Below are 1,066,626 nucleotides of genomic sequence, written 5' to 3' on the forward strand. Positions count from 1 at the left end.
GCTGATGGATTTGCAAAATTATGTTGCATTTCTCAATTGCAATGAGCAATTTTCTTTCCATTTCGTCCAAAGTTGGCGTAAAAGTTTAGTTTGATATAATTTTCGATGAGTCAAATTTTCCTTTTCAGAAGGTTGACTGCCAAAAAATTTTAACAAAATGTATAGGATAGATAGAATTTTCTTAACCACGAAACAAAACAAAGGTGGCTGGAGTACGAGGTTTAGTTTCATCTAACTCACTTTGCTTACCTCATCTAACTCGCTTGCTTACTACAGTTCTCTAGTACGCCATCGAAGGTTCTAGGAATGGCCTGAAACCCAGATAAGGACTTAAACATTTTCGACGTAAAAAATTTGCTAAACATTTTTACCAAAGGGTCCAATACAAAGCGATTTGTCTTGCAAATAATAGGTCGTATTTTTGACTGAACAGGATTTTTCAGACCTTTCAGAGTTCGACTGAAGCTGTTACCTCGAGAAATATGGTGGGCTGGCAAAGACTGGGATGATAAGCTCCCATCTCCACTGGATTACAATCCAGAATTTTGGTACATCGAAGCTGAATATTTGAACAAAGTCTCGATTCCTAGATATCATCTTTCTGACTTCAATTTATGTGATTTTGCTTCATTTGATATTTATTCTTTTTCAGATACGTCTGTGGGGCAAATAAGTCACTAGTGTATTTGAGAGGGATCACTCGATAAAAGAGAGTTATTACTAATTTTATAGCTTCCAAGAATAGAGCTGGCCTTCTCATATCTACCACAGTGCTACTGTTACGAAATGTACAGGCGCGGTGGGGTAGCTTCCCCGCAAAGCAAGTTTAGGGTTGCCATAAAATGGCAAAGGAAGGCAGGGTTGCCATATTTGGTGAGAAATTGCCCATTTGGCGACGTTTGGCGACAAAATTGGAGATATGCCATAGACGGATGGAGAACCTTTTGGAACGAATTCTTACGGTTTGGCCCCTAATGTTCTCGAACACATGCCGAAAGCTATATAAACCCTGCTGGTCCGTAGTCAGTGAGTGAGTACTCCTCGCATAGAGTGCGAGTTAGTTAGTATCGAGTTGGTGTCTCGTCTAACGAGTCAATCCTTGCGGAGTCGATCGAGTTGACAGCCGAGCCGGGCAGCGAGTGAGTCGTCCAGTGCACCGAAAGAGTCTCGTAGTGTATCGCGGTTAGTGCATCGTTGAGAGAGCGTGTTAAGCTCCGGGAACGACCGAACCGAAGAGTAGGGAGCTGTGCTCAGTGTGTCGTCGAGTGCATCGCGAGTTGCATAGTGGAGAGTCTCGGGAGTACGTGGGAGTTCCGAGAACGACCGAGCAGAGTCATGAGCTGTATTCTGGTGCTTTTCAGTGAAGCTGTTTCCACTGTTCTAGCCTGATAACCTGAAAGCGTCGCTGATTGTTCCAGTGAGTTTATAGTAGACCTTCGACGACTGTAAAAGTGTTTTGGAGCTGTCCTGACTAATATTAGTAAATAAAGTGTGTTTCGATATCCCATCAAGTGCTCTCGTCGTTATTCACTCCAAATCCACACGAACCCCGTACGAACGTGAAGGAAGAAAAAAACGTAACACTACTTTTGGAATTGTTAGGATGTTTATTGTGATAACTTCTTCGATTTCACTGGTTTCTATAACAACTCTTTTCCATAGATTACGAAGTTCTAAAGAATTAGTGTGCCATTTTCTTAGCACCATTCTAGCATTCTTAAGAATTTTAGTACTTCCAGTGCTGGTTTTTAGAACTGCCTCTAGTTCTTCAGCTCCAGCAATAAAATCATCAACCCAGAAAGAATTTGTAACAAATACAAATGTGGATACAAATTTAGATAATTTTCAAAATGAAATTTCAGTTTAGCTGCCAGTGACTAAGGACTTGTAAGCCCATATAAAACACGAGTAATATTCAGCGCTATAATTTTGTTTGAATTTAGATCATCAGTCCAGATACATTTGGTATACTGACGATCTTTTGGAGCGATTTGAATTTGCAAGGAAACAAAGCTTATTTCCGATGTGTAAGCTACAGAATTTTTGTCTAAATTTTAATAACGATTTAAACAAATTAGGGTACAAGTTCACTCCAGTGCGGAAGCAGTCCTTTAGTGAAAGTCCCTCTTCATGTGCTGCACCACTGAATACAATTCGCAGACGACTGCTCACTTTGTCTTAACGAGCGACAGTATGGTGGGTTAAGTGATATGATATTCATTCCCTAACCCATTAGAAGACTTTTCAACTGTTCCTTCTTTAAGATAAATGATCAGCAATCTTCCCATATCCATTACAAAAAGACAGATCTCTCTTAAATCTCCGAATTAAAACCTTTCAGCGGCATTTCCCTATTATTTTCTAAATTCTTCCAAATACCAATTTTTGTCAATCGAATTTTTGAACTGATTTTTGAAATTTAAATACACAGTTGGAGCCCTGTAATAGGTATGAACTTTTAATTTAGGTAACTTTGCCTTTGTATTTGATCTACTTTGTCAACGGCTGCACATATGCAGGTTCTTGTTCAGTCATCAATCTGCTGTGTTTCCCGTTCGATTTCTGTATCGTCTGAAAGATCTTCGATTTTATTGTTAATAGATTTGAGCTGTTAGGTCTTTGGTTTCCTTCTGCACTCCGAATTCATCGATTTCTAGAATTCAGATAAACGATTTTCGATTTTCGAAATCAGTTTCGTATCTGGTCCCCTATGAGAGGTACGTTGTTTTTTAAGTCTGTCGAACTCCAATTTGTTAGCCATTAACACAGCAATGCTACAAAGACAAAACAATCTATACTGCCAAATGACACTTTAGTTCAAAGTATGATACCTTAAAATACTAATCAGTTCAAAGAAAGAAAGCCGTAAACAAAACAATACTACGTTACGCAAATTTAACCTTCTTTCCCGAAACCGAAACAAACTATTGCAAACGAAATATGAATTGTCAACAAATTCTCAAAACCCAAAACGTTATTACTCATCTCATCCAACATTCAAAGATTTCCCTGGGTGGTTACGACGATTTACGAAAAATAAGTTTCTTTTTTAAGAATGTAGTGACAGTATCAGGCAGTTCATGCAAAGTGCCAGGACGATGCACCAAAATGAAGCGAAACATTAGTCAAAACAAATCAACCGAACTTCCATTTTTTCTTTATTTTCAACAACTGCCATGGTAATGCAAAACATATTTTTATATACTGCTTTCGGCTGCGCATTTAACAACTCTCAGAACGAGTGAGGCGCAGTACAAATATTACAAATTTGGCATATTTTTTCATATATGGGAATAACGTACTAGATTTTTGGCATACATACATACAAGAAAATTTTTTTGGCTAAAACTGAAAAATGGGTGAAAAATTATTAAATTATTAAAAATAATTAAAAGTTATTAAATTATTAAACATTATTAAAAAAATATTAGATTTTGGCTAAAACTAAAAAATGGGGAAGTGATACTTTACTTGAAGCTCTGAACAAACTTCTGTAAAAAATATATTTTGAGATAATCCAAAATTTCTCAAATTTATTATTTAAAATAGGTTTAGGATTTAGAATAATATATTACGTTTATAAGTATTAATGTATTTTTGGAATTATGCTGAATGTAGCAAGAATATGTTCATTCAAAAGACTTGCTCTTATTATGAAGTAATTAAATATATTAATTTCATTCCTCAATTTTCTGTTTGTTTGGTTTTTGCGTCAAATCACTTTTCAAATGAAAGAATTCTATCACTAAATGTTATGGCTGTGCATTATTTTTTAAAAAATAAATAGGAAACATAAATAGTATGGGGAATTTTACGGAAAATGTATAGCAACACTTAAATTAGTATTGGGAATCCGGTTCTATTCTGTTATCAGGACCGGGTTCAGAAATGTACGTACGTATGCATGCATTTATGTATGTGTGTGTTCATATATATATAAACATATATGTGTGTGTATAGATAGACATATATATGCACATACATATAAACACAAGTTCATATGTTCATACATTTCTGAATCCGGTCCCGATAACAGAACAGTACCGGGAATTCTGAAGATACGGTGCTTTTAAATATTTTTTGATTTTGTTGCTTAATTTTTGTAGCTTAAATGCGAAGAGAGTGATTTTTAGTAAATAAAGCTGAAAAGAAAAAAAAAAAAAAAAAATGTCATCTTCCTGAAAAAACTGGATATTTGTTATCAAGAACTGAGAAAAGACTGTAAAAAATGTGTATGACAACATTTAACACTCTACCGAGAATTTCAAAGGTATACTGCTTTTCAAAATTTTGTGATTGTTAAGTCACTGATTTGTGAATCCGAAACATATGTGACCAGAGAAAATGCAAAGATTAACGTGATATTGCACATCAAATCTGTAGAAGGGATTGTGTACATGAGCACTTATAGTTATAATTGCTCACTGAATGAAAGAAGAAAATAGTAAAAAATGAGTAGTGATAATAATTAATATTGACCAATAAAGTTTATAAATAAATTATGTTTTATTTATAAGAGATCAGTCGGATTTGATGGTTTACTTAAAGCTCTTTGCTATTCTGATTTGCTGGGCAAATCAGTTGTTTTAAAGAGATTAAATTTGAAGCATCTGTATGCTCTAAAAAGGATTGAAAAAGCACTGAGCTTCATTATTGCTACAAGTCACATTATGAATAAGCATCTGATATGAAGTTTATAGGTTTATATTCCACTAAACTGGAAAATAATGAAAACCCTTATCTAGGGGAATTTAAACTGAAAACAGTATATACGCAAATGTTCAAAGTTAAGGAATATTCAGCATTCATTCGACTATCCTCAGAACTGCTGGACAGATTTTAGTGAACTTTAGTATGAACACAGGTTGAGATAACAACTTCAAAAAAGTATACAGCTGTCTTGGTGGACGTACATGATAGTGTGCAAGGCTGATCGGCGTAGGAAGGTTAAGAATAGTTTTCAAAATCGAACAGAAAAGGAGTATAGTCCTTCAAACAGTAAAAGTGACTTTACTTGAAATGAGGCAGTATGAGTACCTGCCGTGTTCGGTCCCACTCCTGCAATAACACTGTTTCCGGGTCCTGGAGGTTCTGGCAGAGCGAAAGCCAGTTGTACTTGGTCTTTCAAGAGCGTGCCAGATATGTTTCATAGGGTTACAATACAATACAGTCTGGAGATCTGGTTGGCCTATCCACTCGGTTAATGTATCCATAAAATTATACACCAGATTAGTTCTATGCTAACGAGAACTATCGTCCATAAATTTAATTGAAGGCTGACTGGAAATCGTTCTTTTCGCTATGGTTCATAACAGTCACATAATTTATGTCACAGACATAAAGGTCTGGGCGCTCCACCAATACTATGCCATCAAATCTTCACTGCCCTACTGCTTCCTTTTTGGGATGTTGTAGGAGGAGCAAAGGTCTCTGGTTGATGAAGGTACATCGCGAATCAATGGTTAGGGTGAACAAGGACTTATCTGTGAAGAGAACGGTTCCCCAGTAATCCTTGATTCAAGGTCGATGTTCACTATGCTAAACAAGCTCTGTTATGCACAGGAGTAAGCGGGACACAAGCAGATGAAATGTTAGAGTCCCTGTGTTTCTCTTCTCAGGGACAGCATCCCTTTAGTTCATTTTTACGGATTGCAATGCTCATCCATACAGTGTTGCCGAAAATATTTTAGCTAAAATAGCAAGAAAAGAAATGAGGAGTTGCAAAACGTAGCTGGTTCATAGACCTTATAAGAGATAGACTAACCCAGTGGGAGGGGCGCGCGTCACCGACATGTCCGCAAGAAAGAGTAGGGACGATCTGGTTTACTTTAACACTGAAACCTATGGCGTTTGTACCACATAACTGTTTTTAATTATTAAATGTGATACGTTGTATAGTGATGAGATTATGAAAGTCACAGTTGATTTCAAATAGGATTTAATATATCTCATTAAAGCCTTTTTTACTGCATTTCGCGCATTTTTTTCACGCGTAATTCTTGTACAAACATCTTTACTTTGGTAAAACGGTAAAAACTCTAAGCACAAAATTTATGAACTTAGTTTTGCGTACAAATAAAGTAAAATTAAATAAGATTGATAGTACGTGATGCTTTGAAATAAATAAGGTAAAATTAAACAAGATCTGATATTTTTTTTTTTAAATTTAATGAACATTTTCAGGCAGTGATTATCCAAACTATAATAACATTACAAAACGATCATTTATTTGATTATATGATCATTAAATTATTAACATTAAAGCGGATTATATATTTAATAATTCATAAAATTCGAAGCATAAAATTTTCTGAGTGTAATGAAGGGGAAAAAAAAAAAAAAAAAAAAAGATAAAATAAAATCTAGAAGCACTCAGATTACGCCCAAAAGAGACATTTTTTATCGTTTTGTGTGTTACCTATATTTATTTAATATCATGTTCTTCGCCCGTAAACCACATAAAATTCAATTCAACAGCAATATCACAAAATATTTGAAAACGGCATATCTTTAGAATTACCGCGCTGGAGATAAAAATGTTATTTTCCGTACAACGTTACCATTGCTCGCTTTGAGCTCGTTGAGTTTGTTAATCAAAAATTTGTTAAAATTTTACAAAATATGAAATAGATGGAAACAAGTTCGAAATTCGACCGTCCAGATGCCCATGTTCGGGTGGAGGACTACGTTATTCAAAATTTGAAAGCTCTAGATACCGTCGTTTTTGTAACAGTGCGAGAAACATACATGTATTTATGCAGCTTCTTCATTATTTAATTTCTTTAAATATAATACAGGGCGATAATATTTGGTAACAACAATTTGCAAGGAGACACGGATATTTAAACAGCGCAAAATGCCGCTTCGAAACTAACAGCCTTTCTACGCTACCACCCCTTTGGCCTAATAAATTAAATTAACAGTAAATAAACAAAAAATCTTACGCAGAACTAAAAATAAATTAAAAAAAAATAATCACTATATAATACAAAATTAATTATTACGGTTAAATACAATTTTAATATTAGAATTAAATGTATAAAAGTTATTAAGAAGTCAAAAGTGTTTATGACTATGATGTATTATAAAATATAATTGAAATAAAATTCCTTTATAGAAATTGTGCTACAATACTCATCTATAATTTTTAAACAAGCAGCACAATTTAGAATTTTAAACAAAACTTTTAAAAATTCGTTTTAAAATATTTTAGTATTTTTTACTTATTTACACCAATAAAAAGCATAACAATTGCAAGAGAAAATTGCTTATTTGAAATTTTCTATTAGTTCAGATTTAAAATAATATTATTTTCTAAAAGTAGTACTTACAAATTTCCTTATAGCATAGAAAAAGCTAAAAAAATATCCAGCCCTAAAAGCATGCAACAGCTTTATAATTATTTGGAACATAAATTATGCTTGATAAATATGCTAAATTTTTTTAAATCGATCCGAGTTTCAAAAATAAAAATATGTAGAAATTCTAATTTGTGAAATGAGGCGTTACAACCAACATTTTCTTGACAATTATACACACTGCAATAGCCAACCATTGTAAGTTTCTGCAAGTCGTCCCTACTCCTCCAGATGTGATAAAGGTGACAGCCGGGAATTCACCAGAAGAGGGAGAAAAGCCATTTGGGTTGGTCTATTTCTTATAAGGTCCATGAGCTGGTTTATGTGACATCATAAGTTTGCAAGTTCACACGACCTCACGATCTGACGTCATCACAAAGACAATCTCACGTGCTGTAGGGGGAAAACTGATTTAGAAACAAAACTTACAAACCAATAAAATCGTCATTATTAGTATTAATGTGCACAATTTTTATTTTACACTCATTTTGCAATATTTTCCCCATTATTATTATCATTGTTTACATAATTAGCCAAGCTATCAGTAATACAATACAGTCAGGAATCCATCAACTCAAAGAAAACTTCTTAAAGTCTTTTGCACAAAAGTAAGGCCACTCGGCAACTAGAGTACGAGCTTCACAATGGTTTTAGTATTCATTTTTGAAATGATATGTATCATTCTTTATATACAGGGTGCCCACTAAAGTCCGGTACCAACGTTTAACGGCCGAACGGCTACAGCTCCTAGTCATAAAAGGGGTATCTAGGCATAATAAAGTGGCTACGAGCTACTACTAGATGAGACCACTTACGGCACCACCTGGTGGAAACGGTGGAGTTAACATTCCTGTCTCGAAAACGATACGAGATGGGAGATAAAAGGGAATTATGAAGTTATAGAGCTTCATCGATTTAGTACGAAAAGAAACGTTGTGGATATGGGTGTTAAAAACTCGCATTTTGTTAAAAAAACCCACATTTATTTGTTCGTGATTTCCTATATTGCGAAGTGACGAAACAATCATAGGGGGAAAAACTAGTTATCACAAAATATCTTTATTTTTGATGTTCAAACATCTTTCCGTCAGCTGAAATGCATATTTGGACCCTTATTAGAGCTTCACGTTGTAGAATAGCGGGTGAAACGTTCCCACAAAAGCCTCTGCAATAAGTTGTTGAAGGTCCTGCAACGTTTGCATACATCTGTTGCTTGACGTATCCCCACAGGAAGACGTCCCCTTTAGTCAGGTCAGGTGATCATGGAAGCCACTCTTCAAAACCGATTATTCGTTTTCCAAATTCCTCCATCAAGTATTGCATTTCTGGTGATATTTTGTGCGAAAACGCGCCGTCAGGTTGGAACGATCAATTTCGGAGCTGAAGTAACGGCAGGTTCTCAACAAATCGGGTATTACGTCTTGCAGAAAATCCAAATATCGTGCAGTCGTTAATATACCCTGGTAAAATATTGGGTCGATAAGCTTGTTATTGTAAATTATAAATTCTACATGAAACATTAATCGAAAATGGTATTTGATGTCGAACGCCGGCAAAACATGATGGATTTTTCCCCAGTGCCCAGTAATGGACGTTCTGCCTATTGCAGATTTCATTCCTCGAAAGCCATGCCTCAACCATCCACATTACATCTGCCAAGAATATTGGTTGGACCTCTGTCTGGTTCATGACGAACTCTTATCATGCGAAACGTCTCTCAGCATCCCGTCCAGGACTGCCTGATTAGGTGTTTGTAGGTATGGCTGAGCACCTAATTCATCTACTATTTTCCAAATGCGACTGTATTTGAAAAACCACCGGTTTCACTTATCTCTCTTTTAATAAATATTTTAATAAATTTTAATAAATAACAAAGCCTTCGAATTTTATAGACAAAATTTCAGTTTTCAAATTTTGACTCTTTTTTTTTAAAGGTTGTGTACATTAATTATGCGAAAAATGCTGATTTTAAAAAATGTATTATAGAATAAACAAAGTAAACGTATGATCTAGTCCTTTCTGCTAGTATGCAATGTAACTAGATCTACTTAAAATGCCTATCTTGCGTCTTCTCCCAAAGACTCGAAGATGAATACAACAAGTGAAGGGTGTAAAAGACCCTTTTTTTTAACACAATAGTTTACAGACGCACGAGCTTATGTGTTTACACAGACACCAACTACTTATGGTGATGAACTTAGAAAGTAAGGTAACAACTAAATTTAAAGGTAATTAGTACTGCGAGACTACACAATTCGAGTTAACCTAACCGGTTGACTCAGAAACTTACACTGGCAGGATAATAATTTCGGCGGCAAAAATGCGAAGCTGATATTCAAAGTTTGCAGCTGGTAGAATACTTAATTTACTTTATTTGAATTCAAGTAATTTACTTTACTTGAATTCACTGAAAGCAATTTCAAATCATTTATATTCAACAAAATTTTCTAGTTTAAAAAGTAATGAAGTTGCTTCACCTAGTTAAAGACACCATTTATTTTTAAATATGTTCTTAATATTTGGAATATTGTTCTTAAAAGTTATAAAATAAACATGTTATTAATTCCGAGAAGAAACCTACTTCCGTATTGTTATTTTTCAAATTACTCTAGTAGTCAGCTACCTAGCTGACTATAAAAGCAGTTTGAAATGTATAGTTTTAATTCTAAGATCTTGAATTTATTTTATATTTTATATCATTTATGTAATTCAGTGCAGTTATTTTAATAAAGTTATATGTTTGATAATAATTTGATATGTTTATGTTTGATAGTTGAGAAAGAGAGAGAGTTTGATAATTGAGAGAGAGTTATTATTGACTATTAAATTGACTGAAATCTTTAAAAGATGTATTACATACTGTGCCAAAATGTATTTACTAGAAAATTTTAATTTGATAACGAAATGTTTATAGAAATGGGTTTTAAAGCAAAAATTTGAAACTTGATGTAAGATGTAAATACAGAATTATGCATGTTAAAATACTTGTTACTCGGCCGTAAGTTATTTGAGCCTAATGTAAGGAATGCTTTCTTAAAATACTTTTTAAGAGAAAATGGCTTGCACTCGAGTCGTAAATAGAGAAAATCACGAAAACCAGCCATGCAGCCAGCCCGGTCGACTAGGACTGAACCCAAATTGGGGTTCCAGGATTCAACGATCTTAGCCACTAAGCAGCTAGCGAGGCCCATGTTACTCGACGTACGTATTGTTGTATGAAACATAATCTGGTTTTTGAGTATGTATTAAAATAAAATATGTAATTCGTATTCAATTTATTCATATTTCTGGCGTAAAAAATTAATACGTGCTAAAGAACTGTAAATTACTTTCCTGGAAAAATACAGTGAATGCACGGGAAATAAAGATCTGATCGTGCCGAAAATGAAAAATATTAAATATACAAGACTGTATAAGCATATCATTTTAAGAAGCGTGTATTTTCCTGCAAGTAGATACGCAAATGCATTTCAAATATTTATTATAAATATATTTGGAAATGAAAGTTTTATTCATTCATAAACTCCTATGACTGTTAATATGAGGAAATCTAGTTAATGAATATATCATGTTATAAGGTATCTCTCCCACCTTCTTAGCATGCCTTTGTGGTGTAGTGGTCAGCACGCTCGACGCGTATTCGAGAAGTCCGTGGTTCGAGTCCCGGGAAGGGCATTGCTCCTTTTTCATCTCTCCTACTTCAAAAATCCTAATGTCTCCAGAGTGGCGCCCGAACTAAAAGAAATGGTGGTGGATGATGATTCTCCACGACCAGGATTTGGCGTTTGGATCCCCTAATCCCTAGTCGTCCTTTAAAAGGGGGAGTAAGTACCTGTTCGGGCACCACTGTAGAGACATTAGGCATTTTTTGAAAGCAGGAGAGATGAAAAATGAGCAATACCCTCACCGGGACTCGAACCACGGACCTCTCGAATACGCGTCTAGCGTGCTGACCAATTCACCACGAAGTCATGCTAAGAAGGCGGGAAAAACGCCTTATAATGTAACATTAATATTTGTTATAGACATAAATGGAAAATTCTGTGATAGGTATATTTATAAACTATTTAAGTAGGATTTAGTCATACTAGAATCAAATCTGTTAAAACGTATTGGAAAGCATAATACATGAAATTCCTGCTTAAGGAAACAGTAAACCAGAATTTTTTTTGAATGAGCATTGTTGAATACGAGGGCCCAAACAAAATTGTGTTATGTCTTAAATGAGTTATTTCCTTATATTTTATAACAATTTAATTCCAAGTCTTAAGGAATATTAATAAATCTTTTTTTTTTTTCCTTGTCCTCTCCCTTAATTCTCATAGAAAGTAAACTGCATACTATTATCATAAAAGGTGCTTTAATTTGGAATAAACTAAAATCATTAACTATATTAACTATGATTTTTTTATTTAAATGATACATTAGAAAAGATAAACATCATCTCATACTTGAGAAAATGAGTCAAAAGAGGCTCTGTAAATTGAAAAGAAATAATGCGTGATTTCAAGATTAATAATACAATAATGATTGCATTATTACTATTAACTTGATTTCAATTTTTTTTAATTGTTAACCAAGTAAAATCGAATTACCTTACAGTTTCTTTCTAATGTGATTGATGAAAATTCGTAAAACATTTCATTAAAATTAAAATTATTATAAACATAAGAAAAGCAATAGCATTTAATTCCGTTCAGAACGAAATGTTTCTTAAAAATGTATGTAAATATTAGTAAAAGAAAATATATATACATTTATGTTTGTATTTATGATATAATTGCAAAATTCTGATCTCCAGACGTGTCAAAATTTGTGTCATGCTTTACAAAACAAGAAGAGGACGGTGTTGTATTGCGTAAGCAGTGAAGGGCGAAAACCAGTTTTGATCTCTGCTTTACTTCCTTCTTCCATAGTTCTTAATGTGAACTTCTTCCATAGTTCTCCATCTAAGTACCAGCCAGTTTTTCTTAAAAAAATATTCTCCTCGAAGGCATCTCCTTCATTTGTTAGACAGTTTTTTTTTTTTTTTAATTACAAAAAAAGAAAAATGTTTTTGAATCCGTCACTTAAAAGAAAATAATTTAATGTACACCCTATAATATTATTTCGTGGTTCTTCCTGCAATGGTCAATGTTTTTCAACCACTCATTTAACGTTTGAATTTTGCGTGGATTTGTTGCAACTTACCTAAGTGTAAAATAAATGTTAAATGCAACATTTTGTTTTGTCTATGCCTATGTCAAATCCTTGCTTTTGCCTGTTTTTTTTTTTTTTTTTTTTTTTAACAATATGGCAACGGAAGTGTTTTTTTTTTTTTTTTCATTTTTAGGACGTACTGTATTTTTTGCTTAAATTATTTGGACACGTTTTTAGTCTTAAACTATACATTGCTTGGCTGTTTACTTTATTTTTTATTTGAGATAAAAGAATCTCACATTTTCTTGCATAATTTGGTGTATTTTTTAAATCTAAACGTATAAGTCAACTTGAAATTTACAAGAATTAACTTGAAATTTACAAGAATGTACCGTGAATAACAGTGAGATGGGAACTTCTTTCACCTCTTCATTATTTCTGAATTATATTATTGCAGAATCGTCTCAGCATGAGTGGACTGGATACTAGAACCCCTAAAAGAATTATAAAGATCGTAATTTGTGTTTGTAAAGAAATGGAGTTTTATGCGAGCTGTTATCTATTTTTCATCTCGACTGGGAGAAGCGCACTAAGAAATATTTTTAATATTAAAAATACACAATACGTTGAACGAGTTAAATAAGCGGCTAGAAATCCGCACTTATTAGTTTTTAATTAGCAACTATAGATTCACATTTATCTTCTCCTCGATATATATTAAATAGGTAGTACAAAACTTGGTTCTTTTGTAGCTGTAAAATACCTAAACTGATAACTAGAACCCAGCTATTTTATTAGAAGGGAGTTTTCTAGGTGAAAAAAGTGGTGGAGATTTGGTGGGTGTGTAACATTATACGATATTAATAGAGAAAAATATTTTTACAAGAACATACAGCTTATTTTAATAATTAAAATGTTAGGAAATAAAATCTCATATTTTCCGTTAGTTAATCATGAAAAAGAAATGTATTTAACTTAATTAGTATATTAACGTTTCAATGCGAAAAAATGATGAGTTTTTGAGAGAAAAGGCATTACACATCAATTCTGTAAAGGCGTTTTGTTTTTATTTCAAATTCTAAATCATTTATTTGTATGGGATTAACAGCTGAGCATTTTGCTAAGCCTCAGCCAAGCTTGTTGGGTGGCCTCGTTAACAAAATCTTTTGCGTGTTACAACATGATTCGTTATTCTTCTTTAAAAATAAGTATTTCCAATTTTGTAATGCATTCTACGAGAAACTTAAGATTATGCGCTCGACGTAATGTATCAGTTACGTCATTCTTCCCTTAAACTTTTGACATATACCTTAGCTTCTGATCCTGAATGGTCAAAATGACTCAAATAACCCTTTATATTACTGATGTGCTTACAATAAGACATTGCTCCATTAATCTACATTTCGCATCTTGTTGCATTTACATCCTGACAGGAGTTCGATATTTATCTATTGCTGAATATGACAGGGAAATTTAAGGAATTGTTTCCTCATTTTGACGACAAACCTGTTTGTCAGCTTTATAACATTCATAGCACTCAAATTTACAAACAATGTATCAAAAATGTATTGACAATGCGTGAAATTGTTGTGAATCATATATTTTGTTGTAATTGATAATTCATTTTGTTGTAAAGTGTTTTAAGTGCTTTGAATGTCGTGAATATATGTTCTGCTTGGTCTGCAAGAGCAAGTCATAGTAAATTTAACACTACCAAACCATAAAAATGTCCATGCATCAGTGAACGACTGTCTGATAATAATGCTTTTCAGGCAGTAGATCTTCAGCATCATTAATTTTACGGAATCTTCAGCCAGCGGGGCAACGAGCTATTCAATATTCACCGTTAATATTCAATTTTATAGTTTTATAGAAATAAAATATATTAGATAGTCATCTATAAATGATTTAACGCATAACAAAGACCGATATTAGGTTGCCTTTGTTAAGTTACTTCCACCTAAAATGAATTTGTTAACGTATTTATCTAAGAAAATGTTTTCATGGTGGGATGACTTAATGTAAAAATACTTTGCCTTGAATAAATAAAGATATTAAATTAATAAAAAATACGTTGAACTCATTTCGACTGCTTTCTGATTTATTTATGCATTCAAAAATAAAACTTAGCGATTATGTAAGGAATCATGCAATGTCCACAGTGCTAATGTTGCTGGTTTGCCTTGGGGATTGATTATTTTCTCTACGCTTATTCTCGCTTCAAAAACTATCAAATACTTTTGTCATCGCTAGTAATGTAGAGACATTAGGTTGTTTTGAAGCAGAAGGCATAAAATATGAACAATGCTCTCGCCGGGACTTGAACCTCAGACCTCTCGAATACGCGCCGAGTGTGCTGGCCATTACATCACGAAGGCATCCTAAGAAGGCGGGAGAAATACCTTATAATAATATCTTCTGCTTCATATCTTTTTAAATGCATTTTAAGTTTTTTAGTTCATAAATTAGGGTTTCAAAAAGTAAAAATTACAGCTTAAAAAATCTTTCTGTTAAACAATGAAAGAGTCTCGTTATATTTGGTTTGCGCAAAAATTTATTTTACCCAAAACTGATTTACCTGTTAAACGATAAGCAAATGAAACGGAAAAAAGAAGACAAATCTGAAACGATTCAGATTTTAACGTCGCACCAGAGCTTTTTTTAAGGCTTTTATGCTCCCACTGAGCTCTTAGATTACCAATCTGCTCTTGGACTAACTCTTGCTAACACAAAATACTTTTTGGGGAGGCTTTTTACCTTTATTATTAAACATCTTTCTTCGCACATACGCCGCATAAAATTCAATAACTGAACGTTGATATGACAAATTTTTTAGAACTTCTGATAGAGAATTTAGTGTTGACTTTTTTCCAATGCAGCATATCAAAGCTCACTTTTGTTAACAAGATTACCTACACATTTTTTTTTTTTTTTTTTATGTTTTCAAATTTATTATCAAAATTACTTACGCCGTATAAAATTCAAAAGCAAAATCTCAAAATTTTTAAAATCAGCTATGTTTAGAATTTCCAATAAGTGTTGCCTTTCATTTTTTTGGCATTTTTCATTTCATCATATCAGTGTTCAGTTTTTTTTTTTTTTTTTTTGGGGGGGGGGTAGGATTACTTACCCAACTTTTTTTTGTCTTTTTATTATCAACGTTTTTTTGTCTTCTAAACTTTATTAAACATCTCTCTCTTCGCATTCATGCCCCGTAATATTTAACAGCAAAATCACGAAATGTTTAGGATAAGATCTTTAGAATTCCCGATAGCGTGTTAAATGGGGCCATACATTTTTGTTTACGCTGCATTATTTCTGTAAAACATTAGGTGGCAACATCCTTTCATTTATGCTACCGTACATTTTTGATATTCGCCATGTTATTTCTTTAAAAATATTACAAGATGATAACATTTGGTGGCAACATGCTTTCATATGAAAAGTAATACGGACAAAAATACGAGGATCGAAACTAATACCACCTCTGGTGCTATCAAAATTGCTTATGCATACGCTTAATTCAGCCAGTAGTTAAGAACTAGCTTAGGAACTGTGCCGTCTCTTAGCACTTCTGTGATGTTTAGCACTGTGGTACTTCAGAACAATTGTAAAATACCCAGTAATAGTTTAAAATTTAAGCATTCGAAATTTCATTTTTCTCTCTTTTCTGTCGTTGTACAATTTGGTAATAACTCGTGGAACTAAATATGTTCATTTCATACCTGAAATCAATCTTTGCTAAAGTTCTTAGTTAATAACTTCTACAAAATTAAAAAAAAAAAAAATTATGGTATATCGAAAATTGAGGAGTGGAGTGATAATTCTGCATCAGCTAATTCTCTTCACATTAGCTTATTATAAATTCGAGCCTCTATTTTAATTTGTATTTTATATGAATGCCGGTTATGCGAACAAAAGGTGGCCGGAATGTGTAGCCGATGGCACCGCCTACCAGAAAGCCAATCGTGTGATCCCGACCAACACGAACAGAAATGTCGCGGAATGATATATCGCAGTCCCAATAGGCTACAATATTGAAGTGGTCGAAATCCGATACGTGCTGGTCGGAGTTTATCCTTCTTACACGACTTTTACACAAATAATATTCAAATGCGATTTCGAAATGAGAGCTGCGATACTGCGGTATTAATTTGGGTTTCTATTTCCGGGGTAATACTTCCCAGAGACTCCAAGTGATCCTCGCGGAGCCTGAGATAGAGGATTGGATTACTCAATTATGGCAAAGGACACGAGGGCTATCTGCTTAAAGGGAGGGATGCCGTCGTGGAGGACTTTCTAAGGGAAACTGGCTCGTATACACGTTACACATGCAGAAAACCACGAAAACGCCCATGCAGCCAGCCCATTCGCGGGCCTGAGATAGAGAAATACATCACATGTTTCCACAATGTGGAGAATAATAGTAGAAAACATGGAAAGATAGGCACCTAATGCCTATAAGCTCAAGTCTAACTTGAGGGATTTTAACAGATAAACATCTGGTCTGGCAGTAACTGGCGTGATCAGTCAGCGAATAGACAATTAGATTTCGAAATGAGAGCTGCGATACTGCGGTATTAATCTGGGTTTCTATTTCCAGGGTAATACTTCCCAGAGACTCTAAGTGATCCTTACGGAGCCTGAGATAGAGAAATACATCACATGTTTCCACGATGGGGAGAATAATAGTAGAAAAAATGGAAAGATAGGCACCTAATGCCTATAAGCTCAAGTCTAACTTGAGGAATTTTGACAGATAAACATCTGGTCTAGCAGTAACTGGCGTAATCAATCAGCGAATAGCCAATTAGATTTCGAAATGAGAGCTGCGATACTGCGGTATTAATCTGGGTTTCTATTTCCGGGGTAATACTTCCTAGAGACTCCAAGTGGTTCTTACGGAGCCTGAGATAGGGAAATACATCGCATGTTTTCACGATGGGGAGAATAATAGTAGAAAAAATGGAAAGATAGGAACCTAATGCCTATAAGTTCAAGTCTGACTTGAGGAATTTTGACAGTTAAACATCTGGTCTAGCAGTAACTGACGTAATCGGTCAACGAATAGCCAATCAGCGTAGGCAGTGGTGTTTCGTAAAATGTTCTGTTTTCCGAATTTTGTTTCTTGAGTTGGTGCATTTGATTAAAAATAGTCTTATGACCCATCAAAGTGTTGGGAAAAAATATGGTTTCTTTAATATGCTAATTACAGTTTTGTTCAGTGAAATCTCGAGATGGAATTAAATTGAGTCCAAATTTCATTTTCAGCTTACTATTTTTGCAATGTGGTCAGTCAGCTGCTAATGCATAATCAGACTTTGTTAATCAGAAGAGGATATAGGCTCAAGTCAATTTCTGATGAAATGCTACTCATATGATTAATGGTGAAAGTGCACGTCAAGATTAACATTCATCCTGCTTAAGCAAATAAGGCAGCGTCTTTGTGGATAAATATATCTTCCAAGATTGTTTCGTAGTTTTGTATTTCTGATGTTAACTGTAGCTTTCGTACTGAGATTTTCCTATAACTTGCAGAAATGGTCTTTGCTTTAGTCCACTTTTAGTTCATGATTATGATTTTCAAATCAAATAAAATATGCGACATTCCTTATAGTCTTTAAAAAATTATTTAAAGTTTCTTGATCTCACTATCTTTTTCATTTTATCAGGCAGGAGATTCATACGTGATTATTCGGCGTATAGCATCCTTCTGCGAATCAGATGGAGTCATGAGTCCTTTGCTAATAGCGTATAGAATCGGCGAATAATTTTGTAGGCTTTTTCACGAACACTGTTAATATGTGCAGATCAAATAAAGAATCTGTTAAAATTTACTTCAAGTTATTTTCAAGACTTTACTATTGGAGCCTGTTTTCCAAAAAGTGTGAAATTGCCCTCTAGAGTGTCTTTGGTCTTAAATTTTCTAATAACAAGAATTTGGGATTTTAATTGAGAGCCCCGCTGTGCAGTCTTCCCATTTATACACAGTATACACTCATACCTGCTATGCCCGCTTGTGCTGCTCTAATCATTCTCATGTCCCAGCATCTAGTACCTTTTATGCAAATTTGACGCTTGTTGTATGCCGCCTTCAGGGTGTAGCAGTTTAATTGGCCAGCACTGCACATTACATCTCATGCTATTTTTGAAGCAATAGATTTGTTTTCTTCTTTTATATAAATGGACGATTTTATATTTATATACATAGATTAATTAGCAGGAAAGTAAATTACAATTTTTATGTATAAAGTGATAAATTTATCTATTTACTACTTCTTTTACTTAAAACTAATGTTCTAATATAAATTTAACATCAGCGATGTAAATTATTGTTTACTTACTTACGTAGAGCACCTTTTTTACTTAGTTTCCGTGCTTTGAATTTTCTTTATCAAATCTGATGTAAAGATACCGGAATTATGTCTTTGAGCCTCGAACTATTTCATGACACTTTATTTCCACTGCCTTTTTTCTCACGAAACTTTTAAATGAATGAAAAGCTGTTTCATTTTTATGTATGATTTAGGTTAAATTTCATTTTATTCCGTTTATGTCTGAATCGTTTAATAAACAGTGAAAATACGTATAATAACGAAGTCAGTCTTGTAATGCTTAAAAATATTTTTTCAAAATAACAACCATTTTATAAACCTATGCAAAGACTTGTCTTTGAATTACATAAAAAATATTACTAACTCAGGTAGTCTAAACATTGAAAAGAATGTAATTCAAATGCACCATACAATTGAGCAGAAGCTTTACTTCTGTTCGGTATATAACTCTATGAAACTATGTCGCAAAAATATTTTGTAGGAGTGTATGTATTCTAGTCCCCCTCTAAAAAACCCTAAAGTTACATGTAATAAAAGAACTAAAACGGAGATTTTCAATACTCATATTTTTTTCCAACGTCAGATTTATATTTCACAATTAGTTGCTTTCCTTTCCGCCGTCATTTTATTTTTTTTTAAATTTACAATTCTTATTTATGTTTTGCATTTTGAATTTTTATTGGCCTTTTTCAATAACTGTTTTTATGCCTCTTGTTTGCTATTAAAACTATAGCTTGTCTCCTATTAAGCCTTTTGTTTTTCTTTTTTTATTACTACTACTTATTTAAAAAACTGAACCCTGAATTGAGGTACGGAAAACAGTTCAAATTATTGCGTTTCGTATAAGACCGACTGAGGTCTCCTATTGTCATCTCCTTTGGCTTGTTTGATTCTGCTTTGGCTTCTTTCCAAATAAAGTTATCTACTTTGGCTTCGCTGATTGGCTTAGTAGTCTAGAGCAACTTGAAAACAAAATCGCGCTGTGTAGACGAAACTTTGTCAGGAAACAAGTCTACCAGTTAGAGTGAGCAACTATGGGCTTCGTGTAGACAGGCCTTAAATTTGCAAAAGCAGTTGGGGAATTTATTTTTCAAAACTCTCTAAGGTTATCTTATTTTGGATGATAACCTTTATCAAAGACTTTCTAAGAAAAACTAACTTATATTTACACATATATAGGGAATGCCAATTAGATATGCATCAAATGAACTTGTCCTACTAGTTGAATCGAATTTTACTATTGGGCAAGCTGTTCTTCAAGGACATTTTAGATACATTCCTAAGTGCCGCCGCCCAGATGGTATAGTGGTCAACTACGATGCCGAAAGTCCCGGGCTCGAATCCCGGAGAAGGCATGGCTGTAAGTGTCCGTCCATTCATAGGAAGTAAAGATGACCAGCCACCTATTAGGCGCCTTCAGAATAAAAATGTCTACCACTTTCGGCTTTAGGATGTTTAGCCAATGTTGAAAAAGATAAAATAGTGCTCGCCGTTCGGGGGGGGGACATTCTTAAATATAATTCTAATTTTTTTAGTTCCTAATTTTTTTATCCAGGAATTGCAGGAGTAAATATAGCCAAAGGCTGGCCCTATACATTCCTAATAATAATAATTTCTACAGATTTCACCTCTTAGCATTGATAACTAGTATGGTTAATTTTATATTAGACAAATGCGATACGTAACAATTTATTATACAAACTGGGTACTCAAACATTGCGGAAAATAAATTATAGCTGATTTTAGGGAAGGCTATAGGCTTTAAAGTTTAATTTGAGGTTAAAGATATATCTTAAAATTCGGAAGCATATTCTCCAGAATTTAAATAAGTTTATCCAAGTTACTCAATTTAATGGCTTAATGCGTATTTCCACAGAATGTGTTAATAAATTAATTTCTAAATCAGTTGCAGGAAATTCTTTTCATTGTGTTCCTCTCTGATTTATTTTTAAGAAGTCAATTCTTTAACTTCTCTAAATTAGTAATTTTAAATAATCTATCAACTGCTTGTGAATATTTCAGTTTTCAAACATTTTAGATTTTTTAATATCTGCTCATTTCTGACTATCTTTTTATACACTGGATCTCATTGATTGTTCTTTTTGAGTCCCAAGAACAATAACATACAAAATGCTTCTTTTAAGTCAATGCCATATTTTTAATTTTCGAGCTATTGATTTAGAATCTTTATAATACATTTTAAAATTTCAAGATATCTTTTATTAACTCTTCAGTAACCAATAGTTCACTAGAAATATAATTAAAAAAAGTGGGTAAAGAATTTTTCCTTGCTTTCTAATCTTATATACCGACATTGTTAAAACAGTCTACCCTCAAAGCAACAGTCGAAACCTAATTGTAGAATTTGTGCAAAAGTGTTTAAATTGTAAATTTCCAGGTCATTTCTACCCCAATATAACTTACCCATTTTAAGTTATCAGGTTCAATGTTCCGTCTTACTTTCTTCGGGAACATGCAAGGACCTGACTCGGAACAGAGAGCTTACTAAAGCTATGTTCAATAACTGTGGGAAGTAGACAGGATACACAAGAAGGGTATACAAAACCCTTTATTTTTCTCTATTTACAATAATTTCCGTACTTCGGAATACAAGACCCACTACTTGTGGTCTAAACGTAAAAATATAAAAATAAAACTAAACTCTTAACTTTGAAATAATAAACGTGGAAGAGTGGCCTTATATTAACAGGAAGCCGTATGTAGTACAGAGAACTGTGAACACTATAATACGTTTAAAGTTATCAAGAGGATTAAACCTCTGGCCTGGAAGGCAACCAGCAACTGAGTAAAACTTCTAAGGTAAGCTGCCTGCTTCGACTAACTGCTTCCTCTCTCTCGCTTGGCAAAAAGCCACAACTTAAATACTTGGCGTTCGCCAGACAAACTTTGCATAAATACGTTAACGCTTATAATTCTGGCCGGAAGTAGAAAATAAGAAGTGATAGTAAAGATTTAAAATAAAATAAATGTTAGTAAAACTTAAGATCCTTACAAAGTCATGTATTTTCCTTTACAAATGAAAATTATTCACGCTAAAAAAAAGTACGTATCTCATTTGTCGTTCATTATTCTTTATCTGAATTATTTCATAAGAAAATGATAGATCAAGATTTGATTACATTTAAATTATGGAATAAGACGCAGCGCTTTCCAACTATCTTTACTACTAAAAGCATCCAACTAGTTTACTCTAAAAGAAACGCTATTAGAAATAAAGAAGGCAACTGCAAAGTAAATCAGCAAAGTTCAGGCCACACACGAATCGGCTTCACTGAAGTGGCTGAATGCCCCTCAAAATGAAGGGGATGGGGAAAATATCCCCATCTCTCTCTCTCTCTCTCTCTTTTTTTTTTTTTTTTAACCTTCTTTTACTGCCTAACTGCCTTTTTGCAAAATAAGAAAGCCGAGCATTTAAAGTCTGAAGTACTAATTATAGCAACTATAGGCCTGAGCGGAGATGATCACTCTTTACGCTCTTGGCAAAATCGGAAGTTTCACCTTACTTACCCTCCCCCTCCAGAGCTTTGAAACCACTGATTGATTTCTCATGTTTCCAGTATCCACCTTGTCACTTTCTACTTCTATCGAATCTGAGCTCTTGTCATGAGACCACTTTGCAAATGCGCTGTTATGGTGTACTTAGCAGAGATAGCACGTTAAAAGGCTCATCGATTCTAACATGAAATACAGTAATAAATAAATAATAAATAGGCAACTTTTACTGGAATTGCAATGACATGCATTTTTGGTTAGACAAATACCAGAAGCTTTGACATACACTACGTTGTTTACATTTAATTGCAAAACACTTAGATGCTTATGTAATAAGAAATGGATGAATAAATTGCCCAACCTGACTATACATAGTTGAACCTAAGAGAAAAGCAACTTGTTACAAAGATTTTTGAAAACGTAAGCCTAACGCAGAAACGTAGAAAACATAGCTAAAATGCTAAAATGTGATGAGTTAAAACATTTTCAAGCTCGTACATAGTCAGAGGAGGTCCAAACCGAAATAATTTATTTTCTTTTACAATGATGGGTATCTAGAAAATAGCAAAATTTACCCAGCTGCCGAAAAACTTAATAGATCCAATTTAAACCAGAAGCAAATTAATTTTCGCGATTTAAACATTATTCACTATCGACGGATTACAATTTTAGATAAAAGAAATATTTTAATTTCACACGAATAAACTTATCCACTGGCATTCCCACATATCTAAAAAACTTATAGCTAGTGCTATAATTAGCCAAATACACCGACTTTTAAAAGAACGCAAAGAAATTTTCCGACCCTCTGAATGAATTACTCGTTCTTGCTTCCACACTTAAATCAAATTCCAATTAATTTTATTAATTTGCAGTTAGGAAAACTGGCATTAATTGCCGTTTTTAAAATTGAAATTTATGTATGATGGTCTAACTTAAACCATAAGAATCTTAGAGGTGGATGAGTAACTTATGTAAAAATGCAAGTAGTATGTTTTCTAGAGTAAAAATCTATTGTGACTAGCAGGTTATTTTCTCTTCAAGTCACTTTGTAGCCTAATAATTGTGAAGATTTTTACTTTCCTACTTCTTTTTTCCTTTTCTACTGTCTTTTACTGCTGCCAGAGATTTAATTTTTTTCTAAATTATTTAATTAAAAAAAATTCTTTTTTCTGAAAGAATCGTAATAAAGTCCGTCATATGACCGCTTACCAAAATTGTCTGAATTTGTTTCCCGCCAAATACAATCCTGTTTAGTTTCTTCGTCAATAAAGGACAACTATTGACTCCTTCCGCCAATAACTGTAATTGTAAAACTGCATTTTCTCATACTTTCCAGATGGCTTAAACATTAGCATGGTAAGTTTCCCTATTCTTCATCCATTTGCATCTTTTGATTGTGTAAATTTGACACTAATGGTTTGTAATTAATAATAATTATTAATAATTTATTATTAATTAATATAATAATAATTGCTATATTAATTTAATAATTATTGAATTATTGATTATTTAATTATTTATTAAAAACTATAATAATTAATAAATATAATTATTATTATATTTATTATAGTTTTTAATAACTGTCTTGTTTTATTGTGTTTTGTATATATTTTTGTAAAGTTTAGTTTTTTAATTACGTCTTGAACTTTGGCTTTGTAACCAGCACTAGCGGAAGTACCCGACGCCAGTTAAGTTAGATTGAGAGTAATGCATCTGACAGCAGAGAGAACGATACCGCAGTAATCCTTCTTTAGTAACGATGCAAAAAATACGGTTCATAGTTATAAATTCTTCAGTCTGATGCGTTATGGAACCCACATAAAAAATTTCGAAAGAAAAATAAGGTAATTTTTTCTCATTATATCAGCAACAATGGCAGGCAGTTTTTAATGATTTTCGTTTTTCTAATCAAATGGTCGTAAAGGCTGAAGTTCCATCCAATATTTCACCTATATTCAATTTTAGTGGATTAAATGTGGCAGAAAATTCATCATAATTCATCAGAAGTCAATAACGCGAACAAACAAACAAATACATATTCTTTTTTATATGCATAGGTTTCGTAAAACTTACACATTTTTTGCTAATCTTTGGAATATGGTAACAGGTAGTTTGGCAACATTTTGGTAAGGCGATAAAGGTTACTGGCTAGGACTTTAGCAGTACATGGATAAAGTCAAGGGTGTGCGTAATGCCATTTTTGTGCAATTCTGGGATTTTTTTTAAGTCAAAATAGGTCGACGTGTACATGGATGATACAGTGTACGTGCAATTCATAAAAACGCGGCAAGCAGTGGGCGATTCTGCACTTTCTCCCAATTTCGCACTTATCTTCGTCATAATTAAGCACTTTTGTTTCATAAAAGTTCTAGCATAAGCTACTTTACGGAACAATCGGCTATCAGATTGTTGAAAACAAATGTTGGGGGGGGGAAACATGCCTTTACTTAGTGAAAACAAAATGGCGTCCAAAAAAAAAAAAAACTAGTATGTTGCTGTAGCAGGGTTGGTCGCCAAATTTTCGCCAAAATATCGCCAAGTTACCATAATCCAAAGATTAACAAAATTTTTGATTAACAAACTCAACGATTTGAAAGTGAGCAGTAGCAAGACTTTCCGAAATAAAGCAATTCTATCTCCATCGGGGCGAGACTGTTGCCACTCGGAAAAATGAGTGCAAAAATTAGCGCTTTCAGTGGTGTGGTGTATTTAATTATGGCAAAGCACACTAGGGCTATCTGCCTAAGGGAAGGGATGCCTTTCGTGGAGGACTTTCTAAGGGAAACTGGCTCGTATACACGTTACACATAGGGAAAACCACGAAAACGCCCATGCAGCCAGCCCGTTCGCGGGATTCGAACCTCGGACCGAACTACCAGTGTTCAGCGTCTTTACCGCTCGGCCGCTGGTGGGCTCTTAGCGCTTTCAGACTTTTTAACTAATATTTCGGCTGTTTAAATTCGTACGAAGATGTAAATAATCGAAATGGCTTCCCACGAAATTTTGGAATCAGGAATATTGTATTTAATGTTTGGCAATGCTATTTTTATTTCATCGTAAAACTTAGAAATTTTTTATTAACAAATTCTAGGATTTAAAAGCGAGCGGAGGCAGCAAATTTCGAAATAAAGCAGATTTTCATCTCCAGCCTGCGAGACTTGCCGCTCGGAAAAATGAAGGAGAAAATTATCGTTTTTCCGAGTTTTTAATTAATATCTAAGATTTTAGCTATTTTTTTAGTCCAAAGGGGCTTTATCCATGAAGGGCTACTGTTTTCGTTTTGCGAATTTGCGTCGGAACCCTATAAACGGCATATCACTTTTCAAATCGTTGCCACCAAATACTATCGTCCTGTATTATATTTGAAGAAATTAAATAGTGAAGAATCTGCATAAATGTATGTATGTTTCTCGCATTGTGATAAAACAACGGTACCTAGAGTTATCCAATTTTGAATGACGTAATCCTACTGCGAATATGGGCATCTGAAAGCCCAAATTTGAAATTTGGAATTTGTTTAATTATCGATTTCATATTTTGTAAAACTTTAACGAATTTTTTATTAATAAATTCAACGATTTAAAAGAGAGCAATGGCAACACTCTACGGGGAGGAAAAAAACCTTTTTATCCCCAGCCTGCAGAACTGTGTATCGGAAATTCTAAAGATATGCTCATTTAAAAATTATTTTCCGACATTGCTGTTGAACTGAATTTTATGGTTTAAGTGCAAAGAAAATGATACTTAATAAATAAAAGTAACATGAAAACGTTAAAAATAATGCCCCTTTGGACGCAATTTAAAATCTGAAACCTTTCATGTTTTTTTAGAAGAGGGGGAACTTGACGTCGACCTTTTTCAGGACCCAGAAAAGAATTGTAGAAAGTTTGGTGACGATAGCTATAGTAGTGACTGAGTTATTAGAGGACAAACACACAGACTTTCTTCTTTATATACAAGTTTATATAGATAATGGCTCTGTTTTATTTTGATTTTTTCTTTCAATTTTTGATAGAGTCCAGAAACGTAGGGGTTGGACTTTGTGAATGGTGTTGAAAGTCTTTCATTAATTTAGAGAGAAATTTTTGGAGCACTCGCTGAAACGTTTCTGGATTTTATAAATGTGACTAATTGAAATATTCGGGTTTGGCCTTCCCCACGACGATGTAAGAAGCAAATTTTTAATGCATTACATTTTAGCTTGTTTTAGATTTTTTGCTGAGTTTTCCATCTAATGTTGGCCTAAGGCTCGCATTTTCAAAAATCTTTGTAAAAAATTGCCTTCCTTTTCGGTTCAACTTAAATTGCCTTTTTGAAAATTTAATGGCCTTAGTTTATTTTCTATTATATTGTTTCCTGTATTTTAATGATTAACATTTTTTCCTTGATTTTTAGTAGTAGTAGATTTATTTAGGTAAATTAAGATTTAACTGAAACTGCTTTAGCACTTGATTATGTTATTTTGAATGTTCTAAAATTTTTTGCATTTTAAAATTTACTTTTCATTTACATATATATATATATATATATATTTAAATTTAATTTCATAAAATGCCTAAGAATGCCAGTAAATAATTCTATGATAGGTTAAAGTGTTGCTACAAACATCAAATGTACTTCTACATCATAATAATCATCCGACCATGAAGCAAATGATGAGGCAAATAGCAAAATATAAAATTCAGGGCTCAAGCAATAAATAAGAGATGAAAAGTTCTTTCTATCATAGAAAATGTCTAGTATGATTTGTATCCTCCCTTTGGGAGGGGGTCATAGTATTAAAATCAATCATTCACTTATAAGGTATTTCTCCCGCCTTCTTAGCATGCCTTCGTAGTGTAGTGGTGAGCACGCAGGGCACGCCCGAAAAAATGGGTGGTGGATAATGATTCTCCATACCCCAGGATTTGGCGATTGAGTCCCCTAAAACCCCAGTCGCCCTTTAAAACGGGGAGTATATAAGTATTTCTCCCGTCTTAGTAGTGTAGTGGTAGCACGCTGGGCGCTCATTCCAGAGGTCCGTGGTTCGATTCCCGGCAAAGGCGTCTCTCCTTTTTCATCTCTCCTGCTTTAAAAAATAACCTAATGTCTCTAAAAACTGATTATTATAATTTTCCAACTACCTCATTTGTTTAAAATTCAATTTGTTGTTACGATGTAGTTAGTATACATTTGAGGCTTTCAGCAATAGTGTCATAAACAGTAGTATTACTTATTGACATTCTTATGCATTTCACTGAACTAAATTTGTTTCCATACTGCAGCTTATATCGTATACAATTACTCTTCAATTTCTTCATTCGCTTACATTTTTATCATTATATACAGCATATATCCACACACATATATACATATATATGCACATAAAGAAAGAGAAAGAGAGAAATCAATAACTGAAAACTATTTAATGAAAAATTATTTGTATCACTTAAAATGCTGCGAAATTAAAGTGAATAACGTAGAATAGAATAAAATGGAATATAAATCTACCAAAAGTTGCATGTTTCACAATACGAAGAAAGTACAAATCAAGCAAAACGAAACTTAAATTTGGAAGACGGAGTCAAAACACAAAAACAAAACAATTAAATAACAAAACTAAATAGTTCTTTGGTTGTTGTCCCTTGTTCTGTGGTTGTTGTCCCTTGTTCTGTGGTTGTTGTCCCTTGTCCGATGAGGAGCAGCCAACCGAATTGTCAACAAAGCCACGTTTATGCATTACATCCGGATGAATTGCAATAACAAACATAAATGCATAAATAGTGCATACACCCACACACATTCACCCATATATAGTAAAATGAAGTAATTTATAATAAATAAAATTTAAATGATTTTTATTTACAATAATAATTTATAATGTGTATCGTATTTCCTCGCAGACTTTTCTCCCTAACTTTTTAGCGCAAGTTTCTGAAATTTTTTTTTAATCTCCCGGATTTTACTCTTCTTTAGTGTGTGTCCGCGTAGTGATTGTTTTCGTCTTGCTAACAAAAACAAACGCTCCCAAACTACTTGCGAAGGTTACGCAGAACCTCTTCCTTCTAACTCTTGAACTTTATACCATCTTAATAAAACTGACAAAACACAGTGAGGCAAACACGAACTGGCATTTAATCTACAATTTCGCTGAGTCAACCTAACGCTCTCTAATTGTTTATGGCTGACTTCAGGGCTAAGGAGTAGCATAGAATAATATTAACGGACAAGATTTTCCCTACACGAAAGCAGAAATAAAGGTATCTTATTAGATGTTATTACTATGTACTCTTACTGAAATGTAGGTTTCTTTTAAAAAATAATATTGTGATAGTTTCTTGTAGTTTATCCATGACTACTGTTAGGTATATTAATTTTATAATAAATTTTCCTTCTCGATATTCGGACTTATTTGATTAAGGCAAAGCATAAGAGGGATATCTACCTAAGGGAAGATGCTTTCGTGGAGGATTTTTTAAAGGAAACTCTTTCTTATCCACGTTGCACATGGGGAATACCACGAAAAGGCCCATCCAGTCAACCCGCTCGCCGGAACTCGAACTACCAGTATTCAGCGACTTTACCACTCGGCAGGTGGTGGGCCACATATTCGGAAGATAAAATTGGAAAAAAAAATGGCAAGGGAATACGCAAGGAAATATGGTAATTATAATTTATAATAATAATAATTATAATTAAAATCATAATTTATAATACATATAAATTAAAACAAAATAAAATAATTTAAACTTTATTTATGTGACTATACACTCATACATGCACACTTCCATTCGTTGAATTTTTTTAAATATATCGCTCAGCATACATCAGCATTTTTCAAGCAAAAATAGCATATTAAATTCCGTTTCCGTCAGTATTCAAAGATAAGTTGCACTAATTTGCTACTGAGTTACAAAATTTAGGCTATTCCTTTTTCCTTGAAATATGCAATATTGCAAAATTGCAAAATGTGTGGAACATCACTTACTAAATTTCATACTTTCCTTTTGTAGAATAGGTGAAGTCTGACTGTTTCTTTGGAAACCTGGAGGACAAGTTTAACTGCAGTTCTTCTTGCTGTCGCTACGGCTGCCTTCATAGCTGAGTCATCCAACACCTGTACTATTTTTTCTTGCGCAACAACAACAAATGCCTAATATATTCGATGACTTAATGCGACTGTTGACAGGCTGACCTCAAAGTCATACAGCAAGCAACCAGAGCCTGACTAAGGCAGGGGCACATGGGGCATTTGCGATTGGGCCCCCAAATCGAATAGAAAGTTTATTTTACGTTTCCTTCTTTAATGAACACCTTTTAAACAAAATATCAGTCAAATTTTGGCTCTTCAGATGTGCTACATACTTTTAATAATAAACATAAAATTGTTAGATTATCAATAAAATGAACATAACGATATTTCATCGAACCATTAGAAGGGGGGGGGACTTTATAGCTACTTTAGGTTCTAGTGAGTTTTCTTGTTATATATCCACAATGAGGTGTAAAATTTAAATACCTCCATAAAATTCGGTTCTTCATTAATGAAGCAAAGGGGGTCCCCAATTAGGCTAAGTCGGGCCCTGCAAGCAACCACTAACAAGCTGCTTCGATACCTCCATTTCTCTTTGACACTGGACGAGTTGTGATTGCTGCTTGTGCGCAACGTGCTTGAATTTGTGCACGTCTATAGTTACAACAGTCCTTCAAATCTTTTCCGGAGCGTGAGTCTCTTCATTCACTTTCTGTGAATGGCCCACCAGCGGCCGAGCAGTAAAGACGCTGAACACTGGTAGTTCGGTCCGAGGTTCGAATCCCGCGAACGAGCTGGCTGCATGGGCGTTTTAAGACAGTTTCCCTTAGAAAGTCCTCCACGAAGGCATCCCTCCCTTTAGACAGATAGCCCTCGTGTGCTTTACCATAATTGAATAATCCCCTAAATAATGCTTCATCAAATGTGATATCAAAAACGGCTAGAACCTTTTGGCTACTTGGTATCAGACAAGATTACCCTAAAAATCATTTTCTGAAATGAAAGCTTTCATGAAGAACATAGTTTACTTACTTCGATCTGATTTTAGGATATTCTCAACATATGCTGAAGTGACATGGTGATCTTCAGTCACGCGATTTCCTACAGCCGCAACACTTTTTGCTACCCACCAAAGAACGGCTAACAATCTGCTGGCATCTGTTGACGATGAAGTACGTTTTCAGCATTAACAGATCAAGTAAAGAAGTTCCTTTTTTTTTTCCCTGCGAGTATTTGAAAATCGCATACAGAAAAGCATGCAACAGATTGTTATGCTCCGCAAAGCTTTTTTGTACCTTTATTTAAATTTTGCTAAATAAGATGGCAAATGGATTCCATAGAACCAGCTCCCATTTTTTATTTTAACAATTTGTTAGCAGTTTTGTTAACGTAACATTTCACGTTGTATACGCTTTGGCTGCATAAGAATCAAAACACTCGTTGTATTTTGGCAAATTACGACTTGCTTGGAAATAAAGAGTTGCTTCATTTTAATTTCTCTTCAAATTTAATTACACATAATGGAAAATGTATTAAAAATTAACTCCAGATGAACCAAATGTTGTCCCGACATTTCGACGGAAACTAGTACTTATATCACATTGCAGGTATATGCTTGTTCTAATTGCTATGAGGTTGACGCTTAAATAGAAACGAATCTTTTCTCACCTTCCTTTAAATCCTCTAGAAAAGAATCTCAGCCAGAAAGAAAAAGATGGAATCGTATCTTTCCAGAAAAATCGAGAACAGATACTATAATTGCCCCAGCCCTATCAGGCAAACAGAATCATGGATACTATTATTGATCAAGAAATTGCGACATACAGAATCGTTTTAACAGAAAATAGGCTCTCAGGCTTTTATAGCATTTCGGGACTTTTATTTGCACCAAATCTATAAATTTCACATTATATGTGCCTGTATATTCCTGGCATAATACTCGTATATTAAGATGGCAAACCGAAAGGATGGGATGATATCAAGCATTAAACTCTCATGAACTATAAGTGCGTATCTTAAAACATTTTGAGTATCATATGTACTCCTACAACAAAATGAAAAACTCTCCCATGTTAAAGTTGTTTGGCTGTGCTAGTAAAGAAAAACGTGATGGGATTATCTGATTTATTTTCACAAAGATATAATATGTCTAACACAGAAATTTCTAATACACATTTTTGATACAAAAATTTCAAATGCGAATGATTTTTTTTTTCATAATAAAGCTTTACGCCCATTTTACTTTATTTAAAAGAATTTTCTTTCTGCTAACTTCTCAATAACGATACGTTTTTGAAATAATGTTAAAAATAATATTATTCAGAGGAAGTACTTCTTTTAGTGTTAAGTGAATATAAGCTTCACAAGTGTAATTAATTTATAGAAATTATCTAACCAGACCACTGAGTAGGAAAACGAAGGAAATATTTCCCAGATTCTTGGGTATTCCAAATTCGTGGAAAAATGCAGAAACCATGATTAGATTCGCTGTGTTCAAAAACCGTACAGCATTGTTTTTTCTGTTAATGATCTGTTGTCCAATTCAACACGTTCTGGTTCTTTAACTTCAAAAAGAAAACTGAGATGCAATTTCACTTTCTTTTCCTTAACGAATGGGAGGATTTTTTTTAATGTGCCTTAAATTCCCACAGGAACTTAGTAGGTAACACTATCAAGTATTTTAAATCGACCTCAGAAAATTTTTGCTTTATTTCACTAGTTTTGCAATAATGTGGAATACAAGCCTTTCTAATCTACTTCATTGCAGGGTACCATATAACTAAATGTATGGAAGTAGTAAAATTTCTGCAGGAAAACTAGAATTATCAGCTTGTCAAAATAATGGATTTTGGATGGAGTAAAATTAAAATATATATATATATATATATATATATATATGTTGTATGATCTTAAATTCATTTAGTGCAAAAACAAGTTACTACTACTTGCGCAATTGCTGCAAAGTTAGTTAATAATAATTTATTTCCTAAACAATATTGATTAATTGATTATATTATCTCCTAAGTTTAATTAAAGTAGAATTATTTTAAAAGAGTGAATCCATACTGGTAAGTTATATTTTGAAAGATGTTTTGAAGTAACTTGAAAGTAACATGTTAATAATGTTCTAACGGGGAGTGGAATTAAATCATCATGAAGAACAAAATTTCAATTGTAAAAGGAAAAATTAAATTAAAAACATGTAATCATTGTCATTGATCGGAAATTAGTTGACTTTTCAAGGGGAACAAACCAACTCCCGTTCAATGAACAATAATTAATAAAAATACGTAAATACGAAGGTGTTTCGTCTTTACTCGAGTTATAATGCAAAGCCAAACCGGAAATTCTAGTCAAGCCAAATATTTCCGCGAATAAGAAGGGATTACGAACCAATGCTGATACTCAAAGAACTTATGAAGCATTTTAGCCAATTCAATTTGGAGTAAAAAGCAATATATATATATTAAAATTTAATTTTAATATAAATATATATATATTAAAATTATATGCACAGATACAATAGATTTACAACGCGAAATTTTGCTCCTTATTAAAATTCTCAAAAATAATCTAATACCCATTCAATTTATTAACCATTGCCTTAAAAGAGCAGGCGTTAAATACTCACTCTAAATCATTTAACTGATAGGGATATGATAATTTGTTCCTAAACCTGAGAAGGCGGTATAAGTTGGGTGACTATCAGTTGAAGGATTTGTATATAGTGTAATTACTCAGTTGTATATATTGTAAAAAGCTAATTGTCTTCAGACTTATGCTGTTACTAAAAAAATGGCCCTATTTCATGGCTTTAGTCTGTCTAATAGCTCTTGGACAGTGAAAATTCCTTTTTTCCTTTCTTAAATTCTTAATCATAGCGACACGACAATTAGCCAGAAATTAATTAATTTCCATTCACTAGTATTTTCAAAAAAATCTTAACAGTTTCATTCAAATAAGAACTCCACATAATACATCCCTCAAGAATTCCGAGTCCCACCCACTACCATAAATTACTTCACCCAAGTCTTACCGACTGATATTATTCAAAGCCCCCACTGCCGTTAAGAATTTTCGGACACCCTACACTTATGAGTCAGACACGAAGAGAACACTTTGCCAACTCTCCACTAGAAAGAATGTAAGTTACTTAATACCTTTTCTGGCCTTTATATCTTCATGTACATTCACTGTTCTTATTATATTTTTTATATTATTTTTGATTTGTTTTTAAAAGTTTGCATTACTTATCTTATTTTGTAATCTTCTATGTTTATTTCAACTTTACTTTGAATTCTATTTCATAATGACAATTTCCAATGTTTAATTTTTACAAATAATATAGAACTCAAATGTATAAACATGAAGGTGTCGGGGGCGGTTACTCGAGTTTTTTCGGATTTCTCTACAGAAATTGCTTTTCACTCCAAATTGAATTGGCTAATATGCTTCATAAGAATAAGTTCTTTGAGTATCAGCATTAGTCCGTAATCCCTTCTATTCGCGAAAATATTTGGCTTGACTAGAATTGCTGGTTTGGCTTTACCTTATAACTCGAGTAAAGACGAAACACCTTCGTATTTACGTATTTTTATTAATTATTGTTCATTGAACGGGAGTTGGTTTGTTCCCCTTGAAAAGTCAACTAATTTCCGATTAATGACAATGATTACATGTTTTTAATTTAATTTTTCCTTTTACAATTGAAATTTTGTTCTTCATGATGATTTAATTCCAGTGCCCGTTAAAACATTATTAACATTTTACTTTCAAGTTACTTCAAAACATCTTTCAAAATATGACTTACCAGTATGGATTCACTCTTTTAAAATAATTCGACTTTAATTAAACTTAGGAGATAATATAATCAATTAATTGTTTATGAGATAAATTATTAATCTTCTAAACAATATTGATTGATTATATTATCTCCTAATTATCTATCCTTAACTAAATTAAGATTAATCCTTAATCTATCCTTAATTAAAGTAGAATTATTATATATATATTTGGATGGTGTAAAATTAAATATATATATTAATCCGACGCCACATTTTTTTTATAATTTTTCTTTTAATGTAATGTTTTATGAAGTTACAGTGGGCGAATCACTGTCGAGAGATTTTTATAATCGTCATCCACGCCAGGAATCTTTCTTCTGATTAAATGTTTGAAGAAGTAGACATTTTGCTCTTAAAATAATACGACAGCGTTTGAAACTGAAATAAGCAGAACAATTTTTGGCATCACTTAATGAAAATGAGACAAATTACGATTTAATACATTAATTATTAAAGTTTAACTAGGTATTAAATAGTTATTAACTGAATGTTTTAAATTTAAAAAAATTGAAAACATATGCAGATGCGAGCTCACTATAGTGAAATACTTATAAGCGGGATTTTAGTATTCCGAACTTTTGAAATAGCAAGTAACTGTTTCTGAATTTGCAAGTGCTAAAATTAGAAAGAGGAAAGAAAGAGAAAAAATAAGAAAAAAAAAAAAAAAAAAGTACATAATTAAAAAAAAAGTTACTTCTTTGCAGCAGGACTTATTATGCAAGAAAACTACATACTTTTTATCTTTCTGTTCCCCTTTAAAAAATTGATCCAGCTTCCCCTCCTCGAAAAAAAGAAAAGATAATTTCCTGCTAATAATTTCTTAGCTTGAAATGTACGGAGAACAGAAAGGGAAAAAAATCAGAATATTATATAATATCAGATTATTTTTCATTACTATAACGCAAATTGATAGTATCACAAAATAGACTTTTGAAATCGTATTTCGATTTATTTTACATCTAACATCAAAGAGATAGTGCCATCTAGTTGAGTTAAAAAAGGAATCAGAATAACAAATAAGACGCATATTGTAAATTCTTGGTGCACATTTATTTAATCTACCAAGAGCTTCAAAATTGACATATTTGTATCTCAAAAACAAAATTAGCCGTCAAGGTTAATTCCTGATTCAGTTATTAAATGCAGAAATTGAGTTCAGCCTAAGTAATTTTCAATCAAAGCAGAATTACCGGGGAAAGAAAAAAGAAGAGTAAAAATGGGGGGCGGGGGAAGGAAAAAGAAAAGAAAAACTGAAGCAAAACAGATAAAAAATGTCCTCTTCTTGAGCAATTTCATAGGATAGAACGGAAACCGCTCCAATCTTAGCGTTAAGTGAAGCAGATATGCAGACAATCCATTGCTGAGAGACAAGAATTCTAAGTACTATTTAAGATACTTAAATTTATTTGACATTTGGCCTTAGCTCGAATTCCAGTTAATGACAACAAGCAGGTATTATTTGAGAAGTATGTGAATATTATGTGATGGAAAAACAGTGAAAAAGGCTTAACGTAAAAAAAGAACTAATTTTAATTCTATGACCGTCCCAACTATGATGGACAAGCATTAGTTGTCGGCGTCCAAAATAAACAAAACATGTAGGCAGTGGTTAGATACTAAACTTTGTATCCCTTTCATTTGTCGCTCCTTTAGTCGGATGCAAGACGTAACTGGAATTAACTGAAAATCATTTTCAATTGACTGAAATAAAATGAGGTATACAACAGTAAACCGATGTGCGTAACAATGACTTGTAATTCTGTATATGAATGATATATAATTATGTGAATGCGTTCTGTAAACTGAGATGCAGGGTGCTGAAAAGCAATTTCGAATGAACGTATTTTAAGCGATGACAGTTTAAAATGATTCATGTATTAATGTATTCACCAGCAACGTCCAAGGATGCTCTAGTTGTCCACTGAGATAGCATTTTATTTTGAATTATTTTTAACAGAAAAGATAAAAACAATCTTTTAATAATCTATTTAAATATAACACTCTTGATAATATCTAATTAATGACGTTTGTGGATTACATGTTGAACAACAAAATGTAAGTCATACTATGTTTCTTTGAACTGATTTTTCATTCAGATCAAACAAATCTGTACCTCGAACGAACAGAACATTAAACACTGGTAATTTTCGGAGAATTTCGATTCTTGGTTTAAAAGCTCCATGCATACGCCTTCTGGTGATTTACCCCATTTCATTGTGTTTAGGGCTTCAAAGGAGTTAATTTTTTTCTTTGAACATTTTCCGTCTTGTGAACGCTTTTAAGAAAGAAAACTTTCATATATTTTGTCTTAGTATATTATTTAGTATCTTAAAGGTGAGTTTAGTTGATCGAAGAGAAACGTGACTTGAGTTACGTAATTTTGCTTATAAAAGAATTTTTTTATCAATAAGAATATCAAAGATGTTTTTTTATGTTACCAGCAATCTGAAAAAAATTAATCGATAATAAGCATAAAAATATCAAAAAGCGTACAAAATAAGTCGTAGTAAACAGCCAATTTTGCAACAGAAAGTACAACACTGCAGCAAACAACGAGGAGTCAATAATAAGTAGCTGACTATACTGATATGAGGAAGACAGAGTGAGTTAGGTAACAGATGGCGTCCTAGGGAACAAAGGTTATTTATTAGATCATATGTCTGAGTTTTCATGGCATGTAATCTATTTTAACATAATAAAATTTGAAAAATTTTGCTATATCAATAAAATTTGATAAATTATTATATTAATTACAAGCGATAAAAATATTAAGAAAATTATTTTTTAAATTTATTTATTTTTTTCTGCCTGATAAAGAACTCGAACGGGAGTCAAAATGAGTTCATAAGGCAGTATGATGTAACCGTTCTTTATAGCTCTACCCCAGACGAGGCTCTTATTATCAGCAGTAAATACTTTAACTATGTGCATGCTAAATGCAGTATTGATTACCGTAGCCGCAGGTTAAATATTATTTTTGTATTCAGATTCATCCCCCCACTAGCACGATGAATGTTATAACACTTAGGCAATCTTGGAAATTTGGACGTAAAACACTGTAGAGACATTAGGTTATTTCGAAGCAGGACAGATAAAAAATCAGCAATGCCCTCACCGGAACTCGAACCATGGACTTCTCGAATACGCGCCGTGTGCTCACCACTACACCACGAAGGCATTCTAAGACGGAAAACCTTGTATACTCCCCCTTTTAAAGGGCGACTGGTGATTAGGGGACTCAGATCAACCACCAAATCCTGGTGGTGGAAAATCATCATCCACCACCTTTTTTAGTTCGGGCACCACTGTAGACACATTAGGTTATTTAGAAGCAGGAGAGATGAAAAATGACCATTGCCCTTCCCAGGACTCGAAACACTGACCTCTCAAATACGCGCCGAGTGTGCTCACCACTACACCCTGAAGGCATGCTATGAAGGCGCGATTAATACCTTATAACACATTTAAACCGTAGCTTAGTATAAGTAATCTATAATTTCAATTTGCTAAACAGATGTAATACTATAAGAATATCTGTAGTATTAATATAAATATAAATCAAGATTATGAAACACATTGAGCAGTAATTTCTTAGAAAGTAAGTCTAATCAAGGATTAATTATTAAATGAAATAAAAGAAAGATCAAGCTGTTATCAGTCGTAAAATATGTTAAGAACAATGAATGTCTAGTAGAAAAAGAAATATGAAAATTAAATAGGAATGCTAAGTGTAAACATGAAAACCTAAATAGGTGGAAGAAAAATTAACACAAAAACAGTCTGCTGCGAACTGATTCTCCGTTTTGCAGAACTGCTGTCTCTTACCTCTTAGGTATGTCATAAATGCGTAAAACATGCATACATACTAGTTTATTTTATTTTTTTTATAAAGCAAATATAGATCTGTAATAAAAAATTAAAATTCTCAGAACATAAAAGCAAAAACATTTATAGACTGCACGTGGAGTCAATGGCAGTTGGAGGAAAGTTAACAGACGTAAAGGTACAGTATTAAATCTGCATGAATTTCCTCTGTTGTACATTCAGAGCCGTGCCAAAATATTTTTTCACCTGAGGCAAAAAGGTAGATGCGTGCCCTTATATATATATATATATATATCAAAATAGCTGTATTTGTATTAAACAAAAGTAACTGTATTAAATCAAAATATCATAATTTTTATGGCATAATTATACCGCAATTCTTAAAGTATTTTTTAATCGTAGCTTTAATAATTCAGAAAAATAATATAGTTAATTATTTATAACTTACAAGTGAAAATGCTAAAAGATTCTTTTTTGATAAATAAGAAATAACATCTAAATGCACATTGCATTAATTTCCAGGTTTTCTTGCAATTCTGCCTGTTGTTTTACTAATTTAAGTTTGCCGAAACTTATTCCCCTAATAATAAGTGACAAATTTAAAAACATAAAGTAATTTTCGTATTTGTAAAGCCAATTTGGCGCCCCTTCCAGTGAGTCCCCCTTTTCCCGGCTGCGTAATGGCATACTGCACATTCAGTTGATCAATGTTAAATGAATTTCGCACACTGCGCATGCCCAGAAGAGAATTTGGCGCAATTACGACTTTGGTACAATTTTAAAAGAAGATAAATACTGTGTGTGGTTGATATTCTGTTATCTGGATATAAACAGTTCGAGATTTTGAAACTTATTATGTTGTAAGTTGCTTCATTACTTAGAGTGTAAATATCGATTGTAAATTACGCAAATTTTCGCTTAAGAATGATTACAAAACAGGAAACATTACAAGATATATTAGCTGAATCTTTATTGATTATATTTCTGAGGAATAAAAGCAATTGCGTATTTAGCATACGTTCCATTCGTATATACTTTAACAAATTAAAGAATAAATCCAGTTTAAATTACTGAATTAAAGTCAAGGAAATTATTATAAATAACCGATATTAAACATAACGTTTATAAACAAAATAAACCAAAATTAAATGAAACAAGCAAATGCATTAAGCACAAACAAGTTTCGGTAGTATTGCAATTGTAAACGGTTGATAAGACCTACAAGACGCGCAGGCTTTTGTAGGGTTGCTATGGCCCCTTTTAGCAGTACCTCCTACATGTATGTAGGAGGTAGTGCCCTTAGTCGCCAGTATTTCCTCCCACGCCAACGGTAAATCACTGAGCATGCGCAGGATGCGAAATTCGTTAACATTGATCAATTCAATGTGCGGTTTGCCATTACGCGTCCCGGCTCTGTGTACATTCACTCTTTTTTCTCGTATCACTGCGAGCTCAAGTATTGTAAATACTACCTATTCAAAATGCCATAGACCAGCCGTTACAAGACTGCGCGAATTATCCTCTTCACAGAGGAGTAGCGAAATATAGTAAAAGCTTCATAATTAATTGAGCTAAAACATTTAGCCTAACAAAAAAAGATGGGAAGCTGCAAATATCTAGATGTTTTGTGTGATTTGTTTTTACTGGACCCTGCACAGTCGCCAGCGCAGAATATTCTTACGAACACGAACCGACAACGTCGCGCCCTCTCTTATCGCACCATATTATCTCACGAAAATCTAACCTGTGAACACGTACAAAGCTAGAAGGACATTTTCACGGCTTATTTCGTATAGCCAATTTGGCGCCCCTTCCAGTGAGTCCCCCTTGTCCCGGCTGCGTAATGGCATACTGCACATTCAGTTGATCAATGTTAAATGAATTTCGCACACTGCGCATGCCCAGAAGAGAATTTGGCGCAATTACGACTTTGGTACAATTTTAAAAGACTTTAAATGCCTTGTGAATGTGAAGCTAATCACCACAGCCTGGTTGGCAAACCTCGAGCATTTTTTGTCAGGAAATTAAAAGAACTGAAACAACAACAACAAAATCTTTTGATATGCATGAATCTTAATCTTGGGGTGGTTATCTATACCTTTGCTGAAGAAGTTATTCTACCGGCTGTTGTAGATATGATGAGCATCATGGTTGGTGAGTCTGCTGAGAAGCTGCTTTTGATAGCTCCTTTTTCCAATAACACAATTAGTCGGAGAATACAACTTATGATGGAGGATACCAACGATCAATTATTTGAAAAAGAAGACCTTCTGTTTTGGAAAAATATTACTGTAAGAGCAAAGGCTTAGGACCTGTTCGAAATTCTTTATGCATTCATATCTGAAAATAATTTGAATTGGCCTAAGTGCGTTGGTATCGGTATTCATGGAGCTTGCTCCATGTCTGTCTGCTATGAAGGGTTATAGGCACTTATTCGAAGCAAATCACCACTCTGGACCTATTTCATTATTCCCAGAGACGTGCTTGAATCAAAGCATCTGAATCATGCCCTGAAACAGGTGTTAGAATGTGCGGTGAATGTGATATGTGAGAATATGGGAGCCGAATACTCATCTCTGGTATGTTATAGTGGTGCAAGGTGGCTCTCTCACTCATGTACCTTTGAATTTCGACAAGAGTGTTTTTTTTTTTTTTTTTTTCCTTAAAGAAGAAGGGTACTAAGATGTAGAAGATTTTGCTGATGCCAATGTTTTAATAAAACTGGCATATTTATGCGAAATTTCTGATAAGTTGAATTATCTTAATCTCTCTGCAGGGGGGGAAAAGTGCCTCTTTTGAAGTCAACAGGTAAAAATATCAGCCTTTATAAAAAAAAAAATTCAAACTGCGGAGAAGAAAATTAAATAAAAATGCAGGCAAGGGTCATTTTTTAATATTGCAGCAAATCTTCACTTCAAATGAACTTGATCTTTCTCAAAATATAAAAACTATGTTTTAAAGGCACTTATCCCAGCTAATTATCTGGTTTGAGAAACATTTTCAAAATGAAAATTTCGATAGATTTGCATGGATTCAAGATCCATTTAACAGTAGTGCTCCACCTGAATCTACTTTTGTGGAAGAGAATTATATCGAGTTATCTTTGGACAGCAATTTGAAACCAAAATTTATTGCAATGGAATCGACAGAATTTTGGATTTCAGTAAGAGATCAATATCCCATTCTAAGTGATGAGGCTCAGCGGATTTTATTTCCATAGTGTTTGTGCGAAGCTTGGTTTTCGGCAGTCGCTGTAATAAAAAGCAAGTCTAGATAAAAAATTAATGCGAGACAGGAAATGAGAGTGGACGTGTCCACTTTGTCTTTCCGATTTAAGAAAATGTGCAGTGATTTGCAGGCTCATCTATTACACTGATTATTAGCTTATAAGGTATTTCTCCCGCCTTTCTAGCGCGCCTTCGTGGTGTAGTGGTTCTGCACACTGGGCCGGTATTCCAGAGGCCCGCGGTTCGATTCAAGGCGAAGGCGGGTGCTAATTTTTCATCTCTCAGGCTTTTCCAATTAACCTAATGTCTCTACAGTGGCGCCCGAACTGAAAGGGTGCTATATGATGATTCTCCACACTCAGGATTTAGCGATTGGGTCCGTAAAAACCCCAGTCGTCCTTTAAAAGGGGGAATATATAAGGTATTTCTCCGCCTTTCTAGCGTGCCTTCGTGGTGTAGTGGTTCTGCATATTGCGCCGGTATTCCAGAGGTCCGCGGTTCGATTACCGGCGAAGGCGGTTGCTAATTTTTCATCTCTCCGACTTTTCCAATTAACCTAATGTCTCTAGAAGTTTAATGTTAATAAAGTAAAAAAAAAAGTTAAATAATGAAAATAACATGAGTTTTATTTATTTTTATCTCTCACACGCGATTACTCATACTTTTACATAGCGTAGGGGGCCATCAAAAAATTTTACCTGAAAAAGGAGCCGCAACTCGGAAAAGTTTGAGAACCACTGCCATAAACTGTAATCATTTCCACCTGAGTAGTTTCTCTATTCAGTCAGTTGAGCACTGCAATAAAACACAAAATTAGGAGCAGTTTTTCACAGTGTTTAGTGCAATATTGTAAATCACAAATAACATAATACGTGCCATATGAGCTCCTGTAGTTTATGCTATGATTGCTGAGAAGAAATACAGAAAAACAGTAACATTTCAATTGAAAGCTCAATTGCTTGATATGTGCTGCAGACTCTTTTGCGTTGTGACGTTTCAAATGTTCTATGTTAGGAATTACAACAAGTCATTCACTAGCACACAGATTAGGCGGTAAGAAGTAATCGTATCAGTTGCACTTAGTTTGTTATTTAATAAAGCAGTAATATTTTCACATCTTTGCTAAAGAGATTATGTTCACCTGAAGAGTTTGGTCAGATAGATTCTCAAAACTCGGGGATTCCTGATTGAGAAATTAATTTTTTCTGTAAGTTTAGAATTCCCTTTCGGAAATTCTCGCGACTGAAAAAAATGTGTTCACTTGAAATATAACATATATAAATATATGTTTAAATCTTTTAGAGTCTAAAAAAGGCCTCTCAGATTGAAAACAGAATATATTGTATTACTATTTATTTTTTATTTAATTTTTAATTTTAATTTTTAATATTACGTATAGTTATTATTAAATTTTTCAATACACTCAAATATTCCGTTGGTTTATGTCCTGAAAAAGTCTTTCGTTTGTACAAACAATTTCCAGAAATTTACTATAGTTTTGCGTTGACCTTGGTTTCATGCAAATTAATCATTTTTCAAAACTTTCAAATCCTGTTGAAATACACTTCTACTACAGAATTTTTCCTGTATACATTACATTTTATATGCAAAAGAAAACCTTTATGACCATGATTGCAGCTTATAGCGGCACTCTAACATTGATAGAACATTGATAACATTGATAGATGTTATATAAAATTTCATGAGTAATTTGCACTTCTGAACAAGTAATCTGCTTATAAGTATGGATGAAGGACCATTCTTCATACAAAAATTTCTTCTTTTCTGAATTAAATTTTCATACATGATTGCATGGTAAAATGGCATACCATTTTCCTCGTGTAAATTGAGTACTAATAAAGCACAGGGAAAACCGAACATTGAAGAATGTAGTTTGTTTTGAAAGGCAAATAATAACAAAATGGAGCTCTTGCGAGCGATCACTATACACATCTTATTTATTAAAGATGCCAAGAGAAAAAACAAAGACATCATTTCGTGTAATTTATCATATTTTTTTATTTTACATATGTTTATAAGATTAAAGCGTGTTTTAAACATATATGGATTATATAATGTAATAACCGTACCATTAGCAAGCAGTCGAGCGGAAAAGTTACTGAACACTGGTAGTTCGAGCCGGGGCTGGAATCCCGGGCAACATGGGCATTTTCGTGTTTTCCCAATGTGTAACGTGTATGCTAGCCAGTTTCAACTAGAAAGTTCTCCACTAAGGCATCCCTTTTCTTAGGCAAATAGCCCGCGAGTGCTTTGCCATACTCAAACAAACCAAATTAATTTAGTAACTTACGTGCTCATAAGATTCACAATAATAAGTATTTGATTTAAACTAGTTAATCGAAATTTTTTTAAAAAAACGCGGGGTTAATAAAAGGACAAGGACATCCTGGCGAAGACTTTCCCTTAAACTCTTTTTGAAACCATTTTTCTTGTAGCTGTTGCACTTAGACTTCCTTTTTTTTTTTTTTTTTTCTTTCTTTCTTTCCCTTGCTTTTTTTTTTTTTTTTTTTTCCTTAAATGTTACTGTACAATGGATAACTAAAGCCTAGTTTTGCTGTGCACAATCACAGTATGTAACACTGAGTCAAACTTTCGACATTCTTCTCAGTTCTCTTTACGTCGATAGCGTAGTTGAAAGATCCCGAAAATCTGAAAATCATTAAAATACTGTATGTTTGTCTCTTATCCCCCATATTCCTCGTTCCAAAGCAAGTAACCCGTAACGATCCAGACCTCTACTTGCAGTCGCTTTTACTAACTGCATAGCATCAGGTTTCTGACATAAAAAGAATTTGCTTGGAAAACTTAACTGTAATGTGCCTCAAAGCGCCGTAAATATTTATAATAAAAACATCAGAAAAAGAAATAAAAATAAAAAATAAAATAAAAAGCGACTCTTGCGACTTGTTGCAAAGCATAATAAAATTTATTTCGAAAGTTCTGTAGTTAAGTCAGTAAAAGATATGTGTAGCACAAACGTATTTTCGGCATTATTTTCACAAAAGTGCGTGTGTGGGGGGGGGGGGCTCGGTAGCATTTCATTTCGGACTATCTTCATTTAAGGTGGTTTTAAGTGAAAAAGTCAAATCATTGAGAACATCTTAAGGGGTAAAATTTACTGTCCTGAAATAAAAATAACTTGCATTTCGTATATGTGCAAATCTTATACAAAGCCTAGTTGGGTAAAACTATCCTCTTTCCAAGTACAGTTTTCACTAAATTTCTTTTATATTTTTCATGGACCCTCTATTTTCCCTCAGTTAAGATTACGAATGTGCAACATACTCCATAAAACGCTTATTTATTTATTTATTTTTTGGTCCCGATTTTCAAACATTATTTTATTTATTTATTCCACAGGTACGAATTTAGATATCAAGTGTTTGAAAATGAGATTAATTTATTCGTTGCTTCTTTCATTTTTCCTTCGTATGAATATAACTCGGGTATTTTCTAAAGCTTTGAGTTCCGAATGAAACCTTTATATGGTGAAACCTTCGGAAAGGAGAGTGCAAAGGAAATTTGCGTCCTTTCCATCTTGACTCCCTACTCAGACAGCTCCACCTTCCTCCCAGACGCCTACCCAATTTCCTTTGTTAGAGACAGCCAAAGGTATAACAGAGACAGCGAAAGCTATAATTTTAGGCTGCAGGAACTGTGACGCCGTTTACTGTGGTCCCATACGCGAAAAGGAGGGGTTACCTTTTGTTAGGTTTCAAAAACGGAGACAACTTGAAAAATGCTTATGCCTGTATATGTACGAATAAGCAATAGCAGTTCGATCAACCGCTTTTCCATTGTTGTTTAAAATCATACAGTTCGTATATTTTTAAACCTAAAAAATCAATAATTCCTTTCGTGCGTTTCAATAGCTTTTGCACACAGACAGCATAATATTTCGATCATTATTCGCTGAGCGTTTTTATTCCAAAGGAAATTAGCTTTATTTTGTAAAATCTGGATAAATTTGGAACCCAAGCTCTGCGATTGGAAGCTATTCGATGGCTTATTTCCTTCATTTACAAGTGAGGCAGAGGGGAGTTTTCATACAAAGTTGTACTCTTTATTATATTAATATTTTCTTTACATCATCCTGTTTCTAACTGGATTGATTTGTAAAGCAAATATAATCAATTCTCAATAAAAGGACATCCTTGAACACATTTCTGTCAAAGTAAATTTTCCTCTTGTCTTCTTGCTTTAAAAAATTACCTCCCATTACGGGTTGCTTGTTTTTTTTTAAAGTTTTTTAATGCATTGCTTTCTAAATCGCAATAAATTATACAATAGAGAACTTCAGATTTACAAGCTGCATCCAAATATTATATTCATTAAAATTTACAGATGACTGCTTGGTTAATTAATAACTCCTATGGCTATCTGTCAAGCGAGAAAATGGTTTGTTGGGAGCCTGTTCTGAATGAAGGTAGCTTGCACTCACATTAGCCACTGAGCGATCTATAGACCACCCATAAAAGCGCCCTATTCCGCACCTGAAATCGAACTTTTAGCGAAAGTACCTGTGCTCTACCAGCTCTAAGCCTTATGCTATTTATATGAATTAATATAAGGTCTCCATGCTTGAATGAAATTTTTGTAATTATCCTCATTTTTGTGCCATTTTCTTAGGCTTGATACTCGCTTACTGAAATAATAATAATTATTACCGTGTCTGTTTAGTATAATGCTTTGCTTGCCCTATACTTTGGATAATACATTCTTTTGAGACTACGTACTCTATAGATACGTTACATAATTTAGAGAGTGTTTAATATTATTTCGTATTAAAAATATATTTAAAATTTTCTTCCAAAGATAATAAAAAGTAACCATTTTTCGCCTTGTTATGATAATAAGTAACCTTTACTCGTAAAATTACTTTCCTTGAGACATGCTCAGCTAGCATGGCATTGTGTGAATACATCAAGATTACGAATATTTTCAAAGAGAAATAACGGGTAAAGGCACGCAGAAATCATCTCCTTTGTCAGTATATTTCGATGCATTTTAAATGATTTTCCACAAAACATTTTATTTCCAGCATTCAAGGTAAAATTCCTGTAAATATGTTTTCGTGCTGCAAAGTGTAAAAAAAAAATGAATAAATAAAAATAAACAAACTAATTAATTAATTAAAAAAGGGGGAGAGAAAGAGATCAATATTTTACATCTCAACAAAATCCTTAAACTTTTATGTAATGATACGAATTTATAGAAATGAATATAGAAATGTATCTTCAATAAATTAAAGAATTCTATTATGAAATGAAGTTAGTTATTTGAAATTAAAGTGTGGAATACGTTCCAGTTGTTTTCAATCATTTGAAAATTCATAGAGGATCAAGTACATCTTGAAGTTGATGTAACGGATTTAATTATTATTTGGACACCAAATATTACTTGTAGAATTTTGTAGCATAAATTGGAAGGTTCTCTAATAAGATTTACACTAAATGGAAAACTAAGGTTTTTGAAAGTTCAACCTGATTTATCAGAAATGAAATGATTTAAGATAAGTAGCAATAAGGTAACTGATTTTATTGCATATGGCTAATAAAGTGTTATAAAAATAACTGACGGAAGAAAATTTAGTAGTGGTTATCTCGTTGTATTTAATATTCATTTGTAGAGATTGTAGAGATATTAGGTATTTTTTGGAAGCAGGAAAGATGACAAATTAGCAACGCCTTCGTCGGGAATCGAACCGCGGACCTCTAGAATACACGCCCAGCGTGCAGACCACCACACCCCGAAAGCATTCAAGAAGTCGGGAGAGATAACTTATATACTCCCCCCTTTAAAGGGCGACTAGGGTTTTAGGGGATCCAATCGCCAAATCCTGTAGGGCTGTAGAGAATCATCATCCACCACCCTTTTAGTTCGGACGCCACTGTAGAGACATTAGATTATTTTGGAAGCAGGAAAGATGACAAATTAGCAACGCCTTCGTCGGGAATCGAACCGCGGACCTCTGGAATACGCGCCCAGCGTGCAGACCACCACACCACGAAGGCATCCAAGAAGGTGGAGAAATACCTTATATACTCCCCCTTTTAGAGAGCGACTGGGGTTTTAGGGGACCCAATCGCCAAATCCTGGGTGTGGAGAATCATCATCCACCACCCTTTTAGTTCGGACGCCACTATAGAGACATTAAGCTATTTTTTTTTTTTTTTGAAGCAGGAAAGATGACAAATTAGCAACGCCTGCGCCGGGAATCGAACCTCTGGAATACGCGCCCAGCGTGCAGACCACCACACCCCGAAGGCATGCCAAGAAGGCCGAAGAAATACCTTATACATTCAGAAAGCTATAAAGGCTTGGAAGTAACACAGAAAAGGTTTCCAAATTCCAATTAAAAGCAATTATTATAAACTTCCGAACAAAATGTTACAATTTCAGCTACCATGTGTGTGTAGCAATAATAATACGTAATACCATTGTATAAGCACTTTTCTTTGAATCTGAATTTCAGAAACTATGAACAGAAAGGTGAGCAATGTAGTAAATAATTAACATTTCGTAAGTGGAAGGTTTAAACACTTACTTCGAATAACGCTCTATAAGGAATCACGCCCCTCGGGTTTTTTAAGTTGCAATGAAAATTAATAGCTTTGTCTTATTAATAGCTTAGTTTGTGCTTCTACTTAATTGTTGTACTGCAGATGCTGCTTGATTTGCTTAAGACATTTTAATCTTAGTAGAGCTGAAAATTTTGAAATCAAGAACAGAAATGTTTTACACGTGTTATGTATAATTATACGTACTAGAATCTTCTGATAATTACATGATGCTACCATGAATGATTTTATTTTAATTTTTCTAGTTTATACACAGTAACTTCAGCAGCAAACTTTGGTGTCTCAGAAGATAAAATAAAATAAAAAAAGTGTAATATTTACATTCATGGTCATCACAAAATTATATGGTACAATTACTTAAAACTGAGAAGCTTAGAAAGATTTTCTTTAAGATATCTTCCTAAATTTCTTTCATCTTAAAGTATAATCTAAAGTTATTAAAAGCAATTCATGAATGATTAACAATGGTATACAGCAGTAATTGCCAAACTGGGTGTCAAGAGACAATTTTTGCGAGTGGAGAAGAGATTTCAGGTAAGTTTTCATTGTTACATATTTAGTTACACGTAATTATTAATTACTTTATAATAATCCAATAAATGTTAATAATTACATATCTTTAATTTATTGTAAACTGTTTTCATCCAGCAACCGATATTTTTAAATTCCTTTTTCCCTTAAAATAACTTGATATATATGGGTCGCAAGGTTTAAAAGTTTTGAGAAATACGATGAGATTTATGAAGCTTAATTCGTAAATGTTAATTTGACTGGATTAGATAACTTGATTATGCAAAATACGCAAAAGCTTTCTTCTTATAAGGAGAGATACCTCCTTAAGGATTTTTTTAAGGGAATTTACTCTGCGTACTCTTACTCTGTACTCTGCATAGATTTCTCTATACATTGGTTTGGTTTAATTTATTTAATTACGGCAAAGCACACTAGGGCTATCTGCCTAAGGGGAGGGATGCCTTCGTGGAGGACTTTCTAAGGGAACCAGGCTCGTATGCACGTTACACATGGGGAAACCACGAAAATGCCCATGTAGCCAGCCCGTTCGCAGGATTCGAACCTGGGACCGAACTACCAGTGTTCAGCCACTTTACCGCTCGGCCGCTGGTGGGCCTCTGCCCAAGGGAACGGATAGCCTTCGCGGAGGACTTTCTAATGGAAACTAGCTCTTATACACGTTACACATGAGGTGTGTGTGATTATGGCAAAGCCTCGAGGGCTATCTGCCTAAGGGGAGGGATGCCTTTGTGGATGACTTTCTAAGGGAAACTGGCTCGTATATACGTTACCCCCCAACGTTACGTATATACGTTGGGGAAAACCACGAAAAATCCCATGCAGCCAGCCCGTTCGCGAGATTCGAACCTCAGACCGAATTATCAGTGTTCAGCGAGTTTACCGCTCGGCCACTGGTAGGCCCATTACACATGAGGGAAACCACGAAAACGGTCATGTTGCGAACCCGTTCTCGAGATTCGAACCTCGGGCCGAACTACCCGTGTTCAGAGACTTTACCGCTCTGCCACTGGTGGGCTGAACTTCTGAAGGAAAACTGGTTTGTATTTGCGTTACACACGAGGAAAACAAGAAAATTTACATGCAGCTAGCCTGTTTGCTGGGATTTGAACTCGAGTCATACTACCAGTGTTCAACGATCTGCGTTTGGCCTCTGGTGGTTCTCCGCTGGGAATGAAAAAATTAAATGAATTATCAGCTATTAAATTTTTATACGTTTTTTAGGATGTCTATGTATTAAATAGAATATTTTATAACTTCCTGCTTTAAAATAGGCGCCTTCATGAAACTCTAGTTGTGAATATCTAACAGCAGAAAATGCAAGGATTTGTGTCTGAAACAGAAGGATATATCCCATATTGTAAACTTTCTATTATCTGTTACTACTTTGACTAACGAATTTTGACAAACTTCGTGAGATTATCTGCTTTAAGAATCATGCTTTTGTAAAAGTTTTCATAAGAGCACATTGCTCCAAATCACGTCAGACTTGGAAAACCACCAAAACTCGAGGCAACCAACGCATTCTCGGGGATCTGAACGTGGGTTGAAGTACCAGTATTGGAGGTCTTAATATTATCTGTTAATAATGGCTTTTCATGGGAAATATTCCCTATTTGCGTTGTGCATAGAGAAAAGTATGTATGTTACCGTGAAAGACCGAAATTGGAGAATGTCGACTTTCACCGGAGAATATCAACATTCACCAAATACGTCGGTGAAAGACCGAATATTTCACTACATTCTTGTATATTCGGACCCTCACCGGTGTATGTCGACAATCGCACATATGCTCTGGTGAAAGTCGAAAAGAGAGGTCATAAAGTGCCATAATAGTTTAAGTTGTTGCAATAACTAAGATTTGAATCACATAATTTAGTAAGTTTTTTATTACTGTTATTTTATTTTCTCATTTAGAACGTACTGTATAATTAAGTAAGTTTTTAACTTCTATTATTTTCCTTTCTCATTTTGAATGTATTGTGTGTTTTAGGTTCTCATGTTCTTAAGTTCTTATTTCAAATCTCAAGTGCGTTTATTCGCGACTGAATTACGGAGAAGAAAATATAATATTGTTATATGTTCAATATTCACCATTAGTACACGGTGAATGTCGACATTGACCGGTGTAAGTCAGAAATAAGAGTATTTGGAAAATATTTCAGACATACACCAAGAGACTATGTGAATGTTGACATTCACCGGTGAAAGTCGACATTCTCCAGATTTCGGTGTTTCACTGTAACATGTACATACTTTATAACTGGACTATTTAGTCGCAAAGAGTGTAACCCTTAGAAAAATCCCCGCGTTTCCCGTTTGTAGGTAATTAATTCTTTGGTGGATTGCTTTAGTATGGAATCTCCATAATAAATATTAGTTCGTATTCCCGTTACATAAGGCGAAACAAACTTCCTTCCAGCTACACTTTTCAATTACCGAGAAATTAAGGCGACACAATCTACTAATATTCAGTGACCTTTATTCAATCGGCCAACTTATGCTTCGTACATAAATATGAAAGATAAACCTTTAAACTCATTTAATCTAAAATAAGCAAAATCTTTTGCGCATTTAATAACCAACGGTTCTTTGAAAGGTATATTAAGTCGCATACTTAAGTAATTTAATTTTAGAATTTTACTTACTTTGCTTTTGTAGAAATACTCGGAGTAATTTCTCTTATATAAAGCTGATCTACCTAACACATTGTGAATTTTGAAAGTGTTCTGCATGAAAAAACGTGAAGGTATAATTTTATCAAGAGAATTGATACAATTGTATCAAATTTAAGAAATAACGGTTGTTATAGTAAATCTCTATCAAAATTTCCGATATAAACTACATAACATTTTTGTTCAGAAAACATATTGGAGATATAAAAACATTGTAACAATCTATTGCAAAAATCTTGTGGTAAATAACTAAAAATAAAATTTACCAGTTTATAAAATTCCACAAGTTAAACTTACGGTTTACAACTGAATAGCATATAAATTGTTACAAGAATTCGGGATCTGAACATCTACATTGGATATTTCTTTGAAAAAAACTTTGTTTGTAGCCTTTAAAAAATATGATATATAAATTACTCTACTTTTTTCCAACAGACTGTTACCATGAATTAAAGGGCAAATTTCAAATATTAACACAAAAATCCCACGATGCGTATTACGTGCTCTTCTAAATTTGCTGCTAAAATACATAATTTTGTTTTGATTTCGCTTCTCTGCAGCGTAATGCAGGAATGTAGAAGCAAGTTTTTTTCGATTTTTCACATTTAAAGGTACTGATAACGGTACTGCATTAGCTCTCTTAAACGTGAAATTGAATGGATAAAAGTAATTTAGGATGGTAATAAAGTAGTCTAAATTTAGAGTGGGTAGAGAGTCAAACTAAGAAACCATTTCCGTTTACCACCTTCTGTAATTACATGTCAATGATTATTATATTTTGTACCACAAAATGATATTTTCATGCTTCTATTATGAAAAGCATGTAGAAGCAACCCTTTATCAGAACTAATATATAACTTGTCGCACGGAAACGTTTTATGGGAAACTTCCTTTCTTAAATATTTTTTGAACAGTTTAAAAGTGCGAGATCCATGTGATATTTGGTATAGTTAAATGAAGCGAAAAAAATTACTTGTGATTCAAAAGATTTTCAAAGATTTAAAAATTACTCTGACTTTTCACATTACTGGATTTCAAAAAACTTTTCGCTTAAATTCCGCAGTATAGTGATATGAATAATTAGTGCTATAGTGTTTTAGCTTATAGTGAATAATTAGTGCTATAGTGTTTTAGCTTATAGTGAATAATTAGTGCTATAGTGTTTTAGCTTATAGTGAATAATTAGTGCTATAGTGGTGCCGAAGGGCCAGGGTTCGAATCCCGGAGAAGGCATGGATGTTTGTATGTGTATAGTGTCTATGCGGCATGGGGGTCACTCTAAATCTGAGGAGAGCTGAAAGTCTTCATGAGAGGTTGGTGGTAGGGGAAGAGGTGGGAGACCATCCGACCCCTCCCCCCGGCAGTGCTCTCCAACAGAAATGGGGGAGAATAAGCTAAATCGCACTGTCACCTGTAAGGTGCTCAAGGCTGTTGCCAACGACAGGCGTAAACTTGCGCTCCTTGGCACGAGCGTGGGCTTGGATTGACTATATGTCAGACAAGTGAGCATTAGCAACAACAACGACAACTACAAATAATTAGTGCCTTTTGAGTTGTGAAGTCGTGTTATTGCAAAAGCGTTTTATGTATTTTTTGCATAAAATAATTTCACTATAACACGGCCATTTATTGTGTTATTGATAAATTTATCTTAAAAGCCAACTATCGATCTCTGTTAAACTTTCAAGAGTGTAAAATACCATAAAGTTTCAGTATTGTCTATCTACCACTTAAAATAAAAATGCTGGGAAAGAGATGCGTATGCTTAAATCTAAACAATTTTCTCAATTCAATAAGGAATTTTCTTAGAAATAAGAAAACCACAGTCTTTATTATATATATGTATAATAATTTATTTACTAAAGTAATATATATATAGAGAGAGAGATATAAAAAGACTTCATATTGCTTAGGTAGCTTTTCAAGTTGCTATTGTTTTCGTACTTGTTCCGTAAAATCTTTTAATCTCCCATAGTGATGTTATCTTGTAAATATATTTGATATTCTGAAACGTTAGTTATCCATTTAATAACAAAACTAAGAGAAAAGTAATATAATAAACTCTCCAATATTGCTGCGTTCCTACGATCCTAACAAAACTTTGTCCTAAGATAATATAATTCCAGTTACACATACAGCCTTTTCTATAAAATAGCATAATTCCAGTCACACATGCAGTCTTTCCTATAAGATAACATAATTCTAATTACATAAAAATAAAGAACTTGAAACGAAGCGATACGCACGTGAGAGTTAATTTTCTTCAGTCATTTAAGATAATAATCCCTATAAGTATTCGGCAGCAGTGCGCTGATCTTATTCTCTTAAGGCCTTGAATCGGGTTTAAACGTTTTGCTGACTGTTTTGGTTTTGCACGTAAGACCGGGTGGTTAGGTGAATAATTGCTTGGGGCGTCTCTACGAATAAGGGCCCAAGTAATGAAAATAAAAACACCAGCTAGAAGAGCACTCTTTCAGTTGCATTAGTAAACTGATTTTCTTCGTAGTCTCATAAACTTTAGATACGCATGCAGCAAAAGGAATACACAAAGATGAATTATGTGACTATCCAATGGTGCTTTGGTTCCAGTCAGAAGAAATTAGAGTATTTTGGGGCTGTTTAAATGATTTTTTTAAAATATCCTCTAGGTTTTTTCTTTATATGAGTAAAATTTCATGGGTGCCTTGGTTCCAGTCAGAAGAAATTAGAGTATTTTGAGATTGTTTTAATGATTTCTTAAAAATATCTTCTAGGATTTTTCTTGATATAAATAAAATTTCATGCATTTTCGTAAAAATCAATCAGATAATTCTTAATGCCGACAATACTGTACTGTGTTAACATTGAATAACATAGTACTAGCTTAACTCACGCGTTATCGTTTCTTGAAATACAATGAACAACAGCTAATTTAGCATTAATAAAAGGGAGAGGACAGTCAGCCACCAGCTTGAGTTAACTATTCATGCACCCTATAATGCTTTCAAAATTAAATACAGTTCGAAAGAAAGGAACGCCAGTTAGCAAACGGGCTATCTGCATGAATGTTTTCCTGTTCTCACCCATGTGTAATATGAATACGAGCCAGTTTCCCTCAAAAAGGTCTTCTATTAAGACATCTTCGCTTGGACAGATAAGCGTAATGTGCTTTGCCATAATCAAATAACCCCAGTCATATCTAAAGAAAGGAATAGTGCCCTTACTAAAGTACTACATTTCAGTAAAATTGTGCAAGAATAAAAATCAGGCTTTTACTCAGTACACTTTAAAAAAAAAAAAAAAAAAAAAAAATGTAAATTACTACAAATTAACGAGAAAGAACTTTGGAACTTAAAACATACGAAGCTTGTTATTTAATACGGTGTTCTTTAGCTGCTCTTACAATTCGTATTCAACGAAAGAATTAATTTTTCACTAAAATCTAGAGGTATATAACCCCACATGTCTTAAATGTCAAATTTAGCTTCAGTTTTATTTTTAACCGCTTTCTCATTTTTTTTCCAAATTAGGCTCTATTGTATTTAATTTTCCGGGCTTCGAGGAGGGTACAATATTGCGATTCGGACTATTACCCATAAATTCATAGTTAGAGACGTATGTGCAGGGTCGTAGCTAGGGTTTTCAGCGCCCAGGGACAACTGAAGATTTCGCGCCCCCTACTGCTTGCCAAGGATGGAAAACATTTAATTCTAAAATGTCGTAACATCAATTTGGCGCCCCTTGGATTCTGCGCCCGGGGACAGATGCCCCTTCTTGCCCCCCTCTAGCTACGCCCCTGCGTATGTGTAAGGGCAATGTCCTGAATCAAGCAATATCTTCCACTTAAGTTCAATTTAACAGTTGTTTCACGTGGATACTGTTTTAAAATATTTAAATGCATTTTTGCTTTGGATGAATTTCAAATTTCCAACTCCACTTGCACCTGTTATACCCGCTGTTGTAACTCTGGTACCACCATGTTTTTGGATGGATTTGCGTCCGCAGAAGTACTATCCTCTTCTTTATATTCTTCAAACTAAACGAAGGGTCAAATCCAGATAAGTGAAAGATTAACTAATTTATGAAAATAATAGCACTTTAAACTTGGGAAAACACGAAAACCAACAGTGCTGCTCCGAGGCGTATGATTTCTGAAGTCTTCTGAAAGCATAATATTTATTTTAGTTCTTAAAATACACGCTCGTAGAGGATTTTTCTTTCAACTCTTTTGCGATCTCGAGAGTAGAAATTTTGAGATCTTTCTTTCACAAATCAAGGGCTCTTTTTTAAATTTGTAATGACGAAATATTTTAGAACCTGTTACTTCTACTAGATGTTTTTGATCAAAGGAAAGTCTTTTTTTTAAATTAATATACCGTTGAACATGGTTATGTTTTTTTAATATACCTGTTCGTATATTTCCTTTATTTCAGAACTAATTCTTTAACATTGATACAAATTTATTTGGATTCCATTTGCATCGGTTTCTTTCAAAGCAGAATACTTTTAACAGCTTCAAGGTTTGAACTGGATTCAAAACTTGCATAATAGTAATGATGAAAGGTGAAATAAAGGTAAGTGTGGCATTAAATTTGGGGTTTTAACGAAAGTTTCCCGCCACCGCAAATATGCAGCTTTAAGTACTAATGATGCATCCTATGACACTGTAAAGGTTTGGTACTGAAAGTTCAAAAACAAGGACTATGACATTCAAGAAACAGAGCGCTCTGGCAGACCTACTGATGTTGATGAAGCCCGCCTGCAACAACTTGTAGAAGATCAGTAGGCAACCACTTCGAGAGCTCGCTAAGGAGTTAGACGTTTGTGCCATATCCATGAGTCGTGCTATCCATCGCATAAATTTGACATAAAAGTTCAATCGCTGGGTGTCGCATGAGCTGACTCAAGCAGATAAGGACAGACGTGTTCGGGCGTGCACTAATCTACTCGAATATCAATGCAAGGAAAAAAATTCTGGGCCGGATCGTCACTTGTGATGAAAAGTGAATTTACTTAAACGACACAGGCCGAAAAAGGGGTTAGTCCGCACCCGCTGAGCCCGTAGGCAGAGTCGCAAAGTGCAATTTGATTAATAAAAAGATCCTGCTTTGTATCTGGTAGGATTGTCTTGGTATTATCCACAAAGAGTACCTGGAAAAAGGTAAAACCCTCGACAGTAAGGTGTACAGCGAGATGCTAGTCTGTATTGACCCTGCTATCAAGGAAAAGCTTCGAACTGAGTTACGGCGCAAAAAGGTAATATTCTATCAAGGTAAAGCAAGACCACACATGTCTGCATTCACCGGCTGAACTCTGTATGAACTCGAGTGGGATCTTATGCCACATCCACCATAATAGCCCCAACATCGCTCCTTCGGACTTCGACCTTTTATTCACACTTGCAGCTACATCTTGTTGGTGTTGTCTTCCATTCTGCACAGACCTTCCGAAGTGAAGTTGAGCTGTTTTTGGACTCACGGCCACCAAGTTTCTGGGCCCAAGGCTTTGAAAAACTACTAAAACGTTGGCAGAAAATCATAGATTTGGGTAGCAATTACTATCCGCACTAAAGGTACTGCTTCCATGTTTTTGCTTTCTAAATTTATTGAAAACGATATTTTTGGGGGAAAATTTTCGTTACAACTAGATGTATAAAAATCTTGGGCACTTATGTGGTGTGTGTGTGTGTATGTGTGATGATAATTTAGTTTGTTGCAGATAATTTGATATTAGATGAGTGCTTGACTTGGGAAGACACGAATTATTCTGCAGTCGCGAGTGGTTTGAAGTTAGATCTCTGACATTTCGATTACGAAGTAGATGTCAGGAACTTTTGAAGAATTACAAAATCGCTTCATAATCCAAGCATGTAATTATTACTTGTTGATTACTCTATGGCATTTAGGATGTGATGATTTATTTCATTGTAGATAACTTAATGTTAGGGGAAAATTGCAGGCGAAGAGTGACGTAATATGTGGCATGGTGATGCAAAATGGTGCAAAGCGTATCTTTGAAGCGGGGATGTCTTTAAGTAAAATTTATGAATTTGAAGATCTATTTCCGATTGATTACAGTTAAGTTTAATAATTTTGTTTCGTACTTCATATTTTGCGCATGTATGTATATTGAAACAAGTTGAATATAAGGACTTTCGAGTGTTGATTACACACACGCATATACAGAGAGATAGATTTAGAAATTTAAGTTACTTACAGAAGCTGTAAGGAAGGTTTTAAAAACAAAGAGTTTCTCTCACTCACACCAAGATCGATAATTCATAAAAATATGCTAATATCAGAAAAAAAAGCAGTAGTAATATATAAACATGCAACTAAAAGGTAAAATGCATGTCAAAATGGAAAAAAATAAAAAACAAATTACGTGGTAAAGTGCAACAATTGCGTTACTCTTTGTCTGAAGTTTTATCTTAGTTTATAAAGGATATTTATATTTTCCTTATTCATAATACTATAAGCATTAATTTCCTACTTTTTCGCCACCTTATAACAACGAAAAGTATAATAATTAAATGGTAAACCAAGCAGAACCACAATAAAAGAAGGCAATTTTGCTTTATTGTCAGTTTTGCAATTTTGCACCCACTTCTGCATGAAACCTCCACTATATCGTAACGGCCATATTGTCCCGACCAGGTGCCGAGGGGTTAAAGACTGATGAATACTGGTAGTTCGTCCCGAGTTCAAACCAAGGCGAACGAGCTGCTGTATTTTTTATTTTCATATTGCTTTCCATGTGCAACGGGAATACGAGCTAGTTTTCTTCAAAGCAAATAGCCCTCGTGTGCTTTGCCATATTCAAATAACCTAACCGTAGCAGCCATAATTAGAAAAAAATACTGGAACCTTAAATGACAGTTTACGTTTAATCTTAAAATTGCTTTTTAATATATATACTGGTCTTACAGTTTTGTTAATTTCGCTTACAAAAGGCTCTGTTTAAGTTACAGGGCCGCTGTAATGAGCATTTTGAACAAGTTTACGGAGAATTCCATTTAGAATAGTATTTTTTTTTTTTTTTCCATAATGCGTGATGAATATGTCTCAGTTTTTAATACCCTAGTTAAGGGACATTTCTTCAAGTGACGAATTATTTGACCTCTCAAAGTAGGCAACACCGAATCGTATAGGACTTTGGAATTATCCCGGACACATGATGCATAAAGAAGGTGGTAAGAGAGCTTTAGGTTTCAAGGGAGCACTATTTTTAGCAATATTTTTTAATGTTATAATGATATGGAACATTTTTATTCAGTATTGTTAATAAAGTACACAGAGAACAGCACCATACTTCGGAAATCATATTTTCGGGAAAGAAGTTTTGAGTGCTGCATGAGAACTTCTAACGAAAAGAAATAATCATAAAAAACTTTTGAATAACCAGATTTATGACTTATAATAACAAATCTTAATCCTAATATTGAAAAGCTATTAACTTTCCAACAAGGCCATTGGTTAAATATTAACGTATGACTGTAGCGCTATTGGTATTGTATTGTGTTGTTATCATTATTATTACTTTTGGGTAATTTAGTGTAATTTTTTTTCAGTATAAATTAAAATATTACTTTACTTATTATTCGCAATGGCAATATTTTGCAAATTATTTATTGTTATACTATACATCAAACTTTTCAAACAGTCAATTAACTTTCATGTTCATAAAAATACATTTGCATAATGTTAATTTTACATACGTAGATATACATATACATGTACTTCATATACGCAAGAAAGATAGAGAGCATTTTAATAAAAATGGTTCGATGATGATGATGGTGGTGATGACAAAAATGATGACATCGGGCTTTGAACCAAAATTTTTGAGAAATATGGCTTTATAAACAGTGATACATCTATAACATTGATTTGAGTAATACTTCTCGAAATCTGTTTATAAGCCATTTGCTTAGTGTAGTGGCAGGAGCCCAGGCTAGTTCTCTCGGCTGTACCAATGGACACAACAAAGGCTTCGCTGTACAATTCTTGGAATTTTCTTTTAGGGGTCTCCTTCTTCAAGCCACTGGACGATTAACTTTCAGACCTGGATCATTGTTCTCGTCCTACAGTTCAGTTTACAATATTAGTTTTCAATTTTTCACATAAAGTTAGAAATTGCAAAGTGGTATACTAGTATTGCTTTGAAAAACAAAAGGCCTTTCAAAGAGCTTTTTAAAATGCTATTTAAATTCTGTGGCACAGCTGTATGCGCGTGTATAGAAAAAATTACCTGTCGCACTTGAAATGAAAAGCAAAATTTCTTTTATTCAGTTCATATGCTATGAAGTATGTGTTTTATAAAAATAAAGCTAAGTTAATGCATTCATTGCAGTTTACAAGGCATGCGAAAAATAATTTGAAAGGTGTGCGTTTCAGTTTTGCGATCCAACGTTAAGCGTACATACATGCCTGTTATATCTTGCCTTAGGTGTAATAAAGATACTTTAACTCGAGATGGAATATTAATAACATGAAAGTAAGTAGAAAAGTACCAGCTGCATGCAGGAACTCGGAAATTTGCGTGAGCTGACGGAAACAGGAGACAGTCATTCACGCACAAAGCTTTCATGTGATTAAATAAAGTAGTCAAATTCTGGATTGTAAGCTATAGAACATATGTTATTTATAACTGAAACTTCCCTCCAGGGTTAAAAGCATTCTTTTTTCGAAATAAATTAACGTAAGTGAAAAGCAAGCAATCTCAAGTAAAGAAATATTAGAAATAGTATTGGTTTTGTATTATTTTCGTAGAGAGAGAGAGTTGTTCAGAATTAATTATATTATGCGTAAAATGGAACTAAAAACTATATTAAAAATACTGAATAGCAATCCAGTACAAAATTACAGTAGCAGACAAAATTTTAAAAAAAGGGGGCAGAAGCCTGCTTTACAGATTACGAGACGTTTGACTTCAAAGAATAGCATTAACCGCAAAATTTAGCTGACATATGGCAGAGAAGTTGCGGTTAAAGTTTCTGATTAACTCACCCGTAATAATAAAACTAGCGCCGGATGTGTTCAAACAAGCACTAAGATGAGAAATTTCAGTGTGCGCAACATTTTCTCCCCCCCCCCCTTTTTTTTCCTTCCGCCATCTTTTCCTTCCTTCACTCTTTTCTGCTCTTCTAATAAGATTGGAAAAAAAATTACTTTAATTTAAACTTAATAATACGTAATATTGTTGTGTTGTTTATATAAATATTATATTACTTCGATTCTAAGATGCCATAGATTGCAAGACGCACCTCTCAAAAAGCAAGCTAAGTGAAAGGAAACTGATCCTAAGAAAAATAAAATAAATTAAATTAAATCCTAAAATACATTTGACAAACGCTTTTTTTAATAATCGACTTCGATTTATTAACAGCAACTGCATTATTAATTTAACCTATTTAAATTAGTCATTTGGAAATAGTTATAACTTCTGAATAATTAGTATTTTAGAAAAAAAGTCTTCGATCTTCGATTTTAAGCCATGAAGGCATCTCATTTTTAGCAAACCTTACTGGGAAAAAAGAAATATCTTAAAATCGAAGAACTACGGCAACAGAAGTTTAAAAAGTGCTTTCTCCATATGCCAAAACACTGAAATTCAGTGAAAGGCGAATATGCATGCAGTGGAATGCTAAATGTGATTGAAAAGATAAATTTTATGTGTTATGTTCTTCAGATTTTTAATCTTCAGCAGGAAGAAGTTACTAATAAGGAAACTACAAATCAGAAATTATATTAAAAATAAGAATACTGTGCGATAGCATTCAGTACAATTTATATTATCTTGCTACTTATTTTTACCTAGGCTTTACTGCCCACTAGTGGTTAAGATCGCTCAATAATGGAATTTCGAACGGTCCGAATAGTGTCAAATGTTCTGGATACATGGGCGTTTTCGTAGTTTATCTCATACGCAATCCAGTATCCTTAGAAAACCTTTGACATAATCAAATCCCCCCCCCTAAAAAAATCCCAAACTCTTAAAAAGCCATCCACGAAGCGTCAAAGTATATGTACTTAACATCAAAGCCATAGAAAGTAAGTTAAAATTTATCGTTCAGTGTAATTCCTGTGATGAGTACAAAGTAAAGATGTGAAAATATTATATAAAATATCTCGAGTAAAATTACCTTAACTACGTGTACTGGAAGCTGAATTTCGACATTTATTAGAAATACAATGAACTTGAATTATTTGTGATTATAAAAACAATTCGCTTTGTGAATTTGCTGTTGTAAACATCGCTGGGAATTAATCCTGGAACGAATTACTATTGTTATTTGGTCTTATTCAGTCAGCCTATGATGAACCCGAAGAAAAACTTAATTAGCGAATTATTCAGAGAGTCTGTCACCGTTACGTTATGTAAATTACGCTACCAGATAGAATATTTATTTTCCACACGGCCTAGCAAACTGAAAACTGTAATTTTCAGAGATGCTGATGTTCGATGTTCCATGCTGATGTTCGATGTTCGATGCTGATGTTCTTGTTTAGTTTCATCAAGTGAATTAAAACAAATTGTCGTTTAATCATCCCAGCAATTTACAAGCATTATGCACAGTTCTCAACAATTTATACTTTTTTAAATATTTGATAATATCTTTAATGGGGCTTTTAATCTACCTAATTCACAACTTTTATAACCATTTGCTCACGTAACTCGTCATAGAAAATCGTTTACACGCTATCTACCGGTGAGTTCTTATACACTTTAATAAGGCTGCTTTATTTTTCAATTGCTGAAATAAGTATTTCTCAAAAATTCACACAGTGTACTTTATTTCCTTTTCTATTTCATAAGTAGTGTATCTACAAGAATTGAAACATATCTCACAGGCCCACCACTGCCTGAGTGTATGAATGTCAACGGGTAGGTTGAATTCGACCGTCTTCTGAATTAGCTTCCAAATCAAACGCATATAATTAACATTAACCAGAGAAAGCATTTTTACTGGCAATAAATGTACGAAAATGAATTGAAAATAAGGAAATAAACTTTTAAGAAGCTTTTTTATTTATTTATTTTTCCTAGAGCCAAAAGCTCTTCTTTTCAGTGTCATATTTACGTATATTGTTGAAGCACTTCTGTGCAAAAGATATCACTTGAAAACTCTTATGTGCATAATTTTCAAGCTCTTTACAAGTAGCCAGCCTTCTTCTAAGACAAAGGATCAGAGATTTAATTTATCATGAAATATGGTCAACAGTTTCGCTGAAAATAATGAACGCAGCGAAACACACATGAGAGATATTCCTCTGGTAAATAAAAGAATCATTACGTAAAAAAAGACGCTCGAGTTTCTGGAACTTAAATATCTGGTAACGGTTCACTAATGGTTAACTATCAAAGAAAGATCAAAGAAAAGAACTGTGCTGACAAACTCTAGCAAATCTTAAAAAAAATTTAAAAAAAGTGAAAATTATTCTTTTATTCGAATTATTTTATTATTATATACAGTTAATCTTTCCCAAAACAACCATTCATTATTCTAAAAGATTTAGATCTTCTGTGAAAGCAGTTCTGGTTCTTAAGAAATCCTGGCCATTCTTAGAAGTGATCAATCTTAGGAAGATGATAGCTGTAGGTTTTAAATCGGTTTTTATTCTGCATAAATTTGAGCTATTTCTAATAACACATAAATAAAAATTCTATTGATGGCTTTTAACTCAGGAAAATTCCAACTATAAACCTAAAGAAAATATTCTGTGAATTTTTAAAGCAATTCTCATTTATTTGACAGTTGTAAAGTAATATTTTTGTAGTCATAGTCTGTTGATTCTCTTTTATCAGATATTACACTCAAATTATTAGTTTTTAATATCACAGATTATAAAGTATCAAGTTTTATTCGTGAATGAAAAAAATTTTGAAGGAATTTCATTATTAAAATTCATTTTAAAAAGCTCTCAGTAACTTTAATATTTCTAAAACTTGCAGACTGAGATAGCATTTTTTCAAGTTAGCAAAAATATTGGGATTAAAATGAAAACTTCATAAACAGAGCAGAATTCTATTAGCGTGTATTACTTGATTTTCCATTGTTGCGTGTATTACTTAATCAAGTATTCTACATAAAAAAATTAGAATTAACATAAATTAGAATTTTGCCAAGTGAAATTTTATTTTTGAGGAGAAGCTGAAAATTAGCGTTAAATTTGAAATGCGAATATCTACAAAACTGCTCATAAGATTAAAAAAAAAAATTAGTAATTTGAGGCTTTGAGTTGAATTGTAGGAAAAAACGAACGTATAATTTTCAAAAATATTCGATTTTATTTGAATAAATGTATGTTAGCACAATGCTGTACATTTTGATTCATGACGAATGAGAAAGTCATTTTAAACCAATCTAATTTTTAGTGATGAATGTATATTTTATTTCTTATTCTTTTGTAGGTTATTTTGGTTCGCAATAATCAAACATGCAGTTATTTCCGCTACGTAGATGATACTTCTATTCTGTTAGATAGTAATAAAGATGATTTAAATAAAATTCTTTAAACAATGAATTCCACAGATCCTGCTATTCAGTTCACTTTTGAACTTGAGACATGCAATTCTGTTCCGTTCCTCGACATTTTGGTCACACGTAACACATCCAATTTCAGTACTACGGTTTACCATAAACCTTCATCAATTTGCCTTCCACGACACTTCAAGTCGTGACTAACAAACTAAACAAAAGTTAACTTCATTTTATTCCTATGTTTTTCATGCACTTCAAGTTTGCTCCTCTAAATTGGCTCTTAATCAAGAACTAAATTATTTAAAAGCAGTAGCTATTGACAGGGATTTTTCATCCAACATTATTAATCAAGCAGTGAAACAATTCTCATTTCAACACACCATAAGACACACTCTTGTTTTAGGAGATTATAAGAATTATATTATCATTCCTTTCTTTCCATCAATTAGCTATAAAATTGCACATATTTTACAGAAATTTAACTTTCGGGTACTTTATTCTGCTATCAATAAAATTCCGAGTTCCATACCCAAGGACCCCGTTCCGGATATGAATTTCTGAAGTATTTACAGGATTTCTTGCCAGTGTGGTTTAATTTACATTGGTCAAACTAAGATAGCCTTACAATTTTGCGTTAAGGAACATGAGGCATATGTTAGAAAAAAGAAAACACAGAAGTTCTCTGTTGCTCAGCATTGTTAGTCCGAAAATCACACTTTCAATTTTTCTGCAGCCAATATTATTCAAAAAACATCCTCCATTGGTAAATTAGATTTTCTAGAGGCGTTTCACATTCAAAAAAAATCTTTTCGTTCCAGTTAACGACCCTAATTCCGATCCATTTTTGTCTTCAGCCTTTAAGAAAATTATGTTTTAGTTCTTGTTTCATCAATATATGGCATCAGTAGCTTAATGCCTGCCCAGCCATTTTTATCTTATCTTATCTAATCTCTATATCTTATCTCGTTCATTTGCGCTTTGGCAGCTGAGGACGATGGTTGGATGAAACTATCGAAACTAGTCCTGTGAAAATTTGCAAATATAATATATTATTTTTTTTTTTTTTTGTTTGACTTCTAAATTAAATTATACCGATCTTCGAATGACGTTGAAAAGTGCTCTAAATCTTGCATATATAATGCCATTCGCTTTCTTGCTTAAAATGAATAAATTTTTATTTAAATTACTTTCTTCTGAAACGATTCGTTTGTTGGATATTTCATACTAGTGTTTAAATGGTCCACATTTTATATGCAAGGGACTCTTTTGAGACAGGCAAAGTGAAAGTTAAATTTTGTCGATTAGCTAATAAAAGGGTGTATGCGCAAAATGTTTCTCCTTTTTTCTTCCCACAGTGTACTTTTCAATATCGCACACAGAGCGAGAGATAACATTCATAATAAATTCACATCTAAGTAGTGTTAAAGAAGTAGTTTATTTTGGTTCGTAATAATCAAAACATGCAGTTATTTCATACGTTAGCTAGGACAACTCTTATTCAAATGGAGATTTAAACTCATTAAATTTATATGATAAAAGCTTAAATGTATAATCCCAAAAGTGAGCATAGATGACTTTTTTTATAACTTCATTTTCTTTAGTATTTAAACGACTTTAATTTTATTACTCCATAAAACTATGAATGTCGATTTTAAATAGGTAGCCTTTCTAATTGTTTATAGAATTTCCAGACACTTGAAGAATGAAGGCTCTTATCTCGTCTGCTCAGTATCTCGTTATGCAGTGGAAGTACCTTTAACAGCAAAGCTAAAACTTTTTGTTTAGATATTATAGCATTTATAGAAACCTCAGAATGTGAATTTATCTTTTTAATAAGTACGGTTAGTGTAAATATCGTTGGAAGATTTCTATTGTGATGAATAACTCTCTGAGGAAAACCAAAGATTCAGTTTGCGGATACATTAGAAGTGGCTCCATGGCGACAGTTCTAATGTATCCGCAAACTGTCTTCGAGGGGAACTGTCTTCAACGTTTTAGTTCGGGTGACACTGTAGAGGCATTAGGATTTTTAAGGGTGAAGAACCTGAGAATCGACCTGGAAGCTTCCGATTACTCCCTTGAAAGACAATTTACAGTAATTCAATTGCCATTTCTGTAATTCAACAAATGCACCATTCGGTCGGAATTCTTTTGGCAATTCTTTCAGCAATTCAACAAATGAATATTTAGTTGGAAATCTTTCAGCATTTAAAAAAATATCTTTTACACTTAATAAATTCACATTCGCTCTTAATTTCTCAATAGTCAATTGATAATAAAAGAAGTGTTTGTTTTCATCAACTCGTTTGTCTAGTTTTGCTAAAAATTATTTCTTTCGCATATCGGAAAAGAAAAACTTAAACATTTGCTTCTCCCCTTCCCCGCGCTTCCAAATCAGAGAAGTGAGATAAATGAAACTTTTTAATGACATTGAGTAACATGCGATTGAAAATAGAGCATAAATTTGATCTAAGGCAATAAGAAAACACAATGTATCGACGAGGGCAAGCGTACGATTTTGCCCAACCTTTGCCGAATGATAGATAACCTTAAACATAGTAAAGTATATAAAATTAAGTATATAAGTACAAAATAAAATTAAGCACCAAAAAAGCCAGATTTCGCTTCTCAGATACATTGCGCCATAAGAAATGCACGGCTTTCCTTACGCTAGACGTGGCGAAAGCATTCTACGGCGTCTGGCATAAGGGGTTTATTTACAAACTAATCAAGATGAACTTTAGTCGTTAAATTATTATTCTTCTCAATTCCTTCCTTACTGACCGAACTTTTAGTGCCAGTCGAGGAAATGTCTATTCAGCCTTCAAAAACATCACTGCAAGAGTGTATTCTGTCTTGCGCCCGTCCTCTACCTGTTTTACGTAATCTATTTTCCCAGATATAAACTGGATCATAATTGTATGTTAGCTTGCTATGCCGATAAGTAGCCGGTAACCGTAACCTCTTATCCAACCCAATAATGCCAACTCCAAACTCCAGGATTTTGTTTTAGGTATGAAGGACGTGTGTAGGAAATGGAGAATCAGTATAAACGGCTTAAAGTCTAAGCTCATATTGATAAGCAGACGCAGGATTCATAATATACGATTGAATAACCTCTACTTATTCGGAAAACTTGTGAACCGTTGTAAATTATGTAAGTTATCTAGGGGTTATCATCATTAACCAAGGACTCACATGGACTTCTCCTATTAAACCTTCTTAGGAAAAGCCTGTAGTATCGCCAACCAACTTTCCGTGCTCCTTGGAAATTACTCTTACTGTCGTTCACCAAAAAGAGGAGGATTTATCTACGCATTAAAAGGCCCAATTTTGTACAACTCATTTACAGCCTGGGTGTCAGTTTGCCGATGTGATGTCTCTTGATGTATTTTCGTAAGAAAATACGAGATAAAATTTATGCAATAACTTAAATTGTGTGATATATACTTCCATTCAATACACCGCGAGAATAGCACAAAAAGATATTCTTAAAAAGACAGTACAATTTTTGCATTAGTCCGTCTAGGATATTTTTCTTTTAAAATTTAAAGTAAATATATGAATAAATAAAACACTAAATAGTTCCAATAAAGGACAGTCGTTAGACAAATTCGATTCGTTCCCGAAGTAGCTCTATCATTTTGCCGCAATTGGCTTACCAATATTCGGCAAGAGAGAAACCTTAAATAATATGAATGTAATTTAGAACTTTATCTTCAGTTTTCATGCTTATTTCGAGAGCAGAGAACTCTCCCTTCATCGGCATATTTTTTTTTTCACTTCAGGTATGTACATCACAAATAGCGCGGCAACGTCGTATTGACGTTGCAAACTCGTCGCGAATCATGTTGCAAAAGCGTTGTAATATGTTGTCTTTAAGACGCTAAGACGCCCAGATGTCCGCGAAACTCCACTGTTTTGCAACCGTTGCAAAGATGTCTTTATTATGTCTTTGCAGATGAGGTTTTTGTCGCATAGACGTCGTTATTGCGTCTTTCTCAGGCTATATTTTGGTTGTGAAAGCATCGTATCACGATGTCTTAACGACGCCTAAATGTTCGCAGAATTCGACCTTTCTCCAACAGTTGTGAAAACGTCGTTATTATGTCCTTGTGTTACATATTGATTTATGCAGAAAAATAAGCTTAATAATCAATATATTTTTCTTCTTTTTTTAAAATTTTGTATTCCTTGTATTTTTCTAAAGTTTAAATATTTTATCATTTCCTGAAAACCAGAAGATAATACAATTTTTTCTCTTTAGACTAAATATGCATAATTAATAATAACCTTAATTATTTTCAGTACTTTAAACTATATTTTTTTAAAAAACTTAAATTCTAAGTTACGATTATTTAAGATTTTCATCATTTTTTTCCTTAATCCCTTAGTATGTAAGTGGTTATTATAAATATATAACAATAATAGTAGGTTTTTAATTAATTAAAACTCAATCAGACATAAATAAAAGTAGAACTATATATGCGGGTAAAATAAAGAGCGTTTTTGATTATAACAACGTTATCACATTTATTTCTGTTGAATCTCAGAGACAACGCTGACCTAATGAGCAACTTCCAACCTAAGTTAACCTAAAGGAAATATATTACTCAGATGGAATATATTACTCAGAGATAAAACCATCTACTATCTACTGGCCACAGCCTTAGGTCGGAGCCAAAACAGATCAGTCGGGCACTAAAATGTCAATGTCAAATTTCAAAAGTTTACATTTATACAATATATAGAGTTATTGGGATATATTGCATACGTTGAAGAAATACATCTGAAATTATTATATTAAGATTTTCCAGGATAGTTAAGACAGGAATTGACAGCCGCCTACAGTAACAAACATGGTAACAATAAATGCAAAACGGGAGAATCGACCTGGAAGCTTCCGATTACTTACTTCCGATTTAAAGTAGAAGATCATAGATAAATGTCAGTCATATATAATAGAAAAACACAAGTAAATGAACAGTAAGGATCAACACTCCGTTCAGAATTTGCATGCTATTGAAATTAAGTATATACTCATGAAAGAATCAAGTCTGATCTCTAGAGTCCAAATTTAAGGGTAAATGAACATACTTTATGTTCCATCATCCAGTACTAAATGTTTTGTCCAAAGCAACGTATTGTGCAGTTCATGTAACATTCAAGTCATATAACTCAGAGGTACTGGAATTTGTACTAAATCATAGTAATAAAATCCAAGTTCAATCAAGATGTTTGTTGATTCAAGTACAATTAACAGTTGTCATATAATTGTAACAATGAGTTAAAGAAGATCATATCAGATATACACAATATAGAACAAATGTTATGTTTCCATACTTGGTCATAAATGTTCCAAGAGAAAAACTATGAGTACAATTATATGTTAATCTACACAAGAACAGATAGCATAATATTGAGAGACATGCATTCATAACGTTGAACAAAAGATTACTTGAGATACAACTAAGCACGTGCTGTACACTTTACGCTGTTGCTTTTGAATGAAAAAAAAATGTCATAACGTTTATAAGAAATCAGATGTTACAATTACTAAAAGTGCAATTGTATTATTTCGTAGGTATGTCATTCCAGATATTCACTGGTTCATATAAGCCAAAATAAAATTTGATTATGCACAGATTCAAACAAGAATATTTAGCAGTAAGATAGAACATAGTGTAAATATGGAAAGTTCGCGCCAGATATATGAAGAGATAAGCGAAGAAAGTCGATCGCTAAATTAAAGTAATTCTAAGCGCAATACTCAACACTACATATTATTACACATTATTACATTTGTATTGAAAAACCTAGTTAATAATGCAAGTAAGAGATATACACAAAGATATACTATACTGGTTCAAATACATACAATATTTCTTATTTCATATAAAACTTACTAAATACATTAAATTACACAAAACATATTACATATTATTACATAATGCTTAATATAAATTACACGTTACATATTATCATTGTAAATACAAAAGACAGATCATAACCCAATACATTTTAAAAACATAATACTTGTTACAAATCAATACACATTATAAAAAGTTGCAGTATCAAACACCAGGAGTACACCAGATATTCATGACCATGTCAAGACAAGGTATGACCATGTCAAGACAGATTGTAAGAGAGGCAACCTATTTAAACCTATTATCAGGTTCAATGTTCCGTCTTACTTTCTTCGGGAACATGCAAGGACCTGAATCGGAACAGAGAGCTTACTAAAGCTATGTTCAATAACTGTGGGAAGTAGACAGGATACACAAGAAGGGTATACAAAACCCTTTATTTTTTTCTATTTACAATAATTTCCGTACTTCGGAATACAAAGACCCACTACTTGTGGTCTAAACGTAATAATATAAAAATATAACTAAACTCTAACTTGACTTTGAAATAATAAACGTGGAAGATTGGCCTTATATTAACAGGAAGCCGTATGTAGTACAGAGAACTGTTAACACTACAATACGTTTAAAATTATCACGAGGATTAAACCTCTGGCCTGGAAGGCAACCAGCAACTGAGTAAAACTTTTAAGGTAAGCGGCCTGCTTCGACTAACTCCTTCCTCTCTTTCGCTTGGCAAAAAGCCACAACTTAAGTACTTGGCGTTCGCCAGACAAATTTTGCATAAATAAGTTAACGCTTTTAATTCTGGCCGGAAGTAGAAAATAAGAAGTGATAGTAAAGATTTAAAATAAAATAAACGTTAGTAAAACTTAAGATCCTTACACTATTACAGATGAATCTGCCTACAAATCAGAGCATATACCAGTCACAAAGTACAGTTACAAATAAGTACATAAAAACTGAAACTAAGCATTTGACTTGTTAGAAGAAGCAGTCACCATGAGCAATGGGGAAGCAATTATCCTATTTTAAATAAAGAGTCATACCAAAAATACAAACAAAACTAACTCATGCCATAGTTAATGCTGTAACAATTTCCAAGGTAAAAGAAAAACATCATTTAACACGACATAAAACAACACATTATTACTTGTAACATAAAAAAATTACTTTAAACTTATAATTACTCAAAAAAAATTACATATTAAAACATATCAAGACTTATTATTAAATCAAACAACACAGTAAAACATATTACTTGATAATATTATATACTAGAAATGATGATTATTAATTAAACGTGTGACAAAATGATTACTAATTACACAAATCTCAGAGACAATGAAAATTACCCCTGTCATGATAAATTAGGAAGTATAAGGTAACATCATCAGTATTTTACCTGAAGTATAAATTTATTCGCGTTTTATAGTAAAAAAATATAACCATTAACTTCTATATCTCCAAGATATGCAAATGAAAGCCTGTATAAAGTAGTTAATAAATATGATCAAACTCATTTCATACAAAAACCTAATCTAATAAAATATAATAATAAAAAAAAACTTCCCAAATTCATATCTAAAATGAAATAATAACCTAACAAACAACATACATGACAGCACTTTTTAAGAAAAAACATGAATTAACAGTGTTTGAAAGTATAAATAGCAGAAGGAAGGTAACAGAACTAAAATTTTCAATTAATGAAAAATTATATGTGTTTTTAAATAGTAAGCAATTAAAAGTGCAATAATTATGGATTTTTTTTTTCTTTGAGAACATACAGACTCCCCGTGCACCACATATGTACAACACGGGGCTTACAGAAGTAAGTTAACTAGAACATTAAAGGTTACATGTATAAATAAACATTAAAAATTACATGCATAAATAAAGCGAACAAAAGCAGAGAACAGCAGTCTGGACTTCACGAAAACAGATAAGTTCACTGGCCAAGGTCACTCCGAACATTTTCAAATCGTTCTGTAAGCATAATCTAGGGCCATCAAATGTAGGGCACGAGAAAATCAAATGTTCCACATCCTGAGGAACTCCTTTTGAACATTCACATAAATTGTTTGATCGTAGATTAAAACGAAACAGATAACTTGCAAATTTACCGTGACCAGATAAAAACTGAGACACTTTAAAATTTAACGAGAGGAAAGACTCGGAATTCAGTCTATGGTAAATAGAAGGAAGGAACTTTTTGGTGACTTCAGCATTACAAAATGAAATGTATTCCTCATTCCACATAGCTAAAAGCTTTTTATAATGAAAGGACTTCCAATAACTCTTTGGAATGCTAATGTTGATATCAATGGGTAAATTTAAGGCATCTTTAGCTAAGAAATCAGCTCTTTCATTTCCGTAGAAACCATGATGAGCACGCACATAAGCAAAGCAGATATCAATACCTCTAATTCTATGTGAACTAACAGTTACTAGGGTTTCGATAACTAATTTATCGCAGCTGGTAATACTGTTCAAAAGTTGAAGAAAAGAAAGAGAATCAGAATAAATAAGGTACTTTGAGGATGTTGTCCCATGATCCTGGATCCATTTGACGGCAAGATAAATGCACAGAAGTTCTGCTTGAAAAACTGTACATTCATTCCGTATACGGTGTCTAAGAAAACAAATCTCGGAATGGCCTTCAAAAAGAACAAATACAAGGCCAACCTTGTTGTTCATCTTGCTGCCGTTTGTAAAGAAAACCATATTAAAACTCATTTCAGCAGTCTCTTTATAATCGCAGAAATTTATGGGTTTTAAAGAAGCGGGATGAGAAAGATCAGTGAAGGGGACAATTCCATTAATACAGTCTTCCGACGCATGAGTTGCCAATGACTCAAAAATATTATTCTTATATGCAGTTTCAAAATCAATAGGCGGAACTCCTGCAAGAACAAAAGTAGCCTCATAGCTTAAGGTTCTATAACCACTAATAATACGAAGAAGAATTCTCCGTTGAAATCTTTCTCAAATTTCTATTGTTAACCTTCTTGGCAAGAACATGTCCCCAAGCACGACAGCCGTACGAAATGAAAAGTACAATACACTGCTTATACATGAGTTTAATAATTATGAATTGCAGTATTTACTAGTAATGCTGATGTTTCTTAGCACCATTTCTTTCGATCATATGTAAATGTATTTACTTATTTTTAGTGTCTACATTTTAGAATAGTGGTAGATTACAGTGATTATTTCATGCACGTTTTACAATCAATAACTTTCCTTTTGATACTGTATAGAAATAATTCAAATAATATAGTATACGATAGTAAGCCAAGTACATTAAAGTAAGCTCTCGTTAAATAGCACACGATGAAACATTTTGTTTCTATTTATTATGAATTTCTTTGTTATCACTAGCACATACAAAGTAAGCGCAGTAACTAGAATATACTTAAATTTAATAAAAAAATAAAACCTAATTTCCAACATTCAATTATTGAGATAATCTAATAAATATACATAACGGCAATATTTAAAAAAACGCGAATTACACAATGTTTGGAAGAATAGATACCAAACGAAAAGTAGTAAAACTGCAATTTGCAATCAATAAAAAATATTTAGTGTTTTTAATATTACACAGTTAAATATCATATTCGATCATATGCGGATGTATATACACATTTTTAGTTTCTGCATTTTAGGGTAATGGCAGATTACCATAATCATTTCATACACTGTTTAAAATCATTAACCTTTTCTGCATACTGTACAAAAGACAACATACTATAGAATGTGCATTAAAACCGGTTCTTCTTGAAACAGCATGTCATAATTTTTTAATGTATTGCTTTCTTGTTATTACATATATCTAATTATTCTTCAGTAGTCATATTAAGTACTTGTACCAGTCCAATAATTTCTTTGTATTTTGAAAATAATGAACATACCATAACAGCTTGAAATGTTGTTGCTTCTCCATCGATTGCATTTTCAGCAAAACCAGAAAGTGCCTTACCGTTGTATGTTATTTTTGGTTTTATATGAATTAATTCTGAGCACCAACCTTTCACTATGAATACAATAATCAATTAATATGAATGATATACGATATAGCACTTAGGACGTTATAACCGAAGCACAACGCTAATCCGGGTATCCAAATATTGCACCGCTGAAACACTGAAGATGGGAGACCACCACTGTATAATTTTAATCACCGGAAACACATAAAACACCAAAACATAAAACTAAACACATAAAACTATTTCACTCTATGGACGATTAGCATTGTAGCGCGTTCTAATTTTCCAAATTTTGGTTCACAGTTTCTCTAATTCTGATGTCAACATTTATTAGTAATTTATCAAATCCATTAATTTTGTCATTTTCCATGAAAAGTGTTAATATTTCTTTCTCTTTTTACATTAATTTTTCCGTTCTGCTTCTCCTGACTGTCGGTGAGTTTTCCGACATATATATTGTACAGCCGTTAAATATGCATGGATGTGCATCGTCATTTAACGTTGGACGTTTTCTGGGGATTCTTAAAATCGCCTCATTTTTATCCGTGAATACATCTTCACGCACAATCATATCTTCGCGAAAATTGTACTCTTTGCACTGTATGCGGTAAAATGTTTCATATTATGTCAGCATATTACTTCAAATAAACTCGTCATTACTTCAAAACTTACTTAATAAAAAAAAAAAAAAAAGGTGGGGAATGATGATTCTTTACAACCAGGATTTGGCGACTGGGTCCCCTAATCCCTAGTCGCCCTTTAAAAGGGATTTCTTCCTTCTTCTAGTACGCCTTCATGGTGTAACGGTTAGCACACAATCGGCGCGTATTCGAGAGGTCCAGGTTCGAGTCCCGGCGAGAGCATTGCTAATTTTTCACTTCTCTTGCATAAAAAAAAAAAAAAAAAAAAAAAAAAAAAAAAAAAAAAAAACCTAATGTTTCTAAAAGTTACGCAGATAAAATAACAGTGAAAGTATATAAAAAAGGAAGATGTATAATATACTTAAATATAAATACATCAGTACGAAAAAAAAAGTAAACCGAGTAACCAAATATTCATTTTTTGATTTTCATAAATAATTTCATAAACTATTTATGAAAATCAAAAAGTTAATAATAAAATGCTTGAATTATTAAAAAGTAGACGATAGTAAAATTTAATTTGTAAATATGCAAATACCATGAATTTTGAATAAAATGTGCGCATTTAAAAGCCTAAACGTGAAGTTCAAAAAGGTAAGGGTAAAATTATTAAGTGTAAAAATTCAAATACCATCATAATGAAATATATTCAATACCATTCATTGCCATTCAAAATACAAATACCATTCTAATGAAATCATTAATGTACTTTAAAATTAGCATAATGTAAGGAAAAATTCCAAGGAATATATGTCTTCGGCGTTCTTATAAACTTAAGCTTATTTAGTACCAGTTTTACGCTTGAAAGTTTAATTATGTCCGTTACTTATTTCCGCTCCATAAGAGTAAAATTGATTACGTTTGAGACTAAAAACAAAAATCAGTCTTCCATTAGAAACGAGAAATAATAAGTAAGTATTTTCTGTCTTCCTATTGCGCCCCCCGTCTTAGCTGAGCGATGAACTTCGTGCTTTCAAAACTATGTTTTAAAAAAGCGATCAGAATTAGATTATGCTCTTAAATCTGTGTTAAAAAAATACATCAGAATGAAGTAATGCCGGCGTGACAAGACAACACGCTGAAGAATAACTCATTTCAAAGGAAAGGAATTGGCAGGTTTGTTTTAAGAAAACTAATTTCCCTTCTGCTCATTAGACCGTACATGCTCTTTTTCTGCATCTTTTCTCTTAATGATCCAAAGGTATTTTACGAACGATTTACACTGGGGAGGGGGGGGGGGGAATCCCATCGCTCTGCAAAGCCGTAGGTCATGAAGTCGGCGGGACAATTAGCGTTTCGACGCCTTAAAAAAGGAGAATACGATCAAGCTCTTGATAGCTCGCAGTTTGGGCAGAATAGTATTCTTCGAAGTACTTCAGGTATCTTGTCTTCATACTCCTGGCATTTACGAAAGTTGAGTGCGACTACGCGTAACACGCAATGATAATGTTTAATGTTGGGGCATTGAAATCTGCGAATCCCACGAATATCGAAAAAGATTTGAGATTCAAAAATTGGTACTAATGGCGTTTTTTTTACTATTCAAATTTTTCGAATCACAAATTAATAAAAAAGAAAAGAAAGAAAGAAACTGTTAAACGCTTCAATTCGAAAGTTCAAGAAGATTAATTTTAGCGATGTCTAATAAAGTTGTTCATTAAGAAAGCGAACTTGACTGTTGCAGACTGTTGCAGCATGACCTGTATCTTCATGTGTATTATTACCTCGATACGCCCTTGAGCGCTGCTCTTAATTTTATGGAGAGAATTAAAAAGAGTTCCGTGTTCAGTGTTTGTTTGTGTCAACTCTTGAAGTAATCTTTTCCCCTTTGTATTCGATTGTTTATGAGATTCTGGACAGATTTGAAAACTTTTAACTATTTTTCAAATATCTGTCAGTTGAGGAAATGATATTGAGGATTTAAGAGTTTTAATTATATGTTTCCTTTTATAAATTTCATTTGAGCCTTTTATCAAATACAGGTGATATTAAAAACTATATTCTAAAATGTATTTTCTCCTAAAGTCGGATTTGGAATTGTGTTTTTATTAAAAACTTAATTATGTGTCAAAATCCCCCCCCTTCCTTTTCTATTTCTTGTTATTCTTAAATTAAGTTTCCAAGGGATTCCAAAACATTTTAGAATTCGGGTTTTGATTCGAGAAAATTTAAGTTTCCTGCCATTACTAGTAATTATAATAGATCTCCTATATTTACTGATATCATGGGCAGAAAACGGTTTCTATTAATGTCTGTATAAGAAGAAAAGCGAAAACATTTACATTATTAACTTTAATTTCTTAGTGCTTAGAATTACATACAACTGGAAACGAGTTTAAGAAATAAGAGGCAAGAATAAGATATTAGTTGCAGTATAAGAGATGAAATGCAATACTGCATTAAATAAAGGTAATAGCTGCGCTTCTGTAACCATCTTTGTCTACAGAATCTTATGAATATTGACTTACATTTGAGATAGTGTTACAAAATAGTGCAGGATTAGACAACTGAAAGGAAAAACAAACAATAAAAAGATAAAAGTTAAAAAAGACTGGCCAAGACAATCAACTGAATATCCAATAACAACAGAACAACCGCCATCCAGAATCAGAAGAACAGATAAAAATACAAAGATAGTTCCGTTTAAGTTGTACAAAGAGTATAAACTTCTCATGGGATACATTTGAGCAGAAGAATCTTCCAAGATGAATATTGTTGAGCAGAAAAATAGATGTTAATCAAAATATTCTAAGCCAAAAATCTGGTTCAAAAAGTAATCACGCATTCAATATTTTAAAATTTAATCATATCGCATGATTGCAAAATTTCGTGAGCTCGATTTTCTTATAGATGGAGGAAACAAAGCCACAGGGCAGCTTGGTGTTATTCATGACCATGGTGGTATGTCGCTGTATAGACAAGAGCATGCTCCATCACTTTAAATCCCACCGTTGACAAAATTCAATCTGTGGGTAAGACGCCTTTGCCAGAATGGAGAGGACAAAGTTACATTTTCGCCATGTTATACATACTACATAAGCTTCAGAAAGAAGTGATTGTTGGAACCACAGCATAAAATACTTGGCATATGTCTTCCGAATATGGAATCTCTTTGCTCAGTAAAAATATACTCTGGAAGATTTCGAAAGACCAATTTTAACTTGGATTATAAACCCCTATCCGGACAGCTTTTTGTCAAAAATAACAAAGTTGTATATGCTTTAGGGGTAAATAACCAAAGCATTAAAACTGAGCAGGTTGCAGAAAGACTTTATAAAAACAGGCTGTAAGGTATTTTCTCTTGCCTTAGCGCTTGTTTTCGGGGTGTAATTGAGAAGCACGTCCGGCTAGCAATTGAGAGCTCCACAGTTCGAATCTCAGCCAGGACATCGTGAATTTCTCATGATTCTTGCCCTGAATAAAAAGAAAAACGACTGAATCTACAAATGCACCTGAACTAAAAGATGGTTGACGATAATTCGTCACCACCAGATATTGCGATTGGATGATCTCCTCCGCATTCGCCCTATAAGATGAGGAGTATGTAAGGTATTTCCTCCTTCTTATGGTGTATTTTCGTGGTGTAATTAGAAAGTACGTCCAGTTAGCAGTCGGGAGGTACGGAGCTCAAATCCCGGCTAGGACATCACAGCTTTCTCACGATTCTCAAGCAGGGGGGGGGAGGAATTACTTAAAATGAATACGAAAAAACATACGAAATGCAGATTAAACTGATAAGTTTCATGTGTATTTCATATTTACAGAAATTTGGACTCGCTTTTAAGTTCAAGTACATTGTTTGAGATAAAAGAAAAAGCTGGACAGTGTCTCTGTTCAAATTGCACGAAAACGTTATTGTTTGATAGTCTGCTAATAAGGGATGAAAGCAGGGCGATTCTGTGTAAGCACGTGCAATACAAAATTAGATTGATGATATGGTTTAACACGTGAGTACTAGCTATCTAAACGGAAAGATATCTTTGTGGAGGACATTTTAAGGAGGCTGATATTCACGTTAGAGATAGGAAAACCAGTCCGTTCGCCGAGATGTGTATCCTCGTCGAGCTACTAATGTTCGTCAGCTGGTGGACTGAGGGGTGGCAGATGCAGACTAAAACAAGCTGATGAAATTTCAGATGGCATGAACATGTTTGTCTTTCATCAAACAAAGCCGTTTCGAATGTGAAAATTCAACGAAAGAAAAAAATAATAAAAGGCTGGTTTTGATCACTAGAACGGTGTTAACATCAGTCGTGGCAATGCCAGACCGTGTATTGTCCGAGAATGCTATTAAAATCGGAGACATTAAAATAGAAAATTCTTTAGAAACCGCTGTATTTTCCAGTAATTTCTTCTCCATATTTCTGTCTGTTCCAGTCTTTGTAGAGTAATTTGTGTGGCACCAATTTTGATTCTTCTGAAACTGTTAAAAATTACCTCACAAATTTCTTTGAACAAAAGCCATGCAGATTCTGCAAGCAAAAAGGCTACAGACTTTCAAAACATTGAAAGATAGTTGGAAAATACGACGATTATTATATCATATGTGCAAGATATGGCTGTCTTGTGTTTTACTTTCAAATCCAGCAATTTTCAGATCACGCAATAATTAAAACTTGCTGTAAGTAAATGTCTTTGATAACTCTGCTTACTGCAAATTTAATTCCTTATTGAATGGAAGTGTACGTTACAAATTCGACAATAAATTAAAAGTAAAATTATTCTCCTTCTGTTGATCGCGCATAATCACAAATTTAATTCTGTTTCCTAATTATTCTCTCCCCAAACCTGAAGTAAGAAAAAACTGTTAGTTCTTTGTCTATATAGAAGCTATCATAAGACTAAATAACTCCAGAAAAATTGGTTATATACCTATCGTTCCAATTTATTAAATAAGTAAGATAAGGTAGACCTTTAAAACTGCAAATGGTCGCGCAACTCATTTTAGTAAAAAGTACGCAAAATTTGAATTTTGGCTCTAGCTCCGTAGGGAGAAATGTATAAGATGACAAGAATACCTTTAATAAAAGAATTAGAGAAGCAAAGGAGAGGAAAAAAAATTCCACATCATCGTACTATCAAAATTATTAGGTTTATTTTCTGCCAAAGTATTGATTTTCAACACTTTTCTACCACATTACCTTTTTAGCCATACACCACAATGTCATCACTGCTAAGGCATTTTGATCTAAGTTATGCCTGTCATAAGCTATGTTAGATGTATAAAACAGAAGATATGTTAGTAGGCTAAGAATTGCATATAATTTTAAGGTATGGTTTCCCGCGGAACCAGCCAACACTGACAAATTCGAAAGAGTTGAATTACTTGAATTCGTCACTAAGAGCTGTTTTGTGATGAGGTAAGAGTATTTCACTGCTATGAAACGGACTCATGTTCCGTCCTCAAGGCCAAGCCACCTCTCGTATCGCAGTTCTGGTTCGATCCATAGATGTCGCCACGTAGAAATCCTTCCCTAAAATACCAAAGCAACGGCTAGCCATAAAGGACCACAGCTCCGGGCCACCACAGGAGTGTCTTTTCAGACGTGCTACGAACATGCACCTCCTCCACCCATCCAGAGTCGTACCTAGGGTTTTCAGTGCCCAGGGACAACTGAAGATTTCGCACCCCCTACTTCTTGCCAAGGATGGAAAACATTTAATTCTAAAATGTCGCAACATCAGTTTGGCGCCCCTTGGATTCTGCGCCCGGGGACAGATGCCCCCCTCTAGGTACGCCCCTGCACCCATCCACGTGGGGAAAACATGGAGGTAGGAAGTTAGAACCCTTTCTTACCTCCTTTCTTATCTCCATGGGGGAAAACTGACGAATTAGGTCATTCTCCCCACCAATGGCGTTTTGCTCCAAAAGTGTTCAATGGGCCAACTAGCCACGATCAACGAACGGGGCAGAACGCAGCCCACCAGCACAAGGATCAACCACATAAACACGGTAGGTTTGAAACACTGCAGCAAGTCATCCCTCTTCATTGGCATACAGATGGTAGTGGAAGGTGCATGGGTTCCCTCCGAGCCAACCATAGCTCATAAATTCGAAAGGGTTGCATTACTTGAATTTCGTTACTGAAGAGCTCTTTTATGATGAAGTAGAGCTTTTCATTCTCATGAAACGGACTCTGTCCCCAAGGTAAAGCAACCTCTTGCATCACACTTTTGATTCGGTCCATAGATGTTACCTCTAGCGAGCCTCCGCTTAACATCGAAAGCCCAAAGACAGCGAGCCATAAATAAACGACATCCCTCGAGGCCTGCTTATCGTGTTTAATATACTCAGTGGCCTAGCGGTAAAACCGTTGAAAACTAGAAGATTGGTAGAACTCCCTGTGAACGGGCTGATTACACGGGAGGTTTCATATATTTCCCTATGTGTAACGGGAAACCACGAGGCAGTTTTCCTTAAAAAGTCCACAATGAAACCAATCCTTTCCGTTAATCAAGATAGCCCTTGCATGCTTTTTCGTTATCTAAATAATCCACTACTGTATTTAATAAGCCTACGTTTATGTTGTGAGCTTTATATTATTTTTACTAATAGTTATTTTAATTTTTTAATCTTTTCTGTCATTTCTTGTTTCTTTCGAATTTCCTCGCCAGGATATAAATGAATTACGGTGAACAAGAAAGTATTTAAGCTAGCGTGTTTCGCTATTGAGTGCGCAAGTTGTTGTTTCTATCAGCTGTTTGAGTTCTGAATCTTGGCTTCGAATTCTTGCCGCCAGTTTAATATCACGCTGGTGTAGGTTTCTGAATCAATCTCGAAGGTTAAATTAATTTGTGTAGTTTTGAACTGTTAGCTCATCTTTAAATTTAGTTTAGTTTACCGTTATCTTTAGTTTTATTGCTACAAGTAGATGGTGGATTTGTAAGCACAAGGGCTGTGCCGTCTATAAATAACTGAGTTCAATGAAAGGGCCTTTTACACGCTTTCCCTGTTGTATTAATCTTCTAGTCTAGTCTAATCGTGAACAGATTTTCAAATAGGTCTAGTAGCAGTGTATGCTAGCCGAGGATACTATACGTTACAATGTATGAATTAGTAATCTAAGTTATTTTACATTAAAGAATATTAATAAGCAAATGTTTTCGCTGGCATTTTTTAGATTATGCATGCCTACGTATAACTTTTTATTGCTTTCGGTTCTCACGATTTCAAACGAATTAGCCTTTTATTTCAGTTTAAGTACACCAGCCTGATAAAGAAGGGAATTCTTTTGGCGACGTAATAACGAGTTAAACCTTTCAGTGGAAAATGGGGAACATGCGCAAACTACGTCAAAGACAGCGTAGTCGAAAATACGTATATTTTTAATGCGAACTTGAATACATAATTTTTGTGATGAAGAAACATAATAATATTAGCACGGCTAAAAGTGTTCTTTTTTTTTTTTTTTTTTTTCCCAGAAAGGCTAATTTTTTTTTCCCCTTTTATTCAATGAAATTCAGTTTTTATTACGATCCGTGAAATTGATGCTTTTGACATTTGTTTACATATATCATACGAATTTGAGAGTTCAGACATAAATCCGACAATACAAATCATATAACTTGATAATTATTTTTGCAAATACGTTTGCATATTAGAAAACAGTTCCCTCTTGCTTTCAAAAGATTTCAACAGGATAATTTAGTCATATCAGAACTTTTTCTGCAGGTAGCCTCTTTTTTTGAAGTACTCTTCCTTATTCAATTCATTATTTAAAATGGAACCATGGGTTTACCGTCAGTCTTTTTCGAGATATTTAATTCTTGCATTATTTTTTAAACATTTTGTAAAACCATATATAAAAAGTAAATAAATATTAATTTGTAAAATAATTTGCTTTATAGGGATAAAAACTGCGCCTCTTAAAACATGACAAAAACTAATGAAATAAAAATAGCTGTATAAAACAAAAATAACAACACAGAACAAAATACAGCTAATAAACGAAGTCAAACTTTAATTAACCTTTTCCAAAGAATTTGAATATTCAAAATTCAGCATTCATACTTAGAAATAACATCACGGGAATTAAGAATATCTGAAAAGAAATGTGTTAGACCTTAGTAGGCTATTTCGATAAATTAATACTGGCAGATTATTTTGTATTTAACTCTCAAGTAGTGATATACTTAACACATTTCTCACCAGTTTTAAAGTTTTTTATTATTACACTAAAGGTCTTTTGAAATTTAACTTAATTTTGCTGTTGTACAATATCGCAGACTTTAAAAAGATTTCGCATTCATTTATCATATTTCAAAAGAAAGAGCTACTCCCGTCTTCACATATTCTTAGTATACGTTACATTACTAAAAGAGAAAATGTCACTTTTAAACCCCACTTTGAGGTCAGAGGTATTTTTTACATTTCATGTAAATGTCTACTAGAAATCCTTTTAACGTTAACAAAAATTTTGAGTATTTTCCCAGTAGGCAAATGGGCTACATTTCACTGAAATCTTATTAGCTTCTCTTAATTTTTCAATACTGATATTGAAGCTTCTACTAGTATTCTGCTCATAGAAGCTTCAATATCAGTTATGTTAACTTTTATGACACAGTTATGGTAACTCATATTTTAGTATTTCTTTGGGGTGTCATTTTCAAAGTATTAACTTAATAATGAAGTACGAATCCTTGTCGAAGATTGAAATGCTCACTAGTTTTGTTTCTGAATGTGATTCCCATATCACATATCCTCCATACGGAAAATTTAATTTACTTTACGGTATTTCAAACGAAACAGTGAATATCTGAATGTTTATAAGATCTTGTCCATTTATGGATTTGTGCAATATGTAATTCTGATAAAATTTTGAGATAATTATAAAAGAACTGTAAATATCTTGACTTAATGAGTGGAAGAAAATGCGAGATTCAAATTGTTTTATTAATAACTTTTTTTTTTTTTTTTTTTTGAATGAAGGTTATACACCTTCTACAGTTTCTTGGAAAATTGGTTAGATATCTAAGTATTTTCACATATTTCATTGCTACATTTTTTTTCCTTTCTATATAACAACAAAATTTTCAAGACCAACTTTTAAATGTTTTCAAGTCTTCTGAAATTGATACATATTTCAAATTCATTATGATTTGGTGAAGAGGTTTTGAAAAGTTTACAAAAACATGATATTACTTCCTATACTTAGCACTGTTTTCTCTCCTTTTTAGTTCTGTTTTCTGTATGTTAATGAATTATCTGATATTTTTATATGACTTTTGCCTTTGATGTGATAATTTTATGTGCTTTTACAACATCTTATAAAAACTCTAAAATACGTTTATCAACCAGATTAATATTCCTATATTTAAGGATATTCTAAATATATTTGGTAACATAAATTATTTAATAAATTAAATGTGTCTATAAAATACGAAATAATTCTATTTATATTAATATCAAAGCGTCTTTCAAATTTCATCATTATAGTTTTTGACAGTTTATTGTCAAATGTTGCCGTTGCAATCAAAATCTCAACAAAGGCGTCTGTCTTTATTTGACAGATTAACAATCACAGTACTGTTGAACTGCGATATTCAAAGCCAAGTGTGTTTAGTCTGAAATATATTTTGGCTGCCGATAAATATAAATAAAGGAGCAGACTTAGAAGTAGACAGGAATACAAAAATGCGTATTTAATTGAATTTATAATGAATAGTCAAACAATCAACAAAGGATCGAATAAAAAACTTGTTTTTAATAACTCCTCAAAGATAAACTTCTTCGATGTATTATTGTTTTCCTTTTGCTATAAAAATCCCTTCCGCGATGGCTTGAAATCGTAGCCAACTGACGATGCATAACACTTATCTTTTATCTTCGTTATTAAAAAAAAAGGGTACTGCTTAATACTGCGTAAGTTAATCATATAAAATGCCATTTTATCTGGACTTCTTGGTAATATTTTGCAACAAACATTATTTTATAACATGATATGAGGGTTTCAAATAAAACTGTATAATATGTCGAATGCAAAATTTCTATTTCGTGTCCTTTAATTTCTATACCCAAAGGGAAATGTGATGGTTATGAAGAAACTGCAAGCTTTTTTAAATGTTTCCTCTCTTCATTTCCTTCAAATAGTAATGTTTGTTTTTAATATTTTGATATTCTTCTATTTATGCTATTTTACGTTCAAGAAAGAAGAGAAGAAAGAAGCTCCAGTTTTAAAAATTGAATTTTTTTAGTTGAGTTTTAATTTTATTTAAAGACTGACTTTTATGTATTAGCTACAGAAGGAGGTATTTTTATTTAAGAAGAAAAGAAAAATAATTATGCATTTTTTTATATTATTCAATTTTCTTTTTTTTTTTATGTTTATTTTAATTTATACAATCAGAAATTCTCAAATTTAAAAAATTTTTCTAACAGAATTTCATTGTGCAACTTTTTTTTTAATTAACAAATATCTCCACTAAAAGGCACTATACTTTGGAAAACTGTATACACCGCCCTGTTTTTGAATTATTATTGTTATCGGTCAGAATACGCTAACTTATAACGAAACAGCATTTTTCTTAGGCTAGAAGAAATGTAATCATGCTAAAGAGCTTTACTGAATATGTATTTTCTTATACACAACTCTTATTTTCAGCTCTTGAGAAGAAACCTGCAATAAGCTTTTTCTTTCAGCACAAATAACCATCCAGTTGTCTAGACCTGAAGTTCTGTGATTTTAATTTATAAAGCTGCTTGAATTTGCGGTTATGCAGAGGTCTGAAAGACGCTATTCGATGACGCGGTGTCCGCCGATAACATCGCGGCAAAAACATCGCGGACGAAAACGTCGCAGAGAAAACAACGCAAGGCGAAAACGTCGCGCTACAAAACATCGAGGGAGAAAACATCGCAAAGAGAAAACATCGCAGTTCTAAAACATCGTGGTACAAAACATCGTCATCGAAAATAAAGCGTTTCAAAAACTTCGCAGTTTGTAAACATCGTCGTCGAAAATTTCGTGGTAAAAAATAAAAAATCTACAAATCATCGCGTGACGATAACATCGCAGACATGCTTTTTTTCAGGCTTTAATAACTGTAAATAGATATTCCCATAATAATTTGTGAGCGCAAGATGTAAAAAAGGATAATTTTTACTTTCACATTTTTTTATTAACTAAATTTTTGCGGAAAAGTAAGAATGAAACTTAAGCATAGAAAATTAAATGCAACTTATAGATTATACTTTTTATGAAAAATTACCAGTAAAAACTTTATAAAAATTATTTATTAATGGTCTTTGTAAGTTAACTATGCCGGTTTAAAATTCTGTTAAGTGCTATAAGTTGCATTAATTTTCTATGCTTAAGTTTCCTTCTTATTTTCTCAGCAAAAATTCAGTTGTTAATATAAAATATGAAAAACAAATTATCCTTCTTTCTATCTTGCGCTCACAAATTATTATGGGAATATCTATTTACAGATTAAGTCTGAAAAAAGCATGTCTGCGATGTTATCGTCACGCGATGATTTGTAGATACTTTATTTTTTACCACGATATTTTCGACGACGATGTTTTTAAACTGCGAAGTTTTTGAACCGCTTTATTTTCGACGACGATGTTTTGTACCACGATGTTTTAGAACTGCGATGTTTTCTCTTTGCGATGTTTTCTCCCTCGATGTTTTGTAGCGCGACGTTTTCGCCTTGCGTTGTTTTCTCTGCGACGTTTTCGTCCGCGATGTTTTTGCCGCGCTGTTTTCTGCTGTAACCCGATGACGCATGCCAAATATCCCTAAAAAGTTGTTCGTAGGATTCGCATAAAATAGCTTCTGCTCGAAGACTAGTCCAAACATTTTATTTGCTCATTTGGTACTTAATAATGAGGAATATTGTGTTGTTTTATAAATGAGCCGCCGTCCTGTGGATATAAGTATAATTAAAAAATCCCCCTCAAAAAAAAAAAAAAAAAAACACTTAACTTCCCTTTCCCTATGATTTCCCCCGTTTCTCTGCGCTAATTATGCTAAATGTAATATGCATTGCAAATTCGCTAAATTGTGTAATTCTAGAATGTTTCCTGCATTTTAAATTATCTCGAATTATTGTATATATATATATATATAAGTGTCAACAACCATACTAAGTACTCATAACTAATGTATATAGGATAATGTAATCAACTAATCAAATGTTATTATTGCAATCAAGTATTGAAGTATATAACTAGTATTTAAATGTATAAACGGTATTCATAACATAATTATGTATGTATTATAACAACGCATGTATGTGCTCAAATAACGCAAGCCCCAAATAATGAATGTAAAAATGTGTAATGTATGTCTTACCGTAATCAAGCTGTCAAGTATATAACTAATGTAATCATGTAACTTTATAGTTTATCCAATGTATTAATGTATTTTATTGATCAATCATATTTCATGCATTTAAGAATTATTATTATTATTATTGCTGTTAGTTTGCCCTTTGACTCGGGAGCTGCCGGTTCAAGGTAATGGAGTGCGTGGGACATATATCTGCTTACCTTTGTTAGATATCAGATGTCCCCGTCCTCCCTTACCTGTCACCTGTATCATTTATGAAAGCTTCTGAAATTCGTGTAATACAGTATTTTTATACGTACTGCAAAATGATACTTGAATGCATGAATTACAGCTGTAAGACTAGATTATTTAGATTATGGCAAAGCGTTCGAGGGCTTGCTATCTAAAGAAAGAGATGCCTTCGTGAGGTCGTTTTAAGAGAAACTTGCTCGTATTCACGTTACACACTAGGAAATCCTCGAAAGTTTCTATGTAGAAGCATGTTCGCCCAGATTTGAACTCGGGTTGAACTACCAGTATTCAACAACTTAACCGTTCTGTCGCTGGTGGACTTAACGATAGTAAGAAATAATCTGGAATATATACTGGATGAATCAGAAATATGGCTACATGTTTGAAGTAAATGTAGTATACACGGGAATTGTAGCTACGGCATTTATATTACAGTGGAAAATTGTAAATGATTATGTTAACGATGATACTTCTCCCCCCTCACACTCTGTGTAAGAGTTATCATATCTCTTTAGCGTAAGCGGCGCTAAACGGAGAGAAACAAGCTGCAATTAAAACTTCGGAAACGCAATAGTCCAATGGAATATATAATAGCCGACAGAAACTGAAGAGAAAAAAGTATAAAAATAGAAAATATTTTGAACTTAAGTAATTTTATATAGGTAAACATTATATGTATATAAAATAGTTTCACTCAGATTTTTTGTCTTACTGACGTTTATCAAGGCCATAAAAATAGAAGTTAACTATGCAAACACTTGTCTTTACAGTGGAATTTACCATTTTCTACAGCGGAAAATAAAATTTTTTCATTAAACTTCGTTATCTTTTGCTTAAAAGAAAACTTTATATAAAGTTATACGAATTAGTAGCTTTTTGTTTAAAAAAAAACTTGGTACTCAAGAAGTATTCAGTGGTATAAGAAAGCTACTTAACATTTTTTTTTTTTAAATAATGCAAAATTGATTAATTTGAAGAAGAATGTTTATGGTTCTGACACTAACAGTTTCATTTGTAATCCAATCCTGTATGTATGTTTTAAAGTTTAAGGTTTTATTTTAAAACAATACATTAGTTTTTGTATCTTTCATTAAAATTATTATGCATAAAATCAAGTCTGAAATTTCGATTAAGCAATATTTTATAATAACTGAACTCAGAAAACAAACAGGATCGATATCAGAAATATAAATCAGTTCTTTATCTCAGTGCTCCGCAACCGGTGTGCCGCGGCACACTGGTGTGCCATGAGTAGGATATAGGTGTGCCGCAATCAAATACATGTATTTAACATTTTGCAATTTTTTATCATGTATTTAATACACAATGACAATTTTTTTCCTTAATAATGTCTATTTTAAATGTTTTTATATATTTCACTGTTGTGTGGTTGTGTGTGTGATTGTAAGTGTGTCAGCATTTGAATTTTTTCGGCACTTCCTTGATAACTCGGAACTCTTTGGTGTGCCACGATCTGACAGATGAATGCGTTTGTTTAAAAAGCATGCACGCTTCAACGGAAATTGAATAATGGGTTAGCGTAAATCGATCCTATATCAGAACAGTAATAATAATAAACTCTCCTATAGACTCCATGCCACAAAACTATTCATAAGTTATAATTATTTCAAAATGTTCCATTTCGATCGGTTCTGCCTTCGGAATTAGACCTGTTCATTGCTTTCGATGAAACAAAATGGTGTTTGTTCACTTTTCTTATCTAACGTGGTTAATGACTTCAAACGTAAACACGTATTGCAGACTCCACAACTTTCTTCTGCTCTATTTGCAGGAATGTGTAAGGTACCTTTATAAGCAATATTCTAGAAGAGAAGGACGCGAAAGTAAAAGGGCTTTCCAAATAAATGCAATTCTTGTTTATACATTAAGTGACCTCCTGTTCACAAACGATACATATTCAAATAAAGTTTCGCCACTATTTTTTTTTTCTTTAGAAATGAAGATTATACAGCTGCTCTATGGTTAGGCTATTGGAATATGGCAAGGCACTCAAGAGCTTCTGCCTAAGGGAATGTGTGTCACCTTAGATATGTTCTTATGAATGTCCCCTTATACATCTCATGCACCCCATGTTCCTACGTAAGATGTATTTAGGCATCTGAATATATATGTATCTTCTGCACAGTCTATCTGTAGCCACCGCATGTTCTTATGTATCATGTATCTAGGCAATAGATAAAGGTGGACTTGGCGCTATACCGATTAACCGTATTGGTAGAGGGATGGTGCCCACGGCCTCCGTCACATGTCGCATGTCGCATGCCTAAGGAAAGGGATGCGTTCGTGGTGGATTTTCTAAAAGAAACTGACTTGTATTCACATTTCCCATAGGGAAACAATCCATGCAGCTACCACTTTCACCTGGGGATGGAACTTCCAGTATTCAGCGGCCTTATCCATTCTGCCAGTGGTAGGGCCACAATTTATGTATTACATACATTGTATTACTTAAGCTACGATTACTTAAACTTCAAGAATTCAAAATATTCGATTCGTCCAACTGAATGGTTTTTTTTCAGATGAAGTGTATTAAAAATCTATGTTAGTTTCTGAGGATATGTTTCTATATTGTCGTTTAAAACGAATAAATCTCTATCTTTGAACTCCGAAAGTCCGATCATAACTCAAATCTACTTCATACAGACTTTAAATGTGTCAGATTCTAAATGTATTCTCTTACTGTTGCTTTACATCATTTAGCCATTTCATTACGCAACTGTAATCTTGCTATTTTTAAATATTTAAAAATGCACTTAGCACAAAATTAAAATTTATTCGTATTTTAGAAATGAGATCGTTAATTTGGAAATAAAGTAAAATTCAGCTGCTTGAGGATTCTTTAATTTTATCCTTTTTTTTTTTTAAGTTTATTATACATTTTCGTCACGAAATTAAAAGCTTACTTCTTTAAAATATTATTTTCTTACAACGTTTGAATTATTAATGTTTTCATGCAATGGTCCTGTTATTCAATGAAAACATAGTATTATTAAACTCCAAGAAAATATTTGATTAACATTCATTATCATCCTTAAGGAGGTGTTGGAACCCAAAAATCTTCAAAAAATGTTTTTTTCGGATTTTTTCATTTTCAAATTCTCTACACTTTTATCTTTCTAAAAATACCATTCTTTAATCTCTATGAAAATTAGAACTGTAAAAAATCTAGTTTTAACTTGTCATCGAATGCTTTGATAAACGAAGATTTTTACATAAAAACGCGTTTTTCTCCAAACGTGATTTTTTTACACTCAATGTACCTTTTCTCAGGAACTACTGCTCACAGGTATCTAAAATTTTTATGGCTTATTTATTAGGTTTCCCAATATTTACTGAAAGGAGCTTTTTGTGATAAAATAAAAAAATTAAAAAGCGTTCAATTTTACTATGCATAACAAAATATTCTGTAAATTACTCTAAAATTCAAAATGTTTCTTCAGTATAATCAAATAGTACACAAAAATTAATTTAATTACACAAAAAATTTCAAGCGTTTATCTAAGGCAGATTTTGAGAAAAGGTACATCGAAAATGGCCAATTTAACATTGTCAGTATAAGGGTTGCTGATACCCCTTAAATGGATCTATGCTTCTCATAATCTATCAAAACGATATGTTTTCATATCAGTATATCTAATATAAATATACAGTTAAAAATCTGCATTTATGGATTTCATCTGTATATAAAAATTCTGCATGAATCAAAATAATTAGCATTATTAACTTACACAATAATATTCATTTTGCTTTCTTAAATGCATTTATATGCATATTTAAGCAGGGTCTTCCGTTTTTCTTAATGAAAATTGCATAACTTCGCTTTAAATTTGTTTTTGTTATTTGTTTCTTTTTTTTTTTTTTTCCTCTGTCTCTTTAGTTTGGATCTGTAGAAATTTGCCTATATTGGATCTTTACTATAATTTAATATTGTTACGAATTTTGTATATATGTAATAAATTTAGTGAAATTGTATGTGAAACTGGTATTTTTTTAACATAAACATCTAAAGAAGCAAAGCTTTGCGGAAAAGTAAGAATACTGGGGCAAGTCTATTTAACACTGAGTAAATGGCTATCTCGCTAAACTGGCGAAAAATCGACAAAAGTCGCCAAACCTACCATTTGGCGACATTTTGGTCCGTTTCCTGTATAACAGTCATGGGGATTGTAATTAAATAACTGCAATTGATGCTATACTTAGCTGTAACCGTGTCCGACGGTCGTATGCCTTCCAGTAATTTCAAGAAGTGGAACGCAATAGAAAACTAACGACGGTTCGAAGAAAACTATAAGACCGGTGACAGCATCATTTTCTAAGCAGTAGTTGTTTAGTTCAGCTTGAGTTCGAAGTACTGAAATATCTTCGTGTTAAGCTTCGCTCTTTAGATGCGCTTGGCAATGCCTTGTGTTTAACGTTCTTATTAGTCTGAAGTTTAACTACTCATTGTGCTTTGTGATTCTGACAAGAGCTGTACAAGTATTTTTGTGGAAAGTTCCAGAACTGTGAAGTGTTTCTTTTGTTAAAATTAATTTTTGTCAAGCTATCATCGATTCCGTGTGCATTCAATCTCATACGAACCCGTACGCGTATATTTCTTTTCGTAACAATATATTTCTTTCATTCAGTGTCGATCATTCGGCCATGAATGAAAGCCGGAGATGTAGAGACATTAGGTATAATTTTGGAAGCAGGAGAATTGAAAAATTAGCAGCACCTTCGCCGGGAATCGAACCGCGGACCTCTGGAATACCCGCCCACCGTGCAGACCAACCTTTCTTCTTCTTAGCTGTTGTAATATGGGCCACTTCCTCTGGTGCATCCTGGGCAAAGGTATCAGTGATTGGGTTCAGCCATTCCCACAGAAGCTTAATGAGCAAATGTCCAGACATTGGATGATATACACATATATAACAGTAAAAGAGAGAGTTTATACGGTTTAAAAAAGAGAACGGTTATACGGTGCAAATGAAAGTCAAATTATACTATAAGTAATAAATTCCAGTAGGTATTTAAAAGAAAAACACGATATTTATTAAAAATTTGGCAAAAAATAAGCCATCAGAAATAACGGAATAAAAAGTAAACGGAAAATGCTATTAAGAAATTAAAAGAACTGACCCTGAAGAAGTGTAAATTTGAACCAGAAGGAAAAATTGTGCGTCCGAAATTAAATTGGAAGTGATCAAATAAGCATATAATAACAAATATATTTAAATATTGTAACTAAGAGTTAATGAGTAAGGTTATAAGACATATTCTGTACAAAGAGTTGAAAATCGGAATTACGGAGCTAGTTAATGAGTAAGGTTATAAGACATATTCTGTACAAAGAGTTGAAAATCGGAATTACGGAGCTAGTTAATGAGTAAGGTTATAAGACATATTCTGTACAAAGAGTTGAAAATCGGAATTACGGAGCTAAATCAAATGCAAAATAATAATAATAAATAATGATAAATTGTAAAATAAATAGTAATAATAAAATAATCAATCAATAAATAAAAATTGTAAACAAAATTAACACGGAATATTTCAGAAGCTTAAAGATATGAATCAGAAATTTTGCCTATGATATCTTTATCTCTTTCTTATTCAAATGACAAAAGAAACAAAAATTTCGGATTTAAAATCTTCAGATTACAGGCTTCAAAATGTAAAGTATCCTAAAAATTTAAAAAACTCTGTAGCAGTTATGTAGCTTATGGATTTAGAAACGTTTCTTTTATTAATTACAAAAAAAAAAAAAAAAAAAAAAAAGCTGCAAATTTTCATAAAAATTATCAGTTGGATACATAAGAAATTAAATGTATTTTAATTTATAACATTTAGATACATTATTAAAAAAGGAAAATTAAATTTAGATCGTTAAAGAAAGCGCTTATTGCTTTTAAATGGCTCAGTTTTTTAATCAATGGCAGATTGATTAAACTTGAAGGAAAAATTAATGATTATACGCTTTGCCGAATGACAGCAGTCTGAGAATCAGCTATGAAAGAAGAGGCGTGGAAATTAAATTGAAAGTCTTATGTTTCGCGCAATGCCAGAGCTTCCTGAAGCGTGTTGAAGATAAATGCTGCTTCTTATATTCTTCTTACTCTTTGCCCTCCAGTTTCCGAAGCAAGATCGTGTCTACAAGTTTTATTCTACTCAAACATGATTTGATACGTTAATTGAAAACAATATACCTAGTTCAAGATTGAGGCCACTTCAGAAACATCTTGCTTACAAAAATTTAGTATTAAATTAAAGAACGAATCACATATAAATACAATGTACGTAGAAATCAAATAAAATCATAAAAGTAAGCTATCAAATCACATTTCATTGAGAAATGAGCTGAAAGTACTAAATATTGAAAAATGTATAGAATATGCATACACATTATCCTAGCTACTCGGACTAGTAAGTAGTTCGAAATACAGTTATCCAGATCATTTCTCGAATTCTCGTTCTACTCGAAGCAAAATCGATATTATCGTAAATTTATTTATATTTGATTTTGTTTTTCTTTGATAAGAACTTTATGACTTCGACATAAAAAGATAATAAAGACCAACAGAGATTTTTTTAAGAAGAATTCGTTTTTCCTTCGTTTGGCGAAATTCTGTTTTAATCTAACAGCACCTCCCTCCTCCATGTTCGGAATTGGTTACGCCCTTGCTTCCATTCTTCCAATCACATGCTATTTCTCGCAACCTCTAAGATGGCTTCTCAACGATATACTTCACTTTCCATTCGCGAAAATTTAGCCAGCTAGTCTTACAATCCTTGAAATTTAGAATGCGAAGCGACCCCCCTCCCTTTTGCTCTCCTTTCCACACATGCCGAAAGAACGAGTGCAAAAAATTGCATATTACGTGTAGCAAAGGTGAATTCCATTGGATTACGCGGTAGTGTTGACCCTGAGCTCAGCTCTTAACCAACTGCTTTTCATTGAAGTTCACTTGAAAGAATTAACATAAAGCCTGTTTTTAGAATGTTCGTTTCATTTTTCCGGCCGGTGTAATTAAATTCCCTCACTCCATCAAGACTAAATCTATGTTTGACCTGCAGAAAAAATACAAAACGATTATTTCCCGAAAATACGACTGCACTATAATTCCAGCTAATACACGTAATTGGAATTATATTGCATTTTCAGTGAAAATAATGTCATATCTACATTCCGCTCAAAAAGTCTGAAAATTCTATGATGATAGATATTTTAATGTTTTCCTATGCTCGGCCTTTAAACGTGTAATGTAATGTGACAACTTCTGTGATGGAATCCGCTGGTTACCATACACGAGTGTTTGCTATTTATGTGCATATATAAAATTCACACTAAATGTTAAGGCCTGAAAAATTTTGTCCGTGATAAGCATTTCATGATCATAATATCATAATCTGTTTTCGTTCGATGAATAATGAATTCAATCTGAGCACCTTTTTTTTTTTTTTTTTTTTTTCGTATTTCCATGTAAATGTGACAATGTTATATTTTCTTTAACCGTACTGTTACCCATTATACACTGATGGCCTTTAAAAACTGCTATAGAATAAAGGAAGAGCAAAACAAATTTGAAACTTGCGTGGAAGGTAACACATACAATGGAGCACCGTTTATACGTTTCTCGTTTATACTTCTTTTACATTTATACGTTGTTTCATTTCGGTCCGATTCAGTCCTATTTATTTTAATAGTAAAATATTTATTATTATTAGCAAAACGAATCGGCGTAAAATGTATAAATTTGAAGAACTCTAGTTTCGAAGGTTATACAGAACCTTCTCCTTACCTGCAGTAGTCTTGTATTTGGTTACACATTTATACAAATGGGCCGATGACTAATAAATCTAAAGATGCCGGTGCTAGAATATATTTGTTGTTTGTTTCCTTTTAACATTTGCATTGCCTTTGGTAGCTTTCAATTTTGATGGTGAAACAATAACGATTCTAGTAGTACTTTATCAATTTTCATCTTGTCGATCTAGTTCAGGTAGCGACGTCGTCCTTTCAGATATTAAATCAGCCTTATTGGACACCTGTATCAAACGCTTTGATAAAGTGAGATTATAAGGTATTTCTCCCTCCTTCTTAGCATGCCTTCGTGGTGTAGTTGTTAAGCATGCTCGATGCGTATTCGAGAGATCTGTGGTTCGAGTCCCAGCGAGGGTAATGCTCATTTTTCACATCTCCTGCTTCCAAAAAATCCTAATGGCTCTACAGTGGCGCCCGAACTAAAAGGTGGTGAATGATGATTCTTCACCTCCAGGATTTGGCGATTGTGTCTTCTAAACCCCAGTCGCCCTTTAAAAGGGGGAGTATATAAGGTATTTCTCCCGTCTTCTTAGCATGCCTTCGTGGTGTAGTGGTCAGCACGCTCGACACGTATTAGAGAGGTCCGTGGTTCGAGTCCCGGCGAGGGCATTGCTCATTTTTCCCCTCTCCTGCTTCCAAAAACATCCTAATGTCTCTACAAGCTTGTATGCATATTCAAATGCGGAAGAGTAAAAACTTCTTTGAATAGAGTTCTTGCCTTCCAACGATTTCTTTTCCGTTACAGAATACAGGGAAATGAGTGTTGAATTTCTGAGGGATCAAAGAGAAGCAAGATTTGGAAATTGTAAGAGCATCTGAAGACAGCCTTTAGCTGATTTTATTTATTCCCAGTATCTGACTAATATTTCTCCAAGAAAAGGGTATAAGGCAATTCTAGAGCCATATAGCCTTTTCTATCCTTTTCTTCCATACATCTTTCCTTCATCATTTAAGAGGATTTGATTACCTAAGACTGCATTCTTTTACGATTTGGATTGGGAGATACCTTTATTTGTATTTAATATAAAGAGCGCCATCTTATGGACTGAATGCACTTAGACACTCAGAAATGCACTCAAAAGAACTAAAACTGTTTTGCATTATTGGGAAGCTCAAGGGGATGGCAATCAAAACCAGTGACCTGAGGCAATAGAATATAATGTAGACAGTATTTTAAAAACCGACAAAATTCATTTTTATATTGGAGATAACTTCAGAAACAATAGTTCAATGAGTTTTGAAAGATGAAGCGAATGGGAGACCGCAAGTTTTTCTCCCGAATTATATTAAGCCCATATGAGCTAAACTTTCTTCCTACCTAAATTCAATTTAATCTGCTTTTTAAGTTGACGTTCATTTATTTATCTTTCACATTTGCTTACACTGCGAATTCTGAAAATTCAGAGCGAGTCCTGCTTTATGTAAGTAAATCCTTTCTGTAAAGCCTTTTGTAAGCCGAAACGACGTAACGTGAATAAGCAATTACAAATAATTTACATAAAGCATTTTCAGATCCCTCAGAGAAACCTACCAAACAACTCCCCCGCCCCCAATCAAAAAACAGACTTCATAAAGCTTGAAATAATTCTGAAACTAGAGATATAATAAATACATAGTCTATATAAGCAGAAATACAATATGTGTTGTGTAATTTTACTTTCTAAAATCATAAAGATAACGAATATATTGAAGGGTTAGAGATGGAGGTAATGATGATGTTGGTTGAGATGGTAGTAGATGGTATTATAGGGTATTGTAGATGTAGGAAAGAAAGATGGAGATCGTCTACTAATATCTCTTCAATCGTTTCTATCTTTTAGATTGCTACATATGCAGCTCAAATTTTTTCCTGAACCCAATATTAAATGTCGAGGCTTTTCATCTGTTCTGATTGATAAGAAAAGCTTGAAGTACGGCAGCATATTTCACTATTTAAATTGGAATCAATTTTTCTATAATATGTTCTTCTTAAGCAATCATGCCACAAAACTGCCTTAAAATTGAGTGCTCCTTGAGAATTAAAGGCCAAACATTTCTTCATCATTGCATTTAAAAATAAACAAATAAGTAAAAGAACGCTGATTAATTTCGCTTTTAGCCATTCTTGTAAAAGCGAAAATCCTCTTCGGATTTGTTTAGTCTGATAAACCAGGCATTTATGCATTTTTGGTAGGTTATGTAAGTTATGATAAAGCATATGAGAGTTATATGTCTTAAGAGGTATGTCAATGCTGAATACTTTCTTCATGAAACTGACTTGTATTCATGTTACAGATGGGGAAACACACAAAAATGTCATGTAATCGGCCCATTTAATCTCCAAGAACAAAATCCTTGAAGAACTCTTCGTGTTCGGTCCGCTCGGCTACTGGTAGGCTTATAAGTCTCTTTTAAACCGAAGTGACGAAATCGTACGTGAGCTTTTGTAAAGCGCGGGGTTGACTATATTCCATAAATAATTACGCTTATTCCTCGTTTAAGGCTTAACTAGCTAACGTAGATGCTTTTACTCTTAGATAACATTTGCATTTAGTAAGGAAGGTTACCTTTCTAACCCATAATATTTCTTTTCAATGAAAACTGTCCACTAGCTTATCCTTTCTAGGAACTTTCATTAAATGACATCAAGTTAAATTAAACTGCTGATGCTTACTCTCGAAAATATAAAACTGGGAATTCATACTCCACTGATGGCGCATACGAACCATCTGCATATTTTTAAGCTATTCTTATGATGCATTATTTATATCTATTTATATTATTTATATCTATTTATATTATTTATATTTTATGTATATTTTGAGAAACCTCTAAGACACCGTCAGCTTTTACTCTTTTACTTACCTTATACATCAACGGAACCTCGTCCCTTCTTTTAAAAGATCATGAAAAGAACGGAAAGCATACCACTTTATTTTCCGACTTCCTTGTAATCCAAAACAGCAGAGATACAGACTTTAATCTTCACTTGAACTTGGTAACTTTCTTGTGTAACTGATGCATAGAAAAATAGAGCAAACCCGTTCCGGAAGTAAATATATAACATTAATATAACTGATATGATAACATCTAAATATAAGTGATACGCAAGTATTCTAGGTAGATTTGGAATTATTTTAGTTAGTTTATATATACTATTATATTGTTACGAAATGTCCAGGCGCGATGAGATAGCTTCCACGCAAAGCACTTTTAGGGTTGCCATAAAATGGGCAAGTTAAGGCAGGATTGCCACATTTGGCGAGAACTTGTTCATTTGACGACTAAACTGGCGATATGTCATGGACGGATGGAGAACCTTCTGGAGCGAATTCTTACCGGTTTAGCCCAGAATGTTCTCGAACCCAAACCGAAAGCTATATAAACCCTGCTGGTCCGCAGTGCGAGTTAGAGTGAGTGCCTCGTCTAGAGTGCGAGATAGTTAGTATCGAGTTGGCGTCTCGTCTAGCGAGTCAATCCCCTGCTGAGTCGATCGAGTTGACAGCCGGGCAGCGAGTGCCGAGTGGGTCGTCGAGTGCACCGAAAGAGTCTCGTAGTGTATCGCGGTTAGTGCATCGTCGAGAGAGTGTGTTGAGCTCCGAAAACGACTGAACCGAAGAGTCGGGAGCCGTGCTCTGTGTGTCGTCGAGTGCATCGAGAGTGCGTGGAGTTCCGAGAATGAACGAGCAGAGTCGGGAGCTGTACTCTGGTGCTTTGCAATGAAGCTGACTCCACCGTTATAACCTGATAACCTGAAGGCTGTGTCGCTGATTGTTCCAGCGTGTTTATTGTAGTTCTTCGACGACTGTGTAAACGGGATTTTGGAGCTGTCCTGAAAACACTGGCCAATAAAGTGTATTTTAATACTTCACAAAGTGTCGTCGTTATTCTCTCCAAATCCACACGAACCCCGTACGAACGTGAAGGAAGAAAATAACGTAACAATTGGTGTCAGAAAGAAAAAATCGTAACAATATTTATATCCGAAAGTAACTTTGTTGTTAGAGCTGATGCATAAAATTAAAAGGTTTTTTTAAGTAATAGCACGTTTATGCCGTAGGCCTGAGTTCTGATAAAAATGATAAATTTTAAAATTTTGCTCTTGGTTTTTTTTTTACGGTAACTTAACTGCATATGGTGTACCCTGTTCCTACTGTAATAAATACTAAGTCCTGCATCTTATTCTAACATTTTCCTAGAAGTCTCTTGAAAAGTTGCTTCTGATTAATCAACCTTTCATATTATCTTGATTCTACTTAGGTATGCTGATTTATCATTAATGAAAATTTGCTTTTCTTAAATTAAACTTTCTTCTTTTTACAGAAATTTTCTCTTCAAAGAAGTTAAAAAAAAAGTCACTTTCTGATTTAATTCAATTATTCTATTGCATATGTTAATATCCTGCTCTGTAAAGCTTCTACTTTTTAAAGGGAACATACGTGAACCCGCGAACTCACGCATGTGTGCATAAATGCAGGATGCAAACGTCTAGATTCAACTGAAGATTTGGAGATATAGTTCATTTTAATTAAGAAACCCTTTTTACCTCAGTGATAAATTTAGAATATTCAAAAATAAATTCATAGATCATAAATATAGGAATGAATTTAAAAATTAATTTATCATTAATAATTCACCACTTGCTTTCATGAAATTATTTTAACCACATAAAAATTGGTATTTTATCAGAAGTTCTGTAATCAGATTTTTGTGAACTTTTCGAGCCCAACACTAAAATATATTCTCTTAAAAAGGCCTCAAACATGAATAAAATATTTTGAAATAATTAGTTAATTAGTTTACTTTATGACGCGGAACTAAGCATAAATAATTTGTAAACAAATTTTAAACAAAATGTTTTTAATCTATTCAACAAAAAATTTGCCGTCTGAGTAAAAACAATGACAGATAAAGAACGTCTCTTAGTGCTGCATTGATTTTATGATTTTCTAAATTGTTATGTATTTTTTCTTAATTTCATCAGAAGTAGACATTGTTGATAAACTAATTAATTCTTCATTTTTATTCTATAAGGACCCTTTCATATGCGATAGCATTCTGAACGAGAGATTTAAAGCATTCACCTTCAGAAGGATTGCAATGTTGACCTTGCTGAGATTTTCCTTTACGTTTAGTTGGTTTTAGTTCGTAATAATTACTTGTATTTGCAAGAATTTGACATGCTCAATAAAAGTATAAGAACATAACTTACAAAATACATTGAAGAAAATTATTTGCTTTTCATGTTAAAACTGATTATATTGGCATATTATAGTAAATGTCAGGAAAGGAGTCTGAATATTGGACAAACTCGTGGTGGTAAGTGAGGTAAGAGAGACTATGCTGACTGTAAAAGTATTGATAAATTTTTTGAACTCTTTTTGGCATTCCAGAGGTGTCAACTACTTACTCTCTTAGGTGGGAAGTAAAGCTTCTATGATCTTGACTAGCTTACACTAAATTTGCTAAAACTTTCTACAGTTTCTTTTTATCTTCTTTATTTTCTGGTAAATCGGAGAGCATAGAATCAAACCCAGTGTCACTTAAATTTAGGACTTCTTGGGCTACAAATGATCACTCTTCTAGCACACCCATCGAATCCGATGGCCATTCTTACTTTCAATATTTTTCCTTCTCTGTGTAGTTCTATACAACCAGAAATACTTTTCCACCGATAACACATGCTCGTCAGTAGTCGAATGGATAAGATCGCTAAATACTAGCAACTCGACCTAGGTTAAATCACGGTGAACAAACAGATTGGCTGCGTAGGTAATTTCGTTGTTTCCGCCACGTGTAACGGATATACGAACTAGTTTCTGGTAAAAAAAATCCTCCATTAAGGTATCCTTTTCCTATGTGCTTTCACTTAAGCAATTAACCTAATCTAATCTAACCTTTCTCATTTTAACAGGTAACATGAATACGCTCAGTTTTCCTTGTTATCTTTCACAAGGTACCCCTCACTTTGACATCATATACGATACGACCTTTAAACGTCTTACTTTTTAAGACCAAAAGCTCAATAATTCAGTTCCTTAGTTCTGCATTTTTAATCACGCCTAATAATAACCCACTAATGGCCGTGTGTTTAAGATAACTGAGCACTGTTAGTTCGAGTCGAGTGCAAATCCCTGTTAACAGACACACTTTCACGAAACACCCATTTTGGGAAAACAACGAAATGGTCATTTTCGCAGAAACCCACCACGATAGCGTAAACGCATTACGATTGATGGACTGTGTTATGCAGTGAAGTGGAACGGAAACCAACACTCCTGGAAATTTTACCAAAAGCTCTTCTATCATGGAAATCACGACGCAGGCTAATAGTCTAGAAAAACGTTTATAGCATCGAACATTAAAAATGTTAAGAATTAATTAAACGGCCCCGAAACAGTTATAGTTTTTAAATTGTGTAAACACCCTTTGTATTTATAAAGAGTAAATTCTTTTGCTGTCTGTGAAAATTTTGAGCAATTTGAAAATGTTCCCAAATTCGAAATTTGAAAATTAACGAAGCTACATGTTTAATTAAACAACATACACGTATCCACAAAAGCCCTTACCCGACTTTTATTTTCGCAGTCGTAGACATACTTCCAATTTCAAAAATACACTGCCTTCCAAAAGTTAAGAAACAGCATGTTTTTCAAAGCTCACCATTACAAAAATGCCAGTAACATTTAAATTCACAGTTTATATGCAATACAGAAACGAAGTTTAAGAAAATATATGCAAAAACAAAAGCTATCACCTTTATTTTATAGAAATGAATACTTTATATAGGAGTTGGAAAAAATGCAAAAATTTTAGTTTTGTTCAGCAATTTTAAGTTCTTCAGTTGTTATTAGCAATTTCGTTGTGTCCAGGAGAAGTCGTTTGCCCGATTCGTTGAGGTGGCGGGTCATTGGATGAATGGAAATGGAAGTGTCACAAGCTTATAAGGTATTTCTCCCGCCTTTCTAGCATGGCTTCGTGGTGTGGTGGTCTGCACGCTGGGCGCGTATTCCAGAGGTCTGTGGTTCGATTTCCGGCGAAGGCGTTGCTCATTTTTCACTTCTCTGTTTCCAAAATATACATAATGTCTCTACAGTGGGGTACGAACTAAAAGGGTGGTGGGTGATGATTCTCCACACCCAGGATTTGGCGATTGGGTCCTTTAAAAACCCCAGTCGCCCTTTAAAAGGGGGAGTATATAAGATATTTCTCCCGCCTTCCTAGCATGCCTTCGGGGTGTGGTGGTCTGCACGCTGGACGCATAATCCAGAGGTCCTTGGTTCGATTCCCGGCGAAAGCGTTGCTCATTTTTCATTTCTCCTGCTTCCAAAATATGTCTCTACAAGCTGATGCTGCTATACGTTTCAGTGTCTCTTGAAGTGTGGTCCATGTGTCTAGAAAACATGTTCCAGGCAGACCTAGAGTTACAACGCCTGCGGGAAACCTTTATTTAGCTCTTTCGGCCCGAAGGAGCTTGATATTCTGCAGGAATTGGATTTAGTACCTCACAAACGTAATAAACATATTATTCTAGCTGATTTCAATGCTGCAAGTAAACGCTGGAGGCCGATTGCGTAGAATATGCAAAGTCCAGCTTCCTTAAAATTATTGCTGCAAATAGTTTGCTAATAGTTAATGATAGAAATGTTTCACATCAATTCGAAACACCAAGAGTACGAAGATGGCCAGATGCCATTCTCCAGTTGTCTGCACTAACGATCGGAAAATCTTGGACATTCACACATTAAGCGACCATTGGGCCATAAACAGACGTTAATTGTTACCCATCTGAAATCCAAAATTATCGGCCTATAACTCAATACTACAATGAAAAGCAAGTATGAGGAACTTATTCCAACTGCAAGTGATCAAAATTACATTGAATTTCAGAAATTTGTAACAACAAGCAATTTTCCAAATTTGCGCGATTTGGCTCTCAGGTATTATTGTAGGTTTGGATCAACATATGTTTGTGAACAAATGTTTTAATATAATAAAATCAATAATTAAATATAATATAATTAAATATAATAAAATCAAAATATCGATCAAGATTAACTGACCTAAAACACTTAAATTGTTTAGCATCTTCAAGATTTACTCCTAATATGACTTCGTAAAAAAGCTTGAAATTCAAAAGCTTCAGCATCATCTGACCGAGACCTATGGAGTGCTGAAGTCAGGAAAGACTCAACTTATACGCCATCAGTGTGGAGAAGGACAGTGAATTTAAATAGATATTTAATTTAAAATTGATTCATAACTTACCAGGGTACGTGAATTCTTTTGTCCATAGTAGAACGTCAGTACTGCTGGACACCGACAACTTGCAGGTTGAGGGTCACTTAAGATTAATCAATGGGTTTCTGGCATAAGGCAATGCAGGAAATTTAGATAGAATTTTGAACTTAGTTGAAGCGAAGGACACATGTTGTAGTTAAAGTTACTGATCAATGCTGACCTACAGGTTGATGGTAGCTAGCAGTTAACCCGTAAATTACCAATATGGGGAAAGGCAGCAAATTTGGATAAAATTTTAAATTGCGCAGAAGTACATTGTAGAGACATTAGGTTATTTCGAAACAGGACATGAAAAAATGCGCAGTGCCCTCGCCACCACGGACCTCTCGAATCACGGACTTCTCGGATACGCGACGAGTGTGCTGACCATTACACCACTAATGCTAGGCATGCTAAGAAGGCGGGAGAAATACTTTATAGCTTTAGTGCTCAAAAAGGCCATTGGTCACAGATGACCGAATGATTGCAAGTCACTATCCGATGTCTTACAGTACCAGTGAGTCATCAGTGTGGAGGAATACAGTGAATTTGTTGTTGTTGTTCTGAATTAACATACCCGATCTACAGTAACATCAGATCAGGTCTTTGATATCAGAGCAAGCCCAAAAAATTCATCGTGGCAATGGGTTAACATTGCGCCTGTCTTTGGCAAGAGCCTTGACCACCGTATAGGTAACAGTACGACAACATTTCTATCAGTTCCACCCCCCCCCAATTTTGATGGAAAGCATCCCGGGGGGACGGGTCGGATGCTTTCCCATCTCTCTTCTCTTATCGCCAATATCACGAGAAGACTTTTGGCTCGCTACGTGTTTAGAGTGTTCCCCATGCTGCCCAGACATTAAACATTTACTATATTTATAAGCATCCATGTTTTCTCCGGGATTTGAACCCGGGACTTTCGGTTCGGCAGTCAGCATAACTAATCACTATCCCGATTGGGCGGCTTGCAATAAATGTTAACAGATTAATTATATTTTCAATTAAAATTAAAATGGAATATTAATAGCGTCAAGACTGTTGGTCGTCTGTGGCCTACAAATTAACTGTCACTTGAATTCAAAGCATAGCTCCCTAGTGCGGAGACTCACAATGAATTTAGGCAATAAATCGAAACATAGTGGTATCATTGAGACAGTTGGTCACCGGTGACATATGGTTACTGGCGATGTGCATTACGATAAATTTAGATAAATTGCTAAATTTAGATAAATTGCTAAAATCTAAATTGCTCTAAATTTAGATAAACTGCTAAAATCAAATGAAATTTAAAGCTACGATTGACAGGAATCGAAGAGCACAAGTTTCTGTCAATGCCATGGTCAATAATGACCCTCATGGTCATTCATTACTGGTGATCTGAGTGTTTTTAATCACCAGCGTAGAGCAGTGCAATGTACAAGGCAGCATATCGTAATGTAGCATTCCAAGATTTTCAAAAGACACTTCTAAAATTAAAAAAAATATAAATAAAAGTCAAATGTAAATTATAAAATACGCTATGATAAAATGCTTTTCTTTGCGTCATAAAGACGTAAAAAAAGGAAATATGTAACTGGTAATGAATAAATTGTGCCAAGTTTTCTTTTCATCAAATATAGGAAAACTTCAAATATATCATTGTCTACCAAAGTTTATTTTTAATCTGAATAGTTCAAGTTAATGCAAAAGGATCATTAGATAAAACAATATTTAACATCTTCTGAAAATTTATTCAGTAAATATTTCTTTTTTCTTTTTTTAATTATGTACTTTCTGCAGTATCAGAAAATTAAAGAAGATGAAGCTTTGAAATAAATTCATCTTGCATTCAAAGAGGCTGTGACTATTTTACGTATCTATGAAACTGAGAAAACTTTTGCATGTGCATACAAGCATATGTCATGGTTTCTAATCACGCACAGCCCTGTAATCAGTATGATAAATAATACTCTTTGAAATTTTTTTGAACTAAACAATGTAACGGGAAATGTTCAAAAGACATTTTATGAAATATCTGTCTAGAAAAAGTTCAGCAGAGCATTTCAAAACTACGCATCATTACGAATTTAAGTAGATAAGCACGATTTTGTTGCAATTTATGTGTCTATTTCCTTTAAAGTCAGTTGCCTTAAATCAGGATTTCTGTAAAAGGATCTTAGAGTTACTATTATAGATATCTGTGTTAGACACAAAAGCGTGATTACTTTTCAAAAAAAGCTTTTTTAATTTTACGTGTGGTTGTGGTTTCCATTATTTTAAAAATTATGCGAAATAGTGCTGTTTTTATTATCAAGAGAGATTATTTTGTTTTCGTAAGCGAATGGAGAGATTTTTCTTAAATTGTTTTATAAGATCAAGTTATATAAAAGTATAAACCCAGTTCTAAAAATTAAGATTCACTAATCTAAACAGAAGCAAAATAGTACCCTCCTCATAGGATTATTGAAACAGATTTTCATTGTTATTAATTATTTTCTGCTATATCCTGTCATTGCCATTAATCATTACTGATGCAGTTTCATTCTCTCATGATTATTCTTTATTGTGCAAACTTTTTTCTCACATGGTAATTAATGTGTTTACTATACCAAAAAATAGACTTAAGTACATTATATTTAGTATGTTAACTTATTCTGTGTTAATAATTATTTATTACGTTTAGTATTTTGATTTTTACAGTTAATTTATTTAAAAAATTTTCCGAGAATTAAATTCTTTCGAAATAATAAATGATAATAACTGTACTAATGCCTAAAGTGTTTGCTTTATTAAACAGAGAATCTTTCTTTTGCCATCTTTCAAAGGATCATGAAAATATCAGTTTAGTTTTTATGTAAGAATCTTTCGACACAATGCCAAAACCTCAGAAAAATGCAGAATAACTGCCAGAAAGTACTCTCGAATGATGAAAGTACTCTCGAATGTTATATTCCAAAGGACGTTTTAGCGGTAAAGTCGCTGAGCGCTGGTAGTTCGGTCCGAGGTTCGAATCCCGCGAACGGGCTGGCTGCATGGGTGTTTTCGTGCTTTTCCCCATGTGTAACGTGTATACGAGCCAGTTTCCCTTAGAAAGTCATCCACGAAGGCATCCCTCCCCTTAGGCAGATAGCCCTAGTATGCTTTGCTGTAATTAAATACACCAACACCACCAAAGGACGTTTTCTAAGATTTATTTTGGAAGCGAAATCACTGGCGCTTTTTCCTGCTTGAAGTACCATTACCTGGAGATATGACTTAATTCCAGTCTTTGTCATTAAATTAATTACTCATTATAAATATTACCATGTATACACATATTACCATGTAATATTACACACATCTAACACATGCAATATTACACACATTAGTTACATGGTAATTAATGTGTTTTCTTTACATGTAAATATTACCATTTTCTTATTCTTAAAAATAATCCGAAGAAGAAAAAATTACCAATTCTAACGCTCGGCTGCTAGTAAGTTAAAGATAGGGAAACAGAGTTGAACTGGATTATTCTATTTAGGATGATCTGATTTTGGAGAAGATACATTCATGGAGATTTTTCTAAGCAAATTGGCTTTGTTTATATTATGTATGAAGAAATCTACAAATATCTAATGAAATCAGTCCTGGAAGGGAAAATTAACCGTGGAGAACTGTAAGTGTTTCGCTGCTTTAGCTACTTGATTTCTAGTCGGCAGAGACGGAGAAGGATAAAAACTTCAACATGCGGATAAAAACTTAAAGTTAAAATGTAGCAAATATTTGCCAAAATTTTAAAGCTATTTGAAAAATATCTCAAAAATAATTTAATCATCAAAACGTGTATCTCAAATTTTACGTTTCCGCTTTTTGTTTTCAAAATATTGTCATTTATTTTGCTGTTTTGGAAAAGAACTGATATTTTTCTAAGCATATGATATTCTCTTTGCATGATATATAAGAAGTTAAGAGTTATCTGTTCTCTAAATATATGATACTGCGAATAAATTTCTGTTTCTCAGCTGCCAATTTCGAGGTTTTCATGTAGCAGAACTTTTAAGCGTTGGCTTTCCTTTGGTTTTTCAGCTAAATCTAATGAAGTAGCACATAGGAATGAACGTTTTTTAAGTATGTATTATTACACACCTTTCTTCTAAAGATATATTAGAGCTAGTATTTCTTAAAATAAGTAATATCAAATCCTCCTTATTTCTTTTTGAATTATCATCTGAGGCAATAAGGGGATGGCAATAATGACAATAATTTTACAATGATATTGCAATAAAAGGACTTAATCCTTTTCGCACAAGGGAAAATATCGCACATTGTAAATAATTATCATTTGTAAGTAAGTAATATTTGCTACTTTCCATATGAATATACTACAGTAAAAAATTATCTTTTAAAAAATAGTTGAAGGTTGGTCTTAGTTGTTTGGCATAATTTGTCTTAGTCGAAAATACGATACCCGAATCTTAAAAATGTTTCCACTGCCAGCGTTCCTTTGACTTTGGTTCTTTTGTTAATCTAATATCTTTTTAGTAAAATGAAGTCTCGTATGTTTCAGTTTGTTCGTTTTCTTAAAATGTTCTTGACATTTTCATGTACAGTTTGCAGTTAATCGTGTGAGTACTGATTTTTTTTAGTTATGCTGAAACATATCAGGGGTAGCTAAATAATATAGCTACCCCTGGATTGACTAGTTCTCAGTGGATTGACTAGCTCTCAGTGAAGCTCAGCATCATCTCTTTATTTTCATCTTCTTAATCTTCTACCTTCATATTTCTGTTATACCCAAGCTGCAAACTAAACCATAAATCCAAGAAAACTAATAAAAGTAAACCTACTTATATTTGCAACAACATAATAAATAATAATCCTATATAAGATAACCAATCACTATTTCAGATGATTTTGGTCTTCTGTAAAGATAGTTGTATTAAAGAGGTGACAGTTGTAAGGTATTTCTCCCGCCTTCTTAGCATGCATTCGTAGTGTAGTGGTTAGCACACTGGGGGCGCATTCCAGAGGTCCATGGTTCGATTTCCGGCGAAGGCGTTGCTCATTTTTCCCTCTCCTGCTTCCAAAAAAATCCTAATGTCTGTACACTGGAGCCTGAACTAAAAGGGTGGTGGATGATGATTCTCCACACCCAGTATTTAGCGATTTTGTCCCCTAATCCCCAGTCATCCTTTAAAAGGGGGAGTATGTAAGGTATTTCTCCCGCCATGTTAGCATGCCTTCGCAATGTAATGGTCAGTACGCCGGGCGCGTATTTTAGAGGTCTGTGGTTCGATTCCTGGCGAAGGCTTTGCTCATTTTTCAAGTCTCCTGCTTTAAAAAATACATAATGTCTCTATATGGGGACCACCGATGTTTATTTATTCTCGGAAATACTGGTCACTTGGTTACCAGAACGTACATCGCTTCAAACTTTTTTACCAAACGTGAGATAGCAACTGGGCTGGGAACACGATTTACAAACGTAATATGGTAAACTATAGTTCGTGGAACAATGGATGCTGAAGCATTATTCATATAAAACTTCTTTTGGCATGGAAAATGAAAAAGGGAGAACGCGAAAAAGCGATCCCCGAGGGAATGATAAATCGAGGTTGTACTGCATATCCAGCAACTTGAAAAAGTTACATACAGGATAACATCGCGCTTTAAACGTTCTTCCACCAAGTAATATTCTTTCCAACATTATATTAAATGTAGATGGTTTTGAGCTGTAAGTTAATTTTTGAAAGTCAATTTTTGGTAAACAATCTCGCATACAAATCTCTGAAACGTAGTGATTTACGGTTTCTTTTAGTAAAACGCAATCCTAATATTAATAAGCTATTAAGATTTCTCCTAAGCACATTCCTCCTGTTGATTCAATATTAAATTGATATAATTAGTTTTGTAATATTAGCATTTTACTGTCTTACCACTAAACTGATGACCACATGTGTATGTAATTTCATTATAAAGAAAGTGTGATGTTATGTTTGTTTTTATTTGTATGAGCAGACAGGAGACAAGTCACTTACCTTAGGTGAACGGTTAGGTGCGGCCCCAAATTAGCTGCACAAAATCATAAATATCATTATAAAAAAGAAATAAGATTGTTAACTTTCAACCAAGAAATACATCGATAAGTACAATTCAAAAATATCATATTTAAGCAAAAAAAGCGTGCTATATTCTGGGCACTGCATTTCATTACCGGTCTGTGAAGCCGACAACTTGAATTCCATTATTATTTCCCCTAGTCATCTGCGCCCAACAGCGCAATGTCTTTAACGCTGCTAACACATCCTGAATTCAAATCCCATGCGTGGACGTTTTCGATGTTTTCCCTAGGTGCAAGTGAATACGAGCCAGTTTGCCCTAAAACGTCTTCCATAAAAGCATCCTTTCCGTTAAGCAGATAACCCTTGTGTACTTTGCTATAATGTAAATAACCGTAACCCGAGTCGGCTATTTACTCAAGCTGTCGCTTTTACTTCAAAAAAAAAATGAATATAAAATTACTAAAGTATGCATTAAGCAGTGACCAGCTAGAGGGGGGTTAAGAGGTGCTAACCACCCCAGGCGGCACATTTTTAGGGGTGCCATTTTTTACTTGAAACTTTATTTTATAGGTGCTATTGAGGTGGTTCGTCGAGGAAGATGAAAAATATGCCACATGAAATTAAATTGAGAAAGAATATGATCACGGTGACATTAATAAGAAAGAATTCCTTGTTAAGAAAGAAGTATTTCTGAGTTTTACTTACTAGAAAAAACGAAACAGGAATGTGGAAGGGCGCTGTTTTGAATTTTTTCAGTTTATTCTACAATGCAATCTCTAGAACAAAGTTTCAAATATTGTAATGCTAGTGATAACGTTGCTCTCCCTTTCTGAGAGTATTACTTCTTGGACGAAGCGTTTTCTAAATAGAAATCATTTAAGAACTGCAAATGTACATTATGTATTTCTGAAATCTCTTTCTACGACCTCCGCGGTGTAAAAAAGAATCCGGACTTTGAGATTTATCCGATTTCGGATTAAGAAAAATTTCGGACTTTGTTAATTACTGTAGCATATTATTGCAAACTTATATAGCAAAAGTTAACTCATGTTAAACTATGCGAGAAGAAAAATCCTTTTATTTTTCTGGGCACATGGGTATCATTTAAAATGGTAACGGCCCACCAGCGGCCGAGCGGTAAAGACGCTGAACACTGGTAGTTCGGTCCGAGGTTCGAATCCCGCGAACGGGCTGGTTGCATGGGCGTTTTTGTGGTTTTCCCCATGTGTAACGTGTATACGAACCAGTTTCTCTTAGAAAGTCCTCCACGAAGGCATCCCTCCCTTCAGGCAGATAGCCCTCGTGTGCTTTGCCATAATTAAATAATCCAATCCAATTCGAGTGGTAACTTCTGAAATGCCCAAATAACGCAATTTTATAAATATGTTCCAAAACGAAATCTTGTGCATAGTTCGAATTGCAGAATATTCAATGCAAAGTCGTGGTTGATGTTGGTAGTGCAAAACTCTATGCATAATTTCTGTGATTAGAGATAGGAAAATAAACGAATAACATAAATCAAGAATCATCTGAGCCATTACTATTGTTTAACAAGAAATTTATGCCACTTGGGCATGAACTTTTCAGATTTTTAGCATGTTACCATATATAATATGAAATTACCATATATAATATGAAATTACACTTTCTTAGTAAGGTATTTAATTGTAGCACAAGCAGATAATTCCTCTGTTATTCACGTACAATGTCTTATAGCAAAACGCGATGCAAACATATTGACATTTAATCCTGAATGCATCTTATATTTTTCCGAGGAAAGGTGGAGGAAGAGTTGAACATTTCTAGAACTAAAAATCGTAATTCATTCCACATTTGGGAAAGCTTTTCCGCAAGAATATTTATACGAGTTTTGGCTTTCCGCTTTATTAAAATGCCCATTAGACGTCAAAAACAGGAGCAGTTTTAAACAGACTATCAGGACCCGATCTGCGAATTATTTTTGCTAGTTTTTATCTTCTGTCATAACTTATATCAGGTATGCTTATTATTGCCGCTAAATTGTCGAATTCATAGCATCTTCAATGGGCATAGGAATCCAGTGCTGGTTTTCAAAGCATTTTCGTATTGCTAATGAAAAACGATCTTGATGGGGAGGAAATGGAGGGGGGGGAATGGGAATCTAAAATACTATATGAAGCAAGCTAGTAAGGCATGAGGAATGAATACGTCTTCTAATGGCATATCTTTTGCTGTAAATCTGCGTTCTGTTACGTCAAATAGAGAAACCAAAATAATAAAGTAATTAAAACAAATAACGCTAGATAGGCTCAATAAGATGTGATGTTTTGTAAAACTCCGTTTTAATAATATAATAATAGGGTTCAACAGAATAAAATTAAGCAAAGTTATCATAAAAAATTACATTCAATATTATTTTCACAATTTTCTTATTATTGGAATAACATATTTTATTATTAACAAGAATTAAAATACCAAATTTTAAATGCAAAGGAAGCCTGTGGCGAAAGCCTAAAAATGCCTAGTGCTGGCCATATTAAAAAAAAATTCAAGGGAAGTATATGTCTTTCGCTTCTTTGATATTCTTAAATCTTAGCATTCGAAGTTTATCAGAAATCTCTTAAACGGAAGGATAGATTACAAGATGAAGTTCTTCAATATAATATATTCTAAAAAATCGAGTTTTATGAACTAGAAATTAATAACGCGTTTGCGTTTGCACGAATATTACAGGTACAATATAAATTTTTGGAAATTATAAATACATTTTTTTTTTTTTTTTTTTTTTTTCATTAGACAATTAGAAACTTATTTGAAGAGAAAAATCATGATTATGGAAATCAGCTCGGCGAAGTTCATTGGAATGCTAATTTTTTTCCAAAACAGTTCTGGAATTATTTATTTGACACTAGAGTCTTTATTGAGGTACGGTTAATAGACTCATTACGTAATTCGAAAATTTTTTATTTTGTGAAAACCATTTCATTATAAATCGCTTTCTTTACTTGTATTTATTATAGAAAATTATGCAATAATTGTTGTATTGTCCATGTAATTCATGGAGAAATAGTTGCCAGGGCTTCAAGGAGCTTGGATTTCTACTTCCACTCCGATCTTGAGGTACAGCAACCCGGGGGGGGGGATCCGAGGGTCTCCCACCCTCTTCCCTTGCACCAAACCACACGAGAGGACTTTTGGCTCGTTGTGTATTTAGAGGTCTCCTACGTCGCAAAGACACTACACATTTACAAACATTCATGCCTCCTCGGGGATTCGAACCCAGACCCTTCGGCAACCCGGGGGGGGATCCGAGGGTCTCCCACCCTCTTCCCTTGCACCAAACCACACGAGAGGACTTTTGGCTCGTTGTGTATCTAGAGGTCTCCTACGTCGCAAAGACACTACACATTTACAAACATTCATGCCTCCTCGGGGATTCGAACCCAGACCCTTCGGTAGAGTTAGGCTCCTCTAACTACTATACCATCTGGGCGGCTACGCAACAGTAAATTCTTAGTTCGTTGCTTGTTTATTTTGCAGTCGAATTTCAATATTTAGTTGTAATCACATCAGTTTTATTTATCATTTCCATGAAGAATCAAATTTAGAAAAGTTTTCTAGATCAAATTTTCAAGTTCATGGTATAACTAATATGAAAGCTAATACTCATCAACATTTTTACATTTATATTAAAAAAACTGTGCGTTTGATTTTGTGTTTTTGCAATAAATTCTTACAGATTTTTCTTTTTTTCATTTGTGGATCTAAAGGCAAATATCTTTCAAGAAATATTGAAGTGGAAAAATTACACTTCGCAGTTCAGAATTCAAAAATATTTATTTTGTTTTAAATAATTTGAATAGTCTTATTTTCTTAGACTTTGCTTGTTTTCATTTCCTTTAATTTTTAATTATATACTTATTATTTATGTTGAATTTCTTCATCATCCGCAGGGCCTGACTTAGCCTAATTGGGGCCTGGGACGAAAACTTCTTTGCCCCCCCCCCTGCTTTAGTACTTCAGTAACGAAGAACCGAACTTTATGGAGGTATACAGTATAGATAGGAATACATTATAAATAAAAAAACCACTCAAAATAAATTAATCCCAATAAATCATCCAATAATAATAGAACTACTATGCGTACAACATGCCATACCACGAGTAAGAGAAATATCAAACGAACACCAAACAGTTAAGATACCGGTTGCAGTCATCACTATGCGTTATCATTCGACATTTGGGAAGGGATCCAGGTAGGTTTTTTACAATCTTGCAAATGAAATTAATTAATCAACAGATTATTTGGCATTTTGTTAGAATTTTGTTAAAATACAACTTATAATTTCTCAGTGTTGCGAAAATCCAACAGAATTGAATACGATGCAACTGAATTTTTCGCAGTTGCGATTAAGATAGCAATCATATCGCTACAGTTAATGAACTTTTCACAAGTTCCCGAAATGCAGTTTACTGATCGTTAACTTTGTCATCTAGCCGCGAAAAATTCATATCCTTGCTAACATTAGGGCGGAATTCAGCTAAATTTTCGCAATTACGACGGCTCAATTAAGCCAATCAGAAGCCCGCATGTTTGTAAATATATCGCATTTTGCGATATGTAAAAATACAGGCTTTTGATTGGCTAAATTTGTCCATCGTAATTGCGAAAACTTAGCTGAATTCCGCCCTAATGGATTTATGAAATATAGATTGTTTGTGTTCATACGATAGATTAATGAAGAATGTAACATAAAACTGACGGATTTTACACTGTACTGATATTTTGTTTAAAAAAAAGTTCATTAAAGAAGGAAGCATAAAATAAACTTTCTATTCGATTTGGGGTCCCCCCTCTGATGCGGGGGCCCGGGCTAACTGCCCCGTATGCCCCTTCCTTAGTCAGGCTCTGATCATCCGTTGTCTTCATTACCATTTACTTGTCAATCATTTATTTTTTCAGTTCTGATTTAGTTTTAATTGTTCATCATCATCCTCCTCCTTATTATTACTATGGATTACATTATACCCATTTTCTCTTATTCGCCGTTATCGACTGGCTCCCGGCGAGTTAATGGCACTTCTGATTTTAGAAATCGAACGCTGTTTAAGGAAATAAAATGAAAGTACTATTTTTCATTTTTTAAATAGTTTGGGAATGTATGCATCGATTAACATTTTTTCGCAAGTATTGAACATATTTAATGCATACATAATTTTGAAATATCATTCCATTTTAGCAGTTGTTGCCCTTTCGTAAGTTATCAAACAAACTTAGTTTTAGATTACATGATCGTGCCGCAAATTATGCGCGGAGCGAATAAAAAGCTGATAAGAACCTAAACAGTTTCCATCTGTGCCGTTTTCTCGAGAGCCACCTCTTATCAATAAAAAACGACTCCGCTTCGTCCGCTTGCATTCAACAGTCAGTGAGAAGTTCAAAGGCTGGAACGCTCTTTTCACCGCGAGAGAACTTCTGACCAATGGGAAATGGCACAGGCTTTTTCGCCCAGACGGCGCTCCCCCGAAACTTGCCCCGAACTGGAGATGCATGCCCCAACTTCGGCGAAGAAAGCAGAAGTAAGGAGTAAAGAGAGAAACAGAGTCACGGCCGACGCACGGGATCGCAACCGGATATCTGTGTTCGAAGTCATTCGCAATTAAGAGGGTCTGTGATTTTACACTCCAGTGTTTGGATCTGAACGACTTAATGCAGTGTCTTAGACCCCTTTCTGTCAGCGATCTAAAGAACGCTGCATTCCTAACGTTGATAGTACGTAGGCCATAACAGCCTAAAGGCAGACCAACTAGTAGCTGCTGTGAGACCGACGTTAGGCTTACCAGACTGGTTTTCTTACCTGGACCGTTTGGGTAGCTTTTACGCATCGGCCGGTGCGGCGGCAGGATTTACAGAGTGCCTTTTGGAATGTCTTCGCTTCTGTAAGCGAGGTGAGATTGCATTCATATCATCCTCATTTATGTATTTAGTTTAGTTTATAATTTTTACAATTTTTTATAATTATCTCAATTGCCACTCAGGTATGAAAGAAGGAAAAAAAATCATGCCACTGTTTATTAAGAGCATGGCATTAGGAGCCGCAGCTATCAAAATAATGATACGAAAAATCTCCGAATACACCTCTGAAATTTTTTAAATGTTCTGTAACCATCGACTCTTATCGTATCCCTGTAATTCGCTGGTTATGAAATGGAATGCAAAAATATTTAGTCAAAGAGCTGAAGAGCTACCTTATGACAGAAAAGTTAAAATGAAGCAACAGGTCTCTCAATAGAGGAACTGTCACTCTAAAGTATTTTTAGCATTTCTAGTTTAATGGTTTCTGCTGGTATATTTTAACCTAATCTTTCATTAAGCATTAATTTTAAAATCAAAGAATAACTTTAAGAATCATTTTAAGGAAAACGTGAATGAGTCTCAGATCTACCTCATGAGTTAAATGAAGCAACAGGTTGCTTGCTGGAGTAACTTTCATTCGAAAGGATTTTCCCATTTCTAGTTTTATGGTCTTATCCGAAGATATTGTAAGCCAACCCTTCATTAAGTTCAGCATTATTTTTAAAATATACAGATGTTCACCAAAATTTAGGCTTGTTAAGTTAAATAATTGATGTGAACTATTAATTCATTAGATATAATAGTAATATTCCGCGGAAAATTTGAATCTTATATAATATACTATTGTTTTTTTTTTTTTTTTTTTTTTTTTGTAATTTGAAATTCGTTTCTTAATCTCCCAAGCAAGGTGAAAAGAATTTTTGAGGGTTTGGTACTACTGAAGATAAAATAAACAAAAGGTTTAAAATTAATTATTGGACTAGCTGATACATATTTTTATTATTATACTTATTCATTCACTTATTTCACTAATTTTAAAAGGCTGTCAGACGTATTATCTTTATACGTTTTGTTTGTAGTGTAACACTAGAAAATATTAAAGTAATTCCTTCTTATTGCGTTTTTACGAGGACGAGGCTTTTGAATTTGACATTTTATTCCATAAATGAATACAAAGTGCTGGTAAAATATTTTTTTTTTCTTTTCTTGAATTCTTTTAAGAAATTAATAAATTAATGAGATTGTTTTCACGATCTTTGATAAAAAATAAGAATAGAAATAGAAATCTTAAACGTAGCATGTAATAAGTAATTTTTTTGCACATGTATGCGTTTTTTCATATATGCTTGTAGATATATACATACATACCCAAATTATATATATATATACATACATATGCGTGTATCTATGTAACTCTGTCTCCCTGTACATATGCACATATCTTTGTTCATGTATATAAGCACTAATATACATGAATGCGACAAGTGAGTGTATATTTGTAAATGTATGTTGCTCCCTCTCTGTTTGTATTCATATGTACACACACATATATATATATAGAGAGAGTGTCATATATGCTAGTTTTAGATAAATAAGCAACTTCCAAAAGAAAACCCAACTTCATTTTACTAAGTATAAAAAAATGGCAAACAGGCACAAAATTTGAACAGCATTATCAAAACGAATAATTGTAGCTCCTATTTCTAAAATCTGATTCTTTTATTATAAAAATGAATCTTTTTTAAAAATATTGAACAAATGTTATCTTTACTTGTTTAACTGCTACACGATGAATGTGTGGAAAGGATGTCTAGCGCCGGTAAAATCAAATAAGTTACGTAAAATAATTGTTTAAAAAGTTTGTAAATAAGTCGTTAGCAATGAATGTTCGTATTTGTAAATTCTTGACGCGATATTACTATCAAAGTTTAGCAGCAACAAATTTCTCAAAATCATCAAAATTTTGTCAACCTCATTTGATGAGAAATTAAAAGCTTTCAAACTAATCAAAAACGGTTTGTCATAAATCTGTTTTCCTCCATAACCGAATAGTGAAGTTTGTTATAATCGTAAAGGAAATATACTAATGTATGAAAATTTATAAATTGGAAAAAATATATGAAAAAAGAACGAAGTACTTTTTCTGATATTCCTGTTTTCCATCCATTTCTTCTGGGCTGTTTGCCTTAGTGGTTATTCAGGAATGCTTATACTGGTTCAAGTGAATGAACTACAGAGATAATAAATTTCATTAAATTTATTAAAATTCATTATAACTATAGTAGTTTTTTCTTGTTGTTTTCTTTCCATTTCCTCGTTAAATAAGTTTGAAAGAAACTATAAAGGCAAAAATTTATGTTATTTCTAAGAAATTCTTTTCAATCGTTTACTTAAAGGTGACTATTTAATTTCTATTGATACTGCAGATATTGTTGACATGTATTTATTATGAAATACTTAAATACTTCCAAGGAAATTTAATTTATACTAAAATTTCAATAGTTATGCATTTCTCTTTCAACAAAACTGTAAATAGTGGTCAGAAACGCTTTGGAAGCATGTTCCAATTATTTGTCAATTGGATAACTGTGTTATGAGAAAAAATTAAATACAGCTCAATGCCCACTGCCACAAACGGGGAATAAAGAAAACCAATGGAAAGTAATTTTACACTTTGGGGATGGAGATCTTTCTTGTATAATTTGCATGCGCTCTTTCATTGGTCATTGTAAGTTCACATGTTATTATTCATGAGTTTACTCTATGGAATTAATCGGTGAACAAGAGATATCGGTAATCTTCTATTATCGGGACCGGATTCAAAAATGTATGTATGTATGTATGGATGTACGTATATGTGTATATGTATGTACACACATACACGTACATATATACCATGTGTACATGAATACATACATTCATCCATACATGCATATTTCTGAATCCGGTCCCGATAACAGAACAGTATCGAAATACCTTATTAATATCTGTAATTCAAAGTTCTACTAATGAGAAATTTAAATGCTATTATACCATTAATTTATAAATATGATATACACAAATTGAAACAACAAAATATTTTTTTCATGATATTTGACAGCTTTCCGTTCGATACAATAAAAATGAGTGACTATGATGACTTTCAGTTGAAAGGAAAATAGTACTAAACCCATCGAAGTACTCATCTTCTGAATGATACAAGATAATAAAAAACATCTGCTTCTGCTGTGAACAATAAGTAAATATGATGCATCACTTGTGCCGTTGTGTATCTAAAGTGGTCGCGAACTATCAAAGAACTCAGCAAACCGAGGAGACCGTTTTCCCACGCGCAAGCAATCTGTTTATTCAGCCATGAGTGCAGTCGACCAATTTGTTAGAATGATAAAGCAATTCCTTAAGTGGCGCACTGTTTTTCATTTAAAGCCGAGGAAACGTTGTAGAAGTCAGATGATTTACTGTTATTTTTCTGTTACCTGCCACTTTCACATTTTGCCCACGAAAAGATTATTTATGAGCACAAAAGCTTAAATTTTCTCCTCTATGATTACCAGAATACCAGCAAAATCAATATGGAAGGGTTGTTTTCGAAGAAAAAGTGCATATAATACTTTTTTACGAGCTAATTGACCTTGCAAAGGTCACCTATAATAAAATGAAAGTAGTCCAGCTGTAAATCACCCAGGTAAGGTGGCGACATCCATCCTACAAATGTCAGTATGTTTTAAGGCATTTGTTAAGAATTTTAACTTGCTGCGCTTCTGAGTCATCGGTCCTTTTATTTCTAGTGTTTACTGAATTTTAGGCCTGAACTAACATTAAATTTAAGTCTAGTTTAGATATTATCAGCCTTTAGGGTGTAGTTAAGCCCATTAAAGCTGTAGTTAAGAGCTTTTACTGACTTCCGGTTCAAATACCAAGAAAGGCCATGAAACATTTAGACTTATGAAACTATTTTATAAACATGTCAACATTAACAACGCGTCATTAGTAACTCAAAAAGCATAAACTGTGCCTAGTTATGAAAATTTTCCTGTTTGATTAACCGTTGGTAGGACTATTTTTGGATGAAATCTTAGCAATATTTTAAATTGCCATAGATTTTAAAAGCTGTAATTTTTAAATCGGAAAGCAAGCTTTGATTAAGTAATATAGTTCTAGTGTTTAGAATCTAGAAATGATATATTATTTGTTTGTTCGAATTTTCATATACATTTATGATAATTATTTATTACATTCATTATATTTATATTACAGCTATTTTTTTCTGGTGATTATCGTATTGCCTTTTTTCTTACCAAGGATTCATTTACCTCCGTGTTTAATCCTGTTTTGTGCTTAACTTCTACTGCTTGGATTACTTTTTTTTCTCTTTTTTGTTAGTTTTTATTTCAGTCTTTTTCATGAAAGATTCAAAGAAAGATTTGAAATATTCTTTGAATCTTTGTATTTCGACTCCATTTCACTTAATATTCGCATCAATATGTCTTATTTTTGGCAGAGGTTTATTTGTTTCTAAGCGCTTTAAGTGCTGTAAATAAGCGCGGATGAAAATTCCTTTTATATTTTTTCATTTCCGTGCTGCTTTCATACTTCAGTAATTAAAGACTCCGTTACAAAGTATACAGACAGAAAAATGTGTTAAAATTCGTTCACAGTAATTTGCAGTTTCTATAGCTCAAGGTTTTGTTTTGAGAATTTTAATGTTATTGTATGCATTAGAATATTATTAACTTTTTATAAAATATTATCATAGATATCATATACTTAACAATGTCTTCTTGACCATTGCTGGCTTGTCTAAGACGAATATATGTAGTAATTGGCATAGTGGGGAAAAAAAAAAAAAAAAAAAAAAAAAAAAAAAAAAAAAACATTTTTTTTAACATCATTTGTTTTTATTGAGTTTATTTCATTCAAGCTGTTTTATTCAATGACTATTTGTATTAAATATGCACACATAAAAATATTATTAAAAATTGGTTACCATTTTAATTATTAAAATTTGAGTTATACTACTTTAATTCTAAAGTTTAGTGTGAAATTTGGACCTGTTTACGAGAGAGCAGTTTCTTTATGGCTGGTCTTATTTCACTTTATTTTAGCCGCAAATTAGGATCCCCTTTTAAATTTGTTCTTTATTTATTTTTCAAATATAACATGGAAGAAAATCCTTGTTTTCACAAATACGTTGGGTAAAAAGGCAATAAAAATTTAGTAGCTTTATTCGAAGCGCTTTAAATTCTTTTTTTTTCGATTAAGCCTAAAGCTAAAAAGTGTGTTATTTCTGAAATCTTCAGTTAGAGTTCCATCACAGGAAATTTCAATCAATTGTTCTTTTTCTTCACGAAATAAAATTTCAGATATTATTTGAACAAAATGGATTTCTAGTCCAATTTTCTTTTTCATAATTCTCGGGAAAATACATGTTGAAATTATTCATCAATGAAAAACAATTACTTTTAATGTCGGATGCTAATTCTTCTTTTATTTTCGGTTAGAAAGCTTTCTAAAAGGCTAAAAAGCTTAAAATATCATTATCATATTCTCTGATTATTAGCTCGAGTTTTTTCATCATTGCATTTGTTTTCAATTTAATGATAAACAAATTAACTCTTTGTCCTTGTAGTCCTAAAACACTTTGTCCTTGTAATCCTAAATTTAATTAATTTAACTTTCCATAAATATCAGCTAAATATGCTAAATGCGCCAACCATAATTCACTAGACATTTTTGCAATTTAAGTTCTGAGTCACAGAGGAAAATTTGAATTTTGAAGTTCAAAAAAAGACAATTTAAAACTTTGCGTCTGGATGAAGACTTCGGAATGTAAGAAAAGCATTTCATGCTCACTGCCCATCTCTTACCATAAAATCGTAAATATTCTTGAATTTAAAGCTCAGCTTTTAATAAAATTAAAAAAGATTTTCACAGCATGATTCAAAACGATTTTCGGGTTTTCGGGGATTGTTTTGGCTACTAAAGCTTCACGATTAATGGAGCAATGAGTGAGTTTAACTTCAGGCGCGACTTTCTTTACTTAAGAAATAGCACTGGAAAGTTTTCCTGTTAAAGCCGGAGCTCCGTCACTGCATATGGCAATGCACTTATTCCAAAGAATATCATTCTCGGACATAAATTTATCAAGCACTTTGAAAACTTTATTTGCATTTGATCTGTCATGAAGAGATTCACAAAATAAATACTCTTCGATAATTCGTTTATCTTCTTCTAAACGTATGTGAACTAATCATTGAACAAAGTTCGTTATATCAGTACTTTCATCCAAACGCAATGCGAAATACTCACTGTGTTTTATTTTTTGAATACGTGTCTCTTTTATGGAATTTGCCATTTCATGAATTCGTCATGTATCATTTGAGAACGGAATATTATTAAGTTCATTAGCCTCTTTTCCGTTGAATAATGTTAAGCTTTAGCTGCTGGTAATATAAGGTTTTCTCCAATAGTTTGAGCCTGTCCAATCTTGCAGTTCTTAGGCTTACTAGGTAACTAACTTCCAAAGATTTTTCACCTATTTTCGAACACCGATAATTTCCTCTTAAAATAGTCTTCAGATTTATCCTTTGAATTAGGAAGTTTATATTGAAGATGTCTTTTAAGAAACGAGGGTTTCATACTTTGATTGGATAATAGTTCATTGGAAGCAACACATTGAGGATGATGGTCCATTTCATCTCCATTACAAGTAAACTCAAATGTTAAATAACTTCCATTATATTTTCTATAAAACATTTTCAGCATTTTCTTATATATTGCAAAGGCTTTCAATCATGTATGGAAGCACTCATATACAAGTTATACAGTCTGGGTTTTCCAGATTACGTCACGAACATAATTAAATCCTACTTGACAGTTGACACTTTGTCTTTCATGTTTTTGGTACATATTCCATCCTTCGTGCTATTCTAGCAGGTGTCTCTTTTGGGGCCCATACTTCTCAATATTTATATGAACAACATTCTCACCACACCCAACGCGACACTGCGATATGATACTGCGATTTTGATTCAATGTGCATTTGTTGGGTCATTCATCCAACGGATACAAGAACGCATAAACATACTTGAGAGTTGGCTAAAAAAATGAAAAATTCTCATCTTAAATGTTAAAAAGACACAAGAAATCATCTTTTCCAGGAAGAAGAAAATTAAAAAGAACCTTCAATTTTATGGAACTTCAGTCCCTTGAGCTAAGCAGGTCCTTATCTTGGGGTGATCCTCAGTAATACGCTCGCATGGACCCCACACGCTACATCTATCTCGTAGAAGTTTCGAGTTCGTAAAGCTAAACTCTATCCCTTACTTGCTCGAAACAGTGTTCTATCTATAGATAACAAGTTACTCATTTACAAGTCCATCTTTCCCATGCTATGTTATGCTTGCCCTGTATGGGTATATTCTTGCAAAACAGTTCGAAAAATTACAAACTGCACAGAACTGTGTAGTAAGACAAATCACAAACTCCTCTGGTACATATGAAACAACAGAATTCATGAAGAGCTGAAAATTGAACAGTTAAAAGCCCACTACTACAAGCTAGCAAAAATGAAAACCAAAAAAAGTATCCCAAACCCTGCTATTAGAATTTGCAGTTATAATATTACTAATACTAAATGACCCATGTCCATTCTAAACTTGAGTATTGACTAAGTTCTTTGATAGTCGTTCCCTTTTGTAGTGTATGAATTGAGTTCTTCTGTTGTACATATTCTCTTTAAAATTCATATCTATAGTTATGTTACATGTTGTTCAATTTTCTCCTGAAAATCAGTGTTATTCTGTTGTACCTGTAATTTATTGTAACCTTTGCACCGAAAGACTCGTACTTGTTTCTAACTTTATTACCAGTATTAATTTCCAGAGAAGTTGATCACCAGCTCGTGCAGCGTACTACTAAGATGCTGCGTGCACGTTCGCGCTCTTCTCGTGCAAATCAGTTTAAAAAATTTTCACACTTTAAGTTAAAAAAATTGCATATTTTTAAAATAATATTTGTTTATTCAAAATTGTAATACTTCTTGCACTAAGTTTTGGTTACTTTATCAGCATAAATTAGGAAAGTCATATATTGTTCGATTAGGAGTAGGGTCTCTAGCCCAGGTACCCTGGTGTTGCAACAATCTTCCCATGAGAAGTATAAACTATTTTTCTTTTTAATGTTCTTAGTGCTAGTACCTGTGAATCATCACTTTTCCGCTTAGTCAATCCTAGTCGTTTTTACATTTTGAAAAATCTAGGTTTGTTTTATTATTTTTCACAAATATTTAAATGCGCGGATATATTACGAGTTCTCCAAAAACAAACGACGATATTCTCAAATCGCGTAAAAAAGTAAAGAATGCAAAGCAACAAGAAGCCAAAATACCTACCGTTAGAGACAGCAAATCAATGTAAAAAAAATATTCTAATTGAAAATCGAGCAATTTGAGCCAGGAAATGGTGGCAAATAATGTGTGGACATGCTAAGAAATCGGTCAACTCTAAAAGGATTAATGAGATACTATTATATTTTTATAGGAACATATTTTTATTTCCTATTAAAAATAATATCCATTTCCATTACTTCTTTTAAAAATATCAGTTATGACAAATTTTGTTATTTGTATGGCTAAGAGAATATTTGTAAAAATAAAAATGGATTATTTTGCTTAAGTATTTGCTATTGACCTCGAACAAAGCTCAAATCGCATAAATTAACGAGTGTTAGAAATCTTAAACAGGATATTGGGGTATTTAATTTTTAATCAGTTAAAAATTTTTTGTTTCTTTGCGTACCACCTAATTTTGCCTTGCGTACCACCGGTTGAGAAACGCTGGTCTAGAGTTTTACCTTTCTTGAGAATCGCAATTTACATTGTCTCTTGGCTTAAAAGTATGATTAGGAACCTATGGAATAATCTGAGAACATTAGGAACCTATGGAATAATCTGTGAGCAATATGTCTTTGTTGAGGAAAAATCCCACCAGAGATCCTTTTGATTAATAAATGAACGTAAACTAATGAGGATTCAAATCTTATCGCTTCTTATTTGAGCCTATAATCAGACCCCTAAGTTTGAAGGTGATTCCTGAGGAATAGCGGAACTGTAAAATTCCGTGCTAAAACGTTAGTGCAAATGCGTATTGAGGCTGCTTAAAAGGTTTTTCATGTATTTATCATGTATCTTTGTTCAGCTGGGTATTTCTTATTTTTATACAAAAAGGAATACTTCCTAACTAATGAAATACTATCTGGAAATATTCCCGTATGCACTTAGGATGTGTTACAACATGGTATGGTTTTCAGGAAAGATGTATTAGGAAACGTTAAAATATCATAAGAATAATAATTGGGATTTTCCAATTAAAACAAAGCACACGATGATTTTCAGCTTATCTTCATCCTGATTTTTACCAGAGTACTCCGAGGGGGGGCTGGAATTCGGTGATGGGCTAAAATAGCCTTATCCCAAAAGAGCCTACGCGATCTTAATTGCGATTTGCCCCGAATTGGATCGAACAGTTGACCAGCCTTCCCATATTAGTCTTCGTTTTCCACCATCTCCTATAAACGTAAAGAAGGATGAGTTTGTGACACTTCACGCTCCGTTAATTATACCAAAATAATCACGTGGCTCGTATTAGTCTATCTTCGCATTTGACCTTTTATACCATTTTCTAGGAGCACTTTTTTCCCTCTTCTTTTTTCCTTTCTATCGCTTCGCTATATACTGTATTGGTTGCATTAAGAATCGTAACAATGTTTTAGAAAAATGGAATATATTGAGACTCAAAAGGGCCAAAAAGCCCTTTTTTGTGATGTCAGGTCTTTTAAATTGAAACATCTATAAAAGAGGAAATAGGAAATGGATTTATCGATATAACAGTTGCTACGAAAGCATTCTAATAAGTACAGACGAGAAAGTCATTTACTAGAAAAGTCATGTGTGCATAAGAGAGGAAGCAAAAACTGATGTGCAGAAGCATTAACTGGGAAGATGTTGGAATTAATTAATATCCATTCCGACGATATATAGAGAAACCTTTGCCTATACTTTAAACAAAGGTGTAGATTTCGTTAGTAGTATATCGAACTTTTAATCAACAAAATCTTCAATGTACAGAAATAGCCGTAAAGCTGCTGGGTATCCGTCATTGCCAGATGACGTGTGGGAAATCCTAATCATTTCGAAGAATTAATCAATTGCTACAAAAATTGCGCGAATTTATGTGCATTATTTTAAGCCTCTTTTCGTAATTTACTGAGATTGATACTATTGAAAAGAGTTTTGTAGCGGCGATAAATAATGTGTGGTTCTGCACATCCTTTATTAATTATGATAACGGTACAGCATATTAAAAGAGTATTTGTTTTATGTATCACGGGTATAAATTTAGTAATATACTTAAAAAGTACGCATATTATTTTTAAATCGCCCAGTTTGCTAAAAGTCCTGTTATGTCTTGAAAAATAAATTACAAAACTTATTTCGCATAGAATGGTATGCAGATTTGAACGGCCTTTTGAATTAATCCAGCTATTAAACTAAATTATGTATTTATTGTTCCTAAACAGAAATATATCTCATTTGAAAAATTTTCCATTTTTGTGGTTACTACATGGTAATCAGATTTTTTTTTTTTTTTTCAAAGTATTGTGAACATTGGGAAATGCATAATTTTGAAATTTTTTTCGAAGTGGTCTTTCACAGAGAAATTAGTGTAGATTTCTAACATGGAAATGCTTTTAAAATCTGGCATTTTATTTTGAAAAAGATGAAATTAAACGATGTAATATTAAAGCTTCAACATTAGGATAAAATATTATTAATGACCAAGATTTTTGCGAAACGATTACAGGCTGACTTGTGGCACATATTAGAAAAGTGAAAAGCGAGGTTAAAAAGCTCCACTGAAATAATACAAAATAAAAAAAAGTGTTATACAGTTAAAAGCCCTGATTTTAAGTTCTCTAATTGGGAGGGGGGTGTAGAAACACAAACTATGTTACAAATGTAATGAAGGAGTATTTCCCGATCGGACTCGGTTGGGAATAAAATTACTGAATCCTCCCTTTAAGGCTCAAACAGGAACAAACATGTTAAGGATCTTTTTAGTTAAGGAAAACATGTTAAGAAAAAGGCTCAGTCGGCACTAAGCTCTAGAATTCTGGGTCTTGGTTCATTTCCAGGCGAAAGGTCTGGCTGCATGGGCGTTTTATAGTTTTCCCCATGTGTAACGTGTGTACGAGCCAGTTCCCCATAAAAAGGCCTCCACGAAGGCATCCCACCCCTTAGGCAGATAGCCTTAGTGTGCTTTGTCAAACTAAACCAAACCAGTCTACAAAGATTCAGACCATGCCTTATTCAAGATTGGAACCGAAGCCTGTCAGTGAGACTAACTTCTGTTAAGGCGGCATAAAAAAAAAGTAGAAAAAGTTTTTCATAATTAGTTTAGCTTAACTCTTATATGAGAAAATTTTACGCAAAGATTAAAATCTCTTTATGGAATTCAAATTTTAATATTCGAGTAAGAAGCATTCATAACCGTATGAAAGCAAACTGAGATTTACCTTTCTACTGGACTTCTACTCATAAGTGTATTATAGAAATACCTTATTAGAATTAAGTTAAACGTGTCTCATTCTTCAGTGTTTACTATAAAAAACTAAAATATTGGTTTTAACTATTTATTTTATTCGGCTGTGAGTCACACTTTCATTAAACTTATATGCTAAATTTGTTATTTTAATTAACAGTTAAAGGATACAGTACGAAAAATTCTGTGTGTAATTAATATTATTTTTAACTGTCTGTCAATACTTTGTGTATTAAAGATGCGTAAGATGTAGAAGGCGTTCACGAACTATCTTTTTATCCTTCCGGAATATTAAATAGACTGAGCAATAACTTTTAAAATAAATTTTTACTTGTAATCTAAAATATATTATTGTTTCACGCTGTGATAATAGTTAATATTAACAGGTCTTTTTATTTAGCCTTTCTTCTTTCAAAAAGCATCTGAAAATAAATATTGTATTCTTGAAGAATATGGCCTTTTAGTAATCTTATTGCTCTTTGCTATGAGTACATTTCTTAACAGCGGGTTGTCACAATCAAACGAAGTCTACGAAATCATCCAATGAAATTTCATCTAAACAGTGCTCTTTAAACATTTTGAAAAGGTCAAATTACTTAAATGATAGTAATTTTTAGAACAAAGAAAGATCATTTCAGCAAGGTAAGGAGAATGTATTTTTTTTTCTCAAGAGTTTGATTTCGAAACTTGTTGAGCCATCACCACACTACAATTAGAACGCCAACAGGTCAGATATGACCATTAATCTGAAACGTCTTCGAAAACGGGAAATTCATAGCCTTAGCTATTGTGGATTTAACATCTTGAGATGCTCTGCAAAGCATATACAGAATTCCTGTCGTGGATTTCGACCCCCTTCTGCGATGTCATGTATCTACTTCATCACTTCTGTCGCATTGTCTATTAATTATACTTAGCTCAAGAAGGGGACATGCTAGTATTTAGTCTCATCGCCTTATAAATACTGTTATCATAGCATTAAGCTGTATAATAGCATCTCTTTACAAATGTAAAATTTCTGATGTTTAATTTATTCTTGCGATTAGAAGGTTATCGTTAAAAAAAGTAGAAAGGAGCCTCATATATACAGTTACTGAATTTATGAACTTGGACGATTCCTGAGAAGTTTTATTATAAGTTGAAAGTATTGTCCTTCTCTCTTTTTGTGCTTATTTTATCCTTTGAAGAAAAGTAACCATAATTTATCTGGAAATTTTTCTAATATTTATCAAAGATACAAGCGTTTCTATAACACGTTTTGTAAAAAAAAAAAAAAAAAAAAAAAAAAAAAAAAAAAAAAAATCGAACATTCAAAATGTGACTAACAAACATGCCAATAATTTGGTTTTATAGAAGACGAGGGGAGGGAATTGTTTTTCTATAGCAGAATAGAGTTCTTATAAGCGAGAATTCCAGTATATATAATGTTTAACTCCCTTTTTTCCGAGTTATTAACGAAAAGAGTGCTTTATAAATACCAGAAGTACATTATAGCTTATAGGACTTTTTAATAATAACTCACCTCTTAGAAGGAAACGAAGACTTAAATATTTAGGAAAAATGAAAATGATCACAGTCTGACAATTTAGTGTCATAATTTTCTAATAAATAAGACTTTTAAATTTATATTTTCAGATCATGTGCTTTAGCTTCATATGCTTGGTTTTCATACACGCAGATTAACGAAACTGCTGAGCTGTTTAAAGAAAAATATCTGTTTGAAATTTGTATGTTAATATAGGAGAGCTTGACACTTGCAGATAAACATTGTTTTAGTAAGTGATTCTCCTGCTAAAGGAGGCATCAGAACTTATTCGAAGTGCTACATGCCCACCTGATCAAGAACACCAAAATCTTCAAAAAATTGCGATTTCGGATTTTTGCATTTTCAAATTCTCTACACTTTTATCGTTCTAAAAATACCATTCTTTAATCTCTATGAAAATTAGAACTGTAAAAAATCTAGTTTTAATTTGTCATCGACTGCTTTGATAAATTAGGATTTATACATAAAAACGCGTTTTTCTCCAAACGTGATTTTTTTTATACTCAATGTACCTTTTCTCAGGAACTACTGCTCACAGGTATCTAAAATTTTTATTGCTTATTTATTAGGTTTCCTAATATTTACTGAAATGAGAAGCTTTTTGTGATAAACTTAAAAAGTGCTAAATTTTAGTATGCTTAACAAAATATTCTGTAAATTACTCTAAAATTCAAAATGTTTCAAAAGCTCAATTCAGTATAATCAGATAGGTATATTTTAATTACACAAAAAATTTCAAGCGTGTACCTACAGCAGATGTTGAGAAAAGGTACATCGAAAATGGCCAGTTTAACATTGTCGGTATAGGGTTTGCTGATACCACTTAATAGTTTTTCTATCTTCGCTCTTGTTGCAGATTTCACACAGGAGTAGGAAAAGAATAACAAGATACGAGGTGACTCCGTGAATTAAAAAAGAACGTTTGTTTATTTGTTTTAAATACACTAGTAAAACTCTTAAAATACTCCATACTTATTTGTTTACGATCAAGCACAGACTCCTATTTCATCAAAATGTATTGCACTGAAACAGTTTCTAGCTAAACATCGTTTCCTTTCAATTTTGTTTTTCGAGCGGTATTAACTTTGAACATTTTTTCATTTATTAAGATTTGCAGAATAAATATTTGCTACCTGACTTTAAATATTTCTATTAAAAATGTGCACACCTTTTCTTGTTTATTTAAATGCATTTTTAAAATGAAAAGCATCCGTAACTATTAAATTACAAAGAAGCTTAGAAGCTTTTTCTAACAGTCTTTGCTTCCTATGAAATTACGTCTGAATAATTACGAAATTTTCATTCTTTAATTCTTTAGACTTAACGTATGTGGAATAAATTCTTCATTTCATTGTAATTTGTTGATTTTTATGCTTTACAGTGATATGTTATTTCAAAAAGTATGGAAATTAATTTGTTTAATTTTACAAAGTATTTCACTTTACCGGTGCAATCGTAGATTTCACCCAACATTTTATAACAGTTGTCTTTTCACAAATACGTTGCTAAACTTTAATAAAGCTCTGTAACAACATGATGTTAAAGAACTCTTATGAAGAGATTAACTGATTTTATTATAAATAGCGAATTAAAAAAATACCGAATCCGTGTAAATTTACCAATTGCATATTTCTGTTAATGAAAATATAATATCGAAAATCATTTCAATAAGTTACTGTTCTGTTATGTCTTCTTTCTTTCCCACTTTTTTTCACAAAATTAATTGTATATTAATGAAGCGATGTATATTAGTTATTATTTTTTCTACGTCGCTTTCGCCACTGAAATCCAAAACGAATTAACGCAGATGCATAAAACTCTGTTTCCTTGATGTGTAATTTGAAATTTTAATGTAAATACCTTTTATTTGTCTACTAATGTTGTACTACATTCTCTAAATGGTGAATTTAATCTGTTTTATTATAACTTTAGATTGATGTTTTGTTATGTAGTTTTGTGCTATAAATATTCAATACTGCCAAATGTGATCCTGTAGTCTTTGTAACTGCTTAAGTTGTTCCTTCTGACTGTAATTAGAGTTTTAAGGTTTTACTAGTGAGTTGCATAATAGCATTATTTTTTTAATGAATTCAAGCACCTTCATGCTAATCAAATATGCGTGAAGTATTCTAGTGTAGACCATACCATTTAATGATTTTCATTTTTGATGTAACTAAAACTTCGTATGGAGGTAAAAAGATTAAATACTGCTGCAGAATAACCTTGATTCTGCTATCTTGAATGCTGGACTGTAGAAACTGCAATATTGGAATTTCGATGATTGCGTTTTTAGAATACTGAATTGTGAAGGCTGTAGAAAATTGAAGACTTCAGTATATTAATTATTTCAAAATCTTGCAATGTAAGATAGTACTAGACAGACATACTATTTGTTGAAGCTCACTGTATGAATACTATATCAACAATATCATATTTTCTCATTGAAGTTAATTCATCTGCTGTTATATTTTGTCGCAATCACTGTTATGAATTCACTCATGATAGTGGACTACTCCATTTCTTTTTACTCTAAAAGAGTTTTTTTTTAATAAAACACAATAAAAGATAAAATCGAAATTTGAATCCTTTATCAACACAATGCATTAATTTGGACATTAATGGTTATTATTTTCTAAGCGTAAAATAATAACGGCAACAGCAAAGACTGAATTCCTGAAAAAAAAATCGGATTGAAAAGAATAAATAGTGTCTTATGACGTGACTGCATGTTTCTTTAATTAAATTACCCCAAATCTCATGAGTATTACAGATAGGTATTCGGAAAACTATAAGAAGTATAAGTTTCAATCGATATTATAAAAATGTTAGCCATTGTAGCACAAATATAAAAATATTAACTTGGGTTACCATTCTTTATTTAGCTTTCAAATTCGATTAAATCTCAATATTTTATTTTTTCATTGTTTCCCCTTTATTCCTGTAAATAATTTAAAGCTGTAGAGTCATTAGGTTATTTTGAAGCTGAAACACGTGAGAAATGTGCTATGCCCTCGCCTGGATCTCTCGAATACCCGCCGAATGTGCTGACCATTACACCATGAAGGCATGCTAGAAGGTGCGAAAAATACCTTAAAAAGCTTCAGTTGTTAAAAAGAGAATAAGAAATTAGTATTTTTCTGAAAAAGTTTGTATAGATATCTTGTTACTTGTGTACTTGGTTTAGTTGGTTAGGGGGTGGTACCTAAGAAGTAACTTTAATTGATAAACTTCGCTGCTGAATGATAAATATGAAAGAAATAAAATATTTTCTTAGAATTATATAATTCTCCTGAGCTAACTACATGTCGTGGAATTCTTTAGAGTTGATTTTAACAGCTTCTTGTTGCCTTTTAAGTTGTTATTTTACCAAAGAGAGCCGCACTAGCTATTGTCGATGGATAAGCAAAGAATAAATCTTTTGCATGGGAAGCTGGTATTAACAACAAATCTTTGAAATACGATGCTGCCGGCAGAGGTGATGCCTATCTCCTGTTTACATTTCTTAGGGCAACCCACGGGGTTCTTCTACGTAGGGGGCAATAAATGTCGGCCAGACTTCCCTAATTGTTTTCTAAAATGTTTTTTACAGTTTTATTGGAGCACTTAAGTCTGCAAGTTATTCACTTCCCAGCTTGTAATTCCTCTTTTAACAGGCTTGTTCAATAAAATTATGGACTTAAGCAAAAGCTTTCGTGCTACCTGATGCTTCAGTTCTTCGCACTGTACTTTTTACAGATTTTCTTAAATTAGCGTAAAGGATATTATGTGCATCTGATACTGGCGTGAATTTGCCAATCACTATTGCCTACTTTGAGAAAATAATAGTTTAGTAACATTTTTCTTAAAACCATGTTCTTCCTTCAGCATTCTGTATCTTTCTGTTTCTTTTTTAAGATCTCGGGAGATGATATAAAACATAGAGTAGAAAGCATTCTTTTTAATAGCAGCCTTTGAACAGTTAAATGGACATAGTAATTAAAAGCTTTCATTTTACCTGCCATGTATAAACGGAATATAAACGTCATGTCAAAATGGTAAATTAGAAAATTAGATTAATTTTAGAAGTCAAACAACGACTTCTAAATTAATACTTGTTATTGTATCTTAATTATAGAAAATCAGACTTTGTTTTTCACAGAAATCTGCTGTTGTAAAAGTGCTTTTGTGAGAAATATGTGTAAAAGAAATCTGCGGTTTTTAAATTGCTTTTGTGAGAAATATGTGTACTAATTTGTGAATATTCTTAAAGAGATGCTGTCAATAATATCAGATTTTAAATGCAGGGTTGTATTTCAACACTGACAACTAATTTTGTTTCACTAAATGTTTATAGATGTCTGACCTTTTCTCCTCCTGAATTCGACCAAGATTTTAATTACATTATGATACATGCATAACGTAAGCTACCCCTTTTCTAGGAAAAAAAGGGGTGCGAATACTTTTTTCTTAACATTGCACTCATTGGTTTTATTGTTTTAACAAACATTTAACTATATACATACAATAAACAATTTTATAGCATTTTAGGCTCAAAGGATATTTGTGCATAGATTAAACGTAGTAAACTTTAACTCGAAAAGCTTCTTGCGCAATAGCTGCAAAGTAAGTTAATAATAATTTATTTACTAAAGAAATATTGATTATATTATCTCCTAAGATTAATTTTAGTAGAATTATCTAAAAAGAGTGAATCTATAGTTCGTAAGTTTAATTCCGAAAATTGTTTTAAAGTAACTTGAATGTAAATTGTTAAAAATGTTTAACGAGGACTTGAATTAAATCATGAATAACAAAATTTCAATTGTAAAAAGAAATTAAATTAAAAGCAAGTAATTAAATTAAAAGCAAGTAATCATTGCCATTGATCGGAAATTAGTTGACTTTTTAAGGGGAACAAACCAACTCCCGTTCAATAAACAGTAATTAATAAATAAATACGAAGGTGTTTCGTCCTTTACTCAAGTAATAAGGCGATGCCAAATTGGCAATTTAAGTTGGGCCAAATATTTCCGTCAATTAAAGGGATCAAGAACCAATGCAGAGCACCAAAAAAACTCATTCTGATTAAGCATTTTCGCTAATTCAGTTTTGAGTGAAAAGCAATTTATGCAGTAAAATTGATAAATTACTTGAGTAATTGCCCCCGACACCCTCGTGTTTATGCATTTTAATTCAAAGCTATTTGTAAAAAATTAAACATTGGAAATTGGCATTATGAAATAGAACTCAAAGTAATTGAAATAAACATTAGAAAATTACGAAATATAAGAAATATAATGCAATCTTTGCAAAAACAAATTAAAAAATCAAAAATGAAATTTAAAATATATATAATAAGAAAAGGGAATGTACATGAAGATATAAATGGCCAGAAAAAGCATTAATTAACTTACGTTCTTTCTAGTGGGAAGTGGGCAAAGTGTTGTCTTCGCGTCTTACTCAGAAGGGTTGTGTGTCCGAAATTCTTTATCGGCAGCGTGGGCTTTGATATATATATATATATTAGTGAATGCACTCATAGTTAACAAAAGCAAACATTTTATCTTAATGTTTAAAATGATATTCTGTTCAAAGTATTTAATAAAGAAATTTTTTCTTTACCCTCTGTTAGGTTTCAATATTGATAAAAAAATTAAAAATTTATATATTAAAAAAATGTGCTTAAGACTTTAATACGAAGTGTATAGGTAGCTCAGAAATAGCTTTTAGGTTTTTATAAATGTATACATGAAAGGAAATGCGTGAATTTTTGCAGCATTATAGCACACCTATGCCAACGTAAGATTGAAAATACTTTCCTTGAAATTTTTAATACTCTGACAAAAAATTAGCTCATTTAGATTTTAAAATAATAATTTCTGATTGAAATAATTTCCTATCTCGAGCATAGTGTTAGGAAACAGAAGAAAATTCTTATTACTTCGCATGTGCATTAAAAGCTATTAAAATATAAATTCTCGAATTTACATAAAGGCTGTATAGATACTTTTAATAGACTATAAATCTATATCCAAAATTGCTTATTTTAAAATGTGAATTACCTTGACTAGCCATTTGCTTTAAGAACGTTCAGAATTAGTTTATGTGAAGGCTTTCCAAGATAAATTTTGAATATTATAGAAAATTTCCTTTTTATAAAAAGTATCCTGTTTTTGCTTTTTAATAATCTAGGCAAATTGCTAATTAAATTACTTATTGATAGATAGACTCTTTCACAATAGAAAATAATGTTGAAAATACGATTAATCTGTCCCGTAAAGTTGAAATTCAAATTTTTAAATGCTTCAAATTCTAAAGCAAAATAAAAGAATACTTTTATACTTTTAAAGATGCTGCGAAGTATTTGTTTTGATTTCGATCATTTTGAATCGTGAATTAAAAGCATTAGGAAAGGAAGAAAAAGAATATTAATATTTGAATTTCCCAACTTTTCGTTTAGAAAAGAAATTGAGATTGACTATAAACTAATCGAGTTACATCAAATTTGTTCTATTTTTATACTATCTAAGAAGCCAAAGTGTAACCTTGTGTATTTCTGTAATAAATTGCCGAGTATTTAAACATGTCTATGGCTTTATGTTTAACAAACAAACAAACAAAAAACACCTTTGAGCATTAAGACCATAATTCTACTTCTAGTCTATAATACTAGCAAATTCAGTCTTATCATTTGCCTTCTAGAAAATTGTACGCCTATTTGGGAGGGGGCATTAGTTTGATCACATTGATCAATTATGTTAGGCTGCTGCAAGTTTTTGCCCCCATGCTTATAGTATGGATGTGTACATTTAAATTAATGGCATGCAAACTGCCACAGTTAATAAAGGAGTTTATGGTAAGTAAAAATTTGTTGACTTATTTCGTATTGTGTTTTAACTGGTTGCTAGTTTTATTTTAACAAATTGGAAATAAATTTACAATAAAACTTAAACCAAGCATTAATTTTGAACATTATTAAAATTAATTTATTTGAACGCCAAAATTACTAAGCATGATGTATTTGGCATTTTTTCTTTGAATTTAAATTAAAAACTAAACAAAATTAACTTTAGATCAGTACGGATTCCCCCTCCATTAAAACTCTGTATATATTTCGAGGGATGTCTTAAAGCGATGTTCTTACTTCTTCAAGAAGGATTTTGGGCACGTTGTGTCAGTAACATTACCTTTAATACATACAGATATGTGGCGCATGCCAGCTATTGAGCGGAGGTGAAGATACATGATGGGACAAAAAAGATATGCTATAAATTTTTAAAACTTTTAGGAAAGAAGGGTTAGTATTAAAATTATTAACTAAAACTGATGTACGTTAATGAATGTGGAATACTAGAAGGAAAACAAATTCTCTGACTGTCAAACTTTTCCGTGAAAGTAATTTCAACAGAAGTAAATTGAGAAACTGGGAATGATTATCGAAAGAATATTCCTTAACTTCCAATTTTCTGATGTAACAAAATTATTGTAAAAAAAAAAAAAAAAAAAGGAAAGAAGAATAGGAATATATTATAACTCAGTTTATGTACAAACATATATTGATCTTTCTGTAACTTCTGCATCTCGCAGTATTCTTTGTTCCTCTGAGAAAATCTTGTTTTCAAATCCGACCGGCTTTGATTATTTTAAATGACATTTTATTTTCTCTCTGCTTGCAATGCAAAAAAACATGATTTTTCGTTCTGGTTGGTGTCGCGAGGCTGTCCGGTAAATGGGGGGGGGGCAGTCCAGTTGAGTGATACTGTCGACCAGTTTGCTATCTAGACTCCCGTGAAAAGATGCCACTCAAGGTTGTCGTTCGCTTGGATGGAGAAGCACATTTTCTTTTACTCTTTTCATCCCCTTTCTTTTTAAAGTTAAATATACATCACTTCGGCAGAAACATTTTTGCAACTTTTCTACATCGAGCCTATGAGAAAATTGTGATTTTGACAGATGAACTTCCAACCCTTCCTCTTTTTCTCCAAAATAAAGGAGGGGGAAAGCAAATTGAACTGGTAACTTTTTGTAGCTATCGAAAAAGAAAGAATGCTGATAAAAGAAAAGATTTCCTCTCATGACAAATATATATAGACATGATACATGTGTGCATGTATGTTTATATGAATGTACATGTGTGTAAAAAGAGGCAGACTGAGAGACCAAATGTAGATAAAAAATGATGATATTATACTGATATATGTAGAAAACAAAACGATATATGAAAAATGAAAAATAAAATTTGGCTTAATTGTTAACAAGATGCTACCGGAGTAAAGAAAATAACAATGCGTAGAATAAAAAAATAAGTGTACGGACCAGGAGAACTAGACATATTTTCGAAACATATTAATCGAATTTTATGAAGCTTTAATTCATTTTCCCCTGATGAGTTCTGAACTGGAGTTTCAATAAAGGGAGCTTAATTTTTAATTTGTATAATTTTGTATATTTTTCCCTTTCGCATTTTTATTTTTCGAGATTGTTCTACTATGAATTCCCTCTTTAATTCTATTAGTTCTGATATTATAACTCTTATACACTACTGCAATTATTATATTATAGAGGAATTGTCTTGCTTTTATTCCGATTTACTAATTAATTTAGATCTTTAAGTTTATTCTACTTCAATCTTGCAGCTACAGTGCAGGACGGGTTCTAAAAAAACTTTTATTCTAATTTTTAATTCGAATTTTCAGCCTATTTATATATTTGAAAATAGCTGTTGAATTTCGTAGCTGTAACATCACGTTTGGAAGAAATTGATCATGCAGTTAAAATCTTATGATTAAGTTTGTATTATAAATCTATGATCTTAATATCGAATTTTTCAATTGCACCGTGTTAACTTTTTAGATTTTACAATATAATAATAGATTTATTATAGAAACGGATTTTATTAACAGGTCTTTAAATGCATAATAATTTTGTGCCTTATGACGAAAAATAAACTGTATTTCTCCAGTTTCTCTCCATCTATTTTCTGAAGGAGGAGAGAGAGGTATTTTGTTATTGCAAACTAATTTCGATATAATTCTTTCTCCGTTCGTATTTATAGTATAAATATATATATATATATATATATATATATATATATATATATATATATCGTCGTTTTTTAAAAATTTTTTGCATTCTTCTAAAGTTTAACTCTTTTTCGATGCATAATATTTTTTTTTTTTTGTGTGTGTGTGTGTGTGTGTGTGTGTGTGTGTTAACGTTTTATCTTTAAAAGTATCCAATTTAATTTTTGAATTTGTCGCAAAATTATCAAGTTGAATTCAAGATTATCTTTTCATTCTCTTCGAAAATTACAAAACTTAAGTATTTTCTAATTCCTCCATGATTAGTTATAAATAAATTTTAACTCATCTGCTGGCATTCGTCTGAATTTCAGAAGAAAAGAATGGTAAAGAGAATTTGGAATATTCCTCATGAAATGAAATATGGGAAATTTACAAAACAGAAAGAAACTTCGATTTTTTTTTTTCTTTCTTTTTTTTTTTTTTTTTTTGTATTAACGTTTTATCTTTAAAAGCATCCAATTTAATTTTTGAATTTGTCAGAAAATTATCAAGTTGAACTCAAGATTATCTTTTCATTCTCTTCGAAAATTACAAAACTTAAGTATTTTCTAATTCCTCCATGATTAGTTATAAATAAATTTTAACTCATCTGCTGGCATTCGTCTGAATTTCAGAAAAAAAGAATTGTAAAGAGAATTTGGAATATTCCTCATGAAATGAAATATCGGAAATTTACAAAACAGAAAGAAACTTTTTTTTTTTTTTTTTTTTTTTTTTTTTATTTGATAGGATCATTTTCTGTAGTATCAAAAGGACTAACTTTGCTCTTCAATGTCATATAAAGGGGTCAGACAATTATATTCAAAGCTTAATAACGCTTGAAAAATTTCAAATTAACCTTTAATTATTTCAAATAAAAATTATTTTGATGTTATTTGAAAGACAAGTATTGTCAGTGCATTAGAAGTTAAATGGAGAATCATATGCGATGTTGTCGTAATGCTAAAGAAAAATAGTGAGGAGCTTCATGTTTAATACCGATTGCAAAATCTGAACTTCATTATTTTAAGACTTTGTAGAAGTGAGATATGTAATAATATGTATGTAATAATATGTCTATAATATATATATACGAGAAAAAATACCAATTGTTTGAGGCATTTGGCAAGTATGTAAATTCATATTTCTATAGCAGCAGTTTACATAAATGTAAGATTTTAATGACTTATGTAATATTTATATGCCGAAAAGGAGCGTTTTACGGAAAATGAGTGTCCGAAAAGGAGTCCAATTATTCTAATTTTGAAAAATGTTTTTTTCCTTTTTCATATTTTTCAGGAGCTACATTTAACGTTAAAACCTTCAACATGATTTCGCATCGAGTTATTGCATGTTACTAAATATTCGAACTAGTCTGAAAGCTATATTTTCACCTTCTGAATTATAATGAATTAGAATTATAATCTTATACCTAAAGAATTCATTCTAAAAAATTAAAATTAATTTAATAAGTAAATATTCATTGATTCATAACGATGGCTGTTTTTGCACGAAATGGATGAAATCTTTTACGGCACATAGTTAGCTGGAGGAAATAGAATTTCACTGGAATTGGCTGCAGTTACTTAGAAAAGAAAGTGTTATAATTGATTCCTTTTAGTCTTAGTTAATGGTATGCAATGTATAGATTCATTCTGTACTCCAGTTTCACAGATTTCAAGGCACAGATTAAATTTCTTCGAAAAGCACAGATTTTTCAGAATGTAATAAAGGGATAGTATGCATCAAAGGCTAAGTACACTGCAATTTCTTTTTCTATGTAATGCAATGAATTCACGTTTGCATGGTCTTTGATGGAACGATCCATTCCGATATAACGACGTAGAAGGAAATACCGATTGATCTTCCATTAACATAATGTAATTTTTCTCAAGTAATGATTTATAGATCTGTTAAAATCGCGTTATCACGACTTCCTAAAATATTTGGAAAAAAAAGGTAAAGTGAAAGCAGTTTTCTCAGACTCCGAATTCTTTCATTTTCTGAAAACAATAAACACGCAAATTTAAGTATTATACCAAGCTAATTTCCAACTCATTTATCCTGAATCTCAAACTATCTCTTATCAGGAAAAGAGATCAGCTAATCCGTCAACCCAGAATACCGTGTGTTATTATGATACTGCATTTTTGACGCAAGAAATGCTTTCTTATGTAAAATGTGTGGAATTTATGTAGTTTTTGTATCATTTTCTAATAAGCATGACATGTCTTTTGTTCACCCTTTGGGTGATTGCTAGATCTTTATCCAACATCTGGTTCTCCTGGACACGAACCGTATATGACGGTAGATATTTCATTAATCTGGTTAGTATAACGATTGATTGTATTACATTTTTAGTATTTTAGTCTTATATTTTAGCCGCATATATTGATTTTTCGAAGCATTCTACGCAGCTTACATTTCAGCAACTGAATGCTGTGTTCTTTACTAATTGATACTAAATTAATAATTATAGAATTTATAGATATAGGCAGATTACTTCTAAAAATGAAATTGTTAAAATTTTTAACATAGTATTTTTTTATGATTATCAAAAACCGGGACGAAGAAACAAAACAAAGTAGAATGCTATACCTAGCATAATAAGGCATAGAAAATTCAAATTTTCGCTGTTACAGAAGAAATTCATTCAAAGATTAAGATGTATGTGCTGAATAAAACATTCGATAAATAAATACATATAAATTGTAAAAGACAGAACCACTGAAAGTGTAAAAGACTACTGAAAACCTCAAAAGTGGTAGCAATGAATGAAAAAGTCTGATTTAAGTTTCAGAATTTTGAATTACAAAACGGATTTGGTTTAAAAAAACTGTGGTACTTCTGCAAATAGCTTAACATTTCATTCAAAGAAAAGCAAAATTAAGTAAACTCTGATAAATTGAATGCAGGTTGTAGAATTAAATCTAATGAATCCGTATAATAGAATTAAGTCTGATTAATCCAACAGATATATTTTTTATGTTGTTCCTCGATGCTTTCAGAAAAGAGATGCAATGTCCGAAAAGCGAGAATACTAGTACTTTTCAATATGAATACGTCGGTACTAGGAAAACACTTTCTTGCAATACGAGAGCCGTAGAAGCTATGATGTTTTAAAAGTATTAAATTTTTGTCCGTGCTGTATAAAGCAAATGTGATAAATTTCAAGAAAGGGTTGCGGTTTCGGTAAAAAAGAAATGTCGTCTAAGGTAAAAAAGGAAATTCCTTTACTTTTTGATTCAAGAAATATTGGGGGCGGGGGGGAAATATGTCGAAACTGAATTTTCTTCTAGACAAATATTATATTGATTTTACAATCTATGGATGAAAGATTATCACCTTTAAAAGGAGGTATCGGTAAGGGGTGATTTATGAAATTTTCATTGAATTAAAAAATACAACAGAGCTGTAGCTAGGGATTTTAGCGCCCGGGGACAACTGAAGATCTCGCACCCCTCTTGTTTGACAAGAATGGAAAACATTTCATACTAAAAATCCGTAATATCAGTTTGAGGCCCCTTGGATGCTGCGTCCGGGGCAGATGTTCCCCATTGCCCAGCGTTCTAGCTACGCCCCTGTTAAAAACTAAAGCTCTGTGTGGTATATGTACGCTAATTTCTTTCCGCTTACAGAAATTTCCACATCAGTGATGTACAATTTATTCTATCGTGCAGATTTTATTTAGAATTTCTGCAATATATTAAAGCATTGATAAATCATCCCTTCGCCTCTGATAATGAATTAAGCATCAACTTTATTTCACGCATGCAAATAATTCAGGCAATTCGCATAAAAATATCTAGGAGAATAAATAAACATCTTGAATAAATATACTAGCTTTGGAAAAAAATACCAGATAAATAATGAAGCTTTAAGGAAGAATAAAAAAGATTTAAAGAAAAATTATTTAAAATTAAGAAATACATTGTGTCCATGAACTGTCACAACAGTTCAGAATATTTTTTAAGGTATTTGATGTGGTTTTTTACATTATAGGATATTATTTCAAGTTGTCTTATATAAGTCCATGTGATCACCATAAATTGCGCGTAGGATATCAAGCCGATACTCAGTTTTCCGCCATGTTCGTCTTGAGATGTCAATACTTACTACAGCAACTATTTCAGTTGTTCGATTTTTTTAAGTGGCTGATGTCTCCGATTTAACTTTGGTAGCCCTACTGTTTGAAGTTCAAGTATTTCCAGTCGACGAAATGATGAACTGGAAAATAAATAGATAAACTTGTTTGCATAACTTTGAATATAATATTTTAAAATGTAAGCTGATATAAAAAATTTTAAATATCTATATATTTGGAGAAATATAATACGTTCTTTGGCTTAGGTAAATTAGCACTGCAGTTTAGCCTTTTAATTCTAATATATTTAACATTGACGAATTGTGTTTCTTAAGTGGTTCCTGTCGAAAGTTTATCACGGAGAAAACTAATTTATGACATAGAAGTCCCCATTTCTAAATCATCGTGTTAAATATAAATAATTTGCATCGTTCTTAAATGTGCAGTACCACATTTGTTAAATAGCTTTTGTCTATTTCACCTTATCACTGAATTCGAAAGGAAAGGTTTTTCGGTCCTCGATAGTGATAGCTTCCTTTTTAAATAGGCTGAGAAGCATTTTTCAGGAATGGCTATCGGTCATTTAACCGCCTCATCACAGAAAACTTGGACCAGGGTGCATCATAGGGAAGTAGGGTGATATTACTTCCGTGAGAAGGGAAAACGAACACCCATACTAACAACCAAGCCTCATAGGGAACCATAGGGAAGTCTAAGATGTACCCTGGATTTTGGACCAGAAGTAAGTCTCCATTAAATACTATTGCCCTTTAGCTAGCTATAGACAACTATAGAAGTATCCGGACATCTTTGTATGATATTTCCAAAAAATTGGTATTAAGGCTTTATTTGAGGATTCTATAGAGTAATTCTTGGGCCATTATTTTAAAATTAATGTTTGGCATGAATCTTAAAAAGCTTATCACAAGGAAAAGTATGTACGATTTTTCTTGCTCTGGTTACTTTTTAACTGACACTGATTTTAACAATAGATGAAAATACTACAATTTTTTTTGGAATGTAATGCATTAATTAATTATTTTTTGTCTTGGTACGCAGTAATCTTTGGGCAAAAGCTCTGTAGACATTAAATTAGAAATCACTCCAGAGTATTTCCTAAAATAATACAAAGTAAAAGACACTGAAGCCTTTTTCATGCCAGGCAATCATCTTCTGAGAATTCTTTAAATTTCTTAACAGCCAAAATTTGATATCAGCATTGATTATATGGAATATTTAGCAAGTGGCACATCCTCATATAAATATGACCTATTTGTGCCTAATAAACTAAGATTTTCAAATTTAGCCGAAAATATGCTGCTAATAATAAATCTACCGTTACCTCAATCTGATGATCAGTTGCATCCGAGTTCTTATGATGAAAATAACGACACCGATCAGACATTTTAGATAGGATGCAACATGTTAAACAGAACTGTAGCATTCAGCAAAGTTTTCGATGTGACTGAAAGATAAAATGGAATTCTCTCTTTATAAAGAGAATTCAGCTTTATGTTTACTGAAATTTTGTTAGAATTTGGCAGTATAGGACTCAACTTATTTTTCACGACATATTAAGCTTATCTTAAAAACTAGTAAGTTTGTTGAAAACTGTGTATATTACAAAATTACTAACCGATAATATATTTTGACTAATGTTTCCTTATTTTGGGGCATTTTGAAGGCAAATTACATTAAATGAAATTTACCCGAAACAAAAGCTAATGTATTAAAATGTTAACTTTTCGGTACTTCTGGAAGATACCCACCATTTACAAATTGTTATTTTTATATGCTTTACCCTTTACCGTATTGTATTTAGAAATACTGATTTCATTTCTCGTTAGAAATAATATTTACCTAGTCATGAAAATTCTATACGTATATACTTCTGATAGCTTGCTTTCATAATGTATGCTATTTAATTAATCTTTGGGAGGAGGATTAGACTTAACTTATTCACCTGAAATATTTCTGTTAAAATCTAACAAAATAAAATTATTAATTATTAACTTGAAATGGTAAATTCTTAACATAAATGTATACGTAATCAATTATTAAGTTATTAGTAAAGAATAATTAAGGTTTCATCACGATTTACCAAAATTAAAGGTACTCACTTAATATTTTCGCCAGACATTGTGGGACCGGATTACTGACTACAATTCTAGTCAGTAATGATATCAGGAATCGATGGATAATTTGGGAGCCCATTGAAAAGTCCCCGAAATTATCCTTTGATTCCTCACAATCCTAATATTAAGGGCTCTTAGCAAATGCTATGACTAATGTTCCAGGCTGGTTTAATCGGGTCTTGCAGTCATAATAATTTTATCATTTTTATTAAGAAAGGTATGAAGTTGGAGATATAATGGAAAAGGAAGAAATAAACAAAATAAATTGGAAAAGAAGTGTTGAGTCGCTCAGTAGTTTCATTACTTATTTCTTTCCTTACATTTTACTCAATAACTTAATCCCAAATTTCGTTTCGTTTTCTGATTTTGCTGAAAAAATTAGACAGTCTCAAGGAATCACGAATATTACTAGCACTTTTTTGTTCATTGTTTCAAAGTTTCCAGAATTTTTCACATGGGCTGTGCGGTATATATAATAGACCTTTATTTGTTTTCTGAATATTTTTATAGGAACGCATCTTACGTGTATAAATTTCCTCCACTTCGTAGCACAAATTCGATTAGAAGCATTTCGACTCGTAAAGAAAACATGGGAAACTTATAAAGAATCATTTAGCTTTCTAACCCGTTATTTTATGTTAATATTCTTTTCTATCATTCTCGTTTCTATTTCCCTGCCTTACCATTCTTACCATTAGGCTTGTTTGCGCCGACTACGGTCAAAGCCAACTCGAGCGCTAACTATGCTGTGAAGTCGTTAGGCCATACTTAAATTTCATTAGTTTCAGTTCATCCATTATTTTTGATTTAAAGCCAGAACTATTGGTTTCTGTAAGCACGAGTTGATGCCGACTGTTAAACTTTATTTGCATTAAATAAAGGAACCTTTACACCCTTGCCCTCTCTCTCTGCAAGACATAGTGATAATTGGCGAACCAATTATCTTTTAGTGCTCTAATCTAATTTTATACTACTTAAGAAGGCCGACTCTATGAACCTTCATGGAAAAAGCAGTAACCTAGGAATTTGTAACAGTTTACAATCCTAATTGTTGAGGCTAACTCTTTACCTAAGGAGGCTAACTTTTTACCTAAGAAGGCCAACTCTATGAACCTTCATGGAAAAAGCAGTAACCTCGGAATTTGTAAAAGTTTACAATCAAAATTGTTGAGGCTAACTCATAAGTATTACCTTTATTACAAAATTTATGATGTTGTTTCATCTAAATTAACTTGCTTTAAACTATTTAACTATTTTCCAAATTTAAACTTTTTTCCCCTTTCTTGTTAAAGACATTTGATAAAAAGGCTTGTTGATAAATTTTTTAAGTATCGTTTTTAAGAGGTTCATAATGGGTGATAACAACAGCGTAACCTGTTGAGTTTATGCTACATTTGACACATCTATGACTTTTTTTTTTTTAAATCTGTGGATGGTTTATGGGTAGGGTTCTTTGCACTCGAAAAGGTTTCTGCGTGATAAGAAGGGCCAGATCGTTATAATCCAGATGGGGTGCACGGTGCAGAGTGAAAAATGATATTGAATTCTAAATACAAGAAATTATTGCCGAAGACAGTGTGACATTCTGTTTACATTTGAAAGATCAGATTTATGCTTCTGTAGCATAATTTGCAAAAGTATATGAAGCAGTAACACTTCATGATTATGGCAATGATTTAATGATTGCAGTTTGAAAAACACAATCATTTATGTACTATTGTCTGATAAAGTCTGTCTTTTTCATTCAAAGTTTATTAACGCGACACTTTCTTTTATTGTTTAGCAAGATATATTCACCTTTATGAACAAAGAATACTTTTCATGTTCGTGTATGACTTCTTTGGACTGTATACCTAAACGTCCCCAAATTTTTATTTTAACCTTTCTTTCATTCCGACGTTTACAAGGAAACGGATAAGATGTCTCCGTTTGACATTGCTTGGAAGGCAAGTAAGGTGAGCTTTCACACGTTAATGCTTGTTTTTCACCGCGAAAAAAGTGAAAAGTAAATTTTCACATTCCGAGAAAAAGTTGACGCGCCTGTTAGGGTGAATGTTACTCAACGCTTGACCTGCCTGGAAATCCGGATTTATTTATTTATTTTTCTCTCTCCGAGCAACACATAAGTAAAAAAGGACTGCGGATAAGTAAGCGTTATTTTGCAAGTGAATACGATTTCCTTTCATTCGAATTTCATGCATATTTTTATGGTATGTGAATCACAAAGAAGCGGAAGATTCCAGTAGCATTCTAGAGAAAAGCAGTTGTAAACATTGGTCGCGAGAAAACAAAAATGCAAATTTACGTTTTCTTATTATTTTTAAGAGAGTTGCGTTTTAGAAATTAAAATGGGAAATAATTGTATCACTCTTAACCATAAGTAGATGCCTATCACATTCTTTCCATTATCACCTTCACTTTATTGCAGTTAACAATTTTTGAAGATACATTATTAAAAGTTGCTTAGAAATTATTTCGGAAAATGTAGCAAAACTAAGGTATAACATGAGTAAATTTGCTTGCTAAATTTCCCACAGGATCATAAAAACAAAAAAATGGCTAAGCTTTATCCACTGTACTATAACTTTCTGTTCCTAAAGTTATTAAAAGTAGAAACCATTATTAATAATCTTTGAGAGCGCGCAAAGCTAATCGCTTGTGTACATACTTCTGATTATCCATGTGTGGATTCTCTTTTTTGCTGATTCATCATGCATCACCTTTTGAAAGTTTCTCAGATTGGTACTTGAAACAGACAAGACTCCTGAACATAGAAAAATACTTACGATTTTTAATATAGTTTAACTAATTTCTAAGACTTGGAATGAAGTTAAAGCTTAATATAACACTAAGTTATGACAGAATTCTATAGTAACGCGAAATTATGGTCGAGAAAGCTAATACCTAATATCTAGGAGGCGAAGTTTCTTTTGGCGAATAGCTAACAGCTTTCGGCCGTCACTTAGAACTTTTATTATTATAAGAGCAATTATTAGATTATTTCATCGTAACGGAGCTTGTCAAAAGGAACCAGTGGAAAGACGTAGAAAAAGAAATGAAACTAAAATAGCAAGGATGACCTGTGTGTCATGTAACAGAAAGCATGTTCATAGACTATTTATTGTATTAAATGAGCCAAAAACCAACAGCGAATTTAGTTATATCATAACCTTTGCACAGTGTTTATCAAAGTTTTTAAAAGAATACCAACGAGGTTGTTAGTAATATTGTAGCAAACTTTTTCTGGGGAGGGGGAATACTGAAAATCTGGGTAATTTGTATTATTATTTTAATTTATTTTACTTTATTTTAAATAGTACACTATTTTCGTTTGATTTCAAATATCTGAAAATTTCATTATTTTATGGTATATTACTTGGCAATTTTCGAAATATTGCCTTTTCCCGATTATCCAAGTTTAGCCGCGTTCGTATATTTGTAGATATGTATCTGTACATACTTATATACATGCATATATATAAATGTATACAACAAATACGTGTACTCTGGACTTATTGCTTAATTAATAGTGAAAAAAAAAATCTTAACATACAAAGTACTAATTCAAATGGCAGAATAAATGCATGAAGTTCTTAAGCCAACCTATTTGGAAGCTAGTTTGGTATATTTTTGCGAAAGCTATGCCAAATGAGTTTAACTTTCACAAGAATACTCTTCAGTTTCCTGAAAAGATAATTTTCCAGCAAATTTGGTGTCCCTCTCATTTGGTTGTTGGTATCCAGAAATTTTTGGATGGCCACTTACTCAAGGCATGTTTAGGAGATTATCAGCTCTTACTGGATGACCCCTAGATCACCAGTCTTCTCGTAGTGTTTACTTTAGGGAGAGTGCAGGGGTTGAAGGCTACACAAACGTTACACGCATTATTTGGAAAACGTACAGAAGTTAATTTAGGACGCAGTCAACAATATAGCACCGCAAGCGATTTTCAGTATGTGGATGAAAGTAAAATATCAGTTGGACAATTGCCGCAGCGCCAGTAGAACTCGTGCTGTAGTATATTAGTCAAATAAAAGGAAAGAAAAAAAAAAGGGTTTTTAATTATCTGGAAGAGTAAATGTGGTTAATGGCACTATGCGGATCAGAATGCGTAAAAATGTCTTCCATTAAAACTCACACTGGACCGTCTTACTGATACAAGATGTTTCAAAATTAATGTAACAAACCTTAAAGGTGGTTGGAACACACCAAAACGAACATTTTTCATCTTAGAATACATGATCTACTGTTAAACGGTTAGGCGCTTGAAAGCTGCTTTTCGTTTCTCACATACGCAGTCCTTCACATTGCAAATAGGCATGCGTAAAAAAGCGATGGTCAGCTCATGTACCAATATTATTTCTTTTGTATATTTAAAATATATATATATATATATATATATATGCATTTAGCATTTTTTCATGCACTTTATTTTTAAGCGCTCCCCGGTTGTGAGTTTCTTATCTTCCGTGCTGATGACTTTTATTAAGACAAATTTCCTTTCATTACCCTGCGCTATTCCTTCAGATTTATACCTAAATTATGTTATGTGTTTACAATGATTTTCTGTGACCCCACGCGTCGTGTTCGGCACGAATGTCATGTCTAAATCCTCAGGTTCATGGTTCATGCACCATTGCTAGAACCCGGGATGTATTCGTATACGAATAAGGAGAAAATAAACATCGCCATCTGTCTGTTTGCGTTGCGAAAGATGGCGTTTGCGAGGAAACAGAAAGCCCTTTAGCGTGCGATCACGCATTATATGATGAAAACTGTTTGTTTCGGGTGTTCTAATAACTTTGGAAGTATGTTAAATTAATTCTGAAGCAACCTGCTCACGTGTGGGTGTATGTATGAGAGATATATGTACATGTCTCTTAACAACATGTTTAAAAAATTTGTCCAACTTAAAAATTCATAAATTTTGTGCAACCATTGCCCTTGTTACTTTAGTTTTAGTTGCATTTATAAACGAAATAAAAATATTATAAGAAAATTAAGTTTATAAGTATTGTTCTACATAAAATGAAAGATATAAACAGAAAGTATGGAAATGTGTTGTGGAAATTAATTAGAAAATTCATGATGTAAAAATACGTGAGATATGCCCACTCAAAAGAAAAAAAAAAAAAGAGTCATGGCATTTTCTGCTTTTAAAATTTGCAATTTATCATGGATTTTAAGGTACTAAGGCAGATCAGTTTGGACTATGGAATGCACAGAAAGAGTTTAGGTATAATATTCCTTCGGGGTGCGTTTTATGAATAAAGGATTTTGTAATGTAGTATGCAGTGCTTTTCGCATCTTAACGCGAAATTGTTTTTGTAAAGAATTCAGGAATAGATATTTTTAGTAGTAATGGAAGTATCACGGGGTTTCTTTGTTCTTAAAAGTAATTCGACTCGAATTCTTTTCTTAGTTTCGGTATTTATGCATGACAGTTAAAGATTATTTCTCATAGAAGTTTGTTGTCATATGCATATTACGTAAAACCCTTTGAAAAATCAGCTGCCAGTAATATTAGTTAAAAATGATTTCTTAGCTTGTATAATGTTTGGCAGACGTATATTTGGACTTTAAAAGTCAAGAATGGAAACTATTATATAGTGAACTTCACTATTAGGAACTTTTATAACAACAAGTCAGAAAATTTGCATAGCTCCCACAAATTGTTCCTTATTTTAAATTAAATGGAAAAAACTTTACATTTTTCGATGGCTGTTTTCTTTTTAAAATCTTTTAGCTAAGGTTCCATTAAAGAAATATTCCGGTTTCTAAGACACTTAGATATTTTAAAGAAAAGCAGACTTTTTAAACAGACTTTATGAGTATTATCAAATGATGTTGTTTCATTAATAGTAATTTTTAGCTTGTATATTATTTAGCAGGCACGTCATATTGCATTTCAAAGGTTAAGAACGAGAATAATCGTACGGCGACCCATAAAAAGAGAAATATGCACTAAAAATATTTAATCCAAAATTCCTAGAAATAATTAATTTATAACAAAACACGTAACGGCTTAAAATTTGTGGCAGTGATTGTTTTATCTCAAAGTACGTTATACCCAAATCGATCTTAATTCACCCGGAAAGTTTGAAATTGCTAGATTTGCGTCTTTAGTATTTTGGAGTTTTCAAATTTCCATTCTAGCGACAATCTGTGGAATTTTAAATCACTTTCATTCTTATACCTATATGATACTTATCTGCAAAGTTTCAAGCTTCTGGTTCTTTTGATTGAGAAAGTTTTGGCGGAATATCGGACATCGAAGCTATCTATGTATCTGTCATCTATCTATAGTATTATGTATATACAGACACACTGTGCACACTATTATATCTTGGGAAAATATACCCCAAGTCCAGGAGCACAGCAAACTACGGTATAATTTTCTTAGTTATTCATGCCCATCTTTCAGTTACTTTTAACAGTGCTTTTGTGTTTGGTTAGGCCGAACAGCAGTCTCTGAAATAACCATTATTATAAATTATGGAGGAAAGATGTGACGAAAATGAAAATGCAATTTTTTGACATATGTTCTATCATTTGTAACTTTCAATACCGATAAATTACTCCTTTCAAGATCAGATTTTTATACGATTGTAAAACTTAAGGAAATGCATACATATAAGCTGCAGGTTTGCATTTTCTCATATGATTGTGTTAGGAAATCGAAGTGGGGTTTGTGTATACAAATTAATAATTCAGTCTGTTTAAGAATGAGTGATAAATATTACTAAAAGCTTAAGTCAGAGTGTATGCTGATGTCACCTTTCGTTGACGGATGTAAGCAGTAGATTTTAGACATGTTTGTATGTCAGAGCAAGGAAAGTTTTATCTGCTTGAAAATATATTTATTTTTATTTTACAGCACACGAGAAACCTAACATAATCGTTCATTTAACCTCTTTATGAAACTAAAAATCATGCTATAGGATGAAAACCTCTATTATAGGTCTGAAGGAAAGTCCATACCACCCCTTTTAAATGAGCGCTTCCTATCCTGTACTCATTAGGTTTGCTTCTAGTTAAGTGGATATGTGGCCAGATGAATCAAAGCAATTGCATTAACCTTTAGTTGAAAATTGAGATAGTTATTTTATGTAACTCTGCATCGAAGCAAAATACAAAAAAAAAAAAAAAAAAAAAAGATCAGTTACAGAGCTGTGCAACATCATCTAATTATTACGAATCAACATACAGAAACGTGCTAACACACAATAATTATCAGTTAAACATCATGGGATATAAAGCGATTAGATAATTCATTGCTTTGAAACAAACATTCAAACATTGGTTATGTAATATTTCCTGTATTATTTGATCGTATTTCTGCCATAGGTGATGCATATTATGCTTGCCATAGATGATGCATATCGTGCATGGGTTCATCCTATTCATCCTGAGGTATCTTTGTGCTGACACTTGAAATGATTAAGGCATATCCCAAGGCGGGAATATCTGGAATCACTCAAATAATCGAGCAAACAGGCCTGCCAAATCAAAAATGTTACTAACCAGCTGTACGACAAAACGGCAATATGGAATATGCTAATTATCTGAAAGCTTCTCGCAACGTGCTACGTGTTCAGCCAGCAGTATGGGCTTCCTGAGGCTGTTTCTTACACGTTTTTGTAAGCCTAAGCCTAAATACAGAGATTATGAGAGAGGAGCATGAACCTTAATGTGAATGGCAAATTTTGAACAACCCAGTTATTCATCTCATATGATAGAAATCTCACGAAATGAGACACATTTTTGTGTAACGATGTTTGTGTCAGAATTACGCATTCTGATAATCGATTTATATTTGGTGATATAAATTATTTCGCGTCTGTGTGTTTCTTCTTGATGATTCATAATAAACTGATGATGCTTTGCGACTTTGTTTTTTCCCTATCTGTTTTCGCTGCAGAATTAGATTAACTTCCGTAACTTTTCGCGAGGGAAAACTTTTAGTAATTTTTATTCGAATGATCATGTCCATTTTACTAGAGATTGACTTAACATGTACTGTTTGAGATCATTCATTCTAAAGTAAAACTGGTGTATGCAGATCCCCTTTGGATTCCTAGTAATGTAAGCAACTTTGTTCAGAAAGGCGAGATAGAATAGCTAGATGGTAAAGTCAGATTTTAAAACTTGATGTTAACGACTGAAGTGATAATATAAACTACTCTCTGGCAGTGGCTTTTATATTCTGCTATGCACTTCAGTAAAATTTCTTAATGTACTAAAAATTTTTAATGCACAAATTATTACCAAGTTTGTGCTCCGATAACCATATTTCATAAATTTCAGTTACGGATAATAAAAACAATGATTTATAGTTAATTTTGTCTTATCTCCTACATTAAAAGGGAAAGCATTCGTTAAAAGATTAATATTTCTATATTTTCCGTTTCATTATATATGCACTCGCACATGGGTTAGGATAAAAATTTTATTCCAAAAAGGTCTGCTAAAAAGTTTTATTAATTTGTGTGAAACACGAAAAATATTATATACTGTTTCGTAATCAAATGTAACTAGGAAATTTCTCCTAATAAGCGAAATGATGAACTGCTAGGAAGCAGATAAGCTTATCTTCTGTATGCATTATTTAGTGAAGTAATATTTTTTTAGCATAAGCCACCATTTTATTGAAATATAAAATCTGAAGTACTATCCATGCGCATGTAGAAACATTTAGAAAAATTAAGTATGGTAAGATTAACTGACTAAGGCGAGGATATCGATTATCTGCCTATGGGAAGGAATTTTTTGTGGAGGACTGTTAAAGGAAAATTCATGTAATACGTGCAGAAAATCAAAAAAACTCCCACGCGACCAGCCCGTCCCCCAGAATCTAAACATTTTAAATCTACTATGTTCCATGTTGACAAAATGAATTCATTATTTGGTTCCTGTTTCAAGACTTATAAGAGAACAAAAGTTTAACGCATTAGGCTTATATTTTCAGGCATTTTAGTAAACATAAATTGTTGGCATATTCTTTAAACATAAATTGTAAGTTTGGTAAGTAACCTTTTGACAACACATATTGCTTTTTCGCCGTATTCTAGAGAAAACACTAGTAATTATAGTCATAGAAAGGTTTATCGTTATTATTTCTAATTTTCGCATGAAACGAGTGAAATTAGCAATTGCCGACATTGCCATTATGTGTATGCGTGGTAAATACATAATAGATCAGTTCAGTTATTTTGTTAAACGCTTGCCGTAGAAAATCACAAGTGTTAATGTGAGCTATACTCTGGTGAGAAGCTTAATACACCTGCTATTCATTGTATACAGATCACACGAGTTGCAATGAAACAGGTCCATGTCAAGCCAGCAGCAGGTGTTATGTCGAAAGATTTATTTTAATGGTATTTTTACTGCGTTAAAATTCTTATTTATTCCCATAAGTACAAGCGAATACATGGCGTCCTACTATGGTACGTCAAATATATTTGTTTAAAACCACACAAATTCTCTTTAACTCCATTGTGAGAGAAAGTTAGCTGCAGGGGTTTACTTTTAACACAACGGGTAATTGTATTGGAACTGGGTGGACGTCACAAGATCACAAAACGAGTATTGGAATTTTTTTCAAGAAAGGCAGGCTCATTGTAAATTTAATCATAATGAATTAACGGATATTTGCTGTTGCGCAGCCGCCCATTAATCTCATGGTAGTGGAATTTTAGGATATTGCTTACTTTAATTTGTCTTCGGGTTTATTGTGACTGTCGAGCAACTGGCAACAAATTACAGAAATACGACACAAGTATGTTTATATAAAATTGTTTACTAAATGCAGTCAGTTTTTATAATGAATACAAAATGTTAAAGTATACAACACTTATGCCGAACTAAATATTATTATATTGCGATCCACAAGCAATTTTATCAGGAATACTTTACGAAACTTTCAGTTTCTTTTCGTGTCTTTAATTTTTTCCTTTTGTATCCTTTTCCATAAATAAATTAGCAATCTACTTGCATCTGTCATTCTAGCTTATGTAAATGCGTAATGACAACAAATAATGCATGCAATACGTAACGGAAAACGTGAAATTTGAAAACAAGAACATCCTAATGGCGTATTACTTAGTAACAATAGAAAGATATTAATGTGCAATAAAATATGAGAAAAAAAACTTACCGAGAAATGTTTAAAATATAAAAAAATATTTATTAATATCCTAAAATGTATATATGCATATATAAATGAAAAGACTAACAAATAAGACAATACATTTGTCTGTATCTACTTCTTCTGTAAACAGGGGGATACATACATGTGTATCATGTTCCCTCCTGTAAATAAATACATTAAAATAGTTTTACTTTATTTTGTTGTTTTGGATAATGAGAGAGATAGATGGATATGGGTGGGTTATATTTTACTTCATATGCATAACTACCCATGCATGCATAAACATATAATGTTTTTGAAAGATATATGAACTAGAAATTTAATCCTATTCCGAATAGGATTAATTAACGGAAAATATTAAATATGTGTATATTTATTTAAAGAGAATTTCAAGTAAAGTGACCTGTAGCTAAAATTCCTGTTGTATGGACTTAGGATATATCGTAGTGAAGAACAGGCTCTTTTGAAATACTTTTAGTTCGTGGTTTTATAAGTTTGAGTGCATGATGTTTAAGTCTATACTTATAATTTCGGAAACTCTTTATTATTAGAGCAATACACCTGCGTTTATATTAATTAAATCATTTTCATCTTTCATCATACCTATCTGAAATTACTCTTTAGTGAATCATAATTTCAAAAATGACTGTTTTGTGTTGATTCTGAATCATAATTTCAAAAATGACAGTTCTATGTTGATTCCGAAAAGATCGGAGTCCACCAGCGGCCGAGCGGTAAAGTCGCTGAACCCTGGTAGTTCGGTACGAGGTTCGAATCCCGCGAATGGGCTGGCTGCATGGGCGTTTTCGTGGTTTTCCCCATGTGTAACGTGTATACGAGCCAGTTTCCTTTAGAAAGTCCTCCACGAAGGCATCCCTCCCCTTAGACAGATAGCCCTCGTGTGCTTTGCCATAATTAAATACACAAACACACAAACACCGAAAAGATCGTACTGCGTAAAAAAGATTGACTAAACATAAATGTATTTAAATGACGTGATTGCGTTTCCGGCATTGCTAATTCGTGATAAATGCTAATTATATAAAATGATTTTAATCAAGCTCAAACTGATGAGTACTTCATGCAGAATTAAATAAATGTACTAAGTCCTAATTTCACTAAAATCCCACTTTGACTGCGATGTTTTGTTAATTCCGTATATAAAGTATTCCATAACTAAGTCATGTTCAAAATTGTCGGCATACTTATTTAAGCTGAGTTATTTTAAAGCTGTTGTAATTATGTAATCGGTATTATTAAAAATCTGGCATTTATCATCTTATGAGTGAGTTATTTAAATTGCAAGACTTCTGACGAATGTTTATAGAATGCCTCGAATGAATACCTAAGGCGAGATCCGTTAAATTAATATTATATAATGTTATATTTGGATCTTTTCTGTTATTGGAGAGCACGCACCAGACAGTTTTCTTTAGAAAGGTATTTGCGTCAACACTATATTTTTAGTTAGAAAATGAGCTTTCGTGATCAGCACATTTCGAATTGTTGTAAACATTTTCCTAAATGTAACAAATATGTGTTACAGATTCGTTTCAGATTAGTTTTTTCAATGAATAGAGAGAAGCAGAGTGACATACCATTAAGAACTTTAATTGACAACACTTAACTTTCAAAACAGGAACAGTATAGTAAGGCTAAGAACAACACACTGAATTTAATGGTGGTTAGTAATCAACTCTGATGTGTATATCTTTCTGTCATAAATTGTTTGGCATGTGTTTGTCCAGTGGTTGAAAAGGTTATTTTGTTATATCTTTGGAATTCCATTTCTTTGTTAATGGGTTAATAAAACTGGATTTAAAGCATTTATGCAGCAGTGTCTATTTCTGTCAGCAGGATAAATTATAAGTCAATGTACCACACTAAAACTATGTTAAGTATCTGAAAATGTATCAGTAATTCTGACAGATCATGATTATGCGATTAATCTTTTTGATGATTATAATTTGTGTAACATTGCTTCATTTAGCAAAATGTATATTTTAAATAATTGTTCAGAGCAATCTAGCAGTAGTAGTAATATCGGTAGAAAGTAACCATATATGAGGAAAACCTGATGCAGTTAGTCCGTTTAGTCGTAGGGTAGGGAATTCACGACAAAGTACCTGTGTTTCACTATTTTAGCCATTAACATGGATCCATCGAAAGTTCTTGAATAATTTGAAGGCTGTCAGAACAAACTAATTCTTCTCAATGAATTTTCAAAAGGATCTCCGCTTAGTTTGGACAAGACTCGCGAAAGCATGTAAGATTTCAGTTCTACCCCCCCCAAATCCTTTCCAAATCATGTAATATATAGTAATACAAAATCATACAGTCGTGTGTCTGTTGCAGTCTTTTGTCATAAATGCTGGAGAAAAATTTTGTTTCACCATGTACAATGGACCACCGGTGACGGAGTGAGAAAATCGATGAACACTAACTAATAGCTCGACCTGAGTTCAAATCCTAGTGCATGCTGCAGAGTTGCTTTTGTGGTTTTCCCCATGTGTAACGTAAATACGAGCCAGGTTCTTTTAAACAGTTCACCACGAAATCATCCCTTCTTGTAGGCAGATAGCCCTCGGATTGCTTTGCCTTTATCAGTAATCGAACCCTAACCATATATATTGATCTTGCCGTTCTTCCTTAAAAACGGTAAGTAAAGTCTATCGATGTAAGACAATCGCCCTTCCCTTGGAATTTAAGAAATCTAGTGGTAGTGCTGGCTATAAGCAGATCATCTGGCAGGTCAGCAAATTTGTACACCTCTTCTGATTTAGCTATTGAAAAATTTCCCGTTCACATCTTTCCTCTGCATTCATCACAATTAATGCTGGTTCTTCTCATTTTAGCTCCAGATTCATTTCGATGTGTTTGACAGTTCTGGATGAACAGTTTTTTTTAAAAAACAGTATTTCCTTTTCCGATGAGTTTGTTATTTAAATTACTATCAAATATAATTTTTTCCTCCATTTTTCAGAAGATTTTATTATTTAAAGAAAATTCCGAACATTTTGCAAATGATTAAAAGCATTTTTGATGTCTATCGAAGAGAATTACGTTAACGTAAAACAAAGGCTTTTTTTTTTTTTTTTTTTTTTTTGCCTGGAACAAAGAGATTTATTTATATAGCGTACAAAGGAATATACCTATTTATGTAGAGCGATATCTTTGAAATCGGTAGAGTTTTATGTAAAACCTACACCAATGTAATTTTTTGCCTAATTTTACATTTGATGCACTTAAATAATTGTATAAATATCATTTTAATGCAGATGGCTTAAGTTGTCATTGAGTAATGCAGTCTGTGACGCTAAGAGACGTCATTTTTTGACTGAGGCTCCAACATATGTCTTGCGACTTTCTATTGAATTCTTTGTCATGAATTCTTATTGAGCGAATGAAGCATACCCTATCCCCCTCTTTTTTTTGGCATTCTCCCCCCCCCCCTCGGCCTAAGAGACTACGGCACAAGGTATAACCTTCGAAGATATGGGCAGGCAATCAGTCTTCCCATAGCTGTGATCCGATTTCAGTAGCGCTATTGGATTTCTAGTATTGCCTTTTGGCCATTACCTGAAGGTTTCGCAGTAGATGAAAATATTTCTTAAGGCAACGCACTCGAGGACTATCTGTCTTCAAAGATTCATGTAGGTATTATGCATGCTTAGAGATCAGATCTTTGTGATTTCTTTTATTCTACGATAATGAATACAGAATCCAAACTGGAGAAACTTCCTTGTCAGTTGTAAATTTACGGGGAAATGTAATCTTGTTTACCGAAGGATTAATTTTGCTTTTCAAGTGATTCCAAGTCAAATAACATCCTTAAAAGTGATATATTGAAAAATGTGTCAAGTTATGTTCAGGTAAACATCTTCTCCGATTGTGGTACAGATTGCGCTTTGCTATTGGCTGTTTGTTGAAAGTGGAATGATATATTAGAATCTTAACTAAAAGCAGATTTCGTAAAGATTAGGAGACAAAAACCAATGCAATAGGCTTAGGAAAAAAAGGACTGCCCACCCCCTAGTGAACTCAGTTTTCAGCGTAAGCTGCGCATGGACTTTATAAGAGACCTTAAGAACCTTATAAGGACTTTATGTCTTATAAGGTCCATGAAGCTGCGCGCATGCGCTGTCGTGCAATGCACTTTCACTGGTACTTTTATTTTTTTCGCATAAAGCTGACTACAAGACATCTACTACGCTTAAACCATTCAAATGAAAATGCTCGTTTTAATTGTGTTAGAAAATATTGTTTAATCAAGTAAATTTCTACTCTGTACAGTAATAATAATAATAATAATAATGTTAACGTTGCTGCAGACACCGAAAGGCCCAGGTTCGAATCCCGGAGAAGGCATGGATGAAATTTGTCCGTCTTTTCAAAGGAGTCAACGGTGGCCTATCGATTAGCTGCCTACATAATGAAGAGACCACCTCTTTCGGCCTTAGTAGTAGCCTCCAATGCCTATAAATGGCTAGAGCTCACCATTGGGAAGGGGAGAACCTTGCTCCAAAACTTCCACGAAGAATGAAATGTAAACAACATTGCAAGCAGCATTGTAACATTGCAGCAAGTGAAGATCATGTTTGATACTAAAGAAAAAGATGTATAACTATTATTAATATTATTTTTAACTTTTTTAACATTAGAGTCACTTGTTTTGAAGTGCAGGATGCAAGATTTTTAATATATGGACTGCCAATATTCTGTTTCTGTTGGAAATATTTTACCAATTTTAATTAAAAATAAATCATAAAACCCTGTTTTTTATGATACCCGAAATTCAGTTTTGCTTTAATTTTTATGGAATTCTTTTCTTACAATCAGAAAATTGATCAGCGTGAAGATTTAATTAAATAAACAATTAACTTACTTGTGATAATTAATTCTTTTTCTAAATACGGAAAATAGAATTATATTTAAAATATGATACGCACTATAGCAGTTACAAATGATTTTTTAACGTGCTAGCATCACCATTGCAATGTATCAAAATAATTTATTAGAAATCGTGACTGAAAGTTTTCACAAATCTATAACTGCAGGGGGGAACAGCATAATTTATTTCTCGTACGAGTGCAAAGCGCAAACGTGGCGAAAATAGGCCTTATATAGCCAACTATAATAAAAAATCCAAGCTTCAGATATTTCTGATTGCTTAAATTTTCTTTTACGGCTTAGTTGTTTGGACGCTTTGTGCAATTATGACTTGGCGATAAAATAAGCGCTCCTAGGCTAATCTCTAGTTAGAGAAAAAGACGCCAAACCCTCAGCAGCAGCAAAAGGAAGACTGGCTTCTAAATAATCGCAGACAAGGTCAGGCTAAAGCGTGCGCAACATTCTCCAATCCACCTGGCAAAGTCTGCGTGTGCTTCTGCCTCTGGATAATTAGCTCGTTTGTACGTGCATCTAGTTCCCAGGATTCCACGCGTGTAAGAAATCAACGGACAATGACTTAGGCTTCTGTGGATAGAGCTAACTATTTCAATTTATTTCATTCTTGGACATTAGGGGCGGATACTTTGAGTTTCATAATATACGAGAAGACAGGTGGGTGGTTGTAAGCAATCATTGAAACGATGTTGGTGTAAATACTGCCTCAGCCACTGCATCCTAGTGGTCGACATTTATTAGACAACTAAAGGGCGAGAGCTGATTTAACCTATTACGAAGAAATATTACACCAAGTTTAACCTAATTAACCTACTGTGAAGAATCTGGATCGTCATTTTTTCGGATCAGATTGAAAAAGATTTAAGGACTGGATTGTTTGATTATAACAAAGCATATCTGTGGTGTCCGCCTAAAGGAATTATTACCTCCGTGGAGGAATTTCTAAGGGAAACTGGGCTAGTATTCACAATACATCTGGGGAGAATGGGGAGAAATACAACGCCTCTTTTCACTGAAGTTTGAGTTTGTCTCAAACTGCCGCTGTTTAGCCATCTCGTCCATTGAACCACTGATGGACAAGTAAATTTAAATAAACAGGCTTCTGGTATTTTGTTCAAATTTTGTGTAAGGACGTGATCCCGTTTCTCTAACCGTGTTTTTAAGTTACAGATTGCTTCAGAGACCCTGATACGTAAATAATGAACCTGATATTTAATACTAGTCATTGCCAAAAAAAGATGGAAGAAACTGAATTGTTGCCAATCACATGTATGACAGAAAACCGTTTTAAACGTATACTGCACGTTGAACCATTAAGTTAAAATACTTGAGCTGTATCGAAGGAGGGAGAAAGAGTCAGTAGACAGAGGTAAAAATTGAAAAGAGGTTCAGAGTTAGATCTAATATTAATTTGAAAGAAATAAAAAGAATATTTAGTGAGAGCAGGTTTGAGATTTGCCTCAGGTATTAAAATTTGTGAGCAGGGCTGGGAAAAATACATTTAAATTTCAGTGCTATTAATTTAAACTCCGTCTATGATGTATAGCTAAAAATGATACATATGCTACAATACTGTAATAATTAAATCGAGTGTTAGCTCATTAATTTAAATTGCGAATTTGAATTATTTCCATGGAAACATTAAATGATTTTTTGGAAAATACGTAACAGATTTTGGACTCATGCATAAGTAAACGGACCTACAGCATTAGTACCTAAATTTCAAACAAGAGTGTTTGCTCATAACGTTACATAATAAATGAACAACGCGAATTATATCTTGTTTTATTCTAGCATGTTTTGCAGTCGGTGAAGCCTTAAAATTCGCGTATTCAAAGCTGTTTTCACTTCCATAAGCTTTTTAATTTCATGTCCATATTACATGTCTAGGATGTTGGTTTATTAGTTAATTAAGTCAAAACTCAAAGGCAGAATGTGTCTAAGTAGAAAGATCAAGACATTTTCCATAAGGGAAACCAGGTTGTATTTATGCTCTAGAAGCTATTAAGTTTTTCTTTAATCAACTTTACCCTTCCCTGGAATAGAACCGAGGTTATCCAGTATCTAGTTAAATGTGCTGACGACTGTACAGCTGACGACATAAGGACAAATGAGAGAAGCAATTTTAGTTTCTAATAGCATCGCCGTGGGAAGAAACTGTAGCTTGCTCATTTACTTTCCAAGAAACGAATTACCCAATTTTCCACTGCTTTTATCCCCGCAGCCATGATTGGTCTAATCTAGGATTCAAATCGAATTGTGTATACTTATGAATTACTAACAAGTAATTACTTTCTCAGATTTTGAATAATGCTGAAAAATGAAAGTTTTATTCCAATTAAATGTAGCCGAGTATTTCGCTTCGAGGACTTAAAATATCCTGTTAAGGGCTATGTATAACACTATTCGTAAGCTGTAATCCAGTAATAAGGGGATAAACTGATGAAGTTACTTAATTATTGCATAACAACCTTTAATTAAACTGGGGAAGTTAATTATTACATAATTTTTAATTTTAAACAACCATCAGTTTCACACTTTATAAAATAGAAGGAAAATAAGTAAATAAAGTATAGCATATTATTCAGTTACACACATAAGGGAGGGAGGAACACATTAAAGATACTATTTCACAATTGTAAATGTGCAAATTAATGAACATATTAAGTGTATTTTACTAGTAACTGCGTTTTTAATTTCCCTTTTCCCAGAATGCTATTTTTTAAATTTTCGTTTTCTGATCTTTAAAACAGCAATATATGGTATTCTTCATTTTCATTATCTGGTACACTTGCTTCAACTTTTGGATTTACACTTAGCCCCTCCCCTAAAAAACTGAGCTGTTAAATTCAATAGTTATGTAATTTTAATGAACGTATTAAAAAGGGCTTTTATTTTCTTGCACTGAGATTTATTATGTTGCTGAAAAAAAAAAAGGAAGTTTGAATGTATTGACTGTCGAAAGTTATGTAAATAAAATGATAGACTAGGAGAATACTTAAAAGAACATCTTCGTAAAAATGCATTTTTTTTTCGTCCTCATCAGAGCTTGCTTTTCAATTAAATATGAGTAATTTTTGAGATTTCTGGAAATAACTCATTCCGCCTTTTAATTGTGGAGGAAATATAATCAGTCGGTATAAGATGAGACAAAGATAGGAAAAGAAACGTAAGAATCTTTGCGATTTTTATCAAAATAAGCCTCATATCTGTATATTTCCAAAATAATAAACAAGCCTGTAAACTATTTGCAAGTTTCATGACAGTATTTTTAACAATAGTACATACTTGGGAAATTGTAACTTAATAATTTTGGCTGTAGCTCACTTTTCGTTACAACGCAGTGGATTTATTTATTAAGGCAAAACATACAAGGGATGCCTTCTAAGGGAGTGGATGCCTTTGCAGAGAGCTATCTGGGGAAAATTGCCCCGCATTTACATTACATCTGAAGAAAAAGTACGAAACCTGTGCCTGCTTTAGCCATTCATTCACTGGTCGGCTCATAATACAATGTCTGGACTAGTTTGTATTAATGTAAACGTACTCTGTATGAGTAAAAATATCTTATGGATGTTCATTCAATACAATTTCAGGAATAAATACCTGTCGACTTCCTTAGTGTGGAATATGAAATATATATCTTAGAACTAGCTTAAGATAAGTTTCTGTATGTTAAAAATCAAACTGAGTTTCTTTTCACATACTATAGTCTAAGTCATTCCTCTCATTCTTTTGTTAATCTGAGTAGAAAATACAGATAATTTTGATGCTGTTTTATTTTACTCTGTAAAAGGAGTTTTCACATTTGCTAAGCAACTTAAAACATTTGAATATATTTCTATTTTCGTGCGTGACTTGCATAACAGTTGTTATGCTCCCGAAAGCATGAATTCCACTAAATGGAATTAGGTAGAACTACTTATATACGCGTGTCGTTGAAACAATTAACCTTTAATCTGACTATTTACGTCTGGTTTCACACACAATGCATCAGTGCACAAGCTGCAGCCATTTTCAAATGCTATTATCTCCCAAATCTTCTCCGATGAATAGTTTTGAAAGACTGGGAAATCATATTTGATGTCTTCATTTTGCTTTTGCATATCCAAAGTTTGTCATTCACTGACCTTTGCAAGTCATTAACTCAACTTTGCTTTACCCAAGGCTCCATGATACAAAATTCATTAAATGCTATCCCGGTGATTTTTCAAACTTTGATTTTTAGCCCTTGTCCTTTCTTTAGTGACATTTTTCAGTGTATTGTGCGATACTATATTAAATAGCTGCAATGAAATACTGCATTTAAAGCAAAATCTTAATGTTTTTTTGATTTTCTCTTACTCTTTTAAATTCTACCACGATTTTGTGTTTAATAGACACTTCAGTTATATGTTTCCTCATGTCCAATTATTTTTACTTTAGTGATAAACTTGTATCACGTATTCATTACACATATTTACACTATCCACATTCTTATTTAGGAACATATTTAAACATTTAACGAATGTTCATAAGGGAAAACTAGCATAAAAATGCGTTTCTAAATACATATGCAATTACACGTATAATCAAGTACTAATAAATTATATAGGTTTCTAAAATGTGTATAGAATTTGTGACTAAAATAATTGCTTGACTTCTTTATTTTTTCGTTTTGATAAAAAATTTAGATTTTCTTTGAATAAACGAAGGTGTCAGCATACTGTGTAACTAATTCTCAGTTTTCCCCGCGCATGCTCGTCTAATAAGAATGGTTAGAATATATAACTGGTTACTGAAAGATTCGAATTTCAAATACTGGTTAGGGCTCAGTTGATTTTTTATGCTTTTAGTACGAAATGTCTAATTGTTTCTACAGTTGCGTCCAAACTGCAATGTGATGGACTCTAATTGTTCATCACCTATAGTTCATACCTATAGTATCAGTGAGACTTGTGCCTCTTCTTAGTCGCTCGTTAAATGGGGGAGAATATAAGTAATTATCACATTTCTTTGTGAGGGTTCTCGCGGTGTGTGTGGTTAACACATTCAACCGGCAGTTGGAAGCTCTTTGGTTCGAATCACAGTTAATGATTCACATTTCTTTTAACCGAGGATTTAATTAATCAGCAGATTGTAAAATGTTGTACAGTAGCCCTAAAGTTGTAGGAGTGTTTTTAGTATCTCAAAGAAACTATATTAATTACTTTTATGAAATAGAAATTAATCTTACGAAATAAAAGAAAACCAAGACTTCTAAAATGTTATTAAACTTAAAATTTTCATTGACGTCTGAAATATGAAAGGGTAAATAAAAACCGTTCGGTCCATATGCATTTCAGGTATTGCACATGTTTTTTAATGCTAATTCCACACTATAATGCATGTAAGTCCCGAAAATCTGCGTATTGTCTGCCCGAAATGTGAAAAATTAGGGAAAAAGGTACGAATAATGTCCGATACTTCATTTAATGTATGTATTATACGTAATAAAAAATATAGTTTTTGAACTTACTTTAAATCGTTAAGGCACAAATAGATAATTGTAAACGATTTTCAAATGCACGAAATAGCTTTTATTATATTCTTTAAACGCTATAACATTTTAGCTAGTGTTTAAATAATATAAGTGGTTGTTCTGAACCGGGTAGCCAAGCATTTGAATCTATTTGACGTGACAGATTTTTTTACGTATGAAATAAATTAATTGAAATTTTATCTTTAATTCAGATAAAACATGTCCTTACCATCCGAAACGGAAGCTTGTGAAATCCGTTTGTACTTGCCCATTATTAACATTAGAAACCCGTCATTAATTTCAAAGAAGCATATCTAATATTAATAAAATACTGTATAAGAGTTAACTATAAATTTATCGTCTTATATAAAATCTGTATACGCTATATTGCGCGATTTACGAACTCTGTATTAACAAAATTAAGTGTGCCCTCGTTTATTTTATTCATTTTACGTTTATATTTGTTAAAATGATGAAATTTAGGTATGCCATCTTAATAATTTTTTTTTTGTATGTTATTGACCCACTGTTTGATCTTCTTGTAAATATAGTCTTTTAAATACCAATGCACGCTAGAAAATGCTTTAGAAAAGATTAATAAATGCTTTTCAGAAAAGTGATTCATCCTGTAAAGAGTAGCTGGGTACTGTTGTAAGAGACTGTTTGTAGCCCAACCAGTAAAACCGAATGGTTAAGACCGTTGTATACTGGGAGTTCAACCCGCATTCGATCCCAACCGAACGGGCTGGGTGTATGTTGGACTAACCTACCTTCAGGTTGTTCTAAAAAGTATATAACAGATAGAATTAAATTTAGCTTTATGATAGAATTAAATTTAGCTTTATGAAATGAAGCTAAATTTAATTCTATTATCTATTTGTGTCTTAACGATTTAAAGTAAGTTCAAAAACTATATTTTTTATTACGTATAATACATACATTAAATGAAGTATCGGGCATTATTCGTACCTTTTTACCTAATTTTTCACATTTCGGGCAGGCAACACGCAGATTTTCGGGACTTACATGCATTATAGGGTGGAATTAGCAATAAAAAATATGTGCACTACCTGAAATGCATATGGACCGAACGGTTTTTATTTACCCTTTCATATTTCAGACCTCAAGGAAAGTTTTCTTTATCTTCCGTACAATAAACTTATTCCAAGATTGCTATTCTGATCGATAACAATATATCACTATTTCGCTATCCAACAGTTCTGTTCTCTGATCTTCTATCTTCAAATTACATCATGTTCCCGTCATCTGCTTTTCCACCTTTTTTCTTACGTAATACAAACAGTCACATGTAACGAACAGATACCCTTTACATGTTTACAGGAGCTACAAGATTTAAATTGTAAAATCCAAAACAAAACATATTATTAATTACTTTAAAAGTAACAATGGGCGTGAGCAAAAAAGAGCAATTTTGTTTCAGACTGTTCAACTAAAATTACAATGTAAGTCATCTATAAATTCTTGGTTCATGGCATAACATCAAATTTACATTTTCAATCACTCAAGCAAATCATATTACAGTTAATAATCGTACTGTTATTTCTTGTTTCCGCTCTTTAGACGATAATTTGCCAACTCTGTTATTAGTTGTTACAATCATGGGATATCTCTTGTCATTTTACAAATATTGTTAACATGCCGTATGAAATCAAACCGTAAATCAAAAATTAACTATATTCGTGTTTTTTTCCCATGATTTTCCAACTATAATTAACTTTTGTCACTATATGACAATATCTCCTAAGACCATTTAAAAGAGATAAAGAGGTTATTATTGAATATGACTGTTAGTGTTTTAAAATACTGTGAAAGAAAATCTCGCACGAGACAAAATTGTTTAATATGTAAAAATTAAAAGACAGTGCAAATTGTGCAAAAATCCTTTTGAAAAACGAAATTGATAATATAAAAGATATTCGGGAATATGTTGTTAAGGTTTAAGCTAAATTAAAGTCACTTTGTTGGCTGCATCTTCACTTGAACTGCAAAGCGACTATTCGCTAAGTACAACTGTATCAATAACAAAGGATGAAAGTTAGTCAATAACAAAGAGAAGGGTGAAAAGACCCTTTTATTCAACTCAAGGAGAAGTATTTACTGTCGGCACTTCGGAAGCTTACAAAACACAGCCAATACTTCTAGCTGTTACTCAAAATAAATATGTAAACTTAAACCAAGTCAAATAATCAGCCGAAGCTGCACAGAGATATTTAACGCGTGGTTGGCTATTGGCTCTACCACCGACATAGACAAACTGACAATTAATATGTACGGCCGTAAAGCAGTAAGCTTAAATAACAGAGAAACAACGTGGCCGAAAGGCAGAATCTGCTCTGTCATCTGAAGTAATTCAGACATCAACTTAAATAGAATCTCTTTCTAACATACCTTGCATAACACACGAAACTGAAAATTCTTTCTAGCAAGAAAGCGTGGGTTGAAAGCAAGAACAATAGGAAAGGTAGCTTCAAAATAAAATTAACTGTTAAATAAATTAAATAAATCCCCACAATGTGATGAATCAACAATATGTAAATAATACAAGTGACAGTGATAACGAAAATATAAATGTAAAATTTAGCAGTTTAAAGAGTGCACTCTGATAAGTGTAGAAAATTCGTGTGTGTATAGATCATTCTTTAAAAATGTTCTTTCAGATTCTGGACTATAAATTTTGAACATATTTTGTAAAACAAAAATTTCTATGTAGTACTTTTTAACGTATAGTTATTAAAATTATTGCAATTAAACATTGGTTCAGTTATTTAGTAATTTATGTTACTGAGTAGAACGTAGTTTTTCGCAATTCCAGTATTACAAACTTGTAAAATATATTGGCAAAATAATTTATAATTAATTATTAAACCTTTTATCGCTATGATGATTGAAAGATTGATGAAAAGTAATTCGACGACTTAAAAGTCCTTTATTTAGTGATATTCATATGATTTATGTTTATGGAAAGAAATACTACAGAATATTCACTCAGGTAGTATTAGTTATTGAAAAATAGGAATAGCGGAACAGAGTTAATGCTTTTTAGATAATCTTGTATAGAAAACTTATTTCATGTCATGCACGTAAATCTTGCGCTTTGAAGAGAAAAAGTTGCTACCTTTTGTTTCTTTCTAAACGAATTTGTAATATCAAATTTAAAATTTATGTCTTGTTTTTGTACAGTTCTTGTTGCCTAATATCCCTTTTGCTTTTACTACCTGAAAAGAGCTTTTGATGCTATTTGTGAATAATAATTATGTGCAGTGTTTAGATCATTTAGATTACATTATATAACTGAAATAGCTTAATTGAAATTATCACACAAAATAATAGATGAGCGTGAACATTTCACAGTTATTACCCGAATCTACTGGATTTATAACTACATAATATAATACAGGACTGTGTAAAGAACTGAGTCCAGTTTGTATAAAAGTATAAAATTGTAATACTGTGAAATATTTGTTTATAAAGCCTAGTTCTCTTTCTGTTAGTACTTCATGAAACGGTTTCACGAAATCAGCGAAGACATATATATATATACTACTTTAACCATTATTTGTTCTGAACATAGCAGAAGCTTTATATAGTAATTAGCAAATAGAAAAATGTATATTTATGGTACAAAGTCGACAGCTTTACGTATGATATATTTAGGTATATGTCTGGAACTAATAGAATCAAATAACGTTTTTCTTTGTTCGCAGTAGGCTTCTTATCTGTTGACGCATAGTTTTATAAGTGCAACCCATACGATATTTCATATCTATGGGCGCTTTCCGAAATTTGTCAAATTTTTTGATAAGGTTGACTATTATTCAAAACAAAAATTTCATAATGAATCGTGACTTAATGCTGCATGTCAACGTTTATCTTAATTTAATCGTGCTGTCGCAAAAACATTAAATGTTTTAGTTGCTTTTTTTATCTGCAAGGAATGTTCCACTAAAGGCATGGAACGTCTTCATTAATGCTTTTTTTCTTTTAATGGAAGAAAGGTGATAAGAGCTATTTAGACAAATGTTTAAGATTTTGAGCGTTTGTACAATGATGCACATGCGTATAGAAAGATTTCTTCCTTTATCATTTGCTTTTAGTTTCTACACTCATGTATATGATTATTTTCAAGTAGCATTGCTTTGGAAAGACATTTTTTGTGATATTACTATCTGTCCACAGCGATGACTACAGCTTTAACTGCCACTGACGTGCAAAAAAGCAAACAACAGTGTCACGCAATTTTAAAAACGATGATAAAAGTACCCCCTCCTGTTTTGTTATTGTTCAGCACATTTGGTATTTTTTTTAATAAATGTTAAATTTTGAAGTGATAATTTTCTTAAAAGAATAAACATTTCTTAGAAAATAATCATAACGTACAAAAATGCTAAAGAGATGTATGTGCTATTATTATGGAATAAAAATCTTCTGCACTACTGTTAAAGAAATAATTAATAATCGTGCGTCTTCCTGTAGTATTATTAAATAGTAAAAATAAAAAAAAAAAATTCGGGCTAACTATTGGGTTAGTTTTACATCTGATCAAATATTTCACTTAAAAACCGTGTGATGTTCATATGCTTCTCTAAATAATCAGCTGTACAAATATAATTTTATAGCATGTTTATCTAATCAAAGTCTCTCAAGAAACTTCGGGATTATTATTAATTTTATTAAACGCATGCATGCTAAGACGTTTTCGCTCAATTTTATTTAATGTGACCGCTGTGACCTACTAGTGGCCGAGCGGTAAAGTCGCTGCACACTAGTAGTTCGGTCCGAGGTTCGAATCCTGCGAACGGGCTGGCTGCATGGGCGTTTTCGTGGTTTTTCCCTTGCGTAAACATATATACGAGCCAGTTTTCCTTAAAAAGTCTTCCACGAAGGCATCCTTTCCCTTAGGAAGATAGCCCTCGAGTGCCTTACTATAATCGAATATGCCACACTAAACCAACCATTTAACGACACTGTATGAAACATCAAGCTCCTTGTAGCACAATCCGCATTTAATTTTGTTATTGAGCTAGGAAATGATAAAAATCAATTTGAAACGAGATATGAAAAAAGTGCACTTGGTTATTTTACGGCATAGTTATTTTACGGCAAGTACTTTTTGAAACACACTCCTATAATTAGGAAGTAATTCTTTGGTTAGAAAATAATATTAAATTTCAGCGAATTCACTATGGATTTATAATTTGTCAATAAAATTTTTAAGTAATTATCAATAAAAGTTCAGATTTTGGAATGAAGAAAAAGTCTGTTTTTCTTCTTCGTCTTTTCTTAGGACGAACGTATTTTTCAAAAAATTAATAATAATGGTAAGACCCTTGCTACTGTAATTCCATTTTGGAGAAATTCATCGACTTGAATTTACTGAATTAAATTTTGACCTGCAAGTAACCCATAAAGTTATTAAATTTTGCATTATATTGCAATAAAAATTCATCGACTTGAATTTACTGAATTAAATTTTGACCTGCAAGTAACCCATAAAGTTATTAAATTTTGCATTATATTACACTAAAAACTTATTTAGAAATTTGTGGCAAATATTTTAGAAATTTTACTTCTTTCTCTAAGTTTTAGCTCACCTTTTAATCAATAAAAATTAATTAAGATTTTTCGAAACTCCAGTAGAAAACGAAAACTAATTAATATATTAAAAATAAAACAACATTAGCATTTATTTTATCTTTTCTTTAAACCGATTAAGTAGTTTATTTAGTGTAGGCTAACTCGGGTACTTTATTAACTTGTTATAAGAATTAATGTAGTGCAGATATAATTTGTTACTAGCATTCTAAAATTACAGTTTAATGAAATAAACCGTTATTATAGTGTTTTTCTGTGCTGTGTAGTCTTAGTAACATAACGCCTGTTTCAAAGACGAATGTGATGTAAGGAATGTAAGGATTCTCTACATCTGTGAAAGAAGTGAAATACTTTTTAACCATGGTTTTGCTGTAAAACTTCAGAATTCTTCTGAACTTCTTCCAGTGTAAAGAAACTATACTTAAAGTTACGATTCCATGCATTTTTTTTTTTTTTTTTTTACCTTTTAAGTTCTTGTTCTGCGCCTTAGGCTTGTAATTGTCATTATCAACTTTTTTATTTATGAAAAATAGAGAACTGTGCAGGACACGAATAAAATAATAACTAAATAGATGGACAGTTTACTACGACAAAATTGTGTGTTAAGCTTAGACGGAACGTCTTCGTGGAAAACTTTTTTGGGGATAAGGGCTCGATTTACGTTGCTTTTGAAGAAAACTACAGAAATACTTTTGATTGGATAACTAGATAGGAAAATCTCGTCTGCTTTGCCATAATCAGTTAAATAAATCTGGGCAAAACTAACTTTTTTTTTCAGTTATCTTATTTACTTAAGCAGTGTTGGACCAGGAGCTTAATCAAATGTTACAGAATAAGACATAATAAGAGAGGAAACTGAGCTATAAACCATCCATAAGCAAGAAGAAATTACCGAAATACACTGCACTACATGGTTTTTATTATGTGAAATTCATATTTAATTAAAATGTCGTAGCTGACCTTTGAATTACGTAAAATACTGAGTATAATTTGAATTCCAAATCGGTATGTTCATCAGTAACTTATTTATGAATATCCTGCTATTCTGTATTCGTATAACATAGGAGGCTAAGTTTTTATTTACAGAAGGTTTGAGCAGTGATACGGAAGGCATTGCTGTATGGTAACAAAATAAAGATTGAGACTATTCTTTGTGGGTAGTCTAGCCTGTGTGCTAATGAATTATAGCAATCGTCGTAAAGCTTTTATGGGATATAGTTTATGCTTTCATATTCATAAGAAATATCTAGAAACACTGCGCCATTAAACATTTTGTAGTTATCAAGCAACTTCCCTTCTTCAGCTACTTAGAAACAATTGTAGCATTTACAGAGGCATTTTGTAAAAAATTTCCTTTACTATTAAAGGAGTATACATTCACAGTATTACAATTTTATATGAGTGATATTAAGTAAGGTGACCAGATTTTAAACATTGGTATAGCGGGACACCATTGACCAGGGGGTGGGGATATTGGGTGTTTAAACATTTGGTCAATGCAAGAGGAACACAAATTTTCATAGAACGAAAAGTACTATTGTTATATATTTTCCAAATTTCAACACAAGTACAATTTACAAATACATTAAAAGAAATTATGTATAGTATTATTTTATTCTTTGGCATATTTCTCGTTTGAGTGAATTTTATTTAGAAGATTGCTGTCGCTGTTTGAAAGGTCATAAAATTTTCACAAGAATTTGTTAAATTATATTTCACACATAAAATGGCTTTCAAAGTCTCAACACTTAATTGTGATTTTTCTGATGTCCGCACTTTATTTACCGTAGAAAAAAAGCGCTCAGTCACAGCATTAGTTCCTGGGGTATTCCACAGTTTTTAGTACATTATTGTATGGAACATGGTTTGTTTCAAAATGACGAAATATTTCTAACCATTTGTTTTCTATTGTGATTTTCGCTGATGTCCAAGATCTGACCTTTATCTTATGAATATATTTTTTAATAATGATGTCTAATTAAAAAGATCATTTTCAGAAATATTACTATATGGGAAATTTTGAGTAATATGATCGAATGCTTTTTGTACATTCCAATTAAGTTCTTGTTTTAATATATTCCTTAGCTTGTCGTGCATTCTTCCTAAAAATCGGGACCTTTTTTAAAAAGCCGCGGGACAAACTGTTAAAAATCGGGACGTCTGGTCACCTTATATTAGGTAACTGATGTATAATGATGGTATTGGAAAACACGTTCTACTACAATGCCTAGTTTCTAGATCAATGAATTTTTTAAATGGAGAATACCACCAGAGTGTAATGACTTTTTAAACAATCACACGTATACAACACACACATATATAAATATGTGCAATAATTTTGTTGGTACGTCGACAGAACCTTGACACCAACCACTTTTTAGTCATGCTTAGGTGCTGCTTAACTGCTGCTTAGGTGATGAGAAATTGCGGTATAGTGGATGGAATTTTGGAAGAAACACGACAATCTTGGTAGTTAAATATAATTTATTTTTGTATGAAGAACTTTTTAGCACGTATCTTCTTAAATGGTAGAACACTAGGGGTGTTAAACGTGCCCCTCTATTTTAGATACGTAATTACATCTCTTATAACAAAGAATAGTTAGCAGAGGCTAAGCGAAAGTTCCCAGTTAAAAAATGAATTGGCGAAACAGCGAGGCGTAATAACTGCAGTAGTATTTATAAGCTCGTAAAGTTCCCTTTTTTTTTTTTCATCCGGAGCAGCGATTGGGCAAAAGATTTCGCGTTACGAATTACTGCAGGGAAAGCGTGATGTAACATGGCGCAATATGGAGCTTCGAAGAGGGGATGTATGCAGTTAAAATTAAAAATTTAAAAAGACCTTTCCGATTAAGTTTAATTTGGTAATACATTTATCTTCATATTTTGATATCTTATATGTATGTCTTACATGTATACATGTACAGCTATATTCGAGCTCGGATTGCACAATTTATGAACGGATACTGACGGCACTCAAGCTCACCCCACTGCTAACAATTTGCAGTACCTGAGAAATTACAGAGATTGTACAGCGTATACCACTTTTATTTTATGCATTTTAAATTTATCTTACTATTTGTAGGGCCGTGTGAAGTGTGCACGCTTATATTTTGGCAAAGTGTATCATTTCATAGATGATATTTGTTTATTTTACAATAGTAAATGGTAATATAGACTATTTTCTGCTACATTTTTCAAGACATGTGTTTTTAAGCTCTGCGGTTTATGCGCTGTTTTTTCAAATTTATGTGAAACATCCACGCATATTCAGTGAAAATAAGTATCTGTGTATTAGCCGTACTGCACAGGGATAAATAGAGTCCTGGTACTGCAGAGTTCCAACTCGCATACTTCGTGGGTCAACTATATAAATAAATAATTCGCAGTAATGTTCCAAAAGGAGAAAATATCGTTAATATATCATTTTGATAAATTCATTAAACCTACAGATGGGTAATTATAACAAATTTTTCATCATATCCTTTGAAAAGAATTCTTTTCATGTAAGGATAGGTGGACCACCGCTGGTTTTATGTATCGACTCAAATAAACTGCTTAAAATAGGGGAGTGTTCTATTCAAGCACCATTAGCGCATTAATGCGGTTGACCTAATGGTCCTCGGCTGTGTTTTGCGAGTTTCTACGCCAAGCATTCCATTTAACACCCCCGCATAAATACCTACTATAGTTAATTACATGCTGATGAATGCTTTGCAGAAATTAATTAAATAAAATTTTTACGCCATATATGCGGACATTTTTTAAAATTTTAATGGAAGGATAAGTGCAAGCTTCAGATTTAAAAGATGTAAAAATTAGAACTCGCTTTTAACAAAAATTAATAAATAAGTAAATAAAATAAAGTAAAATAAAAAAGTATTCTAAAATCCGAAATCTTTCAGATTTTACATTTTGCCCAAAGTGACTTTTTTTAAACGTTTTATGCGTTACCTTTATTTATTAAATATCATTTTCTTCGCACTTAAGGGATTCAATTCATAAAATTCAATTCAACAGCAATATCGCAAAATAATTTTAAAATGAGCATATCTTCAGAATTTCCGATACACAATCTCGCGCGAAAAGTTTTTTTTTCCCCGTACAATGTTGCTATCGCTTGAAATTGTTGAGTTTTTTAATCAAAAACTCATGAATGTTTTACAAAATATGAAATAGATAATAAAAACAAATTCCAAATTAGGGCTTCCAGATGCTCATATTCGGTGGAGGATTACGTTATTCGAAATTTGATGGCTCTAAGTACCGTTGTTTTATCACATGCGAGAAACATATATACATTTTATGCAAATTCTTCATTATTTAATTTCTTTAAATATAATACAGGGCTCTAATATTTGGTGGCAGCAATTTATAAAGAATCTACGCAAAATGCTTCTGCTTCTAAGTAGTTGAAAGCAGAAATACTCAGTGTTTTAACGATAATATAATAAGCGTTTCATTTTATTAAAAATCTCACGAAAGAGTGTTTGTGAAAACATAAGATGTCTGGTGAAGAAAATGTCTCTTTACTCAAACAATAGTTTAACATTTTTTCCCCAGTTATTCTTTAATTAGTGCTTGTTTTTTTTGGGGGGGGATAAAATGTTAAGCTCTTTGAACAGACTGAAATCGTTTTTTTTTCTCTTTTTCTTTTTCTTTTTTTTTTTTTTTTTTTCCCTCTGATTATCACAAGATCTAATCCATTATTCCATTATTCAACGGCATAAAAATGAAGCTGTTTTCGAAAATTACAGCTGTTTGTACTTTTTAACACAGAGGTGGGTTTAAACTTTCTAGTTAATGCTAACTGTTAAAAAAGAAATAAAATTGCTGTTGATAATTTTCTTCCCTCTAAACCTTAGTTATAATTTGGAGCAATCTTAGAGGATTTAAAAAGCAAAGTCGTTCACGGAAAAGACTTCCGTCTTTTGGTTACAAGTTTAAAATACAGGTTACGAGTACTTAATGTTGATGCTTGTTCTGTAATAGTACTACATGTAATGGTTCATTCACATTGTTGTAAATCGTAAGGAGTCAGAATAATGAATAACATTTGGAAATCTATAACATTTGGAACTAAGGCGTGAAAATTAATTCCTCGGATTGCAACTGTATCTTACGTTTCTTCTTTCTTAAAGCATCTGCCTTTAACACATAGCTTTTTTCGTAGACTGGACCAGACGGCCTCTTTTAAAGGACCGAGCTTTCAGGGGCTCAAGAGGGCAGACGTAGCCGGGTGCTGGGAGGGCAAGGTCAGCCCATTAAGGTGGCTACTAGCACGGATGGCGACCCCCCTCCCTTACACTGCGACCTCTATTAGAGATTTTTTATCTGTACTCGGCCATCACGGTTCTTCCATCAAACGAATTTATTCAGCATGGTTGCCATTTTTGGCTCTACTTCTTAATATCTTCGTTAACGAACAAAAATTAGTCTTCAAGATTTGTGTACATGGCCTTTCGTAAGATCAAAACATGCAGGTAAAATTAATGTTTTATGTATATATAATATTATCATCTCAGTTCTGGTACTTTCTTTTTTCTAAAATTTCCTGTAATAAAATATTTATAAAATAAAATGCTTTAAGCATAAGGGGGGGAAAAGTATAGATCTACGAAGTTTTGAAATTCTTTTACCCTGCCTTTCGACCTCCCCCCTCTTTTTTGTTTTGTATTAAACACCAGAAAAGAAATGAAAAGTAGAGTTTTTTAAAGCGATTGCTCCTAACACACTTTTTTTTCTTAAATTTTTATTTTATATTCATTTGTTTTGAGTTTTTATATGCTGCAAACCATTTAAACGAAATTCACGTTTAAATGGTTTGCAGCATATAAAAACTGTTTATGAAAATTTTCGGCATTAATTGAAACTATCAGAAAGGATTAAATAAAAAAAAATGGGAAAGATTTAACTTGTAGAAACATAAATTATTGCTTTGAAAGTTAGTTTATTTACTTAAGAAGTTTTGTCTAAGCTTTCGAACGGACAATTTACCTCAAGCTAATAATTAAAAGTGAAAAATATTTAAAGACATTTTTTGCATTAGGTATGGTACCTCACAAGATTTAATTGAATTATGTAAATTAAGCTCAGTTCATGCCGGATATATATTTAGTCTGTTAGATATTTTATTTGAATTAATTAAATTAAATGGTAGCAGAAGAATTTATATTCAAATATGATAAACTGAGAATCTGGGGAAGAAAACAACCATGTAGAAAAGGAATGCTTCAAGTACAGAAAGGAAGAGGAGAAGAATTTTAGTCATTTAGATGCGGAAGTGAATGAAGATATTGCTTTAAAATTCAAAATTTAATTATTATCGTCTAAAATTTCCGAAACTGTATACTTCCATCATCTATGCTTTTAGAATTGTGTTTTTGAAAACTTCGCTAATAAATGAGAGCATTTTAGCAGTTTCATAAACAGTAACACTGACTAAGAAATCTAAACGTAGATTGCCTTACAGGAAATGCAAATTGTTTAAATGTAAATTATTTCTCTTGCTAAGGATCGAGGATTTTATGGATCCTTAATCTTTGGATGCTTCTAGTAAATGATTATTACATAAATTTTTATGTTTGTGATGCATTTAGAATAGTCTCCAAGTGAAATTCAGGAATCCAGTGTAAAAATTTCATGTGGTTTGATAATGAGAATTTTTTTTTTTTTTTTTTTTGGATAATGACAGTAGTTTTGATTGGGTTTGAAACTGTCTTACAACTATTACCCCATTTTCCCAATTTAGTTTTTCACTTTTGATACGCTGTCCCAAAAAACTTTTTTAAATGCTGATTGCAAATAATAATTGATTCAAGGAACTCATAAAAAAGTTTTTTTTTAAAGATTTAATCGTAGCTGTTAGTTTTGACGTGAGGAAAAATCTTCGGAAATTAAAAAAAAAAATAAATAAATAAAAATAAAAAATAAAAATAAAAATAAAATAGAGAGAGAGAGAAAGGAAATCTTTTCTAGTTCCTAAAATTTTTTCAGATTGTAATTCAATTTCCCTGTTCCTGGAGCACGGAATTTATTTGTTTGATGAACAAAACCATTGTTGGCGAGGTTGTGCAACTCTATCTGTGTGATTGGCGGCGAATAGGATTTTAGTGTGGCAGCTCTATCTCCTCGATTTTTTAAGCCTTTCTTACAATTCAAAAATTTCTGTACGAAAAGTTTCATAGGTTTGAAGTTTTTTTTTTTTTTTTTTTTTTTTTTTTAAGAAGGAGGTAATTTTCGCGTTTTTCGTCGAAGATAGAAGCCATGGCATCGCGGGTGGGCGATTTTGACATTTTTCTATTCTTGTATTTCATTTTTTCAAAACGTGTATTCATAAAAGTTTTGATTAGCACCAACAAATTGGTTTTCTCTTCTATTATTAAATATATGTTTATATATAATATAGATTCAGTAACATGATACGCTTTTGTGCACACACAAATGTTGTGCTATTTGGTGATCATCAAGTGTTTTCCATCTGTTTTTAAAAAGTGCTTTTCAAGAATTTCACAATGGGAAAACATCTTTTTTTCTCCTCTTGATTTTTGCTAGTAGACTTTATTAACATTTTTAGCATGATGTACTGTTTTATATTCAATTTCTAAAATCGAATATTAGTTAGAATTCAGTCTATAATGAAGAGTTCAGAGCTAACTGTGACTATTTATAGTGATGATTTGCATATGTATGGAAACCTTTTATAAATGTTAATTATTAATGTAAACGTGGATTAACAGTGTAAAAATATAACTAAAATTTATAAGCTGTCTGAGAATTAATAAAGAGGCTATAAGTGCAATACGCGTGTTTTTTAACTGCTTATTTTCAGCTTCTTACGCTTTCATTATGGACTGAAAATTTTTGTATGAAATAGCTATTCCTCTGTTTTCTAGAGATATATACTAATGGTTTTCTGATCCGCATTTGTGTTCAGAAAATTATTAATAGTAGAAAATACTAAAAATATAAAAATTATGTTTGGAATAGTTTAAAAATGTCCTTTTTTAGCCAGTATCTGATTTTCTTTATATGAACAGCCTAATCTAAAAGCAAGCAGTGGAAGAACACTATGTGTGAGTTGTGCTTCTCCTCCCCCCCCAAGACATTATAAAATAAATGGTTGACAATTTATTTTATATAATAAGAGTAAAGATAAAAATATTAAGGCAAGGGCAAGTTTGAACTTTGGTATGAATCTGAGTAATTGTTGATCTATTTTGTATAATTCTATTTATTATTGCATTAATTTATATTTAATAGTATATATTTTCTTAGTCCATATTTATATATATTTCTATTTATTTTTAGGTCTCTTTTCTGAACATGGCTTGAGGTAAACCACATCCTCGACTAGTGTTAGCAACAACATGAAATCGTGCAAGCATATGTACCTCATTTGTGCGGATGAAGCCATTCTGTCTATAACTTGTGCATTTACCGTCCGCATAAAAAGATCCGATTGTTGTAAGCTAAGTTATTAGTTGTGCAAGCATTGATGAATGTATGACTATGGCCTTTACTACGAGATGTCGAATCAATTTAATTCTAAAATTAGTGTTTTCTATATTATTATCTCAATGTAAAGAAGTATTTACTGAATATCTGCAAGAGTTCGAGATATCTGAGGGTCTAGGAGTTGGAACAACAATTGGCTATATCGGTCACAGCCGGCCTGGCAATCCAAAACCGCCGCCGCCCCCTCCGCCACCATATTTAATAGTTCCAGTGCCAGGTAGTGCTGTTGATTCTGATCTTCAGATTGATCAATCAACAGGAGAAATTCGCAGTAGTATTGTGTTAGACCGAGAAGTGAGGAGTTATTATTCCTTTGTGGCTATACCACTTAGTGGAGAGAATATTCGTGTTGAGATTAAAGTTCGTGATGAAAACGACAATGCTCCGAAGTTTCCAACTCCTTTCATGACTATTGAATTTCCGGAAAACACCCCTCGTGATATGAAAAGAACCCTGAATCCTGCTAAAGATCGAGATTTAGGAATCTTTAATACACAACGCTACGAAATTGTGTCTGGCAATACCAACAACGCATTCCGGCTGTCTTCGCATCGTGAACGCGATGATGTTCTTTACTTAGATCTACAAATAAATGGTTTCCTGGACCGGGAAACAACGCCATTTTATAGTCTTCTCATCGAAGCTTACGATGGTGGAACTCCTCCACTCAAAGGTGCCATGACTGTAAATATTTCGATTCAGGATGTCAATGATAATCAACCAATTTTTAATCAGAGTCGATATTTTGCAACAATAGCTGAAAATGCTACTGTCGGTACTAGTGTTCTAAGGGTGTTTGCAACTGATACGGATACTGGTGAAAATAGTCGAATTACATATTCTATTAATCGCCGTCAAAGTGATAGAGAAAATAAGTTTTCCATCGATCCTAAAATGGGAGTCATCTCTGTGAATAAGCCTTTGGATTTTGAATCCAAAGACGTACATGAGTTGGTTGTGGTTGCTCGAGATAGCGGTGTTCAACCTTTAGAAACTACTGCTTTCGTTTCCATTCGCGTTACAGATGTGAATGACAATCAACCAACTATAAATCTGATATTTCTTAGCGAAGATGCATCACCAAAAATTTCGGAAGATGCTCGTCCTGGTGAATTTGTTGCCAGAATCAGTGTAAATGACCCTGATTCTAAAGAAGAATATGCAAATGTTAACGTTACACTTCAGGGTGGTGACGGTTACTTTGGATTAACAACACAAGACAATATAATATACTTAGTTATTGTATCTCACCCTTTGGATAGGGAAGTAAAACCTAACTACACGATGGTTGTGACGGCTACGGATCAGGGCAATCCACCTCTGAATACGTCTCGTACATTTGAGTTATGTGTAACGGATACCAACGATAACGCCCCGGAGTTTGACCATACTATGTATTATGCCAACGTACTGGAAGTTGCTGATCCAGGCACTTCAGTTTTTCAACTGTCTGCTGTGGATCGCGATGAGGGAAACAACTCCATTGTTTCCTATTCCATAAAAGATACGCCTGAAACTAATTCTCATTGGTTTCAGATTGATAGCCGTACCGGACTTATCACCACCCGAACCCACATCGATTGCGAAACAAATCCAATTCCTCAGATCACTATAGTAGCAACGGACAATGGGTTACCACCTCTTTCTTCTAGTGCTACAATTGTCGTTACAATTAGTGATGTAAACGATAACGAACCCATTTTCGATCAAAGCTTTTATAATGTAACTGTGGCAGAAAATGAAAACGTCGGAACATGCTTTTTAAAGGTAAGATTCTTAAAATATCTAAAATTTTGTATAAGATTATATTAGACATATCATATTATTCTAATTCAAAATGAAAGGAGGACATCTATCTGCAAAGAAACTGAATACAGAGAAAAGAAAAGAATTTAATTTAATTTAAAATAATTTTGGATATGATGATGTACATTCTAGTACATTTGAAAGTTTAGGTTAAAATAACATAATTATTATGCAGTACACGGATGAAAGGAGAAAATTAACAAAGTATATTTGTATAGTTAACAAAACATAAGACTTAAGTTTTTTTATTTAAAAATTAGAATATTTTTCTTCTTCAATTTTCATAGTTTTTGCCTCCAAATTTTTTTATGTTTATTGGAACGTTTTTCATAACTAATCTTCGGGGATCGATTTTGCAATTAATGGATTATCTTTTGAGGGGAAAAAAGCATATAAATTCATACACACATATATATATGTTTACACACACACACACACATATATATAATATATATATATGTTTATGTGTGTAAAACCTTTTGAAAAGGATATGATTTTCATTGGATTTTTCAGTTTCAATATTTCTCTTATCTATATATTGCAAAATGCATTCTTGGTTCTATTATGTTAATAATAATAAGTATGTTGTAAAAACAGCAAACAGTTTGGTACATATTAAGGTTTTAGGATTTTAAATATAAGTTTTACCAGAAAAATGGAAACTGAGACATTTTAAAACAGTTTAGAGACTGCAAACTCTTAAAATGTTTATAGAAATGTTTATATTATATATTTTAACTTAATTTCTGTGTATATATATCTAAAATTAAACTTGCTGCAATTCACTTCGTGAATATAAACAGAAGTTATAAGTTTTTATATAAAATTGTACCTGACCAGAAATATTGTAAGAAAAATCATTAAATATAAATGCTGTTTCCTTATCTGTTTTTATTTGGTAAAACACATTGCAATCTGTGTCAATAACGTTAGCTTGTTGTTTATTTCAACATTTTAGCGAATATGGAATCATTTTACTCAATAGTGCTCAGCAGCATAAGGGATTAATTCGATTTTTTAGCTAAAATTAATTATCTAAAATAACAGTGAACACTTTTTTGTGGCATTTCCCTGATTGATGCCTAACGCCTTTTTGTGTTTTTCTTTTATAGAACATAGTGTTTCTTTACCGAATTAACATACTGCTTCCGTTTCAGAACGTTTCATAGGTAGTTTATTCACAAATATTTCTTTCAGACATGTTTAAGTCATGCAAACTTTCATTAGCTTTTGAAGTTCCGTAACGTACACATCTTTTGAGCAGTTCATTTGAAACAAGCCTCTGATAAATGGGAAGAATTTTTGGAAAAAAGCTTTCATTTATTGATGTTCAAACTTTCAGTTTATGTTTGCTTGGCATCTCACCTTGGCTAATGTTGATTGGTAAAAGCACCAAGCACCTGTACCCGCTGAACATTTCGAGTGCTGGAGTTTGTTATCTTATAGAAATGTTGCGTTAGAAGGTAGCATATATTGCTGTTTTCATTGTGCTCACATCATCCTTATATCGTAGAATAGCTTTCGGGTAATAACAAGTAGGCTTTTTTTATTGTTGTTTCTTTCAATCTACCGATAGCTTTCCTCCCCCAAAGTAACGCCTTGAACACGCCAGCCCTTTACAACAGCTCTCAAACCTGTTCCTAACCTTTTACTAACATAGTTTATACATTCTTCTTTTTTACTTCAATGTTAGAAACGTAAAAATTTTTTCACACAATTAATTAAAAATTTGCTATCACCATAGATAGCAGAGTTGAATATCGAAATCCTAATGATAAGAATCTTTTCCAGAGAATTAATGCATTATTCTATCTCATTCCCACTGAAACAGATGATCCTGAGTGGTTTATGTCGCACACTCTTTAAGCCCAGCATACCATATTTTAAATTCAGTACTTTAATTCTTATTCCTTTTCGCTAATGAACAGTGAGGACATACTTTGCTCACTATTTCAAACTCAATCACTTAACCTGTAAGGATATCAATAACGCGTCCCACGCATGTGAGTGATTTCCATCAGAAGAAAAACCATGTCGAAAATTTCTACAGAATTCGGACAGCTGCTTTGATACACTCTTTCAGTTTCCTTATAAATGTCCGCAAGCATAATTTACGATGCAACAGAATATTCAAAATCTCTACGAAAATGGTAGAGTGTTCATGAGCATACAAACCTTTTCATTAGCTGCATATCCTTTACTTACATGTGAAAAGGATTGAGTTAAATTCGCGTCATAGCCAACATTAGCTGTCTTTCCTCAAGAGTTTACAGAAGATTTTTTACCGTCACAGGATCTGCCAGTCAGATTTAAAACATTAAAAGGAATCTTAATTTAATTCCAATTTCAAGCGTAAAATTTGTTTTTCACAGTCAAGACGCTCCACAGAACTAATTAGATTACTAATTTGTTTGAAATTCACTACAATATAATGTTCTGAATCAGATATTTCGCTCTTTTCAACAATAAATTATGTAGCCTAGTATTTGTTCCAGAATGATTTTCAGAAACGCTGCAATTAGGAATTTGATCATTGCCTTTATATAACTCTTTCTTTTCATATATATTACACGTAATTTCCGTTTCTGAGGAGGAACATCTAAATTAACTAATAATATACACAGCAAATATTTGCTGAGCTGAGCAAAAGAGGGGTAAAAAGAGACTGCCAGTTCAGAAGTGGAAAACGTAAAAAATAGTTAGTTGAAACTGCACTCAGTATTCTATCTCAGCACTCAATATCTCAAACAGACAGACAAAGTAGGCAGATGTCTTATTTTGCACCCAATTAGTTTTTCTGTCCTCAGAGCGAAAAATCGAGCTTAAGTAGGAAGGAAAAGTAAACAGAAAGAGGGCAAAGAAAAATAATTTCGTAGATAAATAATTTCGATATTAATAACGAAAAGCTCAATTTTTTAAAATTTTGTTTTGAATAATTAAAACGAAAAATAATTTTGTTTGATATGAAATTTTTTAAAGCCAGGCAAAAAAGTGGGTTAAAAAATACGTAAAGCCCATTTTATACATTTAAAAAAAAAAAAAAAAAAACCTTATGGGCTTAAGTAAGAATACAGAGGATGAAATTGCACATGTAGAGTTGGCTAAAAGTTACAGTCGCAGTTAATTGCCTTCCTCTTCTATATTTATTTTTAACAAAGAAATGAGGCAATTAATAAGTAACAAAATGTAAACATTGAGGTAAGCGGGGCATTTAAAGAGCTGTCAAAATAATTAAAAGCTTTTTTTTTGTCATTAATTATTGTCAAATCGTTTTTAAATTTCATCTCAGCGTAGCAATGATATTAAAGAAAATTTTGCAAAAAATTTTAAAAGCATTATTTTTATCGTTTTACGTTATCGATTCGAACGAGATGGCAATATTCTTAACTTGTACTCAGTTGGTTTCGTGATTCCTGTTCTGGGAAAATATTTAAAAATTTCCCAGTAAATATAATTTAAATTTTTTGAATTTTTCACATAATTTAATATTAAAAATGCTCGCAGAAAATATAAACAATTCATTTTTATGAGAAACTGTAATAGTGGTGAACAAAAGATGAAACGATATTTATTACAAAAATAATTATAACCAAGCCCTCTTGATGAAAAAAAAAAAAAAAAAAAATCTCAGTGAGATTCCCATAATGACAGTTAGAAAAAAAGATTATAATTTGGTAGGTAAACAAACGCAGTCCACAAAAAACACGAAAAAGGGAAGTCATTGCCAAGGCCTTTACTGGAGATGGTAAAGATTAGGATAATTAAATTAAGTTCTTCGGTATGCTAACTTGATTTAGTTTGGAGTATCTATGGATTGTATGTAGGTATTGTGACATATTTTTTCAGAGGCGAAAGCATATATTTCAAATTTTACAGAATTTCCTCCTAGGCCGACACGCTGAACATAGGGAATGATGAAGGGCATATTCATTTTTGTCGAGGAGGAGGGGGAATCCCCCCTCGAATACCAGAAAGCGTACCTCGAGAAACGCCCACTTTTTGCAAAAGTTTGTAATCAGTCTTCTTTTTCTTTCCATTTGTGCGTACTAGATGTCGATGAACTCATTTCTAGAGGCTGCGCGGGGTTCATGTAAGATGTACAAAATGCTGCTGAATTCTTTTCGCCCCAATTTGAAATCATAGTGACCGTCTTCGCTTTAGAAACTGTCCCAGAAAACTTACTAACATAAGTATAAATTTGTTTTCGGTTGTAAAAAGTTAAGTTATTTAAACTGTTTAAAACATACACAGATATATATATTATATATATAGTATTTGAAGTCATTAAATCTTTCATCATCCTTAGCTATCCTTTAACCGTACTTATCACTCTGAAAAAAGGATTTAGTTTATCAATTAACCGTAGAAAAGCATGTAAAGGCTGTCTGATTTAGAAAAGACTGTCTTCGCGGAGGACTTTTGAAAGCGAAACTAGCTCGTACTTTTGTTGCAAATCGGCAATAAAAACCAGGAACAAACTTCCAGTGTTCTCCGCTTTCCAGTGGCGAAATCCCGTGAAAGGAAATTTACGAATTTTTCCATTTTTTTCTATGAAAGACTTCCCTCTTTTTTATGCTTTTAATTTTAATTTTGTCTTATATTTCGCAGTTTTAACGTAGGAATTAATGCTTTTGCTGCAAGTTAAGTTTATTCCTGAATGCTTGTATAGTTCTTGTTTACATATATTAGAATGTGTAGAGTCTTAGCTTTTCTTGGAGCAGGAGACGTGAAAAATGTGCGGTGCCTTCGCCGGGGCCCGAACCCTGGACCTCTCGAATACCCGTCGATTATACTTTCAATCACACCACAAAGGCATGCTGAAAGGAGAGAGAAAATACCTTATAGATGTAGTATTTTTCATTTGTGCAGTAATTAAACGATACAAAGTTGGTCGTTTGAAATATTTTAGGACTGAAAATGCTCGGAAGATTTTTACCACTACGCTATAGAATTTTGAGTATTAAATCGCATCTGAGTGTTAATTCATTTCTCAAAACCAGATAGCCCTATTCATAACTTTTCCCTTTTCTTCCTTCATCGTGTGCAGCTAACGTAACATAATCAAAAACCTATTATTTCATTTGATTCGAAGTGTACCAAAGTCACAATAAAACTACTTTCAGTCTGGTGCATCTTCTAGTTTGACACAAGTAAATCACATTATAAAAATACATTTCAATTTTCTAAGCATAAATTTCTTTGCTCAGTTTAAAAAATTGTAGAGAACGATGTTTTTGAAAATGATTTTTAGTTTAAGGGTTCATTCCTTATATAATTATAGCTTTTCGATTTCCCCTCCCCCCCTGTTGCTTCTTTTTTAACCACTAAAAGATACTTCATCTAACCGAGCTTCTAGTCACTTCGCCACTCAGTGTTAAGTTATGTTTGATAAATAATGTTAAATTTAAAATCTGCACTAAAATGTATTTTTTCTATGATTACTCCGAAACTTCTTTTAATATTATCCACTAATATATTCTGTCAACTTCTTTAGATGTTTAAAGCAATAGTTATATGCAACTATAAGGGAAGAGTACGACCGTGTTCAGCAATGCAGTTTTCCTAGTTTGTTGACTATTACCACAAATGACTTAATTGCATCAAAATTGCAAAAAGAAAAGGAATGGTATGGCATATTTAGCTAAGGCATTTAACATTCGAGAACTTTCTCGCCTGAGGGATGCCTTCGTGGAGGACTTTCTAAGGGAAATTGGCTCGTAAACACTTTACACAGGGGGAAAGTTACGAAAACACCCACTCAGGTAGCCCGTTCGCCGGTATTCGAACCTAAACCGAAGCACCAGTCTTCAGCGACATTTTCGCTTGGCTGCTGGTCTACAGAAAAAAAGGGGGGGTCTGATATTTTTAGCAAAAACGGAGATACACTGAAATAAATATTTAGTTACCCAAAATAGAAAGTAAATATCATATTACTTTTTGACACGTTCCAAGATTTCTTTAAAGACAGCAGATTCATTTGTTAAGAAAACTCACCTACACTAATTTGGAACTTATCTGTTATACCCGCATCAATAACACGCATATATACATGACTTAAATTAGATTTCATTTAGTTCCTTTCATGCAGTTTTTACAGAGAGTTTGGTTAACATTGTAAGGGAGATTTTAGTTAAATAATTATTGAAAATAATTTTTCGGACTGTTAAAAATTACAAGTATGGCATTTTCCCCCATAATCGATTAATAAGGTGGATTATTTTGTCTTCAAATTTTCGTGTAGCGATTTAGGCATGAATTATCAAGAGATCTTTTAAAAAACTCGAATTTCTAAAAATCGCCACTGCAATGTTCTTTTCCATTGGATTTACGGGATAAATCATTATTATCATAAACTAATGTTTAAAACAAATATTTCCAGAAAAGTGTAGAAGAGTATGAGCTGTGTCACAGACAATCGTATGCTAATTTATATTTGAAATGCATTATTTAATCGTGTAATAATAATGTAATGTTAAAGAGAGTACAATATTATCCGCATAAAATCAGATCTCTTCAATTCCAACAAAGCAGTCCTGTGGCTTATATTATTAATGTCATAATCGTTCAGGATGTTCAGTGGCTCTAGTCATTAGAAGGGGAGAAAGAAGCTGTATAATTACAGCCCCCTCCCATTCTTCAGTAAAAGGAAAAAACGCAGACGCGATCATTTCTTTCTCCACTGGAATGTGAAAGGGATATCTGATAGGAGAAATTTTCCAATCTCTGAAGAGTCGTGACTGCTACTGTAGCTATCACTCCTGATCAGGAGAGCTGGCAATATCGTAGTTCTGCGCTGGTTTCGTTCTCCCCTATATGAAACTGCGCTGGAACATTCACCTTGTTCCGCGATCTTCGGTAGATCCGAATGTAGAAATCGTGCTGAACTACACTATTTGCTTACTAGCTCCTCCTTTATTGGATGCCCTCTCCTTAACCTTTCAGGTGCGCAGCTGGTTTGGAAGAGTGAACTGAAGCAACCAGAACATGGATGGCTAAATGCTCCATTTCAAAGGGAAATATGAAAAATGCATCGAAGGCCAAAGTCGTTTGGTGTTACAAATGCTTATTAGAGTTTGCATTTGACATTGACGGATCATAGTTTTATCTTACAAACAGTAGCTCAGGATTTAAAGCCAGAATTTTTACAAAATAACTTTCTCTTAAGCAGATAGCAAACGAGGACTTAAACCGATTCAGCCATGACTTAAAACTCCTTCCTTTACTTCTACAGCTTGAGATGAAAATTTTAATTTTCTTATTAACTTAAATAATACTGTACTGTTTTATTTTTACTAATGACTCTTCTATTAAAATTTGAAGCAATTAAGTTTAAATAATGTAATTAATTTTTTGATTATTTAGAACTGCTGTTAAAGGTCAAGTGTTTATGATTTAACCAATTTAAAACAAAGTGACTTCGTATCGAATGTAGAACTCATATGACAAAATTAAACCATAACTTTCAGTCGCCGAGTTTATTTTATATTTCCTCTAAAATGTCTAAAATAACACCCAATATTGAGAAATACTTATTGTCATCTTGGATTTTATTTTGTAAAATGCCCTCTTTGGGTTGTTAATTGAAACCTTATCGTAAACGTAGAATTTTCTTTATAATTTAGTATCTGTCTTTGGCCACTGGAATGAAATATTTACAAATAATGGAATTTGTATTTGAATGCGGGATAATAAAGAATACTTTAATTTGAAGAAATTTTAGCAAGGATCCAACTCAATTTACATTGAGAATGAAGAACTGTCAAAAAGTGAAGTAATGAAATTCTACAAAAATTCTAGTAAAAATGAATAACCCATTTCTTAAAGAGCAGGTGTCTTAGCGAAAAATCAGTTGCAGTAAAACAGTGGCGGATATCATATGAAATGTTGATAGAGTACAGTAATTAGTTGGATTTTAGTTAACACTCGGTTTCGAAACCGATCAGAAAAATACTTCTCTTCTTCAGGAGTAAAATACTTTTCCAAAAGTGGACCGCTCGTTTCCTCTTTGCATACCTCATTGACTGGACTAGAAATATGAATTTTGTTTCGATTACCTTTGCAAAAATTCTTTTTTCCATTTGGGGAGGAAGAAAGAAAAATGCTTGATTGGTTTTGAAACCGGTCGAGTTCTATTCAAAATCTACGTCAATTTTAGGTTGCATTTTTGCCTTATTTTAAAGTGTAACGTTGGTATCCCATGTCATCAGTTATGTTTTTCTATCTGTTATTATAATGTTCTGTTGAGATGATAAAAGATGTATTTCATTTTTGAAGAAAAAATTGTACGTTAAAGAAACTTAAAATCTTTGGCATATTCATAGTCCTTTATTTTCTTCTGAATTTCAGCAGTTATTTAGTAATACCAGCTTCGTTCTTATTTTCCAAAGGGAATCACTCAGAAAAGGTAATAAATATGTTTCAAAAGGTTACTTTCAAAACTTCTATAATCAATGCACAAAGCTTTTTAAAAAATGTTTTTTTGAAATTTAAGAAACGGGTCATGCATTAAAAAAAAAAAAAAGAAACTGTGTAAGTTGACTATAGAAGTTTTGGAAATAACCTTTCGAAATATATTTATTACCTTTTCGAAGTGATTCATTTTGGAAAATAAGAAATAAACTAGTGTCACTAAATAACTGCTGAAATTCAGAAGAAAACGAAAGAGAATGTACGGAACATTTTAAGTTGGGCTTCAGCGAAGAATTTTTCTCTCAAAAATGAAATAAATCTTTTATCATCTTAACAGAACATTTTAAAAACAGGTTGAAAAACATAATTGATTGCATGGGATATAGATGCTAAACCTTAAAAACAGGCAAAATCGCAATTCGAACCGGGAGGGGCGATGTTTCACTCGAATTTTTAGGTTTAGTAGTTTATATAAAAGTTATTATTCATGCATACTGTAGTGTATCAAGAGAACGGATTGTTTCAATTTTTTATATTTTTTATGTTCCCTTTATTTTCTTTCAAGAACATTTCCTTCGAGATCACAACACAATTAACTATATGACGCATACGGTCTAGCTTTTGGCCTGCCTCATCTTGCATCTTAAAATTAAATAAGTTTGAACATTTGATTTTAAATTAGAGACTCTTCCTGTCACTTGGTTATATAGATGCAATTATACGATAGTAGATAGCCCAGGTTTCAGTGCGATATTAATGAAAATGTGTAAAATTTTGCCATAAATGATAGTCTGTGTATTTTTGTGTTCTGTGTATGAGATGTATAGGAGTAATTTATACTATAGAAAAATTATAACTTAAAAAAAAAAGAAAGACAAATTCACCAGCTAGAGAATTCTAACAATACACAAAATTAAATAATAGTATTGAAGTTATAAATAATAAACATATTGTTAGTTCTGTCGACTTAGATTCCACTCGCTAGATCAATGGTATTCCTAGTTTAAACATGATGTATAAAAATGTTTGATGTAATGTTAGGTTTATCGAAGAAACAAAACTAGCAAATGTAATAGACATAATGGCGTCTGTCGGTAGGCTTGATGCGAGATTACCGCAGACCTTAAGCGTAATATTTGCGGACCAGTGTAAAACAACAAAGCATGTCTATGTATCAGTTTAATTTCCCCGTTATCAGCTATTATATAATGGATCCATGCATCTACAGAAGCGTATCTAGCGCAAATTAGACTTGATTAAAGCAACAATTTGTTATCTCTATAGCTTCCTTGTGTCGGAAGTAAGATTTACACGTTCGCTTCACTTACGAAAAACACGTAAATGGCAAGATTCGCTTAAGCAAATCGGTCATCGTGGGAATTCTTGAAATTTCTAGAAAACTTTTCAGATACCGAAAGTAGGAGAAGGAATCACCGAGATAACACTTTCACGTAGGGCCACCCAGGATCTTGAGCATCCAGTCTTTATATAAATTGCAACACATCTGTGTGTTATCTTGATGACGCGAAGTCCAGCGCAGAGACATTAGCCCAAGAAAGCACTTGTTTGTCTAACTTTCAGGGGCATAAGTTTCTCAACTTGTCACCTTTTTTTTTTTTTACTTGCCTGAAAACCGGTTATATTCTTTAGGAAGAAAACAATTTTTGCTTATATTTAAAAAAATCTATTTGACAGCGGCCTGATGTAAGATGCTTCTATCCAGACCGGACAGTTTGATAACTGTCAGCTTTTGACTTCCCTACTTCAGAGCACTGATATTTTCTTCCAGCTTGTTAATGCGAGAGTTTCTGGTATGTAAGTGATAAGTAGTAGCTGTTGTTCGACCATTGAGCGCATCTTGTGGATATACTTGGATATTCTGAAAGTGCTTCGTACATATACTCCTCCTTAAGACCTCAGATAGCTAGCTATGTTTTAATATTTAAAACTGTTGCATCTTTCATAATGAGTATTACAACAAACTTCTATTGTTTTGTTGTGCCTATAAACAAAATTAAATAAAGGTATTTAATGAAAAGGTTCTTTTTCTTTCTCTAAATAGTGAGGAAATTGCTTGAAATCTTATTTCTCCGGATGAGACTCCCTTTATTAATAATCCATTCCTTCACTCGATGTGTCAAAGAAGGAAACATTCTTTTCCGCTGCACAATTTTTGATTTTCATTAAAACGTAGCTGCACTGACACTGTTAAAGAGAATGTTAGCATTACAGAGCTATTTTCACGGAAGATATCTTTAACTGGTTAACAGTAGAATTCTGACTACAGAATCAATTTTTTAAACCGAATGTGTGTTTTAGATACTTATTTCAGGTTCTTCTTTCTCTTTTAAAAAGTAAGAAAGCTAGTAGAAAAATACTTTGAATGATTGCTGTTATAAACACAACAATTTATTCTAAAATTTCTCTTCGTTATAGGCGAGAAGTGTCTAGATGACGAGAAATAATATTTCTCATATATATTTTGTTTGCGTAGTGTTAGTGCCACATTTAATAAATAGTCAAACGATATTTCTGATTTATGGTGTGGCAAGAATAAAAATCCGTTTTTCAGAATTTTAATTATTCGCATCGTCGAAATTGGCTTAGATTCGTATCGAGCTAGAATTTGCTTTTAAGTCTGATCTATAAGAAGAACAAAACACACGAACGGAAAGAGTATTTCTGCTTCTAATAAAGAACGTGTCGTTATATGAAAAACATAATCATATCTTTTCCCGTGAAAGAACATCTTTCTAGTAATTTTTTTTTTTGCCATGAATGTAAAATAAATTGTGTTACTTTTATGTTTGAAAATACAACAAATATTGTTGCGTATCCTTTAATATAAAAACATACGTTGCAACTTATCCTTTTCAGTTAAAGAACATTTTAACAGTGAATTTGTTTTGTGAGGCAAAATAAATCAACTATTGTTACTTATACACACTGTAAAACACACATTGAAAAACACACGCGTACGCTGTTGGTATTGATAGGATTCAAATTGTGAATTATTTAAGGCACAAAATAGAGATTTCAAAACAAAACAACCGTAACAAATTTGCCTAATTTGTTCCTGTGTTTGTACCAAACTTGACAAGAAACCAACAGTCGGAACTTTTTATTGAAAAGAAGTTTGGAACTTCCTTTCGGAATGTCGTCGTTCTATAGAGGAAACGGAGTGGCGTCGTAAGGGTGCATACCAGCTCTCTAGGGGTTGGATTTCTTTGTAGGGTAAGTACTAATTACGATCCTTCCGACCCTTCTCCTGGAACCGTATTATTCTCAGCGGCGTACTTTCATTTTGTAGCTTGACCACTTTCTAATACTCAAACAAATGCCGCAGCCAGTGAAGTTGTCTTTGCCCTCTGGGGTTCCGAAAGTTAAACCGCACTCTTGTAGACTGGTCTTTTTCAAATCGACTATGTCCTTTCCAAAGACTTAAAATGCCAAATGACTTTCTTTCACTGAAAAAGATAAGATTCTGTGTATATTGCCAGTCGGAAAATGAATGGATCTATAATATTTAGCAAATTTTTTTTTTAATAACATTTAATGTCTATCATACATGGAAAGATTTATTCGAAATACAAATCGTGCGTATTTTCTCTGCATCACTTAGCTAGGTTTTCGTTCAATTGGGCGACAAGAATCTGTAGAATTCTTGAATATTATTATATGTAATTTGATTTAGCTAAAATTTAATATTGACAATTATATTTATGTTGCTGAAATAAAAAAAAAAATATATGATATTATTTATTTTCTAACAAATACACAAATTCTTATTTTATTTGAATAATACTGCTCTTCCAAAATAAGCGTTTTTACATATTTGCACACAGTTTGTGTCTGAAGTTAAAGAAGAGAATATAATAATAAATAAAGTAACTAAAAATTATTTTTATATCAGATAACGAATGGTTCATAAAGTATTTGCTTATGAAAGATAAATTTCTTTCAACTATTAAAAGAAGCGAAGCTTGTGAGGAGGTTTAGTGTGCAAAACAGCAAAATTCTCGACAAGTGCACAAGCATATTGAATTATAAACAGTAAGGATCTAAACTAATGTAAAATGCTGTTATTCTTTCTAAAATTCCATCAGAATCACTTCACAGCTCTTTTGCTAGGGTGCCCAGACTTTTCTGCAGCTTTGTCAATTTATCTAAATTCTTACTAAAATCTGTTCGATAAAGAAAAGTTAACGTTTCTTAGTCTTTTCATGTCAAGCAATGATTCTATTACTTTTTAAAATTCTTTTGTAGTTTATAATTCGAAGACCCCTAACATTATGAATAACGATGTATTTAAATTGAACAACTTAAACTAATTCCAATGTCTTACAATGCGTGAAATTTATAAATTATTTTATGTGAACTTAAGTTGTTTAGTTGCAAAAAATATCCTCAGATTATGGCTATTGTTTAACTTATTTGACTTTGACCTATATATGAAAATTCTTATTATTTTTCGAAAAATTTTACTCGAGTCAAATTGGCAAAATAGGATACTCATCATTAGGTTTACTTTCGTGTATTTAATTATCGAAAAGCACGCAAGGGCTATACGCCTTCATGGGGGACTTTCTTAGAGAAACTGGCTTTTATATACGTTACACATACAGAAAACCACGAAAACGCCCATGCAGCCAGTCCGTTCTCCTGGAATCAAACCCAGGTTCCCTCTTCAATAAAGCTGAGACTTATTTAATTTTCATTTTTAATTAATTAGTGATCTTAAGTTTCATGATTGCAGATTGGCTAGATTTGCATGAATTTATTGTACAAATATATGAGTTTGTAATACTAGATGTACTATATTTGTATTCGGTGTATAGGAAATCTATGGAACAACAAACTGCTTAAGAAGCTCGAATATAGATTCACCAATAGTTTACAACTGTCATTTGAAACACATTATTACTATATGAGCAGTGTAGTTTGTATGTCTATTGAAAGCTCCTAGTTACATTCCTGTTTCGCTTCCCTGAGTGGGTATTTATGATTTCTGTGCATCGGAAATGCGAAGGAAGGATAAATAAGAATTTTCTAAAACAGAATAATGTTTTATTAGGTGATCAGTTAATTAACTAACATAGTTTTTCGAAAAGGAAAATGTTTTCAAACAGAAGATAAAATTTATACTACATTTATACGACCTTCAAAGTTAAAAACCTCCGCTTCTGCGTGAAGCGGAGGCCTACATTTTCAGACTACATCTTAGAAGTTTTCATGATCTGGTTTTCATGCAGAAAAACCTTTATTTATTTTTAAGTATGTGTCTGTGAAAAAGGTGGCACAGATTTACACGCTGACGTAAATATCGTATATGTAGGATATATAGGATATTAATGCAGAATATTTCACTTGAATCAGTTACGTTCTGGGAACTTCTTATAAGTAGCACGACTGCCGTATCGGGGAAATATATTCTTCGTATAAAAAAAAAAAAACTTAATCCTTAATCCTAAGTGTACATAAAGTCTTAGTTGCAATTCAGTATTTTTTCGGAAAGATTTAAAAGTAAGTTGACTGGTGAATAATAAAGAGTATTCAAGAGGCAAAAAAATCCTGCCGTTTGCACGAAGATCGATCCGAAAATTTTGTTTGTAAGGAATAATGCACCTATGAAACAGCTAAAAGTAATAAGAGAGCGATGCCAGTAATCTTGATTTATGAAGTTATTGATGCATATTTAAATTTGAGATTAGTTCGAAAATCTATGTGATTAAGAATTTATGTTCATTGTCGTGTTAGGGGTCTTTGTATGTTCTGCGATTCTTTAACTCAGATTTGTACAAAGTGCGTAAAGATTTGAAACGTTCACAAAAACGCTTTACAAAACTAGCGTCGGATATTTTTATCACCTGTACTGTTGTGTATAAATATTTTTATCAATGAAAAAGTCTTTAGGAAAGTAATTGAAAACCTGTATGAATTATTTGGTATTGTAAGTCCGCATCTCTATGTATGTTAGCATATCTGTTTTGTATTCGCTTCTTTCTTCATTTCCCAGAAAGCCCTTAGGTAATCCTGAGAGTTTCTAAAGATATAAGCTTGACGATTGTTTTTTTTTATTCTGACTAAAGTTAAAGCAATTTTTTTCCAAAAATTTTGGTAATTTTAATTTTAAGTAAGATGGTGGATTGATTACTAAGGTGCAGATCCTTATGCACAAAACAAACTCCCCCCCCCCACAGCCCCGAAAAAAAGTTAAGTGTAAGTATTCTTTATGAATTTGTATGAAAATATACTGAATAAAACAAATTATAAATTCGGATTTAAATGATATTAGTGACGAACATTACAAAGCTACGCTGTCTTTTCAACTGTAAAATGTTTTTATTAAGCAGTAGTGAGGCTGAAACACCATATTAGACAAATATCGATAACATAATTCAGTTCTATATCATTATCTTCTTTAATTACTTTAAATTTTTTTTTTTTGTTTGTTTTTTTTTTTGTTTTTTGTTTTTTTTGTTTTACGTTTTCTTTGTATACTGTTGCGAAAAATGAAATAAACATATAAATAAGGTAATAAAATATGAGTTTCATCATGCATTAGATTTGTCACGTACAAAAGAGTTGGTCTGACAACGACAATGCATGTTTTCTTTGCGGAACGCAGAGGACCACGAATTACAACTGTTGTGTTTTTACGGCCGCAGGTTTTAGTCTAAACGCTTTCAAGCATTCCTTTAAAATGTAAAATTGCATCTGTGCTAAAGCTTCAGTCCTCACGTTAGAAAATCAGAAATGGGCAGCAGTGATTTTGATTAGTAATTTTTAATGAAAAAAAAACAATCCAGGTAACTCCTCCCTCACACTCCGCTACACGCAGGGCCTATTGCGAAACATGAAAATCACTGTTATATTAAATATAACAGTGATTTTGAACTTGTTGGTTCTGTTTTATACTTGACTTGAGCGATACCTTATATTTATGGCAAATCCTCAAAGCTCAGCACTCGTTCGACATAAGCGAAAGTTTTTTTCAGAATGAGAGATTATACCAAAAACAAACTTTCAAATAATTAATGAAATGTGCTTTTTTCTCCTCCCCCTTTTTTTAAGGGTAATTTCGAGATATTTTAAGAACTGACTTAGGTAATTATCCCTTAGATTGAGGAAAAGATCTAATAAATATGTGAATACCTAGCGTTAACAATTTATCAGAATACTTATATTCAGTTAACTAGAGATAAATTCACGTGAATTCCTAAAGTATCAGCTTTCTAATGTATTTATGATGCGTAATTATATTAGGTAGTTATCGAAATAGATTTAAACCAATTCTGAAGTTTAGAAAAATAATATGTTCAAAAAGGCGACAAAAGCAAGAATCAGTTAGCTACTCTAACATAACAGTGTTGAGAACTAAGAAAATAAAAACGAATTTGAGTTTTTCTACAGAACAAAACAATAAGGCGGTAAGCGTTTACAACATCCTTTTCTGAAATACGAAATGAAATCATTTTCCTTTACAAACTATTAAATTACCCACTTGTTATAGTAAATTCATCACTTCAAAAGCGCCTCTTCAGAAATCATCTCTACTGTGCTGCCTGATCCGAATTCTCCTCCGCCACCCCCCCCCCTTGAGTGGAAAAAGATGATAATCATTTGTACTGCGCCCCAAAGTGGAACGCACTCCTACAATGAAATAAATAAATAAAATAGCTGTACAGTTGTTTCCTCCCTTGGGTCTGAATGCAAGAAAGAATCCACCCACCCAAAGTCTGTAGTGCAGAACTTTGTCGTTCCTGCCTGTCGTCCAGTATTGCTCCCCTCTTCTTCGCTTCGAAGGGGGCATCTTACTGGGAAGGAACTTGAATATGTATCTTTACTGCGAAGAGTTAACGTCAGTTGGGTGGAGTTTAGGGAAAGGTTATCAAGCTCCGAGTCACTAAACGGGTTTTCGCAGCTCGCTCGCATTCAACACCTGTGACGTCCTTTTCATATTTAACTTGTCAAGAGCGCTACCCTTCAAACAATAGAAACAGACATTGAATCGTATCATGGCTATTTGACATTAACGGTAAATTATTTTTACTTTTTTTTTTTTTTAACGCAAGCTATAAATTACAACATTTGAATCTGACCTTACGATAATATATCGACAAACACCTTTTTTAGTTCAGGAAAAAGAAGAAAGAAAGAAATGAAGCCACAGCATCTTTTATTGTTTTCAGTTGTTAGTGTTTAGTTTTGAAACACTGATGGCCGAATTTTTCTCAGTTAATAACTTCCCGGAAATTTGAAGATTATTGAGTGGTATGTCAGTTTTAAGAATTTCGTAATGAGGGGCTGAATGCAGCGGAAATGAAAAATCAGAGTTCAGAAACTATTTATGCAGCAAATGGAGCTTAGATAAAGTCAGATTGTTGGAATGATCAGCATCGTTTGTATAAATTATTCTGTTTATGTCATTTAAAAGTACAATTTAATAATAGCGAGTAACATTACATGTAATATGTAATAAGTTACAGTTAATTATGTAATAAATTACAGCGTATTAAATAAATCTTAGGAACTTCACTACGTAACACTAAAATGCGTACCGTCTTTTTCCGAAAATAAGACACTGTCTTACTTTCTTTTATGGTCCAAAATACGCGCTAGGGCTTATTTACGGGGTAGGGCAAAAATAAAAGTATATTTATGTATTTTTATTTAATATTTATTTTACACAGAATACAAAAATTTAAATTTATTCAATTACAGTCATGTCATCTTCTTCTGGAACATCGTCATAAATAAACTTCTGAATTATATTCTGATTTTCTTCTAAATCTATTTCCTGTTTAATCATTGGTCCGAATCTTTCATGTCTTGCGATGCTATCGTTAAATGAATGCTTCTTGTCTAAGTAGCCTGTTCGTAGTGCATTGGAAACATCACTATCAGTTATTTTGTCATAGGAATTTTTTACCCAATTCACAACTTCTTGTAAGCCTGGTTTTAAAAATTACCTCGATGATTTCTCACCATTCTGTTTTCAATATATTCATTGATTTCCATTCACAAATGATCCTTGAATGGCTTGTTTATTGCAATGTCAAGTGTCTGGAGGTAACCAATCATTCCTGCCGGAATCATTATTTGATCAATCTTCCTCTCAGCAAGAAAGTTTATCATGTCTTCAGCGCAGTGAGTACTGGCTGAATCCCAAACTAGTAAACCTCTATTCTGACCCCTCAACAGTGGTGGCAGCATAAAATCAACCCACTTTCTTTAACGAATTCTTTTTGTCACATTATTTTAACTAGGGATTATTTTTGGGGGATGTCTTATTTTACAAAAAGTTCCGAAATACACGATAGGGCTTATTTTCGGAAGATGTCTTATTTTCAGAAAAAGACGGTAACAACAGAGGAATAAGCAAATTCAAAAGTTAGCTGTGGGAAACGCGCTCATGAAATTTCAACGGATGAAATCTTGGCAAATTCGCTTTCTTTCTTATGATATAAATATGTTAAACTTCGCGCTCTTTGACAAAGTTAGTTAATTAGCTAATCAACAAATTATGAAAATAACCTATTTAATTATATCTTCCAAAACAATGTGGTAGAAATGGCAAATAGAAGGGGAAAATAATTTTTCTTTCTTTCCTTTTTTTTTTTTTTTTTTTTTTTTTTTTTTTTTTTAATATGGAGTTCTCTATCTTATTAAAATGCTTTAGTGGAGTTAAAATTCCGAAACTTTTACAAGGAAAACTTCAGAAAGGTAAACTTTCTTTCACCATTTAAAAAATAGGAAGGAGGGCTGCCAGCTATTATTGTACTTTTAAGAAGCATTTACCTACATCTGAAAGAAAAAAAGATTCATAATTCTTTTTTAATGTCCTTAAATTTCTTCTAAATAGAACCAAGTAATGGAATAAGTTTCTGTATTGTTGTTATCTCCTGCCTTCCTTGTATTGCATAAAATCACCGAGTCTAAGAAAAAAAAAAAAAAAAAAAAAGAGTCTGTAAAACGATAAAGAATTTTAGCATTTTATGAAAGGAAAAACACTGGCATTACTGATATACAACAGCTTTATACAACATAATTAATTAGACATAATTATTAAATTAGGAATATGTGCAATGACAAATTATTTCAGCTTTTAAACACCATGTAATATAAATGAATTGAATTATATATATTACAATAATTATTTCGAAAATTTTTGTTAAGTTTGACCAGAAGATGTTAATGTAAAAATTTTGAATGTGGCTGAAATAAACACTCTTATATAACTAATCATTTAATGAAAGAATACTTAAAGCTTCCTGTATGATATTTGACAAGAGGACAAGACAAGCAAAAATTCGTTTCTGAGTTATAATATAGAACAGAACATTTTCACAAACTTACTAAGAAATTTTTTTGTGAAATGCGAATAGCCGTTACAGTTTTTAAGAGATTTAAATGGAAGCAGTATTTTATTAATTCGTTCAGTTATCTAGCTACGCAATATACGATGCAGAGATAATTTTATGTGATAGAAATTTCCTCGATTATGTGGGTTTGTATTAAAGATTAGCATGAATACTGAATGTGGATTTCTTTTTATTGATTATTCTAAAGCTTATGGAGAAGTTTGCAGGTAATTTTCTGCATTACTTTGATCATAATGATGAGGAAGATAAATAAACGCATTTTAGTAAACTTTGGAAAATTTAGGTGTACAATTTCCAAACATTTTCAGATTTAATTTTTTCTAATAGCGGAAAATAACTGAGTTAAGAATTTGTTCAATATGGTTCGGAAATTTTTTTGGAAACTTTCCATCGTTTTAATTGAATCTTAAAACAACTATTTCTCACTAAAAATATATCACATGTCTAAGTAAATATCAAACCTTTACATGATAGTATTTCCACCATTCTGTGATTCTTATGTGAAATAAGCTCCTAAAAATGAAAAGACATTTCTTTGCGAAAGATTTTATTAAGCTTCCAAATCAATTGCATAAAATGTAACTATTCAGATAGCTTATAATTATGTGGAGTATAATGTTTGGTTACCCACCCTTACTTAAACTCTGGAAGTCGAGTATATATCATAGAATAGAAAACGACTAAGGATATCGGAATTCTAATTTTTTGTATGTATTTGAAAAGGAATTAATCGTAATTTTAATTCAGCATAATGAATGTTTTTGTAAACAGTTTTGAGTAAACTGTCTATATTCGGCAATGATATAAACGTTAAAGAAGTTTTAGCTCAATTTAGGAACCGCAGTCTACTGACTTACTAAGTAAAAAGAAATGAACTTGAAGTACTTAAAGCAATAAACTTAGTAAGTAAAAGGAATTGAAGAAATAAACTAATAGAATCACAAATATGACTGGAGATTACAAAGTCGCGCTGCACTGTTTAACGAACGAAACAGCTGCCATTTGGCTTTAATACGTGCTTAAAATCTATGTACATGGATAATCATGATGTTAGTAATAATTACATATTTTGTTAAAACAAAATGCTTTGCAAATTAATATATGCCAGCTTCTAAATTATGTATCTGTGGCTGGTCTAAGTAGGGTTAAAGGGTATAAAGTTTTATAGTTTGAGGTATTTAATTTCTAAATGTATCACTCTATAACTGTAAACACGGGCAGTATAAAACTATGCTTGTATAAAACTAAACAGTAAAACACTTACCTGTGGAAGCGTTAACAAAACGAAAGGATTCTCAAATATCTGAATTTACTGTTTCTAGGCTAGTAAACGATATTTGCTGTTTAGAAGGAGAAAATCTAAGCCCCTTACTAAAAAGACTAACTTTTTATATCTGATAAAAATTTTTTTGAATATAGTTCTTTGATTTTAGACCTGATAGTTTGAAACTGCGAATTCCAAATATTTGAAATTTATTTTGGTAGTACTTAAAATCTATGTACATGGATAATCATGATGTTAGTAATAATTACATATTTTGTTAAAACAAAATGCTTTGCAAATTAACATATGCCAGCTTCTAAATTATGTTTTCTTTTATTTAAGAAATGCTTGAAACATAAATTAAAAACAAGGTTTAAAAGTAGAACAGAAATGTTACTTTTTATGAGCGAAGATATTGCAGTAAAAATTGCTGTAGGTTTATGTAAGTAAGTTAGTACGCGGCCAATGATAATTTTTTAAAAATTAAACAATTTTTCTGGAAATGCATCAATTCTTGACAAAAGTTTAGGCTGTGGTTCATATTAAATATAATATCCTATCTCTCAAGCAATTATTTACTCACTTGCCCCGGCATTCGCTGGTAATACGTTCAGCAGTTACGTGAGATCACATTTTCTAACGCTTTAGTGTACGTAATCTCTATATTACAGGCTAAACAGTAATTTAATTTGTTTCATACATAGTTAGGTAACGTCAGGTTAAGCTAAGCATTGTAAGATATAATAAACATATTCTGTGAAGTAATATGTTGCTGTGTACATTTACTGTCTGGTTTCTACTTAGTATAACAATGCGGGATTAAGATGTTCTGGCTTAATCTTCGAGAGATGATAAAGCAATAAAAAATGACTGCATCTTTGCTGTGCAGTTTTGAAGGAATCAGAAAATGGTAAAATGCGAGTCAAATATCTATCTGGTTCGCCCATGAGGCTCATAAGCTTTTTGATTCGGCTGCTTACGGTCGAAGATAGTAACGGGCCGTTTTGGGTCGCTCTATTTCACCTTCTTATGGCCCGTTCTTGCTACTGATGCACATTTCGTAATTTTTACTAATAATTTTCCAAAATTACTCTTGGGCGGTGGTAAACCGAGAGTAACTGAAATCGTGGGGAATCAGCGGATATGGAGGCACAATTTTACTATTATATTCGTTTCCATGGATTAGGTAACATTCCGGTTATATCTGTTGTGTTATTTAGCATTAAAAAGAAAAATGAAATGAGTAAGTTATGATGTTGACATTTTATTTGTCATATACTGATGATGTTTGTGACGTGAAAATGAGCGACATTGATGACACAAACAGAATGATAATTGCTGGTCACTGACAACCTTCAGGATGATAAATGCATTAAAACTGCTGTGCCAGGCAATATTTCATAGAGGGCGTCTGTTTCTGACTTAGTCGTCAAAAATTATCATAATTTTTTGAAAATAAAGAAATAAATAAATTTTAAAAAGTTAAAAAAATATTGACGTAAATACCAATTATTTTGTATAAATAGTTTAATTTTAGTTTAAATAGCTTTTTGCTTGTCGTCGCGCAACAATCCGCATTTCTCTTTTTTAATTCATTAAGTTTCTGCATGAATTTATGCAAATTTTTTCTGCTTTTTTAATCCTACTGATTGTGCTCAGGCTGGAGAAATAATTCTTTGTTTTTACGAATGTGGGGTGAATGTTATAGCACTTTGCACTATTTATTACAGATTTTTACTCTGTACACCGCATTAGGTAACAGCGTCATTGTTCCACGTGCAAACAGAAACGCAAAAGCCCGTAAATATTTGATGAATGAACGCAGATTGTAATACAGAAATACGATGCGTTTGAGAAGAAACTGTAAGGGGAACGCTACAGGTTGAACAATGGGAAAAATCGCCAAATATGGAAACCTAATCGCATTGGAATTCTAAACAGGGATAGTAGGGGAGAAAAGAAGAGAGGTATGAGACACATACGGTCATAAAGGTTAGATGAGAAACGGCCTGAATAGATTTCCTTTTCATCTACAGGGAAACTGTAATTGTTTCGTTCAGCATCATGTTAACGCATTGTTAACAGCATCAGCACATACGAGCCACGCGGTGCAATATATTAAGAGATGAAAATTGCCGTAGCGACGCAAACTGAAGTAAAACTCCTTCGAATTGTTTTTCATTTCCTATGCCAGTTCTTTTGATTTTCCGCAGATTTTGACAACAGAAATTTTATGGAAAGTTTAACAGGATTATTTGTGATTATAATTAATATTAATACATGGAGATTATTAAAAGTACATATATCTCATTGTCTGAGGTTTCTTAATGATATTTGGAAATTGCCTATTTGCATAATAACAGTTAGTCTGTATCTCAATTATGCCGGTTCTCAGAGGATCTCCAACAAAAGTTCTGGTTATTTGTAGTTTGTTCCCTTATAAAACTTTATAACCTACCATAGGCATGCGCTAAATATAGTTATTTAGTTTGATATGCAAAATATTTTGTGATAATTAGATATCGTATCCAAATAAACTAATCATAATTTAAGAAAAAATAATAAATGTGTGAAAAATTGCACTTTTTATAAATTATGTCAACTACAATGTTTGGATTTTGCCATTGTTAATGAACGTACAGATATCAGTCACAAGAAGTTTATCGTTAAAAATTTTTTAATTTAAATATTATAAGATAAATGAAATTATGAGTACATAAAGGCTATGAGAAATAATAATAATGATGATAATGATGATAAAAGTAATAATAATACTTGTAAAACATATGGCTGTCCTTTATTACGAAGGGTTACAACCATGAAACATTCGTTCTTGGGTCTCGATTTTCAAATTTTCATTCCTGTAGGCTTTTAAGTGCTTTCATTGCTTCTTCCGTATGTTACGCAAAATTAAAGCTACTCTGTAAAAGATCTTTCAGAAAGATACTTTATCTCCTAAGAGGCTGATTGTCGAGTGTTTAGCCTTAATTTATTAACTTGCTCAATCTGCTAATGTTAGTAACCATCTATGTATGTTAGGTCAACTACAAATATACGACTAATACAAAAGAGATATTGTGAAACTTTTACTGCCCTTCGATATAGCAGCAACCTCGTGCGCTATTTTCCTTCACAAAACAAAGCCATTGCCAACAATGTAGAAGTCCTAATACACCTGCAGCAACGTCTCTTCTGTTGAAGATTCGAATAAAGTAGCCCTGCTTTTAGAATCTCAGGAGCAATTTGAAAATGAATGCCATGAAGGTTCCTTTATCGTAGGAACTGCATTAGAATATTACCATCATAATCTTGTATGAGAATTACTATAAACATCATACTGCTGGGGCTTTGATGAACTTTCCATTTTCGAATTATCGAATTTAAAAATTAAAAAATAATCGTGCATGTCTACATTTGTAACGAAGCCGAACTATGTATAGGCGCTCGATGAAGACGCGGAGGCTACAAAAGAGGCTACAAAAATATCGCCTATTAGGGCATACCGACAGGATCGTATGCTAATAAAATGCTTCGCGAAATTTCAGAAACAGCTAGCAGCTTTGTGGGATAAAGCTTGCCGTACTGATATTATTCCGATTTGCATGAGCTGAACTGTTACAGGAGAAAACATCGAAGAAAGAAAACCTCTTCTTTTTGAAATAGTTGAAAGATGCTATTTTACGATGTCGAAGAGCATACAACAGAAACATCTTGATCGCATACACTCTTGCCTTTTCAGATTTCTTTAACTATTGCTCTGCTTTAAGATTTATGCGTAGGAAGATCTTAAAACGAATTTTGCATGCAAAGAATTCAATACTTAATTTTTAGAGACAGTGAATTATTTCCCTCGTACGTGTATACTTAACAAATAATTCTTTTGAATTAAAAAAAAAAACTGCATATTCTGTATTCCTTAGCTTATACTTGCATTTTATCCTATTCAAGTAAAACATTATAAATGTTCAGACGCATATCTATAGGAAGGCCTCTGTGCTTCAACAAAATTTAGAATATAGCAGGTAAAAAAATAGGAATGGATTTTTTTTCGCAACTGCCAACATTCATTAAAATTTTTATAAATGTTTATTATACATAAGGCAACCCCTATATTTGTACATAGGTTAATAAATATAAATAATAGTATCAACAAAATAAATTATATACCCACTTAGCTTTGAGAGATTATTTATTTTTGAATTATTAACAATATTTAAAATTTTCCTGACTAAAATTCTGACTGAGCAAATTCATAACTATTTTGCGTTAAAATCTCAGAAGGTGTAAAAACTCACTCATATATGTAGTATAAAAAGTTATAATAAAGCATATCTGATGTTTCTTAAAACTGCATTAGCGTTGGCAATACGTCAATTGAACTACAAAGAAGCGGGGGAAAATGCAAAATTACGATTTATCCCTTTTTGTAGTATTGTTGTGAATCCCCGAACGAAATTTAATAGCCTTCCTTGACTTATGGCTCCTTCAGGCATAGTTAAAGTATAAAATAAACTTTCTTATAACTCATTTTAATTACTTAAATCCAAATTAAAATTTGATTTAATTTTTTTTGAAAAGTCTCCGTGTCATATAAAAGACGAGAAAATCGATTTACGATCTCAACTAAATGCTGCATGTAGACGGGAAATAAAGGAATTTATAGCAACTTGCAGCTCAATGTGGGAGATTTAAACTCTTAAGAGAAAAGTGGAAGAGAAGTGCAAAGTCGTATATGGTAGTCCAATAGGTATACATATGGTACCATACGGTAGTTTTCTGAATATTTTTAATTACGGGATGACGTCCGCCTGTTAACAGTTTAGTTTGGATAAGAAAGTTTGATCTCATTTAACTGTGCCGTGCAGTTTCCATTTTCATTTAAAATCATTCAGTTCGTTTTCACCTGTGACCAGTCATATCAGTCATACCATGTTGTCAAATTTCTTCATTTGTCTTGCATTTAGACAGGATATAATTTCTTTCTCCATGTTAAATTTTATCTGCTATTCAAAGCTAAGTGTGTTTGGAACTCTTTCAGTTTGTCTCTTCCTTGCCGCCGTGCCACGAATGTATCATTCACATAGTACAACCAAGTGTCGCATCTTCGATTTTACACTATTAACTGGATAACTGACCCACTTAAAATGCATATTTATGTAGCTTATATGTATGAAAAAATTCTGTAAATAATTCCAGGGTGTCATGTCTTCTAAAGCGACTGTCAGTAGAAAAGCAAGGAATTGAAACATAAGCTGAGGAAATTACAAAGGGAAAGATGTGACAAGTTACATCGAGCTATTCATCGATTTATAAAGTGTACGAGGCATACTCCCTCCCCCCCCAAAAAAACACCACAGGTTGTGTTTGCACAGAAAACTCAAACAAGTAAATGCATATTTTGTCCAACTAAATGCATATTTAGTTGCAGTCTACAATAAGGTAGTTACAAATATCATCAGATACCAATGCAGCGGACAATATGTAATTTAACACAGATTATTAAATGTTAGGAAATATAGTAATATTGGTGATATTTCAGCTGAACTTAATGATACTCCTGCTAAAAATGTTGATGATGTAATTGTTACCTTCCATAACTTGTATCTCGGTTTGTAAGAAAACTTCTTAAGGTACATTCTTAGCCATACCTTTAATTCAAATGGACTTAGCTAAATGAGCTTCAAAATGGGTTTATTTTTATAGACAGCCAAATCAGCTGTAATGGGTCATTCTAAAATTTTCATCTGGTACTTTTGCATGCGCTTCGAAGAAAGTACTTCAACTTTATTTTGACGCAGAAATTTCTTATCTCTAATACTTTTATAAAAAGTGTGCAGAAATATATGGTGGCATTTGTGGAGCATTGCTATGGTATTATATTGCTATGGTATTATATTATGGCATTGCTATATTCAAATACTATCGCAATGGTATTTGAATGCCTTAATCCAAATATCAATATTTTTGACCAAAAATATCCTTTAATATATGGTCTTAGAATGCATGTCAGTTTAAAGCTTTAAAAATACAGAACAGAATGAACTTAAAATTAACTCGGTCGTAAAGCTGTTGAATCAGACAAATGCTAAGATTTAAATGTAACGTATATAAAAATCCGCAACATGCATGTAAATATCACAGAAGTTAAACTCCTGGAAGTTTGAAATTTAAATGCATTGCATTTAACTTTGTTCTTTTATACCAATGAATCTGGAAAAAAAAAAGTGTTCTTTTTATGACATTTATTAATTTCCACTTGGGATTATGTGTTTCCCGTATCCCCGAGCATTTTGCTGTATGAATTAGATTTTCTTTACGTTGTCGTGAAAGAAAAAGCTGCTACAATATATTTCTTTTCTTTTCTTTTCTTTTTCTTTTTCTTTTTTTTTTCTTTTCTTTTTTTTTTTTTTTTTTTTTTTGGTTACATAGTATAACCCAAAAATACTGTATGATAGTCGTGCACCTAGTCCTAAGTAAGTTTTATTAATATTAATTTATATGATTTCTTAACAGGATTTAATGAGTTTATGCAAGATAGCTTTTGAAATCAATGATGTTCTATTTCAAAGTTTTTTTCTTAATTCGGTATAAAAATATATTTGATAAATACCTTTCATTAAAAAAAAGGACGTTTTACCGTATATTGTTGTGAATTTGGAAAAAAAATGTATTGCAATTTTAGAAATAAAATTAATCTAATTAACATTAGTGTTTCATATTTCGCAAAGAGAAGAAGATTGAGAAAAGGAGGGAGGGCGGCTTTCCTTGCTGAACAGTTTTCTTTTTTGCATTGAAATGAAGATCAAATAAATGTATACCTATTGGATATTGGACATTGTTAAAAAAAAAAAAAAAAGAGAAAAAAAGAAAGAAATGCAAAAGCTGAGCTCAGAAAACGCGCTTTTAAAGCACCATACAAACTGGCACACGAGCAACATTCTTCTGCGAGTTAATTAACATAGCTAATGAACTAGCGAATAGCAGTCTTTGATTGGTCGAGCGACTCGAAGAGTGCAATGTTCTTGACGCTCAACCAATTGGCATTGACACTATGCTATCTGGGAGGAAAACAACAGAAAGAGCAAATATGGCTTTGTCGTGACATTTCTTCGTTGGTGTTTTTCTTTCTTTGCCGAATATTTGCCTGAAGGGTATAAAAAATGCTGTTAGGAGTTAAGATTTTTTTTTTTTTAATTCTTTGTGTGTTGTAAAAAGCATTCCAAAATACTCGCAAATTGACGCAGAATCTCTTTGACTGTCTCAGTAACAAAAAGCTCGGTTCGAAGTACTTGAAATACAGAAGCTCCCAATGAATAAAACGTTTTTGCTCAGATTCAGGTAGAATTTGAAGCAAAATTTCTTCGAATAACTTTTGCGAAACATTTTCTTTAATGATAAATTTTGCTGGAAAACACTTTCAACTAGCAGGAATCAAAAGACAAGTGCAATAACCAAAGAAAAATTTAATTCATGTATTTAAAGTAATTTATTACTCAAAAAACAGTAAAATTCTCACGTGTGGTTTTTGTAGCTCTGCAGTACTCCATACATTTCTTGAAAAGATAAAGTGTTACTGTTTAGATTGATTTTTGAAAGTTACATGTGCTCCAGACAGCGTTTTCCAATCTTTCACATTAAAGGCGCTCCATACGAAGCTTTTTACTCGAAGCTTTATTTAGGGAAAATGTAAGAAATATATTTTATAGGAGATCGGAAAGAAAAAAGGATGGAGGGGAAATATCAACAGTTTTTTGTTCTGCTTCGTAAGAAAGGAAATATTTTTTCAGTGATATAATTTTGACTAGTTGCGGAAGAAAAAAACAAAATATTAAATAAACAGTCTTTTAATGCATCTCTTTTTTATGCAAAGAATCGGGAAATTATTTAGTGTGTATATAATTAATATCGTGGTTTATTCTGAAATCGCAATTTCAAACTCTAACTTTTAAATCAATGCTGTATCTTATTTCAATATTTGTTCTCTATTGTTATTAATTTAAATTACGATGTTAACTATTTTCCAGTCATTTGCTATAACCAGTACAGAACTTTGTAAGAGTTTTCATGTGTAGCTTATAATTTCAAGATAATTTTTTCATTTTTAATAAAATTCTTCTAAACGAAAAATATTTTAGATGCCAATGTATTTACCCCGTTCTTTGAAAATGTGCATTGCCAAGGTGGCCTGATACCGGCAAATGCCACTTATCTTCGTTATTGCAGATGTTTAAAGTGTTATTGTAATTTATATTATTTCTTCTGTATGGTCATTATCTATAGCCCCATTTATTGGATCATTTGCTGAAAAGGTACATTTAGCTGGATAATCAAAATTTACCATACTTTAAAAATATTGGGAAATTGAATTTTTTTGGCAGTTTATTTTTAATTTTTAGAATCATTCGAAAGTTTAATTAAGTGGATGAAAGTTGCATCCAGATTTTTTGTGTTAATACAATTGATACTTCTAGGAGTATTTCTAGTGGCTTTTCTCTCTGGTTCTTGTAAAACTCCATCGATTTTGATAAAATTAAAGTGTTGTATGTAATGGGTGTTTTTAATACGAGCGTTAAATTTCGATAATGCTTAACATCTTCATTAACATTCTTAACATCATCGAAATTAGATGAAATATACACTGCTGGGCATTAAAATTACTATATTACGAATGAAGCGCACATCAAACCCGAAATATGCAGTTATTCATGCATACATACAGGAAAGAGTTATGACACCTCGAAGCATTTTAAAAGAGAGGCCATTAAAATGCAGATTTTTCATTTAGAAATAATATCTTTTACTCTTGTGATTTGTTTTGTGTGAGAAAAAGGAACTGAAATTAGCACGTGTTGGAATTCGATCACCGAAGAATCGTAAGCCTGCAGGGATTGCGGATCACTGTATCGTCCAATTGCTGCTCGCGTTGGTAGAGATCCAATTACTGTTATGAAATTAATATCGATGGGTTCAACAAGGCCACAACAGAGTGATATGAAGAGTCTCAACGGTCTCTCCTCACAAATCTTCAGATATCTTGTCCATATCTGACGCTGGGGAATGTACAGCCTCTTCACCTACTGTGGGTCTGGGAAATCAAGGTGTGTTGAACAGCATCATGTAGCCGTACCTATGATGTGACGTCTTGTGCAACTCGATGGATTGTCAGGAAGGAGACCATTGTTTTAGCTTAACCTTAACCTTAACCTTACAGCACAAGAATTAGACCAACAATAGTGCGTTCAGCGACGCACATGGTCACAAAAACGTGACGTCGTCTTTTCTGACAAATTATGCTTGCTGTATTATGATGGTGGCTAAGTAAACACGGAGGGGAACAAAAGTTGGAAGCTTGCATACTTCATCGTCATACCGGCCCAGCATCCGGTGGCATTTTGATAGCTACCGTTACGTTACTGATGTTTTAATGCCAGTGGTTGTGCCATATTTTCGATGCATCCGTCGCTTAACAGTTCAAAAAGATAGTGCGACAAAGTATGTTGCCCAAGCTGTTCGACTCCTTTGCCAGGACACTATCTCGCTCTGTTAACAAATGAAAACAGATAGTAACTTATATTTTTAGATTGTTGTCTTGTAGCTATTCTATCATGTTCAATTGAAAAAAATTAGAAAAAACACATTCAACTAATATTTAATCCTACTTGATATAAAATTTGCAGAAGAATGAGACTACTGAATACTTTACAACATCTTTATATAAGGATTTCATTGCTGTAAAGGCCTGATGTATAACTGTTCTTTAGCGAACTGAGCTTTGTTTCTTAAACTGGTATTTTATTTTTGAAATAAAGCCTTTGCTGAAATGGATTTTCTGTAGCATGTGTACAGTTTCGTGACGACATATTCTACATATGAATGCTATCTAACACTCTGAAAAATCTTCTTTTCATCAAATCAATATCCATTCTGTTCACGGTGCTTTGTCGAACAAATGCTTACAAGCCAGGTTTACTTAGAAGCATCTCCAGGGCTGTTACTTGTTAAGATAAGAACCGTTGTTTGGTTTAACAAACTGGATATACCTGTGGAACTAAAGCAAATACGTAATTCATATTTTGATATTTCTTTCTTATTTTAAGAAATATATTTTTTGTGATGAATTAGCTGGACGCTGATTTGATGTTCATCTTCCGTTTTAGAATGTATGTCAGATATCAGTCGTTCACTATCTGTATTTTTCTGCGCTGTCTGCGTCTGTGTTCACTATCTGTATTCTTCTGAAAGTTTTTGCGTCTTTCCTGGAGATATATGAAACTGAGAGTATTTTAAATTTGCACGCGAATATTATTTGAACTGAAGTTTACAGTTGCATTTGCGTCTCTTCTATCACAGGAAAATAAAATAAATTAAATAAATCACAAATTAGCTTTTGTTTCTAGAGAAGCAAATAAGCAACTTAAAATATTTCAGTCTTTTCGTGTATCCAAATTAGATACTAGGAATCTATCTGTAAAAATCTTGCATATCACAAATGAGAAAATAAAATTACAGTCAACTGCGCATTTTAACTTTTATTCTTGCAGTTCTAGAGTTAATACCGCTTTGTTAGCACTGAAAAGAGAATTCTTTTTCGCTGTCCTTTACTGGATACTTTAATAATTTTGAATTCCAATTATTATACTAATGACTACAGAAATGCAATGTTAAGAAACTAGGCAGGAGGTTCCTACTGTATTAAAAGATCGAAGCTAATTTCGTGTTATAGAAAATTCTTCATGATTTCAAATGACCAAGTGTAATTTAACATTTTCTAATTTAATTTTATTTATGCCGCACCATAGGAGTTTTCATAGAAGTTTGGCGAACAGGAAATACTATGCTATTCAAATTTTTTTCATATTAATGTTATTTTGGTGATTTTCTTTCTTGGATTTGTATAACTTGTTAATGTATTGCATTTCACTTGAATTATTTTCTTATGAATCTAAGCAGAATTTTCTTTTACCAGGAATCTTTTGGCATTCAGAAAATAATTGTTTGTCAATAATGGGAATAAAATATGATTTTTTAGGGTGAAAAAAAATAACAGAATAATTTATTAGTGTTCAATATACACTCGATCTCTCTTAATCGGATCTCTCAGCCGAGGTTTCTGTTAACCAAGACGAGAATCATTTTAAAGAAATCATTAGGAAAATGTAATAACGTTAGAAAACGTACAGCGAAAATCGATGACATTTACGAATTCTATTATCAGTTACTAATCTTTTGGCTTTCTCATGAAGGATAAATCTTTTAACGGCCTTCCTGCAGTTATTAAAACATGTCATATAAATATATTAAAATATGGATAGAATGTCACTTTCATTTGACTAATAAACTGCGATTGCTTTCAATCGGGAAACCTTTTCAATCCAGGGCATTCCAGAACATTACTATAAATTGTTTGCCAGTTTTCTGCACTATACAAAACTTTTGTGACCGTGCGGCGGCTGATAGCGTTGTAAGAATATCAGAGGGGGGGGGAGCTAACAAACTTTTCAAAAAGAAATTAATGTCCAAGAAAATGCATATAAACATTTGACAATATTTTACGATTTAGATAAATTTTGAAAACAAAATTAATAATCCAGTCTTTTTACAGATATTTTTATCGCGGAATAAAATCGTTTACATGTTTTGTATTGGTTTAACTGAGGGAAGAAAATTTTATCTGCTAGTAAGAGATTTGTTAAAATATTAATGGTAATGCTTGGGCACTTATTTTTAAAATTTCAAACAGACAGTTTCTAAAAACGTTGTCGAAAGAAAAGTGGTAGGGTTTCAGATTTATTCTCCAGTAACCGAGTTTTCACTTATCCGAGGTAGGTACAATCTCACTTGCCTCGGATAATCGAAGCCTTACATCGAATAAAAATAAGAGAGGTATCTCATGAGGCTATTTATTTTCTTTTACTTTAAGGAGTATGCACGTTTTGCGTAACATTATATTTTGCTTAGAAGTATCTCAGCCCATCTCAGTAAAGATGCGGACAGTGTTAAATAAATGATTTAACATCATGCAGAGCTAATGAATTGAATTTTAAATGTCAATAGAATGCTGATTTTGGGAATTCTTTTATAGTATTTGATGTGTATGTCTAGCAAATTTAATAATATGATAGCTTCAATAACTATTGAAACTGCTAAAAGAACATTTCAGCGTACTAGGTTACTTCATTACTACAGTCGGGTCAAAGCGTTTCAATAAATACAAGCAATAAATGTGTATTATTTATTAATAAATTAAGACAACAAAAACTTGTTCTCGCTTTCTGCATCAAGCAGTTGTTCTCTTGTATTATCTTCGATTCAAAATTATTATACTTTGTTATTTAAGTAGATTATTCTCATTATTTCAGAAATTTTTAATCTGAGATCCATGCAACCCCTAGATTTCTAAATAGCTTAAGTCATAGGGTCATTGGTATGAACATAATACGTAAGAGCTTACCTGGTATCGATTTATGCATCATTTATTCCTTAATTGCAAAGTAACTTATAGAAGTAATATTTTTCTGAAGACAACTGCTTATGGGTCTTATATGAAATTCTAAAGCAAACTTTGTTTTACCGGTTGGCCGCCAGCGGCCATGCGGTAAAATCGCTAAACACTGGTATTTCTGATTTGTTCGATTCCAGGTGAACGGGCTTGGCTGCATGGGCGTTTTCGTGGTTTCTTCATATTTTTGAACCAGTTTCCTCCACCAGAAAGTCCTCCACGAGAGCATCCCTTCCCTTAGGCGGATAGCCCTATTATGTTTTGCCATAATCTATTAGACCAAACCAAACCAAACCAATAATCCCGATTGCCAAAATAACAGCGCTCCTTTTCTCTAGGTTTAGAATGAGAAAGCATAATCTTCAACCCAGAGGCATACCCACGAAGGATCCGTAGGCTTAATAGGCCTTGACAAATCTTTGTTTGCCTAACAATGTGTAAAAAAAGAACTCTACATTAACTTAATACAAAAATCACAAACTGCATATTTAAAATGAATTGATTATGTAATTACGAGATATGGAGTAGAAAATAATTTAACTGATAGCGTGACAGCATTGAACCCACATTTTAAAGTAACCTTCGCGGGTGTCGTTTACTTTAATACATATATCTATATTTCATTTTTTAAAAATCAAAATTTGAATTTTCAGAATTTAAAAAGTAAGCATTCAGTGTTGCATGCAATTATATTTATACATGGTATATAGATATACTTTGTTATATTATGAGTTAATTACGTAAAAGTTCGGGTTTATTTTCTTATGGCGTGGGGAATTATTTCTCTTTATTACCGCTTATTTTTAAATCATGAAATATTGCAAGCTTCTAGGAATAAAAACAGTATTTTGTAATCAATTAACCATGTTCGGAATTATTTGTGTGTTATAAAACAATAAGTATTTATTTTCTGTATGCATTTAGTAGTTCATAAGCGTAAATTTGCTACAAATGTTATTGCTAAAGAAAATCTCAGCTAATAAATTAGTAGCATTATCGGTATTATATTGAATGATGCATAAATTTGTATTTCTAATGTTTGGTTTTTAATAGTATACCGATTATTTTTTAAATATTTTTTTCAGAAATTTAGGAGTTCTAGAGTGTATATTAAATTTTAATTGAAAGTGTAGATTCTTCATATCTTTAATTCCATGGTCAATTTACTGTCTTTACTTCAATTATTGATCTATTTTTATTGATTTGTTTAATATAAGAGATAAGAGTTGAAAAAAAATCAAAGCTGTTCGTGTGCTGGTGTGATGTAACGGTCACTAAATCCATTCGAAGTTCGACTCCGGGCAAAACATTTCCTCCCCCGGCCTGTGATTCTTTGTTATATGCATTTCTTATTGTTACCTTGCTTATTTCATTTCCACGTCTGACCCCCGAATTAAAATGATGCGCAATAATTAGCATGGTACTTGAAATGACCCATCGACCTTCCGTGAGTCGTCAGCCCGTGTAAAAGGATGTAAGGATTTTATGTCGATCTTTTCATGTCCTCTTATAGTGTAACGGTCAGCACATTAATTAAGGTAATAGGAAAACCCCGTCTTCGACTCCAGGCATTCAATTTTTATACGAATCCTTGTTCCAGACTCCACGTATCAGAGTTAATGCTATAATTTTCTTTGTGATTAACGTTATTTAAAGTAACACAGTCATCTTTATCCTTGTAAGCAAGCTTAATAAGATCAAGTTCGGGAATTTTTCGTGAAGTTGTATCTGCTTATAAACAGAATAATGTTGGTCTGTTGAAGATTATCAGGTAGCCCAGGGTATCATTATCAATGTGACATTATTTCGCTGATCTTTTATGTGGTTTTAGTTGTCATATAAGCTTTAATTTATTAAATCGAATCAAGAGTTCCATTTTTATTTGCAAATGTTTCAGCTTTACTTGCTTCTGTGCAGTGTTTCGCTGGGGAGCCTGCATTGATCAGTAATGGCTCATTTGTGTGTATTGGATCGGTACATAAGTCCGTGCTGTTCTATATTAGTATGGAGTGTCAAGTAAAGAAACATGAACATTTCTCCACATTTTACTCTTCGAGTTTAATCGCCCGTTCTGATTACCATCTTTTCCTGTCTCTTTCTAAAAACATTCATGGACAGAAGTTTCATGATAAAGCTTTTCTTAGCAACTGGTTAACAGATTTCTTCACCTCGAAACCATAGCATTTCTAGAGGAGAGGCTCTGAACTTCTACTTGAACGGTGGCAAGTGATCATTGACAAAGATGGTGATTACATTGCTGAGTGAATGAGTGATTATTGATTTATGACGTAGCGTATCAATGTCTTGTTATTGGATATTGTATTGTTTTGTATTATATGGTAATTTATTTTATACTAATAAAATCATAGCATGGTAAAAACGACACTGACTAGTGGAATGAACAATAGCCAGTTTCAAGACCGCTTTCTTGAAACTGGTTTTCATTTCTGCTGCATTATTTTGAAAACCTATTAAATAAATTTTAAGCAGAAGGTTTCCAATGGATATTTCTAATCAATAACTGCCTATGAATTAGCTGGTACATTTACTGTATAATACGTTTTTCATTATTGTTTTCTTGCAATATTTCTTCATTTGGCAATGATTAATCTTTCCTTTAATGTAAGGGTCTTCAACCCCCGCTGAAGGCATTTTAGTGGCCCCACATTTGAATTTGAAGAAAAATTGAAGACTTTTAAGAAATTCTGATTTCGAGAAAAATTGTCTTGTCAGCTTTTTGTCTTAAAAAAAAAAAAAAAAAAATTTCTCTTATTCTTGATATTTAAAACATTTTATTGACATGCCTGATATTATTGGAGATAAAGTTTTTTGGAAAGGACGAATTTTTCAAAAATTTCACTTTATCGTATGTAATATGTGTTCCACCTGAACTTCAATTAGAATTTATAGGTTTACAGTACTCTGCAGTAAAATGCAAGTTTCTTGAAAATCTACATTAATTGGTTTTTTTCCGAAGTACGAGACCTGAGACAAGTATCCAGGAATTCGTAAGCATGCACTCTTCATGTCTTCTGCCTTTGGCAGTACCTACATATGTGAACAACAGTTTTAGTAAAATGAAAATCCTAAAATCAGGAACCGATGCATATATATATATACAAAATCTGTAACACTATCTCTTCGTTTAGAATCAAATGTAATCTTGCAAAACAAACCTCCCTTTTTTATATAAATTTTATGACTATACTATTTTTTGATAGACATGTGGCCCGCGGGTCTTTGTGAATTTGTTGATGTGGCCCTCGGGCGTTAAAGGTTGAAGACCACTACTTTAATGTATGTAAACTTATAGGTCTGTTCATTCCTTAAATAAAAACAGAAAATGTATATAGCATTGAAGTACTGTATGTGAATATGGGATTTTATATAACAGGAAATGTTTTCCGTAGCTGTGACAAACGTTTTGGAGTGCTTACGCTAGAGCACAAGAACATATATATCTTTCATCATCTGTTCCTCTTTATCTGGGTCTAGTCATCTTATATCTGTGCTTTGTAATGTCAAAAATCTGTTTTGTATCTAGTAGGAATCTTTTTAACGTTTTTATTTTTACATCATTCAATTTCATTAAAATATTTTGTCCAGCTTATTGATTCGATGTGCTTCGATTATAAAATAATGTGTCGCTGCTGGCAACAGCTGTCTAAGATAAGTATTTATTCGTTTCAATTAGAGTTTCATCTTTTAATAAGCTGTAAAGATAATGCACTATTTTGGCATATGTGTTTGGTTCTAAGTAATAATGTTTCTAGAATATTTCAAGGCACAATTCTGGACCAGAAAATTGCAGTTATACGGAATAGCTTTCTATATGTTTTATTATACAACTCTGGACCAGAAAATTGCATAGTTATACGGAGTAGCTCTCTATATGTTTTATTATAATTAGTTATTCAGACACATTTAAAACTGAAAGAAGAGGTCTTATATTTTGAAAACAGGTGGTAACATGTCTTTCGGTATTCAATAGTAAGAAGAGAGTAAAATATATATTACGACATTGAAGATTGTACACTTGCCTAATATTTCTTGAACATTATAATGCTCCATTTCTTACACATTTACACTTACTGAGAGAGAAAACAAATCATTTTCTTAAATATTTCTGTATAAGTAAATTTCCTCTTAAGCTGTCCCTTAAAGCGTTTCATGAAATAGATGTTATACTGTTAGGTTTTCAGAAATTTTAATCTTAAAGGGTTTCATGAAATAGCTATCAGACCCTTAGGTTTTCAGAAGTTTATACCCTTAAAGCGTTTGAAATAGCCTTAGGTTTTTCAGAATTTTGTTAACTTTAAAAATCATTTAGGAGAAAGATATCAAAATTCTTTTAGATGATTACAACTTATTTATGTGACATAGTAATACAGGTCATCTGTTGAAACTGCTTCCTCTGTTTAAACTGAGATTGTTTTTTAACTAGCCCTTTTGGTAAATCTTTTTTTTCCCCTTCATTTTACTTAGTGAAATTTTTCGCTTTGTTAAGAATAAAGATTACATTAATAACCAGTTATTTGTTGCAAATTATATAAAGGAAATTCTTTAAAAAAAATTTTTTTTTTACTAAGTACAAACTTTATCCGTTTTAGTAAACGTGTCCAAACTTATTTCAAGTAAAGCTAATCAGAATCAAATATCTTAAAGGTAACTAATCTTGCAGATGCGACGCATGTAGTGACGACTATTAATTTTCTTGAAGAATAATGCGGAGCAATGCTAAATGCTCAAAATCTCACGTTGTAAGCGCATCGACCTCCTACTGTCCACGTTATCGTGCTACTTGCGCTATCCAAAAGAAGTTTGGATACCATTTATGCCTTGGTGGCGGTTATGGCCAAGATAATGTATGCGAACTCACGAACCATTATTAAAGGGCAATCATGACCACAGTCATGTGTCCCTCTCCCCTCTCGAAAGAGAGGTAGTAGAGGCAGTTTTCTATCGTGGCACCCTGCTTCTCGATGAGCAGTAGATAGTTCGATAATTGGTTCAATTAGATGCCACCATCGCTTTTGAACTTAATCATCGGGTTCCGAACCAGACGTCACTAACCCTTTCTCCCTTCTAATGATCCACTCACATGAACGATATTATTATTATTATCATCTTTTTTTCTTTGCTCACCCCCCTTCACACAAGACTCTTAACCAACTTAAACTGAAGACACTGCTTCTTCTAATGATTACTGAAACTCGCAGAGGTTCTTAAATTCTTTTGGATTTTCACTATAAACTTTAATTACAGCTAACCCCTTGCGCCGTTCGATCGGTGCTTTTATTTTTGTAGCCTGGTCAAATTATTTATTTTCTTCTTCCTTTAACATTCTTTCATGAATATCCGTCAAATTTCCCTCCGAAAATCCGATGAAAAATTACTGCAATAGAATGTTTATCATCGAGGAACTATCTAGATCTTTTCCTACCTGTGCATCCTGGTTCATAAGCACAGAGTAACAATATATATTTTGTGCGTAAATTTTTTGTAATAGTTAGAAAAAAATAAAATTTGCTTTTCTCGGTAAATTGTATGCTTGAGTAAAAAATGGGAGGCGCTTTACTTAATTCCTTTCCCTAGATATTATGTTATTTTTAATTTGCTCCTGTAGGCACCTACCCTGAAATAGAAATGCAGGCATTCTTATTTCATTTTTACAGATTAAGTTGTAATAAAGGAAATACTGTCTGAATAGAATAAAATGAAATATGGAGATGTAATATTAAAGTAATATTAATATGATGCTTACAGGGCTACTAATTTAGCCACTTTGTTGCCTCCAATATTAAATTTAATCGGCAAAATTACATCCTTTAATTAATTTTAAATTTTTACATTTCTTGCTAAGAATTGCTTAATGTACTGCAAAGTGGGTAGATGGGATACTTTTGTATCGGGTTATTTCTGCTTATTTTGACGCTTGCGACGTTAAATTGCTAATTTTTTGCAAGCTTATTTTATTGAAATTAAAGAAAAAAAAATTGTTTAGCGAAAGCTTGATAATCACTAAGCACTTACTATGAAGGTATTGCGAATTGAGTTAGTTCTGCGTTCAGCTAAATGTAGCGTATAAACTGGATTATTTTCAAAACAGTAAATAGGCACGAAAGCTGGTTCATAGGAAGTATCTACATAAAATAATCTGTAAAGCTGCTGATTAGGTGACGCGGTCACAGTGCAGGTTCCTGGGCATCGCCCTATTCTGTGTATAGCAATATGAAAAATAATGAGCATATCTTTTGTAAGCATAAAAGCATAGGCATAACTGATAGTGTCCGATACCAAATTTAGTAAAGACCAAGTTATTAGTAAAGACCATGATAAGCAATACCATGATAAGTAAGTAAGTAAAATAGCAAGTGAATAACATGAATTACGAAAAAAGAACTGGGGGGGGAGCTAAAAGCGAAGATAGTTTATTATAAACTATGCTTCTGTAGATTCATATATATATATATAGATAGATATATGTTGTATGATCTTAAATTCTGCTTTAGTAGATAATATAATCAATATTTCTTAAGTAAATATATATAGATATACATATTTAAAGACTACCAAAAATGCTTAAAATATGCAACTGTCTGTTGTGTACTGTAATGAAGTGTGCTGGCGAATCCGTAGCCTTCTCTTAACGTAGCCCTATTAAAAAGTGTAAACATATTTAAAAAAGTGTATTTTAAAAAAATTGCGATGCAGTTTAACTCTTTATTAGTATAATCTACTACACTCTGATCATTTTCCTTTACATACATGAAATCGTGCTATTTATATATTAGTTACTAACGAAAAATACTTAAAAATAGACATTTATACGAAACTTTGTCAGTCCAATTTCTTTAGTTCATTTTAAAATTTAACTATTTTTTTTCATTTAGCAATCAGAATTATTGTACTGTTATTCAATATGTGCTTGAACATTAAATTAGTATAATTATTATTAATTGCAATCATTAACTTTTCGTGAAAATTAGAGACAACGTGGAATTGAAAAGAACCCATTTTATCATTAAGTCAGATGGTATAGCAGTAAATAAGGAATTTTTAGAATTACAGCATTTCGATATTTATTTATGATTTCTATGAAAGCATTTTTCTTAATGATCATCATGACTCATTTTTTAAATGAATTAATGTTCCGTGTCAGAATGCTTACACATGCATTCTGACATGGGAAAACAACATATAAAATGAGTTTTTCTGTTTAAAGAATATAAATAAAGCATAAAATTTTTTACTTGCCTATGATTGAGAATAAGCAATTTTCCTAAATCTGTTACAATTTTGATCGACTCCAATTGATCTCTGTATAATATTACTGTTACGTAAAACATACAATTTTAATGGCAAAAGAATAATTGATTAGTTTTTAAACTATATATTTTTTACAGATGGAATTATTTTCCAGTATTTTATTATATATGTGTACGTCAATAAATATGCGACCATTTAAAAATTAAACATCGAATTTCAGGCTAACATTCTTGTTCAGCACACATAACCGTAGTTTGTTATTTCGGTATCAGTTAGCATGTAAGTATTTAATTATGAAAAAGCTTTTAGTGACTGAGCGTTTTGGGAACGAATGCCTTCATAGAAGTTATACTAAGAGATAACATTTGTTTATGTGATACATGGGAAAAAACAGCAGAATTACCATGACACCAGAATTCGAATTAAAGAGTGTTCATTTTTGCTCTTTCTGCTTCTCTGGTAGGCTAAAAATGTATGTATTATCGGCAATGATGCCTGTATTAAATAAGATATTAGATATGTGTATATGTTATTGAATCAAATAAATATTATGTACTAATTTAATGTTCAATAAATCGTCGTGATGTGTGCGTAAGAGGAGTTTAAAGGGGAACTTAACTTATACGCATCACATTGATTTTGACGGCAATTAGCTCTAAATTGCGGTTTTCTGATAGTTTGCGATCTTGCATTTGCTGTTTCGTTGTTTAACAGAATAATGCTTAGGTAATTAATAGAATAGCAAGACTACGTTACTATTGCATAAAATAATAAAACTGTTCTATGAGGTATATTCAGAAATTTTCTTAACTTTCGCCAGAATTTTTGCCCAATGTAACTACGCTCTGATGTGCGGGCGAATATAGTTTTACAAAAATCAAATACCCTTCCCCCAGAAAAAAATAATTCAAGAAGATTTCCATGTCTCTCTAAAATTTAAAAACGTTTTAAGATTTAAATCACAAAATTCCAAAACTGCGTTCCCCCCCCCGCCCTTTCTCTAAAGCAGAAAACTGTCATCAGCAGATATTCGCTATCAAAACTACGAAATTTATGAATTAGATTCCATATCTGAATTTCCGATGAAAATGCGGATGATGGAATTTAATGAAGATTTCATAAAGTTTAAGATGAAAAGCGGAGTGGCTGACTGCCTGTTGTGAAAAATAATTTTAGGACGACTGCCAGCAGAAAATCTCGCTTGGATAGGCTCCTCAGAGTTTCGTTGCTTCCCACACTTTTAAGGATTAACTTGTAAAACAATGTCAAAAATCGACTGAGCTATCAAAAGTTACAATCCCGCTGAGTTCTAGAAAAACTTTCTGAAGAGCAGTTATCGGTGCCACTCTCACTAACATGAAAGTGATACATTTTTTAGTTACATCATAAAATCTGATGATGAATGGATGTGTCAAACAATTCAGGAACTGAAAAGTCAATTAATAAAACAGTACAAAATCTGATAGAAAATGTAGAAATATAGTTAAAGAGCTCGGAAACGTAATAATAGCCCCCCAAGTATGGATATATATTGAAAAATCTCGTTCTTTTCCTCTCTCCTCATTGTATTCTGCTTCCTGGACATGTTAGGTGTTGAGACACTAGGCATTGACGTTGAGAGTGATAGCATTAGCAGGTACTTGTGACTCCTTTTGTGCTTTATAATAGTGAAGAAAGATGAGATTATGGACCTTTATTGAAGTTTTTACGAGTAAATTATGAAGTTGGATTTATGATTTTAAATTAATTTACATACCGTATGATACGTGTAATGGGATCATCTAACATATGTCATGAAATTTTAATAAGCCTGTCCTTCCCACGAGTGCAAGTAAAAAGGAGTTACGTGCAGTTGGCATTTTTAGAACAATGCAGATAAAAGGGAAAAAATATGTTTGATTTAAAAAAAAGTCTGCACCAGATTATTTTTTTATTTTTTATTTATTTATTTTTTATTTTATTTTTTTTTTCCAAAGCAGGTGAAGTCTTCTGCTGTAGATCCAGATTTAATGAATAAACCGAATGTACAAAAATTATCTATCTAGGCAGAATTAAGTATGTTTACTGTTCGATAAGAGGCAATTTGTTTATACTTTAATTGCGTATCACATAGCGCAGTGTATGAATAAGATATAAGTAGCATTACAAACCATGCAATATTTGTAGCAATTTTCAGCATTGCTTTTATAATTTGATAAAAAATGTGAAAAACCATGAACATAATTGGGACATTTAATAAATATAATTTCAAACATTGAATAAAATACCATGTTTTATGTGGAATTCGGTATTTGCATGTTTTTGTATCTTTACTTTAGTGTTAGTGTTAGTTTCTTAGTGCGAAAAGACAAATATATATATATATATATATATATAAATCGAGAAGGGTATTATTTTGATAAATAATCGCCTGATATCACATTATCACATTTAATTATATGGTCTTGAAATATGTTAACATTGCATTAGCGATAAAATAATATTATTATTCCCCCAAAATATGTATTATCTACCCAACAAGTTTTAAAATTGTATAAAATACTCTCAAAAATCATATTTATGTACATTTTTGCTTTCTTGTGCACCTTCGTTGTTTCAGATATTATTCTCCTTCCCGCAATACTTCATATGTCAGTGCATATCTTGTGCAAAGAAATTCTGTAGTACATATTATTCGTTTCATTTTATACACTCAGATCATAATTATACCTTATATTAAATCCATTCGTTCTTGGAGAGTTTAAGTATAGTAAATTTTTTTCTTTATATATCATGTAAGTATTAAGAAACTTGGCACATATTCATTGAAAATCCATGTCTCAGAGTAGAATAGTATATCTTATACCCCAGCTGTTTTAAATAAATTTTAAACCAACCATAAACTTTTTTTTTCGATTTCCTATGCATGGAGAAGATATACTGGGTAACGTTTTCTGAAACAAATGACCTGTTACTGAAAATAGTTTTTCCTTTATCGTGTGGCTGATGCAATTGTGCGTTATGTTTTGCATATTATAATTTCACAGAGCCAGCGAAAGATAATTTTAAACATTACATCTCGACATGCTGCATTTCTTTATGGTATGAAGAATTGTAAAAACATATGTCCTAAAAATATCTGCAATTAATTTTTTAGTAACCATTATAAAAACAGTGGCTTTGTAAAAAGCCCATTCCTCATTCCTTCGTAAATTCTACCTATCTCATTTGCATATTTACCAACATGAAATGCTTGAAAATAGCCAAACAAAAACTTTCGCTTAGTTATAATCATTAATATTATTTCAGTTAATTCATGTTAATTTACATAATTCTTTACGTATGAGGCATCTGTGTGAAGAAATGTATCGATTATTCACTTCATTCAAAGTCTACTCCCATGGAATAAAATGCCTAAAGCGTAGATAATACAGTAGCATTGACAGTAGCATATTTGTATTTTCATTTAATTCTCTTTATCAAAAAGCAGCTGATTTTGAAAAAGATAATTCTACAACCTTTGTTATTTGGTATTAGATTCTTAATTAAACGAGATTTAGCCATGGTTAATTATGAAAACAAAATGTATCCAAATAGAGGGTGGGTTAAAAGCGATAAATTAAATCATATAGAAACTTCATTAGAATAAATGATGATGATGATATATATCAGCTTTCATCTTCTCCTTTACTACGTGTCGAGCATGAATGATGGAATTATTTATACGCCTTTTCCGTAGACTCATTCGCCCGTTCTTACACAGGATTTTTTTTTATCATCATTGTTATCTAGATGAGAAGATCTTTGTTTAAAACACACATAGAATATATATCAATATTACAAACTTCCTTTAGAAAATATGGTTTCGAAGTTTGTAATGAAGTTGTGGGGCAGTAGCCACGAGGAGTATTAAATGACTGGGTGGAGTTGGGCCACTTTATAAGGAGCATTTTGCTATCCGCATCCTTTTAACCTGAATAAATAGCGTTGTGCTTTATTGGAACCTCTTTCGTATAGAGCTGAGGAAGCTACACAAAATCTTAAGTGCACGGATGCTAAAAATATTTTTGAATTTTTGAATAAAAACTTACTTTATCTGAATGTTTATCGCTGCATATTTATTCTAAAATAGAATTCAAAAGTTTAAAATAGCGTCTCCTCTTCAGCGTGAAGATTACTCCCGTTATTCAATACTAGAAAGTTTATGAACTTCATTTACTGATAACGAAACAATTTTATTATAAAGAAAGTTATTTGAACGTTTTGGTTTCCTCAAAAATTTAGAAAAACTTTTATTTATACTTTGTTTTCAAGTGTCACTTATTTACGAGGATTAGCAAATGTAACTAGAGGGCAGATTGCATAAGCTATTGCATTTTGATCTATTGCACATGAAAAATTAATAGCAAATTAATATCTAGGTGCTTGTCAGTGAATTCCAATGAAAATGCATTTCTCATGAAAAAGAATACACGAAGATGCAGTTTTTTCTGTGAATCTCGGTAATGCTGCGAAGGGCTATGGGACCAAAGAGCCGGCGTCTCAACAATATATGGATATAATTTAATAAATAATAAGTTCGTTTATTTATTATTTAATCAGTTATTTCCCTAATTTGTTGAGGATGGAATTAATTATTGAGGTTTATCCTTTCTGTAATGCATTTACAAAATTTTGTTGTTGAAGAAAAGTGCCTGTTGTTTTTTTGGGTATTATCTGCTTGATGACAACTGCGATTATAACCTGACTGATGACAATAATTAAATTTTTTAACTTTTAGATATAAAAATTTGGTAAATGCTCAATGAAAAGGGATCTGAAATAGGAAATACAAATTTCGTTCTCTTTCATTTTGTATAAAAATAGTAGCAAAATTAAAAACTAACTTCTAACTTCAAATCTTAAGTATGTGTATTTGAATGTGATATTACTTAAGCTTCCTCCAGTATAGTGAAATTGATAGTATACAACTAGTTTTCCTTTCACAAAATAAATGAAGACTGTTTCACTTAAATAAAATACATTCATTGGTAAATTATAAAATTTACAAGACGTTTTATTCTCAGATAATATTTGCTCCATTTTCCCGTGATGTTTTACTTAAAGAACCCATGTAATTGTAAATTTCGTTCAATGACGAATAGTATCACAAAAGCAGAGACAATTACAAAATTATAACTTAGAAAATTTAAATACTGAAACAAAATATCAATCCCTCACGCTTGTAATAATAATTTTGCTTTCAGGAAGAGAAGAAACTATAAAAATATGTAGAATTTATGTCAATTAAATGTGATACATTTCCTAATCTACAGGATTAATATCAGTCAAATGTGGTAAATTTTCTAATAGATGAAAATTTTTGAATTAGAAATTGGAAAATATGATTAGAATATTAGAAAATTTACCACTTTTGGGTGATATTAATTCCATGTATTTTATGTCTTTCTTATATATGTGTATATATATAGTGTATTTTGTATATTCTATGGTACGCACACATATGGAAAATATCAATAAATTGGCGAACCTGTCTTACGAAAGAGGCACATTTATGAGCCGTAGTGGTTTATTTATTTATTTTTTAAAGATATGTCGTGATTTTAACAAATACAGTTTAAGAACCTCTTCTTGGAATCTGAAAACCTGTGTCATATGCAGGACATCAATTCTTAAAAATATATGTTGCAAATAGGGATTACAGAATGTATATTTAAAAAACTACATTTTTTTGTTTGTTAATTTCATTTTACATTATGTTGCCATCACTAAAAAATTTGAATTTACTTTTATCGTTGTTTCTTAATCTGCCCCCCCCCCCAGGGAAAAAAAAATACTCCGCTTTATGAGGTCTCGAACTGTCGAACCATAAAAGCAATTTCTTAAAATATAATTTAGAGTAGAGTATTTAGAAAATTTAACTTAAGGACAAACCGAATGACTGACAGACGGCAAAACACAGACAAAAATGCCTTTCTTTGCGCAAGCTAATATAGAACCGGTTTATACTTTAAAAGAGTCTCGAGGTCGAATTTTTTTCAATATCGCCGTGCTTTCATTCCGTACGCCGTGCTTACAGAGTTAAAAACACGAATTGCGATCGCGTTGAGATGCAAAAACATAGCTGCAAATGAATAAGTAACGCATCGAGGTGGAAAAAAGAATACAAAGGGAGAAAAGTCGCTCTTTGCTCCACGACTTTCTCCCCCCCCCCTCGCAAGAAATTTCAGCAACATAAATATAGTGGTAATGTATTATAAAAAATACGACATAAGCTATTTGCAATGTAGTTATTAGTTATGAGAGAAGAATGCGGTTTTTATGAACCATTCTTTGAAGGGGCAGTTTTTTAATCATAGCACTTGTAGTTTTATATGGAAATGTTTTGGCAAGATTTCTGTATAACAAACACGATTATTTTCATAATTCTAAAACGGTACAAGATGTATTTACCTAAATAGTGTTAAAAAAAGGGCCCTAAATTACTGGAAAACAGGAATTTAAAAATAAGATACCAGTTTATATCATAATTAAATAAATGACTTTAAATTGACAGAGAGAAAAAAAGAAGGATTTACTTTTGGAAACTTGCCACAGTGTTGAAGAATTAACTTTAAAAAATACGGAAAAGAAGAGGGAGAACGCTAACATTTATCAGCTTTGTTTTTTAAGTAAATCACCGTATGCTCTTCCTAAAATATTGTAGAAATAGTTAATGTCTTAAAAAGGGGGGGGGGAGAGAATGTAGGCTAACACTTTTCTTTATTCTTTTCTCTGAAATTGAACGATTTATATGTAAGTATAAATTTTACTAAAAATATTACTGCTATAGGTTCATTTTTTGTGACTGAGCCCTGGGCGTATGCTGCTTTTCGGGTACCCTATAATTTGTATCATCTCAATTAATCGATTGAATGATTGATGAAGTTAGTTTAATGTTCTTTTCGTGCTGTGGGAAGCTCTAAAAAGGGAATCCAAGTCCCTACCGAGCGTGCTTTAACTCTGGCCCTACTTGTTAAACAAGTAGTAGATTCGATGAATTTCTCACAGACTGACGAGATATCTACGAATAATCTTCTAGAACACTAGAAGTAATGAATGGGGTATGTTTTAAAGAGACTGAGAAGACTAATAAATATATTTTCAAAGAACGAAGAGCGATTTATAGAGTTCATTAGCGAACTTAAGTTTTGTTTCCATTTTTATGTTCTTTAACAAATGTGTGATGCAATCTTTACTCGTATGCAAGTCTATAATTTCCATACGTGCAAACTTGCTTTATCTCCTGAAAATACAAACTAAGCGAACTGAAATCCATAACTACAAAATAATAACTAAAGTACAGTCGTAGCAGCTAACTATTGATTATGGGAAAGTCCGCAAGGGTTACTCATATAATGTCATTATTTCTTTAAAGCCTAAATCTGAAAAATGCGTTGTTTTGTAATTTTGTGTTGTGGAGTTATATGTGAATGGTCGCAATTACTTCATGTTTGTAATTACGATTTTAATGAATAATTCATCTGTGTCGCAAAAACAGAAATCAAAACTCTGAAATTATGGTTGTCTTAAACACAACGAGTACTACTGGTATAATAATTAAAGGTATTTCTGTGATTTGTAAATGTTCACAATATTTACATATTAAATTTACATTACATCTCATGAATGCCTTTAATTTCAAATAAGATTTGTTTAATTTATTTCTTTGCCGTATGTGTGAAGTTTAGATTTATGAAACATAACAATGGTAGGTCGATTTAACATGAAGACACTGGAGACATACTTGCCTGAGGAGGAGGTCGTTTTTGAATAGGCCTTTTTAAAAGAACTGGCTCACATATGACATAGAAAAACTTAATCTGTCATCGAAATCGAGCGAATCAAAAATGTTTCAAGAATTTAGCCATTCTACCACTAGTAGTTCCAAACAATGACGAAAATCGAAATGAAATTAACGATAAAAATTGTGAGTTTTCCGTGAAATAACACTAGGAGAACCTAAAACTGAATTTAAAATCTGACATTCTTTTTGGCTTAACTCGAGAAAGAATTCACTTTTTTTTTTTATTCATAAAAATGCATACCTAGAAATAGTATAAATATATTATTTCTGTTAAACACTTCAAATATTAGATTTCATTACTTAGTGCAGGAAAAATTTCCCTTGGAAAAATAAGATAGCATAATAAAATTTTTTTTAAAAAATTTATGCTATCTTATTTTTCCCTTCTCGGAAATTTTTAATTTTTTTGCCTTACATTTAATGTACTATGTATATGTTTCTATACAGCCAAATTCACGGATAAATATTCGAATAACTTTATGCTTTATTCCGTATTCGTGGGATTGTTTGAACGAAATATTGATAGAAATATTGCTAACTAGATACGAATACGTTTTAACATAACATTATTAACTAGATACGAATGCGTTTTAACATTCAAAGAAATTAAATGGATATGATATGTTACATTAGAATAATGTGTATAAAATTACTTCTTAAGTCTAAGGGTATGGAGATAAACATATAGAGAGATAAAATGTACATTTATGACAACTCCCCCATTAAAAAAAAATATTTTTAAACTGTTTCTAAAACCTTAAGATATATGATATTTTAAAGCCAGACTAAAACTAAACCGAATCTGTTTTAACTAAAGAGCATATATCAAAATTCTTCATGACTTTAAGTAGTATTTCCAGTTTAACGTGATTATTTACGCTTAAACGACGTGCGGAGACAATCCAAAGCAAAATCAAATTAAACCAAATTATTTAGATTTGTGTTATTTGTTACACCTGAACAGTAAATATAATAATTGTAGATGAAAATATTTCTATTATCCTTACCGTTTTTTATTAAGCTTGTTTCTGTGCGACCGTCATAAGTCTTTTGAGGACTTTTTCATATTTCGCTTATATTCCAGAATTAAAAAACAGATGTTTAGAATTATTTTTACATTATTCTATGTCAGATGGTGTCTCTGTTTGGGCCAGACCTAAATTTATTTGTAACCCTTTTTTATCGATTCGATTTTCTTGAAATATTCGCTTGCGTATTTGCGATGCTAATAGGCATATTTAAGAAAATTCTAATCAGTTCCTACATTTATTTAAATGCATTGTTTTCTCACAAATCCTTGTTTAACAGTGAAGCTAATCACAACAGTATTTTTACACCATCATATATAGCGAGAAGTACTCATCTAAATGAATACGTTTTAGAATTTAAAAATTTTCTTTAACTTGGTTTTATTTTGGGGTCAGATCCTGAAATGACCCTGTTTATCGTCCAGATGTTCTTGAAAATTTTCGCACATATGTAGTATGTATGAAAATAAAATATTCCACAACATTTTTTTTCAATATTTAATACAGATTTTTATTTATTTATTTTTAATTAGCTTCGAATATTCTCACTAATCCTGTTAACCTAAACATTGAAGAATTTTGATTTTTCAAAAATTGTTCCATATTTTTAGCTATTACGGAGCTGTTAACAAGGATGAATTCTTTCAATTAGAGATTTAATTCTTCATTGTAAGCAGCCCCGTGATTGCAAGTCCTGATGAGATCGGATTTTAAATCAAATAGAAATTTAAGTGAGTTAAACGTTTGGTTTGGTTTATTAGATTATGGCAAAGCACTCGAGGGCTATCTGCCTTAAGGGAGGGATGCCTTCGGGGAGGACTTTTTAAGGGAAACTGGCTCGTATACACGTTACACATCGGGAAAACCACGAAAACACCCATGCAGGCAGCCCGTTCGCGGGATTTGAACCTCGGACCGAACTACCAGTGTTCAGCGACGTTACCGCTCGGCCGCTGGTGGGCTTGAGTTAAATGTAAACTTTATCACTTGTTTGCATACATAAACTAAAAAGTGTAAAATACAATACATTAAAAACACTTTTTGAATTCTAAGACTTAAAAATAATTTTTTAGCTGTCATAATATCTTCTTGTGATTAAAAATAAAATCCAGAGGCTGTATGAAATCGTAAACGAATGATTTTGTTGAGCTCACTTAAATTCTGTTCGACGGTTTTGACTTGAAATCAATTTCCATCCTCTTGATTAAATTTTTAGTCATAAATAGTTTAAAATATTAGAACGGATGAATTTTTTCCCGCAATTAATTAAAACCGTTCAATTGAAAAATCTTTTTTATATACTTTATTATATTTTATAAATGCGCTGGTTGTTACAGAATTTTCATTTTTTTTAACCTCTCCTTATTTTTCAAAAAAATCTTCTTCCCGGGCAGTATTGAACTATACAGATGTGATTAAGCTAGGGAAGCTTTATAATATTGCTTAGAGAGCTAGTAATAAAACAACATTATTTACGCGTTCTAATATATACAGATATGTATGTAATGCTAATTTCTTAATTTTCTGTTGTATCAGAAGAATGGAGCTTTCATGAGTTTTTAAAAATTAAAATAGATTGATTTCTTTGAGAAAATGACTTATAGTTTTATATGTTTTATCTGAATTTATAATTAACAGGTCAAGTACTTTATAACAATATTTGTAACGACGATTGGAGGACAGTTAAGAGAATTTATTTTCATTGTGGAATTTTCATTTCGATTTCTTATATATATGTATGCACACATACACAAAGGGTGATAAAAAATTGCTGTGATTGCTGAGTACTGTTCATTGCCGCCAGTCAGTTATACTACGCTTTAGGAAAAGTATGTTTTAGAGTATGCCGTAAGTATTGGATCGAGAATGCGGAATTAGTATAAAAATTGTCCTTCAAACAGCAAAATGTGTTGAAGAAAAAATAAATACGTAAAATATTGAAATTAGTGATGCTGATGAATGTGGCATGAGCGATTGCTTATGAAAGGGGACGGGAAACTTTGATCAGTATCCAGTATCAAAATGATATGGATTGTTTTTTTTTTTTTTTTTTTTAACTTTATCATTTTAAAAACATTGTGCGTATAAAAACACCCCCAAAAATGAGCATTATTTTCGTATTCCATCATTAAACTCTCCATTTCACACATTGCGTTCGATTCAGTAATTTCTGTGATATAAAAACATTACGACGAGTCATCATCCATCTTATTACCAGATATAACACCAAGAGATTTATGTCTTTTGTTCAAAGTTAAAAATTACCCAAAATAGTAAAAAGTTGTGAATAAATTTACTATGTCGCAGTAACTATGAAAATGCAGCTAAAGATTATTCACGAAAGAGGACTTTCAGGATTGCTTCAGAAAGTGGCCAAAACGATAGGATAAGTATGTTTTAAAGCGAAAAAGATTTTTCAGGGGAGACGGATTAATGGTAATGCATTTTGAAGATGTAATTTTTTTTTTCTGTTCACCTCTCCCCCTCCCTTTACTTATTTAAATATTCAGCGATGAAGTACTTATGTTATTTTGCCGCCAGGATTACTCAAAACTCCTTTTTTATGAATAGATAATTCATTTTTGGCTAGATTAATAAAACTTTCCTAAAAGGGTTTTCTCTTAGAGGTCTTTTTAATATATAGTTTCTAATATGTTACATGGGTTCTCGTAGAATTTTAGAGCAATTCAAAGACTTTCTCGAATATAATGTCCCTTTCGTTTCATTTTTACTATCAATCTCTAAAATTCCTTATGCTGTAAACATAGAAACCAGTCAATAAATGATTGAAAATATACAGTGGCAATAACGATGTAAAACAAAAGCACTTACTTGCAGAATCTGGTTAAGAAAACCTCAGTCTTGGTAGAGTATTCTTTCACAGGCCTCCTTTCCAAACGTTTGGGAGGGAAAATTTAAAATATTGCTTTTTCCTCACAATTATTGGATAATTTAAAGCAGCTCAAAAATTTGGAGTTTTGATCCCGAGCCTTACGAACTAGCTGGTAATCAGACCCTACATATTTGAATGGCATTCGGATTAGATGTGGGTTTATGTGTTTTCTGTTAATGCAAGATTACTTTTCCGTTTTCGGAGATGTTTTCCCAATTTTTGATGGACGTTTTTCTTCTGGCAAAAATTCATATTTCATTTTAAAATTTCAGAGATAAGTCTTAAATCTCATTTCATATCGCTTAATTCTATTTCTTATCACAAATTTTGTTTTCTCAATAAGACTTGTCAATGTGACAATATGGTAACACTTATTTTATTTAATTTCTTATATCATGTTCTTTAAAAGTTTACAGTTTAAAGCGCTTTCTCATCAAAAAAATTAAAAAGGAAGCACGATTTATGCACCTTCCCCCCCTTCAAATCTGTTAAGACTAGCATAAAATTTGAAAAGACTAAGTTTTAGGAAATTTTCTCTGTTCTTATCACATTCAGAGTAAAAAAATAGAGCTCTTTGAATTCCGTTCTCTTTTTTAGTTTCCTTAAGATTTCATCTTATTACATTTCATGCTCTAAGATAGAAGTTTCTACAGTTTCAGTATGTATCTGTCTTACTGCACTGTAGATAAATGCTCAAATTTTACCTGTTTATTTCACTAACACCTGATATCAGTTTTTCTTCTCTAAATAAATTTATTTAACATAAAAATTAATATAATGATTTCTATGTTTGTGTGCATAACAAATACTTTTGATTTTATATTTGTTTGTGAAAGTCGTAGGTTACGTAAAGCGTTTGGAAGAACTGAAAAGATGAGCATTTCTCACAGACTGAAAAAAAAAAAAAAAAAAAAAAAAAAAAAAAGGAAAAGAAAAGAAGACCAAACTTTCATCAGAAAGAGCTAATAATATGATGTGTAATTAATAATTAATAACACTGCGTCTAACTCATTGCTTATGAAGCCATTAAAAGTCACTGGATCCAGGATTTCTTGGTTATGCAGCTTTCCGTTTCCGGATTACGCATAAATTTCTGACATACTGGGAGCGTTTATATGAATTCAGAAAATCAAATGTGTAATCATATACTTAACAGTTAAAACATTTTATGGAAGGGGGATTAGGTATTATATATCTCTTTCGAAACTATTTTATCATGCAAATGAAAGAAGACATAGCCAAATATTAAATTTCCTTTTAAAACAAAGCCTTTGTGTTTCATATTTTAATAGTTTCAATCAAAATAGTTGTCTTTGTTGCTTCCTTTCCCTAACTTTTGTGTACATTCTAAACTATTTTAAAACGCAAAGCATTTATACTTTTATGACTTAAAGATTACCCCCTTCTCCTTCTAGCAATGGATATTAATAGAACACCCTTCTGTTTATCTGAAAATTTGACTAATTTCAATTGTTTTTCACTTCTTCGAGATGGCATCTTCATCTTAAGCGCTTGTATATTTAGATATTTTATTCTTCGTACATACAGTATCTCAAAATTAAATGTTGAATGACCAGCAAGAGTTTTGAAACATAGAATCATATTTTGCGTCTTTCACCTTTTTTCTTTCTTTGCAAAACATAGGCGACAAAAACTTTTTGAACAGAAACTAGTGTTTCGAATATGGGTTGTAATGCTACAAACAATGCACAGAATGTTAGCAACAGAGAAAAAATATGCAAATATAGAAGACAATAAATTGCAGAAGGTAAAAAATCAGTAACTATCTAGCCGATATTTGGCATAGCCAGAAAATGCTAACAACTAAATACTAATAAAAATCTAGTTTTCAGACCTCTCTCTCTCTTTTTAATGCTTTAAAACATATTTTTGCCATGAAACATATTTATATAATTTTAAGAAAAAAAGAACTACGGGGAAAATGAAACCTTATATATTTAAACTTTACTATCATGGTAGTTGTTTGATGGCCAGCAAAAACCCATAATTTTCTGGTTTTATTTCACGTCTATGAATTATCTTAATTTAGCTTATTTTTCATCTGAGATGATATTCAGTATCAGAAAAATATATTTAAAGCGATTTTAATATTCCTGGTAGAAGGAAAAAAAAAAAAAAAATGGGGAGGGGAAAAGGGAAAAAAATTAAATATTGCGGAATCCCGGAAAAAAGTATCTTTGAAAAGAAATGGTAACCTTAATTTTGAACTGTTTCCCGCTTCGTTACCATTTCCCATCATTTTTATAAAAGTGCAATATAAACCTTTGTTAACTTAAACCCATCGATTCTTGCCTTCTTTCTAAAGAACTTCTATGACTTGTGCTGCCATCTAGTAAATACAGAAACCACATTGAGGAGTCGTTTCCAGTTAAATCTAACCGCTCTGTTTTCTATTATATTTTGCATACTGAGGCGTCTTCCATCGTGGAAAAAAATATTGATTCGAGGAGATGGCTAAATTGTTTAACTTATCCGCCTCAAAAAAAAAAAGCAAACAAAAAGAACAGACCTGCGCAGTAGCTAATGCGAGAAGAGCGAGAAAGAGAAAAAAAAAAAGCCCAAGGGTAATTATGTTGTAGTACCGCCAGAGAGCGAATATAGTGCGGTGGGGTGGGTGGGGCGGAACAGCTACTGAGGAAGCAACCACCCCCGGTCGCTATTAACCAGGAATGCTTAGCAACTTGCTAGAGCGGTCGATGGACTAACATCCACTGCCAGAGGCAACATGTCTGCCTGTCTGGACTGCGAAGTTCTTCACATTGCCATTTGGATCGTCTACTCCTGAATGGATTTACATCATCGAAGAGAATCACTGGATGAGAAACACGTCATTCGAATATTTGTTTTATAATGGAATTCTTCTCCTGGATTCATTTTGTCTGTTGATGCTTTGGGGGAATGGGGTTCCTTGTTTTTAGAAATTAGATTGATGCATTGAGTTAGTCATCTGTGCTCTTTCTTTTGCGGCAACTAACTAGTCCAATTCTTTTGCTTTATATAGGTAAATGCATTTAAAAATTCATTATTGTGGACCTATTTACTATTTAAAACTGCCTTTATGTGTTTTAAGCGTTATTTATAAGCACTAAAACCTCTTCAAATTATATCCTTCATTTCTTCTTATAAGAAGTGCTTTGAGGTTCTCTATAATCTGTTGCGAAAGTAGTTGAAAGTTGTTCATTGATGAAACATAGAACCTATTCACTTGCGATATTGATATTTATAAATAATATATAAGCCTTTAAACGGGGGTTTTTAAATGTTTACTTGCGCGGTAGATCATCATAACGAATTATGTTTGATGTATTTCTTTTAAATTTACTGCTTCAGCAATATGCCTTATTTATTTATCTGACGCAAAAGTTTCACACTTTCCTCTATGAAACATGCTTTGTTTTCCTTGTAATTTTTAGGTAATTTTGAGTGCGTAAAGAGCATCTTTGTTCTATCTTTTCATAGTTAAATATTTTGAAATCAAAAGAAGGGGAAAGGATTCAGTTTAAATGCTTCTTTTTGTTCATATATTCTTTTTTTCGTTTAGGAATGCGTCCAATACAGTTTCCCACTACATAGCATATAGTTTTTTATATTTCTTCCTTTCTCGCTTATTTCTATGCGCATTTAGACTTTTTTTACCCAATATTTCCTGTAATTTTTCTTTTAATCGTGTGTTGTAGTATGTGTAATATATCATGAATTTATGTTTGCAAATGTCTTGTTTTGGTCTGTTTAATTTAGAACAGAAGCACATGAGTAATTTCACGGGAATCGTGTTGCAGCTGTGTAATTGACTCCTTCTTAGATATGTAAGCATCGTATTGACTGGAAGTTTTATAATTAGTGCATGCAGAGGAAATCTTTTAACATATAAATATTTTAAGTAAAATGCAAATTAATACGAAAATTATTTTGGCTTTTTACTCGACGCATATAATTCCCTTCTCATATTTTTATTTCAATAGAAAAGTGCTTGTAGACAAACGGGGAGATGGGCAAACGTTAATTTTAACAATGAGTATGAAATGGAGTATGTATTTTTTGCTGACAATGAGTATGTATTTTTGATGACAATGAGTATTTTTAACAATGAATATTTTTGATGCATTTGAGCAAAAGTGTATTTTTATATTTTTAAATAAAAATTTCAACATGAGAATATGTATTATGATTTGCTTACGTTAATTGTTTGACACTGCTTAAAATACATTATTCAATTGCATCGTATTTTTGTGCATCCTGTGTGGAATAATCTCACTATACTGCCCTAAAAGGTTAATTTTATTACCATTTTTCTATAAGACTTATGCATGTTTTTCAGCACATGAAATTCCGTTCTTGATATTTTTCTTATGACTTCATAAGATGAACAGGACATTTTTTTAAAATTGACTTAAGTTTCAGAAAGAATGAAATGCGGACCAAAAGATGGCGACATTTATGTTTTGTAAAATACTGACCTGAGATAAGGTTTAAGCAAATTAAAGAGACTGTCCGTATCGTCCAGCTGTGTAGTTGAAAGGGAAGAGAAAATATGAATCGAGTTGAAAACGAAATCCTCAGTGTTTCCGCATTTTCACAATCATTTGCTATATTATAATACGTAACTTGAGAACATTTCTGGAAGACAAAAGCATTATTGAGAAGAACAAAAATAAATATCTTTACTTATTCGACAAGTTGGGGATAAAAGAAATGTCAAGAAACCAAAACCATTGTAATGCGATTTCAGTGGCCGGAAAGCATAAATATTACACTACATATCACTGTATGCCCACGATAGCTAAATAATACCCTCAATTATATATATATATATATATATATATATATCGAGAGAGAGAGAGAGGCAAATAGATATATGAGAGTAGCATAAATAATGCACTTTACATGTGCAAATGTAAAATGAGTATATTCAATTGTAAAACAAAATCTTGTCTTTAAATTTGCGAAGCATAGTGAATTAGACCGAGTGAAATCGGGCTGAATATATGTTTTTGGGATAAACGAAAAAAGTGAATCATTTAAAGCTGGAAAAGTATGTAGTATTGCGAGCACGTTTAAAAGCACGTTTGCGAGCACGTTTTGAAAAATTTTCAGCTCCCTTTGTTTTGGCACTGGAAGATGGCGTTGAACAACTAGAGGGAACTATTCCATTTAATCAACCAGAAGCTGCCAGAATGCAAAAACGACAGAAATGCTTACTTTTTGAGACCATATAGTAATCTTTTTGTGAGTATAACACTTCTGTGTGGATAGCATTGTCAGTAATAAGGTTTTTTTTTTTTTTAATCCCAGATTTGTTTTATAAATTAAACATACTTATTTTTTGTTTTGTTATATTCACTACTGAATGACGCTTAAACTAGACAAGTTTTAATTTCTGCTATGTTCGTTATCACTTGAGCACAGCTATTAAATAAAAAATTTAAATAATTTTAGGGGCTTATTATTACAACATATTAGTTTTGTTTTCACTTTGAATTAATCGTTGTAAAAGAAAGAAATCGTGATCTTACTTTGCCTATGATGCTTTGCCTAATTAGATTTTCACATATTTAAGGTAAGACGCACTTAATTTACTTCAGATCACCAGTGAAAGTGATAATATTTTCCTGCTTAAATTTATTTTATTTAAAAAAAAAAGTATCGTGTTCGCTTTCGCTCTCTTCTTCTTCTAAATTTTTCTGTGTCTAAATTAAGGTACATAATTATGGGAGAACCGTGCTAATATGTTTGAATAGTCACGAATGTCTAGCTTTTAAATTTTTTAAGGATTCGGACAAAACATCTTTGTTGCTTTATCAGCACAGGGTATTAGAAGTAAGTACAAATACAGCTGAAATGCGTAGAAACATTAAGTTTGCAAACATGTTTTCTTGTGAAGTTTCTTAACATCATTTCTCTAATGCTACGACGAAAAAAATATCACACAAATGAAATACTCTAGATTTGCGAAATGATGATATCCGTAGACCAAGATTTTCTAAAATGCGGATGATTTTCCTTCACATTATGTTAATTATAACCAGTTTTCCTTAGAAAGATCTATTGCGAAGGCATCCCTCCCTATAAGGAAGATAGTACTCGCATGCTTGACTATAATCATTTATACCCGTAGTCTCAAATTCACACTGCGCCCGGGCTAGATGCATGGTCTAAAAGTACCTGACAGACCATAACAAAGAAGATTTATATTGGGGGGGGGGGTCACAGAACAAAATTTGTTAACTAAATTAAAAAAATTTTTACTACATATTTATCAAAACCTACACATAAAAATAACGCAAAGAAAAAAATTCAAGTTTATACTTATTTTCTGCTGGAAATCCACAAGACACTTTTGTTGGTTACAATCTGTAATTCAGACGTATTGGCAGCTAAATATTAAGGTTTTGAGACTGATATTTATTCAAATAACTATAACTGAAATAACCAATAAGTAACTTGCACTAAAACGAAATATGCGAAAACTTCCTAAAAACAACAAAACTTGAGAATAAATATAATGAAATATTATTTAATAGATTTATTTTCTTTCTTTAATTCTTTAATTTTTCTTAATTTCTTTTATTTAATAGATTTTTCTATGAGCAAACAGAAAACATATGTGTACGTAATTAATTATAACCTTCATAAAGTCATTAGAATTTTTTCTCGAAGTCAGGAAGCTAAAGAAATTCGCAATGCCCTTGCAGGGATTCGAACTCCGGACATCCCGAATATGCGTCAAGCCTGCTTCTGGTTACACCACGAAAACACGCGGAAAGGATGGAGAAAATACCTTATAACTTCTTTGTTTTTTACTATACGTTTCAGCTACACCACCTCACGGCGTTTCGATTTATATAAAATTTGTAATTTTGGAGGAAAAGTACTATATAGTATCTTCATCACAAATTGTAAATACTCACAGGCAAATCTGGTTCTTTCCGTAGATTTATTACTTTTCAACTACCGGGGGGGGGGGTATTGTTTTCCCAAACAAAGCGATTATTGCGAAAACTCGTAATGGAAAATATTTATCTTTCGACAAATATTCATAAAAGTTAATCAAATTTTTCTCTCAGATCTCTGTATAAGATTTATATCACAGGTCAATTAAGTAATTCCATTTCTAGATTTTCCGGCGAGTTACTCACGCTCGTTTTTGGTAATGAAAATAATGTAAAATTGGACTTTAAACCATTAAAATCTTAAACTTTTTCTTCAAATTTTTGTCATAACAATGCTAATTAATATACAAGAAATGTATTCGCGTGCTTCCTGTCTGAGAGCACTGATTTAGACCAAAAATAAACAGCCTTCATGGCGCAGATAAGCATAAGACATATTTCAAATCGAATCATAAGTTTAAAAACGACTTTTAAGTACGACTTCTATGGACATATGGTTGCACTAGGTAAGACATTCTAAGAATGCAAAACAAACTCTTCTCTTTTCGTCTAATATTTCGGTTTATGATTGAAGGATATGAAAATCGCCAAAAGAAAGAGATAATCTTCTTTGAAATGTAAATTTTTTGTCTTTGAAGTGGTCAACAACAATAACTGAATATCTATCTAAAGATAAGAAGAAACAAATGAAAGGTGAAATGAAAATTGTTGCTTAGGCAGAAAAAAAAAAAAAAAAAAAAAAAAAAAAAAAAAAAAAAAAAGGCTTTTTAAGAGTACCAAACCCACACAAATGCAGAGCAGTTATCTCCCTACAAATGCATGTAAAGCATACCAACTTGAAAACTAATAATTTGCAAAATTTACCTTTCTTTGGTGTTGATTATGAATAAACTGCTAAGCGAATTTTCACATAAACGATCCTTTATTCCTATAATCCAAATTAGATATAAATTATAATATTTTCATTTAGAGGCCGTTAAATCCACACCTAACTTCACTACCGTTGAGCATAAATTTTGATTTAGAAACTGAATTACTTCTCTGAGCCATAAAAATGTTCTAATTCACAAATTTATATCTCGGTTGTATTGTTCCATTTACATCTAAAATATGCTGGCAATACGTAACTTTGGTATGATTTTAGCAGATCAGAAGAAAATAATTCAAATACAATTGGGATTTTTTCTTCTTTTTTTGCGTGAGCTTTGAAATCAACTGCTCTCAAAACTATCTCTGCTTTTTTTTTTTAAATTTAGCAAAATGTTTCGCAAGATAACATGAGCCTTTAGATGTTTATTGCCCTTTTACTGTTTAATCGAATATGGCAAAACACACGACGGTTATTTGCCTAAAGAAAGATATGCCTTCATGGAGAGCTTTCTGAAAAATTTGGGTCGTATTCGCTTCAGGCATGGTGCATATGAAAATATCCAAACAGCCAGTCCGTTTGTGGGATTCGGATCTGGGTCGAATTATTATTGCTGGATGATCACTCGCCCATTGATCATAGTTATTAAATTTATTTTACTGTTAGAAGATTTGCCAAGTATTAAAGCGTCAAAGTACTAAATTTATACCATTCTTCGCGTATAATTTCTACTCGTATTGTTTAAAGAATGTTCTTATATAAAAATCAAATCCCCAAAACTGGAATAGCTTAGATTTTTATATAAAATCTTCACCAATCTATGATTGTCTTTTGTCCGATTTTTACACTTCACCTCGACATATTTGTCTTACGTATAAATTTGTCTTAATTTTTAAAACATTCGTAGTTGAAATAACAAACAAATAAATGAATGCTATAAAAAAGAAAAGTTATGATAAAAAAAAACTAACATTCATATTAATAATTCAAAATTTTTGTAGCGGTACCAGCATTTGAATTTCTTTTCAGTCCAGGAGTAACTTGTGTTTTTAGTTTAAATTCTTGGTCTGGTAGTTACAAATGCGATTAATAAACTTGGGCTTTAAGAATTTCTGTCGGTGTGCCATCTAAACTAAAAACGAATGCAAATAGCATTGAAAAACGATCTTCGTGCTTTTAGTCTATTTCTAAATAGCAAGCGTCGAGAACTGGCAGACATTGTTCAGTGCAAGGGGCATTTATGTTAGGACCAGTCGACTATATCTTCTACTGCAGCCAATTATTAATAAGCTATCATTAATTCCGTCTACCATAGATGTTAAACGTCACGTATCATCCAGATAGTAACGACGAAACATTCAGTTCTTTTCATTTTATGTCGAACCATAGAGTTTCTCTCTCTTTGCAGAATGTACGTAGTTGTTGAAACTAATTACTGGTTCCTACGGCAGCCAAACTTTGTCCGATCATCAGAAACACATTTAGCTAAGCAAGTCGTGACTTCGTGACAGGATCGTTGCCCATTAGGTCCTCTCTTCCCAGAGGCTTACAATGGCTTCCTCTCTCGCTTCTCTATTTCGTTAGAGAATGGAAGGGATTGTTGAAGACACGTGCTTTGTAATTTCTTCTACATGGAGCAAATATGTCTGGTTTTAGTAGGCGGAACCAAGATTTCTACGCTTGCTACTGCAGCAACGAATAAGTATTATCATTATCAATTTAGATCTCTCCTCGACATATGTATCAAAAGTTCAGGGAACAATATCTCAGGCTTCAAGCTTTAAGCTCAGAGTCAGTTTAGCAGTAATAATGCTTCAACTTGAAGTCACTAATCTTAAGTCATGCTGAACATTTGTTTTTTTATTTCTTTCACGATTTCCCTTCATCTTATTGAGGAAGGTGCTCACAGTACATCCGGTTCAATAGCTTTGTAATGACGCACATATTTTTCATTTCATGCACCGTGTTTCTCCTTACGACTATAGGTAGATTCACTTAATGGCATGTTGAAGAAATAGTTTCTCGGCTGCTTCAAAAGAGTGTGCGTTTTGTAAAAGTGTGTAAACGCACGAAAGCGTTGTTGTGCGAATAAGTAATTTCCACTGTTTAGTTAAGGAACACATTGGGGACTGTTTATGAAATACTTTCTTGTTTGTATGAAGTTCAGAACGCCTCATTAGCTGGTTGAATAATGACAGACTGTACAGTTCCGTTTTAGGAACGAATATGTAATTCTTTGAACTTAATTTCACGAAACTGCTTTCAACCAAGCTTTCACATAGAATTAATAAATAAAGCTGATTTCACAAGTGACGAATCATCCATAAAATAGCTAAAGAACGTTAGCCTTTTTTTCTCAATTAACGCATTCTCACTTGTAATAACCAGTCAACTCTGTAATTAGTTTTCAAAATGCTGAACTTTGGCTCTTCTTTTTAAATTTTTTATAAATATTTACGGGGTTTAAAATTATACTAGTAACGCGTTTTTTCTAAAACAAATTATATGCCATTTTAAAGGGAAAAAGAGCGGAGTATACTATTTTTTGTAATTTCATATGTTTATGTATAATGTAAAATTCCTCAGTTACTTTCAGAAAACTAATTATCCTATTTCAGAGTTTAATGGTGATATTTAGTATGTTTTGGAAGTAGAATTCTTTTGTTAAATTAATTTTATCAGAATTTTTCCACATTAATTACAATGCCGAACTCAGTCTTGTAGTCAATAAGATTTGGAATGTGTGTCCTTAAAATATAACCATTTTAAACCCTTTAAATTTCAAATCTTATTAATAACTAGTATATGCAAGGACTCACAAAATTATTAACTGTCTTCATTTTTCTTTAACATGAAATACTGTGATGCGATATGTGAAAAATAATTAAAAATACAAGTACATTTTTAACAGACTTTAAATCTAAGTCCCTGAGAGTTTTGGAGATTTAGGGTTGAAACAAATGAGAACTATTAAATACTACATACTTTAGAATTATTTGGGGATATTTATTAATAAGATTTGAAATTTAAGGGTTTAAAACGGTTATTTTCTTTTAAGGTAAAGACTTCAAAAAATAGTAGCACATAGCAACAACATTTTATTTATTTATTTATTTATTTATTTATTTATTTTATTGTTTCTTCTTTCTCTCTTTCCCTTCTCTGTTCTTTTAACTTCTTTGTAACGGCAAGCTTCATGGAAACGTAACTAGTGCCCTACTTTTTAAGACATGGCGTAATAAGTAAACGGCGGAAATAAAAACAAAAATGTGATTTAATATTTATTAGGATTAGTTTTTCTTCGTAAAAACATTTTCTTTGTACACGTTTTGAGTAATATATTACTGTTTCAAGTAACCGTAAAAGCACTGCAGTCAATGAATTTTATCTGTTTCCTTTTGTTTCTTTTCTGAATATTTCACGAAAGATTTTAGCTCCATGAAAATTTATGAACTGCACACACACACACATATATATATATATATTACAAATTCTTTATGCAACCAAGATATTATTGCAACTACGTTTTAAGTACGGGAAAGCACTTTGTCTGAAGTTATCGCTATTCAAAAGTCTTGAAGAATTATCTTATAAACAGATTGTACTTTTTTCCCTCTCTTTTATTTCCTTTAAGACTTGACGTTAATTATGTGTCGTAGCAAATAGTGAAGGTGCTTGGGCAGATAATTTTCTCTTGAGGATGGAAATCTGCGTTATCTTTGGAATTCCTGAGCTTTTTATTTGCGCTAATGCTAAACAAAGATAAGCTTTACGAACTGCTAAAATAATACTGATGTTAACGAATTTCATAGAAGTTCTTGAAACATGATTGCATTTGATAATTGGTAGGAAGCCAGTGCTTGTCCTGAATTTGAAATGGAAAGACTAAATGAGTTTCGAATGATAAACGGCGTCATTCGAGACACACTCATTGCTGTATTTTAAGAAGTTTTAATATTTTGTATGCCACCTCTAAAGAAATTACATATGCACCGTTAATATTTCAGTTTTTCTCTTAATAATTGACATCAGCAGGAGTTAATTGCTAAAAAATTACTAACCTTCTGATAAATGAGTACATTTGATGGTAAATAATGAATAAAGTGTATTTAATTAATCTGTCTCAGGCTAAATAAACTTTACTTTCTAGGCTAGATCTTTACTTGAACTGAGAAGTGACTATTCTCTAAGTTGAAAACTATGAATAACAAAGCGTACGAAGGCTTAGACCCTTTTAATCAGTCAGCTGAAGAAAGAATTTACAGTCGGCATTCCTGGTGCTTACAACTTAGCCAATATTTTTGCTGTAACTTAAATTAGAAATATAAAATTAAAACTAAGCCTGAGTTAAATAATCAGCCGAAGCTACACAGAGGTAATTGACGCAAGTTGGCTCTTGCCCCTATCGCTGACGTAGATAAACCGGCAATTAATATGCACTTTTCTATAATTATGCATACACTTTTTGTAGGCTAGAGTTTTGGAATTTAGAATCTATGAAATGTGTGACATTCCTTTAATTATGCAAATTAAAAAGATGTAACATGTTCTATAAATGGAAAATGGTCATCTATTAGGGTTGGCCGACAATATATCTAGTGAGAGGTTGATAGCTACTTATGATGCTTTAGTACTGGTCTAGGAATACCGTAAATAGTTCAAAACCAATAGCATTCAAACAGATCTATTTTCATTTTATAATATGATAGCACTGATCTACTCTTATGACATGAGTTCTTCGCAACTTACTTATACCCATTTTACTAGTGTTACCTTGCTTGACTGAAAATTCAATTTCTATTTTTAGCTTAAAATTTATGGGTAATTTTACAATATGAATCTTGAAAATTGTTAAAGAAAGCTCAGATTATAATCCTTAGAGGGGCATTAAGTTGTGCATTCCAACTAATAATTTTCATGATTTCGGAGTTTGTGAAACATATTTAAGAGTGCTGAATTCAATCTTAGCCATACCCTTGTGTATATTTTTGTTCGTTATGAAATTTTACCTACATATTTTGCGAACTGTTATGTGTGTCGGCCCACCAGCGGCCGAGCGGTAAAGTCGCTGAACACTGGTAGTGCGGTCCGAGGTTCGAATCCCGCGAACGGGCTGGCTGCATGGACGTTTTCGTGGTTTTCCCCATGTGTAACGTGTATACGAGTCAGTTTTCCTTACAAAGTCCTCCGCGAAGGCATCCCTCCCCTTAGGCAGATAGCCCTCGAGTCTTGCCATAATCACACACATTATGTGTATCAGTTTATCATAGCGTATCAAAATTTTCTTTTTGTAGTAAAGCCTAGTCTTTATCTAATTTACACCAATATGTTTTTCTTCATTATGGTTGGATCTATTTAAGTTCAGAAGTTGATAAGCTGCTATTTGCATCACGGTCATCATTATTCCTACATATTATTCAAGTCTTCAAGTTTTTTTTTCAAGCCAATGTGTACATGGGGGCTCGAAAGACTCGTGTGTTATGGATTCAACAAAGTCTCTTTTACCAAATTTAGTTAAAGGCCAAGTGATAATGTGAGCATCTCGGAGTATGCCCAGCTGTCTCAAAAAATATTTACGATAGATTTTGGAAGGCTAGAGATCAGTTACAAGCCTTACAAACTAATTGACTTTTGTCATTGTTATGTTTGTTTGTTTACAATTCACTGTTTGACGTTTTTACTTTCTTTCTGTACGTTTTTGGGTAGTTGTTTCTCCTTGTGTGTTTGCGCTGGGTGTTTTCACTCTGGCGAATGATGTATATCAAGTGCTACTGCTAGAAATAAGGAAAATATATATATTTGTGAGGCTCTTACATTTTTAAAAAGGGAACCTAGAACTCTAAAAAGGACCATAGGTCATTTGTTCTAACCGAGACAGCATTAAAATCGCCCCCCCCCACGGGAAAGGGGAAATACCAAGCGTTGAGAAAGGCGAAGAAATGCAATTACAATGACTATAGTGATGGATTGGGGCAAAGAAGGGTGACATGAGTACAAAGATCATGCAGCCCCAAATAAACAATAGGTTAAGAAAGAAGTACCTAGAATGTTGTTTGAGGACTAATATAAAAACAAAAGTTCTAATTTCAGTAGGAGCGTTTCATAAATTTAAAAAAAAAAAAAAAAAAAACTGCGGTTAATACTTTTATATTGCTTCTAAACTCTAAGAATCACCATAGTCTGTGTCGCTGCTTGAAAAGTTTAGTGAAATTTCTGATTTTCAATTTAGTGACTGTGATTACTATACAAATTTGTTTTTTTTTTTTTAATTCTTTTTTTATAGCTTAGACCAGGGTTTCTCAAACTTGTGTCACTCAAGATCCCTTTTGTTAATGTAAAGTTTTCGCAATCCCAGTTAAGAATTTAAATTAAGTCTTTCCCTCCAGTAAAGACTTAGTTTGTTGCTAATTACTACGCGTCGGAAATACGATTATTAAGGAATGCAAAGCCGCCCAACTGGTATAGTGGTTAAGTGACACTAACCCCTATACCAGCTGAAGGGCCTGGTTTCAAATCCCGGAGAAGGCATGGATGTTTGTAAATGTATAGTGTCGGTGCGGCAGGGCGGTACTCTAAATATGCGGCGGGCCAAAAGTCCTCTCCTGTGGCTTGGTGGAAGGGGAGAGGGGTGGGAAACCTTCGGACCCGTCTTCCTGGGGCGCCCTGCATCAGAACAGAGCCAAATCGCACTCTCACCTGTTAGGTGCTCAAGGCTGTTGCCAACAACAGGCTCCTTGCCACGAGGAATTTCGTGGCCTTGGGCATAAGCAACAACAACAGGAACGCAAAAATGCTTTTTAAAAATAAATAACGCACTCGAATCCAAAAATTAAATTAAAAAAAGTTAGCCGTTAATCATAAGATATTTTTTAATAAAGAAATACACATTGTTTCTTTCAGAGGAAAAAAACTAGCTGCATAGTTATTTATAAAAAAGTAAAACTTTGAAGTGCTTTTGTTACTAACCAGTGAACCTAAAGTCCTACTTCTAAAGCTTCTAGTTTAAACCAACCTTTTTTATATTTTATAAATCTTTTGGCACTGTGCATCGTATGCAAAAGTGTCTCGTTCTTCAGAACCATTACTGAAAGGAAATAGCAGACATAAATCTTTAAATGAAAAATATTTTTAAGCAAATAATCATTGATGCGTACTATTACGATATTATAAAAACATAACCGTTACGAAAGTAACGAATTCAACGAAAATAATCACTTACTAAAAGCAGATTATTCTATTTCTAATATGATCGTCGCAGCGAGCGCTATAAGAATTCGATATTAGACTGGATACTGTAGCTATTTGCTTCGATATTTCTCCTAAGCTGTTTCCAATTTCATATATGATGCATTCATTTTCTTAAATGCTGGATGATTTATATGCTTCAAACAAGCTACCGAAACTGTTTAAAATATCGAAGTCGCTGGAGTTTTAAAAACGCGGCACTTTGAATTTTGATGGGTGTAAGGGAACTTTTGGATCGAGAAAGATGGACAAACCGATTCTGATTTAATAGGAAGCCGGGTTCTTACCTAGCTCTGCAGAACAGCTTCAGACAGTCTTATCCAGAAGAACTCCTTTTGCGGTAATAAGGCGAAATGCATTGTGTATGGAGAAGAGATTCGTGATCTCCAAAAGATTGCAATTAACAGTTATCAGAGCTCGGTTAAAAGAATCTGAGGTTCTGGCCTAGGAGAAGTTCTTAGGGATAGCTTCTGTTGTTTTCTAACAGAAAAACAACGTCGTGAGGAGTTAGACTCCATAAAATCCGGGGGCCAACCATCGGGCTTTGTAGTCGTAATCTAACCCTGGCCGTTGCGAATATTACTGCATAATTCGTCGCCCAACTGGGATAGTGTTTAGCGATGCTGACTGCCGTACCGACTACGTTCCGCATTTGACTTATTGCCACAATGAATATCGTGGGCTTGTACTTACAATAACTCAATAATTCAGTGAGATCGAGTGCATTTTCTAGGTCCATATGACAAATGCAGCAAATTTCGAAGCCGGTTTAGGTAAGACGATAACGTCAGCATTTCATAGCATTTTAATAACTGAATAATTTCAATATATGTAACAGTTCTCGAATAATATGCACGTATATTTAAACACTCATAATCAGTCTCGTTGACCCCGTTTTTATATTGCTCTTTTTCTGCAATAAAGAATTTTTTTCGTTTCTTTTTTTAATTCTCATTTGTGTTCCCTGGTTTTTGAAGTGCATTCTTTTTTACTTTAATCATATCACCTTTTTGATGTTAATTTTATCTTTCTACGTCCATTAATTACTAAAGATGTTATTAAAAATAATTTTCCCTTTGCACTTTTCAGCACATTTTAAGACTGATTGAAAGAAAAGTTGTATAATGGAACAATATACAGTTAGTATAAAAATAATAGCTTCAACAGCAGAGCCGAGGTCACGATAATTTCAGCTAATGATGCAGCTGCAAAGGCTAAACAAAGAACGCGATCAAGGAATTTTCTACACGAATTTCTGGGTAAAGGAAACTTAAACGTTAGGCACTTTATGGGGAAAAAATGAAAAGAAAGATTTTTGAGGGGTAAAATGGGGGTAGGAAGAGCAGGTCATCCTTTTGTACGTTTCATCGAAGGTAGCTTCTATTGAATGTCTTGCTCTTCAATAGATGAAAGAGAATGAAAAAAAAATGGGAGAAGGGGGGGGGAGAGATGCTGCACCGCGAGTCCTTTTCAATTCCAGTTGGGGAAAAAGCAGGTAGACTTCTAAAGATGCGTTTCGGGGGATGTGAGGAGGGAAACTATAGTGAAAAGACTGGCATGTACAGAAGCATGCTAGAGTGTGAAATTGGCATGTGGAGGTAGGGAGGGAGATTATGGGGCATCGTCGTGTAAGAAGGGACAAATGAAATGTTTTCTGCGTCCTGAGCAAAAATAAGATCGTGTAACGAGTATAATGGTGCTCGGTGTAACGGTCAATGTTTAATAAACCGTGTAGAAATTTCATCTAGAAATTCCAGAAAGGTTATTGTGAAGAACTGAAGTGCAGAGAGAGAGTTTTCTGAAAAATGCTGTTTTCACTGGAAACAACTATTTCGTCTCCGAATTATTAGATGGGCGCCTCTAGTCCTGCTGTTGAGCTTTTGCCTCCGTAAATGGTAGAGCAAGTGCATATTTATATTAATTATATTAATTCATTCCAGAACTAATATAGATTGTTAATTTATGTATACTGGCTTTACAAATCATAAAATTTCAGTGTTATGTATTTGAAGTTTAAACTGTTAATACCAGATCTTTTTTTATGCATTTCAAAGGTGTTAAAAAGAGTTTATTCAGATTCGTCGTTTTATATCCATATGTCACCTTCATCCTGAAATAGCCTTGAGCACAAGTAAATATGCACTTCCATTAACGTTTACGTCGTTGCTAAAGAAATTTCCTTCAAATAAATTAATGGATTGTTTGATCTTCTCGGTGTCCTCTATTGTATTCCCTTTAAGTTTTCTTAAAATTGCGCTGTGCTGAAAAGTATCGGACCAAAGTATTTTCATGTTAGCAAAATCAAATAAGCGTAATATACCGAGAAAGTATATCTGCTTCAGTATCACTTTAGAAGAGGATTTACTAGGCCTTCTATCCTTATATGGAAATAAATATTATATAAATCTCTACATTTTTATGAAATAATTCTACGACCACTAGCCGAGAGGTTAAGACCGCTGAATGCTGGGAGATCGAATTCAATCCCAGGCTGTTTTTAATAAAACATTTGAAAATGACATCATTATTAGATTAGTAATTCAAAACCAAAGTTATTCAAATTCAAGGAAAGAGTTTTACGAATTGTTTAGATGTGAAATATTATCTTAATTATTTAATATCTGTAATAATAATAATAATTAATATTTAATTATTGTTACAAAATCACCTTGTTGTGATATAAATAATTTCTGAGGCTCCGTTCGACTGAAAGGTTGATTTAGATCCTAGGAAAAGATACAATTCAACATAAAAGATTGGACGCAATGAAATCACTGACCGCAGTTACAGGAACTAAGCTTATTTGAAACATACTATGCAGTTCAACTAACCGTTCTGTAACTAGACATTCGGCTAGACACTGTACACTAACTGCATCAACATCCTAATTAATTTTAACTGCACCCTAATTAACTGATTGTATCCTAATTTATACGTACTAACTACGCATGTATACAGTCAGGATACAGTCAGTTAATTAGGTCCTGAATCCTAGTATGTATCCTAATTTATACTAACTACGCATGTATAAATTAGGATGCATACCAGGATTCAGGACTAATTGCATCCTAATTTATACACGCGTAGCTCACTGAATCTACTAGTCAGTACTGGTTAATATCACAGACCTATACATGCTTTACATCTAACGTTAAAACATGAAATCATACTATTAGCTTAGAACATACTGAATCTGCGTTTATATCCACAACACCTCTCCTTCGCCAAAAAAAAAAAAAAAAAAAAAAATGGTAAGGTAAAAAATATGGGCCATCTTTCTAATTACATTTATGATTTTATTATGAATAAGTTTATGGAAACCTAGCTTTGTTGAACTTATCACATGTAACTTGCAAACTTTTATTAAAGTTTTAGAGCAATAAAATTTCAAAATTAAGGCTACTTTAAATAAACTATATCGTGTTGCAAAAGGTGAAATTTTGTCAACATTTGTAAATATTCTCTGATTTAATAACATTTCAAACAGTTTTCCATCATTCACTATGTTTACCATTTCATTTTCAAACTGAAACACCAAGCTTGCCGAATAAAGCATAGGTCAAAATATGAATTTCACACACAGAACCACTCGAAAATGCCTAATCTTTGAGATGGGGAAACTCTGAAGGAAGAATAAGAAGAATGTGCTTCCCCCCCCCCCCCCACCTGCATTTGTCCGGGAGATGCGGCTGTCACCTAAAGTAGGAAGATAGTTTCGCAAGCTATACAACATCAATGTATATTTGCAGTCTGGTGGCTGCGTGGCTTCAAACAATTCTTTTGAAGAGGCACGGTTTGGGGAGAAAGAAAAAGATGGGCTCTTTTTATTATGAAAATCTTGCTTAAGCATGTCCTTCTTTGAAAATGGCATGGAATAACACACCCGAAGTAAGCGTAATATGATATAAAAATGGGGCTAGTTTCTTTGATGCGCTTATACTGTTTATTATTGGTTAAGGCCATTTTCTCCTCTTGTATTTCTTTTCCCCTAGCATAAACCAGAGATATCGTTATTACCAGGCTTAAAATTCTGCTCAAACATAGTTCTTTTTGAAACTGGCGCGGAGTGGAGTGGCGGTATTAAATTCAAGACAGATATAAATTTGTGTTGCTGCGTATGAATGTTATTTAAATTCCGATAATGTCTTTTATTATGCATTTCCGACACATAGTAGTACAATTTGCAAACCTAAATATTTTTAGATTGCATTCAAGCTACTCTTCAAAATCTTCATTACTTGATCAGTCATCTCCTGCGAATTAGTCAAACAATTCATTTGCTGTGTAGTTAAAATAACGTACGTGGGATATGTTTTATATTTCACGAAATCCTGTTTTTTAACATAAGGTGAAAGCCTTTGCTATCTCATGAAGAAAGCAGTTGAAATTTATTGCTCAATGTCGCTATAAATTAGACATACGTTCTGTTTTTCGGCTTTTCATGAGTGCAGGACAAACAAAAAGCAGATTATTCATTCACTGCCATGTATCACAGTGGCTTAACTTTTTAGTTCATTAATAAATTTTTATGTTAGTATTGTTTTTTAATGTTTACCTTATATTTTTATTTTTATTTGCGGTTGGAAACATTTGTACACATTCTCAAGACGAAATGAGAAGGGGGAAAATAAAAAAAAATAATAAAAAAAACCCTTATCTAGCAAATAAGTATTCTAAATGCGTGCGCGAAAATGACTAACGCAGCGAAATACATATATATGACTGACATTTCTCAGTCCTATCAGTTCCTGGAAAGTACCGTGACAGTATGCCATATGCGTTCAGCACCAGCAATAAAATAAACGACAAATACGCTTGTTTTTTTCCCTTTCGTATAAATGGCATTTGTGTTCATAGCGAAAAATTATTGATTCGTTTTGATAAAAGCTGTGCTTAAAGCAAATGTACGATATTTCAAGGGAAAACCTTTTCACCTCACTCGTAAGACAGTAGCTCTTTTATTATCTTTATCCTATGAACAGTTTATCGTGTTGCTGATCAAAGAAGCTTTTTTTCATGGCGCCTGTCGTTGAAGTTACCGGCCATCATCTGTGAAAGAGGTCGATTATCCTCAAGAGAAGCTCTTACTGAAAGAAGCAGCACTTTAAATAGCTCTATTAGTAGCAAATTTCGGCTTTAGCATCAGATAAGAGACGTGAAAGTAGAAGGCAAACCCGAAGCTGCTGAATTCTAACGAGGTCTCTGGGAAATTTATAACCGACTGCATATGTTTTTTATTAGTTATTATTTTCATTTTCTTTTTGTTTGCGATCAAATTGTTTGACAGTAATCTGAGCTTCATAAATGTTCCCATCCTTTTGACGTAGCATCTTGTTTCGTACTCTAGCAAGCTGAGGATGGGACATAAAACACTTCCTTTCTTGAACCGCTCTGTTCCCTGAACTCGCTCTCCTAGTTATTGAGTTACATAGTATTTCGTGTAATTCTTCATCGATGCAAGTCTATACGACAGTTTCATTTCTGAACTTGTAGGCACGCACTGTAACTGCGGGGAGCCGATGTCTTTACCACATTTCAGTTTATTTCCTCTGCTTCAGGGCACTTTCGATGGTGCTGGTGCATTAAATCTGTCTGCTGGTGAAAACACGCTTCTTTTTTACGAAACATTTTTTTATTTAAGTTTTTCAGTTTCTTTCCTGCGAGCTAAATTATGTTATTTGTTATAAGGAGATTAAGGAAACTTGATACATATCTGGAATTAGACATTTAAATAATGCATAGAATGATTTAGTTTTTGTATAAGTAATACACAATCTGAATTCAATACTTCAGTTTTTTGTGCTAATGTAAGGTATTAAAGAATAAGTAATATGCGAATGATTAATATCTCTGCATCTAGGCCAAAATACTTATTTCCAACAATTTAAATAAAATATTTTGTGATTCTGAACCGTAAATAATCATATGATAGCAATATAAATATATATTTAACCAAAAAAAAAAAGTCTGAAGGTTTCAGATTTTAAATTACGTCCAAATGAGCATATCTCTAGAATTTCCGATACAGAGTATCGCGCGCTGGAGATAAGAATGTTTTTCTTTTTTTTCGTACAGTGTTGCCATTGCTCGTTTTGAAATCGTTTAGTTTTTTTAATCAAAAGTTCGTTGAAGTGTTAGAAAATCTGAAATCGATAATAAAACAAATTCAAATTAGGGCTTCCACATGCCCATATTCTATGAAAGATTACGTTATTCAAATTTTGATGGCTCTAGGTACTGTTGTTTTATCACAATGCGAGAAACATACATGCATTTATGCAGATTCTTCATTATTTAATATCTTTAAACATAAGACAGGGTGATAATATACGGTGGCGACGATTTGAAAAGTGATACAGCCTTTTAAAGTTTTTGACGCAAAATGCCCAAACGAAATTAATAGTCCTTCAGGGCAGATTGCCCCTTTGGGCTAAAAAGGCTTCCTTGAGATTATTTTAGTTAATGCATGCTTTTATTTCAAACTGTTTACTAAATTTTAAAAAATTCTCACTTGCTTCTTGTAACATCAGTACCGAAATGTATGCAATATATCGATTTGTACATATATATGGCAGGCCCGCTAGTGACCCAGCGGTAAAGTCACTGAAACTGGTAGTTTGACCTGGGTGCGATTTCCATGGAGGTAGGAAAGGGAGGAGGGGCCATTCCGCGCTAGAAGTGAAGCACTGCTTTGAAGCTTGGGTCACCAGATGGGGTGTTCTTTGTTTACATTCAGGAGCTCGCTTGACAAGATTCTGATAGTATTTCGACACACAGTTCCATAGAAATCGAAAAAGGGACACTCTCGCATGAAAGAAACATTCATAGTGTGATGGATAATAGCAATTTGTATAGTTTACTGACATTTACGCAAAAATCACATCTTGGTTATTTTTCGATAACTAACAACAGCGATTTTGATTATGAATTTGTTTTATAAAATTCTAAGCAGTTGCACTACAAAAATATAGATTTTAAGAAAATTGCTAAAAGAGATCTGCCAAAATTTATTTTCTAGAAGATTTGAAAAGTTTGAAACTTGATGGCTAAATGTAAATATAAAATTATGTATGTTAAAATATTTGTAATTAGGCACATAGGTCAGATTAAGTTTTTATTAAATAGAGTAACGCATGCAAGGGCTATCTGTCTAAAGAGAGAGATGCCATCGTGGAGGAATTTTGAAGAAAAACTGACCTTTGAGTGGGTATTAAAAATAATACTTATAATTTTCATTCAAATTATATTCATATATATTTTTTATGTAAAACTTTCGGGTGTATGCTAAATTAGTGTAAATTTACACGAAAAATATAGTGAATGCACAGAAATTAAAGATTTGCACATGCGGAAATGATAAATAGGAAATATGTATGGGTATTTATGCATGTGCTTGCAAAAAGCATGTATCTGCCTTCGACAAAATACTTAAATATTCATTAAATTATTTATAAATGTATTTGAAATGAAGAATTTATTCACTTATAAACAACTGTGAAAGTACTGTGAAGAAATCTAATGATTAAATGTATCTAATTTATAATGATTAAAAATGTTATCTAAATATATAATAACCTTAATATTGAATTGTAAACATAAATTGAAATCCTGTTGACAAATACGTTATAAAACTATTTAAGCAAGAATTGTTCGTATTGGAAAGCAATCTGTTAAAAGGTATTGTAAAGCAAATGCTATGAGATGCGCACTTAAGAACGTAATAAAGAGTTTTGGAATATGTATTGTTGAAATGAAGGGTAAAAAAAAAAAAAAAAAATCTGATAAGTATAATTAAAAGAATTATTCCCTTTACATTTTATAATAACTCAGTTACAAGTTTTAAATAATACTTAAAAAAAAAAAAAAAACTTATTTTATTCCCTTTCAGAAATGTTCAGAGAAAGTCAAATACTATTTAATACCTATTTAATTATTAGGAATTAGCGAAATACTTATTTAAAGTATTTCGCTAATTCCTAATAATTCTCTAATTTAAAATGAACCGAATAGAGCATTAATTATAAATTGACTTACATTTTTCGATTTAAAAGAAGCCAAAAAATCATGTCATATTTAAGAAAGTATTTTAGGAAGAAGCTCTATAAATAGAAAAGAAATAATGCATAATTTTAATATTAATAATACAATAAACTTTGATCTTAATTTTTGTACCTTAACCGAATAAAATCGAATTACCTTAATTTTTTTTTTCTAATGTAATTAACGAAAACTTGTGAAAATATTTCATTCAAATTAAACCATTCTGAGAAAACTGTCCTGTGAAAAGTATAGCATTTAATTCCGTTCAGAATGAAATGTTGTTTAAAAATATGTTGTTTTCACATACTTAGGACTCTGAAGTGTTGTAGAAAAAGAAAATATATACATTTGTATGTATATTTGCGACGTAATTACAAAATATTTACACCCGAACGCGTCAAATCCCATAGAACTCAATGGTAAATGACCCAATGTTTTGGTCACCACGTAGGGATCGCCGGTGCTTCAGAGCAGGGTACGGAGAAACTTGTTTAGGGCGACTCCATCTTACTTCCTACCTCCATGGCGATTTCAAGCAAACGGGCTGTCTGCATGGGTACGTTTGTGGCTTGCCCGATATGTAACGTGGATACGAGCCAATTCCCCTTAGAAAGTCCTCTAAGAAGGCGCTCCTTCCCTTAAGCAGAGCCTTAAGCTCCTTCCCTTGCGTGCGTTGCCGTAATCAAATAAACCAAACATGTAGACGGCATTCCGGTATGCAGTGGTGAAATAAGATAACTTGAACGCATCCGTCCATAAATTCTTCACAATCGCTTCGTTTTATTAGGCGCTAAACATTTTATTAACATGTTACTCTACATTTCAATAGCTCATTCTCAGGGGGGGACTCTTCTCATAATAGTGTGTATCTTAAGTGAATTTCTTTCACTTATTCTCCAATAATTTAAAGAGAAGTTATTTGTAACTGAAACGGGATTATTTGATTTCACCACGGCTTGTAATAAATATTCAATACTGAGTAAACCTGGTGGTTAGCTTAAAGGCAAGCTAAAATTTTATTTTCATGACGGGATGTTATATTCAGTAGGATATTTTGTGCTTATTGGTTTAAGTGAATGATAAATAAATATAGACATGTATCATGTGAGATTTATCTTCGTGATTCTCTTTAGCTATCCCACTCTATTGAAAGTTCGTTATTAAATTACGAAAGCTGATCTCTCCCCATGTATAATCTGGATGTAAACTAATTTGCATCAAAATATTGTCCACGAAGGCCTCTCCTCTTTCACAAATATCTTTCGTATGCGTTGCTTTAACTATAATCAGCCAACCATCCAAAAATGTAACAGCATAATCACTTTATATTTGCAGTTTCGTAACTTTTTCTTTTTTTTAAGCTTAAAAGAATGTCGTCGTTAATTCTCCTCTGTGATATATGAAATAAAGAGTAGCTTTAATTTGGCGCCTTTCTGAATGTATATATTCAGCATCCCTGGACGCGAATGCGTCTGTAACTGTGAAAACATAAATTTAAGTAACAGCTACATAAAACTGAAATAGGATTATTATTTATAATTGTTATGCCAAAGTAATAGGATTTATTTTTCTTCAACTACAAAGGATGCGTCTAGTGCATAATATTTTAGATGTCACTATATTTAAAAATTTTGGCTTAGGAGTGAAATGTGCGAAATCTCTTCAGTAGAAGTTAAGGCATTAATTTCCGCGGCAAGTACCCTTTACGGCGGCTAGTGTTTTCACCTTTCTGTTTTTCTAAGCGCTCACAGATTCTGGCAGTAGTAAAATATACACTTGATCGAAGCAGAAGGTGAATGCTTTTCATATTTAGTGCCCACCTTGCTAATTAAATGCATGTTTATAGGTAATAAATCGCATTTAAATATGCGTGTCGATCCGCATGTGTTTAAATGTTTTCAAGCAGACACATCTAAAGATCTTAACATGATAAACTGCGAATAATATGATGAAATTAGTAAAAAGGAAAATATTTTTCAGTAATTATTTTGTGGTTTTAAAATAGATTAATTAGTTTTAAAATACAGCAGATTAATAGCCAGAATATGTAAAAGCTTCACTTTGTATAAAACTAATCTTATAGAATTAATACATTCACGAGATAAGTTTACTTCAAACAGGAAACGCTTCTTCTTTATACAGTTACTGCAAAGCTTTCTAATAAAGTCTAGACAGAGTAAATTAGCTACTAAGCATTTATTTTATTTGCAGACAGAATTCATTTCTGTAAGTGTTTAACTTCATGGTCATCTATGAAATTATCAGTAAAATATGGTTATACAAAAATTCTCGAAGGCTTTTTTAATTATTTTCTGGATGCTTTTACAATGTTTCTTTTGTTCTTTATTTTCTTTCTTCCCTTCTTTTTTTCCCTTCCTTTTTGTCCTCGAATAAATTTCTTAAGTCTGCAAAGAAGTAATTTTGATTAAAATTTGTTTTTAACTTGTCAAAAATTTTATAGTCGAGAGAAGTTCACGCGATATTAAATAATCCCTTCCTTACAACAGAAATAGTAAGCAATCCTTGGGCAGTTCGTTATACGTGAATGTAATTCTACAGCGAATTCCTTCATTTAAAGCATTTGATCTATGCTACTGGGTCGTCTTACTCTTTCCCATTTGGCTATGATTATCGTCAAGTGATTCAATATTAGCTGAGGGGGACAGTTTTATCTCTTAGTCGCTGCGGCTGCGATGGAAGATTGGACCAAAACAGGATTAGATATTATCATTAATAATTCTTTAATGTTTATTTATTATTTGAGTTATTTTTTATAACCTTCTTCCAATTCATTGAAAGGTATTAATATACTTTGGAGCATCTTTTCGTAGCCAAGTTATCGATCTAAGAAGCAAGATTCAGTATTGCTGAAAGTGTCATGGCTATGGTATTTATAAATGATAAGCATATGTCGTATATATGCATACATATTTATTCTCTTATTTTGACAACGAGTATTCCCAGGTTTAGTTTTATTTTCTGTCATGAACGTAATGTTACATTTCTTTGCCTGAAACTTCATTCTTTTCTAGTCAGTAGAGACGGCCATAGGTGCGTAATTTTCAAGATATTAGTAAATGCTACATGCATAAAAGTAATAGTTTTGTAAGGTTTATCCTAAGTTTTTAACAGTTATCTTTAGTTAAAGGTACTTCCCGATACCTTCTAATTTCAGCTTAAAAATTTCCGGCCAGAGTGTGTTTTTAGAATCGCGGTTAAAGGCAAATGAAGGAAGAGCAGTACCTAAGTCGAAATTCACTGACTTCGTTAGAGAGCCAGAGATTCTGACTAGCGCGCGTTCACCACTATCTCTAAGCTATTACTACCCTCGGCCGTATTTCGGGCCCTTGATAGCTTCGCTGTTTAGTTAACATTTAAGGGCCAACTCCTGTAGAGTTTTGATAGCTTCGACTATATCTTATTAGTTAAGTTTTATTTCTTAGTATTCTTGAGTTCAAGCCCCAAGTGGCGGCTTTTCTGTACGTCCTGAGAAAGGGCCATCTGTAAAACCTTATTTTGTGCAATAAAGGGTAATTAACCCTTCTTAAGTTTGCCTTTCTGTTTCCTGAGTTAAAGCGATTATTCGCTTACCAGTTCTGAAAGTTTCACACTCATATCTGTAACTTTAAGGCTGGAACCTTATAAACTGCTAGCGTTTCAATCTTTGTCAAATAGGCAACTACTATGCACAACCGTTTTATAAGAGAATGGCTTTCGTTAAGTTGTGAATTTCACAAGCAATAGTAACCAGAAGTTTCTAAACTCAAGATGAACGGCAGAAGACTGAAAAAATCGAAATCCTGTATTTTTGCATAGCTAGGAATCAAACAGAATGCAAGAATATCATCAGTTTATTAATTCCCCTGAAGTAGAACTGAACATCTAAGGCACCGCAATTATATACCCACAGTTCCCCAAGATGCCATATTTTATAAGAAGATATTTAGATTCTGTTGTTGTATTAGCTATGCTAATATTGACTTACCAGTTCTCAAGGTTCCACACATTTAGCTGTAAATTCTAAGTTGGAACCTTATAGTTTTCCCCTTCTATCTGCGGCATTTCTATTGGAGTGTGGTAAACTATGTATTTTTGGATCTGGGAAAAGTGAGATTTAAAAAAATCTGAAAATGTTAAGGAACGATATTTTGTTTATTTCAAATGTGATTTATTTAAGTGATTTTCTGTTTATAAAATGTTAAACTGTGTAAGATTTCACTCTCTTCGCTATCATTCAAGTGACTTGATCTTAGTAGTAAGCTTGGCGACTTATCGCACAGGCATGAAGAGTAACAGCACATGGAAAGGGTTATCATTTTATTCACAAACTCTTTAACAAAAATGCACGTACTTTGTGTTCACTAAACACCCACTACTTGCGATGAGAACTTAAGATAAATGTGACAATAAATTCGAAAAGGTAAAGCGTAGTGCTCAACTAGATAATTTACTTAAAGCTAACAGGCTGACTGAACAACCCACACCGGCGACAGACGTAATAAGTGGCCAAAATGCGTAGCCATAGCTAAGATTAACAGCTGGAAGACAGAGCAGCAACGTGCGTTAACTAGCGAAACCACGCTCTGTCTAACCTTCTCGTTTTGCCTGTTTAAGTATTCTCTTCACTTAACTTAATTTGCATCCTGGCAAGAAAATGCGAGGAGAAATAAGAAGTTCAGAAAAGATACTAAAGTTAAAATAATCGGTTATGGGCTAGCTAACAGAAAATTAAAGAAAGAGAGTCTTATTTGTGTTGTTTTAATTTAATCTTTCGAGTAAAAGTGATGAAAGTAAACAAATATTACAATTGTGACGCTGTAGATTATAATATCATCAGTTTGTGTCATTTTACATAAAGTGGACTCATCTGTGACTAATACAGACTTCCTTTACTATCCATTTTACATGATGTAATGTGTAGTGGAACGTGAATGGATGTTGTATGATGAAATGAGGAACAAGTAAGCAACTGTATTCTCACAAAAGTGCCTTTGTATGTGAAATCATCTTTTGACGGTGCGGTAACAGATTTTCTTCATCCATTTGTCTTCAGCAAGAACTCTAAGATGAGAATAATTTGATCCTGGTCTCGTTGATGCTGAAAACACATTTCGAAATTGATTCTTCAACCTGCGGTAGACATACGACCAACATTATTATTGTCTCAGCCTGTAAAAACACTGCTCAGCATTTTTAATTTTTCTAACAGGTTATTATTTTTAGTTCTGTTACCAACACTTCTCATTTATTTGCGCTTGACCTCTTCAGAGAAGCAACAGAATGTATAAATTATTAACTTAAAAAAGTTAAGAAGAAACAAAAGTATGATTTGATTTATGTAAACCTATTTAGTTACCTAACATGTGACAGTACTCAGCCGATTACTCGTCACTGAAAATACATTGAGTTAAACTTTTAGGAATTTAAGCAAAGTTATAACAGTTAGGATGCTGCCTCTCCAAAATCTGATTTAGTTTTATCTTTGTTATTTTAATCACTGCTTGAATTCATATATTTCACTTGATTCTAAGTTATAACTTTTCATTAATTTTAGCTTGTAAGCTAATTGTAAATCACTTCTATATTGCAATCAGTTTGTATGCTTGTTTCATACACTTGTGCGGTTTCGTAGAGTCGCAGTAACAGTTAGTAAGGAAAAATAAGGAGTCGTCTAAGATTTTGTCTTCATCCATTGGGAAGTTCTGCAGTTTTAATTAATCATATAAATAATTTCCCCATGATATAATGGACAAAACTTTAATGCGTTTAAAAAAATAAAATTTCTATCCTATAAATCCGTTAATGTTTGTTAAAAATATGAAACTTATCCAAAGTTTTTATGGATTGAACTTTCCTTTTTGGTGATTTGTTTGTTTGTTTTGTCAGTTAAGACAAAGGGGTTATCTGCCAAAGGTAGGCATAAGGTAGGAATGACATTATGGAGGACTTTCCAAGGGCAACGTTTCCATGTTCACATTACATATGAGAAAACTACGAAAATGCTTTTTGCTGAAGTACCTTATGCAGACCTCTTCATTCTTTTCATAAGCATCTGAGTGTGTGGAGGACAAAAAGTAATTTCTTTAAAAAAAGGAGGAGTGAAGCTATTTTCGTATTTTGCCTATAGACTAGGTAATATTTTATAACAATTAGAGTAAAAGAAGTATGGAAGATAAAAATTAAAAGCGAATGCTTTTTTGTTTAAAAGTTGAATGTCTTTCGTTGAGTGGCTTTAATAAGCACATTCCATTTACTGAGTAAAATGATCTTTGTGATCTTATGCTTGTCGCCTAAAATTGGATTTTTATGCATATGCTTTACAGGAATTGAAAAACAAAGTTACAGTGTTAATTTGCAACTTCTGCATTACTGCTATTTGAAGAAAATGGGCGTTGTGAATGCGTTTGGAAATTCATTGTTTACTGATAGTTTCTAAGCAAAAGTCATTCAGTATAAATTGAAAATTTATTGAAATTGAAGATTTCATAATTTTAAGTTGAGATTCAAGTTTTATTAATAAATTCCGCATCTTTCTTTCATTAATTTTAAAAGGGATATATATTTGTTAAAAAATTCCAAGCAAAAAAACTGGAATAAAACTGACGGTTGGTCAGGCACAGACCTCTATTATAGTCACTCGACCATTGGCCAATGCTGTAGAATGAAAATAAATTTCCCAATTCATATTAATTAATTAACAAGCGAAAAAGCGATGATTATCCTGTCATTCTTCAAAACATTCTATAGCATGCCGATTGCCGGCATGTTATAGAATATTAAGGTAGGCATAACATGTAAGATTAATGGGCAGTTAGAAACAACACCATTATTAGTGAAATTTTGACGTAGTTTATATGCATATATTAAGACAAATATTATTAAAAACTAAATAGTAAAAAGCATCATTGAGACAGAGAGCATAATAATACAGATTTACCAGCCTATGGGATACTGGAATGTAATGTCATTCTAAATTTCATAAAAAAATTTTTTTCGTATTTATTTTTATTAGCGTATAGTCTATTGTAACTACCATTGCCTTTTCCTACTTCACTGCTCTAAAACTGCCTCCTCAACGTCTAATTTCGGTCATATGTTGTACATTGTGGCATGCGGAATGGAATGAATACGAGAAACTTGAAAAAAAAATTGTGATTGTTTTTTATACATAAGTTGAGTCATCCTCCGTTTATCTGTAACAGAACATTTGGCAGCCACTATATAAGGTTTATATTATTTTTACTAATAGTTATTTTAATTTGCTAGCCTTTTCTATCAGTTCTTGTTTCTGTCGCGTTTCCTCGCCAGGATATAAATGAATTAGGGTGAACGAAAGTGTATTTAAATTGAAGTAGCGAATAGGCTAGTCAGAGCGTGTTAGCTATTGAGTGCACACGTTGTTATTCATACCAGCTGTTTCGATTCTGAATCTCAGTTTCGCTGTCTTGCCGCCGAAGTTTAATATCACGCCAGTGTAGGTTCCTGAGTCAGCCTGCTAGGTTAAATTAATTTGTGTAGTCTTGAACTACTCGCTTACCTTTAAATTTAGCTTCTTACCATTAAGTTCCTCACCACAAATGGACGGTGAAATTTTAAGCACGTAACACCGTGCCGTCTCTGAATAACTGAGTTAAATGAAAAGGTCTTTTACACCCGTCCATTGTTGTATTCATTTTCTGGTCTTAGCGAGAAGTTGCTAAACACACTTTCAAGTAGGTCTAGTAGCTGTGTATGTTAGCTTAGATCTTACAACCAAAAAATTGTAGTCAAATGAATACATCATATATTACATTTTCGTTCAATTCAACAAAGCATTTTAATAACATATTTTTACTGTTTTTAATATAAAATAATCCATTTGGGTGAATAGACACTAGAAAAAAAAAAAAAAAAAAGAGTTCCTCGGCAGAAGAAATTGGTATTTTGCTAAAGACTAGGTAAGATTTTACACTCAGAAATTTCCAGCGCTTTTTGCAGCATAGCTAAGAAATCGTGGACTTGTCTGATCATAAAGGAGAGAACAAGTCTTAAAGGAAATTTTGTCAGGAAAGGAAATTTCTATTAATACTTCGCATTGCATTCCAGTAAGACCCTCTCATGTATAGGTATGTACGCATGTAAGTGTTCGACATGGTCGTAAGTATAAGTGCGTCACATGCACGCACGTACAGGAAGGAAGATTTGCTGCTTCTTAATGTTATTCCGTGGATGAGACGTTTTATGCAAACTATGATAATACAATGGCAGCAGTAGCACATTGTATGTGCGAATTCTTGCTTGCTTATTCGCTATTAATGTATGGAAGAAGTACGATTTTTTAACCTAATGTGATGAAGCTAGCTTGGTTTTAAGAACAGTGTCCGAAACTATGCTTAATAAGATTTAAAATAGGTGGATAAATTCTCATTTATGTTAAAAATATACAACAGCATTATTGCTGATATCTTATAAATTCTTCCTGTCTTTCTGCGATTAAAGCAGATGAATGATGATGATTTCAATTATTTGTCTCTTTTTACGTATGAGTTGCTTGATATGTGATTGGATAATGTACAATATATATATCACTGGTTCTCCTTAATGTAGTCCCTTTTCAAACATTGTTTCAAAGAATGCAAAATGAAAGTGTATCTCTTTATCCTTTGAATTTATCTCACTGATCATGTAACAAAATGTAACCCAGAAAAAGAATTGTATACACTTCTACATTATTATATTCGGTTTTCAATATAACTGCATTGTGTAAAATATAGTTACAGTAATTTATTTCAAGGAAATAATCTAAGCAGTCGTAAAAGTTACAAGTTAACAGTAAATATATACATTGTAACGCAAAGTTTTGTTAACAAATTATGTACTGGCCAGTGGTACTTTTCCTAGATTTCAGCACCGACGTTAAAGTAACAAATAATCTTAGCAAAACAAGGATAATCTTGCGAAGTATAATACACATTGCTTAAAATCATTTCCGCTTGAGCATTTTGTCAGACATGAATGAAATGATTTAGATCGAACGACTGTAAATAATAACAACATAAGCAGGAGGATTTTAATGACTTGTATGACAGCAGAAACGCGTTGTTCCGCTCCAACGGAGCATAACATGTCAACCATCCTTTTACAATAGACAAAGCAGAAGTATACCGTTAAAAATGAGCCAGTTTGAATTACACGGCGCACAGAATCCTTAAACTTTACATTTATAAATAATTGTAGGACTGTCCTTTGTATACGTTAGATTAGGTAAGTATTCAATTTCCGAAGTCCGCGTGAATTCAACTCTGAAGAATTAAGTAAAATCTGTGTTTATGTATATTAAAGAATAAACGGCTCAATTTTGGCTTTTAAGAGCCCCTATCAGGAACAGGAAAACTGTTTATAAAGGAAAAATACGGAATGCCAAATTATGCTTAATAGCTTTTCCCATCATCTTCACTTACTGGAACGTGCATATCATGTGAATTTAGGATTAGCCTTTGAGACTATGAAATGTAAGAAGGCATTTAAAAAGGTTATTTTTAGGATGAGATTTGTTTTTCATGTATGAGACTGAAGCAGTAGCATTTTTAACGTATCCTTTTTGCCTTAGCAATAGTATTTTAAAGATTCTTGCTGTATATATTTTTTTAATGTATTAAATAGCAAAACGTTTTTTCACACAGAAAATAATTAAAGAAACCTAAGTAACTCTTTTTCAAAAAATTCCCTTAGTTTTATCTCCACCTTTCAGCGACTTAATACATATGCCTTTTTTTAAAGTCTGTCTCATTGCAGACTTTAGCACGCAGTTTTGACATTAACACTTAAAAATTTCTTGCCGGAAATTTGCTAATGTTAAATTAACTGTTTAAAGAAGTGGTGTATTGTAGGCGATTTAAAAAGTATTAATTTCTTTATGAAATCGTATTTCTACTAAATGAAAAGTTTATAGAATTCGCATCGATTATTATACTGGATGGAAGTAAAATAATTGATGTCAAGGTCTTAAAGAAAAATAATAAAGACAGCAGTTGTGTGTTTTGGTCCTCTAGATTAGATTTAATTACACTTCTGTATCAGAATCAGACAAAGTGGGGAAATATGTTCCGAAATGAATTTTATAGAGGAATATTCAACAAGGTGATGTAGCCGTATTTTTTAACACCTCATGCTTTCACATCCCTTTTAATGTAAATAATTCAGGATAGGATAATTATGGAAAGGAACAATACAAAATATGCGATAAAACGTTTAATTAATACATAAAATAAAACGCTGGAATTATGTAAGTAATTATAATTTAACAAAATTTTTATGATACGAATTGCTATTAGTATATTTAAATGCTCGAAGAAATAAATATATATACCTTGGATTTGAACTTGGTATCGGGAAGAGGGCAAACGGGAGAGGGCTGGATAGTAAGGCTAGTGGTTAGACTTTTCTCTTCTAAGGCTACATTAATATTTTAGAGGCCCTAAACACTTACAAGATTTTGGTATCCCTGCATATATTTGCGCCTGTTTTACTCCCATTCTTTTCCTTTCAGCTTTGGTTTAGCTTCACCATGCATTCCATAGCATAACCGGCAATGGAAAATTTGGCGATGCTACCTTTCTTGAGCACCTTTTTGTGATGCTCCCTTTCCTTGATGCCTTAAGCACGCGCTTACTTTGCTTAATGATTAATCCAGCTCTGCTCATGCGAGCTTCGTACATAGAATTACGTCAGTTTTGTGCCCGTAGATTTGGACCTTATGCATACATGAAAGGTTGCTGTAACATTTCATGAATTCTTGAAGTAGATAGTTGTATAAAGTGACTGAAAATTGTCGGTAACAATGATATACACATAACCCCATAAACAGCAAATCCAGATTTGCTGATGAGTATGATCATCAAAGTAGCTATGATGAGTGATGATCATCAAAGTATTTACAACTTGAAAGTACAGCAAAGTTATATTTTGCTGTATTTTCAACAAATATTCACGTAAGGTTTACATTTCCTAGACAGGAGCAGGAAACACCGATGCGTTGCCTAAACAAAACATGTAAAAACTTAATATTGCTTGTGCGTTTAAAACTGGAGCATTAAGTTGAGAAAGTGCTTAATAGTTAGTAGATTTCGGTATTCGAGACATTGAATATATCCAGCAGTCTGCATCATGGGCTTATGCTAGTAGAAACCTTAAATTTGAGAGGTTATTTTAAATATGGCAAAGAGTGCCGATTGCCTAAGGGAAGGAATGCCTTCATGGCAGATCTTTTTAAGGAAAGCTGGTTGGTATTCACGTTACCTATGGGAAAAACCCCGAAACCGGCCATGCAGCCTGCCCGTTCGTCTGAGCTCAAAGTCAGGTCGAACTACCAGCATTCAGCGGTCTTAATCACTTGGCCATTATATTTCGGCTCTTAAATTACGAAGGAAAAAAAAAGTGTTAATAGTTCCTTTCCTAGTAGAAACAATATTAGTTTCTTTCTGCTGAATCTTCCAAAGTCAAAAATCTTTAATCTGCTGTTAAGGAATTCAATTGAATGTCAACAACTGCAACAGAATGATCACAGTAATGAGTAAAAAAAAACTTTTTTAAAGGTGTATTTTAATAATGGAAATATAACATATTTCGTTTTGCTAATAGCACTCATATTACTACTGTCATTGTGCTTCAAGAAATTCTTCAGAAATGTCTGTTTCAATTCAGCCGTAGGATTTATTTTGTACAGTATATCCAGATAAACGTTGATCCTAATAGGTTCCTTAAATCCATTCTCAAGAGCTAGTCTCAAAAAAATTTCGACCCGCCAGCTTTTGTTGATAAAATGTCACGTCTACGGGTTATATTCAGCTCTCCGGTCGATATCTAGGCATAACACATTTTCTTTTTTAAATTTAATTTACACGAAACATTTACATTTAGATGCTCATTCTCAAAAACGTCTTTGCATGTATCGGGTAGGTTCGTGATTCTGTCCTCGCAACCGAGCGTACTGAGTGAAGCTGGTCCAGAATTATAGTCCTTTGCCAAGAAGTTGACAGAACCATTTCTTTTTAAAGGTACTTGGTGTCGCTTCATCCTTTTCTCAAAATCGTGTCATTTATGCCATGCTTCCTTGATTTCTCTTTTTCTGTTTCATCTTCTGCCCGAAAAATCATTTTTTAAGACTGCGAACACTGGCTTTCGTCAATTAAAATAGTGTGGTTTAAAAACTACTTAACCAAAGTAGATATTATGGCTTTCACCTAACTCAGCTCTTAGTTTCTAGTATTTATTAACGTTAACTTTTGATATTCTTCTGACAGAATAGTGAATCTTAGGTACGAGCAAACTTATTTCAATTGAAACATATTAAAAAAAACTTATTATCTTTGTTAGTTAATGCCTATTTGTAATTTAACTTATCTTCATAGCAATGCAATTATGCTTTCGCTGTAAGGTAAATATTTTGTATTAAATAATGGAATTAATTTATCATAATATCAATAAAATAAATGACTTATCATTCTGAAAGCATTCTGTTCTGATAGAGATTTAATTTTTAAATAACTGAACAATGTAACTGGAACATTTCTGTCACAATCAGCTGTTAATTTTCGCTTTCTCTATGCGTTTTTCATTGTGTAATTGTTACCCGTCCATTGAGCAAAATATAACAAAACGTATTCATCATAATTTTTATGCTGTTATTTATAATACTGTTTTATTTATGCATTTGAAACATAAATTATAAAAAATATGTTTAACTTTGATTAGATTTTTTTTTAAAATTCTCCTGGGCTCTTTAAGCACTTCAAACATGCTAGTAATTTCAAACGAACAATTATAGTGTTAATACATGTTTCTAATTTCATGTTAGTCCTTGATGTATTTAATGTTGATAAAAAATTTAATGATGTCTATGAATTTTTCCTACTCAAATTTATAATGTACTTATTCTTTATTACATTAAAATAATTATATTACTTACGTAATAAAGAGTAGGAAATTATCTAAACTATGAACACCAAAAGACTCTGTATTCAGATGTATTTCATGTTGAGTGACTAAATAAATCAATATTTTACAAATAATATTTTAAACAAATTATCTTTTGATAGTATATTTCTGTATTTAATCAAACTAATAATTGAAATTCAAGGTACTTAAACGTATTATGCTGGTGTTTGTATATCCAAAATTTCACAGATTGAAATCCCTGCTAAAAATACCCCATAGAAACCAGTAAAATTTTATATAGGTACCCATAAAATCTTATGTGTTTCTATTGACTTTTACTGGTTTCTGTTGGTCTCTGTGGGTTTTCTTACTGGTTTCTAAATGCCCCATAGAAACCAGCAAAACTTTCTACTGGTACCTATGGAATTTTTGTTAGTCCCTACTGGTTTCTATTGATCTTTGTGGTTTTTTTTCTTACTAGTATCAATTGACACTCATACAACCAACATCAATGTCAGAACTTTCTACTGGTTTGTATTGGTTTATATTGACTTTTACTGGTTTTTCTTACTGGTATCAAGATAATAATAAATCTTCTGTTGGTTTGTATGGGTTTATGCTAATTTTCTTTATGACGTTAATTGACTTCTTGTAAACAATAAAATTAATAGGATGAAAATATGATCTCTTTAAGACCATCAGAGTAACCTGGAAGCGCAGGTGGTCATTTTAGAGAGGGTTTTTACTAAATATGTTTATTTATTTGATTTAAAAAAACTTTTTTTTTCGGAAACAATAACAGTAATCATATACACCACACACAATGAAGTCTCTCTAAGGCGACCACTTGCAAAGATGCATTTTTATTTGCAGCTGGTCGCCTTAGAGAGGGGATGCTCAACACCAATATATACTCGCGTTTTTAAAAATACGTTTATCTTTTAGATGGACATTTTGGTTGATGTCGTTTGATTGTTTTTATTTTTCGGTAGTTTATTGATGAGGAGTATAATAGATATATAATATATAAGTACTTTTGATTTCCAGTTAAATAGAGGAAGAATATTTATATATATATTAGTAGTAGGTCGTCTTAGGGAGGTTGCATCTACGAATTGAATCTCTCTAAAGCGACCAACCACACTTGCAGAATTTTCATTGTGAATGGTCGCCTTACAAAGGGAATGTTCAATACGAAAATATACTTATTTTTTAATGTTCAATACCAATTTTATGTTTCCTACTTATGTTTTCAGAAATACTGGTTTCTTTCAGAGGTCGTCATCTTAGATAGGTGGTTTTTGCTACGAATTGGTTCTCTGAATGCACACACATACGCACTTACATTTCTGATATTACAAATAAACACCGGTATTAACCAACATCTCTTTAACGCGACCAAGTTCATTCACAATCGCAAAACTATTTTCTCCACGTTAACGCTGACGTGAGGAAAAAAATTTCCCTCCCTCCCTCGCTCTCAGAAGAAGTTTCCCAAACAAGCAATATCGCGTCGTCCTATTTATTGTTGTGCGATGCTTGTGTTATTTTCTTCGTGGATGTTTCTTCATTTACTATGATTTACTATATTACAAATTTTACTATGTTTACTGTTTAGAAATTAGTAATAAATAATAAAATACCAGCACTGACTGTGAATATAAAAGCAAATACCACTAAAACCATTCACGTGTAATCGTGTCTAATGTTTGAGAGAACTTTGGTGATAGCTGACTAGTTCTGAAATGGAGTTTCTTGTGCGTGAAATTGATTTTTCGTCTTTACTTTTATCCTAAAAAGCAATGTGCTTAAAGACTGAAAAGTGATAATTTCAAACTTGATAATTTGGTTCAGTGTGTTTAGATCAGATGCACAAATATAGTTTTTGCATTCTACTGAAACTGCATTTTTGAAAATTTGATTTTTGGTTACAGTTTCGAAATGCTTTTTAAAGCTTGTTCATGCAGATGCTTTATCTTTTGAACATTATATATATTTAATGTGTTTATTACTTATTGAATGAGGTAGACAAGACATACAAGCTTAAGGAATCTTTTTTCCATTACTAAAATTATGTGAAAATTTAGATGATCATAGTAGCTTACATTGTTTTTTCTATTTGGTCTATTTTTTTTACAAGAGACTAGAACCACATTTTTACATTAAATATTTTGTGTTATTTTGTTAAAACACATATAATAATTTTTATGCATACTTTAATTTTCATTATTATTAGTTTGATGAAGAAAATTTCAAGTTTTTTTTTTTTTCATAAATTGCTTTTGAAATAGAAATAGATTTGTGAATAATTAGTAGAGTTTATGTAATACTAAATGTACTAGTCTTGGGAGTATAAAAAGTGAATTATTTATTTGAAAACAATTACATTAACTGAAACCTCATATGGTGGTTATTTTCTTAAATGACCACCTCTGACAGTGACACATTTGTCAGGAACATAATCAAATAACAGTACTTAAAACCACTCATAGTTTGTCAGGCTGCAGGAAACTGGCATTATCTGGAATTGTGGAGTTGATTGTTTTAGGAAAGTTTCACTGTATAATCAATTGATTTAGGTGTAGTAATTTTTGCGTGAGTATGAATTTTGCAGAAGTAATTGAAAGTTTTCACAAGACAATTAAAACCAAAGCTTTTCGAATCATGAGTCTTGTAAGGGCACTGTTTTAGCGTTGCTTTCAAATATAATTAGAGTAATATTTAAACATTATTTTCTTTCATTAGTTATACTATTAGTTCTGTACATTTCATCAGTGCTAATTATGTACTTCTACTGGTTTATGTTTTTATTTACTAGTTTTTATGGAAATTTGATCTACAGTTCTATTTTTGTGTATTGATTTTTATAGGTACCCGTTCTATGTATGATTCTATGTATGGATACTCCGCTATGGTATAATTCTATTGGTTTGGTTTATGGGTTTTTGTCTACTGTTTTGTGCAGCATTTTTCCAATCGGTGCCTTTATTGGTTTGTAGATTTTTGTTTTCGTGTACTGGTTTTTATAGGGATTTGGCCTATGGGTACCTGTATAGGTGTACGTGTTTTTGTCTACTGGTTTTTATGAGGCATAGACCTACGGAATATCCATTTTTTTAAAATGGAGATTTGGTCTATGGATATGCATAAAGTTCTGATTTTTGGCTATGGGTTTTTACTAGTATTTCGTTTATGGTGTCTACAGGTTTCTACAGAAATTTGGCTTACTCGTATCCGTACAGTCGTACGGGTTTCTGTTTATAGGTTTTTACGGGTATTTGGCCTATGGATACCCATACAGTTAGTTATATGGGTTTCTGTTTATGGGTTTTTACGGGGATTTGGTCTACGGGGCATTTTTATCAGGGATCTAAGGACTTAACGAAGTTTAGCCCCATTAAAGCAATCATTAAAGCAATCTTGTGCATTTGTTGAACTGGAGTAATTTCTCCGCGAAACTTTTATATTCATTTTGCAATATAATATTTCTCTGTCTTCAGTTTAACTATTTGTCACAAAAGCTCACTGCAGTGAGTTTCTCGACAAATCCAGCTTTTGTTGCCATTTTTAAAATTTACCTATAATGTACATGATCTGCTTTTAAATACTGGCCCTCGATTACCACGTTTGGTTTTTATGAATTCCGATTCGATAAGCTCATAGTCGCATTTTAGCGGAAATGTGTCAGATATCAAAAGACAAATTGAAAATGATGATATGTGATTGAAAACATGATTGTATTAGATGTTTTTACATGCTTCCAAAACGACTTCACTGTGACTGACATACTAATCAAATTGTTAAAGGTAATAAGCCAGTAATCAACTATCAGGCAATGTTAATTGACTCAACAAGTTATTTTTCAAGAGGATGAAATCGATATGGTGACGGAAGACGAAAATACATGCTTCTGAGTCAAGGATGAAACGAGACATCATCGTTATGGAAGGCCGTTTCTTCATCTAACAACTAGCAAATATCATCTCCACTAGCTCTGCCTAATGCCTTAGTATAACGTGGAAACAAGCACTCTTTTTTTAAATAGAAAGATCTATATTAAACTGTTACCTACAACATCTGCGCTGAAATATATATACCATAAATGTAGAAGTTCCTCGAAAGCTCTGTGTTGTTACGTAAATGTTTAGAGATTGTTCAGATTTTCCACAGATTCAGATGTTCAGGTCGACCTGATAATATTTCAGTGATTTACCTCATTAGAGTAAATAAAATTGGGCAGCATGTTCCCTTGTTTTGATGAATTTTTTAAACATGTTGAACGAATTTTTATGCAGTATAGCTTGTATCGACCTGATAATATTTCAGTAATTTACTTCATTAGAGTAAATAAAATTGGGCAGCATGTTCCCTTGTTTTGATGAATTTTTTAAACATGTTGAACGAATTTTTATGCAGTATAGCTTGTATCGACGTTTTGAAACTAGAGGTGAATCTTAAATTTGAATTCCTTTCGTTCATTATACCCGCAGTCAATGAATAGTTCAAATGTGTTTTAGATGGATTTTTTTAATTTTTGCAATAAAGATCATAAGAATAGTCCCAATTTAAAGATCCCCTTCATTTCAAAATTCTTTTGAAGGTGGTAGTAGAGACAACGGCAAGAATACGTATAAACGAAGTACTATAAATTAATGGCTACTCTCGAGACACTTAAACATTTAAAGGAAAGATTCAAAACATTACATTCAAAACTTTACATTCAAAAATTAGAGGACAGAGAGTGAGTTTTAAGACAGGTTCTATAAGCTTTCTGAATAGCTCCTATAGCTTTTTTCAGATGGATTCGTGATTGCAATGATGTTTATTATTCAAGAGATGGTCACTATGCACATTTGCCTTGAGTACATTTTCAGTAAAACATTTACGTAGAGATTCCAGCTTTTAGACTGCAATCTTCTCATTTGTGTTTTGCAGCGTATATATGCTCTAAAGTAACTATGCGTTGAAAGATAAAGGACAAAGAGCTCTTGTATTAAATTGTTACTTCAACGAACTGAATATGATGTTTTGTCTTCCTCCCCCCCTCAAATTTTAAGTTATAAAAATCTAGACAACCGGAAATTTATTATTGCGTTTATAGTTCTTAATGATGCGGATTATGTATTAATTATTTCATTTGCAATTAATTAAACATTAGGATCAAACGTGTGCTCATAATTGCACCGCATCCTTTTGATAACATTGCTCTACATTAATCAATTTCAGAACCCGCTACTTGGACACGATTGTACAAACGGATAAGAACGATGCCAAATATTACATTACCCTTAAACCCTTAATTACTGTTTGCTTCGGAATTGTTTATTTTTCCTGTTATTTACTTCAAGATTAATGAAAAATGGGTATTTGGTATGAAATGAAATTCGAATTTGATATATGCAATAAACCTTAGATTTTCCTCTCTATATTCATTTTGGCTGGGTAACAACGTAAAATGAATTTTCTTTTGAAATATAATAAAAAAATGGAGAGAAAATTTAGAAAGAGTAAAAATAAAATATGACATGTTTCTAATATACTCGCATTTTAGAAGTATCTTTCTTCGCTTTGTAAATAAATAATGGACGAAAAAATTCTACAGTAGAACATGTGAATTTGGATTTACCATGTTTGCTAAGGATGATTGCTACCTTAAAGTTCGTGCTCTGACTATAAGAAGTGAATATTTGCTAATAAGGAGTACACTTAAACATGCGCCAGGTGAATTTCCCACAGAAACAGAAGAGGAGTGTTTAAGTCTCGCGTTTCCCGCAGGAATAAAAGAGGAACGTAGTCATAAAATCGGCATTTAATATTAATTCCTTATGCCAGAAGTTTCCTTATGCCAGAAGACTGAAAATTGTCAAGAAAGAAATTGCTGTTTTTTACCGTAAAGAAATTTTAATTTAACTCCGATTTTCCTCTTTTTAAGCCAAACATAGCGATATGATAGATAGAAGCCATATTAGTTTCGAAATTTTGGCTGTTGTTGGAGAGTTGCAAAAGCCACGTTCAAATTTTGGTTTCTAAAAGAAGGGAGGGAGGATAATTTTAATAATCTTCGTTCTGGGCAACAGTCACGATTTGATGCGCGACTGCAAGAACTGCCGTCCAGCCAAAAAACTACCAGGAGATTCCTTTACCTTACTTCTGGTCGGTCCAAACATCTGTATCTGTAACCGGTAATTGCAGACGCCGGCAGAATTCAGCTTTCAACTGCGCAGACGCAATTTATTGGTAGCCGCGTCTAAGCCTTGGGCTATTTGCTCTCAATCAGAAATTATTGCAGCTAAAAAGCGCATGTTGGTCACTGTTACATTTCACGAGAAGGATATTTGCAAGTTACTTTCTCCGCGAATTTACGGAAGAATGATTTGTTTGTATACGGTTAAGATGTATTTAAATAAATGAAATATATTAATATAGCGATGCAAACCTCGTAATGTCTTTCAATTTTACTTTACTTTTTTTTTTTTTTTTTTTTTGTGTGTGTGTGTGTGTGTGTGTGTTAATAAAAAGTTAGTTCAGAAGTATCATTCATTGTGACATCACATGCTACTGCTCACGGAACGTGACAAGAAAGTAGTACCGATTCTTTGTATAAATAATTTTTACTGACATAAATATGAAATCTATTTGAAATTACATTCAAATGAAGGAAACTGTAAGCAATGTTTATTTTTTTACTGTGTTTAATGTATCGCTTGTGGCGTGAATGAAGGGAGATGAATTGAGATATGACAAGATTTTGCTTATTATTTTATTTGAAAAGTACTTGTTTTATATGCTTCACTCTTTAAAGAAATGATTTATTGTTTTGGCGACATATGCCAAAAGGCGTAACTGAGACCACGTGGATATGCGTTTTCCCTTTGTTATGTTTTCACTTGACTCTAGGCAAGGCGGAGGGTGTGGCCCACCAAGCTACCGCGGCCACACCTTTTCGAGGATAGCCTCAGGAGCCTGCGAAGAAGCGAATGCTCAGCAGATACAGGGATGTAGGGTTGCTGTATAGGGTCATTTCTCCTCAAAATGGCCGCTCTCAAATTAGAAATAGATGTTGACCCCCCCCTCTGAAAAATGAATAAACTACTTTTTGCTGAATTCAACTAAGCTTTTACCTTTTTCGTTATATTTTACTGTAGTACGTATTTAATTCAAACTGATTATTTCATTTTGACAGGTAGTTGAAATGGGGTGTATAACTCAATTATAACAAATGCAAGAGTAGTGTCAGAATTCCTTCATTATAACCAGTAATATTATATCGGCTATCAAGTAAAATGCATAATTTTTTGTTAATTTAATTAGAGGGAAAAGAAATGTGTAAGAAAACAGGGGGGGGGAAACGCATAATTACATGTATACTTGTGATGTGAATTTGTCATTCAGCGAATTTTTTTTTTTTTTTTTTTTTAGTTATGTGCTTAAACGCAATCTCTCGTATTTGCTAATTAAGTCTAAAAAAGAATTTAGTTAGTATTCCATAAAACTTTCGTTTGTCTAAAGGTTTTCCAGTATTTCTCACACGTCTTTAAACACATTTAATAGATTAGAAGTCACATTATTTTCTTCAGTTCCTTCAGGAAGTTTAATCTCCGTCCTGTAAGGCATGTTTAATTTTCCCAGTTAGCATTTCGCTTATTAGCAAAAATTTAGTTGGCAGTTAAGGTAAAGAAGTTTTATTATTTAGAACAAAGCAATTAAGCAAAAATTTTTAAGTTGTTATACGCTAATGTTTGTGAAAAATGAAACACCATGAAGGAAATGTCGGAAATGAATGAAATTTATTCCACATATTACTAATAGTAGTACAAATAAATGATCAAATTTACAAAACAAAACAAAAAAAAAAAAAAAAGAAAGAAAGAAAGAAAGAGAAAGAAAAAGAAAACGAAACGAACGTCGGAAATTAGTACTTTGTGTGTCCGCAACGCTGAGCGATGAGAGACTGTACGCGTCGTGGCATTGAATCATGCAGGTTCTGAATGTAATCCTGGGAAATGGAATTCCATATAGCTTCGGCTTTGACGTCAAAGTTCAGGCTTACTGTGTGCCCCACCAGCTGTACGAACGAGTCACCGACCGATGAAATTTCAGAATTTCAATAATAATATAAATAAAAATAATAATAAGTAGGCCATGGAAGAAGCGAAACCTGTTGTGCCCTAAAGAAGGCTTGTGCAATCTGAGAAACATGTGCACGGGCATTATCCTGCTAAAATACTGCTCCCGAAATGCGCCGAAAAGTGGGGAAGGACTTCTGGCCCAACTTCCCTTATGTAGCGATCACTGTTGAAATTGATTGGAATCTTCACTAGATGGGATCGACAATTATACTCAATAGCTTTGCACACTATGATGCCAGGCGTTTTTGCAGTATGACGCTGGATAGCAAACACATTGTGGGAATAGACGATCCTCTCTGTAACGTCTGAAGCGTCGTACTCTTTCATCACTTTACTCCAGATTTTAGCGAGATTCATTGGAGGAAACAACTTGTTGTCTCAGGGCCCACCACGTACTGTGCTGCCGTATCCATTAAAGTCGGAGGCGTCTGTGATTCGGCGACAGGGGAATCCTGCATTGAGGAGAGCCCTTGCTCACAGTTCATGCTGCAGCAGACGGCGATGAATCGTGGAGCTACACAACACAACACTTATAGCCGTGCTCGAACGTTGTGCCAACACACGAGAGGACGCTGTACGATCCATCACAAATATGCGGATGAAGTATCTGTCTTTCCGCGCCATTGTGCTATTGCGTGCCCCACTGCCAAGATTTCACCTTGTTTGGTTCTCTTTAGCCCATTTCTTCCATACACGCATCACTGTCGTGGCATTACGCTGCGTGCGGGTGGACTCTGGCATACCGATAATGCGGCCTCGCTCGAATTCTGTTTGTTGTTGCTACGCCTCCGATATTGACGAGGTATATTTACCACTAATTAAACGTTCACCGCAGACAGAGGACGATAAATAGATTTCAACGCAACTTTACAGTCCCTTATAGACATGGAACAAGCGGTCCGTTCTCATTCCACGTATGCGCAGTCGCTTTGTAATTCTAATCATTTGCACGGCTTACCTCACTTTACGTTTTCTGCGAGTTTGATCCAATTCACTTAATTCCTTCATGGTGTTGCAATTTTCACAAGCATTAGTGTAGTGATACATGGTATTCACTTATTGTCAGATTAAGTTTCAGATTAGGCTTGTTTAATACACCGAAGTACTTCCTTGACGGCATTCTATCGGAAACTATCTTAATATCCTGAGAAAAATCATAAAAATATGTTGCAGTTAGCATGTTCTGTCCTCTGGAACCGACCACTTATCAAAACACGAACGTTCACTGGTCTGAGTTAAAATGGCCTACAAATTAAAAATCACTGGTCTACAAATTAAAATAGCCGTATTCTAATATGAAGCATAAATAATTTCCACGGGCATTTCTTTTCATGGACTTACACGAGTAATATATCATAATTTACCGCAGAAAGAATTAACCGAACAATGAAACTTTTATACCATTTTTCTATCAGAAAATTCTACTAGTAGTATATGTAAGATCTGAAACTTTAACGCGGTTAAAAAAGCTCGTGTTTAACATTCGTATTCCTTCTTTAATCAAATAGCGATGAACAAAAAATTTTAGACATGGCTTGTAATTGTACGTAATAATGAGTATTATATTGTGATGTTGAAAATGAAAGCTGCGCGACTAATTCATCATTTTATTTCCTGTAAATATTAGAGTAAAAAACTGGATTTAAATTCCTTTTATGTTAAAGAACTTTAATTTTTAATCATATATTTCAGTTCTATTTGGTAATGATTTTGTGCACTTTAATCGCTTTCTCATATAGTTTGATATCCAATGTAAAAGCATTTTCTCTGTTACAATTTAATTCAGACAAAGCTTTAAATCGTTTTAAAGAAAACAAGTGAACAGACAACTTTTTGAGGAACTACTTGCAATAAACAAGATGCATGTTTCTGCAATGATCTTTAGTAAGCAACATTTCCTTAGGATTTAACTGTTATATATAAAAAGATAAATATTTAGAATATATAAATGAAGCTCCGTATTTACAGCCAGAGGCAATACTTCAAAAATAATATTATAGTTGTAATTTAAATTTGAATTCATTTTCTGGACGATTAGAGACTATCGTGTTGAAATTTTAAATATTTCAAATGTTTTCATGTATGTTGAATACATGTCCATTTTATGTATTCATTTTTAACAATATGCATTGGTTTCTAAAATAGCAAATAGAAAATGTTTATAGATATAGAATTTTTATTATTTGCGATAAAGTGCCATATAAATGGATTTATTAAAAGTCATGTTTCGAGCTTTCCTTTATTTTGATCGTTTATTAAGGAAACAACAAGAGGGTGGTCTATGTAGTACATAAATAAAAGTAAAAAACTTTCTTATAGAATGCGCAGTTTGAAGAAATATGAATTTTAGATGTCTGTTATGCCAAATGTTTCTCGTTATTTCAATATTCTTAATGTTAAAAGTTATATAAATAAGTGTTTATGATTCTGAACTCTGGTTTATTTGACAAATTAGATCTGAATATTTGGCAAATTAGATCTCCATTCTTGTTCAGTCTTCTAGTCTCTAGGAAGTGATTTAAAATTGTGAACTTTGGTGAATATTGTTATAAGGTATTTCTCCCGCCTTCTTAACATGCCTTCGTGGTGTAGTGGTCAGCACACTCGGTGCGAATTCGAGAGGTCCGTGGCTCGAGTCCCGGTGAAGGCATTGCTCATTTTTCATCTCTCTTGCTTCGAAATAACCTAATGTCTGTACATAGTTAGCCAACTAGACGTTCATGCGTTTTCAGCCTTCTAGTATCTTCTTACTGAAATAAATTAATGTATATTCTATCATATCGTAAACTTTCATCATGTATGAAAAATTTAAGTTCTTACCTCGTTATTTCTGAAAGAAATCTGGCAGTCGTGGAAAGGAATTTTGCCAGTGAACAGCCAAATCTGTCACGAGAATACGCACATCTCTGCTTGAAAATTCTAATGTTCTCTGCATCTGTTCAAAAAAGAGTAGAAATTTAACACTTTAGTCCGACAACCCCCCTTCTTTTTCTTAAAAAAACTTGAGATCGAATATAAAAGTATGTTTGCAAAGATTTACCGCGGGTAAATGTGTCACGGAAATATAAGAGCAAAAAGGGTTCCGAAAATTATGTTATGTATTGTCGATGACTTGTGCTGATCATCGTCAGAGGGGATTTAGTCGTGGGTGGAGGCTGGTAGTAATTGGAGTAGCCTAAAACATTGACAGAAAGCCAAGGTAGCTGCATTAATTGTGTCAAATAAGCTTAAAATATTTGTCGATTGTTTACATCTTAGCAACACAGTTTTGCTTCTAAATAAGTGCGGGTAATTACCGCAGTTCAAGGTCGAGAAGGACCTGAAGATTTGCCTTAAAACCGTGACACTTTTTCAAGTACTTCTTGACGCTGCGAGACCTGAAAGTGCAAGTTCTAAGCATTCTATAAAATGCAGTTCTGACTGTTAAATAACATCAGAAGATGCTTTTCTGCTTAAGAAACTAGTTTAAATTAATTATATGTTTATTTAGTAATGACAAAAATATTCTCGTTGCTCAAATTATGAATTCATTTTGGAAATAATATCGTGTTAGATGATTTCAAAAAAGCGTTCGTAACTTATATGAGTAAAAATACTTTATTAAAAAGGGCACATACTTTCATGAATCTAATAAAAGTATGGTCTTAATTGCCGTGATAGAAGTGGCGTAGGGTAAGAATTATGAAATTTCTCTCAAAAATCTAAATGCAGCTTCTGGCGTTGTTGAGCCATAGTTTGGGCTGGAAAATATTTTAAGACTCTAAATACAAATAGTTTCAGAGTTTTTAAAGCATAATAAATTAGCTGTTCATTTGAGCATGCACTGAAATATAGGCTTAACTAACAACAAGGGAAAGCAAAAGTGTAGAACATATCGGTATATCATTCATCAGCTGACTGGTCAAAACTGATTTCTATGATAACTAGATTATAATATATCTGAGTTATCTTACATATTATAGCCTGGTTTGCATTCAGAATATTAGACTATATATTATCAAATTTGGTTTATATTTTAAAAATTAACTTTGATAAATTTGCTCAGATATTTTTCACACTCAATTTCCTGGGGAAAAATCATCCTAACCCTATACAATTATATGCTATTGCTTAATTTTTGGATTAAAATGTTTTCGCACTGTATTAATTCGTGTCTACCATTTAAAAATACAACAAAAGATTGAAAATGAAGCAGTAAGAAATAAATAAAGGGCGAGCTATTAATAAAGTATAATCCGTCATTTTGTCAGGGGTCTAAATGTAAGTGCGTGAAGTCCGTTATATTTTATCATGAGAAGCAAATCAAGTAAAGTACGAATATGACAAAATTGAAACGACAGCTTTCTTTAACAGCTTAGCGGTTAGCGGAGATTAATTGCTAATCCGAAGTCTAGGCTGCGAATTAACTGTGTGTGTCTTTTCGCTCTTCTCGGGGATGCTACGTCGATCTGCCCTTTGTGTTACACTTTAAACAACATTCCCCAGTGATAAAATTGCTAAAACACCGCTGAAATGCTTCCAAGCAGCCGAGCCATTAAAAGAACAATAGTCCAAATGGCAAGTGTTTGAATGAAAAGAAGACTAGTAATCAGAAGCAAGAAAATCCTAAACAAAAATTCAACAAATGTGCAAACGTCCTTTACCCGTCCATTTGGGCGTAATCTAAAGAAAGCTATACAAAAGAAAATGTCCAATTGTCCTTCATTTTTCAGAAATTAATACCTTTTAAATCTTGACCACAAATTAAATTGTATTTATTGCGTGAATTATTCGTTCAATTATTTAATTACTTTCAATAAAACCAGATTAAGGTATAGTTTGAGGCCCAAAGTAGAACATTCTTTCTCACCCTCCTACAGCCATGTTTTCATGAAAGAAAAACAGGTTTGTAAGTAATTATAGATTTACTTTAGGGACGCATAATGTCTTAGCTTTAGTCATAAGCATTGTAGATCTAGGCTGCAATCATAGCTAAATTATTAGGTATGTATTTATCTGATTTAGACATATGTAGATATCAAGAAAGAAGAGAAACATAATTTATAATCTTTCTTTTTAATATTATATATCAAAATTATATAATATTAAAAAGAAATATAATTTTAATATAAAGAAATATAATTTTTCTTTTTAATATTATATATTAAAATTATATTTCTTTTTAATATTAGATATTAAATCTTCATTCATCTCTTAAACTGTTATGTATTGGAATACTTGTTGGAAAGCATATCAATAAATTTTGTCTGTTTACTTGCTCTAGCCTAATGTAATAATAATTCAAGCTTTTACTGTGTTACCGATTTAAAATGAACTGTAAAATAAGTTGAATGAAAGGGTAAGAATGTTTTTTTAATTACAAATTTAGATGCAGAACCTACAATGTCTGCAAGATTAATTTCGTAAAACGTGTTTCAAGTATTCAATTGTATTGATTAGACAAATTCAGACACTTTGTATATGGGTAATTCTGGCATGTCTACCTATAATGTTACATACAGGGTGTCACATATTGAATGGGACAAAACAAATAGCATAGTACAAATTCTATAATTGATTTATTAAGCCCAAAAAAATTAATTCCAGAACTACAGTTATACAAGTTTTATGTGGCAACTGCGAAAAATCTTCCGGTTACGAAATCGCCTTTAGAGGCACTGTTAATAAAAATGGTGCCATCCTTGCAGGATAAAGCGTACTGTGTTTTGGAATACGCTAAAACACCATCGTTTATCGTCGTTCAAAGACATTTTCTCCAGAAATTTGTTAAAGAACCACCGTATTGTCACAACTTGGAGAATGGCGTGATAAGCAGTTTCAGGACGCCTACTGCTTGTGTAAGAAAACAAGCTCAGGACGAACAGCACCCAATACCGAAGTGATTGAAAAAAAATCGTGAAACTTTTTTACGAAGTCCCACAAAATCAACGCGTTTTGCGAGTTCTGAAATCGATGTGCGTCATGTAAGATGTAGCGTGTGTTTAAGGAACAATTCCGGCCATACACCTTTCAGATGGTGCAGGCGTTAAAAACCTTCCGACAAACCGTTGCGTACAGCTTTCTGTGACAATTTGCAGGATAAGTTGGAGCTATATGGTTTAGCGAACAGACTTGTGTTTACGGATGAAGCCACTTTTCATGTTTCTGGTAAAGTTAATCGCCATAATTTACGATGTGGGGGCATGGAAAATATGCAGGGTGTAATGGAACATGAGTGTGTTTCTCCAAGAGTGAACGTTTCATGTGCAATTTCCAACAGTTGTGTTTTAGTGTTTTTTTCTGCACAAAAAAATCGATAACGGGTGCATTTACCGAGATATGCCATCAGAGTGATGGTTTCCTCAACTGACGGAAGCCGTTCCCGATTTCATCTTACAGCAAGATGGTGCTCCACCACACTGGCATAAAAACTTATGCCACTATCTGAACTATAGTCTACCCCATTGTTGGATTAGCCGCGCTGTGTCAAACGATGTACTATTGCTTTGTTGGCTACCGAGATCATCAGATCGTGATTTTTTTCCTACGGAGTTTGTAAAAGACTCCATTTCCCCAGGACCTAGATTACTTTTCTTTCATATGAAAGATTCAGGATATAATTTAGAAAACTATTCTTGCATTTGTTTCCGCCGACTGATTAATTTTTCTAAGGAGACAGTTTAAAAGTTTATGATACTAATTAAATCAATTAATAGTAGAAGACAACTAATATAAAAGATGCATAATTTTTAATACGTTAAGAAATTGAGAGTTTAGTAATAGTGCACATAAATTATGTCATATCTTGTGTCATATTTCTGTTTCTAACTAAAGGACGTCTAAATGAAAATACAGCTATGTGCTTAAGGAGCTCAATTAGTGACAGAGGTTCCTAACAATTCAAAAATTCTTAATGCTTCGAACTAGAGAAATAGATAAACTAAAAAACATATATTCGCCTAACTGAATATGTTTCTTAATTGTTTTTTTCCTTTTAACACTGAATTTGACCCACCAGCATCCGAACGATAAAGTCGCTGAACACTGGTACTTTCGGTCCGGGGTTTCACTCTAGCAAACGGGCTGGCTGAATGGGCGTTTTTGTGTTTTTCCCCATGTGTAACGTGTATACGAGCCAGTTTCTCTTGGAAAGTCCCTTCCCTTAGACAGATATTTTTCGAATGCTTTGCCGTAATTAAATAAACCAAACCAGCTTTTTAACACAGAGTTCTACTACTAGATTAATCCCTCAGAGAAACAAGTATATTTTTAACTTTTGTCTGGTTGCTCATTTATAAATGCCATTTTCGCGATTATTTCGTCATAGAATGAGCATTAACGATTATTTAGCCGTTAACTGAACTCGATATGATATACAGTTTGTTATTAAAGACAATATGTATGATTTTTAAAAAAAATTTAAGAGCGTTTAATTCCAGACACTTATTTGCAAATGCTCGATTCCTTTTCCCACATTATGTTTAATTATTCATTTTGGTTTTTTTAAGAAAGTGTTCAGACTCTCTGTAAAACTGTTGGTATTACATCTTCTTGCAGAATAATTCACGTATCTTCTATCATTTTGCAGCAAGTTTCAAAATACTTTGAACCCTTTTATGTAGTTTTTAGACATCAGTGTGTATAAAAATGTGGTGAGATTATCAGTCATCGATTATTTGATTAATCACTTAGAGGCAATTACTGACAATTAGGTATTCAAGAGTAGTTAACATTACTGTTCTCCTTGCCAATAGTAGGCGATACAACCTGAATTAGAGATTAATAGTTAGTTTATTACAAGCGAAGCTTGCCCTAAATTTAACTCCTTTGCTGTCAAAAATTATATTTTCGATTTACTTGTTGTAACGTCAAATTATTTTTTTCATATTTGTATGCAGTGTCTACCCGTATTATTAACGCTTTCAATACAAATCAGATAAGAAAACATTTAAAGATGGAAAACCCGTTAGCATAAATGTTTGCATTGGGGTTATGTCTTTAGAATGTATTTTGCGAAGTATATTTTAGTTATTTTATTCAAATGACCCAGTTCGACAACGTGATGTTACTGGGTACGTGGTCGGTATTTTTTACTTTCTGTAGACTGCGTGTCTTTTGTTTGGGTTTTCCAGCCTCTCTTTATTTTTATTTTTATTTATTTATTTATTTATTTGTTTTATGTCTACTTTTAAATGAATATGAAGAATGAACGCTCTGTAAAAGCCTATCAGGAAATTTCTTTCATAATGAATGTATGATAGAAAATGCACATGCACAACAGGTTTTAAGTTAACACGAAGGGATACTAGATATGCTCTACTTTTAAGATTATTTTTGTTTTTATGCATACAGGTGTTCCTGACCAGGTGTTCCTAAACATCGTGACACTTCAAAATTACCATTATTATTCATTTTGAATATCATTTGAATTCAATATGCGACCGAAATGTCACCTTTTTTTGTAATAGTTATTTAAAAATTGTTTCGAAAGTGTCTGTTCCAAGCTCCGAAATATTTGTCACTGATTTAATTATTCATTTCCATCTTATTTTATATTTACAATTAATACTACTGTCAAGCATTAAAGAAACTGAAGTGTGTAAAAATGATAATTTCGTGTGTTTTACTCATTTGCTATCAAATGCGTGGAAGGAAATCCAATAATTTGAAATTATGTTTAAACTTAAGAGAAAGAAAGTTTGGAATTTCCATTCCTTAATTTTAAGACTAAAGTTTTTTTTTTTTTTTTTTTTTGGAAGATTTTTGTTTTTCCAAATTTTAAAACAAATTTTAAACAAATTTTAAACAAAACTGGTAAATTTTAAAACAAATATATACGATAAAATTTATACGATCATATTTGATAATATATACGATCATAATTGAGCGCTTTAATGGAAGGAAGGTAAAATTCTCAAATAATCCTTGTAGAATTGAGCATTCAGAATGCCTTCGATACGAAATCTCATTATAAGCCTTGCTTGCCTCCTTTTTATAACTAAAATATGCCGTACGACTTAAGTAAGGAATTTCATAAAGAAAATCTTAGTATTTACGGCTTATTTATAGTATTTACGGCTTATTTATAGTATTTACGGCACTTATTTTATACACTATTTACGGCTTCACAAAAAGATAATAGGTTTTACTCTTTCAGTTTTATTACTTCAGTACTATCACATTTCATGACTTCCTCTCAGTAATAATTAAAAAAGAATAAATTTTCCTCCCAGCATTGTAGAAAATATATAGAATTTTGAGGCAATACTCAGAAGTTTGTATTGTATAATCCTGTTGGAAATCAAACAAATAAATTTAACTTTCTATCATTTAAGTTTATAGTGAGAATTATAAAGCCTTAAAAATATCTTACAATAGATATTGGCAGAAGGAGTGATGGTCATCTGGGTTATCACTGACGCGATAATTCTGTGGTGGGTTAGAAGTCTTTTATGTGTCTTTTAACACGTCTTTCATTCGTCTATCAGATTGTCATTTTAAGACACTTTCCGCTTTTGACAAACTCGCATCAGACACCTGCGACACCTTGTTAAAAATTTAGCATTGAACAATCACCGCCCGAGAACGCGAATCACCCAGATTCCGAAGCGTGGAACCATTAATTTAAATCATATGTAACCACGTCACTTTGTGATCAGTGTTTTGCCTATCGAGTGACCGCTGAACAACACCGGTTGTTCGTCCCAGGTTCCATTTCTGACGACATTTTCCTATCCCCTCTAGCTTAAAAGGCGAAATAATGCGGCAACAGTAAGTGCTTAAAAAACTATGACCATATAACAAAACAAATGCCCGAGGAACAAATGCTAAAGATGCAATAATGAGTGAATAAAATCAGCGTTAACGTGAGTTAATTTGCAGGAATTACGTTTTGACAATTAGATATTTTGTATGGAACGTTCGTGGTTTTCCACATGGATAATGTATACAGAATGTAACGTTTCTTCCCATAAGCCATCGAGTGCTTTGCCGTAGTCAATTGACAAATCAACAGAATATTATATTAGTTTTATCTTATGTGCTTATCACTAGTATTGTCATAGAGTAATAGAATAGTAGCAATTCGTTTTCAAGGTGTCTTTGAATCGTTTCATTTTTAATGAAAACGTGCACTGGAATGAAATTCATGTGTTTATGTAATTAAAAACGATCGTGAATTTGCTTGAAATTTTGTCAAGTTTTTTGACTTATCGATACTAAATTTTAAATTATATCAGAACGCCTAAACCACTTGTCAAATTTCGGACCTAATTAAGTATCGCGAAGTTAGACCTAAAAAAAGGAAATTTTTCCGGACTTTTATTTATGCTGTACGAGAAAGGCCCGTAGCTAGAGCGTTCTAGCTTCGATTTCGAATATGAAGGTAGTATAGATCACCTTTTTACTTCTCTCCAATTTCTGAAGTTAATATAATATGATATTAAAGGTTTTATCAAATGGTGCTTTTGATTATGAACGACAATATTAAAAGAGTTAATAAATTTAGCAAGAAGAAAGCAGAAACATTTTCCTTGCTAAGTTTTGCCCATTCGAGCTCTTTATTTGAATAAATTGCAAAATAATTAAAAATGTGTAACTTATAAATTAGTGAAAAAAGTGTTTAAAAGAAATGCGTTCTCCAAATCGTCAGTTGTAATTTTCCATAAAATAAGATTCAAAGTTATAAATACTTTAATGCTATGCAAATTTATCGAGAAATTTTAGGGGAAACTAAACAGGTTAAGATTCTCATTCAATATCGCATGAAAGCTTTAGTTTAGAACTTTCGTTGTAATCTTCAAAGCAATTAATACGCTGATTGTTATTCACTTACATGATTATTTTTAGAGAATCTATTTTTGTAACATTATGAGCATGTAAAAGTGTGATAGAAAAGTAATAATATGTAAGAGTCCTTTCATGATTAGTAATCTTTAAAACAATTATGATTAACTCGTTGATTGTAATTTCATTTACATGATTATTTTTAGCGAATCCAGTTTCTTAACATTATGAACATGTAAAAGTGTGATTAAGTAATAAAGATGCAACAGTTCTTTCATGATTTCTAACCTATCTCCTATCCTTTGTTCCTTTCTATATACTTTTTTATTTGTTTGTTTATTTTCTCTGAGAGTGGTTATTAGCCCTGAACATGCACGAAGTTTCATTACAGTCAAAATACATTAAAAAAAAAAAAAAAAAAAAAAAAAAAAAAAAAAAAAAAAAAAAAGGACGATTTCCCCTACATTATAATACATGCAAAATGAATTTTTCTTAATGTATCGATAATGGCGCTTGGCGAATGCACCCTATATTATTGGCGACAATTTATCATTTTCAGTAACCCTGCACGACCTTCAAGATGCTTGAGAATCTGTTCATGGGAAACCGCAGTACATCTGACGTATCGTGAGGTTTCGAATATTTTTTCCTTTTCTACATAACGTATTCACTTTTCAAAGAACAATGAATACCGCATTTTATGATAACCCCAGCGAGCGGTAGCCTAACATTAATTAGCCTATACCGTTTCAGTCGGCGAACGAATTCTTTCCCCCATTCTCAGTGAGAACGAAGCCTTGGGGTCTGCCTATTTGATGATACCTTCCGTACAAATCCTGAACGAGGAATTTATTCTATTATAGGCAATTATGAGTCGTATCCTTTGATTCTAATTTTTAGAAACGAAGAGAAACTGGTTCTGCCAATTATTGCCCACTGCTTCGAGCCCTGGCTCAGCTAGGTTTGTTCAACTAACTGAGTACCTTGCTTTCAAAAAAACATTATTTTATTTTGATTTTTCGAGAGAATACATTTTGTGTCTGATTTAGGTCTAATATGCTTTGTGTGCTTCTCTGAGGTTCAACGCTCTTATGTCTTAATTTAGTTTGCCTTACAAAACTCGATTTTGTTTACTCTCTTTCAAAAGATATATCCCATGTTTAATTTCGATATAGACTCAATTTTTTTTTCTAAATTTATTCTGTATTAATAATAGAATTTACGATTAATTTGATAAACTTCTTAAATTTGATTTTTTCAGTCTGAGAAGCTTAAACATTGTCCCACAGAGCATGCTTGCTTTTGGGCTTGAGAAGGGAAAAGGTCTCTAATTTCCGTGTAACATACGTTGCATTTAATTTAAATTATTTGCGTATAAATTTATTTTACTCCTTTGTTTTCCAGGAGAAAATTTGACCTCGATTTTCGGAGGGGAGGAAATGTATCTTTTATTTTACTTGCACACCTTTAATTTCGGTTACTTCGGATTCCTAACAAAATTATGTTCTTCCTGTAAAAGTTTCATCACCCTCAAAGTTGTGTGTGAGTGTAATAAATTTTCATTCATATCTCTAATATATGTGACTTATTTTTTCGTTTTGTTTTATTATATTTAAATAGTGATCTTGTGTGATTGTAACTTACTACTTTTAAAATATTTTCTTCTCATTAAAACCTGTTTAACTGCGAAATTAGTTTCAAGCAATAGGTTAAAAAGTAAGGTATTCAGACAATTATACACATATTAAACGACAGTCTTTATTTTTCTCTTGTATTTTAAAAGAAAAAATTTTCTTTAATGTCCATTTTTATATGAAATCCGAAGTATGTATCCAATTTTTACTAAATGTGTGAAGACCATCAGAGGAAAACTTAGCCATATCTTTTTTTTTTTTCATCCTTAATGCTACTAAGACATTATTATATGTATCTTGACAAATCAACCTCACCCTTTCTGGGATTCTAACCCGAAGCTTTCCGGTTGCTAGCTTAACGTACTTATTACACTACACCACTGGGATACGTGGAAGGAATGACTTTTAATGTTTTTTATTCTCACTTTCTTCACTTGAAAAAGGAGTGGGAGAAAGGAAGTGAAGCCCACAAAACAAAATAAAGCTGATGACGACTTGCTGGTCTCTACATTTTAGTTCGGCCACCATTTATATATAGTGACTGACCACTTTACCACAAAGACACATGGGAGAAACAACTTTAATTCCTGAAAAGGATTATGTCTTCTTAACAGGCTATGAAATTTTAGTTTTTGCCCCCTTTTACTTTTATAGCAAATGTTTAACGTTCTTCTAACAGCGAAAATTAAATTCGTATATATATATATGTGTGTGTGTGTATATTTTGAAATGTCATGATGCTTTAATAATGCACGTTATCTAAAGAAAGATAAATGCAGTATTATGAAGTGGCAAAGAAGAGATAAAACTGAAATAAATTCTGTAACCATTCTCAGGTATTCTCCCTTCTCCATTTCATGGATAATTAAGGACCACCAGATGCCGAGCGGTAAAATCGCTGCACTGGGCAGTTCGGACTTGGGCTCGATTCCATAAGAACGGCTGGCCTAATTTTCGCCACGTGTAACATATATATATGCGAGCCGGTTTCTCTTAAAAAGTCCTCCACGAAGGCATCCCTCCCTTTAGGCAGATAGCCCTAGTGTGCTTTCCTATAATAAACTAAACCAAACCAAAACAAACCATCATGGGTAATTTTTATTATAACAGTCCCAAACAGAAGATTTCTCGTTTACAGTGTTTGTTCTCTGTCTCAGAATGTGTCTTTCCGAGCACAAAAGAAGAAACTTGAGAAATAGGAATCATGTCATTATAAAAGCGTCTGCAGAACATCTCTTCTAAAACATAAAAAAAAAATTTTTTTTTTTAGAACTACATGGCTTTTAGAGGTATTCGATCACATTATTTATGTAAGAGTCAGTTTCTTCTTCGTAATTCTTTGCCTTTTAAATATGTGTTTCTGTACCAAAGCAATAGATTTTTCTGCTTTAAAACAGTTACTCTGTGGTGGGTTACTTTTTAAAAAGGTAAGTAATATGATCTGGTCTAAGATTTGATCAAAATATTTGAAACCCTCATGTTATTTTGTAGAGACATTAGGATTTTTGGAACTCGGAAAGATGAAAATTAGCAATCGCCTTCATCGGGAATCGAACCTCGGACCTCTGGAATACCGGCCCAGCGTACAGAATCACTACACCAGGAAGGCAGGAGAAATATCTTATATACTCCCCCTTTTAAAGGGCGACTGGGGTTTTTAGGGGACCCAGTCGCCATATCCTGGGTGTGGAGATTCATCATCCACAATCCTTTCAGTTCGGGCATAACCGTAGAAACATTAGGATTTTTGGAAGACGGAGAGATGAAAAAATAGCAATCGCCTTCGCCGGGAATCGAATCACGGACCTCTGGAATACCGGCCCAGCGTGCAGAACGAAGGTACGCTAGGAAGGCTGGAAAAATACCTTATAATTCATTAAAAATAAAGAATTTTCTGACGGGAACCCTGTCTTTATAAAGCCGCCATCTGAACATTTTTTCTACTACAATAAATATTTTTAGAACTACATGGATGTAAAGTACCTGATCACATTAATTACGTAGGAGTCATGGCTTTTCCGCTTTAATTTTATATCTTTCAAATACCTGTTTAGATGCCAAAGGCAATAGATTTTTCTGTTTCAAAACAGTTGCTCTCTGATACATTAATTATCTGGTCTAAGATTTCATCGAAATATTTGAAACAATCACTATATTTATTAAAAAAAAGAATTTTCCGAATGTGTTCCATAATTTTCTTACTTTTATTATTTTAAGTAAGAATAAATGCAACAATAGGCATAAAAATTAAGTGAATTTTTTTAATCAATGAAACATTGTAGATAAGCTTCAATTATATTTAAGTTGTTTACTAATATCGTAAATTCCGATCTTCACTAGTGTCATAGGTGTGACTTCGGATTCCCCATTTCGAACACATACAGATGATCCATGTTTTCGTGAATTCTTTCAAGCAGACAATTAGATTTAAAGGACAGAGTTAGTGAAATTGAATCGGGGTGCTGTGGTTGTACTGTTAAAAACGAACATGGTTCTGACCTTAATCGCCCCAGCAGGGGACCGAGTAATAAATACCATTGGTAGTTCGAGCTGGGTCCAAACCTAGGCGAACGGGATGTCTGCATGGGTGTTTTTCGTAGTTTTTCTCTTGTGTAACGTAAAAACGAACCAGTTTTCCTTAGAAAGTATTCTACGAAGGCATCGCTTCCCTGATGAAAACAGCTCTCATGTGCCTTGCCATACAAAAGTAACCCATAAATAACCCAACTGATCGTGATCAGTGCGAGGAAAATGGAAGTCAGAAGAACAATTACTAACTAACTTTATGAAGTAATATCTCTAAAGGCAAAGAAAGAAAGTTTACATGACAATATGGAAAAATATCTGACGTTTTCCCAAGAAAATATAATGTCTGTCAGAGACATAATCCCATTTAAAGCAGAAGTAAAAAGAGTAAGATTATTGTATTCAAACTTTTATTTTACTATCATATAGTACAATGTTTAGTATTTTGTGTTAAAGACAATGTCATTCAAAAATGGGCGGCAACAATCTGTACTGTCTTGAAGTCTCGCCTTGGCCTTCTCCAGCGCGTGACTAATTGCCTCCACACTGCTGCGATTTTAATGTAGACAGCATTTTTCAGTACCTCAACTCTCTGTTGCCTATGTTTAGACTTGAGCTTTCCAGTTTCCCCAAGAAATTAATCACAAAGCGAGTTAACTAGACATGCAATATCACCTTACTAAATGAAATTAAGCTCCCAGAAAACATTCCTCCCAGAATTGTCTTATATTTATTTGCCATATAATGTGTAGTGTAGGCCGAATATATTGCAGATAAAAATCGTATCGGGGAAAATAACGCAAGGAAAAACGTCATCGTACACAACATCGTGGGAGGAAAAAAAGCAAAGAGAAAATATCATAGTTCTAAAGAATCGTAGTAGAAAATAAAGCGGCGCGAAAACTCCCCGGTTTTAAAACATCGTCGTTAAAAATATCATGGTTAAAAAAATAAAGCATCTTCAAATTATCGCAGACATGCCTCTTTTGACTATAAAAATTTGAAGTGAATTTTTGAGTAATGATTTGTGAGCACAAGAGGTAAAGGATAGTTTTAACTCTATATTTCATATCTGTATTAACTGAAACGTATTCACTGAAAAAGCAAGAAGGAAACTTAAATATTAAAAATCTGAAAATTAATAATTAATGCTATGTGGTTGCTAACTATGAAAATCCTTTGTTAAATAAACCTGTTTTATAAAGGCATTTTAGTGGATTTCTGCGAAAAAACATAGTATAAAAAGGATCAGAATAGAGGAGGATGCATAAGTTTGAAATTTTATCAACTGCTCTAAGTAGCATAAATTTTCAGATTTTGAATATTTAAGTTTCTTTCTTACTTTTTCAATAAAAGTTTATTAGTTAAAAAAAACATGAAATACAGAGGTCAAAATATTACTGCTTTCTGCGTCTTCTAAAAAATTATTACGCAAAAATTCTCTTAAAACTTTTCAGTCAGAAAAGCATATGTCTCCGATATTATAATCATGAGGTGATTTGTAGGGTCTTTATTTTGTACCACGGTATTTAGTGTGATGATGTTTTAAAACTGTGAAGCTTTTACAGCGCTTTATTTTCTACCACGTTGGTTTTAGAACTGAGATGTTTTTGCTCCCACGATGTTTTTTTGTGTGATGTTGTTTTTCCCTTGCGTTGTTTTCTCCTTAGCGGTTTTATCCGCCATGTTTTTGCCGCGATGTTTTCACCTATGCCCTCATCTTGTTAGAACCCTAGATGATCATTTTCATGATCGTTGACTCTAGGTTGTAAGAAACAGCATAACATCTTAATATACTGTTGACACTGAACAGTGGCAGTGTGTCCTTCTACCTCAAAAAGGTATGTCCCTTTATTCTTTCAACCATAGCAACTGAAATGTCTTTTCTTCTATTATTCATATGTGCCAAAACAGTACATGCAGTAGAGTTGCCATTTGTTGTAACTAATGTCTCTTCTTTAACGGTACAATCAGATTAAGTCGAGTTTTATCCTGGTTAAGAATACAGGTCGCGCTTGTCATTGGTACCTTATAGGTGACACTATGGATATCTCCTTTCCATTTGCGAAGAAGAATGCCCTGGAGGACGGATCCGATAGTCTACCTACTCTCTTCGCGTACTACCAAACCTGTCGCGAAGATTTTCGGATCTCCGGTATTTTATGTAACTCTATGTCAGCAGGCATTTAAAACCAGTGAGATATTCCGCGGATGGTTTTAGATTCAGTTTGTCAAAGAAAGAAAAAAGATGAAACCACAGCAACGTCTTGTCTGTGCTAAAAAAACAAATTACGTGGATTTCTTGCCCTTGAAGTTTAAATACTTCAAGCCCAAAACAAATATTTGGTTAGCTTTTTACATAAAAAACGCAAGATGAAATTATGGAAGGACTAATAAAAGACTTTAAACTACCGAGTGTTCCCAAAAAGTATCATTTCATTTATACTAATTTCTAGGACCCGGTGATAAAGTACACGAAGGTTATTAAAGATATGCTTTCTTGGAATTTTTGAGGAAAATTTACAGTTCCTTACATTACACATGACGGAAACCATGAAACCCCTGTGCAGCCCTGTTTGTTAGGAAGTTGCCGACCACTGCCTGTCTTATTAACCTGGCTACATGTGAGCTATTTTTACATATAATAAAAGTCCTAAAACGACAAATAAAAGAAGAAACACTCGCCTTTAAATAAAAAGCAATTTTCATGCGGATAATCAACTAGAATCCAAGCATGAAGTTATGAAAAAGGGAACGTAGTGAGATTAGAAACTGTGTCAGAAACACATTCCGTTGTGGCCATTGCTGGAATTTTGATGAGATTTACTTCATTACTGGTTCTTCGCTGGATGTTCTCGAAAAGCATAAAGTTTTTGTTCGCTTTCTTTTACTTGTCGAACATTTGTTCTTTTTTCCCTTTTTCTGTCTGTCTCTTTCTCTCTTTTTTTTTTTTTTTTTTTTTTTTTTTTTTTAAGGTGTTCTCCAATGCTTGGCGATCAGTCGAAGAAGAACCGTCGCCAAATGTAGTAGTCAGCTTAGGAGTTCAATTACCTGTTTTTCTAGTTCACCTAACATGCTAGAACTCTGTTTTTCCTTATTTATGATTGTTTTAATTTTTCTACCATTCTTTTCTTTTTCTTTGTTTTTTTTTTTTTTTTTTTTTTTTTTTTTTTTTTTTTAATTTAGCAAGCTGAGAGGTTTTTTCGTTTTCTTGTTTTAGCTACACTTTATCATTAATACAACAAATCTACATTACCCAAATGAAGCTTGCATAAGATTTTCGTACCGAAATCAATCGAAAGATAGGAGTTACCTACTAAGTAATGCTGTTAATCTAATCTAAAGAGAAAGAATATTTTCTTTTAAATGAAATAATCTTATTGGTTCTCATTTATATGTCTATGTATATATATATATATATTATCGCCATTTTCTTGGGGAGTGCTATCTATATTGCTATGAATGACATTCTGACACTTTTTTAATAGAGGTTTTTATTATTTAGTTTCTGGCATTCTAAAAAAAATCGCGAAATTATCTAGACTACTTGTTGAAAGCATCAGCTTTTCTGCCACGCATTAAAACACTGCCTTTTGTGTTTTCCTCCTGCAATTTTTATCGAATTACCCTTATGGAGTGTGAGATTTAAGCAATATTGAAATCACCGGAAGAAATACAAGCTCTTCGTGGCCAAACGCAGTATTACGAGACCTTTTCTCGACATCAGAACTTGCAGACGCAGTATTACGAGACCTTTTCTCGACATCAGAACTTGCAGAAGTATGAAGTTTTACTTTATGTTATTTGTAGTCGAAGAAAGGTTGTACTTCATTTATCAGCATGGTGATGCAGAGTGTTGATGAGGAGACTTAGAATTGGCTGATGAGAGGCATCTTAGTTGCCTGATTAATTTAAAAATGGTATGGTATGCGGGAATCTGGGACCGAAGCATCACATTTAACTTCATGACATTTTCTAATATGTGGCTTGTTTCGATACTTTCAATTTCATTGAAAATATTATCAATATAGTTTATCTTATAGTTAAGTAAAATTATTAATCATTTCCATGAATAATGCTCATAGAAAAGTATTTGCAAAAGTTATAATTTTATCTGTGACGTAACGATAGCACATATTTTTCCCCCATACCAATTCATTATCAACTCAAAATTGTACTTTATATTCAAGGAACAATAATCTTCACCATCCAGCTTCAGATTACCAGCATTTAATAGGGTAGGATGCATTTCAAGATTTCCTGAAAAAGAAAAGAGAAGATCATCAGAAAATTAATAAAACTTTTCGTGTAGTGGAACGTCTAGTAGTTAATATAGTCAATAATAGGAAGCAGTTTCTCTTTCACTTCACATTCAGTCTTTCTTTGCGCATGTATATATTACTAAGCCCCCCCCCCCCCTGTATGTATTTTTTTATCGGGATTACTTTTAAACTTGCTATTTAAAAATGCCTTTTTTTTTTTTTTTTTTTTCTGAAGGATAAATGAAATTTTGTTCAACATTTCTGTTTCATATATTTATTTTGTTGTCAATTAGTTTGTGCAAAAGTAAAAGCATAACAATCATACGTTTTCAACGCTATTTCTTTTATATTCTAGTTTTAGTGTTTTACTTTATACTTGTGCAGTTCTGAAAATCTATGAACAGTTCCTCAAAGTTTTTGATACTTCTGGAATTTTGTACAATTTTCTGCCTTTGAGATAATTAAAGCAATATTATTTGTAAAAATACGCTAAGATTTTTTTAACGTTACTCTTTAGTTTAAAAATTTTGCTCTTATATACGTATATATAAGGCTTTAATTTTCAAGCAATCAGTAACTCAAAAATAACAATTCCTTCCTTCGCTTCTATTGGATTATTTTACTTTAAAATGAAAAATGTGATACATTACCGGAATTATAATAATAAATTGTGCTACTCTTGGAAATCATTATTTTAAGGCTTGAAAAAAAATAATGGGCGCATATTTTTGGGTTAAAGCCATTATTGGACGACGCAACAAATCTTAGCTTACTTTCGAAATTTTCACCTCCCCTTCGGTCCTGAAAAAAGGATTTGGGAAAAGATTTACTGACAATGAAGCCCATAACGATTTAACTTACTTTCTTAAGCGTTACTCTGTTTATGACAAGCACAGAGTGGGTAGGAAACAAGTTTCCTATTACTCATCTACGACACAGAAATTCATTAGCGGAGCAAGAAATGTGAAACCGGTCGGAAAATTGGCATCACTTTGAGATTTAAGAAAGAAAGGAAAAAAAAATTGCTAAGAAATCTTGTCCGTGTAAAAGATAGAGATATACGAGACGTGAGAAAGGAATTAAGAACCCCTAATCCTCGTCGCATTTTAGGATGACAGATTACGTAATAAAGGACATGGGGTATCACGATTCTTTTTTTTTTTTTTTTTTTTTTTTTTTTTTTTTTTTAAGTATTTTGCAGTGAACATGAAATTTACCTTCATTTTTTTCATGCATTTGTTTAGTGAAATTACTCGATATTTTTGATTATTTAATAAAAACTATCGTTATAGATTCGTATTATTATTGTATTATACAGATACCGTCATATTTCTGTAATTTCCGTTCTTTGTTTTAAAATTGTTTTAAAATTAAGTTAACTTTATGTCTGTGCCTAAAAATATGTTAGTGTGAACATTTTCAACAAATGACAACTACAGTCCTACCAAATATTTTTGGATATGAGATTATTTAGAAGTTTAAACTTGTGATGATGTTTAACAAAAGGTGACATTTTTCCGAAAACTGGGTTTAAGTTCACAAAAATCCTTTTAAAAAATTTCTGATACATCATATTCAATAATGGATACACAAAAACTTTTGCCAAGTTTTTATAACTAACTTAAAGGAAAAATTACGGCCCGCGAAAATAAGGGCTTTTACAGTACATAGGTGCATCTAAACAAGAGCCAGTGCACCTCGAAGCAATTTTTTTCAAAATTCGAATAAGATTTTTTTTAATTATTATTTTATGCTTTTTGATGAAATCGCATCAAATCGATAATTCTGTCTCATTGTATCAGCAACAATAGCACGCAGCCATTTTTGTTGCTCATATATCACTGTTGCCATTGTTGCTGATATCAGCACTGTTGCTACTCGGAAAAATGAGGGCGATAATTCTGTGCAGTTTTTAAATTTAATGTTTCTCTTGGATACTGGACGTTTGTCGAAGGAAAGCTACGGGAAGTTGGTTAATTTATTTATTAGGATAATTAATATTTGTAGTAGGGGATATTACTTATTTCGTTGTAATTGTTTTATATGTAATACATTTTTGTTGAATTTTTTTTTCTTTGATAAAGTTGTTCTGCAGAGTAAAATTCTGTGCAGTTTCTAAATTTAATGTTTGGTGTTTCCTTTAGGCATTTTTCCCGTTACATTTAAAAGCCGGCAGCGAATGCTGGCCGCGTAGCGGCTATTTATTTTTATTTAAATGCATGGTTTCGAGGTGTTTGATGTTACCAATGTTTAGTTTTCATTACTTTCATCTATAATTTTAGGACCGTATTCATATGTATATTTTTACTATTACTTTTAACAGCTTTTAATTCAGTATACCTAATTTATTGCATTCACAATTTAAATGTGCTATTTTTCACTTATTACCTTTTTCTGCTCTAATAGTGGCTTGTTTTTCCCATCACGGACAATTTTCAAGAGAAACTAGCAATTATTTACGTCACATGTGTAAAATAATTCCTAGCACTAACATTTTCAACATGGAAGCAAAGATGAATCACCATCGATTTTAACCCAATCGGTTACCAGTTAATCTCTTTATGTTTTGTTTTATTGATGTACTTTTATTTCCTATAGCTATTTTAATCTCTGAAACTACGATTTTTATGAATTAAAAAAGAAAATATTTCATTATTAGTCATTTAAGAATAGATTGACATACCGAACACTCCTATTCAAACACATCTTAAGGTAGATTTGCGATAAGCAAGTGCTGACATGCGTTACTCGTTTGCAAACATCCTTCACAATTTCCGGCCTTTAGTGCTTATTTCACAAATTTTCGAAGGCATTAGGAAATATACTTAATTTAGAGGCGATATACTATTATAAGGAAGGAATTTTAATTAGGTTATTATGCTAATAACAATATTTTATGCTGAATATGCTTAACACACAGATGCAGAATATTCCTTTAATCTAATGCGTGACACAATTTTTATTTATGAACGTCAGTTTTTATTAACTTTATTAACCATTGCATTTTCTTGTGAGCGAAATGTTCTTAAAGACATGCATACCTTTACAAAACATACCATTACCAATATAACCAATATATATATTTACAGAACGAATGAAAGAAAGAAACAGTCAGATATTTGACCAAAATCTGCGTTATATTTTCGAATGTTTTAACTTTCATGCATCCCGAATACAGAAATGTCTACATAAAATCCATTACTAATACCCATTTTATGACGAATAACCTCGTTTCAGTAAAAAATTACATAGCATTATAAGAAAATGGGAAATAATTTTTATGTATAAGTTTGCATTGTAGGAACCTTCTATGCATTTTCGAGAATTGCCGTTTAATTAATGCTCCTAAATGTTGCATTTTTCCAAGTGAAAAACTCCAGAGATTATATAGTTCATTCAAAGTTTCCTATATTACATATTGCCTTAATACATATTACTCATCTTAGAACAATTTTATTAACATCATATTAAGAATTAAATGCGAAATAAGCGTTTTGCATTGCAGAATATTTATTATTTTACCCAAATGAGGGTAGAGCCTTTACCGAATGTAAGATATTTACCAGAATTCCCAGCAAATTTTGGGGAAAATGTGCTATAGAAAGCAATTATTTTTACCTAAACGTGAGACTTAGAAGATTCTTATCTGCTTTAAATTTACTAAGGGGAAAAACGTGAAGTTCGTTTCATCTAGGCTTATCATTATCCACACAAATGTCATGAATCAATTAACTTTTTTGTAATACCTGAAGTGTATTCTGTTAACACTTTAGATGCCTTTAAAACTGATTCAACTAGCTTTTATTAACTTTCCGTTAAGATTTTCAAGAAATAAGCATATTTATGCTACATATTTTTTTTTAGATTAGTCTTTAACATTATTGGTGAAAAACGCAATTAAATATCTAATACCCACATCTCACTAAGACAGTACCACTCATAAGGAATGGTAAAACTGCCTATTTTACGATGAAATGTAAAATCTTGTTATATTTTATTATAAAATCTGAGTAAGATATCATTTTGTATAAGTTGTATGAGGTAAAAGAGAGTATTCTTATGATAACTTATCAACCCTTAGTATATACTTAGTGAAATAATGAACCATTGTTTTTTGAAATTTTCCTTCTTTTTCTAAATCTACCCTATTATACTAAAGAGAAAATTCAGTGAAACCCTCATTGTTTCTTATGAAGCCATACACATTTTCCCTAATAGATGAAAATTAGAATACATTTCGCCCTTCCCAGGATTTAACTTTAGACGTATTTTCTTCGGAAAGAAAATTACTTTACTTGAAAAACAGGGTATGTCTTACTAAGAATACCTTGAAACAATGTGTATCAAGTACATACGAGTATTTATCACTCAATATTTCAATTTCACACTAAACTGTGATATTTTTAAAAATGATATATGCATCGATTTTCATCTCGGAATTAAATTTTATACGTCTTTCAATGATATTTCAATGGCTTTCATACTCATATACTGTAAAAGGCATCTAGTTTTGACTATTTTCAGAAAAATTCATTTCAGAATTACATTTTACCACTTTGAAACATTTGAGGTAAGCGTTTTCTACCATAATTGCAATCAAATACTACAATGTTATTTATCAAAACATGAAAATTTTCCCAATTTCTTTTCTAGAGATACTAATAAATTCCACTATAAACAGAAGATTTAATTTATAATATAACTTTAGATATTATTTCCAAAACAAAAAACATTCCAGTTGTAATAAAAATATGTAAAATCATATTATTCCATACATTTTAAGATTTTAGACCAATTTCAGGTACGCGAATCATCAGGAGAGTTTTCAAATATGGATATATTTATTTTCTGATAGAAACTGTATAACATGTCGTTCCTCTACTTATAAATCATTTCAATGATTTTATGTTACTTTAATCAAAGAGGAAACTATTTGAAGTTTTTCTAAAATTTAACACATTTGTCACATTTTTTAATTTATAAGATAAGAAGTATTGAAAATAATAAGGTGAAAAACATTACTATTTCAGATTTTAGGAAGATGTTTGCACTAATAAGAGTGAAAATATACCGAACTTAAGGCATGATTTCAATGGTTTACTATCCTGTAGAAAAAGTGTCCTATTCTTTTTCAAAGAATATTTACTATTTCACGTCATTTAGGGAACACAATGCGAGTTTTATTGCAGATATTTACTGAATGATACTAAAACTTTAAGAAAAAATAGAATATTTTTCCTATTTCATGAAAATTTATGAATAATTACGATATGTCATAAACGTTGAAGACTTCACATGTTATGTGTGCGTGTGTGATTATGGCAAAACCTCGAGGGCTATCTGCCTAAGGGGAGGGATGCCTTTGTGGAGGACTTTCTAAGGGGAGCTGGCTACACGTTACACATTGGGAAAACCACGAGAACGCCCATGCAGCCAGCCCGTTCGCGGAATTCGAACCTCAGACCAAACTTACCAGTGTTCAGTGACTTTACCGCTCGGCCACTGGTGGGCCCTTCACATGTTATGAAACTCATCCAGAAACATTACAATGTTTTCAAAATCTCAATTCCCATAGAAAAATTTTGATATTTTCATAGTACTTTCGAAGTTATAGCACTTCAACCAAACTTAAAGACGTTTTAAGTAATGAGATTTATTACATGATTTAATACATTTCTTGTATTTTTTTTTTAAATAGAAGTTTATAAGAAAACTATATGTTGAATCAATTTAACTTTATACTCATGCTATTAATTTTAAAATAAAGATTTATGTTGTGTAATTAGAAATGTTTTTAACGAAAATAATCTCAGTGAAACTGCAAAAACATATTCCGTTAATTCTGGTTAAATAGCGCTATGGCTTTTCACGGTCGGTAGCCATTTTGATGTTGAAAGATGGAGGGGGAAGTAGAATATTTTTCCTCATGCAAATGCCATCGAAATTAATAGTCAACAATAAAATTCGTATGACTGGGAAATAAAAGAGCTTGTCAGTCGGGAATAAAGCATGATATTAATGAATAATCTTTATTTAGCTGTCATTAGCTATGAATGTGCTCTACGGAAACTGCTTTGATATATTGTCGAGACTCTTTATTAGCGAAAATTACGTAAGCATATATATTTTTTTAAATTTTGACTTGAAATTGCTTGTGAATTTAAAACTGAGGCAATGAAATGAAATTATTTAAGACTTCCGTGACTATATAAAGAAAAATCTGATACAAAATACGAGAGTGACAAGGAGTCTGAAGGAAATTAACGGAGAAACACCTTTTTCGTGTTAACCGGAATTTGCAGTATATTACTTACATATTATTTTACTTTTATCAGAAGTAATATGTGTTTTACACAATGTTATTTATCTAAATCTTTTCGACCCATGTAGTTATTATCCCTTTCTCAAAAAGCTAATATTGTTAAGCTGAATTTTTAAGGTAATTGTACTAGGATTCTTGCTATACTTTTATAACCTACTACACTGAATTCATACCAGATTATATAGAGAATATGTTCAGCGAAACTTTGATGCTAATTGAACGAAGATTGTCTTTTGCGTTATGAAAAAAAAAAAAAAAAAAGAAAAAAAAAAAAAAAAATGTGTCGTAAGTTACCTAATGCAAAATTTAAAGTTCCATTCCAGAAGAAATTTGGTACTGTTAATACCCTACACATTCCAAATTCTTGCGAAGTATTGGTATAAAATGTGGTCTCCACATACTTTGTCTTTAGTCGTGTTATACCAAATCCGTGGAAGATGGTTGCAAGCTATTTTTGTACACATGTATATTTTGTTGTATTACAGTTATATGTACAGTGTTACAAACACATGTTATGTATATTCCATTCTCGTAATATTTTTTGTAAGACTTTTTTTCACAATTCTTAACCTAGGTTATAGCTTGAACATTTTTCAGGGTATAATGTTATAAGGAGGGTTATCTATGTTATGTATACAGAGGCTGTTCACACATTTTTTAGACGATGTATATTGTATTCACAAAACTAAATTACATAAAATTCTTGTATTTTAAATGTTCTATTTGACATCCCTTATTCTGAACTATCTTTCGACACCGCAATTTCCAGGATAATAATGCCTTTTGAAGTGGCAGAAGAGATATTCTATCCCATTCCTCCCGAACAGCTTTCCAGAGTCCTGTTAGGGTTTTGGGTCAACGTTTGGATAATGCAGTTTTTAAAAGTCCGAAAGCACAAAAATCCATAGGTGACACATCGGGAGATATACGAGTAGTAGAGATATCAGTGAAGGGTATGGCTTTGATACAAGGTTTTTGTTGCATTTCTTTTAGGAAATTTACAGTGGATTTTGATGTGTGACTGATGGAGTCTCACAGATTGATGGCACTGTGGATAAAGTGATGGTATTTCATTCAGAAAAATTGGCGATAAAATATGTTCCTGATAGTATTTGGAGTTAATCTTGACATTTTTTTGCACTCTCTTTATTTTTAACTTGCCGTTATAAGAAAAACTAGCAACAATCATGAATCCCTTAGAAAAACTTTCTTTCGATTCTTTGAACCATGTACTTAAATTTTTTTCTCCCCTTTTATGATAATAATTTTTTTTTGTTACAATCATTTAAATACACCCATGATTCATCTATTGTGACAATTGTTTTCCATTTTTCTTTGGATAAGTGTTTCTCATATAGAATTCTGCAGCGTGTCCAGCGTTGAGCGATATGCTTTGGAAGAAGACGATCCACATTGCGTTTTTTCGCTTTCTTAAGATTTAAATCAACGTTTATCATTTTGTTTACAGTGGACACCGAGCATTTTAATGATTTTACAACTGTCCTTTGACTAGGGGGATTTTCTTTTAACATTAAACAACGTACCTTTGCAATAGTCGAAGTTGTCCGTTTTTTCCTTGGATACTTGTTTGGAATTTTTGTGCTAATTTGCCAAGGCTCCAATTTGACTTTTTTCCCTTCCTGTTGATGATATTACCTATCGACGCTTTAGATATCACAAAACCATGACTCTCACATCGTTTTTGGATAATGGAGTACGCATATTTCTCTTCGGAAAGAGCGTAAATGTAGCCTTCGAACCACTGCTTTGTTAAATTCGCCATTTTGAATAAAAACAAAACTTTCAAGCCACAGACGATAATTTTGACTTTTAAAAACATAGTATAATTGCAATTACTTCTTTTGCAGCAAACGAGTTTTTATTACCGCTTACCAAAATGGTCTAAAAAATGTGCGAACAGCCTCTGTATTCCAAATATTTTTCTTATTTTAAAAATTATTTGAGTGTAATATCTAATAACTGTGGCTTAAACTTTAAAAAGAAAATCCTAGTTAAAAAAAATGGCCAACCTGATCAGTAATAATATATATATGAAAGATTTAATTTGCTTAAGATTTTAATTAGCTTTTCTGGTACGTGATTATTTAAATTCTTGAAGGCTTTGAAAGTATGAAATATTTCTTTAAAAAAAGTTTCATCGTATTAAAAACTTTTACACAGAAGCTTGTAAATGTTTCCGAAAGAGCTTATTATATATGTATTTAGGATCTGCATAACAGTAACAGATCCAGCGATAAACAGAATTACGATGAAATGTAATACAGCTCATTTCGTTGTAGCTGTTATTGTATTTGAATTCCGAGCGCTCCCTATTAATTTAGAATATTCCTCAAAAATCCAGGCCAGATATTGATGGATTTAGGGCATGAGCCCTACCTACTCACAATCGGCGACCTCCGAAAGAGCGTGCAGGTGTCGAAAAATCCCATCACGGTGTTCCACTTTGTTTCCTTCATTTGCGCATTGATTAAGTCTGCTGGGCAAGCGTGGGAATATTTTGAATACATTTAACTTGGTTAAGTTTTCTCTTGCGAGCGGCTTTACCTTCACTGTAATTTGCATAGCTGTATCACTTCTGCAGTAACATGCTTCGGATCAACTTAAACCTTTTCCATGAAGAAAGAAAGGCAAAGAATCTTATTACTTTAAAAGTTTAAATAACCATACAATCAGTCTTAGAAGAATATCATAACAAGCAATATTAATTAATTTAATAGTCAGCTATTATTCATTATACGAGGTTAACATTACTTGAACTGTAATCATGATGATCTGGCGAAGTCGCATTATTCTGAAATCCCATGTTGCCTCTACATATATGACTTTTTAAACATATTTTGTTTCTGAAATTGTTTCAGTTGTTGTATTTAATACTTGGCATTTGTGTACTGTTTGTAGAAGAGCATACATCCAAGGATCAAGAAGGACAGTTATTATTACTATTATGAAAAATATTATTTTATATAACTGGCAAGAATGCTGGGGGCCGTAGACAAGAAATAAAAATGATCTAATAAGTACTCAAAATAATAAAAATAATAAATGATCTAAACTTCAATCAGATGATACATGGATGGTTCCAGGCTTATTTCAATAGACTTATATTGCAGTCCTCAAGCAGCTGTAAATTATGCGAAGGACTTTGTCCCAACTCACTCTGTCGAGGCCTGTCCGATTACACAAAACGCCAGGGATCAGAATCAAATCTAAAAATTTGTATAAACAGCTTCTCAATAAGTAGAATTTTTTAATCAAATAGTCAAAGGTATATTGGGCACCAAATATTGCGAAAATAGATTATTCGAAGGGGGCATAGTAGTTCAGACTGCATTAATTTGATTTTAGCAAAGCTCACTAGACAAAAGGATACCTTCATGGATAACTTTTAAATGGAAACAGGCTCAAATTTATGATAACACTTGGGGTAAACGACGGAAGTACTCATGCAGCCAGTACGTTTGCTGGGATTTCAGCACAGATCGAACTACCAAAAAGCAACAGTCTTGCCCGCTCTGCTGTTGGGGTGGCAGAGGGGCATAATAGAAAGCATGTCCCCCCTTTCCCCAAAAATAAAAGAAAAAAAAAAGGAAAGCAGAGAATGATACCATGTGTATATGCTTTCTCGTGTATTTAATACATATATTCAGGCATTTCGAAACAATTAATTAGCATTCAGAAGTACTCTTCGCAAGAACTGAAGAGCAATCGATGTGCAAGAAATGAAGAGGGGAAAAAATCGATTGGAACGATTTTTATGCGGCTTGAAACGCCGCTCAGTTTGCAACTGCTCTCAGCAGTGGCTAAAAAGCGTATGTCTGGATTCAGGAAATTTGTTCTTCATCATTATCTACCTACACAATTAACCTTATTCGAAGGTTGATTCGAGAAAAAAAGAAAGTAATGATGATTGTCATTTCAATTTCTTTTCAATTTGAAGGGAAAAGGGGTCTTTTTTTCTTTTTTAAATCGGAAACGGTATGAGGGGGTGATAGATATTATTTGTATTCATGTTTGCATTAAGCTTCAATAAAAATTGTTAGTAAAGTTTGATTTCAGTTAACAGCTTTTATTTACAGATCAGAACAGTTGGCGTTTGTTTATATTGATTTTATTTTGACAGATCTGGAATGGTTACTTAAAATATTCAGTATGTATGACATATTCATTGGGAACATCATTATTGCCCCATTTTATTTTAAAATTAAGAAAGAATAAAAAAGGAATTAAATAAAAGGTACGGCAGTTATGTCTCTCTTTTGGTAATGTGACATTTCCGCACATAAGAGTTCTGATAAGTTCGAGAAATTTTCTGACAAACGTAACTAATTAAGAACAACAAATTAAATTTTCGCTTAGCCGATCAAAAACAATCATTTAGTCTATTAATACTTACATGCCGTTTTTTATAATATCCATTCCTGCTCTGGTTGGCGCCTGCTGTCAGTGGTGCTCATGTGTTTTTAGCTGTCCATCGTTCCTTTTAAGAAATATATGTAAAATGAATTTCCCAATATAAGATATTTTCTCCGTCCTTACCGCGTGCCTTCCTCGTGTAGCTAGAAGCACGCCCGGCTAGCAATCGGGGGGGGGGGTCCGAGTGTTCGAATCCGGGCGAGGCATCGTTGATTCTTCCCGTTTCCTGGCTGTAAAAATTCAAAATAGAGTGGCGCCCGAACTCAAATGCTGTGGACGGTAATTCGTCATCACCAGAATTTGGCGATTGGGTCCTGCCTCCCCAGACGCCCAGTGAAGTATGTAAGGTATTTTCTTCTTCCTTACGACGTACTTTTGTGGTATAATTGGAAGCTGGTCGGGCTAGAATTAATAGATCCGGAGTTTAAATCCCGGTGAGAGTCACTGCATATTTTTGATGTTTCTTTCTTCGAAAAACAGGCCCACCAGCGACCGAGCTGTAAAGTCGCTGAACACTGGTAGTTCGGTCCGAGTTTCGAATCCCTCGAACAGGATGTCTGCATGGGCGTTTTCGTGATGTTCCCCATGTGTAACGTGTATGCGAGCTAATTTCCCTTTAAAAGTCATCCACGAAGCCATGCCTTCCCTTAGGTCTGGAGGGCTATCCCCTCCAGGCTTTGCCATAATCACATAAAATTCGACAAACCTAATGACGCTACAATGCTATAATGGGGATATTGCTTTCAAATCTTATCCATTTCACTTTCATCCGTTGCAATCCATTAGCGAAATTTTTTCTAACTTCTACGTAAAATAAGAGGATCCACCTGACATGCATTTAGAATAAGCTCAAACGATGCATTTTACTAATAAGCAATTCATATGCTACCTTTAAAAATAAAGGAGGTAAGGAAGCCGTAATCTTCATGCAAGTGTATTAAGTCAGCTATGGGCAAAATTTGTCAAGTATTTGTAAGTTATTTAAATTACCGGGAAGCTGTTATGGAGTTTTCACCGAAAACATTTCTAAGTGATGCGTCTGTAATATATATTCTCTATCAAAGTATCTCACATTTAAACGACATTTTCCGAATGCGTATATGATGAGGGTAAGTTCGCGTTTATGTCTCCGCTGTGTTCCGCGCGATTAGCTCTGAAAATTTGAAGGCATTATTACTAATTTCATTATCTTATTTATGCATTTAAAATTTACTAATACCGTTTCTTTTATGATATTTTTGATTCAGTACTAAAATTTAAAACGCACTTAAAATAAACAGGTAATTGTTAGCTTTCGAGTATTAAACATAAATAATGAATGTAAACGCTGTTTACATTTTTTAAAGTACAATATACTTGGCAAATTAACAGTTGCCATTTTCATGCTCTGCGAGATATTCCCCCCCCCCTTTTTTTTTGAATAAGAGACATCCTCTTTTTTAAGCATTTTCATTCGCGAGAGCCTTCGACTGCGGGTTGGCATTAAAATAATAGCTATTGAACTTTTGCACTCCCGGAAAATCTTTAAAAAAAAAGTTTAAAAAAAAAGTTTAAAAAAAAAAAAAAAGATCCCAATTTCTTGGGGGGAGGAAATACCTACATCGGTTTCGAGCAAAAACCTGCTATTCAAAAAAGATGGTAAAATAACGAAAATAACACTCTGTAGAATTGGTAATATGTGTCTAATGAAATGCTGCAACCAAGCGAGCAACTTCCTCCCCTTTAGAAGACAACTTTCATTTTTTTATTTTTCCTTATTTATTTATTTATTTAGTTAGTTTTTATTTATTGCTTTATTCCTCATGCAAAGAGAAGAGTTTTCAGAGAAAAGAATCAAACACGCATTCCTTTCTCTTTTCTTTCCTATTCTCTATCAGGTTAAAAATAATATCATGAGATTAGCTGCAGGAATGTTTTGTTCCATTGGAACTGAATAGGCTTACCTGATAAACACACTGTGCTTCATGTAGCTTTTTGATGGCTTTTTTTTTTAATTTTTAAATAAGCATAGATTCCCAAATTTGGATTTATAAATTTGTCAGCACATTTTAACTCTTAAATTCCATCGATAAATTTTACAAAACATGCTTCTCTTAATCGAATGGAATAGCTTATCTAAAAATTTTTAAGCCTGTTAAGTATAGTTTTAATCGTATCGTCATTTAAAGGTGATAATGAAGGAACAGAAGACTTGTCTAATAATGCTGTAGCGCAAATAAGACTTGGCGGCTAATCGAAATGGAATAGTTTAATTAATTAATAGTACATGCTAGTTTTTATCTATACAGTATTTCGTATTTTCCTTCGCAATGAAATTATTTCTCAGTGCTTTTTCTCACTTGATATCAACAAGATTTTTTTTATTTCTTTGCAACAGATCTTTTTCGACCCGCCCAACCGGTCTAGTGGTTACCATTGCTGACTGCCGTGTCGAAGGGCCGGGGTCGAATCCCGGAGAAGGCATGGATGTTGTAAATGTATAGTGTCGGTGCGGCATGGCGGCACTCTAAATAAGCGGCGAGCCGAAAGTCCTCTCGTGTGGTTTGGTGGAAGGGGAGAAGTGTGGGAGACACTCGGACCTGACCCTCCAGGGTGCTCTCCATCAAAATTGGGGGCGGAACTGAGCCAAATCGCACTGTCACCTGTTAGGTGCTCAAAGCTGTTGCCAACGACAGGCGTAATCTAGCGCTCTTTGCCACGAGGAATTTCGTGGCTCTTGTGCTGACTAAGTCAGACAAGTGAGCATAAGCAACAACAACAGATCTTTTTCGCAGGACAAAATTAGCACGTAATTCGGTTAAATATTCAGAATTTTATAACGTGCCTTTAATAAGGATTTAGCTATTTCGAAGAATTTCTCTTTTGGAGTTCTCTTTCTCTTTCTCTATTGCGATCTATTTGTTCATACCCGAAAACGTTTATCTTTTCTGTCCTTTTGATTGCTTGCCCTGCAAATGTGCTAAGATACATCATTGCTGTTTCATCCATCCACATTCATTCATCCACAGTTTACATTCGTATACTACTTGCTGGCTGTGTGTATTTTAGCTTAATAATCAACTGAAAAGCATAACTTCCTCGAAATTACATTCAGGTGAGCTGATGATAATTATAAATCTTGCCGTGTGCTAACACTCATTTTTACTTCTGAATTTTATTTATCTTAAGCGACCTTTTCTTTTTCACGGTGTAAAATAATATATTCCGATATCGTACGCGCTTATTTCACATGCATTAGAATGTCTTTCTTCTGTCTGGATATGATATAGTTGCGTCGTAACTGTTGCTCTTAAAAATATATATATTTTCATAACGTTGAAGACATCTGTTGCTTAGGTTGTTGGTAACTACGTTTATCGAGTTTGTAAGCGAGGTGATTCTGCAGTGAGTAATACTTAACTAGCCTTGCATTTTTACTTTCTATTCATCCTACGTAAATGTGCTCAATGCATGTTTGACATATTAAGGAAAATAATTTTTCAAGCTCTTTTTCTTTTACTCATTTGTGCAAGCAGTTTATGGCGTATTATGAAATTAATGACTGCAGTTTTTGATTGAATGTGTTCACACACATTTTTTTTTTTTTTTTTTTTTTTTTTTGCGGAATTTTCTTCTATTTCGGTCGCTGATCTTTAAAATTGTAATTGTGAGAACAGTAGGAGAATTCTGAAATTTAACATTTGTAAAATGACACTGGTTTATTGTTTACGCTGACAATATAATTTTGAGCTAAAGTAATAGTAAGATCTCGTACTCTGATTCTCGTTACCACTTCATAACAAAGAAATTGGTATGAGAAATTTTATATTCCGAAATACTTACTTGCGTCTGAAATTTAAAGTAACTTAAAAGGTAACTGTATGATAGCAGTTTATCTATTTTATCATTTACTAGGTTTGATTTTGATACAGATGGAGAGTTGGAAAGTAACTATACAACGGAAGTACATAATACAGTAAACCCTTGCCGAGCACGGAACAGGGGGCGAAGCACGATTTTGCTTGTACTCGGTACCTTAATTGTTTCCACTTGATTTGTGCAGCGCTAGAATATCAGTCATCAACAATGAATGCTGACTGATATCAATTCTGGCCAGAAGTTATCAACAGTTTCAAAGGATTTCTATCAGTTAGAAATGAAATCGAAGAAATCGCACAAAATGCAAAAGTAATTGGCGGCGAAGGGGTTTCAGGTATGGAAGGAGGAGAAATCAAAGAATTAAGAGAAATAATGAATGAAGAACTGGATGATCTTATCTCACCAGCTGACAAAGAAAACAGGGATAATAATAAAAAAAATTAAAGCGCCTTTAACTTTGAAAGAGTTAAATGCATTGTTAAAAAAGGCACATGAACTGCCTAATTTTGAAATAGAGCTTGTGTCAAACGGGAAAAAGAAAGAGAGAGAGAGAGAGAATACGTCATGACAGCCATTAAAAAACTGCACTCCTCACCCCACAACGTTTAAATAGTTGCGTTATTTATTGTCTCAAACAAAAAGAAATCACTAGCTTTAAAAAAAAAGTATCACGTTCTTATTAAGCAGTAATAAAAATCCTTTCAATTGACATTCACTTCAAGTTCCCCCCCCTTTAATTATGACAATATTTATGTTTATTTAAATTATACGTACTTCCTTAATCTGAATTGTATTTAATACATTTTTCTCAATAGAAAGTTAACTTTGTCGAACGCGATTTTGCTGTGCGTGCAAAGTATTAATGACATAACCCCTGCTTCGTCAAGGGTTTAATGTATATGACACAAGTAACATCTTTTATTAAATATACTTATATAAAAGTTATATAAAATTATAAAACGGCTCTCAGTCTTACTCTGATAACTAGTATAGATTCATAATTTAAGAAATAAATTAAATATCTTTGTCCCGCTTTACTTAACTTCCCTATTTTTCTAAGACAGATTGTAGCTGTTAGGTTATCTTGATGCAGGGATGTGAAAAATGTGCAGTTCCCTCGCCGAGGTTCGAACACCATTCGATAGATAAATCATTTCATGTAAATAATTAATAGATTCAAATTACGGCTATAATTACGAATTTAGTAAACTCTTGAGGAAATGGGAAGAAGGAGATTAAAATGTGTACCTATTTCCCTTCAACATGACGATGGTAATGAATTTTGAATTAGAAGCAATATCGTAATTGAACCAATATTTAGTTCATAGAATTTCTAGGACAAATATTATTTTTCAGAAAAATATAGGTCGTAGAAAACAGGGTGTGGAACATAAAATTAAGTTTTTGATTACCCTTATAATACATAACCATAACTGCAATTTAATTGATTATTAAATTGAATGTAGTTTATTATGTCAGAATTTGTTTAGTAATTTTCATTAAACTACGATGGCAAGCTTTTAATGGTTCGTTCTGATACGCACATTAATCTGTTTTGTGCTTGTTTTTAGAAAGAAATTATACCACACTAATTCCATAATGCAAACAATTTTAAACGCGTTTATTACGAATTCTAACCATCTTCCTCTTTTCTGCGTTTTCGAAGCATCACTTTTCAGGTTTTTGATGTTTTAAACTTTCTTCGTTCCACTTATTAAAACAAATAAAAAAATATTTATATAAAAAAGAAAATGTGAAAGGTTTCAGATTTTAAATTACGTCCAAAGGGGCCTTTTTTTAAAAAGATTTTGTGTGTTAACTTTAATTATTAAATATAAAGTTTTTCGCACTTAAACCGTAAAATTCAGTTCAATAGCAATATCGCAAAATAATTTTAAACCGAGCATATCTTTAGAATTTCCGATGCACAGTCTCACGCGCTGGAGATAAAAATACTTTTTCTGTACAACGTTGCCATTGCTCGCTTTGAAATTCTTGAGTTTGTTAATCAAAAATTCGTTAAAGTTTTACAAAATGTGAAATTGATATTAAAACAAATTTCAAATTTGGGCTTCAAGGTGCCCATATTCGCAGTAGGATTACGTCATTCAATTGAATGGCTCTAGGTACCGTTGTTTTATCATAATGCGAGAAACATACGTATATTTATGCAGATTCTTCATTATTTAATTTCTTCAAATATAATGCAGGGCGATAATATTTGGTGGCAACAGTTTGAAAAGTGAAACAGACATTCAGAGTGATTCGGCGCAAAATCGCAAAACGAAAACAATAGTCTCTCAGGGACAAAGTGTCCCTGAGAGACTATTGTTTTCGTACAGCCAGTTAAGTACCTTCGCGATATTTTAATTAGTAGTGATTGTACTTTTCATTCTGTATTAATAATTGTGTTCATATTTTAAATTCTTTGACAGTATTTTAATTTTATTAATGTTATTGTTTTTTTTTTTTTTTTTTTTTTTTTGACAGTGTTTCTTATTTGCTTCATTTCTTTTTTTTATAGGTAAGCAGTTGGCTGTTATCATTCGTTGTTGTTGATCGGTGAGTTTTTAGTATAGTGAATAAACTAAAATTCTTCTTCTTAACCTAGGTAATTACCAGCAGTAATTTTTTGCGCACCTTGTATCAATACATTACATACTGTTTTTTAGTTCAGAATATTTAGCTCAAATTTAATTAGATTCTGCATAAGATATTACGTATATTTTTGCATATAATGAAGCAACAGTGGCCGATGCTAGTGCAAAATTCAGAAGATACGTTGTTAAGATTTTTTGGTCTCGGAGTCATGCTATTTTGTCTATACACAGATCGTGTATAAATTAAACATCATGTTAACGTCATTCTTTATCATGAGCTTTGTGTTTTGTCGCATGCATTCTCGAAGGTTTTAGAAGAAAATATCGTAATTGCAGGTTATCGTACTAAATATTATTTCATCATGAATTGAGCAAAAGTGAGCAGTTTCTAAAATATGGGGAATAAGAAAAAAGAAAACTGTACTTTCGTATATTAGTAAAATCTAAACTAACTATTAATATTAATATTATGGCTCGAAATAAAGCTTAAAAGCTAGTTAGGCTTGATTAAAAGAATAGGATGCTGTGATTTTTTTTTTTTTTTTTTTTTCTTTACATCACAGAATCTTTGTTTTCTGCTTTCAGAAGAGAAGCAGATGTTTATTTTTAGCTGAAACTCAACTTTTGTCATGTAAATCAAACAAAGCCTAACATAGGAAACTTTCAAAATTTTCAAAGCCGACGTTTATCAACCCATCATTTGTCACACTGGTAGATGGAATGTTGTCAATGCTAAGCAGTTTTAAACGGAAACTAATCCAAATGTGCATTACCTCACTTTGGAAATTTTTTAAAAAATTGTAAAGAAGTGCTATCTTCTACAATTTTGATACAATGCATTACTGATTTTTGTTTAATTAATGTTCTATTGTCAATGATATGCAGATATGTGTCGAGGTAAACAATAAGAATTTACGCGAAAGGAACGAAAATATCAAATAGCTTTTGTCTTCCGATTATAAACACAACTGTAAGACGAATGTAGTTAACGTTAGACTCGTCAAAAATGAGACGAAGAAGCTATTCTTCAAGGTTATGTCCCATGTCAAGTGCTGCGGGTGCAGATCTTTGTTCGTTGAGGCAAAGGGAGCAAAAGCTGATAACCACAGAATTGAGAGGAGCAAGTTTCAAGTTTTTCACTGAGATCTTGGGGGGGGGGGATGTGAGTTAAACCTGGAATAAGGACTCTTCAGAGCATTCCTCCGATGAGCTTCAGAAGTATTGATTCTGCCGTCAGTAGAGTTTTACCTTTATTTATTTTTTATTTATTTCTAACTCAAAGCCATATATATTCCGCAAATAAAGCCGAATTCTTTCTGTCAATATGAATCTCATTAAATTTTTCTCTGGCTATCATTTCTATGCACAATGAAATATGTGCAGCAGCCGTTATCCGACCTTAACTTCCATCAACGAAATTTATTCCAGCTGAGGAAAGTAGAAAATAAAAGATTCAGATTAGACCTATACCTAACATTTATACTTAATATTTATACCTGAAAAATGGGTAGAATACTAAGGAAAAGTGCATCTTAACGCTATTTTAAGTAAAAGGTGTGTCAAATTGCTTTGTTAATATATCGTTATATTAAGGCGAATGAAGTAACATGCAGTCAGAGTGACCAAAATAGCTAATTAACGACAGGAAGGTGTAAGGTTCAAATCCCATTCAATTTTGAGCGCACTTTATTTACAGGGCCTGAAATTTCGAACTGGTTAATAATGCATATGGAAAATGTCAATATTCGAACGATGGAGCGACTAGACTTATGTTATAAACAAGACTACATCTCATGGAATTCCTAGATGACGTACGAAATGAATGGGAGGTAGAAGTAAATGCTTCGCCGTGGATTTATTACTTCGTAAATTAGTAATCATAGGAACTTGATAAGGGCAATTAAATCCATCTCCCTGTGCCTAGGCAGATGGTAATTTTTACATTAATTAGTGAAGGAAACTGGCCAAGTTACTGCGTTAGAAATGGGACAGCCAGTCTGTTCTTTACCAATAATCGAATAAGAGATTAAACCGCCAATGATCAGTAGCCGTATTGTAAATTATTAAGTATTAAACTATCTGTTTTAATTACATCTAAGTCGTATGAAAACGAACCAAATTTTCTTGTTTCTTTCTATCAAACTTGTAACCTGTAGCAAATATAACGCGGTGAAATGAGAAATGTCTTATAAATACATCACCTCACTTACAAAAATCATAAAAGGTTGTTAAAAACCTGGTATTCGAAATTTTGACTTCATAGTTATTAGAATTTTGCTGAAGTGTTATTAAAATTTCTAAAATATTTAGCCAGCCAAGTTAATCTGAAATTTCATTCAGACATCAAATACTTATCAATGGCCTAAAGGCAACGCCGCAGAATCAAGAATTGACCCTTATTGTACACGGTATTTTGCTCTAAATTCTTTTCCATGTGGGTGAATCGGCTGGCTGCATCCCATATAAGTATCCAACGTATCTAAAACGTCTGTGACGTTACAAAGTCTGTGAAGGCATCCTTTATCCCTATGCAGATCGCCTTCGCATGCTTTGTTGTAATTAACCAAACTGAACTAAATGCGTTAAAAATTTTACTATTTCTGTCAACTAAAAACTGAATACAGCTGCCTTTTGCAGTAAACTGATTGCAGTACTATAAATCGTCTTCTGGCTTTCCATATATCATTTGATGTAATTTCTTCTCTATTTCATTATATGTATAGATAAACTGCTGATGTTAATAATCATAATAACTACTATCTGTCATTAATCGCTTTTTTCTCCATCTTATCATAAATTTTCCTACACTATAATAAGGTTGTTAAAATCCGTGATGAAATGTCCCTAAGAAAGTTAGATTAACTTCCCCCAAGTATTTATGATATATTGTTTGTTGAGAAACCTCAAGAAATATCCAAGATCGTATAGATGTTATAGGGCAGGGATGGCCAGACTTCAAGACGATGGGAGCTGCCTGATAGATTTTTATGAACGTTTGAGTGCCGCAAGACCAAATTTATATCGTTTTAAAAATAATGAGATAATTTTTTATATGAAGAAATTTTAAAGTAAATTAAGGAATATGTGATTACCACGATTGCATATAAATATGAATAAATACATCTTATATCTACTGTTTTGTGTTTAGAAAAGTTAAGTCCCAAGAAAATAAAAATTTGTAACTCTTGTACTGGGCAACTGAGCTTTTTTACTTCAGGCAGAGAAAACCAATTTTTTTTTTTTTTTTTTTTTTCTAATTTCCTTTATACCTCTTCGTTTATAATTATTGGTGTGTTATTTCAGTAGAAGTAAAATGAATCGTAAGCATATTCATTAGTCTACTATTATATATATATATATATATATATATAAAAGTAATTTTGTTTCTCCATACAATTAACATAAAGACCAACATACTGAGATCCTTCGAATCTTTAGATCCTAACCTAAGAAACCGTTAAACATTTTTTCCCAAAACTTTGGAGTAACTACTTTTACTGATGCCCAGTATAGAAGAAATCACAGAAAAAAAAAATGAATATGATCTTAATTTCAGTAGCATTAGAATAATCAGTATCTGTCATGATGGCCCTGTATATCTCATGATGGACAGTATTTCAGGTTGGCATCCAACGGAATCTGCTAGAATTTAGTTATCAGTATACTACGCATCATTGAAAATTCTCGAATCATTCCGATAATTTTAGACATAGATAATGAAGCTCAGGCGCATTATTGAAAATTCTCGAATCGTCCCGATAATTTTCGACATAGATGAGAAAGTTCTTGTAATGTTGTAGCGTTGCGCGCCTCCAACTTGCACGCAACCAAGAGGTGACTGTTGAAACTGGATAAAAGACAGAGTCTTGTTAAGGGTTTAAGTCCCTTTTTATTCAACGTAATAAATTACAAGTGCGTGCTCTTGACGCTCACAAACTACGCCAACTCGGCGGTCAAATAAAAATAATAACCTGAAAAGAAACTAAAGACAAGACTCTAACTACGAGGCTCTCTAAAAGTAACTAACCTCACCGCGTTTTACAATACCGCTGCTAATTCAGCAAACTTGAAGATCACGTTGAACGATTAACAATACTTCCAGGCAAGCACACAGGCCGAAACGCGGGGTTCTTCAATTTCTGGCTAACTACCTCCGCGCTCGTGAAGTAAGAACAGCACACCTCGAACTCGTTTCCTTTCTATTTAACTCAGAATACTTCCGCTGATAATTTGAATCCTTGCGCGTTCTACTAAAATTTACATACTCTGGCATTGGCAGTTCCAGGGGAAAGTAAGGCTTGACAGGAAAGGTAGTTTAAACTTAAAATAAATGTTAGTTAAAATAAATATAAACCCTACAATGTTACAGTTTCATGTTGCTGGCCACGAGAGGGTGCAGCTTTTTTATTTATGTCTATTATTTTTTCTTACCGTTTTGCGGATTATTTGATTGAGATGTAGTGGCAACGATAGAAAAATGATGAATGTTCTTCTGTAAGAAAACAAATTGTAAATAGCTGTAAATAAAGTTTTCCGTGTGATAAAATGGAAAAAAAAATCAAGTTTTCTGTGGATTTTATAAAGGAAAGGTAAACAGAAAGATGTTCTTATTAAATATGCGCCTCATTGAAAGTTTTGGAACTATCTCTCGAATCATCCCGATAATTTTGAACATAGATAACGAAGTTTATCCACATCATTGAAAATTCTTGAAACGGTCTCTCGAATTGTCCTGATAATTTTAAACATAGATAATGAAGTTCATACGCATCATTGAAAATTCTCGAAACCACCTCATGAATCGTTACGATAATTCTGGGCATACAATAACCTATTGTTAATAAATCTAGTAGTTCATGCAGGGCTATATAAACGCTTCGTCGAGCACATATTCTATCTGTCTACCAGGCAGATACCTAGCTGTTTAATTTTGAGTTGTTTTTCAAATACATGGCAAATCAAAACTGTTACAGAAAGAAAACGTACCTGTCACTACTATAATGTATTTATTTCGTAAATGCAGTTATAATATGAACGCGCAACTCTTCATATTTCTATGGACATGCACAGATGTTCGATGTGGAGGCCTTTTGTAACACTGCAGACGTCTGCACAGTAGTTTAGTTCCTAAGCTCTGGTCAAATTGTTGTACAGACAAAAATTTGCACTCTGAAAAGCCGCAGTTTGGGCCGTGCTATATGCATTACAACTTTCGTTTTCCCTGTATATGATAAACAAAATCCCTGAATGATAATTTCTTTCAATGAAGGTTATGGATGTCCTTCCTTGGGGTGGGGAAATCCTTAGGAATTACATTTAATTCTGTTTTCATCTCCCATGAATTTACCATTTTGTATGAAATTTTAATTATACCTATTTCGAACGTCCAGCCAGTGTATGGTGCTCATGTAATACGAAGAGTTTCCAACTTTTCTTTATGGCTCATATGAGTGTAGAGAGCTGAATCATTTTTAGCTTCAAGTTCCTGAAGTTCTGCTAATATAGTAACATGCAATTATTTCTGTGTTCTAGAAGTAAAGGTACACAGCAAGTTCCCATGTGTTATGAAATTCGGATTTAAGTATTAGTTGAAAAGTAACCCGATTTTCTAAATTTTATATTGTGCAACTCAAATTCTAAGTTCGCATAACTCCACAAAAACTTCCCATCCCTTTAAGATATAATCTTAATATACTTTATACCGTAGTCAAACGATCCATCGCATTCAAACGCTAAAAGCATTCCTTTTTAAGCAACTACTATGTTTTTCGCAAGAACATATTAACGACAATTTTTTATGCGGTATACAAAATTTAAATGTTTTTGAAGAGGTAAAGTAAAAAGTTCATATAATTATCTCACGTTCTGTAAGAAACTTACTGCCGAACGATTTTCTTTACTTTTTCTGATTACTTTAAAATAAATCTTACAGTAAAGACAACAATAAAAAAATTGCTTTTCTGTATTAGCCCTGCCCCATTTCCTAACATATAATAAATGGGAAATCAAAATCTATGCTTCGATTTACGTGTCAGAATGGCCTTTTAACTCATCACAGGCTGGGTGTTAATTGACAAGAGGTTACACTGCGGTCAAATCCAGCTCCAAAGTAATTAAGTGTCTAGTTAATTATTCGACATCCTTGAATGAAAGCACGATGAAAGATTTTTCTGCCGTATTCAGGTAGCTGGGAAATCTTAAGGTCCTTTTACTAGGTCAGTGTTATTGGAAATGAATAAAACATGAAGATGTCTAGCTTCGATTTTTTACTCATGGGTGCTGCTGTTTCCTGATAGCATGGCCATTTGTGCATTAATGAGTTGGATATCGCGTATTTTTTAAACAACTATGTCTGCTTTTTAGATACTAAATTAACCGATGAACAGAACATGCTGAGTTTAAAGATCGTTATGAGAAATATTTGTTGGGAATATGATAAAAAGAGTCAATAGTTTTTATTATTTGTGTTCTATATTAAATCCCGAATGATAATTATGGTATATAATTAAATAAATTAAATACCTTACTCGGTAAGATAAACGGCTAGCATACATAGTACGAAAATAATGCAAGGTACTGTTATAATTTATTTTCTCCCTACTTCCAGCATGCTATTGTGGTGTAACGGTAGCACACTGGACGCGTATTCGAGAGGTCCAAGGTTCCAGTCCCGGCGAGGGTAATGCGGATTTGTTTAGTTTGCTGACATCGAAAAAATTCTAAATGGCTCTACAAATGGCACCCGAACTAAAAGGTGGTGAACCACCAAGATTTGGAGAATGAGTCCACTAATCCCCAGTCACCCTTTAAAAGGGCGAGTGTATAAGGTATTTTCTCCCTTCTTCCATCGTGCCTTCATGGTGTAACGGTAGCACACTTGGTACATAATTGAGAGGTCCGGTTCGAGTCCCGGTGAGGGCATTGCACATTTTTCTTATGCTTCAAAGTAACCTAATGATTCTCCACTGTAACAGGTAACTATGCAGTGTTAGATGTATGCTTCTTAACAATGCTGTCTTTAATTAGAAACAAAAACTCAAAACTCGGAAGCAAGGAGCTTGTTCCTGAATTCTGAGGAAAAATTAACTTAAGTATTGCTCTGTAGATAGGTAAAACCATATGATTTAGCATAAGAGGTATACAGCAAGTTGGTAAATTATTCGAGCACAAACAGTGTGATGATAAAACTTTAGTTCTCAGCTCGAAATAGATGGTCGTTATGTTAATTTATAATTTTCGTCCTTTTCAAATAAGCAAATGTGGTGCGAGTGTAGCCGTTTGTTAATGCACGTACTTGGCAAGACTATAAATGGTAATAAATAGCAAATAAATTTTCCCTGAGAAATTAGCAAAGCATTATTGAATTCTTAATAATACTTTAACGAAAAGAAAGTGCATTAATTTAGCAATAATTATCGATTCTTTACCAGCAAATATTTAACACCTGGCGATTATTGCTCGATAACACTTCTCGTTCGCGCCAGATGACTTAAGGAAAGCGATAAATTGCAACAAAAGGCTTCTGTTCAACAATGGCTGTAGCTGAAAACGTGGATTTTGGAAGCGTATATGGTCCCTGAATTCCGGAGCTTTGAATACTGAAGGTGGGGAGCTCGCAAATACTTTAACTTCGAGTACTTAATATTGACCTAATGCATTTGAGTTGACATCAGCTGAAAACCTATTGAGATTATTCCTTTCGAAGAGATTTGGTATGCCTTGAAAGGTCACTGAAACTTTCTTTTTTAACTCCTGTAGATCAAAAACAGCATTCTCAGAATTTTAACGTACTTTACTATTTAACTAATGTCGTAACGTGCCTATTCTATGCATAAACTGTATGAGAAACACCTAAGTTTTCAAGGAAACCATATCAATTCCTTTTTGAATTTCCGTTCTGATAACATTATTCGAGACATTCATTAATGCCTTAAATAATCAAATTGTTAACTTTTGCTTTAAACTTTGAACATCAAAACCGAGCACAGCAAATGGGTTGTTTGGACTTATTATTAACAAAGATGTAATTTGAATTTAATACCAGAACTGCCAAACAGTCATTTGTTGGTTTGGTTTGGTTTATTTAAATATGGCAAAGCACTCGAGGTGTAAGGGGAGGTATGCCTTCGTGGAGGACTTTCTGAGAGAAAGTGGCTCGTATACATTTTACGCATAAGGAAAACTACGAAAACGCACATGCAGCCAGCCCGTTCGCCGGGATCCGATCCCGGGACCGAATTACCAGTGTTTAGAGCGACTTTAGCGATTGGCCGCTGATGGGCCCTAAACAGTCCTTGGAGTACGTGAAAAACCGTGAGGCTGTTCTGGGTTAAAAACAATCAATATCTTCGTGAAATTTTCTATGAACACATTATGTTCCAAAATGCATCCAAGTATTTAAAACAAAAATCTAAAAGTTTTCAGATTTTACATTACGCCCAAAGGAGCGTTTCTTTGACGTTCTGTGTGTTACCTTTATTTATTAAATATCATGTTCTTTGCCCTTAAACCATAAATTTCAATTCAACGGCAATATCGCGAAATAATTATAAAATGAGCAAAGCTTTAGAATTTCCGATACACAGTCTCGCGCTTTGGAGATTTTTTTTTTTTTTTTTTTTTTTTTTTTTTTTTTTTTTTTCCCGTTCAGTGTTGCCATTGCTCACTTTGAAATTGTTGAATTTGTTAATAAAAAATTCGACAAAGTGTTACAAAGTATGAAATCGATAATAAAACAAATTTCAGATTCCAAATTTGAGCTTCCAGATGACCATATTCGCATTACACGTGGGAAAACCCATGAAAACGAATCCTGAGCCAGCCTGTTCGCCTGTGTTTGAACACGAGCCAGATCGAACTATCAGTATTCAGCTGTCTTAAACACTCGGCCACTAGTAAGACTATTTATTTAATACATGTTCTGCCATTAGGCGTTACACGGAAAGGGAGGGACATCCTGTGGAGAAGTTTTTAAGGGAAACTGGCTCGTATACACGTTACATATTGGAAAACCATGAAAACGCCCATGCAGTCAGCCCGTTCGCCAGGATTCGAACCCCAGATACAACTACCAGTGTTCAGCAACTTTACCGCTCGGCCGCTGATGATCACCATGAAAAGGAAAGGCAGATTAATTTGTTGAATATTTTATTATTTTAATTTGCTCAGTTTTTATCTATCAGTTCTGTTATTCAACACTTATTCCACTCGCATTCGGTATTTATTCTTTAATTTTTAAATAAAAAAATCACATTCTTAAATAATATTTGTTTGGGTAATGTTGACAACACTATTTTACGGCATTTCTTTAAGTTCTGTAAAACCCTTTTAATAGATATGGGAATTCTTATGGTGGCTTCCATTTTTTAGTAATTCAACGCTATAATACGAAAAGAAAAAGTTGGTTATTTCAGTCGAATGTGACCCTATTCTAAGCTGCATTTTCCCTTATTATGTCCGGGTGAGAGCAAGAGTCAATTAGGAGTTATTTTTTGTCTCCCTTGAGAAGGTAGCATGACACGAATATGGGAGGGGGGAAGTTTGAAGTGCTAGTAAAGTATATTTGAAACAGAGGGAAAAAACTCTTCCCCACTATTACTTCTGAGTAAAAAGCGGCTTTCCTTTGTGTATAATTCTTTTTTTATTATTTCTTCTTATTCGAGTTTGTTTGTTTGCCTATCTCCGCTTACTTTTTTTCCCCCCTCAAATATCACGCAATTCGCCAGTGATGACTGCTTGCGTTTGACATGGAGAGTAGAAAATCTTTGGCGACTGTTACACTGCAAACACCACAATAGTAGAAACAGGAACAGAAAGGGGGCACAAAAACTCAACAAAAAAAAAAAAAAAAAAAACTTGAAAAAAAAAAAAGTAATGAAGGTATTTGGGGAAAAAGGTGTTGCGAAAAGGGAGGTTATATTTTTAATTTTTTTTTTGTCATTCCAGAAACAATTATGATTGTGAATGGAAGAACTGAAGCTTAAATAAAATTCTCTAATGGGCAGTCCACCTTTCAAATCCTTTTTTTCATTTTGATATTTTCTACATTGAAAGAAAGCTGTTTGAAAGTCACGTAAAATTAAAATTATAATAAATTTTGAAATTTATGTACCGTTAATTATAGATACCTTTCGCAAACAAAATAGAAAAGATACTGTTTGAAATGAAGCTTCATCCTCCAAACATTAGCTAAGGTTCATTATATTATTTAATTTGGTACTTTTCCGTTTCGTCGGCGCAAATCTCACCAAGCAGACTTTGTTGGCGACAGCATACACTATACACACAAAAAATGTTAACAAATGTGTTAGTTCTTAGTTTTGATATGGTTTGATTTTAATATGGTTTAAAATTTTGTAAAAAGCCAATAAATAAAGACAATAAATTTGTAAAAAGACATTAATTTAATTTACTATGCTTTCATGGTCCAACATCCTGATTCGCCAGGTTCTTATCACGTGATCTCATCTCACGTAAACTACGCTACAAAAATCTAATTCTCTCAGTAATTATCTACATTAATTTCAAATTAAATCTTAATTTGGAATAATAGTTTAAATGCAAGAATTATTTCAATTCGTACGAATAGCTTACTCAGAAATTATGTAAAACCGCAGTGCTTTACTTCGCTAGTGCATTCACATTAGAATTGATGAATTTAACCCTTGATTTTACCTTTCTATATTTTCGCCTTCCGGTGAGCGGTGTGATTGCGTCCTAATTGATTTAATTACCGCGAATGGTCTTAGGGCATAAAATTTAACTATCTTGTAAAAATTCTATGTAATTGTATGCCAGTATTGAAAGAAACAATCTGATAAGAATGGCTGCGACTTGTTTTGAAAATGAAGCGTAAAAGGTTACCAGCGAAGATATTCCGTTTGGCATCAGTTGTACTATTATTGGCGACTTTATCGTTTGCGCCGGCAAAACCGAAAAATACCTTTAATTTTTCTTCGGGGAGAAAATGTTTAGATATGTATATTTGAGTCTTAATTACGTTAAGAGAATAAGCATATAACTATCTTAATTAATATACAGTAATAAACTACATTAGACTTTGGAGGCTGTCTGTGAAGCACAAATTAAAAGATTCCACAGGTGATGAAATCTCTTTGCGTGAAGTTAAATTTTTGATTTCCTTGAATCCGAATTTTAATTTTTTAAATATGAAATAATAAGGAAAATAGTTCTGAGGAAATGAAAATTTTAGTCGGGATTAATAATATATTTGAATAATCATATTTTTGGTACAGTTAAAACCAAATTAGTGTGAGACGAAAGCTAGTTTTATTTCGACAATTTCCAGCTTTATATTTTCAGTTAAAAAAGAATGAGGAACTGTATTGTTATTTCTTGGATTTTTGAAGAGATTAGAAAAACTGAAACTAGGATTATGCTGCATTTTCATTAACATTTTTCATTAAAATGTGTACTTAATAAGATGATAGAATTTTATTAACACAGTAGATGTCTAGCAAAGCTTCAACACCTTCAAATCTGTCGGCATTGAAAAATATCTGAAATTGTATATAAATTATAGGAGATGATTATATTTGTATATGCATGGTTTAAAACTGTCAACACATATTTAAAATTAAAGCTAATGATTCTTCTTTGAATAAACAAATATGCTTGCCATAAAAAAACAATTGCTTGCAGTTTAAGAGTGGTTAACTGAAAACATAAACAAAAGGAGTTTTTTCTTTCCTTATTTTCTCCCCCCCCCCTCTTTTTTTCGCCTTTCAACTATCTATTATATCTTTTCATGTTATGGTCTCGTAAGTTTTGCTTACAGTTCCTAATTTGCATGATGTTTTGTGACTGCCAACACTTAAATGAAGTGTTGATGAATTTTTTAGCACAAAAGAGAAGCGAATTATTTTTTTATGTTACGCGATTAGTGTAAAACAGTACAATGCGAGAGAGAATTCTGTTTTGATTATTTTGAAAATACTTAAAATAATTTTATGTTTAGAGCTATTATTAAAAAATAATATAATAATAATAGCTCTCTATATAAAAGTTTACTCAGGTTTATATTTTTAATGTGACCTTTTCTCGAGTCTTGCACTGTATTTTTTGCGTAAGATGAAAATGACTGGTGCAGAAATGTAATTGAAGTTATAGCTTAAAAACAGGAAGGAATTTGACTGTTGGGCCGTAAAACCAACTTATGGGAGAAAAAAGTACAAATAAATTTGTTTCAGAATATTGGAATTACGATTAAATGTTTTTTGTGTGATTGCCTTTCGTTTTGTCATAAATTGGCTAATTTATGCAGTACGTATTCGTTGTAATTTACTGTTCTGGCAACGTGAGTAAATGAATGCTTTTCTATTTTTTAATTTTTATTTTATTGCTTTCCCGTGTTTTCACTTCAGAGTTAAAATTTCTTATTGCAAAGCAGCTGAATATTGTATATTTTGCAATAGTTGTTTGTTAAGATTTGTGAATATGTTACGGTGAAACACTGAAATCTGGAGAATGTCGACTTTCACCGTTGAATATCAACATTCACATAGTCTCTTGGTGTATGTCCGAAATATTTTCCAAATACTCTTATTTCTGACTTACACCGATCAATGTCGACATTCACCATGTACTAATGGTGAATGTTGAACATATAACAATATTATATTTTCTTCTCCGTAATTCAGTCGCGAATAAACGCACTTGAAACTTGAAATAATAACTTAAGAACATGAGAACCTAAAACACACAATACATTCAAAATGAGAAAAGAAAATAATAGAAGTTAAAAACTTAATTATACACTACGTTCTAAATGAGAAAATAAAATAACAGTAATAAAAAACTTACTAAATTATGTGATTCAAATCTTATTTATTGCAACAACTTAAACTATTATGGCACTTTATGACCTCTCTTTTCGACTTTCACCAGAGCATATCTGCGATTGTCGACATACACCGGTGAGGGTCCGAATATACAAGAATGTAGTGAAATATTCGGTCTTTCACCGACGTATTTGGTGAATGTTGATATTGTTGATATTGTTTCATTTCATAACGGGTTCGTTATGAAATGAATGCACAAGTCCGATGAAAAATGAACAAAAATTTATTATTATCACAACAAAAATGCTTAAATTTTCTCAAATTATCATGCAGTATTACAATATCTCACAGTAGTTATCTTTTAACTACTCAAATGTCCAATAGAACGTAATTCAAAACAGCTAAAGAACGCTAATCCGCGAATTCGCTACAATCAACAACAGTAGTTTTCTAAACAACAACAAACTAAACAACTACTACAAACTGAGATGTTTTCCTCCTTTTATAAGATTTTAAAATCACGCGCTAGAATTTTCCAGCACTTTCTCGAAATCAAAAAGAGATATTTATTTATTTAACGCACGCGCTCTTGTATTTTTAATTTTTCCGGCTTAGCTTTCTTTTAATATTCGTCACGCGCTGCACTGCGCGAGAAATAAAACCATTTAATTTATAATTGAACTAACATTAGCTTTTTAAATACCAAATTCGTAACACTGCCCCCTTCCCAAGGACTGCACGTCCCGGGCAGTACAATCCCTGGACAGGAAGCTAAACTTACAACTGTGGCATAAATGCAACTGAGGCATAAACATTACATTACAATATCAAACAATATAAACAATAAATGCAATAACTAACTTAAACAAATCAAATGCTATCAAATACTAAATACAAAACAAATACTAAATACAAATCAAATACTAAATACAAATCAAATCAAATACACATTTATAAACAAAAAGGACCAGGGTCTGATACTATTTACAATTATTTACATTACGTACTATGGCCATAGTAATGAGCTAACCTGTCGTAATGAACGACTTTAGGTTTAGAGTTCGAAGACTTACGAATCCGAACCACGACGTCATTCAGCCTTTTTAGGACTGTATACGGGCCATCCCAAGGTGACTGTAATTTCGGACAAAGTCCTTTCCGTCGTGTCGGATTCCACAACCACACCTTGTCTCCTTCGTGGAACTGATGTTCAGTAGCTCTTGTGTCGTAGCGGGTCTTCATCTTCTCCGTCGCCAAGTTGACTCGCTCTCGTGCAAAGTTGTGCATCACTTCAAACCGGGCCTGGAGATCTTGAATATATTCCTCAGACGATGAAGGAGCATCTGGAGGGCGGCCAAACAATAGATCACAAGGCAGACGAAGGTCACGACCGAATAGCATCTGTGATGGAGAATAGCCGGTAGTCTCGTGGACAGCACTGCGGTAAGCCAGTAAAAACAGCGATAATTTCTTGTCCCAGTCCTGCTGGTTTCTGGAAACCACTAATGAGAGGTTATTAAGGATGGTTCGATTGAACCTCTCTACCATGCCGTCCGACTGGGGATGTAATGGCGTCGTTTGGGTCTTGTCAATGCCGAGTAGTTTGCATAGTTCTTTGATTACTACCGAGGTAAAATTCCTTCCCTGATCGGAATGTAACTGAAGAGGCACTCCGAACCTGGAAATCCAGTGCTGTATCATTACCTCAGCTACTGTGACAGCCTCTTGATCAGGAATAGGATAAGCTTCAGGCCACTTGGTGAAGTAATCAACGACAACGAGTATGTATTTGTTGCCATCAGCAGTTCGTGGCAGAGGTCCCAGGATGTCAAAGGCGATTCGTTCAAAAGGCGCCCCTACGTTGTAACGTTGCAGCTTGCCTCGGCTGCGTCTCTTAGGTCCTTTCCTACCTGCACAGGCATCGCAAGATCGGCACCACTTTTGCACGTCATCCTTTGCATTATTCCAGTAAAAGCGCTCACGAACTCTCTGTAAGGTCTTCATTATTCCAAAGTGACCTCCCGTAGGGCTGTTATGTAGTTCTTTAAGGACATCAGGAATGCGGGATCTTGGAAGTATCAGCTGCCATCGGAACGTCTTCCCATCATCCGATTCGAATTTCCGGTATAAGACGCCGTTTCGAATGTGAAGTGAATCCCAGAGTGCCCAATATTGTTTGGTTGTAGGACTACAGATAAAAATGTCCTGCCAGGTAGGTTTTCTGTCTGGTCTTTCCTGACTTCATCATCACTCCACGGTTCTCGATCAGCAGATGTTGATGTTGTAATTTGTCTTGCGACCGGAGTCAGCAGCTCGTATTTCGCTTCCAACCTGGAACAATATCGACAGTTTTCTTGGCAAGGTCTTCTAGACAGGGCGTCGGCGTTTCCGTGTGATGATCCCTTACGATGACGGATAGTGATGTCATATTCTTGGAGTCTCTGTATCCACCTGGCTATTTGACCCTCAGGATTCTTGAAATTTAAAAGCCAGGTCAATGATGCATGATCGGTGCGGAGCAGGAATTTTCTGCCGTATAGATAGTGATGGAACTGTTCTACAGCTTTGACTATGGCGAACAACTCTTTCCTGGTGACACAATAATTCCTCTCCGGTTTAGACAGGCACTTGCTCCAGTACGCCACTACACGTTCTTGGCCGTCTATTTCTTGGGACAAAACAGCACCAACACTTTCATTACTCGCGTCGGTGTCGAGAATAAATGGTCGGTCAAGCTGAGGATACGTCAGGATTGGAGCAGATGTTAAAGCCTCCTTTAAGTTGTTAAATGCATCCTCGCATTCTTTTGTCCACAAGAACTTTTGGTTGCTCTCTGTCAGCTTGTGTAGGGGTCTTGCGATGAAAGAAAAGTCCTTCACGAATTTCCTATAGTAGGTGCAAAGCCCTAGGAAGCTTCTCAGCTGATGGACATTTTCGGGACGTTTCCAGGATTTAACGGCTGATACCTTTTCAGGATCCGTGCGCACACCTTCTGCAGAAATGACATGTCCCAGGTAAGTCACTTCCTTTCGGAACAATTTGCATTTAGCGGGACTCAGCTTCAGATTGGCTTCTTTCAGTTTCTGAAGCACCTTCCTAAGATTTTCTAAATGTTCTTCAAAACTCTTTCCGACGATGATGATGTCGTCCAGGTATATGAGGCAGGCTTCGTAGGAAAGGCCTTTCAAAACAGTTTCCATAAGACGTTCGAATGTTGCCGGCGCATTACACAGTCCAAACGGCATCACCTTGAATTGCCAAAGCCCTTGTCCCGTAGTAAATGCCGTCTTTTCTCGGTCTTCAGGCTGTATTTCTACCTGCCAATACCCACTCTTTAAATCAAGTGTTGAGAACCACTTGCTGTCAGAAAGAGTGTCTAGAATGTCGTCAATTCTAGGAAGAGGGTAACTGTCTTTCTTCGTAACCTCATTCAACCGGCGATAGTCGACGCAAAATCTTGTTGAGCCGTCTTTCTTTCTGACTAGGACGATGGGAGATGCCCATGGACTTACTGAAGGCTCGATGACATCGCTTTCTTCCATATCTTTTAACAGTGTTCTCACCTCTTCCTGTTTAGCAAACGGTAGACGTCTTGGATGTTGCTTGATCGGGGGATGATCGCCGGTATCTATTCTATGTTGTGTCAAACTAGTTCGACCCACGTCAGAAGATGAGCGGGAGAAAACAACTTGAAGATCTTTAATGACGTGATCGGCAGCATTCCTCTCTTTATCGTTTAATTGCGCATTCTGCAATAACTCCGATGTAATTCTCTCTGAGGACACGGATTCTTGGATGTTACTCTTTCTTTCAACAGTGGTTACTGGAGTACATGCTGCAACCACTTCACCTTTCTTAATAATTCTCCCCTTCTCAGTTACATTGGCGACTCTCACCGGGATAACCGTTCTGGATAGGTCGACGAGTGTTGAGGCTACTAGTACTCCTTTTGGGCTATTACAGTTATTGGGATATTCTATGATGCCGTAGCGGAAATTTCTGTTTTCGGCTATGGATCCAGGAAGTAAAATTTCTGTTCTTGCCGGTATTGTGATATTGTCTTGTGCTATGATTTTATGGACAGATTTAACTTCATCATTGACTCCAAATAACGCTATGTCCTCAGATGTAGAATGCAATTCGTTATTTTTAAAGTCCAAGGAAAAATTGTATTTCCTTAGAAAGTCCAATCCGAGTATGCAAGAATCAGTGATCTCTGCTACATATGCCGTGTGATGGTAAGCGGCACTTCCAAACGTGATGTTAGCATTTACTTTTCCATCGATGTTGATCTTCTCACCGGACACAGTCTGTAGGGTAACGCAGGGCGGCGTCCAGATAAGTTTGCTTCCCAGTTGTTGAGCCAAATCTTTTCGGATGATGGTAACGTTGGCTCCTGTATCTATCGTCATATTGCAGGGAACTCCATTAATATGTCCTATTATGAAAAGTCCATTACTGCCGCCTCTCACTGCAGAAATCTGAAGCTCTTTAAACTGGGGCTTTTCATGATCTGGCAACCTCCGCCCCGCGAGATGGCCACTAATTAGTTTACCTGCTGTTTGTTAGAAGCGGTCTTAGCATCCGTGCCCTGGGGTGTTCTGCAGTTTCGTCGGATGTGTCCTTCAGCACCGCAGTTCCAGCACTTTACGGTTGGTTTCTTGTCACCAATATTCTGTCTCAAGGCGTTCAGTTGTCTAGTTAAATCGTCTAGACGAGCAGTGACTTGATCCCCTGGCTCCTGGACTTGAGCAGCTCTGACTGGATGGCGGTCTCGACGGGTGGCTTGCTGGGCTGCCTCAAATTTCATGGCATACACTAAAGCGCTTTTCAGATCTTTAACATCCGCCATTCGCAGTGCTTTCTGTATTTCAGGGTCCCGGATGCCATCGATGAAATATTGCAGGGACAGGATTTCCCTTGTTTCTGTCGGGCACTCCGAAAAGGCGTGATGTGACAGCCTTTCAACATCCGTGGCGAGCTCCTGAAGCGTTTCGGTGAGCTTCTGTTGACGAGATTTTAATTGGAGCCTGCTGTAGTCTTTTAAACATTTCTCGCCGAAGCGCAGCTCCAAAGCGCCGGATAGAGCTTCGAAATCTAGCCTTTGATTTTCGGGAAGCGTCTGCAGGATATCCGCTGCGTCTGCTCTCAGAGAAGCGGCGAGATGACAGGCCTTAGCTTGGGAATCCCATCCATTCGCATCCGCAACGATAGAAAATTGTGTCCTATACACCTGCCAGGAGGTCTTCTCATCATATGTAGATAGTTTCAGAACGGAACGAGCAGGCATCGATAAAAATTTAAAACCTTCAGAATTGTTTCCTACCGTCGCTATGCACTTCTTTAGGCTGTCAACTTCTTTGGCGACGGCAGCAGAAACCCTATCATCAATTTGTTGTTCGACGGCAGAAACTCTCTCTTCTATATGTTCTTTTACAGAAGAAATTCTTTCTTCTACTTGTTCTTTTACCGAAGAAACTCTTTCTTCTATTTGTCCAACTTTAGTTTCAACCTCGTCTATTCTGCCTTCCATAGCCTCAAATTTATTTTCTATTACGCAGGTAATTTCTCTTTTCATTTCGTCCTGACCTGCTTTCATCTCGTCTTTAAGGGATTTCATCTCTTCCTTAACGCATTCCTGGCCCAATTTCATTTCTTCCTTAACGGATATTTGACCAGCATCCATTTTCTCTTGTACAGCTTTTATATCTTCCTTAACGGAGTTGACGGCTCCTTCCATCTTTTCTTGGAAAGCAGCAAATGCAGTCATCATTTGCCTGAATTGTTCTTCCATCGCTCTTGTTATTGGCATTCAAATCCCACTTCTGACACCAAAAATTGTTGCGTGCGTACGGGTTCGTTATGAAATGAATGCACAAGTCCGATGAAAAATGAACAAAAATTTATTATTATCACAACAAAAATGCTTAAATTTTCTCAAATTATCATGCAGTATTACAATATCTCACAGTAGTTATCTTTTAACTACTCAAATGTCCAATAGAACGTAATTCAAAACAGCTAAAGAACGCTAATCCGCGAATTCGCTACAATCAACAACAGTAGTTTTCTAAACAACAACAAACTAAACAACTACTATAAACTGAGATGTTTTCCTCCTTTTATAAGATTTTAAAATCACGCGCTAGAATTTTCCAGCACTTTCTCGAAATCAAAAAGAGATATTTATTTATTTAACGCACGCGCTCTTGTATTTTTAATTTTTCCGGCTTAGCTTTCTTTTAATATTCGTCACGCGCTGCACTGCGCGAGAAATAAAACCATTTAATTTATAATTGAACTAACATTAGCTTTTTAAATACCAAATTCGTAACAATATTCTCCGGTGAAAGTCGACATTCTCCAATTTCGGTCTTTCACGGTAACAAATGTTCAAAATATCGTTTAAAATACTGTACATTAGATTTTTCTGCTTTTGCTCGTTCTTCTACCAAAGATTTAATCCTTTAATTTTCTGTTACTGTGTTATGAAGGCGTGGCCAGACTGCTATTAGTACTTGAACTGAAAATAATAAATTTCGCTTTCAAATATATAAAAAGATTTTTTTTTTCCAGTTTTACAAATCAAGATGTGAAAAAAAATTTTACTTAGTTCATGTAATAATTTGTATTTATCTGTGATGTAGTTTTTATGCCACCCGATCATATGGTGGTTAATAGAGGTTACTTCCGCGCTAAAAGGCAAGATTTGAATCTCGACTAAAGCGTAGAAGTTTTATCTGTCATATCATATCCATATAGAACAGACGCACTTAAAATTCAGTGATACGTAAAAGTCCTCGCGAAAGTCTGATGGAAATAGAATCTATATTCAGCACTTTTGTCAGCTTTTGTATGTAATGAGCAGGCTTTAGCACGACTTACTCTGCTAATACTCAATGATTTTATCTTGTTTTTTCTTTATATTTTCTTCTTGCCTTTCCTAGCCTACAACTTTTTTATATACGACTATACAATGATTGTAGTGCATTACCAGGTTGTTCAATAAGTTCGCGGAACGGAAATGAAGAAACCAATTTTTATTTGTAAAAATGACTTTATTTTTCAACTTAGTTTCCCTCAACTTCAATACACTTATTCCAACGGTCTTCTAATTTATGGATCCCTTGACTGTATTGGTTTTTCGGCAGCTCTGCAAAATATCCTTCCACGGCAGCTATTACCTCTTCGTTTGAAGAAAATCGTTTTCTACGGAGATATTGTTTGAGGTGTGGGAAGAGCCAGAAGTCGGAGGGAGCTAAATCTGGCGAATAGGCTGGATGTTGCAACAATTCGTACTTCAATTCAGTTATTTTAGCAATGCTTTTTTGAGCTGGGTGGGCAGGTGCGTTATCTTGGTGGAAAATGATTTTCTTCTTCTGTAATCCGGGTCTTCTTTCACGAATTTTTTTCGTCTAATTGATTCAAAAGGTTATAATAATAATCCGAATTAATTGTTTTGCCAGTTTGAAGGTAATCTATAAACAAAATTCCTTTCGCATCCCAAAAAACTGATGCTAACACCTTCTTGGCTGATTTTTGCACACGAACTCGCTTCGGCGCCGAAGAGCCGGGTTTACACCACTCTTTGGCCTCCTGTTTTGATTCAGGATCATGATGGTAGACCCAAGTCTCATCCATTGGGATAAATTGACGGATAAAGTCGCTTTTATTCTTCTTAAAATGCTCCAAATGTTGCTGGCAAAGTCGCATCCGAATGTGTTTTTGGTCCATCGTTAGAGAATGCGGCACCCATTTTGCACAGAGTTTTTTGAAACCCAAATTAACACTCAAAATATTGCTCATTGTGCCCAATGAAATGCCTAAAGTCTCTGTTAAATCTCTTTCTGTCAATCGACGGTCTTCCAATACCATATCTTGTATTTTTCCGATAATTTCCGGAGTTGATGCAGTTTCTGGACGTCCCTCTCGTGGATCGTCTTCAAGGCTGGTACGACCACTTTTGAATAAACTAGCCCACTTGCAAACCATTGTTTTTGAAGGAGCTGATTCACCCAACACATTCACCATTTCGGTATGAATTTCCATTGCCTTTAAACCTTTCTTTACAAAGAATTTGATAACTGCACGTTGCTCAATTTTATCCACAATTGAAAAAAGCCACAACACGTTAGATATAAAGGGCGGTTAAATAATGAATAAATTAACAGATCGAAATGAAACTTTTGACGTGTTCCTAAGAAAGAACAAATATGAAAATGGCGTCGAAGTTTTAGGTCTAATATTGACGAATAGATGGCGCTCCGCGAATTTATTGAACAACCTTGTATGTTGTATTCATACTCATTATATTTCTAAGTTCGTCAACCTTTTTTCTATCATTTATCATATGTTCACCTATTCTGCACTGTACTGCAGTAACATGTTTCTTTATTTATGCATGGATTGCCCATTTTTATGTGTACTGTTTATTCTTACTATGTATGCCATCTGCTCTGCCATGTCTGCGATGCCTAGATTTAGCACACAATTGATTCTTCTTCGGTGAATGGACCGACAGGATTGAAAGCTAATAAGTAAGTTCAGCTGCCCCGTCATCTACGTTCAAATGATGTACCTCGTTCAAAACTGGAATGCAGCTAGGCAAAGTCATACTGCGACTAAGATGTGTTAAGTCCCTGACCACGACTAAGGTGTGCAAAGTCTCTGACCACTAACAAATGTACCAACTGCAAAACCTGTGGTTATTCAAATACCTCCCAGGCGTTAAACGACTGCAACGTTCACTCTTGTGGATCTACCCAATGAAACTGTATTTTTCTTTCATAGGTGCTGTAAGATGTTTTCCAACCTTCCTTAAGCAATGCTATATGAATATTTGGATGAAACTTCCGTTAGTGCTATATATATATGATTAAAAGCTATACCACAGCTGGAAGTATTCCTTTATCAATTATATGTTTGTATAGCAGGTTTCCATTATTTATGTGTCGTTAGCTCCTCAACATTGCAAAGTTGCACTGCAGCGAGTTTATTCCATTATGGTGAGTTAAATATAAAAATACTGAGGTACAGGTTGAGCATTACATTGAACCACTGCTGCATCAGTTGCTTCTTTTTCAGCCAGATTAGCCACTGACTAAGAAATGAAAAAGAAGAACGTCAGCGTGTTTATTCAGCTACGTATAAGATGCTGTTTTGTATAGATAAGACATGGATCGTCGCTTTCCTTAAATTACGGCATGCATGGCTCGTTGCGTGCTCATGTAGCCGCATCATTAACCGTATTCCTGTTCCGTTACACTTTTATGCTACCAAGTCTCGTGAATATGTAGGCATTTACAAGTGGTATATCCATAGATATCTCCTTTGCACATAATTTTTCCTTTATCATCTTTTTAAGGTAGATTAGCTCCCTACTGCTTTGCAGTAATAAATTTTCTACTTATCTCCTATCTTCCAACTTAACAATAACTTTCAAGTAAACTATTTTAATTTCTTTCTAGTTCAGTACCTTTCTTATCAAAGCGTAATGAATATGTGCATTATACCTAACTGCTATTTTTTAACATCTGCATTGCACAAAACAAGTATTAAATTAAGCGGTAGTATTGAATTTAAAAGTTTAATGTAAACTAATAGATTTCTACCTGAAATATTGTTATGAAATCATTTACAAATTTTCAGGATATTATATCATAGTTTTAGATTTCATTATGTTCATTTGTGAAGAAGACGATATTCCTTATGCTTTTATAATTGAAGCCTAATTTGCGGCCTGATGTCACGATTTGACTGTCTGTGTGCTATTTATCTTATTAACTAAAATTTAAATAAATGCTCGTACTCGCATTAATGAAGTGGATAAGCCTGCTGATTCTTGCGTAGTTGTTAATGTTTGATTACACGCTGACAAACTAAGTCTGTGCTTTATTTGAACCGATGGTAAAACTCTTTCTCACACCGATCCCCAGAAGAACATTGAATTATAATTTTTAAAGAACAGTTACAGAAATCACTGTATTCCGTTCGTGTTTTTTTTTTTTTTTTTTTTTTTCTGTTAATAATTCCAGCGGCACTAGATGTACAACGAAAATTAGATACTGAACGTAGAAACAAAAATATTGAAACAAATTGCCGATGAGTATCTGCAGTTTGTGATGCAGATATTTTCTCGTAATTTCCCTCCGAGTTTACAAACTTTATGAAGATCGAAACACCATGGTGTGTTGAAGCTGAAATGTGTAATAAAAACAATGAACTTAATAATTATTTACACAAAAATATGTATTTTTTAAATGAGTCAAAGAAAAATGTTATAAATAAAAGTAACAGAACAGGTTATCATTATTATTTATTCTCAAGTTTTGTCCCTCTAGGGAAGTTTTCGTATATTTCTTTTTAATTCAAGAATGTTATTTAGTGGTTACTTCGATATCACAGTTATTTGATTAAGTGTCAGGCTGAAAATTTTGATATTTATATATCATTACATTTGAATCACAAAATATGAGCAATAGAAATTTCTTCCAGATAACATCCTTTAGATTTCTGACAAAATATAAGTAGAAATTTGAATTTTTTTCTTTCCGCCATTTTTATATATATATTTTGACAAATATGTAGTAATTTTTTTTATTTAGTTAAAAAGCTGCGTTTTCATTTCGTATTTTTATCTATTTATTTGTCGCTGTACGTTATTAATTTGACACGCGTGCAGTTTGAGACCATTGCCGTAATTTGTCCATACCTTGGCTCTTCAGTTTTCCACTCAGTCCGCTGATAGGCTTGCTGTGTTTTGAAACAACATATGAAATAGATTGACAGCTAAAAGTGTGCAGCGATACTCTTTTTGTTTATGGTTTACTTTTTATACCTTATGTTTGGTTTGATTTATTTAATTATAGCAAAGCACGGAGGGTTATCTGCCTAATGGGAGGGATGCCTTTGTGGAGGACTTTCTAATGCAAACTGTCTCGTATTCACGTTTTGCATGAGGAAAATCACTGCAACGCCCATGCAGGCAGCTCGCAGCTCTCGTTTGCCTGGAATTGAACCCAGGCCGAACTCCTAATGTTCAACGATTTTACCGTCTGATAGGCTTTAACCTTATGTATCTCTAAACAGAAGAAATATGTTTTCTCCTTTTCCCTTTCTCCTTTATTTTTTCTCCAAATTTAAGAAACCATTCATAAAACTCAGCTACTCTGTTTCTTCGGTCTTTCCCGTTAAGGGGTATTAAGTTTGTACATGGAAATAGATTTACTTTAATTTCCTGCGTGGTATAATATTATTAGCACATTCAGTGCCAAAAGAAAAAGAGAAAAGTGTATCGCAAAAGAAATATTCCCCTCTTCTCTTAAAACTTTTTTTATTGCCATTGTTACCGTAAAATCCTTTCAACATATAGGAGGGCATTATGAATGTTACTCTGTATTAACGTTACACACTTGTTAATAAATTTATTAAAAAAGTTTTCCATCGAGTAAAAAGCCTTTGGAAGTGCTAATAAATTAATTTAAAACATTAAAATACATTATTTTAATATTTCTCTACATCTGTATGTTCCACAGATTGAGATTTAATTCAACACCAATTCGCTCAAAACCTACTGAATGTAGTGCAGTTTCTTTACTTACTGCAGTGCAAATTAAACTAATTCATTCTTACATCTAAATAAAATGAAATGAGTTCTTTCCTGGTCGAACTTTGGTGAATATAGTTATAAGATATTTCTCCCGCCTTCTTAGCATGCCTTCGTGGTGCAGTGGTCAGCACGCTGGACGCGTATTCGAGAGGTCCGTGGTTCGAGTTCCGGTGAGGGTATTGCTTGTTTTTCATGTCTCCAGCTTCCAAAAAATACCTAATGTCTCTACAGCTTGATACCAAAATTAATTGCATAGTTTCTAAAGTTTTTTTAACGTAGCTTAATACTGAAGTAAATTGTTTTTTTAAAAAAAATTTACAACATATCTTAATACTTCTAAACGTTTTTCAAATGAAAAATTTCCCGTTTCGGATATCTTGGACTGCCTGCCTTCAAGATGCGAAGATAGGCTAGTACGAACCATAAGACTGTTTTGTATAACGTACGCAGAGTGAAACTCACCCTTCTTTATGTTTATTCGAAAAGGTGAAAAACGAAAGCGGAAATGGGAAATAACTATTAAGGAACATTTCCAGTTCGAACTGAACTGGGGTAAAATCTTTATGAATATTTTTTGTGGGAAACATGATTATAGATAGCTATCCTGAAATTGCTATGTTTCATTGCTTCATAACTATTGAAAAGCACGTATTTGTAAAAGAAATTTAATATTTCATGTGATTCACCTTTAATATAATTGCATTCTCGCTAATTATGTACAAGTGACAGTTAAGGAGCAGGTAGATAATGATTAATTTCAGAAGTCACTTGTGCCTAGAAAACCGGTGGGTAGCATTATTGATAAGTATTAAGTAGTACCGTGTAATGAATGGAAAGGACAATGGCGAGCAACTGTGTTATGTTAATTTTGACAACTATATTTATTATTACTTATTGTTACCTTTAAAGTAATATTATATAATGAAAAGGTTTACTATATTCTTCGTCGTCTGCCTCCGAAAGTTTTACAATAACAATCAAGCCCTTCTGTATTGTTCAAGTTTTATTGATGCAGAAGCATAGTTTTGAAACAATCTTCTGTGCAAGACTGGAGGATCTTGCAAATAAGCCTATTCAATAAATTCATTGCGTAATCTCTCTGCATTTCCTGCTGCGACATTAAATGTCAGAGAATTAGAATTTTGATTCAGGAATAAGGATTAGAAATTGTAATATATACCCGCATAGTTAAATCCTTTGTTAAAAAAGGCTTAATATCGGCACCCAAGTTGGAAATTGTTTATTGTCGACGTCTTTTTTATATTCCCCAAAAGCTATGGTCGCTTTATAACCTAGGATCAGAGTTTTAGTAGCATTTTCTTTCCCCGTTTTTTCCTTTTATTTTAATCTGCATGATGCAGTTCTTTGTTATACTTTTAGATCGAGAACTTTCATTATAAACCTTTTTTGAATGCCGGCAGCTTTAGACTATAATGATTCTCTCTAGAATTCTTTTTTAGGCAAGTTATTGTTCTATCATTTGTATTTCCTTTTAAAATGATTTAATGCTTAAAAAATAAATGCTCTATTATTTTAATACCGTCTACATCTGCCGCAAAAGAAAAATGGAATTAGATATTTTTCTTTTTGAGTTACTACATCGGATTAAACTTGGATCTCTTTCGTAGTGCATTGTAAATAACAGATTTTAATACGATTCTTTAACTTTGAAAACTTTAGAGTGTAATGGCATATTGATTAGTTATTTAATTAGGTGTTTTAGTTTCCCGTGACTTTTTCATGATAATTTTTTCTTGAAGAGGAAGGAAATTTTTATTTTGAACTTTCTACCCATATCGATTAGAAAATTAAAGAATATTTTTCTTCTACGTTTTTAGTTTTGTAAACGCAGACCTCTATAAAAAGGTACTCTTAAGAACATGATTCCATTGCATCACAGAAAACAAAAGTATGGACGGCACGAAGCAAAGTATCTCAAATTTAATCCTTAATTATTCTCAAATCTTTCACAAAAGAACTACTAAGAATTACTAAAAGACAAAAGGAAAAATGTTCACTTAATATTATAAATTTTGAGTTAAATCTACTTTAGTGAAAGCAAGTTTTAAAATATTTTTTCTTTAGCATAAAGGAGCTATAAATTTCGAAACGACATTTTCCGTCGGATCACTAAACGGCGTATACCTTTTTAAATTGTTGCCATTAAATTAAATAATGAAGAATCTGCATGAATGCATGTATGTTTCTCGCATTGTGAACCTAGTGCATCAAATTTTAAATAACGTAATCCTTCGCCTGAACATGGGCACTTGGAAGTCCGAATTTTGAATTTCGAATTTGCTTTATTATCTATTTCAACTCAATGATTTCAAAGCGAGCAATGGCAACAGTGTACGGAAGAAAACATTTTTATCTCCAGCGCCTGAGACTGTCTATCAAAAATTCTAAAGATATGCTGCTTTTAAATATTTTATGATATTGCTGTTGAAATAAATTTTATGTGGTTTAAATGAGAAAACATGATAACTGCTAAATAAGGTAACGCACGAAACGTTAAAAAAATGCCCCCAGTATAAAATCTGAAAGCTTTCATTTCTTTTTATTATTATTATTATTATTATTATTATTATTTCTATTTTATTTTTTTATTAATTTAGTCTTGAGGTTCATTTCATAATATTATTTGACAAAACGTGAGTGTAGCATTCGGTATAGTCACAAACAGATACTGATGACACTGACTGCGGTGCCGAAAGGCCCGGGTTCGAATCCTAGAGAAGGCATGGATGTTTGTAGATGTATGGAGTGTCTGTGCATGGGGGCACTTTAAATCTGCGGCTAGCCGAAAGACCTCTCGAGAGGTTGTAGTAAGGGAAGAGGAGTGGGATCCTCAGACCTGTACCCCCCCCGGGGTGCTCTCCTTTAAAATTGGGGGAGGGCGGAGCTGAGCAATGTCGTACTGTCGCCTGTGTGGTGTTCAAGGCCGGCAACAGGCGCAGTCTTACACTTCTTGCCACCATTAATTTCGTGGGCTTCTTCTGATGTTACTGTCGGACAAGTGAGATCATTCACTACAACAACAGCACAGTTGCTATCCGGTTTTGATGGATGTTTTTAGTTAGAAATTTTCGGAGTTTTATAGGTTAGGCTATTGGTCCACCCCATACAATTCACCATAATGAGACGACTAAATGACCGATGGATTAAGCCATTCCCGACAAATGCTTTCGAGCAGTTAATTGTCCTTCGTTCGAAAACGTAAATAAATAAAATTAAAATTAAAATTTGAAAGCTTCGAATATCTGAAATATTGCAAAGGTCCTTTAAATATGCGTTATATCGGAGTTTCGCGTTGTTTCTGTGTAATATGATAGGAGTTTTATCTGTAATGTAAGAAGAACTTTATGATATTATTTTATAACTTTATGATATTTACGTTTCCAGAATTTTCATGTCGGTGTTATGGCTAATTGAATTGAAAATAGCTCTTTCTCTTATAGAAAATAAAAATTACTATATTTAGACAAATGTTTAAAACTGTATTTCTAAAATGGGTTTACTTGTGAAGATAAAGATAAAATTTAATTTGTGTGAATATTTCATTTTGCCATAAATGTGTGGTAAAGGTTAACTTTTAATTCTCCAAAATTCCTTTAATACTACATATGCAAACTTTTATATATTTTTCATATTTATTCATATCTATTTTTTAGTTAGTTTCCTTTCAGTTTTGAAACTTCACGCTTTGCATAAACTGTAAATTTATGTTCCCGTTTTCACTTTTTGCCCCTATACCTAAGCTACATTTTTCTGTTCTGTATTCAGTGTGCATTTTCAATTTAGTTAGAACTGCCTTTGGTCAGAAGTTAAAATCTGTAAACCCTACAGCTTGTAATGCAGGTAAATCATAGACATACACTTAAAAAGGTATTACTGTTTACGTTTTAAGTAACTGAAGATGTAGAAAAACACTTTATATAAAATGTTGAATTCACGTTTCTTAATTATTAACTAATATTCCAGTCTCTGCTACTAACGAAAGTGTACTTTCAAAAGACAAATTTCCCACTCTACCATTTTAGATTAAATTGAACATGATTAATTAAATTAAAAGAATTTAAATAACCAGATGTACAAATAGATTTAAATAATCTATACATTTTCCAAATTAGAATATAGCAAACGATATGTATTTAAAATTCTGAGAGCAAATTTTAGCTAGCCCCAAAATATTAGATTTAAATAATTTATATATTCTTCAAATGTTTATTATTTTACATCTAATTGAAATGTGGCAAACACTGTGTTATTAAAATTCTAAGAGCAAATTTTAGCTAATCCTAAAATAGTTCTTAAGCATTTTTCAAACTGTTTTTGATAGAAAAATAGTATTACGAAACTTTGGGATAGACTAAAAAAATTAAATGAATTTTGGAGAAGTCGTGTTAGAAAATGGTAGTTAATGATTATAAATTTTTTGTTTTTTTATTTTATCGTTATAATTAGTGAGGATTTTCAGATTATTTTAACGGGATTAAGTATAGAAAAAGCTCTAGTGTCTAAAAAATATTTGTTCACATGATTGTTCGATCTAATTCCGAGCTACAGTGAATGGGTTGACTGCCGTACAGTTTCCGTGGTTTATCTTCATGTGTACGAGTACACAGTGTCAGTTCATATATACGAGTTTTTTTTTTTTTTTTTTTTTTTTTTTTTTTTTGTAGGCAGTTTACCACGAAAGATATACAGAGCTGCATTATATTTTAGAGGTCTTAGAAGCGCAGCATCATTATAAGACCTCAAAAGAAAAACTATTTTCTAATTAACCAAGCCATATAATTTTCTTTTTTTAGTTTATTTAAAATAAATGTCGACACTGGAAAAAAAATTGTTTTAATATAAATAGTACTTTATTTGGGTTTAAAAATTATCGAAATAAATGAGTTCAGTTTGTGTTTGAAAAACATAATAACCAAAAAGGTCCTTCCCGTCTTTAGTTTTAGCAAATATATCTATAATATCATCGTAATTAGATATGTCTAATACTTGATTTAATGCATAATATTGATGCATCGCTCCGCCCCTTTTTTTTCTTTTTGAAAGTTAATTATTAAATACTTTTTTTAATTTATTGCGATACTAAAAAGTAGCGTCGTCAAAATAATCATCGACAAAAACGTTTCCTAGTTTGTTTCTAAACTCTTGAAAGTAAACCTTGACTATAGTTTATAAGTTTACAAACAAATTTTAATCGACGAATTTTCTTTTTTTATCTATACTATTACAGTCTGTGCGCGTCTGTCTGTCTGTTTGTTTGTAACATCATCTGCTCCGGAACGGCGGAAAGTCGAGTTTCCAGAGAGGTACCGTCGGATCTCAAAAATTTCTGAGACGTTATTTTAACCATTCTCTTCTTCGTATGACTTTGATCAGCCTAGATATTTATTAGAAAACGCCAATTTTCACACCCTGCAATTTGCTTTTTTTCGCTGAACTTCATTGCTGTTCGGTGTGCTGCGTCGAAGTATGTACGAGGTAGAATTTTAAAATTACCATCCGTCTTTTCTAAGGTAAAGTACAATTTTTTATGGAATAGAATTTAAATTTTGCTTTGGACGCAGCCCCCTCATCTGGCGGGCTTGCCCGCTAGTCATAATTAAGGTTGTCTAACTTCAATTTTTAGGCTTTTTGAGACAATATCAGTCCTCATTTTGCAAAATTTTTTAATACTAAACTTGCACTTGATTTATATTTTTCTTCAGAAGAAGTACAGAAGAAAAATTATGAATAAATTGAAAAGATTATTTCATTGAAAAGATAATTAATTTTCTTCTAAACCTTCTTGATATCTGTGATAACCTTAATTATTTCTCTTCTGTGTTTTTTCAAATTAATTTGTCATTCTTCATTTTCACTTTCGTGTCTTTCTGATACCGAAACCTTTATTTCGAAAAGATGGAAGTACTAAATCAGTTCTGTGAAACGCTTCATATTTAAATGAAAGTAACAAAGAAGACTCATTTTCACTAAGCCATTTCGTACACTCGGATTCAGTTTTATTTTATTTATTTTTTGGGGGGGATGATGATTTTTGAAGGTTGATCAGGAGTTTGATCATTATGCATTCTATGTTATTAAATGTGGGATGAATATTTAATAAATACAATAAAAACGTATAAATAAATAAATTAAATTAAGTAACAGAATCTTCGAAGTCTTGGTTTTATTAAAGTAAACGGAAAAAAAATAAGAATTATAAATTCATTGAAAAATAAATCATTACCTATTCTGACAGTAATTTAACCATATACGCTTCTACATTGTTTTAGATATCCCAGCCGAATTGTGAACAGATTATCACCTGGCAACGTGTACTACATGGCATGAATATGAAAAACATTTAGCGACTTAATAATCATTTTCATGCCTATGAGTTGGAGTTTCACAAGAGAAAATTAAAGAATAATGATAAGCCGAAAGCATTTTCCACAGTTCTATTCTTCAGTCTCACATTTCTACGTTCGAGTGAAATATGTAATGTAGGTATAGGGAAAACAGTACCCTGAAGGTATTTTTTAATAAGTGTTGCGCCCAGACCTTGAACAATGTGCTGCAAATTCTGGAAAAATGCTTCTCAAAATTTTCAGCAGCCTTCCATGAGGCCTCTCTTGCGCCTAACGCGCCTTCGATAAATGCGGTCCTGAAAGCATCTCTCACATTAGAAAACAACCTTCCCGTGTTTAACATATTTAAATGAAAGAACAGTCGGACGAATGCATATTATTCTTAAAAACAGAACAAATGCATAAAAAGAGACGCGTTGAAAACAAAACATGGGTTCTTCAGCTGCTGCTGTCTGAAATTCAAAGCCACTTATAAAACGTCAAACATGCTGAAAATGCTTCTTTATATCTTTCAGAACAGCAAATGCACTGCTCGACATTGAAATTGCAACACCAAGAACGAAACAAAGAAAGAAATCTGAAATTCACAGGATCGATAGGCATGCCAGTCATATGTAAATGATCGAAAACTGGAACTAAAGTATTGTTGCGTGCTTCGGGTTCATGGCTGTCTCTTTAAATAGTCCCTCCGGATGTGCAGGAAGGCAGTGACAATTTACTATAAATAATAATGACACACGGCAAAATAAATAGTTGTAAATAGCTCAAGGAGAACATAGATATTAAGCAATTCTTCCTTAGCGCACGAGAAATATCGTAAATTCTCGAAATCTTTCATAGACTAAACTCTAAACTGCATCTTGGAGCCGCATTTATATGCTGTTGCACGGGCTTTGGGAAGCTTCGGGTAAAATCAATCTCCCAGAATTTCGGAAATGCGTTTTTGGAGAATCTTCCAAACTGTTTCCTACTTGGCGATAGTTTTAGTCGTCAGGCCCATCAGAAGCGTTTTTGCCTGAATCTTGCGTTTTAGTTAAACTTTTTATAATTTAAACGTTGTTGGACTCAAAATTGAAAGAATTTGCATAAAAAATAAACGGCACATATGGCCACAAATTCAATTAGTCATAAAATTCATCTTGCATCCTGAAATTGCAAAACTAAAAAGGAACAAATATATAGATAAAACTGTACCCAGCATTTCAGCAATGCAATCAGATTATTTAAATGTTTACAGAAATTTGTAAAAATACTTAAATTATCTCGATTTATCCATTGGAGTTCGAGAGCCGTGCGTCGAAATGCACGCACTTATAAGCCTCGAAATGATATCACTCATTAATCTTTGTCTGAGGAATATTTTGCCACGCTGCAAACTCTTAAGCAAGTAGGGCATTAGGATTGCAGTTGGCTCTTCCTTCTACAATAGTCCTCTAGTGATATACCATTGGTATGGTATCTGATAGGATATAAATGCTGTAGAAAACAGTAGCACACCAAGTCCAAGCAGGCTATTTAGATCAGAAAAAAATGCGGTCTAATATTGTAGTAACAAAATGAATACCTGGTAAAAATGGCTGTAGCACTGGCTGTATGACCAAATCAACATAGCACCGAGCTGCTACCGTACTGGGAAGGAAGATTAGAGGGGTATATCTACCAGACGTTTACGCTGTCCCACCTCATTATTACAGGAGCAGGGCCTGTAGGACTTCTCATGGCATAAACCACGTCGTCTCCAGACTGATGTCCTACCATCACTGCTTGAGAGATAGAAGTAAGACTCATCCCTGAAATTGGTAGTCCTCCATTCTAGTCTCCACTGCTACCTGGAGAGTGGTGACTTTTGTCAATGAAAAATCTGACGCTGATGGTCTCATTCTTAGCTCAGTATCGTTCAAACCCTTTCTGTTGGTTTATGTAGATACTGCTGAACCTCCTGAGCTTAGTATTTGACGTACAAGCACACTCGTAGTAGAGTAAGTATCATTGGGCACGGTTTCTTATAAGCTGACGATCCGTCAAAACAGGAGGTCGTCTTTATCTACCGCTTGCTAAGATCGAAGTTCGTCGTTTTTCTTGGAACCAACTGAGATGCACAACTTTGAACAATGTTAACATTTCGGCCTAAACTCCAAAATGTTAAAATCGTAAATTCTAAAGTGATAAATGAACATCTCAAACATTCTCTCACCCTTGTGGCAAGTGATATATCGACGAACTCAAGGCTTCGCACTATCAAACCTCAGCATTTAATCCTATTTGGAAATCTCACGTGACAGTGGGGAAAAACGATGATTCGAACAAGCTTATATATCGTTTAAGCCTTCTCACATGTCGCTGACTGCAGTTAGTTGCTTAAAAATTTGATCTTTTTTCCGTCTTGGCTACAAGTACAATCGTCCCTACCCAATTTGCATTACTTTAGGGCTTTTTCTTCTTGCATTGTAATTTCAGTGTTAGGTGGTTCTTTTAGTAGATAAATATAATTGCTATGAACAGTTTTTAGTCGGTTATTATATTCTTCCAGTAAGATTAATGATTTTTTTTTTAGTTCATTTATGCGACATCTAGTGAAAAGTTCGGATGCCAAAGAGATCGTTAAAAAAAGTGGGAGAATCTACCTCTAGCAGTGAAGAAAAATATATGTGAATAGGTATTGATTTTCCAACAATCATCTGAAACATCTTAGGCTAAATTTAGCCAATAATTATACTTTTATAGCTTGTGACCAGCGCGCTAGTTATAAATTTGCTTTTAACTCAAAGATATGGTCTAATGAATGGGTAGTGGTTAATGTCACCGAGCGCTGGTATTTTTGTTCTTTCAATTTTCAGCTGCGCGGACGTTTTTATGATTTTAATCCAATGTAATTTTAATATTAATTATCTTTTAACAAACCTTCTATGAGTGTGCTTCTCTTCAGTTAATATTAGTATGTCTCCTTGTAATTAAATATCTAACCTCTTACTGTTTTCTTTTCAAAACTTTGAATTATTTCAGTACTCGAATACGCCTTTTCCAGCTGTTTTGTAAGAATGACCTGACTTCAGTCTTGCGACTAAAAATTCTGAAACTTTTGTGGAGGGAGAGGAGATAACTTAATTTTAACTTGTTCTAGTATTTTTAAACAAAATTCACATTTGATAACTCACACTTAAACATTTATACAAATTAAATCCTTTTTGCTACCTGTATTTTCTTATATGCATGTTGCTTTCGAGAACTTGTGATCTGAAATGCTTTTTCTCCGTAATTACAGAAGAGCGCTGATATGAAAATGCAAACTGAAAGATTTTTTAAGCTAAGCTAAATACAAATTTTCTAAATCTCTTGCGATTAATTATTGCAAGCCTTAAACTGTCAGTTAATTAATCATATTACGCATGCAGGTGATTTCAGAATATTTTGGCTCTTCTGGAGGGTGAAGAAATTCAATTTCTGAATGTAGACAGAAATAACTAATAATTGAATTTATTGAAATGTTTCGAAATCTTTTTCTGCTTGTCATTATCCCCAATGAGTTAGGAATCCAACTACAGTCTAATCTATGATGCTTATCTTTTGTCGACTATTGTCGTCTCTCTCTTATGATTATTCACTATTCCTATTGCATTCAAGTTATATGGAAAGCTTTCCCCCATTCTCCGAGGTCAGCCGCGGCAGTAAACTGGTCTAGGAATGTAGAGAATTTTGACATTTAACTTAGCGCACATTGAATCCACCATTCTCTTTGTTTCGTGTTAATAGTTTTTTTTTAGCTTAGCTTCACATCCTCGAACACACCTGTAGAATCAGTTAAAATTTTATAAATTTAAACTCTTTTTAATTTATTTCTTAATCTAGATGACGCAGCAAAAGGTCTCTAACTAGAATGTCTTGTCTTTCGATTAAGCCTTTAAGCAGATAGGCGCATATTTAAGGCAAGTCATTGGTAATTCAACAGCAAGAAAAAAGTGCAGTTTTTCGCGGAAAGACTGTGGATATATTAAAAAGTTATTCTTCGGGTATAATTTTCAAATCGTTTATAAGAAATCAAAGCAAAAGCTGATAAAAAAATTAAGAAGATATCATTCCTTCTCCCAATCCGAGGTGATTCTATCAATGAAAGAAGAGGGGAAAATATGCAAATTCAACTATAATTTAGTCAAAAACTTCCCCTTTTGCTGGCTCGTATTTGATTAAAGTTTTGAAAAGACGTTGTAAGGAATATAGATTCTTTTCGCAACCTACTTTGCTTGTAAGATTCTTAAAATTTTCAATTTGGTTTGAATATACAAAACTGAGAAATAAATGCAAAGTAAAATAATGCGTATTGAAGTCTTATTTGATATTGTAGCCTTTGATGCGAATGTTGAGGATGTACTAATAATTCGTTGATCAGGTGATAATTTTATAGCATATGCATTAGTTGATAACATTTCTTTCAGCTATATTTTTAAAAAACAATACTTTTTCACATTACCGCGGCTGCAAAAATGCGATATGTGTTTATACGATGTTTCTGTTTAGCTGATATTTGTTTCATGTTGTTCCTAAACAGTCAGCATGCCCCTTCAAAGGGCGTTTTAATGTTAAAAATGTCTAATTTATTATTTCATTCATATATTTCTGAAGAAGAAAATTCAGACTAGTAAAATATTTAATTAATTTAAAATTTCAATTTTGAAAGTCAAGTAACCATCTGATAGCGTGCTGTTCTGAAAAATTCTGCTTCAACGCGAACTCTTCGCAGATTTGTGAAGCATACTTTTATGAACACGATATTGTTTCGTTATAGCGCGATGCAAAAATTGTGTAAGCAATGTGTCATGGCACAGTACTTCTCGCCTTTGTTACACTTCCATATATAACGAATTAATAAAGGTAAAGAATTCTCTAATGGCATCGAAATTTCATGCTACTACTACACTGGAATTTGGGTAAACTTTTTAGACAATTCGGAGCATTCTGTTAATGTCTAAATTAATCTTATCAAAATATTGTTACAAAATGTCCAGCTGCTGTAAGATAGCTTCCCAATAAAGCGGGTTTAGCGATGCCAGAAAATGGCAACTTAGCAAAAAATTAAGTGAAAGGCAGGGTTGTCTGATTTGGCGGGAAATCACCTATTTGACGACAAAATCGGCGATATATCATAAACGGAGCGAGAACATTCTAGAACGAATTCTTACTGGCTTATCCCAGAATGTTCTCGAAGGCAGGTATATACAGGAAGCTATATACATCCTGACTGTTGAGTTCATTGTCAGTGCGTTGTAAGTTTATCGTGGAGAGTATCTTGAGTACGTTGAGTTCAGTAGTAGTGTCTTGAGCTCAGGAAGCGATCGACTGTACTTTAGTCCTTTGACGTGAAGCTGTCTTTACCGTTATAGCCTGATAGCCGGCTGATTGTTTCAGCGTGTTTATTCGTAGTTTTTCGACGGCTGTAAATGTGCCTTTGGAACTGTCCTGTGTAATACTGATGAATAAATTGGGTTTTGATTCTTCAGCAAATGTTGTTGTCTGTCGCTCCAAAACCGCGAACCAATAAAGTATTTAAAACATAGTTTCCCTTTTACCCTGAATTACGTAAGTAAATTAATTTTACACGTTTAAATACTTTTAAACCATCATAAGGAAGATATTTTTTTAAAGAAAGTTATTTTTAGGTCTTGCATATCAATATATCAGGAATATTTTTTTTTTTTTTTTTTTCATTTCTTCTTAATACCGCAGAGGGCTGAAGAGTGATAATTTATTGACTAACATCTTAAAAGGAATCTGCTTATATTCAAATCCAGATAAACTTACCAAAACTCCACAGCTTCAGTCACTCAACCATTAACAGGCCATTGCATGAACGTTAAAGTTAAAGTATATGTTATCACTTCATTATTTCAGGAATTGAGTAGCCTTATAAATATTCCTATTCTGTATCTACTATTTCATTGTTAACACTAGGCTTACTGTGTATGTAACAGGTACTATTCGTGTTCGCCAACTTATCTTTTTTGGGTGTGTCCTACATATATGGACTCTAATTTACCAATGAAGAACGGCAGTGATTGGTAGCATGAGTGATATTTTTTTAAAGCCCCTGAATTTTTAGAAGAAGAATTGTTTAGTTTTCTTTCTAAACATTACTTATCAATCTGACATTACCATCTTTTTTAAACATCAAAAGTATCTTTAGACATAGGCCTAACATACTTCACTTTAATGGGCGCATTAAAATAAATTAAAAGAACAATAATAGCTAGAGTTACCTGTATTTATTTATTTAAGACTTAAGTTACAGAAATATAGCTTCTTAATGCATTATTTGAAGCACCGAGAATACTTTGTATGTTGATATTATGCCTAGATAGATTGCGGAAGAAATTACTTCAGACATCAGTGCCCACCAGCGGCCGAGCGGTAAAATCTCTGAACACTGGTAGTTCGGTCAAGAATCGAATCCTCCGAACGAGCTGGCTGCATGGGCGTTTTCGTGATTCCCCCCCCCATGTGTAACGTATATACAACCCAGTTCTCCTTTGAAAGTCCTCTAAGAAAGCACACCTCCTCTTAGGTAGATAACCCTGGAGGTTTTGCCATGCTAAAATAAACCATACCATTATTTAACAAAATAAAAACAAAAGGATTAAACATTTTGAAATAATGGTTTCAAACACTTTGGAAAAAACCGTATTGAGATTTAAATCCTTAAATTAAACGAAAATGTAGTAGCGGATGAGGTAGGCTTCATGGATAATTTTAATAGAATTGTACTTAAAAGTATGGTTAAAGTGACCAAACGTTCTTTTTCTCTTGTTACTCAGGTTGTGTAAATTGTTCGGCTGAAAACTAAAAAAGAAAGTTTATTTTGATCCTTTGTAAGGAATTTTCTCCTTCCTTACCATGTGCCTTCGTGGTATAATTAGAAGCACGTCCAGCTAGCAATCGGGAGATCCGGGAATTCGAATCCCGGCTAGGACATCGTTGACTTTTCATATTTCCTGCTTCTATGAATAACTATTGGCTTTACACCTTCTTCTGTGTTCAATGTTACTTTATTGAAGATTAAGACCGAGCAATAGTTCGCCCGTTTGTCTTCACAGAACCAGAGTTAATAGTTAAATTAGTTCTAGTTCAGCCTTCGTTTCACACTTCCTCGCATAAACGTAAAGACTGTCCTTATGACTTCACCCTCCAACAATTATAGGATTTGTGTTAATCTGTCTTCTCATTTGACCTAAAGACCAGATTTTTAATAGCAGTTTTTCACTTGTTTACTTATGGCACTATAGTACATTTGTTACGATATGAGTTCTTTTAAAAGGGTCTTGGAAAAATGATGGAGTATACTGAAACGCATAGGGACCAAAATGCCTAATTTTTGATTGCCGTCTCTCAAATTGAAATATACATATAAAAATTGAAATAAGCAATAGATTTTCTGATTTACATTTTCAAAGGAACTATAATTCCTTTGCAAATGCTTTTAAGGCCTAGACGATGAAGTAATTGAACAGAAAATTCACGCATGTACAAGTCATGAATCAAAAATTCATGTATAGAAGCATAAAATGAATTGTTTTTAAAAGATCCCTGGAAAAATTAACAACCTATATATATATATATGAAGAAACTCTCTTCGCATAAAGGTTTGTACTTTGACACCAATGTGCCAAACATCGAAACCACAAAATCATCTTTGTGCAACTTAAGCTGACAACATCTGTGCTCAGCTTGCGCACAGCATTAGCACTCAAGTTAAACTGATGTTTGAAATCGTCAAGCGTCTCTTAGATTTTACTCACTGCCAGACATTGTACATGATGTTAAAAATAATAATAATTTACATCTCTGATTCATGTTGAAAATTATTAGCATCTTTAATCTTTGTTCTTCGGCGTATTTGTTTTCTTATAATAGTAGAAGATACCATTATTCCAGAAAGTATTTCGAAAATATATTATTTAAACTCTTGCATTCGAAACCATAAGTGGAATGAATTGTTTGAAAGAAAACGGGCAGTACTTTCATGATTGGAACTTAAAAAATCATCTTCATAGCTGTTTAGACAACTTAATAGTTTACATACAGATGTTGGTAGTACATAGAATTTAGATTGTTTAGAAAATAATGGACACTGGCAACGGCACCTGTTTGAAGTTTCTTTGATCTTATGGCTTCAGTGAACTTAGCCTGGGTTTCTAACATGGAAATGTTCTAGAATCCTGACATATTAACTTTGAAAATGTTAAAATTCTAAGTTATCTTATAACTTGAAATAATTCAAATAATTCAAATGGCATAAATTTTGAAGAGACGATAACAGGCTGGTTTCTTTTGGTATAGATTGAAAATACGTAAAATGAAGTTAAAATGCGTCCGTTAACATAATGTGAAATGAAACTAAAACAAACATTTTTACGCAGTATTTTTGTTTTCATGCACAATAATATCCTAAAATGATAAATCACATTAAAAGTGTGTCGTGTTATTTGATTGAACATTGATTTCATGTTATTTGATTGAATATTGATTGTGCTTTCGTTTATTTAGAAAAAGAGGGGTAAGAACGCAGACTGTGTTAAAAATGAAGTGAGGAAGTATTTTCCGATTAAGCTGAGTTAGAATCAAAACCGTCAAGTTTGAATTCGGAACGAGCTGAATTGACGCTAAATTTTAGAACATATATATATATTAAATTCTGTAGTGCAGGATTCTCGACATTGCTAACATTCACTTTGTTCAAAACTCAGCTACAGGTCAAATTCAGCTCATTTCAAATATTTCTTTACGCAAATGGTTCTTGTGTTTTAAGGCAGCTTAGCTGCATTAGGCTTAAACTTGTATTCATGAGAAGTGAGTCTCTAGTGAAATACGATATTTTAGATTCTCAATGGTGATATAAAACTGGATTCTCTAGTTTCAGTTTGTTGTAAATATGTTTATTAGTCAAAAGATTCTTAATTAATTTTATTGCATATATAACCCTCATAATCTCATTGCTTCCTTGTTTTGATTAAAGAAATTGAGGAAAGCTGAAACTTTTCATCCACATTTCGTTCATTATGTAGAACGCGCAGGCTGTCAAGGATTATTTGATTTTTCTCGAAATTAAAAAATGGCGAAGACAAATCAGTAATAAATTTTTTAAGATGACACATATTAGTTAGAATAGTATACGCATAGCTTGGGGATATTATTCATTATTGAGAACTTGAAGTGAGTATATTGGGATATCGTTCTATCAGTTAATGCCATATGTCTGAAGAGCCGTATGATAAGAATGCATATGTAAGGAATAATCAGATTCTTCGGAATATAAGGAATAATCAATTACTTTTCTAGTTACAAACATAATAACCAGAGCATAAATTGCACCGGAACCCACCGAAAACCGGGTCCGATACTTCTCAGTTTTTGAGATAAATCATAATTTTAGCTGGAGCTCATCGGAGCCCTAAATAAAAGGGCTCGGGCACTTCCTTTATGTACCCTGATTGTGGACGTGCCACTCTACCGCTCAGCTCCTTTAGAATTTTTGAACGATCTAACCAAACGTGAAGACCACTACTGTCACTTATACAGAGAAGTCTTTCGTTTGTTCTCACATTGTTATCGAATTGAATTCAGGGGAAATTTCTGCTTGACGGCTAGAATCGTATCGACAGGTCATCGCGGTCAGAAAGTCTCGGACTCTTCCCTCTTTATTTTCAAAGCTATACTTTTCTGTTGAAATTTCCTTTCATGTTCTCATTACTGTTTCTAAGAATTCTCACTATTCTCCTTACTGACGCTTTAATCGTTTTGTCTTTTTTCATTGGTGTGCTGCAAAAAGAGAATGGTGTTTGCATCTGTCATGCCTTGAAACAGTACATTAATCATGTAATCAGAGCTTAAATTCAGACGCAGGTCAGCTGAGCTGCTTATTAGCTCGGGAGTGGAATTTTATTTTCAGCCGGAGCCCCAAATAAGACAAGGTCCGATAATTTTTTTTATTTAACTAATCAAAATTACTTTAATCATTTATTATATATCTGCTTATCTCTTTACATTTTTTTAAATTTAAATTTAATTATATTCATTTGTAGTTATTTTATTTATTTTTCCCCTCGTTCCTCACAGCCTTTCATAGGGATTCGACACTTCTAATTTTAGAAATTAAGCCCTGGTAATAACTATCATGGTGAAATGAAGTGTAAGTGATTAACGTATCGAAGTGTTAATTCTGTATTTTACGTACCTAATGAATGTCATACGAAAGATGCTACATGACGTCACGATTAAGGATGGAAAGAGAAGTAAGTGATCGATCCTATGATTCTGGATCGTAATCGGATGTTTTATCAAATCGTGTAATATCGTATGCTGATAATAACGAATTCCGTATTCCCATTCTTTTTGCTATCAACCCTCAGAATAAACTTGTTGTCTTAATAAATAAAACAGAAAACTTTGGAGAAGTTTGCTTTATAAGGGCCATGTGTCCATGAGATATACTGGAAGAAAACTCATTCGTAGTCTGATTTTGCAGTAAAATGTCCTGAACGAAGTACCTTTATTCAGTGCTATTCTCCAGTCGGGATGAAATTCTTATTATTTATTTATTTGTACTACAGTCATTAGATTATATAGATGCAAGAGACGTAAAAATGTGCAATGCCTGTACCGGGATTGGAAACACCGGACCTCCCGATGCTAGCCAGACTTGTTATCCATTGACATCACAAAGGTAAGGAGAGAGAAGTTGCCTCATATACCCCCCTTCTAAAGGGCGACTGGGGAGGAGGGGATCGAATTGCCAAATCCTGGTGGCAACGAATTATCGTCCTCCACCTTTTAGTTCAGGCGCCCCTTGTAGAGTCTTATAGAATTTTTCGATGTCGGGAAACTAAAATAATCCACAATGTCCTCAGTGGGATTCAAACACCGGGCCTTCCAGCCGAACGTGCTGTCCATTTACACCGCGAAGGCACGCGGTAAGGAGGGAGAAAATACCTTACAGTAAGTTGCAGTTTTTAATGCTTCTCATTGTTCATCTCAATGTGAAATTTTCGTGCCTTTTCGCTTACTACGATATACATTAATGATATTTACAATGCATTAACTTGTCGACTGCATATGAATTAATGTCTTCATAGTGATGCAATGTATAAGCTAACTGAAAATATCACTGTTTCGACTTTAAGCATTTTGCAGGGAAAAATTATCGAAAATAAAAGAAAAATGGTTAAGTCCCCCCCCTCATAAAATGATTTAAATTGTATTCACTGATAATTAAATTGATGCTTTTTTAAGGTAAGAAATTAGGAAGTGGTGGTATAAATACTGAAGAAATAAATGACCCGCTTTAATATCTGATAAATAAAAAATGAGGTATAAAAATATTTCGCCAGGGCAAATAACGATACAATATCGGTATTCTTATCTGAAAATCATTTGAAAATGTTTCTGTGTGTACATAAAACAATCATGAAATATTTTCTTTTTCAGGTATCCCATTATTAATTTACAATTTCCTTTTTAATATTTTTACCTAAAAATTACATTTTCCCTACTTTTGTAAACACAGTCCACTTCTATGTAAAAAAAATAATAATGAATGTGAATTAAATAGTGTAAACGTACATATTAGCATAAATCAACCGAGAAATATAATGACAAATAATATTTTTTTAATGAATTAGCTCTTTTTTATTACGACATATGCGTTATCCACTTCAAAAATATTGCTACAGGTATTAGTTTTTAAGTTAATGTAAATAATTCGCAATGTTAATGGATATTTGATAATTCAGTTTTTGTTCTTTATTTCCTCATAATGTAATTTATTTAAATAATGTACTCTGTTATTAATATTGCATGTTTTACGCTTTTTATGTACAGAAATACTCCAGTTTTAGATGCCAGATTCTGGCATCATTAGTAGATGAAACACTGAACTAAATTTCCATTTTCTGTGCTGTAATCGAAGAGCAAATGTTCGGTTATATCTTTGATGCTGCTGCAAAAGCTGCTGCTATGAATTATCGTTTTAATGTGCAATGAACTTTTTAACATTCGATGTTAAGTTTAAACAAGGCGTTTAGATACACTGTTTTTAGTAACTAATGAAAGTACGTAGTTTCTGGTTTTAATCAAAAAATGCTGACCTTACTATTTGCTAGGAATGTCTGGCAATCTGTGTACAACATTAATTAAATGCATATCTATAGCTGAGCATCAGTTTCTATCTTGGAGACAGGAAGCATACATAGCCTACGCTATGCCTCATTTACAAAGAAAACGCTATAGTTTTCGTAGTTGTGTTTTTTATTAGGTTCCCTCACAGCTGGCGAATTGATCCCCCATAAATACGTGGCAGATGTTCGCTATTATTTTTTCTGCTTCATTTTTGCTGTGTTGTAAAAAGGAAGAGACGTATTTACCTATGAACTAGATATTCCATTGTTACTAATCATTTATAAATAAATGACTGAAATCGCTATCTACTACACAATAATCCTCACTATCTACTACACAATAAATCAAGAGTTTTTCGCTTTTTCTTCAACGCGAGTTCCTTATTTTTATTTACTAATATCTCTCGTATTTCCTAACTTTTCATTTATTGACAAAAAAAAAAAAAAAAAAAAAAAAAACCTTTAATTTTACCTCTTATGATTTTTAATGAGAAGCAGTTAGGCTTAAATTAAATACAGGGTGGGTCACGAAATATCGTACTATTCAGTCCCCCCCCCCCCATGAAATCTGTAATATCAGTATTGGACTTTCAGGAGAAATCAGTATTGGACTTTGATTTGCCACAAGCCAGTTTCCCTTAAAAATTCCTCCACTAAGACATCTCTTCCCTTAGGTAGATAGCCCTCGTGTGCTTTGCCGTAATCAAACAAACCGAAACAAACTTATTTGCCACAAAACGGCAGTTTTCGAGATGGCGGATAACGGCTGTTTGAGTATTAACAGAAAGTAAAAATTGTAATGTCTTTTAAAGAAACGAAGAGTTTGGTAGCGACAGAAAAACGCTTTCGGGCATGCTTTGGTACAAGATTGGCTCTCTGCATTGCAGACTGTGTCAGTAATTGGATGCCACTGGCTTTTGTGTTGGAGAAGAATCGGCGGCTCTCATTAAATGTCCGCACACCTGGGAAAATGGCAATAGGTTTCCCTCTACACCTTCAAAGGCTCATGCAAGATACAATCCGTCTACACATGTTGTTCTTGATTTCCAACGTGAGATGTTTAATGTGACTGTAAATATCAATGTCTCCTGAACTTTACGAAAGGGGGAGAGAATGTCCCCTACATTGCCCGAATATTAATAAACGTGATTTCGTTTTAAGGGATTTTTTTTAAAGGTATTCATGTGACAAATGCAAAGGTTCTCATGCAAGAAATTGTGAAACTAAATGGTGGACACATTGAACACATTCTTCTTTCAGCTCGCGTTCCATGGTCAGACAGTTAACTACAAGTTCCTCAGACAGTAGGCATTTATCTCAATTATAAGTGAATGTGTAATAAACAAAACAAAAAATATGACATTTCGTGCGTCACCTTGTAGTTATGAATCTAATATACCACTATAATGTTAGAAAATACACCTCTACAAAATTAGCATTATTATGGAGGTATATTTTTTAGTTTTTAAATATCGTTTACGAACTATATGAGCTAAACGTGGATGGTTTCTGTGAATACTTTAATCATTTCCTTGTTAATTTCTGCAACCATGATTCTGAACCTTTAATGATCCCATTGTTTAATTTGTTTAACATATATAGTAAGCAGTATTACAGCGTTTTACATTAAGCATTTCTATAATATATTCGTTAAACTTCTGCACTGAAGGAAATATGAGCAGCATAATTTGAAAAAGTATTTGTAAGAAGCAGGGTGAATTCATTTACGGTAAAACTAAATTTAATCTCTATGTTCAATTAATTCGTGTAATTATTTATTGTCAACGAATAATGAATCCAACAAGAAAACTGAAAATAGATGCTTCGAGTGTTTTCAAAGTTACCTGTTGCATTATTGCCATCATTTTTGTTTGCTTTTTCGTCCAGAGACGTCAACCACATACTAAAATTTGTCTCTGGAACATTTTTTTATAGCAAAATTACATCAGTATGAAGCGAGTTTGTTATAGCTGGTCCCCATTTTCTTCATTTGTTTCATCAACACAATGTGAGTTAAGTATCAGGTCACCTCAGTTTAAGATTAAATTGCACTAATCACCTTCCTTCCGGGAATTCTTACATAAAAGGAAATCATATTAATAATGATAGGCCATGTGATGTCGTACATCCTTTCATTAGAAGAAAGTTGATGTTTTCGTGTTTTTACGAGCAGTCAATTGGTGTAAAGCAATTGATTCCTGACAAAGTTCTAAGAAGTTTGCTTTCTTCTTAATATTACCAATCCAAGTAGTGAAACGTGTTCAGTGGTAGTAACATTCTAATCATATCAAAAATGTAAACATTACCTTCCCTTTTTTCTTTTTATTTTTTGGTCGCTTAGCTAAATAAAAGATGCACGACTAGACGGCAAGTTAAATTTTCCCAACAGATGAGCAGGACTTGCAACGAGCTAGTTTAAATACAGTGGAACAGATCATATTTCTGCCTCCGAAATAATAATCATTACATATCTATCGGATAACTCTTAAAGACTAGTCATTTTAGGATTTGCCTTAGTCTATAGGATACTAATCCTGAGACGAAGAGAAGAACGCTATTTACAACAAAAACAAGAAAATAAAGTGAGGAAAATTTATAAAAGACGATTATAAAGCAATGCAAGCCCCAAAAAGATGCAAAATATGCATAAAACAAAAAATAATGATGAAGAAATAAGCAGCAGACAAAAATTCAAAATTTATTTTGGAGTATATTGTAAACAAGCGATTGCATATCCATGTGGGCTTAGAGTAGAATTATCGAAATCTATATTCATATGATTGATTTGCTGCTCTCAGTTTTTAACTCTTAACTTAATTTCGGGATTTAGAAATACACGGATTTCTGCTACTGGACTGAAATTTACTCGCTGGAATTTTGCTCCCCATATAAAAAAATAACTAACCTCTTTTTCAGTTTCATTTTGCCATTTGTATTATTCTGACTTTGCTTTCCGTTTTCAATCCTCCTTCTTTTTTAAATATTTAATTTTTTTGGGGGGAGGGCTTAATTTATTTTTATTTTTTATTTTGTGCTTCTGAATACTTCTGAAATAATGTATTTTCGGTTTACGCTATTTATTGCGTTATGTTTCTGTGTTTTCTACATGACATAGCTAATTTAATTCTGTGTTCAGTTCCCTCCTCCTTAATCTTCATAAAATACCAGGATGTAGAATTGCTTTTCCAAAATACTGTAAACATTTTGTTTGCTGTATATGCAAACGTCTGCAAATAAAACTTATGTCTTTTTAGCTTGAACTTCATTGTATTTCTGAAATTCCTTTAATATAATTATTAATACTGTTGTCCATTTGTTTTCGAATCGATGATTTTCTTTAAATGGCTGTTAATATTTTATGGCTATTAACGATAATCGTACATTTATGTCTGTGTATTGGTGATATGTGCATTATGGCTATTAACGATAGTCGCACATTTCTGTCTGTGCACCTGTTTGATAACATTTTACGAGCAAGATTTATATTTAAAGGTGGATCATGCCATAGTGGGATGCAGCTATAGTGCCATGCAACATAAAAATAAGACTCTCTCAGTTTCTTTACATAAAATATTTTCATCCGATACTGTTTTTAAGAATAACAATTTTTCAGCATAAATTTCATGAATAATTTTACCTGTTTGATGTCGGACAGATTATACGACATTAATGATTTTTTGTGTGCAAAATAAAATATTTTTTAAATATTGTCAATCATTGAAAAGAGCACGCAAAGTTTTATATATTTCAGGAAAGGTTTGAAATAAATTGAAATTTTATTTAACGTGGCACAGATTTTGAATATTTAAATTTCAATATATGAATCTATAAAATAAGATTTGATGGAAAAAAGTGTCTAAAAATTATAGAAAAATTGCAGGAGGGTACGATCGCCGTCTATTGTAACTGGCATCCTTCTGCGTTGCACAATCTCCTTGGAGTTCAGTAAGTCCTAGTCAAGTTACTTTTTCACAATAAAGGAGGCCGGGCAGGCACATTAGAAAGTCTTATGAAGTGATATCCCTATTTCGCCTCACCGGTATTTCGCCCAAATATACTTTCTTGTGGGTAAGGTTTTCTATTCTTTTTTCCTGGAATGCTTTTTTTTTACCTTCTGTCTCTGCCTTCCTTCACTTTCTCGCAGACCGTTTCCAATTCCTTTTAGTATGTCGATCTCCTTAATGAGTTCTCTTTTTTTTTTTTTTTTTTTATCTTTAAATGGACTTTGATTCAGATTTGTTAGCTGTCTTTCATTTCATTTTTATGGTGTCCCTTCTTTAATATGTACACTAATGTATTCTGAACATTATGGAAGTAATCATGATGAAATGAAACAGAAAAACTAAAGTATAGAGTAAATGATTCAAAATGTAGTCCAATAGGACAATCCACAGATTATGAATTCAAAATATTTGAGTGAAAAGCTGTCAAAAGTTTCTGATCCCCCACTTTTCATTGCTTCTGAGTGCGCCTCTCAATCCCTCACATGTGATGAAGTAGAGCACACTTTAAAAAACGAGATTGAAATTTAATAATTTTGGTACTTCTAAAATCATACTCGCTCAAAAAGGCAATAAAGGAATTTACAAAAAATCGTGGGAGAAGGGAATTTTTTACCGGGAAGGAGAAGACAAACTATAAAGAAAACTTCTGAGCAAAATATCCGTTAAAATGGCCGGAAATGATTCTGATGCACTGTTGGGAGATAAGAGATATCATAAAAGTGTATTGCAAAATTACTTTTTTTCTCTCCTTAAATACATCTTTTTCACATTAGTATCAATGTATGTACAGGTCCTCTATATTTGAAACAAAATAATGCCTTTGAAACAAAACATCCTCGTATGTAGCTTGTAAATTAGTTTAAGACCTTTTTCACTTGTCTCTGCATAGCTATATTGGTGACTATATTGCAATTTTTTTTTTCTTCCAAATGAATGAAATGCTATCAGAAGAGTTCTCAGTGTAAAGACTCATTTCTAACTTCAGGAACCTTCGAAATATTTTCAAACTAAAAAGCCGTGTAAAGGAGACGTTAAGAATTCTTAGTGGGAGAATGGAAGTGTATTTACGATAAAACTCTTCGCATCCTTCTTTTAAAACAAACTTTTGACACCTTGTTATCAACATCACTGCAGTCTCTGAAAACTGTTATCGAGAGCCTCATTTAATTAAAAAAACTTTTCTTTCCCTTTAAGTATTCCAGCCATCTTTCCGTGCCTTAAATTATTGGCCAGCAAGTGGTGTTTCAACATTAATCTAGTTGCATTGATGATATTCTTCGAGATTAAGATAAGCTCTACTCAAGTGTTTGCATATCTGTTCTCCAAATGACCACTGACCACACGGATAAAAGATCTCTGCATGTTCATATAAACTTTCCGTTCAAATCTCTTTGTTTCTTCAACGAGGTAAGAATTACCTTCTGAATCCTAAGATGAAACATTTTAGGGTATTCTACCAGCGCACCTGAAACTTCGAAGAGCTCAAGTTCCATGGGGTGATAGTTTTGCTTCTAATTTTCCGCTTCAGTCGAGAATATTTGAAAAGTCGCTCGAGTTACCAAAGCATAAATTGGTTTCAGGCGCTTTTCGTCTTAAACAGCATAATAACACTTGTATATAGTTTGAAAGGTCATTTTTTCTAAAGAACTTGAAAATAAAGTTTTTTGCTAATAAAGGGCTAGTTATTGTTAACTAATGTGCATTGTCTGTAAATAGAAACTGATAATGTTAACTTTGCTAGCACAGTTCAAGGGCAGAAAGGGATGTCTTAAACAGAACTTGTTCTTAGTAATTTTCTACAAATCAAGAAGTTTTTTTTAGAAGGAGGGACGAGAAAGAAAAGAAGTTGCGTGTTGCTCCAACTAACTTTTTTCTGTTCTGTTAAGTATTATTTATGGCTCTATTATGACATCACGCACAACAAAAGAGAAGAAAAAAACTTTTATTGCTACAGAACACGCAATACATTTTTGTACTTAGTCCGTTAAAGGCGACTTATATTTTAGTGAGGAATGTGTGTAATGTGCATTTCTGTAATGTAAATTCTAATATTATGTAGCACAATTTGCTTACATAAAATCTGCGTTTTGAATGAAAATAAGAGAGAGAAAAAATATATATATGTGTGTGTGTGTGTGTGTGTATGCATAAAATACAAAGTAAGGAAGTCCATTTATTTTAACTGCGAAGTTTCGCCAACAATTAGAATATAACCAATAATTAAAAATTTTCACCGCCGTGGATATTTTACGGATGAAGGAATTTTTCTGTCTTTACCTGATATCGTGACAAACATATCATGTTAAGATTGTTTTTCTGCCTCTTCAAAATGTAATTTCACCCTTCAGACTAATTTAAACAAACTTAGCTAAGTTCTCAACAAGACACATGTTATGCGAGGATGTTGCGATGTAGATAATCTTTAATAAATTTATTTTTTATAATTATTGAACATCTCTACTGAATTTAGTAAGGCATTTGGATGCAAATCCTGTTCATGTGGGTGCACATAAAAAAAACAGGCAAAAAATTATTTTGGCTTTTTAAGGGAACCTGCCTTAAAAATCTTGCGGATCGCCAGTTTAACAAAGGAAGTTTTTTTTAAATGACCTAGTACTGTTAGATAAGTGTTGGATTTCATTTACTTTGATGTACACGAAGAAAATGCGCAATGGTGATGAAGTGATGACTTTAAAAACCAAACTATGCGCACTATTTTTTCATAAATAATAAACTAAATGTGAAGTCAATTACTTGAGTCGAATGGTAAAAGTAAGTTTGACAGACTCGAGATTATACTATATATTTAATTTTAATCTTGTATAATTGATTTGACCATCCTGTCATGAGTCGCGACATTCATTTGTCAACATTTTCCTTGAGAAACAAGATTTTATGAAAAGTAAATTTATTGTAGTATGTATATCAAAAAGACATTTCTCTAAATCAGGAATTAAAGTTTTTCTTCACCAAAATATGTTTTATTTAAAATGTACTGCATTCACATTTTAAGACGGGAAATACTGGTGTCTTCTGAGTTTGTAGAGACATTAGGTTAATTGGAAAAGCCGGAGAGATGAAAAATGAGCAATCACCTTCGCCGGGAATCGAACCACGAACCTCTGGAATAACGGCCCAGCGTGCAGAACCACTACACCACGAAGGCACGCTAGGAAGGTGGGAGAAATACCATATAAGCTGCATAACATTTGTGGATTCAAAACTTGAATAAGAAGCATTTTGTGTTTTAAGGAAACCTCACTGCTTGCTGTTCACCATAATTCTCTGTTCTCTGTGTATGTAAATTTCTCTGTTCACCGTAGCCTGATATCGGAATTCAAAAATATCTTGCTATCAAAACAGTTTGCAATTTACTAGTTTTAGAATGCTGCAGGAATTCACTCAAAAGGTGGCTGGAGATAATTTTTTTAAAGGTTTGTAATCAGAATATCTTTTGCTTATGTAATAAACCATTTTACAGTTATGATTATATGAAAAGACAAGGTCTTTCGTAAAACCAGACTGACCTACATTAAAAAAATTATCTTATCATTGGATTACTTTGATTATGGTAGATAAAGTCTGCATTTTTCAATGGTTGCTAGAGCATGTCAACATCATTGTTAAAAATTGGAGTCGTGTGTTTAAGAGACCCAAACTCTATGATGGTAACATTTGGCAGATTGGCAGAGCAGTCGTCTTCGTCCCTAGCACTATTTGAGTAGGATTTATCATTAACACGACAACAAAAACAACTTTGATTATGGCAAATCATACGCGAACTATCTGATTAAGGGAAGAAATGCTTTCGTAAGAGACTATTTAAAGGTAATTGGTTCGTACTCACGTTACACATGAGGAAAACGACGAAGTCTGTCATGCAGCAGGTTGCTTCGTCAGGATTTGGGTTCGGAGCAAACTATCAGTGTTCATCGATTTTACCATTCGTCTTCTTCTGGCAAGCGCATTGTCGTGTTACATCTGTTTACTTTACTATAAATTTTCGGCATATCTTAGACTATAGTTTGTTCAGCAGGAAAGATTAACTTACTTTACAATCACAATATTACAGCTGTACATGCTAAGAGTGTTAAGTGAGCGTCTGCGCATGTTAAGAGGTTAGATAACATGCTGGGGATCAAACCAACGATAAGTTGTTAATCTAATCTCATTCACGGATTTTATTGCAGACTGAATATTGCAAGGTGTTCATTAGGCATAAAAGTCATTCACTTTCTACTGTATAAATAATCCCACTTTAAAGTTAGGTTTCCTGACTTTATGAACGCGTTGTATTTTTGTTTAACAATTTTGAAAGTACCGTTTAAGTGTTTAGATTGGTACTACAAAGATAGTACGCTTTTTATATTAATTTTCGGTAAGTGAGAGCAGAGTGTTGGCGCCATAGGTTGGAAGGCACGGCCCAGTGCCTCAAGCTGTTTAGGCATCATCCCAGTTTTGATTGAGAGCACGCCAGGTGGTGATATCTGGTCTTCTGCTCTTCTTTTCCTACCATGAGCAGCGGTTGGGGGGGGAGAGACTTTCAGACAAATAGATTTTGCTTTACCTGCTTCACATAGGTACTAGGGCCAGACCAAACGGCGGGGTAGTTGCCGCCATTAACCACTGTGCCTAAAACAGCAGCAAAAATCTTTAAATTTTTAGTGTGGATTTCTTTTGTTGTTTTAATTATTCCTTTAAAAAATACATAAATAAAAGAAAGAAATATAATTAATGCAATAAATCAAACCATATTTACATTGTCGAAATGCCAAGTTAAGCGCTAAATATTATATTTCAGACTTAATAAACATATTTTTAGCTTAAAAGTACTTTTTTGTTTTAAACTGTCGCAATGAATCATACTATGATGCCATTTAAAATCTTCAGTTTCAAAAATATTCCATAAGAAACAGTTAAAAATCTACGCTTAGGTTAAACGATCTTTAATTGTATCAGCAGTCGAGCGAACAAAACTAGTGAACGCTAGGGATTCGATCAGATCCGAATCCTGGTGAATCGACTAGCTGCATAGGTGTGTTTTTGTGTTTTCTCGAGTGGGGTAAAATGAATACTAACCATTACTCCTAGAAAGTACTCTACGAAGGATTATATCCTTAGTGAGTTAATAAATACAATACAGTTATCATTCTATCTTTTTCTTTTATCTTTTGTACTGAGGGGATGCACTTTAGAATAAAACGCAGCTTATTATAAAAATTTACTTCCATATTTTTTTAAACTGCATTTTTTCGAAGTTATTAGCTTTAAATATTATTAAGCTAAGCCTACACTAAATATTTTGTAAGAATTCTGTCCAAAGCACTTATTTTAGCTAATTAATTACCATGAGCAAAATTTTAAATGCGTATGATTGTTACGGTATTGCATCTGGAGTTATGTAATAGAAATTATGGAATGCTAAATTTGCGTATGTAATTCTTTCATTATGGAGGAATACTTTTATTTATAGCATTTTTTTTATTTCATTGAAATTAATTGTTTATAATAGGCAGTGATTTTTGTCTTTAAAAGTTATATTTTACGTAACTTTGACGCGTAACATATGATAAGACTGCAGGGATAAATAATTTTGATTCGGTTTCATACACCACAACTGTATTTTCCGTTTCGCCTGTTATTAAAAATTTTCTCAGTAATGTTTCAAAATGTTGCAGTGTAAAAATGCTAATCGAATCATGCTAAAATTATTCTGTTACTTATGACTCTGAAAACTGTCTTTCTCTAAGCCTTGTCGGATCTTCCTCCTCCCTTCAAGATAGTCTATCCGCTCTTTATGATCATGCTGAATCTCATTTCGATAACATCGCTGGCAAACCTGTTTCAGCTATCAACAGAGGTTTTTATTTTTGCTCTGCAAAGTATCACCTCCCGTTATCGCGTGGTGAATGCAGAGGGGTCAATTCATCCGGTCATTATTGATAAAATGTAATTCTATTTCCTCGCACGGACTGAAGGTTTTTCTTCAGCGATTCTCTGTCCTTTTCTTCGGATCTCTGCTACAGTAAGCTGTAGCGGGGAAATTTCGTTTACATTTTAAAAAATGCACTTTTTTTTTAAGTGCATTTACCTCGAAAAATAACTTTTGTTATATCCGCTTTGCCATTTTTTGATGGCAATCTGTTTATCACATAAGTGTAAATGCCTCTTAAATTGCGGATATAACTTAACGGTTTTCGTTTATCGCTTTTATTTATGCTAGGTTACTTGTATAAGTACAATTGAAAGGAAGAAAGCTAATGTTGTTTAAGAACGCAGAATGGTCATTTACAGTATGGAGAAATTCGGGTATCGGTATCCATTTGAAACAGAGTTTCTTGTGCATAGACATGGGAATAACTGAACGTAAATTATTTTAAGTTGTTCTGGCTGCCATGGTTTTAGCGAAATTTATCTGGTTTGCCGAAGTTTTTCAAGGAATTTGATTGCCTTTGCTTTAGGAAAACGAACTCCCTCCTTTCCGCATGCCTTCGTGGTGTAACGGTAGCGCACTCGGTGCTATTCGAGAGGTCAAGGTAGAATTCATGCCTCGTACTTCAATATAACCTAATGACTGTACAGTTGCGCCAGGAGTAAAAGGTGGTGGATGATGATTCTCCACCACCAGGATTTGGCGATTGGATTTTCCTAATCCCAATTCGCCCTTTAAAAGGAGGAGTATATAGAGTATTTTCTCCCTTCTTTCTGCATGACCTCGTGGTGTAAAGGTAGCAAGCACACTCGCTGCGTATTTGAAATGTCCAGGTGGGAGTTCCGGCGAGGGCATTGCTCATATTTCGTGTTTCCTACTTAAAAAATCTGAATGACAAAGTGTTTAACGGCAGTCACCCATTTCTGTTTCAATGTTACAAACTCATAACATCAGAATTTTTGATGCCATCCAGAATAAAACATTTGATGAAAGTGCGGTCATGGAAGTTTAATTTACATCAGTAAAAGGTTTAAATTAATTTATAAGGGATAATAATAGTTTGTATTACTCAAACGTGATTAGTTACAGAAATGAAAATACAGTAAAATACCTAGTAACCGGCAATATCAAAAGAACGGCACGTTTGAAGGTCTAAATTTAAATTTTAAATGCTATTTAAATTTTTAATTTAGGTCTGTGATATAAAAAACATGTAATGGGCTTATCAGTCTGAAGAGTTAAATACAGAAAACATTTGTGTTATGTTTCTGTCACCCAATATAGCAAACCCTATTCAACCAATGAATTATCCAGAATATAAAGATGAACTACCGATCCATTTTTATGCGTTGATGTGGGAATTTTGAAGGTAGTGCGCATAAATTTCGGAAGCAATTCACATTGATAGACGCTTTTTGTCAGGAAAGATGAAAAAAAAAAAAAAAAAAAACATTATTTATGCCGCTTTTAGTGTACACTGTGGCCTGTGATCATGTTCTTAGGTGGAGAGTCGAGTGCCGAAGATTCTCTTGGTTTTAAAACACTATTGGCCCTCGTGTCTGACATCCTAAATTTAGTATATGTTCGGAGAACATTAGTGTTAATGAAAGGGAGATACAGTCTTGAATTAATGTAGACTGTTCCCGTCACACTCTCTCAAGATGACGACAAAATAATTCGACGTGTACTGGGAAGGAAGATAGATGATTAGGAAGAGGGGAAGATGAAGATGAAGAAGACACACAGAATATGACAGTTACATGGAAGAAAGCTGACAAATAATTGCCGACTTTCATAAGATTTTGCGATTCAATATCCGTACATGATGTTTGTTATGAAGCTTCATTATATGCACAGAGAATTTTCGAAACTCTAGAGGCAATCTCGCAAGCAAGGAGACTAAGTCAGCACATGCTAAATTTTATGTACTAATATGTACAGTATTGAACAATATCTCAGTTTAACAAGAAACTTTTATGCCTCTCCTCCAGAAATTGTTTCTTTCCTCAAATTGTCCAAATTCAAGACAAAGGGTCCGAACTTGTGCTTTTGATGTTCAAAAGAACTGGGCGTCAGATGATCAACTTATAAAGTGTTTTCTCCCTCCTTTCGTGCTCTCCTATGCCTTCGTGCCGATAATTCGTCACCATCAGGACTTGGCGATTGGGTTCCCTCATTCCTAGTTGCCCTTTAAAAGGAGCAACATGTAAGGTATTTTCTCTCTACTTTCTGCTTGCCTTCGTGGTATAATTGGACACACACTCGACGCAATTCGAGAGGTCTAGGGTTCGAGTCCCGGCGAAGGCATTGCACATTTTTCCCGTCTCCTGCTTTTAAAAACAACAAAAAAAAAAAAAAAAAAAACCCTAATGATGTTACTAGTGGCACGCCCGATCTAAAAGGTGTGGACGATAATTCGTCACCACCAGGATTTGGCGATTGAGACCCCTTATCCCTAGCTGCTGCTCTTTAAAAGGTGGAGTATATAAGGTATTTTCTCACTCTTTTCCTCACGCATTCGTTGTGTAATTGGAAACATACTTGATGCGTATTCGAGAGATCCGGCTTCGAGTCTCGCCTAGGTAACTCTTCATTGTTCCCGTATCCTGCTTTTAAAAAAAAAAAAAAAAAAAAAAAAGTCCATTATTTTCCAATGTATTTTAAAAATTTAATTAACATTTGGTATCAATGTTATTAGCATTTGTTAATAAACTATAAATCGGTTCCTTTTGAAATAAACTGTCTTACCAAATTACAGTAAGTTAAATCCGCATTCGACAAATAGGTTTATGAGTCAAAAATACATATTAAAATAAAATAGGATAACGGATAAGAGCAAGTGATTTCTAAAAAGCGTTTATAAGCATTAATTTCGTCTGTTCTTACAGCTGTAGTTCCAGTACTCTTCCTTCTTCACATGTATAAATGATATCTATGGAGTGGTTCCGTTAACCGTTACATCCCTATGATAGAAAGGAAGAGGATTTTAAACCTTTTCCAGCTTATTATTCACTTCCGTAAAGCTATTTGCAGACGAAATCGAGGATACTAATGTCCTTGAATTTAGCTTTCCCCTTCCCTCAAATTTGAAATAAGTGTTTAATTAACGAATGATTGGTTAATTGATTATCACAAAGTACGCGAGGGCTTTCTTTAGATTTCTTTCATAAGAAGGATGACTGATTTATGATTATGTTTAACCTAGAAGCTATCAGAAATTCTACAGCCAACACTTTTCACGGAAATCGAGTCTGAGAAGAAATTTGTGTTAAGTGGTTTCGCCCACGGGGTCTGTCTGTCTCGCGATTCCTCGTAAAATAAATTTAGAGAATTTTTTTAACGACGTACTTTAAAGTTAACTTATTGCAAAAATCCTCTTAAATTTCATATATTTATGTTTATTATTCAAATGAATGCATTTGGGTTTCTTTAGCTATAGTAATAATAATAATAATGTGCTTGTCCATACGCATAATTATCATGTAAATGAAAGACATTTATTCAAAAATGTTTATTATATTGCAGGTGCAAGCTACAGATCCTGACTGTGGAATAAATGCGATGGTCAATTATACATTTGGAAAAGGAACGCCAACGCATGACTTTACTATTCAGCAAGTTAGTGGTGATTTATGTATTGCTCGCCCGCTGGACCACGAAACACGCAATTCATACGAAATTCCTGTTCTGGCTACTGATAGAGGTATTTGTTGAAGTTCTTTTATTGAATTTTTTTCTATTTCAACTTTATCTTATTGGTTATTAATACTGATAACTGGACTTTTTCCATCAAAAGAAAAATTTGCTTAAAATTCTTAAGAAAAATCGTGTCCTTACTGAAGTTGCATGATTCACTGTGGAATGTGAATCTTCTTTTACTAATTTTAACTTTTCTTAAGTGACACAGGCACATATTTTGCAGCGTTAAAAAACGGTTTGCTTGTTTCAAAACATTTTATAAACTGTGATGTAAATAATAATCGGTTACATGTGTTATTCGTTAAAAATTATCGTTTACATTTCAGTTTCTGAGTTGAAGTTGAATTGTTAGTTTGAGCTGTAAATTTATCGTTTTGTAAATCATCACTCTAATTCATGTGTTTTTAATTTCACTTTCAAAAGAATTTTTAAACACATCTAGAAAACCCCTTTCTTTTCACTAAAATGACGAAGAGGTAAATGCTCTAGTTTCAGGGAAAGACTTTCACTTTTACTCTTTCCTTTGATGAAAACAAATTATTAATTTATCTAACTAAAATTTTCTCGTGTTTGAACCTTTTAATTTTATTTATAAAATGTTAATTTAACTTCTGTCACGTCTTTACAGCTTAGCTTTCTTTTTCTCTTTTACCTGAAACTTTTTTATTTCCCAGTATATAAAACACATTACTTATCTGTATACCTTCTTTAAAATCTTTGTTAATTTTGTGTTTAATCTTCTGTGGCTTTCAAAATGCAGTATTGCAATCTTAAAATGGCAAACCGATCATTCATCTCATATGAGAAACTTATACATTGTGTAATAAAATTGACTGTTGCAACTTTAAAGGGCGATAAAACATGGCAAAATAAAAAATTTTCGTGATACAATACGTGGTGTAATGTGAACTCTGTGTGTGGTGAATAAAAGGTGAACGAAAACGCAGTAAATACGAAAAACTTAGAAAACAAAGAGTCGTTTTAATCACGAAAATTTGCGAAAATTATTTAAATGTTTGATCATTAACTGCAATTCATGCATCACAGTGACGATGGTTTGCATTTACGAGACGCAGATTGACTCTTCTAAAGATCTCGTCTCCAGGAATTAGTATAGTTGCGAAGTATATTTTAAGAGTGTACGCCGATCACTTCGTTGACGTTGTGACGCATGTATTGCTGTCGGTGATCGTTTACTTGAAGTTTCTAGTGTTATTACTTAAATTAATCAATTATTATGATTTGGATCTTTTTTACGACTTCTCCTTTCCGGTTTTCGCAGTAAAATGCAAATGAAATAGGTAGGATTTAAACTGAGGACTTTGGAATTATAAGATAGAGATGTTTCTGGCCTGCACGTGCATGCTACGTTTAGTTCCTGCCAGCTCTGACTGTTGCAAGTATTCGGCTTTGCGTTACATCATTGCCGATGCCTTGATTTTGACTCTCCGTTTAAAGTTACGATGCCAACTTCGAGTGTATTTAATTTTTTTTTTTTTTTTTTTTTTTTTACTAGTTTAAGTTTTAACTTGAGTTTGACTGTTCTGTGTAGTTACATCTCCACGAGCTGTAGCTGATATTGTTAGCACAAAAGAGTGCATTTATGTTCTAAATTCTGTTTAAATAAAAAGATTGTTTAAACTTTTCCACGACTTTGTAGTTCAAACATAGTGATAACTGCCATCACGTGTGTTAGGGGTTTTGGAGTCATGACCAGTTCCAGATCAAGTAAAAGCCTCTAAATTCTTCTAAATATTAAACGCTATTTCTCACAATACTGTTTTTCGTACTTACTATGTTTTCGCGTTCATATTTCACAGTCTACCGTTATTTGTATCATAAAAGTTTTATTTTTGTCATGTTCTGTCACCCTTTAAAGTTGTAAACATCGATTCTGTTATACCTTGTAGCAACGTTTTTTGAGTAGCTTATAAATAATTAACACGTAAAATGATGTTTGTTTAAAAAAGTTAAATTTTATGTTCGAGCAGTTAATAAAATTTGAATCCAGTATCACTCACAAATCAGGTGCACAGTCTGTTAAGATCTCTGTAGATATCTGTAAAAAACATAAAAAATATTATTATTTTAGTCAAAGCGGCATATTAATAAGTGAATGAACCTCAATTAAATTCTCATCAGAAATTATATTGAAAATTAGAAATTAAAGTAACATAATGAAAATTTTTCTTCCTGAGAGTTAAATTAAAATCTTGTTTTTAAATACATTTTTGGCCATTTAAAATTATTACACCTTGAAAGAAAGCAGCAATCATATTTATTTTACAACTGCCGTAGAATGTAAGGATTATAATTAAATCTCATGTTATTCTAAGTTATAGAACATGCAGTGCCTTTAGTATCAGTCTCTGGCAACAATTGTAGCTATATGTCGGAACCTAAAGATATGTTTCATCATGCCCGGCTTTGGATAGCAGTTAACGGTGTCGCATTCCAAGAGACTAGAATTTTGGGCAGGAATTCATCTGTCGTAGGGTCTGCTGGGTGTTGTCGTGTCGTTATCTGTGCAGTGATCGACCAAATCTCTCAATATGTGAGAGACCTGGAGAAAGTGCCGGTCAAATCAGGGGGGCAACGCTTTGATATTCAAGAAGTGTATGGCAACGTCGGCAACATGTAGTGTCGAGATCCTGTCGACAGGTGCAACGACGAAGCCCCGGGAAGCGATGTCACAGTGAGCTGCATTAAAATTTCAAAAATGTAATTATCAACGAGAAATTTACAGAATAAAGGAGTAGCATTTCATCAATGTAGGTGCTAAGCCGGTGTGATAATGAAGAATTTAAGTTTCCAACGTTCATTGCCTTTGGTGCCTCTACACACAAATACGATTATCATGACACTTTAACCGAAAACGGAATTTGTCTGAAAAAGCAGTGTGACAACATTTATGCATCCATTTGTGTTGCTGGACTAATCACTGTAGAGGTTGATTCTTGTGCCGTAGTGTCAAGGGAAGTCAAGGCTGTAGCGCCAAAACAACCTTACTGATAATCCGTGGCGTTGCAGAAGTAACGGCACCAGACATGTGGACACACGGTACTGTACAGCACATCCAGTTTACTGATCCCTGTGGTGTGATGTAGATGTACGCTTCCTAACAACGATGCGGATACGAGATCAGTCGTTTGAAGTATTGGTTATTGGAGGCCGTTGAAATCCCGCACATTGCTCTGTATGACACTCCTGGACCCATCGACTGGAATTCTCATAACAGATATTAGATCTCGACCAATGCAAGCAGCATTTGCGCGGTGCATTAATGCGTAGTCCGAGGCGGCTGCGAATTTTTCGCCATCGAATTCTGAGATTCATTGGTATGAATTCCTCCTCCTTACACGAGGAAAAACACGACATCCAACACAAAAGATATAGGATTTAAAAGTAAATACAATACTCTTTCCGAATTAAAAGTCGACATTTCGGTCTGCTATTTTATACCGCTTCGAGGTGTCATTATTCTTGCCTGTAATGAATGCATGCCGAAAAATATTAGCATACCTCATTGCGCTCTATCTTTCTCGCAAATTTCAGGTTTGTTATGCGCTTCCTTCATGGTCAAGCAATTTTAACAGCCAGGAGTGTATGTTTCTATAAACGTGCTTGTGATTGGATTTTTCTTTCGAATGCTGAATTTTAACGTTTTGTAAATGGATTGTAAATAACTTTTATGTATTAACCTTGCTATTTTAATTTTTTAGGTGGATTAAGCACAACAGCAATGGTTAAAGTTCAAGTAATTGACGTGAATGACAACAGACCTGTTTTTTATCCTGTTGAATACAATGTCAGTCTACCAGAAGGAGAGCTAGTATCTACAGCTGTAGTGGTAATTGTTGCTACAGACAAGGATTCAGGAACCTACGGAGAAATTTCATATGAAATCATCTCTGGGAATGATCTTGGACTGTTTCAGATTGGTCATCATACAGGTAATTTCTACGCACTTTAAAAACTGGAAATAAACTTTAAAAACTGTAGTACGTAGTATAGTCCTATTATATTTCAGTATTTTTAACATACATAAGCAATCCTCCTAATACAATTACTATAACGTGGTTAATTCGTATTGTGTAGTAGAGAGACTATAGTGAAGTGAAACTCCGAAATAGTACATAATGTATAAAAATAGACTGAGCAACACCTTGCTTTTCCTAATTTTACTTTGGCTTGTTTCTCTTCTGTCTTAGTACATAATATGTAAGAGAAATGTACACCGTATTGAGAGATTGAGTACACCATTGCTCTGCTGTCTAACTGCGATGTTAACGGGACAATTCAGCCGCGCTCTTACATGCGATAGGGACAAAGGAATACGAATTGCGGTTCGCCGGACGTATAGTCCAGCTTCATACAGTCTACGTGGCGGTGTTTTGTAGGATATGGGGCCATCTTGCAGCGGCAGAGATGCGACGCCAGCTGTTATGCTGTTAGTAGTCTACGGCGTGTTGCACATAGCAACAGGAAGCGATCGTCTGCCGCTGTGGTAATCTTCCGGCGTCCAGATTCCTGTCTTTTACAGGTTTTGGTAACTATTCCACAGCCTGTTGATAACATTACGATGCACGTTCAGCTCTTTGGCAACAGCGGATTGTCTTGCACCAGCTGACAAAATCCCGAGAGCCTTCCAACGCATTTCATCGTGATAATGGTGTCTTCGGCTCATGCTTTCCGCTTTGGCAATCTCGGATTACACGGAAATATCGCAGCTTATGCACTGACGCATAGGTCCGGCACACCTTTTCCTAAGGCGTTTTGGTGTAATTGCGGGATTCAGTATCGTGCTAATTTTGGTTGCCTACTTGCATTTGGCGATGCAACCTCTAAATCATATGTAAATTGTATGCTTTAATTCCTCTTTTTACATTCGTACCTTTTCTTTTAACGATTGTTGCTTATTTTTAGTTTTCATTTTCCATCATACCATAACCAGAAAATACACCTTACAAATTTAGCATGATACTGAATCCCGACCTTAGATATAACTATTATTTTTCAAGAAATTGAAATGGAACTGAAAGAGGGTTACGTTCGATGCTTTATTAATAGATTCTTAATGTTAAGTGAAGCATTTTAGTTTGCATGGTAATTTCACAGACAGTAAATTAGCGTATATATGCGCTTTAAATCTATGCAGCAAAGCACGCTCTATTGTTAAAATACATTTTAAATAGCTGCTTTCTCCCAAAAATTTCAAAGAAGACTTTATTAATTGACAAATTAATACCTTGAAACCTTTTCTCAGAACTGTAATTTCTCAATGCTCATTACTCTGTTCATTTCTCCTGCCTTCTGCTTTTCAAATATTCATAGTTAAGCTGAAGGTTTGAATGGCGTGCATAGCTGTTTAAATCCAAATTTTAAACATCTATACATTGGCCTGTTTAAAGCCAAATAGCTAAAAACTCATCAGGCTACTGCTTTGCATGTATTAAACTTATTGAAAAGCAACTTCGTTTTGCTTTACCACATATTGAGCCAGCCTAGAGGATTATTAATTAACTGCCGATAATTTAAGAGCAACAGTTCCCAAATTATGGATCGCAACACATCAGTGGATCGGGAGGCAATTTTTGAAGGGTTGCAAGGACTTCTGAAGTACTCTTTTTTTTTCCTTTGTATATTTATTTATATTTAATTGAGAATTAATTTATAATTATCAATTAATTGTTAAGAGCTACGCATGTTTACCTTTTATTACTTCATTATCATATTGTTTTCTTCTAAGAATCTCCTTTTCTCCTCTCTTGTTTTTTAGAACAACTTAATGCATGTGCATCACGATAAATAACATTTATAAATATGTTAACGCTACGAGTACATACATGTAGGTCGTTTAGTTAAAAATTTTAAGAAACACTAAGTTGTTTTTCTGAATGAGAACTCCATATTACCAGAAATCATACATTTTTCTGTAAAATTGCAAGCATTCCGGGTAATTCTGTTTTCTGAGATAGGGGCAGGTATTCGATTTTCCTTAAAACGAAGCACGCATTTAGTTAGCACATAAGCGGAAAAATTTACAATGCATTTGCTGTCACTTCTTTTACATAAAGTAGCTCATGTACCAGTGTGTATTCTTGAGAATTTTAATAGAACAGTGGCAGATTAGCAAAAAAGGCAAATTTTATTTTAACTGTAAATTTTTCTTCATTTCTAGGAGAAATATTTGTCACGCAGAGTTTGAGTACTGAGCATTCTTTGCATCATTTGATTATATCAGCGAAAGATGGTGGAGGATTAGTCACGAATGTCAGAGCCCATGTCTACATCAGTGTCATCAGTTCAGATCAGCAGCCTCCAGTATTCAAGCAAGCGAGGTATACGTTCTTTGTTCAAGAAGATGCTGCTCCTCAGTCTGTAATTGGGACAGTTGTGGCTACAACTCGAGATCCAAGTATGTGTCTAAAAAGATTCTTTACATTTACTCGTATATTGTTAATATAAATACATTAGCTTTTTTTTAATTGTTGAATTTGTAAATGCATTTTACGTAAATTGTTTGTTATAAATAAACTGCCCGTGAATTTGTCGAGGACGAAAAAGAGTATTGTCACAACCGTAACGTTTCCTTGAGCGACATGCTAAAGAATATAGCCTTAAGGTGCCAAACTCAGATAAAAAATGCATTTTATTTTCTTAAAATATCCGATTATGTTAATAAAAAATAAAGAGATGAATTCTGTTAATTGAGAAAAGAAAAGGGGGAAGTCCTATAATTGCGTGTAATAGATAATTTAATAATCAGCCATATTATATCGTTACATAATATCCTTTTAAATAGCGAACTAAGCTTTATAAAGCCATGAATTTCTTTGTTTTGGTGTACCTTTTTTAGCAGTATATGAAAAACAAATTATATAAGTGAAGTTTAAAGAAAAGCGCAAGGTTTAGTGATTAAATTTTGATCTCTTAATAGACGAAATAACCTTATGTAGAGACATTAGGTTATTTCGTCTATTAAGAGATCAAAATTTAATCACTAAACCTTGCGCTTTTGAGACATGAAAAATTAGCAATGCCCTCTCCGGGACTCAAACCTCGGACTTCTCGAATACGCGCCGAGTGTGCAAACCGTTACACCACGAAGTCATGCTAAGAAGGCAGGATGAATACCTTATATACTCCCGCTTTTAAAGAACGACTGGGGATTAGGGGACCTAATAGCCAAATCCTGGAGGTGGGGAATCAGCATCCACCACGTTTTTTAGTTCGGGCACCATTGTGGAGACATTAGGTATTTTTTAAAGCAGGATGGATGAAAAATGAGCAGTGCCCTCACCGAAACTCGAACCTAAGACTTATCGAATACGCGCCGAGTGTGCTGACCGTTACACCACGAAGGCATGCTAAGAATGCGGGAGAAATACCTTATAAGCATATTATACTAATGAAAATCAAGTTCAGAATGCTTTCTGAATAAAAGCATTCAGCGTTCTGCTCATGACTTGTATTCTTTCCACTATTTATTCCCATTGCAGTTATGCAAATTAGAGATTTGGTCTGATTAAAAATGTATCTCCTTTCCACTTATGAAACGATCTGAAAACTAGGAATTGTTTTCGTTAATAATTTGGGTGAGGTATGGGCTCTCTGGCCGAAACTGAGCAAAAACTATCCCCTAAGCGTGTAGTGAGAAACACATAGTTTACGAGTTACGAAATATTGAACCATCGGTAACAAAACAGATGCGAAGGCTAGCTTACAGAATGTTCCAAAATAAAGTTACCTGTCCTCGGTAGTGCATTCTATGGCTGAAAACAAGGAAAAAATTACCTTTGAACATAACGCATAGGTAACGAGCTAGCTGACTTTTAGCATCGAGGACAAGTGAATTTAAGACTTGGATTGCTGCCGATCCGTTGGACAACATACACAGCATGTTGCCGGTATTCGTAAAAAAGTGATCTTGGCGTTTAAGAGATGCCAGAGACAAGGAGATGCAATGCATCTGCTCTCTCTGTATCGTATTGTTACGTAAGTACTACAAGTAAAACTCAAGCAAATTTTGAAATATCTTAAGTCGGATGACTTCTTAAAAGAATGTTGGTATTCATATGATTTTTCTCTTGAGCATAGTTGAGGAACGAACGTGAACTATCTGGGTGAGATTTTCAGATATTTTCCTTTGAAAAATTAACTTGTGCATTGCCGAAAAGAAAAGGCAAATGAGGAGTACCTGAAAACGAGCGAAAATTTATAAATTTTTTTCATCTATATCTCTGTTTATCAATATAAATAACATGATATATACTTCTTTGGAGGTTTGTTTATCTTTTATAGGTTCCTAAATGGTATATTTATTCAATTTATTCAACAGAAAATGTGTTGAATAAAAATAAGATTTTCCACACGAATGGCGTAATATAGTAACAAATTGGACATTCTCATTTGATTAACTTCAGTGCTACGATAAATGTTAACAGGTACAGTTCGCTTTATCTCAGGCTGCTCTGAAGTTAATAAAATTTATGAAAATCATATGTTGGAAGAAACAGAAAGCTTCAATATTATTTCAGACTTTTCCATTATAGCTTTCATTAGGCGAATGGTGGTTATCTTTGGGGAATATGCATGTAAAAAAGCTGTTTTGTTTAGCGAGCGATCTTTATTGCCAATAACTGAATCAGGGCGGGCACGAAAGCTGGTGCAAATGTTTTAGAATTCAGGAATGCTCAGGCGGCAGAATTTAGTAGTCACTGAGATTGCATTAAATGTCTAACATCCTAACGCTGAGACTGTTGTTTTATACAGCTGCGATTTTGACCTCCCGCTGTGAAGAAAGCTGTACAACAGAGCCAAAACTGATTTGAAAATCTATTCATTTCATTCGACTATAAAGTAAAAGAGAAGAAAGGGCCCATCTGGGAAGATTTTCCTCATGTACATTTTAAATGCGACATGTTCCCCTTAGTTCTATGTGAGAGTCTCTGTCTTCTTAAAAATACAGTGGTCATATGTTTTGCCATGATTAATTAGCTAACTGAACTGTAAAATGTAAAGTTCTTTAATATAATCCTAGGAAATTTGCATTCACATTTTATTGCATAACCTTCTTCGCAAATCGCTTATATGTCATACGTTTATGTAACCCATTAATGAACATACTTGCCCAATTCAGTTTTAAACTAAGTTCATACTAAACAAATAGTAATCTTTGTGCGTTAAGAATAACTGACTGGTGGCCATCAGACAAATAGAGATAGCTAAAATAAAAGGAGAGTGTATTTTAAACAGGGGATTGACAGTTCAAATCTGTGTCTAGAGCCAAAAAGACCTACTGACCTACATAGACCTTGAAAGCCTGCGTAAGGAAGATTATTATTATTATTACATCATCACATCTATGGACTATTACAACATCCTGAGCATGCAGTCTACCACTTAATAACCAAGTAAATTTCTATCATAAAATGCGCCATGTTTCAAAAAAAGAGTTAATTTTCTGTTTTCATTTTCATGATAAGAGACAGACGTAAGAGATTAGAAACGGAAAATGAAGGAATTCCGTAATTACAGTGTAACGAATAAAACAAAACAAAAAAATGTTGTTAAAAGCCTCTGGTTTGCAGCAGTTGATTTATTTTCTCATAATCGACGTGCTAAAACGCAATTATGTAATTATGAAGCCTTTTGAATGTGTATGTCAACTTTCAGAGACCGCAAAATCATGTCAGAAAATTTAGTATTAACGGAATCTTAAGTAATATTTGTATTATTAGCCATAGCTTTATGTGCAACGTTCAGCTAAGTAAGTTGAACTTAAGACTGAATTTATTGATTAAAGTATTTTATGAGCATTCCAAATTTTCACGTACAAAAGGCGATGTAGTACATAGCCAAATGCAAATCCTGATCTGAGTTCCCACCTGTTCTTCACGCCTCATTAAGTTGCTCGTCAAGATTCCTAATTGATTTGATGAATTGCTCAAAATATTGACACAGAAGATGGAAAGAGGATAAAGAAAAGTATAACGGCGTGAAAACGAGTTATACAATAAAGTTATCAATATTCATATCCTGCTACAAGTCACTCTGTGACTGGCCTTCATCTTCTATCAAGATCAAACTAGTGCTGCGATTGCAAAATCTGCATTAACACTTTCATGGTGGGAGTAGGTGTTGTCCTCCTTGTATATCATTCAAATGTGAACCTCTTCCGGCCGCCCTTTTCATCTTGCCAGACTTTTTATTCACGCGCGGCATACGAGTTTTCCATTAAGTGCACTGAAGGTTTATTGAAATTTAATGCATGGTCATATTGCTTTTAACCTCTAACTTCGCTTTTTGCATTAACTTCGAAAATTAGACATGGGTCAGGAACACATTCTTCGCAAAATGGCAACCTAAGATGTTTACGTGAAATTTGTAAAGAAAATTTATCTGTGTATACCGTTATGTGTATCTATGCGTACATATGAGGGGGCGCCGAAAAAGCCCTTACCGCGGAAAGGTTGCTTATCGCCTAGCTAAGTAAAATGGAAAAAAATAATCATAAAATTTTATCTTCCGTTCTTGTATCGCTCTCGGAATTTTGAAAAAATGGTGAAATTTTGCTGTTTTTCGTCAATTTGTTTATGCTTACCAAACTCACTATTGACGAAATGGTATACGTCCTAATGTTAATTTTGAGGCATGAGGAACACGAAAAAAGTTTAAAATCAGTAATTTCAATTCTTTATTGTTTGCGCAAAAAGCTCAAAAAACACGGTTTATTTTTATTTTATTTTTTTTAAAATAGCTGTATTTCGTAATTTTTGCTACAAATCTTTTTAAACGATGACTGTAATTATCAAATATTATGTAACTATATTGTGTAATTCTGTATATGATAACTAATTCAGGCAATTCTCACGCTGGTGACGGAAGCAAAATAAGAAGAGACAAAGCTCAAAATAATAGAATTGATTTGCGAAATCACTGATGAAAGAAGAGACGACACGATATTAATTAAAAGAAAATCAATTTAAAGCTGTTTCGAAGAACTGAAAAAGAGGACTGTTATTCCGTTATACAAGGACCAGAATCAGAATATATATCGGCCTTGAGAGGTCCAGGTTCGAGTCCCACTAAGGGCATAGTACATTTTTTACGTCTCTTGCTTCCCCCCCAAAAAAAATAAAATCTAATGTCTCTATCAACTTTATAAAAGTAGGTCTAATGTATCTGAATTTATTCTGCGTTTAAAGGAAAACGCATAATGTTTTTTCTTCGTAATGGAGTGGAAATGAATTTTCCCACTCAAAAGGGATTAAAGAAATATTGTGCCATAGACAAAAGAATAAAACAGACAGTCCAGGATCTCAAAAATAGGAAAATTTTCATTGGAAAATATTTAGACATACTATTATACAATTTTAAAAATTGAGCAATCAACTTCAGCAAAAAGCTATGTGGTGAAATTTTAGGAAATGAGTTACAAATTTCAGTATAATAAATATCAGGGATGCATTCCCTTTATTGCATTCTTAAGTAACTATTGCATTTTTTAACTTAATAAAACGACAGTGTAGTTTGTATTTTAGTTAACGATTTGTATGTATTTTCCCAAATTCCTTTCTAAACAGTAAAGAAATTGCAGTGCATTCTGTTGATAAGAGCAGACTGGTGTTACATAGGAATCTGTAGAGTACACTGATGTACAGAAATATTGAAGTAATATTCATTTAGTATGCTTTATACGAATTTATGAGCTCTTCCAAAATCTGATGGGCATTTTATCGCATATGTTATTAATTATGTTATGATATCTTTATTATTGAAGGAGATGAATGGAGACCAATGCTATCTTATTTTAAGACCAATGTATTTTAAGCCGCGTTTCATATTTTATTGAGCTTAAAGCTACTTAAAAGAGTTTTGTAGCAGCGATAGATATTGTATGATTCTGCGAATCATTTATTTATTATAATAACGGCATAGTATATAGAAATAACATTTGTTATATGGACCTTCGGCATAAACTTGGTAATATTCTTAAAAAGTACGTATATTATTTTTAAGTCGCCTAGTTCGTTAAAAGTTCTGTTGTATTGAAAAATTAATTACAAAACTTATTTTGCATAGAAAGTCAACATCCTGCAGATAGGGTCGTCTTTTTGAATTAACCAATGTTCTGCTACACAATTTTTTTTAATAATGTACTTTTCTGTTTTCATTATTTTTATTTTAATATTAAAAATGAATATACTTAAAATAACAGAGTGATAGGAAATTCAACACGAATGGCTGTTAAATGAATTAGGTATATTAAACTGAATTATATATTTATTGTTCCTAAACTGAAATATAGCTCATTTGAAAATTTTCCATTTTCGTGGCTAGTATATACTAGACATTTTTAAAATGATGCGAACATTGGAAAGTGCATTTGTGTGAAATTGTTTTCAAAGTTATCTTTTACTGCGAACTTAATGTTGTAGACTTCTAAGTACAGAAATGCTCTCAAAACTCGGCATTTTAATTTTGAAAAAGGGGATATTAAACAAAGTTATATTATAACTTCAAAATTATGATAAAATATTATTAATGGTTAAGGTTTTTGAGAGACGATAACAAGCTGCCTTGTAACTTATCCTGGAAACGTGTAAAACAAGGTTAAGAGTTTCTACTAAAATAATACAAAATAAAAAGCGTTGTGCCGTTGAAAGCACTGACTTTACGCTTTGTTATTCATAGAAGGGGTGTAAAAACACCAAACTGTGTTACAGATGAAATGAGGGGGGGGGTATATCCCGATTGGCCTCAACTGGGAATAAAATTACTGAAACTTTTCCTTTAAGGCTCAAACGGGAACAAAAGTGTTAAGGCTGTTTTCTGAACGGCAGATCCATTAGCGCTTTGTAAAAGTTTTAGTTGACAAGGAGTCGAAATCGAAAGAGGAGTCGAAATCGAAAGCTCTTGTCTACATATGGGACTTTTGCTGCACTTCAAATACCCTTGAGAGATCTTTCCTAATTTCTGCTTAGTTCATGAAGGATGTATACCTTTATAATTCAACACTTTTACTCGAACTTTAAAATTTCAGAAATTATCCTTGAAATGGCTTAACTTCGAAATGCCGTTTCTTTCTCCAATTTATTAGAAAAGGTACTGTGAGGGTGGGGGATGGGGGGCTATTGAAAACATATAAATATCTTTAGTGCGTCAAACATTAATACGCTCTGATTTCACCCTCTAAAACCTTCCTTTAAATACTTCCCACTTTCTACTTAGTTTGAAAATTGCACATGGTAGAAATTCTCATTCTGGCAGGGAAATGAAATGAGGCTTAATATGAAAGTCATTTAACTTAAAATAACGGGTTAGAAAATTAAAATGAACCCTACTGTTACAATGCACCAGGCAATGTCAGAATTCTAGTAAACAAGACCTTTCGAAAAAAGCAAAATATCAACATTGTCTAACAAATATGTTCTTGATATAGGTGTTAGGAACAGAGTTAAGTGAAAAGATGTTTAATTAAACGGCTTTACGCTTTAAAAGGTATTGCCTCGAAAATTTTTGATTTTCTGCTTTGTTCTTTGTAATTATGGGTGATTATTAGGATACATTATATTCATAAGGCACAATTTCTGAAACTTCCAAAATTATGAGCGGTCAAAATATTTGGGAGAACAGCATATTCTGTAGCGAAAAGAAAATAATTTTTGGTAGTTCCTAAGTTATGAACAATAAGCTGAAGTTAAAATGTAATTATTAGTGGATTTTGTCTATTTTTTATTATTTTTATTTCTAGTACACATTTTGTCAGTTCTTAGCACCCAATAATTGTTTCAAATTCCATTTGAAGTGAGTAGATAAATTTCTTAAATGGATTCAGAGCTCATTTAAATTGAGTATTTTTGTCCACAAGCTGATGTTAAATATCATCTATTTTTGTAACTAAATATATTTTCCAGGCTTATTCTGGCGTCAATGGAATTAACTATTAGTTGCATGCAAAGAGGTTTTCGAAAATTACATGTCAATCAACATATTACTTACAGATATTTTTTTCCAAATATTTGATTCGCTAGGGGCTCAAATATTTTCATTAATTTTTCCATAGTGCTTCTTTCTGTTAATTAACCCTTTGCAATTTCAAAATTTGCAGCAGAAGGCGCAGTATTTTTTTTTCAATCGTGCTCCGCCATTAGCAACTACACGGAAAGAGAAGGATTCCCGTGGAGGTCTTTTTAAGCGAAACTGGCTCGCATCCACATTACAAATGGTAAAAACCACGTAAACGTCCATGCAGCCAGCTTATTCGCCGGAACTCGAAACCTGGACCGAACTACCAGTGTTTACCGTCTTTTACCGCTCGGCTGCTGGTGGGCCAGTAAAAGGGTTAAGGTGTTAAATTATAGAGGGAAATACGGTTCATGAACTTCAAAAAGAAATTAAGCGACAGCATCAGTAGCTGAAGGTAGGAGAGCATTTATTAAAGGAATCAAATTAAAGGCATATCTTAGTATTCATATTGTAAGCTTAAAACGCGCAATCTGTCTTTTAAAATATATTTGAATGAATTTTTAATCAATTATGCAGTTCATGCCACTTGTTTTAAACAACTTACAGCGCAGGTTCTGATGTTCCCTCTAATGTGGATATACGAATACAGATTCATACATACATTATTAATTCAAAAAGTTCGCCTTTAACTCCAAAGAAACATTTCCGTCATACTGCTATAAGCGTCAACTTCTCAGATGTTGATTTGATGCCGTAGACTACATTAAACGCTATTTGCTTACTAATTGTTTATTATTTGTTTCTAGTCAGGTCAACCTGACAGTTGAATGAAAGAGTGGAAACTCCAAGAAAGTTGCTTTCTCTCGGGGTTTTGACAGCTGTTCCTTTCGAGGTTACTAAAGCAAAATACTAATTCACATGTTTCTTAGGTGCATACAAATTCATTTTTAAATCATAATCTTGCGTAAGGATTAAGTTACACCCCTTTACTCCGCCCATATTTGCAAACACAATCTTTGACGGGGCAGCTTTCCTCCCACTCGTAAAGTGACAACAAAACTCAATGACACCTTCAACATAGTGTTTAGAGGAGAATAAGATTGCGAAGTAATTTTGGTTTGTGTATTCCGCTGTCAAATATAATCAGACTTCTGATGGATGTTGTAGCATTTAATGCACTTAATCATTGCGAAAATTTTTTTCTATCTACATTATATCCCTGAAACCTTGTTTATAACTTTCGTCTTGAGACTTTATCAATGAGCATTAGTGTTGAGACTTTGGGAAAGGAGATGTTTAGGACGTTGCACAAAGTGATTGTTTTAATGCTGTTGTTAATTCGAATTTTTATTCAGGTAAATTCTTACTCAAGGAAAAATGTCACACCATACGAACTCCAAAAAGGAGGTCAATCCTGTTGTTAGGTCACTCCTGGAGGTCAGTCTTTTTGATCACATGGATCAAAACGTAAAACCACCTGCAAAGTTCCCCCCTTTAAATATATAAATATATGATATATACATATATATATATACATATAGTTAATGAAATTTCAGTGTGAAGGATATATTTTCAAGATAATATTTTCAAGATAATAAAATATGCAGTTTTATTCAATTACCCGAGATATAGTTCACGGTTTTTCTATATTATAACACAAACATAATCAATTATAAACGAGGAAAGATTAGTTGATTACTTCTGAGTCCAAAACAAATTATATACATCAAAAACATAGCATTCTTTAATAGACAAATCATTTCAGCATCATTACAAACATTTGACCTCTTGAGAAAACTAGAATAATGTAATCAATCATTTTGAAAATGTTCCAGTAACATAATGGAACTGAATAAGTCTTTTCATTGAAACAATTCGTTTAATTTTGGTAATTTCTAATTAAATAAAATAATTATCTTATAAAAAACGCTCTTATAAAAAGCGTTTGGAACATTTATTTATTCTCTAAAATAGCTATGAATTGTTCAAAGTAAACATTTTTCATCGTATTCTGAAAGGCGCTCAGTGTCAATTTTTCATACTTGTCGACATGTTTTACTTTTATTCCTCCGAATATTGTTTTCATTTTACAGATCAGTTTTTAAAATATATAAATCAGAATGTTGCAAACATTATTAAAAAATTATATGCATGCATATATTTGTTTTAAAATCTATAACAAAAAAAATTAAAAGGTATTTTGAGCTTAATAATTCCTGTTTTATGGAATTATAACCAAACTACATTTTGTTTTGTATTCTCATACTCACTTCTATTAAGACCCGTGTAGACTAAAAGCTGTTCTGCATATCAGAATAATGGCTGCTATCTTAACCGTTTGTGCCATCATAACGAACACGTTAATCCTGATTACACGCACAATTTTAATTAACCTACACAACCGTCAAACTGTTTATAAACGGAAATTAGAACTATTATGCAGCTGTCCAATATCACAATAATTTCATTCTGTGTAAAGTAAAACTCTAAAGAAAAATAGCTTGTGGCTTAGAACTTTTAATAACGATTCACATTAATTTACACTTTACTGGAATAAGGAGGCTTCCATAAATTTCGTAATTCACCTGGCATATTATTAATTTTTTTTAAAAAATCGTTGTTGGATTACTGATTATAGCAAAGCATTTGAGGGCTTAATTTCTAAGATAAGGGTTGACTTTGCAGAGCACTTTCTAGTGAAAACTAGTTCGCATTTCTGGTTTGTGGGCGAAACAATCACCATGAAGCTAGTTCACTTAACCACTGGAAACAGAAATCGTGATGAACGACCAGTGTTCCGCGACTTAAGTCACTCAGTCAGAGGTGGGCCCTGTGTTGGATGTGTATTTCTATTACATCCCGTTATAAATAGTTTATATGCAATTTCTTGTAGCAAATTATTTAAAAAGCATGTTCTCAAAGTATTTGTTTTGTACTTCTGCCTGGAAATACCGGTAACAAAATATATCTAGCTATGAAAATTATACTGTAGTTAAGGTCGTATTGCTATAGTTATCGCCATTTGTGTTATATTAAATATTGTTCAGCTAACTTTTTATATTGTTATTCCTCTTCTTATCCTTGTCGAAATGGATTTTGTCATATTTTAAAGATTTTCTGGTTACGCTACTGATTCAATATATCACTGTGTTTTATGTATTATTTAAATACTAGGTATTTCCTCCCGTTATATTTCGCATTTTCTGTGCTGTTTTTTTTTAACCAATCGAAAAGCAAAAAATGCACGATTTTTTTTAACGTAAGGTTACGTTACTATTTGGTGGTTTTTTTTTTTTTTTTTTTTTTTTGTTTGTTTTAAAGGGTGTTTGATTTTATATTTTGAACTTAACATGCATGTTCCGAACAATCTGAAAATTTTCTTTGTAAATAGCACGTAAATATTAACTAAAAAGAAAACCGAATCAGCAACTCACTTGGTTTTCTTATAAGTCTAATTAATTTTTATATGGCTTTCCGTGAGTTTCTCTACGTAACATAAGTACGAACCAATTTAGAAAATCCTCCTTGAAGGCATCCCTGCCGTTAAGCTGATAGCCTTCGAGTGTTTAGCTGTAATTTAAATAATACTAATTCTTTCGAAGGTTAATTGAGATGTGAAGTGGCTTTTAATATCTTAGTTAAACCTCCAGGAAAATCAGCTGTACCCTTTTATCTTTCATGGACAAACTTCTTCATTTCCTCATTAAATCACACCGTCTAACGTATCTAGTCTACTAGTATCGACAGAAAAATACTTAAATATTATTTTTTCCGAAAAATACGTTACGAATTCAAAGGTTTGAAAAATACATCAAAAAATGCAGTATTACTATTCTTTTAATGGCTAATAAATGTTGTAAATGAAAACTAGGCTATATTAATGAGTAAACAAATTATTAGGATTTATTTTATTTTAATAAAATTCACTTAATCGTTATTTTTTAAATTATCATTATTAATTTATTTTAATTATTGCAGGAGCTGGTCCTGTTCGTTATGTTATCTATTCAGGAGATCCAGAAGGGTTTTTCACTATCGATCCGTTGACAGGAACCATTAAAACGAAAGGCAAACTGGATCATGAAGCTCATTTATTTTTGTTACTGAACATTCAAGCTACTAGCGGAAGGCCTCCGATTTATGGACATACTCAGGTAACTTAAAAAGAACACTTCTATGTATTATATTGCTTCATTAAGCATCTTTTCCTAGATTTAATTTTAAAACTTTTTTATTTCGCTTTCCTAAGTATGTTTTATTTCGTGTACTTCACTATAAAATTATTATTTTGCTTGCAGTTCTTTGAAATATATCTTTATGATAAAAAATTGCAATTAGAGCAATTCTCGAAATGTACACGTCATTCACCCCTTTATTATAATAGTAGTTCCACTTCCATCTAATGGAGTACAAAAACATATACACTAGTAACTTTCTAGATAATTTCAATATCTAATATGTATTAGATTTACGCTGTGACAAATATTTCGAAATATTACTTACTCTCGTATAATTCTAATCCCCCCTTTTTTCCTTTCAGGTTAATGTTACTATATGGGATGTCAATGATAATGCCCCTTGCTTTGCTAGTACTTCCTTAAAAATAAGCGTCCCTGAAAATGCAGATTTAAGAGTTCCTATATATGTTGTGCATGCTAAAGATCCTGACAGTAACAGAAATGGCGAAGTGCATTATCATCTACTGGATAATCCTGACAATGTATTTCTTGTTGGAGAAGATTCTGGAAGTATAATGTTACAGCGTCCTTTGGATTATGAAGTGCGTCGCCATTATATTTTAGTCTTAAGTGCCACGGATTCTGGTAGTCCCCCGTTATCATCAAATGTAACTTTAATGGTGGAAGTTCAAGATGTGAATGACAATGCTCCAACTTTTGAAAAGAATGAATACAAAGTTAATGTTTTAGAATCTTTACCAGTTAATTCACAGTTTCTCCAAGTAACTGCTACCGATATGGATACTGGTAACAATGCAAGGCTAACATATAAGCTATCAGGAAATGTAGGAGATAGTGCTTCAAAGTTTGGTATCTTCCCCAATAGCGGATTTCTGTACCTGAAAGAAACTTTGGATCGTGAAACCACTGATTCATATTCCTTAATTGTTTTAGCTGCAGATAACGGCAGTCCACCTTTGTCGGCGACTACTGTTGTTCAGGTTCAGGTACTTGATGCAAATGATAATGATCCTGAATTTGTGGAAGATACGTTCGTATTTACTGTTCGTGAAAATACAGAAAAAGGCCAACATGTTGGTACAGTATCAGCACGTGATAGAGATCTTGGGAATAACGCATCGCTACGTTACAGCCTTCTTAATACTAACGGGACTTTTCAAATTAATCCAGTTACAGGTAAGAATTTTATCTTAATATTATTTATAGCTTAAAAAATGCTACTTAACCTTAAAAATCCTATAAGTAAATTTAAGTGATTTTATAAAATACTGATTTTTAATTTGAAAAAAAAAAAAAAAATATTCAGCTAAACGTAGGTCATATTGACCATGTTTTACATTATCACTTCTTTATAAGGATTTTAACAAAATACATGATCTATACAAAAGATGGTCAATGAATAAGACTTCTTAAAAAACATATGTCATATTCACTGGGTACTATTCCATATTAACGTACTACATTCTGGAAAAATATAGAATTTTTTCTGTTTTATGTGTTCTTAGTATTATTATTATGTTGACAAAGAAAGCAAAAGGAATGCAAAGAAATTTAGAACTATTGTATTGTATTTCCTTTTTTTTTTTTTTTTTTTTAAATCTTTAATATATTTCCTACATATTGAAACCTATATAAATGTTGCAGCAAATCTTTGAAATTAAGAAGTATTACGAATTACTCAACCCACTTGGCTAAACAGAAAATATTTTATCTCATGTGTTCCACTGATATTCGCGATATTTTGTGCGCGATATTGTAAAAGTACCAAAAGATACAGAAACGTAAAAGAAAGTAAACGGAATTCAGAAAAATGGAAAGATGATTACTTGAGTATTTCATTAAGGAAAGAGAAATAATAGTCAGTGTCACTTAGGTTCCAAAGTTACCTAATTTTCAAGTAACCAAACCATATAATTTAATGTAACTAAAATAAGTGCATAGCCAGTTGATTTAATTATAGTCACTGAGTTAGAACATGGTGTTAATTATTTGGTAGTATTAGCATGCAGGGTTCGAAGGAAACTCACTCACCAGCGGCCGAGCAGTAAAATTGTTGAACACTATGTTGTTCAACCTGGTATCAAATCGGTAAATGGACTGTCTTCGTGGGGTGTTTTTCCCATCTCTAATGTAAATAACGTAAAAAGACCGTCACGAAAACATTTCTTCTCAGGCAGATAGCCGTCGTATGCTTTGTCATAACCCCAAGTAATAACTCCATGTGCATGTCCTTCGGCATGAACGGTCTAAGAATAAGCATTTTTTGTTAGATTTATGTCTGGTAAAGAACAAATGCTGACTAAAATAAAAGCGGGACCTCCTAGGGGAAAAATTAAGAAGACTACCATATTTAACAACTAAGCAAGATAGTGGAAATGATCAATTATACGCATTATTTAATTGCTGTGGATCGACACGCAGAAATGCAATATTGAGCATCAAATATTAGTAACATCGGGCATAAAAGCGCTTACAAAACTGCATTGTTTGATCCTAGCGTATAGATGCATTCTCGTAGATAAATTTTTATTATATCCAGAAATATCTATCAAATGTAAATAATTTACCATCTTCGTTTAAAATTTCCCATGTGTGTTTGTGGTCTTTAAGATAAGCAAATGCGTATTCCGAGGCAAAGCTTGTGGGTCACTCGAAATAACTTAGTTGTTTAAGCCTGTTTCTTCGAAAACATTAACCATCTATTTGATCAAGTGCTGCATTTGTAGAAGAGATATTGAATTCAGAAGTTCTTGTGGTGGACTTTTCCTTTTTGCTTTGCCTGGATATGCAAACTGCAAGCAACATGCGTGGAAAATTTTGAATGAACATTATTCATCATCTATGACAGAATTATAAAACATGAAAGAAATTCGTTTATAATTTGGTTTCAATCAGGTAATGGATTTTGTGATATACTTACATTCAATAGTGTGTAACTGCTAATGATTGCGGGTTAGTGCGCTTCTTAATGTCGATTCGTAGTAATTGCATTACGCTGTACATATTTGGAAGTAGTTTCTTCTGTTTCGAGCAAAAATGGTTTGCTAACTTTTCCTCCCCTCCCTTTAAGATCGCTACAAATTCTTTTCAGGTAGAGATATTTACTCTCTTAAAGGAAGACCTAAATGGGAACGTTTATTCCAAAATATAAAAGCTGGTACAGCTTTCTTTTGAGCACTGTATATGCATACGGACTTTTGAATTTTGAATTTCCTCTTTAAAAAGCATTCATTCATTTATATGGAGAAAAGGTCACTTTAATGTTTACGTTGTGTCTTCTACCTCTTTTTTTTATTTTTTTTTTATTTTTTTTTATTTTTTTTTTTATTACAATTGAAACTTTTATCATATGTATCATACAGCATTTAAAAATGTTGATTTCTTAACTCTTCGCTCTCCGTAATTTAAATTTTTGCCTTTCCTTTGCAGGAGAAATTTTCACTAAAATAACATTAGATAGAGAAAGCAGGCCCAAATATGAACTAACAGCTGAAGTTAGAGATCAAGGGAATCCATTTCGTTCCGATCATGCTGCTGTTGACATCAAAGTATTAGACACAAATGATAATTCTCCAGTATTTGTTGAACCCGTTGAATCTGTCATCGAAATAGTTGAAGAACAGCCTTTGGGAACAGAAGTAGTTCAAGTTGTTGCTGAAGACATTGACAGTGATGAAAATGGCGCTATCACTTATGAAATAGTAAAAGGTTTGGTTATTTATATATTTCATTACTATTAATTGTGCAGATAAATGGAAGCTACTGTACCATAACTAAGTTGATTTTTTCCTAGTGTTCGAGCTAATAAATTCATCCAGTTTAATGGTATAAATTAATTTTGAATTAAAATGGCCATAAACCTGCATTTTTTTTTTTCAATAAAATCTTTTGATCAAAATTATCCTTATTTAATTCCAACCTAAGGGTTTAAAAGGATTTTGAAGCTTTCAAGGCCCTTTCTATTTCAATTTGCAGTAAACATAAGAAATAAAAAGACTAAAATTATCTATTTTGTTTAAATGATGACGAATTTCTGCTAGAAATTTTTATATATTTGATATTTAATACAATGTTATTAGTAATATTATGATTTTGTTTTTAAGTTGTAAACATGTTTTCTTGTAATTAGTGTAGTATTTCAATTAGCAGTGTGGTATTAAATACCTGCTTTCAAGGAAGTTGTTCTTGGACTTAAGGAAGGTCATTAATTTCATACCATTGGGAGCCTGTTGTTTACGAAATTATTAGAATTTCGGTGTAGTAAAGCATTTCCATAGTGAGCAGTACCATTTAAATAACTTTAAAAATATATAAATAAATAAATAAAATATTTAAAAAAAAGTCTAAACGAATGAAATGAACTTGCAGTCTATTCCTTGACTTTTGTAGAAATAAATAATATTGTACTGTCGTTTACTCGAGCATTATATAGAATTATCTTTCCTACACAAATGGAAAATTTAGTAACAGTAAGAGTTTCTAGATTTTAAACTGCAGTTTAAACAGACTGTGTTACATTAAGTATCTGTTAACAACCTATTTTTTTTATTTAGAAGTCAAAGAACAAAAATTAGCGTTATCGTTGCAAATTTTTACAGTACTAGTTTCGACGGTTTTATCGAACCATCAGCTGCCAAAGTGAAGAAAGAAACTCTTTTTGCACTTTGGCAGCTGAGGCTGATGGTTCGGTTAAACCATCGAAACTAGTCCTGTGAAAATTTGCAAATATATCGCTTATTTTTGTTCTTTGACTTCAAAATTAATATTTGTTTGTTCGGCGTGTTATTTTACCTTAATTACCTATTTTTTGTTTCGCTGAATTTATTCCCGGAAAGATCGATATTAAATTACTAAGTAAGTGCAATGGCATTTAATTATTCTGAACAAAGAAGACAAAATATAATAAAGTATAAATGAAATGTCTTCTAGAGCATACGTACAATATAAGAATATTTAAAATTAATATGCCGTTTTTTGATTAACATAAAACAAAAAATATTCAAAACGCTCACTAAAAGATCACTAGTATTCAAAATGCTCACTAATATTGTTAACAAGCGGCATACATTTTATTTTATTAAACGGTCTTAGGAAATTCCGATTTGCTGTGTCAGTTAATGTTTATATAAGGGATATAGCTAATCAGTGGCCTAGTGATCGGTGATGTACCGACAATCGATAAGCCGGTGGCTAAGCTTTTTGCTGCCCGGTGCAATCTTTTAAGTGCGGTGGTTCCTAAATTTTGCCCCCTGTACCGACTTTGGCGCCGGCCATGATCTCGATTCAACCTTGACCCCTGACGGTTCCCATCTGAGCCCGAATCTGAAGCATCTGTTTTCCCCAGTTCGTCGTTCGTTTCCTTTTCCGTTGTATAAACGAAAGAAGAGTGGGCTTGCTTTTCCAGCCCTAATTCTTTTTTCAAAACATTACATATTTATCATTTATACCACGATCCTCGCATCTGATCTTTCCTGAGAATTATATCTGAATAGCGTTTCATTGTAATTAGACTTTTACAAAACCATGTTCATTATTAAGTGCATGTAAACCGTGTAAATGCTTTTTCGCCCAAATGACGTTTTGTCTAAAAATGCCTTTCCCCACCGGTGGATAACAGTTCGACTTCCCTTTTAATGGTTCCCTCTTCCTAAAACCCTCTGATACTCTTTCGCCCAAATCACTTCTACCAACACCTCCTAGAACTAAGTCCTAGAACCTAGTCTAGTTAGTTCTAGGAGGCGTTGCTTCTACCCTCCTCTCTCTTCCCAGTGGAAGGGTTATCCTTCCGATAACACTCGCTTCTCTCTCGTTGGTACAAAAGCCAAGACTGTTCTGCACTTACATTTTTCCTACGACTTATTTGCATAAAGTATTCTACATAAGAATATAGCATAAATAACAGTATTTTATATCATATTATTATGTATTTATATAGTTATTACTAAATGAACATGTGCAGTATTCTAAAATTTCGATTTATTTTTATATTTATTCAAAGCATTTTGACGACTTCACGAAATAATTCAGGATTATACGATGCTTATTGAACTCATTTGTTAAAAACTTACAAATTCTATTATAATAATGAATGTTTTGAAAATGCGAATAATGTATAACTTTCTATTGAAGCAAAAGTTCAGATTTCCGCAGTTTAAGCGGCATTCATTTAAGCGGTTTCCGCAGTTTAACGCGGTATGAGAGATAAGCCACCCCTGATTATGATGAATTTTTCCTGAGACAGCTAAATGAATAGTTTTTCAATTTAGTTCGGAATATTTCCGGATGCAGAAAATAGTTTCAATTTAAAGGCCATTTATTGCTACAGCGTTAATCACCATGTGACTCGTGAATAATGATTTGAATACATTATATAATTTGAATATATTATTAGATTTTAATATTAGCTTAAAGGGAAAAAATTTTTTCGTAAGATACTTAAAACCCTCCAATGACTTACTAATTCACGATCGAAATTTTGGTGACATAATGACTTAGCATAGCCTGAACAGACAAAATTTTACTCTACATATTTCGGAGATAGAGAGAAATAAGATCATAACAGGGAAGAAGAATGCGGATGTGATTCGATTTTTAATTTAAGACTGAAATTTATTTAAAGTAACACATTTTTGATTAGGCGTCCACCTTTGAAGAAGATTGGGTTGTGATTCATTGCTGAGACACACGAAAATTACTAGCCTAGCTGGAGGGTTGTTTTCATGGAATGCTTTTTCCCAGAAACTGAGTCGTCTTCACATTATATGAGTGGAAAATTCCCTATAGCAAGTCTTTCCGTTAAAAATTTACTTTACGTGAATATATGTAAATTTTTCTAAAGCGAGAGATTTGAAGATATTGCTCTAAACTCAGACAGATGAAATCCGAATTCATTACTAAGAGTTTAAAAAAAAATCATAGTACTCGTCTAGTAAAAAGAATTTTTTTTTTTTCAGTAACTAAATTGCTACATTAGAAAAATGTTATATTTTACTAATTAAATTATCCTTTTTTCTTCCCCCAATAAGTATTTAAAATAAAATACTCATTCCCGAAATGTTACTCTGCTGTAATTCCGTTTGACGTTAAAAAGAGAGATGATGCGAACGAAAAATAATGTCATATTATTGCATGAATGTGAGCATTATCTTTTGTATGTGGTAGTTCATTTGGGAAAATAATGATGTTACTTATTTAACTCTTATCATAAAGAGTTAACCACCTCTTTTATTATTGCTCATGATCTAAATTCATTATTCTAAATGATAGCAATTCTAATGGTCGCAACATTGATATAATTTTCTAATAAAATTTCGTTGTTTAATCATTTTTCTTTTAAATTATTTTTATTTTTCGTTTAATTCTCTATATTTCAATTGGGATCGCATGGTTTATTGCCACAACTTAGCATCAGTATGACTGATTCATTTCTTTGAATCAATGAAGATAAATTTAAATGGAAACCAGCAGCATTTTTAACTTGTAATGCTACTCTTAGTTACGGCTCTATCATTTGAGCAGTGATTCCGGATATTTCTACAAAAGAACTTTGAAATAAAATTACGCTTCATTTATGATATTTTTTCATCCAGAATACGTATGCTATTTTCTAGTTTATGCGTAGGGTTATAATTGATTTGATAATGCTATTTTAGTCTAATAACCGTAACAACTGTGAAGCGAATTATCGCTATATCTGTGAGCAAAAGTAAAGCTTTGAGAAGGTTAAAGTAACAGACAGAAATTACAATAAAAGGCACTCTCCTGTACTACAATTTCCGCAACTTGTGGTGATGCAAAATAAAGCAGAACAGACCAAACTGATTCAAATGTTGAACAGTAGTCTAGGATTGTACAATTAAATACTACCAAGAATTGATCACTAAACCTACCTACCGGAGATTCAGAATTAAAGTGTCGGTAACGATGCAATGCAAAAGCGAATAATTACAATTATCAGAGCTGGCAGTAAAATAACAACGTAGCTGACACGCAGTGCCAAGAGAACACGGTCTTAAACTCCAAAAACCTATCAGTTTAAATACTGGCTACTATTTGCCTATTTTATCTCCCACCTCAAAATCAACTTTCCTTCTTTCATGCCATAATTAAACATTTGTGCCATATCCGAATTTATAATTTCCTTGTCAACTAATGTCTGAAAGTCTACCGTCTAAAATTCCGCAGACCTCTTTTGAACAAAAAACAATTTATCAAAGGGCGTAATTAACTTTCTGCCAAGAAATACCTCAGCCCGTCTCTTCCTGACGGTATCCTATTTAACCGTCCTCAAGGCAAATGAGAGTTTGCTGACGCAGCCATCCCAACATTTGTCATATTTTTTTTACATATATCCTAAAAAATTTGACTAATGAATTGCTTTCTGTTTGTTGACTGATATTATTTTAACTGGAGCTACATACTCTAATATAAATTTATTTAAAATAATTCTGCGACAAATTTAGCGGAAGCTCTTTTGAGGGAATTATTTCTGTCCACTGTTGAGAAACGGTCAGCGATTACGAGCAACTATCTATTTTTTGTTCATTACCTGGATATGGACCTAATAGGTAAATTTAGGTACCCGGACGAGTACCTAACTAGCATAAAAGATAAAATTAATATCGTTAACTAACTGACTAATTGATACACATTTTTGTAGCTGTGGAAAATAAACAGCTTCCGTTACTCTCTGGACTGTTTTTGTTATTCCGAGATGGCCTCAAATTGGTGTATCATGTAATTTCTATAATACTTAATCTTAAACTCGCTGTAATAATCGGTCTTAATTCGTTTTTATTATTTGTTTCTTTGGAGTAAAAGTAAAGATTATCAATTGTTTTATAATTTGCAGCTCTGTTTAATTCCGGGTGTGTTTGTAGTTCTGCGATAACTATTTCTCGAGAATCTAAAATTGTTTAAGTTAATATTGCACACTTCACCTGGTTCCCCGCAGCATCTTGTTTAGTTCTTGATAGAGAACCCGCTATAAAATTTTCTTTGTTTAATATGTTTAAATAGTAGTATGTATGTTTAAATATTAAACTGTATTCTTGAACTTTAAGAGGCCATCGTATGAGTTTCAGGTGATAAATACTTCCCGGAACGCAAACAAATGACGGTCGCAGTTTCTGTACACGTAGTAAGCGATGCTTTCCAAAATTCATTCCAAATTTCTGTACCATCAAAAGGACTGCTAACGACCCCCTCTCAGTGACAGTAAAATTTCTTTGAGTTGGGTTAAGTGACTCGCTGAAATATGGAACCTGCTATACTTCTTGTATAAGCACGGCTCCAACCGGAAAATCCGAAGCATCTGTGGAGATTTCTAATTTACCATCCGCTTTAGGAAATTTCAAGATGGGACCTTGAATAATACAGTGAAGTCTTTCAGATGCTGTGTTTACTTCTGCCGACTAGGTGAACCTGCCCTTTTTTTCCCCTTTGAGTTTAGTAGTGGCTGTGCTATATGAGCAAAATCTTTGATGAAAGTCTTATAATAGGAGCACAAGCCGAAAAATGAGGCCAACTTTTTTACCGTATTATGCGGTGGATAATTTCTTATTGCTACGAATTTAGAATCGTCCGTTTCGATTCCCCTTTGAGATACCTTGTAGACCAGTTAACGAATTTCTTTGGCGACCTTCATCTCTAAACTTGCCTTTTTAGAAGCGAAAAAAACTTCGTGTAAATTTTGAATATCTTCATCAATTGTCTCGCTAGTTACTATTTATATAGTTTAACTAAATAAACGTAGATTTTTTCCGAGAATAGATATTAGAATAATATCCATAACTTCTGCTCCGCATGAAGCCTAACAGCATTTTAGAAAAAGCATGAACTCCTGATTTGGTAAGAAATGCGGTTTTGGGCACATCATCTTATCTGTTTCACACTTACCTGAAAGTATCCAGAGGTGAGGTCTAGCGTCGTCATGTATTTTCTGGATTTGATTTTTCGAACGATTTCTTATGTTCTTGAGGAGTAAACCGGATATTTTATTATGCTATTTAGTTTTCTGTAGTCAATATCAAAACGCCATGCGTTAAAATCAGTACATGGGAAATTATTTTTCTTTCAGCACAGTATTATAGGACTACCGTAAGGGCTACTTATGGGGATTATAATTTTATTCTTTAAAATTTCTGCTGTGTTGTTCTATTATTTCTTCTTTGACCTTATCACAGCGGTAGGATTAGGCTCGGCAGGGGAAGGGAATGACTTCCAATTTCTACTGCATGATTTCCTCCTGATTCAACCCTGAGGCCTCTTGAAATATTAGATCTGAAAATTTACTTACCAACTTCTCCAGCTTTTCTTTCTGGAGAAGTTGGTAATGCCTTTAAGTCCAAAGCCGGAGGCTTTAAGTCCTCCAAAGCCGAAGGCTGTTCCAATGCTTTTAAGTCCAAAGCCGGAGGCTGGACTTCTTTATCCGTCAGCTTATTCTTTTCCACAGTAGCTTCCTGAAAATTATCTTTCGCCCTCGCAGCCTTTAAGAAGCTCATCCCCAATACTGCATTCGCCTGTAGATTTTTCACTACAAAGAACACCAACTTTTGGGGCTTATTTTTCATATATACGTTTAAGGTTACTCTACCTACGCATTCACAATATTTGTCGTAGGCGGCAGTCCTCCCCGCGACACCAAACACACACAACATACAGTTTAAAGGTTTTGATAAAAAAAAAAATCTGCCAAAATACTACTTTGCAAAAATACTACTCTGCCAAAATACTACTTTGCACCCTTGTGTCCAATAATGAATCTGCTGGTACATTATTTAACAGAATTTGAATTACTGGGAAGGGCAATTTTTTTATTAACACCGTATTTAATTGAATGTGAGAGGCACTTTTCTTCTCCGGAGTGACTGTACCCTTTGTATTTCAGTACCCGTGACTTGTTTGAATTCTTAGTACCCTCTCCCCGTTTCTTCTTTAGCCATTTATTTTGGGGATCGCCATTAGTGGACGAAAATTTCTTTCGGTTATCAAAACGTCTACTGTCGTCAAACCTTGGGCTTCTTTCCGCAACAGATATGCAAAAATATCAGCTTGGCCTGTGTTCATATACCGCTATGCATATACGCATTGATAATCGCCTACTTTCGGACTTACCCCAAATCCAAATAACTGTTTTAATTTACTCAGGTTGCGTAATTCAACAAGATTCTGAATCTAAGTCAACAACCTAGGGACTGTGATTTGGGTAACATCTGCATCGAGCATTTTCCCTCACAATAGGTTCTCTACTTGTGCTTTTCTCAACATAAACTCGCTTAACTCTTCCTAGTTTGATATCTTCTAAACAGTTCTGCTTCTAATTTCACCCCATCTTTCACCACGAGGAATGCCTTTTCAATGGCGGTTTGTAATTCTTACTGCCTGGCTTTTAAAGACCCCAACAAAAATTTACCGTTGCCTTTGTACCATCTCAGTGCCTGTCCTCGAAGCGCGGTGGTTGCTATAGTGACCTTCTGTCATTCTGCGAATAGATTAAGTAAAAATTATTCAGGAAAGGTCGCTGCCAAACTTTTACCATCGAAAATACTTCCTTCTGCTTCTCAGGATTTTCAGATCGTTTTCTGTTATTCTGCTCATTTAAAATGCAACAGGTGCCCAAGCATTTATTTCTCTTTTAGATAGCATTCGTCACCTTTTTGTTGCACTTCTGTCATATTCTGTTTCCTAAAGTATATATTTTTCCTAAAGTATAAAATTCATTGATTTCTAGTTTAAATGTCATTTATCCTGGCATATTGTTGTATAATGAATGCTCAATGCCTATGAGCAAAATGTGTACAGAAATAACAAATATATTTTTTTCTGCACAAGTAGCAGAATGAATATACTATGCTTTGGTAGTGTTATCTCAATTTTGATTCCCGGGGTAATAGATTAACTGTAAGGATGTTTTCGTTGTTTTCTCGATTAATAGCAAAACCGATGGGAAAAAGGAAATAGTTGTTGATTGAATAGTTGTTTATGAAAAAAAAAAAAACCGTCTAGTCGCTGTAAAAAGTATTTAAACATTTTTCCATAATTTGTCTTTTATGAAATGAAAAATGTCTATTATAGACTTGCAAATTTTAATAACGATTTTTAATTTTTAGACTTTTCAAATGCACGCCAACATCAAAAAGAGGAAGGACAGTTACTAATATGATTTTTCATACATATTATTTATATGTTTAACTGAAACTGCTTGCTACTGTTGCTCCATTTTTCTTTCATTGTCCTAAACTACAACGGCATATTTACCATTTAGGATTCAACAGGCAAATCTTTCAAAATCCAGAATTAATTAGTTTCATTGTAGGAGTTTAATATCATTCTGGTGTAGTGTGTACTTTCAAAACGTTGCAAGGAAATTACAATACTAAAATGGAAATCGTACTGAAAGAAGCATTAGTTCTTTCCTGTTCTCTTTAAAGTAGATAGTGCTCTTCGTGACCTTGACAGGGATTCATCTTCTGCTCAAAAACAGCTGCAGCAGATGGGCATAAAAAAATTATCTATAGAGAAGGTTTTCTATCTCTAATACTACTTCTCGTGCAATAATTTTTTTCGTTGAACAATGCATCCTCTCCAGTTTCATCAGAATTTATATCTTCTTTAACTATATTCAGGGGTAGAGAATAGACAGGGATAGGAGAATCTGTGCCCATAGGACCTCTTTACCAGGTGGGTCAAGTTTTTTCAAAAATTGTTCTCCGACTCTTTTTATTGTATCATCAGGCAACCTACAATGATCGTGGAAAGCAACTGAAAAAGCATAAGTTACATTTGTTTCCGTCATTTTTTGAAATTCATATGAAATTCTAAACAGGAAAAAACATGTTAGTTCTGCAGTGTAGTTACATATGATAACAATTAAAGAATCTCCACAAGTCGACCATTTATTAATTAATAAAAATATTGTATAAGCAGCCTTAATTTATTTTTTTCATCTGGTAAAGTCTTGAATAATATTTTTTGTTTTTAACGTAATGCTTGTAATATGTTGTACAATTTTATTAATTAATAATTTATATTGAAATTATTGTTATTTAATCCATAACATTTATATGTTAATTAGTTATCGTCTCCTCCGATGCCATATTGAAAAATAACGGGGGAGATGATATACGTTAGGCTGTCCGTCACCTAAGGTCGTTCTTTTTTGCAATCCTAAGACATTCTTCTAAGCGTATAATTTAAGACATTACTAAGTATTTACTGTAAGCGATATACCAGATCACAGGTAACAGGACTAGATATACACAAAGACGATATGCCAGATGGAGTACCGCGCGTATTTAATTTTATGATTTCATTAGCAGAAGTTCCTGCTGCTTCAGGAATTATTACAGCAAAAATTTTTTGTATTAAAGGAAAGAATTAAATAATAATCGCCCATGTATCACATAATCAGTACCATCCCTCTGTCCGAAAAATTATTTGAATGAACAGCATAAAAAAAGTATTGCTGTCCTCCACTTAAAAACAGGAATCACAGTGAATTAGAGAAATGCAAGTTAATATTAATAACATGTGTACTAAAGTGCAGAAGTTAACATGCACTATTTGTCAAAGAAGAAACAAAGTTACACGCGAGTGACTTACGCCTCAAGTGTATTCTGGAGATGAAATCTTAAGAATGCAGGCTTGAATTCAAATGAAAATAATAGTGTGTAAAGCTCTATGAAAGTTCTAATATAATCAGGCACTGTGTTATGTTTTTCTCATTTTCTGTGAATTTAAATCATCTGAATTTTATTCTAATTCACACTTTTTATAATTATTTAAAACTTAGCTGTATCTATCTATCTATATTCACAAAAAATAGTGTTTGATATTTACAAGATTTGTTAAAATGACAAATTAGCGACTGCGGTATATGCACCACAGAGACGACGGATCGGTTTACGAGACGCAGATTGACTTTCCCGTAAACCTTGCCACCAGAATTAGCGTCACTGCTACAGAAGTACATGACATGCTGGGCATCTTCCAAAGTGTACGCATTTCGTCATCGTTGTGATGCATGTAATTGCAGTTGGTGATTGTTCACATGAACGACTCTTGTAAATAGCAAATATTTATTCTTATAAATATTGGTCATGATTTAAAACGACTTTTCATTCTGCATGTTCTTTGTACTTACTGTATTTCCACGTTCACATTTCACACTCCGCCATACACTGTATTAAGAAAATTGTTATTTTTGCAATGTGCCATTACCTTTTAGAGTTAAGACCATTAATTTTGTTACATCCTATCTTATCTGTCTATATTTTGAACTCCCACTCCGTTCAATGAAGAACACCGCGGAAAGAAAATTTAAATCCTGCACCGAAATTGCCGAAACAATTGATCAGCTTTCCGCTCGGCATATGCAGCCATAAGACCGAGATCATAAACATTGATTAACAGTGCTCGACTGGAAATTTGATCAACTTTGTCAACGGAACCCACTGGTACTTTGTCAAACATATAAAATATTAGAGTAAGGAAGGAAAACATGTACAACATATAGAGGTGGAAAGAAGACTTGATATAATTTTCTCTTGTTCTCGTGCTCTTTATAATGTGGACAGGACATGTTATAATCTTTACTTGCTCTTAAATACACGCAAAACTAATTCGCTCATGTAATATGAATAATTATTTATAATCGCGGTGCCTTCGTTTTTAATAATTTGTTGAAGTGCAGATACACTTTGTACAGTAGAATAAATCTTTCGCTGGAATTTTTGTTGCAAATCCTGGTAAATCCTTTGCTCTAAAGTAATGTACGTTGTAATGTGTAATATTTAACACCTACTAGATGTTCTGGTGTTCCACATCCACGTTTTACATTTCTTCTTAAGAATCACTGGAAATAAGATAGAAACTTTCCAGAATTATTGCTAATTGCTAATTGTACTAGCAGAAAATTCCTTTTTATTCTTTATAGGAATACTTGTAGGATGTATTTGTAAGTTAATCTTCCTGTATCTGCTTCGTTCCAACTTCTTTTCCATTTTATTAAAACTTGCTTAGAAATTTTATTCATAATTGTAAGTTTTGAAACAGGGATATGGATATCAATCATATCTTTTAATGTGGCCTTCCTTAGCTGCTGCAACAGCAGCTTCATTCTCTGTTATACCTCTTTGTCCCTGTATCCAATTTAATAGGACGAATACTAATTTCCATATTTATTGTTTCTTGAAGAGTTTGAATAAGTAAGCATGGTTTTTTTCGTGGAACATAACGCCTTTAAACACTTTAGCTATTTGTATAAATGCTTAGTGTGATTTATTACTTTTGAGAAAGACATTTAGCCATAAAAAGACTTCCTTGAAAGCTATTGCTTCCGGCTGGTAAACTGTGCTTGAATCATTTAGTCTGAATTTTTTACATATCATAACTTGTTTATCTTCGTAAGCTATAAATGCAGCTCGAACTTTGCCTTGGATCTTTGATCCCGTTGGTAAAAATTTCTATTCCCTTTTCTTTGGAAACATTCATATGCCATATGATTTGTGTGGATTGAGCTGGGTGATTGCTCAATTTTGGGACTTCTTCCACTGCAGAACTTGGTATATTTAATTCATCTACAATGCAGTCCTCTTAATTAAATACAGTCCTCTTAAAAATTAAAGAGACCGAATAACTTTTATTCCTGTTCTTCTTCAATATCTAGTGGAAGCGCTCCAACAAGAACTTGAAGAGCACTTGTTGGTGTAATACAAAACGTTTTAGTTATATGTAGTGATACTATTTGTTGAATTTGTAGCTACTTATTTGTTTCTGTTATCGTGCCGCTATAATGCCACCATCCAGGGCAACCGTATAATATTAAATTTTCAATTCCTCTTTAATACATTTCTTTCCATATTTTCCCTCTGAGCCCCCATCTCTGCGTCATTCATCGTCATATGCTTGAAGAGTGACATCATTTCCTAAGTCTAACTTTAATGTAGTATTAGCAACAATGTTCCTTAAAATTAGATCCTTGAGGTGCGCCTTTGTTACAATTTTTGTAAATATTGACACCGTCTTTTTTGTAAATGACTTTTCTATTATGAAGATAATTCTTCAGTAATTTGTAGAGATTTGCTGAAGAATTAAGATTCACCAACAAGTTCTTAGAGTGTGGCGAGTAGACTCGGCCACCAAAGATTATTAAAGGCGGGCATCACATCGACAGAAATTACACAAGTGTGCCAGTTTCGAGTATATTTATCTTTTATGATGGTTATAAGACTTTCCAATGCATCCACTGTTCCGTTATTCGTCGTAAATACAAATTAGTGCTGATATGATCGTTCATTTAGAGAAAGCGTGCGAGTCTTTGTGCTAGTAGTTTATCTAAAACTCCCCCCCCCACGTAGAAGGAAGGAATATTAGTCATTGGGCACTAAAATCTGATTTATCTTTTCCTTTTTGGGGAAACAGCACTAAATTAGCGACTTTCCATGACTCAAGAAAACAGCTAAAGAGCTAAGGCTAAAGCTAAGGCAAGAGTTCATGATATGCAAGAAAAGCTGGCTACTTTCCAGATGAAGTTCTTCAACTAATTCTAAAGCAATTCCATCGATACCTGGGGCTCTTTTATTTGCCATTTTAAAAATATTTTTAATCTCATTACGTGTAAAGTAGAGATCATTTTGAGTTCTAATAGTAGACATAGTTTTTTCTCTTATCGAAGCATATTCTGCAGAATCTGCCAATGTATCGTTTTGTGGAGAGTGATAAGAAATAATGTATTCCACTCTTTCTTGAACGTTCATTGTAAATGAACCATCTTATTTCTTTATTTGATAAAGTTGCAAAGGAGAGATGCTTTTCCCTTTTGCCAAGCTGTAGTAAGTGCCAAACGGCGACTTGGGAGAAAGATTAACCCAAAAGTTATTTCAAGAATTAACCTTGGCTTTATGAATATTACGCTTATAAAGCGCTTCTTTTCTGTAAATAGTCCGTTGTCTATTTCTCTCCAGCTCGTTCCAGGTCTCACTGTTATATCTTCATCTCAACGCCCTTAACATTTTCCTTCAAATGGTTAATTCTTTTGTCCACCAGAGATGTGACTTAGCAAAGATTTTGGAAATTTTATTTGTAATTTTTATATTATTATATAGATTATATAGTTCTTCTGTAGTCTGTGTAATTAACTTTTCTATTTGATTTCCTGTAAGTAAATCTACAGTATATTGGAAGTTAGTAAATAAACTTTCCCTTAAAGATGTCCGATCGGCCCGATACAGTTTCATTCTCTTGCTCACTTAGACTGATATTATCTTACACCTTCCAGTTATTGATACATAAATCCCATGGAGTTTTACCATAGTGAAATCTATCCTTGACTCTCCTCGACTGGCTATATGCATGTGGCTGGGCTGTTGATGTCATTGCACAAAGTAAAACCTGAGGCAGCTACAAAATCACATACTTGAATCCATCTGAGGTTTGCGTTGGAAGGGCCCCAGAGAGGATGTTTGGCGTTAAAGTCACCTGCAGCGATAATTAAAGTCTTATCAAACTTCCGTGAAAGACTTTGTATGTGACTATGTATACTTTGCATATCATCTAAAGGCAAAGATGATGGGCAATAGACGAAGCAAACTAGAAATGAATCGGGTCCTACAATTAGAACTGCTGCATTGCACTCTGTATAATAGATCTCCAAGATTGAGAGACCGAAATTGGATACTATGTTCGCCGGCTTTTGGGTTAGAGCCTTTGCCGTACCGTCCATATTTGAAGGAAAACCTGTAAGTTTCCCTTTATATATAAATGGTTCTTGAATGTAAGCCAAGACAGGGATTTTTCTAAATCTAAAATCGCACTAAATTATAGGGTCGCACTCTTGCAGTGCTGTACATTTAAGTGAATAATACGTAATTTATCCATAATTTATTTTTCTTTTGTGTAGTTATAATTCTCTTTTTAGACAACTACGCGATTTAGCTTTAGCATCATGAATAATACTGAGATTAAATTTATACTTTTGATTTGCTTGTTTACAATTGATACAACAAGATACCACAGATGTAAAATCTACTCTGATATGTCCCAGGTTTCCGCATCTAGAGCATCTTTGCTGGGTATTGCAGTATTTTTTTAGTATGCCCGTAGTTAAAGCATTTTTGACACTGAGTCCTTATAAGGAATTATCCTACCGTATCCCTTGTCTATCTTAGATTTGCACGTTGATTCTTCCATAAGCTTGAAAGATTCGGGGTCTACCTCCAGCACCCAATTGTTATCAAATTTTGCTCTCATTGAAAATTTTACATCCAACACAGAGTCTCCTATATCCAAATTGTGTTCATAGAGTATCTGCGAGCCTTTTTTTTTTTTTTTTTTTTGGTAAGTTCTTCGTTTACATTACATATTATAATTTGAGGATTAATTTATTGTGTCTTTTAACTGTAATTTTTATTGTGCTTGTTGTCCTTTCCTTTATTGTCACTGTCATCCTATGTAATACTCTGTTACATCCTAGGCAATACATTTTTAATTTCTAATTTGAACTGCCGCAGTTTTTTATTTAATTATTCAGAGTAATATTTTTAAACTTCGCAAATTTTTCTAATGCTATAAAGATATTGTTTACATATTTTATACTCATATAAATCCAGACTTTTAAAAATTACTTCCTTCTGCCATTTTTACATTATTATATACATTCATTGCGCTTCAATTTTAAGCGCTGGTTAGAATCTTGGTTTGACATGTTAGTAAAAATCCTACCCAAAATGTTTATTTTATTTACTTGTATAAATGACTGAAATTTCAGTTGATAACTTGAAATGAAATTTCAAAGTCAATTATTAAAATTTAGAGGTATTTTTTTACTTATTCTTTTGAAATAATTCATTTTAATATTTTTTAAATTCATTTCATTCCATTAACATTTACAATATTTTTCCAAATTTTCTTCCTCTAGGTAAAGATAACACAGATGGAGCAGATGTTTTCAGCATAGACATGAATACCGGTATCATAAGAACCAGAAAATTACTTGACCATGAAGATAAAAAGCTGTACACCTTGACTGTGCTTGCCCGTGACCAAGGCACCCCCTCTCGTCAAAGTGAATTGAAGCTTCAAATTCAAGTATTAGACTTAAATGATAACCAACCAATATTTCCTTCCTCTAGTTTATCTTTTAAAGTAAAAGAAGGTATTGGTGTCGGTCAAGAAATTGGCATTGTTCAAGCAGTTGACGAAGATGGCGGTGAAAATGGTCGAGTTATGTACTCAATTGTTGGCGGAAACCTTTACGGGATTTTCGATATTGTTCGTAGCACGGGCAGTCTGTACACAATAGCAGAAGTAGACTACGAAAAAGCATCGGAATATCATCTTCAAATTAAAGCAGTAGATAACAGTGCAGTAAATCCTCACAGTAGTGTTATTAGTGTTAAGATAGAAGTTGAAGACGTAAATGACTGCGCTCCTGTTTTCAAGAATGATCCAATACTGTTTTCTATTCCAGAAAGTACGCCTCAGGGTACCCTTGTATGGAATTTTAGTGCTACGGATTTAGACAGTGGAGTAAATGGCCAAGTAACCTACTTTGTTTCACAGCAATCTCCTGCTTCCGTATTTAAAATTGATCAAAAAACAGGAGTTCTTACTCTTCTGGAAGCCTTAGATTATGAAGAATTTCAAGAATACACAATAGTAGTTACTGCATCTGATCAGGCCAAAGATTTAAAACAGCGCTTAGCAACAAGCGTAACTTGCAAAATCATAATTGAAGATATAAATGATAATAGCCCGACTTTTAAAACAAGAAGTAAAATAAATATCATGGAAAGTGAACCTGTAAATTACCCTGTTCTTCATGTTATTGCAATTGATAAAGATTCAAGAGACAATGGAAGAGTAACTTATGTTATATCTCAAGGAAATGAAAGAGGCCATTATTCTTTGGACTATGATTCAGGTATGCTTTTCCCCCCATGTTCATAATTCATAAATTTAAAATGTAAAAATTTCATATCTTCCCTGGTATTAATTGTATTCGACTGCCACTTGAGATTGTAATATGGATTAAAATATACTACTTTTCTAGTTCCTTTGCGAATATATATTAAGGATAATTCTTTTTTCTAAATTCTCATAAATGATTGTATGAAAATATGAATTATAAATAAAATAACCTGAATCAAAAATCTGGCGAAGTGGAAATAGAAAATAATTCAGACCGGTTTTAATATAATTTTGTCAATATTGAGTATATGATATGAAATTATTTCAGTGAGATAATTTCATAAAATATAAATTTTACAACATATTTTCCCATACATCTGTTCCTTTATTATGGTTTAATATCAATAATTTTAAACTTTTACGAGTAATACTTTAATATATTAATACCTATGAAATGTGATTATTTTTTAACTGAACATCAGTATTCAAGGAAAACTCCAAATTGAAATTTTTGTACTTTTTTATTGGAAACATTTTTAGGTTTGTTATCAGTGGCTAAGCCTTTGGATCGTGAAGAAATACACCATTATGAATTAAACATTACTGCTAGTGATCATGGAAGACCACCTAGATCGAGTTTCCAAGTTCTCCACATATATGTCGAAGATGTAAACGATAATCCCCCACATTTCAAGCAACATCTATATCGGGCAAATGTCTCTGAAGCTGCACCAAAAGGGACTTTTGTTTTGAAGGTTGAAGCTACAGACATAGATCTAGGTAAGATTAGTTTTGATAAGAAAAATAAAGAAAGAAAAGCTAAAGCATAGCAACCCCACAAAAATCTTATTTGAAAATTATGTCTAATTTCTTTACTTTGAATATATTGATTTAATCTCTACTTCATAACTGTGATTTTATATATAAACTATTGTCACTGTAAAAATTTAAATATTCAAATAAATCTAAGTAAATACGTTATTTCAGGTGAAAATGGTAAACTGTCTTTTATGATTCCTGTTGGTGTCGCTGCAAATAAATTTACAATTAATTCTCAAACGGGTGAGATTCATACAGCTGCACTCCTTGATAGAGAAGACCAGTCATCTTATTTTGTGACGGTATATGTCAGGGATGGAGCATTCCCATCGAAGCATGATACAACAACAGTAAAAATTGAGCTTCTCGATGTCAACGATCATGCTCCTGAGTTTGGAGACTCTTGTTATACTCTTCATGTGCCTGAAAACAGTGATCTGAGCGTGATTCACACACTTGTAGCAACGGATAAGGATACGAACTCTAACGCTGAAGTATCATACACGATAACTGGTAAGAATGTATTTTAATATGTTTAAACACTTTTCTTTATATTTAAACTGATGTTAATTGTTTTCTACGGATATCCGTAGTTTTAACTTAAAAAATATAGATCATATATGCATCATGAGTTTTTTTTTTTTTTATTTTTATTTTATTATATTATTTTCGACGGTACAGGAAATTAAATAATGCTTCCCAAGCGTGTTAGCATCGCTATCTTACATCCATATAGTTGTAATTTATCATAGCCCACATGCATGTAACTTCTTTGTGGTTAGGGTGGATGGAATAAAAAGAGGCTCCTAGGAGGAATTAATGCAGTAATGAAATAATAATAAAAAATGTATAATTACGAACAATTATTTAATAATTATAAATTTAATTAACAATTGCAGGTAAATGTACATAATTTTGTAATAAGAAAAAGAGTATCTAAGAATAGTGTGCAACTCATCAAGATTTGTCTCCCAACACACAATGGTTCGTGTACCACCATACTTTGAGATTTACATACCACATTGAAGATTTTTACTGTAGTGTACAAAATTAGTGAAAAGGATTTTTGCATGTGCGTGTTCTGAAATCTATATTTTTATTCAAAAATTATTTGAAAATTAAATTTTATTAAAAACACGTTAATAAAACTCTCAATAATATAACTAGGAGCTAAAAAGGACCCAGTAACAACAGCTTTTATGAAATTTGATCAAAATACTGTTATATGAAAGTCAAATGGATATGTTTTAAAAGTATTTTGCATTATTTCAGCTGTTATCTAAATTATGCTTTCTATCTTTGAACATTTCAGCCTTCATATTTGTAAAGAATAAGAAGCAATAAATCAAAATGTCTTGAATTGTAGATAAAGATGTGAGAAAAAATTTTCTGTGAACCAAAATTAGCATGAAAAGCGTGTATAAAAAAAGCATGTATAAAATTAGCATGTATAAAAAATTATGGTATATTTGATTCCAGAATATTTTCTTTTTTAAGATTACACCTTATAACTTATTTTGAGTAATATAATAAGAATATTTACAGAAGTATAGCACATCAAACTTCTAACAAAGTTTTCCTAAATAATAAAATTTTGATCTAGTTTTATGTAGGATCTTATAATCTCAACTTAGAAGACCGATCTGTTCTTCTAACTCTCTGATTTTCTTATTATAACATTACTTCACTGAAATAAATATTTTTGCACAATTCTTATGTATTTGTGTACCTTAATATCATTTCATTTTATCTGAATTTTAAAAGCATTTGTACTTTTCTATTTATAGATGGTAATATTGGAAATAAATTCAGCATTGATTTGCATACGGGACAGCTTTCTAGCCGACCTTTGGATCGGGAACAAGTTTCTCAGTACAGGCTAGTTGTCTCAGCTCATGATCAAGGAGAACCGCCACTGGCTGGAATGTGTAATGTCACCGTTATAGTGCTGGACCAAAATGACAATGATCCTCAGTTTGATCACAATGAATACAGTGCTACTGTAACCGAAGATGTATCTCTGAACAGTACTGTCTTAACTGTGAGGGCCCAAGATCCAGATTTTGGAGTTAATAGTAGAATTACTTACTCGTTAAGTAATGAGACAAAGTCTCTTTTCAGGATTGACAGTTCGAGTGGTGTTATAACTACCGCAGGGTATGAATTTATATTGTATCTTATAAAGTAAAGAGTTGAATATACTTCATTCACTTAATTTCAAAATCAAATAATTAATTCTACGAGATAACTGTTAAAATAAAGATGGGTCTTGTAAAAGTTTTTCTGTCAAAAGTATGACGCAATGGAATAAATATTTAAGAATGAGGTTGAATGACCAACCAAAAATGTAAGAAACAAATTTACTTTTTTAGAACAAAAAATTAAGAAATATTGCGCATTTGTCATGCATATAATTTAAAATGCGGCATGTGTTACTATTAAATAAAAAGGGTTTACTTAGAAAACTGATATTACCAAATTCAAGTGTATAAATTGAATGATTCGCCTTTGGAAAGCTAATGTAATTTCAACGAAATTCTTTGCTCAAAGCGCCTATTAAAAGCAATAAGTATCTTAGTAAAATCATATAAATTCAATTTAGTTAATCCTGTGATTACAAATTTATGCCTTTGTCACTGAGATCTTATAGAAGTGCAAGAATTGTGTCTTTTAGGTCCCTGAAGATAAGCAGAATTGCGCTTTTATAATGAAATTAATCTTCAAAAGTAAGCGATGCAATTTTATAATGAAAAAACACGTAGCGCCTTAAGTACGTTTTCTTCGAATTTAATGTAACGTGGAAAATTTCGCTTTTTCTTCTAGCTCATAATTTTAAGCGGGAGAGGACTGTGCAGTTTTTCTCAGTCATATTAATTCGTGCTTTGCAAGAAATTGCTGCATTCCTGGAAATACTTTTGTAGATTAAATAAATCGATTTCAATTTCTTTGAAACTGAAAATTTTCTGGAAATAATTTTAGGGGGCTTAATATCTTACTGCAAATGTTAAAAATCATATTATCTACTTTCAAGTTAATCTGTGCTAAATAGAATGTATTTCCTGGGAGCACTAAGGTTCATTTAATAAATAATTATCTAAAAAAAGTAGAAATTTAAAAATTTTTTTAATGTGGTGAGAGAAATGAATATGCATATTACCTATTATTTAAATTGCAAGTGTTTCTGAAGAATTTTTTCCAGCTTGTTGATTTCGAAATGACGGATTTTGTTATATTGAATTCTGGACTGTCATGTTGTGGAGACTTTATAAGGCATGCCAGTCAAGAACATTATATATATAATATATATATGCTTAACTGGTTCTATTTTGCTCATCTTGTACATTACAATTATAGTTGGTCATCTCTGTGAGAAATGCCCTGCCATAGACTATGTGGGATCTAGAAAACATAAAACTTTATGGAAAGAAATTTTATAGCCGACTGATTCTCTTGTGTTCATTCAGAATCTATTGCCGTTCTTTTCAAGGACTTCTTGTTTCATAGTTCTTTCATAGTTTTTTTTTTTTTTTTTTAATTTGTTTCTCCGTGTTAATGTGTTTGCTGTCATTCTTGCACTATTATTTTTTAAATTTTCATATATTTGCCACCGTACATCTAAAACACGTGTTTTCAAGTGCACTTGTCTCCGAGACTGTGAAATCACAATAAATCAATCATTCAAAAGAAAATTTCAGGTGTGTACCACCTTAGATATGTAGTTTAACTTAATGAATTACAAAAATCATTATAAAAAAGGATGAGTCATTATGGAACTTCTGAGCAAATGGTGTATATTGATGCGAAACCCTCTCGCAGTACTAATCCCGGTATCAAGCGGTCAAACAAATAAAAAAAAGTCTCTATATTGGGTCTACGACATGAACTAGCTTCAACTTCTTTTAACAGAATTGTTTATGCGGTTAAATCAAAATGTTTGATCAGTCTTGAGCTGACAAGGATTACTTCTATTTATTGCTTGTAGCAGATGGATTTTTAAATTCAAGGAGAGAATTCAGGAAAAGAAAGACGGCTAAAGATTAAGATATGATAGCTGAGAAACTACCCGAGAAATCACAGAAAAATTAAAGATGTCTGTGTCTATTTAATTCCATTAACAGTAGAAATTTTTTATATTAGTTAATAAGGAAATCAAATCTTTGAAGCAATTAGCCAGTTATATGCTAAGCTCAACAGTTAAGATGTAAGGAATTATCGCATTCCCCCATCCGTGCTTTTGTGACATAAGTCATTCGGCTGGCAGTTGGAAGATCTGTGGTTTGAATCCTCATGAGATCAAAGATTTTTTTAGTTTAACATATCATCGATAAACTTGTCTCCACAGAGGTGAAAGCTAACTCGTCACCACGTTAATCTGAATAATTCTGTCTCGTGCCTTCTGCCCAGTTTCTCTTTGAGTGGAAGAGGTTGTAAGGAATTACCGCATTCCTCCATTCATGCTTTTGGGGTGTAAGTGTTTAATATATCCAGCTACCAAATGGAATATTTGTGGTTCGATTTTTGACTAGCTAATTTTGTATGTTCCTCATTCTGAAATTCCTGTCTCCAAAGAAAGGAACTGACAGTTAAACAAATTTTACGTTATTATCAGAAAAGACAGAAAGAAGCAAGAAATGTTTCTCTTCTATGATTTTATCGCAATGATTTTCTTTTTCATTCATAAGCATAATTATCTAAAACACTGGTGTCAAACTCAAAGAACCCGCGGGTCTCATGTACGATTTGAAAACAGCTCATAGGTTAGAATTTTTTTAAAAAAAATCTAAAAAATTTTATTAACAGAGTAAAAAAAAATTTTTAATAAATTTAAAATTTCAATTATTAAGTGTTTTTCAGAACACAAGTAAACACTAATAAAAGTAATATCTCAAAGAAAAAAATTCAAACTTTTTTTTTTTTAATTTTCTATTTGAAATCTAAAATTTAATACCTGCAAGGCACTTTTGTTGGTTACACATTTTAAATCAAATATATTGACAACTAAATATTAAATTTTCAGATTCACATTTATTTAAAAATGTTCTCAAGTGTTTAATTAATCATAAAATAATTTAATTTAATTTCACAGGTGGAAGAAATTATGAACGCTTTCTTAACTTCTTAGAGAAATTTTTCCACATAAAACAAAACTTGCGAATAAATTAATAATTAATAATTATCAAGCGGTCAAAAAAATGAAAAAAAAAGTCTCTATATTGTGTCTACAACATGAAATAGCTTCAACTTCTTATAACTGAATTGTTTACACATAAATCACAACTTAGTCTGTTTCTCTTATTTATCAAAATTTTCTTTGATGCATAAGTAAAAATACATATGCTTGCATGTAAATAATTATAAACTTCTTTTATTTCTTACTACAGCTTGACACTTGATGACGTTTTGATCTTGATAAAGCTCGTAGCATAGGAGAAAAATTGCTAAAAAATTACCTTCATCACGGATGGTAGATGCTCATTAGTCGATCTTTGTATCAAATTAATTTTCACCTCTGAAAAAAAAAAAGCTATTTACATCCTGTTGTATTCTCGAAGAAAGAAATTATTCTCAGTGTAAAATTTCTTAACTGAGGTTTTTTTTTTTTTTTTTTTTTTTTTTTGTGTGTGTGTGTCAAATACGAATAAAAGTTAATAAAATGTGTATCTTTAAATCTTTGAAAAAGATTTATATTACATTGTAAATTAGTTAACTCCATTTATAGATTTTCTGATGCGATTTTCACTTTAGCTTTAATGGTAATGAAAATAGTGCATCCTCGGACTTCAGATAATTAAAATCTTGAAATCTTTGTAATGTTGTATTTGCAATAAATTCATAATTGTAATGTCTTCGCGGGCCACATAAAATTTCTTCAGGGGCCGCATGCGAGCCGCCAGTTTGAGACCACAGATCTAAAATATTAAACAATCTCCAGTGTATAAAGTTTCAAGAAACTGAAATGTCAACTCTTCGAAATGAACCTAGGTATCTGCATATGTTTCCATCATAGCCTTGCTTCAATTTATGCTACTTAATTAGGCTGGAAGTCTAAGGAACTTAATCTCTGCTTTAACTATGTGCGGTCATGCTTTATTTACTAGTGAATAGGATTTTGATTACATGCATTAAAAAATTGTAGAGAAAAAAATGAGGTGAATGTTGTAATACAGTTGAAATAATTGGAAATTTCTAAATTTTCATTTTTTTTCCTTGTTCCTTTTCTTCCCAAAATAATGTACCAAGAAATGAACAGTCTTCTGTATGGTAACAAGGATTTGTTAAAATACTGTACGTTAATGCGGAATTTTCAGTAGCATCAATTAAAATTTCTCAATTTCTTACCAACATTGTTAATTTTTTTAAGTTTATATATGACTTAAGTAATATTCATAAATAATCAAAATTTTACCTCATTTACAGATCGTTTGATCGAGAGAAAAAGTCTCTTTATGTATTTGAAGTACGTGCAACTGATGGTGGACGTTATGATGCTCGATCTGAGAAAGCTGTAGTTCAAGTTATGATAGTTGATGTCAATGATAATCGCCCCGTGTTTACTCAGTATCCTTTTATTACATCTGTTTCTGCTCATGCTGCTCCAGGAACACAGCTTATACAATTAGAAGCTGATGATCACGATGAAGGCCCGAATGGAGAAGTACTTTATAGGTATTTATATACTCATCTTCCTGAACACATTTTAAATATACTCCATTTTTAAAAGCCTTCCTTAATTAAGTATAACCTATCTGTATGAATTTTGTTTGGAGAGAAATCAAGTATAATGAAAGGTTTTAACGAACTTATGAATCTTGTTTTTTAAGGAATAAAAATTTATGAAACACTTTTTAATAATAAAATTCGTATTTCGGACAGTTTAAAAAATAGGTAAAGCTGTCTCTAATTATTATTATATGATACAATTATTCATATTTTAATTAATTATAAATTTTAGATTGCTTAATGTTTTTTCTCTTCCTTTCAGTTTCACAAGTCCCTATTTAAGTGGCAGATTCCATTTAGACACTGAAACTGGAATCGTTACTGTAGCTGGTAGCCTCTTAGCTGATGCAGGGCATGTGTTTCATTGTGAAGTAGAAGCTAGAGATAAAGGCCATCCACCAAGAATTGCAAGAGGTAAGAATAATAATAATAATAACATTATTTTTAAATTTTACTTTTTTTGAAATATTGAGTTTTGTAATAAAACTTTCTTTTTCATTGCTGTTATACTATTAACAAAGATTTTTTTAATTATTTTTATTTTAGGTGTCCTTGAAATTCATGTAGGTGAAGGTGTTGGTTTTAATAGTGGACTGCATTTCCAAAATGATACTTATGTGGTAGATGTTGTTGAAAATACACCAACAGGGCGAGAAATAATACAAGTGAAAGCTATTCCTCCTCCCGGTCATTCTTCAGTAATAACTTATTCAATTAAAAGTGGAAATGAGGAGAGTGCTGTTGAAATTGATCCGAGGACAGGTAAGGATTTAATCTAACCAGTCTGATTATTCTTCAGATCTAAGAAACTCAAGCAATTAGTTTATATTTATTTAAAGTGTTCTATAAATACTTTATATGTTTCATATAATTAACTATCTTGATATAGATTGTTGATATTGTGGTGTAGTGGCCGAAACTGCTATGCAAACCCTGGGTTGTGACATCAAGTTGAAAACAAAACACAGCATAATAAAATTTATTGAATGCTAAAAAAATGGCTACATACAATTCTGCAGAGAAAAACCTACTTTTTTTAAAAATCAAATTCTATACATTTTACGTGCGAGAGCAATTCGTGGCTCTCGAGCTTGCGTTTTTAACATTGCCAATGATTTAATTAATTTAATAAAGACTATTTTAACAACTATTGAAAACGTATTTGTAAGTTAAAAAAAAATAATAATTTTCAGCTTATGCTCACGAGACATCCTTGTCCATATAAATCTTCAGTCTCTTCTTCTTTTATGTAACCTTATCACAATATATTAATGACATTTGCAATGATTTTCTGACCCTAATTCCCTTCTTATAGATTTTCCATTAAACATATATGTTTCAACAAATCATTTTATGTGAAATTGATAGTTATTTATTGGATTGAAAAAAGCGAATTCATTATGTTATCAAATGAAATAAAATTACTCATAAAAAGTAGTATGATAGCAAGTATTAAAAGTAAATTACAAATAGCTGCTAAATTACCAAAAAAATACAAATTACTACTAGTATATTCTTAACATTTAAGTGGATGGTGTTTGGTGTGTGGATGGTTAAGTGGATGGTGATTGAGTTTTGTATTACAAAATTTAGTATAATTTAAATATTAAATTTTACTTGTGTTTATAATCATATTTAAACTGCTGACTGAAAATACTCTAGTAATTGATAGTTGGGTATGATTGTTAAAGAGGAACTAAGGAAGAAAAGTTAAAAGAAAAAATTCTTCCCCGTCCGAACAAAAAAAAAAAAACACATACAAAAGATATGAAGCAGCAGTAATAATACATACATTTCACCTGTGAATAATAATTACTAGGAAGTTCGGCAACGTCAGGTATAATCTGAAACACAATGCAGCTGCAAGAAGAGAGAGACATTCTAAAAATATCCTGGCCTGTATATTTTTAGATAAAATAAAAATCATCTTTAAACAGTTTCCTTTTATGGGATAGTTATTCATTTTCAAAACATGCATTTTGCTACTTTATGATATAGAATATGAATATGTGGTATGGATTTTGTATGAGCAGAAGCATTACAGCAACAGGGCATTTCCTAAGCATAAGCATTAAACCTTGCTTTAAAAAATGTCAGTTACCGTTTAGAAGATTCATAGATAAATAAATATTTAGTGTTTCAGTTCTTAACTTGATAAATCATAGAGCAGTAATAATACCTAAATTTCTTTTTTCATTTTACTTGTATTTGAATTGCTCAGGAGTCCTTCAAAACACAGGTGTCATTAGTCATTTCAAAAATTTCATCTTAAAAATGCCAACAAGCATATTCAGATACTATTATGTTTATATTTACATTATATTATATAAATAGAAATTTATAACTCACGTAATATGTTACCTGCTTCAAAATATTGATTTTTAATTTTATGTTTAACTCAATGAGTCATATTCTTACGTATTTGCCCTTTTCTGCTTTATTTTTATTTCTTATTTTTATTACATTAATTTAATTGATTCATAATTTAATATATGGAATTAAAAATAAATATTTCCTGCAAACATAAAAGGATTTTCTTTACTTAGCTGAATGACTAATCTTGTTATATAATAGTAATATTTTACATACTTTATTTACTCCCAGGTGTAATATCAGTCCGCAATTCTCAACACCTGGATTATGAACTTGCTACACAAATCAGAATGCTTGTTGTTGCACATAGTGATGGTCGACTACCTCTTCATGGTTATGCTTCTCTAACTGTTCGTCTTTTAGATCAGAATGATAATTCACCATCTTTTTCTCAAGAGCATTATGTATCTTCTGTATGGGAAGGAAATAATAAAGGCACATTTGTAACACAGGTGAGTTTTTTCTTTTCTTTCTTTCCCCCCCCCTAAAAAAAGATTTGTTTGTATTAAAACTGATAATACAAGTTTTGTTCAACTTTATTTTCTTTTATGTTCTATTAAAACTTCTTTTATATATTTATGTACTAGGTCACAGCTTCTGACGAGGATCAAAATGGAAATGGTATAGTTATTTACCAAATAATTGAAGGAAACCATGATAATGCATTTATAATAGATCCACCTTTCAGTGGCATTGTCAAAACAAATATAGTTCTGGACAGGGAGATAAGAGATACTTATCATCTTACAATTATTGCTACTGATGAGGGCACTCCACAGCTAACTGGAACATGCACTTTAAGAATCAGTATAATTGATGTCAATGACAATCAGCCGGTCTTCCCTCCACACAATGTTGTTAGCATTAGTGAAGGTATGTACTATTTGGCATACAGCAAAATTTTATGAAGGTTGTTAAAAGGTATAAATGCATTTGAAAGAGTTTTAATAAATTTTTAAAGTTTGCTTTTATTCAGAAATAGTTACTTCCTTATTTTACAAAATAGCAGTTAATGAGCAAACATTTTTTATAACTATATAATATGTTTATATACATAGAATTGTTATAATAGTAATTACCCAAACATTTGAAATATTCCTCTTAAATGCAATATGTATGGAATATGCACGATATAATTTTTCTTACATGTTTCATAATGCATTGTTGAAATATCGATAATGCTATTAATAATTATTTTTAACAACCGAATGTTTTTACAAAATGTCTAAAAGTACTTAGAATGTTTAGATTTTGAAAAACCTCAACCTTTTTAACTCACCTCAGTTTGTGTCTCTTTTATTTTACTGTGAGTAGTGAAATAATTCTCAAATTTCTCAAGAAATACTGTAATTTCACTTGAAAATCAAGAGCTACAAAATGAAATATTTTTAGCAATGGAACTTTGTGAAAGAACTTTTATGTTAAAATAAACATTTCAACTAAATAAATTTGATCTTCTCTCTATTCTGACTAATGGACTCAAGTGTGTTACTTTTTTATCTCTGTGGTCATTTGATATTAAATAATTTTACTTATTTTTATTGTTCCATTTTATTTTTGTTGTTCCAATTATAGTATTTAGCAGTTGGTCTTTTTACTAAACTGAAAATGCTTCAAGTAGCTGTAAATTAGTTGAAGTGCATGATTATGTAATAAAAGTATTAGTTTTTTATAGTAACATTGACTAGTGAAATACACTATTTTTTTTAACTATTTCTAACAATGATATTACATTCTTAGGTGCTGAGGTAGGAACAGTTATAACAACAATCACAGCAAATGATGTTGACACTAATCCAGCCTTGATATATAGCTTTGCGGATGGAGGAAATCCAAACAATTTATTTAGCATAGATCGATTCAGTGGACGGATTACTCTTGCTCAGCCACTTGATCATGAAAAGAGAAGCCAATATTTGATCCAAATTTTTGCATCAGACTCTGCTCATTTAGCTGAAACTTCATTAACAGTTCATGTAACTGATGTTAATGATAATCCTCCTGTATTTAGCAGACAACCGTATCAGGTAAAATATATTTTTAATATATATTTTTAATTACTTTTATTTTTGAGGTTGTATGTTTATTCTGTAATGTAACAAAATGCTATTATTAACAAAACGTGGTTATTGAAATAAATGGATAAGTTAAATAGGTAAGGGATAACACTTGAAGTCTGAAGCTTCACATTACAAAGTAACCCTTATGGATGAGATTACCTGAAAATTAATTTAAAAAAAAATCTCTTAACAAAAATAATACCTCCTGTTCAAACTCAGAAATGCAAATCATTAATGTTGAACAAAATTTAAATTCAATGCAAAATGGCGTAAAGTGTAAAATATTGAAATATTTGTTAACATATTTTATTACTAACAATGAACAATAACTTTCCCTTGTGATGTTAAAACTATTACATCTTTTATACAATAAATATCAAAGCCCATGTAATGAACATGCTGAATGTACACATTTTTTAATGTTTGCAAAACAATTCAATGCATGTATTTGTAAAAGTAATACTTACAATTTAGCTAGATTTTTTTTCCCAGAAAAATTGAAGCTTTGAGCTTTAGTTTTAAGCTTAGTTGATAATAATTAATTGATCTCTTATCTGCATGAATTCCTTAGCAAATTTTTGTAATACACATTGTTGCTCACTGACAGATGCCTTCTGAGATAACTAATTTTTAATAACAGTACCTAACTTCTTAACAAAAATACACTCTGCAATACTTTGATCAATTGTTTTGAATAATAATTCTTTGATCATATACCATATTTACAGTTTTCAGCAAGATTATAGTTTTATTTTCTAATTTTGATTAGGTAACTGTGCCTGAGTTGGTAGATCCAGGATACAGAGTCATAACTGTTAATGCTACTGATAACGATTCAGGTATGAACGCTCAGCTGCGATACAGTATGAGTTTATCTGCAGTTGATGGATTTTACATAGATGAAAACACAGGTAAATTACCCTTGTCAATAATTATAAAAATATTTTATTATAAGATTTGTTTCCAATAATGAATTATGCTTTTATTCAGATTTTATTCTGTTGATGTATAAAAATGTATCCAATAGGATATATTTTAAATAATGAAATATCCATTCATAATAAGCACTTAGGGGCCCACCAGCGGCCGAGCGGTAAAGTTGCTGAACACTGGTAGTTCGGTCCGAGGTTCGAATCCCGTGAACGGGCTGGCTGCATGGGCGTTTTCGTGGTTTTCCCCATGTGTAACGTGTATACGAGCCAGTTTCCCTTAGAAAGTCCTCCATGAAGGCATCCCTCCCCTTAGGCAGATAGCCCTCGAGGCTTTGCCATAATCACACACACACATAATAAGCACTTCTTTTTGAATATAAAATTTTAGATTCCCAAAGCCACCTTTAAGACAGATGACCACAGAAGTACATTTAATGCCCTTAATCGAACAAATTGTTGTTTGTCTTCTGAATTAGAAATCTACCCATTTTTGTTAGTTTTGTATTTTATAATTAGATGATACCTTTACCCTTAATTTCAAATTCCAAATTAATTTTAACAAATGTTGATACAAACAGAAAGCTGCTGCAGTATTTATTTTAAATAAAAATATTTTTTCTGGCATTTCATGTGAAAATACTTCATTTTGATAATTTATTAATTATATAAATTTTAATCAAAAGAAAATCTTTTTTCAGGTACTATTTATACAAATAAATCTATAGCTTTCGATCCCAGGCAGCATACTATACAGCTTATAGTATCAGCAGTAGATAAAGGACATCCACCTATGACAGCTGTAGCTGCAGTACATATACAAGTAGTAGATGTGAATAATAATGCACCAAAATTTTCGAGTCTTTCATACACGTAAGTATAAATTTAACATTGCAGTTCATTGTTGTACATAGTTTTATTTCATGTTTTATAAGCAAGTTATTTCATGTGAAACTTTTTTCATGTATGCAATTGAACTTGCTTAATGGAATTGCCATTTTATCAGAGGAGAATTTTCCAATAATCTGGAAATTCTTTTTTCCTCGATTTCTCTTCATAATATCATTCACTAAATTAAAATAAAATTACATACCTGCAAACAGAGGCAGCTACATGTTATATTCATTACACATATTCTTGCCACAAAGGATAAAAAACAGGCATTCATTTTCCTGCCCTCCTTCTTTCCATAGTTAGAGGTGAGAGAAAAGCTATAAGCAGAGCTGGATTAAGACTATTAGTAGCCCTAAGTATGTAAAAGATTTTGGTGCCTCCACATGTTTATGTCAATTTTTCTTCATTTGTTCTCTATCGGATTTTATTTAGCTGCAACATGCATTCCCTGATAAGACCGGCAATGAGAAATTATTCGGTGCCTCCTTTCTTTGATGCTGTAAAGGTAAGGGTCTCCTACATTTTTGTCCCTAAGAGCACAGTCTAGAATATCTATTAGATGGCGAGCATCATTTACTTTTTCAAGGTGAATTTATAGTTGAGTAGAGTTAATAATTCATGTGCATAAAAAAAGAAATTGGTCGCATTTTGCTTTGTGCTAGTATCTGTTTTGAACGCAATTTCTATTTTATTAAAAATGAGAACTTTCACATAGAGTTTTATTGAAAACTGAAACATTTTTATCGTGATCTCACAGCGGCGGGCACATTAAACGATTGGCGGATGTCATGGTGCTCACGGGCATAAAGTTGGGAACCACTGACCTAAGAACATACTTATAGTGCTTAATGGTTAATTCAGCTCAGCCCGCAAACTCACCTAAAAAGAAATATAGTTTATTAGTAATAGTACAGTGAAGTAATGTATTGTAAGTCTAAAAGCAAGTAACATGTGTTTGTTGACGCATTTTAGTTGCCTGTGCTATAAGCAATCTAAGTTTTCTCTGCTGTTTCCCTTCACAAAAGTAACAAACAAACATTGAGCATTTAGCCAGCCTTTTCTCCTATTGTTTCTAGTGCACAGCTCAATATAATGAATATCTGCAAAAGCAAATGTTTCTTTATTCAATAATTTAATCATGAGAAGCAAATGCCTCACATGATTAAATTATTGAATAAAGAAAGTGGGATTGTCTTTCGTTACATCAAGCAGAATTCAGAGATTTATAATCAGGATTTCTTATTCTGTTATCTGAAACTTTTCATAATTTGTCATGTTTCGATGCACAGAGATTTTATTTCTTTAAACGGAATATTCCATTATCCAATGTTTCAAAAGTGTTCAACTGCAGATTATAGTAAGTTACATTTTATTTATTGTTATCTTTAAAAAAGGGACAACATGAAGCTTTTACTAGTTAAGTTGCTTTTATTATATGCTCTTTTCTGTGGCTTATTCTACTCAGTTTTATTTACAATATATATTATATATATATATATATTATACATATTTTTTTAAAAATAATTATATTACTATTTGCCACCCTGCCTGGTTTATTCACTCACAAAACGTCTATTGTGACTATATTTCACATACCTTATATACAAATGCAAATACTGAATCAATGAATATGTTTTTTATCCAACTTAAGGAATTAACATATAATCAGATTATAATTAAATGCATAACATTTAATCAGATTATGTATGCTACTTTAATTTTGAAAACAAATCTTCAGTTTTAGTGCAATAATGAAATTGAACTTGTAATATTGAGCGAAAAATGTATGTGAATTGTTTTAGTTTATGACGTATTAATAATTCATTAATTTTTATTTCTGTCACCTCCTTTATGTGGTATGAGTTAATTTTTATTTATGTGTGAAGCACAGTAAAATGAGCAGAGAGGCACATATTATATTAAAGGTTAAAAATTTTAGAAGCGTATTTGTGAAATGGCATGGCTGTTTTGTCAGATATTTTTGCTGTGTTGCATCAAGAGTTGCATGGATGAGCAGTTAGAAAGTGATCCTCTTATCCACAAGTTATGAGTTTGTATATGCCTAACAAACCTAATGTGAAACATACCTCAGTTTCATTATGAAATGCCCGTTGTTATGTAATGAATGTATTTTATATACTAATTGTAAAGTTGTATCGACATCACTTTCCATAGTTAATTTCCGTGAATGCTAGTTTTATTATTATCTGAGATAATTTACACAGTATATCTCATAATATAATATGCTTTTTTATTTGAGAAATATGCTTAAAATTTTTGATTGCTGAAAAAATTACCTTTAAAGTCAAATGAAACATAATTTACTTTTACAAAAACAAACCATGTGCTTCATACTGTCTTTTTTTATTAAGAGATGAAACTGTACGTGAATAAGTGGAACGTGCATGATTGTAACCTAACTGTTTTATAATTGGGGTAGCTTAAAATAATTATTTAAATGTATATCAAAGATTTTTTTTTTATTTCCAATGGCAGATTATGAACAGTTACAGCAAAAAAACAAGAACAAAGAACATTGAATACAGCAATACAATGAGAAAAAGAAACAGCTGCAACAGAGTCCATTAATCTAACATATCTTTTGCCTCCCAATAACGCTTGGCAAGAAAAGTCTTGCGCAGAGCAGGACAGTGGGGTAGATGTGTGGCATCCATCACCTCTCTAGAGCTGCAGAGTGCATATCAGAGAAAGAACAAATTTGAATCTATGAAGATGATATTGTAGGCAGTCATGTCCTACAATATCATCTTCATAGATTCAAATTTCATAGAATTCAGCGACCGCTCTACGCCTTGGGCTATTACACAAATTCGGGATAGCATTCTTCCAAGACTTATGAGAAACACGATGATAGAGATCTTTCTGATCACGTACTTTGATAGATCTTTTAATAAGGTCCCTAACAGTATGGAAAGGCAAAGGACGAGAAATATTCTGCATGATTAAAGCATCCTTTTTTTTTTTTTTTTTTTTTGCCAAGAAGTCGGCTTTCTCGTTACCTGGAATCCCACAGTGGGCAGGAACCCACTGGAGGACAATAGTTTTCTCCAGTGAAGCCAGGTTTTGTAGATAATGCCGACAATCCAATATATCCTGTGATATGGGATTTTTATCTGAAACGATAGCCAACAGAGCAGCTCGGGAATCACTGAGTATAACAGCTCTTGAGAATTTTTCCAAGTGGCATGGTAGCTGGTACAGAGCTGTGCGAATCGCAGCAATTTCACCGTCAAATGCAGAACCTTGGCCCACAGGGATGTAGAAAGAGAAAATTTCAGAGAAAACTCCGGTACCAGCATTAGGGCCATCAGACAGGAGGGATCCATCGGTGAAGATCCGAAGCCACTCTGGCTCAGGGTAAAAAATATTTTAATACTTTGAAAGCGAGGGCTCTCAAAATAGATGGATCCATATTACGTTTCGTTACGTTTTGACCCAGGTCAAGATTAATCCAGGAAGATTTCTAATTTATTGGATTTTGTAGTGGAACAAGTAATTCTGGTTCATTCATTACACCAAGCGAATGTTTTAACTGAAAAACTCTCTGTAGAAAGCCCATCTGGGTCTTCAAATTTCTAGTCAGATCTTGATTGACTTCATTCCAGAGTGAAATACATCCAGGAACTCTATTAATATTTTCCCAGAGAATTAAGACCCTCTCTTGGATTAGGGTAATTAAGGGTTTATCACCAGTTAACATAAACATGGCGTCAACCGGGATGGTCTTCACGCCTCCAGAAACAATACGTAAGCACTGATTTTGGATTTTATCTAGAATACATTTTCTACGGCCACAACAAGTGGTTCACAGCAATAAGTCAGAAATGGGGAGGATAAACGAATGATAAGTTTGGAGCAGGGTTTGTCCAGTGCAACCCCACCTTGCCCCAGCAAGGCGTTTAAGGATACTGAGTCTCTTCGTAGCACAGTTGTACAAGTCCTCAACATGTGGCTTCCATGTTAATTTGCGGTCAAACATCACACCCAAATATTTAAATTTATCGCACAAGGGAACTTGGGTACCCTTATACATCAGCTGAAGATCCAAAGATTGGTGCATGAGTGAGAAAGTCAGGCAGTATGATTTATTTATATGATGTATGATATCAAAGATTTATTATATTATTTTAAATGTATATTAAAGATTTGATACTAAATAGAAATTTTTATGCTGTATGTATTTTTTCATTAAAAACGTTTTTATATTTAGGAGCCATATTCCTGAAGATGCACCAAGAGGTTTCACAGTTATGAAAGTTTCAGCTACTGATCATGACAAATCATATTCGAACCATAACATTGACTACAGAATAGCAGAAGGGAATACGGGGGATGTATTTGCTATAGCTGGTACAACAGGAGAAATTATACTAATGAAATCCTTAGATCGTGAAGAAAAGGCTAGTTATACTTTAAAGGTAAGAAACATAGAGTACTCTTATAACTAAATTACTCCTATTTGGGTATAGATTCCTAAATAAGCTGTAATGAAGCTAAGAAAACTTTAAAGTATACCTATTTTATACATTTTGTGAAAATACTCAAAGTAGCTTTGCAGTTTGTGCTAATATTTATATGATTAATGTCATTTCCGGTTGATGTACATGCATTTAAGAAATTCTTTTGAAAAGCCGTCTTTGGAATTTTGAAAGCCGTGCAGTTAAGACTAAACGGTTAATATCATATAATATTTCAGACTGTCAACTTATAGGTCACAGTATGGGGCAGTAATCTCGAATAAACAGCTCCTTCATTTGGTGTTTTTAATGCTGAAGATGTTTGGTAAACACGTAATACATGATTGTCAAATATGTAAAAGGCATTAATATTTCATCATTAGTTAAGATCAATATATATAAAATGCAATGATTTTGATAGCAAAACAAAAATTCTATTTTCCCAAATAGTTTCTACATTCATTACAATGTGAATGAAATTCCTTGTAAAGATTTTTCTTTTACTTTTATCCACAAACTCAAAATTGCTATTTAAACTTCTTTGAATTATTATGGGCATACCAATAGGCTCATTTGTATTGTACACTGTAATTCATTCTGAAACTGTTAAAAAAGATAATATAATTCTTCAAAACTTGCACATGATAAATGCATTTAAGCTAGTAGGATAAAAATTTTTTAAATTGCATAAACTATTGCCTTAATTTTCCCTTTCATATAAATGGAACAGCTCGTTTTTCCAATGAATGTTGTTAATTTAAAGTGTTTGCTTATGCTACTTTTATAACACAAAGCAAATTATGAAAAAGAAAAAAAAAAAAAAAAAGAAAGAAAAAGAAAAAAAGAAAAGAAAAGAAAAAGAAAGAAAAAAAGTTAAATTTCTAGTGACTGCTGAGCTACATCACAAGCATGAAATGTTTGCATTGGTAACTTTCCAAAAGAAAAAATGTTACTTCATATCATTATGTTATACCTCCAAAAAAAAATGTTAAAAAGGAAAAAAATGTTACTTCATATCATTATAGTATGTTATCTTCATATCATTACAGCATATCCACTTCTGTGTATTGTTGGATTTTTCATTATACATCTTAGACGAATCTGTAGTAGTATCTGTAGTTTCTATTCACTGTGTTTGTTTCTTGTAAACACAAAATATATCTAGAAGACTAACCATTACATCAATTTAGAATTTAAACAATAAAAATCAGCGTTATATTTTGCAAATTTTCGCAGGACTAATTTATCTTAATCATTAGATCAATATTCAAGCCTTAATTATTTTTGCTATAGTTTACTATTTCTACATGTTAAAGTAATATCTTACAGGTGAAATACCCAGGATAACATATAATAGTTATAGTATATACATTCTGAAAATGAAAGTGTTCCAGTTTTTTTATTAGGGGTTGTCTATAATTTGGCTTTTAATTTCTAATTACTGCCGTTTAAAAGAGCTTCATACCAACCGTAGGAAAGGATGTGTATTTTAGCTGTTGCAACTGTTTAATAGTCTTTTTAAATATTCATTTTGCAGTGCACTTATTTCTTCAAAATATGCATAGTAAGTTAAATACACCCTGTTGTTATTCTTTTAAATATGTAACCACTAAGATTCTTTTTTATATATATATTTAGGTTGTTGCTACAGACAGAGGTATTCCAGCCCTGAACTCAACCACAGATGTGCATATTTATGTTGAAGATGTAAATGACAACCAGCCTGTTTTTAATCAAACCCATTATCAAGCATATGTCTCAGAAATGGCTGCAATTGACACTAATGTTCTTCAAGTAATTGCTAAAGATCAAGATGAAGGCCTATATTCTAAAGTAGTTTATGATATCACATCGGGAAATGATGATCAGAAATTTAATCTTAATCCAAATACTGGAATCATAACGATTAAAGAACAGTTAGATTATGATACTGTGTCAGAATATAAATTCATAGTTCGAGCTACTGATAGTGATCCAGACCGTCCTTTATCAGCATTAGCTAGTGTTGTAATTAAAGTACAAGATGAAAATGATAATGCACCTCTTTTTCCTTTGATAATGTATAAAGAAGCTATAGAAGAGAACTCGCCGATAGGAACTCCTATATTCATGGCTCATGCTATTGATGCTGATAGAGGATTTTACGGGAAACTCAATTACTCAGTAACAGAAGGAGAAGGAAAAGAAAAATTTAGAGTTGATTCAGAAACTGGCTTAGTCAGTTCCCTTGTTGTGTTTGACTATGAATCTAAAAATAAATATTTCTTTACTTTAATGGCTATGGATTCTGGAGGAAAGTATGCTACAGTACAAGTGCAAGTTGAGATTGAAAGCAAAGATGAATATCCACCAGAATTTAGTCAAAATTCTTATCATTATACTATACCTGGTGATGTCCCTATTGGTTATTTAGTTGGTAGTGTACATGCTACTGATCTAGATGAAGGTATCGATGGCAGAATTGTTTATCAGCTAAGAAATTCTCAATCAAATTTTGCAATCAATAGCACAACAGGTGCTATTTCAGTAAAATCAGTATTCCGTAGGGAGGGATCCAGCAGATTAAAACGTGAAGTAAGAAATCAAGAACTTTCTTTGTATGTGTTAGCAAGTAGTGGACGTCCAAGTTCTTTAAGCAGTTCTGTAGTGGTTGACGTTTTAGTCGATTTTTCTCTGAACTCATCACGTCTTAGTGCTACAGAACAAAAAATTGGAAGCAGTTTACCTGCCTGGGGTCTCGGTTTAGTAATAGCTCTATCATTGCTTGCTTTAATATTGCTTGGTATGATATTCTTTCTTCGCAAGAGAACAAAGCGTAACAGTAAACCTGCAGTTGTTCAAGGTTTTGACAACTCTTTTGATACTATTGATATCCATCATCCACCTTCTAGTTCTGCTAGTATTTCACAATTTCCTCCTCATTATAGTGATATATCACATTTTGATCCCCCTGAAAGTTCACAGCATGTTACAGGTGCTACATCTGAAGTATCTGATCAGTCTCACTCGGCATCAAGTGGTCGTGGGTCAGCTGAAGAAGGTGAAGATGTAGAAGATGAAGAGATTAGGATGATAAATGAAGGTCCTCTCTTACAGCAGCAGAAGCTACAAAGATTAGGTATGCCTGATTCTGGTCTTCACAGAGATGATGATAATATGTCTGACATATCTGTTCATAATACTCAGGAATATCTTGCTAGGTTAGGAATTAATACATCCCATTCCGATCAAAGAAGTATTCAGGACTATAGTAAGATATCCAATTCACATAGTGTTGAAAGCATGCACATGTTTGATGAAGAAGGAGGAGGGGAAGGTGATGGAATGGACATTAGTAATTTAATTTATTCAAAATTACATGACGTTGGAACTGAGGAAAATGAGGCGATAATAGATGGTACAAGAGGCTTTGGATTTGAAGATGAAGGTGAACCTTCAATGACTGGTTCATTAAGTTCAATTGTACATAGTGAAGAGGAACTCACGGGTAGTTATAATTGGGATTATTTACTTGACTGGGGACCACAGTACCAGCCTCTTGCACATGTATTTGCTGAAATAGCAAGGCTAAAAGATGACAGTGTGCCATCCTCATATGCTTCTAGTGCTCCAAAGACATTAAATCCTCAAGTAAAAACAGTGCCACCACCATTAATAACAAATGTTGCACCTCGTTCCATAGCACCTGTTGCTCTAAACTCTGGACATACTAGTCAGGTTGCATCTTTTCCTACATTACCTCGTTCACCCATTGGTCATGATAGTACTTTTTCCTCCCCTGCTATGTCGCCTAGTTTTTCACCAGCTCTCTCACCATTAGCAACACGGTCTCCATCAATATCACCACTAGTGTCTCCTGGTGGTGGTAGTTCTAATTCTATTCAGTTACTGGGACCCAATACATCCCATTTGACAAGAACTCAACGTAGTGCACATGGTAATGCAGCTTCTTCAGGATCAGAAACTGAACTTCAAATTTGACAGAGAGTGTCTGATGTCAAATTTATCCAATGACGATACTATTTATTGTAGTGATCATTATGTATATATCTTCAGTCAATACATTCAGTAATATAAGCAGTGATGAAAGAATTTATTTTAATGATAAATTGTATTAAACTTATTCATGCTAATCCCTCCTTTTTTGTAACATAAATTTGCAAAAGAAATTAGAATAATTTGTTGTTATTTTTCATTTTGTTGTCTTTTAAGAAGCAATTTTTCTTAAAAATTGTGACTGAAAACAAGAATTGGCCTCATTCGTTTAATGGCACAAGCTAAGTATTAAATACTTCTTTATGTAATGGTGATGCATACTATGTGTGTGCTACTTTATTTTCTGCAACAGAATTACAGCACAATAGGATATTTGAACATTGTAAGCCACTATTTCCTTGACCATCAGTGTAAGTAGATTTAGTATTTGAAAAAAAATTTCAAGATGCTGATTCAGGAAATTTTTAATAAAAACTACAAGAAAATGTGAATAAATTCCATTTCATCACTGATTATAACAATACTTAAAATGTACATAATGTATAAATATATGTAAATAGCTGTATGTATTTCTATTTGTATATTTGTAAATTTGATGAGAGGCCAAAATTCCAAAGATTTTCTTGTGTCCCTCTTCAGTCCTGTGTTATACTAAATGGAACGTAAGATACGTACGATTTCCAGAATCTTAAAGTAATCGTTGTAGCTCCTAATAGGAATATTAAAGCTATCCAAAAATGCTTTAGAATTAAATACATGGCAAGTAATCAAGATTTAAAAGCTGTTTATTTTGCTTTTGAGAAGAATTTAATTAAAAAAACCCAAACCTTCATTTAAATTTTTATTATACAGTGCCATATAATTCAGTTCTTTTGACAGAATATAATAAACTATGAAAAATAAACAATGTGGTTCTAAATTTATGCATTGGCACATGAATAAGTGTTCCATGTTGTTAATATTCTGCTTAATATGTTAAGCAATCTGTGATACTAGCTTCATAAAGGAAAGACACCTTCATAAATGTGTTTTAAACATTTTATATTATGTATTTATTCAAATATGTGCTTGAATTCAGTTGCAAAAATAACATTCGAGGCAAGCTTCTCTCAATTGTTTATATCTGAACTCTCATAAAAGAGTTACTCATTTCTTTAATATTTTTTCTGTCATAAAATTATTGCTTGAGATTATGATACAGATTATGCTGGATATCATACTTTTCTCATAAATGATTTCATGGAATAGGAAAAATCTACTTCTTGCTGTCTCACGCAATGATAATTTTACTTCTTATTTTGAAATTCGTATTTAATTAATATTAATGAGTTTTAAATATATCACAGCACTTTTTCATAAATTGAACTGTTGCAATTTAGCTTGAAAGAAAATTTACTAATTGAAAATAACGATTTTTAATCAAAACAGTTGGAGCTGTTGTTATTTATTTTATCTTATGAGAATTTTACTATGCTTTCATTCTATGCTTAATTGTATTTAAATTATTAAATATTTTATTACTCTAGATGAAAAAATCTACTTTGTTGGAACTGAAAGGAAGCACAGCGTCTTTTGTAATGACTTGAATAATTTCATGTTTAATAAACAAGTATGTAAACAATGTAAGATATGTGTGTTTTCTTTATACAACAAAAAACACTTAGCCTAGGAAATTTACAGACAATTATTTAATGCCATTAGGGCTGCATCTTTATATGTGTGATATCTGCATGGGGAAAAGAGAGAGAGAGCGCTCTATTCTTCATTGCCCTCTTCGTTAAATAATGTGCTTTCTAAATTGAAAGAAAAAATAACCTTTTAATAAACAAAATATTTCACCTGAAGGGAAAAGGAGGCTCATCCTCATTATTTAGTACTATCTCAAATGTCAAATTTATTCCTCAACATGATAATTATGTTAAGCAAACTAACAAAATTTCGAGACCAACAAAAACGTACCTAATATAATAGTGTTTGAAATGTACACTTCTTATTTTATTCATGGGGAAATTGCATTGTTTCAATGGTGAAATATATTTTTGACCGAACAAAAGTTTAATGGTCATTGATCCTAAAACTGATGTTTAGAAAACTGAAAGTGAAAATTACAATACCATAATTCATTTCTAAGAAAGGAAGTATTGTTTATTCTAGGAAATTCATTTCTAAGAAAGGAAGTATTGTTTATTCTAGGAAATTCATTTCTAAGAAAGGAAGTATCCATTAATTCAACACAAAATAGTTCTTAATTTTATCAAGATCATTCTTCTTGAGCAGCATGAAATGAGTTTTACCACTCTTTCATTGAAAACCTTTTGTATAAAGCAAACTTTTTCTTCCTATTACTGGACCAGTTTACCAAATTTTACAGAGAATAAAATATGAAATATACTTTCAGTGCATGCAAAAGAGCATTTTTAGGGCTGTTTTTGCTTTGATAGACCTGCTACTATGAGTCGCTGCAAAGCAGAAATTTTAAGACATCTATATTGCTGTTTGCACAATATTGCTGTTTTCTCATTTGTGATTTTTGAGCATAAAGCTAAAGGACCTTTTGATAAACGTGTTTGAAAAAGACACATTGCAAAGTTTTGGGCATCTAATTTATGTAACAGCTGATGGAAGTATACCAAGAAACATTATTTCTTGTAGATGCTGAAAATCCGTAGCAAGTTCCCCTATTGTACTAACTATATTTCTGTTACCTGACTAAAAAAGTCAAGCTGTCATTTGAAATTTTCAAATCAGTTTTCATAATAATAATAATAATTTCTTCCCCCTACATTTCAGATGTTAGCATTTCACCACTTAGAACTTTGTTATGATGAAATACACAGCCCAATGAACCAAAACTGTTGAAGTTTATTTAATGAATGCTTAAAAAATGTTTTGATGAATTTATTTAATGAGTGTCAAAAGGTGTTTTTAAAAATGAACTCTCGATTATGCACACAACGAATGCGCATGCGTCATCATCAAGTGAGGAACCTGCCTCCTAAATCTGAAATTGGTGCCGTCGCCGATTGGTCAAGAAGGGGAAGGACAGTTACGAAGGGAAAAGTAAACGGGTTTAATAGAGGTCATTAAAGAGTAGATATATTGTAAAGGAAAGTTGTTTTTAAGTTTCGTTCAAGATCAACATATCAGGAATAAAAACTAGAATAGAATTGCAGAGAGTGCTTTTATCTGTTCTTTACTGTAAGCCAATAGTTTCTAACTGTCTATTATGTTAACATAACACGTTATTTTATGTTTTGGATCCTAGTGTCAATTCTTTCCATTTCCAAGCCAGAACGCAAATTAGTTTGCGGGTATTTAAATTGAGGTTTTTAGATTGTAAGACAACGTGTTCTGCCTCTTGAGGCCATATTACTAAGTTGCTGCTAATTCAGATAAGATTTTTTAATCTTCTGTCTTGCATTATTATTGCCGATATTTGAATATCTACAAAGGTTAGATTTTTGCGCCTACTTCACGTTAAATTGAGTTGTGTAGTCTTTGACTACTAGCTTATTTTAAATTTGAACTTACTGTTATTTAAGTTATCTCGCCATAAGTGCTGGCTCAGTTGTAAGCACCAGGTGTGTTTTCTGTTCTGTTTTAGTCAAAGGCTTTTTACACCCCTTTTCAAAGTCTATGTTATTTTTTTAGACTTAAGAGATAATTCTCTGTCAATCTATCTAGGGTCTGGTTAAAATTTATGATTGTTAAAAAGAGTAAACTTTATAAGTTACAAAAATGTGTACATGGTACAAAATGAAGACAAATTATAAAGGCCACGAAAAATTTTGAAGCTCTCCTTGCATCATTAAACATGTATTTTTATGTATTATAAAAGCGATTTCATACTCAGACATATTTAATATATTTGGCCCTTGCTACCAAATTAAGACGAGATGAGTTATGATGCCTTGTTTCATTATTTTATGGCATAATGTAACTCCTGTTGCTCAGACAGATATGGAGACTCAATTACAGTGGTAAGAAATGCAGATGATAGCAGGAAACATTGACTCTAAATAAATAAATAAATAAAATAATAACACAGACTAGCAATAAGTAAACAATTAAGAAGAGGAGTTAATGACTTTTAAAATGGCTAAACTAGCATATTGATGAATAAATATGTTGAAAACGAGGGAACTATAACAATAGTAAAAATATGACACATTTTAGGAAAAGGAGAGGAAACGTTAGTGCTCCTGAAAATTTCACCTTTGAGGATCATGCTGCAATTGATAAAAATTTTCAATATGTATAGAGTCATCTAAAGAGGCTTTAATTGTAAATTTGCTGAATTTTCGACAAATCTGTGCAAGTGATTCTTCTTCTGGAAATACCAAGAAAGGGTGAGTAACTGCATATATCAGTAAAAGACGCAACAAATCCAAATGATTTGCAAAATTTCTAGCAAATCAGAAAATATTCAGGCTAATATATTGCTTGAATTCAAATTTAAGAAAACGGAATAAATCAGTTTTCAGGACATCAGCCGTCTGTTTATGTTGAATATAAACAATTGTTCTTATTAATTCATTTCTTTTATAGTTGTAAAAAAAGCAAAAAAACACTTCCGGGTGTTTTAGTTAATAACATTTGTTAAATATTGGATAATTTATCACGAATACTTAAAATTCTGAACCTTTCCCTGCTAAAAATGCCCCGTAGAAACCCATAAAAATTTTTTACGGGGAATTGGCCTGCGGGTACCAGTAAAAACCCACAGACGTAGGCCAAGCCCCGTAAAAACCCACAGACAGAAATCCTTACAACCGTACGGGTACCCGTAGGCCAAATCCCTATAAAAGGAAACCCGTACAGCTGTACGGTACCCGTAGACCAAATACCCATAAAAAAAAACCTGTAAACAGAAACCCGTATGACTGTACAGATACGAGTAGGCCAAATCTCTGTAGAAACCTGTAAAACTGTAGACACTATAAACGAAATCCCAGTAAAAACCCATAGCCAGAAATCAGAACGTTATGCATATTCATTGGCCAAATCTCCATTAAAAAAATGGATATTCCGTAGGTCTATGCCTCGTAAAAAACCATGCGCCACGGCTCCCAGATTATATCCATGCCTTAATACTTTAGCCACATTTGCTCCCAGATTTTACTAACTTCTTTCATACCTTGTTATTAGAATTAATTTAAAACTTTTAAAATTATTTTAAATTTAAAAAAAAAGTAATCTCTCTTATTATACCGGGTGATCAAAAAGTCAGTATAAATTTGAAAACTTAATAAATCGCGGAATAATGTAGATAGAGGTAAAAATTGACACACATACTTAGAATGACATGGGGTTTTATTAGAACAAACAAAAAAAAAAAAAAAAGTTTAAAAAATGTACTGTTATCGGGCCTTTTCTCTTCGAGGAAATGCGTAATTCTGGTTTTGTAACTGCTACCGTGACGAGTGAGAGGTACGCCGATATGTTACAGAATCGCATCGTCCCCAGCCTGGCTGATAAACACCTGCTGGAACGTACGATTTTTATGCAGGATGGCGCTCCACCCCATATTGCTAGACGCGTGAAAGATCTCTTGCGCGCGTCGTTTGGTGATGATCGTGTGCTCAGCCGCCACTTTCGTCATGCTTGGCATCCCAGGTCCCCAGACCTCAGTCCGTGCTATTATTGGCTTTGTGGTTACCTGAAGTCTCAAGTGAATCGTGATCGACCAACATCTCTAGGGATGCTGAAAGACAACATCCGACGCCAATGCCTCACCATAACTCCGGACATGCTTTACAGTGCTGTTCACAACATTATTCCTCGACTACAGCTATTGTTGAGGAATGATGGTGAACATATTGAGCATTTCCTGTAATGAACATCATCTTTGCTTTGTCATAATTTGTTGTGCTAATTATTGCTTTTCTAACAAAACCCCATGTCATTCTAAGTATGTGTGTCAATTTTTACCTCTTTATCTACATTATTCCGTGATTTATTAAGTTTTCAAATTTATACTGACTTTTTGATCACCCGGTATACTTATTTTAAGGTTACTACTTATTATCTTTTCGTAACTCACTCAAATTGTTGTACATGGGGTAAAGCTTTCAGCCTAGGTACACAGGTGTCACGATGCACCGCTCCACTGGAGGCCAATTAACAGCATAATAGCTCCTCTCTCCCACTGGGATTCCACGTTCAGACAGACTCACGTGATGCGCCTAAGTGGCAAAAATTGAACGAGCCAGATACACCGCGCTTGTTCGGTAATCTGGCTATGATAAGATCAGTCAGTCATTAACAGCATAAGCTTTTAATATGATTTTTATTTTTAAAATATTGTTGTAGCATATAAAAGCAATATTACTTAACTCTTTTGTTGATTTTCAGATAATACATCGTAATATAATTAATAAAAGTGCAAAAGAATGTTTATTGGGTTCTGAATCTGGTCATAAATTTGTATAACATTACATAAACTTCATTCTAAATATTTTTTTTTTTTTTTTTTTTTTTTTTTTTTTGCATCAGTATATTCTACACATTCAGATTTAAATTCAATTATTAATTAATTCAGTACAATAGAACGTACTTCACTCTGTAGGAATAAATTCGGGAAATAATTTAAAATGCTAACTGTATTGTCCTTTTTAATAAACTGAAAGAAAATCAGTACTTAAAAATGATATCATTTACATTATTTTAGAGTGAAATAAATCTAATAACCTTATGGTAGTTTATGTTCATTGTATATGTTCTGCTATAAGCTACTTGACTCGAAAATAGTGAATGCACAGAAATTAAAGGTTTGCATATCCCGAAAATGAAAAACATGAAATATATATGAATATTTATGATTATCCTTGTAAAAAGCACGCATCGACTAAATACGTAATTATATATTAAATTATTTGTAAATGTATTCGGAAATGAAGGATTTATTCCTTCGGAAGCTCCTGTGAATATCACTATGAAGAAACCTAGTCATTATATCTAAATTTATAATAATTATAAATATTACGTAAATATATAATGACCTTAACATTTAATTGTAAACATAAAATTGAAATTCTGTGGACAAATATGTTTATAAAACTATTTAAGCAAGAACTGTTCGTACTAGAAAAGAATGTATTAAAAGGTATTGTAAAGCACAGTCTATGAGATGAGTACTTGTGGAAGTAGTAAAGTGTAGAATTTTTAAAATGTGTATTGTTGAAATCAAGGGTAAAAAAAATTATAAGTATTAAAAGAATTACTGCCGTACATTTTATAATATTTCAGTTAAAAGTTTTAAGTAATATTAAATATTCAAAGAAAATTAAGCACATAGAAATCAGAAAGAAATCAGGAGCAATATTAAACGTATTTTACTATTAAAATAAAAGACGCTCTAATTTGAAATGAACTGAACAGAACATTAATTATAGTGACTATGATTTTTGGTTTGAAAGTTGCCTCAGAAGCTTAAAATCATCTCATATTTGAGAAAATATTTCAGAAAGAAGCTCTGTAAATTGAAAAGAAGTAATGCGTGATTTTTATATTAATAATACAATAAACTTTGATTTTAATTTTCCTAATCGTTAGCCAAATAAAATTGAATTTCCTTAAAATTTCTTTCTAATGCAATGAGCGAAAACTTGTGAAAACATTTCATTCAAATTTAAATTGTTCTGGGAAAAGCATAGCATTTGATTCTGTTCAGACTGAAATGTTGTTTAAAATTGTATCCTTTAATATACTTAGGACTCTGAAATGCTGTAGGAAAAGGAAATATATACATTTATAATACTTATATTTACGACGTAATTACAAAATGTTCACCTTTGACTTTATCAAAACCTATTGATCTTAACGGCAAATCACTGAATGTTTTAGTCATCAGGAGCGGTGCGTCACTGCTTCAAGGCAGTATATGGAAAAAACCATTTTAGATCTGTTCTATGTTTTCTATGATATGAGCCTTGGGAGCAGTTTACAAAATCCACCAAAAACAATAAACTGATTTCTTAAGAGAAGAAAATTTTCTGCTGCCGTAAAGCTATAAAAAGAATATTTCGCGGCTACAAAGAGTGATAAATCTTGTTCACATCTTTGTGTACTTTCAACAATGACGACGAACAACTACAGGATGACCTTCACAACTATTTCTTTCCCATCTTGCTCATTCAAAACTATCATCATCTTCATTCAAAACGGCTAGAAGTTTTGTGTTAGACATGTGAATCACTATCATACTGGAATGTTTTCAACTCTTCACTAAAGAGCAGCTCCAAGATCCTTTCATCTTGAAATGGGAAAAGAATACTAAGCAAACTCTTATCTCCAGGTATGCTGATGTTCCTTTTTGAAGTGATAGATTTTTATGTTTTTTATTCACTTATATGCTGTTATGCATATTAATATCTTTGGTTTTATGATCCTGACTTTTCCGAATCAAAATGCCAGTCATCTGGTCTGAAGTAGCAGCAGGATTATCGAGTGCTTAAATTTTTCTCTGCAGCGAGAGTGAGATTCTGAATTCATATCAGTGTCGATGCCACAGTTAAATGCGTTCCGTATTTATGATAAACATCTCTTCTAAAGTTTTGGAAAAGTATTTAACAAAAGGCATGAAAATGCAATTACTACAAGAAGCAGTTAACCAGAATAAGGAAGAAATGAAACCTGATAATTGAAATAATTTGAAACAATTATTTTTAAGTAATAACTACAAAAATCTTTAATTTTTTTTATCATTCTAAAAGCTCTTGTTGCTCAAGGATCTATCTGATTTACATTTAATGCTTCAAATTATTTTAAATTAAATTTGAATACATAGTTGCGTTGGGAGAAAAGTGATGCAAAAACTGGTCTCATTAAGGCTCAAAAATAGAAATGGAAATATTAAATATATCTCCATTTCAGTTTTTGTGCCTGAGTAAAATTAAACAATAATCTCGGATTTCCTATATAATTAGTTTATACTTAATAATGAGATTTTGTTTAAATTTATTATAGATTTAAACTTTTCTTGATATTTGTTTTATCGTATTTAATAGGCTTTTAATGACACAATGTTTGGTTGATGATTCAATGCTGAACGGGCAGTGAATTTTAAGTATCTAATGATATTAATTGCTTCAGATTATTTTTATCACACAGCTACAATAATTGTATTATCAGCATTCACGTACGTATTATATTAACGTCCTTGCATTGGTGAGGGATGAAATATGTAAGATTTAATTAAATTATTTTTTATGAAGTTTCACAATTTTTTATTTTCATGATTTGACGAAGTACCGTACGTATGTTTTACAATAAAATGATGAGAAATAAGCAATGTTTATATTTATAAAATATACATATGGATTACAATAATAAAAATTTAACGAAAACATCAAAAATCATTTTAAAAAAAAGTATATTTTCTACCTTTTGACGTCAACTTGCCGAACTAAATCACTTTCGATTTCCTTCATGCACAAAATTTCTAGATCATTAAGCCTGTCTTGATTAGTTGTGCATGTTTGTCAAGTTGTCAATGGATATCCCACCCACCAGCAGCCGAGCAGTAAAGTTGTTTACCGCTGGTAGCTCGATTTCAAGCGAACCGGCTGGCTGCATAAGCTTTTCGTGATTTTCCTTATGCGTAACGTGGATACGAGCTAGTTTCCCTTAGAAAGTCCTCCACGAAGGCATCACTTTCCTTAGGCAATTAACTCTAGTATGCTTTGCTGTAATCAAATAAACCAAACCATCAATAAGTTTCCCACTCTGCCGAATGATTTTTCAGCTGAAGAGACAGTCACTGGCACTGAGTAAAACAGTACAATCGCATGTAGATAATATTGACAAATAATACTTTGCGATTTTCAGTAGTAAACTGTGCTTAAAGGTTTTGTAAGACTTCTTGCATTATCAAAGTCTGTCTTGTTATATTTCTAAAGCAAATGAATGCTAATGAAAGCTTTCGAACAATGATTTTCCTTATAGATTTTTTCCTTGTGTAATTTCAAATTTTATTGCTTTCTTGGTAGCTGATAGATGTCTAATAAGTTCAAAAGAAACAGAATAATTTGTGCATGATATCAGCAATTTCAAATCATTTATTCAGGCACTTTACGATGAATACGTATTTCCTAATTCTAAAATTCAAGCGAATAGACGAAACATGATTTCTTTTAAGTTTCTGAGGTAATAATCATTTTCTTGTATCATTTCAAATTAACGCCACCGAAAAAATTCCCAAATTTAAAAAGAGAAACCCCCCCCCCCAAAAAAAATTAGAAAGAGAATAGCATCCATGTGTGGAAGCATACACTTGCACTATGAAATCACCAAAATTGTCCTAAAGAAACCATCTAACTAATCACGATCTTCAAGTAATAAATAATAAAATCCAATACGATATAGTTGATAATAAAGTATTACTTTTGATGCACTCCATGTTAATTAGTTTTGTGGAAAAGTATTCTTTTGGAAATTTTTCATAAATGTTTTGCAATTCTTGGAAGCTAATTGTTCGCACTATGTCATATTGCAAGTTATTTTCAGACACTCGGAGTTTACTCATCATTTTCTAAACCGGTATTTGGATGCAGTAAGAAACTGAAATATCTCGATACAAATGTATTTTCCACGGTAGCTCTCCTTTAGGTTTACTTTTCATATTTCACTGTGCCTTGTTCAAATTTTGCGCTGCTGACGTCACTGAAACTAGAGCCATCGCTTTAATGCACGCGATGCATACGGCGTGTGCCAATAAATTTAAAACTCTGGAAGAAAAACAATTAATTTTTTAATGCAGTTGCGGAGTAAAATCATAATTACTTTTTGTCTAAGTATTAAATCATCAGTTTTAGAACCATAAGCCGCCCAACTGGTATAGTGTTTAGTGTCGCTGACTACCGTGCCGAAGGACCCGGGCTCCAATCCCGAAGAAGGCATGGATGTCTGTAAATGTATAGTGTCGGTGCGGCATGGGGTCATTCTAAATATGCGGCGAGCCGAAAGTCCTCTCGTGTGGTTTGGTGGGAAAGGGAGGATAGGGGTGGGAGACATTCGGACCCGTCTCCCCAGGGTGCTCTTCATCATAATTGGGGGCGGAACTGAGCTAAATCGCACTGTCACCTGAAAGGTACTCAAGGTTGTTGCCTGCGGCAGGCGTAATCTTGCTCTCCTTGTCGCGAGGAATTTTGTGGGCTTGGGCAAGTGAGCGTAAACAACAACAACAGAACCAGAAAAATTAAAGTGAGTTATGCGTTGCTATGTCTTCTCTTTTACAACCTTTTCTAAGAGCATGCATGCTGTCGAGTGAACTGCGTTAAGAGGTTATCACATCTAGCGACGGTCTCTGCTAGACGGGACTTTTTTGATAAACGAGATTCTGGTAGCACTGATTTAAACGGGAGGATTCCTAGAAAAAACAGCTGCGCTTGAAGCCAAGTCCCGCCTAGCTACGGAAACAACGTTCCGGCTGCAGCTCTGTCCCGCGTAGATCAAGACCAATCAGACGAAATTCCTACTTCTGAAGGATTACGTGATACCAGTTTAAGCGACAATCGATTACTGTTTGGCTTTCAAGTCTTTGTAGTAAGTGAAAATGCTAACCTATCTACGTGGGTTTCCTAGAAATGTGCGGATTCTGAGAATAGTCCCTTTCGAAGTCCAGTCCCGGTAGCGGAAACATAATGTGATAGAGGTTTTAGACGTTGAAGCAGTATTTTATAAGGATAAGGGATTGCCTTCGCTCCTACCACAACGTGTGAAAGAAAAGCAAATTTCGCCGGATCTGCATGTGGTCGTTTAGTACGGCAAGAAAAGAGTGACTGCTGTTTCCACTGAATTCAGTACCTGTCTTCGATCCCTCTAGCGGCCAAACGGTTAAGTCGCTGAATGCTGGTAGCTCGACCCGGCTAGAATGCAGGCGAACGTGCTGGCCGCGTGGTCGGGGTTTTCTCTATGTGTAAGTGGATACGATCCACTTCTCTCTAAAAGTCCTCCCGGGGCAACCTTTCTCTTCAAACGACACAACTGAGTGCACCGCCTTAAACAAAAACAGGAGTTAGAATTCATCGTTACTTTTTACTCTTGCCACATTTAATTTTTCTGCTTCCAGATTGAGAGATATATTAGGTAGATTTTCAGGTAATTTACGCTTGTCATATTTCTGTTGCTGGACCTCTATCAAATTTCTTAAAATAATGTATGAAGACAGTAATATAAATATCAGACTTAATATACTATTATGTATTAAAGTTTGGTAGAATATCTTTTCTATATGTTTTAAACGTGACTAAACGAAACAGAGCTTTTATAAAAGAGCAAAGTAAGAAAGAATTTAGCTCCTGATCCATCTCTAAAAAATAATTACGTCTTGGAAAGGATAGAACTACTTTTCATTTAATTGGCCAGTAAGTGTAAAGATATAACTACGCATAACATGCAGCTGTATCTTTATGTATGTATGTAAAGTATATGAATTTTAAAACTACATCGAATATTAGAACATTTACATAAAAAAAGCAGCAAGAAAATAAGTGGTTAACAGTTTATGATGTAAATGAAAGATTTTGATTTTATCTATTGTTTGGAAGTCATATAAGTATGTGGACTAAAGACGGGTTTATCAATCTCGCTGTACTATTAGAATCAATTTTAAGTCGTGTAAAGTAAATTGTCTTTGTTATATTTACAGAAAGCTTAGAGCTTTCCACATTTGAAGGAGAAGAAGAGATTTTCGGTTAAATCAACAAATGAAAATACCTGTAAAATTTCACTATTTAGAGGCAATGATTAATTCACTGACTGTACAAATAGTAAAAATTGCAACGACTTGCTAAACTTTCCTACTGAATTTAGTATTTATACTTTGTGATCGCCAGAAAAAAGTAATAGCTTACCGTAAACACCCTTTCTTGTTTAGAATAAATAAGTTTATGAATACAGTTCAAAAGTTCTAATAAATACCGTAAAAAAGAAATACACTTCATTTGTTTTAATCAAAATACGCAGCCAACAAACCATAGTATTCATGCATGAGGCTCAGAAAGGGTTGACCAACATATATTCGTCGATTTTTCCAGTATTACTATAAAGATCTTTTTACTCTAACGTTGTGTTTTCAGACTAAACATCTACGCGAAAGACCTTTTGTTCAAAATGCATATTGTAAGAGTCATAATGCACTGAAATGAATGAGAAGTGGCTGTTTTTGAAACCATTGTAGAGAAGAGTAATGACACTTGACACAGGTCCCAGATTTCGTCAAATTTATGTCTGAATGTGATAGCTATATCCACTCTGAAGGCTATTTTTACGCTCAGATATTCGTTTTGAGTTAATAGGAATGAGTCTTCATATTTCTTAATGTGATAAAGAAATAATGGGATTTTAATTGCTTAATACTTAAAAATTATTTTGAAACACAGTCAACAAAGGCCAAAAACACAAGACGTAAAGTAATTTTTTTCGAAGCGAACTTGTATTAAAAATGTGGAATTGGGCAACTGAGTTTGTATTGGGTTGTTGCAAATGAAGTGGCCGATTTTAATGACCAAAGAATATATGTTTAATCGAAATAATCTGCAGCAGAATATGTAAATATAAATGAACTTGCAAAGATATCGCAAAATCATATCTTTGCAAGAGGTTAATTCTCAAATGGTAGGAACCTCACGTCATTCAATGGCTATTTCATTTGCAACAATACAATAATATATCCTTTAAAATATCTAAAAGTTCTATTTCCTAAATTAAGCTCGAATTATGAATGAAAATCATTTTTTTCTTTCGGAGCTGTATTTTCCCTAAATTTTCGTTAAACTTAGAATTAAGTTACGCAAATTATTTGAATTTATAAAGGCAAAGAAAGATCTGATTGCTTCGAGATAAAAAATAAATCTGTGCATGAATTAGGTTATATGTGATCACCAGTACATTTGCAACATTATGACTAAACCAACCAATTTGATTCATTAATCCTGGCAATAAAAGTAGGAGTTTAATGACAGTATGAATTAATATTTGCTTAAATAATTAAGGAAAAGCCTATGAGGACTATCTATCTAAGAGGGAAGAGGGATTCGTAGAGGCCTGTTTGACGAATTGGATCTGATTTCACTCACATTACACAGGGGAAAATTCAAAACATCTCAAGCTTAACGTAGCATAAGCTCATACGATAAGATGTGTTGTGTGTGTGTATGGGGTTATGGCAAAGCCTCGAGGGCTATCTGCCTAAGAGGAGGGATGCCTTCGTGGAGGACTTTCTAAGGGAAACTGGCTCGTATACACGTTACACATGGGGAAAACCACGAAAACGCCCATGCAGCCAGCCCGTTCGCGGGATTCGAACCTCGGACCGAACTACCAGTGTTCAGCGACTTTACCGCTCGGCCGCTGGTGGGCCCCATACGATAAGATGCATCTCATATTATAAGATGCGAACCAAAGTCAAATTGCTAGTGATAACCAGTGTTTCATCTGTTGAGCTACCAGCGGACAAAATCAGTAATTGATTAATTTAATTTATTTTACCAGGATGTGTACTAGACTAATGTACAAAAGTTAAGCAACAAATTCAATTTTCAACATACTACATGAAATTGTTGAAAAGGGCTTTCAACAATCAGTACAGTGAAATGAAAACTCAGTAAAAAGTAACGTATATGCAGCTATTAGAGCCAAATGGTCAGATGGTACATCATATGGTATTGATCCAACAAAACGAGAGAAGTAGAGCCAGAGCACGACGTGCAAGCCAAGGTACAAAAAAAAAAAAAAAAAAAAAAAAAAAACCCTTAAAGCGCATTTTTAGGCATTCTTCTGCAAGTGAAATTGACACTGTACGTGCAATATGGCTACAAGAAAACATCAGGGTGCCTTTATATGGGGTAGAATAATTGGCAAGCTTTAAGGACTAACTTAGTTTGATGTCTGTAGTTCAAGAGTTTCGAAATGATAAAAGTGTTCCTTCACGATCTTGGAAAGCCTTCCAAACCACAGATACAGTGTAAAAAGGTTGGTGGTGGGCGGCTAAGGAAAACAACGAAGACTGATGTCCAATACATAGCACAGTAGGCGAAAAAGATCGAAACCAAACAGCGGGCAGCACTATTCAGCAGTTGCGCACGGCAACTGGACAGGTGTCCTAGCTGTGGCCAGATGACTTCATAAAAATGGCCTATTCGTCGGCCATCCTTAACGCTGCATACCGTAGACAGCAGTCCATCGTCCGCACCGTTTACAGTACAGTACAAAGACTGAACACCACATCAATGGAGTCACGTCCTTTTCAATAATGAGAATCGTCACCATGGCACCAGCTGATATGGAGAGAGGTAGGATGACGCTGTCATCCCATTAAGATTAGAGAAAAAGACCGATGGGGTGGTCTTGGCGTGCTTGTATGTTGGGATTATGATGAAGGAAGGGACTAAGCTCTTCATTTTCGACACTCATCGGTGATCGTTACTGTGATGAATTATCCTCCCCCACGTGCAACTTTTCCAGAGTGCTATTGATCCAGACTTCCTTTTATATTGATGATAATGCACGGCCGTACAGAACTCATGTTACTGAGGAGCTCCTGGAAAGTAAAGATATCCATAGAATGCATTGGTCAGCTTGCTCCTCTGATTCAAATTCCGCTGAATATGTGTGGGATACTGTGAGGAGACGTCTGGCCGCACAATCGTACCATCCGGAGAACATCAGACAGCTGAAACAGAGGCTCCTTGAAGAATGGGAACTTTTATCCCAAGAATTGTTAGATAATCTGGTTTACAGTATTGAAAGACGATGCAACACAACCACTGCATTCAGTGTTTAAATTGCGCCGGAACTCAGCTCCGGTACTGCTCAATTTTTAAGATAAATTACAATTCCACGGAGTGCACCGGAGCCCTAAATTAAATGAGCTCCGGTACTGCTTTTTTATAAAACTGAGCCACAATTTGAATTAAAAAAAATTAGAATTCCTAACGTTTTAGTTTAGCAATGAGCAGACCTTGCAATACTCTACTTCTCTAGAAATACAAACTCATAAACATGAGACGTTCAATTAAAGTCCCTCACTTATATGCGGAAACCTTTCCCTTTAAGAAGGGCAATAAATTTTGGGGAGTTTGTTTAGAAACGCATAAATTTCTCGCCCTGCCATCCTATCTGTTATCGATAGTTAATGTTGGTTATCCTGGCAAGAAGGAAAATTTGTGTTCTTAAATGTGCGTTAAGTGACAGCGAGTAAAATAAGAGTGAAATACTGAGATAAACTTCTCAAGCACGTTCTATAATGCATGCTCCTATGCTCAAGCATCGTCTTCCCACAGTATCCACTAATGTAACCAAATACGGGGTCGGGGGGCGAAAAGTGTAACCAGCAACTTTAACATTCATCCTTAGGATTCAGCTTCAGGACATATTTTACCCTTGAACACACATCCGCTTGATGGCTATATCAGCAGAGATCCGCGGTCTTAATTTGTATGTTCTCTCTCATCAAGATTCACCTCAGTTTTGTTTCCACCCACTTTCACGCCCTCATTCTCTTTCGCCCTGTTTTTAGTATTATCTGAATTTTCATTAACTATACTTTAAGTATATTTAATTTTTGTGATGATAAAAGAACTTTCCCACCCTACGATCAGAGTTTATTGGGCTGGTGCTTCTTAGCTTTTGTAATAAATCATAATTCTAGCCGGAACGCACCGGAGCCCTAAATAAGAAGGCTGCAGCACTTGTTTTATGTAACTGAATAACAATTTTAGTAGAAATTTTATCTCGAAAATTTTATTTTTGGCAATAAAATTATATTAAAAATCGTCTATTAAATTTTAATTTATCTCTTTACATTTAATTTAATTACTTTAACATTTAATTATTTTATTATTTCAATAAATAATAAATAATTAATTATCTATCTAATGATCAATTAAATTATAATTAATTATATAATAATGATTGATTAAATAACACTTAATAAACATTAATTAAATAGCTATTAATTAATTTGATAATAATTAACTGTTTAATTTTAAAATTATTAGTGAATTTAATAGTCATTTTATTTATTTATTTACTCTTGTTAGTCTTTGCTGACGGTCTTCCGTAGGGTTCCGGCACTTCTAATTTTAGAAATTAAGCCCTGACTGCAATTAAAGGAGGTCATATTCCTTACGAATGCATTTTGGTTTGTTGCTCTCCCTCTTGGCCAGACGGTTTTTGTGCCAACACCAGTCTGTGAATAAAGCCTTTTTCTGTTCGTTCACTACTGTATGTGTCCTATTCATTTTTTGCTACCATACTTTCCTTATCCTTTGACTACTACATTGTGCCTCTGTGGTATGGTTTGGTTTGGTTTATTAGATTATGGCAAAGTACTCGTGGGCTATCTGCCTTAAGGGAGGGATGCCTTCGTGGAGGACTTTTTAAGGAAAACTCGCTCGTATACACGTTACACATGGGGAAAACCACGAAAACGCCCATGCAGCCAGCCCGTTTGCGGGATTCGAACCTCGGACCGAACTACCAGTGTTCAACGACGTTACCGCTCGGCTGCTGGTGGGCCTGTGGTATGAATTTCATGCCTCCCAATTCATTTTTTGTGGAATTGCGGCCAAAATCAGAAAAGTTGCTAAAGTTTTGCGAGTGTAATGTTACATGCTTATTCTAGGCAGTATTTAACAATATTAACGCACCAATATAACTAGCTATTGAATACGAATAATGCTAATTTCCTTTAATATTAGATTTTTATAAAATTGGTGTTAATTAGCATGCGCTTCATGAACACTTAGGTTACGCCCTTGACTAAAACTGGAGTTCACCAGGAGTGCTGTTTATAAGCATTGCTATAGCGTCTGGTCGTGAATGTCAATCTTATTAGCTTCTGCTCGCTAATTTTTGCAGAAATAGGCCAGTTAAGAAGAGCATTATGTTCTGCAATAATTTGATTAGTCGTTATTTTATGTTTTTAATCGTTGTTTATGTTAAGAGGAATTAGTGGGAGCAATGGCTTCTGAAAACCGAAAATTGGGGCTATTATCTTAACAATGAGATGCAAACGAAGAATTTTTTTACTTCCTTTTGATTCTTATACCTAATATGTTTCTTCACCCTGAATTTCAAAGATCTGGAGGTTTGTCCTACGTATGCAAGACCGCGTTCAAAAGAAATTTTATAAATGCGCGATGAATGAAGGTCCAGTATTTCATTATTTACAAATGAAAACTTAATGTTATTGATAGGCTTAACGGAAACTATAAAAAACATACCTTTCAAGCCTTTGGGAAAGAGAGAACTGAGTTTAGAGATGAATAACAGACAAATGGATGGCATCGAAGTTTCCTTAATATAAGCTGAAAAGCTGATCAAAGCTGAAAGAGATGAAGGTCTTGAATTTTTCTTAACACCTTTTCCACTTCAGCTCCTAGAAACCGGCTGTTTTCGTTTATGCTACACTATCGACTAACAAACTAACCATCTCGTATAGGCGACAATGTTTTTTGTTCAATCACAGCTTTCAGGAAAGAAATATAATAAGAATATAGTTTTATGTTTAAAACCATTTAAACTAAGGAGATGTTTTACTTAATAACTATTTAAAATGTTTATAGTTTTGGGGCCAAGAATTTCATAATTTTTACAGTAACATTCTGTGCATTATCTCGTTATTTTATGAAAACTATCTTCATCATTTTTCTTTCCCTAATTTACGTCGAAGTTTTGCAAAAAATTTAGAATAGCGGAACAAAAATCATGAGGGATGAAAAGGGCCGGCGTTCGACTTTTTGCCGCCCAGTGCAAACTTCGCATATCCAAAATTCTACCACCAGGTTCATTCCTATATTAAAAAAATTTTGCCTCCTGGTGCGGTCGTGATGAAAGAAATTCAGATATTCTAATTACTTTGTTCTTGAAGTTCGCAGTACTTCCCTGTAAACTTGAAGGAAATCCACAATGGGCATGGTGCTGAAAGGTTCCTGGATGAATCCCATGGAGGGAGCAGGGAGACGGAGGAAAAAGAAGAAAAATATCTCAAGTAAGTCCCTTGAAAACTGGCAAGGGAGTAGAAAGTAAAGTCCAGAAGCCGGCCGAGGTGGTGATCTTTTCGTTTTTGCGTGCTGCCATCTATGGGTGATTCCGTAAGTAGGCGCAGAAATGGAATTTAGGCTTAGCTGCTATCTATCGGTCTGTTGGGAAGCTGGCCAAGACTAATGAACGCACTTTAAATCCCGTTTTCACAGAAAAAAAGTTTGTCTTCTCCAACTGGCTGATTAGTTTACTAGAAATTTTGGCTCATTAGTTTACTAGAAAGTCGTATTAGAATATCACTTGAAAAACATCTAAAGAGTTTGAAATTCAGTCAGAAAATTCTTGGGACGCTTTTTCGAAGTCTTTTAGTTTTTATATGGGTAATCTAGTTACAAGTTTGGTTATCGAATCGGAAACATTACCATTTATTGAAGAGTCTCATCATATTTTGGCTGACGGAAAAATTAACTTGACTGCATGAAAGTATACAGAATATGACGATTCAGTATAGGTTACTTCCCTTTTAAGATTACTTTGAAATCTCACAAATGATGAAGTGAAAGTTAATTTTTAAGTTAATTTTTGGTTGGAGACATACAAACTTGAGATCGTATCGAAAAGAGTATGCCTTTCCGTTACGCATCGAATCTTTGATCAAATTGGAGTTTTACATTATTTCTTTTTAATTCCTAAGCTGATGATATGAAGGAGAGGAAAGATAATGTCCCATGAGATAGGGAAGTTCAAGACAATATGAAGCAGGAGTTTCTGAAATCGTCTGAAAGGTTAAGTTTCTTGACTATTAGTCTCTGTGTTACATCTGCTGAAAAAGGTCAGCCTGGTATTAGTGTATAGAGTCATTAGGTTTTTTTGAAGCAGGAGATGTGAAAAATGAGCAATGCCCTCGCCGGGACTCGAGCCTGGACCTCTCGAATACGCGAAGAGATTGCTACCGTTACACCACGAACACATACTGAAAGGAATGAGAAAATATTTTATAAGTGTTCACACATTTTCTGACGCCAGTTAATTTGCTTATACAACAGCTGCTTTCGTTCGCATCGAGCATGCTGAGGTTGTTCATGTAAATCTTGTAGCTGTCAAAGTAAGAGTTGCCTGGAAAAATCTATTACTATTCCTCGTCTTGAATTATTTCATTTTTGTTTTATAACTTTCCAAAATTTGCTCCGTGGTGTTAAGAATTTTGTTTTCCTTTCGAAATTACATTTTTTGGTACTATTCGGTTTCGAGGGCCGTAAAAAATCGCCAAACTATTGTTGATGCCAATGCTGCCAAACATAATTACGGCAACCCTAATAATTGCGGAAAGAAAGGAAGTATAATAGTAAATAACTATCTAAGATTGATGTTTTAATTTAGATGAAAGGTTAATTTCATATAATACTTTTTTATTATTATAATTTATATGAAAAATACTAAACATGACTGAATGGAAGCATAAGAGTAAATAACTATTTCAGATCATTATTATAATTTATATAAAAATTGCTAAACATAACTGAATGGATGCCTGCATCGCTATTTCGCTACCGACTTATCGCTAAAGCATAATTTCATCTCGTTGTTTGTTCAAACGTAATTTTCTATAATGAATGATGCCTTTTCTTTGAAAATATTCTCGGTAAAGTGCAGAATCGCTCACGTATTTGTTTGCCGCTTTTTACAAGGGTAAAAACAATTGAATTTTTGCCAATTTTCTTTTACTTTTTAAGTGAAAATAGGTGGATTTTTAAGTGAATAAAATTACATAGATAAAGCCAAGGGTGTGCGCAGTGCCATTTTTGTGCAATTCTGGGATTTTTTTTTAAAGTTAAAATAGGTCGATGTGCACAAGGATACCGAGTATGTGCAATTCTTAAAAACGCATCAAACAATGGGGGATTCTGCACTTTACCCAAAATTCTATTGCCGACTTTTCGTCATGGGCAATTCCCAAATTGTTAAATCCATAGGATATTAAAAAGGGATTTAAAATAAAAAAAAAAAAAAAAAAAAAAAAAAAAAAAAAAAAAAAGGATTTAAAAATTAAACTAGTATTTCAATGGCGTCTTAAGAAATATAGAACTATATAAACTTACGCAATCTGAAATCAGCGTGTACGCTAGATTTGACGCGCTGTTGAATGGGCGCGTTTGCTAGATTTGGCGCTTTTGCGCATACATTTTCGCTGCCATTTTTTACGGTCCTCAAAATGGAATAGTACCCATTTGGTATTTCTAATCACATATAATTTGTCTTACTGATTCATTAATCTCATGTGAATTATTTTTTAAAATATTTTTTCACTGCTGGGAAGGAAACTAATAAATTAAAAGTTACAATAAAAGCCTATTATTTCCTGATATCTTAAATATTGTTCCATAATTTACGGTATTAATCAGGGAAGTACTGTTTTGATAGGCATTTCTTGAAAATACGTAAGTCCCACTTAATTAGAGATTTCTTATTAGTAACGATCTGCTGTTCTTTCGAACTTCATAACGGCTGTCATATATCGACTAATGGATTCGTAAAATCTACGGAATTGTTCCATAGGTATGGTCTTTCATATGTCTTCTAGAATTTCCCATAAATCAGTGAAGGATGCTGGTGGTAGTTAATGTGCTTTCACATCTTTTCTCAAAGGTTTTTAATGGAATATAAGTCAATACTTCTTGGTGGCCATTATAGAAAAGAGTATTCAGTAATATCTTTCTTGAACCAGTGGTAGCAAACCGGGAAGTTTAACAGGAGCAGTTTACCTTGCTCACCTGAATGGCAGAAAGACATGCAGGAATATAAACTATCTCCGGCAGACCCATAAAAATATGGCTATGAATACCGCGCAAAGGGCAAAGTGTCCGGTTGTTTGACAATGAAATTCCTTATGAGCATGTCACATATTAATTTCCAAGGAGATGTTCCCTGAAGGGGTTAACGGAATAAGTGATCACTCATCAGGTCAACGTATTTATATGTAGTGAGGGTACTAGATGCAAGTATCAGAAGTCTCAAATATTACCAAGAGAAAACATTCCAGACCATCACTGAACCGCCATGACTTTATACAGCATTTCTGAAGAAATTAAAAATTGTAATTTTGTTACCCGAAAGCTTCAGATTACCAGCTAACACATTAAAAAATGATTTTCTTTATGATTTTTATTTTATTTTTACCAATTACTTATTCAAATAGTTTGCTTTTTAAAATTGAACAATAAAGTCATATAAGTTATATCATATTTAAATCATAAAAGTACTTAGGTTATTTTCTAAGATAGGAGTAATATCTAATATTCTTAACTTACAAAAACTAAATCTTTAGACCTGAATAAAATTAAAATTCAATTCAAGTGTAAAATGCCACTTGCTACATAATGTCACTAAGAAGTGCATAAAAAATATCTTTTAAATGATCAACAATTTTGCTCAAATGGACAGCATACTTTTATAACATCGAAGATAAGTAAAAGATCTTATGCTTCATCGAATCGGCAACAGCATATTCTAATTTTTTTTTTTTTTTTTTACTTCATTTTTAACGAAGAATTTTATAGCTAGCTGAAAATAAAAACAGCTCTTTGAAGCATTAACAACTATATTGAACTTCATTGACAATCATATTCTTCAACTGCGTTCCTAGAAATCAAAGTCGTTTGGAAATCGAAGTTGTCGTCTTTGAAAGATAATACTGTGTCTAAACAGAGTTAGCCAGACTGAAAGATTAGTTCTTATAGGTTTGTTATAGCTATTTTTCAAAAATTTTCCTTTGATTTAAAAATTAGTGAATATTCAACTTTTAAATGTTATGGTACAAGTCTCCCGAACTTCAGTATTACGGCTTATTTTATGATTATTTTAAGAACCGGAAAGGAAGGGGAAGGAATCATGTATATCTTCATTATTTTCAGTAGAAACAGCAAACACGTTTTTGTCTTAATTAGTGACCTTTCCTGAGCATAATAAAGAAATTCATCAGTATATAATTTTCTTCGTAAATATAAAAATTTCTAAAATTATCAAGAAATGAATATATATGTATATTTTGTAAGATAAAAAGCAAAAATTCTATATTTTTTAATATAATGATAATGATAATAACATTAAAAATCATAAAAATTCCATTCTCCTAGTCACAAGATAACCCCAGAAGTCAGTCACTGTTCTATCGTTATTATCTTATACTTGTTAGTTAGATAACAGAGAGACTCAGTATTATTATCTTTAATTTCCATGATTCTTTTCTTCTTGCTTTATGTATTTGCAGCATTTATTTATATAAAATTACACTAGAAAATGTTTATCTTTTTTTTTTTTTTTTTTTTTTTTTTTAAATTTCTTTCACCTTCTTGGCATGCCTTCGTGGTGTGGTGGTCTGTACGCAGGGCGCGTATTCCAGAGGTCCGCGGTTCGATTCCCGGTGAAGGCGTTGCTCATTTTTCATGACTCCTGCTCCCAATTAGAATAATGTCTCTACAGTTGCGCCCGAACTAAAAAGGGTTTTGGATGATGATTCTCCACACCCAGACCACAGCGGCCCTTTAAAAAGGGGAGTATATAAGGTAATCCCGCCTTCTTCGCATGCCTTCGTTGTGTGGTGGTCTGCAGGCTGGACGCGTATTCCAGAAGTCCGTGGTTCGGTTCCCGGCGAAGGCGTTGCTCATTTTTCATCTCTCAGGCCTTGAAATAGCCTAATGTCTCTCTAAGGGTTTCTTTGGACTATGCCAACACATACAAAGGTATCCAACAAATGAAGGGATATCCTTGTGGGAGAACATTTTAAAGGAAATTCGCTCGCATTAACTTTACAAGGGAGAAAAATCATAAAAAGTTCAATGCCGCCAGCATTTGAACCCGGGATCACCAGCGTAGAGCGACTTTATTGTTTGGCCGCTTGTGGGCTTAACAAGTACAAGATGCATTTAAAAATTTCATTTGATATAAGTACGAATAATCGCATTAACTGAATCACCTTCCCTGCGTCATTCAAGTTTTAATGCCCAATTATACGATCAGATTAGCGTATTTAAAAATTTTGGTGGGCTCTTCATAGAGTATTTTAGTGATTAATAGACCATCTACAGTAATATCGATGTGATTCTTTTAGGCAAATAATGAATAACTAAAAGTACATAAAACTGTTGTTTTTACTTTACAGGAATGCTGATAAACTGCGGCGATTTACTCTATCTCACCCTGTGTTTGCACGTTATGGGAATAATTGTTCCATACATGATATCCCTTCACAGAAATATATTCGAACCACCTTTACCATTTATTAGGTAAGTAAAAAGGGTAATATTTCAATTAGTATGAAATATTTCAATTTGTAAAATAATTGCTATTTTAAATGATAGTATGATCGTTTATACTACTAGTATAAATATTACCTGACAACTGAAAGTAATGATTAAACATTTTATTTGATCACTTAGTATCAATAAGACAGAGTTATCAAGCAGTGTCAATATCTTATAACAATAAGATAATCTTTTTCTCCTTTCATATCTGACTGTGGTTTACTTTTTATTGCTTAATTAAACGTGGGTAATAGAAATACAAGAAATCTATGCATAAGCCTTATTAGAAGAGCTTTTAGATGTCTATTTGATTTGTTTTCGTGAATTCCATACATTATTAAATGAAAACATTAGTTATAATTTCTGAAAATCGGGAAAACTAAGTAATGATTAATAACTGCAATTTTGTAATGCACGGAAGTCATTTTTTTATAAATGAAGTTTTTTCTTTTACATTTTATCATAAAGCCCACCAGCGGCCGAGCGGTAAAGTCGCTGAACACTGGTAGTTCGGTCCGAGGTTCGAATCTCGCGAACGGGCTGGCTGCATGGGTGTTTTCGTGGTTTTCCCCATGTGTAACGTGTATACGAGCCAGTTTCCCTTAGAAAGTCCTCCACGAAGGCATCCCTCCTCTTAGGCAGATAGCCCTCGAGGCTTTGCCATAATCACATACACACACACACACACACATTTTATCATAAAACTGATTGCGCTTCATCGAAGATTTCCAGGTATCTAAGAATATCTATTTTTATTTCTATTATTCCTAGATCATTTGTTCTGAAAGATCTTTCACAAACCTATTTTCAGAGCGCCATTTGTTTTAAACCCAACAAATATTTCATTATCGTGACCTTAAGAGAAATAACTGCTACAGCTGTATTCTGTTATTCATTTTTTCCCACACTTACTACATGTCTTACTCCTGTGAAATAATAAACTGTTTTTGTAATTGTGAAAAAAGTTTTTTTTTTTTGTTATACATGGGGGGGGGGCAGTTTTGAAAAAATACTGATTTTGTATTATGCATAGTCACCGCCATGTTTTTGATCATTCCCTTTCTTAATTGTTTTTAAATAAGTAAATAAAAATTAATAATTTAAATTTGTGTATCTCTGTTAAAATAAATTTTGACAAAACTGAAATTATTACTTGGAATTCACAACCCAATACTGATATGTTTGCGATAAAGTACTTCAATGTACCCATATAACGAGAAGTTAACTCATTTCCCTTTGTGATTGACAAAGTTTTGGTTTATTGTCAGGCTGTTTTATTAAATACGGAGCTGTTAAAGAACATGTAGAACACTTTTTATGGAGTATAGTTTGACTTGACGATATTTTGTTCATCAGGGGCTTTTAAGTAATAGTACTCAATTTTATAAATTTTATCATAATCACAAACATATTACACTTAAAAAGTCATGAATTTCAAGCACGCCTGAGCTTTGAATGTAATGAAGAAATTTAAGAACACTCACCTCTTTTAATATCTTTGCTCTTAAAAAAGCTATAAATTTTAAAATATCGTAGCTTTGCTTACAATCTGAGCAAACTGCATCAGAAAACGCCAGCAGTATCAAAATATAAGCAAACTAACTCGAAAAATGCTAATTTACTTATGTCAAGAATGTTATTATAAATAGTGAAAAGATTTGATAATGAATACCGATGAATTTATTGAAGAGGAAAGTGCCCGTGAATATGAAATTAAAAGCGCTTGCACCCATTGCTATTTCATTTACTCTAATATTTATAATTTTTTCATACGAATAATTGGATCTGGTCATTATATCTTTCATCTGTTAAATTGTCTTACAGCCAGGCAGTTGGATCAATGCCAGAGAGTGGTCTTTTTTCATTATTCGTAATCCCAGGAAGTTTTATGGGTGAGTTTCATTTTATTTAAATAAAATCTAATCGAAAAAAAAAATTCTTTGAAATATTGTAAGGGTAAAAAGACAGGGTGTTTAAAAAAAATTTTACTAGCATTACTCAAAAATTTTACTAGCATGATGATGAATTTTGAAAGTATTTGTTTGACGCAATCGGATATGAAAAACATACTTCTTATTGAGATTTTTTCTTCGACAGGTTTGTGTAAATTTTAAGTTTCACATATTTTTATCCAAAGGTGTCCCTTTGGCTAAAATTGTCGTAGTCTTGATTCCCTACTTGATTTGGTTCATTTCTGAAACTAGAACCATGAGCATGTCCAACCATGAAAGAGATATACAGTCGTGCAAAATATTTCATTTTGGAAATGCCCTGCGTAATTATTCTTTGACCCTCATATTCACATAATTCATCATACTGAAGGTTTTTAAATAGCCGGGAGCTTTATTTAATAAGCATTAGTAATTATTCAATAGCCATTGCGCCCCTACAAGGGTCGGAAGTGATGGCCATTTCATTATGGAAGCACAACCTATGAAGGGACGGACAATTATCACCCTGCCTTCTCCGGGATTCGAACCCGAGCAACATCACTACGGCAGTCAGAGTTATTAACCACTATACCGCCTGTCATGCTGAGAGTATGATTTCTTAAGAAACTAGCTGAAAAATATTATATAATTTCCAGAAAGCAACTTATTTTTGCTTTCTAAATATTCATTTATGTTATATTATAAGGCCTAGGCTCAAACTCTAGCCAGCCAGCTTCTTAAGCCTGAGGTGTTATTCTTTTTAAGAATGAGTTCAGACTAACTTAAATTTTGAAATAAAATCACCTATTGTTAGAATAAAATCTAACTTTAATTTGTTAAACATAGCAAAAATATACAAAATTTGACAATTCATAGACTGATGAACTCAGATAGATTAATTAGCCTTGTATCTAATCTCAAACATGGAGGAAGCTCCTGCAATGTGTTTGATTCTTATTTTAGTTTAACTAAAGTAAATTAAATTAAATTATTTATTTCAAACAAGAGGATTTCTTCTGACCAATGCCTTAGAGCAGTGATTTTCACGGCACTTAAGTGTGAAGCAAAATTTTACGAATGCGTGCAATAAAAATTATTCTGTATATGCTTATAACATATAGTGTGACTGTTCTCGTGCTGTACAACTTCTCATTTTCTTAAACGGTGCGAGTGTGATTTTCCTACACCTTAACTTCACGAAATGCCACAGCAAATACCCCATGCATAAGCGACCTCAGACGAGTAGTTCCTTTGGTTCTTAACTTCCTAGCGGCGACTGGCTTCCAACGCATCTCCGATTATTCAATGTATTAACCAAAACACATAACTTATAATCCCGAACGTATCCGACGAAAACCAAAACTGCAAATCTGAAATACTCATGGCTATAATAACTCTGGATTAAACGATTACACAAAAATGCTACATGAATTATAGGTTCATGAATCAATAAACCAAGTAAAATTTTTTATTTTATCGCCAAATTTTTAAATTATTAAAAGCATACCGTGATGGAAAAAACCTTCACAGAAAGAATCTGAAATCCAACTTTCTTTCTCACTTCCTTTAAGTAATATTTGAAAGACACTCAAAGGCCTTTTATGTGGGTTATTATGTTCTCGTTGACTTGAATAAATCTTGCCCTTGTTTTCTGTTTCATTTAAAAGAAGCTGAGTTTTTTTATAAGAATTTGTGCCTCGAATATATGGGTATAATTTTTAATTGGGGGAATTATGTAAAATATTTGCAGTAATAAAAATTTACAGTACTCAAATTAATTTGCAGATTATAGTTTTAAAAAAGATAGCTGCATAACTGACTTGATGATTCACTCGATATTGAAAATGCAATTAGCTGTCGGTCACTGGATAGAATACTCTGTGACAGAATAGGAAAGGGAGTGGCTACATACATGCGTAAGGAATCGAATAATATGACTATTAGCGGAATTAGTTACAACTTGCCACTTTACTTTTGAACATCTTTCTGCCAGTAACAATACGATTGGAAATAGTTAAAATTGATTTTCCCTTTATCCAATAACAAATTAAATTTTTCTGAATATCTTGCTTTTCTATCAATACTTATTATATCACTTGGCTATTTTCTTCCTAGCCCAGTCTAAATCATTACGTATCATTACGTCATTACGTCTAAATCATCCCAGGGGTACGAATATCACAGTTTGGGAATCGCCAATCTAGAGCAACTTAAGCAATCAATTACAGCACAACCTAACGTATTCCTAAACTCCTATGCAGTTGTAAGTTCATTTATTAAATTCTAGAGTGAGTGAATAAATTTAAAAAGGGAATGGGAAACAGATTAAAACAGAATGGAAAAATCATTAACTATGAAATAAAAGTTCGCATTTAATATGTCAATTATTTTCTCTTTCGCATATAACCTCACCTACACCTTTTATTATCTTACAGGTATCTTTTCTTGTGCCGCAATTAATAAAGTATCCAGTGCGCAAGTGCAAAGATTCTTGGAAATTATCGATAAGGCATCTGTGCGGTGTGGCGTTATTTATTTTCTTAGCTGGGTTTTCATCAGTGCATTCCCATTCACCTTCACTGACCTCCCAAACAAGCGTGAATGGGTAAGTGAGTAGATATTTTGTTACGCATATTCATTTCAGGAAAGATCTTGTCTCTAAGGTTCGAATGCGAATTTTATTGTGGTAGCCCTCCTCAATTATTATGACATTTAAGTATTCATTAGTTTATTACACGTTCTTTCGACTCTGAGTGTAAATGGGAATATTTTTCTATTCAGAAATGCTTCCTCAAACTCTAAATTGAAACACAATTGAACATAAATGGTTATGAAAAGATTGGGAACATATATTTTAACAACAGCTTCCGAAACAAAGATGAAATAATCACCGTTTCAGTTACTCAAGCTTCATTTTAAAATACCTGGACTTATCATTCACATTTGTTTTTAGAGTCAATTTTTTTTATTTAAATTTGCATGAGTTGGGAATGCCAGAGTTAATGCTTAAACTGCGTTTACTAAATAAAATTTCACCATGTATGCATATTGCCATATGTGTAGTGGAAACAATGTAAGTGCATTCATATACACTTGGTAGGTAATATACAGGGTGCCCACTAAAGGCCGATACCACTCGTCTAGCTGCCGAACGGCTGCAGCTATATTTATAAAAATGGTTTCTAGGTATGTACAGACATTAGGTATTTTCGGAAGCAGGAGAGATGAAAAATAAGCAACGCCTTCGCCGGGAACCCAACCACGGACCTTTAACTTACTAGCTAGACTTGCTAACCACTTGTGTCATGATGGAAAGTACAGAGAATGCAATAAAGCATTTATTTTCTCTTTAACTTAAAGGATAACGGGTGAAAGCACAAGACTCAGTTGATCACATTTGAGAATATGAACCCTTGAGAGTTCAGTTTGTGTCCCTCGAAGCCACTGATCAATTTCGAACATGTTATCAGAATCTTCTTAGCTTCGATGTCTTCGTGCAGGCGTGTCCCACCTCTTCCTTAGAAGGTCAAGTTAAAAATTTTGCATGGAGCTAGAGGGCCAAAGATGTCTTGTGTTCTATAAAAACATAATTAAAGGAAAAACATTAGAAATGGAATGTAATTAGGGATTACAAATTTACACACATCCATATTACTTTCTTTTTCAGAATAAATGTAACAGAATGAAAGGGTTAGAAATGGACCGCAAAATGTAATGTAATATATTTGTAATATTAATACTAATGTAAATGTATTTCCCATAGTCAATGTCTTCTCGCACACTGAATACAGATATCCAGTATTCAGTAAGATGGTACACATTCACCTGCCATTGAAACTTAAATAGCCTTTACATGGTTTCCAAACTTGTACAAACCCACTTGTATCAATATGTGTTTCAATTAAGGAACATTAATAAAAAAAACATATTTTGAGAGAAATCTTGGGCTAAATATAAGAAAAAATACTGTCTTTATAAAAGTTTAAAAAGTCATGCTATACTGTAAGACTGTTAATGTTACAGTATTTTAAGACATGAACAATAGAATTTTCAAGTGTGTCTGCTAAATCATCTATTCTTCTAGCAATATAGTATTAAAGATTCGTGTCCTCTACTATTGAATTTTACTTAACAAACTATACAACAGCTATGATATAACCAAGCAGTCATTCAGAATTTCCGTCCGATAACAGTGCTCCTTTCTTGACTTTTCTTCGGTTTCAGGACCGTGGCTTCCAACTCGCCTCTGTAATATTGATTTTTACTGAAGACATTTAATCAGACTGCATGCTGGCCTGTGAGACAATCATATACTAGCCTGTTTAGTTGATAAGTACCTACACTAGTAGTACTACTAGTAGTACTTGGTACTATGATTTTTTAAAATGGTAATGTTATCATGTATTTCAAACACAGCATGACTCCGTTATGTTAAATAATAACATTTGTATTAATTTCGAAGTAAAATAACTAAAATCAGCGTTATATTTGCAAATTTTCATAGGACTAATTTCGATGGTTTTTACCGAACCATCACCCTCATCTGCCAAAGTGCAAATGCTCTTTGGCAGCTTTTTTAAAGGTAATATTTATAGTTTGATGCAGGTCTTAGTTCAGATTAATTTGTTTTCACTGAAACCTCTTTCTAGTGAGATGTGTTATAATAAAAAAGATGCCTAACAAGATATTTAATTAATGCGGTACTTCTTCGAGAGAAACTTCCTGTTAAAAAGTAGGATTCCCAAAGAAAAGGTAAGGCCGCAACACTGACTTGAAAATCTGCATGGAACAGGCAAATAGTCGACACCTCACTGGGTGGATAAAGCAACACGACAGTGATTTTCGATCCTTAGAGGCTCTTATTTTCTCCTGGCTATAGGTTTTGTTTTCTGCCCAAAATTAATTGTGAATTTTAAGTTCTCATTAAATTTCACGCATTCATAAAGTTCAAGTATTTTTAAATTTTAATGATTGTGCAGGATAAAGCTTACAATTTTGTACTTAAAATTTAAATCTTTGCTTTAATTTTATATTGACAAGCCAGTAACTGGAGAAATATAGAAAAATTCTGAAATTTCTGCTAGTATCCCTTTTGCATTTAAAAAAAAAGAGTTGCTGCAATTTTCATTATTTTAGAAGATTTAATATTCCTGCAAGTTTACTTTTGACTTTAAATCTCAGAATACTTTTAAATTCCAAATAGAAAATCGCAGTTTGGATTCATATAGTTGGCAAACCAGACTATGGCTGGCATGTCATATGCTGGACAACTCTGATTTAATACAAGGGCTCTGGTGAATTTTATCTTTACGATCGTTATTACCACTGTTCCATTCGACATTATTATTCATAACTTTAAATTCTTCATAATACCTTGTTCCTTGCAGTACTTGTTCCTTGTTTGCTTCAAGCTCTCTTTCAATCGCTTTTATAATTTCATAGCTGAATTTTTGAAATTGTTAGAAGAGGGCTTCAAATTATCGTACTACTTACTATTTCTTGCTACCTCTTTGCAATAACTTCTTGCATTTTCTTCACATTTGTTTCTTTGGATGTGGGAATGACATCAATGCACTTCCTTCCGATATAGTTAAAATTTTTGTACTCAACATTCTTGTGAAAGATTTTAATATTAGTAAGTACACAGTGAATCTGGACATTTTTTAAAGGTCTTAAACAATCAGCATAGTATACAAATTGTTTTTATAGCATAGTATACAAATTGAAATTTCCAAATTGGTTTCTTTCTTTAATTCATCACCATATTTCAAAAGTCATCTAAATATTTCTTATTCTTTTAAAGTATCGAAATTTGAGATTTATTTTCTCTCGGTAGCCAAGTACTTTATTTATAAAACTATCGGCATCGAATTTCACAGTAAGACACTATTTTCTTGAAATCATCCTTTGACCTTTACATTATTGTAGCGTAGAGATGTGTTTGGTGTGCTCTCATATATTATTAGAGATCTTTTTATAAATATTTTAAATATGTGAAATTTCTTCAGTAATTATGGTACTTTCTTTCACACCCATTCAAAGGCTATGAAAGGGGTTCTTTATTACCTAAGAGTGTTGGTACTATACTTTTCTGAAAATAAGAATAAAAGACGTTACATGAAATTATTCATAATATTAGTTCGAGGATAGCTTTAATATGCATCTAAGAACTTTAAATATATCTAGCATATCAAGAAAATAATTCCAAAGTTTACGTAATAAAAATTCTGCTTTCGTTCATAGGACCCATATTTGCTATCATAATTTTGGCATATAAAAAAAAATAAATGTTTGCAAAGAGCCAAATCTGCGATATATTTCCCAATGAAATTAAGATAATACAAAGGTCGCTCTAAACTTATTGAGATACATATAGGTTTTTAAAGTTATACTTACGAATTTTAAGGGCGTTGAAAGTAGCCTCCTCAACATTAATGCATTTCTGATGAAAGATTAAATGCTTCAAGCCATTCATTTCTTGGAATCGATGAAAAAAATGCAGTTATGCCCTCATCAATCTCATCTTCGGAATGAAAAGGCTTCCTCGTAAGTTCTTTTTAGATTAAAAAATAGCCAAAAGTCACATATAGCTAGATCGGAGGAATAGGGTGGATATTCTATCACTTTGATGTGTTTTTGTTCAAGAAACTCAACTGTCAATCTTGCTGAATGAGAAGATGCATTGTCATGATGGAACATGAATCCTCTAACATTCACTTCTTGAAGAATTTCTGGAGGACATTTAGGGATGTAGCAGTTAGCTGTGACTGTCTTCTGTCCTTCCAGCTTGACGGCTTTGACCCTTCCTGTACTTCTGAAGAAAACGGCAGACATTACTTTTTTTCATGACACATTGTCTTTTCACCATTGTGGACATGGGATCATCTTCAAAGACCTATACTTTACTTTTTTGACGTGTTGGGAGGACAAAAAGTGGTACGTACGTTTCATTACCAGTTACGATTTTAGAAATAATGCGGTGGTCACTATCTTCAAATAATTTAATGATTTCTTTATTGATTCTGACACGCTGTTCTTTTGGGTGCTCAGTTAAATTATGGGGAAACCAACGGCAAACCAGTTTTCTCATATGCAGTTCTTCTTGAATAATTTTATGCATGACGATGGATTTAGTGTTAAGTTCCTTCTATATCATTTGGTAGGTGCAGCGATTACCATCGATTAATATTTTCCGTATGGCAGACACATTATCCGGGATTGCTGCTAACAACTGCCTTCCTGTACTTTCTTCATCCTGAAGAGAGTTTCGATCTCTGTGAAATTCTATAAACCAACTGAATACGGTAGCACGAGATGTACCTTCCCTTCCAAATTCTCATTGTAGACATTGAATGTTTATTTAATTACACTTTAAAAATCATAGAAAATGATAGCTCGATAATGTTCTCGAGTCATGTCCGTTTATCCATCTGCCTAAAATTTATTATACACTAAACTACCTGCAGTTGGCCAGTAAAAAGTCGTCTGCTAGGCTAAAATAGTTCATTTTTTTCTAACTATTAATTTGTTTTCCATTTAACGTATGCGCGTATCTCAAAAATTTCAGCGTTACCTACGCATACTTCTGAAGAAGCCTTAAGGTCGTCTTTAAAACTGAAAAGGAAATTTATATCTATTAAAACCATGTGTATCGGTACTTTAATAATGCTTAAATTCAATGACAGAATATCAATCTTTGCATCCAAATAGTTATCCGCATAAACTCATTAAATCACAACGTTTTAATAAAACACTTTTTAGCATATGCTTTCTTCACGTAATTAAAAATTTTAACATTTATTTTTTTCTCAGTGTCTTTTATACTTGAGCATAATTCACATGCCGCCGCCCAGAAGGTATAGTGGTTAGGAAAGCCTGACTGCGATACCGAAGGCCTGGGTTCGAATCCCGGAGAAGATAGGGTTGTAACTCTTCGTCCCTTCATAGGAGGCGATGGTGGCCCACCTATTAGGTGCCTCCATAATAGAAAGACCATCACATCTGGCCTTGTATAGATTAATGGACTGTGTTGCACTGTAACTGTTCACAATCTGCCATTGAAAAAAAAAAAAAAAAAAAAAAAAATCACGTACCTTTCATTAAATATTCGCGTTTCGAAATCCGAAAATGAAGTCAGACAGATATCGAGATTATAATTACCACTAGTTTGCCATTGGTAATAAACTATTAATTACTCAAAACGTGTTGAGACAGAGCTGAGGGTACATATTGGAGCAATAACAGCCAGCATTTAGCTTCTAAAGCCAAATTTATTTGTCTTTTAATGAAATAACTAATAATATTTTAGGTCTGTAAAGCTTTAGCACACATCCAATTTCTGAACAAATTGTAAGAAAATAAAAGCATTTCACTAGTGTTACTCTTCCAATGCATGCGATCAGCGAATTCAGTTATGCAGAAAATCAAGGTTTAATGCCATCGCAGCAGCAGTCGTTTTTCAATATTTTAATGCTTAAAGAACCTAACGACGCGGATTGGATCGGATTGGATTATTTAATTACGGCAAAGCACACGAGGGCTATCTGCCTAAAGGGAGGGATGACTTCGTGGAGGACTTTCTAAGGGAAACTGGCTCGTATACACGTTACACATGGGGAAAACCACGAAAACACCCATGCAGCCAGCCCGTTCGCGGGATTCGAACCTCGGACCGAACTACCAGTGTTCAACGTCTTACCGCTCGGCCGCTGGTGGGCCCCTAAGGACACGACAAAGTCATTAAAAATTTCGGCTATTATTTAAAATTTCTCAGCTTGATAGGCCTATAAATACTCTACTGATGTAATTATATGCATAAATTAAATACTTCATACCGCAGAAATAAAAACAGATCTTCGAAATGACTCTTTGCTAAGTAGTGTTGCCGATAAATGCGTTGAGAGAAAAAAGTAATAAATTCAAGCATCATTTTTAAACTTTATTTTATATTGAAAATTACGTGTGGTAACCTGTAATTACATTAAACTTTTAAAAATAAAGACTAAACTTTAAAAAATAATTTCTTCTTTCTCATATTTAACAAAATGCCATTTTCCCTTCTGAATAGGCCCACCAGCGGCCGAGCGGTAACGTCGCTGAACACTGGTAGTTCGGTCTGAGGTTCGAATCCCGCGAACGGGCTGGCTGCATGGGTGTTTTCGTGGTTTTCCCCATGTGTAACGTGTATACGAGCCAGCTTCCCTAAAAAAGTCCTCCACGAAGGCATCCCTCCCTTAAGGCAGATAGCCCTCGAGTGCTTTGCCGTAATCTAATAAACCAAACCAAACCGTTCTGAATAGTGCACGATTTTCATTAAATTTTTTCTTCGACTGTTCTCTGTCGTAAATTTTAAATTATTAAAAATATTTTGGAAAACTTTCGACCATTGTTAAATTACCTATATTCACGAATTTTGATTTTAAATTCTGGAATTCTGTTTCTTTGTTAATGAAATCCAGAATTTTCTTAGATTTTTAATTTCACTAAAGTTGCGGTTTGAATCTCAGATATTTAAGAAATTTGTTTCTCGCCATATCTTACGAAATTCCCTGAAATTTTAAATTAAGTTGTAATTTTCGTTACTTCGAATAAATTTATTCATTTAAATTTCCTTCAAACGGTTTCTGATATTATGGTATAGTCAAAAAACAGATGTTTTAATCGTCGGTCAAAAATTCCGAATTTTATTTGATTATATTATTAGAATTCCGAATAAAAATTTAAACCACGAAAATTTTATTTGTGTACTACCGCTTTCAAATGAAGAAAAACATGTGAAGTTGTCTTCAAGCTTAGCTGATTATTACAAATCATACAAAAGCTATCTGCGCACATGACAGTTTGCGCGCATCATCCGTACGGGAATACGAAATTTTCTAGCAGGTGTAACCAGTTATGGGCAACAAGCGACACTTGTCAGAAACAACCAGTACGGCCTATCAGAAACAAGCAGTCAACCGTATGATTTCCTGATAGGATTTTTCTTAAATAGAGTCCATTCCTGTTTTGACGGTATTTCAGTGTTTGTGCATTATTAGTTTTCTTCCGAGTTGTTTGTAGAACAATTATGGAAAATTAATTTCACCCTTACTCAGGCATCTTAAGGCCGTGAGCATCTATAGTCACTATCAGGATGTATGTAACATTGTTTAAATATATACTCACAAACTTTAATTTATAAGTACATGTTTATATTTCTTTATTAAGAAAATAATATGCACTTCCAGAATTTAAAGGTCATTTTATCTTTATGATTTCTTATAACTATAATTTTCTTTCTTGCGTGCACGATTTCTCAAAATCACTAGTCAGAATTAAAAAAAAAAAAAAAAAAAATACTGTATAAACTCTAAAAAATTTTAAGTCTTTAATGTAAATTGCATTATTTTTGTATTTTGGAAAAAACAATCGGCTAAAATAGTGTCTTATTTACATATAATGTTGGGCATAGTTATTGTTATATGAATACTATTCATATATACTATGTGGCTGGCAAAAAAGTCATTTTATTTAATATTTGGAACATGAAATAAAAATAGCAAAAAATTATCAAGGATATTGAAATCAGAGTCGTAGCTAGGGTTTTCAGCGCCTAGGGACAACTGAAGATTTCGCACCCCCTACTGCTTGTCAAGGATGGAAAACACTTAATTCTAAAATATCGTAACGCCAGTTTGGCGCCCCTTGGATTCTGCGCCCGAGGACAGGTGCCCCCTCTTGCCCCCCCCTCTAGCTACGCCCCTGATTGAAATAAGTATACAAAATTTTACACTCATAAACCAATTACATAAAAATATAGAGCTTTAAAAGTGTATTTGGGGGACTTTTTTGACATTTCAAAGGTACTTAATTCCTACAACTATTTATCGGTTTTTCTAAGTTAATACATATGTAATATAAACATAAAATTTATATTTGCGCAGCCTAAAGTTAAAATTTGCAAAGCAAATCAATAACACAAGTCGCTGTTGCAAGTTACCAAAAGACACTCAAGAAAGATGTAGTTTTATGCGAAACTGCCCCTAAATTTTACAGACTTCAATTATTCATCCAGTAATGAATGTTTCATGCGCGCAAGTGTCCCCTCTTTTCGATTTGTGCGCAAGCGCCACTAAAACATTTGCCGAAGGGAAATTGCCTCATAGCAACAGGTGAAGATGCTATTGAATTATGCAGTCTATAATACCGCTTCTGAGGCTGAAAAATCTAAACCTCGAAACAACCAGCTTTACAAGATCAATTAGTTTAATAACCCAAATGTGTAATTAGAGTAAACTGAACAAATTTAATAGGGTTATATATATATATGTATATATACGACAGCAAGACTAAGATATTGAAGAATCAGAAAGAAATTGCTCAGGATGTGGAGAATTCAACGATCTAAAAAAGATGTCCCGATTTTTATGTTAAAATTACGGATCCTTCTTGGATTCGCAATTCGAATTTAAAATTTTCGCTTGAAACGCTTCAATCCCATTAACAATTACGCGAACGAAATCTTTATAACTAATTTCATAAACATATTATGATCTATAACTTCAAAATTTTTATTTTTATCTTATATTCATCCCTAAATTCTTATAATATTTTTATACATTTCTAAATGTAGAATGCAATCTCTAAGCTTTTAAGAATACATTTGAATCACTACAGAATAATATGAAATTCTGCGAAAATAATTTTGGAAAATCTATGGAAATAAAATGCATTTTAATGAAACCGGTTAACTATACCTATAATCAGGCCATTCTTTAAGCAAACTGGCTTGTTTATAAACTGGCCATTTGGGTAAATAAATGCGTAAAATTTCGAATTAAAGTCATTTTCATGTTTAAAATAAAGTCATTCAAAATTAAAGCAAAAAGTAAGTTTTCTAAAGTGATGAAACAATAATAACTTAACCATATAAGTAGTTGCATAAACATTAAGAATAAAAATTATTGTCTATATAAAAATTTGAAATTATACCGAAAATTTTTCAAAATGACTAAAATGATCAAGCTATAGTTTGACAAATTCGCAAAATAAACTAATGACATCCAAATCGAGTTCTGGACGTTAAAATGTTAATTAAACAAGTTTATTAATTTGAGTATAACATCTCAGGCAAATCTAATACAGACTGTTTCGGATTTCCGGAGGATAATTTTTTATTCCTTTGAGTTAAAAATTTCAAAGCAAAGTACAAATTGAAAACGTCATAGGAAATGGTAAAATGTAAAAGTAATGAAATATGAAAGCAGATTGTACTGTGGTTTCCGTAGTGTAGTGGTTATCACGTGCGCCTCACACGCGCAAGGTCCCCGGTTCGAACCCGGGCGGAAACACTTTTGTCTCTCCATGCTTTTATTTTTGAATTATGTTTCTAACGAAAAATAAACATTTTTTGTGCGGCTTTAAAAAATTAAGAATCTTTCAGTTACTTTTATTCTCAGAATTTTTTACACATATTAAGGGGACTCATACACCTTAAAACCCTTAAGATGTTCGTATAGGTGACTGTCGCAAGAATTGGGATAACTTATTTATTTTAAAAGCAATTACTACCAACTTTTTACAGCTGACTACATAATATAGCTGCTTTCTGAAATAGTAATCAGAAAGTTTGTGTTGCCACAAATATTTTTATAATTTAATCCGCTTTGTGACAACATTTTTCGTCATATTTCCAACTTGCGCGCACAGTTTAAAACATTCTGTTTCATAATTTAATTCCATATTTAATATATATAGCTTTTATAACATTTGAAAACTACTGTGAACCTAAAATTCTAAAAATTTTATGTTAAATTTTTATTTTATTTGGAGTTGAATTTATAAAATGTATTTTATTAAAAAAATTTGTAATGTTTCCGTCCATAAAATTTTTCAATACTAAAATATTCATCAGTTTGTTGGTTCAGTTAGAAAATAGTGCCCATATAAAGAATTCCATCCAATTTCAAGTATGTACCATTAGCCATTTTTAAAATATCATGCGCGCAAGATGGAAACATGGCGAAATATTTTGTCACAAAGAGGATTAAATTACAAAAATATTTGTGGCAACACAAACTTTCTGGTTACTAGTTTCCAAAGCAGCTATATTATGTAGTCAGCTGTAAAAACTTGGAAGTAATTGCTTTTAAAATAAATAAAATATCTCAATTCCTGCAACAATCACATATTCGAAGATCATGAGGGGGTTTAAGGTGTATGAGTTCCCTTAAGGGTGGCGGAAAAAAAAAAAAAAAAAAAAAAAAAAAAAAAAAAAAAAAAGGTAAATAGGCCCATGGGGCGTTAAGTGGAATGTAGAAAGCAAAAGATTATTATTAATTCCCCAGTTTGAATCAGGGAGGAAACATGTTACTCTCTCCAATACTTTACATAATGCACAGTGTCAGAAACGTCTTTTATTATTTTTCTTATTAGCAGCTGTTTACAGATTATCGATCAGATGTATTATAACACAAATTAATTACGTACTTTATTAGAGGTACGAGGATACAGATTATTGGGAATACGTACTATATTTGTTCTAAAAGCTCTCAGTTTATTACATTGATAAGCTATCTATTCTTGTAATTTGAATGTTATGCCGTAGGGAATAATAGCAAATTTCAGAACTGACAATTTAGGCCACGTAGACGTTAATAGCATACCATAATATAATATGATGCAAAAAATAAGCATTAGGCCATAGACCTTTCTAATGGGATGGGGTGGGGGAATAGCTTAATAGTGAGATTTTCAAGTTAAAGTATTTTTTTTTTTTTTTTTTTGTTTTGTTTTTTGGGAGGGGGCCGGTTATACATTATTTGCTAGCTGGGGCTAAATTTTTCTCTTCGTATAGAACAAGGATTCAATACCTCTCTAATTAGTACTTATAAATAAGATATTTCCAACTTCAAAAAGGCCACGGAAGATGTATTATAAATGCAAATGTAATAAATTACTCTCAGGCAGAATAACAAAGCTAGATAAAAATGTGTGATTATTATCATTACGTAGTTCTATTGTTACATTTTTTAAACTGTTCGTAACTGTACCAAGCAATAGCTTGTAGCGAAATGGCATCGTAAGCGGGGAGGGGGGAACTAAGTATATTTTTTTATGTCACGAAACTAAATTAGCCAACAGCGGTGCCTTAGAAGTTTGCCCCGAAGAACTTCTCCAGATGTCGTGAGCATCAGGAATTGGTATGAAAAGATTAAACAAACTGGTAACGTTGGTGAATTTCCAAGAAGCGGCGGACAATGAGATTATCGACTCATTGAATCGTGAATCGGACAGAAGACATATCAAGAACAGATACTATGTCGCACCAGTTCATGATATTATTGATATTTCGAAGGCCAGAATAACACATGCTTTGTGAAGTGTTATAGAGTAAATGTTGACGAACAAGAAGCGAGAACTAGAATACCTATCTAACAGGCTCCAGACTACTACTCAGTACTGTTCATAAATAAGTAAATAAAAGAAAATCTGAAAGGATTCAAATTTTAATGTCGCACCAGATTTTTTGTTAAGGATGTAAGGTTTATCCTAAGTTTATAACAGTTATTTTTTAAGTTAAAACTTCTTTCCTGTTTCTCCTAATTTCAGTTTGCAAATTTCTTACCAGAATGTGTTTTTAGAATCGCGTGAAATGCAAATGAGAAGGAGTAGTATTTAAGTCGAAGTTCCACTGACTTCGAGAGAGAGAGAATCGGAATCTCTGACTAGCTGAATAAGTTTCAGGTCTGTAGTTAACGAAGGTTAAATAGAACCTCCTTCTACAGCTGTAGAAATGAAAATGCTACAAAGAAACATACTCTTAACGTGATGATAATAACAGACGGAAATTCTATAAAGTTCCAACGAAAGGATAGAAAACAAATCTCCTGGCGCCCTCTACGGGAAGAAATGTAAACTAAAAGCTAACAGAGGAAAAAAAAATAACAGCTGATGATAAAGAATTAGAAATCAGATCAATAAGCAGAATCAAAAAAATTTAACGAATAGAACGTTTAGACTATAAAGAGTATTCCTTGCCATTGTGATTTAATCTAGACTGGCCAAAGAAGTACAGCCTTGAAATTTCGCACGGAGGAGAACTTAATTTTCGTACATAAGAAAAAGAAACTCATAAATCCCTCCACTGCTCATTATTTCTGGTCAAAAAGTCGCATTTTCCGTTTCTCTGCAAATAAACAATTTTTTTTTTCTTTTTAAATTTCTTCTGTTCTCGAACTTGATTCCCTAAAGGCGTTTCGTATTCATAAAAATCTTACGGTTGTAATTAATGTTCGGAATTCTATTCCTTTTTTAAGATCAGCTGTTCAAGAATTTATTCCTTAACTGTTTTCGTTCACGTTTTTGTCAATGGCTTTGTTTCCTGTTCTTTAGCTGGCATTTTCTCGAATTTTTTGTCTGTTGTTTACGTCTAAACACATGATCTGCTGCAGTCATATTTACTCCTTCAGATGAAGTCGAAGTTTCTACTTTACCTACAAATCTATACCTCTGCAAATTTACTCGCATGACGTGGTTTTTTATTGCTTATAACTCACCAGCGTCTGAGTAGTAAAATCGCTGAACACTGGTAGTTCGACTTAAGTTCGATTCCAGGGGAACTGGCTGGCTGCATGGGCATTTTCGTGTCTTTACACATGTGTAACGAGGATAAGAGATATTTTCCTCAGAAACATCATAAATTCCTCTACGAAGGACCGTTCGGCAGATAGCTTAAGAGTGCTTTGCCATAATCAAATAAGCGAAACCAAATCAAACTTATTGCTCATTATTATAAGTTCTTCAATTAACGTAATTTAAAGCAAGTAGAAGATTGCTATAACATAAGAACAGTGAAAATAAGCACGATTAAATAAATTTAAAAAAATTAAAATGTCATTAGTTTAAAATATCCTACCAAATGTAGCAGCGGAGAGCCATGTTTTGTGCTTTAGGTCCAAACCGTTATGAAGAGATGCCTTCCTTTTACTTCCTTGTACGAAATGAAGGAACTATTGTAGTCGCGAAGAATTTCGGGTATCATATTTCAAAGGAAATGTCCATTCTGACCGTTTCCGACGTTATTTGTACGATTTTTTATGTGACTTTTGAACGTACGGACAGAATAAATTTTTTCCAAACTGGATTGCTAAGTAGATTTAAAAGAGATTTTTTTCTTGACGTGTGTACGCACGTACTGACTTATGATGTATATATCTCGCTTAATTCCAAAACGATTAGCCGTAAACATTGAAATTTTGTACATAGGACTTCTATAACATATATTTGTTCACCACCTTTTCTTATTTTGGAAATCAGCCCTACCAAACATATATATATATATATATATATATATGTAATTTATACGTTGTAAACTGTTAATGAAATGTAAAAGCTGTAGAAAATAATTTTTTATAAAAGGATAATTAAAGTTAGAAAACTTTCATTACGGGAAAAACAAATTAAAAAATATTAATCACACTCAGTTAAATGTTTCAAATAGAACTTTTCAAGTGGTTAATATTTGAAGCATTAAACCCCGACGATTAAATGGGTGCCGAACGTGCGTTTCGCTCTTCCTGCCATAATGAGATTCAAACCTCTGTTTCAATAAAAAAAATATTATAATTTTTTTACATTTCAATCCTATGCAGCTCAAGTACAGGACCTATTTAATTATTAAATTATTTAGTAATTTTTCTATATTTTTAACCTTAAAAATAATTTATATATATCATACCCTATCCCTTAACCGGCCTTTATTTTCGCAATCGTTGGTCTTCGGCTTTATACTTCCAGTTACCGAAACGTTTTAAATGACGAAAACACAGCGGACACTCGATTATCCGCATACGGATTATCCGGTTTGAGGATTATCCGTGCTTGGTGGTCGCCATGCAAGCATACTCAACTTTATGCACAAGAATGTGTAAAAAACACACACACGCGCGAATTTCTGCCGGAGAAAGATTTTTTTTTTTAATGTAGTAATTGTGAAGAAGTTGAAGTAATAGATGAAGTCGCGAAAATTTAAAATGTAAAGTTCTCCGAAAATTTCGATCACAAAAAATTGAGGAATGATTCCATAGCTGCTTGACTGAGCCGGACTTTCAATGCTTGACTGATGCGGTTATCGTTTCAAATACCACAAGAGCAGAAGAGGCAGCGAATGATACTGAAAAGACAAGCGGAAATGATGCTGACAATTCATTACACAGTTCCGAGACAATAATGACTTCTGTTAAAACACTATTGGACTTCGTTGACGAAAAGAGATTGCAGTAAAATCCGACGGATATTTAAACGTTCTCAAAAACGAAGTAATTACTAATTTTTTTTAAAGAAATAAATGCGTAAAATATGCATGAAAATTGATAACTTGGATTATCCGTGTTTTTCAGTTATTTGTGACCTGCTTCGCCGGTAATAGCTCGAAAATCGAGAATACACTAAATTTATGTTTTGGCAATGCCTAATTAAAAAAAAATTTTTTTTTCGCCAAATAACGAAATCTAATTGCATACACAATAACAGTTTATATATATAGTTAGTCTAAGAGTATTTAATATCAGTTTATCATTGTTGCAGCAAAATACATGTAATTTAATAGGCGGTAAGCAGTCATGTGGTGTTTACATTATATATTTTTATTTACTATTAAGTTAATTTATATGTAAAAGAAAAAGTTTCTGTCTTTAACATTGCAGGTATTTTCAGTGTTATGTGGGCATATGATTGCCGCCCTTTCGATGCTAGGGAGCTGCGTTTTATTTATCATTTTTCAAGGAATTCTAAGCTGGAATGATCAAAGAAATAGAAGAGAATTGGATCTTAGATGGAAACTAGCTGTTCTTGTTGCACCAGTAACTGTTATAGGTAGTGCACATACAAACATTTTTGCTTTTAGTATCTTCTTGAGTTTATGAACTACTCATAGACATGCGTTTACTTTTCAGGTATCTTTTCACTGACTGCAGTAGCATTTGAAGAATTAGGGGCTAATAATGCTCTCCCAATGACAGAAATTCTTTACGTTCTTCCATCGAAAGTGAGTTCAGGATTTTTCAAGAAATAAACTTCTTTAAAAAATTCATTGGAAGAAAAAAATGCATTGGATGCTGTAGACAACAAAATTAAACACAGAATTTAAATTGACCAAATTCGAGTTTATTTTTTAACTTTCTTTTGAAACTGACAGGAAAAATGTATTATAATGAAGTACGGAAATATGAGAATGTACGTTGGACCTTACGTGAATTAAGGTGTTTCGAACTTATATGAGTTACTTCACCTTTCATTTGAAAATGTAATTTTGTTTTCATTTTTAATCGAATGGTTGCTAGCGTACCTACAGGTATGCTGATATACATTCTAACACTTGTAATAGGACAAAAGTTAACTAAATTCACTTCTAGCTTGCTATTAATAAAATCGATTATGTTTATTCAATTTAATTCGAAATTATTCTGATAATAAATGAGTATTTGATTTACCCTCCAGTTATAATTTATTTAGAATATTATGAAGTAATTTATCTGAAGGTTTAATTCTGTAATTGTAACTCATAACTTTTTTTGTTCACTTTAGTTCAGTTTCAGTTACTTAATAACTTCCATATGTGAATGGACTTTGATTCTTGCAATGTGGTTTACTCTAGCGACTTTCTGCGCAGATATGAGTAAAAATAATTTCCGGATAGAAATACGTCACAAAACTACCAAAGAAATGTGCACAAAAAAGTAAGTACTGTATTACAATATACATGAAAATTATGTCATTTATATAAAGTGAATTTTTTTATGTTCACAAGGAAAAAAAGATAAATTGTTTATGATTATTTGTAAAATTTTCTCATGAAATAAAATTTTGTTACTCTTTAGTATTACGTTCTATATTTCAATGTTTTAAAATGGTTTGATGTATTGTAAAAATATAATGTACTTTTTGTATAATTAAATAAAAAATTATTTTAGCTATCGTCAGGATTTCTTCTTTAAACATTTCAATTCATTTTATGTGATAAAAAAGTAATAAAAACATGACCAGATACTAACATTACCCATAGTTACTTATCATTCTAATAAAATATTACTCTCAAACTACAGAACTTAATATTATTATATATAATATTTAAATATGTTACTATGATGCATATGTTTGTCATGATCTGTAGTAGATGCTGCTGCAAGTTAAAGTAGAAAAAGCAAAAATTTTATATAATTAACAAAGTTTCTTTTGTAATAAAGAGGGATAGTTAAAATTTTCAAAGTTTAGAGAAAACTGAAGTTTTTTAATTTCAGAAATTAGCAAGGAGGTCGCCTATTAATTAATTAACTCGGTCCAATAACAGAAATAAGAATCGTCTAAATCGGTTAGATCGCTTCTGAAATCTTAGCGTCTAGAATATGAAAAATTTTATAACATACTTCAGTAAAAAAAGGCCTCCATGCCCTTATCATACATATACATGACTAGAAATATGTGAAATAATGTGTACGCTAGCCTGTTTTTTCTTTAATGATGGTCTTACAGGTGTCCAAGAAATTATAACAGTTCAAAATCGATAACAGATAAATCAAAATATCTTTACTAGGAAAATTGTTTCGGGAGGAGAGAAAGAGTCACGCAGTTACATTTATTCTTTCAAATTCTTTTTAATACGCATTCTTCTTCTTATCAGCAGACCTTTACATGAGAACTTCCGATAATTTTCACAATTCAAGATTATTAATGAATTCACTTTACTCGTTGCATATTACTCGTTACAATTCCACTAAATTTTAACTCTCTTATTCCGGCCAACCGGAAAATCACATGTGGTTGCACTGGCTTCGATGGAAATCGATGGAAAGTGTAAAATTCAAGCATGTGACGATTAAAGCTGCTTACTTGCTGAAAAAGAGTAAATCAATCACATAGTCGTAAATAAATTCCTAAGGCGGCACTATCGATGAAAATGCCCATGTAAAGGTCATTGCAAATTGTTTGCGTCAGTAAATAATTGGTATGACTTTCTGAAATACTTTTTGTAGTGAAGAAATTTTTATACGTTATTCGATGAATAGTTTAAGGACGTACTCTGCTTAGTTTTTACTTCAATAAATCTATAACTTTCTTACTCCATCCAACCGGAAAATCACATATATCGGCGCTCGTTTTATTTTACGGAAAATGTACAATTCAAGTATATCACTATCTAGTAAAATTGCTTACTCGGTTGCTCACTGAAGAACAACAAACCAATCACATAGTCGTAAACGATTCTCTATGGCTTTACTATCGGTATAGTACTATGCCCATGTAGAAGTCTATTAACAAAGTGCAAATTATTTGAGTCACTAAATATAATGGTATGACTTCCTCTTTTGAAATATTTTTTATAATAAAGAAATTTTGATGTATTATTTGATGAATAACTAAACGAAACACTGTATTTAGTTTCTGTTAATTTGGAAAAAGGCTTTTCCGTCTTCAAATGTAATTTCTTTATTTGTGATACCAATAAGTCTCATGAAAATTTCAGCAATAAATAAAAAAGAGTTAACGAAGAAACTATCAGTTCAGGTCTTCAAGTTCATAGAACTAAAAATAGCATTGTGCCTTCAAACTACACAAATATTTTCTGATGAATGTCAAGGCACTCCTTGATTATTACGAAAGCCTTAATTTAATCAACCAGGCTAATTCTTCATGAAGTTATTTGCAAAATTAATTTGATTAAAATTTATTAAAACTGCTTGTTAGTAAATTGCATTTAACAAGCTTTGTGAATGCTTTTTCTGATCTCTGAAAACCTAACATGTTTATATATTGGCTTAGGCTTAGTTACCATAATCATCATAAGATGCTGAGAAACTTAAAAGTTTCAATTCTGAATTGCTAAAAGATATTAAAATGAATGCAAAAACCACTGACTTATAGAAGCTTTAAATACATAGGATTATTTTTTACCTAAAACATTTGATAAGGCAGAAATAAATTTCGAGAGCATAGTCAGAGGTTCATTCTTCATAGATATGTAATTAAATAAGGTTTTTCTTCTGTTGAACATGCTGTTAACGAATGTCCATCATAAGGTATTCCATAGGTGTGGGATAGGAATTAAATCTAAAGATGTAGGTAGTCATTTGAGAATTGGAAAATCAACACTAGTTTCGTACCTGTTACTTTGCAATATCCACCTAAGGCATGTGACCTACGAAATTCACTTGCTGCAATACACTTACTGAAATCACTTGCTGTCTTTGGAATTTATGATGTATATGAATGAAAGAAAACAGCCCTCAGCATGCCTACGTCCGCAAAAGTAAAAGTGCTTTCTATTTCCTGATGTTTTCGATTAATACAGGGGATAAATTCAATAAATGTTACGACTAAAATAAATTTGATGACTGGTATAAAAATTTTAAAAATGTAAATTACTTCTTTAATTACTTTTAAAATTTCAAGGACGATAACTAATAGCCTAAAGAAGAGACATAATACTTTCCGTGTTATCTAAAAAATATCAAAATGCCGTAATACTCCGAATTTATGTAGTAATTCTTTTCAGGACATGTTTTTTACAAGAATATGTTTTATTCACACGCAAAGTACTGAACGATTAATGTTTACCAAAAATTAAAGACTCATTTTAATCTGAAAAGAATTATAGACGTGATACGAATATTAATGATACTCACAAATAAATGTAATACACGTCATAAATACAAAATTAGGCAATCTGGTTGCAGTGACAGATAATTTGCATTAAAAAAAATCTTATATTGTGTCTGAATCAATGATGTCTTTCCCTCTTTAAAAACCTCGCCACAGCAGACGAGAATACTGTTAATTCCTACTCTAGTTAATGTACTCGCTGTTCATATGAACTGATGATTTCAAGGATCTTTAGCAAAAACGATCTAGATTTTAGTCTTTGTTTAATTTTGAAATCATGGTAATATTTTATGCAGTCTAAGTATCAGATTCCTCAGTTTCTTCAAGAATTCTTTGACTTCAATACAGCAAAATCCCTGAATGTGAGTTATTGATCATGAAAATTCAAAAATTTTGCAAAATGTTCAAAATCGATTTTTAATTTTTTTGTCCCCAACAAAGACTTCACTACACACCCCAAAGTCTTTCATTCTCATAACTGCATTGTCTTTTACAGCTGCACTTAAACTTGTGAAAGAACCTTAGGAAGAACATTCATCGTTCTTCGATTCACTGATGGAAAAAGATGGGCGATATTTATAGCTAAAAGAACAACTTTCGATCTCGCTTCGAAATCCAAAATTCCTGATGAATGAGAGGAAGCATTTTCAATGATTAATATCACTTTTAAAAGCAAGTTTTGAAATCGGCAATAACAGTTAGTTTTCGGAAAAATATAGTAGCTAAATTAGATTTCAAACACAGAAACAGTCACCAAAACGTGCGAGAAATTCCTCTACAGCATGCTTTAACTGTTGTTATTGTTGTTTATCCTCGAAAGATCTGACATATATCAGATCAGCTCAAGAAGGCTGTTGACCGCCAAAAATTCTATAATAATAACGGGATCAGATGTTAAGTCCGCCATAGAAAGTCCAATGCAGCTAAGAATGTGATCCTGTGAAGCTAGATGGTCACAACATTTTGGATTTTTCTGCTGTTATCAAAGGAAAGACATTTAAAGTGGCCACTTGTTAGTCTAGCCAGAGCGGACTGGAAGCCATGGGCATGGCACACTTTAACTACAAGGTGTTTGTAAACTTTCCTAAATAAGTGGGGTGCTAGTAACCATCAAGACGAATAATATTTACAATATTTTCCGAAAAGCCTCTATGCTTTTATGACATTATGAGTAGAATGGGACCCTAAATTAGATGTTAAATTATGAGCCCGAACTTTCAGCAGTGAGAAGGAAAATGAGAATCAATAAAATCATACGTTTTACAGTTCCATTAAGATCAGAGTAAGATTATGAAGAACCTCATTAAGATTCAAAGAATATTGTCAAAGTGGCGTCTAAAAGGGCCTTTGCACATTGCCAATGAAAGAGCAGCCTCTAGTAGACTTCTGGTGTCGTGTTTACTAGATTACCGCAATGAGTTCTTCCATACAGTCCACAAGTATCTCTTGTATACACGAATGATTACATCCGCTCCCAGAAGAAGCATAGTGGATTTAGTCCGGTTAAGCCACGACTCCACCATGTTGAATCCATTGCTTGAGATATATGACATTCAGGAACGTTTCTCTGTGTGGTGAGAGGAACAGCTGCATTAAACTGAACAGCACTTGCTCTAGGAATAAAGATACGCTACGCCGGTGAGACACTCTGGAAACAAGTATTCACTCACCAAACAATTACCCAAGATACCTGCCAGATGTTCACGGTAAATCTTTGCTAGTGTTTACTAGAGGAAGTAACATGGAGTGATGTATTACGTAAGGGGGATATTACATCTTTAAATGTGTTATGCTTCCAAGAGAAGTGATGTAAACCTCTATCTTAATAAATTTATGTAAAAAAGTGTTAGGGGTTGAATCAGATTATCGTTACCATGCCTTCTGAATTTCTAAAATCATATTTTTGTAAAAACTGAGATAATTCGTGCTTTTATACCAGGATACATTGACTGCCTTAGAATTCTACACGAACTTCAGGATATACTATATAGATATAAGGGGGCAATTTGTAGGGAAAAAATTATATTAGTTTGGGGTCAAAAATTACGATAATTTAATACTAGTTACACTAATTCATTGTTCAAACCAAATGTTCAATTGAGTAAGTATTTGTTACCTTAACTTGCGCTTTCCTTCAAACTTGAGCGTGATAGAAAGTATTAATTGAGTAATATTTGTTAGCTACGTATTATGAGATTTACACAGTATAAACAACAAACACATGCTTCAAAGGCATTTAATAACTTAAAATGTATACAGTAGAATATAATATACAAAAGCACAGCATATATACACACATACAAAATTACTGATCTCACTCATATGAAAAAGTGCAATGTTTTTCATTTACTCACGTAAATACCTTAGTAGAAAGAAGAAAGAGCTCAAAATTTGGTCACTCACAGTTAAAAATCGTAATTTCGAGCCTTTTATTAGGTTACTTATTTCCCTTCACACAAGTGTTTTCATTAATCTTGCTCTAGAAACGGCCGCAGCTCCATGAATGTATATTACAATACATTCTCCGTATTTATTTGACAAGAATATACAGATTCAATTAAAACTGAATTTGGACCTTAAAAGGATCCATTGAAGTTTTAATTTGAAATTTCTGCGCCTATAAATCATGAAAAATGGGCAGTTTATGTTAAGTTACAAAATACATTCTTCAGAATTGACAAAAACCATTTAGGTATATTATAAAATTATATTTTAGGAAATAATTAAAAAAATAAATGAAATAATTTCAGGTACAGATATGTTCCATGTATTACTAACCCTATATATAAATGGAAAGTAGAGATTTAACAATTATGTTAAATCTTTTATAATACTAATCAAACTTATTAAGAATGTTAGGAACATAAAAATTATGTGTCCAGCACAAAATGTCCCTACATGTAACGTAAATTAGTCGAATATCCTTTACTTGAACCCTGAAACTATTTCAAGATTTTTATATCATAACACGACAAATATTATATTTCATAAAATGCGAAGTATAGAACTGCACATGCACCTATAACTGCGTCTTAGTTAAGGACGTTTTAGCAACCTGTTAAATGGAATTAGAATTTTAAGAGGGCAAAATCTACCTTGTAAGAGAATTTTCCTGGATTAAAGATGGCTGAGAATGTATCAGAAATAGTATATATAAAATTACAGGATTTACCATTCAATCTGTTAACATTCCTTTGTCAGAGTACTAATCAAATATAGTAATTTATGAATAACAAAGTCTGCATTCTCGTAAAATATTCCATAATGTGAAAATTAATGTTTGTCATGGCACTTTATAGAAAGTGATTAGATATATTAGACAGAGTTGCGTCATTCAGAAGACATAAGTCATGACATAAGGAACAAATTTGCCGGTCATTCACCAAAACATCTACAGGCATATGGCTAGCACAAACAATGAAAAACAGCGACGATACGTTAAGTAGTATTATTATCGCGTAGTGGACCTTTTATAGTGGCTTCAGCTAATGTTTCTAAAAAATGCGCCGCAGGTTACTCTGAACCAAGTCAGAACTAATAAGTTAAGATTTCTAGATACTTACGCGCATGTCTTCGTTATAGGTAAGTGAATAACAGGAATATATTAAAAAATGAAATCCATTTTGTATAATTTAATCAAAATAAATTAATCTCTCTAATACATTACTTTTTCACATGGAGTCTGAAGGAAACTGCATTTATTATTATTTTTTATCAGATGCTATTTTATGTAATTTCATTTGCATTAATAACTGAGGGACGTACACCTTAAAAGCGATCAGGAGTTGAAAAATTTGCAGTTTTAAAGCATCGGTTTTCCTGCTCATTTCTTCACAGAATCATTTTGCATCATTTCATCAAGCCTCGAACAAATAACAACCGATTTTTTTCAGAGTCGCAACGCCTATTGTATAAAATCATGTAATATCTGTAAAAATTACAACGTCACGACATAAGGAAAGATTTATCATCTGACCATGATTTTTTCTTTCTTACATTGCAAGAATATAAGCACGAACGAATGAATGAAAAATTTGCTGTATAATATGAGTAGTCTTACAGTTTTCTGCATATATTTAAAGAAATTATTACAGGTCCAATGCAAAGAAATAAAAAAAGCAAAATATTTACACTTCCAGAGCTAAATTTAACAAAAGCACTGCTTATAAAACCATATGATGTGATGTTAATAACACAATTCCATATTTTACAGTAACAATTCAACAGTTTTAGCTGAATAAATATTAAACATTTGGGCCATATTCCAACACTTACTGTAAACTAACACTTAGCCTTAAGTGAGTCTATTTTATAACATAAATAATTTTCATACGCGAATCAGAAATTAAAAACTAATTTTTTTCATCTATAAACATAAGTGAAGTGTACATATTTACAATGATTGAGGCATACACAAATATTTTTGAACAAGATTTAACACAGTATTAAAAAACTGAGGACTTCAACAAGCCTTTCAAAGCTCGATTATATTTAAATATCCGAATTTCATTATTTAACTTCAGTATTTATAAGTAGCACATCCTTATCCCAACTGCACTATACATGGAATCATAATAATAATTTTTCTTACATACCGTAACTATCTTAACACAGAAGTATTAAAGCAAATGATAACGATTGCTTTCTGAAAAACAATGATATAATGAAAGCAAACCTGCGAAAGCTGACCTTTCCTGAAAGAAAGAAAATATATATGACTAATGCTTGATTCTACAAACAAAATATTTTTCATCACCTATGTAACAGGCACCTAAGATGAAACTTCAATTATCGCACAAAGTATACCTTAACATCTGGCTCATACATTATTTACATATTTATAGTCATTCTCAATTAAAAAGTCACAGACACTGATTACACTATATATACTAAATAAACATTTAGCTGTGTCACTTGCAAGGCACAGTGGTGGATAAAAATTTTCATCCATTTACTCCTGAGAATCTCAGTAAAAATTTCTTTAGATTGCTAAGTTCAAAATTGGGTAAATTTTTAGAATAAGGAATTACTGTCATTCCATAAAATTATAACATTTACCGAGTTAGTAGTTTTCTGTTTCAGTTATGTTTGATAAGATATTTTAAATTTTGTATCTGTCATCCACACATCTTCTTGTCACAGGGGTCACAGAAAACGTCACCATAAAATTTAATTGAAAACTTCTCAGTTATACTTCTCATGGCTGTAAGATTCACCTAAAATGCTCCTGATGTTTCAAAATTTTTAATTTGGCTAAAAATAAAAATTAATATAACTTTGCTTTGGTAATTCCAATGCTTAGAGGCACTACAAAATACTTGTGAATTACATCTCCAGTGAACACTTTGCCGCTTCTCGCAAAGTTTACATTTTTCTTCCTATAACAAAAGTATTTTTACATGTAATTAAAGATGAGGTTTCCGCAGATTGAAATGAGAAATGATAATGAAAGCAGTTTTTTCACACATACGAAGCATCGCAGCACAAATTGTTTACCAGAAATCCTTTCATTTGTTTATCACAGAATATTTCAGTTGCATTTTGCTGCAGTAGGAATTTAGCAGAAACACACTGGTGTTTCTACACAGTATATTTTTCAGTACAATGCAAGTTTTTTCACATATTATTATTCTATTTATTTGTAGCTTCCAAAATCAAAAGTACACCGTTAGTCCAGGTTGTTTGAGTGCATCATTACATGATTTACCCAATGGTGTGACACTGACATCAGGATCCAATTCAGTCTAGAAATATAGAAAAAATAAGATTTACATCAGACATTGTCCATAAACTATATTTAACTTATTTCACAAAACTTCAAGCAAAATTTACTCACAGTCTATCCTTAGATAAGAATTTAGATGTAGTATTCCAACTTTCTATTACATTTAAAAATTAGTAGTACCTATTTAGTAAGATTAACAATGATAAATTCACTTGATTTTCATTGTAATGGTATATAATTTGTGAATTAAATAAATATATTTGAAAAGGTTTCGACTAACGTAAGCCACAGATAAGATACACTTGATGACATCACTCGTGTTATTTTAATGTCCGTTTCCACGAAAGGTATCTTTGTTTCTTTTACTTAATTTTTAAATGTTAGAAATGTACTAAAACAAGACAATTAAATTACATAACTATTAGCAGCGAATTCCTCCTCTCCCCTTGCTTCAAAAAACTATTCACTTTGTTTGCAATTAATGATATAAACATTATATCATTAATTGCAAACAAAGCAAATTTAATAGATGTGCCTGCAGTTTGAAATTTTTGTCACTTGCTGGATTAGTAAATTCCAAATCAAATTCAATTTTTGAGACAACAGTGGTTAAGCTTTAGCCTCTCCGAAGAGCACCATTAATTTATGCGATATGCAGAAATAAGTCATCTGACTTACCCCAGGAATTTTATTAGAAATATAATCCGAAGGCAAAGCTTCGGATGTGTGGATATGTACTGTACACAAGCATTCGCAAATATTTTACGAACAAAGAATTATGATCATCTAGATAGATTTCCAAGTCTTTAAGTTCTTTACAGTGCATTTTTTAATCTCTCTATTTTACATGGAATCTTTCCCTCCACTTTCATTTCGCGTTCATGTAGACGGCGTTCAAAGAAATTCTTTTCATTTTATCAAGGTAAGTTGACTTCACACCTTAGCATTAAATAATATGTGACCAAAAGTGCAAAAGTCCACTTAACGCAATGACTTCCACAGTTCTAAATTCCATTTGACTCAATTTGAATATCTAACACAATCTGTATTCTCTTTGCATTTCCCCAAAGCCACGTCTTCAACTTCAGAAACTAGCATTACATTTTCCACATTAATTCTTTAGATATGTTTGCTAGTTTAATGTGATAAAACTATGAGTATTTCTGAGAAATTAATAATTTGTCATTAGTTAAATTTATACCACGAAATTTATATGGACTTTTTATAGTTTTCTATAGTATATTAAAAACTAACGAAACATTGTTTAAGTACCCCCCCCTCAGAGTGAATTAAACAAAATGTTTACTTACCCTATTGGGCTGTTCATCTTCCCAACTCAACTTCTTCACCCTACGGGGAATAGAACCATTTGGCCAATAAATATTTTGCACTTTTCCATTACTTAATCCACTGCCAGGCCTGGTTGTAAAGTTACCCATCTGGTGATCATCTCTAAGGGTGCCATTGGCTTGCCAAGCACTGACTTCTGAAGGCGAAGGAGGTAATTGCCCTCGATGTATAGTCCCTTGATGATTATGATCTGCCATATTGAACACGGGGTTCTCAACTCCTGACTGCCGTTCAACAGCATTAGGGCTCTGTCCTCCCTGAGGTTTATTATTATTATTACTCGGAAGACTGCTACCAGATATATAGGTGGCCATTTTATTTACCATAGGTTGACCACCAGAAGAAACTACATTAGGGATGCGGTCTCGATACTGTTTTCTGAAAGAAGGAAAAGAAGTATTTAAGTGCACAAGCATATACAGGAATATGCACAGATGCATGAAATCACACCTTAAAATTGCTCATTGCAAAATAAATAACGATCTTCTGTTTCAAAATAAATTACATGGTTACATTTCATAGAAATGCTTTATTTTAAAGATATACAGGAGTTAACATGTATCACTGAAATCAAAAAGTCTATTACTGATTACACAGTCGTCTAATTAATTTACTTTATAAAAAATTGGACAGATTTTGTTTCAAGGCACTGATGACTACACGCTTTGCACCTGATCCTATAATACCCATACGCGCAGATCTTGAATAGGCTATGAAATGGCATACAGCTAAACTGTTAGCTGTGTCACTTGCAAGGCACACTGGTGGATAAAACTTTTCATCCATTTACTCTTCAGAATGTCAGTGAAAAATTCTTTAGATTGCCAAATTTTAAGTTTAAAACTGAGTAAGTTTTTAGAATAAGGAACTATTGCCATTACATAAAGTTATAATATTTACTGATTTAGCAATTTCCCGTTCCAATGATATTTGATAAGACATTTTAAATTTTGTATCTACCATTTACACATCATCTTGTCACACGAATTCAAAGAAAAATGTCACCATAAAAATTAATTGGGAACATATATGTAATTGAGAGCATATCAGTTATACTAACATAAACTTTTCTGAAAAACATTTTTCAAAACTGAGAGATATTATTAATACAAATGTTGTCCAAGTGTGGCTACTAGTCCACTAGTGGCCAAGTAGATAAGACCGCTGAACACTGGCAGTTCGCCCCAGGGTTGATTCCCACATAAAAGCTGAATGCCCGCGATTCCCCTTATGTACGATGAAGCAATTTCTCTTAAAAGCCTTTTATGATGGCAAAAAGTGCTCGCTTGTTTTGATACGTTCAGTTATCTAACAGCCCTTCGATATGTTGGTACAAAGCGGCTTAGAAAGCTGTATCAGCATGCAAATAGATATTTTTTAACTGAAGGCTGCTATCAATTCCTTTCAATTGAAACACCAACCAGACGAAACTTAAAATTGCTGTAAGTTGCAAATTGCTACTAAGATTATATGATGACATTCAGTTTTTCAGCTGATCGATCTTCAATGCTTAATTATCGTTTGTTGGATGCACTGCATATAATACTTCAATATGGATCTTTGTTTTGAATATGGACTAACGAATCTTTTTATAAAGTTCAATTTAAAACTTTACATACCTGGTGCCCAGTTATTGATTTATTTAACATATCAATTAATCAAAAACGCTGATCATGAATGCTATCGTTCATATGTATAGATACTAATGAACGAAGTGTATGCAATTCCAGCAGCGATAAATTATTCTGGTAGTGCGATTAAAGACGACCTTAATATTTATTTTACTGATGTTAGTTGGTGAGACAGCATTCATGCTAAGTTTGATTTGAACTTTTCATTGGATAAGGTAATCTACCTATGATGTGGTTCGTTCTGTGCCCAAAGTAATAAGTTTTATACTCTTGAAACACACCAGAGGATGCTAACTAAATTGTCTTAATTAGTCTTAATTTTTAATCGATGTCTTAATTTGGGGACATATTAATCGAATGATTCCCTGATGGCTTCTATTTTGGAAACCTATACCTGCATAAAATTTATCAAATGTCGCTCATTTCAGCCATAAATCCTTTGTTCAGGTGTATACGAGCCAGTTTTCCTTAGAAAGTCTTCCAAGAAGGCATCCCTCCCCTTAGGCAGACAGCCCAAGTGTACTTTGCCATAATTAAATACACCAACACTAACATTTATTCAGCCTACCATATTTAATGAGCAAATGAGACATTTGATGTCTTCCACTGTTTCAATTTTAGTGTCAAAGGGTACTAAAATATATTTTATTTCAATTATAGATAGAGTTTCAGTTCGTCCGCTTCTATCTGTACCTGTACCTGACAATATCTTTTAGTATTTGAAATACAGTGGAAACATGGCACATTTATTACCATTTTGCTCGAAAATTGAATGCACTGACTAGATCTTGCCAATCTCTTTAAATGCATTAATTTTAAGTAAACCTGTAACTTCTCATTAAATTATCAATTATCCAATACTGATTAAGTTATCAATATATCCTTACATATAAGCTATATGTATAGTATTAAGTTAAAGGCATAAAGCAGCTGCATAATTTTGCATATTACGTACATCTAAATATAATGATATGTTTTTTCCTACATAATATGATCAATGAATTACCGAAATTTAGAAAACTTCTAGGAAAATGAATAAAAAGTAATGTTTTAAAATTTAGCTGAATTTGAATGTTTAATAGAACCTACCTGCTGACGGTGAAAGCATAACTGCGGTATTGATATAAGAAAAGAATAACCATATAGAGCAGCAAGTCGGTCAGATGTATCAATTTTTTAATGCTAATCTCAAGGAATATTAAATTTTTTCTAATAACCAAGAATTTCATGACAATAATTTAATGGAATAAAAATTCAAAACATTAAAAGGACAAATATATTAATAAGTAATCTAAAAGAATGTGCTTACGTCTTCAAAATATACACAGTGAGTGTTATAATGACTATTATCAGGGTGCCCAGAAGGACTCCAAAAACGATCATAAGAAGCAGCGAGCTGTCTGATTTCTTAATCTTGAAAACGCTGGATTGAGTAATATCTTCTGGAAATTGAACAGTAACAAGCACAGAAGACTGACGAGGTGGGTCTCCGTTGTCAGTTGCTTCTACAATGACATGGCACGTGCTAGCGTTAAGAAACTCGAGATTTCGGACACGAAGCTCTCCTTTATTTGTGATCGAAAATACTCTAAATTGGTTAAAAAAAAGATAAGATCACATTAAAATGTTAAACAGTCATCCATATAATAAGTAACAGAAAATAATAGAACTTCAATAAATTTCATCAAAAAAAAAAAAAAAAAAAAGTTCTGTTTCACATAGCTAAACCTAAAAAAATTACTTCTCACAATAACTTTAAGTCACTTAAAACTAAATACACTTAAACTAAAAGTATTTCTTCGTCTGAAAAAAAATTAAATAAAATTTTTTAAATATTTCCTTGATAGCGAACAAAATTCCGGAATTTCGTCCGCACTAAAATAAATAAAATAATATTTAATCTGTAATCAATAAAAGTGTTTTATTAAACATTAAGCTACTATTTGTTAAATTCAATAAAAACTAGAATGTATTTAGAATACAAGTTATAAATAAGCTTAAGAATTTTAACAAATGTACAGAAGTTTATCAATATTCATGAAATTTTATGCAAGTTGAAATCAACATTTATTCATGCACATTGAATCAGTTTTTTTTTTTTTTTTTTTTTTTTTGTATTAAGTAATGAAATGCATAAAATAAGACTAATACATAGGTCAATTAGAATTCAAAGGATGTTTAAATAATGCGCATATAAAATATATAACAAACTTCTGCCTATTTTTCTTATGTTTTTTTCCTACAGTTTTTTATTCTTCAAGTCAATCCAAAAAGTAATCATTTAAAAGATTCGCATTGACATGTTTCGAAGCAGCATTATTCCTCACTCGGAAGAAAAACAAATACCGAAATTTGTGGCACTGATGACATTCATTACCCCATATTGCTTCCCTGTTTGTAACTCTTTATGTTTAGTTAAAATGAAGTAATAAACCCTTTGCTTTTGGTATGAAAGTTTATACAAATCTGAAATCAGAAAATCTTTGTTACTAGTTATCTGAAGTCATAAAGATCATACAGGGAATTGGGAATGTAGAAGAAACGCGCAGTGCTATCGACAACATATAACAGTGACTTCCAAAAACGATGATAGTTCTGTTGTCCATATATCTCAGCTCAATTTTAGCTTGGGATAAGCAATAACATGTGTCACATTCAGAATTTCTTATGAGGTACCTTTTGTTATGGAAACAACGACTAGCGAATGTAATTGAATTAAGAAATTTGTATAAAAAAAATCCCTGAATTATCGTGACTTTAAACATTTCTATTGTAACTTTAGTATCATACCATGAAAAGTCACTGAAGTACAAAATATTCAAATGTTCGTAGTCTTTCGGACTATTATGTATATTGCACCATGTGTGCATTACAAACATTTCTTAATACGTACAAAAAATCCTGCCTTTTGCAAAGTAACACCTTGAAGATTTATTTTAAAGAAGACATATTTTGTGCCACCAGAAAACTAAGTATTTCAGTTTTATAGCTAATTCTGCTGCTGCGTATATGACTTACTGCTTAGCTCGACAACAATGTAAATATCGGTGATATATATGCTTAATTATAGCACATTTTAAGATGTTATAGATACTTATGCTTACCTTGCAAATGGGCCTTTCAGTTTTAATTCTACGGTATCATTTATATCTTCATCTGCAACCTGTTAATAGATCAGTTATAAAATTAAAAAACATTTATCTTTTATGAATATTATCCACTTAAAATGATTTATTTACTGCATTAAATACTATTCAGTAAAAAGAATTTTAAATGTTATACATAAAACTTACAAGTTTTTACTATTAATTTACTTTTGTGGCTTGTTAATAAACAAAGTAAACAACTAGTAATTAATCTTGTTAAGTTACCAAAACAAAGTTAATTAAATACTGATTACAAACGAAGAGAATTATATTCTGATTTTAAAAACTTGTTTAATTTAGATTAGATATTAAACATTATTTCATTACATTAGAATTTCAGTCTTACCTCAATGGTTCCTATGAGACTGCCTATCCGGACATCTTCATGTTTTACTAAGAAGTTATACTGTGGCTGAGCAAATTTTGGGTCATTGTCATTCACATTCATGACAGTGATATTTACTCTTGCAACATCACTCTATGAAAAATGAAAAATACATTTTAAAATGAAGCTTACGATGACATTAATACCGGCTTAACTTGCATAATGAACATTAGCTATTTTCTAAACAGAATATTAAAATTATATTTAATACAAATTCAAGAACTGGAAAAGTTTAAATATTATTAGTTATTTATTACTTATTATTTTTCATTTACAAGTGATGAAATATAAATTAAAAAAAAGAACTTGTATAGAAATAAAAATCAAGCCCATAGATGAAAGCAAATTGAAGAATTTTAAATTTGAGAATGCCATAGCTTTAAAAATAAAATTTTATTTGTGGCAAATAAAGTTATCAATTTGGGGTTTCTAATTCGCAAGAAGAGCATTAAGAGGGAATCTGCTTATCACCATGTGTGCATTACACATTTGGCTGCACTTTACAGCTTTTACTGCACGATAATTGAAAATTTGACTCTCTTTTTTCCTTAATGTTTTAATTGCTAACAAAAATATGCTTACTGAATCCAAGACTACCCTTAAAACCAAGATATAGCAGTATATCTCTGTTTAGAGAGGAAAGCAGACGACAGATATTCAAAGACTTACATTGTCAATTTATGTTAACAAATTTCTCAAGTTAATATATAATGCTGAATGCATATGCATTACTAATTCCGGGTCACTACCAGTTACTGAAAACTTGTACTGAATTTTTCCGAGTCAGCAGTCTGGAAAACACCTATAATTATTATGCTATTAATTACAGTAGAATAGCACATTTATAAAGAGCATGCTTCATGTGTTTTAGAAACTGACTCATGCTCACAAAGAAAAAGTAAAAACAAAAATAATAAATAAATAAATTACATTAAATAGCATTTACATTAGACAAAAATGAAAGAATTAAAATTAAAATAAACAAACACATAATAAATAAACTTCTATTAAAGTAAAAATTTATCAACGCATTGGATTTTACTTCCTGTCATATTACTTGGTTTTTGAGGACCTTAACCAAAGTCAAGTACAGGCTCAAAATTTAATGAATAAATCGTAGTTATAATGAAATCAAGAAGTTGATTTTATTTTCCTTTTTTCTTTTAATTAAATTGCAACTTTCTCAATAGAAAATGTGGCATAATTTGAGTTTATTCCTGCTTATGCACCGAGGACATTTTTTGGTTTCACGAAAATGAAAAGCAGTCCTACCCGATAGTAGTTGCATGCAAGGTAAAGGAATTAAGCAGGAAAAGAAAGCAATAAAGCATTTTTAATTATCCAAACGATGGATAGATTAGAATATGTTAAAATACGTACCGTTTTGCCATCTGAAGCAACTACTCTTAAAGAATAAAGAGTTTGTTTCTCATAGTCCAGAGGTTTTGACACAATAATTTCACCCCTAAAAGGGAAAAAAATAGAATTGAAAATAAGAAAATAATTTTTAATGATATTAAATATAGGAAAAAAATATTTGCTTACAAAGAGTAGAATTACTTACGTGTTTTGAATAGCAAATTCTTCAGTTGGATTCTCTAACAACTGCAGACGTACGTGCTGCAAAGAAGAAAAAAAAAAAAAAAATACTCATCACTGATTTTTCAGTATAAGAAAGAATTTTATAAAATTCATTGATTTTGAATCGAGACCTTCTAATTGACATTTCAAGACTCTCCTTACTCCCAAGAAATATATTTGTCTCATATGTTATAACTTCGTAATAAAAATATCGGCTTAGTTTCTTCTTATGCAAAACATATGTAGATTTATAATTCCATTTAACCTTACAGATTTTATTTAAGAATTAAAGTTTTACATTTATAAATACCTGTTAGGCTCGACACCTTTTTCTTTAATTTTGTCTTAAACATAGGTTACCTTATATCAGGCTGAAAGTGACTCAGAATTTTAAGAGTAATGCAAACAAAAATGCAAAGTTTTAACAATTTTGAAATTATTATAAAAAACTAACCTCTCGTAAAACTACTTATTTCTAAAAAATATTGCTATTTAGTGCTTAAAACTGACTCTTATTCCTGTATTTATCCGGTAATGTACGTACCTTATCGTTTGGTTTGGTTGTATGAACAGTGATTACAACTTGACCAGGAGGTGCACTTTCGAGCACCGTAGTGACATATTCTGTTTGCAGAAACTTCAGATCAGTTGGTAAGATATTATCACTCTCCACAGTTAACGTAGTCAGAGAGTAACGGTCAGGGTTGTCAATCTGAGTGGCTTTAATAACTAATGTAATTGGTAGACGTAGGTCTTCAGGAAGTGCCTTCTGTATTGTAACTTGCCCAGTGCGGCGATTTAACTCAAAATATGAGTATTCTGGAGATTCTAAAATGATAGAAAGGCAGCAAATTAGTTTATAATTGATCATCAGGATGACAAATCAAACAAAGTTTGAAAGTACAAAATACAGTATTTGTATATTGGCCACTTATTGAAAAAAGCGGCAAAATTAAATATTTATTATCGACATATTTCATATTAAGGAGTGGAAATGGAATTTTAAAATCGACTTAAAAAAGAATAAAAAATTGCTGGCGAATTCAAGAGCTAGAATATTATGAAGTGGAAAGGCTATATATCAGCTGAATTATTAACTAGCTGAAATAGTATTAGCTGGATATAATATATCAGTTCAATTACTAACTAGATTATGCGAGAGACTGATACATAATATGAAACATGTAAATTCGATAAACATTTTAGATTCCTTTCCGCGCTTTCTCTTTTATTTTAAATTCCACAGGGAATTAATTGAATTTTCCCCAGTTAATCAAAAATACTTTTCATAAATAATTTTTCAGGAAATATCAAAAATACAACAATTAAGAATAATGAACTAGGCTAGATGTCCCGAGATTCGTGAGGTACTATATTGAGTACTAACTACAATTATGTGCTATTCAGGCGATTAGAACTATGCAGTTTATAGTTCATTTTAAATTATAAAGTAATTAACTTTATAGTTCTAATCGCCTGAGAGGCACTGGACGGCTTTATTAATTTTAAGTTATAAAGTAAATTAATAGTTTCTTTGTACTAAAAGAATGTTATTTACCTTTCTTTCGAAATTTCTAGCTAATATTTCTCGGAGTTCTTATCGATGTCCTACACTAATACGAAAACTATGGTTTTCTTGCTATTTAATATCTCATTATCATACTTGCATAAATAATTCCTTACACTCCTGCAGTACTAAGATACTGACAATTCAACATACCTGAGTTAAAAGAATACTGAATTGGAGCTTGGATGCCTTCATCGGGATCTTCTGCTTTTATGGGGGCTGGAGTGATGGTTAGAGGCATGCCCTGAAATCATAAAACTTGATATTAATCACATTTTAGAAATAAAAATTGAAATATTTTGCAGGTAAAGCCCAAGTTCGAGAAATACAGTACTAATTTGTGTTCTGTAACCTAAGTTTAAGTCATTTTATAATTCCTTCCTTTTCTAATTTAAGAAATTCAATAAGCAAGTAGTTAAATAAATAAATAAATGAAATTTAAGTGCTGGAAAAATTTCTTCTGCTGTCAAATTCATATGCACGTCAAAAAACCTGCTAGTTAGACCTTAAACTTCAGAAATTGAACAAAAGAGTTCATTTTGTTAATGTTCCAATAGATGGCGCCACCACACCTTCCAATTCAACACACTATGAAATGGTTGAGTTCTTGCAGTTGAAAAACGATAAATATGTAGCAATCCCACGAATAATGATTTTACAACAGCTAGGGCCAGTTTAAACGTTTAGCAAGCACTAGACCATACATTCCTAGAATTGCCGCCTCCCAAATTTAAAAAAAGTGTTCAATGGTTATTAAAATTTTATTTCATATTCACCAAGTACTTACATATGACAAATTGTGTAAAAAGTACTTACATAATGACAAGTGCTTACGATGAAATTAAAACATTTAGTCGTGGATTCGCTAGAGTCCTGATTTTCGCCGCTCGCGTACTTTTACGCGCTAAACCTCCGCTAGGAACGGCCCTGCCAAGCATAAATAGGGCGGGCGGCATAGCCGATGCGGTTAAGCATTAACTTAGAGAGAGGCACTGGACGGCAGAATTTAGAAGCTACAAGAACTGCACCGGGCGGCAGATAGGGTAGCGCCGGCCCTGTATGCAACTTGATGATTTGATTACGGCATAGTTATACTTCATACGAATTTTTTCGTATGAAATTTCTGTTAAACGAAGTTAAATAAAATACTTCAAGTTTTACCACCTTATTTTATTTACTTACTTACTTATTTTTTCTAAGCGCAACCAAAGTAGCAATGTTCATTCTGAAATCTTAGTGAAAGATATATTATAAATACGTCTCTATATGTCTCTGCATTACTGCTTTACTAGTCTCTATGTTGGATAATGTTAATTTTTAACAAAGTGCAAAGCTAATTTTTAACAAGTGCAAACATTCAGATTGCATAAGAAATACTATACTTCAATCGAGAACTACTTATATGTGATATAATACTCCGGAAATCTAAGACCTAACGTTAATAACGAAAGAATGGTTTGCCATTATACCGTATTTCAATGATAAAATTTAAAGTAAATTAAAAAAAAATAAAACTTTTAAAAATAATAAAATGTGTTAAAAAGATATTTAAATTATAAAAAAGAGAACAAAAACGTAAATGATGACTAATATTTACTCTTTAGTAATAGCACTTGTTAAATTTTAATCAGAGCTCAAAAAAAAATTTTTCGATGATTTTCGGCCTATCTTTTAGACATTGTTTCTTCGCTAATTCTGCCGCTTTGAAAACATTCTCAAGCAATGAAACAATTAATGATGCAGACGAAAATGAAACAGCAAGCAATGTGCATAAAGCTAAATATTTTTTTCTGAGGAGGCGGAGAGCGGTATTTTACAAGAAGTTTTAGGGTCTGAGTACAGTATTGTATGCAATTTGCTTAAATCATCCTTACTTTATTTTATTGTGCACCATTGTTAAATGAAATTTTTCATTGAATCTTATTTCTTAACCTCATTGAAGCAAATGAATTAAAAGAAACAAAATTTCTTTATTTTTTTAGGCACATAATGAGATTTTAAAATAGATTGAAAACAGAATTTAATTAGCTGTACAGTTATTTTTGCACTGTAATGATGGCGAACACTAACTTTCATTTTCAGCTAAAGAATTCACGATAAAGAGAATACAAAAACATATCATCAACTTTCAAGACATTCCATGAAAATTAGTTTCTAAGCGAACATATAAATACCCGTCTTGTCATAACTTGCCCCGTATGGGACAAGAAATGAAAATATTCACGTCCACTTGGCAGCTGTAAAAAGCAAAGATTCTAAATCTAACCTTGAACACTAGAAAGAGTTTACAGCCCCCTTTTTCCCTCCAGGTGCAGCTGTCAAAAGAAAGAATGCGTTCCAGCTCTGCGGTGAATCGTATTATGGGAAAAATGTGTGCCTCAAACACAAGTCATTTTTTCAAGTGTTTGAATAAACACTGAGCAACAGACAAATGGCATTTTCGTAATGCGAAGAAATACGTTTTTCTGCTGATTCTGGTACACTGAGCACCAATATGATAGTTACAATTTTTTATTAGTTCAGGTTCTGAAGATTACTAACAGTGTACTTAACCAAAGACTGATGTTACGGCCACAAAATGCGAATCAGATTAGACACCAAAATGAAATGAGTTGGAAGACTTTCATTAGTGTTCCTGGGACTTCATTTTTAACTAACTCGAGAGTGTAGCTAACCTCTCATCGTCATCTTTATCTTAGGAACCACAAAGCTCTTCATTTAGCATGAAGAATTCAGGATACGCTATAAAATTTATTGTTCACTGTAAGGATACTTTAATTTACTCTATACCCACTACAACTTACATTCACTAGCGTCAAACTACAAATGTACGGATAAATCACAAAACTCGTTTCTGGCCACCTTAAAAATTACGTTCAAAATGTAATTTACTCATGTGGCTTTAACTACAAGATTACGTATACAAAACAGATGAATTCTTTTTAACACGTTTCGAGGTTTTCCTTCTGATCATTGTGTGATTAATTTCCAAAGTGATATATGTGAGGGTTAAGCATTTTTAAAACTTTTACAGCTAGTTAAAATATTCGCAAAAATAGTGTGAATGCTAATTAAAAGGCCCAGAAAACCCAGTTAATTTCAGTTAATTGATTTTAGAACAACTGGGGCTAGATCTCTGAGGTTCATATGCAAAAATTTTTGCAGAAAATATATCGGAAAACTGTTTCGAAAGAATAATGTAACGAAAAAACTGGATGCGCCATAAATATATAAAATGCAAGGAGCACTCAGAATGCAAGAAGACTAGCTCTTTTTTTTTTTTTTTTTTTTTTGTGTGTGTGTGTGTGTGTGTGTGTATAATGTACTTAACTATATAGATGAAAGTCAGCAGTAACAAAATTTCAAGACTCAATAACTAAATCTTTAATTTATAAATTGTATCCTTTAGTATACTTGGAGAGAGAGAATCCGTACTTTCCAGTTACTTTTTTCTTTCTTTTACAACTGCTGCAACAGGGAAGTAAATCTAGTCTATATAGTAATAATTAGTGGCAAGTAAAATATATTATCAAAGCTTACTATAAATGTGTCTCAAATTATGTAATTTGTTTTACAAAACATTTGTTAGAAAACGGCTGCTGGTGGACTTCACTTAGTACGACTGAAAGTAATGGAAGCGATTCGAAAGCAGAGCCCCGTTTACGTTAAATTTATATAAAATGATAACTCAAAGGGCAAACTTCACTAGAGTTTCCAAAAGTTCACGCAAAGTAGAACTAATTCTTTAATTCTGCAAAGTTAGTAGGATTGGATTTATAGAAACTTTGATATTCTAAAAGACCAGCAGTAAAGTGAAATTTGCAAGAAAAAAGAGCATACTTGAAGTTTTTTAATGCATTCCTCCTTTTTAGAGTCATATTTTAAACTTTTCTTCTTGCGTATCATAGCTTTCACAGTGTCAAGGGTCAGATGAAGGAAATTATGAGTTTTTTTTTTTTTTGTTAGTTTACCTTCAGCTAAATGATTATTGGTATAATCTTCAACAGAACCAAATAACATCGTGTTTGATTTGCGCAACGTAGTATATGCTCTGTGCGCAAACAAAACATGTCACATGATCAACATAAGCTACTCCACATGTTTTTTCTAATATTGATTTTTTTTATGTCATTTCTTCACAATAGATATTCTTTCGATAGGATTTAATAAATCTGAGTTACTGTTAGAGTTGGCGCTAAACTTTTTGCCGCCCGGTTGCAAACTCTGCAACTTCAAAATTCTACCGCCCGGTTCTATCCAAAATTCTAAAAATTTTACCGCCCCTAAATTCTGCTGCCCTGTGCGGTGGCCGCACAGGGCAGCAGAATTTAGGGGTAACCGATTGCGTTCGGTTATAAACCGATTGCGTTCGTTTGGACGCCGGCCCTGGTTATTGTTATCATGAATAAGATCAACAAAATATAATTTCACTTTTTAATTTTTTGCTTTAGAGTTTTAATGTGTTCAAGATAGTATTACGCTGTCATATGTGCTCTGAACCCCTTACATGGAGCTGTCAGTTGGTTTTATAATTTACTACCATAAAGACATCACATGGCAGACATTTGATTTGTCCCTCAGTATATACAAATCGAATACAAAAAATTCCTGTTTTTGTTGCATAGCTTTATTTACACGTATGCCTTTTGAAACCTAACAATAGTTACCGCAGAAACTCATAATGAAGTATACTTTATCGATATAAATACAGACAGGCGATTCACATGGTAAACAGTGACATACACATAAAGTATCGATAAATATAATGCAGTATTGCAAATGTATTTTCCTCTCTTTATGACTCTTTTAATGCTATTTTATTTGCTTGAGTTTTAAGTTATTGTAAGAATATAGTATATTATATACATAATAAGTAAAATATGAGCTACTATATAGTTTATATTACCGGTGAGTCTATTCAATTCAGACTACTGGTTAAAAGCAGTCTGTAAATATTTAAATTTTGGGTATATCAAATGAAATCTTCTATTGCACGGAATATTGATGCTTCTCCTTACGATGTTCAAGAATTAGCGATGTCATAAGGCAAGTGCATAGAATTTAGTTTTTATACAGTAGGGAAGTTCCCGCAGAAATCGCGTCCAATGCAAGTTGCATGCAATAGTCCAGCATACGAAACTGAAGACACTACATGTGATAATAAAACGCAAAAGCTGATTTAAACGAGCAGCATCAAAATCCTTAACTCAATCTTAGTACAGTTTTCATTCATTTGAGTATATAATTTTTTATTTTATAAAATTAAATAAAATACTTTGACACATGAAAAGAAAATCACCTTCATAAAGAAAGTAATGCGTAGCTAGTTCAAGAATTGTTCAAAAATATAACTCTATATGTTAACTAGTTAACTATATGTTAATTTAATAGATTTTATTAATGTCCACATTCTGATCCTTTCTACCAATTCATTATGTTTGAAGCAAGTTTTGTTCAGTGTCTCGATAAACATTCAATGCTCGTGCTAATAAAATGATTGTTATTGCATCTTTTTAGCTTCTTCAGCTTAGATTAGTTTTCGAAATGAAAATAAACTAACAAATAATAATAATAATAATAATAATAATAATAATAAAAAAAAGCTGCTTAGATTTAAAAAAAAATGAAAAAAAAAATTTAACAATAAAATAATAAATAAAATAAAATAAAAACAACAGTTATTTCACCGAATAAAATAGAACGATACTTGTTAAATAACTGTACTAGTACAGATTTTTATTATTCCTTTTTAAAGCGCTCAAAAATTTCAATTCAATGTCACCATCGAAGTCAAAATGTAAATGATACCTTTACTACTTTCAAATATATATTTTTAAAAATGCATCCTTTAAATCTGAAACAGCGTAAAAAGAAAAATAGAAATTTTATAAACCGTATTAAATTAAAACTGCGAAACAATGAGTTTAAAAACCAGACCTGGGTATATATCTAATATAATAATACAAATGACTTTATTTGATTTTTGGGTACCTAATTAATAAAAAAAGGCTTTATTTGGACTTTGGCTTATACAAATTAATACAAATGACTTCATTTAGGTTTTTAGGTACCTATGTTAATGCAAATGACTTTATTTGGGTTTTGATTTAAAATGCACTAAACAACTTCCAAATAACATAATTCATACCAAAATAAAAGATATAATGTACCGGTGGAAATGAAATAGGTCCCATAAGGTTTGATTATAGTGCTATAATTATAGTTTACATGATCTAGTAATCAACGACAACTCCTAGCATTACTTTACAAAATTAAACCTGCAGTTATCGCATATTAAGTTTCCAAAACGAATCTATCACCATTATAGTCATTAAGATATTTTTAACATAAAAAGCATTTCTGCAATAAAATGTTCTATACAAAAAAATTCACCTCATTCAAAAATATTCATGAAACTTATCGTTTGCATTAATTTGTCACTCTTTTAATAACAGAGGGGAGTTGCCTTCCCCTTTTTCAAAATCTGCCTTCTTTATAGCGACCTCATCCACGTAGGCCACAGTAAACTTCTATGCTAAGAACGATATTTTGTTTTCAGAAGGAAGATTGAGGTCTGTGGCATAAATCTTTTCTCGTATTCAGCCAACGAAAGCCGGTTTAGAAGCGTATACTAAGCCGGCATTGTTTTTGAGAGATGAAAGGAGCTCCTCCCATTTTTTGAATGTCTGAAACAAGAACTTTCACATATTTTATCTATTGTTAGCTTCTCAACAGCTCTTTTTTTCTTCTTTTTTTAATGCAAACAAGTATAATTCAACTGACAGTTGGTCAATTTGCTTTCTTTGTAAGAAATCTGTGCCACTTTTCAGAGAGTTCTTTCTTAGATCTAAATATGAAGAGTTACTTCTTTCATTCCTTAATTACGGCATCGAAGCTAAATCAACAACGAACATGAAAACTGTACATCAAGTACAGAAAAATTTTTAAATACTCCTAAGACGATGCGGCTTCTTCAGCACCGACTAATTGAAGTTTCAGCGTTGCAGAATCCCGTTCCGGTCCACGGAAGTTTAAAAGAAAAAAAAATGCTAAAAGATGAAAACGGAAACTGTAGTCATGTAGCATGACTCAACATCCGGTTCCACTGTTTAGACATGCAACAACGCGAATATTACACGAAATAGAAGCAGTTCCCTACCTTTTTATGAATCCGCTTGATTAGCAGAAATACACAGTTTAAAAAAAAAAAAAAAAAAAGAAATAATAGGAATCTCAGAACGATTGTTTTATGCGCACAATTAACAGAACAGCTTTCGAAAGAACTCACGAAAGGAATTTATCGAACAACTGATAGTATGCTCCACCATCACAATTTTTTTTTTAATCCCCAGTAAAATAATCTAACGTTTTGTTGTGTTTGTTTCATCTTCGTTCTTCTACTTTTGTTTGCTTTACACAAATTCGATTTATATTACGACTCATTTACTTTTTTCTAGGCATAAATTTACAATTTATTTAGCTAAGAACTGATCAGTGTGGGATTTGATGCCATTCTATGGACGAAAACCGAAGTTCTTCATATTATTCGAAATAGATCTAACATTCAAACTTTTTTTTTCCTTTGAATATTGTATATTAAGGGCATTTAAACTTTAAAAATATTGTAGAGTCAACTTTAATAACTTTAAAAACATTGTAGAGTCACTACGATACTTTTTAAAAAGTGGAGAGAGGAAAAATGAGCAATGCCTCGCCGGGACTCGAACCACGGACCTCTCGAATACGCACCGAGTGTGCTGATCATTACACCATGAAGGCATGCTAAAAATGCGAGAGAAATACCTTAGATAAAAAGGCAATAAAAAGATATTAAGATGTCCTCAAATACAAGATTGTTAGTGAAATATGCAATTCAGAAGTATTTTCCACCTCCAGTTATGAAAAGCGTGAAATAGGCTACTGCCGTTCAATCGAATGCTTAGTTCCTTGTTAGAATAATTTGCAGCGTCCTTCATGAACTAGATATCCATTGAAAATTTTACAAATCACTTAGTCTATACAAATGTAAAGAAAAATAAGGGAACTTTTAATAAAACTTTTAAAACTGCCTGGAAAATGAACAAACACAGCACTGAGCTTCAAGTAAAAAAAAGCGTGGCAATTTCATTATTTGATTACTTTTTTCCGCTTATACGTACGTCAGAATTTTGACATCTTCTTTGATAGCAGGATTTTGAGTATACAACTTATTTTTATTACTTACAAACTTATCAACCCATCTTTAATAATTCAGTTTTCTAAAAATATTCGTGGTGATGGGCATAACGACTTTCTTTTAACTGTAGAATAAAAAATAATTCTTCTTTTTCCTCGTCTCGGTTTTAAAATCAAGGTATTGGTATTAGACATCAAACTTAATTTCTATTTAAATTATATTAAACTTTCCCGCAACTCACGGCTTATACTTATATTTCAAATAATTAGATATTTTGTAATTATATTATTCAATAACAATTATAAGATTTCCTGAATTAAACATCAAAATTAGGAAGTCATTCACTTTTTATTTTAAAATGGATACTACACTCGAGCTAAAAAAATAAACCACAAACGCTAAAAGAAAAAGTAAGAATGTAAAAAGGGGAATTTAAAACATAGAGTTTACATATGAAGTAGAGGTTGCAAAAGAGAATGTAAATAGGCAACCAAAACTAGTATGAAACACAAATCCCGCAGTCACACCACAACGCCTTGAAAAGGGGCATGCTGGACCTATGCGTCAGTTCCCAAGCAGCGATAGTTCCGTATAATCCGAGATAGCCAAAGCGGAAAGCATGAGTCGAAGACACCATCTGCTGGAGGGCTGTCGGGTTTTTGCAAGCTAACGCAAGACAATTTGCTGTTGCGAGATAGCAAAAGGCTGTGGAATTGTTACCAAAGAGATCAAAACCCTTGTAGAAGAGGTGAGTCTTGACTCTGGAGGATTACCACAACGGCAGACGATCGCTTCCTGTTGCTGTGTGCAAAACGCCGTAGATGACTAACAGGATGACAACATGACAACAATGTCTCTTTGCACGACATCAGTATCTCTCTGCTGCTTCAGGACAGACCATATCCCGTCAAACTGTGCCGCGTCGACGGCAGGAGGGTGAACTGCACGTCAAACGACATGTGGTTTGTTTTCCTTTGTCCCTCTCGTATGTCAGAGCTCGGTTGAACTGGGCTCATGAACGCAGATGGACACCAGAAGAGGGGGGGGGCTACGTACTCTTTACGGATGAGTCTCGATCTAACATCCAGGACGGTTCCCAAAGAGCAATGATATGGCGAGAACCAGGGCACGCTAACGGGCGTGAACATCATCAAAAGAGAGCATTACAGAGGAAGAGGCTTACTTGTATGGGCTGGAATAATAACGAACGGCCGCACCGATCTCTATGTGATTCTTGATGGTTCCGTCACAGCGGACGAATATCGTGACAAAATTCTACACCCTCTTTTGCGTCTTTTTATCACTGCAATGGATACCGACGCGATATTTATAGACGATAATGCCTGCCCGCATAGGACTCGAGTGGCGCGGAGTTATCTGGAAATTGAAATCAGTCTATGGGATCCGTGGCCTGCTAGATCACCGGATCCGAATCCCATAGAGCATTTGTGGGACACGAAGCGATCAATAACATTATTGCCGGCTTGCCTCGTCGTTATCAAGCATACCTTTCAGCTAGAGGGTATCATATTCGTTATTAGCGGGATGTTACCAATGCACATTCTTCGGACACATTTGGTCTTTCGTGATGTGGTGGTCGTAATACATGTGCCTTGTATGTCTTTGATTTATTGTTTGCTGTGTGGCTTAGTAATACCACACCAATCTCTTGGAACAATTTCGCACATATTCATTAAATAGTTTTTGTTTTATTCCATGTTTTCCATCTGTTGCTTATTTTTTTGAGCAGGAGAGTAAATTAACACTTAGCTTAAAGCAATGATATGGATATTAGGGTTACGGGGAAAAAAAAATCTGTATTCCAAACATGCAAATCTTTTAGCAGACTTTCAATATGCTGTTAGAAATTTTTGTATTTAAGTCACATTGCAAGAGTTTCTATTTTATTCTTAGAAATATTTTAAATTTACCCTTTTCGATAGGAATCACAATTTAGTAATTCGAAAACAAAACTTATTACCTGTTACAGAGAACATGCTGTGTTATGAAAAGTAAAATGGATAGAGCGTTAATTCCTTGACGATGAATGTGATAAAGCTTCGAATGTTGCACGTTTCTAAACTTACAGGAAAAGGTCCACGAGAAGTTAATTCTATTGGAAACATTTTGGAAAGGGTAGCATTTCAAATAACACAACAGAAGGACAATAAAATAAATTTTCTGTTAAATACTATCTTTAGTTAAAATTAATGAATTCATGTCCTAAAAATACTTATTTAAACAACTTAAACATACGCCTAATTGTTATTTATGGAATTTTAGGCTTTTCTATGCGTTACTTTCTTCCTATGTTTGGCCAATTTTATGCCCAATTGTTGTTCCGGAGGAACGGGGGGGGATAATTATCCTGGGAAAAAAAAACAGCTTGGTGGTAATTTCAAAGTGAAAGAGAAATCTAATGTTAATATATGGAAATTGCTCATTGTTTTGGATCATAGAATAAAACATCAACGATTACATGCATGTTAAAAAAATCTCGAATAACGTTTGCATATCAGTGAGTTTTTAATGTAATTTTTTTATATCCAATAAAATGCCGTCGTAAAATAGAAAGCATTTGCTGTTCCTGTTTATCATTGCGTACTCCCAAACCAGAAAAAGAAAGATATTTTGGCAACATTGTCTTACTGAATGTCTAGACAAATGTCAGTTTTATCAAAGCAGTTACAGGGATTATTCCCTGTGTACGCTTTTTCAAATATATTCTACAGTTATCCCACCAATCGCAGAGTCAATATGACTACTGAAAACTGATAATTCATCCTGCATTCTGTTTCAGACAAATTTGATGGTTGCATGGAGTTTTTGTGATCTTCCACATGTGTAAGGTGAATATGAGTTTTGCTGTTCATCAAAGTATTTCTGGGCCCCAATGATGGCAGTATGACTTTTGCCAAACAGAATGAGATGATAGATTAAGATACATTAAAGTATGTAACCGAGGTTTTTCATTTCGTCCTCCTCCATTTATCAGCTTCTAAGGAAGACTTCTGAATCGAAGAACTTTCACATACATTATCTCTCCAGTTGAAAACGGGTATGCTTTACCCAGATTCGAGCCCCTACTCATCGGTGCGAGAGCGGCTTCTGCTAATTACCGTAATGACTGGGAGTTACGTATACATGTTCTAAATCTATAGAAATAATTAAATTTAATAAAAAATGCATCTAAATCATGATTTCCACCTAGCTACCAGGACAGGTGCAAGCTTCCTGAGTTACACATATGTAGTTTATAAATAAAAAATAAGAAACATTCTTCTCCGACGGATTATTTTGAATGAATTTTTAGAATCAGTTTTCACTTTAATAACTTGTATTTTAATTGATTTGTAAATTGGTCTACATTAGATCCGATCTTTTTTTGGACTACAAAATAGAAGTATATAAAAAGAACTTTTACAAGCTAATCTTCCTTTACTTCTTCTGCACTTAGCATTTCATAGCAAGCTAATGTCAGTGGCGGATTTACCAACTTTTTGTTTTCGGGAGGGGGCTTCAGATATAGAAAATTTTTATTGTTTTTTTAAACGTCATTTAATGATATGGTTCATAAGTTCCTTGCGATTAAAACTTGCCGCTACCCCTTGAATCTAACTCTAACCTGTTAATTATATACTGAATTAGATAGACTTCATTAAAATGCCGAATAAGCCAGAATTCTAAGTAATAAATAACGGACTTACCGGTCGAGGTCTTTCTGGCAGAACAGTTTTGTAACTTTCAGAAAGAAATCGGGGATTTTGATCATCGGCATCTTGGACCCACACTGTCAAAGTTGTGAGAGAGGATTGTGGTGGCTCTCCATGATCCTGTAAAGAAATTCACAATGCAGAATGCACTTGAATAGGTAATAAATTTCTTTTGCCGGGGGATTAGTTATCTGGCAATAAAATTATTTAAACAACAGTTCGGTAAATCTTATATTAAATTATGATCTCTCTTGCTGATCTGAATTCTAAATACGCAAATAAACTTAAAATTAAGCATAAATGTAGCTTTCAGTTGGTGCAGATATTGAATAAAACTCTAAATATCGAGAATAATCAGACAAACATCCCTGTTATGCATGTGTGAAAGTGTTTTGCTGATTGCATTCGAAATCAGTCAAAATTTGTTTAAAGATTACGCCAAACTAAAGTTTTTTTTACCTAATTTTAAATTTGCAGTGACTTGCATGTCTTCCTCTTAAATTAATCAATTTTCATCAGCATTATATTATTTTCAGTTACATTCTAATAGCTGGCTACTTCTGATTGATTGTTTACAGGATTCTGTAGTTAAAAGTATTTTTTACATTACTTGTTTTTAAGACAAAAACCTGGGGCTTATTCTTACGCGTCTCATGCGATATACCGTACACAATTTTGTCAATAATAATGTACATATTTTTGCCATTTTTAAATCAAAATTAATGTTTCTAACGTTCTCAAATAAAATAACTTACCTTTGCTTTGATGATTACAGTGAAATTTGGCAAGGTTTCATAATCCAAAGCTGATGCAAGTATCACGTGTCCTTCAAGGGTGTTTTCGAAAGCCAGAAGATGCTACGAAGCAAAAAATACTTTTTAATTTACCAAACAAATGCAAACAACTTGAAGAGCGCAATCAATGAATGAGAAAAAAAATGTTGAAAAAAATAGATAATGATTGAATGTACTTCACTGTTATTGTATTTGATAACAGAACTGTAACATCCTATGGAAGATTGAATCCAGTATGCTTTTTCGCATTGCAGTTCATAAAGTTCTTTAGTTTATAGGCGGTAAAACATTTCTCAAAGAGCTCGTGTGGAGAAAGTCATATTTTTTTATTCATGCTTTTGAGAATAATTTTGAATACATCATCTAAACTTCTACAATCTGCAACTGGTAGTTTTTATTAGATTTTGATATTAAAGTTGTTGTTTTGGTTGTATTTCTATTATACAGTATTCTGCTTTGCATAATTTTGTCTCACACTGCAAAATGATTTTTTTTTTTTTTTTTTTTTTTTTTTTTTTTTTTTGGTACCAAGGTATTTCAACTGGTTGAAAGATGAGTAAGATTCTTTTGTTAATTTTAACAAGTTATGCCGATTGTTTCCTAAATGATAAACACAATTTTCAGTTATAAGTTTATAAGGTGTTTCTCCCACTTTCCTAGCGTCCTTCGTGGTATAGTGGTTCTGCACGCTGGGCCGGTATTCCAGAGGTCCGTGGTTCGATTCCCGGCGAAGGCGGTTGCTAATTTTTCATCTCTCTTGCTTTAAAAAAAATCCTAATGACTCTACAGTGGCGCCCGAACTAAAAAGGTTGTGGATGATGATTCTCCACACCCAAAATTTGGCGACTAGGTTCCCTAAAACCCTAGTCGCCCTTTAAAAAAGGGAGTATGTAAGGTGTTTCTTCCACTTTCCTAGCGTCCTTCATGCAAAGGGCCGGTATTCCAGAGGTCCGTGGTTCGATTCCCGGTCCCATCTCTCTTGCTTTCAAAAAAAAAAATCCTAATGACACTACAAGTTACATAAACTAGTTCTAAAAATGTTCTAATCTGTACGAAACTTTTAACCTTATTTCAAACCAAATGTATTTATTGGTGTCATATGCAATACTAATTACCTTCAGTCGCCGATATATATTAGTTTTATATTTGAATTCTGTTTCCATTTTATCTTTTCTTGTTTTTTTTTTTTTTTTTACTTTTTTTATCCTTCTTAATCATATAGGAACATTTTCAACTTTCATAAATCTATCATAAAGGTACTCACTTTTATTGAACGTAAGAAAAGATAAGAATAGAAATTAAGTTCGTAAATTAAATGTGATTATTTTTTATTTTAAGGTAAGATATAAGCTAACACAAAAGATAAAAATGCCAACATGCAGGTATTTTGTTTATAATCCTTGCCTTTTTCATTTACAAATTATCGTTTAATTTATCGTTACATTTTTTATTCTTTCATTTATGACAGATCTCTAACTTTCTGTTCTGAATGTTAAAAAAACAAGAGAGTAGTAACTTTAATAATTACTTTTTGCTATGGAAACGAAAATTACACTTTAATGCTCATAGTAAACAAAATTACACCATAATAACTTAGCGCTAAGTTACATTTTTAATTTAATTTATTAGTTACCACATTTTCACTTATTTTTGCCCTCTAAATTTTTCAGCAATCAGTTTAGAAACTTTTCATTTATGATATCTTCACACAAGGTATGAATACATAGTGAAATATAGCATGTAAGCAAAAACAATGGCATTGGAATCAGTAAGTGCGTAGTCATTAATTTGTTTTGAAGCAGAAGACGTGAAACGTGTGCAGTGCCTTCGCCGGGACTCGAACCCTGGACCTCTCGAATATGAGTCTAGTATTCTTCCAATTACACGATGAAGGCATGAGCAAAGGAGGGAGAAAATACCTTGTATGCTTCCCTTTTTAAAAGACGACTGGAGATGACCAATCGCCAAATCTTCGTCGAATTATTGCATACCACCTTTTTTAAGTTTCGAAAGCCACTTGTAGAGTCATTAGGTTTTTTTGAAGCAGGAGACGTGAAAAATGTGCCCTCGGCGGGACTCGAACCCTAGACCTCTCGAATACGCGTCGAGTATGCTTCCAATTATACTACGGAGGCATACGGAAAGAAGGAAGAAAATACTTTATAAGCGGAACTGACGTCTTCGAAATATATAATACAGCGATGCAGGTGTACTAATATTATTTGTATTTTACATCTTTTTTATATGCGTTTTTAACTACTCTTTCAGAAATAGTATGCACCGCGTAATTTTTCCTTTTCTATTTTCGAGAAAGACATTAGTTAAAAAAAAGTGCGGAAAAATGTGCGATTAAATGTGGTAATGTAAAAAAAAAAAAAAAATCATTTTGCAGTGTGAGACAAAATTATGCAAAGCAGAATACTGTATAATAGAAATACAACCAAAACAACAACTTTAATATCAAAATCTAATAAAAACTACCAGTTGCAGATTGTAGAAGTTTAGATGATGTATTCAAAATTATTCTCAAAAGCATGAATAAAAAAATATGACTTTCTCCACACGAGCTCTTTGAGAAATGTTTTACCGCCTATAAACTAAAGAACTTTATGAACTGCAATGCGAAAAAGCATACTGGATTCAATCTTCCATAGGATGTTACAGTTCTGTTATCAAATACAATAACAGTGAAGTACATTCAATCATTATCTATTCCAGATAAACACATCTCTGCCAACAGCATTGCTGATGTTTGAAGAAAGGTGCAAGTTCCCTGGTGTTCTTCATATTGAATGAAGCCTGTAATCTGATTGCAGACAGAAATAAGATCATGAAGGAAGGAAACAATAGTTATTAATGACTATTTCATGTAGCATGATGATGGCACCAGTTCCTGTGAAGGTTTCATTGGCTTCGTATCTGGGAGCGTAAATTACTGGCAGGTCTGCAATAAAGCCAACTGAGAAAAGTTCTGCAGAAATCGTGTCAGTCTATGACCACTACTACCTAGAACTATGGCTAAGAACAAAAGCACCTCACTGCAAAGTAATTGCATCTTACTGTTTATATAGCCTGCCGTAGTTCGAAAACGATATTTTACTAGTTCTTTTTGTAAAAATATCTGGCCTTCCAAAATTACCTTGATATCAAACTCATTTTTTTTCAAACGATTTGAATGAATACCTCCCTTTTGACTTCCACATTGTCAAAAGTTGCAGTTTTCCTAATAATATGTTGCCTTTAAATCCTCTAAGAGAAAATAGCTTGTCGTTCTTACCATTAGCGGTTTAATTAATTCGGTAAGAAATTAAACATAAGAGAAATAAGTGGCCTCCTGGTAAATCTGTTTTCATAATAATTAACATTTTGTATGTTAAAATGCCTAGTACTTCAGTTTCAAATTGATTCTCGAAATTTGCAAACGACTAGCATAGTCTGTCATTTAGGGCCAGTACTGTTCAAATGAAAAAAATTGATTATGAAAAAAGAAAGTGATTACTTACAGTTTTGCTGAGTAAGTTTTGTATTATACTTGTTTTGCTGAGTAAGTTTTGTACTGTACTTGTTTTGCTGAGTAAGTTTTGTACTGCTTAAAAATTCGATTTCAACAAACTATGTTATTTGTTATAATAATTCAAAATGGAAACTGAAAACACGTATTCTAAATCTTATGAATACTTAATTGTATTAGATAAAAACGGTCGAAACCACTTATAAAAGGGAATTATGAAGATAAAGTAATAAAGCATACTAGGACATATATTAACTCCCTCAGTAATTAGAAACTTCTGTTCTGATCTTAGATTTTTCAGATCATTCATATTTGAAATTTTAGGCACGTCAAGTAATTAATTGATTGAAAGAATAAACAAAGATCAGAATTTCAAAATTTTACTCCTATTAGAATGAAGGGGGGACATGCACTGTCTCGAACTTTTATTTACAGACCTGTTTCCATTCCATTAATTAATTTCATCAACACAGCTCTTTGTTATCTTTTAAATTAAACTAGACTTTTTAATGCTTTACATTAGCAAAGGCATCAACAGTATTTATAAATAACCTCAAAGAAAATGTATTAACACACCTTATTTAGAGCGTGAGACAGCATCAATCATATTTATCTCCAGCTTTTGCTCTTTTAAGATTTCTCTTCCCAAGAAAGATCGTTCCTGCCTTTTGGGTTCGTTCCACGCTAGAATGCCCTTCGACATTTATTGCAAAGGGCTGAAATGATCTAGACTGGTTTTCGATCAAGCATTTAATATAGACTGTTTCGTTAAATGTTTTATTTATGTACTACATCTTTAATAACTGAATTTTTTGGCAAACTCAGCCATAGTAAATAGTTATGAATAAATTTTAATTTGAATGGATTAATGCATCAACGATTATAATGATTACGCAATCAACTTAAGAATAAGCGGAAGTGGTTTAACAGAACTCTGCCTAAAGCTTATTTCTTGTTGAAAGATGGAAAAATTACGATCACAAACCCTCAGCGTAAAACTAAACTGTCTATGGAAAATACAAAAAGATAAATCTCATCTCCTATATCATTGCTTGACGTAAAAGCAGTGACAGTACGTAATGTAATAGCCTATAAGAGTTGTTTCCTCCACAACGATGCGCAATTTAATTCCACATAGTCTGGAACACAAACACATTGTTAATGACATTCTTTAATTCGTCTTGTAAGCATTATTCTTTTATGCCCTTATAAGGTATTTCTCCCACCTTCTTTGTGGTGTAGTGGTTTGCACACTGGACAGTATTCCAGAGGTCCGTGGTTCGATTCCCGGCGAAGGCGTTGTTAATTTTTCATTACTCCTGCTTCCAAAAATACTTAATGTCTCTACACCCTTTATAACTCAGTTTAATCCTTTCTAATAATGTTTGTTCTTCCCTTATTCAAAGCGTGTTCTTTTGTTTTGAATATTGGTTTAATTGAAGAAACCAAATGAATTTATTCTCGAGGTTAAATTACTTGAAAATACAGATAAATTATGGACAATATTTCTCTATTGACTGTAATATGAGTTTTTTTTTTTTTTTTCAACAGCCTTCCAATTAACCGTGATTTTGAAATAAGAGCAATTTTGAATTAACAGCAGACGACTTCGTCACCGGTATTACTCAATTAATCTACTATATATCAGTCGTTCGATTTTGATTCCAGATAACAAGTATAATTTTCTTTTTTTTAACAACAGATGCTTTTTCATTCATTTTCACATGAGATGTTTGGCTACAGATTAGCTTAGTTTAATAACCAATTGTACCTCTCCTTTTCTGTAAATATAAGAAATATAGGAATAGCAAAAATTTGGTGGAAAAAATGTCAGCGCAGCGCTTTCTGTAATTTCATATTTAAAATTATTAAAGTTTATGATACAGAGAGAAACGAGAGTAAACCACATGCAAAAAGAATGGTCTGATGTCAAAGGAACCATAAAGTATAATTGCTTCTAGTTGTACCACTTCCTTGAATAGTTAACAATGCCAGATACTCCACAACGCTTAATCCGTTGAGGGCCACTATTTTCCGCTTCTCACTCTATATTTCTGAGTTTATTCAGTAATCTTCGTTCGAAGTGTGTAAATAAATGGGTTCTAATTTTGATCAACAGCATTGAAGCATACTGATTCAAAATAACACTGTAATATATTGATTTAAGTGTAGATGGCGAAGCTCGAAACAAATAAGCTGCTATATCATTCGGAAGAGCAATGAAACCGTTTATTTACTTCGTATTCAGAAAATAATAAATGTTTCTAAATTTGACGACTAATTTTAATCAAAACGAAGAAGGAAGACAGAAGTACTTTTACTTCTACAACGGTAACTGAAGCAAATAACATAAAAAATGCCAATTCTGAAATGCAAAACCTTCTTTTGATTACCAAGATAGCGGAGTTTGAGTTTTTTCTCCTTCTTTAAGGTTAATTAATTCACACTCGAATGCCTTCCTCTCACAGGTAATTGCATTGAACAGTCAGGAAGTACTTCTTCCAAGAAATTATTCGAGTGTGCTTCAAGGTCCACAGAGTAAACTAATTAAAAACATTAATTTCCTACTAGGATTTATCATTAAGAAGCTTCGGTAATTCACTCTCACGTCTAATTTCATCGGCCATATTTCATTTGTGTCAATATTTGTATCACAATATGGCGATTAAAGCAATCTGTATATCCCAAGAAATTTAATGTACGTAAAAAAAATATTTAATGTATGTAAACAGTATGGAATGAAGACAAATTGATTAAATTTGTAAGTAGTTTGGGGGTTTACAGGGGTGCGAAATTAGTAGAAACAGATGCTACCCCTGGCAGCTAAAACAGCCCTTACCTGGTTAGACATGGATTCAAATTGGGTTTGGATGACAGTTTGGTTTGGTTTATTTAATTATGGCAAAGCACACTAGGGCTATCTGCCTAAGGGGAGGGATGCCTTCGTGGAGGACTTTCTAAGGGAAACTGGCTCGTATACACGTTACACATGGGGAAAACCACGAAAACGCCCATGCAGCCAGCCCGTTCGCGGGATTCGAACCTCGGATCGAACTATCAGTGTTCAGCGACTTTACCGCTCGGCCGCTGGTGGGCCGTTTGGATGACAGGAACGGTCAACTCCATTCCAACATGCTACTTCAAGTCTATGTGACACTTCATCAACCGTATTAGCTGAAGATGGGTGGCGGGCCAGTCTCTCAGCAACCAATGACCAGATGTTTTCAGTGGGTGACAGATCTGGAGACCGTGCAGACCAGGGCAGCAATCGAATATCCCGTGTATCGAGGAAGGTCAGAACAAGACGTGTAATTTGTAGACTTGCATTACCTTGTTAGAAGATGGCTTTTGACAGGCCTTGAAGATAGAGCACAACCATTGGACCTAAGATGTCAAAAATGTACCAATTTGCATTCAAATTATGGTCGAGCCAAAGAAGAGATGTGCGTGTCGTGTACCCAATGGCTGCCCAAACCATCACACCAGGTACAGGGCTTATATGCCGATATCGAATGCAAGCAGGCAATGTGGTCTCCTCGGAGCCTTACATTGCCACGTATACGGCCATTAGAATACTGCACGCAAAACCAGGGCTCGTCTGAAAAGACGACAGTGTGCCACTCCTGTATCCAGCTTTGTCATTCGGCGCACCAGAGTCGCCGTCTTTCTCTCTATGCTGCATTGTCAAGGGAATTTGGAGTAATGGTCGCCTTGCTGATAGTCCACACTGCTGCAAACATCGATGCACCGTACGAGCGGATAGTGGGCGTGCTGCAAACATGCCTATTTCCTGACGGATGGTCCGTGATGTGGTTGTATGGTTTTGCAGGAATGATCTCACTATATGTCTGTACTCTCGGGCGTTATCTATGGAATGACGTTGAGATCCTGCATGCCGTTCAGTACGACCCTCAGAGACCCACTGATTCCATATTCGCATGACAGTGGTTGGATGTCGACAAGTGGGACGAGCAATATCACGGAACGATAATCCACACTGGTGACGATCCTGCCTCTATCGAATTCCGACACTTGTCGGCAAGCATTTCTTCTTATTCGAGGCATAACACGACGACATTCTGAGCAAACTCCGACCTTACAAAGCGCTTTCGAATGAGAAATCCACTATACAACTTTTTTTTATGCAGTGCTTGTGCTTCAGATGTTTTTTCTCCTGCATCTTCTAAATGCGCTAAAATACTAATCATTTGCATATCCCAACCTCTTCTGCCTTTCATGTGATTTTGACGTTCCTCAGATCATTCCTTCTTCCTGGTGCTGCAATTTTAATGGCCAGCAGTGTATGTTACATTAGTTAATTTATGGCTGCAAATACTGTACGTGCTCCACTTTATACGCCCTGTTCTGGGGATTACGGGCGACTGCGAAATTCCACACTTTGCACACCTGTGGTTTTTTCGTGGCGGTTGTCGTTTGTCATTTATGAGATCAATAGCTTTCTTTATTAATTGCCCCCCTTCCAAAAAGAAACCGCTAGAAAATCTTTATTTTAAAAAGTTTTGACAAAACGTTATAGTCAGTTGACTCAAGTGTTATATAGATAGCTTGCATATGTATTTTTCTTGTAATCGAAAACATAATTACTCTAAATTCTGACTGTCTATAGCAGTTATAAGGCTATCTATAGGAAATGAAAGCTTGCATGAAGTTGCCCCAGAAATTATACTGATAATAATGTCTTAAAAATAAGTAATTTCTTCACTAGACATTCGAACATTCGAGATTCGAAATCTCAGTAAATGTTTCATGGAACCAGATTTATCTGAAGCTAAGAAGTTTGCCATAATTCCTATATAGGCTATTTTACTATATTATGGACGTAACATAAAAAAGAGAGCCTAAAAGAACTCAGAATAACTCCCATTTCAACCAAGTGCCATTTCATCTTACTGGAGTAAAGTGATTCAATTTAGCACAAAAGTTATGCTTCAAATGTAGCAAGAAGTAAGACCAATCATTTTTTTATTTACAAAGCGAAATTAATCTAAACGTGTCTTACCGAATAAGGACCTTCATCCACATTATATTCCACTGTGCTGAAGGGACCGTCTTGATCTTTATCCACAGCTTTAATACCTTGAATCACAGTTGAGCCAACGACAGTTACCTGGAAAACAATTACATTACACAATTATATTGCAATTTTCCGTGAAGCCGTTAAAGAAATTATTATAAAGTTAGTTCTGTTAATCTCGGTGTAATTTTGAAGCAATTATCTCTTTTATTATCTGTTTCAAAATACTTATTTCCAGAAATTGGCAACTGATTATGCTTTAGCGAGACTTATAATAAGCATGAGAGTTCTCCAAGATGATTTATTTCAAATGATTGTGTTCATTAGCGTGAAATAATAATCGAATGCAAAACACAAGACAGATCTGTATGGATCCCCACCACTCTAAATGTTAATTCCTGGAACTGTAAAGACAGTCAAACGACATATCATCCCGTCGTATCTGTTAAGTCGGATAACACGAACTCTAAAGAAGGTTTAAAATACTTTCATTTTCTTGTCAGCCTTATGATTACACAACCTACGTGATAGCAGAAAATCAAATCTCTACAGCTTGATGGAATTATGAATAAATGCTCAGGGAGATTAAAATATTATATATTAAAAGATAAAAAGCGCATGCAAGATTTGTCTCAGGCCTTCAAACTTTCACGAGAAATTACGACCAGCAAAGCTAAAGTCTAATTAAATAATTTAATCGCAGTGAAACGTTATTAAGTAGCAGTTGCCAATAGCTGCCAATGTCTCTCGTTCGAAAGCAAAAACTTTGCGACTTTGCGTAAATGCATCAACTAATTAACATGTTGGTAGGAGTCGCAGAAAGCTGACTTGAAAGTACAAAGATAAGATAACTGGTTAATTAATATAAAACCCTACAAACTAAAACCTCACAACCTCAGAACAAAGTTGGTATCTGCACTCATTATTTTTAATTTCATTATGTAATATTTACACTTAATTCGATAATCTTGAAATGTTCAAGCCCTTTCCGTTTGACTTCTGGAAGGTAATTTAAAGTAGAATAATAAATTTTGAATTCGGTTGGGAAGGAGATGATGGACGAACGGATACCATTTGAGCTCTTGCTCTTTCAAAACCTCTGTTTTGCGACAAATGCAAACATATTCGTAAATTTTTTTGGCATGAAATTTGCATCATAATGTTAAACTAGATATGCAAAATTTGAATTACAAACTATTTCTTTTGCGATAATCTTAGTTTCCATGCAGTTCGAAATTAAAACATGAACTTTATTTTTCTGCGTTAAAGCAAGTACGTATATCAATAGAAAAATGAGTTGAAATGCGTATAATTTAAACACTCGCAATACGTCATTCATTTGATAAGTCAGGAAGCTGAACAGTGACCACTTCTTGATTATCACCGAGGCTCAGACTTAGGCCCCTGTTTTAAGAAACACCAAATTATCCTATAATTATTCATATTACCATGATCTGCCTAAGGGAAGGGATGACGTGACTAAGGGAAGGGACATCATGAGCAACGTGAATACAAGCCGAGTTCTCTTGACGGTTTTTCAAAGAGAACTCGGCTTGTATTCACGTATGATGTACCTGGAAATCGATTTTCGGTAGAGGAAAAGATGACCATATGGGTATTTTCATAGATTTTTTTATATGCATTATAAACACGAGACATTTTACTTAATAAAGTCCTTCATAATGCCATTCGTTTCAAGGCAGGGGGACGTGAGATGTTTTACCATAATCGAATCAGCAAAGAAATAAGTGATTTCAAGGTTTGATCGAAATTATACGAAATTTTTTGTGGTACTCTGCATTTAAAAATTTCATTCACCTATTTATAAACTTATTTCCATAGTTTATATTAATTCCTAATATTGCTTAGAAACATAGTCTTACTTAATAAAGTAGAAACTCAACAAAACTCAGACGAAAGACATACTTATGACAAAACTGATAAGATAAACAGACCTGAAACCAACTGAAGATACATAAGACTTTTTGGTAAAACTCACAACTACCATTCCATATAACTTTCACAGAGTTCTTGTGGAAAGGCTTATATTCATGATTATATAGATGGAACCTACCTAAAGTTCTTGAAAGACCTCTCGGGAAACGCGATGCAGTTATTTATCGTTAGCACCCTATAAAATAACTACATCGCATTTCCTGAGAGGTCTTTAATATTTTTACTTATTCCTTATGTACATACTTTAGGTATACATCACTTTAAGATACTAGTAAATTTTTCTTAGATAAATTGTTGCAACTGTTTTTGTTAATGCAAAGAGGAAACTACTTCGAAAAGTGCCTGAAAAATATATTTAAATACAGTAAGACCCCGCTTAACGCTGTTTCGTTTAGCGCTGTTTCGGTTTAGCGCTCTTTTATTTCAACCCGGGGATTCCACGAAATCGCTCGCAGCATACGGGGATTCCCCGAAATATTATGCAGCGATAGGTTTCAAATACATATCCGAAAGAGTGTACTTGTATTTCTTGTTTGGTGCGGTATTGTACAGACATATTTTTATTATTGGAAACATTCAATTCAAGAAGCAGCGGCTAGTCTTTCTAATGATGAGCTCAAGGAATTAACTGAACAAGAAGAAAACAAAAATGTTGACAGCAGTGATTCAGAAGAAGAGCAAAAAGAACTTTCGATGGCGTTTGTAAAAAGGAGTTTGTCTACCATAACTGAAATAATGGATCAATTCATTGAAAATGATCCGAATTTTGACAGGAGCTCAAAAGTAAGGCGTGGTGTTAGAGATGCTCTATCCGTTTATGAAGAACTTTTAAGAGAACAACGCAAAAGAAAAAGGCAAACAACATTAGATGCTTTTGTTACAAAAAGGCAGAACACTGAAAACGCGGAAGGCTAACTAAATATGACTGACTTAGAATTTTATTTGTTTTTTTTTTAAGAATATTCGTTTTGTTATTTATATTTTGTTTTTATTTTTTGCAAGAAATAATAATGTGGTATTAATTTGGGCTTTAAGAAATAAATGTTTGGTTTTATTTTTATTAAAAAAACATACTTTTTAAATTTAATACCTAACCAATTTCCTAGCCATCTTCCCCTAACCCCAATATTTACATGTAAAGATAGCCTCGTTTAGCGCTGTTTCGCATTACGCTCTACTTTGATGGAACGTATCCCCCGCGTTAAGCGGGGTCTTACTGTACAAATATGTCCAGATCATTCAATATCACCATCTACATTATAAATTATTTTGGTGTTTATTCTTAAGGAAATAGGATGAAAACATAGAAGTCAAATTCTGATAAATGCTTACCATTTTTAACCTGTTTCCATTTTAAGTAGCATTGTTGTAAAAAACCTTAATAATGATTAAAGTTTATTGTTTTTTCAAAAATGCGTGTTTCGAGTTTATTTATATACCTTAATATTAAAAATCAATATATTTTCAAGATGATTAAAAATTCCTAATTTTACTGTATGGGTAAGTCTGCAACAAAAAGAAACGTTAATAAAATAATGCTTGATAAACTGTATTTTAATCTGTTTACGAAGAACAAAATTTTTCTTTGTTGATAATGGAAATGATAGACTGATTTTACGCTCAGCTGATTTATTCTGTACTTAATGTTTTGCTTAATTTTGAATATCAGCTTTAAAGTTATTGAAATGAAATAAGTTCATTGATTAATTTTGATTAGACTGTCTTGTGCATGCGCTAAACTAAAGTTTTCCTTAAAATAATTATATGGCAATTATAAAGATAACAAGGAATAACACCTTTTCTAAGAATATTATATTAATTAGCTGTACCACTACTTGTTCTCAATAAGCATGAGAATGGACATAATAAATTTTCTCATATATGCCAAAAATTACTGTGAACACCTTGCTTCGCTTTTGTTGCATTTATAATTTTTAACAAGACTTAAGCTCCAGGAGTTAAAAATAACATTTCACTCATTGCAGTGACTAAAATTATGCTTAAATGTTTTTTTTTTACCAATCTTAAGGGATAGCTTTCATTATGAATGAAAAAAAAATGCAATGATTTCAAAACGTTGACGAGCGCGCACGCACATTACTCAGCAAAAATGGATATTACCACTCTCCCCAGTGACAATGCTCCGACATAAGCTTCAGAATATTTTTATTTTTAATCTTTTAAAGGCATCAATTTTTCAGGTAATGTAAATGATGAAAGGCTAAAAAAAATTCGAACAAATGTATGCATGAAAAATTCCACGAGTGCTTTAAAAAAATATTATCACTAGCTACAATGACTATGGCCTACTTCGGATCATATCAGTAAAAGTAAGTTCCATAGCACTTACGCTACATTTAGATTTTAAAAAAAGTGAATCGAGGATACGGTCGAGTGAACTGTCAAAGAACATTAAGAGAGAGCTCTAATTTTTTTAAACTCTGAATGAATGAAATACTAATATTTACATAAAAAAAAATTACAAAACATTTTATCAAGTTTTGAAAAAATATTACTACTGATTATAGGAGCTATGTCCTACTTAGAAACATAACAACTTATCTCTCACATTATTTTTCCATTTTAAGATATCGTTTATATAATTTTTTTTCATTTTGAAAATAATGTTCAGAAAACCAGCAATTGTGATCGAATTAATTCCTCACAGAGTTAATTTATTTTTAAATAAAATATTTTATTATTCAGTTAATTATATAATAGATGACTATATAAACCTAAACTAAAATTTAAACGTAGCTACTAGCAGCAACAATGACAATAATGGGTTGTTTATGAGTTCTAGACTGAATCAAAGGAAATGCCTCAGAGAACAGCAGCAATATCTGTGTAGTGCTAATTATATTATTATGCACTACTGAATTTTACATGGTGCTCTTAAAACATCTCATTTCTAGCTATGTTATAAAATCAATGATGAAATAGTACAATAAACACAATAATGTAATATAAAATCTCTTACCTCACTGATATTAACTGAATACGGAGCACCAACAAAAACCGGAGCATTGTCATTGGCATCAGTAACGATAATACGTACAGGAATCGTGATACTCTAAAAAAACAGAGAAAATAATAAATAGAAAGTATTGCAAACATTAAATTTCTGTTTAAAGCAATGCAAACAAAATTTCTGCATTAAAGCAATGCAAACAGAAATAAAATTATCTTTCATATCTCTCCAGAAAATCATAAAAAAGTCTAAATCAGTTAATCAGTTAATCAGTCTAAATCTGAGATAAATCAGTTTCTTATAAGCCATTCAATATATTAACAAGAAAATTAAACAACTACAAAAAATTGGGCAACAAGCAAACACCTTATAAGATATTTTCCCCGCCTTCTTAGCATGCCTTCGTGGTGTAGTGGTCAGCACGCTCGGTGCGTATTCGAGAAGTCCGTGGTTGAATCCCGGCGAGGCACTGCTCCCTTTTTCATGTCTCCTGCTTCGAAATAACCTAATGTCTCTACAAGCGTAGCTACAAACAACTATTTAACAATAACTATCACTTATTTTGGAAAACGGATGTAAGTTATAAGAATTTTCCAAAATTTCGTGATTGCAAAATGCATTTAATATACCCAAATTAAATACCAGATTCATTAATGGCTAGGAAAAAATAATAATGTGAATGTAGACAGAAAAAGAAACTGCTCATAACATTTAATATTTCTTCGTATGCAAATTTAAAACACACAAATTTCAAGAATATGACTAATTTCTTACGATTTCCTAGCCTAACATGCGTTAGAATTAAAGTCTTATCCATCCTTTTAATGAAGATTATATCGGAATATTTTATGAAGTTCTTGAAACAAAAGTGAGTGTTGCTTTAAAGTAGAACAGACACGTGCCAATGCAAAATTTAAAAGTATACAAAAAAAGCAACTTTAAAGTGGAGTAGCTTTTGAACAACATCTGCGAGAATTTAAGGTACTTTAAAATGCCACCAGTTTAAAGCCTTTGTAAATGTTGCATAAAATCTACACTCACCTTGAATTAGCGCAGTTTTATTCAAAATCTAGACTTAAAATGTACATCAATTTAAGCGGCAAAAATAGGCATTTAGTATAAGGCCATTTTACGATTTAGACTGAGCCTGAGATTTTGGATAAGTTAATTATGTAGTAGAAAAATAATAAAATTAAATAAAAAAAAAATTCAAAACAAAAGGTCGATATTGGACTGGTATAGTTTTATTCAAAATGTACATCAGTCTAAGATCTAAAATTCAAAATCTAAGCCAGTCTACGCTAATAAAAATGGCAAAAAGATAAGATGCGAATAAATGAAAAAAACATGAGAAACTTCGGAACAAGGATATTAATGCCAGTTTCAGCGAATGTCATGTACATATCCGAATGTGTAACATATCGGAAACCGATGACTTTGAGGTACTAAAGAATATATAACAGCATAAAGGCAAAGTGAAATTTTCAGCACAAGGAAGATTACTCAAGCAGAAATACATCCTGATGCCTATAGGATTATTTATTGCTTCATGTTTCATCAACAGTTTTCTGTGTTTGATAGCTAAGTTTCATCTTCAAAACAATTGACACGAAATAGACAGTACAGATAATTAAGATTATCTGTGCTACCCATTTAGATTTAGATCTGTTTCTTTAATTTAATCCATGCTAGCTATTTAATTGAGATTAATTTAAGTTCATATTTCTATGGAAAGTAGAGGTGTGGATATATTTGCGCAATAAAACTAACTTTTACTTGAAATTCCGTTTCAAATACAATTGCATTTTGAGCAAGAAATAAAAGTTCAAGGTGTTTTTGTAAAAACTTAAAACAAAAGAAAAACGCTAACTTTTAACAGCATTTTTACAATTAGAGACATGCGTTAGTGCCAATCCGTAAGACAAAAAGAAAAGTTAGAGGGCTTCCTAATCGAAAAACAAAACGAAAACACCATTTCTAAAATTATCCCAGTTAGGATCCAGCAATCCAGGTTACAACTGTCTGCCGGGCTCATAAATAAAAATGTGAATCTCTGATAGGCACCTTAAATCTAGGTCTATTGCGCATGAGCGACTTCCACTTAACTTGAAAGCTGAAGCGGCCGAAATCGCTTCCTCCAAACAGACAGATGCGCATTTTTAACAACAATGAATTAAGATGTATGCGTAAAACGATGAATTAATATATGCATTTCAACAAAAGCGAGTTAATGTGAAGAATTTAACAAAAAAAAGTCATAGAAATTTAATTAAAAAATTACAAATTTAAATCAAACATTTAGCTCATGTGTAAAGGAGCACTATTTCAATTTACTTTCATCGTTAATTTATTTTTTCTCTTTTCAGAAAGGGTATTATAAATATGCAATTAAAATTCCTAATCTATATATAATTTTTAATTTTCTTTCGCAAAGTGATTCAAATCACAAATTTCTGTACATACGCGGTAGAAAGGGAAGGCATTTTAACGACATGCAATTTAATTTCAGTGTTTCTTAAGTATTTTTCTCTGCTATTTAATGTGATAATGCCTAATAATATTTAATGTGGATTCATCAAGGAAACATAAAACCTTTAGGCTAAATATCATGAAATTTTATTGGAATGTAAAACTTGTTTAAATGTATTTAATCTAGGAAATGCCAATTACCAGTAAAACTTCACTGATGAGACGGGTTACGTTCATTGAAATATTAATATTGGATACAACTCTTATTTTCAAAATATGCGTGATTAGGAATAAATATACCAGGGCAATCGCGAGAATTCTTGTTTTCATTTTATCTAAGCATACCTTTGCTCTGAATCTACTGTATCACCTTATGGTTCCCTATTTAACTAATGGGCAAGACGAAAAAACATTAACTAGCTTCTTGGATTGGATTCTCGGCAGTCGAAGGAGTTGCTTTCAGAACCTTTCCAGTGAGTTACATAAATGCAAGCTTTTTACCTTTGGAATATCTCTCAGGAATAGCATTTTTCTGGATACGAATATCACTTGATTTCTCTTTGACATAACAAGCTATGTGTTCCTGTCTGTAACACTATAGTGAATTGTATTATGGTGCATTTAATATAACACAACAATACTAGAGTTTAGGATATGCAGCAATGACAGAATAGAAATTTTCAATGAATAAATTTACGAAAATACATAAATAAATAAAACGTGTTTATGCACTTAGATAATAAACGTTTGCTCTTAACACCATACAAGAAAAAGGTATGCAGCTTTCAATGTGCCTTTACACAAATCAGATCACTGAAAAATGTTAAAAGTGAAAAATGACAAATCTGGAAATGTTATTTTCTATTCTCAAACGAGAGCGCCACGGTAAAATAACAAGAAATGACACCATTAGAAGTAATAACAAAGCTATTCTTTAACATTCATGGAAAAATAACTTTGTCATCAGAAATTACGCATGTTTTTAAAAGATAATGAACATTGGGATATCATTGGCAATAAATCCGTGACTCAGAACCCTTTAACAGTGAATGACTTTTTGAACAATGGAGACATCTATGAGTAAGCTGCCACATCTATTGGTGCTCCATGGCAAATATGGATTGAACACGATACGCTTGACTGAGTCTTATTAATGAGGTAAGCGATTGTGTCTGCAAGAGATATTTCTAAGCATCCCATAAAAAAGTTCAAAGGAAGAGTGGTTTCAATTAAGAGTTTGCGCACTATTGTATGCAGTTCGTTGAGCTGTCGCACCAGCAATTCCGATGTAAAGAAAGATTTTATATGCAAATAACTTCGTCAGAGATAAAGGCCGTGAGAAGCAACATAACATTTAAGCAATCTGATTTTTGATTTTCTGAATTGAAGATTTAGAGACATGCTAAATATCATTTACAGTTTGTTGATTATATGAAGTCCTCTTGTTAAAGTACGAAATTGCTAAAAGAAACACTCTACGTCTTTTTTTCATTAATTACATTAAGTTAAAATTTAGTTCCGAATGAATAATTCCAACACCCTTTTAGTTCCTGCACCACTGTAGAGACATTAGGATTTTTAGGAGCAGGTATGATGAAAAATTAGCAATCACCTTCGCCGGGAATCGAACCACGGACCTCTGAAATACCCGCTCAGTGTGCTGACCACTGCACCACGAAGGCACGCTAGGAAGGCGGGAGAAATACCTTATACGTTAACACCTATACTAAAAGTCTCGAGATATTTGAAATTCGGTTGTAGTTAAAGGTGAAAGCAAGGTTCAGTATTTTTGGAAGTGAAAGAAAGCAAATGGTATAGTAAAACGCAAATTGAACAGACTGAACTTCAAATGTAGAGTCTCATTCCTTCAGTAGAACATAGCGGAGGTAGCCAGCTGACCTAGGATTGTATGTGTTGGAAATCTACATTTTATCGACAGCAAAATGGGATAAGTTCGTAACTTTAAACATGTTGAAACGAAACTTGAGACAGAGAGCCAAGAAATCGGCATATTGGTCTTATTACAAATTTTATCAAGACAATAATGCCAGGCAAGTATAATGCTCAGATATGAAAACAATGGACTTTATATAACTCACCCATACATAATCAAAACGTCTGCGCAGTATCCAGAACTCACTTTATTAAGCGTATTTGGGACCATTTGCAAGAAAAATTAATAAATTTAAAATTTCCAATAGAAATGAACTTCGAAAAAATTCTTCAGAGAACGTTTAAAAATATAAAAAAATCTACAAAACAATAGAAAAAAAAAACCAATCACCAAGACAATAATCAAAACGAATAAAAAAAATTATGATATCGATGCTTAGAAGACTCGTAAAAGTTATAAAAGGGATAAAATGTTCAACAAATTATTAAAATACTTTTTTAGATTAAAAGTTTCAATGCTTCTATATATTTTATTTGTGTGCCTCAATGGCTTCTATAAATTATATAGTTGTGTGTCTCAGTGTCATTGCTTTCCATTTGTATAATTTATTATTTATTTATTTCAAATTAATTTTAAGATTTTTCTATTTTGTTTAGATCTAAGATATGGCACGTAAGAAAAGTTTAAGTTAATTAAAAAAATATTTGAACACTTATTGTGTCCGGATACTTTTGACTCACTATACTATAAATCCTTTGAGAATTACGTAGAATTTGTTTTCTGATTGATTGATAATGCCAAAAAATTACTGATGTTTTTCCCAGTTACTCAGTTTAGAAATCTACCTAGTATTTGATAAAAACTTAACATTGTATAACTATTATATAATATTAAAAATTATAAATTTAATGTAATTTTAATTTTTACTGGCATTTAATTTTTAAATTTTATTTAAATATAAATTTTTACTTATATTGACAAGCACGCAATTTTCTAAAATAACAGCTTAGAAGGTAACTTGCCTATATTACCGCATTTATAGGTAAGAGGATCAATGGCATTCCAAAGTGATGCACGTTTCTCGAATAACACTCATGGAAAATACAAATTCAGCGTGAGAAATGACCTTATTACTATTGCTGCTCCCCATTTCATCCCGACTAGTCATCAAAAACAGAGAAATGATAGCAATCAGTACTACAAACGTTAATAAACTAGAGACAATGAAAGAAGAGAGAGGAAGAATACCTAAATAAACTCACTGTCGGTCAAGCTGCGAGGGCGAAAAAATGCAACATCTATTGCTCTTGAAGGTGAAATTTTTGAATGAAGTTCCGCATTCAACTCTGAATCTCTTTGCATTATTTGAGCTCAAATAATAAAATACTAGGTGGTTGAAAAATTTCTCGGATTTCCTTTCCGAATTATTTGACTATTCTGCTCTGTTACTTAACATTCCGCTACTCTGACATTTTGTATAGTGATTTCCGTAAATAATTTGATTGCTGGATAACAAGGAAAACTTTCTAATTTTTGATTTTCGAACATCTTTTTAAGATTGAATTTTGTCTCCTTCCCTAAAATGTATTATAGACGTGAAGTTTATGAAGTCGCAACTCTTCGTGGCCCACTCGGTTGATTGCATAAGGTTTTCCTCCTGTGTGACGTAAATCCGAAGCAGTTTCCCTTAAAATATCCCCCACGAAGATACACCTCCCCATTGATATATAGCCTTCATGTGCTTCGGAGAAACGACTCCAATGCCAGATTTTTTATCAAAAGTAACACCATTCATTTTCCATAGGTTAAGATACTGCAAGAAATAATTATTGATATACAAACACATTGTTATTACATTTCAATATTCCTTGCAGAGTTGGCTAAATTTCAACATAAATGAATGGTAAAAATATTTTAAAACTAGCAGTTATATGAAGAGTTGCTATGCAAACTCTCTCTTTCCCAGTTCAGCACCGACCTGTTGTTTAAACATAAAACAAGGCTACTATTCTAAAGCGATTACGAAACATACTTGTGATAATTGTGATTACTTATATGTAACTACTAGAACATTAAAATAAGTATGCTAAGTTAAGATTTTGAATCCTGGCAAGGGCTACTGCTGATTTTTCATGTTTCCTGCTCAGAAATAAAAATATGACTCGACAAGTGGCGCCGAAACTAAAATATGATGGGCAATAAATCGCCATCGCCCGGATGTGGCGACTGAGTCCCTGCTTTTCCAGTCGCTTTTTAAGTGGGGGAGAACGTAACGAATTTTATCATTTCTTACTGCAACTTCGTAATGTAAGTTGAAGCACGTCAGGCTAACAATGTGCGAATTCCGTAATTTTCCATTTTTCCTGCTCCAAAATAAACCTAATGACTGTACAACTTTTATGTTTTCATTATCTATTTTAGTTATGATGCTAAAAATATTCTAACAATATTGATTCCATTTAAAAAAATCCTGATTTTTAATGTATGCCATTTGGAATGTGATAAGGCTTTTATTTAGCTGATAAGTAGTATTAATTTTAGTTATGAACATAAAAGACTATTTTTATCCAAATTTTGGTATTTATCAACATTTTCTATACTTTTTGTTGTTTAATTTCAATACGTTAAAACATAATCTAAATCTAAATAAATGTATATATGTGTTCTTCGAGTTTGGGAAAGGAGAGAAGAAATTATTTTCTAGCAGTGGCGAAAAATACAGGTTGAGAACAAGTGGGCTGAAACTTAGTTTGCATATTATTTAATTCACGTTTCTCGGAATTCTGCTAACTTATTCCGCACTGTTCTGCTAATAATTTTTTATAATAGCACAGCTCTAAAGTGGCCTTTTGAAAATCAACTTGGCTTACAAAACATTTTTAAGAATACACGTAAAGTGCATTTTTTAAAGTTATATTTTATATTTAAACATTGACTTATCCATGTTTTATTAAGTATTTTGAGTTATTTGCGTTCCTTTCTTTATTCATTTTAATAGTTTTGACTTTTAAAACGTGTGTCTTGCCGTTTTCTGCATCCAGACCTATTATGTTACCAGGGCATTTATTGCCAAAACATCTTGGCAAGTGTTGCCATCCTACGGGGCATAATATAATTAATTAACAATTAAATCTAACTTAAGAAATTTCTAAAAGTGTTGCTAGTCCAAATGAAATAAGATCTCAAATTTATCTTTCAAATTAAATTAATTATACATTGCTTAACTAGCTGAATGATTTAAAGGAAGTATAGCTACTTTTTTATAATTTATATCGTCACTTTAGTTTTCAATAAAGTCTGCAATCTATGTAAAAATGTCTAACTTAAGTGATTTAAAATTTACCTAACTGTTAAATTTTAGGAATACTCACACCATTCAGAGTTCAGTATTCAGAATCATTTCTATTCATAATACAGGGTACAGTTAACTATATAGTGAATTGTGCTACTTTTTATTAACACTAATTACCCCTTCAGTTTTTTAAATAAATTATTCCAATATTTAGTTGACAGAATAGTACAGTATGTTACTCTGAACGAATATATACTCAAGAATAAATTAGAAGAGATTCATGAATAGTTTTGCATATTTCAAGGAAATATATTACTAGAAATAAAGTTGTAACTTTTATGACCACGGAAGAAGCAAGGCCCGTAAGTATTTAAAGGATACTTAAAACAACTTCAAAACATCAATTAAAGAGGCCAGGTGAAAAGCCTGTTCATCTGGGTACTACCAATGGGTACCATCCCCATTCGAGAGGCTAGTTAGGGAATAATGGTTATGTGGAACACGTCAACGGCCCATCAGTTCGCTGATGCGTTTAGAAAGAAAACATTTGACCCAAGATACGAAGATGGTGTATGACCGACTGCATTTGATTGTACTTTTAAGGTGCCTGAACTGGTTCTTGAGCATTAACAACATCCCTGTCCGATTTCAGGCATACAAGGTGATGCTAAATAGACTCAACCGCTGTTTAATTTAATGCACTTTGAGTTGATGAGCAATAATAGCATTTCTGTTGATGGAACGGACCAGTTGAGTTTAATTAACAAATTGTTTTAAGTTCTCTTGTCCGTATCCTCATCACCTAATTAACTATTTCTTTCTCGTTAAGTACAATGTAAGTTATTTAAGAACTAAAAACAAATCTCTAATTGGATGCAGAATTTTATGGCTGTGGATTCTTATTTTTATTGATTTTTTAGTAAGATTTGTGATTTAATTTTCACCCAATGAATGAAACATTATTTAATGTCTATTAAATCGCTCTTGTTTCCTTGTCACAAAACATGTTATGCAAGATATTTTAAGATTCTGGCAATATTTTATTGAACAAAAACAGCTCGAATATAAACTTGAAAATGAATTTAATAATAAATAAGTCTTGCTCCAATTAGTGAGTAAGAAAATCTAAAATACTGTATACAGTCTTAGATGTAGCATTTCATAATTTTCAAGTGAAATGTATAAAAATAATTCAGCGGCACTTTGTATAAAAATAATTTTCTATGGTAAACCAGTTCTAAGGTTATATTATTTTAGAATGAAAGACTTGTATATTAGTTTAGAATACTTTACTTGTTTGGGATCTTATTGCTAATGATCAAGATAAAAGTATTTCAAATGAAAGAAGCTTAGAAGTTACTAGGCGAAGGCGAGCAGGAAAAGTATCATTTGAGGGCATTTTAATATTATTTTATGGGTGAAATTCTCTATTTAGTGATATATAGTGATATATATATACATATTTTTGTATAAATGATAGTTTATATCTTGGAACCACCATGAAATATAGCCCTCATTTCTAAGAACTTAAGTAATATTTTAACAGAATGTTTATAAAGCAAAAGAATTAATGAAATAATTTTAAATTCATAAAATAAAAGTTTACGCAAATTTGGTAGACAAAATTTTAAACTGTTATGAGGCTTACTTGGTTTTGCAAACAGTTAATCAGAAATATTATATAAAAATGGACAGTTAACTAGTTGTGTTTAATTAACACGATTGATTCAAGCTATTATCTTTCCCTTCGGTTCAACTTAAAACTGTAACATAAAAGCAATTAAAGAAGCACTTTTCTGTTTGCAGTACATTCATCTTTTAAGCTAAAAATGTGAGAAAGTATTTTTGTTTTTTATTTTTATCCAAAATTTTATTTGAAAATTCTGTCATTAATAAGTTAAATTTCTTGCCTAACGTGGTGTTTTCTTTCTCCCCACCTCTATCTTTTTTGTCCACTGGATATTAATTTCTCATGAATGGCGTTTTATTTGTGGGCAAATTAACAGCTAGTTATAACTTACTGCTATTACTTAAGAAATAAATGTGATAACAGCATGCAAGGAGACATGATAATATGAATCAAAAACATTTACAACTATATTGGTTTCATTTTTATGTCCGCAGTTCATTTTGATCTAATCCATCTTCAATAAGTTATTTTTGGTCTCTAAGATATTGCAAATTTGCCCTGAAATGTAACTTAATTAATTTTCAATAAAACAGAAAAAAGAGCAAAATTTGAACGGAAGTATTCAATATAACTGCAAATGAAAGGCATCACTCTTGACCCACCCTTGCTAATAAACGAAAATCAGCTAAAATTCTTTGAAGGTCGATTATGTACCATTCGTAAACATTCCTGTCGTTATTTGTAATTTAAAATTATAACATTTTTACCTCGTTCTCTGTAGTAAGCTACGTAAAAATGAATAATAAACCAGCTTAATAGTCGTATCATTTAACTAACATATACAAATATTACGATAAAAATTTTTTAAAGAGAATGCATGAGAGAGCATCGTTGAGAAAATAGTGTAATTATTTCAAAGTGTTATGAAAATTTTTATTAATGTGAAAGTTTGAAGATATTTCTTTTGCAACGCTGAAAAAATATCATTAATAAATAACTTTAATTAAGAAAATTGACGAAATTCGGTAAGTAGTAGATATACGTATATGAGATAATTTGGTAAGCAATAGTTGTATTTCATTTGATTTTAAACTCAAACGCTAAATAATGCATGAATAGGATACGTGTTTAAAAATACATAAGAGTGCGATATCAGTTACGAAGCCAATCCCATTGATGCCATTTGACAGGCTTACCTTCTAAGGCCATTTGCATAATTTCCTTAGCTTCAATAGTAATCTAACAGATAAAATTTAGCATATCCTTTCAAATTGCCTGTTAGCATCTAAATAGTACTTTTAGTCATGCTAAAATGCCTGATCTTCCCAGTTTCTTAATGGAAGAATGGACAAGATAGAGATATTTAAAAGGTCAATATCTGCCTTTGGAAGTTAACAAGTAAAAAATATCTTATATCCTCCTAGTTTATTGCTGAGTACCGGACGTTTAATCTTAAATCAGACATGGTTCGTGAATCGCAAATCCTATAGGAAACCGTCCACTGAGCTTACCTTTACTTTCTTGCATTGTTATATTTTGGACTTTACCGAACATTGAATTTTAATTGGGGCAACATCAGAACACTTCAACGAGATTTCCACGCCGGATGCAAGTCGTAAAGAAAAAGTAATGGAAAGGTATATAGGCACGCTGTTCTTTATGCTGTAGAAGCAAGACAATGAATCTAATTGGCTTTTTCCATGCATTGCTGCAGCAAATAGGAAGTATGGTGCATGAAGACTGTTAATGTTTAAAGGATGATAAATGAGCAAGAACATGTTTAAGAAATGAGCGGAATTTTTTTAAATATCCAAGCATTAAAATTAATAATCTCCTGTTTTAAAAAAAATATATATTAAAAAAATTGAAAGCATTCAGACTTCATATTACGCCCAAAGTGGCGTTTTTTTTTTAACGTTGTGTGCCTTACCTTTATTTATTAAATATCAAGTTCTTCGAGCTTAAACCATAAAATTCATTTCAACAGCAATATCACAAAATAATTTAAAAAGAGCATAACATTTCCGATACACAGCCTCGCACGCTGGAGATAATTCCCCCCCCCCGCACAGTTTTGCCATTGCTCGCTTTGAAGTCGTTAAGTTTCTTAATCAAAAACTCACAAAGGCTTTACAAACTATGAAACAGATAATAAAACAAATTCCAAATTCTAATTTTGAACTTCCAGATGCCCAAATTCGGGTGGAGACGGTCCCAATTGAAATCTGATTCGCTGAAGCGTTTATGTAGGTGTCTGCGTCATTAGCGTTATATAAGAAACATATGACATGGATTAGTTTTGAAATGATAAGCTTAGAGAGATTTATTATAAGAAGTTACTGTTTTTGAAACATAAAGAGAAAATAGTCAAATTAAAATGGACAGTTAAGGGACCGGTGCAAATTAAAGTTAGAATTCACAACAGTTCCCCTTAAAACGTCCTCTCCGAAGGCATATATAGAGAAAAGTACGCAGCAAATTGAGAAAATAATTTAACTATTAAGCAACAATCTTTTGTTCTTTTATTCACCTCTTTTTCATGGCTTACCAGTTCCACCAACGCCGGAGTAGTAAGATCGGTAAGCACGGGTATTTAGCACGGGTATTTAGACTTAAGTTCAAATCTCGGCAAATGAGTTAGCTGCATGGACGCTTTTGTAGTTTTTTCGATGCATAATGTGGACACAACAGTTCTCCTTAAAACGTCCTCTCCGAAGGCATCCCTCTTTTTAGACAAATAGCTTTTGTATAGTTTGCCATAATCCAAAAAACCTCTGTGGCTTAACTCTCCTCCTTCAACAAACGCAATTTTGCCCTACTTCTTCTGCTAAAAAACTGCATTTCTCCATTAGAATTCAGAATGAAATTCACACGAAAAAGTATAAAAATATACTTGTACTTTGAAAAGTTTATCTTTACTTCAATTGGAGACGGTTTATTTGCAAAATGCTATGAGTCATAATAAAGAGCATGTGACTGTATTTCAGCATTTATAATATCTTTACATAAAAGGGAAAGGCAGCTGCATGACAATTACCCGAAACTCCATATTTTATATGCCACTAGCTTGCACTGTTTGCTCATATGGTCATTAAATATCAGTCTTTATTCATTCACCTTTTAAAATCTTGTTCGAATATTTTTCAGCGTAGCATTATCTCAAAACGGAATTCTCTGCTTAATTTATTTGAACGAAGGGAGCTCACATAAAATAATGAAAAAAAAAATTGAAGAGAGGGGAGGGATGAAATCATTGGTAAGATGGCTTTCAAATTATTATTTTCTGATAAAGTATAGTTTTGGGACATCTCTTATTATTAACAAGAGTGTTGCAAATGTTTGTAAAAATTATCAGTGCTGTATACTGCAAACTATGTTTATTGTGAATTACATCGATTGGAGATAATTTTAAAGGTAAAATAAAGGTGTTAAAGAATACTGATGTTAAATTTAATCACTCATTTAGTAAGCAGATGCAGTATTTGGAATTGAAAATAAATTTAAAATCTCGTACCACGTTGAGTGGCAACACCGCTGAGAGCTGGCACTTCTCGAGATCGCAAAAATAACAAGTCCTCTGGTACCATTAAACAGTCGGAGAGTAGAGAACATGTTGTGACGGAACAGAAGAGGAAAAAAGGGAAAGCTTAAGTTATAAATATTCCGTACATCAAAGTAATCTGTATTTTTCCACACAAGTTTCAAACTTTGGCTTCTCATCAGTCTTGTTAATTACTTGTTCTTACATCAGATAATTCAGGCTTCGTCTGGTGCTGACTGGAAAGGATTCAGTTAGCGCCAGCCTAATCTTATAAACTATGACAAAATTGAAGAGACTCCAATGAACGCTAAGCTAAGATTGAATGTTTTCTGTTCTTAATTTTGCAATGATGTTTTTTACTTGCATTTACTGTTAAAATCTAGTTTGCTATATTCAGTACACACTGCTACAACTCTCCTCCGAAAGAAGAATAATTATATTTTTAATGCCACCACGATTACCTTTCTGCACAGCAATAAATCTCCACAGCTGTGGTGAATGCAATTTAGCGCTCATGGATGACAGCAATATATAAAATATTCCTGTACGGTACATTCAAATTCCTTGAGTGAGAATGTATAGTAGTCAGTTTTCCTTAGAAAATCCTCCACGTAGGCATCCCTCCCCTTAGACAGATAGTTCTCGAAAGCTTTGCCATATTTAAAATAAACCCAAACACTGAGTGAGTGAGTTTCATAAAATTTCTGCGAACGAAATATGAAAATTTTGCACAGGTTTTACGCACAATCGTATTTTATATATATTATAAAATTTTTTTGAAAAAGGGACTGTATAATCTCGAGTTATTCAAATTCATTTTAAAACAGGGCAAAGATTAGAGAAAATAACCATCTTAAGCGCAAAATATAAAGACGGATAACTCTTTCAAGGTTGTGAAAAGGCAACATTAGTGGTTTTAGGGACAGTGAAGATGATGGTTTCAGTGAAGAAGATTGCATTTGCTCAAAACAAGGAAAGCGAAAGTAAGTTGACACTGAAATGGTGTGAGAATAAAACAAGGAAAACTCATGATTCGCGATTAGCGAAGAAGATATCTGATGTAAGAAATCGTTGAGAAATAACTCTTGCAGTAAGTAATGGATTAAAAGCGTAGTAGCATTTGGTTTTATAAACTAGCAGCACATGAAAAATAAATTACGCAGTTTTCTGTTTTTCTAATTCATGCATTTCCATTGTCTGCTGTAACAATTACAGTCACTTCCCCAACTAAAACTTCTTCACTCTACTTATTCTCGGAGGAACTATTTTTCGACTGCGAAACTTAATTTTAAATGCAGAACCGAGAATATTAGCGAAATAGCTGAAAATATAGTCCATGTGAAAATTAGTATGTAATAACCTTCGCTAAATTACCTATGATAGAATGATAAATATTTAAACTATAAGCAGTAGAAAGAAATTCTGTTTTGCTTTGTAATAGTAAAGCAATCCAAATCTTACACAGAACGGTGCTTCTATGTATATTTAAAACATACAAATGCAAAACCTAATGGAAATGCGTTTTATTACTACCAGTTAAAATTCAATTTTTAATACATCTAATGTATTTATTCGAAATGATAGAATTATATTACTACAGTTAAAATTCCATTTTTAATACATATAATGTATATATTTGAAATGATAGAATTATATATATATATATTGACTATAGTTCTAATTTAATGAACTGCACATTTTGCATCTATAAACGACATAGATTTAATGAATGCAAGAGGAGAACATGATATTTTTCATAAGGTGTTGTATTTAGTTCATAAAAACGGTTTTATTAACTGACTTTGCAACTGGCAAGGTAGAGTTAAAAAGTGTTCTTTGTTATGATTTACGTTAATTGCATTAAATAAAACTTTAAAACGTGTTTTATGAATGTATAATACTTTTTAAACACTTTTTCATAATATTAGAGGACCTTTGGTGTATATGTGAGTTGGAGCCTCCAGACCATGACAAGGTACTCAGCAACGAGGAATTTGTTGAAAAAGATAAAGTACTTCTAAAATGCTTTTTCAAGAGAGAAAAATAATTTGCACAATATAACAGTTGCTCAACAAATACTTACCCCTGGCAGAGAGGAGTAGTGGACTTTGGTAGCCCGTCCGTTACAGAACTCCATACATTTAAATAGCTTTATAGCATTAGCGTCTCAATGGCTTTATTATAGTAGCATTAGCGACAGCTTTATTTAATTATTATTAATTTATAGCATTAGCGACAGCCATGGTGTTGCACTTCCATGATTGTTAGTTAATCTTACATTTCTCAAACAGTGACGTTCCACTGAACTTTTACGAGAGAGGCCTCATTCTATTGTTACCCCTTTTTGAGAAACTTGTGCTTTGCTCCACATTTAACTTTTTTTTAAAAAACATTTATTAAGTTCAATCCCATTAGGCACTATACGGAAAGAGAGGGATGCCTGGTGGAGGAATTTTAACGGTGTTACACATGGAAAAAATCACAAAAACGCCCATGCAGCCAGCCCATTCAAGGGACTCGAGCCTTGGACCGAACTACCAGCGTTCAGCGGGTCTGATAGTCTCGTGCAGCCACTGATGGGCCATGCTGAACATTTCACCACTGTTGATGTATATAATGAAACAGTAACCACTTTCTCTACACAAAAATCTTACACAAAGCACTTTCTCTATGTAGATACTTTCTCACGAGTAGTTTAAATAATTACTAATCTAGTATTAAGCTATTGTAATGATGTTTGTTGACTGTATAATTGCCACTTTGGAAATGTTCAAAATGCGCTTAAATTTTAATGTATCGTGTCAACATCGTGAAAGCCATTGTTGCGTCAACTTATTTTATTTAAAAGTGAATAATTTTAAATAGTATTTACATATGTAGGTTCTGCTCATTTTTCATAAACGGTGTTTGTAAAACAGATGAAATAATTGTTAACGTCATAGTGAATTAAGACGTACCATTTCATTCACTAAAAGTAAATTATTACGGTAAATTTTACTTTTTTGAATTCCTGCTAAATTTAAAAGTGCGCAACGTAGTTTTATTTGAGTTCTATGGAATATCGGTCGTAACAATTTTCAGGTCGTCCCAATCGCTAAATCCTCGTGTTGAAGAATCACAATCCACCACCTTTTCTAGTTCGGGCACCACTGTAGAGACATTATTTTCTTAAAGCAGGACATGTGAAAAATGTGCAATGCCCTCGCCGGGACTCGAACCACGGACCTCTCGAATACGCGCCGAGTTTGTTGACTGTTACACCACGAAGGCATGCTAAGAAGGCGGGGAAAATATCTTATAAGTTTGCATAAAACAGAAGTCTAAAGTTGCATTAATGACGAATACTGTTCTTACAAAGAGTCCATATTTACGCATTTCAGATTTACAATTTCGCGTTTTTTAACTTTCTGCGTAGATTATTCCCAAAATGATTAATTCCATTAAATTAAAAATAAGAAATCATCTGCCAAGTTCATTAAAATAAATTTATGGAGGTAAGCAAAATATGTAACGAAAATAAATTCTTAAAATGCATTTCTCGTTTAATCTTAAATCAACGATATATTTTTGGCTCTAATTTATTCGAAAGTTTTGTTGGTTAGTTACATAGAACATGAAGTCTACGTCTGTTAGAACGGGTGCCTTCAAGGAGAACGTTCTGAGAGAAACTTGTTCATGTGCTCGTTACACAAGGGAGAAACAATGAAAATCCCGTACAACCAGCTTGTTCACCAGAAGCTGAACTCAAGACCTACAAGTACTCAGTGGTTTTTATTAATTCGCTAGTGGTAGGCCCAAACATTTTATTTATAAGGAGTTGATGATTTCTATATGTTTTCATAACTTCATTTTAACAGCTTTATTTTACATAAAACAAGTTCTATCAAATAGTCTGCACATAAGTTCCTGCTCGTTGAATAAATTTTACCAAAATAACTGGCTGTGTATCTGGTATAATTTGTTTTCCATGGGAAGCCAGAGCCCGAAAATCACTGAATACAGATAGCAGCTGCTTTGCGTTTATTATTCAAAATTTAAGAAGATATTATAATCTTGAACTGATAAGTTTTTAAAAATATTTTCAACCATGAAATAAATTTTGTATGTCATTGTCCCTTCTTTTTCATAAAATGATACACTGCTTTGTATTCTTTCTTGACAACGCAGACAAGCACATTCGCCAAGTGAAGGGATGTACTCGTGGAGAAAATTTTTAAGGAAACTGGCTCGTATCCATATTAAACATCGGAAAAGTCACAAAAACTCTTTCAGCCGGCAGTTCGCCGGATTACGAGCCGAAGCCGAATTACCAACGATCAGCGACTTCATCATTCGGCCGCATTGTTTTATACTGGAAAGATAAATTCAGACTTAGTTCTACAGTAGAAAATGTAATCAACCGTATTTAAAACGACTACGCATACTTTCAAAAGATAAGATTGTGGTCTTTTGTAAAAGTGGTCATCTTACAGAAGACATCTGTCGGTGATGGCGATTATCAATTTTCATCATGGATTTACTCCATTCAAGGTTATTGGAAATTATTCAGTTATTTTAAAGATATTTACTGAAACCGAATTACGATATTTAGGTAAAGAAATATACTGAAGCAGAAGTGCGGTATTTAGGTAAGATTAATATAGTATTTCGGTAATATTGATAAATTACGATTTAATTAAAAAGATAAGTAGCTAATAAAGTAACAACAACGAAAGAGAATCTTAAATCATTATTATTTTTATTTTCTTGACTATCAGTGGATAACATTTTAAAATACGTTGAATAAATCTTGTGAGTAAAGCGAGAAACCTTAACCGAGATGATTTACATTCTAATTTTCATTATTAACTCCTTTAGTAAAGTTTACTCAAATATTCATTTAACGAAGTCTGTCTGTTAGATTTCATCTTTTGTTTAAAACATTCTGCATTTTTACTAAAGCTTTTCTCCAAATTATTTGAATTCATCTACAGGTGCTTTTCCGTCAACGTTTTTGCCACTAGCATCTTAAATTAAATTTTGTGATCTAAAATTTGAGTTAATATTGTTGTACCTTAAGCTAATATTGTTGGTATCTTAAGCTAATATTGTTGGAATATTTTATCTAAGGTTAGTCACTTAAAAGTTACGAGATCAAAATTCTACCCATACAGGCACTGAAATGTGACTCAAAATTAAAGGCAATTGCTTAAAAAAAAAAAAAAAAAAAAAAAAAAAAAAAAATGTAGCTTAGAAAATGAGATAACTCGTTTAATGAGCAAATCATAGCTGCCAAAATCAAGCCAGTATGATAAATTAACAGCACGCTTAGAAAGAATAATTAAAATAGTTAATCACTTTAACGATTATCACTAAAGTGATTAATTACTCTTTTCCATTAGCTAGTTTCGCTGTTGTATTAAAACTCTCCGGTGATACCTCTGCTCTGAGGTGAGGACCGGGTATTCCATTTTTATGTTGCATTAAAACTCCCTCCCCCGGGGAATGCGATATAAAGTGCTTGGAATTTGAGTTTTAAAAAGCAATTATTACAATTTGTTTTAAGTCTAACTGAAAATCCAGCACTCGCTACTAATTTTGATTTCGGGAGCCTTGGCGTGGTAGTTTCTTTTGCTAAAATGTATTTATGAAACATATATATATGTTGAATGATCTAAAATTCATTTAGTTCGAAAACAAATTTTTCTAATACTTGCGCAATAGCTGCAAAGTAAGATAATAATAAATTATTTACTAAAGAAATATTGACTATATTATATCCTAAGATAAATTTAGTAGAAGTATCAAAAAAGAGGGAGCCCATATGCAGGAAGTTTAATTCCGAAAATTGTGTTTTAAAGTAATTTGAATGTAAATTATGAAAAAAAAAAAAAAAAAAAAAAAAAAGTTTAACTGGGACATTATTTCAATCCAATTAGCTGACCGGAAAGACCACTGCGGATTCATATATCGGGAGAGTTTTTTTTTTTTCCCGACCACCCTGTACATTTCTTCTCTGATGTCCACTACACTACTTAAACCTTTACTTCTGTATTCAGGTTAACTTTGTCTAGAGTATGATGACGAATAAAATCTATCATACAGTTAGCAGAATGTATAGAAAACATACAGTCTTTCATTCTAATGAAGTCATTCAATGATTCAAACCATTCACTTACTGTTTATTGACAGCTGAAATGTTTCTATGGTCCTAAAAGTTAAAAAACAACATGAATTTAGTACCTTTTAGATTTCGAGTATAAACGTATTATTATGAATTCAGTAGTCAAACAACAAAAATCAGCGTTATATTTACAAAATTTTCACAGGACTAGTTTCAATGGTTTTACCGAACCACCATCCTCAGCTGCAAAACCGCAAAAACAAACCTGAGGATGGTGGTTCGGTAAAACCATTGAAACTAGTCCTGTGAAAATTTTGTAAATATAACGCTGATTTTTGTTGTTTGACTACCGAATTAGTATTTATTCGGCGTGTTATTGTGTTTTAACTATTATTATGAATTCTTATAAATTTAGCGCTCTTTAAGGATTTAGGGGAGAAATGTGTTACTTGAAGTAGGTGAGGCTTTAATGTGTGTACGCTTTCTGTAGTATACGCGCACACGCACATCACATTTCATTTTTAGGCTAACTCAAAAGGTAAAGAACAAGAATTCTTACGGGGTCATCTGTTTCCTTTTTACTGCAAGCAACGTCCAGAAGTACAGATGAAAGTCCTGACACTCCTTCTTTATCCAGTGCTTCTTTTAAAATGAGGTTTTTGGTAGATTCTTCAATTCCGACAGGAGAATGTTCGGAAGTAAGCGTCAGCTCAATATCACCGTCTTTTGATGGATCTCCCGGAATTGGAAGGGTACCAATAATACTGCCTGTGTGAAGAACAAGGAACTGAAACTTTAGATTCAATATAATTAATATATAATTTACATATGAGAGCATAAAAAGTGTTATTTAAAATCCGCAGAGAAGTTTAATTCTTTTATGCACATTTTATACGAATAAGGTGTTACTCAACAATGCTTCGAAATACGAATAAGATTTCACCTAATCGTTGCTAATAAAAATGGCTAAGAAATTACACCAGTAAAATACATTTTTATATTTGTTTAGCTGTACGTAAAAAAATATAATTTTTAATTCGTTCTAATGGAAACATATGTCTTTTAGTTAGATTTAATAAATGTTAACTTTAGAGTAATTTATCAATTTAGTGAAAACATTTTGGGGCTAGTGAATAATATTGAATCAGTTCCTCATTTTAAATTTCACAGACGCAAGATATTTTTTTGACAGAAAATAGCGTTCATAGCTTACGAATCGAAGCATTTATGAAGCGTTTCTGAATTCTTCCTAAATGACGGAAATTAAAATAAATTAGTTTGCGTTACAAAATGCGCAAAGACTGTGAATTCTGTCAACATGAAATCTGAAGCTGAATTCTAATTTATTAATTCATCTGTGCTTTTCAGGATTTGTTAAAACAGTTATACATATTATATATGTCAATCTTCGGCAATTACGTCGTCGACGCACAGTTAGTCATGCACGTTTTGCACAGAAATGTGACAATGAAATTATAAATAATGTTTGACACAATGATTTTTTAACTAATGCACAAATTAACAATTCGCTTTTGCACATATTCATTGCATCGTTGTTGAAATTAGAAGGAAAAACTGTTTAAGTATTTTATTTTAGGAAAGCATTCTAGTTCATGAACTTTTTTCCTACTTTTAATTTTTAATTAGTACTTTAATTCTACTTTAAGGAACTTAACTTCTCATTTTAACAGAAACAAGTGTACTCACCAACGGGCAAATCTTCCCGCACAGTAAACGTTTCTGATGATCCGCCATTTGAAAGATAGCATCGATCATCTGAAAATATAAAAGCATCCTTGAATTATGAATCACTGAAAAGTTGTGAATTTATTTAAATTAAATAGTAAAAAATGTTTTATAAACATAACAATATCAATAATTGAAATAATGTAAAAATTATGAAATTCAAAACATTTGTAACATAAATCTATTGCATCAGATACCTAAAAAGTATATGAAGAAAGCTGAGGAATTAATATATAAAATGAAAACTGAACATAAAATAAAACGTTAGATTTATAATGCAGCCTTATTATTTAATGCGCAGAATATTGTACATTTAAATCAAATTCTATCGACTAATTTGTCTAGAAAATTGCCTTAAATAGAAATAATTTTACTTTTGCTCACAGAGCAGTGAATGCTCTAATGTAACCGAATTAAATAACTAGATCGTGATCAATCAGGTATGATTCGTAACGATCAACAATTTTCGATCTAAGAACTTATATATAAAAATACGTAAGAAAAAAGTTCGGCGTACACAGTTTTAAATGTTTAGTTCGGTATAAATAGTTAACAAAAGAAAACGCCAGTCTATGGTTCCCACAATGATTCATACTACAATAGAAAATGGAGCAGTGTGCTCTTTCTGAAATGCTCTTATTCCTTTAAATAATAAAGTGAACCCCCAATATTCTGCTTCAAAATCGGTCTCCTAAAACGAATGTCCCAGAAAGCAGATATATGTGAGAAAATTTCGCATGTGTTTTCGTGTGCATCAAGCTGAAATTTTAAAGATGAAATTTTGTTTCTACTCTGTATGGAAGACAGTGACTGAAAGGATGTGCTATTAATAAACTTGAAGAATTTAAATCTACAGAGCAAAATAAACTATAAAATAAAAACACTTCACACCTTTTCAGCGCGTTGCCAATCTAGAGATAGAAACCGCAGTGTTTTTTGAACCGCGTGTAAAACTGTGCCTTAATTTAATCTTTATGGCATAATGATTGTTATATGTATAAATTTTGAAAACAAAATTCTTCATAGCTCTTAATAATAAAGCTTATTCAATATTTATTTCATATTTAACACTTAATATATGATAATGATAAACATTATGATACTATGATTTGGAGAAGATTTATTCCTTTTTTTCCCTTCATTTGCATTGCTATCTTAACTTGCAAATTTATTTCCTTGCAGAGCAACTTCGTTATCATTCCTTTCTTTTGATATATTGATGGATAATTTTATAAAAGCTTTAACAGTTGTCTCCATGTGACTGATTAGATGGGATCATAAGAATTAAAAGAGATCGCAATTCAAAAAAGAGAAAAAAAAATCTGCATTCTTCAATGCATCTTCAAAAAACAAGCTTCCAGAGCAAATAGAAGGACCGGAAGTGTCGTCTTTTGTTCGAGATACAATATGATAGCGTTAATGATGCGTATTATGCTTACACAAAGTGCTTACGGCGATGTGACATAAAAAAGGTCGATCTGTCAGATCGGTCATTAGGTGCCGGCTCTCAAAACGCATAGATTATTCGATCGGCCATCAGACATGAAATATTCTTTCGAAACATGTTTATCACACAATTCAATCTTAGAAGAAGTTCATCAGAACAGTCTCAGTTTGATGTAAATGTTACATATCAGAATTAATTAGAATTAGCACACGTATCTCATAGAGGCTTAATTAACATTTCGAGGACAATCCTAATTAAAATTCTAATAACACTTTATACTGCGTTGCGCTATGAGAATCTCCAAACAAATACGCTTGTTCGAGAAAGAAAACATTTTGTAAAGTTATAAAGTTTCACATTCCCTCCTTTTTTATATCAAAATATTTAAAAAATAATCTGTAGTTTTTAGTAAGTATATTATTTCTCACGGGTTTTATAAACACTATTTCACTAATTCGTATGATCAGAATTGTTTGAAAAAAACTACTGCTACCGCTCATAACTGGTGTCTCAAAAAATTTACCTTTTAAGTACTTTCAAATGTTCCCATTGATTGTTTTTTGAAAATTTTGGACATAAATAGATTAGATTCTGTATTTACTTATTATGTCTTATGTTAAGTCAAAATATCTTTTCATACTCTTAAACGTTTATAGAATATTGGATGTATGCAGCAAAATCTGACTTTATAAGAGCCTTTCCCCTTTTTTCTCTAAAGACATATAATTGATAACTTATCTGCATACTAAATCTTTTTGCCTTTATTGCAAAGATTAAATTTTGCGCAATATTAAATCGTCTTAGAAGTTTGAAATGACATGCCAGACTGAAAGGATTACTCTACAAAATCTTTACAATATAAATTTCGCAGATCTTAGACAAGGATTGGGATATAAAAACGTATACCATGAATTTCTTGGTTTGAATAAGAAAGACATTTTTTTTTTGTTAATGAAATCAGTATCGGGGTGTGGGATGACGATATTTTTTCTTGTTCCTTTAAGATTTCTTTCTGCAGTATCAGTTTCTACTAAGTGTAACTCTTTAATAAAAAATACTTGAAATCTTGATTATAAAAATAAATTTCATTTGATCAGAGTTGTATCAAATATTTTGCTTCAATATTAGATACTTGTAATATGTAATATGAGAATGTACAATAAATTCATATTATTTGTTTTATTGTTAACAACACTCTTAAGACAGCTTTAATAGAGATGTTAGTTTTATTTGCTCCTTAAACTGAGAAAGTATGCACTTAAATGGCTACTTCATTTATGTGTACTTATAAGAGTTTTAGTGTAATGCGTACAAACGTTTCTTTAACATAATCACACATAACATTGCAAAATATTTAACACGAACAAAGCCATACGGATGTATGTTTTTAGCTCTAAACCGCACTTGAACATATGCATATGTAAAAGAATTCGATATGAATTATTGCTATGAAAAACCTGAAACTGGCATTACACGAACATACTTGGAAATTATAGAGTGGTAAATTTATAAGATAGGAACATAAAAAATAAATTAAGTATATGGTGATGTATACGGTTATGCTGCTATAAAATTCCATTTGTTTATCCCTCTCATTAGGTTCAGTGTTACACATGACATCGCATGAATAATGGATGCAGACATAAATTTTTAATCTTGCCTGCAAGCTCTCAAACAGCGTTTTCTAGCTTCCAACTTTAGAGGCAATGGCCTAAATTTGAGAAAGCAAAATGCACATGAAAAGTACCGTAGAACTCGGGAGAAATGCACGCATACCAAACGTATATGAATCAAAATGTTCTGGGGGGGGGAGAAAAAAGGACTGCACATCTTTTGCGAGCGAATTGACAATAAATGGAAAGCAGCTAACAGATTGTCGTTATGTTAGGTCAAGGACATCTGCAAGCTCTCGAGCAGCACAATAGCTGAGAAGAGTCCCCAATTGTTTCGGAAGTTAAGAAAAAAAAATTCCATTCATTGATGACTTACCGCTTGGATAAAGTCTCCTTCTGGTGAGTCATAGAATTTTCCTTCTTTTGCGGTATAGAACGAGAGACAACAGAGGTTAATACGTTAATCTAAACCTCATATTCATTGTTTTTTTCCATCCAAGGAATAATGCGACAATAAGCAGAAGTTATCTGACTAATGTGACATCATTTAATGAGCTCTTTCAAAACAATATTCCCCGTATTATTATAAGCTTCGCGAATCACAATCGGCTGTGAAATGAGGGAACATATTTCATGGTCTTTAAATGAGGGGTAGTTATTAACTACTACAATAATTACAAGATGGTAATGATGGGTTATGGAAAGGATAAGAGGCAATAATACATGAATTCAGTAATCAAAAGGAACTGCAAGAATTCTTCAGTTCAGTAGCAATCAAATATAAAGTTTGAGATGATAATATATTTACTCAAAGTTAAACTATGCACTAATCATTATTATCAGATATAAAGTACTCTTCATTTTATTACAGAAATCCATATAATTCATTACTATATGGCATGCTCGTCTTTACTGTAAGGCACACATTTCATAGACACTAATTTTATATCATGTCGCTAATTTTGATAAATCCAAAAATTTATATTTCTGTAGTTTTAAACTTGCGTAACACTAGGAAAGAAGTTTTCACAGAAGGGTGAGTTCTTATGCAAAGAGAAGCATAGAATTGAAAAGGATGAGTTTTCCAAGTTTACTTATACCAAAGATTCCTTCGCGAAGAACCCTATTTAACAGAGGATTCTCATACGAAATACACCACCACTTTTAGCCACCGCCACCACCCCATAAATTCTTTACTGTGAATACTGAATCTAATGGTAGAGTATATAAGCTGGTAACTATTGGATAGTGGGCATGACTTATACAAATCTTGAATACTATTAGCCTACCAACGTTGAATTGAGTACACATTCTGTGCCTGTTCAGTTACTTTTTGCCCCACACACAGATATTTGTGTTTACATATTTCCTTCATTTATTAAACTTTCTTTTTTAATATAACAATAGGCGAGGAAAGGAAACGCTTAGTTGTATCTTTAAAAGTGAAAATGGATGGACTAGGAAGAAAAAAACTAAGAAAATATCTTGGAACTACGAAAGCTAGAAGAGAAACATAACAGAAACTAAAAAATATGTTTCTATTATAAACTGTTATCGAAACTATTATAAAAAGCACTTTTCTGTCCTGATACAGTAAAACAACACTACACCTACCAACATTAACATATTTTGTTAACTTCCATCACTTTACTTTAACTTCTATGTGCGGCGAACTATTCTCACTAAAATGTAATTACAATAAAACCTGTTTAATTATTAAAAATATATGTACTGATAGTTTCATAAATGATTTACTACAAAAATCCGCGTAAATGTTTAGTTTCCTAAGATAAAAGAAGGAGTTTAAGAATGATACTATTGTATATCACATACAAAAGAATAACGTAATATATTATTATCATATTTATGATTTTCAATCTGGATTAAAAGCAACTTTCTGTTATCAAAATTCTCATTTATCTGAAGAGCACGTTTTTACATTACCCAGTATAAATCAAGTTTTATAGGAGAGTGATTAGGTCGGAAGCCATTTCAAACATATTTCCTTTCAAGTTGTATAACAGAATATTATCAGCTAAGAGTTTTATTGTATTCACGCATTTTAATTAATGTACAATTAAAGTACACACAAGGAAAGGATGTCTGAAAACCTTTGAGAAGAAATTCAAAATGAAACATTGAGAGTGAAGATTCGTAGTTAGTAATTGAGGAGTCAAACGAAGCGTGGTGTTTTCAATGCCAAAAGCAAAAGTTTTTTTTTTAAACATTTTTTCGGAACATATTATTCAAACTCTCAAGCAGATAAAGTTCTCCTAATAAGATACTTTTGGCTGAATGAGAAAATGCCTAAATGAACTCTGAAAACTAGTTCTCGTGCAGACCATTTTTAAAGTTGCTGGATTATGAATATTATTCTCAAGTAGCACGGCAATACAATAACACATTTACCTGAGTTACTGAGGATAATGTAACACTGGCGATGAAGAATAATGAATAATATTTCTAAGGCAAATACAGTCAAAAGTCGTTAATCCGGACTCGTCGGGACTTCGGCGATTCCGGATAATCGATTTTTCCGGATTATAGATCATCAGTTTAAATCTGGTAAAATGGCATGCAGAAATTATAAAATTAAAAATATGAAACCATAATTTACGAAATAAAGAACAATTATGATCTAAAGGGTATCAAAATTTACAAAAAAAAAAAAGCTTAATATTTATTTGTTTACTTTATTAAACATTTCTTTCAATGTAAGTTGTTTAAGTTGCTTCGTTTTTTATGTGATAATACATTCTCTTTAATTCTATAAACAGACATAATTTCTTGTTCAGTTACAAAGTTCCGCTGTTCAAGTCCTATAATTGCTGTGTCGAGAATACCGACTAATTTGTCAATCGAAATTTTTTGTTTTCAATAACCTCTGTCACTTTCTTCACTATCGGAAGCCAATTATAATGACGAGGAATTTGATTTAAATCATATCAAAGATGGAGTGCATCGAGATGAAATACTACATTTAATAAGGAATTATAAGCCAAATAAAATAAAAACATCTGCCCTGAAGATAAGGATAGTGCTGACAGATCAACTTCCAATTCATTGCACGCCGCCACGGCGTTAAAGATAAACAAACGTTAAAATTTAGATAAACGGACGTTAAAGTTTAGATAAACAAAGGATATGCCTTTATCCATTTTTTGCAGCAATTCCACTTTTTGTTTAATGGACTCCGAAAGATACTTTCGCTTTGTACATCCCTTTACATATTAGTAAATATACATCGGAAATTCTATTTGACATAATCGAAAGTTCAAGCTTACTTTTATAAAATTGCTCTAACAGTCTGCAAAAAATAATAATCCGGATCCAATTCGAAGATTAAGGAACAACGCAATCTGCAACATTAACTGAAATAGATAATTAGATAATTTTAGCTTAGCTTATCCCGTCCGTTATACATTAAACGCGCTTTCGTAAACGTATTTTGCGCACGCGCACACGTAAATTCGCAGCGGTAAAGGTCTTACGCGCATGCGTCAACGCGACACATGCGCAGAAAGTTTGTAGCTTTGAGGTCCGGATTATAGATCATTCCGGATTATGGGTGTCCGAATTAACGACTTTTGACTGTATTATTATGATTATTTCCGCATTTCATAATATGTTCATTAATACTTGGTGAATTAATTATAAGCATTGAATAGCCCGAAAAAGAATTAAGTACATGATATTTCGGGGTACTTTGAATGACATTTAAATTTCAAATGTGGAAAACACTGAAAGATACTGTAATTAAGTTAATGAGATCTGTACTGCAATAATTAATGAAATGCTAAAACAAAGTAAGATAATATAAAATTATGTTATCATACATATGTTATCTAAATTATGTTAAGCATACATATTGCACTCTCTCTGCGGAAAGATTGACTTCGGCGGAATCTACGACTAAAAAATTATACGAATAAAATACGTTGCATTCAATTACAATGCTAAATTCAACAACAATTTGCCTTCTTTAACTGCAATAGTTCAATTCTTCAAGAACAAATAGAGGATTTTTGAAGGATTTCACAGAAAGCTGAGGATATCAAATACAACTACCGTGCATTTACTTCACGGAATTTAAATCAGCAAAATGTAATAGCTGCTCTGTCACCGAGAATGATCTAAAATTCAAAAATTCCTTAATTATTTCATCTGAGTTAGATTGGTGGGCAGCTAAAGCTTGTTTATGTTAGGTAGAAAATAAAGGAACAAAAACAATTTTATTGCATTGCAAACTTGCAAACTTACCTTAAATTTATTTTAAACTAGCATTTCCTATTACAGTAATGTAAATTAATAAAGATATGCATAATTTGCACTATAAAAATTCCATCTTCAAGTAAATTACATGGGAAAGCGCATTTATATTAAACAGGATAACACGCCGGAGCAATAACAAAAATCATTCACAGTCTCAAAAATTAAAGTACACATAGCAATTCCTTAGTCTCACACAAATAAAATATCATCAGTTTCGAAAAATTTCTTAATTTTTGGACGCATATTCGTTTGTTTAGAGCACATCTGTTCACAAATATTCAAGTTAATCATGATTTTGCTTGGGTCTTCAGTCAGAGTGCTTTAGATAGCTCTTTCTAGAGTGATTTAATTAGCTTTTTCTGTTGCAATGACTCTTAACAGCAGGCATATATATTAACGTCTAGTACTTATAAAAAAGGCATTTCCATGTTATAACTTCGCGGCCACATCAGGCTTTTGACAAGTAAATGCATCCAAAAGCTGCATTTTTCTTCAACATTTCACATTGTAAATTTAAGTCTTTATTTAACACACAGTTATCAAGTAGTTTTGTAAAAGACTAATGCATTAATTAGCAAAGTTAAAATTTTTTTTCGTCTATTCGATTCATTGCATTTCGAAACGCAAAACAACAGGCTACCCTGTTCAAGAGCAAATTATTCTTTGCTGAACATTGATACTCTTGATTAAAAGCAAGGACTTTTAGCAAACAAAGCAAGAAGGAATGGAAACAATGAACATAAATCTTACACTAGAAATAGTGGAACCAATTTTCCATTGCAAAGCAGCCAATTCCAGTAGGACTTCTTCTGATTAAATTACAAAAACCCTTTTTTGGCATAGGCAATTGGATTTTCTCTCTAACAATCAAGGACGTTCAATTCAAAGCAGTTTTAGTTATGAGTTTTAAATGTGTAAGGCATTTTCTTGCTCTTTGCCGCATGCTTCATTGTGTAATTGGAAAGTACGTCCGGTTAGCAGTCGGAGGTTCGGAGGTCGAATCTCGGCGAGGGTTGCGGTTATTCTTCCTGTTTCCTTCTTTGATAAATCTAATGATTCTACAGACCGAGGAGGTGGAATCATAAACTTTCAATAACTAGAGAAGAAAAGACTTTGTTTGATACAATAATTCGTTACATTTTGTGTTTCAAATAAAGTAGAAGATCAGTTTTAAGACAGCTATTTTGGAGTTCAATCCAAGTTAGATCAATTAACAAAAATAGATTATTATAAAAACAATTATGTCTTATAAAAACCACCTACTTCCGTTGCTAATATTTTTTCATTTTTTTATTTTTTATTTTGAAACGAAAAGAGATTTCTTCCAGCGTTTAAATAATTTCACATTAAACACGAAGATAATTTTCTTCAGTAAATATTAATAACATACTTTTTCATGTAATAAGCAATTTTTAATAATATAGTAGATTAAATTTGCTCTCTGTTAATTTGATATCTTGCCTACGATTTTTTTAACTTATACGTAATTCCACATTTGCAGCCATCGACAAATTAATGCCTGCACACAATATAAAAGCTTTTAGTTATAAAAGAAGTATGCAACTACGACCTGGTAGGTAGCATAGACCTTTCAGGTAGTATAGAAGAAAGAATTATTTGATAAGATAATTTGTTAAATTGCAGAGCTATGCATCAAAATTTATGTGGGACTATAAGATTTAACATTTAAGAGTTTAGTCTGAATTGGACTAATTAACAGAAGCAAATTTCAATAGAGTATAAATGTGGATTATCAGAAACTGCCTTATCTTGTTTGTTCATAGGTTCTAAAATTTCATGTTTTGAAGAGAATAAAGATACCTTCCATTCGCTAAATAATTTTAGTTGCAACACGCAGAAAAATCTCAGCAACTATTACTATTAAACTTCTGTATGTAGTTACCAATTTCTAACAGCATATTATATTAAATGTCCCTGCTATTAATTTGATATCTTTCGTATGGCTTTTTGAAACCTATAGTTATTTCGAAAATAGCAGCTGTTGACAAATTTAGGTATATTTACAATTTATATCATAAGATTCCTTGGAAATAGGACTTACCTCTAAATAAGTGAAATGGCAAGTTTTCTCATTTAAGGTATTTTATGCTTGACAATTTTATTGTCAGTTCGGAACGTAAATGACACGTCTACAATTTCTAACGGCCATGACCTTCGAGTTGTCTATTGTTCTGGTAAGAATGCGATTTTCGGAGAAGTGAGAGTGAATAAAGTATTGTGATTTTTCTTTCTTTTGTGATAGTGATTGTGAAATTCCTAATTGAGCCATGGCTAGTATTGAGGAGGAAATCGGGAAGGATAGGGGATTAGTTGCAATGAGGAGTCAATAAATAAAAATACAATACTTCTATATAAAACTGATAAATTTAGATTAGCTTAATCCGGATGGAACACGGAGTGATTGCACAATATAGATGCCAATTTAAAACCAATTAAAATAATGACTACGCGAATGCTAACTATCTAAAAGAGTATACAATTCAAAATCCACTTATTTTTACAACCTGATTTAAAAACCAAATGATTTCCTACACAGTCGTACGTTCAAAAAGTGTTAGATACGACCCTGTGTTACATTCTTTTGACAATATTTTAAGCACAGAAGCAAAAGTGCGGCAATAGTTTGCGAAAATAGGTAAATTTAAAGATTGAATGCTACAAACTGTAAACAAAGTAGCTATAGTTACAAGATGGCAACAATGAAAATCTGAACTTGCCGCAGAGCAGTGTAATAAAATATACAGAGAATTTATTGCTCTGCCGCAGCGCAGAGTAATAAAATAATCAAAATCAATTCGTGATTTCGAATCTTTAGTTATCATAAGTTTCCTAATAACTAATAAAAAAAATTTAAAAGAAGTTAAAGCAAAATTCTTGCCAAACATATTTCCGCAGAAATTTATTTGCAAACACAATCCCTTCTCTAGCCGAAGTTACTTTCAAAGAAAAATGTAACGTTATGTTTTCCTTTAATTAATTAGAAACAAATAAAAATGCATTTGCACGATATTAGGCAAATTTGCATGATTAATTAATTATAATCATAATAAAACGATCTCTATATAAAGAGTTAAGATTAATGATCTCTAACACGAAAGGGAAAAAAAAATAATCCGCTTTTTATTTATTATTTATTTTATAAGGTATTTCTCCCACCTTTTTGGCATGCCTTCGTGGTGTGGTGGTCTGCACGCTGGGCCGGTACTCCAGAGGTCCGTGGTTCGAATCCCGGCGAAGGCGTTTTTAATTTTTCATCTTGCCTGCTTCCTAAATACCTAATGTCTCTACAGTGGAGCTCGAACTAAAAGGGTGGTGGATGATGACTCTCCACACCCAGGATTTGGCGATTGGGTTCCCTAGAAACCCCAGTTGCCCTTTAAAAGAGGAAGTATATAAAGTATTTCTCCCGCCTTCTTAGCGAGCCTTCGCGTGGTGTAGTAGTCTACGCGCTCAGCGCGTAATTGAGAGGTCCGCATTTCGATTCCCGGCGAAGGCGTTGTTTATTTTTCATCTTTCCTGCTTCCTAAAAATGCCTAATGTCTCTACAGTGGCGCCCGAACTAAAAGGGTCCTGGATGATGATTCTCCTCACTAAGGATTTAGCGATTTGGGTCGCTAAAATCCCCAGTCGCCCTTTAAAAGGGGGTATATAAGGTATTTCTTCCACCTTCTTGGCATGCCTTAGTGGTGTGGTGGTCTGCACACTGGGAAGGTATTCCAGAGGTCCGCGGTTCGATTCCAGGCGAAGGTGTTGTTAATTTTTCATCTTTTCTGCTTCAAAAAAATAAAATTTAAAAAAAAAACATAATGTCTCTACAATTTTATTTAAGAAGTCCGTTTACGGCATATCGCTCGCAATTTTTTGGTATTTCAGCGTAAGGCAGATTTAAAGAACATAATATAGAAGTTAGCTTTGTAGCAAAAATTTCAAATATGCCATGACTTGTAAAGAATAAATGAAAGAACTGTTATATTAGTGTAAATCTAAATGGGTATTAGTGTAAATCTAATGGGTATATTAGTGTAAATCTAATGGGTATTTTTATTCAGTCATTAAAATAATGAGCAGTGAATGAAAACTTATTTTGAACAATTTAAAAACACTTATTTGAATGAGAAGAAAATACAAAAAATGCAAACTCTCCTTCAATTTATATTATTTTTGAAAGTAACATTTTGTGATACCACATTAAATCTAGACAACGCTACTACTTAAGTCATTAATGAGATCTTATAGCCTTAAGTGCCTTTCTTTTGTCCTTTTTACAAGAGCACAAAAGATTAAGATGCATTAGGGTATTAAAAAAAAGCTCAGGCTTTTATACTAATAATTGCTGTTAATATTACCATCGCTTATTTTTCACAATTATTATTATCCAAACTTCGATTTTTCTTTATACAGAAATAAAACTGTTTTGCTTCATAATTGTCAATGCAATGAGCAAGAAATAACCTGTAACTTTTCATCGAGTAAACTGATTTTCTAGGAAGAACGCGCATGTGAAAATTTTATGTTATTTCAACCTTTGATTATATCTGTTTAGAAACAGTATCATTCCACGCTTCTCTAACTATTAATGAAAACGAATGATTTTTCCCCCTTGTCTGGACAATAATGATCATTAAAGTCAGAAACTCTGTCTTCTTCCTTTCCAGCTTGAATTCGTTACAGATATTGTACATTAACCATAATCATTGCAGCGAGCCTAGGTCTTTCAACCGTTCCTTCAGAACTAAAGCTCATTCATTTGAACTCAGCCAACAAGTCACGGAATTATTGGTGCTTTGTATGCTACGTACTTGCTCGAACAAGCAAGAAGAATCTGAGGAGGGCGGGGATGTGACTACGGAAAACAGATCTTAATCTCAAAAGAAAAGCTTCTGGAATGAAAATCGCATTGCATGCACGACAATGACTCCGACGTAGAAGATGATAGCGAATCTCTATTTCACCAATGATGTCTTTTCCCTGCCTTCCACGGCTCTGTGAAAAGGTTGTTCTAAGTCCGAACAAAACATAAAACAAAAAGTGAACAAAAAACTCTATTGGATTGATGAATTTATTTTCTCCTAACAAAAGAACAGGAAGATGGTGGCATCAGGAAAACGTGATTCCGGTTTATTTTTTGTTTACTTCTTGGTCTAGAAGAGATCTTAGAAAATGGTGATTTTTGTCATAGATGTGTTTGAATTGCTGAAGTATACCTTAGAAGGAATGCTGATAAACGTTTTATATGCTAAATATGATCACGATTCCAATTTTCATTGCTTAAGTTCTACCTGCTTTCCAAGTTGTCTATGCAACGAGCTCAGATTAAGTAATGAAATGCTGAAGTTCTCAATAAAGTGAAATAAGCAGACATTATGGATAAATGCATAAACATCTGCACACGCAAAATACATTTAAAATACTGCAAAGGTTCACAAAAGTTTCTTTTCATTTTCCACCTTATCATGGAGAGAGGAAATTAAGAAATCAACAGCAACATGATTATTTAAGACACTTTAAAGTAATGTTGAGCTAGAAAATATTTCTCCATCAAGAAAGCGGAGAAATAATTTTTCGCAAGGCCTTTGACAATATTTAGAATAACATCTTATTCTTTTAATATTAAAAGCCAAGAATGTATAGTATAATTTGAGAGAAGAAGTGACTGAGATTTTCAAAACATTCGTTTAATTTTTCCCAGATCGGAAAATGCAAAGCAAACATATCGGTAATTTTACAGACATTTCACATATCGGAAATTTCGGAGAGTTAAAGTTTTTGAAATTACGAAAGAAAGCTAACTGAAAATAATTAGCTTTTCAAGCTTTTAAAATTACCAAAGAAAGCTAACTGAAAATAATTAGCTTTTCAAGCTTTTAAAATTACCAAAGAAAGCCAACTGAAAATAATTAGCCTTTCAAGCTTTTAAAATTACCAAAAAAGGCAACTGAAAATAATTAGTTTTTCAAGCTTTTGAAATTACCAAAGAAAGCTAACTGAAAATAATTAGCTTTTCATATGCTTTAGAAATCTCATTTATTTTTACTTTATTTGCTGTTATTAATAATTTGTTTCTTTCATTAGAGCTACCAAATCTTTGTTGAACACTTTCGAATAAGAATACTAGAACTCACAGTTTTTACTTACTATTTTAGTTCACGTTATTTTTGATTTTCTGACTGTAGGCTAAATGAATCTAGCTTTTTTTAAATATTAAAATGCATTAATAATTTTGCATTCCAACTCATATTCCTCGCAATTCTTTACTAAAAGTACTGGTTTCTATATCAGAGAAATAGATTCAGATTGCTAAGAAAACAAATTTTAAAAATACAGCGAAATTAAAAAAAAAGTATTAATGTCAGTGATATGGAAGAGAGTTTTACAGCTTTACAGCTCATGCGAGTAAAGTTCTTCGCTAAAAAAAAATAATAATAATAAAATAAATTTAAAAAAAAAATAAATAAAAAAATAGAAAGGTATCTGCAAGTAAGTTTAATAACTTATATCTCTAAAAACTATAAATCGCCTAAACAAAGTAAATTACATACTGGGCACTGTCAAAAATACCCAGAACTCAGAGAGCTGCGAGATATGTAGCAATTGCAAAACACGCTCTTATTTTTCTCTCATTGTTTATATATTCTTTATTGCTTGCTCGTTTTCATCTTTTAAACCTTTTCTTTCTGGACGGTTTTAAAAATCTCATGAATTAGATGTTTTGTCAGTTGGCAAAATCCAGCCTTGAACGTCAGTGGAGTCACTTCTGTTTCCTTTTTGCGGATAAAGGAAGAGAGCAAGCTGCGTGAAGTGGATTATTAAAACAAAAGTAACAATCCAGGCGCAACGAAGCTTTAGAAAAACGTATGCTTGACGAACTCCAAGACGAAGTACGTAGTTAACAGTAGTGCAGTGGTACTCTGAACACATAGTTACGAAGATATTAGGTTTTCGAAAACGCCATATCATTTCACTCTTAAATAATGCAGTTTTAAAAGACATGTCCACAGCCATTCTTAACACTTAAACCGTCGTATATTTTTCACAAAATTCTGCCAAAAATGAAATTTTTACCCTCCCATTTTAAAATTCCCAAAATTAGAAATCAGTTGGTACCATAAGCAGTATTTGTGTGGGTGTATGTAATTTTTTTTAAAAGCTGTAAAATTATCTAAAACTCGCACTTTTTCCCCTTATTTGCGGCTTTTTTTACACAAGCTCAATAGGTTTACTAACATTTACATTAAACTACGCGTGTGGTGTTAAGTATTTTATATTACTACTTAATAAGATGGTAAATTTATTTGTATGAAATTGCTTACTGGCTCAGCGATGATTCTGTTTTCAAAATTTAATAATTTTTTCTGTGAATGCTAAATCTTGGAATAAATTTATGCATAATCCATAACTGCAGCCTTGCAACAGAAATGAGCATCAGAAAACTGTTCACATCAGAATCATATTTAAATTTTTCAAAGCTAAATCCATTTTTTTCAATAAAGGTACTTCTTATTTTACAAAATTTCGCCACCAAAGGAGGAAAAATAGCTCCACAAAGCGCGCTTTATGGCTGATACATACATTCTTTTGCCCCCCCACCAAAAAAAAATCGAAGCACCATGAAGGAAGTGGTTGTTTTTGATGAAATTTAATAGGCGTATAGCTCATACCGCTATACACATATTTAAGGGCGCTTTATGGCTGATATATACTAGTACTGGGTTTGAATATGGCAAAGCACCTGTTTAACTTAACGAGAAGCATGCCTTCCTGCAAGACTGTCTAAATATAAAATTCTAGAAGGAATAATTCTAAGCATAAAATCAAATTTACAGTAAATCAACTGTTATTAATTGATCATTTCTGCATTTTAAAAGAGTTATGGCTACGCCAAAACTAAATAGCGGAATAGCTTATACTAATTAATTTTATCAACAGCAAAGACCGTTCATTTTATAAAAAGCAGCTTATATGTGGAACAAAATCAACTAGGATTAAAACACTTTTATGTGAACGGGGTGCGAATTTCCTATGTGTTCATCGGTACCGCTACTATTTGAGTGGCATCAAAAATGGACCAATGGACTTCAGCTACAGAATTCGCCCACGTAATGTTTCATGAAAAGGAGAAATAAAAATTCATTTTCCAAGTCCAATTTTTTTCATGTGGGTATAAGATATTTTCTCGCTCCTTTGCGCATGCCTTCGTGGTGTAATTGGAAGCATAACTGGCGCGTATTCGAGAGGTCCAGGTTCGAGTCCTGGCGAAGGCATTGCACATTTTTTGCGTATCCGGCTTCGGAAAAAAAAAACCTAATGATTCTACAGTGGCACCCGAAGTAAAAAAAAAAAAAATGGTGAACGCCAAGTGTACTACCGTTACACCACGAAGGCATGCTGGAAGGAAGGAGAAAGTACCTTTATAGACCATCCATCCTGCGGGTAGATATTTTAGTATTAACTGTTGCAGTCATAAATTTCTAGTTATATAAGTATATTCATTTATTTCAGCACCTCAAAAATAATCATGCTTATAATATAACAGCTTACAATTAGATATGCAGCTAAGCATTAAAATTTACATATGCAACTAAGTATTAAAATAAAATTATTTTCTCCCTAGCTTTGCTTTTACTGCAGAAAATTCTGTTTTAATTTTATAACACTGTAAACGTGTTAAAAGAAGAAAATAAAGTTGTACTGGCTTTCATCAACAATACTGTTGCGTGCGTACGGGTTCGTAATGGATTGATTGCACACATAACTGATGATAGCTTAATAAAATTTATTTTAACAGCTCGTTCAGCCCTTATTAGTATGACAGACCACAATTAATAGTTAACACTATAAACTATACTAAGAACGTTAAACAGAACTCATTACAAATCTCATGTAAACATCACACGGAGATATGTTAGCACTACAAAGTCAGCTCTGAACTAAAACAATTGAAAATTGATTCTCTCACTGGGCATATAAAGTTACAAAGCTCACGTAAACAGCGATGCTCACACGGAGATCTGTTAACACTATAAAGTCAGCTCTGAACTAAAACAATGGAAAATTGAAGCTCTCTTTGGGCTTATAAAGTTTCAAAGCTCATGTAAACAGCGATGCTCAAACGGAGATCTGTTAGCACTATAAAATCAGTTCTGAACTAAAACAATTGAAAATTGATTCTCTCTCTGGGCTTATAAAGTTACAAAGCTCACGTAAACAGCGATGCTCACACGGAGATCTGTTAGCACTATAAAGTCAGCTCTGAACTAAAACAATGGAAAATTGAAGCTCTCTTTGGGCTTATAAAGTTACAAAGCTCATGTAAACAGCGATGTTCACACGGAGATCTGTTACCACTATAAAGTCAGCTCTGAACTAACACAAATGAAAATTGAAGCTCTCTTTGGGCTTATAAAGTTACAAAGTTCATGTAAACAGCAATGTTTACACGAAGATCTGTTAGCACTATAAAGTCAGCTCTGAACTAAAACAATTGAAAACTGATGCTCTCTCTGGGCTTATAAAGTTTTTCCTCGGCTGCCAAGAAATCTTTATTTATCGAAATTACTGGAAGGCATACAGTTACTCAATTACCGTTACAAAGGGATCGAACAAAAATGTCGCCAAATGCTCGTTAAAGTTATCGACAAAATTAGTCACCCAAACCATAGCCAGCTTGACGATATCTCGCCAAATTAACGAGATAGCCATTTACTTCAATGTTAAATGCACTTGCCTCTGTAATCTTATTTTTCCGGCAGAGCTTCACTCTCTTCCCATTTTTCATGTTACGTCATACCAAAGATATTACAATTTCACATATAATTTCACTAAAAGTATTTGCGTATACGCAAAATTCATAACAATATAATTAAACTGTATATTACAATACCATACTTATTCATATTTCATTGATATTGACTAGATAACTTAGCACAGAGATTTTCTTTACGATTAAACAGCGCTTTCTCCAAATTTATTTCTGAAATCAATTAAAAGGCAGGCAGAATTTAAATCGAGTCTAATATAAGAAAGAGACAAACACGAAAATTATGAACATTCAGGCTTGAGGATTTTGGATGGATTTCGATTCATTGAAAATCTGATGTCCAAGAATTAAAAATTTTTCAGTTAAAGTATGCTAATACATTACCTAAGATGCAGCGAAACTGCTTGCAATCTTATACTCATGTAGGATAACATTTATTTATTTAGGGTTCACCTAAAGCTCAAAAAGCAGAAAATAAATGCAGCTTATGTGTTATGCCTGGCCATTAAGATCTCTTGATGTTAAACCAGTTAAGCATAAAAGATATGCTTTAGAGAAATAAACTATAGAGCTCAGATGAACTTTCCAAATACTGCATTTTCTTCGATTTTCTGTAAACTAATTTATTGTTATTATAATTGCAGGGTTTCACTTGATCTAGTAATGCTAATTTAGCCCAATAACACTAACAGATGTGAAACAAATTATCACCATGCCTGAAACAACGACAAAGTCATGAGAATGTTAAAAATAACCTCTTTATTTAAATAGAAATTAAAACACCAAGGCACTCTCTTGTACTGCTGTTTCCACAACTCGTGATGATTTAAAAATTTCATAGAACAGTGAAAATTAAAAGTCGAACAGTAGTCAAGGACTACTGTTAAACTTTTAGGCACTATATTAGAAGCTGGCTCAGAACTTTACTGGAGCGTCAGAATTAAACGTCGGCAGCGAAAACACGCAAAGCCAAATAATTACAACCAATTAGTGCTGGCGGGAACTTAATACGAAGCATGTACGCGATGCTAGAAACACGCTCTGTCTTAAAATCCGAAAACCTCACTTTAGATACTGGGTACTCACTTGCCCTCTGGTGAGGAATAAGGAAAGGAGAATCTACGCTACAGTTAAAACTGAAATTATAAATACCTGGTTAATTAACGTAAAATTCCCTACACAGTCTGGAAAATTCTTCTGGACAAAAAATTCAAATCTGAAAGCCATTTACCATAATTATGAAATAGTCAGCCTTTTATGAAGCTCGTATTTACACATTAATTTTTTTATTTATGAGCTTGTTCGCACAAAATTCTATTTTTAAGTAACAACCAGTCATTGTATGCTGTCTGGAATCCAGCAAACAGGCTTGAAGAAATCAAAATCTTTTCAATTTTTAACTTAAATTTTTCCTCTTAAATGTATATCGATGCATTATGTTAGACAATATATACATACATAAAAATACATATACACGCATATATATATATATACATATAAGTAGAAAGTAATAATAAACTTAAAGCATCTAAACTAATCAGTAAATTGGAATAAAAACAAGGCAATTCCTATATAATATAATAATTGCAACCATGTATAAAAGGTTTAACACAATATCAGAACTAATCCAGTTAAAGAGAGAGTTCATAGTAGAACAATATCGAAAAATAAAAATGCGAAAGGGAAAGGATACAGAAGTATACAAATAAAAATTAATCTCCTTTTATTGAAACTCCATTTCAGAACTCATCAGGGGAAATGAATTAAAACTTCATAAAAGTCGATTAATATATTTTGAAAATATGTCTCGTTCTCCTGATCCATTTGAGATCAAAAATCGTAACAAGATTTCATCATGCATGAATATGTATTTTCATTTATTCCCATTTAAAAATTTTTAATTCTTTTATGGACGACTAAAAATGGAGACTTCAAAATAAAGACGAGATTTTGTGTCCCAAGTCAACTGGAGCTATGAAATTAACGATATAGCGGTTATGCAGGATTAACCATACTCTGATAATGACGAAGTGCTTTTATTAAAACGCTTTTACAGATCTATAGGCTGAGATTCTCTATACGTGTAAAACATTTATCGAAAAATATTTTATATGAAAAAATGGTGTTTAGCACAAGAGAAAACGAAATGTGAGATAAGCCTTGGTCAGGCGATAACAAAGCACATCTGCCTTGACCAAAAACCTGGTTGATTTGCCAAATCATATACTATAATTTCCTTCTTAACGCTATATGCATGGAAGTTTCGTGAGAATGTGACGTCGTTTATTGAAGGCTGTTTCGTGCTTGTGCTCGATTTTTGGCACAAGAGAATGACGAGCTACGGGGAAACTTGAATGTCATCCCTTTCACCTTTCTATTTTGCTTTTGACTTTGAAATAAGAGCATCAGTAATGCTAAACCAGAAGATGGAAATTTTATGTTAAAGCACTGGATTTCTGATTGAAACAAATTCGAGCAATTACGTAAATCCTCAACCCTATATTGAATTTTCCTCTCACAAGACTTAACTGATTAATGTCCACTGGATAATCAGTTTTATGTCCCAAGGCTAAGACAGCAGAAATGAACGATTTTTTTTTAAAGCTGCAGGTGTCCGACGACTAATATACCATTTAGAATAAAAATAAGTGGTCAAATATTAGCAAGCGCCAAAACGAATACTGTCAACATGTCATGGAAGTTACTTAGTTGACTAAGAATAATTACTACATCGACTTAAGTAGCGGAGGATCTATTAATCTATTTTTACACGATAATTACTTTAGCCTGTCTTTTATTTAATAACAACTTAATGCGTTATGTTGCCTTGCTAAACAGAAAATGATACGCTGCTAATAGGTTAGAACAAAAATATATAATTTTGCTTAAAATGCATATACTGTTTCCGCTTTCGAAGCGTCAAGGAGTGAGTTTGCTTTTCATACGATGATAAGTTTTGAATCAGAGATTACTTTTGCATGTTATTGATTATTCATACGCATGTTAATTAAAACGAAAGCGAGGTAGTTTTTGGAATTAATTAGCAAGAAATATTTTTGGAGGAAGAAGAGAAACGCGGGTTAAAATTTTGATATAAATTGCTGAAGAATAAATTTTTTTGTATGTTTGGTACTAAACAAACTTTCCTTTCTCATATAATTTATTATTATAAAAATCACTTTTAAAACAAGGTAACATAAAAGAGGCTTCCTCCCCCCGACAAAATTAGCAGTGACTGATCCTTCTACATTAATCTTTTTAATAGGCTTTATTCGTGAAACAATTCTCAGAAATATTGCGGTTCTCTTGAAATATTTTAGAAAATGAAAAGCAGTAAAACTTATTCTTAAATATAATTAATACATTTTCGAAATCTGTTCATGTTAGAATTCTGAATATTTATAAACTAAATGGGAAATCGGAACTAAAAAACAAAATAAAGTAGCGATAAAATAAAATAAAAAATAGCGTAAGTTAGTTATTTTTACCAATCTTAATCGAAAAACAAATCAGTTACTCTTGATAATCCGAAAACTAATGAAGTTTTCGATCTCCAGCCAACACATTAACGCCAGGGTTCAAAATTAAGAGAACCTTTACATTTAGTCGGTTATCTCTAGCACCAGATTTTTAATGAATAGTGGCATGGAAATTTTTATTTCATCTGGCAACTTCGGTGTTAGAACATCCTGAGCCTTGCCCTCGTGCATGTATACCATTACTGTTGAATAAAGTATTTTTTTTATTATAAATTCTTTTGGCTGCACCACATTCCATTAAAATATAGTCACCAGTTCTGGACATAAGCCAGGAAATGTGAAAATTTTCTTAATTTAATTCCTAGAGTATAAAGACATCAGATTGCAATACTTCGGTGATAAGCTCAGGTAAATCTGCGATATTAAATCCACATTTGAGTGAACGCCGTTTTATACATCGTAAAACAATTATGCTTCAGGGATAAAAACAAAACTAATAGGTGTAAACATGAGTCAGTTTCCCATAAAATGACCTCAACGAAGGCATTCCCCCTAGCTTCTGTATTCAATAAAACAAATAAAAATATTTTAGTGTCATTGTTATATTTTGCAAATAGTAGAAGAACTGTAGTTTTATAAACACAGTATGTTTCTTGCATCACACCTATGGCAGTGGCAAAAGCGTGTTTAGAAAATATTCACATCATTGGCTTCTTCTAATGGATTTCATTCGACCTTTGCCTTAAAACTTAAAACTTTGAGACAGAATGATAAGTAGTTTCTTGAAAACAGCAGTATTTTTAAACTACTTGTTTTTGAAGTTTTTTTCTTATCTTTCCACTGTCTGTTCAAAATATATCGCTTCATATACTCCGGACTCAAGAAACACCTGCGCAAGAGCGATCAAGCAAACATGAAATATGCACGATCAGCTGAAACGTTATTTACTAGAAATAGTGCAACATTTCTAAAAGTTATGTGCAACGAGATTATAAGCTGATCATAGCAATCTCAAGGATTAACAATAAAGTTTAACAATATTACCTCAATGATTTTCTTTTGTTTCTTTTGATTTCTTCAGAAAGGTATTGACTAAGGTTAAAGTAGAGACGAGTTTTATTAGATTTCGGCATGATCTTATATCATTATTTTGCCCTTGAAAAAAATTCTAATGATTCTGAATAAACTATATCCACACAGCATAAAACATACGTCTAACGTCACAATAGTAGAATAAAACAAAACAATATTTATTCAGAACAAACATTTAGCCTCTTGCCTTCAAAGCATTGTCATCGTTTGCGATATGGAAGAGAAAAGAAATCAAACATTTCCGCAGTTCGTATATCTCTGCCATTGAATAAGCATTGACCCTGAAACCGAATAATAATTCAGTTCTTAAACTAAGTAGAGGTTGAAAGTTCTACAGGATATGAAGATCTGCCTACGCGGCATAGTTATTTGTATTTTCTCATCGTGTTAGAGTACTTTGGAAATGAAAAGGAAGAAAAGTCTTTGTCCTAGAAATACATCTGTCTCTAATTCATCCATTTTTAATAGGAATGGGATATTTGATTCCTAGAATCTTGTTAGAAAGATGCCAGGTTCGAAAACTTAAATAAGTTTGCATCAGTTTGGAACTTTCGAATCCTAACTTAACTGTAATGCGTTTTAATCCAAGAAAAATCATTTTTATTCACATTCATTAGAAGCGTCAATCAAGGTTTCCAACTACGTCCGGCATTTAAATTTTGGAAAAGAATCCAAAGAAACCCATTATTGGTACTATTTTGGCAGAATGCTATGTAAAATGACAGAAACAGGTGATAAACCTATTATCAAAGTAATTTTCTTCCTTTTTTTTTTTCATTTTGTGTTAAAAATGGGTTAAATTTCAGAATTACTAGAAATGTTCACACAAAAATACTTATCATTATTTTTGTTTTATATTTTTCCCGAATGTTTATTAAGGTATAAAGAATTAAATGCACTAAAATCTCAGATTAAAAGTAAAATATTAAAAGGTATTTCCTCCCTTCGTGGTGTAATGGTGGCACACTCGGCGCGTATTCGAGAGGTCCAGGTTAGAGTCCCGTCGAGGGCACTTCACATTTTTCACGTCTCCAACAACAACAACAACAACATAAAAAAAGGGGGGGAAACTTAATGACTCTACAAATGGCACTTAAACTAAAAGGTGTTGCACAATAATTCGTCACCAACCAGGATTTGGCGATTGGGTCCCCTAATCCCCAGTCGTCCTACAAAAGAGGGATTTTCTCCGTCCTTCCAGCATGCCTTCCTGGTGTAATGGTAGCACACTCGGCTCTTGTTTCAAAATAACCTAATGACTCTACTGTGTCTATTAAATATACCCATTTGAGTACATGCACTAGCTGTACCTTGGAAAATTTCTCTCGTTTCATCTACAAAATTGTTAAAAAAATTTTAAGGTATACATAAACCTAAACTTTTAGTCCATTTAATTCGAAATATTTTATAGAATATTTGTGGAAAATTTCATAAAATTACTATAGTAATATTTTAAGTTAAAGGTATTTCATAACAGAAAATTTGAAAAAAATCAAGTTTTTCAAAAAGTAGGTTTAATATAGTGTAAACATAAATAGAAGGAAAAGAAAATGTTGCCAAGTATAAAAATTTAATTGCAAAAGCAATCTTGTCCCAAGCATTGAATAACAAACAGAAAAGTTCAAAAATCACTAAAAGTATTCAAATGAAAAATTCTCATTTTAAAGTTATTTAGAGAGTCTGTGCACCTTTAAACATCAACTTCTGAGATCTTAAACAGAAACTTCCCATTCACAGCGTAGAACAAGAACAGCTGTGATTCTGCTTCTAACGACCGGAGTTAATAAAAGTAGAATCAAGAAGCTTAATAAAATAATAAATTTTTTTTTTGAAAAATTTCATCAAAATTGACGATCAGAACGTAGTCGGATACTCTCAATTCCTTTGCCCCGTGGGTCACCAAAATGATTTGGTGGCGATCCTGAGTGCCACATTATTTCAGTATCTTCAGTAACCTGCAAGAACTCCAAGTAAGCAGCTTTCTGAGCTTTCTCAAAATTAACTCTCGAATTATGTCTATAATTCTGGATATAGATAACGTACTATTAACCTATTATTCTGTTTCTAGCAACTGTATGTAAACGTTGAACCTGGAACATGATACATAAACATTGCGTTGCCCCCTCCCCATGGTATGTAAATTGCGCGTAGAGCACATGACTCCAGTCGTCATCCAGTACTAAACCATCTCTATTGAATTTTGAACTGATAATTGATATCTGAACACACACAAGTATCTTTGTCAAATTATGTTGAGAAAATGAACCTCAAAATTCAAGAGTTTTTATTACGTACGTCATCATTTATAAAATGTCTCTTGTATCTTTTTAATAATTTTTAATGAATATATTTTTAAAAACCTGAGCTCTTAAATTTATTTTTCGTTAAATACAGCTTACACATTTTTAATTAATTAAAATTCGTAATATTAAATGAAATATTTTCCTCCTTTTTAATAGTCTTGGTTTAAAGAAATCCAGAGGATCAGAAAGATTCGAGAACCTTTTAGGAATTGTGTTCGAATTTGAGAAAATTCAGGATTAATTCCACCTCTAATTTTTGGGTTACCAAACAAACGTTCATTGTCTCTTGCGACACTGTATTAACATCCACATGGATTGGCAAATTTCTAATTCTGAGTGTTAGCAGTTTATGCTGCATGGTGTTTCAGTCATTTTTGCTATCATAACTGAAAATGTTTTACCAGCGTCACAAATTTATCTACTTTGGAATATACTCACTTCTTAGCAATATTACTGAATTTAAACAATTAATACATTTCTAAAAATATTTGTATTACCATATTCTATGCACTTCGCTGTCGAATATTTTGTTACAATTTGAAAGAATTTTTATATGAACATTGATTTCCAAGTAACATCATATTTTACATAATTTTGCAAGAATATCATTTGCAACTTTCTAAAGTCAGTGTTTGTACTTATATTGCTTTAAAGCAACCCTTAGCCATAAAAAAGGTCTACAAACATTTCTTGGTTTTTGGAAGTTTTTTTAAGATCCCACCTGTGGCTAAGATACTAAAGCCGTGAAGCAAAGAAACTTTATTTTCAGGTTCGGTTCCTAGAAAATGAAAGATACCCTTGCATATGCCGTAATTAATTAATCCAGTCTAGTCTCTTTTTATACCCCATTAACAAAAAGAAGCTTGCCCTTTCTTCTCCATCCATCGAAGATACTTATTTATAAATCAGTGCTGCATTTGTACGCCGCTGTTTTCTTTTATTAAAGTTTACAGTTCTAAAAAATTCATCTTTCTCAAATATGAAACTGATCCTTTCACTGTATTTTTGTTGCGTGCTGTGACTTATCCCACCCAATTGACAGTAACATCAGATCAGGTCTCTGCCATCTGAGCAAGACCACGAAATTCATCTAGGCAAGGCGTCAAAATTGCGCGTGGTGTCGTTGGTAAAAGCCTTGGGCACCATACAGGACCAAGGACCAAAGTGTTTGGTTACGGAGTACCTTTGCAAAATAATTGCAATTACCTCCACATCATCGTTAATAAGAATTGAAATAATTGAGAGAAAAGCATTCGCTAAAGATAAAGGGAAGAGCAGTTACTCAAAGTCGCTTAACAATATGAATTTGCCCAGTTCGCCCCCCCCCCCAATTTTGATGGAGAGCACCCGGGGGAGAGAGTATAAATGTCGCACCCTTCTTCCCCTACCACAACCTGAGAAGAAAGCATATTCATATTCTCGCAGCATATTTAGAGTGCCCGCATACCGCACAGACACTATGCATTTACAAACATCGATGCCTTCTTCGGTATTCGAACCCGAGTCCTTCGGTACGGCAGTCAGCGTCGCTAACCCCTATTCACTATCCCAGTTGGGGGCCACTGCACTTTTATTACTGTTTAAATATTCGATGTAATTTCACCTTATAAATAGCTAAAAATGTAAAACTTAAATAAAATAGAAATGCAAAGATCTCATATTAGTTTTATGATTTACATTGTAGTAGTGTTTATCATTCTGTCTCAAGTCATTTTACATTATGGATTCAATGTCAGACAGATAGGAAAAGTTTTAGAAAGTATCACTTGGCAGATGAGAGTTTTTTTTTTTTTTTTTTTTTTTTGGTGTATTTGTGTAAGGGGGTAGATGAGAAAGAGATGAAAAGATTTCCCGGTCAGTGTTGGAGTATCTCCAAAATCTGAGACTTGATCGAGCCGCTGCGTTCGGAAGGTCGAATTTCGTGGATGGGTGCTCTTGTAGGACATGGAACAAATATGATGCGTCAAGACATCAAGAACTGAAATTGCAAATTTTGCTTATTTATCCCTTCAGTTTGCATTGCATTTCTTGCACTATTATTTTCGGGTTGACAACCTCGTATTCTGACACACTGTCGTGTCAGTTTTCTATAACCTTTAATAGATTATTATTCATTTCTCCATTACAATCCATTACCATCCATTAGCACTTCATTTCTCGTGTAAGTAAGTATTCACACACGGAAAAGGAACATAGCTTTAACGTTTTTGACTTTTTAAATTTTTTGTTTTTTATGTTGCTGGAAAACTATTATAATTTAGAGATCTATTTTTATTCTACGAAGTAAATTATTTGAATAATTTTTAGCAACCTCCGATTTTACTCGCCTATATGATATTAATTTTCTCTAACAATAGGCTAGCGATCCCTCTTCTTCGGCGACCAATAAAAAACACATAAATATGGCCTTATGATCACATAAATGACCTTAAAAAGTAAAAATAATTCAGATAAAATGTACATACAAATAAATCTCTGATGATCTGCTTATAACCTAAGAAGACTTTTATTGATTGAAATCAAATTCAAGTAAAAATATAGGATGATATTTATTACATTTACTAATTGTATTGAATCGAAACTTTACCTACCACAGAAAACAATTTTCGAAAGCGGACCTGGCTTTAATAGTTTGCTTGTCTTAGTGATTATAAGAAAAAGGGTCAAATAGTAACTGTTAACTTTTTTCGATTAGATAGATAAAGATTCGCATATATATAGGTATTGCTTTATAAATAATATTTTAGATGCTTTGTGTCTGAAAAAAGTGTATTATCTTGAAAGTTTAAAACGTCTTTTATTTTAATTTTTCCAAGATAACTTAAAAAAATCTTGAGACCTGTTAAATTTAATTTAAACAACGTAATTTACTTGAGCACTCTTTAAATAAGATTCGATTTTTTTATATAACTGCATGCATTTCTATGTGATCTTAATTTCTGTGTAAATCAAATGAAATTAAACCTTAATTTTGGTTACAGTTGATTAAACGTGAATTTTTATAAGTTTGCTTTGCATCATATACTGCGCACCATATCGTGCTTACCACTCGACATATCATGTGTCGCTCACGAGTGATACTAGTAGCTTCACCCGAAATCAAATCTCAGCGAACGAGCTGGTTGCATGTGAGTTTTCGTGGCTTTTGTGAACATAGATAAGTTCCCCATAGAAGTTAAGCAGTTAAATGTAGTTTGTTTTGGCATAATCTATACAATAATAATGATAGATAATGTATCAGGAAATGTAATAGATCAGTTGCTGTTTTCTAAACTTCTTAGGAAACAAAATAAGTTCGAAACGCACTTTTTTTAATGTAGTAAGAAACATGTGCTTCACCAATAACTAATACCAAGAAATGATGTATACATTTACGAGTGACAATTTTAAATATTGCTGTTACGTATTGTGTACGTCATTTGCTGATTTATCAGTAAATTCCATTCCATAATGTATATGCGCGTGTCTATTTATACAATTAACAAATCAGGTTCGTATGCTACTTTCTGCTTTGTTAGTCAATTATGTTACATAATTTACATGTTACTTGCTGATCAATCAGTCATTTTGACAGTTTGCTCAGAGCAAAGTTTATTCAAGTTTTAAGACGACAAATGATTGCCAGAATTTCGTGACATGTATTTTGACTTACATAGCCTGTCTTCTAAATGTGTTAATCTATGAAGATAACGAGAAGCAAAAGGAAAAATTTAAAGATTTTCTGCTAATTAAAACAATTATTTTGTTCCTGATGACTGGTACTTCTCGTAATGGTTTACTTTATTAGAGACGAAACATCAGTGATTCATTTTAAAATTTGAACATTGAATAGTTTCCCACAAAGTATTTTTTATAATCAGAAAATAGCAACAAATAATTTTATTTATCAAGAGCTGCTTTTATTTAATTACACAAATTTCCACGAAATCTTATAACCTATGCTCAAATGTTTTTTGAAAAAATATACTGCTGAATCTACTTGCAATACCTATTTCATGTCAAAATTATAAACTGAATATCAGATTGAGCTGAGCTATAAATAGGCATAGAACATTACAAGTAACAATTTAATACTTACAAAAATAATGGGAGTAAATATTTTCCCCATCATTTATTAATATTTTACTCTTATTATTTTGAAATGAAATAGCTTTAGAAAACAAACAAAAAAGTAATTTATGAAAATATCAGATGCCACATATATCAAGAATCTAAGAAAATATCAGATGCCACATATATCAAGAATCTAAGAAAAATTAATTTGTACATAAAAAAATCAGCATGTGAAAAGTTGTTGTTGTTTTTAAGGACCAGACGCTTGCAACTTAATGCATTCTTTGGAAAAGACTATTATCAATCGGTCATTTAACCATCTCGTCAAGGGAGAGCGAAGAGGCTACATCGCAGTTTTAATGGAGAAACTATACACTTATAAACATCCAATCGTTATCGAGGATTCGAACCCGATATGGCAGTCAGCAGTGCTAACCACTTCACCATCCATTAAGGCGGCTCAAATGAAAAGAACGAACCTTAACGTCAAATATCCGCCCAAACCAAGCATTAGTAGCTTCATCAGTACATCGGCAGATGGATTAAAGGCCACAGAAATTTTGCCAAATTTAATTTGCTGTAATCTCTTAATAAATTTAAATCTGAAAGATATAGTCATTAAGTTCTATGACTCAAAAATTCATCAATGTACAAATACGCATCTTTAAAAGAAATAACAAAAGTTTAATCATTCTCTTTTTAAGAGAAAATGCATATAACACATTAATTGCTTACAATGGAATGTGAAACCACCTGATTTCTCTTATATCTATGAATCCTAAATCTTCAGTATTCGATCACGATATTAAACACACTTCCCCCCTAATAATATCAGCAAGGTTATCAAACAGAATGAATTTGAACAAGGCTACATGATCACGCCTTTCCTTAATAATGTGCTACAACAATACTTTTCAGGAATACATGATAAATGGATAAGAACTGAACTTACCTTGACTGAAATCGTCAGCTTTTGCAGATGCATTGAGCAGAAAAACTGATAATAAGCTTGATAAACATAGTTTAAGGCCACACCTAACAGTCCCTTTGTGCATATTTGATAGCGCGGGGTTTTATTCCTTCTTTGTCCCGAGGTTTTCAGTGGATCAGAGGAAATGCAGTTGACCTGAAAAAAAAGTGAATCATGTTTAGGATTATTAAATAAAATGAAGAAATCTTTCGACTTTTATTCTGCTTGAGCTGGGAAATTCCGAGTCAAAAATATTTTATTTTAAATTAACTGAAAGAAATAAGACAGAATATTGAGTGAAATGAGATAAAATATCCTAAACATTACATTGTAATGTACTCAGCATTGTAATTTACTTCATAATTTTTGAAGAGTCCATTGATGTAACGCACTTGTGAGTCTGAGGTTTTAGACTTTAGTTGATATAACACACTTGCGTGATGCTTTTCGTGAAGGGTTAAGTGTATTTTTTTTTTAAATATGCTTTTCGGTGGGCCTATTCGTTAGATATTTATTCTCTGACTTTTATAAAACCCTTGATATTGTGTTTGCACGAGCATTATGAAACACGCACTTAAGTTTTACGCAAATTTAAATACATTAAGAATAATAGGATATTTTCTCATGTTACACATTAAAAAAATGTTACAGCAATTTTTAGAGGCAGGTATAGAAAGTGCGAATTACAGTAACTATAATATGAATAACATAATGGCGCTCTTAAAAAATTGAATAACATTTATATGTACCATAGACTATTATTTAAACATAGATTTGCCTCTAGTAGTTATGGCCGGTCGTCCAATATTTCAAAATAGAGAAAGGTATCATTCATTATACTTTTAGTCTTTTATTTATTCACAGGTAATTCCCATGTAATTTAAAAATTCTAGAACTGGAAATGTTACATACTGAGCATTATACACTGTCAATTTTTACGAAAAGGATTGAACTAAAGGTACTAACTATGCCGAAGAACTTTGCAAATATTCAGGGTCGAATACGTAAGGTGAAATAAGCGCACGAGAGGTTTTCGGCGGTTTGTATGTTCGTATTCCTTCACGATGTTCGCTGTGGTTTTCGAAGAGTTAGGTAAATTTTATAAGATATCAGGTACAACGAATAGCCACAAAAGTATGGATAACGGAATGAAATGAAGAATTGTCGGTAGATTGGAGGAAGGTCTATCAAAAGTGCATGTGGCTACAGAGCTCAGTGTCGTCTGTGATTTGTGGAAATACTTTCAGGACATTGGATCTATATCGAGAAGACTTCGACAAGGTCGATCTAGATCCACAACGGCTAATGAGGATTGTTATTTGGCACTTTCAGCTCGGTGACGTAGAACTGCTACAACTTCACAGGTCTCACGTAAGTTGTCTGCTACCACTGGAACCCGAGTTTTACAGTCTATAGTTGTCGAAGGCTTCATGAGATAGGGCTGCATGCCAGAAGACTCCGCTCACTGCAGCACAAAAGAGAGCGCGTTTAGCACGGGGTAGACAACATGAGCCTTGGACCAGACTTCAGTGGAGCAGCGTGCTTTTTACAGATGAGCCGAGATTCAGTCTGGACACTGATTCTCCGTGTACCTGTATCTGGAAAGAGCTCGGATACCATCCTTCCCTCATCACGGAAAAGGACCATTAGGGTATTGGGGGGGTGTAATGATTTGGGCTGGTACTATGTTTGATGGCCGCATACTCCTGCACGTATTTGGCAAAGGCTTCCTAAATGCTCTAAGGTACACAAAGGAGAACATAGAGCCCTATGTTCGACTTTTCGGGGCGCAGTTGGTCTTGGGTTCCTGTTAATGGACCTCAAAGCTCGTCCACATAGTGCTCAGCTGATCGGCGGTTACCTGGAAAGTGAGGATATTCGGTGCATAAATTGACCAACCAGTTTTCCTGACTTTAACACTATACAGCATGTCTCAGATGCACTTGGGAGGGCCATTTCATCTCATCATCCACCTTCGAGACCCATCCCAAAGTTGAAAACTGCCTTGCTACAGGCGGGGGATCAACTGCCTCATGTCACGCTGAGCGACCGTCTGACTATGAGAAGGGACCATACCACATATTAGACTCTTTTTCACTTCGATATCACAACGTTGTTTTAGGACATACCAGCTTTACTGATAATCATGTGTATATAAAATGACTTTTGAATTGTATATATCTTTCTTTGTTATAAATAAATCTTCATACCAAATTTTAATAAAATCTGTCGATTAATTTATCAGAAATTCGATATAGTGTGAAAATTCTCTTAATTTTGTAGACGAGTATACATTAGATGAAGAACAGAAGTTTAATTCCCATCGCTTTCTAAATAAAAGTGAAATTCCATCCCCTTCCCAGAAGGCATGTGCAGTGTTGATGTGATTTTGTTGTTAAAGAAAGGATCACAAAATTAACATGAAAATAAAATTTACTTGGAATTCTATAATTAGGAATTTATAGGAAGCACTGCTAAAAGACAGCATATTTTATATCAATGACAATTTAAAGAGAAAATAGGCGATGCTAAAAAAAGATGACACGTCAGAAATAATAATAAAAAAAAAAAACGCATTTATGTAAAAGCATTCCTTATATAATTTTAATATGAGAATTATGCCATTTTTAAAACACAGTTATAAGAAATAAACAAAGAATACCATGACTAAATCGTTAGTCATTTAACAATTTTACATGCCATAGCTGATGACATCTTTATTTGCTCATTCATTGTTGCATGGAATAGGTTTAAACCTCAGACTTCGAACACAAACATCCTGTTATTAAATACCCACATATAATCATATTTTCCATATTCTTTAGAACATTTACGTAAGCAGAAAAATATATCATAATTGTCTGGATGTCTTATACTTGAAGAAACACTCTTTTTTAATATAAAATGCAGAGTGAAAATGAGAAAATGAGATTTTAAAAAAACACTGTAAAAGTTATCTTGGGTGACGAGTTTACGCCGAGTGGAACGTGACGGTTCCGGAATCACGCCCGTTAGCCAATCACAGAACCCGGTCGACGGTAATACTGCTAACAAGAGAGTTCACAACTATACAAATAACTGTAATTGGCCAGAAGGGGAAAAGCTATCATCGTAATGGAAGATATATTCTGAACTCTGATTTTTTTCGTCTCATTCGCATTCCGCGCTTGGACATTTTCGTGCCTTTTTTATTTTTTCCACCTCTATCTGATATGCTCTGGCATTTTCTTTTTTAGCTCCTTTCACGCACCAAACATTTCCGGGTGCTATTTGAGGTTAGAAAGTAGTTTTCAGGAGACCATTAAGCATCGCCAAGAAGGAAATATATTTCCTAACAATTTAGTAACTTGCATATAGAATATGAGATTTAAGAATTTTCTATGCTTTTGATGTTAGAGACATATTCTCCAGCACATTTAAAGATTTCAAAAAATTATTACATTTTCAAAACTTATTTTTCAAGTAATAGTAAAATTGTAGGCTCTGTAGACAATCTAGTAATGTCATCTGAGGGCAGACCTTTGCTATGAGCATGGTATTAGCAGAATATACCATATTGTTTAAGCATATTTTACTAAAGCTCAGTCATAAAAGTTAAATATTTTGTTTCTAAAGTCATATTTTAAGACGAACATATTTTTCTTAATTTTCTATGTTGAACCTTAAACAATAAAGGAGAGAGAACGAGTGAAAAGAAAAAAAAAATGTATTGTAAAAATGAACTTTATTCAACAAAAATCTAAGAAAAAGTGAGCATTAGCTTTTCAGACTCATGGAGAATATTACAGGGATGGAATTTTAACAAATAATCTTTTCCGGATTAGTCTTAACTCAAACGTTGGTGCAATGGTTCAAAATCTTTCTGACTCTGGACCATCTTTAGTATTATTTAAAGAGGCTTTAAAGTCAACACTATAACACAACAAAGAATCTATAACTAATTTTTCATGTTTTTATGAATGTTATATTAATTCCTTTTACTTGTGTAATTCTAAAAGTTAAAAATAATTATTTTAATAGCTCAAAAGTAACAAACCCGTAAAATTATCATTTCGGCGAAGATATGCTTAAATGAGGAACTTTAAGAGAATTAATAAATAAACTAAGGAGGATGGAGGAATGTGTTCACATAATAATTCTTGCACATGTCTTTCTTTCTTTTGGCATAGTGCAAAATACGGACAGGAAATATACTCAAGTAAAACAGTGAAAAATGTGGATTCGCGTTTTTGGTGTGCTACTAATGGTATATTGCACAAAGATCTTGGATAGTTGAAAAGTTTGAAAGATCCGTCATAAGAGCAGTAAAACTGGAAAGCAATGAATTTAAGGCAAAAAATATTACATGTTTCGGCAATTTTTAAATTTACAATTATTTTATTATTAAATTATATTGCAACTATTTCAGATTTTATTTCGAAAAAGGTACTTAGTGGACTTAATAAAATATATTACGGTGAGTTTCAATAGAAGACATTTTCTAAGTTAAGAAATCGTTACAGTAATAAAAAATAAACTGATCATTATTATAATTAACATTTAATTTTTAAATTTATAGAAGCCTATGAAATCTAGAGTCAAGTAAAGGATGCTTGTGTGCAGCTCTTTCAAATAAATAAAATACATGGGAAATATAGAAAAAAATGGATTAGTTTTTGGATATGGATAATGGAAATATAAAAATGTCAATATTCGATTTCGTATAAAATACTGTGATATTATCTGATGATATTAAATTAATTCCAATGAGACTGTAGCAATCTCGCTTCAACGTAAATGTCTAAGAGCACGAATTCGAGGGAAGTATTGAAATTATTTTGAATGATACACAAATTTGATTATAAAAGAAAGGATTTTTATAACGCAGTTTCGATAAAATGCAGTACAGAAAATGCATATCATTTCATCCATTAACTCGGTGTTTTGAGAACATGATTTTTACGTAAAACGATACAAATATTGTAACTTAAATGTACTTAATTTTTCTGTAACTTAAATGCACTGAAAAAGTGTATAAACATACTTATTTCTGAGAGTAAAAAGCGTATAAATATATATTAATGTTATTATAAATCTCCATTCCTAATACAAATTATTACTAGTTATTTAAACCTAAAAAAGTTAAATCCTGAAATTACGATCTCCAGAGAAATGCAGAATGTTTAGATTATTCATTTACCTTTAAATTATTTAAAAATCATTACATTGATCAGCTGCTTAAGAAAAAATGCGTTGCTATGACAGGATTTCCATTATTTTTAATTTGTCTTTTAAAATTTTTATTACTCAGCTGCTAATAAATATTTACCATACATTTCGGGAAAAGGGATCGAGACAATCTAATAAATGTCTGCAACAGTTTTACAGGCCTTTGAATTTTCATTTTAAAATAACAACGCGTCCGAAATTATTTTTGATAACACTTAATCTCTTAATATATTAGTATTTACGCATTAAGAAGCATGCACTTCTGTGGGAACATTCACCGCTCCGCACAGGAAAAAAACCATAAGGGAAAAAACTCATTGAATGAGATAGAACTCGACAGTTAAAAAAATACATTCTGAGTTCAGCTTAGTTCATTCAAATTAATTCTATTGTAATTTCCACTGAAATCTGACACATCAAAAATCAAAGCGAAAGTTAAATTTTTAGCTAAAGAATACTCAATTTAGTGTTTGTAATAATTAAAGCTTCATCTTTGTTTTGTTATTATTTTATGCATATAAGACATTTCCTAGACGAAAGCGGAAATAAGGAAGACGAAAAAAATAACAAAACAATTAACAAAAACTACATAACTTTTTAATTTCTGCACGTAAATCTCCTTAACATCTTTTAAATGTACATCAGCAGAACGAAAAGAAAAATGCTTTTGTTCACAATTACAGTAGTTAAAGAGAGAAGAAAAAAATATTTGACAGCTTCTTGCAATAGCATATTGTTTTATTTTAAGAATATTTGCTACCGTAATCAAGACGGAAAGACAAAACAAAAGATTACATCACATAGGATTTAAATTTCCGGTGTATTAAAAAATAATAATGTTTATTCGCATTAATTGGCAAGAAACTCAAACGAAACTGATAATGCTGTTTTTTTTCTTCTTCGAAGCTACTCTGTATGTATTAAAAACGTGATATTTGTATTATTTTCAGGGGAAAATTATGTATAAAGGACAGAATTTGACTCTTTAGAACATTTTATGAATTTGTTTCTTGCATGTTTTTGTTATATATCAGATGTTAGCTAATTACAGTAGTAAACTGCTAATCAATGTCCATCTGGAAAATTACTTTTGAATTAAAAATTGAAAATGCTAAATTATATAATTTTAAAGAAGTAATTTTTCATATTTTAACGTATTTTTTAAGTAACATTTCAACATTTTTATTCTTCCATTCCTTGCTTACATCCTGAAGAAAAGGGAAGGGAAGAAACTGATATTTTCAGAATAAAAGTACTATAAGATGAGAAATTTTCAATACTAATTAGTCAGATTTTAGTTTTATTCCCCTAATGGCATGAAATTTCAGTTAAAATTTTAACAAACCCTCTTCATTTCTTCCTAGTTGGAAACATCAGAAAAGAGGAAACTGAAAAATGTTAAGTATTGCAGCTGAAGGAGAATATGATGGTCTTTCACATGAATTAACACTAGCGAAATTCTCTAACCTGTTCAAATCCAGATTTTTTTGTTTGTTAAATATATATAATATAATATTTAACAAACAAAAATATAGGAAGTATTTCTATCTAAAGGAAGCGAATGCCTTCGTGAAACCACAGCTAAGAATATAAATTAGAAATTGAGCAAATTATTGAATTGATTTTTAAAGTTTAATGTAGGAATAAAGACTTATAAAGTTCTAATAAAGAATGAAGAAATCGAAAAGCCTGTCGTATTTTAAATGATTTTCTTTGAGATATAATTTTGTTTAGCTGGAACTTGTACTTACATTATGCGATTTTACAGTCCAACAGATAAATCTTTCTTCACTCTTTTCAGCTGTGCTTTATTTAGTAATTACCTATGATAATAAGTCAAATTGATAGACAGCATTAACAAAACGTATTAAGATTTTACTATGGCCCTTCACCCAATAATAAAACATGGGCAGACTTTTCATTATTTTCAAACCCTTTGCAACAGTTTGCTCCCTTTTTTTCACTATAAACTATCAGCCGTAATCTATAAAGTATACTCTGGAACACTCAAGAAACGACGTCAGTAACTTCATAAATATAACATATTTTTATTACAGAAAGAAAAAAACTTTAAAACATTCTACTGGCAAATTAGGAATACTTTTAAGATTTCAGCATACCATATTTTTATGTAAAAAGAAATAAGCGATATGAAGGATTTTTGAAAGAAATAAGATGATGCGAAGAATTGATAAGATGTCCTTACAGTATTTTCATCAGCCACTAAACGCAAGAGTAATTAAGTAATAATACCGTGATAATATCTGATGATATTAAATTAATTTCAATGAGACCCTAGCAATCTCGTTTTAACGTAAATGTCTAAGAGCACGACTTCGAGGGAAGTTTTCAAATTATTTTGAATGATACACCAATTTGATTATAAAAGAAAGGATTTTTTATAATGCAGTTTCGATAAAATGCTGCACAGAAATTGCATATCATTTCATCCATTAACACGGTATTTTGAGAACATGATTTTTACGTAAAATGGTACAAATATTGCATCAAACCATCCCATAATCTAGGTTCAGTATAACATGACTTAAAAACTTAGACAATTTTAATACATTATGATTCATACCACGTTTTCCTAGGAATTCGAGTGGTACTGAAAGTAACTAATTCTCTTTAATCTCATAGCACGTGGATTATTGTAAAGGTTTGAATCATAAGAAAATTTAACTACATGTAAAAAACTTTTCATCTCATAATATCGAATTTCATTTAGACTGGAATTTAGGTTTTGAATTTTAGTATTTGTAATAGAATAAATATTACATTGAATAATAATCATTTAATTAAAAAGAGGACTTAAGAGTAATTAATAATAAGTACACGCATGAGTACTTAAGAATAATTAATAATAAGACACACTTCTTAATATTGCTTTATTGCCCACTACTGACGGCATGGATAAGACAGTAGAATACTAGTAGTTTATCTCAGATTCTACTCCATGGCTAACGGACTGGCTGCTGGAGGTTTCAAGATGTTGCCTATGCAGAATGTGAATTAGAATCAATTTCCTTAAGAACGTCCTTCACGAAGTCATCCATCCCATTAGATAAATAACTCTTGAAAACTTTGCCATAATCAATTAACCGACCAATAAGCAGTTTAGCATGTCTTATATTTATTTATATCTGACAATTTCAATTGGATCAACAGCGAATTGAAAGATCATTGAACTGACAGTAGTTCACCCAGGCTTTGCCTACCTGTTTTCTGAGTTTAAACGTGCCATCTTTGTAGTTTTCTTTTGCAAGAATATAAATCGTTTCTCTTTAGTCCTTTACGAAGATACCCGCATCAAGAAGACATCCCGCCATTATATATTTTAAATAAATATTCTATCTATCACTTCTGAGAACTTCCAGCAGTTAGAATCTAAGATCTTCTTGTGGATTTAAATTCTAATTTCTGGAGTAAATGTACTTAACTTGAACTAAAATAAGCTTAATAAAATATAAGTTCGAAAAAGGTCGAAGAGAAATGCACGACTTCCAAATGATGAGTTCATTCGGAGACCATATAAATTTCCAAAAATGTAAAACTTCCATTTAGTTTCAAAGTGTACGCATGCATTTTCGTATCCATTTGTTTTAAGATTTTGCTCGTGCGTCTTTGCTTTTCCAAGCACTGAGAAATGTACAAAACACATACAGCATTTTAGATAGCTACTTATATTTCAAGTTCAGGAATGTTTTACTCGCGTGTTTCCTATAGCTTATAAGGTATTTCTCCCGCCTTCTTAGCATGCCTTCGTAGTGAAGTGGTCAGCACGCTGGGTGCGTATTGCAGAGGTCCGTGGTTCGATTCCCGGCGAAGGCGTTGCTCATTTTTCATCGCTCCTGCTTCGAAATAACCTAATGTCTCTACAAGCTTTTAAAGGGAAAGCCAGTGCTGTGCCGATAGATTTTAAAACCCAGGATAAATCTCGAAATAGCCTTCCTAATTATTTTTGTTTACCATTTCCAGCTTGAAATTTAATTTGTTATATTTTAATTTTACACTTATCTCATTTGTTACCTAAATAAAAAGTTTCATTCTCTTTATCTTCGGCCTGGTATTAGCCAAGCTTCTTAATGCTATTACCCATGCTTCGTAATAGGCATCCTGCCTATTTTGCCCCCTTTCTGGCTGGGATATGTATGGATCAGGCAATTATTATCTGCAGTTCCGTACATTTATTAATTATTTTCGTTTTTAAAAATGTGCTGGTAGTTTGTTTTTAAGAAGCTTGTGCTATTTATAGGAATTATATAATGAAGGAACTCAGACGGAAGGGGAAACAGAAACAGCCAAATCTTTCTTAAGTAAACAGGGAAATGTTTATATCAAGACCATGTAAGGTTGGTTTAGATCAGTGGTTTTCAACCTGTAATACGAGTACTCCTAGGGATACAGGATTGCTTAGTCAGGGATATGAGGAAAAAATCATCAGTAATGAGGAAAAAAAAACAAAGTTTTATAACAAAAGTTAATTAAAGATAATTGAATAAAAGGTAAAATGTTTTTGCAAGAATTTCGGTGAGAGCGTTACTTACTAAAATGGATAATGCAATTATTTGTAACTATCTCACCTAAACCAATAATGCTGCTTGATTCGTTACGCTCCGAATGCAGCCATTCCTCCGCTCTGTCACTGTATAAGAAAATGCTTTTAGTAAATTTTCTTTTAGAAGCTATAATAAGCATATCTAATTTTCATTTTTATCATTAGTTTAATGTGAACGAGATTAGACATTAATTCACTTGAAACTTGTATAAAACTTACTGAGTTGAAACTTGTATAAAACTTACTGAGTTGAAACTTGTATAAAACTTACTGAGTTGAAACTTGTGGTACTTAATTCACTTGTGGTATACCACCATTTCTAGTAGTAAAATAAAGGGCGTTAGAGTCATCCTCATCATTAATGAATAAATTTACTCTTTTCCTCGTTACAAGTGTTGATAGTTAAAGTATTGTAGTACATTAATGATATTATGTTTCTGGTTTAAAAATATGTGTGATCACTGCGCTTATTGGAAATAGTGGATAATGTAATAATCAACCTTTGTTTGAATATTCAAGGCAATCTATTAACTTTACGACATTTAAATAATACGACAGCAGAATACATTGTGATAATACTAGACAGAGAATTATAGGTTCTGAACGGAGAGGTTGGGATGGCAAAGTCTTATTAAGGAGTAAGAGAATGAAAAAAGGTTTAGAGTCGCTGATTTTAGATAATAATATTCAACAGAGAGTTTAAAAGAGATAATAACATTATAAGTGAGCAATTTTAGTAGTGACACATTTTAATTCTCAATTAATTTTCACGTAACGTATTTTCAATACTCATTCTGCATGATTAATTTAAGGTATTACATTAGTCGATGGCTATCTTCCAAAAGAAACGAAATCATCTAAGCAACGTTTTAAAAGGAAAGGGACTCGCAATTGCATTATATAATATGAAACCTAAAAATGCCATTGCAGTCGCTAAAAACGCTTTTTGCTGCCGGAATTCGAAATCAAGACTCATTTATCAGTAATTAACGCTTAGTTACTCCGACGCAAGTTCCTATCCCAGCGAACAGGCTGCCTGCGTTGGAGCTTTCGGGGATTTCCCTGTGTTCAATGTGAGTACAAGCCAGTATTCCTTAAAAAGCCTTTGACACAGGCATCCTTCTTCCTACGCCTTTGGTACTTTGCCATTATCCAAATAATGCAATCCTATCCATGAGTAAGCTTATACCCACACTAGTACAGGCTCACCCATTGTAAAGTACCCAACTTGTATACAGAAAAGCCCGTTATGTGTACAAAATATCCTTCAGTCCGTTGGAAGTTTTAAGAAACTTGTTGCAAAATACATTTAATTTTAGACTGGCTCATTTCTCTATAATTCCTCTCTCTTTCAAAAGAAAAAGATTTATATTTAAGTTAAGCGATTACAAAAGCAATTTTAATATGTTTTTCTTTACATTATACACATATTTACATTATATTAAAGTAAATGTATGACTAATAAATTAAACAGATTAGTTCGCATATGTGTATTACATGCATGCATATATTAATATAATGGGTTGTAAAACTATTTTGTAAACATTACAGAATTCTTGAATGACCCAGATTTAATGGGAAAAACGACGAAATGGAAACCGCATAATAAACGCCTTCATGAATAACTTAATTAACAAAACAAAACCCATCTATTCCGCAACGGCAATTAAATGCAACAATAATCATGAGAATTTGATTATGCAGTTCATACCCTATTACAGAGAAAAAAATACACTGAATGCACTTAATTTTTTCCGAGATGGTGGCAACGGGTACTAACAAATGAAAAACAGCTCGAATAGATTCCTTCTATTTCACGAATTAGGTCAAAATCATGACTTTGAAAAAGAAAAAGTTGGTAGTCAAACTAGTTAGTAAAATATTTTTTCTATCATGCGAGAAAGAAAGGAAGAAATCAAATGACGATAAATCATCAAGGTCTGGGAAGGCGCGGTTCTTCATTACAGGGCATAACTATGGCATAAATAACGTGCAGCTGTAATTTGAAGACTATAGAGTAGCCAAAGAAAGCAATTATCACCTCCGCGTTCTTGTACTGACCTACTTCATTCAAAGACGGAATTTTCATTATCCACCTTCCTCGCGCACACCCCCGCCGTCATTTTTATATCCAATTAATAAATGCAAAAAAAAATATTAAAGTTCTCATAGCACAATACAATATTCGAGAGTTTCAGGGTAAAAATAAATCAAATGGTACGAAAATAATATGGAAAGGATAAACGCCAAAATCAAATTCCAGATGAGGGAATCCCAATAGTTTATTATTTTCCTTTATTAAGACTGGCGAAGAGGAAAGAATGTGTGTGGCGTGGACGCATTCAGCTGATCAATGTTTATTAATATTTAAAAATGTTTTTACCCGAAACATAGCGTAGAGTTAAGCTTTTGATTATTTTCATGAGTTGATTTAATTTACAAACTAAGATGCACATTGCCGCGAAAAGCTTGAGTTATGTTGTAAAATAAATCAATAAAATAATTGATCCATCTTCGTTTAATATTTATTTAAGATTATTTATTTATCATTTAACTTCACTTAAATCTTAACGCCATATTCCACAATATATATACAGTTCCAAAGTGGGATTCATTCTCATTCTCATGCAGTTTACACCGTATCGAGTTTCATGCGTTCGGTCATTCAGTTCGTTAGAAAATCGGGTGCTTACTATCAGAGCTTCGGTACTTCTTAATTTTTGGAACATATTCTAGCCGGAGTGCATCGAAACCCTAAATAAGAAAGCTCCGGCACTTTTTTTAATGCAAAGGAACAATTATTACAGTAGAAATTTGAGCTAGAAAATTTTATTTTTAGCAATAAAATTATATAAAAATTGTTTATTAAACTTTAATTTATCTCTTTACATTTTAGTTAATTTTAATGATTTAATTAGTTTGATCTTTAATTATTTTAATAAATACTAAATGAATTATTAATTAATTAAGTAGTGATTATAAATTAAAAAACAAAAGAAAATCTGAAATGTTTTCAGATTTTAAATTACGTCCATAGGGGCGTTTTTTTTTAACATTTTGTCTGTTACCTTTATTTATTAAATATCACGTTCTTCGAGCTTAAACCATAAAATTCAGTTCAACAGCAATATCGCAAAATTGTTTTAAAATGAGCATACCTTTAAAATTTCCGATACATAGAGTCACGCGCTAGAAATAAAAATGTTTTTTCTGTACAACGTTGCCATTGCTCGCTTTGAAATCCTTGAGTTTTTTTAATCAAAACTTCGTTAAAGTTTTACAAAATAAGAAATCGATAATAAAACAAATTCCAAATTTCAAATTTGGTCTTCTACATGCCCATATTCGTAGGAAGATTACGTCATTCAAAATTCGATGGCTCTATGTACCGTTGTTTTATCACAATGCAAGAAATATACATGAATTTATGCAGATTTTTCATTATTTAATCTCTTTAAATATAACACATGTCGATAATACTTTGTGGCAACAGTTTGAAAAGTGATTCGCCGTTTCTAGTAAATCGACGCAAAATCGCAAAACGAAAACAACAGTCCTTCATGGACAAAGCCCCTTTGGACTAATAATAATTAATAAATATTAAAAAGAAAATCTGAAATGTTTTCAGATTTTAAATTACGTCCATAGGGGCGTTTTTTTAACATTTTGTTTGTTACCTTTATTTATTAAATATCAAGTTCTTCGCCTGATAAATTCTTCGCTCTTTGCGATCACGTTCTTCGCTTGATATCTAAATCATTAACTATTTAATTTTATATTATTAACGGTTTTAATAGTATTTTATTTATTTATTTACTCTTTCCTGATGGTCTTCCAGGGCTCCGGCACTTCTACTTTTAGAAATTAAGCCCTGCTTACTATACTAGTTTTCATAGAAATGACCTAAGCATTTCGAGGGACAGAGGTAAGAGGACCTTCATCTTCAAGCCTTCACTATGGTCTGGAAATATTCATTAAATAGATAAAATAAAACAAAAAATAACAAAAATTAAGCAACATAAGTAATACCGTCAATCGAACAAACATTAAATGAAATCAAAATTATTATACAAGACCTAAGAGCTTATGGAAATAAATTCAAACATATTAATCGTAGTATGAAAAATAGATACTGAAGATTTCATAGTTAATCGTTTAGGGGTCCTTAATAGTTGTTTTGATTTAATTCCGAAGAAACAAAGCAAAAGGTTTCTCATTTGTTGAATAGTATTTTTTTTTTTTTTTTTTAAATCTTCCACATTCGGTAATACCCCTAGCGACGTGATGATTTTTAATATCAAACGCATTTCCTAAAAATTTTTTTAAAGCCTTAACTCATTATTTTGGTTTCCTTTTATTTATTTATTTTTTCATTGTCAATCTGGGTTGAATTTTGTTTATTTTTGAACCAAATAATTATTTAATGCCATTTGGCATTACATTTTATTTAAAATAAGAATATTCTAGTAACACAGTTCGATAAAATCCCTTTTATACAAAATTAAACGTCGCTGGGCATTTTTTCTCACACTGCAGTCTCTCCAGCTCTTAAATGCTGCACAGTAAGGGGGGTTGCCCGGTGCCTTTTCTAAATTCTAAACAGTTTTTCGCCCTTAAATGTTGGTGCAGCCACCCCGGTTGTATCGGTTGTTGTGTGAACCTAGTTTACAAAAGCAGGAAACATACTTATTAGTAGTTCTGCTGAAGTTCTTTAAAAGCAAAGTCTAATTGTTTTTGGTAACTTTTCCAGTACTATTGATCTTATTGAATGCTGCTTGATTGACTAGTACTTCCGCGTATGCAAGATTAAGGGCTGAAAAGAGGCACGAGTTTGGTTGCTATGTAGGACGAAGTACAATAAGTGGGAGTTTGAAAGACTGAAATAATCGCTAATCTTAGAAAATCAGTGGGTCATCAATAATCGTACGTGCGAGTGTTAAGAGCCTGCGTGCGGTGGCCATTTTATGTTTGCGTGCGCTCTCGTTCTTTAATGAAATGAGGGACAGAAAATTCAAGAAGAGGCAAATCTAGAAAAAGAGTCCTATATGTGATACTGGGTACTCGTAATACTGAAGAAGGATTGGGAATTATTTTACATCATCGAAATGCGAACGATTTAATTAGCTGATAAAAATAATTAAAATTTAAATAATTTTATATTACCTCCTTAATCACAAATATTATGTTCGAAGACCTAGTGTGGTTATTCGAAACCGTAAAATAGTACGAAATACTATATGATAGTCCTTTGGCATGCATTATACTGAAGTTTGAATGATAAATTTCGCTCATTAAGTCATTATCAACATTAAGTAAGTTAAAAATAAAGTGAAATAACGTATTTACTTGAAAATAAGATCCCCCTTTAATGTGATATTTCTACTTTTAAAATTTTACAGGGTACAGTAAATTGATAAATGAAACTGCAGAATATTGATAAACGATAATTAATAATTGATAAATGCTACTGTAGACTATTTTGATAAATGAAACTGCAGAATGAGAGGAAGGATTTTAATTATCATACTATAGTGTATAATTACGGTATTTAAATGCAAAATAAACTACATAGGTATATATCGTATACGGTAAAATGCAGCTAATCATAACAGCTATGTCTAGCTGAGTGACTTCAGTTTTGGCCTGTATCCACTATACTGATCACTGATATACCTGAAAACGAATAGGCAACAATCTATCACTAACCTTTTTCAACTTTCTCTTTTCCCACCTTTCTAAAATATTGGATTTATCAGAAGCCACAAAGATTGCAAAGGGTGGCAAAAGTATTTTAAGTACGCAATGCTCATTACTACACCTGTATAACAATACGTACAGTTTTAAATAACGTCAGAACAATAAAAATGACGCTCATCCAATAAAATTCTGCTTAATCAATGAAATATCAGCAGGAGAAGCAGAAGACGTGAAAAATGTGACAAAATTGTTTTTACTGAATTCGGTTTTAAAAAACAAAAAAATAAAATTCATTTTTCTAAATCGGGCTAGACCCTACATTTATATCGATTTCTTAGTAGCAGATTGACGCAAAATATAATAAAAATTTATTAGTTGTAAGTCAGGCAAGTGTGAAAAGGTTTTCATTACGTTATTTAAGGCATTTTTTAAAAAAATAGCTTGGAATCTTAGCAATATACCAAGAAATTTTTGACATAAAGAATCAAAACGTAAACTTTTTATGCATATTGGATTTTGAATTTAGTAAAAATATTATCTACATCCTAATTTAATAAAAACAATGGCACCTAACTTAAGGGATAGAAGAAAAAGAGCATCGTTAATGGATAAGCTTTGAAAACGTGATGGTATTAATGGGATTTTATTTAGTTCTGTATGCTCGTGACTAATTTTAATCAGTTCAGTTTATAGATTATGAGCTTAAAGTTTACAAAAGATTTAACTTGTATAAGCTAGATGGGTTAAAATAGAGTATTTAGAGCATTTAGTAGGCTGACAACAAGTGCAAAACAATGCAAAAGAGAGATCAATAGCCCACTAGATTTAACTTCGATTTTTCAAAACACCGAGTCGAGATTTCTAATTTCAAACTAGTCGTCTTCTTTCAGTGTCTGGACATGAACCGTTCGACAGTTTATCTCAAAAGCATGGCTCGGCTTACTATCGGCAGCTCAGAGTGTGTGCGTGACCCTTGTTGTCACGAAACGCCGTGACGGACGACTCCTCCCGCAGTGACGTAGCAAACCAAGATGGCGTCGAGATAGGAAAAAGGTCCGTTCCCTAGCTTAACAATGGATGAGCATGCCCGAGATACTACCTTAGAGATCATCGGGGATAAAAGAAAAGTTTTTGTTTTTTCATTGCAGGTAAGGATCGGTTAATCGACGCAGTTTTGCTCTTTGAACCCAACTTCTTCGAATGAGCATCATTCAAACCATTCAAGTTTGTCTTTACCAATAAGCGTGAGTTGCGATACAGAATGTTTACTTTCGAAACGAAGCCTATAAATAGGAACAGCAGGGCTTTGCATGATTACTGAATCATGTCGTATTTTCCTTGGCAACACACTTCAGTATGGTTTAAGTAATTTTCATGCTTTGAATCAAAATTCTTCACAGAGGTTATTGAGTTAATCGTTTGTGAGTTACAGCTCCTGTTGCTATCCCGACAAGATTGTAACTGAAAGCAAAACAAGAGTGTTACATTTTTTTAAGCTACCTTCTGAAAATGGGGCAATTAAAATAGTTTTTTCATTTGTATGTGTCCTTTTGCCTTTTCAGATACAATTCATTTGAATAAGATACATTTATAATATCAAGTTTAGCAATCAAGCTTAAATTTAGCACCTACCTAACATGTTTCCCCGCTGAAAGAAAATTAAATATGTTCAATATACATTTTAAATATATTCAATAAACAAATTTGCGTTCACAATAAATAGAATTCCATTTACAATGCTTTTTAGTTATTGGCAATTTTTGAGATCTACATGTCTCAGCTACTTGCTTCTCTATTGAAGGTATTAATTACTACTTGCTATTAAAGCGTAAACATTGAAATTACTGCAAATGTTCTGTCCGGCATTGTTTAAATTTTAGAGCTGTTAAAATTTTCATTAGTCGTTAGATAAAAATGAAAAATATTCTTGAAAATTATGCTCAGAACATTCATTATTACAAAAACCTGTTGGCTTATTTCTGTGAAAGTGACAGAGGAAGATTAATCGAGCAACTAAATCTGATAATTATGTGGCACTGTCACCTGACCTGAATTTTTGAAGTTGTGACCGACAGCAGCACAATCTAAACTTGAATACTATAAATATCAGATTAGTGACCGATCTAAAGTGTTTAGCTTGAATATTAGAAAAGTGTTCCAGCTAAGAAGGGAAGATAAACTTTTGTTAAATTTGCATTGCTCTGAAGAAAGCCCATGCTTTGTAGTATGCAATGCTATTTAAAATAGCTTGAAACGCATTTATTTTATTTACTCACATTGAATTTGAGATGCTATTATTGAAATTCAACTGTAATCAAAATTAGACTTCTCTTTTAACTAAGTTAATAAATATTCAAGACTGCATTAAATGTTACCAACAGATGATTCGAAAGCAAAATGAAAAGACTGATGAAATCTCCGGAGACATTTTAAGTATTCTGAACCGAGGAAAACAGAAGTTTTAATTCATCTTATGTTTTTTTTTCAGGCACTTTCTTTCATTGGAAATTCAGGAAGTTTCCTTAAAATTCTTCACGAGAGTTCAGATAAGTGTGACCGATTGAACATAATGAAGCTTTCCGTTCTTTATAAGTTCAATAGCTTTCTGTTCTTTTTTAAAGCAGTCCTTTACAACGTGAAACCGATTATAAAGCTATGCAAACATCACACCTTAGTTTTCGTAAAATGAAATGTGTTTTAGTGAAAACAGTGAAACTGAATTATCGAGGGCTTCAGATACGCAGATCGTTTGTAACACCCCAGGCTAACTGATGTTAATCTCGTTAATTCATTTACGTATTTTGATTTTTACTCTTTAATTCAAGTAAAATAAAAATATAATATAATTTTAAGCTGTTAAATTCATTTAGATGGATGTGTACGACATACAAATGTCCGCAATTGTCGGGAAATATTCAACTTATAAGCATCAATGAAAAAGTATTTATATACTATACATAGGGCTACTGTCCTTTACTTACTCTTCTGAGTCACTGCTTAAACATACCATGAAATAAATGTTATTTTTACCAAATAGCGTTTTATAAATACACAATAAACAAATTTTGCTCCACTAATATTATTATTTCTCTCGCCTTCTTAGCATGCCTTCGCAGTGTGGTGGTCTGCACGCTGGACACGTATTCCAGAGGTCCGTGGTTCGATTCCCGGCGAAGGCATTGCTCATTTTTCAAGTCTCCTGCTTTCAAAAATTCCTAATGTCTCTACAATGGCGCCCGAACTAAAAGGGTGGTGGATGATGATTCTTCACACCCAGGATTTGGCGATTGGGTCCCTAAAATCACTGTCGTCCTTAAAAAGCGGTGGAGTATATAAAGTATTTCTCCCGCCCTCTTAGCATGCCTTCGTAGTGTGGTGGTCTGTAAGCTGGGCGCGTTTCCCAGAGGTCCGTGGTTCGATTCCCGGCGAAGGCGTTGCTCATTTTTCAAGTCTCCTACTTTAAAAAAATCCTTATGTCTCTACAACTGCAGAAATAATATTTCTCTTAACGATATGCAATGTAACTGCAGTCAGTTTCTTTTTATTAGCTTTTGGTATATGTTGCATTTCCCCCCTCCCTTTATTCTCCGTTTAAGAGTGAACCATCATTTTCTCCCCATCCATTGAACATAAAGTAAATGCTTTTTTAACTCTAAAATCCTCCTCGAAACAAAATGCAATAAAGTTTATTCACTTGCAGTATAATAAATGATGAGTATTTGGCCTTCCAACCATTCACCAAAATGCAATTGCCTACATTTTTAGAGTCTCCGAATAGACTTCAGTGCACTCCAGATATCTGGTGTTCCAATGTACCCTACTGTACAACGCACCCATAAGAGACTGAATATTCACGTGTACTGAATCGAAATGAATTTAATTTTGATTATCTTAATCTATTCGACAAACAGTTGCAGTTTTCCAATTTTTAATTAATATTTTTTTCAGAAAAATTAAAACAAATGTGATAGATGAATTGTGTCTATTAATTCAGACAAAGTGCCTAATTCTGAAGTATTGGAAGTTACGTGTGTCTATATTTTTGTATATCCTTCTATCAATCTCGTGTCTTTTTCATTCGTAGAACTCAGAAAAGGTACTACGTTTAAGGATCGAATGAAATGAAGGGAAAAGGTTTTGATATTACCACACACAATTGTCCTTATTGTAAAAAAATGGAATAGATTTACTCACGATAGACAGTCTGAGGAAAGAATCGATTTTTTAATCGATAAAATCCATCTTTCATTACTTGAAATCCACTTATTTTTAACGCCACAGCTGTAAAAAATGTCGAATATCTGTTGACATGAAAATCGAAATTTTGATTCAATACACCTGAATGTATTTTTCGTGAAACTGGAGGAAAAGGAGTAAAGTAGAATTCCATAATAACTTATTTAAAGTTAAGGAAATAATTAAATAATGTACAAAACTATGAAATATGACCTTAAAATTTTTATCATACTTTAAAGGAGTTTTTTAAATTAATTGGCTGATAATATTTATTTTAATTCACAATTTTCTTTTTAACTTCCCTAAAATTTTAACAGATATCTGATTTTAAGTTGTTGATAAGTTAAATTTTAAAGAAGTATATGAACTCTACATAAAGGGGGAAAATTTAATTCATTCAATCCTATATGATTTATGAACAGGTTACAAACACGCTTTATTCAGAGAAGCGCCATATCTGTTTTAAAGTAATAATACTGGTTATAACTTAAATAATTGATTTATTGCCCATCTGATTATCATAACAGAGGGTAATATAGATAAAAAGGCTGGTTTTCATCTGAAATAAAACTACATGTTTTGTGAAGCAATAATGTTAAGAATGCGTTAATACTCTAAAAGTACTGGACCTTACAGAACTTACACATAAAGTCCAGAAGCTGCAGAAAATTGGAAACTTAGACTTTTTCTAATAAAGTTGTACAATTTAAATACAAAGAAAAGTAAATAAGCAAACGAGTAGTTATGAACCGTCATCTTTAATTATAAGCTAGCAGTTTGATTGCTGCCTTTAGTTGCATGGAATCTTCATTAGATTTATCATGCATTTATAAATACTATTTGCTATTTTTAGAAGTTATCGAAAAATATTTCGACATTATTAGAACCCGATCTATTTGTCGTAATTTACAGGCGAGAAAAAATTAAATTCATTTCTTGCTTCCCAATCACCTTCCCCATATTAAATACGAACCAATTTGAGAAACTTTACAGAAGTAGAAAAAAGCAATGATTAAGCAAACGATTTAAAGTTGAAAATAGACAGCTGTGGTAGCGTTATAGGAAGCTGATTTAATATCAGAACTCTAGCATTAATCAAGAGAATAAAGTGAAAATATTTATGTCAACAACAACACATTATAAAACACAAATGACTAACCATTCGCTAAGATATGGAATTGTATCGAAGTTTTAACAACCAACGTATTCTGAAGTATTGCTCTAAATTAGAGTGTAGATAATTACTTCTTGAAATAGAATGCGATCAATGTACTAAATCTGCTAAACTCAGTGATGATCAAGATGATTTTGAATGATTTGATTTCAATACTTTCACAATTCGACAGGATAAGCTGCTGTTTGGCTTATTCTTTGCTTATATGCTTAATTACACGAGCCGCATTGTAAATAGATTTATAGCCTATAAAAGATCATTATCGGGTATTTATCATTATACTGGTAATAAAATTCAAGGCTGTGTAAGGAATGAAAACTCATCGCGCTCTAAATTACTTTTTGAATTGAGTCTTACAGAAGAAAATTTAAAAGTAAAACTACGCATAGAAGTAAAAATTCCTAATTCAAACGTTAAGACTGTTAGGTTTTCTGACCCAGGAAACGGGAAAAATCAATTGTGCTCTCACTGAGACTCAAACCATTGGTCTTACAGTTGCTAGCTGGGCGTGCTAACTATTTCCACAGCCAAGAAAGCGCTCAGGAGGATTCCTAAACCCTCCGCACTCCACATTTCAAGGAAGACTAAGCGGGATACAGTCAATCAAATCTAGGTGGTGAGGATCTATTGTTCACCACATTTTTTAATTTGAGCTTTGAATAAGATTGCCAGATTTTTCTATCTCAAGAAACAGGAAAAATCGACTATATTCTTGCCGAGATTCCAACCACAGATCTTGAAATAACTTGGTGGACGTACTAACCACTTAACCACAAAAGCACGAACAGAAATAAAATAATCCATTTACAAAATGAAATAAGCCAAAGATTCCAAGAACATCCAATAAATAAAGAACATTAAGAGATTTTCTGAAAATAAAATTTTAAGAAAATTTAAATGCGTTTAAATTTTTAACAAAACTTACACAGTTTTCTTGATGAAATACAACAAATACAACTTAAAAATCTAGGCAAGCGATTCATGCCGTTATTGTAAGCAATGTTTACTGTATGAAAGCAATTCTAGTAAAATATTTAAAATTCAATGAATTTTAATGCATTTCTAAATTTAATCACATATCAAAGAATACATATTAAAAGAAAAATTTGTAAGCCTTAGATATTTTAAAATGAAATTAAGTATATATCACTTTACGTTGCCCTACTGCCATATTGACGCGGCTTTTTATTATAGAAGGCCAAGGTTTTTATTTTGGTTTTATAAGATTACGGCAAAGCCTCGAGGGCTATCTTCATATGCCTTCGTGGAGGACTTCCTAAGGGAAACTGGCTCGTATACACGTTACACATGCAGAACACCACGAAAATGCCCATGCAGCCAGACCGTACGCGGAACTCAAACCTCGGACCGAATTACCAATGTTCAGAGACTTTTACTGCTCGGTCGCTGGTGGGTCTTCAAGACCAAGGAAAACTGAAGAAAATATATTAATTAATTTATTTATCCGAAGGGTCCGGGTTCGAATCCCAGAGAAAGCATGGATGTTTGTCAATGTACAGTGTCTGTGGGAACACTTTAAATATGCGGCCAGCCGGAAGTTCTCTCGAGAAGTAGGAAGCAGGGGAAGAGAAGTAGTAGACACTCAAACCGGTTCCCCCCCTGGGGTGCTCTCCTTCAAAATGGAGGCGGAAATGAGCAAAGTCATGCTGTCACCTGTATATTGCCCAAGATTTTATCAACGACAGACGCAATCTTGACTCCTTGCCACGATGAATTTCGAGGGCTTGCTCTGATATCAGAAGACATGAGATTAGTCACAACAACAGCAACAATTTACTTATCATCATAGATCCATTTCAAAATACGAGATTAAGATGTCTAATCTTTAAAAATACTCTTTTCAAACTCATTATCTCATAGTAGTGCTGTTTTAAAAGTTACTACTTTCTTTACAGCTGGCTCATTTTCATTTCATTTCGGGGGGGGGCGGAGGGGAGCGTTAATTCTCACGGACATACAGATAAAAGATATATAGCTTACACATGAAAACTGCATGAAGTGATGTCTAGTACCCAGTGGCGAAAAACTCTCTTACTTCGTTGAAACGAGTCTCATAGCATATTGAATTTTTACTCAATTACGCGAATCAGAAAATTTTAAAGATCTGTAGGGAGGGGGCGGGAATTAAAGCAAAATTATAAATATTTTGATACGAAAATAAAGGCCCTTTTTTTCTAATGCAGCGAGGGAATGAAATTTCGCAAAGACATAAACCTGTTCCACGAAACACCACGATTATTGGCAGAATGATTGCTTAGAAAAATCTATTATATTCCAATCCACTTCTTTTACTACACCGAAACCTGAATTCAATATCAATTACGATCCTTTCTCGCCGCCTTTACGAAAACAAAATAAAACTTAGTAACCCACATTTCGGATTCAAACCACATCTGACTAGCCCATTCGTCCATTATGCGAAGCCATTATTAAAACTAAAAAAGAGGAGAACACACCCGTGTGCCTTCACCTGGCGATCTTACTACATCCGGAACCACGGCCTTTTCACATACTTCTCAAAACCGGTTGAAGAGTTCGGATGTCCAGTTATTTCTCACAAGCCTCCGTTAGATTGGGAGACAAAAACTTTCGGCTAAAGTTAATTTCGAATTTCCTTCTTGTTCCACCTTTCTTTCTCGCATTGTTCTAAAAATACAGTGAGGTAATAAAGGCGGTTTGGAGTGTTGTTGTTTTATCAATGATTTCCCTTTCTATTCTTGGAACGTGTTTTCTCTTAAACACGGAATTCTCTCTCTCTTACTGTAAAATGCACGTTTCTGTTTCATAAATGCATAGTTCTACTTGAAAAGAGTAGATAGTTAATACAGTGGTGTCTCATATCCGCAGTTTCTTACTTATTATTTACTTTCTCTTAAACACGGAATACTCTCTCTTACTGTAATATGAACGTTTCCATTCCATAAATGCATAGTTCTACTTGAAAAGAGTAGATAGTTAATACAGTGGTGTCTCATATAAGCAGTTTTTTACTTGTTGTTTACTTGTAGAGGCATTAGGTTAATTGGAAAACCCGGAGAGATGAAAAATTAGCAATGCCTTCGCCGGGAATCGAACCACGGACCTCTGGAATACCGGCCCAGCGCGCAGAACCACTACACCACGAAGACTCGCCAAGAAGGTAAGAGAAATACCTTATATACTTATTATTTAATTATGGCAAAGCACACTAGGGCTATCTGCTTAAGGGGAGGGATGCCATCGTGGAGGACTTTCTAAGGGAACTGACTCGTATTATCCGCAGTTTCACTTATCCCCGGTTCGTGGGCTGGCAGAGGTAAAAAAATTGCCATACGAAATTCCCGCAAGTTTTGTAAGCTATAAGTTTTGAAATTTAAACGAATTAACAACAGTTCATAATACAGCAAGACTATAACAGCCCTAATGCGCATAATGCTGTCTTAAGAGGCATCTGGCTGCTCTTGATAAGGGGCAGTATTCCTGGATACAGAGAACGGTAATAATCATTGCGGAATCTAATTTATGTTCCGGGATTAAAAGAATTTCCTCAGACTCTGAATACACAACCCATCTTAATGGTCATTAGTATGTTGATAGGGAATCTCGAATCTCATTGACCAGAAAATATATAACTTTTCTTTGTTTCTGTAATCATACATTTCAACGCATGCCTTTCTTCCCTCCCTCAAACTTGCTACTTCTCTTACTTGCACCATTCGCCCTATTGTCATTAATACCATCCTATCACAGGTGTCTTGCGTTTAAAATTCTTAACAATTATAATAATAAGAACAAAACACAAATAACTATTGTTGTTACAAGTGGCAGGAAAGCGCTAGTATACTAGCAATGAATTAGTACTCATTAAATGAATCATCATTTCAAGATATTATTTTATGTTTTACGGTGCAAGAAATACATTTTCTCCCTTTTCACTCGCCTTTTGTTGAATAAGTTAAAATGCCAGAATCCCTTACTTTCATAAATAGTAGAAAGAATCTAATATATATCTATTACGTCTTATTTCTTTATTAGAACAGCATGTAATACATTATTGTATACAAAAAAATTTATTATTACATTATTTAATGCTAGTGATTTCTTATTTGCATAATTCTTCAATTAAACTTAACAGTAATTATGTATGTCACCCGAAAATTCTGCTTTACATATCGTTCGCTGTTATCCACGATAAGCCTCGGAACTCATTACCTATGGCTACGGGGACATCACTTTATAAATGATATATATCAGCGATTCTCCCCCGGTGGTACGCAAGAGAAAAATAGGTGGGACCCAACGAAACAAAACATTCCGATGTTATTTCTCAAATAAAGAAATCGCACCTGAAACTAAATTATTCACCGCTTCATTCACCGTGAAGGTCTAGTAGCCAAAACAATCCCCGCAAACCTGAAAATCATTTTGAATCTAGCTGTGTAAATTGTTATCTTGAAAGACGAGCTTTAATTTCAAGAATATTTACGATTTTATAGATGAGCAGTGAACATGAAACGCTTTTGTTACATTCCGAAAAAAGGTGGTTATCCAGAGGCCGTCTTTTTGAACTTCGACCAGAAATTAAAATTTTCCTTTGTGATTCGAAATTTGAATTGCAAATAAGTTTATTTAGTAAGTTATGGATGGTTATGGAAGGAAAGTTAAATGAATTAAATTTAGGATTGAAAGGACAAAGTGGTTACCATTAGAGATAAAATAAATGCAATCATAAAAAAAATCGAGCTAAAAATGAAAGAATTGTATAATAAAATTTTGAGCTGTTTACCACTTTTAGAAAGTTTTCTAACCGGAAATAATTGGAAAATAAAAGAAGAAGAATTACCATCCGACATTAAAAATCATTGTTTTTCATTGATAAAAAATTTTAACATATATTTTCCGAAGGATTATGAACAAGAAAATTGGATTAGGAATCTATTTTGTTCAAATGCATATGGAATTTTATCTCGTAAAGAAAAGGAACAATTAAAAGAAATTTCCTGTGAGCGAACTCTAACTGAAGATTTCAAAATTACTACATATGTTAACTTTTGGCTGACCCCCCCCCCCTGAAAAAGAATTTAAAGGCATTTCAAATAAAGCTATGAAATTTTTATTTCCTTTTTGCACAACCTATTTGTATGAATACGGATTTTCTTCCACGTTACATTTGAAAAATAAATACGGATCGTAAATAAAAATAAATCGTAAATAAACAAAAATAAATCGTAAATTAGTGGATCCTAATTTACGATTAAAACTGAGTGAAGTAAAACCAAACATAAAGAAATCGATCTTTTTTAAACAGGCCCAAATTTCGCTAAATTTTAGAATTAAAGTATTATAACTTAAATTTTGATAATTAAAACGCTAACCAATTTTTAATCTAATTTTTTTATATGTGCATATTTACTACAAATAGCCAATAGGTTGTGCAAATTGCAAAATATATTTGTTTTACTATTTCTATTGAGAAAATAAAATATAATCATTGCAAAATGCAGTAGTGGTACTAAAGTTTTTCAATTTTTTTTAGATGGCACGCGTTAGTCAAAAGGTTGAGAATCGCTGATATACAAGCAATAAGAAAATACTATATACAGCAAACGATTCTTACATCCTAGAAATGAATCTTAGAATTATAGCATTTTAGGATTAGAAAGTAAAGTAAGCACATACTAATTTACAGTAAAATGAAAGTTTCCAAACACACTTAAAAATCTGAAACTATGCAGTGCTAAGTTGAGAAGCGGCAATAGAAATTACAATATTATATGCATTAAATTTAGACAAAGCAATCACCTCATATTTTGCATAGATTTTAGTCAAGACTCTTCAAGGGCAAACGAAGCATTTTCGACATCAGAAGCAAAAAAATCAGAAACAGGCATCAGGTGGCAAAGACATCTGCGGGGAGATGAAGAGGGAACTGTAGTTGTTTGCCCTCGAAATCGATAGAGTTTTGACTAAAAAATCTACATAAAACACAAGGTTGTTGGTTTGCCTAATTTTATTTTTTATTTTGGCGTGTTTCTCTTCTCTCTTGATTATATATATATATATTTGTAATAATAAAATTCCATAGTCAAGAATACACTTAAAATTCTAACTGTATGTTCTTTTCATTTTTAATGGCGATGGTCTCTTATTTGAAAGTACGTGGAATTAAATCCACAGCCCCGTAGTCAAGTTTTTTTTTCCCGCCTTTTCTACACGTACAGTTATAGAATGGTCTGGAATTTTAAAGCGAACTGATTGGCTGACGAGGCTGACGTCATTTTTTGGAAGCTCCGCCTTTCCAGAGGCTATAAAAAGACTCGCAAAAGAATATCGGGGCTTTTTCTTTAATGCTACGATGCAGTAAACTTCATACAAAAAGTTATTAGTAATTCTTTTTATTTACTCTGGATATCTGATTTTGTAACTGCTATTTAAACTTATCGTCTGATAATTTAAGCTACGACTACATTTATGATTCTTCACCAAGTCTATTTATTCCGGACAAAAGCTGGTACATCACACACATATATATATATATAATAATAATAATAATTTTGCCTTCTTTTTAAAATTACTCTTATGTCATTTATTTTTAATGAGGGAGTTGAGAATCTTTCACATCATTCATAATTAAGATATAGAACAGGAGTTCTTAACCGAGGGGGAATTCCCCTTAGCAGGGAATTTCACAGTTTCAGGGGAGGATGCGGTCAGCCTTTTATTTAGCTGGTTCTAGTTGATGAACAGAGAAAACCTACTTTTATTCAAATTTTGCTATTTACCAAAATCTTGCATTGCACATCTGGGAGAAAAAAAAATTAGAAACAAAACTGATTTTGATTGCGCCCAATATTTGGAACTGAGAGCCAAAGTTTTATGTCATTAGCAACTATAAATTCAAGCTCGTAACTTGTTTCCTTTCCTCTTAAACATTTGATGGATAAATCTTAAACTTTAACTTGAGAAAAATTTTTGTCAACTGTATTTTACAAATCAATAAATAAAAATAGACGGTTGCCTGAACGAAAATATTTTTTCCCCTCAAATGCGCTTAATTTTTTTTACCTACAAATTTATACTAATAATACATCCCATATACACTATTTTTAGATCCATTTATGTCCTTATGTTTATTTCCTTTATTAAATGAAACTAATTATGGGAGTAACAAAACTTTCAACTGAAAATAAATTTTTAATGAACTTATAAGGTATTTTCTCCTTCGTTTCTGGATGTCTTCGTGGTGTAAAGGTAGCACACTCGGAGAGTATTAGAGAGGTCCAGGTTCGAGTCCCGGCGAGGGTATTGCTTATTTTTCATGTCTCCTGCTTCAAAAAATAATTATGATTCTACAAACTGATCGAAGCAATTTGATGTGCAGAATCAGTTGATATCTACAAAAAATTTATAAGTGATCTCATTTGCACGTCCCGTAAATTTATACGTTCTGTTAAATTAAATAAAGCTAAAAACAACGAAAACTGTAATAATTGGGAGGCAGAATATGAAATGCTCTACCCCCCTCCCCGCGTATACGCTCTGACAAAAAAATCAGCTACAGTAAGGTAGCAATTACCCAATTAAACTAAAAGTTAGGATTTGTGACGTACGTCTACAAACTATCATACGTAAAATAAATGTGATATAAAGATGGTAGTATAGAAACTAAAAAGAATCGTAAATGATTAACCGCTGAGGTAAATAAATTGCATTTTCCCGAAATCCATTCCTGTTATTACGCAGCGGTACATTACGTAGAAACTTAGATGTAACAAGAAAATGTTCAACTATACACGTATTTCTTACTTATGGTGCTTTAAACTACATTAAAAGTTTGACGCAAAGGTTTCGCTTTTAAAAGCAACATAAACAAGCTCTGTAGTTGATGAAAATTATTTGCAACTAATGTTAATGCATTGCGACATTATGAATTATTTACATGAATTATTTACATACCATATTTAACGTGGTAACATTAATAATTAATATGCATGAATAACTGACGTTAATCCAATCAATGTGCAGATTACGTTATTAATTTGAAGTATATTTATCGGCAATAATGTTATGAAATTCCAAGGAATTACGAAACTCATTCATAAAATGCATTATGGGAAGTTTCAGAGAATAGCAAAGTGTATTTACTTACCTCACGACAGGTTCCGCATATTTTTGTGGCGTGCAGTTTAAATAGAAATAATCCTGTTTCAAAATGTGAGAAAAACGTAGGCTAAAACGCAGTACCGTTTTAAGATTGAAAAGAATTATTTACTGTAAAGCAAAGAATTATAATTTGCTTAGGCGTTTACTAAGCACCATCCTAATTATCAGAACATTTTTTTCAAAAATTCACTTGGCATTTATGAATTTCCATGCTTCATTTAGTCAGCACTTTCTCTACGTTGCCAGATTTCAGAACTCACAGGCGGAAAAAAAAAAACACTTTTTTTAGACTTCAGTCTAGATTCAGAGATTATCCTTAGGGCTTTTGAGGAATTTGATCAATTCACGATCAAATAAAATATCCTTTTTTTTCAATCTTGTTTGTTCAACGCAAGTTTTCACTTGAAAAATAAATTCTTTGTTATTTTTTTTACAAATTATTAGAAGCAGTTCAGCCATAAGCACATTTCATAAACAAAAGGCGATTTATTCTCTGGCAGTCTGTTTCACAAAGCAAAACATATTAACAGATCACCTCGCTGTAAAAGCAGTTCAAAATTCATCTGAAACATATTCGTTGCTTAACATTATTCATTATCTTTGACTTCGAAGACGTGATGTAAATTATTTTATTTTGTACAGCTTTTGGAAATATCAAACAGTTCTAAAACAGTTGAACAGAGAAGTGGTTCTTTGCAGTGCTGGAAATATATTTTGAAGTTTCTGCATCTCATCAATCACAAAACTTCTACGATGTCTTTTGCGTTATTCAAAATCCTTGTGTATTCCTTCCCTTTTTTGCAATATTCACCTAAGGAAAGAAACTTGTTTTAATTTTCTGCAAGAATTAACATCTACATAAATTAACAGCATTACAACATCAGAAATTATAAAAATTTCCTAACTGGTAATTAAAAAAAATGCTGCTTATTCAATAAACAAAATTTAGTTTAGAATAAGTTTTTTTTTTTAAATAGAGTCAAATATATTGAATATAACGAAATTTAGAAATTTTAAGCCGTTAGATGGACAAGGTAAAAAAAAAAAAAAAAAAAAAAAAAAAAAAAAAGATTGTTTAGATTCGATAATTTGATTATTTGATTTTCCATAATTCCATAAACTACCATATTACGCTCCGGCATAAAGTTTTAAGAATATGGAAATTTATGAAAAATTTAATTTAATATTAATTTGATGTCAAATATTGCTTAAGGCAAAGAACAAGAAAAATAATTTGTATTATAAATACTAAGCGATTTAATAAGCTAAGATTAACGGTTAAAGACTTCTCTGACTTACCAGACACTGGCGTTTTTCAGTTCTTTACCTTTGTTAACATATGTCATAAATTGTTTTTTAATCTTCATGTTACATATCAAAATTGCTAATTCAATCTACAATAACATTTTAAAAGTCAAAGAATTTAAGTTTTAGTAAAATTAAGTAAATTGATAGATTAAAAGAAATACATACCTTTGTCTGGTCCACTACATAAGTCCTGATTATGGCTGTCTTTATTTGACATCCTGCTTTGAAGTGCTGTTCTGAAATAAACGGTATGAATTCTGACGCTCGTCGTTTCAATCCATAAAAGGTGGAAAATTGTATAAGAGTATCTATTACTTTCGCGAAGAAATATCAGTTACTGTAAAATCGTACTTTTCCAGATCATTAGCTCCACTAACATCTAACTGCGTTCGTAGACTTCGCAGAATTTAAAATCACCATCATTTTCTCTATTCTGTTTATTTATATTTAAATACCCAGAGTTAAAAACTAATTAAAAAGTAAATCTATCAATCTGCAAAATATTTTGTATTTTGTACTCAAAGTAATATACTTCAAAAAGCTTCCTAAATTTGATGCATGTTTATCAGAACTGGTTTTTAATCTTTATTATTACTCTAATATTTGTTATTAACATCATTTTCCTCTTCTTACTTTTTGCTTATTAAAATTTTTATGTAGTATCCGAGCTACCTGCATCAATCAATGCTCCTCAAAATTGCATTTTGCAGGAAGAACTCATTTTGAGACACGCACGTAAAGAAAAGTTTGATAGGAGAGAATGAAAAATTTAGACCAAAAATTTTATCAGCTTTAATTCAGCGCCAAACAAATTAATGTTTTAATCTGATCTAAAATAAAATTTCTGCTAGTTCTTAAATTATTTTTATTACTGTATACAAAGATTAGACTGCATTTTCAGTATTAGGCTACCAACATTAAACTTTCAGTTACTAAAACAAGCATACTTTGTAGTAGGCAATTATAATGATTTCTTTGTGTCGAACTCACCTTTAAAGTTACTTCACAAGTTCACATTAATACCAGTTTGGAAGATGAAACAAAAATAGCAGACAAGTGAACCATGACAAAGAATGTAATTACCACTTACCTCTCATACCATTCACTACAGGATGTTAAAAATGAGATAACATCTATGCGGTGACATTTATATCCTCCTCACGTCTTTAGATCAGAATCTGTCTAACTGTACAATAAGTGAATACTGGACGACCGGTAGATACTTAGACTAACAGTTACTCACAAGAAGAAAAAAAAACAGTTCTTAATGGGCTTTAATGTTGTGTCATACATTGCATTTCTCTTTTTTATTTAGTTTAATACATGTTCTTACAAACAGAAACTCAAAAATAAGAATTTGTGTTTAGTATTTTGTGTTAGACAAATTTCTTTTGTTCATTAAATAGATGTCATTCTCAAAAATCCAATGTAACCAAATATATAGTGATGTTCGAGAGATAGAAAATACTTAACCCTGATCATGTAATATGTTACAAGTACCAAAAAAAAAAAAATTCAAATTTTATTTTCTGAATTCATTATTTTGGTAAATATATTCCAGAACTGTGATATCATCTAAACAAAGAAAACAGTGTTTGTGCAAAAAATAAAAATTGGAATAGTTTAACCGCAGTGAATGGAGAAACAAAGTACTACGCAGAAAGCGGATATTGTGCTCTAATATAATATACACTAAATAAGCAAAATAGTCGCACAACTTGCTATTTAATACAAATATGAAATCTACTATAGGCATAGTTCTTATACAAGCATATATTGGTGATTAAACATTTACCATAATTCTAAATTTCAGAAAGATATTGTACTACATAATATTGCAGCATTATTTGAATTACAGGGTGTATTTCTTGAGCCTAAACTGCAATATTTTCCATCGGCTGACGACCGTCTACTCTCATCTTGGGCGAATATGATTCAAACTCCCGGCACTTTACAACTCTACTTGTCAAAACATAAACAGACGCCACGTGTACTATTTTTGTACCTAACCCAGGCTTTTTTATTAAGCGAAGACATCTTAACAGACTCAGTGTTGGTGATTTTAAGCGAATAGAGAGTGACTTAATGTAGATCATACCGGAATCATATAGTATCAACATGTTATTGTATCATTTACATTGCAGATATTTTGTGCGACTGTGGGAAAGAATTCTCTGTAGCTATCTGTAAACGATTGAATGAGCATTGGTTATACACCCAGAAACCTGTAATACGTATCTCGCTTGTCTGCAGCCACTGTTGCAGAAGACTGGCTTCTTACTGTGCGCTACCAGGGATGACCACTGACCTGACATTTAAGCAAATGTCTTCCAGTGTATCGTCATCCTGGCAGATCGAAAATCTGAGCGTGAAAATGGGCGGCATTAACTAATGTAATTAATGAAGATTTACGAAATACAGGGTCCACATAAATGCACAAGATTTATAACATATTTACACAAGGTTCGCTGCATAAATATACAAGGTTCTGGTGAGTACATTCATTGTATAAACTAACACATCCATTGCATATTTTCATATAATATTTACGTGCTATTTTCATGAGCATCAATGATTTCGATGTGCGCTTATGTAGCCCAGGAATCCTTATTAAAATTATGTACAATGTGGGACTGAGTTCAGACAAAACTGCGAAACATTATACATTCCAAAAACGAATACGAATATACGAAACATTATATAGTCCACATTTACAGTTCTGTATGACTCCTTGCTGCCTAGTTTATAACATACCTTGAATGTTATCATTATAATGATGGCAGTATCATAATCTGGTATGTTATCATGAAAGATTCAGTGCGTGGCTCCAAATTTTCGAAGGAAAATTCAAACAGCAAAATATATCCTGGAAATGTGCGTCATTATTATTCCAGGTACTTCAAGGGTAAAGCGGAATCCAAATTATTTATGAATGAAAACGCAAGTGCAGAGAGAGCTGATCTAATGGGTAAATATTGGAAACACAGGACATCAAGCGTCTGCATTGGCTATTCTAGAGGGACGGTTGGAGGACTTCAACTAGATTTCTAAGCGTTCTAGTTCTAGAAGCACGAGACGGCATTAGTGCAGAAGACCTTAAAACAGCTGAACCGTTTCTTACCAGCAATTCCAACTCGTAGATAGGCGCAGTCGTTAGGCAGAGTTATCAGACATCGTGCACTGAACTTACATCGTGCTCACTACAGAATTCTGTGGAAAAGCAAAGGCATCCTTGCCTTGTTTCAAAGGAGCTGCTTTTCTTTTTCTCTCATAATAACTAAAATTGCTGGACTAATGATAGCTTTCATCCCACATTTCTCACTACTTTTTTAATACTGAGTGTGGTTGTCCACATATTCGAAAACTTCTGGTTTCTGTAATACGGTGACAAGCGGAAAAAAAATGTCATTTTTAATTTTTTAACACTTATATGAGTGTCTATAGACAAGCACAATCATCCGTACGTGTAATAACAGTATATCACATAATTTCAGCAGTGTGTATGTTTGTATATAGGTATGAACAGCTGAATTTGGCGTTGTAAAGAACGTGGGAGACCTTTGCAGTAAGCTCGCACTTATATTTACACCTTACCTGAGAAATACATCATTCATTCGTTTTCACTTTTGAAGAAAAGAGTTAAGTTTCTTTCCTGTTTTATTTGAGCAACTTTTAAAATAAATTCTCTTAAAATTGCGTGCAATGTTGTTTACTTTCCCTCCCATGCAGGAGGAATTTTTTTTTTTTTAAATACATATATTAATGTGCAAGCTTTCAAACGTTAATCTTGGATATTGAGTATGTAATAAGGTTTAAGCAGTTCTCAAATAACTACTATTTTGGAAAGAGCATATAAGGTATTTCTCCCGCCTTCTTAACATGCCATCCTGGTGCAGTGGTCAGCACACTCGGCGCGTATTCGAGAGGTCCGAGGTTTGAGTCCCGGCTAGGGCACTGCTCCTTTTTCATGTCTTCAGCATCAAAATAACCTCACCCCTTATAATTTAAATCACTCTTTACATCAAATTAATCGAGATTAGGTTCAAATACAAAAGGCGGTTTCAATTCTTTGGTGACACATTAAGTAATAGTTCCAACAAGGAAATTCGTTTTGCCTTCTAACGCTTGTTATGACCAACCTTTATGAGGTATTTCTCCCGCTTTCTTGGCATGCCTTCATGGCGAAGTGGTCAGCACTCTCGACGCGTTTTCGAGAGGTCCGTGGTTCGAGTCCTGGCGAGGGCACTGCACATTTTTCAAGTCTCCTGCTTCGAAATAACATAATGACTCTACACCTTGAATATAAAAATATATATTGTTGGCGTTCAAGCGACAAGAATCAGAGCAATATTCATAAATTTGCCCTTTTCTGTACTTCTGCAACTGAAGAAAGCTCTGTATTTAAACCTTTGAAACTAGTCCTGCAAATTTAAGAACATTATGCTGATTCTTGTTGCCTTAACATTTACAATAATCGTTATTCGGCGTATTTAACTCAGTTACAAATAAATTTTGATTAAGATAAATATTTAGAAGATAAAGCGAATCAAATTTCTGTAAAATCTATTATTGTACATTTCAGAAGCATCTTAAGAACGCAACGTGCCAGAAAAGAGCAGGATTAATATAGTATATGCACAGCTTCATCAAACTTATTAAAATAATTTCGTTATGATTAACATGAAACAGATCAAAAAGAAACGCGCAATAAGTATGTGAAAATATATAACAGGAGTAACTTAATATGGAAAATATGATTACAAATCAGAAAACAAAAACAGAAATTTCAGAATACACAAGCACACGCAAGAAAATGGATATAAGACTATACGAGACTAAATATGCTTTACCTCCGTAACAGAATCCGAGAATTTTTATGTATCATAGCACGAAATGCCAGTTTGAATTGAAAGAGCGTCATTTGCGTGGAACATACATTTGACCCTCAGAACCGCAAAGCGTGGTAGAGAGAACAGCCAACAGGTCTTTCTCCAGTTATGCTCATTCACGCTTTATTGCTAATGTGTTATGATAAAGCTAAAACTAAGCATCAGATACGCTGTCATTGCTCGCTGATTCACTCATGCAAAACTCTGAGAATCGGTATTTTCATCAGTATCAGACAAGTTAAATCCAGGATTATTGCGATTATCCTCTTTCCCTTCCTCTATGACATCCCTGCCTCTAAATAATTTTTTTATAATAGTATTTAAAGTCCGTTACAAATATAAATTGGCCCACGTTTATTTTCTACAGACTCGTGATCTAAAATTTAGCAGATTTGAGAAAGATCTAATGATGACACATATAACTTTATGACATAATTAGCATTTTTTATAGTTTTGGTAAACCCTCATGGTACATATTTTGACATTTTTGCAAGCAAACATGAATCCTATTCATTTTACTTTTTGATAAATTCTTTAAAATTTGCAATGTAAATTTCCCCTTCTCTTTAAATGAGCAAAACCCAGACGTATAAATTCACTTCCAAATTATGTTAACTTAGGTCTCGTAAGTTTAGAGTTTGTAAGATTTTCACTCTGTAAATCTCAGTTACTGTAGAAAGTAACGAATCTTAAGAACTAGTTAGCGAATAATCGCTTAAGTTTGTGTGACAAGAAACAACAAGATGGAAGGGTAACTAACTCTTTATTATTTCAATAAGATTTAACAAAACTTCGTCTTGGAGTGTACAGTCAAAGCCGACACTTGGGCTTGAACTTAAGAGACTAAGAATTAAACTAAAACTAAGATTAACTAAAGAAATATAGCCGAAGCTATCAAGTTTCTAATGCAGTTGGCCCCTTAAACACCAAATGACTGCAAAGCTATCAAGAGCCTGAGTACGGCCGAGCGTAATAACAGCTTTGAGAGATAAGAGTGGCCAAAAGGCAGACGGGCGTAAATCAGAAACGCTGATTCTCTCTTGCTCAGACCAAAGAACTTCGCGGTTAAATACCGCTCTTCCTCATTATGTATTCAGACGTGATTCTAAAACTACGTTCTGGTCGAAAGTAGTAAGTTGAAGTTAAGAATTTGACAGGAAAGGACCTTTAACTGTTAATAAAATTAACATAATCCTTACAAGTTAAAATATTAAGATTAACATAAAACTGGAAATATAAATATTATCAGATTTTCTGCAAAATAAGAAAGTGTTTATGTTACCACTTAATATATCCAACACACGTTCGGTATCTCGCACTTGTTTCTGTGGAGCACATTTATACGAAATAACTGTAATGATTTTGTAGCTAATCACAACTCCTAAACACTACGTAACTGAGCAAATGGAAAAACTTCCTAACAATGTGAGTTCATGTTGCATAAAAATTAACTGGCAGAGTTGTAATAATTTAATTAATAGAACTATAATAATTTCAAACTAATATATTAACTTATTTAGCGTTGCTTGATGGAATTTAGCATAGAAGTAATAATCAGTAGATATAGTTTTTTACTTAGAAATATACGAGATGTACCATCGACAGAAAAATATATATTCAATCGGGATGTGATCGCAATTAAAGGAAATAGTAATAACGGCTTATGACATAGTGTTTCTGAAAGCATGTTTCTCCCGATAATGCTTATCAATTAATAAGTAAAAAAAAAGTAAATATATAAAATTCGATTTTAGGAATACTCGGTTGAGACTGCATAGTTAAATTATGCCCCTACCACTTACATACATCGTAAATTACATTACAACTGATCTTATATGCACCATAAATTATTCTTATATGTATGATAAATGGGGATTACGTCCCTAGTTTTATGTGCGATAAATTATATTCCGCTCCTTTTCTGTCTAGGATAAACATATACATTTATGTTATAGATATTTAAGCCAACTGACATTAGACGAATCACCTAATTGGACGAAAGGCAGTGGTGAAAGAATGGGTGTGGGGCAGATCTTATCGTTGGCCGAAGGTTCACCATTTAGAATGGGAGGGGTGACATCTTGTTATCGTCTTGTAAATAAATTACCTTTTTTATTATTATTATTATTTTGGTTTTGCATTTTTAAAAGAGCTCCCAGTTCCTTTTGTTCAAAAACATTTCCATAGTAAAGTACTGAGAATAATGCATCGCTACTGACCTGAAAATAAAAATAAATTACCTATTCTATGACTTAGAGAGAGTTGAGAGTAGTTCAGATATATTAACTTACGCTCACAACGTTTATGCAGAATTCTGCCACAAGTATTGGCAGCCGCGTGATCTTCGACGAGGAATAATATTTTATATGTATATTCTGCACAATATATATATATATATATATATATACTTTGAACACAAAAAAGAGGGGGAGCACAGTTCTGCATCCCCCGTTCTACTGGGTCGATTGACGAAATTTAGCTTGCCTTTTTTAATGCCTCGAAAGCGCAACTTAAAATATACATTAGCTATATATATAGCATTGTTCTGACATGTGTATTTTGGTATAAAATCGGATTTTCTCTAAAACGACATAGCGATTTTTTGTAGAGTCATTGTGTTTAATTTAACTTTGTAGAGTCATTAGGTTTATTTCGGAACAAGAAACTGAAAAATGTGCAATGCATTTAACACGTGCACAGCAGATCGTAATTAAAAAAATACAAAATGTAAATATATATTACAGTATAAAAGTGTAAATGCCAAGAGAATTAGTTAAAAATGAGAATACCTTATGTGTATGTGTCTCACAAAATAAAACCTAACTAGTATATATTTCACGCAATAAAAGATGTCAATATTTATTCGCATACTGTATGCGCAGCAGGAATTGTATATGTAAAAGCTACGTGTTGAAGAAATTGTAGTAATGATCATTAAATTTTATTTCATATTAAAATTTATGCAAGTCAGAGTAAAGACCAGAAACAAGACGGGAAAGCTTATCAATAAGGTTGTCTTTGAGTTTCAATAGAAAACAGACCTATGTTTTAGCATCATTGTTTTTTATAAACTTAATAAGTGCTTAAATTGAACCGGAGCCAGGCTCTTTTTATTAACTGAGAGGTTTCATAATTTCAAAATAAGCAACAAATAAGTTGAGCTGCGGCTTATTTTTGTGAAATTGAACCGCAGTAAATCCTGCGTCTTTTTAATTCAAAATTTGTTTTAGGAGCTAATGAGACTGATATCAATGCAAGCTAATGAATGTGTGCTTGAATTTTGTGGGAAGAACAAAACGCGCGGGGAATACAGAGTAGCTGGAAGAAGGAATTGGTCATAACCAAATTACTAACAGTTCAGGAAATAAAATATGTATGGGCTGTACCCACTCTGTCAAGAAAGATTTTGTTAAATTAGAAATCAAAATAAAGGAACAATTTTACGTGAATTCGAAGATATTTTATCTTTGATACCATGCATGAAATCTGTGAAATCATTAATTTACCCATCTTCTACGTAACATGTTATTTTAAATAACTTTTATGATGTAGCTAATTCAAATTATTACGCATTAATTTATTATTAATTCATTATTTTCTTTGTCGTTTTACACTTTATTTTATTTAAATTATTTATTACGAATAGTTTCATTTATTATTACTTTTCTCACTTTCCAGATTGCCTTCCATACGATATAGTACCTAAGACTCGCGGAATCTTTACCCAGGGTTTTATAAATTAACCCCCCAAATTTAAGTAACCCAATAAATTAAAAAGTAATTTCTTTTATTCGTATACATATATATTAAAGTTGTGAAAACGTCCTCCTAAAATTCTCAGAATACGGCCATTTTTAGATCTCTTTAAGTGGATATGCATTGAATAATATCGTATGCTGAAGAAGAAGATTGTATGCTCAATGTTGCTTTTAGTATCAGTTTGATGATCTGTTAAAAGTGTTTCAACTTAGTAATCTCTCACTTTCATTCGTTTACACCACATCTGAGCATGAAATCATAGTGTGGAATGAGACTTTTGCTATTCTTCTGCTTTTCAGGTTGCGTTGGAATTTGACAGCATAATTTTGTTCTAAAATTATACTTACGATGAATTCCCTATATATAAGTTAAATATTTCGGTTAGATTTTTCTTTTTCGTTGTGTGCGTGTAATAATGTAATGAATGTACAGCTTTATCCTCATATACTGTGTTGGAAAATATCTTTGGGATAATAATAAATTCACTTGATCGAGAACTGAAGCTCATTCCCCCCCATTTCTATAATAAGTGAAAACATTTGTTGGAAATATATACTCACAACAGCGTTTAAATAATATATTTCCATAACAAAACAGTTTTAATTGTAGAAAAATTAATAATGCCTGTGGAATGACTTCAAATCTCGCCTTCAGTTTCTGAACTTCAGCTGGCTAACTAAAAAAAATAAATAAGCAAGCACCGAAATTCTTCACCTTTTTGACAGAACATTTATTTGTCTTTTCATTTTAACATTTTCAGTATGTATCAATGCAATGTCCCGATCGAAATTCACTTATGAACAGCTTTTTATAAGGCAGTTCAGCTATCCTCTTTTATTACATCGTAGTTTATTGTGTAAAGGGTTAATGCCTTCGCACATTGCACAAAATTACCAGAGTGAAAGCTCGCGATAAGAGAACTGATGTTAGCACACAATTTGGCGTCAGGACACGACCCTATGCACTAGTTCAATTGTTCATAACATGAACCATTTTGAGACTTACTCATAGCCATGTTCTGGGGGATTTACAGAACAATGAGCGTGTATAAATACCTCTCTTGCAAGGATTTAGATCAGGTTGGGAGGATTTTAAGGCTAGATACATTGATGAATGATATACTTATATTCATGCAGCCGATGTTCTGGATTTCCAGTCTAAAAGTGTTGCCCAGAAGCTCAGCAGGTGTGTGGAAATCGGTTAGGAAATCTACGAGGATCTCCGTCTGACACTGAGATAATTGCTAACAATTGAAAAAGAGAGCCTTGCAAGTCACGAGTATTCATGTTAATCCTTTAATTTTCGAACAGATAACTATTATTAACTTTACCTGCTGCCTCATCTTTAAGAGAGATTATTATTCTTAAGCGTAACTTTCGAACTGAACAGTTACTTTTGGAAATCAAGGTTCGCGATAAAATTCTGAATAGGATGGTTAGTTTATTAATTACTAGTCGCTACGCGACCAACTTTCGTCAGGCTTTTAAATGTACCTGAGAAAATATACGTCCTCTCGACAAACGTCGAGTATCCAAGAGAAACATTAGATTTAAAAACTGCACAGAATTATCGCCCTCATTTTTCCGAGTGGCAACAGTGTTGATATAATGAGAGAGAATTATCGATTTGATGCGATTTCATCAAAACACATAAAATCAAAAACAAAAAAACAAAAAAAAAAAAAAAAAAAAATTAAAAATTAAAAATCTCATTCGAATTTTGAAAAAATCGCTTCGAGATGCACTGATTCTTGTCTAGATGCATCCCCTATGTACAAAATTTTCTAGCCCTGGGTCCATTAGCTTATACGCGGCATGAACGAAAGGCACACACAGACAGACTCTTCCTTTTATTTTATGTAGAAATAATAGAGTACGGGAAACTATAAACTTTCGAAGAAGTATTTGAATTTAACTCTACCATAGTATTTATGTCAGAAGCCGCTTACATAGAAGTTTAAACATTTAAAAATGCTCAGTCACGTTTCGTTTCCTCACCATAATTCATTTAAAGTAATTAATTTGCATACGGAAGTAGAAGATATATTTGTTGTTACAAGTGTTTATAAATAATTGACAGGTACAAAGCACCCAGAAGAAACTTTGCATATATGCAGATAGCAATAACTCGTAGTAACGCTTAAATTTCAGCATAATTAAAACATTTCGTTTGATTGATATTACATCATAACGCATTCCGTGCGTCTTTACACAAATAAGTTAAAAAACAGTGTAGAGTCATTAGGTTATTTTTATAGCAGGAGTGATGAGAAATGAGCAAAGCCATCGCGAAGAATCGAACCTCGGACCTCTGGAACACGCGCCCAGCATGCAGACCACTACATCACGAACACACGCTAAGAAGGCGGGAGAAATACCTTATATGCTTTCCCTTTTAAAGGACGACTGGGGTTTTTAGGGCACCCACTCGCCAAATTCTGGGTGAGGAGAACCAGCATCCACCACCCTTTTAGTTCGGGCGCCACTGTAGAGACATTACGTATTTTTTTAAAGCAGGAGTGATGAAAAATGAGCAACGCCCTCGCCGGGAATCGAACCACGCACCTATAGAATACGCGCCCAGCGTGCAGACCACTATACCGCGAAGGCACGCTAAGAAGTCGGGAGAAATGCCTTATAAAAAATTACCCCTGTTATTTTTTAAAACTCGTAAGTATAGACCCAGGCCTAGAAAATTACCGCTGATGCTCTGATCCAAGCAGAATTACCTCATCATAAAGCGTGCAATCGTTAATATTCAATAATTTTAAATCTACCGCCAATTCAGGTGATGCTCTTGCTTAATTTTATTAAATTTTACACTGGTATGTTTCTCTCGCGATTTGAAACGTTCATCTTAACATTTTAAATTATATAACACTTCTATAACCACTGCACTCTTTCTATTCCTGACAAATACTGTTACAAGGCGAAAATTACTCGTTAAGCATTGCTATTCAGGAAGACAAATATTATGATTTAACATTTATTAAGAAAGCGAGACCTATACAGTAGTAACCAGATTATAAAATTAAGTCATTGGAAATGTTTCCAGTCAGAACTTGAAAACATAAATAATAAAGGGAGTGGGAGGGGAAAGAGAGACCTCAAAAGCTTACAGAGAAAATATTTTTATGGAGGACATTCTAAGAGAAACTGGCAGATATTTATGTTGCACATGAAGAAAACAACGAAACAGGAATGAATATAAAAATATAAATAATTAGAATGATTAGGAGAGAGCATGTCTTCATGTGTATATTTATGTTGCACATGAAGAAAACAACGGAACGGGAATGAATATAAAAATATAAATAATTAGAATGATTAGGAGAGAGCATGTCTTCATGTGTATATTTATGTTGCACATGAAGAAAACAACGGAACGGGAATGAATATAAAAATATAAATAATTAGAATGATTAGGAAAGAGCATGTCTGAACCAAGCCGAAAAGAATATTTTAGTAAGGCTGTTGATCCAGATATATTATATAACTTTTAAAAAGAGCGGTATATAAATCCTGTACAACCATATACAACAGCCATACTACGTACAGCCAGGAAGATATCTGGAATATAGTATATAAGATATTTATTAAAGTTATAAGAAGCTAGGCCAGTACCTTTGTAGTACTACAGGTAATTAGAGGTATCGCTAAATCTAGTTTATTTAGTACAAGAAGATATTTGGAATAAGGTAATATTCTTAAATGAAACTAAATTTAGCATTTTTAATAAAAAAAAAGAAAGGAAGGAAAACATTGTAACTCCCAACATACGAAGAGAAAAGCATAATACGTAGAAAAAGGTGCGCTTGTATGGAGATATATGTTGTTGTTGCCAGCCTCACTTGTCTGACAATGGTCAGCACAAGCCCACGACATTCATCATGGCAAGGAGTCAAATGCTCCTGTCATTGACAAGAGCCTTAAGCACCGTATAGATGACAGTCTGACTTTAGCTCAGTTCCACTCCTAATTTTGAGAGAGAGCACGCCGGAAGGACGGGTAACAGGGTTTCCTCTCCCTTTTCCCCTACCATCAGCCTCTCGAAAGAACTTTCGGCTCGCCACATATGTATAGTGCCCCCTACCGCACAGACACTACGCATTTAAAAACATCCGTGCTTTCTCCAGAATTCGAACCCGGGCCCTTCGGTAGAGCAGTCAGAATCACTAATCACTATTCAAGCTGGAAGGCCAGATATGTGTTTACTTAGGCCAGATATATGTTTACTTAGGACAATATTTTTACTTAGGACAAAGATCCATAACATAGTCACTTTTCAAGTATGGTATCGTATAATGCTCCTCGTCTCGGTATATTTCAACTTCAAAGGTCAGATCTCAAATCCTTAAAACATTTATGGTAAGAACTGTAATAAAGACTGCGAAAATTTAAAATAATTTAGCAATAAATTCAAAAGAAAAAAATCTGAAAGGTTTCAGATTTTAAATTACGTCCAAAGGGGCGTTTTTTTAACGTTTTGTGTGTTACCTTTATTTATTAAATATCATGTTCTTTGCACTTAAACCATAAAATTCAGTTCAATAGCAAAGTCGCAAAATAATTTTAAAATTACCATATCTTTAGAATTTCCGATACACAGTTCCGCGAGCTGGAGATAAAAAAGTTTTTTTTTTTTTTTTTTCCCTCCCGTAGAGTGTTGCGATTGCTCGCTTTGAAATCCTTGAGTTTGTTAATAAAAAATTCGTTAAAGTTTTACAAAATATGAAATCGACCATAAAACAAATTCCAAATTTCAAATTTGGTCTTCCACATGCCCATATTCGTAGGAGGATTACGTCATTCAAAATTCGATGGCTCTATGTACCGTTGTTTTATCACAATGCGAGAAATATACATACATTTATGCAGATTTTTCATTATTTAATTTCTCCAGATATAATGCAGGACTCTAACATTTGATGGCAACAGTTTGAAAAGTGAAACGGACATTTATAGTGATTCAACGCAAAATTGCAAAACGAAAACAATAGTCCTTCAGGGACTAAAAAAAGTACAGAAGGCAGTTTAAGTGATTTTATTAATAGTAAAACTGCATAAATTAAGTCGCATTGATAAGAGAATACTTCTATTTTTACTGCGAAACAGAAGAAAGCTGAAATCATGCAAAATGTTTACCCTTTGTAAATATTAATCAGATCTATCAATTCATTATGATTTTTATTTAAACTTTCTCGGAGAACACTCAGAATTTTTTAGTCATTTTTAAAGATCAAGTTGCAGCTAACTTTACGTAAACATTCCGAAAAAGTTTATTATTTAATGAATTATAACTGGAATAACTTTTACGGCTACAAATTCCTTTTACTTCTCTTTACGTTATAAGCCAAATTTTCTCGACTAGTATTGACGTTCCGTGCTGTTCTTGCCTAATTTTATGCCCAGCTCACGTAGACTTAAAATGAAACACGCTACAGACTTTGTTTAATGCGCTAAAGTTATTTGGTTTAGGAGAGATAACATGCGATTATTATGACAGTGACTCTTTAAGGTACAAAGTGCACTACCGAAGAATGGCAACAAATTTGTTTCAAAATTAACACAATTATTTGTATTATTTTAGCTCTTGGATTGAAATAACTACATTTTTAACAGCTAATAATGAATAAAAATCAGTTTAAATGGACATTTTAGCATGCAGTGAATGTTTCGCGCACACGTGATACAGAATAAGTCAAACAAATAGATACTTAATTGGTCATCTGGAGATAGTTGAATGTTTTAAGAATGATAATTTTAGAAGACTACAATAGAGGATTCACTTAGTCACTAAGAATACGACAGAATACACGAGGATTCTCAACATTCGGCTAAATGGTTATGGTAACTGGTTTTCGTACCCGTCTCGCCAACTTAATGGCATTCCAGGAGCTGGTGCCGAAACGCCAGTCAAGGCCACCCGAAGATCAGGGGCGTAGCTAGAGTTTCCAGCGTCCGGGGACAACTGAAGGATTTGCGCCCCTTTCTGTGTGCCAAGAATGGAAAACATTTCATTAAAAAATTTCATAGCATTTGGCGCCCCTTAGATGCTGCGCCCGGGGTCAGATGTCCCTCCTTGCCACATTCTTAGCTACGCCACTGCCGAAGATGGTCGTATAACACTTCTGATGGGCCCATGGTCCCACATCCCCGAGACACCAACAAGTTTAGGCTCTCTCACCGCTAAACTAACCTGCCAGAACCATCGCCCCAGAGATTAGAGACCACAGTGGGGTGGGCATTGTGAACGAAGAGAGATGACTGGCCGTTGAATGCCTACCTGCCAGCACTAAGCGAGCATCCCCTCTCCTTAGGCTTTACATGGAATACCAAGGACAGCAGTGACTAGACGCTCAATGGCCCAGGTGCTATTTGACTACCATTACCCTGGTGGACGACTTACACCTCCTGGCCCATGACAAGTGAAGATATGCTCCACCCCATGGACCATGGGAACCGTCAAATTCATAAATTTTATATCCCCGTGGCCGAGATTGCTTAGGTACAGATTCTAGCCAGTACTTCACAGAGCGCTCTGCGTCGATCCCCCCGGGGGGGAACTAGATATGGTAAAAGACATGGAGCAATTTACCTTAAGAGGGATGCCCTTCTGGAGAATATTTCCAAAGGAAACCTGCTAATAGCCACATTACACATCGCAAAAAATATGAAAGTTCCGATGTAGATTGTCCTTTCTGAAGCCGAACTTGGTATTTATCCATTCAACCACTGGCGGGTCTTAAATGGAGAAGTGTGATTTGGAGGACTCAGTAACGGAGCCCTGTACGAAAGCATCAATGTACTACACCTTTAATTATTTGGAAACTACTGTATCTTTACACATAATTTTGAATATGTAGAAATACTTTTCTTTCGAAAAGCTTTGTATGCAAAACTATGTTTACTATAATTTACAGTTTCCAAACAAATAAAAACTTATTTTTTAAAAAGCAGTGATATGTTATTGGCATCTTATGTATGCATGTTATATTGAAATTAGTAGATTATATATTCTACAGGGAAGACAGAAAAAGACAGGTTTAGAAACATAACTTTAAGAATGTCTAAAATTTAAATAAAAAATTGGCCGTTATTGTATATCGAAATAATATAAACAGTTATTTTATAGCCCTAAACCAACTTCGCCACTTTATTAAAGACTTCACTCAGAATTCAAACAAACCAAGATGGTGATTCCCGTAAAGGCTGAGTTACTAAAGTAATGGTATTTCATTTACACCTCATTTCTCAAGATTCAGCGATTTCGTTTTCGCAGTGTTTTAAGCTAAGTTCAGAAAGCTTCGCCTAGAAAACGTTATGAAAGCATCCCTCTCTACAAGTAATAATCATTGAGTGCTTCGCGTTTTAACCAATGAAACTAGCAAAACGTTTCTTTCACTATATGTTAATATTTTTTCATTTCATTTCATTTACTAGCTCTCTCTTGTGTAACAGATCGCTGTAAAGAGTGTTTATTAGTACGTAATCTGTAGTTATAGAAAGTCTAATAGGGCATTTCGAAGTATATTTTGCTTATTTTTGAAAATATAGCCTATTTTTCAACCATAGTATTTAAATTAAAGAAAAATTAGTATACTGAAATGGAACTGTAAAGATGGATAAATGACAAGAAAAATATTCTGTTTATTATTATTTGTTGTTCTTACGTTTCGTTCATAAAAAGATCTTTTATGAATTTAGGGTTTTATACTACGTCCACATCAGAATGATTGATTAACTTCATACAGTAAGATGAAAATTATTCATATTAACGGTTAGAATTTATTTTATGCACGCCGGGAAATATTACAGCATTTTTAAAAATCGAAATAACAGGAGCTTTGAACAACGTACCTCCGAACACCAAATCAAGAGTGTGAAAGTACTATGAACTATGTAACTATGTAAGCATATATTATGAACTATGTAACTATAAGCATATATTATGAACTAAGTAAGCATATATTATGAACTATGTAACTATAAGCATATATTATGAACTATGTAAGCATATATTATAAACTATGTAAGCATGTATACAGGATCAATGTATGCCCTTATAGGGCCCATGAGGTGTTGCCCCGGATAGTTGCGGAACCTGGCTAGACCCGAATAGTCTAAGTAAGCCGCACGGGTGTCCAGATTCTGCTCTCAACTGTCAGCTGATAGTGTGAAAGCGGTAATATGTATCATCAGATAAAATTAAAAGTGAAAAAGTATAATTCTCCAGAAGGAAGTAGGTGCAACATAATGCTCGAGAGTTAAATACAATTAAGATTTAAACAAAAGAAAATGCATTATATTTAATATTCCTTTTATAAAATCTTACTTTAGAGCGCGAGACGTCTTCCACAAGCAATTTTAGTTTTGTTTACAAGAACATGTTCTAAAAATCAAAATATTGAAAAATTTAAATATCCACAATCGCTACAATAAGTATTTTAATTCCGAACCTAAATTGAGACCTCGAAGAATCACGATTTTCACAGGTATTATAGTATTTTCAAACGTAACGTGATCTGAAGATTTAAAGAAGTAGATACCTGACACATAGCCACGTGAGTAATAAAAAGGCCATCTCTGAAATCTTACAAGACAATCTCTCCTTACGTGCATGAAGCCCCCCAAAGGCTGAGGGGTGAAGTCACTGAACACGGGTAGCTCGGTCCGAAGTTCGAATCCCGCAAACGGGCTGGCTGCATGGAAGTTTTCGTGGTTTTTCCCATGTGTAACGCGTATACGAGCCCAGTTTCCCTTAGAAAGTCCTCCACGAAGACGTCCCTCCTTTTAGACAGATAGCCCTCAAGTACTTTGCACAATCGAATAAACCAAACTAAACCTTATGCGCATGCCAAAGTTGCTACGTTTTCACAAATCGTTTTGAGATACGCGAAGTTTATCAAGTAGTTCTAAAAATCGTTTCTATACTTGCTTAAATATATAAAAAGATTTAAATTCTATTTCATACTGTCTATGTACCGTATATTCTGACGTATAACCCGCACTTTTAATACAGAAAATGAGATCGAAATTTATAGGTGTGAGTTATACTCCGGCTATAAAAATGGTAGATTTAAAAAACAGGAAAGATGAGCATGCAAAAATAAGATTTTCTACATGTACCTAAATGCCGTTCCTGGCTGTTTAATAGGACCCAGTCCGCAACACGTCCTTCTAGGATAGGCCATTTCGTTACTCCTGTGCGCAAAGCATATTTATTCTTTGGCATATTAAATATCGTGATTTCATTTTTCTTCCATTCACGTATGGACCTTCACCAAAACCAAACAACTTTGCTACAACACGATTTCCATTTTCTTTCGCATATTGAAAGATTTTGCATTTGAAACCAGCACTATGTTTCGTTTGTCAGGCGCCATATTTACTATTACAAGGAGTACTAAATCAACTGCATTTCAACTAAAGGAAATGCGATTTACTAATATTATTCAGGTTTATTTCCGAAACATGTTTGAATAAAAAAAAAAGGTATTTTTTTACTTTGTTGTACTTCTCATAAACAAAGAATAAAGGCAAAGGAAGACAGAAAGCAATATAAGGAAAACATAAAAGTAATGGTTGTGATCATTTACAATCAATTCTCAACCGAAAACCAAGAGTATTTCCTCCTTTCCAGTGAACGGGAATAATCAAATCACAACATTTGCTTTTCTTTTAACAAAATCTTCCAAGTACGGGAAATAAAGTGAACAAGCAATAGCTTGTAAAATAATAGTCACGCAGAGTTAAGTAGCACGGCTAGCTATTTTTAGTGCAAAAACGAGTAACAGGTAGCAAAAATTCTTGAATTACCCAATTTTAGTCAATTATCTGTTCATCGAATATTACTCAAGATTTTTCTGTTTTCAGGTCTCAAGAGGGAAGGAAATTATGAGAAATTCCGAAAATTGGTTTACAGTGATGTAAAAGGACAGAAACATAAGCGAAGTATAGGTGAGTATCGAAACCATAGTGTTGACAGGATTCAAATATTTTGGTTTAGTCACAGAAAACTGACAATCCTGTTGTCATACAGTAGCCAAATGAGTCTCAAATGAGACATCCTCCTGCACTTCTTTGTTTAAAATTGATTTTTAACATCAACATTCGTATAATCTGTTAGCATTCAGCACGACTGATGTTGATCCTTGCTATTTAAAGTACGCCTTATTTTCCTTTTGAAGGGTAAATTCCCAAGAAACATCCAAGGCGTAAGAAATGTAAACTCAGAAATACCTTTCAAGGAGAATTTAATGTGGTTGATATTAATCAAACGTAAGGAATAATTACAAGGTTTACGAAAGGTAAGGACAGCTAGAGATCTGAAAAGGTACCATACTCTGCTGATGGTCAGTACTAGATTGAATTCCTGGTTGTACGTTGAAACTGACTCCAAAATTTAGGGAAAGGTTTGGATCAAATTTCAGTGAAAAAAGCATGACCTGCGAGAAACTTGATATTTCACAAAATTTATGTAGAAATATGTTAATAATCTGAATGTGCAGTTTTATAGTTTTATGCTAAAATTCTTCACGTTATTATCATATTATTATTATTTTTCCATTTACAGGTACAGTTTTCCCGCAACATATGATTAAAAAGTACGCAATTTCTAGTTAGTTGAACTCTTGTTCAAAGTATTTATGTTTCTTTTAGCTTTTACTATGTGATACACGTGCTCAATCATTAGGTTTTTCAAGTTCCAGTTGGTGTACTACTTATTTCATTCAGTTTTCGGACATAATTAAATAATTTTTTTATTTACCAAGTTATTTATCATTAATTTAATATAATACATTTATAAGGTATTTTCTCCATCCTTCCAGCATGCCTTCATGGTTTAACGGAAGCACACTCGGCCCGTATTCGAGAAGTACAGGTCCGAATCCTGGCGACTTGCTCATTTCTCACATCTCTAGCATCAAAACAAAAACCTAATGATTTTACAGTGGCGCCCGAACTAAGAGGTGGTGGACAAAAATTCGTCATCAGCAAGATTTTAGGGATTGGGTCGACTCATCTTCAGTCGCCTTTTAAAAGGGGGAGTATATAAGGTATTTAGTCTATCTTTCTACCATGCCTTCGTGGTGTAATTGGAAGTATATCCACACGTATTCGAGGGGTCCAGGCTGCAGTCCTGGTGAGGGCAATTCTCATTTTTCAAATCTCCAGCATAAAAACAAACAAAAAAAAAAAACCTAATGACTCTACATTATTATTTAAACAGAAAATTACTATTTATTTATATGCCTCCTAATTTTTTTTATTGCATTCATTCTTTTATTTTATAAGGTATTTCTCCTGTCTTCTTAGCATGCCTTCGTAGTTTAGCGGTCAGCACGCTCGACGTGAATTCGAGTTCCGGCGAATGCATTGCTCATTTTTCATCTTTCCTTCCTTTCAAAAAAATACCTAATGTCTCTACAATTTAATTTTATCACAGTAACCTCGCAGCGAGTGATTGCAGTACTTGTTATACCGAATACCAGTACTTTGTGCTATTTTGAAGTTGCGTGAAATCGGTATTTACTGAGGTAAACGTTCACAGTGTTCCGGCACTTCTGATCTTAAAAGTCCCGATGAATTCACATTGTATTTCACAGAAGGCGTGTTAACTGAAACTGTGGAGCAAGGAATCAGCCGAAACCGTTTCAGCGTTACGAAATACCATGTTCTAAGATACCTGCATATTTTGGTGCTATATAAAGGTTGCCTTATGCTTGAAAAGTCATATGATATCAAAAAATGTGTTAAACAAGATCATTTTTTAATTTTCATCACTTGTTTAATCCAAATCACGTCATAACCTCCTATTGTTCTTAAACTAAGGTTTATGAAAGTTACATGCATGTACGCAATAAAAAGTCACGAATTACTGTATTAGAGAAATGGGATAAACACTTGAACACTTTAGCATACGTTTACCTTTATTAGTCTCTCCGAAAAACTAAATTTCAAGATAGGCGACCGTATTCGTTGGTTGTCATCGTTACATGAATCAATTACTGTTATATTCATGAAGTTTCAGTCATCTGAATTACAAATAACTAGAAAACAGTTTTAAACAACTTGCATAGCTTCTATCTTTCCATATAGATGAAGTAATACAACCTTTCTATTTTAAAATGAAGGAATATAAAATACAGCACATGAAAAATAATTGTGTAGTTGTAATAATGTTGATAATTTTCCTTAAAACTTTTCAAAGTACAGCAATTTTATTGGAGCATGCTTACAACAGTAAATAAATTTAGTCACTTCAGTTTACAAAAACCATTGTGTTTTAAGTTCTCGAAAGCTTTCTTCTAAGGGGGGAATAGCAATGTGCTTTGCCATATTTCCTAAGAAGTGCAATTCTTTAATCAGAAAATGGAAATATAAATGCTATCTTAAAACTATTTTAGTCTATTGTAGGATTAAAAACTGAATCATTAGATAATTCAAATACATTTAGGCGTTTCGAAGCTTAAGAATGAATATTCTGAGTGAAATTTCATAAATCAATAACTTGACTTCATACTCAAAAGCAGAGGAAGAAATTTAATAATGCTAATAAAAATAATGGTATTTTATAACATATGAATTTTCTAGTTTTGTAAGATTGAAATACAGCGCCTAAAATTTTCACTAAGCCGAAAAATATTGGTCTAGCGTACGAAAAAAATTTTAGAAAATCAAAGAAGTTTATTAATCTTGATTACATTATTTCCTTTAATAACACGAACTGTACAAGGTCAAAAGTTTTGTTTGCCGTTTGAAAAAAAAAAAAAAAAAAAAAAAAAAAAAATTTCTGCACGTGTTAAATTTGTATCAATGTGTTAAAGGTAGTGCTCATGATACGCGAATTATAATTAAATACACCTTTACAACTAATAATTATTGAAAGAAGAATTGTTCGTGTGTTAAATGGTTAATTAAGGCAAAACACGCGACGCTCCAGGGGTAAATGATGTTTTCATAAAAGGCTTTCGCGCAGAAACCGGGCATGCATATATTACACATGGGGGGGGGATGAAAAAGCAATGCTATTAAACGGTTCAACCTCTAGGAAGAGACGAGTGTTCCTCTTATTTAGCCATCCAGTCACCTGGTGGACCCTGGAAATGTGAGTGAAAATATTCCATAAAATCATTACAGGTTATGCCATCAGGTCAAAAACTAAATTAAACTTGCGCGCAATCAACAAAATAAAAGCTTCAGGGCGACTTTGAGAGATCGAAGCATGGAGGAACATGAAACCCACTGTGCAGGTCTTAACCAATCAAGACGAATTCACCTAGTTTTCTTAGCCGTATGTTAGGCATGTTTGCGATAAGTGCACTTTTACCCTCCACTGTGAAGTTCCGCAGAATTCATCTTTCGAAGCCGCAGGACATTAATGAAGCTCGTAGCCGTTGTCTGTTTATTCTCGCGAAGAGATTCCATTTCGTGTTTTGCGCCAACCGTCCGTTTTTTGACACGATAACCAAACAGTGACGCTGAGCGTCGTCATAGCAACTAGTACGACTCAAAAATAGAAATGAGGTACACGATTAGACGCATACGAAAGTAAATATTCGTGAGCTAGGAGAACCATATTAATGTCTCATGTGAAGAATAAGTATTTAGGTGTGCACACACAAAAATATACGATAACAAATCTATTAACGAAACTAATCAAATTCAAATTTGCTTTTCATGATCTCCAAGAACATTCAAAATATGGAATCGTAAAATGAGTGGAATCCATAGAATCAGGATAGTAGTGAGGAAGAACATTTAAAACAATAACAAAATAAATGGAAAAAATCAATGATTTCTTTTCACACCGCTATGTAGCATAGGGAGAAAAAGGTACAACAGGCAAATTTAAATCATTAATAGACTTTTAAGAATTGAGCTAATCAGAAATTATGACTCTTAAATTTTTTTCTGAAATTTGGTAAAGAGATCTGAAGCTTTTCTGATTTTCATCTTTTCCTCTAATACGTCTTCAAATCAGTTTTACATATTCAAGAGATATTTTTAATTAGATCTCGCGTAAATTTTTATTTTGATTATTTATTTAATTTTTAAATCAACTCGCTTTCCAAACGCAACCTTTAAGTTTCAGTTTTGCTTTTACATCTACACAACTCGTGTCGAGAAATGAGCATTTTTTTTCTTAAAACTAAATGGTTGCAGCTCAAGCAAAGAACATTTTAGCATCACAAGCTTCTAGGCCCTAGAAAGTCCTATATGCATCCCTTAGAATCTAGATGATGTATATAGGACTTTGTTTTTCGGGAGTTTTCGGAGCAAGGAAATTGATGATTCACAAACGATGATATTAAGTTATGAATGAAATTCCACAATGCAATGTTTAATATATTTAGCATTCTACTACAAAAATGAAAATACTTTGATTACTTACATGAAACTTAAATGATAGTTGCTTTATTAAAATATAGCTGAAAAACGTAATTTTTAAATTAAGTTAAATTAATTTCTAAATTACTGAAAGAAGAAATTACTGAAAGTTTTATTGAATTTAGGCTCTAAAACTACATTATATAAGTCGATTGCGAAATTGATTTCAAATGAATAATTTATTTATATACTAATTCAGAGGTACATAGCTACTAGCTTACTATCTGAATAAGCCAATAAATATAATTTAAAATTTTTATTTCGACTTAAAATGTTTTGACATTCTTACACTTTGAGAAGGTCAAGGACCTATTTACGTGTTATAAAAACATGATGAATGATGAATCCGTTTTTTAGGTAATTCAATACTAGTTTTTTTTAATTAAAAATATTTTTAACTTTTATATAATATATATATGCATTTAATTTTTAATAGCACGTGCTTAATAATTTTGTTTTCATTATTTTCATTTTGCATTATTAATTTCGTTGAACCAACAGGTTTGCCTACAAAAAAAAAAAAAAAAAAAAAAAAAAAAAAAAAAGGGAATACATTTTCCGTCTGGTTGAGAAGGAAGTAGAACATGCATAATGGATAGTTTACAATTCTGGTAATTTTTAAATTTTAATTCATTTAATTACAACTCGTTGGCAAAACTACTCAAACACACGTCTATTTATAATGCGTGTTGTTGCTTCCAAATCACCAGAAACATTGAACTGCAAATTGAAGACTTTGTAATTCAATTAATAATTTTTTTCCTTTCATGTATTTTCGACTAGAAAGTTTATTTCCTCTTCCACAGTTAATTCTATATTTTCTGCAGAAGGTCCACATTTAGGGCTGTTATTCTAGGTTAATTTATTTTAACTTTCCCTAAATTTTCTGTGATGCTGGGGAAAAATTGGCAATGGTGGCGCTTTTGGTTTTTATTTATTTTTATGCTTTCTGTTTTGACTATTTTTTGTTTTCAATTTCGTCCACTTTAAGGAAAGTAATTGTATTAAATAGTATCTCTGACCTTTTAATTGTAAAAGTATTAGCCAAAACTTGTGCAAGCAGAAAGCTTTAAGCGTATTTTCACAAATGTTATTATTTATTTACTAATGTTTTTGCTTATTTCGTTTATTTTTGCATACACATGAATTTAAATGCATGTCCGTTAGGTATATAAATAACAATCGAATGATAAATAATTTTTAAAACTATGTCCTTAAAAATACTGTAAATCGGCAGAGTAAATGCAAGAATAAAATTGACAAAAAGTCTTAAAAAAAGCAGACTTTATTAAACAGTAACTTAGATAAATAAATGTGAAGTCAAAATTTGATAAAAGTTACCTAGCACAGAAAATGCGCATGGTCAAAAAATAAAAATCAAATTTTGAGTTTATTCAGATTTTAGCTCAAGCTTTTTCTTACTTTTCTCATTAGTGCGACCATTTGCAAATTGTTCTGATTTCATTTTATTTTAAATAAACATTGGTCGCGATAATCTTATTCACTTTGATGCTAAAAAATATTAAGATTTAGTTCACGAGCTGTCAGTTGATTAACTTTCCCTCGATATTAATAACAACTAATAAGTTTTTATAGGTTCAACAACATAAACTGATAAAATTAGAGCTGCAAAATTTTAAAGTTTATTAAATTATGGTAAGATTCCCTAGGTATGTTATTTGAATATGGCAAAGCCTACGAGGGCTGTTGACACAACGGAGGGGATTACTTCATGAAGGGGCCGCCCAGGCGGTATAGTGGTTAAGGGGAGCTTGACTGCGATATCGAACGGCCCGGGTTCGAATCCCGAATAAGGCATGGATGTAAAATTGTCTGTCCCTTCAATAGGTGCCCCCACAATAAAATTACCATCACTTATGGCCACTATTAGTGGCCAACTCCGTTATAGGCAAGTACCTTCCATTGGGGAAAAAAAAAAAAAAAAAAAAAAAAAAAAAAAAAAAACTTCGTGAAGGACTTTCTAAGGGAAATTGGCTTGTATTCTAGTTACATATGGGTAAAAACACAAAAAACAATCAAGCAGCCAAGACCTTTCGTCTGGGTTCGAGCGCAGTCGAACTACAAGTATTCAGCAGTCTTAACCGCTCGATCATTGGTGGGATTAAAGACACTAGGACAATCTACCTAAAAGTATAAATGTCTTCGTGAACGGTGTTCTAAAAGAAAAAAAAAATTGGCTCGTACGGAAGTTAAACATGAAAGAAAAAAAAAAAAAAAAAAAAACATGTTTCTAGACTTTTAGTACCGAAAACTGAATGTGAGACAAACTACCACTATCTATCGGCTTAAGCCACTCCACTAGTGGGCTTACAGTCAAGTCCCATTAAAAGAAAATAAATGTAAATTAGGTATTGGTATGCAGATAGAAGTTAGTGTGGAAAGTTGCAGAAAAAATTTGTACATTTAAATACAATTTGGAGCTATTATCCTCTATATCAATTCACACTGTTCAGTAATTATTCATGACAAAATTTCATCATAAACGAAGTTTTATTGCAATGATAGAAATCTCAGAAAGAGAAATGGTTATTTTTTCGTCTTCTAGAAAAAAATTCTCGCAAGGTAATACGGAGTTTAAATAAAGGCAGGCATGATAATTATCGCACGAAATAAGGTCATAAAATAATTCACACAATGTAAAATTGCCGTGACACTTTAGCATTTAATTAACATAACGACATTTTTTTTTTCCAAGCAATATTTCTAAATTTTTGGCATTTTTTAAAGTTTTATAGTTTCCATCCTATATCTCTATCTTCGGCAAATATACCTCATAATGAAAAATGATGTATCATTCAACATTTGTTAAAATGTAAAATTATCCTAAAGAATATATAACCATGAAAAAATAGTAGTGACTAAGTAGTGAAGAATCAGTCAGTCAGCAAGATAAAAATTATACTTATACATTAAAAAAATGAAGAACAAAAAGTACTTATGAACTTACGTTACAGTTTAAAATAGTATTACAACTATGCCTTTATATATATATATATATATATGTATGCATGTGAAATTTCTTACTTTTTAGAACCTCTCTATATATATCTACGTAAGAGGCTTGCTTTTTTAATGGCATATTATATAGGAAACCTTTATCACATTAAATTTACATTAGTTTTTAATATAACTTTTTGAAAATGATATTAGGAGAGAAGAAACATAAAATAGAGTTATGATTCTGTAAGCTGGTGCGTCAAATCAGATGTAGTCTAAAATTATAACATCTAAATCTTATAGTAAAAATAGTTGCTGATAAGTGTTTAGGGGCAGAAAACAGTGGAGAATATAATTATAAAAATACGTAATATAATTACATAATTTGACAGTTATTTCCAACTGATATTTTTCCAATGATAAAACAGTTTTCGCGAGACCTAGAAGTCGCTTTCAAAGAGTATCATTATTCCGTTATCGTACCCGCCGCGTTTTCTATCACTTCAGCTTTTATGTTCTCCTGCCAGCAGGTAAAATAATCTGAAAATCAAAGCTATTAACATTTAAAACACTTACCACAAAGTCATCCGCTTACGCACACTTCTCAGCTGCATGGCAACATAACGTCAAAAATGAATTCCACGTTGCGGCACTGTCAACAAAATAATCAACGATATGTATATTTTTTTTAAATTCAGAATATTATTCAAATATTTTTCACTTCTCGACTAGTATCCACATTGCAACTAAAATGTAAACCACTTGCTGAACTCAGTCACATCAAAAGCAGCGGATATGAAATGGGGGATATAGTCAGAACCGAATTTTTTTCTCCTTTTTTCAATAACAAAGGCAAGCACACAGGAGCCGTTGATACCTGATTCTGACTCTCCGTCTGGAAGAGAGAACGTTTGAGGCGGAAGTGCCGCTTCTCAGGAGAGCTAGCACCTGGCTGTGACGTCACTTGTGGCTCTAGTGGCACCATCTGCTGGTTGCTTTTTTCTGTGCTGTAACTTCATAGAGGCAACCTGTAAACAGAAAAGATGTTAGAACACGTGCTTCGCTAAAATGTTTCACCTTTATTCGGCTTCCCATTGGATCTATGACGGAATGTGACACATCGTTGTTATATTCTTGGAGTTATTTAACGAGGAAAAATCGGAAAGGAAATTTGAAAGCTGCACAAAATAGGAATATTACTAGTAGGTATAATACATGTATATATATATATATATTTGTGAATAAGAGATATTTAACAAAACATGGTCGAAAAAAATTTATGAGTGATACTTAAGGGGCGAGGTTTTTTTTTTTTTTTTTTTTTTTTTTTTTTTTTTTGAGTAAATTTTGATCAGGAACAATTTTTAAGTAAGGACTTCACTGAGAAAGCCAAAAAGAGTTTACCTAAAACGTTAAAAAACAGACTATCTTGCACATACTGCTAAGACATTCTTAGCCGATGACACGAATGCCTCCCCCCCCCCCCAATTTCAGTTTTTGAATAGGATTAATTAACTTTTAACTGAGAGGAATTACCTGGAAATTAATAATTGACAAGCAACTTAAACGTATCTGAGAGGGCAATTAAAGACATACCTGAGATCAGGTTTTAACTGCACTATTCGCTTAAGGATCTAAAAGCGACTTAAATAAATGAGCTAATTTTGCTCAGAAAATTGCCAATTGAGCAGGACGTTATTAAAGTAGTTCAATTCATAGGTCACATTGATCTTTCATTATCTCCAGACCCACCTTTCCTATTTTTCTGGCTTTCGTGAGCGAAAAATAGTATTTCGAGGAAGATTTCTGCCACCACTGAAAAGCAAACTCTTAGATCTGGGTCTTGTGACCATAGGCGATAGTCAGGAACTTCCATCAAAACTGCTTTCCTACAAGAAATATTTTAGAGAAATTTTTGGCATACTCAAAATATCTATTTTCTCATTTCTTTTCAAGAAAGTTCTGCAGAGAACTCTTGAAAAAAAATGTATTTTTTAATCCTTTGTGTTAAAACAGTTATCTTATAAGGTATTTCTCCCGACTTCTTTGCGTTCCTTCGTGGTGTAGTGGTCTGCATGCTGGGCGCGTATTCCAGAGGTCCATGGTTCGATTCCCGGCGAAGGCGTTGCTCATTTTTTATGATTCCTGCTTCCAAAAAATACCTAATGTCTCTACAATCTGTAGTCTTTCATTTACTTTAATTACTTATTAGTGTGACGAGAATTCTCTCAAGATGGAAGTACAGGTAAGATGCACTAGAACAGTGGTTTCAAACTCAAGTTACATACGGAACGAATGTCCAATCTGACAACAACTGACCGCCAGGGCTTCTTCTTCTTTTTTTTTTGGGGGGGGGGAGGGGGCCAAAATGAAAATTTTTATTAAAAATATTCGAAACAAATTAGTTAACAAAATTAATACCTGAAAAGCAACTGAAAAGTATCTGAGAAGGCCATCAAAGGCATACCAGAAATCAGGTTTTTAATCGCAGGTCTCTAGGTCTTTATTAATAGTCTAGGTCTTATATTTTCGCTCACAGAGTATTTATCTAAATAATAATAATAATAATAATGCAAAAGAAACAAAATTCAAATTTATATTTATTTTTATGTCTGGAATCTAAAGTTTGATACCTGTAAGACATTTTTATTGGTTGCATTTTGTAGCATATTGCCAGCTAAATGTTAATATTTCAGATTAATATTTATTTCAAATATTCTAATATGTTTAGTTAATCATAAACAACCTACCTTAACTTAAAGGACTAACAATATTATGAAAACTTTCTAAGTTTCCAGGGAAAATTTTTCAAGTGGAACAAAACTTAGCAATAAATAATGACAACCCAGTCTCTTTCTCTTACTGAATTTTTCTTTGACTCATAAATTAAAACACGTATGTTTGCATGTAAATAGTTATAAACTTCTTTATTTCTTACTACAGCTTGACATTTGATGGCGTTTCCATTCTGACAAAGTTTGTGGCCTCAAAGAAAAATTACTAGAAATTATCTTCATCAACGATTGTAAATAATCATCGGCCCACCAGGTTCTTTTATTAATTTTCAACTTTAGAAAAAAAAAAGTTGTTCACGTAGAAATATATTCCAAACAAAACGATTATGCTTAGCTCAAAAATTCGTAACTGAGCTTCCTTAGTTTTTGACTACGAACAAAAGTTACTCAGATTTGATTTTTAAAGTTTTCTGTAAGATTTACTATATTACATACTGTAAATTAATTAGCTCAATTTATATATTTTCTGGTGAGTTAGTCAAGTTCGTTTTTAACGATAAAACGATAATGAAAATAACGTAAACTCGGATATTTCAAATAATTAAAATCTTGAAACTTTTGCAAAAAAATATATAATTGAAATGTATTTGCTAGCCGCATGAAATTGCTTTGGAGGACTGCTTGCGGCCCGCGAGTTTGAGACCGAGCTAGAACATGTATCTCTCTTAATTGAAGGTAATAAAATCTACTGACCTGCTGAATTTTTTAAACTGCTTTTGCGCATACAAAAGTAACAAAATGCTAATTCTAAATTTTATATTATGAACAACGCATGCATTTAAGTATTTTAAAATTAAAGGAAAGAATACTATCTCTACAATGGCAATGCATTAATAATGATGCAACGTAACTGTTCATTTTTGAAATGAAAAAATTATGATAAATTATGACACCACAGATGCGACCCATTAACAAGGAAACTTATCAAAAATTGTTTTAGAAGTCGGTTTATTTTTGAGCAAAATACAGAGTTTATATCAAGCAGTATTATTATTTTATTCATATCGGAGCGCATTTTCTGCTTTAAATACTTTGCTTTCTTGTTATAAATAACTAGCATTTCCTCAGTATATTTATGTTAAATGTATTTTCACCACAATTATTAATTTCATTTTCCCTTCTCTTTTTTTAACACATTTTCTCGAAATAATTACACAAGTTGTTAGTTCCATAGTAAAAGTTATTGTCTACCTAATAATTTAGACTATGAGTCACTAAATCATTCAACTCTCAATGCTTTCAGCTCATTCTTTTGGCGTCTGTTATTTAATAGATTACATACGCCGCTATTAAAATATGTACAAAATAGCAATATGTTGTTTATAAAATAAAAACCGTAGCATAATAGCTTAAATTTACTGACCACTTTGATCGTCAAAAAAAGCATCAATTGGAGAAATATAGGCTGATAATCCCTCACAAAAGTTTGGATATTTTGACATATATTAATAAGCAATAGTCACAATTTATAACGTTCTTGTGTTCAGTTCTCTCTTCCACGGGTTAGAACAAAATGCACATGCTTAAATCTGAACTTTTTTTTTCAATCAAACTAATAAAAAGTAAATTATATGGAAGAAGACTTGAAGCTTTTTCGTTGGCAAAAAGTCTTTATGGCTAGAAGAATAAAATACTCGTGAATGTTTCTACAATCCAATTGCAGCATTCATTATTGTAGTTATTATTTCTATATTATTTCTTAAGGCTCCAAATCCTAACTTATACGACTCCAACAGATCATATTAGACAGGCTGACGACATTTCTGTCAAACAAAAACAGGATAGTAGGATTTCTTAGAAAGCATGGTATTTAAAAGAAAAGATTTCATATACAAAAATATTAATTTTAAAATAGTTCTTCCCTGAACATTGTAAGGATCTTATGTTAATCAACCAGTAATTATTATTTTGATCTTTACTTTAACTTCTTCTTCCTGTATTCCTCACCAGAATCTTTAGGTTTATTTAAACTGAGGGTTTTGGTTCTTAGACAAAGAGCTTCTGGCACTCGCATAGCTCTGTTAGATTTTGCCAACTCTACCTAAATATAATTATCTCGGCTTTGCCTTCTCTCGCGACCGAGTTGTTTTAATTTACTCTCCGGCAAATTTGGTTGAAACAATCACTTATTTATTAGCCCAAAAGGGCAATTTGTCCAGAAGAGCTATTAATTTTGTTTTAGCATTTTGCGTCGGTTCACTATAAATGTCGGTTCATTTTTCAAATTGTTGCCACCAAATATTAGAACCCTGCTTTATATTTAAAGAAATTAAATAGCGAAGAATCTGAATGAATGTGTGTATGTTTCTCGCACTGTGAAAAAACAACGTACCTAGAGACATCAAATTTTGAATAACGTAGTCCTTTATTAGAATATGGGCATCTGAAAGCCCAAATTTGGAACTTAGAATTTGTTTTATTATCTATTTCATATTTTGTCAATCACTAAAGAATTTTTGATTAACAAACTCAACAATTTCAAAGCGAGCAATGGAAATACTGTACGATAGAAGGGGAAAAAAAAACATTTTTATCTCCAGTACGCCAGACTGTGTATCTTAAATTCTAAAGATATGCTGTTTTAAAAATTTTGTGATATTGTTGTTGAATTGCATTTTATGGTTTAAGTGCGAAGAACATGATATTTAATAAGTAAATATAACACACAAAACGTTAAAAAACGCCCCTTTGGGCGTAATATAAAATCTGAAAGTTTTCAGATTTTTTTTTTTTTTTTTAAATTTTTTGACTGTGTAGTCTTAGACTACTTTTAGCAACGTTTAAATGTAAGTATCTGTTACTGATTAAATTACCTCATCACAAGTAGTGGTTTATTTGTAGCTCAAGTCGTGTCTTTTATATTAAAAGTTCAGTTTAATAAAAGTGTTGTTTAAACATTCTCAAGTCCCTCTCATACTATTTTCAGACCTGATGATAACTCCTTTATTGTCTAGTAGGATTGCAGGATTCAAATTCAAGTACAGCTCAATTACAGACTTACAACTTATAGAAAACGCTAATGTTTATACAAAGGGAATCTTCGTTCTCAAACCATATATAGTTTTCACACTAATTTACTCTACGCTACGCATTTTCATCTTTCAATATCCATGAGCAACAGAAAGTGCACTTCTATGCATAGCCTCCTCCAAAAAGTGGATATTGCAATGTTGAAAGAGAATTTCAATTGTATTTAATTTGTCCAGCTTGGTGATATTATTCAGTGTGATAGCAGTTGAATTATTCAGTGAGAGAGCATTTCGAAGGTCAAATACCCAATACAATTCAGGGTTTCAGTCTGGCCACAAAATTATGCTACAGCATGCAGAAAAGAAAGATAAAAACCAGAAGCAGCATCTAAAATGCGAAAATGTTATCAACTAACACTTTCCCCTTTCCTATCGCTCTCAGTTAGAATGTCTTCACAGGCATGATTAATACGATTGGCATAAAATTATTCATAGGCTATGAACGATTAAAATCTAAATCCATTTTAAATTATCTATAAAACTGGACAAAATTAAGATTTTTATTAGAATGATGGGACCGAAGTGAGATATGATCAATGCATCCAGCTATCAAATGAAAAATATCAGATTCGATCTGAAGTTAAATTTTGCTGATATTTGAAGTTGAATTTTATTTATTTTTATTTTTATTTTATTTTTTTAAGATTTACACTCAAAGGAACACCTAATTCCACACATTATTTCCACCAAATTATGCCGATTAAATCTCGCATAAAATTAATTATCTTCTCCGTCATATGTGCTTACTTTACGCTTATATAGCGTGAAAAAGCGAGAGAGGCCAGGTTCGTGCAAGTTTGTTTCCTCTTCTCCAAATCATCGGCATTTCTTCAAATCTGCATTTTAAAATAGATTTTAAGGCTGGAAAAACTGAAAAATGCGCCTTCTAGCCTTGGAAAGCAATTTGAGTAGTTGAAAAGTGTGTATTTTGATTAACTGTGAAGACTCTGCATGAACAGCAAGGATATTTTTAAAATACAACGATGACTATATCGTTGTAAACCTTAAGATTTGATACAGCTTTCCGAATTTCTTTTTTAAGTTTCATATTATTGCCTCTTGAGCTATAGTTTTAATGCTTGTATTTTCTTAGGTTTCAGTCATTTTAGCTTACAGATAAGATTCTTTCAAGTCAGCTGGTAAAGCAATACCCATTTTTACTTCCTTGCACGAAGTAAAAAGGAAGTATTGTAATCGCGAAAAGTTTCAGGCAGCATATTTCGACGAAAATATCCATTTTGACCGCTATCGAATGCAATTTAACGATGTTTTTGCTTGACATCTTTACCTAAGGACAGAATAAAAGACACTTTTCCTCCAAAAAAATTATAAAACTGCTTTAAAATGAATTTTCAAGAGAATCATTCGTGGTGTCTGTACGTACATACGTATGTATCTCGCATAACTCAAAAACGAGTAGCCTCAGAACGTTAAAATTTTGTATATAGGACTGCTATAACATGTAGATGTGGACCTCGTATTTTGGTTGCAATCGGCCTCACCAAACGTATATAAATGTATTTATATACTATATATCCAGTCTGTTACTCGGCTCAGTGATCTCAGTTTCTTTATTCTTATATGTTTGTAAATTGTACGTTTTTTTTTTTTTGCTTTAAATATGATTGAATTATGCTGTTCTTATCTTCCGGTTAAGGTTTTTATGCCTTTAGGAAATCTGCAAGCAATATTTGTAGAATTGTCAACAATTTAAAAGCTGTTTAAGTGCGGTTAAGCCTAATTTTTAAATAACATGGCGGACATGTTTTTTTATATTTGAAACAGCAGAATAGTAGATTTGTCGCCAATCTGGATAGATTAAGCTTTGCAACAACAAAGATAACGCCTTCATTTAGTATTGCGAATTAAATCATGCTTAATCCTTTCTGGATTTTTTTCGAGGAAATAAGTGTTTAAAATTTACTTCGTAATTTTTAATATAGATTGAGTTTTTATGTATTTTTGCCTTGTCGCGAAATGAGAACTGAATTAATTGAATGAGAAATACTGAATCGTTTGTGAAAAACTGTTCCTTTTTTGTTTTGTTTGCTTGATTTCTTTTATAAATTGTTCTAGATTTATTATAGTATTTGAATAGAATATGTGGCAACAATTAGATAATTCTTCAAATAATATAAATTTTGTGCATTCAATGTTATAATATGAACGAAATGTAACGCTGTTAAGTGAGCCTAGCGCCAGAGTGTCGCTATGGTAAACAAATGTAATGAATTTTAAAGAGTGAATTTATTCTACTGTGGTTTATGCGCTATCGAAGAAGTAGATTTAATTCAATCCAATGAGTTTAAATGAAATGCAAGAAAAAATGCGTATAATTTAATATTTCGTACAAGGAAGTCATGTGGTGTACACATCAGATTTTTTCTTAAAGTTCTTTGTTTTCCTAATGCACTGGATGACTGTGATCGATATCAAGAATTTATAAGTAAACAAGTGTATGATTAAATGTATTTCAGCTACTTTGAAAGTAAATTCCTGGTTCATAACGAAATAATTTCGTTGCCTTATACATGTGGAAAATAAGGAAAAATGGCCTTTCCACCATTTGCTGAATAGCTACTTTGCTCCTTCGGGCTTTTGGCTGTCATGCCTCATTTGTTTCCTACCCTCATGGAGGTTAAATAAAACGAAACAAATATATCAATGTGTATGGGACAGGTGTTTTCTCGTAAGTTGCAAATAATTTCTACCAGTTCCTTTTTCAGTCTTCTAAAAACATTAATTGGTTTCCTTTATAAACATTTCAAGAAATATTTTTATCTCAGGGTAATTAATCAGATTTCTGCCTTTGATCTAACCAAAAATCATTCTTAGAATTTCATGCGCCATAGGAAGACTAAAGTTTATAAATAGCTACAATTCTACCTTAGAAGCAGTTTAAAGCTATTAATAAGATTACAGTTATTATCTTCAATCTAGCAATGATAAAATAATGCGCAAGTCTAACAGCAGGAGCACATAACCATAGACCAATCGATTTTTCTCAAACTCTGCATGCGATCTTAAACTGAATATATTTGCAAATGCTTACATCGCATCAGACATAAGTAAGCAAGAAAATCATCACTAAAGCTGTAATTAACATATGAACAATATAAAATTTTCTCTTCGCTAAGGTATGCGAGAGTTTGTAAAATACAATGATGCGAATCAAATTCTCGGTTTTTGAAAAGCAGGTGCCAGTAACCTCCTTTTTTTCAGTATTCTTAACTCTTAATTTAACCTTGTCATTTTTTTTTAACAGGATGTCGTTATTTTGTATTTGTCCTCATTTTTAAGACTTTTTGCTCTGAAAATTTGAATCTTTCTCAAAGTTTCCTCATCTATGCATATAGAATTTGTTCTCATCACTTTATTAGAAAAATTTTTGTCTCCAATTTGAAAGTTTGAACCTGTAAAAGTAGATTTGAAAAAATACAAAATTGTTAATTTATATACAGGGTGTTTATAATTAAACTTGAAATTTGTGAGGAATCTGTAGCAAAAACTGTGCAGCAGAATTGCATGAAAATTGGGTGATGGCAGAATGAAATAATGGGAATTTTACCGAGGGAAAAAAATAAGTTTCAAAAACCACCACTAGATGGCATTGTGCAATGTAAACAATTGGCATATGCAAATGTAGTAACCATAGTAATCCTATGCGCGCACAGCAATTCTGTAAAGATGTGAGAGGCGAACCGCAGTTATACTCGTTTCCAAGTCAAGGCAGATGACGTTGACTCTCCAGGAATGTGCTTTACTGGTGAAATTGTTTTACAAAAACGGAGACTCTGCTACCGAAGCTTTGCGGAAAACGTCCACTCACTAGTCAAGGACTAGCAAACATGATTAGAAAATTTGAAGCAACGGGAACATTGGGAGTTCAGCCAGGAAGGGGACGAATGTGTGTTACAGCACAGGTAGTGGATGATGCAGCGACGCAAGTGGAGGAAGACAGATCGCAAACCATCGGCAGCACTAGTGTTCGATATACTGCAGCACCTGTTAACCAACCTCGTTCCATAGTTCTTAAGATTCTTCAAAAAGTTTTACGCTACTGTCCCTATAAATTGTCGCTAGTGCAGCAGCTCTCACGAGCTGATCTGGATAGTTGACATACATTCATTTGCATTGCGGTTTCTTGCGCGAGTTTAGCTCCAGGATGAATGGCCATGGAACATTTTGTTGGCCGACGAGGCCAACTTTTATATGGAAGGTGCGGTTAACAGGCACAGTTGCCGTATTTGGGCTGCTACAAACTCGCATCAATTCCTACAAATTCCATTACACTATTCGCATGTAACGGTTTGGTGCGGCGTTACTGCAAGCTTCATTGTGGGTCTATTTTTTTTTTCGAAGAGCACAGCGCCGCAGGGCCTGTGACATGCACCGTCACCGGTCAACGATACGCTTCATTATTGTATCAATCCGCTATTCCGGCTCTTCAGGAGAGACGATGTGATACAACCACAGTGTTTATGCAGGATGGTGCTCCTCGATACATCGCCCGTTGTGTGAAACAAGTGCGCCGCCGCCATTTCGGTGACGACAGAATCATCAGCCGGCAATTTCCTACAGCTTGGCCACCTAGATCCCTCGACTTGAATCCTTACGACTTTTGGCTGTGGGTGGATACCTAAGGGCCATGGGCTACCGTGATCCCATCACATCTCTATCCGACCTTAAAGAAAGCATAGAACGCCATGTGCGTAATATTCCCCAGTTCATGCTGCTTTCAACAGTCGATTTTACCCTTCCAGATGGTAGCAGACAATGGTGGACATCATATCGATCATGTTTTGTAAACTTTTGTAGATTGTTTATATGTTCTCAATAAAGCTATGCTACGCCAGCTAGGGGTGGTTTTTGAAACTCATTGTTTTTCCTCCCCTCGATAAAATTCCCATCATTTTATTCTACCATTACCCAGTTTTCATGCATTTCCGCTGTATAGTTTTTGCTGCAGACTGCTCGGAAATGTTAAGTTTAATTACGGACAGCCTATACTTCTTTTTAATTCTTTATTTGCTTTATTAGAAAAAAAATAAATTTCATTTTTTTACCCTCAAGTTGTCCTAGCGCAGATATTAAATTATCATTATGTGGTTTCTCCCTATGTTTTGTAAAATTTGATTTTAAGTCAGAAATGTTAGAAAATAAATATGAGAGACAATCATGAAATCTACCGAAAATATGCATCTCTGTTAACGTGGCGTAAAAATCAAAATCTCCGATACTTAGAAATAGAGTAAAACCATTACTAAAATACACAAGAAACAACTTGTCCTAAGGACTTACTTTTTCATTCAATTAGAAAGGGTAAAAAATAATCGCACTTAGTCGGAAATAATAATGGTCAATTAATCATCAACAGGAGAATCAGGAGTTAATAAATGGTATAAGCGGATTGTTTATTCATAATAGAATGTAAAGCAGTATTACAAAAATAAGACTTAAAAATAAGACTTACAACGTTGTAATGGGTATAATAAATTCATGTGTTTAATAAATTCCACTCGTAGACAGCTTAAGCATTTTTCAAAGCGAGTGAACAATTTAATTGTTATCCTGGAACCACAATTTTTTATTCTGTCAGAAATTTTGAAGGCAGTTCAAGAATTTTCCTTTCTGGTGGACAGAACTCGATAGATCTAGAACTAGATAAACAGAATGTCAAGATATGGTATTCCGGTCGCGGTTATTAAAGGTCGAAAACTAAGCAAATGCGGATGAAAAGAAGTAAATAGAGATCACGACAGACATTTAGATCCCACTCACCGTCTTTTTCCCTCAGTGGGATTCTTTGTCTTCGAAATCTACTGTATCTGGGACGATCTTGATTGCAGCCCTTTTCCACACCTGTTCCTTGCATTATGTTGCCGGCATTTCTCTTTGCTACTTCGCCTAGTTTCCTTTTTTTAAGTAAACAGTCGGCTCTCAGATTCCGCTGTGTATGATCGTTATCGATAGGCGGTAACTCCCTGTTAGATAAGCTAATTTAATTTCCCGAAGATCTTCTCTCATTCTGTTTTGTTGATTGTTTTGATTTGATCAATACACATCTTATTTATTTTTCCTGCAATGAAAGTCATTATCTTGCTCATTTTGTAAAAATGATACTCTGGGAAGGGAATTTAAGATTTTTTAAAAAAGTGAGAAAGTAGCATTTGGAAAATATTTGAATACATTTTGCAATTAAATTTTACAAATAATTTACAGTTCAAATAATTAAAAATGCAACCACCACCCAAAATTAATTTTAACTTTACAGGCTTTCGGATGATTTCAAATATTCTGATTCTGTTCGGAATGCAGAAAGGAATGTTGTAGTTTGAATTGTCACTTACCTATCACTTCAGTTATATATACAATATAATTTTGGCTGTTTAGTACAAATAATCACCATCCACATAATGGTCAATTTATGTAGAAGGTTTAAAAACAATGTTTCTTTCATAAAATGAAACTTGCCATGTGTTGCATTGTAAGATGTTTTCTCCCGCCTTTAGGCATGCCTTCGTGGTGTAACGGTAGCACACTCGGCGCGTATTCGAGAGGTTCAGGTTCGAGTCCAGGTGAGGGCATTACTCATTTTTCATGTCTTCTACTTCAAAATAACTAATGCTTCTACAGCATTACCAGGCAATTCTTGTAAATGTTTTCTTTATTTTCCACTGCAAAATGATTATCGTTAGTATACTGTCTTTACAAGCTGCCGACTATTACTTTCATCATGGACTAAGCTTACTGTTTTCTTCAAAGTTTATGTCTTTTAACACTATCTGGTACACCGTATTGAATCTGTGTAATCTCAATAGGTAAAATGTAGAATAACAGATACCAAAAATGGTACTTAAAGTAAATAAACACCATCCTTAAAAACAACATGGATTTGGAAAAATACTCCTATAACTCATATAGTATAGCAGGGATCTGAAAGTCTAGAAATTGGAAAGAAGAAAAACACGCTTTAACGGCAGCAAATCAAACTTTGATAAAAACTGTTAAGAATTATATTTCCCAAAAGCACTTACCTTCAAAAGCATTGGCTACTACTTAAATTTCACAAGTTTTTATTCGCTTGTATTGAATTAGTACCTGCTGCTAGCAAGTAAAGAATGCACATCAAAAGCATATGATCCGAGGAAACAGGAATTTACGATCTCGATTATTATTGTAAGATTCTATTATTATTAAGTTCATTCACGGTGTTTGTCGCTATGGTCGAAAGTTTGTTATCGATTTTTAGCCTACTTCCCGACAAGCTACTAGGTTCAAATTTTGTGCATATACTGTTTGTGGATGGTAATGCAATCCACAAACATGGCATGGTTTGTGGATGGCAAATGAGAAGAATTTTCAAAATTCAATTTAAATTTCTTTTTAATTTTTATTTTATGTTTAAAAAATGTTTCGCACATAACTTCGTTTAACAAACAAACTAAAAATCTCAGAAATTTTATAGTTTGCGATATCGAATGAAGCGGGAAAAAAAAAAATCTTTAAATGAAATTTGTAAGAAACGTTTACCGTAAGTTCTTTTTTTTTTTTTTTTTTTTTTTGTGTGTGTGTGTGTGTGTGTGTGTGTGAAATTTTTTCGACTCTTTGGCGTTTATGATTTTAAAATTCACTATTAAAATATATCCGTTTTCCCAGATTACAAAACAAACTCTTCGCCCTCTTTTAAAACACGAATGATATAAATTATTAATTTGGTGATTTTCTTAATGTTTTAAAAAGCATATGCTGCGATGTCAAACAGAGAGCGGAAATATTGTTTCTTCTTTCGGCATTGCTAGAAAGCAAAGTTTCAGGTTTATAATGTTACCATGCCATGATGAAATTTACCTCATCATTTCAAATTCTTTTCGTTTCAAAAGATTATAAGCATTTTTCTCAGTATTTCATTTTAAAAGTTGATTTTCTTAATTTTATTGTGGTGCGTAATATTATATTCCTTTATAGGGTACTTTAAAATTCTACCATCCGAAAATATAACTAATGTAAAGATTATGAAAGACACTCTTCAATCCCTTTAAAACCACTCGCTGATGGTTTATGTCACTAAGGTCCAAACTTTGCCAAGCTTTTATAAAGTATTCTGTGTAAGTTATCGAGCACAAATTTTGCCCACACACTCATTGTGGATGATAATACAAAGAAGTGACCAGAAAGTTTTCAAATTTTAATTTAGATTTTTTTTAATCGGACGTTTAAAAGATTTTTCGCACAAATCTTTGTTTTGTGAACAAACTATCAGATTTTTTTTTTATTTGTACCATTAGACAGAGAGGGAAAAAAATCAAGTTTTTTCGAGCTTTTAACGCAGCTTCTGATATTTTGGAGAAATTGCTGAATTTCTTCGACCATCTCACATAAAAGAATTATTGAAAATAAAAGTGATTATTCACTGTAGAAAAAGAATTTTTCAATTGAACTTTTTGATTGATAACGCTTCAGTGAGACTAAAAAGATGGAGAAAAAGTGAAAAAAAGTTTATAACATAAACTTTTTATTTAAAATTCTCACTTCACGTAGTTCACATTAAAATTCACATAGTTTTATGGGAGAAAGCAGATAAATAATTCTCTTTACAAAATTCAGTTACAATTTTATGTCTCAGATAATAAAAGCGCTGCTGCCTAAATAACGAAATCTAATAACGGATTGCATTGACAAACTTATAAGTCCTTACCTTTATAAATTAATCTAGGGAGGCCCACCTATTTATTATTAAAATTTTACCACATTTGTATAAATTTTTTATGTAGATAAATTTTGTAAAGAGAGTTATTTTAATCACTTGTTACCGTTAAACTATATGATAAATTATTTTTCTACTTTTAATTCATTCATTATTTTATGAATTTTTAATAAAAGCATATTTATGAAAAAACTTTTTTCTTCCTTTTTTTTTTTAAATTTAAAGCCCGAGTTTTATTTCCTTGCTTGTGTGCCACCTGTCTGAACTGTGCCAACATGTGTCATCCTCTCTGAAATTGTCAAATGACAGTTTGAGGTCACATATATATTTACATACGACTGAGCGCTACATGCAAAAACAGATGGCTTTTCGAGAATAAAATCAAATATTAAATTACGTAGGTTCTACACAGATGGCACAGCGGCGTACCAGAAAGAATTTCATAACTCGAGGCAGAAGAAATATGAAATTACGCCCACAGACGGAAAATCTTCCAGTGCATTATATACATAGGAAGTGTTTAGTTTTGAGATAATTGGATGTAAATTCAGCGGCGAAATAAATACAGTTCTGCTGCAGGAAAAAAGAAAATTTCATTCTTCCATTCTGAGGATATATGCTATCCTCAGCAAAACCAGTATTTAATATTCAGAGCAAGATTTCAGTCAGTCGGTGAAACTCATTTATGTCAGCACTTAATGGAAATAAATTTTCTAAATTGTCACGGCGAATAGCGATTAACTTTATTCGTTTCCTTATAAAGCTAAATGATTCTTCTTATTTTGATTATTATAAATTTTATTACTTGTGCTTTCGTATTTAACCCTTTTCGGCAGGCTACCTTTTAAAGTCGGAGTTTTAATAATAAAAAAAAAAAGGTAGGCGGTTTAATTAGGTCTAGAGGAGTACACAAGTAAAATTTTATGAAGATAGCACTTATCGTTTTAATTCTGTGGGTGTGCCCAAAGTGGCACACTGATTGAATAGAGCTTTGAAAAGAGTGCTGAAACGAGCACTGTTGTCAATGAACTGACCGATGAGATGCGGAGAAACAAAGAATACAGAAGCTCAGTTGTCCTAGATTATCGGTGAGCCCGGTCTGGGCACACCGAGGGTTCGCCGTTTGATTTTAGGCAAGATTTCAAGGTAAAAATTTAAAACTAATATAGAATAAGGAGATTAGCATTCAGCCAAAAAATAACATAGAAATTTCTTTTCAAACAATTCCTTTTATACCCTAAAATAATCTGGAAGATTTCTTTGAAAAATGAGGGTCTTAAAAAACTAAACATGGCTAAAACTATAAATAAAGAAGGTTCAGAGTAACCTATAGTAACCTATAAATCCTTTTTTATTCAATTTTTCTGTGCGTACAGAAGGAAATTTTTAGATGTGTCCAGACCGGACACATTGTGCCACAAATGGTTAACGGATTGTTTCTTAAAATGAAAGAAAATGCACAGTCGTTTTGGAGCTATTTGAATTTTATTTAAAAAAATAAGTGTCACCCAATAAAATTAGGAACAATCTTGATTGCTTTTCCTTGCCTAAAATTCTTTTCAAAAAGATGGACATGTCTATAGAAATATTTGAAAGAAATGCCTATCTTTCACATTTTTATACAAAAATAAGCATGTACTAACACTTTCTCATGTCTCATGTAGGTAACGTCTGGTATTTTTTGCTATTTGTTTTCCTGCAAGGAAATGAAATTATCTTTTACTTGGTAAGAGAATTCTACTTTACCCCCAAATCTAATAACAACCATTTTTAAAAGAAAAAAAAAAGACTGTGGTACGTAATTATGTACATAATATAGCGCTGTAAAGGAAGTGAAGAAAAATTCAGTCATTTCACAGCTTTCATCGACAGTATGCAGCATTGCTCTTCAGCTGTACCTCGATTAGTTTGAATGACAACTTAATTCCCAGGTACGTGAAAAATCTCAACTCATACTTCGTACTTAGGGATATTTCTTTGTGAATATAGTGTTTTGAAGCGAGGAAAAAAAAACTGTGCAAGACGTTACAAAAAATGAAGGAAAGTGCTGTACAGGTAAAATCCATGTTACGCATCACTCCTATAACACGATTTACCCTTAATCTCACTCTTTTTTTAAGGAAATGCCTGAATCAGAACCTGAAGTCAAACTACACCTGTAAAAAGGCCGCAAAAAAATCAAACATGCTAAAACACTTGGCACTTTTAGTGCAATCAACGCAACATTTTTAATGTTAGAAATATTACATAGCTTAACATCTCTATATTTTTTGCCTGTTACGCTAGGTTACACCACCGTGGCATTTATGATATATGCGGTTAATTATGTGTTACCATTTAACAAGATTTTTAATTTTCCATGTGGCCTAGCAAATAACCAACCATAGATTGTTACCATTCGATGTGATAAAATATTTTTTCCCTTTCCAACTGCATTTGCCTTCGTTTATCACACTGAGCAGTTTAAAAGCATAAAACATGGACCTTAACTATTTATATCTTTATTTTATTTTTTATAATATGTCTAATTAATGTAACTTGCAATAAATTTAATTGGCTTAATGTACACCAGCGGGAAAAATCAAAGGAAAAACTATAAAAACTCATGTAATTTGAATGATTTTACAAGCTAAGAATATAAAACTTTCACAGAGCCTTTATTTAATCATGCCTGTCATATCTTCAAAATGCAGAATTACCTATTTCTACATAAAATTAATTTAAATAAGAACAAAGAAAATTCGATAGAATGTGGAGAAAGGAAAAGTAGGTGTTTCGATATTTAAAAGCGACACACAACACACACACGCAAAAAAAAAAAAAAAAAAAAGGTGTGTAGCCCCCTTTGAATGAAACGAAAGCTTTACAGCGATTTTCCAAACTGTGTAATAGATTATTTCTTAATTATTTTTTTTATTTGGTTTGATGAGAGCGAGCTGTGCATTAGATTGCCCTGAAGTTCTTGTGGTAACAATGTGTATTATCGATTAAAACCGCCTTGAAGTTCCTGGAGAGTGCAATGTGGGGGCTGCGGTGATGCAAGTCGGCGGTATAATGCGCCCTACACACGTTCTGTAGGATTTAACTCTTTACTCGTGGTATGCCTACTTTCAGGCACCAAAGCGTTTTTACCGTTTCAGTCGAATGTCTGCTCTCAGCCACCACTGCAAAACCATACTGATCTCATTTTACATTAAGTCGACAAGCTTCATATTATGTATTATAGTTCATTTAACGAAAATTAATTCCTACCAGCTTTATATCCATGCATAAACTTAATTAGACAGCAAAGGGTTAAATCCGGCGAATATGAGAGCCAGTCCATCCACTGGATTCCTTCATCCAGGTGTCACTGTAAAGGCATCTACTAATTCACGTAAGCTAATCGGTAGCGCAGCGAGTTGGGACCCGGCATTATTGTTCATTAGAATGAAATTACCAATTGAATTCCAAAAACTGAAACGAGGACTAAGAACTTTACCTCTGTATGTTTCCGCATTCATACTACACTGGTAAAAATGTGTAGGTCATTATGGTCGTTCAGAATGTTGCCCTCGATACCACAATTCCACCATCGTTGTACCTTTGCCTTTAACGTGCGTTTTCAGGCTCAAAACGTGTGTTTTGCTCTTTCCAGATTGTAAGATTCTAGAATAACTCTCTAAACATAAACGCGATTGAGCAATTAAGAAGACATTTCCAGTCCACGGTGTTCCAATGACGATGATCGCTGAACGACTACGAGCGCGAGCATTTCGCAGCCCAAGTTAGTGGGCCAAAAATCCTTGCATACAAGCCCTCTTTCACGCAGCCTATCACTTGCAGTATACCTGGATGCTTGTGTTCCTGTAATTGCAGCGAAGCTTCTTAGCAATCTGGGCTTACGTCTTTATGCATTTCTTTCAGTATTCTTTACCAAATAACGCTTCCGAATGTCTGTTGTGGTACGTTTGTGATTTTGATTTGTTTATCTGTATACATCACTGGTGTCTTTAAAACATTTCCAGATTCCTGACATGAAACTTTTAGCAATTTTTAGGTCTTTAGAGACCTATGTCAGTGTCTGCCCTACTTCCATTCTCTCAAGCATACTCCGTTTCTCATAATCTGTAAAGTGCCTTCTGAACGATATAGTCCACCTTCGTCAAGCCGCGTAATCTTATTCAGCTGCTCGTACAGTCCTTGAAATTAAAATTTGAAGCTCCCCTTGCACTGCTGTTCACATATGGGGAAAGAATGAGAGGGATTTGCATATTTCTGTGCAGCTAAGGTAAATCTCATTGGATTACTTGATAACACTGACTTTAATCTAGCAACCATCGTTCACGGAATTTAATAGCATTACTATTTTCACGGAATTTAATACCATTACCATTTCACGGAATTTAATACCATTCACCATTTAATAGGATTAACATAAAGTACCTTTTCAGAGTTGTTCCTTTAATTTTTTTCCACCGATGTGTAATACATCCAGATACAGATTTTTGTGAACATTTTAACCATTACTGTAGTTAATCAGAAATGTTTCTGTCGCCATATAATATGAACCTAAGCTCAGAATAATTGTTTGCACAATTATAAAGACTCGAAGAACAAGTATTAACTCATGTTCTGTCTCTTCTTCCTTTATTATCAGCCTCTCAAGATTTTTGGATTGATAGATTTTAAGTGACCTTAGTTTTTCAAATTCATTACAGTCATATCTATGTTCTATCCCGTACTCTGACACGAATACATTAGTTGGGTCGCCATTTAACGCAGTTCACCATTTAGAGCACCGTCAACTCCTTTTAATAGTATTCAGCAATTACGAATTAAAAAATAGAGTGCATTATTCATACTTGTAACGTCTATTATTAATAAGTTATACTTTAAATAAACCTTTCATGATCACTATAGAAGGAAAAAAATTACCTTTGTCAGTTTTCGGAAATCCCTCCTGCTTTTGAAATAGTTCTCTATTTTGTATAATACAAAATCGCATAACACGGCATCTTTTAAGAACAATAGCATCCATTTTACATGAGGATCCCTTGCATGTACTTGGACATTCAATAGATGCGAAATGCTGAGTGATTTAACGTCATTTCTCGCTTCTACAGCCAAGTAGGTATTCCGTAATTGCAGTTTTATTATTTTTAGTCATTAACGGATCAAGATTTTCTTCTTGGATTATGCAGCTAGGAACATCTCTTATCTTTATTTCGTGAAAATGACTTATCTTGGAGTAATTTATACGTCTTTTCATATTGTAAATTCCAAACATATTTTTCCATAGTTCGCTTAACAAAAAAAAGTCCTATCCTTTTCGCTTTTGTCTTCCGAAAAAGAAAAAAGTTTTTTACGAATCCTAATATGATGCATTTTATATTAGAAATTGGAAGTCTACAAGCTTTTGGGTACTGATACTTGCTTGTTTATCGCTTTCAAGCATGAAATCTCCTTTTTATTTCTTCTCATGACGCCAGACTCCAATACTTCACTATTATGCATGCACTATATCAATATCTATTTTCGTTAATGGAAAGAGATCCGAAAAAGATTTTCCTTTTTAAAGGGGAAGGAAGAGTTTGCAGCTTTGTTTATGAACAATAAGCGAAAGTAAAATATGACATTAATTTTGGATGAAAGCTTGCATATTATCCTAAGCACTTACCAGAAAATCTATCACAGCTGGGGAGTCTTATTTCAGGCCTTACGCCACATCAGACAGGTAACTTGAACATTTGACACCGAGATAGACAGAATACAGAAGATTGAAAACTTTGATGACTTGCCTATTCTGGTGGTATGAAACCACAATAAAGCATCAGCAGATCTTCTTTATCTCTCTCTCACACCGAATGATCCGTAACTTCCACCACTCATGAAGACTGTCAAACTATGAAGACTGTCTTAATAATGACTATTACTGCCACCACTGGATTCTTTGAGCCTTTTACCGCATTTACTGTCTTTCAGCTTTTGGGATGGAAAACTACATTGTACACATAAGATTTTCTATTTTGTTAGTATATTTTTTGTGTTCCGTTCCTTTTACTGTATGTTATAGATAGTTTAGATTATTTGCTTTGATTTGGTAGTTTTTAATTGAGGAAGGGGACCGCGGAAATAGAAAAAAATTTTCCATTAATGCTTCCCCTCCCGTCCATTTCGAATCATGAAAATTCAGAGGAATGCTGTACTTTCAGAAAGCGTGCAGAAGCGGAAATATGCACACCTTGTATAACTTAATTTAAAGCTGTGCTGCAATAATCAAATTTATTCATAACATGTGGCTTAAAATACAATGCATTTTGCGAAATATACCTCATTTCGAAATCTTACTTGAAGGAAATTTGCAACTGAAAAATTTTCAGATTGACAAAGGTAAGTGATGAGAAAAAGGGCAAAGCAATCATTAAATAAATGTGACATTTCAGAAAAAGTGGAAAAACCTTAATTCAAGAGTACTATGAAACATTTATCTATTTTAAGAAATAGTATTCTGTTGAAATTGGATTTGCAACACTGCTTGATTGCTCTCTTTAATGAAACTAATAACAAAGAGATTAAATTCTCCAAACATAATATTCTGAAGCGAAGTAATAATTTAGCTTTTAAAATATGAAACGTTTTAAATGTCACCATCTTAGTGAATATGCTCGGGAAATGCTTTCTGCTTTAATCTCAATATATTCTTTTATAGTTGTATTTTGAGGAAAAGAATAGATCTTTAAAAATAAAACACGAGATCTCAGTAACGATAATCCCTTTGTAGAATCAAGTAAAATTATACTGAATAATGCAGGAATCAAATATCAGAGTGCAAAATATTAGGCAATTCTGAAAAATTTCAAGAACTGAGTAACTCTGAAACATTTCGCAAATCACAGTAACTATATGAAGATTCTTAATGATTTAAACAAGAATTCTGGTTACATACCTATTCATAAAATATAAGATTCAAAATTCTGCCCGAAGCTTCGAGAATTTTTGCATGATCCCTAACGTCAGAACTTCTGCTCCAGATAATTCAATGATATGTTCTTCTTTTCCCAGCCTTTCGTGTTGGGGGGAAGAAGAATAATGCATATCAGAAACTGCAGAAAGGAAGTTCAATGAAAGATCAATAAAAGAAATGTTCTTAATCCAGTTCTCAAACGTAATGATCATCTTGAGATTTTACGCAACAAAACCTTAAGGTATCATAACAAAAGAAATGCACTATCAAAAGTAGGAAAGAATTTATTTGAAATTTATACATATATTTGCAAGATTTATTTAAAACAATCACATAGAACTTTGCTATAAATTAGTCATTTTTTCACTTTTAGCTTTTTAAGTAATATTTATAAATTATTTTGTAAGAAATTATCCCATTCCCTCGTGCGTTCTCTTGTAGTGTAATGGATATCACTTCCAGTTAGCAACTGAATGATCGAAGGCTCAAATCCCAGCGAAAGAGTATAACTGACTTCTCCCATTTCCTGGACCCAAGAAAAACATACCTCTACAATTTTATGCATCCTGTCGTTTCCACCGAAAAAAAAAGTTAATAAATTTCTTCGAATTCTCCAAGCTATATGATCAAGCTGACTGTAGATTTGTGATTACGGAATCGACATCTCCATTTCAAAATTCTGCTTATTTTTTCCTCTCTCTTTCATACATAGAACATTATTTATTTGTTAATGCCTTTCTGTATAAAGTATAAAACTTCTAAGGAGGCAAATTAATACAAAAAATTCTGAACTAGAAACATTTAGAATATCTTGTGAAGAGTATGAAAATGATCTGTGAAAAGTGTGAGTAACTAAGTTTTGAAAGTTTATAAGAATCTCATGCTGTAATTCGTATTAACATTGGCAGCATTACTTAGCCCTTTTCTGTTTTCAATGTTTCCAACGCCACTTAGCTCAATTTAAAACAGCCGTAACCTACTTCTTTTATTTACAGATTTCTTCCAGAAAATTTTGTTTTTCAAACACTGAAAGAAATTACATTGAAAAATCTATAATGATTCAGTTAGATAATCGAGAACGTTTCTTTGAGCATAATGTTGTTTTGTAGTCTAGGTAGATTTGTCTTTCTTTTTCATACAAACAGATATCGTAAGAAAAGAAGATATTTTTCATTAATAGACCACTCAGCAAAGGTTTTTCATTATTTTGTCTCAGCTGCCAAGTGCAGACCTTAATTATAAAATCCAGTAATTAAAACCCCTCTAGAGTTATATTTACTACCAGTCGATTTCTTTTATCTTCTAATTCTAAATATAGTAAAAATGTCTTGAAAATATTATTTTGAGTATTATGTAGCTATATCTGAATTTAAGCTTTCCCGCTTTATGGAAACCTAGAAATTATGATATATTCTTTTAGGAGTAATAGTATCAGGTTCAATGTTTCTTCTAACCTTCTTCGGAAACATACAATGACCTGACTAGAACAGAGAGCTTACTAAAGCTATGTTCACTAATTGTAGTAAGTAGACAGGATACAGACGAAGGGTATACAAAACCCTTTATTTTTTTTCTTTATATACAATGACTTCCGTACTTCGGAATACAATGACCCTCCACTCGGGGTCTAACTTAAAAGATATCAAAATAAAACTAAACTCTAATTTAACTTTAGAATAAGATTGGCCTTATAATAACAGAAAGCGTATGTAGCACAGAGACTGTGAACACTACAATACGTTTAATTTATCAAGAGGATTAAAACCTCTGGCCTGGAAGGCAAAGTAGCAACTGCGTAACTTCTAAGGTAAGCGGCCTGCTTCGAACTCACGGCTTCCTCTCTTTTGCTTGGCAAAAAGGCCACACTTAAATACTTGGCGTTCGCCAGACAATTTTGCATAAACTCCTTCACGCTTATAATTCTGGCCGGAAGTAGAAAATAAGAAGTGATAGTAAAGATTTAAAATAAAATAAACGTTAGTAAAACTTAAGATCCTTACATACTTCCCGCCAGAGTTAATTAGTTTGAAACTGAGGTCTAAAACGACCTTGTTGAAAACTTTTAGCTCTAGAAACTAACGCGAGGCCAAACTTTTACAATCATAACTTAGCTAGAAACTAGAAAATTTTAAAAGAAAGAAATTTGTTACAATAGCAGCTCCCGGAATATACAACAATCTTTTTTCTTTTTCATCTGTACTGCATCAAAACAGGAGCTTTATTCAATTCTGGTTCCTTCCAGAGATCTGGAAGGAAAACTAGTTTAATGAAATGTTACAGAATGACATTGCAAATAACATATAGAATATACTTTTCTTAACATTCTTATTTCATTCATGACTATTTTAATTATCTCTCCCCGTGCTCTCTGACATGTGTTGTAAAAACACCAAACACGAATGTGTTTCTGTCTATGTGTTCAACACTTCCTCCTACAATCAAAACACTAACGTGTTAAAATTCAACATACGAGACCTCTTAACACACCCTAATTTCAACTCTAGACCCTGAGGTACTATTCTGAAAGTGGCTAACTCTAAAGTGTAGCGTCAGAGAGCCTAACTACATCATTCAACCTTTAACACATATTCACCATGATTTAATCTTTACAGTCACACGAATAACAAAATTTTTTAACATTACTTTCACTTTTACCATATCACGTTATTTCTAAACATTCAAAATAACAGTTCACATGTATACAAGAACATATCAAGATGCCGTTAATTTTACACATTTGAAAACATACATTAGTAGTACATTGTTAACTTCTATTCTTTTCAAAGCAAGTGCCAATTCTTTCTACATTGAAATAATACTACATTTCAAAAAGTCTTTCAGACTAAAACTTTCTTCTTAGAATGTTTTAAATAAAATTTATACAATAACTTTTTACAATATTTAAGTCTTTACACAACGCTATTATACATCAACTTTAGTTTTACGCGCGAGTAATTGAAAAACATAATAAGAAAATCGGTCACAACTCATTTCTCGCCCTTTTGGCGATAAAGGTAGACCTCGCATGAGGTAAAACTTCTTGAAATCTGCCACTTGCAGTAAGAATGAAAGATTAACTTAAGTTTGTAAAGTAACATAAAATTTTACTTATCTTTGTAATATTCAGACATCCTTTTCTGGGCCCAGTCTTTAAAGGTGCTGCAGACCGTAGCTTGGTTGATCCTCCTTCTTGTACGGGCTCGCCCTTCAGTGCTTTCCTCTGGAAGCTTCCGTTTTTCACCACTACGGCCACCCTTGAACATCTTCCTTTTGTGCTCTGCTTGTGGTCTTGGCCGTTTGAAGGCAGCTGGTCTTGGTGGAACCGGGAAACTTCTGTCGTGATCCTGCTTGGACCTCGTTGTTGGCCGTTCAAATTTTTCTTGTACTTTTTCCTCCGCCGCTGATGGCCCTTCCGCAGTTCGGCGACTTTTGCTGCGGAGAGTTCTGTCGGATGAGTCAATCTTCCGTTTCACAGCCGGGTTATAGTTGCCGTCCTTTCTCCCGGTCTTTTCCACATACGTCGTCCTTCTCCCTTCTTCATTCTGGGGGTGTTGGTGAACTCTGTTTTTTGGACGGTGGAACGGCTTCTTTTTCTTTGTACCTTCAATTTTTCCGCGGGGCAATTTTCTTTTCACTTGCTTCTGTCTCTCATTGGCTTGCCCTTGTACTTGTCGTTTTCCCACCTCTGGAACTTGTACCTGCGGTGTCTGCCGTACCGGATCCTGCAAAAAATCTGAAAAGATTTGCATTTTATTACGGTCATAGAATGGTTTTATCTGGTCAATGTTTGCGGAACAGGTTTCACCATTTCTTGCCTTTAACACTACAACAGCGTGAGTTATTTTTTCTATAACATATGGTCCTTCAAAGCGTGGAAAAAATTTGGCAGTTTTATCTTCTGGTGCTGAAGAAAGTGAATGCTTAATTTTTAGTACTTCATCCCCTACTTTATAAGTTACTCCCCGTCGTTTCAAGTCATAATACAATTTTTGTTTTCTTTGTGCTACTTCCGTATTCTTTTTTGCTTCTTTTATTAGTTTTTCTATATCACCCATTTTAAATTCTGGGGCTCTTTGTTGCACATAAAATAGTTTATCTAACGGTGTTATAACCTTTCTGCCTAGAAATAACTCAGCAGGAGTTTTGCCCGTTGTATCATGTTTTGCTGTCCTAAGGGCGAAAGCAAATTCATTGACATAGTTATCCCAGCTTTTATGAAAATTTTTAACATAACTACGGATAATTTTCACTATATTTCTGTTGACCCGTTCCGCTATATTTGATTGCGGCCGATACGGGACCATTTTTAAATGACGTATGCCCAGTTTTTGGCACATGTCTTCAAATATATTACTTACAAATTGAGGACCATTATCCGATATAACTTTTAGGGGCGCCCCGTATTTTAAAATATATTTATTTAAAATAGAATCGGTAACTAATTTCGCGGAGGCTCGTTTTAAGGGAACAATTTCGGTCCATTTACTAAAATGATCAACTATAACAAGGAGATAGCGACTTTTGTTTAACTGACTTTTTGGGAAAGGGCCCAATAAATCGATGCCGATTATTTCATTTGGAAATTCGGATTTAATACTATTTAGAAACCCGGCCGGGCGGAAATTAATATAATTAACGGCTTGACATGTTGGGCAGGACTGGACATACGCCCTTGTTAACTTTTGCAGTTCAGGAAAGTAGACTGCCTCGCGTACGCGTTGAGTAGTTTTTCGAATACCAGCATGAGAAGCTAAAGGGCTGTCATGGAGCTCTTGCAGGATATTTAATCTAAGACTAGCTGGGATAACAGGTCGAAATTCGTTGTTGGAATTCGTAGTTTTTGTATAAAATAATAGACCATCTATTAGTTCGTAATGGGCTGCCCTATTTCTTATCGCCACAATATCTTGGTGGCTAAAATTTTCAGGATCCTTCAAATACCCATAAATACTTCCAAACTCAGGATCCTTACCCAGTTCGGTTATTACAGTTTCTCGGGAATTTATTGTACACGCTGTCAGCATTGCAACTTTTCCGGTATTACCCTGTTCGTCTAATTTAATTCGTGACAGGGCATCTGCTACGATATTTTCCTTTCCGGGGGTATGCTTGATTACCAGATTATATTCTTGCAGCTTGAGTGCCCATCTTATTAACCTTGGGGATAAATTTTTTCCAGAGTACAATCTAGTTACCGCCGCATGATCAGAATATACTGTTATCGGCGCCTTTCCAAAATAGACTCGGAACTTTTGCACTGCTAACAGAACTGCAAGTGCCTCTCTCTCGGTCGCGGAATAGTTTCTTTGTGTTTGATTTAAAGTTCGGCTAAAAAATGCTACTGGCTGCTGATTTTGCGAAAGTACCGCTCCTACCGCATAATCCGAAGCATCCGCTGAAATTTCTAAATTTTCATCCTTTTCAGGAAATTTCAACACAGAGGCTTGCGTTAATGCTTGTTTTAATTTTTCGAAAGCACTATTGGCTTCGGCCGTCCACGAGAATCTTGCCTTTTTCCTTTTTAATTTTAACAATGGCTCAGCGATAGCCGCAAAATCTTTTATAAAGGACCTATAATATGAACAAAGTCCTAGAAAAGAAGAGAGCTTCTTTGCCGTGTTTGGAGTCGGATACTTTTGTACAGCGATTATTTTTGATTCATCTGTCTCGATCCCTTTTTGCGATATTTTGTAACCTAAATATTTTAATTCAGGGGCTGCAAATTTGCATTTTTCGACATTAACTTTTAGACCGGCCTCATTTAATAAAGAAAACACCTGTCTTAAATCCTGTACATGTTGGTCTAGATTATCACTAGTAATAATGATATCGTCTAAATAGATAAATGTGGACTTTCCGAGAACAGGTCTTAACACAATGTCCATGCATCGCTGAAATGTTGCTGGGGCGCCTGAAAGGCCAAACGGCATTCGCAAAAATGCATAAGTGCCAGACTTGGTTATAAAAGCAGTCTTAGGCACGTCCTCAGGCCTGATCCCTATTTGAAAATAACCATTCGTTAAGTCTAAAGTTGTCATAAATTTGGTTGATTTTATGTTCCTTAAAATTTCTTCTGTAATCGATAACGGATATACCGGATATTTCGTTATGGAATTTAATTTACGGTAATCAATAGCGAATCTCCACCTTTTTGGATGCTCCAAAGGATAATCATTATTTTTCTTACATAAAACCACCGGACTAGCATAACTACTTGAGATAGGCGTTACGATCTTTTTACGTAGCATATCGGTAATATGCCATTCTATAATTTTTTCCTTATTCTTATCATACCGGTATGGTTTTTGACGAACCGGCAATGCATCTCCGGTGTCAATACTATGGTTAGTAACCTGGGTAAATCCTGGAATATCACTAAATAAGGAAGCAAATTCACTTACCACTTGTCGGATTCTATCTTGCTCGTCATTAGGCAGGTGGTCGAGATTTAACCTTGGCGGTTCAACCTTTTCTACACGCACTGTTTTCATCGTCAGCTTAAGAGACGCTTCATTAAAATCCAGTGTAGCTTGTGCGTCTGAAAGAAAGTCTATTCCTAGTATTAAGTGTGCTTGCAAATTCTTTACTATAAAAAACATCACCTTTACTTGTTCGTCTTTGATACGGATGTACAAAGGTACTTTACCTACGCACTTACATTGTTCTCCTTGCGCCGCTAATACTGTTGTATTATCCGCATTATATATGCGGTATTTGCGAAAATACTTTCTAAAAAAGACTTCTGCCACACAGGAACACTGCGCGCCGGTATCCAGGAGCGCGGTGGCCGGGATATTATTTACCAAGACTTCAATCTTCGGAAGAGTTAAATTTTTCACCATTACTGTATTTAACTTGTAGGAAGAGGGGTTTTCGTGGCCTTCGGATTTCCGCACCCTCTCGTCAGCAGAAATCCGTTTTAGTTTAAATTATTTTTCCTTTCGGTGCTTTCCTTCTTTCTCCACTGGCCTTGAGACTTTTTTTCCTGGGTTGCTATTGAACTGTCGACGTTCGCCGGCTGTTTTTGAATGCTCGGGTTTCCTTGCCCACTGATTCGCTTTTTCTCCGTAGCCATGTGCTTGAGTTTGCTGTAGTCTTGGCGTACCAAATTGGTTTCGCTGTTGATATTGGCGTCTTCTTTCGACGTCCGCCGTTCTTCTACTTTCAAACTGGATTGCTAGCTCAAATAATTTTTCCAGTGTAGTCGGATTTCTCAATTCAATAAAGTCTTGCACTTGGGGTAGTAACCTCGGCAAAATCACTTGAATTATTTCAGGATCCGGACGGTTTCCATACAAGAGCTTGAAAACGTGAATTTTTCTTAAAATAAAACTCGAGATGTTTTCCATTCTTTGTTGATATATACTGAAAAGTTCTGTTTCTAATTTCGCACGATCCCTTACAACAGGGAAGGCTTTTAGTAGGGCAGTCTTGAAATTTTCGTAGGTATAGGTGGGACTTCCTGCTTGACCCAAGAGACTTCTGCCGATACATTTGAACCAGTTAAGCGCTTGGCCCCTCAAAGCGCTGGTAGCTAAGGTAACTTTTTGAAACTCGTGCACGGGGTAGAGCATGAAGTGGTCATCCAATTTTTCCAAAAAACTGGTTACCTGTGAGTTTCCATTAAACGTTGCTTCTGGTTTCATCGAAGCGCGCATGGTCTGGACAATATACCCAAATCCTTCCAGGGCGGCAGCTGGCATTTCTGGATTCTGAGCTGTTTCTGCAGGCAGCACAGGTTCTTCTTGAAACTCGGCCATGGTTATTCTTCGTCGGGCGCCACTATCAGGTTCAATGTTTCTTCTAACCTTCTTCGGAAACATACAATGACCTGACTAGAACAGAGAGCTTACTAAAGCTATGTTCACTAATTGTAGTAAGTAGACAGGATACAGACGAAGGGTATACAAAACCCTTTATTTTTTTTCTTTATATACAATGACTTCCGTACTTCGGAATACAATGACCCTCCACTCGGGGTCTAACTTAAAAGATATCAAAATAAAACTAAACTCTAATTTAACTTTAGAATAAGATTGGCCTTATAATAACAGAAAGCGTATGTAGCACAGAGACTGTGAACACTACAATACGTTTAATTTATCAAGAGGATTAAAACCTCTGGCCTGGAAGGCAAAGTAGCAACTGCGTAACTTCTAAGGTAAGCGGCCTGCTTCGAACTCACGGCTTCCTCTCTTCTGCTTGGCAAAAAGGCCACACTTAAATACTTGGCGTTCGCCAGACAATTTTGCATAAACTCCTTCACGCTTATAATTCTGGCCGGAAGTAGAAAATAAGAAGTGATAGTAAAGATTTAAAATAAAATAAACGTTAGTAAAACTTAAGATCCTTACAATAGTAAATTTTTAAAAAGTATTTTAAATTATCCAGATTTCTTCCTTCAGTGAAAAAAAGTGTTTCTTGTTTACTGTTGTCATTGCAATGCTCCTTCAGAGGCAAAACTAGATTTTACTTAGTGCTATTCCGCTTTACGATTTACTGTTTGGAACGAACTGGTTCGCAGAGGTACAAATCTGAATAATGAAAGGACTTGAGTTTCATAATATTTATTAAAAGAAGCCTCTTTCAGTATCAAACAAAAGTAGCCTCCATTTAACATGACACTCCTGGAACATGGTACGCTCTAACACGCTTCGAACATTGGAGAAAAATCCATTATAACATACCATTCACACAACATACCTTCTTTCTAATACAGTTTGTTAAAGGGCCAGGAAAACTGCTATTACCAGCACCTGTAGCAGAAATACTGATTCTTCGATATCGTAATGGAATGTAATTTAGGGAATTCATCATTCGGACAAAATTTAAATGACAAGAGAGAAAGTGAAGAAATAGTTTATTTCTCCCCTCTTAGCCCAACACTTCGAATTATACAAGGTGATTCATAAAGAAGTGTAAACTCCCCACTTGCTGTAAAACAGTAACAGTGAAAGACACGTATCTCCTCAGCGAACCATAAGGTAGATGTACCCTTATGTTATGTGACTAGTCAGTCGAAATGGCGACGTCTGCAGTGGAGAAGGCTTTTTGTGTTCTCGAATTTAGCAAAATGGAATCCTCAACTGCTGTGCAATGGCATTTTCGATCACAATTCGGAAAAGAACCTTTAACTAGAAAATATAGCTATCAATAGCATGAAAATTTTAAAACAGCGTATCACAGCGCATCACAGCCGCTATGGAATGACTTGATTCAGATACCTTAACATGCGTCTGGGCGGAAATGAATTACTGGCTCGATGTGTGTCGTGTGACTAAAGGTTCGCACATAGAATATCTGTGACTATCTCTAACAAAACTTAAAATAACCCCATACAGTTCTGTGACCGGTAACATTTAATGTCTTACATTGTTCTCGATTCAATAGTGCATTGAAACTGTATACTTCTTTATGAATCATCCTGTTTTCTTCCACTGAAAGAAGCACAAAATTTAAGTACTTAGCTCCATGCGAAGAAATTTATAAATATCTTTCAGCTGAAACAAATAAATGAAAAACATAGAACTTAGAAGTCAAGATGCTGATGAATAAAGCTCAGAAGGTGAAGATATTTAAAAATCAAAAAGAAAACGTCATCATTTTATAATTATTAGCAGTGGTGAAATAACATTATATAATATTAGTATCTAATATATTTGATTAATTATTGTTTTAACAAGTTGACTGCCCCCTCCCCAAATGGGACAATTCTATATCTCCCGTTCTACTGGGCCGATTGACGAAATTCAAAACACGTTTTTCCTGTTTCGAAAGCGCGACATAGGATCTATATTAGGTTTATATATAGCATTGTTCTAATATATGTACCTTGACACAAAATCGGACTTTTCCATGTTTCGATTCTACGACTCAAATTACGCCTAGGTTAAATTTGAAAGTATATTAGGCTTTACTGAATGGCAATACGCTGGCCCGTAGAAGAAAAAAGTAGTATTAAATTATGTAATTTTTGGGGAGAAATTTAAAAATTTATCTTGGTGCATTTTTTTTTCAGTTTGCGCCAAGAATAATTCACTTGGCGAACTTTTTAATTTATAACAACCTATTTTTCTTTCCTTTTTTTACATTGTACATGAGCAGAAAAATGGTCTTCGTTCATACTTTCAAATAATTTTAACAAAGTGCGTAAACCACATTTGGCGTTAATATCGCTATAACGAATATGCCAACTTCAAAACGGGCCAAAATATAAATTTACGCATATCTTAGTAAATTTTGAATAAAAACCTCTAATATTTTTCAGGTATGCTTAGAAATACACCTATTTTAGGATGATGGTAAAAATTTTATAGCCTATAATTCAAAATATTTTTCGAAAAATTTATAAAAATTGCTTAAAAATACAGATTTAAAAAATGGGCGCATTTGATTTGGAATGAACCTAAATTTCAAATTCTGAAAGAAGAATCAAGTAAGTCTAATAAAAAAGAGATATTAGTAAATATATATGAAATTCAATTAACACTGAGGAGCTGAAATTTTGAGAGCTATTTTTTTTAAATCTACTCGTACTATTTTTACAAAACTTGGTAGTTTGGCATAATTTGAATCGTAGAATCGAAATAGGGAAAACATTGGCATATTTCAGAAGTCCGATTTTGTGTCAGAATACCTATATTAGAACAATGCTATATATAAATCTAATACATATCCTAAGTCGCACTTTCGAGACATGAAAAATGCAAGTTGAATTTCGTCAGTGGGCCAAGTAGAACAGGAGCTATGAAAATGTCCCGCCCCCCCCCTTTTTTTTTTTTTTTCGTAGTGTATATTTCGCTTAGATGCATAATGAAAATAGTATTGCTTTTCTCCTTATGTTATGGAACCTAATCCTGCTTTTTGAACTAGTTTTTTGGTTCGTATAATTCTTCGTATATAAGTCGCATAACATGGCACTTTTAGGAAACCTAATGATACTGCTATGAATGCGTTGTACAATTTTTAGACTGTACCAATGCATACTTCTAGACGTCTGTAATAGCTTACTGCAGGGAGAAATTTATCCTCTGTTGGACACTTTAAGGCCGGAAGTAATAACGAATGGATGTCAGCATATTTTTTATTCATTTTCATCATACTTCTCTTCGTTTAAACATTTAATTTTAAAATTATTTCAATGAACTTATTTTTTAAATCATTTTCATTTCATTGGCATAATACAGCTCCTAATGATTCATCCCTTAGTGTTGGTATGATTAAATGAAATGATCTAAAGGTGATTCAAAATGTCTGGCAAATATATAAAACGTAGAAGGTGATCCAAGTAAAAGATCTTATAATGGAATGTGTGTGCAAAACGGTGCATTGAGGATCAAAGTGCTACTGAGCGGAAACTAAAAGTAATTTGCTAGCGTAAATTATCATACTCCGTACGAATTTCGAGCGGTATGCATCACTACGCGAAGGCGGAGTTCGTCGGCATGTATTTTTATCAATGAGGCTGCGGTCGAAAAAAAAAGCAGTTGCTGAAAGGAGGTAGGCGGGAATCATACTCGTTGCCTTCTTTGAGTAGTAGAGTAAAATGTAAACAAACGTAATATAAACGAAAACATTAACTATAGCACATATTCCGCACCTATCTTCTGTTGCTACTTTCGGAACCATTTCAGATATGAATATATACTTAAATTACACCATTAATACCATCGCAATACAATGTGAAAAAAAATCATGCCATTTGAAGTAAAAATTCAGTTTCTTGGTATGCACGGTAGATTTTTTAAATGTTTCATTCATTGCAGAACTTTCTTCTAATGCTGTATAGTGTTAGTAATACATATAATATTTGAACTATTTGGTGACTCTCAGAACAACACTAATAAATAGTGAATGGCAATGAATAGTGAACAGACAGTTTTCGACATGTAAACATACGATATAAACTTACCCAGACAAATTACATGCAGTACTTAAATTACATTTTCTTTTTCTTCCGAATTTTTCTCACCGGGAGAAAAAAAAAATTCATTCAATATTGTTGGCACTGTTAATCTGCATATTTCAAGATCATTGATACAACTGATTACTATATTAACTGAGACTTGCTGATGTTTACTTTATTTGCATTATCCTGATCATTTACAAGTTCCTTTTTTTAGTTTCATAAATTTTTAATTAACCTTACTGCATGTTATTATTACAGTGTTTTCAGACTTTATTATGTATAAATTCAAATGCGGATCTGCGAACATGACTTGTTGAGCTTTCTCTTCATGTACAAGTGGTTCAGCAGCTTGCTTCATTAATACGTATTACATTGCAACCGAAGCTGGATAAAACAACATTGTTAGACGCGTAATACGAAACTTAGTATTTCCACGAAATTTCTGTAACCACAGGCTCGATGAACAACATTTTTAGATAAAGAGATGTTAAATGAAACGATACTTTTAGAAACTTAACGAGCAAACGAAATTTTTATAAACGTCATACATATATGCACATGCATACCTACATACATACATGTGTCACACGTGCATTATATGTGTACATATGTTTATATATACACACATACATTTATATGCATAAATACATACGCATATACATAAATATATAGATATGTATATGTGAAGAAGCTCGTTGTGATAACTTGGCGTGGTAGATGGATCCATAAACCAGAAACTTGCAGACGTGGCTGAATTTAACTGTTTCCTTTTTATTCATGGCTGGAATACACTTTTATTTAATCCAACACAAATCAAATCGGCGCTACATGGCATTGTTCTTAAAGAACGTTTTACATAGAATAAACCTGAAAATTATATATTTTTTAAGACAGCACGCAGCAGCATATTGCTACAGCAAAGAGAGGCGACCAAAGAGAGTGAGATGTCGCAGCAAAGACCTTTCATACCAAGGCATGATTGCATTAAACAGATTACAGAGACCTTTTATATTAAAAGGCATGATTGCATTAAACAGATTACAGAGAGCGAGATGGCGCAGCAAAGACCTTTTATACCAAGGCATGATTGAATTAGACAGATTACAGAGCCTTTTATACCTAGGCATGATTGATTACAGAATCTTTTATAGCAAGGCACGATTGCATTAAACAAATTACAGAGACCTTTTATACCAAGGCATGATTGCATTAAACATATTACAGAGAGCGAGATGGCGCAGTAAAGACCTTTTATATCAAGGCACGATTGCCTTAAATAGATTGCATTTCAGATCACATTAGAAGAATATTTACATTAAGCGAATTAAATTTCAGGTACATAATAGGTACATAATATTCGGATGCTGGTTAAGATTTCATTGCATTCCAAGAATAACGGCGCAACAAAGATCAGAGGACGGATCACTTTTCAGCATTACAGGAAGTAAAGATTGTATTAGAAAAGTTATTGTTTTGCTATTTATAGAATGAAGAAGGCAACATGCTCAATTTTAAAAGAGGAGTTAAAGGGTTATTGTTAATTTATTATTAGCAACTTTTGCCTTTTTGTATCTTATAGCTCTCAGCTTCAATAAAACAGTGTCTTCGTTCATAAAAATTTTCTTCACTCCTAGGTCTAGATTTAGCATTCTACAATTTCCTCTGAATCTAGCCTTCAGCAAAATCAGCTCGAGTGTTTTAGAATCAGATACAGTTTTCAAGCATGACAACTTTACTAGGTGAATATAGATGCTAGAAAGCTGATTTTGCTTTTACGATGACTTTGAAAGCATCTAACAAAGCGTTAATATAGTAAACAATATATTCCATTAAAATTTGTTTTGAACTTGTTAGCCTATTGTTTCACCCTCTATTAAAAAGCGTATACGAAGTTTAAACGCGTTTCGAAGAGCTAAGTAGGCTTATATCGGCAGAAAAACCAAACGTGAAAGACTCTTTGGACGTTTGCTGCTTTGTTATTGCCCCTCCCCCCTAAAAAATGTCGTTGAAAATTTTGTTACTTCTAGAACGCATTTTGAGTGTGCTACATTTTTAATATTTTCGTATTAAAATGATTTCGTATTTTTTGTTTTGAATTTTAAAGAGGTTTCTAAACTGACGATCTGGATTGCAAATAGCTTTGTAGATAGATTGTTTAGTTTAGAAAAATGAAACTGGAAAAGATATTGTAAATTTAAGAGGAAAGATGTTACAAATGCAAGAATCAAATGTTAAACACGTAGAATGGCTTGGAGTCTTGGTTTATTGATGCTACAAGAATGAAGTTGTCTGAACTGAAAATATTTTACTTACATATTAAAGGTTTAATATTATCGTCCAACAATAAGACGCATTTTAGAAATAAGTGTGTTTCTTTATATAGCTGTTCTAATGCAAAAAAATAATTTTACTTTATACACCGTTAAGGCTATATTAATTGCTGCTGTAAACTGCCAAATATTTATTGGTGCGAAAAGTTAAATAAGAAAACAAATTCTTCCGGTCATGATTTTTTATAAGTAATATCGCTGATAATATACAATATAAAAACAGGATATATATATAAAATTTAAATAAGCGCATATTCTATTCAAACTTTCTGATTTTATTTTGTTTTTGGAAAACGACAAGATCATTAGGAGAGCTAGAATTAAACTGATAAATACTTTACAAAAATGAAAGAAATTCTTTCAAGTGAATCCTTTTCGAGAAAACTTAACCATTGAATTAGTAGAACTATAGACACCTGAAATCACTAATTATACATTTCATCTTAAATGCTTTAGAAAATGATATTCCAATAAAATAACCGAATTCATTCGAATACAATCTGCATACGATCCCTTGAGTTCAAATATACTTCCGATAGCGAATGTGAAAACTAGTTCGTGTTAAACTCACAAATAAATGCTTAGAGAAGGAACCCACTGTGCGACAAGAAAACTGGCCGAAAGAGAAATAAAAAAAATAATATTCTAACCTCTGCTATAAAAGTAGGCTAAAGCTACAAAGGTATAACTGTTAATATTATCTAGTTATTTTAATCTTAAGATTTTGAAAAAGAATAGAAGAAAAACTATCTCAAAATAAATGTGAACACCAGCTCATTGTTTGGTAAAAAGGCGGTTTAAACAGGGACGATTTCTTTATTAGTTTCTTTTATTGGTTTAAAATTATCTTCCCACGCAAGCGGTAGCTTGATCTAGAAGAGATTGCATGAATATGATTTCTAACGCAGATAAAGGTTGTTCTTCGGACTTGTGAACGAAGCGATAAAGGCTTTTCATTTGGGATGAACTGTATTATTTTATAGTCGGGATTGACCCAGACTGGATTTTGATATGGTTTCGGGGTTCAGTGGCAGGTAAATGGATGAGTTTTCTTCAGAGTTGATGTTTAAAACATTCAGATCTATTCATATATTACGACACAGAAGTCTGCCAGGTTTCTGAGGGAAATAATTACTGAAAGTTTTATCAAACATCCGTTTTCTACTTTAAAATACTACTACGTAAAGAATTTTCTCGTTTCCTCAGGCGCTGTAGAGGTGTTTTAGAGTCATTTATAGATTTTTTTCAAAGCCAGGAAACGTGAGATATCAGCGATGCCCTCTCCGAGACTCGAACACCGAAGCTTCCGTTTACTAGCAGCATGTGATTTCCGGTTACACCACGAAGGCGCATTATAAGAAGGAATGAAAATCTTACAGGGTTGCTGATAGCACGCCGGGCTAGCAATCAGAAGATCCGTGGTTGGAGCACCGTACAGTGCGTAGCTCGTTTATGATGTTTCCGATTTAAAAAAAGAAAACTAAGACATTCTAGAGTGGCGTTAGACTAAAATATGGTGGACGATAACTCAACACGACCCGGATTTGGCCGATTGAGTGTCGTTTCTCTGCCCCCCCCATTCGTCTTTTAAGTGAGGGAGAATATAAGTAATTATCACCTTCTCCTGTGCGTGCTGTCGGTGTGCAACTTGTAGCACATCTGGCTAACAGTCGGAAGATTAGCGGTCTGAATTTAGAAAGAGGAAAACATACCTTATTTTTCATGTCTCCGGCTCTCAAAATAAATATATGAGTAAGTAAAACTAATAGCACCACAACATCTCGACAAATACTAGCCTTTTCACCACTATTTATCAAGGGCCGTAAATATACTCTATATCAGAGGTCTTAAACTCAGATTTCATACTGTTACAATTCTCGATCTCAAATCAGCTGATGGGCAGAATTAAAAAAAAATAACAAAACAACAAATTAATTGAATAAATTTGAAATTTCACTTACTGAATATGTAACAAAACGTACATAATAATAATAAAACAAAGGGAAAAATTCAATTTTATATTAATTTTCTAACTGCAGTCCAAGATGGTATAATCAAGAAATTTCTATTGGTTATATTTCGTAATTCAAACGCACTGACAGTTACTTATTAATTTTTAGACTGGCATTTATTTCAGATTATTCTAGTATGTTGAATTAACCACCAAATAACTTTTAACTGTGACCGGAAATTTTAGAATACGGAAGCGCAACTAACTTTACTGACTGTACTAAACCAGGAAATTCTCTCACATTTCCCTAATCACGTGACCTGACGTACTTATACAGTTATACAGTGACAAAACTCCATCCTGTTAATTCTTTTTTTTTTAGGTCCAAAGGGGCAATTTGCCCTGAAGGACTATTAATTTCATTTTGGCATTTTGCGTCGAAAACTTGAAAAGGATGTATCACTTTTCAAATCGTTGCCACCATATATTATCTCCCTGTCTTATATTTAAAGAAATTAAATAATGAAGAATCTGCATAAATGTATGTATGTTTCTCGCATTGTGATAAAAAAATGGTACCTAGAGCCATCAAAATTTGAATAATGTAATCTTCCATAGAATATGGCCATGTGGCCTAATTTGAATTTGAAATTTGTTTTATTATCGATTTCAGATTTTGTAACACTTCAACGAATTTTTGATTAAAAAACTAAACGATTTCAAGGCGAGCAATGTCAACACTGTATGAAAAAAAATTCTCCAGTACGCGGCGAGTCTCTGTATCGGAATTTCTAAAGATATGCTCATTTTAAAATTAATCTGCGATATTTCTGTTGAACTGAATTTTATAGTTTGTGTATGTTGAACATGATATTTAATAAATAAAGGTAACGCACAAAACGTCAAAAATAAAAACGCCCCTTTGGACGTAATTTAGAACCTTTCAGATTTTTTTTTTTTTTTTTGGCTCCAATAACAGCCCCGCACATAAGCTCAGTCCATATCTTTATGTCTCAAAAGCTTATAAGCACCGTATCTGTAACAAATGCATAATTAAAACACATTTTATAAAATCGCTTCAGGAAGCTCATGCGGCCCTTGAGTTTAACACCATTACTCTATATTACACTCTATTATACTTTGTAATTAATTAAAAATTTCATTTTTTATGCTCGGATAAATTTTACTAACCACCGAAAATATTTTTACTTAGACAAAATGAATAGTCTTTAAGTAAATGCATAAATGTTACGATGTATGTATTATAAAATGCATGATATTTAAATGACGTATGCCTCTGGTTCAGACACTAAAATACGACATTTTTATCAGGCATGGAGAAGGGCACTGTGAGTAACACGTTTTAACTTGCATTTCAGCGAATATATTAAGACATCCTAATTACGGTTTAACATTTAGGCAACAATAAATTGTTGATAATTTTGTGTAATTCAATTGAATCTCAGATTTGGTTTCATATATTTTTTTTTCTGGGAAAAGCAAATGCATTCGGTTAAAGACATCTTATTCATTACGTTCATTCAGGCGGCGCTTCTCAGAACAGATTTCAAGAAATCTGGTTATAATCTAGCTCACAGATAAGATCTATTATGACTTTTTTAAACAAAGGGAAAAAACTGCTGGTTTGAACTACGTCTAACTCATAGTTATTTAAAACTTTATATGTTTTCAGGGCCTAATTACCACCCCGGCTTTAGTGCCCCCAATCTGAGGCACCCTCATATTATCCTACAATTGATAATTCTGCTTCTTCCCTCTCGAAAACAAGGAAAGTGAGCCTTGACTGAATGCCATGATTCGAGCTTCTAATTATATTAAAAAGACCCTATACGCTTGTGTAAATTTTAAATACACGAGGTTTTCCCTTCAGTTTACATTTTAATTTAGCAATGTTTGCCAGTAATTTTGTAAAGACATTAGGTTATTTTGAAGCAGGAGAGATGGAAAATGAGCAATGCCCTTGACAGGGACTCGAACCACGGCACTCTCGAATACGCGCCGAGTGTGCTGATCGCTACACCACGAAGGTGGGAGAAATATCTTATATACTCCCCTTTTAAAGGGCGACTGGAGATTAGGGGACCCAATGGCCAAATCCTGGTAGTGGGGCATCATCATTCACCATCTTTTTTAGTTCGGGCGCCACTGTAGAGACTTTGGGTATTTTCGAAGCAGGAGAAGAAACAAATGTGCAATTCCCTCGCCGGGACTCGAACCAAGGACCTCTCGAATACGCGCCGAGTTTGCTGATCACTACACCACGAAGACATTCTAGAAGGCGGGAGAAATACCTTATAATGAAAAATTTTATTTACTAACAATTGTAACGTTGTTACTACTCTGTGAGGGTTATGTTTCCTCTTTCTTTCAAAATCAAGCTGACATTACCGCGATTGGCAAATTCAGAGTTCATAGTTGTGTAAAACTTCCAATCGAAATCACGAATTTCATTATATGTGTAAATTTTTATAATCTATTAAGCTATTCTTCTTTGTAAAGCTCGTGCACAAGCACCGTTCATCATAGCTAGATTATAATAATCACTTGTATACTGTAATGAATTTTTTTAAATAGAGCTGAAATTTCACGCAGTTGTTTCCATGACATAAAAATGGTTTGTCCAGATAGTTTTTGTTCAGTTTGGATCGAAACAGATCGATATTATATTTTTTTTAAACTGAACAGTTTATATATGGAATGTTTTCAGATTTTTTTTAGAAATATATTATCATCCAAAATTGGTTTTATGCATTATTCAGAAGCTTTGTCACTTTTTTTCTCCGATCGTTCCAGCCATAGTACATATTCTCTAAAATAAGCTTCAGTTCAATTCAGTTTTTCACAAACGTAATCACCTCACTTTAAAATGTAAATGTTAAACTATTCGTTCTTGCATTCAGAGGTAAACTGTAGGAAAATAACCTTTCCCTAATTCGTGAAGAAGAATAGGGAAGAGTATATTTTGTGCGTGGGGGGGGGTGAATTGTTCATTGTGTTGACTGGTATTGAAACAGCAAATAAATGAACAGGTGGCACCAATGAGCACAATAACTAGAAAACTTAAACTAAATACAAGCATGAAAGGTTTCCATAAAAATAAATCTTATTCTCTCTCTCTTTCTTTTCTAAAGTATTTTATGACGACTTACGTGCATATAAATAATATGATTCTGGGGCTTATTAAGCAATTAAATTACATACTGCGCTTAAGAGTTAAAACCTATATAAAAATTTTTGTTTAAAAAAAAAAAAAAAAAAAAAAAAAAAAAAACATGCTGCATCTTTCCGATTAATAAGGTTTTGTTAGATTTTTATGTCAAATGCATTTTTGAAAATAAAATGTTAAGTATCGTTTTAGTTTTGTTCGTTGAAAATCTCACGGGAGAAAACGAATTTTTTTTTTCAATTAGGTGAAAATCATTATATGACTATAAATAGTGATAAAAAAATTACATCAGAATGCTCAATAGTTCCAGAAAGAATGGGAAAATCGTCGAAACTTCAAACAGGTTCGCAAAGTGTATTTTTTATAGCAATATACCAATTCTTTCGCTTAAGTTACAGTTGCCAATGAGGTATTGATTAATATACATGTATGCGTATATTTTGCTTTTAAATGCAACCAAAATATTACAACTTGCTTGAATATATATAGTTCAATTTTATTATCGAGAAGGTATTTCGAACATGTTTATGCTTTGAACAACCAACAAAATTTTCAAAACCAGCAGCATTGCACTTAAATGAAAGAAAAAATAATGTTTTAATTTTGTATTATTTAATGAAAATCACTAATCCTCTAAAAAATAATAGAATAAATTTATACCTGTTTTTGAACAATAAAATTATTTTGCCTTCTTTTACTTCAAAGTGCTTATGACAGTCGTTTACTTTTTATATTATTTAATGGATAGAAATAGATGGAAAGGATTAATGGATAGAAATAGATGAATTTCAGTTACAGATTATAAAATTTGAGTTACAAGACACACTTCCTATGAATGGCATTTACTTTAAGGGTCGGAAACTTAATGAACAAAAATATGCCAGAAGAACAATGTTGGTATCAAGATTTCGAAACAAATTCTTGATTCATTACACTATAAGTATTTCTCCCACCTTCTTGGTGTGCCTTCGTGGTGTAGTGGTTCTGCACGCTGGGCCGGTATTCCAGAGGTCCGTGGTTCGATTCCCGGCGAAGGCGATTGCTCATTTTTCATCTCTTCTGCTTCCAAAAATTACCTAATGTCTCTACAGTGGCACCCGAACTAAAAGTGTGTTGGATGATGATTCTCCTCCCCCAGGATTTTGCGATTGGGTCCCCTAAAAAAACCAGTCGCCCTGTGATGTAGTGGTCTACACGCTGAGCCGGTATTTCAGAGGCCCGGGGTTCGATTCCCGGCGAAAGCGGTTGCTAATTTTTCATTTCTCCCGCTTTTCCAATTAACCTAATGTCTCTACAACACAATGAAAGATTATTATTATAAAAGTTTTTGAATATGCGGAGAGTAATTTCTATAAAAATTCGAAGGTCTAATAATAAAGTTGCTTGATTTTTTTGACATAAAAGCAAACTTTTCAATTATACTTGCTAATTTGGTTTCGTTTACTTGAGTATGAAAAAGGAAGCGACAGTTATCTGTCTAAGGCGAGGGAGGCCTTCGGGGAGGAATTTCTAAAGGAAACTGGCTCGTACCTACTTTGCACATGGGGAAACACCACGAAAGCAGTCATGCAGCCAACCTGTTTCCCAGGAATCGAGACTAGGTATTCAGCGACTTTACCGCTCGGCTGCTGAGGCGGGAGTGCTACACTATTGAGAGTTAATTAATTATGCTTTTACATATTTCATTTTGTACCGTGCGTAACTAAATTCGAATTAGACATAATTTTTTTTGAATGAAAGTTGAACTAAACATTGGCACAGATAGCATTGTCGGTATCTCCTGTGAGAAATTGTTTGGGGCTCGAAAGCCTTGGTACATTTAAAATATTCTTTATTATAAACGTAATTAAATGCACAAGTAGAAAAATATTTTAAAAATTTGCTTCATGATAAATTGCAATAGTTAGCACAGTTGTTCAGCTGTGCTAAATATTGACATGGCATCTATTATTATCCCTTTGAGTATGAATTTAAAAAATTATTCCGTTTTCTATCCAAGTGAACAAAATATGTCATAAATAAATAAGTAAATTTAGCATGTGGTATTTTTTTGACAAGCGATCCCATCCATAGTTAATGGTGGAATTTTCAAGCCAAAGACGCAGCCGTAGTTAATGGTGGAATACGTATGACCCACACGTAGCAATCGACTTACTACTATAAGCACACCTATTATTCTGGAAACCTTTATTACATAAAATAGATTTTACAACGATGGTGCAAGGTAAAGTGTTCTTTGCATAACCCAACATTACACATTGGGCAACTCATATTTGTTCTTTTCTCCATGTTCATTTGTATACAACGAGCACAACGGCGTCTTGATCATCCAACTATTGGAAGATGACCCCCGATATTCAGGCGATTCTAAGTACTTTTTAACCCAGCAGTAATTTTTAAACTTTTATGGGACATATATGTCCCGTTAGTAGTCAAAGGGTAAGATTAAAATATAGAATAATAACATCCTGATAAATAATATTCTTTTGTTTAGAAAAAATTTAAGCAAACAGTACAAGTAGTTATTGTAGAAACAACTCTTTCACATCTATTTAACTCCTGTTGTGGATTCCGTGTAACTTAGCTATATCAATAAAGTGTTACATCTGTTAAGGTGAACTATCACCTCCAGAATATCTAACCATGAAACATATAGACACAGACGTCAAAAAAAATTTATTTATTTTACCTCGTCATTTGTAAGTGCTTAAATTAAAATATACAAACATAAATTTACCAACCAACCTGGACCTGATTTCAAACGCAAAGCTTACTGTCACAAAATATGTAAATCCAACAAATTAAATCTAATTTGACTGCAGGATTGCCTAGACCACGATGAAATTTCAAAAACTCACTCTAAAGTATTCTCAGCAAGACCAGAATTAACATCTCTATTTCTTCAGTTCGCAGGGCAGCGGAACGCAGGCCAAACTTTATACTCTTATGATCTGATACTGATACTGATTTTTAAGTTGCTTATGTGAACCAATATTTTCTTGCACTCTTATTCACAAAGTTATAAACTTTATAATCAACTATTTACCACTCAAATTTACATAAATTCCGGATTGAGCGAATCTTGCGGCGAAAAGCGGCAAAAAGGAAAGGAATAAATTAAAATAGCATTTCGTTAATAAAACTTAAACATAAATGCCATGCCATCAACGAAACGATTTAGTTTTAATAAGAATTACCAATGTGCATTCTTCTGAACATTTAAACATGAGCTAATTTCTTCTAAAATGATAAATTTAAGTTTAATTATTTAGACTTACAATTCAGCATAATGTTTTCTTCAGACATTTCTGTTTTTCCTTTCCCAATTGGATAAAACTCTTCGAGGCACCTGAATTGCTGAGATTACACCCCTCCCTCAATAGCTAACAGGTGGCAGTCGTCACCCTGTTCATCGATAAACGAAGCTTAACCAGCAAAAGAATTTCAATATTCTGAGAGACGCGACGTTACAAAAAGAAAGCAGTTTATGATAACCAGTGCTAAAATAAAAAGCAGCTTTCAGAAATATCTGATTCTTCAAACGAAATTTTATAATATACTTTAGCTGGCCTTTCTATTGTAAGCCATTAAGAATCTACCATGAAGTCCTAAGTTTTTATACATCCTTTCATTAGCTGTACTGAAAAAAAAAAGGTATTATTCTGGCTTGCCTAAAAGAAAAAAAAATTAAAAGATGACGAAAGAAAAAGAGTGTGGTTTTTCAGTTAAAAATAGCTAGTAAAAGTTAAAACTATTTGCTGTGAAACCATAAAAGACGTATGAGCAAGTGATGTTTTTTCCCCCTAAAAACTCATTGATGTTGAAATCCGTCGGCCATCTGTTTCGAATGTAAAGTATCGATAAAACCGTATCCAACTGCCGTTGAAAGCTGTTCTTTCTTTATCAAGCCCGCTCTACCAATGGTGCGAACCACTGCATCTTCGCTAGATTTGCGGCTGTCTCAAATGATTGCATTCTGTCTGTTCTTTTTCGTCTTTACCTCCCTTTTGTGCGTGAATTAGATTTATTTCCTTTTATAGGCCTATCGGTTGCAGTGGATGAACTAAGCCAATAGTTTGCAAAGAAAATGAAGAATATTTCCTTTAAAGCTTCAGAGATCATGATGAGACAGTGAGTAACAAGTGCAATAGAAGTAAATATTCTGTAACGATTGTCCTTAGCATACCCACAAATAAGTAATAAAATACAAATTTTATTCTGCTCTTCTTGCTTCGTTGTGGGTTGCTTGTCGTATATTAACTACTGGCATCAAGGTTGGTGGAAGCGGGCATGCAAGGCATTTTAGGGCAGGCGGGCGCCACCCATAAAGAGACGCTGATCGGCTGATCGATGGTTTATAATCATATCCAGTCTTTATTAATTTTTATTAATTAGTCTATAATAAACAATAAAACTCAAAATATTAAAGCAGAAAATATGCCATAATCAAAGCATACATGACAAATATTTTCATTGTGAAAAAAAAATTGAAAAAAGGCTTCAAAAAGGAATTATATCAGTTAAAATTAGCTGATATTGCTAATTAAAAAATTGCTAAACACGAAGTCTTTGGAATGGAAGAAGTCTTTGACAAAATTTGGGCAGCATTCTGAAACACTGGAAAGTGGGAAACCAATACAGCTTCGCTAGCTATACAGAGGGTGTTTACACATTTTTGTAACGATTTTGATTTTCTCCTTGAATTTAAATATTAGTTTTAAAATACAAACGTAACTGACATCAAACTGAAATAAGGTTTAGTTATCGTCTGCAGCATTAAAAATATTCTTTTCTTTAAAATGTCGCTGAAAAACAAACAACGGATCGAAGGCTATATTTTTGCACTGTCCGAAGAGAGATACCCTTATTCAATTACTAAAAAAGGTTGCGAAAAGCATGGTTTTAATATTTCTATACGTAAAATAAGTGACATAAATAACATGAAAGGAAAGAAATGTCAAAGTTTACATCTGACTGGGAAAAAGGCAAAAAGTGCATACCCAACAAAGGTACGTACAGCTCTTATTAAATATCAATATAAAGTCGCATCTCATGTTATAAAGGAAAATCTAGCCCCCCCACCCCCCAAAGAGCTATTGCAAAGTCTTTAAATATCTCTTTAGGAACTGCGAACAAAATTATAGAATATAATTTAAAGCTAATTAAAACAAAACAACAACAACAAAAAAAAAAAACATGATGTTCATCGCCTATCGCCGAATCATGTTTGTCAGAGTAAGACTATGTTCAGATTGCTATATGAAAATTATTTGGAAAGTGAAAAACAAAAATAGATAGTTGCTATTGATGAGGCTTGGATATACTTATCTGATTGCAGTAGAAAAAGATCGATTTACTACCGAAAAAGAGGTGAAAAAGACTTAATACGCTGATTCAGAGAAAACAAGGAAAGTATTTCTAAAGTTTTTATAGCCATTACTCGATTCTCCTAGAGCAGAAAATTTAGAAATAAGGAATGGAGAAAAAAAATGTCAAAATTAATTCGGATTACTATCAGAAATATGTTTTAACACCTATTTCAAATGAAGAAATTTCATCTTTTTATCCAAATAATCTTCCCTGTGCTACAAATTTCCTGTCCTTCCTAATTTCAGCTTACAATTTCCTACCAGAATGTGTTTTTAGAATGGTGTTAAATGCAAATGAGTAGGAGTATTGTTTAAGTCGACGTTCCACTGACTTCGAGAGACAGCATCAGAGTTTCTGACTAGCGCATGTTTGCCTTTTAGCCACGTCTCTCTAAGCTGTTACTACGCTCGGCAGTATTACGGGCCCTGTATAGCTTCGCTAGCGAATTAGATATTTAGAAGCCAACTACTTAGATTTATGTTAGCTTCGGCTACATCTCTTTAGTTAGGCATATGTTAAGTTCTTATTTTTCCCACTTTCGAGTTTAAGCCCAAGTGGAGGCTTTGCTGTACGCCCTGAGAAAGAGGCCGACTGTTATTCTTGGTTCTTATTGGCTTAGCTGTTCACTAGGTTCCTCCACACTTAAGTTATTAGATAAAGGGAGGAATGCCACAGTACGTACGACAACATCATAAAAACGCTTGTTGATCTTGTATTGCTAGCAGATAGAAATTGCACGCATTTTGAATTCAAAACTCTTACGATTTACAAAGAATGCGAAAATTAAAACTTTCTCAGAGACAGCATTTCGGCATTCACAGGCGGGAGCTGAAAACCCTCGCTCCTGTCCATTACATTTATAAGGATTCGTTTAATTTTACTAACTAGTTGTTTTATGCTAATTTACTTTACTGTCTTTCTCTTTTTGCATTTTCCTGCCAGAATGCATATTTCTAGTTCGCGTGTATTCAAATGAAAAAGAAAGGAGATAGTATTAAAAGGAAGGTTTTAGATGGAAGAAATCAGAGCGTATTCCGCCTGCTGAAGGCCACGTTTGTTAACTGATTTTCTTGAGAGCAGTATTTTGCGGCGTTTTTCTCTCAATTAGGTTTGTCACGCCGACTTTAGGCCAGAACCAACACGCGTTTCTTTGTCTGTGTAGCCGTTGGGCTAACTTACATTTACTCAGTTACGTCAAATTCATTACTTTTGATTTAAGCCATAAATGTTGGGTGATTTGTAAGCACTAGCAAGTGCCTTCCGTTAAACTTATATTTGAGTTAAATAAAAGGGTCTTTTACACCCTTTTCCAGTCTCTGTGATACCTTAGAACACATAGTGATAAGTCACTTATGTCTTCGAGTTCTCGCCTATGCTACCAAAGAACATTAGACGCCACAACATATTACGATCCTGCCTTGTATAGTACATTGTATCCACAGATACGTTTTTGTGTCATAGACTGTGATACAATATTATATATTATGGTACTTACTTTATAGATAACGTTACATATTATTATCCTACATAACTAGTATTACATATTACGACCCTATATAAATGGTATTACATATTATGATCTTACATAAGTAATATTGCATAGTATGACAAACCATGCATTTTCATATGACTGTCTATTTATCAGTATTCGTTGCAGAGCATACATCTTGCTGAACACTAATGTTTCGGGAAACTCCGGTTGCAAAACTGTAATCTAAACTTTTTAAATTAGATATTCAGAAATTAATTCCTCAACTCTTTTTCATTCAAAACCGTACATTTAGCATCTGCTGCACTCGTGAAGAAGGTTTGGGCTAATAAATTTCATTTTACTCCATATTTTACTTGATTTATAACTTTCTTTGTTAAGCATAGGTTATATTATTTGAATTGTCGAAAAGCTCATTATGACTACCTCACTTACGGATAACTTTGAAGACTTACGGATGACTTACGGATACTTTTGAAGAAGACTACGGAAAAGTAGATTGTATTCACAGGCCTGGCGATTAACGTGATAAACAAAATGAATAACAGCGTTTTCTCATCCAAGAAAATTCCTAAACATTTATGGTAACTCGATCTCATTGGAAGCTGAAATATCTTTGCCTCACGCTTATTAAAAATTCTCAAAGCATTTTATTTAATTGAGCTAATTCTCAAAGTCAAGAACGAAACATGCTTCTTACGGCGCGTTCATGTATTTGTACTTCGATAAGCGTTTGTTTCAAAATCAGTAGATGAAATTTCGAATGCATTTGCGACTGGTGGTTAGAAACATGGTCTGCATATAAATGCTAAGCATTCAAATAATTCTCACAAGTTACATATAGTCACTGAACGATAACTAAACCTTAATATAATAAAGAATATTTTGAGATTAGATAAATTTCGTACAGATTTCTGTTGCAAACAGTAGGAAAAAAAAAGAATTACGAGTAAATTATAAAATGCAACAGAGGATGGACCATTACGTCCAAACTGAGGCACAGGATCCACATGCTTCCCATGCGGTCCTTTACCACGGCCCTCGGCAGAAACAAAATTTATTATTTCTATTACTATTGTTTCCTAACGCATATGTATTTTCAGATTTTCTGATAACGTACAATATGCAAATACGTGATCTACGTGCGTTTTTTTTTTTTTTTTTTTTTTTTTTTTTTTTGCAACATATCCTGAGAATTAACTTTGGTGAACTTCTTACTTCGCATGACCGCCCACAATTTTCTCATTAACTTGCATTATATTTGAAAAATGTTTCATAGACGAAAATTTTTCATAAAAAAGTTATTCAAAAGAAAGTTTTCATTTTGTAACGGTGTAATTTTACATTTAGCTTCAGTGCTCTTCTGTCTGCGAAACTGTCTCCAAAGGTAATTTGAAATAAAAATCTTTAAATAATTTTCTTACATGTAATTTCAAAGCATATTGCTAAATATTTGTTAAACAAAAATAAATATAGATGAAATAATGTTTGAAAAACATTTTAACTTTTTAACATATTCTAGTTATCTATAAAATAAATGTCAGTGCTTTTAGTATGCTTATAAGAGCTAGGGTAAAGTGCTGTTATTAAAAGCTTAACATTGCTTGAATAATTACATATATATGTGTTTCAGCAGCACTTAATATTAAGACTACGTCAAATGTTAAGCAAAATTTCAGGAAACACAGCTCAAATGAGTTCCTGCTGTCAACGCTTTATATATTGATTAGATTTTAGTTTTCACTTCACCAGTACCATAAACATAGAGAAAGAGGTATTCGGAGGATTAAAAATCTTAGTAGCAATCATTTACAGCAGGGAGTGCGAAAGCGACGACCTCGGCATCTCAGTTCACTTCCGCTAAGTAGCAGCTGATTATTTAGAACCGTGCAGTGGAGCGTGGATTCACAGCGAGACGCATGGCCTGTAAGAAACGCCTCCTTCACAGGGACTTTACTTGACCGAAGACGTCTCGTTGAACTGTACGATCACAAAGATTTCATTTTGCAAGTCAATGGCGGCATTGCTTTGCAGTTAGTTACAGTTAATTGGGAAATGGGTTACTCTGTTAATCTAATTCCTGGATAATCTTTAGATCGACTGTTCACAAACAAAACATTTCTAAGAAGAGGCTTGGAACTATGTACGTCTTAATCTCGTTTTATTCTTATATAAGCTTTCTCTAAGATGGTTTCAAAGATTTCCTCTTCATATGATATATTTCAAATGAATCTTACTTAAAGACGTTTTATGGTTTCAAGAGGTTCCACTTGATAAATTTATAAAATATTTAATAAAAAATGCATGAAACTTTTCCTGAGCTAATATTGAATTAGTATTGTCAATTAAGAAAAGAAATAAAGTTTGACAACAGTACCGGATATTTCTTCTATACGTAAAACCTAAAGTTACACTATAGATGAATTTTAGAACCAAAAGAAAACTTTCAAGACCAGATTCGTAGCTTACCTAAATTTCCTTACAAAAATTTGTTTCTCGAGTGAATTATTATTTTCGTTAATTTAGTAGAGGTTCAGATAAAAGTTGTAAAATGACATAATCATTTAATACAACATGAATTAGGAATTTCAAGAAGAAATTTTATTTTGAGCTTATTATCCATAGCCTTGACAGTTTTACCTTACTGGGTTATCCCTCTATTGAAAATAAGCGAAGTTCTTTTGAAACGGAAGCAGAATATTATTCCTTACCCTAAAACAAAAAGGGAGGGGCACAGACTGATGGAATATTGAGAAAGGTATTATTACGCATTGATGGCTATCAAATACTTATATTCACGCCACGTGGAAATTTTTTATCCAGTGAAACAGATTAGCTCCAGATATATTCTCCAGATTAGAGGATTTGGATCCGCCGTACAGTTCTTACCTAACTGCTTAGTTGGTATAAGGTTTAGTTGGGAAAATTCTCATGCCGATGAGCTGGAATTCGAATCTCAATCATGGACATTTTAAACCGTCTTCGTCTTCTCTGCGCAACATTAGAGTGGATAAAAGCAGTCAGTTTGAAGGTCTTAGGGCTGTTGACAAAGGAAGAAACGTAAGAGATATCATCTCATGAATCATAACAATCCAGATTAGGATGTAATAATATCACTAATGATCAAAGTATCTGAGCAAAAATATAGGCGCTCATTTGTTTCATTCGTGTTTCTTCATGAACCTGCCAATATTAGCATGGCTAATACAACAATAGAATCTAAATATCTCCTTATAAAATATGGCATCTTGGCGAACTGTGGGTATATAATTGTGGTGCCTTAGATGTTCAATTCTACTTCAGAGGAATTCCTAAACTGACGCTATTCTTGCATTCTGTTTAATTCCTAGCTATGCAAAAATACAGAATTTCGATTTTCTCCGTCTTCGGTCGTTTATCTTGAGTTTAGAAACTTCTGGTTACTGTTGCTTGTGAAATTCACAACTCAAAGCCATCCTCTTATAAAATGGTTGTGCATAGTAGTTGCCTATTTGACAAAGCTTGAAACGCTAGCAGTTTATAAGACTCTAACCTTAAAGTTACAGCTATGAGTGTGGAACCTCTAGAACTGGTAAACGAATAATCGCTTTAGCTCAGGAAACAGAAACACAAACTCAAGAAGGGTTAATTACACTTTATTTCTCAAAATAAAGATTCACAGATGGCCCTTTCTCAGGACGCACAGAAAAGCCTCCACTTGGGCTTGAACTGAAGACTACTAAGAAAATCAAACTTAACTAATGCTTAACTAACAAGATATAGCCGAAGCTATCAAAATTCTACAGTAGTTGGCCCATAAATGTTAACTAAATGGCGAAGCTATCAAGGACCCGAAATACGGCCCAACGTAGTAATAGCTTAGAGAGAGTGTAGTCAAATGGCAAACGCGCGCTAGAGTCAGAATCTCTGGCTCTTTCACGAAATCTCTTACGAAATCTTTCTCTGGCTCTTTCACGACTTAAGTACTGCTCTTCCTTCATTTTCATTTAACCGCGATTCTAAGAACACACTCTGGTCGAAAATTTGTAATCTGAAATTACAAGGGATAGGAAAGTAACTTTAACTAAAGATTACTGTTAAAAACTTAGGATAAACCTCACTAGTTCGTTGAAGGTTTGATTACTGGCGACTGAACAAAAAAGCTGCATAGGTTATATCAAACTTTTTTCCGTGTGTAATATAAACACGAGCTTCCTTTAGAAAGTCTTCCACGAAAGTGTTTTTCCCAGTATATAGCATAGAAGCGTTTTACTGTAATTAATGAATCAATCAAATTAGAAATGGTTGATTCGCAGTATATTGTATGAAAATAATTTTAAGTGAAATTGGGAGATACTATAGACAATGAACGAGCCTACGTTAAGTGAAATAAAACTGTACGAAAAAGGATAAAATTCCTCACAAAGGCAGTTGGGAGAGGGGAATGTATATCCACTCTGCCAAATCAAGGTGAATGAAGGTCTGCCAAATCAAGCCGAATACAGTGACGCCAGACTAAGGGTTGTGGATGAATTAGCGTCCACAACCTTTTAGTCTGGCGTTATTGTATAGACATTAGAATTTTTCGAATCCAGGAAAAAGGAAAAGTATACTGCTCTCTTCAGTTTCTTCCAAACCCGGGATTCAAACCACGGATCTTCGGATTACCTAACGGATGTGCTATCATGAAAGTTACACCACGATAGCACGTAAAAGGTACAGCTGAGTGAATTTTTATGAATTAAGAATTTATATTAAATTAAGCATTACGGGGAAGCCACTAAAAATTCCATTCGAATTCATATGATGCAATAATATGAAATAACGGGACCATGTGAGAATTATGAAGGTTTATTATATTTTGCTATATTTTAACTACGTTCCAGCGCGGTTACCAAAAGTTGCTTACACATAGCTGTATTTCTTGTAAATTTTACAAATGAAAGGACTTTGTGCTAGTCTAATTTGTATTCATTTTAAACAAATACAAAAATTCCATAGAATATACAGTTTATTAAGTTTTCCTGTATTTTGGGTTTATAATTATTTATTCAGCTTTCTTCGGTCAGTTCATCATAAACACATCACTAAATTTAAATTCAGGATGTTTTATCCAATTTAAGATACATGACTTTTTCCTTCTAAACATGCAATCCTTAGTCACAACAAGGATAATGAAAGGATGAGCATGTCACATTAATCTCGAATTCTCGCAATGAAATTTTAGCCATTAATTTAAAGATACCATTTTCTGACCACGCAATGTGGCGTTCCTGAATTTTCCATTTCGTTGACTCTGCATTAATTTTCCATTTCTGCATTAATTTTTAGAGTTTTATCCGTATTCTTCGTCATGAACCATGACATTGGAAAGTAGGATTAATATTAATGAAAGGGGTTGTTCAACTAAGTATGTCCTTACTTTTGTGTGACTTTCTTAAGTATCACAGACCTTTAATTTAATATGCTTGAGGTTAACGACACTACCAAAATGCATTTAAAAATGATAAAACACGAAACTGCAGATACAAAACCGTATTTTTAAGTATTCCTATTTCTTCTTAGTTGTATAGGATCATACGCTTGAACACAATTAGCTCTTTGAATGTAATTCATTTATAGTGCTGTATTACTGTATTTTCGGGTATTTTTAAATAACTTTCGAAGTCCCCCCCCCAATTTGAATTTAGAAGTCTTTCTGCTAAATAGTACTATTTCCAGTACCCCTGTATTTACTCTAAAGCATGGATTCTAAATTTGTAGGTCGACTAATGGCTAAGAGATTAAGACCTCTGAACGCTGGTAGTTTGACACACATATGAATTCTGATGAATGAGTTCAATGCTTACATTATGTCTCTTATGTAATACGAAATATTTTCCTTTAGAACGAAAACATTGCTGTCATTAGACAGAGAGCCTTTTCATGAAACCGGAAGAAAATCTCACAGTGTAAAATTTAAAACAAGTCAAAGAACCATCTGTAGTTTAACGAAGATTTTAAGTAAAATCTATCGATTTCGAGGGCGATCAAACAAAGATTCCTCTTCTTCAGGTACAAAAAAGGAATTTCTGCTTGCAGAAATGATTTTGTTTCTGAAAGCTTTCGTTCACTGTCTGTACACCCTGTAGTAAGTATAGTATCTCTAGATACCTCAGTATTCCCAATATACAACACTATCACGCATTGGCAATATGCTTAAGTTTATGTATTGAGTGAAGAGTATTGGTATCTAATTACGCCTTATGTTTATGTGATTAATGTGTTGTTTTCAGGTTTTTTTTTTTTTTAATTTTTTTTAATTTAAGAATTCTCTTTATGTCTTTCTCTTTATGTCTTGCACTTGACTATTTATGACATGCTAATGTATCCTGAACTGCAATGTAACACAATCACTCATCTGCTCTTGTTGCACTGTAAATACTTTTATTAATTTAAATAAAGTTGCTGCTTCTACACAGGGGAAGGCGTGGGACATATGCCTGTTTACCACTGTTAAACACCAGGCGTCCCCGTCTTCCGTCACCTGTCACCTGTGTCTGATCGTCCCCGAACTCGGTAAGTATTCAAGATCTGCGCTAAATAAGTTCTCTCGCCCTAATTTTAAGCCTTTGTTTGCTTTTCCGTATTCAGAATATACAAACAAATAAAAAATGAACAGCGACAGCTTTGAAATTATCTCAAAAGAAAATACGTTTTTCGGAGGATTGTTCATTGAGCTTTTTTAAGGTTAAGAATTAACTATTAATTGCTGCACATTTAGCAGAAATTCAGGCTTAACAGTTCAGATGTCCTTAGCTGCTATTAAATAAAATAATTTGAAAAATTTAAATAGTTTGACAAATATGAGTAGCTTTAGTTTTTTGTAGATGGAAGCACAAAGATTTTAGCGACCAAGGCTATGTTCCAAGTTTTTTAAATGGATTTCAATATTTGATTATGCTAAAATGCTGAAATGCCTTCGTGAGGACTTCCTAAAAGAAACTTCGTAACTGCATTATACACGAAAAAATCATAGAAAGGTGCATGAATCCAACCTTTCGTCAGAATACGAGCAACCAGTCCTTTGTGACCTTAACCACTGGGCTCAAAACTTTCGGACTAGTGATTTAATTAATCGGAAATTGGAGGATTAAAAACTGATTTCATAGACTGAGCAGTTTCTATAACTCTGAACACTCTGAACAACAGTATTTGCAATAGTCCTTTAATGTACAAAGCGTGAAATGTATAAAAGCAAGTACGATAACTTATGATGCTTTGCCCAATGTTTTTTTTTTTTTTTTTTAAATATTTGAGTGCCTTTATATAGTACAACATACGCTCCGCCTCAGTATGTTATAGTATAAAACTAACATAGTGACCGATCAGAGTTCGAATCCAAATCCTGTTTAAGACATCGACGTTAGCCGTAGTAATATCTTTGGAAAATGGAGGTAATTAAAATCCATTCATCAAATGTTTCTCTTGAGAATTTGGTGGTAAGTGAAGAGGGGTTAAGAGATACTTGAATTTCCTCCTCCGGAGTGCTTTCAGTGAAAACTTCGATGAAATTTAGTTAGAAAACTCTCGTGTGATACGTCTTAAATGTATAATCCAATCCAATGCTTGCATTATGTGCAGTCTAAGTAAGTAATGATTTTTTCCACTGTAGTGTCATTAGGGAAAGATGAAAATTCTGCAGTACCCTCACCAGGACTCGAATCTTGGCCCTCTCGAATAAACGTCGAGTGTGCTCCCAGTAACACCACGGACGTATGCGAAAAAGATGTGAGAAGATACCTTATATACTCCCTCTTTTAAAGAGCGACCAGGGATGAGGGTTCCCGGTCGCCTAATCCTGGTGGTGACGAATTATCTTTTCGTTCGGGCCCCTCTTCTAGAGTCCTTATATGTTTGATTTTTTAAACAGGGGAAGTGAAAAATGTGCAATATCTTAGTCGGGACTCTAACCTTGGACCTCTCGAATACACGTCGAGTGTGCTTCCAATTATACCACGAACGCATGCGGAAAGGAGGGAGAAAATACCTTATACCACTGTCAGGCTGAAAAGCAACTGTGATAAAAATTAAGTGAATAAACCGAATAAAAATAATACAGGCTAAAAAACGATGAAAACGTCGTATTCCAAATCTAATTAAAATAATTATTATCTCCCTTTAAGCTTATAACTAGGAATGAGTGCGTTGTCAGTTACATTGAAGCATATTCATTCAAAAGCTTCGAAATTTATAATGACCGACAGAAATGTCTGTCAAATCTACCAACAACCTGTTTTCAGATCCATACAGTAGTGGAAATAATAGCAATGTCTCCATTTGTGCTGAAAATTGAGTTTGAAAGAAATAAAATGCGTGTAATTTATGAATAAAAATTCAATATGTAACGCATCAGTTAAAAAAAATGAAGCACTTGACAAACATTTTATTCCTTTTTTTTTTTTTTTTTTTTTTATTGGCATTAATTTTAGTGGCCTTGACTGCTGTTATCAATAAATAAGATTTAAACTTTTCGAATGTAATGAATATCCTGACTGCATTAAATCCCGTACAGTGAATTCATTAAAGCCATCTTTAAAAAACTGAACCATTGGTATGAAGTATAACCAGTTATTAGGCAGACACGTGATAAAAAAAAACAGTTTTCGTTAAATTAAAAAAAAACATGAAATTGCAGCTTTGACATAACTGAGCCGTTCGCTGCACAAAATCGATCAACCCCCATAAAACAAAACTTGGAGAAATGCGATGAAATAGTGTACATTGTTTTTTTAAAATTACCTTTATAATATAAGTTTAAACAAATATTGTTGAATGCATGAATGTAGCTTTCGTCTTACGGTATATAAAATAAATCAGAAAAAATAGCCAGAAAGTAATCGTCATTAATTTTACAATTTTTATGTGTCTGGGGGAGTTAATCGATTTGGCAAGTAAAAAAAGGAATAAAGTTCAATTCCGTGTTTAAATTTTTAAGCTTTTTTATCATAGAAAAAGTTAATTACTGTATATTTTTATTACAGATTTTTCGTAAAAATGAATATTATCAGTTTTGTAATAATACATTATTTGTGATTAATCCATCAGCAATATAAGTGATGTTTTCTTTATCAGCTGTATGTGAAGTTTCGTCATTTCGATTTGTTCTTAAGTTTTTATACTAATCATGTTTAACAGAAGGAATGGATTTTATCAGGTCCATCATGTCTCTCAACATTTTCCCTTGTCGCAGTTTTACCTTAAGAATATAATAAAGGCTGATCTACATTTTTCAAACTTTGTAATCTACCTGCTACGGATTTAATTATATTAATGGCATTAAATTATGCATATTCATTATAGTCACATTTTAATTTTACATGGTGAGGTCTGAACCTTTCTAAATTTATCCAGCATATTTTAAACCAGTTTACTTACTTTACTAAATTTATCCAGCATATTTAAACCTTGTAATGGTTACTTTTCTGTTAACTACTGAATTTTCTAAAGTTTTTGTTGTGAAAGATCTTGATGATTCATTTGGTTTACATTAAATGGAGCCATCTTTTTAAATGCTCTGATTATATCATCGTCCGGTGAAAAAAATGTTTTGAATTTTTTTAGCATGTGAGTCAATAATGGCAATATCTGAATCATTTCGGCAAATACCTATGTCCACATATCAAAAATTTCTTTCCAATTGCCACATCTCTTAATACCGTATTTTGAATATGCTTCAATAAATTTAAGACGGTTTTGATATTTCTTTTTCGTCCCGTACACGAATTTGAATATATTATTATTTTTCAAACTTTTTGCATAAGTTTTTATTTACTTTGTTAGGCGTGATGAAACTTCTTGAGACTCACGAGATCCTTCAGTTTCTGGCCAAATAAAAATATAGTTTATATCTTTATTGAAACCATGGCAGATAAAATTACATGCATAAAAATTTCGCTTAGAGTAAGTTATGGATGTGGTTACTTTAGGAAAGGCTAAAACTTTTTTTAAGTCAATAGAAAATACGAAAAGTTTTTCGGATTCTGCCAATCGATCTGCAGCCACATGGAGAGCCCTCTCAGCCTCTTCTAAGCAAGTTTCCTTCTCAGCTTCTGTTATCTGAATTCCCTCCCCATCTGAAGCATGAATTTTTATTTGCAAAGAATTCGAAGTTTGGCATACATACTTAGAGGTTTTTAAAACGTAAATTAAACTTTGTAGAGAATACTTTATAGTAATATTTTTCTTTCCACTGGTACTACATCTTTTTTTTCACATTATATGATGTGTATTTCATACATTTTTTTAATATTTAAGTAAGGATTTAAATATTGTCGTCTAGGATTATGAGCTCCGGTGCAGTGACTAGTATAGGCTTCGCCTCTATATGTTTTATAACATGTGTGTCATCTATTTTATTGCTTGCAACACAGCCATTGCAATGATGAGCCAAATATTTATATTGTTCTTTAGAACAATATTTGCATATCCGCCCATCACTCGCCTGATAAGTGTCCCTAAAATATTTTTTGCACCTTATCGGTGTTTTCGAACATATGTAAAGGAATGCGATCTTGGTTCTTTAGCGTTATTCGTGGGCGTTACCTTTTTACTTCATTAAGTTTAGTACATCCTCTGAATAAATTATTTTGCTCACGATGACTATTTAAACTATAAATACTTTCATGGAAGCCTTTCTCTCATACGAAATAATTTTTAATCGCCGTTTTTGACAACATTTGCATGCTAAATCGACAAATGTTTTTGAAGATGTTATTTTTCTCCTCTATTCCTGTATGCCAAACCTTTTGTTCTCTTACGCTCATTAAATTTTGGGTCCAGTTATCAGCATTACAACATACAAACATATTCTTCTCAGTTACCTTACAAATATATTCTTCTCAGTTACCTTACAAACATATTCTTCTCAGTTACCTTACAAATATATTCTTCTCAGTTGTAAGGATCTTAAGTTTTACTAACGTTTATTTTATTTTAAATCTTTACTATCATTTCTTATTTTCTGCTTCCGGCCAGAATTATAAGCGTTAAGGTTTTTATGCAAAGTTTGTCTGGCGAACGCCAAGTATTTAAGTTGTGGCTTTTTGCCAAGCGAGAGAGAGGAAGCAGTGAGTCGAAGCAGGCCGCTTACCTTAGAAGTTACGCAGTTGCTTGTTGCCTTCCAGGCCAGAGGTTTTAATCCTCTTGATAAATTTTAAACGTATTGTAGTGTTCACAGTTCTCTGTACTACATACGCTTCCTGTTAATATAAGGCCAATCTTCCACGTTTATTATTCTAAAGTTAAATTAGAGTTTAGTTTTATTTTTATACTTTTACGTTTTGACCCCAAGTAGCGGGTCGGTGTATTCCGAAGTACGGAAGTCATTGTAAATAGAGAAAAATAAAGGGTTTAGTATACCCTTCTTGTGTATCCTGTTTACTTCCCACAGTTTTGAACATAGCTTTAGTAAGCTCTCTGTTCCGAGTCAGGTCCATGCATGTTCCCGAAGAAGGTTAGAAGGAACATTGAACTTGATAGTGGCGCCCAACGAAGAAGAATAACCATGGCCGAGTTTCAAGAAGAACCTGTGCTGCCTGCAGAAACGGCTCAGAATCCAGAAATGCCAGCTGCCGCCCTGGAAGGATTTGGTTACATCGTCCAGACCATGCGCGCTTCGATGAAACCAGAAGCAACATTTAATGGAAACTCACCGGTAACCAGTTTTTTGGAAAAATTGGATGACCACTTCATGCTCTATCCCGTGCACGAGTTTCAAAAAGTGACCTTAGCTACCAGCGCTTTGAGGGGCCAAGCGCTTAACTGGTTCAAATGTATAGGCAGAAGTCTCTTGGGTCAAGCAGGAAGTCCCACATATACTTACGAAAATTTCAAGCCTGCCCTAGTAAAAGCCTTCCCTATTGTAAGGGATCGTGCGAAATTAGAAACGGAACATTTTAGTATATATCAACAAAGAATCGAAAACCTCTCAAGCTTTATTTTAAGAAAAATTCACGTCTTCAAGCTCTTGTATGGAAACCGTCCGGATCCTGAAATAATTCAAGTGATTTTGCCGAGGTTACTGCCCCAAGTGCAAGACTTTATTGAATTGAGAAATCCGACTACACTGGAAAAGTTATTTGAGCTAGAAATCCAGTTTGAAAGTAGAAGAACGGCGGACGTCGAAAGAAGACGCGAATATCAACAGCGAATCCAATTTGGTACGCCAAGACTACAGCAAACTCAAGCACACGGCTACGGAAGCAAAGCGAATCAGTGGGCAAGGAAACCCGAGCATTCAAAAACAGCCGGCGAACGTCGACAGTTCAATAGCAACCCAGGAAAAAAGTCTCAAGGCCAGTGGAAAAAAAAAGAAAGCATGGAAACAAAAAAGGATTTAAACTAAAACGGATTTCTGCTGACGGGAGGGTGCGGAAATCCGAAGGCCACGAAAACCCCTCTTCCTTCAAGTTAAATACACTAATGGTGAAAAATCTGACTCTTCCGAAGATTGAAGTGTTGGTGAATAATATCCCAGCCACCGCACTCCTGGATACAGGCGCGCAGTGTTCCTGTGTGGCAGAAGATTTTTTTAGGAAGTATTTTCGTAAATATCGCATATATAATTCGGATAATACGACAGTGTTAGCTGCGCAAGGAGAAAGATGTAAGTGCATAGGTAAATTACCACTATACATCCGTATCAAGGACGAACAAGTAAAGGTGATGTTTTTTATAGTAAAGAATCTGCAAGCACATATAATCTTAGGGATAGATTTTCTTTCAGGCGCACAAGCAACACTGGATTTTAATGAAGCGTCCCTTAAGCTGACAATGAAACCAGTGCGTGTAGAAAAGGCTGAACCGCCAAGGTTAAATCTTGACCACCTGCCTAATGACGAGCAAGGAAGAATCCGACAAGTGGTAAGTGAATTTGCTTCGTTATTTAGTGATATTCCAGGATTTACTCAGGTTACTAACCATAGTATTGACACCGGAGATGCAATGCAAGTTCGCCAAAAACCATACCGGTATGATAAGAATAAGGAAAAAATTATAGAATGGCATATTACCGATATGCTACGTAAAAAGATCATAACGCCCATCTCAAGTAGTTATGCTAGCCCGGTGGTTTTATGTAAGAAAAATAATGACTATCCTTTGACGCATCCAAAAAGGTGGAGATTCGCTATTGATTACCGTAAATTAAACTCCATAACTAAATATCCGGTATATCCGTTACCGATCATTGAAGAAATTCTAAGGAACATAAAATCAACCAAATTTATGACGACTTTAGACTTAACGACTGGTTATTTTCAAATAGGGGTTAGGCCTGAGGACGTGCCTAAGACTGCTTTTATAACCAAGTCTGGCACTTATGCATTTTTGCGTATGCCGTTTGGCCTTTCAGGGGCCCCGGCAACATTTCAGCGATGCATGGACATTGTGTTAAGACCTGTTCTTGGAAAGTCCACATTTATCTATTTACACGATATCATTATTACTAGTGATAATCTCGACCAACATGTACAGGATTTAAGACAGGTGTTTTCTTTATTAAATGAGGCCGGTCTAAAAGTTAATGTCGAAAAGTGCAAATTTGCAGCCCCTGAATTAAAATATTTAGGTTACAAGATATCTCAGAAAGGAATAGAAACAGACGAATCAAAAATAATCGCTGTACAAAAGTATCCGACTTCAAACACGGCAAAGAAGCTCTCTTCTTTTCTAGGACTTTGTTCATATTATAGGTCCTTTATAAAAGATTTTGCGGCTATCGCTGAGCAATTGTTAAAATTAAAAAGGAAAAAGGCAAGATTCTCGTGGACGGCCGAAGCCAATAGTGCTTTCGAAAAATTAAAACAAGCATTAACGCAAGCCTCTGTGTTGAAATTTCCTGAAAAGGATGAAAATTTAGAAATTTCAGCGGATGCTTCGGATTATGCGGTAGGAGCGGTACTTTCGCAAAATCAGCAGCCCGTGGCATTTTTTAGCCGAACTTTAAATCAAACACAAAGAAACTATTCCGCGACCGAGAGAGAGGCACTTGCAGTTCTGTTAGCAGTGCAAAAGTTCCGAGTCTATTTTGGAAAGGCGCCGATAACAGTGTATACTGATCATGCGGCGGTAACGAGATTGTACTCAGGGAAAAATTTATCCCCAAGGTTAATAAGATGGGCACTCAAGCTGCAAGAATATAATCTGGTAATCAAGCCTACCCCCGGTAAGGAAAATATCGTAGCAGATGCCCTATCAAGAATTAAAATAGACGAACAAGGTAATACCGTAAAGGTGGCAATGCTTACAGCATGTACAATAAATTCCCGAGAAACTGTAATAACTGAACTGGGTAAGGATCCTGAGTTTGGAAGCATTTATGAGTATTTGAAGGATCCTGAAAATTTTAGCCACCAAGATATTGTGGCGATAAGAAATAGGGCGGCCCATTACGAACTAATAGATGGTCTATTATTTTATACAAAAACTACGAATTCCAACAACGAATTTCGACCTGTTATCCCAGCTAGTCTTAGATTAAATATCCTGCAGGAGCTCCATGACAGCCCTTTAGCTTCTCATGCTGGTATTCGAAAAACTATCCAACGCGTACGCGAGGCAGTCTACTTTCCTGAACTGCAAAAGTTAACAAGGGCGTATGTCCAGTCCTGCCCAACATGTCAAGCCGTTAATTATATTAATTTCCGCCCGGCCGGGTTTCTAAATAGTATTAAATCCGAATTTCCAAATGAAATAATGGGCATCGATTTATTGGGCCCTTTCCCAAAAAGTCAGTTAAATAAAAGTCGCTATCTCCTTGTTATGGTTGATCATTTTAGTAAATGGACCGAAATTGTTCCCTTAAAACGAGCCTCCGCGAAATTAGTTACCGATTCTATTTTAAATAAATATATTTTAAAATATGGGGCGCCCCTAAAAGTTATATCGGATAATGGTCCTCAATTTGTAAGTAATATATTTGAAGACATGCGCCAAAAACTGGGCATACGTCATTTAAAAATGGTCCCGTATCGGCCGCAATCAAATATAGCGGAGCGGGTCAATAGAAATATAGTGAAAATTATCCGTAGTTATGTTAAAAATTTTCATAAAAGCTGGGATAACTATGTCAATGAATTTGCTTTCGCCCTTAGGACCGCAAAACATGATACAACGGGCAAAACTCCTGCTGAGTTATTTCTAGGCAGAAAGATTATAACGCCGTTAGATAAATTATTTTATGTGCAACAAAGAGCCCCAGAATTTAAAATGGGTGATATAGAAAAACTAATTAAGGAAGCAAAGAAGAATACGGAAGTAGCACAAAGAAAACAGAAGCTCTATTATGATTTGAAACGACGGGGAGTAACTTATAAAGTAGGGGATGAAGTTTTAAAAATTAAGCATTCACTTTCTTCAGCACCAGAAGATAAGACTGCCAAATTTTTTCCACGATTTGAAGGACCATATGTTATAGAAAAAATATCTCGCGCTGTAGTAGTGTTAAAAGCCAGAAATGGTGAAACCTGCTCCGCAAACATTGATCAAATCAAACCCTACTTCGATCGTAATAAAATGCAATTATTTTCAGATCTTTTGCAGGATCCGGCACGGCAGACACAGCAGGCACAAGCTCCAGAGGTTGAACAACGACAAGTACAAGGGCAAGCCATTAACAGGCAGGAGCAAGTGAAAAGAAAATTTCCCCGCGGAAAAATTGAAAGTAGCAAGAAAAAGAAGCCGTTCCACCGTCCAGAAAAGAGAGTCACGAACACCCCCAGAATGAAGAAGGAAGAAGGACGACGTATGTGAAGAGAACCAGGAGAAATGACGGCAACTATAACCCGGCTCTAAAACGGAAGATCTACTCATCCGACAGGACTCTCCGCAGCAAATGCCGCCGAACTGCGGAAGGGCCATCAACGGCGGAGGAAAAGTTACAAGGAAAATTTGAACGGCCAGCAACGAGGTCCAAGCAGGAACACGAAAGAAGGTTCCCGGTTCCGCCAAGACCAGCTGCCATCAAACGGCCAAGACCACAAGCAGAGGAGAAAAAGAAGGTATTCAAGGGTGACCGAACTGGTGAAAAAAGGAAGCTTCCAGAGGAAGGCACTGAAGGGCGAGCCCGTACAAGAAGGAGGATAAATCACACAACTATCTGCAATACCTTTAAAGACTGGGCCCAGAAAAGGATGTCCGAATATCACAAAGATAAGTAAAATTTTATGTTACTTTGCAAACTTAAGTTAATCTTTCATTCTTACTGCAAGTGGCAGATTTCAAGAAGTTTTACCTCATGCGAGGTCTACCTTTATCGCCAAAAGGGCGAGAAATCAGTTGTTACCGATTTTGATATTATGTTTTTCAATTACTCGCGCGTAAAACTAAAGTTGATGTATAATAGCGTTGTGTAAAGACTTAAATATTGTAAAAAGTTATTATATAAATTTTATTTAAAACATTCTAGCAAGAAAGAAGTTTAGTCTGAAAGACTTTTTGAAATGTAGTATTTCAATGTAGAAAGAATTGGCACTTGCTTTGAAAAGAATAGAAGTTAACAATGTACTACTAATGTATGTTTTCAAATGTGTAAAATTAACGGCGTGTTGATATGTTCTTATATACAATGTGAACTGTTATTTTAAATGTTAAGAAATACCGTGATATGGTAAAAGTGAATGTTAAATTTTTTTTTTATTCGTGTGACTGTAAAAAGACTAAAGCATGGCGAATATGTGTTAAAGGTTGAATGATGTAGTTAGGCTCTCTGACGCTACACTTTAGAGTTAGCCACTTTTAGAATAGTACCTCAGGGTTTAGAGTTGAAATTAGGGTGTGTTAAGAGGTCTGGTTATGTTGAATTTTAACACGTTAGTGTTTTGATTGTAGGAGGAAGTGTGGAACACGTAGACAGAAACACATTCGTGTTTGGTGTTCTTTTACAACACATGTCAGAGAGCACGGGGAGAGATAATTAAAATAGTCATGAATGAAATAAGAATGTTAAGTGAAATATAATTATACATGTTACTTGCCATTTCATTGTGTAACATTTCATTAAACTAGTTTTCCTTCCAGAGATCTGGAAGGAACTAGAATTGAATAAAAGCTCCTGTTTAGATGCAGTACAGATGAAAAAAAGTGTGTATCCTGGGAGCTGCTATTGTAAAAAAAAAAAAAAAAACAAATTTCTTTCTTTTAAATTTCTAGTTTCTAGCGAAGTATGTTTGTAAAAGATTGGCCTAGCGTTAGATTCTAGTGCTAAAAGTTTTCAACAAGGTCGTTTTAGACCTCAGTTTCAAACTAATTAACTCTGGCGGTTAGTATGTAAGGATCTTAAGTTTTACTAACGTTTATTTTATTTTAAATCTTTACTATCACTTCTTATTTTCTAGTAAGTTTGTCTGGCGAACGCCAAGTATTTAAGTTGTGGCTTTTTGCCAAGCGAGAGAGAGGAAGCAGTGAGTCGAAGCAGGCCGCTTACCTTAGAAGTTACGCAGTTGCTTGTTGCCTTCCAGGCCAGAGGTTTTAATCCTCTTGATAAATTTTAAACGTATTGTAGTGTTCACAGTTCTCTGTACTACATACGCTTCCTGTTAATATAAGGCCAATCTTCCACGTTTATTATTCTAAAGTTAAATTAGAGTTTAGTTTTATTTTTATACTTTTACGTTTTGACCCCAAGTAGCGGGTCGGTGTATTCCGAAGTACGGAAGTCATTGTAAATAGAGAAAAATAAAGGGTTTAGTATACCCTTCTTGTGTATCCTGTTTACTTCCCACAGTTTTGAACATAGCTTTAGTAAGCTCTCTGTTCCGAGTCAGGTCCTTTCATGTTCCCGAAGAAGGTTAGAAGGAACATTGAACCTGATACAGTTACCTTACAAACATATTCTGCTCAGTTACCTTACAAACATATTCTTCTCAGTTACCTTACAAACATATTCTTCTCAGTTAATATGTTTGTTGCAATATTTTTGCTGTTGCAATCAGAAAAATCAGAAGAAGTACATAACTGTTTTCTTGAGCCAGTTAATAAATCGTATTTAAGGACCTTTAGATGATTCACTATTTTCCAGATCCAAATTGCTATTAGTCTCATTCATCGTGCTTATAACGGTATATTTATTTTTAAAAAAATAACTATCAGATTGAAATAATTCTTTATAGTAATTCAAACACAATACTTGATTCTGCGACAATTAAACTGTGAGTGACTAATTTATTTTACTTTAATTCTGATAAAATGATAGTAAAAAATTTACCATTATCATTAGCACGTGCTACTGAATTTGAGTTCAATTTTTGCAACGGTTTGTGCCAGAGCACAGAGCGAATCAAAATGGCTTCTGAAATAAAATTATTTATCATTCAATGACCAAAAGTATTTTCCCGCTTGTTAATCTTGATAATTTTGTAAATTTATTATAAATATAAATGGCTATAGGTGAACCAAGTGCTTTGACAATTAAATTTAAGATATTTCAAAAAGTGGAGTTAATCGATTTTGTAAAATGAACGGCTTACTTGTAGATACAGAATTTTACTTCTGACTACTGTCTCTGATGCAGTTAGCAATGACTAGCTCGAAGTCCTTAAATCAGTGATGTTTATGAAAAATGCACAGTTATAGAGAGACAAGTTACAGACTGAAGCAAGACCGACACCCGTGCAATATACATATTAGGTAGTGCAAATAGACACATATTAGGCACCGGCTTCCAGACCAGTTTTGAGAAAAAAAAAACGGGGAACGGCCCGAAGTTTTCCCATCCCTCTTTTCCACCATCACACTCTCGATTTTCAACTCGCCTTATATTTTGAGTCTCCCCTTGCCGCACAAGATTATACGCTTACAAACGTTCATGCCTTCTCGACAATTAGAACCACGGCCAATTAGTACCAGGCGTAAATAACCGCAATACCGGCTGGGCGGCGTTATAAAGTAACAGAAAAATAATGTAGGAATAGATCATTTTCGATGGATTCCATTCCCATGGCTTATTGATACATAAATTGGAAGAATTAATTCAGTCACCGTATGTAATGTGAATTGCTGAGTTCATTGCAGTAATTTCATATTACCTTACAAGGAAAAGTTCACATTAGTAAACTATTGTGAATTTTCCCTTCAGAACAGGTTACGACTGGGAAGCAGTTCTACCCCGAACTAAAAAAAAATTGAAACTTTAGATGTAATACGTTCTTTTAAGGCTATTCCTTAATTAGAACCCATCTCATTTTTCTGAAAGACTAAGAACATAAATAAAATTCAGTTTTATAAGTCATTCATATTTTATATAATCTGTATGAGGTACGCCAATAATAAACTTGAAGAGCTACTGATCCTATTACGGATAATTTCTCAATGTATAAACTAAAAGTATTTTAATATAAAAATGACAATAAAATAAAAGAAGCTCTGCAACGTATTCGGCATAAATAGTAAAGTAGGGACATGGAATAATTTTACGAATGTTAATCTTAAAATGAATTTCACACTGTGTAATAATAAAACGGAAATATAAACTATTAAAATGCGCCACACTAATATGCAAGTGAACCGATACATTTCATGAAATAGAAAAAGTAAACTAACGGTATTAAAATGGGCAATTCCCAAGAAATTATCTTAGCATTCCTAATCATTCCTAAAATTATAGCTTTCATTAACAATAACTTCCAAATAAGTGCCGATAAATTTCTTTTACCTACTCATATGCCGCTAAAGATCCTATCTCTCACTCAGAATGAATACAAAAGGCAGCCCTTTAAGCTTACCTTTTGTTTTACCTCCTCTTTAGACCTAATGATGTCGCCGCTTCTACCTTCTACTCTTTCTTATTTAATCTCGGTAATTTATTGTCCGATGGGTGCGAATACATTTCTACCAAAGTTCAATGAACCGTGGGTTGTCTTGATTCTACTCTCGTATCATCGCGTACTAGCCGTTGAAAATGTCGATATTATTAGGAGGAGAAAATAGAAAGTATGTCGAGCTTTACAGATCTTCCATAGTTGCTCGTAATGATGGCCCTTCAGTACTTATGGAATGATCCACCTGTGCTTTAGGATTTAACCTCAGAATATAGAGATAATTTTTGTATTAAGCGATATTATTAACGCGCAGTATGCCAATTATACTTAATTGTTTAAAACGCTATAAATAAAAATATGCCGTTAGGAGATGAAATGCGATATAAAAATGTTACAAATATATTTTGAAATCTGAAAAAAAATTTATTTACACTAGTAAATTCTTGCTTCGTCACGTGTTTCTTGCAACAATTTAAAAGTTATTTTCGAATTAAGCTCAAAAGATCTCAATTCATCACTAATTATTAACAATTTTCAATGTTTGCACTCGCATGTAAAACAGAACTTTAACATTAAAGGCAGGGGCTCCCAACTAAGGCGGAATTCTCGCTGAGGGGGAGATTTCATAGTTTCAGGGGGGATGCGATCAGCCTCATATTTAGCTGTTAAATATTTAGTTTTAGTTCATGAATGTAAAAAACAAACTTTGGCATATATCATCACTGGTATATATCATATTGTCTATACTTTTTGTTGTTTAATTCATAAAACATGTTAAAAGATAATCTAAATTTACATAAATTCGTATATATTTTTCGAGTTTTGGAAAGGAGGGGGTGGATGATCTTCTAGCAATCCTGGAAGAGGTGCATGGGGCAAAATAAGTATAAAAACCACTGATTCAAGTTCACTATTTTGTATTTCCCCTACTTTTCCCTAGAATACTTCTTCAAAGAAGACAGAAAACTGTACAGGGTCTTTGTACTTAAGTTTAGCGCCAAACTTTTTTTAAGTCCATTAGTGACCAAGTGAATAAAGCTACTGAACATTAGTGTTCAACGTCGATTAGAATGGCGGTGGATGAGATGCTGCACGGAAGTTTTCGTTGTTTTTGCAATGTTTACCATGAAAAATCAACCAACTTACCTTAGAAAGCTCTTTAAGAAGATATCTATTCCATCAGATAGATAGTTCTTGTGTGTTTTGTCATTATCAGTTAAGTAGGTGAAACACATGAGCTTATTCTTTAAGCTCATGTGTTTCACCTACTTCTGACATTACGGCATTTTCATTAGTATAAGACAAGTAAGGCAATCCGAATTTCAAAACTAAGACCAAATTCATCTTTAGATTGTTCGCAGCTTTTACATTCAGATTATCTACTACAGCAAAGCGCTCGAAGACTCTATCTGAGAAGACCGTCATCTTGGAAAATTTTCTAAGGGAAAATGTCTTGCATTTATATCACATATAAGAAAATTTAGAAAAATCCAAGCAACTAGTCTGTTCAGTCTGGGAAGTTGTCATTGCTCTGTGGTCTTCTCCACATGACCACTGGTAGGTTCGACAATAATTTTATAGAAATACTGTTATTCATTTCGAAAGAACTTAATATGACCCTATCTTTTCTAAGCATCTCAAATTTTGCCTATAAAAATGGCATATGTTATTTCTTCTGTTTTCGCTATTTATATGTTGTTTTCCACTGTTTAGAATGTTTTGAGAGATATAATAAATTTAATTGCAGTTAAACTCACCTTATTTCATAATGTGGCACTGTTTTAGTTCCTATGTATGCAAATGCAAATGCGAATTTAAAAAAATAGAAATGTGTATTCCTTTCTCAACTAAGACTATTAAACTAAATAATTTTATGAACGAATTATTTTAATCTTAGTAAAGCAATGTAGGATAATCTAACTTAACCGATACACCAAACTATTTACATTATGTTTGAAGTTTTTCACAGTGACAGAGCCCATTGGAACTGCCTAATTAAAGGAAGAAGTGCTTTGATGCAGGATTTTGTAAGGAAAACCGTCTCCTATTTACATTATTATTATTATTACTGTCTCCTATTTGCCATGGATAGTACACATGGGCAAAAACAACCAGTACCGCATAGAGTCAGTGGCAGAAACCGGATCTGGAATGAGCTATCGGTATTTAGTAGTCATATCTGTTTGGCTATTCATCCCCTCGAAAGGTGATTTTAATTTTAAAATCATAATCACAGCTTTCTTAATGATCGAATTAATTCAATACTTTAACGCCAGACCACTGAAGTTTGAAATACTTACCATGCCATGAATAAGCAATAAAAGTTATCTAAGGTTTTTGCTGTAGGAATTAGTGCCATCATGCTTTAACAGTTATGAGAAGGATGTCATTACTTTCTACGTATAGCATACCAGAATCATACTAGAAAACATATACGAACTATTATGTTGGAATCTATATTCATAATCTCTGGTGATACCTCTGCCGCTATTTCTTGGTTGATGTCGCATTTGTAATACAACCAGATTGCTTACTTACGACAGCTCTAGGGTAGATACTCGAATATTAAATTGTAGGTTATTAACTGTACCCTAATTATGTACGTCTTATCGAGTGCTTGATGTGTTAATTACCTAGAAGTTGGTAATATTATTGGAATACTATAACTTTTCACGTAAGTAATATTACCATTATTTCCATACCTTACAGTGCAGGCAATTATAAGGAAGGCGTTTCTAGGGATGCGGCTAGAATTCTGTTTTCCTTCTAATGATAAAGTGTTAATAATAATAATAATAAAAAGACTTAAATTGGAAGTATTTTTATTGATGTTCAAAACACTCTATTTAAGAATTAAAAGAAAATCTTCTTTTAAGATTCTGTCAAGGCAAATTTTTGTAGAAATAAAGATAAATCAACCAAACTACTTAAAACTTAATTGCTCTTTTACATTACATAAAAGCAGCAGGAGTGAAGTTTTAGGTTTCCTAGTATGTTAGTTACTACTTAAATGCAGAGAATTAAATGCTGAATGATGTGAAAATGATTTAAGCCCAAAAAATGTTAAATTATGAAGTGAAAATGGTATTGAGATTTATCTTTTATTTAAATAAAAATCAAATAGAAGTAAACTTTGGTTGCAGGAATCCTTATAAGAAGAAGCAATGACCAACATCTTCTTGAAATCAACATTAATACAAAGGCATTCACTTTGTTTTGATACTTATAAGTAAGCTCTTCAAGCGTACTGGTAAGTAAGCACTTAACTGATAAGCACGCCCTTTCTGCTAAAAGAACGCTTAAAATGCACAATCTGAGAAGATTTTGGAAAAGACATATATCATTCTTACTGCGCAGATATCCAATCTCTTGAAGGAAATATGAATTTCTGTTTTTTATTGTATTATGGTAATGCAATTAAGATTTCAACAACATGTTTGAACATTCTGAAATAATTTCTGTAGCATTACATAAGCCCCTACTAATAAATACTCTCTTACTATTAAGCAAAAGCCCAAAATGTATATGGCATGGAAGCTATTGGGAAAGCTGTACCGGCCTTCATATTGTACAGATAATAGAGTAAAACTGCAGTAAAGCTATGCATCTTGTTCTCCAATAAGATGCTAAAACATCTTTATGCAGAAAAATCATTTAATGTAATTAACACTGACCAGCAAAATCCTAGTTCAATATTTTCTTTACATAGAAAAAGTTACATAGCCCAAGTGTTACCTATCTCGGCTATAAAAACACCTTTTGCTTTCGATTAAATTTTCTATTATATTGCTTCATTGCAGCTAAGTTTATAACAATATTTTTGATATGATTAAAAAAACACTTATAAACTACATTACTACACCTAAAATTATACATTTGAAGATTATAGAAGGATCACTTTAACAACAATGTGATATTTAAAGACTTAATAAATAAATAATAAAATTCATAAAAGTTTGTGAAAAATAGGAAATATTAAATAATTTAAAATTCAGAATAAAACTAGTGTTCTCTTCATGTTCTAAAATACAATTATTACTTACATGAAACTCAGGTTTTTTAAAAAAGAAAAATATAACCTGAGTATTCTAAAAATATATCAAAATCTTTATAATAGATAGACAAAGTTCTAAATAGTTTTGAAATACGCTCTCATTTGAGAAACTTTATTTCTAACTTTAGGGTATTCTTTTGCTACTGAATTCCTTTTTAAAGTTTTTTCATAAATCTGTAATGCAAAATATCAATAAGCAATAACGAAGTAATTCTACTACAATTTGATGAGATAATTTCTAACTTATATCTGATTTTTATATCAAAGAATTTAGAAGAATCCCAAAATGTGTACTTACAATAAAAAAAAGAAACAATGAGGATTTACCTCACAGCTGAAGCAAATTACTTCGGTTTAGGTAGTAATTTAAATAAATGCGCTACAGCGTAAAGTGTAGATATTAACCTATTTAAATAACTTTCTTATGTATATATATATAGATAGATAGATAGATAAACATATAGATAGATAGATAGATAGATAAACATATAGATAGATAAATAGATATTCCAGATTCACATATAAAAAATCGTTTGGCAATAAATTTTTCTTTCGGACTTGTAGTGGCAACAACAAGGCAATTTGAAAGTTTCTTCAAAGAAATGCTTTCTTCTTTGATCGTTTACTGAATGAAGTAATGTGCTAGTTTTTCTGAAATATTTAAATTTGAGTGTCGTTCTGTGATTAAACTTTTGACTAAAGAAAGTTTTAATCCCAAAAAACATAAAATAAAGCTTGATTATGTGTATGGTGATTCACTACCTGCCTATTCTATGGTGGGAGAATGGTTAAAATAATTTTACATTAGCCGAGAATCTGTAGATGATAGTTTTCGTGAAATTTGACCATTGGAGACTTCGACATCAGAAAATATTTCTCGTGTCGGGTAGGAAAATTTTAGAGACGGAGATTAAAATTCAAGGAGACAGCAGCAAAATTAGTCAGTCTAAAATAACTCTTTTCATCGTTATTTATGAACATCTTCACATGAACAAAGTGTCTAGGAACCCCGACTTCTTTTAGCAATTTAATAACAGCAACGTGTCAATGCAATTCAGAAACAGCATTGAGGTTTTAAATAGCTTAGCCACCCTCCTTACAGCCCAGATTCAACTCCAAGTGATTATAATCTCTTTTCTAAACTGAAAACTGATATTTGTGGAAAGAGATTTAATGATTAACTTTTACAGAGACACATAATTCCTCTTTAAATGATGTGAAGAATATACCGATGTACAAGGAGATCATAACGAAAAATAAACTATTAAAATTTTCTCTATTTGTTTTATAAAGACCTCAAAACGCCAATTTTTGAATCGTCCTACCTCTATGCCTTTTTTACAAGCTTAACAATTTTTTTATGAATGTGTACATGAAACAGTTTAAACAATAGCTGTTTAAAAATGTTTCATAGTACTGACTGCAGTTAGGTACATCTGCAGATAATCATAAATTTTTTTAACTTGCAGGATACACAAGGAGGATAAATTCTTCTTCCACGTATATTCAGAAACAGCATTGAGGATTATGATTGAGGAACAGCATTCAGGATTGAGGGTTTAAGATCCTGTACATTCCATAAGCAAGAAGTGCAAGTTTTAAACTACTGTAAAATGTTAACATTACTTTATGCGCGCCACATCCCGCGTACAGTAAATTCCTCAAATTTAAGAGGTTAAGTGGCTGAATCCCAACAAAGTTAACATCTTCTTTCATTTTAATGTACACTTTTCAGAAACACGGCCTTATTTCCGAGTCATTTACAGCAATCGAAATCAAGCACTGATCATTCGAAACGCTGTGAACAAGGACTGGGGTGGTATTTTTCTTCCTCCGTTCCCTCGGAGCAAACACCATCATTATTTTTCCTTATCCTAAACTGATTTTTCATTCATCGGTTTACTAGCCCTCGAAAATTACCGCGCTGCAAGAGGAAGCACGAAGTTCTAAACATAATTTCCTTTTCTTTTCAATTTATTTATTTATTTATTTTTTTTTACAAGCTGCTACTTCAGGAGCACAACCTCTTGGAAAAAACATGAAACAAAATTCAAAATAGCACTCTCTTCGTGATGTAAGGGTTTCGTGATGTAGGCGCCGTGTTTTATTCAGAATTGCTTCTCCATTTTATTTCTTTCTGTATTTATTTATTTTGACTCTTAACGGTAGTTCGATGTTTTCTGCATAAATTTGAATTAAGGCGAACAAGGAAAATGAATTTATCTTTCTGATCGGAATTAGTTTTTATATTTTGAAACTTTATAACTTATGCCTTCGCATTTGTTTCTGATATATGTGTGGGCTGGAGATTCACTACAGTAATTAAAATTAAGAATGACTAAACATACTGACGATTATTAAAAGGGTTTGCAAAAAGCCTATGTAAAGGTATTTATAGAATTAATTGCATTTTAAAAGAAAACACAGATTATTTAGATATAGGTCAAATCGTTTAAGCTTTGATGAACGTTGGATACTAAATGTGGAATGAAAATAATATACATTTAAGTGGGAGTTACGCTGAGTAATTGCTCTTTGAATCGCCATGATTCGGCATTAACTACACACAGTCTGATCACAGTTAATACCTGTAAGCCTTTTTTTCAAATTTTGGCACCTTTGAAATTTTCGGATTTTGTTAATAATTACTTCCTTCTTTTACATAGATGTTTTGCATCTATTGTAATGCACTTAAGCTATTGTTGTAATAATACTTAAATTCTTGTTCTGAAATACTTCTCAGGGTATTTCAGTGTATTTAATTATGGCAAAGCACACTAGAGCTATCTGCGTAAGGAGAGGGATGCCTTCGTTGAGTACTTTTTAAAGGAAACTGGCTCGTATACACGTTACACATGGGGAAAACCACGAAAACACCCATGCAGCCAGCCCGTTCGCGGGATTCCAACTTTAGACCGAACTACCAGGTAAGTTCAGTGACTTTACCGCTCGGCCGCTGGTGGCCGAAAACACTTCTCGAAAGCAGTTTACATATTTTATAAATTCATTCCGTATATATGAGCCAGTTTCCTTTGGAAATTTATCTACGGAGGCGTCTCTTCCCTTAGCCAGATAGTCCCCGAGTGCTTTGTCGTAATCAAATAAACCAAACCTAAACATGAATTACTTGTCGATAAAATGATTGTGAGCTTAACATTCGCAAATTAAAGTTTACTAAATATGAAATTTTTACGAAGTATTGTTTACGTTTTTATAGAAGCTCAAAGTACGAGTAATATCCCATAATTCAGTTCAAATCCCAATAATTTTCAACACACGAGAATTTGAAAGATGCAAATCAATCGGTAAACAGAAATACTCAGTTGAACGGCACAAAGATCACATGATACACATCATCGGTCACCATAATATACATAGATCTCGATGCACTCTAATGGTTTATATACCAAATGAACCATTATTGCAGCTGGAAGCAAAGTTAAGTTTCCTGATACCAAAGAGGCTCCTTTGAAAGCAGATAACAATCGAAATACTCAGTCTGACACATCATTTTGAATTTGTTGTTGTTCCAGCCCTGTTACCTTGTAGGGTTTATATTTATTTTAACTAACATTTATTTTAAGTTTAAACTATCTTTCCTGTCAAGCCTTACTTTCCCCTGGAACTGCCAATGCCAGAGTATGTAAATTTCAGTAGAACGCGCAAGGATTCAAATTATCAGCGGAAGTATTCTGATTTAAATAGAAAGGAAACGAGTTCGAGGTGTTCTTACTTCACGAGCGCGGAGGTAGTTGACCAGAAATTGAAGAACCCCGCGTTTCGGCCTGTGTGCTTTTCTGGAAGTAGTGTTAATCGTTCAAGTGATCTTCAAGTTTGCTGAATTAGCAGCTGTATTGTAAAACGCGGTGAGTTAGTTACTTTTAGAGAGCCTCGTAGTAAGAGTCTTGTCTTTAGTTTCTTTTCAGGTTATTATTTTTATTTGACCGCCGAGTTGGCGCAGTTTGTGAGCGTCAAGAGCACGCACTTGTAATTTATTACGTTGAATAAAAAGGGACTTAAACCCTTAACAAGACTCTGTCTTTTATCCAGTTTTCACAGTCACCTCTTGGTTGCGCGCAACGCTACAACCTATAGCTAGAATGTTTTTTGATGAAATTTAATTATAAAAGTGCATGAGAACGGGAAATTGTAATAATTTAAAATTGTTTAATATTGTAAACGTTCCGTTATTGTTTGTTTGTTGTCGAGTCCGTATTTCATGGAAGAATTATTGCCAGAGATCTCAAGTAAATTAGACTTTTACTTCCACCCTAGTTATGAGAGAGAGCACGCCGGAGGGGGTCCGAGGATTTCCCTCCCCTCTCCTCTACAACCGAAACACAGGAGAGGACTTTCGGCTCGCCATATATTTAGAGTGCCCCTATACTACCAAGACAATACACGTTTATAAACACTCATGCCCTCTCCGGGATTCGAACCCGAGCTCTTCAGTATGGCAGTCGGAGTCACTAACTACAATCCCATCTGAGCGGCAAACATCTTGAAATGAAAACACGATTGTAATAAATTTTAGGTACATATTTCTTTTTATATGTGCAAGAACTATTCTGATTCTTTCACATATTTCTATGGAATAGAGAAACGTAAATCTTGATACATGTTTATTTGAGAACTATGGCTTTTCAAAAACCAAGTAAAAAAGTAACTGTTGCGCTTAATTATTCTGAATGTTAAGATAATTTCATGTATTAATTGTTTTAGAGCTTTATACCCTTCAATCTTTAGTTTTTGAGAAGTTAGTTTGAGAAGTCTGAGCGTTAAATCTAGAACTGGTTTTCAATATATCTGCAAATAAATTCATTTTGGCTCTCCAACGTTTCATTTCGAGGGAATTGGCGCAGCTTCTATTTATTAGAGCTTATTTTTTTTTTCGAATTATTTTGATAATACGAAAACATTCAAATATGCTGCCAAATATTTACAGTATTTTTACAGCATAATTGAAAGGGCAGACTTTCGAAATTTTGTCGCAACTGAAAGCTTGACACTGAAATTTACTGCTGAGCTTGAGTCGTCGTTGTGGAGAGGATTACAGGAACGCCTTGTGAAGAGTCTTACGTAACCATTAAGAAAGATTTTAGCCAGAGCACCACTATATTTTAAGAATTTATGGCTGTACTAATAGAAGTCGAAAATATTGCGAATAAACGACCTTTGACCTGCGTTTACAATGACTTACATGAACCTGAACCACTTACAACAGCTAATTTTCTGTTGATCGGATAAAAAGCTGAATATCCATACAACTTTGCTGAGTTGTAAAGTTTAATTAAAGGAAAGCACTATCAGACAACAGTTATAAAACGGAATTTGAAAAAATGGAAAGTATCTTCTTAATTTAAGAAATACTCATTTCTTCGATACACCTGAAACTAAGAAGAATCTTAAAGTTGGCGATATAGTTTTTACTTGAAGGAAAACCCAAATCTCAAGTCCCTTTGGGATTTAGGTTGAGTTTTATGGAATTTATTGATAATTAAATTGAAAATTTAAAGTATTTATTGCATTTGTGCTCGACTGAATTTTAGATTAAAACTCACAATGCAATGTGGAAATAAAATGGAAATGAGGGATGAAATCTCAAAACATGAACTGCAAAATATCTCATAAAATGCTCATAACGTGAAGTGCATGTATTGCTATCATCGCATACTGGATATAACTGCAAGGACGGGCATGCGATCGCGCTTTCAGAATTTTAAACAGACAGAGCTTGCAACTTGCATTTTCCGTGTTTAATTAGAATAAAAAAGCGAACCTACCTGACAGACATATTTATTATAATCTTTGCTTGCATCAAAAATGTAGGTAGCCAAATTGTTTAAAAATATTCTTATTAACCATTTTCTTTCCGAATGTTCTTTTGCTGTCCCTTCAGTAACGCACCTCTTTAATCTCCTCAGTGTTCACCAATGGAGGTAGTATTGAAACTATGAATTAGATTGAAGACGCGTTAATCGCTTGTCCTAAGTGGCTGCGCAGCCAAAAAACACGCTTTGATATAAAAGGTGTTTTAAAACTGGCGACACTGCAGAAAACATAACTCGACAGCCTCGCCTTTTACGTTAGCTAAGGCTGAGTTAGGTTATTTGAATCTAGCAAAACATACGAGGGCTATCTGCCTAAGGAGATGAGTGCCTTCGTGGAGCACTTTCTATGTAAAACTGGTTCATAATCACGTTGTAGTACATGGAGAAAACCACGAAACTAACCAATGCAACCAGTCCGTTCGCCTGGAATCGAATTCAGGTCGAACTCTGAGCATTCAGTGGCCTTAACCACTCGGCAACTAGTGCAGCCCTATTGGCTAAGAATGTTTTTCATTGTGCATATGCTTAGTTATGGCTATCTATTCAAGTTTTGAAAAAAATTAAGAAAAATGGCATTCCGTTTTGATCTTCCCTTGTATTATTTCTATCCAATTTATAAAGAGTAATAATCCTTATTTCTGATTAATCTTAGTTAAGATGGTCATTCTTAGTTTTTAACATTGGTACCTTCAGTCCCATTATCTTAACTGACTGAACGGTCAGATATATTTCATGATTCAGAAGCAAAACATCGAGATGATTTAAAAGAAGAGATCCTATCTTAGAATTTCAAATTCGTCACGACACGAGGAAGTAAAACACGAACTGAAAAGTCGTGTGAAGTTATTGAGTTTACTTCGTGACTCGGAAATATTTTGACCTTATCAGACTGCATAAAGAAGAGTGTACTAGACCGCGCGAAAAGGCTAAATCATGCATCTTTGTTTTTAGTTGTTCTTGTTAGATGAGGATAAGATACATTTTTGCAAAATTAACTTCCACTTTTTTTTTTGCACTGCATTTTAGTATAAACACCGATCTGGAAAGGAGCTAGAATTTTCTGCTCTTATTGACCCCTTTTAACTTTACATGTAATCTTTAAGTGACTAATCTTTTTACAATAGCAATCTACTTTAAACAAAACATGCTTGTTAATGTAAATCTGTAATACAGACTTGAAGATAAAATTAGGAGTTAAGAAAGTACGTGTTTTTACATTTCATAATCATCTTATAGCTGCAGTGGAGGCCACTAACATCCTTGCAGAAAGAAACAGTTTTACATCTCTGCAATAACAGACTGCTAAGAATTAAAGGCAGCCTCATAACTATGGATATTGTAACGTATTTTGCAGTATGTAACAAAATAACAGATGATCTTCTTAGTAAAACATAAATTTTATTTTTAGTTTACGGAGATAGATAATTTGAATACAATCTTCTAGTTACAAATTTTTCATACATCTACTACTGGTAAAACATTCAGAATTCTAATTTTAAACAATTTCTTACGTTTCTGAGCAACGGTTACATCATACAAATATGGCGTTGCCACTTCAATAATAAATATAGTTATTTGTTAAATAACAAGATATTACAACCTCTCCTCCCCTCCAGATAAACTTTAATTTATAAATACATAAATATGGATATTGTAATTTATAAATACATAAATTAAAGTTTACAATTTTTTTCAAAACAACAGAATATCAACACAACGCATAATTGAAATACTACATATAATATAATAGTATACAGTAAGGAAGAGAGGAAAGAACAAAATACGTATTTTTTATCTATATAGGGAAATAAATTATTTAATCAGGCCAGGGAGTACGACTTAATGCGTCTACATTTTTATGGTTTTTACCACTTCGATGAACGACCTTGTTTTATTGTAGGGTTGTAGTACTAGTGCCCATCTCATAAGTCGTGGATTTAGACTCGCATTATTTTGAGCCAAACTAGGGGATTATGATGGGTCATGATGAGGAATTTAATATGCCCGTCTAAATAACATTGCAGTATCTTTACAGCGAATATTATGGCGGTGCATTCCTTTTCTGCGGTAGAGTACTTTTTTTCAGTTTTTGTAAACTTCTTACTGAGGTTTAATACTGGATGTTCATTGTCTCGTTCATCTATAGCTAAAATGACACCCATACCAGAGTTTGAAGCATCAGTTTGCAAAATAAATTGCTTATTGATATCTGGTGCATGGCCTTTTAGACAGTTTCTCCTTTAGCTCTTCAAATGCTTTTGTGCACCCTTCTGTCCAATTTATTTTCTCTTTTTTTAAGTTTCCTTTCAAAGTTTCGGTTAAAGGTGATGCTATAGATGATAACATGGGAATGTAATGATTATAATATCCCGCTAATCCTAAAAATGCTCTGACTTGACTTTTTGTCGATCAACTGCCGCTAGCCAATACGACACGTTTAGTAAATACCGAATATAACCAGCTCTAGTCAGTGTGAAGCATTTAATAGATGCCGGATATATAACTGTCGCTAATCCTGAAAAGATTAAATAAGAATCCACTGCAGTAATTATGATGGTGAACACTTACGTCATCAACTTATGATATAATTATAATACGAAACGATTCAGGAGAATGTGCTAATAGAAAGGTTCGATACATTTTTGGAGTGAATGAGAAAGCAGATGAAAATGCATCATGATGAACATGATGCACAGCCATACTGGCACACTACTACTGGTACACTACTTTCAATTCTTTGACAGGCAGATGAGACTGAGCGCTAAATGTAAGCATGCAGGGTTTTATGTTTATAAACTATTTATCTTGTTATTTTGCTTGTATTATGACTATCATTTCTACTTTCTTCGCCTTCTACCAGGATACAAATTAGTTAATATATATAACAGCAGAGTTCTTGAACATAACATAGAGCTTTTAATAACGACAGCTGACAATCTCAATCCTATTATCATCCATTTTTTACGTTTGCTTGAATGTCTTTAGCCTTTGTTAGTCATGTTTGCTTGCTTGAGTTGAGGATCTGAGCCCAAACTTATAGGCAAACTTTATATTATGATTATCGCATTAAATTTGACTTTAACTCTTGTGCTCTCTTTTAATTCTGCAAGCAGCGGAAGTCATCTGCTATTACACTAATTTAGTAAATTTGTTAGACAAAAAGACTTACAAAAAAAGGTTTGTTTTAAACTTTGTCCTGTGTCCAGTGAAATAACACTGGACACAGAAGCAGACGGGGCAAAAAGTTACCTAATCGGCTACACGGAGCCAGACAAAGCATTTAAAAGGGTTAGGTTCCGTACAAGCACAGCTTTTTCTTCATATATAATGGGCATTCGAAAAGCAAAGTTTATGTTCTACGACAGTAGGATCCAACCCGCATATAACACTAAGCAGGAGCTCAAGCAGAATAGAATTAGTCTGCTAAATATTAGACTTGATGCGGAGAAGGCTGCAGGGCCACATAAGTTTTCATGCGGTCATATTTCTAGAGGCGAAAATCAATGTTGATCGATTCTAGATGATGATGCATCTCAGTTCTTGTTGTTTCTCGTATGTTTCATAGTGAAAATTATTCATATTAACTGGTTATCTCTGTATGCATACTTGATTATCACCAGCATATGACCAGAAAAAGAATCTTTAATGAAAAGAGCATTGCGTTTGAGAATTCACACAGTAAACTGATCATAGAAACCACAGAAACCAGCCTCATAGAAACCAGTAATGGTCTCGTGGCTCTAAGAAAAAAAAACTACTGGAGATTACTGGAAACAAAAGAAGCATCGAAGAGCTAAATATTGCTATACTGCCCTACTTGTGACATTTATAATTTAATATCGATTTTCGTGATCCATCTGCCCTGACCTTCTTAAGGCACGTGAAATTTTCCTCAGGTTCCACACCTTTCTGTTACTCACAGGTCTTGGTTACAACATTTTGGGGTCCTCGTCTATTTCTTTCAAGGATCCGCAACGCCCATTTTCTGTGATTACAGAACAAAAAGAGTGGATTTTAAGGCATCTTAAATTAGGCGGCAGTAATCAAGCCCTAGCTACTTGGTGTTATCAAAAGTATAAATGTTTGCATTATGTTTTATATATGCTGCAATTTAATGCACGCAAAGTGTAATGTCTTTCAAATCGAAAATGTGTCCCTATTGAATGTTCATGAAATTGATATAATATCTTTCTTCCAGACCGTAAAAATTAAGATCATTATTTCTATTTTTTCAGTGTTGGGCTCCTGTTAAACAATGCCCCACCAACGTCGAAAGGTTAAATATAACTGAATACTGGTAACTCGTCCCGGGTTCGAACCCTGGAAAATGTGTAGTAAAAAACATGTGGAACCATACAGCCAAGAAGAGGTTATATGGTTGATTTTCGGGGTTTTCTTTATGTGTAGGGTAACACGAGCCATTTTTGCCTTAGAAAATCTTCCATGAAAGCATCTCTTTCTTTAAGCAGACAACTCTCGTGTACTTTGCCATATTCAAATAACCTAACCTAACCCACTGAACTATACACTATAATAACGTGAAACTTAAGCGTAGTTTTATTCCAAAGCAATGACTATGCCTTAAATCTCAGATTTTTACGTTTTATGGCTGCAAATTTTCAGTAGCTTAAATTTCTGCTATGAAAGAGGGGAAAGAAAGACCAATAGAACGAGTATAATTAAATAAATACAACAACTCAACCGGCACTCCATGTTAATTATAGTAGACTTGCAGATTAAGTTCCTATGAAGAAGATTAAAAAATGGCGTAGTAGTTTTTAGTTCACCGTAATTTATCTCTTTACACAAATGCTTAATACCCTTGTTAAAAGAAGTTGGATTAGAATTATAAAATGCTGTTGTTTAGAAAACAGACGTTTAGATACAAATTTCCGTTTCTTTCTTTTTATTTTAATAGTAATTGGTCTTTTCGCTCTAAACATAGCCGCAGGTTGTTCTTTATAATGCAAAAGACAACAAAACAAACTAGAACTTTTTATAACTCCTGCGTCATTCTATGTCCACATGCTCGATTACACATTTCAGATGCAATTCTACTAAAATCAATATATGAGGTATTCCTCCCGCCTTCGCAGTGTAGCGTTAAGCACCCTGAGCCGGTATTTTAGAGGTCCGTGGTTCGATTCTCGGCGAAGTCGACTGCTAATTTTTCATCTCGTCTGCTTCCAAAAAAATACCTAATGTCTCTATAAGTATTATAACAATTTTCAAATTCAGTTAATTTTTTATGATGAAATGTGTTATAAAATTTCTCAAGTTCATCGTTTCCTTGATATGGAAAAGAAATATTTATGATACAAAGGTGGTGATCGATGACGATTATACTATAATTTGAAAGTTTGGGAAGAAGCGTTAACTAATGAAATGTGTAGTATCCTTGCTCGAAAATCTGCGCACCCACCATTTGTTGTCTCATTTACAGACCTGAATGATATAAACAGATGTTTAAGAACATCTTATTGGTGGCTCAAAGACAATTAATTATCCAGAAGGATATAAAATACTTGTAGTAAGTTTTTGTCATTTCCTTCGTCAAAAAAAAAGTTTCTTATGTCACCAAAGTTATGCTAAAAACACCTAAAATTTCGGTTTTTCTTTAAAATAACATCTGACCCAGTACTCTAAACACAATACTTTGATTCTGGAAGCTTTGGAAAGCTAATCCTCAACTACTGTACAAATTATCAAATGCTGATATCATCCTAATTCTTTCTGCTTAAAAGCAATGTACTTTCCATATTATCTCATGCATGTATAAGTAATATTTTTAAATACCGCTCCCACGTTAAGCTGTAAGGCCATGATGAAGAACTCAGCCTTGCGACTTCGCGTGATTATGGACCATCGTCACATTCCATGCCTTTTCGAACACCAACAAAACGGTTGATGCGCAAGTGCGCTCCGCCTTGAACTCGGAAGTGAAATTTAAAGAATATCACAGAGTACATGTTATTTCTTCATTGCCCGCCGTGTTGAATGAACTGAATCTTACTCTTTTATTAATAAGAGAATCTGCACGAAATTGAATTTGCCCTCACTAGCTGAGCTGTGGTTTCTTTCCCTCATTTGGGTGTGATATCGTTATGAGGTCATTTCAGGCCTCCGCAAAGGTTTTCCAGTTCAAAGTCTTTGTCTGCAGATTCGATGTTCAGAGACGAGGAAGCTTTTTTGTGCTTAATGGTCCACTAGATCTCAAGATTCAGTCGTATGTTTGAATCACGTTATTCACAATCATGTGCATGACATTGCTTTCCGCACAGGCGATTTATGTAAGAAAAAAAAATCGCGTCTTCAGTGCGTTATGATGGAAGTTTTTTAATTATAGAACTTTTCTAAGCATAATAGTTTCTCTCTCTCTCTCGTTTTTTTTTTTTTTTTTTTTTTTTTTTTTTTTTTTTTTTAAACTTTAGGCTAAAACATTCCAGAAGCTATCTAAAGAAGCTAGTTTGCTACTTTATTCAAATGAAAATAGAACCAGACTTATGTATGTAAATGTATGTATGATTATTGTTCCCTCAAATGCTTACAGGATATGATTACTGGAAGTCTTAAAATAAACTACAACAGGTAAAATGCGAATTAAAAAAGAGTCTGTATTTGTAATATAAATGAATCCTTCTGCTGAATAAAAGAAAGTATTCTGAGTATATTCATGTAGTATAATAATAGCCTAAAATAATAAGGAATTCAATATTGTTTCGTGTGTATTTGAACGAACCTAACTAGAAATGTCCATGCATTCGTTTAAGATGACTTTATGCCATGGTAATTTATTATTTCTGAACTATAAGATTTGATTCAAAGTAAGTAGATCTTACACTAAAGAAACTTGTCTGAATTTATAAGGTATTTTCTCATTCTTTCCAGCATGCCTTCGTGGTGTAACGGTAGCACACTCGGCGCGCATTCAAGAGGTCCATGTTCGAGTTCCGGAAAAGGCACTGCTAGATTTTTACGTCTCCTGTTTCAAAAAATAATAATAATAATAGCTTTACAAAGGCGCCTGAATTAAAAGGTGGTGAACGATAATTCGTAATAAAGGGGAAGTATATAAAGTATTTTCTCTCTCCTTCCAGCATGCCTTTGTGGTGTAACAGTATCACACTCGGCGAGTATTCGAGAGGTTCGAGTCTCAGAGAGAGCACTGCTCATTTTTTACGTCCTCTCCTTTAAATTATTAAAAAAAAAAAAAAAAAAAGAAAAGAAAAGAAAAAGAAAAAGAAAAAAAAAAAAAAAGAAACCTGTTGACTCTACATATTTACTTTTGGAGAAAAGAATCAGAAATTTAACGTGACTACGTTTTAAAAACGGAATAAAATTTAAATATAAAAAAATGTACAAATAGAAAGTAAAAAGTGTAAAATTTACATACCTGAGACACAGTTTGCTGAATCCTTTGAAGAAAAGTAACATGATTAAAAGATATTTTGTGATGATTTGCACAAACATAGTTTCCTGAGCCTTCAGAATAAAAGTAAGATGTGTAAAATAGAATCCATGATGTTTGCTGTAGTGTTTCAGAAATTTAGTGCAGTCATTATTAGTTAGTACAATACATCAGAAGAGAAAGTTCTGAGTATCTCTTCTTAAGTATTAAAAACATAAAAATAAGAAATGTAATATTCCAACTAAACTAAATATAATGAACAGGATGTTTTGCATAGACATAGTTTGGTGAAGTTTTTAATTAAAATAAGATGAATAAAGAGAATCCGTGATGTTTAGCACAGTGTGTAGAGAATATGCCTGTAACTAAATGTATCTCGTGGCAAATCCTCAAAAAGAGGTGTAAGCGACTAATCACTACGTCTATAATGAAGAAGAACTTTAGAAGGGTATTAAAGAAAACCTTTTATTTTAAACCAAGTAAGTTGAACAGAAGGCACACCTGGTGCTTACATATCAGCCAGCATTTATGGCGTAAACTCTAAAAATATAACTCTAAATTTGAAACTAAATATAAGAAGCTATTAACTAAGGGATATTTAAACGTAAAAATTGGCTGTTGAGCTGCACTGTCGTGACAACAATGTCGGAAAGAATAAAGCAACTTTGCATTGTGGCAGGAAAACGGAAAGAGAGAAGTGACAGTGCAGATTCGGAAACTATAATATCTAGTTAATTTAAATAAATACTTTGCAAATGTTTCAAAAAGTTAATACAGTCATTAATAGTTAATACAATATATTAGAAGAGAAAGTTCTGAGTATATGTTATTAAGTTTTAGAAGCATAAAAAGTTAGAAATGTAATATTCTAACTAAACTATATAGAATGAATATTGTAAGTGTTAAGTCGATTTTAAGTGACAGAGAATAGTATCCATGAAGGCCTCCTGAGGGAACTGATATGCATATAAACTCAAGTAGGCCGAGAAATATGTGTAACTTTACTTTTGGAGAAATGGAAATGTAATATGGATAAGTATTTCAAACAAGAGGGAATAAGCGTAAAATAAAAGGGCGGTAAGAAAAAAATTTAAAGTATAGAAAAATTTGCATTTGGAGAAATGAAAAAGGGGAAAATGCTAAAAAAAAAAGTTAAAATTTGCTTTTGAAGTGAAATACAAAAGAAAGAATAAAAGAAAAAATTGCCTTTGTGAAAATAGAAAAGTGAAAAAAAATTCGATCTTATGAAAATAAATATTACCTTTGTAAAATAAAGAAAGTGAAAACGTGTAAAAACAACTTTTTTTAAATAAAAAGACAAAAGAAAAAAATTAAACTTGAGAAAATATACATATTACTTTCGTAAAATAAAAAAAAAAAAAATTAAACGTGTGAAATTTTTTTTTAAAAAAAAAGTCAAAACGAAAAAATTTGAAAAAAAATTTTCAAAATGAAAAAGTGGAAAGAAATATAAAAAAATAAACATGCATATGTAAAAATAAACATTAATTTGCGAAAAATTAAAGGTAAAATTTACGTTTGCCAAAAGTATTGTATAAAGGTGGGATTAAAGTTTAATAACTTTAATTTAATAAGAGAGAGAAGAATATATAAAACGATAAAAAATACGGTTGTAAAATCCAAAATAGTAATTTAAAATATGGGAAAATCTTACATTTAAAACTGCAAAGAATAAATTTAAAGTAAGGACTTATAAAAGCCAAAATAAATCTATGGGGACTTAAACAAACAAACACGCTTATTGTTAGCGAGAATTTGATTTGTCAGCAAAAATGTATTCGTTCATCTAAGCAGAGGCACATAATTGAATTGTAAGATTCTGTACTGTGTACTTTAGAGTTGAGTGTGTAGAATCTTAAGAACTGATAAGCGAATAGTCGCTTGAGTTCGTGAGACAGTAACCAAAATTTGAAAAGGGTTAAAGACCCTTTATTATTCAAATAAGGTTTAACAGAACTCCGTCTTCGAGTTGTACAATAAAGCCGACACTCGGGCTTGAACTTAAGGGACTAACTAAACTAATCTTAACTAAAAAGATATAGCCGAAGCTATCAATCTTCTAACGGAGTTGGCTCCTTAACGCTAATAAACTGCAAAGCTATCAAGGGCCAAAAGTACGGCCGAGCGTAATAATAGCTTAAGAGAGAGTAGTCTAAAAAGGCGGACGCGTGCTAGCCAAAATCTTTGGTTCTCTCTGACTAAGACAGTAGAATTTCGCGGTTAAATACTGCTCTTCCTCAATTTGCATTCAAACGTAATTCTAAACGTTCTGGCCGGAAGTTGTAAGTTGAAACTCAGAAATGATAGGAAAGGAAGTTTAACTCAAAGTTTAACTGTTAGATAAATTAATATAATCCTTACAGAATGGTTTGATAACGTTTAAACAGGCTTTCGGAGTCGTATCTTGCCCGTCTTCCATGCGAGAGGCGGCAGCTTCGAATCCCTGCTTTTTCAGCCTCATAGGAAAATGTATTATTATTAAAATAGATAATGGAATCAATGAAAAATAAATAAATATTAAATGATAAGATGTTCAATTAAAAGTAAAGATAGAGCAAGTAATTAAAAATGTGAAAGAAAACTTAATGTGATCTCAAACACGTGGTTCAAGAGATATTTGTCCTCCCGCCCCTCCCCCCCCCAAAAAAAACGGGAAAACATTCGTTATTGCTCAAGAAACTGATAAAATATTGTCGTTACCACAATAAAACTATCATGCATGACGTCATTCAAACATGTCTGCATCACTTCCGGTCATCACATGATTCCAAATGGCGGTGGCATTTTCTCCGACGTTACTTCCGCCTACCGAAAGACTTTTCTTACTACTCCAAGGTCGCCTTCGAGAGATACTTTTCCTTTGTTAATCAAAGTAGAGCCATTTTTATCAGTGGCGTAGCAAGGTACAGTACCACTACAGGCCGCTCATAAGTCCATGATTATTTCTGTTTGTTATGCTTTCTTTCGTCAAGAATTCAATTACAGAACAGCATTGCTGATTAACAGAAACTCACAGTTTTGTATGGAGTTCATATTTGTACTAAGGATGGCTGGTATAATCGTTTTACTGCCTGTTTCATATTATAAATATTACGTCACAGTTAAGCTTAGAACTTAGTTAATGCTATCCATGCCCTCTATATTTTGTTTGATGTACATGACTGAGTGATCTAAGCTTGATATGGAAACACAAGTGGCATAACAAAAGTACACTACTTTGTCATTTCATGTAAGTGGTAAACTTAGTGCTTTGAGTGATCCTTGAGACCATGTGTATTATCGAAATATAAGTATTTAGTAAAATTATATGTAAGCAATATACATAAAACTAGTTTTGACTTTGCATAGGAGGAATGGATTCATATTCGAGTGAAATTTATTTATACGAATAATCTCGCCTCGAAAACTGTGAATCTTAATGCAAAACTAGATATGGTTTGCGAAAGTGCCAGTAATTGCAAAACGTTTTGTACTTTATCTTGATCTGTAGACTAAAATTATGGCTTCTTTTTCTCTGCGCAAAATATTAAAATACCGCTGGACTCCATTCCTTTTGCTCCTTCATATTTGGGTTTAATGATTGCGTTAATGGTTAAGGATAATGATTACGATTACAGCAAGCAGAATAAGCAGGGATTAGTAGACAGTTCACCTTTCATCAATATTAAAAAAATAAAGAAGAGTTTATCACAATGCATCAAATAGTTAAGACGCTAGTCTGAGAAAAGTTTTGAATTCAGTTCCATACGATAACATTTTATTTTTTTCTTATACACAAGCTGCATTACCTTTATATTTTCCTTTCTAGAACAAATCATTACTTGAATATTATCGAGTTATATCATAAATCATATTCCCATGACGAAGATCTTACCATTTACAGAGTTAGGACAGAAATCCATTGTGTAAGAAAATTATTACCACGAAAGTTCGTAATATTTTAAGTTAGCTCAATTTTTATGCTGAGTTTACTACTTAATTGAATTTATTGCATAAAATTAGAAAGAGATTCACGGGATTTCACACTACTAATATGATGGCTATACATTCTAAACACAATTTTTCGGATCTTTTCAGATAGAAAAATGTGAAATACTTACTCAGCCTTTGCCAGAAATCGAATTATGTCTTCCATTTGTTAGCTGACCGTGCAGTACACACAGGAGCATAGCAGCGCAAACGAAAGGAATGGCATAATTCCTTACAGTGTCAGAAATCGAAGTATTTCGCATGCTATGTACAATAGCTTTTATTTATCTTCCTGACATGTAAATGAATAACTATTGCTTTTCAACGAATGACGGCTTTTCAGAAAATCAAATCAAAGACAGCAAGGTATTAATTTAAATATACTTCTCAAAAATAGTAAGGGATAATGCATTAAAATTAGAAAATTCAAGGTAAATCCAGGCATTTTAGATCAGGTACAACAGCAGACAACAAATGATTTATTACCGTTGTATAAAGTTTCAGTGATTACGTAAATTTGCTTTAAAGTGCATTATGTATGTATAACTGTAACAGGAGGAAACTGCTTTTGTGTTGACATCTCGTGATTTATGATTCTATAGGGCAGTATTGCCCTACAAAGAAATATTTTAGTTTATAAAGTATTCCAACATGGCTTCCGAACACGATTTATCAAATTCTGCAGCTTGACGGACAGTAAAAATTTTGGAAACTGGTAGAGCTCATCTTGTAGTTAGTTATTGATGATGTAATTTCGCGAAATTTAACTAACAAATGTGGAATGAATTATAAAATGCAAGTAATTAAAACAAAGATCAAGACAAAACGTTACCTTAAGGAAAAGGATACTTATATGTCATTAACGTCTCGTTTTAATATTCGATCGAATGCCACAGAATAACTAAAAGAGTTCTTTGAGAGAACATGAAGGCTTTCATCAACATAAACCATGCATCGTTTTAATACAGGACTGAATATATCAAGGGTGTTCATATACCCAGTGTTGATGAACATCAGCTCAAATCTCGAAAGCGAAGGACTATCGAACGCAAAGACTTGGATGCGATAGGTTTTGTTCAAAAATATCACCTAAATTCTCCTCCGGTGTAAGCAGGGCTGGATTATGTCTTTTAAAGTCCCTAAGTGTCCCTTTAAAATATTTTAGTGCCCCCACATATAGTTACTCATGCTTTTCCTTATTACTCTTTTCTTGGTCTTGCTACACCTTACATTTCATGATAAAACCGACAATCAAAACTTCTTATGGTTGTTCCCTTTCCTCGATGCCCTTTCCTCGATGGCTCATGCCAGAACTGGATTAACAATTTTGCTGAATTGTTAATCCAGTTCTGGGTTAAGTGAGAAATCTATAATAATAATTCTCTTAGAATATTTTCCATTTAAATGATAATGGGCTCCATTTAAAACAGAAAAGTTTTAGTTGGAGAGAGCATAAATACTGAACCGATAAAAGAAATTAGTTACAGGTACATAGCCCGGATTTCATCCTAGTAAGGTCGTGAGCGACCTCAGGCAGCCAACACCCAGACGACAATTAAAGGCAAGAGCAGTTGGACAACAAAGAAATCCTGAGACCTTTTGTTATACTTTTACATTGCTACAGTTCGAAATTCTTTCACCTTTATGAAATATAAGCTTACCTAAGAAGAATTCAATTGATTAAAGATATATTAAAAGATGAGGTTGAAAAATACATGAGATAGCTAACATATAAGCTGTATTCAGTTTAAACGAACGTGCTTAAGATACGAAATAAAGATGAATTATTGGCCATCAATTATCTTTCCAGAGTCAAACTCAGCTGTTACGTGTTTTTTCAACAAGAATATAAAAAGCAAGCACTACAGACTTCTAGCTGAACTCCTTCTACCAATGCCACTCATGTGAGCTATGATTATGACAGTGGCTAAACTCCTTCTACCTACGCCACCCAGATGAGCTATGATTATAACAGTGGATGGGCATCATTCATCTTGCTGAGATATATTTCGTTGTTTTGATTTATTATCTTTGAGTATCATTAATCTTTCAAGTCGCCAGATCTCCACCGTATAATGGCAACTGCACATAATTTTTAAGGTAGTTGTGCTTATTTGCTTGCATTTCCAGTATCACATGTTTAGGAAACAGCATTTTTCATGTATCCGTCTTTTACTTCTTGGATTGTCCCCTAACTTATTGATTAATATTTCTTATCTTTCATAAAGAAAAGTCATTAGTAGATAGAAAGAATTAAATGTAAGACAACAACAAGCTGCACAGAGGGGTAAAATTTGGCAGAAGTCCATTTAAACTATATCTTATATCTCAAAATATATGTCTCTTAAACATCTGAAATAGTTCGGGTTTCCTCGTAACCTTACTAGAGCCGTAGGTGTAACAAGTCTTCATCTCAGAAATATCTGTAACTATTTGTAAAAGCATTTCTCATATGGGACTGTCGAACTTACAAGTGCGCCCGTTATGTGGCCTGTCTGACATGAATTGCAGCACCTATACCATTGCCTCGATTTCGAAGTAGTTTCAGACAGTAATTCTGCAGAAGGCGCTAACATTTTATTTGTTTCAAGCCGCCCAACTGAGATAGTGGTTAGAGAGTCTGACTACCGTACCGAAGAGCCCAGTTTCGAATCCCGGAGAAGACATGGATGTTTGTAAATGTATAGTGTCTGTGCATGATGAGAATCACTCAAAATATGAGGCTAGCCGAGAGTCCTCTAGAGGGATTGGTAGTAAGGGAAAAGGGGTGGGAGACCGTCTGCTCTCCTTTCATAACTGGGGGCAAAACCGAGGAAAGTCGTACTGTCACCTGTATAGTGCCCAATGTTCTTGCCAACGATAGGCGAAATCTTGACTATTTGGCACCATGAATTTCGTGGGATTGCTCTGACTTCTGACAAGCGAGATTAGTCACAACAACAACTTGTTTCAAAATTATATTAGGCTTATCAGCGGCCGAGCGGTAAAATCGTTAAACACTGGTAGTTCGACCCAGATTCAAATCCCGGTGAACGAGCTGGCTGCAGGGGAGTTTCCGTAGTTTTCCTCATGCGCAAAATAGATACAAGCCAGCTTTCATAAAAAGCCCTCCACAAAGGCTTCTCTCCTCTTAGGCAAATAGCTCTTGAGTTCTTTGCCATAATGAAACAAATTAAACTAAACTAAACTGAGAGTATATTAGGCTGCCCGATAGAGATTAATGGCTGAAAAGGCGAAATTCGGCGTAGATTGAAAAAAAAATTATTTAAAACATAAAAAAAAAAAAAAAGAAAGAAAAAAAAGAAAAAAAAAAAAAAAGAGATAATTATTTGCATTATAACTTTCTTCATTTTCGCATTCCTGCTTATCTGAAACCTACAAAAGCCCGAGGGCAACTATGAATAAGAAAAATAAGAAGGCTTTGATATCTCTGATTTTGAGCATTTAAATGTAAATGCAGGTACAAATAAAAGTGGGCGGGACACCAAACATTTACCGTTGGTCGTACAGGTAATAGACCCTCAGCACTAATTCCTGTTCAAATACCCAGTTAAAAGGAGTCTCACAATGGTTTCAACCAAGGAAAGGAATTTATTTCTGTTAGAGAAACACTTTTCGAAAACGGATATTTGAAAAAACTTCTGACATTTCTTAAATTTTTCTGTCTGAATTTTAAAGAACTTCAAATTTATTTTCATTGATTAACTTGATTTGGGGGATTATCAATTTCAATGAACTTCTAAAGATTACTAGATAACTAAATCTGTTCTATCAATTTTCAAGTGTTGCAATTTATGACTTCTTGGGATGCATTTGATAACATCAACACAGTAATCCATTAAAAAGCTAAATCAGTTGAAAGAATAAATATCTCCCTTATATGCTTTCGTGGTATAGTTGTAGAGTCATTATGTTAATTTGGAAGCAGGCAAGATGAAAAATTAGCAACCGCCTTCGACGGGAATCGAACCACGGATCTCTGGAATACCGGCCCAGCGTGCTACCGTTACACCACGAAGGCATACTAGGGAAGTGGGAGAAATACCTTATATACTCCCCTTTTTAAAGGGCGACTAGGGTTTTAGGGACCTAGTCGCCAAATCCTGGGTGCGGAGAATCATCATCCACAACTCTTTTAGTTCGAGCGCCACTTGTAGAGTCATTAGGTTATTTGGAAGCAGAAAAGATGAAAAATAGGCAACCGCCTTCGCCGGGAATCGAACCACGGACCTCTGGAATGTGTGCTCAGTGTGCTGACCACAACACCACGAAGGCACGCTAGGGAGAAATACTTTATATAGTGATCAGTCATGTAATCTTAACACCCAGAATTAAGTGAGTGAGTTATTTCAAATGAGCATAGTGAATCTTTCAAATTGTCTTCACTCTCAAACTCCTTATTAAGCTGCTTTTAGTAAAGATGCAAGAACCTTCTCTTTAAAAATTGGAAAAAATAAATTATCCTTAATAATATTCTGCTAGCAGCTAAAATGCTACTGTTAAGGTTGTTAAAATCAATTACATTCCTTTTTATTTCAAATTATTTCAATTCTTTTATCTTGTTTTACAGATTTATTTCGAATTTTTATTTACTTCCGCGTTCATTTTTGCAGTTTCAAAAATGTTAACAATGTATATATCCTGTAGTTAGACTACGCAAAATTCCTAATATTTCTTTCACTTTAAGTTTTCTTTTATTTAAGCTGTCATTCAAGTAATAAGTTATGATAGAAGAAAGATAAATGCATTTTATGCACATCAACAAAATTTGTTTCTTCCTACTCCTCTAATAGACGGATAATACTTTTATACTTTAATGTATTTTTGATGTATGCTTATTCAAATGCATGAATCATAAATGAGGAAATTGGATTAGGGGAAATGTGTACCAGTCTTTCAATCTCAAATGTATTTAACATTTCTAGGTTTGTTCATTTTCTGCCTAGTTTCGCTTCTTTGCTTTGATATTACAAACAATATACCAGTTTAAACTCCGATCGTGATATCTCTGCATCAAATTATTACTCAAAAAAAATATTCTCTATTTCAGCATGGCACTGCTGGTTAGGGAAGGCGATAAAAAACGCACATCGTAAATTGCTAGTTAAATATGTGAGTGTGTCGACATATATATGCATTTATGTATGTATGAATTAATATGTATTCAGTTACTATACATAGGTATGGATATGTAAAGGAAAATTTCTTTATATGTGTATTCGCGTTTATATATGTATATGTGTGTGTGTGTGCGTATGTGTAAAGGAAAGTGTTTTTATACGTGTTTTTTTTTTTTTTTTTTTTTTTTTTTTTTTTTTTTTTTTCAAAATCATACTGCATCTTATAAGAAATTGGAAAGTTTTACTTATGTGCAAATAATTCCGATTCATACTTATTTAATTCCGTAATTCTGATTCACCTTTTTAAATAAAATCAAAAGTTTAATATTTTGCTTATGCTAGGAAGTACTGCGTTTTACATTTTATACTTCATAATCATGAAGATTACAACTACTATAGTTTCAGCCTGTGAGTCTATGCTTTTTCTACCGAGACAGAGACTACATCGAATAAATAAATAAACGCCTGTCATGATACTAGATACATGTGCATGAAATATGAGCAAAACCTGAGCATTCTCTCAATTAAACAGTAAGTAATTATAAAAAATACCCTGGTTATGAAAACAAGATTCCTCTTACTGTACATAGAAATTACTTAAGAAAATCAAAATTCTATTTTACAGCTTAAGACAACAAGGAAAACATTTAATAAATCTTCATACAAAATGTTAAAAAAAAAGTGCTGTCATGTTTATTTCCTAGAAGTTGGTACACTCTTCATGAGTACTGTCAATACAAACATGAGATAACTAATAAGTAAATAAAGAAGATTTTTATTCGAATTTAATCTACGTTATTTCATAAAGTGTAACATTAATTCATTAGAGTGCAGTTCTTCGAGCAAGGATTGGATTTGAATTTACAAAATCATGGCAAAATCAGTTATATCAAAGGCATTTGGATTTATTAAATTATGACAATCAATATTACACTAGGACCATTTGTTTTCGGTAACCTTTATGAGAGAAATTGGCCTATATTCCTATCATCAAAAAAAATCTGCAATTAAATATAAATGAGGAGACGCACATCATTATCAAATATAAAATAAAACATAATCAGTTTTGGATAGATACTGGTTTTACAGAATATATCTTCACTCCTTGAAAAATACGAATCTCTTACTTATTGAACTTGAAATGGATTGAGTTTTTTTATAAACCAGTGCCAATACAAGGCTGATTTTTGACAAATTATATATATAATGGCATAATTTCAATATAACTTCCAAATTTATCGTAAGTTATCCTGATTTATAACCTCTACTCTCTGAGGAATCACATTTTTTCTCAATGCACTGATATCAGCTAGTCTCTGCTATGACACAAATACTGAAATCTTTCGCTTTGATTAAAAATCTATTGCAATACGCAAAAGGAATTATTTCATTCTTCGAATAGTAGATTGACTATTACGCTTATCTGAAGGGCATAAAACTTTACTTTCCAATGGAGATCGTGAACTGTTAACGTCTAATGTAATAGCAGTACACAGAATGAAACTTTATAAGACAGAAATAAAAAATAAAAGCTGCAGTAAGAAAAATAAACCGTCTCAAGCAAATAACCTTAATTTGTATGTTCCATAGAGTTCTTGAAGGTTTCAACTTTCTTTTACAGAAAAGTGCTCTCAATTATTATGTCTTTTCCGTCTTGCCGTCAGCACAATAAAAGCACGTCTTCTGTGTTCTAAATGCAACTTCAAGAGGCTAAATGCAAAACCATAATCATCTCCTAATAACAGGTTTGAGGAAGTGCGAAGGCGTTTCCACAGAAGGCGAAGAACTTCTAATGATTCCAAAGCGCAGCTGTGGCTGATTTAAATTTGCCGCAATACTTCCTGAACGGTAACTGGACAAAGGCTTGATAAAAAGCAGAATTTTCTTAAACGTGAGCTTGTTATTTTGAGTAAATTCTACCTTCTTTATTGCAGCCTTTCAGAACATTTTTGATTCAGAATAATTTAAAAATAATTAAAAAAGTATTTTGTTGCTGCCATTCGAATAATTAATAAAAATAATGACGTAATTAATGATTAATACAGTTCGAACTTTTTTAATAAGAAGAACAAGATAATTTGAACTCATTAAAATAACTAAACTCAGATATTTAGATTGTTAATTATTTATTTTATTATTTAAATTAGACAAATTAGTTGCTATAGTTTAAGACAAATTAGTTGCTAAGTAGTACTTATAAGCTATAGAAACTAATCTATAGATTCAAGGAAACGATGAGATAAATTATCATTTCAATCAGTCGAAAACCTCTGCCGCTTCATTTTCAGCTAGAGGATATTTTTCTCCCCCCCCCCACACACAATTTAGAAATTTACTTTATTTAAGTGTTTTCTTCTCTCCGCAGGAGATATTAAGATATTTGCCTTAATGAAATTCAGCGGTTAAATACAAAAAAGAACTATTTGCTTTTTTTTCCTATAGAATTTCCTCTTAACTTGACACATGGAAAATGATACGATTTCATATCCAATCTTACTTGGAGGTGTGTGTGTGAGAGAGAGATTATGGCAAAGCCTCGAGGGCTATCTGCCTAAGGGGAGGGATGCCTTCGTGGAGGACTTTCTAAGGGAAACTGGCTCGTATACACATTACACATGGGGAAAACCACGAAAACGCCCATGCAGCCAGCCCGTTCAGGGATTCGAACCTCGGACCGAACTACCAGTGCTCAGCGACTTTACCGCTCGGCCGCTTTGTTTTTATAATTTTAAAGATTTTAAAAGGTTTTCTTCGATTTGATTAAGAAAAAATGCGATTTAATTTTCTACAAGTCGGCTGGGTTGGAATTTTCTCTTCTATTCCCCACCCCAAAACGCAGTATCTTTGGATGAATCCTTTGATGCTTCTTCAGAAAAATTTGTGCTGAAGAAAATCTTGGCGATAAAATGCTGATTGGATGTAACAAGGGTATAAGTTCAATAAATTTTCTATTTTTCAAAACATGTACTATTGATAAATTATTTGATGAAAGAAAAGTCTTACGAAAAGTTAATATAGTTTTTCTACTGTAAATTCTATTTTTTCAGAACATGTATTATTGATAAATTACTTTAATAAAGGCAAGTCTTATGAAAAGCTAAAATATTTTTTCGAGTGTAAAATTACAGTAGAAAAAAGTTTCTGTGTTCTTTACAGCAGTGATGTCACGTGAAATGAAACGCTCCTAAATTAACTGAAAGAAAAACCTGTAAATGTAAAATTTAAAATTAGGTAAATAGTGACCTTACTTTGCTACAGATTTTGAACAAATTAAATCGATAGGATTTTTTTCAAATTCTACGACAAATTTAAGTGTCTTTTTTTCCCCCAGGATTAGACATTTTGTCCCTTAAATACAGCTATCCCTTCTTCAAAGAATGTATACTAAAAAATGTAATTTAATCAGAAATTCAGATTGTATCAAGCTCTAAATAAATGCTATATAAATAAGTAACATAGTCACAGGCATTTATTTGAATATGAAGCTAAAATGAAAATTCTTAGTTAAAAAATTTTAATTATTTCAAAAACGTGTGAAATGAGCAATAGAGTTTTATACTTACAGAAATTTATTGAAAATAATCCGTTTCACTGGCTTGTTTGAAAGTCTGTGCATTGAAAGTATTTGTTCCCATGTGGATATTAAAATCACTGGGGATCTTTATGTCCGTCATTGTCACCATCAGTTATCATGATTTTTTTAAATTAGGAGGTGGATCTTGAGGCATTTGTAAATTACACTTTTCGTCTGGCTCTCTTCGCTGTGCTCACTGTTTTTCAAACTATTTTTTAAAGCTCACATCATCAGCTACAGGTGACAGGTGAGAGCAGGTCCGGACACCCGGACGGCTTACATAGACTAGTCGGGTATCTTCCGGATCCCGCAACTATCTGAAGCTACACTCCGAAAACAATACAAAAGCAAAATACATGGCCATACAAGGGCAAAATATAGATTTTTCTGCATGCGAAATTAAACATTTTCCTGGCTACATCGCATGTTAACTCATTGCTACACATACTCGCTACAATAAACATTTCATAATATGCATTGCGTTGATCATTGCACTGTACTTAAGGCACATTTACAACTAAATGCTACACTTAATACACCATACTTTGCAACATATTATGCAACATTATTCTTGACAATTCAACATAGATTCTGAACAATGTAATTGTTTAAATAGCACATAACTGGATTATATAGTACATAACTTCGTTATATAAGACAGACTTAAATAAATAACTTGATACAACAGATAAATAAATTAAGAGCTCTTAAATAAAGAGCAAAATTGCACATTACAAACTAATTACACATTTTGCACACAGAAATCCTCTTTGTTTACTTTGTGCTGTACTTATAATATACAAAATACAGATTTAAGGACACAGTACAGCCCATATTACTTTTGATTACATCATCAGCTACAGTTGAAATAAAAGATTTTATATCATCATTAGTATCTTCAGTACACAATTTTTCATCATTTTTAAATATTCTTGCATTTCAACACTGCCACTGAGTTTGACAAGTTAAAACAATTCATTTTCCTCAGTAGTATTTTACTTAAGGAACTCAAAACTGGAATTTCAATGCCTGCTATCTAAATCTGGCCGTTCTTAAGAAATTAAAAAATATAACAGAAAAACTGGAGACACTAGAGCGGGACATGTGTCATACTGATTAGTGAGCTCCTGTATAATGAAAAAATGTAGTTAGTACGCTATATATTGCATTACTGCACACAAGGATTGTAATACTGTCCATAATGAAACACAATGACTGTAGTATCAACTGATGCACAATGGCAATGGACTGTAATAAAGGCACACAATAACTTGATGGAAAAGGCACATAGTGAAAAATATATGTATTGTAGATAGGATTTCTACACACACTGAGTGTAGCACCTTATAGTATATGTCCAAAGTGACGCAACAGTAATCTTATTAAGTACTCTAATTTTGTTCTTAATACAATCTGCATCATATTTAATCCGCTTCGAGTCCAGTACGGTATAATATGCAAAGATGTACTGATATAAGTATAATGTATAACGGACAATGCAAAATGAATTTAACAAATAGTATATAAATTGAATTTAGCATATTGTACCCAATGACTATAGCTTTCTGTTCTCTAAAGTATTGCAACAGTAATTTCTTTTATGCAGTAATTTGAGTAATTTCGTGTTGTGTTTTGTATAATGTTCAGCTATTTCATATAACTTGCCAGTATGTGTTCAATTTGGTTTTATTGTAATTAATGTATTATGAGTATTAGATGCTTATTTTGATTTATTAAGTACTAATGTCAATGGTATGTAAACTGTACATTCAATGAACTCCCGACATGACCCTTATAGGGTACAGGGAAGTGCTGCTCTAGACTGTTGAGGTATCCGGACAACACTCGATCAGTCAGTTTACGTAAGCCACCCGGATGTCCGGACCTTTTCTCACCTGTTCACGTGTCTTAAAACAGCACTGAACACAACTTTGGTGATATGGATTTAACAGTCTTTGTTATCCACTGAATGGCATTCAATATATTGGCACATTTTGCAAGCTGATCGCTGTTTCACATGCAGCTTGACAAAGAACATGAATGCAAAAATACTTTTCTGCAATTAATCTTGAAGTTTCTACTTATTATACCTCGTTCCAAAGGCTGATGTTGCATTAAGTGGAAAAAATACCGATTTCAGTTTTACATTTAGTGGGTGGGCTGGCGAATAGTCAAGAAATAGCAAAATCTTCCTATTTTTTAGACATTGTTTTATCAAGAGCGATCAACCATTCTAACATTTTGCTTTGCAACGTCCATGATTTTTTCTTGTGATGCCAATGGACCGATGAAGAGTTTAGATTGACGTAATTGAAGCGTTTCGGTTTTTTTTTTTTTTTTTTTTTTTTTTCGGGGGGGGTGGCGTTCAATTACAAATAGCTGCTCAAACTCTCCTTCCGTGGTACGATAAAGTACCACAGTGAGACGTTCCTTGAAGCTTTTACCACTGGAGCACTTTTCTGCTTTGAAGCATAGAGTTTTATTCGGCAAAATTCGATAAAATAATCCAGTTTTATCTGCATAGATGTTTTCAGCCTCATATCCTTCATAAATTCCTCTTAACTCTTTTATTCACTCTGTTACATATTGCACATCTACTAATTTTTCTTCACCACAAACAGTCTTAAGAGTAATGTTATATCTTTGCTCAAAATTTGTCTAACCATTCATTTGATGCTTTGAAGTTCTGCAGTCTCAAACTTTCCGCAACTTCTTTTGCCTTTTCTTGCAATAATATTTCGCTTACAGCAAAACTATTTGCTCCTACAGAACAAAGCCCACCACCGACCGAGCGGTACAGTCGATGAACACTTGTAGTTCTGTCCGAGGTCCGAATCCCGCGAATGGATTGGCTGCATGGCCGGTTTCGTGGTTTTCCCCATGTTTAACGTGTGTACCAGCTAATTTCCCAGAGAAAATTCTCCACGAAGGCATCCCTCCCCTTAGGCAGATAGCCCTCGAGGCTTTGCCGAAATTACATAAACTAAACCCAGCCGCAGAATGAAACTAATTGAACGCTACTCTACCAATTTCACATGCTTTAGTTTTTCTAAACTTCATACTTTTGGACTGTTCATTTGAATTAGTAATCCATAGTAATTTTATTTCTTCTCTATCGTTTAGCTCATGCCTTATTTACACTTGGTTTTTACTTACTCTAAATATCTGCCAAGTTTATTTTTCATTCCATCACTGAGTTTATTATTCATTTCAACTATTGAATTATTTGTAAATTATTATGCTGAGCCCAAAACTTCAGGAAGAAAAAAAAATCTAAAAATTCTTGGCTTGTACACGGAAGTATATGGTGAATGAATTTTAATAACTTTAAGTTTAGAGAGAGAGTGAGAGAGAGTATTGGCTACTCAGCCCATTAGTACTGAAACTCTCAGTATTTTCACCCAAGGAACAGATAGTTCTACTGCTGTTTCCTGAAGTTCTATCTTTGCAAGGATCTATATTTTAGAGGACGCGCTTATTTTGGAGCCGGGTTTTTAGGTTTCTACTTAACTCTTTGCTGCGTAAAGTTCTTATCCTACTTTCAGCCCACAAGGTATCGAAGTTTTAGTTGCGCTGATGTTTTAGTTGTAGCTTCCAACCCCCTAAAGTGCAAACAAACTTTCAGCTGCTTTGTTGTACTTAACGTGTGCTTTTAGATGCTAACGTAATAAAAGATAGTAATTCTTCCACGTTTTAGAATCAGCCCATTAGTACTGAAACTCTCAGTATTTTCACCCAAGGAACAGATAGTTCTACTGCTGTTTCCTGAAGTTCTATCTTTGCAAGGATCTATATTTTAGAGGACGCGCTTATTTTGGAGCCGGGTTTTTAGGTTTCTACTTAACTCTTTGCTGCGTAAAGTTCTTATCCTACTTTCAGCCCACAAGGTATCGAAGTTTTAGTTGCGCTGATGTTTTAGTTGTAGCTTCCAATCCCCTAAAGTGCAAACAAACTTTCAGCTGCTTTGTTGTACTTAACGTGTGCTTTTAGATGCTAAGGTAATAAAAGATACTAATTCTTCCACGTTTTAGAAGGGTTAAGCAGGTTTAAAAATAGATTAAAAAAAGCAACCTTTGATTGAAGTTACTTTTGAATAAAACTCCACATACTTAGAGTGCAATCAAATACATATCCCTTTTCTTTAGGAGCCAACCAAAAAAAAAATTTCAAATGTCAGATAGGCGATAAATATTTTACATGGAAATCAATGGGAGGAGCAAAGTGAAAGAGAATGCAAAAGAGGAAAACAATAATGAAACGAGAAAAAGGCTGAGATACTAGAATTTGGAAAGCGTTGATAAGAACTGGATGGGTTTTAATGTTATTAACTAAAAAAAAGATAAATTTTTGTGAATGTGAAAGATTTCCAAGAAATTCACTTCATAAATCGAATAAGCTTTACAGATAATTTTCGCAGAACCAACGTCAAAACAATGACACAAGTGACTAATTATGATTAGCTAATAATGATTTGTTTATATCTAGCTCCTTTTCGAATATACGAATCGAGAGAAGGGATCTTTAGAAAGCTAGCAAAGAATTTTTTTTGTTAGATGAGAAAAAGTTAAAAGTTGAACTTGCGGAGAATCTGAGCAATTTTGTACTGACAGAAGGATGAAACTGGATGACGATGAAGTTGTTACATTATATCCATAATAGCGGAATGTCTTTTATGATGAGAGAAAGAGAATTTGTTAAAGACTTTATCAATGATCATAGGACAAAAGCCTCTCTACTCCAGTATACTGCTTTCCCCTCATAATATAGAATTTTAATTAATGTATTTCTCTTCTAATTTAAGGTTAAAAAAGAAGTTTAGATTAAATGAAATTTGATTTAACCTGATATATATATTTTTGGCAGGATATTACAAAAATTTTAATTTGCTCCATGTCACGCTTGCACTTACTTCTTTCCATTCAAATTCTAATGACTGCATAGAAGGGAATTTAGCTTTCTTTGTTGCAGTCTTTATTTAAATAACAATAGTAATATTTCTATTTTATTCAACTCTTAAAAAATAATCCTTAAAAGTACTCGTACATTCCGCATTTGGTATTGACAATATTGCAACTCGCACATTAAGTGACAATGATCTTTCTTGCTGGAGAAAAAGAGATTAGATGCCTAATATATTAATTTTTAAGTTGATTAATTTGTAATAAGAACTTCTAAGAAATTTGATAAATTATACGAAATGCAGCTGAAAATAAAAGTTAGGATTTTCATTTAAACTCACCAAGTCTTCAAAGCACATGCAACATCGAAGCATATGCAAGAGCTATATATAAATCTTGTGTAATTTATTGTTATTTAATTTAGTGGAATTAAAATAAATTGCGCAAATCAAATCATTGCTTACTGCTTAATAACTTAAATTTAATTAATGAGATATATAATATTTTTCACAATATCTAATCAATGTAATTCTGAAATATATAATTTATTTGATAATATATATTTGGTTATATATTAACGTAATTTTTAAATACATAATCTTTTGGTAATACTTATAATTAATCTAACTTCTAATGAACTTAATTCGTGTCATTTCTAATACACCCAACAAACTAATACTAAGTTACTAATACTAAGTCAGAGTTTCTTGCGCTAAGATAAGCCAATAAGTTTTTTATCTTTTGATTTTGAATTAAACTGGATTAGTCAGTTGTGATAAAGAACAAAGAACTATCCGCCTAAGATTCATCCTGGTTTTCATCTCGATCATCCCAAAGATCTAATTTTTTTCCTTTCGCTTTTACTTGTTTCACTTGTTTTAATAAATAGTTCATGCTTAATTGTGACGCTGGAAATGTTTATATTAATCGTGTTAAGATTATTAATTTCCTTTTATCACTTTTCAAATTGTTGCCACCAAATATTAGAACCCTGCATTATATTTAAAGAAATTGAATCACGAAGAATCTGCATAAATGTATGTATATTTCTCGCATTGTAAAAAAACAACAGTACCTTAAAACATCAAATTTTAAATAACGTAATCCTCCACTGAATATGAGCATCTGAAAGCCCAAATTTGGAATTCGTTTTATTATCTATTTCATATTTTGTAGAACTTTAACGAATTTTTGATTTGATTAGCAAACTCAACAATTTCAAAGCGTATTTTATGCGCGAGTTTTTTTTTTTTTTTTTTTTTTTTTTTTTTTTTTTAAGCCCAAAGAGCATTATCCCAGAAGGACTATTAATTTCGTTTTGGCATTTTGCGTCAAAAAACCTTTAAAAGTCTGAATCACTTTTCAAATTGTTGCCAACAAATATTATCGCCCTGTATTATATTTAAAGAAATTAAGTAATTAAGAATCTGCTCGCATTGTGATAAAGCAACGGTACCTAGAGCCATCAAATTTTGAATAACTTACGTGTCCACCCGAATATGGGCACCTGGAAGCCCAAATTTGGAATTTATTTCATAATCTTTCGTATTTTGTAAAACTTTAACGAATTTTTGATTAGAAAACTCAGCGATTTCAAAGCGAGCAGTGTACGGAAACAAAGAAGCATTTCTATCTCCAGCGCGCAAGACTGTCTATCGGAAATTCTAAAGATATGCTCTTTTTAAATTATTTTGCGACATTGCTGTTGAATTGAATTTTATGGTTTCAGTGCGAAGAACAGGATAGTTAATAAATAAAGGTAACACGCAAAACATATATATACTGCTGTTGAATTGGGTTTTATGGTTTAAGTGCGAAGAACATGATATTTAGTAAATAAAGGTGAAACGTTAAAAAAGTGCTACTTTGGAAGTAATATAAAATCTGAAAGCTTTCAGATTTATTTATTTATTTTGTGCCTTTAGATGACGCTAGTTACGTTACCAGGCTATTTATCATCCTCGTAAACTGCCAAGTGTTACCTTTCAGGAACATAACATGTATACTTTTTCTCCTACTCTCCCTGTGAAATATCCAGTTCTTAGTTTGTTGCCATTCAAAAGTTTAATCTTGCTGACATTGTTAAGAGATTTTTAAGTCAGGTTTCTAATTTTAGCTTTGTTATTAATCAGAGTGACAGACTTAAAAGCCATAAGCTCCTTCCTTCTTAATAATTTACTTATTTTATTTTTTATAATATCTCTAATTAATATAATTTTAATAATCTAATTTCAAACTACTAATTTTTATAAACATTTGCACCATTATTGTAATTAATAAAAAGACATTTCTGATGCCATACGTTATATACCTCGGTACGGATAATCATTTGCGAGTCGCTTTTCATTTAATAAGAAAATCATGATATCCAGTTTTCATTAAATACATTCTAATACTCAGTTACACATACGTATTTTTAAGAGTAAATATCGGATTGTCAGTAAAATATCCCCGCAGGTCATTCGTCGGAGAATTGCCTGAGAGAAATGATTGCCTTAGCAATCATATTCGCCAGATCTTTTCTGTATATCTGCCAAAAAAGAAAAGTAAAAAATGATCCCTTCAGAAAAGAAAATAACAAGCCATTATCTCATCTGTATTATCGTTATTTGCTTCTTGTCTTCGGCCGTCGAACTTGGACCGCTACTCCCACTTCGAACTAACTTGAGAGCATGCGCAAGTAGCCCTTGAAAGACAGGTAATTATGCACATAACTCGTTTTTTGACTAATTTAATATCCACGCAATATTTGTGAGGACAAAGCCCCTGTGGATCGCAGTATCTTCTTCCGCTTGCCATAGTAGGAAGTGTTTCCTTAATACTTAGGCTCGTTTTTTGTCTCCTTCCCTTTTTTCAAATATACAGCTTATTTAACAATAACTATTTAATAATAACAATAATAATTGTTTGATAATTATTTAATAACAATGTATTTAATAATAATCTATTTATATAATTTATTTAATGCCCACGCAATATTCCTGAGGACAAATCCTCTGCGGATCGCAATATCTTCTTCCGCTTGCCATAGTATGAAGTGTTTCACTAATACTTTAGTACTTTAGGTTCTTTTTCCCGCTTTCATTATTTTTTTTTCAAAGCTTGCAGCTTTTAGTAAATGATATTCACTAGCTAAAGTCCCCAGATATAGAGTTTAGATTCCTTTTTAACATATTGAATTTCCCACTCAAGCATTCCTTTTTGTAAAATTTAATTATTCATTAAAAATTTAAGCTTTATCAAATTTTAATTTCAAGAGTAATAGTACGTCTCAAAATCAGAGAAATCTCTAGAATTCAAAATGAAAAAGAAAACTAAATTTAATTATAAAAATTAATAAAATATATTTTAGAATTAGATTTAATAAGAAATTTCTTGAGGCTTTAAGAGAATATTGTGAATGTTTATCTATACAGAACTTAAAGCCAATTACTCCGAAAAGTAGGCACGATCCGTGATTCGCCAACACTCAGGCTTTTTTCGGATTCCATTCTTGTGAAATTGAATTGTCTTCGTAGAAATCTGCCAGCCACTTATTCATCATAAATAAGACAATAAGATCTGCAGCGATCGACAGCCGAAAATTACCTTGAAATGAGCAGATCTTCAGCATTACACACACCACAGAGACTTGTGTCGCCACAGAGATTCCTGAACCAACAGCTTACCTTACGCTTTCTCATGGTACTTTAATGGAATGCGATCTTAAGGCGACGACTTCAGGAGCACTTAATTCAGACTCTGAGCAGAAAACACTTATGAGACCGTATTGAAAGCACTTCAAGGCTCATACTTAAAAGATATTTTTATCCTAAATGCACTGTGGGACCTTATATCTATTGTAAAAATAATCGGAGAACATTCGATGAGACCAGAAATTTCCCAGCAAGCTAATACATTTTATTCAGAAGTGTTAGAGGTGTGAAACGTCAATTATTATTGATGCAGCAGTAATACGGTAAAGACTTCCGAAAAAAAGAACTAAACGAAACTGAATTAAACTTATCTCTTCCAATACGTTCAAATTTTGTGTATTTGATTATTGAATTGATAAAAGTTAAACTGAAGCAGACCCAAATGTAGAAGTAAATTAGTCTGCTGCATTTAGTTTTATTTTATAAATTTGATGAAAACAGGACGAAAAAATATGCTGCACACATTTTGTTTATTGTGTAAAGCTGAAAATCCTCTAATGGTAAATTGGATAAAATTGCTCTCAGGTGCTTAAGTTAAATGAAGCAAAGAGACAAAATGGTAACTTTGGCTAGAAATTTAGATCACAGGGACATTCTTTCAGTTGCATAAAAAGTGGAAGTAGACAAAAAGAAAAAAAAAGGCAAAATGGAATAGAAAAAATGTAATGCCTGAAAATTATCTATTAATTTTAGTTTTGTTACATCGTAAGGAAACCAAATTCAAAAATATATAAAAAATAAAAATAAAGAAAAATAAAGAACGTGCCTGGCTTAGATCACGCTTCAATGAATCAATTTGGTAGTTCAGCAGGTCCGCGGAGTAGAAGAATTCTGAGCTGGATTTTCCACTGAGCACGTGTCGTTACAATGGCAAAAGCATTGACTATGAAAAAGAACACTAAATGTTTTTAGAAGTACTAGTTATATTTTCTGTTGAAAACTTTATAAAAATGTAATGCAGCAAATTTATGGAGTAATTACGCAATTTTTTGTTTGTTTATGCAATGGAGATAATTTGATAATTTGTCCAGGAATGATAAAACGTCCTACGATGTTCTGAAAATAAGTCATCTTTTGCTTAACGAACTTTCTCAAGTATTGAGTTATGCTTTATTTTAATTCGGTTATTATTATTTTAATTGCTCCTTTTTTCAATTCTGATGACTGAAACTTCTCAAATAATATCGGAACAACAGAAAATTTCGTGCAAAAACTTTAAAACCCTAATCATTACTAATAATTTATTATGGCATTCAAGTTTTATACTGATTTCTAATACACTACAAAAGAAAATTAATGTCCAAGTGCAATTATGAATAAAAAATTTAAACGCACAGGGAAATATACTATTAGCACTTCACGTAAATTAATGAATAAGAAGTCGCAGGTTTGCTAAAAAAAAAACGTGCTGTTTTTTAAACTTTACATTACTTTGTGGATTCCTAGGTTAAAAAAAAATGCTTTGGATCTTCCAACCACACACAAAATCCAAGTACGTTCTGTAGAGAAATTGCTGAGTCAAAAGAAGCTAATACCTATGTTGTGGGGAATAAGTTCATAAATTTAGGTAAGTAACCTTGTTATGCGAATGGTAACTCAACTACATACTGAAAAATTTTACGATGAAAGATTTAACCTAATGAAACAAAAGTTTGGACGGCGGGAATTTCGCAGTTTCTCAGTTTGTCACAGACACATTGCCAGGATGATGACTTTCGTCCTACGTTCAACATTTAATGCCCTTCACGCAGACTTCAAAACCAGGTTTAAGGATGATTTGACTATGGAAATACCACAGAGGATTATCAGTCCGTACGGTGAAACTGAAGAATCGGTTGTCATGCTACAAAAAGAATTGACTGGAATAAGTACTAACGAAAGACTTACGGTGCAGTTTAAAAATGGATATGTTCCGGCTTTAGAGAGATGTACCTGTTACTTATCCTGCATTATGGACTACCGCAAATTTTCGTGTAATAGAATTTCTATCTTCATATTTTGTCGAAAGGAGATTCAGTGGGGTTATCAATTTTCTTAAAAAAAGTAAATAAAATTGGAAATCACTGACCGGGGAGATTTAAGTTAAGGCTGACTAATTGGAAGCCGAATACTAAAAATTTGCTATTAAAGCATAAGGTTCATTCCTCCCATTAAATGCATTGACTTCTTTTGGTTGTGTATATGTATTTATTTTATGTAAGAATGTTTGCCAGATTTGCATTTTGTGCCGCTTTTATTAATAATGATATATGAATAAAAACTTTAGACATGTTTTATTATTTCAAAATTTGTCAGCTGTCAAAAACAGGTTTAACGTTGAATTTTTAAAAAATCGGTATTAGATAGCGTTCCAAAACTACTCACCCAGTGTAAAATTTCCTCTCACAGCTGTCATTACTAGGTAAATTTTCACCCTGTTTGGTAAATTTCTCACTTGTAACGTGACATTCTTATACATTTTGCTTTTACTTGAGTGTTTTGGAATGCTTTTGGTGAAACTTTACCCTCAGTTTTACTCTGCTTTGAAACGCTCGAGAATAAATATTGCATTTCCCGACCAGGTTTAGAACGACCACTAAGGAGGGGAGTCAACGAAAAACATAAAAAATCGACAAGTGGCCAACTGGACAAAAAAGTTTGGGAATATTTGTGTTAAGCCAAACATTAACTTGAGGTTTGCAGACTTGAGCTTTTAATATATTTTTAAATATTAATAATAAGGTTTTTCAATATCAGTATTTTTATAAAATGTTTATGTAATGGTTACTAAAAACCTTCACGGCAAGTGCAATGCTACAGGTATTTTAAATAGTGCAAATCCCTGATTCTGGTTTCTTACCAAATAAACAAAATTATAATAACCCTAACTTATATTTCTTTATTTATAAAGTTTTATAAATATTTACCATTGTGTAACGTGTTACGCTAGTTTTCCTCAGAAAATCCTCCACGAAGGCATCCCTCCCCTTACGCAGATAGACCTGATATGATTTTTCTCGTAATAAACTTATAAGGTATTTCTCCAGCCTTCCTAGCGTGCCCTTGTGGTGTAGTGGTTCTGCACGCTGGGGCGGTATTCCAGAGGTCCGTGGTTCAATTCACGGCAAAGGCGTTTGCCAATTTTTCATCTCTCCGGCTTCCAAAATTAACCTAATGCCTCTACAAAACAAACCAGTGTATAAATATTTACAGCACAAAGTACAATTTACAAAAGTAGTTTCTAACGTTATATATAATCATGTACCTCGGCTGAGGGATTTTTCTTTTTTTCTTTAAGGGATATCTTATTTTTTCTCTCTAACATTACGTTAAAAGAGTTTACGGTTTATTTATCACTATGAAGAATTTCACCAGAGATATTAATTGAATCTTTAAATACGTTTCGTATGAAATCGCACAATATAATTAAAAAGATATGCGTCAAAAAGCAAGCACTGAATCTGAAAATCCTTTTTAAAAAATTTAAAAGTGCACTTTATTAAAAAAGCATGTCAGAATGTGAGAATGAGAATATCTGTACAGGGAATTTAAAATGCGAAGGAATGTCAAGAAAAATCAAGCAGTCTTTTATTAGACAATTTTGAAATTTAAATGTTAGTTTTTCTTTATTTATACTGAAAAAAAGAACGTATTATATTTGGATAAGCCCAGATTTATTGTTTTAGAATTGTCTAAATTACATACCTATAAATTGTATTACTCTGTAATGATTAATTTATTTTTTATCTAACCAGTTATTTTACGTTAAGTAACCTTACTGTCCCTCTCCTTTCCGATTTCCTGCCAGTATGCGAATTTTTAGTTCGCGCATGTTCAGATGAGGTAAAAAGAGCTAGTATTTGAAGGGAATTTTTAGATTGTTTAATCAGAGCGTGTTCGGTCTGCTGAAGGTCACGTTACTAGTTGCAGTTCTACTATAGCAGTCTCCCTTCGGCGTTGCGTTATCCTTGCCAATAGTTCTTGTCACGCCGGTAGGTTTGAGCCACTTTACGCATTAATCATTTCTGTGTATCCTTTGGGGTAACTTAAGGTTGAACTTAGTTTGAAATTTGAATTCCTTATCTGAGTTACGCCATAAATGCAAGCTGATTTGTAAGCACAAAAAGTGCCTTCTGTTAAATGATTTTGAGTTCTGAATAAAAGGGTCTTTTACACCCTTCTTAAGTTCTCTTTCTTTCATCGTAGACATAGCGATAAGTCGCTTAAACATCTATTCAAAGATTTGTCACAACTTACTCTTAGTTACAGAAACAAATCCACACAACTCTCGGTTTAAAAGTGTGTATAATGATCGTTGTGAATTACTATATATTGATTCCTTTTATTTTAATATTAAAAACAAATGATGCAGTATTGTTTTACCGGCAAGCTGAAAATTGTATTAACTGATTGTTCCCGCAGTTTGTAGAAAATCAGTTTCAAGTGAAGTCCTGGGACCTTTTGCATCTGGCAAAGCAATAAATATCATTCAGACTATCTTACCTTCAACATTATAATATACATTCGTATTCAAAGCTTAAACATTTCTTTCCTTGCTATCTGCTGGTATTATCGTAATATTTTTGGTTTTATATCTAAATCCTGGATCTTTTAAAATTCATAGAATCTTTCACCTGCAATGTAATTCGATGCTCCTCTATCGGCGCAAAAAGCTGGTCTTTCTCCACAGATATTAAAAAAAAAAAAAAAAAATGGACCTGCTCAGTAGATTGGATGATTCCAATTGCATACAGTTTTACAGAACTGACGACAATATTAGTTTCTTCTTTTAACTTACTACACTAACGGCACTTTGATTGTAGAAAATAAAGATGTCCACAACCCCACAGCAGTGAATAGAAGTTATAGGGATAAATAAATTTCGGTTTGGCCCCTACTAAGGCCAGAAGTGGTGGTCACTTTATTATGGAGGCACCTAATGGATCGGCCACCTTTGCCTCCTAAGAAAGGACGGATAGTTACAACCATGCCTTCTCCGGGATTCGAGCCCGGGCCCTTTGGTATCGCAGTCGACTTCCCTAACTACTATACCATTTAGAATTGTCAAAGTTTGTATTTTTAATCTGGTTAGCGTTTCTAGGATTAGGAGGTTTAAATTTTCTTGCTGGAACAAATTTAATATTTTATTTATTTATTTATTTATTTTGCAATGGGAGTGCATTTTTCTTCATACCAAGTCTCACATTTTCGCAATAATCGAGCTTTTCTGCGAGCTCCAACGGATTATTCATTTCTGATAAAATCTCCACGAATGTTCTTCCACATCGGGAGGTATTCTTTCATTTAGCTGATCTTCAATGGTCAAGTCTTATAGTTGCTTGAAACTAGACATACTCAGTTTTTTAACCCATCCTTCAAAACAAGATTTCGTTTCAAAAGCAAAGTTCTTTCACGTAATTTCTGCAGATTTTTCATGTTGACAAAACATTTGTCGAAACCTATCAGCTGTCAGTCTATATCGCTTTGAAGGCATATCTTTTACTTTTGCATAATCGTTAGAATCTTCTTTGTTTTCTCTAACAACTAATTAATTTATCTCAGGTGGCAATGATCGAATTCAATACGGGATCCAGTTAGTTTTAGGTATATTTATGAACTTCAGTTAACGCACAAACACTGTCAGATAAAGACCTATCTCATTTTGCTTTGAGATAAATTTTGGAAGAATACAACTCAGTTCAAATTTAGGTTGATCTATTTTCTTTCTTCTTCTGCATTTTTTTTTTTTTTAGCCCTATCTTCAGCTGCTTTTTGTTCAACCAGTTTGAGTCTTTCCACTACATTTTCTGGTGCTATGAGTTCAGCGATAATGTTATTTAACATATTGTTTGTAAATTCTTCATCATAGATTTCAGAATTCTTTATTAGATCTCGCAATAGCACGACTTTTAAGTTACCTGTACCTTGCAATCCAAACTCTAAAGCTAGTATTCTAAAATCCTATTTGTGGCCTTTGCCTAAATACGCCATCTCGAAATAAATTTACGTAATTTTTTTAAATAGTCCAAATGACTTTTCTAACTTTGTATTGTTTTCGTTAATACTTAAATACTTACAAAATTAAATATAATTTCACTCTATAAATTATCTTAATTAATCAAACTTCACACAAAACTAATGTCCTACTTACTGAGTAGTTGCTTTACAACAAAACCAAGCATACTGGATTAATCCTTCACATACCGAAGTGGCTAATTTTTACCGCGGTGGCAAAACTCGAAATTTTTCACATCACCAGGCTGATGATTTTCTCAACAACGGGTCAAAAATAAGTCATAATAATTTATCGCATTAAAAAACGTACACTACTCTTTTAGGTGACAAAGTGGTGTAAGAAATACCTGAGAAAACAATTCAACTGCCCCCGGTAGCACATACTTCTGATCTGCATATACTTATGGTTCACCTTTGATTACCTCCAAATCATAAAGGCATTTAGATAGTTAATAATGTGTCCTCTTTTCCAAGATTTCACGTCTAATGCAAACCTTAATTCTACCTTCTTCTGTAATATGTTTAATATAATATGAATAGTAGTTATACTGTCGCATAAAAACTGTATGTTTTCTTAATGCCATCTGTTTATAAATTTCATGCATCATCCAAAACGTTCTGCCACAGGCATTTTTGATAAGTAAGTGTTGCTCAATTTTACTTCAGTTTAATCATTCATGTTTCGTAAGCTACTATCATGCTCCACGGAAATTTGCATTCCTTTATACTCAATTTCGATGGAAAATGTATCCGCCAGTGTTCCTCAAATGATCCTCCCGGATCATCTTTCAAGAATCTTTCTAACTTTCTTTTTGCCTCAAGCTAATGGAAGCTGGTTCATTTATCTTAAGGTATTTCCCAATGGTCAGCAATGTTTGACAGCTGAAAGATAATCCTTTTCACGGTTGGAAGCTAAGTTAATTTGCCTTTTCAGAAACTAATCTAGGCAGGAAATCTACTGAACCATCTCTACACAATCGGTGTTACTAATATCTTACGGTGGGAGAGACTGAGAAAAATGCATGAGCTGGATTTGGTAAGAGTAATTTTACCGTGATGTTTTTAAAAAATATCAGATAGAAAGGCGATCCGTGATTCCATCCGATATTTTTAAAATCAGAGCAATTACCTTTTAATAATTTTAACTGAGTATTTTTCAGTAGTGATGTTTTAATTTAATTACATTGCTGCTAATCTAAGTTTACTTTTAGACTTTTAATTCACATTGCTTTTAGCCCAATGGTCGTTTAGCCCACAAGGGCTATTAATTTCGTTTTGCCATTTTGCGTTGGTTCACTATAAATGTAGGTTCCCTTATCAAATTGTTGCCACTAAATATTAGAGCCCTGTGTTATATTTAAAAAAATTAAATAATGAAAGATCTGCATAAATATATGTATGTTTCTCACATTGCGATAAAATAAAGGTATCTAGAGCCATCAAATTTTGAATTACGTAATCTTCCACTGAATGTGGGCGTATGGAAGCCCTAGTTTGGAATTTGTTTTATCATCTATTTCATATTTTGTGACACTTTAAAGAATTTTTGATTAAGAAAATCAATGATTTCAAAGCGAGCAATGCTGTACGGGAAAAAAAAAAAAAATTTCAGCGCGCCAGACTGTGTATCGGAAATTCTAAAGATATGGTCATTTTAAAATTATTTTGCCATATTGCTGTTGAATTGAATTTTATGGTTTAAGTGCGAAGAACATGATATTTAATAAATAAAAGCGGCACACAAAACGTTAAAAAAACGCTCCTTTGAGCGTAATGTAAAATCTGAAGGTTTTCAGATTTTTTTTTAGGCCAAAGGGAGTTTGTCCCTGAAGGACTATTGTTTTCGTTTCGCGATTTTGCGTTCACTATAAACGGATTTGCGTCGAAAACTTTAAAAGGCCGTATCCCTTTTCAAATCGTTGCCACCATATATTATACTATCGCCCTGTCTTATATTTGAAGAAATTAAATAATGAAAAATCTGCATAAATGTATGTATATTTCTCGCATTGTGATAAAACAACGGTTTATAGAGCCATCGAATTTTGAATGACGGAATCCTACTGCGAATACGGGCATGTGAAAGCCCAAATTTGAAATTTGTTTTATTATCGATTTCATATTTTGTAAAACTTTAACGAATTTTTGATTAACAAACTCAATGATTTCAAAGCGAGCAATGGCATCGTCTAATAGTGGCATCGCTCCAGCTCAAATGTATTCACCGATAAGACCAACCGGCTTCTTTGAGCCCAACTACACGACCTCTCTCAAATTCTGACATCTGCGCATATCGTTCGCGCACCTGTATGCGAGGCATAGTTACTGTCTACCAGAGTACACGGAAAGAAATTCGTGAAGAATTTATGACCTGGAATCGTAATTTCTCCTCTTAAATATCCTGCCAGTTGAGCAGATCAGATGCGCTGTAGCGACAACCGTTCATTCATTGGCAGCCGAAATCTAAAATTTTGCAGTTCCCGTCGAAACCCGTATGCATATCAATTTGTGTCCAATTTGCTTTATATCTTCTCGGTGCGTCGTGGTGCGTCGTTTTTTTTTTTAATTTTATTATTATTATTATTATTATTATTATTATTATTATTATTATTATTATTATTATTATTAACTTCCTTGTACGAAGTAAAAAGGAAGTATTGTAATCGCGAAAAGTTTCAGGCAGCATATTTCAACGAAAATATCCATTTTGACCGCTATCGAATGCAATTTAACGATGTTTTTGCGTCATATCTGTACGTAAGGACAGAATAAAATACTCGTTTCCTTCAAAAAAATTATAAAACTGCTTTAAAATTAATTCTGAAGAGAATTTTTCGTGGCGTCTGTACGAACGTATGTACGTACGTTCGTGCGTACGTATCTCGCACAACTCAAAAACGAGTATCCTCAGAACGTTGAAATTTTGTATATAGGACTGTTATAACATGTAGATGTGCACCTCGTATTTTGGTTGCAATCGGCAGCAACAAACGTATATAAATATATTTATATATACGTATATAAATATATCCACTCTATTACCCGGCTCAGTGATCTCAGTTTCTTTACACTTATATGTTTGTAAATTGTACAATTTTGGCTTTAAAAATGATTGAATTATGTTGTTTTTATCTTCCGGTTAAGGATTTTATGCCTTTAGTAAATCTGTGTGCAATATTTTTAGAATTATCAGCAATTTTAAAGTTGTTTAATTGCCGCTAAGCCTGTTTTTCTAATGGCGGCCATTGATGTTTACATTTGAAACAGGAGACTAGTGGATTTGTTGCCAATCTAGAGAAACTTAGCTTCGCAACAACAAAGAACGCATTCATTTATTATTGCCAATTAAATCATGCTTAATTCTTTCTGGAATGTTTTAGAGGAAATAAGCGTTTGAGATTTACTTCGTAATTTTTAACATAGATAATTTGAGTTTTTATGTATTTTTGCCTTCTCGCGAAGTGAGAACTGAATTAATTAAATGAGAAGTACTCAATCGTCTGTGAAAAACTGTTTCTGTTTTGTTTGCTTAATTTCTTTTATACATAGTTCTAGCTTTATTATAGTATTTGAATAGAACATGTGGCAACGATTAGATAATTCTTTAAATGATATACATTTTGTGCATTCTGAGTTATAATATGAATGAAATATAATACTGTTAAGTAAACCTAGCGCCAGAGTGTCGCTATGGTAAACAAAGTGAATTTTAAAGAATGCATTTATTCTATTGTGGTTTATGCGCTGTCGGCGAAGTAGGTTTAATTCAATCTAATAAGTTTAAATAAAATGCAAGAAAAAATGCGTATAATTTAATATTCCGTACAAGGAAGCCATGTGGTGTACACATCAGATTTTTTGTCTAAGAGTGTAGTTACAAGATTGTCTGATAGGTTTTAATACTAGTAACGCCATCTTATGTAAATTCCTCAAAATTTATTTGTACACCCAATATTTAAGCTTTAAATTAAGGAAATGCACTGCTTTTGCTTACAGAAAAATATCCGCTGCTTGTGGAATTTAAACTGATATAAAATTTAATTAAAATTTTAACTAATTTAACGCCAAAAATTCACAAAGAGGAAAAAAAAAAAAACCTATCAAGTGTTGGTTTAGTTATTCTAACTGCACAAGCAAACTCCGCACTTTTAAGAAATCTGCTGTTATATGTGTGTAGCTAGCTAATTCGCAGCATAGTAAGAGCTGCATGACAAAAACATAGGAGATAGTACAAATGAAACAATGGATTAATTAACATAAACTTTATAAAACTGTAAAAATTGTTCCTGCCCCTTCGAATGTCCTTTGTGGTGTAATTGGAAACACGTCCGGCGGACAGTTGGGAGTTTGGGAGTTCGAATTCCGATGAAAGCATTGCTGGTTTTTCGTGTTTCTTGCTGGACAAATGCCTAATCTCCTCTTTGAAACTTTTCAGAAATTCAGTGATTTAACCTTGATTTGTAATCTGTAACAACGCAATTTATTTTAAGAAAAATATTTGACATTTGTTCCATGTGAGCAGAATAAGCTACATTAAATTTCCGTATGAAGGAAGACCCTTATTGATGCCGTAGTCCTGAGAAGACCCTTATTGATGCCTGAGAATATTAGACGTTGTTCTGAGCATGGGTTTCATACCCTCTATGATAGCAGTGGTAATCTCCCAAACATAAGTAGAGCAAATACAGGGCTTTTTTTACAGAAAATGAAATTATTCTTGCAGGTATAATTTCTACAAATAAAGTTCATATTTTTAATAATGTTGTACAGAATGTCATTGATGTTTTATTGAATGATTAATTATAATTATAATTAAGTTAATAATAATTATAATTAATTATAATCATGATTAAGTTTACATATCTCTGAGAGCTTCTTCAGATTCAAAAACATTCCTTCAGGAACGAAGTGTTTCAGTATATTCTTTAATGCGTTGGAAATTTGAGGCATGCTTCGGAAAGCCCAAGTATAAGGGAAAAGAATTTGTTTCTCGAACGTTTCAAAAGATCAAATGAACTGAAGAAAATAATAGCAACGCGGGCCGCAATAAACAGACAGAGGATCTGACATGATCCCGGACTGCCATCTGGTCATGACTCCTTTAGAAGACTAGAAAGATTTTTCAACTTTTCTGGAACTAGGAGCTGTTGATAGGGGGTTCTCTGACTTTTTTATAGATTTCCTATTGCCAGAAAAGCCCTATTAAAGCCGTCTTCCATTATACAGATTTCATCCTATTTGACTCATTCCAAGATATCAATAATTTGATCCAATATCTCAAGAATGATTAATTAATAGTTTAATATTAATAATCTGACAGGCCCTTGGTTTCTTTTAGTATAGGCATCGGATGTAAAATAACTTGTTTAAGTATCTTTTTAATTTAGAAATAGCTGCTTTAAAACAGTTTTATGTTTTAAAATAAATTCTTTCACTTCAGCTTCAAGTACAGTGTTAATTTATATAACTGTGAAAGAGATGCTTTCTTTCTATACTGTTTAGCAGCGGCCAAGTAGATAATAGCGATGACAATAAGTGTTTAGTCATGTTTACTTCGAAAAAACTGGCTGCTTAGTTTAGCATGGTGTTTTCTTGGTCCTCCCAACTTTAACTTAACTACGAGGCACTTAACTTAAATACGAGGCAGTGTTTTTTTATAATTAGTTAACCAACCAACTCTTCTTAAACACTATGATAATAAAAAGTGAAAATGCAAAGCAAAGCAATTCCTGATTTCCGAAGATATTGGATCGATCAAGGCAAAAAACAGGTGTTTAACTCGATTTCCATTACACGAGATTGGGCGATTTGGCTGTATGATGCTTCCGTGATTTTCCTCAAGTGCAATCTAAATATGGAAAAATTTACCTTAGAAGGAAGACTGCTTATGATAAAATAAGCAGACAGCCCAAGTGTGTTTTGCTTTGATGAAATAATCTAATCCATCCAGGCATTATATTTAATTCTAATAGCAGAACAACTTCTTATTTTTTACGGTTCCACATAACTTAAATGTCATTTTCTATAACCATAAAGACAGACAGACTATTTATCACCTCTTTTTACTTCTAAAGTACTGCAGATACAAACTCAGGCAAAGGCTTTTAAAAAGAACTTTTTTATACACATCTGCTTGATGACTACACAATCAAATTTCCACAACTTACGAGAAATTCGGAACAAATGTTCAAATCAAATTAAAATATTAAACACAAAATAACCCTCGCCTGCGTAAGCTTTGGTTTAAGGTCCCAATATTTTCATGAAGCAATTACGGATAGTGAAGCTAAAGTTAACTAAGCAATTCAACTCATTAGGGTTTAGTTTGGTTTATATGATTACTGCAAATCCTTAAGGGCTATCTGTCTAAGGGGTGCATGCCTTCGTGGAGGACTTCCTAAGAGAAACTGACTCGTATACACGTTACACATAAGGAAAACACTAAAACGCTCATGGAGCCAGCCCGTTCTTGGGATTCGAACCTCGGGCATAACTACCAATGTTAGGATTAGGATTAGGAACGGAGAACGTGGGCACCATCCCTTTACTGTTATGGTTAATTGGTTTAGCGCCACGTCCTCCAATATCCAGAGCAAGGCCAGAATAAGGCCACACGTGAGACTCGCACCAGACCCAGCACCCTATTCATCTGGGTAGCAGTCCAGCCGACCAAGTGCTCCCGAGGAATACTCTAAGCCAAAATGCCGGGTCCAGTGTTAATTTGTTTCCAGGAATAAAAGGTACAGTGCCAAACAAGGGCAGAATCTTTACATAGGTTAACATACAATTACATATTTGATCACAATAAGATTATAGAATTATGACATTAAAGATACCTGGTTATCCGCCAAACAGTAGGTCTATTACAATAACATACATATGCAAAGTTTGGTTAAGAGTAGTAACAATTTGTGCGGCTACTCGTATTTGACAAATTACCTTTTAAATATAAATCTTACAATTGCACTTATATATGTCATGTTGTTTAGATATAGATTACAAAATACAAATATGCAGACATTGAATATGAGTTATAACAATTAATACATTATTCTGCAAATTAAGGGCTATTCACTTTGTACATATTACTGTTTGAAATTTAAATCCTACAAGTACGCTTATGCGCTATGTATTCAAATCATACATGATGCTGCAAGGATACATTACAAATATTTAACTTACCATTACATATACACAAACACATGCACATGTAAACTCCTGTTAAGAGTATTAACAATTTGTACAGATTATGCGCTATACGTGTTTGGGGTATTACCTATTTTTAAAAATAAGTCTTACAATTACACTTAATTATGTCATTCAAAATGGTAAAAGATTACAAAATACAAATTGCAATTATTGATAATGAGTAGCAGCAGTTTTATGCATTATTCTGCTGATTATGGGCTACTCATTTTTACATGTTACCGTTTTAAGTTTAAATTCTTCAAGTACATTCATGCTTTGTAAATTCAAAACGCACAAAATGCTACATAGAAATATTACAATTACTTAATTAGTCACTGCATATACATATACCAAATCATATGTTAACCTTTTACTAAGTATAGGGACAATTTGCACAGATAATGGGCTATTAGTATTTGACATTTTACCTTACAGGTAAAAATCTTACAAGGACACTAATTTGTGTCATACAAATTAATTAAGAAAATATTATACAAATATGTAAACATTGATAATGAATAACGACATAATCAGTCATTGCATATACATATACCAATACATATGTTAACGTTTTGCTAAGTAGAGCAAGAGAGTGCTTTGTGACACTTCATAGCACCACCGCCACATGGCAATATTACATTATAATGACTGAAAAAACGAAATACCACTCATATATACCGCACACATTGAAATGGACTTTTGTATAACTACCAATGTTAACTACTAATGTTCAGTGACCGCTTGGCTCGGCCGCTCGGACTGCTCAGTGTACCGCTCAGGGGCTGTTGGACTCCATAATCAGTAGTAAAAGTTGTCGCAAAGTAATTAGCCAACACTTACTTTCGAAATAAAGAGTTCTGCGCTTAAATTCATTAACTAATTGGCATCCTGGTGGATAATGACGAACGTCTGAATGAAAGTAAAAGCAAAATAGTAAGATAACTGGTCAATTAATGTAAAACCCTACAACTTTATTTAAGGGTATGTAAATCAAAAACTTTTAAAGCAGTGAGATAGATTGTTGTTTGCGAAGATCTACAACCAATAGGATATTGATTGTAGATGAGGTGTTCAAGTGTTTCAGGTTTCATTTTCGTAGACAGAGATGTCCTACATTTCCTGCATCCTACATTTTTATTACTTAACACGAAAAAGAATTGTTAAGAAGTCTTCTGAATTCTAAATTTGATTATTAAACCTTTTTCATTCACTCTACATCAATCATAAAAGCAAACTGATGAATCCGTGCATCAGTTGCCTTAAAAAAACTGAGTTGCACACGAACAAAAAGTTGTCATCTGGAAACAAAGCTTTAGATTTATTCGTGACCTTGATTTCGAATAAAAGACTTTTCTGTAGTGCATGGTGTCTAAGCAGCTGCATCCAACGAAACAATTTGATGGAAGCTGTACTTTTCACGCACTTCAGCTAAGTTTGGTGTGCTGCTAATCTCAATTATAGAGTGGCGACAGGCAGCGCCACTCTTACGAGCAAAACGAACTCGTTTTGATGCTTTTCCGCAGTAAATTTGTGGGCACCTAGCACGCGATCACAGAGAAAATAAGAAAAAGTGGGGAAACAAATTGTGTTAAGCATCAGTTCGGATTTAAAATATGTTTGCCAAATTGATTTCACGGCTATAATCATCAAATTTTTAAATTAGGGAAAGACTTTTGTCAAAATTTCTTAACTTTTCGCTTCAATAAGTTTTCCAACTTTCCTAAAATTTGTTTTATAGCGTACGGAAAATATTTTTGCTCAGTTGATGTAATAAATAAAAGTGCTTTATTATTATCATTAAGAACGCTGATACAGAGTTTAGAATCTGGAAATATCAGCACTTGAAATTTTACTATAAGTGTTATTGAAAAGTGAGTGTCAGCTCAAGAACATTTTTCTCAGTTGACTCTAAATGTTTCACATATCTGCGATCTTGGCTTTTGGATTATTATTTAGATGATGGCATTGCATGCGAGAGCTATCTACTTAAGGCTTTTGTCGAGGATTTTTTAAAGGAAACTGTACATTGGGAAAACCACGAAATTCCCTTTCAGTCACATGAATAGAAGCTAGTTTCCCATAGAAATCTCTCCACGAAGGCATCCCTCCATTTAGGTAGATAGACTTCGTGTCTTTTTCATATTCAAATAATGAAACCAAACCAAATCTATGCAGCCAGCCTGTTCATTTGAGATCTAAACCCGGCTTGAACCACAAGTGTTCAGCAATTTTACCGCTTGGCCACTGGTGGGTCGTTCTTCCCTTTTTGACAATTATACGAACCCTTCAGTACCTTTTATAAGAATTCATCAACCTGTTATTCGCTGACGGATACCTGGATTCGAGTACTGCTTATGTATTAGGAAAGCGATTAGTTTGAGCTCAATAGTTAACTAATATATGAAATAGAATTACTGATTGTACATAAATGAATTTTAGTTTTTCTAGAAAGCAGTTTAGTTAAAAAAGGACTGGGGAAATATAATTGAATCAGAATCAGAACTACAAAATCTTCTGTATTGTTACTAATATAAAAGAGGGCAAGCAATAAATTGAAGACACGTAAGAAAACTGAAAAAGAAAGTGCAAAAAAGAATGTACATATGTTCAGTCTTCCTCGCTAAGATCTCCTGCATCAGCCTCTATATAGAGAGTTATAACAGCTATTCATCGTATATCAAGAATTTTCTTCCTGTTGTGAGGTTATTTTACATTTCTAGTAGATTACGCTCTGTTCACTCTAGAAGAAACTCCTCATAAGCCAAATGTATAAGATGCATGAACGCTGATAATTCACCCGGATTCGGTTCCGGGTAAACGGCTTAGCTGTACGGAGTTTTGGAGGGTTATCCAACGTATAATGTAAACAGTTATTTCTACCTCTCGAGATGTCACTCCTGAAGCTATACGAGCTTTACCATAATCACTTGCCCAAATCTTTGTAAAATGTTTCAGTTTTCTGAACAGGATGCTAAATGCTAAAGGAAATTCTCGTAACTACACATTTGTAACTGCTACCTCAGGAAACAAAAAGTCCTGGCCCTTTATTATTTGAAAATTGCACTTATTGTGAAATATGAATAAAAATGTTGAGAACGCAGAAATAATGGACTCACGTCTACTATTTCTGGGTATACTACATTTCTATACATTCGTCAAGATAAATTTAGATGTAGGGAAAATAGGTATAAACAACAATGAGCTTCTTATAACACCTTAACTTAAAGAGAAGTAAACTTTCCGAGATATCTTTTAATACAAGCAGTACTTTATTATGCCTTGTGTGAACATAAGCTTAAATATTCTTGTTCATTTTGTCGAATATGGCAAAATGCGCGAGGGCTGTATACCTATACAAAAAAGATGGTTCCCTAGAGGGCTTTCTAAGTGAAAACTGGCTTGTATTCACTTTACATGTAGGGCAAACAATGAAAACACCCAGCTAGCCAGCCCGTTCACTGGAATTCAAAACGGATCGAACAATATCAAGCGATCTAATCCACTCTACCACTGATGGTTACACGGTGATTGCTGACAACTGCTGTCCTGTACTGCTGACATTGACTGTCTTAATCAGCGTTGACATAAATAAAACAAAACAAAAAGTGTAGACTAACGTTTTTAATTATATGCTTTAGAAACCCGAAAAACTCAATAAATTCCTTTACACATATTAAACATCTTATAAATAACTAATTTTTGAGGCCCGAAGGCGCAGTGGCTAGCGCATCGCGCAGCAGCACCACAGGTCCGGGGTTCGATTCCCGGGCTGGGCAAGGTCGACTCAGCCTTTCATTCCTTGATTTCCATCACTTGGGTCGAGTAGTACCAAGTTCGCTTGGAGACTAAACACTGAGGGTCCTGCGACAAGCTGACCACTTGTTCAGGGCATATGCTTACGCACCCCGGGGCCCTCGGACAAGAAAGCAGATTTTCGGGCACTGCAGGCCTTGGCCCATTAGGCCTGTTCCGCCACTTAGTTTAGTTTGAGTTTAAATAACTAAACTCTTAGATTAATCATAAATATTAAAATAAAGTAATACTGAAAGCTGAAGTATGTCATTTAATTTAGAAGACCCTATTTTAATGAAATATTTTAAAATTCTGATGTGATTTTAAAATCATATATTATATGAATATGTACACAATATTGTACTAGTTTCAACATAGCCTTAAAATTTCTCTTTTCAATTCAGTATTAGTCATTTTTCAAGAGTATGGTAACTTAAAATGTTGTTTAAATAATGTAGTTTTACGGAAATGTTGAATTAAAAATCTACGAAAAATTGCATTGACTGATTCAGTTAAATTTTCTGACTTGATCAGAATAGTATTTCTCTTTGCTTTCGTTTGATCTCATAAATTTGCTTTATTAAGATATAATGCTGATATTCAAATATTTGCCATGAAGTGTGTTCTGCATATCAAAAGCATAAATTTTATCACAATTCGATTAACTGCCCGTGCTTTTTCATTAAGGAAACAAGTATCCGTAACTTCCTTTAACCACATCTACAAACTAGAGTTCCTGTTACTTTGTATTTTTATGTCTCTATAATTTGTTAATTAGTACTAACTTAGACCATTACTCAAAACAATCATCAACGAAAAAGACCAGTAATTTTACCTCACAGATGCTTTCACAAAAGCGGTGACCCATTAATCGAATTTTTCAAAAACTTTCGTCAGACATCAATGAACTTAGCAAGACGCATTGTCCTAAACAGGTACTCGAGTTATTTGGAAACTAGTGGGCAATCTCTAACTTGTAATTTAAACGACTGCCTTCTTGCCATTGAAGCGATTTATGTGGAATGTTGAAGGGTATAGACAATTTAACATTCCGTGGCGGGCCTAGATTTATTGGCTACATTAACTGCAGATTCTGCGCCTTCACTACAAATCCTTTGAAGCGAATCCCGAGAAGGAGGGGTTATAGACCTACGGCGGTTTATTGCTTTTCTGGCAACAAAACAAGGGGTAGGAAATTGTCCTCGATGTTCACAGCTCATCAAACTCTTTATCTCAATCATCAGTAAAAGAGGTTTCTTCCAGTGAGATGGAATACTGAAAAAGTTTTCTTGAAACGCGCATTTGATCAAAATAATAGCTAGCTACGTTAGTACCAAAATGTATTTCTTAATTATAATGCAGGTATTTTTGTATGACGTGATATTCGTATTTTGATATAACACTAGAATGTCCACCAGTATTTCGGTTGTTGTATTTCAGTATGACTTAAAAACATGTATAAAAAAGTATAAATTTTGGTAACTTTTATTTCTAACATGCATTACTTTAGAATTTTTGCTTAGCCATTTTTTTTTTTTTTTTTTTTTTCTATATCCCCTTACTAACCAAGAAGAATGAAAATAGAACTATAATGCCTGAAAAAAATTATAAAAGGCTTTTTGACATGTTTCCGTTTGATTTAGTTTGGCTTATTTAATTATAACAAAACACTGGAAGACTACCTGCCTAAGGAAAAGGAGGACCTTCGGGGAGGACTTTCTAAGAAAAACTGAGTCGTATAATGTAGACACGGAGAAAACCACGAAAACGCCCATGCAGCCAGCCCGTTCACCGAGTTTCAAACCTCGGATCAAACTACCAGTGTTCAGCGACTTTACCGCTGGGCCCCTGGTGGGCCTTGTCCCATGTGGGAGCAGCTCTATTTTCATGCACCTTTTTCTTTAACGAATTTATTTGCACCATAAAACTATTAAGTAATTACCGAGTAATATAATTCAGTTTTCTTTTATTTAATTTTTTTCTCTGTGGTATTTTTTTTTCAAAGAAATTTAAAAGAAATTAAAAGAAGTGTCCAGCAAAGTCTGTTTATAATAAATAACTAAAAAAATTTATCATTATTTTGCTTAAGCAAGTTGTTTCAAAATTCAGTTTCATTCAAGCAGTGAAATACTCGCAGAAGAATTGTTGCATAATATTAGGAAAGTAATTAGTTTTTAAAACAGCTTATAAATGTTCTTAGTTGAGAATATTAGCTTTTCAACGCTTATAACGTTTTCTGTGAAGCATAACTTCCTTCACATAACGGGAGGTCAATTGCAAGGAGTATTACTTTTACCCCGAAGTCGAATTGCAGAGGTTTGATGACTTTGCACCTATAGATTGATGAGCAATAAAGAATAAGTTTAAACAGATTATATACTAAAATTAATTTTAAGCTCATGCACTTTAGTACAAGGCTTTTTCTGAACCTAATAGCGCTTTTGATAACGCGAAATAAGAATCACTCTGATCTCTCATTGCATAGACAATGGTATCGAGCTTTTTTTTAAAGCATGGATGGCAACAGTTGTTGGAATCCCTTTTAAGCAGCAGGTTCTAATCCTAGCCATACAGCAGTAATTAAAGGAATTGTGTAGCTGATGAAGTCTGATGACTATTATTTGAGGATTTCAATTTGTAAAATAACGGAAAAAAATATTTGGAATGCAGTTATAGTTTCTAATGTATTGTGATGTATACTGGTTGCTTCTAATTCGTTTTAAAGTGCGATTCTAATGTGTTTTAACTATTGAACTGATCGAACCAGATATAAAATGCCAGGACCCCGAAAATACGCAGATGTTATTCCAGTTCTTTAATCAATAACTATACTGGTTCTGTATTATGTTTTCAATAAATTAATTACAAAATATATGATATGATTTATCTTTGTGCAAATAGACTTATGGAACTAGAGGATTTCATTTACAAACTTATTTTCAACTTATCAGAATTTAAACATAAAAACTTGTATTTACGAATCCTTTCATCCGTACTGAAAAATCATGACCGCGATCAAAATTCTGAACCATTAATTTAAAAACAATTTTCTGAGACTCAAGCATTATTTTGTTAGTTGTCTGATATGTCAAAATACTTTTTTATGTTGCATCTTATAAAATCCTAATTTTCGTTATTTTAACAATTTTAGACACGTACCGAAGTTTGAAAATTAGATTCTGTATAATTAATTATTAACGTATAATACTCTTGTCGAAAAATTACGTAGTATGTATTTTTATTTATTTGTTTTAATTTGACTTTAAAATTTAAGTCAAGAAAAGAAAAAGGTAATAATTCATTTCAGTGAGGATAATAATTCAAGTATATACTGCTTGTATGTAAAGATTTCGTATTTTCTTTCACGTTATTTGCATCATTTTATGGACTATTTGCAAAACGATTTTTGGATTCATGATTTTATGAGAGGAAAGGAAAGCTTTCAGAGTTAGCATTGGATAACAAGTTTTCTTCCTTAGCATTCTGAAGACCCAGCTGTTTTCTTTTTAAGAGAAAATCTCTGGGTTCAGTAAGTTCAGATTAGTGTCAGTAGCATTAGACTAGAGTTATGAACGTTTCTGATGATCCCCGACTCCTCCTCCCTATGCGCGACGTTTTTTTACCAGTTGTTACAAAAAGCACGTACGCATATGGAATTATGCTCCCTGGTTTGGGCGATGAAGCATCACAAACTTCGTGCACCACTGCTTTAACCGTGGGAACATCAATTGAGACGATGCTTATATAATAACATAAGTGACTGCTATTCACATCCTTTCTTCACTTTCAAGTGTATATCCTCTCTAATTTGGGGTATTCTGGATACTTTGAAAGAGAAAGTTTCAAAATGTGTGCAGCTTTGGTATTCCCTTCTCAGTAGTAAGCTCTAGCTGCAGGTGTTTTCCGGGTAATTGAATTTCTTTGTGGAAAGCAGAAGCATTTAGATATATTATATTTAATTTGTGTTACATTAATAATTTCTTTTTAGAGCGTAATAATGTTACTACTTTATAAATACCATTAACATTTTTAGAATGCAACCTATTTAATAAATGTTAAGGATCTAGAGCTCTATAACTTTTACTAATATTTATTTCAGTTTGTTAGTCTTCTTTGGCTTTCCATATTTCTCAGCATGTAAATTGGTTAGGGTGAAAGAGAGTGTATTTAAACTGAAGTAGTTAGAGCGTGGTTTCGCTGTTGTGAGCGCACGTTATGAATTCTACCAGCTGTTAACTTTCAAACTCGGCTTCGGATTCTTGCCGCTGAAATTATTATCTTCTGGGGCAGGTTTCTGAATCAACCTGCTAGGTTAAAATGAATTGTGTAGTATCTTTACCCTTTGGATTTAGTTGTTACTTTACCTTTTTGAGTTCCTCACCAGAACTAGTTGGTGACTGTGTAAACGCATAAGTCCGTGGCTTCTGTAAACTATTGTGTTCAGTAAAATCGTCTTTTGCAACCTTTCTCTGTTGTATTCACCTTCGAGTCTTTGCGAGAAATAGCAAGAAAGAATTTTAAATAGATCTAGTTACATTGTATGATAGTAAAGAAGACTAGATCCCACAAGGGAACTACAGAAATACTTTCAAAAACTTGAAACTGTAACAAATGCATTATCTAATGATTTAGCTTTCTTAATACGAATTATCCTGTAATCTGTTATTCTAGAAAAATATGGCCCTCAGGGGCTCACTTTTGTGAGTACGGGTGTGGCAATCCCGAGGTACCCTAGCCCTTCAGGGGATCATCTTCTTGGTGAGACGGGTGTCACGATCCTGGAGCCCCAGTGATCTATCCTCTTTTCCGTCTCCTCTCCTCTTGGCTGGATCTTTTTCCCTTCCCTTCTCCCTTGTGGTTTCTCTCTACGGAGTTTGGGGCTTGTCACGAGAGGCTGGAACAGACCTTGTCTCTAGTTCTCGAGTGGCGAGAAAACTGCCCACGTGTTTGCCGTGCGTGGAGACCCGTGTCGCTGGAAAGGAGGGTCCTGGTAGTTGAGGGGCGAGGTACTGTCCCCAACACACTGTTTTGGCCTCTGCTTCAGCTAAACGGGAGGCACCTTAGTCGTCCTCACGGGTGTCAATCGGCTGGTCACTAGTCCTTGTGTCAGTGGCTTGGGGTCAAGCTCTCGGGAGTACCTGCTTTCGGGAAAGCCGACTGTGGGGCTTCAGTTTGCGTATAGGTCCGGCTAGCCCTAACACAGGAATCTGTGTTCCCTTGTTGGGCTCCGTGGTGGGCGGGGCCGTCGGACCCGAATCTTTTCTTATTTCAATATGGCTAATTCTCAAATTTTTCTGATCAAAGACTTCGAAGTCACTCCAGTCTCTCAACCTAGTTCTGAAACGTCCACTACTAAACCAGTCACTCAACCTAGCTCTGAACCACCTACTAATAAACCAATCATTCAACCTAGTTCTGAAAAGTCTACTACTAAACCAGTCACTCAATCTAGTTCTGAAAATTCTGCAAAAAAATTACGGACAGATGCAAATAAAAAAAATCATAACAATAGTCCCCGTTTCCTAGTCATCTCTAGTCCTTCTGGCGAAATGCATAAGATGTCTCCTTTCGTGATTAACAAATACATCCAGTCTTGTATTGGTGAGCCGAGAAATATAAAGCGTCTCCGCTCCGGAGACTTCCTTATTGATACAATCTCAGCCACCCAGTCTGCTTCTTTACTTCAAATAACTAAACTTGGGCAAGCGAATGTCAATGTAACAGCACATAAGACACTGAATTATTGTCGTGGCGTTATATCGGAATTCGACCTTCTGTATGTTCCTGAAGAAGAGATCGCTTCCGAGCTATCCGACCAAAATGTCTGCGGTGCTAGGCGGATCAAGATGCGTAAGGAAGGTAAGTTGATCGATACGAAACACGTGATCCTTATCTTCAACACGCCTGATCTGCCTAAGAATATTAAGGCCGGATATTTAAATTGTCCCGTAAGACCTTATATTCCCAACCCTATGCGATGCTTCCAATGCCAGCGTTTCGGCCATTCTAAGACGTCTTGTCGTGGCAGCCTCACATGCGCCCGATGCTCACAGATTGGCCACGATTCTGAAAATTGTACCGCTGCGCCTCTTTGTATAAATTGCAAGGGTGAGCACCCAGCATTTTCACGCCTCTGTCCAAAATGGAAATTGGAAAAAGAAGTGCAAACTGCAAAGGTTACGAGGAACATCTCATATGCCGAAGCCAGAAGATTAGTCCAAAGCACACAGCTACGACCAAATACATCTTACGCCAATGCTCTTAAAAAATCTCGCTCAGTTGCTACCCAAACATCAGTTAGTATGCAGACGCCACCAAACAAAACTCAACAGACTACAAACAACAAGAAGAAAGAAAACCCAACCCATACAGTACAAAATAAAGAAATAGTAATTCAAAGCAAACCCAAAACTACCACACGAAAAGAAACAAATAAAAATAGAAGTTCCAGCAATAGCTCTCTTGATGGAATGGTTTCTGAATCTGCGGATTCAGACGGTATGGAAGTAGAAGAGGGTCTGGAAGTTCCCAAGCATCTACTTCCACGAAAAACCAAACAAGAGCACAGAAAGAACAAAAACTATTCATAATGGCCACCCTCGTATCATGGAACTGTCGTGGTTTCCACCGAAATCTGCTCGACATCAAAGCTATAATCAATGTTCATCAACCTTTATGCTTCGCAATACAGGAAACAAATCTAAAACCGGAACAACAAGCAAAACTTCGGAGGTTTTCTTTCGTTAGGAAAGACAACATTGCAGGTGAGCGTGCCAGTGGAGGTGTAGGTCTCCTCACCTCACTGGATTATCCCTCAAATGTGCTTTCTTTGACGACATCCCTCCAAGTTGTCGCTACTCAAACAAATTTTGATTTTGTTGCTACAGTCGTTTCTCTGTATTTGCCTCCAAATGAGCATATTGATCAGCAAGATTTAAATGGTCTTTTAGAGCAGCTGCCTGAGCCTTTCATCATAATAGGAGATTTTAACGGCCATAGTCCGCTCTGGGGTAGTAAGGATACTAATTGCCGAGGAAGACAAATTGAGCAGATGATCGAAGATCATAGCCTTTGTCTCCTCAATAATGGGCAAGATACTTACTTCCATGAGCCTTCAAAAACATTCCATGCTCTCGACCTTGCCATCTGTTCACCATCTCTGTTGCCTTTTTGCACTTTTAATGTGGGTAAAGATCTTTACAACAGTGATCATTATCCCATTCTTGTGTCTCTTGCACGAAGAGGAGCAAACCCCATGTCGAGATCCCTCGATTCATACTGAACAGGGCAGACTGGGAACTCTTCTCTTCCATTGCAGAGCTCACAGATGAAATGGTAGAAGATGCGCATATCGATGACGCTGTTGAAGCTGTTACTAATACTATTATTCAGGCAGCTATGCTCTCCATTCCTAGAACATCAGGAAAACTACTAAAATATTCAAAACCATGGTGGAATCGCGACTGTCATGAAGCACTGAAAAAACAGAAAAAAGCATGGGGTATTTTTCGTAGATATCCTACTCTGCGAAACCTCATAGCCTTTAAAAGAGCCAAAGCAAATGCACGAAAAATAAGAAGGCAGAGCCAGAGGGATTCCTGGATTTCATATGTGTCGTCAATAACATCCTCCACGCCTAGCAAGCGGGTTTGGGAAAGAGTTCGAAAAGCATGCGGCATATATAAAGACCACTCACTTTCCTTTTTGGAAAAAGATGGCCGAGTGATTAGCTCCATAGAAGAAATTGCGAATACTATCGGTGAGACATTTGCTTCCGTTTCTTCCAGCAGAAACTATACACCTGCATTTCTTTCTATGAAGCAGCACTCTGAAATAAATCCCATCGCATTCAACTCTTCCAAATCTGAGCCTTACAATAGAGACTTTACTATGCTTGAATTAAGGAGTGCTTTATTGCAGACACATAGGTCTTCTCCGGGTCTTGATGGAGTGAATTATGAAATGCTAAAGCATCTGTCCTGTAAGTCACTGAATGCCCTTCTCACTCTTTACAATAGGGTGTGGAAGGAGCATGCCTTTCCCAGTGCATGGAGGAGAGCTATTGTCATTCCTATTCCTAAGCCAGGGAAAGATCCAAGGAATCCCTCCAACTATCGGCCAATTGCCCTTACGAGTTTGCCTCTGCAAACTGTTTGAAAAGATGGTAAACAGCCGCCTAGTCTACTTCTTGGAAAAGAATGATATTATATCGCCTTATCAGAGTGGTTTTCGAAAGGGAAGAACAACTGTAGATAACATGCTCCTCTTAGAGACATCTATTCGAAAAGCATTTGTAAGAAGAAGCCACCTTGTCTCGATATTCTTCGACATTGAAAAAGCTTATGATAAGGCATGGAGATACGGTATACTCCGGGATCTTCACGAGAGTGGCTTGCGCGGCAACCTACCAATTTTCATTCAAAATTTCTTGAACACTAGAACTTTTCAAGTAAGAATTGGCTCTGTTTTTTCGGATGTTTTTAAACAGGAAGAGGGTGTGCCTCAAGGCTGTGTGCTCAGTGTAACCCTGTTTAGTTTAAAAATAAATTCTGTACTAAAAGAACTTCCTCCCACCATCTTGGGATCTCTATATGTTGATGATCTGCAGATTAGCTGTCGAGGAGCAGACATGAGATATGTAGAGAGGCAACTGCAGATGGCTCTGAATAAGATCCAAGAATGGTCAGACAAACAGGGATTTACATTTTCGAAACAGAAAACTGTGTGCGTGCACTTTTGTAGGAAGCGAGGTCTCCATCCTGAACCTGAGTTATATTTGAATGGTACAATTATTCCAGTTGCGCCTGAAGTAAAATTTTTAGGAGTGACGTTCGACCGAAAATTGACTTTCCTTTCTCATGTTTTAAACCTGAGAAAGAAGTGTCTAAAAACACTAAATATTTTAAAAGTGTTGGCGAACACCTCCTGGGGTGCAGAGCGTTGCTCCATGCTTCGCATTTACAGAGCGCTCGTCCGCTCTAAACTGGACTATGGCTCAGTTGTGTATGGATCCGCTCGGTCATCTGTTTTGTTAAAACTGGATCCTGTTCACCATCAAGGTCTGCGGATTTGTTCAGGAGCATTCAGGACTTCTCCTGTGCAGAGCCTATATGTTGACTGTAACGAACCATCACTTTATCTGAGGCGTGAGCAATTGTCCCTTTTACAATATTTTAATATCTTATCCCAACCTGAACATCCCAATAAGCTGTGCTTACTTGATAATGAGTGTAACACTTTATTTGAAACACGTCCATCCTGCGTTCCTACCTTTCCTTTAAGACTTCGCCCTATCATTGAGGAACTTTCCCTCTCTGATATGCGCCGCCAAGCAGTACAGAACTTTGAAATCCCACCTTGGGAAAATTCACGGATTCAGCTTCTTGATGTTTTCAAACATCACGTGAAGGCAAGCACTAACGAGATCGTTTATAGACAACTCTTTGCTGAGCACAGGCACAAATATAGCAGTTATTATCCGATATACACAGATGGATCAAAGACAAATGATCATGTTGGGATGGCTTTTGTATTTGAAAATTACATAGAGGGCAGATGCCTGCACCATGCTTTCTCAGTCCTAACATCTGAACTGACTGCTATATATTATGGTCTTTTGTATATCTCAAAGCTCTGCCACAAAAAGTTCATAGTTTACACAGACTCGTATAGTGCTCTTAAATCCTTGGAAGCTTTTCCCAACACTCAGAATCCTGTGGTAGTGGATGTTCTCAAAATTCATATAAATTTAACGATTCGAGGTTATGAAGTCCTGTACTGCTGGGTTCCTGGACATGTTGGAATAAAAGGAAATGAGCTTGCAGATATCGCAGCCAAATCTGCTGTTGAACTGTCCAGTCGCCTTATCCCTTTTAGAGATATCTGTAATGTCATCAAGGGAAAGGTCCGAAAAAAATGGCAGCAATTTTGGGATGTTCAGCATCACAACAAGTTGAGAAACGTCAAGCCTAGAATTGAGCATTGGGATATTGTTGGAAATCGTAAGGAGGACGTTCTTTTGACTCGCCTCAGAATTGGTCACACTCGAGTCACACATAACTATCTTCTCAAAGCTGAAAATGAGCCTGTTTGTTTTAATTGTAATGTTTGTTTATCTGTTCGTCATATTTTAATTGAGTGTCCATGTTTTAATAGTCTTCGCCAGAAATATTTTAATAGCTGTGACTTACCTCTCGACCGTTTAATCGGAAGAGAGGTGAATTGTAATTTATTTTATTATTTAAAAGAGATTGGCTTTTATTACCAAATGTAATTTGTTTTGAAGACTGTGTCTTGAATTTTAATATGTGCTTTTTAACTTGTGTTTATATGACTTCATCCTCTGGATTTGGTACATTTATCTACTTGTTTTTATTGATTGAATTTTAATGTCATCAATTGTAATCATCCCATCTTGTGTTTGGCGCGTCATAACCATCTCTGGTTTTTGCGCCATAATCACTCACTCACTCACTCACTAGAAAAATATGTCTACTGGAAGACAAGATGTATCCAGTATAGTGAAGGCAACCATTTTCGTCTAAATTTTCTATCACATATTTAACATCGATTCGGTAAACAGAGCCTGCTTATGAAAAATATACTTATTTATTAAAATAACAAAGTAAAAATTAATTATTTTGAAAAAAATTAAATATTTTCGAGATGTATCTTAAATGCATCAAAAAAGAGTGTTTTAAAATATTAATTACGAAGAATTTGAGTTTTCTATGATAAAAAATAACATTTCATTCCCATACAATAAATTGTGCTTCGCTATGCTGTATCCATAGTCTTAATAATAGTAGCTGAATTGTAAAACTGAATATAAACCTGAAAGAATGAGCTTACGAATTAATTTTCAGGAAAATTTTCGCATTAACAAACTTTTGTCCGACTGCTTAAGACTAACGGCCACAAACAAAGCTTTCAGGCAGCCCATTTTCTCATAATGATTTACAGTTACTAAACTCCCAAAATTAGATAGAGAATAGCACAAAAATATATTTGTCAAACAGTCTTCCATATTTGTTCATCAGAAACTATCCACTTAACAGGATTTTCTGACTTGATATTCCAATCACTAACGTTCTGAGTAGGAAGAATAACAAATCTAAGATTTTGGACAAGATCTAAACTTAGATTCGGTTACAGCCCTCTCTTGCTTGTGGCAGAAGTAGTAGGCTGCTACGCCGAATTACTGCTTGAAAAACTCTCAGTACAAATGTTTCTACATTTAACGATATAAGTTTTCGGCCGCATATATTTGTTATATTTAAATAAATATTGCATTATTTCTAAATAGTACTCGGAATACCTGTTTATTAGCATACAACACTAAAAGTAAAAATACTCGTGACTTATGGAGCATCCTTTTAATAAGAATAAATAAAAATTTTCAACGAAAACAGTTCAAAATCTACTCAATATCTCGTTGAATCTTTCGCTCAATGACGGGCACTTGCCTATGTCGGCATCGGCCACTCCTAAGGCCAGATGTGGTGGTCTCTTTATTATGGAGGCACATATTAGGTGAGCCACCTTTGCCCCCTATGAAGGGACAGACAATTAAATCCATAACTTCTCCGGGATTCGAAACCAGGCCTTTCGGTATCGCAGTCAAGCCCCCCTAAACACTATACACTCTGGGTGGCTGTTTCGTTGAATCGTCTTGGCTGAAGACGAACCCAGGCCTTTCGGTATCGCAGTCAGGCCCCCCTAAACACTATACACTCTGGGTGGCTGTTTCGTTGAATCGTCTTGGCTGAAGACGAACCCAGGCCTTTCGGTATCGCAGTCAGGCCCCCCTAAACACTATACACTCTGGGTGGCTGTTTCGTTGAATCGTCTTGGCTGAAGACGAATCAAACCAATTGCCTGCTGTTGAGGCAACTAGCTCATGAAGAATACTTTTCAATATTTACTGGAATCGTTTTGCATAAGTGATGCTTTTGAATAACTGTTGCCGCTAGAGCTAGCTATACTGTTGCCGCTAGAGTGCAGTTTTCGAACTAAACACTCAGAAAGATTTTTCTGTGGGGTTAAGTTTCTCGTTGAGAAACCCATTTCGCCCTTTTCTCTCTGACGCATTAACTCTCGCAGAACAGAAGTCGTTTGGAACCACGGATTTTTGTCTTAAATGTTATCAGCGTGTACTTCTGTTATTATGTAAATGTACTTCTGTTGAGCGGGAAAATAAAATGTTTTTAATTTAACATTCTACGTATCAACGGGAAGAAATAGGCTACTTAAATTAAAAATTTTAAAGATGGAATGTCGATCTGATTCACAATGAAAAGGGGAATCTTTTACAAAGGACAGCTAACTTATACCAAACAAATCTCGGCTTTTTTTTTTTTTTCTTTTAAGACAATGTGGAAATGGGAAAGGTCTTCTTCTTCAATGGCCAGACAGCCCAGGATGGGTCTTTCCTTCCGCACAATCGAATTGTGAGCTCTCCTATCCCTGACGATGGACATCCAATTGGTTATTTTTAAAATTCTTAAGTCTGTTTCCAAACAGTCGAGCCACCTAAGTTTAGGTCTCCCTCTTTTTCGGGTGCCGAATGGTCTGGCCGAGAAGATCTTTTTAGTTACTCGATTTTTCATCCAATGGGAAAGGTCAGTGAAATATAAAAGGTGAGTGAATTTGTCAGGCACTTTTCTGCTGCGATTTGCAGAGAATCAGATTCTCGAGGAGTAGTTAAATTTGAAATTCCATTTCGTTTTGCTGCTCCGTAGCTTTAGGATTATTTGGATAATCACGGACACTTGTTTTCCATCATTAAATTTCATTTGCTTCAGTCGGTCATCATAATACGGGTGTTTTTCAGTTTTCTTTTAGTTGATCAATTTCAACGTGTTTCTTAAACTGCAGTTAGAGTTTGTCTTCCATTTTCAAAGCAATATATATATATATGTTTAATATTAGCAATGACTAATAAAAACTTTCGCCGTTTAACACTTTACCGAAGATCTTTATCTCATGACAGTCAATTTACAGTGAAGATTTTGACTGGGCAAGGTGGAAGAAATTTCCACGACTGTACAATCAGTAAATTTAATTGGCCAGACGACAAGTGCGATGCTTCAATGTTGGGATGTGTCAATTTTTTTCTGTACTCTTTAGTTGGTACTTCTTGTGGATACTTTTCTTGAGTCAGTCAACTAGTCCCAAATCAACATATTTCGTACTAGTTTTAAGTTATTCTATCCTTCCTTTCAGCATTCTTTCATGGTGTAACTGGAAGTACGCGTGACGAATATTCGGGAGCTCCGGAATTCGAATGCCGGTGAGAGCACTGCACAATTTTCCCGTTCCTGCAACGATATAGCCTAATGACTCCGGCACCGGATCTTGCATTCTTCCGAGGTGTGGCAAAAACTGAAAACTGCCGCCCTCTCCCATCCTCTTTTAAATTTCTCTAACAAGAATTTTTTTTTAATAAACACAGAAGTATATTAAGGTTTGAGATAAAATGTAAAATCCATTTTATACTAAGAAATTCTTTATATGCCATTTTTTGCTATAAAAAAAAGCACATACCAAACGTTACATAATTAAAACTCCGCGCGAAGCCTCTTAAGGTTTTCTGTTGAGCTTGTAAGGTATTTCTCCCGCCTTCTTGGCGTGCCTTCGTGGTGTGGTGGTCTGCATACTGGGCCGGTAATTCCAGAGGTCCGCGGTTTGATTCCCGGCGAAGGCATTATTAATTTTTCATCTTTCCTGATTCCAAAAAAGTACCTAATGTCTCTACAAGCTTACCTTGGGATTCAGGTACGACTGCTTTTAATCTTTCTGTCCTCGTCACCATTCACTCTTCCGCTCCAGGGGTATCAGAAAAACCCCTAAGTTTCTCATCACTCTGTATTCATTGCATATAGATTAGGTTAAGTTAGATTATTTGAATACAACAAAGCCACAACAGCTATCACAACAGCAGAGGACATTTAGGGGGAGCTGGATCATATTCTAGTTGCACATGGAAAAACCAAGAATACTAACCATGGAGCCAACCAGTTCGCCTAGATTTGAACTCAAGCCAAGTCGAACTATCAGTATTCCGCTATCTTAAACACTGGTGAGGCCATTTAATTAGTTATTGCGTGTCTGCCATTAGATACTACATGTAGAGGCAAAGATGCCACGTGGAGGATTTTTAAGGGAAACTGGCTCGTATTCACATTACAACTGGGGAAAACCACTAAAACGGCACTGCACCCGGGACTTGAACCTCTGAACGAACTACATGCGTTCAGTGGCTTTTACCTCTCGGCCGCTGGTGGGGCCATTACATACAGAATATAGTCTGTCGCTGAAAGGAAAAGTTAATATTCTTACTTTCTATCTTGTTTTTCCTATTTCCTGTTTGTCTGTCCTCTAACGCTATTAAAATATTACGGAATTAATAAAGAAAATGAAAATTTTATTTTGCGAGCCATTGGTTCCATTGGTTTCAATTTTATTTTTGGAGCCATTGTTCCATTCAAGGCTATGGCATCGGCATAATTAATTTGATGTGCGATTTGATTTTCGATTGCCAGAATCGCGAGATCTGATAAACGCTCCTGGCTTACCAATGATAGTTTTTAATAAGTTTTAATGTGCTAAAACTTTGCTTATAGATGCAGATGTGGTCGGAATCGTAGATTAAATCTGCAGCGCAATACAAATATTTGAAAAGGTATCCGGCAAATCGTAGATTTGTTTTTTGAAAAAGATAGAAAGCGCTAACCTTTTATATGTCGTTGAATAATAATGGAGGCCTGCTCATATTTTCGTGCAAGATTTGCTCCATTCTTTTGCAGTTCTTCAGTACACATATTCAGTATTTCTTGACCATTGAGAAATTCAAAATTTGAATTTAGTATAGTAGCGCTGTTGTCCCTCATTTTAATTTCTGATAAGATTCGATCAAATACAATCTTTAGTGAATTAGAAAATAGCTGAACAAGCTGAAATATTCGTGATTCATCCGGACAAAATTCCTCAGGTTACTTTTTACGATTTAAAATTTTATTTGTCAGAATAGGCCTCACTTTCTCTCTTTTTGGCAACTGTTTTAGACTCTTTTATCTAATATTACATTGGAATTTCTCTCATTTTTTGCAAAGGTTTGATCAGACTTTCTATTGATGCGTCGAAACGCGCAAGATGATGCAGTAATTCAAGTGCAGTAATTCAGAGATGTATATAAATAGATATGCACATATAATTAATATGTACAACAAATAATTATTCAACGAAATAAATAATAACGTTCACACATCTGCAAGAAACTAATAAGGTCAACAATGGCTGGTTAACTGAGCTTGTTGGCAGCTGATAATTGAAATCTGAATATGTGATTCTTGTAAACAGTATAAAAGCACACCAAATTCATATGAAATATATTAGTCATCGTATGTGAGAGTCAGGGCCTATTATAGAATTCAATTCAAATCTTACTTCTCTACTGCTTGGTATGTTTATGCACTAATTTTTGTACTTTCTTCATTCGTATATTTAATTAACAGCGTTGTGATGAAATTAAATAATGCCTGTAATAACTGTAATTGAAACGCTGAAATTTTAGCAAGCTGAATATCACTTTTTTATAATAACTAAAATTTCATACTACATCTTTATTAGCAATGCTTTTAATTAAGTGCTTCGAAGCATTATTTTCGGTAACTTAGACATCATTATTAACATCTAACTTTCCACTTCCAGAACAAGGGCCAAAATTTTTCAATTGCCATTCACTATGCCAACCATTGTATAAAAACCTTTAAAGTTGATGCAAGCATTGAAAAATCTTAGATTATAACTTGCTTAGATTATCAAATCTTAGATTATCAATAAAATAATGTGATGTTCAGTGCTGAATTAATTAAGTAACAGTGGGGGAGAGCCGAAGGATGTGAAGACACATCAAATTTCTTCTCTAACAGCACATTTTTATGTTTTTATGAGGCAAAACCTAGAACACTTTAAGGAAATTCATGTAAATAAATGTAAACTGATTTGTTTTAAGTTTGTTATTTTCCTGCACATTAACCCAAAAAGGGGAATAAAAATTTGATGTATTACCTAATTCACAACGTCCCTATTCTGCAAATTTTTTTTATAAAGTAATGAGAGCTTCATGTTTGACAGTTCTGTATAAGGAATTTTTGTAAACTTTTGCAAGTATATGTTCAGTAAAATCTTTTGAAAGTCTACTTTTGATGCATGGAATTTTATGGCCTCAGTTAAAGAAAAGTCATTTAAAAAATATTCGACATTAACTGATCTGAGTTCATTTCTAGGCAGAAGTTAAAAAAGACATCAGCGGTATCAATTATCAGCTTATAATTTTTTTAATTTTTATGCTAGATCACAGTCTGTCCTATTTCAGAAAGAATAATGGTATTAATTATAATAAAAAAAACAAAAAGGGAAAAAGACGATTGTTCTATATTATCTTTTGTCTTTCATAAGAAACAAAATGAGGGGTTTTATTTTTATTATATTCAAATTTTACTATTTATTTTATCCTTAAGAATGATTATCTGCTAACTGTAATGCATATATGCATCTTTAATACATACTTTCAACAACGTATCTTTTTCTGCTATAGTCTGTGAAGTCAGCTTGACAGATATAAGCAGTGATGCTTGACAGTCATAATTTGTAGCTTTTCTTGTAACTTGCATATTCGCACACATGCGTTTCACTGTAAAAATATGCAGATTTGTGAAGAACTAATTTGTAAAGATTTACATAACAAATCAAGAAAAATTAGATGAGATATACCATATTGTTGACTTTAATAATATTTTAGTATTATTAAAAATCATCATCAATTCCTGCATGTACTACAATCATCTGCCTTTTAAGAATGGAACTTTTTACATTTGTCCTTTCATCAGCTTCTTTTATTCAGTGGATATTTGTTAACATGAGGAATTAAGTAAGCTTGAACCAGTTATATTTCCTATTTACCAAATTTATTAAGGATTAAATTAAATTAAATTCATTTTCATATTAACTTCAAACAAAAAGCTTCAGCACATTTTGAGATAAAAATGATATGATCACTTCCAGAAAAATTAGTAAAGTAAAATGATGCAAGTACACATATCTTGCATCAGTTTTATTTTTAATATAGTTAAGCTGTGAGTACTTCTAGTTTTCCTCTTAAAGCCTTTTGAAAATGATATGTTCCTTTCGAAAAAATTAGAACAGTAAACAACAATCTTTTTTCTTAATTTTACATTATGTACAAATTTAGAAAGATGTTAAAAAAATTAATTACACTGTAGTGAACTTGTGCATGTGTGTTTTATATGTATGCGTGTTTGTATAAGAAGGGTGATACTGTAATATATATAAACATACATGCACTTATACAATATCAGATTTACTAAAATATAAAAGTATATGCATAGCTGAAAGCAACCTCGAAGTAGCATTTGGTTTACAGCTCTGTGGTATCCACTGGGTATTTGTATTTCCGTTGAATTCTTTTACCTTTTTTTTTTTTTTTTTTTTTTTTTTTTTTTTTTTTCATTCTTCATACGAATTTATACTTTATCATATCATGAAAACACCATGAACTTCCCAGTTGTTCGAAGCAGTAACAATGTTGACATTCCTTACTGGACAATAGCAGATTTTTTAACACTGCAATTATTTTACACTTCAGATATACTATACAAAAATTTATAGGTCGCAACTGTTTACACTCAGATTGCCTACATCTACCATATACCTTCTTTATGTACTTTTAAAATCGCGTCAAAGTAATAATTATGCCAAATTCTCTTCTGGGCATACGCAGTAAGAGACATTCATTTACTATTGATCAGTATTTAGTAAATGAAATTTAAAATTTAGTTAAAAAATTTTTTATTATGTTAAAAAAAATCCCCCCTTTTTTGTTAAGAAAACTTTTCATTTTGTTAAAAAAACATTGAAGCCTGTGATTTAATTTTTGATCGTGTATTCAGCCCGCCTGAAATTTGAGTTTAAGACCACTGCTTTAAAGTACCTTTAATATTACTGCTATGATATGTCTGTACCAATAAGATACTCAAAGCATTTTCTGATAGAGTTCGTTTCTGACAGAGCTCATCGTAAGCAACTCTGTTGGATATGAGAAATTAATTGTTTATAACGTCAGTCAGGAATCTAAAGCACTTACGAACAGAAATAAGAATTACTTTGTCTGAATCACTGACAAGAAAATTCTTGAAGATTAATTTTCATTTTCTGTTAGTCATAATTATAGTACTATATTGATTTCACTAGCAGATGTAAATCATCAACAAAGGACACTAAGGCTATCTGACTTCATGGTTTGCCTTCCTAGGGTACATCTAAACACGAAACCGGGTTTTACATACAGTACAGAAAGGAAAAAACACAAAAGTGTGCTGTTTATATTGTTTAAATATTCGAAAGAATACAATTTAGCTTTCCTTTGAAGTTCGGCTAGGTCACACAAATTATAATAAAAGACATAAAGATAATCTGAGACTCGGTGAGAAAATTTGATTCATAAATTAAGTCTGAATACGAAATTTTAGCTAAAGTAATGTTTTTGTAAGCTAGAAATGGTAGAACTGAGTGAAAATTAAAATTTTTAAAAAATTCCTCAATCAGCCAAAATTTACCGATTTATTCAATTAATCAAATTGTGAAACTTTTTTCAATGTAAACTCTTTTACTTAAAATAACTTTAAAAGTTCTCTGACTTAGGTTATTGTGAGCCAGTCGCACAGTGGAGTAACTAGGGTGGGGCAAGGGGGAACATCTGTCCCCGGGCGCAGCATTCAGGCGGCGGCAAATTGATATTACGAAATTTTAGAATGAAATTTTGTCCATTCTTGGCACACAGAAAGAGGCGCAAATTCTTCAGTTGTCCACGGGCGCTGAAAACCCTCGCAAATAGAGCAGATATATTTCCTATGAATTTTACAAGCATATTTGCAAACTGGCTGAACAACAGCAAACAAACTTGTTGTTCATTACAAAAAAAGTCTAATTAAATTAGGCTTTGTAATTAAAAAGAAATTACCTTCTTTTACCTTCCTTTCCATAAAAAAAGTGTCTTTTGAATTAAAAGTACTACCTTTACAAATAATTCCCTTTTAAACAGCCTATCCAACATTCCATTCTTATCAGCAAATGCATTAAGACCTGCCAGTTATACTGGAGATATCTCACAAAATTTATCAACCTCAATTTTTTCATGCTTCATTTCAAAACTATTTCGTATAAGAGTCCTTATTTATCTGGCGGCTAGCTTTTCCACATTTATTGTTCCTATTGTACTCTCGTCGTAAAGAATAAGCTCAATAATAAAGAAAAATTGAGTTTTTCATAACTTTGGAAGTTAGATAGATGGAGAAAGTAAGCTAAGATGCGAAATGCTATTTGCTCCATTTGGCGGGGTAATTTTCTGAGCGTGATTAGTGCCTATCTTCCTCCAGATGAAGGTCACTGCTGAAGCATTCTCAGACACTGACTTGGATAAGCAAGGAAAGTAATTCGTCTATCAGGTTTAATGCCTTTCAAAGTTTGATTTGCTGAGAGGAAAGGCGGTATTTTCTTTTCTTCCATGAGAGGAGAAAAAAGAAAAATTGAAAGAATTTCATAGCATCCAATATTGGCCCTTTGGGAAGGAAGACGGTTCTTGCAAGATATATTTCAAGTTTCTGAATTCCTTCGGTTTAACAACATTTTATTCTGCTGAATAATGCCAAGTTTAAGGCTAAAAAATGCCTTATTTTCCCATTCAAAAAGCGGAAGTAATATAAAATGCATTTACTCTCACTGAAAGTAAAGAACTTCTTTACAAATGTCCAGTCGCTTACTTCTAATTTAATGACTTCTTTGCAAAATGCAAAGTCCAGCAGAAGTTATGCTAAGAAGATAAAAATCAATATACGTTGAACTAAGGCTTAATTCCCAAAATTAAAATGACCAGAGCCTGGAAGACGACATTCTAAGAAAGGGAAAAAAAGAGTAAGTAAAATAATAAAGAAAGAAAATAATTAAATTAAATGTAAATAGATAAATAAAAAATAATAAATTATTTTTAATTAATGACAATTAGTTAAATAATAAAATAAAATACTGGATCACACATTATTTGGGGCTATAGCTGTAATTACAGTTTCACTCAAAAACCAAGAAATACCGGTGCAAGGATCTGATGTATTCTTGCTGCATTTAAGCCGCCAATGTAAGAACTATTTTAAGAGGTGGTAGAAACTTAGATCATTCTTTTTCCATTATACCAGAGAAAAAAATAATAAAATGGTCAAAGCATTAAGAAAAATTATTAAAATTAAAATTAAAATAGAATTAAAATAGAAAGAATGCCAGAAAGAATATGCGAATATAGAAGAAATATTTTACAGGAAAGCTTGGATATGAAAACAAACACAGAAGAAAAGTCACGCTACTTGACCTCGATCCTCTGCCAACATATTTGTAGCTGTTAAGCAGAATGTGTGACGGGGAGGTATAAATTGCCGCCGAATCCGAGGGTTGATCTGTAACTTGAGAATAAACGTAAAGTTTTGCATAAGCTACCATTTCCATTCTCTATATTTGGCTACATTAATTCGAAATGCCCGCATGAGCTCTTTTCCATGGGAAGCCACTAATGTTGGACATGTCTGATCCATTGATCTAAGCGTTTCACTAAGTTATGCTCATTGTCACTTGACCCATTTAGGAATACAAATAACGATTCCTCGTTCCTGACCTATTGTAATCGCTGATAACTAAAATCACCGATACTAAATCAGCGGATACGACGGTACAATCCCGGTGGCCACGAGATATTTACTCATTCTCAAACAAACTGTCGTAAATTTATTGCACTTCCTGGAACTTAAGTGTAGGGTTAAGAAATGCCCCCATCCAGCTTCAACATGTGGGTAGTTTCTTTCCTTTAACATCTCAACTTCCATCCACGAATTTGTTTCCTAGGTATTTACATTCAAAAGTTACTGTCGATTTTTAAGTATTACTTATTGCTTAAGTAAAATATTGCGAGGTCAAAATACTTTTCTGTTTAAATCGCAGTTCAGTTTGATGCACAAAGTGCTGGAGTTCATCTCATTTAGATCTCCCGTGCATTCCCGCTAAAATTATGATTTATCTCAAAACTCAAAAGTCACGGAGCAGAGGCTCGTGTAATAATGCAATCTGTTTTGAAATGATTAAAATTTACGCTAAATTTCACATCTACACACTTATTGAGCATAGATAAGCTACACAAACATTCATAAAATAAAACTCAAGAACTTAATATTACCTTTTTTACTGCCTTGTACGAAATAAAGAAAGTACTGTAATTGTGAAAAATTTCGGGTATCATACTTCATCAGAAATATCTATTTTGACGGCCTCCCGAATCTATATGGACAATTTTTTTGCGTGGAGTCTGTACGACCGAGCAAGATAAATTACTGTTTTTTCCAAAAGGAATTGTAAAATGAATTTAAAGTGGATTCGAAATGGATTTTTTCGGTGCGTCTGTAAGTCTATATGTACGTATTTCGCATAACTCAAAAATGATTAGCCGTAGATCGTAGAAATTTTGTACTTGAGACTGCTGTAATATCTAATTGCGCACCTCTCTTTTTTATTCCAATCGGCAGAGCCAAACACACACACACATATATATACATTACATATGTATTATATTAACCACCCGCTTACCCTTCTTTAAGTCCTTACCCGGCCTTCGCAACTGTTGGCCGCAAACATCTACTTCCAATTACAGAAGCGTTTTAAATGACGAACATTTTCATATTTGGGCACTATCAAGCTTTTAAAAAAATTTCATTTGCGACAAATAAGGGAATCTAACTTTTAATGCGATCTCCGGGTTCCTGTACCTGTATATGGGAATATATGGAAATTTCAGTCAGTTCGCTAGGGAAAAATAAAATTAGAAGGAGAGTGACTTCCGTACGATTAACCACAATATTTAATTTCAAAATTTTTCAATTTTTTATTTCGGTTTTAACTTGTCTTGAGAGATCGGAATTAGGTTACAATAATTCGAGGAAATAAGTTTAAATGAAGTGCAGCAAAAAGTGTGTATGATTTAATAGGCCGATACATGTCATGTGATGTCCCTATCAGATTTTTACGAGTAGAATAAATAAATACTTGCATAGCATACTGTCTGTATATTACGGGTCCTTTACAGGCTTATTTTAGCGGTTCTTAAAATAGGCAATTTTGCCCTCATAAGGACATTTGAGTTATTCAGAGAACTCCAAAAGACGTCAGGAAGATTTAGATTTTAAGGAAATGGCAGGCAGTTGCAATAATTTTAAATATTAGAATGAGTTTAGATGTAATTTGTTCAGCAATATATGCATATAAAATATCATCATGCTTTCCTTTTCTTCCTCAATAATATTACCTCCTGAGAACACATTTGTTGAGGTATGCAAGAAACAATCACAATCTCCCATGCTGCTGCGATAAAGTAGTTTAGCATATCAGCTAGCAGCTGAGAGATCCGCTGTTTTAATCTTCGTGAGAGTAGAGTTATAGCGTTATCCGATTCCCAAATCTAACAGTCGTTTAAGAACTGCATGCCGTCTTCTGACAGAAGAAAGAAATAATCTATAAGCTGTTGTGGTGTTTTAAAACTTCTGTAATAAAGTCTTAATCCTAATATTTATAAGTTATTAATTTTCAAACGAGCATTTTATTTTAAATGTATTAAAGGGCCGATATAAACTTAACTTTATTATTGAATAAATATATATCATATATTCATTTACTAATAAACAAGCAACCGGTCTTTGCCACGAAGTTTCTTCATATCGTTTGTGGTCGAAAAGGTTCTTTCCTAAAGTTGTAAATCCTCCTAGTTGAGAATCCCACCCTTATAGAACTGTTTCGCTTAATTATTTCTATCACTATTATAAAGCAAATGTATTTTTATTAGGAAGAATTTATATTAGTTTGTTTTCTAGTAGGAACAGTAAATTTTGCAATCAAACAAAAAAACATTAAGTAAATCCGCCATTTTTAGTACACCTAATTAATCGCATTAATTTTACGACGATTAAATATAATTATATAACCTTAATCATGTAATGTATACGTACTCATACAAAAAATAGGGGTCGTTATGTAAAAATACACTGCTCGACATTGAAAATGCAACACCAAGAAGGAGTGGTCAGAAAATAATGAAATTTGGAAAAACGACAGAGACAGGAAGCAGCAATAAGTGATCTTTATTTCAAAATGATAGTCAGAATACAGAGCGAGAACGGTGTCGGCTCAGTAGGATGAGATATGTGATATGCGACGGGGGACGTGGGCACCATCCCTTTACCATTGGGTTAATTGGTACAGCGCCACGTCCACCTTTATCTAGAGTTTGGCCATTAGAACAATGGGTGATTACATACATATTTGACATTGGTATTAAGGAGTGCAGAGCCAAGAACGTACAATACTCATTGGTAATACATATAAATCATGGGTTAAGGTACAGTTGGCCTGTATATATACCATAAGACAATGACACATTCGTGTATGGTATGATAGATTCACATAAAAGCTGCGCCATATATATCTGCGCATTAGGACATAAATTACTATATTGCAAATATCTAGCGCGGTAATTAACACAGACAGAGGAAAGTGGACAATGATTATGACATTACAACATTCATATTGACAACACTAATTAGCTCAGCACAGCGGAGTGAATAATATTGTACCTTGATAAATCACATTCCTGCAATTAATATTCAGAGACATATGATATATAATAATTATGGTTGAGGACTTGTGCTGGGATTACATTGAACACAAACATTGCACTATAGATACGGACTAATATTAAGAGTACTGGTATAAAATATTGCCAAAGCAATGTGGCATAGGTCATAACTCATACATGCAAGTACAATTGTACTCTTTGTAGTCTCCTCTTTGTAGTCTGAGAAGGTCACTGCAAAACATCTGTTTTGTCTAACACTTTGTATGTTAAAAGAAGAGTAAATAGAATTGAAAAGCAGCAGTAAAGACTTTGTAACGTATATTTTCACACTAAGCAAAACAGCTGAAGTTACTGGAGAGCTCAGGAACTTCGTCTAACTTAAAATGGTTAGTAAAGATTAAAACTGATTGTTAAATACAAAATTTTTAATTTACTACTAAATTTTAAAAAACGAAGTTCTACTTAAATGCTTGATTCTTTAAAACAAGTATAACGTTAAAATGCCCAATTAAATCCAATGAAATGGCTTGTGCAAGTTATTTCGGATTAATAAATGATCAGTACAACGATTCAAAATAAATCGGTATAAGAAGATCTAATGGTATTTTTTTAATTTCAACTGTCTTTTTCGTAAAAATGATGGTCATGGATGCTGATATGTAATAATAAATTGGCGAAGAGAGGCATATTTCTGTTATTCATTTTTATAATCGGTAAGTGCCGCTCGAAGAGCCGTATCGAAGTTGCCGTATCGAAGTTGCCGTATCGAAGAGCCCGGGCTCGAATCCCGGAAAAGGCATGGATCTTTGAAAATGTATATTGTCTGTGCGTCATGGAGACACTCTAAATATACGGCGAGCCGAATGTCCTCTCGATAGGTTGGAGCTAGGGAAAAAGGTGTGAGTACCCTTGGACCCGTCCCCCCGGGGGGTGCTCTCCACCAAAACTGGGGGCGCCGCTGAGCAAAATCATACTGTCACCTGTATATCCTCAAGACTCTTGCCAACGACAGGCACAGTCTTGCATTCCTTGCGATGAAGAATTTCGTGGACTCGTTCTAATGTTACTATCAGACAAATGAGTAAGTGAATTATGAAAGTGTTGTTAGCCGCTGAGCAAAATCATACTGTCACCTGTATATCCTCAAGACTCTTGCCAACGACAGGCACAGTCTTGCATTCCTTGCGATGAAGAATTTCGTGGACTCGTTCTAATGTTACTATCAGACAAATGAGTAAGTGAATTATGAAAGTGTTGTTAAAGTTTGTTTTAATAAATTCACTTCTGTGTGTCTGTTTAGAAGAATATTACAAAGTTGTAGATGCAGTTAGAATGTTAGAAGAAATGTCTGTTAGAATAGTAAAAACTAATGCGACTAATGTGCAGATATTTGGAAACACAAGCATACCGTTATGAAAATATCAGAAATGACACAAAATTTTCCAAAAAAGATTTTATATTTAATGAATTCCGTAGGAACAAATATGAATTTCTTGACTGAAATTCGAAAACGAAAAGAAAATTTATGTTCCAATCATGCTTCATCCTACAATAGCGTTTGCAACATTCAGAAGTAATATTTTGACCCAAATGATCTTTATCACTCATAATTGTTTCTCCAACGCCCTCATACGGAAAATGTGATTTATAAACGAAGAGAGCCCAGCCTAATTTCCTTTCCCCCTTTTTTGCAGTGAACAATGAAACAAAGCTTCTTGAATGATTCATCCAAATTTTGAAAACAATGCCGAAGAAAGTAAATTTCTGATTTCGTAGCTGATTTTGTAAACTAAATACAATCTAGTTTACAATCTGAAATACGGAAAAAGAGCATTTTTCTAAATAATACTTCTCTCTATAACAGTACAGGGCTGCCTGTGAAAAATAGGGAGGTTACCTAAACGCTGCTCATTACTCAAAAGTATATTCATTCCTTTTGATATTTCATTAATAAAGAATGTAACCTAAGATTTTCTGTTAGGTCTCTCTGACATGGAGCACACTTTTAATTAATTATTCATTTATTCTCAAAGCTCTTATTATTAAAATATGTTGTATATTATTAAAAGAAGGCGGTACAAAAATGCACTCAGTCTTTACGATAGTTAGTAGAAATTGAATCATCAGACAACATAATTTTGAAGACGACAGAAAACTCTTTAATTTCCATCGCACTTAGCTCTGCTGATACATGATATAATTTTTGTAAACTCTTCTCTTTTCTTTTTATTGAATTCTAGTAATATCAAATACGTTTTTATTAACGGTTAAATAACATAATTCTGAGCTTTGAATTTTGATCATTAAGCTTCTCACATATTAGCAAATCTGCCAGCCAAAGAACCTTAAATCGGAAAATTGTATTGCTTTACCATAATAAAAATGTAATTGGTATTATGAGAATTTCCTACACAGAAAAGGAAAAAAACTTCAGAAATTAGGGTTTGGCCAAATCGCAAATATCAGTGTGACCTTCATGTTACACACAAGTCCACTACAAAATCATGGAAAATCTTTCGCTAATGCTGTATGTTACACACGTGAGTTTGCTCCTGGTTTCGAATATCTCAACGCACTCATGTGTTGCAAATATATTGAACACTGAATTCATTTTTATGAATGAAGTACTTTAAGAACAGAGTAATAAAGCACACAAAGGTCTTAACTCATTTACTCCTAAATTTCTTTGTAATTTTCTAGTAATGAGTTAACAATATTCGTTACTGACGTAAGTTACGCAATTTAAACAATGATATTTCTTAATCTCAATCATCTTCGCTATCTAAAAGCAATAATACATTGCTTTGAAACAATAAGATTATAAATGATAGTACAAGAACCCTCTCTGATACTTTAATTGCCAGTTTATCTTAATGTCTGCTGCAATGCTCTTCTGTTAACTAAGCCAGCAATCTGACCTAGAACCATTTTATTTAGCTGGAAATTGTATTCGTATCGGAGTGTGATGGCTAGCTAAGATCGGACTAACACCTTTATCAAGATATACATATAGATCGCTTTCTGATTCATAAAGTGCATTGTCGATTCAAGTGCAAGGTTAAAAAATTAGTTCATAATTCATCTGGATTTAGAATGATAAGCTTAGTTTAGCAAATAGGATTCATAAATTAAGAATAAATAGAAGAATCGTAATAAGCTAATAAATGGAGAATTAATTACAATGAAATGAAGTGTAAACAATTGTTACATTATATATTACAATCGAAATAAGTCAACTAACATAAAATTAACTGCAATGAAATTTTTTGAAAATATTCTTTATGAACTATCTAAAATTCGTGACAGTATTTTATATCAATTATTTACTTGTAACAAAAATCAACAAATGCAGAATAGCGACGCCCAAATTGTTAAAATTAAGAGAATACAGTGCCTTAATACATGTTTCGCAGGATCTCAGATCTTGCGTTGAGCACTATTCGGGAATGGCCAAACTCAATGCCATTCAGCGGTCTCATCCCCAAGAATGTTGCTTAGGGGTACACTAATATCCCACGAGAAAGGAGAATAGAAGCTACAACTATCCACACCTTCTCTTCAATTAGCACCTGAATACAATGGTTAGCACCACCGACACCGCTTAACACCGAACCAAATAGGGCAGTTAGCCTCTAATACACCAACAGTTTTTCATTTGCATTTATCTCTCAAATGTCGTCTGGCTTAGCTCAAAATGACTCTTTGTTCAAGCACAAACTAACAATCAGTACTCCAAAGAATGTTTTTATGATAAATATGAGTATGCGAGACCAGTGTTGTGCGTCGTTTTGCTGTTGGTTTTGTTGCTTAACTTCGATAGATCAGCTCTAGAAGATTGTTGACCGCCAAAAGTCTATAATAATAAGGAGATCGGATGTTAAGTTCCCCTTAGAAAGTCCGATGCAGCTCAGAATGTGATCTGGTGAAGCTGGATGATCACAGCATTTTGTACAAGTGGGGTGGATTTTTCTGCCACTATCAAAAGAAAGACATTTAAAATGGCCACTTGTAAGCTTAGCCAAAGCAGTCTGGGAGCCACGGTCATTTTGATTTCCAGCAGAGAGTCAAGACGTCGTTTTACATAACACAAGCAGACTCGACTTTGCGTTTTAAATACTATGCACTAATTCGGTGAATTTATTTAACTTTATTAGTCCAAAGGGGCTTTGTTCCTGAGGGATTATTGTTTTCGTTTGGCGATTTTGCGTAGAATCACTCTTAATGTCCGTTTCACTTTTCAGAATGTTGCCACCAAATATTATCACCCTGTATTATATTTGAAGAAATTAAATAATGAAGAATCTGCATAAATGTATGTATGTTTCTCGCATTGTGATAAAACAACGGCTAGCAAATTTTGAATGACGTAATCCTACTGCGAATATGGGCATCTAGAAGTTCAAATTTTAAATTTGGGATTTGTTTTATTATCTATTTCCTATTTTGTAAAACTTTAACGAATTTTTGATTAACAAACTCAAGTATTTAAAACGAGCAATGGCAACGTTGTACAGAAAAAGCATTTTTATCTTCAGCGCGTGAGACTGTGTATCGAAAATTCTAAAGATATGCTCACTTTAAAATTATTTTTCGATATTGCTCTTGAACTGAATTTTATGGTTTAAGTGCGAAGAATATGATATTTAATAAATAAAGGTAACACACGAAATGTTAAAAAAATGCCCCTTTGGACGTAATTTAAAATCTGAAACCTTTCAGATTCTTTTATATTAATTTTTTAGAATTTTTTTCTGATCCTGAATATATCGAAATCGGTTTATTAGTAGGCAATCTAGATCAATGTTTCTCAGCCGCCGCTACTTCCAAATTCAGAAGCATTACAATAATTTACCTACCGTCGTTTAAAAAAGAAAAATATTAAAAGCTGGAAACTGTGTATGTTTTCATGCATACTGCGCAACGCATTAGCTCAAGCTTTTTCAGAGGGTCTGTTGTATGTTGAATTTACGTTTATTACTACTCAGGGGACCTATTCTGGTGCCACGAACGTGCATTTGTGGATAGCGAGTACTCATATTAAACGACAAGTTCTCAATGCAGAAACACTTATTATTCTTGATACATATTACTTTTCAATGGAGAAACGCTTATTTGTATCAAGAATTGTATTGAAATTGAATAAATGTATTTGTCCACTATGTTAGCTGTAACCGTAATGCTATCCTCTTATTGCTTTCCAGTAATTTCCAGAAGTAGAAAGTACGAGAAATATCTCGCGACCGGTTGAAACCTATAAAAGACCGGAGAGAGAACGTTTTGATCAGTTGCTTAGTTATTGTTATTGCGAACTGGTTAGTTCCGCGTGAACTGAGATACCTGAATTAGCTTTTTCTTTAGATGCCCTTACATTGCGTTGTATTTTAACGCATTTAGTAGTTTGAAGTATAATTACTGATTATACTGCATGATATTGTGAGCACTTGTACGAATATCTCTGAGGAAAATTCCAACGTTCTGATATATTTCTTTTGATAAGAATAAATTTAATTACCCTATTACCGAACTTGTGCTTTCAATCCATTACGAACCCGTACGCACGCAACAATATTAAGCAATTAATTGTTAGATCAGTTACTGTTAAGCAAAGTAGTCTTAATTAACCCACAGGATGTCATAACAAGTCTGTATGATGGGTTTAGTCGGAAGGATCGCAGTATGTTCTCCTTCAAGCTTTACAGTAATGTGATAAATTAAGAAAGTTTGAAAATAAAAATCTTTTACAAAAAATTTGAATTTAAAACTATTTGTCCTATATTCACCCAAAACTTTCGTTTATAGATATGTTTACGAGTATTTCCTGATATTTAAGGTTGCTCCAGATAATTTAAAAAGCTGTAATTTCGTTATTATTGTCTAATAGACAGAAACATCGATCATACTGCATGGAATTTTCCAGCGCACCATGTTCATGAGGGAACGTGTCCCTGTTCCGAAACTATCCTCATATTTTAAAAATCTCTAGACGTGAAACATTTCTCTAATTTAGCCCGTCACTTACACAAGTTTAAGATTTCCGTTAACATAAGGATAAGACCAAACGATGTATTTGCATTATTTTTAGAAACAAATTACTTCAATTGCATATTTTGCCATGATAACAATTTTTGAAAACACCGTGATATCACTTTCATACGCTATTAAATGCACAGACATTTGACAAGGACATACAAGCATGCAAACGTTCTTTCTTTTTTCTAATGCTCAACTTCTAGTTATACATTTTATGTACTATAGATTAATCTAAAATACTTTCAACTTAACTGTCCTTCAAAAACTTGCAAAAAAACTCGCAAGTTATCTTAGTCAAATATTTCAATGAGCGAGAAAGGCATTTCCAGAGGATTTTGTTAAGCCCTAGACATTCTTGTTTTCAACTCTTGCGCGTATTCGAGAGGACCGTATTTCGAGTCCGGCGAGGGCACTGCACATTTTTACGCTTTCTGCATCCAAAATCCTAATGTCTCTACAGTTGCGCCCAAACTAAAGAAAGGTAGTGGATGATGATCTTCACCACCAGGATTTGGCGATTGTGTCCCCTAATCCATAGTCGCCCTTTAAAAGGGGAAGTATATAATGCATTTCTCCCACCTTCTTAGCATGCCTTCGTGGTGTAATGTCCGCACACTCGGCGCGTATTCGAGAAGGCCGTGGTTCGAATCCCGGCAAGGGCATTGCTCATTTTTTAGGCTTTCTGCATTAAAAATCCTAATGCCTCTGCAACATCAAATATTACAAGATAAATAATAGTGGTTATTATTATTTGTGAATTTATAAAAGAATATGAATGATGCACTGTAGATGAGAAAATTATATGAATTAAAAAAACCTGCTTGAAATAATTAATCTAGATTCATGATATATCATCGGGATTTCTGAAATTTTGTTTTTCTTCTCAGTTCCTGAAAAACTTTTATAAATCTCGTTTTCTTCTTAAGCCCTAGGCAAGGTTTCAGCAGATGGCCTGCGAACCAGATCAGAGTAGTAGAGATATTTCTGCTAACGTGCGATAAAAAATGTCATAAATGGCAGAAAAAATATATCTGAATAATTCAAAAGAAACTTAGCAAATGTTAGACATAGGTCTCTTCGTTTCAAATTTTCCGCTTTTCTGAAGATGGAAGTAGATTTGTGAGCCGAAAAGTGCTGCAATCATTTATACACTCCTGTTAAAAAAATAAGCAACAAAGGCAAAACACGAAACAAAACAAAACTTATTTGACAAATATAAGTGAAACTTATTTGATGGATATAAGTGTAAAAATGGTTGCAAAAATCTATGTGTTCTAGGAGATTGATGCCTCGATTACAACTGTAGTACGAAAATAGATATTAAATATAAATTATATGAAGTCTTAATCATATTACAGATGGTCTGCAGCCATAATCATATGAATATCGTAAAATACATGTATGCATACGAGACAGCGTAGTCCATGCAAGAATAATAGGATTTCTGCGTGTATTCTAAACTGGTAAATACTCAATACTCTAATCTTGTCAACAAATAATTTCAGTTAAAGCTTTTTTCGAAAACCTTTCACGTGATATTCAAAAAAGTATGATTCGTTTATTTATTGAGAATCTTAAATTTTTACCACAGTTATAATCCATCATAACTTGATTACATGAAATAACCCAATGCACTGAAAATGCTGCATCCAAAAGCTTTCTTTCGTGTTACCAGGAAACAACAAAAAGGACATTTCCCTTTATTCAATTACACACATTTGTTTTTCAACTTCTGCACTAAAACGCATAAAATTCATGGCACCACTCATTCGGTCAACAACACTTACCTTGAGAAAATGCCAAGGACATAGTGGACACTGAACTCATGCCTAGATCTTATAAAAGGGAGAGTTGAATCTCCTGCTCTGTCGAGTGTGGAAATTGCGGACTCCATGTTTAAAATTTTTGTCGTGGTGAAGTAACTACCTACTTATTGTAAATGCTAGATATCGGAAACGGATATTCTGGAAGAAAATGGTTACAATTACCATGGCTTTTACTTTAGATGGTTACCATGGCTTTTACTTTAGGTTCCATATGTTGGGTGTGCTAAGGCAATGCACTTTAAATTATATTTCGTTTTCTATGATGTTATAAACACGTCGCTTAGCTATCTAAATTTTTGAGTTTGTTATCAAGTTATACAAGAAAGTAGTGAAAAGAAAAAGTATAAATAGCGTATGAAAGATTTTTCACACTTTCATTGGAGATAACTTTTGCTTCCGTCAATGTTTGTAGATTTTTTGTAATTTTATTCTGTTTAAACTGTTAAGTTGGAAATGTTATTACTTTAATTTCCTGTGACATTTCCTCTTCCTCGTGAAAGCTCTTGTCACGTAATTTTCAATTACCTTCAGTTTCCTTCAGTGTTAATTTTATTTATGTGCTGACTGTCTGAAGCTATAAAATAACAGCTTCAACTAAAGGAAAAAATCGAAGTTACATGTTACAACAGGAATCAAATTTATAAAAAGTGTTCTTATTCTACTGTTTATTTTTAATATCACTTGAGAAAATCTGTTTTTTCCTTATGTGCAGTTTTGAAATAAATAATTCGTATTTTCATCTAAAAACTTTCTAGCAGATTCATTCATTTAATGCTTTTTCAAGAGCGTTATATTTACACCTTAATATTACTTAATACACTTATAATAAGAATTCATGGACTTTTAGTAAAATGCTGTCCAACGAAGAGCCTTATTCTCTGTTTATCTCTAATGAATGTGCCAAGCTACTATTTTTCTTTGTTTCTACAATACTTCATTACTCTTTAGGTCTAATTTCACAGTATTTTATAAGCACCAAGCGACTGCATCAGACGAATTTCTTCCCCCTCATTATTTATTCAATTTAATTCTTAAAAAAAAAAAAAAAAAAAAAAAAAAAAAAAAAAAAAAAAAAATTAGTGTTTACTCTTAAATAAAAATTTTCAGATTTATAGATTTTTATGGTCATCAGTCATTTAAATTTAACTATTCACATATAAATACATACATATTGAAAATTTAAAGTCTTAAAAAATTCTAAATTTTCTCGCTTTAATTTTGCGATTTTTTTATTATCAAAAACGGTCAGAATTTTAGTTTAGATTTCTGCTGTTCGTAATTTCTGGATTAATTGCTTGCATGTCCTTTCCAAATTTAGTCATATGTTTCGGGACGTTCAATTAATGCCGATAGAGATAACCATCATAATAATAAAAAAGTAATAAATTAAAAATCCTGTCGAATAATATCAAAATAGGAATCTTTTGACTGCAAATCATGGTAAAATAACGGTGCGCTTATAAAGACCTCCAAAATGTTATTTTGTCTACTGTACTTGTCTTTCATATAATCAACATGTAATTTTTTATACTATAATACTTTATTATGAGCAAGTGTCCCACTTATATTATATTTGTAAATTGGAGGTTTGGTAAAAAGCTTAAATTTCAATGCATCTTTCTCTGGTTATGATGAAATGAACATGCTTATGTCATGAACTGCTTATAAAGGCATGTCTTGATTTTGACGCTATTTATACCTCAAAATTGACAATTCGTATTTTGAACTATCTTATTTTAAAACGCAGTTTTTTTTTTCGGGGGGGGGGTAGAAAATGCAAAAGTCTATAAAACAGACAGTACATTTTTCTCTAATACTTGTTCTATGATCCAGTTTACGCCCGGGTTACGTTACTAAAATTTCCAGCGTAAATGTTAAGTAATTTAAATGGAAGAAAATGAGCGACATGAATGCAGAAATTAAGTACTTCAAGTTCCATTCTGTGGCTTATAATCAACTTACACACTTATTTACAGTATCAACTTAGAACACATGACAAATATTTTATTTATGAAATTTGTCAGCTCGAAATTTTTTATTTGTATTTAATAATAAAATTTAATGCTATAAAAGCAAGTTTATTAAAAAATTAAATTTAGTTGTTTCTAAAACTATAGAATAGATGAATATCTGGTTCTCTTATCTTTTCTTAATTAGTACGGAGAAAGAACTATCTCAGATCCTGTCTTAACGGTTGAATTCCTCTCCCAATTGGGGTCATTGCTACATAAGTTCTCACATCTCCTATTAACCCTTTGTTTATCTATTCTCATTTCAGGACGTGCGATATTAATCGCGGAAAACATTATCTTCCGATGTTTAGCTCCAATATAAACTCTATTCTTTCTGAAATATAATATTTCCCTGTAACCTTAAGGGCCTTTCCATTCATCGTAAGGGCAGACCATGAGGTATTGCAACATATTACAGCATATATTACCATTTATCACGATCAACCTTTATATAATGAATGGTAATGTATTACAGGCCAGATGAACTGTAATATATTGCAAGCCAGAGAACTGGGAAGAAACTAGTAAATTTTGGTAGCTTCTTTCCAAGTCTTATAATAGTGATAGAATTAAGCTGGTTTGGCCTAAATTCGGAGCGATAAGAATGGACTAATCGTGTATGCTGTTTCCCCGGTAGTGAAGTACAAAAGTCAGTTATTACCTAAGGCGCAAAAAAAATTGCTTATTAAATAGATATACAGTAAATAATTAGTAATAATACAAATCGGACAAAATTTCTGATTGTCTGGCTGTGTAAGCGCTACTATATATTTAACAGATTAGTGTCAGATTTGTTCCGTGATTTAGTTGGATTTTAGATGTTTCCGACTTTAGAAACCTCTACAGGAATTACTCTTTTAAATTTTTGAGACCATTATATCAGGTCACGTTGTGCTACTTGGTCATTTATCATTCACGCGGTCTGACAAGTGTGGGCTCTTCAAAAGACACAAGCTCTTTAACTTCCAAGCGAACTTCCATATAGCTAGCTCTTAGAACTGTATTGCCATAAGGTTGTAATTTTTCCTTCAGTAGTTGCTTAACAGAATGAGGGGTTTAAAGACAGTAAGCGTATCTATTAATAATTTACAAATTTTAATTTTCAGCAAATATGTCTGACCCGCTGTAATTTAAAATAGGTTTATTTAATAATATACCCTACTGATAGTTTTCAAGAGTATTTGCACTCATATTATAATTAATAAAGACGATTTCAAGAGCCATACATTATGTACCAGAATAATCAATATTAAAAGTTAATGCTGTAGTTTCATCATTTAGCATTAGTTTTATTATAATCAAGGATCATCTAAGTATGGGAAGGCAGACAATATTTTAATGACTCTTACAGTCATGATATATAAGATACTCTAAAGTGAAACATGATTGAACTGAGGCTACATAAACGAAATCATATCTGTGTTTAATATAAAAATCAATTTTTCCTCTAAAATCTGTGAATTTGTGAGGATTTATCTATTTACTTTTAACTAATAGTTAATTTTAAATATTTTTCTGTCACTTCCTTTTTACCCACACTTTTCATGCCAGAATGCAAATGAGAGAGCGAGCGTTTGTTCAGATTGAGGAAGAAAGAAGTTCAGCGAAGGTTTTCCAAGTTTTCGTAATCATGTTTTGCCTACTTGAGGCCACGTTTTACCGTGACTTATTAGCGATTTGATTCTGTGGCGTTGAGTGCTTATAGCCATCAAGCTTGTCTCTCCGGTTTCTCAACAAACCAGAGCCTTTCCTGCGAGTTACTTTATCCTGTGAGCCGTCAGGCTAATCTTACATTTGATTTTAGTTCAACAATACCTATTTAAGTTAAGCCAAAGTGTCCGCTTGTGTAAACTCAAGTTGGGTCATTGTTACTTCTTTTTTTGTGTGTGTGTGTTCAAATAAATGAGTCTTATACACCCTTCTTCTGACTTTTATTTTTGAAATCATAGACTTAAAGATAATTCTTCTATAGTCTTTTTTAAGTCGATAATAGTAAGAATACCAGACTTTATAAATTACATCGAAAAGCTACGGAATACTTTACAGTTACACACAACTCTTAATTAAGTGGTCAAGAAAGAATTGCCCATGACACTTAGTTTTCGATGTCGTTGACTGGAAGCCATCGCGGTCCCTAACATTGCAGTTGCCGTACTTGTTCAGCCATTTCGGTCCCTAACATTTCAATTGCCGTACTTGTTCAGCCATTTCGGTCCCTAACATTTCAGTTGCCGTACTTGTTCAGCCATTTCGTTCCCTAACATTTCAGTTGCCGTACTTGTTCAGCCATTTCGGTCCCGGAGCTTCGATACCTAATCCCTTATTCCCATTTTTTCCTCACTTTCTCCCAGCACTGAACAAGATGCGGATTATCCGAGGATTTCGAAATTTATTGAAGGAATAAAAAAAAAACATTTAAAGTAGCTGCAATGTCTTGCACTGTTTAAAACTGTTTTCAAAATATTCCTGCTTTAAGACAATAATAAACTCTTGTAATAGATTAAATATTGCCTATACAAAAAACTACTTAATTAAGGTGTTGGCAGGACAGAAATGTTGGGATCGAAGTGTCGGGACCGAAACTCTGGGATCGAATGGAAATGTCCTTCTTCGAAGCCGTCATGCTAAACTGAAGTGCATGCTTTAACTAAGAGAGCTAAAGGTAATAAATGTGAAGAGAGAAAATGATAAAGAACGTTCACGGATCTTTTCTCGCCATTCTCCATATATTATTTCAAATAATATAAATAAAAAAGAAGCTTACATTGATCTGGAATACGCTGTTAATTTGTAAATAATTGTCATTTACATGCAAGAAAAGAAAAAAATTACTTTTAGCATTTCTTCATTTTGTACTGTCCTTCTCTCTTCCTCCTTATTCTTCTGTTTTTCATGTCTTCAGTATTCTCTGGATTTAAAAAATATAAATTAGCTAATGAGTTAAAGAGAAATGGAAACATATTTCTCTCCTTTTTCCTAAATGCTAAGGAAATTTTTCAGTGATTAAAAAGAAGGTGGACATCGTTTGGCTTGGAAAAACTTACTTTAAAAAATTCAAAAAGAATGAATTTTTGGGGGGGGGGATAAAACAGATTATTAGAGAAATTAATACATGTTTTATAGCTAAACTGTTCTTTAATTACTTTGAACTGCTTCCGAACGCAACTTCAGCTTTTATGTAGTTCGTGAAAAATTCAGTGACCTTATACTAATTGTTTTTCTGACTTTGCTTCACGAAATCAATATCATTATTATCAAATCGAATTTGCGATGTCTCGATTGCGCTTAGATTCTCACGATTAAAATTTATTTTGAAAATTTTCTTACATATTATCATATTTTGAAAATTTTACATTATTCAGAGTTCTGCAAAATAATATTCTTGTATTAGGATACCGCGCATACGAAAAATCAACAAAACTAGGTGACATGAAGCTGTGAAGCTGGCATCTTGAACCTCACTAAGCACATGTGGAAGCAATGTCTGAGTTGTTAATGAATTCATTCTACAGTATCTTTGATAAATTTTAACGTAACTTGCTCTGAAACTTATTCCTTTTGGATCAAAGTATAATGAATATTTTGCTAAAGGGATTTTCTGCCGTTAGAGAGAAAGTGCGGAATAGTTTAAATTTTATACTTCTAATTAAACTCTCTCAAAGAGTGTTAGAAAAATTTCATAACTGGAAATGTAATGAACTGGAAGAAAAACTGAAATAAACGAGAGTACATTGTATATCCATGAGAGTACATTGTATATCCATGAGAGTACATTATAATGCTACCTATAAGAGTGAGTAGTCACGTTCCCCAGTGCATATATAAAGTGAGAGATAGCTGTGGAAATTTTTAGAGGTGTTTTGTTTTTAAGATTGGAAAACGTTTATGATTTAAATAATTTTAATGCGGTCTAGTAGTTGGAGCTTTTGAGACGAGTCTAATGAATGTTTTAAATAGAAATTTCTCCTCTAACTCTGAAATTAAATATCATTTAGGAATTAGAGGTGACATTTTGATTTACATTAATCACCATTTCAAGAACACAACATGACTGCAAGAATTCCGGCAAAACTTTAAACTTACGATAATAGTGTGGCTGGGGAAAGACTTTAAAAAATATTACCACCAAGTTATTTCACTTGATTTACGTAAGACACTCCCTTACGTAACAGCGAAATCCAACGCTGGAACCTCAACAAACATTAGCTTTAGTTCTTTTTAACGTTCTTTCCATTCCATGGGCCTTAGAAGAATCAGAGTATCCTTTAAAAAATACATGACACAGAGCTATGCAGCAGCTGTCTTAGGCCCAGCTACTCTGACATTGGTCAGTTGATCAGTGGAAACGAGTAGTCCATGGGCCTTAGAAGAATTGGAGTATCTTTTAAAAAATACATGACACAGAGCTATGCAGCAGCTGTCTTAGGCCCAGCTACTCTGACATTGGTCAGTTGATCAGTGGAAACGAGTAGTCCATGGGCCTTAGAAGAATCGGAGTATCTTTTAAAAAATACATGACACAGAGCTATGCAGCAGCTGTCTTAGGCCCAGCTATTCTGACATTGGTCAGTTGATCAGGGAAAACGAATAGTCTAGTGTAATTATTCTCGTTTCCAGTTGATTTAAGGCAGACACCCTCGTGTGCTTTTCCATATTTAAAATCTCATCGTGTTACTCTGCCCAGACGAAAGAATCTATTTGTAAAGAAAACCCGTAAATTCACAGATCCCGTGTGTCAACAGCAAATGTGTACAAGCTGTGGTACTACATCTGAATAACGTGAAGTTTGTTTAACTGGTATTCAGTGGGATCCCTGTTACATCTACAAACGTCTGTAATAGATGAAGGCTACGAGCATATCTTTCTCATTAATTACACCTGCTAATGCCCAGCGCTTGACATCATTTGCCAGGAAAATGCGCACCCACACAAATCTAAAGCCAAATTACGATTAGAGGAATAGTCATTTTAATATGGAGTCTTGTATGGCCGCCTAAGTTTCCAGATCTCAAAGTTATCGAGCTCATCTGAGATGGTTTACAAAGCGTTGTAGAAAGCAGAAGTTCTACATCTTTGAATCCAACAAAATTAAGAACCATTCAGTTAGAAGTATGATGGTCATTGCTCATATAATAATCCTGAACACTTGTAGAGCAAATACTTTTGTAACGTAGCATTTTTTTTTTTTGGCACTTCAATGTACATATCTAAGGAAATAAAGCCTTATGTAGCTATATGTTTTTTGAATACTCTATACAAAGCAATGCTAATTAGTTACATCCTCATTACTTGTATTACTGTTCCATGTCTGGCATATTTTTTTCTTTGGAGACATTACTATAAATTTTTTGGCAGACAATTTGTAGGTTTTCCCTTATTTTGCATAACAAAGTATTTTAAGTTTGATACCTTTCCTCAACTCCTCAACGACCCCTCGCATTTCCTCGCCAGGATGTAAATTTAAAGTTAAGTAAAGTAAGTATTTAAACGGGTGAATCTCTGGGTTTATTCGGAGAGTGTTTTCGCTAGCCAGCGCACATTTCGTTGCTATTTCGCTGTTGCACTAGTACGCCCCTTGGCCATTGCGGGTAATTGTCACGCCAGTTACGTTTTGTTGAGTCACCCTAAGTTAGCCATACTTTAGCGTGTTAATCCAGCACTATTCTAATTACACTTTTGAACTGATTTATATTCTACGTTTAAGTTTCACCACAAAGTTTCACTGTTATTGTAAAGCACGAAGATCGTGCCTTTTCTGTTGTTAGATGGAATTAATAAGGGTTATTTTCCCCCTTCTTCTGTGCTGATATTTCATTCAAGCCTGTGCGACCATTCGCCAGGTTTATTGTAGGATATAGTTTAGTTTATGTGGAATAGAAGAGGTCAGATCTTACATTTTTTTTTTTTTTTTTTTTTTAAATTTGTTAATGGAAATCTCACTCCATGAAGTTTCGCGATTTGCCCAGCAACTGACCAGCGAAACTGTTTTTTCCAGTAATAAAATTACTTCCCTGATTTCAGTATACCAAAAAAAGCATTCTAATTGGTAATAAAAGTATTAAAAAACTGTTAACGTTTAAAAAAAGCCGCCCAACCGGTATTGTGGTTAACGTCGCTGATTGCCGTGCCGAAGAGCCCGGGTTCGAATCCCCGAGAAGGCATGGATGTTTGTAAATGTATAGTGTCTGTGCGGCATGGGGGCGCTCTAAATATGCGGTGAGCCGAAAGTCCTCTCGAGGGGTTGGTGGTAGGGGAAGAGGGTGGGAGACCCTCAGACCCGTCCCCCCCCGGGGTGCTCTCCATCAAAATTGGGGACGAAACTGAGCTAAGTCGCACTGTCACCTGTATGGTGCTCAAGGGCTGTTGCCAACGACAGGCGTAATCTTGCACTCCTTGCCACGAGGAATTTCGTGCGCTTGGGCTGACTATAAGTCAGACAAGTGAGCATTAGTCAACAACAACAACGTTTAAAAAATCCCGATTAAAAGTACAGACAGGAAACTTCAACCAAAGTTATATGAGGTAGAATTTGTAACTCAGCCAGCAAGTTCACGGAAACGACACAAGTGAACGTTTTTTCGAATTCATAGTTACAGGTTTTGGCATAAATTGAAAATTGATCTATAAAACTCTGTGCACAATGTATTAAGTAACAGCATGATTTTTTCGCTTTGAAACAATTTGCAAAAACAGTGGATATAAAGCGATGAGAGCAAAGCGTCGTAAGTCAGAGGATTGCGTTTCGTTTTGCTATAATGCTTCAAAACAATTACTGACGCTCTTACTCATCTTAGTGTTTCCTTTGTGATATATACTCCTCAGAGCTTCATTTGTAACAGTAGTCTTCTCAGGACTTCATTTATAAGCATGCAAGAGATCTTTGCCTAAGAAAGAAGGTGTCTTCGCGAAGGACTCACAAAGGAAAACTGAATCTCATTCACATTACAAATGGGAAAAAGGAAACGAAAAACATACTATCTCTCAATAATGGTAGCTGTTATTCTGTCAGGTAGTTTAATATTTTGCAGTAATGTTGTCTCTTTTCGTTGTTGAGTATTGAAGATGATTATTACAGCGTCGAACATAAATATCAAGGGAGATTATTTACAGCATTGAATATAAATATTCTGCGTATAGTTGAATATAAATATTCTGCGTATAGTATATAAATATATAGCCATTGAATGCACACTTTTAACATATTTAAAAATTTTAAGAGGCTAATTCTTTCTTGTTTTTCTCTAATTTGCAACATCATTCTGTCTTATAAAATTCTAACACTCAGCTCATAAGCAAAAATATTAACAACAACGTATTCTGATTTCACATTATCAAAGTTTACCATCTTCGTGGATGAGTGGAAGTGTACTTAACGGTATTTGGTGAACTAAGGGATTAAAATACCTTCACCAACAGATTCAACCGCTTCACAAAAGACTGCCGTTCCACTTATTTAGCTCTAAACGAGCTTTTATCTGCCATCTAAAACAACAATTGATTTTTCAGAAGATGCGCAAATTAAACTAATCAAAAGATTTCATTGATTCTATACATAAGGTGCTCTCGTTCGTGAGCTAGTAGCCGCTGCAAACCGGTTTGAAGTAGATCATCCTTCAAAATGTCTTAATTAGAATCATAATGTACTCTAAACCTGGGCACTACTATCTGACGCGCATCTTAAGTTCGATGATAAAACTAAATCATGACATGGTGTGGCCGAAGAAATTACAGTTACGCCCAAATTGAACTGGAAAGTTTTCAGGTCCACCCACGGTAATTTTTAGTTCGCTACTCATTGTCCGTAGAAAATACAAAATGTAGGAAGTTTTTTTTCCCCTCCTTCCTAAAAGGGTTATTGACACAAAGGTTACAGATACATGTACACGCGATATAGTTTTTAATTTATTGCTAGTTAGATTCAAGAAATAATTTACGGTGGGTTTTCTATTTAGGCGTGTTTCTAGAGATATTTTAGTTTTAAATTAATATTATTTGTTAATTAACTGTGTTTCACTTCGGAAATGTAGTTAAATAGCTCACGTACAGCGTTGCTATCGACATTACATTTCACGTCCTTTCTGTAATGTCCTTAATCTGGAAAATCGGATTTAGAAAAGAGAGCAGCATATTTAAAATTATTAAAAACTGCAGTTTACTTTTAAAGCAAATCTGCTTAATATGCAGATTACCAAGATAAATATTTCCAAGATAAATAATTCAATTATTAATTATTTATTAATGACCAAGATAAATAATTCATTCAAATACCGAACTCTATAAAGCTTATTTTTTAATCAAATTTAAATAAACTTCCTAAGAAACAAAAATTTTCAAATTAATTAGTTTGTATGATCAGATATATTCAGATCTAATAATAATTTTATGTTTTTCAGCGCATTAGCTTAATTAACTGTTGAGCATCCAATGTGAAAAATTACTTGTGCCCTATTGACACCGAGACGGGAAAGCGGATAGTGTCTGCCATACCGATGGCGTAATGGCAAACTGCACATTCAGTTGATCAATGTTAAATGAATTTCGCGTACGGCACATGCCCAGAAGATAATTTTGCGGAATTACGACTGTAGTACAAAGAAGTAAATACGGTGTGTGGTTGATATTCTGTTATCTGGGCATAAACAGTTCGAGATTTTGAAACTTATCATGTTGTAAGTTGCTTCATTACTTAGAGTGTAAATATCGATTGTAAATTACGCAAATTTTCGTTTAAGAATGATTACAAAACAGAGAACATTACAAGATATATTAGCTGAATCTTTATTGATTATACTCCTGAGGAATAAAAGCAATTGCGTATTTACCATACGTTCCATTCGTATATACTTTAACAAATTAAAGAATAAATCCAGTTGAAATTACTGAATTAAAGTCAAGGAAATTATTATAAATAACCGATATTAAACATAACGTTAAAATAAACCAAAATGAAATGAAACAAAAGCAAATGCATTAAAGCACAAACAAATTTCGGTAGTATTGCAATTGCAAACAGTTGATAAGACCTACATGACGAGCAGGCTTGCGTAGGGTTGCTTATGGCCCTTTTAGTCGCCAGTATTTCCTCCCACGCCAACGGTAAATCACTGAGCATGCGCAAGATGCGAAATTCGTTAACGTTGATCAACTCAATGTGCGGTTTGCCATTACGCATACCGATATGCCCCGGTTCGAATCACGAAGAAGGCATGAATGCAATTTGTCCGTCCTTAGGTGGAAGCGGTGGACTACCTGTTAGGTGCCTCGATAATAAAGAGATCACCGCTTCTGGCCTTAGTAGTGGCCAAGGCCTATAAACAGCTAAAGCCCGCCATTTTTTTTTGGGGGGGGAGGAACTAAACTTATGTCCTATTCGGTTTCTTTATCGAGGCCATCTCTCGAAAAAGATACAACCGTAATACAAAATAAAAATTTTTGAAAAATAAAAAAGTTTTCCCACACTCTCCTCTGTGCTAGAATCCGCTACACACTGTGTTTTGGCAAAGAATGCAAAGGGGTAATAGTGGGTGTCATGTACCTTATAAGGACAAGCGAATTACATAAGAATTGCATTGTAAGGAAATTTCTCCTTTTTTTTACCGCGGGTCTTCGTTGTGTACTTGGAAGCACTTTCGGCTAGCAATCGGGAGGTCCGGTGTTTGAATTCCGGAAAGGGCAAGCTAATTTTTTCTCGATGCGCCCCAAAAAAGTCTAAAATGATAAGACCAAGACTATAATTAGATGACCCCAAGCAGACGTATAAAGGGTTTTAACCTAGCAGACTGTTAAAAAAATAATTCAGAAATAATTCATTTGCAGTAGTAATTCACAGAGTTCTTGATGCAAATTCCTGAAATGAGCGTGTCTAGGACAGCTACTTTAGAACTTTGATAATACTTCAAAATTTAAACAAATCCCTGTAGCACTGTTAATTATCCATCTTACTTTATAACTATTGTTGTAGTAACAGAGAATGCGTCTTTGAAGAGGCAATTTGGGTTGAGTGTTACAGTTTCACTGATAAAGCGATATGCATTAATCCAGATCTTTCAAAGAATTCTTACGATAATCTTCAAAGATAAATTTCATGATGCCCTGGATGTTATCCATTCATGTTCTTCAAATGCCTAGTTCCGAATGACGATTCTTGGTATGTTTAAGACTTCCTCTTTTACCATCTCTTGCAGCTTCCAAGAATTTAAATAACCATTTCACGTTTCAAACAAAAGTAGCTTATAACCATAATAAAGTTCCTTAGTTTCTGGCAGACAAGAAGAATTACAATTACTCGTTCTGTCAGGAACTCCATTGTGCCAACTAGGTCCTGACCACCCTCCAGTGACGCGTTGCGCATAATAAAGAGATGAACTTTCATCTCTGCGGAAAATTCGCCTTTGTTGAAACGAGGAACGCGGTTTTCTCTTCATATTCTCTGTTTAATTTTTTCTAGTTACGAAAGTAAAACTCTTCATAGTTCTTGAAAAAGAAGTAGTTGAGCAAGGATATTGTGGACTACTCATGTAAAAAAAAAAAAAAATGTTTCTTCACTTCCTTTATGTGACTTTGCAGTTCCTAGTGATGTTTGAACTTAAAAACGAGGAAACGAATAAATCAGGCTCTTTTCTTCTTAACACAACTTTTGTAATTTTGATTTGTCTCTTTATGCTATGATTAGTAATCATAATCAGAGCTTCAAGAGCAGTACAAAGAAATAATTGAATGAATTTTCGAGCTGAGTAAACTTGAATACAAATTGCTTGTTCTGTTGTTACTTCTAAATACAATAAAAGTTACTTGATGTATCGAAATTTTATTAAAATAAGTTTTGGAATGGTTTTTAATTTACTAGAATTTAATTACTTGTACTTATTACTTTATTGTAAAAAAAGAAAATATTTCAAAATATTTCTTCGAAATTAGGATTTAATATAGCTCATATTTAACAAACAATCTAGTGTATAGTGCTATTATGAACTAATATATGCGCATTGCCCATGCGTATGTAATTTTTATTCCTTTCATTGCTTGCAAATTTATTACAAATTGTTTGAATACCTAATTACGTCATACTATAGAGACATTAGGGGTTTTTTCGAAGCTGGAGACGTGAAAAATAACCAAGACGTAACCAAGACGTTAAAATGAGCAGTGCTCTCACCGGGACTCGAACCTGGACCTCTCGAATAAGCACCGAGTGTGCTACCGTTACACCACGAAGACATGCGGGAAGGAGAGAGAAAATGCCTTATAAATATTACATCATGTTATATGCAATCTCGAATTTTCATTGAAAGAATTGGAAATATCTAGTACAATAAATAATCAATATGGTAATAATTCTTTCCAAATTTTGAAATAAAACGTCATTGATACATATACATCTGAAGAGAAAATAGATTATTTTATTAAATGCTAAGCACAGGTCTGCTATCTGCGTAAGTTCCGTCTATGTTTTGTTCGAGAACACTCCGAAGAATGTAAACCAAAGATCTCATAGTTCTGTTTCCTACCAGCAACCTCTCGAGTAAATTTTTGGATCGACTGATTTAAGTACCTATTTCCACGCAGACGTTGTAGTCACAAATATGACTAGAACTCTGCCTCATTAACATGTGGTTAACCTCCATTACCCATCACACTGATTGGTTTAATAAATGGTTATGAAACAAAAAATAATTTTAAATTTGTTTAATACATGTTAAAATAATTCTGAATTAAAATTCTGACATATAATTATTGCTCATCGAATGGAATCCTTGTAAGGATCTTAAGTTTTACTAACGTTTATTTTATTTTAAATCTTTACTATCACTTCTTATTTTCTACTTCCGGCCAGAATTATAAGCGTGAAGGAGTTTATGCAAAGTTGTCTGGCGAACGCCAAGTATTTAAGTGTGGCCTTTTTGCCAAGCAGAAGAGAGGAAGCCGTGAGTTCGAAGCAGGCCGCTTACCTTAGAAGTTACGCAGTTGCTACTTTGCCTTCCAGGCCAGAGGTTTTAATCCTCTTGATAAATTAAACGTATTGTAGTGTTCACAGTCTCTGTGCTACATACGCTTCCTGTTATTATAAGGCCAATCTTATTCTAAAGTTAAATTAGAGTTTAGTTTTATTTTGATATCTTTTAAGTTAGACCCCGAGTGGAGGGTCATTGTATTCCGAAGTACGGAAGTCACTGTATATAAAGAAAAAATAAAGGGTTTTGTATACCCTTCGTCTGTATCCTGTCTACTTACTACAATTAGTGAACATAGCTTTAGTAAGCTCTCTGTTCTAGTCAGGTCATTGTATGTTTCCGAAGAAGGTTAGAAGAAACATTGAACCTGATATCCTGACCAGATCATCGTCATATTATTTAAGGGTGTAACTAACATGAAACTGTAATTTTTTATTACTGGAACTGCTTTTTCGAAGACCTTTTTTTCTAAAAATTTCCAAGAATTGCACAATTATTTTTTTCCACGAAAATTTGGCTTTATCGTGTTTATTATACATTTTATCCGGGTGGCGAGAGTTCGTTGCTTCATTTTCTAAAAGGCTCAGATATTTTTTTTTTTTTTTTTTTTAATTTGGCTTCACTAAACGAGAACCAATGAAATGAGTTAAAAGTACAATTGTCTGCACAAATTAAATGAAATAATAAGTCATATGATCCTCGTGTAATATTACTTGAAGATAACCTAATTCTTTCCGAATTAAAAGAAACTTTTAAAAAAATTAAAAACTAAAATAAATGTCTTCAGTTTATAATAATATTAATTACTGGCTTAACACCTTGTTTTCAGCACAAAAAATACTTATTTCGATGCCATATTGATACTATGTAAAATTGTGCAAACAACAAAGTTTTAGGTTGTAAGGATCTTAAGTTTTACTAACGTTTATTTTATTTTAAATCTTTACTATCACTTCTTATTTTCTACTTCCGGCCAGAATTATAAGCGTGAAGGAGTTTATGCAAAATTGTCTGGCGAACGCCAAGTATTTAAGTGTGGCCTTTTTGCCAAGCAGAAGAGAGGAAGCCGTGAGTTCGAAGCAGGCCGCTTACCTTAGAAGTTACGCAGTTGCTACTTTGCCTTCCAGGCCAGAGGTTTTAATCCTCTTGATAAATTAAACGTATTGTAGTGTTCACAGTCTCTGTGCTACATACGCTTTCTGTTATTATAAGCCCAATCTTATTCTAAAGTTAAATTAGAGTTTAGTTTTATTTTGATATCTTTTAAGTTAGACCCCGAGTGGAGGGTCATTGTATTCCGAAGTACGGAAGTTATTGTATATAAAGAAAAAATAAAGGGTTTTGTATACCCTTCGTCTGTATCCTGTCTACTTACTACAATTAGTGAACATAGCTTTAGTAAGCTCTCTGTTCTAGTCAGGTCATTGTATGTTTCCGAAGAAGGTTAGAAGAAACATTGAACCTGATAGTGGCGCCCGACGAAGAATAACCATGGCCGAGTTTCAAGAAGAACCTGTGCTGCCTACAGAAACAGCTCAGAATCCAGAAATGCCAGCTGCCGCCCTGGAAGGATTTGGGTATATTGTCCAGACCATGCGCGCTTCGATGAAACCAGAAGCAACGTTTAATGGAAACTCACAGGTAACCAGTTTTTTGGAAAAATTGGATGACCACTTCATGCTCTACCCCGTGCACGAGTTTCAAAAAGTTACCTTAGCTACCAGCGCTTTGAGGGGCCAAGCGCTTAACTGGTTCAAATGTATCGGCAGAAGTCTCTTGGGTCAAGCAGGAAGTCCCACCTATACCTACGAAAATTTCAAGACTGCCCTACTAAAAGCCTTCCCTGTTGTAAGGGATCGTGCGAAATTAGAAACAGAACTTTTCAGTATATATCAACAAAGAATGGAAAACATCTCGAGTTTTATTTTAAGAAAAATTCACGTTTTCAAGCTCTTGTATGGAAACCGTCCGGATCCTGAAATAATTCAAGTGATTTTGCCGAGGTTACTACCCCAAGTGCAAGACTTTATTGAATTGAGAAATCCGACTACACTGGAAAAATTATTTGAGCTAGCAATCCAGTTTGAAAGTAGAAGAACGGCGGACGTCGAAAGAAGACGCCAATATCAACAGCGAAACCAATTTGGTACGCCAAGACTACAGCAAACTCAAGCACATGGCTACGGAGAAAAAGCGAATCAGTGGGCAAGGAAACCCGAGCATTCAAAAACAGCCGGCGAACGTCGACAGTTCAATAGCAACCCAGGAAAAAAAGTCTCAAGTCCAGTGGAGAAAGAAGGAAAGCACCGAAAGGAAAAATAATTTAAACTAAAACGGATTTCTGCTGACGAGAGGGTGCGGAAATCCGAAGGCCACGAAAACCCCTCTTCCTACAAGTTAAATACAGTAATGGTGAAAAATTTAACTCTTCCGAAGATTGAAGTCTTGGTAAATAATATCCCGGCCACCGCACTCCTGGATACCGGCGCGCAGTGTTCCTGTGTGGCAGAAGTCTTTTTTAGAAAGTATTTTCGCAAATACCGCATATATAATGCGGATAATACAACAGTATTAGCGGCGCAAGGAGAACAATGTAAGTGCGTAGGTAAAGTACCTTTGTACATCCGTATCAAGGACGAACAAGTAAAGGTGATGTTTTTTATAGTAAAGAATTTGCAAGCACACTTAATACTAGGAATAGACTTTCTTTCAGACGCACAAGCTACACTGGATTTTAATGAAGCGTCTCTTAAGCTGACGATGAAACCAGTGCGTGTAGAAAAGGTTGAACCGCCAAGGTTAAATCTCGACCACCTGCCTAATGACGAGCAAGATAGAATCCGACAAGTGGTAAGTGAATTTGCTTCCTTATTTAGTGATATTCCAGGATTTACCCAGGTTACTAACCATAGTATTGACACCGGAGATGCATTGCCGGTTCGTCAAAAACCATACCGGTATGATAAGAATAAGGAAAAAATTATAGAATGGCATATTACCGATATGCTACGTAAAAAGATCGTAACGCCTATCTCAAGTAGTTATGCTAGTCCAGTGGTTTTATGTAAGAAAAATAATGATTATCCTTTGGAGCATCCAAAAAGGTGGAGATTCGCTATTGATTACCGTAAATTAAATTCCATAACGAAATATCCGGTATATCCGTTACCGATTATAGAAGAAATTTTAAGGAACATAAAATCAACCAAATTTATGACAACTTTAGACTTAACGAATGGTTATTTTCAAATAGGGATCAGGCCTGAGGACGTGCCTAAGACTGTTTTTATACCCAAGTCTGGCACTTATGCATTTTTGCGAATGCCGTTTGGCCTTTCAGGCGCCCCAGCAACATTTCAGCGATGCATGGACATTGTGTTAAGACCTGTTCTCGGAAAGTCCACATTTATCTATTTAGACGATATCATTATTACTAGTGATAATCTAGACCAACATGTACAGGATTTAAGACAGGTGTTTTCTTTATTAAATGAGGCCGGTCTAAAAGTTAATGTCGAAAAATGCAAATTTGCAGCCCCTGAATTAAAATATTTAGGTTACAAAATATCGCAAAAAGGGATCGAGACAGATGAATCAAAAATAATCGCTGTACAAAAGTATCCGACTCCAAACACGGCAAAGAAGCTCTCTTCTTTTCTAGGACTTTGTTCATATTATAGGTCCTTTATAAAAGATTTTGCGGCTATCGCTGAGCCATTGTTAAAATTAAAAAGGAAAAAGGCAAGATTCTCGTGGACGGCCGAAGCCAATAGTGCTTTCGAAAAATTAAAACAAGCATTAACGCAAGCCCCTGTGTTGAAATTTCCTGAAAAGGATGAAAATTTAGAAATTTCAGCGGATGCTTCGGATTATGCGGTAGGAGCGGTACTTTCGCAAAATCAGCAGCCAGTGGCATTTTTTAGCCGAACTTTAAATCAAACACAAAGAAACTATTCCGCGACCGAGAGAGAGGCACTTGCAGTTCTGTTAGCAGTGCAAAAGTTCCGAGTCTATTTTGGAAAGACGCCGATAACAGTATATTCTGATCATGCGGCGGTAACTAGATTGTACTCTGGAAAAAATTTATCCCCAAGGTTAATAAGATGGGCACTCAAGCTGCAAGAATATAATCTGGTAATCAAGCATACCCCCGGAAAGGAAAATATCGTAGCAGATGCCCTGTCACGAATTAAATTAGACGAACAGGGTAATACCGTAAAAGTTGCAATGCTGACAGCGTGTACAATAAATTCCCGAGAAACTGTAATAACCGAACTGGGTAAGGATCCTGAGTTTGGAAGTATTTATGAGTATTTGAAGGATCCTGAAAATTTTAGCCACCAAGATATTGTGGCGATAAGAAATAGGGCGGCCCATTACGAACTAATAGATGGTCTATTATTTTATACAAAAACTACGAATTCCAACAACGAATTTCGACCTGTTATCCCAGCTAGTCTTAGATTAAATATCCTGCAAGAGCTCCATGACAGCCCTTTAGCTTCTCATGCTGGTATTCGAAAAACTACTCAACGCGTACGCGAGGCAGTCTACTTTCCTGAACTGCAAAAGTTAACAAGGGCGTATGTCCAGTCCTGCCCAACATGTCAAGCCGTTAATTATATTAATTTCCGCCCGGCCGGGTTTCTAAATAGTATTAAATCCGAATTTCCAAATGAAATAATCGGCATCGATTTATTGGGCCCTTTCCCAAAAAGTCAGTTAAACAAAAGTCGCTATCTCCTTGTTATAGTTGATCATTTTAGTAAATGGACCGAAATTGTTCCCTTAAAACGAGCCTCCGCGAAATTAGTTACCGATTCTATTTTAAATAAATATATTTTAAAATACGGGGCGCCCCTAAAAGTTATATCGGATAATGGTCCTCAATTTGTAAGTAATATATTTGAAGACATGTGCCAAAAACTGGGCATACGTCATTTAAAAATGGTCCCGTATCGGCCGCAATCAAATATAGCGGAACGGGTCAACAGAAATATAGTGAAAATTATCCGTAGTTATGTTAAAAATTTTCATAAAAGCTGGGATAACTATGTCAATGAATTTGCTTTCGCCCTTAGGACCGCAAAACATGATACAACGGGCAAAACTCCTGCTGAGTTATTTCTAGGCAGAAAGGTTATAACACCGTTAGATAAACTATTTTATGTGCAACAAAGAGCCCCAGAATTTAAAATGGGTGATATAGAAAAACTAATAAAAGAAGCAAAAAAGAATACGGAAGTAGCACAAAGAAAACAAAAATTGTATTATGACTTGAAACGACGGGGAGTAACTTATAAAGTAGGGGATGAAGTACTAAAAATTAAGCATTCACTTTCTTCAGCACCAGAAGATAAAACTGCCAAATTTTTTCCACGCTTTGAAGGACCATATGTTATAGAAAAAATAACTCACGCTGTTGTAGTGTTAAAGGCAAGAAATGGTGAAACCTGTTCCGCAAACATTGACCAGATAAAACCATTCTATGACCGTAATAAAATGCAAATCTTTTCAGATCTTTTGCAGGATCCGGTACGGCAGACACCGCAGGTACAAGTTCCAGAGGTGGGAAAACGACAAGTACAAGGGCAAGCCAATGAGAGACAGAAGCAAGTGAAAAGAAAATTGCCCCGCGGAAAAATTGAAGGTACAAAGAAAAAGAAGCCGTTCCACCGTCCAAAAAACAGAGTTCACGAACACCCCCAGAATGAAGAAGGGAGAAGGACGACGTATGTGGAAAAGACCGGGAGAAAGGACGGCAACTATAACCCGGCTGTGAAACGGAAGATTGACTCATCCGACAGAACTCTCCGCAGCAAAAGTCGCCGAACTGCGGAAGGGCCATCAGCGGCGGAGGAAAAAGTACAAGAAAAATTTGAACGGCCAACAACGAGGTCCAAGCAGGATCACGACAGAAGTTTCCCGGTTCCACCAAGACCAGCTGCCTTCAAACGGCCAAGACCACAAGCAGAGCACAAAAGGAAGATGTTCAAGGGTGGCCGTAGTGGTGAAAAACGGAAGCTTCCAGAGGAAAGCACTGAAGGGCGAGCCCGTACAAGAAGGAGGATCAACCAAGCTACGGTCTGCAGCACCTTTAAAGACTGGGCCCAGAAAAGGATGTCTGAATATTACAAAGATAAGTAAAATTTTATGTTACTTTACAAACTTAAGTTAATCTTTCATTCTTACTGCAAGTGGCAGATTTCAAGAAGTTTTACCTCATGCGAGGTCTACCTTTATCGCCAAAAGGGCGAGAAATGAGTTGTGACCGATTTTCTTATTATGTTTTTCAATTACTCGCGCGTAAAACTAAAGTTGATGTATAATAGCGTTGTATAAAGACTTAAATATTGTAAAAAGTTATTGTATAAATTTTATTTAAAACATTCTAACAAGAAAGAAGTTTTAGTCTGAAAGACTTTTTGAAATGTAGTATTATTTCAATGTAGAAAGAATTGGCACTTGCTTTGAAAAGAATAGAAGTTAACAATGTACTACTAATGTATGTTTTCAAATGTGTAAAATTAACGGCATCTTGATATGTTCTTGTATACATGTGAACTGTTATTTTGAATGTTTAGAAATAACGTGATATGGTAAAAGTGAAAGTAATGTTAAAAAATTTTGTTATTCGTGTGACTGTAAAGATTAAATCATGGTGAATATGTGTTAAAGGTTGAATGATGTAGTTAGGCTCTCTGACGCTACACTTTAGAGTTAGCCACTTTCAGAATAGTACCTCAGGGTCTAGAGTTGAAATTAGGGTGTGTTAAGAGGTCTCGTATGTTGAATTTTAACACGTTAGTGTTTTGATTGTAGGAGGAAGTGTTGAACACATAGACAGAAACACATTCGTGTTTGGTGTTTTTACAACACATGTCAGAGAGCACGGGGAGAGATAATTAAAATAGTCATGAATGAAATAAGAATGTTAAGAAAAGTATATTCTATATGTTATTTGCAATGTCATTCTGTAACATTTCATTAAACTAGTTTTCCTTCCAGATCTCTGGAAGGAACCAGAATTGAATAAAGCTCCTGTTTTGATGCAGTACAGATGAAAAAGAAAAAAGATTGTTGTATATTCCGGGAGCTGCTATTGTAACAAATTTCTTTCTTTTAAAATTTTCTAGTTTCTAGCAAAGTTATGATTGTAAAAGTTTGGCCTCGCGTTAGTTTCTAGAGCTAAAAGTTTTCAACAAGGTCGTTTTAGACCTCAGTTTCAAACTAATTAACTCTGGCGGGAAGTATGTAAGGATCTTAAGTTTTACTAACGTTTATTTTATTTTAAATCTTTACTATCACTTCTTATTTTCTACTTCCGGCCAGAATTATAAGCGTGAAGGAGTTTATGCAAAATTGTCTGGCGAACGCCAAGTATTTAAGTGTGGCCTTTTTGCCAAGCAGAAGAGAGGAAGCCGTGAGTTCGAAGCAGGCCGCTTACCTTAAAAGTTACGCAGTTGCTACTTTGCCTTCCAGGCCAGAGGTTTTAATCCTCTTGATAAATTAAACGTATTGTAGTGTTCACAGTCTCTGTGCTACATACGCTTTCTGTTATTATAAGGCCAATCTTATTCTAAAGTTAAATTAGAGTTTAGTTTTATTTTGATATCTTTTAAGTTAGACCCCGAGTGGAGGGTCATTGTATTCCGAAGTACGGAAGTCATTGTATATAAAGAAAAAATAAAGGGTTTTGTATACCCTTCGTCTGTATCCTGTCTACTTACTACAATTAGTGAACATAGCTTTAGTAAGCTCTCTGTTCTAGTCAGGTCATTGTATGTTTCCGAAGAAGGTTAGAAGAAACATTGAACCTGATAAGGTTTAGCATTCATAAAGTCCACAGTGGTAAATAATACTTTGCAAACAGTTATTCATCTATAATACTTCTAATTTCTTCAGATCAGAAACATAGTTGATGATTGCAAATGACCTTAATTTTAAGAATACTTTTTATATTATTATTATTACTCTTAAATTAAATCTTATCTTATTAATTTTAATATTTTCCCTTTTCCAATGATATTTGAATTAAGAAATTAGCTGGTTGGTCACAGCTAAATGTATGCGAATCGAAAGCCCATATATATATATATATATATATATATATTAAAATATATATATTAAATATATATATTAAAATATATATATTAAAATAAAATTTTCTTCTTTATATACATTGTGCGAGTAAAATAAATCAAATCCGGATATTATGTATTGATCATTGGCAAAAGGAAGACTTTGCAGTATTGCTTCGATTCCGTCAAGAATAGTAATAGCTCCTTTCTTCTAACAAATGGTAAGGGGAAATGTAAATTTAAATCTAATGTGCATCGGTGTTATTAATCTTTCCTGTTATTCCAAGTTAATAGCATTTATAATTATCTCTATAAACTTTGACAGAAATAGGGATAAAATATAGACCTGATTTATTTTATCCAAGATGTTTGTTCCAGCACACTTACTGAACTTTGTTTTCAAATTTTCGATTGTTTTATGATAAGCTGATTTAACACTGTTGCTCTTTTTACTGATAATTGCTTGCAAAAGTATAAATTAAATTTTATTGGAAATCCAACATATAATTTTTTATTAGACAAATTTCCTATTTTTTTTTTTTTTTTTTTTTTTTTTTCTCATAAACGATGACACTGAGAAAATGAGCTCTTGTAAATAAAAGGATTCGCAAAAATTGATGAAATAACTTAACGATTTAAATCTGTTAAAACAAAAAACAGATTTTAAAGAAAAAGTGAAAAATGTTCACGTGGGATAACAATATATTTGTATAAAAAATAAATATTACGCTGCTAAATCTCAAATATGTATATGTTATGAATAGTATATAAAACATTAAATTGAGGTTTTTAAATATCACAACGTGTTGGGTTTGTATATCACCATTTTTAGATAGTACAAAAGGGACATTATTCTTTTGTGCAGAAAATTTGTCGAAACATTCGAAATATTCTTACCTAACACTGGAAAAGGATTAAAACATCTTCTGTTTGTAATGAGTGGTTATTGAATAAAATTTATGAAGTTCATGGAATAAATTTTAATTTGTCTTTGGTCTACCAGTTGCCGAGCGGTAAAATCGCTGAACACTGGCAATTTAACCCGGAAACTCAAATGCAAATCTCGGCAAACGAGCTGGCTGCACTGGAGTTCTAATGGATCTCCCGTAGTGTGAAATGAATATGAACTACGAAAAAGTCCTTCACTAACGCATCCTTCATTTAGACAGATAACTCTCGCACCCTTAGCCATAACCCAATCCAGCCCGGTCATTGACTTCAATAACGATATTAACCACTTGCGCTACGACTAAACTTCACGGTTACGGTGCCGTGCGCTACAATATAACAAGCGGTAAAGTGTCTCATTTACGCCGCTCCGCGTCTGCGAGGGCAATGCAAAGCTGTAACTCGAGAAATAAACAATCTCGTTGTTAGGCGACGTGTTCACCACGTTATTTTCATTTTTGCGATAAATGCCTATCGACGTGGTGTTCACGTCGTTCGCGGTTTGAGAAAAAAGCATCTCGACGTGCGTGGCACGTCGAGATGCTTTTTTCTCAAACCGCGATGATTAATGATTTAGCAGCAATATTTGTCTCTTCGCAGTTTCTCACTTTCTGAGAAACAGATATATTCGCAGCTTGTAATAAGAATTATGTTTTCTACTCAACTTTAATAAACGCAAACATAAATGCCAAAAAATAGCGCTAACGAGAAACTACACTTTGAATGATAAATTTGTCAATAGTGATGCTAAATTCATTCATATAATATCTCCAGGATAAGAGAGAACTCAAATTTGATATAAAAATGTGGTTTTTTTTTTAATTTGTATTTTTAATGTTTCTTTTATTCTAGTAGAGTTAAGCTGGAAAGGTAAACTTTTAAAAATTCTTTAAATTGGTGTGTTCAAAGCAGTCAAAGCAGTTATGAATGTTTTAAAAAGATATATATGATTTTTTTTCACAAATTTTCCCCATTTTAAAGAAAATAATCTTTTATCAATAGTAAGCTTTGCTATGCTTTGGCTCACTATCTCTACCGGAGAGTCAGAATTAAAAGATAGGCAGCGAAAAAACACAAAGCCAAATAATTAGAACCTTAAAAGCTGGCAAGAAACTAGCGACATAGTGCACATGCGATGCCAGAAACACTCTCTATCTCAAATCCAAAACAATCTCAGTCTAAATACTCGCTACTAATTTCCATTCTGGTGAGGAATACGGAAAGAAGAAGTTACAGTACAAGACTGAAATTATAAATAAGTGTTTAATGAACATAAGATTCCCTACAAGTTTCAGTATTTCATGATTTTATTATTTTCGCAAATTATCTCGTGGCGAATATAAACACAGGAAATGCTTTCCTAGCACAGTTTCTTTTATTTTATGATATCTAAAGAAACAAAATTTAATTGTTTTCGCTTCTAAAAATTAATTTCACTCCACTAAATACAAACCTATGTCAATAAAAATTTAATATATTAAGTAATAAAACGTATAACTATTAACATTTTTATAACATCATTAGATACATTATAAAGTAACATTCTGTAACAACTATTATAAATGAAAATAAAAAATTATGATTTTTTTCAAGATTCAAATCTGTGGGCTTTATAACGTTTTTCGCAAATTACATCTGACCCGTTGGTAGAACTCAAAAAACATATAACAATACACCGTTGAATCAAAACTATCTGTATAAGTTGACTCTTGCAAAGCATCCAGTAATATTATCACGATAAAACTAAATCGACTATTTTCCTTTAAGTTGATGCCTTTGAATATTTGCTGACTAAGCAGAGCATTTCGATTTCCTGTTTTCAAAGGGATCATTGTTCGGCACTATGCAGTTTTGCTAAAATTGTGGGTGAGGATAAATTAATCTCCATCTCTTAATTCAATTTATAGGTCAGCCACCTTCTCGCCTATCACCTCGTAGTAAATTTGTTTCTTTCTGCAGTCGGCGATGGTCATTTACGCTTTGGGTAATGACCTTTACAATGACAAAAGACTAATGGAAGCAAAGGGTGCGGTTGAAAACATGTTGTCTGAAGATAAGATTATTCTGCATTCTCGCATTGTGGAAGATAATTTAGGTCATAGATATTGTTGCGAAACATTCAGCTTTCATAACATTATTTTATAGGAAGAGAAACGGAAGAAAAACTTTTTTTGTTTTCAGAAAGCAAATAAGCGTATATTTCTTTAAAAATATCAGTGTTTTCTTTTGTATTAATGGTCCCATTGTTAAATTCTCCGAACAAGAAAATTATCTGTCAAAGAATTTAAACTGATGTGCTACATTTCTGAAGAATATGCTCCAATTATTACCGAAATAAAAGTTACTTTAAGTCTTGAAATTTAGAGCAACACTTCCACCTGACAGTATTTAACCGAATAAATATATTCTGTATCAAAAATAAAATTTAATTAAGATTAGAATAAAATATTATATTATTTCTGTCTCAAACTTCTGTCTATTGATAGTAAAGAAACGTAAGAATTATCCTTCTTACAAAAATTGTGACATTAATTTTGGGGCACCTGAAACTTAAGTAAGCCGCCTAAAATAGCTGATAAAAATCCCAAAATTACAGTGCTGTTGAAGCCACGATAAATTTCACTGATAAGTTTCAGTTTGCCACAGATAGTAAGACAAGTACAATATAATCCATGTAGATTTAAATTCTTTAAAATTTCTTAAAAGCATCGCTTTAATTAATTGATGCGCTTTATTAAAATGTGCATTTTTATATGGATCTTAGAGAAGCAACAATGTTCATTTGTTAAAAGAAACAGATACAAAAACTCTTAATATGTAATAAAAAGTCGAATCAAACGTTCTTTAAAAAACCGGAAACTTACGTATGAAAATTCCCTGCGCGCAAAATTTGCATCCAAAGAATGGATAATTTGTAGAAATTCCTCTGCATCGTTTCTTTCCTCAAGTAATACTTTTAACTTGACAAGTAAGGATGACTATTTCTTAAACCATTCTTTGATTGTTTTCAAATAAAATTTATCTAATGAAATACTAAAAATACCAGCTACAAGTTTCATCAACATTCAACTTAAAAAAAATGTCTCAGAAAGGAAGAACTAAGACAATTCCCTATGCTAACACGCATTGTATAACACTTCTACTAAGAAATAAATACATTCGTTTAAATTATTTACAGCTTTATCTTACTGTGAACCTGTCGATAACAAACGTAACAAAAATACGCCAATTTGAACTGCAAACTCAGACAAAATTTCACATTAGATTGTAGTTGATTTAAAAATTTAAAAGGAAAATAAAGTTTTATATATTTCAAGAACATTTTACAGAAATCTTTCTTCTTCAAGATGAAATGGCGCCCATCAGCGGCCGAGTGGCAAAAGTCGCTGAACACTGGTTGGTTCGGTCTGAAGCTCGAATCCCAGAGAATGGGCGTTTCCATGGCTTTACCCATGTACAGCGTGTATACGATCCAGTTTCCCTCACAAAGTTTCCACGAAGCCATCGCTACCCGTAGGCAAATAGCGATCGAGTGCCTTTCTATAATCAAATAAACCAAAACAAGAAGGAATTAACTAAAAGAAACCGTTCAAGAGTATCAGGGAATTGCACAAAATCTTTTCCCCAAATTACACTAATGATAGACTAATGATATTGATTTTTGCCTAATTTTAAAGTATAAATGAACTATTTATATTTTAAGACTACACTTATTTTCAAAACCAAGCCACTGTTATTCATTAAACTAAAATCTATTTAATTTTCTCTGGAATTAACAGCGAAACTTAAGATTTTTGTTTCTTGAAGGTTAGGTTAGGTTAGGTTATTTAATTACGGCAAAGCCTCGAGGGCTATCTGCCGAAGGGGAGGGATGCCTTCGTGGAGGACTTTCTAAGGGAAACTGGCTCGTATACACGTTACACATGGGGAAAACCACGAAAACACCCATGCAGCCAGCCCGTTCGCGGGATTCGAACCTCGGACCGAACTACCAGTGTTCAGCGACTTTACCGCTCGGCCGCTGGTGGGCCCCTTTGTTTCTTGAAGAGATGGGCGTCATCGCCTAGACGGTATAGTGCTTAGGGGCCCGGGTTTTAATTCCAGAGAAGACATGGATGTTTGTAAATGTATAGTGTCTGTGGGGTATGTGGGCATTCTAAATATGCGGCGAGTTAATAGTCCTCTCGTGTCGTTTGGTAAAAGAGGAGAGGGGTTGAAGACCCCCGGACACCTCCTCGTCCGTCAAAATTGTGATAAAAAAATCTATGGGCATTTTGAAATAAAATATTTCAAAATTTAGAAAATACATGGGTTCTACATGGGGATTGTCGCGGTTTTCCCCATGTATAAAGTCCAATTTCTCTTTGGAGTAGGCTCAAAACGTTTCAAAAGTAATATTACATTTTAAATATTTAATTACTTGATTACCCAATATTACTAAAATCTTAACAATTTATTCAAATAATTATTAACAAATATTAAAATGAAACGGCTATAGCCGATAAGTTATTTGATTACGGCAAAGCACTTGAAGTCTATCTGCCTCAAGGAACGGATTCCTTCGTGGAGGTTTTGCTAAGTGAAATTTGTATTCGTGCTACACGTGGGAGAAGCCCATGAAAACCAACAATGCTGCCACCCGATTAGCCTGAATTTGAGCCCGGGTCGAGCTACTAGCATCTAGTTATTTTAATGCCTCGGATACTGTTAAGGCTATCGATGAACATATCGAACTAAACGCATATTAAAGAATTGTTATTAATAATAATTTTATTTCTTAAAAATTAAAGAAATCGTTAATCGATATTTATATAAATATTCGTTTCATTAAAATGGTTCATTAATTCATATTAAATGTTTACCACATAAAATTGTTATTTTTATCGTATATCTTAAAACAAATAAGTTGTAGCACACAAAGTATCTCTCTTGAAGTTCCTGTTTATTAAAAATATTGAAATAAAACAAATGATAATTTACTTATGTTCTTTTCTTCTACTGCTGAATGGAAGTTGATTGCTATTGCAAAGGATATAAACTTATAATAATAATTTTTAAAAAACCGCTTCCTCCTAGCGAGGAAATCAGAACCCCCATGTTCTCACTAATTCGTGGCGACCTCGCAGCGTAATTAATTACATTTGTTAATGCTTGAAATACGCATACTGCAGTTTTTTACTTCGAAATAAATTCTAAATAAATACTAATGTAAATTAGTAATTATTAATAATTCTAAATAAATATTCTCAAAAGATAATGCTGAATGACCAAGAAAACAAACATGTAACATGAATGCTGATTTTAATTTATAAGCATTTTCATATTTAGAGTATTAAATAAATTTCGTATTTTGTTGACTGGCATACGCATTTCCTTGGAAACCTACCGCCTTTTAATAACAAGATGTTAAATAACGTCTTGTTATTAAAGACTTAATTAAAATTATATAAGACTGGAGTTAGTATCTAAGTCATTTCTTAGTTTTAGTTCAGAGCTGATTTCTGAATATGGAGAGATAGCGCAAGCTACGCTCTTTGGATGCTATGTTTGCGTTGCTCTTTGCGTTGTGCTATGTTTGTCGTGTCGTTATTAGCAGTTTAAAATGTTATCTGCGAATTGTGCTCTGTTACACTGAGAGCTGTACGAGTACTTTTGTAAAAAGTTCCTGAACTGTAAAGTGTTTCTTTTAGAAAAATAAATTTTATCAAGTTCGTGTGCATTCAATCCACTATGAACCAGTACGCACATAACAATTGCTATATTAGCACAGTTCACCAAAAGCATTAATTTAATAAACTTTGTCGTAAGAGAAATGTGCTCAGATTTCAGGGAGTGCAGTTTTCTATATATATCTCTGTTCCACAGATAAATATTCCCTTGCGTATTTACACATTAACATAAATTTCAGTTAAGTAAAATGGTTACAGTCTCGAGTTATTTGTGTTCCTTGTTTTAATAAGCATAAACTTATTAAAACTATTAAAAATTGTTTAAATTAACTATTAAAAATTAATTGTTTAAATTAACTATTAAAAATTAATTTTATTAAAACTATTAAAAATTGTTTTAATAAGCACATAATTCATTTTATAATTCAAAGCTACATTTAGTTTAACTGCTAGCTTTCATTTAAGCCCTCGCATACTTGTTAACATTAACTCCTTACGGATTAGTTTTTTGATTCATTGTATTTATCTCCACAAATTATATAGAAGGCTTTTATAGTTGGCAAAATAAGTTTTACTGGCAGATTTATCAAGTTGGGTTGTTGAAATGAAATTATATATATATATATGTAGATAAATACTTAGTTCAGCTATTAGACACGTCGAACCCTATCGCATACTCTTTCCGAGAACTACAATTTTTTGCTTCTCCAGAGCAGCTTTGAGTTCTACAAGGAACAAAGTTTAATAGTCTGAAAATTTTAGTAAATTTTCGCTTACAAGGTCGTCCTAAGATTTCAGTAAGTTTGAGTTTCCTCCCCCCCCCCCCAATATTTGTTTCTAATAGGCTTTTAGCTGATTAAGGCTCAGATTTGGTTTTATTAATTAAAGAAATCTCTTTGAAATGTTTTTCGTTTTCTTTGTATTAAAAGTTTAGTTTAGCATAATCGGGGACCAGCCAGTTTTTGAATGTTGTTTAAATGACAATTTGGTTTAAAGTATATTTGTTTTGCTCTTTATTTGTATTTGCTTTTGAATTTCGAATTTGCTTATAAAGGTTTTAGACGAATTTTTTTTTAATGGTCATTGTACATAATGTAAAGTTTTAAGGTTTTTTCTAAGTAGTCAATTTGGCACAATGTTACGTTTTATTCTTTTTTCCAAATGTTTCGAAGGCGTGTAGGGAAATTTCTGTTACATTTGAGATTCGATTTTTATTGCTTTTACATGAATTTTAATGCTTTAAACGAAAATTTAATTGATTCTTGTTTCGGTTTTTGATCTCAAATGAACAAGGAGAACGAAACACCTTTTCGAAACATATTAATCGACTTTTATGAAGCTTTAGTTCATTTTACTCTGATAAGCTTCAGTAAAAGGAGATTGATTTTTATATTTTTATTATCTTGTATATTTTTCCCTTTTGCATTTTTGTTTTCAACTTTGTACTACTATGACTTCTTATTTTAATTTTGATCTGTTTAGATATTATGTTAAACTTCTTATACACGGTTGCAATTATTAATATTGTAAAGGAATTGCATTGCTTTGACACCAACGTTTAAATTTAGATACTTAAAGTTTATATGTACGTATATATATAATTTCGGTACTTTTCCGTTTTGCCGGCGCAAGCGATAAAGTCGCCAATAATGGTACAATTGATGCCAAACGAATATTCTCGCTGGTAACCTTTTACGCCTCATTCAGATAGTTCAGTTTTATGTCTAAGGCCATTTTCGGTAATTAAATCAATTAGGATGCAATCACAGCGCTTACCCGAAGCCGAAAATATAGAAAATGTAAAGTCAAGGGTTTAAATTCATCAATTCTAATGAGAATGCATTAGCGAAGTAAAGCACTGCAGTTTTACATAATTTCTGAGTAAGCTATTCGTACGAATTGAAGTATTTCTTGGATTTAAACTTGTGTTCCAAATTAAGATTTAACTTGAAATTAATGTAGATAATTACTGAGAGCATTATATTTTTGTAGAGTAGTTTACGTGCGATGAAATCGCTTGGGGTCACGTGATATGAACCGGCGAAACAGGATGCTGAACCATGAAAGCATAGTAAATTCTTAAATTAATGTCTTTTTACAAATTTATTGTCTTTATTTATTGGCTTTTTGTAAAATTTTAAGCGATATTAAAATGTTTATGCCTTCAAAAAAAAAAAAAAAAAAAAAAAGAGAATTCTTAGAACTAACATTTTTTTAATATTTTTTTATGTGTATACTGTATGATGTCGGCAATAAAGTCTGCTTGGCAAGATTTGCGCCGGCGAAACAGAAAAGTACCATAATTTCATTTAATTTCATATATATATTATTCAGCTCTCAAGCAAATAAGTAAGGTTCCAAAAGAATATTACAGTCTTGAAAGCACAACTAAAAGTTAATTTGCGAAGTTGTGCTATCTTTTTTTGTAAAAAGTAAGTAAATGCTTTTTCAAGTCTGGAAAAAGTCCCCTCTGAGAAAGCATTGTAATGAAATATATAATTCGTAAAACGTCTAATAAAGCAGCTATTTCTCACATTTTAAGCGGTAATGAAATCATGTTTTTTATGTACACATACATAAAAGAAGGGAAGGTATAATGGTATGCGCGCGGTAGGTGTACTGACAATGGTCTATATATTCGCAAGCTTCAAAACCGACGAAATAAGAAACGTATAGAATTCGGGGCCTTACTGGGACAAGCATTTCCTTTGACAATGAATGCTACAACAGAAGGACTCCTCAGGGATCCTTAGCGTTTTCTTCTCCGAAGGACTCAGGTAACTAAAGAAAGAGCAAACTCTGTGTATCAGGTCAAGGTCAAATACAGAGTAAGCGGAAGGCAAAGATCCGGAATTCGAGCCCGGTGCCTTGTGAGGTCCTGATCTCGTAAACTGTATAAAAGACAATTTTCTTTTATCCTTCCAGTTCCTATATTTAGTTTGTAAAATATATTTATTTTTGCTTCAAAAAGACGTAAAAAATGAAAAGAAAAAATAATATCTTTTCCATGGAGCACCAAACACATCATGAAATCGTGTTGGTGTTTTCATACGGCCACTTTTATGCGCTTTTGTGCCTGGACTTCTTTTCCATTCTTCATGACTTCGCTTCTCAAGCTATGTGAACATTTTTTATGGATTTCTCCGTTTCTGGTGTAAATAGAACATACCTGTATTTATCTTTAGAAAACCTTGAATGAAAATTTCTGCTATTTGAATGGGACATACTGTCTTCTCTATGTACCGAAGTACTTTTCACAGCTTAATATTTTATTCACAATAGTTCAGAAACTCACACAGATAAAGGTGTCTTTAATGATTTTAAACAAAAATAATTGTTTTATAGCATTTAGTGTAAAACGTATAACGTATTCTATTTTGAACTTCTTATTTAAAATTGTTCGTTAATTTCAGATAGTAAGCGTTTTCGCTCCATTTGAAATGCATCTGCACATAGAAGAAAATCACTGTCAGTCTGTGGATTTTTTTTTTTTTTTTTTTTTTTTTACATTTGATTATAGCAGATTACAGTAGGATTATCTACCTAAGCGAAGGAATGCCTTCGTAGCGAGCTTTTTAAGAGAAACTGGCTCGTGTTCACGTTACACGTGGGGAAACGTCCATGCAGCCGGTTCGTCCGCAGGTATTTGAACCCGGGTCTGTCTAGTAATATTTAATGGTCTTATCCAATCGGCTACTAGTTGGCTACGTTTAACAGAGACTGTCTATATAAAAGCAAATGTCCTTTATCTTTCGCATCACTGCGATAGTCAAAATTTAAAATGACATTTTTGCCTGAAAAGATGACTTAATAACTATCTTAGTTAGACCCTGTACAATTTTTACAAACGTTTTGAATAACCTGAATTTTCTCAAAATCAGATGCTGATCTCACCCATCACCACGACAGATCGAATCTAATGTTATGTCTCAATACCAGATATTGTAAAAAAAAAAAAAAATCGCATTATTTCTTCCTTCCAAAAATTTCATTAAAATTTTTAAGATACTAACTGAATATGGTTTATATTAATTAATATATATCTTTATATTAGTGATTTTGTTCTTTAGAATAAACTGCAATTTAAGTTTAATCCAAGTAAAATCTGTTGAATTTTCTTCTAAGATATTGAGAAAATTTAAACTTTAAGTACGTTCTGTAAATATTCTGGGAGGGGGTGTTAATTGCAATCTATAAAAATTTGTATGTCATCTTAGCCAAAGTTTTTCTGGGGGCCCATACTTCCAAAAAGAAAGCGTTTCATTAACAGGAGATCTGTGTACATATTTAGTTAATTCATTCATTTAAATATTTAAACTATTTGGCGATTAATTTAAGTTTTTATTTTTGATAACTTGTTCATATCCATCGTTAAGCGCTTCCTTACGTTTGGACTGTTAGCGGGTTTGTACTAATTTATTTGAGTTAGGAGTTCATTTTCCTTATTCACTATTTGCTTTATTTTAACTGTTAATGTTTTTCAGTAAATTTTCCTTTCTGCTTGAATTTTCATCAGATTATGATTACTAATAAAGTCCTCGTTCTTTATTGTTATACTTGGAAAACTGATTTTGTTTTGATTTTGAAGCCCCTCGATTGTTTATTTAATTATGAGAAATATTATAATCAGGAGAATGAATTTCATTTATTTCTCTGTTTGAGTAACCAATATATGACACTCATGCTACAAATAACTTCGTTATCGCTATAGAATTGGGGGGGGGGGACTGGCTTGAAAGCAATATTTGACACACATTTTCAAGGCATGTACCATAATTTCTTCGTGTTTCCTCCCAGGAGTAAGGAGAATACAAGGAAGTTTATTTTTGAAAGTCTTCAACGAAGCCCCTTCTAAGAAAAATGAATTTTTTTAATAATAAATAACCTAACCTAACCCAACTGAGCTTCTGCTGGGTAATAGTAGTTGCTGTTATTTAATCGACATGGCAAAGCAAAAGAAGGTGTGTGTGTGTGTGTGTGTGATTATGGCAAAGCCTCGAGGGCTATCTGCCTAAGGGAGGGATGCCTTCGTGGAGGACTTTCTAAGGGAAACTGGCTCGTATACACGTTACACATGGGGAAAACCACGAAAACGCCCATGCAGCCAGCCCGTTCACGGGATTCAAACCTCGAACCGAACTACCAGCAAAGCAAAAGAGGATTATGTACCTTGTGGCTGAGATAGATGCCTTCATGTAAAATTTTCGCAGGTAAAACTGACTTACGTCGTTACACAAGTACGACCATGAAAGTTCCACATTGCCAGTCCGTTCGTCGGAAGTCGAACCCAGAGAGAACTACCGATATTCAGCAGTCTTATCCCCTTGGCTGATGGTGGGCACATTCTTGGGATAAGTTTTTTTACTGTTATTATGTAAGTGAATAGCGTCTTCCAATAATACGAGGGACTTTAAAATTTAAATCCAAATTTATCAGCTTTATTTATTAAATACACTGAAGCGACTTGCGACTATGTTTCTATGTAATCACCTGACATTTAAATATACTTGTTCCCCCGCCTAGAAAGCTTCTTAACGCCATTAAAGTCTTGTGACTGCATGTTTATTCATTCTTGCTTAGCGTCAATAAGCTTTTCATTTAGATTTGAATTTTTTCCCTCCTAAAAATTCTTTGAGAGGACCGAAGAGATGAAAGTGCGATTGTGCTAAAACACGTATTTTTTGCAGCGAACTGACTTTTAAGTCTCAATAAATCTGAGATGAAATGACACCATCGTTGGTCAAAAATCTGGCGATGATTTCTCGCGAATCTAGCTTCGACGAATCTAGCTTAGACCCGAACTTCTAGCTTCGACATGTACGATTGCAAGGAGGTTAGAATAGACCTCCTTGTACTATTCTAACCTCCTTGTACGATTGCAACTATTTGGAGAAACTAGTGCTACTATTGGCGAGTTCAAACATGTATGTTTTCCCGCAATAGTCATTATCACGTACAAGAATAATGTATAAAAATTTCGTTTTATATTTGTACATTCCTCATAGAAATAAAATAAAAGGTAAAACAAAAATAATAATAACCTAATTTATCATCGGTTTCCAGCGTAAAAGTGAACAGTTTCCAAAATTATAAATTCTGATAATTCAACTTGTCACATGTGAGAACTTAAAGCCAAATGCAATTTTTTTTCCGGGAACGGAGTTATTTTTTAAATTGTCACGCACATTGATTGGCAGTTCCTAGACAGGACTGGAAAATGCATAAAACAAATAAAAAATTTAATTTAATTTAATCTGGGCAATGATCAGATACCAGTAACAAAAAATCTGAACTATCAATAAAGCATGTTAAATTATTTTATGTTTTATTGATAGTTTACTGAAACAAAAATTAACTTAATGGTAAAGTAAAATAACAACTCCGTAAAACTAATGTAATAATAAGATCTGGAAACGAATAATTTGTACAGTCTGTTATAAATAACATAACAAGAATTTATAATTAGTTTTAGTAATTATTTTAAACTATAAGTAGTTTAAAATCGTAGAGTTCCTCACTTTGTAAATGCTAAGTTATTGTTGAACGTGAAGAATCTTAAGAACTGTTAAGCGAATAATCGCTTGAGTTCGTGTGACAAGAAACAACAAGATGAAAGGGTAAATAACCCTTTATTATTCAAATAAGATTTGACAGGACTTCGTCTTGGAGTGTACAATAAAAGCCGACACTTGGGCTTGAACTTAAGTGGCTAAGAAGTAAACTAAAACTAATTTAAACTAAAAAAGAGATATAGCCGAAACTATCAAGATTCTAACCGAGTTGACCCCTTAACTCTAATTGACTGCGAAGCTATCAAGGGCCTGAGTACGGCCGAGCATAATAACAGCTTTGAACTCAAAAGGCGAACGCGTGCTAATCAGAAACTCTAATTCTCTTTAATCAGCAATTAGCACTTCGCGGTTAAATACCGCTCTTCCTCGTTATGTATTCAGACGTGATTCCAAAACTACGTTCTGGCCGGAAGTAGTAAGTTGAAGTTAAGAATTTGACAGGAAAGAAACTTAAAATTTAACTGTTAATAAAATTAACGTAATCCTTACAAACTAATTATTAATTCAAAAAGTTCATAGTTAGTAGACGAACATGTAGTTATTTCGTCAATGTTCTCCCAAATTATAATCACTTCTCCCTGTGTCAGCTAAGAGATGGACAGTTACAATTTTGTAAAGATAACAGTTCAACTCTTTGTGATGAATCCAACATACAATCCCTTCATAAAAGCCCATCGAGCAAGTTAATTTTGGGGTTGAAAGGGATGATTCCTTATTTATAGCTTCTCTATCTGCGTCAATCTTAATCTCAGCTCACGTTGAAGGCAGCTCGCCCACATGCGCCAAATTCACAGCCAGTACAATGCCAAAGTCTCAAACTTAGAAACGAGCTCAGAGAAATACTCTTAAAATTCAGGTGCCTTTCTCCAAATTTTTATCACAATTTGAAGTTTTTATTCTGACGGGTAATTTTTTTCAAACCAAAAAAGATCCAAGCCTTTGTTGCAGTTCTTTAAGACTTCATCTTCTTACTTAGAATAAAATTAATGATAAGAATCACTCGCAAAATTTTACTTGCCTTAATTCTTAAAAGAAAAACAAAACTGGAAAATTCACTCAAATTCCTTCATTAACTGAAGAAAGAAATCGATCAAAAACTACTAAGCGCTTCGTTCAAAAAAGGAACGCACAAAGATAAAAACAGCGACTATTGCTTTTTCATAACAGAAATTCGAGCAGGGGATTCAGCTTACTAAGATATAAGTAAACCATTCTTAAATCCAATTTCACCCTAATTTACAAGTTATAAGATGACACTATTCCTTACTGGCCATGGACACATTAAAAGTTATCTGAGGAGATTAAAGTTGGGTCCAGAGCCCTTTTTGGTCACTGCAGCGTCGATGTCGAGGAAAATGTTGAACATGTGCTTCTTCTGTCTTCCAAATTTGATAGTGAAAGAAAGATCTTAAAACTGACACATAAAAATCTAAATCATCTAATCTTCATCAGTTTATTTCCGAGATAGGTGCATTTGACTATTTTTGCAAATTTATTCTAAATTATTGTAATTGTTCATACTTTTTTTTTTTTCCAATTTTCCTTTTCTGTTTATTTTTGTGTATTGTGTTTCATACTTACTTCTGCAAACCCCATGTGATAATTTGCGATACATGGGAATTTATTTGTGTTTTTAATTAAAAAAAAGGTACTAATGGTATCTCAGAATGGTTCATAAGGTATTTTCTCCCTCTTTCCAGAATGCAACAGTAGCACATTCGGTATGTTAACGAGAGGTCTAGGTTCGAGTCCCGGTGAGGTCATTCACATTTTTCACATCTCCTGCTAAAAAAAAAAAAAAAAAAAAAAAAAACCTAATGACTCTACAAGTGGCGCCCGAATTGAAAAACTGGTGGACGATAATTCGTCACCACCAGGATTTGGCGAGTGAGACCCATAACCCCAGTCGCTGTTTAAAAGGGGGGAGTATATAACGTAGTTTCTCCCTTTCCGCATGCCTTCGTGGTGTAATTGGAAATATATTCGACGCGTACTCGAAAGGTCCAGGGTTCGAATCCCGGCGAGGGCGAGGGCACTGCACACTTTTCATGTCTCCTGCTTAAAAAAAAAAAAAAAAAAAAAAAAAAAACTAATGACTCCACAGGTTTTACTGTTTTAAATCGCAGTTCTTAAGAATTGATTGCATTTTACATTTACTCACCTTTCATAATATTAAGTCACAAGAGTTTCTTTGGAAACGCATGTGGAAGTCGGTATTCTTGTAAAGAATAAATTTACATAAATTATATTTCATTAAAAAATTCTTATATTGAAAGTAGTTTTTCATTATAATTTTCTTCAAACTTCCCGTGGGAAAGAATCTAAACTTCTGTGTATTTCTGAAACATATAAGATTATTCTTCGTATATTGTTTCTAAATGTTTATAATTCGGAGCAGAAGACCTAAATATTTTTATTTTTTTCCTTCAGATGCGAGTAGATTTATTTCGCATGTGTATTCTTACATATCTAAAAGGAAATTCTAAAATATATACACACTTATACGTATGTTTAGAGAGAGAGAGAGAGAATAAATTAATTTTATTCATAATTCATTAGAATCATAAATGTCATGTTAAAAATAAAAGTGAAAGATAATGAGAATGAACGTTTTCTACAAATTTTTCTAAGCGAATCATTTGTAAAATATTATTCAAAATACATTCTTTTATAAATAATACTGATATTTTTTACTTCTCTTTTGCTATTGCATCCTTCTAAACAGTACTAAACGAAACTAAAAGGGTGTTGGATGATGATTCTCCTCACCCAGGATTTGGCGATTGGGTCCCCTAAAAACCGCAGTTGCCCTTTAAAAGGGGGATATATATAAGATATTTCTCCCGCCTTCTTAACGAGCCTTCGTGGTGTAGTGATCTGCACGCTCAGCGCGTAATTGAGAGGTCCGCTGTTCAGTTCCCGGCGAAGGCGCTTGCTCATTTTTCCTCTTGCCTGCTTCCAAAAATTCCTAATGTCTCTACAATATGGCTGTCATTAAAAGTGACATTTCAGAAACTTTTAAAAATAGCTAATAATACTTTTCTTTTTCTCAATCCTTGTATTATTGTTATTGTTTCAAATTTTATCACTATAAGTATAATAACCACGCCTTGCCATCTGCAAATGTTTTTAAATTCAAATATCGTATTAAAGTTCTGAAACCTCTTCTATTTCGTAAAACAGATTGCTGTGGGTTCTTTATGGTTTTCACGTTACTGTGCGACTATTATAGGTTTTCTACTTGTATCTGACTTTAAATCAATCTACTTAACCAAGGATTTATTTATAAAGGCTTACGTCTCTAAAATATTTAAGATTCATTGGTTAAAATCATTTGCAGTTCATATATACTTCGAAGCTTTAAGAAGAGAAAAATCACAAAAAAAAAAAAAAAAAAAAAAAAAAAAAAAACTTTTCAATTCCGAAATATATATAATAGATCTGTGGATTATAAATATTAAAAAACCTAGCGTTTTACTGCTTCCATATGAACATTTTGCATGGTTTTATTGAATTCATTTGCTTAAACTTTCTTGAACTAAAAACTCGACTTACGAATTCTGATTGTATCATCAATATTTCTTCTCTTTCTGTTTATAAATCGATTATTGCATTATATATATATATGGGGAGTGTAGCTCTCTTGTCGTATCATGTCTACATCTTCTCCGTCGCCATGCTCACTCGTTCTCGTGTAGAACTGTGCATCATTTCAAACCATGTCTGGAGAACTTGACTGTACTCCTCAGGCGATGAAGGCGCATCCAAAGGGCAGGCAGACGAAGGCTACGACCGAACAGAATCTGGGATGAGAAATAGCCAGCAGTCTCGAGGACAGCTCAACGATAGTCCAGTAAGAACAGAAGTAACTTCTGATTCCAGTCTTTTGGTTTCTGGAAACCATCAGCGAGAGGTAAATAAGGATGGTTCCATAACGGTAAACCTCTCTACCGTGCCGTCGTTTCGGTGTGTTGATGCCGGGTAGCTTGCTTAATTCTTTAATTTTATCCGATACAAAATTTCTTCCTTGAGCGGAACGTAACTAAAGAGGCACTCCGAACCTGGAAATTCAATTCTGTATCATTACCTCTGCTACCATGACAGCCTCTTGATCAGGAATAGTATACGCTTCAGGCCACTTGGTGAAGTAATCAATGAGAACGAGGATGTATTTGTAGCCATTAGGAGTTCGTCGTAGAGGTCCCAGAATGTGAAAAGCAATAAGTTCAAAAGGCGCTCCTACAAAGGCGCTCAAAAGGCGGTCTACAAAAGGCCATGACAAGATTGGCACCACTTTCGCACGTTATCCCTTGAATTAATCCACAAGAAGCGCTCTCGAACTCTATGCAGTTTTTATTATTCCTAAATGGCCTCCGGTAGGAATGCTGTGTAATTTTCCATGGGCGTTTGGGATCCAGGATCTTGGAAGTATCAGCTGCCATCAGAATATCTTTCCGTCATCCGATTCGATCTTCCGGTACAAGACGCCTTTTCGAATATGGAGTGAATCCCAGAGAGCCCAATATTCTTTTTGTCGTAGGCATGTAGATGGAAATGTCCTTTCAGGTAGATTTCCTCTTTAAAGACTTCATTGAGGGAATTACGGATTTAATGTCGCCGTCTTCCAACTGCTCTTCTCTGACTTGTTCGTCACACCGTGGGTCTGAGTTATCCGATGTTTAAATTGTAACCTGACATGCGACCGGATTAACGAACTCGTATTTCTCTTAGACCCTGGAATAATATCGGAAGCTTTCAAGGCAGAGTCTTCTAGACAGGGCATCGTCGTTTCCGTGTGATGATACTTTCCGATGACGGATCGTGATGTCATATTTCTGGAGTCTCTGTATCCATCTGGCTATTCAGCAATAAGGATTTTTTCAAATTTAAGAGCCAGGAGAACGATGCATGTTCTGTGCGGAGCAGGAATGTTCTGCTATAGAGGTAATAATGGAAATTTTCTACGGCTTTAACTCTGGCAAGCAACTATTTCCTAATGATACAGTAAGCCCTCTCCGGTTTAGAAAGACACTTTCTCTAGTATGCCACGACACATTCTTGACCGTTTATTTCTTGGAACAAAGCAACACCAACACTCTCATTGTTTGCATCCGTATCGAGAATAAATAATTTATCGAACTCAGGATACACCAGGATTGTAAGCTTGTGAAGGGTTTCTTCCGAAGGATATAATACATCCTCAAATCTCCTATAGTAGGTGCAAAGGCCCAGGATGCTTCTCAGCTGACGGGCATCCTCCGCGCATCTCTAATCATTAATTAACGGCACTGTTTCTGGACCCCTTAGACACACACCTTAGACAGACATGACATGTCCGAGGTAAGTCACTTCCGGTCTTAACGATTTACATTTGGCAGGACTTAACTTTAGATTGGCTTCCTTTAATTTCTGAAATATATTCCTAATACTTTTCCTAAAGGTTTTCCTGACGATGGTGATGTCAGGCTTCGTAGGAAAGGCATCTCAGCAGGGTCTTCATAAGAAGGTGTTTGAACATGGCCCGTGCATTGCGTAGTCCAAACGGCATCGCCTTGAACTGGCAAAGTCCTTGTCCGGTAGTAAATGCCATCTTTTCTCGGTCTCCAAGGTGTATTTCTACCTGCCAGTTCCACTCTTTAAATACAGCGCCAAAAACTACTTGCTTCCATAGTGTCTAGGAAGAGGGTGGCTGCCTTTTTTCTGGACTGCGTTCAACCGGCGATAGTCAATACAAAATCTGGTCTAACCACCTTTCTTTCAGACCACAACGATAGGAGATGTCCAAGGAATTGCTAAAGGCTCGATAACATCGCTTTGTAGCACGTCCTTTAGTTTTCCTACCTCCAACTGTTTAGAAACCGGTAGACGTCTTGGATGTTGCTTGATTAGTGGATGACCTCCCGTATCAATTCTTTGCTAAGCCAAACTGGACCGACCTGCGTCAAAAGATGCGCAGGAGGAAACATTTTCAAATTCTTTAATGGCACGTTCGACAGCAGTCCCTTCTTCATCGCTTAGATGTGCATGCTGCAATAGCTCCGATGTTAGCTCTGCAAAAGCACAGACTCTGAAAGATTCCTGGTTCGTTTCACGCAGGTCAGTGGAGTACGTGCAGCAAGAACTTCTCCTTTCGTAATGACTTTCGCCTTATCACTTACGTTGGCAACTCTCACAAGGATAACTGTCCTCAATAGTTCGACAAGTCCCAAGGCTACTGGCACTCATTTCGCGCTGTTACAATTAGGATATTCCACTATGTCGTACCCCAAATTTCTATTTCTATTTTCATATTTATTTCTATAGATCCAGGTGCAAAAATTCTGTTCTTTTTGGTACTGTGATATCCTGCAAGAAACTCCATTTACATGTCCCATGATAAAGAGTCCATTGTTACCGCTTCTCATTGGGAAAATCTGAAGGACATTGAAATGGGGCTTCTGAATATCTAGCCACCTCCATCCCTCAATTAGTCTCCCCGCTCTTCGACGGGAGCGGTGTTATCTTCCATATCTTGAAGTTTTATGCAGTTCCTTCGTACTTGGCCTTCACCATAGCAGTTCACCACCGTACTTTAGGGTCTTTTTTGTCACTTCTTTCCCGTCTCAAGGCATTGACTTACCTTGTTAAATTATATAGACGATCAGTGACTTGATCCACTAGCTCCTGGATTTAAGCAGCTCTAATTGGGTGGCAGTCTCTACGAGTTCTTGCTAAGGCTGCCTCGAACTTCATGGAACTAAAGCGCTTTTCAGATCCTTGACACCCGCCATTGGAATGGCTTTCTGTATCTCCTGATCCTAGATGTCATCGATGAAGTACTTCAGAAAAAAGATTTCCCTTGTTTCTGATAGGCAGTCCGAAAATACGAGATAAGACAGCCTTTCAACATCCTTGGCGAGCTCCTGGACTGTCTCCGTAGGCTTTTGTTGCCGAGATTTTAACTAAAGTTTGCTGTAACCTTTTAAACACTTCTTGGGAAAACGTAACTCTAGCGCACCAGATAGAGCTTTAAAGGCTAGCGTCTGGTTTTCGGGCAGAGTTTAAAGGATATTCGCTGAGTCTACTTTAGATAAGCGGTGAGATGGCAGGTCTTAGCTTGGGAATTCCATCTATTTTCGTCCGGCACTATAGAGAATTGAGTCTAATACACTTTCCAAGAGATCTTTCCATCATAAGTGGACCGCTTTATTAGAGAGGGTCGAGAAGGTATGGGTAAAAACTGTAAACCATCATAATTGGTTCCGGCTGTCGCTATGAATTTCTTTAAACTTCTAGTTTCTTTAGAAACAGAAGAAATTCTATAATCGACTTTTTCTCCGACAGCAGAAACTCTCTCTTCGAGTTATTGTTTGACAGAAGAAACCCTTTCTTCGATTTGTTGTTCGGAAGCAGAAGCTCTTTCTTCAGTTTCTCCAACTTTATTTTCAACCGTGTTTATTCTGCCTTCCATAGCCTAAAACTTGTTTTCTTTATGGAGGTACTTTCTCTTGACCTGCTTCAGTCTTTTCTTGGACTAATTTGACTGCCTGTTCCATCTTTTCTTGAAGAGCTTCCATTTCTTCCTTAACTGATTCTTGGATCTTTTTCATATCTTATTTAAGGAGTTGACGGCCCTTTCCCTCTTTTCTTGACCTACTTCAATCTTTTCTTGAACTAATTAGACCGCCTGTTCCATCTTTTCTTGAAGAGTTTCATCTCTGTCTTAACATATTCTTGGCTCTCTTTCATGTCTACTTTAATGAAGTTGATGGCCTTTTCCATCTTCCTTTGGCTCGCTTTCATTTCCTCTTTAACGGCTTTTCCATCTTTTCTTGCAGCAAAGGCAGTCACCAGCCGCCTTACTTACTCCTCCTTCGCTCTTATCACCGGCATTCAATCCCACTTCTGACATAAAAAATTTGTTGCGTGCGTACGGGTTCCTAATGGATTGAATTCCCACAGAACCCATGATAGCTTGATAAAATGTATTTCCCCCCCCCAAAAAAAAACATTTTACAGTTCTCGAACTTTCCACAAGAGTACTCGTACTCACGTACGTATTCTCAGTATCATAGAGCACAATCAGCAGTTACACTTCAAACCACTAAGAACGTTAAACACAAAGCAATGCAAAGCACATCTAAAAGGCGAAGCTCTCACGGATGACTCAATACTTCGAAGTCAGCTCTGAACTGAAAATTCAGACGTGATGCTCTCTTCGGGCTTATACAGTTTTCCTCCAGCAGACGAGAAATCTCTAGTACCTTCCATTTCTCAAAACTACGGGAAGCCATATACGATTAAAATTACATATAAGGATCGAATATGGTTACAGTTACATATAGGGATAAATTACAGTACCAATTACAGTTATACAGGGACCGGACCCAAATGGTTGCTCATTTTCATTCGCTACATGAAAATAATCATTTCGGGGAAAAGACTTTTTATTGCTTTCCTACATCTTTTGTATTGATTTACTTGAAGATAGAAGTACCATTAGGTCAATGAATATGTCAAAGAAAAACAAAAAAAAAAAAAAAAAAGTCTCATTTACAATATGCTAAAACTATTTGACTAATTTCATAGACTTGCTTTACGTTGACGGATGAATATCGCGATTCTTTTCAGTAAAGACGTATTTCTTTCTTTTCCATTTTAAGCAATTTTATTTCTCCACGATTTAAATTTTAATGTTCTTCATGCAAATATTATTTTTTATTGATATCAAAAATGGTTATTTTTAAGCAAATATTATCGGCATTTAATATTTACTTCTGTAATCCCAACATAGAAATTTGAATCTTTAAAAAATAATAATTAATTCGTAAGGTTATTATTACATTGAATAAATACTTATTTTCTGATTTAGATCTTTATTGTCACTTCTCTTTTACCTACCAGAATGCAATTTTTTTCCAGAGTATACAAGATGAGATTTCTGGACTGTAAGAGAGAGCGTGTTTCTGCTTCTAGAGCACATGTTACTAGCTTTCGCTAGCTCAAATAAAATTGTAGTATTCGGCTTTGAACTTTAACTGCCGGTATTTCAATTATTATGTCGGTGAGAAGTTTGAACCAATTTCGCGTTAATCAATTGTGTATACTTTGGCTACTAAGTTGTTAATGTTGAATTTTACTGTTACTTTAAGTTACATCGCTAAAAAAGGTTGGCTGATTTGTAAGTACGAATTGCGTATTTATGCTCCCGTTCTAATTTAATAAAAAGGTTTGTTTTAAGACCTTCATAAGACTTTGTAATTCTTTTCAGACGAAGCGATAATTCTCTCCAAGTCTGTTAGAAGTACGCTTGCAAAGAAGACTAAATTCTGTAAATTTATTGAAAGTGTATTAATATTGTACACATTAAAACATTACAAAATTTGTTAATTTCTATCATTCTAAATACATACACTTAACATTATCGCCGAGTGAATTTCGCACTTTCCCATTATCATTTTAAAATTCGGTAAGATTTCAGAATACAAGTGCTGCCATCTCTGTACCATCCAATGAAATTACGAAGTTACACTCGAATTACATTATATTTCAGCGGTATTCGAATTTCAGAATTCGTGACAAAGTAAAATGTGAATAAAACAACTTACAATTTGTAGAGAAAAAAGCAAGCTTAAAAATTTGATGTGTAGTATTATTTTTTCAAATAATAATAATCAAATATTATTTAAACTTACACAACTACTGAAGTCAAGCTATAGTCAATCAATAAGGCAATCATTCATTTAAAAAAAAAGTCGCTATAACATAATTTACTTACTTTAGAAGTACACTTAAATATTGATACACTTATACTCTTAAATATTTGTTTGATGAACAATTTAATTGCATTAATTCGGCCATATTTCTATAATTTAGTGAAGTTATGTGGTACAATCAATAATAATTTTTTTTTTTTTCCCTCCCCCAGAAAAAATAAGATCCTGGTTTAAAATGTCTAAACTGAGTGTAAGAAAAGTTTATTTTACACAGCGCATACTAAACCATGAAAAAAGTGCGCAAAAATGTGAAATGTATTTTTTCCTCAGTTAACTTTGAATAAAAAAATATTGAATTATAAGGTCATTTCACAAAATATCTAATACGAAGCACTGAAACCAATTGATTAGCATATAGGAATAGCATAGAAGTGATTCAGAAAACTGTTACCAGCGAATTCATAAGGTAAGTTCTCGGGAAGAACAGCGCCACTGTATGAACATGCCAAGCGCTATATAGACTTATAAAGGTTGTCTATTGAAGTTTAAGAAGTACGAATGTTGTTTACTTCAAATTTCAGTTTTGCACGAACTTACTTCTAAAACTTCGTAGATGCCTGTGGATAACGCATTGCTAATGTCATTGTATTTCAAGGGATTAACAACTAATTAACCGATCGGCTATCAAAGTAATATATTCTTAGTTACTTCATTTTAAAGGATACCGATTTTGAAGGTAGACTGTAGACCAATTTTGAAGGTAGAAGCAACATAAAACCACTGAAAAAAAAAAAAAATTATACATTTTGGAAGTCATTTTCAGAATGGTACAGAACAGTGGTGAACCGTGTATCTGTGGATAATAATTCCCAAGACACACAATAATTCCCAAGGATAATAATTCCCAAGGTTTCACATAATATGTGAAAACCCGCATAGCAGAGAACGCTATAAGCACAGTCTGTCTCAAATGTAAATTAGAATGATTTTTTGAGCAGCTGAGAAAATGACTATAAAAGAAAATACAATTCGAAGTACAAGGAAAGGAAACCGTAGTATTTAGTTTGACCTTCCATACTTGAGTTTGCTGTTTGCAAACCCCCCCCCCCCAGTCTGTACGTTAGCGAAGTACATAGCAGTTTCTGTACCTTGTCCCGGGAGATGCAAAGAAGTCTTAAGCAACATTACGTGATAACGATGAGCGTAAAATTCAAAAAAAATCTTGTTCTAAAACATAACAGTTTTTGAAGCTAGCTGATGGGAATGCTTTGTATTCAGCTTAAATCAACAAATGACATAAGGCGCTCATGAACAGAGAGAGCTGAGGACGAATAGCACATGCGATGTGTTTCAGTTTCAAGAAGTGTGGAAAATGTGCCACATACAAGCACACAATAATGAAGAATACAAGTACACAGTAATCGTGTGTTGGAGAAATAGAGATAGCTGATTTGGTTTATTTGGCTACGGCAAAGCACACTAGGGCTATCTGCCTAAAAGGAGCGATGCCTTCGTAGAGGACTTTCTAAGGAAAACTAGCTCGTATACACGCGAACTGAACTACTAGTGTTCAGCGATTTTACCGCTTGGCCGCTGGTGGGAGGCGAAATAGGAAAGCGCGTAACCGTCGTGAAATTTTAACTTCGTTACCAGGACAATGTGTTAAATAACACATCATTGACTTAAGGTTCAAAAATATCACAGCGTTTTCCCATTCACCGTATAACACTTATATGGCATCGTATGGTTTCATTTATCTCCCAAGTCCAAAATTCACATCAAAGGTCATAATTCTGAGACCGTTGATGACGTCCAATTAAATGCGAAGGGGAGTTTAAACGACAGCTCAAATGAAGACTTCATCCATTTCTATAAAGAGTAGCATCAACACTGGAACTGCAGTAGTCCATACATACCATTTCACTATCATAAATTTTGTTGATGAGCAACTGCAATTGTATATAGTTTCAATATTAAAAAAGGTTTTCATTGTTTTTGGAACAAACCATAGAAAAGCAGATCTGTTTCAAAAAGAACCTAAACCACATACTTAAATATAGCTCAATTTCACTGATAAATGATGCAACGCAAGATATTACCCATGTTAAGTAAAGTAATACTAAAGTACTACATTACGAAGTGTACTGATAGGCTATGTAAAGCAAAGCAAAATGTACTGGTACAGTACAGTAAGCTCCCTCTTTATCTTCTTCTTGCACATATAATAGTAGGGAATTTTGACCTTTTAACTGAACCCACATAAGACGAATAAGAAACGAAGAAAGGTAGTTTCCGTTGTGTTTAGTACAATGCACTATTTTAAGATGTAATATAAATTAAATTTATTCCTTTCCTAAGAACGAAAAATGTCGCATGTTTCAGGCAGCATCAATGAGAATATAGCTAGATGCAGAGTGGAGACAAATTTAATGGAAAAGTATAGGGAAGTGAGTCAGATACTTCCTAGAACGCTGATGCCGCGATCCGCTATCAATATATTTATTGTCATGAAGCAGGGTACTAGCTACGAAATGCATGAACCTGAAGGATAGACTGAAACTTTAAGTGTATATAAAGTTGCGCATTGTTTCTCTTTATCGCCCCCATATTCGCTTACATTGCTCCAAAACGAAAGCGTGGATGTTCATTGTCGCGATTGCTATGGAAAAACGACACTTAAATCAAGAATATTTTCCCCCTTAATTCAGGAGCGTAGCTAGAGTTTCCAGCGCCCGTGGACATCTGAAGAATTTGCGCCCTTTTCTGTGTCCCAAGAATGGGAAACATTTCATTAAAACATTTCTTAGCATCAATTCGGCGCCCCTCGGATGCTGCGACAGGGGACAGATGTCCCCCTTTCCCCACCCTAGCTACGCCACTGCCCTTATTATTACTATAAACAGCAGATATTGAACAAGCGTGTGCAAGGGTACCACTATAATAATAAAATGTTCCTGTTCATTTCACTGCCATTAGTATAATTTGTTGCTGTTTATTTTTGTTCATCAATTTCACATTAGTTGAGGACTCACCAGTGATCTAGTGGTTAAGCAAGTTCGACCCGGCCTTGAATCCAGGATAACGGGTTGGTTGCATGACTGTCGTGGTTCTCCCCGTGTGTGACTTAACCAGTTTCTCTTAGGAAGTCCTTTATGAAGGCATCCTTCCCATTAAAGCAAATAACCCTCGTGTGCTTTGCCATATTCCCGTAATTTCACCTAACCTTCCCATTAGTTCATATTAAAATTATGAAATTGAGTATACATTTTCTTTATTTCAGTATTTGATAGCTTTAAAGATATAAATTTCTTTAATCAAATCTAAGTGCACAGGCGTTTTGTTAACACTAAGTACAATACAGCTTCTGTTATCCAGACTTCAGATATCGGAAACTCCAGCTATCTGGATCGCTATTTCCAGACTAAGCAAAATTAAGCTTGTTCAATTTACGTGTTTTTTATTTTATTTTTTCTTTAATTTAAATTACATAAAAAGCACAATACAATTTATAAGAAACTACTAAATTAATTTATATGCCCATGTGTGATATGTTTATTGGTTTACAATGTTTTACAAATATATAGCCTATCATTAATAGGAAAGCAATTACTGCCTTCCATTAATTACCACGATTTAGTTCTAGCCTGTTTGAAATCATGATAATATAACATCTTATTAATTTCATTATTTTCGTCAATAAAATATATCTTTTATTTTAACTTGCTTGCATAAAATTAAGTCCTTTTTTTTTTTTTTTTTTTTTTTCAAATAAAAATAATATCTCTCTTTAATTTTTGTACAAGGAGAATAAAACAAAATTATGCCTTAATTAACTAAAATTTAATATTCTCATTTTATTTCTACCCACTAAGAAATCGGTTGTATGTGTCTGCAAATGAAAAATAATTTCATAATTAGCTTGTTGAATATTAATGTATTTTTATTTTGTTTTATGAAAAAAATTCTCAACATTTTTATCTGTGTAACCTTCTCAGAAATAGAACAGAATAAAGGGAAGTATAAGATTCCCTCACTATAATTACAGGGAAATATTTGGTTACATACAGAAAAGCTAATCACCTATATTTTTTCGAATATCTGGCTGGGCTATGATTATTAATTCGAATATTTTGAATTCTGCTATATTTAAATTACGGAAATAGCTTAATTTTTAATTATATTTATTTCCGATAGATGGCAGCACAAATTAAAACTGCAGTATTTACTCGTTTCTAATTCTAGAATCAGCTGGTCCCAACCAGGGCTGCATTAGCCATTACGCAATAAAAGCACGTGCTTAGCGCATCAAGGAAAGGGGGCATTACGAAAAGGTCCTAAGGTATACAGGAAAGGAGGCAACAAAAATTTCCAGTTGCCGGTATTATCATAGAATGCAAGGTGCAGCTAAACCAAAACGGAGAGAGAGATAGAAGGAATGAAGATAAAAACGCGTAAAATCTGTAAGTACTTAGAGCCTCTAAAAGTCTTAAACCTGCCCTGGTCCCAATCTTATTTCTTTCATGTACCCCTTAATAACACGCTGTGATCAAAGAGTACCTTTAATGTCTCTCTTCAAAGACTATGACTCCATCACCCCCTCTCTAGTATTCTCACGATATATGTTGCTATTATATTATTTAAATATCATAAAATATATAAACAGCAATGAATAAGGTCAGAAAAGCGTAATGAACCGAAGAGTAATTATTACGCTATTTCCTTGAAATAAACACAATGATTACTCATATTTTTAAACCGAAACATAACTTTATAAATGTACTGTGATTACATTGACTATCAGCACTAGTAAAAAGGAAAGGAGAAAGTGAATCAATCGCTTATTTATTGGTGAGATCCAGGCCTATCAGTGCTTAAATTGCACCGGAGCAAGGCTCCGGTACTTCGCAATATTTAAGATAAATTACAATTTTAGCCAGAGCGCACCGGAGCCGTAAATAAGATAAGCTCCGGTACTTCTTTTTATAAAACTGAACCACAGTTTAAAAGGAAAAAAAAATTAGAATTCCTAACGTTTTGGTTTAACAATAAGCACTTTGCAATACTCTATTTCCCTAGAAATACGAACTCATGAGAACACAAGACGTTCAAGTAAAGTCCCTTCACTCACATGCGGAAACCTTTCCCTTTAAAAAGGGCAATAAATTTGGGGGAGTTTGTTTAGGAACGCGTGAATTTCTCGCCATGCCATCGTACCTAGTGTATTGTTATCGATGCTTACAGTTAGTTATCCACGCGGGAAGGAAAATTTGTATTCTTAAATGTGCGTTAAGTGACAGCGAGTACAATAAGAGTGAAATACTGAGATAAACTGCTCAAGCACGTCCTATACATCGTCTTTCCATGGTATCCACTAATGGGGGGAAGCGTAACCAGCAACTTTACATTCATCCTTAGGAATCAGATTCAGGACTCTTTTACCCCTGTCACATATCTGCTGATGGCTATAATTATATCAGCAGAGAGCCGTGGTCAAAGAGAACATTCTCTCTCACCAAGATTCCCCTCATTTTTTATTTCCACCCACTCATACCCTCATTCTGTTTTGACCTGGAATTTTCATCAACTATACTTTAAGTACACTGGTGTGCAAAAATTAAGGACGAAATCGAAAAATTAGCATATCAGCTGAACGAAGAGGCAGAGCGGACAGAAAGACCAATCAGGAGATTAAGTAAGGTGATGTACGGTAGCACATGCGCAGATATGCAGGTAGACGTAATGGGGGAGTGTCTGAGTAGTATAAAGCATGTTGTCGGTGTAAGATCAGTATTTCTGGAAAAGAGATTGCACGCCGTATAGCAGTTAAAATCACACCGAGTTGCTGCCTCAGCGAGAAATGGCGAATAATCAATCTGTTAGACGACATCTGGATGCTTTTACCCGAGGTCGAATCATTGGGAAGTTGGAGGAAGGCCGCAGTGTGACAAGTGTGGCTGCAGAGTTCGGAATTGCTCACAGCATCGTTTCACGACTTTGGAGACAATTTCAAACAACAGAACAGCTATCCGGGGGTTTAGTAGTGGTCGTCCACGAGGGACCACACCCGCAGATGACCGGTATATTGCCTTACAGGCCAGAAGAAACAGGCGGCAGACAGCGGGAGAAATCGCTAGACACACGACACAGGCGACTGGATGACCGATATCGCGTTTTACCGTTTCCAGAAGACTGAACGGTGGTGGTCTGTTTGCAGACGCCCTGTACGGTGTGTACCTCTAACGCCTGCCCATCGGAGAAGGCGTTCTCTGTGGTGCCGGGAACACCGGAATTGGAGAGACAATGAATGGGGACGAGTACTCTTTACAGATGAGAGCAGATTCAGTCTGAGTAGCGATTCTCATCGCATACTCATCTGGAGAGAGCGGGGAAGCCGCAGTCATCCCTCGAACATCATTGAAAGGGACAGGTATGGAGGTGGCGGTGATCTCGTTTGGGGAGGCATCATGCTTGGTAGTCGTACAGACCTTCACATCTTCGACGCAGGTTCAGTCAACGGGACCCGTTATTGTAACGAGATTCTTCTTCCATATGTGCGTCTTTTTAGAGGCGCTATGGGTCCGCAGTTCCTTTTCATGGTCGACAATGCACCATGTCATCGCACAGTAGCTGCCGAACAGCTCTTAGAGAGTGAGGATATTAAACGTATGGACTGGCCGACATGATCTTCGGATCTCAATCCCATCGAGCATGTATGGGATTTTCTAGGCAGACGCTTGGCAGCTCGTACCTTACCACCAGTAACGATTCCGGAGCTTCGATTGGCGCTGCAAGACGAATGGGCAGCAATGCCTCAACAACTCATTGACACCCTCATTCTCAGCATGGGCAGACGCTGTGAAACCTGCCTAGAAGTCAGGGGAGATCATATCCCCTATTAAAGACCGGATGTTTCTTGCTGGACACCCATCACAGGGATGTTTCGGCCTTCAGTCGCATTGCGCTCCATGCTACTTTTTCAACAAAGCTTCTTTTTATCCCTCTGATTTCTCTTTTAGTAAGTGTTGCTTACATTACTAAAGTCCTTACGTATTGGAGATCTTACGGTATTAAATGTGTTGATTTGGAAAGCTTTTGTACAAAGTTATATTAAAAAAAAACCGTCTCGTCCTTAATTTTTGCACACCAGTGTATATTTAATTTTGGGGATGATAAAAGTGTAAGGATCTTAAGTTTTACTAACGTTTATTTTATTTTAAATCTTTACTATCACTTCTTATTTTCTACTTCCGGCCAGAATTATAAGTGTTAAAGTATTTATGCAAAGTTTGTCTGGCGAACGCCAAGTATTTAAGTTGTGGCTTTTTGCCAAGCGAAAGAGAGGAAGCAGTGAGTCGAAGCAGGCCGCTTACCTTAGAAGTTTTACGCAGTTGCTGGTTGCCTTCCAGGCCGGAGGTTTTAATCCTCTTGATAAATTTAAACGTATTGTAGTGTTCACAGTTCTCTGTACTACATACGCTTCCTGTTAATATAAGGCCAATCTTCCACGTTTATTATTTTAAAGTTAAATTAGAGTTTAGTTCTATTTTTATATTTTTACGTTAGACCCCAAGTAGCGGGTCTGTGTATTCCGAAGTACGGAAGTTATTTTAAATAGAGAAAAATAAAGGGTTTTGTATACCCTTCTTGTGTATCCTGTCTACTTCCCACAGTTTTGAACATAGCTTTAGTAAGCTCTCTGTTCCGAGTCAGGTCCTTGCATGTTCCCGAAGAAGGTAAGACGGAACATTGATCCTGATAAAAGAACTTCCCTTCCCCTCAGAGCTTAAACCCACCGGATCTCGGCTCCGGTGCTTCTTAGTTTTTTAATAAATCATAATTCTAGTCGGAACGCACCGGAGCCCTGAATAAGAAAGCTGCGGCACTTCTTTTATGTAATTGAATAACAATTTCAGTAGAAATTTTATCTCGAAAATTTTATTTCAACAATAAAATTATATTAAAAATCGCTTATTAAATTTCAATTTATCTTTTTGCATTTTATTTAATTTTAATTACTTCAATTTTTAATTATTTCAATAAATAATAATTACTTATCTAATAATTATCAGTTAAATTATAATTAATTAATTATATAATTATTATTGATTAAATAATAATTTATAAACATTAATTAAATAGCTATTAATTAATCTGATAATAATTAACTGTTTAATTTTAAAATTATTAATGAGTTTAATAGTCATTTTATTTATTTATTTACTCTTGTTCCTCTTTGCTGACGGTCTTCCATAGGGCTCCGGCACTTCTAATCTTAGAAATTAAGCCCTGAGGCCTATACTTAAAGTCTTAATCTTACTAGAAATATTGTAGTATTGTACTAGACTGAAATATTAAGTTTCAAGTGAATTAATATCCAACTTCTCTCACACTAAAGACAAAAATTAAAATCAGATCTGTTTATTAGCTTTTCAAAGAAAAATCGGTATTATCGAATTTATAGGGCCATTATCAATAACAACAGATAATCGATCTACTCTACATTTGCCTTTGATTATGAGTATAAATCACACTTGACGATAGAAAGTCTCTGACATCACCTTATACAAATAACTATACGGAATATGAGAGGAACAACATCCGCGATGCTGACCCATTTTCATGCTCAATTATGATGACGATTTGTCGATTACTAGGACAAACTTCTCGCAGTACTGAGGACATCATGGCAGGGTTTGTGTGAATGAAAAATAGGGATGACCAGCAGCGTTGTTTTATACCTGATTAAACAGTAGTAAAATTATGACTATTGCCAAATGGAAAATAAGACTGTTTCTACTGGCAGATGCTATCATCGCTTGAACTTCTTTTTAATATGTTAAAGTACAGTGACGACCATCGAGGGATATGATAAGTCCTCTTCAGGAACACATATCAGTGCATTCTTCTAGTAATGTTGTAAAAGTTAATATAATAATCTGATAACGTAATAAAATCTTCTGGTAACATAATAAACGTAAGTATGTATAATTTCTTCGTATTTATTTATATCCTTCTGCTTTTCGTACGGTTTATTATTGGAATATTATTAGTTTCTTTAGTTCTGATTATGGTTCACGAGCAATAGGTCACCTGTTGCGAGAATACCAAAAAATCTTTTAAAAAAAATCATTTTCTTGTGCAGTGACAGAGCATGGAAAGTGTGGCTACATGCGATGTGTATACAGGGGGTAGAACCTTTTTATCTCCAGCGCAGCGGAACTGTGTATCGGAAACTCTAAAGATATGCTCATTTTAAAATTAGTTTGCGATATTGCTGTTGAACTGAATTTTATGGTTTAAGTGCAAAGAACACGATATTTAATAAAGAAAGGTAACACACAAAACGTTAAAAAAGTCACTTCAGCTGCAGTGTTATTTTTCTATAACATGCTGTTGTTGACTAATGCTCACTTGTCTGACCTATAGTCAGCCCAAGCCTACGAAATTCCTCGTAGCAAGGAGAGCAAGATACGCCTGTCGTTGGCAACAGCCTTAAGCACCTTACAGGTGACAGTGCAATTTAGCTCTTTCGTCCCCAATTTTGATGGAGAGCACCCTGGGGGCGACGGGTCTAAAGGTCTCCCACCCCTCTTCCCCTACCACATCCTTTCAAAAGGACTTCCGCCTCGCCTATTTAGAGTGCCCCCATGTCACACATACACTATACATTTACAAACATCCATGTCTTCTCCGGGATTCGAACACGAGGCCTTTGGCACGGCAGTCAGCAACGCTAACCACTGTACTGGTTGAGCGGCTTTTTATAACAAAAATTAATGTATAATTCTTCAATGAATATGTTTGAGTATGGTTTTTAACAAAGCACAAAATATTTTCATATTTAGACAAAATATAATTTTTTGTTTTGTTTTTCATATTATTATGTTAATAATGCTTCATTTTAAATGTTAATCATAAACAATGTCCCTTCAATATCGTCACTACATAAAGGCGCTCGCTAGACATTTGCGCGACGGCGCCGATTAGGCTTGGCGCGGGCCTGAGGATCAGTGGTAGGTGTGTTAATGGACGTCGCTGGCATATACCAGCGTCGGCCAGTCGTCTCCGAATGATTTCATTTGATATCATCGGATGCCTGGAAAGTGGTAAATGGCGTCGAATCGATGCTAACGACGTTGTTGGAAATGAAGTGGCCGCTCTTATGATTGCGCGATCCTCGTGTTCCTGGAACGCCCCAACCCTCCGCGTAGGTAGACTGTCCCTTTTGTGATCCATTGTCACCAACACCGAGCAACTACCATATCGCTCCGATTGAGGTGGCGACCGATAAGACTGTTTGACCAACCTGTTTCTCTGAGATCTACTATACGCACCTTCTTAAAGTCCGACAACTATTCCTACTGCCGCCTCAGGGGCCTCTCTAGTCACAATCCAAGTCGACAGAGTCGTTTGAATAGCCCTACGACAGGAGCAAGCACTTTCAGAGGTATTTTCTCTCTCGAAAATATACCATTTTCTTTCCGGTCGGATATCATGCGATTCATGCTCGTCACAGAAACGCCAATCGACTCAGCAGCAAGAGTAACAATTTCATTACCTAATTTATTAAGAAAACGCTCCCATAATTGGACAAAAACATTTATAGCGATAATCTTAGCGGAACTGCGCAGTGGTTTTCTAGCCTTAGGAGGTTTTCAAATTATATACATATGTCAAAGATGAAGCAGATGCATAGCAGTTGCTTTCTTCTCTTCCCTGTCGGTGAATGAATGCTTTAATTGCTTTTCGCATCGAGAGTGGGACGAGGTCGGGGTTGCTGGTATTCGCAGTTTCGCCAATAATCCAACTGGTCATTAAATGATTGAGATGATATCAGCAAATTTTTAATAAAATGCTGGATGCAACGTAGTCTATCGTTTCACACATTTTTTTCTCATTCCGTTCTCTATGCTCAACAGTATTTACATTTCATACCGTCATTTTTACAATATGACATCTCGAAATGTACAATAATATTCTACGACGGACGCATACACTTTCTTTACTATATCCAGTGTTCTCAACTTAGGTGACAGGTAGTATAAATAAGTCGAAGTGCCTAGAACCTTCGCAACAGATTTCGATTGTTCTGGAAGATCTTGTGGGAGTCAAGCGTTGCCAGTTTGATTCAATCAGTCGGTTTATAATCCAAGGTGAAATTAAACTCAGCGCTTCATATAAATAACAGTGGTATAAAAATTAGTTCATGTCGTATACTTAGTGTTATATTACTTCATAATTGATGTCTTTGATACATATGTTTGCTATTTTTTGCTCTTGTATCTTTGATAATGAACCGATTTTTGAGCACTAATAAACATAATAGTGCAGATAAAGAAAGTATGTCTTCAACCAGTGGCACGACTGTGTAGAAACAAAAATATGGTAAATATGATGACAGTTACTCTGAGTTTGCTTTTACGTCAAGAGAAAGAAATGGCGAAGAGAGACCGCAGTGTGTATTGCGTATGAAAATTTTGGCATCGGAGTGTATACTTTCAAGTAAATTGAAGTACCAATTAGAAGCTAACCACCACAGCATGATTGGCAAACCTGGTGATTTTTTGCCAGGAAATTAAAAGACTTGAAACAACAACAAAAATAATTTTTTAAGACTGCAACAATAAAGATTACTTTGCTAGCATCTTACAAGGTGGTTACAGAATCACGAAATGTATGAAGCCTCATAACATCGCAGAATTTATTCTATCAGCTGCTATAGATGAACATCATAGTTAGCGAGTCTGCTGGGTAGCTGCTTTTAAAAGTCCCTTGGTCCAATAATACACTTAGTCGGAGAATACAACATTTGGCAGAGGATATCAAAGATCAATTAACTGAAAAAATTAAAGGAGTGGAATTTGGATTGCAGCTAGCTGAGGCTACGCATGAATAACAAGGACGCTCATTTGATATGCTATGTACGGTTTATAGATAGTAATAAAAGACCTTTTGTTTTCTAAAAATATTACTGCAGGTGCGAAAACCAGGACCTGCTCGAGATTCTTGATGCATTCATATCTGAAAATAATTTGAATTGGCCTAAGTTCATTCGAATGTGTACTGATGGAGTTCGCTCCATGTCTGGCTGCTATGGAGGATTACAGGCACTTATTCGAAGCATATTACCAAATACACTGTGGACCAATCACGTTATTCATACAGAAGCGTTTGCATCAAAGCATCCGAGTTCTGCACTGAATCAGGTGTTTCACTGTGGTAAATTTTATGAAATCTCGCCCACTGAAAGCAGAATTTTTAAAAAAACTGTGAGGATATGGGAACCGAACACTCATCTTTGCTGTACTATAGCAGTGCACAATGACTCTCTCGTGGTAATTTTTTATCACGTACCTCTGAATTGCAGCAAGCAATTTTTATTTTTCTTAAAGAGGAAGGATACAAAGATGCAGAAGATTTTACTGATGCCCATTTTTTAATAAAACTGGCAAGTGTATGCAAGGTTTTTTAAAAGATGGATCCCTTCAATCTCCCTCTGCAAGGTAAAAACATGCACCTTTTAAAGTCAACGGGAAAAAGATTAGTTTTCATTTAAAAAAAAAAAAAAAAAAAAAAAAAAAAAAAAGGGCGGAAGAAAACGCAGGCAAAGGTTATTTTTTAATATTGCAGTAAATCTTGATGTCAAATAAACTTGATCTTTCTCGAGATATAAAAACCTTGTTTGAAGGGCACTTTAATCACAGCTAATTATTTGGTTTGATAAATACTTTAAAAATTAAATTTTCAATAAGTTTGCATGGAGTCCAGACCCCTTTAACATTAGTGCTGAATTTACTTCTATGGAAGAAGTAAGTCTTATCGAGTTATCTTGCGACAACAGCTTGAAAGCAAAATTCGGCAGCATGGAATTGACAGAATTTTGGATTTCAATAACCGTTAAGTGATAAAGCTCATCAGATTGTAATTCCATTTTCGACGTCTTATTTGTGTCAAGCTGGGTTTTTGGCTGTCACTATAATGTACAGAGCAAAAATCAATGTAGAAAAGAAAATGAAGATGGCCGTGTCCAGTTTAATTCCACGATTTGAAAAAAAAAATGCGCAGTGATTTGCAGGCTCACCCATCACATTAATTATTAATTTAATGTTAATAAAGTAAAAAAAAAAAAGTGTTAAATGATGAAGATACATGAGTTTTATTTATTTTTAGTTCTTACTGAAGATTAGTTGTGCTTTTACTTAAACTATAGAAAAATTTTAATTTAGAAAAGTCGCCACGACTAGGATAAGTTTGGGAACCACTGCCTTAATCCATCGCTCCAAAATAATTACCTTCACATAATTATCTAAATTTCACAGTTTCAAATGAATATGAAACACAATTCATGCTGAATGTGTTAATAAACTTCAAAAGATAAATTAACATACCTGCAATACTAAGTTAAAAAGATGTCAAACGGATGTAAAAATTTTTAAATTAACATAAGAAAATTAATCATCGTAAAAATTAATGTAGTTAAATGACATTTTGAAAATGAGGAAGCTATCCAAAATATAGTTCCACAAAGTAAGTATCCAACTTGGCATCATGCGTAGACCTCGACAGGTCATGCAAATGATTTGCATTGCAATGCTTGTGCAAACCATGAGGGCCAGTAATGCCACCTAGAAATACTACAAAAAGGAAGAAGAGTAGGCTGTTTTAAGTACTGAAAATGTGCATTTTTTTTAGTGCTGCTTTGCATGAAGCTTCAGTACGTTTCGTCGAAAAAGCGGCATTCATTTGAGCAAGCTTCTGAAGAATAGTGATAGGGAAGCCAGCTACCATAGTCTTGGGCTTGAATTTGAACAACGAAGAAGGCATGGACACTTGTTAATGCATAGTACACTGCGGCATAGGGACACTTAAAACACTGTCGTGCTGAACATCTTCTCGAGAGACTGGTGAAAGGAGGAGATAGGTAGAAAACCCTCGAAGAGTTCTTCAAAACTAAATCTGAACTTTTTCTCACAGGTGCAGTTCGATCTCCCACTAGACAACATACTCGTTGATGAAATGGTTAAATGACCGAAGGGTCCACCTGTCCTCGACGGATTGGGGGGGGATTCCGAGTTTGATAGAGGAAGAATTATGGCTTAGAAAGAATGCAGATTGTCCTTCCAAGAAATCTGTACTCACATTGAATGAAATCAAGTCACAGAGATACGAATATGGAATCGGTAGGTACAAGCGGGATGGACCAAATGACGGATTGCACCTACCAAGTTACACCATTGAACCAGAAGACAAGTAGGTTTTGAGTATAGCAATTGTGGAAAGCACAGCAACATTAACTAACCACTTAACGACTGCGCCCGAGGTATATCGGGAATAGATGCTGTTTCGATTTTTATATGAACGAGTTAACTCATCTGAAAATTTTACGGATATTTAATGCCATCGTCCGTAATATCACATGGCAATCGACACTCTGCCATGCACATGTTTTCTTAGCTGAGGAAGGGGTCCAAGTGGCGTTTGTGATTGGTTCATCCATACTCTGTTATGCACGCTGTCTCAGCTGTGGGAGTGCTCGAAGTGATTACTCTCGAGCTGTAATGGCGGTATTATTGCTCGGACTGTGATGTGTCGTTATGTGTTACACCATGTTTCAGACTGTACCATACTGTCAATGACATTTATATATCGTAAAATGTATTTACTTGATTTTTACTTTAGCTCTTATCTATTATTGAAGACTTATTAGTATTATTATTGAAGCCCGAGTTAACTCAGGCAACGTCATGAACCGTAATAAATAACTTTTCCCAATCTAAAAAAAAAAATGTTTTCGCCTTATAAAGCTACACCTAACGAGCTAGCTATATCTATAGATAATAAAAATTGTATAAAAAATCAGGAATTTTCGGCATAACTTTTGATATAAATTCGGTCATTAAGAAGTTAAGAGCTCTTGTTCAAAAATTAGGGTCTGCTGCACAACAATCTGCATCAACAAGTACGATTCTATGTTGGATGCAGAAGGGACCCTTTGCCTGGCATCCACTGCTGCAATTACTGTAGACTCTCCACTACAGACACATGCGACTGCACTGCAGCGTTGAATGCTCTGCGCCCACTCACCTTCCACGACCGCTCCCTTCCTAAGACAAGATACTTAGCATCAATAATATAATCTTTGCTGAAGTACACTGAACAATGCCAAACATTCTTTTAAATTTTCTCATCGTGTGCTGGACCCCGAGTATCTTTCTAAATCCTCTTAAACATGCTAATGAAGTACTGTTCCTTACAGAAAATAGAAACAGCAATGATCCTGGCTTCTCTAGGTCAATTTGTTGGTGCCCTTCTACCATCAAGTTCCTTGAAAAACTGATCCTAGTGCGCTTGAATAATCAACTGTCCACATGCAAAGCACTGCTCAGAAATCAGTTTGGTTTCTTCGAAAAAATCTCAATTGGCCACTCTATAGTTAATGTGTATAACATATGCCAAGACAATATAAAAAGATATATCTATACAGCTATCATCTCACTTCGATATTAAAGGCATATTTACCATTTGGTGGCCTGTCATCATAGTCTCATCTAAGCGAACATCATTCGAATCCTAATGCAGCTGCCTACTGCACAGGTATCTACGAATGCAGAAGCTACCAGGAGACATGTAACCAGAGGCTGTCCACAAGGTAGCTGTTTAGATCCAACCTTTTGGAATATTGAGGGAGAGTGAGCATTGAGACTTCTCAACAGCATTTCTAAAGACATTAAAGATCAAACCTTTGCTGATAACTTCTTGATTATCTCTAGTGGGAAATCAAGGATCCGAGTACACACACACAAAAAGAGCTCTTCAGCTACTAGAAAACTGGTGCAAAGAACATAAACTCCAGTTTTAGCCAAGGAAGTCCGTTACCATAGTTCTTACAAAGTCGCGTTGCCTTGTACAGCGCTTTAACTTCCGAATTCAAAATTCCCGTATCAAAATCTACAAGAAATTAAAATACTTCTGTGATCTCAGATGACAACATTTCCTGGTCCCCTAATATTGAATATCTCAGCAAATAAAATCTCATTAATCAACAGCAATCTAATATGCACTACCTTGAAGTCATGGGGAGTCCCCCCGTCTTCTAAAGACATGGTATGAAACAGTAATTGAACCTATAATTTGTCTATTAACTCTTATATTTGAACAAGAGCTGGTGGTCACTAAATGAACAGTTAAAGGGGCATTATTGCACAATGAACACGAATCATAATCAACTCGCATAGTTTCTCTAGTAACTTGGCAATAGAAAATACCGAAATCAAATGTACGTGACATCCACTGTCTCACCACATATAACAAAGGGAAGATTTAACTGAGGTGGGACAAAGCAAGGAAATGAGCTCACAGGCACACTAGCAAAAGCTACATTAGCAGATATTATAACCATCTTATCTACATTCAAAATCAAACCACCCACCTCAAGAACAAGACCACAGCTCAGGCCATGTCAGAGTTGGGACAACATGGATGAAGGTGAATTGACCTGTAAATATTTCTTGAACGTCTCCACAGAAATTAAGACTAACTGCAATTATGTCACATAGCTACAAACTCATCATCCCACCCCTGCATATCTACACAGATTTAGTTAAAGAGAAGCATACATATGTTCCAGGTGCTCTCAGTCACTATTTACACAATTGTCAAATGATGGCAAGGCACAAGTAATGAACAAAAATCATGCGAATTACTCGTGGGCAATTATGGAACTCTAATTAAAGTGATACAGATAATTAATTACATAAATGATAACACTGATGAATTGTAACACCTATCAAGAGTGAAAAGGCCTTAAATAATAATTCAGATTGTAAACACCAATTCTGTAATAAATGTAACACCTTTCCACACACACAATTCCAAATTCTGTTCAAAATTTTTATTCAGCTTCAAATTTTCTGTTCTTTGGAACTGCAACTGTAAAAACATCGTTGTAAATATCTAAAATTAAAGTGTCTATAAGTTTTAGTTCTTCATAATGTATGTAGAACTGCATCTGTAAACTGTTATTGCAATTATACTAATACACAGAAATTAACGTCCAATAGGCCTACTAATCCTACCCTCCAGCTTGGTTAGCTAGGTAACAAATGGCTGGCTAGCTAGATGGTCTCGCTGTCTCGATAAAAATGGCTTGAACCTTAATAGCATATAAGATGTCCAGTCAGCAGTGCCAAAAACAATACAGCAATGCACAACTGCACATGGCAAGCAATGTTCAATAGTTCTTCATTGCCCACAGGTCACACTGCTACCTTGGCCATCCATTCTTCTGAGATGTCACCCATTGCACACATCTGGTTAAGGACTGGTAAATGAGTGGCCCAGTATACAGCTCCCTCCCACAGCTATGCAAGAAGTTTGGCAATGTGTGGAAACCAGTACGTTCTTAAAAGCTCAATAGCTAAAACAGCATGAATGAACATGGCTCATTTGTGGACTGACATACCCCCAGGTACATATCTAAACCTCTTTCTTTCAATGCTTAGGCATTAGGTTATTTGAATATGGCAAAACATGCAAGAGCTATCTGCCAAAGGGGATCGATACTTTCATTCGCTTTCTAACAGAAACTTACTTGCATTAACATTACACATGGGCAAAAATGCAAAAACCAACAAAGCAATCAACACTTTCACCTGGAATCAAAACCACTTCAAATTCCCAGCATTCTGCAGTCTTAATCAGTTAGGCACTGGCAGTGTTCAGTGGCTAAATGTGTCACAAAAGTTATTGTCCTTGTGACAACTTGTATTTCTTTGTGTTCCACACATCGAACTGTTTCAATTCATCCTTGTATCTTATTTGTCCAGTAAATATGGCTTTGATATCTCACATGCCTCATGGTATTCTATTTTGGATTGTCAATAATGCATCTAATGTTTCATTTTCGATCTAGAGTGCCAAATGTTTCAGTATTTTTAACTTTTTATGCGTTCATATTATTGCCTACACATGGCATCATGGGCATAAAATTTTTAAAAAAACTATATAAGGGGCATAATAAAATGCAGAGTACATGAAAATAAATTCAGTTTAATGTACTACAGCTGTTTTATTTTCTGTTCCAGGTGCCCAAAAGCCTTTACCCTTTATTTTTGCCACTTTTGTCACAGACATATATTTCCAGTTATAAAAACATTTTAAATGCAAATATTCCTGTTTGGGCACATTAAAAGAAAAATCAACTTTGCAAAATTTTGTATAATTTTGTATAATTTTTCATATGTTCCCCCTCATCCCTATATTTGTCTTCAGGAAAATTTTATACTCATTATAAAAAATAAAGTTACAAAAAGTTTCATCCCTGTATGTTAAAAATTGACCAAGATATTTAACTTTGAAATTTAAGTCGTATGGGAAAATGACAAAATGTGAATATTTGGGTAATTGAAAATATTTTGTAATTATGTCTATGAACAAAAGTTGCAAAAATAAAGGCTGACTAAGGACTTTCATGGACACAATGTATATACAATCCAAGTTAATATCTGCTATTATTTTCCATTAGAAGTACAGAAACATTGCTATCCCTGCAAAATGCAAATTTTTCAACAGACTTCAAAACTATTAACTCATTTCGATAGTTCTAACATTAATGCCACTTCACTTCCCATATTTCGGATCACTTATTGTTATTTTCCTTTTAAATGATCTCAGACTAAATGAAAATAAATAATAAATATACATGACGGTTAAAAAAAATTACCTTTTTAGAAATACTACTCATAGTCGAAAAAGTGTCGAAAAATATTTGCTCAGGCATACCTATGATATGTAAATTAATCAAGAACTTAAAGATCTCACAATAAAAAAAAATTCAGATTAAGATCTGAAAATTTGAGTTTATAATCAAACACCTTTAAGATTTAACCACTTTAAAGTTTAATAAAGTCTTTTTAAATATCAGAGATCTAAATTATCCAAAGCATACAACTATTTTATTTCTTAAAGTTTTTTTTTTTTTTCAATCTAATGGCAGCCACTTGCCTATTCAGCATTGGCCACGCCTCAGGCCACAAAAGTTGGCCATTTTATTGTGAAACCACCTAGTTGCCACTGTTGCCTCCTGTGAAAGGATGGACAACTATGCCTTCTCCAGGACTCGAAACAAGGCCTAGAAACGGTACCACAGTAGGTTACCCTAACCACTATACTATCTGGGTGGCATTATTTCTTAAAATAATATCTACTGCTGTTAACTCATGGAACTAAATCTTTATAATCTTGACTCATTAAAATTCAACTCCAAACAAATTTGTTTTAAAAGTTTCCACTTTGTTTTCTTCATTTCTTTTCAAAATATAACATGGTATAAACAGGAAAATATCAAAATATAAAAAATATACGTATATTATTACTTAAATAAATTTTAAACATATACAGATCTACAGTCTTGCATTCTGCATATTATTATAAAATTTAATTGCAACCACTGGATTTTATGACAGGTAACGTACACAATAAGAGTTAAAGGTTTTCCAACTGTCCAATTATAGGAGATCAGAAGTGCATTTTATTGATAACACTCACTGTATAAAACAGAACTTGCTGGGAAAAAAAGTAAAATTGCATTTTAAATGATTCATTAATGTTATATCCAATAATGCTCTTTTACAATAAATATAAACGAAAGATCCCATGCATAATCCATCCGCAACAGCATCTGTCAAAAACATAATTTTATTGCAAAGGAAAACAATACACAGCAGATTTTTTTCAAAAAAAAAAAAAAAAAAGAAAGAAAGAAAGAAAGAAAGAAAACCAAATGAAAACTCAAAGTTTCATTTTTCTTCTTAAATAAAAAGAAACATTAATCAGTACCATTTGGCTTATATTGACAATACTGAAATTTTTCAGTTGTTGATCTCAACAATGCAAGCTAAGCTACTTATATATATATATATATATATATATATGATGTTTTACCACTTCAGTCTCATGTATGTAAATTTGCTTAAATGATTATTCCAAACTCTTATGGTTTTATATAATGGCTCTAGTTCTTTTTTAGAGAACTTGATCAATTTTGACTCTTACTTTAGCAATAAATGAATCATTTAATTATCAGACAAACATAGACATTATACGATTTTCACCGAGCCCAGCAAGAGCTACAAGAATGCATTTGCACATGACATTACCATATTTATTACTTAGATTATTGTCTTTATGAATATCAAAATTAATTATTACATAAGTAAGATTTATTTATCCTTTTCACTCTTTAAGTATCTTACAAAAAGTTCCAGAAAATTAAAAATATGATTGCTTATACTTTTAATTAGATTAAACATATGTATATAATTAATTTATGTAAATTTGCTAACCTTTTGCTAAGTTTTTAGATATTAAAAATCACCACAGATTGAAAGTTAAGTTTTGATTCTTTTAAATTCTTCTATTATCACTATCAGCGATGGTCTGGGCAACAGAAAGTAGGACCTTTTTATTTATCATCCTAAATCAAAATAAGCTTTGCTCTACAGCACAGATATGCACATAAACTTAAAGATAATACAAAATATGAAAACATCCTATTAAAACAAAAATGAATATTTATCTCAAAATATGACTTTAATAAAAAATTTTTACACTGTAATTAAAACCACAAAGATGATGTGTGGGGATATTATGTGCAATTGTTTTCTTCCCCTCCTACTCATTACAAAATTTATATTCCATTTAAAATATATATCACCAGTATGGCATATAATTACACCAATAACATGAGCAATAAACTCTAAACTAAACCTAAAGACATATCACATTTTAGTCCATGATTACATAATAAAATCAACCATTAAAATGTTTATAATACAAATACCTAATATCAGCAATACAATAGAAAATTTGTTCCCTATATATTAAACACATAGAAAATTTAGTAAGTAGAAGCATCTTTCTCCAAGAAAAAACATTAAGTAACGCAAAAACTAAATATACAACACTTAAAATTTTAGTCTCAATTCCTTTTTATTCACTTTCCCCATAACATTTCGTGGAATTGTATCTACAAACTTAAATACAGAAGGCACTGAATATTTAGGCAAATGATTTTGGCACCAAGTTTTTAAATCAGTATCTAATAACTGTTTTCCTTTTTTAAGTAAAACAACAGCAACAACTCTCTCACCCCACACATCATCAGGTACACCAAACACAGTACATTCAGCTACATCAGGGTGTAAAAGTATACAAGATTCGATTTGTAAAGCACTTATTTTATACCCTCCACTTTTAATAATGTCTACAGAGGTTCGGCCGAGAATTTTAAAGGATCCAGATTCATATGTTGCTGTATCACCTATAAAAAGAAAAAGATTGAGAATAATAAACCAATCTTCTAAGTACAAAACTATAAATACAGATATCCAAGAAACAATTTTACTGATGGGGAATACTTTTTATAGCTTTGTGGAAATACTGATACATAATTTATATCAAGATATTCCTTTTCATGACAAATTTACATTATTTGTTCGCTTCTAATTATGCCCACCAGAAACCAAGTGGTTAAAACTACTGAAAAACTAGAAATTAACCTTGGTTAAAATCTTGGTGAACCAGCTGGCTGCAAGCCTTCATGGTTTTCCATATATAACTTAAATATAAGTCAATTACCATTATAAAATCCTCCACGAAAGCATCACTTCCCCTTAAGGAGATAGCCCTGTGTGTGTTGCCATTTACAGTTGAACAAATACATATAAACTTGCACCTAAAGTAAATTATCAAAGTGCTGGGCTACACTTCTGAATTTAAAATTCTACTGACTTGATTTAAATTAGATTTCTTGCAATTAAGTTTGGTCAACACAAAGCTTTCCCTTATTTTGTGTTGAAATTTAAACATTTATTAATTTATAATTTTCATTTAAACTTTATATCTAGAGAAGTTTCATTTATTTTTAATATGAAATTGCTTAATGAGAATTAAAGCTGCAACATTACATATGTAAATTCAAATATTACACATGAGAAAGCTAAAATGAATGGAAATGTGTCCCAGTTTAAGCATGTGTGAATTTAAATATACATCAGTTCTGATGAAATTAGATGCTAATTAATTTTAAGCTTTTAATACCGTTTTGCATTTCCTTTTTAGTTTACTACTCACATGTAGTGTTTTCCATTTACTTCATCACAAGAAATGTCTTCCAAACCTGAACTTGAATTTGGTTTAAAATAACCAAATAATTGATTATATGCATACAAAGGGAAGGACATCAGTTAAAAATATGAGTTAAATCCCTAACTGTTCAATATAAACTATTTTGGTCTTCAAATCTAAATTTTCTGATAAAATTTCATAGCATTTTTAAATTCTGAAAAATCTCAAAATAGCACTGCGTACCCAAACATTGTTATATTTATATATTTTAAATTGCCTATTTACATGAATTTAGCTCTTGTTTGCATATTTTTAAACCAGGAAAATTATTTGCATTTCGTCTTATTGCTTTATATTGATATTTACAATGCTATTAAAATTGCCTCCTCAGTATTTTGCCAAATTTACAATCTAATAGTTTGAAGTAAAGTTTTCAAATGGTTTATGTTTTACTCAAGTTAGCAGTAATTGCTTATAAGTTATTTATATTAAGCTATACAAAAGCAACACTTTCATTTAAAGTTCATTACATACATCTTCCATAGTTACTTTATTTTCAGATTGGTGCTTCTATTTAATTCAGTCAATATTGCTCTAACAAAATATATAATTGTTTTTATTTCCTCTTCATACCACATCTGCAATTAAAAATATTAAAAACACAAATTGTCACCAAGACTGTTAATACCAAAAAATATCACTAATACTAGTATTATCATTACATAAATACCAGTAAATAAATATTGTTCTGAAAACATAAGTGTAATAAAAGTAAGAGTTCGTCATTTTTATTAAATTTATAAAAAAAAGGAAAAATTGCAATAAAAAACTTTCTTTTTTAATGATTTAAGATTACTTACTACTTAAAGACAACACACAAAAATTAAATTTTATGCGAGTTATATAATTTTTAGTGCATTATTTCCCCCAAAATCATTGGACACTTGCTAGTTTTGATCAAGTATGGACAAACTCATGAGACATTTAGCTTCTCATCACTGAGAATGTTGCCCAGTATGCAATGCAAGAGATAGATTGGCTTCACACCCACAAGAAAGGGGATAGACAAACACAAACATCTATGTTATGGCCAGGATGCAAATGTGGGTGCAGTGCTAAGGAACTGCTAATCATCGTATTGAAAAGGACAGCAGCTTATTATTACTGAACATTTATATCAAAAATACTAGAAAAAATAAAACATATGCAAATTTTCTTTTTGTACATTAAATGCTCTTGAACCACACATAAATTATATAAACTATGCTGTCTCATTGTAATTGTATTTTGCTGCAAAATATACCTAAGAAAAAAACATTGTTTCTGAGCACGCAGGCTTTATTTTCAACAAGATATAAGCATTTATCCTATGTGTTGTTAATACAAAATGCCTTTATTTTATTTTATCCCTCTTTAAAAGCATTGCATGTATCCTGGGCATCAATTCTGCTCGAATGAGATTGCACCTAAATAATAGATCTTTTAACGAAACGTTCTTTTAACAAAGAGGCTCGGAAATAAAATTTCTTAAAGAAGTACTATAACAGATGAACAAAAGTGATCTGTACGAATTACATATGCTGGTAAAATTACAAAATGGTCTTATGAATTCCTCACATCAGTCACTGATACTTCTCTCTTCCATTTCTTATTCAAATTAACAAAATGCAGTTTTTTTTTTTCAAAATTACCACTAATACAGGAATTAGAAAAGCCACTATTGCAATCCCTACCTGACACACATATTTAATAAATTAACAGTCACATGAACACTTATTATTAGCACAATGCAATATGATTGGAATATGAGGTATTTTCCTGCATGAAAATGATAACATGATTTCTGTTCCTTTCAATCTAGCCTCATTAAGTTCACTGAAAAAAAATACAACTCGTTGAATGAAGGGTTGCAAAAAATGAGCAAACAATGATTGAAAACAAAGATGTCAGTAATTTTAAGTAATAACACAAAACTGCGAAGATTACAAACCAATATGTACATGCAAATTAATATTCCATAGATAGCCACTCATTAATTTAATTCATTATGGGTAACACATGCCTATGGGAGGATTGCACTCATAAAGAACTTTCCATGGAAAATGGCTTATAATCACACTATGTATAGAGATAGCTATAAAAATGCCCCCCCGCCACATTTGCTGATATTTGAATTCAGTTTGAACTATTCGTATTCAGAAATATTATTCACTTGGTCATTGATGGGTGTATATATTATATTTTATGCTGAAAATCAAAATCTCGAAGCTTCATGAAATGGTATTTTGAAATCTAGAAAAAACACAAAACAATGCATATATTTAAATGGGTACTTTACCATAACTACTTTCTACTTAAATTTATGAAGTGCCATCATTTAAATTTCCCTATTAAAAAGTATTCTCATTGCTTACAAAATGAAAAGCTTAATTATACATATCAGTGTCATAAAAGCATGTTATCAGCATGCACACACACAAACTTATATTTTTCATTAATTTTTACCTCTAGCTGAAACAATTTTAATAGACATCTGTCCATTAAAACTTTTGTATTCTCGTATGTGGCCTTATATATAAGATAAAATTAATAAATACTGGTACCCTATTCCTAGAAGAAACAAGCTGCGCATTATCTACTTCCCCTAAAAATTCTCCATAAAAGGTATGCATTAAAAAATATAAATCTCATTGACTTCACCATCTCTATTACTTAACAAATGATGCAATTTAAGCAAAATAGTTTGAAAGAATGCTGATTATTTGAAGTTAGCATTTAAAATATAATTAATATTAATTGTTTTAATATTTGCAAATTTTCAAACCTGTTTTAAACCAGCCATCTTTAGTAAATGACTCCTGTGTAGCTTTTTCTTTATTCCAATATTCTTTAAAAACATTAGGACCTCTTATCAATAATTCTCCAGATTCTCCTTTATACTCTGGTTTGACAACTACTTCTGAATCATTTCCAAAAACAATATCAATAGTTTCATGAGACGTATCATCAGCCTTCTGAATTTTCACTTCTACTTTAGGCAAAGGATTTCCAACGCAACCTATAAACATAATAAAATTTAAAACAAAATAGAAAATAAATACTATAGTTAAAAAAATCTTATTCTTTGGATTCTACATCACATTTTTAAAACTGAAGAACAAGCAACTTCCAGCACAGGTAAAAAGTAGCTTCTTACAAATAATATTCAAAAAAGATAGCTACATGTTCTATTTCCTTAAATAGTGGTGTTAGATATGTTCAAAATCAAGTACAGAATTTTATAAATTTAAAAAAAAAAAAAATCTGACATTATGGATAGCAGACCAATGCTAAAGTCACTTTGAACATTAGCATTATGTTGTATAACACAACATAATACATGGGTAGTTAAAATAAGAAAATACATAATGCAGTACATGAGATAAAACATAGCACAGTTAACCAATTAACAGCCAGACATGAAACATTTTCATGAAAATTTGCCTCAAAGTTCACATTAACTTTGAAGCGGTTATTGTGTAAAGTGGTTGGTTTTCGTAGTTCTCTAGGTTCTCTTTACAAAGGCTCTCTATGAAAGCATCTTAACCAAATAGCTCTCATGTTCTTTCTATGTTCAAATAACCAACTAACCTAGTTTAAGCACGATTTCCAAGTGAAGTTACTAGCACCCGAATACTCATTAAAAATCATGTAGCTTGCCAATCAGGAGTAACATGAAAGATATGGCGCCAATTATTGAATTGCTGTTACGGTATGCTGTTTCTAAACTTAAATGGTCATTCCTTAATTAAATATAATTGATTTGTAACTTCTACTAGAGCTGATGGTAAGAATTGAAGTGCAAATAAATAATATCGTGTGCAATCTTGATTAATATAAAATTAGAAATATTTGCATTCAGACAAAGTTTTTTGAAATATTTGCAATTACTTTATAAGAAGGATTTATTAATAACCGTAATAATTACTTATTATATTACTGATGATTATAATTCCATTCTTGACAATTACATTCTAAATTAGAATTTTAAGGATATAAAGAAAATACGCTATGCATAAATATACATTTTAGGATAAAAAATGAGTTGATTTTTTATGTTTAAAAACTTCTTAAATGCATTTAATAAACATTGTACCCTCGTTGTTAATTGAATCCAGAATTTGGATGTCGTTTATATAATTATTCTTACTTGTCCACAGAACCTGCTGACTTATCCAGCCATTAAGTAGCTGCAGATCATTTCTACATAACCATTGAACTTCCATTAATTCGGTCTCTAGAGGGTTGTATGTTTATATCATAATTTGACTTTTATAAAAATGATTATTCTAAATCTTATGTTTCTATAAAAATATACTGTGCTTTAAAAATATGGATGATAGTATCAGCCACTTCATTAGCAACAGCTTGTTTAGAAATAAATTATGCATTTAATGTAATAAAATATTTTTGTAAAATTCAAATAAACATCAAACGAAAGTTCTCAGTTTTAGACAATTCGATTTAAACGACGTTAAAGCAAAGTAGCAAACAATAAAACGCCGAAGATAAAAATTTACTCTTACAAATACTTTAAAAAAAAAAAAAGAAAAAAGGAAAAAAGAGAGAAATTAAAAAAATAGTTAAAAATTTGAATAATATCCTCTATAATTAAAAAAAATAGCTTTTCATATAGTATTAATAAATATTTATTATGCATCATTGAGGGAAAAAATTTCATATAATTAATTCTCCGTAAAATTTTACTTGAAATTTAAGGTTAAAAATAGCTGTGGCAATTCACTGTAACAAAAATCCATAAACCACATTTTGCGTTATTATCGTTCAAAAAAAAAAAAAAGATGCCAAATTTCAAAACGTGAAAGTATGTAAATTCGTGTATATCTTAGAAAATTTTGAATAAAAGAGTCTAATTATTTGCAGGTATGCTTAGAAATACACTTGCTTTAAGATGATGGTAAAAATTTTATAGGTTATAATTCAAAATTTTTTTCAAAAAATTTATAAAAATTATTTAAAAATAGAAATTTAAAAAATAAAACAGAAAAAATGGGTAAATTTTATTTGGAATTAACCTAAATTTTGAAATGTGAAAGGAAAATAAAAAAGTTTAATAAAAAAAGAGATATTAATAAATATTTGCCAAATTAAATTAACATTGAGGAGCTAAAATTTTGAGAGCTAATATTTTAAAATCTACTCGTACGATTTTTACAAAACTTGGCATTCTGGCATAATTTGAGTCGTAGAATCGAAAAATGGAAAAAAAATTGGTATGTTATTTCAGAAAAAGTCTGATTTTGTGTCAAAATACCTATGTTAGAATAATGCTATATATAAATCTAATATATATCCTAAGTCGCGCTTTTGAGAAATGAAAAACGCAGTTTGAATTTTGTTAATCGGCCTAGTAGAACGGGAGAAATAGCACTGTCCCATTTTTTTTTTAGCAGTGTACCTTTAAAATTAGCAACCAACTATTAAATTTAGAAATCAGCATTTACAGATTTCACATGGAGACCACAAAAAAATAAGGATGATGAAATACCACAACATTCACTTAATTTTATCCAAGAGTATCCTATAAACCAGCAGGTTAGGAATATTAAATTAAATTTCTTGATTTATTTCTTTACCTGATGCTGTACCATCTGAATGAAGTTCAATCCTCTTATCACAGCAAATAATATTTTTAAGATATGAGATTCGAAGACAAGAACACCTAAATAACCACTTACATTTCTCAAGTAGCATAAGATAAATTGCAAAAAAGTATTTGAGACATATCTTGCTTTGGAAAATTTTCTTGGACAGCTCTTTAAATTAACATTTTTCTGGCTCACATTTTCTAAACATGGGGGGGGGGAACAGAAATATACAATGGTTGATTAGTGAAATTATGGTAAAATAGGAAAGGAAGTTGAACCCATGCAGGAAATGTATGCCTACCTTCTGTAAGATTTAGACACTTAGCCACCAGTAAAAACATAAAATGAAAAGAATTATGTTTGATGAATTTATGTATTCTTCAGTCATATATCATTGGAATGAAATTGCTTAATACATAGGTTTAAAAAAAAAAAAACCAACCTGGTATTCGTGGACCATTTAAGGGATTGGATAAAGCCATTCCTATTTCTGACATTCCAAACCTCTCTAATAAACGATGGCCAGTAATAGTTTCCCACTTATAAAAAACTGGCTCAGGTAGAGCAGCTGAACCAGATGACATTAGCCTATTGAATGAAAAAATTGTTCAAATTAATAAACATACTTTTATCACATGCTTTCTTTTATTAACAATGGTAATGCATGGCTTTTAACACAATGACTTTGCCCACACCTAGCAAAATTACCTTAAAAATGCATTTGCAAATACGGTACTTTCTGATTATTCAGCACCCCTTCCGAAAAGGCATAAACTTTTCGCAGACTAATTTTTTGCCAAAGCTAAGATGCAAAAAATAAGAGCCATTTAAAAAAAAAATGTGGCACATTAAGAATTACATAAAACAGCAACCAATTAACAAAATTAAAAATGAAAGAAACTTTCATAATAAAACACTCTTTTTACACTGTTTTTCCCCACGTACACAGCGGTCGGTTTTTATTTAACTCTCTGAGCATCATGGCCGGCTTTATTCGGTCATGAGATTTTTTGTCACTTGATATATATTAGCTTAAAATTTACGATATTTTGCTTTCTTACTTTCTTTAATAATATGAATGTCATCTAAAAAAATGTAAGTTTATGAAAATAGAGCTTAAAGTACATAAATATACAAATTTAGCTAATAAAGGCTCTCTGAATGCAAGTCTCCATGACACATCCAAAAACCCAAGCTGCTCAGAGGGTTTAAGAAAAAAAAAAAAAAAAACCAGAAAATAGCAGAAACTCGGCATCACTCACAACTTGGCACTGAGCACATTGTCATTTTTAGATTCTTGGTCACAAGTTTGGCATTCTACAGCCTAGGTAAGACAAGAGGAGCTTAGGAAATCCAGTTGCAGTGAGGTGCCAGTTTTTAATAATTACGATGCCTGTTTTTGCTTAAAAAATATCAGAGAACTGTCTACATTGGGCATCTGTACACAAATTTTTACACATAAATTGCGATTGTTTACGAAGTCCTACTTCATGGAACACAATTTTTTTCATTTTCTACTGTTACGGAAAATGCCATGCTTTTCAAGAAATACAACACTTGCTTTTCCATCAGCTGGCAAGCAATATCCATAGTGATTACACAAAGGAAAAAAAAGGCACTCAATACAGCAAAAACAAACACTACTGAGGGCCAAATTTGAAGGTGGAAACATGGCCCCTCAGTGGAAATTAGCACTTGTGACATCATGAGTTGCATATTTTGGCAAAATAGCACATAGCTTCAGAATATTTTTCAGGGAAGAATTTTTGTCCTGTGGTAACAAAATCAAAGTGATTAAAAAAGTGATAGAATAGCAGTTCATTGAAGTGTAAGAGACATATAGACCACTGCAGTGGTCTCCAGCATGCAATCTGATCTGGTGGATGACACCATTTTACAAACCAGTATTAATTATAGTTCCACTGCTCCCTATTATATCATGTTCATCAAAGGAAATACAGTAGAAAGTCCGTAATCCAGACGTCCATTATCTGGAATGATTTATAATCCAGACCTCAAAACCACAAACCTTTTTTTTTTTTTTTTTTTGCATGCTTTACGCATGCGTGTGTGTCTCCAGATACGTTAAAAAATGCTTGGCATAATTTATGGCCAGCTACCATGTTTCATGATGAGGACGATGAAGATGTTAGCCGCGAATTTGAAGGTTTTCGGACATCACAAACTAAAGGTGAAATTTTCCAGTTATTCGTTTTTGTAAAGAAATGTGGAGAAGCAGTAATAAATGAAGATGATATAACAGATGTTTTTCATTGCAAAGACAATGCCCCAATCATCAGTCAATTAACAGACAGCGAAATCTGTAGTATGGTTCTAGATCCAGATAATTCCATTCCAATAGTTAAGGAAGTGACAGAGAGGTTATTGAAAACGAAAAAATTTCAATCGACAAGTTAATCGGTATTCTCGACACAGTGATTTCAGGACTTGAACAGTGGAACTTTATAACTAAACAAGAAATTATGTCTGTTTATAGAATTAAAGAGAAAGTACCGTAATTTCGCGCGTATAGTCCGCGGACTATCTGTGTTTAAAATGCGAATTTTTGAAACTGCGGACTATCCACCAGTGCGGATAATATGCTGGTTGTTCACGGTTAAAATCGTTGAAATTTAAAAAACACGCTGTCGGGAACTGCCGATGATCAAATATAAAAAAAGCGCGAGATTCCAAGAAAACATTCGTATGTATCGTATCGATAGTAAACCATAGAGCATAGTGCAGAACGAATGAGTAGTAGCAAGTAGAAGCTCCTAAAATCCAGGCTGGCGCATCAAGCGATGCCGGGATATGAGCCAAAGAAAGTCTTGCATGAACACTCACTTAGCGCAACCAGAGTCTTGTATCCCAGTGCCCTTCGCACTGCTTTAGCGCAACTGCCGGGAGGGGGAAAAGTAATTGATGCGTCAGCTCGGTTTTTAGGAGCCATAGTAGCAAGTACCTGGAGTACAAAAAAAAAAAAAAAAAAAGCGTGATTCGTTTACTCGGTGGTTTGGCAACACCGAGTGAGCATTACCACTTATGACGAGTATAGCACGTTGCACAGTATTTTGTCTTTCATCTTCGATAACGTTGATGAAACATCGCCGGGAAAAAGATGGAAATAGAGAAGCGGGCCGTTATTGGTTTAATCCTAGTATTCGGTGCACACGGGATTTGGCTACTTTTGGCGACTTTATGATGAGCAGTAAAAACGGGACATATACGATGAGTAGTTAACGGGTCATTTAAAAAAAATATATATAGTTTAACATAGTATATACTACATATATAGTATATATACTATGTATATACACACATAGTATATAGTGCATAGTATATATATAGACGTTCTTTGGATCATTTTTGGTGTTGGCGATAATTTTCAAAGTCGCGCCAAGGCTGCACCGTATACTAGGATTTTACCCCGTTATTTTGAAGTGGACGAGAAAGCGGTGAGAAATTGGCGCAAACAAAGGATGTGTTTAAAAAGCATGGGAATATTGCCGTATTAAAAAAACGTAATTTCGGACGTATAGTCCGCGGACTATCCGGTGGTGCGGACTATCTGACGATTTTTGAAATTTTTTTTATATAAAATCTTGCGTGCGGACTATACGTGCGAAATTACGGTATTAGCACAAAAAACGAAGCAACTTAAACAACTTACATTGAAAGAAATGTTTAATAAAGTAAACAAACAAATATTAAGCATTTTTTTATAAATTTTGATACCCTTTAGATCATAATTGCTCTTTATTTCATAAATTATGGTTTCATATTTTTAATTGTATAATTTCTGCATGCCATCTTACCAGATTTAAATTGATAATCTATAATCTGGAAAAACCCCTAATCCAGAATCACCGAAGTCCCGACGAGTCCGGATTACAGACTTTGTACTGTATCATGTGTAGTCAAATGGGAAATTATGGTAGAAGTTATATCTTTAGCATGTCCTGTAGCAGGAGAAATGTAGCGATATATTCTGATCCTAGTTCTTGTACAACATAATAATGGTCCTCTTTTATTTCGAAAAAGCTTTGAATTAATTTTTTAATTACCACTGTGTCATCTTTGTCATCAAAGTACAGACCATGTAGTGTTTCCTTAACAGACCGATTCTGCAAATCATTTCTTTTATAACTAATTTTCCCTTTCTTGTTATGTTTCTGTCAATGATGTGAGAATAGTCTGAATCGGTTATCACATACATGATTACATAATAAGTTACAATATACACATACTATTACATAATATTTGATAATTAGTCACTGCTTAAAAACGTTCGTAGCAAAAATTATAAAACATTGCTATTTCTACAAAAAATCCTTGTTCCTTGAGCTTTCTGTGCAATGAATAAATAATTTGAAATTATAAGTTTAAAACTTTTTTCCCTCTTCCCCATGCCTCAAAACTTATATTAGAACCTACAATGTTTCAATAGTATAGAATTTAGGAACTATATAAAAAAAATCAATGAAAAACATCAGAATTTCACCATTCTTTAAAACTTTGAATGTAATATGCAAAACAAAGATCCAATTTTATTTGAAAAAAAAAAAATTTTAAATTATGGTCAGCTATGCGATAAGTAGTAATTCAAAATAAGTGATAAAAAAATAAAAAAGCTTTTTTTAGAGCTCACATTAATAAATATATTATTTTAATATTGAGTGATATTAGTTAAATTTATGAAACTGCAAAAGACTTCAACAATCAAGTGTGTGCATTTTTGCAAGTAAACATTGCAGATGAGAAATAGGTGTTCTGTTTATGCAATTTTTAATGTTAAATCAACATAAAAAGTATTGATGTGATAAAAATTTCAAGAGTAAATTTTTATTTTCTGTTTTAATGTATTTTATATATATAAATTTACATTTACGAGATATTTAAATTTTTTTTTTTAAATTTTCTTTATCTTTTTACAGGAATGATACAAAAAAGAGGTGACAAAAAAGGTCCAAGGATACTTTTTTGGTCCATTTCATTTTACATATATATTTATTTGCAACAACATAATGTATATTTCTTTCGAAACAAACCAAACTATAACATATTGTAAAATCATGACTATAAACACATTGATTTTTTTTTCAGAAAATTTATTCTTTAAAATTTCAAGGGGAAAATAAAACTTTAAACATCCTTCTGTATGTTGCTGATGCTGATGAAAATAATGCAGATTTCAAAATTTTTTCAAGAATAAATAAATAAAACAAGTACTTTACTGAAGTGTCAACATATCAATCTTAGCAACGTCTTGTGGTGAATCAACTTCCAGTTTTGAAAAATTAAAAAATAATGGTTATGAAAATTTGTGAATTGTAAAAAATTTAACTTCACTATAGAAATATACTATCATAGAAAACTTCCACAACAAACTCATTTTTCAATATACAGCACTGAAATTATTAAAAAGGGCTTTTGGGGACAAGTATACTGATAAGCCAACTGAGTAGAAAGATGATGCATATGCAAATATCAGCACCATTACGTCAAAAGGTGCATCAAGGCACACAAAACATGAGGAGTTGGCACACTTCGTGCAAGGCAACTTAAAAAGAAAAGAAAGGAAAGTGTATTTTGGGCATTCCTCTGCAAGTGAAAGAGCATGCAGTATGGTTACTAAAAACATCAGGAAACCTTTACACACTGTAGAATGATTGGCAAGTTTGAGAAGGGAGGTAGTTTGACCTTTGTCATCCAAGAGTTTGGAATTAATAATAGCATTGTTCCACGAGCTTGGAAATCCTTCTGAACAGGTACAGCTGTAAGAAATGTTGGTGATGATTGGCCAAGGAAACCAACAGTGACTGATAACTGATACATCAGCTTGCACATGAAAAAGGTTTGTAACAAAACAGTGGAACACTGCTCAGCAGTTGCATATGGCAACCAGATGATAGGTGTCTTGGTTTACTGCAGATTAGATGACTTCATAAAGGTAGCCTATTTGCCAACCATCCTGAACACTGTATACTACTTACAGCAGCCTGTCGGCAGCACTGTTAAGAGTGATAGCCATGTCTTCTTTACCGATGAGAATCATTTCAGTCTGATAAATGTGCACCAGGTGATATGGAATGAAATATCAGGGCCTGCTTTTATCCCACTAATATCACGGAAAAAGACCATTGGGGTAGTTTTGGCATGCTTGTATGGGGACACATTATCCTGAATGCACAGATAAAGTTCCATATTTTTGGCATTTCAGAGAGATTCACTTACCGGAGACCATTACAGTGATGAAGCTATCCTCCCCCCCCATGTGTGCCTTTTCCAGGACTCCATTGGTTCCAACTTTGTTTTTGTGGATGACAGCGCATGGCCACACAGTACACATGCTGTTTAGGAGCTCCTGAAAAATGAAGATAGACACAGACTGGATTGGCCAGTGAGATCCTCCCAATTTTAAGGCCATTGAACATGTGTGAGATAATTTACAGAGATGCCTGGCAGCACAATCTTAGCCTTTGGATAACACCAGATAGCTGAAACAGATGCTCCTTGAAGAATGGGAACTCTTACCTCAAGAATTGTAAGATAATCTAGTGTAGAGTATCAAAAGACGGTTATCTGTGTAGAGTATTGAAAGACAGTGCAATGCAACCATTTCAATTAGGGGAGGTCTTCTGTTCTCTCTCTTTGCCAGACAATTTTTTGTACAAACACCATTCTGTTGATAGAGCCTTTTCTTATTTGTCCTGTGCTGCATGTGTCCCATTCACTTTTTTGCTTTTATACTTTCCTCATCCTTTTAAGTGTACATTGTTTCTCTGTAGTATGAATTTCATATCTGTCAGTTGATTTTTTGCAGAATTATAGCCAAAAAAAAGTTGCTCAAGTTTTGCATACTAGTATATTACATTTATATATATATATATATAAGCTGATATATGGAAAAGAAAGATAATTAATTTATCATCATATTCTTTTAAGATCATACATCTATCAATAAATTCTGAAGTAAAATGAAAAAATAAATACATATAAGGAAAAGAGCAACTTATGCCAGGAACAGAATCACAGACCTATTATCTATAGCAGCTGTGCCTCCGGCAGTTTTAATAAATTCAAAGAAAAGCATTACACAGAGCACTGCACTCAATTTTCTCACTTATTTCGGACACCACTAACACATGCATTACTTTTAAGGTACCCTATAATTGTGTTGAGTTTCGCAAAAGTTGATGAGACAGATATATGCATTCTCCTCATAAAAATATACTCATATGTAATGTGTCTAACACATATCATTAAATTATTTAGAATTCTGAAGAAGATTAATTTAGTTTTAGATATTTGGAATTATATTAATAATATTAACAATTACCGTATATTATTCAAAGGTCTGTTTCTTGTATTACTATTATTTTTGGACTTTTCATCAAACTCTCTTATCAGCATTGCATACATAGTAGGAACTGCAAAGTATAAATTAACATCTGGTTTCATCTTATCTGTATTAAGAAAGTATTCCCACACCTAAAAATGAATAATATAAAAACTATAATAAAGTACATTTTTACTCAACTTTTATAAACTTTTAAAAGGAAACATTTTCTCAGGTAGATGGTACTTATACTATCTTTATAAGCCCTTGAAAATGCCGAGTACTTTCAGATTATAAAACTTACTTTGAACAATACTTATGTTCAATATTTTCTAAGCAATTAAACAACATTAAACAAATAAATCTTCAAAACATTGCATTTCGTGACTAACTGCAAGAAGCTGCATATCAAAAAAGCAATTTTTCTATGTGTATTTTAATTGCATGAAAGAAACTTACACATGCTTGTATTCTCTCCCTGTGCTCTTATCATGCATGGATGTTCACTAAATATAGTTATGTCTCATTCAATCATACTTTAATTCAAAAGACAATTTATTCAGTATACACTTAAAGGAGAAGATAGGACAGGAATCCTCTGTTTAAGCTGAAACCCTCTTACTCCATTGCTAGTATTTTATTTGAAATATACATTACCTTAATCTTTATTTTATTTATTTTTTCCCCTTTACACTTAAGTATACTTTGTTAAAAATGCACCTATCATTATTAACGCATCTAACATTATTAACTTTTTGTCTCATAATACAATAGAGTTTTTGATATCTGAAATCTATATCTTAAATAAAAGCTCATTTTGCATTTAGGGTTTGTAAAATGCTGAATGATTTTGCATCACTGTAAGATGGCCCAGGATTTTAATGCAGGCTCCTACTCTAGGATATGTCCCAGATTCTGTAAATATAAGTGATTCTTTTAAATAGTAGACAAATCTTGCGACATGCAGAAAGTTCCGATTCTTAATCTCACTTTGGCACTAAATAAAATACATCATTATTGAAGAAATAATCATTTTAGCATAAATTCGTGAGATCAATAATTTGACTCTGAATCCACATATCTGCTTCGCATACATCTCAAACTAAAACATTCTACACAGAAACATTTTTGATTTTACACCAACTAATATTTTAACTCCTGACACCAACCTGGTGAATCATTATTTATTATATTTTTCTTTCATCCCTGCATGTTTATCAACACATTACAATGTGAGTAATGACTCATGCAACAAAGCCTAAGCAATTTTTTTTATACTAGTGATTGAATAACGAAGAGCACTGTAATCTTTTTTGTTAACATTACGCTTACCAATTACACATATAAGTTAGTATATGCATTAAGAAACATTGACAAGGAAAGATTTAACAAAAATTTCTTTTCATATGCTAAAAATAGGTTTTGTTAATGATATTCATAAGCCAAAAGATTACATTCAGTGCTATTTAAATTAAGAATAATTCCTTTGTTATTCACATAAAGGCAGAGCTTGCATGGCCGCACCAGTCAGTATAATTTAGGAAAGAGTTAATACAGTCAAAAGTCATTAATCCAGACTCGTCGGGACTTCGGCGATTCCGGATTATAGATCATCAGTTTAAATTTTGTAAAATGGCATGCAGAAATTTTAAAATTAAAAGTATGAAACCGTAATTTATGAAATAAAGAACAATTATGATCTAAAGGGTATCAAAATTTACAAAAAAAAAGCTTAATATTTGTTTGTTTACTTTATTAAACATTTCTTTCAATGTAAGTTGTTTAAGTTGCTTCGTTTTTTGTGATAATACTTTCTCTTTAATTCTATAAACAGACATAATTTCTTGTTCAGTTACAAAGTTCCGCTGTTCAAGTCCTGTAATTGCTGTGCCGAGAATGCCGACTAACTTGTCAATCGAAATTTTTTCATTTTCACTAACCTCTCTGTCACCTTCTTCATGTTTTTATCCATTTTTTGCAGCAATTCCACTTTTTGTTTGATGGACATTGAAACATACTTTCGTTTTGTAGATCCTTTGGGAGCTCCAGCATCGGAAATTCTATTTGACATAATCGGAAGTTCAAGTTTACTTTTATAAAACTGCTCTTACTGTCTGAAAAAAGTAATAAACCGGATCCAGTTCGAAGATTAAGGAACAATGCAATCATCAACATTAACTGAAATAGATAATTAGATAATTTTAGCTTATACCATCCGTTATACTAGACTAGAACTAGACTAGAAGAGAAACACGCTACTGTGAAAATCGTAAAAAACAACCTTATATTTAGCGTAGGTATAATGAAACACTCAATCGATTTCGAGGGCAGCTAAAGGTCCCTCCTCATCAGGAGAAACAAATACATAGAAAGAAGAAAATAAAAGGAGTCACAGAAACACGTAGTGCTTATCAGCACTGCACGTGGTTATAACTAGATTTTTAATCAGAGTTGCACTGGCCGCCTACTTTTACTGAGCCAGGCTGTCTGATCAAGCATAAAGAAATATTAGCGAAGTTAAAATAGGGAGCGAGGGGCAAATGCACATTACGCTCAAAATCTGAACTTCAAATAATGGAAAGCAACCACTGAACGGATTTTTATACCCTCTGGTAGTACCAAGCGCGAGGAGGTAACGCCATCTATCGGCAAAAATAATTGAATTAAGATAGTAGAATTTTAAAGGCATTAGGAAGGACTGGATTGGACTTCAAATCATTAACTAAACTTTCTAAATCTTTGTGAATGTGAAAAGCCTCAAGAAAATCCAATTCGCCTATGGAAGAAGCCTTTTGGATGATTTTTGCAGACCCAAAATCAAAATTATGGTTAAAAGTCCAGCTATGATACGCTATTGAAGACTTGTTAATTTCGCCTTTTTTGACATAAGATTCATGTTCCTTGATACGAAACTTCAACGCTCTTTTTGTTTGGCCAATATATCTTAAACCACACTGACATGATATACTATAAATTCCCCAAGAATTCAAGACAGAAACGCAATCTTTTAGAATCGAAGGGTGAATTTTATTAATAGGGGAGAAACCGACTTTAAAATTGAATTTCTGGAGAATCCGTGCAATTTTATAGCTAACAGAAGTATAAAATGGAAGCACGACAAGGTCATTAATATTATTTCTAACAGTGGAATGTCTTCTTTGATGGGAATCTGAAAATTTTTTGACGGCTTTATCAATAATCACGGGAGAAAATCCACGGTCAATCGTAACTGCTCTCAAATAATTAAGTTCATTGGTAAGCAAAGATTCAGAGGAACCGTTATACGTTAAACGCGCACGCGAAAACGTATTCTGCACTTCCGCACACGCATATGCGCAGTCGTAAAGGTCTTACGCGCACGCGTAAACGCATATGCGCATGTGTCAGCGCGCCGCATGCGCAGAAAGTTTTTAGCTTTGAGGTCCGGATTATAGATCATTCCAGTGTCCGAATTAACAACTTTTGACTGTACATGTTTATCACTGTGATGACAATGCCCTAATCATCAATCCACTAATGGAAGGCAAAATCTGTAGCATGGTTCTAGATTCAGAAAATACCACTACTGACAATGAAGAAAGAGACAGAGATGTTACTGAAAACGAAAAAATTTCGATTGACAAGTTAAGTCAGAATTCTCAACCCAGCAATCACAGGACTTGGTAAAGAACTTGGTAAATAAACAAGAAATTATATTATATTAATATCTACAGAATTAAACAGAAACTATTAGCACAAAAAACATAGCTACTTAAACAACTTAAACTGAAAGAAATGTTTAATAAAGTAAACATATAAATATTAAGTATTTTCTGTAAATTTTGATACCTTTTAGATCATAAATGCTTCATTCTTTCATAAATCGTGATTTCATATGTTTAATTTTATGATTTCTGCATGCCAGACTGATGATCTAATATCCGCAATCCAGATCTCAGACTTTGTATTGCATTACTGTTTTGTCAGGCATGTATTGCTGACCATATCGCGTCCACCAATACACACTTTTTTATGGTAGGATGTGATAAGTTTGAAAATAATCCACTGTTTACTGTTTCTAGAATCATCAAAAATCGGCAAAAATCGCGAAAGGGTACCCTAAAATATACTTTTATCCACATGGATTACAGCATATTTTTCTTTGTTATAGGACTGATTTGATAAACTTCAGAGCTGAGAAAAGTCTTTCCACAATGACTTGAGTACGAGGAAGAACTGTTACTGTTAGGGCTACTTCTTTTAAATTTTCAGGATAGATTTTTAGAAGTCTAAAAGAGGTGTCTTGCATAAGAAATCATATTTCTCTATTTCTTCAAAGGCTGTGTAGAAATCTTGTTTGCATTTTTTCATTTTTATATCTAAATAGTCTTGGTTCTTTATTTTCATTCTTTGTCTTAGCCTTTTCAATATTATCCAAATATTTCTCAAAATCCAATTCATAACTGGAAGAGGATGATAGAGACTCAGTTCCAAGGCCTGCAGTTTGACTGTCCTGATTTCAATTGTTCTGAAAATAATTTCATCCTTAATGAAAGTTCATAGATGGCTTTCTTTGCCTTTTTAATTTGTTCATCATCCAACAAAATTCGGCGTTTTGGATCTCATTGTCTAGCATACTAGTTTCTCTTTTCTTCATTGAACAAATGATTCCTTCTGTAATAAACCCTCCATTTCAGAAAGAACAAACATCACATTCTTCCATTCTCACCTCCTTTTAATTCTTCAGATTGAAGCTTTTTTGTGGCTATATATGGTGTAGAAAGAAAAGTTTACCATTCTGGGGAAAGACCATTCCCCAGTCTTTCTGTTAGTGAAACATTAGGGTTACCTACATCTAAAAACTTTTTAAATTCTAACAACATCTATATCACCAAATATGTACACTGCAGGGAGGAAAAAAAGGGGGGAACAGTTCTATATCTCCCGTTCTATTGGGCTGATTGACGAAATTCAAATTGCGTTTTTCATGTCTCGAAAGCACAACTTAGGATATATATTAGATTTATATATAGCATCATTCTAACATAAGTATTTTGACACAAAAATCGGACTTTTTCTGAAATGACATGTCAATTTTTCCCATATTTCAATTCTACGACTCAAATTATGCCTAAATATTAGATTTTGTAAAATCTGGTGCAAAATTTACGGAGTTCAAAAATTTATCTTGGTGTATTTTTTCAGTTTTCTCCGTGAATAATTTACTTGGCGAACTTCTTAATTTATAGCAACCTATTTTCCGTTTCTTTTTTTCATTGTAGACGAGCGGAAAAAAGTCATCTTTCAAACTTTCAAATAACTTTAACAAAGTGCGTAAACCACATTTGGCGTTATTATCACTCACAAAGAAGATGCCAAATTTCAAAATGCTCCAATATGTAAATTCATGTATACCTTAGAAAATTTTGAATAAAAAAACTCTTAGTTTCTTTACAGTTAAACTTTTTTTTTTTTTTTTTTTTTTTTTTTTGTTGTTGTTGTTGTTGTTTTGTGCCTAGAAATAAATACATCTACTTTAAGATGATGTTAAAAATTTTATAGCTTATAATACATAAATTTTTTCGAAAAATTTACAAAAATTATTTAAATACAAATTAAAAAAATAAATCATAAATATAGGTGAATTTTATTTGGAATGAATCTGAATTTCGAAATGCAAAAGAAAGAAGCAATTAAGCTTAATAAAAAAAAGAGCTCAATAAATATATATCAAACTCAATTAACATTGAGGAGCTAAAATGTTGAGAGCTAATTTTTTAAAACCTACTTGTGCAATTTTTACAAAACTTGGTAGTTTGGCATAATTAGAGTCGTAGAATTGAAATATGGAAAGAAATTGGTACGTTATTTCAGAAAAAGGTCCGATTTTGTGTCAGAATACCTATATTAGTACAATGTTATATATAAATCTAATACATATTCTATGTCGCGCTTTCGAGACATGAAAAACACAACTTGAATTTCGTCAATCAGCCTAGTAAAACAGGAGTTATAGATCTGTCCCATTTTTTTTTTCAGCAGTGTAATCCATCTTCCTAGCTTATATTTATTTATTAATATGCCAATAAAATGGAAAAGAACTATTTATTAATGTATATAGTCCATAAATAAAAATAATAGCTCAGTTTGTCATAAATATTTTTTTCAGTTCACTTTAATTTCATTTTAGATTAAAACTGTCCAACAAAAATTGGAGTTGGAGTCAATGTGTTTTTATAGCGATTCCAGCTCCAAATGCTTTTACACAAAAATCTGCCTGACTCCGATTCCGACTCCACAGCCCTGTATTAATGTGTTGTTACTTCACACTTATACCTAACTGGCGATGAAACTGTCGTACCCATATTTATTTAAATATGTGTCATCAAATATATATACAGTCAAAAAAGAACTCAAAGCTACAAACTTTCTGTGCATGCATAAACGCATAATGCATTTATGCATGCTTATAATACCTTTACGCATGCGCATAATACGTTTATGCATGCGAGTTTAATGTATAACGGACGGTATAAGCTAAGCTAAAATTATCTAATTATCTATTTCAGTTAATGTTGCAGATTGCGTTGTTCCTTAATCTTCTAATTGGATCCGGCTTATTATTTTTTGCAGACTGTTAGAGCAATTTTATAAAAGTAAGTAACTTTCGATTATGTCAAAAAGAATTTCCGATTCTGGAGCTGCCAAAGGATCTACAAAGCAAAAGCATTTTTCGATGTCCATCAAACAAAAAGTGGAATTGCTGCAAAAAATGGATGAAGGCATACCCTTTGTTTCTCTAACCATTCCGAAACCTGTTCATCAATTTCACGCTGCTCTGCAGGGGGACGTCATGGCGCACAATGAACTGGAAGTTGATCTGTCAGCACTATCCTTATCTTCAGGGCAGATGCTTTTATTTTATTCAGCTCATAATTCCTTACTAAATGTAGTACAGTCAAAAGTCATTAATTCGGACACCCTTAATCCGGAATGATCTATAATCAGGACCTCAAAGCTACATACTTTCTGCGCATGCGTCGCGTAAGACCTTTACGGCTGCGAATATGCGTGTGCGCATGTGCATAATAAGTTTACGCATGCGCGTTTAATGTATAACAAACGGTATAACCTAAGCTAAAATTATCTAATTCAGTTAATGTTGCAGATTGCGTTGTTCCTTAATCTTCGAATTGGATCCGGCTTATTATTTTTTGAGCAATTTTATAAAAGTAAGCTTGAACTTTCGATTATGTCAAATAGAATTTCTGATATATATATTTACTAATATGTAAAGGATCTACAAAGCGAAAGTAAGTTTCGAAGTCCATTAAACAAAAAGTGGAATTGCTGCAAAAAATGGACAAAGGCATATCCTTCGTTTCTCTAACCATTCCGAAATCTGTTTATCAATTTCACGCTGCTCTGTGGCAGGGGGGGACGCCGCGGCACACAATGAATTGGAAGTTGATCTGTCAGCACTATCCTTATCTTCAGGGCAGATGTTTTTATTTGGCTTATAATTCCTTACTAAATGTAGTATTTCATCTCGATGTACTCCGTCTTTGATATGATTTAAATCAAATTCCTCGTCATTATAATTCGCTTCTGATAGTGAAGAAAATGACACGGAGGTTATTGAAAATGAAAAAATTTCGATTGACAAATTAGTCGGTATTCTCAACACAGCAATTATAGGACTTGAACAGTGCAACTTTGTAACTGAAGAAGGAATTATGTCTGTTTATAGAATTAAAGAGAAAGTATTATCACATAAAACGAAGCAACTTAAACAACGTACATTGAAAGAAATGTTTAATAAAGTAAACAAATAAATATTAAGCTTTTTTTTTTTTTTTTTTTTTGTAAATTTTGACACCCTTTTAGATCATAATTGTTCTTTATTTCATAAATTAGGGTTTCATATTTTTAATTTTATAATTTCTGCATGCCATCTTACCAGATTTAAACTGATGATCTATAATCCGGATTCGCCGAAGTCCCGACGAGTTCGGATTAAGGACTTTTGACTGTATTTCATTTCGATGTACTCCATCTTTGATATGATTTAAATCAAATTTTTTGTCATTATAAATATCATGAATACACATCAAATAGTTTTCTGGTTACAATTTTCTAATTTCGACTATGCGTAATGTATGCTTTACACAAGTGCACACTGAAAGAAATGTTTAATAAAGTAAACAAATAAATATTAAACTTCTTTTTTTTTTTTTGTAAATTTTGATACCCTTTAGATCATAATTGCTCTTTATTTCATAAATTACGGTTTCATATTTTTAATTTTATAATTTCTGCATGTCATCTGACCATATTTAAACTGATGATCTAGAACCCGGAAAACCGATAATTAGGAATCGCCGAAGTCCCGACGAGTCCGGATTAAAGACTTTTGACTGTATTAACAAATGATATGCGCAAAACTGCCGTATAAACAAAACATGATTTTTTTTCTGAAATGTTTATTCGGTTATCTAAACAATTTGTCACCATCTGCAAAATATGTTGAGGCACAGTATATAAAAAAAAACTACAAAAGTTTAAAACTTACTTCTGAAGCAATAAACTTCGGACGCATAACAAGACATCCACCCACGTTCAGAGGACATAGTAGCCCATTCATTATCCCATGAATGTGATGAAGAGGTAAAGTATGTAGAATAGAATCTTTTGATGAAATTTCCCATGCCTGTACAACAGCTGAAACCTAAAAAATAAAATGTTCAATTAGGTTTATAATCAAAAAGTTCTCTTTTAAAATTGATAGCATTTGGTTAAATGTTTAAAGCAAAAATAAAAATCTAAATTAAGTTTGAAATATATAGTGAATTTTTAATTAATTAAGAGCACAGACTGAAGGCTTGCATAGAAATTTCATAAAATAACATTCATGAAAGTTTTAACCCCCACATTTATGCATCTAGGCAGAGAGGTTTTAAAACACAGACAGTCGAATTCAGATCTTGCGGGGGTGAAAGAAGGCAAAACTTCACTATGATGAAAATAAATTTCTGAGTTCTATATTATTTCCGGTGAATCTTTACATTATGGTAACTTAGCGATTTTTTGGCGAAAATTTGGCGACCAACCATACTACAGCAACCTGCTAGTTTTGTTTTGGACGCCATTTTGTTTTCAGGTATAAGTTTTCAGGTATAAGGTTTCGGGTATAAATAAAGGCATTTTTTTTTTTTTTAACTCAACATTTTTTCCAACAATCTTCTAGCCGAATTACGCTTATACTAGAGCTTTTATGGGAAAAAAATGCTTAATTACGACGAAGATTAGGTGCGAAATTGAGAGTGCCTGCTTGCCGCGTTATTAAGAATTGCACATACACGGTATCCATGTACACGTCGACCTATTTTCCCTTAAAAAAACATCCCAGAATTGCACAAAAATTGCATTGCGCACACTCTTGACTTTATCTATGTACACATTGACCGATTTTCACTTAAAAAGTCAAAGAATATTGACAAAAATCCAATTCTTCTTACTCTTGTAAAAAGCGCCAAACAAATAAGTGGGCGATTCTGCACTTTAGCAGCGAAATTGTTTCTAAGTGCTTATTAGCTAAAATCACGATCAGAATTTTCTGGAAAATGTCACATTACATGTCTCAATCTCTCATTTCTCTGAGACAAAATAATCTGTGATTCAAACTGTGTACTTCTCAGATTATTGCTAAAGTCCTAGCTAGTAACCTTTATCGCCTTACCAAAATGTCGCCAAACTACCTGTTACCATATTTTAAAGATTAGCCTTATTTCCCTTCAGCCCCAATAAAATAGTTAATAATCTTTACCATCTTGATTGATAAAATGTATTCCCTAAATAAAACAAACACCTGTTCTTAAAGTTTATGTACCCTGACACTCGATATTACACACTTTTGATATTCAATGGTATAGTTATACAAATACTATTCACTTTTATATCACTACAATTTCACTTTTGACAGCAATAGTGAATCAATTTTTTATTGTTTTGAAGTTACTAGCATGACTAGTCAATGTACTTTGAACACATTCAGAATCAGCTATTACAGGTCATAGGGAATTAAGATAATCTCATTACAGTAAAAAAATCCTGGACTGCAGATTGCTAATTAAAACCTTCCAGGACTTCATACACATAATGCTCTCAAATAGATTCTAGTACATAGAAGAATGATTGATCTTTCTTAGCTAATAAATTAGCTAAATGAATATTAAAATTCTGAAGTCTTAAAAAGAAATGTTTTCGTCATAGAACAGCCTCACTGATTCATTAAAATTATGAACATAAAATTGAAATTTTAGATGAAGCAAAAAAAAAAATTGGAAATGTCCCTAAAACATAATGGGTCACGAGTGCTTAGCTACACTGGGGTGAAATGTGACTAGCGTTCTTAATCTGGTTAGAAGAAGATACACAGATAATCATCACTTGGCAAAATTCCTGGGATTGCATTTGGTACCCGAGTGATATAGACCAAACAGGAGGTATAGTGTTTAGGTTGCTAGTTTGTGTGTTATCTTTTTGCCAGCAACTTTTGTCCTTTATTTTTATCCTAACTGCATTTTAATAACATATGCATCCAGACAAACGATTTGAAAGTTTATGACTTGTGACATGGAAAGTAAAAGTTTTCATCTACAAATATTGGTTCTTTCTTTCCATTCTTTCAACCATATCTATTACATATATCAAAGCTTCTATGTTTATTATGGTACTGCACAAGAAAAGCACATCTACATTCCAAGTACTTTAACAAATCTATCAATAGCTGTTAAGAACCATAATCTATACTAGAAACTAAAAATTAATCAAAATTATTTCACTGAATTTTGTGCATGAAAAGTACATATCATACATGAAGCATGTCCTTATTTTCAAATAAATTAAAACAATAAAAAGAATTTGAAGATAACCTTTCTTTACTAATATAATTATTGATACAAATGTATAATTAGTTCAAAATTTTAACTATTGCATGTTGCCTATTACGAATGTCATTTCTTAGCATAAAGATTTTCAAATATTCATATTTAAAATGGTTAACAATATATTTAGCAAAAGACTGTAAAAATTAACTATGGTGATAGGCTGACCGTATGTACCATTTTCAAAGCTACAGTACCTTTTCATTGACATTTCCTGCCAGTTGTTATTTTTGATAAAAATGAGTTATGTCTCATTTTTAGTAAAAGCTACAGGTATGCACTTACTGGGCAATCATAAATCATTATTCTTAACCTGTAGTAGCATATCAATATCATGAATATCAAGATAACTATGCAGTTGAATTGTTTGATTAGAACTGATAACTACAGCATTAAAAGAAATTTAAAAATTGTTAAGCAGTTGAATGCATAGAATAAAGGAAATATTGCTGTATCTGATACACATGTACATAATTTCTCTTAAAAGAAGCAATGTTGAAATGTTTCTGAAATACTAAAAAAGTATCTGTTATGAATAGTGTATGATAAAGGGAGAAATCTAACTTAAGCAATGAGATAATAAAAACTGCAGTAAATTAAAATAAAAAAAACTGTCATGTCAGTTTTTTATAATAGGTAAAAAGGCCAAAATGCTATGTAAGATCATCAGAGAAATATTCACAGTGCAGTTATGGCAACGTTCACATCTACTAAATGCACGTAAAGTTATATGTATGGCTTTTATTGCAAAAAGAAAAAGGACAAATTCAACTTGTTATTGTCATATAACATTTTCTCTCATCTTTGTCACATCGAGCCCTCTTCCCACTTGTGCAATCCTAGTATTACCTTTTACCTTTGGAAATATGATTGGCTTAAATATTATTAACCCCCTTGATACATGAGTCTGATGTTTATAAAATAAATAATTTCACCTAACAACAAATATTTTATTAGGCTCTAGTGTAGAATTGGATGCTCCTTCGATTAGCGACAATTTTTTTCAAATTTCGGCGATGAAACCTCACTTCTGGTTACCATGATAGTTTTAACTTTGTTTTAGCTTCCTGATTTTATCTAAATGAAAGTAGATTGATGTGTACATGGACAAATTTAAGCCAGTGCGCAATGCCTAGTTTGTGCAATTCTAGGATGCTTTTTTAAGTGAAAACAGATCGATGTGTACACGGGCACAGACTTTGTGTAATTCTTTGACTTCTTATTTTGATTTTGCATAGCGGCCATCTTGAATTGTGCCTTCCTGGCGCCGATCTTGGCGTCAAAAAAGAATCGCCAAAAAACAAGGGGCATCCAATTGTAAACTTTCATCTTTTATTATTTCACATCCTCACATTTATTAAATTATAAGCCCTCACATGCATTTAAAGCTTATTTTATGGCATTATTCCTTTTTATCACTACATAATTTAAAAATTCACATTCAGATATGAAAGTTATCTTTAGTTTTATTGCTTATCAATCCCTCCAATAAAATTCTCTTAAGTAAAACTTCTACTGTTAGCAGCAATAAAGCATACCTGTGCATGCAGGATACCATGAGTTAACACAACACCTTTGGGCTGCCCAGTTGTTCCACTGGTATAAATTATGAGTGCATTTCTATTTGCCATATCAGAATTCCAAGAACAGAATTCAGACCGTCCGATCTCATTGTAGTTATTTCTGGATGGGGATGTAAGAATATCTCGATCAATTATGAAAAATGAAGCATTTACTTGAGAGGCTATATTTTGCATCGGATCACGAAACCTTTCGTTTGCAATAACTAATTTGCTCTGAGAATCTTTTACAAAATATTCAAGCAAAGCAGAGGGATAGTTAGCATTCAATGGAACTGCAACGTTTCCAGTTAACCAGCATGCTAAGAGTGCTGAGACATAAGTTGCATCGCTTGAACAGAGGAAAGATATTCTTTCACCACATTCAGATTCTGGTATCACAGATTTAATTTTTTTGGCAAGCAAGAAACTTGAATATAATATATCTTTGTATTTAAAAGATCCAAAGTCATCAATCACAGCAGTATTATTAGGGAATTCTAAAAGTTTGTTCTGGAATGGTTTAAATTGATTTGAAAAGAAACTTCTCTTGAATTTAAAGGGAAATATCTTCTCATGCCCGCTTCTTAAACTTATTAAACGTAGTATACTAATCATCTTATTTCCTCAAATATTAATTTGTTCGCCGCTCTCAATCCTATCGTTTGATCAGTTGAGTTGCCGATTCATATCTTATCTAAGAAAGTAAAATTAAACATTGTACTTGTGCAAAATATTACTATTGGCCGGCATACATTTGTATAAAATAAGTTTCCTTCGAGTGCTAGGAAACTGTGTCACTTAGCACTTAACTAAACCTGTATTATCAAGAACTAAATTTGAATGTACATTTAGTAATACAAGCTGTATCACCAAAACAATTCAAAACTTTTAAGAAATAAAAAATTAAATTAAAATTACAATATTCGTTAAAAAATTTTATTTTGTTAATATTAAAAAGAAAAAATTAATTTTCTAAACCTAAATCTCAGCATTTATTATTACTTCATCACAAGAAAAGAAAAATTAGCATTATCACGTCCCTAACTCAACAGACAGAAGAGGCGGAGTTATGCCCAAAAGTATGGCTCGATCGCTTACGAAGCGAAGCCAGTATGCTAAGGCTCCTCTAAACCAGACTGAATCACCAACTTTTCTCTCTTGGCGAGGGAGTGAACGCGCTGCCAATTTTGGCGCGTTTATCGCACACGCTGGCTGAATGTCTGCTGTTTTGTTTTTTAAGATTTATTTTATAGACGCGCGGCATTCAGCGCATATAAACTTTTCGGATAATTTATTAATTCTCGAATAGTATATAGACGTTTTCACTTAAATAAAATTTCGCGTATATTTTGTAAACATATTCAAAATAACTTATTCTTTAGATGTTTCAGTTTCGTTAGCAGACTAAAATAAATAAGATATGAATAAAAACTTTCAATAGTGTCAAATGGGGAAATAGTTAAAGCGCTGAGTGTGCAAATAAATTTATCTTAATGACATTTTAACAAAAATTTCAATAAAAACACTGTAAATTCATACTAAAAAAATAACTTAAGAATATGTTGTCATTTAAGTCTGAGGTATATGGAAATAATTGTGCAAGATTCTGAAGAAACACTTTCTTTTAAATGTGTGAAATATTTCATAACATATATGGAAGAAGAAAGTACAGCATTCTGTGTTTTGGATGCAAGTTATTCAAATGTAATATAAATACGAACTAGAAACCGTAATAAAAAGTCCTTCCTCTTCAATCAGATCACCTTTGTGTTGCATTGTATTTGTAATACTTCTAAAAATCCAATTTTTACCTAAATTAAAAAACAGTTATTCCATAAAAGATAATAACTTTGAACGTATATAGAATGAATTTTGTAATTTGAGTTATGTTACAAAATAATTCATAGTTTATATATTTTATACTAATAATTTAGATAAAACCTGTCCAATTTAAGAATGTGTGTTAACCACATTCTTAAATTGTAAAAGGACGACTTAACCACATGTAATTCATTTCAAAGCATAAAAGAAAGCTTATTTTTTATTTTACACAGCAACAGCATTTTCATGCAGTCAAGTTTTTTTAACTGCTAGTTATTATACATAATACTTAATTTTAAACCCATTTTTATTAGAAAGCATAACTAAGAAACTTCTTTTTAAAGCACCACAGTGATTGCAAAGAATGTCGTTAAATTTACAAAAGTATTGAAGATATATTGAACAGCATTATAACAAGAAAGTACTGTACAAAATATGTAAATTTAGCATAACTTCTTTTTTAGTATTTGCATAGTTTCCTCCAAATGAACCTTAATGGGAAGTTATCTTGCGAAAATTTAAAAGTATTAAAATGGCCTCTATTTAAGATGTAACTGCATTTATAATTATTTTGTAATTGCGAATAGATTATATTACTGCAATTAGATTATGCACTTACAACATAATTACATAAAGTAATGAAATTAAGAGTTCACAGATACAATGTAATATAATTACAATGCAATTACCTAAATTGTAATTATAATCACTTATTTAATACCACAATATTATTACAATCACAATGTAATTTAAATTGGGTACTATATTTGCATACCCTCCACTCAAAAGGAGGTACTGATAAGCCTGGAAGTTATTATCAACAAAAAGCCTGTTCAGGACAGTTTGATGACAATTTCCACCGGGCGAAAAGTACATTCTTAAGCCCAGGCAAATCATGACAATAAAAATCATTTAGTCTTATGATTCACTATATTTTAAACCTAAACTTGAATTCTGCACCAAATTATTTACCTATATTTTAACATACTTTATGAATTATTAGAAGCGATATGGCAAATATCTTCTAAAAATAACTGTAAAATATTTGTATCCATTAATTGATTCAGATACATACTTTTATTATTTAAGTATATCAAAATAACAGTTTCATGTTCCTGAAATACAAAAATTATGGAAAAAGTTAAAGTAATATTCTTAGAAGCATATGATATTAGTCACCAGATGCAAAATTATAGTTAATTTTTTGCCCTAAATACAATTTTATTACACAGTAGTCAAATGTGTAACTTAATAACATGTCATATAAAAAATTAATGATAATAAGTTTATCAGAAATGAATTAATTCTGCATAACTTTCTGCACTTGAAAATTTTCTACACCTGAGGGGAGGGAGAGATCTAGTAAAATTAGATTTATTATAACTTCAGTTGGACCAAACACCTACTCTCTCTATATATATGCATCACTAAAGAAATAAATAAAATTATCATGCTTAAAAAACAGATATACCATACCAGTTTTTTTTCCCCTTTACATTGAGAAATAACAAACAGTACAACACTGAAAAATACTATCCTTGAAATGTTGTTTAAATGAAGAAACACACACCATCTTTTTATTTAAGCATTACACTTCAAAAACAGATACACATACCAATTTATTTTCACTAGCCTTTATACTGATAACATGCCATATAAAAATGAAAAGAATTATCCTTGAAATTTAGATAAAATGAAGTAACACAATGGGAAAATTTATGCACACGGACATCTTTTTTCTATTGCATGTTGCCTGACATAATCCACAAGTGCCTAAAAATGTACCCAAAGAAACGCATTTCAATATTAACAAAAAATTGTTTACAGATTAAAATTCATTCATTTCATACCAGTATTATAAAGATCATGCATGAAACAAATCTGCTTTCCCATACTTTTAAGTAAAACTTTTATACTGGAAAATAGACTATATTTCTATATATTAGAAACAAGAAAATACTAATTTGAATGTTCTGCATTCATTTCTAAATCTTTACTCCATTGCCAAATTGTATAATACTGTGATTATAAATAAACTTGCACAATCCTTGCAATTATTGAAGTCAGATTATATATATTGTCTCACACTATTCAATTTATTCCATTGACTTCAGATGTCAATGTCAAAATTCTGGAAGTTATTTTAACCAAGAAACAGTAGTGGGCACCGTGCATAAACAACTCATCTAACTTTTTAACAATAGTGATTATAAAATAAAGAAAAAAATTATATATCATTCCAACGATATTGCAACTATAGTATAATGTTACATATATCTTTAGCAAACATTCAGATTTTATCTTGACTTTCCAAATTATTATTTATTTTTTAATAAATTTCAATATGCTAATGATTTTCATGTTACATCAGTATAAATTCTACAATTAGCACAGGAAAACAAAATCCGCGCTTTATATTAGAAGAGAAATTTCTTTTCCACATTCAAAACATCTACATTGGCGATGTTTGGCGACGGGTACATTAACCCTAGACTGATTTAATTATAGCTATTATTACAGAAATTAGCAGATACTCAGGTTATTGTACACAAGAATTTCACTTTACTTGCACATTATAAACATCAGAGAAGATATAAACTCTAAATGAAGGCGTAATTAACATTATACTTACTAAGCAAAGTTCAGCGCCTGGACCAGGTTTCCAATTGCCTCTTCGGCAATTATTTACCCATATTTTTCTTCATTCTTCATTTTTAGGAAATTTTACCAATGTATGACCTTTCCGTGAATGATTTGAACAATTAATAGCTGTACATCCGCCCATTTTACACAAAAAATTGTTGCACCGTAACTACACAGCCGCCATTAAATCTCCCACTTGGGAGCGCGAATGCCTGATGATTCAGCCTGGTATATAGGAGCCTTACAGTATGCGGTGAAGAAAACGCGTAGGGAAGTGTCGTTTATGGAGAATCCACATCCTACTTCAAGTGCTGTTGAAGTACAAAGCGTATATCTCCTATCTGAGAATTACTTTTTGCTGTTGTTTATACCTTGAAAATTTGTATTCTGCAGTATGCTTTGCACACGATTTTTTTAACCTTACATAAAGACTTTGTTTCACAATTAATAACTTTCTCACTTAAATTTTTGATAAATAGTTGTGATTATTTTAATATTTTTAACGTAATACTATTTTAAATTATGCTTTAATATTAAATGTCTGTGCTATTATATTTCCATAAATAAATTCATACGTATAACATATTATTAAAAAAGTGAAAAAAAGTGCGAAGTAAAGCGCGCCGTTGACCGAGCCCTTGACAACTTAGTTTTCAGGACAAGGCGTTTTGTTTACGGAATACCTTTGTAATATAATTACAATTATATTCTCATCATTGAAATTAAAATGAATTCAATAAGACAGGGAGTTAGATAAAAGTAGTTGGTTTAGGTGAGCTGCGAAGAATACGGTTTTTACCTCTAACGTGGCGGACTGTCTGGAAGAAAATGAAACTACGGCGTAGGTTTAAAAATTAGTTTGGAATGTACTACTTTCTTCAAAGATTACGAATCCAATATGTATTTCTCCATTGGAATCACAGCACTTCTTCACAGTTGCAAGTTTTTATTCATTAAAAATATTAATTGCGATAATTTAGTGCTTCCGAAGATGTTTTTGAGCTCTCATTCTGTAAATAAGTTCGATAAAAATTTTATTGGCAATTGTAAAGACCGATAGCTGGCGCTTTAAATTTGTCAGTGACTTCAAATAGACCTGAACTAACAACTGTTTATTTAGTTAACGCTTGTCGTAAAAAGCAATACCATAATGGAAAAATCACTGCAGATTTCAACAAACTGAGAAAATGCTGTTTAAAATTTTATCCTAGTATACATCTTACATATTTCTCGATTTTTACACACAGTATAATATTTCACAAAATACAGCGTTATTTTATTATCTCTAATATCTTTTAACTACTGTAAAGGCCCTTATTTTCGCGAAAATGAATATATCGGTGATTTCGCAAGCTGAAAATTTCGCGAATTTTATATGAACAGAACCGAAAGTTGAAAAATTTCAAAAGTACCTAAGTAAAGTTGAGAAAGTTAAAAAATTCCAAAAGTACATCTTTTGCATCTTTTTTTTAAGGCACACCAAGATCCTCTTTTTTTGACTGGACTAGAGAAGAGGAATATTATTCCAGATTTTGTGCCCGCACAGGAGAGCTCCAACCTTTGGACTCAACTGCAAATGGCGAGTTCAAGCGTTTGCTCAAGAATGAGTTTATTGAGTGGTATTCTAATGAGCTTCAATTTCTAAAGGAAAAAGAATCTATGAACTTGCGAATCTTACGACTAAAACCGATTCACGCTTCTTGGCTTGTGCGCGTATTTAACGGTATTGAAGCCAAACATGAGATAATTTTGAATGGCTTCAAAAAAGCTGGTATAAATAGTATTCTAAGTGAATGAGCTGTCTTCTATCAATTTTATTGTTTTATATTCGAGAAATATAGTTGTATATTATAAAAAAAAATAGTTATAAGAAAGAAAGTTGTTAAGTAAAATCTTGTAACTGTGTAATAAATCTTTAAATTTTGGGTAAGTGAAAAATTTCTGATTTTTTATTATTTGAGGCGGGAAGAAAAAAATATTTCGCGAGACTTAAACTTTCGCGATTACGATGGGCTCGCGAAAATAAGGGTTTTTAAAAAGGGGAAATAAGTATTCATATCATATGCCTGTAAATTATTTGGTATTTTTCCATTTCGCAGGCGATAAGGTCGACAAAAATGATACAACCGACGTCAAATGGCATGTCCCTGCTGGTAACGTTTTACCTCCACATTTTCAAAACAAGTCGCGGATATTTCTTATCTGTCACTTCTTTTATCTAATATGTCAAAAATGGATGAAAAACAACCATTGAAAATTTGGGTTTGCCCAGAAAGGTGAAAGGCGTTTTGCCTAAAATTGCTACTTGCGATAATAATCGTGAAATGAAATTGTAGTATTTAGGAGACGAAATTCAATGGTGCTGCAACCTTTCAACATGCCGCAATGAAAGAAGTATCCGTAAAGACACATAGTTTGAGTCATCGAAACTGAGTTTTTTGAAGTGTGTGAAGTTTGTTTATGACTGGAGCGAAGAATTTAGTCAAATGATGTGAAAAGTAGTTGGAAATTGGTCACAAAACTGTTGTGGATTGAAATAACTACATGCGTGAGGTTTGTGTGGATTCCTTGCTGAAACGTCAACAACGGAAAATAGGAGGACCTGGTATGCTCGACGAAGTGGATGAAGGTATGTTCACGAAATGCAAAAACGATGTGGTACGGATTTACCACAACAGGGGTTCTATAATGGAGTTTGCGTGAAACAAACGAATGTTTACTTGTGAAGGTAGCCCACCAGCGGTCGCGCGGTAAAGTCGCTGAACACTGGTAGTTGGTAGTTCTGTCTGAGTTTCGAATCCCGCGAACGGGCTGGCTGCATCGGCGTCTTCACAGTCATCCCATGTGTAACGTGTATACGGACTAGTTTCTCTTAGAAAGTTCTCCACAAAGGCGTCCCTCCCCTTAGGCAGATAGCCCTTGACGTTTTGCCATAATCACATACACCAACACCTTATGAAGGTGAAAAACCGATCCATGAGCATTACATTAGAAGCAATTAAAGAAAATATCGAAAAAGGAATTATAATATATTCCGATTCATGGAAATCATACCGTACTAAAAAATTGGAAGAGAAAAGTTTTAAACACTGCAAAGTGAACCATAAATACAATTTTGTCGATGCGAAAACTGGTACACGCACACGAAAATAGAAAAACTGGGGGGTAGAGTTAATGTGTTAAAGAACCTTGGCGCCAAGTAGTGAAATAAGAAAGATAGAGGTAGAACTAACGCTTTTTTATGTGTATACTGTGTGTTGTCGTCAATAAAGTCTGTTTGGCGAGATCTGCAGCATTATTAATTTTTTTATGTGTATACTCTGTGTTGTAGCCAATAAAAACTGCTTGGAGAGATTTGCGTAAGCGAAATGGAAAAGTAACCAATTATTTTAATTTTGAATATGACAGTAATTCTCAATGAGCCTTACAACGTTTTCTCACGGTCGACATCAACAGAATGTCTATATGACAAGTTCTTTACATATCTTTTTTTTTTTTGTTGGATACTCCCATCAATTTATTAACTGCATGCTTTAATAACACAAGATGACCCTTAAAACTGACATTAATATTCCCCGTATTTTCCATAGACTGAATTCATAACCTTCCAAATGAAAGTGTTTATAAACTAATGAATCGGAAACTGGAATATTAAAACAGAAAGCAGAAAATATTAAATATGCTAACGTAGCAAATTATAATCGCCTCAAGCGAAGTGCTTGGAACGCACACACATTTTTAATGAAATCCGATTTTCTGATCCATTTTATCTCCGGATAACAAGAAAAGTTAAATCTCAAGAAAAACCTTCTAAACTTACTCTTTAGATTCAGAAATTTATGGGAATACAGTTCCAGACCTTTTAAACCGTTTAGAGCATATTGAGGCACAAAACAATCAATACTATCTTTTTTGTTATACGTAATTTCCGAAATATTTACTTTTATACTACACAAGTATAGGTTGTCAGGATTTGCATCAACAGTTCGTGGATCATTTCCATCCAATCTATTGCGATGATCATCTCAGCGCTATTTTTGTTTTAGGGACTTCGCTACTACACGGCGAGTATCTCGTTACAAGTGTGAATTCGGATCAGTGTTGTTAAGTGTTTCTGAATAAGATTTAGATTTTAAGATAGGAGTAAATTTGGTTTCGCTTCTGTTAGAAGATATTATTTTGTCCTTGTCAAGAGAAGGATTTCTAGGATTACTCATATTCTCTGTAGCATCATTTACGTTGAAAATTAATGGATTTGATGAAATTTGGTTTTTGGATATTTTAGGTAGCCATCGATTTTTAAAAGTATACTTTTAAAAAAATCTTCATACTGAAGAACAGAGAATCTTCATACTGAAGAACATTTCACACTGAGATACTTTCAAATGTTTCTGATTTCCTTAATAGTCTGGATTATAATTTTAAAGTAAAATGTTCCAATAAGCGTTTCCATTCAATCATTCATTACATGTGAATTTTTCATTTTCTTCTCATGTCATGAAATGGTCTTTTAACGTAACTATTTAGATATTTCTAACTTTAAAGCAACAAGAATTAAAAGTTTTATGTGAAGAATTCACATTTTAAAATCATTCTGTATAGCTCTCTGATAGATTCTCAGGCTGTTGCTGACAGTTTTGGATGGCATTCATAGATAAATTTCAAGGCCTAGCTTTACGCTTATAAAGTTTGTCGACGCCTTAGACATTGCCAACTGAACTTTCTTGCCCTAGTTAAATTCTTTGGTTATGCAACGAAACTTTGCATAACCTTTGGTTATGCAACTGGAAGATGAAACATTCATTGGAGCAGCCAAGGGCAGGTTAAGCCAATTGGAGGTTTCTAAGAAAATATTTACGTACTTACAGGATCAGGCTTAGCCCCCTCTGTGCAACAGTAAATTTTCAGCCCCTATGGAACTACAATGTAAACATTCTTAAAAAAAAAAAAAAAAAAAAAAAAAAAAAAAAAAAAAAAAAGAAGAAGAAGAAACTTTTAAAGTACTTCATTTAAAAAAAAAAAGTTAACTGGAGTGTATTTCACACGAATGTTTTTTTAGGAACTTTTAGTCAGATAATTCTTTAAAAAAAATCTGAAAGCTTTTACTGCTTTTAAATATGTGCGAAGATCTGAAAGCCTTCAGATTTTATATTACACCCAAAAGTCAGTTTTTTTTAACGTTTTGTGTGTTACTTTTATTTATTAAATGTTATGTTCTTCGCTCTTAACTACATAAAATTGAATTCAATAGCAATATCACTGAAACATTTAAAAGCAGTAAAAGAGTATATCTTTAGAATTTCCGATACACAGTCTCGCACGTTGGAGATAAAAATCCTTTTTTTCGTACAATGTTGCTATTACTCGCTTTGTAATCGTTGAATTTGTTAATAAAAATTCGTTAAAATTTTACGAAATTTGAAAGAGATAAAACAAATTCGGGCTTCCAAGTGCCCATGTTCGGTTGGAGGACTACGTTATTCAAAATTGGATGGCTCTATGAACCGTTGTTTTTTCATAATATGAGGAACATTCATGCAGATTTTTCATTATTTAGTTTCTTTAAACAAAATACATGGCAATAATATCTGGTGGCAACAGTTTGAAATGCGAAACGACGCAAAATGCCGTTTTGAACCTCTGGGTCTAACGTCCCTTCGGGATAATAATTTCAGAAACATCTAAGCTGAGTTCATACTCAATTCCTAACCCAGCGACGTCTGAGAATCTTGTTTGAGCTGTTGTTCGGAAATAGTTCTTGATTACTTTCAGTATGGAAAAACTACAATCCCGAATGCAGCACTTATTGGAAGAGTCAGTAAAACTCTTAGAGCAGTACCCAAATTTGGAGCGAAATTCATTTTTTGTTATCAGTTTAAAACTTCCAAAGGTGCTAAATTTTTCCAATACAGAATACACTCATATTTCAACACAAAGTACCAGGCTGTTTCTGTCCGATGATTCTTCATCGGTTAGAATGTTTTCCAGATCTTTGCCAACTGCCCAAATGACAGAAAAACTAACGACTATAGTACAGTGGAACCTCGAGATACGAGTTTACTTCGTTCCAGCATTGAGCTCGTATAGCGAATTTTTCGTATCTAGAAACAAACTTTCCCATTGAAAATAATGGAAATCCACTTAATCCGTTCCGCACTTCCAAAAATCTCATTACCATCTCATCTTCAGTCGACGTACCTGGTGTTTTTCGGAGAAGGTCCGAGTACAGATTCTTAGCTTTAGTGCAAACTATGGCTTCCGACACCGAATCGCCTATTAACTGCTTCCCATTAATCCACAACAGTTTCTCAATATCTTCTAGGAGTTTTGGACGGTTCTTGAAAATAACGGTGACTCCTTTGGTCACATCAGGTTTCTTAATTTCTTCCTCAGAATAGTGCAGATCGTCGATTTCGAACGGCCGTAAGTCTTTGCCAATTCTATCACTCTTACACCATGCTTATGTTTATCTGTGATTTCTTTCTTAATTTCGACGGCCATGGCTTCCTTCTTTTTCTTTGCAGCATTATCTGAGGCAACAATCCTCTTGGGAAGCATCGTGAAATAATTATTTTCACGTTAAATGCAGGGGCGTAGCTAGAGAGGGGCAAGGGGGAGCATCTATCCCCGGGCGCAGAATCCAAGGGGCGCCAAACTGATGTTACGACATTTTAGAATTAAATGTTTTCCATTCTTGGCAAGCAGTAGGGGGCGCGAAATCTTCAGTTGTCCCTGGGCGCTGAAAACCCTAGCTACGACTCTGGTTAAATGTAAAAAGCAATTAACTCACAAGCGCACAAACACGTAGATCAAAGAACAGAGTGATCTGAGGAGGGTATTCCTCGAGTTGCGCCAGATGGGGAAACGCGCCACGCATACCACGTTCCTATTCTTTAAAGAGCATCTGCTTCAGTTGTCTGGCGTTCTCCGAAGGGTAAGATCATGCCGCCAAGCGTTTCCCTAAAGTATCTCACAAATGTTCAATGGGATTTAGATCAGAGAATCACGCTTGAAAATCTATTCTGTGGGTATCTTCACTTTCGAGGAGTTCTTCAACAGCATGAGTTCTGCGTGGCTGTGCATTGCCGTTTAAAAAAACAAAGTCGGGACCAATGGCACCCCGAGAAAAATGTACGTCGGGGACAATAATTTCACCACAGTAACGCTCTCCAGTAAGTGCACCTCTATCGAAAATATGGAGCTCCGTCCGTTCATCATCATGCTTCCCCATAAAAACGCGCTAGAGCCCCCCCCCAACGGTTTCTTTTTCTGATCTTAGTGGGATGAAAGTGTGCCCTCGCTTTCTTCATATCGACTGGTGTTGAGAATCGTTTGCCAAACTCAAATGACTCTCATCGGTAGAGGATGTGACTCCATTGATTGAGGTGTTCAGTCTTTGTGTTTTATACACCACTATAAACGGTACCACCGATTGACTGCTGTAATTGGTATGTAGCGTTGAGAACGGCGGGCGAATAGGCCACCTTTATGAAGTCATCTGGGCACAGTAAACCTGGACATCCGCAGTCCGGTTGCCAGGCACAACTGTTGAGCAACGATGCCCATTGTCTTGTTTCGATCTCTTTTCGGCTGCAAGGCGATATATCAATCATCAGCCACCGTTGGCCATACAAACCGTTTTTCAGTCATGATTTTAATCAATCAAATTGTTTACTAGAGCTACCTCAATAATATTATGTATTTATCAATCCATTCTACTGAAAAGTAACAAATAGAAAAGACAGCAACATCCTGTTTTGTCGCATTCTGCTATGTATTTATTTTTTCTGTTCTTAGAAATTATGCGTTGAACTTTCCGAAAACGATCATCTGTAGCTCCATGCAATTTTGAGTTCCCAGATGTAATCACCATAGAGAAAATCGCTACCACTGATGTGTTTGCTTTCCAAGTAATACTGGTCAGTTTCAGTTATCATGGAAGCTGCCGTTGTGAAAGGTCTTTTACAGAGTCGTAGCTAGGGTTTTCAGCGCACAAGGACAACTGAAGATTTCGCGCCCCCTACTACTTGCCAAGGATGGAAATCATTTAATTCTAAAATGTCGTAACATCAGTTTGGTGCCCCTGGTCTTTTGTTGACAACTGTGAAGGACCATTAAGCTGTAAACGACCTTCCCCATTTTTTTAACTCAGTTTCACGACGCTATAATCAAAAGTCGTTTGTAACTGTAAAATTTCATACTGCTTCTGTGTGGCTTTAATGTTTTAAATAGCATTTGATCTTTTCAGTATTCGGAACCTCTGCTTCAATGTAAATGTGAATCGTACATGATTTTACTCTGCTCATTTTGGTGACAGTGGTTATTGCCGCTTTGCATGTGTTAAATGGGTAAGTATAAGCGTTTATAATAATGTTTGGTATCTTTCACAAATGAGACAGCATTTCGGTTTAATTAAAAAAATTTCCATATTATGGATATTAATTGCAATTTTAAAATTGCCATCATTTAAAAGAAAATAAATAATTCTCAGTTCTCAAATTTATACTTTCTTTCAATTTAGCTTCGCTAATGAGACTTGAAAATTCTTCCGCATATTATTATTTTCATTTTGAACAAAACAATAAAATTTTTAAAAAATCGGTCATCTCACTAGATTTAAACTGACGATCTAAAATCCAGAATCGGTGAAGTTCTGGATCTTGGATTTTGTACTGCACTTGGCGACATCTTTTATTAGCCTTGCACTCGCATTTCTTTGTTTATTATCTGAGAGTACTTTTGCATTTCAGCCACAGTTACTAACAAATGCAAATGTGTTTCCTGGATTCCCCTAACTTTTGCTGGTTTGTTTCGATTTATCCAGTGTCTTGTGCGTTTCTTTCATGCATCTATTGTCTAAAGATATTACTTTACAACGAAAGGCCACTATCGATCATTACAACGGATAAAGAAACAAAGCAAATCACATGTTCGGGTGGAAGATGGTAACGAATCAGAAACATCTTCAGCGGCCTATTTTCTGGACAACCAGAGTTGATGCAAGTTCAACTTTTTGCCACATCAGTTTCAGATATCTCGTTTTAAATGTACAGTTTAAACAATTCTTCTCAAAGAAAATATAAAGGTCAGATGCGCTAATCCCAATAAAAATTTCAGATGATAATTAAAGATGAATAAATGAATACAGTATCTTAATAAATTAAAGAAAGTTCTCCTCAAGTTCATTAAAGAGTAATAAACCTTAATAATTAACCATAAATGAGATATGGTTGATAACTTTTACACAATAATCAAAATGAATAGATTGTTGTAAGAAAATAAAGATAGGTTTCGAACTCCTAGCTTTTGAATTTTAGTAAAAATCTACATCTATTTAAGGTTGCTTCTTTGCCTAATGGATAAAGCGTTGGCTTCACAAGTAAAAGATTGTGGATTCATGTGTCACCACGGGCAGTATTTTAATGGAGTTTACTGAAAAAATATTTACAGAATAATTTATTACTAGCTTCAGAGTAGTACAAATGCTTATTCAGTTTCCTGAAGATGAAGATTGAAAATCAGCTTTCCACCCAAGACCTTCTAGCATGGACATAACACACTGAGAAGGAACATCAGATAATACTTACATTGCAGGTTGATGTCTTGAGTTTCTCCACCTTGATGATGGTGCGATTACACCATATTTTTATGTACCCCTAACTTTTTTGTGCACAAGAAGCTTGCATTGATTTTTCATTGACTACAAACATGATTTACACCTTCCACGTGGCACTGTGTGGATTATCCTTCTTACAACAATTAACCTTTACCCAGTTCATATGAACAATCTGCATAAAAGCAGTTTCAGCTGACACGGGAGTAGCAAAAGTGATATTGGTATAAGGTTGCTTTTTTTACCTTATTTAAAAAACCGTTTCAGCTAACACCAGACTAGCAAAAGTGTGGTATAAGGTTGCTTTCTTCACCTTATTAAAAAAAAATACTGAATCCTTAGTTTTAAACAACTGATGAAGAGTAAACTGTTTGTTTAAAAAATTAAGAAAACAATTATTTATATAGAAAGAAAGCCTGCCAGTATGTGACATTTAAAGTAAGACAAAATTCAACCTTAGATCGAAGTTGATTTTATGGAATACTTCTAGGCATTTTAATAGCTTCATGTTTGTTTTCCTCAACATGCATGAACTTTTCCACACAAATTATATAACAGCCAAGCCATAGGATTAATCTTGATGATAAATTTTTCATTAATCAGACCTGAAGGTGCATTAGAAAATTTACTAAGTGTGGAATTCAATTTTTACCACAGAAAAAAGAAATATTATATAAAATATAGTTTCTTCAACAAGTTGTAGATAAAAGTGTATAAAAAAACTTTAGACAGTGACTCTACATAATTAATATAGACATTAATATATGAATTACTGATTCAAGTAATTAGTAACATTTAAGGTAAAAAATATGTACGTAAAGGAGTAAATATTATATTTTAAAACACGTTTAACTTTCTATTCTTATTTTTTTGTAACTGCTTCCCTTAAGTGCTATATTTAGTTTAGTAATTCTATAAATCCTACACACATTTGAAAGACATATAATTTTTTATCACATTAGTTAAAAAAATTTTATTTAGGGAAATTCAGATATCATGCAAAATATTTTATACTATTCCATCCCATAAAAAATTCACTCTCTAAAATTAAAATATGCAAGTAAGAATTTTTAATTATCACTCAACAAAATTCATCAAACAAATTAGAAATATACAATGGTAATTTTCTAGGATATCCTATTCCTATCTTTCATACAAACCTTTTCTATGATATTCTGATGAAATTTAGTATTCTGCTTCTGGACAAATGGTTCAGTGTGGGCTAAAAATTCATGGAATAGATAAAGCATCATGCGGAAATTATTAAAAAAGTTTCCAATGTCATTCAAGTACATTTCTTCAGTTAAATTATTTGCTGCAGTCATCTCTCACATATTAAAATAATCCACTACTTTCTGCTTCTCCTACATAAAGCAAGAAGTAAAATAAGCATTAATCTAGCAGATATTGGATCCATATTAATTAAAAAATATATCCCGCAAAATCTAAAACACCACACAAAAAAATAACCCCCCCATGAGTTTTCAATATGAAGAACCTTCTTCTAGTGTGTGCATATGACAACTTTTAAAGAGAAAATTTCAACCCTGGTGTGAAATGACATACATGAAAAGCATTTTTGCTTTCATGCCAATAAACTAATGTGAATATAGCTTAATAGTAAGCAACCTAAGGAGCTATAATGTGGCCACTTTTCAACTCTAATCTTGATTTTTATGTGTACGTTTTAACATATCATGCTACAAATGGGTCTTTATTGTTGTCTGTCTATATCTAATGGTGGAAGGAATTTCTGTTACTGCCAGAATACCAGTTCTGACACTCACAGATAATTTAGGTTTCACTATACACTCTTCTACAACATTAAAAAAATGTAATACATCTCAGTTATACTTCTGGGTGTAATAAAATCAACAAAGATGCAGCCTCTGCCTATAGTGCATATTAAAACTTCAGTGACACTGATTCATTCAATCACTGTCCATCTCTATCCTTTTTATAAAGAAAATGCTTTGCAAGGTCTTCTCTTTTCTTATTAAGACACAGAAGCATTTCTTTAAAAGTCAGTCTACATGTTCCAATAATATACACCGGTGCGAAAAAAAATCCGAACACCAAGAAAAAATTAATGCTGAGTAATGCAATTTTGGCAATACATTTATCTAGGTAAGATATTTAATTGATTAAATTTTCAAGATCATAAGTTAATGCAAATGCGAGAACAGCCACTTCAAATGTGCAATGGTAGTACATTAATAATCGGTGTGACTGCCAGAATTTTAAACGTAAGCATGCATTTTTGTCATAGAGGTGCCTGATGTCATTTTGTGGGATGGAGTTACATGCCTGTTATACTTGGTCATTCAGTACACAGACAGCTAATGCTGGCTGTGGATGACGTTGGAGTTATAGTCAATGATGTCCAACACGTGCTCGAGTGGAGAAAGAACTGGTGATCTAGCAGGCCAAGACTACATGTTGACACCGTACAGCATGTTAGGTTACTACAGCGGTTTGAGGTGAGCATTATCATGTTGGAAAACACTCCCTTGAATGCTGTTCATAAATGGCAGTAGAACAGGTTGATCACCAGAGTGACATACAAATTTGCAGTCAGGGTGCATGGGATAACCACGCTGTCATATGATATAGTGCTCTTGCTGTCATATGAAATTGCTCTCCAAACCATAACTCCAGGTGTATCTAGGTCACAGATAGGTTGGCTGCAGGCACTCACTTGGGCTACTTTTAACCAGCACATGACCATCACTGGCACCCAAGGCAGGACCGGCTTTCATCAGAAAAAAACAACAGATTACTTCATCCTCAAATGAGCTCTAGCTTGACACCACTAACATCACAAATGGCAGCAGTTTGGATTCAGTGGAATGCACTCAACAGAGTGGCTAGAAGCTGTACTTCAAGTAACTGATTTTCAACAGTTCGTCGTGTCATTGTGGTGCCACCTGTAACTCAAATTTCTGCCGCAAACACATAACGCATTGCGGCCATATGGCAAACTTCCATCTCAGTAGTGTCACATGCTCATGTGGAACCTGGTGTTCTTGAGCCAGTACCTTCCCTTGATCACTACTGTCAACAATGATGCACAGTAGATACATTTCTGGCAAGTCTTACTGCAGTATCGCGGAAAGAAAATATAGTTTCTCGTAATCCTATGACACAACCTCAAACTCGCTGTTGGTAATAGCTTCTTCGACTTCTTAAAGGCATTCTTGACCAACATCAACTCACTATTTCAAATCTCAATGATAAATAACACTTACGAACTTTACAGAACGTATTTAAAGTAAACCTGGTTTGCATGTTCATAGTGGTACTACTAGTGCCACACTTAAGTGCCTAATGTGAAATTTGAAAAGACATCATCTTTCAGCTACATAAACATGTCTACCAAATTACATTTATCTACCACAAGTTTCTTCTACCTTCCTTGGAATTTTTTCCTCATCAGTGTACTAGTTATTTAAATTTAACCAGGAGAGCTAGGAAAGGATATTATGGTTCAGACTGTTTTTATACTTAAATGCTTACCAATCAGGTAAATAAATCAAAGAATATGAAAATGAATGAATTTTGAATTACCTAATAATAGCAAAAACCGACAGAAGTCAACACAGAGGCCTGTTCTGCTTATGTTAAATTGTCATCAGTTCATATATTTCGTTTAGACAGAATTACACTTTATGAAAATAAACTGCACAATTAAAAATGATATGAAATTATGCTTGCTGATTAATAAAATAAAATTTTATTTAATAGCAATTTTCAGCATGCCAAATGTATAAATATAAATATATATATTGCATATAGGCTAAAACCATATCTCTTTTTTAATTTGATTAGACACATAAATAATCTTCGAATTAATTGAGAGTATTATAGGCTATAAACGCCTAAATATAAATTGCTATTCAAAGCATACCAGGGCAAATTCATTTCAATCCCAGAAACTTGATGAAAATATTTACAGTTAATAATTCACAGCTATTTTAAACTAATAATTTAAAATGGGTAAAATTCAGATGTTGCATTTAACATCAGTCACAATATGATACATTATTTACAAAGAAATACATTAAGTATTGTCCATTACCACAAGTAAAGCAAACCAAAAAAGCAGTGAGATACTAATTTCAATAGCTTTTGCAAATACACATCTTAGAAGCAACAATATATTAAAAAATTAAAAGATATTTTTTCAAATTAGTTGTAAGCAGAAGAGAGGGAAAAACTAATTCTTGGGCAAAAACATCTTTCCATTGGCCTGTTTTTACAGCACACAGAAACACTCACTCTTTTTTTCCTTTCTTTACAGGTAACATAAATTGAAAACTACAAGTAAAAAATAATGCCGGTTCTTTCATAAAATCAACTCCTTTGGAGATTGAATGCCAGCTACACATTGAAACCTATAAAAATAATATAAATTATAAAAAATTATACATATAATGAACATTTAATTCAAAAGCATATTATTGCTAATCTCAGATTTCGAACGTTAACATTAGAGCTAACTTGCAAAGAAATGCACACACACACAAAAGTATTATTATGCGAGAATCTTATATTTATGTTAAGACTAGGACCATGAAAGGACTGCAAAAATATTCCAAAGCAAGGTATTTAGATGGGAAATGAACAAAATTATTGATCTTTAATGAATAACACACACATCAAGAGTCGATTCCCAAGCATAGTAAAATATAACTAGCATCCCAAAATTAAACCAACTGCACATACACAGTAAAATTTATATCATCGCTAGTATTCACATGCTTTAACTTTTCACAGCTGAAGCCTTTCTTATTTAAAATTTATTAAAGAACAGCATTTTGTATTCCACAATATAATATTTCAAATTTTAATTTTGTAAAAGCAAGTGAAAAAGCAGCTTTAATCTTATGTACTAACTACAATCATTAAAACCTTTTTGAAATCAAATATTTAAAGCTTAAATAAAACTAACTTTCTCTCTTTCAAATTAATTTGAAGTTCAAAGTCAGAAGACATTCCTTGCAAGTATAAAATAGAAATTACAGAGATTAGGTTATGAATACAACATCTAAAATGCAAAATTTTAGAAGCATATAATCTCCCAGGTAACAGGCCTACATTTCATACTGTCCATAATAATTAGATGATAATTACAAATTCAAGATTTCAGATCATATTCTAACCCATAATTTTCCAACTTTTTTAAAATTATATTATCAATTGTTTTTTAAAGGGGGGCTTGGCTTCCTTTTGAGTTTTTACAGTGTTCTCCAACTCTTGCAACTGTAACACATCACAGAATTATAAATTTATTAATAAGATATGACATGATTCCTAGTCCAAGAAACATTTTTCTCGTGATATCCAGTGGCCTGTACCATGCGTAAGATATGTTATTTTGGAGAATATTAAAGGATCTCTTGACGATCTGAGTAAAGCATCATTGAGCTATGAGGGACTGAACACATTACTATATGAATGAGAATCTATTATGAATAGTTGCCCAATGACTTACTGGTCTGAGGAAGCTTACAAACTGATTTTATCAAAACAGTAATGTTTTTAAATAGTGTTCTAGGCAATACAGTAGCTTATCTAGATCCCAATGAAGCAGTTGCTTTAGTGAAAATATAAAATTATCTCTAGTCTATATAAGCAAGAAACTGATAATGCTGTTTAAACGAATATATCCTGTACTGCTTAAATCACGTAAAACTAAAAAAGCTGATTCAGTTAAAATGGGAGATACTGTGGTAATTCTTAACAGTAATGAAAAGCAATTAGATTGGCCAATAACAAAATTTACTGACATGTTACCAGCATGTGACGATGTTAATCAGCTTATAAGAGTAAAAACAGCTAAAGAATGTTTAAGGCTAATATTGTTACGAAATGAACAGGTGCAGTAAGATGGCTTCCCCCAAAACAGTTTTAGGGTTGCCGTATTTGGCGAGAAATCGCCCATTTGGCGACAAAATTGGTGATATACCATGGACTGAAGGAGAACCTTCTGGAACAAATTCTTACCGGTTTAGCCCAGAATGTTCTCGAACACAAGCCGAAAGCTATATAAACCCTGCAGGCCTAGAGTGAGAGATAGTATCGAGTTGGTGTCTTGTCTAGCGAGTCAATCCCTGCGGAGTCCATCAAGTCGACAGCCGGGCAGCGAGTGCCGAGTAGGTCATTGAGTGCACCGAAAGAGTCTTGTAGTGTATCGCGGTTAGTGCACCGTTGAGAGAGCGTGTTGAGCTTTGGGAACGAATGAACCAGAGTCAGGGAGCCATGCTCTGTGTGTCGTCGAGTGCATCGCGAGTTGTAGCATGGAGAGTCTGGAGAGTACGTGGAGTTCTGAGTACGACTGACCGGATTTGGGAGCTGTACTCTGCTGCTTTGCCATGAAGTTGTCTCCACCGTGATAGCCTGATAACCTGGAGGATGTGTCACTGATTGTGTCAGCGTGTTTATAGTAGTCCATCGATGACTGTAAAAATGTTTTGGAGCTGTCCTGATTAATATTGGTAAGTAAAGTGTGTTTTGATACTTCATCAAGTGTCGTCGTTATTCATTCCAAATCTACGAACCCCGTACGAACGTGAAGGAAGAAAATAACGTAGCAACTGGTGTCAGAGAAAAAACGCAACAATATCTATGCACAGGCTCTGTTCAACAGAAATTAACTGCAAGACTGAGGGATCGATTGAAGAAAGGGAACCTTTAATCCAGCAGTCTTAATATTTTGAAAGGAGAAACATATCTAAAGCTGAATCGGAGAAATATCCCATGCGAACATGTTCCAGGAGAATGACAGACTAAAAGACAGACTTAAACCTTCTAAACCCCTGAATATTTTAAAATTTCTAGACTTTTTTTATTTTGATTAATGCTTGTAAAGCTCTTACTTTACATATGGTGATATTTTAGAAACACATTACAGAACCTTTACTTGTAAGAATCTAGCGACATAAATTATAACAAATGATATGTAATTTTTTTAGCTTTATGGCTATTTAAAATATACCTTTTTCTAGCTAAACATTTTTATTAATTGTAAATAAAAATACGTCTTTCAATTTTGCGCAATTCAAGCCTTGATATATCACTACAGTTGCACCAGCTGCTGGAATGGGGTGATTTAGTTTTACAAAGAATTACTGTATTTCTTTGTGTATTCCAACTTTTTTACTAATTTCACTGTCTGAAAATTAAGCAAACAGTTTACTTTTCGAAGGATTAGGCTACAGTAAGACCATAACAAATGAAGAAGTAGTCATGGATAAACTGCTGGTGACTACCATAATATTATTTCTTTAAGAGAAAGTTACATTTCAATAAGAATACATAATAATATTGACATTACAATATCTAATATGATTGCTTCATTTCTACTTCCCTGTAACGTGAATCTTTATCTGTTCCTATTGCCAACTGCTACTCTCTAGAACTGCTGTCTGCATCATCTGCTACAGCTTACACAAATTGCCACCATCATCTTCATTATTTTTAAGGCCATCTTCTTATATATAATGATTTTTAGAACCACCAAGAACATTAAACGTCCTTGTTTTCTTGAAGCTCTTCACTATTATTGCTTTATCAGTTTTAGCCTATGCATCCAAAATCCCATGCAAATTAATTCAACAAATGGCTTCTAGAATTTTTCAGGTTCTAGTAAAATTATACAACCCTGCTGATATACACTCATGTAAAACATTTTGGAGATAGTCTTTATATGGATTATTCATTGATACATCCAGTGATTGCAGAAGTGATATAAGTCATTGTGGAATAATGGCAGGAACAGTGTTCAGTTCAATCTTTTTTAACATGTTCCATGAGATTACCACAGAAATTCTCCAAGGTTGACAATTCCACATAATTTTGAGCCACTCTTTCATCAAGTCAGATGACACTCAACCTTTCTCAAGTGCCCTAAGATACCATGACAGCTTTTTTTTTTTTTTTGGCATTATCTTCCATTTTAAAACAGCTAAAGGTGGCAATTTTTTAATGTCAGCTGGCACTGCTAGCTTTACTGTTCAATGTACTTTTCAGCTTCTGTAGATTTTACCAACACAGAAAATGCCCTGTTTTAACCAACTGTAGTGTTATTTAGGCATGTAAAAAAATACAGGAGTTTGATCTAAGTTTTCTATATGTCTAAGTCTGTAATTATAAACTTTTTCTTTGCTGCTTCACAAACATGAGAAATTCTAATATGTCTTCTTACAAGTCTCTGGTCTTCTTATATGTCTCTAATAAGTCTCTATTAGCCGCTCTGCAGGCATTGTTGTTCTCATTAAACTAAGATAATTTCTTCTCATGAAATGATCAATCCTCAGCTCACTTTAAATTGTTGGGCTGTAATATAATGTTTTTCACTTCATCTTTCACTTTCCATTTGTACCATTTTATGCAACACAGCTATGCCATTGTTTCTTTGCTCTGTCATCCGTCATGTAATTCAACACTCTGCTATCAATTTATGAAAATGTTTTGGCTTTCAGTCACCGAAATGTTCTACTTTGAATTTTTCTGTAGGTAAGAAATCAAAGTAGGTGGAACATAAAACTGTCCAATGGTATAATTGATAACATTAATTTCAGTAAATTTTACAATTTTGCTGTGTAGCTAGTTATTTTCCTCTCCTTGGTTCTGAAAATTTGTTGTTCACATATGGCAAAAGAAACTTCTTATAACAATGAAGTCTTGATCCTAAGTAAAGAAATGGATTGAATCAATGAAGTTAAACCAAGAATATCATACAGAGCATGGCATATCTGGCTCGATTACCTTGTAAAATCCCAAGGGAGGCTCACATGAATGACTCTTGAATGCAGTTCCCTAGAGGGACAATGGAGGAAAAGCAGAAAGAAGCAAAATGATGACTCAGCTTTGGGAAGATTGAACACATCAGCAGTAATAAGCGAACTGGAGCCGGAACATAAATAACAGAATTAAGGTGAATTCACATTTTGAAAGTTTCTGAATCTTTTTCTGGGGGCTGGGACATATATATTCCACGCATTCATTACATTAAATAAGGCTTAACAAAATTTAGTTTACCAAAAAATTTGTTACTTCACGTGGAGCATCAAATGACAGATCCTGTTGATTTGTTTTCATGTTCCTTGCTGATTGAATAGTTGTCTTCTAATGGCTTCAATATATGGAAAATTAATATTAATAGCCCATGTGAAAAGGTTAAGTGTGAGAACATCTGCCCTGCCTGAGTAGTTTAATGGTCAATTTGCATAAATTTCATTTCAAATAATAAATTTAAGGGAAAATAAACTAGATGAAATGCTAATACAAAAATGCAAATACAAATTGAATACAGTAAATAAAAGTCATCAAGGCAACAATTTATCAATAAACTAACCCTCTTGGGAAAAACAGTGTAGGATAGAGGAAGGGGAAAATTATGCAAATATTTAAAAATTTTTCAGAATCTAGTTCTAAAAAGGCAGGGAGAAACACAAGGAAATACAGTATACTTTTGCCACTCACAGAAATGATGGAAATCACCAAGAAGAGTTTTTACATGCCCATTACTTTGGCAGCACTCAAGATTTCCATCAGAAAATATCAGAATTCAGATTGTGAAATTCTTCCACCAATCTGAACATACTTTGCAGTTCTTGATGAAAATTTGTAAAGCTTTGGTAATAAGTATCCCACCAAAGGAAAATTTCATTCAATCAATAAAATCTGGTGAAAGCAGCTATTCAGAGTTCCAGGTTGTAACAATTTTATCCAATAGTTGCAGATGGTTTACGATGGAGCCAATGGTTTATAATGGTAAGAGCTAAAATGTTCCTACATTAGCTCTTAAATCAAAATTTTCACTCATGATCCACAGAAAGACAATCTAGAGCAGTAATAACTAATTTTCACCCAGAAGTGCTCATTCCTCGTAGAGTTTCATGCAACACAGAAAAGTTCTCAGGTCAACTCCAAATTCAAACCTAAGCTTTCATACTTGGTGGCCACAAGACACCATTTTTCAAGCAGCAAACACTCTTGCTAAGATCTAACCTTATCATATTTGGAAATCAGCATGACAGCACTTTAGAGAAATCCTTGCCCATTTCAGGGTTCTCTACCAGTGTTTCATTATGGAATTGATAAGGAACAAAGTAAACCACTACATGAAATTATTTATTAAAGCTCATCATGCCATATGGACACAGAATGAGTAATTTCTCAAAACACATACAGAAATGAACCTGACTAAACAAGCAGATTTCTGCTATGGCACGATCAGTGGTTTAAACTGAAAAAAACTTATTGGTTGCTTGGACCCGATATCACTGTAAGTGAACTTTTATGGTCACATTTTCAGAATATTAGACTGATAGTTTAGAACTTTATTACCGTGGAATAGAAAACGAACCTATATGCTTTTTTCAGCCGACTAAATTTCCCATGTGTGTTCCTTTCAAAACACTTGCTATTCAATGCTCCTTTACTCCTCTTATTTTTATATTGGAAAAAAATGCTTTATTAATTCAACATCGAGGTCACAAGCTTTTATTAAATAAGAGCTAAAGTAAAATATTGTGCTGTAAACATCTGCTGAACTCTCATAGAGTTTATAGACAAAGATTATGATCTACCAACTTTTATTTATTGCAATAGATCAGTGAAAAGCCTTAACTTGTAGTTTCATCTAACATTTAGAATTCAACCTGTGGAATAGTTACTGAAGAATTTGGAAGGTACCACTGTGATTTGATGCCTGAAATTAGTGCAGCAGGAGGAGTATTAAGCAGAACAATCTAAATTACCCAGAAGGCAAACTGAAATCGAGGAGTACCATTAACAAAATATATTTTTGGCATATGAAAAGAAATTTTTGTTAAATTTTCCCCGTCAACTTTTCTTAGCACATTTAACATATTTCTAAACATCGCCAAGAGCTCGATCTAATCATCGCCAAGTGTCAGCATAAAAGGTTGCCATACTCTTTGTTATTCAATTACTAATATAAAAAAATATTGAGACATTGCTGTACGATTCATTACCCAAGTTCTTGTGTTGACAAACATGTGGTGATGAAAACAAAATAGAACAAATAATGATTTGCCAAGTTGACGTCAGGAATATAAATTATTAGTAGGTGTAAAATCAATGATGTTCCTATGTAGAATGTTTTGGTTTTAGATGTATGCTAAACAGATACGTAGCCAAATTACTGATCTCACAAATTTATGCTAAAATAATTGTTTCTTCAATAACAAAGTATTTTATTTAGTGCCTAAGTGCAATTAGGAATTGGGACTCTCCACATGTTTTATTATGGGATGAAAAAAATCAAATGTCTATGTGTAAAGAGGGAAAAAATGCTATTTGTGGCTTTGAGGTCCGAATTTTAGATCATTCTGGATACATAGACTCCAACATTCAGCAAACCTTGTCAGTAGTCAACGCACGAACGACATTTTTTACAACTTTGAAAATGTGCGTGTAGCGTATGTTGTAATTAACCATTCATTAATTTTAAATTAATAATTAATTGTAATCAATTTTATTACATTTAAAATCCATATACATATAAAACTGAATAATTAAAAATATACCTTGTAAATTATATGCACATTTAATTAGAAATTTTCTTTTAACTCCTCAAGCATTCACTAATAAAAAGTACTTCAAATCACTACTAATCATAGAAAAAATCAGAAGCTATAAATCATACCTTTATTCTGGATATGATTTCTACAGGGAAATAAAATTTAAATAACCAAGAATGATACATATAAGTATTAAACAAAATACGCATAATTTATGAATGCAAAGATTTATATGTAGCATGCTTAGCAAGCTTAAGTTCTGATTTTGAGAATGTTTTTTTATAACACAGTTCTTCATTTGCCTGCATATTTATTTTTTCAATCAAAACTGCTTCAAGAGTTTTAAGACATAAATTTGGTCGAAATTCCGTCTGATTTTTTTTAACAATAGAAAAAATTCTTTCGCAAGCTGCATTTGAATGAGGTATTATTAAGAACGCAAGCATTACAGAAGGCAATACTTTGTATTTAATACACCCATTCATATTTTTTAATTTGGCAATTTCTCCCCATGCTATATCAATACGCAAATCTACAATTTCTTTCAAATCATCTACTTGATACATGGAAAATTCAATTTCTACTTGATTAAGACATTTTTCATCAATAATGGATGGAAAAGTATTCATCAAGTAAAGAACAGATGAAAATGAGACTTCAGTTCTCAAGTTGATGTCAGCAACTTCAGCATGTTTCAGAAATGGATCACTCAGTGGAAATTTATCAATTATATATGAACATGCAGTTACAAAAAAAGCTTGCACAGAATTGAAAAATGATTTCACTTCACTTTCATTCAACTTGGCATTTTTTAAATATAGTCTTGTTTCCGCACCAATCACTAAATTTTCATTTTATTTTTGTTTACTATACTTCTGAAATGGAATAGACGTTAGAGTAACATCTTCATTTTCTTTAGAAATTACTGATGGTTTTACGAATCTAACAAATAAATTCATTAAAAGTTCAAAAAGTTCTCTTCTCAATTTATGTATATAAGGAGCTTGTTGTTGCAAATTAATATTTACTGTTATAAACAAAGGCAAAGTATTTTTCAAAAATAACAAGTACAATTTGGTGGTCGGTGACTGTAAAATTTTTTTAATGTTTTGCAATCTCTTTCCTTCATTCTCACTGTTATCTGGTTTATCTCCAAAAAATTTTATCACAGCATCCCACTGTTCCAAAATCCTTGTTATAGATTCTAAAAGAGACAACCATCTCGTACTGCAATATTTCAAAATTTTATGAGATTTTGCATTCTGTCCCAAAATTTGTTGAGCAACTTTGAAGCTATGCTTCCGTTTCGAACTTTTCTCCAAGTAAAAATATATATCTATTATCAACATTTCAATTTCTGAGCCAATTAATTTTTCAGTAGCTTTTTTTTTTCAGCTATATGCAAGAGGTGGCACGGACAACCTCGGGTGATTATACTTGGTTGATGCATTTTGATAAATGATGCTACACCTTTAAACTTTCCAATCATATTACTAGCATTATCTGAAGAAAATGATAAGCAATTTTTCCATTCTAAACCTTTGTTTTTAAAGTTTTCATTTATACAATTAAAAATACTTTCTCCTGTATTATTCGTGCATTCTAAAATAGAAATCAATGAAGTAATTATCACTCCCTTTTCTTTACTGTAGTATGTTATAACCAATGGGTACAGTTTGTTATCATTGTTATCATTACTTCCATCAGTACTTAGAGAAAATGATGTACTGCACACTGATTTTATAATATCAGCAACAGTATTTTCTGCAAGCGTTTTCACAATAGCAGCAGTTTTGGTATGACTGCAGCTAAATTTTTTTGCTATGGCAGAATCCGGAAACATTGCTTTGAAAAGCTCTTTGGAATGATCCGAAACACAAAGCGGTAGATTATGTTCAATTAAAAAGCGAACAAAATAGCATTCGGCTTTTATAGGATCTGTTTCATCATCTTTTATTAAGAAATTTGTTATTTCTTTAGATTTTACGGTGCCAAGTTCTATATGCTTTTGAGAAAACACATGCCGTTTACAGTCATCTTTTCCGCCATGAGCAACTGAGAAGTCTTTGTTGCATACACTGCAGTGTGCGTGATTCACAGAAATTCCGGACGCTTTAATGCATGGAATTTCTGAAGAATATGAATCTTTAAACTTCTGCTTTGATAATTTTGGCTTCTTCGTTCGAGGCAGCATTATGATTAAAAATCTTTCACCTGATTCACAGTTCACAAGACACACGCTAAGCTCTCGCCGTAAACTACACAATGCAGCCGAATGCAGCCTAAACACGCATCAGCGAGGAACCTGGGAGACAGACAATTGGGTGGAACTATTGATAAGTCGTTAACGGTTGAAGTTAATGATCTACGATTGGCTAATTCTTCAAAACTAGGAACGCACTCAACACGTGATATATGATAACACGAGTATTCAGCCAATCATCGGATGAATTAGTTGGTTCTGTTTTGCGCACTGGTTCTCCTGCTCGTTTCTGTAAAATCCGTAGTTTTTTCCATACTTTTCGTAGCTCATAGTTTTTCATGAATTTCCGTAGAAACTACGGAGAATCCGTAGTAGTTGGAGTCTATGTGGATATTGGACTTCCGGATCTCGGACTTTGTACTATACTTCAGCAGTCAAATTTTTCTCTTCTCATTATTTACACAATGCATCTGATAAAATTTTTATAACTGACTCGTATACATGCTACACATGGGGAAAACACAGAAGACACCCATGCAGCCAGCCTGTTTGGAGGATTCAAACCTCAGACCAAACTACCAGCGTTCACTGACTTTACCACTTGGCTGCTGGTGGGCCCTCATATACAATATGTAGTAAAATCGAGTTTTTCATTTTACCTAGGCAACAAAATCTGATAAAGTGATATTGATGGGAAAATAGAAGGTCTACTACTATCATTTACACTACATGCATCTATCTTTATTACAAATACGGAATGACTGAGAATTAAATATGGTTTTATGCAGGAAACTAAGATTACTAAAATTATGGCGATAGCACCTGAATTTTTGAATGCCCATGACATTTAGCAACTGATTTGGCTTTGCTGATGAACAGATCTGCAAGAACACAGCTCTTAAAAAACCATCTTCTACAATACATTTGAGGTGTTTGATCTAATTTGTAAAGTTTATAGGAAACATGCGATTATCAGAATAACAAAGCATTTGACATCTGGTTAGTAGAGTTTTAAATAAAAAACAGTAGTATCATATATTTAAAAGTCTTGTTTTATGGAAGAAATACAAGGGATCATTGAATTAGGCTGTACAGCAGTTTGTTTCAATGATTAAATGTCAGAGTTGAGCATAGTGCAGGGCTAAAGAACAAAGAAGTATAATACCTGAACTAACCCTTTCTTTTTTCTTCGTTTACTACCATTATTTTAGCACATTGTTTTTTCAGAGCAAACCATTTTATTGTTGAATAACTGAAGATAGAAAATTAAAGACAGACAACTTGCTTTTTTCCCCTCTTTATTTCCTTATATTATATTAGGTAAATGATTTCAATTCTAGTTCATGCTGATAGCAATGATGTTAGGAAGAATGTCAGTGCCATGATTTTCATTTTCTTGTTTTTATTGAAGAATTTAACACAGGTATCGTAACTTCACACAACTATTCAACATGCTAAAAAGAGGGCTTAACAAAAACATCGTACAATCCATATCCTGGTGACTGAAGAAACTTCAAATGTTCAGATTTAACTAACTTAATTCAAGGCTATATTTTTGTAGACCGATCATCATGGAGTTGTATGTGAAAAACCTAATAATTTTTATATAAGGACTGGGTAAGCTGATTTAAAACTACTTTTAGTAACCCATTTAAAATTTCTCCACATACTGCACTGTCCATCTTACCCTTCTTTATATTCTTTTCTGAGAACTGTGCGAGGCTTCAGAATAAGGATAATGTGCCAATTCTACTTCTTGCATTTTTACATTACTTTCCATTCAGATTAAAAATTTTTATTTTAAAGACCATTATGTCTTTAAAAAAATCAGGTTACCCCTTTTAAATTCAATTGATGATTATAAATAGAAAAAATTGGAAATTTTACCAAAATGCTGACATTCGTCCCCCCCCAAAGTGTTATTAATGTAGCGTAGACACATTTAAAGATTGCACAGCGTAGAAAAATATTTCCTTAGCACAGAATAATTTAAGCCTCATTTACCTGAATGTGAATATGTTAAAATAACTATAATTTAAAACTATTCACAAGTTCTTTTACATTTTCAAAAAAGATATAAATTTTTGGTTGCTGCTCTTTGAAAATTTAGCTGCTTGCTTGAATATATGGCCTGCATCATATACATATCTTAGGTTTTGACACGTTTTTTGCTGTTACATATATATATATATATATATATACACACAATTCATACCAAATTGAGAACTGAATTCATATTATTTATACGTATATGATATGTGCCAATTGTCAGTAATATAAATACCAACATAATAAAACATTATTTCTAAAATCTTTTCCAAAATATTGTTTTAGGATTTTTTAGTTTTATGTTTTACTGCTGATGTAGATAAAACACACAAAAAAATATTCTTGCCGAAGAATATCTTGCTTAGTTGAACTTTTTAAACATAAAAGGACCTTTCTTACATAAACATTAAATTAGTAATTATAATGCATTATAAAACTTCACAGATTTTTCGAGGATTTGTTTTCCGAATACTGAGTGAAACACATTTGTTATGTAATTTACTCCAAATTGAAAACTGTGATTCATAAGTTTCTACTGAAAGATGGGAATTAAAAAAAAATATGATTCTTTTCTAAAGCTTAAATTTGAGTTTGATTCAGTATGGAAGATGAAAGATACTAGGATGCAAAAACAATGAAATTTTGATTAATTACATAGGAATAAACTGGAGGTTCTAGTTTCATTAATTGTTCACATTATGCTATTTGTAATTATTTACCTAACAGTGGATCACTTTGATTTAAAACAAAAAGTGTAATATATTCATACACATCAGACAATGCTATTTTTATGCTCTCCAAGAATAAAGATAGCTAAATATATTTTAAAAACTGAGTTTGCATTCAAGGAAGGGATCACTATCCAGGAAGTTTGCAATAAAGCTCGAGCTAGAATATAACTTACAACTAAGTTATAATCTTTTTAAAAAAATATTTCTTTTTATTAACCTATTAAAAATACCCATTAACTACATGTGTTTTCAAAAATACCTCTAATTGCAACATAAATACAAGGCAAATTTCCTTAGAGAATCCTTCATAAAGATACTTTCCCACTTAGGCAGATAATGTTTTGTTATATTCAATGAATCGATCGGCAACTGTGAATTTACAAAGGCAATTTTATGAGAAAAACAAAAGGCTAACAACTAGCAAGTTATCCATCAGTGGGAAATGTTGGCAATCTTGGATATAATGAAAATTAGATATAGTAGTTAAGCAGAATGAATCTAACGATATAAAAACAAATTCTTCAATAAAGCATCTACATATATTACAAGTTAAAAATCAGACAGAATGTTCCTTATTTTGTGAGATTCTATCAGCTTTTATTATTTATCAAACGATAAATACTTTGAACAATTATCCTTTCCAAGCTGCTTGAAAATATTCTTTGTGTTTATGCCTAGCGTGTAGGAATGTTTATGTGCTGTGTTCATTCATATATATATATATATATTGCTATGATTTTGCTCTTGCACTTCCCAATTCTTATCACATAACATAAAATTAGCATTTCATGACAAAAAAAGTATTTTTTATTTATATCTAATTTAAACAATGAAGGTATCGTAATTTTAATTGATTTCGCAAAAAGTACTTAGTACAAACACGGATTTCGAATTCAGGAAATTTTTTTTATTCGGTTAATAAATTAACATAATGTAGTATAATGCTTAGTTATTTACGTTTCTATGGGAAACCATTTAAGGTCATTATAATGGTGGACTTTTAAATTACTTTTGTTCTTTTTTAAGTTCCTCTATCCTATATATATCAAGCAATATTTGTATTGGATAATGAAATAACAACAAAAACGATTAAATGCCTTCTTACATAACAGCCCCAATTACAATTATTAACTAAAAACAACTAACGCGTTTCCAAAATTGTAAAATTTCCTTTTATACTGTAAAGTAAGCTTCAAAATATTTTGGAAGAACTAGTCAGAAATTATGTGAAAGAAAGGGAATCCAATTTTCATTTTTAAAAATTTTTGTATAATGTAACAATTTATTTTAAGTCAATTTAACCAGTAGTTACAACTTTCAAATTTAAAACAATGAATGGAATATCATTCATATTTCAAAATATGGGCTTATTTAGCTATGCTGTTATAACTATAAAAATAACTGTGGATGGAACATTTCTGTAGAAACATAATTTTGATCTGCTGTGCAAGTTTATTTATCTAATTTTTTTTAACAAACAGTGAATCATCAAACATAAAAGAGCCCAAAATTAAAAATTTTTAAATGCTAATCTTCGGCTAGTTTATGAAAATGTTATCTGTTTAAAGATGGTATGAAAAAATTTCGTATATTATTTATTTAACAAAAAATGTCTATGTCTGCTTGTTTAAATGCAACTTTCTTAGTGACCAAACATAATGGTCTAAAATGAAGAACAGCAAGCCTCTTAGGTTCCTGCTAAGATCTGTCATTTAGAGATCCCCAATGTTTCAGGAAAAAGAGGGCACTGAGACATCTGCATGTCCGCTTTAAAACAGCAATAATGCTTTCGAAATCGTCGGCATTGACCCCCTAAAAGCATCAATAATGCTTTGAACTCGTTTCCTTTTACCACCTAAATCCAGTCATTCCGCTCAGATTTAAACTGTATGTTCATTGGCTAATTTTATTTTGTAATTTTCTTACACTTTGAAACTGAGAGCAAGGAAAGAAAGCTTTAATTCATCATGTAAGCAAGATGAAAATAAAATTTATAATAAACATATACTACTGTGTGAATAAATTTAGTAATATACCATATGGTGATGCAAAATTAAATACAAAATACTGACTGACTAAACATCAGTTGAATCAGTATATGAAATTCAACAATTGACTACAACAGATTAAGAAAAAGGAGATCAAACAAAATTTAACAAGGAAAATAGTGCTAAAGATCACTAGGAATGGAGGAAAGAAATTTGCACATTTCAAGTTTCATTAATTCAACATAATTGCTGAGCAACATTTTTATTAGTACAGGTTAACAGTTAAAAACTGTGAGATTTGGTGATTGACTGGGAAATCAGAAGATACAGGGGAGAAAAAAAGTAGTAAGATTCTCAGTAAAAGCAGGACAGTTGGCAGGTATGATGAATTAAAAATAAAATACTGTAGTTCAGAAGATAGGTATATCATTGACCAAGAGATTCACCTTTGAGAAATAAAATTTTACAATTAACTTTAAATTTGGTCACTTAAATACTAGAAGGATAATTAACAGGCTACAATCAACATCTATTGGCCCTGATAAACAAAACTATATCATTTTTTAGATGGCTTTTTGTAATGATGAACAGGTTACTAAAATGTTTCAGTTTCTACTTAGAAATATATAAAACTGTGCACACAAAAAGATAATAAACTGTTTTTCATGGTATATAAGACGCACTTTTTTTCCTAAATTTGGTCTCAAAAAAGTTACCTGCGTCTTATACGTGAAGGTAATTGCATTCAATAATTGTTTATTTGGCTTTTACGAAACGTGAGAACTATAAGAAACCACGCTATTGAAACTTTTTTCTTGTGTGTGGCCGTCTAAATAAGGGTGCGTCTTATATGCCGTCAAATACGGTATATATATGAGATGGCTCTGGCTGTTGCAAATAATCATGCATTCCAAGCAATATGTAGAAGTAGTTTACTCATTTTAATTATAAAATAAACTAATTTTTAAAAATTTGCATAAACCTTTCTTCTGAATGCAACATTTAGGTATTCACTCTTGAAAAGCTCTTGGGGGCATATTCAAAACGGCTTTGCGCCTTCTATTTGAAAGGAAAGAATTTCTCTAAAGCTTACAAGCGTCTTAGATAATGAAAAGGGCATTAAAAGTTAATTTTCTAGAAAAATGGTTTATTGAGACTTCGAACTTGTTGCAATTCAGGTCGGAACTCACTACTATTTTAGCTACTGCAAATAATCTTAATAATAGTTATATTACTACAATCAGGTTTTATAGATTTAAAGAGCACATATGATTCTGCTAGATAAATGGAATTACAGGTATCTAATATTTTACAAAAGTTCACCACTTTACAGCAATTCTTTTGTATGAAATACCTACATTTGTATATTTTCCAGCCAGAACAGATGACAAGTTTTGATTTCTAACAAGATATCAGAGATCTAAAAAACTGTAGAGGGAGTGATTCTTTATAAGCACCAGTATTTTGGTGGCTGAAAAATGCAGTACTTTTGCTGGGAATCAAATCTGGCCAAATGTAATGATATGCTGACCTTGGCACCACAATAAAGGCATGATTTTAATTAATTACATTTTTCCCCAACTAAAAATGTCTGAAGGAGACAACGCCAACCCCAGTTCAAGGTGAGGCCAAATTATCGACTGCCAGATTTTAACTTGGGCACCTATGTTGAGCTATTAGGAAATTTTGGAAAGAACACTTGACAAATGAGTTGTGCCCATTCATATTGGAATCCTAGTCTTCAGTAACTTGCTTTATAATATTAACCACTGAAATATAAGTTATGAATATGTGGACAAATGATAAACAAATTAATACATTCATCTTTGCTTTCTTACAATCTCCTGTTATCTTTTACTATTGAAACTTCAATAGCACAGTTTTGTACACCATTATCAGCATGCACATTGTCTTTCCAGTTTTGAAAGTAAAATGGTACCATATGTTGGTTTCAAGTACATGGGCTTCATTTTTTTACTACTTTCTCTGGTATTTGGTATAATAAATTTTTCTTGAGCTTTTCAATGATCAGTTGTGTTTTCCACACAAATTAATTGTACCAGCTTCTTCCTCTATAAAATTTCGGCTTACAAAAATGTTACAAAGTTTCTGCTTTTATAAAGTAGGGAGAAACCTGCATTGGAGAAATCTAGAAAAGCAATTTTAGTCTTTGACAGGCTGCCCAAATGAATTTGTTGTTTGACAGGCTGACCACTGTTTTAAATACAGAAAATCAACTCATGGTGGCATACAGATTAAATGTTCTCAAGATCTATGTCAAGTTGCTAATTTGAGTCTCCAACTTTGATGACATTATGTTTTCTCTTTGCATTTCATTTGTTTAAATATATAGTGTACTCTAGGATTATCAGGGTGCAGATTATCTATGTAAGACAAGCATGCACATTCTGCATGAGAATGCATTAAAAAACAAACATGCGCCCACCTGAGACTGCTCTGAAAACTGCTGTATTTCAACGTTAGGCTTAGTTTCAACAATTACCCCAAACAATTCGCTCTGCATGTGCATAGTCAAAGGTACTGTTTGGATTGATCTTTGCAATTTTGTTTCGTTTTGTATTTTCATGCACATTTCCTTCTTGTTCTTATAAAAGTTAACTAAAAAATTTTAAAGCTAGAAACTGAATAAAAACATGCTACAAATGCTATGCTAAGAGCAAGAAACTAAAAGTTGATTTAAAAATTTTAGAGCTAGAAAATGAACAAAAATATGGTACAAATGCTACGCTAAGAGCAAGAAACCTGTTTTAACACTAAAACAAAAAACTTAATATTATTAAACTTAAACTTAGTATTAATTGAAAAATCAAATCACCAATAAAACTTGCTGACAAATATAGAACTGGTATTCAAAATGTTCATGATATTGGTGAACAAAAAATAATTTAGAAGTCTTCACAAGAGATTGGTGATAGTGTGGCAGGTCATGAAATGTTGGGACCTGAAAGTAAATTTAAGGCCTCCTCAGGATGGCTTACAAGATTTAGTGCCGATATGGTATTAAAAAACTCGAAATACAAGGACAGCGTCTCAGCGGTTGTGTCGAAGCCACTGATATAAGATTTAAGCCCTGATATGGTACTCTAGAATTTGTTATACAGAAATTTCTCAGGGACTGTGTTCAAGGCCGTTGACGAACTCACCAGAGTGGATTAGAATAAAATGATAAAATAGCATTTAGAGAAATGTGCAGTGAAATTCAACAAACATTTAAATTCTCTCAAAAAGAAATTACCAATTTTTTAAAGAAATAATACATACAATATGCATGACATTCCACAGTTTGGATTATCAGTGTTTTTCAGTTAACCATGATTTGTTTCCCCTTCATTAGCCTGAAGTACTATGTATAGATGAAAAGATTACCGTCTCTAACCTGCAACATTTGAAATTAATTAAAAAAATCTGATGTGTACACCACATGACTTCCTTGTACGGAATATTAAATTATACGCATTTTTTCTTGCCTTTTATTTAAACTTATTAGATTGAATTAAACCTACTTCGCTGACAGCGCATAAACCACAATAGAATAAATGCATTCTTTAAAATTCACTTTGTTTACCATAGCGACACTCTGGCACTAGGTTCACTTAACAATATTATATTTCATTCATATTATAACTCAGAATGCACAAAATGTATATCATTTAAAGAATTATCTAATCGTTGCCACATGTTCTATTCAAATACTATAATAAAGCTAGAACTATGTATAAAAGAAACAGTTTTTTCACAGATGATTCAGTATTTCTCATTTAATTAATTCAGTTCTCACTTCGCGAGAAGGCAAAAATACATAAAAACTCAAAATATCTATATTAAAAATTACGAAGTAAATCTCAAACGCTTATTTCCTCGAAAAAATTCCAGAAAGAATTAAGCATGATTTAATTGGCAATAATAAATGAATGCGCTATCTTTGTTGTTGCGAAGCTAAGTTTCTCTAGATTGGCAACAAATCCACTAGTCTCCTGTTTCAAATGTAAACATCAATGACCACCATTAAAAACAGGCTTAGCGGCAATTAAACAACTTTAAAATTGCTGATAATTCTAAAAATATTGCACACATATTTATTAAAGGCATAAAATCCTTAACCGGAAGATAAAAACAACATAATTCAATCATTTTTAATGCAAAAATGTACAATTTAGAAACATGTAAGAGTAAAGAAACTGAGATCACTGAGCCAGGTAATAGAGTGGATATATATATATAAATATTTATATACGTTTGGTGCGGCCGATTGCAACCAAAATACGAGGTGCACATCTACATGTTATAGCACTCCTATATACAAAATTTCAACGTTCTGAGGCTACTCGTTTTTGAGTTATGCGAGGCACGTACGTACATACGCCACGAAAAATTCTCTTCAGAATTAATTTTGAAGGAAAAGGTGTATTTTATTCTGTCCTTACATACAGATATCACACAAAAACATCGTTAAATTGCTTTCGATAGCGGTCAAAACGGATATTTTCGTTGAAATATGCTGCCTGAAACCTTTTGCGATTACAATACTTCCTTTTTACTTCATACAAGGAAGTAAAAATTAAAGTAAAATATTACTGCTCTTTCAATAAATGTTGTTTTTATTGAACATAGCATTTTATATATAGAAAATAAATATTTTGTTGAATACTGAAAAAAGAGTATTCATATTTTTTTAATTTTTATTTTCACATAAATCAAAGAAATCAACAAATCTATTACTTACTTATTTTTGCTGTATTTCTCATACACTGCCTGTTGAGGATATGCTGAAACAATACACCAACTTCCATACAAACACTTGATAACATTCTTTAGATCACTTAAGGAAAAACCAGTTATTTTTTCCAAATCTTCTGACTGCAAATAAAGAGTATAATGTTTAAGTTGAAAATATTTTAAATAAAAATACTCAAGAAGCACATGTAAGTTCCTTAATGCTGGAACATAACGGCCTATAAAATAAGAAGATATTAGTTTTCAATGAACAAATAAAAGTGAGGTTACAGCGAGATCTACCTGCGGCTCAGGCAAACAATAAGATGCAGTGGAACACTCAAAAAACATACATATCTTTGTATAAAAAAGATGTCTCCTATGATGAAGCCTATTCAAATTGTGTCATTCGCACAGACGACAGCCCTGGTAATCTGAAAAATATTATCATCAGAGAGGTTTGATTTCTTAAACAAGACCCCCAATTTTTAACAATTCACTAAGAATGGCTGGACAATAAAAAGTAATTGCAGTTTTCAATTCTTTATCCGGAGAGTTATCACAATTTCTGTAGATTTATTACCCTCTCAGTCAATTTTCAATACTCTGTGATGGCCAGTTCTAAGCCTGACTATGGTTTTGGTTGACCTCCATTGATGTTATGGAGCTTGTGCTTTATTTGAAACGAATATTCCTTAAATCTATTTGAACGTGCATTTGCGTCTGAGAAGGTGAAATTTACATTATTATTACTGTTGAGATTTCGAGCCTCCTTTGCCATTTTAACTGTGTTCTCGTTACTTGTGATGCTGACATGTGCTAGAAGCTACCAAAGAATACAGTCTTACCTAACTTTTGAATTTTGTTTATGCAAAAGTGGATCCCATTGGTAAACATTGAGTTTCCACCCAGGGTTACCTTAGAGCTGCCAGAAGACAATGATTCTTTTTGCTTGCTCAGAAATGGGAAGGGATACATTGCAAGTGCTTCCGCTATTGCTAGAAGCTCGCAAGTGAAGTTAGAGAGTATGGCTTCAATTTCAATTTTGTGTTGATAAGTAGTATTGCCTGAGACAGTTAGAAATACTCCAGAACCTTTAGTAGTGATTGTCTTATCACATGAACCATCTGTATAAACTTGTGTACAAAGTCCTTCTGGATACTGCTCAACGGTCTTGATCTTTTTCACTTTATTGAGGTCAATCAACTGTCAAATTATATATAACTGTCAAATTATATAAACTTAGGAGATAATATAATCAATTAATCAATACTGTTTAGGAAATAAATTACTATCAAATTATATATATATATATATATAAAAATTATCTTTGCCAAATTATACAGAAGATGACCTTTTCAGTTTAGTGTTGTCATTACAGTTTTCAAAGGTTTTTTCTTAGTAATGAGTTCTTCCAGTACACGGCACCTTACCTTGTTTGTAAATTTTATTACATTATACAGTCTTCTTAACTCGAGGCTTTCAAGATCACATTCCCAAATTACCTTAACCCGGCGGAAGTCGCACCATGAAAAGTTACTAGAGTGGGCGCGTGGGGTATCACATACCCCAGTATTTAAAATATGATAAAAATAGTCTTATTTTGTTTTAAAGCTGTTTTTCTTGTTCTCTTGTATTATAAATACATGAATAATAACTGGATTTCAAAAAATTAATTTCCAAAATAATCTTAGAGTTAAAATTAAGATAAATGAAAATAATAAAAAAACAAACATCATGCCTCTAAGTTTCATTGCATCTCTAATACACAATGCTTATTTTATTTCTTTACTTTAGGAAATACTTTCATGTGTTCTTGGCACAGAATGTTTTTACATTTTAAACATTGCATTCACGTTCTTCTGTCCTTGGCGCGAGGGCAATTTATCACATCTTTCATACATAGTTGTTTCAAATTTCGTGTATTCGTTTTAATTCTTCGTCGAAACTCTTGCTTTTGTTTTGCATGCAGTACGTCAGTTTCTTGGCAAAATGTTAATCTCTGATCCTTGTTCAATACTTTTTTTCATTAATTGTAATGCTAAGTCCTTCAAAAACAGACTTCTGTTTCTGGTTGGTGGATTAGCAGTTGAATGTAATATAATTCAAGCATTTATTGCAGCAATATTCAGTGCAGGAAAGAAAATTATCATTGGCCACCTCCTTGTTATACTGGCAATTGAATAATTGGCTGACATTTCATTCCCCATATCCACTACTCCTTTAGTCATATTATAAAAACACATAATTCCTGATGTTTTATTTTCTCCAACAGTACCATCTATAGTACGATGGTTATATAGTATTGAAAGCATAAGAACAGTTTTTCCTTTTTTAGGAACATTAGGAATTAATGATTTACCTTTTGCGAAACCAAAAACAGTGTAGAAAATATTCCTAGTTTCATCTTCAGTTTCCAAAATGCAATCTTCATCGCTTTCAAATATTTCTAATAAATCTCACAGGCGCTGCATCTTCAACTCATAGGGAGTCATTCTTTTTACCATAACGCGGTTAGAAATTTTTAAGAATTTAATGTCAAGTACTTTAAAATCACTTGCGAGTAGAAATATTTACTGTTACACTCTAGAAATAAATTTCTGAACTAAATATTCAGTCAGAAAAACACTTACACGGACAGGCGCATGAGGTGTGTCATACCCCAGTTCCAACAAAATACCGATAAATCTTTTTCTGAAACACACAGGCAAAGAAAAAGCAGTTCTGAAAGTCAACCACAACTAGAAACTCAGCTACTGAATGCAGCACAGAATTTTAGTTTCACAAGTTAGGAATATTCCACTTTAATGTAGGGGTGGGGTATGATACACCCCACGCGCTTTCCCGCGAGTTAAAATTACTGGTGGAAGACAATGCACTCGAAATGATTTTTGCAGCCTTTGCCTGAACATTTTATAATTTCCTAAGAGAGTCTTAGTCTATGATCAGCCTAATTAATGAGGTTTGTTCTAAGTGTCTCAGGAAAGCTCTTCAATTTCTTCCACAGATTTTTGATGATCCTCAGTTTTTGACAGCTCTGTTAGCACAGGTTTTGACATGCTCTGTTGTATCTCTCAATAGAATTCTAAAAGGTAAAAAGAAATCTCTTACCTTTTCTTTCACCCGGGAGCCGAGCTTGTTCCATTCTAATTCTTATTCGATGAAATATCAAAATAATTCCAAGCTTTTGCATAAAGACTGACACTTCTGGTTAAATAAAGATATTATATTTAGATACAGTTATATACAATTATTAGATTACATGAAATTACGCGGTCTCCAGCTAACAGTCATTCAAGTTCGAGTTCAGAGTTCTAACTACGTTCTTACGTAGGATTATTCTCGAGTTTAGATGTAATGGTGCTGATAGTCCGGAGTTTAGATGTAACATCACCCCCCACCATTGAGATCCGACGATGCGGAGGAACTCAATACACACAGGTCCAGTCGATGAGGAGGCCGAACAACTCGTCCAGCTCTGGTCATCACTCGAAGACTTGAAGCAGGTTGTGGAATACTAGCTGCCTGATCAGCCTGGCCAGTTGCATGGCCGTTTCTATCTCGAGGTGCTCTGTCGGAGAATGGAGGGCCAACGGATTCGGAAGTAGAGATCTCCAACGGGAAAAGCCGGGGCACTGGACGAAGCAGAATTCCATTTCTTGTCTTGACCCTCGCTAGTCTAACTATTCCGTCTTTACTGAGAAAAAGCTCGACTATCTTGGCTAAAGGCCAATGTATGCGTCGTCTCTGGCTGTCTTCCAACAGAACGACATCGCCTACTTGCAACTGTTGAAATTTTCCCTTCTTTATTGCCTGTTGTCTCAACTGACCAAGATATTCATTACGAAATCTGTTTCGTAGATCATGTCTTATTCTCTGTTGGTATTTGGCTCGACGGTTTAGTTCTTTGGAATCTACGAAGTCCATATCAGGAACTCCTGATGACGGCAATTCTTGCAGGAACATCATAGGGGTCAGTGGTAATGGATCTTGATTATCCTCTGATACGTATGTGATAGGTCGCAAATTAATCACTTGTTCACAGTCACATAATATAGTATATAATTCTTCATAATTTAAGAACGTTCGACCTAACACTATTCTTAAATTTTCTTTCACCATTTGCACAAGCCTCTCCCCACCAGGCGGCGGTCGGAGGGTTGAACTTCCATCGTATCCTTTGGATAGAAGCAGCTGAACATATGGCGTTCCAATTAACTTTCTTAAGAACACTGTTAGTCCCTACAAAATTAGTTCCATTGTCGGAATATATCACATAAGGTCTACCTCTTCTGGCAATGAATCTACGTAAAGATTGGATGAAAGTTTCTGTAGATAGAGAAGTAACTAGTTCGAGGTGAATGGCTCTATAAATGGCACATGTATATAAGACTATCCATGCTTTAGACCCCTCACGGAGATAGAGAGGACTCGCTAGATCTACACCGACGACTTCAAAAGTCGCCCCTTCTCTGACTCGGTCTTCGGGTGGATATCCTGGCTCGACTTCCACTCTTTGTGAAACAAATCTTTTACATCTTACACATTTTCTGATAATATTCCGAATACTTTTTCTGGATTTTAATATCCAAAAGTTTTCTCTAAGATTTGCCATCAAAGTGCTGACACCAGCATGCTGGAGTTCTAGATGTTTCTCGTACATTAGTCTCCCAACAAGAAAGTGTTTTGAAGGTAAAATAATAGGATATCAGAAATTTTCATTATCTTGACGCTGTAGGACATTCGTTTTGGCTCTTAAAATTCCATTTTGGTCTACGATTGGTCTCAGCGCACGAATAGCGGGATCGTTTATGCCTGTAAATGATTCTTTCTGTACCAATCTACAAAGTGCCTTTTCAGCATTCTCCAATTCATCAACTGAGACATTACGAGTGAGGTTTTTATCTTTGTTCTTTAAATTGTGATAAAACCTGAAAATCCAAGCGATCATTCTCACGGTTTTTCTATATGAAGAGAAGTATTTGTAGTACCGGTCCAAATTGTCTCCATGATCTAGAAGAGTCAGAATCGTTTTCCTTTTTTCCTTGTTTATAAGTTCCTCATCAGGCTTTTCTTCTACATGGGGCCACTCGTCTTCTGGTAAGTAAAGCCACGATGGGCCCTCCCACCATGCCAATTTCTGTAATTGCTCAATAGTACAACCTCTCGATGGGAGATCCGCTGGGTTTAAACTTCCAGGTACATGCCTCCAGTCAGATATTCTGGTAAGCGATCTTATTTCTTGTACTCGATTATGAACAAACGTACCCCATGCTTGATCCCTTCTTATCCACCCCAAAGCTGTAGAAGAATCACTCCAGAACACTGTTCTACAATTCTTAAGTTTCAAATCTGATAGAATTGTTTTGGCAAGCCTGGCACCTATCAGACAGGAAAGAAGTTCAAGCCGTGGAATCATAAGTTCCTTAATAGGGGCTATTCGACTTCTCGCGCTTACTAACTGAACCTTTACACCTTCGATGGTTTCAGCTCTTAAAAATGCACATGTGGCATAGGCTCTTTTACTAGCATCCGAAAAAACGTGAAGCTCTACGGTATCTTCGTTTTCGTAATCAATATTTAACCAACGAGGAATTTCAATCTGAGATAGCAGAGGCAATTGGTTCAACCAAGTCCCAAACTGCTCACTTAGGGGAAGAGGAAGATCTTCATCCCACTTAATCTTCTGGTTCCATGTTTCTTGCAAAATTAGCTTAGGAATTACAGTTATCGGTGCAGTAAAGCCAATGGGATCAAAAAATTTCTGGGTAATTGACAAAACTTTTCTTTTGGTAATAGGTTCCCTCAAGTTAAATGTTTCTTTGATCTTGCAACTCAAACTATCTTTTTCTAAATCCCATACTAAGCCTAATACTGGGACAACTTTCGTCTTGTTCTCTATCTCATCGATCATGTCAATGCGAAAATTTGATCGCCAACATCTCAAATTGAAATGCCCTGAAGCCAAAATCAATCTTGCTTCTTGAACGAAATTTTCGGCTTCATCTACGTGATTTAAGCTAATTAACGAATTATCGAGGTAAAATGAATCCTTCAAAATATTAGAAGTTTCTAGAAAGTTTTCTGGGACTGTAGCCAAAAGGTGACTAAGTGTAGCGGCTACCAGAAACGGACTTGATGTGAGTCCAAAAACAACTCGGTTATGTCTGTAAATTTTAAACTTATGTTGATTATCGAACCATAGAAACCTTAAAAAATCTCTATCCTTTTCTGCTATTTTGATTTGACAAAAGGCCTTTTCGATATCAGATGACACTCCTATGCGATATTTTCGAAAACGATTCAATATACGTGGAATAATTTCTATTAAATTTGGTCCTTTACTCAAACAATCACTGAGAGAGGGTGAATTCTTAGAACGTGCAGATGCATTGAAAACAGGCCGTATCTTTGTAGTTTCACTAGACTCTTTTATTACAGGTCTGTGTGACAAGTAGTGCACTCCTTCCTCCTTTTCCTCAGTTACTACCTCAATAATGTTCTTCGCTTCCCACTCATCAAATATTTCTTCGTAATCTTTTCTTCTGCGTGTGTTAATTAGTTTACTTTCGGTTTTGACGAGGTGTCTTTCTGCCATAGTACGGTTACTGGATAAGACGGATTTATCTAAAATAAAGGGTAAGGTTACTTCATATCTCCCTGAGCTATCCCGTTTTACACTTTTCAAGAAATGTTTTCGAGTTTCTTCTTCCAAGACACTTTTCGTTTTGTTTTCCTCGCTTGAAATCCCCAAGGTGTCTAAACGCCAAAGATTGGACAAATTTGTATCGGAAACATGTAAGGATAAAGAAAGAACGGACAGTGAACTCGACGTACTCGCATTCTCTTTAATCTTGCCCATTAAAGTCCAGCCTAACTTGGTCTCAAAGGCTACGTAATCCCCCGCAAAATGTTCAATTCTTTCAGTGAACAATTGTGCTGCGGTGTCCGCTCCTAACAGCATATGAATCTCTTCCGGATTTTCTTGAAACAGACAGAGATTTCCATTCGCATGATTGTCGTTGATAAGGATTCCCCTTTTTTCCATTACTTTAATTAACTTTTCCTCTTTGATCTTGGGTAGTGACGAACAAATTTTCCTCTGGTCTAGTGCTTCGATTTTACACCTGTACTTTCCATCTAAACTAGTTAAATCTATTTGATAACGATTATGAACTTCCGAAACTTCTACACCCCCAAATAACCCATGTTTAATTCTTTCAGTTCCTATCTTTTCTAATTTCAACGTTTTAGCAGCATATTGACTTATGTACGTGTTCTGACTTCCGGTGTCTATTAGCAATCTTAAATAACCCTTTAAGGTTTTCCCAGCTACCCCTACTACCAAAGTTTGTAAATAAACTTCAGAACGGTTGCTTTGATTCGAAAGTACTTTATTTTCAACTTCCTGGACAGTTTTGATCGTTCCCTTTTTACTCTCGGAATTAATTCTGTTACACGTAATCGTAGAATGCTTAGAGTGACAATGGGAGCAAAAAATGTTAGAATCACAAAATTTGCTGATGTGACCCTTATTTTGTAAACACCTAAAACAAGTGCCATTTTTGCGTAGTATTTCAACCTTTTCGTCATTCGTTAGTTTCTGGGCAATAGGACATTTATGGCTTGAATGGGAAAAATCTCCGCAAAAAACGCATGCCTTAATCAATTTTTCTTTAATACCCGTGGACACTAAATCAGAAGCAGAAGAAGCTTTCGTTTCTAATTTATTGCTCTTTCCATCGCTGAAATGACGAGTGTTTATTTTCTGGACTGCATACGCAGACTGACGGCGCCCACTATTCGATGCCGAATGCTCTGAATTCTTATTTATGACTTCCGCCCTTTCGCGTGAATCTAAACATTGAGCTATAATCAAGCACATGCTTTTAATATTACAATACGCACTTCCATTACTCATTCTGTTAATCTCAAGCAAAATATCTTGGGGAAGTGATTTCAGAATTATTGGACATAACACACTTGATAAATTCTCAAGAGACTGACCCAAATTTTCTAAACATCTTAATTCGATAGAAATATTATCATAAAATTTTCTAAAGGCGCGAACATCATTCGAGATTTTCAAGGTTTAGTGTTCAAAATATTATTTATGTGGGTGTAAATGAGCACATCTGTTTTCGCAAATCTTTCTTTTAGAAGATCAATTGCGGAATCGTAATTAGCAGCAGTAATCGGTAATCCTTCGACTGTATTTAAAGCAGAACCACCTAAATGAGCTTTCAAATAATTAAATTTGTCTATTTTATCTAATGAATCATTTTTATGAATGGCAGACTCGAAACTGTTCCAAAATGTTAGCCAGTTGTTTATATCTCCGTAGAATTTCGTTAAAGTTAACTTAGGTAATTTGATTCGAACAGACTCGTTATGTTTTGGTTCGCTTTGACTGGCAGTACTAAACTGGTTATTTACTACCGTTTCAGTAGATTTGCGTTTTAATTCGTCGATTCTTTTGGAGGTTCGGAAACTGCATTTAACGACCTTTTGACGATATTCTTCAGATTTTTGGAATTCAGCATCAAATTCTTCGACTTTAAAAAGAGGTTCTAATTCTGTATCGACACTTTTAAGCGATTCAAAATTATTCTTTAACATTTCTAAATTTTCTTCCAAATCATGAATTTTCGGATCAATTTCCGAAAGCTGCGATTCCAAATCTTTAAGCGATTTCGTTACTGATGTTCGGAGAGCTGCGCGCTTCTTTTTTAATTTATTTAAAATCTCTTCAGACATGTTCTTAACAGTTCAAAAATTCAAAAATTAATCAATAATTGTATTCTTAATCTTTATTGTCTAATTTAAATTCTTATTCTTAGCTCGGGCGTCCCAGCAAGGATGCCAAAAAATATTGTTGTATCTCTCAATAGAATTCTAAAAGGTAAAAAGAAATCTCTTACCTTTTCTTTCACCCGGGAGCTGAGCTTGTTCCATTCTAATTCTTATTCGATGAAATATCTAAATAATTCCAAGCTTTTGCATAAAGACTGACCCTTCTGGTTAAATAAAGATATTATATTTAGATACAGTTATATACAATTATTAGATTACATGAAATTACGCGCTCTCCAACTAACAGTCATTCAAGTTCAAGTTCAGAGTTCTAACTACGTTCTTACGTAGGATTATTCTCGAGTTTAGATGTAATGGTGCTGATAGTCCGGAGTTTAGATCTAACATGCTCAGTGAAGCCCAATTCTACATCTAAGATTATTCCCAAGTATTTAGGGCATGATGACATTAAAGGCAAATTCATAATGGGCTTATGAATTTGTGTTTAATGTACAATTTTTGGATTAAACAGATTTCTATGCTTCCTATCTGTTGAAAAGACACAGAAAGTAAGCATTGATCTTGAGTTTTAAGCTCTGCGTCCACCTCATGATTCCATTTATAGATTTCTGGATATGCTGTTTCAGATTCCTGAATATCCCTGCTGGAGTGTCAGATCATGATGTCATCTGCATGGCAGGCCACTTTAATATCTTTGTCAAGGTTAGGTGAATGTCATTCACATATCAAAGGAAGAGAAGGGGACTCAAAATAGAACTCTGCAAGGATTTTCTTACTTTTGGCTAAACATACATTATAGCACACTTTAATTTTTCTCTCCCTCAAGATATTACTTATCCAGATAACAGGATTTCCTCTGGTATCATAATGATGCATAAGTTTTACGAGTTTGTCTCCATACTCAAATGCAGAAGACATATCAAGAAAACTAGCAATGTTTTTAAATATGATCAACAAGCACTGTCTTGCTTTTTCATCCAGATGTTTAACTATTTCCCCCAAAATAAGATAATTTCCTGGTGATTTATTTCCTCTAAAGCATTGATAGCAATATATAATTCTTCTAAAGTAATGTCATTTAGAAACAGGTCATCATGCCTGTACTCTCTTGCCTCCAGGAGCAATTTTCTGGTTGAACTTTTTATTTTCTTATCTTCTTTCTGACAGTCAATTTTACCAGCATTGGAGAAGTGCATTGCAAGTTTATTGGCCACATTTTCATTTGTATCTACTGTTGATTCAGCTGTCTGAAGACTGGGCAGCAAACTTGACTGAAGGAGTTGTTTAATGATTTAAATATTTTCCAATACTTAGTGTCTTTCCTTGGCTGTAGGGAATTACAAAGCTTGGAATATTTTTATTGTGTGTTGGCAACAATTTTTTCTTTCATTCTGTTTATGACTCAGATAGCAGTCTTGCGTTTTCTTCCGTATTGTTTACTTTAAGTATTTAGCGTAAAAGAAATGAAAGATATTTTATGTATATGCATTTTACATAACATATTGTTCAAAAAAGAAATTTGATAAATTCTGCATATGCTTCAAAGATTTCATTAACCTCTTATCTTTTAAAAAAGCACAAATTTTTAGCAAATAAACATCACCTACAGATGCTTCTATGTAGAATACTTGTTTGTAAATAATTGGCATTTCTCACTCACTGCAACCATACCTTTTTTTGTTTTGTTAGATTAGAGAAAAATGAACCATTTATTTCATTTAATTTATTCTTATCATTTTGCAACTATTTATTAAATCTTTTCTTTTTGTATTTTAATGAGAAGTAACAGCACATATCTCTAAAATGTAAACAAAAATTTGCCTTTTCCTTCCAAGACTATGGTATAGACCTCAAATTGTGAGCAGGTGTACTCCCTGGGTTATTTTTTTTATTTTACATCATTTTAGTCATAAAATTTACAAGCGAAATGAAATAAAACAAAAAAAAGGGGGGGAAGCAATAAGGTGAGCAGTAAATATATTATGATGGTTTGTGTAAGGTTCACAATTTAAATTTCATGTTTGAAAAATCTAAGAATTAATCAGATTAGGGATTTACTTTGGCAGCCTGAGAAAATTTATGGAAATTTGATTTTATATTTTGACACTTCTCATTTCTAACAGTTCTGACAAAAATGTTTCTCCGGAAGCTTAATTTGTAATAGACTTGTGAAGGGATTTCAGTAAGAAAAACATCCAAATAAAAAAGGATAAATTTCTAATGTAAATGTTTGGATACAAGCTTGACATGGAATGATGCATGAAATAGTGTGGCTCTTACACAGCTGAAGGAAAAAAGCTATTGCAATTATAAATCTCTTGTTGACTTTTCTTTGAACTCCCTTTATTTTGTTTTAATTGTGTACTGAATTTCAAGTATTGATTAAATCCAAACGTTTAAAACTTAAATGATTAAAAGCACAAAGCTGAAATTTCTACACTGAATAAAGCAGAAGCATAGCTAGGGGGGACACCTGTCCACGGGTGCAGCATCCAAAGGGCACCAAATTGATGTTAAGAAATTTTAGAATGAAATGTTTTTCCATTCTTGACAAACAGGAAGGGAGTGCGAAATCTTTAGTTGTTCCCCGGCCCTGAAAACCCTAGCTACCGCTCTGGAGTAAAGTCAAGAAATAAATACCTGTTAAACTTTGTAGGTCAAATTTTCACATTTTTGCACACTACTGGTTCAGGAAAATTTTTAATAACTGTGCCAGATGAGTCAGAAGAAATGGGTACTTCATTGAAACAAATAAAACATAGCAAAGCAAAAAGCAGTAAATACATTAAAGAAACAAACATAAGACAAATTTTCCTAAACATATGAAAAATACTGCAAATCACCAATAGTGCCCACAGAGTAAATTTTAAAGCATTTATTTCTCAGTGATCCCACAGTTCTGAGCTAATGATTGAACCAACTCCCATGATTTGGTGCAATCATTTATATAGGGCAGCTCAGCCTTTTGAAAAATAGTTCCTAGGATATCGAAAGCTTGTTTCCTAAAAACTTCCAGGAAGTGGAACCCGTCAATGACAAAAACTGCTGCGAAAACCTGTCAGGAGATTTTCTGCCTGTATCTTGGCTTTTCATTACACAAATTCAATTAAACTAAGGTACTCACTAAAATTATTACATAAAACAAAATAAACAAAAAACACATCATAATTTACTGAAGTACAAAAATTAAAAGTTAAATTATAACATTATTATTATTATTATTTTTGTTGTTTAGAAATTTTACTTTTGATGGGAAAGTTGTCACCCATACCTACCTTTATTTCTTATCATTTTATTCTTCAACAAATTTTACTTTGCTCTTAAAATGTGAAATAATAATTAAAAAAAAAATTAAACTACAGTAAATGTGCTGGAGTCACCCATGTGCTGCAAGTGGGTTTGGTTTGGTTTATTTGAGTACAGCAAAGCATATGAAGGCTATCTGCCTAAGAAGAGGGATGTCTTCGTGGAGAACTTTTCAAAGGGAAACTGGCCAGGTTGCATGTTGGATACCCCCACACTAAAATCTGTCAATGATCAGTACAATACTCCTTCATTCTTCAAACCATGAATAAAATTTTGAAGTTCCGAGAGTTTTTGGAAATTAAAATTTTTTCCGAGAGAAGGGATCCTCCTGCTAGAATTTCAGTATTAAAATTAGAAAGAAAAGGCACACAAATAAACTTTATTAAACTTCTTGAATACAAAAATATTTTTTTTTTTTTTTCAAGTCTGCAAAATGTTCTTCCCTCTCTTCCTCTTTAATATCTTACAGATTTGGGAAATGTCAACACTTCAGTGTCAAGTTCATCTTTACTTGTAAGGATACTTGCAGGTATTCTCTAACATTGGATGTAAGTACACATATTAAATTTACTTTTATTTGCTTTTGAAAACTTTTGACTAGTGTAAAACAAAGATTTGGATTGAAAAAAAAATCAAAAGATAAACAATTATTTACAAATAATAAAGAGATTTAACATAGGAAAATCAAATTCTAAATATGGCCAGGGGCAATCTACATGTATACAGCTAAAGATAAATAATTACAGTCAAAAGTTGTTAATCCGGACCTCAAAGCTACGAACTTTTTGCGCATGCATCAATGCATAATGCGTTGACGCATGCGCGTAATACCTTTACGTATGTGCATATACGTGTACGCATGCGCATAATATATTTACGCATGTGTGTTTAATGTATAACGGATGGTATAAGCTAAGCTAAAATTATCTAATTATGTATTTCAGTTAATGTTGCAGATTGCGTTGTTCCTTAATATTCGAATTGGATCCGGCTTATTATTTTTTGCAGAGTGTTAGATCAATTTTATAAAACTAAGTTAGAACTTTCGATTACGTCAAATAGAATTTCCGATGCTGGAGCTGCCAAAGGATCTACAAAGCGAAAGCATGTTTCGATGTCCATCAAACAAAAAGTGGAATTGCTGCAAAAAATGCATAAAGGCTCCTTTGTTTCTCTCACCATTCCGAAATCTGTTTATCAATTTCACGCTGCTCTGCGCGGGGAAGGGGGTGGCGGCGTCACGGCGTGCAATGAACTGGAAGTTGATCTTTCAACACTATCCTTATCTTCAGGACAAATGTTTTTATTTTATTTGGCTTTAATTCCTTACTAAATGTAGTATTTCATCTCAATGTACTCCGTCTTTGATATGATTTAAAACAAATTCCTCGTCATTATAAATATCACGAATACACATCAAATAGTTTTCTGGTTGCAATTTTCTAATTTCGACTCTGCATAATGTATGCTTTGCGCATGCGCGCATTGAAAGAAATGTTTAATATAAAGTAAACAAATAAATATTAAGCTTTTTTTTTTTTTTTTGTAAATTTTGATACCCTTTAGATCATAATTGCTCTTTATTTCATAAATTACGGTTTCTTATTTTTAATTTTATAATTTGTGCATGCCATCTTACCAGATTTAAACTGATGATCTATAATCCGGAATCGCCGAAGTCCTAAAGAGTCCGGATTAATGACTTTTGACTGTATAAACACTCATTTTACTTTAAGAATTAAAAGTCAGTGACTTAAAACTGTAATAGTATGTTTCAGTTTAGCTTTGCTAAGAGCTGTTTCGGAAATTGTGCTTTATAAGCATTATACCTTGTTTATTTTTAGATTTAAAATATTGTATAAGTTGCCAAAATGAAACTTTATAATATGACTGCGAAAAATAAAAATGTTTTATTTTAATGTTATTTTTTAAATATAATTTCAATATATTACCATTATTTTAATTAAATTTATCAATGTTACGATGTTTTAAAAAAAATCGTAGAAAAATTCTCAGATTTTGGAATTAAAAAGTTTCTATAGAAACTAATCTTAAAATCACCAAAATGTTGAAAAGTCGCCAAATTTAGAACAGTTTAATAAAAGAATTCACATCCCCAAAAGCAAAAAGTTGTTTAAGAGCTCTTTACTAGAATAAATGAATTTCGAAATGCTTATGTTTCACTTCTTGCTTAAAAACTCGAGTATCCCATCATTTATATTAGAAATAGAAATAAATTATAACTCATGAACCTATTCAAAAGATTACCATATATATGGCAGTGAATCGCCAAAAATATTCCTCAAAATGCTAATTCACACTCAAAATGACAGTCGTAAAAACAGACAGAAATTTCAGATGATTAAAATTAAGGACCTTGTGTTGATTTTGGCCAAAATTAAGGACTTTTAAGGGCCAAAAATCGATTCCAAAAAATCTAAGGACTTTTCAAACCCTGCATAAGAATAGCACTCGCCAGTTTGTCTGCAGCTGTCTATTGCTGTAGAAACAAACCCTGACCCATTTTTCATAGGGGTGTTTAAAAATTTAATTCTCAGTTTGCCACCTTGGCGCATTTAAAGATGATTTGGTGATATTCACATTTTTAGTCTCAAGTAAAATGCTCATTGACCCTTTGTCGTGGCCCCTACATCCAATTTCCGAAAATGAAGATTTGATGGCGTAGATAAAGCTTTTGCAGCGAAGAAACGGTCTTTGATTTTGCCAAATGAAGTACAAGTCGCTGAATTTTCCATCCCTCTAGATGTACAATGAGTAAAAATACATCAAAATAAATTGTAGGGAAATAAATTTAAAATTCTATGCTTATTTTTTAAAAAATATTTAATATTTACATTTTAAAAAAATCATGCTATTATTTTGCTTTTTTTTTTTTATTTTTTTTTTATTTTATTTGTTGTTTGCTTGCAAAATCATAGATGACATCTTAGAAATCTACTAGATTGCCCCATTCTCTGTAATATAGTATAGACACACTTCATAAATGTAAAATAAATTTTTATAGTTCTTCCCTCTAGCTAATCTTCTGTAAACATTCAAAGCAATTTCTTCAGTCTTTAAATGACGTTCTGCTATGTTTTTATTTCAAAATTGTCTGTTAATTTATTGCTTGAGCTTTAATAATTACTAAAAATTTCATCATTAAATGTATATGGAATCACCTGAAAGTAAAAGTGTTTATTTACATACCCACGCTCTTTATAAATACTTTTCATGAACATTTCTTCTTTTCCCATACCTTCAAACAAAACCAAAAGCTGGTCAATTTAATGGCAAAAGGAAGCGGGGAAGGTGAATTAAAATCAAAACTGCTTTTACCTTAATTACCAGTGGTTTGGTTTGGTTTATATGATTACGGAAAGCCTCCAGGGTTATATGCCTTCATGGAGGGCTTTCTAAGGGAACTGGTTAGTATACACATTACACGTCAGTAAAACTACGAAAACACCCATGCAGCCAGCCCGTTCACGGGATTCAAACCTTGGACCGAACTACTAGTGTTCAGTGATTTTACCACTGGGGGGCCTCTTAATTACCAGAGCCCATTTATGTATTATGCTGCTTTTTATAGACACTGTTGTAACTTGTTTAGTTTGTTAAACTTACTAATTTCTATACTTTCATAGTAGACTCAACTAATGAGTATATCTCAAGAATTCAAAATTTTTATTATTACATTTTAAAACAGTTCACATGACATTCATGTAGCACAGTAACACATGCATCACAACAACAGAATCGCATAGCATGAACGCCCTTACAGTTATGGTTATTTTAAATATACATCACATCCCTTCCTTCAGTTTATAAACAATAATAAAAATAGCAAATAATATCAATACAAGTATATTCACAATATGCCATACAATAAACAAAGTTACATAAAAATGATATATGCAATATGTTCATTATTTTATTCCATGACAAAGTCTCTATACCTTAAAGGTTGTCTAATCAACCGTCCACTTCTTGTTACTGTATTATTGGATAAATTATTCTGTTGATTTCCTATATTAATAGGCACAGAAAGATTATCAGGGCTTTCATTTGAATTTTCCTCTTTATCTACTAATATAGCATCATAATCATTATTAACTTTGTAAGGTGATTTTGAAAATTTTATATGGAGTCTGTTTCTTCGTAATATTTCCCCATTTGAATTTCTTACAATATAGGATCTAGGAGCTTTATGTTTTGAAATTATTTCACCTTTATCCCATTGCCCAGTTCTAAAGTTGAACAAGGTTATACTATCTCCAGGTTTTAACTCAGGCAGTTTCTGTGCGGTTCTATCATAATAATATATTTGCCTCGCTTGAAGTGCACGAAATTTAGAATAAGGTTTGTTTATTTTAGTATTTAACAATTTATTACTGATAGGTAATTTTGTCCTTAATCTTCTATTAAGTAACAGTTGTGCAGGAGACAAATTTATTCCACTAATTGGGGTATTTCGATATTCCATTAAGCCTACACTTATATCTTGCACTTTTCTCATGATATTTTTCACTATTCCTACAGCTTTTTCAGCCAACCCATTACTTTGAAGAAATCTGGGGCTATTAAATTTAAGTTCGAAATCCCAATCTTCAGCAATTTTTTTAAATAAGTAGCTATTACAGGGATTATTGTTGCAAACGACTTCATTTGCAATACCATAAGCTAGCAAAGATGCATTTTAACTTTATCATAATGTCATTTGCTGTCTTATCTTTTATGTTAGAAACCTCAATCCATTTAGAGTAATAATCGATAACTACTAAATAATTTTGATTACCAAATTGCAAGATGTCAAGGGCAATTTTTTTGAATGGTTTAGTTGGAATTTCATGTTGCATTAGAGGTTCTTTTTTAATTTTTTATTTCTGAATTTTTCACATATTTCACATTTGGAAACAAGCTGCTCAATGTCATTTGCCATACCTGGCCAGTAAAAAATTTCACAGGCTCTACTTTTACATTTCTCAATTCCAAAATACGCTTCATGAATTAATTGCAACATATCTTTTCTCAAACCATAAAGTACAACTAATTTTTCATTAATAAATAATAAGGCATCATTAATATAAAGATAATTTTTAACTTTAAAGTATGTTTTTACACTACTATCTACTTTTTTGTAACATTTAGGCCAACCCTCCTTAATATATTTCATAACTATTTGCAAATCTGGATCTGATTCAGTTTCTTTACTAAATTGCACCACTCTTCTTTCATTCATAGGCAAATATTTTGAAATAATGTGAACAACATTTAGCATTTCAGGATCATCACTAATAGTTTCATTCACAGGATATGCACGTGACAAAGTGTCAGCAAAAAGCATTTGATTACCTGGAACATAATTTATCTCAAAATCATACTTCAGTAATTTTAAGATCATCCTTTGCATTCTAGACGAGATTTTATGCAATGGTTTCTTAACAATTGCCATTAATGGTTTATGATCACTTTGTACTGTGACTTTCCGTCCATAAACAAAATTGTGGTACTTTTCAAAAGAAAATACTATGGCCAATAGCTCTTTTTCGATCTGTACATAGTTTTTTTCACCGTTAGTCAGGCTGCGAGACAAAAATGATACAGGCTTACCCTTTTGAATTAGACACGATCCTTCGAACTATCACACTGTATAATTATATCTTCATTACCACTGAAAACTTTTAAAATTGGAGCTTTGTTAGCAGTTGTTTGATGTTGTTCAATAACTCTTCCCGAGTTCTCTCCTCAATTAAATTCTACCTTTTCTTGAATGATTTCTCTTAAAAGAACAGTAACTTTAGATACATTAGGTATGAATTTTGACAGAAAATTTAACATTCCTAACAACCTCCTTACTTCAGTTTTTGATTTTGGTGTTGGCATATCAGTAATTGCTTTAATATGACTAGAATCGGCTTTTACACCTGACTCAGAAATAATTTGGCCTACATATTTGACTTCCGGTACTCTATATTATAATTTATCAGGATTAAATTTTATATTTAGAGACCTAGCTCTTTCAAGAACCTTAGATATAATTATATCATGAGTAACCTCATCAGATCCTGCAATTATGATATCATCAAAATAAACTTCCACACCCTCAATACCACCAAATAATTTTTAGTTTCTTTTCTGAAATATTTCTGGGGTGGAGGATATTCCAAATGGCATTTTATTAAATTTATATCTTCCATAAGGAGTATTAAATATATATAGTTCAGAACTAGCTTCATCTAGTGGTACATGCCAAAATCCATCTTTTAAATCTACAACTGAAAATACTTTTTTACCTTCTAACCTACTAATTATATCTTCTGCAGAAGGAATCTGACAGTGTTCCCTTTTAATTACTTTATTTAGATCTCTAGGATCCAAGCATAATCTCAGACTCCCATTAGGTTTATCAACTATAACCAAACTTTGAACCCAATCAGTTGGTTTATTTACTTTCGATACTATCCCTTCTCTTTCAAGTTTATCTAAAGTATCATTTAATTTAGGCTGTAAAGCCTGAGGAACACGTCTTGGGGGCTGTATTACTGATATTGCATCATCTTTAAGGGTTATATGATATGGTTTGTCAGGAAATTGCCCTGTACCAGTAAATACATCTTTATACTGAGCAATTAAATCATTTTTATTAATAATATTGCACTTTAAGGAATCAATCCTTTCAATTAGCTTTAATGCAGAACAAGCTGTTAACCCTAATATAGGCTTAGATCTTACATCAAGAACATAAAACTGTAAAGGTACATTCTTAAGCCTTTCAAGTTGAACAATTAATTATAAGAGTGCCTTCTGGTTTTAACTTAAAATTACCATATGCAGTTAAGAACAAATCAGTTTTATTAAGTTTAGGCTTAAGTTTAACATTATTTAAAACATATAAAGGCAAAATATTTACTTCTGCACCAGTATCTAACTTAAAATCAACCTCGAAAGACTTATTATTTACATACATTGCAATACTTTTCACACATGTTTCACTTACCTTGTGAACATCCTTATTTACTTCATCAATAGAATTTGTTAGTTCTTTAATTGATTTTGCACTTATTTTACATCCACTATGCCCATTTACCGGTGGATCTATCATTACAGAGTGAACAAATACACTATGTTCATTATATATACTAAGTTTATTATTTGGTATTCCAACTTCATAAATGTTCTTGGGACACCTCGTGGCAAAGTGGTTCTTTACTTTGCATTTCGCACACATCTTTCCGAAAGCTGGACAGTCCCGGTATTTGTGCCTCCTTCCGCACTTCTTGCAGTCATATTCTAGTGCTGATTGCTTCTGCTGCGACATTTTCGGTGGCACTGACTGTTTTGGTTGATGCTGCTGTTTTCTATATTTCTTCACACTGTTCACAGTCGCTGGATCATCTTTCATGTTCCGGAGTTGCTCTTTGCTTGTTTCAGCGGCACGGACTATTTCTATAGCTTTTTCTAATCCCAGGTTAGATTCTCGAAGCAAAAGTTCGGTCAGACTTCTATCTCGAATGCCTAATACAATACGGTCGCAAATCAATCCATTTTCTTGTTTAGGAAACTCACAAGTTGAAGTTAAAGTCTTTAATTGAGTGACATAACATTCAATTGTTTGTCCTTCTTGCTGGCTACACGAAAAGAATTTGTAACGTTCATGTACAACATTCTGCCGTGGTGAACAATAATCTTCAAAAGGCTTTAAGACCTCTTCATACTTATCTTTATTCTCAGGTGTCTCAAATCGTGTTATAAATTTTGAGTCCTTCAGTAAATTCAAAAGGATTGCAATTTTAGTCTTATCTGGCTTGGCATCTTTTTCCGTTGCAAGTAAATAGTTTTCTAGCTCTTGCTTCCATTTTTCTTTAACATTTTCGATGGAGAATGTTAGAGGAGCAGGTGGTCTGAAATCCATTTTGTTCCTGACACCATGTAACTTCTTGTTTAGCTTGTTAAACTTAATAATTTCTACTGTCAAAGTAGACTCAACTAATGAGCATATCTCAAGAATTCAAAATTTTTATTATTACATTTTTAAACAGTTCACATGACGTTCAGGTAGCACAGTAACACGTGCATCACAACCACGGAATCTCGTAGCATGAACGCCATTACAGTTATAGTTATTTTAAATATACATCACAACTGTAATAGCAAGTAACATAATAAAATGTTAAAATCAGAACAAAATTAGGGTCTCTTAAATTATTCAGTTACCTATTTTATATTTAAAATTATATAATTATACAAAATTTGGGTTTTATAACTGCAGTGAGCTTTGTTGCATTAGCATAATTTTGTATTAATATTTTCATAATAAGACAAAAGTTATTTAATTTTCATTAAAGATTAAAAATTACTCTTTAAGCAAAGTATATCATGGCTTGTGGGTCCCCAAGAACACAGTAATGGGAAATGAAGTAACCATGCAGTGTTCGTTATTATCCACAAGGAGGGTTTTCGCCTCTGCCAAAGGCTCATTGTTTCCCCACTTTTGATAGTCTTTCATTTATATTGTGGCAAAGAAAATGCTGAATCTATAAGTATTCTCATAACTTGAGAGAGCTATCAGATGAAGAAGAAGGATGCCTTCTGGGAGGACTTTTATAGAGGTATAACATCTAAAAAGTCGTCTGAATCACTGTCATAAGATTCCGTTTCTTCTGAATCGGAATCGCTGCTGCCAGTTTCAATTATTAATTCATCCACTATCTCTTCTAGAAGTTCGTCCTTGTCCCAATAAGAATTTTCAAGTTTTTCCGTGTGGTTGCAGTGCGCCTGCCATTTTTGAGAAGTGACTTCATCCAAAGCTTTTTGTGTTAAATTTTTCAAATTTTCCAAACTTAAGTCCACAGTCACATTCCTTTCCCTGATCAGTCTTTTAACTGATGACCAAACATATTCAGTTGCGTTTAGATCACAGTGGTAAGGAGGGAGACGCACAACATGATGCCAATTTTCTTTTATGATGGTGTCAATTTTATAGATTACTTTTTTAGGACGATTTCATTCTATTAAGTTAAAAAGTTCCACATTTTGCATTTTGGGATTGCAGCATATCATCTTCTTCATCAGCCAATTTACCACTGTTTGCTTTGTAGCATATTTCGTGGATGTCTGATCTTCAATTTTTGTGTGATATGGGGCATTCTCCATGCATACCACATTTTGGGGTCGTAAATTTGGAAGAAGCTTTTCCAACACCCATTTTTCAAAATTTCCATAGTTCATTTGCCCATGGTAATCCCCGCTTTGAACTGATGCTTTATATACAAGTTGAGCACCTGGAATAAATTCTGCGGAAGAGCCGGCATGGACAACAATCAGTCTATTTTTTGAACTGACATTTATCTGTGCACCAAAAACCGTATCATGCTGCCAACATTTCTTAAAAGTTAAATTGCTATCAACCCATGTTTCATCGATGTAAACAATGTGGCGTTCACTTGCCCCGAGTTTCCTCATTTCGCATAAATAATTGTTCCTCCAAAATATAATGCAAGGGCCTTTCGATAAGAATTTTTCTTTTATTAATGCATTTCTTCCAGCGAAAATTCATTGAATGCAAAACTTTGCACAAAGAGTCTTTTTTGCCACGGGAAGTCTATTTTTTACCTCAAGACAGGCAGTAATTTCTGCACAGATGGCACTTTCTTTTCTTTGATGTAAAAGTCTTGTATTGTCTGCCGTATAAGGCATTTGTCAAAATCGTCAATTTCACACGTATGATTAGCAGGGCTTTTACGTTTAAGTGTATTTAGAAGTTTATTTTCACCCATTGCTGATACTTCGTGCTTAATTTTTTTAATTGTATACTCCGATACTCCAGTACCTTGCGATGTTCTCTTCAAAACTTGAGGAAGAGGAACTACTAAAGAGTTCACCGAAGCTTCAGAAGCACAAAATTCTACGACATTGTACATGATTTGACCTTCCTGAGACTTCAAAGGTTGACCTTTCTTAAACTGGAAAGGCATTTAAAAAAATTGGCAATTAACAAAGCACTACAAAAATCAAGCTAAATAGAAGCAAATTTGAACAAATACTAGTATAAAAGGTATAACAGTGAGAATAAAAATAGCTACTAGTAATAATATAAGGCTTAAGAAAAGATGGGTGCAGCTAGAATGAAACCGAGAAGACGAATGATAAACTCTTTTAACCCTCAACCAACAGTCACCAAAAACAAAATAACAATAAAGCAACCCTTGGTTCGTCCCTATTTGAAATATACTAGCCCTGTTGCTATAGCAACCGCCACCCGCCAGACACCGTGGCGGGAGCTGTTCTTGCCGTAGACAGACAGTACATGGGATGTCTCATCCTGGTCTTAAATCAATACTTTATTAAAAAACAGTTTGTATGGAATTCTATGGTAGCAGATATTAGGCAGTGGTATAAATTTTCTTTGTAGTGCCAAAAGCCTACTGTTCAAAGTTGTAGTAAATCATCTTTCAGAAATTTTCCATTACATTGCAATCATTCTTGTCATGAGCAGATCAATGTTTAGGATCTCCACCCTCTTTTGTGCACATTTTGCTACACATTTATTGATTTACTACATGACCTGAAGCTTTCCATTTAAATGACAATTAGCAATGCATTTCCTGTCGGAGGAGTATTGCACTTTGGAGTTCCTGAAACGATCACAACAGATCGAGGAAGCAAATTTCAAGTCAAATTTTTAGGTTCCATTAAAAATTAAATTACAGCTTGTAATTTTAAGTGCATGGGTATGGCAGAGCATTTGCAATGCCTACTTAAGACTGCCTTAATAAGCAGTAACTCTACTAAATCAACAGATACACTTCCACCACCATCCTGTTCCCGTCTCAAATGTGATTTGAATAACATTTGCAGATTTTGTTTATATGAATCTCTTCTGAAATTATTGGAAAATTCTTTAGAAATTCGCCTGACTGACGATTGGACACTGGGATTTCTCCCACCTCTGCAGATTAATGTGAGGAATTTGATATCAACTTCAGCACAAAGACATACATCCTGTGATGTTTTCATCTACATAGAACTGTCATCTGCTATGCATGTTTTTATGACAAGGTTCTGTTCCTCTACAGTGGCCATATTTTGAATTGATTTCCTGTTCAGACATGCGTTGACGCACGCGCAGAAAGTTTGTAGCTTTGAGGTCCGGATTATAGATCATTCCACATTATGGGTGTCCAGATTAATGACTTTTGACTGCGTGACTACATCAGCGTGACTGAAATTTATCTGATTCACCATTCTTTGTCTCACATTACGGGCACAACTTTTTTACAGTACCGTAATTTCGCACGTGTAGTCCGCAGACTATCTGTGTTTAAAATGCGAATTTTTGAAGCTGCGGACTATCCACCAGTGCGGGTAATACGCTGGTTGTTCAAGGTTAAAATCGTTGAAACTTAAAAAACACGCTGTCGTGAACTGCCGATGATCAAATATAAAAAAAGCGCGAGATTCCAAGAAAACATTCGTATGTATCGTATCGATAGTAAACCATCGAGCATAGTACAGAACGAATGAGTAGTAGCAAGTACAGCTCCTACAATCCAGGCTGGCGCATCATGCGATGCCGGGATATCAGCCAAAGAAAGTCTTGTATGAGCACTCACTTAGCGCAACCAGTCTTGTATCCCAGTATCCTTCGCACTGCTTTAGAGCAACTGCCGGAAGGGGGGAAAAGTAGTTGATGCGTCAGCTGTTTTAGGAGCCATAGTAGGAAGTACCTGGAGTACGAAAAAAAAGCATGATTCGTTTACTTATAGCGTGGTTTGGCAACACCGAGTGAGTGGGGTCGAAGGTCACATTTCATTACCACTTATCACGAGGATAGCACGTTGCACAGTATTTTGTTTTCATATTTTGTCTTTCATCTTCGATAACGTTGATGAAACATCACCGGAGTTTTACTACTGAGTTAAACTCAAGGTAGTTGAGAAAGCTGAAAAAGATGGAAATAGAGAAGCGGGCCGTTATTGGTTTAATCCTAGTATCCGGTGCAAACGGGTTTTGACTACTTTTGGCAACTTTATGATGAGCAGTGAAAACGGGACATATACGATGATTTAGTTAACGGGTCATTCAAAGAAAATATATAGATAAACATAGTATATACTATGTGTGTATAGTATATATATATAGACGTTCTTTGGATCATTTTTGATGTTGGCGATAATTTTCAAAGTCACTCCAAGGCTCCACCATATACTAGGATTTTACCCTGTTATTTTGAAGTGGACGAGAAAGCGGTGAGAAATTGGCGCAAACAAAAGGATGTGTTTAAAAAGCATGGGAATATTGCCGTATTAAAAAAACATATAGTCCGCGGACTATCTGACGATTTTTGAAATTTTTTTTATATAAAATCGTGTCTGCAGATTATACGATGGTGCGGACTATACGTGCGAAATTACGGTATATCAGAAAGTGAAATATAGCAGGGGGAAAAAAAAGGAGAAACGTTTCAATAAGAGCAAATAGTTTGGCTCTGTACGAATCATGTCAACTTTTTTACCCTGCATGCACTCTCTTGTCATGTGACCAAACACATCGTCAATGAAACAGGTTTCGAAAATGAATAAATTACAGAAACTATTGTTATAAATTTTTTTTGAATTATAACAAACAAAAGTGACCATGCATGAGTAAAAATAAACGATTTTTTGCATTGGGTCATATTGAACCAAACGATACATTAGGTATAAATTGAAAAATATTCCTTCGAAATACAAAAACATAAATCCCTCTAGGAGTACATATTTATATTATTTACCAACAATGTCAAGAAGTTTCATTAAAATACCCCTGTACTATATTTTTTACGAATGTGTAAATTTTATACTGGGTCATAGAGACCCGAACATAACAGCAGGGTTAAGGAAACAACCTTTAAGGCCATATCACACGGCATTTGTTTCACACGAACAACTGTTTTGGACAATTTTTGTGCCTGGTTTTTTGAAAGAAAGACGTGCGACTTTTTTCCTTCCTTTCCAAGAAAATTGCAAGTTATTCATTTTCAACTAATCAGCTATCAGCTTGTTTGTAATGGAGAACCAGTTTTCCCCATGTTAACCCCAAAGTGATCTATGGTGATTGGCTGTTGTGACAAAGCAGAAAAATTCCAAACAGTTGTTCTTCCGAAGTAAACCAACGTGTGATAGCAGTCTTACAGAGACATCGAATACAAAGTGGATCATTGTGGTTATGTTTGATAAATTTACAGTCTATGAGGAAAATAATGAAAGATCTTGATGGCAGATGGCTCTATTTCTTCTTTTATGCCTTCTTTCTCTCACAGCAATAAAATTTCATGATATTTGTCACAAAAGTCTTCTCTTTGTAACTATTTTATAAGACTTCAGGCTTGTTTTCAGCTATACCGTAGTTATCATAGAGAGGAGGATGCCCCACTATCCAAGGCAAAGTCACCTCATAATGATTGTCATTGTTAACAGTTGAAATTCCCTTGAAATGCATTAAAGTTTCATCTTCTAGCACCCTTTTGCTTTTCTGTTCAAGCAGATCATGAATACCCAAAATTCCCAACTCTCACATCTCTTTCGCCTGAGAGTTTTTTTAGCTACTTCTCTATTAACTACTTCTCTTTTCTTTCCAAGACTAGAATGGTCCGGCCAACCAAGGTCTCTACAGCTGAAACTCCTAATGATAGATAATACCTGAATTCTTTCAGGTAAAAACACTCCCTAAAATATCTTCACCAAGAAGAACTCGTATTGGTGTATTATCACCAACTTCTGTGATATTCTACGAACTTTAAGTTCTGAAATTAGAAAAATATCATAAATTCTAGGTAATGTGGCGCAAATTTTAAGCTGGTCCAAAAAAGAAATTTTCATGGAAAACCTTTCATCTAAACTTTTTTACTGTAACATCATACCTTCTGTGATCTAGAGCAGGAATAATTTCACCCCCAAATAACTTATGTGACAGCATTTCTATACCTGTAGGAGACACTTTCAGTTCCTTTATTAATCCCGTTTCGATGTATGGTTGATGTGAACCCTCATCCAGCAGTGTACATACAGCAACTTCGCTTCCATTTGGGCAAATTTTAATCAAGATAGTCTTTGGATAGACTTCCCGAGAGGTTCCTTCTGTAAACAATGAAGTGCATTCCGTTTCTGTAAAATTTGCCTGAAAAGCAGATTCTTTCTCCGAATCTGGACAAAACAGAGTGTAATGTCCTTGTCCAAATCTCAAGCACCGAACGGTACTTCATGTTTTACTTTCATTTTTGTAATTTCTTTGGCAATAGTTTGTTGCATTCATAAATATTGTATGCAAAGTTTTACACTGTGACTTTAACGCATCCATAATAAAATATCAAAGCTCATCAGAAACTAAAAGGCACACATATTTAATGTCTAAATTCAAATCATACCAAGCTTATTTTGTATTTACTCCAATTAATTTGTTATAACTTCTCACAAGAAGAAACACAGAAGATTCTTATAGTCGTTAACTAAATATTTTATTTTGAACTGAAACAATTTTAGAACTTTTAGACATTCTTATTATCAAGAGTTACTCATAATGCATTTTTTTCTATATAAAAACAAATTTCTAAGTTATCGATACATACAAAATAAAAGCAAATTCTAAAATTGATAACAATGAATATCAATATGCAACATTTGCTGTCTCATACATGATAAGGTTTTGCTTAGTCTCTTCATCCTGAAGCAACATAAATTAAATTTGCAAGTTCAAGGAAAAAATATCAATCATTTTAGAAAGTTTAGAATTATGTACTTACCCAAGCACTAGATCCCAGTTTAAGATTTGCTAAAGCTAATGATGAGGCTGCTATTTCACTGGGTAGAAACTTCAAAAATGGATCTCCATCTAACAGAGATATTTCACATATGTACTGAAATTAAAGAAAATTCAGTATCATATCTATAAGAAAAATGCCATTACAGATCATAAAAGACTCATTTAAATACATACAAATATGAACTTGATTTAAGTTTCTCAGTTAAGAAATCTGAAAGAGTATTAAACATATTCAAATAAAACAGATTCGCATAGTGCACAAGTTCCTTGTAGTACATTAATCCACTGAGAATAGGAAGAAAATGCAATTATGATGTAAAATTATCCAACAAACGGTCACGTTTTTTTTTAGCAGAGGCCTTGCAACCACAAATTTGTGGGTACCTTCCATAAAATTCATTTGATGCCAGAGCAAGATCTACATTTTGTTTCCCCAAGCCCAACCTGAATTCAATTGAAATACGTTTCATTACCCTTAATAGCTTACTTATAAACAGACACAAGATGAAAGGCTACCTCAAACTCACGGTAAAATTCATTTCAATTCGATATGAAATGAAAACTCTGTGTTTATTAGAAAAACATATCATGTTGGAAACAAAATATTATAAAAGAAAGCTACAATGTTATAAAATACATTAGCATTTACGGTGAATTACTATTATATTGCTGAAACTTTGAAAATGCAATGGCCTTAAAAGATTGTGCAGAAGTGAGGGGGAAAAACTTAAAATTTCTTTTTTGTTATTGAAACTGAGAGCAAGGAAAAGACGTCATTGAAAAATTTAAGCATCCTTCTTAAAGAAAAATGACAAAACATTAAATACAGATTATGAGAATAATTTAAAAGCATAGGTGATGAAAAGATTCTTGAAATGACAACGAAAATTTTTCATGGACTATTCCACGTTAACAAACATTGTCACCCGTTTCTCTGGTGTTGAAGAAAGTGTATTTGTAAATTTTCATGTTCATATGTATACTTATGTTTGCCATAGCATAGTCATCCTCCATCTTTATATTGATAAAGTGAACTCTTCCACTATGTCTAAATTCAAGATAATTAAATGTTTCCCTTTTGCTTACTTTCAGGAATTTATAAGTGCATTTTGGCACAAATCTTTTATGGGAAATCTAAATTTATGGGAAATCTAAATTTTTGGAAATTATTTGAATGGACCTCTTAACAGCAACTTAAATGCATTAATGGCAGCTATGAAAATTTGAAAGGAAACTTTTTGAACCACATGATGAAATGACTTCAGCAAGTCTCTAAATTGGAAACTTCGATTTCAAGCTATATGCATAATTTACATGATGTTGTATAACATGATGCCAATACAAAACAAATTCAAGAAAATGCAAGAATTATTTCAATTTGTACGAATAGCTTACTCAGAAGTTATGCAAAACCACAGTGCTTTACTTCACTAGTGCACTTGACTTTGCCTTTTCTATATTTTTGCCTTCAGGTGAGCAGTGTGATTGCATCTTAATTGACTTAATTACCGGGAATGTCCTTAGGGCATAAAATTGAACTATCTGGTAAAAATTCTATGTTATTGTATGCCAGCATTGAAAGAAACAATCAATCTGATAAGAAATGGCTGCGACTTATTTTGAAAGTGTGTTGTAAAAGGTTACCAACGAGGATATTCTGTTTGACATCAACTGTACCATTACTGGCGACTTTATCACGTGTGCCGGCAAAACGGAAAAGTACCAAAAGCTCAATATTTGATTGTTTTGCTCAACATTTTTTTCAATGCAAGTTGCTTAGGTTCTTTTGTTTTTATGTTAATTCTTTCTCTTTCATTTTATAGATGAGCATAATTTCTTTTTCATTAACGAAGTTCTACTAATTGTTGTGACAAGACTTTCTACTGAACTGCCAGCCGATATCTTTTAATTCTCAGCTACTTTTTCTCATTTTCTTTACTACAGATAACAACATTTTATGGACTTAATCATTTCACCATTCATTAGATGACTGATTATGGCATTGTCATTGAAATGAAAAACTACCATTATAGCATTTTCACTTATTATTACCTTTTATTCTTTCAAAAATTCCATTAATTCAAATATTTCGTCTTTCGCTTGTGATGTCCGAAAACTTCAAATTCACAGCTATCATCACCATGATGAAATATGCTGAAATAAACCACATAGCTGGTCATAAATCACAAAGCAGATTTTATATTAAATTACTTAAAAAGTTTTTGGTCTTGCCATCGTTCAGAAATTTAGCAACAATTTAAAAGTCTATATCTGCATTTCAGTGCATGCATCACTACAATATTCAATGACTGAGTGATGAATATACAGTCTGAAGAAAAATACAATATGGGGATGTTATCTCTTACTCAAATTTTAAATAAAGTATGTGTCAAACAGCTGTCTATAATTGACGATTTTTGCATTATCCGGTAAACCAAATGAGAATTGGGTATGACAGGACTTACAAAACCAAACATTTATTGTCCATGATTTTTTATTTAAACAATAGGGAAAATCTTTACATCTTTAAATGTCCGAAGTCATATATTTTTCTGATTATGAAAACTTACATTTCTGAGTTCCTACACCATTTGCACAGGCAAAAGTCTTGCTTTAGAATCTTGGATACTAATTAGGATTTTTTCTGCAGTTGTAGCCATGGTATTTCTGGAGACACATTACCTGAAAAGACCAGTTTCTTCAACGTAATAATTTATTCTGCAGACAACATTCCAGTGATAATGAGTTCAACAAATTTAACTGCACATTATTCAAGTGTATTTTGCATCATTTGAAACTTTCATTACAGCAGTTTTAAAATTTGCTCATTTCTCATTGTGACACAGAATTTGCACATTGGGCATATCAATGGCATGTTCTTGCTGCAATGCTGTATCACTCATTCAATTATTATTTTGTCATTTTCTTCACTTTTAGCACAATGAACGATTTTTTGTTATTATTCATTGACAGTGGGTTGTCACAGCTAAATCTTGCTGGTGTTATAATCCATTCTGCACAGGACGTCAGAAATGAGATTGATATGTTTCAGGACTTGCGGCCACCAAGTTTCTGGGCCAAAGGCTTTGAAAAAATACCAAAACATTGGCAGAAAATCATATATTTGGGTGGTGATTACTACCCATGCTAAAGGTACTGCTTTCATGCTTCTTTTTTTTTTCTAACTTTATTAAGAAAATTTTTTGGTGGAAAACTTTTGTTACAATCAGATATCATAATTATACTTAAATCGTCCCCTTAACAGTGGTAAATTTACGCCAATTCATTATTCATTATTATCTATAAACATTATCTCATATACAACTGAATTATATTACAAATGGAAACATAGCAGGGGATATAGTAACCTTTCCAATCTACATTCTATAAAACAAACAGCATAGTCATGATGTAAATGCTTGAGTTGCTATTCCTGCACGAATTTGTTCACCGGATGTATTCTATCTGCTACATTGGAAGATAGTATTGATTCCATACTTAGCATAACTATGTGCATGACAAAGCTAACCTGAATGCACAGGGAAAGATTATAGATAAAATCTATTTAAGAAGTAAAGCTATAGTTACCATAAACTCTTCAAGATTTATTAACAGATAAAAATCTATAACTAAATTAATCACCGAATAAGTCTAGTTTAACCAACTTTTGTTAACAACTATTTTGACATCAGAACAGAGATCATATAAGAGAAATTTTTAACTATTTTTTATATTTTGATAGATTTGGATAAATTTTTGTACAGAATGTAAAGGTAATAATTCTGAAAATCAGGAGCCCAAGAACTTCCTACAAATTTCAGTAATAAAAATTCAACCACAGTAATGAAAAATATGCATCTTGCAGCAAATGAATTTTGTTAGATGTTCAAAATAAAGATATGGCCTTATGAATGTGACAGGTTGCTACTGAGAATTGCTTCATAAAGGAAAAAAAAAAAAGGCTACAAATATAACTAAATTATTTCCTTAACATATAACTGCAAAATTCTAAATCCATGTATGTGCACACACACATATTTTGTTACAAAATGCCCAGCTGCAGCAAGGTAGCTTCCCCACAAGGTGGGTTTAGGATTACCATATTTGGCGAGAAACTGCCCATTTGGTGACACACCATAGACAGAGAACCTTTTAGAATGAATTCTTACCAGTTTGGCCCAGAATGTTCTTGAAGGCAGGCCGAAAGCTGCATAAACCCTGCTGGTACACGGAGTAGACAGATAGTATCTCATAATCTATTGAGTGTCTCGTTAATCGATAGCAGGTCTATCGAGTGTCTCGTAGTCTATTGAGTTTTATTGTCAGTAAGGGTTGCCACTTAAACAGGCGAATGAAATTCCCCGACTTTTCCTAATGTGTTTTAAGAAAATTTCAGTCTATCCATATAATGCACGTTGGCTGCGCTAAGAGGTAAATTAATTATGGTACCACTTGAAAACATATCACATACATATGTATATATATATTTTTTGACACTGTAGACATTTTGCAGCTAAACGAAATCTGTTTAATGACTTTTGTAAATAAATGCAGGTATTTTATATATTTATTTAGTAGCATACATAAGCAAAAAATGTGTGCATTAAATTTCATGATGGTATGTCATCATACTGCTAGAATTAGTTTCAGGATTATGCCAGAGAATCAATGATATTTTGCCGAATATAGTTATATTAAATGGTTAGCCTATGTGATTGATTACTATTTTTTTTATTTTATTGCAAAATGACAAATACAGCATTTATTAAAAAGAAAAGGTTTAAAAGATTCTGCAGTAGAATCCTAGTATATGCTACGGCCCTGGCACAATTTTGAAATGACCCATTTATTGCACATGATAATGTTGCCAAATCCCGTGTGTACCGTACATGGAGGCTATTCTAACCTCCTTGGTACCGTATATTAAACTGATTTTTTTGTATACGAGAATTGGTATTTTCTTTAGTTCAACATGCATTGCACATGCACATACGAGTCTCTCGATTCTCCAGATTACTGAAAACAAAGTTGCTGGAAACTTGCTTTGCCCTTTTAAAAGACAATCTAATTGGAGCTGCACAAACTGGCTCTATGCCAGCTGGCCGAATGACGCCAAGAAAGTGATTGCTTCCAACGTTGGCAAAAAACTCTCTTTTTTTTTATGAGGATTGCCGTATGAAATTCCCTAATTTTTCCCGATTTTGACTAAAATATTCAAATTCCATGACTTGCTGTCCTGAGTAATACTCACTAATAAATTGTGTTTTCATGCTTCATAAAGTGTTGTTGACAATCACTACAAATCCACGAACCCACAAAAATGCAACAATATATTTATACACACATATACATATACAGTATAAAGTCAGAGATCCGGACATCCAATATCTGAAATGATCTAAAATCCGGACATCAAAGCCATCAATTTTTTTGGGTATGCTTTACGCATGAGCATTTCATCCCCCTTGCACATAATAAAACACATGGAGAGTCCTGATTCTTAATTTTACTTTGGCACTAAATAAAATACCTCTTTATTGAAGAAACAATCATTTTAGCATAAATTTGTGAGATCAGTAATTTGGCTCAGTTGCTGCACATCTGCTTGGCGTACATTTCAAACCGAAACATTCTACATAGATAACATTGTTGATTTTGCACTTACTAATATTTTATATCCCTGACACCAACCTGATAAATCGTTATTTATTATATTTTGCTTTCATCACTGCATGTTTATCAATATATGACAGCTTGAATAATGACTCATGTAGCAATTCCTAAACAATTTTTCATGTTAGTAATTGAATAATGTAGAGTATGATAGCCTTTATGTTGACATTACGCTTGGCAATGATTACAAATTTAAGATAAATGTGCTAAGAAATGTTGACGAAGAAAAATTTAACAATAATTTCTTTCCATAATCTAAAAATACATTTTCTTAATGACACCCAAAGGCCAAAAGATTACATTTAGTGCTAGCTGAATTAAGAATAACTGATTTGTTATTCACATGAACCCAGAACCAGCACCAGGACTCATATGGCCACACTAGGCGGCAGAATTTAGGGAAGGCACTTGGTAGCAGAATTTAGGACCCACAGAGACTGCATTAGGCAGGAAGATATCTAGCACCGGCCCTCAATAAGCTTTAAGTATATGTGGGAATTTATTTATTCAGAACTCATATAAGCCTTACACATATGCAAGAAATAGACATAAGTATAATAAATAACTAATACAGTTCAATAGGTTTAATTGTTTCAGCACGCGATAGAAGAAAGATAAAATTTAGCGAAACAACTTGTCTTTAGTCGCCAATCTCATGATACATAGCCAAATATGTATAGTGAATGATAACTAAATTTTATAATAATAACCCTGAATTTTAAAGATTTTCGGATATCGCAAACAAAAGGTGAAATTTTCCACTTAACGGATTTTGTAAAGAAATGTGGAAAAGCAGTATTAAATGAAGATGATATAAAAAGTTTTTCATTGTGATGACAATGCTCCTCAATCATCAGTTAATTAATACATGCCAAAATCTGTAGTATGAAGAAAGGGACAGGTTATTGAAAACGAAAAAATTTCGATTGAGAAGTTAGTCGGAATTATCCACACAGCAATTACAGGACTTCAACACTGTAATTAAACAAAAAATTATGTCCGTTTACATAATTAAAGAGAAAGTATTAGCACAAAAAAAGAAGCAACTTAAACAACTTACATTGAAAGACATGTTTAATAAAGTAAACAAATAAATATTGAGCTTTTTTTTGTAAATTTTGATACACTTTAGATCATAAATGTTCATTACTTCATTAATCACAATTTCATTTATTTAATTTTACAATTTCTGCAATGCAATCTTACTAGATTTAAACTGATGATCTAGTATCCGGAAAATCCCAAATCCGGAATCGCCGAAGTCCTGACGAATCTGGATCTCGGACTTCATACTGTGTATATATATATATAGAGAGAGATAGAGAGAGAGAGCTGATTATCTTAGTATGGGGGAAAAAAAGAGTTGAAATAAATTTTGTATATTCTTGGTCACATATTCCTCTATCCCAATTTCTAGGAACACATACTAAACATTAACTGGGATATTACCATATGAATAAAATTAATACATGAATTTTTTCCAAACATTTAATTATTCATAATACTAATTGATTTGAAAACAAGACAGCTAAATTGATACAAAAAAATACAATACCTGTGCCAAATTTGACACTAGCTGAGGTGCAGAAGCCATACAGCAAAAGATTTGCAAAAAAGAATATGCAGTTGGAGGAGCAATGTCAAAAGCTAGAACTTTTAATATAAGATGCTCCATTCTTAAAATCTGCTTTTTTGTGTATGTGTCATCCGTAATATAAGCAAAATCTTTTAATTCAGGAGGATAAATCTCTTCATACTTTCTGCAAGGAACAAGGGACAAAATTAATAATATATAGAGACAGTGAACACAGAGTTAGTAAACAGTTATTTCAAACATCTTTTGCAAAATAATGCTAAGAACTAACAATTATGCTGACGCAATTCTAATAGACTATGAGCAGTTTCATGGCGTATGAAACTGGAATTTCAGTCTAAAGTATAGCACAGTGGTTCTCAAACTTTTTTTGCCCTATGCAATCCTTTAACCACTCCCTCTCTACCCAAACTTGAAAAATACACATAAATTGATTTAAGTTTTGATTATTTTGCAATTTGTTAATTACAGTTTTATAACTTGTTTTTGTTTACAGTTTTAAAATCCAACAAGAAAAAGTAGAGACAATGTTGATAAATAGAAAAACATGAATAAAAATATTTTTTTAATTCATAAACTAAAACTAAATGTTTAACAGACAAATCAACGACTTATGACATTTACCGTGAAATTCAAACCACACCAAGAGGAGAATTGTCCTGTGGTTCAAGACCCCTGCAGTAGCAGAACAATTGTTTGTTTCAAAATATTTTCATCTGTGTGAGCAAATCACGCTCCATTTTTCAATATATTGATACTCCCAGTTAAACAGTAAACAGAAACCAAAGTAAAAATTTATCTGCAACAGCGTGCAGCTTTTTTTCCCAAATTACATTTTAGATACAATGTTCTTGAAGAGTTAAACTTTATTCCCAAAATAAGAATTCGAAATAATTCCTTATTTCGAATAATTCGAAATTTATTCGAAAATAAATTTCGAATTCGATTTTAAGAAGGCTTATGTTTAATTTTTTTTATCCAGTGCTAAAAAAAAGGATGTGGGGATTATCTAATAGCAAATATTTGTAACTAAACTGATTAAATATAAAATATATGTACATCACCTAAGATAATTCAATAGCACTTGGAAAACATATTTCTGAAACAACGTAAAATTAATTTACATACGGACTTAAGAAATGAGTTAAATGTTGTACAGTAAAACCCTCTTGATGAATAGTACAGTTAACAAGACAATCTTTGAACCCCTAAATCAAATATAACTAATTTTTGATTTTATTATTATAAGGAGAAAATATTTTAATGCAACGTTCCTGTCACCCACAGCAATCTGACAGTTTATGAAATTTTGCACTTAATAAAAGAAGTAGCAAAGCGAAAACATTCAAAAAGGTAGTAATAATGTAAAAGCATGCAAAAAAACATAATGGGGTAAATACAGGACACTGCAAATATCAATGTACGTAAAGAAAAATGTATAGATACAGAGAATATATATATAAACCTGACTAACATTGTCACATCTACCAGAAGTTAATAATAAATCAATTTTGGAAAGGAAAAAAAATCATAGTTAAGCAATTATTAAGTGTAGGTATTTAATTTATTGTTAATTCTTTTCCAATGTCTCAAGCGTACTTGGCAAAGTCATTGGCCTTAGTGTGAAGCATTTATCCATATAATGGCAGATTATTTCTTCTTTGAATGACAAACAATTTCAGGAACACCTTCAACATCCCTATGCTCACCACTTCTCAACTTTTTTTTGGATCCAATTTTTTTTTCATAAGCAAAAATTAGAACATCAGATTTTTTATATAGTGCTAACTGTTGGTCTGGATAAACTATATTTCTAGCAGATATCAATTTGGCTGCCTCCATTGTGTATTTGTTTAATAATATTCACCTTATCTTCAATGCAGAAGCTTTGAACCTTATCTTCAATACAGAAGCTCATCATGCAGATGAATTTTTGATACAATTTGCACAAAGAATGTTTGAGAGTTTTGCTCTTCTGGAAAAGATGAAAAAGAAACATAATATTATCACTTATGTGGCTTAAACCTCTCAAGGTCCCGAGAGAAAGATTGTATTGTTTCCTAAAGCATTAGCAGCTTTGTCAACAAAGCTTTTGAAAAGTGTGGAATGTCTCTTTCACTTAATGCACCGAAAGCAATAAGTAGTTTTTTTAACCCCCCACACCTGCAGAGAATCATCACGTAAACTGATTAGTGTCGGCTGCGAAAGTATCAATCACTGTCAAAACTTTGCCAGTTTTCAAGAAGGTTACCGTTTCGAAAGTGATCCGACATGTAACAGTAATTGACCGCTTAAGAATTATGTTACCAAATTAAAATTTTGTGGAAAACTGCAAATCAAGACATTAAAGCAAAAGAATTATAAATGTTAATTTTTTTTTTTTTCTGTTCATAAACTTGCATTTTTATGTATGCATGTATATGTGCGTGCATGTGTTTATATATACATTCAGTTTTTATGAGCAATCTATATGGATACAGCCGTAATATCAAAACATTTTTGTGTTACTAATAAATACCCTTCACTTTAATTATTTAATTTACCTCTTCTATACATTGCTTGCCTAGGATAGAAAGGATATTTTCTCAATGAAACAATGATTTTTGATATGTTTTCCTTATTTTTGTTAATAAAGTAAAAAGTCTTGGGAACTTATAAAATTTCTTATTTTATTTGCAGCTTTGGATATTTTACATTCAGGGCTTATTTGAAATTATGGATTATGTCACAATTTACTTGATATAATGACAGAACTAATAAACTGAACATGAAGTAAAAAAACTTAGGGTCTAAAAATTATAAGAACATTAATAAAAAAATGGAATCATTTGGCGTTATTATCGCTTTAAAAAAAAGGATGCCGAATTTCAAAACCCTCTAATATGTAAATTCATGTATATCTCAGAAATTTTTTTATTAAAAAATTCTAATTTTTTGCAGTGTGCCTAGAAATACATCTACTTGACATTAAAATTTTTTTTTTTACGTTATAACACAAAATCTTTTTCAAAAAAAGTTTTTTAATATTTAAATTTTTTTTAAAATTAAATCATAAAAAATGTGCAAATTATATTTGGCTTAAGCCTAAATTTTGAATTCTGGAAGAAGGAATCAAGTAAGTTTAATAAAAAAAAGAGATAGTAATAAATATATCTGAAGTTCAATTAACACTGAGGAGCTAAAATTTTGAGAGCTAATTTTTTAAAATAACTACTCATGCAGTTTTTTACAAAACTTTGCACTTTGGCATAATTTGAGTGGCAATGGAAATATGGAAAAAAAAACTGGCATGCCATTTAAGAAAAAGTCAGATTTTGTGTCAAAGTACCTATATCAGAACAATGCTATATATAAATCTAATACATATCCTAAGTAGCGCTTTCTAGACATGAAATTGGCCCAGTAAAACGGGACATATAAAACAGTCCCCCCTTTTTGTGCGCAGTGTACTTGTTAAGCAATAAAAAAAAATCATTTCAGTTAACATTTGTTTCCTTTTAGTTAGAGCACTAGTTAGGTTTCTGTAAATTACAAAAACTTTTTTAATCTTAATTATACTAAACACTTTTTATCCACAGAAAGTCAACTTTGTAAGACACAATTTTGCCGCATGCGCTATGTATTAATGTTGCAACATCTGCACTCAGCAAAATTTGCCTGTAGTTGTAACAAATAAAAGATTAATTTCAGTAATAGCTCAACATATTCTGCATACAAGCTTTGAACTGGGGAAGTTCTGAAAGCATCTGAGCAGCTGCATTAAGCTTGGTGGGGGTGTACTGTGCAACAGATAAAACAATAGTGGAACCTAGAGTTTCAGTTATGGAGGTTATAAAAAGGAGCATACTATAAAAATCTAATATTATTAGATGCAGACTGATATGATGTACACAACAGATTATTATATTAAAGTACCTTAAATCCTTTACTAAAAGCATTATGTTATGCTTTTATATCACTTTAATAATTTAAAATTAAATCTTCATTGAAAGCAATGATTTCAAAGATTAAACATACCTTATAACTTTTAAAAATACAAAAAGGTATATTAACTAAAAAAACTTACGCTGCTATAAACATACACGAAGTTCCAACCAGCTGCAATTTCCCTCGCAAAACTGACATACGTGACAAGAATCGATCAACGTAGGAAACAGCAAGATGTATAGTTTGAGCCTGAAGTTTGTATTCTTCCCCTACTTCTATAAGCCAATCAACAAGGACACTGCGCATATTATGTGAGATATCTGGTTGTTTCAGCATGTAAGTGGGACGTGGACGGCATTTTTTCTAAAATAGATTGTCATATAAGTGCTACGTTATATAACTGCTTACCTTCATGTTCAACAAAATGTATTAATTATAAACATTAAATAAATACTTACATGCAAATAAATTAAATTTTAAATTATTAAAAATAATTCTGAAAATACTCAAATAAAAACTTGTGCGACGAATAATCTAATCAACATCAAAAGTGAAATACAGACCTTCAGGATTAAATACATGAATAATTATCATTTCATCTACATTTCTGCAAACTTCAACTATCTGTGTGGATATGTTATACAAATTTTAATGCTGAGGTCAAATTCAAAAAAAGTGCCAATGTCATTTGAACCCGATTTGCAAATACACAACATAATTTGAATTCCTTCATTTATTTGGAATACTATAACATAAGACTGGCTGTCAAAAGTGTTGGAACACTTTAGATTCTGCTATCAAAGAAGCATGTGAAAGGTTTATATCATATTTCACTTTTTGCTGCATTTTAAAACCATCTTTATTCTCTTGTCAACAAAACCATACACAATTACATTATTAATATACCCATTTTTTAAATGTAAATTAAGGGCTTTTGAAGATTTTTAAGGACCACCAAAGTAAAAAATTAGGGACCTCTCAGCAAACAGAAATGAAGAAATTATCTATGCAACCCCTTTTACTCTTGAAATATCATTCTAAGGATACAACAAAAACAGGTAAAGCGCACTACTATTAAAAGATGCATTATTGTTAAACACCGCAATCATAAAAACAAGTTTGAAAACACCAATATATCTTGGTAGTAAAGGAGCCAAATGCTTAGGCATTCAGGAAAAGGCATGAATGCTTATAAGTGCCAATATCGTTGCACAGTGGAAGCACTTAAAATACTGTTGAGCCTAAAGTCAGAGTTTCAGCGGTGAGACCTTGGATCCATTCCCCCGATATGTTTTACATCAAAACTGGGATGGAACTTCTCTTATTGGTGTAATTCAGTCACTGCCCGGGCAACATTTTCAGTGATGGTATATCTAAATGACTGATGAGTTCTGCCCATTTTAAATAAACAGTTTTTGAAAGAGTCAAACATATTTTAAAGATTTGTATGGTCACCAAAAATGTTTTATTTTTAAAAAGTTATTTGCTAAAAGTATAATTTAAATCACACTGTAAGGAAATTTTGCAGCTTCAAACATAATTTCACATAAAATTTATGCTGGTTTTTAAAAAAATGACATTCAGACAATCATATTAAAAGATACATATGGTTATATTTCGTCTAGTACTGCTACTTTAGTCCTATAATCTTAACAGACACGTACCGAGTTATCGCTATATCTGACACATTCAACAAAGTCTTACAAACAATTTAAAATGAACTTTGATTTAAAAAAAAAAAAAAAAAAAAAAAAGGTACAGCATAAGGGCATTGTGCTACAGATAACCACAGCTTGTGGAACTACAAATTAATATAAGAACAGTCGATTTAAATTACACATTAATCCATAATCTAAGACTACACACTTAAACACTAAGCTAGCTCAATAAATAACCATCATATCAGATTAAAATATCAATAGAAAGCAAAGCAGAGTTAGTTATATTTCACTAGAACTAGCAGAATCTACCCATGTAGCCCACACACCAGAAACACACACTCTCTCTCAAGGTCCCAAAATCTTACCTTAAATACACCAAACAACTAATTTGCATTCTGGTGAGGAATACAGAAAGAACTTTAAGTAAAGATCAAAATCATAATAAACGGTTACCTTAAAAACCTTAAAGATAAAAAGGCCTGTGACACTACAAAATGTTTGTCTTTTTAATCTGACAATTTCAAGAGATTTTAACTTGTTTAACCTATTTACTAATTATCGAAGAAATCCAACAACAAGAATCAGCATAATATTTCTAAATTTTGCAAGACTAGTTTCAATGGCTTAACTATAGAATCATCTTCCTCAGCTACCTAAGTGCATATGAACAAGATATGGTGATAAAATAAGATATGAATAGTTGGACGAAAGTTAAGCTACCAGCGTCATCTATTGAAGAAACAAGAAAATTAAAACATAATTTCCTTAAAGACTGAAGGTAAGCAAGGATTGAAATAAGGGTCATTAATTAGCACAGAAAGATTTTTTTGAATGTGAAATGCCTCTAGAAATTCTAATTCACCAATGGAAGATGTTTCTTGAGTAATTTTGGATGCAGAAAAATGGAAAGTGTGATTTTCAGATCAACAGTGCAGGGCAACGGGATTTCCGATTTTCCTTTATCCTAACATATGCCACATGTTCTTTATCACAAAATTTTAAAGCTCTCTTAGTTTGGCCAATGTAAATTAAACCACATTTTCAAGGAATTCTGTGAACACACCAAAAATTCATATCCAGAATAAGGTTCTCAAGTATGAAACAGGGAATTTTATTTATAAGAGAAAAAAACAACCAATAAGTAAAATTTCTGTAAAGACCTGCAATTTTATAGCCAATTGATGGAAAGAAGGAATGAAAATGAGAGTGCGTCTTTTCATGCATTGAGATCAGAATTTTTTAGCTGCTTGGTTAATAATGTTAAGTGAAAAATCCCCTGTCAATAGCAACTGCTTTTAAAAAATTTAGTTCTTGATCAAGTGCCAGTTTGGAAGAGCAAACTTGAAATGCACAGAAAACAAAGAAATAAAATGGAGGTAACCTTTGTTTAGTCAGATGGCATGATTTGAAGTGTGGTGGAAGACAAACCAATGAAGGTTTATGGTAAACAATAGTACTGAATATGGATACGCTACATGTGATCAAAATGTTGAAGAATGGAAGAGAATTGGATGTCTCAAGTTCAAAAGTGAAATGAATAGAAGGATCAATTGAATTCATTTGTAGAGACATTAGGTATTTTTTGGAAGAAGGAAAAATGAGCAACCACCTTCACCGGAAATTGAACCACAGAGCTATGGAATATGCACCCAGCATGCAGACCACCACACCACGAAGGTATGCCAAGAAGATGGGAGGAATACCTTATAAATTATTGAAAGAATTTCATTTAAATCATCTTTATTACCGTCAAATAGGGTAAAATTATCATCTACATAGTGGAACCATGCTGGGAAGTTTAAAGTTTCAAGCAATTTTGATTCATAATAATGCATGTAGATACCAACAAGGATGGGACTAAGAGGGCTTCCTGTGGTTAATTCTTCAGTTTGCTTGCAATACTTATTTTGGAAAACAAAATGTGTTTGTTTCAAACAGAGTAAGGGAAATTAGCTCATCAATTCGAAATGAAATTCACACTGTTTTGAGACATCTTAATGCATCTTCAACTGGGACATTGGTGAATAATGATTTTACTACAAAAGAAACCGTGAGTAAATTTCTAGGAGAAATGCTTTTAACTTTTATTTATAAACTCTATTGAACTATTTATGGTGCAAATGTTACTATCTAATAGAGTTGAAAATCTAGACACTAAATATTTAGCTAATAGGTCTGAGACAGTGCCTAAATTTTATACAATAGGGCAGAAAGGTATACCACTATTATGAATTTTGAGAAGAGCATATAATCTGGCCCAATTCGCAATAAATGGGATAAGTGATTGTTTTAAGTGAGTCGGAAGGATTTGTGAAGATTTGAGCATAGTTTTCATTTTTGAGAGGTCCAAAGGTGGGTCTTTAAGGATCAGATTATACAGTCCTTTGTTTAAGAGTTTAGTGACACCATTGACGTAAGTGTTCTTGTCCATGACTATCTGGCCACTTTTGTCAGACTTTGAAATGATAATGTACTGGTTAGAATGAGTTTCACACATTGTAGCTCTTTCTATCGAGTTTAGATTGTTTCAAAGGCCTAGCTGTTGAATTTCCCATTACAGGCGTTAAGATACCTTAATCATTTCTTTCTGTGTATCTGAAGTTTGACTAAATTTTATTTCAATATGACCAAAAATCTTAAAAATGAAACGCTGTAACATTGTAGTGAACTGGATGTGATCTGAAGTTTGTGAGAAGTTAAAATTATATTTCAGAATTCATTCTTGTTCTTCTGATAAACTAACTCTAGAAATATTAACTATTGGCTTAATGTTTACAATGGGAAGAATTTTTTGAACTACTTAAATTGGAAGACGGTGAAAGAAGGTTTTGGAATTTAAATGCAAGGGCAGGAATAGCAGGATCAGTTCCACTGATACCGCTATTCAGTTCACTTTTAAGCTTCAGACACCCAATTCTTTTCCATTTCTCGACATTTTGATCGCAGATAACACACATCCAACTTCAGTACTACTTTTACGGAAAACGTTCACTGGTTTGCCTTCTACCACACTTCAAATCATGTCAGCTGACTAAGGTTAGCTTCATTTTATTCCTTTGTTTTATGTGCACTTCAAGATTGCTCCTCCAAACTGGCTCTTGATCAAGAACTAAATTATTAAAAAGCCATTTTTATTGAAAAGGGCTTTTCACCTAACATTATTAACCAGGCAGTTAAAATATTCTCATCTTAACACATCAAAAGGCACACTCTCATTTTAGGATATTATATGAAATCTGTTGTCCATCCTATCTCCATTAGCTATAAAATTGCATGTATTTTACAGAAATTAAACTTTCGGTCTTTTTTTCTATTCTATTGATAAAATTCTCAGTTCCACACTTAAGGACCCCATTCTGGATATGAATTTGTGGTTTATTTACCGGATTCCTTAAAAATGTGGTTTAATTTACCTTGGTCAAACTAAGACAGTCTTAAAATTTCATGTTAAAGAGCATGAGGCATATGTTAGGAAAAAGGAAAGGCAACTTCAGCTGTCCTAGAATATTGGTGAATTTACCGCACAGTTGCAAAGATTATGGCATGATCTTTCACATGGTGACATAGGTGACGTACTTGATTCGATGCCACGCCAAATTTCAGCTTATATAGCTGCGAGAGGTGGCCCATACTACTCAATAATCTGTAACCAATTTCAGGCCATAACTTCTTAATAAATTTATCTTCTCTTCTGAAATTGTAACCATTTTTTTTTATCTCCTCATACACTACATACATGAAGTTTCGTGATGGTTTATTTCCTCATGGGTGCATATATTTTTTTGTGACTGAGTTTATTTCTGCTTTATGAACTTGCTTTCATCAATTTCAACAATTACACCCAGAACATCCAATAAGCCTACTTTGGTACACACGCCTGTCAGCAAACTTCATTGCGTAATGCAGGTTGATGACAAATAAAATCTCCTTTAGGTAAAAGATATTATGTTGCACAAGTTAATATATTGCAGATTTCAAATAAACCTTTGGTGTCAGAAATTGTTTGTTAGTCAACTTCTTGAAACTCGCTGTAACATTGTGGTGAACTGGATGTGATCTTCCGGAGTGAGATAAATAGAACAGTCTTTCTTGTAATTTGAACTGAAAGTTTATAACTGTAAAACAATGAATGAATTAGATAGGCTTACTGCAGCATCAGTTAGTAGAAATTTTCAAGTTTTACTTGAAGAATTGAACAGAGTGTTATGCCCAATGTTAAAATCATAGAAATGAAATGGGCTCTAAGGTCAATTTCCACATGTTTTGTATCAGCTGAGAAATACTTGGCGACAGAGCAGAATCTTGTCTAATAGCGCATTCGCCACCAGAATTGGAGCTGAAATATATTCTGTGAGAAACTTGACTTTTGTGGTACATTCGAAGTTTCGATTCATGTTACGCTGTAAGAAAGAAACATAGCACCAGCGAGTCGCTATGGAAAATAAATGTATTGAAAATTAGAGTGTGTTATTTTATTGTGATATATAGCTATCGATGGGAATTAGTCAATTCAAGTTTTTTGGTATGTCAAGCCAGAGCAGCTAATGAAGTTTATGAGAGTGTGATATTACCTTCGGTTTTTTGAAACGAAGAATTACATAGATACTTCCAGACTGAAGTTCTGTAGAAAGAAAAGGGTAAGTACCCTTCCCCTTTTTGAAGCTCATTGTACATTTTTGAAGCTCTTTATTTGTTTATTGACTTTTGCTAATTAAAATGTCACTAAAGGAGATATTAGCAAAAAAACGTACATTGAAAACACAGTTAACAAAGTTAAAACAAAAAGTTGCGGACGAAAATATCCTAAGAAGTGATTTGGAAGTATTGGAGAATAAGTTTAAAGTGTCTGAGACAGAGATAAATCCAATTTCGATTCTTTGTTCGGGTTATGTACGGAAGAAAGTATTGATGCTTATGTAAAAGACAAAGAAGAGATTCACGATATTCTCTTAGATGTAAAAGTTGAACTAAATCGTAAATTAGTTAAATTTTCCAAAGAAATTAAATCGGAGCCTTTGTTTTGCACGAATACTGAGAACAACGTTAACTCGTAACAGGGGAGGTGCAGTCTGACGGACCCCGCCAAATGTTCCTCCCATCACCCCTACTGCATGCTTTGTCCAAATGAATGGATTCTTCCCCTAGCTTCACGTTTCGTGACCTTCTTTCTGACCCCTTCTTATCGGAATGCTTTGGCAAGTGTATCTGTTGAAATTCTTCTAGAGCGGTCTGTGAGACATCACTTCCCTCTCAGTGTTACAATTTTCGGCAGTAGTGAACACATGGCTCTGAAGTTAGGTCCGCGGAGATTCATTTATCCTTCTGATCCACGTTATGCAGAAGAACTGAAAAAAATTCTAGACGAATTTGGAAGTGATTTTAGTGAAGAAGATGACTGTGAAGAAAATTTCTGTGAAAGGGTGCCTACTCAACAGACTCTGAATTTTCTGCAGACAGCAATGATTTCTCTGATCTAGAAACAACTAATTCCGTAAAATACTACCATGGAAAAAAATCGGTTCAAATGGTCATCCGTTGAACCAAATCGAAAAGTTAGAAGGCCAGCTCACAATATCGTAAGACTTCCTGGACTAAGACCTTACGGAAAAATTGATAATTCAGACCAAAAAAATGTATGGCAACTACTTTTTACTGACGAACTTTTAAGCATAATTGTGAAATGGACAAATCTAAAAATTGAAAGAAAAATAAAAAATATATGTGGTCCGATTAAAGATGAAATTGACTACACCTGTGTTGATGAACTGAGAGCTCTTTTGGGTTTACTTATTTACACATCAGTCTTCAAATCCAATCATGAAGATATTGAATGTTTATTTGCCACGGAAAGAACTGGCTGCAATATTTTTCGTGCAGTTACGTCAATGAAACGTTTTAAATTTTTGCTTTCAAATTTGCGATTTGATAACCCAGATGATAGGGAAGAACGAAAGAAATCTGATCCGGCAGTACTTATTTCTGAAGTGATGAATTTATTCATTTATAACTCCCAGAAAGTGCACACATTAGGCACTTGCGTCTGCATTGATGAAATGCTTGTTAGATTGAGAGGAAAGTGTCGCTTTAAAATGTATATGCCACAAAAGCCTGTGAAATATGGATTAAAAGTTATGTGTTTGACTGATGCCCAGAATAATTATGCTTACAATGCATATCTTTATTGTGGAAAAGACTCTGATGGAATTAGCGTAGAAGAGAGTTGGAAAAAATTCAGCAAACCAAGTCAAGCTGTTCTGCGTTTGAGCAAACCAATTTTTAATACGAACTGGAATGTAACAGCAGACAATTGGTTTTCTTCCACAGAACTTACCACAGAATTGTTGAAAAATGGACTGACATATGTTGGAACTGTTAAAAAAAATAAAAAAGAAATTCTGAGAGATTATCTTCCATGTACTAAGTCAAGAAAAGAGAATTCAACATTGTATGGATTTACTAAGGACATAACCTTGATTTCATTTGTTCCAAAGAAAAGGCGAGCAGTGGTTTTGATGTCCTCATTGCATCATCCGATAGAAAAAGACTCGGAAACACAGAAACCTGAAATAATTGCTTTTTATAACAGAACCAAAGGTAGTGTTGATGGTTTAGATGAAAAATGTTCTGTCCATATCTGTAGTACGAGAACAACGTGTTGGCCTATGGCTCTTTTCTACCGGTTAGTAGATATGAGTAAACGCATACATTTTGCACCAAGGTTATAACCAAAACCCTGTTATGACCAGAATGTGTTTTTGAAAGAATTAGTCCAACCACTACTACACACGAGAGTGAAAAATCCAAGAATAAATCGAGAATTGTGCCTGACGATAAAGCGGATTTTAGGAAAAGAAGCTGAGTCTAAGGATGTGGAGCAGTGTAGAAAAGAAGCAAAATTAAAATCAAGGAAAACATGTTGTCTGTGCCTCACAAGCAAGAAAAGAGACAGCATATTTATGTTTATTTTGCTAAGACCCTGTTTGTTTGGAATGCACGCAAAAGTTATGCAATGAATGTGCTAAAGAAGACGAAAACTAAATTGTTTACCATCAGATAATCAGTGAGATACTGATATTTCAGGCTCTGTCAAAATTTTTCTGTATTGTGCTACATACAATTTTCTCCAGTTAAAATTTGCTTTAAATATTAAATAATATAGATAAAATAGTTAATTCAAAATAGAAGCATTCTTATTTTTAGTTTTATAGAATTTAGTGCAGCATATGATTTTCATCAAAAAATTTAAGGCTATGGGGAAATTTTCTGGAAAAAATTTAATTTCACTTTAAAGTGTAAAAACATATTTCTTTCCAGAGTAAAATGTTCAAAGAACATCTAAGTGAAATATCATGATGATATTTTAATTAGACGATTTTTAAAAAATTATTATAATGCGCGGTCTCTGAGACTGCACGTCCCCTGTTATGTTCAACTTTTTTACCTCCCCTGTTACGGGTTAAATTACCAAAAATTACTTTGCCAACGTTTTCGGGTAACTTACATGAGTGGCTTTCGTTTAAAAATATCTTTTTAGCCAGTGTTGATTCAAATCCTAATTTAACAGATGCAGTCAAATTACAGTATTTAAAATCTGTGCTAAGAAGAGATGCTTATCGTATTGTGGAGTCAATATCCATATTTGACTCTAATTATAAATTAGCCTTTTCATTACTAGAAGAAAGGTTCTCTAATCACCGCGACCAAGCGTATGCTCATCTGAAACGATTTATAAATATGCATCCTATGCAAAATGAGTCTGCATCAGCAATATTAAACTTAATTGACATTACAAATGAATGCGTGAGATCATTAGAAGTTTTAAATCAGAGTGTTAAAGGGTTTTCTTCCAATGTTTTACATGTTCCATACACTTTAGGGCAAAAATTAGATATAATATGATGGGAAAGAAAATTAGAGAATTACTGAAGATAGCACCTCTCATTTCAATTCTTGGAGAATTTATAGAAATCTTGTCAATGTGGTGTGAGATATATACGACAAACTCAAATAATGGTAAAATTTTGAATCAGGGAACACAAATTTTGTGTCGAAAGAGGAGAAATCATGTAATCTTTCATAGTTAATTATAAGTGGACACTAAATCATGGTTTTAATTTCAGTTCTGGAAAAATTATCCAGAAAGCTTCTTTCAAAAAGTTATTAAATTTTTGTGAATATAGAAAGCTTCAATGAAATCTATTTTCTTTAGGTAATGACATCGATTCCAACACAGTATTTCTAATGTTTTCGGAGTTTTTCAAACTTCCTTGCTCTTTTCACCAAAAGATGGCATTACGTACATGTTTGCATTGTTCTCAATAGAAATGTTGTTGTCACTCTTCCAATTTTGTAAAATTTTTCTTGGTCCCAAGTAATGATCACCCTTGAAATAGTTTTCCTCTAAATCTAAGCAAACTAAGAATGCTGTTTAGTCCGATTTAAATTTTTATCAGCAGTTTATTAGCAATTAATTCATCTACTCAATGTCTTCGTAGAGGCATAACAAATGCCTACTTGTGCAGAATAAATCCTAAACTAAGCAAATAAATTGCCTTTTACCTAAACAATGAATTTTCCAAATTGAAACCCAAGCATTTGTTTTTAAGCTCAGAATTTGCAATATGTACTGAGCTTTTTAAGTCAGCATATTCCAACCAATACAACAACTGATAGTGTAAGATAACATAAAGAATATTTTAACAAACTTTAAGAAACTTGAAAGTGACCATGCAGGTAGAGAAAGATGAGTGTAAAATGTCTTCCCATCAATATATATGTTCTTGAATATATGTATGCTTGTATGTAAATTGAGCTTTAATGTTAGCTCGCAGTTAATGCTGCACTTCCAAAACATGCTCTCTTAGATTTATAACAATGTGAATTAGCACATTCACAACTACTAGGGCTTAATTTTTAAGCCTTATGTAAGGCCCTTGTGAAAAATGAAAAAATAAGCCAATTTATAAATCAATATTAAAACTTGAACAGGAATAAAAATATATCAGAACTTTAACAAATAACAATAGAACCAATAAGACAAGTAAACTGATTGCAAGAAATAGTACAAGAGTAAAAGAGCAGCTAAAACAGTATTTTTTTACAGTCAGATAAAATTGTTATAACATTTTGATGTCTGTTTGGCCAAACAGAAAAGCACTGCACAATACATTTCATATATTTTGGTTCATATATTTCAGTTCTTTGAAAAAGCTTTTGAAAGACCTTACATGGAATTTTCTTTATCTTGAAATAACTCTTCATAGTCTATGCAAGTGACATTTTAATCAGCAAGTTTTCATTCTTCAATTAAATATTTTATGTTTGTAAACTATCCTGAACATGGTTCTGAATAGGGAAGAAATGTATCACACTTTTCATCCCACACACATTTACATTATAAAAGACTGTCAAAAGCACTAGCAACATCTCAGTGAGAACTCCCGATGGAAGCCAAATATTTGAGTGAAATTTGTACCAATTAAAACCATACTCTTGCTGTACTTTCCCCAAAAGGTAATGTTAACAGCTTTGTTTACAAGTTGAAGCTTTGAGATCTTGAGTTACAATGACAAATACTTTTTAAAACCTCATAAATTACCATCCAGAAAATATTCCTAATACTCGGTGAAAACTTATATTTAATGCAAAATGAAAATTACAGAAGAATTTTAAAAAATTTAATTTTTCTGCATGATTTGCTAATAAAAACAAATAAAACTGCAATCTGAAATTAACCTATTCTTCCACTTATTACCTTATTTATCTATTGTGATACATGTTTTACAACACCATATCTCATTCAGAAATTTCAGACTTATATTTAAAAACATTTCAGTCTTTCATTCAATTCAGAAACTGAAAAACTTTCATTATATTAAGGCAGAGGTTTATAAATATCTGCTTCCAGCAAAAAAACAAGTTTCACATTTGATTCACTTGACAATGAGAAAAATTCCTCCCTCCCCGCCCCCCCAAAAAAGCTACCATAAAAATTAGAACATTTCCATAAAATTATAATCATTCTGTAGAAACATTCAAATTTAAATTTATTACAGTTACAAAAGGGAAAAATTCAGTTTCAAAGTTACAAATAATAATTCAATAAATCTACAAAATGCTGATGATATTTTGGAATCCCCTCTGTATTAACAGTAAAGTAAATGCACAAATTTACATTTCCACTGTAAAAGTTAACAGAAAAATCAACATTTACCTCAACTTCTTTTAAATACGAATAAATATCAGCTTTGTAAGGTGAGCACCACAGTAAAGAATACACCTTGTCTTCTGTTTTCGCACCATTTGCTTCATTAGATGATTCTAGAAATAAAATGCCAGAATGACATATTTAATCTTATAAGTTCAAAGCTGCAGCAAAAACATTAATTTTGACAGATTAGAAAAATCTTAAACACTATTAAAGAACGTGTTTGTTAAACTTAGTTAAGGAGTTTGCACAAATATGCCAGTTGTAATATATTTAATTGGCTCTGTGTATAGGTGGATAGGTGATCATAAAGTGCAAACCATATAACAAAAGCTTTTAATTAAAAAAAAAAAACTTTATTCTTAACTGATAAATTGTTGCATATTTTTGTATCTATATATAGCTATATATCTGAATTTAATAAACATTCTCTGTTCGTATACAGAAAATTGAAATTTTAATTGCATACAAATAAATGATTAATTATTGCTGCAAACTAATTTACAATATCATTTAAATTCTCAGAGCATATGTAAATTAAGTGCAAAATGTTTTAAACTACATTATTATTTTGATTCTTAGTCAATTTGTTTCCTAAATTTCTCAAAATTCCTTTTGTTTAAAAATTTTTAGTAATTCACTACTGATTTACGTTTGGTTTTGAATATTATTTTACCCATGCCTATATGGATGACGAAACATGAATTGAGTAATTGAAGAGTTAAATTTACAGGCAACTTCCCTTTTATAAGATTTGACTCCTAACTGCTCAACAATTATTCACTAATGCAAATTTAGTCTTAATTTTTTTTAGGATTAATTTTTTGGAATATTATATATTTATTCATGGTTTTAGATATGTTTAATTAACATATGCTCTCAGAATTTAAATGATATTGTAAATTAATTCACAGCAATAATTAATCATTTATTTGTATGCAATTAAAATTTCATAATTTTAATTGTATTTAACTTTAAATTTGCTTTATACGAATACAGAATGTTGGTTAAATTCAAATTTCATTCCTTGCAGCAATGGCACAAGTGAATATTTAAATTTAACTTAACTTTTCTATTTATTCTTACAGCTATATATCTATACACATGCACGTATATCTAGTTTAAAACCTAATCCAGTTGTGCACTGACAGCAGCAACAAGTGGTGGTAATCATTCAAAATAAAAAATACCTTTGAAATTCCTCCCATACTCAGTTTGGAATAAACCACATGCAGATAACAAAAAATAGAAGCATACTGGCAAACTTTAAGAAACAGGGGAAACAAAACCCAAAATGAAAAATGATATTTACATCAGGGTTGCCACTCAAACAGGAGAATGAAATTCCCTGACTTTTCCAGGTTTTCCAGGTATGTTTCGAGAAAATTCCAGTCTATCCGTGTAATGTACGTTGGCTGTGCTAAGAGGTAAATTAATTATGGTATTACTTGTACTGTGTAGCAAATTCACTTAATTATTCAATAAATCCCAGAGGACATTTATTCTTAATTATTCTTGGTACACTTTGTTTGATAATTTTGTTTACATTTCCGCTTAAAAAACTTAATAAAATTTAAGATATATACATTGGATAACCAACTGTACGTTTTATTTAATTATTACTCATGATCATCCCCAGTTCAACACGAGGCTAGTCCGGTTCTTATAAATCACAACGCAATGTTAAAGTTAAGTTAGATTTTAGGTAAATTTAATTTGTGTGAGGTGTATTCTTAAAAGGCACCTTAACAGTTGAAAACACAAATATAATTATAATACGAGTTGTTTTCTCCACTGAAGATTGAGATTAGAATCTGCCCAATCTGGAATAAAATAAGGCTTTTTTTGCAGACATTCTGCAGCTAAACGAAAGAAAGAAATCTATTTAATGATATTTTTTTACTAAATTGAGGTATTTTATATTTATTTCACAGCATACATAAGGAAAAAATATGTGCATTAAATTTCGTGATGTCATCATACTGCTAGAATTAATTTCAGGATTATGCCAGAGAAAAATTTCCTGAAATTTGGAAATATTATTTACTAATGATACATAAATTTAGAGGGAAGAAGCAACATTAAATGATATGAATAACATAAAAATAAAGATAATTACTTTAAAATTTAATTAGAATAATCAACGATATTTTAGCGAATATAGTTATATTACATGGTTATCTTAGATCATTGATTACTATTTTTTTTTATTTTACTGCAAAATGACAAGGTATATATTAAAAAGAAAAAAAAAAAAATTGTGGTAAAATCCTAGTATACGATACGGCCTTCGCATGATTTTGAAAATTGTCGCCAAGAACAAAATGACCCGTTTACTGCTCATCATCATGTCGCCAAATCCCGCTGTACCATACATGGAGATTATTCTGACCAAAGAACGTCTATGTAAAAAGCGGAGGGAAAATTTGCCAAAGGATTTGACGACGGAATGGCCAGAATTTCCCTCTCCGCAATGTGTACAGGAAATTGAGAAACACATATTAATAAGAAACGTTCTTTGACAAAAAAGAAAACTATGAAAATCCGTTTTTAAATTATTGCGAAAAATCCAAGAAGAAACGTTTTATCAAAGAACGTTTTTTCTTGGATTTTTCACAATAGTTTTAAAAACGGATTTTCGTAGATATTTCCCCCCCCCTCAAAATAAGTAATCCATGAATTAATTTACTTGCACCAAAAAATATTTTTTTTTCCTTTAGAGTTTAAAGACATTTTAAACGATATTCATTTTATGAACTCTTGATAACGTGACCTTTGAATTTCGACACCGGTTTCGAGCTTTGGCGACAGATACGTATATCGCGCATGCACAGCTGTTTCCCGCTATGATGGAACCGAGCCACGTCTGTTGCAGAGAGGTTTTCCTTCTTTACAACACATTTTTTTTTTAATTCTAACCTTCATGGTACCGTATACTAGGATTAAACCCATTTTGTTTTATACGAGAACAGGTACTTTCTTTAGTTCATGCACTGCACATGCGATTCTCGAGGTTACTGGAAACCAAAAGTTGCGGGAAACTTGCTTTGCCTTTCTAAAAAGACAATCAAATCGGAGCTGCGAAAATTGGCTCTATGCCAGCTGCCCGAATGATACTCACATGATACACAATTCGCCAAAAAAGTGATCTCTTCCGACGTCGGCGCAAAACTCGCCTTTTTTGGCGGGATCGTTGTATGAAATTCCCTGACTTTTCCAGATTTTGACTAAAACACTTAAATTTCCTGACTTTTCCTGGTTTTCCAGGTAGCGCGGCAACCCTGTTACATCTTCTGCTGCATGTAACTTAGCTGTTTATTAGTTCAAAAACAGGCTTTTCGTTGCACCAACCCTCTATTGATGATGCAGCAGAAGATGCAAATTACATTTTTTGTTTTGGCATGTTTTACTCCCGTTTCCTGAAGTTTGCTACTGTGCTTCTATTTTTTGGTATTTGCATGCGATGTATGCTGGAATAAATATTTTGAGTGTTGTGGGAATAAATATTTTGAAGACTGTGTCACAACTTGGCTTCAAGAGAAGTGAAGCTGATCCATGCTTACATACATGAAACGCGAGGCAAAAAGCTAATCATATGCTGTGACATATGCTATGTAGATGATGGTTTGGCCACATAAACAGATCTACATGAATCTGAAAAGTTTCTTACAGTACTGAAGTTTAGATTCAGAATTACAACTAAACCAGCAGTAGTTTCTTAGACAAAAAATTAAGCATCTTGAATATGGAAGCATCAAAGTTAGATAGCAAACTTACGCAAGAAAAATTCTTAAAAAATTTGGGGTGGAAGACTGCAAACTAGTGTCAACTCGTATCTGAAAAGGAGTGTCTAACTGAAAAGAAAAAGGAAGATAAGCCAAACAGAGAAATTTTCTCTTACACAGAAGCTGTAGGAGCTTTAACATATTTTAGGTTAGGTACAAGACCAAGATTTAGCATACCGTTTTGGCATTCCTTCACATCATATTGAAAGTAATTTGAAAGACGATTGATTTGGTTTATTTGATTATGGTAAAGCATTCAAGAATTATCTGCCTAGGAGGGATGCCTTCATAGAGGTCTTTCTAATGGAATCTAGCTCATATACACATTGCATATGAGGAAAACCACAAAAACATCCATGCAGCTAGCCTGTTTCCTGGGATTCAAACTACTAGCATTCAGCGACTTTACTGCTAGGCCCGAAAGATGATTTGAGATAAAAAAAATTCTTAAAGTTGGGCAAATCTCTGCAGAAAGTTTGCCTCTGGTAACTAAAAGTTTTTGGTTTTATTTTATTTCACCTACAGGAATTTCACAGCTAATGTTAACTCAATACCTTTCTATCTGGAGGCATGTAATCCTTTGTATTCTGAAAGTTCATCTAAGTGCAGATTACAAATTTACTGAAAATCTAAGGAAGTTCTTCGATAAAAACAATACAGAAAATAGCAACAAATACTTTTCTTATTCACGAATAATATTTAAAAAATTACATGCTAAATCAATGTGAATGAGAAATTGAAAATGTACAAGTCTATATTTGGTGATGCTGGGCTGGTTTTAGGTATTTTGTTAAATTTTAAACATTCTTTGGAAAGATTTTGCTATTGGTGATCAAACTTACCATATTTAATAATTTATTCTGGCTTAGAATATTAGTAGCTAATTCTTTTCTTGTTTCTTGATAAATACACCTTGCACAAAAAAAGGGAGGATTCTATATCTCCCGTTCTATCGGGCCGAGGGACAAAATTTAACTTTTGTTCCTCATGTCTTAAAACAGCAACTTAGGATATATATTAGATTCATATATATATATAGCATTGTCCTAACATAGGTATTCTAACACTAAATTGGACTTTTCCTGAAATGACATACGTATACTGCCGCTAGATTATACTGCTTAGTGCCTTTCTTAAATTCTGCAATCGCTATTAACCGTTTGACTGCTACGCGGCGTAAAAGCGCTGCATTCATTTGTCTCAAAAACCGCGACGCAGTTAGTTATTTTAAAATGCACCTGTGTTACAAAGTATGCATAAGATCAGACTATGTATGCTCACACCCACGGTGCAACAAAGACACACTGAAACTCGCAACTCAAAAGTGCTGCATTGCGGTTTTTGAGACAAATAAACGCAGCGCTTTTGCGCCGCATAGCAGTCAAACGGTTAAATTCTGACACCAGATGCAGCCACACTGATTGTACCTATTCTGGCACTGGTACTGTAGGAGGTTAGCATTTTTATGTCTGAATTTAAAGAATGAATGAAGCCCTAGTGTTACTAGATCTACATGTCATCTAGCTAGACTTAAACTGTTGATCTGACAACTGGTAATTTACAAAATACGGAATCATCAAAGTTCCAACTATTCCAGATCTTATACTTCACATTATACAATATTTGACTGTACGAGAAATAACACTGCTTATTAATTTTCGATATTCAAAAAGTAATGAAAACAATTACTTAAATATTAGAAGGCTTTTTAAAGATATTTAAAAATGAATACCAAGAACTTGAGGAGTCTTTGTTTCTTCTTTTTCACTACCAGATGAAACGCTGACAGGCAGAACTTTATCTTCTTGCACAGCCGGTTCCCGAATTTCATTATTCAAAGGAAGTGTACTGTTTTCATCTTCAAAAATATTGAATGTAGAACTTTTGAATTCATTTGCTTTTTTATTTAACTGGCAAGATCTCAAGGGCCTCTTTTCAATGTATTTTTTAATACCCTGAAACAGTAACAAGTAGACATACAGTAATAATAGCATTTAGAGCTTCCAACATATGTTAATGATGCATGAATAACCATATCATCATAATGTAATAATGTAATCATAATGTAATAATATCATCATAATGTAATAATGTAATCATAATGTAATAATATCATCATAATGTAATAATGTAATCATAATGTAATAATATCATCATAATGTAAAAACTAATTGTTAAGAACTTACATTAATGATACATGATTTATGAATACTTTATCGAAAACATGAAAAACAACCAAATAAAATTTTAAAAAAAGGAGTGGTATGCTTTCATAATTAAAACTTTATACATAACATAAACTTGACTAGGTTATTAGCTATTATTAACATTCAAATACTCTCAGCAAACAATAAATTATGAGTAAGTCTTGCTGAAATTCATCTTTAAGTGCTTAGTGAAAAAAAAAAAATTAAATGAAAATAAAGATGTTTAATAGCAAAGATTTTGTGTCATGGCAACAATACTTTAAAAATATCTTTTTAACATATCCATTTGCATATTTCTTGCAATATATAGCATCTAATGATTTGATATATTTAGCATAACTTTTAGAATATGCTATTTAACCATACAAGTAAAAACAAATTTTTCACCATAAGAAAAAAGATGATAAAAGAAATTCGATCTAAGTATTTAAAATAAAAGTTGAGATTTTTACACTTTAAAAAAAAAAAAAAAAAGTGTCAACTAGACTTCAAACTCGGAATACAGATAATGCGAAACAGATGGAACTATGAGATGGAACCTTGGAACTATGAGGTATGTTGCGGTATGATACAAAAAAGAGCATCCAGACTTTCACACTTAAAGTTTTGATCAGTTTTTTCATGTAACTATGAAAATCGGACTAAATTACTTTTGTAACCTTAATAAACTAATATTTTTAATTTCCTTCACCTGAATGACTAACTTTTTATGAAAATATTTCTACTTGATCCAGTAACAGTAAAACAGATCACTGACTCAAAGAGATTATATCCATTACTTTAAACCTTGCTTTACTTTCAATGAACACATTTTACTACTGGTACAATGTGTTAGTATCACAATTTTAGGCACAAACCCTGGTGAGGTTACCTGTGTCAAACAAATGGTTATAGCGAAACAGTTAAAGTCAAACGTTCCCAGTAATCCAAAAAGGAATGGAGAATCAAGAATAAAGAGTCAAGATAATCTGAAAGGCAACATGTAAAACAGAAAAGCAAAAATGAAGCAATTTTCACTGCAGTGGAGACTATGTCACAGATCAGAAAGATAAGACTGAAGCACTGTCTTATGGAAATAAAAAACATATGGAATATATATCAAAAGTTCTGTTCCATAAGAATAAAAATCTTATGGAAGAGAACTTTTGATATATATCCCATATGTTTTTTTATTCCCATAAGACAGTACTTCAGTCTTATCTTTTTGATGGATCTTATGGGAATAAATAAAAAACGCCAATGGTAGGGTAAGACCTTGAAAGAAAGGAGTAACTCGGAAAACAGACATAATAAAATATTAAATTACTGCCTGTACACAGCTATAATACAATTTTAACTGTGATAAAACTGATAATAAAAACAGTTCAAAATTTATGGTAAAAACTAGTATCTTAAAAATTGAAATAGTTTATAATGAGGTTCTCTTCCTATTAAGCTTTCTAAATCCGGATTGAAACAATTAAAATGCTTTAGGCAAAAATATTTAAAAGATTGACATTCTAGTAAAATATGATGAATTGTCAGAATTCCATTGCAATTAAAATTCATCATTGCATAACTTACTTTAATTGAAACTAAAAATAAACAAATTATAAAAACTTTCAGAAAGTTCAGAAGCTTTAAGAAAAAATTTACCAAGTGGGGAAAACTTGATAATTATAACTACCTAGTCTCTAGTTATTAAATTTTTTCGAAGTATAAATAAAAATACATATATTTGTATGAATAAAAATACACATATTTATCTCTATCATAGACAGTCAATGCTCAGCAGTGAGTCGTGTTCTTTCTTACTAATTTTCAACTATGGGGGGCAAAACGATTCATATATTTCCAAACAAAGCGATTACTCCTAGTCTAACTGAGCTTATTTATTTTTTGACAAGTACGAATAAAAGTTAATCCAGTATGTACTTTCAAATACTTGAATACGATTTATATCACACAATAAATTAATTAGCTTCATTTCTAGATTTTGTGGTGCATTATTAGCCCAAAGGGTGTTAGCCCAGAAGGCTATTAATTTCGTTTTGACATTTCGCATTGGTTTACTATAAATGTCTATAAATGCCACCAAATATTAGAGCCCTGCATTATATTTAAAGAAATTAAATCATGAAGAATCTGCATGAATGTATGAATGTTTCTCGTACTGTGATAAAACAACGGTACCAAGAGCCATCAAATTTTGAATCACGTAATCCTCCATCAAACATGGGCATCTAGAAGCCCAAATTTGGGATTTGTTTTATTATCAAGTTCATATTTTGTAAAACTTTAACGAATTTTTTATTGACAAACTAAACGATTTCAATGCAAACAATGGCAACACTGCATGGAAAAAAAAAAAAAAAACATTTTTATCTCCAGCATGCGAGAAAGTGTATCGTAAATTCTAAAGATATGCTCCTTTTAAAATTATTTTGCAATATTGCTGTTGAACTGAATTTTATGGTTTAGGTGCAAAGAACATGATATTTAATAAATAAAGGTAACATACAAAATGTCAAAAAAAAAAAAAAAAAAAAAAAAAAAGCCCCTTTGGGCGTAATGTAAAATCTGAAGGCCTTTGGGCATAATGTAAAATCTTTCATATTTTAATTATTCGTCCAAAAGACTTTGTCCCTGGAGGACTATTGTTTTCGCTTTGCGATTTTGCATCGAATCACTATAAACGGCATATCACTTTTCAAATTGTTGCCACCAAATGCTAGAGTCCTGTATTATATTTGAAGAAATTAAATAATGAAGAATCTGCATAAATGTATGTCTATTTCTCACATTATGATAAAACAACGGTACATAAAGCCATCAAATTTTGAATGACGTAATCCTCCTACGAATATGGGCATGTAGAAGACCAAATTTGAAATTTCTTTTATGATCGATTTCATATTTTGTAAAACTTTAACGAATTTTTGAATAACAAACTCAACGATTTAAAAGCGAGCAATGGCAACACTCTAAAGGAAAAAAAACTTTTTATCTCTAGCGCACGGAACTGTGTATTGGAAATTCTAAAGGTATGCTCATTTTAAAATTATTTTGAGACATTCCTATTGAAGTGAATTTTATGGTTTAAGTGCAAAGAACATGATATTTAATAAATAAAGGTAACACATACATCATTAAAAAAATGCCCCTTTGGATGTAATTTAACATCTGAAACCTTTAAGATTCTTTTGTTATATTTTATTTTTATTCATGTTTGCTTTCAATGCAAATGAAAATAATATAAACTCGGGCTTCATCTAAAAATCCTGAAATCTTTGCAATACCATAATTGAAATGGGTTTCACAGGTCATATACAATTGCTTTGGGGTCTGCATGTGGCCTGCTGGTCCAACACCTTTGGTATATGGACAGACTGGCCACTGAAGATGCTCTGGTGCAAATCTGAAGTGCTTGCCGATGTACAGGATCAAGTTTGGCCAACACAAAAGCCTTGCAGACTCATAAATAACTGATAGAGTAAAATTTTGAGTGGATATGGACTCCATAAATAAGAAGCATTGAGCGGTGAATGGTTCCGCAGGAGATATTCAACAAGACTTTCAAAATATTTAGAATTTTTAAACATTCCTTTTTAGAGAGGTGACATAGGGAAGGAAATAAAGCTTGTGGTCACCTAGGAATTGTACCTCCTTTCCCACAGGAACCTGTACATCCTCCAAATAATGTTCAGGTTAAGGATGAGGAATATTCTTGCAACAAAAGTGCATGTGCATGGTCTTCTAGGTAGAAAACCTGAAACCATTTAACTGTTCAATTCAAAGATGTTTGCAATGGTCTTTCAGCGCATTTCAGGTATGCTCCCTGACAACTAGCATGTAGGTTGTCAATGTAGAGCATTTCATGGACTGTTGGAGGAAGCTGTTTTAGGATCAAGTTCATTTCTAAGCTAAAAAAAGTTACACTTGGAATGCCACTTTGCAAAACACCCTCTTCTTGACTAAATACATCAGAAAGTAGAACTAATCTTCACGTGAAACTTTTGATCTTATATGAAATGTTTGATGAAAATCGGCAGATTATGTTGTACGCCACTATTGTACAGGTCGTGAAATATGCCATACCTCCACATAGGCTTTTTCTCTTAAAAAAATATAAATCTTCTTTATGAGTGCTTAACAGATACCAATTTCTACGAGCAGATTATCATCAATAGTTGCCCATCCTTTTCTAAATCCACTTTGATAAGGGGAGATCCAACTATTCATCTCTAAATAGTAGACAGGGTGAGTGTTGACGATATTTTTGAGCCTTTTGCAAAGACAACAAGTTAAAGTGATGAGGCGGTAACTAGAGGGATTCATTGGGTCTTTTCCTGCTTTGATCATTGAAATAACAAAAGCTCTCTTTTATGCATTGGAAAATACATGCTCTTTCCATACTGTATTGAAACAAAAGAGGAGGAATGCCAATGACATACAAGGAAGGTGTTTTAATATAGAATAACTAACAACATTAGGACAAGAACATGATCTACTTGCCTGTAACAAAGCTCTTTTCAGCTCAAGCATAGTTACATCTTCATTATAAAGTTCAGAAGTGGAAGAGTTGAAATCAGCAGTCTGTTTTACAAAGAGCAGTTTAACATGAAGAAATGCAGGGTGATAGTTACTACTATTTGATGTAGCTGAAAATGCCTCTCCGATGGTATTAGCAATTCTTTCCATGCTGCTTATTATATCCCCACTTAACTTTAAAATGGACAATGTGTGGCTCTGTACATACCATATACCTTCCGAGCTCTTTCTTATACCTTCTTACTCGAGAGGAATTTATCGATGACACATACGAGACCCATGAATCCCTCCAATGTACTTGACATGCCTCCGCTTTAGCTCTTTTAAAGCTTAGGTTAGATTCAGTAAGATATTTCTGAAAAGTGCTCCAGGGTTTCCTTTGTTTTCTTATGGCATTTAGAATTCACACAAGGCTTTGGATATTCTGGGAATGATTTCGGAACAAATAATTTAGCATCTTGAGTAATTCTATCAGCAGGAATTCTCACAGCATGATCAATTAGCATAATGTTCATAATTTCTACAACGAAATAGGCATGATGAGAGAGGGAATCCCAGTCTGCTTTATTCAATAGAAACAATAGTGCTTTGGAGACAAAAGATTTCAGTTTCCTATAAAGTTTACAAAGACTTGGAAATGGTTATTAAATGGATGTTTCCCAACGCTAAGGAAGCAGAATGGCAGGAGATGCTAAGAAAGAGTGGTGAGTTCAAGAGAACGAAAAGTTCTTGTTGGTATGTATTTTCTGCATTGTTGAGGATACAGAGACAATGGTCACGGAGTAGCTGTTTGATTTGCTTTACCCGTCGATTTGTAGCCCTACTACCCCAAAGAAGATTGCATCCATTAAAATCCCCAACCAGAATAAACAATGCTGATAGCTCACCAATCAAATCACCTAAATCTCCCTGATCAATACTCTCATTTGTGGGAAGATAGACACTACAGACAGAAATCAGTACCCAGATGTTCATTTGCACAGCAACTGCCTAAAGAAGTGTCACCAAAAAAAAGGGCATTTGATGGACAGTTAACGGAGGTAAACAAGCCTACACCACCACTTGCACATCTGCTGAAAGTGCTGTCCATTCTTACTACAGAATACTAATATTTTTTTTTCTTATGTCAGTCAATAGTGATATCTGCCATGAGACTTCTGCCAGCACAATAAAATTTAGCCTTGGTTAAGTTGTCAGAATGAAAAGTCATAAAATCAAGTGCCGTGCAAATTGTCAAATGAAGAAAGTCCATGGTTCCACCTGACAGACGAAGAGGACAGACATCATCAGGAACTACACTAACGCAGTGCAAGTGTTTATACAGAAAGCCATGTCCTGTCGAGAGTAAAACAATTTGCCATAAAAACTGCATGACGCATGCTCATTGGGATAGGCGAAAAAGCAAGAGTATTACACACTTTATCAGCTGAAAGGAGTTATATTTTTTTAAGTTGGTCCACTTTCTTCTTTACCTTAGAACTAAACTGATGGCCGAATAGAGGAAAATGTGGCTGGGGTAGCTTACAACCATTTTCAGCCAAAAGATTGGCTTTTTCATTTCCAGGCACACCATAGTAGCTGGAGATCCATTGAAAAACAAGCTTCCAGCCAGAGGCAATTGCTTTGGATATATATATTGGTCTCTTCAACAAGAAATTACTTTCTTGTTTACTAGGTGTACAGTCAAAAGTCGTTAATCCGGACTCCTCGGGACTTCGGCGATTCCGGATTATCGATTTTTCCGGATTATAGATCATCAGTTTAAATCTGGTAAGATGGCATGCAGAAATTACAAAATTAAAAATATGAAACCGTAATTTATGAAATAAAGAACAATTATGATCTAAAGGGTATCAAAATTTACAAAAAGAAAAAGCTTAATATTTATTTGTTTACTTTATTAAACATTTCCTTCAATGTAAGTTGCTTCGTTTCATGTGATAATACTTTCTCTTTAATTCTATTAAACAGACATAATTTCTTGCTTAGTTACAAAGTTCCGCTGTTCAAATCCTATAATTGCTGTGTTGAGAATACCGACTAATTTGTCAATCGAAATGTTTTCATTTTCAATAACCTCTGGGTCACTCACTTTCTTCACTATCGGAAGCGAATTATAATGACGAGGAACTTGATTTAAATCATATCAAAGACGGAGTACATTGAGATGAAATACTACACTTACTACGGAATTATAAACCAAATAAAATAAAAACATCTGCCCTGAAGATAAGGATAGTGCTGACAGATTAACTTCCAAGCCGCCGCGTGAAATTGATAAACAGATTTCGGATTTCAAAACATACTTTCGCTTTGTAGATACAAATTACATATTAGTAAATATATATCGGAAATTCTATTTGACATAATCTTTCTAATCTATCATAATCTAATAATGACGTTTCTGCCCCCCCCCCTCTGCCGCAGAGCAGCGTGAAATTGATAAACAGATTTCGGATTTCAAAACATACTCTCGCTTTGTAGTAAATATATATTGGAAATTCTATTTGACATAATCGAAAGTTCAAGCTTACTTTTATAAAATTGCTCTAACAGTCTGCAAAAAATAATAAGCCGGATCCAATTCGAAGATTAAGGAACAACGCAATCTGCAACATTAACTGAATTAGATAACTTTAGCTTAGCGTATAACTCCGTTACACATTAAACGCGCATGCGCACAAACATGTTCGCAGCCGTAAGGGTCTTGCGCGCTCTCGTAAACGCCTGTGAAAGTTTGTAGCTTTGATGTCCGGATTATAGATCATTCCGGATTATGGGTGTCCGAATTAACGACTTTTGACTGTATAAGGGACAGATGCTATAACTGCAGCCCAGGAGTCAACAAATATACAGTGGTGGCCAAAATTGTGGACACTTTTGGAAATTTTTATGTTTTTGAACTTTGTATGCTTATAGAAAACGTTACATTTCGCAAAATGCAAACTTGTATACATCATTTTAAAGAGAATTTATTACTGAATTCATTACAAAACACAAAATTAAATTATTTGCAATACAAAAAAAAATATATGTACTTTAATATAAATAAAAAACACAGTTATGAAGTGGTTTGTAACGTCTAGCTTTCCTGGCCAATCACTGTTCTTGTTCTGAGAACCAATCAAATGTTAGTAACTGCCAGTAGAAGCTGACATCATGTTTACACTTGAAACAATTCATTATTTTGCTTTGTTCTGTAGAAGGAGGACCTGTTTCTTATACACTGAAATTACAAGTAGGAATTTTTGTAAAAATTTTTAATATTTAGTCAAGAAGCAATGACATCAAATAAAAGAGTAGATTGGACACCTAGAAAGAGATGTAATATTATTGTGTTATGAGAAAGTGGTCTTTCCTATGCTGAAATTGCAAGACAGGTGGGTGGTTCAGTGACTACATCTGGAGTCCGAAAGTTTTGTTTACGATATCAGGAGACAAATTCAATAAAAAACAAAGAAGGAAAAGGCCGAAAAAGGTGCACCACATCTATTGATGACAGAAGAATAAAAAGACTATGTCTCCAAGCTAGAAAAATGTCATCAGCGGCCATCAGAAGTGATCTGAATGATGCTGTTGTTTCTTTCAGTTCAAGAACAATCAGGAGAAGATGTTGGACTGAGAGGTAAAATTCCACGAAAAAAGCCTTATCTTAATTTTCAGCAACGAAAACAAAGACTACAGTGGGCAAAGGAACACATTAATTGGACAGATGATCAGTGGTCACAAGTTATATGGAGTGATGAAACTAAGATATCGCTATCAGTAGTGATGGGCGAAAACATGCAAGACGTAGAATAGGAGAAGAGCTACAGCCTGATTGCATTCAAGCAACTGTGAAGAACCCAGTTAGTGTTATGATTTGGTCATGCATGTCAGCAGATGGTATTGGTCGCCTTCATGTCATCAATGGGACACTGAATGCCAGAAAATACATTGACACTATTCTAGAACCAAAACTTCTACCTTCCATCAGAGATCTCTTTCCCAACAATGCTTCGTTTATTTTTCAGCAGGATTCTGCTCCTTGCCACAAGGCCAAAATATCGAAAGAGTGGTTTCGTACAAAGAGCATTAAATTGTTGTCATGGCCAGGAAACAGTCCTGACCTCAATCCTATCGAAAATTTGTGGCACCGTTTGAAAACTCTTGTCCGAATGAAGCGCCCATCAAATAAAAGGGAACTAATTGAGGCTATAATTGTTTCCTGGCATCATGTAATAACAAAAGAAGAGCTTAAAACTCTTGTCAGCTCAATGAAACATCGATGTGAAGCTGTAATCAAAAATAAAAGGTACCCTACTAAGTACTGATAATTCATTGCAATCATCACTATCTAACGTATATCGATAACTATTATCGTTTAACTTTTTTTGTATTGCAAATAATTGAATTTTGTGTTTTGTATTGAATTCAGTAAAAAATTCTCTTTAAAATGATATATACAAGTTTGCATTTTGTGAAATGTAACGTTTTCTATAAGCATACAAAGTTCAAAAACATAAAAATTTCCAAAAGTGTCCACAATTTTGGCGACCACTGTAACTGCCTTGCTAAAGTTAGTATCAAATCCAAGAAGATTTAAAATTGCTTTCCCCATGGCAAAAACCTCTGCATTGAAGTTAGAGGCATTAAAATTAACAGCATAGGATTCTTCAAAATATCCTTCATAGCACAAACCAGCACCAGTATCTTCATCTCATGCAGAGCCATCAGTATAAATGTGGATCCACTCAGAGCTAGGTTCTTGCTACAGCTTCTAAAGAAAAAGCTTTAAGAGCATCAGGAACTGCATCACCGTTCTTTTCAGGCATACCAACAGCAAGATTATAAGTAGGAGCTCTAATAGTAAGAGGAGAGAAGCCAAATTGGAAAAGGTGGAGTAAAGTAGTGGAGTAAACCAATGTAGCTTTGCTGGTGTAACAGGTTTAAAGAATGTCTCTTGTACTGCAAATACAGATAGGTTGATAATTATTAATAAGATTTTTAATACCATCAAGACCTTGGTGGAAACCACGACTATTCCACGATATCAGGATGGTCATTAGGAATGTTTATTATTACAATGTTGTTTCTTTTTTTTTTTTTTTTCTGTGTCAAGACATGTTTTGGAAAGTCTTCCTCTGTTCCCATCTCCAACTCAATAAAATCAGATAAAATACCTCGACAGAGCTTCGACTTGGTCTTCTGTTTTTGACTCTTAATTTTCTGTTGCAAGGTTTATCCTAAGTTGCTCACTGTTACGTTTAGATAAAGCCACTGTCCTATCTCTTCTAATTTCAGCTTACAGTTTCCTGCCAGAACGTGTTTTCAGAATCGCGGTTAAATGCAAATGAAGGAGGAGAAAGTATTTAACATTCAAGTTCTACTGACTTTGTTAGAGAGTCAGAGATTCTGACCAGCATGCATTCACCTTTTAGGCTACTCTCTCTAAAGTTATTTCTACACTCAGCTGTATTTCAGGCCCTTGATAGCTTCGCCATTTAGTTAGCATTAAGGGGCCCATTCTTGTAGAACCTTGATAGCTTCAGCTATATCTTTTTAGTTAAGTTTTATTTCTTAGTATTCCTGAGTTCAAGCCCAAGTGGAGGCTTTGCTGTAAACTTCAAGAAGGAGTCAACTGTTAAATTTATTTTGAATAATAAAGGGTAATTGACCTTTCGTACATTTACATTTCTATCTTTCTTGAACTAAGCGATTATTCGCTTACCAGTTCTTAAGGTTCCACACAGTAAGCTGTAAATTCTAGGTTGGAACATTACATCGTTTTGAGCTGTCAATTTTTTGAAATTTTTTTTTCCAAGCTTTCTGTTGCCTGTTTGAGAGGAGAAGGATTTAAAAAAAATTTGCTGTCAGTTATTTTTAGTTCAGGTCATCCCCCCCCGTATGCTATGAGATGTTTGAGTGCTTACTGACTGACATGATTTGGTGGTTTCAGCATAAGAAATGTATGGTCTTAGCTGACCAATGCTAAACAATTTCTTAGCTTCAGGCTTCAGGATAGGAGATTTTTTCCCAACTTCAATATGCTGCATTTCTTTCTCTTCTGTCCATTTAGAGCAGGATCATGAGTATGATGATGGCTGGTATGACAATTAACACATTTTGGATCAGCAATGCAATCATGATTTTCATGAATGGTCACACAACAGTGAGCACATGCAAAGCCTGAATCGGTGACACTGGAAACTGTGCAGTGAATTCGGCACATAAGGTCTGATGGGACAATTCATGTGCCCCACCTTAATGCACTTCAGAAGCTCTGGAGATGAGAATGTCAGGATAGTATGCTTTATGTTAACAAGTCACCCCTTTCTAAGAATTTTAATTCAGACAGACACATGCTAATTTTGCTCAGCCTGTTCTTTTAAAAGCTCTTCCTCAGGCTGATATCAGGTCTAGTTCTGAAATGACACTACTGGTCATGTTCAAAGAATTATCTAGAGACACTATAATACAATGCTCACCCTTATTTGTCATTTTCAACAGAGAAGGGGATTGTGCATCAGATATTGTCTCAATGAGCAGAGATCCTCAATGGAGCTTTTTTACACTTTGTGGATCACCAGCTGACGTCACAATATATTTATGGACTAAGAATGCTAATATATTTTTTAGTTGACTAGTAATGACCACGAATTTGGGACCTCTGACGCTCTCGCTAATAATGACAGAAGTTCATATGCGGTATTTTTCATTCTCATGTGATTAAAAGAATTTAAGGCTGCTTTATTATAAATTCGGGTCTGACTGCTCCACCCACCATGGAGTCCAACAAATGAATACAGATCCCCATGTTAGAGCTAGCCAGACCTATAGGCAAACTGCAGCCTCACAGTCAGCTTTCCTGAAAGCTTATCCCCAAGCCTCTGACACAAAGGACTAGTAACCAGCCAATTGACATGAGCGAGCACAGCTAAGTGCCCTTCATTTGGACTGAAGCAGAGGCCAAAGCAGGATGCAAGAGACAGTCGTCTTTTGTCCATCAACTACCAATATCATCTTTTCCAGCCATACAGATCTCCATGCACAGCAAACATATAGGCAGTTTTCTCATCATGAGAAGACAGAAACAAAAGAGTTGTAATTGCATATCTCATCTTCCGGGATGCTGACACGGAAGAAAATTACGCTTCTCTTCGTTTCCTCACATTATCGTGACAGAGCGCTTGCCATTCTAATGAAGCATGAAGCTCAATTTAGTACTTTTCGAAGCAAGATGGACACACCGCTCAAAGTGGTTATCCGCGGGTAAAACAGTAAATTTACATCCTTGTTCATAAAACAAAAAGTAGCTCATCAATACTCAATTCTGGTTATATCAAATGAAAATGCAGATGTTATGAATGTGTTGCAACATCATGCTTATCTAGAATTGACACTAAATCATACTATTTGGCAACAGTTTCATAGTCAACAGGATAATATGTAAGTACGGTTAGAGTAGACTGAAGGATGCCCCTTCAGTCTACTCTAACCATACTTACATATTTGTTTCATTTATTGTAACCTGAGTAGTTGAATGTTATGGAAACCCTATTATGACGTATACAGTTGCGTGATTGCGGTAAATTTTGAATTATGGGAAAAGATTTGTAAAGGCTTGTGGTGTGTGTTGGTTAGGAAGTACATTGCTTATTTTGTGGTTTAGATGGTAGAATGGCTGAATGTGCAAGATTAATTTAAAGTTTCTGCACGATTTGGAACGAAAAGGGAAAAGAGCATTAATTGAGCGGTGTGTAAATGAAGATTTACTTAGAAGCCATTTAAGTGTCCTGTTTGCAGGAAGGAAATGCGCATTGTTGAACATCGGAGTAGTATCCGACTCTTATTTTTGTGAATTTATCTGGCGTGCCAGTATACAGATTTTAGTTCAGATAATTTTAAGAAGTTTTTGGATGCTGTTAAGTAATTTTGTTTGAATGAAGAAAGGTAAATTTCTAAATAAGGTAAGTGGATATTTCCTTTGTGCAGTGCTAAAATGAATTTCCTTTTTTATGTTATTTGATTGCTTGATTTAAAATGTAGTTTATTGAGATTATATATTGTTACGAAATGTACAGGCGAGGTAAGATGGCTTCCACGCAAAGCAGTTTTAGGGTTGCCATAAAATGGCAAGGGAAGGCAGCATTGTCACATTTGGCGAGAAATCGTCCATTTGGGAACATTTCGCGATATGCCATGGTCAGATGGAGAACCTTCTGGAACGAATTCTTCCCGGTTTAGCCCAGAATGTTCTCGAACACAAGCCAAAAGCTATATAAACCCTGCTGGTCCGCAATCAGTTAGTATCAAGTATGCGCCTCGGCTAGCGAGCTGACAGTTAGTATTGAGTTGGTGTCTCATCTAGCAAGTCAATCGAGTTGACAGCCCGGCAGTGAATGCTGAGTGGGCCGCCGAGTGCACCGAAAGAGTCTCGTAGTTTATCGCGGTTAGTGCATCATCGAAAAAGCAAGTTGAGCTCTGGGAACAACTGAACTGAAGAGTCGGGAGCTGTGCTCATGTATCCTCGAGTGCATCGCGAGTTGTAGCGTGGAGAGTCTCGAGAGTATGTGGAGTTCCGAGAACGACCAAGCAGAGTCGGGCGCTGTACTCCAGAAAGCAGAGTCGGTTGCTTTGCAGGAAGCTGTCTCCACCATGATAGCCTGATAACCTGAAGGCTGTGTCGCTGATTGTCTCAGCGTGTTTATAGTAGTTCATCGACGACTGTAAAAACGTGTTTTGGAGCTGTCCTGACAATACTGGCCAATAAAGTGTGTTTCGATACTTCATCAAGTAGTATTGTCATTATTCAATCCAAATCCTCACGAACCCCATACGAACGTGAAGGAAGAAAATAATGTAACAACTGCTGTCAGAAAAAAAGAAAAACGCAAAATATTTTTTGTTGGCTGCTTCTTTGACTTTTTAAGTGAATATAGATCGATATGTAGATGGACAAAGTCAAGGGAGTATGCAATGCCAAGTTTGTGCAATTCCCTGATGTTTATTTTTTGGCAAAAATTTGGCGACCAACCCTGCTACAGCAACCTGCTAGTTTTTGTTTAGATGCCATTTTGTTTTCACGAAGTAAAGGCTTTTTTTTTTTTTTTTTTTACTCAACATTTTTTTCCAACAATCTGCTAGCTAAATTACGCTTATGCTAGAACTTTTATGGAACAAAAGTGCTTAATCATCACGAAGATTAGGTGTGAAATTGGGAGAAAGTGCAGAATCGCCAACTGCTTGCCGCGTTTTTAAGAACTGCACATACACGGTATCATACATGTACACGTCGACCTATTTTGACTTAAAAAAAATCATCCCAGAATTGCACAAAAATGGCATTGCGCACACTCTTGACTTTATCCCTGTACACTGCTAATGTGCTAACTAGTAACCTTTATCGCCTTACCAAAATGTCACCAAACTACCTGTTACCATATTCCAAAGATTAGCAATTTTATTAAGTGAAAATAGGTCGACACAAAGCCAAAATAACAATCCAAAGAATTGCACAAACTTGGTATCCATTGACAGCCAAAAATCGCCAAGGGGCACCCGTAAATATATTTTTACCGTAAGTACCTTATTTGGTTTAACCACCACCACCATTTCATTGCATTTGTTTCGTTTTATCTAATTTTTTTAATAAAAAAAATTGCCAAATTGGTTAATCTTTGAATTATGGTAACTTGGCGATTTTTTGGTGAAAATTTGGCGACCAACCCTGCTACAGCAACCTGCTAGTTTTGTTTTGGACGTAATTTTGTTTTCACGAAGTAAAGGCATTTTTTTTTTTTTTTTTTTTTTTTTTTTTTTTTACTCAACACTTTTTTCCAACAATCTGCTAGCCGGATTACGCTTATGCTAGAACTTTTATGGAACAAAAGTGCTTAATCATGATGAAGTTTAGGTGCGAAATTGGGAGAAAGTGCAGAATCGCAAACTGCTTGCCGCGTTTTTAAGAATTCCACATACACGGTAATGTACACGTTGACCTAGTTTCACTTAAAACACATCCCAGAATTGCACAAAAATGGCATTGCGCACACTCTTAACTTTATCCATGTACACTGCTAAAGTCCTAGCTAGTAACCTAGGTAAGTTAATTGCCATTTATGTTTTTAAATCGCACTTTGAAAATGTGATTAAAAAATTTGGGACTTGTTTTCAATGGAACAGTAGATAGTACTTTCAAATGTACGGGATACTGGCATCAAGAAAAGTACGACTTAAACTGGATAAACACTAGCTGTGCAACATAAAAGATTAGCACAAGTAATTTAAGTTTTTTACATCTTGATAAATAATGAGCAACCTGTTCCTTCAAATTTCTGCCAGAATGACTGTGCAAATTTGGCAAAATCACCACCAAGTTTCACGGTCAGTGGAATTTTGCAGTTGAATATGACGTTTCATCTTGAATCGAATGATGCTGATAAACTGTCGAATGTTTTTCTATCGACAATCTCACATCATTTAAATGTAGGGATTTAATATTCAAGCTAATAACAAATAAAATGACCTTTATAATTTTAGGCTGGAAATTTTGTCTTCCATTAAGATGGCTTTTCTACCAGGAACTGCAGTTTCTATACACTTCTCTCAAGCTTTCCAGAGCTGCAAGTATTGCCGAACAGGTGAAGGCGCATTCCAGAAAGAGCTCCATTTCAGGGCAGTTTCTACAAGTTCTACAGATATGGATGCTATGGAAGTTTTTATGGATATGATTAACTTAAACACCTCTATAATTTTATTTCAAGTAATCTCATATTATTATAACAAATTAAATTAGTGGTACTTGTTGATAACAAACCTAAATACAACCCATTTTTCTTTAGGAAATCCATCTCAAATGTAATCCCGCAATAGCCGATGACCCCCGTGTACTATTTCTGTCAATAATTGCCTTACTTACATAGTACAATTTACTGATAACATACAGTTTCAAATTAATTTAAATCACATTTTTAAGGCATCTCATTTTAACATTAAGATCCAGTGGCATATCAAATCTTTAGCAGGCCCAAGAAAAATTTTGGTTGATCTTTACAATATGGTAACTGGTAGTTTGGCGACATTTTGGAGGCGATAAAGGTTACTACCTGGCACTTTGGTAATAATGTGAGCAGTACTCAGTTCCGATTACGCATTATTTTGTGTGAGGGAAATGAGAGATCATGGGATATGTCATGTGATATTAATGGACGAATTACGGTTCTTTAATCGGAAAAGGGGGGAAATCGGGAAAAAATCTGGAAATTTTGTATTTGGCTTTATTCTGTGTTGTGTGAAACAGTGTTCGTGAATTTTTGGATCCCATGGCCGTAACTAAAGTGAATTCGAAATGGGTATTTATGTATGTATTAATTCAATGTATGTGCTCATTTATATTTTAAGTAGTGTTTTTGAATTTAATTATATTTTAATTAAATGATAGTTATTTTGTGAATTTTATGTTTGTAGGAATTTGGTATACGTTTTAGTTGAAGTAAACGTGCATGGAAATTATTCAAATATCTGACAATAAGTATTTGTAATAGTTGGGGTATGAATTCGTTGGTGACGTGTACAATGTAATAGATGATTTAGAGGTAAAAGGTTTTGGATATTTTATTTATTTTATATGTGGAAATGTTCATATTTAGGAAGGGTAAATACTTTTCCGCGATCAGGTAATTTCATATATGTTCTTTTTACCGGGTTTAAAGATTGAGAAAACTGTCATGTATTTTCATGAAATTTTTCTAATTTATGAGAAAAAAGCAGTGTACATGGATATAGTGAAGAGTGTGCGCAATGCCATTTTTGTGCAATTCTGGGATATTTTTTTTAAGTAAAAATAAGTCGACGTGTACATGGTTAAGTGATATTTTAATTAAATGATAGTTATTTTGTGAATTTTATGTTTGTAGGAATTTGGTACACGTTTAAGTTGAAGTAAACGTGCATGGAAATAATTTAAATATCTGACAATAAGTATTTGTAATGGTTGGGGTATGAATTCGTTGGTGACGTGTATAATGTAACAGATGATTTAGAGGTAAAAGTTTTTGGATATTTTATTTATTTTATATGTGGAAATGTTCATATTTAGAAAGGGTAAATACTTTTCCGCGATCAGGTAATTTCATATATGTTCTTTTTACCGGGTTTAAAGATTGAGAAAATTGTTATGTATTTTCGTAAAATTTTTCTAATTTATGAGAAAAAAGCAGTGTACATGGATATAGTGAAGAGTGTGCGCAATGCCATTTTTTTGCAATTCTGGGATGTTTTTTTAAGTAAAAATAAGTCGACGTGTACATGGTTTATGTGTATGTGTTATTTTGAAAAACGCGTAAGGAATATGGTATTGTGCACTTTTTCCCAATTTTGCAGTGAATATTTGTCATGATTAAGCAGTTTTGTTAGATAAAATTTCTAGCATAAGTGTAATTCGGGTAGTAGATTGTTGGAAGAAGTGTTCAGTAGATAAAAAGAAAAGAAACATGTCTTTACTTCGTGAAGACAAAATGGCGGCGGGAAAAAAAAAATAGAGGGTTGCTGTAGGAGAGTTGGTCGCCAAATTTTCGCCAAAAAAACGCCAAGTTACCATAATGTAAAGATCAACCAAAACTTTATATTCAGGATCTATTTATAAGATGAAATCTTAAAGTCACTTAAAATTTTTGTTTAGGGAAACAAACACCAATATAAACACTACAGCCTTTTTTTATATATAAAATATTTAAACATTGTAACTTGTTGTTTTAACTTTCCATTTCCTTTTTTGAAATCTTGAATTAATGTTAACAGCTCATACCTATTATCCTTGTAAAATTCTGATAATAAAACAAATTGCACAATAAATGAAAATATGTTTACAATACTTGTTGGAATAGCTGCAAATGGAGAGTGAACAGGGAACATACATATACAGTATCCATATTTGGATTTATCACATACATATATCTCAGGAATATAACTCGACACAATATGCAGCACCAAATCCAGTTTTAATACTTTATCAATTGCTATAACCTTTTTTGTGTTATATAAAAGTAACAATTCTATATTATTAAAGATTAATTAATTTTTTATTTTTTAAATTAATTTTTTAACTTGAAATGGATGCTTCCGAATTATGGGCCTTTAAAATTTGTCTATTGTTTAGCCTGGTAGTGTTAAGAACAGGTTAGGTTACATTATTTGAATATAGAAAGCCATGAGGGCTAGCTGCCTAATGGAAAGGCTTTCTGATGGAAAATGACTTTAATTTACATTACGTGGGAAAAACCAACATGCAACAGCTCTTGGCTCTCATGTAGAATTGGGTGCCCCTTCAATTGGCGACAAATTTTGTCCAATTTTGGTGATGAAACTCCCTTTCTGGTTACCATGATAGTTTAGCTTCCTGATTTTTTTAAGTGAAAATTAATAGATATGTACATGGACAAAGTCAAGGCAGTCAGCAATGCTGAGTTCGTGCAATTCTCCGACGTTTTTTTCTAAGTGAAAATAGATCGATGTGTACATGGACACCGAGATTGTGCGATTTTTCGACTTCTCATTTAGATTTTGTGGAGCAGGCAACTAGAAATTGTGCCTTTCTGGTGCCGATCTTGGCGCCAAAAAACAAGGGACACCCAGCTGTAAACATTTTCCCAGTTAGTTTGTGCGAGACTGAACTAAAACCAGGTCAAGCTACCAGTATTCAGCGGTGTTAAGTACTTGGCCACTGTTGGAAACCTCTGTTAAGAACAAATCAAATATAAAAAATATATTCAGGTTTAATTCAAATTAATTTACTGCCCTCCATTTGAAATAGGTAAATGCACATAACTAAATTGCTAATAAATAATTTTTTTAAAAAAATTCGACAATATTGCGATATACATTGTCTCCATATGCACAAGACTTGTTTATTTCTTTGATCCTTTTAGAAGTCTTTAATATTAAAGCCATTATTACATGTTAAATATTTAAAAAAATTACAACTGCTCATTTCATGTTAACTGCAGAAGGAAAAAAATGTAATTAATGCCTTCTTTAAGAAAGATCATTAAACGAAAAAATACATCAGAACAACACTTCATTTTAACACTGTATTATCGATGACAGATATATAAAATAAATTATACACAATTAAATTTACACTAATAAAATGTACTGGGTTTGAGTTTTCTAAAACATAGCAATATTATAACTCATATAAAAGGGAATCAAAGCGTTCTTACCTCGACGGGATTTTTTTCAAAATTTTTGTTTCCATTAATTACAGATAAAGCCGTTCTTTTCAGTGGCTCTCCGTTCAGATATCTTTTCTGTCGCACAGCAGCTAAAGCCAATTTTTCATCAGGGATGTTTTCAGCCATAATATCCTCAGATGATTTGAGAGATATTACCCAGAAAACTACTAGGTTAGAACTTAAAATATAAGTAATAATTACTTGTTTACGGAATTAAAGTTATAATCTCATCGCAAATACTTTAATGTGATAGTTACATGCACTCAAAACAATCAGCACATACATTAGTTATCCATAACAAATGTACTGAAATAGATCAGCTTAGCATACGTACACAAGAGGTGTGAGGCGTGAGCCCACTACGTTTGTCTACATTCAAATTTGACTTCATTCAAAACTTAACCAATAGAACGCTAGGAGAAAGGCCAACCTGTGATGTGTTGCCAAACTGTAAACGTGTAATTTGCTCTTTTATTCAGAGCTTGCCCCAAATATTACGAATGTTATCCTTTTTGTTGTACATAAGGCTCCTGTAAACCTGGTTTATAGGAGCCTTAGTTGTACATTGTATGAATTAAGCCCCTCGTTTAGGCATTAAGAATCAACAAAAAATACACTAAAGACTGTGAAGGTCTTAGATTTTGTTTTTTTAGATGCAGATTACTAATGTCACTTGAACTTTCGTACTAACCATTTACAAATTAAATTTCTTGTAAATTTTTATGTCTGTTACACCAGCTCGACAGACTGCCCTTTTCTGTTGCAGAGGTCTGAAACTAGATATCTAGTTGGCCTTGCTGAACTCGGTGCTAAGTGATTTTTAATATCCGCGTAAATTTATTCATCTTAAAACGTTTTTAGAATGTCATTGTTAACAGCCTCGAATATATTACTTTTGGATGGGGGTTGGATCCCTGAATCCGAATAGCTTGGTGATGCACCACTATTATCCCACATAAGACATTTGTAAAAGGCACTTATATTATATATGCATAATTAATTAAAATCCATCATAAATACCCAACGCAAGAGAATTAATGAATATAGCCACCATATTGCATAAAAAGAATTTAGTAATATATATAAATCAATATTAAGCTTACCATATTTCCTGCAAATAAAAGCGAAATACTTGGGTGGTATATACAGGACGAAGTTTAATCGTGTCCAAGGAAAAACGTAGGGAGCTTCCCGTTATTCTTCACTAATTGGACTCCTTCAAAAATTTAGGCATTCTTAGAGGTGAACTATATTGTAGGGGATGAATACGACTCTACTATGCCTACCTCTCTGTGACGAAGTATCTTACGTATCGCATTCGATTTCTTCGTAGTGACCCTGCTGCTGACTCACTTGTTCATCGAGAATAGCGGGTAATCGTTCGTCAGCAAAAGCATCATTTACTACCAATGTTGCATTTGATTTTGATGAGATGCCGGAGCAGGAGTACTATCAGTAGTGCGTAGCTAGAACCTGCCTCATCTGTAGGTCTAGCGACATAGTTCAACAGAGCTACTTTCTGCAACTCAATAAAAACTTCTTCAGCGGCATTTCCTTACGTTTAGCAGCACCAGACTGAAACGTTAGCTTCATTTTTATAACAGGGAGGACCCGAGGACAAAATCAAAATCGGGTTGTCCGCAAATCAGTGCTGACTAATCACTTACAGTCATACAACTCTGAACGCGCATACAACAAATAATGCAGATGGGGACGACCTCACCAATCAAACCATACGCGGAAGTGTAGCTTTGTGAAATGGTTTAAAATGGACTTCGATGCTGGTATTTAGGCTGGCTTACAGCTAAAAGTTAGCTCTTTCCAGCTCTTCATAGATTCCTAGGAAGAGCATGACGAAACTGAGGAACCTGAGTGAAATTTTCTTGAAGGAAAGCTCGCAATATAGAAGATAAGAGGCAACATTATCGTCTGTGGAATGCAACATCTGGTGAATACTGGAAAGCATGTGGCAGAGAGTGCGTCATCGCAGGGTCACAAAGGTGGTAAAAGTGTCTGGAGCTGGTGGGAGAAAACATATCCAGGGCAGGATAATAAAATAAGTCAGCAAATATGTATAAGCTGCAAAATTTCAAAATAAGGCTGTGTAAAAAAATATATACAAGTTCATATCTGAGGCAGAAAAAATAAAATAAGTCCATACTTGTTGAATTCCAACAACACAAGCAGCGCAGTAGGTTGGAGGCAGTTAAAAATACGTATAAAATTAAAATACACTACTAAAAATATAAGAATGGATGCAAAAATGTGGCCAAATACTGTGCAAGTAGAAAAAGTCTATTTCAGGTGAAGAGTGAGAAAACTAATTAACGACAAACGTCTGAGATCAAACTCTCGACGTCCAGAACTGTGGCGAAAATCCTATGACATTATTGATCGGTTGTAGATTTTCTAAAGCTATCTCGTAGAAATTCATTAAATACAGTTAATAAAGCATTGTAGTCAACTAGTTATTTTGGATTCTGAGCTGGTGAGCTGCAAAATACCTGATAATAAGGTCATCTATAAGAATCTCATAATTAAGGTGCTCCGAGAAATTGGCTACAGGACAGGCCGCAGATTTGCTAAAAAATGCGTCGTTTAGTTTGTTAAGGTAATCTTGAACGTATTTAGTTTTTAAGTCCCTATGTAGAGAATTGTTCCTGACAAAGTATGGGGCTCCAGTAATGATGTGTAGAAATGTATTTTGAATGACTTGAAGATGTTTGATGTCATTAGCTGTGGCATGGGCCCAGGCAGGAGAAGCATAGGTAAATATAGGAGGTATGATGGACATGTAAATTCTTCTTTTTCTTTGTAGACCGACTTTTGAGGTACTTGAAAGGAGGGAATTAATCTTGAACATGATTTGTATTGTTTTTCCTTTAACTTACCTGATATGGTTTGACCATGGTATGGTCCGGATATGGTTTCAGATACATTGCTTTGGCTATTTATAGATGAAGGATCCGCTGTGCGCCGACGCCATGGCAAACACTTCGTTATCTGCCCTCCCACTGGCACTGGGGCTCCGGCTCCCGCCCACGTAATGAGAGACGCTCGTGCTCGGGCCTCCTAGGGCCCCTAACGGTAAAAAAATGGCCCTTTGGCAGTCGGGGTCCTAGGTGAGCGCCTGTTTGGCCTATGTCTAAGAACGCCTTGGTCAGCATTAAACTAAATTGTTAGACCAGCGCTACTACTTATCTTTGAAATTACTGTTAAATTATTCTTAAGTTCCCATCGCAAGTAGTCGGTGCTATTGTAAGCACGAAGTAAGTGCATTTGTGTTAAGAGTTTGATGAAGTCGCCTGGTTTGCTAGTAAGATCACTCTAACCATATAATAGCAAAGAATGTTAGATCTTACAATCATAACAGGGCCGGCCCCAGAGCTGTTGCAAATGTTGCTGTCGCGCAATGTGGCAAAACTTGTGGAATTAAAAAAGCATGGAACAACAAAATTTAAGGATGGCAAAATTTTTGGAACTTACAGGAAGCCATAGGCAGCAGAATTTTGGAGATGAAAAGAATTTTAGAATTTTGAAAGTCACTGGAAGCAGAATTTAGAACCCTTAGGCACCAAGAGGCAAAACGCTTATCACCGGTCCTGGTCCTCATAGTCCATGACGCCGTTTTGCATCACAATTTAGTGGAAGCTTCATTATCTTACTGCTTAATTTTTATTTCTCTTTTGGCCATATGTTTTAAGTGACAATGAAGGTTCTTCCAATAGATGCTGTATTTTTGAGAAAGAATAGGCTTTACAATATTGAAAGGGAGCAAAATGAAAATCTAAGCGTCTTTCATTTGAGAAAACTTCTGTTATGCGTCTCCCAGGTACGGGAATGCCATCTTTATTCTAGACGTTCAGCTACCTCAGAATTTTTGCAATTCTATAAATGAAGATAGCAATATTAATTAAAAAATTAAACTATATAGGTATACTATATATATTGATATACGATTGCAGGTTATTAACAATAATTAATAATTAGCTAAAAAACATGATCATATATGTTACTGAAAATGTAACAAAGTTGCTATTTTTATCAAAACTACGGGACAACCAGGACATCTCGAAAAAACTGCACTGTTCCGTTAGGAATGGTGTGTCTGGTCAGCCTAAACATAATTCATTATTTCTTACACCCACTGAATTTCTTCCTTGCTTCTGAAAATTTTGTATAAGTAATTTAATTTAAATCTTATTTACAATATAAAACACTATTCTTATTGCCCTTTATTACTAAATGCTTTTTTTTTAAAATTTTCACACTTAAAACCATGGCGCTTGTAGGATAAAATATATCTGAATTGTAAATAGACCTTTCCATATTAATTAACATGATAGGGGCGCACTTGAATAAGCTTACAGGAAAGAGAAAGAGGGACAAAGCTTAAATTGCGCGGAAGCCCAGCTCAGCACTTCTTAGTTTTGGGGATAAAGCAAAATTCTAACCTGAGCATACTCTATAAGTAGGCTTTGGCACTTCTTATATGTAATTGGACAACAAATTCAACAGAAATTATTGACCTTGAAAATATTGTTCTTAATAATAAAATTATGCTAAAAATCGATTCAAACTTCTGATGCGTGCACCTCTTTCCTTGGGAAATGAAACCATGTTCGGAGGTCGAGACTTCTAAAGAATGAAAAGCCTTCACCCACATGTCAAAGGCTTATTCTTCAGAAAGTACAACGAATTTGTAGCGGTTAAATTTTTCGTTCCAAGGCTAATGTCTTCTTGCGAAAAACAGCACCTGCAGGCTTTTTGAAACGATGTACGGACGGGTTTGAAAATTGTTATCTGTTACTTTTTTCTCAGCTAACCTTTATAGATTCGGGGAAAATTTGTTTCTCTGTTACATTTTGCTTGACAGCTAGAGCTGTACTGAGAGGAGATGGTCGTTAGAAAATGCTGGACTCTTCTCTTTTTGCTTTCACGCCTATACATCATCGGTTAAAATTTTCCATATATTCTGCTACTGTTTATAGCATTCACTCTAGTCTCATTAGTGATGCTTTAAACATTTTAACTTTTTTCATTGGTGTGCTAGAAAAAGAGAGGTTTTTTATTTCTGTTATCCCTTGAAGTAGTACATTATTCAGATATTAATTTCACCCTGAGACTGGTTGAGTTATTTCTTAGTTTTTGTGTGAAATTTTAATTCCAAACGAAACCGTAAATATTCAAGGTCCAGTATCTTATTTTACTACTTAACTATTTACCATTTATTTAATAACTTGTTAAATGTTTATTTATCTCTTTACATTTTTATTAAACTTTACTTTTAATTATTCTAATCATTAATAATGTAATTATTTCAATACTTAATTAAAAATTATTAATTATTTCATTAGCTATTTTTATTTGTTTATTCTTGTTCCGCTTTCCTGACGGTCTTCCATAGCACTCCGGCACCCTTGATTTTAGAAATTAAGCCCTTTCCGGGAGAGTGAAACTTTGGATTACTACCAAAAATTTTTCCAATGAGTTGGAAAAATCTCATTTTGGTAGGTAACCTAGTGTCCATTTGTTTAGTTTTTGGTCTGGCAGCTGAAGTGCTTGCAGGAAGCAGACAAGAGAAGGGTTAAAAGAACCCTTTATTAAATTTCTTTAAAATTCACAGTGAGTCGACTTGACGCTAACAAACTACACCTCATTGCCTCACTCAAGCGGTAACTCAATGAACAAGAACTAAACTAAAAATTCAAAGATATTAACAAACAGTAAAATTATTCCCCAGGGTTCAGATAAAACTGTTACCTGAAATCGCGTCGAAATCTAGTGGCAGCAAAGTAATAATTGTTACGCTTTTTTTAATCAGCAATAAATGCAAAACCAGAAGCTCACGCAACGCTTGCCCACACTTTCGAACTTTCCCATCTAGAACACAGTATTTAAACCTTTTCACCTCAAGGTAGAATTTGCATTACTTCACGCGCGGTACCAAATTTAAATATTCTGGCATTGACAATTAGGGGAATGAAGGCTAATAGGAAAGAAAGTATAACTTAACTGGTTATTCAAAATAAATATAAATCCTTACTATTTAATAGATTCTGGAAACGAGGCGTAATTTATATTCCTCTGATTTGCAGTGATTTTAAAAGAGGGATAATGTTTTTTCAAATATTTTTATTGAAGAAGGTTGCTAGTTAAAATGCATAGAAGTAAATATTAATTCTTTTTGTAGTTTGGAAACGTTAATAAGTTATGGCTGAGTCTTGATCATCCAAAAAATTTGTGACTTCAGACTTTTGAACAATAACAACAGCCATGCTTTCCGTCTTGTAACAATGTGTTTTAGTGGTATAGGAATATTCTCTGCGGTTTCCTTGAACGACTTTGATTCTGGTTTCTGTTGGCAAAAGTAATGTAGCTGTCGTTTTCATCTTAATAACTAATTTGCCTTGGATTTTGGGTGCATGGGCTCTGATTAATAAAACAATAACAGTGAACAGCTTCAAGAAAATGGGGCTATCTAATACTCTTCATGCAGTATTCCCCATTTTTTATACTAATTTTATCACCTGAAATGGAGAGGGGAAAATTAGGCAAAAATTTTAACTTCCAAAGGAAACAGTAAAGTAAGAATATAAATGCAAAGTAATCATGGATAAACTACTAGTAACTATCATAATTTTATTTCTTAAAATTTATAATTAAATCTTAAAATTATCATAATTTTCTTGGTCTTATATATTTTTTCTGTTTGAGAAAAGGTCATCGTGAGAAAATAGACGTGTACTGTCATTGCTAACTCTATGTAAAGCGTGAGCTAAGCACATTAAATAAGCATAGGATTGAAAAAAAGCAATGAGTGTTTTTGCCGCCTTTTTCATTTAGGTTACTGACCCACCAGCGGCTCAGCGGTATAGTCGCAAAACACTAGTACTTCATTCCAGGGTTCTAATCATTGCAAACGAGCTGGCTGCATGGGTGTTTCGTGGTTTTCTCTAAATATAACGTGTATACTATCCAGTTTCCCTTAAAAAGTCCTTCATGGAGGCATCCATCCCCTTAAGCAAATAGCTCTCGACTGCTTTGCCTTGAGTCAAATAAATCAAATCGAACCATGCATTTTGCTACATTAGTTGACAGCTACAAAACTTTGCCATACCTTTATTCCAAGTACTTTTCCAACCAATGATAGTGGACTAGAGAACATCTTGAAAACTGCAATAATATAAGCTTTTCCCATTATTTCTGACGTCAATTAAATCAATTTTAGGCAATTCTTTTGTTAGTTCCTCATCAATGAATCTTCCTATTGCACAAATCGCTTCGTCGATAGATATCCAAACATTTTTCACTCCGATTTCTGAAAAACAGTCTTACTACAAGCAATCACCAAGACTGTGTTTAAGCAAAGCACATTCAGAGGTAATTGTGTCTTTCTTAAAATATGGAAAAGATGTAGAATATATTCAACGCTGAAAGGAGATATCGGCTTTGAGAAACGTCTTATATAGATCCTTTTAAAATTTTGAATTTTTAATTTGATGCTTTAATACAAAATGTGCCGAACAGACATTTGCTTTTCTTCTGTAGTTCTTTACTTCGAAAATTTACACTTCGATGTTTCTAAGTGTTACTATCCCCCCCCCTTTTTTCCCTCAGATCAGTTTGAAAAACTTATAGAATAGAACATTTCTATTTTTACAGAAAAACATCTGACAAGAATTCTTTTCCGAAATCATTTAATTTCCTTTTCGCGCTAGGGACAGCTCCAGAACCTATGCAATCTGTGCTGTATCACCAGGCGCCAGAATTTAAGGAAATTTTTAGAATTAAGAAAAGTAATGAATATCAAATTTTAAGGATGATCAAATTTTTAGAATTTAGAGGAGGCGCTAGGCATCAGAATTTAGGGGCAGCAAACCGGTTTCAATTTCAGAAGGTACAAAAAAGCAGAATATAGGATCCGTAGAGAATGCACCCGAAAATGTCTAGTGTCGGCCCCGTGCTAAATTTACTTTCGGCTTTTTATACGTAACCGCACTAAATAGTCAGATCTCTGATCTAAAAGCAACTTCATTACCTCTGGATATATGAAAAAGAAAACACATTTTTCTCAATTTCTATGAATTTTTATACCAAGATAGTATTTATAGTTATACTTCTAAGACCCCTGTTTGCAGAGCACATGAGCACTTCGACTACCAATGAGCAATCAGTATGAGTTAGGCCATAAGATCAGCGTTATTAATTAACAAAACTCGGAAAATAAAGTCAGATAGTGACGCTTCTAAGGAAGAATACTGCGCATAACTAAAAAACGACGTGAATTAATTGTGTTTAAAATAATTTATTTAAAGTAAAATCTAAGTAAATGAATTAATCTAAGTGAAACAGAAATAAGCATCTACCGCCAGGAAAAAAAAAAAAAAAAAAAAAAAAAATGCTCCTTAAGCATATCTCTGAGCACAGCTGATGGATTCCCTCGCCGCTGGCAGTAACTTAGAATTCTTGGTGAAGCACAAAAGTTTGAAACTGTGGTACTGTGGTGTCTTTGAGGCATAGCGGCAGTTACAATCTCTCGTGACGAAACTCCTATCGAAAGATTGCTGATAGAGAACGAAGGTACTAGAAATTTGGATACCATTTTCCAGAGAACACGTTGTCAAATCCGCCCGATCCCTTTTGATGAATCCGGGGAAAGACCTTGGTTGAATAAATTAAATTACTCAGTCCAAAATTTTGCGAATGTAACAAAATGTGTTATGTTAATTGCACATCTGGGCTCTAAAGGCAATTATTCTTAATGTATCTGACCTTACTAAAATTGCTTGCGAAGGGGTGAGTAGCCTGTGGAGTTCTAGGTTCTGATTGATTCGAAATTTTACAGAAACGAAGCCTTCTACGAATCAATTGCTATAGTTAGTTCTTTTGAATATTAAGAGTAATATAAACTTTGTGTTCTATTTGAATACCAAAGTAAATGCAAGTGTCAACTAAATAATACTCGCAGAGCGGCCTCCAGAATTAGAACATTAATAAGCTATAAGTATCCAAATATGATGCGGAAAATGGATGCAAATAGGCAAGAGGTGGTTGCAAAATGATCTCCAGACACGAACTTTCGTTGTGAGGTATATATTTTTTTTTCAGCTATTTTTATTTGTTAGCCCTTCCTGTCCGTTCTGGTTTCTGTCACGTTTCCTCACCAGGATGTAAATTAGTTAGGGTGAACGAGTGTATATTTAAACTGTTGGAGCAAAAAGTTTAGATAGAGCGCGATTTCGCTGTTGTGAACGCACGTTGCTATTCTTCCAGCTGTTAACCTTAATTGCCGCCGAATCATTATCCTGCCGTTGTAGGTTCTGAGTAATTCTTCTATTAGATCAAATTGAATTGTGTAGTCTTGCACTATTCTTATTTTTAAATTTAGTATTACGAATCACCGCAAGTGGTCGTTGTTTGTAAGTACGTAAGTCCGTGCCTGTTGTAAATTATACTACATTCAATAAAAGGGTATTTTACACCCTTCCCCTGGTTGCGTTCATCTTCATGCTTGTGCGAGAATTCACAAAGATTAACACTTAGATAGATCTAGTTACATTTTTTGATAGCGAAACGAACTAGATCCTACACCGTTGAAAGTAATTTTACAAGCATATTTTGCTGTTTTATTGTACCTACTTGCATGTTTCGGAATAAATTGAAACAGCTTCTAAAATCTTCATTTTCGTTTGATAATTTCCAATTTCTGTTGTAAAAACAGCAAAATAAATCTTTCTGAAAAGCGTGTAAGGTTTATCTTAAGTGTCTAATAGTTCATTTTAGTTAAAGCTATCTTCCTGTACTTCCTAATTTCAGCTTACAATTTTCTACCAGAATGTGTTTTTAGAATCGCGTTTAATGCAAATGAGTAAGCGTAGTATTTAAGTTGAAGTTCCACTGACTTCGAGAAAGAGCCTCAGAATTTCTGATTAGCGCGCGTTCTCCTTTTGGCTACGTCTCTCTCTAAGGTATTACTACACTCGGCCGTATTACAGGCCCTTGATAACTTCGCTCTCTTATTCGATATTTAGGGGCCAACTACTTAGAATTTTGATAGCTTCGGCTATATCTCTTTAGTCAACCATTAGTTAAGCCTTATTTCATATTACTTTTGAGTTCTACCTAAGTGAAGGCTTTGTTGTACGCTCTGAGAAAGAAGCCTTCTGTGAAACTCTTATTTTGAATAATAAAGGGTAATTACCCCTTCTTGAGTTTACGTCTCTGTTCCTAAACTAAAGCGATTATTCGCTTAGCTGTTCATTAGGTTCCTGCACACTTAGTTGGTAGATAAAAGGGTGGAACCTCACAAGCGTCATTCTAAAATTAACCTCTGCTGTATGATTCTTAAAATCAGACAGTAATTTTAGTTCTTGTGGAGGCGATTCAGTTAACTGCCATTTTTCATTTTCTTGAGAGACAGCAATAATAATAAGTTCATTTAGAGCATTTATATGAATGCTCTAAAGGCATAGCAGTGTGCGGGTAACAGCATCATTAGAACCAAAAATATGCTAATTGTCAGTGTACTATATAATTTAAACTAAGCTATACAATTTAAGTGCCTGATTTGAACGGGGATACGGAATTTGATTTTGAGATAAAGGCATACATAAAAAGTCGGTTGTAGTGAATATATTGACTTTCGAGGTTGTGTCTGAAGTATTTTACTTCTGACTATCTCTCTGCCATGACTGCAATATTTTTGTTCTTCGGAAGAGTGTTTCAAAAAGAAAATTACTAACTACGGGAAACTGATTTTGTGTTGAACGTTCAGGACAACTCCAGTGGATGTGTCAGAAATGCCAACCATCATGGTAAACTTTTGGACAGAAGAGTGGTAGCTAAATATCTTAGCGCTTACGAGGTTATATTTGCATCGTTCAAGGGCTATTATTAGCTTTATCGGTCCATGAGACAGAACGTTTACTTGTTTCTTAGAACCCTTAAAGATTAAAGAAAGAAGCTAGGGCTTCAGCTGCTTTCGGTAAAAAACGGCGGTAAAAGTTTACCATGGTCAGAAAAGCCTCAGCTCGGCCTTTCTTTTAGGTTTTAGAAAGTTTTCTATAACTTATGTTTCTAAGGTAGAACTTTTTATACTTAAAAAGGTGACAAGACTACCTATAGACTTTTCAAGAACGCATTTGTTCGGGTTTAACCCTTTCCGGCATGCTACCTTTTAAAGTCGGAGTTTTGATTGAAAAAAAAAAGTAGGCAGTCTAATTAGGCCTAGAGGAGTACACAAGTAGAATTTTGTGAAGATAGCCCTTATCTTTTAATTCTGTGGGTGTGCCCAAAGTGGGCACATTGATTGAATAGAGATTCGAAAAGAGTGCTGAAACGAGCATTGTTGTCAATGAACTGACCGATGAGATGCGGAGAAACAAAGAATACGGACTCTCAGTTGTCCTAGATTATCGGTGAGCCCGGTCTGGGTACACCTAGGGCTCGCAAGATTTCGATTTGATTTTAGGCAAGATTTCGAGGTAAAAATTTAAAACTAATATAGAATAAGGAGATTAGCATAGAGCCAAAAAAATAGCATAGAAATTTCTTTTCAAACAATTCTTTTTATACCCTAAAAAATCTGGAAGATTTCTTTGAAAAATGAGGGTCTTAAAAAACTAAACATGGCTAAAATATATGGACTGGTTTGTGTTGAGCTGCCATTTATGAATAAAGAAGGTTCAGAGTAACATATAATAACCTATAAATCCTTTTTCATTCAATTTTTCTGTTCGTACAGAAGGAAAGTTTTAGGTGTGTTCAGACCGGACACACTGTGCCGCAAGGGTTAATCTTAGCCATATTTATTAGCTGTCAAAGGGTTAATGGTGATGACCTACATTCTTTTCTTCATTGGCGTATGCTACATGTCTGTCGTTGAAATAAGACTCAAAAATTCAATCTGGAGAAAACTTATAATACAGTAATAATAATACAGTTGAGAATACAATTGAGAAATACAATTCACACTACAATTTCATACAATTCACTTATAATACAATTGAGAATAAAACACTGAAAAGGATGGCTTGAATTGCGCAAACCGAATGTTATCGCCAGAAGCTTGAAGAGTCTGAAGAGAGTCAAGAAAGAAGACTTGAATATCTTCTCGAAAGACCGGGATTTGGTGATAAGAACCGTCCAGATAAAGTATGAAATATATTCTTTGATTGGGGTACAATCTTGAAAATGGTGGATCGGCTAACTTCAGAAATTGTCATGGAGTTTGAGCAACAGTATTCACTACAAAGACGTCACTTGCCTTTTGCCATGTATGAAAGGCGCTTACGCAACAGTGCTTTTGAAGAATGGAGGATACTTTGTGACATCAGCAACTGAAATTTCTGGCATGCTGCTTTAAGTAAGTCAAGAGATAAATGTCTGGGTCTTGAAAATATTATAGGGCCTATAATTTTGATATGACGTAAAATACCCGACGCTTTACGAAAATATCGTTTCAGATTTTTTAGCTCTGTGCGTTCAGCAATTATTTACCGAATTCTGAATCTTCCAGCGCTTAAGAATGTTAATGTTAAGTGGATTATCGCTAGAGATTTTAACATGAGAAAATAATTCGGTTTTAGTGTCAATTAAAACGACTATTTTTAACATCTGTACGACACGACGTCAACAGGCAACTTCTAGATTCGTAAACACTCGTCTTGCTAGCAAGACGCCCAAGAACCATGCGTGAACTTCATGGCTCCTCTTAATGGCTTTTAAATGGAATTAGTTTCATGTGCTGAGGAAATGTTTCACTCTTGAAACTATGAGTGACATTCTCGCCTAGGCTGTTTATTTATTTATTTATTTTTTTGTATAAACTAGTAAATGTGTAGCTACTCAATTTCATCTAAAAACATCGAGTGTTTTTTTTAATGCCCTTTAAGCGTATAAGGTATTTAGCGTGCCTTCGTGGTGTAGTGGTTCTGCACGCTGGGCCGGTATTCCAGAGGTCCGTGGTTCGATGCTCGGCGAAGGCGATTGCTAATTTTTCATCTCGTCTGCTTCCCCCCCCAAAAAAAATAACATAATGTCTTTACAAAGCGGAGCTGTTAAGTTTTCGAGTTTCTTAGGATCAACGCTCCACAAGTGTAAACGGACCTTTAGATAGTCAGACGACTTATTATTCTGTCATAATTTGTAGGGAAAGTGCAAAGAAATAAACTCAGAAAAGGATTCAAATGAACTTTTTTATTTACTCGGCAGCCTGACAGTTGAACAAGCTATTCAGTATCGGAAAATGAAGTTTCTGCAGCTTGCAGGAAATTCATTATAAAGCAAAGTGAAATTAAATATTATAAGCCAAATAAAACGCGCCCTCTGACATGATCGTAGTCAGCCGGGTGCAGGGACGTGCACTTACAGCCCCTTAATTTAATTTTTTTTTTTTTTTTTTTTTTCCAAATATTAACCAGCTTTCAGCGACTCTAAGGCTCATATCACACGGCGTTTGTTTCACACGAACAACTGTTTCGGACAATTTTTCTGCCTGGTTTACTATTGAAAGAAAGACGTGCGACTTTTGCCTGCCTTTCCAAAAAATTGCAAGTTGTTCGTTTTCAACCAATCAGTTATCAGCTTGTTTGTAATGACGAACCAGTTTCCCCCTGTGTTAACCTCAAAGCGATCTATGGTGATTGGCTCTTGTGACAAAGCAGAAAAACTGTTCCAAACAGTTGTTCTTCCGAAACAAAACGACGTGTGCTGGTGGGCTTATTAGCAGAACTATATTGCATTATGCTATAAAGTAACAATGCTATAAGACTGAGGGTTTGTTCATGAAATAGTACTTTTGTACTATTTCATGAACAAAATAATTTGTAATGTATTAGTATTAAAAAACGATTGTTTCTTTGCCAACTAAAAAAAAAATGTTCATAGCAGAGTTCTCATTTTTATATGATTATTATTACAGTTTTCTATTTAATGTGTCAAAGTGTTAAAACGCTGGTTTGACAAGGACTTCTTAAACTGCAGGAGACCTATATTGATCATTTTTACTTTAGTACTTCCATTGTGAAAATAATATTACTATGTTTCAATTATAATCACAGAATTAAAATCTTTTGAGAAGGAAGACTTTAAAATAAGCAGTTCTTATATATATATGTTACCGGCAAAGTTTGAAATTCGGCATTGTATAGAATGCCTAGACATTGTATATAATGCCTAAAACTAACCGGCAATGTATGAAACGATTCGTATTTCACATATTTCCTAAGCATTCTATAAATTACAAACCGGTAAAGTATGAAATAAATTTCCGATTCGTTTCGAAGAACCGAAACTACTTATCAGAAGTTTATAAATGACGTAAAAAGGCTAAAATGACTACTAAGAAGGAACCACGGGATTACTGGCTGCTTAATCACTAGAATGTGATGTTTGTGGAAAATAAAAGTACATTCACTTACCCCGTTAAAGAAAGCGTCGGTACTATACAGTATTACGTCACGGACGCCGAGTTATTTTCCGTATTTCATGGAAACTCATTTGAGTACTGGACGCGGACCGCGACAGAATGTTCAACAAAATATAAAAACGTTACAGGTAATGATATTGAACTGTATAACTGCCTTTGTGAGCCCTGTCAGAAAACAAAAAGGTATTAAAAAGGCCATTGATGTGAAACTTATGATTGTTTCTGAATAAAATTTAATTTCCTTTGTCGGGTCGATCTTATCGATTCCCAGTCTCGGCCAGATAAGAAACTTATTATGTTGTATCAGATCATCTCCCTATTTTTTTTACGTATTTCGAATAACAGTTTTTAATGGCACTCTTTCATTAATTTTTCAAAATAACATTTGTATTTTTGAGGAATGAACTTTTTTAAATAATAGCCATACCATAACCTTTTTTCATACCTTGCCTAAGGAGCATTTGTCATTCTATAAAGTGCCTAGGTATTATATACAATGCCTAGGGAAAGTATGTAATAATTATCATATTTTACACTTTGCCTAAAATCGTTCGGCGTTGTATACAATTCTACAGAATGCCGGCGTTTCATACTTTGCCAGTAACATGTATAATTCCTTATTCTTAAACATATCTAAAGTAAAATATAACAGTTACGAAAGTGACCTATAGATGGAGCTACTTGTCTTTTTCTAGCAACTTTTAATTTACATGGCTAAAAAATTCAGTTTTGGAAAATGTATCAGAGATTCTCAATCTAGGAACCGCTACCCAGTGCAGTGGCGTAGCGAAGGGGGAGGCAAGGGGGACCATGATGCCCCGGGCGCCGCTCGTAGAGGGGCGCCAAATGGTCTCCAAACAAGAGTTTCCGGAAAATTTCAATTTTTATTTTGATCGATTTCTGGAAAATATATTTAAAATTAATAACTATTGTAATATAATTAATTATTTATTTTCTTGATTTGTCTGGTAAAATGTATAATAAAATGTTTGCAGTAGATCAACCAAAACGTTCTTACTGACCACTTTATTTCTCCAAAGCAGAGATATATTTTTATTTTTTTTAAACGAAATGCACGTATATCTCCCGCTTTTTATTTTAAAACGATAACACGACCTTGTCCCGAATTTCTCAAACATATCCAGTTTCCAAAATCCGATTCCATAATCTGGAAATGACATTTTGGGAAAATCCTAACGCTTCCGCTACAATGGACTGAGTTTGACTCTCCTGTAAACGACTGATGGCCTTCCTGGCTACCGATTCAACTAAGTCATCTTGCTGAGACATCTTATATTTACTGCTACGAAGCATTCAACGCATGTCAATTGTTTTTAATCTCCTATTACAAAAGGAATACCGCAGGTCGCTCCTTACTCCTTATCTAAAACGCATAGTTTTCGACGTCACAGACAAAATTTGCATATTCCCATCTTTTTAAACGTTATAATTTTCCTTTATAATCTCTTCTATTTCCTTTTGTTCAAAAAGGTTGTCGATTGTATGGTTATTTCATACCGAATCCACAATATCCCCTAATAGTTTTGAGCAGTGAATGTGACTGCATAACGTTACTCCGCAGTAGAAAGAAACGGAACCTAAAACTCCACTATAAATCTATAGAGAAAATGTTTTTCCAAACCTAAGAGTCGCTCTTCAAATACTACTTCCTATTTCATTATCAATTGCTAACTATGAAAGTTCGTTCAGCAAATTAAAATAAATTTTCACATATTTACAATTAAAGATGAGACAAGATCCAAGTCATCTAGCATTTTTAAGTGTGGAAAGAGAAAAATTTGAAAGGGTCGACTTTGATGAAGTAAATAATAAATTTGCTTCATCCAAGGTAAGAAAAATGTATACATAGTAATTTATTGTATTCATGTATTATATTATTATTATTAAATATAAGTGCCCGACCAAGTCGAGGTGCACGTGATTGAAGCGAGATGGTCAAATTAAAATTTTTAAGTTGGCTGGTGGTGTGTCTGACAATTTTAGATCTTTGGCACTCCCAGCACGAACGTTTCCAGTTGGCTATGTCCTTTTGCATACTAGGCCATACGAAACGCTGCTGTATCAGTTTCCTCGAAGCCTTGATGCCAGGATGTGACAGACGATGTAACTGACTAAAAATAGCATGACGAAATCCGGAGGGAACATAAGGTCGAAATCTTGAATCCTGAACATCACAATAAAGTGATTTTCCAGGTGACAGCTGCATAGGCTGCAAGTTCAGATTGGTGGAAGATTTGCTTTTCAAGAAGGTTTGTAGTTCTGAATCCCGGTGTTGTTCATCCGCATGGGCAGCAAACTTTATTGGCGAAGGAACGGCTAGTTCTTCAATACGAGACAAGGTCTCTGCAACAATATCCTGCGCACCCTCAATATAACGGATAGCTGTTGAAAATTGTCCTGTGAAGTCTAGGTGTCTCATTTGACGAGGAGAAGTTTTATCCTGTTGAAATGCATAGTTTGTGATCTGTGAAGATCATGAAAACGCGTCCCTCTAGCATATGTTGAAAATATTTGACAGCTTCATAAATTCCTAATAATTCGCGATCGTGAGTTCTGTATCTGGTTTGTGCTGGTGAGCGTTTTATAGAAACATATGAAAGAGGTCTCCATAATTCTTGATCTTTCTGTTACAAAACTGCTCCTATATCTGTTGTTGATGCGTCAACGTAGAGTGATAATGGTTTAGACGCTGAAGGATACTGCAAATTTGTTGCCGATATTAAATCATTTTTGCATTTTTGGAACGCTTCGCGAGATTCTGTGGTCCAGGTTATAACACGTTTATCGCTTTTCTTGCTGCCAACCAAAAAAGAATTTAGAGGTGCTTGTATGGTCGCTGCATGAGGTAAGAAACATCGATAAAAATTGAGCATAGCAAGAAATCTTCTTAGGTCCTTCACTGTAGATGGTTCGAGTCCAAATTTGTGGTGGTAAAAAACAAATACCCGGAGGAGGGCTTTCATAACGTTTCCACAGTGGGCTACGACGTGTATTTCGACCACGTGATGTGGAGCGGTTGCGCTGAAAAGGTTCAGCTTGGATGGCTACTAACTGAGCAACCTGTTTGGACAAATCATCAATTTGAGCCTGTAACGCCACAATACCTGGAGCAGGAGCCTGCACTGCGTGTATTTGCGTAGAAATGGCCAGCTCGTGAATTTTATCAGCGATTTCGGGAAGATTTTTAAGTTGCTCGCTACTAGCCGCTAAAATGATTTGCATGTTAGATGGGAGTCTATTCATCCATAATGTTTTAAGAGTGTTATCCGTTAGGTTACCGGCTGCTAAGTCTGACATTTTAGACAACAACTGAGAAGGCCTTATATCACCCGGCTGTAAATCGTGCAACAGCTGCTTGATTTTAACTGTCTCGGATTCTTCATAAACAGAAATTTATTTATTTTTTTTTAAAGATTTGTATTTGCCCGTCGCCTGTGTATTCAAAATTATTTCACGAGCTGATTGCAGTACCTCTGACTCTAACGCGGCGATCGTTGTATAAAATTGAGTTTCGTCGGCAGTAATGTGACTCAATTTAAACTATGCATCCAATTGAATGAACCATAACGATGGGTCTCGGAGACAAAAAGGTAGTGGCTTAACTGCCACTCGCGCCAATTGTGAAGCAGCATCGTTGTCAACCACCTTAGATCAATCAAATATGCACAGTAATAATATGTATGGAAAAGTAATCAATATGTATATAGTGACACAGTTTCTTGGTACTTGAAATCAGAGAAATTGGCGGCTCAAATGCAGCCGACGATACATATATCCGCTGAAATTATGACAGAAATATGTTGACTTACCGGAATGCGGCAGAACGCTTGAAATCGCAGGTGAAATGTGTTACTTTCATCTCATCACACTGGATAATTTACTGGTGCTCAGAATTTTGACATATAAACTCCTTATTTGTGCAACATTGAAGGTTGCTATTCTATAACAATTGAATAGAATAAATATTATTTTGTCTTTGGTTGCTATGGGTTACCAGACTGGCAGAGTTGAGTTGTAGCAGGCAAGTTGTCACATATCTATTTATCTATAATGTATATTAAACTTTTAATTGTTTAAAAATTGTACTTTTTAAAAACACTTATATAAATATGTAAAATAAATAACACCTTTTTAACAAACTCTAGATCGTCGTATGTCTGATTTTTTTTTTCCCGACACACATGCATTTTCGAATCCAAGGCTTGTGTAGTTAGGTAGTGACTATTCTTAATATATTTTTTAGTATTTTAGGGCAGATTCAGCATTTTATTATTATTTTCATTATTTTCTTATTACGAATATATTCTATACATTATATACTGAAAGTTTTTTTTGTGTAGGGGGGGGCGCCAAAAAGGTATTTTGCCCCGGGCGCCAGTTATGCTCACTACGCCACTGACCCAGTGGAAAAAAGTACAGAAGTTATTAGAAGTCCATAAATAATTTTAAAATGCACTTTTGTTTCATTGGAAATGATTTAATTAGAGTTCGCATCTATGTATTTTTTGTGGTATTTGTAAATTGTAAAATATCAGAATGCGTACATGTGCCATGAGTGTGTGTTATGTGTGACACACACACTGGTGTCTGTTTAGCGGGAAAGTACCTTACAATACTACTTTTAATATTATTACAACTTTTTAAATTTACAATTTGCTACATAAATGTTATATTTCAGTGACTATATTTTATTCTTCTGATAATCTTCCTAACTCGTTTTATAAATACATTGTATGTTTAGAAAAGTTACTTTTTTTATTCAAATATAGGATCAACGAAAACACAGTGAAAATTTTCTGGATATTTACCAGCTCAAAAAGGACGGAGAGTGAAAATATTTTTGAAAAACTTTACTATCATTGTTTGGAATTTAGCCTGGTCTGGCGAACAGGTTGTTAAAACTGAATTCCAGTATTTATTCAGGCAGTTTATCGCTACTATGTTGAAAGTTTACTTAGCAGCGAACCAGTTGTTGAATCCAGCTGCTGTGTGCTATAGATTAGGCAAGCTGTGTGTCCTCGGGTTGCAACCATATTTAGAGTTTACGCAAAGAGCTTCTAATGAAATATTTATGCACAAAGAGCTTCTAATAATATAGATTAAGTAACGATATTCTATATTTAAGCGAGAAAAGCCACAGGCGCGAAATTCTTTGACTGTCTTTTAGACCAAAATCTATATACATCACGTTCAACTATAATTTATATTTAAATCGTAATTTTCCATTCTCAGTTAATATGATGTTAATCAAACAGCGTGTATGAAGCGGCAGTTTTTTTATTACCTTCCAATAAATAGCAAAGAAAGAATTAAATTTAATTATTTATTATTATCCTTGCTGTTTTAGTTGTTTTTTCTACTATTAATATATTTTTTTTTTTTCGTCTTCTTCTTCTTCTTCTTTTTTTTTTTTTTTTTTTTTTTTTTTTTTTTTTTTTTTTTTTGTATTTTGTTTTTAGTCCAAAGGGCTTTGTCCTTGAAGGACTATTGTTTTCTTTTTGCGATTTTGTGTTGAATCACTATAAACGTCCGTTTTACTTTTCAAACTGTTGCCACCAAATGTTGAGTCTTGCATTATATTTGAAGAAATTAAATAATGAAAAATCTGCATAAACGTATGTCTGTTTCTCGCATTATGATAAAACAACGGTACATAAAGCGATCGAATTTTGAAATGACGTAATCCTCCTACAAATATGGGCATGTGGAAGACCAAATTTGAAATTTGGAATTTGTTTTATGATCGATTTCATATTTTGTAAAACTTTAACGAATTTTTGAATAAAAAACTCAAGGATTTCAAAGCGAGCAATGGCAACACTCTACAGGGGGGAGGCTTTTTATCTCCAGCGCGCGGAACTGTGCCAAACACTTAAAAGAAACCCAATCTATTATTAACTGATGAATTTTAATTTTTTTATATTAAAAAAAGGGGCCACTAAAAATTATAAATTTGAATTATTATATATTATAAACTATAGATATAATTATAAATTATAAATTATAGATTTATTAAAAACATAACTTTTCATATTAATAAGCTAAAACGTAAGTTGAAATATTTCTGAGCAAAGAAATATTGAATTCCAAATTCCATCTACAGGGTGATTATAATTAAAGTTTAAGTTTCAAAACGCTATAAAAAAAGAACCACTGATGAAAATGATGTGAAATTTGAAAGGAATGTTATTGAAAAAGGCGGAAAGCGTATGGCAGAAGAAAAAATTTAGTTTCAAAAGTTAGCAACAGATGGCGCTGTAAGCGGCAGAATCACGACGAGAAACGAGAAATGATTCGTAAAACAATGGCTAAGGTGGAAGTTACACATTAAAACGCATTGACAAATTATAATTGTTGAATAATTTTATTTGCATGACTGTACATATCACATCGAAAGGGACAAATCGGTTTCAAGAGTTTTGCGGCGACATACCGCATAAGAACCATTCATCAAAGAAGTTCGGAACTGTCGCAAAACATGTTCAATATGGTGTCCACCGTTGTATGCAACAAGTTGAAAGTGACAAACAGCATGTTCCACAACGGATCGCAGTGTCTCCGGGGTGATGTTCAGAATGTGTTGCGAAATGCGTGCCTTTAATTCCGCTAAATTTGCAATTGGAGCACGGAACACAACATCCTTCAGATACTCCCACAGCCAGAAATCACACGGAGTAAGATCAGGCGATCGGGACGGCCAGGATGTAGGGAAATGACGGCTGATAATTCGAGCATTTCCGAAATGACGCCTCAGCAGCTGTTTCACGGGATGTGCAATGTGCGGAGGAGCGCCATCTTGCATAAAAATGATTTCATCCACACATCCATGCTGTTGCAGAACTGGAATCACGTGGTTGCACAAAAGAGACGCATACCTCTGACCAGTGACGGTTGCGGGAACAGGACCGGAAGCACTCGTTTGCTCGAAAAAATATGGTTGTAGGATGAATGATGCCGTAAAGCCACACCATACCGTTACCTTTTCAGGATGAAGTGGTACGGGGTGCGTTGCCAGTGGATTTTCTGTTGCCCATATTCGACAATTCTGGGTATTCACGTATCCTGTCAGATGGAAATGGGCTTCATCTGTCCACAAAATTTTCCACGGCCATTCATTATCCACTTCCATGCGAGCCAGGAATTCTAACGCAAACGTCTCCCTAGCTATCAGGTCAGACGGAAGCAACTCCTGCACATGGCCATTTTTGTACAGATAGCATTGCAGGATGTTTCGTACAATTTTCAGCACTGTGCTCATAGGCCTGTCCAATGTTCGGACAATTCCTCGTGCACTGCACGGTTGCACACCACCGGCCGACCCCTCCTGTAATGCTGTGGCCACTTCTTCAACTACCGTCGAATGCACTCGTTTTCTCCCTCTACCAGATTGCACATCAAACGAACTTGTCGTTTCGAATTTTTGCATCATTTTCTTTAGACCTACGACACTCATTGGACCAACGCCTTCTTTTATACCGTTCAGTGTCCTGAATTTTTGCAGAGCTACTCTTGACAATCATCATTCTTGTAATACAGCTTTACCAGCAGAGCGCGGTCCTGCAGTGAAACACCCATGGCGAACGTCTGAGACGCGAAATGAGGAACAGCCTGGTACCTGGTGGCTTTATAACACTGAAATTTAACTAACATTTTAATTTACGTCTTCTTTCGCTTGCAGCGCCATCTGTTGCTAACTTTTGAAACTAATTTTTTTTCTTCTGCCATACGCTTTCCGCCTTCTTCAATAACATTCCTTTCAAATTTGACGTCATTTTCATGAGTGGTTCTTTTTTTTAACGGTTTGAAACTTAAACTTTAATTATAATCACCCTGTATATTAGAGTATATAAAGGTATGATTATTTGGCATATAAAAATGGAATTATATTGTTGCGTTTTTGTTTTCTGACACCAGTTTTAGGCGACCAACCCTGCTACAGCAACCTGCTAGGTTTTGTTTGGACGCCATTTTGTTTTCACGGAGTAAAGGCATGTTCTTTTCTTTTTTTCCTTCCTTTTACTCAACATTTTTTTTCCAAAAATCTGCTAGCCGAATTACGCTTATGCTAGAACTTTTATGGAACAAAAGTGCTTAATCATGACGAAGATTAGGTGCGAAATTGGGAGAAAGTGCAGAATCGCCATTGCTTGCCGAGTTTTTAAGAACTGCACGTACACGGTATCATCCATGTACACGTCGACCTATTTTCACTTAAAAAAAATCCCAGAATTGCACAAAAATGGCATTGCGCACACTCTTGACTTTATCCATGTACACTGCTAAAGTCCTAGCTAGTAACCTTTATCGCCTTACCAAAATATCGCCAAACTACCTGTTACCATATTCCGAAGATTAGTCCTCTTTTTTCTTTTCTGACACCAGTTATTACGTTATTTTCTACCTTCACGTTCGTACGGGGTTCGTGAGGATTTGGAGTGAATAACGGCGACACTTGATGAAGTATCGAAACACATGTTATTGGCCAGTATTGTCAGGACAGCTCCAAAACACGTTTTTACAGTCGTCGATAAACTACTATAAACACGTTGACACGATCAGCGGCACAGCCTCCAGGTTATCAGGATATCACGGTGGAGACAGCTTCACGGCAAAACACTAGAGTACAGCTCTCGACCCTGCTTGGTCGTTCTCGGAACTCCACGTACTCTCGAGACTCTCCACGCTACAACTCACGATGCACTCGACGACACTCAGAGCACAGCTCCCGACTCTTCGGCTTAGTCGTTCCCGGAGCTCAACACGCTCTCTCGACGATGCATTAACCGCGATACACAAAGAGACTCCTTCGGTGAACTGGACGACCCACTCGGCACTTGCTGCCCGACTGTCAACTCGATCGACTCTGCAGGGATTGACTCGCTAGACGAGACACCAACTCGATACTGACTATCTCGCACTCTAGACGAGACACCAACTCGATACTGACTATCTCGCACTCTAGACGAGACACTGTCCTCGCCCTCTCGACGACGCACACTCTAACTGACTGCAGACCAGCATGGTTTATATAGCTTTCGGCTTGTGTTCGAGAACATGCTGGGTTAAACCGGTAAGAATTCGTTCCAGAAGGTTCTCTATCCGTCCATGGCATATCGCCAATTTTGCCGCCAAATGGGTGATTTCTCGCCAAATGTGGCAATCCTGCATTCCCTTGCCATTTTATGGCAACCCTAAAACTGCTTTGCGGGGAAGCTATCTCACCGCGCCTGTACATTTCGTAACAATATACTATATATGTAATAGGGGGTCCGGAAAGTGATGTCGTTTCTGTGCATGTCGACAACAACATGCTTAGGGCAGAAGTGGAAGCAAATCCATGTCAAACACTCTTAACCAACCTTGGTCGACCATCCAAGAACATTCAAAGCAGAATGGAAAAATAAGCAAAGCAGGTGTTTGAGTCCCCCATAATCTGTCCGAAAAAAACAAAGCCAACCTATCCATCACATGCAACGTATTGCTTCAACGGCTCCATACAGAACCGTTTTTTTGATCGTTTGATTAGTGGAGACAAAAATATAAGTCCTATATGATAATCCAAAACTCAAAAGGCAGTTTTAATAGGGGTTACAAAGGGTTTACATCCCGAAAAGGAGCTTCTGGGTGTTTGATGGAGTATTCGCAGAATTGTTCATTTTGAATTGCTGAAACCTGGACAAACTGTTAATGCAGACCTTTATTATGAACAATTGGATGGAGTGAACCAATCTTTAATCGAAAAATATCAATTGTCAACAGAAAAGGCATCATTCTGCAACACGACAATGCAAGACAGCACTGTACAAGACGAACACTGGAAAAAATTAATGAATTCGGGTGGAAGGTACTGCCATACTCACCCACCATACTTGGCCGGGTGTCCGCCGATAACATCGCGGCAAAAACATCGTGGACGAAAACGTCGCGGAGAAAACAACGCAAGGCGAAAATGTCGTGCTACAAAACATCGTGGGAGAAAACATCGCAAAGAGAAAACATCGCAGTTCTAAAACATCGGGGTACAAAACATCGTCGTAGAAAATAAAGTGATTCAAAAACATCGCAGTTTAAAAACATCGTCGTCGAAAATATCGTGGTAAAAATAAAGTATCTACAAATCATCGCATGACGATAACATCGCAGACATGCTTTTTTCAGGTTTTAATAATTGTAAATGGATATTCCCATAATGATTTGTGAGCGCAAGGTGTAAAGAAGGATAAATTTTACTTTCACATATTTTATTAACTAATAAATTTTTGCTGAAAACGTAAGAAGGAAACTTAAGCATAGAAAATTAAATGTAACTTATAGATTATACTTTTCATGAAATATTACCAGTAAAAACTTTATAAAAATGATTTATTAATGGCCTTTGTTAGTTAACTATGTCGGTTTAAAATTCTATAAAGTGCTATAAGTTGCATTAATTTTTTATGCTTAAGTTTCCTTTTTATTTTCTCAGCAAAAATTTATTAATTAATAAAAAATATGAAAGTAAAAATTATCCTTCTTTCCATCTAGCGCTCACAAATCATTATGGGAATATCCATTTACACTTATTAAAGCATGCCTGAAAAAAGCATGTCTGCGATGTTATCGTCATGCGATGATTTGTAGATACTTTATTTTTTACCACGATATTTTCAACGACGATGTTTTTAAACTGCGATGTTTTTGAACCGCTTTATTTTCGACGACGATGTTTTGTACCACGATGTTTTAGAACTGCGATGTTTTCTCCCACGATGTTTTGTAGCACGACGTTTTCGCCTTGCGTTGTTTTCTCCGCGACATTTTCGTCTGCGATGTTTTCGGCTGTAACCCTTGGCCGATATCGCAACATTGGATTTCTATTTATTCGGATCCCTACAACATTTTCTTAGTGGCAAAAAATTTGAAAATTTGGATGATGTCCAAAATGTCCTCTCGAGATATTTTACTCAAAAACCAATTGATTTTTATCGGTCCGGGATTGAAAATCTGCACATTAGATGGCAAAAGGTTGTTGATAACGAGGGTGATTATATTATCGATTAAAAATAAAAACTTGTTAAAAATGATTCGTTTGAATTTAATGTAAGAAAGCGACATTACTTTCCGGTCCACCTATTATATAATATATATTATCCATTACTATATATTTGTTTGTTAGTGTGGCACTTACTAGACAACCCCAAGTTTGCATTCAACACAAACATGCTTTGAAGTAAAAAAAGCAGCAATATTTCTGTGTTTGCGAACATATCTTTAGCAGCAATTTGCTTTATTTGCGTAGAAATTCGACGTCTTGATTGATGATTATTCCAGTAATTCTGAAAAGAAAAATTACTTATTCGCGTTTCCAAGCTTCAGTGAAAAATTACTTCATTGTATTCCGAACAGTTTGTAGAGACATTAGGTTATTTGGAAGCAGGAGACGTGAAAAATGAGCAATGCCCTCGCCGGGATTCGAATCACGGACCTCTCGAATACGCGCCGACGTGCTGACCATTACACTACGAAGGCATGCGGAAGGAGAAATACCTTATATACTTCCCCTTTTAAAGGGTGGCTGAGGATTAGGGGATCCAATCGCCAAATCCTGGTGATGGAGAATCATCATCCACCACCTTTTTTAGTTCGGACGTCACTGTAGAGACTGTTAGATTATTTCGAAGCAGGAGAGATGAAAAATGAACAATGCCCTCGCCCGGACTCGAATCTCGAACCTCTCGAATACGCGCCGAATATGCTGACCATTACACCACGAAAGCATGCTAAGAAGGCGGGAGAAATACCTTATAAGTTGAAAGGAACATAACTGGCTTAAGTATTGCTTGCATTAATTTTTTTAATTCTACAAATGTACAAACAGACTTACATGCGTATATGTATATATATATATTAAATGCCATTTCAGTACTCATTATTTTATTATTGAAAATGAGGCTGTTAAGCAAATTTTTTTCTTCTAATTGAGGAATAGCTTCTAGATGAGTAATTTTTTAATCTGCATTCTAACTCACTTACGGATTATAAATTAAAACTTGTTAAAAATGTATTGTATGAAAATGAAATTTAAAATATATAAAGGTTGTACTGAAAGCAACGAGAAGCAATTTTTCATGAACCGAATTTTGCTTTTTTTAAAGAAAAACATATTGCATATTAAACTATATTCTTTACTTTTCAAAAATTATCTATTTTGCTGGTATTTCTCCCACAGTTCTGAAAGTTTGAAAACACCCTAGCGGTAAAATTCCCATTCAGCTTTTAAAATTAGGCAAAAAAGCAAATTTAGTTTTTTGTCAGATTTTGAATAAAACTTTATGGATTTCAATGCCTCCCAGACATAACTCCCTCTACTTTAGAAGTAAAAACTTTTTGCAATAGAGTTTTATTAAACATCTACACCAAACTAAGGCTGTTTTCTTGCTTAGCTTGAAATTTTACATTGGCGTTTATTTGTTCCATTTGGTCCCGTTCAGCTATTTGTAGACACGCTCGTACTACCTGGTGTAGGACATCCGTTATATGGTAGCTTTGGCCTCGTACTTAGTCTTCACAAAATCGAAAGAATGCTAATCACAGGTTATCGGTTGTAGGGAGGGATGAGGCAGAATTTCCTATCCAGTTTTCCACATTTCCTCCCTGATGAGCTGAGCAATATGCCGGAGTGCATCATGATATTGAATCATGACTATCTTTCTAGTATTTTTATCCTGCAATGCTCGGAAGAGTTTGGGGAGTGTTTTGCATAAACGTTGAGTATTCCCGTGGCTAAGAAATTCAACCAGATTGTGCATCTTTGTATCCCAGAAAGCGGTGCTCATAACTTCGCCAGTACTCAGCGGTGTATCTGCTTTCTTTCTTGATGGCAGCGTGGAATGGTGCTATTTCATACCCTTGCGCTTTGTTTCTGGTTCGTAGTGGTTATTCTCCTTCCTTTTAATAACGATTGAAAAAGCTCTTGAGTAGTGCTCTTTCGTTACACTTTGTGATCAATAAACGTAGGACTTGTCAACAGGAAATTTTTTCGATACTTTAACCTTGGAATAACCTTGGAATGCATCTACAGTGACACGTCTATCTTCTATAATAATGTTGTGAATTCTTCGCATGTTGCGCTCCGTTGAAGCAGTTAAGGGGCAACTGCTCCGAGATAGATCTTCGATGCTCCTGCAGTCTTTAAAACTTTTAAACCACTTTCTGACACTGTTAGCACATATTCCCACACGAATGCCGACTACTTGTGAATAATGATGTCGGTTTCAGATTTCTTCAGAAACAACAGAAATCTATGATTCTAAAACTTTTCATGAGTGAATTCCCTGCTATTTCTTTGCATGATTCCATGCATGATGTTTCAGGAAAGATTGAAAGTGTAAAATTAGACTCAGTTAAGCAAAAGCAACAACAAAATTTTGAATTGACTCTTAATATAAAGACCAGCTTGCACTGGAAGTAAAATATTCCATTTTAGAATCAATTCATCTTATCTAGTGTTAACGATTATTCGTAATTTACAAGTTCATTCCCAGTTTTTACAAAATAATGCTGTAAAAATATAGGATCATGTTAACGTTATAGTTCAAGTTCATATTTCCTTATTTAGTATTCTAATGTTTGCATATGTAGCTGTATGTTTATTACAGATCGACCAGAATACGCAATTTTGCTTAATGAAGTGAATAAAAGCATTAAAGATTTTCCACAGTTAACGCTAGTATGGTATTTTTTAATATGGTATAATATGGTCAGTTTTGGTAGGGTGCTGAAAGCCTTTAATGCGTCATTTTTCCACCATGCAGGAGTGTAAAGTGTGCATAAATCCACTAAAATTAAATCTCTCTTTCTTACTTCGTACACATGTGTGTGTCTGTGCTCTCACTCCAGCTATAACAATCTTTTAAGCATCAACAAAAAAGGATACCGTATTAAATGGTCCTTCTTAGGAATATTGCTTGAAAGCCTCAAAAAAAAAAGTAATTTATGAATATGTTATTCCAGTAAAACTTGAAATATCACAGGAATTAAATTATCTTTTTAAGTTGAATGCTTAGGATTTTAATTACTTTCATAAATTATAAAATAATTAAAAATTTTATTAACTTAGGGACTTAGAAATTTTTTCTAACCTTCTTTAACCTACAAAACCTAAAAAGGATAAAATAACTGTTTGTAGCTTAAAGCAAATGCCAATCTTTTTTGATAAAATAAATCGTGCTAAATTGTTTTAATGAGGTCTTAAACACTGATTTATTCTATTTTTCAAAATTTTAATTATATAAAACATTAGCTTACATTCTCCCATTGGAAGAAATTTCGTAATTCTTTGCTGCCATTTGTTGCATTTTTTAATGATACTTACGGTTTCTTTTTATGTGTATCTTCAGAGGAACTTGAACATATTGTTAAATATTTAGAGAATTTACAATTAAATTGTTTTCATAATAATTGTTTGGAATAGAATATTTTTTGTAAACTGCAATACCAGTTTTCAAAGCTGAAATATATTTTTGCATGCCTTGCCCTTTTTTCTTCAAGCATTTACCCTTCTTCACCTACGTGAGTTGGCGAAGAGATAATTTAGATGTTTCATCAATGTAAAAAAAAATATTAGAACTTTATCATTGCTAAATCATATATGATTAAATCCATCACGAATCATCGATTTGAAAACTTAATACCAGTAATCATTCATTTAGGAAAAATCCGCTAACGTATTTATATCAAAATGCTTTTTGGTTCTTAATCAAATTTAAAAAAATTTGTTCACCTCTCTTGTTTTCTACGATGCTTTTGGACCCTAGGAATTATCCTTTGATACAGAGATTGAAAAATGGAAGTTACACGTTTTTCATTTTCTTTTAGGGAGGCGAGAATTCAGTTTTTGCAGATTTAAAACTTTTCCTAGTATTTTGAGGATATGCAGCGCATTTATAAAGGAGAAGCAAAAAGTCATTTTTCTTTGAAGCTTCTGCTTTTCTGTCCAAATTTTGTATCCGTTCTGAAAGATATTATTTTTTATCGACCTTATTGAATTTCCTTTACACAAACAAAGGTTTAGCCCCTTTAAAGTGATATAATTCCTGATATTTTTCGATTTCCTTATCACAAGTTATTCGAAAATTATTTTCTTCCTCCCGTTGTTAGGAAGTATTTGCTATTAATTACATTAAAATTTGCTTGCTTATGGTTTTCAAAAATAGTCGTTATAAGGCGATTTTGTTCGATGGATGAGTCATTATATTGAGAAAAAAATTACAATAATGTACAAATTAGGTTTATGAATGGTTAGTTCAGGACTTTCAGATGGGTCTTTATATCGGAATTGGTAGTTGTATCGAGGGTAGTATGAACATATGTCAATACACTATTACAGCTTTCGATATACACAAGTATATATGTAGAGACAGAATGTAAATTAGAGCAGAATATGATATTAAATATTTATACTTGTATAGCAAGTAGACGAATCGCCTTAGACATGGAATGCATAAGGAAATAGCACAGAATATGGATGGATATTTTTGAACAGCTATATAAGAAAATGCTTGTTTTATCTTACTTTTAATTATTTTAAAAGAAGTGTGATCCTATAGTATGTTTTCTGAAAAAATTACCCACATATTCTTCTTAACTTTATTCATAAACATACTAATGTCTTCAAGGACTGGTTTCCCAATTTCGGAAGTTATTTAATTCGGAAAAAAAAAATTAATAATACCGAAGATAAGACAAGGGAAGAAAGAAACGTTGATGTGATGCTAGAGAAAACGCTTTAAAAGTTTAAAGCTATCTGTTATTTTTTGTTAATGTAAGTAATTGGCAAATTAATTAAAATACTCGCGCAATCTGAAACTCAGACTTTCATTCAAAGAAACCTGAGTTCGTATAGTTAAGAAATCAAATAAAAACTGACTGATTACAAGAACGAAATTTGAAAACTGTAAGTTAAAGCAGTTATTTTATCGGACAAAAAATATCATGAACGAAAAGACACGCAAAATAAGGCCAAAAGCACTTTTGGGGAAATAATTAAAACAGAATCATTTCGGCCCTCAGATTAATTAAGTTATTCCACTTGTAAATCACGCTTCGGAAATTAGATTAAAATAGCATACTAGCCGAAAGCTATCAGCATATATAGCATTCGTTATTTAGCTGGAATTCAATCAAGGTAGCTAGGTTTGTTAGTACTCGTTACATACCCGAATGCTTCACACACCCAATTAACAATAACCCAAATTGTTTTGGTTTCTAACCGGATATATAACAGAAATATGAAGTTCCTGATCGAAAGATTATCAACTTTCTTAATTGAGTAGAAATTAAAATAAGTATTTTTCTTGAAAGTGAAAGCAGACTGAAACCTCAGGAACATTTCCTTAATCTTTAAAAAGTTCACTTCCTAGATACGTGATGGACTTCCACTCTCCCTCCCGACATAAAATCTAAGAGGAAATTGTATTGCCAAGGGAGAATAATCAAAACGTTTCAGACCTAGAAAGGCAGTTCTAAATACAGAAAGCGAGATCATCAAGACGAGTGGAATGGGTCAAAACCCTCCAGGTAAAACAACTTTTTATCCTGGATTTATATTGGGTCATCGTTTGAGGGGGACGAGTATTGTTTCCAAATAGATACTCATCTCGTTGAGCTATTTTAGTAGATTAGATCTTAAAAACTTCTGTAAATGGAGCAAATGGCGGGAACACAAATGTTACAGTTTTTTCATAAAAGCTGTCGAAAGGATAGTCAGTCCACTAACTGGGAAAAACAAAACAAAACAAAAAAAAAAAAAAAAAAAAAAAAAAAGGTAGCCAACGTAAAATTTTAAATTAGGAGAAAAAATCAAACTTTGATTTCAAAATCTAAGCTAATCCAGGGCCCACCAGCGGCCGAGCGGTAAAGTCGCTGAGCACTGGTAGTTCAGTCCGAGGTTCGAATCCCGCGAACGGGCTGGCTGCATGGGTGTTTTCGCGGTTTTCCCCATGTGTAACGTGTATACGAGCCAGTTTCCCTTAGAAAGTCCTCCACGAAGGCATCCCTTCCCTTAGGCAGATAGCCCTAGTGTGCTTTGCCATAATTAAATACACCACACCACACCCAAGCTAATCCAAGTTGCTTTTTTGCTTAAATGGTCTTTTTTATTATTATTATTATTTATTTTATTTTTTTTAATGTAAGATAATCTTATGAAGTAAACAAGTCTAGCTAAAATAATATGTATAATTTAAATGGTTTGATTTATTTGATTACGGCAAAGCCTTCAGGGCTATCTGCCTAAGTTGAAGGATGCCTTCGTGGAGGACTTTCTGCGGGATCCTGGCTCATATATACGTTGCACATGGGAAAAATCACGAAAACGCCCATGCACCGAGCCCGTTCGCGGGATTCGAACCGAACTACCAGTGTTCAGCGACTTTACCGCTCGGCCGCTGGGGAACCGTATTGTTTAAATGTGTGTATGTGTATTGAGAATACGGCAAAGCACACTAGGGCTATCTGCTTAAGGGGAGGGATGCCTTCGTGAAGGACTTTCTAAGGGAAACTGGCTCATATACACGTTACGCATGGGGAAAACCACGAAAACGCCCATGCAGCCAGCCCGTTCGCGGGATTCAAACCTCGGACCGAACAACCAGTGTTCAGCGATTTTACCGCTCGGCCGCTGGTGGACCCGTATTGTTTAAATGAATGCGCCTCTGAGAGTATGCTTCAGGACGCTATAAGAAATCCTATAACATCAAAAGATCTCAGCTTACACATGTATTATATCACATCTTCCTATGTACGTTCAAACAAAATTTCCCTGTATATACTTTTAATGGAGCGGTGACAAACGAGATCTTAAGAAAGAAGGAAAATGTGTGAAATCAAGGCATTGAATTTGTAGTCAAGAAGAAAATTTGTAAAGTAAATTTGTAAAAAAAAAAATGAGGGAGATTTAAAAGAAAAAAAGATTGCTGCATTTCAAATCAGACAAAAAAGGAAATAGTTCGCCTATGAAATCAAGAACTCAAAATTTCGTTTGCGCTATTTTTAAAAGTTTGAAGCACTTTTTGATAAGAATGTAGATGAAATAAATTGCAGGAAAAGTATCAATACATTAATTTCTAAGTTTGAATATATTGCGACATAAATTTCCACCATACAGATAGAATCTGATATTTAAACATTATAGCTCACTTACTGTAAATTCAATGTTCGAGAAGGAGAAATAAGCAAATCTTCGATAGCTAAGTATAGTTGAGAACCCCAGCTTTCCTAAAATTACTTTTTAACTCAGCTTTTACTGCGAAAATTATCCATAAAGCTTCTGCAACTGGTGAACTGGATTTACATGAAGGCTTTCCCATTCCCAAAATATCTTCTTCAGCTAATGACATTAATCTTGTCCTATTCTTCTCAACGCTTTCAAAATTTTAATGGTATTGTTTACGTCTCGTAACTATTTTTCTCGACAGACAGTGCTATGCTCGTTTCTGCTCTTCTCCGTATATTAGTGACCACACGTCCCGATTTTGGCGGGACAGTCCCGGTTTTTGGAGGACTGTCCCACGTCCCGCCGATTTTTAAAAATGTCCCGCTTTTTAGAAAACATCTGCATTTCTTATTTTAAATGTACTGTAAAAATATATAACCTTTTATTTATTAATTATTACAGTGAATATAAAGAAGTAAAAAAACACATAAAATGCATGTAGAGTAAACTAAATTAGGCGATGTAACGAGTTAGATTTACTCGGTGGTGTTCGATCATTGTCGTTACGTCTCGCCAAGGAATATGTATTGCTAATGGAGGAACAGCTCGCATTAGCTGAAGGGCTATTTGCTTTCCACACCATGAACCAAAGCTTCTCAAGGAATCAAGCTCTCGCCAAGGAATATGTATTGCTAATGGAGGAACAGCTCGCATTAGCTGAAGGGCTATTTGCTTTCCACACCATGAACCAAGCTCAAAGCTTCAGATAAATTGATTGTGCGTCGCAAATGATCAAAACATTGTACGACAAAAACATTGCATGTGCAAGGACAAAAACCGAAGCAATTATTTGTAATGTTTTTTCACCATATTCCTTTTCACAATTGCATAAAAAATTAGATAAATCCACATTTATATCCATATATTATGATGCGTCCAACTACAAAGATTTAAAATTATTTCCCATAATTGTTAGACTTCTTGATCCAGAAACAGGAATTAAAACTAGAATATTAGATTTTGTTTCATTGCCGGGGGAAACTTCATAAATAACGTTTGATTCAATAAGTACTATTTAAAAAAGAATCATTTGGATAATAAAATTATTGCCTATTTTGAGGATAACACAAACGTAAATTTTGGTGGAAAAGCTAAAAGAGGCATCAATAACGTTTTTACGAAACATAACCAACATTTGAACCAAAAAATTATTCTACTAGTTTGTGCAGCACACATTCTACACACTATTCAAACAGCATCTGACTTACTTCCAGTGGATGCTGAAAATATTATTGCAAAAATTTATTCGTATTTTTATATACATACTGGTTACAGCAAAACACGATGGCTAGCTCTTTAATTACCAGCTGTAGAAAATATTTAAAAATATACGAACCATTAAAATCATACTTTTCATCACAAGATAAATGTCCAAGAATTTTAATATAACTTTTAAAAATGACACATTACAAATTTGGCTTCAGTTCATCTATAACCAAGCTATATTATTTCAATGCTGTGAAAATTATTGAAGGGGACAAAATTTCAATTACGGAAATGTCAAAAGAAATCAATAATTTAAAAACAAAATTGCGAGAAAGAATTGATAACGATTACTTTCCTTTAATTATTCGGATGGACATCACTAGGTTGGAAGAACAAGGCGCCATTAAACGACCTGATTTTCTGAAAGAAGTCCGAAATTTTTAAAACAACTGCTTGGAATATCTTAAAGAAAGGACAGTTCAGATCGAGAGTATTAAAAATTTTCATTGGGTGGGCTTAAAAGAGAAGATTTTATGGGAATATGTGAAAAAATCTTTTTAATATATTAGTAACCATTTTCCGAAAATTAATTGCGAAAATGATCTTTTCGATGATGTTGCATTGGTAAAAAGATACGTTACTGATGAAAAAAATTAAATGTTGGTTGTCTGCAAATGTGCAAACAGACAAAAAATGGACGGAGTTATTCCTTCATTTTAAACATAATAAAACATTCCTTATGAAAATATTTTGAATATTGCAGAACACACACTCTCCCTTCCAGGAGCAACAAAACGTGTTTTTTCTAGTATCAATAAAATATGTACAATTGAAAAAACGCAGTTGAACATTAAAACTTTAAAATCTGTATTAAGCCTAAAATATAATTTGACCAATTTCAGGACATTTTAATAACTGATCCGAATTTATTGCAAAGTACTCACTCGGATAAAAAAAAATATGACCGTGAAAGAAAATAATTTTTTAAATAAAATTTTTAATTAATTAAAAAAAATAATATTCAAATTATTATTTTTAACAAATACTTTTATAGTTACAAATAGTTAATAATAAATATATTTTTGTATATTTATATAGACAAGTATATGAATGTATACAATAAAATATATATTTTTAAAATTATTGTTCTGCTTTCAGAACACAATTACAATTCTCATTTCATTACATTTGTTCCGCTTTGTCTTAATGAAAATGTGGTCACTTTACCGTAAATTGATGTCCACATAAAATGCTTATCTCTTCTCCAATCTTTGCAGAAAACTTTTTAACCTGAAGATGATGGACATAGGTCTGATCACCCTCAAAATCGAAAAAAAAAATTTCAAAAGCAATACAAATCTAAGACCCCTTTTCCTGCCTGAATTTAAAGGAGTTATTTTGTTTCTTTTGGATTTTCACCGTCGATTACGAACAAAATTGGACTATTTTCTTTATTCACGTTTTCCTTCTTATTGAATTTACACATTATTGTTTGTTGAACTGCCGCTAATGTGACTAGAGAAAGATACTAAAATAGATATTTATGAAGAAGAAAAAATAAATAAATAATAAAAAAGGCAATTTGCTTTCTAAACATACTTATTTTGAGGTTATGCAGCTATTTAAACGCCTTATTTTACCTTTTGAAGTAATGTATGCGTATAGTACGTATAGACTGAAAGTAAAAACAACTATTTATTCCCCGCTTAATCGAACGTAACACATTAAGCATGGACGAATAACCGAAAGCACACGAATCGTTAATTAATGGATGAAATTTATAATAGATTTGCTGATTAATTAATTTTTCGAAATAAAGTACTCGAGGACTAGCTGCATAAGGGACTTGGTAATTTCATGGAGGCGTTTGCAATGAAAACTAGCTCATTAAACCATCTCGATAAAAGAAGTGAAGGGAAAAACAAATAAGTGATCTTACAAGCGGACAATTAGAGGGACCGTTTCCTCCAGAAACAATCGAATAAGGCGATTACATATCTTTCAATTCAGGTTTTATTGTAAGGAAATGATAATAATTACGCATGAGCTTGTAAGGAATTATAAGCGTTTCCTCTACATGCTCTTGGATGCAACAGTTATCACACCCAGCTGTTACTCTGGTATCTTTCTCCTTCGGACTTAGAACACAGATTATTTATAAGTACAGTGTACTCTCGATTATTCGAGTGTGAATTACCTGGTTTGTAGTTTATCTATACATGGAGGTGTTCATACACTCACACTCAACGCTATGCTCGAAAGTATGTAAAAACAATGGGCGTTCTATTGATGGTTAATTTTTTACAGCCAAATGTTATCATTTCAATTTAGCCGATGGAATAAAGCGTAATATCATAAGCAAAACTATTTCATCTTTCTTGTCTTCTCATAACTCTTGCTGAGGAAGATATAATTTAATGAAGTTCGTGGAAAAAGTTGACTGAATTGGGCGCCGTACACGGAATAGCAAATGTTTGGTCGAAAGTAAAACCAATAAAACTGGTTCGATCGTGGGGAAATATTCTTCCTAATTTAGAAATCGGAGATAAATTTAATTGTGAAAACCTCGAGGCGGTCACTGAAGTTCTATACCAAAAAAATTGAAAATGACAATTTCTTCGAAAGTATCGATCGGAAAAAGCATCGCGAAATGGTTCGATGGAGATTCGACTGAGCCGAGCTTTTAGTGCTTAAATGATGCGGATGTCGTTTCAAAGATGTGACAAGAGCAACATAAGGGAGTGGTATTGGAATCAAAAGCGAAGAAGATACAGTTACATTAGTCCCGAGACAAGAATGACTTCTGTTGAAATTTCCTTGTACTTCGGCGACCGAAGGAGATTCGAATGCAGTAACAATACAGCACTTCGAAAAATACGCAGGGAAATCGATAAAATTTAAAAGTTCTAAAAAAGAAAAGTAAAATTACTTATTTTTTAAAGAAATAAACACATATGATACACGTGAAATGTGATAGTTTGGATTATCCTTGTTTTTCAATTATCCGTGACCTGCTTTTCCTGACCTCCTTTTACCTGCTTTTCTTTTACCGGATAATCATGAGTACACTGTATTTCTTCCTAATAAATTTCCTCTGATCTCTACGTAAGAAGCCCGAATTAAAACGGTGAGGATCCTCTGGCCTACCCAAGCAGCTCAGAAATGCTTGGAAGTACGTAAAAAATTTAAGGCATTCCTCTCATGTGCTGTTGTAACCCAAAGGTTGTACAGTCATTAGGTTCTTTTGTAGCAGGAAACATGAACAAAGCTCTCGCTGGATCTCGAACCTGGACCTCTCGAATACACACCGAGTGTGCTACCGTTACACCACAAATGCATGCAGAAAGGAGGGAGAAAATACCTTATACGGTTCGCTCACTGAGCCGGTTAATTTGGAGTTACTGTGCATGACTTTAGGTGAGGGCATAGTCCCTCCCCCCCCCAAAAAAAAGAGCTCTCTCCGTAAAGAGTTAGTAGGTTTTTGGTTTTTCTAATTATGCTTTCAACCTATTGAAACTGTAACGAGATTTATATTGCTGTCGTTACAAGGCCCAAGGAAAAAAAAAAAAAAAAAAAAAAAAAAAAAAAAAAACCGAATTTTTTCTCATTGAATGCTTCCAGATTTCAAGGCAGTTTATTTCAAATCTTCAATGTTTCAATTTGTTTTCATCTCATAGTCATTATTCGTCCTGAATGCGGAAACAATAAAATATATGTAAATGAGATAAAAGTAACTATTACTTATCATAGTTTATGATAAACTTTTTTTTATGATAACTTTTTTTATCATGTTTATGATAAACTTTTTTCTTTATTTTTATGCGATATTTTTTAAGTAACTGAGAGCTAATTTTTGACTCAAATCTTCAAAGGTTTCCATGGACCATGTGGGTAGGACAACTGAATACCAGTAGTTCGACTCTCTACAGATCACGGCAAAAAAGTTGTTTGGATTTTATATGCACTTAACCCCTTGTGTAACTTAAATGCAAACAACTTCTGTTTAAACTTCATCTACGAAAGCATCCTCTCCTTAGAAAGATAGTTCTCACGCGCTTTACCTTATTGAATTAACCAAAAACGATGTTCGATGCACAGTATCTAGTTACTATTCTTATAAAGTATATAATCTAGCCTTTAATCTGTTGTAAAGTATATAATCAATATGAAGAAAGATTTATCGGGAGAATCTTTTTTCAAATTAGCAGAAGCACATTACATCGATTGTTCCAGAAATCTTCCTATAGAGAAATTCATTATCCAAATCAGATTTAGATGAGATAAATTTCGAAAAATTAAAAATGGATGAGCTTCAATGATGCCCTTTCTAAAATAAATATTGATCAGAATGGCGTGTTGCCTCCGTCACAGCCATTCCAGAATGATAAAACCGTAAATGAAACTGCAATCGATAAAATGTATAATTTTTTATTCCAAAGCACTATACTCTTTGTTTTTTAATTCTAAAAAAAAATTCTCATTTCTTCCCCCTTTTTCCTAACTTTCTCAAAAATTATGGCATTTTCCAAAATCTAAAATCGGAAACGTGAAATGTTAATTCTATACTGATTTTCAATGGCTTTTAGTTCGTATTTTTATTAGTCCAAAGTCGCTTTGTCCCTGAAGGACTATTGTTTTCGTTTTGCGATTTAGCGGTGAATCATTACAAATATCCGTTTCACTTTTCAAACTGTTGCCACAAAAATGTTAGAGTCCTGCATTATATTTGAAGAAATTAAATAATGAAAATCTGCATCAATGTTTGTATAGTATTTCTCGCATTGTGATAAAACAACGGTACATAGAGTCATCGAATTTTAAATGAGTAATCCTCCTACGAATATGGTCATGTGGAAGACCAAATTTGGAATTTTTTTTATTATCGATTTCATATTTTGTAAAACTTTAACGGATTTTTGAGTAACAAACTCAACGATTTAAAAGCGAGCAATGGCAACACTCTAAAGCAAAAAAAAAAAAAAAAAAAAAAAAAGACCTTTTTATCTTCAGCGCGCGGAACCGTGTATCGGAAATTCTAAAGGTATGCTCATTTTAAAATTATTTTGCGACATTCCTATTGAAGTGAATTTTATGGTTTAACTGCAAAGGATATGATATTTAATAAATAAAGGTAACACACAAAATGTTAAAAAAAAGCCCCTTTGGGCGTAATTTAAAATCTGAAACCTTTCAGATTTTTTTTTTATTTTTTTATTCATTTTTTGCGGTTTATCTGATTATGGCAAAGCAAACTGTAGAGCCATTAGGATTTATTTGAAGCTGGAAATTGAAGAAAAGAGTAATGCCCTCGCCGGGACTCGAAGCTGGATCTCTCAGTCAGTGGGTGTGTCTCGTCGAGAGGGCAAGTGGGTGTGTGCCTCGCATAGAGTGCGAGAGAGAGAGCGCCTCGTCTAGAGTGCGAGATAGTTAGTATCGAGTGTGCCTCGTCTAGCGAGCCGGAGTCGATCAAGTTGACAGCCGGGCAGCGAGTGCCGAGCGGGTCGTTGAGTGCACCGAAGGAGTCTCTTAGTGTATCGCGGTTAGTGCATCGTCGAGAGAGCGTGATGAGCTCCGGGAATGACTGAACAGAAGAGTCGGGAGCTGTGCTCTGTGTGTCGTCGAGTGCATCGCGATTGTAGCTTGGAGAGTCTCGAGAGTACGTGGAGTTCCGAGAACGACCAAGCAGAGACGGGAGCTGTACTCTAGTGCTTTGCCGTGAAGCTGTCACCACCGTGATAGGCTAATAACCTGGAGGCTGTGCCGCTGATCGTGTCAGCGTGTTTATAGTAATTCATCGACGACTGTAAAAACGTGTTTTGGAGCTGTCCTGATAATACTGGCCAATAACGTGTGTTTCGATACTTCATCAAGTGTCGTCGTTATTTACTCCAAATCCTCACGAACCCCGTACGAACGTGAAGGAAGAATACGTAACAATATGTGTATGAATTATAAGAATTAATTAGAGTACATGAGAATAAAGGTAGGTGCTAAAAACTTCCTTGATGTGAACATATATGAGAATTCATAAGAATTTAATGCTTCCGTAAAATTTGCGTCACCATGTTTTACGTTTATCAGGTACATAATTAATGTGTAGGATATAGTGGATTCTTGTCTTATTTAGCCACATTACAGAATTATAGACGCATGTCTTTATTGGTATATGGACTACTTTTATTTTTTATTATCGTAATATCCGCAAGATTTGATTATGTGTACTTTTTATATGATATGTACCAAAAAGACAACTAGGACGTTAATTTCTTTTTATTTTATTCTAGAGTACTAACATTTGTCATACACAGACTACATACACGTTGTTTATTGAGAAAATGCTTAGATTGTTAGATCGGAGCATGTATGTTAAATTTTAAATGCTAATTCTGTCTGATAAAACAATGATTTCTGTTAATCAAGGTAAGGAAGGTGTTCCATGAGACGTAATACTAGTAGAGCCTTATCGTTGAAAAGATTCGAGTAATTTTCACGCCTCAATTTTCGCTTGGTAAAAAATGACAAAAAAGAAAAAAAAAATTAAAAATATGGGCAGAAACACGTAGTTGTAGATATAAGTAGGTAATTTACTACGGAAGACAAATACCTCTTCCTTAAGGAGAATAGTTCTATAGAATTCCAATAAGAAGTAGGCCTGCAGTATCTGACACGTGCGTAAAACATGAAAACACTTTTCAGCCATCCTGATCAGCCGCTGGCCATGAAATGCATCACAAACTACTAGAAATTCCGTGGTCAGCCGCTGGAAGCCAAGACAGCTGTATATGAAATGCGTAGAAGATCAAAATGACTTAAAATTAATATTTTACGGTTATTTTTTACGAAGTATATTGTAATTTAAAAATTAACTTAATGGGTATTTGGAAGAGGTAAAACCCATTTCTGGTGCAAAAGAATGCGTTTCCGAGTCCCTTTAACAGAGATGCGATTGTATTGCTTTGTGAGTCAACGAAAAATTCGAAATTTCTGCTTTTGTAAATCGTGTGAACTTGCGCTCATTATGCTGTTTTTTCTTCAGAGTTATTTCTACTTGTTTTCTTCCGCATTCATACAATTACCAGTCTTCTGAAAATCGTGTTTCTAGAAGCAGAATGGAAGAATGAGAGTTTATAGAAAACAATAGAAAAGGAATAATCATTCAGATGATCACAATAGCTAAGAATGAGCAATATGTTTCAAAAATCATTCATTAGTATCTAATTGACTTAAACTATATATTTTTAAAGATAAATAACGAGGAAAGAATTGAATAGAAACTATATAACTGAGGAAAACTAGTTGTTATGAAATCTTATACTCTCACACTTCGCATCTTAGCTGGATTTTCTTTCTAACGAAGAGGAAGTGGATGCAATAGAGGAAAATATCTGTTGCTGCAGTCAAAGTTCAACGGCCGACTCCAAGTCTGATGGAGAAAACTGAGCAATTACGCATTTGCATGGCGGAGTTTCAATCGCACCGAATGACGTAACAAATGTAAATTCCTTTTAGAACTTTACTTCTGTACCTTCAATGTCATTTGCAAAAATAATTATAAATGAAAGGAAAAAGGAAACATAATAAACAAAAATGAACTATACAAAAACATATACACAACACAAACCATATCAAAATTCACTGGATAATTGTTTGCCAAGATAAAGGTAAGATTCATATAGATAATTTTTAAGGATTTTCTTTTTAAATTATTTAATGCAAAAATTCGTTTATATAGTTTCTAGTATGCCGTGCCGAAGTGCCCGGGTTCGAATCCCGGAGAAGTGTTTGTAAATGTATACTGTTCGTGCGGCATGGGGGGTACTCTAAATACGCGGCGAGTCGAAAGTCCTCTCCTGAGATTGGTGGTAGGGGAAGACGGGGGGAAGACCCCCAACACGTCCCCCCCGGGGTGCACTTCATCAAAACTGGAGGCGGAACTGAGCTAAATCGCACTGTCACACCTGTAAGGTACTCAAGGATGTTGCCAACGGCAGGCGTAAAACTTGCGCTTCTTGCAACGAGGAATTTAGTGGGTTTGGCTAACTATAGGTCAGACAAGTGAGCATTAGCAACAACAAAAACAACAGTTTCTAGTGTATATGAAATTTATTCTATTTTTAATTTATATATAAACAGCGCGGCGAGCCGAAAGTTCTCTCCAGGTTGGTGGTAGGGCAAGAGGGGTGGGAGACCCACAACCCGTCCCCCCCTCGGGGTGCTCTCCATCAAAACTGGGGGCGGAACTGAGCTAAGTCGCACTGTCACTTGTAAGGTACTCAAGGATGTGGCTAACGGCAGGCGTAAAACTTGCGCCTCTTGCAACGAGGAATTTAGTGGGTTTGGGCTAACATAGGTCAGACAAGTGAGCATTAGCAACAACAGTTTCTAGTATATAGGAAATTTATTCTATTTTTAATATATATACAAACTACATGTACTCTCAGTTATGTTAAACTGCTGCTTCCTAGTCATTTGTAAAGGAGAGTTACACGTGTAGAGTCATTAGGATATGTTGAAACAGGAGACGTGAAAAATGAGCAATGCCCTCGCCAGGACTCGAACCTGGACCTTTCGAATACGCGCCGAGTGTGCTACCGTTACACCCCGAAGACATGCAGAAAGGAGAGAGAAAATATCTTATACATGTTAAGAATGATTTTAAGCAGTGAAATATTTCAAATGTACTTTCTACTTATGTTTCACGAAGCAAATAAATTACTTAAGGAAAGAATTTTCGTCTTAAATATTTAAAGTACAATTCCCCCCCTTTTTTTTTAATTATTGTTAAAAGTCTGAAATGAAAATTTCATCTTTGAAATAAATGTAAGGAAAACAATTTCATCTTCGAAAAAATATAAATGAGACTCTTTCATCTTAGGCTTGTAAAATGAAACATCTTTGAGTCATAAAATCATTTTTAGCCTTAAAAGAAGTTGAAATAAATATTTTTCATGTTTGAAAGATGTACATAAAACATTTTCATCTTAGGGAGAAAAAAAAAAAAAAAAAAAAAAAAAAAAAACGTAATTGAAATTTTTAGACTTAGAAAAGACAGAAGTAAAGTTTTTGACCTAAAAAAAATTATAATGAAAAAAATTTTGTTTTTCAGTTTTTTAAATCTTTTTCGCCTTACAACATAAAATTAATATGGGTCCTTTCTATAGACAAAATGAAAGTGGATATTTTTCTGACTAAGAAATTAAATTGAAACTTTCAGGACCTAAAAAAATTCAAATGATTTTTTTTTAATATTATATGAAATCAAAGTGTAACTTTTCCCTTTACCTTTTCAAATTAACATAGGCCCATCCATAGACGAAATAAAAGTGGATATTTTTCTTCCCTCCCCCAAAAAAAGAAGCTTTTTCAATTAAAAGAATTATTTTCGACTTGAAAAATCAAAACGTACATTTTTCTCCTTACATTTTGAAATTAACATGGGTTTTGCCATAGATAAAATAAACGTGGAGATTATTCACCCTAAAAAAATTAAACTGAAAATTTTCAACTAAAAAATCAAAGTGTTTCTTTCTAGCCATAACGAAAGTTATAGTGAATGTTTTTCATCTTAGAAAACGTAAATAAAACATTCCCATTTTAGTAAAAGTGTAAAACCTAAATGATTTTTGTACTTTCTCATTTTGAAAGTAGCACGAGATTTTTCAACGCTGAAAAGGAAAATGTTTTTCCCTGAAAATCTAATACTGAAGGTTTCTCGATCTAAATCAACGAAAATAAAACATATCATATTACTTTACATTTTATTACTAGATTTCTTCTTTAGCCTTCATATTTTTCAACATCTATAATGCATAAGTAAATCCTACAAGGTTTTGATGTATTTATTACAGCTTATACGTAAAGCTATATTTCAGTATTTTATTAAATAGTTAAAATATATTTCTATTTGAACATGCATGAAATTTAATTTATCATAACCATCAAACACAGTAGGTAAGAAAGATTCTTTTTAAAAAATACAAAATGTATCTCTTTCCTTCGACAGTGTTCCATTATTTATTCTTAATTTCTTATAAAATAATTAAGAAGACGTAGAACATGTATGCTTGGAACCATTCCGTTCAGATAAATGAATACGTCACAGTTTTCATATAGATGAGAACTTTTGTGTATAGTATAATGTGCATATAATTTTTAGATACAGTTATTCAAACAAGAATACTCTTCGGAAAGAGAAAAACACAATGAAGAAAAAAGAAGACTAGATTGGTTTAATTGACTACAAAAAAATATGCAATAATTATTTACTTAAGGAGTAAGGTTAACCTTCGTGGAGAACTTTGAAACTGACCCTGTGGACGTTACAGACAGAAAAAGTCTTGTGCAATCAATTAGTTCGCTGGCACCAAACATCGGGCTGAATCACTATTAAAGCTTGTAATTATTTGAATGTAATTAACATGCATTATATTGAACAACATGTAATTATTTGCATCATATAATGTGTATTTATGGCTACATTAAATGAACCGATATTAGGTGCAATTTTTTTCTACTTTACTCTGTGTTCAGATAATTCGAAATGCTTGAAACCTATTCTTCATGAATCACTTGTTAAAGAATGCTGATCAAATTCCGAATTCATTTCTTGTCAGAAGGGAAAAAGAACTGACAAAAAAAAAAAAAAAAGTATTTTCCCTCTCTATACATTCTTAATATCTCCAAGTATTTCGGAAAGGAACGAATTTACAATTAATGAGAATCAGAAATTTATAGATGAGCGTATGAAGAAGAGAATACATTGACACTCGTACAACTAGAAAAACTTGGAATTAAGATGCAAAAAATCAAAAGGTAACAAATATTAAAAACTTTATAAAAAAGAAAAGAAATCGAATACATGTTTTTTCTTTATTACCCTGCTTGTAGAATTTATCATTTTATTACCCTGCAGACTTTGTTTCGAATAAACGCATTCACTAACTTTAAGGAAATATGCTCTAATTTTTTATACAGTACATATCAAAATCTTTCAATATTCATAATATTTTAACAACAAATGTTTGAAAGCTTCTTTGCTATTATTCTTTGCAATATCATCATGCAGATTTTGCATCGCTATTTGGGTCATGTTAATTAGCACAGTTGTGATCGTTTCCTATAGTGTTACTCTGCATTATGCAGTTTGTTATGTAAAATAAAAACATATTTGAATTACATTTCATTGTCTTCTTTTAGTTCCAAAAATGCGGAATTACCGTGGCCTATCTTATATATTTAGAACAGGACGAAGCTCATATAAGCACTTTCTAAACCCAAAAACTTCAAATAGGGAACGTTTTAAATAAAACAACTAATAATAAGGAAGGAGTAACATCTTATTCTGTATTAAATAAAAGTAGATATCACATTATAATATTTTGAAAATAAGTGTAAGACATTTCATACTCATTTTCGTAAATGGAAAGAAAGTAAAAACATTGTGCTGAAAAAAACCTCAGAACAAAATGAAAGAAAAATATTTTGCAACAGAAAAGACTACATCGCATCTTAATGTACCAAAAGACTTTGTGCCTTTCACATTCGAAGAAGGGCAAGAAAAAATTATGATATTAATGTTCAATTTTGATACACATCAATGTGAATCAAAATATATTTAAAATAACATAATTTTATCGATACCGTTTATAATAATTTAAAAGAATTACATTTATCGCATTGCATTTATTCTCTGTCCTATATGGCCGACTGTTTGATATCCGTTTACTTTTTTTCTTTTTTCTTTTCTAGGTCAGGTTGGGGGCTATCTGTTTATTTTTGTCAATATAATACATAGCAGATCGATTTATTTTATTGCCTTACCGCAATCAAGTTCATGCATGTATTTTATTGCGTAGTTTCCATTACTTTTAAACGACTCAGCTGGATTTAAAGATAAAATTAATAGCATTAATATATTTTCGAAAGTGCTGGGGTCTTACAAGTGCATAATAATAACAGTAAAACAACATCAAGTGATAAATCATTGCAGTGGAGTCAGCATTTTGAAGCAAATTAATTTTAAAATTTTATGTATATTATCTGCGTTGACTTTAATATTGCGTAAAAAATGAAAAGCAGATACAGCAGTACTCTCAAAAACTTCAATGAAATACAACTGAATTAAGGATAGACACGGCTATACAAATTTTGTAATGCTGCCCCGCATTTATACTCAAGTGAGGGCGTTGTGGTAATTGCTTATTTAGCTAGTACCATAGCTGTTGTTAATCAGTCGTTTCATTTGCCAATATGGGTAAAGCGTCTGATTTAGCCACCTTCGATCGCGGACAGATAGTAGGCGCTCGACGCATAGGCTATTCCCTTTCGTAAGTCGTCAGAGGGCTATGATTTTTAAGGTCGACAGTGTCAAAAGTATACTGAGAAACACAGATGGTGGGAGGGAAAAAATACTAGCGATCGGCTCAGCCGTATTGTACATAGCCAGCGAAGCCAAGCATTAGCTCTAATCATTACCCAGCTCAATCAGGGCAGCAGTCATATAGTCAGTGAACGGATCGTAAAACGCTCCCTTCACCATATGGTCCATTGTGGCCATTCACCATATGGCCATTCACCTTATGGGTCTACGGCTTCGGGAGTCGTAGACCCACAAGAGTACCATTGGTCAATGCATGCCACAGAGCTGCATATCTTGCCAAGGTCAGAGAACACAGAGAATGGACTCTAGATGACTGGAAATGAGTAGCATGGAGTGATGGATTTCGATTCTGACTACTTAACATCGATTGGAAGCTGAGAATAGGGCGTCAAGCTCATCAAGCCATGGATCCTGCACGCCAGGTTGTAAGTCATGGTCTGGGGTGTTTTCTCTTATCAGTGTTTGGAATCTTTGGTACAAGTACCAACTTCCTTCAGTATGATTCGACACGTAGAGTTGCTGGGGGATCATCTCCATCCATTTATGTCGTCCAGTTATTCACATGGAAACGGAGTATTCTATCAGTATAATTGATCATCTCACTGGTCCCGTTTGCGTAATGGCAAACCGCACATTGAGTTGATCAATGTTAACGAATTTCGCTCAGTGCGCATGCTCAGTGGCGTACCATTGGCGTGGGAGGAAATAAATACTGGCGACTAAGCATAAGCAACCCTGCACAAGTCTGTTCGTTATGTAGATCTTATCGACTGTTTAATTGTCTATGGAACGACTGTTTATGGAAATTTGTTTCTGTTTATTGCATTTGCTTCTGTTTCATTTCAGTTTGGTTTATTTTGTGCATAAACATTACATTTAATGTCAGTTATTTATAATAATTTCTTTGACTTTATTTCAGTGATTCAAACTGGATTTATTCCTTAATTTGTTAAAATATATACAAATGAAACGTATGGCAAGTACTCGATCGCTTTTATTCCTCTGAAGTATAATCAATAAATATTCAGCTGATATATTTTGCAATGTTTCCTGTTTTGTAATCCTTCTTAAACGAAAATTTGCTAATTTACATTCGGTATTTACACTCTAAGTAATGAAACAACTTACAAACTAACAAGTTTTAGAAACCCAAACTGTTTACGCCCACATAACAGAAAAATCAACAATGTACCGTATTGTTACGTGCGTACGGGTTCGTTTGAATTGAATGCATAAGTCCGATGAAAAATGGACAAAATTTTATTATTATCACAATAAAAATGCGTAAATTCCTTCAGATATTCTTTCAGTATTACAATATCTCACAGTAGTTATCTTTCAACTACTCAAAGGTTCAACAAAAGTTAATTCAAAACAGCTAAAAGAAAGCTAATCCGCGAATTCGCAACAATCAACAAGAGCACTTTTCTAAACAAACTCTTAAAACAACAACAAGCTAACTAAAATCACTGACTAACTGAACTGAGAGGTTTTCCTCCTTTTTATAAGATTTTTAAATCGCGCGCGAGAACTTTCTAGAACTTTCTCGAAATCAAAAAGAGATATTTATTAAATTTTAAATGCACGCGCTCTTGTACTTTCAATTTTTCCGGCTTAGCTTTCTTTTAATATTCGTCACGCGCTGCACTGCGCGGGAAATAAAACCATTTAATTTACAATTCAACTAACATTAGCTATTTAAATACCAAATCCGTAACAGTATTTATCCTCTTTTAAAATTGCGCCAAATTCCCCTCTGGGAATGCACAGAGTGCGAAATTCGTTTAACATTGTCAACTGAATGTGCAGTTTGCCATTACGCGTCCCGGTTCGCTACTGCCTGGTTGAATGACCATTCCTCTGCTTCTCTGTCATGAATTGGTTACCTAGAAGCCCTGACTTAAATCCTACTGAGCACCTTTCGGATGTTTTGGAGAAAGATGTGAAGCCACATCACACTACACTAGCGACCCTTCCTAAATTATGCACAGTTCTATCCGATGTTTGACAAGCCATTCCCGTAGAATGCTTTCGAAAAGTTATTGAATCTCTGCCTCATCGTGTGCAGCCATTATCAAGGGCAGAGGAGGTCCAACTCGTTATTGACTTGCTATCCCTAATTCAGTGGTACGTCAGTGTATATATAACTGCCTACAAAGTTTCCCGTTTAATAGAACGATTATGTCTTTCCTTAGAGCAGGTGAGGAAGCATTTTTCTGAATATATTATTGACTAATGTAAAAGTTTAGAGATAAATATGTTAACAGAATTTGAACAGAAAGGAAAATTAAAAAATCAGACTTCGAAATATCAATCAATAAGAAAACTAATTTGTAAGAAAAATATTTCTTTATTTCAGAAATTAAAGAAGTCTTAGATATTTTAATCTCACAAATGTTATAGATACGAAAAGTTAAACAATATAACTCCCGATTTTCTATTCCTAACTGATGCAAAATTAATACAATTCGTCTTAGGTGATTTAATGACAACAGTTTATAACTTAAATAATCGAATAATATAAAAGCATCAGAATACAGTCAGGTTTTGGTTTAGTTTATTATGGCAAAGCATACTAGGGCTTTTCTCCAATGGGAAGGGATGCTTTCGGGAAGGACTTTCTAGGGGAAACTCACTCGTATACATGTTACACATGGGGAAAATCGTGAAAACATCCATGTAGCCAGCCCGTTCTCTTCGATTCGAACTCAGATCGGAACTAGAAGTGTTCAGCGATTTTACCGCTCGGCCGCTGATGGGAGAAATACAATCACGAATACGTAGTTTTAAAATTCTCACCATTTCTATAATTCCAGACATTAAAGCAGCTGCAAGATTAGATCATTTAAAAATAATTCACTAATGTACACTGCTGCCCACCCAAACTGCAACACTAAAAAATCAGAACAAAATTTATTTAGTCGATAACATGTTGACCAAGTATCAAATGATTAAATTTATAGACTTCAGCGAAGTGTGGTTCCTTCCAGAATCAGTAGCCAGAGTAGCCGCCATTGTTGGAGATCACCGCTGCCACACGCCTCGGCATTGATTCAAAGAGACTTTGGATGTGTTCTTGGGGTACAGCAGACCAAGCAGCTTCCACACGCTGCCAAAGTTGATCTGGTATGGCAGCTTGGGATGTAATCTGGGTCAATCGTTCAGCAACCATGGACCACATGTTTTCTATCGGCGAAAGATCCGGAGAGCGAGCCGGCCAGGGAAGCAGTTTAATCTGGCGATTGACGAAGAACCCTTGGACTATGCGTGGCACGTGTGGTCGCGCATTATCCTGTTGAAATATGGCTGTGGGCAAGTCCTGAAGGTAAGGAAAGACAACTGGCTCCAACACCTCAAAGATTAGCACTGGCTGTTTAAAGTACTGGCAGTGCGTACTAGAGGATTGTGAGAGTGATATCCAATACCGCCCCATACCATAATACCCGGTGCAGGAACAGTGTGGGGGTGCGTAACGCAGCTGTTCAGCATCCTCTCTTCACAGTGTCACCAGAGTCGAATACGACCATCGTGGTGTTGCAGACAGAAGGGTGACTCGTCAGTAAAGACAATTTCATTCCATTCTGCCGTCCGAATCCTTCTTTCATCGTACTATTGGCGGCGGAGACGTCTGTGGTTCTGCGTCAAAGGTAGACGAAGCAACGGACGTCTTGCGGACAGACCATTCTGCTGTAAACGGCGTCGAATGGTATGCGCAGACACTGGATGATGCGTTACAGACTGAATGTGCTGTGCTATGGTTCGTGATGTGACTGAGCGATCTGTCACTGCCGTGCGCATAATGTTCCTGTCATCACGTGAAGTGGTGCACTGAGGCGGATGCGATCGAACACGTCTGTCCGTCGTACCCTCCTGCATCCAACGGTCACATATCCGCATTATTGCAGTAGCTTGGTTTCGTCCAACACGACTACCGATTTCCTTAAAAGATAATCCACACTCTCGGTAGGTCACTATCCTTCCTCTGTCGAACTCGGATACTTGATCAAACGATGATCTCTGTTTACTACGAGGCATAATTGGTCGTGTTTTTTTTTTTTTTTTTTTTTTTTTTTTTTTTGAAAAAAACCACAAGAAAAACACAATTGCCGAACTTGAAATCGTCGAAAACTCCAAGCCTTAAATAGCGCTTTGAAGAGGCGCCACAGGCGCGCGTGATGTGCGTCAGTGCTGAAATTCTAATCATTTGCATATCTCACCTCCGCTAATGCATGTTGTAAATTTCATGTTATTTGCATCCTTCCTTCAGGGTGTTGCATTTACGGTGACCAACAGTGTATTTATTTATTATTTTAATTTACCAAAATTAAACATTAAAAGCACACTTGACCTATGGTTGTAAGAACCCATGTAGGTTTTATGCCTTAACTACTTGTATTTTATCTTAGGTTAGTTTCCTAACAGGACGAGTCGACGGCATAGGTGCATTTGGCAATTTTTTCCTCAAGAATCCTGAACTCTTCAATCCTTAACTGACAGAAAATTTTTTAATCAATATTAAATATTTTAATTTCTGAAGAATCATGCTACAGTTTTCTAGAATACAATAAATATCACGACCCTTAGGATTTTATTCTCAGGTTTCTATTGAAAAATAGATAATTTAAAATTGCGTATTGGTAGCACAAGATATCATAAAACAATGACAGTATAGGATGTGTAAGAAAGAAGAGTAGTCTTCTTTTTTACACATCATATACTGTTAAATGAATACAGGTCGGATAAATCATAGGGACACTACACACAGCCGTGCCTACAATGTTTTTCGCCTGAGGTGAAGAGATAAATACGCGCCCCAATGCAAGGGTTTTCAGCCATTTAAGAAAAGGGGGAGAAACAGGAAACATGCACACGCACACACACACACTTACAAGTTAATTATATCGATTTTATGTACCTAGTTCGCTCATTCTTTATATTCAAATCATAATCGTAAGAAGAGTCATGATAATATTTCTATATTAAAGAAAATGACACTTGGAATGATTTATAGTTTTGAAACGAAAAGCATTAAAAATTCCTTAGGATGTGCCCTACCTTCCCCAGAAGTTTGCCGCAACATTTACGAGACACACTGTATATAATGCTGTAAACCGGTTATGATTTGTAATTTTGTACCGATATCCAGTATTACATTTGTGTACCAATATTCAGTATTCGGTATTTTGTATATTGTGTTGTATCACTATTCAGTATTTAAACGGCAAGAGTGTCGTTATAGACCAGCATTATCGTATACTCATTTTTTCCTAGATTTCTATAGGTTTCGCTACAGAGTATTTTAGCATTCTATTCCCAAATGTTGCAATGTAAATGATATTACATTAAAATTATATACCTATTTTCGGTACTGTAAATTTTCAATATGTAGCATATTACGAGGAAATAATAACTAACGATGAAATCGCATTAGCAAAGATGCTATTTAAACAGCAGATATATTATTAGCATTCTTTTTGCACTAAGAAGTATAAAAATATTTTAAGAAATACACTGATTGACACTGTTATATAACTATATATAGTAAAGCCTCGATTATTTGATCTGATTGGTTTGGTTTGGTTTACTTGATTGTGGTAAGGCACACCAGGGCTACCTGCCAAAGGGATAGAATATCTTTGAGGACGACTGTCTAAGGGAAACTAGCTCATATACACATTACACACGGAGAAAACACGAAAACGCCTATGCAGACAGCCCGTTTGCCTGGAATCGAATCCAGGTCGGAACTAGGTCTGTGACACTTAGCTGACAAATGTTTAATCGACGAGACACTTAGCCGACACGGAAAGTTAGCCGACAGTACATTTAGCCAACATGGACATTTAACCGACAGGATATTTAACCGACTCGGACATTTAGCCAACAGGACAGTTAGTTCACAGAGACATTTAGCCGACAGGACATTTAATGACACGGACATTTAGCCGACAGGACATTTAAATGACACCGACATTTAGCCGACAAGGAAATTTAAACGACATGGACATTTAGCCGTCAGAACACTTAGCCGACAAGGACATATAGCCGATAGGTCATTTAACCGACACGGACATATAGCTGACAGGACATTTTAGGCGACAATATGTTTAGTTGACAACACGTACATATATAGACAAAAAAAAGCGACAATGTTTTAGTAAAATTTGTCCATATTTACTTGAAAAAAGGGCTGTTTTCAGGGTAATCAATGGTTTATGAATAAGTACCATATTTTTTATTTTAATGTTAAAGGAACTCCTGGATTTTAAAATTAAACAGAAAAGCAACCTTTGTTTTGTGTAGATTTTGAAATCAATTTCGAGAGTAATCAAACATATGTCTCTATATTTCGATTTTGCTTATTTGATTATGCCAAAGCATTCGAGGGCTATCTGCCTAAGGGAAGGGAAGCCTTCCTTTTTAGGGAAAACTGGCTCATATGCCCATTACGCAAGGAAAAAAAAACCACGAAAGCGTCACGCAACCAACCCGTCCGTCGGGATTCTAACTCCGGACCGAACTACCAATATTCAGCGACTTTACCGTTCGACGTTTGCGTGGCTTAGTCTCCACATTTCAGAAGTGGGATAGAAAATTTCAGCAGCTGGAAGAGCAAAACGATTTTTTATTTAAAGAAATGATTGGAGCAAAGCGAAAACAAATATAACGTGATCTGTAGCGGAAAATAATTATGAAATGTGGGAAAACTAAGATATTAGAATTTTGAAAGCGTTTGAAAATTAACGTCGTTTACTAAAGATTAAAATTTTTTGTTATTGAGAAAGAAATACAATTTACGTTGCATTTGTTTTCGCTTTGCTCCGCTCATTCTTTATATATAAAATAATTCCACTCTTCCGACTGCTGAAATTTTCGTTCCCACTTCCTGATAAGACACTTCTGATGTGTATTCTTACATGTCAGAAGTGTCTTATCACTCTCGAAATCGATTTCAAAACCTACTCCAAAATAAGGTTACTTTTGTGTTCAATTTTAAAATCCATAGTTTCTGTAACATGAAATTAGATCATATGTATGGTACTTGTTCATAAAGCTTCTCGTTAGGTACCCTGTAAACAGCCTCTTTTTTTTTTTTTTTTTTTTTTTTTTTTTTTTTTTTTTTCAGATAAAATATGAACAAATTTTACTGAAACATTGTTGCATACTTTTTTCCTACATATAGGCGTTGTCATTCAATCAGAATAACGTGCTTTCTGCTAAACGTCTTGTCGGTTAAATATCCTGTCCGCTAAATATTCGTGTCGGTAAAATGAACTGTCGGCCAAATGTCTACGTCGGCTAAGTGTCCTGCCGACTAAATGTCCGTGTCAATTAAATGTCCTGTCAGCTAAGTGTCCTGTCGGCTAAATTTCCGTGTCAGCTAACTGTCCCGTCAACTAACTGTACGTGTCGGCTAATTGTACGTTTCAGTTAAATTTCCTGTCGGCTAAGTGTCCGCGACTGGTTGGAACTACTAGTGTTCAGCAATTTTACCGAAAAACGGCCGCTGATGGGCTGCTGATCTGACGGGGATTAGACTAAATTCGGATAAGCAGTTTTCCTATATGTAAAAACTGCATATAAACTTCTTATTATTTAATATCATTACATCATTTAGTTTAACGAAATAGTAACTTAGTTTTAAACACTGGAAATTTTCCCCTTTTTTTCTCGATATTAAATTATGGTTATTAGCAAAACAAATAGAAAATTAAATACTTTCAATTGATGATATTCCTATGTTACAAAATGCGCCCCTAACGCACTTTCAGTTTTATATACGATTCTTAAGTGTGGATTTGTTTTAAACTGAAAGTACAGTTCTTTGCGTTTCGAATGCCATAATTAACAATAACACATTAATTGTATTAGTGTGAATTACAACATTCGAAACGGAAAATGTATTTTTTCTAACAATGACAGAGAGAGTGACAGAATGCAGGAATAATAACTAGGAAAAGTCACAGAAAGCCAAGCAATAAATAGTCAAGTAAAGTAAAATTCCGTAGAATTTTCGCATGCGACATTTATGCCTCATTTCTAGGCGTCTCTCGTAATATTTGCAGATATTTGCATAAACACGGTTCAATAAGTATGGAAAACGGATCGTTCCGATAATAATTGACGTTTGTATAATTGAGGTCCGCTGCATTATTAAAGTACAAAATATGCATTAATGATAGCAAGTGATTGACAGTGATCCGTCGATTTGCGGCACAATTTCATTTTTCATTTAAAATGCCTGTCATAACTGTTTTAAGCACAGATATTCTATATTGAGAGAGTAAATATAGCAATATACTTTTCCTGTGTAATACCCATTTTTTAATGATTTCGCTTGCACCTAGTGCAGTAATATACGCATATTTTAATCAAATGTATTTTTGCTTTCTTAATTGCTTCCACTGACTTTCAAAAGAAGAGACGGTATTTATTTAAGGCTTACATAATGGCGACTCGTATAAAAGCAATTTTTCTGACTCCTGCATGAAATCCTAATCCTTAAACGAAAACTATGTTCTTATATATTTTGCTGATTTAATATTTTTTTATCACAGAAGCAAGTCGAGATCAAGTACCTTTATAAGTAACGTTAAAGAGATTTTATGCACTTTTTCAAATACAAAGTATGAAACCAGAAAACTCTCCGACATTTTTAATTCAGTTCAGTAATATAGAGTTAGATTTACTTTAAATGAAATTAGTAATGAAATGATGGAAAAATAATCTAGCACATTCTATCTTTAACACGGTTCACTACGTTAAGCGTTATTCCCCTTATCAGTAATTGCACGTAATTACTATCACGATAGTAAAGAACAATTCTGTTTCATGCCGCAGCCAGTGGAAAATACAACAACAAAAATAGGGTTTAAACTATTTTAAGGTACACTATGTTGAAATTTGTCGCTGTCGAATCTGATTCAGGTGTCTAGCTGAGGAAGTAGGGCACACGGGATAAGACGATTGATTAGGTGGAAGCACTTTCCTTTTACTTTCACCGCATCCAGTTTTATTTTTTTATTGTTTTGAATTTCTGAACTTGTTTCGCGATTCTTCTCGCCCTTTATTATTATATAACTTCCTTCCTATTAAAGCGAGCAACTACCTACCCGCCCACCCCCTTCCCGCTTAACCAGAGGGCAGAAATGGATTCGACAACAGAACTGTGATTACGCAAGGTGTGTAGGTTAGGGAAAGTATCAGATTCTATTTTTTATTTTCTTTATTTTATTGAGAAGCCAAAACAGGAGGTGCTCTAGAATTCATATAAAAGGGTGAGCGTTCATCAATGGTCACTAACGTTCACAACTTCGCATTGCAGCTTTGTGTTTGGAATTAGCTTTAACAGAATAAGGATGAAAACCCTGGTGAGTGACCATCTCATGGATTTACATCGTGCACGTGGATTTTTTAGGCTCGATACATCGTACTAAACAGAGGATAATATTTTTTTAGACGGACTTTGTTCTTCAAAATATTGATATAACAGCACTTGGAGAGATCAATATAGCGTAGCTTATATGCCATTTTGGAGAGTGAAGTTTTTTTAGCTCTAAAAACATTAAATATTGATATAACAGCATGTGTAGAGGTCATTAGTAAATTTTTTTTAACTCTATAAAAATTAGTTAATTATGAAACTAAGAATACTAAGCAGCGTAGCAGCGATCCCAAAATTTTACAGGAATTAGTTAATTATCCACAAAACGCGTGTCCTTCTGTGTTCTTCAGTTTATTGATATCGGATACTGCATATGAATTTAAAATTTCTTTGCTGTACTGTCGGAATAATTTACATCACACATTTAAACTTGGCGCTAAAAAAATGCTTCTTTTCGAACTTTAAAATTATTTGTGTTTACAATCAAAATGATTATCCTGATCTTTCTTAGGGACCAAATATTATTATTAACATAAAATATTACCGATTATAAATGGCAAAAATTCCAAAGGATACGTAGTTCTAGTTCGTAAGTGACGGAAATTTTATATTTTGAGCAGTGCAATGCAGAATATTAAAAGTACAAGTAAATTCGCTGCAGCACACTCGATTCATATCGAAATTTCACTATCTAGTTTATGCGAGAATGTCACTAAATAGTTTGCGTATTCATTGCACTGTTAAGAACTCAGATATATCAATAAATTCAGAACAAATATCTGTCATATTGCATTGTCGAACATTGGTGTGGACTTAAAATAAGCTAGTTTTACAATAATTAAATTAGTTCCTCCCATGTTAAGAAATGCCTTCAGTACATTCCGAATGCTTCAGACACAGGCCGAATATATTCTGAAGCACAACTTTGCAGGCTTATGAATGCAGTTGTTGTTATATTTCATCATTAAACGCCAGCAAGAAATGGATCAAATTGTAATAACAATTAACTTCTTTCCGACTTCCCCATTCAAGTACCTCTTGACGAAGTAACATTCTTTAGAATTTAATATATCCCTTTTTCAAAGTTTCTTTCCGTAAATATAATAGAAAAAAAACTGCTAAAAATAAACAGTATTAATTCATTTTTAAGTATTAATTTTCATTTTGTTGAACTATCAGTCATTTCATTATATAAAGAAATAACTTTTTGTTAGTTTAAAAGTAGAGATATTTCTTGAAAATTCATTTTATACTTAAATGAAGATAGGAATAGCAAGTTACGCAGAAAGTGTACATATATAGTCTATCTGTTTCATAAAAATTGCTTAAATATTTTAAAGACATTTCAGTGTCTTATAACATTACTTATGTTATACTTAATATAATTTCTCTGTCTCTTTTTCTTTTTTTTAATAGGTTTTTGCCATTGCTTTCTTCTGCCTGGTGTCAGCAACTTTGGCTGGTCATCATGGTATTCATATTGGCATTCCTCTACCCTTCATCAAAATCCGTTTCGTAGATATTGCTCATCTTTTCGGAAATCATCATGGCCTTGGACATCATGGACTTCACCACGGAGGAGGAGGTTTAGGTTTCGGGTTAGAGCTTGGAGGACATGGGGGAGGACATCACGGCTTCTAGAAATGCGTTGAAAAGTAAGTTCTGTATTAGTCTATATCATTAGACATTAGGCATTCATTAGGCAAATAATACGCGTTATTATTCTATCCGTAAAAATTATAGCTCGGCATATTTAACCAGATTCCCTGTTTTTATTTTTTCCGATAAAATTCAATTTTAAGAGAGTAATTCTCATCGTAAAAAATTATTAAACAACTATGCACTGTAGAAAACAGCACATTTTTCAAAATAACTGAAACGAATTAAATTAAAATTAAAAATTAATTATTTAACCACTAGAACCCTTAGATGTTCATAAAAGAACCTACCCCCTTTTTACTATCATAATGAATGTAAAGTTCGATAATTAAAGGTAATCTGTTTACTTTTCAATACGAATAAATAAACTTAGTTAATGGTGTAGCGGAATTTTGAGATTTAAATCATTACCACATGTTTGATATAACATACGATTGTTCATAAAACTCTTGTTATACGCAGCCCTTGCCTCGTAAACGATTCTTCGCCACTTTATTAATTTGCAATATCGAAATTCAGTCGTTACTTCTGCCTGACATAAATGACTAAACAAGCTCCTTTTATCTCAGAATAAATTTTTTTTAGACATGAACAAAAATTTTAACTATTTCAAAGATTTTATATTATTTTTAAACTTTTATCGAATAAAATTTACACAATCATATAAATGCAATAATATGTTACGCTTCATTATCTGGAAAAATTATTTAAATGATAATAATAAATTAAGATATGCTAAGTAGGATGCTTGTTTCGATGCATTCGTATTTCTTTTTGATGTGATCTGATCAATGAAGCTGAAAAGGAAATCATCCAACAGTCATAACTGTAAAATGCATTTGATATCTAATTTAACAATTCCGGGCTTAATATAAATGTTGGGCCCACCAGCGGCCCAGCGGTAAAGTCGCTGAACACTGGTAGTTCGGTCCGAGGTTCGAATCCCGCGAACGGGCGGGCTGCATGGGTGTTACGTGGCTTTCCCCATGTGTAACGTGTATACGAGCCAGTTTCCCTTAGAAAGCCCTCCCCGAAGGCATTCCGCCCCTTAGACAGATAGCCCACGTGTGCTTTGCCATAATTAAAAAAAATAATAATAATATGAATGTTGAGTTTGATGTTGGAAGTTTTTAAACATTCAAGAAATATTGAGTTTACCTTAAATCGCATGACATTGAGTGTATATATATGATATACAGGTATGTATATAGTTTACGTAATTAAGCTTTTATAAGTCCAGATATTCGAGATGTGTGAGAAACCACTACGCCAAACTATTATAATTTTTATTAATTCATTACTCAAATATTATTTTCAAAATTACTTCATTACTTTTCCAAACTAAATAATTTGTAATAAGATAATAGTTAGGTAATTTGCTTGAACAATTAAAAACTCAGCATGGCAGTAAAAAAATTATCAGCAATAAAATAGGAATGTATAGATTGCGGAAGAGATATGTAAGAGAAAGAGTTGAAAAAAGTCATATATTTGCTCTGGGAAATTCAAGTTGTTACCCCATTTTGGAAAAAATAACTCAATTATGTAATAAATGTGATTGTGTAGGGCTGTGTGTATGAGCAAAATGCTTTATAACTCAAAATAGGATGGGTTAATATATAGCGGTCTTAAGCAAACGCATAGATATGCTTGACTTATGGCATAAATAGGACGTAAGAAGCAAAATTATGACAAAGGTTTTAGTGCGTAGCAGAACAAATTAATAAATATAAAACATTTTAAATTATTAATAGAATTATATACCCAGTGTTTCTCTGAAGTATTCATTATTTATTTAAAGATACGTAGAATGAATGAAGGACGTATAATCTAAGGAATATGTTCAGAGTTCTCCTTTCATTTAATTCAGTTGCCCTCCTTTCAAGCTTTACCAGTGATTGTGTACGGAGGATGCATACCTTAAGCTACAAGATGAAAGTTTCAATGTTATGGCCAATTACAACAATCAGTTATCTTTATTTTATTTATTTATTTATTTATTTATTTATTTTGTTAAGGTAACGACTTAGTTACCTTAACAAAAAATAGGTTAAAGTCACAAAATAGTAGTACGTCGATCCTAGGTTTGACTTGCCAGCCGCCGCCGAGCCGTGAGAGTGCTGAATACTGGTCCTTTGACCTAGGTTCAAATCCCGGCGAATAGGTTGGGACTTCGCGTGGCTTTCCTCATGAGTAATAACGTGAATACGAATCAATCTCACCCCCCAAAAACGATCATCGACGAAGGCATCCCCCTCTGGGTGGATATCCATTGTGTGCTCTGCCATAATCAAGCCTAAATTCGTATCCCGACGCTGAAGCTGCCTCTATAAGTGGTCACTTTAGTAGCTTCCTTATATGTAGCATAAATACAAGCTATTTTCCCACAAAAACTTCTTAATGCAAGCATTATCTTTAAACCACAGAGTTTGCCAACTGCTGCGTTTCATCATTCTGTTGTGCCGTGAAAAACCAGGAGATATTCTACGAACTTTTCGATTTTAAAATCAAGATTTAAATTTTTGCTTCCATAGTCAACGTTTACTTAAATGAATCAGTATTTTCTACAACGAATATAATGCAATCTAAATACAGGAATCCATTAATACATTTTTAAAATGATTTGAGTCGTTAAAAGGGTACCTTGACAACCTCAGCGAAATAATCTTAGAAAGCAGATAAGTGAGTGTTAATATTATAATGATAACAATAGCAGCAAGAACAACAATTCAAAATCCAGATTACTGCGCAGGATCACAGGTGCCCAGATAAACGTGTGGTCAGTCGAAAAAGGTTGGGAATCACTACACTGCCTTAAGTAAAAAATCTACATATGGCTTTGTCGTAACTAAATAGCTAAAGATAGCAACTGTCTTAAACAGTTTCTTTTAACTTAATTTAATAGTGGTTGAGTGACTGAAACAGAGGAACACTGATTTTTTCCGTATTCAGCTTCAGGGTACTGAGGGAATGAAAAATTAGCTGGGTTACGAGGCTTTTCTCAGCTGTGTAAATACCACAGTTTCCCCTGGAAAGTCCTCGATGAGGTCTTTTTCGTTATTAATCAGAAACTAAGGGATGACGAAACTTAAAATGAAACTTTTGAAACTTGAAGACGAAACTTTTGAAAAGAAAATTTATATTGATATATAAATTTATTTATACGTAATATGAATATTCAAATAACATCCGCAGAATAAAAAATTCTTTGGATTATTTTACAGATTCAACTCTGATTCCTATATTAAGCCAATTACGTCATTTCTTTGAAATTATGTTTTATAGTAAAATAATTAATTTTCAAGTTTATAAAAAATGTACTATCATTATATTAAAAAATTTATTGTTATTATATTAAATTTTCATTGATGAAGCGAAATACCAATAACTACGAGTATAACTATACCACTTTCGACTACTGGGAGGTTCTGAATTTAACCAAGTAACTGTTCAATTAAAAATTTATATTTTTGTAAAGTACTTGACATTTTAGTAAAATTTAAACATTGAGAAATGATGAAAAAAAAAAAAAAACAACCCTTCCTAACAAGTTTCTACATCAAACGAGCGGAAGCTGTTTCTCCGATGGGATATGTCACCAGTCCTCATCTGCTTTTGTAAAACGTAAGTGCAGACATTAGCACAAAAGTAGTACGTCGTTTATAGATATGAAAAAACACATAATTTCTTTGATCACGCAGATGTTGGTGTACTGAGAATACGGCAAAGCACACTAGGGCTATCTGCCTAAGGGGAGGGATGCCTTTCGTGGAGGACTTCCTAAGGGAAACTGGCTCGTATACACGTTACACATGGGGAAAACCACGAAAACGCCCATGCAGCCAGCCCGTTCGCGGGATTCGAACCTCGGACCGAACTACCAGTGTTCAGCGATTTTACCGCTCGGCCGCTGGTGGGCCCCTTTGATCACGCAGAATTAGAGAACAGAAGAATGATAACCAAAATGAATTTTTTCATTACGCCTTATAGCATAGCAGGGGCCGAATAGTAAAACCGCCCAAGATTCAAATCCCGGCGAAAAGTTAGGCTGCATGGGAGTCTTCGTGGATTTCCCCATGGTGACTTCAACACACGCTAGTTTCCCTTAAAAAGTTGTCAACGCAAGCAGACGTCCACCTAGGCAGATGATTCGCGTGTGGTTTGGCATAATCTATAATCCAATCCAGTATTTCTTATGGCATTTCTAGAGTTCAAAATTAATGTTCTATTATTCTTGTATGTGTACAGCAAAGTTAATCAGTTTTTAAAATCTTTCTTCTACGAATTGAAGAGAATAAGTTTTAAAATTAATCTCAAATGCTGATTTTCGAATTCAATATAGTTTTCCTTTCAAATAGGAAATTTTCTTTTCGGTTCGTTTGATTTCTACTTGTTAAAAGAATATTCAAGGTTCTGGAAATTTAATGTCATTTCTCATTATGCAAGAACCATAACAACTACCTCGTCAACGAAGTTTAGCGTAAAGAACAGAAAAAAATATTGATTATATTAAAAATAAGCATACAGCAATTTGAAGCAGGCAACCATAGGAAATGGATATTACGATACTACCCAGAACTAGTTTCTTTGTAGTATATAACATCCAAATTAAAAGGAATCTCTTTGGCAAGCAATATATCATTTTCAACCATACATTGAAGTAGTCTATGAATATCATGAGTCTAAATTAAAATGCATGTGAAAATAAAATTACCTTATATACGTGTTCGGGGATGACAGTGGTAGTAACCTTAAAATTCCAAATAAACATTAAGCTTTGATATATATATAAAATCAATCCTTTAATGAACTGGGCCTTCTTTTCAATCAAAAATTATTTACATTATTATAAACTGTCGACATTTGCGAGTGTTATGATATAATTGATGCCAGTTTTGTAAACCATTGTTTCACTAAATCACTCGTCTAAATTTAATGAAATGGGAAAGTGCAGTAGAATTTACATCGCAGATTCAGGTTCGTATTTATTATATCATGATGAGCAAACTGTTTTCAGTTTTTTTTTTTTTGGGGGGGGGGGTGCAAAAGAGACTCGAAACATCTTTGAAATCCAAATAATTTATACTTTTATTTCAGGTTAGAAAGATGGCAGGTGAAAAAAGAGGTGAAAGAGAGACTCAGGACATAAAGAATGTACCTTACTCATATCATGTCTCAAGTTTGTACATATGACTCACCACTCTGTAATTTTGTAGCTCAATTATCATTTTGTATAAATAAAAATGTTATTATTTTTTACTAAATATTTTGTCTGTTGTTAATTTTTAAGACATTTTACATTTACAATTAAAAGCCACTTTAAAATAATTTTAAAACATGCAAAGTTAAAATTGAAAGCGCGGTGCATGTACCTGCATATTGAAAAATCAGTATTACATTTTAGAATTTAATTATAGTTAAGAATTACATCTTACAATTAACTAAATTAAATTCATGCTGTCAGAAGGCACAGCAGTGTTGTGATTTGAATGACAGCATTTTAGTGATAAATGAAGCTACTTTTGCAATAAGAAATATGAAATAGCTTGAAAATATTAAAACCTGTTCAAATCAATATGGTAAAAGATACCTAAAAATAAATACAAGAAGCAGATATCTAATATCGATAATGAATTCAGTTGATTAGAGTAGATAAGAGACAATTGTGAAAAAATCTTTTAAGTTAGAATTAATGAAATTAATTTGCAAATAAATTTTAAACGACAATTTTGTGAATTTTTATTTAACCTAGATCAGCGGCATGCTGCCAGTAGAATAGAGGACTAGGCTATTCCTTAAGTATTTTAAATGATAACACTTTTTAGTAAAATTTTACATAACGTTCAAAAAGCGTTAAAACAAATATCATTTTATCTCTTCTAAAACAACAGTTCGAAGTGTAGTCAGATTTCTGCCGGAGCCTAATGCGCTTGGATTGAGTTGGCCGTACGGTGAGGAAGGACAAGCTCGTTTTCATCTGCTTCAGTCAACTTTGACAATCTGTTTTAACTAACGGCAATAAGTCATAAGAAATCTTCTCCTGTTTTTATAAGCGGGATTAATTTAGCTTTTGGTGCTATATTTCAATTCGTGTCCATGAAAATGTTCATGTAATATATAAAAGAATTCGAAGCAAACTGATGCAGTCCCGGATCTAGGGGGGGGGCAAGCCGGGGTCCGTGCCCCGGGCGGCTACTTCTGAGGGCGGCAGATTCAAGAGTGACGCTTAATTGTATTTGGAATGTTGTGAAATTTTCATGCAACATTAGTAGTTTTAAAGCCAGATTTAAAATCTCTCTTAAGAATATTTAATTAATTAGTCGAAACCTTTTAATGGAGCAAATAGTTTTAAAGGTAAGCTAAGTACAGCCGAACACGACTCTAAAGATCAGATCAGGGAGAGGACAATAGAATGACTCTAGGCGTCACTGAAAAAGTCAAAGGACCCTGTCCCTCTGCCAACCCAATATGTAATTTTATTACAAAGGTACTCTCTATACGCCTTGGTCTTTGGTCCCTATAAGTGACGCATAGAGCAAAGAATCTATATATATTTCCCCTCAACTTCTTTGCCTAGAGTCCCTCTGTTGTCCTCTCCCCTGTCGGGAATATTCAAATGAAAAACAGAACGATTGCATAGAGGCGCCTTGTTATACCAACGGCTCTTGCGAAATAAATGGAGAAGCATTGTAAATTGTAACTCTTTCCTAACACCCAATACAAATTAACCTTGGACCAATGAAATAATTCAAATTAATGTACGTCGAGAATATACAACAGAAGTGAAGTAAGGTATTTTGATTTTTTGCAGCCAGTGAGCAACCTAGGTTTTCAAAATGGATTTATTATTTTTATAGTTTTTAAAGTTTTTTTTTAGTTTCTTTAATATGGATGGATTTTTGTTGTCTCATTTTCTTTTAATATGCCTGCTTCTAGTATTCCTCACTATATTTAGCGAGATGCAACCATTTAGTTAGCGCGCGCGTCTGCGACGCGGCCTTAATACTGTTGAATTTAATTACATCAATTTTTAGCTTTTCTTATTAAGGCAAGTTATACTGTATATTACTTAGGGTGCAAGAAATCATGAGAGGGTCTAGGAAAAAACTCTCAGGGGCAGAATATAGAACCAGAGCGAAAGATAGGACCGAACAGAGAAAACTAATTGCAGCTAAAATGAAAAATGGCTTCATGGAAAAGACGAACCGTCAGACCCTGCCGCAACTTCCGATGGTGCAGAGATTCTAAACGATATTGATATTTCTTGCAATTTGCATGCCCAAAATGCAGAATCTTCATCTATCATCCTCAAACAGACTCCATTTCAGCAACTGAGAGAACAACTTTCTTCATAGACCCCCAAACGAACATCTAGAGGACATGAAATTAGAATATAATGTATTTTCTCATTTAGGTGAATGTGGGCAGCAGAAAGAAGACTTAAAATCTTTTGATTTGTCGGACCCAGATAGTTGGCCAATCACAGAAAAAATTAACGATCAGCAACAATTTTTCTTAGCAGTCAAGCTGTATTATTAGCCGAAAAATATCCAGAAAATGTAGACCTTAGCACACTGACTGTGATGGAAGACATTTGACATCTTCATTGTGGCACAGAACATTAGCAAATAATGAAAGGCTTAAAAGATCTTCGCTTGTATATTCTAAAACTAAAAATGTAATTTTTGTACACCCACAGCGAGTGCATGATTAAGTGGAAAATTCCACTACAACAAATGAAATTGTGTCAAGGCATCGATCATGACATTAAGAGATTAATTCACACAGAGAAAGATCCTACAGAGGAGTATGGATGCTGTATTGTATCTTTCAACAAACTATCTTTCTTTCCGCGGGTCTGATGAAACCCCTGGCAGTCTGCTCACAAAGTGTCCTCGGTCTACTCAACGCAATTTTTTTAATTTAATGACTTTGCTAGCCAAACATAACTCTTAAGTACCAGTTAGAATACCTAAGGAAGGGACAAAAGTATCATATTTAACATAGGTAATTCAAAATGAAATTACTGGTGTAATGGCGAAAACAATTCGCAATAGCATTTTAAATGATATTAAGTAAGCCAAATATTATACAACAATGTTCGATTGCATTCCAGATGTGTCGCATACAGAACAAATGAGCCAGGTGATTCAATACGTAAAAAATATGTGGTAATGTGTGTGAAATAAAGGAGAGCTTTACTGATTTCATAGAAATTGGTGGAAAGACAGGAGAATATATTTCTCAACGGATTGTGGGAAAACTGACACTTAATGGTTTGGATATTAACAATGTCATGGTCAATCTGAGGATAACGGATCTAGTATTGGCCGGTACTTACCGGCCATACTAGATCTTGGAGTAATTCTGGAGTACAAGCCAGGATTATAGAAATGAATAAGCTGCTCGAATATGTGCGATGTTTGGCTCACTCTTTGAATCTTGTCTGTGTGCATTCTGCCTCCGTCTTGACCCGAAGCAGTTAACTTCTTTGGAATTATCCAAAAGATATTTAGTTTTTTTGTGGGATTCATTATTCGATGGGATATTACGAAAACATGTACAAAAACAACTCAAAAGGAAGCAGCCAGACGAGATGGTTGGCGAAATATGTGGCTTTGAAAGCCCTTCTAAGGAATTTACCAGAAGTAGTAAAATCCTTGAAAGAAATTAATTATCTTTCAAAGTACTATATTACTATTTTAAAATTAACTATCTATCAAAGTACGAAGCAAGGCATCTGCTACATGTTGTAAAAATTTTTGAATTTATTATCAGCCTGATAATTTGGGCCCATATTCTTCGAGAAATCAATCGAATAAATTCTGAAATTCAAATGGAAGATATTATTCTCGCGCGTTCCGTCGCATTAATGGAAGGTCTGACCAAAACTTTGCAAAAAATTAGAGAAATTCCTACGGAATATTGGATAGAAGCTATTAGAATTAAAGCAGCAGCTGAAAAAAATTGAGGTTGAACCTATTCTGACAAATAAGTGAATTCTAAAACGCAAAAAAGGAATTTGATGAATTGTGCGAGGACGAATCACTAACATTTCATCGTGTTGAGCTACTTTCTAATGCAATGAAAATTGTATTTGATCGAATCTTATCAGAAATTAAAACGAGAGTAAACAGGGCTATTACACTAAATTCAAATTTCCATTTCTCAATGGTCGTGAAATATTGAATATGTCAACTGAAGAACTGCAAAAGAATAGAACAGATCTTGCACGAAAATTTGAGCGAGATCTCTAAACGCATTTGAATTCTGTCAGGAACTTGCCGATTTTAAAGAACAAGTCCCGATGTTATTTGTCGACATAAAAAGGCTAGAGCTTTTCATCTCTTGCAACAGATCTACACCTATGACTTTCAGGATGCCTTTTACAATATTTGTATTGCCCTGCGGATTTACTCTATGCTTCCAACTACATCCGCAAGCTGTAAGCGAAGTTTTAGCAAATTAAAACTTATTAAAAACTGTCTAATATTATCGATGAGCCAGGAGCGTCTATCAAGTCTCGCAATTCTGGCAATCGAAAATCAAACAGCACATCAAATTAATTATGATGATGCCATAGATTTATTTGCAGAACAAAAGGCTCACAAAGTAAAATTTTAATCCCGTAATATTTAAAGAGCGTTAGGTAAGAACTTAAAATTATTATTGAAATAAGAATTATGAAAAGAAGTACAAATATAACCTTTTCCTTTAAGTAGTAGCCCGTATTGCTGTTATGTATAGCTAATGAAAGTTAGTTACATAATTAATCAGCTCATCTATTGTCCCAACTTATGTAATCTATTGTTTGTAACTAAAGATTATTTTTTATTAAGAGTGCATAATCAAGGGTATCGAAAGACGTATATAATTTTAAAGATACCATAAGGTATTTTCCATTCTTTAAGTGTAACATTTTTGCTAAAATCTTCTTTAAACATAACATTTTGCATAAGTATAACTATACAAATTGCTATTATCCATCACACAATGAATGTTTCTTTTATGCGGAAGTGTCCCGTTTTTCGATTTGTATGGAAGTGTCGTGTGTCAAAATACTATCACTGCGCTGTCAAGGGAGGTTCTAAATGTAAACAAAAAACACTCCATCTGGAGATCGAAAACCTCGGAGTAGTGCTTCACTCGCAGTGCGGGGTTGGCCCCTCCTTTCTTTCTTACCTCCATGGTGTGGCTAGTTATTGTAGCAAATATTGCAAAATTGCGTATTTCTGAGAAAATGTAATTTTGATTATTACAGTACAAAAATAGTCTTTTGCGTGAATATGTAAATATTTATTATGTTACCTAGCTTTGTGAGGACGATAGTACAGTTCTTGAGTAGGCTACATGAAGACGTTATTGTGAAATGAATATTTAACGTGCTAGGTTAAAGTTACTGTTAGTATCCAGAAATTGGTAAAAAATTATTCAATCCACTGTATTAGTGATTTGTAATTTGCTTATATTTGTTTAAATGATTTTTTTTTTATTATTTATTAATGTCTGATTTCCATTTTTGTGCTGTGCTGAACTATTTTAGTATTTAGTTCTGAATCGTTTTCTATTAGCATCATTTATTAGTATGAGTAGGTATTGTAAAATATAAATTATAAAGGTATTGCAATATTGAAAAAAAAAATCCTCATTTCAGAGAAAATGTAAATTTGATTATTTCAGTGTACCGGAGAAGTAATTGAATTAAGAGGGTTTGCACGGGTTTTTAATTATGTAACGGCCACCAGCGGCTGAGATGTAAAGTCTGAACACTGACAGTTCGGTCGGGGGTTAGAATCAAGCGAATTAGCTGGCTGCATGGGTGTTTCCGCCGTTTCGCTCATGCGTAACTTGCATATGCGTCAATTACTCTTAGAAAGATCTTACCCCTCTTAGGCAGGTAGCTCTCTTATGCTTTGCTATAAGTAAAGAAATGAAACCATTTATCATGTATATTTCTTTTAGAACAAAAATGGCAAATAAAGAATTTCTTACTATAAAATGGATTTTACATTTTATCTCGAAAACTACCTATTTCTATGTTTATTTAAAAAACTAAAATTTGTTACAGAAACTTAAAGGAAGATGGGTAAGGGCGGCATTTTAAAGTTTTTGCCCCGCCTAGGAAAAATGCTAAATCCGACCCTGAACTGATGCAATTATATAAAAATAGCAATTCCAAGTTTAAGCTATGGATATGAAGTGATAACGAAGAACGAACAAAGTATGAATAAGTAAAGCTGCTTTTATGACAACTCACGGATCATACTATCCTTATGGTCTCCATAGGTTCTCAGTTATGTCCTTTAATTATATTTTCAAAAGAAGGAAGAAATAAGTGCAGAAATATATCTACCCATATATTCTTGTGCAGAAATGAAACATGATACCCATTATTCCTGAGGGGAATATTACACAGTTTTAAATGATTACCGATTTGCAAACTGAGAGGCAGTCACTTTTACTAGCCTTTTTGAGACAGATGTTATATATTGAATAAATTATTGTTTATGTTATCTTTCAAATTAAAAAAGTGGCCCCCGAGCGGTAAAGTCGCTGAACACTGGTAGTTCGGTTCGAGGTTCGAATCCCGCGAACGGGCTGGCTGCATGGGCGTTTTCGTGGTTTCCCCATGTGTAACGTGTATACGAGCCAGTTTCCCTTAGGAAGTCCTCCACGAAGGCATCCCTCCCCTTAGGCAGATAGCCCTAGTGTGCTTTGGCATAATTAAATACACATACACAAATTAAAAAAGTACTATCTAAAGTACTAGCTGTTAAAATGTAAAAGTATCGTACGAACACTTTGATTTCGCCTCCACACCTGATTTTCAAAACTATAGCAGTGCATATTGTGCATTATTACTCTCATTAGTCTTCGTATCCAAAATATAGTAAACCCTGTCATGGCAACAACCTCCTGAGACGACCACTTCTGGTAGTAACTAATATTTCCGAGAACACAAATGAACACTAATACTTCAACTGGTGAAAATTACGACACATCACCGATCTGGATGTTTTAACACATATCGTGGAGCAGAATATCTTTAGATTACTTTTAATATTCTTGAGATAAAGTACTGAATTTATGACACATGATGAAATGAAACGAAAGATTATAAGAAATTAGTTAATTTAAGGCTATTGAAACTATTTTGAAGCTCAAAAATTTATTTTAAACTCCATGTGAACGTGTGGAGAAATGTTGAATTTTTGTTAGAAGATATAAATATTCTAATTAAGCTTCTTTCATAAAATGTCTTGCTTACAATTTATTTTTCCTGGTAAAATTTTTTCACATATATATTTTTTGCAAAATATGCATAATTTATATACTAGAGGGTTATATTTCTACTAAACAACACAAAAAATGTGACGCCCTTCCACGTATGCTTAAAATAAAATGAAACAAACGCATAGATGAGTAAGTCGCGGATAAAGGCTTAAATGGTTTTATGCCATTATAATGCATAGAGCAATACGGCGTGACTTAAGAGGTCATACGGTCACTGTAATATGGAATGCTACATTCGGCAACACAGAGCAAATCATTAACAACACAGAATAAATCATTAACAAATATTTAATAGGGTATATAACAGAAGAAATTGAATCAGCAACTTACTACAGCCTTATACTCGATTCTACCTACTATTTCACATATTGAACAAATGACATGTGTTAAAGTACGTATTATCAAGTGGCAATGTAAAGGAAATGTTTCTAGTGTTTATATCGATTGAAGAATATACAGAACCACGTTTGAAATAACAGGTATTGTCCACTTAAACAAAATTAGGTATAGGCATTTAACTTTGTCGAGAGCAAATATATGACAACAAAGCAAATCTATATGGAAAATACTCAATATTGCAGGCTCGTATTAAATATTGCAAATCAATTTCGATCACTATCCCTTGCGATAATCATTCTTTAAAATTAGTTCGTAGTTGCTATTGTTCAATATTTTATGTTTGTGGAAAAGTTTTTTCTTTATTATTGCCTACTTTCGTCCTGCCAAATTTTAAGAAAATTTTAAAATGTCAATAAAGTGTAAAAATAAAAAAAAGGTTAGAAACAAATTACTCGATACTAGATGGTCGGCAAGAGAAATTACAATGCTGGCAGTAAACATAAAATTGGTTAGAACCACATAAAGGACGTCTTATCCGTGCTTCAAGTACAGAAAAGAAAGTGACTGTAGTGGAAGTTATATCGTTATTAAAAAAATGTATAGATATAAAATAATACTCCTGATACACTGGTTAGCACTAATTAAGGAAAAATCACAAAAATGACGATTACGCAAAAAGTTACATGTAGAATTTAATGAAACTGACCCACAGTATACAAAACATAGCAAGGTATAAAATAACATGAAAAGAAACTGCCAAACAGTTACGGTGTTATAGAAATTAGCATACGTATAAAATGAACAAATCGGATGTGTCAGTTTGGTACAGAAAAATTACTTTCAATATGGAGTATGATCTTCTTTAGAAACAATATAACACGTACAACGATATGCGATGCCGTCAATTATGCAGTCTATCAGTTTCGTAGGAAGTCAGAGCCATTGCTTCTGCAAAGCAGTTGCAAGCGTGGCAAGGATCTCAAATGGATTCAGAGCAGCTATACGTCTTCCTAGAGCATCCTAAACATGCTCGCTAGGATTCAGGTCCGGTGACTGAGCTGGACAATCCATGCACTAAATTGTTTGCTGTTTAAGATAATCATCCACGGTGCGAGCCCTGTGCGGTCTAGCGCTGTCGTCCTGTAGCAGAAAATTATCACCTATTGCCCCAGCATAAAGGCGCACATAAGCATCAAGAATGTTATCTCTATAGGCATGAGCATTCATGGTTCCACGTGGAAAGACATGGAGGTCTGTGCGTCCACCCAAAGGAATACACCCCAAACACAGATACTGCCTCCTCCGTATGCATCGCTTTCACGGATGTTTGATGATGATAATGGGTTCCTGGTTCTCTTCAAATCTAGTAACCCCTCCTGTCGCATTGGACGCTAAACTTGAACTCATTTGTAAAGAGAACAGCCCTCCATTAATCTGCTGTCCTATGGACATGTTGATATGCCTACCTCAAACGTTCCCTTCCATGATATGACGTGGGTGGCACGCACATGGTTAGTCGCCTTGCTTCGCCACAAAGACCTCCTTCGTGAAGCCTTCTAAGCACAGTTGACGTAGACACCAACATTCCAGTGGCTGCAGCAAGGGAGGATCTGTGGTGAGTCGGAATTACGGTTCTGTTTCTTCATGTAAGTAACAACAAACATCGGTCATCGGCGTTCGTCTTAGCGGTGGGGCATCCTTGATTGAACCTCCCGGATGCCGAATCTGCGGTTACAAATTGTTGCCTAAGTCTATTAACCACAGAAGGGATCACATCTAGCCTAGTTGGTCACTTCTGTCCGACTTTGTCCTGCCTCTATCGCAGTTTTTCGGGCAAATGATGCCTGGAGGTCATTATTACAAATTCTCTATCTCAGATTTCTTATCTTAGTATCACAGCGAAATTTGCAGGCTTGCTCTGAAACACGCAATTTTGTGCTGCACGCAAATAGCATATTTCGATTGCAACGCCATCAACAATTCTTATTTGATTACATATTTAAATTTTATACAAATTGGCTTATTTTTGAAAGAGTTACCACTATTTTTGTTATGTTTCCTTAATTTTTGGAAACCAGTGTAGCTTGGCATATCATTTGTAGCTTGGTATATCATAGGAGAATGGATGCCACGAGCAAATCCATACAATCAACAGAGTGTACCCTATTTAAAGTAACCGATTTATAAAAGTCTTTGAAAATTTTTATTGAACGACTCCGTGAATTTTTTAACGCTGAAAAGAAGCAACTGCTACGACATCTTTTGACATATGAAGAACAGAATCACAGGCCACATAATTATTTTTCCTGAGAGAAATTTAAAATGAAATTTTAAATCTTTTCCAACAAAAGTTATTGTAAATTATTTTGATACTTTTTATCACAATATAATAGCAGAACTTGGTTGTAGATATGAAGCTTATAAAAATAATATAGGGAAATTTAAAAATATTCCGTAACTTAAACTAGTTGAATTTAGCACAAGACGCTTGTATTGAAAAGCTAAAAGAGATTTATAAAAATTAAATAAATATTATTCATGATTAACTGAACCTTTCATCCCTTAAGTAGGTCGATAAAATGAGTAGTACCAAGTTCGCTTGGGAACTAAACACTTGGGTTCTTGCGACAAGCTGACCACTTGTCCAAACAAGATGCTCAAGCACCCCGGAGCCCACGGTCTAGATAGCAGATATCAGGGCACTGCCGGCCACGGCTCTGTAAGGGCTGTTTGTGCCGCCGAGTTTAGTTTTAGATTAATTGAAGCAGTTTTTTGTTACCTCTAATGGAAGATGAAGACAAATTTATTTTGCCCACATATTGTTATGTGCGTACAGGTTCGTAAATGGATTGAATGCATACAGAGCCGATGACGCTTGATAAAATTTATTTTCCCAAAAGGAACACTTTACAGTTTTGGAACTTTCCACCAAAGTACTTGTACAGCTTTTCTCAGTGTAAGAGAATATACTCAGTGGTTACCACTTCTAACTATTAATAACGTTAACCACAATAGAATACAAAGCGTATCCAAAGAGCGAAGTTCGCACTATCTCTCGGTTCTCCGAACTGAAAAATGATACTCTATTCGGTCCTGTACAGTTTTCTCCCGGCTGCCGAGAAATCTCTAGTACTTTCCATTTCTCGAAATCACTGGAAAGCATATACTATTTAAAGTTACATATAACGACTGGATGCTCTTACAGTTACATATAGGGATCAATTACAGTACCAATTATAATAATACAATAATGTGGTAATTACAGTACCAATTATCGTTATACAGGGACCTAAATCTAAATGTTGCCAAATGTCACCAAGTTTGGCGACAAAAATTAGTCGCCAAAGCTATCGCAGGATTTGCGTTATCTCGCCGAAAACCGTTTACCTCAAAAAACAAAAGCTTTGGCCTGTAATCTTATTTTTCCAGCAGAACTTCACTAGAGTTTCACACATAATTTGATTAAAATCATTAGCATATGTACAAAATTCGTATATCATGTATTTATACTATGTTGCAAGAGGAATGCTATCATTTTCTCTAATGTAGATACTATTTAATTTTTTTTTTTAAATTATTATTTCACTTTTCAATATATGCGAAGGAACATCTTTCTCTGTCTTAAAAAGGGGAAAAAAAACTATTTCAGAAATACGATGTCAGAAGAAAATTTAAACTGTATGGCTCTGTTACATATGGAACAAGAATTAGTAACTAACATCGATACTTCCAAAATAATTGATGAATTTGCAGCAAGAAGCAAGAAGAAGGAAAAAAGGCTATTAAACTTTTTACTTAATAGTCTTCTAATTTAATAATAAATTATATTAATATTGAGATATTCCATGAAACGTTATAGCAGTTTGATGTTTTACTTTCATTTCTTTCCCAAAGAATATTTAATGTTCAAGTATTTACGTTTTGACATGTAGAGGAAATAATATGAGAATATTTAGAAATAAAAGTATTAAATCACGCTTTTATTACTATTATTTTAATTATTTATTATTGCAATTGAAGCTTATAAGTACGTAAATACTTTATTAGGGACCCTATAAATTTTACCGCCAGGGCCCCCAACTGGCCTAATATCACTATTTAAAATATCGATAAAATCATTCTTTACGACATCAGTAGAACTTCTACTGCTCTCATCAAAACTTAATATTCTTTTTGAAAACATTTTGAAAGGTACCTAATATTCAAGAAAATATATATGCACATCCGAACGCGGTCAGTAAAATCAGTAAATTTTGTCCCATGCAGCCCGATTGACTTACCACGTATCTCACACGTTATGTTTACCCTTAGCCTAATCGACTTACCACGTATCTCACACGACATCGTAAGGTAAATGGTTAATGTACACTTTTGCAAAGGCAATGTGCTTGAGTCAATTCGCTTTGGATTTCCATGGCAGTTAATTTTGTTTACTAGTTTTCGAACAGAATAGCCACAAAGTGTTTTTTGAAGTTTTACTTCAGCATCTTATACCAACTGTGATGCATTCAGGGAATGATTTATTTTAATTTTTCTCATCTTACTACGAATTTCCCTTGTTATTTATTTCCATGGGCGTACTGACCGTGGCTTTGGCGTTAAAACACTTGTTAATTTACTCTGTGGATTAAAACCCTGTTCTTTAAAGTGTTCAAACAATTTCTCCTAAGGATTTTACCCTTTTCACTTAATTTTTCTTTCATCCTAATTTTTTTCTTCAAATTCACTAGTCGAGAGGTTCCATCGCTCTCTTAAACAGGCCATTAGATGCCATACTGCTATTCACTGGGTTGATGTCCTTCCTACTGTGTTGTTAGGACTGAGAACGGCTATCAAAGAGGACCTGGGTTCTTCAAGTGCTGAAATGGTTTATGGTACCAATTTACGTTTACCGGGAGATTTTATAAATCCCGCAAAAAACTCACTTAATGTCCAGCCCCATGCATTCCTCAAGCAATTGCGTGAAACCATGGCTGCATTATACCCTAAGCCTACAAGCATACATTCTTCAAGACCTGTGTTTGTGCCTAAAGAACTCGCTACATCCTCACATGTGTTCTTACGGTGTGATGCATCAAAAAAGTCCTTGGAGCCTACGTATACAGTCCCACACCTAGTTCTAAGTCGCACATCCAAGAACTATAGGATACTAATCGGCGACAAAGAAACAGTGGTGAGCCTTGATCGTCTCAAACCAGCCTTTATCTTAGCACCACAAACTGTCGAGACTGGTTCATCAGGTCCCACCTGCTTCGAAGGCACCTTCATCTATTGGGTCTACACCAACATCTGCTACTACGTCAGTTCCTGTGCCTGGATCCCAGAAAACAAGTGCTCCTCAGTATACACGTTCCGGACGTAGAGTCCGATTTAACCCTCGGTACCTTTAATTCGTTGTCACTGGAGGGGGAGTACTGTGGCGACTCTGTAAACATGTGTTGTAATCAAGGAGGTTAGAATAGAAGGAGGGAGGGTTCGTAGTTTCCTCCACTATCGGGGAATGAAACTCCACCGAACAAGCGGCGTCCATGTTTGTGACTTCAAAACATTGCATTACGGCAGTGACATGTACATGTTTCTAAGCTGTTCCGTGCATTTATTTTCCAGTAAAAATATGTTAAATTTATATTGAAATCCCTCGCTATTGTTGAATTTTTGTTTTAAAGTAATAAAGATGATATCCATAATTTACTATGTACAGCAAATTATTAAGAAATAGTTCGAAATCTAAATGCATGCGCATAACATTAAAGCCTTTAAAAAATGATGTTTCTGCATATTTCACGGATTTGCTTAGGTTAGAAAATAAATCTTAATAAAATAAAACAGATTTATGTGAATTCATTGATTTCCGTTTATGCGCATTTCATATTTATTAATCTCAAAGAAACTGCCTTTAATTAAGTTGAATTACAGAAATACACCTATATAAGTTTTTGGATACATCTTTCCACATGTTCAATTGTGTAAATATTTTACTTAATTTTATCACTATACTGCCCAGAAATTTGTAAGTTTATGCAAAACTTTTTAACAACAGAACAGTTTATCTTAACTTCAAAAAATGAATAATAATTAATATATAAAGAAAAGCATTGCTTTATTTAACACCTTTACAATTAATAAAAATAGTAACAATTGATTTCTTACTTTTCATGAAAGTTATAAAACGAATTAACTAAAACGTTCAAATTATACAATTCAAATCTTACCATATAGCATTGTATCTTAAGGAACGAAGATACCAGCTATAAACAGAAACATTAAAATGTATTTAATATATTTTGATTATAGTTATATTAAATAACCTATTTTAAGTCCTTTTTTTTCACATCTGGAAAGAAAACCACATGACATTGTGATATTTTTTTATATAGTTGTCATATTACATAAAAAAGAAAATTGATACTTACGTGTGAAAAATAATGCCCGGAATTTTTTTCGAGAATCTATTTGTGCATCCATATGCAAAACAAGCTGACATGCTTCAAAAAGAAAAGAAAAAAATGTTGCAATGACAGATTTTTTTTGCACAAGTCACGGTGATAACAGGAAGATGGCCGCCAAGCTTCACCGTTTGAGCTGAACCTTCCCTCCTTCTATTCTAACCTCCTTGGTTGCAATCGCCAACCGCGCGCCGTTATCACTAACTGTAACCGAAGGTGATTTCGGCGACACACAGTCACGTCTCGTCATCGGTGCGGTTGGTCGCTCGCTTTCCTTCAACGTGATTGTCTGTCAACTGTAGTAATTAAGTTTTAATATTGTGATGTGATTAAATGTTTTTGTTATCAAAAATTGGCTCTTATGGCATGTTATGAATTCATCCTTAAAAGCACTGGCAAATTCCAATACGCATAGTTTGTTGTTGCACACAGCCGCAACCACGTGCAACATTAAACAATTAGTTACAAATACTTATACACGTTGTTAGATACCTTGAGTCGTTGTAGAGCTACATGGTCACAATAACTTTTTTTTTTACTCTAACCTCATGGCTTTGAAGCGCGTAGACACGGCAAGACAGATTTTTTTAAAATGGGAAATGGCAGCAGAAAGATAAAGTTTAAAAAATATTTTTAGGAAAAACACTAACATAAAAAAAATGGAAGCTAAAAACGCTTAGGTGTGTGGCCCACTGTGGTTATAAATAGGCAGCCCAATGAGGGACCCGAATGAGCTATCTGGTTAAAGAACAGCCAACGTTTAAGAATTCGAGTTATTTAGATCCACCTCATATACTGAAGTTTTCAAGAATCCTCCTGATTCTACACCAGGGATGGGCAAACCTTTTCCATCGCAGGCCAAAAATCGAAAACAAAAAGTTTGGCGGGCTAAGATAAATTTTTCTAAAATTTTAAAAACAATATTACGATTTAAATATGTTACTGAGATGAATGACATTGCGATTTCATTTTTAAAAGCTACTTATATTAAGTTTCGAAGTGAGATGTCTGATTCGAAGGAACGAGGCTATATGCTCATCTATCAGTCTACTTCTTAAATAATTCTTTCTAAGGTTTATAGTTGAAGACTCTTGTTCACATATGTAAGATGAAGCAAATATAGCACTGATTTTCAGGCCGTGAGATATTAAATTTGGGAAACTTACTTTCGATAATGGTTTATAAAATTCTGGCATATTTAGAAAACTGCTTGAGATGATTGTTAAATTGCAACTCAATTATTTCAAATTGCAAATCTGATCTCACTGCTTCACAGTTTACGTTGAAAAGCATGGTGAAATTATCCATTTGTGTTTGAATGGCACTGAAATCTTCGTTCGAACTCAAAAAGCAGTTTTTTCAAGCCATCTTCATAATTCTTAAGCTTCTCTTCATTTACTGAGGGTACTGAATTTAATCTCGGGAAATGAGACAAATCGTTCTTAGCTAGCTGCCCAGCAAACAGATTGAGTTTTCTTATTAAGTTAAGATTAAGTTTTTTCTAAGAGGTCTAATTCACCTATATTGAATTCCCATATGTCTGCTCCCCGAGAAAAAGATAACGCTTGTTGGCGCCAATCTACAGCTATACTAATAAAGAACTTCCATTTTTAGCACTTTACCAATTGAAAGCTGTCTGTGCTTGCTATTTCCGTCAATTTATGTTTTTAGAACAAAACAGAGAAAGTAAAAAGAACATCAGCCCTTTGAAAGAAAGGAAGAGGTATATAATATATAAATATATATTTCTTTTAATTTGCCTCGGACCGGCAAATTAAAATTCTATCCACGGGCCGGATAGTTCCAGCCGGCCGTAGTTTGCCCATCCCTGTTCTATACAGTTGGATGAATCATCCCGATTCAGTGAAATTCTGGAGAATTACCCTGATTCTATGCAGTCAAGTGAATGATCCCAATCCAGTGATGTGAATTGTAATGTAGTCGAAAGTTCAATAAGTGTCCTGCATAGTTTTAAATTCATTGGTGTTTGCTTTAATTAGTTTACAAAAGTTTACCTTCTCTGTCTAAATTGCGGCATCTTTCTTTTATCTTCCACAAAATAGACAATGGTGACAATGAACTATATGATGCTGATTCTGGTAATGAATCAGGTACTGAAGATGAACTGTCTATTTCTTGAGACCCGGATTATATTTGTCTATTTCTTGAGATTTTTCTCTCGATGAAGACATTGAGAGAAAAATTAGAGGCTGAATAGTTTCATTACGAAGCTCTGTCTACAGAAGAAATTGTTCAACATATAGTTGATCGTATGCGCGAAGTAAATACTGTAGTACAGATTCCTCCTATTATTACACGAATTCTTTTAAATCATTTCAAGTGTTCAGTTGGGAAAAGGAGAAATTGTATGAAAGATATTATGATAGTGATCAAGATGCCCACATAATTAATCCATAAGAAGAAGCCTCCCAACTCGTCATCAAAAGATTCTCGGTTTGTTCCTCGTACAAAAGAATGTGAAATATATTGCTGGCTCTTCGCCAAGATGTCGTACGAACCAGGGGGTGAGTCTGTAACCTCACGGTTTTCACACGCATAGTCACGGCAAAACAGATTTTTAAAATAAAAAATGGCAACAGAAAGGTAAGCTTTAAAAAGAGAAAGAAACTTTAAAAATACTTTTAAGAATAGCAGTAACTGACATAAACAATAGAAGCTAACAATGCTTAGATGTATGGTCCGCTGATTATATTTGTAAAAAATATTAGTTCAAAAAAGATATTCAAATCATAATCTAAGATCATTTTACATTTTTAAATAACATATAATTATGCATGTAATTTATGATACTGATTCTAAAACGATATTATGATTATAGGAAGAGTTAAATCTACAAGAATCAGCGTAAGTCATAAATTTGCAGGATTCGTTTCGAAGGCTTAAATATACAGCCCTTTTCTTCAGTTGCAGAAAAGCAAATGACGAAAGAGAAGCCATTGATAAGACAAGGCCATAAGAAGGAAAGGAAAGATGTCAAGCTACTGGTGTCATCTATTGATAAAAAATGAAAATAACTATGAAATAATTTCCTTAAAAGCTGAGGGTACAGACGGGTTGGAATTGAGATTGTAAACTAGACTTGAGTGACTTTTATGAATATGAACCTTTAGAAAACCTGATTCGCCAACGGAAGATGATTTTTCTGAATAATTTTGGCAGCAGAAAAATCGAAAGTGGGATTTTTCTGACCAACAGTGTTAGGCAACAGGGGATTAATGCGCTTTTTTTTTTTTTCCTAACATATGGTTCCCTAGCACGAAATTTTAAGGCTGTTTCAGTTTAACCAATATAGATTAAATTACATTGGTAAAGGAATCCTGTATATACCCCGGGCGTTCACATCCGGAGTAGGATAATATGGAACTACGAATTTTATTGACAGAAGAGAAAAACGACCCAAAGTTGAATTTTTCTAAAATATGTGCAGTTTTATAGCTGATACATGGAAAGAAAGGAATGACAACAGAAATCTTATAATCTCCTAAAACGAAAGGGTCCTTTTAGAGGTTCTGAGATGAAAATATTTGTTGAGATTGATATTAGGTGAAAAGCCCCAAGTTAATAGCAACTACTTTTAAGTAATTTAATTCTTGATCAAGAGCCGATATGGAGAATCTAACTTCAGATACACAGAAAACAAAGGAATAAAATGAAGCTAACTTCTAGTCGAGTGACATCATTTGAAATGCGGTGGAAGGCAAACAGATGAAGGTTTACGGGAAACAGTAGAACTGAAGTTGGATTGTTGCATGTGACCAAGATGTTGTTGCTCAACATCGGAAGAGTATCTGATGTCTCAAGTTCGAAAGTGAACTAAATAGCAAGATCAATGGAATTATTTATTGAAAGAACTTTATTTAAATCATCTTTATTACCATCAAAGAGGGTAAAGGTATCGTCTGTCAACATAGCAAAACCACAGAGGAAAGTTTGAAATTTCAAATAATTTTGAATCATAGTAATGCATACAGAATCAGCAAGGATTGATCATATGTTTATGAATTTTTATGACTTTTACTATATATCTGTGTATGTTATATATCTTTATGAATCTGTAAGGTATTTATTTAAATTAACCACTTATTTTATGTCCAGAAACTGTACTGTCACTACAACCTTTCAGTTTCCTTGTCAGAACGAAATTTTAGTTCGCGCGTATTTAAATGAGGTACAAAGTATTTAAAGGGAGAGTTTAGACTGTTTATTCAAAGCGTGTTTTTCCTGCTGAAGGCACGTTACCAGTTGAAATTCAACACTAGCATTCTGTCTACACCGTCGCTTTTAATCTTGCCAATAGTGCTGTCACGTCGGTGTAGGTTTGGACCAACATGGGCGTTAAATATTTCTGTGTAGCCTTTGGTAACTAAGATTTAATTTAAATTTGAACCCTGCGTTTATTCTGGCTTCTCAACGTCGCAAGAAAGAGTTAGTCTTTCACACCACAGAAACCAGTTAGTCCCATGGAGGAATTTAGATTTATTGTAGACACTATGCGGGCAGCCATGAAACCCGCAGTGACTTCCGATGGGAAAACCTCGGTAACTAATTTTCTTGACCAGTTATCCAGTAGCAGAAGTGCAGAAAGTTACAATAGCTACCACTGCTTTAAGAAGACAGGCTTTAATTTGGTATAAATTCACTGGAAAATTTGTGTTGGCTGATCCAGGGAACGACACCTACAAATTCGAAATATTTAAAGATGCACTCATCAAAGCGTAAAAGAGAGGGCTAAGCAAGAGGCAGAACTTTTCAGTAAATATCTGTTTAAAGTCGAAGAAATGAATGACTTTATTTTGCGGAAAATTCAGATTTTAAATCTGTTGCGGCAAAGGCCTGACGAAGAAATAACACAGGTCATTTTACCTACGTCGCTGTTCTTCGAATTAAGAAATCCAAAGACATTTGAGAACCTGTTTGACCTTGTGAAATTCGAAAGCAGGCGGAGTGCAGAAAAGACATGTATGGCAGGATATGGCCAGAGGGCCCAAATGAGCAAAGTTTTAGGTCTACACCACAGCCGAAAACCCTGGGAAAATAATGAGAAAAATTTAAACTAAGCATGGGTTACTGAAGATAAGAGGCTACAGTTACGCTCAGACAGTTTCCCCTGAGGCAAGAAAATCCCTCTAATTTCCATTAAAATACTGTAGATGTTAAAAGTTTGGCGCTGCCAATTGTACAAGTATTACTAAATAAAGTCCCTGCAGATGCACTATTAGACACTGAGGCTCACTACGCTTTTTCTATCTGAAATTGTTTTCCGCACGTCCTTTAGAAGTTACGGATTGTTCGGCGTGGCGGGAACAAAAGTTATTGCTACTCAATGCAAGTAGTGCATGTAGACTGCGCACGGAAAAAAAAAAAAAAAAAAAGACAGTTCTATATATAAGAATTGTTCTACTATAGGTATTTTGACACAAAATCTAACTTTTTCTGAAACAACATACCAATTTTTTCCATATTTTGATTCTATGATTCAAATTACGCCAAACTACTAAGTTTTGTAAAAATCGCGCGAGTAGTTTTTCAAAAATTAACTCTCAAAATTTTAGCTCCTCAATGTTAATTGAGTTTGGTATATATTTATAATCTCTCTTTTTTTATTAAACTTATTTGATTCTTCCTTTCACATTTCCAAATTCAAGTTCATTCCAAATAAAATTCACCCATTTTTTATGGTTTATTTTAAAATAATTTTTATAAATTTTTCATAAATATTTTGTATTATAATCTATAAAAATTTTACCATTATCTTAAAGTAGACGTATTTCTAAGCAGACCTGCAAAAAATTACAATTTTTTTATTCAAAATTTCCGAAGATATACGTGAATTTATATATTGGCTCGTTTTGAAATTTGGCATATTGGTTGAAAGCGATAAAATATCAAATACGGTTTACACACTTTGTTAAAATTATTTCGAAGTAGAAACGATGTGACTTTTTTCAGCTTCTGCACAATGTAAAAAGATAGGAAAGAGATGCCTTTTTTTCGCTCCAGTAAAATGGAAGGGAAAGGAAAATTGGTTGCCATATGTCAAGAAGTTCATCAAGTGAATCATTCTTGGCGCAAACTGAAAAAAATCGCACCAAGATAAATTTTTAATTTCTCCACAAATTTCTCACCAAATTTTACAAAATTTAATATCTATGCATAATTTGAGTCTTAGAATTGAAATATGAAAAAAATGGTATGTTATTTCAGAAAAAGTCTAATTTTTGTGTCAAAATACCTATGTTAGAACAATGCTATATATAAATCTAATACATAGGATATGTATCTCGAAAGCTCGACTTAGGATGAACTTTCGAGACATGAAGAACGCAATTTGAATTTTGTCAATTGGCCCAGTAGAACGGGAGATGTAGAACTGTTCAATTTTTTTTTTTTTCCCCCGCTTTGTACATAGGTAAAAGTAGCATTGCACTTTCAGATTAAGACTGAAAAGATAAAGCTCGTATTTCTTGTCGTGAGAAGTCTAGAAGCGTCTAATTTTTTGTACGGATTTCTCAACAGCAGAGGGCACGAAATTAAATTTTCAGGAATCCACAATTCAGCTGGATATGAAGAAATTGGAAGATGGGAAAAGCGCAGCCACCAGTGATTGACCTAAACCATTTAGCGGCGGTAGAAAAGGGCAAGATGGAGAGTTTGGTTATTCAGTTTTCTATATTAATTGATTAAAAGCCTGGTCACGATTTTGAGCCGCAGAATTGGCACCAGAAACACGACCCCTGTAAGAGGAAAGTCCTATCGTTACAATAAAATTAAAGATCAAATTATAGAAGTTCATATCAAAGAGATGCTATGAAATAAAATTATAATTCTGATACGTAGCCCTTGCGATATCCGGTGGTTTTATGCTGGAAGAAAAATAATCTGCTACCTAAAGATTTTAGAGCGTGGTGATTGATTATCGAAAACTTAACAGTGTGACTAAATATCCTGTGTATCCCCTTTGCATAATTTTAAAAAATATTCGCAAAGTTAAATTTACTGAGTATGCAATAGTATAATAATTAAATTAATAAATATACTTTACATTCGACATCAGGATACTTTCAAATTGACGCAGAGCATAAAGCGTCCAGAAAACTGCATTTATCACAAAGTCAGGCGTTTAAGCCAATCTAAGAATGCTACTCGGCATATGCAAAGAGCCTGCAACTTTCA

General features: G+C 33.3%; 6 protein-coding genes, 1 long non-coding RNA gene and 1 other non-coding gene across 9 annotated transcripts; 5 read left to right on the forward strand and 3 right to left on the reverse strand.

Annotated features, from left to right (window-relative positions):
• Window positions 1-114,132: 114,132 nt before the first annotated feature.
• ds (dachsous cadherin-related 1) lies at window positions 114,133-430,010 on the forward strand. Its single transcript, XM_035375983.2, has 22 exons — window positions 114,133-114,589; window positions 177,381-179,354; window positions 367,866-368,043; window positions 371,762-371,992; window positions 374,221-374,457; window positions 385,992-386,167; window positions 386,554-387,388; window positions 389,642-389,920; window positions 405,129-406,133; window positions 406,661-406,900; window positions 407,108-407,452; window positions 408,727-409,096; window positions 413,357-413,605; window positions 413,922-414,073; window positions 414,206-414,421; window positions 416,264-416,484; window positions 416,620-416,905; window positions 417,773-418,059; window positions 418,862-419,003; window positions 419,723-419,894; window positions 424,147-424,354; window positions 426,032-430,010. Exons 2-22 carry the CDS (start codon window positions 177,576-177,578, stop codon window positions 428,372-428,374), a joined length of 9,951 nt encoding a protein of 3,316 aa, XP_035231874.1. The 5' UTR covers window positions 114,133-114,589; window positions 177,381-177,575; the 3' UTR covers window positions 428,375-430,010.
• Window positions 430,011-436,513: 6,503 nt separating this feature from the next.
• Window positions 436,514-473,562, forward strand: LOC118203705 (uncharacterized). Its single transcript, XM_035375993.2, has 7 exons — window positions 436,514-436,685; window positions 452,535-452,658; window positions 454,501-454,568; window positions 457,043-457,212; window positions 472,292-472,460; window positions 472,541-472,632; window positions 473,172-473,562. The coding sequence occupies exons 2-7, from the start codon at window positions 452,537-452,539 to the stop codon at window positions 473,325-473,327; spliced, it is 777 nt and encodes a 258-aa protein (XP_035231884.1). The 5' UTR covers window positions 436,514-436,685; window positions 452,535-452,536; the 3' UTR covers window positions 473,328-473,562.
• Window positions 466,864-466,936, forward strand: TRNAV-CAC (transfer RNA valine (anticodon CAC)). The gene has a single exon. It is a non-coding gene; the product is annotated as a tRNA-Val (tRNA).
• A 4,901-nt stretch (window positions 473,563-478,463) lies between the features above and the next one.
• Window positions 478,464-624,739, reverse strand: Cad96Cb (protocadherin Fat 4-like Cad96Ca). Of its 2 annotated transcripts, XM_035375964.2 has the most exons (18): window positions 624,389-624,739; window positions 596,492-597,316; window positions 567,449-567,622; window positions 538,421-538,489; window positions 537,273-537,481; window positions 517,794-517,886; window positions 512,843-512,950; window positions 504,273-504,374; window positions 503,512-503,637; window positions 491,782-491,872; window positions 490,606-490,889; window positions 490,045-490,100; window positions 489,861-489,945; window positions 488,442-488,573; window positions 488,054-488,112; window positions 486,259-486,537; window positions 483,279-483,696; window positions 478,464-481,987 (listed from the first exon to the last, which is right to left on the reverse strand). In XM_035375964.2, the coding sequence occupies exons 3-18, from the start codon at window positions 567,549-567,551 to the stop codon at window positions 481,898-481,900; spliced, it is 2,304 nt and encodes a 767-aa protein (XP_035231855.1). In that variant the 5' UTR covers window positions 567,552-567,622; window positions 596,492-597,316; window positions 624,389-624,739; the 3' UTR covers window positions 478,464-481,897. The 2 variants fall into 2 exon arrangements, with proteins under 2 accessions (XP_035231855.1, XP_035231864.1); XM_035375973.2 differs by lacking the exon at window positions 596,492-597,316.
• A 215,964-nt stretch (window positions 624,740-840,703) lies between these two features.
• LOC146992991 (uncharacterized) lies at window positions 840,704-856,295 on the forward strand. Its single transcript, XR_015039237.1, has 2 exons — window positions 840,704-840,834; window positions 856,075-856,295. It is a non-coding gene; the product is annotated as an uncharacterized LOC146992991 (long non-coding RNA).
• LOC118184051 (malonate--CoA ligase ACSF3, mitochondrial-like) lies at window positions 843,045-871,903 on the reverse strand. Its single transcript, XM_035353691.2, has 6 exons — window positions 870,943-871,903; window positions 867,031-867,186; window positions 858,480-858,631; window positions 851,583-851,728; window positions 848,317-848,550; window positions 843,045-844,686 (listed from the first exon to the last, which is right to left on the reverse strand). The coding sequence occupies exons 1-6, from the start codon at window positions 871,579-871,581 to the stop codon at window positions 844,331-844,333; spliced, it is 1,683 nt and encodes a 560-aa protein (XP_035209582.1). The 5' UTR covers window positions 871,582-871,903; the 3' UTR covers window positions 843,045-844,330.
• A 16,755-nt stretch (window positions 871,904-888,658) lies between these two features.
• On the reverse strand, window positions 888,659-983,411 carry LOC118184042 (G2/mitotic-specific cyclin-A-like). The gene is made up of 8 exons (XM_035353681.2): window positions 983,008-983,411; window positions 963,802-964,024; window positions 958,291-958,397; window positions 946,556-946,779; window positions 942,451-942,655; window positions 935,203-935,316; window positions 908,311-908,444; window positions 888,659-889,437 (listed from the first exon to the last, which is right to left on the reverse strand). Exons 1-8 carry the CDS (start codon window positions 983,143-983,145, stop codon window positions 889,389-889,391), a joined length of 1,194 nt encoding a protein of 397 aa, XP_035209572.1. The 5' UTR covers window positions 983,146-983,411; the 3' UTR covers window positions 888,659-889,388.
• Window positions 983,412-1,038,526: 55,115 nt separating this feature from the next.
• LOC118184036 (uncharacterized) lies at window positions 1,038,527-1,045,617 on the forward strand. Its single transcript, XM_085809120.1, has 3 exons — window positions 1,038,527-1,038,680; window positions 1,040,111-1,040,349; window positions 1,045,451-1,045,617. Exons 1-2 carry the CDS (start codon window positions 1,038,669-1,038,671, stop codon window positions 1,040,333-1,040,335), a joined length of 237 nt encoding a protein of 78 aa, XP_085665246.1. The 5' UTR covers window positions 1,038,527-1,038,668; the 3' UTR covers window positions 1,040,336-1,040,349; window positions 1,045,451-1,045,617.
• Window positions 1,045,618-1,066,626: the final 21,009 nt, after the last annotated feature.

This window comes from Stegodyphus dumicola, chromosome X2 (genome assembly GCF_044657685.1).
Source record: "Stegodyphus dumicola isolate Sdum_Otavi_A_Nest chromosome X2, ASM4465768v1".
Lineage (NCBI taxonomy): Eukaryota > Metazoa > Arthropoda > Arachnida > Araneae > Eresidae > Stegodyphus > Stegodyphus dumicola.

Excerpts from the sequence above, each read along its gene's own strand:
- ds (XM_035375983.2), top strand. The coding sequence starts at position 177,576 with ATGACTATGGCCTTTACTACGAGATGTCGAATCAATTTAATTCTAAAA. Across the intron at positions 368,044-371,761 it reads TGTTCTGGCTACTGATAGAG|GTGGATTAAGCACAACAGCA; the intron begins GTATTTGTTGAA and ends TTAATTTTTTAG. Across the intron at positions 407,453-408,726 it reads AGTATCATACACGATAACTG|ATGGTAATATTGGAAATAAA; the intron begins GTAAGAATGTAT and ends TTCTATTTATAG.
- LOC118203705 (XM_035375993.2), top strand. The coding sequence starts at position 452,537 with ATGCTGATAAACTGCGGCGATTTACTCTATCTCACCCTGTGTTTGCAC. Across the intron at positions 457,213-472,291 it reads TCCCAAACAAGCGTGAATGG|GTATTTTCAGTGTTATGTGG; the intron begins GTAAGTGAGTAG and ends TTAACATTGCAG. Across the intron at positions 472,633-473,171 it reads TTTACGTTCTTCCATCGAAA|TTCAGTTTCAGTTACTTAAT; the intron begins GTGAGTTCAGGA and ends TGTTCACTTTAG.
- Cad96Cb (XM_035375973.2), bottom strand. The coding sequence starts at position 567,551 with ATGCACAAAGGGACTGTTAGGTGTGGCCTTAAACTATGTTTATCAAGC. Across the intron at positions 504,375-512,842 it reads TGGATGAAGGTCCTTATTCG|CATCTTCTGGCTTTCGAAAA; the intron begins GTAAGACACGTT and ends TTTGCTTCGTAG. Across the intron at positions 488,574-489,860 it reads TTGCTTCAGATGGCAAAACG|AGTGATGTTGCAAGAGTAAA; the intron begins GTACGTATTTTA and ends CATTTTTCATAG.
- LOC118184051 (XM_035353691.2), bottom strand. The coding sequence starts at position 871,581 with ATGATTAGTATACTACGTTTAATAAGTTTAAGAAGCGGGCATGAGAAG. Across the intron at positions 867,187-870,942 it reads ATGGTATCCTGCATGCACAG|GTTTCAGCTGTTGTACAGGC; the intron begins GTATGCTTTATT and ends TTTATTTTTTAG. Across the intron at positions 851,729-858,479 it reads AGACCTTTGAATAATATACG|GCTAATGTCATCTGGTTCAG; the intron begins GTAATTGTTAAT and ends TTCATTCAATAG.
- LOC118184042 (XM_035353681.2), bottom strand. The coding sequence starts at position 983,145 with ATGGCTGAAAACATCCCTGATGAAAAATTGGCTTTAGCTGCTGTGCGA. Across the intron at positions 958,398-963,801 it reads AAAGACTCCTCAAGTTCTTG|AATCATCTAATGAAGCAAAT; the intron begins GTATTCATTTTT and ends TTTTATTTCTAG. Across the intron at positions 946,780-958,290 it reads CGTATTTAAAAGAAGTTGAG|AAAAAATGCCGTCCACGTCC; the intron begins GTAAATGTTGAT and ends AATCTATTTTAG.